The sequence below is a fragment of the Felis catus genome, chromosome D4 (assembly GCF_018350175.1).
Source record: "Felis catus isolate Fca126 chromosome D4, F.catus_Fca126_mat1.0, whole genome shotgun sequence".
Taxonomy (NCBI): Eukaryota; Metazoa; Chordata; class Mammalia; order Carnivora; family Felidae; genus Felis; species Felis catus.
In genome coordinates this window covers 65546932-66525232 of record NC_058380.1, presented here as the reverse complement: position 1 = coordinate 66525232, position 978301 = coordinate 65546932, and the positions used below count along the sequence as shown (strand labels likewise).

Sequence of the window (978301 nt, the reverse complement as noted above, 5' to 3'; positions counted from 1 at the left end):
CTATCAGAATGTACCCTTTAAATAGAAAATACAACTGACTGATCCTTCTTAAATCAGACATATCAGGAGAAATTTCTAACTTGGCAGGGAGGCAGCCTAGAGTAAGGCAGAGAGAGAGCATAGGCTTTGCCTAGAGGCCGACCTCAGCTCAAATCCCATCTTTCCCTTACTCTGGGATGTTGTCCAACTTGCCAAGTTCCTCTTGACACTTTGCTTGCTCAAGTTTGCTCATAGCAAAATGCCTATACTAGGATCTCCTTCTTTGGGTCCTCACCCAAATTCTAAGTATAGAATTGGATACAAATGGCTCACACCTTGGACATCCCATCTTCTCCCATATCCTGTGACCTCATGCTCTCTTGGTTCCCTCCTTTGCATGGCTTCTTTGCTTCACTTTTTTCTGTCTTCTTTGAAGGCACCCCTTCCTGGGACATTCTACAGATATCAGTGTTCCTCGGGGTTCTGTCCTTGACATGGCTCCCCCACTTCCTACTCCCACTCCTTCCCCTTCCCTCTGTCAGACATACCATTTGATAAGCAGTTTATAGCACAATAGGATTTTGTTTTGCTTTTTAAAAAGTTTTCATTACGTAAACTTTTGCTCTTTGCTGTGGCACATTCTTCAAAAGAAACATTTAATGGATGCACAATATTCCATTACCTGAGTAGATTGTAATTCACTCATTCCCCTAACATTGGACATTTAGGTTTGTTCTAATTTTGTTTTGTTTCCAAAACTTTTTTTAACGTTGATTCATTTTTGGGAGACAGAGACAGAGAGCAAGCAGGGGTGGGGCAGAGAGAGAGGGAGACACAGAATCCGAAGCAGGCTCCAGGCTCTGAGCTGTCAGCACAGAGCCCTACGCAGGGCACCAAGTCACCAACCGTGAGATCATGACCTGGAGCCAAAGTCAGACGCTTAACTAACTGAGCCACCCAGACGCCCCAGGTTTGTTCTAATTTTGAAAGCTGAGATTGCCAAGAATGTTTTCTTTTTTTTAAATTTTTTTTTAACGTTTATTTATTTTTGAGACACAGAGAGACAAAGCATGAACAGGGGAGGAGCAGAGAGAGAGGGAGACACAGAATCTGAAAGAGGCTCCAGGCTCTGAGCTGTCAGCACAGAGCCCAGAGTGGGGCTCGAACTCACGGACCGTGAGATCATGACCCGAGCCGAAGTCGGACGCTTAACCCACCAAGCCACCCAGGCGCCCCAAGAATGTTTTCTTATATGTGGCATTTTGCTTTGGGATTATTTCTAGACCTTATTTTTTTTTCACCCAGTACCTCCCTATTGGTCTTTTGTTCTTTTCTCCTCTTTCTCTCGGGGCCCTCACATTTCCAGAGGTTTAAAGTGTTTTCTTTGGTGTCAACCTGAAGGAGAGAGCTGTGAGGTCAATAAAGAAAATAACCATATGTGTTGACAATTTACTTGTCAGAAGAAGCCTAAATAAACCGAATGTCCATTTGGAACTGAGAAGCAACAGCTTAATGTGTAGCTGTTCTCAAGGTGGGTTTGAAAAAATGAATGCCTAGGGTCTTTACAAGCATGCGACATCCGCATGGGGCAATGTGTGTGAAAGGGGGATAGTTTTTCTTTACTCATATGGCAAGTTCCAGTACAGTTACAGAAAACAGCATCTAAACTAAGGAAGGAGTAAGTCCCATCCAGCTGAGAGAAAATGTTAATTTAGAGGTAAAGGTGGAAGTGTTGGATTCAGTTAATGAATTTTAAGTGTCCGCTATGTGCCAGGCAGATTGACCAGACAGTGCCATTAGTCTAAGACTGTTTGGTTGCTGAATGGAAATGCATTGACAAAAGTGAGAAATACAAAGTCAGATTTGATAGGGAAGGAGGATGTAGCTTCAACCATAGGAAGGACTGTCGAAAAGGAAGCGGCGGGTAATTGGCTATTTGTGACAATTTAGCCATTGATAATCCAGCGACTAAGCTAGACGGCTCTCCCGAGACTCTACTTTTCCTTATGAAGCAATGTCCCACCCAGGATCATTAGGGTAAATTAAGGAAGACATACAACAATCTTACATGAAGTATTTTTGGAGACTTTATTGTCCATTGCGAAGCCAGCTGGCCGCACAGAGGTAGGCAATGAAATGTCTCAAGGTCAACTCAAAGTAATAAGCCTTTTACTTACAAAGCTTTTATAGGTTAATTCCTTTTCCTCATTGTAATATCTTCTCCACTCTCCACCAAATTTAGCATCCTCTTCCTGGTGTAGATTAATGACCGTATCCTGTAAGTGGGACTATCACCAAAAGAGGCAGATAGAGGAGCATTTGCAATTTTTCTTTGAAAAGCCCATTCACAGTCCCTTTCTCTTGTAATTGCTTGAATACAGAGAAGTCGGTAGCGATATCTGACCAATGATACTACTTAAATGCATATGATTCTTTACCAAATTTGAACAGCAGAACCTCATACAATTTAAATACCAAGTAAGAGAGAAGGAAAGCTTCCTAACTGGTTAACAAAATTGGCTGTAAAAAAAGGTCTTCATCCAAGAGAGAACACAGACCTGCCTGCAGCTGCTTCTATTTTTTTTTTAATTAATTAATTTATTTTGAGAGAGAGACAGAAGGAAGGAGGGACAGGGAGAGAGGAAGACAGAGAATCCCAAGCAGGCTCCACACCGTCAGTGCTGAGCCCAGTGCAGGGCTTGAAACCACAAACCCTGAGATCATGACCTGAGCTGAAACCGAGTCTGAGGCTTAACCGACTGAACCACCCAGGTGCCCCATATTCTTTATTATTAAAAATGCAGTATGTTAGGGAAAGTTAGAGGAAGGCAGACTTCATGTTTTCTGTCTTGTAGCTTGGGACAGTACAACTAAACTCGATTCCGCTTGGGAGTGTTATGCCCAGAATTCGTGATCCCCAAAGACCACCAGAGACCTGAGTCCGATGCAAAAGCAAAGAGCCTTTATTCGAGCTAGCTCGAGCTCAATCTCCTACCTGCACCGATGCAGCAGTGAGATACCGGAGAGAGAGCAAGTTTCAAAAGCACAAAGGTTTTATTGGGGTCTAGGGGCAGTTGGTGAGGTAATGGGACTGGCTGGGGAAGGGTCATGACTGGGGAAGGGTCGGAATCCTGTTACGAAGGTCGCCGGGTGTGTTTTGATCGGGAAGTTTGAAGGGTGAGCGGGAGGTTACTCAAGGGGAGGAGGCGTGGTCAAGGTGGAGGACACAGAACAAGATGGAGTCGGCCGGTGTAGGTCCGCCCTTTTCGGGTGTACTCCTTTTAAGCCTACATAAAACCCATTTTTACATTAAAATTTTAAAAAATGGTTTTAGTTTTGAAAGAGAAAGAGGGAGAGAGCGTGTGTGCGTGCACACAGCAGGCTCCAGGCTCTCAGCACAGAGCCCAATGTGGGGCTTAAACCCACAGACCACGATATCATGACCTGAGCCAAAGTTGGACGCTTAAGCAACTGAGCCACCCGGGAATCCCTAGTTTTGCATTTTAAAGTCCTGTTTTTGCATTTTGAAAAGGTTCATTTTTTTTCAGGATAGCTTGGGAAAGAGAATGGTTAAAGAACAGTCTTCAAGGGGGTCTAGACCACAGAAGGAAAGTTCTAGAGTCAGAAGGTGGGTTTTTTGTTGTTGTTGTTTGTTTTCTTTTTAAGACTTAGAAAAAAATTTCAGTGTACTGATGAACTGAACACAATCCCAACTATCCCATCACAGAAAATGAAACTCTGATCTGAAGTCAGATTTCCAGAACACCCAGAGAAGTTTGTAAACCAAGCAAAATCCCCACTGAGTTGCTGCTACCTTGTGCTCTCCACAAGGACTCTGAATCTTCCATTTCTTTTCCTTAGCTGAAGTGGCTGTAGCATGATGGAGGTCATTAGCCAAAGTTTATGGCTCCAGTGTAATAGTGCCACATTTCCTGGATCCCTCCCTCCGGCCAGCCACACCCACTGTTGCCTCCTATCTGTGGTTGTGAAAGCAGTCAACCACTGACCTGCACAGCTGTGAGTTAACAAATGAATGTTGTTTTAAGCTACTGAGTTTGTGGTAATTTATCCCACAGCAATAGAAAATGAATCTACCTACATTTTTCTTTTGTTTCTCAGGAAAGTGCTATGAGAAGACCCATTACTCAGCTCTCCCCTCTAGGAAAAAAGGGCATCTCTAGAACAGAGCACCCATACTGCCCTCTGGTGTGGATCTCCAACAAAGCAGGCATGTGTAAGCACAACTCTGTTTCTAAGAATCCTACTGTCTCAATCCTAGTGAAGAAGACTGTGGAGATATTGATGCCAACCTAGCACAGGAGTCAGATCTGACCGAACAGTTCCACCACCTCCAAAGTTCCCTGAAATGTGCGGTGAGAAACCTATTGCACACAGTAGCATAGCATGAAAGATAATAGGATAAGAAAAGGGACAGCTTATGAAGGACAGCTTATCAGACTCTCATCTTCCCACTGTCCATGGTCCACAGAGGCAATGCCAGGGGGCATCCCAGCTCTGCCTGGCAGCCTGCTCCCAGGGACTCTCAGGGACTCCCAGGGACTCCAGTCCCTTGTGCACCCGTTTGACAACCCCGTCCAAACAGAAGCCCCTGAGGGGAGAAGTGTGGCTGTCTCCTTAGCTAATCATCTGCCAAATCAGTTCAGGCTTATTCTAAGTGAGGACCGTTCTCCTTCCCCAGACACCCACTCGGGCTTTGTTCTTCTCTGTAAGCCCAGCAAACTCAACTGAATTTTGGACACCAGCTTTCCCTCTTTGTAGACCAAGAACCTCAGAGACTGGGAGGGCACTAGAACATATTTTTGAGAGCTGCTGGGGTTACAAGTTACATTTACTCAGGCTTGTGCTAGGTGGGCCTTGTACCTGGCACTGCTAGAGTGTTTCAAGAGGTGCAAAAATATATAGTTTCCAGGCAAATTAGAGTGCATTTCCTCCCGGGTTCATTCACGTGCATTTTGATAGCCCTCAAGTCAAGGTGGAGGGAATCAGGTGTTTTTGCATTTCACCCTCATAACAATCTTGCAAGATTGATAATAGTATTATTATTTTATGGATGACACTTAGAAAGGTTAAATGACCTATCCAAGGTGACAGTCAATAAACTATGGAATTGGGATTTAATTTAATCTTTTTAAAGTCTGTATGTGGTATTATGATTTATTTTTTAATGCTTTTTATTTATTTTTGAGACAGAGAGACAGAACATGAGCAGGGGAGGGGCAGAGAAAGAGGGAGACACAGAATTCGAAGCAGGCTACAGGCTCTGAGTTATCAGCACAGAGCCTGACGTGGGGCTTGAACTCACAGACCGTGAGATCATGACCTGAGCCAAAGTCAGACGCTTAACCATCTGAGTCACCCAGGCGCTCCAATTATGATTAAAAAAAAAAATTTTTTTAATGTTTTATTTATTTTTGAGACAGAGAGAGAAAGAGCATGAGCAGGGGAGGGCAGAGAAAGAGGAAGACACAGCATTTGAAGCAGGCTCCAGGCTCTGAGCTGTCAGCACAGCTGACACAGGGCTCAAACTCATGAATCATGAGATCATGACCTGAGCCAAAGTCAGATGCTCAACCGACTGAGCCACCCAGGCACCCCATGATTTATTTTTAAATAAACTTTTTATTTCAAAACACCTTTAGATTTACAGAAACGTTATGAAGATAATATAGAGTTCCCGTACGCCCCACATCCAGTGTCTCTTGTTATAATATCATCCATTAATACGCTACATTTGTCACAATTAATAAACCAATATTGATACATTTAATTGTTTACTAAAATCCATACTTTGTTTAGATTTCCTCAGTTTTCCCCTAGTGTCCTTTTTTCTGTTCCAGGATCCCATGTAGGACACCATGTTACATTCAGTAGTTAGGTTTCCTTTCATTCCTCTTGGCTGGGGCAGTTTCTCTGACTTTCCTTGTTTTTGATGATCTTTAATGTTCTGAAGAGTACTGGTCAGATATTTTACAGAATGTACCTCTGTTGGGAATTGTTTTATGTTTTCTCATGATTAGACAGGGGGTATGTGTTTTTGGAAGACCAAAGAATTTAAGTGGCGCTTTCATCACATAGTATCAAGGGTGAATATTATCACTGTTGATGTTCACCCAGATCACCTTGCTGAGTTAACGTTTTGCCATGTTTCTTTATCGTAAAGTTACTCTTTTTTTTGTTCTTTTCATACTGTACTCTTTGGAAGCACTCATGTGCAGTCCGCTTTTTCAGAGGTGGGGAGATAGGTTCTTCCTCCTTAAGGGTGGAGTATTGATATAAAAGATTTGGAATTCTTCTGGAATTCATTTACTCAGTCATTTATTTATATCAGAATGAACACATGGATATTTATATTTTGGGTTATTATCCAATACTACTTAATTTTGTTGCACATAATTGAATTTTAATCTTCCGGTTTTTTGTTTTTGTTTTTTGTTTTGTTTTGTTTTTGTTTTTGTTTTTAACAATATATTGCTTGTGGTCTTGATTCGATACCATGGAGGTGGTATTTGGACAGGACCCAGGGTCCCATACACTGGAATCCTTTCCTACCTGGTAGACTCCCTTTGAGGCTCCCAAGGTCCATAAATGCCAGAGGACAAGGCCAGGCAGAGGGATTCTCATTATCCCTGGATTGATCGCAGGTCTCTGTCAAAGTATAAATTGCAAAAGTCGAAAACATGACTCTCTCAAAAATATAGAATAAACACAAGTCAAAGATTTTATTTAACTCGTTAATTGAGGGAACTGGTAAGATGAGAAACAGATACTTATAGACAATTTTGCGTATCATCCTTGCACAGGGGCCATGCTAATCTTCTCTGTATTGTTCCCATTTTAGTATATGTGCTGCTGAAGCAAGCCCTACTTATAGGCAATTTTATTCTATTTATTTTTTAATTTTTAATTTTTTAAAAAGAAGTTTATTTATTTATTTTGAGAGAAAGAGAGAGCAGCAGCGGGGAGGGGCAGAGAGAGAGAGGGAGAGAGGGAGTACCCAACGCAGGCTCCTCACTGTCAGTGCAGAACCCACAGCGAGGCTCGAGCTAACAAACAGTGAGATCATGACCTGAGCTGAAATCACTTATAGGAAATTTTAAAAAGAACTTCAGAATGAGGTCATTATGAAATATACAATATTGGTTTACTGTCCTATGGGGCAATAAAATCACAACCTTTGGGGTTATCTTATCTACTAGTCAGAAATCATTTGCATCTCTGTTACTCACAGATGTACAAGTTAGCATGCAACCTCACCGAGTCCCAGCCCGAATTACTAGTAAGTAGTAAAGTCCTGGAATGGTAACTTCTCATGAGAAATTATGTAATTCCTTTTTTTTAATTAAAAAAAAATTTTTTAGCGTTTATTTATTTTTGAGAGACAGAGCACAAGTGGGGGAGAGGCAGAAAGAGAAACACACACACAGAATCTGAAGCAGGTTCTAGGCTCTGAGCTGTCAGCACAGAGCCTGATACGGGGCTCAAACCCACGAACTGTGAGATCGTGACCTGAGCTGAAGTCAGATGCTCAACCAACTGAACCACCCAGGTGCCCAGAAATTATGTAATTCTTGAATGAGCCTGTTGATCTACAGTTTAACACGAATATTGAAAGGACATGTTGTGTGGTCTCCTGAACTAACCATGTTTTTGATATTTTTTCTTAACTCATAACCCAATGTCATTTCTTGTGGAACTTTAAGAAAGCATTTTGCCAGCCTACATAGCCCCGTGGCCTCCCCCTAGGCTCTACCCTAGTTCTACTCCAGGAAACAGAAGGTCCTTTCTAGGGAACGTAGCCCAGGCCTCTCTAGGGAGACTGAAGATTGCAAAGGGGCTTAGCACTTCAGTTTCCTTCCCTCTCACACCAAAAACACCACTTCCTGGCACTGTGGTCCAAGAAATGTTAAGCCCGATCAATGCATATTGAAGGGATTCAGAACAATTGTCCACAAAATGTGCCACTTTGGCATATGGACTCTATTGAGCTGAAAGCAATCAATTCTGGCAGATTAAAAAAACTTTTACCTCTCCCTTAAGTGCCTGAAAGAATTTAGATAGAGGGTCTGATCCAGGAAGAGAACTAGCACCAGAGATAACTATGAAGCATATGGACTAGGAATGGTTAACTGCTGGGTGAAGGGGGGTGCAAAGCTCTGCAGAGCCTGGAGGGCTCTGCAGGGTAAGGCAAACATTTGTTTACCAAACATTTGCTCTTCCCCTCTTTCTGTGAGTTGTGTTCCTCCCCGTTGACATTCTAGAGCTTTCCTTTAGCTCAGAATGGCATATAAACCTCAGTGGCCTGATTGCCTATGGGTGTCATATTCTTAAGGGTCGCATTTGTATGTTTGCTTTTCTCCTGTTAATATGTCCTATGTTAATTGATTCTTAGACCAGCCAAAGAACCTAGAAGGGTAGAGGAAAAAGGTTTCCTTCCAAGAATGTCAACACCCCTTTCTTTGATTTTAGGGGGATAGTGAGGCTTGACAGAGTGGACATAACCTTGATTTCTCTCTAGAAAGGGAAATACCCTACATGGCTTCCAAATTTTAACCTTACATAATACTACTAATTTTTATTTAATGTCCTTTAACTGAGTGGTGAGTGCAGGACTATATATTTGTATAGCTTCACATTCTTCACAGCATCTGGCATTAGGCCTGGCATATTGCAGGCACTTTGTAAATGGCAGCTGTGTGAATAAGCTGTGTGAATAAGTATGATTTGGGGGTTTCGGTGAAAATGGGATTATGCAGGAGAAAGTGTTTTTAGAAGCCTATGCCAATGACTTGCTATTTGTGAGGCCATGCTGTGAGGGGATGTCTTGAGAACACAGTATTCCGGAAGAAGTAGCTTCCAAAAGCACAAGAAAGCCTTTTATTTTTTATAATGTGTCCCAGATGGCAATATCAAATAATAATAATTATGATACATTTTTTTTTAAAGGAGCCCAGGCCTGTCAACATCTGGCTTTAGATTATAAATTGGCTCATTATCAGGAAAAAATATTTATTGAAACATAGCAATGATCAATGACTCAACCTAAGCCTGTTGTAACAATCAGGCCATTATTTGTACATGTGGTATTTGGTGCATAGCTTCACAATAGGGAGAATTTTGTTCCAAGATGAGCACCAGGGACAGGAAATTGGACTTTGGAGTCCTGGTCTGATCATCTAGAATATAGGGCTAATTGGGATGCCTCCCTTGGAGGCTTGCCTCATTAAAGTTTGGTTGAGAGCTCAGAAAGCTTTGAATCAAAGACTCCTCAGCACTGTGCTTAGCCTTATTATTTAAGTAAAAACCTCAAAGTGGTTTTACTTGTTTTTCAAGACTCTCTGTTTTTCTACATCCTTAAGGCTTTCTTAGGAATTTGCCTAGATTCAGCTCACTGCCCCTTTACTTCTGTCTTCAAAAATATCTTAAATATTATTTGGCATAGACTATCCTGAAAGATTCTGAGACCTCCACAGTCACAAATGGTGAAAGAGAATGTACCAGAAGACCAGCTGGAGCAGTGCTTGCTGCAACGAGCAGCCTGGTGGAAAGAACACAGACTTTAGTGTCAGACAGCTCTCAAGTGGAATCAGGAGCCTAAAACGTATTTGATGTGCGAGCTTAGACATCTTTCAGTATTATCGGGTCTCTGTTTCCTCATCAAGAAGACTGGGAATATACTACCTGCTTTGTAGTATGGCTTGAAGAATTAGAAATTACATCTGTATAGTTGTTGGAACAGAGCAGATACTTGATAAATGGTGACAGTTATTATCATCCCTCCTCAAACACCAACAGTAAGAAGCCTGGTGGGGAGAAGTCGGAAGTTTGGAAATTCTTTACATCAGGGTGTCCTGAGCTGGGAAAATGGATAGTAGAGATCGCTGATTATAAACAGGATGGGAACATCAGTAGGCAGCTTTGAACTCTTCAGTTCCCTTGAGCTTAACCAGCATCAGCTATATAATAAATATGCCTAACATGCTCAAAGCTGAAAAGCAGGCAATGGAAAGAGTGTGAACCAGATAAATGGGACAGAAATAAACACAGCATTCAAGGGGCACCTGGGTGGCTCAGTCGGTTAAGCATATGACTATTGATTTCTGCTCAGGTCATGATCTCACAGTTTTGTGAGTTCAAGCCCTGCATCAGGCTCTGTGCTGACCCTGCAGAGCCTGCTTGGGATTCTCTCTGTCTGTCTCTCTCTGCCCCTCCCCTGCTCATGCTCTCTTTGTCTCTCTCAAAATAAATAAACTTAAAAAAATTATTAAATAAATAAATACATACATACGTAAATAAATAAACATCATTCGTTGCCTTCAGCTAGGGCACAGATTATCCCAGCTCATAAGCCAGGAATTGAGGTTCAAAGAAGTAATATAGAATAGTGGTTAAGACCTCAGACTCTGGAGCAAGATTGCCAGACACACTCGAAATGTGCTTCAGTTTCCTTTCCCGAGAAATGAGAAATTGTCAGGGTAGGAGGTTAAGTTATGCTGCAGTAACAGATGACTCCCCCAAATCTTGACGACAGACAACAGCAAATGTTTCCTTCTTACACATACTCCATGTCCTTCATGAATTGACTATGGCTCTGCTCTATGACACCTTTAGACCCAGGCTGACAGAGCAGCCACTATTTGGGCGTTGCCAGTCATCATGACATGGTGGAAAGAGAATACGGCAAAGCATGCACTGGCTTTTAAAGTTTCTCCATAGAAATGACACATAGCACTTCTGCCCTTATTTCATTGGCCGAAGAAAATCCTATGTATGGTCATTCTTTAGTCCAATAGGATGGATGGGGAGGGGGATGCTTAAGTCTGCTACAGGCACTGCAGGAAGGGAAACTAAAATATTTGGTGAATAGAAATCTAATTTACCACAGATGAAGTCCCTACCTCATGGGTTGCCCTGACAACTAAATCAGTAAATTTTATACATAAAGCACTTAGAAAAGTGAGTGACACCCATTAAGCATAATATGCACTTGCTGTTATTATTGCTGCACATCATGCAGTGGGTTAGTGACAGAGCTGAAATATATCCTGGGTGTTACCATTGAAAGGAAGAAAAAAACTATGTGTACTGAGAACCACGGATCCACAACTAAGGACCAAACACATGTAAAAACCAATGTAGAGCAGGTTTTTCTTTTCTATGTTTTTGTGTTTTGGCTTAAACATCAGAAATTTATTTTCTCACTGTTCTGGAGACTGGAAGCCTAATAACAAGTTGCAAAGCAGGGTTGGTTTCTGGTGAGACCTTTTTTCCTGACTGCCCTTTCCTCTGTGCACAGATACCCCTGGTGTCTCTTTTTCTCCTTCTCCTTCTCCTTCTGCTGCTTCTCTCCTCCTCCTTCTCCTCCTCCTTGTATTAATGTTTATTTATTTGTGTGAGAGAGAGAGAGTGCAAGGCAGGGAGGGGCATAGAGAGAGAGAGGGACAGAGGATCCAAAGCAGGCTCTGTGCTGTCAGCAGATAGCTCAATTCGGGGCTCAAACTCACGAACCACAGGATCATGACCTGAGCAGAAGTCGGATACTTAACCAATTGAGCCACCCAGGTGCCCCATGTCTCTTCCTCTTCTTATGAGAATCTAGTGCAGTTGGATTAGGGAAGCTGGTTTCTATTTTGTTTTTAAGATTTTATCTTTAAGTAATCTTTACATCTCATGTGGGGCTTGAACTCACGACCCTGAGGTCAAGACTCCCTAAGTCTCTTAGGGAGACGGAGAAACACACCAACTCATGAAGCATTGTGTCACGTGGCAATGACTGCCTTGGTCAAACTGTTCTTTTCCCTGGCCTAATGTCATTCTTGTAGGTTTGTTATACCTTCCACTAAAATGGTGATTTCTTTCAGCAGCTAGGACCCCTTTTATATTTTAATTGTTCTCATCAACCTTGAGTCTGCAGCTGGATGGGATGCTCCCAGCTCTCATGGAGGAAGGAAATTCCCTCTGGGTTCCAGCCTTAGAAGATGAGAGCACTCCTGACTCAGAGATGCTCAGTGCTGGGATGAAATCGAGCTGAAAGGTAGGCTCAGATAGAGGCTAGAAAACTCTATTCCCCAGGCTCCCACCTGTGACATAGGGTGAAGTGGTAGAAGGTAGTGGTGTCTGGATCTGGGGCAGGAGACTGTCCCTGAGTCTGCCAATAATAACGAGAGCTAGGGGTGCCTGGGTGCCTCAGTCAGTTAAGTGTCCAACTTTGGCTCAGGCCATGATCTCATACTTCATGGGTTCGAGCCTGCTTTGGGTTCTGTGCTGACAGCTGGGAGCCTGGATCCTGTTTGGGATTCTGTGTCTCCCTCTTTCTCTGTCCTTCCCTCACTCATTCTCTCTCTCTCTCTCAAAAATAAACATTAAAAAATTTTTAAAAATAATGAGAGCTAGTCTTCAGTTTAGGTGCTCATATCTATTAACTCATCACATTCACAAAAACTCTAGGCTGTTTTATTGTCACTTTCATTTTACAGGTGGAGAAACTGAGACACAGAGTAAAGTAACTTGTTCTTGCCCAGGCTCACAGTTAGAGTAAATGGCTCAGCTGGCTTTGAATTCAGGCAGTTTGCTCCAGAGTCCATGTTCTTGAAGACTATAATCTAACATCTGCCTTCTTGGGGCCCTCCTCCTCCTCCTCCTCCTCCTCCTCCTTCTCCTTCTCCTTCTCCTTCTCCTTCTCCTTCTCCTTCTCCTTCTCCTTCTCCTTCTCCTTCTCCTTCTCCTTCTCCTCCTCCTTCTCCTTCTCCTTCTCCTTCTCCTCCTTCTCCTCCTCCTCCTCCTCCTCCTCCTCCTCCTCCTCCTCCTCCTCCTCCTCCTCCTCCTCCTTCTATGGTGTAATAAAGCAAGTGAGCCCTGATTTGGGACTCTGAACATACAAAATCTAGAATTTAGTTTGAGGGGCTCATTTTATTTCCCCTCCCAATAATAAGGATTCTTTGCTTATAAAATAACACATTTATTGTATTTAGAAAATTGCTGTCAATTGTTATTATTACATGGATTCTATTCTGCATTAATTTGTCTCCAGAAAGGTAACCAGCACAAACATCAAGAGCTTCCTTCTAGCCTAACAGGGGAGTGCTGGTTGACCTCAGTAAAAGGAGCCCTTTGGAGAGGTGTCTCCCTAGAGCCCTTGGACACAAAGCATCTTCTTCTGTCCTCCAAAGGCGTCAGTCTCTGCACTGATTGCCTGCTCTGGGCTCCCACCAGCCTCCCCTTGACTATCATTAGCTGTCGCAGGCTGATTTTCTTGCTGAGGCAGACAATCAGTCTTAATTGCCTGTTTCCACCTCCAGCTGTGTCTCTTCCTTGTGGGAGGAAAACCTCTCTCTGAGGGCTTGGTGTCTGCCCAGGATCCCCTTGGATCAGATGCCCTGGGTAGGAGTGCAGGCCACTTAGAAGATCTCCTACAACTTCTGAGCCCTCAGGTTCCCTGTTTCCCCAGGCTGTACTGGAGAAAGATGAGGGTTTTGTTCAAGTGCTAAGCCTCTCCTACCAGCTTGCCTTCCCACCCTCACTTTGTCTTCTTGTGGTAGCTGGCCAGTACCTATGTCCTCTGTTCATCCCTCTGGATTCTTCCTGCACTGCCAACCTGCCCTGGGAGGCTGACCTGTCTGGAGCTCACCAGAGGGCTCTGTTGCTTTCTGGTTTCCCGGTGGGTCTTGTGAGTGAGCAGCCTGGGCAGACCTGGGCTAGGTTAGGATGGTTATTCCCCTGGACCCTCCCTATGGAGTCTATTTGGGTTCTCTCAGATGGAAGGTCAGAGCCCCTCTCAAGGGGATCCTTTACTCATGATGTTTTCAGAGTTCTGCTAAGCACTCCCTCCCTTGTGTATGATGCAATAGACTCAATTATTGGTCCAAATTCCTTGTCCCTCCTGGTATCCATGCTCTTTGCTTACATGTGACTTTGTAGTCGCACCCATGAAAGGAGGGGTCTATTGCCCCCTGCCCTTGGGCTTGGCTATATGACTTGCTTTGGTTGGTGAGTGAAACCAATTATTTTTGCCATTTCCAAGCCCAGGCCTTTAGAAGCCTGGTGTGTTTCTGTGTGCCTTTTTTGTGCCTCTGCCTTCTCCATAAGAAGAACTTCCCTTCCTCCGGCCTCCCCCCACTTCTCCCTCTTTAGTCTGGGCCCCAGAAGGAACCCGTGTGGAAGAGACCAGATCTTGATCTGCAGAGAGAAGCCAAGTCCAGCTGGACATCAGTTTAAAGCAGAGACCCTGCTGAGCCAGCTGATCTGCAGTACCTCCCTGCCCTGCCACCCCCTCACCGCCCCCAAGGAGAAATACATGCTGATAGCTGCATTGTGCTAAAGGGTGGTAAAACCCCACTGTTACTGCAGTATCCTTTGTGCTTCCCTCATACCCTGCTCTTAACACTATAAATACTCCCTTTAGTAAGCCCTTGGGGAGCCATCCTAATTTGAGTGTCATCTGTTTCCTGTAGTGACACTGAATGAATGACACAGGCACAGGGCCCAGTTCTTCCCCGTCACTATATCACATTGCCAGCAAAGCTCAAAATATGACATTAGATACCAGCTGCCCCCTTTTCTTTGTTTCCCATTTGCTACTCAATATTCAACTGAAACCCTGATCTTAAAAGCCAATAATGGCATTTTATGTTATTCTTTTTATTTATTAGTTTGTTTTCAATTTTTCAACTTTTTATTTGGAAAACTCTTTCAAACACATACACAGGCAGAGATATCATAATTAACACCCTTGTACCTGTGGCTCAGCTTTGACAATGATCAACATTTTGCCAACCTTATTTCCAGTCCTGTTTTTGTTTTTGTTTTTTCCTCTAAATCTAATGACTTTTCAGTTTTCAGGGAGAACCCAGAGGTCCCATGTTAGCACTGATCTTCTGCGGTCTCTCCATACCATTTACTACTGCTGCTCACCCCTCTTTCTCTGCCCTTGATGTCTCTGAATCTCCTTTTCCTCCTGTGACTGCTCTCTGGTTCCTGTGTTTGAATGTCAGTGTTTCTGAGGGCCTGGTCCTTCACACATTTTCCCTCTCTTTATGTTCTCTTCCTGAGATGTTTCATGTACTCCCGTGGGTTAATCTGTGAGCCTGCTCCATCCGTGGGCTGTCCTTTCTGTCTGCCCATGAAGTATCTTCACTTGGGTGTCTGTATGTATTTCACACTGAACATGTCCAGCCTAAACCAAACTCAGTGACTTCTCCTCGAACCCTCTCATTTCTCACCTCTTCTTCTTGGTTTCCTATCTCAGTTCAGAAGTTACCTGGTGTCCAGTCACATGACTAGGTATCTTATACCTCTTTGACCCTGACCTGACTATTCCACTTCTGAATGGTCATGCCAATTCTTCTCTTGCTTCCTTCTCCACCTCCTTGGTTCAGGCCCTTATCATCTCTCAGTTGGGACATGCTAGTGTTCCCTGTGACTAGTCTCTCAGTGTTGTTTCTCCTCTCTGCGCTGGCATCGACTCCCTAAATTATACACCTAATCATGCTAATCTGAGCCCAGCTTATAAATCTTTTATGGTTCCATTCTAAATGTATTCTGAACATTTTGGTGTGATATTGAAACCTCTTTACCATTTTGCTTTCTAATCTCACCCCCTATACCCTGTCCTCCAAAAATATGGCCCTGCTTGTTTCCCCTATAATACACCACGCCGTTTCATGTAGCCTTGCTCATGCTGATCACCATTTTATTTTTTTTTAAGTTTATTTATTTATTTTGAGAGAGAGAGAGAGAGAGAGAGAGAGAGAGAGAGAGATGGCAGGGGAGGGGCAGAGAGAGAGGAGAACAGAGAGAGAGGGAGAGAGAGAGGGAGAGAAAGGGGGAGAGAAAGGGGGAGAGAGAGAATCCCAAGCAGGCGGGGCTCAGACTCATGAACTGTGAGATTATGATTTGAGCCAAAATCAAGAGTTGGACACTTAACCAAATGAGCCAACGAAGCACCCCACAGTTTTCTTTTTTAAGGTAAAAAAAAAATGAGATTCTGGTTCTCAAACACTAATTTCTTTTTTTGTTTGTTTGTTTTTAAATTTTATTTATTTTTTAAAATTTACATCCAAATTAGTTAGCATACAGTGCAACAATGATTTCAGGAGTAGATTCCTTAGTGCCCCTTACCCATTTAGCCCATCCCCCATCCCACAACCCCTCCTGTAACCCTCAGTTTGTTCTCCATATTTATGAGTCTCTTCTGTTTTGTCCCCCTCCCTGTTTTTATATTATTTTTGTTTCCCTTCCCTTATGTTCATCTGTTTTGTCTCTTGAAGTCTTCATATGAGTGAAGTCATATGATTTTTGCCTTTCTCTGACTAATTTCACTTGGCATAATACCCTCCAGTTCCATCCACGTAGTTGCAAATGGCAAGATTTCATTCTTTTTGATTGCTGAGTAATACTCCATTGTATATATATACCACATCTTCTTTGTCCATTCATCCATCGATGGATATTTGGGCTCTTTCCATACTTTGGCTATTGTTGATAGTGCTGCTATAAACATGGGGGTGCATGTGTCCCTTCGAAACAGCACACCTGTATCTCTTGGATAAATGCCTAGTAGTGCAATTGCTAGTCGTAGGGTAGTTCTATTTTTAGTTTTTTGAGGAAGCTCCATACTGTTTTCCAGAGTGGCTGCACCAGCTTGCGTTCCCATCAAACACTAATTTCAAAGTGCCCCTTCCGCAGCCCTTTTGAGATTCTTGTTGGCATTTGAATTTGTTGCTCCTGCCAAAGGGAATAGTCAACATGGTATTTAATTTTTTGAGCAGTCTTAGAGTTTCTCTTTACAATAGGGGCCCATTTGCCATGGCAATGAGTATTATCTCCATAGTAATGCTGTCAGTGTAAAGTTTCTGATTCTTCTGTAGGACTTTGAGTGCTCCCAAGGCAGGAATGGTGTGTTAATCATCTTTTTATATATCCCCATTGCCTGGCATATAGGAAATACTCTGTAAGTGTTTGTTTGAATTGCATCTGAATTAGCACTGGGACCAGGAAGTAAGATCTGGAGAGGGCACAAATATTGTCAGCCAATTGCAGAGAAAGCTGCCAAACATATAATCTATGAGCTGAGAAGCTGGGGTCACCCCATTCCCTGCAGCGAGGGCCTCCAAGCCTGTCAGATGTCAGTTGCATTTGCAAAGCTAGGAGTTCAGGTGGAAGGTTGGATTTTTCTTCATTAAACTTGTCATTCCCCAAGGTGGGGCTCTGACAGGAACCCAGTGAGATGTCAAGCTGAGACAGCTGTTGCCAAACCTGGTGGAGGCATTTCAGACAGCCGGGGACACAGCTGTTGCCTCAAACTTCACGTGCAACATCCTTCTCTTCTTTAAGGAGGTCAAAATGCTTAACAAATAAATAACAATAGCGAAGCAGTCATGCTACGATGATAGAGACAGATCATGTGGATCTGAATCCCAACTCTGGTTCTTATTAGCTGTGTGACTTTGAACAAGTTATGTAACCCCTCTGAGCCTCAGTTTCTTCATTCATAATACTGGTCGCTAAGAAGATTGAATAAGAGAATTCATACGGAAATGTTTTATAAACTGTAGACCGTTAAGTATCAGGTAAAATTAGAATATATTAAAATTATGTTTTGTCTTTATAACACACAAATATTAAGTATGTAATGGTCAAGTTGATACATATTTGCTCACTATTATATATATCCAGCTCACTGTTCTGAACTGTGATAGATGTAGAAGTTTATATGTCAGTTTCTTGACTTTAAGAAATTTAGTCTAGTTTGGAGATGAGACCGATATATTCCTTACTACCCATGTTTCTATAGAGAAGAAGAAATTTCTACTCCACAAACAGGGTAGAACATTTCCATTTCTTTTCTCATTCTTCCTAAGAAAGGAGGTGTAATTTACATGATTGGTAAGTTGGGCAAAGCGACTGAGCATAGTGGCTCAGGACATTTTTTCTTCTCTCTTCCTCAATTAGTAGGTCATTGGGAATGCATGCTTTCTCTATTCTTTGCCATGAAGTAAGCCTTTGGGTGTCACAGGGTTCTGCGAAAGCTGTGGTTGTTCAGCTCACTCTGTGACCAGGTGGGTAGATTAAGTTCTGGGGGAGAGTATTAGGAAGTGCATTGGATCTTGGCATTTAATACTGGTTCTGAGGTGCCTGGGTGGCTCTTGATTTCAGCTCAGCTCATGAATCACAGTTTGTGAGATCAAGCCCTGCATCAAGCTCTGAGCTGACAGCATGGATCTTGCTTGGGATTCTCTCTCTCTCTCTCTCTCTCTCTCTCTCTCTCTGCCCCTACCCTGCTCATTCTCTCTCTCTCTCTCTCTCTCTCTCTCTCTCTCAATAAATAAATAAACTTAAAAAAATGTCTTAAATACTGGCTCCTGTCCTTGATCCCATCCTAAGGTATGTTTCTTTCTTTAAGTCCTCAGTATCTAAATCTTCTCCCATGTTTTGGGAAGCACCTGCCACTTACCCACAGGGCTTGAAAATGACTTGGCATCTGCCTTTCCAAGTTCAGATTATTTAAGTTAGACCAGTGTCTTAGGAATTCTACAAGTCTCTCCAGGTGGGCTTGCCATTCCAAGTCCTCCAGAATTGTTCAGAATACACTCCACATCTGAGTCTCTTGTTTGTGTCCCATCAATTTATGAGTTGTTAATGTGCTTCTTTATCTTTGGCTTCGAAGTCTATTAGGTGTGGTTTCCTTTTTGTTTTTCCTACTTGGGGTTTGTTAGGATTCTTGGATCTATGACTTAATGTTCTTCACCAAGTTGGGGAATGTTTTGACCATTATTTTCCAATATTTTTTCTGCTTGGTATCAGTCAAGTTTCCACCAGAGAAACAGACCAGTAGGGTATAGAGTAGGATATGTGTCCAGTAGAATATGTATGTGTATGTGTAAAAAGATTTATTGCAAGGGGTTGGCTTATATGATTGTGAGGGCTGGCTAGGCAAGTCTGAAATCCGCAGGGTAGGCTGTCTGGAAGGGCAGGCTGGAACGTCTTGGGCAGGAACTGATACTGTAGTACACAGATGAAATGTCTTTTTTCCTTGGGGAAATCTAAGCTCTCTTCTTCAGTAACTTTTTTTTTTAATTAAAAAAAAATTTAAGTGATAATCTACATCCCAGTTGGGGCTCAAACTCACAACCCTGAGATCAAGAGTCCTGTGCTTTACTGATTGAGCCAGACAGTCACCCCTCAGCTCTGTTCTTAAGGCCTTTCAACTGATTGGATAAAACTCATCCAATTATGCAGGATAATCTCCAATATGTGAAGTCAACTGATTATACATATTAGTCACATCTAAAAAATACCTTCACAGCAACCCTAGATTAGTGTGTGATTGAATAATGGTACAATTTTTAAAATTATTTATATTAATATTAATCTTATTTAAAACTTACAAAATCATCATACATATAAAATGCCAAATGCATGTGCAGTTTAAAGAATGACAATGAAGAGGAGCCTGGCTGGCTTAGCCGGTAGAGCGTGTGACTCTTTCTTTCTTTCTTTTTTTTTTTTAATGTTTATTCATTTTTGAGAGACAGAGAGAGAGACAGACAGACAGAAAGAGCACAAGCAGGGGAGGGGCAGAGAGAGAGGGAGACACAGAATCCAAAGTGGGCTCCAGGCTCTGAGCTGTCAGCACAGAGCCTGATGCGGAGCTCCTACTCATGAACAGTGAGATCATGACCTGATCATGACCTGAGCTGAAGTTGGATGCTTAACTGACTGAGCCACCCAGGCTCCCCTAGAGTGTGTGACTCTTGATTTTGAGGTTGTAAGTTTGAGCCCCACATTGGGTGTGGAGATTGCTTAAAATAAATAAAATCTTCAAGAGTGGCAATGAAATGAATACTCATATACTCACTATCCAGTTTAAGAAACGGAATACTACTAATGTGAAGGCCTGTGAGCCTTTTTTTCAGTTGTATTCCCTTCTCTGCTCTTCGTAAAGTTTAAAATATGGGATATAATACTTTATTGTTATGTAAAAGTATAACAAACATGCATAAAGTGATAAGCACAAAATTGAAGACAGTGATTACTTCTGGGAAGGAAAAAAAAATGGGATACCCAAGGGTTTCAATTATATTTGTAAAGTTTTATTTCATTATTATTATTTTATTATCATTATTATTTTTTTTTTTTTGAGAGAGAGAGAGCAAGTGAGCATTCACACACGTGTGGGGCAAGGGCAGAAGGAGAGGGAGAGAGAGAGAATTCCAAACAGTCTCTGCACTGAGGAGTCTGACCTGGGGCTCCATCTCACGTCTGTGAGTGACCTGAGCCTTAATCAAGGGTTGGGCGCTTAACCAACGGAGCCATGAGGTGCCCCATGAGGTTTTATTTTTTAAAGGATGTCAAACAAATGGGCCAAATGTTAAGATCTGATTGTTTGCTGTATTTTTCTCCAAGAACATGAAGGCAAAACAGCACCATGGCTTCAGTGCACAGGTTCTGGGGCCAGATCGGTTTACATTAAACTTTGGCTGCCTGACTTACTAACTGTAGAAATTGCCCAAATTACTTCGCCTCTTCAACTCAGCTTTTCTCATCTATAAAATGGAGATCATAATAATACTTTATAGTATTGTTGTGAAGATTGCATTAATTAGCTTATGGAAGGCATTGGAACAATTTTTGGTATATAAGCACACAATATTATATTAGTAAAATCTACATATATCAAAATTTTTTCTTAAGAAACTGCAAGCACTCCCCCCCACCCCCCGCATTATAGGGTCAGAATAATATGTTTGAAACTTGTGGGGCACATGTGTTTTGTAATTCAGAATTTTTGGTTCTTTATTATTCAACATCACTAGTGGGGTCTGCGGCAACACCCCCTAATCAAACACATTATTATTTATGCAGTGACAATTATGAATATTCACTAAGTAAGATAAATAAAGACAAAAGATTCATGTCATTTCAGGTAAAGTTTTACTACCAAATGTGTTTGCTGCAAACTTTCCAAAACCTTTCAGTTTTCAGAATGCTTTGGAATCTGGAAATGTGTATAAAGGGCTGTGGACCTGTACTCTAATGCATCCACCTTGTTTGTACTAGTTTGTCCTTAAAAAGAATGAGGCAGATCTATATATATTGACATGGAAAGTTAAGGCGCATTGTTAGGTAATAATACCATATGTGTTATAGCATTTGGCCAAACAATACATACCATGATTCCTGTTACATTTATGAAAAGAGACTCTCGTATTTTCATATATATATGATAAATGCACTGAAAGAGACTGGAAGGATACCTACCTAACTGGTTGAGAGTGGTCACCTCTGGAGATGGGATGGGAGGAAGGCTAAAGGGGGGCTATCTCAGGGTTCTTTTTTTTCCCTTAAGTTTATTTATTTTGAGGGGGGAGGGGCAGAGAGAGAAGAATCCCAAGCAGACTCTTCACTGTCAGTGTGGAGCCTGATGTGGGGCTCGAACCCACAAACTGTGAGATCATGACCTGAGCCAAATCGAAGAGTTGGATACTTAACCGACTGAGCCACCCAGATGTCCCCTATCTCAGGTTTCTTTATATACTTCTGAAGTTTTAAAGTCTTTTATGAAAAGGTGTTTACCTATGTTTGGGTAATAAAAATGGAAACACTGCTTGGAAAAATAAATTGAGGCAGTATTGTGGAGACCTGAGAAGTTTATGTTTAAATCAGTAAATGCAAGGAGCTGTGAACATTTTTTTTTCCATCACATATTTTTTTAACTTGTTTTATTATTTATTTATTTATTTATTTATTTATTTATTTATTTTTCCTTTTTTTTCAATATATGAAATTTATTGTCAAATTGGTTTCCATACAACACCCAGTGCTCATCCCAAAAGGTGCCCTCCTCAATACCCATCACCCACCCTCCCCTCCCTCCCACCCCCCATCAACCCTCAGTTTGTTCTCAGTTTTTAACAGTCTCTTATGCTTTGGCTCTCTCCCACTCTAACCTCTTTTTTTTTGAACTTTTTTTTTAAGTTTACTCATTTCTCTTTAGTAATTGCTACACACAACCTATGGCTTGAACTCACGACCTCGAGATCAAGAGTCACACGCTCCTGCGACCGAGCCAGCCAGGCGCCCCCATTTGTGAACAGAGTAGTATCAACAGGCTCAGAAGAGAAGTAAGTGGGAACGATAGGGTTTAGGTCTGGGTATGGAAAGGAGATATATTCTAGGATTAGGCTGCAAAAATCCTCCCTTGAGTTCCGGCCTCAGGATTAGAAGAGTAACACCCTGGATTAGTGTCCCCTGTGTTTGTGGTTCATGAAGAACCCAAGAAATGACCTGTGGTAACAACAGAAATGAACCCAAAGGGCTTCTTAGCCTCCACCAGAGACCCCTAATGTTTCTGTGTCACAGAAAGCAAGGAGAGAGAGAATTTCATTAAGGAACTGACCAACAGGGTTAAGTGGTGCTTTCATTTTTGCCTCCATCCAATTTATTCTCCAAACAACAGCCAGAGCAATCTTTTAAAAGCACCAACCTGGTTGTGTTGCAACTTTGGTGGTTTCCCTAGGATCTTTCTAAGTAGAGTTGGTGAGGAAGAACCCTCAGTTTCTTTCTGGTTGCAAGCCTCGAGCTCCCTGGAGTTGTATTTCTCCTTCTTCCTCCTGCTTCGAGAAGCCAGCTCAAGAGAGAGATGCCAACAAAGCAGAGAGCAACAGAGATGAAAAACAGAGCAAGAGGGCTAACAGTATTTAAGTCCCTAAATTCAGTCTCCCTTGGAGTCTCAATATGCCATGGTTCTTTTTGAATTTAGTCACAATGTTTTTGCCCATGCTAGTTTGAGTTAGATTTCTACCTCTTGGGGTCCAAAGAATCAATCCTGATTTATATGCTGAGTTATATGCTCCTGAGTTATATGCTCCTCTTCAGTGGTGGATTCCCTAGAACATTTAACTGGGGCTCGAATTATATCTGTGTTAGCAGCACATTTGAATTATTCTGGTGAAGTTTATGAGGATTTATGGGATCTAAAGTCTAGGCTTGGCTTTATACAAAGAATGCTACAGAGCTAAAGGGTGAAGTAATGGGAAATGACACATTCATATCTTAAGATGCATTGTGTCACTGTGGTAGTCATTAGGTCGGCTTATCGTTATTCCAGTTCCCCTTTCAGTCACCACCCTCCTTGTGATGCCATGTGGTTTGTTTCAGTGAACAGAATGCAAGAGGAAGTGACATGTGCCACTTACAGACAGAATCTTTAAGAAGTTGTGTGTGATTTCCATGTTCTCTTCTTGTTACTCTGGAGGTGGTGGAAACACACAGCAAGATGAAGCCTCTATTATCTGAGTGATTATGATGGGCTGAGCCCGACCCCCTGCCAGCCCCCTTTGGTCATGTGGATGAGAAATAAATGTTTGTTAAGTCACTGAAATTTTGGGGTTATTTGTTACCACTGTAAAACCTGTCCTATCCTGACTGATACAACCACTTAAAAAAATTGAATATTATAAATTCTGGAAGACTTTGAATTTGTGCTTGAAAATCTATAATGAACATAATTATGGGAAAAGTGGAACTAAAGATTTCAACTGATGTTTAGGAGAATAATTTTCTCCAGCTACCTTGGAATTTGTAGATCCTATGTTACTTTTTTGGTTGGGCCTGTTAATTACTCCTCTCAAATTCACCTTAAAGCCCAAGATCAATATTTTATTTTGCTGTATTTTTTCTAAAGTCTGCTATTGTTGGTGACCTCTGATCTGTATCATTTTTCATTATTAACTCCTCAAGTACAATTCAATTTGGGTATACTCAAGACAGAAGCACTTGCTTTTTATAAAGGGAATCTTCTAGCCCTCAAGTTTCCATTTTTATTTATGGTATTTTGCTGTATTTTCTTTCAGTTTTTGTGCCAGCCTTATTCTTAAGGAACTGCTTGTTTGGATTTCTAAGAGAATTTTATGTGTAGAACAAATGAGCTTTAGGCATATTTACTATATTATTTACTGGAGGTAAGCTGTATAAGGTGATTTCCAATGAATTAGGGGTGAGTTGTACTCACCCAGCTTAAAGGGCAGAGGTTTGCAATCATATTCTAATCTACAGTGCATTTATAGCTCTTATACCTACTTGTGTATGTAAAATCACTGTATGAGATCACCTTATGATAATTAAAACTTCTATATTTTTTGCAATTATCCAAATCAAGTTGGGATTCTTCAATTTTTCCAAATTTGGTAATCGATTTTGCTGTTCATCATATTTATTCTTGCTTGTTATAGGAGAAAAAATGTATACTTAAATAGTATCTTGATGCCAAGATGTTGGAAGCAACTAGATCCCCCTGAATACTTTTTGATGCTTGTGAGCAGGTGTTAACAATATGGCACAATATGCCAAGATCCCACAAGAAAGTGAAAAAACTCAGAGGAGACCCTCAAAAAACAGTAGCTCCAGCTTGAAAGCGAAGTTCAAATTTGTAGATGGTTCAAGTGTGTGTGGGTACATGTGCATATGTGTATATGTGTGCACGTGCATGCACGCATCTTAAATTTAGAGATGGGTTACATTATCAGTGAGCCAAACTGTGTTTGTAAGCCAATCTGCCTTTGGTTTCTTTAATTATCTGGGGGACTCAGGGAGGCCACAGCTAAGAAGGGGAAAGGAAATCCCAGGAGTGGTAACATTGATTTTGGTGTAGAATTATCTTGTGTAGGGGTGCCTGGGTGTCTCAGTTGATTAAGTATCCGACTTTTGATTTTGGCTCAAGTCATGATCTCAGGTTTGTCGGACTGAGACCTGCATTGTACTCCATGCTTCAGTGTGGAGCCTGCTTGGGATTCTCTCTCCTTCTCTCTCTGCTTTCCCCTGCTCAAGCCCTCTCTCTCTCTCTCTCTCTCTCTCTCTCTCTCTCTCTCTCACACACACACACACACACACACACACACAAACTTAAAAAAAAAAGAATTATCTTGTGCAGAAATCTGGCAAGAATAATATAATTGTAGCTTTTATTGACCTTCCATTGGTCTTCCATATCATAAGCTCAATATAGACACAGCGTTATTGATAATTCTACAAGATCTGCATTTTAATAGCCCTCAAGAATTCAGGATTGTTAGAAATTGTCCTATATCCTAATGATCTGAAACGCAAGACAAAAATGGATGCCTAGCCTTCCAGAACAGGAGGTTAGTGTCCTGGGTGCTGATGATATGGTTTTAATGTCCTGGTCTTAGAGTGGCCTCAGTAATTGGTTCTGAGTAATTAACCATTGTCAGTGCTGTTGATGCAAAGGATTGTAAAGCTAATGTCATTATCATTAGCAGATATTTCCCAAAATTCAATTGATTTAAATAAATAACAAAACCAAACAAAAACAAAAATCAAAATAAAACAGAACCCAAATCCATATAACATGTGCAGCTCTTTCATTTGCTTGGGGCTAATTCCTCCTGCCAAATCCACTGGGAAGCCATGTGATTTACTGATATATTACTGAGAGTTTGTAATAACCACTGGAGTGACTGTTAACATCTGCTTTGGATATTTTCTAGTTCAAAATAATCTTAACCATGCTTTGTGGAACATAGCTTTGTGTGGAGAAATCCAGGCTGCTTCCTGAAGAAAAAAACAATTTTGCCAGTATGGTCATCTCTGTGGAGAAGGGGTAACTTCTGATTCAGGTGGAGATCCTGGTTAGTTTCCTCAATTTTTAAAATAGGACAGAGCATTACTACCTGTATAAGTATGTTCTCACACAGTGGTATTCTAGAAATGGCTCTCTCTGGTTTGAGAGACTGTGGATGTCCCACATCCATGGTCAGTGATGTCAGCTTGGAAGCTTGAAATTGGTCATAGCAGGAGTATTTACCCCAGTAGTTCTCAGTGATGGTCTTTTTGCCCCTTAGGGGACATTTGGCAATCTCTAGAGACAAGCTCTGTTGTCACAACTGGGGGTTTGCTACTGACATCTAGTGGGTAGAAGCCAGGGATGCTGCTCAACATCCTACAATGCAGAAGACAGCACCCCCACCCACCCCCAACCAACAAATTATCCAGTCCAAAATGTCAACAGTGGTGAGGGTGAGAAACCCTGATTTATACCATGGAAATTGGCAAACATAAGAGATATGTTTATTTTTATTTATTTATCTAAATTTTTAAGTGTTAATTTTTGAGAAAGAGGGAGAGAAAGAGAGAGAGGGAGGGCAGGGGAGTGGTAGAGTGAGAGGGAGCAGAGGATCCAAAGCAGGCTGTGCTGACAGTACAGAGCCCCATGTGCGGCTTGAACTTACGAACCGTGAGATCATGACCTGAGCTGAAGTTGGACACTTAACTGACTGAGCCACCCAGGCGCCCCATATTTTTATTTATTTATATTATTATTAAAAAAAATTTTTTAATGTTTATTTATTTTTGAGAGACAGAGCGTGAGTGGGGGAGGGGCAGAGAGAGAGGGTGACACAGAATCTGAAGCAGGCTCCAAGCTGTCAGCACAGAGCCCGACGCAAGGCTTGAACCCACGAACCGTGAGATCATGACCTGAGCTGAAGTCGGACACTTAACTGAGTCACCCAGGCGCCCCTATATTATTATTATTTTTAGCATAAGTTTATCAACCACTAGCCCCCAAAATGAATTCTTACACCATCTTGTACAATCTCTAATTCCCATCAGAAGCCCATAGGGAAAAGTGATGTTCATGAAATCTGAAAGCTGTCTTATCCCCTGGGTAATTTATAGAGACTATGGGTTGGCATTTTTTTTTATTTTTAACAAAGGGCAGATAGTAAATATTTTAGGCTTTTCAGACCATGTAGTCTCTATTGCAACTATTTATGCCTGCCTGTCATTGTAGCATGAAAATGTTCACAGACAAAACATAACGAATGGACATGGCTCTGTCCCACTAACACTTTATTTACAAAGCAGGCCACACAGTTTGCTGACCCTTGACTTAGACACTAGCTCAACCCCAATTTAGAACTGCCTTCACTGAAACTTTCTCTTGATGCCAAATGTTCAGCTTTTATTAAAGATATAAAAAATAACCAAATTACATTTGCTGCAACATTTGGCACAAAAAAAGTCAGTGAGAACATTTTCCACTGGGTCACTATATGCTTCATTCTTAAGGTTCCACAGTAAAGAATTTCTTAAAATGCTTGGCTTCCCACTGAGGAACTAATTATGTTACTTTTTTTTTTTTTTCCAGATTTTACTTTGTACACTGGGAAGCCAAAACTCTATTTCATATTCACTTACAGCATATCCTAATTTTCATGATAAGAATCAGCTGTGGGTGTTTAAAAACTATAGGCTCCTGACGTCCACTCCAGATCTCCTGAATCTGTCTTCGTGGTGAAGGGGGTCTGTGCCCTGGATCAGTGCTTCTCAAACTTTATGTACATACAAGTCACTTGAGAATCTGGTTAAAAGGCAGATTATGATCCAATAGGTCTGAGAGTCTGCATTTCTGAAAAGCACGCAGGTGATGTTGATGCTGTTTGTCTTGGAACCACAATTTGAGTAGAATGTCAGTATTTTGGTAACAAATTCTCCTCAGATTCTTATCACTGAATTGCATCTCAATTATGTTTTTTCTTATAACTATTACGTTTACTTTCTGCTTTTTTTGGTTTCTGCTCTAATTTACAAATTGAAATTTCATTATACATGTTGTCTTTTAAGGCTTTTAAATCTTTTGGAGGGGGTGAGATGGGCAATGGAAATAAATCTAAGATGGGGCACCTGGGTGGTTCAGTTGGTTAGGCATTGACTTTGGCTCAGGTCATGATCTCATGGTTCATGGGTTCAAGACCCATGTCAGGCTCTGTGCTGACAGCTCAGAGCCTGGAGCCTGCTTTGGATTCTGTGTCTCACTCTCTCTCTGCCCGTCTCCCACTCCCACTCTGTCTCTCTCTCTCTCTCTCTCTCAAAAATAAATATATATATAAAAAGAAATAAATCTAAGAGGAATATCTTTGAATGCACTTTTTTTTACAATTATGAAATACAAGTTTAGTCTCATACTATTTAGTTGTACTCTTCTTATTCCATACATAACAAGATTAGTTTTATATTATTTCTTCAAGACTGGATGCTTTCAAATTTGTGATCCTCAAATTTGAAGTTGTTGAACATATTTATGTCTGCTTTACTGTACATCTGTTTAAGCTTTAAGAAGCTCTCTCTTAAGCTTTTGCTGGTGCTCTGGGCCAATATAAAAAGGTCCTCAAAGAGCACCTGGGTGGCTCAGTTGGTTAAGTGTCTGACTCTTGGTTTGGGCTCAGGTCATGATCTCACAGTTTGTGAGTTCGAGCCCCCTGTGGGGGGGGGGGGGGGCTCCACGCTGACAGTGTGGAGCCTGCTTGGGATTCTCTGTCTCCCTCTCTCTGCTGCTCCCCTGCTTGCTCTTTCTCTCTCTCTCAAAATAAATAAATAAACATTAAAAAAATGGTCCTCAAGATGCTGATCACTTAGATTTTTACTCTCTGATCTCGACCATGAAGGAGTTCTGCACTGGATAAAGTTCCTTATTAAATGCCACTGCTGCAACATCAATGTTCTCCCACAAACGCACTGAAATGTCTGACCCAACGACAGAGGAAAACCTGAACACCCCTGGGGCATCAAAGAGATTCTGTTACTTGCGTACAAACTCTATGGCTTCCAGTGCCAGAGCGGCCACAGCCTTACTTCCACCCTCGCCTCCACTGCTCCAGTCGGCCTGCCTCCCAATGCATTATGGGTTGCACTTCATTTCCGTGGACCGGAAGCCTCTGGGAGGCCGTGAGCAATTGGGTCTGAATGCGCTTTAAAAAAATTTTTTTGATGTTTATTTATTTTTGAGAGAGAAAGAGTGCGAGCGGGAGAGGGGCAGGTGCAGAGATAGAGAGAGAGAGACAGAATCTGGGGCAGGCGCCAAGCATAAAGCCTGACGTGAGGCTCGAACCCACAAGCCGTGAGTTCATGACCTGAGCCAAAGAAGTCCGCTTAACCCACCGAGCCACCCAGGCGCCCCCTACTCTTCTTTCTTATAGAGCTAAAGGATTAAAATGCCCAATTTAAACAGGTCTTTTCAGTCTTGCTGTGGTATTTCCCCCGCGAAGCCCTTAGCAACAGGCAGGAGGTAGCAAAGGGGCCCGTGGACTGTGGTAAGTGGCAGAGGGTGGACCTTCTGGCTCCACGTGAAGTTGGTCAGCCACAGATTGAACAGCTTCTTTGGCCGTTGACCATATTTGCAGGGTCTCCTAGAGGTGTGAGTAGAAGCGGAGAGAGGACGCCATGCCCCCAAACGCTTGTGGGATTAGGCTTGTTCCGGAGTGGTCAGGCCACGATCAGGTGACCAGGTGGTGGAGGGCAGCCTTCTCTGTTCTCGGAGCCTGGCTCAGTAAGTATGTTAAATTTTCTTTGTCACTAGGTGGCAGAATATAATTAAGATGTCAGAATTTTTTCCATAACATCGGAAGGTGTTTCTAGTTCCTTCCTAATGACCTCTTTCATTGCTTTGCAGTATTTGCTAATGCCACTTAGGGTTGAAGCAATGAAATAAAAATTCCTTCTGCAAACACTTCCTATATTATCTAGGAGTTCACTTTTTTTTTTTTTTTTCATTTAAGTAGCTTACCTCTTAGGGTGAAGCATCCTTAACATAAATCACATTCTCTTCCTAAGGGCTGCTGTTTGGACAATCCAAGCTTCTTACTTTTACATATAATTTTATTATTCTTTTGAAGCAAATCCCACATACTGTTTCACTTCAGTTATACCTACTCCAGTGTGTATGTGTAAAATAAGGATGACTGAATCTGTGCGGTTTTGATGATTAACGCAATCAAATAATGAATTATATTCCTGTGGATCATAGTATAAGGATATGCACAGTTATCTGCAGAATCCCAGGAAAGAGTCAGGAAGGAGTTGGGTGAGGCCTGATGGAGTGGGCCAGTTCCCCTGCTTATGGAATCTTTGATTTATTCTGCTGGGGAAAATACATCTGTGACCCAATGTGGATCACCTTTCCACCTTCAGATGGGTGTACACAGAGTTTAAATGAACAGAAAGCAACAGATCAAATGTGTGGTCAGCATATACAAATAGAAAATCTCTTCAATACCAATCTTTCATGTGCCTTCTGCCCCATTTTCAGTCATGAGAAGTGAGGGGAGTCTTCAGCTGAATTGCCTGTGGCTGGGAGCCCGTGCTTCTAGGGTTTCAGTCTTGCTTCTGGGATCACAAGACTGGAGTCTCTGTCCTGTGCTGTATTCCTGCCCTTGCACGGCCAGTCTCAGCTCTTGTCTTCTTCAGCCTGGGGCTTCTTTCTCATTTCTCCCTGATTAGCTGGCCCACAGTGCCCTTTTTACCCCTTTGCCTTAGCAGGGTTGAGTATACCTTTTCTGCAAGGGTTGCTATGTTTTCTTCTCTTCCTCACTTCCTCTTCAGATTCTTATTGTTGAAGGCCTCAGTTGATTCTCCTTTCCGCAGTGCTAATACCACAAACTTGGCTGGCCTTCCCACTTCCCTTTTCCCACTTCCACTTCCCCATGGACAGGCTGTTCACCACATGTCAGGGATTACACTAGGTGCTGGGGACACAAGAATGGAAGAACCAGAACCCTGCCTTTGAAGAGCTCACTGCGTGACAGGGGGTGAGGTGAGCAGGGGAGGGGAGCATAAATGAGGGCAGTGCAACATACGTGCCAGAAAAATTGTAGGCACAGGTAGTGTGAGAACAGAGAAGAGGGATGGGCTTCTCTACTTGGGAGGGGGATCAGAAAAGACTTGCCCAGAGTGTGAGCATTTTCTTTCTGTTTTTATATTTAATTTAATTTAATTAATTTTATTTTTATTTATCAGTTTCCAAAATGATATAGTTCAAATATATATGTATTATTATAAAATAAATTTACATATATATCATCCCTAATCCCTCTTCTGCCCATCCCCATGCTGTCCAAAGGTAACTATTGTTATTAGTTTCTTATGTATCCTTTCAGAATTTCTGTATGCATATGCAATCAAATATAAGTAAGGTTTTTTTCCTTTCTCCTTTTTATCCCACAGGTAGCATAGTATACTTACTGATCTGTACTTTGCCTTTTTAACTTACTATTATCATTTAGTGGTTAAAAGATGGACTCTGGAATCAGAATACCTGCATTCAAACTCCCCCAGGTATATAATTTACTAGCTGTGTGAACTTGGCAAGTTATGTAACTTCTCATTGCATTAGTTTCTACACTACATCTGAGGTTTTCAAAATGTTGAGACTTTATCATACACTAAACTTTATCATGAACTTTATGCATGTACATATGCAACTTTATCATTTACTCAAATCTTTTATGTACATTCTATTCTGTTCTATCGCTCTGTCTATTCATGTACCAATACTACACTGTTTTAATTTTTGAGCTTTAACATTATGTTTACTATTACGTAGGGTTAGTCCCCAGATGGAAACTTGAAGGGTGATTGGAATTCTCCAGGAAGAGATGACAGCACCAGTGACGACTAATATTAGTACAAACTGTTTTCACCACGACCACCATTTTATGTCTACTGTGTGTGAGATGCTGTAAGTCACTTGTTTACTTGTTTACTCTGCTTCTATGTTTGTTTTCTCTTTGCTTTGAAGATTTTGCCTCTTTATTTTAAATATACCTACTTCATTGTAGGTAACATTTTAAGCCACTTTAAATCTTTTTGGAAGTAAGGAGAGGCATAAATAGAAAAAGGACCAAGAACTTTATTAGGTACTTTGCATAATAAATCTTTAATCCTCATAAAAAAAATCCTACAAGTTAGATTATTATTCTCCTCTTTTTATATTTGAAGACACAGACGCCTGGAGAAGTCAAGTAATTTTCTTAAGGTTATGTAGCAAATAAATGTAGATTCAGAATTCAAACCACAGTCTTTGGACTTTATGGTCTTTGTGGTTCCTGGTGCTTCTTTAAAGCATACTGGATGAGGTTCTTTGTTAGGGTTCTTATAAGGATAGTAGAAAGAAGAGCTGAGAAAGAAGCTGAATCCATAATAGGCAACAATTATGTACATTTTTTCTTAATGGCTAATATACACATATAGTAACTGTGGACCTTGTAAAATCATCACTACCATGTGATTTTGGTGTCTACTCATTACTCACTAATTCACCAAACATATCCAGAGTCTACCACATCAGATGCTTTACTAGGTGCTGAGGATACGATGACACATGGGATCTGGTCCCTGGCCCTTAACTCCTCCTGTGGGAGTTAACTAGCAGGTCTTCCGGGTCTCAACCCCCTTCATCCATTGCACCCTGAGAAATATTGAGTCTATTTCTTCATCTGATGCTAGTTTATGCCCAACTTTTTGTTTCAAAGCTGATAATGCAGTTATGATTAACTAGTAGCTTCTTGGAGTGTTTTTTGTTTTTGTTGTGTTTTTTTTGGAGTGTTGTTTTAAAGATTGTGAAGCTATATCTGGAATCAGTGGCAAAGAGTGCAGTGATTTAATTAGTCATGCCTGCCATGGGACAGGAGGGAGAAATGAAGGCAAAGAAGCCATGTGCTTGTCACACATGAACTAGTTGTCCAGAGTGATCAGTTGCTTTCTGCAGTTGTTATAAATAACATCAATTGTATTTTATTGCTTGAATTCACCATTTCTTAAATTGCTATGTAAGTTATTCTCCTCTTGGGAAGTCCTGGAGAAAGAAAGCCATTGAACTTGGTTGAGATACAGTTTCTCAAATATATGTATATATGTATATATATATATATATATATATATACATATATATATATGTATATATATATATATAAACGTTTATTTACTTTTGAGAGAGAGAGAGAGAGACAGAGCACAGGCGGGGGAGGGCCAGAGAGAGAGGGAGACATAGAAACTGAAACAGGCTCCAGGCTCTGAGCTGTTAGCACAGAGCCCGACATGGGGTTCGAACTCACGAATGGTGAGATCATGACCTGAGCCTAAGTCAGATGTTTAACCGACTGAGCCACCCGGACACCTCTCAAACATATTTTTTATACAAGGAATCTTGTCCCTTCACTGCTAATTGCACAATCCATATCAATGCTGGATGTATCAATTTGCCCCAGTTCTGGAAATATGTCTATCATCACTGCCAGTGGATGCCTTTGATTTCCTAGTATTGTAGTGACTTTTGTTGGGAAGGAAAACTCCCGGTCTGAATGCTACTCTGTTGTATGGAAGCCCTTTATTCAATAATTTCTTTCTCTGTCTTCCCATCTAAAATGCCTTTTGTGGCCACAGCTGGAGTTAAAAATAGTTAACAGATGGGGCACCTGGGTGGCTCAGTCAGTTGAGTGTTCGACTTTGGCTCAGGTCATGATCTCACAGTTCATGAGTTGAAGCCCTGCATTGGGCTCTGTGCTGACAGCTCAGAGCCTGGAGCCTGCTTCAGATTCTGTGTCTCCCTCTCTCTCTGTCCCTCCCCGCTTGCACTCTTGAAAAAAAATGGTTACAGGTTGCCCATCTGGAGTTTTACTGTTTAACTTTTTCAAGACCACACACAAATGAATTCTTGCATCTCTGGGATGTGTTAGAACATAATTCTGTTCATTCTGTTTGTTTGCTGAAAGCAATGCTAATTAATGAAAACTTCCTCTAAGAAGTTAATCCTCAAATGGCTGTTGCCTTATGGGAAATGCATTTGAATGGCTGAGTAGGTTTTTCTCTGCCCACTCGTGGTTACCTCTCTGGCCGTGGAGGGTAGGGAGGTGGTGGCAGTTGTGCTACAGCATGGGGTAGTCACGGAAAGAATATTGCATTTGGAGTCACTAACTCTGGGTGCAAGTCCTTGTGCCATTGCTTGGTTACTATGTAAACTTGAGCCAATCACTTAAACTCTGAACATCAGTGAACCCAACTCTAAAATGACGATTATAATAATAATTCTGATCTCCCTAATTTAGGGAGAACTAAATGGGGTGATACATGGCAAACATCTATGTAGAAGTAAGTTTTTATTATTAGATGCCTGGGTTTACATTATTTCCCTGTTGGTTTTCTCATTGCTCTTATCTTAACCAGATGTGAAATACGATCTTGTAACTTTTCCTGATGTGCTTTTCGTGAAAAGCTGGCAGGCCCAGTACCTGATACTAAAACCAACTTGGTTTTCGTGATAGACTTTCTCTTGCTTTTTCTTTCACCACTCCTCTTGTTCATCATTGTCGGTAGATTTTAAGCACAATGTGACCCTAATCCATAAATCACACCTCAGTGTTAATGTCTTTTAACAAGTCTGTGAAGAGAAGGAAAAAAGAGATGTGCTGTTCTACAAAACTTTAAGAAAATTTTTGGTTGATTAAATGCTTTAGGTAGTTGAGGCTCTGGGAAAAATGAGAGTTTAAGAGCAAAATGGTAGTGTTGGAAAAGAAGTACTTGTTTGACAAAATGTTAAGGGTCTGTTCTGTGCCTTAACTTAGGTGAAGATGTGAGGAGTTACAAGATGGCATCCCATTGCATACTGCACAGTTTTCTGCTGTCTCTCTGACTTTTTTTCTTCTCCCAACTTCTTTTTCCTTTTAGGAACAATTGTCATATCCCTTCCCTAGAGGCCTGCAGGGTGTTTATACTCAGACCCCTTCAAAGAAGGACTTGTCACCCAGTTCCAGGGAGTGGGTCAACAAAAAGCCTCCCCAGCTTTAGCAGCAGGAAATCACACCCTTCCCAGGTGACCCAAAGCCAGTGACTGAGTGAGGTAGAGGTGTGAAGTGGGGGCCATTTCAGCATCCTGTGCTGGGCACTACTGCTCTGGATCTCCTAGCCTAATTAACAGAGACTTTGCTGGAGCTCCATCACAGGTCAGGTTCTTCCTCTGCCCAAATTCTGCTTCCTTTTCCTTCCTTTCATAGGTATTGATCCCTATAAGTATCTGAAAAACATGATTTTTGTAAAAAACTTCACTGAGATATATTTTTCATACCAAAAAATTCACTTTTAAAACAGTTTTTATTTAAATCCCAGTTAGTTATTAGTTTCAGGTGTTCAGTAAAGTAATTCAGCACTTTCATGAGTCACCCGGTACTCATCACAGGAAGTCTACTCTTTAATCTCCATCACCTATTTAACCTACCCACCCACCTTTTTGTTTTATTTATTTTTTTTAAAGATTATTCTTTTTAAAAAGTTTTTATTGTATTTTTTATTTTCATTTTGAGAAAGAGATAGAAAGCAAGTGGGGGAGGGAAAGAGAGAATGGGAGACAGAATCCCAAGCAGGCTCTGTGCTGTCAGGGCAGAGCCCAACAGGGGGCTCAATCTCATGAACAGTAAGATCATGACCTGAACCAAAATCAAAAGCCAGACATTTAACCAACTGAGCCATCCAAGCACCCCCCACTCACCTTTTTAAAGACTACAAGTCAGTGGTTTTTAGTATTCAGAGAGTTGTGCAGTCATCAACACTATCTAATTCCAGAATATTTTCATGACCCCTCAAAAGAAACTTCTGTCTGTTAGCAGTCACTTCCCATTACCCCCTCCCCCAACCTCTGGCAATCATTAATATACTTTCTGTCTCTATAGATTTGCCTGTCTGGATGCTTCATATAAATACAATCATATGATATGTGGCCTTTTGTGACTGCCTTCTTTTTCACTTAGCATAATTGCTTCAAGGTTTATCCACATGCTGTAACATATGTCAGCACTTCATTCCTTTCTATGAGTGACTAATATTCCAGAATATAGTCTATAGATATACTACACTTTGTTTATCCATTCACCAGTTGGTGTACATTTGGGTTGTCCTAATAAACATCTTATACCCCAAACTCCCATCTCAGCATCTACTTCTGGAAAGCCTAACCTGCAAACTACCCACACTTGGGACCCTAGGACCTCAACTTCTGCACCAATGGGTGTTATCAAAAGAGTCTTTGAGTCGAGAAAGTCTTCTGCCCAAAGAGAAATTTTAGTACCAGATGCCAACGTAATAAAAAGATTTCCATAATAAGGTCTGCAGGCCACTCTGTTGGCTACTTGGTCTTGGAGTAGGCTTCTTTTGGGAGGAGATTTAGTGTAGTTGAAATATGGTGAAAAAGGAGAGCTGGGTGAGAGGTAGGGCCAAAGGGACTGGTAGGGGCCATGCTGTGAATGGCATTTATGCCATGACGAGATATGTGGATACTTCCTGTAGCAGTGGAGACTCATGTAGAGTAGGTGAAGTGTGATCAGGTGTGCCCTCACTTCATATGTAGATGACAAATGGTTGGCGGCTCTTCCGTCTCAGCAAACATTGTGAGTTGGCCAGAGTCTGAGTAGGGGAAGTTGCTGGAGATAAAGAAATGAAATGTAGATTGAAGAAGGAGTCAGAATGAATATCAGGGGTGCAGAACATGCAAATGAGACTCCAGGGAAGGTGGAAAGGAATCATGGAGAGAGAAGCTATGTGGCATATTGGAAAGAATATGGCATTGGAGTCTGATACACCTGGGTTTTGATTTCTTTCATCCTGTAGCAGCTCTGTGACTTGAAACAGATTACCTCACTTTTCTTCATTTTTATTTAAGTTTATTTATTTTGAGAGAGAGATAAAGAAAGGGAGCATGAATGGGGAGGGGCAGAGAGAGAGAGACAGAATCCCTAGCAGACTCCACGCTGTCAGCTCAGAGCCCAATGCAGGGCTCAAACTCATGAACCCTGAGATCATGACCTGAGCCAAAATCAAGAGTCGGACATTTAACTGACTGAGATACCCAGGCACCCCACTTTTCTTCATTTTTAAAAGGAGGCTAATTGTCCCTACTTTTAGCATTTTGTTGTGAATTCAAAATGACAGAGCTTGTATAATACCACCAATTCCTCTTAGTTCACTTCCCCTGTCCCTATAACCAGGGCAGGCTTGAGAAACAGGACCCAGGGTATAGTCCAGAGTGAGGTCATCAGGCAAGCAAGGGAAAAGGGCAGGGATGGTAAGGGCTTCTGGGGACCAAGGAGCAGGATGCGGAAAAGAGGAGGGCCAGAACCCAGGGAATCACAGGGCTGGGCCACGGTGGGAGGGAGCACATATGCATGGATAACATTTATCTGGATCTCTGTCCCTTTTGAAGGTTCAAAACAACCTCTCTCTGACCCACCAACTCAGGCCTCTCTGCAACCTCAGGTGATGGCTGCTGGGGTCCATTTGGATTGTGGAGCCTGGCAAACCTCACAATTTTAGACTTGTTATAGCTGGATGAAGTGAGTTTGTACCAGCTACCTCCTTCCATTCTTCCTTTCCTTATATTATTTTCAACTCCCTTTCACCGATACATGTCTTGATTTTTTAAAAAAGTTATATTGCATGTGCTAATTTTCAGTTCCACGTGATGTATGGTTGAGATCCATGACCTCTGAGGCTCCTTGTCGTTCTGTGATGCTGGGACTGAAAGTCAAGGCGAGTTCAGCACCTGCTTTCTCAGAGGTTAATCCCTTCCATCTTGGAGCCTGCTGCTTTTCAGCTGTGTGGAGATGCTGCCAGCCTCCCAAAACACTAAAACGGTGCAGAAAACCACATTTGACCCCTTGAGAAATCAATCATCTTCTGTCTGGAGACACTGCCAGGCTCCAGAGACATGAAAATGGTGCAGAACCTGTTTGCTTGACCTGTTGGAACCACTCATTGGCATGTCCATATTCGAGAGTGAAGAAATAATTGAGGTATGTAAAAAGGAATCCAAGGCTACACAAAATCCTGAGGGAGTTTCTTTTTTTGATGTTTAATTAGAATTGGTGGGTGTTTGGTTGTCGTTGTCTTGTGTCATTTACTTAGTAAACATTTGCTGAGTGCCTCCTAATACTCTGAAATTTATGAAATTATAACTTTTTGTGCATGAAAGATGATAAAATGGCAGTGATTTAACATGATCTGAGCTAACATATGCCAGGAGCCATGCTAGCAGCTGGAGATGCAAAAGGATGAAACACAGATTCTGGCCTGAAAGGGCTTACAGAGACCAGGGAGGAGGATACAAATATTTGGAACACAAGTGATACGGGTTCTGTTACAGATGCGTACAAAGAGTGGTATGTGGTACACCCCCACAAGGGAGGGACTAGAAGATAAGGCTTCCTAGGGAAGCCTCCTGGACGTTAGTATGTGGAGTAGGAGTTTTTTGGTGCAGTTCTCAAAACTGACCAGCTGTGCTAGGGACACAGTATGGTAGCTTTATACTATGCCAATTTAGCTTCAGGTCTAATTGCTGTAATAAATCCTTTATTCTATATCTCTCATCATGGCTCTGCTTCTCTGCCCTATAATGCACACAATCTCAGTTCACCTTATGATTAACATTCCATATTTGAGGACCATATTAAGTAGCAAAGAATAATATATTTTCAAATGCCAACATCTATGAAGATGGTCCCTTGGGCTGACTTGGAGGCTGGCTGCTACCCGAGCTCTGCACTCAGCAAGTCATGTCTCCAGCTCCCGCATTAGGACAGAGGCACTGTTTAATTCAAGGCAAATCTTTGTAGGGAGCCTCTGGTAGAATCTAGGCACTGTTCTGAGCTTTGCATGCATTAATTTACTGAATCCTTACAACCTGTGAGGTTGGTACAAGGGTTATCTGTATTGTATGGTTTGGGAAACTGGGGCACAAAGTGGTTAAGTGACCGGTACTGTAGGTATAGTATTTCTCAGAATGCAAGATATTGCTCAAGACTTGTCATTTTTCTTTCTTTCTTTTTTTAAGTTTATTTGTTTATTTTGAGAGAGACAAAGAGTGAGTGCAGGTGGGGAAGGGGCAGAGAGGGGGGAGCGGGGACAGAGGATCCAAAGCTGGCTCTGTGCTGACAACAGACAGCCCGATGCAGGGCTCGAACTCACGAAATGCAAGATCATAACCTGAGCCGAAGTCAGACGCTTAACCGATTGGGCCCCCTAGGTGTCCCCTCATTTTTCTTGTTTTGCCAACGTTTCATTTCAGAATAGAGATCCTTGATCTGCATGCCTTTAACTGCTGGCTATCTCTTCTGCCTTCCCCATCAGAGATTGTGTTCCTTAAGTCAGAGATACAGGGCTCTGAGCCTTTCAAGGTCCTTAGAGAGAAGAGCTTGGACCTGAACGCAGCCCTGGTGGAGGACCTTCCTGGGCCTGCTGCTCTGCTCTCAGCTAGCACTGTGGGAATCCAGCTGCTGCCAGCCTAGGCCAGGGCGAGGGAGGAGCTCTAGCTTTGAGAGAATAAAACCGCGTTTAGTAGCTGCCTGAGCCTTGAAAGGAGAGAGAGCAAGGAACATGTGGGGCTAATACTTTCATCTGATGTTCAAGAGCTTCCACAGTCTTTCCCCAACCTGCCTTCACAGGTTACTTCCCATCCCTTATACCCAGAAACAACAAATGACTCCTGCTGAATGAACACATTGCTGTTTTCTGTGTCTTTTTGCCGTTATTTTCTGGTGCTGTCTGCTCCCTTCCTCTGCCAGCTCATTCCTGTTGCGGTCAAGGCCCAGCTAAAAGTCACTCTCTTGAGATATCTTCCTCTAGGTCAGCACACCTCAGACTTACAGGTGCGTGGAGCCCTTGTGCAAAGTCTGGAGGCTTTGCTAAATTGCAGATTTTAATTCAGTAGGTCTAAGGTAGGGCTTAGACTCTGCATTTCTAACAAGGTCCTGGAGGATACAGATGCTGTTGATCTGTGGACCTTGCCTTGAGTAGCAAGACTCTAGATCTCGTTTTTCCTTTAGTCCTTTTTGGAAACTTAAGCCTGCAGAAGCTATTTCAAGGGAAACAAGATGTTTTGTACTGACTCAAGCTAATTTGGCCTTCAGCAATTGGTAAATTCTTTGGTTAGATATGTGTGGTGACCAATGTCCTAGTTTGCCTGGCATGGTGGGTTTTCCTGGACATGGGATTGATTTTTAGTGCTGACACTGAGAAAGTCCTGGGCAAACCAGGATGAGGTGGTCTCCCTACCTCTGGTGGTTATGGCTGGATGGGGTCTGTACCCCTCTTTTTTAATAACCTCCACATCAGATGAGGTCTTAGATAAAATTTTGCCAAAGCTACGAATGTTTATTAGCCAACAGGTACAAGAACTGTCCTATACCTGGTTCTTAAGACTTTGGGGAAGGCCCATTCTCTACCTTATGCCCTGCAAGTGCCTAAGCACTTAGCATGATAGGGTCTCTCTAAAGTCGACAGAAGGATGGTACAGTGACAGAGCCAGTTAGCCTTGCAGTTGGTTCCAGTGAAAGCCTCTATGAGAGAGACACAGGACCAAAGGAACACTAGACCTCAGGCCCTGCACCAAAAATATTAGACTGCTTGTTGAATTTGTATACTTCATTCAAGCAGAGCAATGGGCTTGGTTCTGCAGCCAGTGAGGACCCCTGGAGGGTTTCAGAGCAGAGGGCCCACGCTCAGGGGTGTTTGATTCAGCCAGGGAATCAGCTCTGTGTCTTTCTGAGACTTAATTAGATTCAGGTTTTATTGATCTTTGTGATAGTTTGCCTGGAGGATGGATGGAAGGTCACCTCAAGAAGTGACCACCACTCAAATATGTATTTTTCCACATTCCTTGAGCTTCCCCATGTTTTTTTCAACACACCAAAAAGAAAGAGAAGCATGGAATTGGTTGCTTTGGGCTCTGGGGAGCACACAAAACAACAAGACCCGTGCTTGTGTTCAGAAAAGCCGAATCCTGTGGGGCCCTGGGACTGCATTAGAACAGCTGAAGGTTTTTTTTTTCCCTAAGGAGGAAGGAGGATTCCTTTCTCATTGAGCCTCGGTCTCTTAAAAAGTATATTATTTTTTTTAAACTATTTGTTTTTGTGGAAGAAAAGAAAGAAAGTAAAGAAGTGAAACTTTCCTTGCCTCTAGGCCTTTCGGAAGAACTAGCTTGGAGAGTGGAGGTTGTGCTGCAGAGATGGAAGTTTTTCGTAGCAAGTGTTAGCATTAGTGAAGCGCTCATCCTCCCTGTGGATTTGTATGCCAACCTCTGACACCCATTCAGCAAAACAACTTCACCTTTCGCCTACTTTCTTTGTTTTCCAGCTGTTTGGTTCACGCTTTGTGTACATATGTGAGCAACTCTTGATTATTTTGTTTGCTTATATCATTTTTTCTTCAACAAAGAGGATAGAGGTCCTCGGTGAAGCTGTGGAAGTTAGGAGACCAGGAGACTAGGGCGGTGTGTGTGTGCGTGTGTCACTGTTGGAAAGGACTGCAAAGGGATCTAGAGATTTGTGGCTCAGAGTTGGATGGCGGCCCTCATTTCACAGAAAGAAACTGAAGAACCTGAGACTTGGAGAGGAGAAATGGTTTGCTTGAGGCTGGCAAATGAATGATGAGATCTGAGTTTTTTTTAATGCTCTCAATTGAAATTCATGGAGTCTCAGGATTGAAAAGGACCTTGACAATTTTGTGTCAAACTTCAAGCAGATGCTCGAATTCTGGTCTCTATGTCCTTGTGAAATGGCCCTATGGCTACTGTTCGCCTCATCAGGTAATGGGGCGATCACCACGGTCCCAGAAAGTGGGGCTTCGTTTGATGATTCCCTTGGGTGTAGGATATTTTGACCAGGACTGTGTTTTGAACTCTTTCTGAATACATTCATTTCAGTTAGAATTATACCACTGTTGATGAATTTTCACTGGGGAGGCATTTCCTGGAACAAACTTGATTTAGTTGTAATCAATTCATTGCAGGACACCTAAGAACCTTTAATTTCCACAAAGGATGAAGCCTCTCCTAAACATAAGTCCTTAATTTGGACAGAATATCTTGTAGCTCTGTTTCATGGAACAAATTTAGGAAAATGCTAATCTGAGCTATGGAATAAATTGTAAAAAGATACATGTAAGTTTAATTTTTTTGAATCAAATAATACTTTAAATGTGATACAGGAATTTACCACTGAGAAGCAATCAATGGAAAATATATTGGTAAGTGAGAAGAGCCATATTTATATAAGATAAATTAATTTTTTATTAGTATATATATTATAAATCATTCTGGGAAGATGCATATAAGTATCTCAACAATGCTTACTTTGTGTGTGAAGTTTTGGGAGAACTTTGTTTTGCCTGTGGGTATTTTCTAAATTTCTATATTGAACAGCACTCCAACAATAAAAACTCTCAAAATAACCAATGATGAATCCTTAGGAAAATTAAGAATGCTTTTGGTAGAGAGAATATCTCCTCTTTTATCTTTTTTAAGCTAGAGAGATTCTCTTTCATCCTCTGTGAGAAATACATAGTTAAAATATTTTCCTCCTTTCTCTGATCAAAATTCTACCATGATATCTGCCTATATATCAAGTTTAATCTCCTCTGCCTTATTGGTAAGACCCTGTGTAACCTGGCCCCATTGTATCTCTTAGATTTACCTAATACTGGTCCCATTCTGATAACACTTTAGTCAAGCCCATTTCTTGTCTCCAGACCTCTTGTTGCCAAGCCTTTTCTGTTCCAGTGTCTTTATTTATTTGTTTTCTAGCTTGGAATGTCCTTTCTATCTCTCCAAATTCAAGACCACTTGCTTTATAACACCCACAACTGATTTTCCCCTTTTCTGACTTCCCATGGCAATTCTAGTCTATACCATACCATTTAACACTCACATTGTGCCACCTAGGCTCAGCCTCTGATGCTGAGGGGGAGAGGATAACTTAGCTTGCTGGCTTGAGGGTTTGAATACTTGGAAGACATGCTAAATGGCCTGGAATGATGAAGTGAGTTGGAATCCAGAGAAATACCAAGTAGACATCAGTTGGAATGGCTGTGTAAATGAACAGTTAGAGAGATGTTAGGGCAAACAGGGCACATGAGGCGTGAATAAGACTAGAGAGGGTGGTAGCCTTTTGCTCCTCTCATGTTGGACTTGCTGTGGTCTGTCTGGGCTAGGGACTGACTGTCACTGCACACTGATACCCTCTTTAAGAGAGCACAGCAGGGAGTTCCTTGGGGGCATTCTGGAGAACTCTACTTTTTCCATGCCTCCACATAGTCATTGCCACCAGAAGTCCAGGTTGATTCAGACACTGTTTGTAACCAACTAGAAGAAACTCAAGCTAGAAGTAGCTTAGGTAAAAACAAATTTACTTACTTAGGGAATCCAGTAACCAATCTAGTAACCAAGATGTAGAAAGTATGGCTCTAACTTGGTCTTAGGAACCGGGTGCCTAGACTTGGATGCTACCAAGAATCTTTTTTATCTCCCTAACCTCTGTTTCTCTCTGCATTTTGATCTTCTCTCCTGCAGACAACATTCCTCCACATGGTTGTAAATGAAGCTATTAAGAGCTCCTAAATTTTACATCTTTCAGCTTCCCCTATCAGAGACTAATTCTCTTATTCTAGTTGGGAGAACCCCAAGGATGGGCTCTAATTGACCTGCTTTGGGTTAAGTGCTCACCCTTGACTAGTCACATGTCAAATGTGTAGGGGAAGACAAGGCCATATAGGAAGATGCCATGTAGATAAGGGTTGGGTGAATAGTTCCCAAAAAGAGAGAGTTCTGGCAAACAATCCCACAGATGTCCAACATAATAGCATGGCAGCAACTGTGTGCATGGTAATGCTCAGTACAGGCATGTTGGTCCGTATACTGGAAATCAGGAAGGAAGAACTGTGGTTTAGCACACCACCCTTTCTATTGTTAGAACAAAGTCAACAAGTATTTATTGAGAGTTGCTCTCTGGGGATTTTTTTAAATAAATCTTTTTGGTAATGTTTATTTATTTTAGAGAGAGCATGCACGCGCGTGCGCGCGAGAAAGGGAGAGAGAGAGAGAGAGAGCGCGCATGTGTCGGGGAGAGGGGGAGAGGAAGGGAGATACAGAATCTGAAGCAGACTCCAGGCTCTGAGCTGTCAGCACAGAGCCCGATGGCGGGGCTCAAACTCATGAGCCGCTAGATCATGACCTGAACTGAAGTTGGATGCTTAATTGACTGAGCCACCCAGGCACCCTTATGGGGATTTGATAATTGTTGGACTAGTCTGCAACTCTGTACACTGTCATTTTTTTTCTGCTGTGTCAACCCTAGGACCTGTGGCTGCATTCAGATACCCAACACCCTGACATTTCTTTGCCCTGTAAAGAACTCCTAATGACTAGCACTGTTATCTTGGTGTTGATGACTGCTGAGTCACTTCATTTCCCAGAGGGAGAATGGTGAAGTCACCAACACTGCCAGGTTATCAGCAGCCATAAGCTCTGGATGGAGTGTTTCTGGGGAGAAATGTGAGTGAACAAAGGAGCCCAACACTTCTTTTTAGAGGAGGGCCATTAGCTCATCCTGGGTAGGTCACCTGGATGGCAGGAGGGAATAGGAGGAACATTAGTATAAAATACTTAACTGTAGAAAGTCTCCCCTGGCACTAGGGGTACCAGAACAGTTATGTTCCTGGTTCATAACGCTGGTGGAGAGTCTGCTGTTAGAAAATTAGATGAGGGATAAAGTTGTGAGGTAGGGAAGGGAGTGTGGAATGAAGACCCAGACATGCTTAGGTCCCCTTGTTCCATCCTTCTTGCTCCATTCTGGCTTCTGCTGCTTGACCTGGGCTCCCCAGTTGCCATGCCCCCCACCTCCCATTTCCAATAGCTGCTGGGCTTTTGATCCACCAATTTATTCAGGATTTATGCCTCTGCTTCTCTCTTCCAGCACATGGATGTTTGTTGAGCTCTCCTGTGGTCCCTTGACCTGTTTTTGGAGCCCTTTATTTTTGTGACCTATTCTGGAGGTGGTTCATCCAGGTGACACTAGGCAGCCTAAGCTCCACATCCCTCCTTGGCCCCTGGCTCTGAGCTTACTGGTGCAGCTCCCAAGTTTGCTGGGTAGAGCTTCTCTCTTTGCTGGGCCCCAATAGTGCTGTGTAGGACTTAATCTAGACTGTGTTAGCATTGCCTCTTTACTTGTGACTCCTTTCTGTCTAGCCCAGGTTGGACTCATCTTTGTACCCCCAGCATCTGGCATAGAGCCTGGCACAGGGAAGGCTCACCCATGATTATCAAGGCATTGGGGAAATGTTCAGTGTTGCCTTTTCCCTGCTCCTTCTTTGGGTTCAGATGCAGCTTATCACCACACTCTTTCCTATTCTCCTTTTCCACCTGCTTTCCTTCCTTCTCCAACCAGTCTGTCTGAGAGAGTGTGTATGTAGCGTGTACGTGGATTCTAGGGGTAGCTGAGTGGCTTAGTCAGTTAATCATCTGACTCTTGGTTTTGGGTCAGGTCACAAACTTATGGTTCATGGTTTGAGCCCTGTATCAGGCTCTACACCAGCAGTGTAGATCCTGTTTGGGATTCTCTCTCTTTCCTTCTCTCTCTACCCATCCCCTGCTCATGCTGTCTCTGTCTCTCTCAAAATAAATAAACTTTAAAATCAGATTATCTGGTTTTATTTTTTATTTATTTTTATTTTTTATTGTTATAGTTTTTAAGTTTTATTTATTTAGAGAGAGACAGAGACAGCTTGAGCAGGGGAGGGGCAGAGAGAAAGAGAGAGAGAAGAGAGAGAATCTCAAGCAGGTTCCGCATTGCCAGCACAGAGCCCAAAGTGGGGCTCAAACTCAAGAAACCTGTAAAATCTTGACCTGAGCAGAAACCAAGAGTCCATTAACTGACTAAGCCACCCAGATGCCCCTATCTGATTTTAAATCCTGGTTTTTCTACTTCTTAGCTTTGCAACTGTCTGTAAGTTACTTCACTTTGTGCTTCAGTTTCTTCATCTGTCAAATGGGAGTAATAATAGGAGCAGCCTCATAGGGCTGTTGGGAGGATTAAATGTATTAATGTGAGTGATGTGCTTAGAATAGCAAGCATGTGGCATGCAGTAGGCATTCTAGAAGTGTTAGTTGTAGTTACTGTTCTCTCTGCCTTCACTGTTCACTCCAGTAAGGGTCATTTGACTTTGTTCCCTTTTGTGTTCTTGGGCTAACCCCCAGCTTACCCTCTCCTTGTGCTCAACTTTTATGCCTCACCTTAACCTCTGGCCCACACTGTCAAATATTTGCAAACACACATTTCTAATTGGCTAACTCTGAGCTGTAGCCCAGGAGAGAGCCAGTCTCATTTCTTTTATGTGTCAGCATCACCTCCTCTCCTAGCGGGTCTTTCCTCAGGCCAAGGCCTGGCCCAAACCTCCTTTTAATGGCTGATTGAGGGAGCTAAGGGAGTAAGGCTTACTGCTGCTGCTAGAGTAAACATTGGCAATTTTTTTGTAAAGGGCCAGGTAGTAAATACCTGGCTTTTGCGTGGCTTTGTGGCCACACATGGTCTCTGACCCTTCTCTATAAATCTCTGATTTGTAGCCTTTGCCAGTTTCTGTGTTGTCAGTCCTTTTACCGTGGCCAATTTCATGCTACAAATGTGAGGCCACTAAACTTGAGGCTGGGAAGAGATATGCACTCAGTTCTCTGTAGCTGTATCATACCTTTTTTTTTTTTTCTTTCTTTCTTAGAGCAAGGGAAAGGGGCAGAGAGAGAGAGAGAGAGAGAGAGAGAGAGAGAGAGAGAGAATCTTCAGCAGGCTCCACACTTAGCACAGGGCTTGATACTATGACTGTGAGATCATGACCTGAGCTAAAATCAAGAGTCTAACGCTTAACCGACTGAGCCTCCTGGGAGCCCCTGTGGTATACCATTAAGCCATACCCCCCTTCCCTGCTCACTTCTGCAGCCCTAAAGACCACTTATGTCCTTGGAGGAAACTTGAAAGAAACCTTAGCTCCCACAACCCCTGCCTCAAGGTTAGGCTCTTTTCTGTGTTTTGGTATATGGGTATCATTATCTTGCCCTTCCAGACTTCCTAGATTTCAGCTCTTGCCTGCTTTGATCGCCGACCCCTGTGTGCTCCTGTGACCCCCTGACTCCCTGTGTTCTTGAAAAACACAGATGGCCGTATACTTCCTGATCTACCCTGGCTTCCTGGCTGTCAGATCTCTGATGTGCTTCTGAGCACAGGGAAGCATATCCACTCTACCTCCTGCAGGGGCTTCTGATTTCCAGGTTGTGATCTGCTTTGGCTACTCCCTTCCAGTTCTTGCAGCACACTTCTCACGATGCCAGGAGGTTAACTCTCATCCTACTGATTGGGAACTTAGTTCCCAACTCAGTCCTTCTTTCCCTGTCCTGGCTCCTGTCTGATTAGCACCAACTGTCTGCTAAACCCGTACATGATTTTTACCGCCATTGATTCACACAGAAATGTTTACTTGGTATTTTCTGTGTGCTAGGTCCTGTGTAGGCACAGAGGATACCTTGGTGAACAAACCAGATAAGGAGTCTCTGCCCTTGGGGAGTTTATGTTAAAGAGTGAGGAAACACATACTAAACAATAGGCATAATAAATATATAATATTTTATAAAAGAAGGTGGTAAGTATGATGGAAAAAGTGAACAGGGAAAGACAAGCCAACAGTGCTGATACAAGGCACATGTTTAGAGTGGCCTCTTTGAGAAGGTGACTCTTGAGCAAAGCCTTAAAAAACATTCCATGTGTTCTGTACTTTCATATACATCTACTCATCATCAACACCTGGTCGTATAGGTAGCTAGCTTACTTCAGCCTGAGAACTTCCAGGACTTTCTGTTTCTCCCAGAGGGGCTATTTATATATAGTAAGAGAGGCAGCAAGTATTATAATTGTATGCTTGGACTTTGGTGTAGAAAACGGCCTTGAATCCTTGCTCTATGGCCAATTGGAGCAGCTGTAAGTGTTTACCTAATTTACTAGACAATGTGTTTCTTGAGGGGCTGGATCTTTCTTGTTCACCCTATTGCCTCCATGCCTAGCGTAGTAGTATCTGACCTCTATTAATGCTTGTTAAATGAATGAGTGCACATTTAAGTTTTTGGTTTGCTTATTAGCCATAATGCCCTGGGAACATTCCTTCCTGAGCTTTCAGTTCCTTGTATGTAAAATGAGGCTGTTAATCATGATCAATAGAGTAACCGCCTCATAGTGTGAGAGTCAAACTGTAAGAATTTACAATGCAGGTAGAGCACTTAGCAAGGTGCCTAGTACACAGCTAGTGCTTATGCAGTAAGTGTTAGAAGTGGTTACTGTTTGTTGTAGTCAACATACAGAATTAATGTTCTCCTACTTAAGATACACTATTGTGGGAGGATTTCTTTCCTCCTCAATAACTTGGTCCCATCAACCAAGCCTGTGCAGTGCCTGCAGAGTTGTAACTTTTGAGGGAGTATGAGAGGTGTGCATGGGGGTAGATGGTGGGTAGGGTGGAGGCTAGAGGAGTCTAGGGGCAGAAGAGAGAGCCTAGGTAGCAGGACTGAGGGGATCCCTGGAGCACTGTGGCCGGGGCAGAGGCTGTTGTATAAATAGACAATCTCTCAGCCAGCGCTAGGAAGCAGAGTTAGTGTCCACATAATAACACAGAGCAAGGGGATTAATGGAATGTTAACTGAGATTAAACAGAGTAATTATTAGGGCGTAGGCATCACTAGTGGGGCCTGGAGACAAGGCCTAGACCCTGGCACAGGGTCTTTCTCCAACTTAAAGTGTCTTTTCAGCCCAAATTCCCTGGCTTTCCCAGCATTCCCCAGTGTCTGCTGAACTGACTCTCCTGCCTCTTTGATTTTCTTCAATCTGGTCTCCTGGGTTTGTCTCTCATGAAACAGTCAGTCTGCATGAAGACCCCTGCTGTCTCTATGGGCATGGCCAGGGGCACCATTTGCTAACTCGCTAGGAATATAACCATCACTCTGGTTGTTCTCAGTGAGTATAGACAGTCATTTAGTGCTATTCCGCAGAAGGCAGCATCCTGACCAAACAGGCCCAGAGGTAGAAGGCTTCTCTTCCTACTAGGCTCTTGGCTGGAAGCAGATGTTTTATGGAAGTCAGTTGCCATCCAGATAGTCAGCAACATTTGTTTAGGACCCACTGCACGTCTGTCCCTGTGATGAGGGAGACAGCATTTCAATGCAGAAAAGATAATGATCCTCATCAGAATCTATGATTATTTCCTGAGGATTGAGTCTTAGAAGTGGCTTTACTTTTCTAAGGGTTAAGAATACGTTTATGTTTCTTTATACATAATGCCATATTGTCTTCCAAAAAGGATGTACCAATTTATATGCCCATTCATTGCATTTAATAATGTTCATTTTATTATACCTTTGCTAGTACTGGGTACTATTAACTGGGTTCTTTTAACTATATATAAAGGAGAGGCAAAATGGCATTTCTTTGATTAAAGCTTTGTTTTTTATTAAAAAAGGGGTTCAACATTTTTAAATGTTTGTTTACTGTGGAGATAATTCTTGGTATCCTCTCCAGAGTAGGTCTGGAGGAATTTTGGCTTTTTTTTTTTTTTTTGGCTGAATTTTATTCATGGCATTTTTTAAAAAGTTTTTTTTTAATGTTTATTTTTGAGAGAGAGAGAAAGACCATGCACAAGCGGGGGAGGGGCAAAGAGAGAGGAAGACAGAAGACTGAAGTGGCCTCTGTGCTGACAGCAGAGAGCCTGATGCTGGGCTCGAATTTGCGAACTGCAAGATCATGACCTGAGCTGAAGTTGGAAGCTTAACCAACTGAGCCACTCAGGTGCGCCTATGGCATTTCTTTTTTTAAGTTTATTTATTTATTTTGAGAGAGAGAGAGAGAGAGTGTGTGCACATGTGCACATGCTCAAACCAGGGAGGAGCAGAGAAAGGAAGAGAGAATCCCAAGCAGGCTGTATGTGTCAGTGCTTGATCTCACCATGAGATCATGACCTGAGCCGAAATCAAGAGTCAGATGTGTAACCAACTGAGCCACCCAGGTGCTCCTATGGCATTTGTTTTTTTAATCCACATACAGTAAAATTTACTTTCTTTGTTACTGTGTACATTTTCTGATTTTGACAAGTACACAGCATTTTGTAAGTAGTAACACAATCAGAATATAAAGTTTTTTCCCAAAATTCCCTCCTGTTGCCTCAAACCCTCCACCAACTCTTAGTCAAATCAACTCTTAGTCCCTGGCAACTCCTGATCTATTTTATGGCCCTGTATTTTTGCCTTTTCCAGAATGATGTAACAGTCTCTTTAATAGAGCAGTAACACTTAAATTTTAAGTCCAATTTATAAGTATTTTTCTTTTACATATTGTGTTTTGTTTTTCTACTAAGAACTTTTTGCCCAACCCAAAGTTTCCTATATTTTCTTCTAAAATTTTTCAAATTTTACATTTATGCCTATAGTCCATTTTGTTAAAATTTGTGCAAGGTGTGAGATGTTGGTCAAGATTCATGTTTTTGTATATTGATATCCAGTTGTTATGACATCATTTGTTAAAAAGTCTACCCTTTTTCTATTTAGTTAATTAATTACTTTAAATGTTTACTTATTTTTGAGAAAGAGAGAAAAAGAGACAGAGTGTGAGCAGGGGAGGGGCAGAGAGAAAGGGAGACACAGAATCCGAAGCAGGCTCCAGGCTCTGAGCTGTCAGCACAGAGCCCGACTTGGGGCTCGAACTCACGAACTACAAGATCATGACCTGAGCGGAAGTTGTACACACTCAACCAACTGAGCCACCCAGGCACCCCTGAAACTGCAATTTTTAAAACAATAGCATTGACAAGTCCAAAGCATGAAATACTTAGGTATAAGCTAAAAACTATAAAGTATAGATGAAAGAAAATTTAAGAGTTAAATATATAGTTCTTTTTCTATTTAAATGCACCTCTGTCAGAAATCAGTTGACCATGTTTTTTTTTTTCTTTTCTGACCTCTCTGTTCTGTTCCATTGATCTATGTATCTATCCTATCCCTATACCGCATTGTATTGATTATACTAAGTTCCTATATTTTTGCCTCTTCCAGAGTGATCTATAAGTAGAATCACATAGTATATAAAATTTGCATCTAGCTTGTTTCACTTAGAGTAATGAATGCCTTTGAGATTCACCCAAGTTGTTGTGCACTTCAATCTTTCATTCATTTTTATTGCTCAATAACATTGCATTGTATGGATGTACTAGAGATTGTTTAACCATTGACTTGCTGTTCTTTTTCAAATTGATTGGGCTATATAGTTCCCTTGCCTTTTTTAGAATCAGCTTATAAATATCTTTAAGAACTTGCCCTCTTAATTGGAACAATGTTGGGATTTCCATAAGTCTAGATATCAATTTGGGGAGAATTGACATATTAACAATATTGAGTCTTCCAATCTATGAATATGGTATACCTTTCCATGTATTTAACTCTTAAATTTTCTTTCTTTTTTAGTTTTTAGCTTATACCTAAGTATTTCATGCTTTGGACTTGTCAATGCTGTTGTTTTAAAAATTTCAGTTTCAGGGCACCTGGGTGGCTCAGTCGGCTGAGCGTCTGACTTCGGCTCAGGTCATGATCTTGCACTCCTTGAGTTCAAGCCCTGCGTCGGACTCTGTGCTGACAGCTCAGAGCCTGGAGCCTGCTTCGAATTCTGTGTCTCCCTCTCTCTCTGCCCCTCCCCAACTCATGCTCCGTCTCTCTCTGTCAAAAATAAATAAACATTAAAAAAAATTTATTTAAAAAAAATTTCAGTTTCAGGGGTGCCTGGGTGACTCAGTCAGTTAAGCGTCTGACTTCGGCTCAGGTTATGATCTCATGGTCTGTGGGTTCATGCCCCACGTCAAGCTCTGTGCTGACAGCTCAGAGCCTGGAGCCTGCTTCGAATTCTGTGTCTCCCTCTCTCTCTGCCCCTCCCCAACTCATGCTCCGTCTCTCTCTGTCAAAAATAAGTAAACATTAAAAAAAATTTATTTAAAAAAAATTTTAGTTTCAGGGGTGCCTGGGTGACTCAGTCAGTTAAGCGTCTGACTTCGGCTCAGGTTATGATCTCATGGTCTGTGGGTTCATGCCTCACGTCAAGCTCTGTGCTGACAGCTCAGAGCCTGGAGCCTGCTTTGAATTCTGTGTCTCCCTCTCTCTCTGCCCCTCCCCAACTCATGCTCCGTCTCTCTCTGTCAAAAATAAATAAATATTAAAAAAAATTATTTAAAAAAAAATTCAGTTTCAGGGGCGCCTGGGTGGCTCAGTCAGTTAAGTGTCTGACTTCGGCTCAGGTCATGATCTTGCGGTCCATGGGTTTGTGCCCCATGTTGGGCTCTGTGCTGACAGCTCACAGCCTGGAGCCTGCTTTGGATTCTGTGACTCCCTCTCTCTCTTCCCCTCCCCTGCTTGCACTGTGTCTCTCTCTCTCTCTCTCAAAATAAATAAACATTAAAAAATTTTTTTAAGTTAATTTCAGTTTCAGATTGTTCTTTATTAGTATAAAGAAATACCATTAATTTTTTGTATATTGACCTGTTTCTGATTTTCCCCTCTTGGAAAACACCTGCCATTGTAAAGAAGTCCAGTTTATTCTGGTGGAGAGGCCATGTGGAAAGATGCCTGGAGGATGCGAGGCTATGTGACAAGGAACTGAGCTGTCCCAGCCAATAGTTAGCACCCACTGCCAGACTTGTGAGTGAAGCCATCTTCGATGTTCTAGCCCCAGCTGAGCTCCCGGCTCAGTGCAGCCACATTAGTCAACCATGTTTGCACTACAGAGAGCTGAAGAACTGCCCATCTGAGCCCAGCCACCCCACAAAATTGTGAGAAATAGTGTATCTTCATTGTTTTAAACCATTAAATATGGGGGTGGGGATTGTCATTAAGCAATAGACAAATGATACCAGGCTTACAACAGTTCACTTAACTAGTCCTGGACTCCATGGCCTGACCATGAGTGCTAGGCTCTGATACTTCTTATTGAGTCTCCTTGTTGCCAGAGTCAGGCTTTATATCCCCCGGGATAGCAGCTGGCTGCCAAGTCACCACTCTCCCTCTTGCCCACTTACTTCATAGTGGTGCAGTCCAGATGGCCTGCATCTCTGCTTAAACTTGCATTTGGCCACTGAGAGGCCTCTACTAGCCTTGCTGTGATGACCCTGGCTGCCGACTGCTTGCTCACTTGGCTGACAGCTGCCTGTCTGCCTGGTTACTTGGGTTCTCACCATAATGTCGTCTCTCTGGCCTAATCAAAAGCCCTAGGACATTCATTTGCAGTGCCTCTTTCCCACCTCCTGATATAAGATTCTTTCTCTGTGGAGACTGTTTCACACTGCTACAAGTAGATCAATATTCCTTAGACCTGAAACCCCAGCTATAGTTCTAAGAATTGGCAGCTGCTTAAACCTGACCTAGAGCCTGCAGAGTGGCTGGATTTTATTACCTGTTCAGTAAAAAGATTTGGAACCCTGGGGATACATTAATTAGTTAAAAAGAAGTAAGCCACAGCAAACACTGCCTGGCCTGCCCTTACTAGCTGTGCAATTTGGGACAAGTTCTTAAGCTTCTATATACCACATTTTCTTTACTTGTAAAATAGGGATAATAATTCTTGATAAGATAATGCATATGCATTGCCGAGCAACCTGCCTGGCACATAGCAATTGCTTAATAGTAGTAGTTATTGTAATTAATATTGAAAGTCAAAGATAGAAGGAGCCCTTACAGATTATTCAGTCTAAGGCCCACAGTGTTCAGCAGGAGAAAGTGAGGTCCAGAGAGACTGAGTGACTTCCCCAAGGTCACCGTGGCTCATTAGTTGTAGAACAAGGACTAGAACACTAGGTTCTCAACCTCAAATCTCATACCTTCCCCACTGTACCACAATTCTTTGGCTTAGGATGCCCTGGAGAAAAAAGGGGAAAGGAAGACTACTAAGTATCTACTTTATTGTTGCTTTTGTATATATCATGTTATTTTATCCTCATAATAATTCTATAAATTATGATCTTCACTTTGTAGATAAGGCACTAGGGCTCAGAGAAATTAAAATTTTGTCTACAGGCCCCATGGGCAGTAGAATGGGGGCTCCAACATAGGCTTGTCTGACTCCCAAACCGGCCCATGCTTGTCCACCATCTCATGCTCTTCCTGGGTCAGGGTGGGGATCCTGAGAACCCCAGGGAAGAAGTGTTCCTGCAGGGCTTGGCACCAACCTGGCTGCATTTCTTCTCAGTTCTCAGATGCGGTAGCTGGTCTGCACGCAAGAGCCTTTTATCCTTCCTTCCACACAATCCTTTTAACTGAAACCAAGTGGCCAAAGCTTAACTGTAATTCTGCAGAACTGGTGGCGAGAGGCCCGGCTAGGGCTTGGGCCGCTCACCCCAAACGTGATGTGCACAGAGAGTGGGGCTGACATTGTTTAGTTCTCTGCTCAGCAGTGCCCGGCCAAGCCTCCCAGTCTAAATTGAGCCCTTAATCGTTTTCCTGGCATTTGCTCAGACAGGATTTTATTTTCTAGTAATAAAAGCTCCTACATTGTAGGAAAAAAACAATCTGCCTTTTTTTTCCTAGCTTTTGTGAATGCTTCACCACCTGTCCTTTCTCCCCTCTTGTTTTTGTGCTTGGGGCAGAGCCAGGTTGTTTTGTGCTTGCTGTCAAGTTTTGGGGAGCTCTGCATGGGCAGAGAAATGTGCTCACATTGACTGTGCCCCTGCTTATTACTGGCAGTCTTCCATCTCAGGGCTGAGAGGTTTAATCCTACAGGCTTGACTTCTGGGTCTGCGGGTGGCACAAGGAAGATGGTCCCAGGGAAAGAGAAATGAAGTGAGTCACCAAGGGCTTCCCACCTACAACGCTCTTGATGGCTTACCTCTGGTTACCCCCAGTCTTTCTCTTAAGAGTTTTCCAGTGGCTCTTCAGTGTCTGCAGAATCTAGTGCATACTTTCTAAGATAGTATTCAGGCCCACCTGCTTCTCAGCCTCTTTTCTTTTGGTTGGTGAAAAAGAGAAGAAAATATAGATACCTAAAAATGTAAAAATGAAACTCACTAGAAACTTCACCACCGTAACCAGTGTTAACATGTCAGTGTGTATCTTTCCAGACCTCCTATGGGTAAGTGCGTGTGTGCATGTGTGTGTGTATAAATATGTATATTTATATACGTATAATATACATACAATACATATATATTTATGTACACATACATATACGTATACATATATGTATATGCCTGTGTATGTATATGTATTTGTATAATACACATATAAAATATGCATGTGTGTATATATAGATATATATGATACACACATAATATACATATAAAATATGTATAGTAAAAATAGATAATTTTTTGAATCATTATTCATTTTTAAAATTTATTTTTTTTTACAAACCAGTCTTTTGTGTAAGTTCAGCTATGAAATGAAAAAGACAAGACTCATTATCATCTGAATTCTGACCTATATGTACAGTGACAAGTGTTTTCTTTTTTAATTTTTAACACTTTTTATTTATTTGTTTTTAAGTTTACACCCAAGTTAGTTAGCATATGGTGCAACAACGATTTCAGGAGTAGATTCCTTAATGCCTCTTACTCATTTAGCACATTCCCCCTTCCACAACCCCTCCAGCAACACTCTGTTTGTTCTCTATATTTAAGAGTCTTTTATGTTTCGTCCCCATCTTTTATGTTATGTTTTATGTTATGTTCATCTGTTTTGGCATCTTAAGTTCCTCATATGAGTGAAGTCATATGCTATTTGTCTTTCTGTGATTGACTAATTTTGCTTAGCGTAATACCCTCCAGTTCCATCCATGTAGTTGCAAATAGCAAGATTTCATTCTTTTTGATTGCCGAGTAGTACTCCGTTGTATGTATACACCACATCTTCTTTACCCATTCATCTGTCGATGGACATTTGGGCTCTTTCCATATTTTGGCTATTGTCAATAGTGCTGCTATAAACATTGGGGTGCATGTGCCCTTTGAAACAGCATACCTGTATCCCTTGTATAAATACCTAGTAGTGCAATTGCTGGGTTGGAGGGTAGTTCTATTTTTAGTTTTTTGAGGAAGCTCCATGCTGTTTTCCAGGGTGGCTGCACCAGTTTGCATTCCCACCAGCAGTACAAAAGAGATCCTCTTTCTCCGCATCCTCGCCAACATCTGTTGTTGCCTGAGTTGTTAATGTTAGCCATTCTGACATGTGTAGGGTGGTATCTCACTGTGGTTTTGATTTGTGTTTCCCTGATGATGACTGATGTTGAGCATTTTTTCATGTGTTGGTTGGTCGTCTGGATGTCTTCTTTGGAGAAGTGTCTATTCATGTCGTTTTCCCATTTCTTCACTGGGTTATTTGTTTTTTTGGGTGTTGAATTTGATAAGTTCTTTGTAGATTTTGGATGCTAACCCTTTATCTGATATGTCATTTGCAAATATCTTCTCCCATTCCATTGGTTGCCTTTTAGTTTTGTTGATTGTTTCCTTCTCTGTGCAGAAGCTTTTTATTTTGATGAGGTCCAAATAATTCATTTTTGCTTTTGTTTCCCTTGCCTCCGGAGACGTGCTGAGTAAGAAGTTGCTGTGGCCAAGGTCAAAGAGGTTTTTGCTTGCTTTCTCCTCTAGGATTTTGATGGCTTCCTGTCCTACATTTAGGTCTTTCATCCATTTTGAGTTTATGTTTGTGTATGGTGTAACAAAGTGGTCCAGGTGCATTCTTCTGCATGTCGCTGCTTTCCCAGCACTACTTGCTGAAGAGACTGTCTTTATTCCATTGGATATTCTTTCCTGCTTTGTCAAAGATTAGTTGGCCATACATTTGTGGGTCCATTTCTGGGTTCTCTATTCTGTTCCATTGATCTGAGTATCTGTTTTTGTGATGGTACCATACTGTTTTGATTATAATTCTGTAATACAGCTTTGAAGTCTGGGATTGTGATGCCTCCTGCTTTGGTTTTCTTTTTCAAGATTGCTTTGGCTATTCGGGGTCTTTTCTGGTTCCATACAAATTTTAGGGTTGTCTGTTCTAGCTCTGTGAAGAATGCTGGTGTTATTTTGATAGTGATTGCACTGAATATGTAGATTGCTTTGGGTAGTATCGACATTTTAACAATATTTGTTCTTCTTATCCAGGAGCATGGAATATTTTTCCATTTTTTTTTGTGTCTTCTTCAATTTCTTTCATAAGCTTTCTATAGTTTTCAGTGTATAGATTTTTTGCATCCTTGGTTAGATTTATTCCTAGGTATTTTATGGTTTTTGGTGCAATTGTAAATGGGATCGATTCCTTGATTTCTCTTTTTGTTGCTTCATTATTGGTGTATAGGAATGCAACTGATCTCTGTGCACTGATTTTATATCCTGCGACCTTGCTGAATTGATGAATCAGTTCTAGCATTTTTTTGGTGGAATCTTTTAGGTTTTCCATATAGAGTATCATGTCATCTGTTAAGAGTGAAAGTTTGGCTTCCTCCTGGCCGATTTGGATGCCTTTTATATCTTTGTGTTGTCTGATTGCAGAGGCTGAGACTTCTAATACTGTGTTGAATAACAGTGGCGAGAGTGGACATCCCTGTCTTGTTCTTGACCTTAGGGGAAAAGCTGTCAGTTTTTCCCCATTGAGGATGATATTAGTGATAGGTCTTTCATATATGGCTTTTATGATCTTGAGGTATAATCCTATCCCTACTTTATTGAGGGTTTTTATCAGGAAAGGATGCTGTATTTTGTCAAATGCTTTCTCTGCATCTATTGAGAGGATCATGTGGTTCTTGTACTTTCTTTTTATTGATGTGGTATATCACATTGATTGTTTTGTGGATATTGAACCAGGTATAAATCCCACTTGGTCATGGCGAATAATTCTTTTAATGTATTGTTGGATCTGGTTGGCTAGTATCTTGTTAAGGATTTTTGCATCCATGTTCATCAGGGAAATTGGTCTGTAGTTCTCCTTTTTTGTGGGGTCTTTGTCTGGTAATTACCTTATCAAGGTAACGCTGGGTTCATAGAAAGAGTTTGGAAGTTTTCCTTCCATTTCTATTTTTTGGAACAGCTTCAAGAGAATCTTTTTTTTTTTTTTTTAGTTTATTTATCTTGAGAGACACAGACATAGCACAAGTGGGGGAGAGGCAGAGAGAGAGAAAGAAAGAGAGCATCCCAAGCAGGCTTTGCACTGCCAGCAGAGAGCCTGATGTAAGGCTTGAACTCACGAAACTGCAAGATCATAACCTGAGCCGAAAGCAAGATTTGGCTGCTTAACCGACTGAGCTACCCAGGTGCCCTGACAAGTGTTTTATAGAATGAACCCAAGACAAACCCATACCAGTAAAATAATAACAAAAAATATGTATATATATATTTTTAAAAGTTTAAGGCCTTTGCTGTTCCAATGTGCCATTCTAGCCTTGTCTTTTGACACCTCCCACAATGCACACTAACTGTTAACTGCACAGAATTCACCTTCTGTTAATGTATCATGCGCTTTCACATTTCTGCAACTTTGTACCTGCTTTTCTCTCTGCTTTGTGCTCTTGATGCACTTCTTGGCACACAGTAAGTTCTGACAAAGTTAGTTATACCTCTTCCCTTCCTTCCCTGCCTGGTGAGCTCCTATTTTCTATTTAAAACTCTGCTGAAATAGCTCCACCTCTGTGAAACCCCACTCTCTCCCCAAACCCACACTTGTCCACTCACCAACTAGCCACTCACTATCCATTTTGGGATCCATGGGTTTGCCACCTCCCACCCCAACCTGTCCTAGGACTGAGCTCCTCCAAGGATTGGCACCCAGTATGGGCTAGGGAAATGGGTATTAACTGTGTTGGAAACAGCGATTTTCTGGATGAAGCTGAGCCGGGGGACACTGCAGAGGTCTGGGCACTGCTGGACTGGTCAGGGCAGCCTGTGAGCTGACATTTGGATAGAGATCCCAAATTGCTAAGGAGACCCCTGTTGTTTGCTGGTCTCCTCCCTCTCTGGCAAGAGCCAACCTACAACCTCAGAGAACATTACAGTGCCAGAGAGCTCTCTTGGCAGACCTTGGATGAATTATTTACTCTTTCCTTGCTGAGTGAATGCAGGCTTCTGTGTGCTGTGTCCAATGCTGGGCACGTCCGAGGCGCCTTGAAAGATGCTTGGGCCAGAATTCTAGACTTAATGGCGGTGGGCTGCAGAGCGTCCGCACCCTTGGCCAGACCTTCTGTCATATCTTTGGTGGGGGGCAGGGGGGAATACATTTTGTTCTCTATGATTCACCTTTGCTCCCAGCTCCCTGCACTGTGCTTCCACCCCTATCTCCACTTAAAAGAGAAAAATTGTGTTTTCTTACTGGTGTGCAGTTGTTCCCCATCTCCTCTTCTTTGCCACCTCACCGTGCAGCTCCCATGTACCTTCCACATACTTCCCCCTGCCCCTTCCTCCTCTTTCAGACTTGGAAACACTGAGATGAGAGTCAGGAGAGATGGTTCACTGGATGCTGCAGCTGACTGGAGCAGCATTTGTTGAGAGCATCAGTTAGGTGCTTCCCGATGCCTTGGCTCACTTTTGTGTGGTCTTCCTCAAGAGAAGGGTCTACTAGCCTTGCTGGGTAACACACCTCCATTCCCAGGCTTCCCGAGGATAAAAATATGAAACAGTAGAAGTGATGGAAACAGCATCTAATGATAACTGAACTCACATGGCATTGAACTCACAGCCTGAGTTAATAATAATGTGCCTTGAGTTTCTCCAGGCCTTACTAACCTGCGAGGATCCCTGCTCGGGTCATTTCAGGGGTTATGGTCTATATTTTGCTGCCCCTTGTCCCTGAGACTTGGCCCCCGAGAAGCATTTCACAGCTGCTCACAGTGTTCTTCTCATACCCATACTGGCATTGTCTCTGGATCATCTGGAAGCTTGGGGGTGAGGTACAGTGGGTGTCTCATGTGCTCATGTCTGCACCAAGAACACTTTCCCCTCCTGTGGAAACTCTTCAGGTGACTAAGCAGCATCGAATGCTCTAGAGTTTTCCCTGTGCTAGGAAGAGCACCTATCCTCCATTCCTCCCCTCTTATACCCCCACCCACACTCCTGCCCCAGTTTGCATCTTAGTTTGTCATTAGGCTCTAAAGCGGTAATGTCCTCTTGTGAAACCAGCTCCCCCAGCTTCTGCGTGGAGCCCCTCTTTCTGCAGAGTCCTGACTCCCAGTTGCGGCACCTGGCCCACATAGATGCTGCAGCTTCCTACCTGCCTTTGACTCTTTTTCTGGCATGTGAGCAAAACCACTTCCTCATCCTCATGTGGAGTGACTCCCAGATGCCCCAGATGCCAGTTCTTCAAACACAGCAGGCATGGCTGAAACCAGTTAGGCTCAAGTTGGGACCCCATTAAAATGATAAATATTTTTCCGGTTCTTTGCAGTTTACAAAAACCCTTTTACATAACATTATTTCACTTAATCTTCGAAGAAGCACTTTGAAGTATGTGTTGTCTTTATTCTCACTTCATGGGGGGTATAACTGAAGTTCAGGCTACTTATTTAGTAGGTGTCAGAGCTAGGAATTTTCAGTACTATTTTATGGAATCCCACACTCCCTCTGTTATAGGGACACAATGCCCAAGACGTAGACAGTCGAAGGGGATGTGGATAAGGCTCAGATGGCTATCTTCAGACCTGGGGTTGGATGCAATTGGCAACACCCAGTGATGATTGAAATCTCTGATAGAGCAATGGCTAGAATTATGCATTCCAGGCAGAAATGGCTAGACTGTCTTCTCAAGAAGCTTATGAGACTTTTTTGTTCTTTTATTGCTGGTCTTCATTTTTCATCTGTGCTCCACAGCACTTGGCTAGGACTTATCATATAGTCGTTCCTGTGGGTCTTTTATCATGCTTGTTCTACTATGGGATACTTGAGGACAGACACCATGTCTGTGGCTGCTTGCATGCTCCATAGCAAGAACTATAAATATAGTAGGTCCTCACTAAATGTTGGAATGAATGATTATTTCTTAATGTTGCCCTCTCAGATTTCCAAGTGGGTAATTCAGTTGTAGCCATTTCTTTCCCATTAGCACCTTTGTCAGAGGGTAGTCATGGTGCATGATCAGGCAGAATAACTCAAGCCTATTGGTCTCCTGCCTCATTTCTGTGACTTTATGTTACAGAATCCCGGCTACTCCCTTTTGGGCCCACTGATGCATTTCACTTTCAGTTGCCCTCCCTTCTTGACCACCACCCACCATTTCTGAGTCCAAACAAATTCAGGAAGTAAATCAACAACCTCAGTGCCATTGGTGGACTTGTGACTGGTGACAAGTCATCTGCTTGAACTTGGGGTTTGATAGCCTAGTAACATGTTTTCCCAAATGACGTCTGTCCTCTTCCTGTCCATTGGCCCAAGCCATGGATCTGGCTTATACTCAATTTCTATCCAGTTCTCCTGCCGAAAAGCACTGTCCATTTTTCGGACTGGACATTGGGCCTGAACTCAGCCTCAGACTGGGCCCTGACAACCTATGTGGCACTTGCCAACCATTCTGGGGACAGCAACCTGGATCTACATACCAGTCTGTTGCTGTCCATGGGTGATTTGTCTACAAATAACTCTCCACCTGTCTGTCTGCCTGACTGTGGAGGGTGGACAGGATGCTTGAATTCTTCTCCATTGTGCTCCACTCATCTAATTGGACCAGTTGCTTCAGTCATGCTTGGGCTTGTTGTGTCCTCTGACCATTGTGCCTCACCCATCTGGCTGCCAATCTGGTATTTGCCTTTGCAGCTGGGCCTATTCCTTCTGCTAAAGATCTGTCTGTGTATATCCAGAGCCAGGATTTTGCCTTGTCCTCTCTGCCTGTTTGGCATGGCTGTGAGATGCCCATAGTGCTTTGTGCACACCCAAGCTAAAAATCCATTTGGTTTCATCTTACTGTGCATTTTTCTGTGGAAAAAAAGCTTAAAACTAATTGGATAAACTAAGGATTAATGGTTGGGGTGATTATTATTGATCTGTCCTGTTTCTATTATTGCTAGTTTTTTGCCCACATCACTCAGATTCCAAATATTGCCTCCTAGGAAACTTAATATACTTGATCTAACTCAAGTCAGATATATCCTAGTCATAATGGTCCATGTTCATTTTGGGAGCTGTCACTTCACTGGACTAGATCTCCTACACAGTCTGGGAAAATACACCTTGGCAATCACTATTTGTGGGCTCTTTTGACATAATTGTTTTAAATGATTTAGTCATAGCTTTCTTAAAATAGCAGTAAGCTGTGGTAACATCTTTTTGAAAAGAGTGATTTGGTTCAAATAAATTAATGTTTCCATCTAGGAAAACAGGTGATGGGGTGCAGAATGAAGAGAAGTATGGAAGAAGCATGCTATAATGTGACAATAGATCAGAGTCAGGACCTCACTCTTGAGGGAGAAAGAAAGCATTGAGTTTAACAGATACATTATAATTAAATATTACTACTTTGTAAGGAGGCTGAGGACTGGATAATTCAGGACTTCCAAAATCTACCTCAGTTCTATGAGATATTTCCATTTGGTTTTCTGCTGGACATTTCAAATGTAACTTGTCCCAAATGGAACTTCTGATTGTCACTCCTGTGTGTCCCCTTCCCACTTCCCATCTCTCTTTCAAACCTGCTTCACTCTAAGCCATCTTATTTCAGTGCATGGCAGCTTTCTCCTTTTAGTTGTTCAAATCTCAAAACTTGAACTCACCCTTGACTCTTTCTTTCACATCTTATATGTAACCTATCAGAAATTCTGTGAGCTTCATTTTATTTTTTTCAAATTTATTTATTTATTTTAAAGTTTATTTATTTATTTTTTAGAGAGAGAGTGAGCAAGAGTACATACATGAACCAGGGATGGGCGGAGAGAGAGGGAGAGAGAATCCCAAGCAGGCTCCGGGCTGTCAACACAGAGCCTGATGTGGGGCTCGATCCCACAAACCGTGAGATCATGGCCTGAGATGAAGTCAAGAGTTGGCTGCTTAACTGATTGTGCCACCCAGCCACCTGCTGTGAGCTTCACTTTAAAAATAATTTGAGAGTCTGACCATTTTCCACCATCTCCATTGTTACTTCCCCTGTTATAACTATCATTGTCTTTCACTTGGTATACAGAAACAGCCTCCTAATAGATCTCTCTGATTCTACCATTGTCCCCTCTTCTTGCCTCCTGCCAGTTTATTCTCAACACAGTCTTTGGTTTCAGCCATGACTCCTGAAGTCTGTTATGGTTCCCCAATTTACCGAGAGTAAAAGCCAAAGTCTTCATCATAGTCTCCAAGGGCTTCAGGCCCTCATTTAGCTCTCTGATCTCATCTCTTATCACTTTCTCCTTTGTTTACTTTATTCTAGCCATGCTGCCCTGGCTGTTTTTTGTATATGTCAGACACGTTTCTACCTCAAGGCCTTTGCACTGGCTGTTCTCTTTTTCTGGAATGTTCTTTCCCCTAGAAATCTGATATTAGCTTGATCAGCTCCCTCTCATTCTTTGAATCTTTACTTAAATGTCACCTTCTCAAACAGGGCCATCTTCTTTAATACTACCCCTGCCCCACCCCGCTGTCTATTCTTTATATTTTTTTTCCTTTCTAATTTATTTTTGAGAGAGAGAGAGACAGAGTATGAGTAGGGGAGGGGCAGAGAGAAAAGGAGACACAATCTGAATCAGGCTTCAGGCACTGAGCTCTCAGCACAGAGACCGATGTGGGGTTCCAACTCATGAACCACGAGGTCATGACCTGAGCCAAGTCAGATACTCAACCAACTAAGCCACCCAGGTGCATGCCCCCCCCTACCCCCCCCCCCCACTATCTATTCTAACCATTCTTACCCAATTCTACTTCTTTCCTTGCAGCACCTATTACCTTTTCACATACTGTAATAAATTATTATGTCTACTGTTTATTGGAAAGCTTTTAGGACAGAGTCTTCCCCACAGTAGATTGTCAACAAAGGCTAGTTCTTGTTTTTGTCAGAGATGATGACTTTAAGCATTTTTTTAGTTTAGGTTTGCTTTACAAAATGTAGAACCTTCTTAAGCACCATCTTTTTTGTTGTTGAAGTGAGATTCACATAATAAAAAATAAAACATTTTAAAGTGAACAAATCAATGGCGTTTAGTACCTTCACAATGTTATGCAGCATCTATTTTTGGTCATACCTTTATGTATTGTGTAGCTACTTCCAAAATGTGTTTGAATCAGCAGTACCTTTAAACTTGGACTTCCAGCTGGAGGTTTCTTTTGTACCAGAAATTTGAAGATAAAAAAAATGAAAACACACAGCATAGATTGTCTGACCTCTCAACTGTTTTACAGGAGGGAAATCTCAAACCAGGCAGCTTAGATACAGAGTTAAAAAAATAAATTCCTCTATGTTTATAGGTCTTAAAAAAACAAACCAACTTTCTGTGAAGTTCAGTGGTTTTGTTAATTGTTTCAAGACGTTGGGTGTTTTAAAGTGTGTTGTAAAAGCCCTCCATGATGACAAAACAAAACTCATGAACTAATACTTCCCTATTGGGATTTTACTTAAAAATATAAAATGTGAAGTTTCGTGGTAGGACAACCTTACAACTGTAGATTTAAACCCATTATAGTTAGAAAAGGAGAAAAAAATAGAGATGATATTGATACATCTCTGCATTGTTGAGCTAGATCTGGGAACCTTACGTCTTGCTCCCTTCATTCTCTCCTTGTCCCTTTAGGGTACTATAAGGTTAATTCAAGTACATTTCTAGAAAGATGCACAAGAAATTAAATAATTAAATTTGCCACTGCAGAAGGGCTCTGGGGTGGTAGGAGGAAGACTTATTTTATAATTATATAATACACCTTTGTGTAATGTTTGAATTTTTACCCTAGGCATGTATTAGTTTCAGTAAACAAACAAACAAACACAACAACAACAAACTAAACTTTTAATTTCTCTGAGTACCTCAGGAAGAACTGCAAGAATTTGGGTCTCAGGGCTAGAATGAAGGCCTCCATACTACCAGGAATTCTTACTCTGGCTCATTATCATCTCTACTTGCATTTGCTCCTCTTTGCATATTGGTGTCATTCTCTCCTACTTTTCCATATGGACATGGCTACCAGTAGTCCTAGCTTAGGAACCCCAGAGGGGAAAAAAAAATACCTTTGTCCCAGAGTTTCTATTTCAGTCTTGATGAAGGATTCTAATTGGCTTTGCTTGTGTCACATGCTTCACCCTGAACCACTGCAATTGCCAGGGGAGTTGCCCAGACCTGGGTAATTTGCCCAGTGCATGGCCAGGCAAGAGGAATCTTATAACACAAGGAACATGTGAAAGCTTTTGGGGAAGAAAAATAAATTACTACAGTCTACTACCATCTACTTCTTGGCTGCCCAGGCTAATACAAACTCTTCTCCTATAATTAGTATTCTAAGAATGTTCCAGGCCAAAGTAACATAGCCATCATACAGATCCTTAAAATATATTCATCCTTTCCTGATTTAGCTCTAAGTCCAAATCTCTGGGAGATCTTCCTTCTACTCAGGAGGCTTTGAATGAGACTTTTCTTGGTTCAGCAACCCATGTCTAAATGAGGAATATAATACCCTCAATGAAAAACCCCAATTTAGAAAGGATTAAAAGGGGAACACAATATGAGGTGGGAATTTTTCTATGATAAAGATTAGCTCCTGCTGAACAGGAATAGCAAAGATTCACCTCTCTGGCAAAAGAATGAATTTCTTAGACACACATTATGGCAGCTTCAGGTCCTCCCAACTAGAAGTGATCTCACCAAAGTAAATACATAGGGTCTAGAGTCAAGCTTTCTCAGTCCCTCTGATGCCTCTCAGATATCCCCATTCTAATACCTAGAACTCCAGTCTTTTTAAATAAAAGCATTTATGTTAGTCAGTCTTCAGGCACTGTTTGTAAGCAGAAATGGGGCTTTGCAATAAAGTTACATATATTTATTCATTTGATATTTGTATTAAAATGGAAATCCAGACTTTCTTGCCTTTACTATTTTGAATTAGAGGGAATCATAAATAGGTAGATAGATAGATAGATAGATAGATAGGGAGATAAGAAGATAGAGATAGATAGATATCCGTTTCCAGGAAATAAAAATTTAGGCAATTGTATTTTGAAGACTATTGTTTCAAAAGTGCTTTCATGCTCTTGAGGAAGGAGTAGGGTGCTGTTGGTTTCTTACCTTTTTTACCCTGCTTTGATCTTTCATTGGCCATAAGGTTTTTTTCTGATGATTTTGAGTCCAGTCATTAAGGACTTTAGTGAGGGGGTGGGGGGGGAAAGGAAATAAGGCTTCAGGTGTGAAAGGATGAAAGGGATGTGGTGAGAAAGTAAGAAGGGCCATTGATGCAGAGTTAGAAAAATGGTTCCAGAAAAATCCGGACAAGTGGGTTTAGAAAACTTATGTGATGGGCCTTTGTGCCCTGGAGTCATATTGGATCAGAAACCTTGCCAGATGACTGCACAGTTTTTATAGGATTGAAAGCCTTACATTACCTATTCCCAGGACTTCTGAAGATCAAGCTTTCACCCTCATGAAACCTTGATCATTTCATGTCAGATGTCCTCAAAAGCTTCCCTTCCAGCAGAAGCAGTGCCTAGCTTACCAGCTTATACTATAATTCTGTGTCTGCCACTCGCTACCCCTTTTAGTGTTCCTCCTAAAATTATTAAACTAAGAGGGACCCTTAGGCCCTTAGGGAAATGATGGGGAGGAGTTTCTACACGAGAGCCCCCAAGCTGGGATAGCAATAAATGGATCTTTTTCCCAGTCTATTTCAAGTCAGGCAACATGGAAGTGAGGTTTTTCTTTCCTCTTTCTAATGATACATAAGGTTGCATGCGGACTCAAGGTAAAAGTTTAACCAGCTGATTCTCCACTGTGTATCTCAGTCCGTTAACTCCTCATCTAGAGTGGAGAATGGTGATGGGAAGATTGGAGAGTGTCTGAATCTTCTACAATAATCATTCTTCTTTAAAACTTTTTTTTTTAAAGTTTAGTATTTGTTTGTTTGTTTGTTTGTTTGTTTGTTTGTTTGTTTAGAGAGTGTGTGTGAGCTGTCAGTGCACAGCCTGACATGGGGCTCAATCTCAACAACCACAAGATTATGACCTGAGCCAAAATCAAGTCAGACACTTAACTGAGTGAGCCACCCAGATACCCCTACAGTAATCATTCTTAATTTCCTCTTGAGTGTTTGTTGTTTGCAACTCTCTTTCCTGGGACCAGATAATTCTGAGAGAAGAGGAACACTCAAATTAGCTCATGTAAAATGGTATGTTTATCATATGGTTCTAATACCTCATGTCCTAGACAGTGAAGCAATGTTATAGGTTTTTATGGGGAAGAAATGACATATAGTTGGGCCTTAGAGGATCACAAAAAGGGAAATAGAGACTAAGGAAATAAGGCAGTTCTTTTCCTGGGATCATTTGGTCTCTCTTCTCTGCTTCTGTCTGCTGTTGTCTTCCCTACAGAGCATGCACTTTTTATTCATGGTGTCTTTGATTCTATAGTTTCAACTTGGTTCAGTGTCACAATGAGGAAGAGAGAGTTATCCAAAAGGAAACTGGACGGCTACTAGGAAGGGAGAGTGAATTCTAGGCAGATAAAAAATGAAAAATTTACATGGTAATGACCAGTTGTTCAAGTGCATTCAAGTTGGCTGAATGGTTTTCCGTGTCTGAAGTGAAAGTCACCATGCTGCCAAAACCCTAGTGCCCAGCCTCATCCCCAGAACTGAAGGATGTCCAGTAAATGTTTGCTGAGTGGATACATAAATGAATGAATTACTGGAGTGGAAGGCAGGATCCATGTCTGATTAATTTGATTCATCTTTGTAACACTCATAAAGCACCTGATATACATTTTTTGTACATGGTATATGTTCCAAAAGTATTATATGTTATAAAAGTATAGAATGATTCTCACTTTGAGTCTCATACTTTTTAAAGTGGCAGAAACACATTGTATAGTACAGTGGCCTCCAAAGTAGAGTATACAAGACAGTCTACTGGGTATGAAAAAAAAAATTATGACCTCTATGTGTTTATCTAAATAATAAGAAAAATGTTATTAACATATAATATATAGATCAATACTGGTGCCTTCACATAGGTCAAATGTGAAGTGTAGTTCATAGAATACTGTAAGGGAAGAGTGAGGTTTCTATAACATGGAAGACTTGACCAAGTGTTGGCTTTCAGCATACTGTGATTATATTGCAGTTTAAATGGGTTGAGGTGGATTCAGAGAGTAGAATATATCTAGTTTTAACTAAAATAACTCTCGCTCAGGTCACGATCTCGCGGTCCGTGAGTTCGAGCCCCGCGTCAGGCTCTGGGCTGATGGCACAGAGCCTGGAGCCTGTTTCCAATTCTGTGTCTCCCTCTCTCTCTGCCCCTCCCCCGATCATGCTCTGTCTCTCTCTGTCCCAAAAATAAATAAACGTTGGAAAAAAAAATTAAAAAAAATAAAATAAAATAACTCTCAAAAAATGAATAAAAATCTTTAAAGGATATCTGTAAAAAAATTGTGAATTGAAGATAATACCTAAAATGGAAACAAAAGGAAACAATGAGAAAATGGCTAAGCAAACAGTTCTGCTTCCTGTTATGAGTTCTTTGTGACCCATGTTAAGAGATTAAAAAACAATGATGATATAGTGTGATCTGATAAGTGGTAGTCCAAAAAATTAGACATTTTCATGGAGCCCCTTAGAACTAAATAATGCCGTTAACAGTAGACATTGATCCAAAGTGTACATTGGGCTTGAGTTTTTTCTGTGCAGCTGTCATGATTATTGTGACTTTTGTAAATGAAGCATCAGGGTTTTTTTTATGGTGATGTTTTAGCCAGGCAATGTTCAGATTCACTTAACATAATTTCACTAACTTTATGGTTTTTGCTTGAGGACAGAAGTTAAAAAGCTACATACTATTGAGGAAACAGTCTTCTGCCCTGGGAAAAACTGAAGTTATAAGCAAAAATGTATTCCTTTGTCAGCAGATATCTTTGGAAGATGCCTAGAAAACACTGGTGAAGATCTCAAGAAAGCATTAGGATAGATTTGACAATGTGGGATGATTCTGATATGGTTGGATGAAAGTACAGATGTTTCTAACTTGTCTCAGTTTATGATATTTGCTGCATTTCTGTTTCAATAATGAAATACATGAAAAACTATTTTCTCTCTCTTGCTCTCTTTTTACTGATGTAAAGATATCCTGGGAGGAATATATTAATTGTAAATATATTAATGATTTCTTTAATAAAAGAAGTGGTAAAGCTAGAGGGACAGAACCACAAGAGACATTTAATCACTGCATCATTCATAGCTACTGCAGGAAGGAATTCAGAACTATAGTGTTTAAAACTCTGGGAATATGTGTGGTGAATCTTGTGAAACAGAACCTTTACTAGTAAAAAATTTTATAACCATCTAGGGTCGGCAAGTTTTTTCTGTAAAGAAGAAAATAGTCCATGTTTTAGGCTTTGCAGGCCATATGGTCTCTGTCACAACTATTCAACTCTACTAGTGTAAGGTGAAAGCAGTCATAGGCAATATGTAAATGAATGAATGTGACTAGTGTTGCAGTAAAAATTTATTAAAACAGCAGTGGGCTGGATCTGATCCCAGGGCTGTAGTTTGCTGACCCCTGCTCTATAAATGAGCAAGGAATAGCCATGAACATAGAGGTTCACTGTTGTCTTGGGTCATAGCCCTTAAAAAGGTTGCTGAAGTTAAAGACAAACCTACAATTTATTGACCTTTTGTGCGATGACAAGTGGTTGTTGGTTGTGTGCAACATACCAGATAAATTAAAAGAAAAATAAGGACAGATTAAATAGCTTATTTCTTCAAGGTGAAAGTGATATTTAATAGTGAGAAACAAACTGCTTTTTAAAAGAAACCCAGAGGGCATCTTTGAAAATGGTTTTTAGGGAATGTTCTTTATTGTTACATTGTTTAGTTATAGGAATTGTATATGTTTGTCCCCTGAATACTTAATAAACTTGGAAACAGAATTTCCCAATATGTTTAATACTCTCCCAAAGAGTTTTCGTGGGTTTTTAATCTGTTTGTTAAAAAAAGTAAATATGCAAACCCTTTCAGTTTGTTTGCAGGAATAGATTTTTGGCATCAAGAATGATAAAAATTTATTAGCCAAATTTCAACAAAAACTTCTGTATAAATGGTTGTTAGGATTGAAAAATGAGTATTATGGGGCACCTGGGTGGCTCAGTTGATTAAGCATTCGACTTCAGCTTAGGTTATGATCTCATAGTTTGTGAGTTTAAGCCCTGCGTTGGGCTGTCTGCTGTCAGCACAGAGCCTGCTTTGGATCCTCTGTCCCCTCACCTCCGCCCCTCCCCCGCTCACACACACACATATGTGTGTGTGTGTGTGTGTGTGTGTGTGTACTCTCTCTTTCTCAAAAAGAAATGAAAATATTAAAAAAAAGAAAAATGAATATTATGATTTGGTAAGTGCAGTCAGTGAGAGGCTAATACTCGGTTCCATTAGGAAATTCCATGTGAACTTCTTTTTCTAGCTATGACAACCATAACAATTAAATGTATTGATATAAACTGAACGTAGAAGCCTTCCAACTGCTATGACACAGAACATTAAGCCAAGATTCTAAAAATAATAAGGAGGCATATCCAAATACACTGCTTACAGTTTTTCTTTGTTCTAGAAATTAATGAAATAAAGATTATTTAAAGGTACTTTTTTTTTCCCATATGTTTCTGGATTTAAAAAAAATTTTGAGTACAGTGGATGCACAAAGTTATATAAGTTTCAGGAGTGTAGCTACCATCTGTCACCACACAACACTGTTACCATATCACTGACTGTGTTCCTTATGCTGTGCCTTCTATTCCCATGATTTATTCATTCCATATCTGAACACCTATGTTTCCCACCCCATTGCTCAACCTCCTCCCTTTTGGTAACCATCAGTTTGTTCTCTGTATTTATAGATCTACTTCTGTTTTTGTTTGTTTGTATCTTCATTTTTTTTTTAGATTGCATATATAAGTAAAATCATATAGTATTTGTTTTTCTTAGTCTTAGATCCTCTAGGTCCATCCATGTTGTCTCAAATGCCATGATCTCACCCTTTTTATGGCTGAACAATATTCTGTTTATAAACACACACACTGCATCTCCCTTATCCATTTGTCTACTGATGGACACTTGCATATCTTGGCTATTATGAATAATACTGCAATAAACACGGGTACAAATATCTTTTCGAATTAGTGCTTTTGTTTTCTTTGAATAAGTACTCAGTAAAATTACTGGATTGTATGGTATTTCTATTTTAATTTTTTGAGGAACCTCTATATTGTTTTCCACAGTGCCTATACCAATTTACATTCCCATCAAGAGTGTATGAGGGTTCTTTTTTCTCCCACATCCTCATCAACACTTGTTATTTTTTGTCTTTTTGATTTTAGCCATTCTGACAGGGGTAAAGTGATGTCTCATTGTGGTTTTGATTTACATTTCCCTGATGATTAATGATGAGCATCTTTTCAAGTGTCTGTTGGCTATCTGTATGTCCTTGGAAAAAATGTCTATTCAGGTCCCCAGCTCATTTTTATTTTTTTAAATTTTTAAATTTTCAAATTAAAAAAAAATTTTTTTAATGTTTATTTATTTTTGAGAGAGAGAGAGAGAGCCAGAGCATGAGCAGGGGAGGGGCAGAGAGAGGGAGACACAGAACAAGAAGTAGGCTCCAGGCTCCTAGCTGTCAGCACAGAGCCCGATGCAGAGCTCAAACTCACAGGCCGTGAGATCATGACCTGAGCCGAAGTTGGATGCTCAACCAACTGAGCCACCCAGGCGCCCCAAATTTTTAAATTTTTTTAATTTAATTTTTTATTTTTAAAAATTTATATCCAAATTAGTTAGCATATAGTGCAACAATGATTTCAGGAGTAGATTCCTTAGTGCCCCTTACCCATTTAGCCCATCCCCCCTCCCGCAACCCTTCCCAAAACCCTCAGTTTGTTCTCCATGTTTATGAGTCTCTTCTGTTTTGTCCCCCTCCCTGTTTTTATATCATTTTTGTTTCCCTTCCCTTATGTTCATCTGTTTCGTCTCTTAAAGTCCTCATGAGTGAAGTCATATGATTTTTGTCTTTCTCTGACTAATTTCACTGAGCATAATACCCTCCAGTTCCATCCACGTAGTTGCACATGGCAAGATTTCATTCTTTTTGATTGCCGAGTAATACTCCATTGTATATATATACCACGTCTTCTTTATCCATTTATCCATCAATGGACATTTGGGCTCTTTCCATACTTCGGCTATTGCTGCTATAAACATGGAGGTGCATGTGTCCCTTCAAAACAGCATACCTGTATCCCTTGTATAAATACCTAGCAGTGCAATTGCTGGGTTGTAGGGTAGTTCTATTTTTAGTTTTTTGAGGAAGCTCCATACTGTTTTCCACAGTGGCTGCACCAGCTTGCGTTCCCACCAACAATGCAAAAGAGATCCTCTTTCTCTGCATCCTCGCCAACATCTGTTGTTGACTGAGTTGTTAATGTTAGCCATTCTGACAGGTGTAAGGTGGTATCTCACTGTGGTTTTGATTTGTATTTTCCTGATGATGAGTGGTGTGGAGCATTTTTTCATGTGTCAGTTGGTCATCTGGATGTCTTCTTTGGAGAAGTGTCTATTCATGTCGTTTTCCCATTTCTTCACTGGGTTATTTGTTTTTTTGGGTGTTGAATTTGATAAGTTCTTTGTAGATTTTGGATGCTAACCCTTTATCTGATATGTCACCTGCAAATATCTTCTCCCATTCCATTGGTTGCCTTTTAGTTTTGTTGATTGTTTCCTTCTCTGTGCAGAAGCTCTTTATTTTGATGAGGTCCCAATAGTTCATTTTTGCTTTTGTTTCCCTTGCCTCCGGAGACGTGTTGAGTAAGAAGTTGCCGCTGCCAAGATCAAAGAGGTTTTTGCCTGCTTTCTCCTCGAGGATTTTGATGGCTTCCTGTCTTACATTGAGGTCTTTGATCCATTTTGAGTTTATTTTTGTGTATGATGTAAGAAAGTGGTGCAGGTTCATTCTTCTGCAGGTTGCTGTCCAGTTTTCCCAGCACCACTTGCTGAAGAGACTGTTTTTATTCCATTAGATAGTCTTTCCTGCTTTGTCAAAGATTAGTTGGCCATACGTTTGTGGGTCCATTTCTGGGTTCTCTATTCTGTTCCATTGATCTGAGTGTCACCTCTTTGGTTAGATTTATTCCTAGGTATTTTATGGCTTTTGGTGCAATTGTAAATGGGATCGATTCCTTGATTTCTCTTTCTGTCACTTCATTGTTGGTGTGTAGGAATGCAACCGATTTCTGTGCATTGATTTTATATCCTGCGACTTTGCTGAATTCATGAATCAATTCTAGCAGTTTTTTGGTGGAATCTTTTTGGTTTCCATATAGAGTATCATGTCATCTGCGATGAGGAAAGTGTGACCTCCTCCTGGGCAATTTGGATGCCTTTTATATCTTTGTGTTGTCTGATTGCAGAGGCTAAGACTTCCAATACTATGTTGAATAACAGTGGCAAGAGTGGACATCCCTTTCTTGTTCCTGACCTTAGGGGGAAAGCTCTCAGTTTTTCCCCATTGAGGATGATACTAGCATTGGGTCTTTCATATATGGGTTTTATGATCTTGAGGTATGCTCCTTCTATCCCTACTTTCTTGAGGGTTTTTATCAGGAAAGGATGCTGTATTTTGTCAAATGCTTTCTCTATCTATTGAGAGGATCATATGGTTCTCGTCTTTTCTTTTATTGATGTGATGAATCACATTAATTGTTTTGTGGTTATTGAACCAGCCCTGCATCCCAGGTGTAAATCCCACTTGCTCGTGGTGAATAATTTTTTTAATGTATTGTTGGAGCCGTTTGGCTAATATTTTGTTGAGGATTTTTGCATCCATGTTCATCAGGGAAATTGGTCTATAGTTCTTCTTTTTAGTGGGGTCTCTGTCTGGCTTTGGAATCAAGATAATGCTGGCTTCATAGAAAGAGTTTGGAAGTTTCCTTCCATTTCTATTTTTTGGAACACCTTAAAGAGAATAGGTGTTAACTCTTCCTTAAATGTGTGGTAGAATTCCCCTGGAAAGTCATCTGGCCCTGGACTCTTGTTTTTTGGCAGCTTTTTGATTACTAATTCGATTTCCTTACTGGTTATGGCTCTGTTCAAATTTTCTATTTCTTCCTGTTTCAGTTTTGGTAGTGTATATGTTCCTAGGAATTTGTTCATTTCTTCCAGATTGCCCATTTTATTGGCATATAATTGCTCATAATATTCTCTTATTACTGTTTTTATTTCTGCTGTGTTGGTTGTGATCTCTCCTGTTTCATTCTTGATTTTATTTATTTGGGTCCTTTCCTTTTTCTTTTTGATCAGACTGGCTAGTGGTTTGTCAATTTTGTTAATGATTTCAAAGAACCAGCTTCTGGTTTCATTGATCTGTTCTACTGTTTTTTTTTGGTTTCAATAGCATTAATTTCTGCTCTAATCTTTGTTACTTCCTGTCTTCTGCTGGTTTAGGTTTTATTTGCTGTTCTTTTTCTAGCTCCTTAAGGCATAAGGTTAGTTTGTGTATCTGAGATCTTTCTTCCTTCTTTAGGAAGGCCTGGATTGCTATATACTCTTAATATACTCTTATAGCCTGGATTGCTATATAGTCTTCTTAAGACTGCCTTTGCTGCATCCCAGAGGTTTTGGGCTGTGGTGTTACCATTTTCATTGACTTCCATATACTTTTTAATTTCCTCTTCAACTTCTTGGTTAGCCCATTCATTCTTTAGTAGGATGTTCTTCAGTCCTCAAGTATTTGTTACCTTTCCAAATTTTTTCTTGTGGTTGATTTTGAGATTCATAGTGTTGTGGTCTGAAAATATGCACGGTATGATCTCAATCTTTTTGTACTTACTTAGGGCTGATTTGTGTCCCCGTATATGGTCTTTTCTTGAGAACATTCATGTGCACTGGAGAAGCATGTATATTCTGCTGCTTTAGGATGAAATATGCTGAATATATCTGTTAAGTCCATCTAGTCCAGTGTGTCATTCAAAGCCATTGTTTCCTTGTTGATTTTTTTATTAGATTATCTGTCCATTGCTGTGAGTGGGATATTGAAGTCTCCTACTATTATGGTATTACTTTCGATGAGTTTCTTTATGTTTGTGATTAATTGATCAATTAATTGATTTATATATTTGGGTGCATAAATGCTTACAATTGTTAGGTCTTCTTGGTGGATAGACCTCTTGATTATGATATAATGCTCTTCTGCACCTCTTGATACAGTCTTTATTTTAAACTTTAGATTGTCTGATATAAGTACGGCTACTCCAGCTTTCTTTTGTTGACCGTTAGCATGATAGGTGGTTCTCCATCCCCTTATTTTTAATCTGAAGGTGTCCTTAGGTCTAAAGTGGGTCTCTTGTACACAGCATATAGATGGATCTTGTTTTCTTATCCATTCTGTTAGCCTATGTGTTTTTTAAATTTATTTATTTAGTATTTATTTATTTATTTTAATATGAAATTTATTGTCAAATTGGCTTCCATACAACATCCAGTGCTCCTTCCAACAGGTGCCCTCCTCAATACCCATCACCCACCCTCCCCTCCCTCCCACTCCCCATCAACCCTCAGTTTATTCTCAGTTTTTAAGAGTCTCTTATGCTTTGGCTCTCTCCCTCTCTAACGTTTTTTTTTTTCCCCTTCCCCTCGCCCATGGTCTTCTGTTAAGTTTCTCAGGATCCACATAAGAGTGAAAACATATTGTATCTGTCTTTCTCTGTATGACTTATTTCACTTAGCATAACACTCTCCAGTTCCATCCACATTGCTACAAAAGGCCATATTTCATTCTTTTTAATTGCCAAGTAGTATTCCATTGTGAATATAAACCACAATTTCTTTATCCATTCATCAGTTGATGGACATTTAGGCTCTTTCCATAATGTGGCTATTGTTGAAAGTGCTGCTATAAACATTGGTGTACAAGTGCCCCTATGCATCAGCATTCCTGTATCCCTTGGGTAAACTCCTAGCAGTGCTATGGCTGGGTCATAGGGTAGATCTATTTTTAGTTTTTTGAGGAACCTCCACACTGTTTTCCAGAGTGGCTGCACCAGTTTGCATTTCCACCAACAGTGCAAGAGGGTTCCCATTTCTGCACATCCTCTCCAGCATCTGTAGTCTCCTGATTTGTTCATCTTAGCCACTCTGACTGGCATAAGGTGGTATCTCAGTGTGGTTTTGATTTGTATTTCCCTGACGAGGAGTGACGTTGAGCATCTTTTCATGTGCCTGTTGGCCATCTGGATGTCTTCTTTAGAGAAGTGTCTATTCATGTCTTCTGCCCATTTCTTCACTGCATTAGTTGTTTTTCGGGTGTGGAGTTTGGTGAATTCTTTATAGATTTTGGATACCAGCTCTTTGTCTGATATGTCACTGAAAATATCTTTTCCCATTCCATCAGTTACCTTTTGATTTTGTTGATTGTTTCCTTTGCAGTGCAGAAGCTTTTTATCTTCATAAGGTCCCAATAGTTCATTTTTGCTTTGAATTCCCTTGCCTTTGGAGATGTGTCAAGTAAGAAGTTGCTGCAGCTGAGGTCACAGAGGTTTTTTTCCTGCTTTCTCCTCTAGGGTTTTGATGGTTTCCTGTCTCACATTCAGGTCCTTTATCCATTTTGAGTTTATTTCTGTGAATGGTGTGAGAAAGTGGTCTAGTTTCATTCTTCAGCATGTTGCTGTGCAGTTCTCCCAGCACTATTTGTTAAAGAGACTGTCTTTGTTCCATTGGATATTCTTTCCTGCTTTGTCAAAGATTAGGTTGGCCATACTTTTGTGGGTCCAATTCTCGAGTCTCTATTCTATCCCATTGATCTATGTGTCTGTTCTTGTGCCAATACCATGCTGTCTTGATATTTACAGCTTTGTAGTAAAGGCTAAAGTCTGGGATTGTGATGCCTCCTGCTTTGGTCCTCTTCAGTATTACTTGGCTATTTGGGGCCTTTTGTGGTTCCATACAAATTTTAGGATTGCTTGTTCTAGCTTCGAGAGGAATGCTGGTGCAATTTTGATTGGGATTTCATTGAATGTGTAGATTGCTTCAGGTAGTATTGCCATTTTAACAATATTTATTCTTTCAACCCATGAGCACGGAATGTTTTTCCATTTCTTTCTATCTTCTTCAATTTCCTCATAAGCTTTCTATAGGTTTCAGCATACAGATCTTTTACATCTTTGGTTAGGTTTATTCCTAGGTATTTTATGATTCTTGGTGCAATTGTAAATGGGATTAGTTTCCTTATTTGTCTTTCTGTTGCTTCATTATTAGTGTATGAGAATAAAACTGATTTCTGTACATTTATTTTGTATCCTGCGACTTTGCTGAATTCATGTATCAGTTTAGCAGACTTTTGGTGGAGTCTATCAGGTTTTCCACGTATAAGATCATGTCATCTGCAAAAAGTGAAAGCTTGACTTCATCTTTGCCAATTTTGATGCCTTTGATTTCCTTTTGTTATCTGATTGCTGATGCTAGAACTTCCAACACCATGTTAAACAATAGCTGTGAGAGTGGAGATCCGTGTCGTGTTTCTGATCTCAGGGGGAAAGCTCTCCGTTTTTCCCCATTGAGGATGATATTAGCTGTGGGCTTTTCATAAATGGCTTTTATGATGTTTAAGTGTGTTCCTTCTATCCCTACTTTCTCGAGGGTTTTTATTAAGAAAGAATGTTGAATTTTGTCAAATGCTTTTTCTGCATCGATTGACAGTATCATACGGTTCTTTTCTTTTCTTTTATTAATGTGATGTGTCACATTGATTGATTTGTGAATGTTGAACCAGCCCAGCAGCCCAGGAATGGATCCCACTTGATCATGGTGAATAATTCTGTTTACGTGCTATTGAATTCGATTTGCTAGTATCTTATTGAGAATTTTTGCATCCATATTCATCAGGGATATTGGCCTGTAGTTCTCTTTTTTTGCTGGGTCTCTGTCTGGTTTAGGAATCAAAGTAATGCTGGCTTCATAGAATGAGTCTGGAAGTTTTCCTTCCCTTTCTATTTTTTGGAACATCTTGAGAAGGATAGGTATTATCTCTGCTTTAAATGTCTGGCAGAATTTCCCAGGGAAGCCATCTGGTCCTGGACTCTTATTTGTTGGGAGATTTTTGATAACTGATTCAATTTCTTCGCTGGTTATGGGTCTGTTCAAGTTTTCTATTTCTTCCTTTTTGAGTTTTGGAAGTGTGTGGGTGCATAGGAATTTGTCCATTTCTACCAGGTTGTCCAGTTTGTTGGCATATAATTTTTCATAGTATTTCCTGATAATTGCTTGTATTTCTGAGGGATTGGTTGTAATAATTCCATTTTCATTCATGATTTTATCTATTTGGGTCCTCTCCCTTTTCTTTTTGAGAAGCCTGGCCAGAGGTTTATCATTTTGTTTATTTTTCAAAAAAACAACTCTTCATTTCATTGATGTGCTCTACAGTTTTTTTAGATTCTATATTGTTTATTTCTGCTCTGATCTTTATTATTTCTCTTCTTCTGCTGGGTTTGGGGTGTCTTTGCTGTTCTGCTTCTATTTCCTTTAGGTGTGCTGTTAGATTTTGTATTTGGGATTTTTCTTGTTTCTTGAGGTTGGCCTCATGGTAATGTATTTTCCTTTCAGGACTGCCTTTGCTGCATCCCAAAGCATTTGGATTGGTGTATTTTCATTTTTATTTGTTTCCATATAATTTTAAATTTCTTCTCTAATTGCCTGGTTGACCCATTCATTCTTTAGTAGGGTGTTCTAACCTCCATGCTTCTGGAGGTTTTCCAGACTTTTTCCTGTGGTTGATTTCAAGTTTCATAGCATTGTGGTCTGAAAGTGTGCATGGTATGCTCTCAATTCTTTTATACTTATGAAGGGCTGTTTTGTGACCCAGTATATGATCTATCTTGGAGAATGTTCCATGTGCACTCAAGAAGAAAGTACATTCTGTTGCTTTGGGATGCAGAGTTCTAAATATATCTGTCAAGTCCATCTGATCCAATGTATCATTCAGGGCTCTTGTTTCTTTATTGATCCTGTGTCTACATGATCTATCTATTGTTGTATGTGGGGTATTAAATTACCACATTCTTGTCAATAAGTTTGCTTATGTTTGTGATTAATTGTTTTATATATTTGGGGGCTCCCGTATTCAGTGCAAAAACATTTATAATTGTTAGCTCTTCCTGATGAATAGACCTTGTAATTATTATATAATGCCCTTCTTCATCTCTTGTTACAGCCTTTAACTTAAAGTCTAGTTTGTCTGATATAAGTATGGCTACTCCAGCTTTCTTTTGACTTTAAGTATCTTGATAGATAGTTCTCCATTCCCTCACTCTCAATCTGAAGGTGTCCTCAAGTCTAAAATGAGTCTCTTGTAGACAGCAAATAGATGGGTCTTGTTTTTTTTATCCATTCTGATACCGTATGTCTTTTGGTTGGAGCATTTAGTCCATTTACATTCAGTGTTATTATTGAAAGATATGGGTTTAGAGTCATTGTGATGTCTGTAGGTTTCTTGAGTGTAGTGATGTCTCTGGTACTTTATGGTCCTTGCAACATTTTACTCACAGAATCCCCCGTAGGATGTCTTGTAGGGCTGGTTTAGTGGTGATGAATTCCTTCAGTTTTTGTTTCGGAAAACATATATCTCTCCTTCTTCTGAATGACAAGACTTTCTGGATAAAGGATTCTCGGCTGCATATTTTTCTGTTCATCACATTGAAGATTTCCTGCCCTTCCTTTCTGGCCGGCCGAATTTCAGTAGATAGGTCTGCCACCACTCTTATGGGTCTACCTTTGTAAGTTAGAGCATGTTTATCCCTAGCTGCTTTCAGAATTTTCTCTTTATCCTTTATTTTGCCAGTTTCACTATGATATGTCGTTGGGAAGATCGATTCAAGTTATGTCTGAAGGGAGTTCTCTGTGCCTTTTGGATTTCAATACCTTTTTCCTTCCCCAGATCAGGGAAGTTCTCAGCTATGATTTCTTCAAGTACACCTTCAGCACCTTTCTCTCTCTCTTTTTCTTCTGGAATTCCTATGATACAGATATTGTTCCATTTGATTGCATCACTTAGTTCTCTCATTCTCCCCTCACAGTCCTGGATTATTTTTCTCTCTCTTCTCAGCTTCCTCTTTTTCCATAATTTTGTCTTCTAATTCACCTATTCTCTCCTCTGTCTCTTCAATCCATGCTATGGCCACCTCCATTTTATTTTGCACCTCATTTATAGCATTCTTTAGCTCCTCATGATGATTTCTTAGTCCCTTGATCTCTGTAGCAATAGATTTTCTGCTGTCCTCTATGCTTTTTTCAAGCCCAGTGATTAACTTTATGACTATTATTCTAAATTCTTGTTCTGTTATATTGCTTAGATTGTTTTTGATCAATTCGTTAGCTGTTGCTACTTCCTGGAGTTTCTTTTGAGGAGAATTCTTTTGTTTCATCATTTTGGATAGTCTCTGGGGTGGCGCAGAACTGCAGGGCACCTCCCCTTTGCTGTCTGAAGTAACTTGTGTTGGTGGGCGGGGCCGCAGTCAGACCTGATGTCTGTCCCCAGCCCACTGCTGGGGCCACAGTCAGACTGGTGTGTACCTTATCTTCCCCTCTCCCAGGGGCAGGACTCCCTGTGGGTGGCCCCTGTCTCAGCCACTTGCATACTGACAGGCTTGTGGTGCTGCTTCGATGGGATCTGGCATATTAGCTGGGGTGGATCCGCAAGGTGCACAAGGGCAGGAGGGCCAGGGTTAGCTCACTTTGCCGTTGGTGGTCCCCTGTGGGAGGGGCCCTGCAGCACCGGGAAGGAGGCAGACCCGTTGGAGGGATGGATCCACAGAAGCACAGTGTTAGGTGTTTGTGTGGTGCAAGCAAATTCGGTGATGGGAACTGGTTCCCTGTGGAATTTCGGCTGGGGAATCGGAGAGGCAGATGGCGCTTGTCAGCGCCTTTGTTACCCCACCAAGCTGAGCTCTGTCTTCCGGGCCTCAACAACTCTCCTTCCTGGAGTCCTCTCACCCTCCCAGCTCTCCGAGAGCAGAACTTTTGATTTTTAACCTTCCAAATGTTAAGTCCTGCTGGCTGTCAGGACTCACAGAGTCTGGCTTTCTGCTTTTGCAAGCCAGACTTTGGGGGCTCTGCCTTGCTGGGCGGGCTGCCCCTCCACTGCCCTGGCTCCCTCCTGCCAGTCCGTGTAGCATGCACTGCCTCTCTGCCCTTCCTACCCTCTTCCGTGGGCCTCTTGTCTATGCTTGGCTCCGGAGAGTCAGTTCTGCTAGTCTTCTGGTGGTTTTCTGGGTTATTTAGGCAGATGTGGGTGGAATCTAAGCAATCGGCAGGACGAGAGATGAGACCAGCATCCCCCTACGCTGCCATCTTACCTACCCTATGTCTTTTGATTGGAGCATTGAGTCCATTGACGTTTAGAGTGAATACTGAAATATATGAATTTATTGCCATTATGATGCTTATAGAGTTGGAGTTTCTGGTGGTGTTCTCTGGTCCTTTCTAATGTTTGTTTATATATATATACATATAATATATATTTGTTTATATATATAATATATATTTGTTTATATATATAATATATATATGTTTATATATATGTATATGTAATCTCTTCTCCCCTCAGAGAGTCCCCTTTAAAATTTATTGACCCCTGCCCATTTTTATTTATTTATTTATTTATTTATTTATTTATTAACGTTTATTTATTTTTGAGACAGAGAGAGACAGAGCATGAATGGGGGGAGGGTCAGAGAGAGAGGGAGACACAGAATCGGAAGCAGGCTCCAGGCTTTGAGCTGTCAGCACAGAGCCTGACGCGGGGCTCGAACTCGTGAACCACGAGATCATGACCTGAGCCAAAGTCAGACGCTTAACTGGCTGAGCCACCCAGGTGCCCCAACCCCTGCCCATTTTTAAATCAGATTGGGTTTTCTTTGTGGTGTTGAGTTGTGTAAGTTCTTTATGTATTTTGGATATTAACCCCTTATGGGATTTGTCATTTGCAAATACCTTCTCCCATTCAGTAGGTTGCCTTTTGGTTTTGCTGATGGTTTCCTTCTCTGTGCAAAAGCTTTTTATTTTGGTGTAATCCCAATAGTTTATTTTTGCTTGTTTCCCTTGTCTTAGGAGACATGACTAGAAAAATGTTGCTACAGCTGATGTCAGAGAAATTGCTGCTTGTGTTCTTTTCTAGGAGTTTTATGGTTTCAGCTCTTACATTTAGGTCCTGAATCCATTCTGAGTTAATTTTTGTGTATGGTGTTAGAACATGGTCCAGTTTTTCTGGCACCATTTATTGAAGAGACTGTCTTTTCCCCATTGTATGTTCTTGCCTCCTTTGTCCTAGATTGGCTATATAAGTGTGAGTTTATTTCTGGGCTCTGCATTCTGTCCCATTGACCTATGTGTCTATTTTTGTGCCAGTACCATACCGTTTTGATTACTATAGCTTTGTATTATATCTTGAAATCTGGCACTGTGATACCACAAGCTTTGTTTTTCTTTCTCAAAAGTGCTATGGCTATTCAAAGTCTCTTATGGCTCCATACAAATTTTTGTATTATTGTTCTAGTTTTGTGACTTTTCTGGATTTTTTTATGTACGTTTTATTTTAAGCATATTTTATGTAAGTTTTTTATGTAAGTTTTTATTTTTAAGCTTATTTTATGTAAGTTTTAACATATAAATTAGCACATGTATATTTGATAAATAAAAAAATACAGATGTATTGAAGTATATATACTAGATCTTTTTAAAAAGAAATTAATAGTGATATATGATCCATGAAGTCCAAAGACCATCGTGTTGTTAGGGAGGCAGTGTGGCATAGCCAAACACTCATAAACTTTGGAACCACACAGATCAGCAGTGATTACTAACAGTAACTACCACTTAATAAGTTGAGCCTAGGGCTTGGCATCATGTCAGATGAGTTGCAGAAGTTATCTCATTTTATCCTGTCTAATACCATATGTGGGACGGATGGCATGCCTGCATCTCCTTTTATGTCCACCTAGCACATTTCCCAAGATGCTTTGGGGATAGGCTGGGTCTTCTGATTACACAAGTGCCTTGGCTCTCATATTCTTTCAACTCTAAAATTGCTGGTTGAGCTCTTGTCTCCTAGGCTCTAAAAATCATTAAAAGAGATTTTGGGGTTACCTGGATAGCTCAGTCAGTTAAGCATCTGACTGTTGTTCTTGGCTCAGGTCATTATCTCATGGTTTGTGGGATCAAGCTCTGAGTCAGGCTCTATACTGACAGAATGAAGTCTGCTTGGGATTTTCTCTCACCTTCTCTCTCTGCCTGTCCTCTGCTCATGTGTGCACATGCTTTCTCTCTCTTTCTCTCAAAATAAATAGCTTAATTTAAAAAAAGATTTCTTTGGCATCCATTGAAGAAGAGGAAAGTAATCCATAAAATCACCTCTTAATGTACTGTTGTAGTCAACTCTTAATTCAATAGGGTATTGACAGGAAGGAGTGGAATGGTAGGTTCAGAAAAATCCACAACTACAGTTAAAACAAAATTATAGTCAACTCTCCATTATCTGGAGATGATTAACTGTAATTATAATGTTGGGTAGGCCTGAAAGGGATTTAGTGGAGGGGAGCTTTTGGAGGGGCCACACTAAGTCCATTTTTCTAGAAGAGTTCAGAAGGCAAGTGATCCCTTCTCATCCTACTTCTTGTTGGAGTAGAGGCTGGTAATCTGAGGAATCTGAACTTATTATTTGGTGCCTAATTACCAACACTCTAGGCTGGGGAGGGCTTCCACTCTCAGAGCACTGTGTGCTTTTACCACCATTAATCTACTCTGAATAATAGAGCAGGGACTAAATATTACCATCTCACAGATGAGAAAATGGAGGCTCAGAGAGATTAGATAACTTGCTCACTAACTGAAAACTGGTGTCAAAGTTGGCATTGAAGCCCAGGTCTGGCTGATTCCAAAGCCTCTGTGTCATTCACTGCTTCCCTGCCACTTAACTTGTGGGGTTTGGTCCTACTGGGACAGAGATATTTTTGGATGGAGGCTTTTCTCTCTTGATTTTCAAAATATATCATATTGGCAAATGCCATTTCTGTCTGTTCCAAATGATACCCTGTGCTTCTCCTTTTTTTGTGACTTTGCTGAGAGTCATAAAGGACTTTGAAAATCATCCATTCCAATGCTCTCATTTTATAATGAACAAAATTAATACCCAGAAAGATAAAGTTAATTTACCCAAGATCCCTATGGTGATTAGTGATGGATATAAATCTGCTGTGTTTGAACTTTTGAACTCCTTGCATTTTAGGGAAAAAGATCCCAGAGTATAAATGTATGTGATTCAGCTTAAGTTTTCAAACATCTATAATTGAGCAACAGAGTTATAATTTTCTTAAGAAATAGGCCAAATCATGGTTTTCCATTCAAACTCATTTGAAACTTTAAGCTTGCTTGGGGTGGCACTTATAGTCTACTAACCCTGGGTTTGTTCTTATTCTCGTTTGCCTTGACTTAAAAAGATGAACCATGTGATTCCCAAGAGTTTGGAAGCTTTTCTGATGTTTTCAATAAAACAGCATGTAGAACTAGAACTCTTCTATTTTAGGATTTTTTTTTCTGGTCACGAGGCAGTGAGTAACCATCACTAAACTCTATTTCTATCTGAGATTGAATTTGTGAAAAACTCTGATTAGTTTTTTTTAGCTTGCACCTGAGCCTGTAGAATTACACATAGCTTCTAGCTTGCCCTTTCTTCTTGTTATGAATAATGAGTGAACTTACTAAATAGCAGCTAAAAGCAGAATTAGTTTTTGTTTTCACTCATTTAGTCAAACAATAAAAAAATATATTGAGCACCTACCATGTGCCAGACCCTGTGATCAATCTTGTCCTTGAAAAGGAATTCATGGTCTAGTAGAGGAGACATACCCATAAAGATATGTGGTATTTGAAATAATACATGATGAATGTTGTCATAGAGATGTGTAGCACTGGGAAGATTCTTTTTGCCCAGTGCAGGTGGCGAAGACACTGGCAAAAGTGATATTTGATCTTGGCATTAAAGGATGAGTGGGAGTTCATTAGGTGGAGAATAAAGACTGGCACAAACAAAGATAAAGAGGAGTGGATTCCAATTAGGTGGTAAATTCTCAGTGGCTGATAATATAAATGTGAATGACCGGTATTTCAACATATTGGGTCCATGGATTTCAAGCTGATTTCAAGCTTTTAAAATCTATTTTTATTTTTTTAATGTTTACTTATTTTTGAGATAGAGAAAGAGAGAGAGGTGGAGAGAGAGAGGGAGACACAGAATCCAAAGCAGGCTCCAGGCTCCCGGCTCCCAGCTGTCAGCACAGAGCCTGACATGGGGTTTGACCCCACGAACTGTGAGATCATGACCTGAGCTGAAGTTGGATGCTCAACCGAGTCACCCAGGTGCCCCTAAAATCTATTTTTAAAAATTAAGTTTTTGGGGTGCCCGGGGGGCTCAGTCGGTCAAGTGTTTGACTCTCAGTTTCAGCTTAGGTCATGATCTTGCGGTTTCGTGAGTTCAAGCCTCCTGTCAGGTACTGCACTGGCAGTGTGGAGCCTGCTTGGGATTCTGTCTCTCTCCCTCTGCCCCACCCCCCACACTCATATTGTATCTCTCAAAATAAATAAATAAATAAACTTAAAAGAATTAATTTTTAAAGCTAAATTGTAATTATTTTTTTTTCATTTTTTTTTTTCTCAACGTTTATTTTTATTTTTGGGACAGAGAGAAACAGAGCACGAATGGGGGAGGGGCAGAGAGAGAGGGAGACACAGAATCGGAAACAGGCTCCAGGCTCTGAGCCATCAGCCCAGAGCCCGACGCGGGGCTCGAACTCACGGACTGCGAGATCGTGACCTGGCTGAAGTCGGATGCTTAGCCGACTGCACCACCCAGGCGCCCCGCTAAATTGTAATTATTATTTGGCATTGCTGGCTACCATTGTGCTTCACCGTGTTAGGCGTTTTAAATATTTAATCCTCACAATTCTATGATGTAGCTATTGAGGAGAAAATTGAGTCTCAGGGAGCTTAAACGCTTTGCCAAGGTCGCAAAGCTAGTAAGGGGCCTAGCAAGAGTTTTGCTCTTCAAATATGCTTTCACTCACTGAAGTTTTTATTTTTAACCAAAATAGTAGCCTCTACTGTAGAGTATAAAACAGACCATTAAGAATGATTTATTAGATGAACTTTAAAGTATTATATAGAAGAATTTAAAAAGAGCTCATCTAGTCTAAGGCCTTGAGGTATCGATCAAGAACTTGTCACTCAGAGAGATGACATGTTTATGACAGGGCTAGTTAGGATAGCAACTGATTCTTGATCTTCCGCTTCCTTAAACACTGCTCTGGTCCTTTAACACTGAATGCCAATTATGCATCGTGGAGATATAGAAGTGAATAAGAAATAGTTTCTGCAGAAAGGTTTGATAAGTTGCCCAAAGCTCATAAGGAATAGGGCTGGCATAGAACCTGGGCAGTTTGGCTCCAGAGCCCATATTCTTAACTTTGCTCTTAGAGAAGATAGAGGTAGAAGTGAAATAGGCAGCTTCACTTAAATTATGTCATTGTTTGCTCAAAGACCTACTAAAGAAGTTATATTTAGTGCCTCAAGGTCCCCATCTATAGTCACATTTGCCTAACATGTCACCATTGATAAAGTACAGTAATAAGCTTGACTTTGATGGCACTTCACAACAACCCCAGGAAGTACAGGCAGGGCTTCGTTGTACTTATTTTACAAATGAGGAACCAGGTTCAGAGAGGCTAAAGAAAGTGTTCAGCTTTATGTACCTCTGTGCAGAGATGGGATTTGAATCCACTGAAAAGTGAAAAAAGTAATCACTGACCCTAAATGCTTATAATATAGACGAGGCAAAATCACATCTGTAAGTGAAAAGCAAAATGTTTTCTAAGAGGTTCAGAGTAGGATGATTAAAGGTTCAGAGGACAAGTAAATCATGTTACTCCTGGCTTTCTGTTAGAGAGGGATGTGAGCTGGGTTATAAATGTGGGAAAGATATGGACAGGTATTCAGTGACATTCCTGAGGCCATGGCCCTGCCACTTTTTGTTTCTGCTGTCTTGGTTATCTGACCACACCCAGGAGGCTGCCTGCATCCCAGTCTAATACCCGTGGCTTTGTTTTTCCACGAACATACTCATGGATGTTGTTTCCTGCCTTCACTATTGAACACCATCTATTTTTCACACAGTTGGCTCTATGTAGTTAATTACTCAGGCAGCTCTGAGTTCCAGGCCACCTTCCAGTCCTGTCCTCTTCTCAAAATGCTTCAAGCACTGGGGTTCCTGGGTGGCTCGGTCAGTTAAGCATCCGACTTTGGCTCAGCCTGTGATCTCACAGCTCGTGGGTTTGAGCCCTCGGTTCTGTGCTGACAGCTCACAGCCTAGAACCTGCTTCAGAGTCTGTATCTCCCTCTCTCTCTGCCCCTCCGCTGCTCACACTTTGTCTCTCTCTCCTTCAAAAATAAATAAACATTAAAAGAATGTTTCAAGCACCTTATTTCCTCTGTCTGAGAGCTTTACAGGGAGAAGGGGCTTCCGAATGACCAGAGTACTGGACATGCTTTCTGAACTGTAAGCTTTCTAAGAGTAGAACTCTGTCTTACTGCTTTCTGAATCTTCTGTCAATCCAGTGTGAGAAACATAAATACTCACTGTGCATGAATAAATGAAAGGAATGACAGAACATAATGCCAGAAGAAGTATGCTAAGGGTGCAGAAGAAATATTTAAGATGCGTCCTCAAAAACCAGAGGCCCTCTTCACATTTGGGATCAACAGCTTTACTATTGGGAAAGAAAGAAAGTAATAAAAAGGAAAAATAAGTGGATTTTACTAATAGCCCTTGATAAGAGGTTTCATCTGTGATTTATTTTCATCCCTGATATTATAGACTCAGAAACTGAGACCCAACTATATTAAGTAATTTAAAATTATATAGTTAACCAGTGGTAGAGCCGAGATTTTGGTATAGACTGTCTGATTCTACTGGCTTTTGTTGCCATTAGCCAGAGTAGAAAACACCATAATTTGTGGGCTTCAAATGGAGTCCTCAGAATGGTTTTGCCTCAGTAATGGAGAAAGATTAGTCTCAGGATAAATGTTACACTGGTTCAGTTCAACAAAGATTGGAAGAAAATCCCAAAATGATCAAGCTGTTTCCAAGTGATTTAATGATGTCCCAGAACCAAACTCAAAAATATTTGTAGGAGTACAAAAATACCCATTGTTCAACAAAGTAAAATTCATAATGACTGCATCCAATCAAAATATAGCAAACATGCAATGAGGCAGGAAAATAGTACCCATAATGAAGAGAAAAACCAACTAATAAAAACTGACCCAGAAACTATATGGGTGATAGAATTACTAGACAAGGATGTTGAAGCAGTTAGTATCACTGCATTCCATATGTCAAAGAAGCCAGAGTAAAAATTCATCATATTAGAGATACTGAATATTTTTTTTTAATAAATGAAACTTCTACAGATGAAGATTATAACAGTTGAGGCCAACAGTCCTCATGAAAAGATGCTCATCATCACTTATCAGGGAAATGCAAATCAAAAGCTACAATGTGATACCATTTCACAGCTGTCAAAATAGCTAAAATCAACAACACAAGAAACAACAGATGTTGGTGAGGATGTGGAGGAAAAGGAACCCTCTTGCACTGTTGGTGGGAATGCAAACTGGGCAGCCACTCTTGAAAACCTTTATGGAGGTTCCTCAAAAAGTTAAAAATAGAACTACCCTATGATCCAGCAATTGTACTACTGGGTATTTACCCAAAGAATATAAAAACACTAATTCAAAGGGATACATGCACCCCTATATTTATAGCAGCATTGTTTATAATAGCCAAAATATGGACACAACCTAAGTGCCCATCAATTGATGAATGGATGAAGATGTGGGGTGTGTGTGTGTGTGTGTGTGTGTGTGTGTGTGTGTGTGTGTGTATTGCTATTTGCAATGACAGGGATGGAGCTAGAGTATAATGTTAAGCAAAATAAATCAGTCAGAGAAAGACAAATACATATAATTTCATTAATGTGTGGAATTTAAGAAACAAAACAAATGAGCAAAGGGAAACAAAGAGAGAGTTTGGGAGGGAGACACAAACCAAGAAACAGACTTTTAACTATAGAGACAAAATTGATGGTTACCAGAGGGGAGGTGGATGGAGGGATGGGTGAAATAGGTGATGAGGATTAAGGCATGCACTTGTCATAATGAGCACTGGGTAATGTATAGAATTGTTGAATCACTATATTGTACACATGAAACTAATATAACAACTGTATGTTAACTGGAATTGAAATAAAAACTTAAAAGAAAATTATAATAGTTGACATGAAAAATACACTGGACAAAATTATTCGTTATTGAAGTGAAAGACATAGCAAAAGAAAATATAAGAAAAGAAATATACATGCCTTTTATTTCTTTGTGTTGTCTGATTGCAGAGGCTAAGACTTCCAATGCTATGTTGAATAACAGTGGCAAGAGTGGACATCCCTGTTTTGTTCCTGACCTTAGGGGGAAAGCTCTCAGTTTTTCCCCATTGAGGATGGTATTAGCATTGGGTCTTTCATATATGGCTTTTATGATCTTGAGGATGATCCTTCTATCCCTACTTTCTTGATGGTTTTTATCAAGAAAGGATGCTGTATTTTGTCAAACGCTTTCTCTGCATCTATTGAGAGGATCATATGGCATCCAAATCGGCCAGGAGGAGGTCAAACTTTCACTCTTCACAGATGACATGATTCTCTATATGAAAAACCCAAAAGATTCCACCAAAAAAACAGCTAGAACTGATTCATCAATTCAGCAAGGTCGCAGGATATAAAATCAATGCACATAAATCGGTTGCATTCCTATACACCAATAATGAAGCAACAGAAAGAGAAATCAAGAAATCAATCCTAATTGTCCATCAACTGATGAATGGATAAAGAAATTGTGGTTTATATACACAATGGAATATTACGTGGCAATGAGAAAAAATGAAATATGGCCTTTTGTAGCAACGTGGATGGAACTGGAGAGTGTGATGCTAAGTGAAATAAGCCATACAGAGAAAGACAGATACCATATGGTTTCACTCTTATGTGGACCCTGAGAAATTAACAGGAACCCATGCGGGAGGGGAAGGAAAAAAAAAAAAACAGGTTAGAGTGGGAGAGAGCCAAAGCATAAGAGACTCTTAAAAACTGAGAACAAACTGAGGGTTGATGAGGGGTGGGAGGGAGGAGAGGGTGGGTGATGGGTATTGAGGAGGGCACCTTTTGGGATGAGCACTGGGTGTTGTATGGAAACTAATTTGTCAATAAATTTCATAAAAAAAAAAAAAAGAAATCAATCCTATTTACAATTGCATCAAGAACCATAAAATACCTAGGAATAAATCTAATCAAAGAGGTGAAAAATCTATACACTGAAAACTATAGAAAGTGTATGAAAGAAATTGAAGAAAATACAAAAAAAAAAAAAAAAAAAAAAGGAAAAAGATTCCATGCTCCTGGATAGGAAGAACAAGTACTGTTAAAATGTCAATACTACGCAAAGCAATCTACATATTCAGTACAATCACTATCAAAATAACACCAGCATTCTTCACAGAGCTAGAACAAACAATCCTAAAATTTGTATGGAACCAGAAAAGACCCCGAATAGCCAAAGCAATCTTGAAAAAGAAAACCAAAGCAGGAGGCGTCACAATCCCAGACTTCAAGCTATACTACAAAGCTGTAATCATCAAGACAGTGTAGTACTGGCACAAGAACAGACACTCAGATCAATGGAATAGAATAGAACCCAGAAATAGACCCACAAACGTATGGCCAACTAATCTTTGACAAAGCAGGAAAGACTATCCAATGGAATAAAGACAGTCTCTTCAGCAAGTGGTGCTGGGAAAACTGGACAGCAACGTGCAGAAGAATGAACCTGGATCACTTTCTTACACCATACACAAAAATAAACTCAAAATGGATCAAAGACCTCAATGTAAGACAGGAAGCCATCAAAATCCTCAAGGAGAAAGCAGGCAAAAACCTCTTTGAACTTGGCTGCAGCAACTTCTTACTCAACACATCTCTGGAGGCAAGGGAAACAAAAGCAAAAATGAACTATTGGGACCTCATCAAAATAAAAATCTTCTGCATAGCAAAGGAAACAATCAGCAAAACTAAAAGGCAGCTGACAGAATGGGAGAAGATATTTGCAGGCGACATATCAGATAAAGGGTTAGTATCCAAAGTCTGTAAAGAACTTATCAAATTCAACACCCAAAAAACAAATAATCCAGTGAAGAAATGGGAAAACGACATGAATAGACAATTCTCCAAAGAAGACATCCAGATGACCAACTGACACATGAAAAAATGCTCCACATCACTCATCATCAGGGAAATACAAATCAAAACCACAGTGAGGTACCACCTTACACCTGTCAGAATGGCTAACATTAACAACTCAGGCAACAACAGATGTTGGCGAGGATGCGGAGAAAGAAGATCTCTTTTGCATTGTTGGTGGGAATGCAAACTGGTGCAGCCACTCTGGAAAACACTATGGAGGTTCCTCAAAAAATTAAAAATGCAACTACCCTACGACCCAGCAATTGCGCTAGTAGGTATTTATACAAGGGATACAGGTATGCTGTTTTCAAGGGACAAATGCACCCCATGTTTATAGCAGCACTGTCAACAATAGCCAAAGTATTGAAAGAGCCCAAATGTCCATCGATGGATGAATGGATAAAGAAGACGTGGTATATATATACAATGAAGTATTACTCAGCAATCAAAAGGAATGGAATCTTGCCATTTGCAGCTACATGGATGGAACTGGAGGGTATTATGCTAAGCAAAATTAGTCAGAGAAAGACAAATACTATATGACTCCACTCATATGGGGACTTTAAGACACAGAACAGATGAACATAAGGGAAGGGAAGCAAAAATAATATAAAAAACAGGGAGGGGACAAAACATAAGAGACTCTTAAACTGGAGAACAAATAGATGGTTACTGGAGGGGTTGTGAGAGGGGGGATGGGCTAAATGGGTAAAGGGCATTAAGGAATTTACATCTGAAATCATTGTTGCACTATATGCTAATTTGGATGTAAATTTAAAAAAATAAAATTAAAAAAATTCCCCCCCAAAATATCCAAACAAACAAACAAATATACAGATGAAAGAAGATTGCAAAACAAACAAAACAAGACATTAATGAACTATGTGACTATTATTGTTTTGGGGGGAGGACTATTTTTTTACATTAAGGCTTTACTTTTTTACAGTTTTAGGGTCACAGTAATATTGAGGGGTAGGTACAGAGATTTCCTATATGCTACTGGACTCTGCACATTCACAACCTCTCCCATTATCAACATTTCCCACCAGAGTGGTACATTTGTTACCTACATTAACATCATAATCACCCGAAGTGCATAGTTTACATTATGTTTCACTCTTGGTGTAGATTCTGTGGACTTGGATAAATGTGTAACACATGTATTCATTATTATGGTATACACAAGGTATTTTCACTGTCCTATATGCTCTACCTATTCATCTCTTTCACCCCACCCCCTGACAACCCCTAATGTTTTTAATGTTTCCATATTTTTTCCTTTTCCCAAACGCCGTATTATCAGAATCATCCTTCTTTCACTTAGTAGTAGTACCCTTTTTTTTCACATAGTAATATGTTAAATTTACTCTGTCTTTTCATAGCCTGACAGTTCATTTTTTTATACTGAATAATATTCCATTGTGTAAATATATTACAGTTTATCCATTCACCTAATGGAGAACATCTTGGATGCTTCCAAGTTTTGGCAGTCAAGAATGTAGCTGCTATAGTAGGGGAAGGGAAGGAAAAATAAAATAAGGTTAAAAACAGAGAGGGCAGAAAACTGTAAGAGATTTTAAATACAAAGAACAAACAGGGTTGCTGGAGGGTAGGTGGGTGCAGGGATGGGCTACATGAGTGATGGGCATTAAGGAGGGCACTTGCTGTGATGAGCACTGGGTTTTACATGTAAGTGATGAACCACTAAATTCTACTCCTGAAACCAATACCACACTATATGTTAACTAACTTGAATTTAAATAAAAACTTGGAAGAAAAAAAAGAATATAGCTGCTATAAACATCCATTTGCAGGTTTTTATGTGACATATGTTTTTAACTCCTTTGGGTATATTAACCAAAGCACGTGTGAAGCGTGTGACACATAAAATGTATGTCTCGTGCACATATTTTCTCTTCTGTAGTTTGTCTTCTCATTGTCTTGACATTGTCTTTCTCAGAGCAGAAGTTTTTAATTTTGCTGAAGTCCAGCTTATCAATTATTTCTTTTGTGGATTGTGCTTTTGGTATTTTATTTAAAACGTTATAGCCACACTCAGGATCATCTAGGTTTTCTCCTGTGTTATCTTCTGGGAATTTTATAGTTTTGTGGTTTTACCTTTAGGTCTGTGACCCATTTTAAGTTAATTTTGTAAAGGGTGTAAGGTCTGTGTCTAGACTTATTTTTTGCATGTGGATATCCAGTTCCAACACTATTTGTTGAAGACTGTCTTTGCTCCATTATATTGCCTTTGCTTCTTTGTCAAAGATCAGTTGACTCTGTTTCTGGGGTTGTATTTCTGGGATCTCTGTTTTGTTCTTTTGATCTATTTGTCCATTCTTTTGCCAATACCACACTGTCCTGATTATGTAGCTTTAAAGGAAGTCTTGAAGTTGGGTCTTACCGCTATGCTTTTCAATATTATGTTGGCTTTTCCGGCCTTTCCATACAAATGTTAGAATCAGTTTGGCAGTACCCACAAAATTACTTGCTGGGATTTTGCATTGAATCGGTAGATCAAGTTGTGAAGAACTGATATATTGACAGTATTGAGTCTTTCTGTTCATTAGTTCTTTGATTTTGTTCACCAGAGTTTTACAGTTTTCCTCATGTAGATATTGTAAATATTTTGTTAGATTTATATCAAAGTGTATTAATTTTTGGTTGCTAACATAATTGGTATTGTGTTTTTAATTTCAAATTCCAACTTGTTCATTGACAGTATATAGAAACATGATTGACCTATGTGTATTAACTTTGTATCCTATAACTTTGCTCTAATCACTTATTTGTTCCAGGATTTTTTTGTTGTTGTTTCTTTCAGATTTTCAACATAGACAATTATGCCATCTGCAAACAAAGACAGTTTTATTTCTTCCTTCTCAGTTTGTATATGTTGTTTCCTTTTCTTGTATTATTACGCTAATTCAAACTTCCAGTATGTGTTGAAAAGGAATGGTGAGAGGGGATATCCTTACCTTGTACCTGATCTTAGTGAGAATCCTTTGAGTTTTTACTATTAAATGTGATGTTAGCTATAGGTTTTTTGTAGATATCTTCATCAAGTTGAATGAGTTTCTTCTATTTCTTTCTTATCATGAACAGGTATTGCATTTTGTCAAATACTTTTTCTACATCTTATGATAAAATCATGTGATTTTTCTTTTTTAACCTATTGATGTGATGAATTACACTAACTGATGTTTAAATGTTGAATCAGCCTTGCATATTTAGGAGAAATCCCACTTGATCTGGTGTATAATTCTTTTTATACCTTGTTGGACTCAATTTGCTAATACTTTGTTGACAATTTTTACATCTTCAAGAGATGTAATAGAGATACCATTCTGTTTTCTGTAATATCTTTGTCTGATTTTGGTATTAGGGTAATGGTGGTCTGCTTGGATGAGTTAGGAAGTATTCTCTCTGTTTCTATCCTCTGAAAGAGATTCTAGTGTATTGAAATAATTTATTCTTTCTTTCTTTCTTTTTTATTTCATTTTATTTATTTATTTTTTAAGTAGGCTTCACACCCAGCATGAAGCCCAAGGCAGGGCTTAAACTCACAACTCTGTGCTCAAGATGTGAATTGAGATCAAGAGTTGAATGTTTAACTGACTGAGCCATCCAGATACCTCTAATTTATTCTTTACGTGTTTGGTAGAGTTTGGACCTGGTGGCATTTGTTTTGGAATTTGTTTTGGTATTAATTGCTGGTTCATTTTCTTTAATAGATATAGGTCTATTGAAATTGTCTATTCTTGTGAGCTTTGGCAAATTGTATTTTTGAAGGAATTGGTCCATTTTATCTAGGTTGTCTGAGTGGTGGGCATACAGTTGCTCATAGTATTCCTTTATTATCCTTTTAATACCAATAGGTTTGGTAGTGATGTTACCTCTTCATTTATGATGTTAGTAATTTGTGTACTCTCCCCCCACAGCCCCCATTAGTCTGGCTAGAGGCTTGTTGATTTTTTTGGTTCCTTTCATGGAACCAGCTTTGGTTGCACTGATTTTCTTTATTGATTTCCTGTTTTCAGTTTCATTGATTACTGATCTAATTCTTATTTTTTTTCTTATGCTTACTTTAGATTTAACTTGCTCTTCTTTTTCTAGTTTCCTAAGGTAAAAACGTAGATTATTGATTTTAGATAATTCCTCTTTTCTAATATATGCACTCAATATTATAAATTTCCCTGTAAGCACTACTTTCCCTGTATCCCGTAGTTTTTGAGAAGTTGTGTTTTCATTTTAATTTAACTGAAAATATTTTAAGATTTGTCTTGAGATTTCTTGTTTGATCCATGTGTTATTTCAAAACGTGTTGTTTAATGTCCCCATATTTTGGGATTTTCCAGTTATCTTTCTGTTATTAATTTCAAGTCCAATTCCACTGTGATCTTAGAGCAGACATTGTATGATTTCTGTTCTTTTAAATTTGTGGAGATGTGTTTTATGGCCTAGAATGTGTTTTATCTTGGTGAATGTTTCATGTGAACTTAAGGAATAATACGTATTCTGCTGTTGTTGGATGAAGTGGTCTATAGATGTCAATTGTATTCAGTTCATTGGTGGTGGTGTTGAATTCAACATGGCCTTACTGATTTTCTGCTTGCTGATCTATTTCTGATAGAGGGATATGAAAGTCTCCAACTATGATAATTGATTCATCTATTTCTCTTTGTAATTCTATTAATTTTTGCCTCTCATAATTTGATGCCAACAGTGAATTACCTAGAAATAAAATATGATAACAATAACAAAAAGTCTAAGAAGAGAGAAATGGAAATATATTGTCTTAAGATACTTATATGTAAAATAGCATAATATCACTTGAAGGTAGATTGTGATGAATTTTTTGTTTCTTTTTTTAAATTGAAGTATAGTTGACACACAAAGTTACATTAGTTTCATGTCCACAACATAGTGATTCAACAACTCTGAATGTTATTGTGGCCACAAGTATAGCTACCATCTGTCACCATACAATGCTATTACAGTACCAATGACTATATTCTCTAAGCTGTACTTTTCATCCCCATGACTTTTTCATTCTATAACTGGATGCTTGTACCTCCTACTCTTCACCCATTTTGCCGTCTTCCAATCTCCCTTTCCTTTGGCAATCATGAGTTTGTTCTGTATTTGTGGGTCTGTTTCTGCTTTTTTGTTTGTTCATTTGTTTTGTTTTTTGGATTCCACATATAAATGAAAGCCTGTGGTACTTGTCTTTCTCTGTCTGACTTATTTCATTTAACATAATATACCCTAGGTCCATCCATGTTGTTGGAAATGGAAAGATTCATTCTTTTTTATGGTTGAGTGTGTGTGGTGTGTGTGTGTGCATACACATCACATCTTTTTTATTCATTCATCTATTGTTGGACACTTAGGTTGCTTCCATATCTCGGCTATTGTAAACAATGCTGCAGTTAAGATAGGGGAGAATGTATCTTTTCAAATTAGTGTTTTGTTTCCTTTGGATAAATACCCAGTAGTGAAATTACACTTATAACTTTTCTATACCCAGAGAACCATTCTGTTTTTTACTTTCAGTACATTATTCAATAAATTACATGATACATTCAACCTTTTATTGTAAAATAGGCTTTGTGTTAGATAATATTTCCCAACTGTGGGCTAAAGTAAGTGTTCTATTTTTTTTTAATTTTTTTTAACGTTTATTTATTTTTGACACAGAGGGAGACAGAGCATGAACGGGGGAGGGTCAGAGAGAGAGGGAGACACAGAATCTGAAACAGGCTTCAGGCTCTGAGCCATCAGCACAGAGCCTGATGCGGGGCTTGAACTCACGGACCGCGAGATCATGACCTGAGCCGAAGTCGGATGCTTAACCGACTGAGCCACCCAGGCGACCCTAAAGTAAGTGTTCTAAGCATGTTTAAGGTAGGTTAGGCTAAGCTGTGATGTTTGGTAGGTTAGGTGTATTACATACATTTTCAATTACAGTATTTTCAACTTATGGTGGGTTTATCATAAGTCAAGGGAGATTTGTAGTAAAAGTCCCAGGGGGATCATGTTCTCTGCACTCCCTTCAGGCTCCTGTACCCTGAGTGATAACCTTCTGGGGCTTTCCTCTGAAAAAAACTGAAAGGGTGTTGGTGATTGATACCAGCTTTCCAAAGGCATTAGTTTAGTCTCAATTAAAATACCTCAGTGTTACCCCATTGCTTTTAGGATAAAGACAAAATTTCTTAACCTGGTTTACAAGGCCTTTCATGATTTTCCGTTAATAGACAAATATGAGGAACTTAATAAATATTTATGGAATAAATAAATATATGAAAGCATCACATAGGGAGCATAAATAGAGAATAGTCTTTGCTTACCTGTTCAGTTCATCTGTCACCTTGTCCATCCTTGCTTTACCTGCTGTATTCCAGACATACTCAACCCTTTTGGTTTCTTAAAATCTTTGTACTTTCTTGAGTTTGTTCTCACACATGCCACTTTGTCTTCTTGGAACACTCTTCTTTTTTCCCCACCCTCAACTCTCTCTCTCTCTCTCTCTCTCTCCTCAATAATTTCTACTTATGGGGTACCTGGGGTGGCTCAGTAGGTTAAGCCTCCGACTCTTGATTTCACCTCAGGTCACGATCTCATGGTTTCTGAGTTTGAGCCCCATATGAGGCTGTCAGTGCAGAGCCTGCTTGGGATTCTGTCTCCCTCTCTCTGCCCCCCCACCCCACTGACACTGTCTCTCTCTCTCTCTCTCTCTCTCTCTTAAAAAAAATTTTTTTGGGGCGCCTGGGTGGCGCAGTCGGTTAAGCGTCCGACTTCAGCCAGGTCACGATCTCGCGGTCCCTGAGTTCGAGCCCCGCGTCAGGCTCTGGGCTGATGGCTCGGAGCCTGGAGCCTGTTTCCGATTCTGTGTCTCCCTCTCTCTCTGCCCCTCCCCCGTTCATGCTCTGTGTCTCTCTGTCCCAAAAATAAATAAAAAACGTTGAAAAAAAATTAAAAAAAATTTTTTTTTTTCTACTTATTCCTCAGGAGCCAGCTTAAAAGACACTTCCTCTAGGAATCTTCTTCTACCCCTTTGGAGTTGCTGGTCCTCCTATGAACTTCTTTCATTCCTTATTATTTCTCTGTTCATAACAATTATCATTTTGTATTGTGGTTACTTAATTGTTTGTCTTCACTATTAGATTGAAGCACGGAATATATATATATATATATATATATATATATATATATATATATATATATAAATGTGTGTGTGTGTGTGTGTATTATTGAAAGCTTATAGAGAGTGGAAACAAAAGCTGGCCTCTACTATGGACAGAATTCCCATTTGGGCAGAGTGAAAGAAGGAGATGCTGAGTCCTGACCTAGAGCCTGGCCTGGGGTCACTGAAATGAGGTATTTATGTGAGTAGCATCAGGTGGTTCCTCTCCAATGACCTAGGTCCCTTCTGAGAATGCAAAGAGAAGGGCTGTCACACTACATAGCACTACCTCCCTTGGAGGGAAGTAATGTAATATCCCTTCAATGTCTGGCCATTCAAGGTTTGGCTGAAAGAGCTGGGCTCCCTGTCTCCCTAGTCTGCAACAACTCTTGAGGGTCTCAAGGTGGAACAGCATCTGTGAGGGTACTGGGACAATAAAACTCTAGTAGTTTTGCAGTAGTATTGATCAGGAAAGCATCATGGCCACTGAAGTGAACCTCTGAAGAATAAATGGTTCCCAGTGAAGAAATAGGCAAAGGGAATTTCTAGAAATGAAATTATTTTTGTTCAGTGTCTTTACTTTTTGATTGAAAGAAAATTCCATTGGAAAGAGTTTCCAGAAAACTGAGAGGGAGGTTTTTGAGAAAGGGGATTAAGAAGGTCATTGTGACTTGGAATATCAGGTTTGCTGAACCAGGTGTCACTCTTACATCACATTTAGAGGAAGTGTTATTTCCCTAACCCTGGCATTTCTTTTTGGCCATCCTGGTTTCCCTTCTTTGATCTTCCCTTTTTCAGAGCCACAGGAATTCCAGTAGTGGTCTGCTTTCCTTCAATCCTACTCTTTTTTTTCAAATTTTTATGAGTTTTAGTTAGTTAACATGTAATGTAATACTGGTTTCAGGAGTAGAATTTAGTGATTCATCACTTGCATATAATACCCAGTGCCCCCGATCCTATTCTTAAAGTTTCCAGAGCTCAGCCTATCTTTCTGGCTTCTGTTTTAGAACTATAACCTTAATTTAAGCAAAATATGTACTCCTGTAAACTTACGGGTAAGTTAAAATAGTTTTGAAAAGCGATCAGAAGAACCAGTCTTTCTGCAAAGTAACCATTATTTGTATAGAAATATGTCTTGATTTATCTGTCTTATAATTTCAGCTTCTCTTATGTCTGGCTCGTTTAAAGCTTAAAATATAATTTCCAACTTTACCTTCTTAACACAGGCTAGAGTCCCACTCAAAAATATTTTAACTAAGAGGTTTCAGGTTCTCTAATAATAGTAATAACTCAACATACTTTCCTGAACATCCTGTCTCTGGACCTCACCATAGCCCTGTGAGGTAAGAAGTTAACTGAGACTCAGAAAGATAAAGTGACAAGCCTACGGTTTTAAAGTTCTACAAGAGAGCTTTCTGTGATTTTTTTCAATTGTAGAAGCAATATTATTTAAATAAATTTATTTCTTGTCTGGCTTGTGGGACCAGTCAGCAGGTACACAAAGGTCAGTAGCAATTTTGGCTGTCATATTTCTTTCTGTATTTGTTGGAAGAAATGATTTTTTTTTACCTGATTGAAGAGAGTGTGAGGTAGTGGAAAGTGCATTGAACTTGAATCCAGAACCCTGAAATCAAATCTGAGCCCTTACTGTGATTTTAGGCAAGTCACTTAAGATAAAAAGGAGTTGAAGAAAAGTGTCATTACCTGTGCATTTGCTATGTGCTCCACAGTGAATTATCTATCATCTCATTTAATTCTCTTCTATGAGACAGTAAAGTTCTCATTTTACTTTAATTACAAGCAGTACTTCATGGTTATGGCAAAAAAGTATTTTTTTAGGAAACAGAATTAAAGTGACGATTAGGAGTCTCTTTCTACCCCAAACCTCTTATAATCACAATAATTAGTTTCTTCGATAGCCTTCCAGAAATTTTCTGTGCTTAAAATATTTTGGAGAGGGCATCAGAGACAGAGTAATGATGGAAACTAAAGTTACTGGAGAGAGGGGTGAACAGACTTGTATAAGGAGCCCAGGGACCTTTTTGGAGAGAAAGGATTCAGAACCCTTCTTATCTAAAAGCCAAAATTATTGGAAGCTGTTGCGTTGTATCTGATTGGCAGGGAGTGACAATAAGACTCCATCCAAAGTCTCCACCAGGAGAGAAAGAGATGAACTGTTGGACTAAGGGTGGTAGGTGATGACGGTTCCGGGTCTATATGCCAGATATCTTCCATTTGTTCTTTTCCACCCTGGTATTAGCCCAGGAAGCTGACAGGTATAGACTAATAATATACGTCAATGGACTTCCTTGCCTTCTAGCTTCTGCTTGATTTTGGCCAATGAAAAGCTCCAGCAAGAAAGCTCTCCCAGGAGAGAATGGGAAGAAGGTTTGTTTGTTTGTTTGTTTGTTTGTTTGTTTGTTTTTCCCCTCATGTTAGTTAACATACAGTGGTCTTGGCTTCAGGAGTAGAATCCAGTGATTCGTCACATACACATAACATCCAGTGCTCATCCCAACAAGTGCCTTCCTTAATGCCCAATACCCATTTTCCCCACCCCCACCAACCCTCAGTTTGTTCTCTGTATTTAAGAGCCTCTTATGGTTTCCCTCCCTCTCTGTTTTTATCTTATTTTTCAGGAAGAGGGTCTTGATATTTATTCCTCTGGCTCATTCTCTGAAGTGTTATGTAGGATTGGCTACATTTCTAGACTGAATGACATAGGACATAGTTCCTCTCAAGGACTCTATTCAGTTTCATCAACTGCTCTGTCCTCTCATCCTTATGGGCATAGAGGTAGTGACGTTCCACTGGGGTTACTCCACTATTTCTTGTGGATCCTCTCCAACCACTCCTTGTCAATAGTCCTTTATTAAGACCCCAAATTTTTATAACTTGAAAAATTATGTATTTTCTGGTGTGACTTTGCTTGATACAATCAGTTTGGAAGTGAATCCCAGAACCTGTTCCAACCCAGCCATCCTGGTGGCAAACTTATGTCCTAGGGAAATGGCTGAAGGACTGGTTTGAAGGATTTATAACATAGGAAGTCCAAGGCAATTTTGTCATTGGGCAGTGTTGGCCAACTATAATGCAGAGAGAAGAGTCATCCTCCTTTGTTTTTTGAACAGTGTCTTCTGGGCAGGAGTTTCTAACAGCGATGCTAGAAGCAACTGGAAACAGAAGCTTGGCTCCAGCCATGTAGCTTCAGATATGCTAGGCAGCAACAGCATGTACAGTCCTGAACTCATTATTTATTGCTACATATCAAATCTTCTCAAAATGGGTAGCTTAAAACAACAGCGATTTTGTTACCTCTCATTGTTCTGGTCTCATTAGGAAAATTCTCACTTGTGGTCTGTCATTCAGTAGCAGTCAGATGGCGGTTGGAGCTAGAGTCATCTGACTCTAGTGTGAGTGAGTTGGAAGTCCAATGGCTTCTTCATTCTCTGTCTGGTAAGTTGGTGCTGACCGTTGAGTGGGAGAAAATCTGCAGCTGTCTACCGTGTGTGATTCTGGCACTGGTGGTGGCAGCAGCAAAGATTAGAGGCATCTCTTTGGAATGCTGAGATTTCTGTTGTAGATAAAGACTACAGCCTGGAGGGTTACCTGGGGGCTCAGTCGGTTAAGTATCTGACTTCTGCTCAGGTCATGATCTCACAGTTGGTGGGTTTGGGCCCCGTGGTGGGCTCTGTGCTGTCATCTCAGAGCCTGGAGCCTGCTTTGGGTTCTTTGTCTCCTTCTCTCTGCCCCTCCCTCCTTCACTCTGTCTCTGTCTCTGTCTCTCTCTCTCTGTCTCTCTGTCTCTCTCTGTCTCAAAAATAAATAAACATTAAAAAAAAAAAGACTACAGCTTTGAGAACCAACCTAACTGGCTTTTCGTTTCATTCTCATATCTGCAGGCTGAGGTCCCTATGGAAAATCAGGAAAGGGATTGGACTGGCAGTCTTGCAAACCGGGGGGCTTAGGTATTCTACTTTCGGGCACATGGCATTCGGGAGGCAAAAATACTCCAGTTTCATATAAAGGAAGAAACTGAAGCCAGAGAGATTAAATAATAGAGGTGTCAAGATTCCAACCTTGGTCTGGCTGCTGCGAAAACCTCTTAATACTAAGCCAGGGGGATAGAGCTCAAAATGTCTATGGGGGCGAGAGAAGTTCAATAAATGCATCAAGCTAGAGTAAAGCAACCACCAAGAAGCAGCTTATATTGCAGCCAAGCCGGAAACTTGCCTGAAGAAATATATTTTAACATACTTGTACACAAAACCAAACTAACCAGTCAAACCAAACTCATCCGAGAGCAGCAGTGTAGGCGGTGTGAATGGTGCCTGTTGACAGCTGAGAGGTAGGTGTGCCTTTACTTTCTATGGATGGCACTAGAATTTGCAGATTGGTGTTTTTCATCACTTCTGTATGGAATGGCACATAAAACCATTCCTCATACTCATGCCCAGGAGCTGTCAGTTTAGGACTTCTGTACTAAATTACACTACTGTTTCCCCAGATACATGATTTCATTTAATCTGCACACAGCTTTCTAAGGCAAGTAGTATCACCTCCATTTCACTGGTAAGGAGCTGGTTGCATAGCTAAAGCAGCATCATACAGTGTTAGAGCCAGAATGCAAAGCCAGGTCTATGTGATTCAAAGTCCCTGATTTTTCTTCTATTCCAATGCTGTCTTTTTGCTTAACCTCTCTTTATTTTCAAAATGAGGATAATAGTACTTCCTTTGCTTACCTTAAAGGGTGTGAAAAGTAAACAAAATGGATATTAAAATGTGTGTCAAAGACCCTTGTCATTTTTTAAGTGACAAACATGCTACTGTATTATTTTAATCTGCTTAACAAAATGTGTTGAGATTTGACTGTGAATCAGGCACTCGTGCCAGAATCCTGCCTTCACGGAGCTTATGTTTTATTGAAGCACCCACACAATAAACTAAATAAATGTAAATTACGTATAAAATTTTGTAAAGTGAGAAATGCTAAAGAGAAGAATCAAGCAAGAAGGGAGATCAGGAGGGAAGAGGGGAAGAGGGGTTCTCATAAATAAGGTAGTCACGGAAGGCCTCTCCACCAGGAGAGCCTCTAGGCCAGGGGGTGGCAAATTGCAGCCCATGGGTCAAATCCACCTATGGCCTACCTTCATAAGGCATGCAAACTACAGATTTTTTTTTTCATTTTTGTAAGTATTTGTAAAATGACTAAGAAGAATATGTGACAGAGACCGTACATAGCCTAAAAAGCTTAAAATATTTACTATCGGGGGGTGCCTGGGTGGTTCAGTCGTTTAAACATCCAACTTTGGCTTAGGTCATGATCTCACAGTTTGTGACTTCGAGCCCTGCATCGGGCTGTCTGCTGTCAGCACAGAGCCCGCTTTGATCCTCTGTCCCCCTCTCTATCTGTCCTCCCCCACCCTCCTGCCTGAGTGCACACATACACAGTCTTCCCCTCTCTCTCTCTCTCTCTCTCTCTCAAAAAAATAAACATTAAAAAAATATTTACTATCTGACCCTTTACGGAAAAAGTTAGTAGACTTAGCCCACTCTTTCTCAAATTGCTGTGGCAAACAGCTTCACACAGGTGTAACCTGACAGCATTTGACTTTAGCTGCACTGAGTATCTCTTGCTTTCCCCCTTCCCTCCCTGCTCCCCATGGTAATCTGCCTGGCACTCACATATGTGCAGCCTGAAGTCCCTAACACCCTGTGTGGCAACCCTTGACAGTGGATAATGGAAGCGGATGGATAAATGCCACACCCCCACTCACCTTCGGGCAATTCTTCTCTTCTGTGTCACATTCTATATGTCTCCTGGTAGGAGTAAAGTCCTGGTAGGTTTAAGCTCTTGTTGCTCCGGTGTGACCAACTCGATAATACTTGGCTTTTCCTTTCTCTGTTTCTTTCCCTCTAGCTCCTTACTCTTGCTCCCTGACAGCTCGTCTCAGGCTCTGCTTCTTTTTTTTTTTTTTTTTTAATTTTTTAGAGTTTATTTATTTATTTATTTATTTATTTTTTAATTTTTTTTTCAACGTTGATTTATTTTTTGGGACAGAGAGAGACAGAGCATGAACGGGGGAGGGGCAGAGAGAGAGGGAGACACAGAATCGGAAACAGGCTCCAGGCTCTGAGCCATCAGCCCAGAGCCTGACGCGGGGCTCGAACTCCCGGACCGAGAGATAGTGACCTGAGCTGAAGTCGGACGCTTAACCGACTGCGCCACCCAGGCGCCCCTAGAGTTTATTTATTTTTAAGAGAGAGACAGAGCATGGGCAGGGGAGGGACACAGAGAGAAGGAGACACAGAATCTGAAGCAGGCTCTAGGCTCTGAGCTGTCAGCACAGAGCCTGACATGGGGCTTGAACTTGGGAATGGTGAGATCATGGCCAAGGCCAAAGCCGGATGCTTAACCGACTGAGCCACCCAGGTGCCACTCAGGCTCTGCTTTTGATGGGCAAACCAGACTAAGACATTTAGTAACTAGAGTGGTGGTAAGGGGTGCCTGGTTGGCTCATTCAGTAGAGTGTGCAATTCTTGATCTTGGGGTTGTGAGTTTGTTGGGTGTAGAGATTACTTAAAGATAAAATTTTTAAAAAAGATTGAGTGGTCTTAGAAAGCTGACTCTCAGGCTGGGACTCTTGAACTCAACTTTGGCTTATCTTCTGCATGAATTGAGGAACCACTGAAATGTTTTGAGCAGAGGAGTAACCTGACCTGACCAATATTTTTAAAGGATCACTCTAGCTGTTGTATTAGAAATAGGCGTTAGGGGAGATGTTGGCCCTGTCAGTGCTGGGCCCGGGGAAGGTAGTGAGGAACGACTGCATTTTGGGTATATCTTGAGTTGACTGGATTTACTGAGGGATTGGATATAAATTATTAGAGAAAGAGAGGCATCAGGAAAACTGTGTTTGGCCAGAGCAACTGGAAAGATTGAGTTACTTTTATTCGGGATAGGAAATAGAATGGGAGGAACAGGTTAGAGAATCAGGATGTTGAGTCATTCATATTCTTTCCATTTATTCATTCTTTCAAATTGTCAAATATTAGATGAGTAGCTACTATGTACTGGGCATTGTGCTTGGCTCTAGAAATTAAATGATGAATAAGAAATATACTTTTGTCCTCATAGGCACTCAGAGGCTAGTAAATTTGGTATTTATAATAGTGTGATAAGTGCTGTGGTAATTAGAGGAAGGGCCCTATGATCAGAATGAAGGAAGAGGAGGATGGATGATGGAATGAGGAAGAGGAGGAGGAAGGGGACAAAGATGAACTTCCTTGATACTAAGCTTTTGCTACACACCTGGCTTTTAATGAGCTGCTTTGTCCCATTTAGTTTCATTTAGTCCTTTGTGAGGTAGATATCGGGAGGAGTAGTGGTAGAGTTTAATGGATTAAAGTGACATTCTCTCAGATTTTATAAGAAGCATGCCTTGATTCTATAATATGAACAAAACAACTAGAGTTGTGTCAAAAACCTAATGCAAACCTCTGTGCTATAAGCGAGGTCTTTGAAGTCTTTTTTCCTCTCCCTAGGTTTAAACCCAAATTGTAGGATGTGACCACTCTGTGAACAGCTAGTTCACAGGAAACCAAAGGAATAGGTAGGTGCAAGATGGCTGTGCCTCCTTCCCTATGGGAGAAGGCCATGCTCCTCTGATCACTTTTACAACAGGGAAGGAGGAGCAGGAAAAGAGAGCTACCAGTCTACATGAGCTTTGAACCCATTCAGTCACTGTCTTTTTTTTTTAATTTTTTTTTCAACGTTTATTTATTTTGGGGACAGAGAGAGACAGCATGAACGGGGGAGGGGCAGAGAGAGAGGGAGACACAGAATCGGAAACAGGCTCCAGGCTCCGAGCCATCAGCCCAGAGCCTGACGCGGGGCTCGAACTCACGGACCGCGAGATCGTGACCTGGTTGAAGTCGGACGCTTAACCGACTGCGCCACCCAGGCGCCCCCAGTCACTGTCTTTTTAATTCAGGTTAGTGTTTGGTCCTCCTGGGAGAAGAGGGAGTAAAATAGGCAGAAGAGTGGACAATTTTTTATTTCTTCTTTTCCCAAAGGTAGGATTACTTCCCTTTTATAGATGATAGGTTTAGTAATTGGTCTAAGCTCAGCTAAGCAGCAGAGCCAATGTCCAGCCCAGGTCTATCTAGACTTTTTCAACTCTGCAGAACCAATGTCTATGGTCTTGGAAAGAGAATCAATAGCCAAACAGAAAAAAAAGGTATGTGGCTGCTTAGAGGCTGCTTATAACGGCCTGTAAGACATAGGAATTCTCAGGGGACCAGAGAGTGCCAGGACAAATGAAATTTCTGAGCCATGTGGCTAACATGCCATGAAAATATTGGGCTTGCCAGATTTCAGCTCTTTCTGAAAACAAACTGAGGTCAGGAAAACAAACTGAGATTGGCTAATTTGTTACCCAGATTTTGACCCTGCTAAAATGTCTCCCATGTGATTCTCCCTGAGATTCAACCTGCTGTGCTCCTGTTTATTTCTTTTAATAATTTTTAAAATATGAAAATCACTTATTTTTTTTCAGTTTAGAAAGCAATGCATACTCATTGAAACAAATCCTAAAGTATAAAAATTTATGGAGAAGAATTTTAAAATCATCCATAATCCCACAACTTGGAGATATCACAGTGAATTTGTTGGTATACACCCTTCCAGATTTCTAAACTACATCCATGTTTGCAAGCGTGACATGATGTTCTTTCCCTCTCTTCTTCATATATTTCAAGTTCTGGGTAACCGAGGAAAGTGTTAGGCAGTGCAACTCCAGGAATACAACAAATCACATCCACCACAAGAACCTCTTTTCCCTTCCCTTTGTCTCCTTCATCTGTAGAGTCCATGGTAGCCTAATGGAGCGTCCTGAGAGTCTGAATAAAGAGCCTGTTGGGAAACTGGAGAACAACTGAATAGAGAGGAGATGCCCACTCTGGAATCTCCAGCCCTGTGGACTCTGTTGGGTTTGAAATGTAAGACTTGGAACCCACACTAAAGTCATTCTTCTGACCTCCATATGTGCTCTATGCACTACAACAGGAGTTGGTAGGCTTTTTCTATAAAGGGCCAGATACTAGATACTTTAGGCTTTCTAGACAATACTGTCCCTCTACTCAACCCTGCCACTGGAGCACAAAAGCAAACATACATAATATGTAAATGATGGGCATGAGTCTGTTCTAGTAAAAACTTTATTTAGAAAAATGGATTAGAGGCTAGCTCTGGCTGGAGGGCTTTAGTTTGCCAATCCTATGCTAGCTAAAGGAAGAACATTTGGGGGGAAACTAGCATCTTTTCCCCATTACCAAAGGTGGATCACTGGGCCAACACACACACACACACACACACACACACACACACACACACACACACACACGTACAAGAGATGATATTGTATTTTCAGTTTTTAAAATTGTGGTAAAATAAATTTAACAAATTTACCATTTTTACTACATAGTTTAGTGGTATTAAGTATATTGACATTACTGTGCAACCATCACAACCATTCATCTCCAGAACTTCTTTTATTTTGCAAAACTGAAACTCTAGACCCATTAAATAATAACTCCTCATTACCCTTCCCCACCCCCAGCCCCTCACAAATACCATTCTACTTTCTGTCTTTATGATTTTGACTACTCTAGCTATCTCATATGAGTGGAATAATACATTATTTGTCTTTTTGTGACTGGCTTATTTCACTTAGCATTAAGGTGTTCAAGATTCATCCATGTATTAGACTATAGATTAAATTTTATAATATTTAAAAAAAATTTTTTTTTTTTTTTCGAGAGAGCAAGGTAGGGGCAGAAACAGAGGGGAGACAGAAGATCCGAAGCAGGCTCCATGCTGACAGCAGACAGCCTGGTGAGGGCTCAAACTCAAGAACTAAGAAGTTATGATGTGAGCTGAAGTCAGATGCTTAACTAACTGAGCCACCCAGGTACCCCATAAATTTTATATTTTTTTATCGAAAAAAATTTTTAATGTTTCATTTATTTTTGAGAGAGAGTGTGAGCAGGGGAGGGGCAGAGTGAGAGGGAGACACAGAATCTGAAGCAGGCTCCAGGCTCTGAGCTGTCAGCACAGAGCCTGATGTAGGGCTAGAACTCACAGACATGAAGATCATGACCTGAGCCAAAGCCGGACGCTTAACCAACTGAGCCACCCAGGTGTGCAAAATGTTATAATATTTTTAAACTTTATATTTCCTGCATATTTCTCCATGTATTTAAAAAACTTTTGGTACATACCATTTTTACAGACTGCATAATATTCCATTGAGTTAGACAGACTGAAGGGATATTCATTTGAGATCAGAACAGCCTTCTTGGGAGGAGTGCTAGCTGCTCCCCTAAACACAGCTAATTGGATTGGGGACCAGTGCACTGGCAAAGGTTGTCTACCCAAATATAGACTGCCCAGTAGAGATACTCCCTGTAGAATGGATCCAAGATGAACCAATAATATATATATATAGATACAGATATAGGTATAGATACAGGTATAGATATAGATATAGTTATAGATATATATGTATGTATAATTGCAAGGCAAACAGAATGAGGGCATGTCACACTAAGGCCCACAGTGACAGACAAGCTCCCAATTAAATCCATCACAATGAATAATCTGAATTTGTCTTCTTTCTTTTTTTCCTGATGAACTTGGCAGGCAGAACCAGTACATCCATCAGTAGGTGATTCATATTTATAATCATTCTCCTTTGCTGGACTTTTAGGTTATTTCCAATGTTTTGCTATTATAAACAATGCTTCAATAAGCGTTTTTGTACATAACCCTTCTCTGCATATCTGGTCACTTTTTTAGGACAGTTTATATGTTAAGCAGTAAATTTATAGTGACTGTGTATTGTTTGGCCCCTTGGTCCCTCAGAATTTGAGGGTCCAAGATGACCATTGCTAAAAACATTGATTGGTCTTTTTTTTTTTTTTAATTTTTTTTTTTAACATTTATTTATTTTGGGGACAGAGAGAGACAGAGCATGAATTGGGGAGGGGCAGAGAGAGAGGGAGACACAGAATCAGAAGCAGGCTCCAGGCTCTGAGCCATCAGCCCAGAGCCTGATGCGGGGCTCGAACTCACGGACCACGAGATCGTGACCTGAGCTGAAGTCGGACGCTCAACCGACTGAGCCACCCAGGCGCCCCTGATTGACTGGTCTTAAGGAGAACTAACAATGGCTGGACAAGACATGATGCCTCCAGTCCTACAGGTTTCTTCTCAGGGCAGGGTTCAAGCTTGGAGGTGGAGCCCAGAAAACCAGGCAGGACAGTAGGGCAATACTGACTAGGAAGAAGGGTCCTGGACATAAGCCCAAGCTGGTGAACTGAGCCAGTTCATTGTGGATGGCACTGAGAGTAAGGGAGCAGTGGAAACGGAGTCCTCTGATGAGTAGTTACACAAGTTACAGGGCTTTCCCCTAGCTTAATGTAAACTTAGTCTGTTGGATTTACAAGAATTTTGAAGTAAGAAAGTAATCACATGGTAATGCCACATACTGTGATACTGGCTGTGGAATTATTCAGCATTATGTGGTTCTTTCCACTTCCTGGGCTTATGGAAGGGCATGCTTTCTTGTCTCTTGCAGATAGTCAAGGTCACGTGACTAGATCATTGAATTTTTTTCTCAAACTTCCTTCCTGGCTTATATTGGTGATATGTGGGCACACAAAGCATAGGGAAGAGTCACAGGTATTTTAATGTCAAAGAGTTATTCATCTGATGTAGAATAGAGTGACAGCTCCCTGAGAATTACATTGGTTGGATTGAGTTACCTTGTTTGTATGGCTTGCAGTCACAGTATCAGATCATCCTTCCCAGGCCTAGACTTCAGGTGGGCCCTGGGTGATATGTCCTGGTACTCTCCAAAGTGTCTGGGGAACTTCTCAGCTGTGCTTGGGTTCATCAGGCTAGATTTATTGCCAGCTTTTAGTCTCTCCCAGGCTCCTAGAGACTAGATAAGAAGGAGGAATATTACTGAGGAGTTCCCCATATTTTCTATTTCATATTGGAGCTTGGGATCAAACCTGGAACTCCAAGGGGAGAAGTACAGTGGAATTTCAGGGTTCTCAATGGGAAAGAAGAAACACAAAAAAATTGCTTAAAAATGTTTACTTATTTATTTTGGGGGGGGTGGTGGTGAGCATGGGGGAGGGACAGAGAAAGAGGGAGAGAGAATCCCAAGCAGGCTCTGCACTGTCAGCACTGAACCCAATGTGGAGCTCCACCTCACAAACTGTGAGATCATGACCTGAGGTGAAATCAAGAGTTGGACGCTTAACCAACTGAGCCACTCAGATACCCCCAAAAATCACTTTCTTGAAAGCTCCATTTCGTTAACTCAAAATGGGCATGATACCTACTCTATAGGGGTGTCGCAAAGATAAAGTGACATACACTTAGTATAGTGCCTGGCAGGCAGTGGGAGCTAAATAAACATTCTTTCTCTTTAAACTGCTCCCCAAGAAATGCCACAGATATTATCCTTTAGGTCTGCTTCTCGTTGCCCACTTGTCTTCTTTCTACAAACTGAATTCTTCTCTGTATTCTCTGTCTTTTCTTTACCTCATATTTTTTTGCTGACTTCTAACTTGGCTCATTGATGGCTTATCATGGCCTCACAGTTTCTTTCAAACTTGTGATTTTTAAGCTTCTGTATACTGTCTGATTCTATATATATTTACCAATTTAAATTCTTAGAAGTAGAATTGGGTTGGTCCAGTCTTCCTTATCTGAGCAGATCTCTTTCCTGGGACATATGATGAGCTTCTGTCTCCCTTGGGGTTAGGTGCTTATGCTGGTATGACTGGAGGGAGGAGTTGAGGGTTTGAAGGAAGCCAGTTGGCTTCATAGTGGAGTTTAGAGCATGGCTGCCTGGGGCTGGGGGCTGCAGAAAGACAGTTTCCTGTAGAAGTGGCTATGGATGTGGCAGACATGCCTTAATTGGCATATCTAGTAGAGACTCACTGAATTTTGAGTTTTTCATTGCCCAAATTAGAGGTAAATTGTGTCCAAATCTTATTTATGTATGAGAAGCTGAAGCTCAGAGAGGTATAGTGACTTGCCTTAGAGTTAGATTGCAAGTGGTAGAGCAGAAATTAGAATTTGACTCGGTTGTGTTTTTTAGTAATTAGGTATAAATTTATAAAAATATTTCTTTTTTATTTTTATTTTTTTTTCAACGTTTATTTATTTTTGGGACAGAGAGAGACAGAGCATGAACAGGGGAGGATCAGAGAGAGAGGGAGACACAGAATCGGAAACAGGCTCCAGGCTCTGAGCCATCAGCCCAGAGCCTGACGTGGGGCTCGAACTCACGGACCGCAAGATCGTGACCTGGCTGAAGTCGAACGCTTAACCGACTGCGCCACCCAGGCGCCCCTAAAAATATTTCTTGATGGCCTATTATGTGTGAGACACCAGAACAAATCAAACCAAAAGCCTTGCTCTTGTGGGCCTACATTCTAGAGGGGGAAGAAAGACAGTAATTCAATCATAAAAGATAAGTAAATTATATAGCATGTTAGACAGTGACGTGTTATAGGAGTGGGGGAGATTAGACATGCTGGTGGTGGGGGAAAATGATTTAAAATAGGGACATCAGCATAGGCCTCAATCTGTTGGTGAGAGAGTGCGCTCCCCTCACGATGCTGCAAATTTCCTGAGAAAGGACTATGTGTATTCCTTCTTCTTCCGCTGGCCTAACGCCTTGACTGTGGCCATCATGGAATAACTGTTTACTGAACTGAACACTTGCAGGAATATTAAGGAGGACAAGAAAAGGCTCTACATTTATCTTCTTTTTTGGTGTCTCCCTATGTAACTACACTTTAATAGCACGCTTCATGAAGCACCCCTGTATCATATAAGTCATTGCAGAAATGTGCCTTTTCAGTACTCGTGGGACTATTAGCCCACGAAATGCCTTGTAAGCACTCTTAATACAAAGTTGTGGGAAGAGATTTAATTAACAGAGAAAATACAACCTAAGCATTAAACACAGCACGACTCAGAGTCTGAGGACAAAATCCCATTTCCTTGGAAGCATTAGAACAGTGGGGAGGCTGTTTGTCAGTGTTGTGCTAGTAAATGTCTAACAGTTGACTCTCTAAGGCAAGGAGAGGATCAGGATTTGGAGGTTTGCACCATTTCTGTGGTGTAAATACTCTGTGGCTGATTTCAGATTAAAATCTGATATTGTTGAATGTTGACTTGGGAAGAGATGTGCAGTGGCACATTATGATATAATGTTTTCTTCACACAAATGGCATAGATATAAATAACCTAGAGCATAGACCTAAATAACCTAGAGCATAGATGGTAGTAAAATGTAGTAAAATAATTAGAAAGTGATGATTTTGGAGGATTCATTATCATTGCTTTTAATATATGTAACTAAGTTTATACAATTTTTTTTTTTTTTTTTAGTAATCTCTACACCCAGTGTGGGGCTCAAAACTCACTCTCCCAAGATCAAGAGTTGCCTGGGGACGCCTGAGTACTCAGCTGGTTAAGTGTCCAACTTCAGCTTAGGTCACATCTTACAGTTTGTGGGTTCGAGCACCATGTCGGACTCTGTGCTGACAGCTCAGAGCCTGGAGCCTGCTTCGGATGCTGTGTCTCCCTCTCTCTCTGCTCCTCCCCCATTCATGAACTGTCTCTCTCTGTCTCTCAAAAATAAATAAAAATTAAAAAAATAAAAGAGTTTCTTGGTCTTCCAACTGAGCCAGCCAGGCACTCCAGTTTATAGTTTTTAGTAATTTAAAAAAAAATTTTTTTTAATGTTTATTTATTTTTGAGATAGAGAGAGAGAGGGAGAGAATGAGCAAAGGAGGGGCAGAGAGAGGGAGACACAGAATCCGAAGCAGGCTCCAGGTTCTGAGCTGTCAGCACAGAGCCCAAAGCGGGGCTTGAACCCACAAACCATGAGATCATGACCTGAGCCGAAGTCGGACACTTAACTGACTGAGCCACCCAAGCGTCCCTGTTTCTAATAATGTTTAACAACCAGTGTGCAAAAATTCTGAAAACTTAACAATGGCCTCTTGTGAGCAGATATGTGGCAGTCCTGGGCCACCATTGGTCCCAGGTTCTTTTCAGTGCATGCTTCTTCCTGGACAAAGACCAGTTCATGTCATGAATACTTAGGTATCAAATGTAAAGTCCGCTCCATTCTTCTTTGTCATGTCACTGCTCACATGTCCTTATGGTTGCCATCTTGTGCCTTCTGCCACATAACTTCTCTACCTTTCGTGGTAAGGAGGGTTTTATAAAGTCTCAAGAAAATGTTATTCTCTAGGTCAGAGACACCTGGATTGGGCACAAGCTTTTGTTCTTCACTGGAGGTTGAGGTCACACATCCCCAGGTTCTCCACCCCATGGTGTTCAGGCTCCCTTTACTGTGTACCTGCTTGGTGTGCTGGGCTGTCAGATTTCAGCTACTCAGTGAACATTTGTGCAGTACACTGTGTGCTGACTTCCTTCCTGCCTGTGTTACTGGGTGCCAGGCCCTGTGCTCTGATCTTATTCTCTCAAGGACCCTACTGGAGGAGTCTTAGTCCTTCAATATTACGGATGAGGAAACTATGGCATAGAGAGACAGCCCAAAAGTCATGTCCTCAGAGAAACATTGCCTTTGAGATGTAACACGAGGGGACTAACACTTGTCACCCCTCAGCTAGCTGCTGGTGTGGACTGGTTTTGCTCAATTTAGGGAGTATTCAGAGCTCTCTTTTTTTGGTGGGATCTACCATAGCATCTCAGCAGAGGGACATTTGGGTAAAGCAAAAGAGCTGGAGTTGGGGTTAGGTCTGCTTCCTGGGAGTGTCCATGACCCCATCTCATTCCCTCGCATGTATCTGTGCCTGTCAGAGCCTGGTCCTTGGCTCTTGAAGGGGAAAAGCCATCAGGAGGTGAGCTCAGCTCTTCCCAGTGCAGGGGCTGATAGCAACTGTGTGCAGAGCAGCCCAGGTGCCTTCCAACTGAGCAGCAGATGTGTCCTCTGGCAGCTTTCCTGGAGGGAAGCCAGGATTAGCCACAAAGCAAACATTGAGGGCCGAGTGGAAGGAGGAGGTGAGGGTTGTAGGATCATGGAGATCTATTTCTCAGAACACCCGAATTCAAGTCGAAGTGCTCCTACTTATTTGCTTTGTAGCCCTGGGCAAGTCATCAAACCTCTGAGCAATTTCCTTCTCTGTGGAATCAGGAGAGGGCAAATTATGATAGTGACTGCCTTTACTGAGGGCGCTCTATGTGCTAGTGCACTCAGCATTATCCACAAGTTAATTCCTATAAAAGACCGAGGCCAGTGCCAGAAATGTGGTTGGAATACACAAATGCTGCTGTTATTTATTAATCCTCATAGCAACCCTATGATTAATAATAAAGACAGAGATAATAACAGTTGCTAGCATTTACTGAGCACTTTCTATGCAGTCAGCCATTGTTTCAGTTTACTTAATTTATTAACTGGGTTAACTTATTTAATTTCCCCAACTATCCCATGAGGTTGGTTCTATTTTTAACCCCATTTGACAAGTGAGAACAATTGAAGCACGATTAAGTTGAATACATGGCCAAGGACACGGAGCTGGAAAGTGACATGGTTGCTTTTATTCTCTTCATGCTGCAAAGATGGTAACTGAGGCACAGAGAGGCTGAGTGGCACGCCCAGCATCAGAGCTGGCAACCCCTCCTCTGGGTTGTTAGGCAGGTGAAATGACATAATGGAATAGAACTGCTCTGTGAACTGTTGTTCTGTCTGCCCCAGCCAGGGGTGAGGAAGCTTTGTGTATGTGTGTGTGTGTTTTTCTAGTCTAGACACACCAGCTGGTCTGAGACCCTGAGGCCTTCAGGAAGTCCTGCTTGGACTTAGTTTGTTATCTAGGTGGGATGTTAAAAGCCAGTTTGGTGTATAGGCCCTAGACTTACCATCCTCTTGGGACAGCCTAGGAGCCACTGCTTGTCTGACTTCAGAGCTGCTACCGGCTGGAAGCCTCTGCGAGGAAGCTGACTGGCAGCTGGCCACTATCATGTGCAGCTGGGTTACCAGCGGTCACCCTGTGGGTTTCCTCCAGCCACACTGACCACCTTCGGTGCCTGAGCCCGCATTGGCACCCAGGACGTCAGGCAGCTAGGTAGGGGGAGGGGAGCTTGAGGCCCCTAGGGGAGTGGAGATAATCAGGTGTTATAGAGATTCTCTTTTCTCCCTCTCCCCCTGCTGCTTCCCAGGTACTCCCTTTGCTACCTGGGAACATTCCCGCTTCCCAGGTGTCCACTTGCCAGGATGGAGGGGAGAGGACTATTGGGTCTTTGTGGATGAGTTCCAGAACTCCAGAACTGAGACGCTTTCTGAACAGGTCACTGTCACATGCCCCTAAGACTGTCTCCTCACCACATTGAGAGCACCTCTGGGCAGGAGCAGGTCAGGGTCTCCCCTTCCCTGAGGCAGCACAGGGCCAGGCCAGGGCCAGGGCCAGGGATGGTGTTGGGGAGAATCACGTTTCCTCGGGGAAGGCCACTTTGAGTTATTGAGTTGGAACTTGGTGTTGGGGGTGGAGGTGGTCATGGGAGCTACAGCATGTGTGTGTGTGTGTGTGGGGGGCATGTGTGTTGTCTGTGTACGTGTATGTGTGGTGTGGGAGAGGGTAGGGAAGGAGTTTTAGGGGAAAGGGAACCAGAGTCCATCCAGTCTGCAAAGGGGCAAGTATGCCAGGCTGGCTCTCCTGCTTGGCAAATGCACACACTGCTCTTGTGGCAGAAAGGCAGCAAAAGCTGGTTGCGGCCTTGACTTCTTGATCCCTCTTGGACTGTCTGGATGAGATGGTGCTCATTCAGTCCCTTTCTCTGAGCCTTTTTAACCTTAAAGGGGAAGCAGTGTTCACCAGTGTGTTGGGTAGAAAGGGTGAGAGCCTTCCTGTCTGTCCTTCACCAAACAGGGGGCAAGGAGGTAGAAGAACAAGGAGACTGGCTCGGTGTCTCCTGGCTGTGACTGGCATTTGCTGCTCCTAATTTTTTTTTTTTTTTTTTTTTTTTTTTTTTTGCGTTGAAATCCCTAGGGGCAGAGGGAAGCTTCTGCCAGGAGATTAGCTTCCTAAAACAGACTCTTCATTGAGTTCTGCTGGAGGTTTGAGCTATGCTCTTACTAAAGGGCATATAAATCCATCAGGATGGAGGACAGATTTGGGACTCTGGCTAAGTCATCCCTTGAATTGCATCAGGGTTGGGGACAAGTTTAACCCTTCAGGCATTTGGAGGAGGTCCCATCTGGTGCTTCCTTGTTCCCCCAACATTTCCCCAACCTTCACTTGTCCTCCTCCCTCAACACCCTTTTTGAGACCTACCCCATGCCTCCTTCCTCCAGACATGCAGTTCCTCCCTATATGACAGAGTCCCCAAACCTTGTTCGTCATGTCATGCTGACTGTCCACTGATACTAGGGGATACAAACAGAAGTTTCCTCTGCCCAGACTTCTGCTAATGCCAAAGGGAGGTGGGTGACAGGGTAGGCTTCCTGGGAGTGGATAGGGGATGGTGAGAACTGGACTTCAGTTTGGTCTCTCTCTGTCAGTGATGACTAAGCCCACTTTCCTTCTGATTAGTCTTAAGGCAAATAGCTATATAAGGATTGTTTTCTTGTGAAGATCATACAGTCCATTATAACATGAAATTCCTCCAATTACAGTGACTTTGACCTTACATGTTGTGAAATGTTAACCTTGACATTATCATGCTCATGGTCCATTTTCTTCCTCTCGGGGCCCATTTTCACTACAGAGGGATCTGAGTCAATGAAGATGATTGAAACTTCCACAGAAACCATCCCTATGACCCCCAGATCTTCCTTGAGAGGAGTTGGCAGTGGGTGGAGAATCTCAGTTCATACAGCCATAGATAATAGTTTCTTTCACTCCCCGTACAGGATTTTATATTTTACAGACATTTTACAGATCACTTCCACACGCATCATGTGACATCCTTAAAACGCAAGTCTGAAGTAAGTGTTCTCTCTCATCACCAAGTTGTAGATAAAGAATCTAAGATTCAGAGAGGGCAACTGAATTACTTGGGGTCATACAGCCATTAAGCAGCTGAAAGTCTCTCATGGTGCCTTCTGTGCCCTCTTCCCTCAACTCAGCTGCTCTAGCCTTCTTTCTCTGAGGGGAGGCCACCAGCTACCAGCCCGGAGAAGAAGTGCTCGGAAGAGGCTGTGCAACTGGTGCAAACCTGGAGGGTTGGGGGAGGGAGTAGCAGTTCCTCCTGTAGCTGGCAGGGAATGGAGGAGGAGCCAGTGTCCTGCAGGCTGGGAACAAATTAAGTCACCATTGGAAGTGCGGGACGGTGGGGGGGGGGGGGGGGGGAGGAGGGGGCAGCACGGGAGGACTAGAGGAACTCAGTCCATCAGCTGCCCCAAACCTGTTTGTGGTTCTCTGTGACCCCCCTCCCTGTGGATGGCTGCACCATCTGTCAGCTGCCCAGCTGGAAACCTGCTGTGATCCTGATCCTTGAGTCTTCACTGGGATCCTTGCAGCCCCTTGACTCACTGCCTGGTCAGTCCCCAGGTTGTATCCAGTCTACCTCTTACACGACTTTCCAATAGTCCTTTCTTCTCTGGCTCCACGGCCGGCATGCTGGTACTGTGTCTCCCTTCCCCAGTCTATGGGCACTCTGCCTCCAGACTCTCTCCCCTCCTCCAATGTATCCACTTTAATGGGGTCCTTGCAGTAATTTTTATTTTGTGTTATTCATTTCATTTCATTCAATTTATTTGTTTGTTTGTTTTTGCAGTGATTTTTAGAAAGGAAAAAAGTATAAATCTATTTGTGTTATCCTTAAAAATCCTTCACTGGCTCCACATTGCTTTCTGAATGCAATTAAGACTCTTTAGCTGAGGCATTAAACTTCTTGGGTTGGCCCTTGTCACCCTCTCTAGCTTCACCTCCCCACATGTATGCTCTGCTGTATCAAACACTAAATTTTCCAAACTCTGTGGGTTGTGCAATTTCTCTTCTTGCCCTGCACACTCTTCCCCCTTCAGGTGTCACCTCCTTTGCAAAGCCTTCCTCTTAACACCTCCTCCAAGACTGACTTGGGTGCTCCTCTTCTGTGCTCCTCCCTGTTTATCCTCATAGTAGAACTGATACTCTAATCCCGTGGGGTAATAAAGTAAAAAAAAAATGTATCAAATAGCTGGCACTATGAGTTTGCTCCTGGGTGACACTTTTCTAGAAATGCCTTGAGAATATGCCTGGGTAGAATGTGAGGTTCTGAGAGCAGGAACCAAGGCTGTAAAAGATGCTGGCCAAGCTGTTTTGCATGAAACAAGGAAAAGAATTCCTTCTTTCACTCCTAAGAGCAAAAAGTCAGGAGGGATGAAGAAGTGAGGAACAGAGAAGAAGTGGGTTGGGGGAAGGAAGGGACTGAGAGAAGCTGTGAAGTGTGTGAAGTGGTGTAGAGGATCCTATGGGGTGACAGCCATAGAAAATTCCCTACAGTGGGGTGCCCAAAAGGCATCTTAAATAGAGAGGCCACGTGTTTGATGTCAGGTTTGTTTGGTTGTTCATTTTTAAGTGAGGCAACGCTCTTCAGCCTTCTTTCCCCCCAGCCCCTCAATCTTTAGTAAAGTCTGTCAGTATTCTCAAATTACTGTAAATGTGTGTGTGTGTGTGTGTGCGCGCGCGTGTGCCTCTGGGAAGGTGGCATTATAGGAAGGACTTTGTTGAACACTTGGGTCAACTTGGAGACCACAGGTATGAAAACAAGATCTAGGAAAGACCCTTGGAGTATTGGGAGCACCTGGGGAACCATAGCATCTCAGGGAGGCCTTTGAAATACTGCAAGGCATTGAGTGGGACCTTGAGACCAACTTAACTGGAGGAGCATCAACCTCTCCCTGATATCTGAATTGTATTAGAAATTAAAGCAAATCTCCAAGGGGAGCTGTGGAAGTAGGGATAAGGTGCACTTTTCTGTCTTAATAATTTAGCTGCTGGGGCAGGGCTGTGGAGGATAAGCAGGACACTCTTTTTCTGGACACTTGTGGCTCCCTCCTTGATATCATTCAAGTCTCTGCTCATATGTAACCTGCTCAGAGAGGCCTTCTCTGACTAGCAGAACTACTAAACCAATCCCCATCACACTTCTTTAGCTCCTCCTAATCATGGAAATTCTATCCCTGAGTTTCAGTGGATTATAAAGTTGTGTTAAGTCTACTGAATTTAGAGAAAATCTCGATCTTGAATGCTAGCCCTTTATTCATTCACTCATTCAATAAATACTTATTGAGGGCCTACTATGTACCTGGCATCACTCTAAGCACTTGGGGGCACATCTGTGAACAAAACAAGCAAAAGTCACTCGTGTGGGTCCTGAGCATTAAGGCAAAAACCATCTTAATTTCAACCGTCCTAACCCTGCACACTGGGAGAAGTTTTTCCTCTCAAACTCAAAGCACTTTGTAGACCTTCTTGTAGGTTAATTCTTGGTAATGGGCACATGTCCAACTGCTGACACAATGAAGTATTAAAAATGTCACTCAACACAATAGTTTTTCTAAAATGTTAAGTCTACTGATTTTGTGTTTGCATAAAAAGAATAGGTTGAAAAGTCATATTTCAAAAGCCTCTGTCCTAAAACTAGAGTATTCTGAGAGGGATCTTTTTATTTCTCTATTGACCTACCAATCTTCTATCTCTAATGGGCCATTTAATTCAAATTACATCAAACCTGACTAAATTAAATTGATTTATTACAATGAAACTCATCCCTTCTTCCCTGCTCAAAAACCTAGAATACTCTGTGAAGGGAGGTCAGATCGAATCCAAGTTGCCACCTGTTTGGTTATCCACTACAACCATCACCCATTCATCCAGGCAGTAAGAGTTCAGTGAATGCTGAAAGAAGACCAGGATGTAGAGAAGGAACATCCGCAGAATCAAGCCAGAAGCCCTCTTCAGGATATGTCACAGGGGACTTACATGCAAAACGCAAACATATTGAGAAAGGAGTCCCAACTTCTCACTGGGAACAGAGGAAATGACACTTACCCCAGTTATGAGTGAAAAGGAGAAAACCATGGGTAGGGATGAACTCCAGACAAAGGCAACAGAAAGAAAGCCATCTGAACAAAAAAGCATAATGGATTCTTGTAAGTTGCCTGTGGCTGGGGTCTGTGCCCTCTACACTAGGATGTATATGGCAGGAGAAGAAGCTGGACAAAATGGGCACGGTCTGATAATGAAGGGGTTTGCATACTATGCTGTGAGAAATGAGTAGCAGTGTGACATGATCAGACTTCAGACTTGTGTTTCACAGACATCATTCTTGGAGTAATGTGAGGAATCAGAGTAGAGGTGAGGAGACCAGTGAGGTGGCTGTTTCAGCAGTCCGGGACCCACACCATGGCAGAGTGGCTGGGAGAGGGGTCAAAACTAGAGGGAATTCAAGAGTAAAAGTGGGAGGATTTGACATGAGCAGTAAGAGGACACCAGGTGAGAATGAGTTTTCCTGCTTGGGTAACTGAGTAAATGGTGGAGATCCCAAACTACATCTCCCTTTCCCTTACTCCTGCCCAATAACATCGGGATGATGATTAAGCTAATTTTCTTCTTTAAAAAGTCTAGCTGTCCTTAAATTAAATACTTACCTGGTTTGGAGAATTCTCTCCCATGCCAACCCAAGGGAAAGGCCAGAAACTTGCCAGCCTCCCCTACAGTCAGGAGCTAGACACAGGAACCCAACTCCACTAATCAGATGCTAGAATTTTTTTAGCGCCTGGTGACACAAAGAAGGGGTGCCACAAAACCCACTTGGATAATGGTGGTCCCAGGTGGATGCGGCTCCTGGATGAGTCAGAGACAGAAGTGGTACAGATGGCCTCCAGACTCTGCCTGTGTAGAGGGGTGTGCTAGGTGTCTCTGCCCAGTGGTGCGGCAGTTATGTCTCCCTGGGGCAGCTCTGTGGTGTGGTTTGGGGGCTATTCCTGTAAACATAACACTTAGCCCTCACAGGAATTGTGTGAGTTTCCTAATAGCCTTTAATAAACCTCTTTCTGGCTAAAACTAGGTCAGATGGTTTTGTTTGCAGCTAGAATCCCTGAATGATATGCCACTTCTCCCTGATGGTTTGGCTGCAAGCAACAGAAACCTCCTTCTATTTAAAATAGGTAACTAGTTACCTCAAAGTAAAGGTTACATAATGGCAGCAGAATTATTATTGCAAATATATAGTAAGCCTTTACTTTGTGCCAATTACCCTTCTAAGTGTTTTAGACAGATACTTCGTTTGCAAATTATCAATTTTACCAATGAGGAAATGGAAGCTGAAATATCCCAAGGTCACACAGATAGTAAGGTTGTAAGGGTTAGAGCAGCTCTTTGAACCCTGACAGTCTGACTCCAAGTATGACACTCTTTTTTTTCTTTTCTTTTTTTCCCAAATATGACACTCTTAATAACTACCCTAAACTATCTTGGTGTTAGAGAAGCTCATTGTTTGTACAGCCTTAAGTCCATCCAGTCCAAATTGTATCCCATGCCTGAGTTTCTCTATTGTGCCCTCAGTGAGTAAATGAGTGGAGGATGATTAACTTGCACCAGGGGAAGTAGGGGGGATGTTGGAACTGAAAATGTAACTATTAAATGGAGCAAGAAGACATCCTTAAAATCACTACATTACCAGGTGACAGGTACCAGGAACCAGGTACCAGGCTGTACTGGTTGGGATGTGTTTGGCTGCAAACAAGAGAAACCCTAATTAGCAGTGCCTTAAATCTTACAGAGATTTGTTATGTCATTTATCAAGAAGACAGGAAGTGAGCAGTTCCAAGTCTGGTTGAGTATCTTCATGTTATCATAGACCCAGGATTTTGTATCTTTTTATTGTGCATCTACAGAGTATTGGATGTTTGGCCTCAGGCTGACAAAATGGCTGCCCTGGATAGTTGCAGGCATCTTGTCCCTTCCAGACTGCCTTCAGAGTGGGAAGTTGGGTGTGACAGCAAAAAGGAGTCTCCTTTCCATAAGGAAAGATTTAAGAACTCACTTAAAATTAAAAAAAATATATGTTTTATTTATTTATTTTGAGAGAGGGAACAAGCGAGTGTGCAAGTGGAGGAGGGGCAGGGAGAGAGGGAGAGAGACAGAGAGAGAGTCCCAAGCAGACCTCATACCATTAGTGCAGAGCCTGACACGGGCTTGAGCCCACAAACCATGAGATCATGACCTTAGCTGAAACCAAGAGTTGGACACTCAACCGACTGAGCTACTCAGGCACCCCAGGAACTCACTTTTAAAAGTCTCACTGGCCCGGGCGCCTGGGTAGGTCAGTCAGTTGTGTGTCTGACTTTGGCCCAGGTTATGATCTTACGATTCATGAGTTCAAGCAACACATGCTCACTGCTGTCTGTACAGAGCCCACTTCAGATTCTCTGCCTCTCCCCTGTTTGAGCTCTCTCTCTCTCTCTCTCTCAAAAGTAAAATAAACATTAAAAAAAAAATCTTGCTGGCCATAGCTATGTAATGGCTTCTCCCCTAAACCAATCACCAACATTTAGAAATGAGATTACCATGACTGACTTAGAGGATTCATCACCTGGAGAAGGGTGAATCCTACCTTCTTGGGGCACTTTGCTTTCTGCTAAATACCTGAGCAAAAATCTGTGTTCTGTATCAAAGAAGAGTGTGTGGAAGTGGCTGTTGGATAGGAATCGACAGGTTCTGCCATAATGGTGCATCAGAACAGCAGGCTTCTGGTCTGGGCTGATTTGTCGATTTGCTTAGTAAATAATTTTTTCGTTAGTGTTGAGTGTTGAGTGATCTTGGAGTCTGACCATTACATGCTGTGTGTTTTTGGCAAGTCATTTGCTCTCTCTCAATTTTGGCTTCCATATCTTTAACATGAAATGGCCAAAGTAGATAATTTTGAGGTCTTTCCTCATATCCCATTCATTTATCTCTTCTTTCTTTCATAACACTTTTACATTCAGAGCTATAATTTTTGCTGTCAGAGACCTTCAGGAGATGGATCGTTTTGTCAATAGACAATTTATTCCCTCTTACCTCCTAAAGCCATGCTTTTCAAAGTGGGACTCCCATACTCATGGCATATGAGGAGTAAGTCAGTGGATATGTGAAGCCATAGGATAAGCATAGGGTATCTTCCAGGATTTTATGCAAAGATTTGGGAGGAAAGCCTTTAAAACTTGTGTTTTCTGTTACATAATTGTGGACATGCTGTGGAATATGGTGCAAAATTTTCTAATTTGGACAATGGCCACATGTCTTTTGGAGTTATGTGTTTGTTCTTCTCTGTGGCTGGGGGTCTTTAGTTAGAAAACTTCTGTGTAGCAATGACTAATTAAAATTTTCTGAATTCAAAAAGTGCATTAGATTATTTATATATCACTTGGGTCTGATATCTAGATTAGAGTTTTTCAATCTCAGCACAATGACAGTTTGGCCAGATGATTCCTTGTTTCAGGGACTATCTATGCAGGACATGTAGGATGTAGGATGTAGGGTGTTTAGCAGCATCTCTGTCCTCTACCCACTAGATGCTGGTTACAATCTCCTAGGTGTGTCCACCAAAAAAAAATGTCCCCAGACATTGCAAAATATCCCTGGTGGGGCAAAATCAACCCAGTTGAGAATGATGTGGATGGATTAATACTTGAATTCTTACTTGCCCCTTCTTGGATTAGTAGTTCTGTGGCCTTGGACAAGGTACCTAACATTTGTAAACTTCAACTTCTTTATCTGCCAAATAGGGCAAGCTCATAAGATTATTATCTGCATTAAATGAGATCACAGATATGACCTCACAGAGTCTAGCTCAATGCCTAGTCTATAATAGGCCTTCCGTGAATTTTAATTCTCTTCCCCTTCCCTTCAGCTTTCTGGGGCTATAGAACTTTCCAATTGGAAGGGATGTTAGAAGTCATCTTACTAGAATTCTTCATTTTATAAATTAAGAGACTGAGGTTCATAGAGATCATCTGTCTTTTCAACCCTAAATTTATCTTTATACTCAATTAATACAAGAGAGACATATCAAAGTGGGAATGTACAGAAGCAGATGAGTTCAAAGGCTCTCTCCTGTCAAGGCTGATTTGCAAGGTTCTTGCCCCTGTAGATTTCCTCCTGATGTATTACCTCTGAGAAAATTCTTGAAGCACTAAATCCTTTGTGTGACTCAGACTGAGTTCAAATGTTTGGTTTCAGGGGCCATCACTTGTCTCTTTGGAAGCTCTTGTCCTGGGCACTTTGAATGTTAGAGAATGTTAAGCATTGAAACAAAATGTATGGAATATGAGAGTTAATGCTCTGAGCCAGCCAAAGTTTAAAAAAGTTTATAGTCATCAAGAATACATAACAACTGTTCAAGAAACAGAACAAAAGAAAGAACCAGAAAGATTAATGGGTGGCTCCAATTTTTCTGCTTCTTCTCTGCTAAGGACAAGACTATTCTGACTAAAAAAAAAAAAAAAAAAAAAAAAAAAAAAAAAAAAAAAGACTGGAGCAACCTGATGAAAGGGACTAAAGCCCCTGAAAGGGGAGAAGTGCGGTAAGAGCTGTCCTAAAAGAGTCCATATCTCCTGGACCAAACAAATCACTGTGTAAGCTATTGGGAAATTTTCTGGTGAGACCATAGAACCACTGTTGATAATCTGAGGGACTCATAGAAAATAGGAATCATATTGGAGGATTGAGGATGGGCAAATGTCCTGATTTTTAGGAAATATAATTAATTTTTCCCTTCTAACTTCTACCAACTATGAATTCATGAGTTTGGCACCAGTCCTAGGCAAAATTCCATAAAAGATTATTTTACTAATGGCTTATGAATGCTTACAAATTAAGCAGCAATCTCTCTAAGCCAGTAGTGTTTCAGTAAAACAGGTCATGCCAGAGTAATCTAATTTCCTTTTTTGATTAAGGCCATTAGAATGGCTGAGCAGGGATGTGGAGTGAGCACAGAATATCCAGATGACAGGAAGGCATGTCTCTTGTGTCATTGTTGGAGACAAGATGTGGAAAGATGGGCTGGATACAGATATCATGCAGTGAATGTGTAACTGTATCCGGTGGATACCAATTAATGGATGGATAGTGATAAGGAAGCAGATCCCCAGTGCCTACTGTAGGACATTGGCCCTGGGCCTGTGACAGTCCATACTTTATTAGCGTATTAACCAGATCAAACAATGAATGTGCCTTACCCTTGGCTCTTTGGGGGGATCTGTTTGGCCCATACACCTAAACAAAGGGATACATATTGGTAGCTGTGGTTTGTGCCAAGTGACCCCAAGTTCCAGGGTACAGCTAATTGAACACATTGCTTTAGGGACATATGTTCCATGGCAGTGAAAATCCTTGTAGATCTTGACCCTGACTCCCTCTCTAGTCTCAGTTTTGTTGCCCTCTTCCCCATGATCCCCATGTTTAGCCAGGCTTATAACAGCCTGCATACACTCTGTTGTTTTATGCCCTCTTCATTTTGTACATTTTCCTGTATCTAACTTGAATGCCCTTGTTTCTCTACTGCCTAATTCTTCACCTGCCTGACAAGATTTTACTCATATTCAAGACTCATTTTCGAGCTAAACCTTCCCGTCCTGTGTAAAGCCTTTCTTTTCCTTCTCACCCTTTTTTGGGCACCTATCCTAATAAATTTTTCCCCATCTGAATTTTGGTACTTGTACCCACCATTGTTCTAGGAATTATCACACTGTATTAATAACATATTTACTTGTCTATCTCCTCTGACCTCTCTTTTCTACCCTCACGAACCACTCCCCATACAAACACTTTCAGCTCACTGAGGACAGGGGTTGGATCCTACCCAGAGCCTGGTACAAAAAAGAGGCACTCAGTGAATGAATTAATGAATAAAAAATGAATGAATGAATGGCTTATGTAAAACATATCATTCTGGCTCTGTTACTCAGTGTCAGCCTGCTAAGAATCACAATGACATTAAATGTTTCTGTGTAGCCTGACTCCTTAGATCCAGCTTTCCAAAGGATTAAAAAAATATACTAAACAGAATTCCTTTTCCCGCTAGTCCCCTGCTGTCTCAATAAGGGCTTATGGATGCACTGAATCAGCAACAAAACTCTTTACCATGGTGCGTACAAACCATACTGCCACAACTTTACAGGGTCTCCAAACCAAAAGCCAAAATTTTCAACATTCCCCTCCTGTGGCAACCAAGAAGGCGCATCTATGCTACCAGCCATAGACATTTTTAGAACTGCCGTCTGCATTTTTGAAAAGGGAGTCTAGCCTTACTCATCTTATCTCTTTTCTTCTAATTGACTCAGAAAGTAAGTACAACCTTATTTAAATGCAACCAGAGCAGGGAGGCACATAGAATAATTCAGCTTTTCTGGTACTTCAGAAAGAGTCTAATTATTACGGGAAGATCTGGGCCTTTAAAAAGGGTGCTCTGCGGTATAATTAAAGAATTAAAATTCAGATAAGGGCACCAAATGCAAGTCAGCAGGCATTTATGTCTGTGCCAATTATTCAGTTCTAAATAGCTGGACCAGGCAGTGTTTGTTGCAGGTTGGCTGAGTTGCCTGACTGGAAGACTGGCATCCTGGCATGCTGCCAATGTCCCCGAGTCCATTCTGTCCCTGTGTAATGGGTGTTGGCATTTAACACCCTCCAAAATGCAAGAGATGATGTTCCACTGGGGATCCTTCATGCTCAGAGTTAGGACAGGCCTCACATACAAATTCCTGCCAAGCCAAGGGGTATAAAACCCTGGGGTTTTGAAGCAGACAGACCAGGGTGTGAATCTTCAGTGTGATCACAGAGTCTGAAGTAAACTAAGAGTTGATTAATGACCTTTAAAGGGGTATCTGGATGTATTAATAGTACATTATTTAAAGATTGTTTTGGGTTTTTTGTTTTTTGGTGTTTTTTACATCTTTTTTAATTTATTTTTAAGAGACAGAGAGAGACAGAGCACAATTGGAGGAGGGGCAGAGAGAGAGGGAGACACAGAAGCCGAAACAGGCTCCAGGCTCCGAGGTGTCAGCACTGATCCCGACGCAGGGTTCGGACTCACGAACCGCGAGATCATGACCTGAGCTGAAGTCAGACGCTTAACCCACTGAGCCACTCAGGCACCCCAAAGACTGTTCTGTTTTGATCACAAAGTACGTGTGAAGCACTTAGAAGCTTATAATCCTTATCATATGACACTCTAGCTTGTTTGTGACACTTTCATCTGAATCTCTCATAGTACTTAATGGCTAGTGCTTATTAATAATAATGATGTTCCATGTTTAGGCAGAACTTCTTAAAAAAATGTTTACTTATTTATTTTTAAGACAGAGAGAGAGAGAGAGTGCGAGCAGGGTATGGGCAGAGAAAGAGAGAGAGAGGGAATCCAAGCAGGCTCTGCACTGCCAGCATAGAGCCCAATACGGGGCTCAAATTCAAGAACTGTGAGATCATGACCTGAGCCGATATCAAGAGTCAGATGCCCAACCAACTGGGTCACTGAGGTGTCCCTTAGGCATAACTTTAAAAAGTTCTGTGCTCTCCATGTCCTTATATTGTCCTGGCTAGGAAGCTTTAGAGCTCTTGGACCCCACTTTGTAGTTGAGAGACAAGAGTTAGAGGGCTTGCTAGAGTGTGAAGTAAAGCAGAAACTTAATGTGTTTGTGGCTATTTCTGCAGAGGAAGTGTCATGGGCAAAGTTCCCCGTGGATATCAGGATAAGGCATGCCTTTTATCTGCTATGGTCCAAGCTCCCCTCTTTCAGAGCCAAGAGGACCCTGCATCACACCCGCTGCTCTTCTTTATTTGTCATTTGAGACCTAGGGGCCTGAAAAGACATCTGCAAGCTCTAGAGAAGGGAAGGCTGAGAGAGAGAGAGTGAGAGAAGGAAATTTGTTGAACATCTGCTTTTAGCCCCCTCAGAATAATAGAAGAGAGAATGAAGGAATCAGAGCTTTGTGGGGTCCGCTTTCAGAAAGAGAAGGGGAAGATAAAGTTAAATTTTCAGCTCTCACTGTGGTGTTAATTTTATTTGTCAGCGTGGCTGGGCCACAGTACCCTGATATTTGGTCAACTACCAGTCCAGATGTCTCTGTGAAGATAGTTTTTAGATGAGATAAACGTTTAAATCAGTGTACTCAGAATAAAGCAAATTACTCTCTGTTATGTGGGTGGACCTCTCTTAAGGATGGCCTTAAGAGAAAAAAAGACTGAGGCTCCTTGGGGAAGAGTGAGTTCAGCCAGCAGGGAGCCTTGGAACTCAAGCTGCAGCATCAACTCTTCTCTGCCGGCCTGCTCTGCACATCTCTGACTTGCCAGCCCCACAGTCACATGAGCCAATTCCTTAAAATAAATCTTTCTCTCTCTGTCTCTCTCTCTCTCTCTGTGCACACATACACACACACACACACACACACACACACACACACACACCCTGTTAGTTCCATTTCTCTCGAGAACCCTAATACACACACCATATATTAGAATAAATTCAAATTGATTAAACATTTAAATGTAAACAAACAGGGGCACCTGGGTGGCTCAGTCAGTTAAGCGTTCCACTCGATTTCGGCTCAGGTCATCATCTCACAATTTGTGAGATTGAGACCCGCATCAGGCTCTGCACTGACAGTGAGGAGAGGGCTTGGAATTTTCTCTCTCCCTCTCTCTCTGCCCCTCCCCTGTTCGCGTGCACAGGTGCGTGCTCTCTCAAATAAATAAACTTAGAAATGGGGTGCCTGGGTGGCTCAGTCAGTTAAAGCATCTGACTTCGGCTCAGGTCATGATCTCACGGTTTGTGAGTTCAAGCCCCGCGTCGGGCTCTGTGCTGACAGCTCAGAGCCTGGAGCCTGCTTCGGATTCTGTGTCTCCCTCTCTATCTGTCCCTCCCTGACTAGTGCTCTGTCTCTCTCTGTCTCCCAAAAATAAATAAATGTAAAAAAAAATTAAAATAAATAAATAAACTTAGCTAGAAAAAATATTGGTAAATATTTTGGCAGGGGTGGGCGGGAGTGAAGAATGCACACCACAAGCAGAAACTATGAAGGGAGAAAGACTGACAACTTTGATTAGGAAAAGTATCTTTTGTCTGAAAGTACCATAAACATATAAAAGGGAAAGTCTTAAATAGGGGAAAATTCACGATATATGTTCAGACTAAAAGTTAATATATTTAGTACACAAAGAACTGTTACAAAGGAATAAAATAAGCTGACCATCTTAAAAGAAAAATGGACAAGGACAAGCAAGCAAGTCACAAAGAAAAACAAATGACCATAAACGTGGAAACATTCAATATAAAACAAATGCAAATACAAAAAATATAATTTTTGCTTGGTAGATGATCAGAAACATAAAAGGATGCTCATATGCAGTGTTAGCAGTGAGGCAGCAAAAGGGGCCACTGTTATTAAGGTATAAATTAGCACACCTGTCTCAGACTTTTAGACTCCCATGGCTGAGGTGAACATCAGATGTGCAGACATTTCTGGAAGTATGCTAAGCCCTGTAATATATATAATAGCATACAATTGAAAACACCTAAATGTCCATCAGTATGGTATTAGTTAAGGGGTGCCTGGGCGGCTCAGTCGGTTACCTGTCTGACTCTTGGTTTTGGCTCAGGTCATGATCTTACGGTTTGTGAGTTTGAGCCCTGCATTGGGCTCTGTGCTGACAGAGCGGAGCCTGCTTGGGATTCTTTCTCTCTGCCCCTCTCCTGCTCCTGTACTCTCTCTCTCTCTCTTTCAAAATAAATAAACTTTAAAAATATGGTATTAGTTAAATAAGTTATGGTAAATCCATACAATGAAAATGAACTTGTGAATTATATTTATCTCAGCAGAAGGCTATTATTTATTAAGTAAAAAGGGCTTAACAAAATTGTACACAGTATAAATCCCATTTTTGCATGGGTAAGTCAACATTCTTGAATAGAAGAAAGACTGGAAGGAAATACACCAAAATGTTAATAATAGTGGGCAGAGGGATTATGGGTGACTTAAATTTCCATTTGAGTATGCATGTGGTGGGAGATGGGGAATGTTTTTTCTACTATAACTCTATATTACTTGTGTAATAAGAAAAGAGGTTATTATTATTTTTTAATTTTTATTTTCTTTTTACAGTTCAGTATGTATTAGGTAGAGGAGGTGGCAAGGTGAGGGTGGGGCCAGTAAAATTAGTAGCCAAAAATCAGGGGCCGTGATTTCCAGAACTTAGAAGAGTTCAGAAACCTCTGTCCTGGTCTCACATTTATTATGTTTGCCATTCTTTTGATTCCCTGACTTGATTTGCAGTATACTTGTGAAAAATGGGTTTTATTTTGGGGAAGCATTGAATGGGAGCAGAGAAGACTGCATCAGGTTCCATGACCCATCTGACAGGGATGAGAGTGGGAGGCAGCCCCGGAGAGGGGGCACATGGCCTGTAAAGAGACTAGAAAGCAGATAATCCCTGTGACCACAAAAAGGATATAGGGGTATCAGCGAAATTGGAGTGGAATGAGCACCCTGGAGGAAGAAACAGGAGAAGTCTACCTATCAGGAGCTGGCGAGTTTGGGGGCAGACACCTATGGGCTAAGCCCGCTGCAAATTCTTGTTGGCCTCAGAGCAAGAGGCCCATATACATACCTCCAGATGTACACTAAAGTTTGAAAACCATTATCTACTCTACTCCTAAAAATTCACTAGCCCCTGCATGCACTTCATAAGGAGAAAATTCAAAGATTCTTTTCTGGAGAAAGGCTTGAGCACATCAACACCCCCTGTGAAGAAAGCTAGCTTGCCCAACAGTCAAGCCCAGCATTTAACAAGCTCTAGCCATGCAAACACAGTTTGCATCAGCTTTTTAGCTCCCCATCATTAGCCATGAGTGGACAACCAAGTATCACAAAATATTTAAGGAAAGCCTCCAAAATTGAACAGAGAGACCAAACCAAGGAGAAGGGGAAAAAGACACTAGGTGGGGCAATACCTATAAAGTTTGGAATCAAAATTCTCAAAGAGAAAAGAGAAGATAGGGCACCTGGGTGTCTCAGTTGTTAAGCATGTGCCTTTGGCTCAGGTCATGATTTCATGGTTAGTGAGTTTGAGTCCCACATCAGTGACTGGTGTCCCGCTTCAGGAAAACACGAGCCCCGCTTCTGGTGAGCCCTTCTTCTGTCTCTCTGCCCCTCGCTCACTTGTGCCCTCTCTCCCTCTCTCAAAAAAAAAAAAAAAAAAAAAAAAAAAAGAGAAGATCTTGCATCCCTTAAACAAGAGCACAGTGCTATGTTTAAAAAAAAAATACAATCAGAGAACAAAACAGAACACACATAAATTTTTAAAAAATATATGGTAACTGAAAGTTTGAAGGGTTGTCGTAACTACCCATTCATTCAGTGATTCCCTGAAAGGACTCAAGATTCAGAGGCAGTTGTAATCAAGGCTATTATTTATTATAGCAAAGGGATACACAGCAGGATCAGCAACGGAGACACATCAGGCAGAGTATGCAGGAGTCTAGTGTAGGCTTCCAACGTTTTCCTCTGGGTAGTGTGGGGTTTTCACACACTTTGTGAAGGCTTTGGCCTTCAGCAGTGAAATATAGGATTTTCTGCAGTGTTTTTGCCCATATAACCCTCTTCAGACTCTGAGTCCAGGATTTTTACTTTTATTGCTAGTTAGTTAAGTGCTCTTTGCCTGTGCAACCAGCCATAATTAGTGAAGTTCCAAAGTCTCAGAAGGAAAGCAAGTGTTCACCCTAAATCACATTGTTTGTACAAAGAATCTAGGCAGTCTGGTAGAACCGAATTCAGTGCCCCAGGCACACAAAACAACCTTATCATTTAGTAGCATGGAATACATACCAGAGGCCTTTCCAGGAGCCTCCTTGAAACCTCCTAGAGATAGCAACATAAAGGCCTGCTACGGTTAACATAGCAGTCTTTTCTGCAGGTTGAAATTAAAATTCAATAGAAAATGTTAAAGATAACATTGAAAAGAATATCTTTTGAGAAGAGGATGGAAAAGAAGTTAAAGAAATGGAAAAATGAATAATGATAAAATTAGGAAATCAGTCCTAGACGTCTGACGTCTAGAATGAACAAAGAGAGAAAATTAATGGGAGGAAAACATAGAAGATATAAAAGAAGAAAATTTTCTGAAACTGAAGAATAAGAGTTTCCAGATTGAAAGAATCCATTAACAACGCAACCTGGTAGAGACCCAGGAAGAAGAGATTGTGAGTGAGTACTAACTCCCTTTGTGTCTGTGACCTCCAGCTGTTCAAAGCTGACATGTTGCCCTTTAACAATTCATTAATATTTTAGTTGATTTTTTTTCACCTGCTTATATGGCGACCACCTTTTCATTCTCTGCAAAAGCAAATTATGCGTCTGATTTCTCTTTGGGGGATTTTATTTGGAATTTATGTTGCTCAATTACCTTCTGACCTGAACTCTTTGATACGCTAAAAAAAATGTCATTTTTTAAAGATCATATGGCTTTTTAAAAAGGGTAAGAAAGTCTTTTTTTTTTTTTTAATAGCTTTCTACATTCTAAGAGGAAATGGATGTTGCATACAGATTTAGTACCAATCCCTACTGCTATGCTTAGCATTTTCAAGTCCTCAGGCTTTTCTGGGGAAAATGGTATTAGAAAAATCAGTTCATATGTTATCAATACCTCCCTCTCTAGTAACTTTGCAACTTCCCGTTGTTTGCTATGTTACCGAGGAAAAAGCATCTCTGTTTGCTTTTTATTTCCCCCAAATTCAGTTGTTTCTTTCATTCTTGTTTTTTTCCCCAATGTCTTTATTCTTGTGGGGGTTTTTAAAAAGCATTTTTATTCTTTAAATGCTTTTAAAAAGCATTTTTATTCAATTTATGTGGGTTTAGGGAGGGAGCAAAGGTAAATATACATTTTAATTGTTATGTTTATATTGGATTGTTGAATGTAACATTTTGCAAAGGCTGGGCCATGAGGTGACCTTATTTTTATGTTAATTACATGGGAATTATTTATTTTTTTAAGAAATGATTTTCAAACACTGGTATCTTAATTTTGAGTAACCAACCTCTATAACTAAGTATACTGGGACACCATTGTTGAGGATTGTTGGGCTCAGAAGTTTTTGCTAAACTTTCCATTTTACTTTCCTATGTGACTCTTTCTTTTCTTTCTTTCTTTCTTTCTTTCTTTCTTTCATTCTTTTGTTCTTTTTTTAGCTTGAATTATTGAGGAAGTTCTCTTAGCTCTTTACTTGGCTTTATAAGTTCTTTATTTTCTGCTTAACCATCAATATATAAGTTGTTTATGGGATGTAATTGAGCTTCTTTCTGTTCAGCACCATTTGGAGACTAGTGACACTCCTCTGACAAAGGTTTGAAGACCAGAACCTCAGGGTTCTTTTGTGAAGACTTCATAAAGGAGGGTGTCAGTTGGGGTGTGGGTGGGCATGTTTTCCTCTCCTCTTAGGGACCTGAGATTTCTTGCCTTGTCTTGGAATTCAAGTGGTCTTACAGTTCATTATTAAAGAGGAGTAACTCAAATGTTTCCTATTTAAGGGGTGCCTGGGTGGCTCAGTTGGTTAAGCATCTTGATTTTGGCTCAGGTCATGATCTCACAGTTCAGTTCGTGAGTTTGAGCCCCGTATCAGGCTCTGGGCTGACAGTTTGGAGCCTGCTTGGGATTCTGTCTCCCTCTGTCTCTGCCCCTCTCCCGGTCACTCTCTCTCTCTCTCTCAAAAAATAAGATATTTCCTGTTTAAGACATATTCCAGCAGTCTGGGGATCAAGCAAATCTTCATAAGTCAGTCATATTTTACATTATTAAGATTTATTAAGATACAGTGGATTTCAGTGAATCTCTCTGTTACAAAATACAAATTATTTTTTATTGTGGAAAATACACATAATGTAAAATTAAAATCAAGTATTTTTTAACATGAAAAATATATACAACCTTTGTAGACTTCCTTCCCTTCTCTGGGCTTTTATTTCTTCAATTATAAAAAGAGGTCTGGGACTAAATCATTAGGTTCCATTTGGGGTATTTTTAGCAACTTTAATGAGATATAATTCATATAGTATATAAGTTACCATCTTACATTGTAAAATTCACTGGTTTTTAGGATATTACATTTTTAATTTCTTTAAATTGTGATAAAATGTATGTAACAATTTATCATTTTAGCCATTTGTAATCATCTAAGTATATAATCCAGTGGCATTAATTGCATTCAGAATGTTGTGTGACCATCACAGATATTTCCAACACTTTTCATTATCTTCAGCCATAACTCTATAATCATTAAGGGATCCATTTAGCTTTAACATACTAGCAATTATTATAATTTTTAAATTTTTTTGCAACCTCTATGCCCAATGTGGGTCTTGAACTTATGACCCTGAGATCAAGAGTCACATTCTCTACCAACTGAGCCAGCCAGGCACACTGCTATTATTCTATTTTAGATAAAACTCTTCAAAGACCCTCAAACCCAAACTGGAAAAAGACTAATTTTAATTCCCAATCCCAGTGTTATTAGGTCTGTTATGTGCTATTACACATTTATATACACTCTGAGTGTTGTTCTCAGTCCCATGATGGGCATGTTAACAGCTCTAAAGAAAGTCAGAGCAAAAAGGGGGAATGAATTGGGGTTTTAGTTGGATCTTGTAATGATGAGCCACTAGAGAGCCTTCATACTCCCATCAGCAGCTTTCAGTTAACTTTCACGTTAAGCCAGATGTCTTTCAAAAATTATCCTACCAGTTGGTGAATTTTAGAGCTTTTAGAGGCTGTATTCATGCATTCTCTTCAGAAAGTGACTGAAAAGCTGTTACTGACACCCACTGCTGAGATGTCCCTGGATGTTCCTTCGAGATTTATGAATTGTTCACGGCACAGGAACCAACTGATATCTACTTCCTGGTCCTGAGGATTTCAGCTATTCTTCCACATTGGAATATATTCTTTGAGTTGTTGCTGGATTAGTATTTCCATGAGATCAGAGAGAAATAAAACCAGGAAGGTTGCATCTGTTTGTACATAATCACAGAAATTTAACTTGCTGTCCTTGGAGTTGCCATCTCTTTCCTTCCTTGTTCTTTCTGTGGTCCTCTGGGGACACTGCTCCATTATTATCCAGAGTTTACACTAGTGAGTAGAAGACTCAGGTGCCCTACTATAACATTAGGCCCCTTCTTAGGCAGTACATTTTCTACTACTGGGTATTTAAGCAGGGGTTGGATCATTCTGTATCAGAGATGTGCAGGATTGTTCAGGAATGCACTAGGGGATTGAGAAGGATGACATAGTAAGGTTCTTCAAGTTCTGAATATCTGTGACATTGTGGGCAACATTGCATAGTGGTAAGGAATTTTTACTTAATCATACATTTTTTTAAATGTTTATTTATTTTTGAGAGAGAGAGAGAGAGAGAGAGAGACAGACAGACAGACAGAGTACATGCAGAGGAGGAGCAGAGAGAGAGGGAAACACAGAATCTGAAGTAGGCTCCAGGCTCTGAGCTGTCGACACAGAGCCCGACATGGGGCCCAAACCCACAAAGGTGACATCATGACCTGAGCTGAAGTCGGACGCTCAACTGACTGAGCCACCCAGGTGCCACTATTTAATCTATATTAATACTCAGTATCTTCACCAGTAAAATAAGTATAATTATAGGATTAAAAAACTAATGCTTGGAAATGCTTAGAACAAATGTTTAGGAGTTTCACGCATACTTGGTAAATGTTAAGAATTGTCATGATTTTTATAAAAATAGTAACAGCCACAATTTTTGCAAAATGAATGAAAAGTTCTGTGCTAAACAGAACCAACTCTGCTTCCCAATATCTGTTTGACTTTAGGCAAATCACTCAACATGTCCGGGCCTTATTTCCTAATCACAGATATTTAGATGCCCTTTCTTTCTTTAAGATTCTTAAAGGGTCTTTTTTCTTTCTCTCTTGTAATCAAAAGACTCTTTAAGATGACTTCTATGGGATGGTAGTTGCTTAGAAATAAATTTTGAGATATTAATCTTATGCTGTCTTGATCTGCAAACTTGGACTGCTTTTTGATAATTCTGTGGCTAGGTGTGTGTAACAAAATTGGAAATAACCACCTATGCCTTCTCCTTACCAGCAAGGGATGGTTTGAGGTGCAATGAAATAAATTTATTAAAGCAATTTGATTTTTGCTGAAATAAAATGGCCTCTGCTAAATGTAAGGTCATATTATTTTTATGAGCTAGAGAATCATGTGGGAACTTAAAATTGACAAGGTTAAATTGTCTCCCTTTTTCTGCGAAAGTTGAGATCTTTGAACATGCTTAAGTTGGGAGGCTAATTTTTGATTTATCAGGAAGAGAGTAGTGGGCCACTGACGATCTATTACCTTTTGATTGTTATTGCCATTAAACATCAGTTTTCCTGCCTCTGCATAGGAATTTTTAGAGTGCATATATTGCTTTCCTGGACACGTTATGATTTCTACTCTTATAAAATCGAGCTTCCCAGTCCTCTTTCTTAGGTTATCCCTTTTGAGTTTCTTAATCAGCTGGAAAACTGGGAGTGCTAAAGATGGAGGTGGTGGAGGGTATGGATCTCACTCCTCTATCATATAGTGACTTGATGGAGAGCAAGCAGAGGGAGTTATAGAAGCCTTGTAGGAGTAACTGGAGGGTTTCCCCTGGGATCTGCATAGGGAATTTGAGTCTGCTGGTATTCAAGGAGGGTTGGGCTTGTACCAGATGAGAGGAGGGAGAGGAGCATAGGCAGGTAGTGAAAAAAAGAGAAGAGCTTGGAAAGTCTGTTAAGAGAGGCTCACATTTCCAACTGTGCCTGGGGGCTCTGGTTTTTCTACCCCGTTCCCTGAGCATCTCCCTCTCCCATAATTCCCAAACCATTTTTCTAGTCTCCTAGAGTCCCAGTCCTTGATGTCCACCTGCGCTTGGTTGTCCCATAGTTACCTCATACTTATGATGTCCTGAATTAGACTCAAGTCCTTTCTCTATCCCAAGCTGTTCTTCCTTTTATATTTTACTCGTAGCTCAATCAGCCACCCAAATATGCAACCTAGAGAATCTGTAGCCATCTTCAACATTTCCTTCTCAGTGACTCAGTAGACATTTACTTAGCATTTATTATGTACCACTGCTAGATACTGGGCCATAGTAGGAGAGACAAAGATGATTAAGATATGGCTTTGAATATAAGCAGCTCAATTCAGCAAAAGAAGCAGACAGGCAACCACAATAGAGTCAGATGCAAATCTCTTTTGTTCTGTCTCTTAAATGATTCTGAAATCTATTTCCCCTCTTCATTCCTACTGCCAGTGCTTAAATTCAGACCTTTTATTTGGCCAAATTACTGCAATTATCTGGTGTAGTTCCTTTTTTCCACTCCTATTCTGGAAATACCCTACTTTTAGAGTAATTATTTCAAAGACACAATCTGCCTCAACAGAGATACTGTACCAGTTTCCCAGCATTCCACATGTCACCATACTACCCCACACCCAGTTTTAGTCATTAGAGATTTTGTGGCCTTGAGAATATAATTTCTCTGCTTAGAATTTCTTTCTCTATATAGTGAATTCCTATGTAGTCTCAAAGAGGCAGTTTAATTTTTTTTTTTTCAACGTTTATTTATTTTTGGGACAGAGAGAGACAGAGCATGAACGGGGGAGGGGCAGAGAGAGGGAGACACAGAATCGGAAACAGGCTCCAGGCTCTGAGCCATCAGCCCAGAGCCCGACGCGGGGCTCGAACTCCCGGACCGCGAGATCGTGACCTGGCTGAAGTCGGACGCTTAACCGACTGCGCCACCCAGGCGCCCCTCAAAGAGGCACTTTAATGTCCCTTCCTCGATGAGGCCTTTCTCAAATACTTAGGCAGGATTTAGTGCTCTCAGAGAACTCTTGAAACCTCCATTTATACCATCCACCATGCTGCAGTTTTCTTTTCTTTTCTTTTTTTTTAAAGTGTTCCCTCATTGGCCTGTAACTTCATTAAAGAATTTATCTTCCTCCTATTTAAATTTCTAGCAGCCAATTAGTGATTGGAATAGAGTAAGTGCTCAGATATGTTAGAAAAATGATTGGCTATCCATTAAGCATGGGTGTGAGCCAACAATTGTTCTATGCTAAGGTTTAGGACCAGAAAATGCTGACTTCCTGGGCATTGGGTTCTGGAGTTGGCTTGTAGTGGGGATAGAGCCACCATTACTCTGAGTTCCCATTTGCCCTCTCACAAATGGAGAGAGCCTAGTTTTCAACAGGAAAGGAAATGGCCATACTCCTCAAAAAGGCTGGTGTCTCTTATGTGGATCCTGAGAAACTTAACAGAAGACCATCGGGGAGGGGAAGGAGAAAAAAAAAAAAGGTTAGAGAGGGAGGGAGCCAAAACATAAGAGACTCTTAAAAACTGAGAACAAACTGAGAGTTGATGGGAAGTGGGAGGGAGGGGGGTGTGATGGGTATTGAGGAGGGTACCTGTTGGGATGAGCACTGGGTATTGTATGGAAACCAATTTGACAATAAATTCCATATAAAAAAAAAAGGCTGGTGTCATATATGTGTCATTTAATGTAATCCCAACAGACCTTTGAGGGAGACATTCTTATTCTCGTTCTACAGGAAACAGTAGCTCATGGAGTGAAGGAACTTCCCTAAGACCTTATAGCAACTAAGGGCTGAGCTCGATTTTGAACCCAGGCCTAGTTGTCACTGAAGCTGCATTGTTCACACTGTTCTACACTGCTACAAGTTATAAGTCACGATTTGAGTACTTGGTAAATGTTAGTACATTTTAGGAGTAATAAGTTTATCATGTAATGTCACTGGTAAGCATTGGCAGTTATTTGGTGAGTTATTATTCTACAGAGTATTGACCTAGAAAATTTAAGATTTCTGAATTTGGTTGTCTAAATTACACACAAAGTCATTTGAGCTCATGCTGTAGGTTGCAAGCACCAATTTAGGATTATAAAGAATTAAGGTGGTGGAGTCATGCCTCATTTGCCTCATTTATGGACCCTGGTTGCATTCTTCCACCATCAGATAGAGCATCAGTGATCATTTCATGAGGTTAAACAATGTAGACAAATCATTATTATTAATTAGGAAATTATGGTTGACAATGAGGGCTGTGAATGGCGAATGTAGCGTCAAACTCTCAGGATGCTAGAATCAGCAAAACCTTAGGGATCATCTAGTCCAAGCCTTTCATTTTACAAAATGAGGCTGAGAGAGAGGCAGGTACCCATCCCAGGTCAAGTAGCTACTTAATGCCAGAGCCAGAATGAAAGAAACCAGGCCTTAATCCTTAGGATAATGCTCATTTTACCCAGCCTCCATGTATAAATCTGAAGGTAGTTCATGGCCAATCTGGACATATCAGTACAAAAGTGCACTTGTTTTCTCTAAGCAAATTCATTTGTTTATTGTCATGGTTCTTCTTTTCCTTATGCCTTGATAATTTCATCTACAGATGTGAATGACTAATGGTTTTTATCCTCCAATCTATGTAGAGACACAATTCCGTTGTATTAATGTACCAGACTTATTTACCTACTCACCTATTGATTGACCTACAAGTTGTATTTAATTTTTCAAATCATTAGTAGTGCATATGGTGAAATTTTTAAAGGTTCAAATTTTAAAACTTTTACCTGATAATTGATTCATTAGATGTTTATCCAGCATCCGTTCTGTGCCTAGTACTGTGCTTTTTTCTTTTCTTTTTTTTTATATCACCAGTGAGAAGAATAGACCCTGCTTATCAGCTCACAAGATAAAAATGGGAATTTTCTATTAAATGCCCAGCCTGTCATAACCTTCATCATGAGAACTATAATTATAGGAGAGCCTGCTCTGTGCAGCTACTGTGCCTGACATTTCACAAGCATTTACCTATAGATAGGTAACTAATATTCTCATTGCACAGATGAAGAGAACCAAATCCTCGAGAAGTTAACAATGCAAGGACACATAACGAATAAGCAGCAGAATTGAGTTAATTCATGTAGTCAACAAATTGTGTGATTGTTTTTTCCATGAAGACCTACTAAGTGCCAGGTATTATTCTAGAGTTACACTGGGAAGTAATACAATACAATACAATACAATACAATACAATACAATACAATACAGTATGGGTCTCACTCTCTGGATGACAGACAATAAAAAGTAAACAAAGGTAGAAATCCATAATTACAAATTGTGACAAGTGCTATGAAGGAAATGATTGGCTGCCATGGAAGAGAATTGGGGGCAGGGGCAGGAGGAGAGCTGCTTCGATCAGGTGATCAGAAACACCTTTCAAAGGAGCTGACATTTAGCTGAAACCCATGAAAAGAGAAGGCAGAGTTCTTCCAGCAGAGGCCACAGCTGGTTTAAAGGCTCTCCTAGTGGGAAAACCTTGGCAGACTTGCGGAAGCAGAAAAACGCCAGTGTGGCTGCCGGGAAGCTGGTGAGGTCAGGGTGGCCCAGGATGGTGTAGAGCGACCGCAGCTCTGACCCTGCAGGATTTCCTAGACCACGGACAGGAATCTGCATTTTATTTGCCATGGAATGGGACAGTCATCAAACATTTAAGCAGGGGGTGAAATAGTCTTATTTATGTTTTTAAATAATTGCTTTGGCTTTTCTGTGATGAAAAGATTAGAGAAAGGAATGGGAGCGTTGAGACAAGTAAAGAGGACATAGCAATGATTCAAGTGAGAGGTGATTTTTCACTCTTGGGCAGGAGGGAAGGAAGGAAGAAGATCTACCTATTTCTTGGTGGTATAAATGACAGGGTTGTGTGATTCTAGGATCTGCTCTTTCCTGTGCCACAGAAACTGCACCTGTCTGTCTGGGAATGGGGAGATTTTTTTTTTCCAAATTTTTATTTAAATTCTCGTTAGTTGACATGTAGTGTAACATTGGTTTCAGGAGTAGAACTTAGTGATGAATCACATATAACACCCAGTGCTCATCACAAGTGCCCTCCTTAATGCCCATTACCCATTTAGCCCATTTCCCCCTCCCCCACCACCTCCCTCCATCAACCCTTAGTTTGTTTTCTATTGTTAAGAGTCTCTTCTGGTTTGCCTCCCTCTCTCTCTCTTTTTCCCCCTTCCTATATGTTCATCTGTTTTGTTTCCTAAATCCCACATATGAGTGAAATCATACAGTATTGATCTTTCTCTGACTTATTTCACTTAGCATAATACACTCTAGCTCCATCCACGTTGTTGCAAATGGCAAGATTTCATTTTTTTTTTGATGGTTGAGCAATATTCCATTGTATCTATATCTCTACATTTATATATACCACATCTTCTTTATTCATTCATCAGTTGATGGGCACTTGGGCTCTGTCCATAGTTTGGCTATGCTATAAACATTGAGGTGTATGCCCCCCTTCGAATCTGTATTTTTGTATCCTTTGAGTAAATACTTAGTAGTGCAATTGTTGGATTGTAGGGTAGTTCAATTTTTAATTTTTGAGGAATCTCCATACTGTTTTTTAGAGTGGCTGCACCAGTTTGCATTCCCACCAACAGTGCAGGAGGGTTCCCCTTTCTCCACATCCTCGCCAATACTTGCTGTTTCCTGTGTTGTTAATTTTTGCCAGGGAATGGGAAGATTTTATGCAAGATTCTTATTTCTGGAATCTTTTATTTTAATTTATTCATTCATTCATGGAGTCTTTTAAATCCTTTATATTGGCTTCTGCAAGTTGAAAATTCTTCTCTTTCAAAAGACTTGAAAGTTTCTTTGTCTTCAGTTACACCACCCACATTTATGATGTACTGGTGAAACATTCTGCAGAGGGCTATTGCTCACGCTGACTCCTTACTTCATGCATTTTGCAAATGCACAGCTTGGTGAATGTGACTTCCTGCTGTTTGTGGCTTACAATGCTACAAGGGATGACTTTCCATGAGGCAAAACCCGATAATGGTCTATTATTCTAAGTTACAAAGAATTGGGTGGCAAAAGGGGTTGAGAAGGAAACGCTAAATGCTTTGAATGAATTATTGGATTTATAGAGCCTAAAGTGACATTTCCCCCCATCTTTTCATATTTTAAATAGGTTTCTTTTATTATTTTTTTCTTTTCTCAAAAACAATGAATATTGCAAGTGAAAAATTGCAAAGAACAAAATCCACAATTCCACTTACCCAGGGAAATCCACTGAAATGCTTTGGTGTACATGCAGTTACCTTTTAAACAATAAATTTGTTTTATTTTTACTAATATTAAATATCAGTCATGCTCATTATAGACAGTTTGGAGAATATAGAGAATTACAAAGAAGTAGGTAATTTACCATCCAAGGACAGATGTTGGTCACATTTTAATATGTTTTCAAGTCCTTTTTAGTGCACATTGTATATAATTGCTATATCATCTGTTAATTTTTCTACTTAATATCATTACCTAATAATTTTTCTGTTACTACAATCTCTTTACATTTAATCACTACATAAAACTGCAATCTGGAGGTGCCTGGGTGACTCAGTAGGACTGAGTGATTCTTGATCTTGGCTAAGGTCATGATCTCACGGTTCGTGGGATCAAACCCCACATTGGGCTCTGTGCTGACAGTGGAGAGCCTGCTTGGGATTCTCTCTCTGCCCCTCTCCTGCTTGCGTGCTCTCTCTCAAAATAAAGAAATAAACTTAAGAAAACAAAAAAACAAAAAAGACTGCAATCTGTATTTGCTACCATGTGCGTTGAATTCCTCATTGTAAAACAATAAATGCATCAGATAAAAACAATACCAACCTCACTATTATTATCATATGCCTCTAATGCTCTTTCTGTATAGATTATTTCCATTCCTTTTAGAGCTAATTTCCAGACGTGGACTTACTAGGTCAGGTGGGCATAATGTTAAGCAATTTGACATTGTGTTTGCAAGTGTCACCACTGGATATGTTGGATGTATTGAAATTTGGATTGTGTTAGGAGGGGCTGCTTTGTTTGCAATTGCCACGAGTAGGAGGGTAGTGTCACAGTAGATGACCCACAGGGTCAATAATCTGTATTTAGAACATACTGATTCTCAATTGCAACATAAAGGAGAGGGAGGATTGTAGCAGAATCACCTAGGGAGCTTTTAAAATGTAATCTTCTCTTCCCTCTCCTCTCCTTAGGTCCCTGCCACGGTAGCCTGGGGCATGCCTTTCCTTCTGAAAAATCTCACTATCTTCTCCCTTGTAAATCACTGATGTAATAACCACTTCACAGATAGAAGTGTATCATTTCCCTCAGATGTGTTGGACAGGGGGAGATTTTGAGAAGCAATCAGTGGTTTAGGTGATGGCAAATAGTGGTTAGGACTCAGAGTCTGAAGCAAAAGAGATTTGCATCTGTCAACTTCAAGAAAGTCTGCTTGGTGCATCCGGCAGCTGCCTGTAGTGGTCCACAGCTGTGTTCTGGGCCACACTTCAGATGCCCCGGGAGACTATCTGCTGAATTTAAAGTTTGTGATACTTAAGGTTTCTGTGGAGCCAGTGATTCTTTCCATCAGCTCTGAGATCGATTTGCAGGGCGTGGGCTGCACCCTTTTAATTTCTCTACCCCTAGCCTGGTGGACGCAGCCTGGCTGCTGTTTTCATACCAAAACTACCATTCCTCATCTGTCTCCTCTTCCTCACCCAGCCTGACTATTGATGGTACACAGCTTTCCTGTTGTTCCTTTCCACATTGTTGAAGTGGAGCTAAGCTCACCCTGGCCCCAGGTTCTGGCCACTCAGACTATTCCGTCTCCTTGGCCAGAACGATTGGTTCAGAGGCAGGCACGTGGCCCAACCTGGAGCTTTTTTTTTTTTGGAGCGATGGGGAGAGACAAAAGACTCTTCCTGTGAGGTGCGAGCTGCATGGCTGATATTAGCACCAGCTGCTGGAAGCCATCAAGAAACTTTCTGCTGTAGGAGAGAATGTGTACAAAGAGAAACAGAGCTGAGAGGTGGAAGAGATGGGGAGCTCAAGCACATTCTTTAAACCCCTGGATTCAGTTATAGAAGCTGCAGCCTTCTTTTTCATCCTCCCTATATAGCTGTTGTTGTTGTTTATTTGTTTGTTTGCTTGCGGTCAAAAGCAATGGTTCCTCCAAGGAGGACCCATGGCCAAAGAAATCTCAGCATTATTTTACTTCTTCCCCCCCAAAATTTTTTTAGTTGAGATACAACTGACATATAACATTATATTAGTTTCTGGTATATAACATAATGATTCAATATTTGTATACATTGCAAAATGATCACCACAATAAGCCCAGTTAACGTCTGTCATCATATGTAGTTACACAGTTTTTCCTTGTGATGAGAACTTTTAAGATCTACTCTCAATTTTCAAATGTGCAGTACAATATTATTAACTAGAGTCACCATGACTTATTTATTTTATAAATGGAAGTTTGTACTTTTGACCCCCTTCACCCATTTTTGCCTACTTCCCAGCTCTTGCCTCTGGCAACCACCAATCTATTTTATGTATCTATGAGCTTGTTTTTTGTAGGGGAGTGGTGGTGTGGATTTTACCTTTAAATGAGATTATACAGTATTTGTCTTTCTCTGACTTATTTCAGTTAGCATAATCCCTCAAGGTCCATCCGTGTTGTAGCAAATGGCAAGGTTTTGTTCTTTTTTTTTGTGGCTGAATAGTATCCAATTGTATATATCCTTCCACATTTTCCTTATTCATTCATTCATCAATGGACAGTTTGGTTGTTTCCATATTGTGGTATTGTAAGTAATGCTGCAGTAAATATGAGGGTGCATATATCTTTTTGAGTTAGTCTTTTTGTTTTCTTCAGATAAATAGCCAGAAGTGGAATTTCTGGATCATATGATAGTTCTATTTTTAATTTTTTGAGGAACCTCCATACTGTTTTCCATAGTGGTTGCATCAATTTACATTTCCACCAACAGTGCATAGGGGTTCCCTTTTCTCTACATCCTTTTTAATTTTTTTATTTCAAAAAATTATAAAATCATTTTTAATGTTTACTTATTTTTGAGAAAGAGAGAGAGAGAGAGAGAGAGAGAGAGAATGTTAGCAGGGGAGGGGCAGAGAGAGAGGGAGACTCAGAATCTGAAGCAGGCTCCATCCAGGCTCTGAGCTGTCAGCACAGAGCCCACGCAGTGCTCCAACCACAAACTGTGAGATCGTGACCTGGGCCAAAGGCAGACATTTAACTGACTGAGCCAGCTAGGTGGCCTTCTACATCCTTTTATAAAAAAATGTTTGTTTATTTTGAGAGAGAGAGAAAGAGAGAGAGAAACCCAAGCAGGCTCTGTGCTGTGATCACAGAGCCTGATGCAGATTTCTATCCTACAAACTGTGACATCGTGACGTGAGCCACAATCAAGAGTGGAATGCTTAACTGGCTCAACCACCCAGGTGCCTCTCTCTACATCCTTGATAGCACTTTGTTATTTCTTGTCATTTAGATAATTGCTATTCTAACAGGTATGAAGTATATTTCATGGCGGTTTTGATGTACATTTCCTTGATGATTAGTGATGTGTTCAGCAACTTTTCATGTACCACATGTCAATATTATTTTATTTCTTGAAGTAAATTACTTTTGCATATAATCCCTTGAAAATATGGACACAGGTAGTTGGAAAATTGTGTTTGCCAAATATTTGGATATTAAGTATTAAATAAATGAATTAATGAGTCAATGGCATAGTATCCTTAAGTAATTTAGTTTTAGAGCCTGACTTTTATTTATTTATTTTTTTAACGTTTTTATTTTATTTTTGGGACAGAGAGAGACAGAGCATGAACGGGGGAGGGGCAGAGAGAGAGGGAGACACAGAATCGGAAACAGGCTCCAGGCTCTGAGCCATCAGCCCAGAGCCTGACGCGGGGCTCGAACTCACGGACCGCGAGATCGTGACCTGGCTGAAGTCGGACGCTTAACCGACTGCACCACCCAGGCGCCCCAGAGCGTGACTTTTAAATATCTGATTATTAACCAAAAATCTACAGTGGAGGTTGATCCATGATATTTAATAAAATTGCCTGGCTGTTAAGGGTTCTAGACAGAATCAGGTTTAGGTGAATTGAAATATGAGTGGTTCTGAGACCTTGGTGCATGTTCATATCATCTAAAGGAGTAGCTGTACTATAGACCCATGAATCTGGGGGTGGGAGACAGAACTTCTCACAAAGCTCATTTGGTTTCAGTATGTAGCAAGGTTTGGAACCCTACAATACCCTGTGTTTTGTTCTTAAACTTCTAAGAACCTTTGTGACATCAACCCAAAGTGTGAGACTCAGTTGCAGTCTGAGTAATACCCTGATCTGGAGACAGCTGGGTTTTCCCATGCCTTACACGTAGACAGATGTGAAAACATTTTGTTACTTATAAGCATTATCATCTCCAGTGTCTCAGGTGTCCTCCCAACAGTGTTATATTATCCCTATATTTCCCCAAAGAAACAAACACTTGGAGAGGGGAAATCACTTGTTTGAGATCATCCTGGCACTAAATATCAGCTTTAACCCAGTTCTTTCACTCCAAATTATGTGTTATTCCACACTGTGTTTTCTTTTTAAAAAAAAAAATGTTATCCCTTTTGTTTTGGAATAGGTAAATCGTGCACAGGGTGAAAATTCAAAAGCTACAGTGAATGAAAAGTCTCCTACCCCCTGCTCCGGTTTGCCATCTGCTGAGTGTTTCTCTCCAGAGATACCGGTGAGTTAACATATTTCCGGTGAGTGCCTTCAGAGATTGTGCAGTTTGAAACACATACATGTGTATTTCCCTACCCCCACCTCCATAAATGGTAACTTAGTATTCATCCATGCACTTTGATGATTTTTTTTAACAATATCTTGGAGACCTTTCTACCTTGATACACACAAAACTTCCTCATTCTTGTTAAAACATGGCATAGAATCCATTGTCTGGATGTGTCATACATTATTTGCCCAGTTTCAGTTTGACTGACAAGCTTGTTGTTTATAAGCTTTTGGTATTACAAACAATGCTGTAATAAATCTTTATGCATATATCATTTAAACATGTGGGGGTATATCTATATGTTAAGATCCTAGAAATAAACTTGTCAATAAAAAAGATATGTACCTTGAAAATTTCAGTAGACCTTAGCAAATTACCCTACCCAAAGGTTGTGCTGTTTTGTTTTGCCTACAGCAATGTGCGAAGGTGTATGTTTCTCCACACTCTTGGCTACAATGTGTTATTAGTCTTTCAATCTTTGCCAATCCAATGGGTGAAAAGCTAGTAAGTCATTGTAATTTTAATTTGCACAAAGGTGAAAACTTAAAAAGCTTTAGGGGATTGAAGGTAAAATTGCAGAATTTAGGGCACTTGAGCTGTTGCTTGCTCCTATTTTTGGGAAACAGTTAATATAGTCCTTTTCCTTAAGCTTTAAAATGATCTCTGAAATTTGGATTCTTGCAACCCTAACAGGTTCCCTGGTGTGAGTTTATTCTAAAGGGAATTATAATTATTGAATAGTTAGATGGGTGCTTTCATGTATATAATCTCATTCATATTAAGTACTCCTAACAGCCTTTTGTAGTAGATATTTTGATTCTTCCAGCTTTCAGTTGAAGAAACAGAGGCCAAATACTCACTCAAGGTCACAGAGCTAGTAAGAGGCAGAGGCTTTTACAGCCTATATAACTTGACTTAGAGCCTGTATTCCCCACCCCCCGCCCCCTCATTATACCATGGTAATTCTAGAATAGGGCATAACAGATGTAACCCTAATAAATCCCTGAAGTCCACGCAGCTCATTCTGTCACAATTGAAGAAGAAACAAGAGTTCCTCTAAAAGCTATTAAAAATGAATTCCAGGGGCGCCTGGGTGGCTCAGTCGGTTAAGCGGCCGACTTCGGCTCAGGGCATGATCTCGAGGTCCGTGAGTTCGAGCCCCGCGTCGGGCTCTGTGCTGACAGCTCAGAGCCTGGAGCCTGTTTCGGATTCTGTGTCTCCCTCTCTCTGACCCTCCCCTGTTCATGATCTGTCTCTCCCTGTCTCAAAAATAAATTAAAAAAAAAAAAACGTTAAAAATGAATTCCATTTTTTAAATGTTTATTTATTTATTGAGAGAGAGAGAGAGAGAGAGAGAGAGAGAGAGAGAGAGAGAGAAAGCACACACAAGTGGCAGAGGGGGAGAGAGAGAGGCAGACAGAAAATCCCAAGCAGGCTCCATGCTGTCAGTACAGACCCTGACACGGGGCTTGATTTTATGAACCATGAGATCATGACATGAGCCCTAAATCAAGAGTCGGACGCTTAACTGACTGAGCCACCCAGGTGCACCATGAATTCTATTTTTTACCCAAGTCTGTTATAGAATATTGAAGAGGATCCAGTTCCTAGCTGTGAACTGCACTTCTCAGAAACTTCCTTGAGCCCCAGTTAGGCTATACCCGGAATCTGCTCTGGAGTTTTTTCATAGGCCAACCTCCCATATTGCTTCTTTATCCCTGGCTCCATTTTCTTCTCCTCCTCCTAGTTGTGATAAAAACAAACAACCATTCACACACATGAGATCTACTCTCTTAAAAATTTTTAAGCATGCAGTACATTATTGTTAACTATAAACATAATGTCATACAGAATATCTCTAGAACTTTTTCATCTTGTATAACTCAAGCTGTCTATACATTGAACAGCAACTACCCCATTTGCCCCTGGAAGTCACCATTCTACTCTCTTCATCTATGAATCTATTTTAGATATTTCACATTAGTGGAATCATGCAGTATTTGGCCTTCTGTGACTGAGTTATTTCACTTAGTCTAATGTCCTCAATGTCTATTTTCTTCTAGATCCCTTCTTCACATTATATCCCAGCTCTTAAATAGTTCACCTTGATATCTTATTAAGTTCTTTCTCTGCTTCTTAGTCATATATCCCTACCCATTCTACAGGTTCTGTTTCTTGAAACAAAGGATCTGGCTTAGCCAAGAAAGGTGGAGAAACTAAGTGGAAAAGAACACAGTTCCTTTATCCAAAAAGAAGATTATAAATACACACTTACTGCATTAACTTTTGTTAGAGTCACTAATAGATGTCTTAGACAAAAGGCAACTCGAGTTAAAAAAATTTTATTTTTTAAAAAATTTCGTTTTATTTGAGTATATTTGACACAGTGTTAACATTAGTTTCAGGTGTACAAAATAGTGATTCAACTTCTCTATACCTTATGCTATGCTCATCCCAAGTGTAGCTACCATCTGTCACCATATAACACTATTACAACATCATTGACTATATACTCTATGTTGTGTCTTTTATCCCCACAACTTATTCATTCCATAACTGGATAAAAGGCAACTAGAGTTTTAACTGGAAATATGAGAGTAAAAGTCAGATTGAAACAGAGAAAAGAGGTACAACTGGAGTACTTTGGGTCCTAGAACTACAATATCTAATATGGTAGCCATTAGCCACATGTGGCTGTTGAGCATTTGAAATGCAGCTAGCTCAAATTATGTGCTGTAAATATAAAATATACATTGGATTTTTAATGAGAACCTAGAATGAAAAGAGAATGGAAATATTTCATCAATTTTTAATATTGATCATATGTTGAATTGATAATACTTTGAACATGTTGGGTTAAAATACATTACTAAAATTAATTTTACTTGTCTATTTTCACTTTTTAAATTGTGGGACAAGAAAAATTAAAATTGTATATGTGGCTTGTATAATACTGCTATTGGACAGTGCTTTTCTAGGAGGATTCTTAGTAATCAAGGTCAAGATGAGGTCCTGGGCACCTGGGTGGCTCAGTCAGGTAAACATCTAGCTCTTGGTTTCAGCTCAGTTCATGATCTCACAGTTCATGAGTTTGAGCCCCGCAACAGGCTCTGCACTAACGGTGCAAGATTCTCTCTCTCTCTTTCTCTGCCCTTCCCCTGTTCATGTGCACGCTCTCTCTCTCTCTCTCTCTCTCTCTCTCAAAATAAATAAACAAACTTAAAAAAAAAAGATGAAGGAAAAGTACTAGAGCTAGAAAAAGGTTGAGGGTCTAGAAGAGGAAGAACAAATTAGGGGAAGCAAGAGGCCCCTGAGAGGTCACACTTACCCAATTTTTCCATTGTCTTAAAGCTATCCTGACTGCGTTACATTGTACCATAAAATATAAGCACACTTATGTGAGTATTATATTTTATATTTCCATAATTTGACCTTTAGGGTGTGGTTTTCTTTTTTCCTTTGGCTTCATTATGATTTGGTGGAGAGGATAGCTTCTTGATCTATATTTATCCTGCAATGTAACCTTTATCAAAGAACTTAATATTTCAGAGCCTCAGTTTCCTTAACTATAAAAATGGGAAGAAAAATCTTGCTCTATATATTTAACTAGATTTTTGTGAGGGTCACTTGTAAATTAGGAAGTGTTTGACAAAATAAAAGTGTTTTTTTTGTGTATGCTGTTGTTTCAGAGAGCCAAGGGTCCTCATCCACTCCATCAAATCTCAAAATATCATCTGAATCAAAGGAAACTTGAAAAAGATCTGAACAAAATTTGGGAAGATTTGGCTGGGAAATTATGTTGTTTTCCTTCCTATGTTTAGCTATGTATTTCTGATAAATTGGAGATGGTAAGGAGTAGAGAGGTAGACTAACTGAAGGGATGGTTTCAGGGTGCGTGGTAGACTGTGAGGGAGGGTCTACGGAGGCAAAGTAGGCTAGTGTGGGGCATGAAAGATGGTTCTAAGTACAGCATGTGGTAGTCAGAACAATGTCCCTCCAAAGATGTTCACATATCAATCCTCAGCACCTGCAAATATAATTACCCTGAATGGCAAAAGAGACTTTGCTGATGCAACTAAGTTAAGGATACCAACATGGGAAGGTTAATGGGCTGGGGGAGGGGGACATGAAATCACAAGAGTTCTTACAAGAGGGAGGCACGAAGGTCAATGTTAGAGAGAGGAGATGGGACAATGGAAGCAGAGCTTGGAGTGATGTGCTTTGAAAATGGAAGAAGGAGCCATGAGCCAAGGAATGAAGGGAGCATCTAGAAGGTGGAAAAGGCAAAGAAATACTCTCCTCTAGAGCATCTAGAAAGGAACACAGCCCTGTGGACACCTTGGTTTTAGCTCATAAGATCCATCTTAAACTCTGACCTCTAGAACCAGAGGATAATATGTTTGTGTTGTTTTAAGCCACTAAGTTTTTGGTTCGTTGTTGTTGTGACAACAACAGGAAAAGAATACACTAAACAATTTATCCTGAACCATGAGTACAACTTGTAGAGAAAAGGGATTGTGAGGACAAACTGGAAGAGTTCTTTTAGCAAACTCTGTAATACTTTAGAAGTCATGTGTGGGCTAACCTCTAACTGAGCTGATTACAGGAAGGGGTCACATTTTCCTTCTCATTTCACAGAAGTGTTGTTGGTTGCAATCTGTTGCCAAGCCTGGCAGTGAGGAAACAGGGGGGATGATGGTGTTGGGAATGGGCTCTTGCTCCAGGAACAAAGAGTAGTTGCAGATTAGGACAGCAGGAAGTCACCTAGAGGAGAGCTTCTGCATGCTCATTCCCAGCTGAAAATTCCTGTCTCAGTTGCCATACTAACAAGTGCCTAGGATGGTACTGTGGGCACTCTATGTCTGCCCTGGGAGTTTCCAGAAGTATCTGAGGAGTGAAGAGCTTTCTAATGTATTGGAAATCCTACTTGAGTAGAAATGGCTTTGGAGCTGGTAAATATTAAGTATGAATGATATAATGTGATCACAGTTGTACTCATAGGTTGATGTACTTGGACCTTTTGCTTTATACCATTACAATAGATAGCTTTTTGATTTGGACTTTTAATATTGCCACCTGAAAATGGTCTCAAATTTAGGCCCTCAGAATCTGCAATTCTGGAATCCCCAAAACTCTGAAAATTAAAAACAAAATCATTTTTATTTGGAAGCAAGGTTAGACATGAAATGATGTGAAACTAACTATTGTCTTTATTTCTCTTGTTTGGTATGAATATGCATATACTTCACTGCAGAAATAGTAATATGTTTGATTCTAGGGTGCTGCTTCAGGACTCACTGGGTGGGGTGGTTTTGTAATATATAGTATATACCCTAAATTACCTTTCTAAAATCTAAATCTAAAATCATTTAATCCCAGGGCACCTGGGTGGCTCAGTCAGTTAAGTGACCGACTTTGGCTCAGGTCATGATCTCACGGGTCGTGAGTTCGAAGCCCATGTCGGGCTCTGTGCTGACAGCTCAGAGCCTGGAGCCTGCTTTAGATTCTGTGTTTCCCTCTCTCTGCCCCTCCCCCACTCACATTCTGTCTCTGTTTGTCTCTCAAAAAAAAAAAACAAATAAATGTAAAATCATTTAATCCCAATAGTTCAGACAAGGGATTATGAAGTTGCAAAGGGGACTCGCCATATTGGGCATGGGTTGAATAATGTTCCCCTAGAATTCATGTCCACCTGGAACCTTTGAATGTGACTTTGTTTGGAAATAGGATCTTTACAGATGTGATTAATTAAATTAAGATAAGGTCCTACAGGATTTTGATTGGCCCCAAATCCAAATACTTGGTGAACACCCACAGAGAAAAAAGCTATGTGACAATGGAGTCAGAGATTGGAGTGATGCACCTGTAAGACAAGGTTGCCAAGGTTTGCCAACAGCTCTCAGGTACTAAGGAGCCAAGCATGGGGGTGGTTTCTCTCTCAGAACCTCCAGAAGGAACCAGCTTTGCCAACATCTTGATTTTGGACTTCTGACTTCCTGAACTATGAGAAAATAAATTACTAGTGTTGCAGGTCACCTCATTTGTAGTTATTTGACATAATGGTACAAAAAAATGAATACACTGGGCCAGAACAAATTTAGTTGTAGGAATAACAATTGGAGTATCTTTTAATCTTGAAATTTTGATTAATTCATTCAACAGAATGTCTTTTTCAGTATAGGAAAGGCAGCAGAACTATAACTTACCCAGTGATATCACATTCTCCTTTTAACAGTGTTAATAGGGTATTCATCGCAGCACTGCTTTTAATAGAAAACACTGAAGAATGTTTCTATTCTTCAATGAAGTGAAGAACTAATGATCTAATTATGAGGAATAGCAAAATCAATTATCATACATCCATACTATAAAATAATCACCAGCTTAAAAACATTCATGCTTTTGAAAAACCCTCTAATGACATGAGAAATTGTTCATTTTGTGTTGAAAATAGGTACAGGAGTTGTTAGGACTCATCACATTGTACATGTAGGATTTACACATTTCACTGTCTGTGTCATGCACTGAGATCTCGAGAAAAACAACAACAACAACAAAAACAAACCCAGAACTATAAACATATATTGAACTGTAGTCGATAAATTTACTTTTTGTAGTGGTCTGAGTTGGCAATTCTGAAACTACTTCCTGAATATTTTAGCTTAAGCAAGTGAGTATATATATAGACAATAATGGAAGCCAGTTTTTTCACTGTTGAAGAAAAGTTACAGATGTGAATAGGTGGAAGGTGAGAGTATTCTCTGAAGTGTTGGATTGGTACTGGAGGTATTAATTTGAATTCATGGTTTTTAAATATATATGCTTAACATATATTATGTATAAGTAGAAGGATATATAAAATTTTAATGATATGGATATGTAAATAATTATAAATAGATATAGATATTTCTTAGCTTTGTCTGCTGAGAGGGCCTAGAAGGAATGACTAAGTAGTAACAATGAGTGCACCTATCACCCAGAAACTGGTTTCTAAATACCACTTTTCACGGGGCACCTGGGTGGCTCAGTTGGTTAAACATCTGACTTAGGTTCAGGTCATGACCTTGCGGTTCCCAAGTTCAAGGCCAGCATTGGCCTCTGTGGACAGCTTGGAGCCTGGAGCCTGTTTCAGATTCTGTGTCTCCCTCTGTCTCTGACCCTCACCCCCAATCACACTGTCTTTCTCTCAAAACTAAATAAGCATTAAAAAACATTAAAAGAAGTAAATACCACTTTCCAATAAAAGGAACTAAGGATCCTTAGAGAAATAGCTAATTCCAGGACTGTGTCAGAGAAGCACAAAATGAATCCAGATCATCTTTGTTTTTTTGTTTTTTTAAATTTTTTTTTAATGTTTATTTATTTTTGAGGCAGAGAGAGACAGAGCATGAACAGGGGAGGGTCAGAGAGAGAGGGAGACACAGAATCTGAAGCAGGCTCCAGGCTCTGAGCTGTCAGCACAGAGCCTGACGTGGGGCTCGAACTCACAGACCATGAGATCATGACCTGAGCCGAAGTCGGACGCTTAACCGACTGAGCCACCCAGGCGCCCCCCAGATCATCTTTGTAAAACAAAGTAAGGAACAAAGAGAACTTTCCTACTATTCTTTTCTAATCTTATATTCTAATAAACTTTTGCCTGCTGCTCAAAAAAAAAAAAAAAAAGTAAGGTATTTCTTAAAGAACAACAAGAATGTATCAAAAGGACACAGAAGCCAACTTGAAGAGCTCCCACTGGCCAAATATGGGATAATTTATGCATCAAAATAAATGGTGATAGTAATGGATTATAACCCATTAATTATAAAATTAAAATCTATGAGCCCATACTTATATCAATCAATAAATAAGTAAATACATAAAAAATAAGAAAGGGGAAGAGTTCTTCTTTCAGTAGAATGCCAACTAACATACAGAAGGAATGATGGAGGTAGAAAATCATTAATGGATACTGAAACCAGTGGGTGAAGGTTTAATGAAGAATGGAATACTTACATATTCAAAGTACCTCCTCATAAATTACTTATTAATTATAAAGAGAAAAATAGTAACATTAGAGTGGAAAAAACTAGTAGGCTCCACTTTATCAAAGTGATCACAGTTAACAAAGTAGTTAACAAACTAGTATCATTTGTCACCTGGTGAGATGCACTGAGAAGGATACAGCATTAGTTTGGTGGTATTCCTGCCAAAACTGCAAAAAATCTGATCAGACAAATCGAAGTCAAAGGACATTGTACAAAATAACTGTTTTGTACCCTTCAAAAATATCAAGGTCAAGAAACTCACAAAAAAGGTGAGGAACTATTCTAAATTAAAAGATATTAAAAGTTGTGAGAATTAAATGCACCTAAGATTTGATCTTAGACCAAGAAAAAACAATTTATAAAGGATGTTTGTGGGATAACTAGTGAGATTTGAAAATAGATTGTGTACCATGAATTGTACCAATGTTAAATTTCCTGATTTTGATAGTTGTACTCTGATTATGTAAAAGAATCAATGGGGCCGCCTAGCTGTCTCAGTCAGTAGAGCATGCAACTCTTAATCTCAGGGTTGTGAGTTCAAGCCCCATGCTGGGCATGGAGCCTACTTAAAAAAAAAAAAAAAAAAAATCCATGTCCTTATTCTTAGGAAATACATATTGATGTCTTTGACTTCCTCTCTCAAATGGTTTATACCAAATAATATGTATAAATATGAATACACGTATAAAGATAGAATGGTAAAAAGATGAGGTAAAAATGTATTTGTGAATCTGGGTAAAGGGTATATGAAAGTTTTTTACTATTCTTGCAACTTTTCTGTAGGAAACATTTGAAATTATATTAAAATAAAAAGTTATAAAAATATGGTATAACCCTTGTATAGTATGATCATAAGTTTGAAAGAGTTAGAACATTAAAATATATTTATTTACATTATTTATATACATCGGAAAAAACTGGAAGGAGATAAAATATTATCAGTGGTTATTCCCCCACTTAAGTTTTAAGGGTTATTATAAATTTAAAAATAATATTTTTAGTAATACCCATCCATGGTTTACATAGCACTTTGTAACTACTACATGGTTAGTAACTGGTTTCTGACCAACAGAATACAGCCAAAGCAATAGGATGTCATGTCTAAATTTTGTTTATTTCAAGTTTTTATTTAACTCCCAGTTAGTTAATATACAGTGTAATATTAGTTTCAGGTGTACAATATAGTGATTCAACACTTCCATATAACACCCAGTGCAAAATCCATTTTGCATTTATTTTTGTTTATGGTGTAAGAAAGTGGTCCAGTTTCATTCTTTTGCATGTTGCAAATCAATCAATGTGATACACCACATTAATAAAAAAAAAGGTTAAGAACCATACAATCCTTTCAATAGATGCAGAAAAAGCATTTGACAAAGTACAACATCCCGTCATGATAAAAACCATCAACAAAGTAGGGTTAGAGGGCACATACCTCAACATAACAAAGGCCTTATATGAAAACCCACAGGTAATATCATTGTCAATAGGGAAAAACTGAGAGCTTTTCCTCGAAGGTCAGGAACAAGACAGGGATGTCCACTCTTACCACTTTTATTTATTATTTATTTATTTATTTTTTAATGTTTATTTATTCTTGAGAGAGAGACAGAGTGTGAGCAGGGGAGGGGCAGAGAGAGAGGGAGACACAGAATCTGAAGCAGACTTCAGGCTTCGAGCTATCAGCACAGAGCCCAACACGAGGCTTGAACTCACGAACTGTGAAATCATGACCTAAGCCGAAGTCAGATGCTTAACTGACTGAGCCACCCAGGCACCCCCACTCTCACCACTTTTATTCAACATAGTGCTAGAAGTCCTAGCCATAGGAATCAGATGACAAAAAGAAATAAAAGGCATCCACATTGGCCAGGAGGAAGCCAAACTTTCACTATTTGCAGATGACACGATACTCTATACAGAAAACCCAAAGACTCCACCAAAAAGTTGCTAGAACTGTTACATGAGTTCAGTAAAGTTGCAGGATACAAAATCAATGTACATAAATTGTTGCATTTCTATACACCAATAATGAAGCAGCAGAAAGAGAAATCAAGGAATCAGTCCCATTTACAATTGCACCAAAGACCATAAGATACTTGGGAATAAGCCTAACCAAAGAGGTGAAAGACCTGTACTTCGAAAACTGTAAAATACTGATGAAAGAAACTGAAGACGACACAAAGAAATGGAAAGACATTCCATGCTCATGGATCAGAAGAACAAATATTGTTAAAATGTTTACACTACCCAAAGCAATCTACACATGCAATTCAATCCTTATCACAATACCAACAGCATTTTTCACAGAGCTAGACAAAACAATTCTAAAATTTATATGGAACCGCAAAAGACTCCAAATAGCCAAAGCAACCTTGAAAAAGAAAAGCAAAGCTGGAGGCATCACAATTCCAGACTCCAAATTATATTACAAAGCTGTAGTGATCAAAACAGTATGGTACTGGCACAAGAATAGACAGATAGATCAATGGAACACAATTGAAAACCCAAAAATGAACCCATAACTATATGGTCAATTTATCTTCGACAAAGCAGGAATGAATATCCAGTGGGAAAAAGACAGTCTCTTCAACAAATAGTATTGGGAAGACTGGACAGCAACATGCAAAATAATAAAATTTCTTATTTACGTCTTCAAAATGTTCTGGCTTCCTACTGCACTAGGAATAATAAAACTTAATGACTTTAAATGCCCATTTATGTCCTCAAAGGGAGGTCATATTTATCACTACATCTAAATAGCTACCTCTGTCTTCCCCATCACTTCCTGCCCCCTTTTCTGTTGGTGCTGTTAGCTCTTTTTAATGGCTCAATGTTGGAAACAATCAAACATTCAGTCTCAAGGAAGGGTTTATATATTCTGATACACCTATGTTCTGAATTACTAGGCAGCCTACACTCTGGAAAAGCTGTCCTGTGTTATTTTCCCAAGAAGAGCTTGGCTGTCCTGCTTCCTGGCTTGTGATTAAGCCATTAAAACAAATTCCTTTGTATTTCTAGCTTTCTTACCTTTTCTTTCAGGCAGCTGGAGACAGCTAACAGAGCCCAGAGTTCGATTCTCATTACTTCTTTACTAACTAGTTTTATCACTTTAGGCAACTTTCAACTTATTGAAACTCTAGCTGTAGTTTGTCCATCCATAAAGTGGGGAAATAGTAAGCGCCTCAGGGGTTATTATGAGAATCAAAGACAGGGATGTGTACAAGGCCTCGGGCAAAGCACCTGCTTCACTGTGTGGGTCATGCATCGGTTCTCTCTTATTTACCCTTTTTTCCGTGACGCAGTGACCAGGCAGAACTAGTTGCTTAGTCCTCTGTGTTCTAATGGCTTTTCTTTTTCCTGAAAGAGCTTTTGCAAGGGTGGGTTGAGACTTTTCTTTTTGTAAGTTTCTCTTCCATGGCTAGATTGAGAGCTTTTCCATGAGCACAAATGTGCTGGTTTTGTCTCTGAGTCTCCAGTACCTGGCACAGAGTCTGGGGGGAACAGCAGAGCTCAAAAGATACTTATAAAATGCGGAGAATTCCAGTTCTAATGACATTTCTCTTATGAAACCTTTTGATCCTCTAACTAGAAATAATTTTTCTCTCTGGTGGGAATTGAGAGCTCTGATCATATTTTGCCTTGAATCATAGTTATTTGTGAGCATTTTTTTTTTCTGTTTGATTTACCCTCCAGCCCTCTCGTGCAGCACCCCAGTCATATGATTGCTGGAACTGCATCTTATTCACCTCTGAAACCGCAATAGTGTCTGGCCCATGCATTCCATCATTTGTTTAAGATACAATTCTTCTTGAGCAAGGATCAAGGGATATGACTCACACACTTAATGTACAATTCAGTTTTTGCCTTTTTTGTATAGGCCTGCTCAGCAAACCACTTCCCCATTGCACAATGAATTGGAGGGTGGGGCTGCTCCCAATGTTAAAATCGGTCAGGGGTTACCAGAAGTCATTCCCCTACCTCTGAATAAAAAACATTAATTCACAACTTAACTTCAAGTCCAGGCCTCTCTATTTTACCAAGAATGTCAGGATAAGAAGCCGAATCATTATACATGTGCAAAATGTAAGGCAAACTCTGAGCAAGGCAAGGATTAGAACTGAGGAGAAGATAAAGTAAACTTGGAATGTAATGATTGGATTATAGCTTCTATGGTCACAGAGTTTTTTTTTTTTTTTTTTTTTTCAACATTTATTTATTTTTGGGACAGAGAGAGACAGAGCATGAACGGGGGAGGGGCAGAGAGAGAGGGAGACACAGAATCGGAAACAGGCTCCAGGCTCTGAGCCATCAGCCCAGAGCCCGACGCGGGCCTCGAACTCCCGGACCGCGAGATCGTGACCTGGCTGAAGTCGGACGCTTAACCGACTGCGCCACCCAGGCGCCCCTCTATGGTCACAGAGTTTTTAAAAAGTTGTTGACCTTAGCAATTACACTGCACTACATATGGCTATTTAAGATTAATTGCATTGGCTGGCGTTATATTGTATTAAACTTTCCTTATGCATATAGGTGGCAGCTGAATGGAGATTTACTCAGGATCCAGTAGCCCCTTACTGAATTTTTCAGCCATTGAACAAATGTTTACTGAGCTTCTGTCATGTGCCAGCTCTAGTCTAGAAATGGCTGATAGGCAGGTAGGAGACAGACCCTGCCTTGGCTCTTTTTTTCCCTTTCTTGCTATTAAGTAATCTAAGTTGACTATTTATCCTGGTCACGAAACTTGTAGAATTGCTATGGGGAATGAAAAAAGTGTTTATAAAGCAGTTCAGATGTTTTGATAAGCACAATGTAAGAACCGTATGTGATTATTCTCCAGCATAATACTAAAGTGTTAAAAAATCAACCATGAAATTGCATTTCTAAGACCCTTTTGCTTTTGACTTTAAGGTTTCTTAATAGTCAAGTCCACTGACTCTCATTTGATAACCGGTTTTTAAAATTAAACTTGTTTGCACCATTTAACAAAGAAATAGTGTTTTGATTCTTCTTAGGATATAAATGCTCCAGTCTGAGTGATGTTTTATGGAGTTGTTTTTCTTTAATGTCCATATTTCCTCCTCAGTCTCACAGACATTAGAACCAGAAAGGAACTTAGGTATCATCTAATTCAATGTCGGGCAAACATTTTCATTCTTTTCAAACATTTGAATGTGCTTTTTGTCTGAATACTTGAGGTTCTGGAAAATTTTTGCATACCTAAATGTATTTAATTATTAGTTAATAATATTTAATTTTCTCTTTTTCATTAAAGACATACTGCTGTCAATCAGAGCTTCCAATTAGTATGAGGTAATTAGAATTAGCAATAAGCAGTGTGGTTATTGATACTGGAATCAGATTACCTGGTCTTGATCTTCGTTTCACCACTAAATAGCTGTGCAAATTGCTTAGCTCTCTGTGCCTCAGTTTCCTTATCTGTGAAATCATGATAACAGTAGTACCTACCTCATAGAGTTGTGAGGATTCCTGCATCATCACAGCCCAAACAAAGAAAAGGGTCCCGTTTGTTATCCTGTCAAACCTCAATCTATATAATATTAGGATTCTAATAAAATATTAGAAATATTTTAGCTTGTGAATTGCTATTTGAGAATAAACTTATCCTTTAAAGATGAGGAACTTGAAACCCAGAGAAGTGAGTTCCCTGAGGACTCCCAGCTACTCAGGGCCAGAACCTGCACTGGAACCTAGAACTTCCAGACTGTGGGATTGTTTGTTTATCAGCCTAATTAGAAGCCTGTTCATAAAGGTCACAAATGCACCCAGATCACATGGTGTGAAACAGATGTAGGGTCAGGACATTAGAAGCACTTACTGTTCTGGGTTCTGTGCACACTGAATGCAATCAAATATTTATTTATTTATTTATTTATTTATGTTTATTTGTTTGTTTGTTTATTTTTGAGACAGAAAGAGAAACAGAGCACGAGCAGGGAAAGGGCAGCAAGGAAGACACAGAATCCAAAGCAGGCTCCAGGCTCCCAGCTGTCAGCACAGAGCCCGATGCGGGGCTCTACCTCACAAACCACGAGATCATGACCTGAGCCAAAGTCAGACACTTAACAGACTGAGCCACCCAGGCACCCCTGAGCGCAATAAAATATTTAAATTCCCTGTCATTTGAAATAATAGAAGCCCCTTGACATCTGTGGGGAATAGCTCCAGAATTTGGAGATACCTAATTGTCAATATCAGTGTAGCATCTAGCCTCCTCTAGGGAATGTATTAAAGAATAACTGAGAAATTGAAGTAACCCTGTAAGACCCTTAATAAAGTCTATGCATATTAGAGTAGAGTGACTGATGGTGGGTTTAAAATAAATTCTGCCACAGATAATAACCTTGAAATTATATTATGACATCACTATTGAAACAAAGTAAACCAAGAGCTTACCCAAATTTGCAAAAATTCAGGGACGATGATGATGGGTACCAGTGACCTTTGCTGACCAGTAACGTTCTGATTGATGGAACAATGACTGGAAGTGGCCACACTGCAGGATGGAGTCAGGACGGACTGCTGCAGAGCTCCTACACTGACTGCAGACTCTGCGCCCTTAGCTAGACTTCCTGAGTGCTAAGTGACCTTCTCAGCCAGTCCTGGCAGTTTCCCAGTCCTGTCGCAAACCAATTACCATTTCCTACTTGTCAGGAACCTTTTGGGAAGCTTCTGAGGAGTGGAAATTTGAGAATGACAAACCAAGAATGCCAAGGGTTCTTGTATTCAGTGCTGGTGAGGGCTCATTAGTACTCCTATACACTGGTGGGAGGACTGTAAACGGATTCAAACCTTGAAGAGGACAATTTAATATTTCATTATTTTAAGTTCAGAAATTTCCATTTTCTTTAACCAATAAGTCCACATCTGAAAATCGATTTTAAGGGAACAATAGATTCACAGCTGTCTAGCAGCATTATACAACAGCAAAATATAGGAAACGATCTCAATGGCCATCAATAAGAAACAGATTTAAAAATTATTGTATGTTTATGCAGTAGGAAACTAAACAGCCATTACAAAATATATTTTAGGATAAAATTTATTGATGGGGGAAAATAGGCTATAAAATTGATTCAAAAAATCAGAATACAACTCTCTATATGCACATTATGGTCCTCCCCCCTTTTTTTTTTTTTAATGTCTTCTGGGGCTCCTGGGTGGCTCAGTTGGTTGAGCATCCGACTCTGGTTTAGGTCATGATCTCACAGTTCGTGAGTTCGAGCCCCTTGTCAGGCCCTGTGCTGACAGCTCAGAGCCTGCAGCCTGCTTCGGATTCTGTTTCTCTCTCTCTCTGCCCCTCCCCCCCTCACCCTCTCTCAATCTCTCTCAAAAATAAATAAACATTAAAAATTTTAAAAACCAAAACCAAAATGTCTTCAAATAGAAGGAAGACAGGAAATACACCAAATACAAAAAATGGTATGTTTTAGAGTTGGGATTACAAGTGATTTTTATTTTTCTGTATATTATATCGTTTCTATACTAAGTGGTACTTTTAAAAATCAACTGGTTTTATTAAATAATACATTCATGTATTTGTGATAATAAATATGGACTGAAAAGAAATCCAGACATGTAGTTCCACTTCATAGAAACAATAGTGTTAACAGTTTCTTGTATATCCGTCCAGAGATTCTACGGTGTGGGCATTGTGTGGGTGGAAGCAGGATGGGAAGGGCAAGTAGTCAGACAGGACTCACGTCAGGAGAAGTAGAGCTCTGAAGCATAAATCCCAATACAGAGTTGGTCTCCTCCTGAGGTGAGGTACCAGATACTTTAACCCCTTATCAACCGGTTTTTGGCCAAAAATGAGGGGAACAGAACTTCCCAGGAGAGTCAGCTCCATTAGGTGGAGGGCAATTCCTGTGAGCCATCAGCAGTGAACATTCACAGCGGCTTGGCACAGACGGGTACCAATAAGGCACCAACAGTGTTCACTACACTGACTCAACCCTTTCCTAGTTTTATTTGCTTAAAAAAGGTTAATTCATAAATCAATTCATTGTTCTTCCTAGCTATTCACTCTAAAAGTCCTCATTCCTTATCTAATATACATATCTGTGCAGAAAAGTAAGCAAATTTACTGTTTCCTCTAATAAAAATTGGCACAGTATAATCTTTTAATAAAAGGTGCTTGCTTCCTTTAAAAAATATACTCAACACACAACAAAATAAATAAAATAAATTTAGCAAAAAAAAAAAGGTTAAATTTAGTTTTAACTTTTGACAAAGAACTAAATATACTTTCATTGTTCTCAAGTACATAGTTTCCTTGGTTGGACTATGTTACTGGATTGTGATTGGTGTTTGTGCTTGGATTTCCACAAATGTCAGTGTTTTCACAGGTCTTCTTTTCCTGAGCTTTCTGAAATACTGGCTTCTAGTTTCGAAATTCTTCCTGCTTTGGGGGCAAGTAGCAAAGCTCCAAATGCATACCAGAGGCGATTGATAATTGGAAAAGAATCTTAAAGGCTGACTAATCCAAACCTCTAAGTTTATAGGTGTGGACACTGAGGCTCAGAGAAGGGACATGACTTAGCTAAAGCTGCAAATCAAGTTAGAGGTAGAAAACAGAGTTAGGACCCCAGTCACCTGGCTCTCCTTCTGAGCTCTTGAAATGAATGGCTGCTGGCTCCCCCAAAGGAACATTAAGGCACTGAGATGAGTTTAGGTGGAATTCAAATTTCTTGTTTCTTTTTTATAGCCTTGACAGTTACCCCCAGTGACTTCACTCTGGGAAAAAAACAAAACAAAACAAAACAAAAAAGACACCTGGGAATTACAATTTTCTGGGTGCCCACGACAGTGTGTTCAAGTGTGAAGTGGGGCAAAATGCGGAATGCGTTGGACTTGGATGCTGTGTGGGGAAATTCCTTGACACTTGAGCATTTTGGATTATTCAGGAAATTCCTCAGAGACTTGGCTTCCTCTGTATTGTTGTCCTTGGAACCGCCATGAGGCTAGGGAAAGAAACAGGATTTACACTAATTATTTACAACAACTTCCCAGGGGACCAGAGTTTGTACTCTGTGGACAGATTCTGAGATCCCAGCCCTTCTGCGTCTCCACCTTAAAGAGGCCAGGCTCTGACAGGTTACTCCTAGGAGTAGAGCAGAGGAATTCTCAAGGCAGGGCATCTACATAGAAGGGTAATTACAGTCTTCAGACAGAATAAGGTTATGCTTAATTAACAGAGTTGCTCTGTTCCCAAGGGATGGACATTTGTTCAAGTGTTTTCTATGGATAAAGAGAAAGCAGACATTTCCGAGTTTTAGAGGATGTTTGGAAGTCTTTCTTGGGCCTATAGTTTTAAAACAGGTTGTGTGGCTAAATGCAAATCAGTGAATTCAGCCATGTTGAGCCCTGATCTCCCGTCTGGTGGGGAAGGAGAAAGATGTTGCCATTTCTCTACAGTTTATCAAGTTCTTGGTATGGTAGTGGATACTTTACCTTCATCATCTCATCCAGTCCCCACAATAATTCTGGGAATTAGGTATGAAAAGTCTTATTTTACAGACAAGGAAACAAGCACAGAGGGAAGGTGGCTAGCCAAGGCCACAGAACTAGTAAACAAGTCAAAGCTGGGCCGTAAAGCCTGAACTACCCACTTTCCTTCCAAGATGGTGAAGATGCTTTTCCTAATGCTTTCTTCTTTTCCCTTTCAAGTCTGTGGGTAAATCAAAGAAAGCATGTAGTATGGACAAAATGAAATTCCACTTGTTTTTGTTGATTTGTTTGTCAAAAGGTGTAAACCCTTTTTTTTTTTTTTTTTTTTTTTTTTCCCTATCCTAGGCAAAATCTGCTGCATCCTTCACATGTCAGCCAAAGGGTATCTCCTTGGGAATTTCTCATTCCCCCATAGGATAGGTTTCTGCCCTCTTAAACCTTCAGATCATTCTGTGTTTGCAAATTTTATATTTGTATTGGGCCTGCTCTGAATTCTTAGGGTCTAGCATCCAACAGAGACTCAACAAATGCTGGCTGCCATGAATTCAGGCTGACCTGAGCAGGGAAATGGCACAGCAAGCACAGTGAGACGGCAAAGTTCTCATAGGATTCAGCTGCTCTGGGAAGCTCCTTCATCCTGCAGCCACAACATTCAAGTGACATATCCATATCTCAATAGAGATATCGCCCAAGGTTAAGGCCCAAGAGGCACTTACCTACTTCCTACACTATTCCTGGTCAGTAAAACTCTGCTCCTCCATGCTCCATGCTGCCTGGGAAGCCTCCAGTCCATAATCCTTCCTCGGTCTCAAGGTTTTGGTTCCCCTTCTCTATAGAGGGCTAGGTTTGGTGCCTGGCACTACACTCCCCATATGCTCTCTGAATAAAATTAAATTAATAGCATTTGCCACTTATTAACCCCTCCTTCTTAAATATATATTATTAAATTTTCTTGCTGGGGTGCCTGGGTGGCTCAGTTGTTAAGCGTCTGACTTCAGCTCAAGTCATGACCTCAAAGCTAGTGAGTTCGAGCCCCACGTTGGGCTCTGTGCTGACGGCTTGGGAGCCTGGAGCCTGCTTCAGATTCTGTTTCTGGCTCTCTCTGCCCCCACTGCCCCTATCAAATATAAATAAACATTTTTTTTAACGTTTATTTATTTTTGAGACAGAGAGAGACAGAGCATGAACAGGGGTGGGTCAGAGAGAGGGAGACACAGAATCTGAAACAGGCTCCAGGCTCTGAGCTGTCAGCACAGAGCCCGACGTGGGGCTCGAACTCACAGACTGCGAGATCATGACCTGAGCCGAAGTCGGCCGCTTAACCAACTGAGCCACCCAGGCGCCCCTAAATAAACATTTTTTTTAAAATCTTCTTGCTATCTTTAAAATTACCTTGTGAGAGTAATTTGACTCCAAACCTCATGTTTTCCTCACTTGGGAGCAAGGGCCATATCTTACGCACTTTGTAACGTGTGTAGTGCTTCATAAAGAGTCTGTACTAGCACTTAGTGAATGGAATGAAAGGCCTTTCCTGTTGATAAAAACCAGCAGCACAAATCACACCCAAGAAGCACCATAAGAGACAATTCAACAGGAAGGGGATCACGAACCATGGCTTAACTGCATCCACTTTTTGTGTATCAACTGATAACCTTCTGGGACCAGTAAACTTTTCACTGATGATTCAAAAAGGAGCATTTCAAATCCCAACAGGACTATAAACTTTATCTGTGAGCTTCAGGTTGGGAAATTGTTTTCCTAAAATATCTTCACCTCACACCAAAATTTTTCCATTCCTTATATTTTGATTTCTTCCTCTTTTACTGATTCATTAAGTCAGTATTTATTGGGGGTCTACTATGTGCCAAGTACAATTCTATAGACTTCAATCACATTTCCTTCTCAACCTTCGCTCATTCATTCATTTGTTCCTCTATTAAGTCACTTATTATTTAACTGTGTATAAGGCATGGAATTTCACTTCTACATTTTTACTGAAATATCTCTGGGATAACTGGGGAAGAACGTGAGTATCTAGGGACAATGTTCCCAACCAGCTCCAAGTACCTGCTCCATTGGGGTGCTGGGTTCTAAAGGCATAGAGCAGAGAGAGGTGAGTTTCAGCCATGCCTTTTACTTGGTGTGAGATGTGGGGAAGTCACTTACCCCTTCACAAGCCTCCGCTTTATCCTTTACAAAATGGGGATCGCACCACTTACTGCACAGGGCTGGGGAGGATCAAATGGGAATTCAAGTAAGAGTGTGTAGCAAAGTGCACAGTGCACAGGGGACTCTCACCAGCATGATAGTGCAAGTCCCCAAGCAGCCTTCTTCCTGCCAACACCACAAGGCAGGCAGCTTGCGGAAGCATCTTGACAGTATGGGGCAGCACGTGATCTCCCCTGGTCACCTCAGGGAGGCTGTGAGGCAGGGTTACATTCGGGCAAAGAGAGTCCAATTGCGGCCTTTGTCTTTATCAGCCTGAGCAGCATCGCAGTGTTGGGGCACAGGCAGTGACATTCCAATTCTCTGACTGGACACTCAAGGGGAGAAGGGATTCTTGGAAAGAGATGAGGGTGGGCGGGGGGCTGACTGGCTGCTCTGCAGCTTTTTCTGCTTCCCTTGCATTTCCCTTTTGGTAGTTGCCTGTTTCCAAGGCCTCCACAGGAGAGGAGCAGAGCTGTCTTTGTTTTGTGATTCTGAGGCACAGCTGGGGCACCAAGCGAGAGGGTGGGAGGAGTGTGATTCAGTCCCGTGCCCCACCCTGAGTGGTACACTTCTTGCCTCACAGGAAACCCTATGGCTTCCATGCACATGGAGGTGGACAGACTCCCAGATGTGTAGGACTCGGAATGGAGTTTTCAGGAGAAGCAAGACATTCTTGCCCTTGGAAGCCCCCAACTTGTTTTCTAGTTCTGTGCACAGCAGGATGGGTGCTTGCTGTGTTCACTGAATGAATGCAAGAGCCCTCACTTGGGAAAAGTCACAAGAAAGTAATCACTTCACCCATTGCCAGACACAATTGCAGCTTCCCTCTGGGGTGGTCTGGGGTCGAATATGTGTTCGTTTAGTTATAAACTCACCAACAAACAACAAATTCAACAAACCATTGTCAGTGCATTCTGGCCTTGCCCTCAATGAGCTAACAACCCAAATATCTTCTAGAAGGAGTGGTCACTTTGTGTAATGGAAACTAGCAATCAAAGGAAAACTCCAATGATGAGAACATCTTGTCTTCCTCATGGCCTGGGCCACTCATCCCGTAGAGCTTGAAGCTCTCATATTCTCCATAGGTCATCAGGATAGGAGGTGGGGGAACCTGATCTTTCTTGATTCCTCTAAAATGAGACATAAAATCTCAACTCTGCTAGTCTCCGTATGATCCCAGAACAACTTGAGTCTCAGTTTGTCCACCTACAAAAGAGAAATAGGTAAAGATAGAATGAATAATTCTAGAATGAATAATTTCTATGAGGGTGCCTTGTAAAATGCACCATACGTGTCAGTTAATAGCACTAGGGCAAAAAAAACAAAAAACAAAAAAACACCCCTTTCCCCCCCCCCCCCAATAAACAAGCAAAAAACCTCAAATCAGGGACCATTTGTGGAAACTGTCCTTTATAGACTGAATGACCTTGGGCAAGTTACTTGAACTCATAGCCCCTCAGTTTCCTCTTTCATAAATGTGAGGCTATGTGGCCTCTTTCAAAGGGTTGCCACCCTTTGAAATTAAAACAACGCAGTGACAAGCCCAGCACCTTGTCGGGCCTACAAATAGCGCTAAGTGGTTTTCTCAGGGCATCAGCCCGGGACCTCCCCACGGAGGACTGAGTGACAAGAATTTCCCAAGTCTGCTCATATCCCCCACCCCAGCGACTCCTGCACTGCCCCCTCCCTGCCACTCCCACAGCTCCGTGAAGTGCAGGCTCGGAGAAACTTGGGGGGTAGGGTGGTGTCAGAGCAGACTGTCCAAGCCCGCACGCCCCCCCCCGGCCGCGCACGCGCGCCTCTTCTGTCGCCCGGAGCAGCGCCTGCTAGTTACCTTTCACCTAGTTCGCCCGGCCAGCCACGCGGGGTAACTCGAGGGCAGACGCCGAGTCGTGTGCGCCTGCGCGCAACTAGCTCACAACTAGCTCACGGCTCCGGCGGGGCGTCCAGAGCGCTTATTTTTTAGTGGTTTCCGTTCCCCTCTGAAATAAAGGGTGTGTGCTTTGCGGATGTGCCCTAATTTCTGGGTCTGGCGGGACTGGGCACAATCTCAGGCCCGTCGGGGCTACCATGGACCCCTCAGCCGTCACGCCCACACATCCCCTGGTCACGCACTCCCCATTACTTCTGATTCTCCCGTCCCCATCGGTTGTCTTCACCTCCCACCCCCCCCAGCCCCCCACACACAGCTGGCTCCCGTTCAGCTCTGGTCTCCCCACATCCTCTTCCCCCAAAGGCGGTTAGGAAAGGAGCCCCGGGCTTCCGAAAGGCGCACAAGCTCACGGAAAGCCATGTGGGCGCACAGTTCAAGTTCTTACTTCTGCCCGGGAGGGGCCCCGTCTTAACGACCAGGTTTGCAGAGGAAAGGAGTACATTCTCTATTTTTTTCTCTTCCCAAATGGCTACATTGAAGATCGCCAAGGCTGCAGGGCGTCTCGGGGTTACTGCCGGGCACCGGGCGGGGCGTGCGCCGAGGCGCTGGGGGAGGGAAGAACTTCCGCGCGCTCACAAACCGCGCTGGCCCAGACGCTCTCAGCTGTCTGGCGAGGTTTTAAGTGCCAACCGCACAACCCCCAGTGGGGCTTTTCAGGGGTCCTTGTTATCTCTGCTCCAGGGGTCCTACCTCTCTTCACATTCCACCCATTGATGGGGAGGGAACACGGTCTAGGAGACGAAATAAGAACCAGATGTGTGCAAAATGTACCTCTTCTTCCTTTGGCCTGTCCCGCTTTCTTCCTACTTTGATTCCTACAGTCCTGTAACAACCCAAACCAGTCAAGGCCTGCCTGAATTCATCCAGGTTCTGCCACCGACTGGAGTGATTTGGCTGAAGTCCTTTGCTCTCTTCAGGATCACTGCACCTTCTCCTGTTAGATGTAGGGGTTAGTCTGGATGACCCCCCCCCCCCCCAGTTGTCTCCTCCATTTCATACAGAGCCAAGAGGGAATACTGTTAAAGAGAATTACCATCAAAGTTACAAGGTTGTTCCATGATTGGATATTTTGAGGTTTCCTAGGTTTCTTTGAAAGGTTTTGTAACTGTTTCAAGATACTAGCATTTAAGGTTAAGTATGAAGGTCTTTCCCCAATATACTAATAGGCTTGAGGGCACCCACCCCAAATTGTATTTCTTTGACTCTGCCATTGCCCCCAGCACAGTATATAATGCAGCCAGTTGGTGCAGATTTTTTCTTAATGATAAAAGAAAATTTGTGGCCAATGGGGATAGGGTTCCAATGCTTTCATTTTAATATGAGTAGATTTCGAAAACTCACAAGCCAATAAGTGTATCACATGAGAAAAAAATGTGAACATAGAGAAATCACTTAGAAGGATGTTAATCTGATAAATCCTAAATGAGTCTATACGTTTTAACAAATTAGTATAAAATCCTGCACTTAGTTAAAAAATCTACTGACATACTTCATGAGGGGAATGGAAATAAGGTATCAATAAATGCAGAGCTTCTTTCCATTTCTGTCTTAAAATGGGGAGCTTCTGTCTTATGTAATCTTTATGATGAATCTGTGAGTTAAGTGAGTACAAAATTATGGTTTCCATTTTGCAGAGGAAGAGACTGTAGCTGAGAGAGATTGAACATCTGGAGACACAGCTAACATGTGATTAAACTGAATTCAGGGCTTCTAAGACCAGCCCTTCTGCTTTAGAGGGTGCCTTCCAATAATGTGTGCACGTGCATGTGAACAGGCTTGCGTGGAGATGGAGGGAGATGGAGAAATGCAGAGATCAGATTTGTCTGGTGGTGGGAGAGATGATGGGCATTTATAATCATTAATATTACAGCTAATATTTATGGAATGTCACAGTGTTCCAGGTACTGGGTTAGCACCTTGCATGCGTTAATTCATTTAATCCTCCCAACAACTTTTTAAGATAAATAATATTATTGTCTCTTTTAGAACAGTTGAGGAAACTGGGGCCTAAGAAAGAGTTGAATTGTCCAAGTTCTCACAGGAAGTGGTAAAGCAAGGATTCACCCTAGGACTAACTCCAGAGCTAAAGGAAAATTTTTGTTTTAGGCATTTCTGTTGCCTGAAAACTTGGGATGAATCAGCAATGAAATGTAGGTTGAAGGAGCCAAAGGGACCTCGGGTTGCATTACTAAAAATCCAGGGTAAAGAATGAAGTGGAGAGTCCTGCTTTCCTGTGTGTTTGTCAGATCCCATCTGGAAGTCTGGGCTCAGGTCTGGGCACCATATATGAAGTCCTGGACGTTTAGCATAAGATGGCAGCCAGGAGCACAGCTGGGGGTTGTCCAAGATGAAGGGTCCAGGGAGGAGCTGCATTTGGCTCCTCTGATCTCTGCCATCACCTTGGAACCCTTTAGATTCCCACGGCCTAGCACAACTTATAAGGCAGTGTGGTGCAGTGAAAACAGCAAGGGATTCCAAGCCAGACCTACACGGTCTTGACTCTGCTCATGCCTTCCCAGCTACATGACCATGGGTATATTCCTTAAGTGCTCTGAGCCTTGGTTTTCCCGGTTACAAAAGAGGGAGAGAGACCTACTGTGCAGCATTGCTGTGAGAACTGATTGAGATAATGTACATTTACTAACTATCCTGTCCCTGTTTCCCATCCTCATACGAATGCAGGGCAAGGATGAGTTCAATCTTTGGCCAGTAATTTAATGAAGTCCTTAAAAAGAATAACTTCAAATCTTCAGCAAGGTCTTTGTGTAGCAGAAGTTTGTCCAGGATCTAAGAAAAAGCAGTGGGCTGGAGAGAGCTCATCAGGTTTGTCTGCATAATGGAACAAGAGGAATTTGGAGTCTGAAGCATTCTGGCAGTGAAAGGTTGAGGAGGAAAGGTAGTAGGGAAAAGGATAAGAGAGGAGGATTAAGGAACCTGGCAGGAAACCCAATCTGAACATGTAGGCATGGTCAAAGACTATAAAGAACAAGGATGACTGAGACTGAATGTAAAATTGATTGGGCTGTTGTAATGTAAACGTTGTCTTTCCCACAAAGCTTCATTAAAGGTTGCTACACATAAGAATACCTTGGTAAGTTTTGTGTGGATATAATTTCAGTTAAGCATTTGTGGGACAGTCACATAATTTATTGTAGAACAGCAAAACAATCCCAAACAGAATAATTCTGAAGAAGAATTCGTTTTTAGAGCCTGAGCTAATCAAGAAATGTAAGTTACCCTTGGGAATTGAAAGAACTTTCCGGGGGATTATTAGGTTTTTCTGTAATCCATGGAAAAGAAGATCGAAGCCACTGTTATCTGCATATGAAGGATCAGTGTAACTGCAAATGACATCTGAATTTCAGATGTAAAAAACCTAGTGTAGAGCAGATACTTTTACAAGTAGGTAATTTTTAAAATTCATTTTATCTATCCCATGTATAGCTTTTGTGTGCACAAGGAACTATTCAAAGCACTTTAAATATATAGCAGTGTTAATTCTCATTACCATTCCATGTGTACTATTTACCCTATTTAAAGATGCATACACTGAGTCACAGAGAAGATAAGTAAGTTGCCCAAGGTACCACAGCTAGCAAATGGTGCAGGTTGGATTCAAGTACAGGCAAATCTGTATACTAGCTGGCAAATATACATGTGATTGACATGACTTTGCACTGCCAGGCTGAGGCACGGCCCTCCCTCTCTTCCATGTATGGGCACGATTGTAAGCTTGTTGACCACTGATGATAGAAAAGCTTCCACCAGACCTGTAAGTTATCAGAGGAAGAGGAAGTGACTTCAAGTCTGGAGGCTTTCTGCTCATGGATGAAGGAACAGGTTTGGTGTGATTAATAAAGCCTCCCTCTCCCCTGGTTGTTTCCCTTGTGGGAAATTCTCTCAAGGAGATAGCAATTTGCAGTAGGTAATTGCTTTCCTAACTGCTGGCTGAGATGTCTTGAGGGACATAGAAGTAAGAGAGACTTTGAGGAATGGGATACGCAGGATGGCTGGAGGGCAACTTATGGGTCTAAGGCGACATATGAGAGGGTGCTGCAGGTGTGAGCTGCAGAGAAACAGCAAGACACCAAGATTACAGGGTCCCCTGAAGCCCAGGGAAGCTGTAGCTTAGTTGCTGGTGGGGCCACCCTGCTCTGCCTACTCCTAACACCTGCCCTCATTCCAGTCCCCCATGTGACCTCAAGTGGGCCCTTCAGGCCTTTAAGAGATGTTAAGGGCCATAGACTTGGCCTGGAGGGAAAAACATTATTTAAAAAAAATTTTTTTTAATCTTTATTTATTTTTGAGCGAGAGACAGCATGTGAGCAGGGGAAGAGCAGAGAGAGAGAGAGAGAGAGAGAGAGAGAGAGAGAGAGAGAGAGAGACAGAATCCGAAGCAGGCTTCAGGCTCTGAGCTGTCAGCACAGAGCGTGACATGGGGCTCGAACTCACAAACTGTGAGATCATGCCCTGAGCCGAAGTCGGATGCTCAACTGACTGAGCCACCCAGGTGCTCCTAGGGAAAAACATTATTGAAACCTAGAGTGTGCTTGGCAGAGATGTGCCCCCCCAAAAGACCTTTGTGGGAACTGTGGCCATAGATTGACATTTATTGGAGGGGCCAAAGTAAGGTAGTATGGTCATGTAGACCCTGGTGGGGATTCTGCAGTTAATTACTCCTTTAAACCTCAGTGTTCTCAAGTATAAAATGAAAAAAAATGAAACTTACTTCACAGAGTTATTTATAAGATAAAATGAGATGGCGTAGGTGAGTGTGCTTTGAAGCTATAAATATACTACAGAAATGTTACTTGTATTGCTAAGAAAAGTGGCGCTCATAATCAGTCCACTCCATTTCCAACTATGTTTTGGTGGTGAAGATCCAGCCTCACCCCCAAAAGAGAAATCTGTAGTCCCTCGTCAAAACAGAAAAGAAGAACACTTCTATTTGTTATTAGTGTGCATCAGCTGGATCACTGTCCTATACTCCATAATTTGTTACACTGAATCTTTCCACAGTGCTGCGAGCCAGAAGAGAGATGAGGTGAGCCAGCTGGCCACTGGGGAAAGTGCTTTCTCCTCTATTAAAGTATCTTCCTCATCCATCAAAGGGTTTACCTGTGATTGGATGCTTTTTTTCATTTGCTCCCCCTTTTCTTCCTCTGGAAAGTCTCTCTGTCCTTTAGTCAGATTGTGAATAATTTCCCAGATACAGACTACCTCCTCTTGAGTCCACCACTCATCCCTTCAGCTCTCCTTTCAGTAGTGATGCATTTCCCCTCTCACATTTTGATACCCCTCAGCTCCCAAATAAAGATATTTAATAGCCATTCCCACTCTACAACAAGAAATCAATATACTAAAGGAAAATATAGATTTTGGGGGCGGAACAGAAAGGTTCTAGGAAGCAGAACATCTGTCACCTTAATAAGTTGTGCCAAAGTTTCTCATAAATGAGACAATAAGTTCATTTAGCATTTTCCCTTGATTCCTTTCGCTTCATGAACATTTAAGGCAAAGACCTAAGACTGTTTGTTTTATACACATTTGCTATATTCAGAGTTAACACATACATTTGTGAGATACACAGGAATTTAAAGATACACAACTCAGAAGCATCAGTCATGAATGCGGCATCATCAGAAGGCAAATTAATTGTAATCAGTGTGTAAAGTCTGTGGGCCTGAGGAGAGAGATTATCTTTTTTTTTTAACTTAAAGTTGATATGAATGAAGTATATAAACTGATAAACACTCAAAAAAGTTAATGTAGGTTATTTTATTCTTTTTAAAAATTTTTTAATGTTTATTTTTGAGAGAGAGAGAGATATGGAGTGCAAACAGGAGGAGCACAGAGAGAGGGAGACACAGAATCAGAAGCAGGCTTCAGGCTCTGAGCTGTCGGCACAGAGCCTGACGCAGGGCTCGAACTCATGAGCCTTCGAGCTATGAGATCATGACCTGAGCTGAAGTCAGCCGCTCAACCAACTGAGCCACCCAGGCACCCCGTAGGTTATTTCATTGTTTATTTGGTGAGCACTGGCACCTATCACTGCCTCAATTTCCACCTCACTCTTGCCTACCATCCATAACCAGATTTAATGATAGCCATAATTATTGAATGTTTGTTGTCCTCTAAGCATCGGGCTTATCATCGTACATAGTTTATCTCATTTAATCCTCATGATATTACCCAATAACAGCAATCAATAAATACTTATTTATCTCAATCTTATTTTCATGAGGAAGTGTAAGCAAGGGGATATTAAGTAATTTGCCCAATATCACCATTTTAATAAGTTAGCAGGGCTGGCAATTGGGCTCAACTTGTCTGGCTCCAAAGCCCGTCTCTGCAACATTTCTTGGAATTTCTTCCCGTATTGCTGACACAAAATCTTCAATTTTCCCCTCCCCTTTCTGGCTTCTGTGGTCCTTGCTCCGAGAAGCTATTTTGTGATATTACTTTCCAGTTGGACAAAACCATTTTTGTAGTCATAATAATGTCATTTACATTATAGGGTCTACTATAAGCCTATCACAGGGCTAGACTCTTGTCACACAATTAAAGTCAGATCCAGTGAACTCCACACCCTCATCCCTTTTTCATTATCATAATGTGTCAGGAAATCAGGAGCAAAAACAGAAAAAAAAATTGGACAAAGAATCAAAAGTCCTGGAATTCCTTAGTTGCAAAATTAAAATAACAGCCACTTTCTATTTACTTCACAGAATAATTGTGGGGATTAAATTAGATAACGCATATAATAGCGCTTTGTAAACTGGCCAAATCTCTACAAAGTATTCTTGTAAGCTATGCTAACAACCAGCTGTGTGCCCTTGGCAAGTCAACATTTCTGAACCTCGGCTCATCATCTTCGGTGGGAATCAGAGTTCCTACCACTCAGGGGTGTTGTCAAGATTAAGTGCTGCCTGGTCTACAATGCAAGGTCGTTGAGTCCACATCTCACTGAGAGAGAGAGAGAGAGAGAGAGAGAGAGAGAGAGAGAGAGAGAGGCAGAGAGAGACAGAGCATGAACAGGGGAAGGTCAGAGAGAGAGGGAGACACAGAATCTGAAGCAGGGTCCAGGGTCTGAACTGTCAGCACAGAGCCTGACACGGGGCTCAAATTCACGAGCTGTGAGATCATGACCTGAGCGAAGTTGAACACTTAACCGACTGAGCCGCCCAGGAGTCCCTAATGTGTGTTTCCGAGGCCACGTTCTTTCCATGTTTCTCAATCATCTCTCCTCTTTGTTCTCCTTTGTTGGCAGTGACTTCCCCTCATACACCTGAGTCAAGTCTGACCTGTCTGTGCATGCACTTCCATAGCAGCCCAGCCACCACTTTACCTTGGGCACCCCAGTTTCTGCCCTATGCTGCCAGCCTCCCCACTTTCCAACCTTTTTCTTCTCTGAGATCTTATAACCTGGTGCTGGGGATCACATTGTAATGCAGATTCTGATTCAGTAGGACTGGGTGAGGCCTGAGTTTGTATTCCTAACAGGTTATCAGATGAAGTTGATGCTGCTGGCCCAAAGATGACACTTTGAAAAGCAGAAATCTAGCCTACAGGCCACCCTAGAAATTACCTGACCAGGATGGTTCTGATCCTGTTGGCTTCACAGAAGCTTCCTGGGTCTTTGCAGGTGGGCTTTAGGCTTGTAACCCCTTGCCCTCTATGGCAAGAGTCTCCTCCCTCTATCTGACCCTTTTCTCCATGGTGGTGATAGAGCCTCTCCTCCCCATCTTTAGCTGGGTACCTGGCCTGCTGGAATAAAGGCAACATGCCCTAGTCCCTTCCAGCTATGTATGGCCACGGGACTACATTCAGGATGTGAGCACAAGTGGTTTGTAATACTTTGGTGAAGTATCTTTAAAAGGAGGAGAGAAGCCTCCCCCACCACCCCCCCCCCCGCCCCCACGTTGGTTCTTTCCTGTTGGTTGCAGTATAGCTATGGTGGCCAAAGTTCAATAGTCACCTTAGGCCATGAGGTTGGCTTGGCATGCCAGGCATGGCAGATTCACAGCATAGGACAAACCTAACTTGTGGAGAGCCATACCTGCCCTGTCCTGACTAACTCCAGACTCTTCCACATGAGCAGGAAATGCAAGTCTTGCTTGTTTACGCCACTGATATTTGGGCTCTCTGTTTCTTACAGTTTAATCCAAATACTTACAACCAAGCTTTGTCAAATTTTACTTGTTTTAGCTGTTATAAATTATTCCACACTGTATGAATAACTCCAAATTAATCTCTGTTCTTTTGCTGATGGATATTTAGGTTTGTTCCAAATTTTGGCTGTTACAAATAATTCTGGAATGAACACTTGTAAATATAGCTCCTTGTGCAAGCTTGGGGGATTTAAAATACACTCTCCATAAAGCTTACCACCTTCATCACAATTACACAAAGCGTTTTGCAGATGTGGTTCCACCTTGAAATCTTACAACTCAGAGGCTGCGTGAAAGGGCGGTGACCTCCACAAAACCTTTCTAGCACCAGCTCTTCCAATTGTTCTTGTCATGAATCGACATGTTCTTTCTCTGTACCATCCATTCATGTGTCTCCATAATTCACATTGAAAATAACTAGTATGGTGGATATTGCTAGTTTCTAACTCATAACCATTCAGTCTTTTTTTTTTTTTTTAATTACCAGAATGTCAGTGTTATTTGGGATATGCCCAGTTTTACAAAAAAAATAAACACATTACTATACTCTCTATCTCCCATGCAGCTGATGGGGGACAGGATGGGGTCACAGTAGGGCACTCTGGCCAGTGAGGCTACATGGAAATCTACAGGGGCAAGTGCTGGGCACTCCTGAAGTCTTGTTTTCTTGATACCTGTGCTGTCCCTTTTCTCCTCCTCTTGCCTTCTTCTCCTCCTTTATTTTATTTTACTTTTATTTAGTTTACTTTTATTTTATTTATTTATTTATTTATTTATTTATTTATTTATTTATTGGTATGAAACTCCGGTGAGAGGCTGGATGTAGAGCCTCCACCATGAACCATGATACTGAGGCCACATGTGGAGTCTGGTGAAGCAAAAAGATGGGGAAACTGAGTACTTGATGGCATCAGGGAACCTCCATACAACCCCAGGTACCAACTTCTAAGGCTTCCAGTTATATAAGAGAAAGAACCTGTATTTGATTAAGACTTTGTAGTCAGGTTTCAGTGCAGTCAAATACAATCCCTAAATGATACTAAAAATTTCACTTCACTTACTTGTGTTTGCCCTTTCTTTTAATCCTTTATGGACTAGAGCTCTTTCCTCCATTACAGCAGGTTCTTAGAGTCTGCTGGTCTGAATATAGGTGATGATAGGTGAAAGGTTTTGTCTAATAAAGTAAAATTTGATCTTTAGGGTGGTAAATTCCAGGCAATTTGAGGCCAGTCCAAATCCATTTAATTGAATAATTCAGATTCTCTGCCAGAAGAGAATCTAATTTTTATCTTAATCTGACTGATAGACAATTACTCTGGCTAAGAATGCAAATGAGTTATCACATGTGAAATACAGTAAACATCACCTTTATAAACTTAGTCTTCTGTGTACTTAAGTTTTAAATGGTAACATAATCCCTAACATTTAAATTTAAAGTATGATCGAATATAATAATCAGTTAATTCCTTCAAAATTAAGGTTCATTTCTGGCGTTGGAAATTCAAATGATATAGAAAGAGGTTTTGATAGATCTGCTGAGATGAGAAACTGTATCATTTTGGATACTGTGCATTAGTTTTCACTGACATTTCATTTGGATTCTATCAGCATCTTCCTGATAAGTGCACATTTATTTTTATGCTTGGCTTCAGTAATGCTGAGCTACCTTGCGGGAGGGCTTCGCAAAAACACTAATGAATATGATTGTTATGCACTTTACAAATGCAAAGTGCTACCAAAATGCACAAAACAATAATATGGCATCATCTAGGCTGAAAATTGCATCTGCTGTTTGATGGAAGTCTAGAAGAGGCATTGAAGAATTACAGAAGAGTCATCTATCTCTGTTCAATGGATATCCAAAGCTAAAAATCTGGTTTGTTGTGGTAGCACCATGAGAAAGCAGACAATTCTAATTTTTCATTTTTAATTGTTACTTTAAAAATATTTATTTATTTTGAGAGAGAGAGAGCACACACACATGAGTGAGTGGGGGAGGGACAGAGAGAGAGGGAGAGAGAGAATCCCAAGCAGGCTCCATGCTGTCAGCCTAGAGCCCGACATGGGGCTCAATCTCATGAACCAGGAGATCACGACCTGAGCCAAAATCAAGAGTTGGACACTTTGCCAACTGAGCCACCCGGGCTTAATTGTTACTTTTCAGAGGTGTTTTGGGATAACTTTACCTCTGATTTAAGCAGTAATTCATTTGGAAGTATCAGGTTCATATTTATACAATGAATTATACTGTTATAAATGAATTAATAGGTTAAAATTAGTAATGTTATAGATTATTATTTATGAAAAATTAAAAAATATTAAAAGTTATCTTAGAACACAGAAATTAGGGCCTGAGCTCCCTCCACATAAGGCATTCTTTGTTTTCCCAGCAACATAGCTCATTCATTAATTCAACAAATATTTAGATGACTCTGTAGGCCAGGCATGGTGACAGGAACTAGGGAGTGGTGTTGTGGACATTAAGTGGTACAACATTTATGAAAACATCCTGTTCACTCTTGGTTGCTATCAAAGAGAACTAAAAACAGAAGGGCCTTGAAGAAATAGAGAAGGCAGTCTAGAATAAGGAGAAGATGGAAATAACGCCTGTCTGTTCTGATAAAGGCTTTGAAATAGAAGGTGAGAATTTGGGGGTTGCTCCCGGTAACAGAGGGCAAGTCACCGCAGTGCCTTTGGAAGAGAAATGAGGCTGTGGGAAAATACAACTGTAACGCTCAATGGGATGGAGGATTTGGGATAATGAATCAAGGATGAATTTCCAAAGATATGGTTTGAGGACATGTTTTCCCTGGTGATCACTTGCTCTGATCAAGAGGACTTTAAGCTAACCAAGGAGGGGGAGGGTAAAGATGCCTAGATAACCTGTTAAACAAGTTACCATGGAGTAGGAATAGTACTGAGGGAAGAAAAAAGGTGTGGGAGTTGCCCAGTGAATCACATGAGAAAATAATTGGGAAGGGTGTTGGAAACAACACGCAGAGCTTCATATATCTATATGTCAGTGGGCTATGTATAGGTGATAAATAGCATGCATTTGACATGATAACAGAGGACAGTAAAGCTCATTGAGCTGTGGTAGTCTGGGAATCAACCCGCTCGATGCCAGTCCCTATTTCATCAGATGAAAGGACTTCTATGATACCGAATGTGAATCACCGAGTAGCTAGTATGGTGCCTCCCACAGGGTAATTATTTGAAATAGAAAACATAGCTATAGAGTCCTTGTAAATTCCTGATCTTCTCTTTACCTCTACTCCCATTTCAGTAAATGCACTATAATCTATCCAGTTTTGCAAGCCTAGAGATCCAGCACCCTCCTACCTTTTCAAAGCAAACACCAAATCTTGTTGACATCCGTGCCATCCACCCATTTCTGTGTCTCTCCACTTTACCACACTGCCATCATCTCTGGGTCTATTCCAGTTGTTTCCTAGTGAGTCTCCCCAATTCCATTCTTACTTCCCTCTCACCCATTCCTCATCGTGCAGTCAGGGTCTTCGTTATAAAACAAAATCCGTTCATGTATCTGCCTATGTAAAACCCACCCACTTTCTCATCACTCAGGGTAAAGACCAAGACAACACTTGAACACAGCCTGCCGTGCCCATGTGCCCTCCACCATCCTCTCCAGACTCATGTCTGTCCTTGCCCATCAACTTTCAGCTCCCTAACTGTGCCAGGCTCCTTCTTGCCTTAAGATCTTTGAAGACATTACTTTGTTTGTCTGAAAAGCTTTCCTCTGTCATTTTTGCCCTGTTCATTCCTACTTTTTCTTCAGATCGCATTTCCCATATTGATTTTTTTTCTGGGAAAGCCCTCCCTGACCACCTGTGCTCCTAGTACTCATGGCATCCTCTGCTTTTCCTCACAACAGTTTGTAACTAGTTTTCTTAAAAAAAAAATATTTCTTTACTGGCTCTCTCTCCTGCTAGACTATAAACAGTACAAGGACAGGGACTACATCTATTTTGCTCACTGGTGTAGCCCTAAAACCTAGCAAAATGCCAAGCAAATGTTGAAATACTCACTATATATTTGATAAATAAATAAAGCATCTATAATCTATATCTGATTTAAAGACTAGATTTAAAAAACCCATTATGGTACAGAATGTTGATATGAAAGAGGCTGTCAGGGGTCGAGGGGGACAAACAGTATATAAGAACTCTGTACTTTCAATTCAGTTTTGCTATAAATCTAAAACTGCTCTAAAAATAGTCTATTAAAAATTTAAAAAACTATTACGGACAATTTCAAATGTATACAAAATTAAAGAGAATATTATAATGGATTACCGGGGACCCACTACCTTAGGTCTTAGTATCATTTGAGTGTTTGGGGTGACTAGTGAAATCACTTCATTTTATTTTTTTTATTTTTTTTTTTTAATTTTTTTTTTTCAACGTTTATTTATTTTTGGGACAGAGAGAGACAGAGCATGAACAGGGGAGGGGCAGAGAGAGAGGGAGACACAGAATCGGAAACAGGCTCCAGGCTCTGAGCCATCAGCCCAGAGCCTGACGCGGGGCTCTGGGCTCCTGGACCGCGAGATCGTGACCTGGCTGAAGTCGGACGCTTAACCAACTGCGCCACCCAGGCGCCCCAAAAATCACTTCATTTTAAATTGACTTCAGATTTCATGACTGATGTAAGAGTAAAGTGATTTACATTTATATGTCCTGTGGAAATGATAAATGATGATTCCTTTTTAGAAAGCATAATATAAGCTTTCCCATTTTGGACTTTTCAGTCCTTAAAAGATCTTTATGCACTCTGACAGCTATCTGATTTCACTGGAACAGTGGGGCATGCGGTGTTGGCCACTTCGCCATGTCATCTGGACATCAGAATGCACTGGTCCCCTCAAGAGCATTTGAAATCAACATGAAAACCCTAATTCATTTCAATGACCACTCACCCTTATGCTTCAGCACTTTTAGACAAAAGCAAAGACAATTAGCCACTGTGAGCTATCAAAAGAAAAAAAAAAAGCTTTGAAAATAGAATGACTAAGATGTTTAACCAAAGGAATACAGTTTCTTGTATGTGTTGGGCTACTGCCCAACCCCCAGGCCTTTGTACTTGCTATCCCTCTCTCCAGATGATACCCCTGGCTTGATCTAGTGAACTCCCCAATATCCTTCAGAACTCAATTTAAGCGACATGTCCCCTGAGAAGCTATTGCTGGTCCTATTCTTATCCCAACATACATGGCCTTCTCTGTATACCAGTGTTGTCCTTTGCTAACCTCTGACCCTCTACTTTACTTTTTCTACTTTACTTTTACTGTCTGTATTTCTAATTGTCTGTAAGCTAGGTGAGAGCAGAACCATTGAAATGTATGGAGAGGCATTATAATATAGAAATTAAACAATGACCTATAAACTTCAGAATTTATGAGACTTGAGTTCAAATTGTGATCCCAGCACTTATCGGCTGTGATGCCTTAGGCAACTTCTTGAACCTGACCCCTGGTTTTGTCACATTTTAAGTGAATATACTAATATCTACATTATAGAGTCATCATAGGAGTTATGAGAAATTATGAGTATAAGGCACTTAGAAGAATGAGTACCTAGGACATAGTTAATGCTCAATAAGATATGTTGAAAAAAAGAAAGAAGAAAAAAAAGAAAGAAAGAAAGAAAGAAAGAAAGAGAAAGAAGGAAGGGAGGAAGGAAGGAAGGGAAAGAGAGAAAGAAAGAGAAGTGAATGCCCACACAAAGTGATGGCTGAAAAATCCCCACAACTGTTAATGGATTCTAATCCTGAGGATTGGTCTTCTCTATTTAGCTATGGCCAAATTACAGAGATTTTATCATTTTGAAGTTGAAACGCATACATTGCACTCTGTCTTTTATGGAGAAACACATGCTTTTCGATTCCTTCACGCCATTACCCTGAGGGGGAATGCACTGATCTGCCTTTCCATTTCTCTTTATAAACTGATGGGATTCTCGTCTTTCAACTAACTGCTCTTTTGTATCTTTGGGCTCATTCATTCTTGATGGGCTTCCTATCTTTCATGAACAAGAAAATTATATTTACTGGGCATCTACTAGTACAGAGTATTACAGCTAGCACAGATATGAAACAACATGGTCTTTTCAACTTTGCCTTCCTATCACCCAGGAGTTGGCAACATGAAGCCAGCATGAGGCAAAGGGGTGGATGAGGAGATTCAATACATGTGTCTCATGTACTTGGGCATCTTATTGCTGGAACAGGGTTCAGAATGACAGGTGCTTTTATTTTTCTCAGAAAAGCTCAACTTTAAGCACCTGCTATAAGCCCAGCACTGTGGAAAACACTACAAGGGATACTAAAAGAAGTAAGGCCCAACTCCTGCCCTCAAGGAGCTGACCATTGAGTAGGGCCATTGAGCTAAGTACAAACTAAAGAAAATGCTATAGGAAAAACACAAGGATAGTGCTTGAAGTTTCAAAGGAGGAAAAGCACATACCAGGTTGGAGATGTTGCAAAAGACTTTATTCATTCATCCCTGCATCCATTCAATGAAAAATACTTACTGGATGCCTATTATATGTCAGGCACTAAATTAGCTATTAAGAACAAGAGATAAATGGCCCAATATTCCTAACCTCAAAGGCTTAATGATAAAGTGGGAGGGACAAATATGCAAACAAACTATATCATTCATCAATTCATTGATTTATTCAACAGTTACTGAGTGTCTGTTAAGTCCCAAGTTCAAGGATGAAATAAACATGGTCACTGTGGTAAGAGAATGTATAGTACAGCTCAGGAGAAAATTTCAATACAGTGTGTTAGGTGCCATGATAGGCATGTTAAAAATTGTGAAGTCCCAAGGTGGTTGGCAAAGGGGCAGTTCATTCTTTCTGGGGGCAGGGAAGGCTTCTGACGGGAACAATGGAAGGGATACTAGAGGGTGAAGGACTTTGCCAGGTGGTTGTAGAGAGGAGGAAGGTGGAGTATTTGAGGGAGTCTGTACATGTAACTGGAATAAAGAAGCAAGAACAGAGACATGTTGGGATAGAGGCCGGATTGTGGAGTACAGCTGAAAGAATGGAACGTCAAGGTGCAATGATGCTCAGAGGACCAGGTGAAAAATTGAGCCCAGGAGGGCATGGAGGGAACATTGGGCAAAGACTTGCAATGGGGGAGGTGTCTGAGAGTCTTAAATGATGTGGAGGAACTTGTTAAGAGACCAGGAAGATAAAAGCATTCAACTGGGAGAAAACAGCATTCCTCAGGGAGATGTTCCCTCTTCTGGGATTCTGATACCTATCAGAATAGTGGAGAGCAGAAATTCCAGAAAGAAAAAGAGTTTAAGCCAAGAGTAGAAAGCTCACATACGTATATATTGAAGTGTAGTGAAAGCCTGTGGAAATAGCTTTTCCTGCGTTTCTAATCTCAGTTCACTCTATGTGTCTGGCCCTGACTCTGACCATTGCACAAATTAGCAGATCAGGGATGTCCTCCATCTACTCCCTTCTCTCCAAGGGTGGGTCTTGGCTAGGTAGAGTTTTTTTCAAGTTAGGAGACCAAACTTGTGTTTTAAGGCCTCCAGATCAATAGCCACTGCTACATGGCTTGAGGGCCCTGTGACAAAAAGGGCCCTGAGGCTACAATGCAGAAGTGACCACTGGACCCAGCTCTTCCTTCCAGAAGTTCTTCCTTGGCCATACCAAGGCCTTCTGCCCTGTGTTGGGGACTGGGGAGGCCAAAAAGGAACATGCCCATTTTCTTCTTCTGAGTTTGGCACTAACTGAAAACAAAACAAAACAAAACAAAACAAAACAAAACAAAAACCCAGGAGTCAGACTATTAGAGAAAGAATAGACATATGGCTGGTGATGACTCTCAATGGCTGGCCCCTCAGCTTTTCCCTGGTTCCAGTTGGTCCCAAAGGTCACAGCTGAAATCAGAGTCCTTAGCTGCAGGCTTTGGAACTAAATCTGAGAGCCATGGCTCCTGGCCTAGTCTCGGGTCACCATGTTCCTAGAATGGGGCTCCATGCCACATAACTGTCTTGCTTGAATTCTGTTTACTCCATTTGGTCTTTCTGGAGATTGAGTTTTCTGCCAGAATCTTCACTCTTAAGGCAGAATCCTTGTTTTAGCCTCCTGTGCTGCCTATTGGGGCTGCTTCCTGCCCCTGACAGTGTGATGCTCCAATATGCTCTTCCCTCTTTCCAGACTCCTTTTTTCTTGATGACTCCTTCCCTGACCATTTGCACTGTCTTCAGCAAATGTCACTGATTTTGGAGCCTCTGCCTTCCCTTTTTGATTTGGCCTGTTTGGTGTCACTAGATACCTGGTTCTGACATCAGGAGGCTGATTTCTTACAACAAGCACACTAGCACTGGCACATATCCATATTAGGGTTGTCGTTTGAAGGAGTCACCTGGGAAGGTTGTATTACCTGCCTAGTCCAGGGATGGTGTTATTGTTCAAGAACATTTCTGGAATTCCTCTGTTGGAATTTCACGGAGTCACAGGGCAAGACAAGACCCTAGTCCCTCACCAGCTCTCAGTTCTGCTTTCCAGTTTGTTTGTGGGAATACTGAGACTCTGGGAGCTTTTGAACCCACTGAGACCGCACATCAAATTATAGGATGAGCTGAAACCTGTTACCATGTGACTCTCCTTCAGTGCCAGGTTGCAAGCCACAGAAGAAGTAATCTCATAACTCTATAGCAGTGATTGTCAATCTTTTTTGAGTCATGGAGTCCTTGAGGAATTTGATAAAAGCTAAAGACATGATCCCTTAGGAAAAGACCCATACACTTAAAACTTTCACACACTCCAGGATAAAATCCCTGCCCTATGTTAAAAAAACCACCCTCCCCCAAATTTCAAAATGTTTTTATTTTATTTTTTTGAGAAAGAGAGAGAGAGACAGAGAGACAGACAGAGAGAGAGTGCCAGGGAGGTGCAGAGAGAGGAGACAGAGGATCTGAAGCATGATCCGCACTGATCAGCGCAGAGCCTGATGCAGGGCTCGAACTCATGAACCCTGAGATCACGACTTGATGAGATAATGACCTGAGCTAAAGTAGGATTCTTAACCGACTGAGCCACTCATGCGCCCCTCCCCCCAAATTCAACAGCAATTATTATGCAGCATGATTGTCTTCCTCATCCTCTAGACCTGCATCCAAATGACTTCAGGCTGTTCCCAAATATCAAATCTCTAAAGGAACGAGATGTTCCAGTGCTGAGGAGGTCCAAAAGAATGTGCTGTAAGCGCAAAAGGCATTTCCACAGAGAGCATTCCAAAGATGTTTGAAGAAAGCCAGGGTCCCTGGAAAGTGCAACTTCTCCAGATGACCACCTAGAAAAGGATAGCATCTGTGTTCCGGTCTTGGTAGGTTCTTAATCAAGCCCTTTCCCTCTCTCTCAGGCAAAGTTCATATGGAGGTTTGGGTATGAGAATTTCCCATCTGCTGATTCAATGAGGGACAATTACAATTACAAGACTTAGCACATACTACCTCCTCCATGCAGGCTTCAGGAACCTCTCCAGGCAGTACCCGCTTCTTCCTTCCTTCAAACCTTTGTATAAACCTGCACCCCTATTTCCATCTCTACTTCTCCCAGCAGCCTTTGGGTACAGACCTGAAGGGCAGACACTGGATTCATGCATTTCATCATTTGACATTTACTAAGAGGCCATCCGTGTCAAACACTGCAGACACAATGGTGAACAAAACAGTACTGCAGACTCTCAAGAAAGGAAGACAAACAAGAAATCACATAAAGAAGTGTGTCTAATGCTATCCTGTAGGAAATACAGGGTGCTTTACAGTCCAACCTGTCTCTTGGGGAAGGACGTCTTTTTTTTTTTTTTATTTTTTTTAATTAAAAAAAATTTTTTTTTTTTTAACATTTATTCATTTTTGAGACAGAGAGAGATAGAGCATGAACAGGGGAGGGGCAGCGAGAGAGGGAGACACAGAATCGGAAACAGGCTCCAGGCTCTGAGCCGTCAGCACAGAGCCCGATGCGGGGCTTGAACTCACGGACCGCGAGATCATGACCTGAGCCGAAGTCGGATGCTTAACCGACTGAGCCACCCAGGCGCCCCGGGAAGGACGTCTTTTAAACTAAGATGTGATGTATCTGTTTCCAGGGCCCAGCACCAAGTATGTGCTCAATCTTGAACATTTCCCTAGGCAAAGTCCTGCGTGCTTGCTGGAAGTCTCCCTCACTCACTGAGGGCAACTGCTCACTAAGAGTGGCTGTGGTGAGCCCCGGGAAGCCAGCTAGTACCAGGCCCAGCTGGTTACCTCTTTTAGCTTTTTCTGAGACATCTGTGAAGCAGTGGAAAAAGCAGCGGATTTAGAATTCCTATAGGATGCCGTCCTGAGGCTCTGTACCGACTACATTCGTGAGTTCTCTCACTGTCCTTTTGTATCCTGATGCCACCTTGAAGGGCAAAAGAAGCTATGAAAGATGTTCGCAAACTTAAGGACGCAGTCTATCTATCCATCTAATCTATCTCCTAGTTGGTCCGGCTTTGCTCCGGAAGAGGAGGGCGGGGTAACTGTAGATTTAAGAAAAGTGACGGCATTGCTTTGTAGGGCTTGCGCCTCGGTCTTTTGCTGCCTCACATGACCTGAATTTGGCAGGGAGGGGGCAGTTTGAATTCCAGGCGGGCTAAAAGGCCTTGGCCGAGAATCTCTAACGGATTTCACAACACAGCAGGGAAAAGCTTCCCATGGAGGACCGGGGGAGGCGGGGGGATGGGAGGGAGAAAGCTGCAATTCTGCAAATTAGAAAAGAGCAGGAGGTGGGAGAGTCCTGAAAGGCGGCATGGGGATAACGAGAACCCCTCCCCTCCCCCAGTGGTTATCAGAGAGCTCCACCCATCTCCTAGCTAACCACCAGGACACCCAAGCAGTATTATCTCAAACTTGCCTCATGCCCTACCTACCTCCCCCCACGGAGCGCCCTGAGAGGCGCGGGTGGAGCTGGGGCCACTTGGCCACCTGCGCATGCGCGGATCTGGTCCTGCCACCAAACAGTTTCTAGACAGTCATCAGTGGCGTCCCAATCATGTCCTATTATCTCCCGTTGTACCTCGTGCTCAATCCAAAGCAGCTTCAGAGTGTGTAGGAGGGCAATGGGGTTGGGAAGAAACGAGTCAAGGAGCTTTCGGCCGGGGAACTACAGCTCCCAGGAGAAGCCGCGATGGCCCCGCCCCCTCGCGGGCCGGCCGAGAACCCTCAGCGTCTTAAAGCGGCGAGATCTTTTCGTCGCGGGTTTGTCAGGGCGCTGAGCTCGCGACGTCTGTTCCGAGCTGGCCAGTGGGAAAGCGGCAGTGTCTTTCTGTTTTTGCTTGTTTGCACCTGAGCTAGCAAAGAACAAAAAACGAATAAACGATAGTTAAACGAGTTTAGAGGCTTCTCCCAAGCTCAGCAGTTTGCTGCTTCTGCTTCACAAATTCTGAATTGTCCATTTAGCAAATGAGAACCTAAAAAGCAGTTTGTGTGTTAAATTTCTGTACGATGAAGTATTTTCCCTGCGATGTCAAATAAAGCAGCTTTATTTTCTTTCCTAGTTTTCAGGTGCCAGTGGCTGATGTTTAGTCTCACTTATTTTCACTAAAGACTTAACACAATAAATAAGAGGGTGGTCTGTTCAAAGAAATCTTGCAGTAAATCATCCTGAAAAAGCAAAAGCTTGTTGACTTGGTAAATTTTCTACTTTAATTTTCTAAGCTTTAACTTTTGTCATAAAGCGTCTTTAAAATGTAGCACCCTTGATATCCTGTTTTAAGATGTAGATTTTAAAATCTACTTTTAATTGTAATTTAATCTTTGAACAGGATGTTGAGGGGTGCTCTTAGCTTCTTGTTAGAGGGAAGCAAAAAGGGACGGTTCTTCCGTGGCAGGAGGAATAGCTATCACAATAGTGCCATTGGGGTCCTAGGTCCTCGTGACTATTGTGCGTTTCTGGAAGAGTAGTAACTGTGTTAAGAACTGACTTAAGATTTTATTGGCTTAACACACTAACTGTCAGAACTTCCCTACTCTCTTCCTACCTCAAGTCCTAACCCTTATTTCTTAACAGCTGCTAATATACTACCTCCACTTGCAAACAATGAACTCCTTTTGTTTTTTTCTTTTGCATACAAATACATTTTAAAGGCCTCAGAATCAATTTAGAATTGAAAGTGGAATCGTTTTTGAGTTGGGTTTTTTGTTTTTGGATGTCTCAGCTTCAGGCTGCTGAGTTTTATGACTATGTATGCATTCAGTCTGTTTAGTGTGGTATTTGTGGATAATATGAAATTAGCCTTCTATGCCAAAAATTAACAAGACATAATTTCTAATTTGTTCTTTTTGTAGGGAAGTCCAGCAATAAGCATACCGAAAAAAGGTAATAATAGTTGATGTATAGTGATTTAGGGGATGACTACAGCAGCTATTGTGCTCTAAACAAATCCTCCATACATCATAAAACAGTAAATCCGGGAGAAAGTAAGACTGGTGATATTTAGTAATATTTAAATTTTCCCCAAATTCTCACGTGTTCTCTTTATAGTTAAAAACAGAACAAGTTTTCTAGCTATCAACTCTTTTATTAAACATTCAGTTTGGGGGCCCCTGGGTGGCTCAGTTGGTTAAGTGTCTGACTCTTGATGTCAGCTCAGGCTTGATTGCAGGGTCTTGATCTCAGGATTGGGAGTTCAAGCCTTGCATTGGGCTCCATGCTGGGTGTAAAGCCTACCTAAAACAAAAACAAAACAAAAAAAACCCATTCAGTTTGTCAAATCTTAGCCAGAATAAGAAAGCATAATATACAACACAACATTATTGTGTACAAGACAATTTTGACAGAACCAACAGACAAATTAACACTTTTAAGAGAAGGGAGCTGGAAATAAGTACAATATACAGTAATTAAATTTATTCCTGTCACCACCAACAAAGGACAAGCATCAGTTTGATACCACTTACATTGGCAACAAAAACATCGAGAACCTAGAATAAATCTAAAAAATAAAAAAAAAATTTTAAAAGATGTGCAGAATTTTAATAGAGGGAAGTATAAAACTTTACTGAAAAACATGAAGAAAACATTTAAATAAATGGACGGATACATCATGTTCATCGGTTGAAGGATTCTATTTAATAAAGCTATCAATTGTCCTCAAATCTATACATGTAATATAACCTGAATAACATTCTCATTGGTGTTTTTAGTGTATGTATATTTACATACTAAATAAATAATTTAGTGTATTTAGAGATTAGGTGTGACCCGACAAGCTTATTCTAAAATTTATGTGAAAGATCAATGGTTCATGAATAACATTAAACAAAATTTTTTATTATTATTTTTTTTTTTTTGAGAGAGACAGAGCATGAGGAGGGGAGGGGCAGAGACACACAGAATCTGAAGAAGGCTCCAGGCTCTGAGCTGTCAGCACAGGGTCCGATGCAGGGCTCAAAAGGACAAACCATGAGATCATGACAATCATGACCTGAGCTGAAGTCAAGACGCTCAACCGACTGAGCTGCCCCATGAATAACATTTTTAAAAGAATAAGTTGGGGAATCTAGTAATAAGATAGCCTGGCGTTACTATAATGGAAACACAACACAGACTGTGCACTTATGTAGGAGATGATTGGGAGAAGATGGACTGTTTAATAAATGGTGTTTGAAATAATTGGTTAACCACATGGTAAATTAAAAAGGATCTCTAAATCTCAACATCCAAAAAAAAAAAAAAGAATAAAGAAATTCTAGGTTAACTAGAAATTTAATGTGAAAAGCAAGACTTTAAAACTTTTAGATGTTTGGGGCGTCTGGGTGTCTCAGTCCATTTAGTGTCTGATTTTGGCTCAGGTCATGATCTTGCGGTACGAGGGTTCAAGCCCAACATTGGGCTCTCTGTTGTCAGCATGGAGCCTGCTTCGGATCCTCTATTCCCTCTCTCTATGCCCCTACCCCGCTTGTGTTTGGTTTCTCAAAAATAAATAAAACATTAAAAAGAAACTTTGAGATGTTCTCCTATATATTTTTATGAACTTGGTCTACATAAGGATTTCTTAAACAAACCACATAAAGCCCAAACCATGAAGGAAAAGATAGGTAAATCTGACTACATTTAAAACAAGCAAGAAAGGAGGGGCACCTGGGTGGCTCAGTCACTTAAGTGTTGGACTTCGGCTCAGGTCATGATCTTGCAATTCCTGAGTTTGAGCCCGGTGTTGGGTTCTGTGCTGACAGCTCAGAGCTCGGAGCCTACTTCAGATTCTGTGCCTCCCTCTCTCTCTGCTCCTCCCCCACTCGTGCTCTGTCTCAAAAATAAATGAACATTAAAAAAATTCTTTTAAATAAAAAAACAAGGAAGAAAACAAATAAAACTTCGGTACCTTAGAAAACACAAATGAAAAGGCAAGGCAAACACAGGGAAACGTTTATAAGTCAGAGATAAAAGATTAGTATGCAGAACATTTAACTACTACAAATCAATAAAACAAAGACAAATGATACAATCTAATGATACAATAATAATGAGCAAGGATGACTTAGCAATTCCCAGAAGAGAAAAACTGAATGGCTACCGGTGAGGAGATGCTCAACCTCCCTGGAAATCAGGGAAATACTAATTAAAACAGCAGGAAGACATTGTTTCACATTTATCTGATTGGAAAAACTACCAAGAAAAATAATATCCAGTGTTGTCAAAGATTTTGAGCAACAGAACCTCTCATGTACCGCTAATGTTAGCGTAAGTTGGTTCAGTTTGGAGTATCATGAAAGTCAAGACTATAAAGCAAGACCACTTTGAACATATATTCTAGAAAAAGTCTACATAAGCATATGCATACGCATAAAGTGACACATTGCAAAATATGTATAGATGATGACAGCCCCAAATAGGAAACAGTGAAAATGTCTCTCAAGAGAAGAATGGAAAACTAAATAAATGCATTCAATTGAATGCTATAAAACAGTGAAATGAATGAATTAGAACTGCATTATCAACATACATAAATCTCAAAAACATAATTTGTGCAAGAAGAGCTAGTTCTGATGTGTGCGATGCCAATATAATACCACTTATATAAAGTTTAGAACACACAAAACCATACTAGTTATTAATACTAGTTATTAACTATAGATACATTTATATGTAGAGAAAATTAAAAAAGATACAAAAGATTAATAAACCCCAAATTCAAGAGGAAGAAAAGAAATAAAATTCAAATAGGTCTGTAAACTTTTCTTTATTTCTCGAAATTGTGCATTAAAAGAAAAAGAAAAGGGCTGACCTCTGGTGAACTGAAATTACACTTACATTTTCAAATACCCTTCCAAGTTTCCCTTGTAACTCAATCCTGTGAGCCATTGCTTTCTGTAGGATCCCTTGGCATTGAAGGCTAAGGCATGTAGGGATATCTCGCTGAGGGCCATCTGTCCAGCTCTCTGGACATAACACAGTTAGATTAGAGAAGATAACACGGTTAGCCACACTGAGGAGTTTGAAGCTCACTGAGAATCCTTACTCTAGGAACGGAACAGAACAGGTGCAGGCTAAAAGCATAGCTCTTTGCTACCGATCTGTGATAGACACAGATAAAAGCTACAGTTTTAAGCACTGAAAACACCTCATCTCTCTGTAGGCGTCTTCCAATCAAAATAGTCTAATTAATCTGTTGGAATCCCAGATACTAGTGGGATGGCAGCTGAACCAAATTCTTGAATGAGGATCTCTTCACTCCCTCTGCAACTGGCTTTTAGTTTTAGAAAAGGTGCTTTTGAGGGTGGGTGATATGGGTGAAGGTGGTCAAAAGGTACAAACTTCCATCTACAAAATAAACAAGCCCTGGGAGTGTGATGTACAGCATGGTGACTGTAGTTGACAACGCTGTTTCGTATATTTGAAAGTTGCCGCGAGTAGATCTTAAAAGTTCTTATCACAAGAAAAGAAACTTTTTTTATAGCTTTGTCCGGTGATGGATGTTAGCTAAAGTTGTGGTGGTTGTTCTGTAATATACACATTTGTCAAATCATTATGTTGTTCACCTGAGCTAATGCCATGCTATATGCAAGTCATGTCTCAATTTAAGAAATAAAAGGTGGTTTTATGTTAAAGGATTGAACATCATAAAAAAAAACCCACCTTCAGATTACATATTATATTTTGCTTTACTAAAGATACTTAATTACGAAAATTCAGTTTGGCTGAAAAATTTCAATGGTTGTTCTTATTATTTTGGTAGCACATAGTCACTATCTTAATCAGCTATTGAAAAATGTATCCAATTTTTTTTTTTTTTTTTTTTTTACCCCTCAGAACAAGAGCAGTTGGAATGAATGCTTCCTAGGACTTCCTGGCTCTTTACCACCTTTACCTTAATCCCTTGAATCACTAGTCCTCCTGGATTCTCAAGTGATGTATGACTTTGGAATTCTTTTCCATTTATCAGCAAACAAAGTTTATTAAATAGTTACCCACGTTTGCATAGTACTCTACTGAGCACCTAATAAATAAGTTTTATACTGTCTCTGTACCATAGAGCTTATAAACCAAAGTAGTACCAGTAGTACAGGCTATTCAGCCTTGCTCTTTGGCCTCAATGGTCAACCTTTTATAACCTCCAGATTATTAGAACTGTTTGAGCCCAGGATTATAGGGTCCCTCACTTACTCCCCAGTCATACAGTGGGCATTCACTACATGCTTTGCTTAAAGGTGGTAGGAAAGAGTTTCTCTGTCTTTAGAGAAAGTTTGCTAAGCTTTTGCCATGGCTTTTTACCTTCTGAGCCTGTTTTAAAAACATGGTTTTCTATGGACAAAAAGCCAGGTATAGCTTATTTCAATAGAGCTGCACCCAGGGAAGGGAAGGTAGTTTGTATTTAGACCACAGTATAGAGCTCCACCAAGCAAGGTTGCTAAGGAAGTACCCAAAGCTATTAACACCCACCCACATATAAACTAGAATTCATTTTATGGGGCCTTTCCCTGTGCATAATAAAACCGAAAGGCATTCACTCGTATAAGCATGATAAAGTTCTAGTATCACACATACCACTAAGATAGATGGCAATTTACTCAACAGGGATACGATTGATAATCTAATGTGAAGAGTCAGTTTCTACCAAAAAAAAAAAAAAAAAAAAAAAAGGAGAATGATGGTCTTAAAAGTGGGTTTCTGTCTCCCAGCTTGTTACTTTCGTTATTTATCATTTCATAGCCCAGGCTGCCTCGCTTGGCCACCATGACTTTCCAAGACAGTCATTTTAGACTCCCAGGCAAATGAGGAAAGGACTTAGCCTCTTGGACAAGTGATGTGGTGGAGCTTTCTGGTTTGAAAGAATAGGCAGTCAGGCAACTGTCACTGAGAGTCTTGGTGACCTGTGCAGCTAAGTGTAAGGAAGGTAGAGGGGGGCTGTCAGCAAAAGGCTCTGGATGCCTCATCACCTGTCTAGGGGGCCATATGAGAATAGGATTGGTTTCTCTACTTTTGGTTGGTGGACCATAAAGTATTTTTAATCATCAAATGCTGACTCTCCACGTGGATAGAGAAATTATGTTTTGGGGTTCATTCTGCTACTGAGAGGGCTGAGAAATTATTATTATTTTTTATATGAAACTTATTGTCAAATTGGTTTCCATACAACACCCAGTGCTCATCCCAACAGGTGCCCTCCTCAATGCCTAGCACCCGCTTTCCCCTCCCCCCACCCCCCATCAACCCTCAGTTTGTTCTCAGCATTTAAGAGTCTCTTATGGTTTGCCTCCTTCTCTCTCTGTAACTTTTTTTTTTTTTTTTTTTTTTAGAGAGCTGAGAAATTAAATGTGCTTCATAGCATGGTCATTTATGATTTGTAACCACTCTACTCACATGATATCAAGAAGAACTATTTCTTTCTTTCTTTTCCTTCTTTCCGTTTTCCCACTCCTCTCCCTCTTTCTTCCCATTCCTACACCCATCCATCCATCCATCCATCCAAACATCCATCCATCCAAATATCCATCCATCCACCAATGCTTATTGACTACTTTCTGTGTGTCAGGCTGTTTAGACCTACAGCTGTGGTCCAGGAATAGAGAAGGTGGAGGCTTATTCAAGGGCAGGGTGGTGGGGATAGAGTAAGGCAGAGAAGTGAGGGAGATGACAAGACATGACAACCAGTAGGAGGTGAGGGATGATGAAAGAGGAGCCAAGGATAACTCCTGTCTGGAAGCCTCTGCCTTGCTCCCCTACCCCCCATTTTGTGAAGGTCTACAGGTTCTTCCAGGAATCCTGGAACTTGGGTGCCACCTGAAACAAAAAAAAATGTGATATGCACTGTGATCTTTCTATATATATTTATAATGCTTGTATATACCTCCCAAGGTTCTGCTGGGCAAGTTTCCACTTGAAAACTATCGTCAACCAATATGCCACCATCCGGTGATTGTATATCCAGTTTACATAATTAAAAGTTATAGGAAGCTTAAATGATTGAACTGTATAAATTTTCAAATAAGTTTTTGATCCCAAAAAATCATAGAAGAAAAACTAATGAGATATAGAACATCAGATAGTCCAGGAGACCAACTCTAAGGACAGAGAATACTGATGAAAGAAAGAAGGTATTGGAAATGATACATATAAAAATGCCCTGGGGGTGCCTGGGTGGCCCAGTCTGACCCTTGATTTCAGCTCAGGTCATGATCTCGTGGTTCGTGGGTTTGAGCCCCACATCTGGCTCTGTGCTAACAGTGCGGAGCCTGCTTGGGATTCTCTGTCTCCCTCTCTCTGCCCTCCCCTGCTCGCTCACTCTCTCTCAAAATAAATAAATACACTTAAAAAAAATGCCCCCGGACAAATCACATAGAAATGCTGAGGGCAAATCATGAACAAACCTGGAAAAGCATACAAGAAATATTTATTACAAAGAGCACTTCAGTGCAGGAGTTAAAAATATGCACTACAGATTGTCATAATAGGAAGGTTTCTCTGAACCCTCTGTTTGAGGGTGCAATATCACAAGAGCTTTCACAGGGACACAGGCAGAGCCACAAGCTGCAGAGAATATATACAGGAGGACAACTCAGTACAAACATCTCTATGTTGCTGAGTCTAATCACAAACGGCCATATGTTGCTCTCTCAGGAGTCTGATTTTTGAACTCACAAAGTGCATCTAAGAACATAATTGTTAATTTTGCTTGTAGTGAAATGTATGAATGAATAAATGCATTACTACTGATAGTATTAATAGTGGTAGTATTTAATAGTAAAATCTATTAAAATGTGATGACTTGTGTTGGGGCATTGGGGTAGGGGCTCAGTTGGTTGAGCGTCTTGATTTCAGATTCTTGATTTCAGCTCAGGTCCTGTTCTCACCATTTGTGAGTTTGAGCCCCATGTCGGGCTCCCATACTGACAGTATGGGAGTATGGGAGTATGGGAGCCTGTTTGGGATTCTTTCTCTCTCCTTCTCTCTCTACTCCTCCCCCACTTGTGCTCTCTCTCTATCTCAAAAATGAATTTAAGAAACCTGTGGTAGCTTGTGGAATTGCAAAGCACCAGAGGAGGACAAGAAAGGGTCCTGGACTGTGGCACACATGTACTAAAGACATTGAAACATGCCAAAGAAAACTGACCTTTCCTCCTGCATGTTCTACTTCCTAATGCAGGCATAGCTCCTAGAGGAATTTTAGAAAGAATTTTGGTAATAAGCATAAAAGCCAAAATAACTGTTGTCTGTAGTGCTAGGAAGGGGGATGGAACTGGAGGGAGTGAAATGTAGATCCCTTATCCCAGGGCAGCGGTCTCCCTCCTACATCACACAGCAAGTTAACATTTAACTTTACTAATTTTTATATATGGCCAAATTCACTTTTTTTTTAGTGTACAGTTCTATGGGTTTTGAAGAATTCATGGAGTAGTACAACCATCACCAAAATTAAGATGCAGTACATTTCCATTACCTCCAAAAGTACCTTGTGCTGCTCTTTGGAGGTCAACCTTCCTCCCCCCTTTAGCCCCTGGGAACCAGTGATCTAGTCTCTGTCCCTTTAGTCCTGCCTTTTCCAGAATGACGTGCAAATGGAATTACAGTAAAACCTTGGATTGCGAGGAACTTGTTCTGTGAATGTTCTGCAAAGACAAGCAAACATTTCTAATAAATTTTTACTTGATAAAGAAGTGATGTCTTGCAATACAAGTAGAATGTGATGCCAAATGTCACATGATCACTATTGAGTACCAATGTTTCTTGAAATTCGCTTTGATACAGAAGTGCTTTGGATTATAAGCGTGTTTCCAGAATGAATTATGCTCGCAAACCAAGGTTTTACTGTATTCGGTAACACAGAAACTTCTAGAAATTTTTATTTATTTTTATTTTTTAAATATTTATTTTATTTATTTCGAGAGGGAGAGAGCACAAGCAGGGAAGAGGCAGAGAGAAAGGGAGAGAGAGAATCCCAAGCAGGCTCCATGCTGTCAGTGTGGAGCCTGGATCTCACCAACTGTGAGATCATGACCTGAGTCAAAATCAAGAGTTGGATGTGAAAATGACAGAGCCACCCAGGTGCCCCAACACGGCAACTTTCGAATCAGGGGATTTTAAACAAAAGCAACCAAACAAAAACAAAAACAAAAAAACAGAGCCATTCCCTGAATATTATAGTTGAGTAAAATTTACTGTGCCTGATTCCTCACGTATTCCTAATGCTTCTCAAAATATTTTTCCTGATTGAAGCAACTTTTGTTTCTCTTTCTCTTGTCCTCATCCTGTATTGCTTAAGAATATGGGGGGGGGGGGGGATTTGCTTTGCAGTTTGTTTCCTGTGTGGTGATAATAATTGAGTTTGACCTTACAGAGGAGACTTGCTTTGGGGTATGTTAATATTTTGCTCTTCTGTCTGGAAGAGCGATAATGTTGTAGTTTCTAAAAATTTTATAAATAAAGTCTGATGTAAAGAGGAGAACTAATTCCATGGAGTTCAATTAGGATTTTCCTGAAAAAGAGCAGACAGGAAGGGTGTGAGAAGCACAGCTAGCCACATAAAAATGAGAAAAACTCTAAGGGCCTTAATTTACGAAGATCAACTTCCTACAAAAAGGAACACAAAATTCCCAAAACATAAAATTGTGAGGCATGCAGAGGAAAAGCAACGCTTGTGGGTTTGTTTGGATGCACTCACAAGCTTCATGAAGCAGAAGGAGCAGCCCTTACGTGCAGCACAATGCTGTTGCCTTGTTCTCCATCACCCTCTCTACCCTTGTTCTTCATGATCCAGAACACATTTCATATAAAAATGAATGGTACAGAGCAAGATTTTACCTTCAATTTCCCTTGGCTATTATTGGTTATTTATTTATTTATTAAAAAAAATCTTTTTAAGTTTATTTATTTTGAGAGAGAGAGAAAGAGAGAGAGAGAGAGAGAGAGAGAGACCATGAGGGGGGAGGGGTAGAGATAGAAGGAGAGAGAGAGAGAGAGAATCCCAAGCAAGCAGGCTCTGCACTGCCAGAACAGAGCCCGACTTGGGGCTTGAACCCACGAACCGGGCACAAGATCATGACCCGAGCCGAAAGCAAGATTCGGACACTTACCTGACTGAGCCCCCCGGGTTCCCCTATTATTGTTTTTTTTTTAAATGGACTTGAGGATGTGGGCTTGTTTTTATTCCATCCCATGAAGTGTGGCATCAATAACACTTCTACAGGGGATAAAGGTGGAGTATAGGCTGCTTCCCACCTTCTCCATCTTCACTGGTGGTGTTTACTGTGCATCTATACTGGACTAGGATAGTTGCTGTTTGGCTAGAGCTATCTTAGTGCAGTTACCTTCTATTATGTCACCTTGCTCTCCCTACCAATTATCAAATCATTTGTATCAAACCACTGTGTGTGTCTGCTGGCTTGGGCTCTGCCATTGTGCTTATCACCAGATTAGACCTAGGAGCAGTGAAAGGCACCGAGGGAAACACTATACAAACACAATGATGGAGATAGTGGCATGGAGACCCACAGGGGCAACATATGCTTAAGATCCTTGTATTTTCTCAACTCTCATGTTGTGATAAAATCCGCGCTCTGGCAAGGCATTAACATATATTTTTATTTGTGAATGCATTATATACAAACTCTTATCTAAAGGTTATGCTTTATTAATAAAAATAAAGCAAAATTCAGTTCAGTATGCAAGAAGCCTAACTTTTTAGATAGGAAAAAGTAAATTCATTAAACTGGTGGGTTTGCTGTATGATCCCTGGCATCAGATGGTGAAACAGATGGTTTGTAAGCACATAAGCAAAGAAAACAGCATGGGTTTACTAAGAGCAAGCCATGCTAAACTAACCTTGTTCCCTTTTATGAGAGGTTCGACACTGATAGAAAAGAGAAATTCCTTAAAGTCAGTGTATCTTGACTCCGGTAAGGTTAAAGTGTTTTCTTGAGGACAAGATGGAGAAAACTCACCTGAATGGCAATGTGGTAGATTTGCTGCTAGTTAAACAAGTGGCTAATGAGCCAATGGCAACCTTGAGGAGGTATATAGTGGCGTGTCACAGGACTTTCCATTGTTCCCCAATTTTATCACTAATTTGAATGAAGTTTGTATATGGCTTTACACAAAATGGACTAAGGGATGCGGGCTTGTTTTTTGAGTTACTCAATACAATGAATATCAAAAAAATTTTTATTTATTTTTGAGACAGAGAGAGACAAAGCACAAGCAGGGGAGGGCACAGACAAAGGGAGACACAGAATCTGAAACAGGCTCCAGGCTCTGAGCTGTCGGCACAGAGCCTGATGCGGGGCCTGAACTCATGAGCCGCGAGATCATGACCTGAGCTGAAGTCAGACGCTTAACCAACTGAGTCACCCAAGCACCCCTATAAAGGTTTTTTTTTTAAGAAGGGGAGGCTCCTAGGTGGCTCAGTCAATTGACTCTTGATTTTGTTTCAGGTCATGGTCCTGGGATCATGGGACTGAGCCACGCGTCTGGCTCTGTGCTAGGTGTGGAGCCTGCTTGGTATTCTCTTTTTCTCTCTCTCTGCCGGTCTCTCCCACTCACACACTCTCTCTAAAAAACAAAAGAAAGATTTTTTTTTTAAGAAGAAAAATAAAGCAAACTGAAGCAACACCCCAAACTAATACATGATTTTTAATGAAATCAATGTAAAGTCTTAAGCCTATGTCTAAAAAAATGTACAAGTATATGATGGAGGAGAATTGCCTTCTTGTTAGTTCATGAAAAGAAGACACAAGATATTTTCGTCAATTTCAAATGTAATATGAGCTACCTGTATAACATGGTTGCTGAATAATAGAATAGCATACATATCAGTTGGAAATGCCCATCCTACTCTACTTTCTAATAGACACGCTCATCAGTAGTAGTGTTTCTAAAACCATGTGTCTGGTTTTAGGAAAGACATTAACAAACTGGAGCAGATCCAGAGGATCTGACTAGGCCATTGAGAGTCTGCAGATGCCATCACGGGAAGAATAGGGGAAAGCAGCAACATGTACTGAATGTGTGTACTGTGAGCATCAGAGAGAAAGAGAAAAGGCGGAAGACAAAAAGGAGGATGGAATAAGAACTGGTCAGTTTCCTAGGGGTTTAAAGAGTAAGTAAATGTGTAGGCAGTAGCCCCAGAACACAAGTTATCGAGAGTAAGGAAAGAGTCAAGCAGGGCGTTGTGTAGCTGCTGCCTTCTTGCCACATATAAGGGTAAAAGGTGTGTGCCTGTGTGCATGTCCATCCGCACATGTATGTGTACGTGTGTTTGTATGTATGTCCAGGTAAATAGGTACATAGGAGGTGATCAGAGTGCATCGTCTTAGTCAGTTTGGCTACTATCACAGAATGCCACACACTGTAGCTTAGAAACAGCAGCAGCGTATGTCTCACAGTTCCAGAGGCTAGAAGATTGTCATCAGAGTGTGCCAGCGTGCTTGGATTCTAGTGAAAACCCACTTCTGAGTTGCAGACTGCCATTTTCTTGTTGTGTTCTCACATGGCAGAAGGAAAGCGAGAGAGCTGCTGTTGTCTCTTTGATAAGGGCGCTAATCCTGTTCAAGAGGGTTCCACCTTTATGACCTAATTCCCTCCCAAAGGCCCCCCCCCCCCGCCTCCTGCTATCACATTAAGGATTAGGATTTCAACATGAATTCTGAGGGGACACAGACGTTTAGTCCATAACGGTGTACATTTCTGCTCTCCTTCTTTCACAGTGGCTTGCTCCAGGAGAACCCCATTTGTCCTCAGCCACATTTGCTCATCATTCTGCGTTCACTCTTGTCACTTAGTGCCAGGCCTTGTGGTAGAAATTGGAGAGCCAAGGTTGAATAAGTCCAGTTTGTACACACACAAAAATGAGCATAGTCTAGAGGGGGCAGATGGGCGTTGTGGCTGCAAGCTGGCCCGCTGAGAGCCTCAGAAGTGAAGTTGGGAGTGTAGAGTCACTCTGTTATTAGTGAAGTGTCTAAGTGTCAGCTGTACAGACTTTCAGAGCTAGAGGGAATTTTGGACATCTGCTCAGTGCATGGTTTTCAAACAGTGCCTTGTGGAATCGTAGGGCTTTTGCAAATATTTCTTAGGGATTGCTGTGTGAGTGAGAGGAGAGATCAAATCACAAGATGTCTGGGGTCCTCCCTACTCACACTTCAAGCAGAGTGGCATCACGTCCATCTATTTTATTTGTTCATCATCCATATCTGAATTAAGTTGAAGAAAGGGTACTGCTACTGCTAAATGTTTAACCATGTCTGAAGCCCGGGTGGGAATGTAGTGACCAGTGGCCAAAAGATATTGTGGTTTTCTTGATGTGATGAAAGAACTGTTTTTGTTCATGTGTAAAGACTATGAAATCTCTTCATTCAGTGATTTCCTGAAATACCAAATAAGCAAAGACCCTATGTGCTTCTAAAATCATCCTAAGATTTTCCCTCAGAAGGTTGGCTTTTTTCATGAGACTTCAAACTCCCTGAGGGAAAGAACTTTGCCCTAGTCGTTTTTTTGTTTCTCAGGGGAGTAACAGTGCCTGACACATATGGGCATTTCAAATATTTAGTGAATATATGAAGAAGAAATTAAAATAATGTATTAATTGGACCCCAAACAGATCTTCTGACTGATTATGGAAAACAAAATAAAATTCTGAAAAACGTATCCAATTCTCAGTAACCTAATATGCTGAATATATTCATTATACTGCATTAGCAGTAACTATAGCAATCAAATTACATATTGATTGGTATCAGACAAGAGCTGAACATTTGGCTCTGAAGCAGTGTCATTTCTTCCATCTGTGAACACCCAGTCTCTTGTCCCTTCTTAGTGAATTCTGGAATCTAAGTCATAAATAATGATAGAATTCTGCCAAGTATATTTCTCAGAGGAGGCTATGTAACTTCTTTTCTTGTGATGCACTGACTCACTAAAGAGCTACCCTTCTGAATTCCAATTAGCAGTAGTTCTTACTCTTTCTGGTCAGACTTATAGGCAAATCTAAAATCTTCAGAGTTCCTGTAGTCATTGCTGAGGATGGGCTGGTGGCTTTCAGACACGCCTGGAGGCCCTCAGTAGCCAACTGATCCGTGACTGTCTGGCTTGGGTGTGGCCAGACTGACACCTGCACATCGTGACTGTCCTCAGAGAAGGTGCCTTTTGGGTGTGAGATATAAACATGGAGAGGGTGCTTGTTCCAGTTTTAACACAGGTGTTAACCTATAAAGCTGCTACTGGTACACACACACACACACACACACACACACACAACTACTGACCTATTCATAGAAAGAGTCTCTAGTGAAGAATGGGAGCCAAGATTTTATGTATAGACCGAGAAGGGGAGGAGTGGTGTTCTTAGAAGGGAGGTGACAGGCCATAGCTGTAAGTCATCCCAAGAAAACAAAGAAAGGCCCTGAAAAGATATAGGAGCAGTTAAGGATCCTGCTTTTGATTAGCAATTCATAACTTAAATTTTTTTACTTTTTGCGGCTGCCCCCTTTATCTAGAGTAAATGGAAAGTTTTACAGATTGTTCCTCAGACTCTCATTTGTACATTCTGCGACCATGACTTTATAGGAGGAGATACTTTTCCCCATTCTGAGCAACTGAATTTTATAGCTAAGGACACTGAGACAAACCTTCAGCCAAGTGTAGATTGGGCGTATTGTTTCTTCTCTCATGAATGTGAAATGGTGCAAGAAGGAGAAACTCACTTTTAGCTACGGGATTTATGTCAATAGTACCTGTTTTCCCAAACAAATCCCAAATCTCAAAGATGGTTCCATCTTAGGGGTGAGGGCTGGGCAAAATGGGTAAAGGGGAGAGGGAGGTAACGGCCTCCAGTTATGGAAGGACTAAGTTATGGGAATAAAAAGAAAAGCATGAGGAATAGTGATATCGTAATAGGAATGTAATGGGACAGATGGTAGCTGTACTTGTGGTGAACACAGCACAGTGTATAAAGTTGTCACATAACTAAGTTGTACACCTGAAACTAATGTAGCAGAGTGTGTCAACTTTACTAAAAAAAAAAATAATAAAATAAAAAAAAAGATGGCTCCATTTCCAGTGCAGCATATTCTTCCTCTGAACTTGCTTTTCGAAAGCTGGAACCGTATTTTATTCTTTTACCCACATTCAATACGCATAGAGGACCTATTATATGCCAGGTTCTGCACATACATTAGTTAATTAGGCACTGTCCTCTTCAAGAATGTACTGGGAAAATGGACAACTGTTTCAAGTATGTATTGCTGCCTAAAAAGCCAACCAAACCTAACACTGAAAACAAAACCAATAATTAATATTGCTTACAAATCTCTGACTTGGGCATGGTTCAGAGCACGAGCTCATCTCTGTTCCATGTCTTCCAGGGAAGTTTAGAGGATGAGGGCTGGAGTCACCTGAAGACTTGCTCTCTAAGCTATCTAGTGGTTGATGCTGGCTGTAGGCTCACATCTTAGCTAGCTAGGGCTGTGGCCACAGCACCTCGTTGTGGCCTATATATATGTACAGTCTTTCTAGATCTTCACTACCTGATGAAGTTAACTTTAGCATTTAAACTCTATACCTCTAAGTGCAGGATGTTTTTGCCTTCAACTTGCTTTGAGTCTTGTGATGTTGGCTGAGTTATAGGAGGCCCACATATTTACCAAGACTGGGGGCTACATATGAGTTTCATAATTTTGATGTGTGTTCAAGATACTGTCGGTAGGTAGAGCATGGAATAGAAGCATTTGATGCCCTGCTTCTATCTACTTTACCTCCCCATGCTCACTGGCAGCTGCTGTAGACAGTTTCCAGAACATGGTCAGCTTCACATCCCAGCACCTGCTTCTCTTTTTCTCTGCCCAAGGGCTTTCTTGGCATCCTGAGGAATCTGTAGAGCCTTCAGCCCAGAAGTGCAAGGACATCAGCATCCCTGGGGCAGGGGGCCATTCTCAGCCAATAAGAGATGGAAGTCAGTGGGCAAATGCTTGAGTCTTCCCAGTAGAATGATTCAGAGCAGGGCTGACTCTGTTTTGCATGACTTGACTTGGCTGACCTTGACAGTGAGTGCCTCCTTAAATTTTGCACCCTGGGTGCCTCATTCTCTCCACAATTATCCTGACTGTGATTCTGAGGCAAGTTCCTCACCGTTTCTGAGAGGGTTCCCAGCAGGACTGGGCCCCAGTAGCTGATGGTTAATAGCTTACTTATTCACCTACCCTTTCCTGATATTTCTTCTCCTGTTCTTGTCTCCCTTTCCCTACTTTCTCACTGGTGCATTCTGGGATTGTCTTTCAAATACAGAACCAATACCCATTTCCTGCTCAGCTTTGACTCTTGAGGGAAATTAAACTTGAGGCAGGTATTGTTGAGAAACGATGTTTTCGCCCCCCCAACCCCACCCATCAGTGATTTCTTTAAGCATATGATCAATTTATGATATGATTCCAATAACTATAAAGATTTATCTTCTCTGAGACAGAGCAGGAACTCAGATGCTTCTGGTGCTCAAGGTTAGGCAATTACTTTCTTCCAAAGACCTCTTTGTACAAGTTCAAACACATATGCGTGGGTACTTCTTTTTTGGGTGATTGAGGAAGGCGGTGCTAGATGTTGCTTTGGTATGGTATGGTATGGTATGTGTGTGTGTGTGTGTGTGTGTGTGTGTGTGTGTGTGTGTGTGTTTTGGTGAAGAGGCATTTGGGGACGTGTGAGGGGAGATAAGACTATACAAGGCTAGGAAGGCAAAAATTGTCTGGATATTTGCTTCAAACTTTTCCCTTACTTCAGCCTCATGGCTGAGGACTGGTTGTGAGCCTCTATGGGAATGGTGCCAGAGCAAGTAACAGAATCAGTGTTTTGTGAGAGGCTAGGAAGGCTTGGGGTACACCTGGTCCTGCTTTGGGACTAAAGTGGCCAAAGGCAGCACACAGTGAGAGACATGTGCTTCACACTCTCCTATCCTGTCCCTGCCCCAGCCCTGCACCCAGAGTGCAGATTCTGCCTCAGAGACTGGTCTGCGGAAATGTGCAGCACTTGGTGGAGAATCAGCAAAGACCCAAGGTGGGGCACTGCAGGTGTACCAACAGAATCTGCATCTTCCATAAGGCGGGCTGTAGGCTGTCCCTGAGCAGAACAAAGCAGAAGACCCGGAGCAGGAACAACTTTTGGGGGGACTTTTGAATGAGCTGGTAGAGGCCCAGAACTGACCAAGTTTGGGAGACTGTTCATGTGACCTGCTTTGTACTCACACGCAGGTGAAACCTGGCCTCTTCAGCTATGCAACGTTTGCTAGAAGCTTGCTGGCATCCACGTGATTTAGTCAACCTGTGGAACAAAAAGCTTGGGAGTCAATTATCCTGCGCTCTAGCTCTGTCACTAACAATAACTTTGGCCAGGTCACCTCTGTGCCTCAGTTTCCTTCATAATATAATGACCTCATTGGCAAGATGGAAGCTGGAGGTTCTTTTTAATATTGAGACAACCAGAGTTGTTTCTTAGTCTTTGTTGGTCACACAGAGACCTAGAGAATGTCCCATCATGGGGCTCCTGCCTTGGAGTTCAGAAGTGGCCCTTGGGCCTGGGATCCTTTCTTCTACAGAGCTCTTGGATAAAATGCCAGGTTATGGACAGACCCTGTGGAATTGAAGAGGACTGTCAGTCACAGCTTTTGCATACTTTTCCACCTTGGGGCTTTATCTTAAATGTTTGAGAGATAACTCCTAAACTGATGTTGTACTGTCCTTTAGCCACCATTCCCTTGAGCTCATTGTAGATCATAAATGTGAGCCTGAAACAGTTTGCCAGACCGGCAGCTAACTGCACCCATTTGTGGTTAGTTTGGAACGAACCTGAAAGTGCCTCTTTGCAGCTGTCTGCTTATCCCCTGCCTGGCCTCCGATTTCTCTCCCGTGCTTTATAACTAACACCTTTTTGTTACTTTTACTCCCCACAGGGCTGGCAGATTGCTGTTTCAGGGAGTTCAATGGAATGCCTCCAGAGGAGGTGTGGTATCACGGTTTCCCCGATTTCACGAGTGGAAAGCCCATCTTTACAGTGTCATAGTCTGGGAGCCGCAGGCCTAAGTCTTCTCCAAGTTAGTGGCTTCTCCTGGATGGCACAGCTGAACTGGCTGTGAACTGTCCATTCACCTCTGATTAGCAGCCAGGCTGGCCAGTGATCACACAAGACCAGTGTGACGATAGCAAAATGCTGCTCTGCTCCAGAAGTAATTTTTAAGGAAAAGTATTGTCCCAAGGGTGCCTGGCAGGACTGTCGAAAGAAAACACAAATGACATGTGGTCTAATCAGAGGGTCAGTGAGAAAACACATGATGAAAAAGAAAGCTTTAAATGCTTATTATTAATATCTGGATATGCTGATACAATCTAATAACAATAATATCTAATTTTTTTTGAATGTTGACTACTTATCAGCTATGTCCCAAGTGCTTCTACATATATTAATTCACTAATCCTTACCACAACCCTGCAGGGCAGGTACTATTATTATCCTTACTTAAAAATTTTTTTTAACATTTATTTATTTTTGAGAGACAGAGCATGAGCGGGAGAGAGGCAGAGAGAGAGGAAGACACAGAATCTGAAGCAGGCTCCAGGCTCTGTCAGCACGGAGCCTGATGCTGGGCTCAAACCCACAAACCATGAGATCATGACCTGAGTTGAAGTTGGACGCGTAACCAAGTGAGCCACCCAGGTGCCCCTTATTATCCTTACGTTAAAATGAGAAAACCGAGGCACATAGAGTGTAAATAACTTTGTCAAGGTCACTCAGCTACTGAAGGGTCAAGTCTGGGATTTGAAACCAGACTATTTGGTTTCAAAGTGTTCACCCTTAATCACTCTACTGCTTCAAGAGCAAGGATGTTTCTGTCCACTTGGCAAATGAAGAAAGGAATGCCATTAACTAGAAGTATATTTCAGGCCAAATTAGAAGTGGAGGGGACACCTGAAACTTAAATGGTGCTGTATGTCAATTATATCTCAAAAAAAAAAAAAAAAACTGAAAGGAAAAAAAGTGGAGGGGCCACAGTGAATCCAAGCCCTCTGGAATGGCTTCTCAGGCCTTCCTAAGCCTTCCTCACTAGCCTTCCTCCCATGAATGCTGCCCCCCACACTGAGCAACTTTCCTGGGCTCCAGCCATGACGGGCAACTTTGTCGACACTCGGCTTGATTTGCTCAACTCTCTGTGCTTTTATATACCTATATATGCCCTTTCTGGAAAGTTCTTCTTCCATCTAAGTTTGGAGAAATCCTCAGCTCTTTGGACTCATCTCAAATGTCAACTCCTCTTTGGCACTTTCTCAGGCATTTCAGGCTGGGATGTTGCTCACTTCCTCCATCCCTGGCTTATCCCTTCACTGTAGCTTGTTTCGGGTAATACTGTAATTGCTTTCTCTCTCTCTCTCTTCACTAAGCTGTGAGCTTCTGCAAAGCATGGTAGCATCTAGCACACTGGGTGGCACATAGCTGGTAGTCCGTAAAGGTTTACTGCAAAAAAAAAAAAAAAAAAGGCTAAAGCAAGTGTTACCATCATTAGATTAATTATGGGTGTTCAGAGAATCTGTCTTCAAACTAACGTAAAGGACTTTATTTTGGGCTCTAATTATCCTGGCAATTTTCTCAATCCTTTCACTTATTTTGTCTTGTTTGCATAAATTGTTGCCTCTTTATAAATATTTGACACTTTGACGCTGAGATGTTACTAACATATGAATTAAGCAACCACTCTAATGATGTTGACGATAAAACATAAAGAAGGAACACCCTTATTTTCAGGGTGAGTCATGAGACCTTTCCTTTTCATTCTACAAGGTAAACAGGTGTGCAGGTCGAACCGTAGGAGGATATGTTGTTTCTATCCTGGACATGACACAAGTTTAGAATTTTTGACATAACTGATGAGCATCAGAGCTTCTTTCTTTTTAAATTTAAATCCAAGTTAATTAACATATAGTGCAATAATGGTTTCAGGAGTAGAATTCATCACTTACATATAATACTCCGTGCTCAACCCAATGAATGCCATCCTTAATGCCCATCACTCACCTCTCCTATCAACCCTCAGTTTGTTCTCTGTATTTAAAAGCCTCTTATGGATTGCCTCCCTCTCTTTTTTTATCTTATTTTTGCTTCCCTTCCCCTGTGTTCATCTGTTTTGTTTCTTAAATTCCACAGATGAGTGAAATTTTAGGATGTTTGTCTTTCTCTGACTGACTTATTTTGCTTAGCATAATACACTCTAGTTCCATCCATGTTGTTACAAATGGCAAGATTTCATTCTTTTTGATTGCTGAGTAATATTCCCATTGTGTGTGTGTGTGTATATACATATGTGTGTGTGTGTGTGTGTGTGTATATATATATATATATATATATATATATATATATATATATATACACACTGTATCTTCTTTATCCACTCATCAGTTGATGGACATTTGGACTCTTTCCATAATTTGGCTATTGTCAATAGTGCTGCTATAAACATTAGGGTGTATGTTCCCTTTCAAATCAGCATTTTTGTATCCTTTGGATAAATACCTAGTAATGCAATTGCTGGGTTGTAGGGTAGCTCTATTTTTAATTTTTTGAGGAACCTTCATACTGTTTTCCAGAGTGGCTGCACTAGTTTGCATTCCCACCAACAGTGCAAAAATGTTCCCCTTTCTCTGCATCCTTGCCCAACATCTGTTGCTTCCTGAGTTGTTAATTTTAGCCATTCTGACAGGAAACATCAGAGGTTTTTTACAGAGTCTTTAAACAGGGGATTCATTTGAGAATGATATATAACATATAGACAAACAGTTGATTTTACTAAAGAGTGAAAATTACAAGTGATTACAAGTTCTTCCTTTGCTTGGAATGTATCTCTGCTCTTTCACTGAACAGTTGCTGACCTGTCAGGGATACCTGGCTCAGTGTGGCTGAGGCCCCTCAACTTTTGACTTTTCTCCTCCTTTGTCATGGGGCTTACCTTCTGCTACAATGCATTAATACCCAATCATTTGCTTTGTGCAGAGTCTTAAAGGCTCCTTTCTCCTAGTTTTCCTTTGCTATGTTCTTTTCCCTTGTATAGTTTACTCTCTTGCATGTTAATTTTTTTCTCTTCTGTGGTTTGTTTCCTTGGTTCTCCCCAACACTTGACCCCCATCTTGGAACCTTCTGCCTCTCCCTTTATCTTTCATTATCACCTTTAGGGACGCTTCTGCCCTGTTTACTCACTCCCACTTCTGTTTGCTCACTAAAATTGTTCTTTGGGGTGTATGGAGTCTAAATCAGGACTTTTAGTAATTAACTCTTGATTTTTAGAAAGGTCATCTTCTTGCTTTCCATGAGGAAAGCAATGGAATTATTAGCAATGTGTTGCCAGGGAGATTGTCTCTCCACCTTCCCCAAAGAATGAGAACAATCTCCCTGCCCATGAAACAGATTGGCTTTTTTACCTTAAAGCTCAGCAGAACACTTTACATAATGTTTTGATGTGGTTGTATGAAACTGATCCCTGCTGATAGAGAAACACTTTTTGAAAAAAGTTCCAATTTTCAAGCAATGACTATAAGCTGACTGCCTTGACCCTTACCCCATTTCTGAGCCTCTCTTCATTGGGCTGGGTTGCAGGTGGCTGGTAATAATAAAACTGAATGTTTATCAACTTATACAAGTGCTTGAGGAAATTTGATAGACTGTTTCTATAATCTTGAAGTGGAGAAGGAATCTGTAAACATCAAAGCTAGAAACCCTAAAGGGAAAGATATATAGATTAACACAGTGGGGAAAAAAAGAGTTGGCAATCTGGGAAAAATATTTGTGACACATGTAACAGTCAAGTTAAAACATTTGGTTTAGCAAGAGTTTAACAAATACATAAGAAAAAGATAAACACTTGGAATAAAAAGTTCAATGAATGTAAGAAAAGAAGTTCTATTTTGTTAGTAATTAAGGAAAATGTAAATTAAAGCAATAATAAGTTAGGTTGGACATAGCTTAAAGTCTGATAGGACTGTTGATAAAAGGATGGCAAGTTAGGCATATTCATTCCAACATATACCTATTGGAAAGGCTAAAGTAAATATTGACAATACCAAGTGCCGACAAGGGTGTGGGGCAGTTGGAACCCTCATACATTCCATCTGTGAGAATGTGAAATGGAACAGACACTCTGGGAAACAGTATGGCAGTTTTTCCTAAACTTAAACATACACTTCCACATGACCTAGCAGTCTGATTCCTGGATATTTATGCTAGAGAAATGAAAACTTATATTCTCCCCCCCCACCCCTGCCCAACTCCACACACACACTATATGTGAATTTTATAGCAGCTTTATTCATAACTGAAAAAACTGGGAAAAACTGTCCTTCAATGGATGAATAAACTGTGGCATATCTATGTAATGAAATACTACTTAGCAATTAAAAAAACCCCACCAGAACTATTGATACATGCAATAGCTTGGATGAATCTCAAAGCATTATGCTGAGTGACAGAAGTCAATCTCAAAAGTTTCCATACTATGGGACTCCAGTTTTATGATATTTTTGAAAAGACAAAAAATTATACAGACAGAATACATTAGTGGTTGCCAAGGGTTTAGCTGCTGGGAAAGTGTGCTTATAAAGAAATAGAACAGGGGAGATTTGGGGGAGATGAAACTATTTGGATTATAGTGGTGGTAACACAAATCTATATATGTGTTAAGATTCATAAAACTGTATACCAAAAGAAGAAAAGCACATTTTACTCTATGATAATACAAAAAAATCCTAGGCATCCTCATGCCCCATTCATGAGAATATACATTGGTGCCAACTTTATGGAGGATAATTTAGCCATACATATCAAAATGCAAAGTATGTCTGATCTGGGGCACCTGGGTGGCTCAGTTGGTTAAACATCCCACTCTTGATTTCAGCTAGGTCATGATCTCGCTCCCCTGCATCCAGCGTCCAGCTGAGCTCGGAGCACAGAGCCTGCTTGGGAGTCTCTCTCTCCCTTTCTCTCTGCCCCCTCCCCCCGCCCCACTCATTCTCTCTCTCTCTCTCTCTCTCTCTCTCTCTTTCTCTCTGTGTGTGTCAAAATAAATAAACTTAAAAAAAATGAAAAGTATGTCTATTCTATTAGCAATCCTACTTTTGCAAAAATATTCTAAGGGACTTTTGGTATGTGTGCAAAGTTAGTACAAGGCTGTTCATGGCTGCATTTTTTATGATTATATGAAAGAGATATTTGGGACAACTGGGTGGCTCAATCAGTTAATCATCTGACTTCAGCTTAGGTCATATGATCTCACAGTTTGTGAGTTTGAGCCCCATATTGGGCTCTGTTCTGACAGCTCAGAGCCTGGAGCCTGCTTCAGATTCTGTTTCCCTCTCTTTCTCTACCCCTCCCCCACTTGCTCTCTCTTTCTCTCTCTCTCTCTCAAAAATAAACATCAAAAAAAAATTTTTTTAAGAGATACACACGATATGTCTTTAGGGATTTGTTTTCAAGTTATGATACATACATACAGTGGGATATCATACATCCATCTAAAACGATGTAAATCTACACTTGTTTACATGGGGAAATGTCCATAATTGATTATATAGTGAAAATAATAGTTTACAAATAGCATATATGGCACAAATCTGTTTTTCAAATGAAAAGTATATGTCCAAATATGTATTTATTCATAGAAAAAATTCTGGAAGAATGTACATAAAGCACACTGACAGAAGTCACTTCTGGGTAGTGGGCTTGTAGTGATTCTCACTTTCCTTTTCGTACCTTCTTCATAGTCTTTTAATCTTTATAGCTTTGTTATAGTCTGAACATTTGACTATGAGCATGTATTAGTTCATCTATTTTAAAAATTTGTTTTGGGGGGCGCCTGGGTGGCGCAGTCGGCTAAGCGTCCGACTTCAGCCAGGTCACGATCTCGCGGTCCGTGGGTTCGAGCCCCGCGTCAGGCTCTGAGCTGATGGCTCAGAGCCTGGAGCCTGTTTCCGATTCTGTGTCTCTCTCTCTCTCTCTGCCCCTCCCCCGTTCATGCTCTGTCTCTCTCTGTCCCAAAAATAAATAAACGTTGAAAAAAAAATTAAAAAAAAAAATTTGTTTTGGTTTCTACAAAATCTCATGCAAAGTTTGAAGATTTGAGTTTTAGACCATGATAAAATTCTCCCGAGTCAAACAGATGTATTCAAACCTCACATACTACACAGAAATCTATATTGTTTGCACTGTATGCCACATACAATAGATAAAAGAGCACCTAGCTGCATCTTTCTAGGACTGCTGAGACCAGCAATGTCATTTCCACTGTTTAATTTTTCATCCTTCATTATGTGTGGATTACCAACACTGTTCCTCATTTTTTAGGGGTTCTCTTCGATGTTCAAGGTATAATCCTAGGGCTGAAGGAACATAACCTCAAGGTGTATGGTTAAAAGTCAAATAATTCACCTTGTTTAGGGTAGGTATGATTCTATGCATATGGTGATTGAGAGGATAAAATGGAAAGGTTATCTATTCCTAAATTTAGAAATTAGGTCCTGATAGATTGATGGTTGATTTAAATATAACTTCTTGTCAAGCATCTGTTTTTAGAATCAGATTACTATGAGTCTACAGTTTCTTTGAAGCCTCATGGTCTCATATTTCTGTTTGCCTTTGCATCGTTTTCAGAAAATGAAGAGTTTGAAGCTGCAGATTTAATTTTCATTGTTTCATATTTTATATGACACACAGGCCATTTCTTAGAAATATAAGGCGACAAACAAATTGCAGAAGAAATAATTGCCATTATCTCATTGAATCTTAGGTCATTCAAAACTCTCTCCCCCACGCTGAAGATTCATTTGGGAATGCTTTTGTCTCCCCGGCTGCCCACATGCTTTTCTGATTCATCTCTTCTCCAACTTTGCCTTCTTGACCACCCCCAGTGGAGTGCTGTTTTTCATCTTGCTTCATTTGTTTATCTCCGGGGTTTAATTCAACAAACAAAGTGGTTTGGACCAAACTCTGGGCTCTTGTGGGTGTGGATGTGTTCTTTGGTCTCATTTTTAGTTCCAAAAGAAGAATGTTGTTTTTGACCTCTCTGACATTTCCTTGCTGATTTTACTAGGACTTTGATACTAGTAAAGGGTGAGGTTTTTTTCTGAGGAAGTCGTGTTGCTTTTGTTAGCGGTGGTAATGCCTTTTACTGCCTTGTAACTCAAGTTGTGTTCCAGTACAATTGTAAAAGTGTGCCTTAAAAAACAAATTTAAACTGGCAAAAGTAGAAATTCAAGGTTACCATTCTGGAGGAAAGATGCAATTTTTATTATTGATGCAGAAAAGAGGGCTGTACGGTAAAAGGAATTTCAGTCAGATTTAATTGCACCAAGATTTAGGTAATTCACTGCCTACCCCACTCACGTGCTCAGCCACTTCTCCCAACACCCTCTCAAGGTGTACAAGCTACTAGTGTTCCCTCCTCCACCGCCACCACACTCCCCCAAGAACTTTTAGGCCAACTGGCCACAAACTCAGAAATCTACAGGGGCTGGGCAAGTGGTGCAGAAGAATAAGTCTGGCTGTTTAAGAAGACTGGGGGCGCCTGGGTGGCTCAGTTGGTTAAGCATCCAACTTCAGCTTGGGTCATGATCTCATAGTTTGTGGGTTTGAGCTCTGCATGGGACTCTGTGCTGACAGCTCAGAGCCTGGAGCCTGCTTCGGATTCTATGTCTCCTTCTGTTTCTGTCCCTATCCCACTCACGCTTTTTCTCTCAAAAATAAATCAACATTAAAAAAGAAGAAGAAGAAGGAGAAGGAGGAGAAGAAGAAGGAGAAGGAGAAGAAGAAGGAGAAGGAGGAGAAGAAGAAGGATTAGGGGCGCTTGGGTGGCTTGGTTGGTTGAGCATCCAACTCTCGATTTTGGCTCAGGTCATGATCTCATAGTTTGTGCGGTTCGTGAGTTCCAGCTCCCTCTTGGACTCTGCTGACAGCATGGATCCTGCTTGGGGTTCTCTGTTTCCCTCTCTCTTTCTCTGCCCCTCCCCTGCTCGAGTGCATGTTGTCTCTCAAAATAAAGAAACATTAAAAAAAAAGAAGACAGGGTTTAGTGGGGACTTGAGCAAAATGGAAACAGCATGTTTCATCTAGAGAGCATCTCTTTTCAGCATCAGCCAATTGTTGCGATGTGGGAATACACTGCATGTGGTCAGATCTTCCACCTTTTCAATAGAAGCAAGAAATAAAGATTTTTGTGTGACATTTTCAATCTTGTCAACTACTTCAAATAAAACATCAACACAACTTTAGTCCACACCGTGTGTCAGAGGGCTGGCTGTGGCTGTGGGCCACCAGTGTGCACCTTCTGATAACAATGAATGTGTATGAACTTTGGGAGTCCAACAGCAGGGTGCTGATGAAGGCTGTTTCGAAGTCAGGACTGGCACAGACATAATTCCAGCAGTGAATAGGGTACATGGGACTTTGAGGTACCAATCTTCAGTGGTACTGCTGTGTGCTTGTGACAGAGCAATTGGTTGCTAAAAATTACAGCCTGATCTCTTTGAAGCCCCCAGGGCTCTTAGGCAATTCTAGGGAAGGAAATCTCAAGAAGGCGATATTGGAGTCCTGCTAGTAGGCAAGTGGAGATTTGAATAATTAAAGATTAAAAGGAGATATGACCATATTTGAACCCCATGCTGCTGAAGTGGTTTATACTGGTTACATTTTTTTTTAATGTTTATTTATTTTTGAGAGAGAGAGAGGGAGAGAGAGAGTGAGCACAAGCAGAGGAGGGCAGAGAGAGAGGGAGACACAGAATCTGAAGCAGGCTCCAGACTCTGAAATGTCAGCACAGAGCCCTACACAGAACTTGAACTCATGCACCGTGAGATCATGACTTGAGCTGAAGTCAGGTGCTGAACTGACTGAGCTACCCAGGCGCCCCTGGTTTATACTGGTCAATCTAACTGAAAACATCAATTGAAAAATCCAAAAGTTAGAATTTTGGAAAGGAGTCACATTTCTGAAGTTATTATTAGGCATTGAGAACAATTATATGGCTGTTTGGGATGATAATAATATTCATAATAATAAATGGTAATAATATCGGTTGTCATTTATTGAGTACTTACCATATGCCAGGCACAGTGCAAGTATATTCACATGTACTAACTTATCTAATACAGCAACCTTATAAAGTAGGTTCTACTATTACCTCCATTTGCTAGATGAGGAAACTGAGGCACAGAGAGGTGAAGTAACATGCCCAAGGACACCAGATATGTTATACCAATAAGGAATGTTCACTTTGCATTGGATCCCTAGGATTGGTTTAAAATGCTGTCACTTTTTTTTTTTAACAGTTTGTAAACCTACTCACCAAAAAGTTCTAGCTGTCTTAACCATTTTCATCTCTCCATATTCCTTTCTGTTCTTCATTACTGTGTATGCATTATTCTAAAATATGTTAGGGTTTACTGTTTCCCTAAGTTATGGTTTGTCTTTCTGCGGTTGTATACTACCTCCCCCCAGTACTTATCTACAAACTTTGCTCTTAATGCCATTTTTATTAATTAAAAAATAGCATATGTTTATCCTAGAAATTTTGTAAAATACAAACATATGTGAAAAAATAGCTCCTAAAACCATCATCCGCAGAAAAGAATGGTTCACTTTATGTGGGATTCTTTCCATTCTTTTGTATGTTCATATAGTCAATTGTAAGACTATAAATATGTTGCTAATTATTTTTACCAAATATAAATCATATATACACATAACTATAGCTTTACTTTTTTTAGTTAATGTTTATCATGAGTGGTTTCCCATGGCTCTACTTTCAAAAACATTTTTATTTTTTTAAATGACTACATAGAATTGTATCATATGAGTTTACCAGATTTTATTTTTAGAATTTTCATGCTGTTAGATGATTAAATATTTTTAAAATGTTCACTCTTGCAGATAACATAGAACGAATGTTTTGAACATAAGTCTTTGACCATATTTGTCGATATTTCCTTAGAATAAATTCCTCCCAGTAAAATCAGTTGGTCAAAGCCTCTAAATACATGTTGCTAAGTTGCCTGTCAGAATGTTGGGCCACTTCACATGCCACTAACTCCGTCAGTTTTTAAGATCTTCATTTTTCCATCATTTTCCTCTTAACCTCCAATTTTAATTCTTTAGATGTCTTAGGACTAGACCCTCAATTTAGCCTTTTCCCCCTCATCGTAGTATGTGTCCAGGACTTCCCATGCCCGGCGGTAAGTAGGCAGATGTGGGAGCTTCCTCTGAGCTCTGCTGGCTGATGGAGTCCATCAAGAGGAAACCAGCTTTAGGGTCAGCTCTGTGGGAAGCCCCAGGCCTCTGGGAAAGGAGCCCATTTCCCACTAATTTACAACTTGTGGGTGGCTCTGCACGTGTAGGTTTCTGGGACAAGTAACTAGCTAAGAAATGGCTTGGGTTTCACTGGACAGCATCAGTCACCAGAAGTGCTCCCACGGCGTGGTCACTGCACAACATCTGGACAGTCTTTGAGGAGACAAAAACATTTGTTCTGCCTGGATAATTTCAGAGAGGCTATGAAGGCTACTGGGGCAAGGACAGGTCAAACCAATACAAGGCCACCAAGGGGTCAACAGAGGGAAGACCATGTGCTCCTTAAGGAGTCATCCCCAAAATGCTGAAGGGGAAAAAGAGAGGCTTGCCTCTCTAGGGGATTAAGAGAAAAGGGAAATGTGGAACATTTTCTAGGATTTCTTTGCTTTTAATGACTTATTCTCTTACTAATATATCAGAGAGAAGGAAAGTTCCTGGCTAAGAAATAAAACAGTCCTTCATCCCAGAAATCACACCAGGAATATGAATTCTTAACAGGTGTCAGAAAAGCACACTGAATAAGGAGAGAAGAATGCAGATACATCACTTCGGTTATAATAAATGCTTGATTTCTTTTAATCCCCAGAGTCCAATTATTTTCTTTCCAAACTTAAGAGCAGTGTCTGCCCTCTGAATCAATTGTTACACTTACTAATGGATCTGAGCTGACTGTATTATTTGCCTATTAATTTGAGTACTTAAAAAATATCTATCTTTAACAATTTTCTCTCCCTCTCTTTCATCTACCGTGTGTCCCACACCTTTCCATCTAATGAAGGGTTTTCTATACCCTTTCTCTTCTCTGTCCTTTTGGCCTCCTGCTTGTAGAATCAGCACAAAAGAGTTAATAATTTAACCCCATCCATCTTCTCCAATACTACTCTTACACAGGAGGACAGGGGTGCTTCCACACAATGTGAGAAGGGCTTCCACACAATGGGAAGCTGCAGAAGCAGAGACAGGGAAAGTTTGTGGAAGGGGGGATGGGTAGAAGTGAGATAGGGATGGGGGATGGAGGAGGAAGCAGGGTCTACAATTAGGCTGCAAAGGCTTTCAGAAGTCATGTTTGCAAAGGTCTTAGTAGGTTTTCTTAAGGAATTTTGAGGGTGTTTTGTTCTTTGTAAGCAATGTAGAACCATAGGAAACTTTGAGGGGAGGGGAAGATATGGTTAGACAGTTTTTATGTTGGTTTGATTGGCTTTCTTTCTCCCCAGGCAAAAATGACTCCATTGTGGTAGGAAAGATAAATAGGAAGGGGAAGAATCTAAAGGCAGGAAAAACAGGTTGGAGGTTACTGCAAAATTGAAGCCTAGTCCTTTGGCTTGGACTTAGGGGGATGGAGAGGAAGAGACAGATTTAAGAGTTCAGTTGACCTGACTTTGGTGCTTTTTAGAATGACAAGAGAAAGACAGAGAGATGGAAAGTTAAGCAAGTGTGACTATGATTTCCCATAGTCCACGAATGGATGATGACATCATTTAATGACATAAAAAAATGCAGATGGAGAAGGGCGATTTAAAAGCAAGATAGGAAGATTGGTTTGGGATTTACTTGCAGAATGTCCTGTACAGTGTTGTGCAGGTGTTAACATCTTGCTTTCCAAAAGCAGAAAGGAAAGGAAAGGAAAGGAAAGGAAAGGAAAGGAAAGGAAAGGAAAGGAAAGGAAAGGAAAGGAAAAAGAAAGCCCTGATTATATCAGATTTCCCATGGTGTAAATGTTCCCACCATTGGCCGATTTTCAGCCAGTCCCATGGAAGTCACTTATTGCAGAGTTGGGAAGAATATACACAGTCAGCTCTTCTGAGCTGGACTGGGCAGACTTTAGCATGCTGTTGGTCCTGCTGGATACTCTACCAATGCATTAGGGAGCATAGTCCAGGAGCTCAGCAAGGAGATGAGCGCTGGAGAGATGCGGTTTAAGTGAAGCCAAGGGAGTAAAGCATGTTGAAATAAAAAGAGAAAACCAGTATTAGGAGACATCTGTATAAGGAAAGAGGAGTCAGAAGAAGAGCGGTTAAAGAGGCAGGAGAGTCAAAAGAGAACCAGATTCATGAAATACAAGAGAAGAACTAGTTTCAGGAAGGAAGGTGTGGTTAATAGTGTCAAGTACCAGAGATCAGGTAGCCTAAGAACTTAAAGGAGGTCATTAGCATTACCAGTTAAGCAGTCTTTCTGTGTTTGAGACATGTTTTTGTTTTTCTAAATATATGTTAAAAATATGTTGTAATGATAAAAAAGAAAACAGATATGCTTCTTCCTTTTTTTTTTTTTTTTTTAAGGAGATAATTAATGAATTTGGACAGAACACACCCAGTGGTAGAAGTGAGGGGTTACCTGAAGTGGGCTGGAGAGTTTGAATAAAAGGGAGGGAGTAGAAATGAAATCTTCCTAGCAGTTTGGCTATTAAAGGAAGGAGAGCTCGAAGGATGGCATATTGGAAGGATGGCTTTTAAAAAGAATTATGTGTCATTGATCAACTAGTAATTCAGAGGAATATATCTGTCTATAATCCAGGCTAACTTGCTGATCCCAGTGACAGGCGGAACAAACATCTTACTCAAGTCCAGAGGCAGTAATGGTTTTGAATTTTGCTTAAGTGTCAATAGGAGTCACATTAATACAGAGGGCATTGCATTGGTCCGATTAAATTGAATTTGTAGATATCCAGAGCCTATGTGATTCATGGTTTACTCCATAGGTAATGGTGGTATTCCTTGTATTTTTTTTAATTTGAATATTGATTGCTTGATAATTTGTTTGTGTCTGTGTATTGGAATGAAACTGACTCAGTTATGAACTGTAGGTCCTTTTATTCCTCCTTAAGTGAAAATAATTACCTATATTTTCCCCTTTGAGGCACCTCTTATTCTCCAGGAATTCTAAAAAAATTCAGCTATTAGGTCTTAATTGTAGTACATTCAGCCTGAAAAGTTGTTTTTAGAATACTTTATTTTTTATTCTTCACTGGCTTCCTCTGATACTCTATTTTTCAGAGCTTCCCAAGGAAACCAAAGAGTGTGCATACCAACCCAAACACATGTGTAGTGAAAATCATTTATATTTTAAACACTGTGTACATGTACATTTATGTAGACCAGTTAATAGATATTAGACATCAAAGCAACATCGAAGCGAAGCCTTTTAGGTAATCCCTAACTCAAAAGTCTCAATAGAGTGATAAAAGTGAGCTTCTCTGTAGCTCCCTGACCTCTAGCAGGGTCTCCAAGGCCACAGCTGCCTGAAGGGCAATTCTGTAATTAGAAGATGCCAGGGTGATCTCAGAATAGAACTTCAAGCCACCTGGGCGGCATTTACAGAATCAGCTTCTCTGGAGCAACAGCAACAAAGAAGGGCCTTCCTACAATATTTGGAAAGAGTCACCTCAGGTGGGGACTTGAGTTTTGATGTTGGTGTTAGCAGGAATCAGAAGAGTTGGAGAAAAGCTCCCTGAAGCATTCTGAGGAACAAATCAACCCACAATATTCAAGGGAGAGGATTCACATTTGCAGACTTTGTCAAGGGACACATTCTTTTATACTCTCACTTTTGGAATTCAATATTTTTTGTCATATGAACCTATGACACTTGTAAAGTATGGGCTTGATGTCAGCAGACCTACATTCTTGTGTCATCTGGCTAAATCATTTAGCCTCTTTGGGGCTCGGGATCTTTTATTGGTAGAAATCAACAAGACTAATAAACATGCTTCAACCGTTACAGTGCATTCATGTATTCATTGCAGGGGTGAGCAGAGTCTTGACTCCACAAGTTGTTCTTAGTTAAAAATGATCACGTTTGGTGTTGGAGCCATAGACTGATGTATTTAATTTAAAATCGATGACTGTCTTCTCTCTGAGGCTTTTCTTCTTCTTGGTCTCATCTCCTTTCTCCAGCATCCTATCTTTGTCTTGTGTGGGATTTATTGTCATTCATACCCCAGTAGAACAATCTAAAGTATTACTTTAATAGGGATTCTTTTGGGAACCCTAGCCTTCAAAATTCCAAAAAACAATGATTTTGGTGGTGGGATTTTAAGCACAGTGGTAAGTGGGTGGAGGGTGGGGGGTGAGGCAGGAAATGGGCAGTCAGGGAGACCTAACCACTCCCCTGATCATAGTTGGAATGGCATCACCTCCTCCAGGAGCTTTCCTTTATATCTAGAGGGTCAGAGAGATTACTTTTAACTCTTTGTGCGACCTGGAGTTTTACAAGTTTGGCATGGGAAAAACCTAACAGGCCATGGCTGGTATCTGAAAATGACATTAATAGTCAGCTAATAATACCCTCTTTGTTTAGAGTGCCATTCTTTCAAGGGAGTCAAATGAACAAAATTCACTTTCAGAAAACCCCTGTGAGGCAGAGAGAGCATACATATTGTCTTTATTTTACAGATGAAGAAATGGAGTCAGAAAGTTGCACATCATGTGCTCAAGCCAAATTTGACCCAGAACCTAGTCTCTTAGCCAGGGTTATCCCTTGAACTAAGGCAAGATGCTCCTGGGCCCTGGGCTTCAGAAGGTGTGGTTCTGGCCCTTCTCAAACTTCAACCCTTCCTAAAGGGTGAGCAGTCCACAGGGTCAAGGTGTCCATGCCACTGGAATTATAAATACCTGGGACCCAAGAATTCCTTGCCATAGGGCCCCTAAGTGCATGTCCAGGGCCTGCGTGGGCCTCCTCACTGGATCTGTTCCTAGTGTTGACAGAACCACTGATGCGTGTACCTGCCCAAGTTGTGGCCTGACTGTAGCATAGTGTGGTATAGTGTGGAGAGGGCATGTGCAGCTGAGGTCCACATGCACACACTGAAGGTTCCTCTGGAATATGATAGAGTTGGGGGTGGGGAAGAGAGAAAAAGGGTTTGGGGGTCCCCTGTCCCACTCTACCACATTCTTGACAAAACTCAGATCAAACTGAGGAGTTTGAATGTGAACCTACCCTTCCAGGTTGCTTCCAGGTAGGAGACCTTTATTTTGTAGTTTGTTGGGTTCAATTATGACTCAAATATGTACACAAAGTATGTGGACCTCCATTTGTACTTTTGCCTCTGTCCCCCAAATGTTATGGGTGGTCTTGCTTCTGATTGTCAAAGCAGAAGCCAGAGGAGGAAGTTGAACTGGAATGGTTATATAATTTCACACAACTGCGATTCTCTGGCTGCACTTTGCAAATCTGTAGAAACCAAAATACAAGTCCCATGTATTTATCACTGGGACTCTGACTATTATAATGAAAATAAAAAGGGGACTGGTTCTTTTTTTTTTTTTTTTTTTTTTTGTGGCTTCCCACCTCCCCCAGTTTGCGAAAAGAAGGAGCAATAGGCTTTCATTGGCCCTCCCAGGACCTGGGAGGCACAGGCGGGGGAATCCCAAAGGCAATAAATAAGTCGCCTATTGAATACCAAAGTCAGGGTTTGTGGTGGAAAACAAAAACTGCTAATTAGCCAGAGGACTGTCCATCTTCTCCCACACCCCTGGCATTTGAAAGGAAAGGCTAGGGGATGCTGTTCTGAGGGGTTGCAGCCCCCAATCCCTCTGACTGGGTAAAGTAACAAAGGGAAAAAAGTGCTGAAAGCAGGAGTTTAGAGGAAGCGATTTTCACTAGTGCTATTTGCCGCTGGGAACGTGGAAGAGACCATCTCTGGCTCAGCCGCAGGCCCCAGGGTTCCTTCTCGTCCTAGGCTGGCAGGCCCGGACGGGGCAGGGGGCGCTCACCCAGGACCTGCTAGGCCCGCAGCAACTCCCACCTCCCGCCCTCGGCCCCCAGGCATGCAGAGAGCCGCAGGACGTCGCCCGTTTAAGGGGCGGGGCGCGGCTCCACGTGCTTTCTGCTGAGTGACTGAACTACATAAACAGAGGCCGGGGAAGGGGGCGGGGAAGGAGGGAGAGAACAGGCTTTGACCGATAGTAACCCTGGCGCTCAGCGCAGCCGAATCTATAAAAGGAACTAGTCGCGGCAAAACCCCGGTAATTCCGAGGGAGAGTGAGTGGCGCCGGGATCCGCCGAGCCCAGCGGACACCTCTCTCCTCGGGCGCAGGTGGGCAGGGCAGGGGGGGCGCCGCTGGACCGGCGCTGCCAGAACCAATTTTTCGGGGCGCTTTGCTCCTCTTTTTTCCCCCTTTTCCCTTCTCCGGAAGGGTTTTTCAAGGGGTGGGGGAAAAGACGCACACACAAAAGTGGAAAACAGGTAAGAGGTTCTCTAGTGACCTGGGCGTTATTGTTTTGTTTCGGGGCGGAAGAGGCTCTGGGAGGCGCTGAGTTTCGGGGACCAGTCTGAACCCCCACTTCTTGCAACCCAAATGGAGCGGGGGCGGCGTAAATGGAGAGGACGTCCTAGGACAAGCTCTGGCGACCCGAAGACGCGGCGCTACTGCGCACGGGGTTCGCCCGGCGGTGGAGCCGGGGGAATCATCTCCGGGCGTGGAGACCCGGGCGCAGTACCGCGGGCGCAGTGGGATGGAGGGTTCTGGTTGGGCCGGGGGCGCCGCTGCCGGGGCGGAGGGAGCGGGGGTTGGAGAGTAGTCTCAGCACCCAGCGCTTCTCTTTGTTCTGAAGAGCCTGAGCCGGCTGGAAACCTCCGTTTGTGGGTCGGCCGGCGCCCACCGGGACAAATGGCAGCACTGAGTCCCCGCTCCGTTCTTGAAGGAGCTGGTCTGAGTTGGGCTCTGATCTGGGGATCCGCCCCGTGCGCCCCCGGACTGGAGCGGCGCGTTCTTGTTCCCCAAGAACTCGGCTGGGTGGTGTCCCAAACGGGGTCTGTAGCGCTACTGATCAACTCGAGGCCTCGGAGGCTTTGTTTGACCCCGGGGGTCCTGCTTCTGGCCTTCGTTTGCGCACCCCAGCTGGTGTGCCTGGCGCAGCGGGGGGGGACGCGGTTTTGTTTTGTTTTTTTAAACTCGAAAGACTTAGAAGAAGAGCCGGAGGAAACCTGGAGGTGATGTGCCCATTCTCCCCACCCCCATCCTTCTCCCTGCAGTTTAGTCTCTCGGGGCTGCCTCAGGCAGGGCACGGATGGGGAAGCTGGGGCGAGATGGTGCCGCGGAATGACCGGGAGTAACCCCGGAGGGCGGTGCAGAACTCCATGCTCCGCCGCGGGGCTGGGCTCCGCGGTGGGGGAGGGTGGGCTGCGCTTGGGCCGCCCGTGGCCTGGGGGCAATGGTGCAGCGCCTCCTGGCCGACTGGCCTGGGAATCAACCCTTTGGCGGGAGGGGGCTCGGGCTTCACAAAGCGTTATGGTTTGCCGGTTCCGACTAAGATCCGGTGAAGACGGGTGGTTGCAGACTGGGAGGAATCCCGGGAGAGCAGGCGAAAAGGCCGTCTGGTTGTTTTTTTATCAGAATGTTTCCCGATTCCCAGACCTTTGTTACCGGAGAAGGTTCTTGGCGTGGGTCGGTTTCATGGTTGTGTGTAGGTGTCTCTTTTTCAGCATTTATCTTATAGAAGGAAATAAACAAGGTGTGTGTGTGTGTGTGTGTGTGTGTGTGTGTGTGTGTGTGTGTATGTGTGAGGGAGAGAGAGAGAGAGAGAGAGAGAGAGAGAGGAGAGAGAGAGAAGCGTCTGGCACTGGAAGTAATTGGCTCTTGTCTTTTGCAGCATTGATACCGTCAGCTTTTAAAATCCGAGTATTATTTAGTGACACCTCACAAAGTGAATGGGTGGTATATACATTTACATAAAAGAGGACAAATAAAAGAGGACAAATTTGATATTTTAAAAGTTACTTGGTGATGAAAATCAGCAAGTCACTTTTTAAGGCCCAGTCTCCCTCCCCGTCTCCCCCAAAGGACACCTTACCAAAATTTCCAAGTTCAAAAGCAGTTTTACTGGTTGTTTTAACAATGATTTGGGACCCAAACCTAAGTTTTGATCTTCTTTTTAGACAGAGCTTTTCAGACAGTCCCTCATTTCTCATCTCCCCTTTTATTTCAGCCCATTTTTCTCATACTTACCACAAAAATAATGAAGGCTTTCTGTTGTTTGAATCATGCCCTGAAGACACTTCTCCCAAATCAAAGAAAGTGTGAAAGCAATGGAGAATGTTCTGGGGTAGAACCTCTTCAGATAGTATAATAATTTATTAGTACAAAGTTTCCATTGTCAGCCTCTTCCCTAACTGCTCCTATAAAGCAAATAATTCATGATAGAGAGTTTAAAAAAAAACTGTTGGTCACGCAGAGCAAATTGGTATCTACTTGAAAGAAAGCAGTAGGATCAGAGTGACCACGCTTAATGAGTACCACAGTCCATTTAAGAGACAAAGAATTGCTATTCTAGTAAGAGTAATTCCCTTGCAAGGACAAGCCTCATGTTCTAGAACGACATATCTTGATTTTGGAGGTGACACCTGTGTAATGTGTGTCTGCCCTCCTCCTGAGCATTTGAGATCTCAAGTCATAAATATTTCAGTTTACATTGAAATAGAGGCCTCTGATGGACACATCTTTGACTTAGGGCATATTTACAGTTCATATGAGATAATGGTCAGTCTAGGATTGAAAAAGGATAATTAGGACTTGGCTGTTTTCAACTTCCGCTGTAGGAAGTCTCAGTGCTTACATTATTAAAAATGAATGAAACTCAGCAACACAGTTTTTTGTTTTCTGTTTTTGTTTTTAATTACCTTCTGTAGATATTTACCTTATATGGGGAGAAGTTGGAATATTTTTCCATCCAAAAAAAAGTTTTTAGGGATCTATCCTCCCATGAACCAAGTTACTTATGCTATGTTCATAGTGATTGCAAATTGTTAATATCTTTGCTACTTCAATTTTTAGCTCCTAAAGTAATTAAGCGGACATTACTGTAGACTCTTTAATTGTGAACGTTTTGGATATCTAGAAATTACCAGAGACGTGGTTTTTTGTTTCTAAAATACTCTCAAATCCAAATGCATTTTTATTTACTGTCTGGATGTCAAAGAAATAATGCAAGTAAAATGCTCTATATGGCCATTATTCCAGCATCAAAGTTTAAATGATCTTTCTGAAAATTTGTTTTATTTAACTATTCTGGGAGAGGGTCTACATGAAAAACTGAGACCCTCTTCATATCTGCATGTGGGAATCATCGTAAATGCCAGAGTTATTGTAATGTTTATTTCATAGGTGCTTATTAAATAGCACCATGTGCCAAGCACTCTTCCAAATGCTTTTCAAATACTAATTGAATCTCTGCAACAAACCTATTTATCATCCCTGTTTTGCAGATTAAGAAACTGAAGGGTGAACTACCTTGTCTGTCCCTGGCCACACATCTTGCAAGTGGCAAGACTAAGATTTGAACCCAGCCAGTGAACCCCAGAGTACTTTAGATCCCACACTAAGCTTTGAGGTGGTACAATTTCAGCTGCTGTAAGCAGAGGACTCTCTGAGAATGCTCACTGTATTTATGGTACATTCATCTGCTATAGCCCTTATCAGAATCTGCAGCCTGTATCATATTTCCCTTGTTGCTGTGAGTGGGCCAGCCAAATTCTCAGCTTAGGATCTTGGTTGCATAGGGATTGCAACACCGTGGAAAGAACAGACAATAACATTAATTCTTTTCTTGGTTTTAAAATGAAAATTTTACTATTGCTTCAGTCAGATATTTGTGAGTAGGTCTACGATGTCAAAATGTTTTCCTGTGTAATACATCTAAAATGGAATGGCAGAGTGTTTGGCTGTAAAAGTATAAGGAACAAAAAGACAAAGGCAAGAGAAGTGTTAATTTAGCCGTCAGTCTTAACTTTGGTGAATTTTTTTTTTCTGTTGGTTATAAAACAATACAATTTCTGCTTGTACTATCCTTAATTATGTTGTGGACCTATTTGAAATAAGCTATTTCTCTGTTCCTGCCATTACTGTCTAGGAATCAGATTTAGCCGTTTCGTATGGCATCCTTCTCAGAAAGTAAATACAGTTTCAAAGTCGGCTTTATGAAAGTGAAATAGGATGGGAAACTGGTTTTCCTATTATTACAGCAAATTAGAAATCAGTTCTTAGAAAACATTTCTACTTAGTTAGAAGAAGTTTCACTTATTGTTCATTTACTGCATCCTGGATGTTGTCCTGGATGTTGTTTTAAGCATTTTGCATGATGTTTCAGTTTGTTCTCATGAGAAGCACAGGTTGTGGATACTATTATTATCTTTATTTTACAGATGGGGAGACTGAGATATAGACAGGTTAAGGAGCCTGATCACAGAGTTTGTAAGTAGTGAAGCTGAGGTTGTAACCCCGGGCAGTTTAGTTTCCATGAATTTGCCAATATCAGAATCAGGACTTTGTCAGGATATCCAAGTTTTGACAAAAGAAATACTAGCAAACGACAAAGAGTGATTCCTTTTCATTTGGATATTTTTACCTAAAAATAGTTCCCTGGTAGATAACCAGCATAGATGTTGTTAGAGAGGTACATTTAGAAATGTTTTAAACCACAGAATGAAAAGCTCATGTGTAAAATTGTCTTCGGATAGAGCTTTCCGTTACTTTGCATTCCGTTAAGATAATAAACTATATTAAGGCAAAGAGCATTTATGGGAACAGTGAATGGCAGGTGCATCACATGTAGTTCCTGGAACAAAATAAAGTTTGAAATCCTGTCTTTTTACATTTTGAAAGCTCAATTTCAGACCTGATTGGAATGCCATCCCTCTCATGAACTCTTGGATTCACTCCTCCCTGCTAACACTGAGTGACAATTATCCCCTTCTTTTTTACTTCCGTAAGATTAGATTACTGCACTATTCATGTCATGTATTTAATTGTTTTTTTGGTTTTAGTTAACATGTATTTGTATTCCTCTTGAGTGTACGGTTCTCCTCAAGGAGGTCTTTGATTCATTCTCCCAGTCCTTAATTCAACCCCTTTGATATGAAAGGGGTTCAATAAAAGCTGACTTGAACGAATCAAAGAGAATGGGAAACTAATTTTTGTTTGCTATAGTCTAAAAAACAAATTATAATGATGGGATAATCACAGAAAAGCCTTAGAAATAGAAATATATGTGAAGTTTTTGTAGTTAGGTTTGTGATAAAGATTGAGACATTTTTACTCAATTTAGGTCAGCTCACTTTTTGTAGAACAAACAATTGTGATTCCATTCATTTCATTTTTTTAAAGTTTGTTTTGAGAAAAGTGAGAGAGAGTGGGGGAGGGGCAGAGAGAGGGAGAGACAGAATCCCAAGCAATCCCAAGAACCATGAGATCATGACCTGAGCAGAGATCAAGAATAGGACACTTAACTGACTGAGCCAGTCAGGGGCCCAATCAATTTCATTTCTTTTTGAGGCAGCTGTGATTTGAGAAAATGTTATCATCTATGACCTTTCACTTTAAAGCACTTTGATTTGCACATTAATTAATTTTTTAAAATAAGAATGAGATAATTCACTAAGTAATATAGAATTTAAATACTTTTTAAAAAACCAAAACAACCTTGTATGCATAGGATCTGTTCTTTTATTCATTCTGTGTGTGTGTGTGTGTGTGTATTTGTTTAAAACTCTCCAGCATTTTCTATGCCAAATTCAACTTCCAAGAAGCATTTGGAAGCCAAAACATTTTATCTGGCTAGTCTTGAAGTCCAGATGTTTTATGATAACTGGTATTTAGTATGGGACAGTTCCCAGAAAGAATTTTATATGCATAACCAATATCAGAGGTCATCATTTATTGGGAGAGGATTTTTTAAATGTTTGTTTATTTAAAATTGAAAAAATGTTTTTATTTATTTTTGAGAGACAGAGGCAGAGCACGAGTGGGGGAGGGGTAGAGAAAGAAGGAGACACAGAATCTGAAGCAGGCTGCAGGCTCTGAGCTGTCAGCACAGAGCCTGACATGGGGCTCAAACTCATGAACCTGCAAGATCTTGACTGGAGCCCAAGCCAGAGGCTTAACTGACTTGAGCCACCCACATGCCCCTATGGGGAGAGGATTTTTAATAATCTCGAGTATATGATGAAATCAATGGATTCTCTCTTCAGAAAAAATATACATAGACATGTACACTCCAAGTTTTATGTGTAATTACATGTAATTTTGCATAGAATTATATTGTTTACATATAATTTCAGAAATCATGGCTCTTTAGTGAATTTCTGAAATTATATGTAAAAAATATAATGACTTTGGGCAAGTCATTTTACTTTTCCAAGATTTAGGTCCCTGCTTTACAAAATGAAAGAGGAGGAAGTGCATGACTTTTAAAGAGCCCTTCATGTGTTTACATCCTCCAGCTCTAGGTGTGTATTTAGGAACAGGGTGATTCTTTGATTGGAGCTGCTTAGAGATAATATCCTCTGGGAAATCTTCAGCATTAGTTTCACAGATTATGTGGTTTCAAGACTAGAGAGGAGACACCCAGGGGGTGCCTAAGAGTATTCCCGATGAGAGTGAAGGTGGCACGGTGAAGGTGATAGGAGAGGAAGGCAGAGGCAAGAAAGCTGTGGAAATTGTCTACTTATCTGCCTTAATGGAGGAAGACGTGAATCATAGAACCAAAAAGGCATTCTCATCTGAAATGCAAAGGAAGGGGGAGTTGGTTCATCTCAATAAACTTCAGTAGAGCAAACATGATTTAGTGAGACGTTGTTCCCATCTCCAACTCACCATTTGGAGAATCTCTCTGAAATAAAATACTCATTTGGACGGTCTATCCTGGACATCTCTCCATTGTGGGTATAGGTTTTGCTTCTGACACTTATCCTGCAGTCCTGTTAAGCCATTATGTGAAAGGAGCACCACTGCCCATCCTAGGATAAGAACTGGACTAACCTTATAAGGATATTCCTAAATATCTTGGAAGACTCTCACTGGGGGTAGGTGGGCAAGACAGGGCTTTCTGAGGCATTGTCCTGAATTTGTTATCTCAGAGATCACAACAGATTGGGACCAGAAGGAAGAAGGAGGGCAGAAAAGGAGCAAGGGGTTTCAGGATGGGAAGGGGGGGTGCATGAGAGGAGGAAAGACACTGTGAAGTTGTGTGGGTTTCATATCCCTATTTACACTTGCTTTGCAAAATTCCTGTAAGATGCCAGGTTGGGAATAATTCCTTTTGTCAAGGGTCATACCAAGCTTGTTTTCTTGAAGAAGCAAATCCCCAAGGGGGTGGCAGTTTGAAATCAATTGCATCTGGTGTTTAGATGACCCGAGTTTGACATAAAGGCAACACTGATGGAAGCAACAGCCTTCCTTGGAAAGGCAGAGAGACAGTAAAGACCCAGAGTAATGAGTTTAGATTGACCTGAGGATCCTTCTCTGCTCCCAGGGGCAGGGCTTGGAGGTGGAGGTGTCCGTTGATCTTAACTGGGGTGAGGTGTGATCTCTGGTACCAGGAGAGAGAGGGAAGAGGAAGATAAACTATTAGAAAAATGTGTTAATATAAAAAAATTAAATGTGTTAATGTACAAAAAAATACCATTAAACTGAGATTCATTTCTTTGGCAAATATTTTTTCAAATACCACGTAAAGTACTAGCGGCTAAATACATGTCAGAAGACTTGGAGGGTCTGCTGCCATGATGATCATTAGCTTGGCATTCAAGGCTCTTTGAAATAAGGCTGACCTATCTTGACAGCTTTTATCCTAGATTATAAGAGGCATACTTGAAGGAACTAGATTTGTTTTTTCGCCAGTGATTATTAGCACATAGTATGGCTTAATAACTATTTATTAACTGAATTTCCTTCGATTTTAGGAGCCCCTTCCTGCTCCTCATTGTTGTGGTATCTCACATTCATCCTCTCTGGTTACTTTTGTTTGCAATGCATCCTCTACTCATATTCCTCACTGACTGAAATTTTACCCAATGACCACGGGTAGATGAGAGCACGATGAGGGTTAGGCCTTCCTCCGTGTCACCTCTTGTAATTGTCACCATCACCCTATCTTCGATAGGCAGCACATAAGTCATTCAGGTTATTTACATTGACTCACATTTTTGTGAGTGTATGTACAAAATAGAGTGAAAACAAGTCATTTTTTGGGGTGCCTGAGTGGCTCAGTCAGTTGAGCGTCTGACTTCGGCTCAGGTCATGATCTTGCGGTTCACGAGTTCCAGCCCCTCATCGGGCTCTGTGCTGACAGCTTGGAGCCTGGAGCCTGCTTCGGATTCTGTGTCGCCCTGTCTTTGCTCCTTCCCAGCTCATGCTCTCTCTCTCAAAAATAAATAAATGTTAAAAAAAAAAATCGTTTTTCTAAATAGTCTGTCTGTGAAATAAACTTGCTTTCCAAAGGTGCTGGTGGACTCAGAGACTTGTTGTCACTTGGTTAAAAGGGGGTATTAGCCAATATTAAAGAAGTGTTGAAGAGCAGGCCAAACAAACTTTCTCTTTAATGTAGTAAAATTTTTATAAAGGCCAAAAAAGTGTTGAATGAATTTTTCTCATTGTGTGATTCAGTTTTTCATACTGCATCTGTCCATCTAGAATTGTCTAAGTGGAATTTAAGTGGTACTTAAATTCACCTTGTGATGAATTCCCACGTTTGGGGAAATATTGATGTATGTCCCATCATGCAGAGATGTCTCTGTATACCTGATGCAGAGAGTGGTTAAATAAGTCGTTCATGGTTCACACGTTTTGCTAATGGCACGATGGCAACCAGCACGGGGGGGTTCAAGCTCAAGTCTGATACCCAAGTTCCAAGCAGTTTTCCTAGATTCAGATCTTCTACTCCAGCCTCTTTATCATCAAGACTTGTTTTCTGTTCTGTGGCTTAAAGTGATATAGTGGATTTACCCCACAGGGGTCATTACCTGGAAATTAAAATCTTGGCCCCTCGTGTTTTAATCCAGACTTTTTGCTACTATACCAGAATTTTGGGTAATATTTACAATGTCCTTTTAGGAGAGAAAAAAATTGTGTCTATACAAGTCTGTCCTTTTCAGCTTAAAATGGACACTGAATCTTTGAAAATCAGACTGGCCTCATTTATTTATTGTCTGTTGGTCCAATTTGAATCTTAAGGAGTTTTTTAACTGTATTTTCTCTCTCTCCAATTAGAATTGCTCCTTGGTTGTAGGTTTGAATAGGAAGGAAATCCCCACAGCAGTCCTGAAGGTCGAGTCTTAACTGGAGTCTGTTTCCTTTATGCAAAAGTACAAAACCCTGTGCTAATTTTGGCCCGTTAAGATTAATTGTGATTCAGGGCAGAGTGGTGTTTTGTTTTGTTTTGTTTTTTAACTTTAGTGATTGTGTTCATTGTAGTAAGGACCTTGGGTTCAAGAAAAAAGAAAGCCTTTGGTCAAGTTATGTTAATTCAGTTGTCTGTTCTGTTGCAGGATTTGCAAATTTAGTGGCATCAGTGCCATTTTCCAGTTTCCAAACCTGGTCACATTTCACATGATCACAGCGTGCCTTTCTCTTCCCCAGAGCAAAGGGAGGGTTGTCTGACAGTTGGTTCCAATGGCCTCCATTAAGAGGAGTGCATGTGCCCCTGGTGGCTGCAGAGACCAGCAAGGCACTCTGTCCTTAGGCAGAGCACCAAGTTGGGGACTCTGGTGCTTACCTGATGTAGATATTTAGCACATGGCTGGCTGGGAGATTGGATTGTGCAGATACTTAAATGGCACTGTAAAACCACTGTTAAAAAAAGAAGGCTAGTAGGAGTTGCACCCAATAGTTTAGTTTCTTTTCCTTGAACACTTTTTAATCTGGCATATAAAATGTTGGATTTGTGAAAATCTTAATGACAGCGCTTTCTAGCAGGAATACTTAGAATCATAATAATAATCGGAATAGTAGAGATCTGTTTCCTCTGAGAAGATCCTCCCAAACCTCAAAAAATGGAGTTCATGTTGCCAGTGTTTAAAAAAAAGGCCAACATCCTTCAGTTTTTGCTTTTCAGAATCACAAGTGTATGGATTTAAACTTGTGATCTTATTCCTCTTTCTTCTTTTAATTAAGCAACCCAGGCAGCAACATGGTTTCTTTTGGTTGTTATAGAGGAGTTCCAGGTGTAAAGTTGGGGGCGGAGCTCAGACCCTGGATCTCTGTGCCGGTCCTGGAAGCCCGACTAAATTTTCACTTACTTAGTTACCTGGTCCTGGCTGGGCCGTACAAACAGAAGCATCTCAGACATGTGACAGAAGTCTGCACTGCCTCAAGAGCTGGCTGGTGAAAGAAGGTGTTCTGGATAAATATTGCTGGGGTTTGGTCACATACTCAGTGAGCTAGAATGGGACAAGAGCCTGGGGTTAGATAACTCGTTTTGGCAAATGTAGAGGGAATAGAGTATTGTGGTGGAAAAATTTTATTCAGGTATTGCTTTGCTTCATTGAGTGAGTTTTTGACTTGAGCCTATGTGTTTAGAGTTCAAGAGTCTTGACCAATGCTGGCAGTCTTATATTTAGGGTTGAGCCCCTAGGGGAGGTATTCTTGTAGCTGGCATGCTTACAGGGGTTCTAGAGCCTATGTCTGGCAAATTACCCATTCTCCTTTGCCCACATGAAGCCAATGAAAATGAATGTCCTTCCCAGCGAATTAGGGCAGCTTTGAGGACAACCAAATTAAATGCGCTTGAACTTGAGTTTCTTTGAGCACAGCTGGACATTTTGTCATGCTTCTGGGCTATCTGAACTTCTACTTTCAACGAAACTTCTGATTTGTTACTGTAGTGAGCCTGCTTTAACTATTTTCTCTCATTCCTGAAGTCTGACTTCAGAAGCCTTCATTCCACGAACGTTACAGAGCATAGAGTCTTCCTGGGCACTGGGCTCAATATGGCAGAGAATAAGATGTTGAGACACAGTAGCTTGCTGCACGTAGCTTACAGTTTAGCGGGGACCACCTGATCAGTCAGTAGCCTGGAGAGGATTGTAGGGAGAGCCTGAAAAGATGAAGTGTAAGGCCCAGGTAGCAAACAGGTAGTTGATATAGAGGCTGGAGGAGACGTCACGGTGGAGAGGGAAACTGAGCCAGGTGCTGAAGACTTGGAGGAAGGGAGCAGTGTGCTTGCATAGGGAATAGGAGTTGCCTGCCCAGAGCATGGAGAGAATAGTGTGAGTGAGTGTTGGGGGCTCCCAAAAGAGGATTTCGTGGTAAAACAATTCCAGAAGTGGCACCAGGGTATCAGGGTCACCCCTTTAACATCTTCCACTGAGCTGGGCACTGGGGAGAGCTCCAGTTCATTCTGGAAAGGCCTTTGGGGAAGTAGTACCTTCTGTGGACAAAGAAGAGAGAAGAGAGATTCCATTAATAAATTACCCACTTTATGCCCCACCCATGATGAATGCTTCACCCTGTGAAGTCAGCAGCACTAATCATTATAATAGCTACCATTTACTGGACACTTACTTTGTTCCAGGAACTGACTTAATGTTTGTATACATTATTAGTTCTATTTTCTGGAGAGGATACATGGGCTCAGAGTCCCTAGGGTCCCAGTGCTGGTGAGGAGCAGAGTCAGGCTTCCAAACCAGTTTTCTCTGACTCCAAAACCTCCCTGCTTTCTACTGGGCCAGTTAATTAAAAAAATAAGAGTTAAGGATGTTTAGGAAGAGTTTGCCATACAGTAGCATAAGCCCAAGGGAAGGGGAAGGCGGTGAAAGGATTTGGGTTTGTCCCCAAGTCCTTTGAGCACTTTTATAAAAATAAACCCTTTATGCTAGGAGAAGGTTGGACATCTGAAGATGTTGACCCTTCAGAGATGGGAGCCAAACAAAATGGTTTTTGCTGATACAGTCACTAGACTTTTATCCTAACATTCTCTTGGGAAACCCTCCTGCAACAACAGGGAACACGGTAGTCAAATTTTTCTGCAAATAAATGATTGATTGCTCATGGAGACTTGCTTGTGTTTCTGTATAGCTCAGGGTGTTTCTGACTTCAATAGCTCCTTCCTTCCAGGCCCTTCTTATTTTGGTATTATAATGGTAGTTGAAAAAAATTTTTTTTTCTATGATAAATAATGTTGACAGATTGATTTCTTTTCAACAGGAAACTTCTTTTTCCTATATGCTAGGTACTCCTACCAGAGAAAAAGCAAATAGTTGTATTGTTTGCCGAAATCCTCCTTTGAAGGTTGCCCTGTGTTTGTTTAATGGAAATCAGCAGGGGGAGATGGGCTATCTCTAATATTTTGTTAGAACTTCTCCATAATTCAATAACAATGAAACAAGAACTTGGGTACGGGACAGATTTGCTTTTGAAAACCATCGCTCTTAGCAGTTTTAGAAGTCCTGAGACTGTATTAGCTGGTAGCAACTGCAATGTTGAGAGTGATGAAACGTATCTTTGGCTGTTCAAATATGATAGAAATAGATTTAAACCTTGTGAGTCTCCTTTAAAATAGAATTGTTGACAGCAGGAAGGATAATGCTTCTCCAGGGCCAGTTACAGATTTGATGGTATTCATGTGTCTCTTCTTTCAGTTTGTATGTGTTCATTTCATAGCCTTCATTTTGAAAATTAGCTATTAGCAAATACTTTTGTCCAGGAAATTGAATCTGTATTCCTCTATAAACTAATTGTTAATAATAAGTAAGTATGATACATTTGGCACTTAAAAAAAAAAGTGTCCAAGAGTCAACAGATTGCTGGAATTGATGAAATTCATTGGATATATATTTTAAAAATGGGTATGTGATAGAGCCTCTTCTAGGATGATAGAAATCTTCTATAATGATAGAATTGCTTCCTTATACCCTTGACTTTTTACCTTGGAGGATTTCTTACATCTTTTTGTCCTCAAATTTGAGTATTAAAATATTACCATTTAAGTAGGAACACAATCTCAGGGGTTGCTGAATAGCAGACCATGGCCTTTCTGCAGGCCTCTAGGGGCCTAATGGCAGCTAACGGCAGTTTAACTAAATTTGGGAGTCTATAGGATGGTTGGGAAATGTGAGGGGGTGGAATTTAGGGTTAGCAAGGATGGCCTTAAGGATAGAGAGCTCGGGGGCACCTGGAGGCCAGAGAAGTGAAACTCAGACAGTCAAATGAACCCCGGGCTAATACAGCTCCCCAGGGTCAGCAGGGGAGAAGTCACAGTCCAAATCCCTTCCTCCCACCTCAGCAGCTACGTCCTGTTTTCAGTCCTGGTTTCGGTGAGCCTGTTGCACGCAGCCTGGTTTTCTGACTATCAGTAATCTCATTAGCCTTTTCCCTGAATGGGGCTTCTGATCCAGAGACATATGCTCAGAGATGCAATGAAAGAACAGACCTTTTCCAAAGCAAGCGTGCTCTGTTGGGCTCATGGGTTTCATACCCTAATTTTACAGGACCCTCCACATCTCTTTGGAGACCAGATGCGTAGGTGGGTCTTGCTTTTGTATCAACATCTCATGAATATGCAATCAATTGAGCTCTAGTGCCAACTCATTTTCAATTCATATGTGGTAGGGTTCAATCCTGCTTTAGATCTACCTGCTGCTTTGTATGTTACTGGCTAGCTGTTTATCGATGTGAGATGTCTAGATAACGTTTTATCAGGAGAGATGCTGACAAGCTGTTGTCACAAATTTCAACTTCTGTCTCGCTTCTGGTAACCATGTAGACATTTGTCAACAAAGTAGAACGTACACTTTATCTATCTATCTATCTATCTATCTATCTATCTATCTATCTATCTATCTATGTAAAATTTGGAGAACTAGCTGTCCTTAAGACTGCTCTCTGGGAGAAATGAACACTAGTTGCTGACTGCACGTTCTGGGTATATTTGGATAGAACTCATAAGAGAAGTGTGTTCAGAAGAACAAACAGAATTGCAGCGGAAAGATGATAGTGGGGAGGGACGTATAACAGTTGTTGGAAAAGTTACTTCTTTAGACATGTGGGGGCCAGCTCTAACTCTAGGGGGTGAGTCTGGTCAAGCCACTTGCTTTTTGAGGGCCTCAGCTTCTCTATAAGGTCGGGACAGGGGTGTAGAGGGAACGGTTCTCCAAAACTGCATCAAACTTTCTGTCTGTCAGTAAGACAGTTGACTGGAGTATGGCCTTATGAGGGGCCAGCTACTTTGCTGCAGTGAGAAATGGTGGTGGTGTGGTTCCTGCTTGGGGACGGCCCTCGTCTGGCACATGCCCTGGCTGAGGGGTCGACCTGCACCTTAGATGGAAGTTCAGCTCTCCAGGCCTGGCCTCACGTGCCCCCAGTGTTCTTGCCAGAAGGAAAAACACCAACCGACCCTTTGGTGACTGCAGAGACTGAGAGTTCCTGGCAGCAGTGCAAACATGTGCATTTTTTCCCCCCTTATTACGCTTCCGTAGGCAGATTTAATGCTTTAGAAGGGTACAAGGCAGTCACGGGAAGTAGTTCCTGTTTTTCTTACGGCTTTGCCAAGTGGGAAATAAACCTTCCTACCTTGTCTTTTTTGCAGGACTTCCTCTGTCTCCTCCTTTCTTCTTTGTATTTCGCATCTCTCTTTGAAACTTGATGTGAAGTGCACAAGGGCCAAGTGTTTTGGTGAAGAAGGGGCTGGAGGAGCAGCGTGGTGGGTGCTGACTGGGGCTGTATGTGTATTTTCCTCTTTGCACCAAGCTTCCTGTAAACCTGTAGTTTTATTCTTGTGCCAGCATCACTGAGTCTGACATTCTTGGTGTCACTTGGTGACCCTTTTGCAAGTGGCACAGCCCAGTGTCATTTCACTGTCCTAAAGGTGCTTACTCAGAAAGGAGTTACCCCGTCCCCCAATACTTTCTGTTCCCTTACTCTGCTGTATTTTTCTTCATTACTCCTACCTCCCACTGCCTTAACCTACTGCTCTCTATTTTCCACCTCCTTCCTAGAAGTTCCACAAGAGCAGGAATTTTGCCTCTTTTGTTCACTTCAGGCTCTCCAGGATCTAGAACAGCATGTAATAGGCACTCAATAAATATTTGTTGTGCTAATGGGGACCCTTGCAGAGTTAAGGCTTCCTTGTTTGTTGAATGAATATGCAGCGAATATTTTATCCACTATTCACCCTAGTGAATCACACAACAATCAGACTTTACGCTGTATGGCTCTCAGGTCCTCCAAGGCATGAATGGACTTGTGGAGTATGTCAACTATTATAATAGAAGGAAAATGATTTGTTGGGGGGGGGGCTGGGTCAGGTTATTGATGTATAATTTACATACAATTAATTTACCCTTAAAATTTTTAAATTTCTTTAGTATGATTTATTGTCAAATTGGCTTTAATTTACCCCTTTAAAGTGTACAGTTTGATGAGTTTTGATAGATGTATATAGCCACGACCACAATCAGGATACAGAAGATCTCCCATCACTCAGTGCTCCTTCTGCAATCTGTTTTCAACCTCCACCCATCACCAGCCTCCACAGATCAAACACGGATCTGATTTTTGCCCTCATTGCTTCACCTTTTCGGCATGTCATATAAATGGAGTCATAAAGAGGCAGTTTCTTGTGTCTTGCTTATTCCCTTAGCGTAAGGAGTTTGAGATTCATCCATGCTGTTGTACATATCAGTTGTTTGCTCTTTATTGCTTAGTAGTATTCCATTTTAATTTATCTGTTAGTTGATGGATATTTGGGTTGTTTTCAGTTTTGGCTATTCCCTATAAGACTTCTGTAAGCGTTCACCCACAGGTCTTTGTGCGAAATTATGCCCTCCTATCTTTGGGGTAAATACCTAGCATGAGATGGCTGGGCTATATCATAAGTCTGTGTGTAACGTTACAAGAAATTGCCAAACTGTTTTACAAAGCGTCTGTTCCATTTTACATTCCCACCGACAGTGTATGAGAGTTCCAGTTGTTCCACAGACTTGCTCGCACTTTAAAATTTTTAAAAATTGTACTACTTCTAGCAGATGTGTATTTCATTGTGGTCTTAATTTGCATTTCTGTACAACTAATGATGTTGAGCATCTTTGCTTATTTGAGAAGGCTATGCTTTAGCCGTCTGCTATATTCTCTGGATACGAATAATGTTCTAATATTAGTGGCATTTGAGGTGAAAATTTCTTTTTTTTTTAAGTTTATTTATTTTGAAAGAGTGAGTGAGCAGGGGAGAGGTAGAGAGACAGGGAGAGAGAATCCCAAGCAGGCTTTGTACTGTCAGCGTGAAGCTGACATGGGGCTCCATCTCATGAACTGTGAGATCATGACCTGAGCCAAAACCAAGAGTCGGTCGCTTAATCAACTGAACCACCCAGGCACTCCAGAAGTGAAAATTTCTTTAAGAAAGTGGTTAAAAGTTTGAAAGGCCTCTTCCACTAGGTCCATACTGTACAAAAGAAGGTTAGGGTGTGGAAACTATGTTAAATGTTGGCAAAGGGTGGTGGTCCACCTGAGTGACTGATGATGCGACCCGGAGAGAGAGAGAGCACGTAGGACTTGAACATGGAGATTGGCAGAAAGCAGATTCCATGGCTCTACTGACCTTGGTATGGCTCGCTCGGACCTTAGCTAAACCTAGTGTTTGTGGGAAGTAGACCTAGATTTAATTACATTTTCCCGGATGCCCCAGGAGTCGCCTGGGAAAACTCAACAGTCCTTTATGGCCTTGGAGCATGTGGTAGAAGCCTGCTGAACATAGAGCTATCCTCTCTGGGGACAATTTACCGGAATCAGTTAATCAAGCTTGAGAAATCAGTTTACCACAGGCCCAGAAATGCCACCACCCTTACCTTCTGAAACCCTATTTCTCTTGTCCATCTCTTAGTCAATTAATTAAGCAAACATTCCCTGACTGTTTATTGCATGCCAGGTACTAGGGAAAACATCGATGAAGAAAACAGAAGTGGTCCCTGCGGACTCAGAATGAAGGAGAAATACTTCAAGGGAAAAGGGAGGCAGCCCTCGGAGCACCCAGGAGGGGCTCCTAACCCAGGTGTCAGTGCAGGGGAGGTAATCAGGACAGGATCCTGGGCAAGCGGAAGCTACATGGAGACCTAAGGTTGAAGAAGAGTTAGCCAGGCAGACAGTGCTGGGAGAAAGGCTTTTCTGGACAGGGAACATACCAAGAAGTCCTGGCAGTAGGACATTCAGAGCCTGTCAGTAGTTTCTTCTGGGCATGGTTTAGGAGGTGGGGAGCAGTGTGAGAGGGGTGGGAGTCATCAGGGAGACCAGTTAAACTACCACATAGACTGGACTTCCTCCTTAGGGCAGTGGGGAGCTGGCAGAGGGTTCTAAGAGCAGAATGGCACATTTGGATATATGGTTTAATCGAATAATTGCAGCTGCTCCCTGATCAATGGATGGGAGGGGGACAAGACTAGAGGCAGGGAGACCAGTGAAGTGGCTACCGTGGTCACCCAGGAGTGGGATTGACAGAGTGGCCTATTGACTGGCACTGATTGTGAAGTAGGACCCTTTCCAGCCAGTAACTGGAAATGTGCATAAGGGCAGAAGCGAGTGTGTGACTGGCTTTGAAACATTGAGAAATCTAGTACATAGTACTGCATTCTTTTTGGTTTTGGTTTGTTTGTTCACTTCCTTGGAAAACCGATGTAGAAATGTCCCTTTGGCTTCAGTTACCTGAGCGGAGGGGTTTGGGCATTGCCAAACCCTTCTTTGTGGACAGAATTGCCCCAGCAACGATCACTGTGTTCTAAAGTGGGAAGAGGGAATTATTCAGGAGGCCAGGGCCATGCCAAGGTGGGTGGGGGATTTGGGGGAAGAAGCCTGCCTGCTTGTACCCGGCAAAGCCAGAGCAGAACCTTCATTGCTGCTCTGGGCTACTTCTTGCTAACAACCTTCTCTGCATGTCTCCTGGAGGGTCACTGGAGGGTCATGACTCCATGTCTGGAGACCCAGAAACTCTCCTTTCAGGAAAGTACTCTCCAGAAAATCTCTTCCTGCCCTTTCTCATCTCACGAACACTCTATTGAGGTGTGTCTTCTCTTCCTCTGAGATTTTTCACTGAAGTTTAGGGGACTCTGTGCTGTGGTGTGGCTGTGGGGGTCTCTAACATGAGGCTATTCAGGTTTCATCCTTCCTACTTCGCCCTTTCCAGAAACCCACAATGGATTTGCTAGAAATAATGGAATAGAAATGAATGTTTGGACAGGGTAAAACCATTGCTCTGTTAGGAGGTACCGATAGAACAGAGAAAGATAAGTGGGAAGAAGAGCGCTCATTTCTTTGGCACTTACAATGTGCCATGTACTGTGTTGGGAATTCATTTATATTTTCTCATTTAATCCTTTGAATATCATGCAAGGTAGGTATTGTCATCTGCATTTTTTGATGAGGAAATTGAAGCTCAGAGAGTATAAAGCCTTGGCCAAGGGCACATAGTTGGGGAGCTGGGGTTGATTCCTCTTGGGGCTCTCTCTGCTATGTTAATTGTTTTTATTTATTTATTTATTTTTTATTTTTTAAATTTTTTTTCAACGTTTATTTATTTTTGGGACAGAGAGAGACAGAGCATGAACGGGGGAGGGTCAGAGAGAGAGGGAGACACAGAATCGGAAACAGGCTCCAGGCTCTGAGCCATCAGCCCAGAGCCTGACGCGGGGCTCGAACTCACAGACCGTGAGATCGTGACCTGGCTGAAGTCGGACGCTTAACTGACTGCGCCACCCAGGCGCCCCTGTTAATTGTTTTTAAATTACAATCTTGTATGCTTGCTTTGGCAGCATATATACTAAGGTTGGAGTGAAACAGAGATTAGCACGGGCCCTGCACAAAGCTGACATGCAGATTCATGAAGCTTCCATATTAAAAACTAAATAAAATTTAAAAATTAAAATAAATAAATAAATAACTTGAGTTCCAAGCTTCTCATTGTTACCCTGGGGATCTGAAAAGATTCATGTAGCTTCTAAGTCAACTAAGTGATTCCTAGAGAGCAGCTTTTGCATGAGAAAAATCTAGCTAATTATTTATTTCACTATTTCTGGAATGCAAGCCCTATCCTAGGCCACTTACAAAACAATTGGGATGACAGACACGTCTCACGGTGGCATTCTGGCTCTCAGTGCTTGGGAGGTCCCTTGACAGCTTTAAACAACGAATTGCAAACCGATGCAGTGCCAGTATAACTCTTCTTCTTTTTGGGGTGAGAAATTTTGGGGGTCTATGTCCTAGAGGTTTGCTGAGCAAATGATAAAGAAATAGGACCTACAGCTTGAATATTTCAGAGTAACTCCTGATTTGTTGGATTGTCAATGAATGAATTAAAATACATAGTAGTAGGGTCTTTCCTTCTCAGAAACTGAAAACTCCCTCCACTCTCTTCTTTCTCTAGAGGTTTTAAATGCAAGTCCTCATGAAGTGGGCAGCAAAAGGGTAAAAGGTTGACCTTTGCATTGCAATCTCGTTTGGACTCACAGATTTTTCAGTCCAATATTTGGTTTTATATCCACAAGTGGTCACTGCATTAGTTCTTTCTGCCATTTGTTCCTCCCTTGCCTAGTTTCCCACTCCCACCTCTACCTTACTAGGGGCCACAATGATAAACTGAGCTATTTAGAAGTAAAGCTGGTTTCTGGGTTGTGGCAAGAGTTCATGACTATGAAGTGCCAGCAGGACCTAACTTTGACCTGTGTATCCCTCCCTTCTTCCACTTTTCATTTTCTACCCTTTCCCCAACTTTAATTTTAGTCTGACTGCTTGGGATTATTCCAGCATTTAATAAATACAGTTGTTGAACGGGCAGCTGGGACACACAGCATGTTGTATCTGCTGCTTATGAGAACCATCCTTTTGCCCAGCAGGGTGAAACAGTCCTCCCGGGAGGTACCTGTGACACCTGATAAGGAGGGGCCAGGCCCTGTGTGCAGGTGCACACAGGTGGAGTAGAGCCAGAGTGTACATATGTCTGGGCAGTGGGAGATTGTTGGTTTCGCAGGTGATGCTCTCCGCCTGCCTCAGCTGACTTGTTTCTCCGTGGGATATTGTTTTCTTTCTACAGACACACAGCACTGGAATTGTCCTCGTCACCTGGGAACCAGGTGTCAATGTTATTTCCTCGGTATTTACTCATAGTCATCTAAAACAACTCCGTGGCTTTCCAGATTGGGAAACTGCTTTATCGATGGTGCCGTTTATCATTTGAAGGGCACAGCTATGTGGCCAGATGAAAATGTGGCCGGTAGCGAATTTCAAGAATTAGCATAAATTACTCCAGATTCGAAGCAAAATTCATAAACGCTGCTACGTTTTATGGGAAGGGAAGCATTTTTCTTAGACAAGTGAGACAGGTGTCTGGGATTCCAGTGTGCCGTTTCCAACCTCAGGGTTTTGACCAACCAAGATTGCTCACTTAAGTCTGTTTTCTTTCATAAGTGCGTTTTTCATTCCCAAATGGTCGCACCAACGGAGCTAAAATGATTAGGTTTATAATGACCAGCTTCCAGGCTGCAGCCAGAAAAACCTCCAGAATCCCTGTTTACAGGAGAAACTCTGAAGCCGCAAGTTGGGGACTCAGGGCTTCCTGAGAGTAATTAGGACACTGATCTGGGTTTTGAGGTCCCAGGTGAGGGGGCTGGTGCAACAGCCCTCACTGGCGTATGGCTTTGCAACAATAACTGATAGCGTTCTCTCCTGCTTTATCTTTCAGTTAATGACCAGCCACAGCGTCCCTGCTGTGAGCTGCTGCTGCCTCCAGAAGCTCCTGAGCCACACACAGGTTGCTGCGGCTGCCGGCTGAGGAAACATGGCTTACTGGCCACAGTTGAGGTTGCTGCTGTGGAAGAACCTCACTTTCAGAAGAAGACAAACAGTAAGCTTGGGTTTCTCTGGGGAGGTTCTCCTCTGCTTTTCTTCATGGTTGTGAGTTGGGGATTGGAGAAGGGAGGAGAGGGAATCCTCTTGGTTTCTTAAAGGGAAAGAATGAATCTGGCCCTGATGAGCACAGGTCCGTGTGGTCCTGATAGAGCCCTACTGCTTATGAGAGAGGGAAGATGTGCGGCCAGGCAGAAATGTCAGCTTTAGTTTGTGCTAGTGGCCAGGCATGAGTTCTGACCCCTGGAATCTGGCACAGAATTGCCTCTGACCATCCCATTCTTTCCTTTTGCTACAGCCTTGGGGCCACCTGGCTGTGAGCACCTGAAGGGCCCTTGTATTTCTGGGAGGTGGGAATGAAGTGAGTTAACAGCCCAGCTCTTAGAGAGACGCTGATCTCTTTGTGTCAGTGTGGACTCTCTCAGCTCTGACTGAAAGCCTCAAGGAATATAAAACTGAGATTTGTGTTTGATTGCTGTGGAGGGTTCTAAGCCATTCACTTCCCAGTTGGGACACAAATTCTTTGCATATCTTGAGAAGATCATCTTTAATGCTCAGGTGAATGGTGTTTTTACACAGAGGAGGGTAAAGGCTGTGAGGCACGGTGAGCTCCCTGGAGCTCAGACATCAGCTCTTTGCTTGTCTATCTCTGATGAACACTCCTGGACACCCTATCTAGTCTCCTGGGCTTAGCTGCACCCCTCTGTAGTTGGCTTCTAAATCTGTTTCCTGCCCTGCCCTTTCTTCTGAGTTCAGAGCCTGAGTCCCCACTGGGCTATCTTAACTAAGCTTAACATGTCTATAACCAAAATGATCATCTTAGACTCAAAAAGCTGTAAGAGACCTTTGAGAGAATTGAATTAGTGTTTCTCAAACCAGAATAATGCTTGGACATTCTTTAAAAGAACAAAAATGTCAAGATTCCCCTTGTGTTCCTGAAACTTATTCTTTTTCTTTTTTTAATTAAAAAAATTTTTTTTAATTTAACTTATTTTTTTAATTTACATCCAAGTTAGCGTATAGTGCAACAATGATTTCAGGAGTGGATTCCTTAATGCCCCTTACCCATTTAGCCCATCCCCCCTCCCACATCCCCTCCAGCAATCCTCTGTTTGTTCTCCATATTTAAGAGTCTCTTATGTTTTGTCCCCTTCCCTGTTTTTATATTATTTTTTGCTTCCCTTCCCTTATGTTCATCTGTTTTGTCTCTTAAAGTCCTCATATAAGTGAAGTCATATGATATTTTTCTTTGACTCACTGATTTCGCTTAGCATAATACCCTCTAGTTCCATCCACGTAGTTGCAAATGGCAAGATTTCATTCTTTTGGATTGCCGTGTAATACTTCATTGTGTATATATACCACATCTTCTTTATCCATTCATCCATCGATGGACAGTTGGGCTCTTTCCATATTTTGGCTATTGTTGGTAGTGCTGCTATAAACATTGGGGTGCATGTGCTCCTTCGAAACAGCATGCCTGTATCCCTTGGATTAATACCTAGTAGTACAATTGCTGGGTCGTAGGATAGTTCTATTTTTAATTTTTTTGAGGAACCTCCATACTGTTTTCCAGAGTGGCTGCACCAGTTTGCATTCCCACCAGTAGTGCAAAAGAGATCCTCTTTCTCCATGTCCTCGTCAACATCTGTTGTTGCTGAAATGTCTTCTTTTTTGTGATGTTACTTGTGTACATATGTGAAACAAGGTATAAACCTCTGTACTTATAGGCTATTATACAACCATATGACCCATACATACTTGCAAATTAAATGCAAACAAAATTGTAAAACCAGTACAATTCAAATTAACATCGTTAATGTAGTAAGACAGCTATCATTGTTCAGCTGAAACCAGATTATAAGTAGTAAGGTGAATTTGGTAGTGAATGCTGTAGTGCTGATTCTTTGGAGTTTGGACAGTCTGCATTGCTGTGCTAATGATTCAGTTCTTCAACTGCTTTTCCAGTGACCTGCATTTGATATCATTTGGCGTTCATTTGGTCCAATCTCCTCTTTTATAAATTGCGTCTGCATCTGTTCCTTTTTCATTAGTCTGCTACAATTACATCGGTGCCAACACAATCACAAATACAAATGTAAACCTAGGCTTTGAAACCTTGTGCCAGAAGTAGTTATAAAGCGGGCATTCAGAAGATTCAGATTTTTTTTAAAAATTTTTTTCAATGTTTATTTTTGAGAGAGAGAGAGAGAGAGACAGACAGAACGTGAGCAAGGGAGAGGCAGAGAGAGAGGGAGACACAGCATCTGAAGCAGTCCAGGCCCCGAGCTGTCAGCACAGAGCTGGACGCGGGGCTCAAACTCACGAACCGTGAGATCATGACCTGAGCCAAAGTTGGACGCTTAACCGACTGAGCCACCCAGATGCCCCAGGTTCAGATACGTTTATTTGAATTTGTTTAGATGACCATTGAAATGAAAACACAACATATTTAAAATCCTCACAGAGAACTCCTATTTAATCCCTCATGAATATATGTACTAGTCTGAGAATCACTGATTTATTTTTATGTTATGTTATGTTATGTTATGTTATTTTATTATTATTTTTTCTGCCTCATGTTACAAGTGGGGACCTAAATCCTAAGGTCACTAATCAGAGAGTAGAAACTAGAATCTATGTATCCTGTCTGTCTTGATTGATGATAATAGTAATAGTAAAATATAATGTGTTATTTTATAATATAATAAAAGCAAACGCCTAGGATGAGCTTCCATTATTAATTGGATTAATTCTTTAGGACCCCATGAAGTACTGTTATCTCCTTGTGTCGTAGTTGGGGTACTTGAAGTTCAGAGAGAGTCTAAGTAATCTGCCTGAGGTCCATCCACGCTGCTACTCAGGAGTGCATGTAGGTTTCGAGTCTAGATAATCTGACTCCAGAGCTGGTACTCTAAATCACTGTCAGATTGCTTCTCAGTAGCATCATTATTTTTTGTTTTCAGTCTCAAAAACTTGAAGTTTCTGACCTTTTCCTCACCTTTGCTTCTGTTTCTCATGGCTTTTCCCAGGTATTTCCTGGGAAATTTCAAGTCCTGGTATTTCCAAGTCCTATCTGTTCATCACTTATCCTCACTTCTTAACCATTGTGTGCTCCAGGTCCCCTCCTCTTCTCATCCTGATGGCAGCAGCGCACATGATGGGAAACTGTCTTTGCCATAGCATATCCATTAACCACTGAGTGGTGGAAAGAATTGTTTCATCTTAGCAATGAAAGCAGGGCTCAAGGTAGTCCAGTCCAGACCTCTCATTTCACAGATGAGAACACTGAGACGCAAAGCAGAGGAGGGATTTCCCCAAGCTCAACCAAGGAATCAGGAGCTTGGGGTCTTGGAACAAGATGTGGGATTGGGCCATTCAGACTGGGCCAGCCTCTTCTGGTCTTGAGCTTGTCTGTCACTTCTGGTTTAGTACTGCTTCTGGATTTAAAAAGAGTTAAGATTAGGGAGATAGGCAGGCTTAGTCAAAGGCAATTTGTAGCCTTCTGGCAGAGTTTTTGCTGGCGGAAGTAAAGATACAGCATCTGACACAAAAGGGCTTTTCTGGATGGTACACCACAAGCCTGCTAGCTTGCCCTTGCTTCCCTTCCTGAGAGCTCAAGGAAATGTATTTTTCTGAAGCTGAAAAAAAAAAAAGCCGGTTTATTGCAGGTTATAGATGCTTAGGTTGTCAGAGCTGGAGAGATCTGGGCTGCCCCTAGTACAGTTGATGGATCTGGGATTCCAGGCTGGGGGGCAGGGGTCCAGAGTGGGTCAGTCACGGAAGTAGCACCGGAACCAGTTTCCTGGTGTCCCTGCAGGCTTTTTTTTTTTTTCCGGCTGGTTTTGCTTTATCTGCACTAAGGGTTTAATGCCCATGGATCTTAAGTGCTGACTGGTAGCTACTTCCCAATCCACCTGGCTTGGATTTCTGGATGATATTGTTGAGACATGGGGACCTGTCCAGGGTTTTGGTTCCTCTTCGTTAGCTCACATAGTCAGAACCCACTGCCTACTGGGCAGGGAAAGAAGCTCCATGATTGTTCTTGCCCACAATGTGTGGGATATCATTGCTTGTTTCCCATTTTCTCAGATTCTAGAAATACACACTTAGCTTCAGAGCCTGGTACCTGGGATATGCTTAATAAGTGGTTACTGAAGGAGTAGTAAATGTATTAAATGGGCCATTAGTTTGCAGGTCTCTAGGAGGCTCCCCTGCTATAGGGGCCTTGTGTTCTGCTGCTGGGAAGAATATGTAAAAACTGGGGGCTGAACAGTACACCCAGAATAACCCTGTGGAAAGGCAACATTTGCCCTTTCCCTCTCTGTCCTTGTTTGCTAATGAATCCTGGGGACCTCTTTGTGCCCCCATTGTCCCCTCACAACAGCCATCAACCAGGGTTAGCTTTCCGTTGTTTCTATTGGGCAAAGAATACACCGAGAGTTGCGAAAGTCGAGTGCAAAGCTCAGTTTGGGTCCAAAGTAACGGTTAACTTGTGTGGGTGGCAGTCATTCAGTACAAACAGGGCTTGGGACCGGAAGGGCGAGGGGCTTCAGGGCTCTCAGGATCCTCATCTGGTTTTAGGCTGAGCCAGAGGCCAAGGTCCCATGGAACAGATGGGACACTGTGGCCATCTGGCCTTTCTTTTTTGCTTTTGCTATTAATTTTCTCTATTAGATCTGATTAGTCATGTGCCTGGGAAGATAGGTAATTCTAATTGTCGCAGAGAGTGTAGGTATTTGGACTTTGGTTAACAATAAGGAATAAACTATCAAATAAATAGAAATTAAAACTCCTCATTTAAGAGCCATTAGAGAATTTTCCAGGGTAGATGAAAACTTTCTACGTTCCCTCTCCACTTCCAGTTTCAGCTGATACATTTCTTCCTCATCCTTGTTCCTGGCCTGGCAGTGATGGTTCAAATCTGGATAATAATTCTAATTTTTATTTAATTCTAATTCTGTTCTAATTCCAGCTTGGCCACCATATGCCTCAATGGCTAAGGGAAAGTCGTTTCTCTTGAGTTTTAGTTTCGTCTTGTATGGGATGAAGAAAGTTAGAACACGTAGCCATTTATTGTTTCATGGGGATAAATATTGACTGAACATCCACTACATATGGGACAGTGGACCGGGTGTAGTGGTGGAGCAAACAGATATGATCCTGGCCCTCGCGGAGCTGACAGTTCAGTGAGCGAAGCAGGTATAAAACACATCACAGAAGTAAAAATATAATAACAAACTGTGATAGGTGTTAGGAAGAAAATAAATCAGACAGACTTTGGCACTATGTTAGATTCTACCAGGCCTTGGAAAGGGACTTAATGTACAATGGAAAGTTATGACATTTAAGCTGAGAGCCCTGAAGTTCAAGTTGGAGAAGATCAGGAGCTCAGAGATTAGGGGCAGCATCATATTCCAGGTAGAGAGACACGTGGTGTGAAGGCTATGGGCCTAACGCATGTTCCCAAGTCAAGGAACAGAAAAGCCAGTGGCACTGGTGGACCGGCTGGGGAGATGAGTTGGGGATTGGCAGGGCCAGATCATGCCTGGCCTTGGAGTTGGGGAGGGGCAGTTGAATATTATTTTATGTCCAGAAGAAGTCGCTGAAGTGGATGGGTCATGATGATGGGAATCAGATCGTGTAGTCCTTGGCCCTGAAGGGACTTGAGTGACCGTAGCCCAAGGAGACCATTGTAATCATTACATGTGTATGTACCATTTTATGTTCTGTTTTCTTCTTTCATTTGATGTAATTTCGTGTATATCTTCTCTTATTTCCAAATAATCTTCATATTTGTAATAATGATTCTCGATACGTAGCCTGCATTTTCTAGTTTTGAAATACTTTTATATCCATTATCTTCTTAAATTTCAAAGCAATTCTGAGAGGAATGCTTTAAAATATGTGTATCATAGGTAAAGAAATATTATAAATTAGCAAGTTAGTAAGAGGGGGATCTTTTGGCCCCAATCTACCATGGCAGATTGCTGTTAATTTTAAGGTAATTCATCAATACAGCTTTTATTTGATAAGTTCATATCCTATTGCCAACTTTTGGATGTTTATTTATTAACTATAAGCCTCCGTGTCCTCAACTGTAAAGTGGGGACAGTAGCAAATGGGGGTCAGTAGAACTGGGTTCAAGTGCTGGTGCACTCTCTTACCAGGCTACAGGTGATAACTTCTTCAAACCTTAGTTTCATGGTAATGATTCAACCTGTCTCACAGAGTCATTATGAGAATTAAATATTAGAGATGAGATGTATAAAAATCCCTGGTATATAGTAGGTGCTCACCATTGGCTGTAACTGTTAAAAATCTATAGACCATGAGTTCATTTTACCTCCGTGGAACTAGTTGATGTTTTGTGACCATGCCACTGAATGGGGTCACTTCCCACCTGGGCCACTGCTGTGTCAATGTCATGTGGCCTCTATAGTTGGGCAGAACTAGCAGTTAATCTCAATTCTGCCTTTGTCTCTATGACTTACTCTTCCTTTTCCCCTACTTATATATATTTTTGCCACATATAAAATGGGGACATTAATGGTTCCTACATCACAAGGTTGTTTGGAGACATAAATGAGATCATCCATATGTAATGTGCTTACTATGTACTGGACTCTAAATAAATAAATGGTAGCTACTGTTTATCCTAAATATACAGATGGTAGCTTCAGAGCACCAAGGATGATAACCACTGTTTGTCTTACTCATACTCTTCACTTATTTTTGTTTTTGTTTTTTTCTGAGTTCATTATTTTTTGAGTTCATTCACAGTTATGCCATTTTTAAAAAGTTTTATTCCTGTTGATATTTGTGAATGATTTTATTTAGCTATAAGCTTGTAAAACATACAATTTTGTGCTCTGCTTTTTTTCACTTAATATTGTATGTTTAATAGTGTCTGTGTTTCATAGATGTGATGACTGCACAATATATTGTCCAGTAGATGTACCATAATTTAATCATTTCCCATTGCTGTGCAGCTAAGTTGTTTCTAGTATTTTGTAATTGCAATGCTTCAGTGGCTGAATAACTTCATGCGTACAGCTTTTTGATATTTTAAATTTAGTTCTGTAGGGTGAATTTGTAGGAATATTACTTGGTGAAAGGGGATACTCATATTGCTTTTCCAGAGGGCTCAAACTGATTTGTATTTTCATCTCTATTATTTTATAAACGTCAGTTCATTCTCTTACTCAATGAACATTTTTTAGGTCTTTCTAGGTGGCAGGCTTAGTGAGAAGAAAGTGATAGTGGGAGAGAAACTCTTTTTTAAATAGGGTCCCTCCTGTGCCATGTTCTGATGAAGGCACTGAGTACCTGGGGAACTCCAAGGAGGGGCTTTCAACTTTGATGGTAGAAGAGAGTGAATGTCATTTGAAATCTTGGAGATTTCAATGTGTGTTGCTTCTTTGGGATTATTTAGAGAAATACTAGGAAGATCAACCACATCTTCGGTCTTGGAGACCCCACACTGACATGTGCTTTCTTCCAAAAGACTCATTTGTCTTTTCTTTCCCCCTTAGTGTGCTATCAAATAGTGTAAACTGTTCTTTATGGATATATGGTAACAGTGGATTTTTGTTCCATTTGAGAAGTAATACATATACATTATGGAAAATTTAGGAAACACAGGATAGTTTTTTATTTTTAAAATTAAAAAAAAATTATGTTTTTAAACTTTATTTGGAGAGAGAGAGTGAGAGGGTATGCTAATGTGCACGTGCAGGGGAGGGGCAGAGAGAGAGGGAGAGAAAGAATCCCAAGCAGGCTCCATGCTGTCAGGGCACAGCCTGATGTAGGGCTTGACCCCATAAACCTTGAGATCATGACCCCGTACCATGAGATCATGACCCCAGCTGACATCAAGAGTCGGACATTCAACCAACTGAGCCCCAGCCCCAGCACTGAAAAGTATTTTGAAAAGTCACCCATGTTCTTATCACCCCAAGATAGCCACTGTTATCATCTTTGTATTTCCTTCCAAAAAGAAGATTTAAAAAGAGTTTGGTAGGTAACCATAACAAAGGTCTCTGGAAATTAAAAATGGGTTATTTAAAATACCAAAATCCAACAACAAATGACAGCAGGAACAGAGAGGTTTTATTAATTATGATGTGTTCACAGTATGGAATATCAAAGTGGCTATTAAGATCCATATTTTAAGAGAATATTTTGTGTCATAGAAGACTTCCATTATGATGTTAAATAAAAAAGCAAAATATAAAATTATATATGCCGTATAATGTCAGTTTTGTAGAGAAAAATATTCATGTATACGTAGAAATGGCAAAAAATATTAACAGAAAGCCTTTGTTAGCTCAGTTTACTAGGGATTATCTTTGGGAAGTAGGATTAAGGGTGATTTGTATTTACATTTTTCTACTTTTCTGGATTTTTTTTTTTTTTTTTTTGAGGAGAGAGAGAGTGAGCGAGTATGAATCGAGTAGGGGTGAAGGGTGAGGAAGAGAGAAAGCATCCCAAGCAGGTTCCATGCCCAGCGTGGAGCCCTGTGCTAGGCTTCATCTTATGACCCTGGGATCATGACCTGAGCCAAAATCATGAGTCAGATGCTCAACTGACTGAGCCACCCAGGCACCCCCTCGATTTTTTTAATTTCAAATTTTTCACAATGAAAATATATGTACTTAAAGATCAAGAAAAAAAAATCTGTTTAAAAAAAGAAGGGAGGATTTTAGGACATTGTTCTCTTGGCTTTATGGCTCTGCAGCCACAGTTGTAATTACTCTTAACCACAAGGCCCTGTGACTCTTCTGGGCTCTTTGGTGTTCATCCTAATTAGAACGTTAGAGTCTAGAAATGAAGGGAATAAAAGAGGTGAGAGTCTGCGTGAGCACCCCCGGTTCAGTTGAATCATGTCTAATGATTTCCATACCGTCCCTAGACTTATTTATCCCTTGGTAACTCACTGAGGCAGGGTTTTCCTTTAGAGACACCATATTGTTTTCACCAGTGGATCATGCTTACTTCTAAGTTTACTGATCTAACCCACTGGAGAAGATGGTACCCAGACCTTGATGGATGGGGAAGAAGAACTTTGCACTTTTCCCAGCTTTCCAGTCTTGGAGGCACCCAGTTCAATATGGAACTCTGTGTGATTTTCCATTGTGCTTTGGAGACCTTTCTCAGCCCAATGGGGGGCAACTTTGTGTGCATACAAAGGAGCAGAGATGGTGTGTTTAAGCACAGCAGGCTGCCTGGCTTTCTCCTTTCAACAAATGGTCCTTACCTACCTGACACTCTCCCAGGGCTGGGAATGCAAAGCTGATGGGAGTGTTTGCCTTCAGGGGGTCCTCATATTGTGGTGAGGAGGCCAGTGATAGATGATTTCAGGGGCTGGAGGAAAAGGCTCTAGGAGGAATATGCACCGGTTACTATTACAGGAGAAGGGCTTCTAAGCTTAGTCTGAGATTTTAGTAAAGGAAATGATGCCTGAGTAAGTCTGTCTTGAAGAATGAATAGTAAGTAGTGAACCAGATGAAGCAGGATAGGAAGCATTTTCCTTCCTCGAGGAGAACACAGAGGTATGGAGTAATAGGTACAACATGAGAACTGTAGACAATTCAGTGTTGTTAAAGCCTGGAGAGTGGTAGGAGAGGCTGGAGATTTGATCAGTTGTTTAATTAACTTTGCTCTGGATTTCCCAAAGCCCAAGAACATTAGGCACCCATGTTATTTTTTAAATTCACAGCACTCTGTCTTATTTCCCCCCTCAGTGTCAGCTGTTGCTGGAAGTGGCCTGGCCCCTATTTATCTTCCTGATTCTGATCTCTGTTCGGCTGAGCTACCCACCCTATGAACAACATGAATGTAAGTATCTGAGCATCCTGCCTGAGACTCCCCTGGCAAGCGAAATCCAGGTAGTGGACACAGGCTACATTTGACCTGTTCCCAAGATGCTATCTTTAGGAAATACCACACATGATTTGGAACAGAAAAGCTTCTAATTCTTTGATAAGGCGTGAACTCAGGAAACCATTTTCAGTCTTAGCGAATGGTGATAACAGTAATTATAATAATAGCCAACATCTGTTTCATCCATTTTAGATCATGAAAGTAAAATAACCTTACCCATAAGTCAGAAAGTGGTGATTAAAAAAGCCTCCTGGGGCAATGCCTTAACTCAACTGTCATCTGGACCCTGCCAGTTTTTTTCATATGCGTTACGTCTTTACTGCACAATTTGCAAATCATGGAAACATATAATTTTAAGCAGCATTTATATAGAACTGCTCAGATTGACTAATATTCTTTTGTGTGATTGTCATAACAACCTTGTATGATAGACTCCTCATTGTTATCTATTGCTTTAATTTCTTGGTAAGTAAATTGAGGCTCCAAGAAGTTCAGGGACTTGCCCAAGGTCACATATCCCATAAGTAACAGGTGAAATTAAGATCAGATCATCAGACTCCCAATCATGTGTTTGGATGGTGGCCTTTAAAACAGTGAGCGTAGAAAATACAGTAATGGCTAAGAACACAAGCTCTAGATGTCAAGTTACTTGGGTTTGAATCCTGGTTTCAACACTTACTAGGCATATCACCTTGGGCAAGTGACTTAGCCTCTCTGTACCTAAGAGAATGACAGCACCTACCCCATGTGGTTGTGTTGTTCTGCAGTCACCGTCTTTGTCTCCTGGCTAGGCGTGCTGGATGGACTGACTGCAGAAATGCCCCCGTCTAAAGGGTCAATATTTATGTGGGAGGTTTAACTGGGATCTCTGTTCCATTGCTTCCATGACTTTTCCTACCATTAACCAGCTCCACTCACATCCTGTCAGCTCTACAGGCTTGCAGGATACTGTTCCTCTGGGAAGAGATGGGGTTAGGGTCACCTTTTAATTGTGTTCTTGGTCTGGTCCCATCTGTCTCACAGCACATAATGACAGTTATTTACCTGCTAATTTGCTAGTGCATATTATACCTATTGAAGTTAAAAAAACAAAAACATGAAACCACAAAACCTCAAGAACATTCTACCAAATGTCATTTTTCTGATCTCACCAAAAAAGAAAAGAGCATAAAATGAAATCTACGCTCAATTTGTGGGCCAGGGAGGTAATTCTGCTTTTCTTTTGGTGCCCTGAAGATTAGTGAATGAATGCATGTTTGATTTTATTGAATCATTACCCTAAGCTTCACTGAAGTACACATTTTAGGGAAAACTCCGCTTTTTCATCTGCTAGGCTATAATCTCTCAGGAATGATCACAAACAGGCAAGATGGTGTAGTAGAACATCTTGCAGACCATCATGCAGACCTTGGCATCAGACAAATTGGGGTTTGTTTGGATCCTTGCTACACTACTTGCTGAGATTGTGCTCTTGGACAAGTTGTGAAATCTTAACCCAGAGCCCTCTGGATGTAGACTATAGATTCTCAGAAATGTGAAGTTCCTATTCTTACAGAAGGCAGGTGAGACTTTAATCCCCCTTTGTGTACTTCTTGCAACCTTACCTCCTGCTCTCACCACCTTCTAGGGACATAGCCAGAAGAACAGAGAGCTCAGATAAAGCTTGCAGAAGTGTCTTTCTCTGGGAATAAAGGATTGGTGTATAACTGTTCCCCATAAATCTTCCCCGATTTGGTCAAGAGCCATTAAGGTCGTAATCACTTCTGTGGGCCCTGGGAGTCCATTATGCTATTTGATTGTCCTCCTGTATACCTAGTGCCAAGTCCCCTAGTGCCTAGTGCCTAGTACCTGCTTTTTTTCCCCCCCACATTGGGGGATACAACCTATAGGAAAGGGTCTTTGCTTTACTCCACAAGGATCAGTCTAAAATAACTTCGCCTTCCATTGCCCTGTGTTGCCTGGACCAACATCACCCTGTCTTTGGTGCCAAGTATCTCCAGGAGGTTAAAGAGGAGAATCCCTTGATTCTTCGAGCGTTTGGTTGGGTTACATAAATTTCACCTGCATGAAGAGCAGCTGACTTAGGCAAGGGACCTTGTTTGGTTTTCCTTGAACTATTAACAGGGAGATAAGGAGGTTAACTGAGTAAATGTTCAACAGGCCAGAGTCCCTGTAAAGGTTGGCCACAGTGATCAGATCTTGTCACATCCTTGCTTTGGATGTTGCCTCTCTGGTTGGACTATGGATGGAAGAAAAAGGAAGAAGGACCCCAATATTGAAATTGCAAAGGGTAGCAAACTCCTGGCTATAGTTTACCTTCTGGGTAGACTTTGTTAGCACATTTGTATGAAAAGAGTAAGATGAGTAAAACAGGATTCCTGCTTTGGAGGATGGTGGTAGCTGTGAGGTGGAGAGGCTGTTCCTGGCTGGACAGTAGCAGAGTGAGTACTATTGTAGGTGCACAACCACAGTGCCTCAGTAATCCTGACAGGCTCACTCATTGAGCCTTTACCCTGTGCCAGGCACTCTGATACATGCTTTGCCTGTAAGAATGCATGCAATACTCACCACAGCTCTGTGAAGTAGATTGTATTTTTATCACCATTTTACAGATCAGGAAACCGAGGTAGGAGTTCAGTAACTTGGCTGAAGTTGCTACTTAGCATGTTTTGGGGACTAGATGTGAAACCCAGTTAGTCTAACCTCAAAATCTGTAAAGCCACATAGTTCTTCATCACCTAGAGCCACTGTTTTTTTTTTTTTTTTTTTAATGTTTATTTATTTATTTTTGGAGAGAGAGAGATGTGTGTGCATTCAGGGCAGGGACAGAGAGGGGGAGAGAGAATCCCAAGCACAATCTGAGCTGTCAGTGCAGAGCCTGATGCAGGGCTTGATCCCACGACCCTGAAATCATAACCTGAGCCAAAATCAAGAGTTGGACACTTAGCTGACTGAGCTACTCAGGTGCTTTGAGCCATTGTTTTTAATGGCCATTAACTCTTTTAGGATCACGGATAACCCAGAGAATATGATGAAAGCTGGAGCCATGCATGGCCTTTCTGTCCAAACCACACATGCTTGGTTCTCACGTTAAAAGCTCCTGGTTCCAGGGTTCATTTATCTTGATCCTCGTAAGGGGCACCTGTAGCTGACAACCTCACACGATCTGTGCCTTTGACACATGGGACCAGCCCCAGTCTCCCCAGTCATGCTGTTTTTTTTTTTTTTTTTAATTTTTTTTTTTTTCAACGTTTATTTATTTTTGGGACAGAGAGAGACAGAGCATGAACGGGGGAGGGGCAGAGAGAGAGGGAGACACAGAATCGGAAACAGGCTCCAGGCTCTGAGCCATCAGCCCAGAGCCTGACGCGGGGCTCGAACTCACAGACCGTGAGATCGTGACCTGGCTGAAGTCGGACGCTTAACCAACTGCGCCACCCAGGCGCCCCCCAGTCATGCTGTTTTTAAGAAGCGCCTCCATAATGAAGGGAAAGAAGAGTGAAGGGGTGACCTATGGGATGGGGCTCAGTGTTTTGATAAGCGACAGAACAGCAATGACAACAAATATAGCTTCACAGATGACATCTGATCCCAAGTCAGCATGGTTATTAGGTGCCTTTGAGGAGCTTGTGAGCTGGCAGAGGAGGAGAAACTGAGATGTTTGGCCAACAGAGGACAGTACCTCAGGAATAAGGGAAGGAACATGGATCGGGATCACGGACATGTGGGTTCTACTCCTAGTCCTGCCCGCTGTCTCCTTGAGCATTCTTCACCTGACACTTCATCTGGCTGTGGTTTCCTTAGAGCATGAAGGAACTAGATAATAAGGTCATTCCCAGGGCCCGTCCACATCTCCGAAAGGTAAGGCAGGAGGTGGAAGGTCGAATAATGATGGCCAAGTGCTTGCTACACATCAGGCACTTTTTGTATATGGTCTTCCTCTACTACTGTCGTCACTTCCCCAGGACTGGGGCCTTGAATCCCATTCCCCAGGTGATGTCAAGTAGATTAAGAACTACTATCTGATGCCAAGTTTCTGACTCAGGGTAGGATGTGTCCAGAGGTGGCTGGTCTCTGTGATGTAGGTAATGGGACAGACAGAATTGGGATGAAGCAATGTATGGGTGGAACCAAAAGAGATAAAGGTTCCTATCAAGTCCCGGAATCACTTCAAGAATTAATGTTTCTCTTTGTGTTTTTCCTCTTGATTTCATAGGCCACTTTCCAAACAAAGCCATGCCCTCTGCAGGAACGCTTCCTTGGGTTCAGGGGATTATCTGTAATGCCAATAACCCTTGTTTCCGTTATCCGACTCCTGGTGAGGCCCCTGGAGTTGTTGGAAACTTTAACAAATCCATGTAAGTACTATATCAGGTTTTCTTTCCAAACTTGTCAGTTAATACTTTTTCTTCCTTTCTCAACCTCCAGAGAATTTTGAATGGTTGAATTTGAGTGAAGTTGCTTTTGTAAAGGTTTGAAGAATGAGGGCTGGGAGGATTGCCACCAGGATTTAAGACTATGGGGACCTTACTTTGGTGCATTTTAGGAGTAACAGTATGTAGCTAAGAGTCATGTGGTTGGGGGCCATATTTCTAGAAACTGGTCAATAAGTAGGGAAGGGGAGACATAGCAGAGTTCTGTCCATTAATTATCCTACTCATTTAGCAAAACTTCCTGTGCATCTGAAATGGCTGCTCTCGGAGCTGGGGGAGGTGGTGCAGAGGTGAGCATGGGAGGGGGCCTGCCATCAAGGAGCGCATGGCTAAGGATCAGAGAATTTAGTCCTCTGCTTCCAGATCCACTCTTACTCTGTCACTGCCCTGTCATACTGCAGTGTCCCTATGTCTGCAGGTCTTTTCTCTTCCCCGGGTATGAGCTCCCTGACAGCCAGGATGTTGCTTCCTTTGCTCTTGTATCCCTGGCTCCCGGCTTCAATATTGGACATAGTATGGACTTGATAAGTGTTTGTGAAGTGAGGAAGATTGAAGATTGAAGATTCTTGGAATGCACAGAACCGTGGCATGAGTTGGAGTGGACAAAGGACTCTACGAGATGTATTAGGACAGTTCTGAGGAAGCAGCAGTTGGGGCAGGCAGGGCCACATTACAGTGTTCATGGACCTCAGGCTTTGTAGCTTTCATGGACCCCCTTTTATAACTGTGTTGGTAAAAAAAATGGATATAATCTAGGTTGAATTCATCATCATATATATTCATTTGAATTTCTGAATTTCATTTTTTATTCTGATTTTAAAAGAAATGAAAAAATTTTGTGGACCCCTAAGAATATTCTGGGCCATAGGCACTGTGTCTACTTGTCTCGTGGATAAGTTGGCCCTGGATGTGTGTGTGTGTGTGTGTGTGTGTAAGAGAGGGCTTCCTGGAGAGGAGGCACATGGGCTGGGCCTTGCAGGGTGATAAGATTTGGTTGTGTGCACACACGGAAGAGCGTGTAGGGCAAAGGATTGTGCCAGGTGGGCGGGAGCATGGGGTATTCATGGAGCTGGGGTGGGAAGTGGTAGGAGGGGACCGGAGCTGGCCCACAGGAGACCTGGCAGCCAGGCTGGGGCATGCTTTCCTGGCAGGTACTTTCCTCAAGCCAGAGTGGCAGCTGGTCTAACTGGGGCTTTTCTTCTTTTCTTGCACCTCCTACAGTGTGTCTCGCCTGTTCTCAGATGCTCAGCGGCTTCTTTTATACAGTCAGAAAGACACCAGCATGAAGGACATGCACCAAGTTCTAAGGACATTACAGCAGATTGAGAATTACAACTCAAGTAAGCACAAAGCCTTCTGTGTGTTGGTTCATAATTGGAAATTGACCTGCACGGGGGTGAGATGGCAGCCCGGATGGCCTGGCACTTGTTCCTTTTAGCTCTTTCCTGGGGAGCTTTCTTCCTCAGTGGCTGGGCCATAAGACCTCTCTGCAGGAGGTGTTTGAGAAGAAACGAGGCCGACTGTGAATTTGCTGGCCTCCTCCTGGGGACAGAGGAAAAATCCCCAGAGAGGAATGTCACAGGCCCAGCATTAGGACAATTGGGGGGTGCAGGTTGCTGCCAAGTTCATTTTTTTGGGGTTGCGCGTATGGTTGCTGCAAATGGGCACATTTATAGACGGGATAATTACATGCGTATAAGAATGGTTAGAGTTGCAGCTTGGTATGGATAGGTGAAAGTTAAGCCTTTGTTTCTTTCTTTTTTTTTTTTTTTTTCAACGTTTATTTATTTTTGGGACAGAGAGAGACAGAGCATGAACGGGGGAGGGGCAGAGAGAGAGGGACACACAGAATCGGAAACAGGCTCCAGGCTCTGAGCCATCATCAGCCCAGAGCCCGACGCGGGGCTCGAACTCCCAGACCGTGAGATCGTGACCTGGCTGAAGTCGGACGCTTAACCGACTGCGCCACCCAGGCGCCCCAAGCCTTTATTCCTAAAAGGGAAATGCAGCTCATCTTCCCCCTGGTCATTCGGTTTAGTCTGATGGGCATTTGAAGTCTGATTTTAAAGAGTGGTCTTTATCTGCGATCTGGTGAGTGCCTGGGTAGTTTTTCGCCTGCCACTGAGGAAGTGTCTGAGGAGCAGGTGGCTTGCTGCCTCAGGGATCGGCTGCACGAGTCAGAGTCACGGAGCAGCCTTCCAGGCAGGTAGTGGCCGGCCAAGGGGCCGGGGTGCGGGGTGCGGGGGTAGCGGTCTCCTGAGTGCAGGCAGTCCCGGTATACACAGTCTGTAGACAGTAGCAAAGCAATAATGAAGCCGACAGAGAGTCGGTCTGCTTTCTATCATCACCCTGTGGTTCTAAACAATGTTGGTCATACGTTATTACTCCCCATCATGGGCCACTTGTTGCCACTGCTCCATCCGAGACAGTACTTTGTACTGAGTTTGGTGTTTTGGGAGGGCTGGGGAGGGTCAGCTTCTGCTGAAAAGCCTCCCAGTTTGTGACCCACTTGGCAAAAGAAGAAATGGTGTAAAGTGCTAGAATTTCAACCAGCCTTGGAGCGTTTTCTTGGGAAGACAGAACCGTGCTTTCGCTGGGCAAGAGAAGAGGCAGTGAGCAGTGTGGGAACTGATGACACACGGAGTCGTGTGTGGGTGGCATGGAGCAGGTGTTGCTTCCCCTCAAGAGAGGCGTGGCTGTGCTGAGCTGCCTGGGTCGGCTGCGAGGGGCTCCTGGCTGACCACTCCGTGCTGTGTGGCCTGGCCATCCTCTTGCCCTGTAGGCCCCTAACCCTGCACACATGTGTCTGTCCCAGCACCAATCATAGTCACAGCCACCAAAGTTTCAGTCCTTTCTGATCTGGAGGGTCCCTGTCTGGTGGACCAGAGGATAGCTAGGGTTATTTCTCCTACTACAGAGAGACCGTGTAGGATATATTATTTTGCAGCTTTGTGACTTGGTAAATAAGTCATTGAGGCCCTTTTAGGCCACTCTCCTCCTCTGTAAAATGGGGACAATAGGAGAACTTATCTCGTAGGATTGTTGTGGGGAATAACATGTGATTGCTTGAAAACAGCACCTGGCACATAGAAAACACTTTGTGAATACGAGCTAGCATTATTTTGAAGTGGTGACATCTTGGGCAAACCACTTAAAACCCCTCTGAGCCTTAATTTCTCCAGCTATAAAATAACGGGTAGCTTGCAACGTAAAATGTCAAACCTAACACAGTGTCTGGCACAGTAGTAGATGTGTAATAACTGGGAGCCAGTATTACTCGTAGGTGTCAGTGAAGCATTTCTGAGCACCTGGCCTTCCTCTTCTGCCTTTCAATTTCATGGCTGGAGAAACAGACTTACTGATGGGGCTGAGTTGTTAAGCAGAGTTTCAGATCTTAGTGGAAGCTTCGTTAGATACAGAACCATTTTTCTTTTTGAGCAGCTGGAGACATGAATTAGGGTGGAGAAGAGAAGACAAACCTATGTCCAAAAAACGTTCTGTGCAAAGCTCTGAAGAGAGAGGGTTTCCTGTGATTTTGATTATATCATGCCAGTGCTTAGTACCCGTCTCTCCATTCACTGGTCCATTCCTTTTTCTGTGCTGCAGCTACTTAAATTGTTTCCACCTTTCTTTGCCTGTCTTGCATTCCTGACCTGGGCCTCAGAATGGAGGGAAATGCACAGGGATGGCGTTTCTTCCTAGGCGAAATCAGTAACTTTTTGCCAAATTCGAATAGCACTGTAGATTTCAGAGAGAATCCGAGCCTGGGGTATGTCCACGTACATCCTGACCGAGAGCCCTGTGTTTATCTGCACTGAGAGCCCTACTCACAGTATAATGGGCTTAGTTAGCCCTCTTATCCTGCCATTGGTGGGATTGGACAAATCCTTGGTCTGGAGTCTTGCCCTCATCAACCTTCTCTGCTCCACACCTACTTCCTGAATGGGACCTACCTCTCACATGGCAGCTCACTTTGGGTATTGATAGCTCTAATTAGCAGAAAATATTCACTACTCCCACTATACCTTCCAGACAGTGGGGCTAATTCCATTTCCCTTGAAATATTTAAAGACAGCTCTTGTGTTTTTTTTCCCCCTTTCTTCCTGAAGTCTTTGATTTTTTTTCTAGGCTAAATGTCCTTCATTCCTCTTCTGGATTGTTTTTTCCTCTCCTATTTCTGCCTCTCCTTTGGTTGTGTTTCAGTGTGTGTATGTCCTCCTTGAAGTTTATCAGAAATCACGGCAGTATTCCAGCGCAGAGTAGAAGGGGATTTTTGCCTCCCCTGTTCTGAGCAACTATATTTCTGTTAATGCAATATGAGATTGCATTAGACTTTTTGGCATCCACGTCACACTGTTGAGTTCTATTCCATGTGCAATCAACCAAAATTACAGTCTTTTAAATACACAGTATTGCAAATTACTTGTTCTCCATTTCTTAATCATGCTGTTGGTCTTTTGAACCGAGAGGGAAAATAATCTGTCTCTTTTTTATTTTACATTTTTTAATTCCCTATGTCATTTTGTCCTACCCAAACCATTTTAGATTCTGATTTTGCCATGTGTACATTTGCTGCTTCTTACTGTTGTCTGTCATGTAGGAATTTGATAAATAGCTCTCTTTGTTCTCATCCAAGACATTAATAACTATAAACCAAGGCTTGAGGTTTGGATCAGTCCACTGGAGACTAATAGCCCCTTTGGACACTATCGCTCAGGCTCTTACGGATTCACCAGCCTATGGTGTCGTCTGTGCTGGACTCCTGCTTCTGTGATCTAATTGAAGGACTTGTTATTTACTTCAGCTTGTATCTGCTAGATTCATTGAACTATCCACAGATAATTTGTGTTTATGGGGGTCTCTACTCAGATACTACCTCCTATTCCCATGGTTTCCTGGGCTAGAGAGTGTGATTTTACTTCTACTTATTGGATTAGACCTTAGAGGTCTTTTAGTTCATTTATAGATAAATGGGTTGACTGATTCAATCATTCAGCCAATATTTATTGAACGTAGTATGTACCAACCACTGTTCTAAGTGCTGGGACACAGAGATGTACAAAACAAATATGGCCCCTATTCATATGGAACTTCCAGAAAATAATCTGACTTAGAAGGGGGAGGAACTTTTCCAAGTTTGCATAGCCACCAGAAGGTTAATCTAGGAATGGAACACAGCTAAATGTGTGCTGCTCCATGAAATTCTCTTTCTACAGAATTCTCTTTCTTGTGCTGTTCCAATAATCTTTCAACTGAAAAGGCCTCTAATTTTCAGAATTAAATCATAGACAAGTCTAATTATTCTTGAAACCATCCTAATGAGAAACCCATGTAGGAAGCCTTACAGAGGGTCCCCACCCTGTTTCCTCATCACTGGAACTTGTTGGACATTTTATTATTTTCTTCCTAAACCTATAACCACACAGGGTAAGCAGTGGTTAAATTAATGTTTGGGAGTCCATATGAGGAACATTCATCCTTCCTAAGTCCCTGTCATGACTGCAACCCAATGGAAATATAAAAATTGAACAAATTCTCAGGAACTCTAGAAGAAATGACATTTATATTCTGTCTCTGTGAGATGCAGACTGGCAAAGATTAGTGTTTCTCTGGATGACTTTTGTGTAGTATCTGAGATTATTTCAATGGCAGACAGATGACAACTTTTAATTTTAACCCATATCAAATTGCAACTTCATGGGGATTATTGCATAGAAGGATGTAAACTAGAGAAAATTAATTTAAAGAATACATAGTTTTATGTGCATATGGTAAAACTTGTGAGAGCAGTTTGTAAATGATGGAAAATTGGAAAATGCTGGTGTAAGAGAAAGATTTTGGGGCTTTGGATTAAGATTTGTTTGGGGAACAAATTCAGATTCTACCCTTCGTTATCTGTGAATGTTGGGCATATTTAGATTATCTCTGACCCTCCGTTTACCTAGAACATAGAGATTAGCTACCCCAAGGGTCATTGAGCATCAAATCAGATGACATCTGTGGATGGCCAATGGTGGAGGCACAGCACATAGTTGACACACAATAAATCTGATTTGGTTCATTTCCCCTTTTGCTCCTGGCTGACTGTTTGGCTTCACCAATTTGTTCGACCTCTCTGGGCCTCACCTTTCCTTGCCTTGAAATTGGGACTTTGGCAAAACAGCCTGAAAATGTTTCATCTTAGAAACTTGGTCAGTACTTGGATAGGGGGATCACCTGGGAGTACCCAGTGATGTGGACTATTCCCTAGACTGTAGTTCTTGAGGGCAGGACTGGGCCTTGTTCATGACTCTCCGCCACGTATTAGCACAGTAGCAGACACATGGCAAGCCATCAGTGGACCTTTGGAGAATAAAAGTGAGAGAAAATACCTGCCTTTTCTTCTTCACAGAGTATTTTGAGGGTCAAGTGAGAGTACTTTGAAAAGTGTAAAATCCCAGCACATGTGATTTTCAAGTTGATTCCCTTATGTGAACCCAAGTCAACTGGGCTGTAAATAATAATGACAGAAGTTCTTAAGACAGTTTCGGGTCTCTTTTTTCCACAAGGTTTACCTTCCAGAACTTTACAGGAAGTGCTCCCATGAACCTGGGAGACTGGAAGTAGATTTACTGAGAAGCTAAAGAAGTTTTACTTTCTAGCCCCCTGTCAAGGACTTGGTAGGAGTCTTAGCAATCAAAAATTGTCAAAGTAGGATTTTTAAAAAAATATTATTTTTCATAAAGAGAGTCCCCCCCCAAAGTGTGTCAGCTTCAGGCCTCACAAACCTGCATCTGCTCTTGTCAGAGGCTCTTGGGGGGGCAGGAAGAACTGCCACCTTCCTCAACCTCCTCCTTGGTCCCTGCCCTCAGGCTCTGTCACCACTCCAGTCCACCTGCCCCTCTTTGGTGAATCTGGCATGTTCAGATGGGGTGACTAGCATATTGGCCAGAGCCAAGGCCTCCCCAGTGGGGCTGGTGCTGCTCAGATCAGGATTGGTCTGGAGAAGATGTTTGCTCTGTTCTGTCTTTACTGCTTATTTCCCTTTGAGCTGTTTAAATGCATTGCCTAGTCCTACCCACCAGGCTTACTAGCCAGTTTCCTGCTGAACATTTCTGCTCAGGCATCATCTTTGCCCCAATGCCGGAATGTTCACTATTGACTCTCCTTCATCTTTAGATGGCACCATGAGGCCAGGCTCCTCTTGACTTTGTTCCATATACAGGATCAGGACTTCCTGCTTGGCTGGAAGTTGGGAAATGCACATCCTGGGGCTGAGGTTTCTTGCCCTCCTGAGTGGACCATCCTCACATCCCATATAAGAAGTTCCCAACTCCTCTATTTTCACAGTTAGCTAGGCTCTTGTCACTGCCATATACCATGGCTTCTCCCTCAGCCTCACCATTGCTCATGCTGCCCCAGGACAATTCCTGTACCTGTGGAGGTACTGTGGAGGTTCTCTCTCTTTATCTGCTATGGCCTGGCCAGATGGACAAGGCTGTGGGTAGGTTCTGTGGTGGCTGGATGCCCCAGTCTCCCCTGCCTAAGGGATTCAGCAACTTCCATCCTTTGCCAAGATCTTAGCTCTCCAGGTGTCAAGCCCAGTCTCACATTACAGCCACCATAATGCTCTTTAACAGAAAAGCTCAGTAGGTACCCTGTGGGACTTCAGAAGATTATTTTCTGGACCTGCTTCATGAATTAGGCCAGGCCAGTAGGTGGGACAGTTGAGAGATGGCTTTCAAGCTATATGTAGGGCTGGCAAGTTACACATTTCTGTGGATGCCATGTACACCAGAGTCCATGTGAGTGGTACTCCTCTGAGAAGTATGCTCCCTGAAGTTGGGTAGAGCGTATATGGCTCTTTCTATGGCCTGGGGTACCATCTCAGCATCTCCCAGTGCAGGCTTCCTGTGGCCCCCGATTCAGAGACTTCTGCAATGCCTTCTGTCTAGAATGTAGAGCCCTCTGAAGCTTATGAAAACTTTTCCAGGAAAGGACAAGGAAGAACTTTGGGCATTTTGTCACTGGGCTGGAGATGTCCCTTTGGAGGACATGCCGCATCATTGAGATCAAGGGTTGGAAAGAGGAGGGGGGCGGTCAGGGCAGCAATGCATGCATCCCAACATCTTGACTTGTGTCTTTAGCTTCTCCATCCCTTCAGCTAGATTTTTGTATGTCAGTGGCATGGCTATTATTTTCTGTATATTCATGGTACAGATCTGGTTTGTTGGACTTTGTCGTGTGGCTCTGTAAGACTTTTGTAAGTCCTGAGGGTTATGCTGGATTTTACTTAAGGAAAAGGGCCATAACTTTCTGACTGTTGGATTTACTGGTAACGCTGAGAACTCACTATGTGGACCTTTGATTCTGCTTTGATCTTTGAAAGTCAAGAAGACATGATCCTCCAGAGGGCAGGGCGGACTTTGGTCACATGGCAAGGTAGTTGGCTGTTGCAGGGAGTTGAGGAAGAAGATATAAAATCATCATTTTATAAAAACCCACTGGGCAGTATAATTTAGCACTAAGAGAACACTGGGCAGCCAGGCTGACTTGGTCTCCAAATCCTGGCTCTTCTGATTATCTGCTCTGTGACCTTGGAGAATCCCATAACAGCTCTGGCTCAGTTTCCTCAAAATGGAGATACGAATCAGCTAATACGGGTAAAGCATTCAGTGCAGTGCTTGGCACCTACGAGTCACCAGGCTTAGACTTTAGTTCACTGCATTTTCACAACCATCATGTGAGATTAGGAATTTTGTTCCTCGTTATATGCAAGAAGGAGCTGAAGTTCAGAGAGGCTAAGTAACTTACGCAAGGAAGCATATCTGGCAAGGGGAGGAAAGGGGCTGGAACTTCAGTCGTTCATACTCTGCTACTACTGCATCCTAAAGAGAGCAGCCCAGGGGAGCCAGAAACTTTCCCAAGGTCACAGGATATTGGGCGTGGATGGGCCTGGATCAACAAGGAGACAAGAGGGCTTCCGAGAGAAGTGTCAGACTTCCTCCACTTCCCAGCTTTGTGGGGAACAGGCATGGGTGGAATGTTCCCCAAGGCCCATCTACAAAGAACATCCCGTGACTCACCGTCATTTCTCCTTCCCTGCCTGAACCATTTGGACAGCCACTGAAGTTGAGGCTGCAGCCCCAAACTTTGCTTTCTGTCCCTTTGTGCGCCCCACCCCCCCACCCCCATGAGTCATGTTGTTGGGACATCTGATGACATATGTGTCAACATATGTCATCAGACTGGAAATTCCTTGAAATCTTTGCGTGATTGCAATTCACGTTCTGCATGCACTTGTCAAACGTCCTGATCTGGGGCCTTGGGTTTCATATTTTGAAATCTTTCCAATCTAACACAAGAACGTTTTCCCAGAGCTGTCATGGCCAGGCTGTGTCCCAGAGCCCAGGGCGCTAGTTTCCATCCAGGGTAGCGGCCTGGCCCCAGCAAGGCTGTAATCAGGTGGATACAGTGCTGTACTGCTATGTTGAAATATTACTTGAACTAAATCGAATCAAAGGTCAGCTTTACCAGACAAGAATAGAAAACACAATTACGCTCAATTACAGGACATCGTGTACTCCGTAACGTCAGCCTGCCTTTAAAAAGTTGGATTGTTAGCATCAAGAACAGTGTTTCATGTGTCTTGCTTTTCCAGTATATGATTTATTTACCCCGTGGGAGGCAGGTAGCAATTGGGGAGTCCAACGTGCTTCTAGTTAAAAGCTTTCTATTTCTTGCCTTCTCATCACTGTTGTGTTGAGGCACAAAAGGCAATCTTGGAGTGGCACCTTGTCCACCAGATGAAGTTGCACCAAGTCATGATGCCATTTTACATTTTAATAAATTGTTACATTCAAGGCTTACAGTGGCATTAGCGGATTGGTTTTATCATCTCCATTTTATTAACGAGGCAACTGGGGCTCAAAAGGGATAGGTCTGTTGCCTAAGATCACAGAAGAAAGCTGTAAATTGAATCTGGGTCTGTTTGACCCCAAGGCTTAGCATCTTTCCACCGTACCATGCTGCCATGTTGCCTTATTCCAATACCAGGAAGCATGGGTGGCATCATCATCTTTTGATGCCAAAAATGTAATGAAGTGATTTTAAAGAGTAAAGTGATTCATTGTAATTCCCCATAAAGTAGAAAGAGCCAAAGCTTTTAAGCCAGAGTTGATTGAATTCAGATTTACCACTTGTTTGCTTTGTGATCCTGAGCAGGATCTCAAGGGTCACAAGGGGGCTATTTCCACATTTGATAAACAGGAATACTACATTTCTTGTAAGCTTTATTTAGGGATTCTAGAAAATAACACATACATTGTATCTGATGCTTGGTAAACGCTAATTGCCTTCCTCTGCCTAGAAATCACTACTTTGTCCCTTAATATATTTTATTCATTTTAAAAATAAGGGAAAACTAAGGTATTTATACTATCATATAACAGTTATTCCTTAGTTTATGCATTATATTAACAATTATTCCTTAGTTCAGCTCTGGGAAGGAATCCCTTCTCCGACTCTGTCTCCTCATCTTCCTTTCCTTTCCTGTGTCCCTAGGCCTCTCGGGGTCCTGTGGCCAATTCTGATCCCATGCCACGTGGTGTTAGGAGTGTCTGGTCGCATTTTCAGTTGGAGACTGGCCATCAGTGAGGACTTAATGCCTCAAGCTCTTTTCTTTCTTCCCAGCTCTTTTTCTCTCCACCCTTCCTATTTGGTTCAGTCTTTCCTGTTTCTGGACTCTGGGCTTCTTCATACTTTTGGCTTCTTTCCTTCTCATTGTTCTTTGCCTTTTCTGGGCACCTTCTTCCACCTTCCCACCTCCCTGGCCTTCACAAAGCATTCTACACGCAGAGTGCTTTCGCTAATTTCTTGCTTTGTCTAATACTGGCTGCTGGTCTCTTCCTCGCTTTCTCTTCACGTGAAGAGTTCATGTGGGCCAATGTTACCTCCTCGGTTACCTTTCATTTCACATTACCTTCATTTCCTGCTGGGCTTCCAAAGCCAGCCTACTGTGCCCACTGCCTCACTGCATCAGGAGTGCTCCTGGCCAGTGTTAACACATCACCCTTTCCCCCGGGGGCCACAGTCTCTACTAGTTACTTTTCTTTTTTAATGTTTATGTATTTTTGAGAGAGAGAGAGAGAGAGAGGCAGGCAAAGGATCCAAAGTGGGCTCTTTGCGGATGGTAGAGAGCCCGATGTGCGATTCGAACTCCCAAACTGTGAGATCATGGCTTGAGCCAAGTCAGATGCTCAACTGACCGAGCCACCCAGGTGTCCCTCTACTGGTTCCTTGGGGACCTGGTTACCATTCAGGTTCTTATCAGCTGACATCAGTCCTCATTTCAGGGACTGCCAACAGCCCACCCTGCCTGCTTCTCAGGAAGACATGGGTGTGCCGCTGCCTTAGTAGAGGTGTCTCTCCACCCCCTGGTTTCAGTGATGACTGACTGTGGAGTTGCAGAGAGGGCTGGAGGCTCACAAGTCTGCTCATCTGATCCTTTCTCCCTCCCCTCTTGGAAGGCAAGGACAGGGACCATGTCTTTATATAGCATCTCTTTTGTTACAGGCTCCTGCCTTCAAGAGGCACTGAGAAATACTGCTCCTTTGAACCACAGCACTAGTGTTTTGGGTTCAGTAGCCATTTAGTAGTTTGTTGAACTAATGCAAGTTAACCCTACGTGTAAAATACTTTAAGGAATATGTGGTTCCTAAACTTAGAGCACTCCCACTGGTCTCAGGAGAAGACTCTGGCTTCCCCAGTACTTGCCTCAAAGGGTTCAGGGAGCATAACCCTAAATATTCTGGTTTCTCTTGGGACCCCTTCACATAATTGTTGTCCATGACTTTATTGGCATTTATTTTGAACTTGTTTAAAATAACCCAGACTCCTTGTAAAGGTAAACTTCTGTTTATAGAATAGTGGAGGCTCAGAGAGCTTAAGTAACCTCTCCAAGGCCACATGACTGGAAAATTCTGAAACTGAGGTTTGAACCAGGTTGGCCAGACTCTAGAACCTGAAACTCTTTGGGTACATCTTGGTATCCCCTCAGCAAGCCCTCACTGTAAGGAGGAAAACTTTTCCTGGGTTGGGAACCCCAGGCCCAGATGCATGGCAGAGAGGTTCTGAAGCTATATATATAAAAACACACACATACACCCCAAGCTCCCGATGTCCTCTCACCTGCCCTAAGGGATCACCTAGGCAGCGGCCAGTCACCGTGCCTTGCTTCGCTGTCCAGAGCCCCAAAATTTCCAGAGAAGCTCTGGTCTTCCCAGAGAAGGAGGGTCCAGCCATCTCTAGGATGCAGGCAGTAACAATCCTTGGAGAAGCAGAGACCTAACATCAGGAAAACAAAACAAAACCTTAACAACAAAAAGCACCTGAGTGTGCTTGTTACCAGCCCTTTTGTAGCAAAGAAATTTTCTCAAGGTTTTGTTTATATGGCTGGACAAGCTTCCCACTAGTTAGAATTTGACCTGGTCCCCTCCAGCCCATTGCCCATTTGACAGGGTGAGGGCTGGAGACCCTCCTGGGGTCCTTTTAAGAAGAGTATCTGAGCTTTGGATGCTGACGGATCTCTTTCTGGACTTCTTTTTTTCATTTGCCTCCTCCACCCACTTCTCAAGCAGCTGATTGCTGTGGTTCCTTTTCATGTTGAACAAAAGAGACTACAGGGATCTTGAAACTTGAGCTGGGGACGGGAGGGTACCGACCGAGAGTAACCCCAGCCGGCTCTGCTGAAGGCTTCCCTCCTCCGCCTTCCTGCCCGCCCCGCCTTCCTTGCCCTTCCCGGTCCTCAGCTGCTCTCAGTCAGCCCGGAGAGAAGCAGAAGAAACACATAGTGTCATGAAAGCATCTTGCCGTGTGCGGGGCCTCTCCCCTGGCTGCCATGGAAGTGTTTCCTAAGCTTGGTCAGCGAGGTCTGGCCCAGAGGATTGGCAAGAAACTGAGGATTCTGTTCTGTTCTTCCTCAGCCTACAAACACACACTTCACTTGTTTTGTTCTTTAGACTCCAAACTCCTGAATTGGGTTTTTTGTCTTTGTTTTTGTTTTTGTTTCTTCTTTCTTTTGCCCTGCCTTTTTGCATCTAAAGCAAAGCTCTTGGGAAATGGACAGGCCACTGTTTGCTCCTTCAGGCACAACCAAGGGGGCTGAGTTCAGTGGATGGAGTATTTCAGTTCATACTGGAGGCATTCATTGCAGTAGGAAAGTTCTCCTGGTCTCCGGCTGGGTAGTGACTCTTGGTCTTCTCTGTGGGCAGCAGAGGCTCATGCTGAATTTAGTGACCAGTCCAGCTCTGTGATGACTGTGTTCTGTGACAGCATGTACACCCTCATAGTTATCTAACTCTTTTCCTCTGAAAGAGTACTTTCACATTCTTGATCTCTGTTTTCGTGACAACCTGTGAATGTTATTAGCTCCATTTTATATCTAAGGAAACTGAGGCCCGCCCAGAGAGATTAAGAAAAGGGGAAAAGTGAAGTTCATGGCTGCACACTGAGGAGAGAGCAAAGCTGGGACTTGAATTCAGATCTTCTGGTGCCTCCCCTGTACTGGGCACTGCTGTGCTTTGAAACAGCAAAGTCCTGGCTCTCAAGGCTCTGGCTCTATTCTTCTGGCAAGAAAGATGGGTGCCCAGACAACTGTAGCTCGGTCTGAGTGCTGCTTGAGGGAAACATGGGAGGCCAACAGAGCACAGAGGACAGCTACCTAATCCAGCTTGAGGTGGGAAAGTCAGGGCAGGCTTCCTGGAGGAGGTGACTCATGGGCCAAGTCATAAAAAAAAGGGTAGGAGTTAGCTAGGACAAGGGGAAGAAGGACTGTTTCATACATCTGACTTTCTCCATATTCTTGGCTTCTCCACTCATTTTCTTGCCAACTACAGAATGGAAAAAACTGAGACCAGAGGTACAAAGCCACCTCACTCCTGTCTCCCACTACATGCCTTCCTCCCCTCTCTCCCATTCTACTCCCCAAATCTTAGGTTTTGAGAAATCTCCTCTATGTTTATCTGCTTGTCGATGTATTTATTCATTGAAAAACATTTATTTAGAACCTATAAGTACATAGCACTATGGCTACAGGGTGTCCTGGCCCCTGCCATGATGAGAGATCTCACTTGCCACAACCTCAAAAGAGATTTTTGGCCCTCTGTTGTTTTCCAGAATTTGGCTTCAGCCAGACTCTTCCCCGCTGCCTCAAGCACTTGCAGACAAGTCTCATCTTGGTCAAACACTTGCATGAACTGCCTTCCTCTGGCTTTCTCATTCCTCCTTCTGCTTCATTGACCTGTCTCTTCATCTCCCTTATCAGCCTTGAAAATTCCTTGAGGGCAAGGACTGTGTCCTTACCTTTTCCCTATACTTCTCTAGAGTACACTGGTAAAGTCAGGTGAAAAAAAACAACACCTTTTCAATAATCACAAAATTATTACCATTTATTATTCACTGTTCATGCTTTACCTGTGAATACCTCCAATCCTCATATCTTGGAAAGGTGGTGATAATGTTATCCTTACCTCTTAGGGAAGAAAAGTTGGTCTCAGGAAGGCAAAATGCATTTCTCAAAGGCACAGTCAATCAACAGCAGAGTCCAGCATCAAAATTAGGTTTTTCTGGCCTCACATCCCTGATCTTTCTACCACTCCATTGTTTCTCAGACTCAGCTCGAATTGCCTGGAGAGCTGTATAAAATTCTGATACTTGGGTGTCGGCTTCAAAAGTTCTGAGTAGACGTTGGGGGGTTGTAGCCTAGGCATTGGGATTTTTGTAACACTACCTATTTGTTTCTAGTCAGAGCCAAAGTTGAGAACCAGTGCACCGTACCACATTGCTTTTCTTTGTCCACACTGGCTGTAGCTGTTGGTGGTGGTAGGGTGTGAATCTGAGTCTCCATGTGTGGTACGCATGTGACTGGAATGCAAGTTCTCTGTAGCCAGGGATCTTTGGCCTTCCCTGCTGCTCCCTGACCCAGCGACCTCACCACCCTGTGCACGTGCACTGCCAAGGGTTGTTGACTATTTAATTGGCCTCTTGGTTCTTCTGTCTCATCCAGGGGATTCACTGGTAGATCACATCCAGCTGTTGCCATTCGCAGAGCCTGTTGACATAACAGAAGAGTCTTATAAACATACTTGCTGGTCTCAAGAGTGTTGCTCATGACCTAGACCCATTGCAAGTGCAGCCTAGGTCAGCCTCCCACACTTTAGCAACCCTCTTCTGGAGGGAGGAGGCTGTTGTGAAGTTCCCTAGCATAGTGTCCACGTCCTGTTCTGGCTTTTCACGCTCAGGAGGAATTTGTGGTTCATGAAGTCAGTGAGGGTCAGCTCATGTGTATACTCTGCTTTATACAGGGCTCAGAGATGTCTTTTTTTTTTTTTTTTTTTTTTTTTTTTTTTTTACCCCTGTTTTATAAGTAAGGCAGTGGAGATGCAGCTTAGGTGAGATACCCTAGCAAATAAATGGATACAGAGCCCAGGTTTTCTGACCCCCATTGTGGTGTTTTCCCCATTGTTCCACAATGGTCAGTGTCTGGCTTTTCATGCCAGGCTTCAATTGAAGCTACTAGCTTTCTTACCTTCTTTCTCGTTTATCCCTACCACAGGGGTAAACACCTGGGTGTTACTTTGTGTCACTGGGAATATTAAGATAGGGGTCCTGATTACTCCTGGGGTGTAGCCTGAGAATTGTCCTGATATTTCTGGGCCCTTCTTGGATCTGCTCAACTGAAAGGAAATCTGTGATGCTGCTCAAATACTTTTGGAATATTCCCAGCCCTAATCCCACCTCCTATTATTTCTTATCCAGCCATCCTATTTTTGTAATGACCAGTAGTTCTTTGCCAGGCTCTGATCTGGGCACAGGGATACAGAAATAAAACACATATTCTGAGGGCACATGGCTGGCTCAGTCAGTAGAGCACATGACTCTTGTGAGTTCGAGCCCTACATTGAGTGTAGAGCTTGCTTAAAAAGCAACAACACATATTCTGTATACCAGTGGAGATAATATGCAAATAAAGCAACATTCCTTAAGGTATGGTCCCCAGACTCCCTACATTAGAAGTACAAGGAATGCTTATTAAAATGGAGATTCTCAGGTCCCACTGTAGATCCATTATTTCAGGATCTCTAGGAATTGGGCCCAAGAAACTGCATTTTAGTATGCTTCCTAAGTGAATCTGAGGTGCTCTGAGGTTTGGCAACTATAGGAATGAGCCCTGTGGTAACAGTATAGTGTCATATGTGATGGGGAGCACCAGGCAGGTGCACCTATGGAAGCAGCAGGCTGGTTGCTGTTTGCAGGAGCACCTGGTCTGAGGAGTGACACTAGTTGGGCAAAGAACAGCCTCTTGAATGTGTCACAAGGAATAAATAGGCGTTAGCTGGTCAGGTGTAACCGGACAGTCATTTCTCTAGAGATGGGAAGATGTGAATCGTGCTTAATTTATCCTTTCTAGAACTCTAAATTATTAAAGTTTGCTTAAGAACAGACCTGGATCTGGCAGCAATGATGAGAGTCTGGTTGAGCTTTTGTGCCCTCCTCCTGCTTTGTCTCATGACCTCCTTCAGCAACCAGTATTAAGCTTCACATTGTAGTCCCATTTGCAGATCACACCTCTATTTTGCTTCAGTTAAATGATTGGGTTTGCAAGGTTTGCCCTCTAGAGGTCTGTTAGTGCCTGGGCCTGTGGGCTGCAGTCTGCGAATGAGCATTGCTTAGTCACGTGGTTGTGATGAGCTGGTTTTCTCTTTATTGAAAGAAGTTGGGTTATTAAGAAGGTGGGGCAGAAGGAGAAGTGGACACATGAAACAGGGGAGGGAAAACTGTACCATTTCAGAGTCAGGAGGGTCCCACCAAACATCTGGTTAGAAAACTCTCGTTCTGGAGATAAAAAAGCCTGAGTGTCAGAAAGATGATTTCAAGTACCCAAATGATACCACCAGGCACAGCTTCCAACTCCAGGGACTAAACTTGAGGATTTCTCCGGCCAGTGCCTTTTCTGCTTTAATTACCAGACTGTACCTGGAAGGTTTATTATTTAAAAGGATTTTCTATGAAACCCCGTACCAATCCAGTCATGTAGCAGGGTGAATTTTTAAATATATGCTGTGTTTTCCTAAAGCCTGGCAGACCTGGGTTTTGGAGCTCTGTATCATTTGTTCCACAGTTGGAATTAAAATGAGACCACATCGGTCAAAGTGCTTTGATATGCGTAATGCTTCACACCAGCGGCTCTCAAAGTGTGGGGCCCAGACCTGCAGTATCCACATCACCTGGGAGCTCAAGGGAAATGTGAATTCTCTGGCCTCATCCCGGGCTGGCTGAATCAGAAACTCTGGGGGTGGTGTGGGGACCGATAATCTGTTTTAACAAGACCTCAGGTGATTCTGATGCCCACTCAAGTTTAGGAACAACTCTCCTGCAAAAGAGAAAATCAGCCCCTGGGGCTTGTGGGACTAAGGCTTTAAATACCTCCGCTTTGTAACTGAGATGGCATTGGGGAGACAGGAGCAGGGGTGTTAGTTTCACAAATTTCAGATGGGTCGGGCAAGATCACCTAAAGGGTTTGGTTTTTTTCCTCGAAAAGCAAGGAAAAGCTATGTGAGTGTGTGGAGCATGGTGGTGCTTTTGAGGCTAGGAGCACACGCTGACTGTGGTTCTACACATCTTCAGAAGACATTCTTTTCATCTCTCCTGTAAAGCAAAGCTCCCTGAACGTCATTTCTCTGTATGTTTAAGCCAGGAAACTGTGGCTATCAATTTGTTTAAAACGAGGCCATTAGGGGGTACCTGGGTGGCTCCGTCGGTTAAGCTTCCAACTCTTGATTTCAGCTCAAGGTCTGAAGGTTTGTGAGCTTGAGCCCCGTATCAGGCTCTGTGCTATGTGGAGCCCACTTGGGATTCTCTCTCTCTCTCTCTCTCTCTCTCTCTCTCTCTCTCTCTGTGCTATGTGGAGCCCACTTGGGATTCTCTCTCTCTCTCTCTCTCTCTCTCTCTCTCTCTTTCTCTCTCTCTCTGTACATGTGCATGCTCCCTCTCTCCCTCTATCTCTCAATAAACACACAAAAAAAAGAAAGAAAGAAAGAAAAGAAAAAAATAGTTAAATGAGGCCATCAATATTATTTGTCTCCACCTGCCCCATTGTGCTGACTACTTTTTTTTTTTAACTTATTAAATGAAAATAAAATACTATTTCTCGGCAGGCTTGAAGCTTCAGGATTTCCTAGTGGACAATGAAACCTTCTCTGGATTCCTGACTTACAACCTCTCTCTGCCAAGGCCTACTGTGGACAAAATGCTGGGGGCTGATGTCAGTCTCCACAAGGTAAGCTGTAAGATTCGGCTTCCTTGGGGGGCTGATGGCAGTTACATTGTTTGAGAGTCCCTGTCTTTGTAATGGTGCTCAAGTTCACCTTCACCAGCTTTCACTTCTCTGCCCAGGCTGGCATTGCCCCGCCATCCACAGAGTGGAATGTGCAGCCTGGTGTCATGGGCCAGCTGGTTGAGATAAAACTGGTTTCCTGCCTGTCAACTAGCATTTGTTGATAACATCCCCCTAAAGGGGAAGGGAGATGAATTCAAGTTAAGATAAACATTTAAAAAAAATTTTCTTTTACAGTTCTGAGATGGTAATCAGAGTTGAGGAGTATTGATCAGAGCAACTATCTATAAAATCTAAGACAGGAGATTTTAAAAGTTGATGCTTCCTTTAATGATGGACAAAAAAAATCTATAAGGAGAAAATGTTTTTTTTTTCCCCTTAATTTGTAAAACCAGGAAGTAATGGTAGTTTATGTAGAATTTTAACCTTAGATTCTCAGACCCCTTCCTTTGGCATAATTGGATATCATACAGCTCCTGGGCTGTGAGTAGCAGACCCTGATTGCATGTCTCTCGATTTTCATAGAAGGTTCTCCAGTGTATTCTCTGGCAGAAAGGGGCACTGCTTCTTTAGCCTGTCTCTTGTCTACACACTAGCTTATATCTTTACATTAAGCAGAAGCATTGGAAATGTTTATGCCTGATTAAAAAAAAAGTCTTCATTTTATGTGATGTAGAATTTTTAAAATTAGAAAAATGTGCTTACTGCTTGCCCTTATAAAACAAGGAAAATATGCCTTGTGTTTACCAGTTGTATGGTCGGGAGATGGGCCAAAGGCAGCAGTCTTGTTAAAACAGTTGCATTTAGCATAATTTCCATTTTCCCCTGCCAGTTTCATCTCTGTCCCATCAGGTCAGTTTAAAATAAGGGGCATCCTACGCATGGAGGTGGTCCTTGCATAGTATTAGAATCTCTCTGTGGTCGGTGCTCTCAAACACCGATACTGAAGGTAGGCTGACCGCAAGGACTACTTAGAGAAAGGAGGAAAACTGAAGTACACTTGCGTGTCTGGCAGTAGGTGAAAACTTACCGGAAACCATGGCAGGCCAAGTGCTCTGTAACGTTAGAAGGCTGCATAGGTCTGGAGAGGCTCTTGATCCATCACTCATTCTAGATTGCACTACGAGCAGGTCAAGCTGCATTAATTTAAACAGGAGAGGTAATAATGGAGTAATACAGAGTCTGCATCATCCATCCATTCCACAAATATTTACTGTCTGTAATGTTTCAGCACTGTGGACAAGAAAAGTGAGCAAGAAAACCAAGCCCCTCCTCTAGCTGAATTTGCTGTCTAAATTGGACAGTAAGGACCATGTATGAAGAAGGGCAGTTTATTGAGGCCCAGAAAAGCTAATTAAGTAAACAAAATACGGCCAAGGAAAGGCTCTCCAGGGGTCTGCTGTAATGAATACTTAAGAGTGACTTAGAATTGGCCTTCAATGAGATGAAAAAGAGGCTCAGCTTTCTGTTACTCTGCTCTGGGGCAAATCAAATGAAGAGTTCCAAATTCTGAAATTGCTTCAACATAGTTTTTTGGATCAGTGAAATAGCTATACCTACAAATAAATAGTATGAATGCTTTTTTTTTTTTTTTCATAATTTGGTCCAACCCCAGTTTAAGATCGCATAAGTTCCAAAATAATGGGAGTTTTTTTCTCTAATAAAAGTGGTTTCAGGAGTTTGAACTCTCAATTCCTATTTGCTGAATCATGTGTCCCATTTTTGAGACAAAGAGTTGGACTCAGGATTTCCCTTCACAAGGACAAGAGCGTGGGAGATGATGAGTCAAACACAACATTCAGACTTTAAGTTTTCTGTTGGATTGTGCCCTGATACATTCCAAAGTTGGGTAAAGAGATCTGATGCAGTGGACTATTGCAATGGTGTCCATTCTTCAAAGCTATATTGGCCCACCACCTACCCCATCTTCTTAATCCAGTTTCCCTTGACTCTTTTTGCATGAAATGCTTCCAGGTATTTTTGCAAGGCTACCAGTTACATTTGACCAATCTGTGCAGTGGATCAAAATTAGAAGAGGTGATTCAACTTGGTGACCAAGAAGTTTCCACGCTGTGCGGCTTGCCAAGGGAGAAACTGGATGAAGCAGAGCAAGTACTTCGTTCCAACGTGGACATCCTGAAGCCGATCCTGGTGAGTACGCTTGCTGTGTGGAGAAGCTTCAAGCACTAATACTTTCGGAATGTGAACATTTTCCCTGGACAACATAACTTTGTTTTTGTGGAAACATAAGCCTGGCTGGGAATTTGAGAGATAATTTAGCTCATTTGTATTCTGTTCTTTCAAACTTATGGGCTTTTTCCCAAAAGGTAAAAGGGGGAAGAATGAGTTGGGTATGGCTCTGAGTCTAAACCTAAGGTCCCCTTGTGCCTGTTTCAATCAGAGAAAACCTATTTTTTATGTTGTGGGTTTTTTTATATTGTAATTTGAGATTATAAGAGTTCATTTGAAGAAAGAGTTCTCCAGATTAAAAACAAAAAAATCTCAGAAATCTTTGGGAAGATGGACATCCATTCTTAAAAAGCATATCAACAAGGAGACACTGAGCTGTCACAGTGGGAAAACCTTAGAATTGGATGGGAGTACCCGTAATCATTAGATTAACCAATGACGGAATTACACTTACAGAAAAAGGAAATTGCAACAAAGTCTGATCAGCCTAGGAAGCAACAGTTCAGAGAAGCAGTCTGAGAGTATACATGTTCATTCTTAATCAAAGAATACAGACGGACCTGAGCATTTTGGCCATCAGAGGGTTGTGTATAGTTCTAGAACTGGTGGATTTCTTTGGTTTTTTGAGAGCTCTTGTGACCTGCCTCTCCAACAACAACATTTAGCATCCAGGGTTCTGATTTCCTACTCACCAGATAGCCCTCTGAGTTGTCAGTAGAATCTCTTAATACGAGGGAAAGAGCCTTGGAAGAAGTATGTGCCTGAAAAGAGATGTTCCTCATTATAAAAGCAAGAAATCAGAATCCTCTGGGACTTTGTGCAAGCATGATTTCTTTATAGGGAGATCCATTCTCCTGAGGGTTCTAAGAATGGTTTCTAGACTTTGTGCCTGGATTGTACCCTAGAAAGTGACCTTTAGAAACCTCTCCTGAGGTTTACATGCTAGACCGACTATCAAGAAGTTCTTGCAGCCTTGTTGGGACACCTGGGTGGCTTAGTCAGTTAAGCACCTGACTCTTGGTTTTGGCTCAGGTCATGATCTCACAGTTTGTGAGTTCGAGCCCCACGTGGGGCTCTGTGCTGATGGTGCTAGGCCTGCTCGGGATTCTCTCTTTCCTCTTCTCTCTTTGCCCCTCACCTGCTTGTTCTCTTTGTCTCAATAAATAAACTTAAAAATTTTTATTATAAATTAAAAAAAATAAAGTTCTTGTATCCTCCTTGACTCTATGATGCTGTAGCTTCTGCCTGAGTAGGTAGTAAGAAAAATGGGTGAGTTTTAGGTTTTTTTTTTTTTTTTTTTTTGTGGCAAGGTTGATGGTGAACCAGTTGGTATGAAGGGCGTAGGCCTAATGCTTAAGATCTGTTTTAGTTTGTAAAACAATTTTTTTAATGTTTTTATTTATTTTTGAAGGAGAGACAGAGCGTGAGCAGGGGAGGAGCAGAGAGAGAGGAAGACATAGAATTTGAAGCAGTCAAGCAGCTCTAAGCTGTCAGCATAGAGCCCGATGTGGGGCTTGAACTCACGAACTGTGAGATCATGACCTGAGCTAAAGTGGGACGCTTAACTGACTGAGCCACCCAGGTGCCCTAAGATATGTTTTTGTTTTATTCCAGTAGTAGTATTTTCTGTTTCAGTTAGAAAAAAATACTGAGTTGCTTTGTTCAATAGTCTGGCATTCTATTGGTTAATGTTTCTATAGTATAATTTCAAATAAGATCTATATTTCTGAATGTGGATGTTTGCAGTCCCAGATGACTGGTCTCCGTGGCTACATTAGCTCATTTGTGCAGACACGTAGCCTGTTGGCACTTGTTGCATTGTGCCAGAAAGATGGTTATAAATGGTAGACCATTTCCTTGTATAGTTTTGGCTGTTTTGCCTTATTTCAGTACAAGGCAAAAATGTTCACTCAGCCAGAATGATGCACATTTTGGAAATACGGGTGCTTTTAGAAGTCCTAGTAACTTACATTGGTGCCCATTCATCATTCGTTTCTGTTTAATCATTAAACACTTACTGTGTGCACAACCCAGAAAATCCTTCCACTCACACAATGTCTGAATTGGACTCCAAGTAGAATGACAGCACAGCCTTCGTGCTCTGACAATCGCCAACTTAGGTTTCAACCGAAAATCCCTCCCTGGTTGGGAGGGTTGGCATGATAGGGTACATGGACATGTGCCATCAACACTGTCAGCTATGTTGCAGCCCATTCTGGTGTAGTTGTGTCTTCTTGATTTATGACTGGGTATTAAGGTCACTGCCATATGCTTTTTGCACATTTCTTATGCCCAGGGAGTATTTCCGGTTCTGCTTCTGCCTGTCTGCTGTTGCTGAAAATTCTGTCTCCATAAAGTCAGAAAAGACAGGAAGACCTGTTTTGAAGCATTTCTCCTCTTATTTTTGTTTTTTGTTGTTTTTTTGTTTTTTGTTGTTGTCGGTGGTGGTATGGATGTATCCCTGTTCTTCAGCCAAGATATTCTTTCTCCTGGGCCTCCTCTGTCTCCTGATGACCTTTGGACAATAGTGTTTAGACAACATGGGGGAGGTATGGCAGAGTGGTGGGGGCATGGGCTTGAGGTCAGCTGCATCTAGGTTCAAACGTGGCCTTAGCAGTTTTACCAGTTGGGTGACCTTCGATAAATTTAGTGTCAGTAAGCCTCAGTTTCCTCTTCTTTTACATACAGATAATCTAGTTTACCCTTTGTTATGATCATTGGTCGTGCATATGAAGAACATGACAAGGGGTCTGGCATGCATTAGGTGTTCAGTAAATAAAAGTTAATCATCACTAGAACTGTTTTCATGCTGAAGGCAATTGCTGGCGAGATAGAAATTTTCTTCGGTGTTAGGTATCCATCCTAACCAAGCAAAGTAGCTCTGAAGAACATTTCAGTGAAAATTTTTATTCTTTGCCTAGATATTGTCGAGGCTTCTTACCTTCTAGATTCTTATTCAGGAGCATACCTCAATTATTTATACCTTGAATGAAAATGAATACTGGATGTCAGAATTCTATTGCATCCTTAAAGTTCTCTGGGATTAATAGTGGTTTCCATTAGGCATTCTTTTAATTTAAAAACCTATTCATTTATTGAACTATGTTGAGTTCATTTTATATGTCAGGTATGTTTTGGGAGCTAGACTGTGCTGAGATCCTCACAAAGATGGCTTCTGATGAGTACAAGGTTAGGTCAATACATGAAATATATGTCCAGGATACATGCATTTATGGAGGGAGACTTGTGTTCATAGTACTTGTACCATTGAGATAACCGCTAGCAGGGGATTGTAGCCATCTAGCAGTGACTTCTTTCTTTTTTTTTTTTTTTAATTTTTTAATGTTTATTTATTTTTGAGAGAGAGAGAGAGAGAGTAGGGGAGGAGCAGAGAGGGAGACACGGAACTCGAAGTAGGCTCCAGGCTCCACGCTGTCAGCAGAGAGCCCGACATGGGGCTCAAACTCATGAACTGAGAAATCATGACCTGAGTGAAGTCAGATGCTTTACCAACTGAGCCACCCAGGCACCCAGCAGTGACTTCTTTTGTCTCACTGCTCAGCAAGGTGGATTTGGCTGTTCTAGTTGGCTGGGCAGGCGAACTTCCCCTTGCCTTCCTTGTGGGTCCTTCCTGAAGCAGCACCTACCTTTCTCAGACAGGAGAAATCTATATGGGGGCTTCTCTCTGCTGTCTTCCAGTAACTTCCAATCTGTTTTGGACTGCAAGAAGGAGCCATATTAGTGGATCAGCAAATTTTGGCCAGAGGGATCTGCTTCTCTTGTCAAGTCCTTGCTGATTGCATTTGTTCTTTTATTGCTGTAACAAATAGCCACACACCTAGCAGCTTAAAACAAAATGAATTTATTAGTTCATAATCCTGTAGGCCAGAAGTCTGGGTACAGTGTGGTTCACCTGGGCCTACTCCTTATTGTTGCACAAGATTGAAATCAAAGGGTTTACAGAGCTGTATTCCTTTTTCGAGGCTCTGAGGATGCCTCTGCTTCTGAGCTCATTCAGGTTGTTAGCTGAATTCAGTTCCTTGCAGTTGTAGGACTGAGGTCTCTGTTTCCTGGCTGGATGTCAGCTAGAGGTGGGTCTTTGGTCCTAGAGGCTGCCATCATTCCTTCCCATGATTTTCATGTGGCCCCTGTTCCAGCCACAGTGGGTTAAGACCCCCTCATGCTTTAAATTTCTGTATTTTTCTCTGCCACATCTCTCTGCTTCTAGCCAGAGAAAGTTCTCTCACTTTATGGGTTCATGTGATTAGATTGGACTCATCTAGATGATATAGGATAATCTCCCTGTTTTAACCTCTATAACTTTAATTATATCTGTAAAGTATAATTTACCATGTGATCTAACATATTCAGGTGCCTGGGACTAGGATGTGGACTGCTTTGGGGAGGGCACTCATCCTGCCACAGATGTCTTTTAACCGAAAGGTATATTTCATTATGTCTTTGAAGTGCTTCCTCAGTGCTCTCGGCTTTTTATTAACCCCTCGTCAGCTCTGTACATTTTCTTGCCCATATTCTGAGAGAGACTCTAAAGCATAATAAACACTACCCATTAGGGTTTTTAATGCACAAACCAAAGACAGCAGTGACTTTGTGAAGTAGAATGTCTCTGAACAAGATGTGACTTAAAAGACTGTTGTAAGGCACCAAAGCTTCAGCCATGAGCATGGCAGACAAACGCACGTGGAGCTTTTATTCTAGTGGGCACTGGGAACCAACTTTTAGGCTGACATTGGGAATTTGAGGAATACTTCACAGGTCCTAGGTCTGTAGAGTGAGGGCTATCCTCTCATTCCAGCTTCACTAACGAACCCCCAGAAGCTCCCTAACAACAATCTTTGCCAGCGTGGGACACTGTAAGCCATGGTGGAAAGAATGTGGGGTTAAATAGGCTTGCCCTCTGGTCTTGGCTCGCCATTGTCTTGGTGATGTGAAAATGGTGTCTGATTCTTGAGTTAGGAAGGAAAAGCATACGGACTTCTCTCCATCTTCGTAGCAACTTGGGTATTGCACAACCATGTAGTTAGATCGTCTTGACCTCTGATGATACCTTTACCCTGGAAGGGAAAGTTCTGTTTCTGTAGAACAAAGAGTTCTGTTCACATGTCTTCTGATACATGCAGCATATTCTTGCAAAGGCAGAACTCAGTTCATGGGACAAAGGAGGTAAAGTGAGTGGTGCCCTGAGGTCCCTAGAAGACCAGTGATCTCACAGCTGGGCTGTGTATAGATTGAAGGAACAGATGGAGAAGGGGTGAACGAAGTCATTCTTGTCTTGAAAGCTCTTTGTTTAGCGTCTTCTTGATCCTTAGACAAAGGCTTAGAATATAGATGGGGCTTGGCTCATTCCTTTTTGGGGCTGCATACTTGAACTTATCACATCCAGCCCTTAAAGCATTTGTGTGAGTTTTTTTTTTTTTTTTTTTTTGCAGTAGAAAACAGCTGCTTTTCTTCTCCTGCATAAAACTCAGACGCTTGTGGGAGGTATCAGATTTTGTTTGGCCTTGTTTGATGGTACTGCCCATCAAACAGATGGTACACCTGTTTTCAGTACATGCTTTCATCTGGCAATCAGCTGCAATCCTTACATTTGGTAAATGACATACCTCAAGGATTGACTCTCAAGACTGTGTTTACTTAATTCCTATAGGTAAAGGGAAGCACACAACTAGAGCTAAATTGGTGAATATAGCAGAGTGTTAATAGGACTATTCAACTCTATCTGTACAGACATTTTTGCCTCAGTTATACTATTTTTTCCTTGAAGAGTGCCACTCTTCCTCCCACTCCCCCCACCCCCGCCCCCCGCTTTGGACCTTAGATTCCTTCTTTTTTTTTTATTATTAATTTCTTTAAAATTTAAATCCAAGTTAACATATAATAATGATTCAGGACTAGAATTTAGTTATTCATCACTTCCTGTAACACCCAGTACTCATCGCAACAAGTGCCTCCTTAATGCCCATCACCCATTTAACCCATCCCCCACTCAAAACCCCACCAGCAACGCTTGGTTTGTTCTCTGTATTTAAAAGTCTCTTATTGTCTGGGCGCCTGGGTGGCTCACTTGGTTAAGCGTCCAACTTTGGCTCAGGTCATGATCTCACAGCTTGTGGGTTCGAGCCCCGTGTCGGGCTCTGTTTTTTTTAATTTTTTTAATTTTTTTATTTTTTTAAATAAAAGTCTCTTACTGTTTGTCTCCCTCTCTGTTTTCATCTTATTTTTCCTTCCTTTCCCCTATGTTCATCTGTTCTGTTTCTTAAATTCCACATATGAGTAAAATCATCTGCTATTTGTCTTTTTCTGACTGACCTATTTCACTTAGCATAATATACTCTATTTCTTAAATAAAGGTTTAGATTTTATTTGGTCCTAAATTCTGTGGTAGTAGATGTATTTAACTGTTAAGAAACCGCAAAAAAGTATTTAATGCATTAAACACATCACATTTAAAACTTAATATTTAAATTGTTGAATTGTTTTTAAAAGATTAGTTCCTCCCTCAGACAGGAGTTTTATAGTTCCCTACTTTGACAAGAAATATTAAAATATTCCTCAAAGGAAAACTTCATTGTTATGTAAATCATTGGAAAGAGATAGGATATCTTCTGGGCAGTGTGGTCTTTGTGCCTGGTATCTGGCTTACTTATGTTCAATTTGAACTAAAACATATTGTCCTAGCCCTGAGTCGGATTTTCTGAATATGGGCAAAGTGAAGTAGAGATTTTTAGCCTACTTTGAGGGAATTTAAGAGAGGTTTGAAATGTCCTAAGGAACCCAAAGTAACATGCATTTGCAGGGGGAAAATAAAATTGTGCATTGTATTGAAAATCTTATTCAAATACATATACACCCACGTTATTTGGTAGTAGAGTCCCTGAAAAATTGGGGGATGAGGATAAGATTTTTATAAACTGAAAAGAGTTTTCAATTAGACTTAATTTCACAGATGTTCTCTCTTCTGTTTCTATTTGGTTGTGACTTCTAATGCATTGATAATATTCTCTCCCAGTCTTTATTTTGTATAGTGATCATCCATAAGCAAACACTTAAATTAATTCATTCAGCAAATATTGAGCCCCAATCTGTGCCATGCACTGGGCCAGGGACACGGTGGTGAGCAAGGTACAGCTTTCTTTGTTTCCCTGCTGCTGGGCAGTGAATGGGACAGGCCAGGAATCCAGCACATGCATCCTCAAAAAGGAAGGCCGCAGAAGCCCAGGAATTGTCACCCTTCGCTGCCAATGTCTGCAGAGCCAGGTTTGGGCTCATCCTGGGGGAGGAAGAGAGTTGATAGACAGTTGTATGGTAGTTTTGTGGGGGGATTACTGTTCTCAGATTCCAGGTGAGGAGGTCGATGTACCACTGGGCATCCTTGAGGGTCCCTTGCCAGCAGGTTTTGGCTGGCCACAGACTGGTTCAGTGTGGAATCTGTGCATGAGAAGAAACTCTCATGCCTTTCCAAATCGGTCAGCCCAATACCAGGGGCTCCTCCTCAAGAATTCACTGGTCACTCTTAAAACACTGCAGATGCCGAACCCTGCAACTTTCCTCCCTTCTGAGGAAAGGAAACCAGATCATGACTGTTCTGAGGTGACTGATAAAGTATTGGCAAGCTGCCCACATCTGCATGACCAGGCTGGACAGAACCCAGACCTCACCTTGTTCAGTGATGGTAGCAGTTTCATCTACGTTCAAAAGGCAGGGTATGCAATGACATGCCTTAATCTGAGCCCTCACCATTTGCAAGGACAAGTGAGTCAACTGACTCCCAGTACGCAGGCCTCAATGGGGCCCTCCTAACCCAGTCTTTGAGGATTAGGAAAGAAGCCTCTGTTAAGTTGGGACCTAAAGAATAAAAGTTAGCCAGGTAAAGAACAGGGAGAAGAAGTTCCAGACAGAAGACATGGTTTGTGTATGAAGAAGGTGGTATTTAGGGGAACTGCACATCACTGAGTAGTTTCTGGTGGAGCAGATGGAGCTATGGGAAGCTTGATGGGAGAAGGAATAGTAAGATGAGATTGTGGAGGTGACCACAGATGAACTGAGGTAAACTTTGAGGAGCTATATTAGGCCGACGGGCCTCATCCTTAGAGCAAGGGAACCCACCCAAATGTTCCGGAGGGTGGGTGACTTGATGAGGTGAATTTAAATGCCCTTTGAGGCAGGACTCCTACCAGACCATCTCTTGGGCTTTTCTCTTGCTTTTGGCTTTTCTTCCATAGACATTTCCTGGGTGCCAGCTTATTCTGTGCCAGGAACGATGTTGGATGCTGAGTTGAAATAAAACACCAGCTCAGAAATCAAAGTCAAATTGACTTTGCTAGGTTACTGCCTTTTTAATTTCCAGTCTTTTACAATTTAGTTAAGCTAGTAGGATGAAAGACTGTAATGAAATTGTCTGTTAGGCCCAGAAAAGACGGGGGCACAATGGCCTTTGTCATTCTTGGGCCAGCATTCCATAATGTCATGCTTTTAGGCAATGTTGCACTGTTGCGATTAACACATTTTGCAGAAATGGGTGGGAGCCTTCAAGTAATACAATACACACTTGTCTGTTCTTCCTGTAATGATATTACAGTATTTAGTTATGATCTAAAAATATCTCATAATACATGAATTCTGGTTAGCTTCACACAGGTCATATAGTCCCTGGCTCAAGGTTTTAGCTTTGCACTTACTGTCTTTTTCACTTGCTTCCTGTGGTCAGTGGGAGACTTACAGGAGTTCATAGCCAAGGGAATATTTTTGTTTAGGAAAATAATAGTAGGAATTCAAAACTGTAAATTGTTTACTGGAAGTGTTTGGAAATACCAGTTGGCAAGCTTTGCCTGCCTTTGTCAAGTATTAGCAGGAGACGACAGTTAAGAGTAGGTACAGGCACATGGTTCTCAGGCTTCATTTTGTGGCTTGGTTTTAGGGCATGTTTCCTGGGGTTAATTTTATTTAGGGAATTTAGACATCTTTCACAGCTTGATAGGTAGTCAAGCCAGTTTACACTCTTTATGCTTCTTTAACTCCTGCCCACGCCCCATCCTTTCCTCCTTCTGCCTTTTTTATGTCTCATTTAATTAAAAAGAAAAGTATGAAACAGTTAAAACTCACAAAAAGGCACAGAGAATAGTATAAAGAACACCCCTGTTTCATCATCCATCGTTTGCCTTGCTTGCTTCAGATTCTTTTCAAGAAAGAAAACGTGACAGGTATCCTCGATGCCACATGGGTGTCCCCATCTCTTTCCTCAGAGGTAATCACGATCCTGGAGTTCCATGTTTTTATGCTTGGTACCATGTATATGTTTTTGCATTCTGCTAATAACATTATATGGTATTGGTTTGTAGTGTTCACGTTGTATAAATGTGCATATTGATCTGCGGCTTGTCTTTTTCACTCAGCATTGTTCTTGGGATTTATCACTATTGATACATGTGGCATCTGATTCATCTTAGATGTTGCATGGTATTCCCTTTTTATATGTAAATTTTATTTTAAAAAATTTTTTAAATGTTTATTTTTGAGAGAGAGACAGAGTGAGAGTGGGGGAGGGGCAGAGAGAGAGGGAGACACAGAATCCGAAGCAGGCTCCAGGTTCTGAGCCATCAGCACAGAACCCACGGACCACGAGAGCATGATCTGAGCTGGAGTCGGACGCTTAACTGAGCCACCCAGATGCCCCTATACCTAAACTTCAAAAAATCCATTTGTCTATGGCTTAGATTTTTCACATTGTTTATGGTGTGTGTTGGTGCCTACTTTCTGCTTTTAAAAGTTGGAGTCATTTTTGCCACCTTGGTTTGGACTTTTTATATTTTGAGAAGGCCTTCCCACCCCAAGTTCATAAGTACATTTTCTGCTATGTATTTGTAACTTTTCTTTTTTTACTTTTAGCTCTGTAATTTACCAAGAACTTAATTTTATATAGAGGTGTGAGATACAAAATATTAACTTTTCTTACATGAATGACTAGTTCCAGCGACACTAATTGATTAGCCCATCCTTTCTCCATGAATTTGTATTATTAAGTTCGCAGATTCTCATCAGTCTGTTCCCTGTATTTACTTTTCCAAACACAGAAAAGTAAAAATGAGTCCTGAGCAAAATACCTGGATAATCTGAGCTTTAAACGATGCTGAATTTGAATGGTATATGTGTGTTCTTTTTTTTTAAACCCTGTAATGTTAACCCACACTTGTGTACAACTCTACCAATACATCTTCGAAAGTGGGAATTTATTTGTATGGGCAATAGGTTGCCAGTACTTACGTTCATGAACACTGAGCATTTAATCTCAACAATTAGTGTAAAAAGAGATCCTAATAATGATGTTGATTGTCCTATTACTTGCGGAAGGATTCAGCCAATGCTTCTCTTAGAGACCAAAACCTGGGAACAGTTTAAACCAACCAGAGCTCAGACCACTGACAGCAGCCACATAGTAAGATGCAGTATTCCATTTGTGTCTGAATATGTAAAGGTCTGATATCCACGGTAATTGTGATGAAGTCCTTAGATTTAGGTCTGTGGTCCACTGTGTTGCTCGTGGGTGAAATACGCATGGAGTTTTGCTGAATTGTGTAGCTTTTAAAACAAGAAGAATAAGCCTGCCCCAAAGGTAAGACCTTTAAGTTGAAAAACCTGATGGAAAAATTGTTACCTATGCAAGTTTATGTTCATTCAGGTGAGGAAGACCTAGTCTGAAAACAACATGAACTGCCAATTGATCTGTACCCTTCAGGGGAAAGATGACTGCTACCGGTGACAACAAGCCAGTGTTTTAGCTAAGGTTTTAGATACCTGGTCTTTTGCACTTAGTGGCTGCCCAGCCACTCACTTGGTGTGGTGTTCTGGCCTCCTCTGCATTTGGCACCATTTCTGATCCCATTCAAGTCCAGGTGAACTGACTGGCTTCACCATCCAAAGCAGATAGCATCGTGTTGACCAGACGTGGAATGCACAAACAACCACCTTTGTGCAAAGCATGCTGTGAAAAAAAGGCGTGAACATTGTCCAGGGGCCATTGGCGTAGTGGTTCTCAAACTTCTATGTATAAAAAAAGTCCTGAGGCTTCCTGGCTCACATGTCTAGCATCTGAATCAGTAGGTCGCAGAGGGCTGGGAGACTGCATGTTTAACAAGCCGCCTAGGACCACACTGTATCAGCGAAACCTGGTCATTCACAATTCTGTCAAGTTCCATTGGTACCATGTAATGCCATATTTCCTTTTTGTAGATTCACTTCTTTTGCTTAAATAGATCTAGTTAGGAAAAAATACTATACCTTTGCTGTAAAGGTAAAATCAGTATCACTATATATAGAAGGTACACATACATGTGCATTAAGATAAATGTGTGTGTGCCTATATGTGTGTATATATATATGTAGGTATAGATATACACATATACCTAAACATAGGTTATGACTTTTCCTTCAGGTTTTTCAATTTAAATGTCAGCTTTGGGGCAATTTTATGTGTGTGTGTGTGTGTGTGTGTGTGTGTGTGTGTGTGTATATGTGTGATGTAAATAGAATATTTATATTTCATCCATTGAACATTACTTAATATAGTATACATTTCATCTACTTAACATCTTTTGTTTCAGTTTTGCAAACACTAAGAAAAAGGGATTGTAGGGAAGAAAGAAGCATTTCATCTCAAGCCTTCAGGAATTAGGTCTTAGCCTTGCACTAAAGAGTATTAACGTTAGTAATCCTACATTGGGTGTGGCTGATGTGCTTTGAGAGGACAATGGTAGCTCTCTGCTTAGCAGAGGGCGGGCCTCTCAACAGGAGAAACAGTTCTTGGAGAGCTAGCCAGGAAGCGGAAGGGAGGATGTATGCCTTTTCTGGAACTGGAAAACCCTTCAGTTTTGGTAGTAAACTTTTAAGGAAGGGAAGAGAAAGGCAGGGGTGAAATTTCTGAGAATTGTGAGGACGTGCTATGTGCCAGGCACTGCGTAAGGCGCTCTGCACATGGCCTGTAATTCAGTGTCCTTGACAGTGCTGAGATACCTGCACATCATGAACTGCACTGCACAGTTGCGGAAACGGGGCATGGGGAATTGGAGTCATTTGCCCGGGGTTCAGTAGCCACCCCAGGTCCCCATAACCAGAGAAGAAGGGGCAGAGTGACAAGAGTCCTCAGAATCTTATTTCCATTCAGACTTTATAAAAGAAATGGGTTAACTACCAAATTTTAAGTTTTGAAAATGTACATTAAATTAACTTGGCATTTTTCTGCTACACAGTCCTGATCATGCCTTATCTTGTGGCCCTCATGGTAAGCACAAAAACACTTCACCTCTTCTGCCTTCCAGTTAAGATCTCTTAGTTTGTAAAAGTTTTCCTTACTGTAGGTTCTGTAGGGTCGACTTTTAAGGTGATAACCTTTAGTTATGATGTGAACCTGAAGTAAGGAAGTTAAAAAAAAAAACCAAAAATGTCCTACTTGTTTTTGCTCATAATTACTTAATGGAAGGACCAATTGTTAACGTAATCTGTGAGTTGCGTCAAGGAGACCTACTTGAGTATAGTGGTGAAGGGCCCATCCGAGGACTGGGAGTCGGGGAAAGCGGACCCTGGTGACCAAGCCATTCTAGGGGAGCTTATGAGTCAGGCTGGACAAATTCTTTCCTAGAACCCTTAGACAGATTTTATCAGAAACACACATTCAGGATTATGCTTGGACATGATGATCGTCATGATTATACGAACTTAATCTTCTGTATTTGGAGTTCTTTTTTTTTTTTAATCTTTTTTAAACGTTTTAATTTACTTTTGAGGCAGAGAGAGACAGAGCATGAGCAGGGGAGGGGCAGAGAGAGAGGGAGACACAGAATCCGAAGCAGTCTCCAGGATCTGAAATGTCAGCACAAAGCCTGATGTGGGACTCAAACTCAAGGACCGTGAGATCATGACCTGAGCCAAAGTCGGATGCTTAACCGACTGAGCCACCCACGCACCCCTGTATTTAGAGTTCTTTTTAGAGGAAATCCTTCCCCAGGCTGCTGTTTCTGAGATCATGATGAACTCCATCTACTTCTGGCTATTTTCCTTGCAGTGTGTGTTATGATTTCACAACATGCCCCTATAGAAGACAAATAGCAAAAAAGCCCAGACTCCTCTAGATTAAAGAGATGTCTGATATTAAAGAAAATGGTGCCTATAGAAGCACCAAGGAAAGATGGATTTTCCCTGAAGACTTTTGTTTTTCTATTTAACAAATAAAAATGATGAAACTGGCCCTATATCCTTTTCTTTTTGGAAGCCTAAAAACCCAGAACCTAAATTTTAGGCTCCTCAGCTATTGGAATTCTGGCCTCGGAGTCTGTGCATCACTGTTCTTTCTTCTTTAGCTTAGGCTTGCTGCCCTAACTTACCTTTTCCTTGGGCCCAATTAATTATTTTCTTACATTTGTTGTGAAGCTAGGTGGGCTATAACAGCAATGAAATAGACACAGGAGTAAATACAGAGATCTGGCTAAAAGTAGGCATAAAAATAAGCCTTCTGTATTAAATTTCCAGTGTTACAAATAGTGCTGACTTGAGCAGAATGGGAGAATTTCTCCTCTCCATGCTTTTGCCAGCTTTCAACTTCAGTTTCTTCCTTTCTTGTGAGCCATTACAAACTTATTTCTTGAAGTCATTCTTCCGTTCATCTTGCAGATTTGGGAATTTATGGTCAAAGTTGAATTGGACAGACAGACACACACACACACACATACACACACACATCCCCAGCATGAGATATTTTTATCGATTGCATATCAACTAGTTTTCAATATATATTTCTACACTACTTAAAAGCATTCATCAAAGCATTAGTAATTCTTATCTGAAATAACTTGCAAACCTGCAGTTAGAATAATTTTAGTGTCTTTACTTTGATTAGAAGCAGGTTTCTTGTGTTTTAAACTCAAGATGGTGAATGGTTTTAATTAACTTTATTTTCAATAGACATTTCCGGTTTACATTTGAACCTAGAAACAAAGTATTTTTTCTCATTGCAGACAGAACTAAACTATACATCTCCTGTCCTGAGCAAGGAACTGACTAAGGCCACAAAAACTTTGCTGGATAGTCTTGGGACTCTGGCCCAAGAGGTAAGTTGTGTCTTTCTAACACCAGGAGGCAGACCATCCACTGTGGCTCTTTTCCACCCCAAGTTTGGCGTAGAGTCCTTTTGATTTGAGTATCATGTGAAACATAAAAACAATTTTAGAAGCATCGGTGATCTTAAAAATTAACTGGTTTGAGCTCCTTACTTTAGAGATGAAGAAACCAAGATGCAGAGATGTTTCAGAGCAATTAGTTTGTGGCTAAAGGCCCAATACCTGGTCTAGAACTTTCTCTCATTGTTATTCTCTGCCCCTAGTTAATGACTCCTTGGGAAAGAGGATTATTCCCGTCATATCCATGCGCTGCATTTGTCTTACCAAACGTTTCTCTGTATTTCTTTTCCAATAGTGAGGCCAGTCATTTTATGAACTGTGTACCCCTCATTCAGACCTTTCCCTGTAAACACCTGGCCTCTAGATTCACCTTTGGGAATGTCCTTCCTTGACAAACATTAAGTTGAGTTTGCCTTTTGGGTCCACATATTGCCTGACCAATGTGTTAGACCAATCTTCTATTCACAAGATCAGGAGGCCTGTAGGTACTTGTAAAATCACTTACCCTTCCCTCTGCCTGCCAGCCGGTGTGTGCTTCACCTTAGTGACACCCAACCTTCTTTCAGATTAGACTTGGAGAGGAGGAGCGGGAGCCCAGTGTGTAAGGAGCTGAGCCGAGGGGTGGCAGTCAGAAGCAATCAGGCCTGAGTGTCCAGGACATCAGACAGGAATAACCTTCTCAAACTTGGTCCAGCCTTATTTTGAGTTGCTTCTCTAAATCGTTTTGGTATTTGTTAAATTTTTTTTGAGTACCAAAATTTAGTGTCCTGAGAATAAAAGTATTGTATGTTCATTGTGGAGAATGCAGGATGTTTGGAAAAACAGAGATCAAACACGTGTTGACAGTTTGGCATATTGCTTTTAGTTCAGTTTTCTTTTTTCTTTGAATTCTGCTCATGGGTGTCTGACTGAAGAGCCTTGCATTTTGGGTCCCTTTCAGGAGAAGTCCTTTCCAGCCTGCCATTTGTTCTTTTGGTTGTGAATGCTGGTGACCTTTCTGTGGGTGGAGAATCTGGGTCACCTGGTGTTCTTCCAGGAGGCAGAAAGAAAAACAGGAACTGACCTGTAAATCCATAGCCATTTCTCTACGGTCCTGTTGCAGACACTGACCTACACTGTACTATTTCCCTCCTGGCCTTCGAGCAAGCAGAGCAGAGACCATGATGTGGGAGGCTGTCTCTAAATTTTGCCTTGGGTACAGTGTTTTCTCTTATATCCCAGGTCTGCCTTTTGTCTTGGGTAAGAAAACTAGTGGAAACGTGATGTTCCCATTGCTGATGAGGCAGAAACTCTCCACCTGAGCAATATATTATTTTTCTTGTCAGCTGCCTCCTTGTGCCCTGCTTGCTCCCTGGTCCAGGTCAAGCAAGGGCCACCCACCCCTCTCAGTGGCAACACCCTCAAGTCCCTGTGATCACGAATTACTTACTGTCTAACTTGATATTTCCCTGGGACAAATGGGAGAGAATAAGTAAATAAATGCACGTGTGTATCTATTCAGTGTTTGGACGGAAAGTTGGATGTTTCGACCAAAGCACAACCCTTGAAAGGAAAAGGAAAAGGGAGGTAACAATTTTTGAGGACCTCCCCTGATTCCTGTAGTTTCACCCAATTTCCCTGTATCATCTGCATGACAAATGGATCTTACTGTGCCCATTTTACAGATGGCACTGAGGCTCAGGAAAGTTGGACAACTTGCCCAGTCACTTGGTTAGTTAACTGGCAAAAACTGGGATTTGAACTCAGCACTGTTAGACTACAAATTGCACGTTCTTGCTGCTATAGCCTGTTTTTTGTGTGATGAGCTCTTATGGAAACTGGACTAGACTAGAAAGGATATCCTTCAAAGAAGGAAATCTGCAACAATAGGGCTGGCAATTGGGTAGAAATGGGGACTTTAGGAACTGGATGAGTGAGACAGGGCATGAGCTCCACATCTGAGTGACAGGGAAGGTGTGTCTGACAAGATTGGAAAGGCAGGGCAGGGAACCGCATCCCAGTTACCTACCAGGTGCCTGACACTGCTCGATGTCAGGGTCTCATCAGTGAGCACACTGGCTTTCCTGTTCTCATGGAGCTTGCATGGTGGAAGATAGAAATAAACAGGAAGCATATGATGTGACAGCAGGCATACTGCAATGAAGAAAAATAAAGCAGGGTCAGAAAGATAGAGGGTGATGAGGTGTTGTTTTAAAGGTGGGGGTCATTAGAGAAGTCCTCTCTGATGAGGTGACACTTGAATGTGAAGAAGTGGCCATATGTTGTCCACCCCAAGCAGGAGGGGCCACAGATAACAAAGATGTTGATGAAAGGACCTGATTAAGGAATGTATTTAAAGACCCAGGAGGGAGTATGGTGTGGCCAGGACAGAATGAGCAGGTGAGAAGGTGCTCAGAGCTGCGGTCAGAGAAGGAGTGGTGAGCACCTTGCAGGACTGGTAAGGCTGCATTTATGCCAAGCGAGATGAGAAGCTAGTGGAGGGTTTGGAGCAGAGGGTACATGACAGGTCTTGGAGTATGAGACTGTTGACATTCTGGCTGTTCTATTGAGAAGAGACTAGGCAGGGGTCAAGGAAAAAGGGGCCATTGCAGTGTCTTGAGAAAGCGATCAGACAGCCACTGATTGACTCCACAGGTGATTATCTAACACCATCTTTTGTGGGCTGGAGGATGAATGACCACCCTTCTCTGTGAGGAGGAGTGCTTCACAGAGGAGTGTGGAGCCTGAGCTGAGGTGTAGAAGAATGAGTAGGAGTTTCCCCAAGACAGGTGCCCGGAAGAGCCACCAGTTCGGAATAACAGTCATTCTGGTGCCTCTGTCCAAAGATGTGCTGGTTTTATATGGGAAGAAATTTGTTCTTTCTGTTGGGGTATGGTGGACTGGTGGTAGTGAGGCAGCCTGTGAAAAGAGATATGAGTGGTTTTTACTTTCATTAAAAAATCTCCGGTGCTGTTCACCTCCCAACAAAAAGAGGTCTGGCTACCTCTGTCTTCCGGTTGATAGACCTCATCCGGGTTATGAAAAGATAAAGTAAGGAAAAGCTGGTCACCTAATTGTGTTCTTGTGGTATATGTCACACGCTCCCTCTTTGGAGGGAGAAATGTTTGTGACCTCTGACCTACTCCTAGAAGTGCCTGATTTCCCTCTGGAGGCAGAAGGCAAAGTCAGGATCTACAGCATCGAGGACCATGTTCCACAGAAGAACCAGGAGGCTCTGTGTGGTACAAAACTGGGCCCATGGTATTGGAAGCTAGGCCTTCCACAGGCTGTGGGTGGGGCCCCTCAGCCTCTCCCCTCTGCGCTTTATGGCTCGGTCTTCTGGGTGCTGAGAACTTGTGACATTTCAAGGAAGATTTATTATGGATTTATTGTGAAATGTGTATAAATGCAAAGTGCTTGATAAATATTTAATGATAAGAACAATTGGGCCGAGAACTTTACAAGGTGCTGGAGAACATTTGTATAAGAGACAAAGTGCTTGGGGTGTAAGTAACAGATGTCGTCCCTGGCTGCTGGGGCATCTGACTCCTCCCTTGCAGGGGCAGTTCTTTGCAGGGCCTTTTCTTCTATTTCATGCAATTTACTCCTTTCCACACTCTGTTTAGCTTCATCTTGGTGAGAGGTTGGGCCCTCAGAGAAATGACTTTTCTAAGGCTGTAAGCTAATGAGACGGAGCTGGGATTCAGCCTTGGGTCTCCCACCTTATACTTGTGTTCCCGACACTTAACTGAGACCAGGATGGGGGATTTGACACATAGTACCTTTTCTGTCAAGGGGCAGAGGCCTCCTCTCTTTCCACAGGGAAGTTTAAGGTGTTTTAGAAATGAGTCCGTGCTGGAGGGCGTGAGCAGTTCCTGATGGATGTATTTAAACACAGAGCTATTCAGGATAAGTATTCTCTTCTACAAACCAGAAGATAATCCAGAGGAAATAAAGCCCATCACCAGGGGTTTCACTGACTTCTAGCTTGTGCTTCTCTATCTTTTAATTTGCATACCAATCACCTGGGCATCTTGTGAAAATGCAGATTTGAATTGTAGTCTGATGGATCTAGATGTGCATTTCAGACAACCTCTCAGATAACTTTGCTGCTGGTCCCCGGACCACCAATGGAGTTGCAAGATTCTGGCAATCCTATCACAAGACTAAGAGGTCAGGACCGAGATGTTCTGAGATGTGGCTTTGGAGAGGTCAAGAAAATAAGATGTTTCTTTCTCTCTGTTCCCCCAACCCTTGCTACACCCTTTTCCCTCCCACTTGCCTCCCCCATCCCACCTTCTTCCCTCCCACTTCCCTCCCCCGTCCCTGGCACCAGCTGTTTAGCATGAGCAGCTGGAGTGACATGCGGCAGGAGGTGATGTTCCTGACCAGTGTGAACAGCTCCAGCTCCTCCACCCAGATCTACCAGGCTGTGTCCCGCATTGTGTGTGGCCATCCAGAGGGTGGGGGCCTGAAGATCAAGTCCCTCAACTGGTACGAGGACAACAACTACAAAGCCCTCTTTGGAGGCAACGGCACTGAGGAAGATGCTGGCACCTTTTATGACAATTCTACAAGTGAGTGTCTGTGCAGATGGCAGTCCTGGCCCCAGCCCCCACTTAGTTTAGATTCAATCCTGTGTCCCTCCTTCCTCGTGCTTACCCTTATCCTCTGACCCAGTGCTGGATGTTTAGGAGTCTGTTTGCCCACCAGACTGAGCTCCTAGAGGAGTCTTTTCCTTATCAGTTGACTGTCCTCACTTCTTTGAATGGAGCCTGGCACATCTCAGGTGCATAGTGTGTTTATCAAATGCATGAGAGATTGAAAGCCAACCTCCCCAGTTTCCTGGGGGATGGTGGACGGGAGTTCCCAGAGAAATCAAGGGTCTTCTTTTTCTTTCCCGTCCCTTTCACAGGCATGCTTTATAATAAAAACTTTAAAATAACAGAATAACAGCCATAAGAGCTAACATTTAGGAAATATTTCCTATGTACTGGGCATTCTATTCAAATTATCTCATTTAACCTTTACAGTAACCCTGCAAGGAACATTGTGTAACCCCACGTTTTATAGGCTCAGAGAGGTTAAGTGATTCAGTCAAAGCCACACCATAGCTAATCCACAAGAGCCCATGTTAAGCCCAGATCTGCCTGGCCCCGTGCTTTTTTTCTGGTAGACCACATGGCCTCTGAAAAAGCTGTTAATGGTGGTGTGTGTGTACCATCAATCTCAGGCATTTGGTCTGCTCTTTGTTTTTGCTTCTTAGCTGCACGGTGGTGTTAAAGAACCTTGTAACTCCATATCTCTTTCTCGCACTTGGGCGGTTTTGTGATGATGTGTGTTCTGTGCCTGGTGGCAGCATGGAACCAGTGTTACAGTTTTAGACAGTGACATCCTTTTCCTTGAAAACATGATGCAAGTGAGCTTTTCTCCACTTCCAGCCACAGGTGTTTCTTTCAGACACTGAGCGAGGCAGCTTTTTGTGCATTACTGTAACACAGGAACTTTTTATTCTTCTCTGGAGCAAAGCACTCTAGACATCGCCAGTTGCTTTGCAAGCCTAATGGGATGGCATTATAGGCAATTTTTCTGAAATGCCATTCCCTCCACTCCCTCACTTGCAAGTCAACCCAAGGGAACTTCCATTTGCAAAGCAGATAGAACTGTGAGAAAATCCTTTTTTTTTTTTTTTCTTTTTAAATTACATCCTCTTTGCGGCATGTAGAGGATACTTGGTACCTAAAAGAACTCAGAATGAAATAAAAAAAAAAAAATCAAGAATCCTTCTGGATAATCAAGCCCTGCTGTCTATTATAACTTTGGATTTTCCAGTTAGAGGTTTTTATTACGTTTATTACATATACTTGTGATGGGACCTATTAAAGGGAAATGTCTTATTTTTGCTTGAAAACTAAAATCTAAATCCAGCTCTCTGTTTTCAATGAAAACAAATTGACAAGGGCTAGCGTAAGAGTATGCATCTAGAGTTATGCAGGTGTATGCATGGTGAAAACCTGTTTCTAGATCATCTCGGTTGTGAGTTATCCACCATCAGTGTTATAATAGACTCTGATTATTTGTAAGTATTGTCATAGGAGCTCTACAGATAACAACGGTTAATGCTCCCCACATCTCTGCCAAGTACATCATAACTTTATTTTTACAGAGGAGCAAACTGAGGCTCAGGCAAGTGAAGTTATTTGTTACATAGCTATTAAGTGGTGGAGCAGAGATTTGAACCCAGGACTGTCTGGCTAGCTCCAAAGCCCTTGTTCCTATAAGTATATGACCATACATATGCATATCTGCCTTTGTCTTCTTCATAGCCCCTTATTGCAATGATTTGATGAAGAATCTGGAGTCCAGTCCTCTTTCCCGCATCATATGGAAAGCTCTAAAGCCTCTGCTTATTGGGAAGATCCTATATACACCTGACACTCCAGCCACAAGGCAGGTGATGGCTGAGGTAAGCTGCCCAGGCCCAGAAGTCCCTCTCCAGAATCCTCCTAGAATTTATGGGCAAAAAGGTGACGGTGGTTTCAAATGGATTATATCGAGAAAACTCGGGGCTATTCTGGGGTTTCCAAAGAGTGAGAACCCCAAGTGTGACCCAGGCCAGAGCTGACTATGGAGGTCCAGCTCTCCAACCTTGGGTATTTGAATCATAGCTGCAGGCAGATTCTTCTTGGGCATGGGAAAGACTGGAAATAGTGATGGAGCATCTTGTCAGAGGGCAGCTGCTATCTCATGGTTCTGCCTCTCCTTTTCTGTTGCCCCTACTCCCTACGTGGCTCCAGGTGAATAAGACCTTTCAGGAACTGGCTGTGTTTCATGATTTGGAAGGCATGTGGGAAGAGCTCAGCCCTAAGATCTGGACCTTCATGGAGAGTAACCCAGAAATGGACCTTGTTCGGGTGAGTATCCCTCTGGTTCCTGTGTGCGTGCTTGATGCTAGAGAGGTGAGTTTCTGGTCACTTTCCTAGAGGTGACTGAGATGGGAATTCTTATTTTTAACCAGTATAGAGGTATTAAGCATAGCCCAAGCTGCAGGTGATGATGCACAGATAACACTGTTGTATGCATATCAGCATCAATGTGCCCCGTGGTCAAAAATCAGTTTTCCAAGAAGCTGAGCGAGGGTTGGTATTGGTGATTGTAGGACCTTGAGTTTTTCATTTCTTCTAAAGCTAACCATGGCATCTTACTTAGCTTTCCTATATCTTGGTGTAGGTCTTGACAGAGGTGTGGGGGCAAAGCCTGGTCTGACCTCTAGACTGGGCTGAGATGCTCGCTCCCAAGGTGTTGTGTGAGTGCAGAACAGGGTTAAGGTGTGGAGGGGAATTGCACTTAGTGCTTCCGAGCCACTTGAAAGGGATAAGTACTCTAGAGACAATTGGATTCAAAAGCAGAGGAGTCTGAGCAAGAGCAGAATGTTTCCTTTGTTTGAGCCTGAGTGCCGCTTAATCACATCATCCCTGTCTTGGGCTGAGTCAGAGAATCATTAGACTATTTCCTATCTCCACCGTGAGGGAGGCCTCTTTTTTTTGTTTCTACTGCCATTAAGAAGCAGGAATGGATTTTACCAGGTTTCTTATCTTGACACCTCATTGATCAGAGGGGCAGCTGAGTTTTAGTACCTACCTGAAAGGTACTCTCCCTTGATGCCCTGGGTGGGGGGACAATACCCAGGCTGCCTTCCAGCGATGGGAAAGCTGGAGTCATCTTTGTTGCTCTAGTGTTGTTACATATTCAGAATTCTTAAATTGGGGCCTTTAAAAACTAAGGGACCGGGACGCCTGGGTGGCTCAGTCGGTTAAGTATCCGACTTCAGCTCAAGTCATGATCTCACAATCCATGAGTTCGAGCCCCGCGTTGGGCTCTGTGCTGACAGCTCGGAGCCTGGAGCCTGCTTCAGATTCTGTGTCTCCCTTTCTCTGACCCTCCCCCATTCATGCTCTCTCTCTGTCTCAAAAATAAATAAACATTTAAAAAAAAAAACACAAACTAAGGGACTTGGTTGAGAAAAAAAAGAATAATTTGTATGGATCTGTGGATTATTGCTGACTCACAGTAACAACTCCTGCTCTTCAAGGATGGATCTCTGTTGGGCTCCAGTCTCTCCTGTAAAAGGGATTACATGATCCAGCCACTCACAGCACCATAGACATAGATGTGGTCTCTCACCTCTTCTTCCTGGTCCTGTCCTTTGAATCCAGATTTTTATTTGTTGGATGTCTTTCCTTCTGCATCTCAGAAGACTGTGAGGGGCCCTGTTGAAGGGACTCCATGAGTTTTAGTCTGTAGGCAGATGGATGCTTCCCCACTCGATTGATGGATTGATTTAAACGTTTTTTTTTTAAGATTGTATTTTATTTTTTTAAGTAATCTCTATGCACAGTGTGGAGCTTGAACTCACACCCCAATGATGAAGAATCATGTGTTCTACTGACTGAGCCAGGCTGGCATCTCTGATTTTAAAAGTTTTTCATATAAGTATAATATATATTATTAGATGGACAGTTTGGCATGGATGTTTCAGCAACTCACAGACTCCCAGTTCTGAGAAGACAAAACACTTGTAAACATGGCCATGGCATTCGTTAGGGATTCTGCTGGGAGAACACAGGATGTACAATAGGAAATGTAGGAACTGTGGATGGGGAGAAAGTCGTGGCGTGTGAATTGGAAGACCTTGTGTGTAAATCCAAGAACTTTTACTTTAAGCTCTGAGGGACTGTGGACAGGTTTTAAGCAGGAGAGACGTAGATACATTAATCTGATGTGATAGGTGGATTGAAGTGTGGAAAGGTGGAAGGCAGAGACCAGAGTGGAGACCATCTAAGTGGGTGGCCAAGGCATGAGCAGGAGGTGAAGCCTGATAGCTGCTTGATTGTGGAGGGGGAAAGATTTCTAGCTGGTGGGTGGTGGGTATGTCCAATATATCACTGGGTACTGAAGCCCGGAGTGCAGAGAGGTGGTTAAGCCGCCAACTGAGGGACTCCTCAGCCTGTGGGTGGAAGTTGAAGGAGCCTCCTCATCTCCTTTCTTCTCTCTCTTAAGGAGTGTGTGTCTGACTCCACAAACCTGGGCTGCTCAGTCCTCTGTACCCTCCTCATGTCTGGTATGTGAGGTGGTGCCTGAGGCTTCTGCTTCTTTTGGAGTAGCTCTTGTCTGTCTTTTTTCAGCTTTATTGAAGGATAATTGACAAATAGAAATCATATATATTTAGGCTCTACAGTGTGTTTTGATATAGTAGATGTTGCGAAATGATCCTCACAATCAAGCTAATTAATGTATCCTCACCTCACAAAGTAACCACATAGCACATTTCATATACAGTACAGTGTTGTTAACTGCCGTCATCCTGCTGTGCACCAGACCTCCAGAACTTACTCGTATTGCATAACTGAAACTTTGTACCCTTTGACCTACCCATTTCCTTCTAAGTGTCTTGTCTTCTCAGAACTGGGAGTCTGTGAGTTGCTGAAACATCCATGCCAAACTCTCCATCTAATAATATATATTATACTTACATTAAAAACTTTTTAAATCAGCCCCTGGCAACCACCATTCTACTTTGTGGTAGCTCTTGTCTTTCTACTGTTTCCAGCTCTGTCTACATGCACTGTATCACCTCCCATGCCTCCCCCTCCCCGACCCCAGATCTGGAGGCAGGCACTTCTGTTTTGAGTCATAGATGCACTGACACTAAATTGTTCTCCTTTCTGAGCTGCTCTTTGCCTCCTTCATCTCAAGGCCCTGCGTCCTCCCTGGCTACCGCTCCTAAGGGTGATCTTAGGTCTCTGGGTCCTCTCAAATACCCTAGAATGGCCATGTGATCAGTGCTCTCACTGGGCATATCTTTCTGGTCTTGCCTCCTGAACCATGTGCTCAGAAGCCACACAGGGCAGGGCAGGCCTCACCCCAAATGCCATGTGTCTTTATTCTACTCTTACTTGTTCAAGTCTCCGAATCAAGTCATGCAGAATTTGTAACGCATACCCTTGAGAACTGTGAGGTAAAAACCTGTATCTATTATGTTAACAAAAATACTTACATATCTTACTGATGACAGTATAAATTTTAATTCCCTATAGGAAAGCAATTTGGAATGAAAACTGGAAGAACCATAAAAAAAGTGCAGGATAGCACTCCATTCCATACACCCTCAGGGATGTATCCTGTGGAAATAATTTTAAAGAAAGAAGTCACTGTATGAGAGGAAGTGTTATTGCTATAATAATTGTTGTTGTGAGAAATTAGAAATAGGCTAAATTCTTAGCAGTATGGGAATAGTTAATGAAATTATAGTATATATACTCCATAAAACCGTTATGTTCCCATTAAAATAATAAATATGAAGCCACATGGGGGGAAAACTTAAACTGTTAGTGAAAGTAAGAGTGACTTAAAAAGTAGCAGTGTTTGGCTCCTTAGAGATTCCATTTCAGTGGATCCAGAGTTTCATCTTCCCTCACAAAGCTGTGACAGTAGTTGTACCCACTTCTCCTTTTCCGTGAGCTGAGTTTGGAGCTGACTCATTTTTCTGGATGCACTGTGCAGGCTTCTGCCCCAGCCCTCTGGATCTACTGGTTGAACACCAGATTGGTTTGTCTTTCTCTTCCATGTTGACCCACATGGGAAACCAACCAGCTAGGGAACGAGAAATGGAAGACAGGTCTCTTTTGCATCACCACCCACGCATCCAGCAATTTTACTTCGTTCTACAGTGGCAGCCTCCCCCCAGACTAAACAGCACAAGTGCATTTGTCTTATTCAGTCTAGAGATAAGGTCATTATGAAGAGTCATCAGCTTGAGTCTCAAAAGAAGACGACGATATAGTGCAGGGGGAAGATTTGGTAGAATCAGAGTCCATGTTTCATACCATGGCTTTGCTACCAAAGTAGTTGTGTGAACTTAGGTTAGGGACTTGAACTTCTGAACTTGTTTTCCCATCTATAAAAATGGGAACTTTTAGACAGATCTTCCTCATGGAGTTGTGTGAGGTAAAGCTTATAAATCTAATATAAAAAATGTACAGAGTAAGTATGATCATTGTTGTTACTGTAGTTGATCTGTTAGGCTAGGCTGGAAACATGGACACTAGATCCAGACTAGTCTGACTCTGAGTCTCACTTCCATGCCTGTTAGCATTGTGACTCAGCCTTGGTTAAAATCATACTTTCCCCCTGCCCCCCAACCTCCATATTCTCACCTGTAACATGGGAACACTATTTCTACCTTACAGTTTTCTATGAAGATAAAAAAAAAAGACAACATATGTGAAAAGGTTAGGTTTTGTAAATCCTATAAGACTTAGTATCTAGATTTAGTTGGTGTTTATTGCTTGTACTTTCTCATTGGAACGACAGACACTGTTGGACAGCAGAAGCAATGACCACTTTTGGGAACAGCAATTAGATGGCTTAGATTGGACCGCTAAAGACATCCTGGCATTTTTGGCCAAGCACCCAGAGGATGTCCAGTCTGCCAATGGCTCTGTATACACCTGGAGAGAAGCCTTCAATGAGACCAACCAGGCAATTCAGACCATCTCTCGTTTCATGGAGGTGAGGATATGATCCATGGATCATTTGGAAAAGTCTTTGGCTTCTTTCTCTGAGATGGTCCAATGAGGTTTGGATTGGAAGAAAGTTGAGAAATAATGTCTAGTCTTACTTCCAGTAGTATCACTCAAACCTAATACAGGGCTCGGTGTACAAAAGGCACTCCATAAAAGTTGAATGACTGAACGTGTAACAAAACAGACCTAGCTCTAGCTTTATTCTATCTCCCTCAAGAGTGTTTTTGTCCATCGTCTTGTAGGTTTTCCGGAGCTTTTGTAGCTCAAAACCTAATGACAAGAAAACATGCCCTTAAAATGGCATTATTTATTAAATTTCTCTAAAATCTAATAGGATAGATTACATTTTAAAAATCTAGTTTTAAAAATTATGTGACTTAGTAGGGACAAATAAGGTGTTTTTTGTGAGCGTGTGGCTTTTTGTTTTGTTTTTGTTTTGTGTTTTGTGTTTTTGTTTTTGTTTTGTTTTGGTCTGTTTACTTGGTTAGTTACGATTCAGAATTGCCAAGAAGACCGAGGAAAATGAGGTATGATCATTGTTTCAACCTCTTTCCCTCCACAAAATATAAGTAACTTATCTCTAAGTACTTCCAGCATTACTCTTAAATTGCAGCTAAAAAACAAAAGACTCCATTCTCAATTGAATATTAGAAAATGACTTTGGAGAGGATGAGCGCATGGGGATAAAAATGGCTCGCAGTCAGCGTGTCCCTCTTAGGACAGAGTCTGCCTTGGCCACAGTGTATCATCCTGGGCACCAGTGCTCTTATGAAGGCTGTTCCTCTTCCATCAGTGTGTCAACCTGAACAAGCTCGAACCGATAGCAACAGAAGTCCGGCTCATCAACAAGTCCATGGAGCTGCTGGATGAGAGGAAGTTCTGGGCTGGGATCGTGTTCACCGGAATCACCCCTGGCAGTGTTGAGCTGCCCCATCATGTCAAGTACAAGATCCGAATGGACATCGACAATGTGGAGAGGACAAATAAAATCAAAGATGGGTGAGTTCAGTCCTGCCACACCAGCCAGTTTTGGGGACGACAAGAGCAGTTATTATGACTAGAGGCACTTCAGTTTAACTAATAACTTGGTAGAAATTCCCCCAAAAAAACCCTCAAATTGGTGGCATGATTTTGGTGAAAGTGGCACATTCATTGCTAGAGACTGTTATTTCAAAGGTCATAAAATACCATCTTTTGATTCAGCATTCCCACTCAAGAGAATTAATCCCACGGCATTACCTCAAGAGGAAAAAAAGAAAAAAGGCTTTAGGTTCCCTGCACTAGCATGATCCATTTTTACAAAAAAGGGCAAATAACTGAGGGTTGATGGGGGTGGGAGGGAGGGGAGGGTAGGTGATGGGCATTGAAGAGGGCATCTTTTGGGATGAGCACTGGGTGTTGTATGGAAACTAATTTGACAATAAATTTCATATAATAAAAAAAAAAGGGTCAAATAACCAGTATAAAAGGGAATGACTAAGCAAAATTTGGTATGTCCACTTAATGCAGTGTTAGGTAGCAAACGAAGGGGGAGAAAACCAAACCAACAGGTGGTATGCCCACCCTGATTATATGTGTTTCAGCATAAGTGCACATGATCCCTAAGACTAGAAAATAAGATGCAAAAATGAAAATAGTGGCTTTGTAATGGTGGCAGGATTGTGAGTGATTGGTTTTTAAAATTTTTTATAATTAATTAATTTATTTTAAAATGGTTATTTTGAGAGTGTGGGTGGGGGAGGGGCAGAGAGGGGGAGAGAGAGAATCCCAAGTAGGCTCCATGCTGTCAGCACAGAGCTGGACACAGGGATCGAGCTCATGAACCTGAGATCATGACCTGAGCCAAAATCAAGAGTTGTATACTTAATTGACTCAGCCACCCAGGGGCCCCTGGCTTCTTTTGGTGTTATGGTTCTAATGAATATTTGATCACCTGTGGTTTGGTTTTAGGTACTGGGACCCGGGTCCTCGGGCTGACCCCTTTGAGGATATGCGGTACGTCTGGGGGGGCTTTGCCTACTTGCAAGATGTGGTGGAACAGGCAATCATCAGGGTGCTGACTGGCACTGAGAAGAAAACTGGTGTTTATGTGCAGCAGATGCCGTACCCCTGTTATGTCGATGACATGTAAGTTACCATCTTCTTGTAACTGGTTAACTCAATCCCTAGAGAGAGTATGTATGCAACATACATACACATATACACAAGCATGTGCATACATACCAAAGGAGATAGGATGCTTTGATTTTATTTGTTTTACATGCATGCTGATTTGGTCAAGAAAATCTTTTTTGAAATTCAGTGAAGATTTTAGGAAATAAGATGCCAGATGGAGGTATTGACTGTTCCAGCCATATCACTGACATGAATATGCACATACTGGTAATCTCCCCCCCCCCCCCCTTTTTTTTAATGTTTGTTTATTTTGAGAGAGAGGAGGGGCAGAGAGGAAGGGAGAGAGAGAATCTCAAGCAGGCTCCATGCTGTCAGCACAGAGCCGGGCACAGGGCTCCATCTCACGAACCCGTGAGACCATGACCTGAACCGAAATCCAGAGTCAGACGCCTCACTGACTGAGCCACCCAGGTGCCCCTCCTTCCTTTTTTATCCATAGTTACCAGTACTTACATATATATTTTTTTATATTAAAAATTTTTTTTTTATTTTTGAGAGAGAGACAGAGTATAAGTGGGGGAGGGGCAGAGAGAGGGGGAGACACAGAATCTGAAGCAGGCTCCAGGCTCCGAGCTGTCAGGTCAGAGCCTGATGCAGAGCTCGAACCCATGAACCATGAGGTCATGACCTGAGCCGAAGTCAGATGCTTAACCAACTGAGCCACCCGGGTGCCCCCAGCACTTACATTTTTTTTTACAACCTTCCCGTTTTGGTTACAGTTTGCTCAAAGAGCAAATTTAAAAGTGTTGTGACAAACACATGCAGGCACATGCACACAGATACACATTCCCCAAACACAGAAACCGTGATCTAGACCCGTAAAGAGCAACTGCATATAAATTTGTCCACTCCCTCTTTATAAGTGGTGAATCACATTTTGAAACAATCCAAATAAGACTGAACAAGGCCTTTTTTATCTTAGACTTTAGGTAATCTTTTGGTACTTAGTCACTAAGCTGCCAAGACCTCGTGGGAACTGTGCGTTTGGATCTAATGATTTCTTGTAAGAAAGAACAGGCAGAGGTGTAGTTATTGCAGGCATCTGAGATATGTAATGTTTCTTCCAAGTTCTGGAAATTCTCTTATTCTCTGGTGTAACTGTGTAGAGATCAGAGTGCTGAAGGAGCGGGGAGCCTCTTCTTACGTTTGCTGTCTGCTTTGCATTGAGCAACGATTTCCTCATGTGGCTCCCTCTAGCTTTTTCCAAGTCATCCTGAATTATCTTGTATTTTACCTTCAGAAAGATTAGCCAGAGTTTTCCAAAGACCCCCCCCCCCCCCCCACACACACACACACTGCCCAACCCCTCATCTAAGATTTACTCTAGGAAGGATGTCTTAAGATGAGGACAGGATGGGAGCTTAATGCATTAAGAGCATTTGCCTGTTGTCACATAGCAGATAAGTGCATAAATAGTAAAGCTGGGACTTGAGCCTGGAGTTCCAGGGCCCAAAGTCTGTGTCCCTTTTACGTCACAGTACCGCATTTCCTATTCTAGTTTGGAATTTGAAATATTACTGACAAGAGCTGCCTGGAGTCTGTTTCTACATTATCTGTGATCAAAGTTGTACAAGTCAAAAGTGAGATGACCTTGGAGATACGGAACTTTTGTGAGAGAAGGAGTTGGTTTTTTGTTTCTTTAGTACTTTAAAATAACTTGCATCTCATAGTTACTTCGTGGCTAAAGCAGACCCCAAAGAAACTCCACTTGGCGGCACTCCGTTGGTTTGTCAGTATGTTGAGCTCCTCATGAAACTTTGATAACCCGTACGTTTCACAGTCTGGAGGGTCTGCCTCTCGTGGGCTCCCTCTCGGGGCTTCCTCCCGCACGCAGGCTTGGGGACGCTGGCCTCTGAGCCTGATTCTCACTCCCCGTAATTCTCCTCCTCCCTTCCGTGGGGCCTCTAGCTTCCTGCGGGTGATGAGCCGGTCGATGCCTCTGTTCATGACGCTGGCCTGGATCTACTCCGTGGCTGTGATCATCAAGGGCATCGTGTATGAGAAGGAGGCGCGGCTGAAGGAGACCATGCGCATCATGGGCCTGGACAATGGCATCCTCTGGTTCAGCTGGTTCATCAGCAGCCTCATTCCTCTGCTCGTGAGCGCCGGCCTGCTGGTGGTCATCCTAAAAGTAAGGCTGCCACACCAGCCCCCTGCTGCCAGGGAGCTCCTGCACAGCCAACATCCGCTGTGTGAGGAGAAAAGCCAAGAGTATTTGGGAGGGAAGGGGTCATACGTGTCCATCTTTTGAAATTTCTTCGTTCTATATTCGGGAAGAGTGAGGCCCAAAAAGGGGCAATGACTTGCCCAGGGGTCAGCCCAGCTGGCTAGCGGCTGAGCAGGGCTAGAACCCAGGGATCTTGCTTCCCAGGTAGGTACACACTTAGTGTGCCATGACATCTCCTTGGCAGCGGTCCTGGCAGCATCTGAGAGCTGTGCATTTCCTTAGGCGTATTGGGTAGTGATTCTGCCAGAATTTTTAAAAACCATAATCTGAGAGATGCGTGTTATTGCAGCTTAGGTTTTTCCGGAAACAGAGGCTGAGAGTTTGGTGAATGCGTATTTATTAGGGATCGACATCTATGGGAGGGATGGGGAGTAGGCAAGATTGAACAGAGAGAGGAGGCATGAAATGCAGTGCAGGACCAGCCCCACGGGCACTCTGGAGCATACACAGCTTGCTGGAATTGTTCCTTATTGAGCTGAAATACCCAGCCCCAAGGTCTCCCTCCTGACACCCCACGCCCCATACCCAGGCCCCTCAATCAATCATTGGAATGATGTGCCCCAGGGCCAGGCAGCTTTCTGTGGCTGTGACAGACCCAGAGGAGTTGACACCTAGTTGACCGCTGTCTGCTGTGACTGCCAGGCAACATGCTCCCCCTCCAAAGGGACTCTGGGCAGCGGTATTCTGTGCCCACCCCATATATTAATAGGTTTGTATACTAATTTTTTTTCCTTACAACCATTTGTTTTAAGGATGCATCATGTAAAAATAAATGTTTTCAAAGTGAGGGGAGTGCAAAGGGATAGGAACTAACATTTAGTTGAATATTAGCTACTGTTAGTTACAAATGAGCACTTAGTGATTGCTAAGCACTGTTGAGAGCACATCACCTGTGCTTTCTTATTATACCTTCACTAACGCATTTAACCTGTAAGCAGATGAGGCCAAGGAAAGTTAAGGGCTTCACCGAGGTCACCCAACAGTAGGACAGAGCGGTGCTTTCTAAAATCAACCTCCTCTCATCATCTGATATCTGACTGCAAGGGTGGAGCTCCATGGTGGAGGCAGTGGTCCTGTGGCTGGTGGGTAAGAACTGCTCTGGGACCACATGCTGGCTGGTCCTGCTCAGATACACCCAGATGAACTGGGCAGAGAGAGACTTGAAAGGTCCGGTCCACAAGATTTGGATGATTGTGGTAATGCAGAACCCATGGCAGGTTACCAAGGGGGAATGTAAGATTTCCTGGCCATTTTCCATGGCTTTTGGAGGGGGAAGTCCTAGAATTCTGTCTCCCACAACTCTTTCTTTGTGCTGAGGGAGAGTCCTAGTCCTTATAAGAGGAGAAACCAGGTAGTGGTATTTCTTGGAGAAACAAAGAACAAAATTGTCCGTTGGGATGGGTCTGACTGAATCTCAGCCCTGGACTCCTCTATTCCTGCCTCTGCTGTGTGGTCTTGGGCTAGTCACCATCCTGCTATTTCAGCCTCAGTTTCCTCATCAGAACAATGGGCAGTGCTGTTCCCCTATGTTATCTCTGAGATGTGTGAGTAAGCCCTGGCTTCTCTGGCGCAAGGATGTGCTTGCTTGTTGGGGCAGCACAGTTAATAGGTCTCTTCTTTCCCAGTTAGGAAACCTGCTGCCCTACAGCGACCCCAGCGTGGTGTTTGTCTTTCTGTCGGTGTTTGCTGTGGTGACCATCCTGCAGTGCTTCCTGATCAGCACACTCTTCTCCAGAGCCAACCTGGCGGCAGCCTGCGGGGGCATCATCTACTTCATGCTCTACCTGCCCTACGTCCTGTGCGTGGCGTGGCAAGACTATGTGGGCTTCACGCTCAAGATCTTCGTGGTGAGCAACCACCCTTGGGCAGGAGCTGCAGGCACAGCCGCAGGGTGTTTGTAGTCCAAGGCTGAGAACAGGAGAGGAGTGTGTGTGTATCTGGGGGTGGGGTCGGTGGGCATGGGGTGCAAGATTGCTGAGCCTTTGGGGCATCTTTGGAAGCATAAAATTCTAAAAGTTTTACGCTCCATCATGCATGCATTTCTGAAATGTGTGTGCATAATGAGCAGTTAAAAATAGAATCCTTTTATATGCTGTTAGTGAGCCCACTACCCTCAAGGGATCTGTAGGTGAATACTTCCATATCTTGTAATTGATCCATTTTGCAAATTCAAATTTCTCTGGGTGGAATTTACATTAGAAATAATAGAAAATGAGACACAAGGAGATGGATAAGTGACTTTTGCCTCCTTCTCACAGAGCCTGCTGTCTCCTGTGGCTTTTGGGTTTGGCTGTGAATACTTCGCCCTTTTTGAGGAGCAGGGCATTGGGGTGCAGTGGGACAACCTGTTTGAGAGCCCCATGGAGGAAGATGGCTTCAACCTCACCACGTCAGTCTCCATGATGCTGTTCGACACCTTTATCTATGGAGTGATGACGTGGTACATCGAGGCTGTCTTTCCAGGTACATGGGGCTTCCACACTGCTTTAGCCATCTGCTAGGGAAATGTAATTTCTAGCTGAAGAGCTCCCCTTGTTTGTGCTGGAATTTCTACAGAGCTCAGTGCTCCCTGGAAAGTGGCTAGGGCTTTAGACCCAAGGGAAGCCATCCAAGGAGAAGCAGCTGATGCTGAAAGTATAACTCTTGCTACTGACATAGCTCTCATTTCTCAAGCACTGTGCGCCAGGTGCTGTGCAAAATGTTAGGTATACTTTGGAATTTACTCTCACAAACCTCTTTTGCAAATGAGGGAACTGTGAATCAAAAAAGTACCTTGCCTGGCGACACACAGCTGGTAAGTGTTGGTCCTTGAGGACAAATCTGGTTGGGTAACACTGGGTCAGCTGATCCAGAAGATTCCTCCTTCTAGTGCTGGCCCAGTTCTCTAATTCTGTGTCCCCAGAATTCCCACCAGGAGACGTTCTTGTTGCCTGAGTACTGCCTGTGAATAGTAAGAGATGTTGGCTCTAAGCCCTTACCTGTGATTCAATCAAATGAGCATTCATAAAAATTCATTTTCATACTTCCCTGAATAAATCTCCTTGACCAAGACCTGCCTTGGATACATTTTTATATAGATCAAATTCTGAGAGAGTGAGGTTTAACATTTTCTGGTTCACCTGATTTTCCTCTACGGGAGTGTATATGAAAAGTTTACGACCTGTACCTGGGCTTCCGGCATGGAAGATGCAATTTTGTATCATACAGATCTGGATTCAGAGTCTGAGTTCTTAACTTACTGGCTGAGTGACCTTGGGTAGGCTACTTATCCCTCAAGTGTCCACATCTGTAAAATGGGGTTGATAACCTATCTCATGGGGTTGTTTGAGGATTCAGAGAGGTGTAGAATGTATGTTACATATAGTAGGTCTCAGCAAATATTAGCTCCCCCTACTGCCACCTCCATCCCAGTCTGTCCCATCTCCAGAAGCTGTGTCAAGGAGGGAGTAGTTCTGGCTGTGATACCTTGGGAATGCCAGCATGTTGCCAAGCATGTCTTACATCTTGTTTTTTATCTTTGCTTTCAGGCCAGTACGGAATACCCAGGCCCTGGTATTTTCCTTGCACCAAATCCTACTGGTTCGGTGAGGAAAGCGATGAGAAGAGCCACCCTGGTTCCAGCCAGAAGGGAATATCAGAAAGTAAGTGCTGCTGACCTGCCTGAGCACCACCCCCACCACCACTCCACCCCCGCGCTGTCAGGGGCAAAGGATGGCTTTTGCCCCTTAGAAAATGTAAAACCACTCTAGGGGTAGAGAAATCACATGCAGTGCATCTTTCCAAATTCTCCCATGCCAGTTGTGTCCAGTGCTGTTGTTGACTTATTGGGGAGTGGCTATCTGGTTCCCTGAGGGACATTGCCTTTGTTTTCTTGGCTTCTAGGAAAGAGGCCCTTGATCTCTATACTTCCACACATATACCTTCCTCCAACACACACTCTTCATGATAAATTAATAGCTAAGAAGCAGAGGTAAAGACAGCTGTCATTGTGGAACCATAACCTCACTGCCTGCCTTGTCATAGTGATAGATATATGAACCTGTGTAGGCTGACACCAAGTGGCTGCCAGAGCTCAGTCTGTGCTTCTTGATATTATCACCCATCATTACCCAGAGCCCCAATCCTCTCCTGGCTCCTGACGGTAGGTGGAGGTGCCCACAGTTTAGCAAAAGCTCTGCCTTCTGGGCTGTTGGCTCAGGTTCTTGGAGAGAAAATATCTTTGTGTTCAGTGTGGCTTCCTAAGTAGTTAGTCAGTCCCTTTTCTGCTGATCTCTTCTTTGCCTTCCCCTAGTTGCCAGTGGAAAAGTCTGACGTTCCTTAGCAAGCACACTAGACAACTTACAACCCGCTTTGCCCACTGTCCCAGCCTCTTCTGCTGTTCCTCCTCTTCTTGCCCAACCTCCTGTCTACACCTAATTCTGAATCAATCACCTAGAACTGCTCACAGTCGCCAGGACATGTCATGCTCTCCCACATCGCCGTGCCTTTGTATGTGCTGTGTCCTCTCATGGATGATCCCTTTCTTTAACTTGCCTGCCCTCTAAATTACTACTCCTTCCTCAAGATCTAGTTTCATACCCCTTCCCCTGTGCAGTTTTTCTAGAGTCCTAGGTGGTCAGTCACTTCCTCTTCTGAGATCGCATGACTCTGAAAAACAAACAAAAAGCCTTTTTATTTAAAATAATTACAGACTCATGGAAGTTGCAAAAAAACAGAATGGGGGTGGGAGACAGTTCCCTTGTGCCTTTCATTCAGTTTCCCCCAGTGGTAACACCTTGCATAACTATAGCACAGTATCAGAACCAGGAAACTGACATTGGTACAACTCCTAGATCTTCTTCAGATTGGACCAGTTTTACATGGACTCATTCGTGTGTGTATTTAGTTCTGTGTACTTTGTCACATGCAGATCCATGTAACCACTAGCTCTGTCAAGATGCAGAACTGTTCTGTGAACACAGACCCCCTCATTCTGCCTTTTGAAAGCTGTAGTCACCTCCACCTCCCTTCCTCCCCGGTCCCTGACACCTGCCGGCCACTAATCTGTTCTTCACTTGTACATTTTATTATTTCTAGAATGTGATCTAAATGGAACCATATAGTATGTAACATTTTGAGATTGACTCTTTGTCACTCAGAATAATTCCCCTGAGATCCATCCAAGTTGTGATGTCTATCAGTAGTTTGTTCCTTTTTATTGCTGTGAAGTGTTGCCGGGTCTGGCTATTGCTCAGTTCCATGGCATTTTTCGATGTGTTTTTTAAACAATTTTTAGCCTTGTATATTTTAGTTTTTTAAGTTTATTTTGTGAGAGGTGCACTGTGTATGAGCAGGGGGAGGGACAGAGAGAGAGAGAGAGAGAGAGAGAGAGAGAGAATGAGAATCCCAAGCAGGCTCCGTACTGATGTGGGAGCTTGATGCAGCGCTTAATCCATGAACCATGAGATCATCGTCTGAGTGGAAATGAAGACTTGGATAGTTAACCAACTGAGCTACCCAGGCACCCCAGCCTCGTATATTTTAAATGCTTGTCAAATCTTTTTCTCCCAATAGACTGTGGATTCTCCTTTATCAGTGAATTCCTATCACCAACACTACTGCCCAAATAGACCCTAAATAAATGTTAGTTCCCTGCTTGCCTGAGAAACCAGAACTATCCAAGGACAGTTCTGAAAGACAGGCACATCCCCTCTGTCTTTGTGCTCCACTTGTCGGTATTTTCTGTGAGTTCATTCCCGTCTTCTGCATTCTGACAGTTTGCATGGAGGAGGAACCCACACACCTGAAGCTGGGCGTGTCCATTCAGAACTTGATGAAGGTTTACCGAGATGGCATGAAGGTGGCTGTTGATGGCCTGGCCTTGAATTTCTATGAGGGCCAGATTACCTCCTTCCTGGGCCACAATGGAGCTGGGAAGACCACCACCATGTAAGAAGAGGGTGCGGCTCTCAGAATCAGCCACAGGAAGGTTCTGTAGTGCAGTTAGAAATCCATACATAAGGACGTTGCACTGGTCACTGGGGCAGAGGTAGAGCACATGAGGAGCTGATGAATGGCTCATATTACTTAATCACAAGAGTGAGTTCCCGGTGCTGATTTTTGCTAGATGTTCTTTCTTAAGAGTAAAACTGCCTGGGAGCCTCTTGATGACCTTTCCCATTGAGTTCTCAGAATTCTGCACTGTTGCTGGAACATGAGGTTGTGACAGCTCTCAGAAAGATTCTCTTGAACCAGTTTGGTTAGAACTCTGTAGCAGGAATGTGGGAAGAAAGATTTGATATGTTGGAGAGAAGTAGTGATTTCCAGGAGCTCTGTCGCTAAGGAGGTATAGCCAGACAGCTGGCTGTATGACTGCCCTCCCTGGGACCCATAGGGACCTATAAAGACCTTACAGCGGGCAGCCTCAGAAGGGAGCACGGGCCATAAACACCAGAGTTAGCCTCAGTGACTTTCAGTGTGGTCCCTCAACCATTGCTAAGGGTATGTCTTTGGGGATAATGACCTTTTCCTATATGTCGTCGTAGTCTTTTTTTTTTTTCTTTCTTTTTTTATTAATGCAAAATCAATATATGAACATGGCAGATTATATTTATTTATTTTCATATTTTTAGTATTTTTAATGTTTATTTTTGAGAGAGAGAGACAGAGCACAAGCAGGGGAGAGACAGAGAAAGGGGGAGACATAGAATCCAAAGCAAACTCTAGGCTCTAAGCTGACAGTTCAGAGCCCAATGCGGGGCTCAAACTCATGAGCTGTGAGATCATGACCTGAGCTTAAGTCAGACACTTAACCGACTGAGCCGCCCAGGCTCAGATAATTTTTAAAAGGCATGCAAAAGTCATACTGCCTAACACAAAAATGATTTTTATCTTTGAATAACTTGTTCTGGTTTGTCCATTTCTCATGGATATGATTTTAGACTTACAAAATATTTGTTTCAAACTGTACTTCCTTTTTCAAAAAATTTTTAAAGGTTATTATATTGAGAGGGGAAGCATGAGTGTGTGCACAAGCAGGGGAGGGGCAGAGGGAAGGAGAGACAGAATCCCAAGCAGGCTCCACACCGTCAGCACAGAGCCCAATGTGGGGCTTGAACTCACGAACTGTGAGATCATGTCCTGAGCTGAGATCTAGAGTTGGATGCTTAACTGGCAGTGCCACCTGGGCACCCCTCAAATTGTACTTTCCATTGCAAATTGGAATCTTCATTGAAAAACACTTCTCTTGATAGTGCTGTTTCCAACACATAGGCTCACTCCTAGTTATTCACTAAAGCAAAGACTGCTTCGTGCAGGGCAGCTAGGGTCTGTTAGGAAGGAATGGGGGTGTGGGACGGTTGCTACCTCTGCCGTAGCTGTCCTGACTCTGCAGCCTGGCCTGGAGCATTTCGGAGGAGAGGGGTTAACACTGACTCTTGCACTTGGAAATTTGTGTCCTCAGGTCAATCCTGACGGGGTTGTTCCCTCCCACCTCGGGCACTGCCTACATCCTGGGAAAAGACATTCGCTTTGAGATGAGCACCATCCGGCAGAACCTGGGGGTCTGTCCCCAGCACAATGTGCTGTTTGACATGTGAGTACCAGCAGCACTGTGAGAAGGAAGCCCTCTCTGGATGTGTGTGTCCTGAGTCATGGGTGGAGTGGGACTTAAGCATTTTACCTTTTGTGAGGGTGGTGGGTCTCACCTCCCTGCACTCTGAGACCTGGTTGTCCATTGTTGTAGGAAAAGCTGGAGGTGATTGTTGGGTGGGGGAGGGGTCCCATCAGTCTAGCTGGTGGATGTGGACTTGGGAAATAGTGCTGTCCATTGCTGACATTTTAGAGGGCCAATTAGCCCATCCTCTCTCTCACCACATGCCTCCTCGATGCCAGCTGTGGCTCTAACGCCCAGAACTTAGCATTGCCTCAAGGCCTTTGTCACGATGGCCCAGCATTTCCTGCTCAAGGCTTGGCTTCCATTCACATTGCCCTGTCTGCAGTTCAGGTCCACAGGGAGCCCTTGTGCTGGAGCAGAGGAAGACCTGAGCTCTGTGACTTTGGGCAAGGACTTCTCCCCTTCTAGGCCCCAATTTCCTTGTACCTAATGCAAGCAGCTCAGGCTCATGTCCTCCACAGGGACCTCCTTTCTTGTGTAGTGTGAGGTCCTTTGAGGTTCAGGAGGGCTGCTCCAGGTGATTGCCAAGCCAGCTTCTTGGTTGATGAGGCTGCAGGGTGGGCCCTTTGAGGACCTGAGATTGAAAGTTGCAGCTGCCTGATGTGTGGTGGGCAGGCCTGCTGAGAATTGGTAGGAAGGGACCTGTCACATGACAGTTTTGGCTTCTTCAGCAGCTTAGGTGTTGCTTACTGTTGTTCTGTCTTGATTCTTCCTATAATTTTTCAGAAGTTTATAAAGTTAGAAAAGGTTTGGGGGCGGTGGAAACATGCCTATTCTGTTCTGGGTCAGGAAGCACTGTATTCTGATGCAGCCTGGGGGGTGCAGATCTGACCTGCCCTCTGTCCCCAGGCTGACTGTGGAAGAACACATCTGGTTCTATGCACGTCTAAAGGGGCTCTCAGAGAAGCATGTGAAAGCAGAGATGGAGCAAATGGCCCTGGATGTTGGTTTGCCTCCCAGTAAACTGAAAAGCAAAACGAGTCAGCTCTCAGGTGATTTCCCCTCCTCCAACAACCTCCCCCACATGCACACACCAGGGAAACAACAGCTGCCCCAGTGTCCCCATAGGGGTGGTGAGTAGGTCATAAATGGGTCCCTGGCTTGTCCCAAGTAGGTGCCTTCATTTGTCCCTCAATACCTCTGCCTTTGCTGTCTGGGGCTAGTTCTGGAACATCTCTCTCTCTCTGTCTCTTAGGTGGAATGAAGAGAAAGCTGTCTGTGGCTTTGGCCTTTGTTGGGGGATCCAAGGTTGTCATTCTGGATGAGCCCACAGCTGGCGTGGACCCTTACTCCCGCAGGGGAATATGGGAGCTACTGCTGAAATATCGACAAGGTAGCCGATGTGTATTTATTTTGAGTTATGGACTGGGAGGGAGGGATGGAGAAACTCTTGAGAAGTATGGCTGGGGCTGTGTCTCATGGCTGTTGTTGCTAGAGCAACAGAATTGCTTCTCAAGGAAAATGTCAGACTTCTTTTCTTTTAAAAATTTTTTTTAGTGTTTATTTTTGAGAGAGAGAGAGAGAGTGAGCAGGGGAGGGTCAGAGAGAGAGGGAGACACAGAATCCAGAGCAGGCTCCAGGCTCTGAGCTGTGAGCCCAGAGCCCAATGTAGGGCTCGAACTCATGAACTGTGAGATCATGACCTGAGCCGAAATTGGATGCTTAACTGACTGAGCTACCAAGCGCCCCTCAGACTTCTTTTCTTAAAGCTCTGTGCTCACCCATGGTATGTATGTGGAAGTCCTGGTTTACAAGACACTTAAAATTTAGGCTTCCTGATCTAGGGGCCAGAAAGAAAAGCAATGGGGATAACGGGCATGGTCACCAGAGCTACCTCTAGCATAGAACTCAGATGTGTCTATTTTAACTATGTTCCCCTATAGGTTGAGACTGCCGAGAACGGAGGCTGTGTCTTTGTTCATCTCTGTTCCCAACATGGTGCCATATATGTATGTGTTGAAAAAGTAGATGAGCAAATGAGGATCATAGACTCTGGGGCCAGCTCTAGCTGGCCCTGAGAACTTGGAAAAGTCGTTTAACTTGTCTTAGTTTCTTTACCTATCATAATAGCAGTGCCTGCTTCATAGAGGATTAAGTTACTTGAGAATGCATGCAGACCCCTCACACGCTGCCTGACATGTAGCACTTTCCCAAATGAATGTTATGTTCTTTGTCCTGTGAGGATGCAGAATCTGTGAGGTTGACTGTTCCATCTTCGGGGTCATGGCCACCCAGGCTTCCAGGTCCTTCTGCCTTGGTTACCGCTGCTAAGATTTCTGCAGTTCCAGCTGCTTCAGTCAGTGAGAACCAACAGGCGTCACTAGTCCCACGTCCTTGTGTTTGTGTTTGGCAGGCCGGACCATTATTCTTTCCACACACCACATGGATGAAGCAGACATCCTGGGGGACAGGATTGCCATCATTTCCCATGGGAAGCTGTGCTGTGTGGGCTCCTCCCTGTTTCTCAAGAACCAGCTGGGAACAGGCTACTACCTGACCCTGGTCAAGAAAGATGTGGAATCCTCCCTCAGTTCCTGCAGAAATAGCAGTAGCACTGTGTCATACCTGAAGAAGGTGAGTTGCATTTTCATTGCTGGGCTTGTACTGGGTCCAGGGAGTGTATTCAGGGCTGGTTGGCTGTGAGTGGCTTGTTCAGTTCCACCCCACTCTGCCGCGTGGGGGTCACCATCGCCCTATGCTATGGTCCCTTTGAAGTCACATCATACTTTGTATGTGGAAAGCTCAGGGGGCTTGTGTTCCTGCGGTCCAAACTTGGTTGAATCCCACTTCCTGTTTCCTATGGAGGCACAGTGAGTGATAGGGAAGGTCCTTAGAGGGCTTTATTATATCGAAGGAAAAAGACTGCTAAGAGTGAGGAACCCTATTTCCAGAAAGTCCTGCTGTTGCTGCTTATTACCTCTAGATCTCATTGACCTTCACTTTTAACTTACAAAACAGCAAATATTTATTGAGCACTGATTTCATGCCTGACACTCACCCTAGCAGATTTTGGGCATAAAAGAATATAATGATAATAGTTAATTCTTTGTAGCCTTGTTATCTTACAAACTTTTTTTTTTTAAACTTCTATCATCTCAAAGTACAGAGCAACTTTGGGAGGGAAGGTATTGTGATTATCACCCCAGGTTAGGTTAAGTGAGGCTTGTAGGGATTGTGGAGTTTATTCAAGGTCATCCAGCAGGTAAATAACAGAGGTGGCACCAGAACCCAATAACCAGGTATGTTTTTTCCTCTGTTCTTCAGTCTATGCCTGAGATTGATTTGATTTATGTGTTGGAACCAGTGGCACCTAAAACATTTACATCCTAATCTTCAACTCCTGTCCGCTTATTTACCTTTTAACTAGTGCCTGGTTACTCAAAGTGTGGTCTGAGGACTAGCAGCATTGGGATTACTTGGGAGCTTGTTAGAAATGCAGAAATGTGGGCCCAACTCTGACCCACTAAATCAGAATCTGCATTTTAACAAGATCCCCAGGTGACTAAACACAGATTAAAGCCGGAGAAGCACTGGACCAATTAGCCAGGTGAATCCCATGTCTACAAAGGTCAGTAAATGCCTGGCTACAGCATTCATTGGCAGGCCACGGTCCCATGGACAGCTCTGCTTCCTGACCTCCCATCCACACAGCACATGCATGTCAGACAGTGGCTTCAGAAGCCATGGCTGCCCTGTTCGTTGCTTCCTAAGAGAAGCCTTTCCAGTTCACACACAACAGAGCCTCATGAAAGCCCTCCCTGGCGAAGGTGCTGGTGGCTGTACCTTGCTCGGTCCCTGACCCATTCTCACCTCCTTCTTTGCCATCAGGAGGACAGTGTTTCTCAGAGCAGTTCTGATGCTGGCCTGGGCAGCGACCATGAAAGTGACACGCTGACCATCGGTAAGGATTCTGGGGTTTCTTATTCAGGTGGTGCCTGAGCTTCCCCCAGCTGGGCAGAGTGGAGGCAGAGGAGGAGAGGTGCAGAGGCTGGTGGCGCTGACTCAAGGTTTGCTGCTGGGCTGGGGCTGGGTGGCTGTGGGAGAAGGGTGCAGCTTGGTGGCAGATTGGCTTAATGCTTGCTGGGGAGCCTGGGGCTCGGCCTGGGAGCTGGCAGGGCAGTGTCCCCAAGAAGCTGACATGATTGGGGGTTGGGGGGTTGCCCCCTGGGGAATGGATCTGGCTGGACCCTGGAGACCAGGGATGAGTTGCTGAGGATCACACTATGGGGAGGGATTGGAGCTCCATAGTGAAGGAGAGCAAAAACTCAGAAGATGGAGAGTAGCCTGCTGTGTTTTCCTTAGGAGGTACATATAGGAGGCCAGCGTCACCAGTAACACATATGGAGCAGAAGGCTTTACTGTGTCTGTCTATGCCCAGTCCTAACAACTGGCTTTTTCCAGGAAGGTGTCTCCTTCCATGAACTGTTTGATTAGCCCCTTTATTGAGGTAAATGAAGGAGCCTCCTTTAGAAGGTTAGGGAAGGGTGAAGGATCCTTTACCTCTACTCAAGTTTTCCATTGAAGAATCCTAGAGTTTAGGCAACAGACACAAAGCTTTTAACCTCAGAAAGTCTTCTGCATGCCCACCCACCCACCCTTCCATCCTTCCACCCACCCACCCTCCCACCCACAATGTACTGAGAACCTACAGTGTGCCTGGCTTTGGTGATAAAAGGGTGAATAAGACCCAGTCCTCACTCACAGAAACTCTCAGGCCAGAGATGAACATGTGGACTGACTTCAGTATCTGGGCAGCTAGCTTCTGAGGAGTAGGCATGGGGAGGCCTCTGAGCCAGCTGAGCTGTCACTGTGCTTTGGTCCCTATAGATGTATCCGCTATCTCCAACCTCATCAGGAAGCATGTGGCTGAGGCCCGGCTAGTGGAAGACATTGGGCATGAGCTGACTTATGTGCTGCCCTATGAAGCTGCAAAAGAGGGGGCCTTTGTGGAACTCTTCCATGAGATTGATGACCGGCTCTCAGACCTAGGCATCTCTAGTTATGGCATCTCAGAGACTACGCTGGAAGAAGTAAGTTAATTGACTGTCAGAGTAGAGTGGAGCCCATGGTCCCAAGGCCGGACAGGCAGCCTGCCTTTCCCCAGGGGAATAGGATTACCATGAAGCAGGTTATTGCTCCTTTGGGCCATTGATATTGAGCTATTGTTGGCCACAGTTAACTTTTAAATTTGTGGTGTGAGATAACAGGAGAGCTTTATTAGGATTGCTCCCTGATGTGGCTGTGTCATAGCCATGCATATAAATAGCCAACATTTATGGAGAATCTGTGTGCCTGGTGCTGAACTGGGTGCATTCTTTTTTTAAATAATTGTAACTTAATTTAATCCTCGTAAGTGAAAAAATGGGCACTTGGGGACGCTGACCTGAGCATCGGGGTTGATTGAGTGTGGGCTGCAAAGCCCATACTTTTTACCATGTAGCAGCGCCTCCCTTGAGAGACAGAACATCATAGACACGGAGGGATACAACATTTTTCTGGCCCAGTGGTCCTCAAGCTTGGCCATGCACCAAAAATCATCTGAGGATATTATTGACAATAAAATTCCATGCCTCAGAGCCAGAGTCTTTGAGTCAGAATTATTACATGCTTCCCAGGCTGTGGTCTATAGTTCAGCATTTAGAAATCGTTGGCTAGTTCACATTCTCTTCTGATACTTGAATCCCTGACTTAATATTTCTAGTGATAGGGAACCCATCATCTTTTGGTCGTTCTGTCTTGGATGACTTATCATGGTGCTAGCTTACTCAGAGATTTGGAGCCATAGACCTGGAAGAGGCCACCTGATGGGCTCCCTGTAGATGCAGAACGAATTTCTTTTACTATCGTGTTGTAATGTCATGCCTTTAATTTGAAAAGGATTGTTTGGATTGATAGTTCTGACTACTGAGGAAATGTTCTCCAGTTAAAAATGCCTTCACTCCCAATTGACTGAGAAAGTATTATTATTAAAGGAAGCTTTTACTTTTTGTCTTTAGGGGCTAATAAGCCACTCAATAATGTAATAATTGTGGGGGTGATGGTTGCTCTCATAAAATGGTGTTGAGAATATTCTCACCTCTGTTTTTCAGATATTTCTCAAAGTGGCTGAAGAGAGTGGGGTGGATGCTGAGACTTCAGGTAACCCTCTGGAGGAGCTGTGTGCACTCTGGGCAGCACCCTCTGCAGGCTGTCTTGGCTCACCAGTACTGTGCCTTTCCCTTTGACTTGCTTTATCGCATTCTTATTTTCAGTGTATACATCGTGACAGATGAGGAGGGTTAGTTTTGTTAAAAATAAAATGTGGAATCTCTTCATTTTGCCTTCAGATGGCACCTTGCCAGCAAGACGAAACAGACGGGCCTTTGGGGACAAGCAAAGCTGTCTTCGCCCATTCACTGAAGATGATGTCATTGATCCTAATGATTCTGATGTAGACCCAGGTCTGTTTGGGCAAGATTTGTATCCTGTTGTTGGAAAGTGAATTTCTGTCTTGTGTACTCCAATGTTTCCTTTCGATGGCTTTAAGCTCAGGATGATAGATGCCTACAGGGTCCAAAGGGAAGGGGGAAGATGAGAAAAGCCACGTTCCCTTTTCTAGCATTGGGCAACCCATCAGTCCTGAAAGAACCTATCCTCATTGCTTTCTTCATTTAGTTGGGCTCTTTTTCTCAAGACAAATATAAAAGGATGCTGCCTCAGTCCTCTGAATTCATTTATTTTCTGTGGAGACCTGGCTTCTTGCATACATTAGGTGTTTAATTGTTAAATAAGTATTGTTTGAATGGTTGAAGGATCTCTAATAAGTCATCTTTTAGAGTTAATTGCACCTTCGACTTAGATATTCTGGATGAGTATGTCCCTGTGTGTTTGACTGGGATGGTGAAGGGGAGGCAAGAAGTCAAACAAATACTGTTAAGATGTTAAAGCACCTCAGTTAGGAATCATTAATGTAAGACCTGGATTTTGATACAGTTGTTCAGAGCAGAAACCTTTCTGGCTGTCTCAGTCCTGCTCACATGTGTGTGGCCCTCATGTTCTCCTTGACTTTATGCATTGTCAGTACTTAGATCATTTGAATGTGTCTACCTTTTACCAAAAATATAATGGATGGGAGACAGATCAGCATCGTGTGTTCTCAATTATGTCAGCCTAAATGCATGGCTGCATAGAATATTCTATGAGAAAGTGAGGATGACTTGGTTCATCTGAATGACTGTATGTAAAACAGTTTACATGTGAACATGTATTTTGCATTGTCTCAAGGCACCTTCATTTTCTGTACTCCTCAGACAAGAACTAGAAGGCACAAGCTGTTACTGTTGGACATTTGGAGTCCTAACTTTTCCTCAGACACAGATTTGTCCTGAAAGCCCTTTACTTTTGAGACACTTGTGCTTTCAAACACAAGCCTCCCAGATGATTGCTGAGGATGTTGGAGGGAGGAGCATGGTGATGTCAAAACTGCCTAAGATAACAGGTGACCTTCGGTGTTGGCTTCTTATAGAATCCAGAGAGACAGACCTGCTCAGCGGGATGGACGGCAAAGGCTCCTACCAGGTGAAGGGCTGGAAACTCACACAGCAGCAGTTTGTGGCCCTTCTGTGGAAGAGGCTGCTGATTGCCAGACGGAGTCGGAAGGGATTCTTTGCTCAGGTAACAAGAGCCGTTCCAGGCCTGGGACTCTGGCTTCATGGGTGGGCTGCTGGCTCCCTGACCAGTGGAGGCAGGAGAGGGTCATGGTTAGAAGATGGATGCTGGGGCCAGACACTATTTCAGTCCCAGTACTGCTTCTTGGCATTCATGCGTCTGCGGGCAAGTTTCTTCTCTGCCTCCATCTAGTCCTCTTTAGAATGAAGATAACATACCTGCAACACAGGGCTGTTATGAGGATTAAAATGAGTAACTGCTTAGAATGGGGCCTGACATGGAGTGGTGCTATGTATATGTGTCTGTGAGTTTTACTGTAAAGGATTGTGGGAGAGAGGCAGAGTTCAGAAAAATTGCTGGGCACATTCAGTTTTCATAACCTGAGAAATAATACGTCCAGATGCACTTGATATATACATTTCTTGGAAACGTGATTTTTCTCTAAAAACTGCAAATTGACAACAAGGTAGCCACAGAGGAAAGAAAAAAAATGGGCAAACAGACTGAGAAGACTCACTACACTATTGTCTGCATGTGAGTGTTGGCATGCTAAGTCACTTGCTCGGAAAGGATGAAATTACCCCACTCTATAAAATCAAGAAGTATAAAATCAATAGATTCTTCCCTATAGACTATGTGGATAATGCAGGAGAGTATGAGTTTGGAGATACAGACCTGGATTTGAATTATGGTTCTGTGACTTACTGGCTGTGTGACCTTGGGCACGTTACTTAGTCTCTCTGGGTTCAACTACCTTGTTCGTTGATCGGTGATGATGATACTACTACTTAGGGCTGTAACAATAACTAGATCATTGTCATGTATTTTCCCATAAAGAAGGATTTAGGTCTTGACGCATTTTGAGGCCATTATATGGTGACAGTGGCTGCTGTTTCCCTTTCAGAGTGGGATCTTACTGGGTCATTTAGTCTTGGTCTGCAGATTACAAGTGAGCACATGAGGCCACAGTGGGAAGTGACTTCACATGGATACGCTAAGAGTAGAGACAGAACCAGGTTTCAGGTCTTTGGACTCCTGGTCCAGGGCTTTGCTCTCAGCCTTTCTCAGAGCTGAGCTGGGCTCCTGGTCCAGTGTGGTCTTTGGTCTTCAGAGGGCAGAGGACAGGACCCTATGTTCTGAGTCACCCTGACATATGACTACTGTTTCCTCCGAAGTTTTTAGCTTGGGGCTTCTGCCAGGTGGCCATAGCCTCTGGCCTTGTGCTGCCAGCTTCCAGAAATGCCTGGAGGGAAGAGGTTTAGTTCTCAGGATCTGCTGCTTCTAACCTGCCATGAGTGCCTTGGTAGAGCTCTGCTATGGGCCCTGTACTGCTCATTTGCATGTTGTCTGGTTTGGGAGGCTAGCTGGACTCTTAGGGGCTTGCCCTGTGCCCTTCTTTCTAACACTTGCCCTTGTTTTGCAATTTCCTTTCCCCTCTACCCCCTGGTTATAGATTGTCCTGCCAGCTGTGTTTGTCTGCATTGCCCTGGTGTTCAGCTTGATCGTGCCACCCTTTGGCAAGTACCCCAGCCTGGAGCTTCAGCCCTGGATGTACAACGAACAGTACACATTTGTCAGGTATGTGCTTGCCTTCTGCGCCCAGGGACAGAAGAGAGCCCAGACAGACCCAGGTGTTTACTGTGTTGAGGGCCAAGGGGAGGTGGACTCAAGAATGTGGATTTTATCAGGTGTCCCAAAGCCCCTGCACAAACTAATATTGGATGCAAAGAACAGCAGCAAATCGAACCTCAAATAATAGACCAGTTCTCTGTTGCCACTTTGGAGCTTGTTTCCTTTTATACTGCTGTCATCAGGAACAGTCCTATATGCTTTATGTAAATGATCTTCCCTTGGAATACATCTGTGATGAAGCTGTCGGGTACTTGGCGTTTCAAAGCTATGTTTGAACTTTGTTGTTTGATCACAGGGCTTCCATACACTGTCACAGCATTACACCCCCACGTTCTTGTTTGTGCACAGTACAGTTAATGTGATCATTAAGTTACAGGTAGTAACTAGTGTGTGCCTTTAATGTTTATTTATTTGTGAGAGACACAGAGACAGAGTATGAGTGGCAGAGGAGCAGAGAGAGAGACAGACACAGAATCTGAAGCAGGTGCCAGGCTCTGAGCTTTTCAGCACAGAGCCCAACGTGGGGCTCTAACTCATGAACTGCAAGATCATGACCTGAGCCAAAGTCAGATGATTAACTAGCTGAGCCACCCAGGTGCCCCTAGTGTGTGTTCTTTAGACACAAATGCCAGCTACTCTGGAACAATCCAGTGCTTCAAAGAAAAGTACAAAGAAATTTCTCTATTTCCCTAAGCAGAAGTTTTCTTCGGTCTTACACTATTTGTAGACCAAACAAAGGAAACAAAAAAATCCATGAATAGGTGAAACCGTTCTTCCTCCTCTTACCCTGTGTTTCTTGCCTGTTGGGTTCAGGTTTCATGGCTAACTGTGAAGATATTTTTTGAAAAACTGATCCTTAATGAATTTCTTTGCATTAAAGAAATCCATATGTAAATGTGCATGTATGTATACATGTGTTCATACACACACACACACACACACACACACACAAACACACACACGAAAAACTCCATACATAGAACTAACACAAGCTCTGCTTCAGAGGGCTGTATGTTACCTTGATCTTAAATATTCAGTCCATGTCTTGGGGGCACCTGGGTGGCTCAGTCAGTTAAGCGGCTGACTTCGGCTCAGGTCGTGATCTCACAGCTTGTGAGTTCAAGCCCTGCATCAGGCTCTGTGCTGACAGCTCAGAGCCTGGAACCTGCTTTGGCTTCTGTGTCTCCCTCTCTCTGCCCCTCCTCCACTCACATTCTGTCTCTCTCTCTCTCTCTCTCTCTCTCTCTCTCTCTCAAAAAATAAATAAACATTTAAAAAAAAATTAAAAAAAATATTCAGTCCATGTCAGAGCTCCTTTGGGGTAGGTTCTGCATTGATTCATTTCTGTTTTAAGAGCTTGGCACACAGGAAGTGGCTAGTGAAGTGTCTAATTTAGAAAACCAATTCTACCTTCCAATTCCTGGTTTTAATGTATTGCTAAGCTGGCTGCCTGTCATGTACCCACAGTAATGATGCTCCTGAGGACATGGGCACCCAGGAACTCTTGAATGCCCTCACCAGAAACCCTGGCTTCGGGACCCGATGTATGGAAGGAAACCCAATCCCGTGAGTGCCACTTGAACTATGAGACTCTCCACAGCTGGGTCTTCTTAGGCTTGTCACCTGGTTTGATGTCTAATATATTGCCCTTATCAGCTGTGATAGATGCCACATTGTGTCTAGTGTCATCTGTCTTTCGAACTATTTTTTATTTTTAAAAGGCTCAGAGATATCTAACCAGACCATCTGTAAATAAACATAGCAGGCTAGGAGAGTTTTCTAACATCCCACAAAGTAAATCACTGCAGACGTTTATTTACTGCTTTATGGATTAATATTTAATTTAAATAGCACTTCATACTGATAAAATGCTTTTCCCTTCTTCCTTTCTACCAGCTCCCGTACCTAAAAGCAGAGATAGGCTGCCATTATATATAATTTTCAGTTTTGCTTATCAGTTTCTTCACTTTGCCAACCTGAAAAGATGTTATATTATTGTGTACAAAAATGGACACGTTCTTCTTTTAGAGTTGCATATTTTTGTGCTTTCCTTCGAAATCCATTTTAAGGAAATAGTGTATGAATAAATGCAGTGAAACACCCATGTGTGTCTAAGTGGGCATGAGGGAAGATGTGTGTGGAAGTCTTTGTGCATAAAGACCTTGAAGAGAGTTGAGTTTCCAAGGGAGCCAAACTATGGCCCAGGCAGGTTTGAAGTTCCAGGCTGAGGTCGAATGAGATTCAGGCAGTTACATCACAGACTCTGAGGAATTATGGAGAGTGTGGGAATACGAAGATTGGAGAAAAGCTAATTTGAGTTCTCGGTTTTAAAGGCAAGGTACTGACCTCGCAAGTGACCAGTGAGCACGGTGCTCAGGCATACAAGGTTTCAGAGCAGATTTCTAGATGGAGAGTTACCATGTACTTGCTAGTTCTTACTATTAGATATTTACTAAACATGTGCTGGAATTTAATGCTTAGTGGGTGGTAAGCCCTAGCAGCCAATGTCGTCCTAAAGAACAAGATGATTGTGATGAAGGACATGGAAAAAGACATGGAGACATCCTATATGAAGTCACAAGACTTTTGCCTTTGGACAATCCTGCAAGTTGTATAGGTGAGGTAGGAGAATGAGATGAGATGCTAATAGAGTTGGGTGGATTCCACACATGCCTGTGAGCATTGTGGACTCACAGACAGGTGGCAGCCATGGAAGGAGCCGGGTCTGGGCTTAGGGAGCCTGCAGGGACAAAAGAGGTTGGGCCCCTGCCATCAGAGGACGCACAGCCTTGGGGCAGAGCACCACTGAATGTGTGTTAGGGATGGGGTGCAATGGAAGGGGCCCCACTCTGGCAACCTTTACTGAATTCGCATTCTAGGTCTTACCAAAAGGAGGAGAACTGAGGGAAATTTGGGACATTGACTGTGGCATTGAGCTTTGTCTCAGCCAATCATTTTGTGAAGATTTTAGAGTGTGAGCTTCAGGAGGTACTGTGTCTTACTCTGACTTTTGCATCAAGTCACAGTGCTTTAGAGAGAACTAGAGAGCAATACACAAATCTGTTCCTTTGATATTTTTAGTACATTCAAGCATAACATAAAGAATGTGACTATGCATTAAATTGTAGAATTTGAAGCTAGAAAGGATATTAGAAATGACTTGATACAACATGTCATTTTGTACTTTTATTTTACTAGTGGAGAAGATAAGACCCAAGAGGGCAAGTGTCTTGTTGGTGGTCCACAGGGATTCAGAGCTCAAGTCAGGCACAAAGGCCTTGTCTTTTGTCACCCAGGGTGCTTGCAAACAACCTAGCTCTTCATGCACTGAGCACCCTCTCCCCATCCCTCCCCAACCCCAATTCTCTACTCATTTTAAGACATAAAGTGAGTCTTTCCATTCTGCACCAGATTTTCAGCACATTGAGCATAACATGCAGACTCCTTCCCTGACCTGATCATCTGGCACCTGCCTCCCTCCACCCCTCCTCTTCCACTTTCTCCCTCCTAGCTCATCTCGCCCCAGCCACACTGCCTTCCTGCTGTTCCTCAAACATGGAAAGCTCATTTTCTCACTTTCTATTGCCCTTGCTTATAGTGCTCTTTCTCCCCAAATCTTTTCCTGGCTTCTCTTTCTAATCGTGTATGCCTTGGAAGAAGTATCACCCTCTTTGGGAGAAGCAGCCCTGTTTCCCCCCGTTTCCCTCTTATTTTGCTTTATTTTTGGCTAGGTGACATTTGTTTATTGCCAAATTCCTGCACAGGGATGCAAGCTCCATGCAGGCAGAGAGTTTGTCTTGTTCACCCCGGACTCTCAAATGTGCCGAACAGTGTCTGGCACGTAGATGCTCAGTGAATATTCGTTGAGTGAACACAGGGGCAGGAGACCAAATGCTGGTGGATTGCACTGACTGGAGTTTGGTAGGTGAGCATTTTGGGCCTCTTTGTGTTCCATCATCCTTAACTGCAAAGGAAGTTTGCGGCTCACAGGTCTGTGGGGAGATCACACAAATGGTGAGGGGATAGATGCATGTTTGTGGTTGTTATTGATTGATCTGTGCTCCTGAGGCACCAGGAATGGCCAGGCCCTCTCGGGTGATGCTACCTTTGATGTCTTCCCTCTGCAGAGACATGCCTTGCTCAGTGGGGGAAGAAGAGTGGACCACCGCCCCGGTTCCCCAGACCATCACGAAACTCTTCCAAAGTGGCAACTGGACGATGGAGAACCCCTCACCCGCCTGCCAGTGTAGCAGCGACAAAATCAAGAAGATGCTGCCTGTGTGTCCCCTGGGGGCAGGAGGGCTGCCTCCTCCACAAGTGAGTCAGTCTCAGTGTGACTGAGCAGATGGCGGTGCAGAGTGGGCTGGGGCGCTTCCGTTAGGAAGAAGGAATGGATGACCAGTCATGCAGGGGGTTGTCTTTCAGTCTTGATCTTAATTCTGTGGGGACAACAAGCATGTGAGTTTTGAAGGGAAGAAGCTGGTCCATAAGTTTCTAACTTAGCTTAGCTTGTTTCTCTAGTTTGAAAAAAGTCAGCCTAGCTTACTTACCTGTTCGAATTAAAGCCAGAACCCAATGCTCGGGATCAGTGGGCTGTGGAAGACACACTCTGGCTTCTCCTGCTGAGGTAGTGTTGACAGAACATATAGTATGACAGGCTGGGCTTCATCCCTGGTTCTGCCACAGATGAGCTGGTGACCTGGGACAGGCCCCTCAGTGCCTGGACCTGTTTCCCCACCTCTGAATTAGAGAGGCTGGCCCATGAAGCTTCTGTGGGTCTTAAAATTCTGACATTCTCTGAGACTGTGAGTGTGGGGAGCAGTCCTGAGCCTTTTTTCTGAGAACGATTTCAGGAAGAGGCTTGTTTGTGATCTCCCTCTGCTGCTGTATCAGTATCTAGGTTGCAGGGTGAGGACAAGTGATTTCAAATGGGTGTGAGAACTTAAAGGTATCCTGGTTACTTCTCCCTAAAATAACAGCTCATCTATTCATCAGTATAACTCCAGTGAACAGGAGAATTCACTGGGCATAGAGTCAATGATACTGCTCCCCTAAATACCTTTGTGACTATACAGAATCATATTCTACTGTCTATTGTTTAGCAGTTCAGAATAATTTCCTGGGAACATGTTAGCTTGGCAGAAGGGAATGGCCAATGCTGAGGGCAGAATGGACTAGGCCTTGGTGTTTGGATGATGGCAGCGCCTGGGGTCTGGTCATACTGTGGTCCATGTTTGAGGGACATGTGTCACTGTAGTCTTTGATTTTTTGTTTCTGTTCCAATTGTGGTCCATAAAGACACTTGTGCTTGGTTTTTCTGTGATGACAGAGGAAACAGAACACTGCAGACATCCTTCAGAACCTGACGGGAAGAAACATTTCGGATTATCTTGTGAAGACCTATGTGCAGATCATAGCCAAAAGGTCATTATTTACTAAACCTGGCCCTTCCTGGGTAGGGGAATTATAGGTCTAAAAATAGCAGGCTGAGTGTGTGGGGGGAGGGGAATTGAAGACATCAAATTTTGGCTGATGTTGGCTTTTCGGAGTTTAGGATATTTTCCTAAGCTAGAAAAGGTAAGTATTATGAACTTTTAGTGTTAGCATCAATGTTAGGGCTTTCCAGCATAATCACAGTGCTGTGCATTAGAAAAGTTCTTGAGATCAAATGTACACTGTTGATTGTAGTTAAAAATACTGTATTCTATACTTCCAAGTTATGAAGCAACTAGATCTTAAAAATGTGCTTACCACAAAAACGAGAAAATAGTTAGAGGACATGATGGAGGTATTAGCTAACAGCACCATGGTAATCATATTGTAATACATAGTACGTCAGATCAAATTGTTATACACCTTAAATTTGCACCAGGTTATTTGTCAACAACAAAAAATCTGGATTCAAATTTGAATTCTACTTATTATCTGTTTTACCAGGAGCAATCAGTTGTCCTTAACTGTCCTCTTACTATTCTGTGGTGCAGATGAAATGACATGATACATATAAAGGGCCTCTCCTGAATGGAATGCATGATAATTTTGGTAATATGTAGTGCTATGAAGTGAGCCCTGGGCCAACTCAATGGTCTGACCTGGCTGTGGAACCTTGAGAGAGCCATGAACGTTCCTGGGGCATCACTGCACAGCATTGAGTACTTGATGCCCAGGAAATGTTCATTCTGGTTTCCTTTTGGTTTGTTGAGCCTCTCTATTAGGTATTCTCAGTGACTTTAAATGACAGGGCTGGGGTGTGCTTGAATGATAATCACTGCGAGTTTCCAAGAACGAGGCATAACCTTTCCATGTCCTCCATAGTTAACATATTACCTGAATTCAGTAAGTTTCAGGGTGCCTATCTGGCTCAGGTGGTATAGAACATTCGACTCTTGATATCAAGGTCATGAGTTTGAACCCCACTTTGGGTGTAGAGCCTACTTAAAAAGAATTTAAAAACATCTTTTGGTTCAGTCACATCTTTGTAAGGTGGCTTTTGAATTGGTTTAACCCAAAGCATGATTTTCATATAAATAACATGGTTTTAAGATGGGGAGAAAAAGACACAGTGACTGGGGCATCCTTCCGTGGGTACCACCCCCCAACACCAGCCTGATCACCGGATTCTTTGTCTCTGTTTATTTCCTCAGGTAGATAGTAACTTCTTTTGTATCATCAGGAATAGGATCAATGTTTCTTCACACTGATTTTGGTTTCTTTTTCTTTGGCTTCTGCAGTTTAAAGAACAAGATCTGGGTGAATGAGTTTAGGTAAGTTGATCTCTTCCTGTGCTTGCTTTTATATTTTCTGGACTCCAGTAGTTCAGAAGGATGACTTTGATCCAGGTATCCCAGATCCCAGGAGGCTGGGGTGTGGGGATTACTTGGTGCTCAGCTGCTACTTCAGACGCCTTTGAAAGATTTGGCACTCTGATCCCCTGGAGGATATTCAGCAGTTCCTTAGAGGTCTCTAGGGATTTAACAGGGAAGCACAGTGTTGTGAGGAAATACCTTATGCTGTTGACACATTCCCAAGGGGTACTAGGGACTCCAGGACAATTTTTCAGGCCTCTAGAATGAGACCAAGAAGATCTTGGATGAAATAAGAGGCATCAAAGTTACTTATCTTCACAGTGTTTGAACTCCTTTATCTATGTAGGTTTTGAAGGAACAGGTAGCACTAGGGAAGAAAGGAACAATGCTTGAAGCCAATTTGTACTTACTAGAAAATGAGATAGCTTATATGGCTGCCTCAAAACTTAGCTCCATCACCGCTTCCCACTTTTCCTCTTTGCTTTTTCCCCAAGGGCCAGCACCCACAGACCTCTGCACAGAGCAGATGCAAACTGGGACCCCTAAAGTAGTCTTCGTGCTAGAAAAGAGCCAAGGCCTGTCTATAAGCCCTCCTCCCCAGGCTACTCTGGTCAGTGTCCCTCCTGCAACTCGCCATCTGATTGTCTCGAAACCCAGAACCCTGCCCAGACACCCACGTGCAGGCCTGGGACATCAGGCTGTGAGGCGAACGACCATTCTTAATGTCTCAGACATCTCACTCTGTGTATAATCACATGCAGGTCCTTCCCACTTGTGCGGTAACCATAAGAGTTAAGAGATTGCCAGAATTCATTAGAGGAGGCCAAGATGCAGCTTTCTCCAAGGCCAGCTTTAGTCCTTCTTTGAATAAGCAGTTCACCTATGTGAAGCATGCACAAATTCACGGGGTGTCTGCTGCTCAACAATACTGTGTACCGTGCTGTATTTTAATGCCAGGATGTTCTTGTAGGTACGGAGGGTTTTCCCTGGGTGCCAGTAATTCTCATTCACTTCCTTCAAGTCAAGAAGTTAATAATGCCATCAAGCAAGTGAAGAAACACTTGAAGCTGGCCAAGGTATGGTATCCATTCTAGGACACGTCAGAAAAATGGGCCTAGAGTTGCTGCTATGTGGGAGTAGTTGACAGGTACATCTAATCACCGAGCCACTTACTGTTTTTAAGATTTTTGAATACAAAGCTGTTGTTGGGATTTACTGATCTTGTGCCAGCCAAGAGTAGGGTACACAGTGTATGTTTAATATCTGAAAACATAGATCAAAAAAAATTCAGAGATTTAAAAGCTCTCAGAATAACTTCAGTTTGTGAATTTAGCCAGTAGGCAAATAAACTGGGCTTCAAACATACTTTTCTAAAACAATCACTGGTTAAACAGGAAATGAATTATTTCCTTAAAGTTGGCAGCAGGACCTCTATAAAGCACCCACTTCATTTCTCAGTACTTCTGGTTTCCCATTTTTTTTTATTAAAAAATTTTTTTTTAATATTTGTTTATTTTTGAGAGAAAGAGAGAACGTGAGTGGGGGAGGGGCCAAGAGAGAGGGAGACACAGAATCCAAAGCAGGCTCCAGGCTCTGAGCTGTCAGCACAGAGCCCAACATAGGGCTCAAACTCATGACTGTGAGATTATGACCTGAGCTGAAGTCGACCGCTTAACTGACTTAACCACCCAGGTTCCCTCCCCGCCACTCCAATTTTTTTTTAATGTTTAGTTTTGAGAGAGAGAGAGAGAGAGAGAGAGAGAGACAGACAGACAGACAAGGCAGGGGAGGGACAGAGAGAGAGAAGGAGACACAAAGTCTAAAGCAGGCTCCAGGCTGTCGAGCCCAGAGCGGGGCTCAAACCCACAGACCACGAGATTACGAGCTGAGGTTGGATACCTAACTGACTGAGCCACTCAGGCGCCCCTCTGGTTTCCCATTTTTAAATGAGAACTGAGGGGTCAGATGACCTGCATTCCAGAATCATAGGCAGCCACAATAGTCCTAAAGTCGTATCGCCACTTTTGACGCACAGACCCTACATATCCAATACCTCAGCACACTGAGTGTAGTTCTGGGTATTAGGAGGACTCCAGGGCAAAACTTGGGAGAATCCTCACCACTCAGTTAAGTGAGACATCTGCATCTTGGGACTTTGAGTCACCAGGCATCCCTGCAACTCCTTCAAGACTTGTGGTTTGGGGCAGCACGAATGCTTAAGATTTCTGGTCACTTGTTTCTTGGGCGCCAGTTATCCAGTGGCTTCAGATCTCACCTCAGTGAACAAAGCAGTAAAATATTGCTCCTCACATCGTTGTCCCGTTGCCCTTCCCTGTGAACCATCCCAGCTGACGCAAGTTTCTTTTGTTCACAGGACAGTTCTGCAGATCGATTTCTCAGCAGCTTGGGAAGATTCATGACAGGACTAGACACGAAAAATAACGTCAAGGTAAAGCCCTTTGTTCTAGTAGCTTCTTGATGAACGACTCATAATGTTGACAGGTGTGTTCATGACAGAAAAGAGCTACTAATTTTACCACAGAGGCCATACAGTATAGAAATGAAGAGAATTTGCTTTGCCACCAGACATACCAACCAAGTGAACTATTGTGACCGTGACCAAGTTACCTAACTTATCTAAGCCTCAGTTTACTAATCTAAGAAAGGGAGATCAGGGGCGCCTGGGTGGCTCAGTCGGTTAAGCGTCCGACTTCAGCCAGGTCACGATCTCGCGGTCCGTGAGTTTGAGCCCCGCGTCGGGCTCTGGGCTGATGGCTCAGAGCCTGGAGCCTGCTTCCGATTCTGTGTCTCTCTCTCTCTCTCTGCCCCTCTCCCATTCATGCTCTGTCTGTCTCTGTCTCAAAAATAAATAAATGTTAAAAAAATTAAAAAAAAAAAAAAAAAGAAAGGGAGATCATAATCATGGCTCTCTTAAAACTATGGTGAGGACTGAGTGAGTTAAAGGTATAGGGTCGTTGGCACGGCACCTGGCCATATGATTTGTGCTCCACATACCCTGGCTACTGTGATTACTTTGCCATGTTCTCAGACTATAATGTTTTATCTTGGTATATGACTGGAATTCCTAAAATTTACGCCCATGTTTTTTTGTATGTGCATCTACCTCTGGAAGAAGGATTTGGAAGCATTACTTTGTACCTGGTGTATTTTATTTTAGGTGTGGTTCAACAACAAGGGCTGGCATGCCATCAGCTCTTTCTTGAATGTCATGAACAATGCCATCCTCCGGGCCAACCTGCAGAAGGGAGAGAACCCCAGCCAGTATGGGATTACTGCTTTCAATCACCCTCTGAATCTCACTAAGCAGCAGCTCTCAGAAGTGGCTCTGTAAGTGTGACTGTGTCTGAATGGGTGGGGTAGGAGGATGAGAGGGTGTTGGTGGACTCCTGGAGTAGGGGAAGGAAGTGTGAAACTGGTTTTGGATTATCAGCAGAGGTCACAGTTATATTATTGTATATCTGGATTATTAATTCAGGTTCTGGGTAGAAAATGATCATATGAATTGGCTGATAGGGATTAAACTGCAGAAGATAAAGGACCCTGATGTCTAAAGACCATTACATTTAGTGAATTTATGTAAACTAAAATTGTCAATAAAATCCTAAAATACTTTATCTCACCATTTACACATTGGTTAACAAAAAATCAGGGTGCCTGGGTGACTCGGTTAAGTGGCCGACTTCAGCTCAGGTCATGATTTCATGGTTTTTGGGTTCAAGCCCTGTGTGGGGCTCTGTGCTGACAGCTCAGAGCCTGGAGCCTGCTTCAGGCTCTGTGTCTCCCTCTCTCTCTCTGCCCCTCTCCTGGTCACGCTCTGTCTCTCAAAACGTGAATAAACATTAAAAAAATAAATTTAAAAAATGGTTTTATTAGTTTTGAAACCACTGTTTTCTAAACTTGGTAAAGCATACTTTTATCAGCTTGTCTTTTTAATTCCTCAGTCAAGAGTGTGTGTGTGTGTGTGTGTGTGTGTGTGTGTGTGTGTGTGTGAAGTTTAAAGCCAGTATAATATAGTTTAAAGGGCATAGCCTTTGGAATCATACAGATCTATGTTTGAATCTGGTTTCTAAATTTCTAGATGTATGGTGTTAAATGAGGCAATTCATGTAAGTTGCCCAAGTCTAGCACTCAGCATTAGATTCTTCCCTGTATATGGAGCATGGCACAGCTATTTCTGCTGAACTCATATAGAAAATGTATGTCACTAGGATCTTTATACCAACTTTATATATAATTAATATATATAAGAATAGTTTATATTATATCCTCTTTAATGAGCTTATAATTCTTAAAAAAAGAATCTGAGAATTTTTGTTACATATGCTGCATACTATTGTTTTCAAATTTATTTAAAGCCGGAAATTAACTTATTTGAATAGTTTTACACTAATATTTCTGCTTTATTTAGTTTTCAAGATATAGTAGTCCTATATGTGTGAAAATTTATAACTTAATGCTCTTAAGTGTCAAGAAAGGAAGACCAAAGTGAATGCCATTTGACCATTCTTAGACTTTTTAAAATAATTTCACTATGGTAATGGGTTCTTTTTTGCCTCACTGAAATCACTTTTGCATTTTAATCATCAGAATTTTTTTTTACTTGAAAATAATCATCTTTAACCCTGAATGAAATTCGTTTGGTGAACAGATATTGTTCCCTCAGATCTCAGACACTTGTGTGTTTGTGTGTGCGCACGTGTGTGTGCACGTGTATCTCACTTGATTGGGTCCTCAGCTGCATCATTGGCTTCTCATAGCCTCACTGCCTTTTGTTTTCAGGATGACTACATCAGTGGATGTCCTTGTGTCCATCTGTGTCATCTTTGCAATGTCCTTCGTCCCGGCCAGCTTTGTGGTGTTCCTGATCCAAGAGCGGGTCAGCAAAGCAAAACACCTGCAGTTCATCAGTGGAGTGAAGCCTGTCATCTATTGGCTCTCCAATTTTGTGTGGGATATGGTAAGAACTCCAGTCTACTGCTGTTTTATAAATCATTAGGGCTGTGGGTTGGACGAAAGAGCCCCCCGCCCTGGCTTTTCTAAAAGTGTACTAGCTAGTCAAAGATGAATGAAAAAGGAAAAGGCAGAGGCAGTTGTATACTCTCATGACACTAAATATGGCATCAAATACAGAGCTGATCTCCCGCTGGAAAGAAAAATCTGTCCACGCTGCAATTAATACCACTGCCGCTAATTTCCTAATTGACCATTTTTCAAAGTAACATCAAGCTGGAAGACCCTTAGTCAAAACTTCAGTGCCTTTACCTTGTCTGGTAGGTTTTCACCACCAGAATCAGGGTGTTCTTTACCTTGGTAGGAAATCCATCTTTCAGTTGAAAACTCTATACATTTTACCCAGAAGCTTATCCATCCATTTCAAATATATTTTTATGCCAGCTCTAATACATTGCTTCTGTTCAGACCAATATAGAGGACTTAAAAGAATTCTGAACTTCTAATTTTCGTAAAGTGGAGTTGAAGTTTATCTCCCTTGACTTCCATTAATTGTAAGCCACACAGAACAAATTTAATTCTTCTCCCACCGCACAGTCCTTCAGGTATTTAAAGACAGCTTTCATTTAACCCAGGTCTTCCCCATATAAGATGATCTATATGAGAACATACTTTGTAATCTCTAAAGCACTGTACAAACATGAGTAATGATGATGATGTTTGTTTTGATTATACCAAGCCTCTCAGACTTCTCACTGTTCCGATATGTTGCCTTTCTATGGCCATGCCCCACGTTGTTAATGTTCCTTTTGAAAAGCCAAGCCAAAAACTAACCTTGTGTTCAGGCTGAGGTCTGAAGGGTTACATATCTAGAGAGAGTTGATCTTTATGCCATACTTTCATTACTTAGCCCATGGGTATTACATGGGGAGGTAGCACTGTCTAGATGGCAACTTGGTAGTGAACTGTAATTTCCATTTCATGTAATGATTGGTGAATGGGGTCTCTTTCACTCTATACTAACGCAATTGATTTTCTGAACCTAAACTTCATGTTTATCCCTATTACACTGCATCTTGTTTAGTATCCATTTGGTTTTGTTTTTGTCTTGATCCAGTGATTACTTCATTTGGTAAACACATACTTAAGTGCTCACTATGCGTCTGACGGTGGCAGGCACAGGAGGTTCAGAGATGGAATATCAAGTCTGTGACCTCAGAGCTATCCCTTATCTTCCTGTGTATTATCTGTCCCTTCCTGCTTTAGAGACTCTGAAATCCACTAAAAGCATGTCTTCATCTAAGTTGTTGATAAACATACTGGGAAGAATGGGGCTGAGACAGAGCCCTGCAGTCTGAAGCTCAAATTCTTTTAACAGCCAACAAGCCCACTTCCCCTCCCTGCCTGTACTTTGGTCCGCCAGCTATGAATTCTCATAATTGTCCTGTAGTCAGGTCTTTATATCTGCATTTTAATGCTTGACACACTGTCAGGACAGCCTTGAAAATTATTCTCAGTGTGATGAAACAATTGTGACATTCATGTTATGAGGTAAGCGCTTATAAATAGATTACATGTGAGATTGAACTTGGGCAGACTATAATATAGCATTAACGATGAAGCACACAATCATCTTTGGGAAGAATAATGGAAGCTTATTTGCTGCTGTGAAATTGTAATTACTCTGACTGGGAATCCATTGTTCAGTATAAGTTTACTGAGCGTGACACCTTGGCTTAGCTGTTGGAAAGACAGAAAGGGCATGCAGTTTATAAAATCAGCCAAGGGTAAAATGCTTGTCAAAATGTATTGTCCGATATTTTGATTAATGCTTTATGTGGCTTCATTAATTCAAAGTTATTCTCCCAATATGTTTATCTGCCCTTTCTTGTCCTATGATGGCAAAGACTTGAGATGTGTTGTGTCTCTGACTCAGGGGTGAACCTTATTTCCTTGCTTTTCACTTTTAGTGCAACTATGTGGTCCCTGCCACGCTGGTCATTATCATCTTCATCTGCTTCCAGCAGAAGTCTTACGTGTCCTCTACCAACCTGCCTGTGCTAGCCCTTCTACTTTTGCTGTATGGGTAAGGCACCTGTGGATGGGGGTAAGGCATATAGTGCCCAGTTTCTGAGGGAAGGCAGGGGACACCCAGTGGACATGTGTCTTTGTGCCTCACCAGGTGGTCGATCACACCTCTCATGTACCCAGCCTCCTTCGTGTTCAAGATCCCCAGCACAGCCTACGTGGTCCTCACCAGCGTGAACCTCTTCATTGGGATCAACGGCAGCGTGGCCACTTTTGTGCTGGAGCTATTCACCAACAATGTGAGTCTGCTGAAAGAGCAGCTCTTGTGGGGACGAGCATCTCTGCGAGCCAGAGGACAGCATGGAATAATGATCTAATGCTACTTGTCTGTGGTGTTGACTCCGCTGACCACTCCATCCTTTTTCAGATTCTCTCCCCGCCGGGTTTGAATAGCATGTCTTTCTCCTCCTTTTTTTTTTTTTATATATTTCTTAGTTTGATCAAACCCTTGAGTTTCCTTTGACAGGTTCTTTTGTACTCCTTTCTGTTTAAGTGTTGCTCTTCCCACTATTTGGTTCTGTGCCATCTTTGCTTTCCACTTGAGATGTTATCTCTGTGTGATGCCATTCATTCCCGAGGCTTTGACCAACCCTCTCTCCGTGTCTTACATAGTTATCTCCCGGATCTATGCCTTTAGCCCTCATTGTTCCCTGGAACTCTAGTCTCACGTTTTCACTTGCCTAGCAGATGGCTCCAGTTAGATTATTTCTAGATGCCCCATACTTGACCTGTCCTAATCATCTTTTCTTTCAAAACCTAGTACTTCTCTTGCCATTGCCGTCCCACCGGATGGCATTCCTATCTACCCAATCACCCCAGCTGGTAGTATTATAGTCATCGTATATGCTTTTGCTTATGTCCCACATTGAACTGTTTACCTTGTCTGGTTTTCTGGTTCCAGATCTCTTTAAGGGCCCTGTCCATTCCTGTTGTTACTGTCTTTGTCCAAACACCTTAACTTAGCATGCAAGGCCTTTAGAGGTGCACAGCTCTTCCTGGCCAAATCTCACCACACCCTTTCCCAAGGCTCTCTAGTTTTAGCTGAGTTCGTTGTTGGCTTTAACCGTCCATACTCCTGTAGGCCTGACTTCTTTTATTACAGAGCCTGGTAGTATCTCACTAAGTCTTCAATACTCTGCTCAAATATGAAGCTTTCCTTACCTGCCAAGCGGGAGGCGCTCTCTCTTTCTCCTGTGCTCCCCAAACCCTCAGTTCATGCCTCCAGTACTACCAGTTATGTAGTAATTTCCTCAGAGTAGAGACTGTTTATTAACCTTGGCCTCCCCTGTGCCCTAACACAGGGCATCCAGCACATGGCAACTTAATTGTTGGCTATTTGGCCACTGGCTTGACGTGTACAAGAAGGATTTTTAAAATGCCTACAAAATCCTGAAACTGAAATATTACCCAGACACGAGCAATTTGCTTTTGAAATGCTAAGCCAGTATTTTATTACGGATTTGCCTCTGATTAAAAATAACTGTTTCCAAACTTTGCTCCTATTTCTATATATTCATAGCATTACTTCAATTTTTTTTTTTTACTTCAGATTTTCTTTTTTTTTTTTTTTCAACGTGTATTTATTTTTGGGACAGAGACAGACAGAGCATGAATGGGCGAGGGGCAGAGAGAGAGGGAGACACAGAATCGGAAACAGGCTCCAGGCTCTGAGCCATCAGCCCAGAGCCTGACGCGGGGCTCGAACTCACGGACCGCGAGATCGTGACCTGGCTGAAGTTGGACGCTTAACTGACTGCGCCACCCAGGCGCCCCTACTTCAGATTTTCTAAAGAAATTTTATTGGGTTATGTATCATCAACTATGGCTGTTACTATTGATTGGTGTCTGAATTCAAAGGTTTAGTTTGACCCCAGCGAGTCCAAATTTTTCTAATCTCTCGTATTTTAGGCCTTGATATATTTTTAGCCTAAACCACAAATGACATTCATTTGAAGAAATGACATTTCTTTCTTATTTTTTTTATTTTTTATTTTTTTAGAAACTGAATAACATCAATGATATCCTGAAGTCTGTATTCTTGATTTTCCCACATTTTTGCCTGGGACGGGGGCTCATCGACATGGTGAAAAATCAGGCAATGGCTGATGCCCTGGAAAGGTTTGGTGAGCGACAGCAGTGGCTAGAGGGTGCTTTCATGGAGATGACAGTTTTCATAGGCCTTGGGACTCTGGGCTTTGATTTGGAAAGAGACTGGTGACTGGGCATAGGACTTCCCACCACTCAGAGGGTTCATGACAATGAAGCTGGATGTGGCATGGATCTTTTGATGCAACATTTGTCTGTGCCTCTGATAGCCTTGAGAAAAGTGAGAGGGCAATTTTGGAGGTAAGGAGGTAAGGAAAATACTGGCTTCATCCTGGACCCAGTGCATAAAGCCACTGGTTGGGTCTGTTAGTCACTGGAAAAGGCAAACCACAGTTATAATTGGATACAGTCCAGAGAACCAGAAGGAAGGGTACAAACTTTGGCTCTGACTACTAGGAAAGTCGTGGGTCTGCAGAGTGGCCATCTATTACCTTTTACAAAGTCTATAAAAAGGTAATTTATTGCAGCTTTTTCAATCTCTAGAGTCTTGAAAAATATTTCTCCTGTGGCCATATTACTGTTCTTCATCCACTGGCTCATATAGCTAGATGGGCCATGTTATTTAATGGACATAGAAGAGGGACTATTTTTTCTTTCTTTTCAATTAACAAGTGCACAGGAGATGTATAAAGAATGTAAGGAGTATTCCCATAAAGCCAGATGATTTAATTAGTTCAATAGGTTACATTATATGCTACTGAAAGGGGCATCTTTTTAAAGCACTCTCTAATCTTCAGTGAAACAGTTTGCTAAAATACCCTTAAAATTATCCTGGATTGTTTGCCTTTTTAAAAGGGATTTGTGGCATGTCTCATTAAAAAGGAAATATAAGATATGAAATTAGAGATCTAATACATGTTAGTTCTGAAATTCTGACTGATTACTGGGTCATAGTATATTTTCCCAAAATGCTACTCTAAATCAGACTTGAAAAGTAATCACTCCCTTACTTGTCATAGACAAGAACCATTGGTGTTTTTGGGAACATAGACAAATTTGAGCCTGAATTTGAGGAAGGGCCATGGTGTTTGGTGCCTCCATTCTGACTGGATCTCTACATTGTGTCTTCAGGGGAGAATCGTTTTGTTTCACCACTGTCTTGGGACTTAGTGGGACGAAACCTCTTCGCCATGGCTGTGGAAGGGGTGGTATTCTTCCTCATCACTGTTCTGATCCAGTACAGATTCTTCATCAGGCCCAGGTGAGCTTTTTCTCAGAACTCATGGAGCACCTGGTTGAGGGTCACAGAGGAACATGGGAAGCACTAGTCAGTGGTGGTTTCTTGGCATTGATCTCAAGACAGTCCAACTGATTTTCCTAATGTGGGTATCCTCTAGCCCACAGCACTGCGGATCCTAAAAATTAAAGAGGGTGTATTTTATAGGACTTGCTTAGAAATTGGGTCTTTGTCTTGAAAGATACCTTGAAAGGTTGATTTTTTTTTTTTCTTAAAAATTTTCCCCCAAGACCTGTAAATGCAAGGCTTCCTCCGTTGAATGATGAGGATGAAGATGTGAAGCGGGAAAGACAGAGAATTCTTGATGGTGGAGGACAGAATGACATCTTGGAAATCAAGGAGCTGACAAAGGTGAGACAGTACAGGCTGTAACAACTTGTATTCAGTTGTTTTCAGCTTTATATGTTGGAAATGGTCATTTTTGCTGATTTGCTTAATAAAAAGAGCATGTTTCCCCAAATATGTACATCTATACCAAGTTTCTATCTAGTATTTAATTTTATTTAAAATACACTGAGGGGACTTCTTAATGAAAGAAATCCTACTGAGAATATTTTATAATATGAAGTCTTGTTCTCAAGTATATTTGTTTTTCACACTTACACTTTTGTGTTTGTTATTAAAACATACTAAAATTGTACATCCAGTCAAAGCTGAGGTAGGAAGAATAAATGGCTGATTTTGAGAGTCATAGTCTAAAAAGCTGGCATGTCTCCATATGTCTCAGGAGGAAGGTTTGTTTCAGCCCACGCTAGGTGCCAGAATCCCAACAATTTACTTTTTTATAATATGTACAAACAATATTTGCAGTGCTTCAATGATACATTTTTACCCTGCACAGTTTAATTTTTTAAAAATCTCTCAAGTAAATGAAAACTTATATTTCAATGACTAATATGTCTTTGGAGAAGGTTGATAGTAGGCACACCTGGGTGGCTCAGTCAGTTAAGTAGCCAACTGTTGATTTCCGCTTAGGTCATGATCTCAGAGGTTCTTGAGATCAAGCCCCATGTTAGGCTCTGCACTGAGAGCAAGCATGGAGCCTGCTTGAGATTCTCTCTGTCCCTCCCTCTCTCTGCCCCTCCCCCACTTGTGTGAGTGTGTGTGCGCACACGCATGTTCTTTCTCAAAATAAACATAAGGGGTGCCTGGGTGGCTCAGTTGGTTAAGTTTCCGACTTTGGCTCAGGTCATGATCTCATGGTTCATGCATTTGAGCCCCGCATAGGGCTTTCTGCTGACAGTGCAGAGCCTGCTTGGGATTCTCTCTCTCCCTCTCTCCCTCTGCCCCCCTCCCCCCAGAATAAATAAACATTAAAAAATAATAAAAACAAATAAACATAAAAAGGTTGATATGAAATTAAAAATAAAAAGAAGTTCACTTTTATTTTGAGCTTCAGAGTCCTTCAGAAGCCAGTTGCTACAGAGACAGACCAAGGCTCTTAGCATATCAAATGTGTGACTTAGTTTTACTGATGAGTCTTACTTCATGTGTATTTGGGTTATAATTCCCTCTTCCACAGTTGCTTGGGATAGCTATGATTCACTATGGCTCATGAATGTGTGCACTTTGTCGGTTGCAGATCTACAGAAGAAAGAGGAAGCCCGCTGTTGACAGGATTTGCGTTGGCATTCCTCCTGGCGAGGTAAAGGCACTTTGTCTACACTTTTCTTGTCCTTATTAATTCAAACTGTCTACCCAATCAAACAACATCTGGAAGGGTTAAAAGTGAGTTTTAAAGGCTTCTCTATTCATGTGTATGTGGAGCAATTAGTCATTGAGAAGATGGGGATCCCATTTGTCAAAAGGCTTGGGATAATGTTAGGCAATTTTAGAAAAGAATGCCCGTGGGGTGGCTGGGTGGCTCAGTTGGTTAAGCATCCAACTTCAGCTCAGGTCATGATCTCACGGTTAATGAGTTTAAGCCCTGCATGGGGCTCTGTGCTGACAGCTCAGAGCCTGGAGCTTGCTTTGGATTCTGTGTCTCCTTCTCTCTCTGACCCTCCCCTGCTCATGCTTTCGCTCTCTCCCTCTCTCTTACTCAAGAATAAACATTAATTTTTTTTTTAATTTAAAAAGAAAGCATGCATGTCTCAAATGTGACTTTGTGATCGATTCAAGATGATATTGAAATTGAAATAGATTTTTTTTTAAGTAGGTTTTTTCCTTTATTGTTCATACTGTTCATCTGCCCTTGAGCCAGATTAGATAGTGAAATGTGACTGGTTGGTTTTCATTACTTTTCTTTTACACATGAGCTTTGGCCTCAACCTCATGATTCAAATAATATTTACAAATATGCTCAATGTGTCTCATTACAAATTATATTTAAATATCTATATACGTTCTTAAAACCAGAAAAAATTTGACTCTTCATCAATATTTAAGAATGATGTTTTAGAATCATGTTATCTAAAAACCCAGTTGAGGTGACTATTTTATAAGGGTCATTTATATTCAGATTTTTAGTATTTTGCTTATATGGCTTACCCAATATGTTTCAGTGCTTTGGACTTCTGGGAGTTAATGGGGCTGGGAAATCATCAACTTTCAAGATGTTAACTGGAGATACCACGGTTACCAGAGGAGATGCTTTCCTTAACAAAAATAGGTAAGAAAAGACATGGAGTGTATTTTGCCACAAAAACTTTTTTTACTTTATTTAAATAAATATATTTTGATTTTTATGTAGTACTATGTAGTTTATAAAAATGTTGAAATACAGTGAAGTATAAAGAAAAAGATAAAAATCATCAATAATCCCACTACCTAGAGATAACCACTATTTACAATTTTTTTCTAGTCCCCATCTGTTTTTTTTTTAAACAGCTTTATTCAGGTATAATTTATATACCATGTAGTTTGCTTTTCCTAAGAGTACAATTAAATGATTTCTAGTCAGTTTGCAAGGTTGTGCACAGATCACCACAATCTAGTTTTAGAACATTCCCATCAGCCCAAATCTATGTTATATACACATATAAGTGTATTATAAAATTGACATGATACTGTCTCTAGGTTTTTTAAAATTAGTTCACTGTTGGGGCGCCTGGGTGGCTCAGTCGGTTAAGCGTCCGACTTCAGCTCAGGTCACGATCTCGTGGTCTGTGAGTTCGAGCCCCGCGTCGGGCTCTGGGCTGATTGCTCAGAGCCTGGAGCCTGCTTCCGATTCTGTGTCTCCCTCTGTCTCTGCCCCTCCCCCATTCATGCTCTGTCTCTCTCTGTCTCAGAAATAAAACATTAAAAAAATTTTTTTTTAATTAGTTTACTGTTAATGAGGGTAGTATGAGTATTTCCCAATGGGTTACATATTCTACGATGTAGACTTTACATTATTACATAAAATGCTCCTCTGTACATTTACCTGTAGTTTATTTAATCAATTCTTTATTGCTGGACACTTGGTTTCTGTTTTTCACTATGTAAATATGTCCTTGTAGTCCTCTTGCAATTCCTCAGGCAAAATTCCTACTAGGTGAAAGGGTGTGTACTTGCTAAATTGTCCTCCCTAAAGAGTGTATCAATTATTGAGGCCACGTTAAGCCATTCTCTCAGAATGCACAAGTGACTAAGTGATCTTTAAGGGGTACATCTCCACTTCAGAGACCAATTAGGCAATGTTACCCTGAATATTCTAAATATGTGGGGCTCCTCTGGGCTTTTTATACGGAGAGATGCGTTTGAACTTTTCTGACTATGATCCAAAGTAGCAAATACAGTTACCTCTCAACCTAATAAATACACAAAAACACATAAATAGGCATATCTTTAAAAAAAACTGATCATGACCCACTAAATTTATTTTGTAGCCCACTAATGGATGATGACTCACAATTTGGAAATAATGGATAGGGGGCTACTAGCCCATAAAATTGAAAGGAGCAAGGGACTTAATGTACTCATGGGTCCCCTCTTCTGTCTCATTAACATTTTTAGTAGCAGAGTAAAGGAGGTTTAAGAGAACAGAAATTCTGAAATAGCAGGCCTAAGGCTGCACACCTGCTTCCCCAGGCTTGTTCCTAGTACCAGACTCCTTGGACATAAAGCAATGGCAGCAATAACTGGCCCAAATTAAGGTTTGTCACAGTGGCTGGTTGTAAGAACTGGCTTAGGCAGTGCTGCTGTGAGGGCCAGGCCTCATGTCTGTGGACACCTCAGTCATAATTCTGGAAAAAGCTGGCCCTGGGAGTATTAAACAGATCTGCAAAGAGAAATGAATACTGCTGAAAGGCCAAAGGCAGACACTATCCAGACGTGGCTGATGTGCGGCCATCAGACTGGATGGGGCCTGAGCTTCTCCCACATCAGGGATTCTTAACCTGAGCTTGGCTTCATGGGGCCCCAAAGCTGCTTCCACCAATAAATGTACAGTTATGTCTATAGGTACATATTTTTTTTGTCACCAGATTTTCAGAGAGCCTGTGATAAAACAACAACAATAACAACAACAAAAGACCCCAAAAACAAAACCCTTAAAAACTAGAAGGGTGCCTTTCTGGGTAAATAGTGGAACCAGGGGGCCTGGACCATATTGTGGCCGAGTCAACGTATGAACAGCAGAAAGCAGAAGGAGGGAGGTCACACCCAGAGTTGCTGGGCCTCCTCTGGGTCTGAATGGCCATGAAGGAGACTTTGGAGTAACAAAGTGCTTCATACATATGACTGGGACACAGAAGTCAGTCTGGGGTCGAGACTTAGTGCTGAGGTCCTGGGATCGTGTGAGTGAGGTTGTTGGTAAAGATAGCACTGCATTTGGAATGGACGTGGGGATCTTGAAATGGGACTGAACTTGCAGATTGAGGTGTTGGGAGAGCCAGGTGCAAGTGGGCAGGACAGAGGCAGGAACCCTGATTGCCAGTAGGGGTGGCATCCTTGGGGCGGAAAGATTGTTCCTCGAAGCTAGTGTGCTCTCTGGTTATTTTTGTCATGTACGAGCATACTTTATAGGAACATTAGGCAAGATTATCTAATCAGAATATCTCTAGATGCTTAAAACCTGACCAGTTTTTTCTTTGCAGTATCTTATCAAACATCCACGAAGTGCATCAGAACATGGGCTATTGCCCTCAGTTTGATGCCATCACGGAGTTACTGACTGGAAGAGAGCACGTGGAGTTCTTTGCCCTCTTGAGAGGAGTCCCAGAGAAAGAAGTTGGGAAGGTACCGTGAGCGCCAGAAAGCCAGCCTGTCCTCTTTGGCATGCTGACAGTAGACCTTACGGCTTTGACTTTCACAAATGACCATTGGCTTTAGGCTCTTCTTACTCATGGATGCAGCAATGTGAAATGCTGGCTCTTGACCCCTACTTGCAGGGTGGGAATCCATGGTGATGGTGGGGCAAGAGTGAGTGGCAGACACATGCTGGAGGACAGAGAGGAAGTGCTGTTCCCACCCACACAGATCCCTTCCCCCTGCTTTTGGGTTCCTTGGCACTTGCTAGGTCATGATTACAGAATCTACTCAGTGAAAAGAATTTTCCTAGTCTTTACTCAGTAAAGAACCATGACATATATAAGTATAAGAAAGCATGATAAAATTAACAAAGCAGACAAAAGTCAAAGTGCTTTTCATTACTCTAGGTTGGTGAATGGGCAATTCGAAAACTGGGCCTGGTGAAGTATGGAGAAAAATATGCTGGTAACTATAGTGGAGGCAACAAACGGAAGCTCTCAACAGCCATGGCTTTGATTGGCGGGCCTCCTGTAGTGTTTCTGGTGAGTAGCGCTGTGAATGGAAAACTATTTTGGCCTGAATGGAGAACATCACTTTTTCTAAAGTCCTGTATATCCAGGGATATTGCCTGACTGGCGTGGCTAATGGCAAGCCATTCTTCTTCCAACCAGGAACAGCAGAGAAGCCTTAGAAAACCAGAGGGAACTTGCACTGTTGGTGGGAATGCAAATTGTTGCAGCCGCTCTGGAAAGCAGTGTGGAGGTTCCTCAGAAAATTAAAAATAGACCTACCCTATGACCCAGCAATAGCACTGCTAGGAATTTATCCAAGGGATACAGGAGTACTGATGCATAGGGCCACTTGTACCCCAATGTTCATAGCAGCACTCTCAACAATAGCCAAATTATGGAAAGAGCCTAAATGTCCATCAACTGATGAATGGATAAAGAAATTGTGGTTTATATACACAATGGAATATTACGTGGCAATGAGAAAAAACGAAATATGGCCTTTTGTAGCAACGTGGATGGAACTGGAGAGTGTGATGCTAAGTGAAATAAGCCATACAGAGAAAGACAGATACCATATGGTTTCACTCTTATGTGGATCCTGAGAAACTTAAAGGGAACCCATGGGGGAGGGGAAGGGAAAAAAAAAAAAAAGAGGTTGGAGTGGGAGAGAGCCAAAGCATAAGAGACTGTTAAAAACTGAGAACAAACTGAGGGTTGATGGGGGTTGGGAGGGAGGAGAGCGTGGGTGATGGGTATTGAGGAGGGCACCTTTTGGGATGAGCACTGGGTGTTGTATGGAAACCAATTTGTCAATAAATTTCATAAAAAAAAAATAAAAAATAAAAGGCATTCTAGAAAAGGAAAAAAAAAAAAAAAAAAAGAAAACCAGAGGGAAGTTTTTTTGATACACACTGGGGTGGTTTTGCTATGCCCTCACATGCTCCAAAAGAGAGCTGCTCCAGAGACCTTATTTCTCTGCTGTGGAGAACCCCGACAGGTGTGACTGAGTCTTGGATATGTGATCTGACCTTTCTCCGGAACATTCTTATCATCTATGTGTTCATCCCCTATAGATGGAAATTATGGTTTCAAGATCCCCAAGGTGGCATCTGGGTCATAGTCCTTACATACAGATAGGTGAAAACAGAAGATTAGACTGGACAGTGGCCTATGGCCCTTTTTCTTCTGCATTGAAGTTATTACAGAAAGAAGCCTTGGATTAAGGCTTTAATGTTATCCAGACTATTTGGATCTGTGTCTGTTTCTCTAAGACTAGCAAATATAACAGGCTAAGCTGGAGTGAGTTAGAATAAAAAAAGAAGTAAAGTAATTTTACCCAAACCTAATACAGACTTGAATAGAAATTTCAGACAAAAAAGAAGTTTAGTGTATACTTGTCAGTCATAAAAAGATGATTGAAACTAAATAGGTTTTTCCTTTCCTTTTCTACTCATTTGGAGAAATTTAATTTTATTAAAAAATTCAATGACACATTTATAAGAATGAACTGGTTGCAAAAAGTATGCAGTTTATTCTGGTATATAAGGTCTGGTTCTTTGGTCCATCAAGAAATAGCCTAAATTTTAACTTCCCATTCATTTTATTTCAAAGATGCTTCTGCACTTAAATCTACCTTTGATGTGTTTTCCACAAATAATAGGACTTATTTTATTCTGATCACAGGATGAACCTACCACAGGCATGGATCCCAAAGCCCGGAGATTCCTATGGAATTGTGCCTTAAGTATTGTCAAGGAAGGGAGATCAGTAGTGCTTACATCTCATAGGTCAGTAGTGAAGACTTGGCTTGGCATCTGTGTTGTGTAATTTAAAAATTTTCTAAATAGTGGATTTGATCATTGTATAAAAATTAGAAAATACAGAAAGGCAAAGAGAAAAACAGTGAAAATTACCTGAAATTGCCTCACTAGGAGATAACTATCATTAGGCTACATATCTTTGCAGTTTTCTTTTGCAAATTTCTACACACGTGTGTGTGTGTGTGTGTGTGTGTGTGTGTGTGTGTGTGTGTGTGTGTGTGTGTGTGTATTTTTACAAGCAAAAATGCAAGCTTGGGGTTCTTAGATACCAGATAGATACTGTTCTTTTTCACTTAATATTTTGTAAACATTATTTCAAGTCAGTACATTTAGATGTGTCATCCTTTCTCATAGCTATGAGTTGACAGTATTCCAATAAGATATGCCCTAAAAAAAATTTATTTAACTATTCCTCTTTTTGTAGACATTTGGACTGTTTGCATTTTTTTTTTTTTTTTTACAAGGGTAAACAGTGCGGCAGTAAACTGTGTTATTGCTACATCTTCATGTGTTTGGAACAGGATGCAATTATGCCCTAGGACTCTGGGAATCTATTTCTTTCAAATTCCTGAGGTCCTATGATGTCCTGATGGTTAGAGGAGCATCTTTCTAAAACAAAAATCTCTGTGTTCCCACAGTATGGAAGAATGTGAAGCGCTGTGCACTAGGATGGCAATTATGGTGAATGGGAGGTTCCGGTGTCTTGGCAGTGTCCAGCATCTGAAAAATAGGTAACAAAGACCATTTCCTTGGGATGATACCTACTGAGAAAGCTTGCATTCTTTTTGTGAGCATATACGTGGTGGCTCTAAAATAAAGGGAAATAAATGGAACAAAATGGTTTAGTGGAAAAAATGAGGGCTTTGAGGTCCAGCAGCGCTGCATTCAAATTCTGTCTTTACCTTTCACTGGTGTGTGCTCTTGCACAAATTCCTTCACCTTCCTGAGAGCCTGTATCCTAGGAATATCTACCTTCTGGCCTTGCAAAGCAAATGAAATGGGAAATTTTACACATGTCGGGATGGTTAGAGCATAGGCTTTGGAGTCCAACACAAATGAGTCCACATTCTGGGCCCTAGCACTTAGGAGCTCTGTACCAGGGGAAAGTGACTAACCCCCTGGGCTTCAGTTTCTCTGTAGCATCTGCCAGATTTCATATGTCCAGGTGAGGATTCAATGAAATCATGTGTCTAAGGCACTCAGCATGGCACCAGAATAGGTAGTCAATAAATGGTAACTAGTTCCTTCTCTCAGGTACTTATTTCTGGGTCTGTTGTGGATCTTCCTTTCTCATGGCACCAGGTGGGCAGGGTTAAATGTTCTTATGAGAGGTTTCCTGAGGATCTTCCATTTGGTTTTTTTTTTTTTTTTTTTTCTGCTTTCAGGTTTGGAGATGGTTATACAATAGTTGTACGAATAGCAGGGTCCAACCCTGATCTGAAGCCTGTCCAGGAGTTCTTTGGACTTGCCTTTCCAGGAAGTGTTCTCAAAGAGAAGCACCGGAACATGCTCCAGTACCAGCTTCCATCCTCATTATCCTCCCTGGCTAGGATATTCAGCATCCTTTCCCAGAGCAAAAAGCGACTCCACATAGAAGACTACTCTGTTTCTCAGACAACACTTGACCAAGTAAGCTTTGAATGTCAAAAATAGACTGACTTTTGAGGGTAAGGGTTCCCAATCCCTGTCCCCTACTCCCATTATGGGTCCTAGAGCAGCTTTGACCATTTGAGCTTGAATTTCTGATCTACTAGCTATGCTATTTACTAACTGCTCTGAATGTGAAAAGGGAGATGATTCTACTTTAGAGGGTTATTGTGAGCATAGTAAGAATAATCACAATAACTACCATTTTTTGAGTCCCTACCATAGGCCAGGCCTTTTGCCAGGTGCCTTATCCCATTTAAATTAGATAACATCAGGGGCTCCTTGGTGGCTCATCTTGGGTCAGGTCATGATCTCTTGGTTGTGAGATCGAGCCCCATGTTGGGCTCTGCACTGGGCCTGGAGCCTGCTTAAGATTCTCTCTCTCTACCTCTGCTCCTTCTCTTCTCTCTCGTAAATAATGAATAAATGAATAAACGGGTGAATAAATATTGAATGAATACATATTTAGGTTAGGTAACTTCAGGTACCAGATTCTGGCACTTAGTACCTATTTAGTAAATGTTAGTTTTTGTCTGTCTTTCCTTTTTAACCTGGCTTATAAGAGTCAAAATAGATGATTGAACAGTTGGTAATTTGAGGGGCAATAGAAAAGTCTAATTTTTAAGTGTTTGATCCTTTTTTTCAAGTTTCCCCCCTCCCTCACATAGTTTTCTTGTTAATCTATCTATGCAATCTTGTATTCTCCTACCCTACTTTCCACATGGTGAAAATACAACTTGAAAAAAAAAAAAGAACAAGTAGAGAGGTATTTATAAAGGTCCATCTTTCTTTTGACAGGTATTTGTAAACTTTGCCAAGGACCAAAGTGATGATGACCACTTAAAGGACTTGTCATTACACAAAAACCAGACAGTAGTGGATGTTGCAGTTCTCACATCTTTTCTCCAGGATGAGAAAGTGAAAGAAAGTTATGTATGAAGAATACTGTTCATGCAGAGTGACTGAAAGAAAGGAGGAACTAGCTCTCCCTTTGCACCATGTGAAGTGTTCCAAAAGAAAGAGCTGGACGTTTTTGTGGGAAGAAGTAAACTGGATACTGTACTGATACTATCTTCAATGCAATGCAATTCAATGCAATGAAAACAAAATTCCATTACAGGGGCAGTGCCTTTGTAGCCTATGTCTTGTATGGCTCTCAAGTGAAAAAGACTTGAATTTAGTTTATTACCTTATTACCTATGTGAAACTCTAGTATGGAACCCAGTGGACATATGGGTTTGAAATCACACTTTTTTTTGTTCCTTTGTATTCTCACTGGGGTTGCAACAATAATTCATCAAGTAATCATGGCCAGTGATTATTTATCAAAATCAAAAGGCATGTACATCTTCATTCATTAAGCCGTGCCATGCCAGGAGACTGGTTTCCCGGTGACACATCCATTGCTGGCAATGAGTGTGCCAGAGTTACTAGTGCCAAGTTGCGCAGAAAGCCTGAAGGACCATGGTGTGTCATGCACCCTTTTGCGAGAGCTGCTCTGCTTCAGAGTCTATCAGCATCGTAATCAGGTGACAAAATGGTGCCATGTGTGGGAAAGGCCTGCATTGATTCCCTCTTTGATGAGCTGCTGTGGTGGCGGTAACATGCAAGTTGTGGGTGGCTCAAGACAGGTGAGACTTAGTTCCATTCTTATGTTGTCCCTTGCTTGGAGCCATGGGTCTCCGGGGGTCATTTTTCTGGGACTTTTTAAAGAAACTAAGATCCTGGAAAGAAGCCAAGAGCAGCCAAATTGTTGAGGCTGCAAGCTGCTGAGGCCAGGTCATGGGAGTAAAGAGATGGCGTGTTCAAACCTAGGGAGGCCTGTGTCCATTTGTCCTGGTTGTCTGTTAACACGGTACATTGCATCTCAAGATCTTCCTGTTTGACAGAAGTGTAGTATTATTTCTGGCTTTTTAAATTAATCTAGAATATGAAAAGATGGAATTGTATTTTGACAAAAATCTTTGTACTTTTAACGTTATTTGGAATTTTTAATTCTGTCAGTGACTTTTGAATCCTTGGAATGGCCTCTTTGTAGAACCCGTGGCATAGAGGAATATGGCCTCACTTCACTAGCTATGGAAGCTTCCTCTTATGGAAGCCTGCAGGTGTATCCTCTGACTAGTGCCTAGTGACTAGAAAATAAGGTGATGGTCAAGATCTCATGACAATACTATATTTGAGTTTAAGGTCATCATTTAAAATACTCTTAATCTCAGTTTATTAAGTATTTTTTGAGTGTATATTATAGCTGAATTGAGTATGTATGTATGTATGGATTGGGTGGGGAGAAATTAAGTCTCAGTAGATAATCCCTGTGCCATGTTATTCAGCTAACAGGTTTACAAATAATAGGTTGTTTTGTTGTTGTGGGAGCCCAGTGAAGGAATACTGGGCAGCTTTTTTTTTTTTTTTTTTTTTTTTTTTTTTTTTTTTTTTAATAGCAACAGTGCAAAGGCCAAAAAAGTTTAACTGTCATAAGGGTCTCAAGACTAAATAATGAGTACTTTCACAAAGAAGATCACTAGCTTCAAAACTTGAGTAACACAACTTGTGCTTAAGGCATTTAGTACCTTCAAATAATTGGCTTTGAAGATCTTAGACACCCCATTCTGACAATCTCAAAATTTTCACCTCCTCAATCCTGAATCTGTTATGAAAAAAATAAAGACAGCAAATGCCCACACATGGAATATATTTCAGACGTTTCCGACCCAGTTTTTTTTTAGTCAGTAAACATTTTAAAAAATATTATTTCACTAATGCCTAATGTGACCTGCCTTAAGACAACAAAAATATGAGGGAAGTACTGTTGGGTGAAGTTCAAGCCGTCTTTCAATGTTATTACTGATTTCTTCTTTTTCTAAAATTTAAATATTAACTCTAAAGGTGTTAAGATTTCAGATCTATTTCAAATCTATATTTTTAAAATTTATAGAAAGTTATCACATAACTTGTTTGGAAAAAGAAAATGACTTAGAAATTAATGTAATTATTTTCTAAAATGATAAACAGGTAATGAAGGCCTAGTTCCAGTAACCATTGGCATGATGAGGTGATTATATTTTGTGCTATCTCTAATAAGATTCATAATTTATTTTCTCACTGTTTAATATTTTTAAAAATCAAACTTTAGTTTTCCCAGTTCACTATTATCATGTTCTAATTCTCTATTAAATCAATGAATAGCTAGCTCTTGGCTTTAATTACTCTGACTTCAAGGTCACATTGAAAAAAAATCAAAAGACACTGTGAACTGTTGTGAAAAAACAAAAAAAAAACATTTCAATATAGATTTTAAAAAGATCTCTTCTGAAGCTAGGAACAATCTACAGTTACACACTGACTTTGTGGTTACATTTTAGACTATCCAGATAGTATTTTACATTTTCCTTTGTAAACCTAATCGTAGTAGAAATTTTTTACCAATTCTCTACTCAAGTAAAAATTCTATATATTCCCTGTGGAAATGTAAGTATGTGAGGTTCAAAAATTCTCAAAAGTGTTCAAAGATTGCTGCTTTTGCTTCTTTTGGACAACTTAGAAACTTTATTAACAACTGTGAATGTGAAAAATACAAAAGAAAACAGTAACAAAGCCCTGTATACATTAAACATCCAGCACAGTTCATTGTTAAAAAACAGCCAAACCTCAAACTACTGTATTTCAATCTGTACTGAAAGCGTGTTCATTGTGACTATTATATGTTGCACATCCTTCATTCACTGTAATCATTGATGAAAGGGATTTGTCTGTTTTCTTCTCGTGGTTGTATATATCAGGTAAATTTTCTTCCAAAGAGCCATGTGTCCTATGTAATAATGAACCACTTTGATACGAAGATATTAATTTGTACCCTTATAACAATTTACTAGTCATGATATAGTACTATAGTAAGATGGCTCTAATTCTCTTCAAAATTGTTGCATCCCTTTTATAGAATGTTTATATTTCCATAAGGATTAAGTTTTCTCTCTTCTTGTACCCTAGGATGAAGCTATGTTTTTTTGTGCTTTTTCTTTATCATTGGCCCCTTCATTCCGAGCACTTTATGCTGTCTCTAATGGGATCTATTTTTGCACTGGAATATCTGAGAATTGCAAAACTAGACAAAAGTTTCACAACAGATTTCTAAGTTAAATCATTTTCATTAAAAGGAAAAAAAAGAAAAAAATTTTGTATGTCAATAACTTTATATGAAGTATTAAAAAAACATATTTCTATGTTGTAATGAGTCACGAAATAAAGCTGTGGCAGTTCTGGTCTATGCAAATTTATTTCCATGCATCTGTAGCACCACCTACTGTTAATGCTTATAAAGCCATCAGGAGAGTAAGAAATGTCCGCCTGTAGTAGAAAAGCTATGTAGTAGCCTGTAGTAGAACAGGCTAAATGTCCTGTTGGAAAGAGGGCTGAGGGGACTACTTGGAAATAAAGGGTGTTTGCACTTTCATAATTTGGTTAAGATAGTAAATATTAAGTTTAGGAGGTTTTTAGATAAAAGCTTAATGATTTCGAAGCTATAGAGATCTCTGAAAACACTGTGTAGCTAAACCTGTTTAATAAAAGTCTCACTGCTTTATTTGGTATAGAAGCTACAATGGCTGCCTTCAGTTGTCCTTTGCGGATTCAACTGAAAATACAAGGACGGAGCGTGGCAATTGTCCTAGGCATGTGGCTCAGTGGATAAATAACTTGTTTAGACCACTATCAAAATGGCAGAGAGTTCTTTCTGGTGAGGTGGTGTATCAGTTAAGATTGCCCTCATAAAATTAGTCTGGAATCGTAATTTAACAAATAATTATTAAACTCTGTTGTGCACCATATACCTTTCTAGGTTCTGGGGATGCAGTGTTGAAGACAGAGTTCCTGCTCTAATGAACTAAAATTCAGTGGAGAAATTATATTCGCATTCACGATGGATATGTAGACAAATACAATAAATTCAGACCATAGTAAGTGCTAAGAAGAAAATAAGCCATGGCAATAACGATGGAGAGGCAGCCATCTGAAGAGTGACATTTAAGCTCATATCTCATAAAATAAGCAGGAGCCAACATTTGAAGGTGGGCAGAGAGAACCTTCCTGGAAGAAGGAACACCTGGTGACAAAGGCCCCAGGTGGAAAAAAACTTGGCAAGTTGGGGAAGGAGGGAGAGAATTCCAATGTCTCCGGACTGGTAGAAGGGGCAGAAACCAGAACCTATAGGGCCTAGCAGGCCATGGCAAGGTATCTGGATTTTATTGTTAGTGCAATGAAAAGCCACTGGAGAGTTTTAAACAAGGTAATGGTTTGATCTAATTGCTGTTCAGAAAGAAAGCTGGTTGTATGGGGAGAAAGGACAGTAGGGAGGCAAAGTGATAATGGGAGGAATAGGAATGTTCAGGATCTCTTTTACTGACAGAGCCAAAGGCACTGTTGACAAGATCCATGGGGGGGTTGAAGGAGAGAGAGCTATTAAGGTTTGTGACCCAAACTAAGCAAGTGGTTGTGTTAAAATATGGCTGCTATTTCAGTCTGATGCTCAGGAACAATGATGGGAAAGAAGGTAAAAATGTGTGAAACATCAGCACAGCACATGTATGGTATTTAAGCCTTGGGACTGACCTATAAAGAAAATGAAGACAGAAAATATTCCTGTGCTCTGAGATCCTTCCCATAGAGAGAAGCCAGCAAAGGAACAGGGACTGGCCAGTGAGGAGGAAAACCTGAGTATGATGCCATATATCGAAGCTCAGAATCCAGTGTTTCAGGAAGACGAAGGTGGTCAGTTGCGTCCAACACTGCAGAGAAGAGGAGCAAGGTAAAGGCAGAGAAAAAGGTAGATTTTGGTAAGACAAGGTCTTTGGTGACCTTCTGAAGAGTCATTTCAGTAGACTGACAAGGGTCAAGTTGAGGGAAGAACAAGAAGTGAAGAGGGTGACTATACATAACTACGGAGAGCTCTGCTTTAATGGGAAGCAGAAAACATGACAACAGCCAGATCACAAAGCTTTTATTTGCATTCCTGTCTGTTAATAGTATAGGCTGCACCTAAACACCATGTCACCTTTCCTTTCAATTTTTTGGTTTTAATCCTTTAGACATTTCTTCTATCAAGAGGCTTATAACACTTGTTTTGTAAATTTCCCTTAAGACAGCTAATTCATGATTTACTATTTTATATTCACAATATGTTTTAGAAACAACATTGCTCTAAATACTAGACTATCAAGAGAGTTTGAAAGTACCAAACCTAGTTTTAGAATGCAGATGCACTCAACTAAAATGGAAATTAAAGGTGCTTTAAGGAAAACTCTAGCCTATCTGTGGTGGTACTGAAAACTTTCTTTCTGGGACTATTACCATGCTATTTTCTTGATGTAAATTAACATTTACAATAAAGTTGTTAAATTATTACTCTGTCACTACCCTATAGCGACATTATAAAAGCTCTAGAGAAGATAATACAAATACAAAACACAAATAAAACCCTGCAGAATGGATATGTAGGCTTTTATTCAGGCAACCATTCCCATAACCATAAAGATCTCTTTAAAACAGAACTGTCCCAACTATCTTAGTAATCCAAAATGAACAAAAATTAACTATAAATGAACACATTTCGGCACATAAAACAAGTCTTCTGAAGTTTTTTAACACTGAGACCTAATTACATTATATTCCAAGTTAGAGTGACTCATAATTAATGTGAAAACTGTAATTAATAAAAATAACATAGTGACATTACTTGGTCAAAGTAAAGAAACATGTTTGACCTTAGATTCTTAGGAATCCCATGTGATCACAAAATAAACACTACTGGGCAAAAAAGATTTTAAAGTTCAAAAAAACAGACATGATGAAAAGATATTATATACAAATAATTTAAAAATATCAGCCACAGAAATGTAAAATCATCACTTGAATTTTTTTTAGATGGGATTATGTGGGTGACTTTTATTTTTTTTCAAAGTAACTTTTATTTTATTTTTAATATGAAATTTATTGTCAAATTGGTTTCCATACAATACCCAGTGCTCATCCCAACAGGTGCCCCCCTCAATACCCATCACCTACCCTCCCCCTGCCTCCCACCCTCCATCACTTGAATTTAAGAAAGTGCTATAAGAGCAGAGTCTGGTTGTCAAAATAGATTACAAGGGATATTCCGAAACAAATGAAAAATCAAAATCCTCAAGTAGTGGCAAGTATTTCTAATGTGTAACAGACACAGAAATGCCAAGGGGAAAATGAACAGAACTATTTCCTGAAGTGGAAAGGAAAAGATGAAGGAGGTAGAGGTGGCTTTAAAAGTGCAGAGACCTAGCGAATTCACTTACCATCTTCCAAATAAAAGAATCTCTTGGGAGAATTTAAGCACCATTAGCAGACACATCTTATAGCAGTTAATGCAATGCTTTGTCTTTCAGTGGAAAACTATTTCAAAGGTGAAAATGACGTAGGAAGCAGAAGCATATTCTGTTGAGACACGAGGTAATTGACACTCTCCCGAACTGCAAAAAAGCATTTCATAAGAAGGCATATAAAGTTATTGACTAAATGAGATTTGTTGTACGAATAATTCATGCCTAGTGAAATAGCTTACCAGCTGCCACAACTCTGGGATCCTCATGAGACTGATGTCTCCCAGCTGCACGACTGTCTGCACTCTCATTCCACCAAAGAACATGAACTGCAGAAATAACCAAAAATAGATTCTAAAGACCATGGCGTTACTACAAATAAGAAATACAAAAAATTAATCAGAAACATTAAGTCTTATTCATGGTGAATATCAAAAAGGTAAAATTAAGTATGTTAGTAAGATTTCGGAGGGGTCAGGGATTTGGGAGAGAAATTGATAAATCAATCAAACTTTTAAAGTTTTATAGTTGAAAAACAGATAGCTGGAGAGAAAAAGTAAGTAACAGCACTAAAAGACACAATCAAGGCTGGACCCAAGTTTTATGATGTCCTACTATGTTCTATTTTTATTTTAAAAAAAAAGCAAGATTATAACAAAAATGTTCATTACTAAAAATGTGGATGATATAAAAAAAATTAAAAGCATAATTTGGGAGTGCTTGGGTAGCTCAGTTGCTTGAGTGTCTGACTCTTGATTTCAGCTTAGGTCATGATCTTACAGTTGTGAGATACAGCCCCACGTTGGGCTCTGTGCTGAGGGTGGAGCCTGCTTAAGATTCTCCCTCCCTCTCTCTCTCTCACCCTCTATCCCTCTCCCCCACTCCCTTGTGCTCTCTCTCTCTCTTTCCCTAAACTAAAATTTAAAAAATGAATAAATAAAAGTAGCATAATTTTAACTACTTAGAGAAAACCTCTATTAATATTTAGTGTATTTCTTTAAAAAGTTAGTAAAATGAAATTAGTAAAATGTATACTATGCTTAGGAATATTTTTAAAAATCAACAGTGTGTATTTTCCATGGCAGTAACCTTAATTTTTAATGGCTCTGTGAATGCCTCCTTGTGACAACTTTTTTTATCCCAATACCTTATTGCTAATTATTTACATTATTCAAAATATTTCAGGATTCTACAGAATACTGAAATTTTTTTATGACTAAATGTAATACACATTAGCTGTACAGATTTTAGAAAATGGAGATAAAAAGGAAGCAGGAATAATTTCTAATCCTACCACCCTAAAATAACCACTTTTCTATTTTGGTGTATCTCTTTCCATATACACATAGGGTCATACCACACTGTTTCCAGTGTTTCCTTATTGTAAGTAATGCGGACATAGACTGAGAGCAGCAGCTACATGTAGGTCTATAATAACAATGTCGAAGACAACTACTACTAACATTTATTGGGTGCTTACTATATGCCAGGCCTCATTCTAAGAGTACTGCATGTATTAACTCATTTAATTTTCACAATACTCTTAGGTTATGATTATTATTTTATTGATGAGCAATGTAAGGCACCATAAGGTTAAGTAACTCATGCTAAGTCACAAAGACAGTAAGTGGTGAAGCTGGGATTCAAACCCAGGCAGTCTGGATCTGATTATTTCCTCAATATAAACTCCTAAAATTTAAACTGAGAGAACCAGAGTATTTTATATATAATTCTACATGTATAGTGTACATACTGTAACTGTCCTCCAGAAATTATGTCCTGAGTACTCCGCATATTACTCTTTCTCTGCTGTTCTGAGAATGAATTTAAGATTAAAAACTGGGCACACGTTTTCAGTTTTTTCTTATAAAAGTTATATATGCCCACTATAAAAAAAATAGACTTAATAAACATTAACATCATCATTAATATCATTTACATCCTTTCAAACTTCCTTCCTATATAACCTAACACACTACACATCTATGCATGTTTCCTAGAATATTTGCAAAAATAATTTAAAAATTAAACCTTTTATCTTTATTGCCAACTTTCGGGAAATGATTAAGACAGTATGAACCCTACACAGCATATGAGTACTTACTTTTCCCAATTTATCAAATACTATATATAAGTATGTCTTTATTAGGTAAAAATGGCATCGGATTATTGTCTTAATCTGTATCTTCTTTAGTAGTCATTTGTAGGTCTACCTTTGCATAAGTCTTCATTTTTCTTTTTGCTTTTGAATTTTACTTAAGGTGCTTTGGGGCATGCAGAAAAACTGAGCCTTTTTGTTTTTATTTTTAATTCTTTTAGAGAGAATGAGCAGGGGAGAGGGGCAGAGAGAGAGAAAATTTTAAGCAAGTTTCATACTCAGTACTGAGCCCAATGCAGGGCTTGATCCCAAGACCCTGGGATCATGACTTGAGCCAAAACCGAGAGTCAGAAACTCAACCAACTGAGCTACCCAGGTGCCCCTTTTTATTTTTTTAAGTAGGCTTCATTCCCAGCGTGGAGCCCAATGTGGGACTTAAACTTACGGCCCTGAGATCAAGACCTGAGTTGAGATCAAGAGTCAGACACTCAACCAACTGAGACACCCAGGTGCCCCTGAGCCTTTTAAAAATAAAATCATCCACCCCAAAAAAACAAATAATCCAGTGAAGAAGTGGGCAAAAGACATGAGTAGACACTTTTCCAAAGAAGACATCAAGATAGCTAAAAGACACATGAAAAAATGCCCAATGTCACTCATCATCAAGGAAATATAAATCAAAACAACAATGGGATACCACCTCACACATGTCAGAATGGCTAAAACTAACAACTCTGGCAACAACGGATGTTGGCAACAATATGGAGAATGGGGAACCACTCTACACTGCTGGTGGGAATGCAAACTTGTGCAGCCACTCTGGAATACAGTATTAGGAGGTTCCTCAAAAAATTAAAAATAGAACTACCCTACAACCCAACAATTGCACTAATAGGTATTTATCTAAAGGATGCAAAAATGATGATTCAAAGGAGCACATGTACCCCAATGTTTATAGCGTTACTATTGACAGTAGCTGAAGTATGGAAAGAGCCCAAATGTCCATTGACTGATGAATGGATAAGAATACATGGTGTGTGTGTATATATATGTATGTATATATATATATTTATATTTTCAATGGAATATTACTTGGTGATCAAAAAGAATGAAATCTTGCCACTTGCAATAACGTGGATGGAACTAGAATGTATTATGCTAAGCAAAATAAGTCAGGGAAAGACAAATATTAGATGATTTCACTCATGTGGAATTTAAGATAAAAACAGATGAACATAAGGTAAGGGAAGCAAAAATAATATAAAAACAGAAGGACACAAACCAAAAGAGACTCCTAAATACAGAGAACAAAGTTGTTGGGTGGGGGGGGAAGGGCTAAAGGGGTGAGGGGAATTAAGGAAGACACTGGTTGGGATGAGCACTGGGTGTTATATGTAAGTGATGAATCACTAAATTCTATTCTTGAAAAAATATACATTTTTTTGATTAAAAAATAAAATCATCAATTGATTTTTTTCTTTTACTGTTTCTTTGTTTTTTGGCTTAGAAATACAGTTCTCATCCATATCATTAAATACATTTATATTTTACTTTAGTAATTCTATGACTTCTTTCTGTCTACACTGAAATCTATAATCCATTTTAAGTCTAGTTTAGTATATGGTGTGAGCTAGACATCTAGTAATTTTCATAATTTTCTCTTCATATATTTTCCAACCAAAATATCTTTTTCTGTGTATTCTGATTATTTTCATAGGATATATTACTAGAAGTTAAATTTCTGGGTAAAGATCAGAAGGTCAGCTTTGAATGTGTTAGGTTTGAGATGTCCATTGGACATTCAAGTGAGGAAGATGAGGAGGCAAATGGATATAATGAGTCTTTCAAATATTTTACTAGCTATTCTTAGTTTTTTATCCTTCCAGATGAACTTTACATACATTTTTAAGAGTTTGCCACAAAACACTCTCTGAAATTCTGACTGTAATAACTTTCAACTTTAAAAGTTAAATGCTCCAAACAGATGTTTCAAAATCAGTTTAGGGGATGCCTGCCTGGCTCAGTGGGAAGAACATGCAATTATTGATCTTGGTGTTGTGAGTTCAAGCCCCAAACTAGGTGTAGAGATTACTTAAGTAAACTTTAAAAATGAATGAATGAATGAATAATTAATACAGGTATGTATATTTATCTGTATGCTATGTATATCTGCACTGAAGTGTTTAAGAGGTCATTTATTTTAAGTTTGTTTATTTTGAGAGAGAAGGAGTACATGTGTGCATGAGTGAGTCAGGGAGGGGCAGAGAGAGAGAGAGAGGGGGAGACAGAATCCCAAGCAGGCTACACTTAGTGCAGAGCCTGACACAGGGCTCGATTCCACGACCATGAGATCATGACCTGAGCCAATATCAAGAGTTGTACACTTAACCAACTGAGCCATCCAGGCACCCCAATGCATATGCATTATTTGTAGCATGCATATATATATCAAATAACATTTTGATCTTACTCCTATGTCATTCACATATATATATGAATGTGTGTAGATACTTACTTGTGTGTGTATGTGTATATATATATGTGTGTATGTATATATATATGTGTGTGTGTGTGTGTGTGTGTGTATATATATATATATATATATATATATATATATATATATATATACACACACGAATGACCTATATAGACCAAAATACTAACAGCATTATCTCTAAGTAGTGGGAAATGCTTTCCCCGCTTTAGGGTATGTCCATGTATTTAGTATGTGTGAAAATATGTATTACTTTTTCATTCAAGGACAATCTTCCTACCCCAAGAAATGTTTTTAAAAAGCCAACAAAAGTAAACTTAGAGGAAAAAAAAGATGAAAGAACAGATATATTCCTGAGGCTCTTTGCAGTTTTTCAGCATTCTGATGTGTCATGGAAAATAGTAATTCAACATTTGAAAAACACTTCATGAAGTGTTAACATTCTAAACAGGATAAAAAACAGGTTTTTTTCAACGTTTAAAATTACAGAAATCCTGGGGCGCCTGGGTGGCGCAGTCGGTTAAGCGTCCGACTTCAGCCAGGTCACGATCTCGCGGTCCGGGAGTTCGAGCCCCGCGTCAGGCTCTGGGCTGATGGCTCAGAGCTTGGAGCCTGTTTCCGATTCTGTGTCTCCCTCTCTCTCTGCCCCTCCCCCGTTCATGCTCTGTCTCTCTCTGTCCCCAAAAAATAAATAAACGTTGAAAAAAAAAATTAAAAAAAAAATAAATAAAATTACAGAAATCCTAAAACTCTGGCAATAAAAATTTAAATATATGCTATAATGAAGAAAAGAGACAAACTGACCCAAGAAATTTAGTAGATCACCAATATACTTTGCAATTTCACAGAAGAAATAGACAACTGTACCTCTGTTGAGTGCTCCATATTCTGTGTGGAAAACTCCAACTAGTTTTGAGTAGCCTAGATCCACATGGGCGTTAAGTGCCCTTCTAAATGCGTCACCCCACAGAGCTGGCCCACCTGGTTTCATCTGAAAAATAACCAGCTCATAGACTCCTAGAATAGGGAGAAAAACAATTATTTTACAAAAGATATTCAGGAAATTTCTAATCAGGTTAGTCTGGTTCAAATGGAAGGCTAATCTGCGTACACAGATTTGGAAGATCACACAACTGTACACATGAATTGTGGCATTATTTTTCCTTGCTTTTATGTTTAGCAGGTCCTTGTCCAAGTTTAAGGATCAGTTGTTAAGCTTATACAGCAAGACAAAAATGGGGGCACGCCTGGATGGCTCAGTCGGTTAAGCACAGGACTTCAGTTCAGGTCATGATCTCACAGTCGTGAGTTCGAGCCCCGTGTCAGGCTCTGTGCTGACAGCTCAGAGCTTGGAGCCTGCTTTGGATTTTGTGTCTCCCTCTCTTTCTGACCCCCCACCACTTGAGTTCTGTCTCTCTCTCACCCTCTCTCAAAAGTAAATAAACATTAAAAAAAAAAAAGACAAAATTGGGAAGATATATTAAGCTATTATCTGAAATACTGTTATAAATTTTGTCAATAAAATATTGAAAATTTACATTAGGATCAGGTTTCTGAGCTGCCTGAATCTGCACTTTTAGGTAAGAAATGAATTAGAAAAGACTTCTCTGATCTCCTGTATTTCCTCTTCTTTCTAATTTTAAGAGGTAATTTTAAGAGGTAATATTTTTTTGTTTATATAACTTCCCCCTATATGATTCCATTTCTAATAGGAACAAACGATGGATCAGTCTTGTCTGAGTTTTTGAGTGTTAGGAAAAAAATCCAAAACTGAACAAGATGATTTTATTGTTCCTAAATAGCCAGATAAACATCTGAAAAGCATTCTACCTTCTGGTCAGAGGTGAGGTGCAGGTAAAGAAAAAGGAACTAGGAACAAGTAGCTTTGAGAAGAAAAAGGAAAAAAAGTACAAAGTTACTAAAGAGTTATGAACAGCAGAGGAAGAGAACCAAGATTTGACACTGTCCAAGAAGCCACTTAAGTTCATTTAGATAGTGCTGAAAGCCTGTGAGGAGGTCTAGGTGGATTAGGATCCAAACAAGACTTTTCAAATCTCGGATAATCTAAAATATACTACAGGGGCGCCTGGGTGGCGCAGTCGGTTAAGCGTCCGACTTCAGCCAGGTCACGATCTCGCGGTCCGGGAGTTCGAGCCCCGTGTCAGGCTCTGGGCTGATGGCTCAGAGCCTGGAGCCTGTTTCCGATTCTGTGTCTCCCTCTCTCTCTGCCCCTCCCCCGTTCATGCTCTGTCTCTCTCTGTCCCAAAAATAAATAAACGTTGAAAAAAAATTTTTTTTAAATATACTAAAAGTTGGGAATAATGGAGGAAATAAAATAAAATTCAATTAGTTAATGCTTTTTAAAAAGCTGACCTTTGTTTAAAACTATGTTAAATATTTCCTTAAGTGAGCAAGAAAGTGAAATCAGCAAGAAATCTTTAGTAATTATTTTCAAAATGAGAAAAGGAAAACAAAAATGTTAAACTACAGTAATACAGTTTAATAGTTTAAGTCCCCTAAAAGTCTTATAAGCAAAAATATCCTTAATATTTTAAGATTAACCGTAATTTGTGTGTATATATAAAAAAAAAAAAAAACTATGACAAAATTTCATACCTTATCTTTCACTTGCCGGAACATGTTTTCTCTGCTTCCAGCTCCCAACTTTTCAAACTTTACTCTCTATTCAACTTTTTATACTCATACCTCAACTTTAAGGGCATTTCCAAATTGGGGGGGAAAAAAACTTCATTATTCAATGTTCATTGTTTTAATAAGCAACGAGTTAAAATTCATTTTTATCTCTATAATATATTCCTATATAAAACACAGGGGATTATTTTTCCCTATGGAAGTGTAGTTTTTATAGCTTGAAATCTGTAGTATTTTCTCCATCAAAATTCAAAGTAACTAAGAGGGAAGGACTTACCTTCTTTTGCAGGCTTTTCTAATTTGCACCATGGCACCAGGTAAGTAATCTCAAACTCTTGTTCATCTATGAGAGCCAGATTTGGAATGAGAAATTGTTGCCAATCTTTATTTTTGGCCAGGGCTTTCCGAACTTCAGTTCGGTGAGCAAAATTATCTATGGGAAGAAAAGGAGTAATAAAAGTAAAAATTTATTTAAAATCACCTGTACCTTTTTTTTTTTTTTTTTTTTTTTGGATTTCATTCAATTCAGCAAATGTTCACTGAGGCCACGTAAGGACACTGTTAAATCACTGGAGATACCAACATAAATAGATATGACATCTGTCCTTAAATTTCTCATGCTCTAAAAGGGGAGTAGGAATTTAAACAACTAATGATAACGTCATATGGTGGGGTTTATAAACTATTCTCTAGTAGGTAGTTGTGTGACTTAGGTTAAGTTATTGAATCTTTCTGTGCCTGTTTCTTACTCTGTGAAATGGGAATAATGATATAGTATCTCCCTCCAGGGTTTCTGTGCAGGTTAAATGAATTACTATACGAAAGGTGCTTTGAGCAGTGTTTGACACCTGGATAGCACTCAATAGATATTAATTATTCTTATTGTTTGAGACATTTAAACTATAGTGCCAGTTTAGAGAAAGACTATTATTCTTTGGTGGTAGTGGTGATGGTGGTGGTGGTGGTGGTGTGTGCTCAGGTCAAGGTACACTCTGTATTAAATTTAACATAAATAAAAGGAATATGTGCTTTTTTAGCATCTTCTTTGAATAGCTTCCAAAGAAATCGTGCTGATTCTCTTTCTTATGATCACCATTCTTTTTACCCAGTATTTATTTCTCTTACGTTTGTTACTCAAATATTTACTAACATTTAGGCCTAGTATTATATTTACTTTTAGGGCCTCAGTAAGACTAATGGTAAGAAGTTTTTCTATGGTTTATGCAGGGCATCTTTAGAGCTTAAGTGAGTTATTATCAGGACCTGACTGGTGATTTTTTAAAGGGACATGAGTCCACTGGTGGCATATTAAAACACAAATTGTGTTTTCATGGGATTTGTTCTATTACTATGTGGAGAACCCCTAAACTATGGCCATGTTAAATACAGAACGAACATTTTTCATATTAAAGTACTTCATGACTATTAACTTTGGACACTGATGATTAAACATTAAGTGAAGCATTGAAATTCTTTGGGTTTCATCAAGTCCTGATGTGGACTTCACAAAGATTCACAAAGATGTGTGGAGTAACACACATTCCGGGGATTCCTGTAACCTGTTCTTCTTTGACTATTAAATTTCAACAATAAGAAGGAATTACTCTCCCATCCTTTATATTAACCTACTTGGTTCTTACAACCCCTGCTATATTTTTTTCATAACTCATCCTTACCATAAGCCATTTATAATTTTTCTGAGAACTAAAGTCTAGTTCACAATTTTATGATTTGAAATATGAGATGCCACACTTTCCCATTTATGGTAACATAAAGATTTGGGCAAAGGGTTGTTAAAGGTGTACCCCTGGGAAGAGGAATTACTGAATTCATTTTTTACTGTTCCCCATTTCAAAAGTTTAATTTAACCTGTGGGTATTTATACTAATCTAGATCCAAGAGCTAAGCATCATGTAACACTTAACAGAACAAAAATCTATACTGAACCCTTAAGCTGGAAAAACCATACCATACTTCCAAATATGAAACACTTTATTCATTTTGCCTCCAAATTCTACACTCCAGGATCCAACCAATTCAGAGTGAGCTGTCCGAAGATGTATGTTTTTCTTAATGTTTTCCAGAAACTCATTCATCTTTGAGGGCTTAAAGTAATAAGTACGAAATTCATAGAATGTTCCATCATATTGTCTTGGGCCCGTAGCAAAAGATGAGTGCACCTGAAGAAAGATAAGGCAAATTTAAATATTTTGGGAAGGCAGGGTTTATAATACTGTTACAACCAAATCTGAATCTAGAAACAAGGGATACTCATTAGACTCATAATCCATATTTGTACCACTGTTGTCATCTGTCCTTAGACATTTGTTTAGAGAGATGTCAATACAGACAACTACTCTTAAGTATGCTGAATATATAGCTACTGTTTCTTAGCAGGGATCTACTGTTAGCCACTTTTTCATGAATTTTATCGTAAGAAGACACTGAAGTCTTAATAAAAGTCATTTACTCAAGAACTACAATTAGGATTCTAATAAACTTGCAAATGTCTTACCCTATTTAGCCAATATTCTGTTTTCAGTCAATACTATATGTTATACTACTATATACTACTATAACTATACAGTTATGCAATTAAATAACTTTATAAAATATGCAGGTGTTATGGAAGGTGAAATGGAAATGTCTTAGCAAAAAACCCTTTTTTAGGTTTTTCTTAAAAATAAAAAATGCTATTCAGGTCAAAGTATTTATCACATCTAATGAAGTAGATCCCTGGTAAGGACAGGAATGGACTCTGATGCTAAAGGAAGCTATAATCTATCCATGGATTATATATACATTATACCATACTATAACCACATTATACTATGGTGGTAGACTGTATGAATGCTATAAAGGAAAAATCAAGGAGTTAGAATTGTGTGAATCATTATTAGGTTTAATTATAGGTGCAATGTGAAGAAAGGCATTTAATCCATCCAATTATACCAGATTGACGAAAATATCTTTTAAGAACCACCAAGTTCTTTTTGCATTAGTCATATGCTATCTATATAAATTTTTCTTCTAAATTAGTCCTCCAAGTCTAAATGACCTTAGCTAGGACATGCAGAGATTATCTTCCGTATATGTATTTATGTGTATGCACACACATGCACACACATTATGGTGGCATTTGCATTTACAAATCTTTCTTACTATAGGTTTGGCTATCGTGCCAATTTTATAAAACTTATTAATAAGAACTATTTATTAAAAGTAGTGGTACACGAGTGCCTGGCTGGCTCAGTCAGTAGAGCATGTGACTTTCAATCTTAGGGTCATGAGTTCAAGTCCCACTTTGGGCATGGAGCCTACTTTATAAATAAATTAAGTAAATAAAGTAAGTTTTGGTACAGAGTTATGGACTAATTTTGGGCTTTTTTGACTCCCTGATATGCCAAATGAAACTAGTAGGCTTCTTTATCTGACATAATTTAGGTTAAAACACACAATTTTTAAATATATTTTGTGTATAAAGTCATAATTATATACTTGAATTCATTCCATTCATGTCCCCTATGATTTCTGTTCCTATTGCCCGAGTATCTAAGCTTACTTGGAAAGCAAGTATTCCCACCAAAAACAATTGCAGATACTTCTACTTTTGCTGGACATGCTTGTGTCATTTTAATCAAATTTTAATTAAAGAATGTTATGCAAATAAACAACTGACTAGTGTTATAGTTTAAAAAGTAGTATAAATAAAATATATTAGAAAACGGAACCGTTGGGTATTTATAACAATTGCTTTTATGTTATTTTTCAGAGAATTTGTATTTGGAAACAAATATGTGGTCAAAGGCACATAGTTTTATTATTTTTCAAATAAGAAACAATTAGAGGAAAAGCCCAGGGAAAGGTAACAGCAGTGAGGTAAGCGTGTGTGCTTGTGGGGAGGTGATTTTTGTCAAAGGGCAGAAACTACAATTATTTATGGGGTAGGATTCGTAAGTGTTCCAGGCTCCCTTATCTTCAGGTTAGGGCTCATTTTCAGCAGCACTTATATTCAATTAAAAGAGAACACTTGGCTCACATTTAATAAAGTCACAGTCCAGAATAAAGGTGTAAGGAATAACTTTTGGCCCTGTCCCAGAAAAGTGTGGATCAGAAGGATAAAGACTATTGCTAATCATGGGTGAATGGGCCATTACTGGTTCTTCTTCAGTCTTCACCAGAAAGTCAGTCTCTAGAGTAGGTTAATTCCCTTCCTACGTACCTTTCGAGAAAGAAATACAAGCCTAAATATCCAAAGGAAAAAAACACTGTAGACTGACAAATAGGCGGGTTCCCAACAGTTAAGGATGAATCACAAAAATCTGTTGTGCACGTTTCTCATTCAAGGGTAAATGAGGCTGTTACCGTATCTGCTCTGAGGTTCCTAACCCTGCCAGTCTCGGACACGACCCACAGGAAACAGTGGGAGGCTGGGCTGGATGCTCCACGACCCGCACCCTGGGCCTTCTCTTCCAGGTTCTCTGGAAAAAAGCTCGCTGTGTACACTTCGTTTAAACAAGGGAGGTCACTTCGGTCGCCAACTACTAGTTGACCTATTTCTCCTCTACCTTTCGTCGGGGGGGGGGGCGGGGAGGGCGGTGGCTTGTCAAACGATAAATAGAAAAGGCTCGATCAGCAAGCACTGGGCACCGGCCTCAACGTGGCGACCGCAGGGGGCTGGGCGGCAAGAACGAAGCAGCGGGAGCTTCAAGGGTGTCCTCAGGGACGTCGGGCACGTAGGCCAGAAAAATCCCATTCGCGGCTGCTCGCGAATTGGCCTGGAGGCGATACTGCCAGCGGACCCTCCCTGAACTGCGCTTCCATGCTCCCGTGAGTCCTGGGAGTCCTGTGATCCCACTTCCGGTTCTCAGACGTGCAATAGAATAATTTGGGCCCGGGAACCGACTGGGCGCATGCGCGACGCTCGTAAGTCTGGGAGCGCAGCCGGGAAGCGCTAGCGCGGGACCTCGAGCTCCTCGCTGACGTCCCTCCCCTCCCCCAAGGCACGGCTTGGGCACGTCTCCGCGGCCGGTACCTGAGGCGCGAGCGTCCGCGCAGCCAGAGCTCTAGTCAGGCCGCTTCGGAGGACGAGCATGGTGCGGCTGCGAGCGCTGGGAGGGCCAGCCAGCCAGTATTCTGTCTTCGGTTCCTCCTGGTAGGGCTAACCCGCCTGGAAAAGAGCAGCGACCGAGCTACTGGCAGACGCAGGCTGGGGCGGGACTCCGCGGCTGCAGCTCCGCCTCTGGTGCCGGGAGGCGCGGCGGCACCGCCCGGTTGGCTGGCGTCGTCCGTGGGCGTCACGTTCGGGCCCCTGCCCCCTCCGGCCCACCGTTTGTTTCCTCAGACGTTCTCACCCAAACGTCAGAGGGGCATTAGGATTAGCTGAACGCGGAGAGCGTGCCTGTGCCACCTTTCTGAGCCCATCAGCTAGTCTCCACGCGCGGTTGCGCACAGTTCTTAAAGTTCGTGCCCAGAATGTGAGTGTGTTTGTCCTTTGAGAAGGAAGTATGATGCGTGCATATTATAATGCTGTGCGTTGAAAATCGTGGAGGTTTTTGTCCTTGTTCATTTTTAGTCGGGGTGACTTAAACGTCAAGAGCAGGGAGGCTTCACTTCTCCTCATTAAATGCATGGTGGTTCTCTAATTGCCACCGCAGCATGACCTTGTAAGGCTCTTAATGATTTGAAATTGCATTTCCCAGGAGCTCATTGGAATGGGGGTCCCGAACTAGGTATTCAAAAGCCAGTGGGGGGTGTCTGGGTAGCTCAGTTGGCTAAACGTTGGACTCTGGCTCAGGTCATGATCTTGCAGTTGGTGACTTCGATTCCCACGTTGGGCTCTGTGCTGACAGCTCATAGCCTGGAGCCTGCTTGGGATTGTGCGTCTCCTTCGCTCTTTGCCCCTCACCCGCTCAAGCTCTTTCTCTCTCAATCTCAAAAATAAACATTAAAAAAAATTTTTTTTAAGTCAAAGTTAAACATACATAGTTTCAAGTCAAATAGTTTTATAAGTCTTAAAAAGCGAACCAGACCTTGGGTCTTTTCCTCCCTATCCCTGATTATTGGTCCCCAGAATAACTATTCTCAGCATTTTCCAGTTGTTTCTTCTAATGCTTTATTCTCTTTTTCTAAATTACAGGCTTTTTCTAGTGTGTCTTGATATTTTCAGTAGTGTCTGTTGCTTGGAAAAAGAGGATTTAGGTTTCTTATATACCATTCCTTCAAAATAACCTTCCCTTCCCCATCTGACAATGGTTGCATTAAAAGTTGTCACATTATTAATTTACAGATTGTTTACATTTTTATTACTAATTGCATTGCATTAATACACATAATTACACAATGCATAATCAAACACAGTTACCCAATAGTTACCTTGTTGCACACATTGAAATAATACTGCTTATACTATCAAGAATAGAGAATTATTGGGGCGCCTGTGTGGCTCAGTCGGTTGGGCGTCCCACTTCGGCTCAGGTCATGATCTCACAGTTTGTGAGTTTGAGCCCCGCATCAGGCTCTGTGCCACCAGCTCCGAGCCTGGAGCCTGCTTCGGATTCTGTGTCTCCCCCTCTCTCTGCCCCTCCCCTGTACATGCTCAGTCTCTATCTCTTAATAATGAATAAACATTAAAAAAAAAAAAGAATAGAGAATTATTACAGGGATATCACCTGTGGTTGTATTGGTTGTGCCTTCTTCAAGGACTTGAATTATCTGTTCAGAGGAGAGAGGCTTTTTAAAATACAATTCCAGAGGGGATAAGTGTTTCTGTATGATGGGCATTAGTTTTTAACCAAGTAAGACAAGACGAAGCATCATCTGTGCCTGGACTGGATCTTTACATTTAAATATATTTCCTTAGACTCTGCTCCCCATGGATTAACAATTCATTCACTCATACAGCCCATATTTATTAAATTCTTTTTTTTCAATATATGAAGTTTATTGTCAAATTGGTTTCCATACAACACCCAGTGCTCATCCCAAAAGGTGCCCTCCTCAATACCCATCACCCACCCTGTGTTTTTTTAGTTATTGTAATGGGTCTTCCTGAATTATTTCAAGTTTTCTTTTGTTTTCTTTCATTTGATTTGTTTTCTGTCTTGGCAGTGTTTTTCCTAAAGTATTTTTGTATTTGTAATTCTTGGCTATCAGCTCATATTTTGCAGTGAGACTACTTTTTTTAATGTTTGTTTAGAGGGAGAGAGAGGGAGGGAGGGAGAGAGAGAGGGAGAGAGAGAAAGAAAGTGCAAGCAGGGGAGGGGTAGAGAGACAAGGAGACAGAATCCCAAGCAAGCTCCATGCTTGATCTCACCAACCGTGGGATCATGACCTGAACCGAAATTGAGAGTCAGACGCTTAACCCACTGAGCCACCCAGGTGCCCCAAAAACATTTTTTTTGAAAGCTCTTTGAGCGTGAGTGGAGTTTGTCAAATAGCGGGCTTCACTGTAGGGTTTTCTATTATTTCATTGAGGGGAAAAACCCCCATTTGTTACCATCTGTAAATCATTTCTCTTAAATCTAGTCAGTTACCCCTGTGAGGAAACTTGCAGATTCCCATCTGTGAGTTATAAGCCTTACTGCCAGTTTTCTGTGACTGAGAAGGGAGGGAGGCTGGATATCTTAGTATTTGATAGGTAGTCATTCACTTAATTTGTTTATGACTGGTTCTAACCTTGCCAACTGTATCTGGTACTTCTGAATGTGGTTTACGTTTTCAAGAATATATTAAATAGGACAGGCTGAGCTGCTGTAACAAATAGATACCAAATGTATAATGCCTCAGAGACAACAATATTTTACTTCTTGTTCCTTAAGAATCTAAAGTGGGTTTTCCTGGTTGGCAGGCAGCTCTTCTGTATATGGTGAATCAAGGAGCCAGACTTCTACACAGTGGTTTTGCCATACATAGAAACTCTATCATCAGCTGCATCTAGCCAGCAGAAAAGTAGAGTGAACTTCCAAAATGAAAATACTTAACAGATAGTAAAGAGTGATTCATGGTTATAACTTAGGGAAAACATTGGTAAGTGCTGCAAGGTGCCTAAGACAATTTCCTATTCACTCACAGGTTTTAATCATCCTCAAAACCCAGTGAGTTAAACTATATCTCCAAGTGAAGAAGGTAAAGTTCTAAGAGAGAAATAATTTTCTGAGGTTCACTGCTGCTAAGTGGCACATCCAAGATTTAAAGCCAGATTGTAAAACCAGTTCATTTTAACATTTATTTTTAAAATATGTGTGGTAGAAAAGAGTGTCCAAGCAGCATTTAAGATGAACTGTTTTTCTGTGACATTTTGTTTAGAAACAAATCTCTGAACTGCCTAGAAGATACATAAAGTATGTTGAAAATTATTGTTGTATATCCTAAACTTCTGACAAGTAGTCCAAAGCTAGATAAATCTGGAATTTTAAGATAGGCTAATGTGATAGAGAGCAGCTGAATAGTTATTTTAGACTGGGTGGAGTAAGGTTGCCTGTCTAAGGAGGTAATATGAAACACATATCATACATACAAAAGTAGATGTAAAGTGTCAATACACTTTAGAGAATAATAAATTGAATGCCTGTTACCTGCCACCAAGCTTAAGAAATCAAATATGGTCAGCAATTTAGAAGCCCAATACGGGTTCCTTTCTGGTCACATTCTCCTCCCTGTAACACCTTCCCCAACCTCCTTGCCTCAAGCAGCCAAAACCCAGAATTTTGTGTTAAATATTGCATTCACTTTCTGTGATTTTCAGCTACATTTGTGTATAACTCTAAACAATATATTGCATTGGTTTGCCTGTTTTACAACTTTATAATGGAATTAGGCTGTTTTTGTTATTCTGTCAGTTGACATAAGATTTTTTGAAAATCATGTATTTTGATGCAGTCACAGTAATTAATACATTTCTGTACTATATGCTCTTCCATTGTATGGACATATATTTGTCCATTTGATATTATGAACAAAGATGTTTTGAATTTTTTTGTATACCTAGATAGTTCTAACTAGATAGTTCCTGTTCCCATATGAAAATTTTCTCTAGGCCAGGGATTCTTACCCCTCTTTATGCCATAGAACCTTTTGGAAATCTTGTAGGCCTATGGAACTGTAGTGTCTGAGGGCAGGTCACTCTAAGATGGGCCACGTTATCGTGAAGATTATTTTGAGCTGAAGCCAATCAAGACCCTGCAGGCTCAAGAGAAACTTTGACCCCTCTCTTAAGTACAGTGAAAAATCTAAACTGGGGATCTTTGCCAGAATAAGGGTTATTACTGAGATAAATTTTATCTGAGTGACCCATTTGTATGGCAGAACAAGTATCTAATTACCAAATATCTGCGGTTCTTCTAATTACCCTGTGAATTACATTCTTTCCTCTGCACTTCTCCTTAGTTCAGGATGATATACATACCTCATTTTGCCTGACTATCTTGGCAATTTATATCTATTTGGATTCCTCATGATGAAATTTTGGGGTGATGGAGGGCGGTTTGTGGGGTCCAGAGCCCACAGCCAAGAAAGAATTCTTGAAGACATCTTTGGTGCAAAAAGGTGATTTTATTATTAAAGCATGGGGACAGGACCCATGGGCAGGAAGAGCTGCACTGCTAGTGTGGACAGTGACTGCTTTATGGAGTCGGGGGAGGTAAAGTCAAGAGGGAGTTTGTTGCCAAAGAGACTATCAGACGCTAAAGACTTACTGGAGGCCTAGCTATTGTCAAACTAAGGTTGTTTTTCCCAAAGCAAAGGGAGTTTCTACTGACCATTGATGGGATTGCCTTTTTCTGGTAAACTTGTGGAGAGTCTTATCAATGAAACCATTTTTTTTTGTCTTATCCAGTTTTGGGGTATCCTGGAGTGTCCAAGGAATATCACACATTGTCCCACCTTGGGTGTGGGGCGGGTGGGGGGGGAGGCGGTGGCGAGTGCTATTAGCCTGCACTTTGCCCTCAGCTTGCCCCACGCTCCCTCATCACTCATACATATGCTTAAATTTGATTTTCTCCTGTTAATCTGTCTCATATTAATTTAATTCTTAGTCCAGCTTAGAAGAGCTCTTGAAGGGTTCTTGCTCCCTGATACAATTATAATGTTTTACATACTTAGCAAATACATAGGTTTACAGAGAAAACAGATTGAGGCGGAATGATCAAAATATGAAACCAAATTCTTTTTTTTTTTTAAGCTTATTTATTTAAGTAATCTCTACACCCAGCATGGGGCCCAAACTCACAACCCTGAAATCAAGAGTTGCATGATCTTCCAACTGAACCAGTCAGGTGCCCCTGAAAGTAAATTCTTGATAAAGAATTTCTTTAAAGAATTTCTTTATCTCTAAAGAATTTCTTTAAAGATTTTCTTAAAAAAAAATTATTTTGAGAGGGAGAAAGAGAGAGAGTGCACCTGCACAAAAAGTGCAGAGAGAGAGAGAGAGAGAGAGAGAGAGGGAGAATGAGAGAATCTTAAGCAGGCTTCATACTCAGTGCAGAGCCTGATGTGGGGGCTTGATCTCATGAACTGTGAGATCATGACCTGAGGTGAAATCAAGAGTCAGACACTTAACTGACTAAGCTACCCAGGTGCCCTGATATACTTCTTTATTAAGGTAACAGGATCTATTGTCAGATTTAAAGACTATCATAATTTAAGTAGTGATAAGCATAAAAATTTTTTTATATTTTTACAACACCTCTAAATGGAATTTGACAATATCTATGATATTTATTGGTCACAAAATCACAGGTCCCATTAATAATACTGTGATTTGTTGCCTACATTCATACATAAAGGGAATGCTTATTTTCAGTTAGAAGTTGGTGACAATTGTTAAAAAACAAAATTTAGGGGCACCTGGGTGGCTTAGTTGAGCATCTGACTCTTGATTTGGGCTCAGGTCATGATCTCATAGTTCCTGAGATCGAGTCCCGCTGTTGGGCTCTGCTCTGACAGTGCAGAGCCTACCTGGGATTCTCTCTCTCTCTGCCCCTTCCTGCCTGTGCGCTCTCTCTCTCTCAAAATAAATACATAAACATTTTTAAAAAAAACACAAAATTCAAGAGAGTAAATTTTGAAGATCCAATTGCCTTTATTAAACAATTAATGAATTGGGCAACATCTCACTCCAGCAAGTAGATATTCTGAGGAGTTGTACAAAATGGAAATTGCTGATAGGAAGGAGGGCGGGGCAAGAAAGTTATAACCAAAGGAAAAGAAAGGATTGTTTAAAGCATGACCCTTTTCCCTGGTTGGGGTGGGGGAAGAACGGGTTTTTATCATGCAGATTATCTCATCTTCCTTTAGGGGATGGCGGGGCCATGTGACAGACTCAGTGGCACTTATTAGAAAATTCCTGACTGGGGTGCCTGGGTAGCTCAGTCAGTTGTTAAGCGTCAGACTCTTGGTTTCAGCTCAGGTCTTAATCTCATGGTTCCTGAGTTCCACTCTGAGCTGGCAGCGTGGAGCCTGTATAGGATTCTTAACCTCTCCCTCTCCCTCTGCCTCTCTCCCACTCATACTGTCTCTGTATCTCCCAAAATAAATAAATAAGCTTAAAAAAACAAAAGAAAAAAAAATTCCTGACTTACAAGTTAAGATTACATTTCGGGGGAAGGTTGATTCTGCAGTTAGATTAGGTATTAACCCCTGGTTTAGTGACTTGGTGCCTTAACCTAAGTGATACCATTTTGAGATGTTTTTTTTTTTTTTTAACACAATAAAAATGTAATTTTTTCCCACCCAAGTTACCAAAACCTCTGCATTCTTCCATAGACACTGTGTACCAGAGGTTAGGAACCACTGCATTAGAGTATATATGAAGGAATGGAATTGTTAGGTTATAAGATATGTACATATTCATCTTTACTAAAGAGTGCCAAATTGTCTTATAAATTTGTACCTTTAATTGTAGTGTATGGGTTTTTTCTGACCAATTTTTTATACTGTCCATTTGGTCTGATGAGTATGAAGATGCATTTTACACCTTACATAACAAATGGTGTTCCTGTGTGGTTTTGTCCAAAGGTCCAGATCTGCAGAAGGAAGCAGAAGATCCAGCAGGAGAGCTGGATCCAGTGTAAACTTTAGATGCTTGTATTTTGGTGACATATGTGGCTAAGTACCTGAGTGCTATATTCCACGGCCACTAGATGGTGGTATAGACTACTTTTCCTTCATTACAGTTTGAAATAGTATGTGCTATTTTTGTTGTCACCTTTGAGTTCCTGTAATTTAAACTATAGTTATTTAGTGTGGAGATACCTTACAGCCCTTTTTGTGTGTGCATGATACAGGATTATGTATTGGAGGGAAAAAATATAGTAAAGGATATTAAGGAACAAAAATTCAAGTTTATAGTTTGAAGATGTGAAGATGTAATTGGCTTTATTCAACAATTCATGAATTGGGCAGCATCTCTTCAAGTAAATAGGTGGTTGGAAGTGGTGTACAAAATAGTATCATTTTATAGGCAGAAAGTGGGTGGGGCAAGGAGGTTATTAGCAAAAAAAAAGAAAGGATTGTTTCAGGCCAGGTCATCTTTTGGAGGGAGAGGAATGGCAGGGATCTTATGCAGATTACCTTACTATTGCTGATCAGGAAATTTCAGATTGACTGTTTAAGATCCCATTTCTGGGAAAGGTTAAAACTACAACGAAGTCTTGGTTTGGTGTTATGGGTGCAGATAACTCCATTTTGAGTCTGTTGTTTCTTTTCCAACAAGGCAAATTACTACCAATGTTTATGTGTTTCTTTTCTTTATTATTATTTATAAAAGTAAATTAGAAGTAAAAAATAACTTCGATTTTCATTCAGTGTTTCTTAAAATTTTTATACTCATATCAGCGAATATTTGTTAAGCACCTGTTGTGTGTTGAGCATTAATTTAATGCTATGGAGAAGGAAAATGTCAGACTGGATGCTTTTTCAGCTTGTCAGCATGTCTCGATATTTCTGTGTCAGCCTCTTTGCTACTAGCCTAGTAACTGGAAAGATTTGTGAGCAACTCAGTATTAAATATGGTATGAATTTCTTCAAAGTTGTTTCTATTTAAATTTTTTATTACTAAAACATATGAATGTATGAGTTTAATATATATTATTATATCTGTGTTTAGATATGTTAATTGGCTTTCTTTAAGTTTTAAGTTTAACTTCTCATTAATAAATGTAATTATTTCTTAAAATAGGTTTTACAAGTCCATTGCTTTGAGTAATCCTTGTGCCTCCCACCTGGAGTGGGGAGAGTGTTATGGGAGAAATAGTTCTGGAACTTTTGCTACTTAAATATGCTGGCTTTTTGCTTTGCATAAATTGAGACACTTTCTAGCTTAAAACATTTGTGCACTTAGTTTGTGACATATATTTTTGGGTGTGAAGTTCCTCTTTCATTGAAGACCCATTATCCAGCGCTCTCTAGTGTATTTCTTTTCACCTACACAAGTTGTCATAGATACCTACTAGCTGAGTAATTAATTTACTTTTTAATTTGTTTTAGTTTTACTTAACTGTAATTGTTTCTGCAGCATCTTTATAATTTGTTTAATTTATATGTGAGAAATAATTTACATTTCTCTGATTTCTTCTGAATTCAGCATCTTTTCATAATTTCGTAGGCCATATCATTTTCATTTTTGAGGTCTCACTTTATTACTGTCATCCAGTTTTCTGTTGTATTGGCCATCTTTATCTTACTGATATGGAGTCTTGCTGAAAAAGCCTGAAAAAGAAGAGCAAGTTGATGTCAAAATTGCCTAAGATAACAGATGACCTTCGGTGCTGGCTTCTTGCAGAATCCAGAGAGACAGACCTGCTCAGTGGGATGGACAGCAAAGGGTCTTACCAGGTGAAGGGCTGGAAACTCACACAGCAGCAGTTTGTGGCCCTTCTGTGGAAGAGGCTGCTGACTACCAGAGGAAGTCGGAGTCGGAAGGGATTCTTTGCTCAGGGGACTCTGGCTTCATGGATGGGCGCTGGCTCCCTGACCAGAGGAAGCAGGAGAAGGTCATGGTTAAGAGAGGATGCTGGGGCCAGACTCTATGTATTTCAATACCAGTTCTGTTTCTTGCCGCTCATGCGTCTGCGGGCAAGTTACTTTGCTGTGCCTCCATCTTGTCATCTTTAGAATGAAGACAATGTACCTATGACACAGGGTTGTTCTAAGCATTAAAATGAATAACTGCTTGGATGACATGATACTGTATGTGGAAAACCCAAAAGACTCCACTAAAAAACTGCTAGAACTGATCCATGAATTCAGCAAAGACGCAGGATATAAAATCAATGTACAGAAATTGGTTGCCTTTTTATACACTAATAATGCAGCAGAAAGAGAAATCAAGGAATTGATCCCATTTACAATTGCACCAAAACCCATAAAATACCTAGGAATAAACCGAACCAAAGAGGTGAAAAATCTATACGCTGAAAACTATAGAAAGCTTATAAAAGAAAGAAGACACACACACAAAAAATGGAAAAAACATTCCATGCTCATGGATTGGAAGAACAAATATTGTTAAAATGTCAATACTACCCAAAGCAATCTACATATTCAATGCTAACCCTATCAAAATAACACCAGCATTCTTCACAGAGATAGAACAAACAATCCTAAAATTTGTATGGAACCAGAAAAGACCGTGAATAGCCAAAGCAATCCTGAAAAAGAAAACCAAAGCTGGAGGCATCACAATTCTGGACTTCATGCTGTATTACAAAGCTGTAATCCTCAAGACAATATGGTACTTTCAGAAAAACAGACACACAGATCAATGGAACACAATAGAGAACCCAGAAATGGATGCACAAATGTATGGACAACTAATCTTTGACAAAGCTGGAAATAATATCCAATGGAAAAAAGTCTCTTCAGCAAATGGTGTTGGGAAAACTGGACAGCAGAAGAAAGAACCTGGACCACTTTCTTCCACCATACAAAAACAAAACAAAACAAAACAAAAAACAAAACAAAACAAAACCTCAAAATGGATGAAAGACCTAAACATAAGACAGGAAGCCATCAAAATTCTAGAGGAGAAAATAGGCAACAACCCCTTTGACTTTGGCCACAGCAACTTCTTACTTGACATGTCTCCAGAGGCAAGGAAACAAAAGCAAAAATTAACTAGTTTCTTCACAAAAAAAAGGAAATAAAACTAGATAAAAAGCTTCTTCACAGAAAAAGGAAACAATCAGCAAAACTAAAAGGCAATTGATGGAATGAGAAGATATTTACAAATGACATATCAAATAAAAGGTTAGTATCAAAATCTATAAAGAACTTATCAAACCCAATGACCCAAACACAAATAATCCAGTGAAGAAATGGGCAAAAGACATAGACACTTTTCCAAAGAAGACATCCAGATGGCTAAGAGACACATGAAAAGATGCTCAACGTCACTCATCATCAGGGAAATACAAATCAAAACCACAATGAGATACCACCTCACACCTGTCAGAATTGCTAACATTAGCAACTCAGGCAACAACAAATGTTAGCGAGGATGCAGAAAAAGACGATCTCTTTTGCGCTGCTGGTGGGAATGCAAACTGGTGCAGCCACTCTGGAAAACAGTATGGAGGTTCCTTGAAAAATTACAACCCAGCAATTGTACTACAAGGTATTTATCCAAAGGATACAGGGGTGCTGTTTCAAAGGGGCACATGCATCCCAATATTTATAGCAGCACTGTCAGCAATAACCAAAGTATGAAAACAGCCCAAATGTCCATCGACTGATGACATCAGTCATATCGACTCGATAACATCAGTCCATATTGACTGGATGAAGAAGATGTGGTATATGTATCTATACACATGATATATTACTTGGCGATCAAAAAGAATGAAATCTTGCCATTTGCAACAATGTGGATGGAACTAGAGTATATTATGCTAAGCAAAGTAAGTCAGTCAGAGAAAGACAAATATATGACTTCACTCATGTGGAATTTAAGATACAAAGCAGATGAACATAAGGGAAGGGAAGCAAAAATAATATTAAAAACAGGGAGATAAACCATAAGAGACTCCTAAATACAGAGAACAAACTGAGGGTTGCTGGTGGGGTGTTGGGTGGGGGGATGGGCTAAATGGGCAAGGGACAGTAAGGAAGACACTGGTTGGGATGAGCACTGGGTGTTATATATAAATTCTATTCCTGAAATCATTATTACACTATATGTTAACTAACTTGGATTTAAATTAAAAAAGAAAAAAAGGAGTAACTGCTTAGAATGGGGCCTGACATTGAGTAGTGCTGTGTGTGTGTGTCTGGGCAAATTCAGTTTTCATAACTTGAGAAATGATACGTCCAGATGTACTTGATATATGCACTTCTTGGAAACATGATTTTTCTCTAAATTGATTTTTAACTGCAAATTGACAAAAAGGTAGCCACAGAGGAAAGAAAAAAAATGGGCAAACAGACTGAGAAGACTCACTACACTATTGCCTGCATGTGAGTGTTGGCATGCTAAGTTGCTTCCTCAGAAGGGATGAAATTATCCCACTCTATAAAACCAAGAAGTATAAAATCAAGAAGTATAAAACTAAGAGATTCTTCCCTATAGACTATGTGGATAATGCAGAAGAGTATGAGTTTGGAGATACAGACCTGAATTTGAATTCTGGTTCTGCTACTTATTGGCTGTGTGACCTTGAGCACGTTAATTAGTCTCTCTGAGTTCAACTACCTTGTTCGTTGATTGGTGATGATGATACTACTACTTAGGGCTGTAACAATAACTAGATCATTGTCATGTATTTTCCCATAAAGAAGGATTTAGGTCTTGACGCATTTTGAGGCCATTATATGGTGACAGTGGCTGCTGTTTCCCTTTCAGAGTGGGATCTTACTGGGTCATTTAGTCTTGGTCTGCAGATTACAAGTGAGCACATGAGGCCACAGTGGGAAGTGACTTCACATGGATACGCTAAGAGTAGAGACAGAACCAGGTTTCAGGTCTTTGGACTCCTGGTCCAGGGCTTTGCTCTCAGCCTTTCTCAGAGCTGAGCTGGGCTCCTGGTCCAGTGTGGTCTTTGGTCTTCAGAGGGCAGAGGACAGGACCCTATGTTCTGAGTCACCCTGACATATGACTACTGTTTCCTCCGAAGTTTTTAGCTTGGGGCTTCTGCCAGGTGGCCATAGCCTCTGGCCTTGTGCTGCCAGCTTCCAGAAATGCCTGGAGGGAAGAGGTTTAGTTCTCAGGATCTGCTGCTTCTAACCTGCCATGAGTGCCTTGGTAGAGCTCTGCTATGGGCCCTGTACTGCTCATTTGCATGTTGGCTGGTTTGGGAGGCTAGCTGGACTCTTAGGGGCTTGCCCTGTGCCCTTCTTTCTAACACTTGCCCTTGTTTTGCAATTTCCTTTCCCCTCTACCCCCTGGTTATAGATTGTCCTGCCAGCTGTGTTTGTCTGCATTGCCCTGGTGTTCAGCTTGATCGTGCCACCCTTTGGCAAGTACCCCAGCCTGGAGCTTCAGCCCTGGACATACAACGAACAGTACACATTTGTCAGGTATGTGCTTGCCTTCTGCGCCCAGGGACAGAAGAGAGCCCAGACAGACCCAGGTGTTTACTGTGCTGAGGGCCAAGGGGAGGTGGACTCAAGAATGTGGATTTTATCAGGTGTCCCAAAGCCCCTACACAAACTAATATTGGATGCAAAGAACAGCAGCGAATTCAACCTGAAATAATAGCCCTCTGTTGTCATATTTGAACTTTTCTCCTCTTTATATTACTGTTGTTGCTAGCAACAGTTATATGTATTTTAAGAAAATAATCTGCCCTTCTAAAATCTATGATTAAGTTATAAATGTATTAGGAAGTTTATAGGTAGGTTAAGTTTGTAGTTGATTCAAAGTATTTATATACACTGTCAAAGCTTTGTACCTCTAGAAAGTTAATTCTTTGTTTTCTTCACAATAGAATTCTTGTATTTTTAAATTAAGTTGTAGATACTAGCTAGTATTTGTTCTTTAGACAAAAATACCCCTTACTTATAACAAATAATCCAGTACTTCAAACAGAAGGATAAAGGAATTTCTTAATCTAGTTAGGTAGAAATTTTCTTTATTCCTATAGGATTTATAGATCTTTAGATGGGTGAGAATATGTCAATGATATAAAAACAAGATAAGCTTAAAAAAAAGGTATATATATTTAAAAAAAAAAGGTATACTAGGTGCTCCTGGGTGGCTCAGTTGGTTAAGCTTCTGACTCTTGATTTTAGCTCAGGTCATGATCTCACAGTGGTGAGATTGAGCCCCACATCTGGCTCTGTGCTGGGAGTGGAGCCTGCTTAAAATTCTCTGTCTTCCTCTCCCACTGCCCCTCCCCCTTGTTGAAAAAATAAGTTATACTATATATATATATATATATACACATATGGTATAGTATATATATATGCTTAAAAGCACATAGTGTATATACAATAGTGTATACACATATAGTGTAGTATATGTACATTGTGCTAGTTTATATATGTGTGTGTGTGTGTATAGCATTGTGTGTGTGTATATGTATATATAGTATATATGGTATAGTATGTGTATGTGTGTATATGTGTATGTATGTGTGATAGCTCAGGTTTACTTTATTTTTTCTTTTCTAGGCTCACCTTGTATTGCTCATGGCTGTAGAGCATGAGTTTATTTTGTGTTTATAATCTGTGCCCATTATTGTTTATACTTTTTACTTGTCTATGCAAATATTCAGCCAGTAAAATCTCCCTGACCTTTGTAGAAAATCCTGGTTGTCAATGCCTAATGAATAATTGTGAAAGTACTTTTGAAATACTAATCTCTAATAACTTTGTGAGAGTACTTTTGAAACACTGATCCTTAATAGTTTCTTTACTTCACATTAAAATACATATGTAGGGGGTGCCTGGGTGGCTCAGTCGGTTGAGTGTCCGACTTCAGCTCAGGTCATGATCTCAGGGTTCGTGAGTTCGAGCCCCACATCGGTCTCTGTGCTAACCAACAGCTCAGAGCCTGGAGCCTGCTTTGGATTCTGTGTCTCCCTTTCTTTCTCTCCCCCTCCCCTGCTCATGCTCTGTCTCTCTCTGTCTCTCAAAAATAAATAAATGTTAAAAAAAAATGCCTGGGTGGCTCAGTCGGTTGAGCATCTGACTCTTGATCTCAGCTCAGGTCATGATCTCATGGTTCATGAGCTTAAGCCCCACATTAGGCTCCTCACTGACAGCACAGATCCTGCTTGTGATGCTCTCTCCCTCTTTCTTTGCCCCTCCCCCACTCGTTCTCTCCCTCCCTCTCTCTCTCTCTCTCTCTCTCTCTCTCAAATAAATATACCTAAAAAAATAGAAATAAGTAAAATGCATGTAAAGGTAGCAGTACCTGCGTGGTGACTGACTCGGTTTCAGCACAGGTCATGATCTTGTGGGCTAGTGAGTTTGAGCCCTGCATCAGGTTCTGTACTGACAGTGGGGAGCCTGTCAGTGCAGAGCCTGCTTGGGATTCTCTCTCTCTCTCCCCCTCTCTCTCTGCCTCTCCCCTGCTCGTGCTCTCTTTCTAAATAAATAAATAAGTAAAATAAATAAGCTTAAAAAATACATATGCAGGGGCGCCTGGTTGGCTCAGTCGGTTAAGAGTCTGACTTTGGCTCAGGTCATGATCTCACCGTTCATGAGTTAAGCCCGGCGTCCGCCTCTGTACTGACAGCTCAGAGGCTGTAGCCTGCTTTGGATTCTGTGTCTCCCTCCCTCTCTGCCCCTCCCCGGCTTTGTGCTCTCTCTTTCTCTCAAAAATAAATAAACACTAAAAAATACATATGCAAATGTGTATTGTATATATGTGTGTTATATATGTGTACATATATATGTACATACATACACACAACTTTGTACGTAGTTATACAGTCTCCACTCTGGAGTGTTTGTTTATCATCCTGACATCAAATATATGGCTAGTGTCTAGCCATATATATAGTGTTTTATTATTCATTTTTGTGTTAAGAACTAGCACTCAGAAGTGTGTAATAAAGTATTTACTTTGGGAACCTTTTTTACCTTCCAATTCCTAGTTCTAATGAACTACTGAACTGGCTGCTTCTCATATAGCCACAGTGATGATGACACTCCTGAGAATGTGGGTATCCAGGAACTCTTGAATGCCCTCACCAAAGATGCTGGATACAGCGTATGGAAGGAAAGCCAATCCTCTGAATGCCGTTTTAGATCCTCCTTGGCTGGCTTCTTGTGATTGTCCCCTAGTTTATTCTCTAATATTGCATTTATCAGTTGCATATTACACTGTAACTATCATCATTTGCCCTTCGAATCATTTTTTTTTTCTTAAAAAAGCTAATATACCAACCCAATGAGAAAATCTAGGAACAAATATTTGAAGAGTGTTCTAACATCTTACAAACTGAATCATTATAGCTTTTTCTTATTGCTATAGCACATTAATATTTAATTTAATAGAATAATATACTTACTGGTCAAATGCTTTCCCCTTCTTCCCTTTCCACCAACTCCTGTACCTCAGTTTTGCAAAGGGTTTTTCCATTATATATAATTCGTGGTTTTGCTTACCAGCTTTTTCACTTTTTTTTATTAACATTTATTTATTTTTTGAGAGTCAGAGAGAGACAGAGCATGAGCAGGGGAGGTACAGAGAGAGGGAGACACAGAATTGGAAGCAGGTTCCAGGCTCTGAGCTGTCAGCACAGAGCCAGATGCGGGGCTCGAACCCACAAACCGTGAGATCATGACCTGAGCCGAAGTCAGTTGCTCAACTGACTGAGCCACCCAGGGGCCCCTCCAGCTTTTTCACTTTAGCAACCTGAAAAGATGACATATTCACTTTGTGTAATAATACATATTTGCTTCGTTAAAAAAATTTTTTTTTAATGTTTATTGATTTTTTGAGAGAGACAGAGCATGAGCAGGGGAGAGTCAGAGAGGGAGGGAGACACAGAATCCCAAAACAGGTTCCATGCTCTGAGCGGTCAGCACAGAGCACGATGTGGGGCTCAAACTCACAAACCTGAGATCATGACCTGAGCCGAAGTCGGACGTTTAACCAGTTGAGCCACCCAGGTGACTCCCGTATTTTCTTCTTTTAACATACATTTTTCATGACGTGCCTTCAAAACCCTTTTAGAAGGCACTGTATAAATAAATTCAGTGAATGACCATAAGCCTCTAAGTGTCTAGTGGGGAGGGCAAAGGTACTTCAAGGGATCACTGAGTAAAGACAGTGAGGAGAGGTGAGGAGCTAATGAGAGTGCAATGCTGGTAGAAGTGGGTTCAGTTTTCCAGGCTAGAAAGGCAAAAGAGGCATGACCCTGATTCAAATGCTACTGCTTTGATAAAGAACACCATTGATGTGTATTGGAGGCAGTCTGAAGGCAATATCTCTGTACTGACAACTCTTACTGAAATTCAAATTTAAGTTTTTCAAAAAGTGGTAGAACTGAGGAAAATTTGAATGGGACACCTACCAGTGGCATTGAGCTTTGTCTTAGCCAGCCATCTTTTGAGGCTTTAGAGTGTGAACTGTGTCTTTAGAGGTACTGTGTCTTACTCTGACTTTTGTATCAAGTCACAGTGCTTTAGAGAGAACTAGAGAGCAATACACAAATCTGTTCCTTTGATATTTTTAGTACATTCAAGCATAACATAAAGAATGTGACTATGCATTAAATTGTAGAATTTGAAGCTAGAAAGGATATTAGAAATGACTTGATACAACATGTCATTTTGTACTTTTATTTTACTAGTGGAGAAGATAAGACCCAAGAGGGCAAGTATCTTGTTGGTGGTCCACAGGGATTCAGAGCTCAAGTCAGGCACAAAGGATTTGTCTCTTGTCACCCAGGGTGCTTGCAAACAACCTAGCTCTTCATGCACTGAGCACCCTCTCCCCATCCCTCCCCAACCCCAATTCTCTACTCATTTTAAGACATAAAGTGAGTCTTTCCATTCTGCACCAGATTTTCAGCACATTGAGCATAACATGCAGACTCCTTCCCTGACCTGATCATCTGGCACCTGCCTCCCTCCACCCCTCCTCTTCCACTTTCTCCCTCCTAGCTCATCTCGCCCCAGCCACACTGCCTTCCTGCTGTTCCTCAAACATGGAAAGCTCATTTTCTCACTTTCTATTGCCCTTGCTTATAGTGTTCTTTCTTCCCAAATCTTTTCCTGGCTTCTCTTTCTAATCGTGTATGCCTTGGAAGAAGTATCACCCTCTTTGGGAGAAGCAGCCCTGTTTCCCCCCGTTTCCCTCTTATTTTGCTTTATTTTTGGCTAGGTGACATTTGTTTATTGCCAAATTCCTGCACAGGGATGCAAGCTCCATGCAGGCAGAGAGTTTGTCTTGTTCACCCCAGACTCTCAAATGTGCCGAACAGTGTCTGGCACGTAGATGCTCAGTGAATATTCGTTGAGTGAACACAGGGGCAGGAGACCAAATGCTGGTGGATTGCATTGACTGGAGTTTGGTAGGTGAGCATTTCAGGCTCTTTGTGTTCCATCATCCTTAACTGCAAAGGAAGTTTGAGGCTCACAGGTCTGTGGGGAGATCACACAAATGGTGAGGGGATAGATGCATGTTTGTGGTTGTTATTGATTGATCTGTGCTCCTGAGGCACCAGGAATGGCCAGGCCCTCTCGGGTGATGCTACCTTTGATGTCTTCCCTCTGCAGAGACATGCTTTGCTCAGTGGGGGAAGAGGAGTTGACCACCGCCCCGGTTCCCTAGACCATCACGAAACTCTTCCAAAGTGGCAACTGAACGATGGAGAACCCCTCACCCGCCTGCCAGTGTAGCAGCGACAAAATCAAGAAGATGCTGCCTGTGTGTCCCCTGGGGGCAGGAGGGCTGCCTCCTCCACAAGTGAGTCAGTCTCAGTGTGACTGAGCAGATGGCAGTGTGGGGTGGGCTGGGGCGCTTCCGTTAGGAAGAAGGAATGGATGACCAGTCATGCAGGGGGTTGTCTTTCAGTCTTGATCTTAATTCTGTGGGGACAACAAGCATGTGAGTTTTGAAGGGAAGAAGCTGGTCCATAAGTTTCTAACTTAGCTTAGCTTGTTTCTCTAGTTTGAAAAAAGTCAGCCTAGCTTACTTACCTGTTCAAGTTAAAACCAGAACCCAACGCTCGGGATCAGTGGGCTGTGGAAGACACACTCTGGCTTCTCCTGCTGAGGTAGTGTTGACAGAACATATAGTATGACAGGCTGGGCTTCATCCCTGGTTCTGCCACAGATGAGCTGGTGACCTGGGACAGGCCCCTCAGTGCCTGGACCTGTTTCCCCACCTCTGAATTAGGGAGGCTGGCCCATGAAGCTTCTGTGGGTCTTAAAATTCTGACATTCTCTGAGACTGTGAGTGTGGGGAGCAGTCCTGAGCCTTTTTTCTGAGAACAATTTCAGGAAGAGGCTTGTTTGTGATCTCCCTCTGCTGCTGTATCAGTATCTAGGTTGCAGGGTGAGGACAAGTGATTTCAAATGGGTGTGAGAACTTAAAGGTATCCTAGTTACTTCTCCATAAAATAACAGCTGATCTATCATCAGTATAACTCCAGTGAACAAGAGAATACACTGGGCATAGAGTCAATGATACTGCTCCCCTAAATACCTGTGTGACTATAAAGAATCATATTCTACTGTCTATTGTTTAGCAGTTCAGAATAATTTCCTGGGAACATGTTAGCTTGGCAGAAGGGAATGGCCAATGCTGAGGGCAGAATGGACTAGGCCTTGGTGTTTGGATGATGGCAGTGCCTGGGCCCTATGGGGAGAGTCTGGCCACACTGTGATCTATTTGAGGGACACGTGTCATTGTTATTCATTTTATTTTTTGTCCCAGTTGTGGTCCATAAAGACACACGTGCTTTGTTTACTTTAAATTTCTAGTTCACTCATGTTATTAAGTAAGGCAGTCTTTAAATTTGTTTAATTCAAATATGATTCTTATACCCTAGTTACACTTTTCTCCCAAATCAGATTCCCAGAATGTCATATGGACCCCAGAATAGTTTTTCAGTTTTCACCTTTACATGGACCCAAGAAGGATTGAAGAAATGGTTAAAATCACCTATTTCCTTGTTTTTCAACCCATTTGTTCTGAGTTTTGAAGGAATAAGTGGAACTTGAGAAGAAAAGGAAGAATCCTTGAAGTTCATTCTCATTCATCTCCAGGAAAACGAGATACCTTATATAACTGCCTCAAACCTATCTCACTGCTTCTCACTTTCCCTCTTTTGCCTGTTTTCCAAGATCCAGTACCCATAGAACTCAAAGCAGTGCAGAATGGGACCCCTAAAGTAGCCTCCATGCTAGGAAGGAGCCATGGCTGGTCTGTCAGGCCTCCCTAACCTGCTCTGGTCACTGTCCCTCACTCTTCTGTGAGAAATGAGTTTAAGAATTCTCTATGCTTGCACCAATGGGTTAACAGGGCTTAGGGTGGAAAGCAGCCACAGGGCAAAAGTGCCCAAGATTAGTTGTTAAGTAAAACAAAGCTTGGGGTGGAAAGGGTCTGAGAACAGTTAGAGGTGGAAAGCCACTACAGGGCGGAAGCACCCAAGGTTAGCTGGTGAAAAGGGTGCCTTGTCAGCTTTGAGGCAGCATGTTCCAGCAATCTTAAACTTTGGAGATAAGAGCTACTTGGCTGTATCTTCCACAGAGAAACACTGTCCATCTGCTGTCTGGCACCATTATCTCATCATGCTTTAATCTCAACTTCTAACGTCACTTGCCCCCCAAACCCTTTGCGTCTTACACACACAAGTTAATGGCACACAAGTTAATTTTTTGCATGTTTACTTTTTACATGTACACCATGTACGTAAAACCTTGAGAGCTCAATAAATACAGAGATGAAACCCCTGTTTGGGGCTCTTGTTCTCCCGGAAATTGGCCTCTCTCGTATTCAGTTCTGTGTCCACTCTCTTGCTGGACAAGAGAGAACTCCAGACTCAAAGTCTGCTAGACTGTTCCTTTTCAATCCCCATCTGCTTGCCTTGAGACCCAAATTCAGGCCTGAGTCACCAAGGTTAGAGGAGCATCTGTGAGATAAATAGCCATTTTTTGCTCAATATCTTAGATATCAGCCTATAATCAGGTCAAGGTCCCTTCCCTTTCCCACTGTAGTTTCTGTTAGCCTCCGTGGGCAGGGACCATAGAGTCAAAAGATTGCCAGAATCCATTAGGGTTGGCTGGGATGTAACTTTCACAAAGTCTAAATTTGAATTTCTTTTGAAGAGGAAATATCTAAATATTTAAATAAATATCTAATACCACATGTACATACTCATGTGGTATCTGCTGCTGAGTACTGTGTTTCACACTGTCTGTGTTTTAAATGTCAGGCTGTTGTTTAGGTATGGTGGGTTTTCCCTGGGTGCCAGTAATTCTCAATCACCTCCTCTAAGTCAAAGGATTCCATTAAACAACTGAAGAAACACTTGAAGCTGGCCAAGGTACTTTATTCATCCCAAGATTCTTCAGAAAAGTGGGCCCAGAGTTGCAGGTACATGGGCATCATTGGTAGGTCAGTCAGGTCACCTAGCAGCTTCTTGTTTAAGACTTTTGCATACAAAACCATCACTGGTATTTAGTGATCTTGCACCAGCCAAGAATGAGCTACTCAGTGTGTATTTAATACATGGCAATTATTCTTTCTCTTATCTCCCACAGAGTATCAATATAGGTCATTAGGAATTTCATACAAGACCCTGAATCATGGACTTATAGGACCATTCTTATAATCAGAATCTTAGAATTTCTTTTCTTTTTTGTTTTTAGAATTTCTATGTCTATTAGATTGATATGCTATACACTGTTGCTTTTACACTTACTTACAGCTGGATTAATTTAACTTATTTGAGTAGTTTCACACTAATATTTTCTCTACTTACTAAGTTTTCAAGCCACATACCTTTGCTCTTATAAGGTCAAGAACAGTGGACAAAAGCTAATGCCATTAGGCCAGTCTCAGACCTCTTTGAGTAGTTTCATTATGGTACTAGACTCTTTTTGTTAAAATTTTTTTTTAATGTTTTGTTTAAATTTGAGAGAGAGAGAAACAGAGTATGAATGGGGAAAGGGCAGAGAGAGAGGGAGACACAGAATTCGAAGCAGGCTCCAGGCTCTGAGCTGTCAGCACAGAGCCTTATGTGGGGCTTCAACCCACTAACTGTGAGATCATGACCTGAGCCAAAGTTGGACACTTAACCAACTGAGCCACTCAGGCGCCCCAGTACTAGACTGTTTTTAACTTAGTGACATGTTTTGTGTTTGTTTTTCAGATTTTTGACTTGAAAACAATCATGCTTAAACTCTGAATAAAATAAATACATTTTATTTATTGAAGAGATGTTTTTCCCTGGGCTATTCATCAGATGTTTGTGTGTGTGTGTCCTCCTTAATTGTGTCTTCAACTGCATCATTGACTCCTCAGATCTTCACTGACTTTCTCTTTCCAGGAAGAGCATGTCAGCGGACATTCTTGTGTCCATCTGTGTTGTCTTTGAAATGTTCTTCATCTCAGCCAGTTTTGTTGTGTTCCTGATCCATGAGCAGATCAGTAAAGGGAAACTCCTGCAGTTCATTAGCAGATTGTAACCTGTCATGTACTGGCTCTCCAATTCTGCATGGGATATGGTAAGAATACCTGTCTGCTGCTGCTTTCTAAATCTCCATCAGGGCTATGGATTGGATGAAAGAGCCTTTGACTTTTCTAAAAGTGTTCTGGCTAATCTAAAGATGAATGAAAAAGGGAAAGGCAGAAGCAGTTGTATATTTTCATGACACAGAGCTGATCTCATGCCACAGAGAAAATCTGTCTACACTGACTGCAACTAACATTACTATCACCTAATTTCCTAGACTTTTCAAAGAAACATTGAGGTAGAAGACTCTTAGTTAAAACTCAAAACCAATGCCTCTGACTTCTGATAGGTTTTAACCTCCAGAGTTAGGGTGTTCTTTGCCTTACTAGGAAACTTATTTGTCCTTTGAATCCTTGAGGACCAGATAAATGAGAGGTGAGTATGCTTCCTGCTTTTCCATTTTCCCTCAGACAGCTAATAATTTACTGTGTTGTATTTGCAATATGTGTTAGAAACAATAAATTCATATAGCTGTAAATACAGACTACCAGGAGAGCTTGGAAGTACCAAATCTAGTTTGAGAAGGCTGAAATACTCAAGTAAAATAAAAATGAACATTGTAAGAAAACCCTAGTATATCTGAGACAGTACTGAAGAAATTCTCTTGTAGAGCTATTAGCATGCTATTTATTTGAGGTAAGTTAACATTTAAGTATATTTATTACTGTCTCATTACCTTATAGCAACACAGTAGCTCCAGATCAGAGGATAAAAATATAAAACACAATAAAAAACGATCAGAATGTATCTGTAGGCATTTATTAGGGCAAACATTTCCATAACCATAAATATCTCATTATCACAAATAGATGTCCCAAGTATCTTTGTTAAATTGTGATTCAAAATGAAGTAAAAGTTAGTAAAATAAATTGTAAATGAAGACATTTTCAGCATATAAACCAATGAGTCCTTAAAAATTTTTCATATGAGGACCTATTAACATTATTTTCCACATATGTAATTAATTATTAATGTAAAACAAAATGAATAGAGATGATAATATACTTTTCCATAATAAACAGGTTTAATATTTTTATGAATCCCATTTGGTATTACAAAATAAGTTTTACTGGACAAAAACTTTTAAAATCTCAGAAAAATAGACATGAAAAGGTTGATAATATATATAAATAACTTAAAAATATCATAGGCATGGAAATGTAACATAATCATTTCAATATAAGGAAATGCTATAAAAGTAGAGGGCTGTAAACATAGAGAACAAGAGATATTCTGAAATAAATGAAAAATCAAGATCTTGAAGGAATGACAACTATTTTTAATATACGACAGATACTGAAATGCCAAACGGAAAATGAACAGAACTATTTCCTCAAGAGGTCATGACAATGGACAGAAGCAGCTTTTAAAAATGCAGAGGGCACAGCAAATTAACTTACCACCTCCTTCAAATAAAAATGAAAATCTCTTGGGAGAATTTAAGCACCATTAGCAGACACAACTTATAGCAGTTAATGCAATGCTTTGTATTTCAGAGGAAAATTATTTCAATGGGGAAAATGACGTAGGAATCAGAAGCATATTTTGCTGAGACTCAAGGAAGTTAACACTTTCCCGAACTGGAAAAAAAAAAATTTTATAATGTTGGAAAGTTATAAAGTTAAAAAGTGAATCAAATTTGTTGTACAAATAATTCACTAGTGCAGCTAGTGAAATAGCTTACCAGCTGCCACAACTCTGGGATCCTCATGAGACTGATGTCTCCCAGCTGCACGACTGTCTGCACTCTCATTCCACCAAAGAACATGAACTGCAGAAATAACCAAAAATAGATTCTAAAGACCATGGCGTTACTACAAATAAGAAATACAAAAAATTAATCAGAAACATTAAGTCTTATTCTTTAAATCAAAATAGTAAATATCAAAAAGGTAAAACTGAGTATGTTAGTGATAAGATTTCAGAGGGGTCAGTGATTTGGGAGGTAAATTTATAAATTACTTAATCAAACTTTTTATAGATGAAGAAACAGATGGTTGGAGAGAAAAAGTTAGTAAAACCACTAAAGACACAATTAAGTCTAGAACCAAGCCTGTGACTTCCTAATATATTTTAGTTTATTAAAAAAAGCAAGATTATATAAGAATTATATTTACTACTGGAAATTTGGATGATACAAAGAAGAAAATTAAAAGCATAATTTGAACCACCTAGAGAGAAACTCTATTGCTATTTAGTGCATTTCCTTTAAACAAATGAATAAAATAAAAAATGCATATTTTCCATGGCAGTAATCTTAATTTTTAATGGCTATGTGAATTCCTCCTTATAGATATAACAACTTTTTATCCAAACTTCTTATTATTGACCAATCAGATTAATTCCAATATTTAAATTTTTTGAATTATGGAACGTTTTTGTGCATAATGTTTTACAAATTTTTAATAACTATAATATAGGACATGTTAGCTCTATAGGAAAATGTGGATAAAAAGAGAAAAGAGTAATCATTTCTATACCACCTAGGGAAAAAACCCACTTTTTTGCTGCATCTCTTTCCATATTTATGTATATATGTATCTATTTTTATGGATATATTTTATACACACATAAACATACAACTTTATGGTTATATAAATACATGATGAAATGTACTTTTTTCTGGATTATATGTGTTATTACATAAAAAATGTTTTTTTTGTAAATACTGATACAAACATCATTAGAGTAGCATCTACATGTATATCTGTAATGATAATGCTGATGACAACTCACACCAATATTTATTCATTGTTTACTATGTGCTAGACCTGGTTTTAAGCATTTTGCATGTATTAACTCATTTAGTCTTCATAATAATTTTATATAGTAGATTACTATTATCATCACTTTATGGATGAGGAAACTAAGGCACAATGAGGTTAAGTAACTTACCTAGGGTCACAAAGTTATAAGTGGTGAAGCTGGGATTCAAACCCAGGCAGTCTGGATCTGATTATTTTCTTAATATAAACTCCTAAAATTTAAATTGAGAGAACCAAAGAGTATATCTTATACATACACACTCATAAATATACAGTGTATATATTATACACTGTCCTCCAGAAATGAAGTATTGATTTATACTCAGCATATTACTATTCTCCTAGTACACTAAGAATAAATTTAAGATTAAAAAGTGTGTGTGCACACATATTTTCATTATTTTTTTTCTTATAAAAGTGATACATGTCCATTATAGTAAATTAGAGACTTAAAAGACCTTTAATATCATCATTTAAATGACTATATATTTTATGTCCTTTCAAATTCCCTTCTTGTATAACTAAACACACCTACATATCCATGCCTATTTCCTTAACATTGGCAAAAACAATTTAAAAAATTAAGGCTTTTGCCCAAGGCAGCCCCAACTTGCCTCTTAACACCGGGACCAAACCCTGCCCACAATAGGCAAAGAGAGCCATTTCAGACAACTGGACTAAAGGCAGATGTGGGTCAGCCACAACAGTAAGGTGCATGCAACACATACAGAAGATACCCTTGAAGGGAAATTGCAATGCAGGGCACTACAGAACCTCTTCTTCATAAGGCCACTACTTGCAAAAGCAGGAGATGTAGCTTACTTTCCTAACACACAGAAACAGACACAGAGTTAGACAAAATGAAGGCATAGAAGAATATGTCTCAAATGAAAGAAGAGGACAAACTCACAGCAAGAGAGCTAAATGAAACAGATAAGCAATATGCCTGATAGAGAATTTAAAGTAATGATCATAAGTATACTCACTGGACTTGAGAAAAGAGTAGAGGATCTCCGTGAAACCCTCAAAAAAGAGAGAGAAAATATAAAAAAGAACCAGTGAAAGATGAAGAACTCAATAAGTGAAATTAAAAATACACTAGAGGGAATAAATAGTAGATTAGAGGAAGCAGAAGAATGGATCAGTGATCTAAAAGACAGTAATGGAAAGCAATCAAGCTAAACAGGAGAAAGAAAAAAGATTAACAAAAATGCGAGAACAGGTTAAGGGAACTCAGCAATACCATCAAGTGTAATAACATTAACATTATAGGGATCCCAGAAGAAGAGAGATAAAAGGGGTAACACATTTATTTGAAGAACTAATAGCTGAAAACTTCCTAAATCTGGAGAGGGAAACAAATCTAGAGTCCTAACGCACAGAGAGCCCCCAACAATATCAACCCAAGGAGGTCCACACCAAGACACACAGTAATTAAAATGGCAAAAAAGTACTGATAAAGAGAAAAATGTAAAAGCATCAAAAGAAAAGAAAATAGTTACATATGAGAGAAACTCCATAAAGCTACCAGCTGATTTTTCAGCAGAAACTTTGCAGGCTAGAAAGGAGTGGCATGATATATTCAAAGTGCTGAAAGGAAAAAAACTGAAACCGAGAATACTCTATGCAGCAAGGCCATCATTCAGAATAGGAGAGATAAAGAGTTTCTCAGATAAACAAAAATTAAAGGAGTTCATCAACCACTAAACCAGGCTTACAAGAAATATTAAAGGGGATTCTTTAAGTGGAAAAGAAAAACCAAAAGCAGGAGTAAGAAAATGAGGAAAGGAAAAAATTTCAGAGGTGCATATAAACATAATAAAAGTAGATTAATCACTTATAAAACAGTACGGAGGTTAAAACACAAAGCAGTAAAATCAAGTATATCTATAAAAATCAGTCAAGAGATTAATAAAGGGATGTAAAGTATGACATCATATACCTAAAACATAGAGGGGAGGGGAGTAAAAATTTAGTGTTTTTAGAGTGGGTTCAAACTTAAGGGACCATCACCTTAATATAGACTGTTATATGCATAAATGTATATATAAACCTAATGGTGACCACAAATAAAAAAACTGGTAATAGATATGCAAAAAATATACAGAAAGGAATCCAGGTATATTACTAAAGAAAGTCATCAAACCACAAAAGAAGAGAGCAAGAGAAGAAAGGGACAGAGAATAACACCACAGAACAAGTAACAAAATGGCAATAAGTACAGACCTGTCAATAATTACTTTGAATGTAAATGGATGAAATGCTCCAATCAGGGTAACTGAATGGATAAAAGGGGAAGATATTTATATGCTGTTTACGGAGATTCATTTCAGACCAAAAGACACATGCAGATTGAAAGTGAAGAGATGGGAAAACATTTATCATGCAGATGAAAAGAAAACTGGGATAGCAATACTTGTATCAGGCAACACTGGAAGACATAAAGAAGAACATAATCATAAAGGGAACAATCCAACAAGAAGATATAAAACTTGTAAATACTTATGCAAATTACATGGGATTACTCAAATACATAAAGCAGCTATTAACAAACATAAAGGAAATAATCAGTAGTAATTCAATAATAGTAAAGGACTTTAACACCCCACTTACATCAATAGATAGATCACCCAAAGAGAAAATCAACATGTTAACAGTGGCTTTGAATGACACATTGGACCAGATTAACAGATACATTCAGAACCCCCCATCCTAAAAACAGTGGGATACACATTCTTTCAAGTGCACACGAAACATTCTCTGGAAGAGATCATACGTTAGGCCACAAAGCAAGTCTCAACAAATTAAAAAAAAAAATACTAAAGTCATACCACGCATCTTTCCCAACCACAACACTAAGAAACTAGAAATCACAAGAAAAAATATGTAAAGACCACAAACACATGGAGGTTAAATAACATGCTACCAAACAATGAATGGGTCAACCAAGAAATCAAAGTGGAAGTAAAAAAAATACATGGAGGCAAATGAAGATGAAAACACAACAGTCCAAAATCTTTGGGATGTAGCAAAAGCTGTTCTAGGAGGGAAGTTTATAGTAATACAGGTCTACTCAAGAAGCAAGGAAAATGTCAAACTCCTGAACCTTACACCTAAAAGAGCTAGAAGAAAAAGAACAAACAAAAACCCCAAACAGTAGAAGTAAATACTAAAAATTAGAGCAGAAATAAATGAAATAGAACCACAAAAACAATAGAACTGATCAATGAAACCCAGAGCTAGTTCTTTGAAGAGAACAACAAATTTGATAAACTTTTACCCAGACTGTCCAAAAACAGAGAGAGAGAGAAAGAGAGAGAGAGAGAGAGAGAGAATCAAATAAACAAAATCAGAAATGAAAGGGGAGAAATAACCACCAAAAACACAGAAATAGAAAGGGTTAGTCAGAAAATATTATGAAAAATTATATGCTAACAAACTGGGCAACCTAGAAGAAATGGATAATATCCTAGAAACATTAAGACTTCCCAAAAATGATTCAGGAAGAAACAAAATTTAAAGACTGTACAAGCAATGTAATTGAATCACTAATCAAAAAACTCCCAACAAACAGAAGTCCAGGACCAGATGGCTACACAAGTGAATTCTACTAAACATTTAAAGAAGAGTTAATGCCTATTATTCTCAAACTATTCCAAAAAGTAGAAGAGGAAAGAAAGCTTCCAAATTCATTCTATGAAGCCAGCATTACCCTGACACCAAAACTAGATAGACACTACAAAAAAGAGAACTATAGGCCAATATCTCTGATGAACATAGATGCAAAGATCTGTAACAAAATATGAGCAAACTGAATCCAACAATATATAAAGAAATCATTTACATTCATCAAGTAGGATTTATTCCTGAGATGCAAGCGTAGTTCAATATTTGCAAAGCAATCGACATGATACATCACATCAATAATGGAAAGGATAAAAACCATATGATCATTTCAGCAGATCTAGAAAATGCATTTGACAAGGACAACATCCATTCATGATAAAAACCCTCCTTAAAAAGTAGGTAGAGAGAACATACCTCAACATAATAGAGGCCATATATGAAAAACCCACAGCTAACATCATACTCGATGAAAAACAGAGCTTTTCCCCTATGGTCAGGAACAAGACAAGAATGTCCACCAATTTTATTCAACATAGTACTGGAAGTCCTAGCTATAGCTATCAGACAAGGAAAAGAAATAGAAAGCATCTAAATTGGTAAAGAAGAAGCAAAACTTTCACTATTTGCAGATGATATGGTACTATATATAGAAAACCCTAAAGACTCCACCAAAAACTACTGGAACTGAAAAATGAATTAAGTAAAGTTGCAGGATACAAAATCAATATACAGAAATCCATTTCATTTCTACACATAAAAAAGTAGCAAAAAGAGAAATTAAGAAAAATATCCCATTTACAATTGCATCAAAAATAATAAAATACATAGAATAAACTTAACCAAGGAGGTGAAAGACCTGTACTGTGAAAACTATAAAACACCAATGAAAGAAGTTGAAGATTATACAAACAAATGGAAGGATATTCCATGCTTATGGATTGGGAGAACCAATATTGTTAAAACATCCATACTACCCAAAGCAATCTGCAGATTTAATGCAATCCTATAAAAATACCAATAGCATTTTTCACAGAACTAGAATAATCCTAAAGTTTGTATGGAACCACAAAAAATCCTGAATAGCAAAAGTAATCTTGAAAAAAAAGAACAAAACTGGAGGCATCATCCCAGATTTACTAGAAATCTGTAGTAATCAAAACAGTGTGGTACTGGCACAAAAACAGAAAATAGATCTATAGATCAGTGGAACAGAATACAGAGCCTAGAAATAAACCCACGATTATACTGTCAATCTTTGACAAAAGAGGCAAAAAAAAAAAAAAGACTTTTTAACAAATGGTATTGGGAAAACTGGATAGCTACATACAAAGAATGAAACTGGACGACTTTGTTTCACTATACACAAAAATAAACTCAAAATGGATTAAAGACCTAAATATGAGACCTGATACCATAAAAGTCCCAGGGGAAAACACAGGCAGTAGTTTCTTTGACATTAGCCATAGCAACATCTTTCTTGATATGTCTCCTGAAGCAAGAGAAACAGCAAAAATAAACTATTGGGACTACATCAAAATAAAAGCTTTTAAATAGCAAAGGAAACCATCATCAATACTAAATACAACCTACTGAATGGAAGAATATATTTGCAAATGAAAAATCTGATAAAAGGTTAATATCCAAAATCTATAAAGAACCTATACAACTCAATACCCCAAAAACAAATAATCCAATTTAAAAATGGGTAGAAGATATGAATAGACATTTCTCCAAAGAAGACACCCAGATGGCCAATGGACACATGAAAAGATGCTCAACATCATTCATCATCAGGGAAAAGCAAATCAAAACTACAATGAGATATCACCTCACATCTGTTAGAATGGCTAAAATCAAAAACAAAAGAAACAACAAGTGTTGGCAAGGATGTGGAGAAAAAGGAACCATCATGGACCATTTGTAGGAATGCATATTGGTGCAGCCACTGTGGAAACAGTATGAAGGTTCCTCAAAAAATTAAAAATAGAATTACCATAGGATACAGTAATTCCACTACTGGGTATTTACCCAAAGAATATGAAAGCATGAATTTGAAAAGGTTTATGCACCCCATGTTTATTGCAGCATAAATTACATAGTCAAGATATGGAAGTAGCAGACCAAGTGTCCATTGATAGATGAATGGATAAAGAAGATGTGGTATGTATATACAATGGACTATTACTCAGCCATAAAAGGAATGAGATCTTGTCATTTGCAAACATATGGATAGATCTAGAGGGTATAATGCTATGTGAAATAAGTTAATCAGAGAAAAACAAATACCACATGATTTCACTCATAGTGGAACTTAAGAAAACAAATGAACAAAGAAAAAAAGTGATGAAAAACAAATTCTTAAATATAGAGAACAAACTGGTGGTTGCCAGAGAGAAGGTGGGTAGAGGGATGGGTGAAATAGGTGAAGTGGATTAAGAGTACACTTATCATGATGAGTTCTGAGTAACGCACAGGATTGTTGAATCACTATATTATACACCTGAAACTAATATAACACTGTATGTTACTTATACTGAAACAAAAAAAAAAGAACCAAGCCTTTTTATTTATGTTGCCAGGTTTTTTTGAGGGAAGATGAAGTAGTTACAAATCCTACAAGTAGAACTCATTTTTTTCTGACCTAGGTTATACTCTACCTGTATAATGTATCTTTATTAGGTAAAAACTGGCATCTTTTGAGGTGCCTAGGGAGCTCAGTTGGTTAAGTATCCGACTTCTGCTCAGGTTATGGTCTCACGGTTCATGGGTTTGAGCCCCACATTGGGCTCTGTGCTGACAGCTCGGAGCCTGGAGTCTACTTCAGATTCTGTGTCTCCCTTTCTCTCTGCCCCTCCCCTGCTCATGCTCTGTCTCTCTCTCTCTCTCTCTCTCTCTCTCTCTCTCTCTTTCTCTCAAAAATAAACATTAAAAAAGAATTAAAGCATCTTATTTTGTTTTAATCTGCATCTTCTTTAATATATTTTTAGGAGTCATCTGTGTCTACCTTTGCAGAATATTTATTTTTTGCTCTTGGATTTCATTTAAGGTGTTTTGGGAGGAACTAAGTTTGAGCTTTGTATAATAAAATCATCAATTTATTCTTTTTTTCCTTCATAGTTTCTTCATTTGCTTTTTGGCTTAGAAATACTGTTTCTATACATGTCATTAAATAAATTTATCTATATTTTGTTTTATTAGTTGTATGAATTCATCAGTTTGCCACAAGAAAACTGTCTGAAATTCTGACTGGAATATCTTTTGACTTTAAACATTAAATATTCCAAATAGACATTTTATTAAATAAATTAATAAATCATTTACTTATATCTTATATATACTATAAATATATCTAAGTAGTGGAAATGGGTAATTTTTTTCTTTGGGCTTGTCTATGTTTTTAATATTTATAATAACTACATAGTACTTTTTCACCCAGAAATAATCTCTACCCCAAGTAATGTTATTTAAAAAAAAATCACAAAAAGCAGACCTCCAGTTATAAGATATTAAATAAGTTTTGGGGATGTAATACACAACATGATGACTATAGGTAACACTTCTGTATTGTATATTTGAAAGCTGATAATAGAGTATATCTTAAAAGTTGTCATCAGAAGGAAAAACAATTTGTAACTGAGGTGATGGATGTTAACATACTGTGGTGACCATTTCACAATATATACAGATAACAGATCATTAAACTTGTAACATGTTATATCAATTATATCTCAATAAAACTGGGAAAAAAGGAAAAATCATTAAAAGTACATTCAGAGGAAAATAACAGAAATAGGTAACTTTTTCAGGTTCCTTTCAAATTTTAAAATTTTATCATTTTGATGTATCAGGGAAAAGAGCAGTTCTGTGTTTGAAAAAAAAAAAACTTTATAAGGTGAATAACATTCCAAATAAATGTAAAACAGGTTTGCTCAACCCTTAAATTTACAAAAAGCTAAAAACTGGGCAATAAAAAATGAAATATAGTCCACAATGAGAACAGAGACAAATTGACCAAAGGAACTTAATGTGGATCACCAATATATTTTGCAATTTCATGGAAGAAATGGACAACTGTACCTCTGTTGAGTACTCCATATTCTGCATGGAACACTCCAACTAGTTTTGTGTAGCCTCGATTGACATGCGTATGAACTGCCCTTTTAAATGGGTCACCCCACAGAGCTGGCCCACCAGGTTTCATCTGAAATGTAGCTAGTTCATAGACTCCTAGAATAGGGAGAAAAATAATTATTTTATAGAACATATTCAAGAAATTTCTAATCATGTTTAGTTTGGTTCCAGTGCAAGGATAACTACACCAATAGATTTTGAGGATCATACCCATATACATGTTCATGTAGACATAATTTATTAATAATTTGCATTGTTTTTCTTTGCTTTTATGTTTAGTCAGTCTTGGTCCCACTTAAAGGGTCAGTCGTTAAACTTAGTATACAGAACAAACCAAAATGGATGGACTCTACAGGTAAGGTATTATCTAAGCTATTTTTACAGATATCTACAGATATTGTCAAAGTGAAAATTTATAATGGAATAGGATATTTCTAGTTGTCTAAGTCTGTACTTTATAAAGTAAATGAAAAAGGAAGTATTTCTAGTCTCTTATAGTTCCATTTTTCTTTCCAATTTTCACTACTTTTCTCTTTATATAAGTTCCCCTTATAGGATTCCTTTTCTAACAGGAGCTGCAAGCAAGTAATGAGCCTGAAGTGATTGTCTTAGAATTCTGAGGAAAAAATAATTCTAAAGGAGATGGTTTTACTATTCCCAAATATCCAGGTAAATACTTGAAAAGCATTTTACCTTCTTGATGGAAATATGGACTGTGTGAAGGGAAGGAAACCAGGGGACAAGTAGATTTGAGAAGTAAAAGAAAAACATGCAAAAGTTCCTGAAGAATCATGAATAACATAGAGGAAAAGAACCAAACAAGATCTGATACTTTCTGAGAAGCCAACCAGTTCATTCAGTTAGTGCTGGGCTGAGGGGGAGCTAAAAGGCTAAGTTTCTAAATAAGATTTTTCAAATCTTTTGTAATCTAAAATGCATTGCGAAGTTAGGAATAATGGGGGAAATAAAATAACATTTAAATTAGTTTATGCTTTTGCTAATCTGACCTTTGTTTAAAACTGGATTGAGGTAATAATTTCTTTAAGTCAGCAAGAAGTGAAATCAGCAAGAAGACAAATCTTTAGGAATTATTTTCAAACTGAGAAATAAGAAAGAGGAAGACATAAAAGTTAGACTACAGTAATGCAGCTTGGCAATTTCAGTTAATTCATTCCCCTAGTCCATTTTATAAACAAACATGTATTTAGATTAGTTGTAATCTATTGAAAAATACTTTTATATTTAAAAAGTTACATTATTTTAAAATTATGACAAAGTATCACATACTATCCCTTACCTACCCACAGATGTGTTCCCTGCTCCCTAGGCCCAACTTCTCAACCTTTAGTGACCATGTCAACTTTTTCTATAATACAGCTAAGCTTTAAGAATCAATAAAATACCAATATGGAAAAATACTTCATTATTTTAATGCTTATTTTTAAAAGGATAAGCTAAGAGCACCAATTTATTTTTATCTGAACAATCACATATATTCCTATATTAAACAAAGTATTAACTTCATTTCTTTTCCAGTAGAACTTGAGTTTTTATAGTTTAAAATCTAATATTTTCTCCATCAGAATTCAAAGTGACAAAAAGGGGAGGACTTACCTTCTTTTGGAGGTTTTTCTAATTTGCACCATGGCACCAGATACGTAATCTCACTCTCTTGTTTATCAATAAGAGCCAAATTTGGAATGAGGTATTCTTCTTGCCATTCCTTATCTTTGGCCAATGCTTTCCGAACTTCAGTTCGATGAGCGAAATTATCTACAGGGGAAAAAAAAGGAGAAAGAAAAACAAAAATTACTGATTTAAATCACCTGTGCTGTTTCTGGGTTTCATTCAGTTCACCAAGTGTTCATTAAAGCTACATAAGGATACTGTATTATCACTTGAGATGCATATAGATGTGGCATTTGTCCCCAAGGTGCTTATGGTCTGGGAGTAGAAATGTAAACAACTAATGATAATATCATGCATTGGGCTTAGCCTCTTACTGCTTAGTAGGTATTTGTGTGACTTAGGTTATTAAATCTTTCTGTGCCTGTGTTTTACTCTGTAAAATAGGGATAATGATTTGGATCTCCCTCTAGGGGTAAGATTAAATGAATTAGTACGTGAAAGGACCTTACAACAGCGTTTGGCACCGAGTCAGAACTCAATATACATTAACTGTTCTTATTAATTTAATGAAGCATTTAAATTATAGTGGTAGATTCGAAAAAGAGCATATTTCTGTGATGGTGGTGGTGGTGGTAATGGGTATTAGGTCAAGATACACCTTGAATTAAATTTAACATAAATGAAATTAAGATGTACTTTGATAGCTGCTGCTTTGAATCAACAGCTTCCAAAGAAATAGTGCTGATTTTCTGTCATCCATCCTTTTTACTCAGTGCCATTATATGGGCCTAGTACTATATTTACCTAACAAAGCCTCATAAGACTAATGGTAAAAGTAATTTTCTATGGTTTATGCTGTGGATAAGGAATAACATCTATCTTAGAGCTTAAGTAAGTATTATCAGGACTTTACTAGTTGTTGTTGCTTTTTTTTTTAATGGGACACAATTCAACTGGTGGTACATTAAAGCATAAATTTTTAATGGGGTTTGTTTTACAATTGGGAAAACCCCTAAACTATGGCCATATTTAGGAAGAACACTTTTCATATGAAAGTATTTTATGACCATTAACTTTGGACACTAATAACCAAAATACTAAATGAAATTACTAAAAGTTTTTGGATATCATGATGTACTAGTGGAGTTCAGAAAGATTAGGCAAAGGAGTAACAAACATTCCGGGGTTTCCAGTAACCATACTCCTTCCTCTATTAGACCAGGGGTAGATCAGCTTCAGTATGGGAAGAACTCTCTCTAATTCCTTTTCCTTTACCTCCATAGAGGAGTATAAGGACAGTAAATTTCTTGAAACTCTGGGGTGCAGAAATAAAACAAAAGGGACTGAAACATAGCGATTTATTATATCTTACAGATGAGTGAGGGCTTCAAAGTTTCCTATTAACTTCTATTTCCCTAAAGCCCCTAGACATTTGAATGATTTCTGTTAAAACACTACCCAGCTATAGCTTCAATAATAATAATAAAAGCAATCCTACTTTCCTTTTATGATCTCAACTGCTTGGGTTCTTGCAGTCATTGCTGTAAATTTTTCATAAACCATCTTTACAATAAGCTATTCTTAACTTTTCCCAAGAATTAAAGTCTGGTTCATAATTTAATGACTTGAAATCTGAGATGCCATTTTCTCAATATCACATTCCCATATGCTATTAAAAGGTTCTAGCAGTGGGCTATTGGAGGTATACCAGTGGGAGGTGAAATCACTGAATTTATTTTTTGGTACTGCTATTTATAAGTTTTACTTCACCTGTATGTATTTACGGTACTACAGATCCAAGAACTAAGTCTCATGTAACATCTAACAGAATGAAAATCTGTACTGAATACTTAAGCTGATGACTCATACCATACTTCCAAATATGAAACACTTTATTCATTGTTCCTCCAAATTCTACACTCCAGTATCCAACCAGTTCAGAGTGAGCTGTCCGAAGATGAATGTTTTTTTTAGTATTTTCCAGGAACTGATTCATCTTTGAGGGCTTAAGATAATAGGTACGAAATTCATAGAACGTTCCATCGTATTGTCTGGGGCCTGTAGCAAGAGATGAGCAAACCTGAAGAAAAATAAGGCAAACTTAAATAAATTGGGAAGGTAGGGTTTATAATATTGTATTACAACCAAACCTAAGTCTGGAAACAAGGGACACTCAGTAGACACAATCTACACTCCTGTTGTCCTCTCTCCATAGACTTGTTTAGAGAAGTTATCAGTAAAGAAAACAACTTTTAAGAAAAAATATAATTTATTGTCAAATTGGTTTCTATACAAGAAAACTACTATTAAGTATTCCAAATATATAGCTACTATTTCCTTTACCTCTAGGTACTTTTTCATGAGAAGTTTCTCCTAAGAAGCCCCTGGGGCAATTTCTTTACCCCCAAACTACAACTAGGACCCTGGTAAGTTTTGCAAATAGTTTATTATCCCTTATTTAGCAAATACTCCATCTTTAGTCAATAGTATATGTATGTGTTAGAGTTACACATTTAAAACAATTTTATAAAATATACAGGTATTTTGACTGGCACAATGGGAATGTATTTACTAGCAGAAAATTCATTTTTTTTAGGTTCTTAAAACAATGGAAATTTCTGGTCAGGTCAAAGTATTTCCTAAATCCAATGAAGTAAACCACTGGTCCAAAAACAGGGCAGGAATTTAATTGTATTAGGAAACTATGAGCTATTCAATTACATTGTAATATAGTGATAGAATGTGTAAATGCTAGAAAAAGGAAAAAAATTGATGAGTCACAATTATGTGCGTCCTTATGTTTTTAGTTTCAGATGCAATCTGAAGAAGGTTATTTAACCCACCCAGTTATACTATGTTATTGGAAATACTTTTTAAGAGCCATTGATTCCTTTTGTAATATTCATATACTATGTAAATTTCTGATTTGGTTCTCTGAGTGAACCAAACTTTCAGTGGGAAATGCTTTGCCAGAAATTATCCCTGTGTATAGGTATGTGTATGTATACACACACACACACACACACACACAAATTTATGCATATTAACACAGATACACTCATACAGAATTCCAGTTTACAAATCCATCTTACCTAAGTTTGGTTAGCATGTGCATATTTCCTGAAGCTGATTATACCAGAATAATCTATCACAACAGTTTTGATACGTACAAAGCTGTGGCTGAATTTTGGGCTTATGCTGACCAGCTGGTACAACAATCAAAAGCAGTAGGCTTCTTGCTCTGACATGTGTGTGTGTGTGTGTGTGTGTATATATATATATATACACACACACACATATATATATATATACACACACATATATATATACACACACACACACATATATGTAAATGTATATGTACACACACATATATATGTGTATATATAAGTTTTACTTCACCTGTATTTATGGTAATACAGATATGTATATATGTATACATATTTGTATAATTGTATACAAATATATTTGTATACAAATATGGGTACAAAGCATATATATATGTATACAAAGCACATATATGTATATATATTTACAAAACACAATAGTGTTATGTATTTTGCTGCTGTATTGTGTATAAGGCTGAATTGAGCTCATCCCATTCATGTCTATGATGAGTTATAATCTTGTCTGACTGGGATGCCATCAAAAACAATTGCAGTTGCCCCTATGTTTAGCTGACATTCTTTTTGTCCCATTTTACCACTCTAATAACAAAATACTATGCAAATGAAAACTGCCTAATATTTATCACTTAAAAATATAAATAAAATATAAATATATCAAAATGGGTCAATGGAGTACTTGTGACAATTGCTTTTAAGTTGTTTTTCAGGGAATTTGTATGCGTAGAACAAAATAAGTGATCACAGGCACATATTTTTATTGTCTTTTCCAAAAGAGTACAATAGGAAAGCTCAGGGAGAAGTTAACAGCAATGAAGCAATGAGAGGGGTGTGTATGCGAAGGGGTGAGGTGATTTTTGTTGACACTAGAACAGTATAACCAGAACACAAGGCCACTATGCTAAGGAAGGAAACATGAGTGCTCTAGGCTCCCTTGTCTCCAAATAAGGGCTCATTTTCAGCAACACTGATTTCCAAATCACTTAGAACAATTGGTCGACATCTAAAAAAAAAATCACAGTCCAGAATAAAGTTGTAAGGAATAACTAACTGTTGGCCCTGCCCCAGAAGAGTGAGAATCAGGTTAAAGACTATTGCTAATCTTAGGTGGATGGGCCATTATTGGTTCCTCTTCAGCCTTCACCAGGAAGTCAGTCTCTAGAGTAGGTTAATCCCCATCCCATCCTACTCCTTTGAGAAAGGAGTACAAACTTAAATATCAAAAGGAAAAAAATCTGCAGATTGACAGAATAGGCCAGTTCCCGACAGTTAAGGCTGAATCACCAAAATCTATTGTGCATGTTTCTCATCCAATGTTACGACGTTTGTTCTGAGGTTCCTCGCCCTGCCTGCCTTGGACACCACCCACACGACACAGTGGGAGGCTGGGCTGGATGCTCCACCACCCGCACCCTGGGCCTCCTTTTCAAGTTCTCCGCAAAACGCTCGTTAAGTTGTGTACATTTCGAAGAGGCCAATTCTAACACCAGCCACAGGTTGACCTATTTCTCCTCTACCTTCTGTCTGGAGGGGGCGGTGGCTTGTCAAACGACAAATAAATAGGAAAGGCTCGATCAGCAAGCACCAGGCACGGGCGCCAACGTGGGGAACGCAGGGGGCTGGGCAGCAAAAATGCAGCAGCCAGAGCTTCAGGAGTGTCCTCAGCACTTAGGCCAGAAAAACCCTGTTCGCGGCTGCTCACGAGTTGGCCTGTAGACCACACTGGCCAGCGGACCTTCCCAGAGCCGCGCCCCCTTCCTCTCGCGCGTCCTGGGATACCCCGCCTCCGGGGTCTGGAACTGGTAACAGAACTTCCGCGGCAGCACCACGCTTTCAATCTGCATAGAGAACCAGCTGGGCGCATGCGCAGCACTCGCAAGTCTGGTCACGGGAGCGCTTGCGCGGGACCTCGAGCTCCTTGCTGACGTCCCTCCCCTCCCCCAAGGCACGGCTTGAGCACGTCTCCGCGGCCGGTACCTGAGGCGCGAGCGTTCGCGCAGCCAGAGCTCTAGTCAGGCCGCTTCGGAGGACGAGCATGGCGCGGCTGCGAGCGCTGGGAGGGCCAGCCAGCCAGTATTCTGTCTTCGGTTCCTCCTGGTAGGGCTAACCCGCCTGGAAAAGAGCAGCGACCGAGCTACTGGCGGACGCAGGCTGGGGCGGGACTCCGCGGCTGCAGCTCCGCCTCTGGTGCCGGGAGGCGCGGCGGCACCGCCCGGTTGGCTGGCGTCGTCCGTGGGCGTCACGTTCGGGCCCCTGCCCCCTCCGGCCCAACGTTTGTTTCCTCGGATGTTCTCACCCAAATGTCAGAGGGGCATTAGGATTAGCTGAACGCGGAGAGCGTTCCTGTGCCACCTTTCTGAGCCCATCAGCTAGTCTCCACGCGCGGTTGCGCACAGTTCTTAAAGTTCGTGCGCAGAATGTGAGTGTCCTTTGAGAAGGAAGTATGATGCGTGCATATTATAATGCTGTGCGTTGAAAATCGTGGAGGTTTTTGTCCTTGTTCATTTTTAGTCGGGGTGACTTAAACGTCAAGAGCAGGGAGGCTTCACTTCTCCTCATTAAATGCATGGTGGTTCTCTAATTGCCACCGCAGCATGACCTTGTAAGGCTCTTAATGATTTGAAATTGCATTTCCCAGGAGCTCAGAAGAATGAGGGCACCGAAGCAGACGTGAAAAAGTAAACTGTTCAAAACTAGATAATTCTGTAAGCCTTAAAACTAAAACAGCTGACCTCTGATCTAGTTTAGTCAGTAGACCCTTTCTCTGGTTTTGGTTACCAAAATAACACCAGCATTTCAAGTTGTTTTTTCTAATGCCCGTTTCTATATTTTTAAATAATAGGCATATTCTGCTGTTTCTTGAGTTTTTCAGTTACAGAAAGTATCTGTTGACTTACTTTTATGCAAGAAGAGGATTTAGGTCTCTTATGTACCACTCCGTCTAAATAATACTCTTCCCAGCATCTAATGATGCTTACATTAAAAACAGTTAATTGTTGCATTAATTTACATTATGTTTAATGTTAAAATTCTTGTTAATTACATTATTGCAAACACTGTCATTGCTTATTAGGTCTAGGGAATTAATGGTGCCTTGTGAAGTGACTTTTCAATGATCTGTTCAGAGGTAGAGGAAAGTAGACTTTTAAAAATTATAATTCTAGGGGGGATGAGTCTGTTTTTCTGGATGATGGACATCCATTTCTAACTAATGTAGACCAAAAAACCCCATCATCTGTACCCAGACTGGATCTGTAATGTTTAAATTGATTTTCTTAGACTTAATGCCCCCTGGAATTAACAGTTCATTCACTCATTCAACACATATTTATTACATTTCTTTTATGTTTAAGGAACATTTCCAGAAACTGGTGTCCAGAGCTCAACCTTTTAGACCTGAAAGGTTACGGGAAGCAAACAAATGAAGAGACAATATATCAGAGGTTAATAAATACTGTGAGGAAGAACAATATAACATGGAGAACAGAAAGTGCTGGAGGGAGGTAGCAGAGACTGTTAGCCATTTATCATCCACCCTCTTTTTAAAAAATTAGCAGTGGAACCCACACAGCTTGGTGCAGTCATGTGACTAAGTCCTGGCTAGTGTGATGTGTTAGCAGATTTATGACCTGTTGTAAGAGATCTTAAAGCAGCGTAGGAAGGGTGGTTCCCAACTTTGTCTCATATTTCGGCATGCTGGAATGTGGATGTAGGGGGATAAGCTGTGAGGTAGAAGCCACTGCTGGAGAGGGAACAAGAGGGAAGAAGCCTAGGTTCTGACACCATGGAACACCATGCTAGGAGCCCTGGACCACCTGTCTCTGTTGGGACTTCCTTTATAAGATAAATCATCTTCTAGTTTAAGCTACTGTTATGTGACTTAAACCTGTAACTGTCATCAGTAGGAGGGTGACTATTTTATTTTTCTTTCTCTTTCGTTTGTCTTGTTTTCCTTATGCTTATCACCAATCACCAAATTCTTTGCCAGAAGTATTTTTTTTTCTCAATGTGATGAAACCTCTTAATCAGCTTATCAGTTTCATCTAATAGAGTTTATTTTGGGAGTTCTTTGTTCTCCTGCTCCATTGTGGGCTAATTGTTTGCTAAAATGACCTGATTGTACTTCTGGGATCTCCTTTCAATGATAATCTGGGGAGTATCATTTGCCTTGTGTTGCACCTCCTGTTTCCAAGATCTTTTTTCTTTTTTTTACTCCTAATTTTAGGAGAAGGTACATGGGAATTAAACTTTTGAGAACTTCACCTCTAAAAATGTCCTTATTTTATCAATCCTCTTAACTGATAGTTTGGATATAAAATTCTACATTGGAAATAATTTTTCCTCATATATTTTTTTAATGTATTTATTTTTGAGACAGAGAGAGACAGAGCATGAACAGGGGAGGGGCAGAGAGAGAGGGAGACAGAATCTGAAGCAGGCTTCAGGCTCTGAGCTGTCAGCACAGAGCCCGATGCGGGGCTTGAACTCACAGAGTGTGAGATCATGACCTGAGCCCAAGTCGGACGCTTAACCGACTGAACCACCCAGGCACCCCTGATCTTTCCTCATATTTTTAAAGGTAATCCTTCCTTGCGTTATACTTTCTAGTAAGAAATTGTCATTCTGATTCCTGATTTTTTGGTATGTGACTTGTTTCTCCATGGAAGGTTTTATATTTTTCTCATTTTCCCTGATATTCTGAAATTTCACCATAGGGTGCCTTGGAATAAGTTTTTTCATCCATTATTTCAGTAGAGTCTCTCAATTGGAAAATGCTTAAATTACAAAAAATTCATTGTTTCACGACCCATGTCCATCAGCATATATTTGGATTGAGACAAAAATTTAGAGCTATATGAGTATGGGTAGGTTTTGTCAAGTAATGGGCTTTACTGGGGGTGCCTGGGTGGTGGCTCAGTCAATTAAGCAAGCAGCTCTTGGTTTTGGTTCAGGTCATTATCTCACTGGTCGTGGGTTCAAGCCCCGCATTGGGCTCTGTGCCAGCAGTGTGGACCCTGCTGGGGGTTCTGTTTCCCTCTCCCTCTCTTCCTCTCCCCCACTTGCTCTCTATCTCTCAAAATAAATAAAAATAAACTTTAGAAACAATTTTTTTTTAAGTAATGGGTTTTACTGTAATGTGATCTGACTGGACCTTGAGTCAACCTCCCTCACCTCAACTGTTATTATCTGTAAGTTATTTCTCTTGTCTAGTGAGTTTCCCTTGCAAGGAAACTCAGTGTCTCATCTGTGAGGTATCATCCTTGTTGTCAGGTTCCTGAAGCTGAGGAGAGAAGGAGGCCAGAGATGCAATATTTGGTAGTATTTTTCAAGAGTATATTAAATAGTGTAGGCTAATTTGCTTTTACAGATCGACACCAAAAGTGTATTATGACTCAGACATTACAGGATTTTATTTTTTATAAGAGTCTGAAGTGAGTTTTCCTAGTAGCCAGGCAGCTCTTCTATACATGATAAATTAAGAACACAGAGTTCTTCCACTTTTTGGCTTTGCCATCCCCCAGAGCCTTATTGTTAATTGCTCATAGCCAACAGAAAGATAGAACTTCCAAGTAGAATTTCTGAAAGGAAAATGCTTACAAGATGGGAGTAAAATTCACAGCTACAACTTAGAGATAGATAAATATTGTTAAATGATATTAGGCACCTAAAACAGTCTCCTATTCGGTTTCTCGTAGGTTTTAATTATTCTCAAAATGCTGTAAGTTAAGCTTTATCTCAGTTTATAAATGAGAAAGGTCAGACTCTGAGAGATTAAATAATTTCCCCAGGTTCGCTGCTGCTAAGTGGCCCAGCCAAGGTTTAAAGGCAGATTGTAAAACAAGTTCAGTCTACCATTTATTTATTTAAAAATTTTTAATGTTTATTTTTGAGAGAGAGAGAGAGGGAGAGGGAACAGGGTGGGACAGAGAGAGAGGGAGACACAGAATCGGAAGCTGGCTCCAGGCTCTGAGCTGTCAGCACAGAGCCCAACATGGGGCTTGAATCCACAAACCATGACATCATGACCTGAGCTGAAGTCGGATGCTCAACCAACTGAGCCACCCAGGTGTCCTGATTTAGTTTTCTTTTTTCTTTTTTCTTTATATAGACGTGTGTGTGTGTGTGTGTGTGTGTGTGTGTGTGTGTGTGTATAAAATTTTATTTCATCATGCTAAGTGTACTATTTAATCTCCATCACCTGTTTTACCCATCTCCTTACCCACCTGCCCTCTGGCCACCATCAGTTTGTTCTCTACAGTTAAGAGTCTGTTTCTTGGTTTCTCTCTCTCTTTTTGCTTTGCTCATTTGTTTCTTAAATTCCACAGTGAGATTATATGGTATTTGTCTTTGATGGGAAGATTTCATTCTTTTTTATGGCTCAGTAATATTCCATTGTGTGTGTGCGTGTGTGTGTGTGTGTGTGTGTGTATGTGTGTGTACACACATACACATACACACGGGTATATATATATACACATACATACACACATGTACACACACACACAGCAGACCACATGTTTATCGATTCATTTGTTGATGGACACTTGGGCTGCTTCCATAATTTGACTATTGTAAATAATGCTTCAGTAAATATAGGGTGCATGTATCCCTTTGAATTAGTGTTTTTGTATATTTGGGGGTAAATACCCAGTAGTGTGATTGCTGGATTGTAGGGTAGTTCAATTTTTATCTTTCTGTGGAAACTCCATACTGTTTTGCACAGTGGCTGCGCCAGTTTGCATTCCCACCAATAGTGCACAATGGTTCCTTTTTCTCCATGTCCTTGCCAAAACTTATTTCTTTTGTTTTTGATTTTAGCCGTTATGACTGGTATGAGGTGACACCTCATTGTGGTTTTGATTTGCATTTCCCTGATGATGAGTGATGTTAAGCATCTTTTCATGTGTCTGTTGGCCATCTGGTTGTCTTCTTTGGAGAATCGTCTGTTCGTGTCTTCTACCCCTTTTTTTAAAAATTGGATTATTTGTTTTGGGGTGCTGAGTTGTATAGGTTCTTTATATATTTTGGATACTAACCTTTTATTGGATATGTCATTTGCAGATATCTTCTCACATTCATTAGGTTGTCTTTTAGTTTTGTTGATTGTTTCTTTCACTGCGCAGAAGCTTTTTATTTTGATATAGTCCCAGTAGTTATTTTTGCTTTTGTTTCTCTTACCTTAGGGAATCTATCTAGAAAAATGTTGGTATGGCCAATGTCAGAGAAATTATTGCTTGTGCTCTCTTCAAGGTTTTTTATGGTTTCCTGTTTCACATTTAGGTCTTTAATGAGTTTATTTTTTTCTATGGTGAAAGAAAGTGGTCTAGTTTCATTCTTTTGCATGTAGCTGTCCAGTGTTCCCAACACCATTTGTTGAAGAGACTGTCTTTTTCCCATTGTATGTTTTTTCCTCCTTTGTGCAGGATTAATTGGCCATATACTTGTGGGTTTATTTCTGTGTTTATATTCTATTCCATTTATCTATGTGTCTGTTTTTATGCCCATACCATACCTTTTAAATTACTACTGCTTGAAATCTGGAATTGTGCTAACTTCAGTTTTGTTTTTGGTTTTCAAGATTGCTTTGGATATTCAGGTCTTTTGTGGTTCCATAGAAATCTTAGAATTATTTATTCTAGTTCTATAAAAATTTTTATTAGTATTTTGATGGGGATTGCATTAAATATGTAGATTGCTTTGGGTAGCATACACATTTTAACAATATTTCTTCAAGCATAAGAGACTCTTAAAAACTGAGAACAAACTGAGGGTTGATGGGGGGTGGGAGGGAGGGGAGGGTGGGTGATGGGTATTGAGGAGGGCACCTTTTGGGATGAGCGCTGGGTGTTGTTGAAACCAAATTGTTGCAACCAATTTGACAATAAATCTCATATACTGAAAAAAAATAATATTTGTTCTTCCAACCCATGAGCATGGAATGTCATTACATTTCCTTGTGTCATCCTGAATTTCTTTCATCAATGTTTTATAGTTTTCAGAGTACAAGTCTTTCACCTCATTGGTTATGTTTATTCCCAGATATTTTACTGTTTTTGGTGCAATTCTAAATGGGACTGTTTTCTTAATTTCACTTTCTGCTGCTTCATTTTTAGTGTATAGGGATGCAATAGATTTCTGTACATTGATTTTGTATCCTGTGACTTTACTGTATTCATTTATCAGTTCTAATGGTTTTTGATGGAGTTTTTAGGGTTTTCTATTTTTTATATCATGTTATCTGCAAAGAGTGAGAGTTTTACTTCTTCATTACTAATTTGGATAACTTTTATTTGTTTTAGTTGTCCAGTTGCTGTGTCTGGGATTTCCAATTCTGTGTTGAATAAAAGTGATGAGAGTGGACATCCTTGTCTTGTTCCTGGTCTTAGAAAAGCTCTCTGCTGTTCCCTATTAAGGATTATGTCAGCTGTGAGTTTTTAATATATGGCCATTATTAGGTTGAGATTTTTTCCCTCTAAACCTACTTTGTTGAGGGTTTTTATCATGAATAGATGTTGTACTTTGTCAAATGTTTTTTATACATCTATTAAAATGATCATATGGTTTTTATCCTTTCTCTTATTTATGTGACATACTACTTTCATTGTTTTCCAAGTATTGAACCATCCACCCTTGCATCCTGGAATACATCTCACTTGATCATGGTGTATGATTATTTTAATGTAGTGTTGGATTCAGTTTGCTAATATTTTGTTGAGGATTTTTGCATCTATAGTCAGGATAATTTTTTTTTAATGTTTATTTCTTTTTGAGAGAGAGACAGAGAACGAGCAGGGGAGGGGGGGAGAGAGAGAGAGAGAGAGAGAGAGAGAGAGAGAGAGAGAGAGACACAGAATCTAAGCAGTATCTGAAGCAGGATCCGAAGCAGGATCCAGGCTCTGAGCTGTCAGCACAGAACCCAATGCAGGGCTCAAACTCACAAATGGTGAGATCATGACCTGAGCTGAAGCTGGATGCTTAACCGACTGAGCCACACAGGCGCCCCCATAGTCATGATAAATATTGACAGTAGTATTCTTTGTTTGGTGTCTTTATCCAGTTTTGTTACCAGGGTGATACTGGTCTCATAGAATGAATTCAGAGATTTTCCTTCCTCTTCTCTCCTCCTCCTTCTTTTTTTTTAAAGTTTACTTATATATTTTGGGAGAGAGAGAGAATGAGCTGGGGAGGGACAGAGAGAGAGAGAGGGAGACAGAGTATCCGAAGCGGGCTCTGTGCTGACAGCAGAGAGCCTGTTCTGGGGTTCAAACTCATGAGCCGTGAGATAATGACGGATGCTCAACTGACTGAGCCACCCAGGTGCCCCTTTTTCCTCTTCTATTTTTTGGATTAGTTTGAGAAGAATCAGCATTAACTCCTTGAAATATTTGGTAGAATTTTCCTGTGAAGCAGTCTGGTCCTGGACTTTTGTTTTTTGGGAGTTTTTCTGGTTGCTGATTCAATTTCTTTGCTAGTAATTGGTCTGCTCACATTTTCTATTTCTTCTTTAGTTTTGTTAGGTTGTATGTTTGTAGGAATATCCATTTCTTCTAAGTTGTCCAATTTGTTACCATATAGATTTTCATAATATTCTCTTTCAATTGTATTTCTGTGGTGTTGGTTGTTATTTCTCTTCTTTCATTGGTGATTTTATTTATTGAGGTTTTCTCTCTCTCTTTTTCATGTGTCTGGCTAGAGGTTTATCAATTTTATTGGCCTTTTCAAAGAACTAGCTCTTGATTTCATCAATCTGTTCTATTGTGTTTTTTTTTGTTGTTGTTGTTGTTTCTATATCATTTATTTCTACTCTAATCTTTATTATTTCCTTCCTTTTGCTGGGTTTGAGTTTTTTTTTTCTGCTCCTTTAGGTGTAAGGTTATGTTGTTCATTTGTGATTTTTATTGCTTTTTGAGTTAAGCCTCTTTTGCTATAAACTTCCATTAGAAACACTTTTACTACATCCCAAAGATTTTGGATTGTTGTGTTTTCATTTTTGTTTCCTTGCAATTTTGATTTCTTCTTTGATTTCTTGGTTGACCCATTCATTCATTGTTTAGTAGCATGTTATTTAACCTCCATGTATTTGTGCTCTTTCCAGATTTTTTTCTTGTGATTGATTTCTTGATTCATAGCATTGTTGTCAGATAAGATTCATGGTATGACTTTGATTTTTTTTGAGTTTGTTGAGACTACCATTTATTTTTAAAAGATCTGTGATCTGTAAGGTAGTTTTAGAATGGAAAATAGCCTCTAAACAGCATTTAAAATATAATATTTTTCTGTGACTATTTTTTTACATATCCCTAAAATGCCTGAAAAATATATAGGTTAAGCATTTTGAACATTATTAGATATCCTAAACGTCTGATAAAAAGTTCAAAGGACAGGTAGTTCAAAGATAGAGGAGTCCAACCAGAATAACTGGATTTTTAAAATAGGCTAATGTGATATAGGGCAACTACTTAGTTGTTTAGATTGGATGGACAGACATGACATAAGGAGGTAACATGAAGCCTTTAACATAGGTACACAAGTATATTTCATGTATGTGTACACTTTAAAAAAATAATAAAATGAACATCTGTGCCCCTGCCACCAAGCTCAGGGGATAAAATATTTATAGTAACCTAGAAGCTCATTACATGTTCTTTCATGGTACCATTTTCCCTATAACATCCTCCCTGATCTCCCTGAAGTAACTATGATCTTGAATTTTGTGTTAATCATTACACTGATTTTCTTTAAAGTTTACGTTTGTAAATAAGACTATACAACGTATTGTTTTGGTTGGTCTATTTTAGAAGTTTCTTTAAATGGAATCAGATTATTTTTATTTTGTTACGTAATTCTTAGATTTAACTTTAGGCTTTTGAAAATCACCCATGTTAATATAGTTGTAGTAATTTATTTCTCCTGTATACTATTCTATACCTTAATTTATTTGTCCATTTGACTATATGGGCAAAGCTGTTTGACTCTGTGGATGTCTCCTGGTTCCAATGAAAGTATTTCTTCAAGGCAGACATTCTAAGCCTTTTTTGTGTTTTAAAACCCTTTGGAAATCTTGTGAGTCTATGGTCTCCAGATGTTTTTAAAGATATAACAAATGAATAGGGTTACAAAGAAATTGCAAAGAAGCGTGCAAAGAAAACAAATTGAACTAGAGTCATTAAGATATTAGACACTTGAAAATTGTTGAGAGAGTAGATTTGAAAAGTTCTCAGGGCACCTGGGTGATTCAGTCAGTTGAGCGTCTGACTCGTGATTTTGGTTCAGGTCATGATTTCATGGTTCTTGAGTTTGACTCCTGCATTGGGCTCCACACTGACAGTGCAGCCTGCTTGGGATTCTGTCTCCCTCTTGTTCTGCCCTTTCCCTGATCACAATGTGTCTCTCTCCCAAAATAAATAAACTTAAAAAAAAAAGTTCTCAACACACACATACCTACAAAAGTAATCATGTGAGGTGATGAATATGTTAACCTTACTGTGGTAATCATTTTGCAGTATATATGTATATTAAACCATCTCATTGTAACCTTAAACTTATACAATATTATATGTCAATTATATGTCAAAAATCTGGAAAACATAAAAGCAAATCTTCAAAAAGAAATAGACATACTTGTTTATTAGGATACTAAATTGCAAGGTCTTTCAGTATATATGAGATATAACTTTGAATTAATGATAAGCATATAAGAAATTTTGATCCGTTAATGTAATTGGTAATATCTGATTTTTATTGGTTACAAAGTCTCCAGTCTTGCTAATAATATTGTGATTTGTTGCCTACATTTCATATTCAAAGAAAATGCTTATTTTCAGTTAGAAGTAGGTGGTATTAAATGTGTAATTTTTTTTCATTCAAGTTACCAGACGCTGTGAATTCTATACCTAGAACCCTTGGGGATCTGTGTACTGGAAATTATGAACCACTGTTCTAGTTTATATACCTAGGAGTGGAATTGTCATAAGATATGAACATGTTTATTTTTACTAAACAGTACAAGACAAACCCTTTTACAAGTTTATACCATAATCGCAGCATATGAGTTTTTTCTGACCAATTTTTTAATTATTGCCCATTTGTTTTAATGAATGTAACCAATAGGAATCAGTTAAAGGGTGGAGGAAATTATATGAGGTGGGCAAAGGCAACAATCCACATGATGGTGTTCCTGCGTGATTTTGTCCAAAGGTCAGCTTCATGCAGATCTGCAGTGGGAAGCAGGAGAAGTGGATCCAGTGCTGTCTCAACTGAGTAGGAGGGCAGTAGCTCTGCATATAGACTCCATGCTTTTATTGTGGGGACATTCCTGGGTAAGTACTTTTCTTAGTACCGTTATATTCTGAGGCCACTAGATGGTGGTATAGACTACTTTTTCTTCATTAAATTCTCAAATTGTGCTATTTTTCTTGTAATTTTTGAGTTTTGTAACTTAAACTATAGATATTTAGAGTGGAGTTAGTTTACAATTCTTTTTTTTTTTCCAACGTTTATTTATTTTTGGGACAGAGAGAGACAGAGCATGAACGGGGGAGGGGCAGAGAGAGAGGGAGACACAGAATCAGAAACAGGCTCCAGGCTCTGAGCCATCAGCCCAGAGCCCGACGCGGGGCTCGAACTCCCGGACCGCAAGATCGTGACCTGGCTGAAGTTGGACGCTTAACCGACTGCGCCACCCAGGCGCCCCTACAATTCTTTTTTTTAAATACAGGATTATGTACTGGAGAGGAAAACTTTAGTAAAGATGAATTACTATCATAACTTTTATTAATTGCTTTATTATTAATATAAGTAAATGGTAATAAAATATTAACTCAGTTTTCAAAATGTTTCTTAACAAGTATCCTGCTCACATCAGTGAATATTATTAAATACCTCTTGTGTGTTGAACGTTAGATTGGATGCTCTGGGGAAGGAAAAAGACTGGATGCCTCTTCTTCAGCTTGTCGACATGTCTTGATATTTCTGTATTAGCCTTGTTGCTGCTAGTCTTCTTAGTATAAGTTGCAGGAAAGATTTGTGAACAGCTTAATATTAAATATAGTATGAATTTATTTAATGTTTCTGTTGATAAATTATTTTTATTACTAAAACACATAAAATGAGTTAAGTATATATTCTATTATATCTTTTGTAGATATATTAATTGGCTTTCTTTATGTTTTGCATTTGAAAGTGAATTATAGTACTGAAGACATTTTAAAACCTCTTATTAATAAATGCAATTATTTCCTAAAATAGGCTTTGCAACTCTACTGCTTTGAATAATCTTTGTGCCTCACAACTGTAGTTGGGGAGAAATGTTATGAGGGAAGTATTTATGGACTTTTACTGAATGTTTTTTATGTTTATTACTAAATATGGCTGGTTTATTTCCTCAGTATAACTTGAAGCACCTTTTAGCATTATGGAATCGGGGTAATTAGTTTATGGCAGATCTTTTTTCAAGAAGTTCCTCTTCCAAGTGAACACCCATTATCCAGTGCTCACCAATGTATTTATCTTCACCTCTACAAGTTGTCATAGATATTTACTAGCTGAGTAATTAATTTACTTTTTGATCTGTTTTGGCTTTACTTGAGTATCATTGATTGTTTTTGCAGAATCTTTACAATTTTTTGTTTGTTTATTGTCAATATTGTATTAAGGGCTGCAGGATTAATTGCAAGGGTCTTGTAGACTGTGTCCAAACACTGGGGGCTTGTTTTCTCTTCTGTCACTTTTTAGGTCTTTCAGGATGTTGTTGGGGATTTTCCCAAACTCACTTTGTGATCTAACTTCAAATCTCCCTCTATCTCTTGTGAAGGTTGACAATCGTATAGTTTATGGGAAATCAGGTCTATTCAGATTAAAATCCCCTCTACAAAATATCCCAAGTTGACTTCTCAAGATACCTTAATAGTGCACCTGGAAACAAGCTTACTGTTCAAGATGGTTTTCTTCTTATATAAGGACACCGGGGCACTTGGGTGGTTCAGTCTGTTGAGCGTCTGACTCTTGATTTTGGCTCAGGTCATGATCTCATGGTTTGGGCTCAGGTCATGATCTCGTGGTTTGTGAGTTTGAGCCCAGCAACGGTCTCTGTGCTGACATCCTGGAGCCTGCTTGGGATTCTCTCTCTCTTTCTCTCTCTCTCTCTCTGACCCTCCCCTACTTGTGCTGTCTTTCTCTCTCTCAGAAGATGTAAACTTAAAAAAAAGGTGTTTTTTTTTTTAAGGACACTATTGAAAAATACAGTTCCCAGTTTTCCTATTTGCTTGGAGTCACCTGAAGCCCCCACTCAGCACAAAATAAAAACTGAAAATAGTGAAAAGTCATAATAACTTTATAGGCTGCCTCAGTATAATTTCTGTATCATTGTATTTTTCTAATTAACAATTGGTCCTGAGCATGTAAGTATTTTGGAATGAGATATGTTGGTAGATTCATGTTACTAGAGCCTCCTTTATGAGACTCTAATGGGAGCTAGGGCCTCATTTGATTATTTAATCCTCATTCCTATTTAGCTGATCTTTTCATTTTTAAACAGGTTTTAGTAAATATTTACTTAAAAAATCAAGTCAAATACCCCATTCCTATCTCTCTTTCAGAGAATGTCAGTGATAACTTTTTCCCAAATAAGAGAGTATCAGATTCTAATGAGTCAGATGTCATATAGGAGCTGTCATGTGTGTTTTGTCTTCTATTGAACTCGTTATTACTCTCTTTCATTTCATTTTGTGACATTGGTATTTTCATTTTACAGATTAAGACAAAAGCAGCAAAAAGAAGCTTAAAGAAGCTGCTAAAGGCTAACAAAATGATCAGTTTAGAGGTGGTTCATTTTACTTGCTCTCCTGTAATCCTCTGTTATAGTATGCTATAACTTAGTTGTTCTTTCATACATTAATATTTGGATGTTTCAGTATGTCCATTTTTAAATTATGCTTCAGTGAGTAGCTCTGTAAATATCTCCTTGGGCATATACCCATAAGTGGAATTAATGAATCAACTTCACACTTTTTGTAGTATCAATATATACTCCCAGTGGCAGTGAATGTGATTTCTTCTTTTTTTCATATTCTTTTTTAAAAAATTAATAATTATTTTAATTTTTATCATTCTTTTTTCTTTTTTATTTTGTTCATGTTTATTTATTTTTGAGAGAGACAGAGACAGAATGTGAGTGGGCTAGGGGCAGAGAGAGAGGGAAACACAGAATCCGAAGCAGGTTGCAGACTCTGAGCTGTCAGCACAGAGCCCGATGTGGGGCTCGAACTCACGAGCTGTGAGATCATGACCTGAGCCGAAGTCGGATGCTCAACTGACTGAGCCACCCAGGCACCCCTCGTTATTATTTTTTAGGTAGACTCCATGCCTAACGTGGAGCATGAACTCATGATCCTGAGATCAAGGCACATGCTCTACCAACCAAGCCAGCCAGGAGCCCCTTCTTTCTTCATGTTCTTAATTTTTATAGAAGTTTAATATTTGCTTATCTTTTGGCTGAGAAGTGTCTTATTGATTTAATTTATATTTCTCTGATTTCATGTGTGTTGAAGATTTTTTCATAACTTTATAGGTTGTTTCACTTACTTTTTCTTGGAGGTCGCTGTTTATACCCTTTGCCCAATTTTCTGTTTTTTTTTTTTTTTTCTTATTAATGTGATAGCTTTTAAAAAAATATTCTGGTTACTAACCTTTTTTTGGTTGGATTTGTTACTGATACAGTCTTCCATTTGTGCTATTATTTAGACCTTTTAATGATGCACTTTTGCCATATAGAATTAAAAATTCTAATTTTGAATTATTAATCCTTTGTTTTATACCTTTGTGTATTTTTTTAAGTTTATTTATTTTGAGAATGAGAGAGAGAAAGAGAGAGAGAGAGAGAGTGAGCATGAGCCTGAGTGGGGAGGGGCAGAGAGAGAGAGAGAGAGAGAGAGAGAGAGAGAGAATCCTAAGCAGGCTCCATGCTGTCAGCACAGATCCCCATGTGGGGCTTGAACTCATGAACTGTGAGATCATGACCTGAGCTGAAACTAAGAGTCGATGCTTATTTTGGTAACAGATATTTATTTTGGTAACAGAATGAGGTGGAGGTTTAATTATTTTTTCAATATTAATAGTCCATTACCAAAGCATAATTTAAAATACTTCATCCATTCCTTACTTACTTGTAATACCAACTGATATCAAGTATCATTTATTGGATATAAATTTTTGTATATGCCCAGGCTATTTCTGAATTCTGTACTCTATTTCATTAATATATTTATCTTTGTCTGAACCAGAATTATGTTATCTGAATTGCGCTAGCTTTATCATCCATCTTGACATTTGGTACAGTAAATATGAGATTTCTTATTTTAACATTGTCTTGGCTACTCTTGGTCTTTACTATTCAATTTGAATTTTGGGTTAACCTTCAGAAATTTTTAAACAATTCCAATTTCATTTTGATTGACATTTACACTAAGTTTTTAGAGAAATTTGGGATGAATTAACATATTATTCTTGAATTTCCTAACATGAACAAAATATAGCTCCCCAATTTGTGGGAAATGTTCTATGTGCTTTAGTCAAGATTTATATTTTTCTTCCAAAATTACTTATCCAGCTTTTATAGATTTATCTGTGGGCACTTTATACTTTTGTTGGTGTTGTGAGATGCTTTTAAAGTGCATTTTCTAAACAGGAGCACCTGTGTGGCTCAGTACAGTAAGCATCTGACTCTTGATTTCATCTCAGGTCTTGATCTCACGGTTCATGAATTCAAGCCTTACATCTGACTCTGTGCTGGTAGTGTGGAGCCTGCTTGGGATTTTGTCTCCCTCTCTTTTTGCCCCTCCCCCGGTCTCTCTCTCTCTCCAAATATATACAAATAAAACTTAAAAAAAAATAAAGTGCGTTTTCTAAACAGCTGTAACTGCTATAAAAAACTTGAATTTTGTAAATTAATTGTGTGTTTAGTAGCCTTGTATAGCCTCAGTTTAAGTTTAAGGCTTTTTTATAGTTTTTTCTCATTTCCTATGTAAACCTTATTTTCGGACAGTTTTGCATTAAAGCTAATCAAGATCCTGAGGACTCAGGAGAAACTTTTGTCCCTCTCTTAAATACCTAGAAGAATCTAAATTGGGAGTCTTTCTCAAAATAAGAATTATTGCTGGAGATTAATTTTATATGAGTGACTCGTGTATGGTAGGGCAAACATCTAATTACCAAACATCTGCCTTTTTTTTTTTTTGTAAAAAGTAACTACTTTATTGTCATTATTATGGAGAAACATTCAATGATGCATGGCTGTTATTATCACTATATTATTATTTTTTTATTTATTTTTTAAATTTAGTTTTTTAATTTACATCCAAGTTAGCATATAGTGAAACAATGATTTCAGGAGTAGATTCCTTAATGCCCCTTACCCATTTAGCCCATCCCCCCTCCCACAACCCCTTCAGTAACCCTCTGTTTGTTCTCCATATTTAAGAGTCTCTTATGTTTTGTCCCTCTCCCTGTTTTTATATTATTTTTGCTTCCCTTCCCTTATGTTCATCTGTTTTGCATCTTAAAGTCCTCATATAAGTGAAGTTATATGATATTTGTCTTTCTCTGACTAATTTTTCTTAGCATAGTACCCTCTAGTTCCATCCATGTAGTTACAAGTGCCAAGATTTCATTTTTTTTGATTGCCGAGTAATACTCCATTGTATATGTACATATACCATATCTTCTTTATCCATTCATCCATCGATGGACATTTGGGCTCTTTCCATACTTTGGAAAGTTGTTGATCGTGATGCTATAAACAATGGGGTGCATGGGCCCCTTTGAAACAGCATACTTGTATCCCTTGGATAAATACTTAGTAGTGCAATTGCTGGGTCGTAGGGTAGTTCTATTTTTAATTTTTTGAGGAACCTCCATAGTGTTTTCCAGAGTGGCTGCACCAGCTTGCATTCCCACCAGCAGTGCAAAAGAGATCCTCTTTCTCCACATCCTCGCCAAGATCTGTTGTTGCCTGAGTTGTTAATGTTAGCCATTCTGACAGGTGTAAGGTGGTATCTCAGTGTGGTTTTGATTTGTGTTTCCCTGATGATGAGTGATGTTGAGCATTTTTTCATGTGTCGGTTGGCCATCTGGATGTCTTCTTTGGAGAAGTGGCTATTCATGTCTTTTGCCCATTTCTTCACTGGATTGTTTTTTGGGTGTTGAGTTTGATAAGTTCTTCATAGATTTTGGATACTAACCTTTTATCTGATATGTTGTTTGCAAATATCTTCTCCCATTCCATTGGTTGCCTTTTAGTTTTGCTTATTGTTTCCTTCTCTGTGCAGAAGATTTTTATTTTGATGAGGTCCCAATAGTTCATTTTTGCTTTTGTTTCCCTTGCCTCCTGAGACGTGTTGAGTAAGAAATTGTTGTGGCCAAGGTCAAAGAGGTTTTTGCCTGCCTTCTTCTTGAGGATTTTGATGGCTTCCTGTCTTACATTTAGGTCTTTCATCCATTTTGAGTTCATTTTTGTGTATGGTGTAAGAAAGTGGTCCAGGTTCATTCTTCTGCATGTTGTTGTCCAATTTTCCCAGCACCATTTGCTGAAGAGACTGTCTATTCCATTGGATATTCTGTCCTGCTTTTTCAAAGGTTAGTTGGCCATACATTTGTGGGTCCATTTCTGGGTTCTCTATTCTGTTGCATTGATCTGAGTGTCTGTTTTTGTGCCAGTACCATACTGTCTTGATGATTACAGCTTTGTAGTATAGCTTGAAGTCCGAGATTGTGATGCCTCCTGCTTTGGTTTTCTTTTTCAAGATTGCTTTGGCTATTCACGGTCTTTTCTGGTTCCATACAAATTTTAGGATTATTTGTTCTAGCTCTGTGAAGAATGCTGGTGTTTTTTTGATAGGGGTTGCATTGAATATGTAGATGGCTTTGGGTAGTATCGACATTTTAACAATATTTGTTCTTCCTATCCAGGAGCATGGAATCTTTTTCCATTTTCTTGTGTCTTCTTCAATTTCTTTCATAAGCTTTCTACAGTTTTCAATGTATAGATTTTTCACCTCTTTGGTTCGGTTTATTCCTAGGTATTTTATGGGTTTTGGCACAATTGTAAATGGGATCGATTCCTTGATTTCTCTTTCTGTTGCTTCATTATTAGTGTATAGGAATGCAACTGATTTCTGTGCATTGATTTTATATCCTGCAACTTTGCTGAATTCATAGATCAGTTCTAGCAGTTTTTTGGTGGAATCTTTTAGGTTTTCCGTATAGAGTATCATGTCATCTGTGAAGAGTGAAAGTTTGACCTCCTCTGGGCCGATTTGGATGCCTTCTACTTCTTTGTGTTGTCTGATTGCTGAGGCTAAGACTTCCAATACTATGTTGAATAATAGTGGCGAGAGTGGACATCCCTGTCTTGTTCCTGACCTTAGGGGGAACAAGAGAGTTTTGTTCAAGAGAGTTTTTATCAAGAAAGGATGCTGTATTTTGTCAAATGCTTTCTCTGCATCTATTGAGAGGATCATGTGGTTCTTGTTCTTTCTTTTATTGATGTGATGAATCACATTGATTGTTTTGAGGATATTGAACCAGTCCTGCATCCCAGGTTTAAATCCCACTTGGTTGTGGTGAATAATTTTTTTAATGTATTGTTGGGTCTGGTTGGCTAATATCTTATTGAGGATTTTTGCATCCAAACATCTGCCCTTCTTACTGCTCTGTAAATTTCCCTCTTCCCTTTGAAGCTCCAGGCCCCTATCCCATTCCCTAGGATGGTGTATATACCTAATTTTATTTTTCTGTCTTTGAACCTTTCATATGTGGAGCTCCTATAGGTATGAAATTAAATTTGATTTTCTTATGTTAATCTGTCTAATGTCAGTTTAATTCTCAGACCAGCTGGAAGAATATTAGGGTTGAGGAAAAATTTTCCTCCCACACTTCTCTCCTTTTCCCCCCTAATTTCCTCTCTTCCTATTTTCTCTTTCCTTTCTTCTTTTTATTTTTCTCTTTCCTTTCCTTCTTTTTTTTCTCTCTCTTCTTTTTCCTCTTTCTACTTCTCCTTACCCCCTTCTTCTCCCTTCTCTTCTTCCTCTTCTCTTTCTCTCTCTCTGTATTTGCTGTGTAGGATTTTTGTGCAGTGTTGAGTTTGTTTGGAACTTTAAAGGAAAAAGGGAACTGTTAGTTACAAGTCTTTGATAAATACTGTTTATCAAGTGAAAGAAGTTTTCTTCTGTTTCTAGTTTGATAAAGTTAAATATGAATGGGGGTGCCTGGGTGGCTTAGTTGGTTAAGCAACTCAGGTCATGATCTCACAGATTGTGGGTTTGAGCACTGCATTAGACTCTGTTGACAGCTTAGAGCCTGGAGCCTGCTTCAGATAATGTGTCTCCCTCTCTCTACTCCCCCACTGGGTCTCTGTCTCTCAAAAATGAATAAATGTTAAGAAAAATTATAAATGCCTGTTGAATTTGATCACAAGCTTTTCTCGCATTTAATAAAATAATTATTTTATCCTTTAATTGATATTGTGGTGAATTACATTAAAATATCTTTGAGTGTTAAAACATCCTTGCATCTCTGAGATAATCCCTACCTGGGTGTTTAGTATTATTATTTTGTAGTTTATCATATTCTGTTTGCTAGTATTTTATTGATAATTTTTCTATTTACATGTATTAAGTGAGATTGGTTCATAATTTTTTTCTGTCTTATACTGTCCTTGTTCATCTTTGGTTTCAGTGTTTTATCAAGCTTATAAAAAGAACTGGAGGACCTTGCAACCCCTTTTTTATATTTTACAAAACAATTTGTGTATGGTAGGGGTTACCTGTTCTTAGAAAATGTATTAGAAGTATCCAGCAAAATTGGGCTTGGTAAAATCTGTTACTACTGATTCAGTCTTCACCTATCTTTAGATTTTTCCATTTCCTCTTTTTATAACTCTTTGAATTGGATTCCTAGTGTATTAATTTTTCAATCTTTCTTATTTTCCAATTTATTTAAGACTGTAAATCCCTTCATCTCACCAATTTTGGTAATCATATTATCATAAAGTTAGAAATATATTGAAATTTCAATCATGACTTTTTTTGATCTATCAATTATTTAAAAGTATGTTTCAAATTTTCCACTTTTAAAAGACATTTTTGGGGTTTCTCTTTTTGATAATTGATTTATTTAATTTTATTTATTTAATATCATCTTTTCTCCTTTCATCTCATTTCCAGTTAGTTAACATACAGTGTTATATTACTTTCATGTGTACAATACAATGAGTCAACAATTCCATACAATACCATACATACATCACGACCAATGCAGTCCTTAATCCCCATCACCTATTTCATCCATCTCTCACCCACCTCCCCTCTGACAACCATCAGTTTGTCTTTATAGTTAAGAGTCTGTTTCTTGGTTTGTCTCTCTCTCTCTCTCTCTCTCTCACTTTTTAAAAATTTTGCTTATTTGTTTTAAGTTCCACATATGAGTGAGATCATATGGTGTTTGTATTTCTCTGACAGACTTATTTTGCTTAGCATTATACTGTCTAGCTTTATCCATGTCAATCATTGTAAATGGCAAGATTTCATTCTTTTTTATGGCTCAATAATATTCTGTTATATATGTGTATATATGTAAGTATGTGTATATGTATATATGTAGTATGTGTATATATATCATATATGTATATAATATGTACCTATAATTCTATGATAAACATAGTGTATATGTATCCCTTTGAATTAGTGTTTTTATATTTGGAGGGTTATATACCCAGTAGTGTGATTACTGGATTATAGGGTAGTTTAATTTTTAATTCTTTGAGGAACCTCTGTACTGTTTTCCAGAGTGACTACACCAGTTTGCATTCCCACCAACAGTGCACAATGGTTCCTTTCTCTCTACATCCTTGTCAACACTTGTTGTTTCTTGTGTTTTTGATTTTAGCCATTCTGACCAGTATGAGGTGATACCTCATTGTGATTTTTATTTGCATTTCTCTGATGATGAGTGATGTTGAGTATCTTTTCATTTGTCTGTTGGCCATCTGGATGTCTTCTTTGGAGAAATATCTATTTATGTCTTCTACCCATTTTTAAATTGGATAACTTGTTTTTTGGATGTTGAGTTATATAGGTTCTTTATATATTTTGGATACTAACCCTTTATTGGATATGTCATTTGCAAGTATCTTCTCCCATTCAGTAGGTTGTCTTTTCATTTTGTTGATGGTTTTCTTCACTGTGCAGAAGCTTTTCATTTTGATGTAGTCCCAATATTTATTGTTGCTTTTGTTTCCCTTATCTCAGGATATCTATCTAGAAAGATATTGTTACAGCCAGTGTCAAAGAAATTACTGCCTAAGCTCTCTTCTAGAATTTTTTTGGTTTCCCATCTCACATACAGATCTTTAATGTATTTTGAGTTTATTTTTGTGTATGGTGTAAAAAAAGTGGTCCAGTTTAAGTGTTTTGCATGTAGCTGTTTCCAGTTTCCCAATGCCATTTTTTGAAGAAACTGTCTTTTTCCCACTGCATATTAATTGTCTGGTTTTTGTTGAGACTTGGATCTTTTTCATTCTTTTTTTTTTTTAACGTTTATTTATTTTTGAGACAGAGCATGAACAGGGGACGGTCAGAGAGAGAGTGAGACACAGAATTGGAAATAGGCTCCAGGCTCTGAGCTGTCAGCACAGAGCCTGACGCAGGGCTCGATCATGGACCGTGAGATCATGACCTGAGCCGAAGTCTGCGGCTTAACCCACTGAGCCACCCAGGCGCCCCGACTTGCATCTTTTTCTAATCATCAAGAGCTCTATAAGCATTTTATTATATTTTATTATATATTCTCTACTGTTTGAATGCAGAGTGATAGACATACATGTTTGATTGCCATAATTTTTTAAAGTGTTTGTTTAACTTAACATAATCTCTACTTAGTAGCTTTACAATCCTCCTGAATAATACTGAGGACCTTAAACTATTGATCTCTTATTTCTTTTTTTTTTTTAATTTTAATGTTTATTTTTGAGAGAGAGAGAGAGAGAGAGAGAGAGAGAGAGAGAGAGCGCGCATGAGCAGGGGAGGGACAGGCAGAGAGAGGACACAGAGTCCGCAGCAGGCTCCAGGCTCTGAGCAGTCAGCACAGAGCCCAATGCTGGGCCCAAACTCACAAACCGCGAGATCATGACCTGAGCTGAAGTTGGATGCTCAGCCGACGGAGCCACCCAGTTGCCCTCTTGTTTCTAATTCTTCTGTTATCTTCCATATTTTTTATGTTTAAGATTTCACTTTTGCCTTGTTTTTAAGACCCCCAGTTGCAAGTGCTGTCTCTTGCTCTCTTTCCTTCTCTCTTACTATCTTTTATAGTGACAGTTTATTCGCTCACATATTTATCAATGTATTTATTTGCTGTTTTTTCATTCCATTCTTTTCATCTAGGAAAATTTCTTTCTTATCTGAAAGGGAAAGGGGAAAAATCTCTTAGTTTTTTCTAAAACTGTATTTTTGCCTCTTGAAAGTTAGTTTAATTTAGTACACAATTCTATATTTTCAGTTACTTTGTTTGAACAATTTGAAGATTTATTTCATTGACTTTGGGCCTCTATTCTCACTGATGTCATTTTTAGTCTAGTCTTTGAAGCATTTGAGAAAAGTAAATGTTTTGTGATGTTAAGATATAACAAGATCATTATTAAGAACAGACTGTTTCATTTTAGAATAACTTTAATACGTATTCTTTGTGGAAAGCATCATGACATTCTTATACCAATTTTATAGTTCCTTTCAGGCACTCATTTTACCATTATATTATGCTTAATTGTAAACCTGCTTATACCTTTATTATATATTAATTTTAAAAGTGATTTCCTTTCTAGTAAATGTCACACATTTTTAAAATACTAAATTCAAGGGGCGCCTGGGTGGCGCAGTCGGTTAAGCGTCCGACTTCAGCCAGGTCACGATCTCGCGGTCCGTGAGTTCGAGCCCCGCGTCGGGCTCTGGGCTGATGGCTCAGAGCCTGGAGCCTGTTTCCGAGTCTGTGTCTCCCTCTCTCTCTGCTCCTCCCCCATTCATGCTCTGTCTCTCTCTGTCCCAAAAATAAATAAACGTTGAAAAAAAAAATTAAAAAAAAAATACTAAATTCAAAACCACTTTTTATAAGTATTAGATTTTGAATTTTAAGTGCATCTGCTGAGTAATATTGTAAAAATCTAAACTATTACACAAAGGAACAAAAGAACAGAGAGGAAGATATCTTGTGCAGCATCTATACAGAGAACCTTATTCTGGGAATATAATTTTCCTTTTTATACTGGAAAAAGAAGCACATTTTGGTTTTCCTAATTTGACATCTTAGAGAAGAAACTTATGGCAAATGATAATGTCATACCTACTGAAACATAATGTGTTTTATACACTCTATACATCACAGTTATTCTTAGGACTTCTAATGATTTCACCATTATAGTAAGACAAGTAGTTTTAAAATGTAAAATTTCCTAAGCTAGTTTAAACCTAAGAAATAAGTACTCCCTTAAAATCTATTTTGCCTTGTGCCTTTATATAATTATTTTGGTATTTGTCTCTTTTTCACTGGACGTTTTCAATTTTTTTGGCTTATGTCTCTGAATTTTAATCTGCTGTATGAAAACTTAAGGGCATTAAACCCAAAGATAACTAATTCACAAGCACTTGTTTCTTTATGAAGACATACTTTCATACTGAACCAAGATCAGTATGATACATAGTGCTTATAATTGTTCTGACTGATTTGCTTCAATAGTTTCTTTCATTTGTTTGGTCATTGACTTGTGCACTTACACTATCTTTCAAAATGCTATGAAATTTAAACATTTGTTGAGAAGCATAACATTTATTTTCAGTAGTCCTTGTACCACTAATACCAATAGCATTTATTACATCGAGTAATGTCTCATTTTCCATTATTAAATAATGTTATGCATTACAACATACACATTAACATTTATATTCAGTAGTTACCAGAATCATTATTATAATACAACCACTATTAATGTATGTTATCTTTAACATATAGTGCCTCACATTTATAATCATTGTTTGTCTCACATGTGGTATGAATATGAACAGTGTAGAAAAGAAATAGTCATTGTTTGAATGAACTTCAACTTCTTAATTAAAAAAAAATGCCCTGGGAAATGTGAGTGATTATGTAACTTGATCACTTTAAGAATAGCAATGTTATAAGATATATAGGTGATTATCATGTGAATATATAGGAATGGCATTTAAAACTTTATGGTCTTAATCATATTGAAAAGGTGGAATTGCAGAATAAATGGTGTAGAAAGAACTAAATTTCTTTTGCTAAGGTCTATGTAATCTGACATTCCTGGGGAATTAGTAGTCCCCTAAGAAATAGCCAAAAACACATGAAGGAATATGGCAATACCACATCATGCCCAAAATGTTTGCTGTTTGCTGTTTGCTGTTTGCTTTTTCCTAATTACCTTAGAGGTTGATTCTGGTAAATCTTCTGATATATATTTTTTCTTTCCTTTCTTTTTCTTTCTCCTTACATCCATCCCCCAGGAATAGCAACTGAAATCCTGACAAGACTTCAGTATAGGAAATTAAATTTCACAGAGACCATTAAAATTTATTTTTAATTTCTCTCTTGGAATAGTTGTAAGTAACCTGTTAAAAAGTTTTGCCTTTTTAAAGTAGTGGAAATTTTCCCTAAATTAATTTTAAGGGAATTTATAATGACAGTATTTTTTTTATCCAGTTTCTACCCTTCCCTCATTCATTGATACATTTACTCAACAGCTATATTCTGACAGACTTTGTATAATTTTTTCGAACATTGAATTATGAAAAATTTCAAACAAAGCAAAACTGAAATAATTTTACTTTGAACATCATACATTTACTAACTAGATTTTACCACCAACATTTCATTAGATTTGCTTATATCTATGTGTCTATTTATCTGTCTATTCCTCCATTAAATCCATTTCATTTTTGGGTGTATTTCAAAATAAACTGAAGACACCTACCCTTTTCTCTAAATACTTCAGCACGTGTATCATTAGCTAGAGTTTACAACTATATTTGTTCACAGTTCTCTCTTAATTTAAAATTTACATACATTAAAATCACAAATCTTAACATAATATTCATAGTTTTAACAAATGCACGCCTATGTCACTCAAATTCCTATCAAGGCATAGGAAAAGTTCCCTCATGCCCTGACCCAGTAGATACTTGCTTTAATCCCCTGACCACACAGACGGCCACTGTTCTGATTTTAAAAATACCACTGATTAATTTTTATCTGTTTTAGAACTTCAGTATGTACTTTTCTAAAAATAACACTCAGGCTGCTGTGCAGAGAATAGATTGTAGGAGAACAAAAGTAGAACAGGGATGTGATTTGGAAAGCCATAGTATCTTAGGTGAGATGATGGTAGTTTGAACTAGAGTGCTAACAATAGATTTGGTCAGATTCAGAGTAAATTTTATAGAGTTGGTAGGATTTGGTGGTGAATTGTATGTGGGTGTATGGCATTGCTTGTGCCTGAGATGGAGAAGATGAAGAGAAATAGTTTGGGGATCGGGAAAGTCAAGGTTTCTGTTTTGGAAAGAAATTCCTATTGTATTATATCTCAGGACATATACAGGAGTCACTGTTCTATAAATCAGTATCCTTTAATTTTTGTCATTGTCAAGCTATAAGCTCAATAAACTAAGTAAGAGATTATATGTATGTATAACAGTTACATAGACTTTGCTTGATGTGTTACAGTCAAACTTCTGATGCCTAAAATGAACAAAACCATACATGACAGAGGGAATATTATTTTAACCAGGATTATTGCTAGCTGTCTGTATGTATCACATGTAACAGTCATACTGCCTGTATTGTATGAAAAGAAAATTGTTTTAAAAACTAATAGACTTTATGCAAAAAGCAAATTCCAAAGTACTTAATCTATTGATTAAAGACCACTCTGTTAATATTTGTAGGATTATTAAGACAAATAATTCACAGGTTCTGCTTTTAATCACCTTTCAATTTTTTTTTTCAACGTTTATTTATTTTTGGGACAGAGAGAGACAGAGCATGAACGGGGGAGGGGCAGAGAGAGAGGGAGACACAGAATCGGAAACAGGCTCCAGGCTCTGAGCCATCAGCCCAGAGCCTGACGCGGGGCTCGAACTCACGGACCGCGAGATCGTGACCTGGCTGAAGTCGGACGCTTAACCGACTGCGCCACCCAGGCGCCCCACTCACCTTTCAATAAAACAACCAGTATATTGTGTACATAATCAGAGGGAATACATCTCCGCATGATAAATACCCCAAAGTTTAAGTAGATTGCTATAGGAATTTAACTTGGTGGAAGAAGAAGTGGAGTCTTGTTAGCATGATAATAAAAGGCTTTCAGTCAGAGGAGACTTTTTTGTCTTTGAATTTTTATAGATAGGTTAAAATGAGGGCAATTTTAGATGGAGAGAATGGCATCAGCAAAGATGCAGAGGCAGCAGTCATGAGGATTAGCTAGGCAATGGCAAATCAGCTTGTTCACTTTCATCATAAGATGGTGATCACACATTCATTCGTTCATGAATCTATAAATGTCAAATAAATGCCTCTTCCTCTAGTCACCAAGGCCCTAAAATAAATATTACTTGTATCTTGCCCTCAGGGAACCCAAAGTCTATTAGAAGAGACAGACATGTATGGGAAAGGCTAAGGGGAGTGTGTCTCTTACTCACTGCATGGTATTAGCCAAGCACTGAATAAGGCTTTTTTTTTTTTCTTATTCAATACTCATAAAACCTTCCACTATTTAGGGACTGAAGTCTACATTTTATGTCAGGACAAGTGGAGACTCTGATACAATTTGTAATCTTAGTAAATTGGAGAATTGGGAGTTTGTAGTAGCCCTGGATTTGTTTTGTTTTGTTTTGTTTTATTTTTTAACTGTGTCACATCAAATAAATAAAATACACTGTAACAAGAAGTTTAATAGATGTGCATTTAAAAATGGAAGAGGAAGGGGAAGAAACAGTTTCTTCCTGGAGAAGCTGATGAAGTGGAGAAAAAGTGATGTTTGTGAAATGTGATGAAAATAAGAGGTGACATAAGTAGTACAAAAATTCTTGAGAATTTTAACAATGGTTTCCACAAAACTTAGACCCCGGTTTCTTCTTACAAAACCCATCATTTCTCCAAACCCCTTGCCCTTGGAAGAGAGACTCCATCTTACTTGAAAGAGGCTATTGTGATCAAGGAAGGGTGAGATGGGGGGAAAGACAGAAAACAGCAGGAAGACTGGATATTGGGAAATGAGAGAAGGAGATACTCCAGAGCAGTTGTGGGCTGTAATGCAAATGGAGATTTTGCTGTGGTATTGCAGGTTTTTAAGAAACTCAAATGGGGGTGGGGTGCATCTGGGTGGCTCAGTCAGTCAAGCATCAGACTTCAGCTCAGTTCATGATCTCACAGTCAGTGAGTTTGAGCCCAGTGTTGGGCTCTGTGCTGACAGCTCAGAGCCTGGATCCGGCTTCAAATTCTGTGTCTCCCTCTCTCTCTCTGTCCTTCCCCCACTTGCATTCTGTTTTTTTCTCTCTCTCTCTCAAAAATAAATGAGCATGTTAAAAAAATTTAAAAAATCATAAAAACAAACTCGAAGAGGGGATGTTAAGAGTACTTTTGATTGTTGGATTCTGTTTCTTTGTAAAGAATGTACTATATGGATTCCAGTTCCGTAAGGGCTATAATAAGCTTCTAATACTAATAATAAGGCAGGTAATGGGTTGAATTCTTTCCTTCTTTGGCTTTTTATTGAAAGTGTCTGGGGTGCCTGGGTGATATCCAACTTCAGCACAAGGCATGATCTCATGGTTCATGAGTTCAAGCCCCGTGTCAGGCTCTGTGCTGACAGCTCAAAGCCTGGAGCCTGCTTCAGATTCTGTGTCTTCCTCTCTCTGCCCCTCCCGTACTCATACTCTGTCTCTCAAAAATAAATAAACATTAAATAAAATAAAAAAAAGAGATAGTATATTGGTATATTTTCACAGACAGAACATATCACTCAAGGTGCTTGTTTATTGGACTTTAGTGTTTCTAAATTATTGCTGGTGAGGAAGCACTGGTTTTTAAAAACTTCCTGAAATTATTTACTATAGCTCTAAGAGTGGAAGCTGCAGTCTGCTTTTGGAAGCTCACACTCCATTTTGAGCAAGACCATGCTGAGGAGTGCTTTGAGTTAGGTATCCATTCATTTTTATTGAGAGAGGTGCTGATTCTTATGGAAGAAGGAAATGAATAGACACTGTCAATGTTGTATCAGGACAGAAGCTAAAGAGGAAAATGGACATTAGAGGGCCCATGTAAACAGGGATGGCTAGTAGATACCAAGAACAGTAGTATTTAATACTGATTTATTTTCCTTAGTGATATTAGTCCCTTTTTTGTTATATTCAAGCCTAAATAAAGGTGTTAAACATTGTGGTCTTTTGAATGTGGATATTTAGGAGACTTATGTTTATTCTTTGTGGGCAAAATATACTGTTGAGAGCTTGACACAGAGACATATAAGATTACCAGGGAAGAATGATAGAAAAATTTATTTTATTTATTTTTTTAATGTTTATTTGTTTTTGAGAGAGTGCAAGTAGAGGAGGGGCAGAGAGAGAGATAGAGAGAGAGAGAGAGGGCACAGAGGATCAAAAGCGGGCTCTTTGTTGACAGCAGCAAGCCCGATACAGGGCTTGAAATCATGAACTGTGAGATCATGACTTGAGCCAAGGTTGGACACCCAACAAACTGAGCCACCAAGGTACCCCTAGAAAAGTTTAGAATAGTCTGGCATAAAATCAAAACCAGAAACTAAGAAAATGGAAATAGTCCTCAGAAATAATTGGGGAGGTGACTGGAATGTCTGTAGGCACACAAAATAGAAATTAGATTACTTAGTTGTTAAAGGAAGGAGAGCCCCTGAAGGCTGGAGAACTTGGGGCCACTTAGGTAATATATTCTCATGTATTTAACCTCAAAAATATAAGTGGAGAAGTGGGTACAAAGAAATATTTTAGTTGGGACTATATAATTGTTAAGTGATGGAAATCCAACTCATAAGTTTTTTATAAAAAGGTAATTTATTGATTCATGTAACTAAAAAGAATTTTTGTGAACTGACTTTAGATACAGCTGGATCAAGGAGTTAAAATAGCAGGATCACACACACTCTTCCTCCTTCTGTCAACACCTCTTTGCCTCTCAGATAGGCTCCCTGAACTTATTGATAAAGATTGGCTCCAGGCTTACACTTTATCAGTTTAAAAACCTTAGCAGTAAGAGTGCCTCTTTTCTTAGTCTGAGACAGCATTCTTGGGTTGAGTTTGATTAGCCTGGCAGAACTCATCTCCTATACTGAATGAATGAATCACTGTAACCAGAGGGATTTGCTTTAATTGCCTAGCCCTTTGTTTCCAATGGTACCACTGTTTTCAGAGATCAGCCCCCTCCAGCACACATGGACTCAGAGGGAGGCACTGTTGAATTTCAAAAGAAAAGGTACATTCTTTTACCAGAAGAGGGGATACTAGACAACAAAACAATAGATGTTCAGTTTAAACTGAGAAAGGAGACCAGGAAAACAGAAGGAAAGTAGAGTAACAAAACAGATGGAGAAGGGGAAAGGAAAAGAAGGAGGAAATGGGGAAGAGAAGAGAGATAAAAACATGGAAGAGAGAGAAGAAAGCAGAGAAGAGGGAGATTTATCTTGAGGAAAAGCCATGTGCCCTGTATGGAACCAAATGGCAGAGCTACATACAACTAGAAACTGCAGACTAGACATTATTCAGAAGGGTTACATGAGACTTCTGTGTTGAAAAGAATATAAGTCCTATATTTGGACTTACTAGGAGATAAGTTCTCTTGATACTGGGTTCTCTGACTTCCTCTGTGAACACAAAAGATCTGATCCGGTCTCAACATGGAGGGTATCACATGCCTCAAGACCTCTTATATTTTCCATAGATGCAGGTGTCTGCTCAAGACTTTCTTCACAGCCTCTTTCACCTCTTTATTCCTCAAGCTGTAGATGATGGGATTCAACATTGGAGTTACCACTCCATAAGACAGTCCAATGATCTCATCAGAAGTGTTTGTGTCCTTTGACTTGGGCTTCATGTACATAAAGAGGGCTGAACCATAGAACAGGATAACCACAGTCAGGTGGGCAGAACAGGTAGAAAAAGCTTTCTTTCTCCCTTCAGCAGAATTAATTCTCAGGATGGAAGAGAGGATAAAAACATAGGAAATGAGAATTAACAGCAGAGGAATCACCAGTAAAACAATATTTGCCACTGTCATGATAAGCACATTGATGGAGATATCTGAACATATGAGTTTAAGAAGAGCCAGGATCTCACAGGTAATATGATCAATGACATTATTCCCACAGAAAGGCAATACCATTGTCAGGACTGTTTGCACTAAGGAGTTTAGGCAGCCTATGATCCAGGACCAAGCAGCCATGTGCACATAAAGCACCCTGTTCATGATGATGGGGTACCTCAGTGGGTTGCAGATGGCCACATACCTATCATAGGCCATCACAGCCAGGAGGATACACTCAGTGGAGCCCAACCCAAGGGAGACAACCATCTGCAGAGCACAGCCAATGAAGGAGATAGATTTTCTCTCAGACTTAAATATGACAAGCATCGGGGGAATGGATGATGATGTGTAGCAGATGTCCAAGAATGAGAGGTTCCCAAGGAAGAAGTACATGGGGGTGTGGAGGCGAGAATCAAATGTGCTGATGACAATGAGGAGGCTATTTCCCAGCAGAATTATCACATACATGATGAGGCAGAGCACAAACAGAAAAAGCTGGAGCTCTGGGTATTTGGAAAGTCCCACCAGAAAGAATTTGGTCACGGTTGAATCATTCCCCATCTTCATGTATCCGTGTCACATTCAAGGCTTAGAAAAGGACAAGACTCAGGGAAATTTAAATTTATGGTATAGATTTATCAAATCACTTTAACTTCCATTGTTTTGTTTTATCCTTGGGTGGGGGTGTTGAGGAAAAAGTTATGAAAGAGGAATAGCTGTCTTTCTGTTCAGAAAAGGTCCCACATGAGGGAAGATATTTTCTAATCCAGGGTGAATAAGAGAAAGCAAAGCCAGTAACTTTACCAAAAACAATCCGTCACACAAAGCCTATCTTAATCCACTTCTGCTATTTCTCCCCACTGATGGTGTCAAGGAAGGATTATTGGGTAGATTTGCTTCACAGTAATCTTCATTAGCCTTGCCACAAACGACATCCAACAGAGAAATACAGTCTAAGGAAAAGCAATGTGTTTGGTATGCAACACAACTTCATGGAAAGTTCTCTAGTACCTTCGTCAACCAAACTGTCACCCCTAAGTCCCTCTAATGTAGAAATTCTGAAGCCACTACTGATACCCTCAATGCTATGAAATGGCCATATTAAATTTCTTTTACTTTCATGAAAGACTACATATCCTCTTTCTTCTTCATGCATTTGTATATGCTGTTTTATTAAGCTGAAAGGGCTTCTCCCAACTTAGATATTATCTTTCTAGCAAAAGTTTCTAACCTCCTAGTCTAAGTAGGGTCCTGATTATTTGTTGTCACTGAACCCGGTGCTTTCCATTCTGCTAGTATTCTTCACTCACTCATTTATTCAACACATTCTATGCCACATTTACTGTGATGCGTAATAGGGATCTCATTGTGAGTACTAGACTTTCAAAATTGACACTGGATACAGAATACTTATGATAGTTATTTTATGCTTTTAAGAAACAAATAATGTGCTGTATAATATGTTCCAATGTGAAAAAGTTATGGAACACTTTGCAAATTATTTTATCAAACTAAAATTGCCTTTTTATCCAAAACTGTCAGAGTAAAACTATGGTCAATCTCAATTATGATTGCATATGTAAAGAATAAAAAGTGTATCCAAACTCACAAAACAGCCCTCAATAAATATAAACGAATTGAGATCATACCATGCATACTTTCAGATCACAGTGCTATGAAGCTTGAAATCAACCACAGGAAAAAGTTTGGAAAACCTCCAAATACATGGAGGTTAAAGAACATTCTACTAAAGAATGAATGGGTCAACCAGGCAATTAAAGAAGAAATTAAAAAAATATATGGAAACAAATGAAAATGAAAACACAACAGTCCAAACCTTTTGGGATGCAGCAAAGGCAGTCCTAAGAGGAAAATACATTGCATTCCAGGCCTGTCTAAAGAAACAAGAAAAATCCCAAGTACAAAATCTAACAGCACACCTAAAGGAACTAGAAGCAGAACAGCAAAGAAACCCCAAACCCAGCAGAGGGAGAGAAATAGTAAAGATCTGAGCAGAAATAAACAATATAGAATCCTCCCCACCCCCCCAAGTAACAGAACAGATTAATGAAACTAACAGTTGGTTTTTTGAAAAAATAAACAAAATTGGTAAATCCAGGCTTCTCAAAAAGAAAAGAGAAAGGGCCCAAATGTATAAAATCACAAATGAAAATGGATTTATTACCACCAATCCCTCAGAAATATTGGCAATTATCAGGGAATGCTATGAAAAATTATATGCCAACAAACTGGACAACCTGGAAGAAATGGGCAAATTCCTGAACACCCACACACTACCAAAACTCAAACGGGAAGAAATAGAAAATTTGAACAGACCCATAACTAGTGAAGAATTTGAATCAGTTATCAAAAATCTCCCAACAAATAAGAGTCCTGGACTAGATGGCTTCCCTGGAGAATTCTACCAGACATTTAAATCAGAGTTAATACCTATCCTTCTCAAGCTGTTCCAAAAAATAGAAATGGAAGGAAAACATCCAGACTCATTCTGCGAAGCCAGTATTACTTTGATTCCCAAACCAGAGACCCAGCAAAAAAGGAGAATTACAGGCCATTGTTCCTGATAAACATGGATGCAAAAATTCTCAAGATATTAGCAAATTGAATTCAGTAGCATATAAAAAGAATTATTTACCATGATCAAGTGGGATTCATTCCTGGACTGCAGGGCTGGTTCAACATTTGCAAATCAATCAATGTGATACATCACATTAATAAAAGAAAGGGTAAGAACCTGTCAATAGATGCAGAAAAAGCATTTGACAAAATTCAGCATCCTTTCTTAATAAAAACCCTCAAGAAAGTGGGGATAGAAGGAACATACTTAAACATCATAAAAAGTGTATCCAAGCTACATACTAAAATGATGACATTTATTTTTATTAAAGCATGAAATTGTAAATTAATGCTTGGAAATTGAAAAATAGAATATTGTCATCTAAGTAGATGCCTAAAGCAATGATAGAACATAACATTGATTCTTGATAAAACCTCTTAGTAGTCTAGACCTAGGGGGATAAATCACTAAGATGATAAAGATTATCTTTCTTAAACCATCGGTCAACATAATTTCAAATGGTGAGACTCTGGAGATATTTTCCTAAAAGTCATTCAAAGATGCATTATTATTATTATTACTTGACATCCCCCCCATCCAACAATAGAATAGAAAAAAATAAATGGCATTGCATGTAATATCATATATCAATTCAATCATGCTTTAGTAGATGTTACAATTTTTTTCATCTAGGATGCTGCCATTCTAGTATGTTGTGGTTATTGTATACACATGAGAGTACATAATGGCACATGTAATATCACCAGTGCAAATTATAGTCTTGAAGAAGAGTTAAGGGTAAGGGACAGTGCTCATGATATAATATTACATGAAGAAAAATAATTTCCTTAATAATACAAATGGCTATATGTATGTATATATATATATATATACATATATATATATATATATATATGTATATATATATATATATATATACATACATACACACACACACAATTTTAACTGGTTTCTTCTGGAATATGGGAATTGGGGCATTAATAATTTTCTCTATCTTTTCCAAAGAATTCTTAACCTATGTTTTATGGGTATATATATCAGAAATAATACTTCAAATTTTTCTTAGAAGGGAATAGTTCCTCATACATCCAGAGATTTTGCCCCAGTTTTCTTTGAAACTCAAGTAGGAAATAAAATAGTCAATGGACAGGAAATTGGACAGGGGCTTTATGTTACAGAGACTAATTTAATGCCCTTTAGTGTTCCAAGTTCAATCTCATACACCCACCATCAACAGACATATTGACTTAAGTTTGCAAAAGGATTCTATAACTAACCATTTAAATGTGACCAAGCTTAGTAGTGCAGAAAGGATGCAGTATAAAGAATCCAACAGAATCACAAGAAAAGGAGGAGATACCTGGTGGGTAGGAAGGAGCATAAGAAAACATCAGGAACTTCTGTTACCTATGCTTTTTTCTTTCTGCCCTGAAGTGGTAGAATTTCAGTTTCTTGTTCTCCAGGTTTTGTTCATCCTATTCCAAAGGTCTGCTCATTAGATATGTCCCCATTGGGCATCACCTATGGAAAGAAAGGAAACTCTGCTTGAGGATTATGGATTGTGAAGCATTCACCTTTTTTCTCCCCATGTTTACCAATAGAAGAGAAGAGTAGTTTGTAAAGCTCAAGTACTTACCTATGCTCCCTGATTTTAACTCAAGGAACTTTTTGAAGCATAGTATGGCACATAGTATGGAAGATTTCCTTCAGAAGAAAATTTCAGCACTAAATATTACATCTGTATCCTGTATCCAGTTTTTCCTACTGTTTATGAAGCACCTTTGTTCTGTATAGTACAACATCTCTGATAGGAGATCCCAAATGCTTGCTCAAATAAATGACCTTCAAGAGCTCTGAAAGGTGTTGATAATAAGCAATACTGGGTGAGTTAGAAATAGGTCCTCTTCTCCACTTTCAGTATGGTCTTGAGAATTATCCTGAGTTTTTTTTTTTTTCTACTAACATTACTGTGTGGGTACCAAATACAATTCTCTGTCACTGGTAGCACAGCTTGAAGCTTTAAGCTCTTATTTTGTAGGAGCCCTTGTCTGACCCGTAGACTCACTTCTGGGATTGATTAGAACATGCTATCTAATAATTTCTAGGCTTGTGCCATGGGAGCCTACCATGCACCAAGTCCTTTTATACTCTTTTGTTCTTATTGCTAGTAAGTTATCTTTATGGAAAGTACTATATTTTATTTTATTTACTATTTTTTTAATGTTTATTTTTGACAGAGAGAGAGAGAAGAGCATGAGCGGGGGAGGGGCAGAGAGAGAGGGAGACACAGAATCTGAAGCAGGCTCCAGTCTCTGAGCTGTCAGCACAGCTGACAGCGGGGCTCAAAGTCACAGACCACAAAATCATGACCTGAGCTGAAGTCGATCACTCAACCTACTGAGCCACCCAGGCGCCCCCCCCAAAATAGTACTTTAATTGTAAGAACAGTTGTCTTAGAGTCAGGAGGCCTAGAGTTCAGTCTTGACTCTGTGGCTTAATAGTTGCACAGACCTTGAGCAAGAAACTTAACATACACATGATATAAAATGAGGTAACATTACTTTGTAGAGTTTTTGTGAGAATTAACATAAAATACTTAGAAGGTCTCAGTACAGAGGGAGTGCACAATACATGTTAGTTTAATCTGAACTCTTAGGCTGCCGTTTAAAAAAATTTTTCCATGGTGAGTAAAAACAGCTAAAGTGATGTTATAAGTATCCAAGATATTTTCTTCCCCCAACAGTATCTCATTTCCCAAGATTTTCACTGTTTTATTAAAAAACTTTTCAAATAAAATAAATGGTTCAGAATTCCCAACTCCCATGTTTTCTCTCTTTTCTGAAAAAAACTCTTTCCAACTCTGCTTACGTCTACCTCATTTAATCATCAGTGTAGGATCCTCAGATTCTCCATTCACAGTAGATAGTGTGGTTTATAGGTCTACAGTCTTCAAAACGAGGAAGCCATTTTTAGATACAAGCATGGATCTCTCTAGTCAGCATTCCCTTTCTCCAGTGTTTCACTATTTTCTGTCTACACACAGAAGTTGCTGCTGCTATTCCTATTTAGATTAGATAGAATCTTAGCTGTCTTCTCTTAGGGCTATAGTCCTGCCCTTAGAACCCACAGAGAAGTATCCCACAGTTCCAGATGATTGCTAATAGTGGTAAGGGGTCAGATCAAAAATAAAGCTTTTGTCTGCAATGGAAATTCATGTTATTAATTTGTGTCGGTAGTAAGTCAGTCTGCCACAGAGGTACTCTAACCTCTAGGCCCTAAACATTTCCAGAGGGCACACCGGTGGCTGTGGTAGCCAATTTAAATTCTCCTCTGTTTTCTTCTAAGAGACTCTGTAATCCCAGAAGTGATTTAAAGTTGAACTTTTAAATCTTGCTGAAGATAATAACTTTTAGATACATTAGAAATAATGTGCCAAAGACCTAAATTGTACCTTACAAAGAAATTTTCTTCTCTTAGTTAATTTTTTCCCCCTGATTATAGAAATGATACCTATTCATTGTGGGAAGTTTGGGAAATTAAGAAAAGCCTAATGGATAAGATAAGTGCACAATTTTGGAGAAAACTATTGGTATTTTGATTACTTTTATGCATATATGACATACAGTGAAAATGTGAGAACACATTTCATTTCCTGTTTTATAACTTGCTGTTTAAAATTAATGTATGTATTTTCTCATTTTATTGGACATTTTTAATGGACATCATAATATTTTTTTACCTGGTAAATGGATGGGGGGGCACATGAAACAAGTGAAAATGAAATTGTTTTTTGTTAGATTCTTGGCAATTTTCCTTTTTTTTTTTTTTTTGCACAGCTCTGAAGGTAATGACAATCTTGGAGGATTGTTTATTCTTTGTGAAAGCCAGGTTAGGGTTTTAATTCTGTCTACATTTATTTTCTTCCAAGCATCACCACAATTGTATAGGCTTTAGTTAGGAGAACACTCAACTTAGCAAGGAGACTAGCTCATCTATAATAATTACACCATGATATAAGAGAATGGAACACATAATTTTAAAAGAGGAACAATCAATTGTACTTCAATTTTATAGCACATGTTTCATTTTTTTCTGGATGTTTTATAGTTGTAGATTTTTTTTTTTTGCATTTAGATATTTAATATGTCTCAAATTTATTTTGGACACAGTGTGGAGGTAGAGTTTTAATCTTTTTTTCAGTACAATTAATTCAGTACCCAGGTACCATTTATTTGATAGTTCATCCATTTTCTCCCTGATAAATAATGCTACTTTATATCAAATGTCAGTTCATTTTGGATATAATAAACTTCTATATATACCTATGGTATTTCTTGATTTTCACCTCTGTTCCTTTGATATACTTGTCTTTACCTGAATCAATACCACACTATCTGATGTACTATAGCTTTATGATCAGCCTTGGTATCTGATATAGTGAATGTGCATTTCTTATTCTACAGCACAGTTTTGGCTATTCTTGGCTCTTTACTCTTCCATGAATTTTAGGATCAATGTGACAAATGTAAAAAAAATCCTATTTTATTTTGTTTGGAATGATACTGAATTTTTAAAAATTGGGGAAAATGAATATATTTATTTTTAAATTTCCTAACATGAGCAAAATAGAGCTTCACAATTTACTTGGGTTTCCTTTTATGTCCTTCAATAATTTGATATTTTACTATAATTTTATTATCATTTAGTTTTAAATATTTAGGAATTAAAAATATTTTGGGGTTTTTATCAATCTATTTTTAGCCTGTTAATCATTTAATAGTACGTTTTCTAATTTTCAGATTAAAAAAACATTTTGGGAGTGGTTATGTTTTTAATATTTATCTCTAATGTTTTTTGTATTGTGGCCAGAGTTGAGATTAGAATATTATTCTTTGGTATTTACTGAGACTTGCTTCCTTTCCTAATGTTGTATTAGTTTTTATATATTTCATTTGGATTTGAAAATATCCTCTCATGTGTTAATGCAAACTTTCATATAAGTGTGTGTGTGTATATCTTATTGGTTCACTTAAAAGCTTAAGACAGATATTGAATTCTCCCCTTTTTATTGTAGATTTGTCTTTTTCTTGTAATTCTGGTATTATTCATAGTGTTTATATTGAAGCTGTGTGGTAAGATGGATAAAGTTCAGGACTATTTTTTCTTTCTGATAAATTCCCTAGTAATGTTTTTTGCTTCAAGTCCTTCTAGCCTAGTTTAATCCAAACAGCGGCTTTCTTTGGGTTAGTGTTTATGTGGTACCTATTTTTCCATCACAATACTTTCCAACTTTCTGTGTTACATTTTAGGAATTTATCTTGTAAATAGAATATAACTGGGTTGGCTGAATTTACTGCTGGGACAAAAGGTGAATTTTAGCATTAGAAAATAGGTTAATGAGGGGCGCCTGGGTGGCGCAGTCGGTTAAGCGTCCGACTTCAGCCAGGTCACGATCTTGCGGTCCGTGAGTTCGAGCCCCGCGTCGGGCTCTGGGCTGATGGCTCAGAGCCTGGAGCCTGTTTCCGATTCTGTGTCTCCCTCTCTCTCTGCCCCTCTCCCGTTCATGCTCTGTCTCTCTCTGTCCCAAAAATAAATAAACGTTGAAAAAAAATTTTTTTAAAAAGGAAAATAGGTTAATGTAATTCTGCACAATATCAATTGATATGTTCCAACTGGTGCCTTTATAACATTTAATGTGAATATTTATGCTTTTGATTCTTTTATCCTCATTTGGTATTTTTTAAATCTCTGCTTTAAATATGTTTTTTTGAACAACTTTCATGACTTCTGTTGAATTGATGAAACTTTCTTTGCTCTTTTATTCTCTTAACAGATTCGAAAATTCTGTATCTTATTTCTATCGTTTTTATGAGTTCCCTTATTTTTTTAATGATGCTTGTTTAACATAGTCTCTACTTGATATCTCTGCATTCCCTCTGAATAGTACAAGGACTTTAAAATGTTTATCTTTGATTTTTAACTCTTGACTTTATCTTCCATGTTGTTGATATTTAAAATGTCATTTTTACTTTGTATTTAAGTTCCCCGAATTGTTGCTTTTTTAAAAAAAATCTAGTGACAATTTGGATTTACCTGCATGTTTACCAATTTCTTTGTTTACTTTGTTTTTGTTTTGTTTTTTCATTTCATACCTTTCAATTGAATACAGTTTTTTCTTTATGGGGTGCTATGTGTGATAAAATGTTAGCCTTTTTCTAAAAGTGTCTTTATTTTGCCTTCTCTCCTGAAAGATAGTTTAGTTTGGTGTAGAATAATAGGTTTTTAGTTATTTTCCATGAACAGTTTGAAGATATCATTCCATTTCTTTGGGTCTTTATTCTCATTGATGAAATACACATTCCATTAAGAGAAATCTGTTTTTCATTATTTTTAAATAACAATAAATATTCTCATAGAAATGGCATCATGCCATTCTTGACTAATATCCATGGTTCCTCATTGGGCACTAATTTACCCTTAGGATTTCCTTAAATAGAACTGTATATACATTCCTCAAGTATTGATTTTAGAAAGTTATTTGCCTTATTTAAAAAATTATGATACATTTGTTAAATATAGATTAAATATACTTGTTATATGTTTTAGAATTTGAGATATACTGTATACTGTATGGAATACTCCAAAGAAAAAATAATGCTTTGAAATTTAAACCTTTGGATCAGAGGCATAAAATTCATATTTAATAATCCTTTCATCACTAATACCAATAGCCTTCATTATATTAACCAAAGTTTCATTCCGTTTTAAAAGCAGTCTTTTGATTTTAGCATATATACTCAATTGTATCTTTATTAAAATGCAACTAGTATTATGATGTCTGTAACTTTTAACTTCTGACTTTTATAGTCACTATTCCTCCCACATCTGGTATGAAAATATCAGTAGCATAGGAAAAGAAAACTTCATTTTTCAGCCAGCTTATAGCTTAGATTGAGTTGAAGTTGAACATCTTAATATTTATTAAAATTTCAGATAAGAGATGGCTCTGGGAAATATGAATGTTTATACAACTTGTTTTTTTTTTTTTTAAGAATTTACTTGTTTAGTAGTGTTACAAATTTGAGGCAATTTTTCATGTGGATGTATAGCAGAGATGTATAGAAAAAGCAACTGTGGTGATTTTGCTCCTTTGGGACTTGTGGTAGAATCTGGAGACATTGGTTGTCACATTTGAGAAGGTAGGGAGCAGAGAGGGCAGTACTACTAGCATCTAGTGTAGAGACAAGGGATACTACTAAACATCCTATATTGTACAGGACAGCTTCCCACAATGAGGAATTATACAGCTCAAAATATTAATAACGTCAAGACTGAGAAACTTTGAAATAGAGGAATGCCATTTCAAAAACCTTTTCATGAACTTAAGGGTATGGAGGAAGGTGAATTAAAGAATAATTAATTGAATTATTGAATAAAAGAATAAATAACTAATAATTGGGTAGAACCCAGTTCCTTTTTTAAAGGTCTTTATAATCTGACATGCCCTGGTGAGCCAGTAGTCCCTCAGAAATAGCTAAAAACAGGAGAAAGAATCATGCAGACAAAACATCCTGCCAAAGATGTTTGCTGTTTTCTTTTTTTCTCATTATCTTTGATTCTGATTTTTATAAATTTCTGATATATTTCTTCCCTGTCCTTTCCTTGTACCCATTTCCCAGGAATAACAATTAAAACTCTGACTACAGATCATATAGAAAATTAAATTTAATGGGACCATTAAAATTTATTTTAAATTTCTTTCTTGTAGGAGTTGTAAATAACCTGCTGACAAGTTTTGCCTTTTGAAATAGTATTACTTTTTCTTAAATGAAATTTAAGGTAATTTATAAGGACATCACATTTCATTTATTCTCTACCCTTGGCTTAATAAGAGTCTGCATTATTTCATTTGTTCAAGAGTTATACCCCTGATAAGTTTCATGTAAAAATTTTCCAACTTTTTATTATGAAAATTTTTAAGCATAAAGGAGGATTGAAAGAATTTTAAAATGAATGCTTATTTATCCACTAAATACTACCATTAAGATTTTATTATACTTGCTTATCGTATCTATGATCTATCCTTCTCTATAGTCTCTAATCTGTCTTATTTTTTAATGCATTTCAAAGAACTTTGTAGACTTCAATATACTTCTCCCTTAGTATGCATATCATTAATGAGAGTTTATGTTAACTAGAATTAAATATTTAAGTGAAGTTTTTAAATTTAAAATTTATATAAATGCACAAGTAAAATGTACTCAGTTTTGACAAATGTATACACCTGTGTAATCTAAACTCCTATCAAGATGTGTATGAAATCTTGCCGTTTGTAACAATGTGGATGGAACTGGAGTGTATTATGCTAAGTGAAATAAGTCATTCAGAGAAAGACAAATATCATATGATTTTACTCATATGTGGAATTTAAGAAACAAAACAGATGAACTTAGGGGAAAGGAAGGAAAAATAAGATAAAATAAGAGAGGGAAGCAAGCCATAAGAGACTCTTAAATACAGAGAACAAATAGAGGGTTGCTGGAGAGGAGGTGGGTGGGGGATAAGCTAAATACGTGATGGGCATTAAGGAGGGTACTTGTTGGGATGAGCACTGGGTGTTATATGTAAGTGATGAATCACTGGGTTCTACTCCTCAAACTGATACTACACTGTATGTAAACTAACTTTAAATAAATTAAAAAAAAATATATAGAACATTAGAATAACCTTAGAAGACTTCTCTAATGCCTCTTCCAGTCTTTCACTGTCTCAATTTTCCCCAAATAGCTACTTTTATAATATTTTAATACCACTGATTAGTTTTATCTTTATTAAAACTTTAATATGTACTCTTTATTATTTAAAGTAAAATCCTTTTCCCCTCTGGGTTTCAATTAGTTTGCACATTGAAACAGCTGTACATAATTAACATATACAACTTGATGAGTTTGAAGAGAGTATATACTCATAAAACTATCACAGTCTGTGCCACAAACCTATCCACCACCTCCAAGAGTTTCTTCCCACCCTCTTATTTATGATTATTATTATTTTGCAATAAGAACACGTAATGTAAGTATGCTCTTAGAAAAATTTGAAGTATACAGTAACTTAAAGTATTGTTAACTGTTGGTACTATGTTGTACAGTGGGTCTCTAGGACTTATTCAACTTGTATGACTGAAACTTTGCACCCTTTGACTAATAACTCCCTATTTTCCTCTCCTTCCAGCCACTGGTAACCACCATTCCATTCTCTGCTTCTGAGTTTTGACTGTGTCCTCCATAACTAGATGGAGGGAGATATGAGGCAAGAAGATATAACAATTAGGATATATGTGGTTGTATGTGGTAAAATCTAACTAAAATTAGTTTTGGATAAAATACTAATCTGATTTGTATAAACAAACTGTACAGAGATGAGTCTAATTTTCGCCATCATTGACTTCAGGAGTTAGAATGGCATCGTCAGGCACATTCTCTTTGTCAGCTCTACTTTCTCAGTCTCTCCCACATATTGACAAGGATGACCAGCAGGAGCTCTGGGTTTACATTCTACCCACTGAGAGATCATTACAGAAAGAATAATTTTTTTTTCTGACACTGGGGCAGCACTCTTGGATGGTATCTGATGTAGTCTGATTCAGGTCACTTGCTAAACTACAGCAAGCACTATGACTAAAGGAGTAAACTTTTTAAAAAGTTAATTAATTAATTTTTGGCAAGTCCTGTTTCCATGCTTGCCCTAATTTTCAGAGGGTTGGGACAGGCCCACCCTGTAAAACATGAACTGAGAGTGGGGGACTGTTGGTTTCTCAAGAGAAAGATATTCATAATTTTTCTACATATTGTGCAGATTTGCAAATTGTGTAGAGGTATTATGCAGGGATGTTGCATAACAGAAGCAACAGATGTCTACTTCAAAGACACTGAGAAAGAAGAAAAAGAAGGAGGAGAAGGGAAATATATGGAGGAGAGAGGTGAGGGGAAGTGAGAAAAGAGAAAGGAGGAGGGGGAGAGAGGGAAAGAGAAATTGAGAGAGATTGAGGTTGAGATATTGATTCATCTTGATGAACAGCATCATGAACTTCATGGGAGCAATTAGCAGACCTGCTTATAGCTGGAAACCCAGCAGATAAGGCACTATTTAGAAGACTTACATAAGCATTTTATGTTGAAAAGAATGAGTCCCAAATTTGGCTTTGCAAACATACAAGCTGTCATGATAATAGGTTTTGCAGTTTCATCTTTGAATGTAAAACACAAGATCCAGTTCTCCACTTAGGATATCACATGCCTTAAGGCCTTTCATGATTTCAGTAAATTCAGGTGTCTGCTTAGGACTTTCTTCATGGCTTCTTTCACTTCTTTATCCTTCATGCTGTAGATGATGGGATTCAACATCGGGGTTACCACTCCATAAGACAGTCCAATGATCTCATCAGATTTGTTTGTGTCCTTTGACTTGGGCTTCATGTACATAAAAAGGGCTGAACCATGGAAGAAGATAACCACAGTCAGGTGGGCAGAACAGGTAGAATTAATTCTCCCTTAGCAGAATTAATTCTCCCTTAGCAGAATTAATTCTCAGGATGGAAGAGAGGATAAAAACATAGGAAATGAAAATTAATAGTAGGGGAATCACCAGTAAAACATTTGCCACTGTCATGATAAGCACATTGATGGAGATATCTGAACATATGAGTTTAAGAAGAGCCAGGATCTCACAGGTAATATGATCAATGACATTATTCCCACAGAAAGGCAATACCATTGTCAGGACTGTTTGCACTAAGGAGTTTAGGCAGCCTATGATCCAGGACCAAGCAGCCATGTGCACATAAAGCATCCTGTTCATGATGATGGGGTACCTCAGTGGGTTGCAGATGGCCACATACCTATCATAGGCCATCACAGCCAGGAGGATACACTCAGTAGAGCCCAACCCAAGGGAGACAACCATCTGCAGAGCACAGCCAATGAAGGAGATAGATTTTCTCTCAGACTTAAATATGACAAGCATCGGGGGAATGGATGATGATGTGTAGCAGATGTCCAAGAATGAGAGGTTCCCAAGGAAGAAGTACATGGGGGTGTGGAGGCGAGAATCAAATGTGCTGATGACAATGAGGAGGCTATTTCCCAGCAGAATTATCACATGCATGATGAGGCAGAGCACGAACAGAAAAAGCTGGAGCTCTAGGTATTTGGAAAGTCCCACCATAAAGAATTTGGTCATGGTTGAATAATTCCCCATCCTCATGTGTCCATGTCACATTTAGAAAAGGACAAGACTCAGGGAAATTTAAATTTTTAATGTTGTACGCCTTCACTTCCAGTATTGTATTTGTTTCTTGAAACACTCCTAGGAAGCAAAAGATGAGGGACATGGTATAAATTTTATTGATGATGGATTGTAGTAAGGCTTTGAGAAATCCAGAACATCTGAGGACTACACAGCAGCATTGTCAAGGCTGTTAATACTCCAAGAGTTTTACTGGGAAGTGCCAAATAAAATTTATGACAAACTACTTTTAAATTTAGATATATAGGGATGTCTTTATTAATAGAAAATTTTAAATTAAAGCTGTTTTCTGATGAAGCAGGTCTCTATTTAAAAGATTATGTAGATCTAGCACCATATCATTTAACCTGAATATAAGTTCAGTAAACTATTCATTTTAGTAAACTATTCATTTTTACTATGAGATAGCTCATAGTAAACTGGAAAAAAAAGCAGTAATTATTTGTTAAGTTTTTCTTCAATTTGACTTGAATAAAATCTGTTAGGTACCTAGAACAGCGGGTAGTTCCAACATTGCGTATATATGATATAATCATATTTACTCTATGTAATATAATAATATTAGATGTATATTTACATATATATACAAAGATGAAAGAAGCTTTCTCTCTGTTCAAAAATAGTCCCAGAATCCGGTGGGGGGAGCATTTCTTAGAATTTAGGTCAAAACAAGAGAGAACAGAAAAAATAACGTTACCAGGAACATCAAATCAACCCATCAGGTAGGCCTATCTGAACTTCTTCATTTACCTTTGCTTTCACTTTTCCATTTCCTCTTTAAATATGGTATCAAGGGAGGGTTTGTTTCTTCATGATCTTCATCAGCAACCCCACAAAAAAACATTTTACTAGGAAAATATAATCTTTGTAAAACAATGTGTGTGCTATGCAACACAACTTTAAGAAAGGTCCTTCAGCTCTTCCTCCAATCATATTGTTACCCCTTGATTCTTCTAATATAGAAATTATGGAGGTACTACTGACACCCCACATGCTCTGCAATGGCCATGCTATTTTTTTCAGTCTCCCCATAATACTACACTCTCTCTTCCTTATGCATTTGTACATGTTTTCTTAAGCTAGAAGGGAACCTCCTAACTTAGACATCACCTTTTCTAGGAAAACAATCTCTTTTTGTGAGGAGGATACTCCTTTTATGTATTGTCACAGCATCCTGTACTTAACATCTCTCATAGAATGCTTCATTTATTTATCTATACAACTCAAACTCTGCCTTATGTACTGTGGTAGGTAATAGAGATCCCATTGTGAGAACTTGTTTTTCAAAATGGAAGCTGGATGCAGAATGCTTATGACAGTTATTTTAAGCTTTTAAGAAACAATTTTTGTGCTATATGACATGTTTCAATATGAAAAAATATATGGAACATTTTACAAAAACATTTTATCAAACTAAAATAGCCTGTTATTCTATCAAGGATAGAACAAAACTCTGGATCAATATTACTTATGCATATATAATAATAATAGTAAATAAAGCACATCCAAACTGTATACTAAAGTGATATAATTTATTTCATGAATTAATGAAATTCCAAATTAATAATTGAAAATCTATCAATAAAACACACTAAAGAAGCAGGCAAAAAACCAAAACACACTGTCATCTAAAAAGATGCCAAAAAAGCATTTGATAACATACAATACTCATTCTCAGTAAATCCCTTAGATATAGATATGAGAAGATACATAATTAAGATAATAAAGATAATCTCTATCAAATCATTGGGCCACATAATTCAAAATGGTAAAACTCTGGAGTATATTTGTAAAAGTAGTCAAAGATTTGTACTGGCACTATTACTATTATTTAACTTTTTTTTTTCTTCTGAATGATCCACCCAGTAGAATAGAGTAAGAGAAATAAATGACATTTCATGTCCTTTCATGATTCCAGTTTGGTTAGAATTTGAACAGTTGCAGCAAGTTTTTCTTTTTCTTTTAGTTCACCGGAAGTCTGGTTTTTGTTGATTGCGGATCAGTCTATTCGTAAGATGACATACCTTCATGTGTTGTACAACCAACTCTTGGAGAACAGTAAAGGGAAAGAAAAATGCTCATGGTGTAATGTTACATTATAATAGGAAATTTCATAACAATATAAGTGATCACATTTTGTATACGTGTGGCTGAAAAAGCAGCCACAGCAAAATATTAGTTTTCTCTGAAATGCAGTATTTGGAAGCATTATTAATATTCTTAATTTTTCTAAGTTTTTCCTCATTCTCCAAATTTTCAAAACATGAAGAATATATATTTTATGACTGTAAAAATTAGAAGTATTTAAAAATCCTCAACAGGGGTGCCTGGGTGGCGCAGTCGGTTGAGCGTCCGACTTCAGCCAGGTCATGATCTCGCGGTCCGTGAGTTCGAGCCCCACGTCGGGCTCTGGGCTGATGGCTCAGAGCCTGGAGCCTGTTTCTGATTCTGTGTCTCCCTCTCTCTCTGCCCCTTCCCCGTTCATGCTCTGTCTCTCTCTGTCCCAAAAATAAATAAACGTTGAAAAAAAATTTTTTAAATAAAAATCCTCAACAATATACTAGCAAAAGAAATCCAGCAATACATTAAAAAAATCATTCACCACCATCAAGTGGAATTTATTCCCAGGATGCAAGGGTGTTTCAATATTCACAAAACAATCAATGCTTTATATCCCATAAATATTAGAAAGGATAAAAACCATATGATAATTTCAATAGACACAGAAAAAGCATTTGACACAGTACTGCCATTCATGGTAAATACCCTCAACAAAGTAGGTTTAGAGGGAAAATCCCTTAACTTAATAAAGGCCTTATATGAAAAACCTACAGCTAGCATCATTCTCAATGGGGAAAAGAGCTTTTCCCCTAAGGTCAGGAACAAGAAGGTTGTCCACTCTCACCACATTTATTCGACATAGTACTGGAAGTCCTCACCACAGCAATTAGACAACCAAAAATAAAAGACATCCAAATTGGTAAAGAAGAAGTAAAACTTTCACTCTTTGCAGATGACATAATACTATATACAGAAAACCCTAAAAGACTACATGAACAACTACTAGAACTGATAAGTGAATTCAGTAAAGTCAGAGGATACAAAATCAATGTACAAAAATCTGTTGCATTAAAAAAAATTGTTTATTTTGATAGAGAGAGAGTGAGCATGAGCAGGGTAGGGGCAGAGAGAGAGGAGGAGGGAGAGAATCCCAAGAAGGCTCCATGCTGCCAGTGCAGATCCTGACACGAGGCTCAATCTCATGGACTCTGAGATCATAACCTAAGCCAAAATCAAGAGTTGGACACTTAACTGAGCCACCCAGTCTCCCCTGTTGCATTTCTATACACTAATAATGAAGCACCAAAAAGAGAAATTAATAAAACAATCCCATTTACAGTAGCACCGAAAATAATAAAGTACTTAGGAAGAACTTAACCAAAGAGGTGAGAGACCTCTACTCTGAAAACTATAAAACACTGATGAAAGAAATTAAGGATGGCACAAAGAAATGGAAAGACATTCAATGCTCATGGGTTGGAAGAACAAATATTGTTAAAATGTGCATGCTTCCCAAAGCAATTGACAGATTTAAGGCAATCCCTATAAAAATACCGACAGCATTATTCACAGAACTGGAATAAACAACCTTAAAATTTGTATGGAATCACAAAAGACCCTGAATAATCAAAGCAATGTTGAAAAACAAAACTGGAAGCATCACAGTTCCAGACTTAAGGTTATACTACAAAGTTCTGGTCATCAAAACAGTATGGTATTGGCACAAAAATAGATCAGTGGAACAGAATAGAAAACCCAGAAATCCACATTTATATCGCGAATTGATCTTTGACAAAGGGGGAAAGAATATGCAGTGGGAAAAAGACAGTCTCTTCAACAAATGGTGTTGGGAAAACTGGTCGGCTACATGCAGAAGAATGAAATTGGACCACTTTTTTACGCTATACGTGAAAATAACCTCAAAATTGATTAAAGATTTAAATGTGATACAGGAAACCATAAAAATTCTGGAAGAGAGCACAGGCAGTAATTTCTCTGTCATCGACTGTAATAACGTTTTTCTAGATATGTCTCTTGAGGCAAGGGAAATAAAAGCAAAAATAAACTACAGCAAAATAAGCTTCTGCCCAGCGAAGGAAACAATCAAGATTAAAGGCAGCCTACAGTGTGGGAGAAAATATTTGCCAATTTCATATCTGATGAAGGATTAGTATCCAAAATATATAAATAACTGATACAACTCAATACCGAAAACAAATGATCCAATTAAAAAATGAGCAGAAGCCATGAACAGACATTTCTCCAAAGAAGACATCTAGATGGCCAACAGACACATGAGAAGATTCTCAACATTACTCATCATGAGGGAAATGCAAATCAAAACTACAATGAGATACTACCTCACACTGCTCAGAATGGCTCAAGTCAAAAACACAAGAAATGATAAGTGACGGCAAGGATGTGGAGAAAAATGAACCCTCATGCACTGTAGGTGGGCAGTTCTAGCCACTCTGGAAAAACAGTATGAGGTTCCTCAAAAAATTAAAAATGGAACTACCCTACAATCCAGAAATCACACTACTGGGTATTTACCCTCCAAAATACAAAACACGAATTCAAAGGGATATATGCACTCCTATATTTATTGCAGCGTGATTTACAATAGCTAAATTATGGAAGCAGCCCAAGTGTCCACTGATAGATGAATGTATAAAGAAGATGTATAGATACACAATGGAATATTACTCAGCTATAAAAAAGAATGAAATCTTGCCATTTGCAGTAGCAAGGATAGAGCTGGAGAGCATAATGCTAAGTGAAAAAGTCAGAGAAAGACAAACACTATATGGTCTCATATGTGGAATATAAGAAATAAATGAGCAAAGGAAAATAGAAAAACCAAGAAACAGACCTTAACTATAGAGAACAAACTGATGGTTATCAGAAGGGAGGTAGGTAGAGGATGCGTGAAATAGGTGATGTGGATTAAAGAGTACCTTTATCATGATAACACTGAATAGTGTATAGACCTGTCGACTGACTATATTGTACACCTGAAGCTAATAGAACACTGTATGTTAACTACAGTGGAATTAAAAACGTAATAAAAAAAATCAAAAGCATTTTTAACTTTTCCTTTTAAGGAAACAGTGGCAAGGGTTTACAGAATTCTGTCCTCAGTTTTCATTAAAACCCAAGAAAGGGTAAGAACAGTTAATGGATATTGGAGAGAGATTTTCTGTTATTTGATTACACAGACTGACTTAAGCCATTTAATGTTTTATTTCAAGCAATCACTTCACAAATATATGCACTCTGAGAAGACACACTGAACAGTTCCAATTTTTGGAATAGGATTCTAGACTTCACCAGTTAGAGTGGTCCAGGTGGGCAGTATGGATAGGATGTACCTTATGAAGCACCCAAGTATATCAGACAGTAAAAGGTAAGGCAGAAGATAGAGTCAGTGTGAGGAGTATGGGGGATATTAGTGATTACTGTTACCTTGGCTTCTTTATTTCTACCAAAAAAGAAGTGAAGTTTGTTTCTTGCCTGGCTGTTTCTGTCCATCTTGCTCTAAAGGTCTGTCTTTAGATTGATGCTCATCTTTGGAGATCACCTATAGAAGGAAAGCAAACTCTGCTTGGGGACTTGGATCATGAAGCATTCACCTTTCAATCCAAGTTCACCAAGAGAAAAGAGTAGAAGTTTGTAAAGCACTTGTACTCACTGTAACTTCCTGATTTTAACCTAAGGAGCTTCTTGAAACAGGCTGTGCCTCCTTCCCCTCAGAAAGAAATCAAATGCACTATGTGTTGCATTCTATGGTCTGTTTCAGCTAATTTCCCTTCCTGTTTATGAAACAACATATTCTTCATGATACCAGAAATCCCTGGTGCTAGATCTCTGGTGCATATCTGAATAAATAGCAACCCCACAGTTGCTAATAATGAGCAGTAGTCCTCTACTTACAGCAAAGCTTCTTTTCATTTTCTTATATGGTGTTGAGAATTATCCTGGGTTTTGTTTCACATATCTGTGTAGAAACAAAGAACACTTCTTTGTTGCTGGGATCTTCAGTGAACCAGGCTCACTGCTGGGATCATTGACCCAGCTCATCCTTTTCATGCTCTGACCATTTCTAGGGCCATATTACAGTGCATAGCTCTCTGTCTCTGGAATCCTACCGTGTCCCAGTTCTTACTTCTTTGTTGCCTTAACCACTGGTAAAGAGATGTACTATGTCTATTGGAAAGCACGTGGATTGGAAGACCTAAACTTCAATCTTGGCTCTTTGGCATAGTGGCTGTATAAACCTTGTGCAAAACATTATCTCACAGCATTATGTGTCATTTAAAATGGGGTTATGTAACCTGTTCTTAGAGTTGTTTTGAGGATTAGTGTAACATACCTGAATATCACTGGCATAGATTGAATGCATAACACATGTTAATTTAATCTGGTAATTTAGGCTGGTATTCATTTTCCATGATAAGGGAAAGTGATTTATTTGCAATGTTGTTCATGTATATCCATGGTATTTTCTTCACCCAATAATTCCTTAATTTTTGCATTGTCTTATTCAGCACTTTTAAAATAAAATAACTTCTTGATTGAGGGGATCCTGGGAAGATGGCGGCATAGGAGGACTCTGGGCTCACCGCGCATCCTGCTGATCACTTAGACTCCACCTACACCTGCCTAAATAACCCAGAAAACCGCCAGAAGACTAGCAGAATGGAGTCTCTGGAGCCAAGTGCAGACGAGAGGCCCACGGAAGAGGGTAGGAAGGGTGGCGAGGCGGTGTGCGCTCCACGGACTGGCAGGAGGGAGCCAGGGCGGAGGGGCGGCCCACCTGCCAAGCAGAGCCACTGAGTTTGGCTTACAAAAGCGATGGGGCCAGACGGAATGTGTTCCGACTGCAAGTGGGACTTGACATCTGGAAGGTTATAAGCTAACAGCTCTGTTCGGAGAACGGGAGGGCTGGAGGACAAGGGGAGCGAGAATTGTTGAGCCCCGGATGACAGAGCTCAGCTTGGCGGGGAACAAAGGTGCTCACCAGCGCCATCTCCCTGGCCCATCCCCCAGCCAAAATCCCAAAGGGAACCAGTTCCTGCCAGGGAACTTGCTTGCACCACGCAAACACCCAAAGCTGTGCTTCTGCAGATCCATCCCTCTGGCGGGTCTGACCCCCTCCCGGTGCCGCAGGGCCCCTCCCGAAGCGGATCACCGAAGGAAAAGCGAGCTGAGCCTGCCCCTCCCGCCCCTGTGCACCTTGCCCATCCACCCCAGCTAATACGCCAGATCCCCAGCACCACAAGCCTGGCAGTGTGCAAGTAGCCCAGATGGGCCACGCCACCCCACAGTGAATCCCGCCCCTAGGAGAGGGGAAGAGAAGGCACACACCAGTCTGACTGTGGCCACAGCGGTGGGCTGGGGGCAGACATCAGGTCTGACTGCAGCACCGCCCACCAACGCAAGTTATTCAAGACAGCACAGGGGAAGTGCCGTGCAGGTCTGCAACACTCCAGGGATTATCTAAAATGACGAAACGGAAGAATTCCCCTCAAAAGAATCTCCAGGAAATAACAGCTAACGAATTGGTCAAAAAGGATTGAAACAATATAACAGAAAGTGAATTTAGAATAATAGTCATAAAATTAATCGCTGGGCTTGAAAACCGTATAAAGGACAGCAGAGAATCTATTGCTACAGAGATCAAGGGACTAAGGAACAGCCAGGAGGAGCTAAAAAATGCTATCAACGAGCTGCAAAATAAAATGGAGACAACCACGGCTCGGATTGAAGAGGCAGAGGAGAGAATAGGTGAACTAGAAGATAAAATTATGGAAAAAGAAGAAGCTGAGAAAAAGATAAAAAAATCCAGGAGTATGAGGGGAAAATTAGAGAACTAAGTGATGCACTAAAGAGAAATAATCTACGCATAATTGCACTAAAGAGAAATAATCTACGCATATTCCAGTTATGAGGAGGAAGAGAGAGGGAAAGGTGCTGCAGGTGTACTTGAACAAACCATAGCTGAGAACTTCCCTGATCTGGGGAAGGAAAAAGGCATTGAAATCCAAGAGGCACAGAAAACTCCCTTCAGACATCACTTGAATCGATCTTCTGCATGACATATCATAGTGAAACTGGCAAAATACAAGGATAAAGAGAGAATTCTGAAAGCAGCAAGGGGTAAACGTGCCCTCACATATAAAGGGAGACCTATAAGACTCGTGACTGATCTCTCTTTTGAAACTTGGCAGGCCAGAAAGAATTGGCACGAGATTTTCAGGGTGCTAGACAGAAAAAATATGCAGCCGAGAATCCTTTATCCAGCAAGTCTGTCATTTAGAATAGAAGGAGAGATAAAGGTCTTCCCAAACAAACAAAAACTGAAGGAATTTGTCACCACTAAACCAGCCCTACAAGAGATCCTAAGGGGGACCCTGTGAGACAAAGTCCCAGAGACATCACTACAAGCATAAAACATACAGACATCACAATGACTCTATACCCGTATCTTTCTATAATAACACTGAATGTAAATGGACTAAATGCGCCAACCAAAAGACATAGGGTATCATAATGGATAAAATAAAATAACTTCTTAATTCCGAGTTCCCATTCACCTTTTCCTTTCTGGAAATACTTCTCTCCTCTCATTTTTGTCCTAATGTTCCCTATTAAATCTTCAATGTAGGATTCTCATCTTCTCTATCTACAGTAGATAGCATAGCTAATTGGAATTTCAGTTTTCAAAGCAAGGAAAACATTCTCCTTTGTTTTTTCATCAGTGTTTCATTAACTTCTTGTGACAGTTTGCTGCTTCTCCTCAGTGAATTGACTGCTTAGTTTTCTTTTTAGAGCTAAAAGTCAACTAAAACCTACAGTTGAGTATTCCACAATCACACACAACTATTAGTAGTGGTGAGGGAGAGGGAAGAACAAAGCTTTCTGCTCAACAGAACATCATATTATAAATTTTTATGCAATAGTAAAGTAATATGTCACATAAATACTTTTCTACCTCTGAGCCTTAAATGTTTATTTCCAGACCCTCACCAGTGGTTCTGGTAACCAATTTAAATCCTCCTTTGTTTTTTTCTAAGAGACTTTGTAATGCCAGAAGTGATTTAAAGTTGAATATTTAAATAGTATAGAAGGTAGTAATTTTTAATTACATTAGGGATGATGTTTCAAGAAATAATTATACTTAACTTTTTAAATAGTAATTTTTCTTCTCTGAATTATTACTTCCCTGACTATACAGATAATACATAGTATAGAAATTTGAGAGGTTCTGGATTATCCAAAGGGAAAAATGAAAGTCAATCATAATTATAGAATAAATACTAAAATTTTGACATCTATTCATATACTGTATTTACATGCATAAGAACATACTACATTTCTTGACTTACTGGGTTTTTTTTATAATTAACAATATATAGTGTATGCATTTCCCCGTATTAGGCAATTTTAATGAATTTCATTATATCTTTAACTGATAAATAGGAAAAACATACAAGAAGTGGAAATGAAACAGTTTTTTTTTGTTGTTGTTGGAATCTCAGCAACTTTTCACTTTTTTGGCTTTTTGAAGGAATGACAAAGCTGGAGGACTGGGATTTTATTTCTTTCATTTAATTCCCTATGAGGAAAAAGGATGCACAGCCTCAAGGAGTATCCAGCATACTCCTGCCTTTGCTTCCCTCACTTACACTCTAACAACTTTCTGGCCCTTGACCCCACTGTGTACTTCCAAGTTTTAGTGTTTTAATTCCATCTACACTTCTCTTCTTCCAGCACTCCAGGATTGTGTAGGTCTTAATTAGAAGAGCACAATTCTATTCATATTTTAAGATTCAAATATGTGCCAGGATCTTTGCTAAAGTTTGATGCCAAATATGTTCACTCAGTGTTGTGGGGATACAGAAAAATGAAAAAGGCTCTACCTCTTTTTTTTTTTTTTAATGTTTATTTATTTTTGAGAGAGAGAGCATGGGCAGGGCAGGGGCAGAGAGAAGGGCACAGAGGATCCAAAGCAGGCTCTGGGCTGATAGCATCTAGCCTGATGTGGGGGTTGAACTCAACAACCATGAGTTTATGACCTGAGTCAAAGTTGGATGCTCAACTGACTGAGCCACCCAGGCACCCCAAGACTCTCCCTCTTGATGGGAAGACTAGAAAAGTTCCAGAAGAGCCTGTTGTAGTAAAACTATCTGTGCCTGTTCTTGGACATTGAATTTGCCACAAGAATTGGTGCTTTGTTTTAGCAGAAAGTATTTTGGCAGGACTCAAATTTCAAACTCATCTGAGGTGGATAGCCACTAAAATCTCTGCTCACATATTTTAGGCTTAGATCTGCTTATGTGTAGTTAGGGATCATCCAGTATTTAGGCAGAGCTTATACAGAAACCTGGACTCCTATTCTCTAGCTGTCTCTTTTCTGTGTTGTTGTTGTTGTTGTTGTTGTTGTTGTTGTTTGTGGTTTTTTTTTTTTTTTTAACATTTTTAACTGCTATGGTCTTCCTGAAATCTGTCCTTTGTTTCTTCAAGTCAATGAGATTGAATTTTCCATCTGAATTTTAGTTAACCACTAGTGATTATGACTTTGTCCTTCCCTTATCTTGAAATCACTAAAAGGGAAACTTACCTAGTGCTATTCGTTTTTACAAATGTTGACTACCCCTGTTCATTTTCTGAATGCTGTTGACTACTTCAAGAAGGCATTTTTTTGTTTGTTTTTATTCTTTTAATCTTTAACTTTTTTTTTTAAATTGAATTCCACTTAGTTAACATGCAGTGTAATATTAGTTTCAGGTTACAATTTGGTGATTCACTACTTACATACAACACCCAGTGCTCATCACAGCAAGTGATCCTCAATCCCCATCACCGGTTTAACCCATCCCCCACCACCTCACCTTTGGTAACCATCAGTCCTCTAGAGTTAAGAATCTATTTCTTGGTTTTCCTCTCTCTTTTCCCCCCTATGATCATTTGTTCTGTTTCTTAAATTCCACACATGAATGAAATCACATGGTATTTGTCTTTCTCTGACTGACTTATTTCACTTAGCATAATACTCTAGCTCCATCCATGTCATTGCAAATAGCAAGATTTCATTCTTTTTGATGGTTAATATTCCATTACATATATAAACCACATCTTCCTTATTATAGAAAAGTCATTTAACATGAGATCTAACCCTTCTTAACAAATTTCTAAGTGTACAACACTATATTGTTAGCTATGGGAACAATGTTGTACCACAGATCTCTAGAACTTACTGATTTTGAATATCTGAAACTTCATACCTGTGGAATAACAAACCCTCCATTTACTCCTGTTCTCAACTTCCTGGCAACCACCATTCTACTCTCTGCTTCTGAGTTTGACTATTTTATTTAAAAAAATTTTTTTTAACATTTATTTATTATTGAGAGACAGAGAGAGACAGAGCATGAGCATGGGAGGGGCAGAAAGAGGGGAGGACACAATCTGAAGCAGGATCCAGGCTCCAAGCTGTCAGCACAGAGCCCAACGTGGGGCTCAAACTCACAAACTGTGAGATCATGACCTAAGCCGAAGTCCAATGCTTAACCGACTGAGCCACCCAGGTACCCCTGAGTTTGACTATTTTAGATTCATCATGGAGTCTGGGAGTATTTGTCCTTTATGACTGGTTTATTTCACTTAATGTAAGGTCCTCAAAGTTTATCCATGTTGTCACATGTGGTAAGATTTCTTTCATTTTTAAGACTGATTAATATTCTATATATGTATATACCACATTTTCTTTAGCCATTCATCTGTCCATCAACATTTAGGTTGTTCCCTCATCTTGGCTATTGTGAATAATGCTGCAATGAACATGGGAGTTCAAATATCTCTTTGAGATCCTAGTTTCAGGAAGTTGTAAAAGCCTTTTTTTTTGTCTCGAGTTTATGTTTGTTATTTACAGGAGAGTTGATTCAAGTATTGTCATTATTAGAACATTTTATTTCATAGAATATGTACATATTATAAATATGTACATATTTTTTTTATTTCCCACATTTATGTTATAAGTAAAATAAAAGGTTATATTTTCTTGTACTATCTTTATCTGATTATGAGATAAAAATAAAAGGATGGGGCAGGTTTCACTCTGGTTTTTTGCTAAATAACTTGAATAACATGAAGACTATCTCTGACTTGAAAGTTTGATAAATTCATATGTAAAACTTTACCCAAGAACTACTAAATTTCAATTAGAAGTTGGTAAAAATAAAGATGAATTTTTATTCCATCTAAGTTACCAGTCCCCATGTATTCATAGATGTCCTATGGAGTTAAGAACCATTGCTAGAGAATATATATAGGAGAGGAATTTTTGTGTCATAGTGTATATGCATATTCATCTTTTTTTGTAATGCTTATTTTTGTTTTAAGAGTTTTTAAAAGTTTAATGGTTTCTTTTATTTTGGGATATATATTAATCTTTGCTAATTTTCCAAATTTGTACCCAGGTAGAAGTGTTTAAGAGCTCCTTTTGCACGATATTCCTGTTGATACTTAATACTGGCTTATTTTTAAATTATTAATTGAGTCTGGTTAGTTCAAAGAAGCATTTTCTAAGCCTCTCATAACAGTAGGTATTATTTGAAAGGTGTTGGAAATTATATGGGGTATACATGTGACACACTCTTCCTGAAGATGTTTCTATTTGGTTTTGTCACAAGGTTAAGTTCATGCAAATCTGTAGAAGGAAGCAAGATAGATGCAGCCAAATGTTAACCCAGTAAAGTAGTGAGGGTAGTTACTGCATGTATAAAGTCTACATGTGTATAAGGTGTTGGTGCATCCCTGTGCAGGTTCTTTCAAGAGACCTTTGTAAACATTGCTGAAGGAATCATATTTTCTATTCTATTGTGAGACCACTAGATGATGGCACAGACTAGCTTTTTCTTCATTCTTTCTTTTTTAGTACAAACCTGTGAGTGGAATTATGGGATCAACTCCATTGGTCTTGCTTATTTGCTCTTCAAAACGTTAATACTCCAGTTGCAATGAATTAGATTTTGTGTCTGTCCATATTATTGTCATAATTTAGTATTTAACTACTTTTTGGGTGGGCAGTATCACATTTAAAAATATTTCGGGGGCTCCTGGGTGACTCAGTGGGTTACAGGTTCAACTCTTGACTTTAGCTCAGGTCGTGATCTCATAGTTCATGAATTTGGGCCCTTCATGGGGCTGTCTGCTGTCAGCACAGAGCCTGCTTCAGATCCTCTGTCTCCCTCTTTTTCTCTCTGCCCTCTCCCACTTGTTCTGTCTCTCAAAAATAAACATTAGAAAAATATTTCATTTCTCTTATTACTTATGATTTGATTATCCTTTCATATTTTTGATATTGGTTGTAGGACTTTATGTTGTAGAACTTGCTATTTTTTATTGGATGTTTATATTTTTTATGTATTTAAATTTTTTTTAATGTTTATTTATTTTTGAGACAGAGAGAGACAGAGCATGAATGTAGGAGGGACAGAGAGAGAGAGAGGGAGACACAGAATCTGAAGCAGGGTCCAGGCTCTGAGCTGTTAGCACTGGGCCCGATGCAGGGCTTGAACTCATAAACCGTGAGATCATGACCTGAGCCAAAGTTGGATGCTTAACCGCCTGGGCCACGCAGACGCTCTGTTTATGTTTTTTAGAAACATATTCTCAACTAATCCTTTTTTTGTTTCTGTGTACTACAGATAAATTTTCTCATTTATGTCTAATGTTTACTTTCTCAATGGTGTCTTTTGTTATATAGGACACTTAATTTTAAGGAGGTTGAATTTCTTGTTCTTTTCCCTTTTTGCTTTTTAGCTTGTTTAACAAATACTTTTACTGCCTGTATGTCATAAAAATATTCTTCCATAATTTTCTATAGAAGTTCTACAATTCTGCTTTTTATAATTTTGACTAATCAAATTTATATATACCATAAGGTAGACGTTTATTGTTATCTTTCTAGTCAGTATGAATAGTCAATAACCAAGCATGATTTATCAAATAGTCCATTTGCTATGTACTGATTTATAATGCTTTAACTTTTATCAAACCCTCTGATAATATCTGTTATCAAACTCTATTTTTTGAATTGAAGATTAATTTTATTATATATACCCGTATAAGTAGGAAATAAAAAGAAAGATTATTTTAAAAAATGTTTAAATATGAAATTTATTGTCAAATTCGTTTCCATACAACACCCAGGGTTCATCCCAACACCCAGTGTTCTCCATACAACACCCAGTGTTTTCCTCAATGCCCTTCACACACTTCCCCCTTCCTTCCACACCCCATCAACCCTCAGTATATTCTTAGTTTTTAAGAGTCTCTTATGCTTTGGCTCCCTCCCTAACTTTTTTTTTCTTCCCCTCCCCCATGGTCTTCTGTTAAGTTTCTGAGGATCCACATAAGAGTGAAAACATTTGGTATCAGTCTTTCTCTGTGTGACTTATTTCACTTAGCATCACACTCTCCAGTTCCATCCACATTGCTACAAAAGGCCATATTTCATTCTTTCTCTTTGCCACGTAGTATTCCATTGTGTATATATAAACTACAATTCCTTTATCCATTCATCAGTTGATGGACATTTAGGCACTTTCTATAGTTTGGCTATTGTTGAAAGTGCTGCTATAAACATTGGGGTACAAGTGCCCCTATGCATCAGCACTCCTGTATCCCTTGGGTAAATTCCTAGCAGTGCTATTGCTGGGTCATAAGGTAGGTCTATTTTTAATTTTTTGAGGAACCTGCACACTGTTATCCAGAGTGCCTGCACCAATTTGCATTCCCATCAACAGTTCAGGAGGGTTCCCATTTCTCCACATCCTCGCCAGCATCTGTAGTCTCCTGATTTGCTCATTTTGGCCACTCTGACTGGCGTGAGGTAATATCTGAGTGTGGTTTTGATTTGTATTTCCCTGATGAGGAGCGACGTTGAGCATCTTTTCATGTGCCTGCTGGCCATCTGGATGTCTTTAGAGAAGTGTCTATTCATGTTTTCTGCCCATTTCTTCACTGGATTATTTGTTTTTCGGATGTGGAGTTTGGTAAGTTCTTTAAGATTTTGGATACTAGCCCTTTGTCCGATACGTCATTTGCAAATATCTTTTCCCATTCCATCGGTTGCCTTTTCATTTTGTTGATTGTTTCCTTTTCAGAAGCTTTTTATCTTGATGAGGTCCCAATAGTTCATTTTTGCTTTCAATTCCCTGGCCTTTGGAGATGTGTCAAATAAGAAGTTGCTGCAGCTGAGGTCAGAGAGGTTTTTTCCTACTTTGTCCTCTAGGGTTTTGATGGTTTCCTGTCTCACATTCAGATTATTTATCCACTTTGAGTTTATTTTTGTGAATGGTGTGAGAAAGTGGTCTAGTTTCATTCTTCTGCATGTTGCTGTCCAGTTCTCCCAGCACCATTTGTTAAAGAGACTGTTCCATTGGATATTCTTTCCTGCTTTGTCAAAGATTAGTTAGCCATACTTTCGTGGGTCCAATTCTGTAGTCTCTATTCTATTCCATTGTTGTATGTGTCTGTTTTTGTGCCAATACCATGCTGTTTGATGATTACAGCTTTGTAGTACAGGCTGAAGTCTGGGATTGTGGTGCCTCCTGCTTTGGTCTTCTTCTTCAATATTACTTTGGCTCTTTGGGGTCTTTTGTGGTTTCATACAGATTTTAGGGTTGCTTGTTCTAGTTTCGAGAAGAATGCTGGTGCAATTTTGATTGGGATTGCATTGAATGTGTAGATAGCTTTGGGGAGTATTGACATTGTAACAATATTTATTCTTCCAATCCATGAGCACGGAATGTTTTTCCATTTCTTTATATCTTCTTCAATTTCCTTCATAAGCTTTCTGTAGTTTTCAGGATACAGATTTTTTACATCTTTGGTTAGGTTTATTCCTAGGTATTTTATGCTTCTTGGTGCAATTGTGAATGGGATCAGTTTCTTTATTTGTCTTTCTGTTGCTTCATTATTAGTGTATAAGAATGCAACTTATTTCTGTACATTAATTTTGTATCCTGTGACTTTGCTGAATTCATGTATCAGTTCTGGCAGACTTCTGGTGGAGTCTATCGGATTTTCCATGTATAATATCATGTCATCTGCAAAAAGTGAAAGCTTGACAACATCTTTGCCAATTTTGATGCCTTTGATTTCCTTTTGTTGTCTGATTGCGGATGCTAGCACTTCCAACATTGTGTTAAACAACAGCAGTGAGAGTGGACATCCCTGTCATGTTCCTGATCTCAGGGGGAAAGCTCTCAGTTTTTCCCCATTGAGGATGATGTTAGCTGTGGGCTTTTCATAAATGGCTTTTACGATGTTTAGGTATGTTCCTTCTATCCTGACTTTCTCGAGGGTTTTTATTAAGAAAGGATGCTGAATTTTGTCAAATGCTTTTTCTGCATCGATTGACAGGATAGTATGGGTCTTTTCTTTTCTTAATGTGATGTATCAACATTGATTGATTTGTGAATGTTGAACCAGCCCTGCATCCCAGGAATGAATTCCACTTGATCATGGTGAATAATTATTTATATGCTGTTGAATTTGATTTGCTAGTATCTTGTTGAGAATTTTTGCATTCATATTCATCACTGGCCTGTAGTTCTCTTTTTTTGCTGGGTCTCTGTCTGGTTTGGGAATCAAAGTAATGCTGGCTTCATAGAATGAGTCTGGAAGTTTTCCTTCCCTTTCTATTTTTTGGAACAACTTGAGAAGGATAGGTATTAAATCTGCTTTAAATGTCTAGTAGAATTCCCCTGGGAAGCCATCTGGTCCTGGACTCTTATTTATTGGGAAATTTTTGATAACTGATTCAATTTTTTTCGCTGGTTATGGGTCTCTTCAAGTTTTCTATTTCTTCCTGTTTGAGTTTTGGAAGTGGGTGTGTGCTTAGGAATTTGTCCATTTCTTCCAGGTTGTCCAGTTTGTTGGTGTATAATTTTTCATAGTATTCCCTGATAATTGCTTGTATCTCTGAGGGATTGGTGGTAATAATTCCATTTTCATTCATGATTTTATCTATTTGGGTCATTTCCCTTTTCTTTTTGAGAAGCCTGGCTAGAGGTTTATGAATTTTGTTTATTTTTTCAAAAAACCACCTCTTGGTTTCGTTGATCTACAGTTTTTTTTTACATTCTATATTGTTTATTTCTGCTCTGATCTTTATTATTTCTCTTCTTCTGCTGGGTTTGGGGTGTCTTTGCTGTTCTGCTTCTATTTCCTTTAGGTATGCTGTTAGATTTTGTATATGGGATTTTTCTTGTTTCTTGAGATAGGCAATGTATTTTCCTCTCAGGACTGCCTTTGCTGCATTCCAAAGCATTTGGACTGTTGTATTTTCATTTTAATTTGTTTCCATATATTTTTTAATTTCTTCTTTAATTGCCTCGTTGACCCATTCATTCTTTAGTAGGATGTTGTTTAACCTCCATGCTTTTGGAGGTTTCCCAGACTTTTTCCTGTGGTTGATTTCAAGCTTCATAGCATTGTGGTCTGAAAGTGTGCATGGTATGATCTCATTTCTTTTATACTTCTTAAGGGCTGTTTTGTGACCCAGTATGTGATCTATCTTAGAGAATGTTCCATGTGCACTCGAGAAGAAAGTATATTCTGTTGCTTTGGGATGCAGAGTTCTAAATATATCTGTCAAGTCCCTCTGATCCAATGTATCATTCAGGGCTCTTGTTTCTTTATTGATCCTGTGTCTAGATGATCTATCCATTGTTGTAAGTAGGGTATTAAAGTCTCCTGCAATACCACATTCTTATCAATAAGGTGCTTATGTTTGTGATTAATTGTTTTATGTATTTGGGAGCTTCCATATTCGGTGCATAGACATTTAAAATTGTTAGCTCTTCCTGATGGATAGACCCTGTAATTATTATATAATGCCCTTCTTCATCTCTTGTTACAGCCTTTAAGTTAAAGTCTAGTTTGTCTGATATAAGTATGGCTACTCCAGCTTTCTTTTGACTTCCAGTAGCATGATAGATAGTTCTCCATCCCCTTACTTTCAATCTGAAGGTGTCCTCAGGTCTAAAATGAGGCTCCTGTAGACAGCAAATAGATGGGTCTTGTTTTTTTTTATCCATTATGACACCCCATTTCTTTTGGTTGGTGCATTTAGTCCATTTACATTCAGTGTTATTATTGAAAGATATGGGTTTAGAGTCATTGTGATGTCTGTAGGTTTCTGGACTGTAGTGATGTCTCTGGTACTTTGTGGTCCTTGCAACATTTTATTCACAGAATCCCCTGTAGGATGTCTTGTAGGGCTGGTTTAGTGGTGATGAATTCCTTCATTTTTTGTTTGTTTGGGAATACCTTTATATCTCCCTCTATTCTAAATGACAGACTTGCTGGATAAAGGATTCTCGGCCGCATATCTTTTCTGTTCATCACAATGAATATTTCCTGCCATTCCTTTCTGGCCTGCCAAGTTTCAGTACATAGGTCTGCTACTGTTCTTATGTGTCTACCTTTTAAGTTATAGCCTCTTTATCCCTACCTGCTTTCAGAATTTTCTCTTTATACTTGTATTTTGCCAGTTTCAGTATGATATGTTGTGCAGAAGATAGATTCAAGTTACGTCTAAAGGGAGTTCTCTGTGCCTCTTGGATTTCAATGCCTTTTTCCTTCCCCAGATCAGGGAAGTTCTCAGCTATGGTTTGTTCAAGTACACCTTCAGCCAGCCCCTTTCTCTCTTTCTTCTTCTTCCGGAATTTCTATGATACGGTTATTGTTCTGTTTGATTGCATCCCTTAGTTCTCTAATTCTCCCTTCATTTTTTTATCTCTCCTGGATTTTTTATCTCTCTTTTTCTCAGCTTCCTCTTTTTCCATAATTTAATCTTCTAATTCACCGATTCTCTCCTTTGCTTCTTCAATCCGTGCTATGGCCACCTGCATTTTATTTTGCACCTCATTTATAGCATTTTATAGTTCCTCATGACTGTTTTTTATTCCCTTGATCTCGGTAGCAATAGATTCTCTGCTGTCCTCTATGCTTTTTTCAACCCCAGAAATTAATTTTATGACTATTATTCTGAATTTTTGTTCCATTATATTGCTTAGATTGTTTTTGATCAGTTCATTAGCTGTCGCTACTTCCTGGAGTTTCTTTTGAGGAGAATTCTTCCATTTAGTCATTTTGGGTAGTCCCTGCGGTGACTCCAAACTGAAGGGCACTTCCCCTGTGCTGTCTGGAGTAACTTGTGTTGGTGGGCCGGGCCGCAGTCAGACCCTATGTCTGCCCCCAGTCCACCACTGGGGCCACAGTCAGACTGGTGTGTACCTTATCTTCCCCTCTCCAGGGGCAGGTCTCACTGTGGAGTGGTGTGGCCCCTGTCTGGGCTACTTGCAGACTGCCAGGCTTGCGGTGCTGCTTCAATGGGATCTAGCCAAGGGTGTATTCACCGGGGTGGATCCGCAAGGTGCACAGGGGCAGGAGGGGCAGGTTTAGCTCCCTTTGAGGTCAGTGGTCTCCTGCGGGAGGGGCCCTGAAGCACTGGGAGGGAGGCAGGCCTGTCAGAGGGATGGATCTACAGAAGCAGAGTGTTGGGCGTTTGTGCAGTGCAAGCAAGTTCAGTGATGGGAACTGGTTCCCTTTGAAATTTCAGCTGAGGGATGGGAGAGGGAAATGGCGCCTGCCAGCATCTTTGTTCCCCCCCGCCCCCCGAGCTGATCTCTGTCTTCTGGGGCTCAACAACCCTCCCTCCCGGCATCCTCCCACCCTCCCAGCTCTCCAAGAGCAGAGCTGTTGACTTTTAACATTCCAGATATTAAGTTCTGCTGGCTGTCAGAACTCACGGAGTCTGGCTCCTCTGCTTTTCCAAGTCAGACTTTGGGGGCTCTGCCTTGCTGTGAGGGCTGCCCCTCCACTGCCCTGGCTCACTCCTGTCAGTCCGTGTAGCATGCACCGCCGCTCTTCCCTTCCTACCTTCTTCTGTGGGCCTCTCATCTACACTTGGCTCTGGAGAGTCCATTCTGCTAGTCTTCTGGTGGTTTTCTGGGTTATTTAGACAGATGTGGGTGGAATCTACACGATCAGCAGGACGAGGTGAGCCCAGCGTCTTCCTATGCCGCCATCTTCCTAGGTCCTCCCAAACTCTTGTAGATCCTTGGGATGTTTCTGAATTTTCTTTTCTATTTTGTTGATTTTCTTGTCTTTTTATCTTCACCAATACTACGTTATCTAAATATTGACAACTTTATAATCATTCTTGATATCTGATAAAGTGGTTACCATCTCCTTATTCTTATTCTGCAATATTTTCTTAGTGAATCTTGATCTTTTGTTCTTTTATGTAAATTTTAGGATCAACTTAATGAAGTCCAAAGAGGAGAAAGAAAACCTCACTCCATTAGACTTTTGATAGAATTACATTATATTTAGAGCGAATGTTGGGGATAAATATTTTTGAACTTCATAACTATATGTAAAGTAAAGCTCCCTGATTATTTAGATTTCTTTTTTTTAAATTTATTTTTGAGAGAAAGAGAGACAGAGCATGAGCAGGGGAGGGGCAGAGAGAGACACACACAGAATCTGAAACAGGCTCCAGGCTCTGAGTTGTCAGCACAGAGTGTGATGTGGGACTTGAACCCATGAACTGCATGATCGTGACCTGAATCAAAGTCAGCTGCTTACCTGACTGAGCCACCCAGGTGCCCCTCCTATTCTGTTTTTTAATAAAGATTTAGAAGTTTCCTTATAAAGTATTTGATATTAAAAAATTGTTTTAATGTTTATTTATTTTTGAGAGAGAGACAGAATATGAATGGGGGATGGGCAGAAAGAGATGGAGACACTGAATCTGAAGCAGGCTTCAGGCTCTGAGCTGTCAGCACAGAGCCTGATGAGGGGCTCGAACTCACAAAGTGTGAGAGCATGAGGTGAGCCAAAGTCCGACGCTTACCTGACTGAGCCACCCAGGCACCCCATGATCTTTCTTTTAGATTTATTCATAGGTACTGGATATATATGTTGCTATAGGGAGATTCTTTTAAAAATATGTATATATTTAAACATTTAAAATTATAACTTAAAAGATTTAAATATAATTGACATACATTTTTTTCAGGTGTACACCATAGTGATTTAACTTCTCTCTATAAAATATGTATATTTTTAACCAGCGTGGTTGGTATAGAGACCACAATTATTTTTTTTTTAATATTGATCTTTAGATTCAGCAAATATTATTAGTTCAAATAATTTGTTTATAACTTTTCTTCATTTCCAGGGCACCTGGGTGGCTCAGTCGGTTGAGCATCCTGACTTCAGCTCAGGTCATGATCTCACAGTTCATGAGTTCAAGCCCTGCATCGGGCTCTGTGCTGACAGCTCAGAGCTTGGAGTATGCTTTGAATTATGTGTCTCCTTCTCTCTCTGCCCCTCCCCTGCTCACACTCTGTCTCTCAAAAATAAATAAACATTAAAAAAATTTTAACTTTTCTTCATTTCCATTAGACAGTTATATTGTCTGGGAAAGTGATAATATATTTTTTTAAATGTTTATGTATTTTGAGAGAGCGTGTGCATGAGAGAGCAAGGAGAGGAGGGTCAGAGATAGAGGAAAAGAGAGAATCCTAAGGAAGTGCCACTCAGCCTGGAGCCCCACACGGGACTCGATCCCATCACCATGAGACCATGCCCTGAGCCGAAGTCAGGAGTCTGACGTTCAATCGACTGAGTCACCCAGGCGCCCTCATTTCTTCCTTTGTATTCTTATTTATATATTATATTTCTTATTCTTTTCAAAATTGAACTCTAGTCCAATGTTGATAGAAGAGGCAAAAACAGACATTTTTTTAAACTTTAGTTTTATTAAAAAAATTTTTTAAATGTTTATTTTTGAGACAGAGAGTAAAGGTAGGGCAGGAGCAGAGAGAGAGGGAAACAGAGGATCTGAAGAGGGCTCTGCACTGACAGTGGAGCCTGATGAGGGGCTTCGGCTCACTCTGAGATCATGCCCTGAACCTGAGTTGGATGCTTAACTGACTGAGCCACCCAGGAGCCCCTAAAACAGGCATTTTAAAGTCTTATTTTGAACATTAAAAGTAATATGTTTAATATTTCATCATTGCCTATGATATTTGCTGTGAAATTTTCATAGGTATCATTTATCAGGTTGAAGAACTTCCTTTCTGTTCTAATTTGCTAAGATTTTTTAAAAAATTAATGAGGGGCGCCTGGGTGGCGCAGTCGGTTAAGCGTCCGACTTCAGCCAGGTCACGATCTCGCGGTCCGTGAGTTCGAGCCCCGTGTCAGGCTCTGGGCTGATGGCTCAGAGCCTGGAGCCTGTTTCCGATTCTGTGTCTCCCTCTCTCTCTGCCCCTCCCCCGTTCATACTCTGTCTCTCTCTGTCCCAAAAATAAATAAATGTTGAAAAAAAATTAAAAAAAATTAATAATGCTGTTGAATTTATCAAATGCCTTTCCTCTATTTACTAAAATGGGCATACTTTTTTCCTCCTTTAATTGTTATTGGAAATTACATTACCATGTTTTCTAATGTTAAAACTTCTTTGGATCCCTGGGGTGAATCTTACTTGGATATTAAGTACTACTATTTTATACATTGCTAGATTATATCATGAATATCTTACTTAGGATTTTTAGATCTATGTTTGTAGTAGTGACATATGTTTTCCTTTTTTTATTCTTGTGCAGTTTTGTTTCACTTTATACTAGGTTCAAAATATTAGTTTGAGAAGCTCTTCTTTTTTTATTTTGCAAAACAAATGGATAGGATAGTTCCTCTGTTTTCAAAAATTTATTAGAGTTTTCTAGGGAAACTATTTTGTCCTGGCAACTTTTTAAGCAACTATTTCAGTACTTCCTTGTCTTTAGTATTTTTTTATGTTCTTTTTCTTACTGTTTGAATTAAATGCTTAGTGCATTAATTTCCAATCTTTATTTTCACATTCATGTTGAAAATTGAAATATCTATTTATTTATGCCTATATATTTCCTTTTAGAGTTGAATATAGTAACTGGTTTTGGTGGTAATCTTATTGTCAAGTTCTAAATATTTTGTAATTTCCATCATGATTTCTTTTCTAGCCAATGAATCATTTAAAAGCATGTTTCAAGATTTCCAAATCTAAAATATTTGTAGCATTATATTTTTGTTACTTATAACTAATTCTATTGTATCATAACTAGAAATTGTGGCTGATTTTAATTTTTAATTATTCATTAAGACTTGCTTTGTATTAGAAATACATTTCTCTAGTGTTTCAATATAAAATTGTACGTATCTTACATATTATCTGATTTCCATATTAGAATATATATCTTCTTATATATTTGTTTTAACTAATCTTAATAACTATAGAATTCAAATCTTCTATTTTCACATTTCTATACTACCAGTTTGAGAGAAGTGTGTATTAAAATCACCTACTTTTATTTAGTATCTTCACAAAATTTGTGTGTTATAATTCTGGAGATTTTTGTCTTATTTTGAAGCTGTTTGTATGACTAGGTGGAAGATCATTTTTTCTTTCTGGCCTTTCTGCTTATATGATTTTTGCTTCAAGGCCAATTTTGTATACTCTCAGCAGTAACTTTCCTTTGGTTGGTGTTTGTCTGGCATGACTTTTTCTATTCCATTGCTTTAAACTTCCTTTTGTCAAGTTTTAAATGTTTTTCTTGTAAATAAAATACAGCTAGATTAATGAGAATCCAATCTGAGAATCTTTGTCTTCCACCTGGTTATGTTTAACATAATTATATGTATTGTGAAGAATATTGATGTGTTTGAATATATATCTTTAATCTTATTTTTCTTATTTGGTGTTTTCTATCTAGTATACTCATTTATTTACTGCTTTTTTTCTCCCAACTTTCTTGACTTATATTAGATTGTGAAGTTTTATTTTCTTGAAAATTTGATACCTTATTTCTTTTGTTTTGGTATTAACACTTATTTTTAAGAGATGTTTGCTTAATATAGCAGAGTTTAAACCTAACTGACATACTTTAGTCTTCCTGAACAAATGCAAGGATCTTAGAATGTTTACTTCCAATTGCCAGCTTCTGTTATCATCTTCTATATTTTGAGTTCTAGAATTTTATTCCATGACCTTGTTTTTAAATTTGCAAAATGTTTTCCTTTTTAAAATAAGGCAATAATTTTATAGATTTATTGATATATTTATTCATTCTTTTTTGACTCATGCTTTTCTTCATTCCCCTCTTTCCATCTAGATTGAATTTTCTTCTTCTTCTGTAGGCACATTTTTTAATAGTTTATTCAGTGGGTTATTTAAGTGATAAATATCTCTTAGCCTTTGTCTGGAAAGTTATTTATCTTCAGTCCTGAAAGATAATTTATCTACTTTAGAGTTTACAGTCATTTCTCTTCAGAAATTTGAAAATATGATTCCATTATCATCTGAATTCTATTTTCTTGATGCCATTTATATTTTATTCTTTGATGCATATAACAAACTACTCTCAAAATGTAATAGGATTGCTGGGGCACCTGGATGGCTCAGTTGGTTAAGTGTCCCACTCTTGGTTTTGGCTCAAGTCATGATCTCACGGATTTGTGGGTTTGAGTCACACATTAGGCTCTGCACCAGCAGTCAGGAGCCCTCTTAAGATTCTCTCTCTCTCTGTGCCTCCCTTTCTCTTTCTCTCAAAATAAGTAAATAAACTTAAAAATGCATATAATAGGATTGCTTATTATTAAAAGCAGACTGTGTTTCCTTTTTTAGAAACCATATTAAATGCTTTTTGTATAAAACATTATTACTTCTTTTTAGACCCACTTCCATGTTTTATTACAGGCACTAGCTTTGCTAGCATATTTGATATTATTATAAATATTAGTGCTCATTTCTTTAATATTGATGAAAAACTCTCAATACATGTTTTGAAATGTGGAATGTTAGTGTTCCTGCCAAATCCTAAAATAAGGTATAGATATAATATGTATGTATGATATACACAAAAGAAAAAGCAGGAAGAGGTCTTCTGTACCAACTATACAAAGAACCATAGTCTGGAGTTTGTCATTATGCTCTTTAGCTTGTAAAAGGCAAGTCAAAGAAAATTCTGTATTTTATGTTTAGAAAACTAAGAGATGACATTAGGGAAGATACTAACAAGTTATAATATACTTATTGAAATATAATGTAACTTTGCATACACTATACTCTTGTATCATAATATTTGGAATTTATTATGATTTCATTATGATACTTAACATAGCTCTTTAGACAAGGTGGTCAAATTCCCTATCTTAACCTGATGCTAGTAAACACATAAGAACTTTCTTAAATTTTTGTCTTCTGTCATACATGATTATTTTGTCATTTGTCTCTCTTCTGTAATTTACTTTTGCTTCATGTTCCTGAATTTTAATCTCAACTGGTATGCTGGCCTTTGTTTTGATAACTATTTGCTGTGAAGACAGAATTTCATTTTTAACAAATATTAATATGGTGAATATTCTGTTAGTTATAGTCTACTTCAATAATTTCTTTCATCACCGCCCCAACATTGAGCCATTGATTATATTGTACTCTTTAAAATCATTTGAAAATTAAATCTTTTAGATTTGATGCATAAAATTTATGTTTAATAGCTCTTTCTCACTAATTGCAATAGTGTTAATTATATTGGCCAAAATCTTAATATTTTCTTTAAAAAATCAATAATATACATCTTGCATACATATTAACACTGATATCTTGTAATCAACTCAGTCATTGTGACAATGTAATTACTGTTAATTTAGATAGTCTCTAATCAATAGTGTCTCATAAAATGTAATCATTTTAAAATCCCATATCTGTGTAAGAATATGAGTAACATAAGAAAGAGTTCTTTCCATTAAGGTTATAGTTCAGTTTCTTGAACTTCAAATACCTGGTTTTTATTAAGTTCCATATCATAATAGGTCCTGAGAAATGTTAGTGATTATATAATTTAGTTGTTTTAAGAACAACAATGTTACAAGGTATATAGGTGATTATCATGTGAATGTAGAGGAATGGCTTTATCAAAAGTATCTTCATGGCCTTATGGGTTTTGAAAATGAGACTGCAGAAAAAATTGTAGGAATAATGGAGGTCCTTTTACTATGGTCTATACAATGTGGCATGTCACGGGAACCAGTAGTTCCTGCAGAAAAAACTAGAAACAGATGGAAGACTTTAGCAGAAAGCATATTATGTGACAAAAGTTTACTTATGACTCTCTCCTCATTACTTAGAGTTTAAGTTTGTTTAATCTTCTGATACTTTGACTTTCTTCCCTCTCCCTTTCTTCTTGTCCCCCAGGAATGACAATGAAACACTGTTAACTGTTCAGTAGAGGAAACTATGTTTCAAAGGGACCATTAAAATTTATTTTTCATTACTCCCTTGTTGGAGTTGTAAACAATCTATTAAAAAGTTTTTCTTTTTAAATAGGATAACTTTTTTTTTTTCTAAAGGAAGCTTAAGGGCATTTATAATGACACTTTAAAAAAATTCGTTTGCCACTCTTGCCTCCATTAGAGTCTGTCTTGCATCACACATTTAACTTGACAAGATTTCTGTGAATTTAAAAGATATGTATTTTTAATATTTGAAAAAAAACCTCTCAGGAAATCTTGTTGAGACTAGTTTCATACAGAAAAATCTCTTGGTGATGTGAAAAAACCATCTATTTTATTTTGTGTGTTTTATACATTTAGATATTTGAACCTTCTAATTGGTGACATAAATTGTTTGCTCCAAAAAGGAAACATTAAACTAGCTTCTTCCTGAATGATACACTTACTAGTTTTCATTTAAATGTCTTGAAGAGTTGCCCAATTAGCTCATCATGTTGATACAGTATTTCAAAACTTGAGTATTTACCACAATTTACTTATTTATTTTTATAATCATAGGACATTTTTGGTTTCTTTAAATGGAACATAACCTTTAAAACATTTTTGTAAGAAATATTTGTAATCACAAGTCAAAAATTCCTGCCAGATGTCACAGTTTAAATTTTTTGAATCCTCTGGGACTATCTTGTCACTGGACAGAGTGGTAAAATGATTTTAACTTCAAGTTTTGCAAGCATAGTGTATCTTATATTTATCAGTTATTACATTAGTAAATAGATGTGATCCAAAATTTTTTTTCTGTTAGTGAGGGTGTCAAACAGGGTGACACAGAAAGTAATATATCAATATGAAATTGGAAACTGATTTCCAGCTTGGACTCCAATCAGGATGTGACTCTTTCCAGCAGTGGAATTATATTAATCATTAATTTCTTTATCAGCAAAAACAAAACAAACAAACATGGATCATGACAGAGTACATTGACCGGAGTCCAAGCACTTAGATTTTGGGATAAAAAGTGATTCATCGGGGAGCCTGGGTGGCTCAGTTGGTTGGGCAGCCGACTTCGGCTCAGGTCATGATCTCGTGGTCCGTGAGTTCGAGCCCCACGTCGGGCTCTGTGCTGACAGCTCAGAGCCTGGAGCCTGTTTCGATTCTGTGTCTCCCTCTCTCTGACCCTCCCCCATTCATGCTCTGTCTGTCTCTGTCTCAAAAATAAATAAATGTTAAAAAAAATTAAAAAAAAAAGATTCATCAATAGAGGGGAAGAGAGAAAGAGAGAGGGAGAGAGGTGATAGGTCTGAGAATTAAAAGAAATTCAGCTGGGGATGCTCCTAGGTGGCTCAGTCAGTAAAGTGTCTGACTTTAGCTCAGGTCATGATCTCACAGTTCGTGATTTTGAGCCCCACATCCAGCTTGCTGCTGTCAGCACAGAGCCATCTTCAGAGCCTCTGCCCCCCTTTCTCTCTGCCCCTCCCTCACTCATGCTCTCTCTCTCTCAAAAATAAATATTAAAAAAAGAGTTCAGCTGGGGGGGCGCCTGGGTGGTTCAGTTGATTAAGTGTCCGACTTCAGCTCAGGTCATGATCTCACGGTTTGTGGGTTCATACCCCGTGTCAGGCTCTGTGCTGATGGCTCAGAGCCTGGACCCTGCTTTGGATTCTGTGTCTCCCTCTAGCTCTGCTCTTCCCCCACTCATGCTTTGTCTCTCTCTCTCAAAAATAAATAAACATTGAAAAAAAAATTTTTTAAAAGTTCAGCTGGAACAAAGGGTGCAGAACAGTGGGAAGAGGTAAACATTGGTGAAAGGTGGGGCTAAAGAGTTATATAGGATCTAGATCTTAGAAAACTTTTCAGGTCATTTTAAGATTTTTTTTTTTTTTTTTTTTTACTGCTTTTATCGAAGTATGATTGATAAACCAAAAACTCTAGATGTTTAATTTGCACAACTTGGTATGTTTGGATATAACTACATACCTGTAAAACCATCATCTCTATCAATACCCTAGACTTATCTGTCAGCTCCAGAAGTTTTCTCCTTCCCTCTTTGCTTTTTCTTTTTTGGATGTATCGTTTTTGTGAGTTTTTCCATTATTCTTGTAGCTTTGTATTGATGTCCTTGCATTTGAAAGTGCATTAACCTCTTCCAGTCTTCATAGACTGATTTTGGCAAGTAATGACTTTCTCCTGCTGGATCTTCAGACAGGACTACTTCCAAGATCTCTGTCAGATGGGGCCGGATCTGGGTCACAGGGCTGCTTCTATGTCTGCAGTTGGGTTTTTGGTTGGTGGCCTTGTTACCAGGAGTTTGTACATGTGTAGCTCATGCTGGGTCCCTGGGCGGATGGGACTTGTGCTCAAACAAGGGGATGCTTCCAGGCCCTCAGTCAGAACTGTGGTTGGGATGGAGGCTATTAGTAGGAGCCATTTGGGTGTAGTTCCTTCCAGGTCTGCTGAAGAGCCGTTGCTGGACTAAGAACACGCAGTTGCTGGAGCTGAGTCTCCACATGGATAAGGCAGCTTCTGAGTCTGCCAGGTCCACAGTTGATGGTCTTTCTACCAGCGTGTTGGCCTGCTTTCTCAAACAACTTTTCCCAATCTTAGGCTCTACTGATATGTTTCATCTTTGTAACTGGATCCTGAAACTTGTACAAAGACACTTTGCTCTGTGGATGGTTACCAAATCAGTGTTTCTGTATAGGGACTAGAACTGGAGACCTTCTATTTTGCCATCTTGCTGGTGTCATGCTTTTATTTTAAGAATTTTGGAAATTATCAAAAGAACAGGAGGGAACCTGTGAAGAAGAAACATTTTATACTGGGAAAATGGCAGGAAGACAATATGGTAGAAGATAACATGATGAGTGAAAGAAACATGTTTTACTTATTACATTTAGATGATAACACTGTAAAACAATTCAGAGAGAAATTTAGGATCCAGATCTTATAGATTTTGATTCATCATTTTATGGTGATTCATTGAAACAATGAGAATGGATGAGTTTGCTGTAAGAGATAATACTAGAATTTTAGGTAGTGAACATTCTGTGGAGGCACATTAGCATCATGTCACTGTGTTTGAGGCAAACTTCTGAAGCAATTTTTTTTCCACCATGAAATCCTTCATTTCATTAGATGGGTAAAGATGATTTAAGTATCTTTTTATTATTACATGTTTGCTATTCTTGAAGTGAATGACATACACTTGACAAAGTGCTGGGCTCCAGTATTTCTAAATCATTGGTGTGATAGTGAGGACACATAATTTTTAAAATGGCCTGAACTTCTTTTATATAGTTATAAGAGTAGAATTTGTCATCTATTTTAGGGATAGACACTCTTTTGAGAAGGACAGCAATGAGGACTGCTTTTAGTTGTCTACTCATGTATTTTTATAGGGTTAAGTATAATGCTCGTAGAGGAAGGAAATAAATAGGATTCAGCAGAAGATGACTAGCTAGGAGCTAAACAGGGAAATGGCTTTAAGAGGCCTTGTGAGGAAGTATATTTAAGAGATACTAGGAGCAGTAATAATTCAAAATTAATATTCCCCGCCCCCTCCCCCCCGCATCACTTTATCTTATTCTTAAGCTAAGCAGTCTGTTTAACATGACAACCTCTTAAATGTGTGTGTGTTTTGTATATACTCTTTGGGGTGTGAAATGGGCTGTGGAGAGCTTAAATACAATGAGAAATAATTATAAGATAATCAGAAAAGTGATAGAGAAGCACAATAGAGCAACCTGGAGAAAAATTACTAAGAACTAGGAAAATATAAGAAGTCCTTAGCAATATTTGCAAGGGGGATACATTGTGTGCATTCATGCAAAATAAAGGTTATATTATTGTGATTTGGCACTAAAGGAAGAGGTGAATCCTGAATGCTGGAGACTTTGGGACCATCAGTGATTCTTAAAAATGACAAGTTTTTGAGATGGAGGATGAAAGAACAAGAGTGAGAAAGAGATGGAAATACAGAATCACAAAATGACAGGAGGAGGGAAAGATATAAACAGTATTAGAAAGAATTAGATAAAAGGGATATACAGAGGAAAAGTTAGAAGTAGGAGCTAGTGAGGGAGAAAGAGAAGATGAGGTACATAAGAGAATGCATTAATAAGGATTTATATGGTTATAAGCAGTGGAAATTAATTCAGTTTATTTTAAAGGAAGTTTATTGTCTTACATAACTGAAAAGCCCAAGCATGAATGTTTTTAGACCCACCTTGAACCAGGAGTTAATAATGACATCAAACCACCCTAATTCCTTCCCTCAGCTCTACTTTCCTCTTTGGTGATTTCATTTTCAGTTGGGCTTTCCCCATATATTGACAGAAATGGCCGGGAGAAGATCCAGATACATGTTCTACCTGTTAGAAATCCTTGAAAAAAAGAGTGACTTTTCTCTGACACTCAGGGACCATTTTGGCAATTAAATATGATTAGCATGGCTTAGGTCATATAGCTACTCTGAATGAATCACTGTGAGTAGCAGATGTTCATTTTTCATTGGCCCAATCTGTGTTTCATGCTTATCATTTGATTCAGAGAATGTTGCCAGCCTCAGCCAACTATGTACTGAGAGTGGGAGAGAGTGGATTTCTTAAAATAAAAAGATGTGTTCTTTTATTAGATGAAAGGATGCTGGACAGACCAAAATAATATATACATATGTACCTTGAGGAGACAAAGAAGATAAAGAAGAGAGCAAAGAAGAGAAAGATAAAAGAAGGAAGAAGGAGAAAAGAGGGGTGGAAAGGGAAGACAAGAGAGAGAGAGAGAGACAGACAGACAGACAGACAGACACATAGAGACAGAGAGATATTCATCATGAACAGCATCCATCATGACCTCTGTGGGACCAAGAGGCATAGTTCCATATAACTAGGAGGGCTGCTACAAAGATATATGAAAAGGTTTTCATGGACATTTTCTATTGTATAAATGAGAGTTCCACATTTGGCTTTGCAAACACAATGCTGTCATCATACTGAGTTCTGCAACTTCATCTGTGACTACCAAAAATACATCTTTTCCCCAAATGTAGATACTACATGTCCTAAGCACTTTCATATTTTCCATGAGTGTAAGTGTCTACTGAAGACTTTCTTCATAGCCTCTTTCACCTTCTTATTCCTCAGGCTGTAGATGATGGAGTTCAACACCCAGTGATTTCATCAAACTTCACGTCCTTTGACTTGGGCTTCATGTACATAAAGAGGACTGAATCATAGAGTAAAACTACTACAGCAAGGTGGGCTGAACAGGTTGAAAAGGCTTTCTTTCTCCCTTCAGTAGAGTTAAGTCTCAGGATGAAAGAGAGTATAAAAACATAAGAAATAAAAATTAACATTAGGGAAGTCACTAAGAAAACAATACTTGCCACTGTTATGATAAGCACATTGATGGAGACATCTGAACATATGAGTTTAAGAAGGGCCAATAACTCACAGGTAAGATGGTTGATGACATTATTCCCACAGAAAGGCAGCACCATTGTCAGGACTGTTTGCACTGTGATCCAAGACCAAGCAGCCATGTGCACATAAAGCCCTCTATTCATGATGGTGGGGTACCTTAGTGGGTTGCCGATGGCCACATACCAATCATAGGCCATCACAGCCAGGAGGATACACTCAGTGCAGCCCACCCAAGGAAGACAACCATCTGCAGAGCACAGTCAATAAAGGAGATGGATTTTTCTCTCAGACCTTAATGTCAGCATCAGAGGAATGGATGATGATGTATGACAAATGTCCAAGAATGAGAGGTTCCCAAGGAAGAAGTACATGGGGGTGTGGAGGCAAGAATCTAGGGTGTTGATGATAATCAGGAGACTGTTTTCCAGGGGGATTATCAGGTATCATGAGGCAGAACATGTACAAAGAAAGCTGGACCTCTTGGTATTGGGAAAGTCCCGCCAGAAAGAATTCAGTCACAGCTGAGTAATTTCCCATCTCTAAGTGTCCATGTCACTTGCAGAATTCAGATAAGTATATGACTTCAGGAAATTTAAATTTATAATTTAGTTTAAACATCACTTTAACCTATAAAATTTTGATTTTTCATGTAGCTCTGGACATCAGGAAAGGTATGGATACAATTTTGCCTTTATTGATGCTGAAACTGAAGCACTGAGAGAGTCAGTACTTTGTAGGGCCATGCAGTAGCAGGGGCAAAGTTATCAATGACCCTAAGAAGTGTGCTGTGAAGTGTCAGGTCTCTAATAAAATACTAGGGACAACATAATTCTAAATTTAATTTTTAATTTTTTAAATTTATATTTTTAAATTTTTTAAATGTTTATTTTTTTATTTTTGAGAGAGAGAGAGAGAGAGAGAGAGAGCGAGTAGGGGTGGGGGGCAGAGAGAGAGGGAGACACAGAATCTGAAGAAGGCTCCAGGCTCTGAGCTGTCAGCACAGAGCCTGATGCAGGGCTCGAACCCACGAACTGCAAGATCATGACCTGAGCCAAAGTCGGATGCTTAACCAACTGAGCCACCCAGTAGTCCCCATAATTTTAAATTTAGATATAAATCTCATTATTAATGAATATTCTGAAATAAAATCAATTAAAAATGAAGCTGGTCTTATTTTAAAATAACGCACCATATACAGTCAGCACCATGCCATATAGCTTTGCATGTGATTTTCAGAGACAAGGGTGGTTCATGGTAAAATGTGGGAAAGAAATAACTCTGACAATTTGTTGTGAGTATTAAATTACATAAGATATCTGAGGTGCCTATTATAATATACATGGTTAAAACTTTGTAATACTTTTATAATCATATTGTTGATCATAACTATTAAGTCTCTTGACTAGCTCGGAAAGAAAGAATTATGTAGTGTGTTTAAGGTGATAACACTGCCCCCACAGTTCTGCACCACTCCAGGGATTATCCAAAATGATGAAACGGAAGAATTCCCCTCAAAAGAATCTCCAAGAAATAACAACAGCTAACGAACTGGTCAAAAAGGATAGAAACAATATAACAAAGTGAATTGAGAATAAAAGTCATAAAATTAATCGCTGGGCTTCAAAACAATATAAAGGACAGCAGAGAATCTATTACTACAGAGATCAAGGGACTAAGGAACAGCCAGGAGGAGCTAAAAAATGCTATCAATGAGCTGCAAAATAAAATGAAGACAACCACGGCTCGGATTGAAGAGGCAGAGGAGAGAATAGGTGAACTAGAAGATAAAATTATGGAAAAAGAAGAAGCTGAGAAAAAGAGAGAGAAAAAAATCCAGGAGGATGAGGGGAAAATTAGAGAACTAAGTGATGCACTAAAGAGAAATAATCTACGCACAATTGGTATTCCAGAGGAGGAAGAGAGAGGGAAAGGTGCTGAAGGTGTACTTGAAGAAATCATAGCTGAGAACTTCCCTGATCTGGGGAAGGAAAAAGGCATTGAAATCCAAGAGGCACAGAGAACTCCCTTCAGACGTCACTTGAATCGATCTTCTGCATGACATATCATAGTGAAACTGGCAAAATACAAGGATAAAGAGAAAATTCTGAAAGCAGCTAGAGATGAAGGTGCTCTAACATATAAAGGGAGACCTGTAAGGCTTGTGACCGATCTCTCTACTGAAACTTGGCAGGCCAGAAAGGAATGGCAGGAGATCTTCAATGTGATGAACAGAAAAATATATGCAGCCGAGAATCCTTTATCCAGCAAATCTGTCATTTAGAATAGAAGGAGAGATAAAGGTCTTCCCAAACAAACAAAAACTGAAGGAATTTGTCACCACTAAACCATCCCTACAAGAGATCCTAAGGGGGATCCTGTGAGACAAAGTACCAGAGACATCGCTACAAGCATGAAACCTACAGACATCACAATGACTCTATACCCATATCTTTCTATAATAACACTGAATGTAAATGGACTAAATGCGCCAACCAAAAGACATAGGGTATCAGAATGGATAAAAAAACAAGACCCATCTATTTGCTGTCTACAAGAGACTCATTTTAGACCTGAGGACACCTTCAGATTGAGAGTGAGGGGAAGGAGAACTATTTTTCATGGCACTGGAAGTCAAAAGAAAGCTGGAGTAGCCATACTTATATCAGACAAACTAGACTTTAACTTAAAGGCTGTAACAAGAGATGAAGAAGGGCATTATATAATAGTTACAGGGTCTATCCATCAGGAAGAGCTAACAATTATAAATGTCTATGCGCCAAATACGGGAGCCCCCAAATATATAAAACAGTTACTCATAAACATAAGCAACCTTATTGATAAGAATGTGGTAATTGCAGGGGACTTTAACACCCCACTTACAGAAATGGATAGATCATGTAGACACACGGTCAATAAAGAAACAAGGGCCCTGAATGAGACATTGGATCAGATGGACTTGACAGATATATTTAGAACTCTGCATCCCAAAGCAACAGAATATACTTTGTTCTCGAGTGCACATGGAACGTTCTCTAAGATAGAACACATACTGGGTCAGAAAACAGCCCTTCATAAGTATACAAGAATTGAAATCATACCATGCACACTTTCAGACCACAATGCTATGAAGCTTGAAATCAACCACAGGAAAAAGTGTGGAACCTCCAAAAGCATGGAGGTTAAAGAACACCCTACTAAAGAATGAGTGGTTCAACCAGGCAATTAGAGAAGAAATTAAAAAATATATGGAAACAAACAAAAATGAAAATACAACAATCCAAACGCTTTGGGATGCAGCAAAGACAATCCTGAGAGGAAAATACATTGCAATCCAGGCCTATCTCAAGAAACAAGAAAAATTCCAAATACAAAATCTAACAGCACACCTAAAGGAAATAGAAGCAGAACAGCAAAGACAGCCTAAATCCAGCGAAGAAGAGAAATAATAAAGATCAGAGCAGAAATAAACAATATAGAATCTAAAAAAACTGTAGAGCAGATCAACGAAACCAAGAGGTGGTTTTTTGAAAAAATAAACAAAATTGATAAACCTCTAGCCAGGCTTCTCAAAAAGAAAAGGGAGATGACCCAAATAGATAAAATCATGAATGAAAATGGAATTATTATGACCAATCCCTCAGAGATACAAGCAATTATCAGGGAATACTATGAAAAATTATACGCCAACAAACTGGACAACCTGGAAGAAATGGACAAATTCTTAAGCACCCACACGCTTCCAGAACTCAATCAGGAGGGCATAGAAAGCTTGAACAGACTCAAAACCAGTGAAGAAATTGAATCAGTCATCAAAAAGCTCCCAACAAAAAAGAGTCCAGGACCAGATGGCTTCCCAGGGGAGTTCTACCAGACGTTTACAGCAGAGATAATACCTATCCTTCTCAAGCTATTCCAAAAAATAGAAAGGGAAGGAAAACTTCCAGACTCATTCTGTGAAGCCAGTATTACTTTGATTCCTAAACCAGACAGAGACCCATTAAAAAAGAGAACTACAGGCCAATATCCCTGATGAATATGGATGCAAAAATTCTCAGTAAGATACTAGCAAATCGAATTCAACAGCATATAAAAAGAATTATTCACCATGATCAAGTGGGATTCATTCCTGGGATGCAGGGCTGGTTCAACTTTCGCAAATCTATCAACGTGATACATCACATTAATACAAGAAAAGATAAGAACCATATGATCCTCTCAATCGATGCAGAAAAGGCATTTGACAAAATTCAGCAACGTTTCTCAATAAAAACCCTCGAGAAAGTCGGGATAGAAGGAACATACTTAAAGATCATAAAAGCCATTTATGAAAAGCCCACAGCTAACAACATCCTCAATGGGGAAAAACTGAGAGCTTTTTCCCTGAGATCAGGAACACGACAGGGATGCCCACTCTCACCGCTGTTGTTTAACATGGTGTTGGAAGTTCTAGCATCAGCAATCAGACAACAAAAGGAAATCAAAGGCATCAAAATGAGCCAAGATGAAGTTAAGCTTTCACTTTTTGCAGATGACATCATAGTATACATGGAAAACCCGATAGACTCCACCAGAAGCCTGCTAGAACTGATACAGGAATTCAGCAAAGTTGCAGGATACAAAATCAATGTACAGAAATCAGTTGCATTCTTAATACACTAATAATGAAGCAACAGAAAGACAAATAAAGAAACTGATCCCATTCACAATTGCACCAAGAAGCATAAAATACCTAGGAATAAACCTAACCAAAGATGTAAAAGATCTGTATGCTGAAAAGTATAGAAAGCTTATGAAGGAAATTGAAGAAGATATAAAGAAATGGAAGAACATTCCATGCTCATGGATTGGAAGCATAAATATTGTTACAATGTCAATACTCCCCAAAGCTATCTACAAATTCAATGCAATCCCAATCAAAATTGCACCAGCATTCTTCTCGAAACTAGAAGCAATCCTAAAATTCATATGGAACCACAAAAGGCCCCGAATAGCCAAAGTAATTTTGAAGAAGACTAAAGCAGGAGGCATCACAATCCCAGACTTTAGCCTCTACTACAAAGCTGTCATCATCAAGACAGCATGGTATTGGCACAAAAACAGATACATAGAGCAATGGAATAGAATAGAAACCCCAGAACTAAACCCACAAATTTATGGCCAACTAATCTTTGGCAAAGCAGGAAAGAACATCCAATGGAAAAAAGACAGCCTCTTTAACAAATGGTGCTGGGAGAACTGGACAGCAACATGCAGAAGAATGAAACTAGACCACTTTCTTACATTATTCACAAAAATAAACTCCAAATGGATAAAGGACCTGAATGTGAGACAGGAAACCATTAAAACCCTAGTGGAGAAAGCAGGAAAAGACCTCTCTGACCTCAGCCGTAGCAATCTCTTACTTCACACATCCCCAAAGGCAAGGGAATTAAAAGCAAAAATGAACTACTGGGACCTTTTGAAGATAAAAAGCTTCTGCACAGCAAAGGAAACAACCAACAAAACTAAAAGGCAACCAACGGAATGGGAAAAGATATTTGCAAATGACATATCAGATAAAGGGCTGGCATCCAAAATCTATAAAGAACTCACCAAACTCCACACCCGAAAAACAAATAACCCAGTGGAGAAATGGCTAGAAAACATGAATAGACACTTCTCTAAAGAAGACATCCGGATGGCCAACAGGCACATGAAAAGATGTTCAGCGTCGCTCCTTATCAGGGAAATACAAATCAAAACCACACTCAGATATCACCTCACGCCAGTCAGAGTGGCCAAAATGAGCAAATCAGGAGACTATAGATGCTGGAGAGGATGTGGACAAACGGGAACCCTCTTGCACTGTTGGTGGGAATGCAAATTGGTGCAGCCGCTCTGGAAAGCAGTGTGGAGGTTCCTCAGAAAATTAAAAATAGACCTACCCTATGACCCAGCAATAGCACTGCTAGGAATTTACCCAAGGGATACAGGAGTACTGATGCATAGGGGCACTTGTTCCCCAATGTTTATATCAGCATCTCAACAATAGCCAAATTATGGAAAGAACCTAAATGTCCATCAACTGATGAATGGATAAGGAAATTGTGGTTTATATACACAATTGAGTACTATGTGGCAATGAGAAAGAATGAAATGTGGCCCTTTGTAGCAACATGAATGGAACTGGAGAGTGTTATGCTAAGTGAAATAAGCCATACAGAGAAAGACAGATACCATATGTTTTCACTCTTAGGTGGATCTTGAGAAACTTAACAGAAACTCATGGGGGAGGGGAAGGAAAAAAAAAAGAGGTTAGAGTGGGAGAGAGCCAAAGCATAAGAGACTGTTAAAAACTGAGAACAAACTGAGGGTTGATGGGGGGTGGGAGGGAGGGGAGAGTGGGTGATGGGTATTGAGGAGGGCACCTTTTGGGATGAGCACTGGGTGTTGTATGGAGACCAATTTGACAATACTCTTCATATATTGAAAAAAAAGGTGATAGCACTAAAGTCTGAGCCTATAATGGGCATACCTTGAATATTTTCTCTTCTCACGTGGGTTGTGTATCTATTCTTCTTTCAAAGACCAGTCTAGAGTTAACCTGGAAACATTTGAGATTGGTTGCAAGGAGCTTTCAGAGGTTAACCAGTCTGTGTCCACATTTAGTGCAATTTTTTCAGAGCCTGGAATTTCTCCTCTGACAGTACAGGTCACTTGTATTCCTAATACTTCCTAACACTTGTATTCCTCTCAATTCTGTAATTCTTTTCATTTTTTATCATCAAAAAACTGTATGCATTTTTAATATTTTTTTCAGGCAAGTAAATTTAGTATATTATAATACTCTATAATACTAGTATTTAATGATAAGTCATTTTTTCTCTTAATTTTCATATATGGTATGTTGGAATATATCTCTGTGTCTTCTATATTATTTTTATTTTATAGAAAGAAACCTTCCGATAATGAATATATAAAATGTGCTTATAACAGTGCCTTTCATAAAGATTTTATGTATGTTGGTTTGTATTAGTATGACTGAATCAATAGTAGCTAGCTCTTATTTATTGAGAAATAACTGTGCTAGGCACTGTTATACACACTTTACCCTATTGGCTCATTGCAGTCCGTGAGGTAAGTAATTTATATAATGGCAGTATAAGATGCTATTATTATCCTCATTTTACAGAGGAGCAAACAGATAAATTGAAGTTAAATAGCTTCCCCAAGGTCATATAGCTAGAACCAAGATTTAATACCTGGCAGTCTAGATCCAGAATCAGCCTTCTGATCACAACATTTTAGCACCTATCACAGATCCTCTTTTTTTTTTTTTTTTTAACCTCTGAAAATTACTATTCAGTCCTCAGGTGTGTTGAAATTAACATTCATGCCTTACTTGCTTTTTCTGGTTCACCTTGGTCTTTCCATTTTATAAGTCCCTATGATATATAGTATTAATACCATATGAAGTCTTAGCTGTGCTCTAATTTTTTTGTATTTGTCTGATATATTACTTTCAAGAAGACTCTCCTGAAACCAGATTGTCATCTCTAAATGTCACTCATATAGAAGTTCTGGATCTGTTTCTGACCCTTCTTCTTCATGCTCCGCAATAGCCATACTGAACTTCTCACAGTTTACCCCAAACATCATTCTTGTTCTTTGTTATGTTTTCATACTTTGTTAAACGGAAAGGCCCCTCCCTGTTATTATCTTTTTCTAGAAACCCTTCCTGAATTAGTTTGGGTAGGATGCCCATTTTGAGTGCTTTCACAGAACTGGGCTGACCTCTTTCATGGAAACTTCCATTTATTTATTCAACATTAGCACAGTAGATACTCCAGTATTATCAGAAGTTCAATTGGGATAAAGATCCCAATTTGTGTCTAGTACCATTTTGATCCTCAAAATGAACATTGGACACAGATTACTTAGGAAAGCGGTTATACTTTCAAAAAAAAAGTAATTTCTGTGCTACATAAAGACTTTAATGTCTGAAAAATAATGGAACAGTTTGCAAATCATTTTATCAAACTAAAATAACTTTTAAAAATGTTTATTTATATTGGGAGAGAGGGAGAGAGGGCAAGCATGAGTGGGGGATGGACCTGGGGGGGGGGGGAGAGAGAGAGAGAGAGAGAGAATGAATATGAATCCCAAGCAGGCTCCACACTCTCGGTGCGGAGCCCAATGTGGGACTTGATCTCATGAACCATGAGATGATGACCTGAGCTGAAATGAAGAGCTGAACACCCAACTGAGCCACCCAGATGCCTCAAACTAAAATCACTTTCATATCCCAGTTGTCAAAAATAGAATAAAACTATGGTTTGATCTCATTTCAATATATATGTAAAAATCATAAATAAATATATACCAAATCCAAGTGTATAATAATATAATAAATTCAAGGTTAATATCCAGAAATCTCTTAATATAGGGGTGCCTGGGTGACTCAGCCATTTAAACATCTGACTCTTGGTTGGCTCAGATCATGATCTCACAGTTCATAGGTTCGAGGCCTGCATCAGGCTCTGTGCTAACAGCATGGAGAATGCTTGGGATTCTTTCTCTCTCCCTCTCTCTCTGGCCCTGTCCCCCCCCCCCCCCCCCACACACACTCTCAAAGTAAATAAATAAACTTGAAAAATCTATTAATATAGCAAATAAACAGGTAAATACAAAACCCTATTTGATCATCTAGATGGATATAAATGATGATTTGATGGAATTCAATTTTCTTTCTTAATAAAAACAGTATTGTAGACATGGGCCAACTTGATTTTAAGTGAAACTCTACAAGTAATTCCAGAAAAGTCACCTGAAGATTACTTTTATCATCATCATCATCATCACTATTATTTAATAATTATTTTTCTGAAATATCCAACTAATAGTCATAATTTTTTAAGGATGCTGAAAATCTGGTGTGTGATGATGGGATGTGTCATTTGTTATTCCATTGAAAACTGCATTTTGGAGAACAGTTAAGGACAAGGAGAAATGCTAATGATATACTATCAGATAAAAGCAAATCTCATGGCAATATAAATGATCATATAAATAAATTTTGTATACGTGTAGCTGAAACCACATCAAAATGTTAACTGTAGTTTTCTTTGTCAGATTTGTTTTTGAAGTATTTAAAATTTTCTTAATCCTGTACATGTTTTCTATATTTTCTTTAATAAAACTATATTTTTGATTATAGAAATAATTTGATTAAGAAATATAGAATTTTTGATTATAGAAATAATTTGATTAAGAAATATAGAATAAATTCTTAACTGTCCTGGGTGAAGGTTGATATTTTTGTATTCTTTCCAATGATTAGGAGACTACCAAAGCAGCTGAAAGGTCTAGGCATTTGTTTGTCCCAGCTTTCTCTAAAGCCCAAGAAAGGTAAAGAACAGTCAATGGATTGGAAATTTGCTTGAGTTTTTCTGTTGTTTTATTACATACACTAATTGATGCTATTTAACATTCTGATTTCAACCAGTCAATCCACAAATATATCCACTCTGAAAAGACATACTGACACAGCCCAGTTTTTGCAAAGGGATACTAGAGCCCACTATTTAGAATGTAACCAAGGTTAGCAATACAGTCAGGCTGCAACAACAGTAGCACATAGTAAAAAGAAAGACATAGTGCTAGAATTGCAAGACCATGGGAAAAAGAGCAGGGATTTCTGTTACTTTTGCTTACTTCTCTTTGTTCGCAAAAAGATAAAGTTTCAATTTCTTGGCTCCCTGAGTTTTTTTTTTTTTTTTTTTTTTTTTTGTCTCCCCAAAGGACCTGTCCTTAGATTACTTTTCACCACTGGGCACCACTTATGTAAAGAAAGAACATTCTGAGACTCATGGATCATGTGTATCTACCTGTCTTCCCCTGTACTTGTCAACAGAAGTTTGTCTATAAATCATATAAATTCAGACAGCACTTCATATTTTGCCCCATGAGCCTCTTATATCAGGCTACATGACGTCTATCCTGGAAGGCATCCTCAGGAGAAAATTCCTAGCACTAGGTATTGAATTCTAGTTCCAGACTGACTGTCTCCTATTGTTTATATAGCAACTTCATTCTTCACAATATGAAACATCCCTCATAGGAGATCCCCAGTGCTTGTATCAGCAAATAAGTCCTATGTGCCCCAAAAGGAAATAATAAATAGGATGGAATGAACAAAGGCAAAGGCCAAAAAAAAGGCAAAGACCCTTTCTCGTTTTTCTACATGGTATTGAGAATTATCCTGTTGTTGTTGCTGCTGCTGTTGTTGTTGTTGTTTTTTCCACTGTGGAAAACAAGTGCAATTTTCTTTTTTTGTTCCTGGAAACATAGCAAAAGTATGTAGCTCTTATCTAGCGGGAACTTCTATCTGAGCATTAAGTTCAATCCTGGAATTGATTCACTTAGGTCATCCTGCATGCTCTGACCATCTCTAAGGCTGTGCTGTGGAAGCCTACTGTGCTCTAATCCTTTTATCCTTTTGTCTGGACTGCTGATAAGATTTATTTATGAAACAATACCACACCTTAATGGAAAGAACACTTGGCTTGGAGTCAGACAACTTAGAGTCCAGTTCAGTCTTGGCTCTGTGGCTTCATAACTATACAGATCTCGGGCAACACACTTAACTTGCCTGAGCATGATGTGTCATCTGTAATATTAGCATAATAACACCTATTTTATAGAACTGGTTTGAAAAACTCTATGTGATATGTGATAGTCATTGGCATACAACAAGTGGACAACACCGGTTAATTTAATCTAGTCTCTCAGGCTGACACTCCCCCCGCCCCACCCGCCTTTTTCATCCTAAGGAGAAATGAATATTGTAAAATGATATTCATAGATATTCAAGATACTTCTTTGATTTAATAATTCTTTTTGTCCATATTTATTTTTTTCTTTTTTAATATAGAACTTTTCAAATTAATAAAAGAAAAAAGATTGAGGAATAGTTATAGACTGGAATGGAAGGGACAAGGGATAAATAACATGTATATACAATGTGGGATCCTGAAGAGGACCCTGGAACAGAAAAAGATATTAGTAGAAAATTTGTGAAATTTGAATAAAGTCTATAGTTAATATAATATACCAATGTTAATTTCTTATACTTGATAATTATACTGTGGTTCTGATGTTAACATTAGAGGTTAGGGAAGATACATAAGAGAACTCTTTGAAATAATTTTGTAACTTTTCTGAAAGTTTAAAATCAGTTCAAAGTGAAAAGTTTTAAAAATATAAAATTTATGATTTATCATTTCCATTGCTCCTTTTCTTTCTGAAACAAATCTTTACAAGTCTGCAATGCTTCCTATTCAGTTCTTTGTGTAGGATTCTTACCTTCTCCACACACAATAGGTAGTGTGGCCTGTTGAGACTTCAGTTTTTAAAAAGGATGTAGTTTAGACACAAGCACACTAATCACTATGTATCATTCCTTTTTCTAGTATTTTACCAACCTCTTTGTGTCTAGATAATAAATTCATTGTGGCTGCTGTTTCTCTAGCTAGTTGATATCTTTACTCTCTTCTTTTTGAGCTATGGGATCCACTGTTAAGAACCCCACCATTTCAGATTACTCGGTGGGTAGTGTGAAGGGGAACAGACCAAAGGTAAGACTGTCATTCCTACTCAAATGTTCTGTCTTGAATTTGTATCAATAGCAAATAAATGTGTGTCCTCTAATTTCTGGGCCCTGAGAATGTCCAGAGGATCTACACATGGCTCTGATAGCCAATTTAAATCCTTCTTTGTTTCCTTCTAAGGGAATTTGTAATCCCAGAAATGATTTAAAGAGTATTTTTAAATTGTATGGAAGGTGGCAGTAGCTCTCAAGATTTAGAGATATTGTCTCAAAGACCTAATTATAGTTTAACATATTAAACAAGAATTTATTTTTAATAAATTAAAATTTTCCTTTACTTCTTTTTAACTTTTCTGGTTAAACCATTCATTTTTTAGTAGGATGTTCTTTGACCTCCATGTATTTGGGGGCTTTCCAAAATTTTTTTCTTGTGGTTGATTTCAAGTTTCATAGCATTTTGATCTGAAGATATGCATGGTATGATCTTGATCTTTTAGTACTTGTTGAGGGCTGATTTGTGTCCCAATGTGTGATCTATTCTGGAATATGTTCCATGTGCACTGGAGAAGAATGCATAATCTGCTGCTTTAGGATGAAATGTTCTGAATATATCTGTTAAGTCCATCTAGTCCAGTGTGTCATTCAAAGCCATTGTTTCCTTATTGATTTTCTGCTTAGATGATCAGTCCATGTTGTAAGTAGGGTATTAAAGTCTCCTACTATTATGGTATTATTATCAATGGGTTTCTTTATGTTTGTGATTAATTGATTTATATATTTGGGGGCATAAATATTTACAATCGTTAGCTCTTCTTGATAGACTCCTTAATTATGATATAATACCCTTCTTCATCTCTTGTTACAGTCTTTTAAAAAAATTTTTATTTATTTGAGAGGGAGAGAGAGAGAGAGAAAGAGAGAGAACAAGCAGGGGAGGGGCAGAGAGAGAGGGAGATACAGAATCTGAAGCAGGCTCCAGGCTCTGAGCTGTCAGTATAGAGCTGGATGCAGGGCTTGACCCACAAACTGTGAGATCATGAAATGAGCCGAAGTTGGACATTCAACCAACTGAGCCACCTAGGTACCCCATAGTCTTTGTTTTAAAATCTAGTTTGTCTGATATAAGTGTGGCTACTCTAGCTTTCTTTTGACATCCATTAGCATGACAGATGGTTCTCCATTCCCTCACCTTTAATCTGCAAGTGTCTTTAGGTCTAAAATGAGTCTCTTATAAATGCAGCATATAGATGGATTTTTTAAGTCCATTCTGATACCCTATGTCTTTTGATTAGAGGATTTAGTCCATTTATATTCAGAGTGGTTATTGAAAGATTGAATTTGGTGCTATTGTGTTACCTGTAGAGTTGGTATTTCTGGTGATATTCTCTGGTCCTTGGTAGTCTTTGTTGCTTTGGTCTTTTTTTTCTCCACTCAGAGAGTCCTTCTTAAAATTTCTTGTAGGACTGGTTTAATGGCCATGAACTCCTTTAGTTTTTGTTTGTCTGGGAAAGTTTTTATATCTCCTTCTATTCTGAATGACAGGCTTGCTGGATAAAGAGTTCTTGGCTGCATATTTTTCCCTTTCAGGACACTGAATATAAGGGGGCTTGGGGGACAGGCTACGTGGGTGATGGGAATTAAGGAGGGTACTCATTATGATGAGCACTGGGTATTATATGTAAGTGATGAACCACTGGGTTCTACTCCTGAAACCAATACTACACTGTATGTTAACTCACTTGAATTTAAATAATAAAGTAATAAAAAATAAATTAAAAATTTTCTGGTTAAATAAAACAATACATACTTATTGCAGAAAAGTGGGAAACATGGAAAAACCCAAATGAAGAAATTAATCCATAATTTCAGTTGTAATTATTAATATTTTAATATATTCATATGTATGTACTACATATATTACAAACTTGAAAGCATAGTGCAGTTCTGACTTTCTAACCTACTTTCTAAAATAATTGTATATTTTGAATTATCCTGTGTCATTTTTTAAGGCAATTGTAACTGATGTCAAAATATTTGCAAATTGGAAATAGGAAATGAAAAGTAAATAGAGAGTTAAACAGTTATTCTCCACTTACCTTTGACTTTTGAGAGTAATGACAATGGAAAAAGACTGGGATCAGAGATTCTCTTCTTCACTCCCTCTTTTTAATGAGCAAAGCCTAATTCCCATAATAGACCTTCTTTACTTTTTTTTTTTTTTCAATGTGGGACTTGAACTCATGACCCTGAGATCAAGACCTGAACTGAGATCAAAAGTTGGATGCTTAACCAACTGAGCCACCCAGGCACCACCTCATTATAGACCTTTTTAAGATGCCCTTTTTATAGAACAGAAGAGTCATTGCAGTGTAGTATATTTTTCCTTGGTGGGATGGGAAAACACAAGGATGCAATAACCAAAGCTATGGGTGCCCAGCCTTATCTGAGTGGCCAGTACACTATTTCAATTGCTCCCCAGCTGCCTCCTCTAACTCCATTTCTCCTCACAACTGGCTCTCTGGCCCTGCCCGAGATCTTATTATTTTTAACTTCATGCATATTTATATTACCCTACACCTTTAGAGTGTATTTATTAGTAGGAAGGTTGTGATTTTAACAGACATGTTTTTTTATTAAAAAATTTTTGAATCTGTATTTATTTTTGGGAGTGGGGGGTGGGGATGGACAAAATTGGTGAAGGGGAGTGGGAGATACAAGCTTCTAGTTATGAATGAATAAGTCACGGGGAGCAACGGTACAACATAGAGAATATAATCAGTGGCACTGTAATAATGTTATATGAGCTGCCATTTTTTTTTTAAATTTAAGATTTATTTATTTTTGAGAGAGAGAGAGAATCAGAGCGTGAGTTGGGGAGGGGCAGAGAGAGACACACACATGTTATCTGAAACAGGCTTCAGGCTCTGAGCTGCCAGCACAGGGCCTGATGTAATAGTGTTATATGGTGACTGATGGTAGCTACCTTGTGGTGAGCTAACACAACTTACAGACTTATTGAATCATTATGTTGTATACCTGAAGTAACATTGTATATCAAAACCATACTTCAATAAAAAAAAGTAGTAGCCAACAGTACTTTAATAGCATTGTAGACATTTTTTCTGTTTCTTTAATTTTATTCCTATTTGAGATCCAATTATATGAAAGAACTTTTACATAATGTCAACATTGTATGGATATATAGAGATGAAAAAGGCAAGGGAGTGCTTTCGAGTAGTTAATTACATGAACAGGAGCTATGGCAAAATGAAACTTGTTCCATAGGTTTAAAAACACAGAGCAATAATTTTACAGTAATTTTATGCCTCTATAAATGTTACTATGTGATATTTCTTTTTTTTTTTAATTTTTTAACGTTTGTTTATTTTTGAGAGAGAGACAGAGACAGAGCGCAAGTGGGGGAGGGACAGACAGACAGAGGGAGACACAGAATCTGAAGCAGGCTCCAGGCTCTGAGCTGTTAGCACAGAGCCTGACGTGGGGCTCTAACTCACTAACTGCGAGATCATGACCTGAGCCGAAGCCGGAGGCTTGACCAACTGAGCCACCCACGTGCCCCTCTTTTTTTTTTTTTAAGTTTATTTATTTATTTTGAGAGAGACAGAGACAGTGCAAGTGCGAGAGGGGCAGAGAGAGAGGGAGACAGAGAATCCCAAGCAGGCTCTGAACTGTCAGTACAGAGCCCACCATGAGACTTGAACCCATGAAACTGTGAGATCATGACCTGAGCTGAAACCAAGAGTCAGATGCTTAATCGACTGAGCCACCCAGGTGCCCCTCTTTTTAATAATACCATTTTCTTATAAATGGGTTTTTGAATTTTAAACCATTTACATTTCTAGAATTAATGCCACTTAACTGCAATCTCTTGTTCTTTAAAATATAACATTATATTCAATGTTCTAATTTTTTTTTTTAGGATTTTTTCCAACTGTGTTCATAGGAGCTAGGTTCTTAACTTTTTTTAAATGTTTATTTATTTTGAGAGGCAGAGAGAGACAACTGTCTCTCTCTGTCTCTCTGAGAGAGACAGCTCCACACTGTCAGCCCAGAGCCCAATGTGGGGCTCCATCTCACAAATTGTGACATCATGACCTGAGACAAAATCAAGAGTTGGTCTTAATTGACTGAGCCACCCACTTGTCCTTTAATTCTTTTGTTTTGAGTATTCTTTTTAAAAAATTTACTTTTTTTTAAATTTACATCCAAGTTAGTTAGCATATAGTGCTATAATGATTTCAGGAGTAGATTCCAGTGATTCATCCCCTGTGTACCGTACCCAGTGCTCATCCCAACAAGTGTCCTCTCTAATTCCCCTTACCCATTTAGCCTATCCCCCCACCCACAACCTCTCCAGAAACCCTCAGTTTGTTCTCCATATTTAAGAGTCTCTTATGTTTTGTCCCCCTCCTTGTTTTTATATTATTTTTGCTTCCCTTCCCTTATGTTAATCGGGTTTGTATCTTAAATTCCTATGAATGAAGTCATATGATATTTGTCTTTCTCTGACTGGCTAATTTCGCTTAGCATAATATCTTCTTTATTCATCCATTGATGACATTTGGGCTTTTTCCATACTTTGGCTATTGTCAATAGTGCTGCTATAAACATGGGGGTGCGTGTGCCCCTTCAAAACAACACACCTGTATCTCTTGTATAAATACCTAGTGGTGCAATTGCTGGGTCGTATGGTAGTTCTATTTTTAATTTTTTGAGGAATTCTGTTTTCCAGAGTGACTGCACCAGTTTGCATTCCCACAAGCAGTGCAAAAGAGATCCTTTTTCTCCACATCCTCACCAATATCTGTTGTTGCCTGAGTTGTTTATTTTAGCCATTCTGACTGGTGTAAGGTGGTATCTCATTGTGGTTTTAATTTGTATTTCCCTGATGATGAGTGATGTTGAGCATTTTTTTTCATGTGTCGGTTGGCTGTCTTCTTTGGAGAAGTGTCTATTCATGTCTTTTCCCCATTTCTTCACTGGATTATTTGCTTTTTGGGTGTTGAGTTTGATAAGTTCTTTATAGACCTTGGATACTAACCCTTTATCTGATATGTTGTTTGCAAATATCTTCTCCCATTCTGTTGGTTGCCTTTTAGTTTTGCTGATTGTTTCCTTTGCTGTGCAGAAGCTTTTTATTTTGATGAGGTCCCAATAGTTCATTTTTGTAATTTTTCTTTTTAAAGAAAAAGAAAAAAAACCCCATATGTTACATATTGGTATACAGTTTATACTGACCTCATAAAAATGAATTAAGGGAGTTTTCTGTTTTCTATCTGTGAATAGATTATGTAGAATTTAATTTATTTCTTCCTTATAAGAGTTTAAAAATTCATTGAGAAGTCATTCTGGCTGGAGTATTTTCTAGGGAAGATTATACTAATGGATTCACTTTTAAAATAGATATAGGGATTTCTGGTAGCAGACAAGATGGAATAGATACTTCTCTCTATTTTATTAAATACAGTGAAAGCTCTGGACATTATGTGTAAAGAAAACATAAGAAGACTCTGAAAGATGGAGAGAAAGAGACCAGCTAGGGACTTTGGGATCTAAGGAAACAAAAAGCAGTGAGTTTCCTGGGTTTTATTTTTGCTTTCTATATATCTCAGACTGAGTGCTAGATAAGCCTACAACTTGGAAACACCAATGGGAACAAACAGAAAAGCACAAGAAAATCTTACTCTAGTGGAACAGAAAGGGGTGGCTTAGCAAGACAAAAAACATAACAGCGGTAATTGCCTATTCCAGCCAAACACGAGAGAAAAATACTACAGCCCTACTTCCCTACTTCAGCACATATCAAGTGGGGAGCCTAGATTTTAACCTTCTTCCATCTGCTCTTTCCCTCCACATAGACTTTCAGAGGAGGATTAGTGGAAAGTCAAGGCTTTTACCACAGCCCAGTAGTAACAAATCTTTCTACCCCCACTGTGTCATAAAGTCCATGTGAGGAGACTAAACTTTTGCTGAATCTGGCAAGAACGAGGTGATGATTTCCTTTTGTAAAGGGCGTGGTTTTAGAGGAGTCCTGTTAAAACAGAAGGTCTGAATAAGATCCAGACTCTCATAGTACCTAAAATATCCAGGATACAAATGAATATCACTCCTCATACAAAGAATCAGGTATCTCAATTTGATATAGGACAATCTCCAGATACAAAAAAAATGAACAGACATTGAAATTATTTGACAAGGAATTTAAAGCAGCCATTATAAAATATCTCAGTGAGCAATTATACACATACACTAAGAACAAATGAAAATATAGAAGACCTAAGCAGAGAACCAAAGTCTCAGGAAAGATGTAGAAAACAACAACAACAACAAATGGAAATTTTAGAACTGAAAAAAAAGCATAATGGAAATAAAAAATTCAGTGAATGATCTTCACAGCAAAATGGAGGGGGCAACATGTAGATTTGACTTTTGTAATGGGATGTAGAGAGAGGTAATCATCATTAGGGGAGTTAACCCCAGATATTAAGACCCTAGGCATTGCTTGCTATTCTTGTAATGGGATGTAGTACCTGGCAGGGGACTAAAATAATTTATGGGATTTGAGGAAGAAGCAGACATAGTTCCTGGAATGAGGAGGCCTCAGTTAGTAAACGCTGAATTAAATGAAATGAAAAAGTGGGAAGTTGAGATGATAGACCATATCTTGGAAATGTTGAAGAGCAGTACTAGATCATGAAACCCTATAAGTTCATGTTAGTTTCTTCTTACCATATTTGTCCTGGAAAGGGAAGAGGGTTGTAGCTGTAGGTGATATTTATGCAGTGGCTGGGTACATCTGAGACAACAGATGTATAATCCTGTATTGACTAGAATGGTTTAGAGAAATACACTAAATATTCTCTTTTTGAGAATATTGAAAGTTTAAAAAATAGTACAGTCTTGGGGCATCTGGGTGGCTCATTTTGTTGTGTCCGACTCTTGATTTTGGCTCGGGTCATGGGCTCATGGTTTGTGGGTTCAAGCCCCACGGTGGGCTCTGTGCTGACTGTGCAGAGCCTGCTTGGGATTCTCTTTCCTCTCTCTGCCACTACACCCCTGCCTGCATGTGCTCTCTCTCTCTCAAAATAAGTAAATAAAAAGTTAAAAAAAATAAAAATAGTACTGTCTCACAGTATTATTGTGAGTAGTACTTCCCAGGCACCTGGATTCTGTACTCCCTCCAATGCCTGGGAATGGTGCTAGGTGGTGCAACCTGGGCTTAGACTTGATTTCAAGCGAAACCTGGCACAAGAAGTTAGGGTTGCCAGGTTAGCATATGAAAATAGATAATCCCCAGTTAAATTTGAATTATTTCTGAATGCTTTTGCACATGTATACTGGGATAAAATAAAAATATTGCATAGGAAATACTTGTACTAAAAATTATTTGTTGTTTATCTGAAGTAAATTTTAAGTATCTATTCTACGTACCTCTTTAATTGTAAGTATTTTTCTTCATTTAACATTTCTTTGTTTTGTATAATTTCCTTATAAAACTCCTTGCATTTGCAGTCTATCTTGCATTTGTATTGTAATATAGCTTTTATCTTGCTCACATCAAAACTGTTTAATTCTTTTGTCCACTGAGCATTAATGAGAAAACATGCTCAACATTTGCATTATGAGCCAGTATACTGAAAAAGTACTTGTATAAAGTTAAGAACTTTGGGAATTGCTCTTCAAATTTGTATTGTTGCAGTATATAATACCGTCTTTCATGGTGTAAATTGTTTTCCCATTGCTCAGGATTATGTTGCATATTTCACTCAGTGACTTTTAAAAAATATTGTCCACTGACAAAAAAGAGTGTTGTCAAATTTTGTTCCCTTTATAAGACTTCTCACAATGGTTTCCCTTATTTTCATGCTGGAAGAGTATTTCATAGCATTCATATAAAATGATTGAATTCTTCAAATGTTGGTACTGATTTCAAAAGATAGGCATAGCAAATGTCATAATAATCTCAAGTTGGGATTTCTTTTCCTGTAAGTAAAGTGTGGTTTGCTCACCTCATGGGAATTGTTGATCTGTTCTGCTGCATGTTGTCTCATATGTGTGGGCATGACGGAACAATAGATTGGTTAAGTTTGGCGTATTGTGTCTTGGCCATTTTACCTGGGTAGCAGTTCTAAATTTGCTCTTCCCAGAAGGTGTAAAGTCAGAAAAATTATTTGTTTTGTGAGTTACATTTCATTTTAATTGTATTAGGAACTTTGTTTTAATTGCTTCTAGGGGACTTCATCCCAAAAGTACTAGAAAGTTTCTAAATTCTAACCAATCCACATTGTGAACTTTAAATTACTTTTGGGACTAGAAAGATCCTCAAAGCAGCAAAGACCATAAGCTGCTTTGGTGCTCCATTGGCTGTTCCTTTAAAGGCTCCTCTACTAGTTAAGTGACTGTAAAGAGGTCCAACTTTCATTTTTACTGGAAGTCAGTTCTGTTTTTCCACTGGTTAATCATTTTATTTGTTTGCTTTTGTTTTGTTTTTGTTTTTACTGTAGCAATGGCAATTACTTGGTATAAATGAAAACTGAGAAACAGATAGTTCTTTTAGTTATATTATTGAACTTATTGAGATGGAATTTATGAGTGTAGCAATCTCACAAAAAAGTAGGACTTCTGTTTCTGTCATTTTGATATAAAAATATTCTATATTCTAGTGAAGTGGGGATATAAGTAATTATAACATATTACCGTGCTTAAGAATATTTTGAGTGACCTATCTCTCTTTATTATGGGCATTCTGAATACGCAGTGAGAGTAAGATTGGCAGAGAAGCTGTTAGAACAGAAGCTGATTTCTGTGCAGGGAAAAGATAATATGTATTTTCTCATGCCTGCAAGTAAAAGAGTAAATCCCTCATAACTTAAATTTCTTAGGTTATACCTTTATTAGGGTTTGTAGATTGAGACATGTGCACTAGAGTTTTTCTGAGATCAACCTGTAATTCGTTATATGTATTAGGCAGGACAATAGAGTTACCTAGACATCCCAATTTGTGCTGAAAAAGACGAAAAAGAATAATTTAATCCAAAAGTTTGTTTTTTGACCATTAGTAATGCCTATAGTTAATATTCTTAGGGTATTACAGGTATACATTTCTCCCCAGATTAGCATTGACCAAAAGTTCTTTTTCTGAAGAATATCTTTTTCATCTTGTTTTCTAGCCACAAAATTCTGAGGTTAAAGTACCATTGCAGCAGGACTTACATACAGTATTTTGTTTTAATAAGTGAAGAACAGTGATTTTGTTGAGGGTAACATATTTTGTTCTGGATTGTTTGGTAAAAATGTTATGGTGACATTGCATTCAAATTTCAAATTTATAATGTAAGTTAGATACATATTTATAAACCAGTTGTATGTGTTCTGAATCTCTTTTCTAACAAGGTCTTTTTTTGTTGTTTTGAGCCAAAGCCTCCTTCATGATATCTAAAAGTCTATAACTGAGCTTAGAGGATCATAACATATTCTTATGCTATCTTTCTATCCAGTCATAAGTCTGTATTACCCATAAGAGAAGCCGCTTAAGGATGCAAACACCTCTTGCAAACACTGCTGTAACAGATCCACATGTATTCTGGCTGCTACAGAATTCATTTTGTTGAAAGAAAATATTAGCATGGGAAAGACCAATCAGTCTTCTGTGACAGAATTTGTCCTACTGGGGCTTTCTGGCTATCCAGAGCTTGAGGCCATTTACTTTGTGATGGTGCTGTGTATGTACCTGGTTATCCTGCTGGGAAATGGAATCATCATCATTGTAAGTGTCTGTGACTCCCACTTGCACACCCCCATGTACTTTTTCCTCAGTAACTTATCATTCTTGGACATTTGCTATACCAGTTCTTCTATTCCCCTATTTCTCAGCAGCTTCTTAACTTCACAGAAAACCATTTCCTTCTCTGGGTGTGGAGTGCAAATGTTTCTCTCCTTTGCTATGGGAGCCACAGAGTGTGTCCTTCTGAGCATGATGGCATTTGACCGCTATGCGGCCATCTGTAACCCTCTGAGATACTCCGTTATTATGAGCAAGACTTCATACATGTCCATGGCTGCTGGGTCCTGGATTGCAGGGGGTGTCAATTCTGTGTTGCAAACCTCTCTTGCAATGCGGCTTCCTTTCTGTGGGGATAATGTCATTAATCATTTTACTTGTGAAATCTTGGCTGTCTTAAAATTGGCTTGTGCTGATATCTCCATAAATATTATTAGCATGGTTATTGCTAATGTTATCTTTCTTGTGGTCCCAGTACTTTTCATTTTTGTTTCCTATATTTTCATTCTCTCCACTATCCTGAAGATTCCTTCTGCAGAGGGGAAGCGCAAAGCCTTCTCCACCTGCTCCGCCCACCTAACTGTGGTGATTATATTCTATGGAACCATCCTCTTCATGTATGCAAAACCTAAGGCTAAAGACTTCTCTGGTACAGACAAAGTACAAGTCACAGACAAAATCATCTCTCTCTTCTATGGAGTTGTGACACCTATGCTCAATCCCCTCATCTATAGTTTGAGGAACAAAGATGTGAAGGAAGCTGTGAAGAATATGCTGTGTCAGAAATGCTCCTCAGAGGGAATGTCAATGCTTTAATCAAATTCCTTTACTCTGAATGCAGAACTGGATCTCACCTGTAGGTTCCAAACTAAATATAAGGATTGGTGGTACCATTAACTCCTGAAATTCTAATTTTTCTGTTCCTGATATTTAATTTTTTTTCAACGTTTATTTATTTTTGGGACAGAGAGAGACAGAGCATGAACGGGGGAGGGGCAGAGAGAGAGGGAGACACAGAATCGGAAACAGGCTCCAGGCTCTGAGCCATCAGCCCAGAGCCTGACGCGGGGCTCGAACTCACGGACCGCGAGATCGTGACCTGGCTGAAGTCGGACGCTTAACCGACTGCGCCACCCAGGCGCCCCTGTTCCTGATATTTAAATGTGAGAGAAATGTAGGGCGTACCTTTTCCCTTCATGACTAGATTAAAGAAGAAAGGGACAGCAATTTATGGGTAAAAGGATTCTCATCCAAACCATCCACCTTCTCATGGATAACATAATTTAGTTTAACTCTGGAATAATGGGTTCTGTAATCTTATGTGAAAGGAAATGCCATTTTGTTGTCTTAACCTCTTACCTTCTATGTGCATTGGTTTTCTAGTCTCCTATCTTTCTTAGGAAGATAAACTAGAACTCAATGTAAATAGTTACTAATGGGGTGGCCTTCAATCATATAAAGGAAAAGAGTGAGCTTTTTAGGGTATTAGGTACCTAGCCTGTGTATATGCCATAGAGAGACAAGAGTAGAAAAATGAAGCTGTTTTTCCTAGGTCTGACTTCCTTTTGGCTGCAAACTGGCAGACACCCTTCTGTGAAGAAGTGTCTGAGGGAATGTGTGTCACTATGCAGGCACCCCAGCTGATTGAGGGCTTATCATATGTTTCAATAGATGAGTAGTGGCATCTGAGTGAAAACCATTGTTACTGTTAATGACTCAAAAAATTAGCTTCTAAAGAACTTGTTCATATAATTCTCTGAGAACATGGTAATAGTGGGCTTAAAGTATCACAAATTAGGTATCTTTTCAGTTAGATGAATTGCCTGTAGAATAAGAGCTTTCTATTCATTCATTCAGTCAGTCATTTGTTCCTGCATTAAATTATCCAAGTAATCAGTATTTACTGAATATTTTGTCTCAGACATTATGCTAACTATTGGTGATATCAAAAAAACAAACACATGGAGACAAAATCCCAAACATGATCAAGGAGTGCATAGTCCTGTGGTATACAGGCTGGCACTTAAATTAAGAACAGAAATATTAAAGACTATTCACAGCTTTCCCCTTCCCCTACCTTCTAAGCTGGATCCTTTGTTTGCATTCATAGTATGTTGGATTTTTAAGGGGCTGAACAGAGTGATGGTGAATTGGAATAGTTTAAATGGGATAAAGTCCTCTTCATATAAAAGGGTTTGGACCATCTCTAGGAAAGACATAAAAGAGGACAGTGAGAAAGAGGGGATAATGCAATGAGGAAGAAAGAGGTGCATGTTAGATATTTGGAACATAGATATGGGAGATATTTAAATAGAAACCATAAAAATAGAATCAGAGAAAATAAAGAAAATGGCTAAATAGGAAGCTTTGGTGCTGGTGTTCTGTGATCCTTCCTCTGTGTCTCTGTCTTGAAAATCTTAGTAAAGATATGCAGTATCTTTTAAGACATTTAGTGATAGATTCCATTTATAGTCTCACCATGCTGAGACTGGCTGTTAAGATTGGTGACCTTAAGTGGTCACAGACTTAAGTGAGTCACAATTATAATTCAGTGTGTTAAGTGTTATTAAAGGGGGATAGGTAAAATTCCCCTAGAAGAGAGTCCTAGGAAGGGGTTTTCTGCTTGGCTGAGCTAGGAAAAACAATTCTCCTAGCAGTCTTAACAGAAGAATTTTTCAGACAGAGAAAACAGCATATGGCAAGATATGGACCACCATTAGTAAGAGTTTCGATTAGTTGGAACTTGGGTTAGTGACAGAGGTTGGTTAGTGACAGAGGAGAAGATTGGAAAGGCAGCTTGGAGCCAAATTGTGGGGGCTTCAGATACTAAGATAGAAAGTCAATATTCCTGTACGTTTGTTCTGTAGGTTTGCATTTCTGTTCTCTGGAGCCCAGGAGAGTACATCATGGCTCCACACAGATGAGTACATTTCAAGAAGTCAGGTATTTTTCCATAGTGAAAAATCTTCCCAGCCCTTAAGTCTGAGAGAAAAATGCCTCTAATTATGTACCATTGTCTGTTTTGCTGTACGTTGTTTGAGGGTGGTATTGTTTAAACACTTCACGGGGTGCACAGAGCCAATTTTATTCCTCAATGCAAGCTTCTTCCTTTATTCTTTACTTATGTTTCTGTTCCTTTCTTCTAAACTTGGGTTTAAACTTCACCAGCTACTTAATGTGTGTTTTTATGTAATTGACTAATCCCTATGCTCTTCTCCTCTCAACTGTTTTGTACTCAGAACTGTATTGTTCTCTATATATTTATTTGTGCTTGCCAATATTTCATATATGACAATGTAAAGGACATTGCAAAGAGAAACGGAGTTAAATAGTGTATGGCCTTGGACAATCTCTGAATCCATTTATTCTCTGGAACCTTAGTTTCATAACTAGTAAAATCCAATTTGAATGGGTCACTTGGTCAGTATGAGGTAGCTATCCAATGAACTCCTTTGTGTGAAAATCCTTTATGTTGGAAATTTTAAAGTACTAGAAAATGAGAGATATCATTAAATTATGATTTTATCCATTGGTTTCTCAATAGCAGGGACTAGATCCTTTATTTCTTCTATATCTTACTATAGCCTAGTAATATACCATGGTTTCTGTAAGTTCTTTTAGGTCTGTTACAGGATCCCAACAAATAGAATATTTATTGTTTAGCTGATTGACTTATTGAAAATTGGCTGATTGAACTTAATACAGAACATATCAGGGAAGGGATGCACTTGTCATGCTAACATGAATGAAAAGATAAAATAATTGAAAATAAAATCACAGATACAGATGCTTCTGTTGAGAAAGTGAAAAATTTGCTCCTACTGAATAAAAGAAGTGAATCTGTGCATTCTGTCATATATAATTTGATTCTATATGCTATTGGAACAGTTTATGATACTTTTCAGGAGAAAAACACTCAAAAGTGACGTTCAAGACATATTTTTTCATTCAAAGACCCAAACCCCTAGAGTGTGCAAAATCCATTAATTTTACTAAGGAATGGTAAATAAAGACAAATAGGCTTTGCATCTTGCTTTTGAGTAGTGTTCCATTCAGTGGCAGAAATGGGGTAAAATGAAATAAAACAAGTATATATTGTGATAAAATTTATGATAATACTAAAAACAGTAAAGTCACAGCAAAACATCTTCCAGGAATAAATAATAAACATTTTACCTGGTTCTGAAGGATAAGTAATCTTTTTCCAAATGGAAAGTGGGGAATGGACATTCTAGGTGAAGCACACAACAGAACAACATTTTCAAAGGAAGACGTGGACTTACTCCATTAGTTTGTTGAAAGGAAAGAGTCAGAACAAGATTTAGGTGCTGTATTTAATAAGATGTCAGTAGGGATGTATTTTAACTATGATTAAATAACTAGAAGGACTAATAAGATGGACCCAATATAAAGATTACATAAATTCAGAATTGAGGCTTCTTTTTGTTTCCACATAGTTAAATCCCTTAAAGTCCTGCTAGGCTCCAACACTTGTTCTTAGAAGAGGGCCACACTGCTGTGGCTTTCCTGTAATTTTCTTTGGAAAAATCTTCCCAGGAGGGTAAATCCAACGGCTTCTGCCCACTTCTACTCATAGCCATGCAAATCACTGGCCTTATTAGAGAACAAAATGTGGTAGCTTCAAATGAAGACAAATTTCTGGATTGTCAATTTTCTTCTAATTAATCTGCAGTATCCTGCCTCACAAGATGCCATATGTATGGAATGAAAATGCATCATTTATCCACAAACTGGGATTTATAAAAAAAGCTAGATATCAGCTCTTGGGATTTGGACTTCTTAGTGGAACACATGGTAAAGAAAGCCTCCTTAGTCTTCTGTAACATAGGCCTCAGTGGTATCAAGGGTCAAGAGGACCCTAGAGCCAGAAGGAATAATTACGGGCCTTTCAGTGGTAAAATATACCAGTAACACCAAAGGAATGTGCTATTTTAAATTGTACTGATGACATAATCTATAGTGATCATATAATCTGATTTGCATGCAATAGTCCAAGTTACGTCTGTTGTCCCAATATACTTGTTAATAGCACCCTGTTTCAGCTTCAAAAGTTTGCTGGTTTGTATGATAAGTGATATTGTGGCCCTTGTCACAGGGTAGAGTTGCTCAGAAAAAACTGTTGCTTAATTTCTACCAGACTGGGAAATTGGTGGGTTCTAAGGGTTTCTTTCTTAGTGAGGTACCAGTGCAATATATGTACTTTCTTAGACATGCGTTGTTGTGGCTAAGACCTTTTCATTGCTTCATTCTCCGAAAGGTTACCCTTTCATCAAAACAAATGGAACATAAATATAATATAATAAAGAGGTTTGTGGGGAAGTTAAGCCCTTTCAGCCCAAAATTTATTATCATCTATCAATTTCTATAGAAAAATCTGCTGGGGTTATGCCTGGGATTGTGTTAATTCTAAAGATAAATTTAAGGAGAATTACCTTAACAATACTAAGTACATTCATCAACATTGTGTATCTATTCATTTATTTTGGTCTTCTTTAATTTCTCCTAGAAAGTTTTGAACTTTTGGTGTGGAAGTCTTATTTCTAGATAAATTCAGTTTATTCTTTAATATTTTTGATGGTATTTTAAGTGGACTTAAAAAAAAAACAAACTTCCTTCCCAGTATTGCTCTATTTGTGGTTCCATATAAATTTTAGGTTTTTTTCCTATTTCAATGAACAATAACCTTTGGAATTTTGATAGGGATTGCATTGAATCTATAGATTTGGGTAGTATGGACATTTTAACATTATTACTTCTTCAAATCCATGAGCCCAGAATATTTTTCCATTTATTTGTGTCTTTAATTTTTTTTATCAATGTCTTATAGTTTTCAGTGTACTAGTCTTTCACTTCCTTGGTCAAATTTATTCCTAGATATTTCATTCTTTTTGGTGCAACTGTAAATGGGATTGTTTTTTTAATTTCTCTTTCTGCTAGTTCACTATTATAGAAATACAGCTGGTTTCGGGCGCCTGGGTGGCGCAGTCGGTTAAGCGTCCGACTTCCGCCAGGTCACGATCTCGCGGTCCGTAAGTTCGAGCCCCGTGTCAGGCTCTGGGCTGATGGCTCAGAGCCTGGAGCCTGTTTCCGATTCTGTGTCTCCCTCTCTCTCTGCCCCACCCTCATTCATGCTCTGTCTCTCTCTGTCCCAAAAATAAATTAAAAAATTAAAAAAAAAAAAAAAGAAATACAGCTGGTTTTTGCATATGGATTTTGTGTCCTGCAAATGTTACTGAATCATTAATTAGTTCTAAGCTTTAGGGTTTTCTATATATGATATCATGTCATCTCTAAATAGAAACTGTTTATTTCTCCTTTTTTTTAGAAACACTTTATTTCTTTTTCTTGCCTAATTATTCTGACTATGACTTCTAGTACTATGTTAAATAAAAGTGGGGTTATTGGGCATCCTTGTCTTGCTCCTGATCTTAGAGGAAAAGCTCAGCTTTTCATTGTTGTATGATATTGGCTGTGGTCTTGTCATATATGGACTTTATTATTTTGAAGTATGCTCCCTTTATACTCAGTTTGTTGAGAGTTTTTATCAGGAATGGATGTTAAATTCGTCAGTTTTTTAATGGATCTGTTGAAATGATCACGTGAATTTATCCTTCATTCTGTCAATGTGATGTATATATTGATTGATTTGCAGATGTTGAACCATGCTTGCATCACTGGAATAAATCCTACTTGATCATGGTATATTACTCTTTTAATGTATGGTTGAATTCAGTTTGCTAATATTTTGTAAAAGATGTTGCCTGTTTGATATTTCATTGATTTATTGTTTCCTTTCCTTCTTTCTTGTATACCAATCGCATGTGGGTTAGACTTTGATTTTGTCTGCAGGTACTCTATTCTTTATCACTTTTATTCTGTTGTTGAACCAATTCAGTGGATTTTAAAATTTCAGCTATTATACTTTTTCAGTTCTAGAATTTCCATTTGGTTCTTTTTACAATTTTTATTTCTTCGCTGAAATTTGGTATCTTTTCTTTGCTTGTGAGCATATTCTCTTTTATTTCATTTAAGTAGTTATAAGGAGTTGCTTTATCACCCTTTCTGCTAATTCCAACCTTTAGGTTATCTCAGGCTTGGTTTCCATTGACTGCCTTTTTATCTTGAGAGTAGGTCACATTTTCCTGATTCTTTGTATGTTAAGTAATTCTGGATTGTATTATGGACATTGTAAATGTGATATTTCTTTTTTTTTTTTTTAATTTTTTTTCAACGTTTATTTATTTTTGGGACAGAGAGAGACAGAGCATGAACGGGGGAGGGGCAGAGAGAGAGGGAGACACAGAATCGGAAACAGGCTCCAGGCTCTGAGCCATCAGCCCAGAGCCTGACGCGGGGCTCGAACTCACGGACCGCGAGATCGTGACCTGGCTGAAGTCGGACGCTTAACCGACTGCGCCACCCAGGCGCCCCTTAAATGTGATATTTCAAGACTCTGAATTCCATTAAATTCCTCTGAACAGTTTTGATATTTGGTTTTAAGATAAACTTGGTTTGACTCAAACTAACTCAATCTTTTTGTTGGTAGTTTACATCCTAGTTTAAGATTTTTGTTTTTTCATCTTTAGCTAGGTTGTGCATACATGGCACATTGGTCAGAGAACTGACCAAGATTTTTACACAGAATTTGATGTCTTTTCTTCTGTATTTCCCCTTTCTGAAATCCGCCCCCCCCCCCCACCACTTTACACTGGCTGTATTTCCCCTGAACTCTGAGGTTTGTCCAGAAGGACTGCCAGTTTATTATCAGTTTTTACTACTTCATGCAGTGCTTAGTTGAGCCTATAGGCATAAAAATGTGAAACCTACACCAAAACATTACTTTTCCAAAGTAATTTTAAAAACAATTTTCTACAAAATTTATCATCTCTAAGATGCTTGAGTCTGGTACAAGCTTATTCAGCTGTAGTGGAAGTAGCAGAAATCAGAAGTTCCCTCTTCACATTTTATGACTAGAATGCTTGCACCTCATGTTTTCTCTGTGATGGATCCCTTCTTCATTCATTAACTGATCATAATTATGTTGTTTCTTAATATACCTCAAGAAAAAGTAATGCTGACCTTTGGAATGAAGGACATGCTACAATGAATAAGGAATTTGAAATCCTCCTGAGGCCAGAGTTGAGCATACCATAGGGTTAAATAATATGGAATAACTCAGTCAGATTTACATGTATTATTATCCTATTAAGAACCCTTTAATAATGTTGCATTATGTGACGACACGTGGCTCATGGGAGGAACCCATTACATTTTTTTATCTTCCTCTTTTCTATTTGGCTCTTTAGTCTCTTCCTACCCTTAGTATACCCCTGGTGTACTCTTTCCCTGATCAGGTAAAATGAAGACTGACCTCCAAAGTTCCCTTTCTTCAGCTACATCATCTTCTTTCATCACTTTTTGCTAATGCTCCCTCCTTTTTGTAACTTATTCACATATAACCATCTAGGAATCCATGATTAGCCACCTTATTTTCCAGAACTCAGAGAACAAATGAGTAAGGTAAGTGATGGGATGAGAAGTAATATTTAAATAATGCATATGTACATAAAATGTGCTAGCTAATTAGGTAAGTTATATATGCTATTTTTAAGTTCCTTTTCATTAATTCATTCTGGTGGAAAATGCAATGTATGATTGTCCCTTGCTGTGTCATTCACATATAGACACTCAGGAATCCTTGCTTAATAGCTTATTTTCAAGAACCAGAGAGCAAATGTGAAAGACAATAGATGTATAAGGCAGTATTATTTAATAAATGCATAATATATACTATGTGGTGTACTAGGTGTCATAATACATAACGTTTTGAAATTGTTTTCATTAATTAATGAAAATAATGTTGCTTTCACTTTTGTGTTGATTACTTTTCTCATTTATTCAACTCTATATGTGCCTGTTAGGGGCTGGGGACTCAGTGCTGGCTATTACATTGTCCCTACTTTTAAGGATTAGCTTCAGATGGCTTTGTAAGGTAGATAAGAAAATTTAGGCCCATGTAAAGGTCATACAGTTCTTAAATAGCAGCCAAAAGTTAAGTCCATTTTCTGTCTATATTGCTTATGTTAATTTTGGAGTATGTTTGAGGAATAAGTTAAATACCAAGAGATATTTCAGGAGGAAACAAAGAACTGTGAGAAATTCTTTAAAAGTGAAGAGAGGTTGTCTGCTACTGATGTTGCCATTTCTCTGAAGAATTACCATTTTGATTCTGAATTTTTATTTTGAATCAGTCTTTTCATTTGTGCTATAAACTAAATGTGGTGTGTGTGTGTGTGTGTGTATGTGTGTGTGTGTGTGTGTGTGTGTGTGTGTGGTGTTTGTGTGCATGTGTGGCAAAAACAAAGCAAAACAAAAAATCTTTGTCTTCCAAAGTATTTTGACAATTTTCTTCAGCAATCTCACCACCATATGTGTGGAATTAATTTAAAATTTGTTCTTAAAAATAAAATCTGAGTTTATAGTGCAGAATTGGAGTAGAAATAAAATCAGAGAGGCAATTATATCTTAAGAAACACCACTGTATATTACAACTGAATAGTTATTCAAAGGAGACTTTTTTTTGGGAACTTTTTCAGCATATTTTATTCAGTTGTAACTTTATCATCTTTTTCCCCTACATTTAAAGATTAGCTGCTATCTTACAAAAGTATTTGGAATTGTAGTTGGGGCATGTAATAATATATAAAGCCCACTTCTCTTATTTCCCTGTGTGGTATTTCAGATAGTTGGACTTATAACGTTACTATTCTTTTTCCATTTCAACAGTTAATGACTACTCACTATTTTTAATTAACTTGACATTGGACTTCATACAGAGAACAGTGAACCATAGTTCTGCCATTGGAAACATTCCAGAAGCTAATACATGGTTATAACAAGGAAGAAAAATTGCTATAGTAGGTAAGGGTCAGGATAACACAGAGGAGGGAGGAACTAACTCAAGGGCGTTATTGGAAGGTTTACAGAGGATGTAACACTTGACCTATTTCTTCTGTCATTGCTAAGATTTCACTACAGAAGGAGAAATCTGACAATGGGGAGGAATAACATTTGCTATAGTCCTTAAATGAGAAAGAACATGAACTAATCAGGTAACTACACAGTGTGTGGAATACAATACATGTGTAGGGAATGGGGGCAACATGGGCAGGTAACAGGAACACAGAATGTAGAGTTGGAAATGTAGGTTGGGGTCAAATGAGGTCTCTGGGTAAAATTAAAAAAAAATAAAACAAGCATATGGGGCACCTGGGTGGCTCAGTCTGATAGGTGTCTGACTTCGGCTCAGGTCATCATCTAGTGGTTCATGAGTTTGAGCCCCACATCAGGCTCTGTGCTTACAGTTCAGAGCCTGGAGCCTGGTTTAGATTCTGTGTCTCCCTCTCTTTCTGCCCCTCCCTCACTCACGCTCTGTCTCTTTCTCTCTGTCTAAAAAATAAACATTAAAAAAAAACAAGTATAAGCAAACAAATATTTCAAAAGTATTTCCAACAAAGGTTACTAAAAATAATTTTTTTTTTGCTCAGTAGCTATATGTGTTGGATTTTCTTGGAAGGGCTTAATTTCAAATATTTTTGTCTTGTTCACATAAGTTTACTTGCATTTCTCAGACTGCTTAGCCCCACCTTTTCATGAAACCATTGTCATTTTCAGAAAGTGTTATAATTAGACTATTGATCTTGAAATCTCTAACTCTGAAGTTCTGTGATTCAACATATGACCACCTGTTGTTCTCTTTATATTGAAAACCCTTGCCTCAACATATGTGAGCTTCTTTTGTGCATGAACTTAAGGATATTATTTTCTCATCTTTTTCTCTAGACCTAGTGTCTCTCATTAATTTTCTCATAGCCCCAGGTACTTCCTTATTCCTTAGGTTATAAATGGTAGGATTGAGCATGGGGTTGACTACCCCATAGAAAAGGATAATTAGTCTGTTTTAAGTCAGTGTCTTTGGAATTTAGCTTCATATACACACAGGAAGAGGAGTGTCCCATAAGATACAGTCATCACTAATATGTAGAAAAGGCCTTTTTTCTTCCTTTAGCTGAATTAATTTTCAGTACAGCATAGATGATGAAAATATGGAAAAAAGACATTAGTAGGAATGGAGCAGATGAAAATATTACATTGCCCAACATTATTAAACTTTTATTCAAGAAAATACCTGTTCAGGCCAGCTTTATTAAATTCACACAAAATGATTAATGATATTTCTTGCACTGTGAGTATATTTTGTGTCATTCCATTGAGAAAGCCTAATCCCAGGAGATAGTTGCCATCTAAATACAAAGTGCCTTGCTTATGATGATGGGATATTTCAGAGATTTGCTGATGACCATGTAGAAGCCATATGTTATCACTGCTAGGAACACACAGTCTGTGACCCAATTACATAAAGAGACATTTATATAATACAACCTGTCAATGAGAGGGTATTTTTTTTTATAATAGGAAGTTTGTCAGCATAGAGGTGACAAAAGAGGATGCATACCAGATATCCAGGAAGAAGAGGCTACCAAAGAAGTACATGGGCATGTGGAGGCAGGATTCCAGGAGGGTTGATGACCAAGGTGCTCTTCTCCAGGAGGATTACTAGGTACACCACTAAGCACAGGAAAAAAAGGAGGTTTTTTTTTTGCCAATTCCTTGGTACTCAGATCTCTCAGAATACACTGAATTTCAGTTGTCCAATTGGTCCTTTCCATTCCCCTTTTCATACCTGGAATAAGCCAGAAAAAGAAACAGCATATGAGTTAAGTGGGTGGTCCTATATTATATAAAGTAAAAGGTGAGTAGGGTGGAGGTCCAACAATTATGTGAGCCCTAGCTGGAGTGGTGGTAACAGCAGTGTGTTTGCTTGTGGGATTCCTCTTCTAGTTCATAAAGCAACTGAGCCACATCAGTAACCTATTAAAAATTCAGGCTTCTGTGCTCTGTTTTCTGAAATTGTGATGCACAAGGTCTGAGGTATGGAAAAATTATTTGCATTTTAACAAACGTGTTATTTCTGATACAATCAGTCCACAAACTCCACTTTAAAAATCAGTGTTTTAGAAACAGCATGCTTTATTCTTCTCAACAAATATTTATTTATTTGATTTTACAGTATGATAGTCACTAACAACATCATTTATTTAGAGTTTTATAGTTTACAAATGTGTTCACACACATTACTTATTTTTTTATCACTATATTCTCTGAGGAAAATTAAATCCAGAGAGAAGAAATTTATATAAAATCATTAAGTGAAGAAGCTGCTATTCAAATCTGGTCTTCCCGATTTTAAATCTCATGTATTTTAAACTATATTGTCATCCAAAAATTCTATAAGTTGGCTAAAGGGTGGGAATCAGGCACCTTTAAAAAATAATGCTCTTCAGATGATTTTAATATGCAAATAAGGATTAAAGCCACTGATCTAGTGGTGTCTTGCAAACTTCAGTACATATGTGAACCACCTGGGGGAATCTTTGAAGACTGTCGATTCTGATTCAGTTGGGCTGAGGTGGCTTCTGAGACCTGCACTTATTAACATGTTACTGGGTGATGCTGATGCTGCTTTCTACAGAACACATAGGTCACAAGGCCTCTTAGATCAACTCTCTCCAATACCTTGGAGAGTAACTTTTGGCGCTTCAGTTGTGTGTAGAATAGTAATTGGATAGTAGAGAATGTGAAACTGAACATTATGGTGAGACTTGGAAGTGAGACTTCTGTGTAGTTTATTGCAAACAGTTTCATGTTCCTTAGATTTTAGATATATAAGCAACCAAATTACATGTGGCCTGTCCATCTGAGTCATTCATCTTCCACTTGTTGAATTTGCAGTTAGGGCCAATATTTTTTTTTTTAAAGAAGGAGTTTGAGTAAGCTAAAGAACCTGAGTTGTGTGCTAAGTGCATGGAACAAATATCTTCAATTTGAAAAAATATTAAAGAGTAAATATTAGCAAATGAACTTCTTGTTTATAGTAAATGAATCAGAGAATGTCCTTTTAAAAACAGCTCTTCATATTTTTAACCACAGTTGAAAAATATTTCCCTGATAAATAAATTAATTGATCCAAAGGATGAGTTACTACTTAGTATTTTCAAGCAATGGCTGTGGAAATAAATGTTAATATGATTTGCCTTGTGCTACCCATTTGACAGTGAGTTATGCTATTCTCTGAGGAAACAACGGTCATACCACTTAGTCAATATAGAAGGAAGCTTATAATCCTATTGGCTATGGGAAAGAGGGCCCATATTGAGTTTAAGCTGCACAAAACTATGCAGGTTTACAAAGAGAAAATAAGAGGGGGTGGATAGGCCAAGATATACTCCTGTTCAGTACTGTTTATGAATGGAATTTGAATTACTGCAGGAGCATAATCAACCTACTTTTAGTCTGCCAATAAAACTCTGATAGAGGCTTTGAACAAGCATCAGTAATCTGGAATCTATACTGAAGCTGTTTTAGGGAAGATATGGCTCAGGTCAAATGTCATTTCTTCCCTTTTAAGTTTTCCAAAATGTTAATTCCTATTTGGAAATTATTTTCGGAAAATGATCATTTATTACTGAGACTAAAGTGGTGTATTTTGTATACTAACAGCCCCCAAATGGTTATACTGTCAAAAGATTTTACTTACAGTCATTCCTATAGGAAACCACCCATCTCTTTTAATGCTTTAAAAATAAAATTGAGTAGAGGCCATTATTTATATTTCTCTTGCAATGCTAGAATAGCTCCTTTAAGAGGTAGTTGATAGATTCCAAATATTTCATTCTTCAAAAGAGTACTGTGTTGAATACATTTGTGTTGAAATGCTTCCTGCATTTTTGTTTACTTCTTTATAACATGGAGATCCAGAGCCTGTTTGTGTAAAGGAAAGAAAATAATTGAGGTTACTGATAGTACTTAAAAATTTCTCTTTATTTCTCATAAGATTTGAAGTTACAGATAATTTTTCCATCATTGTATGCTACCTTTTTTTAAAGTTTTTACTTAAATTCTAGTTAGTTAACATACAGTGTCAAATTAGTTTCAAGTGTATGATATACTGAATCAATACTTCCACAAAACACCCAGTGCTCATCACAATAAGTGCACTCATTAATTCCCATCACAAATTTAACTCTACCCCCACCCCACCCCATTAACCATAAGTTTATTTTCTATAGTTAAGAGTCTGTTTTTGCTTTGCCTCTCTTTCTTTTTCACCCCTTTACTCATTTATTTCTTAATTTCCACATATGAGAAAAATCATATGGTATTTGTCTTTCTCCAACTTATTTCACTTAGCATAATACTTTCTAGCTCCATCTATATTGTTGCAAATGGCAAGATTTTGTTCTTTTTTTATGATTGAGTAATATTCCATTGTGTGTGTGTGTGTGTGTGTGTGTGTGTGTGTGTGTGTGTGTGCACGTGCATACACACATACCTTCTTTATCCATTTATTCATGGATGCGTACTGGGCTGTTTCCATAATTTGGCTGTTTCAGATAATGCCGCTGTAAACATTGAGATGCATGTGTCCCTTTGAATTAGTATTTTTGTATTCTTTGGGTAAATTCTTAGTAGTGTAATTGCCGGATCACAGGGTAGTTATATTTTTCACTTTTTGAAGAACTTCCGTACTTTGGCTGCAACAGTTTGATTCCCACCAAAAGTGCAAGAGGGTTTCCATTTCTCCATATCCTCACCAACACTTGCTTCTTGTGTTGTTGATTTTAGCTATTCTAACAGGTGTGAGGTGGTATCTCATTGTAGTTTTGGTATGTATTTTCCTGATGATGAGTGATGTTGAGCATCTTTTCATGTGTTTGTTAGCCATCTTGGATGCCTTCTTTGGAAAAATGTCTGTTCATGTCTTCTGCCCACTTTTTAATAGGATTACTCATTTTTTGAGTATTGAGTTTTATAAGTTCTTTATATATTTTGGAAATTGATCCATTAATTAGACATGTCATTTCAAAATATCTTCTCCATTCTGTAGGTTACCTTTTAGTTTTGTTGATTGTTTCCTCTCTGTGCAGAAGCTTTTTATTTTGATGAAGTCCCAATAGTTAACTTTTGCTTAACCTCAGGAGACATATCTAGAAGGAAGTTTCTATAGCTGATGTCAAAGAGGGTACTGCCTGTGTTCTCCTGTAGGATTTTTATGGCTTTAGGTCTAATATTTAGATCTTTAGTCTATTTTGAGTTTATTTGTGTGTACGATGTATGAAAGTGGTTCAGTTTCATCCTTCTGCATGTTGCTGTCCAGTGTTCCCAACATCATTTGTTGAAGAGACTAACTTTTTTCCATTGCATATTCTTTCTTGCTTTGTCAAAAATGATTGACCATATAGTTGGGGGTGCATTTCTGAGTTTTCTGTTCTGTTCTGTTGATCCATGTGTTTGTTTTTGTGTCAGTACCATGCCATCTTGATGACTACAGCTTTGTAATATAACTTGATATCTGGAATTGTGATGCCTTCAGCTTTGCTTTTCTTTTTCAAGATTGCTTTGTTCTTTTGGGGTCTTTTGTAGTTCCATATGAATTTTAGGATTGTTTTTTTCTAGCTTTGTGAAAAATTCTGGTGTTATTTTGATAGGGATTGCATGGAATGTGTAGATTGCTTTGGGTAGTATAGACATTTTAACAATATTTATTCATTCAATCCATAAGCATGGAATGTTTTTCCATTTTTTTTGTATCTTCTTAAATTTCTTTCCTATGTATTCTATTTTAAGAGTACATATCTTTTACCTCTTTTATTAGGTTTATTCCTAGGTATTTTATGTTTTTTGATGCAATTGTAAATGGGATCAAAACTTTGATTTCTCTTTCTGCTGCTTCAGTTTTTATACATTGATTTTATATCCTGTGACTTTCCTGAAATCATGGATCAGTTCTAGTAATTTTTTTAGTAGAGTCTTTCAAGTTTTCCCTGTAAAGTATCATGTAATTTTCAGAGAGTGAAAGTTTGATTTCTTTCTTGCTGATTTGGATGCCTTTTGTTTCTTTCTGTTGTTGATTGCTGAGGCTAAGACTTACACTACTGTGTTGAACAACACTGTGAGAATGGATATCCCTATTGTGTTCCTGATCTTTGGGGGAAAGCTCTCAGTTTTTCCCCACTGAGGATGATATTAGCTAAAGGTCTTTCTTATATGGCTTTTATGATGTTAAGGTATGTTCCTTCTATCCCTACTTTCTTGAGGGTTTTATCAAGAAAGGGTGCTGTATTTTGTCAATGTTTTTTTCTGAATCTATTGAAAGGATCATATGGTTCTTATCCTTTCTTTTATTAATGTAACACATCATGTTAATTGATTTGTGGATATTGAAACACCCATGCATCCCAGGAATAAATACCACTTGATCATGGTGAATACTTCTTTTAATGTACTGTTAGATTCTATTTGCTAATATCTTGTTGAGAATTTTTGCATCCATGTCATTAAGGATTTTGGTCTTTAATTCTCCTTTTTAGTGGGGTCTTTGTCTGGTTTTGGAATCAAGGTAATGCTGGCCTCATAGAATGGATATGGAAATTTTCCTTCTATTTCTATTTTTTGGAAGTTTCAAAAGAATAGATGTTGTTTTTCTTTCAAGATGGCAGAGCAGCATAGAAGTTCTCAGCTTGTCTCATTCCTGAAATGCAGCTAGATCAGCACCAAACCGTTTTGCATACCTAGGAAATTGGTCTGAGGATTAACACAACAATTTGCATAACTTGAGCCATAGAACTCTGCAGGTACGCGGTGCAGAGAGGTGAACTAGGGGAGAGAAAAGCCGCAGAAGGTAGGGAGTTGTTTTTGCAGAGAGAGGACAGAGAAAAGTGGAGAGAAGGTGGTGCGCAGAAGAGTGCAGGAAAAGCGCTCTCCCTGAAAGTAGCTGGAGAGAAAGAGAAAGAATGGAAACTTTCACAAGGGACTGAACAAGAAATCTGTACCTTAAAACCAATGATGGGGAGAAAGAAGAGGGTTTCAATGCCATTAGTATTCTATAAACTGTGGAGTGTAGAGTCAGAAATTCCAGAGCTTAATATCTGGCCATGCTCTGGTGAGGAAGCAGGGTGATTCCCAACGAGTGGGCAATGGGGTCCAAGGGGCCTGTGGGCCACACAGGGAGAAGCGGTTCCCCTGCTTGGAGGGCGTTTGGTAGTGCCATACAGTACCATACAGCCATACAGTTTGGTAGTGCCATACAGGTAAATGTCCTAGTGGACCCCGGAGAATAGCCACATTTGCTGGTATTGGAACAAGGACACCAGAATGCAGTGAAACCTGACTCTCACTGTGTGTTGTGATTTGCCATAATCTCTGAACCTTTGCTGCTGTGTGATCGAACAATTGTTATCTGGGGCAAGCCAGCACCTGGCCATAATCTTTGGACTTCTGCCACAGCACAGGCCCATAAATGTTTTCTAGGGCAAGCTGACATTCAGCCATTGCTCAGTGAGACCCTCCTCTTGAGTGTTAGAGCGAATCCACACCACAGGGTTCTCTGAAGTGAGGGGCTTGGAAGCACAGCCCCACCTGAGATAAAACTGTGGGGGAGGTACCACCTGGCAGGCTGATGGCTTGGACACAGACAAGGTAGAAATGGGGGAATGGATAAAAGCCTGAGACAAAGGAGGGGTGCTTGATTGTGGGTCGGTGAGAGTGCAAAGTTACTGTGTCAGAGCTGGGTGAAGCCATTTCCACCTCTCCGGCACAAGGGCATGCACGCCACAGATTCACCCCAATAAGCTAAGCAGCGCCACCTAGTGGAGAATGGAGCTGTTACACCAAGTCATGACCAACTGCGCCTTCCAAGCACATCCCCTAGAAGAACACAAGTCTCTCCACCTGCTTGGTGTACAGACTATGGAGGACTTCATAGTTTGAGTTCTAGGGGAAACTGGATGTAACTTATTTCGGGTTTCATTATGTTTGCTGATTCATCTGTTTTTCTTCTTCTTTGTTTAAATTGTTTTATTTTTTCTCCTTTTTTGTCTTTTTCTTGGATACAGAAAGAAAATTTTATTTTTATTTTCTGTATGAAAACATTTTAAAAAATTCTTTTTACTATGTTTTTTTACTTTTTCGTAATTTTTAAATTCTATTTAACTTTCTTCATTTCATTATATTTAATTATATACTTTTTTTAATTTTTAAATTTTTTCTTACTTTTTTTCTTTTCTAATCTTTCAGTTTTTTTTTCTCTATTCTATAAAGCTTCTTTCAACAACCAGACCAAAACATACTTAGGATATAGCTTTCTTTATTTGAGTTTTTCTGTTGTTTTTAATTTTTTAAATTTAAATTTAAATTTTATTAATTCACTTTCTTCCTCCAAAATGACAAAATGAAGGAATTCACCCAAAACAAAGAATAGGAATAAATGACAGCCAGGGGCTTAATCAACACAGATATAAGCAAGATGTCTGAACTAGAATTTAGAACCATGATAATAAGAATACTAGCTGGGGTTAAAACAAGCATAGAATCCCTTTCTGTGGAGATAAAAGAAGTAAAATCTAGTCAGGACGAAATTAAAATTGCTATAACCGAGATGCAATCTCAAATGGATGCCATGGCAGCAAGGATGGATGAAGCAGAGCAGCAACTCAGTGATATAGAAGACAAAATTGTGGAGAATAATGAAGCAGGAAAAAAAGGGAAACTAAGGGAAAAGAGCACGATACAAGAATTAGAGATATCAGTGACTTATTAAAAAGGAATAACATAAGAATCATAGGAGTCCCAGAGGATGAAGAGAGAGAAAAAAGGGTAGAAGGTTTATGTGAGCAAATTATAGTAGAAAACTTTCCTAATCTAGGGAAAGACACAGATATCAAAATCCAGGAAGCATAGAGAACTCCCATTAGATTCAACAAAAACTTAACACCAAGGCATATCATAGTCAAATTCACAAAATACACAGACAAGGAAAGAATTATGAAAGCAGCAAGGGGAAAAAGTCCTTAACCTATAAGGGAAGACAGATCAGGTTCGCAGCAGACCTATTCACAGACACTTGGCAGGCCAGAAAAGAGTAGCAGGATATATTCAATGTGCTGAATCAGAAAAACTATGCAGTCAAGAATTCTTTATCCAGCAAGATAGTCATTCAAAATAGGAGTGATAAAGAGTTTCCCAAACAAAAACTCAAGGATTTTGTGACCACTAAACAGCCCTGCAAGAAATTTTAAGGGGATTTCTCTGAGTGGAGAAAAGATGAAACAAAACAAAAAAGACCAAAAGCAACAAAGACTAGAAAGGACCTGAGAACATCACCAGAAACTCCAACTCTACAGGCAACACAATAGCACTAAATTCATATCTTTCAGTACTCACCTAACCTCAATGGATTAAACACTCCAATCAAATGACATAGGGTATCAGAATGGATAAGAAAATGAGACCCATCTATATGCTGCTTACAAGAGACCCATTTAAACCCTAAAGATACATTCAGATTGAAAATAAGGGTATGGAGAACCATCTATCATGCTAATGCTCACCAAAAGAAAGCTGGAGTAGCCATACTTGTATCAGACAAACTGGATTTTAAAATAAAGATGGTAACAAGAGATGAAGAAGGGTGTTAAATCATAATTAATGCATCTATCCACCAAGAAGATCTAACAATTGTAAACATTTATACCCCTAACATGTGGGAACCCAAATTTATAAATCAGTTAATCACAAACAAAGAAACTCATTGATAATAATATGATAATGGTAGGGGACTTCAATGCCCCACTTACAACAATGGACAGATGATCTAAACAGAAAACCAACAAGGAAACAATGGCTTTTAATGACATACTGGACCTGATGGACTTAATAGATATATTCAGGACAATTCACTTAAAGCAGGAGAATACACATTCTTTTTGAGTGCACATGGAACATTCTCCAGAATAGATCACATACCAGGACACAAATCAGCTCTCAACAAGTACAAAATGATCAAGATCATACCTTGCATATTTTCAGACCACAACACTATGAAACTCGAAGTCAACCACAAGAAAAAATTTGGAAAGACCACAAATACATGCTATAGTGATTGGATGCATGTTTATCTTCTATTTATATTCCTTAGTTTATAGATATCCATCTGTTATATTACATAATTAGTAGTTATATGAAATGCAACTAAATCCTTTCGGGATTTAACTTTTACAAATTTTTTTTTCTTTTCCCAGCAAACCTCCTGTGGTCTTTAACTCGATTAAGACTAATGCATTTTTAAAAAAGGTTTATTTATTCATTTTGAGAGAGAGAGTGCAAGCAGATGAGGGGCAGAGAGGGAATGAGAGAGAATCCCAAGCAGTCTCCATGCTACCAGCATGGAGCCGACACTGGGCTCAAACTGAACCCATGTGGGGCTTGAACTCATGAACCATGAGATCATGACCTGAGAAAAAACCAAAATTCTGAAGCTCAACCAACTGAGCCACCCAGGTGCCCCAGGTCTAATGCCTTTTTTTATTAAACTAAGTCTCAAAATGTCTCAGTGAGCAGTGTCCCTTACATAGAGTTGGGATTCTTACTTTCTGTGTTCTCCTAGCACCCTAGGGTGTACTTATATCATGTTATTGTAATTATTTATTTACTTGATTATGTGATATTTTATCGTGAGTTGCCTGAGAGCAGCTTTTTACATAATTCAAAGAGATCTTCAGTGACTTGCAGTATATTCAATAAATGTTGAATGGATGAATGAATAATTAATATGGTATTTCCAGAATAATGATCCTTTTAAGGTACCTCTAACAAAAACCCCTTGAAAGATGGTAGAATTTAGTTTTTAAAATATATATAATTTATATTTTCATTCACTACTATAGATAATCACAGAGGCATAAAATCGCCAAGACAACTTGACAGTCATTTCCAATTTTATTTTCCTGGGGTTTACTCCTTACCCCAAAGTTGAGGTCATCATATTTGTGCTGTGCTTGCTGATGTACCTGATCACCCTGCTGGGTAATATCATTCTGATCTCCATCACCATCCTGGATTCCCACCTACACAAACCCATGTACTTCTTCCTCAGCAACCTCTCCTTTTTAGACATCTGGTACACCTCTTCTGCTCTCACTCCAATGCTGACAAACTTTGTTTCAGGGAAAAACACCATCTCATTCTCAGGATGTGCCACTCAGATGTACTTTTCTCTTGCCATGGGCTCCACTGAGTGTGTGCTCCTGTCCACGATGGCGTATGACCGGTATGTGGCCATCTGCAATCCTCTGAGATACCCCATCATCATGAACAAGAGGGCTTGTGTGCAGATTGCCGCTGGCTCCTGGATGACAGGCTGCCTCACCGCCCTGGTGGAAACAGTATCTGTGCTGCAGCTGTCTGTCTGTGGAAGTGGCATCATCAATCACTTCACTTGTGAAATTCTGGCTGTGTTGAAACTAGTTTGTGTGGATACTTCCAGGGTGCAGTTGATCATGCTGGTGATCAGCGTACTTCTTCTTCCTATGCCGATGCTCCTCATTTGTGTCTCTTACGCATTCATTCTCTCCAACATCCTGAGAATCAGCTCAGTGGATGGTGGAAGCAAAGCCTTTTCAACATGCGCAGCCCACCTGACTGTGGTGGTTTTGTTCTATGGGACAGCTCTCTCCATGTACCTGAAGCCCTCCGCTGTAGATTCACAGGAAATAGACAAATGTATGGCTTTGGTATATGCTGGATTAACCCCCATGTTGAATCCTATCATTTATAGTTTACAGAACAAAGAGGTAAAAGTAGCTGTGAAAAAATTGCTGATTAGGAACCCTCTGTGTGCTTTTTTAATCCCCCAGAGCAAATCATAACATTAGTCTAAGGGATGTATTGATGTGTTCAATATGCACCAGAACATTGGACTAAGAGGGGAAGACACTCATTTTAAATAAGATGTGTGATTTAAATAAAGATGTGTGATTTAAGTTCCCTCCTTGACCGACTGCTGAAGCTCTAATATAGACATATCTTACATAAGCATATCTGAAATCTTACATAAATAGACTTATGATGACAAACTTCAATTTTATTTTGGGTTATAGACTGTAAGTATAGCTTTAAACATTAAGCTAGTGTATTGTTAGTATTCAAAATTATGTACATGTAATATACAAATGTAATAGCTATAGTAGACTTTTTAGATAATTTATTATTAACCTTTGTTTTAGGCTGAATTGTGTCCCTGCAAAACTTTTGTTGAAGCTCTAACCCACCAGTACTTCAGAATGTATTTACATTTGGAGATAAGGCCTTTAAAGTGTGATTAAGTTAAAATGAGGCTATCAGTGTGGGCCCTCATTACAATTGGACTTATGTCATTATAAGAAAAAATTTAAGAAATTTAGACACACATGGGTACTCCAGGGTTGCTCACACACAGGGGAAAAGACCTAGCAAGAAAGCGGCTATCTGAAAGCCAGGGAGAGGCTTCAGAAGAAATCAAATCTGCCAACACTTTAATCTTGGTCTTCTATCCTCCAGAACTATGAGAAAGTCAATTTCTGTTGTTCAGGCAATCCAATCTGTGCTATTTTGTTATGGTAGTATTAGGAAACCACTACAACCTCTTTTAAGCATTGCTAAATTTAATGGGAGTAATTGCATATTCTACAAAGTATAACTGTGTTTTACATGTGTGGAAATATTTGTGGATGCAGATAGATGTGTGTGATGTGAATTTCTATGTACAAATGGAGAAGGTCTGCACAAATATATACTGAATAAAAATGGGGTAGAGGGATGCTAGTCTGCAAAAATATCAGAGAGTTTAGCAGTTTGTTGTTGGTCTTTGAGTGCTGACATTAATTTCGTAAATTCAAAGAAGCTGCAGGATATTTCAGTGAAACTACAAGCACCCTTCCCTTTATTATTGTGCTTTCCCCTGACACCTAGATGCTTAGATCCAAGGGTATAAATGAAGCTATAAGCATTTAGAAACAAAATACATGATATATTTATATTATAAAATATACAGTATCCCAAACCCACTAAAATGGTTAGAAATGCTGAAATATATGACATATCTTATTGTATAAGCCATAATATCCAAAGAACTTAAAAATGTACACTCATCAGTATTTGTAACATTTGTATGTCCTTTCTGGACCAGATGACTAAATGTGAGGTCAGTGTGCAAAACTTATTTGCTCTTTATCATGAAGTTGTCACAAGAGTCAATAAAATTGTGATGGCTTGGATCCGGAAAGCAATGGTATGAAGAAGATAGGATGAATATGGGAATTACCGGGTTGTAGGGCTGGATTCGATTTCTCAGATATGAATAAACAGTCATCAAAGATGATTGGTCCATTGGTGTAAGTAAAGAACTCTGATGCAGTCGTTGATTGGATGACATGAGTAGCGTAAGGATGATGACTTCACAAAGATAGGGATGTAAGTCGGTTGACTGGTTGGCTGTGCATTGATGGTTAGACTGACAGGTGAAGACAGATTTGTGAAATCTGGGCAAGAAATTAGGTCTAAAGCTATATATATGTTGGGAAATCTTTTGCAAAGAGATGTAAATTGAGTACTAGGTGTGGATGTTTTCTAAGGTAATTTAGGGCAATTATCTATAAGATTTTGGTTATGTTTTCCTGTTATTGGTCAGAACTGTGGTAAAGGTGAAAGAATAGTACTCATGGGATCTAGAGTAAATTATCCAAAGTATACAGAAATGCTGATTCAAAGGGGCACATGCACCCCAGTGTTTATAGCAGCACTATCAACAATAGCTAAATTATTGAAAGAGCCCAAATATCCATTGACTGATGAATGGATAAAAAGAAAATGGCATATATATACAATGGAATATTACTTGGTGATCAGAAAGAATGATATCTTGACATTTGTAAAATGCTTGCAACTGATGTGTATTATGCTAAGCAAAGTAAGTCAGGCAGAGAAATACAAATATCATATGATTTCACTCATACGTGTAATTTAAGAAACAAAACAGATAATGGGGCCCAGGGTGGCTCAGTCGGTTGGGTGTCCAACTTCTCCTCGGGTCATGATCTTGTGGTTTGTGAGTTCAAGCCCTGTGTCAGGCTCTGTGTTGACAGCTCAGAGCCTGGAGCCTGCTTCAGATTCTGTGTCTCCTCCTCTCTCTGCCCCTTCCATGCTCTTGCTCTGTCTCACTCTGTCTCTCAATGATGAATAAACGTTAAAAAAAAAAAAAGAAAGAAAGAAACAAAAGAGATGAACATAAAGGAAGGGAAGCAAAAATAAGATAAAAACAGAGAGGTAGGCAAAACATGAGAGACTCTTAAATACAGAGAACAAACCGAGAGTTGCTGGGAGGGAGGTGGGAGGGGGGATGGGCTAAACGGGTGATGGACGTTAAGGCAGACACTTCTTGGGATGAGTGTTACATATGACTGTTATGTGTAAATGATAAATCACTAAATTCTACCCCTGAAGCCAATACTACACTATATGTTAAATAACCTGAATTTAAATTAAATAAAAAGAATTACAGTTTTTTGGGGTGTCTATATAAGCTTAGTGATCTTAGGCGATTTCTTTTTTTGTAATGTTTATTTATTTATTTTGAGAGAGATAGTGTGTGAACACGCACGTAACCAGGGGGACGGTAGAGAGAGAGGGAGAAAAAGAGAATCCCAAGCAGGCTTCATGCTGACTATCCCCTACAATGCAATGCATGGCTCTATCCCATGAACCATGAAATCATGACCTGAGCTGAAATCAAGAGTAGGACTTTTAACCAACTGAGCCACCCAGGCACCCCAATCTTAAGCAATTTCTTAAACATCCTAATCCAATTTCTTTGTCTATAAAATGGGAAGTTTATTTAATCTGTCAATATATTTATAATAATTATTTAAAATTATTTAAAAGTTAGCAAATATGCTAATTCCAAAAGATCACCTGTGAATTAGCTAGGATGATAGGTGTATCACTTTGACAGAGTCAGATTTTGATCTTTTTTTTTTTTTCTTGCTAGACTCTAGTTTCAATTAGTTTGAATTTACCTGTGATTTCACGGTGCCTGGGTGGCTCAGTCAGTTAAGCATCCAACTTCGGCTTAGGTCATGATCTCTGGTTTGTGAGTTCGAGCCCGTGTTAGGTTCTATGCTGACAGCTCAGAGCCTGGAGCCTGCTTTAGATTCTGTGTCTCCCTTTCTCTCTGTCCCTCCCCTACTGACAGTCTCTCTCCCTCTCTCTTTTTCTCTCTCCCTCAGATAAATAAAAATTAAAAAATATTTGAATCTACCTATGATTTCAATGTATTGAGAAACATCTATGAGTGTGTTACAAGTCTAGCCTATCACTCTGGTAGTGTTTAGGGATATAAGCATAAAATACCCCAAGTTATCTCTTTTTCTCTCTGTCTTTCCCTCTTTCTCTGACAGTCTGAGCTGAGTCATTCCATATATGGGTGTCCTTTTGATTCTACTGGGTTCTGACTACCTGAACTGGGCCTCCCTTTCATGTTGACCTTTTACTTATTCCATCAGGCCCCAAACATCCTGCTGGGCAGAACAAGCAGGGATTCCTTTCTGAACTCTGTTGGGTTGTTGAAACCTTTGCTGGGTGGCCCTTGAGCAGAGCCACTCTCCTCATCCATCTCAGGCTGTGGGACTGTACCAGGCAACTCACCTGTATTACATACAAATAGATGTTAGGTAATCACATAAAAAATAAAAGTACAATTATTATTCGCTAGCAATTTCAAGGGGATTTCTTTGAAAGGAAATATTTAAAATAAGATTATTGCTTTTGATAGAGTGAAATTCTCAGTATTCCTTAAGAAGTGTTTATACAATTGTTAGATATTTTTTTCAGCAGTTGCTCATTACAGAATAAGTATACACTGATATGATTTTTGCCTTACCCAGACCAAATGACCTCTTTTTTAATGTTTATTTATTTTTGAGACAGAGAGAGAGACACAGAGTGTGAGCAGGGGAGGGGCAGAGAGAGAGGGAGACACAGAATCCGAAGCAGGCTCCAGGCTCTGAGCTGTCAGCACAGAGCCCAGCGCAGGGCTTGAACCCAGGAGCTGTGAGATCATGACCTGAGCTGAAGTTGGACACCCAACCAACTGAGCCACCAGTCACCCCACAAATGACCTCTTGAGTATATTTATCTTTCTTTTATCTTCCCTTATATTTCTGTACATTTAATATTAGCTGATATTTTATCCATAACTTTTCGATGTGTTATTTAGTCAATGAAATAATACATAAATTCAAGTTCTCTTATATCCCTGTATTAAATCAAGTACTTAGACTATATTTTACTATTATTTCAAAATGTTAAATAAGTAATTACTTACTGCCTACTGTTTAAATTTATTTGACATTAGACTTCGTACAGAGAACAGTGAGTTCTGCCATTGGGTGGATTTCAGAAATGAACAAATGATTATAGTGTAAAAGGAAAATAGCCATAACAGATAAAGTTCAGGACAGCATAAAGGAGGGAATAAGTAAGCGGGCAAACTTTGGAAGGATTTGTAGAAGATCTCACACTTGAATTGTGCTTAATAAGATTGCTAGGCTGTTACCATAGAAAGAGAAATGTGAGGATGGAGATGAAGTGGCATATGCTGTTGTCTTTAGGTGTAAAGAACATGATGTAATTGGAGAAGTAATAGTGAATGTAGCACAGCATGTGCAACATGGGAGAAACATGAGGAGGGAAAGAAGGGGATATATGTACCTGAAAAATTAGGTTGGAGTCAGGTCAAGTCCTTGGGTAAAATAAAAAGCAGTAACAAACAAACAGACAAACAAACACAAAAATTCAAGTAGTTCTCTCAAAAGGGAACTGAAAAATACATGTTTTACTTGTTCAGCAGACATACATACAGATGGTCCATACATTAAAATGGTTTGAGATAGGATATTTCAACTTCATGATGATGTGAAAGTGATATGCATTCAGTAGAAACCACACTTTAAAATTTAAATTGTGGTCTTTTCCTGGGCTAGTAACATGTGGTATGATATTCTTGTTGCGCTAGGCAGTGGCAGTGGCCCCAGCTTCCAGTTTGAGCCACATGATCACAAGAATAAACAACTGATACACTCACAACTGTTTCATACCCATACAACCATTCTGTTTTTCAATTTCAGTACAGTGCTCAATACGTTATATGAAATATTCAACACTCTATTGCAAATGGGCTTTGTATGAGATGGTTTTGACCAACTATAGGCTAATGTAAGCATTTGCACATTTTCAAGGTAAGCTATGATGTTCAGTAGATTAGGTGTATTAAAGACATTTTTGGCTAATGATATTTTCAAATTTTGATGGGTTTATCAGGACATAACTCCATCAGTTGAAGAGAATCTGTACTGGATTTTCCTGGAAACATTTAATTACATCTTTTTTCTTATTCCTTAAATTTTACTCTTAGTACTTATACTAGTTGTGTCTACATTTTTGTAACAGTCATTTTCATAAAAAGGGAAAGCTACATAATTATCTTGAAATTTCTTTCCAACTCCTAAATTCTGTGATCCTACATACAATCTTTATTTCTTTTGCTCTGTTTTAAATAAAAGCCTTTTCCTCAAATATATGAGTTTATTTGGTGCATGAACTCGAAGATGTAAGTTTTTCATCCTTTTCTCCAGAAACAGTGTCTACTCATCAATTTTCTCAAAGCTCCAAGCACCTCTGTGTTCCTCAGGCTATAGATGATAGGATTGAGCATGGGAGTGACTACGCCATAGAACAGAGCAATCAGTTTGTCAATAGCAGAGTCTTTGGACTTTGGCTTCATATATATGAAGAGGATTGTCCCATAAAACATGGTCACTACTGTTAAGTGGGCTGAACAGGTAGAAAAAGCTTTTTTTCTTCCTTCTGCTGAATTCATTTTTAGTACAGTAGATAGGATGAAAATGTAGGAGATGCAAATTAACAATAATGGAATATACAAAAATATTACATTGCCCAACATTATAGCAATCTCATTCAAGGAAATATCTGCACAAGCCAGCTTGACAAAAGCCATTATTTCACAAACAAAGTGGTTAATGACATTTTTTCCACAAAAGGGCAACCGTATTGCAAGTATAGTTTCTGTCAGTGAATTGAGAAAGCCCATTCCCCAGGAGAGGGCTGCCATCTGAATACAAAGTGCCTTGCTCATGATGATGGGGTATCTCAGAGGGTTACAGATAGCCACGTAACGGTCATATGCCATCACTGCTAAGAGCACGCATTCTGTGCATGCCATTGTGTAGGAGACAGACATCTGAACAACACACCTAGTGAAGGAGATGGTTTTTTTCTGTGATAGGAAGTGAATCAACACTGAGGGGGTAAAGGAGGATGTGTAACAAATGTCTAGGAGGGAAAGATTACCGAGGAAGAAGTACATGGGCGTATGGAGCCGGGAATCCAGGAGAATTAGTATGATCAAAGTGCTGTTCCCCAGCAGGATCACCAGGTACATCATCAAGCACATGACGAAAAGGAGTTTTTCCACTTTGGGGTACTCAGAAAGTCCCTGCAGAATGAACTCAATCTCTGTCCAGTTCGTCCTGTCCATTTTATTTTTCTATACCTGGAGTAATCCAGAAGAGAAAACTTCATGTGAGCATAACGCGTCAGTGCATATTACCATGTGCAGTGAGAGATCACTGCGGGAGGGGCACCAAGTGTGTCCACAGTAGCTGGAGTGGTGCTAAGAGCTCTGAGTTTAGCGTTTTGAATTTCTCTTCTGGTACATATAGGAAGGGATTGAAGACGTGTAATAATTACATTGACCAGCTCTTTAAAAATATAGGCTCTTGTATTCCATTTCCTGAGATAGTAATACACAGTTCTGAGGCAGGAAAGAACTATTTGCATTTTAACAAACATCTGTTATTTCCTATTCTTTGGACCCACAGCCTACATTTTGAATATCATTTTGGAGAGAGTATGCTTCATCTGTTATAAATAACTATGTATTTGATTTTATTTCATGGAAGTCATAAACAATATTATTAGTTCAGGGTTTTATAATTTAATATATTCACACATATTACTCATTTTATCATAACTATAATTCTCTGAGGAAAGTGAAATTCATAGAGGTAAAATGTATATAAAAACAGAGTGTGATCCACTATTCCAATTTATTTTCTGACTTTATAGCACCTGCCAATTTAAAAAAATATTTTTTAATGTTTATTTTTGAGAGAGAGAGGGAGAGCGTGCACACATGAGTTGGGGAGGGTCAGGGAAAGAGAGGGAGACACAGAATGTGAATCAGGCTTCAGGCTCTGAGCTGTCAGTACAGTGCCGGATGCGGGGCTTAAACTCTCAAACCGTGAGATCATGACCTGAGCTGAAGTCAGACGCTTAACTGACTGAGCCACCCAGGCACCCCAACACCTGCCAGTTTTACTTATTTTATTTTATCTATATATTAAAAACAATTTTTTAATGTTTATTTTTGAGAGAGAGAGAGAGAGATAGAGGGTGAATGGGGGAGGGGCAGAGAGGGAGGGAGACACAGAATCTGAAACAGTCTTCAGGCTCTGAGCTGTCAGCACAGAACCCGACATGGGGCTGGATCCCACGAACTGCGAGATCATGACTGAGCTGAAGTCGGGTGCTTAACCAGCTGAACCACCCAGGCACCCTGTATTTTTATTTTTTTTAATGTTTATTTTTGAGAGAGAGCACTAGTGGAGGAGGGGCAGAAGGGGAAGGAAACAGGATCCAAAGTGGGCTCTGGGGTGACAGCAGAAAGCCAGATTTGGGGCTCAAACAAGTTGCCAAGATCCTTATCTGAGCCGAAGTCAAAAATTTATCCAACTGAGCTACCCAGGTGCCCCTCACCTGCCTTTTTTATTTTATTTTTAAAAAAAATTTTTTAACGTTTTATTTATTTTTGGGACAGAGAGAGACAGAGCATGAATGGGGCAGGGGCAGAGAGAGAGGGAGACACAGAATCAGAAGCAGGCTCCAGGCTCTGAGCCATCAGGCCAGAGCCCGACGCGGGGCTGGAACTCACGGACCGCGACATTGTGACCTGAGCTGAAGTCGGACGCTTAACCGACTGAGCCACCCAGGCGCCCCTCACCTGCCTATTTTAAACAACATGCTCTTGCCCTCTCAGAATTATGTGAATTATCTAAGGAGTGGGAATCAGACATCTTTCTAAATAATGTTCTCCAGATGATTCTAATGTGCCTTGTGGAAAAAAACCACCTGTCTAGTCAAGTGCCTCCAAATTTTAGTACACACAAAATTCGGATAGGAGAATCTTTGTAAGGGATTCTGAATCAGTGGGTCTGAATTGGATTCTAAGATCTGAATTTATTAACATGTTTCCAGATGCTGTTTATGTCTGCAGAACTCACATGAGTAGCAAGGCCTTTTAGACCATTTCTCTCCAATGCTATTGCAGAATGCCACTACTGCTTCCCTTGTATGTAGGACTGTAATCGAATAGTAGACAATGCAAAACTGAACATTCTGTGACACTTGGAGCTGAGACATCTGTGTGAGTGTATTACACTCAGTTTTGTGTTCTTTAGATTTTAGATATACAAGCAACCAAACTACATACAACAGAGTCTGTTGTTTCTGTCCATATTAAAGTCCTTTCTCTTCCATTTGTTGAATTTGCAATTATGGTAAATATTTTCCAAAAGAGGAATTTGAGGTCAGCTCAAGCATCTGAATTGTGCATCATAGAGCATGGAACAAATAACTTTAATTTGAAAAAAATTAAAGAGTAGATATTAGTAGCTGACCTTTTTACAGTAAATAAATCAAAGAACATAATTTTGAAAACACTTTTCACTCTCAAGGTATTCTACCTAACTTAAAAAAATCCCTAGAGGAAAAAAAATTTGATCCAATCGATAATTTTCTTACTAGTGCTTTTTAAAAAATATTTATTTTGAGTGAGATGGAGAGGGGGTTGTGAGTGAGGTAGGGGCAGAGAGAGAAAGAGAGAATCCGAAGCACCCTCTACACTATTAGCACAGAGCCTGAAGTGGGGCTCCATCTCATGAACCATGAGATAATGACCTGAGCCAAAATTAAGAGTCTGAGTCTCGACTGACTGAACCAACAGGTGCCCCTCTAGTTAGTGTTTTTAAACAAGGCTATGTGGTGCGTCTGAGTGTCCCAGTTAAGCATCCTTCTCTTGGTTTCAGCTCCAGTCATGATCTCACAGTTGGTGGCATTGAGCCCTGTGTCAGCCTTTGTGCTGACATAGAAGAGCCTGCTTGGGATCCTGTCTCTTCCTCTCTGCCCCTTCCCCCACACTCTCTCTCTCTGTCAAATAAACATTAAAAAAATTAAAGAAGGCCCTGTTTCTGATATAGGCTTTGCCATTTCTTTCTGTGATCACCTTTTGCCAACAGGTTATGCTCCTTTCTATGACAACTCCAGTTTACAATGGCAAATCATGTTAATCAGCATAATACAATATTTATACGCCTATTGGCTATGGAAAGAAGGGTTCTCATGCAATTCAAGCTGTACCAGGCTTTGCAGGCATACATTACAAAAAGGGTAGGAAGGGTTGGGTAGGGCAGGATATACTTCTATTTGGTATTAAGTTTGGAATTTGATTGAGTGTAGATATATATATATATATATATATATATATATATATATATATATATATATATATATATCAACCTACTCTGAACCTAAAAATAAAATTTTGATAGAGTCTTTGAAGGAGCATCAGTTGTCTTGGATCTGTTGTTTCAGGGAAGATGTGAATCATGTCAGACGCCCTCTCCCTTCTTTCCTAGGAACATCACCAAGAAGGTGATTCCTATTTGGAAATGACTTGTAGCAAATAATGATGGTGTATATCTGGTATACTGATAGTTCAGAGACAGTTGCTGCAAAAAAAAAAAAAAAATCACTTGCAAACATTTATAAGAGATGAAACCAACAATGTGCTTTAGTGGTTTCAAATGGTGGTGGTGATGGGGGAGGAATAGTGGACAGTAAGAGGAAATTACTTTCATTGCTCGTGTAATATTAGTGCAACTTTTAAGAAGGAATGGACACTCTTCTTTAATAGCATTGCGACAAGTGATTTCTTCATTTTAGCTTACTTCACTAAAATATTTTCCTGGGGACAAGAGAATGGAAAATTTTAAGATTCTTGATAGTTTCTAATAAATCATTTTCCATGAAAAATGTATATTAGATAATTCTTTACTAAATCCTTGCCATTATTGGATATTATCTTTTGAAATAGTTTTTCATTTTTAACTCATGGCAGGGGAATTGTTAGATAATCACGGCACACTAATTTGATGGGCCATTATGCACTTCTTATATGACATTTGTGACAACTTTGTATTAAAACAAAGATTTTTAAATTATATTAGAATGATTAAGTTGGAAACAAACAAAAAAAACATTCATTTTTTTTTTCTTTTCTGCAAAACTGAAACCTAAACCAAGATAGCCTAGACAGTGTAGAAAGACTAGAAATACCTAAGACATTAATGGTTACCTAGAGACCTTTCTTCTACTTTTCTGAATTATCCAAAACTTAAAATTGATATTCATAAAGAAAGAATATTATTTAAAAGGAGGAAGCAGAACAAAGTATGTTAAAATAATTTAAGTTGTACAGTGATTATCTTAATTTTCTAGAAACTACATACACATTGAGGCTAAGCTGTACTGGGGTGTCCTATCCAGTTATTGGGAGGAACCCAGTATTTCCGATTTCCAGAGAGCATTTATAATCCCTACTTTCAAAAATCTTCCAATAAACAGTGTTTTTTGTTTTTTGGAGGTATGCCAAGATGAGGGACTTGAGTTCTTCACTTAATCATATTTTATCAAAAGAGATTGTGGTCTGTTGATGCCTAGCATGGAAATCATTTAGAAGATGACATTCCTATTTGTAAAGGATCTGAACACCTGGATCTTAGCCAACCTCTAATCCCCCTCTCCCAACCCCTGTTTTTTTATAAGAATTAACATCTCTGTGGTTCAATGTGCTGGGGCTTTATCTGGGCACTGTTTTAGTGTTGTAACAGTCCTAAGGAAGTCTGTGACATTTTATTCAAGCCAGAAGTCAAGCTGTCTAACTTTTTAGAAGGAACTTTCTAACTTTCTATAAATTTTTATTTTGTTTTATTGACTTAGCTACTTGAAGATCTAATAGTTAAAGTACTAACATTTTTCACTGAAAAACACATGCTATCTGCACTCTAAATTCTCACTAAAGGAAATAATCCTATCATCCTCTCCAGCTCTTCTAAAGATATCAATTAAGACAATTGATACTGTACAAAAATAAATGGATATCCTGTCTCAATTTATAGATTTTATAGGCTCTACTCTTTAATTAATATACCACAAGGAAAGATGTATTATTTTGGCTTACAAAGAGAAGAAAAATTTTCATGTGATGTCCTAGTATGAGGCACTTCATATCATTTTTATCATGTAATCTTCCAAATAAGCCAAATATTATTATGAATTTTACCAATGAGGAAATTACTTTGAAATATCAAAGGTTAAGTACAATGATCACTATCTTTTTAAAAAGTATTTATTTAAATTCTAGTTAGTTAACTTACAGTGTAATACTAGTTTCAGGTGTACAGTTTAGTGATTCAGTACTTCCATACAACACCTGGTTTTTTATGTCTTATAGTTGGCAAATACTATGATTTAAAACCTTATATTGGGGTGCCTGGGTGGCTCAGTCAGTTAAGCGTCTGACTTCGGCTCAGGTCATGATCTCATGGTTCGTGAGTTTGAGCTCCGCATCAGGCTCTGTGCTGACAACTCAGAGCCTGGGGCCTGTTTTGGATTCTCTGTCTCCCTGTCTCTCTCTGCCCCTCCCCCACTCATGCTCTGTCTCTCTCTCTCTCTCTCTCAAAAAATAAATAAACGTTACAAATTAAAACCTTATGCTTCCAAAACCCGGTTTTAGCACTATACTTTATTTACTTATTGATAACATTTATTCTTATAAAACCACTATTTAATATGATGCACTTAACTTTCAAGCATCCAAATGATAAAAATGTACATAAAAATATATTGAAATCTCTGGAAAGCATTGAAGGCGTTTATTGTCTTCCACTTATGAAGACACTATCCACAATAATGAAATAAATTGTGAAAAAGGCTAAAAATTCCTTTCAGGTCTAGTGTGAACAATTAAAGTATAGAGTGGTAGAATTGATTTGTTACATATGCGGGAGATTAAACAAAATAGTATTTCTTCTTTTGCCTTGGACACCTACAGCTCAAATTAACACTTATAATTACTTCAGCACCCTGTTACATATATTTGGTTTCTAATCCTGTTTTTACAATAAACACCTTTAATTACAAGTTTCCTCAAACCCCTACTGAGCACAGTTTATGTGTGATTAATATATAAATTATTATGGACCCTTTCTCCAGATGATTTTTACATAAGATTTATTGAACTTTATACTTGAATACAGTAGCTTTTCACTTATTATTAAGGGTGTATTATTAGACCTGTTTGCATTACGGGCAAATTCCCTTCCTCAGTAGTCTCTTCCATGTAGTAGTTTGGGGTCTTTAAATAAATTTAAGTAATATCCTGCTCTTGAAGTTGGTGCCTGGAATTTTGTATTTTTTTCCTTTACACATATATACATATTTTCAAAATCCCACCAGCTGTGATCACCTCAACAAAAACAAATCTTTGTATTTATTGATAGGATGTTTTCCTTTGGAAATGATTTGAGTAAAACTTTTCTCTTTATCTTACCTTCTGTCTTTGTTTTAAAGTCATTCTCACCATTCCATTCTATTAAGTAATAGAAAACATTTCCAGGAATTTGAATTCCATTTGCATTTTTCAGATGAGACCAGATTTTCAATTTGAAAGATGGTTGTTCTCCTTCCTAAAAAGAAATGTGAGGAAGAATTGCTACAACCAGGCAATTGGTTTGAATATGAATTTTCCTAAGAAGGTGTCAAGGAAAGAAAACATATTAAAAATAAGAATCCATGATGCAACTCTGGTTTCCCAGGACTTGTTCTAATGTTGATGCTTACTCGAGAGATTCAGCTTCTCTTGGAATTAATTTAGCGCCCAATTTTTTACAAACTTCTTCAATCCCTAAGGTTGTGAATCAGAAACTTAGGATTCTCTAGAGATCAAAATCCCTGACTTCTGCAGATTCTAAAGACCCAATTATCTTCACTTAAAGAGAATCTTCCCCAGCCATAAATTTCTTGGAGTATTAACTGAGTTGGCTGTCTTTGATGGCTTCTACAGAAGCTGGGATTGGAATCAGAATATGTCCAAAAGGTCACAGAAGAGTTAAACTTTTCCCAAGAATTTGTTTTTCATTTTGTTACACAAATAATACTAGATCAATCCTAATAGAATCCTAAATAGTCATCCCATCTCTTTGAACTGTTTTTATTTTTATATTTTTATTCTAGACCACACACTATTTTTTCTTTATACCAGTATAATCATAGTATAAATTTGATTAGTATTTGCTACTTTATTGCAATGTTTTTGTGATTTTTCATAGTCTTTGTAATATTCCTTTTTAACATGTGAGGAATATTAAGTGGAATTAGTATAATCTAGACTACAATTTTAATATAATTGGATCTTTTAATTTGTCTCAGTATGAGATTTTGATATAATGACCATTGGTATCTATGTATTAGGCTAACTAATCTGCTTTTCCTTCTTCTGAAAAGCAGGTATCACCATGAACACAGCCACTCAGGGACGCACTCCTAGAAGAGTGAATCATCTCCTCACTGTGTGCGCCAGATTTTGTTCAGATTGCTGTTTCCATGCCATCTGTCCCTGGATTGTTTTCTTGCCTTCTCTCCAGGAGCAGTGCAGTACCCTCTGGGCTCTATCCTAGCCAAGCCTGCCGACCTTTAAAACTCTAGGCTTTAAGCCACACTGGTTGCAAGAACTTATTAAATTCAGGCCCTCTGGTTTTCTCAGCCAATGGCTTGGGGAAACATTCTCCTTGTGTGTTTCCCTGAGTGTTCCTCTCTCTCTTGCATTCCTCCATGACCAAGGCTCCCTCCCCTCTGCAGCATCTCAGATCCTTTTCACCCCAAACCAGCTCTCTCTTCTTCTTACCTTCTTCTTCTCTCCTTTTAGTTGTGGAATTTGTTCTGGCAGTCTTTAGGTTGATTCTGGGATATTTAGGATGATTTGATAGTTATCTAGCTGTGTTTGTGGGATGAGATAGATCTCCTACTATACTGCCATCTTCCTGCCTGCTACCTTTTGTAGTTTTCTATACTTTTCTATTTTGATGAGGGGGAATTATGAAATCATCATAATATATCATTTGATGGACTATTTTACAACTATTAAATAATATTTTTGAAGAATTTGCATTAATGCAAAAATATTTATGTTAGCATGGTTATATGAAAGAAAAAAAAAAGTAGTTTTCATCATTGTTTGCAAAGCCAAAACCTAACCCAGTGGTGTAAGGTGGTTAGGGTAGAGCCAAGGGCTCACATCTGTTGCCTTAGGGTTAAATTGCCTATCTCATTTAGATCACCCTTATGCCTTTAATAATGGGGGGAGGGCACCCATAAAGGATTTCATGAGGGCAGAACCCCATCCGCTTCTTTAGCCTCCCACTTGCATCTGTAGTCTGCCTCCCTGTAGGTTCCTTATCTCTCCCTGCCTAATGTTAACACTTTCCCTTTTCATTCATCCCCTGGAATAGGGCTCCTTAACAGCAGTTAGGACAGTGACAATGACCATTCTGGCTTCTTCAAGATGATAAGGGACAGTGTGGGAGTACAGCAGTTACAGTTGTTCAGCTGAGTGGCCCACGATGTGGTTCTACAGGAAGGCTGGCAGCCATGAGGCAGCACACACATTGGCAGACACAAAGAGAAAAGCACAATGTAAAGATTATTCTGACCAACAAGATGGCATCTTAAAGATAATGTCCCCAGTTCCCAAACCAGTCAAACAATCCAGGAGAGACCCTAACTTTGTCCAGTAATGCCCACATGTCATCTATCAGTTATAAAACTCTGTGAGAATTATCAGTTATATTGAAATAACATGTCAGGGAATCTCACATAACCCAGGTGGTGGAGGAGCCATAAGTAATCAATAGTGCATCAATGGTATTCTCCAAGAGTCCGGCCCTAACTTTAAGCATCTAATGCTTGTGTGGTGTTATTTAGGGTTTTGCTGTGTTTAAGCAGACAGTTTGCTTTATTTCAAGGTGTAAAACTCTTTTTTTTTTAAGAGCTGGGAGTCCTACCAGAGAAAGAGTCGAGGCAGCTGTTTACCCTTATTAATTGGCAATTTTTAGGTAAGCTGAACCTTTATTTTATAAAGCAGAACTTTTATTACTTCTTGCGCTTTTTCCTTTGTTTTTAGGGGAAGGCCTCTACCCAATTAGTAAAAGTATCAACCCATACCAACAGATGTTGGAATTCCTTTGACCTTGGCATGTGAATGAAACCTAATTATCAGTCTTCCCTGAATAGTCTCCAGTTCCTTGATTGGCTGGGCAAGCAAGTTTGTGGTTGAAAGGATTGTTTCTACACAGGCGGATACTACTTGATGAACTTTCCTTGACAAATTCTTCCCAGTAAACATCTTTTGGGGCATTTGATAAGTTTTATCCCTCCCTAAATTAAAGGCCTGATGCAGTGCTTTTAGCTCTGTGAGCTAGGTAATAGTAATTGCCCCTGTTCTGTTTGTAACCATTCCAAGGGCTGGAGACAGTGTCCATGAGTCAGACCCCAGTTCCTTTCCTTGGGAGAGTAGGTGGGATTGAGCCTCCTTTAATAATTGATATAGTGGGCAAGCTATTTTCCTGAATCCCAGTATCTACAGCCTACAATATCCAGTATTTCTCCAAAACTCACACAATTGTTTATTGTCCTGGAGTTAGTAGCACTATAGTCTGTAATTCAGTTATAATTGTCCCTTCCTAGCAAGGCTCTCTGGTATTATCAAGAAAGAATGAGAAGAAATTAGTTTTCCCCATATTCAGTTCAGGGACTGAGAGAAAAATTTAGTCGTAAGTTTTCCAGAGATGCCTCTAATCGTCAGGCTGCATTTGGGTAGTTGACCTGGAGTGGAAAGGAGGACAGAAGGTGATTCCAGTATCAAGAAGGAGATGAACCGGGTTTTTAGTTACTGAGTTTTCCAGAGTTACCTGAGTTCCGGGCTTCCAATAGACAGTTGGAGCCACCCTGAAGTGCCCCAGGTCCCATCAGTCCATTCTAGGGACATTGGTTATCTGAGCCCTCACACATAGAGGTCACTGAGGGCATTCAGACTTCCAGTGATGGTCTCCACATAAGGGGCATGGCTTGCAGGGCTTTGACTTCTATTGTCCCTTCTGAGGGAAGTCTTGTTTCTGGTGCACTGCCTGACCACATAAGTGGCATTTGGTGCCAGGACCTCTGGAAGTCTGGTCTGACATAGTGTGCAAGGCCACAACTAAGGCCTTAGATTTTTCTTAAGCCTCCTTTCCTGTTTTTTTTTTTTTTTTTTTTTTTTTTTTTTTTTTTTTAATTTTGATCTCAGTTGTAATATACTCGACTGGCAGCTTGTAAGAGCTCCTCCAGGGTCCCTTCTAGGACAACAGCCAATTTTTACAGCTTTCTCTGAATATCTGGGGCCAACTGAGTGACAAATTTGTCCTTTAAAATTGTCTCAGCCTTAGGGGTGTCAGTGAAGATAGCCATATATTTAAGAGCCTCTCTCAACTTCTCCAGGAAGGCCATTGGGCTCTCATTCTATGTTTGTAAAATAGTGGCTAATTTAGCATAATTTAAGGACTTCAATTTAGATCTCCTTTATTTCTCTAAAGCACAAACTCGGAAGTGGTGACAATACCATTTCTTAATGGGATGGTCATAATCCCAATTAGGATCTTGGGATGGAATTACCTGGGCCCCAGTAGAAAACTAGAAGTGCCCTAAAGAACCTCCGGCCCCATAATAATTAATGAGTTGCCTTTCTTTTTTCTTCAGAGTTTATGGATCAAAAATCATCCCAGTTATTCAGAATGCCTCCCAAAGTAGACATTGGCCTTGGTTAGGGAATTGTCCATCTATAGGAAAAAGGAAGAAGAGGCATCACTTAATTTTCCATACCTGGCCAGGAGAAGCCTCATCTCCTGGCCCTACATTTTGGCTGGCTATGAGACTGGCAGCCAAAAGCTTTGTCAGTTTTGTGAGATGCTGGGAGCAGTCACTATTATCCAGGCTTGACCCTGTCTCCGAGAGCTGACCTTGTCTTCCTTGATTTCTTCTATCCCTCAATTTTCTGCTTGTGGGACTTTGGGGGTATTGACTGTGACCAAGCAGGACTTCCCTGATTGTAGGAAGGTGCACTAATTTTATTTTGGCACAAAAGTAATCCTCTTTTACAAATATATGTTAAAAGGCTGGTGAAAACCAATTTTGTGTGTGTGTGTGTGAGGATAGAATTGGTCATCAAGGGGTGCCTGGGTGGCACAGTCGGTTAAGCGTCCGACTTCAGCTAGGTCACGATCTCGCGGTCCGTGAGTTCGAGCCCCACGTCGGGCTCTGGGCTGATGGCTCAGAGCCTGGAGCCTGTTTCCGATTCTGTGTCTCCCTCTCTCTCTGCCCCTCCCCCGTTCATGCTCTGACTCTCTCTGTCCCAAAAATAAATAAACGTTGAAAAAAATTAAAAAAAAAAAAGAATTGATCATCAAGCGGGCTAAAAGGGCCAAAGTCAAGGTCTATTCCCTTGCCTTTTTCAGCAGTGCCCACATAAATATGTTGCAGCCATGTGGATGCCCATTTTAGAGTATCTAGGTTGTTATGAATTGGTATACATTGGGCTAAGCTTAGCAAAATAGCTCCTATGTATTCCAGTAAAAGCCCTTTATATATTATAGTCATATATCCCTTACATGGCACAGGCATCCATTCCTTTGCTAAATAGAAACAACACAAATGTGGAACATTTGGAGACTGGCATCAAGGACATTGTCACCATCTCCCCAGCCTTTGGATCAGAGGAGGAGCAATTTCAACCAAGGTTTGAGTAAAACAATTCAAAAGGGTATGCTGTCCTGCTGTCGTGCCCTTTTGGTTAAAATCATATTTTTTTTTCCATCTTTTTGGGCAGACAAAAGGGGGTAAAAACCTTTGTTTACCTCTTTTTTTTTTTAAATCAAAAGCATACCAATAATCCAAGTAAACTTTGCCTTTTTAATAGAGAGTAAGGAAGAATTTTAATCTGATACCAGTGTACTTTTTTTTTTAATATATGAAATTTATTGTCAAATTGGTTTCCATAGAACACCCAGTGCTCATCCCAAAAGGTGCCCTCCTCAATACCCATCACCCACCCTCCCCACCCTCCCACCCCCATCAACCCTCAGTTTGTTCTCAGTTTTTAAGAGTCTCTTATGCTTTGGCTCTCTCCCACTCTATATACCAGTGTACTTTTAAAATCCATTTATTTTAAACTTAGTCCATTCTGACCACATATAAAATTTCTTTCCAAAGATTTCCCTTCACAAACTTTCTACACCTTTTCTTTGCTTTCAGATTTTGAACCTAACCCCCTTTTTACTCCAAACAACTAGTCTCATTTAGGACAAAATTACTTTCTTTTTCTTTCAACAAAAATGTATTCCCATTCCTTGTATCTTTTTTACGTATCTCCTACTTTTCTACATATAGAGTTACTTTTTTTCTTTTTATCAGTCTAATTACATTTAGCAGAATTTTAACTCTTAGAAACCTTAATCTCCAGTGAAAACTAAGTAGTAACCAATTGTGAACTTATCTGTTACATCAGAATTTTTTTTAGATTGCAAACTTATGAATCTATTATGCATAAATCATGTTTTTTTTTAAACAGATTTAAATATCCTTTTTTTTTTCAGCAACCTGGGTTAGGTTTTGGAATACTTCTACATATCGATCAGGGTTTTCTGAAAATTTGCCCAGGTCCTTTTTATTTGCTTAGAATCTTGCAAGGAAAATGGAACCTTCTTGGGGCCAAACTCACCATGAGGCATTTTAGTCAATAGATACATTGAATGTGCCTTCCTTTTAGGGGGAAGATTTTTCATCCCTCACAGTCCTGGATAAGGAGGGCTTGAGGGTCTAACAGGTGGCTTTTCTTGAGAAGAGGCATCGGAGGGCAAGTCTGCAAGTTCTTGCCTTTCTCGGTCCCTTAAAGGGGCCAGGAGGTTGACACCTTACAACTCTTACATAAGGAGCTTTTCTTTTATAATATAGATCTAACTTTAAGACAGTACTGTACTGAACACCTCCTTCAGGAGGCCAAGACTCTCCATCTTCCAGGAGATACTTCAGGCGCCTCTTAGCATTGGTAGGTTCAGTATTAAGCCCTGACCGAAATCAGACTCCTGAGGAAGTCTGATGCCACCTTAAGCCATATGAGGTCGCCACGGAACCACTGATTGGGACTCAGCACTGGCTTTGACCCCTTGGTCAGGTTGGAGCCTTTCTGCTGTCCATTTCATTCACACATGGTCACATAGTGACTCCAACCTGCCACCCAATGCCCAGCTCCTTAAGGTTTCGTTCCTTACTTCTTTTTTTTTTTTAATTTTTTTTAATGTTTATTTATTTTTGAGACAGAGAGAGACAGAGCATAAACAGGGGAGGGTCAGAGAGAGGGAGACACAGAATCTGAAACAGGCTCCAGGCTCTGAGCTGTCAGCACAAAGCCCGATGTGGGGCTTGAACTCACAGACCGCGAAATCATGACCTGAGCCGAAGTCGGCCGCTTAACCGACTGAGCCACCCAGATGCCCCTTTCGTTCCTTACTTCTTTTTTTTTTTTTTTAATTTTTTTTCAACGTTTTTTATTTATTTTTGGGACAGAGAGAGACAGAGCATGAACGGGGGAGGGGCAGAGAGAGAGGGAGACACAGAATCGGAAACAGGCTCCAGGCTCTGAGCCATCAGCCCAGAGCCCGACGCGGGGCTCGAACTCACGGACCGCGAGATCGTGACCTGGCTGAAGTCGGACGCTTAACCGACTGCGCCACCCAGGCGCCCCATCGTTCCTTACTTCTTATAGAAATACTCAGGGCAACTCTGGGAAGTGATCAGGTTCCTCTTCTGCCTCTTAGGGGCAGGTCTACCAAAATGAACCTGGGTTCTTACCAGTTTGTGGGGCGGTGCTCCATAAGCTCTTCCTGGGCCTTACTAAGTTCCAGTGTGCTTCCAGACCCTTGCCCCATTGCACTGGGAGGGGCTAGTCTCCTATGGATCAAGCAGTGCACTGGTGCCAGGCGAGGTTGCTTCTCCCCATGCTCGGAGGTTCGCACCCTGGTGACAAAGGAGGTGGGAATGCACCATCTCCAAATCCCAGACGGGAGCCCCCAAGAGATACAGCAGGATTCTCGCATAGAGAGACGGGACACTGAGGCTTCCTTTGTCCAGGAAGCAACTTTATTCATTGTGCCAGCTTGGGCTCAGTGGGTTTGAAATGAAAAACTGAGCCCCAAGTGCAATGGAGTATTGCTTTTTATGCAATTTCTACTTCTTTGTCTCCCATATATGGTGACACATATAGTCTGATCAGACACAGTCCAAGTTACAAACTCGTGACAGAGCTGTGCATACACAGTACAGGAGTTGATTGCATCATGCTACTTTCCCTTGTTCTGAGGATGTCTCCACCAAATTCCTTAGGGAGGGACGCTACCTCTGCCACAATTTCAGTGTAAGAAACGAAAGACTGGGTAAAGAGCTCTGCTCTTGGGAAGGAAGCTTAGTCACGTGGTGGCAGACCAGTACCTAAGAAGGTATGTCCAGGAAGCAATTCCTTGTGGTCAGCCCAATGAACTTCAGAAACATTGATGTTGGGTACTCAGTTTTAACTTGTTTACTGTTCATTTCTGTTATTTTTCCCCTGTGTCATTATACTTGTAGTCAAAGTCTTTTTTTACCTGGGATAGTGGTTTTGTGGTGAACAAATTGTATTCATTGTTTGGGTGAAGCATTTCAAGGAAAGGAGAGCACCCCCTTCAAAAGTAGAAGATGGCTGAGAGTACCTGGGATTTTATACATGTTTTCACCATTACCTCCTAATTGTTTAAATTAGATAGGTGGTGGGGCACCTGGGTGGCTCAGTCGGTTGGTGTCCGACTTCGGCTCAGGTCATGATCTCACAGTTCGTGAGTCAAGCCCCATGTTGGGCTCTGTGCTGACAGCTCAGAGCCTGGAGCCTGCTTCAGATTCTGTGTCTCCCTCTCTCTCTCTGCCCCTAACCTACTCACATTCTGTCTCTATCTCTCTCAAAAATAAATAAACATTAAAAAAATTAGATAGGTGGTGATTTTATGCCAATTAGTGTGGGGGATAGGTATATATCTATTTAGGCAAATTCTTTGAAGATGCTTACAGTATGGAGTGGGATTCAGTTACAAATTAGGTGGTAGACTTACAATAAGAAAACTGAATAGCTTGATGGCTTCTAGGTTTTCACTGTATGGTTGCAAATTTTCTGAATTTCTTGTGAATTTCAAAATGCCATGCATAAGCACCAGTAAATTCTGATTTTCAACTTAATAATTTTTAGATTATTTTGTACAATGAAACACGTTTTCTCTTCACTCATTAATTTAACAAATTAACTTAATATATATAAATTCTTATAACAGTGCCTAGAAATTTGTAAGTTTTTACTCTTGCTATTAATAACTAAGAGCTAATGTAGCTAAGTGAGGTCTTTCTACTATATTACCAATAAGACATGGTAGGATGAACAAAGGTATGGACCAGCAACTGGAATATATTTGGATTAAGGATTTCAACAGTATATGATTATAGAGAATGGTATAAGACACATCCTCAAGATTCCTGACTGGTTATTTGTAATACAGTATGGATGTAATATAATTAAGTCATTAAGGGATTATTCTTGAACTTTTCAAAAGTTTTGAAAGTAATTCTCCTGAATCAATTTAAAGCTATGGCTTATAGGGGCGCCTGGGTGGCGCAGTCGGTTAAGCGTCTGACTTCGGCCAGGTCACGATCTCGCGGTCCGTGAGTTCAAGCCCCGCGTTGGGCTCTGGGCTGATGGTTCAGAGCCTGGAGCCTGTTTCCGATTCTGTGTCTCCCTCTCTCTCTGCCCCTCCCCCGTTCATGCTCTATCTCTCTCTGTCCCAAAAATAAATAAACGTTGAAAAAAAATTTTTAAAGCTATGGCTTATAAAAGTGCATAAATCCATAAGAGAAAGAAATATTTAAATTGCCTTCCTGAGCTTGGAGAAAATTCTTTTTCTTTTTTTTTTTTCAGGCATAAGAACATTTTATTTTAAGAAATGTTAGCCTAAAAGAAATTAATTTATTTAAAATTTTAATTATAATAGATTCCCAAAGTAAAATACCATCAATGATGTTTGTTAGGATGGTATTATTCTTAGTAGTACTATTAATATTAATACTATTTTTTTATTTAATTTTTTATTTTTAAAAATTTACATCCAAATTAGTTAGCATATAGTGAAACAATGATTTCAGGAGTAGATTCTTTAATGCCCCTTACCTATTTAGCCAATCCCCCCTCCCACAACTCCTCCAGAGTGTCTGCTTGAATGTCTGACTCCTGGTTTCAGCTCAGGTCATGATCTCATGGTTCATGGATTCGAGACCCACACTTGGGCTTCTCTCTCTCTCTCTCTCTCTCTCTCTCTCTCTCTCTCTCTTTCTCCTTCTCTCTCTGGCCCTCCTCTGGTCTCTCTCTCTCTCTCTCAAAATAAATAAATAAACTTAAAAAAAAGAAAGTGTCAAGTCCAGTTGTCATAGGCAGGTATTTTAAGTTTATTAATTTTTTTCTTTTTTTTTAATTTTATTTTTTAGTTTTTAAAATTTACATCCAAATTAGTTAGCATATAGTGAAACAATGATTTCAGGAATAGATTCCTTAATGCCCCTTACCCATTTAGCCCATCCCTCCTTCCGCAATCCCTCCAGCAACCCTCGGTTTGTTCTCCATATTTATGAGTCTCTTCTGTTTTGTCCCCCTCCCTGTTTTTATATTATTTTTGGTTCCCTTCCCTTATGTTCATCTGTTTTGTTTCTTAAAGTCCTCATATGAGTGATGTCATATGATTTTTGTCTTTCTCTGACTGACTAATTTCACTTAGCAAAATACCCTCCAGGTCCATCCACGTAGTTGCACATGGCAAGATTTCATTCTTTTTGATTGCTGAGTAATACTCCATTGTATATATATACCAATCTTCTTTATCCATTCATCCATCGATGGACATTTGGGCTCTTTCCATACTTTGGCTATTGTTGATAGTGCTGCTATACACATGGGGGTGCATGTGTCCCTTCAAAACAGCATACCTGTATCCCATGGATAAATGCCTAGTAGTGCAATTTCTGGGTCTTAGGGTAATTCTATATTTAGTTTTTTGAGGAACCTCCATACTGTTTTCCAGAGTGGCTGCACCAGCTTGCATTCCCACCAGCAATGCAAAAGAGATCCTCTTTCTCTGCATCCCTGCCAGCATCTGTTGTTGCATGAGTTGTTAATGTTAGCCATTCTGACAGGTATGAGGTGGTATCTCATTGTGGTTTTGATTTGTATTTCCATGATGATGAGTGATGTTGAGCATTTTTTCATGTGTCAGTTGGCCATCTGGATGTCTTCCTTGGAGAAGTGTCTATTCATGTCTTTTACCCGTTTCTTCACTGGATTATTTGTTTTTTTGGGTGTTGAGTTTGATAAGTTCTTTGTAGGTTTTGGATACTAACCCTTTATCTGGTATGTCATTTGCAAATATATTCCCCCATTCTGTCAGTTGCCTTTTAGTTTTGCTGATTGTTTACTTTGCTGTGCAAAAGATTTTTATTTTGATAAGGTCCCATAGTTCATTTTTGCTTTTGTTTCCTTTGCCTCCAGAGACGTGTTGAGTAAGAAGTTGCTGTGGGAAAGATCAAAGAGGTTTTTGCCTGCTGTCTCCTTGAGGATTTTGATGGCTTCCTGTCTTACATTGAGGTATTTTATCCATTTTGAGTTTATTTTTGTGTATGGTGTAAGAAAGTGGTCCAGGTTCATTCTTCTGCATGTCGCTGTCCCGTTTTCCCAGTACCACTTGCTGAAGAGACTGTCTTTATTCCATTGGATATTCTGTCCTGCTTTGTCAAAGATTAGTTGGCCATACGTTTGTGGGTCCATTTCTGGGTTCTCTATTCTGTTCCATTGATCTGAGTGTCTGTTCTTGTGCCAGTACCATACTGTCTTGATGATTACAGCTTTGTAGTATAGCTTGAAGTCCGAGATTGTGATGCCTCCTGCTTTCGTTTTCTTTTTCAAGATTGCTTTGGCTATTTGGGGTCTTTCCCGGTTCCATACAAATTTTAGGATTATTTGTTCTATCTCTGTGAAGAATGCTGGTGTTATTTTTATAGGGATTGCACTGAATATGTAGACTGCTTTGGGTAGTATCGACATTTTAACAATATTTGTTCTTCCTATCCAGGAGCATGGAATCTTTTTCCATTTCTTTGTGTCTTCTTCAATTTCTTTCATAAGCTCTCTATTGTTTTCAGTGTATAGATTTTTCACCACTTTGGTTAGATTTATTCCTAGGTATTTTATAGTTTTTGGCACAATTTTAAATGGGATTGATTCCTTGATTTCTCTTTCTGTTGCTTCATTGTTGGTATATAGGAATGCAACTGATTTCTGTGCATTGATTTTATATCCTGAAACTTTGCTGGATTCATGGATCAGTTCTTTTGGGTTTTACATATAGAGTTATCATGTCATCTGCATGTAATCTTTTGGGTTTTACATTAGAGTATCATGTCATCTGCGAAGAGTGAAAGTTTAACCTCCTCCTGGCCTGTTTGGATCCTTTTATTTCCATGTGTTGTCTGATTGCTGAGCCAATTGGGGAAGGTTCTCAGTTTTTCCCCACTGAGGATGATATTAGTGTTGGGTCATTCATATATGGCTTTTTTGATCTTGGGGTATGATCTTTCTGTCTCTACTTTTCTGAGGGTTTTTATCAAGAAAGAATGCTGTATTTTGTCCAATGCTTTTTGTGCATCTATTGAGAGGATCATATGGTTTTTGCCCTTTCTTTTATTGATGTGATGATTCACATTGATTGTTTTGTGGATATTGAACCAGCCCTGCATCCCAGGTATAAATCCCACTTGGTTGTGGTGAATATTTTTTTAAATTTTTTTTTAATGTTTATTTATTTTTGAGACAGAGAGAGACAGAGCATGAACGGGGGAGGGTCAGAGAGAGAGGGAGACACAGAATCCGAAGCAGGCTCCAGGCACTGAGCTGTCAACACAGAGCCCGACGCAGGCTCAAACTCACGGACCGTGAGATCATGACCTGAGCCGAAGTTGGACGCTTAACCGACTGAGCCACCCAGGTGCCCCGTGAATATTTTTTTTAATGTATTGTTGGATCTGGTTGGCTAGTATCTTCTTTAGGATTTTTGCATCCATGTTCATCAGGGAAATTGGTCTATAGTTCTCCTTTTTAGTGGGGTCTCTGTCTGGTTTTGGAATCAAGGTAATGCTGGCTTCATAGAAAGAGTTTGGAAGTTTTCCTTCCATTTCTATTTTTCGGAACACCTTCAAGAAAGTAGGTGTTAACTCTTCCTTAAATGTTTGGTAGAATTCCCCTGGAAAGCCATCTGACCCAGACTCTTGTTTTTTGGGAGATTTTTGATTACTAATTCGATTTCTTTACTGGTTATGGGTCTGCTCAAATTTTCTATTTCTTCCTGTTTTGATAGTGTATATGTTTCTAGGAATTTGTCCATTTCTTCCAGATTGCCCATTTTATTGGAGTATAATTGCTCATAATAGTCTCTTATTATTGTTTTTATTTCTGCTGTGTTGGTTGTGATCTCTCTTCTTTCATTCTTGATTTTATTTATTTGGGTCCTTTTTCTTTTTGATCAAACTGGCTAGTGGTTTGTCAATTTTATTAATTCTTTCAATGAACCAGCTTCTGGTTTCACTGATCTGTTCTACTGTTTTTTTGGTTTTGATAGCATCAATTTCTGCTCTAATCTTTATTTCCGGTCTTCTGCTGGTTTGGGGTTTTATTTGCTGTTCTTTTTCCAGCTCATTAAGGCATAAGGTTAGGCTGTGTATCTGAGATCTTTCTTCCTTCTTTAGGAAGGCCTGGATTGCTATATACTTTCCTCTTATGACTGCCTTTGCTGCATCCCAGAGGTTTTGGGTTGTGGTGCTATCATTTTCATTGACTTCCATATACTTTTTAAATTTCTTCTTTAACTTCTTGGTTAGCTCATTCATTCTTTACTAGGATGTTCTTCAGTCTCAAGTATTTGTTACCTTTCCAAATTTTTTCTTGTGGTTGATTTCGAGTTTCATAGCATTGTGGTCTGAAAATATGCACGGTACAATCTCAATCTTTTTGTGTTTACTTAGGGCTGATTTGTGTCCCAGGATATGGTCTATTCTGTAGAATGTTCCATGTGCACTGGAGAAGAATGTATATTCTGCTGCTTTAGGATGAAATGTTCTGAATATATCTATTAAGTCCATCTATTAAGTCCAGTGTGTCATTCAAAGCCATTGTTACCTTGTTAGTTTTTTTGATTAGATGATCTGTCCATTGCTGTGAGTGGGGTGTTGAAATACCCTACTATTATGTTATTACTATCAATGAATTTCTTTATGTTTGTGATTAATTGATTTATATAATTGGGGGTGCCACATTTGGTGCATAAATATTTACAATTGTTGGGTCTTCTTGGTGGATAGACCCCTTGATTATGATATAATAATGCCCTTCTGCATGTCTTGATACAGTCTTTATTTTAAAGTCTAGATTGTCTGATATAAGTGTGGCTACTCTGGCTTTCTTTTGTTGACCATTAGCGTGATAGATGGTTCTCCATCCCCTTACTTTCAATCTGAAGGTGCCTTTAGGTCTAAAGTCGGTCTGTTGTAAACAGCATATAGATGGATCTTGTTTTCTTATTCATTCTGTTACCCTATGTCTTTATTTACTTATTAAAAATTTTTTTTCAAGATTTATTTATTTTTGAGAGGCAGAGCATGAGCAGGGGAGGGGCAGGGAGAGGGGGAGACACAGAATCCAAAGCAGGCTCCAGGCTCTGAGCTGTCAGCACAGAGCCTGATGCGGGACTTGAATGCACAGACTATGAGATCATGACCTGAGCCAAAGTTGGACGCCCAACCCACTGAGCCACCCAGATGCCCCTACCCTACGTCTTTTGATTGGAGCATTGAGTCCATTGACATTTAGAGTGAGTACTGAAAGATGAATTTATTGCCATTATGTTGTTTTAGAGTTGGGGTTTCTGGTGGTGTTCTCTGGTTCTTTCTAGTTTTTGTTGCTTTGGGTATCTATCTATCTATCTATCTATCTATCTATCTATCTTTTCATCCTTTCTCCCCTCTGAGAGTCCCCCTTAAAATTTCATGCAGGGCCAGTTTAGTGGTCACAAACTCCTTTAATTTTTGTTTGTCTGCGAAACGTTTTATCTCTCCTTCTATTTTGAATGAGAACCTTGCTGGATAAAGAATTCTTGGCTGCATTTTTTTCTGATTCAGCACATTGAATATATCTTGCCACTCCTTTCTGGCCGCCAAGTTTCTGTGGATAGGTCTGCTGCAAACCTGATCTGTCTTCCCTCGTAGGTTAAGGAATTTTTTTTCCCTTGCTGCTTTCATGATTCTTTCCTCGCATGAGTATTTTGTGAATTTGACTGTGATACGCCTTGTTGATGGTCAGTTTTTGTTGAATCTAATGGGGGTCCTTTGTGCTTCCTGGATTTTGATGTCTGTATCTTTTCCCAGGTTAGGAAAGTTTTCCACTATGATTTGCTCACATAACCCTTCTACCCCTATTTCTCTCTCTTCCTCTTCTGGGACCCCCTATGATTCTGACGTTGTTCCTGTTTTTTTTTTGTTTTGTTTTAATTTTTTTTGCATTTATTTATTTGAGAGAGACATTGTGAGCAGGGGAGGGGCAGAGAGAGGGAGATACAGAATCAGAAGCAGGCTCCAGTCTCTAAGCTGTCAGCACAGAGCTGGATGAAGGGCTCGAACCCATGAACTGTGAGATCATGACCTGAGCTGAAGTCGGATGCTTAACTGACTGAACCACCCAGGCGCCCCTGACGTTGTTCCTTTTTAATGAGTCATGGATTTCTCTAATTGTTAAATCGTCCTCTTTTGCCTTAATTTCCCTCTCTTTTCTTTTCTGGTTCATTATTCTCCATAAGTTTGTTCTCTATGTTGCTGATTCTCTGTTCTGCCTCATCTATCCTTGCCACCACAGCATCCATCCGAGATTGCAGCTCAGTTATAGCATTTTTTATTTCATCCAGACTACCTTTTACTTCTTTTATCTCTGCAGAAAGGGATTCTAGTCTATTTTCAACTCCAGCTAGTATTCTCATTATCACAATCTAAATTCTGATTCAGACATCTTGGTTGTATCTGTATTGGGTAAGTCCCTGGCTGTCGTTTCTTCCTGCTCTTCCTTTCGGGGTGAATACCTCATTTCGTAATTTTGAAGGGAGAAAAGGAATTAATGTGCAAAAAAATTAAAATTAAAAAAAATTAAAATTAAAAAAAATTATAATTTTAAAAATTAAAAAAAACACACAAAATCGAATAAGTGATGTTAGATTCTAGGTGTGTTTTGGTCTGGGTGTTGAAAGGGGCTTAATAGATAAAAAAGGGGAAAGAAAAAAAAGAAAACTGTTTGAAAATTTGAAAAAATGAATACACTGAAGTAGACTTAAATGAAATGATGGAAGTAAAATAGAATTTAAAAAAATTTACACAAAAGTAAAAAATATAGTAGAAAAGAATTTAAAATATTTTTAATAAAAATTGAAAATAAAAATGAATTTTTTGTCTTTCTGTATTCAAGAAAGAGAAAAAAGAAAGAAAAAAAACAACAAAGAAAAAGAAAATTAAATAGATGGACCGGCGAATAGACTGAAATGTGACTGAAATTACTTCATTTTCCCCTAGAAGTCAAACTATGAAGTGCTTTATAGTCCATAAACTAAGCAGGCGGAGAGACTTGTATTCCTTATAAGCGAGGTTGGCCCAGTTAGGTGGGGCTTAATGTAACTGCTCCGTTCTCCACTAGATGGTGCTGCTTAGCTTACTAGGGTGGATTGTTGTGGTGCTTGTAGGTGTGTATGTGCATGCGTGGGAGCGGTGAAAATGGCGTCACCCAGCTACCCAGTCTCTAGTATTGGAACTCTGTTTTCCCCCATCAGCAATAGCGCACCCATCCTTTGTCTTTGGCTTCCATCCACTCCCCACTTTTACACAGTCTGTGACCAAGCCCCAAGCAGCACCGCCATCCTGAGTTTTGTCTCAGATGCGTCTGTTTTTCCTGATTCCTTACTTCTGAGGGACTGTGGCTTTGACCCGTTCTGCCCCTCTGCAGGAGGGTCTCACTGAGCAATGGCCAGGTGCTGGCCTCACCCAGAATCTGAAGCAGACTCCAGGCTCCGAGCTATCAGCACAGAGCCTGACGCAGGGCTTGAACTCACAAACCACGAGATCGTGACCTGAGCCAAAGTCGGACATTTAACTGACTGAGCCACCCATGCGCCCCCAAAATGTATTTTTTTAAAAAAGTTTACTTATTTATTTATTTTGAGAGAGACAGGGAGACTTCAAGCAGGGGAGAGGCAGAGAGAGAGGAAAAATCTCTAGCAGGCTCTGCACTGTCAATGCAGAGCCCGATGTGGGGCTTAAACTCCTGAAGCATGAGAAATGACCTGAGCCAAAATCAAGAGGTGGTCGCTTTACTGACTGTGCCACCCAGGTTCTCCTGATTGATAAAAATTTAAAGTGACTCTTGTAGGAGCGTGAAATTTGGGATGGATATGTAAAAGAATTTGAAAAAATAAGTCAAGAAAGATGAAGGAAGCCAAAATAGTGCTTATTATATGCTGGGTGCCTTATATGCACTATTTTATTTATTCTCCCAAGAACACCACAATGAGACTGTTAATTATAGGTGAGCATTCTGAGACATAAAAGTTAATTGCCCAAGGTCAGATTGCTAGTAACTGGCCTTGTAAGCATAAGGGTCATAGATGTGGGATGCTAGCCCTGAGGTCATTGCTGGCCATAGACAGGCTTAATCCAGACAGAAAACATAAGAAATCTGTGTCTATGTGTTCTGCATAAAGAACCTCTTAATTATCCAGGGCACTGACAAGAGGGTTCCAGTGAGGACTGAGTGAAGTAATGTGGACTGAATCTACAGTTTTACGAAAGCAGGGTAGGGCTGGGAAGAGGAAAATCTGGGGAAACTATAGGTAGAGTCCCCATAGCTCTTTCTGCAGCACAGACTAGTATGTGGCTACCTGCAACCCTATAAGATATCCTCTCATTATGAGTAAGGATTCATATGTGCCCATGGTAGCTGGGTCCTGGTTTGCTGGGGTTATCAACTCTGCAGTACAAACTGCATTTGTGGTACAATTGACCTTCTGTAGGAATAATGTCATCAATCATTTCTCCTGTGAACTTCTTGCTATCATGAAACTGGCCTGTGCTGACGTCTCAGGCAGTGAGTTCATCAGGCTCATGGTCACAACACTGTATATTGACTATTAATAATCATTATCTTTTACACATTAATCATTGTCAGCATCCTCATATTTGCTTTTCTAAGGGGAGAAACAAAGTATTCTACACCTGCTCAGCCCATCTGAGGTAATAATATTCTACAGAACCATTCTCTTCATGTACATGAAGCCCAAGTCTAAAGACACACTTAAATCAGATGATTTCAGTGCTACTGACAAACTGATATCCATGTTCTATGGGGTGATGACTCCAATGATGAATCCTTTAATCTACAGTCTCAGAAACAAGGATGTGAAGGAGGCAGCTTCATAGCAGCTTCTTTAGCAAGTTAAAGGAAAAGGTGATTGGACTGTGAACACATTGGACTTTGTTGAAACTTTAGAATTATGTTGGAAGTTTGGTTACTTTTACTTTTTTTTGCACTTTTATATTATTTAGCAATTTTTCATAATGACATACAGCATTTCAATATTATGGCATGCTCACTATAGAGAATTTGCAAGATACAGACAGTGGGGTGAGGGAATTAAAGAGGTCACCTATTACTCTAACACTAGGAGATGGGTTTCAAGCGTTTTGAACAATATCTTTTGTGTTCTGTATATACTGCAATGTTGGAATTGAGTATTATATGTCTTTTTATGTTCACCTTTATACATAGTCCTATTTCATACACATCATTTCATCAAATCTTTCAAAATAAATAAGTTCTCTGTTGTGAGAAAAGCAAAACAGAAAAATCCTCAAAACTGCACCCACATTCTCCAGTGGAGAGCCTTGTGTTGTACTTTCACATTAATCTCAAAATCCTCCTAAGTCATTGGAGATACTATTTTCTTGGAGAATATCTTTCCTGTGGAACTAAGTGTGCAAGCATTTGGGACTATTGAGGGAAACGGGTAAATGCCTTAAGGATGGAGCCTATGCAATCAGTCAGAAAGTCCTTATTTTATCTCCCTTTTTTTGTTTCAGCTTACATGTTAGCTCTAGCATAAAGAAAATTTTGCAAAATTAAAACTGGGTTGAAAAAATCAGTCTATTGGTCTAGACAGTAATGTGGACAAGTGTTGGGTTAGATGGCGTCATATCCATGCCCATTTAGGAGAAGCCAGGCTTTTTGATATCCTGAGATCATTCCAATACTTTTCCAAAACTTATTAGAGTATCTAAGTTCTTGATTTCTAGTGTGGACCTGCATTGATGTCTTGTCTCTCTTACTAATAGCTTTGTCACCTTAGTGATCTGAGAAGGTAGATTTGGGGGGATGTCACACAGGATGTGATATTATCTTGATTTTGCTTGGCTTCCTCCTCAGATTTTTACTCTATCTGAAGAACATTTCTAATTTACAGGCCAACAGGAATGAGAAAGTGTGTTCAAGAGTTAGCCACATTCTAGGAAATCCATTAGGCTGGATAAATTTTATATTGATGGAACAGTAAAGTTAGAAGATGTTAGAGATTAACATATTTTACATAGGCAAATAAGAGTTAAATGCTTGTGGTAATTGGGTATATTAATGTCACTTTTCCAAGTTCAGTTTTTAATTTTAATGGCAGGAATATCAAACAGTCATGAACTCTATATAAGTCCCTTTAACTTCCATCCTAGATATGCACAGATTAAATCTGATGGCAACGGTTGAGACTATTGATGTATTAGAATCACACCCTAGTGAAATAGGCTGTAAAAACCTATTAGTGGGGTGTTTGGGTGGCTCACTTGGTTAAGCGTCAGACTCTTGATTTCAGCTCAGGTCTTCTCTCCCACTTCCTGAGCTGGAGCCCTGCAATGGGCTGTGTGCTGACAGCACAGAGTGTGCTTGCAATTCTCTCTCTCCCTCTCTCTCTGCCCCTCCCCAGCTTGGGTGCTCTCTCTCTCTCAAAACAAACAAACAAACAAACAAACAAACAAACAAACAAACAAACAAACATAAAACCTATTAGTTTCCATAAACACACTCAAAGGACTTTTATTTCCTGAAGAATTCCTGGTATGTAGAAAACCTCTAGAGTCAAGCATATTGTGTTTGATCCACAGGCCATTTTGGATACTCAGACTCTACTTTTTGTTTTTGTTTTTGTTTGTTTGTTTGTTTGTTTGTTTTAGCTTAAATCAAACTGCTTCCATAAGCTCTCTGGGATGACTGACCTAGGGCCTAGTCTTCTATCAGACTTTAAATTTTTGAATCTACTTAATTAAAGAAAGTAGAAATTATATTTTATCTTTTCTAATGTCTTATTTAATTTTGAGAGAGAGAGAGAAAAAATGAACAAGTGGGGGAGGGGCAGAGAGAGAGAGAGGGACAGAAAATCCAAAACAGGCTCTGCACTGACAGCAGTCAACCTGGTGTGGGGCTTTAACTCACAAACGGTGAGATCATGATCTGAGCAAATCAGATGCTCAACCAAACTGAGCCACCCAGATGCCTTGAAAGTAGAAATTTTAATATGCATATTTCTCCTCAGAAGAGAAGATGAAGATAGTTTTTTCCCTGTCACTGTTGCAGAATAAATTCTGAAGAAAAGAAAAACAAGTCATCTGTTTTGATGTATCCATATGTTCAAATTGCTAGGCATACGTGTTATCACTATAATACCGATATGCTTTATTTAATACCTCAGCCTCTACAGGGTTTTTCCATTCAGGAAATTTATTTTAAAAGACTTTTCTATTTTTCCAATTCTCATTTAATTAGGATTTTGTGACTTGGAAAACAAATTTCCTGACAATTCTGGGAAGGGATTATTGCATAGAAACACTCCCATACTGGGGCGCCTGGGTGGCGCAGTCGGTTAAGCGTCCGACTTCAGCCAGGTCACGATCTCGCGGTCCGTGAGTTCGAGCCCCGGGTCAGGCTCTGGGCTGATGGCTCGGAGCCTGGAGCCTGTTTCCGATTCTGTGTCTCCCTCTCTCTCTGCCCCTCCCCTATTCATGCTCTGTCTCTCTCTGTCCCAAAAATAAATAAAAACGTTGAAAAAAAATTAAAAAAAAAAAGAAAGAAACACTTCCATACTATCATTTAATAATAATAAATGAAATATTTTTTCCCATTCAGAGTGTATTCTATCATTTGTAACTAATCCCTGATTGATATGTATGGCATATGAGGTCATCTTTGCTTTGGTCTGTTTAGTTTCATCTTCCACCAGCCCCCATATGCCTCTCTGTTTATATTCTTGTGATGCTGCGTTATTTTTATTTCCCTGCCTTCATCATGCCATTTCTTGTCTTATACCCTGGTGTTATTGTTTCTTCTTCCTGGATGTCCTTCCTCATATTATTTACTTCTCAAAATCCTACTCAAAAAGTTCAGGTATCACCTCTCCTGGCAAGTGTGTCTTGATTCTGAGTTACTTGTCACTTATACTTCCATAGCACATTAAACCATCATTTTATTTTCTATTTTTGAGAGAAAGAGAGTGGGGGGAAAGCAGAGGGAGAGGGAGATAGAGAATCTCAAGCAGGCTCTACTCCCAACACAGAGTCCTATCTGCAGCTCGATCTTAGGAGTGTAGGATCATTCAGGACATGAGCTGAAATCAATAGTCAGACACTTAAGCACTGAGCCACTCAGGTGCCCATAAACCATCATTTTAATTGCAGCATTACGACCTTTTATTGAAATCATCTGATTACATGGATATTTTTATTACTACCTATAGGACAGGTAGAGACTGCATCTTGGGCATTTTTATATTCATAGAAATTCTTACTATTGGCTTCATTGAGTAATTGAGTATGTATATAATAAATATATAAACAGTGACTTTAGAAAATATAAAACACTTAATAGAAATATGGGTAGAAGACATGAGTATACAACACATATAAAAGACAATACAGCTATTTAAGACACAACAAAAGTTAAATATTATAGTAGTTAAAAATTCCATTAAAAGGTATGATGAGATACTATTTTAAGCCCTGTAGATTACCAAAAAAAAATCCCAAACTATTGAAAGCATCATTGATGACAAGAGCAAGAGAAAAATCAGTAGTACTGTAATACTGGTGGGAGCATAAACTAGTATTATCTTTTAGGTTCATAAAAATCTTCACTGTTTTTGGCCACATCATTTCACTTCTACAATTCGATTTTAACAAAGTGATTTGAACTAATTTTGTTGAAAATGATTTAAAAAGAAAAAGAAAAAAATATCATTCAAAAGTAAGCAGCCTTAAGGTTCATCATTGGATCTTTAGAGGGGCAAATGATTTTAGCTTGATTTATTATGTTGTTTTATAATGAAGATCAGGCTCCTTTCTGAACTGTGGTTGTTTTCAGCTTTGTTTCTTAAACCTTTATATATTATCTGAGGATATCTTTTCTTTCCTTGCCTTTCTTTTCCCTTCTCCTTCCTTCCTTCTAAAAAAACATTTTCCTTTCCTGTACAAAGACTGTGTATTACTTTTAGAATATTTACAATGTAAATATGTGTTCATTCAAAAAGTCAACTTTTATTATAAGATAATTTATAAAGTGAATATAAAATTGTACAGTAAATAATCTATACTTCCAAAAAGGTTGTGTGTGTGTGTGTGTGTGTGTGTGTGTGTGTGTGTGTGTTTGCATGTGTGTAAGACAGGGAGAAAAAGAGATTGAAAAATTGAGAGAGAATTCAGTTGGGGAAATTTAGATGACTATACATGAGCCTCTTTATGATTTTTGTGTGAAACAGAGTAATGGGCCTCTTGTAATTAGGTCTTTAGGGCTTTATTTCTGAAGTCTCATGTTTTATACATATTTCATTTATGAAGCAATTTAAAGTTGTCCATAGAGGTTTAGAGAGGTCCTTAAGAACACTTAAATTGTGTCCTAAAGCATGGAGCAGATTCTTTAGATATTTGTGGATCTCCACAATGGGGCAGTGTTTTAGCCTGGGCTTTATGGGGAAATTGCCCCATTCCTAAAATGTATGGTTAAGTATCAATTTCCTTCCTATTTCGAACTAGAGGAATCTAATGGTGCTTTGTCTGAACTAGCAGAATTTATCTTTGTATTCACACCTGTAACAGTCATGTGTCTATAAATGTCAAACAATCAGTGAGTTTCTATGGCCAAATGATTACTCACTAGTAGCTGCCTCTTTGGAGGCTCAGCTACTAATGTGGAGTCATGAAGATTGGCTGCAAGTAGAAAAGCAGGACAAAATCATCTGTTGCTGCAACCTAGAGAGACAGGCAGTCTCTGGTTTGAAGGTAAGTTACTGCAAAGACAGGAAACAAACTTATCATCGGTAAGTAGGAGTTGGGCTGATGGTTTAAAAGTGTCAATTTTGAACATGAGCTGTTTTTCTCATTGAGAGATTGAGTGTTAGAAAGGGAATTTAAGGGTCTAGTGACTGCAATGTGGTGGGGAGAAAAGAGCTATGAGACCAAAAGAGCAGTTCTGTATGCAAAGACCACTGCACAACCAACTGGAAGGAATTTGCCCAGCAGGATGAGTTACTTTTTATTAATGTTCAGCTTTTTGGTGTGTTACATCGTATTTGGACACTGTTATTTACTTGAGCGAATTGAGGCTTACTATAGGGTGTACAGTAGACTGTGTTCTTTGGTAAACAAGTCATCGCTGGTCCTCTAGCAACAGCTCAGTTCCATTTGGTTCATCACTTAAGAACCAGGTGAACTGTGTTCCAGGTACTGTTCTAGGGCCTCTTTATACAGAGAGAACATACGAGGAGGATCCTATGACCAATTTGGATTTTTTAAAGAAACTGAACAGTATCATTTTGTGAACTGAAAAAGAAAATTTACCAAAGCAATGCATAGCCAGAAAGACACCTGCTTGGGCATTATTCTAGTATGTTTGCATGCAGTATTGGGGACTATTTTGAATATCTGCTTTTTGATCAGTAGGTCATAATTGTAAAAGTGAGTAACTTTTCCTTTTCCTTTTCCTTTTCCTTTTTATGTCAAGAGGCTTGCTAAAAATGTTAAAATAGTCTTAGTCAAAAAAGTTAGTCATGTGTTTTAAGACAAGGAACACACTGGTACCTTACTACAACCCTATCTTTTTATAGAGGGAATTGAATTTGATATAAGGCAGAACTTGAGATGAGTTTTGACATTTTGGCACCTAATTTTCTGGTGTCCAGAAGATTGGGGTGACTGTGATAAAGTGTATTAGGATCTGTATGTAGGATGAAATAATACCATTTGTCAGAACATTGTGTGTGATCTGATTAAGCTTTTAAGCTACATGTACTTGATAAAGAAATGACTGTTTCAGAGATGTAAAAAAAAAAAAAAAGAAGGAAGAAATGAACAGAGAGGCATGAAGGAAACCACTGACAATGGGAACCATTGTTGTGCTATTTGGATTATATGCACCAGCTCCTTAGTCATATAAACAAATATTATGATATAAGTGTTTTTATCTTCATTCTTTACCAAGGATGATGATAATCAGAAACGTGCCCAGGCCATCTAGTTAAGAGGCAGAGATGGTGTTTGACCTAAGTTTGCCTCCAGAGTCTGTGTGCCTGACAGTGGTATGGAATGTGCGTGTTAGAATATCATGTAGCATGGGGATAGCTAATGGAACCATGGCTTTGGCACAGATGATTTTTCACAGGGGTGCATATAATCTTCAGTATTCAAAGAACCCCTGGTGTACCTAATGCCTTTGGGGGTCTCAAGTGGTTTCAGACCTAACCCAGAAAAGTATGACAAATTCTATAAGATGGAAATCTTCTAAAAAATTAAATAATTTTAAAAGCTAGGGCAAAGAGGAGTTTAAAACAGGAAAATCAGATTTGGCTTTGGGTGATCCCAAGAAGACTAGTTATGGCCTGAAAATGAGAAGATGGATCCTTATTTCAGAGCAAAGTGCCTCATAACATTAGGTGGACAAAGGAATTGAGAATGGAACAAGAATAATAGCTAGCATTTATTGAGCTATTATTTATTGAGCTATTATTTTGTTTGGGGAATTTTACTACTCATAAAAGCAATAATGCATTTAATGGAAAGGAAATGACATAGGATATAAGGATAGACCCTTAACCTGGTCAAAGAATAGTTTACAGCTTGATGGTGGGACAGGAGATGGTTATGGGCCTGAAAATCCTAATGATACTATTTAAGTATCTTGAGTATTGAAAATTTGACTATATTTAGAGTACCTATTAGTTAGTCTCCAAGTCTCTTGTAGTGTGTAATACTGAACAAGTTAGAACAATTTTCAAACATACAGCCTTGTGTCCTATGACAATGGATGGTTTGATGTAGTATATGTCATGTAGTGATGTAAGTGAAAGGAGAGAGAGAGGCAGGCAGTGAATCTCAAGAGCTTTAATGTTGCTTTTTAAATAATAGGCAATCTATTCATAAAGTGCCAAAATTTCAAAAAGTAGTAAAAGATATACTGTAAATAGCCAACTTTCCATTCCTGTTGATCAGCTATCCATTTCATTTTCTGGTGATAACTATTCTTGTTTCTTTTTCTAGAGATATTCTATATATGAGCAAAAATGCGTGTATGTATGTGTATCATAATACATATATAATATTTTTTCACAAATGTTAGTGTGTCATATATACTATTCTGAGCATTAATTTTCCAGTTAATATTTCTTAAAGGTATTTCCACATCAATGCACAAAAAGGCCCATATTCTTTTTGACAGGAGAATAGTATTCCATTATTTCTATGTCCCCTTTTCCTGGAAATGTAAACTGTTTCCACATCTGCTAATACAGACAATATGTTAATGAATCAATTTGTATGTAAATCACTTTACACATATGCTAGCATAACTAGTGATAATTACTTACAGATAAATCTTGGTCAATGATTATATGTATGCTTTTATGATTTTGACATATATTTCCAAATTGTCCTCCATAGAGGATGTACCAATTAGAGTGTACATTGAGAATATAGGAGTTCCTGTCTCCTTGCCCTTAGGAGGCAAGCCATTAGAAGTGAAACCATGCCTTGTCCTTATGAGATCAGTGCATAGACATCTAAAGAATGAGTCATGGTGAAAGATGTAGGAAAATTCTCTGTAGCTCCCTGTGATGTTGGTCACTCAGTTTCTTGAAAACTTTTTTAAATATATGTGTGTGTGTGTGTGTGTGTGTGTGTGTGTGTGTGTAGTGTTTGTATATTCATACTTATATGTATAATTATATATAAACTTTAATGTACCAAATAAAATAACGATGTCAATTCATAGCAGGCACAACTTATATATACATATGTATGTATATTACCAATATATATTTTAATATATACTTATATATTACATGTTATACATATATTTGTTGTATATGATATATAACTATATATTGTATATTATGCATAATTATGTATATTATATCCTTAGGGTATATTCTGAAATGTAGAATTTGGTAGAAAAGTCATGCATTTTTATCTGCGATTTTAAAAAAGAAAGATATTTGATAATTTATGGAAATTTAGATAATCTATTACATTATAATCTGAGGAAAATTCTGCAAATATACTCTAACCAAACCAAAATATAAATTAACATGTGGTCCTGAAGAGAATAGAAGAGAAACAGAAGAGAGAGGAACCAACAGTGAACAATGAGTAAATATAGAGTGGTAAATACATTGATGAAGAATATCCAATACGTATAGTGTAAGGGCTGAGAAAGAACTCTCAAAAAGGATCATTGTAAGGAAATTATAAACACTTCTACATTATTTCACTGACTGAAATTTAGCAATTTGAGGATAGAAACGGGGGAATAAAAGTATTCTTGTAGTTCTGTCTTCATTTAATGTTTGAGGGATAGTTTAGGAGATTAGGCAGCACTCTAGTAGAAAAAAATAATCATTATGAGCAAATGGTTGGGTCCTGTAAGTCAAATTTTGAGAGTAGAGAAAGAGAAGATATCCACTTACTTATGGAATGGTAAAATTGAGTAGAGTGTTCAAGTTAATGAAAACAAATAAGAGTGACAACTTAACCAGCAAAAATAAGGAAGTGGGAAAAAAAGAGAATGTACTAATGTAAAGTAAATAAGTTATAAAAATAAAGTATATGGAAAGAAGAAAATTAAATAGATTAATAACTATATTTTAAAGTGAATGGACTAAATACTTTCATATAAGACAGAGACTGTAAAAGGAGATTAAAAATTTAAGCCAGATATATGTTACTTATAAGTAGTATACTTAAACAAAGCGAGAAAGAGAAAGAAAAGTTGAAGATAATGGGATGCACTAAGAGTAGGCAAAAGCTCCCAAACTAAGAGGAAACAGGAGTGTAATAGAAATATCCTAAAAGTGGAAAATAAAGCACAAAACAGGAGAAAGGCCAATTAAGAACAGTCATAGTTTATAAAGATTATTAGCCATTAACAACACAGAAGTAAGCATATAAAAAAATCCTACTTATATAGGCAGAACATGCTTACCAATATTTATATATAATTTATTAATTATAGATGACAGAAGTTAATTATTTCAAAGGTTTGAATAATACATTAAATAAACTTGATTATATGTATACATGTATGCATGTATTGTGTATCTATATAAAATCATATGTCTCTTTAAAAGAGAATTCATATCTTTTGTTAACGTTTACAACATGGATCAAGTAATTGGCTGCCAAAGTCTCCATAACTAGAAAATTATAGGTCATTTCTCATGTCATAAAATTGGAAATAACAAAAATCGAACACAAATATCTAATGACTAGAGTTCAAGAAACACACACTTGGGTAACTCCTGGTTTAAAGAGGAAAAGGAAGAATAATTATCTAGAAGTTAATGAAAAGAACATTTCATATCAAAATCTAAGTTTTTAGGAAACAATGTATTTTAAGAGCATGAATTACAGTTAGCAATAGGGAAGAAGGGAAATATTAAGGAATTTAGTTCTTATTTCATGAAATTAGAAAATCCAAATAAGCTTGAAAAAAATTTACAAACAAACTTCTTAAGTTTATAAGACAGGGAAAAAAAGATTGGAAAGGATAAATCTATCTAAAAGCCTCCTTTCCTTTTATGAGAAGATCTGTAATATAGGGAAATGCCTTGTGAGACTAATACAGAAAAAATATCACTTAAGATAGTAAGGAAAAAGGAGATAGAACGTCTCACAAGGGAGAGCACAGATTATAAGGATTAAATGCAACCCTATGACAACACATTTGTAGCAAAATATAAAGTATTAAAATGAATTTCTCTCAAATCTCCATGTTGAAATCTTACTTCTTTCTGAACAATCATCTATTTTGGTTTGATATTTCTTTTGAAACGTTAGTATTAGAAAATATTAGTAAATTAGATTACAAGGTAATCTAGTCTATGAGCCAAGTTCTCTGCAAATTGAATAATTAAGAATTTACACTCTGCAGCCATATGGCTTGGGGTTAATCTTAGTTATACCATTATTTAGCTATATGACCTTGACCTTAGGCAAATTACTTAACTTTTATGTGCTTTATTTTCTTCCTCTGTTAATAAAGATGATGATGCTAACAACAGTAATTGCCTAATAGGGATGCCATTCAGACTAAATGAGGTAATGCATAAAGTAAGCAATTAGTAGTGGATTGGCACAGAGTGACAAATAGTAGTCATTATTTTGTCTTTCATTTTATTCCTTTATTCAACATATATTTTTGAACATCTCTTTCTGTGTCCACTTCACTATAGGTACTGGACTGTGGAAGTAAACAACAAAAGTACCTACCTTTGTAAAGTTTACATGCTGCTGGTCAAGACAGATAGTAAACATAACATTATAATTTCAAGGAGTGACAAGATCATTGATTTATTGTGTGGTGGTGTGTAGCCAGTAAAAATGGTTTATTGTTCAGTTACACATAAAATACAATGCTAAGTTTTTATTATAACCTCTAGTTTACATATGTAATGATAAATATGATAAAACGGCCAGGCTTCAGCAAGGAAGACTTAGGTTTGAATCTGACTTAGCTCTGATATATATTTACCTTTAGTCAAGTTTACTTAATGTTTATACTTTAGTTTATCTGTAAAATGTGGATTACAATACCTCTATTTTAGCACTATGATGAGATTAACTAAATTACATGACACATTGCATGTAGCATAAAACATGTTAGTTTCCTCTTCCTTGCTTTGGTTCATTTTTGTATACTTCTTTTTTTTCTTTAGTCTTCTCCTTTAGAAATATTTTTCCCTTCTGGAAGAATATGGTACTTGTAAACTAGTACACATTTGAAAGTAATCGTAAGATACACATTTTGTTTTAACAAATTTTAATGTTTTACAGGTAAAAGAGAAACAGTAGAATGGAATGGGAAAATCAAACCATTCTGGTGGAATTCTTTTTAAAGGGACTTTCTGGCTACCCAAGGCTTGAGCTACTCTTTTTTGCACTGATCTTAATAATGTATGTTGTCATCCTTCTGGGCAATGGCACCCTTATTTTAATCAGCATCTGGGACCCCCACCTTCACACCCCTATGTACTTCTTCCTGGGGAACCTCTCCTTCTTGGACATCTGCTACACCACCACCTCCATTCCCTCCACACTGGTGAGCTTCCTCTCAGAAAGAAAGACCATATCCTTCTCTGGCTGTGCAATACAGATGTTCCTCGGCTTGGCCATGGGGACAACAGAGTGTGTGCTCCTGGGCACGATGGCCTTTGACCGGTATGTGGCTATCTGCAACCCTCTAAGATATCCTGTCATCATGAGCAAGGATTCCTATGTGCCCATGGCAGCTGGGTCCTGGATCATAGGAGTCATCAACTCTGCAGTACAGACCGCATTTGTAGTACAATTGCCTTTCTGTGGGAATAACGTCATCAATCATTTCTCTTGTGAAATTCTGGCTATCATGAAACTGGCCTGTGCTGACATCTCAGGCAATGAGTTCATCATGCTCGTGGCCACAACACTGTTTATATTGACACCACTGTTATTAATCATTATCTCTTACACATTAATCATTGTCAGCATCCTCAAAATTCGCTCTTCTGAGGGGAGAAGCAAAGTTTTCTCCACATGCTCAGCCCATCTGACTGTGGTGATAATATTCTATGGAACCATTCTCTTCATGTACATGAAGCCCAAGTCTAAAGACACACTTAATTCAGAGGACTTGGATGCTACTGACAAACTTATATCCTTGTTTTATGGGGTTATTACTCCTATGATTAATCCTTTAATCTACAGTCTTAGGAACAAGGATGTGAAGGAGGCAGTAAAACACCTACTGAGAAGAAATGTTTTTAATAAGTAAATGGGAAAGGGACAGGTTATTTTTATAATCACAATATGAAAATCAGTTAGAGAAACCAAAGAGCCTAATAGATTGGTTCTTTTTGCTGTGTCAAATTCATCTCTCAAATCTCTCAAGCTTTAAAAATTTTTTTTGGTGCAGTGCATAATGAAAATAAGTAAATGCCTCTGTTTTAGGAGTCAGTGATTATGGTTTTTTCTTATTGTTCAAGAGCTTGAACGTGAGGGCAAGTAGAGGGGTAATGTAATAGTGAGAGAGATTTCCAGACAGGACAATGTTGCCCTTTAAATGCTTTTTGATAAGATTATTTTCAAAACCACTTTAATATTTTCTTACTTTATAAGACAGAATAAAAACCTGTTTCAGATTTTTAAAACTGTTAAAATCATGAACTTACAATATTGTATTTACTAAAAAATATAATTTACTTGGAGCCTGTTCATATATGTAATGTTGATTGTCCTCTGTCTAGGTAGCTGTACAATATTAAACTTTTGGTTGTAGTATAATAATTTTTTATAACTTTTTGTTCATATCCACCTATGAGGTATTAAGTTATTATTCTTTTCTACTTTCAACATATCTACTTTGACAGTCTTTTTTCTGAAGGCCTTCTGATACATGGGATCTAACTGCTTTGGATGCGGAATTAAATGACTGATTTTTAAAGCCTTTTGAAAATTAAAAGAAAATAACTACTTAGTGAAATATCCATGGATAAAAGTAGAGCTATATCTTTTCCTTTGTACCACTGACTTTCTATCCATGAAGTATGTTGCTAATCCAGGAGGAATCTGTTATTATGGAATGGTGGATCTACCTTTAGATGGTTTTTACATTTGGTTTTTATCTGGGATTTCCATTTCTTTTCTATGTTATGGTAACGTTCAGCTTTAAAAACATTTACTTTCGGGGCGCCTGGGTGGAGCAGTCGGTTAAGCGTCCGACTTCAGCCAGGTCACGATCTCGCGGTCCGTGAGTTCGAGCCCCGCGTCGGGCTCTGGGCTGATGGCTCAGAGCCTGGAGCCTGTTTCCGATTCTGTGTCTCCCTCTCTCTCTGCCCCTCCCCCATTCAAGCTCTGTCTCTCTCTGTCGCAAAAATAAATAAACATTGAAAAAAAATTAAAAAAAAAACATTTACTTTTATCATTTTATTTCTTCATCTGAATTTCATACTTTAAATATTCATATTAGATTTGAATGATTAATATTATATATTTTTTCTTCCTCTATCATATTATTCTCAGAGTTTTTTTATTTAAAAATTTAAGTAATTTAGGTTATGTTTCTTTTTTAAAACAATATCCTATATTTTTTTAAAAATTAAATTGAAGTCTGGGGCGCCTGGGTGGCGCAGTCGGTTAAGCGTCCGACTTCAGCCAGGTCACGATCTCGCGGTCCGTGAGTTCGAGCCCCGCGTCGGGCTCTGGGCTGATGGCTCAGAGCCTGGACCCTGTTTCCGATTCTGTGTCTCCCTCTCTCTCTGCCCCTCCCCCGTTCATGCTCTGTCTCTCTCTGTCCCAAAAATAAATAAACGTTGAAAAAAAAAATTTTAAAATAAAAAAAAAAAAAAAATTAAATTGAAGTTAATTAACAAACAGTGTAGTCTTGGCTTCAGGAGTAGAACCCAGTGATGCATCACTTATATATGACACCCAGTGCTCATCCTGAAAAGTGCTCTCCTTAATGCCCATCACCCATTTAATCCACCTCTCCACTCACACTCCAACAACCCTCAGTTTATTTTCTGTCTTTAAGAGTCTCTTATGGCTTGCCTCCCACCCTGTTCTTATCTTATTTTTCCTTCTGAGCCCCTATGTTCATTTGTTGAGTTTCTCAAATTCCACATGTGAGTGAAATCATACGATATCTTTCTCTGACTAATTTATAATACCTTGTAGTTCTATCCATGTTGTTGCAAATGGCAGGACTTCATTCTTTTTAATCCCCAAGTAGTATTCCATTGTACACGTATACCACATCTTCTTTATCAGTTTGTCAGTTGGGTGGACATTTGGGCTCTTTCCATAATTTGGCTATAGTTGATAGTGCTATGAACATTGGGGTGCATATGCCCCTTCGAATCAGCATTTTTGTATCCTTTGGTTAAATGTGTAGTAGTGCGATTACTAGTTCTATTATTAATTTTTTGAGGAAACTCCATACTGTTTTCCAGAGTGGCTGTATCAGTTTGCATTCCCACCAACGTGCAAAAGGGCTTCCCTGTCTCACATCCTTGCCATCATCTGTTGTTCCTATCTCGAGAAGCAAGAAATGTCCCCAATACATAACCTAATCTTATAACTAGAAAGAAAGAAGCTAGAAAAGGAACAGGAAATAAAGCCCAAAGCCAGCATAAGGGAAATAATAAACATTAGAGGAACTAAATGATATAGAATCCAAAGAAACCAAAACAGATAAATGAAACTAAAAGCTGATTTTTTGAAATAATAGCTAATGATTCTTTTAGAATTTTAGAAAACTTTAAGATATTAGGCCACTTGGTTTTACTCTTGTTTGATTGCTTCAGCTTTTTAAACACTGCTTAAAATTCTACGTTATTGAATTGCTGATTTTTATTTAGATTTTAAATTTTTATTGTTTTTTTAACCTTTTAATTTTTTAAAAATATTGTGTTTACTTTTAATTGTAAAATAGAGATTCATTTTCCCCTTATAGTTCAGAAAGAGGCAGCAGTGAGCATTTTATAGGATACTACATCACAAAAGAAAGGCCTCCTTTATTCCATTGTCATTCTACTTCTATCTCTGTCTCCTTGAATCTTTTATTTTTCTTAGTAATAATAGTAGTAAATAATTATTTTCTGGGAATGTCCTTCAAGAAATTTGAGAGAACCACAAGTTCATGATCCTTCCAAGATCCTATATCTATCTAACTAACGAACGAACGAACGAATGAACGACAGCAACAACAAAAAGACCTAAGACCTGAGTGACTTCTTGTAATGGTGTACTTTCTGAAACTATAAGGGGGATAAAATGTTTTAAATTTCTCCAATATGCAAAGCTGTTAGGATATACTGAGCCAACATTTGTCTAAAACCACGAGCTGTCAGCATACTCAAGGAGGTAGTGAAAGATTTGACTGACAAACCACAATAGAGGTTTTGTATAACAGGTTCACAGCCTGATTTACATCAAACATATTTATTCCCAAGATGGAGTTCTTGGGAATTTCTTTCCAGAACAGTCATATATGTATATCATATATATACTGTGTATATATATATATATATATATATATATATATATATATATATACTGTTTGTCACTCCTTTGCATTACTTTCTTTCATCATCATGATCAGTGAGAAGCTGGCTAGAACCCAGTTTATACAAAATAAGATTTTAAAACATGGCATCAGAGTCGTTTCACTGATTCATGGTTTCCTGACTTTGTTGGATTTAGACTTGGTCATTGTGCAGCTGCCCAGAAAGTAGAACCACCATATTGCAGATTGGCCCTTCTTTGGAAAATGCTTAGGGGGCAGATAGACTAGCAATTTGTAAAGTTTAGTTGGCTTTCTTAGGAGAGAATGATGTGCTATTCAGAGGGGGACAGAATAACTGAAGGGTGACTAAATGAAAGTGTTTAGAGACTACTGGTTGTGGCTGATCTCTTGTTTCATACCACTATTTAGGCTTCAGGACCAGTCATTTCTGCCTGTTCTTCAATGTCATCAATGCTGATGTCATTTTGATCCAGTTTGTGTCATCCCATGCATGGATTTACATTCCCTTCATTCCCTGAACTATAGCTAGCTCTGGGCTTCTATTTACTAACTGAAGATTTGAGGACGATACAAAGGAATGACAATGAAGAAAAGGAAAAAAGAATAACCCTAATTAGACTTCAGATCTCACTCTATCTAACCTCCACCATGAGCTTACATAAAGATTCCTTATCATCCGTCTCTCCCCTAGGCTCTGGTCACCTGTTATGTTAATAGGGTTCACTGTTTCTCATTTAAGAATTATATCTTACATTTGTTATCATCCTTAGTCCCAGAGAAGCATGACTCCATGTACTTGCTTCTGGACCTTGGAAGACATCAGGTTCAGGCCAAAACTTAAGTAGTTGCTGTCAGCTAGGGCACAAACAAAGCGTAATGCCAGTTTTGTTTGTTTGTTTTGTTTGTTTTGTTTTGGTTTTGGTTTTTGTTTTTCTAGTCAAACATCTTGTGTCTTTGGAACATGATGGCCCTAATAGAATCAACCTTGGAATGGTGACTATATGTCTTATTTGCTCAGAACGAGGCTACTTAGCAGAGTTTCCCTGGTGTAATTAGTAATAGTTCACTTTCATTGTCAGGTGTCCTAGCTTGGATGAGAAGAAAAATTATGTAATGCCTTATAAGTGGAGATGAACAAAAAGTTATAAAAATAATACTATACTAGAATGAAAAAGTTTAATATTATATAGCTACATAGAACAAGGATAATCAGCATTTCATATTTGAATAGACTCCAAATAAATCAGATTCTTTTAGTAATTACAATATTATAAATTCATAATTTTAACTGAGTTTTAAAAATCTGAAACCAGTTTTCATTCTGTCTTGTAAAGAAAGTAACAAAATATCCTGGTAGTCCAAGCCTCCTTACCTTACTTTCTAGAACCTTTATATTTTTACCTTTCATACTGAGATACACAACCCATCTGGAATTGATTAATTAACAATCTCTGGGCAGATCATGCCATGCTGTTTAGGGTGTCCTAAATTGTTTTCCACAATTTACTTGGAAATTTGTTAATTTGCTTTACATTTATTAGACATCAGAGTAACATATTTTTACTTATTTTTATTCTCTTCTGTTTTGTCTCACTAAAATCATTAGAAATACATTTTATAGGATTTCTGGGAGCTCATTTACACCCAGTACTAAGAAAATGGACTTTATATTTATAATTGTATTTTGGAACTAGAAATATTTTGTGTCGTCTACAATTTTCTTGTTTGTATTATAAGAGGAATCTTAATTTTTAAGGAACCTAAAACCTAGTTTTAAATAGTCCTTAGCCATTTTCAGGCACCAATACATTTTTCAAATAAAATTCTCTCATTTTACCTTATATGTCTCAACTCCTGAATATGTTACTCTAAGTACCAGAATTCATAACCAGTACTAAAAGTAATGATAAATGATATAAATAATGAAAACAAATCTGTCACTATTTATGAATAATGCTCTATGATGTAGGATACTCAAATGATCTATATTATTGGACTTAAAAAGTGAATTAATGTCAACTATGCTTCAATTAAACATTTTTAAAAATTGCAAAAAAGTGAATTTACCAAGATTGCTAAATATCAGTTTAGCATAGAAAAATCATTACATACCGATAACAAGAAAGTAGAAAATAGCATTTAAAGCAAAATTTATAATAGCATCAAAAATATAAAAATATATGACAAGACATTTATATAAGAAAAATCAATAACACATTATTGAGAGAAATTTAAAAATACCTAAATTAATGGATTAGAAGATTCAATAGTATAAAGATGTCATTCTCTCTAAATTGAAATATAGGTTCAAGGCTATCTCAATCAAAATTCCAGCAGATTATTGTGAAAATTTATACACAGACACCAAAATATACAAATGCCAACACTAGCTAACCCACCCATAAAGAATAAATAATTTAGAGGGCCAAAATCAAATCTTATTATATAGAACTATAGCTAAAAAGACAATGTAGTATTTGTGCAAGGATAAGAATAATAGACTAATGGAACAGTACAAGAGGCCAAAAAGAGATCCAAACATATATGGTCAATTAGTTTATATCAAAAGTGACACTGTAGTGCAGTGGGGAAGAGAGCTTTCAATAAAATCATATTGAGTCAAATAGTGTACACATAGTAAAAAATAAATCCTGACCTTGCCTGATACCGTACACAAAAATTAATTCCAGATGGATTGCATATCTCAGTATGAAAGGCAAAAATGTAAAAGTTCTAGAAAGTAAGTTAGGAAGCTTGGACTCATCAGGATATTTTCCCTATGGATAAAAATAGGAGAGACAAATGAATAAAATTATGACTCTTTTAAGAGGGATAAAGACCAGGTGAGTCAGTGTTGGATAGGCGATGAAACCATTGATTGCTACATCAGTGTTACATTGTTACAATGAAACAGCATAATAAACAAATCATAAAATCTCAGTGGTACACCAAAGTAAACATTTATTCAAGTCTATGAGACGCCTGGATCCATGTGACCTCAACTAAATTATCTTTATATCTCAAATCAGCTATGAGTTGGCTTGCTGATTGTGGACTCACTCATTTGTTGGGGATTGACTGACTCATGTAAAGTGGCCTTGGCTGTTGGCAACTGAGGCACCTCAGTTCTGCTTAATGTGCATTTATCCTCCAGTTGGATAACTTGGACATATTTTCATGATAATAGCAGAGATGGAAAAGAGAGGACTAACCTAAGTGAAAGTGCTTCACTAGTCTCTTCTTGCATTATATTTCTTAATGCTCCAGTGATCAAATCAAGCCACATGTGTAGGACCAAATCAGAGTAGGCAAGCCTAGGAAAGAGTGAAGAATTGGGGTCATTAATATAATTAATATACCACAATTGTATAAGATCACTTAGCTGACCAGTAGTCGAGCTGAGGTTTACGTCTGGTACTCATTCCAATGCACTATTCCTTCAAAGACTGTTATATAATCTTTATAAAATCACAATCATTGTGCTAAAAACTCTGGGTCTTCAAGGGGCATTTGATAGTAGTCAGTTATCTGATTGATCAATGTTCTCCCTTTACTCTGTGGCCATTTAAAAGCTCAGTAAGGATGTTTTGTCTTCTGTTTTTCATATAACTGAAATATTTGGAGAGATTTCTGAAAATAATTCAGTTACTTTACAAGCTCGGAGGCCCTGTAGGAAGGCATTTCTATAGTTTTTAATTGCAGTGTTTGCTATGTAATTCGAGGGCAATCTGGAGAAGGAATGCAGGAGGCAAATAGTCTCCTACAATTCTACTTGCACAAAGCCTGCTCAGCAATCAAGTGTTTTATGGGCCCAGATAACTTGAATTAATTAAAATTTTTTTCACCTCATTTTTTGGTTCCCAATTAGTACATGGAACTTGGAGAATCAAACCCTGGAGAACTAGAAAGTTTCTTAACTTCTTTATGTTCCAGAATCACAGCATTAAATTGTTAAGGGAGTTGGAAAGTCCCTAATAGCAACAGGAGACTTTAGTAGTCTTAGATCCAAGATAACCCTTTGGAAGTTTTAGAGAGCAGAGCATAGGTGGTGATTTTGGCAGAAAAAAATCTTTGTCATTATTTTTCTTAGGCAGTTATTTTTATATTTTTACCAAAAGCTCTGTATGTTGAGAATTTGTGAATGAGGAAAGATCTGGCTTGATTTTTTGCAAACCAAGAGCATCCATATCCTTTTTCATTGAAATTTCTGAATAAAAATACCTCTGCATAACCCACTCTAATACAGTTTTCATGGAGAATTACCATAATTACCAAATTCAGATTCTTTTACTTTGCTCAGCACTGCACAAAGATTCCCAAGCAAGACCATGCTGGAGATCAACTTTAAATAGTGAAGCATACATTAGTCAAAGAGGAAGATGCTGAGGTAAATGAGAGCAGACCTTATCCATCTCTTTCTGTATCCTCCGATTAAAAAACTGATTCATGGGTCTCAGCTAGGCCAGGAGACCAGAATAGGAGACCAGATATTTACTTTTAAAAGAAGTACTTGTTGATAAGGAAAATATTGAGTTGAAATGAGCCCAAAATGTGGGACGGAAGTTTTCGATTTGCTTTTGATTTTCTCATTTATCTCAGACAAGTCATTAAACTCCTTCAAGCATCCATCAACTTTAAAATTACAATGTTGGGGTAAAACTCTGATTTGTTCTGGCTCTGACATTTGGGAAGGAAAAGGGAAGAGATTGTTGGAAAACATTTGGTTATCTTAGCCCTGGCATCTGAAGTCATTTTAGGGAAAGTATCTCAATAAAATGACTTAGGATAGGTGAGACTCTTACAAGCATTGTAAAGGAAGGATAAGGGAAAGAATAGGGACCCGATCTGCATGAGAAAAAGACATCATTATTTTGTTTATAAGAAAAGACCAGACAGTAGTGAAGAAAGAAGAGAAAGCAAGAAGAGCAAGAGCTAGAGTAGGAAAACTGGGTGCTGAGTGGGGAAAGACCACTAGAGAAGCCCTCAGTAGAAGCCTGGTGTGTGCTGACCCAAATGAACTTTAAAGAGCAGAAACCTTTAACAATCACCTTTCTGGAAATAATCAGTCAGGTGTTTCCTATTCACCTATGGATTGGAGGTTGACATTTTAATAGATTATGAGGAAGTACTAAGTTTTTTATCTGAGCCAGTGTGAACCAGCACTGGGTTAGCATAGGCAGGTATAGCTCTGAAAGAAAAGCAGGGAGATGATGAAATCATAAATGTTTTGTGATGTTCTGAAATATTAGAGAGGCCATGGAATTGGGTGGTGGAAAAAGAATTTTAAAGTAAGTTAATCTAGGAATTGTCATCTTCCTGTATAGATTACAAAAAAAAAAAAAAACAAAACCCAAACAAACTGATTTCAAAGAGGCCAAGTGATTTGCCTGATTATGCGCACCAGTAAGTAGCATGGTTGGATTTAGAGTCCAATTCTTACACTCAGAGGACGGTGGTCTAAAACCCTACAGAAGATGATTGGGGAACACCTCAACCTCTCCTAAGAGTACAAATGGTCATTGCCTTCCCCACCTCACTCTATGTCAAATATTTAAAGCTAAGAGCTCATCGTCTTTGTTTCTTAAATGAACTGGTTTCTTTAATGTTACAGATAAGGGTGCAGATCTAAATGAGCAGTTGAGAAATCTTAGGCTTTTAAGTTGGCACAGGGACCAATAGTGAAAATGTTCTTATTTGAATATGTACCAAACATTGTCCATGTTCAAGGGAGTGGTGTGTTATTAAAAATCTTGAATGTAAGTTATTCTTTGCTAGTATTATGGGGAACAAGATCTGGAGAAGCTCAGTTGTACCAGGGGTGGGAGCCAATGGGATGTGCACATATGGCTATTGTTCAGTGTAATATACTTGAGTAATGTAGGTATATGTAAAGAACGAAGCTGTACTTGAGACAGTGGCATACAGTTTTGATGACTGGATAAATATTCATGAAAAACAAGACTGGAGTTGGTGAGAAAGGTAACAGCATGTAGATGAACTGTTGGGTATAGACGTAAAAATATAAAATGGCATGATAAGTATGAGAAATGACAAGCTGGTTGTTGTTTCAGACCAGAGTCTGGAGCTGGAGTGTTGGAAGATGAGGTTGGAGAAGTAGGCAATGATGAGGATGTGAGGCTTGAGTGTGTGTGATTGATTGCATTTGAACTCTACTTATAGGACAGTGGTTTTTAAACATGTTCCCATATGTGACTAATTGTGAGATACATCACAAGTAATTAGAATTGCATTATAAAATCGTGAACTTTGAAAATCAGTTTGTTTCTGAGAAAGCGTGGGCTCAGGATGATTCCATATTGAAAAATGCCTTCTTGGAAATGGAAATCAGGTAGTGCGATAGTGATTGGACACAGGTTTATCTTCTGTTTATAGTGTACTGCATATCCATGTGTTACAGCACATAATTAGCAGGTTTATGAAATGCAACTAAATCCTTTCTCCACGGAACGTTTTACAATTTTTTTTTCTTTCCCCAGCAAACCTCCTGTGGTCCTTAACTCGATTAGGTATAATGCATTTTTTTTTTAAAGTTTGTTTATTCATTTTGAGAGAGAGAGAGAATGTGAGCAGATGAGAGATGAGAGAGTGAGGGAATGAGAGAGAATCCCAAGCAGTCTCTGCACTGCCAGTGTGGAGCCTGACATGGGGCTTGAACTGAACCTGTGCGGGGCTTGACCATGGGATCATGACCTGAGCCAAATCCAGGTTTGATGCTCAACCACTGAGCCACCCATGCGCCCCAGGTCTAATGCCTTTTTTGATTAAACTAAGTGTCACAATGTCTCACTGACCAGTGTTCCTAACACAGAGCTAAGATTCTTACCCTCTGTGTTCTCATGGTACCCGAGGGTGTATTTATATGATGTTAATTGTATTTCTTTCTTTACTTGACTGTGTGATATTTTATTCTGAGCTGCCCAAGAGTAGCTTTTAAGGTAATTCAAAGAGATCTTCAGTGACTTGTAGTATATTCAACAAATGAATGAATGAGTGAATAATTAGCATGGTATTGCCAGAATAATGATCCTTTTAAAGTACCCCTAACTAATCCCCTTGAAAGATGGTAGAATTTGATTTTCATATATATACAATGTATATTTTTATTCACTACTACAGATAAACAAAGAGGCATAAAATGGTCAAGGCAAACTTGACAGTCATTTCCAATTTTATTTTCCTGGGGTTTACTCGTTACCCCAAAGTTGAGGTCATCATATTTGTGCTGTGCTTGCTGATGTACCTGATCACCCTGCTGGGTAATATCATTCTGATGTCCATCACCATCCTGGATTCCCACCTACACAAACCCATGTACTTCTTCCTCAGCAACCTCTCCTTTTTAGACATCTGGTACACCTCTTCTGCTCTCACTCCAATGCTGACAAACTTTGTTTCAGGGAAAAACACCATCTCATTCTCAGGATGTGCCACTCAGATGTACTTTTCTCTTGCCATGGGCTCCACTGAGTGTGTGCTCCTGTCCACGATGGCGTATGACCGGTATGTGGCCATCTGCAATCCTCTGAGATACCCCATCATCATGAACAAGAGGGCTTGTGTGCAGATTGCCGCTGGCTCCTGGATGACAGGCTGCCTCACCGCCCTGGTGGAAACAGTATCTGTGCTGCAGCTGTCTGTCTGTGGAAGTGGCATCATCAATCACTTCACTTGTGAAATTCTGGCTGTGTTGAAACTAGTTTGTGTGGATACTTCCAGGGTGCAGTTGATCATGCTGGTGATCAGCGTACTTCTTCTTCCTATGCCGATGCTCCTCATTTGTGTCTCTTACGCATTCATTCTCTCCAGCATCCTGAGAATCAGCTCAGTGGATGGTGGAAGCAAAGCCTTTTCAACATGCGCAGCCCACCTGACTGTGGTGGTTTTGTTCTATGGGACAGCTCTCTCCATGTACCTGAAGCCCTCCGCTGTAGATTCACAGGAAATAGACAAATTTATGGCTTTGGTATATGCTGGATTAACCCCCATGTTGAATCCTATCATTTATAGTTTACGGAACAAAGAGGTAAAAGTAGCTGTGAAAAAATTGCTGAATAGGAACCCTCTGTGTGCTTTTTTAATCCCCCAGAGCAAATCATAACATTAGTCTAAGGGATGTATTGACGTGTTCAATACGCACCAGAACATTGGACTAAGAGGGGAAGACAGTCATTTTAAATAAGATGTGTGATTTCCTAGGTTTCCTCCTTGACTGACTGCTGAAGCTCTAAGATAATATAGACATATGTTACATAAGCATATCTGAAATCTCACATAAAAAGGGCTCATGGTGACAAATTTCAATATTTTGTTTTGGGTGATAGAATGTAAGTATAGCTTTAAACATTAAGTTAGTGTATTGTTAGTATTCAAAATTATGTGCATGTAATATACAAATGTAAAAACTATAGTAGACTTTTTAGATAGTTTATTATTAACCTCTGTTTTAGGCTGAGTTGTGTCCCTGCAAAACTTATGTTGAAGCTCTAATCCCCAGTACCTCAGAATGTATCTACTTTTGGAGATAAGGTCTTTAAAGTGGTGATTAAGTTAAAGCAAGGCTATCAGTGTGGGCCCTCATACAATTCGAGTTGTGTCATTATGAGAAAATATTTAAGAAATTTAGACACACATGAGCACACGAGTGTTGCTCCCACACAGAAGCAAGGACATAGCAAGAAAGCGGCTATCTGAAAGCCAGGGAGAGGCCTCAGAAGAAATCAAATCTGCCAACACTTTAATCTTGGTCTTCTATCCTCCAGAACTATGAGCAAGTCAATTTCTGTTGTTCAGCCAATCAAGTCTCTGCTATTTTGTTGTGGTAGCGTTAGGAAACTAGTACAACCTCTTTTTCAGCATTGCTAAATTTAATGGGAGTAATTGCATATTCTATAAAGTGTGACTATGTTTTACATGTGTGGAAATATTTGTGCATGCAGATGGATGTGTGTGATGTGAATGTCTATGTACAAATGGAGAAGGTCTGCACAAATGTATACTGAATAGAAATGGGGTAGAGGAATGCTAGTCTGGAAAAAATATGAGAGAGTTTAGCAGTTTGTTGTTGGTCTTCGAGTGTTGATGTTATTTAGTAAATTCAAAGAAGCCGCAGGATGTTTCAGTGAAACTATGAAGGCCCTTCCCTTTTTTATTGTGATATCCGCTAAGACCTATATCCTTTAATTCAAGGGTGTAAATGAAGCCATAAGCATTTAGAAACAAAATACATAATATATTTGTATTATAAAATATACAGTACCCCAAACCCACTAAAATGGTGTGAAGTAGTGAAATACATGAATATATCTTATAATATAAACCACAATATACAAGGAATTAAAAAATGTACACTCATCCGTATTTGTAACATTTGTATGTCCTTTCTGGACCAGATGACTAAATGTGAGGACAGTGTGCAAAACTGCTTTTTATCATGAAGCTGTCACCAGAGTCTATAAAATTGATATGATGCCTTGGATCCTGAAAGCAGTCGGATGAAGAAGATAGGATGAATATGGGATTACAGGGCTGTAGGGCTGGATTTGATTTCTCAGATATGAATGAACAGTCATCAAAGATGATTGGTCCATTGGTGTAAGTAAAGAACTCTGATGCAGCCATTGATTGGATGAGAGGAGATGCCTAAGGATGATGACTTCACAAAGATAGGGATGTAAGTCGGTTGACTGGTTGGCTGTGCATTGATGGTTAGATTTACAGATGAAGACAGATTTGTGAAATCTGGGCAAGAAATCAGGTCTAAAGCTATACATATGTTGGGAAATCTTTTGCACAGAGATGGAAATTGAGCCCTTGGTGTGGATGATGTTGTCTAGTGAGAAATTTAGGACAATTGCCTATAAAATAGTTGGCTATATTTTCCTGTTATTGATCACAGCTGTGGTAAAAATGAAAGTATAGTACACTTGGGATCTAGAGTAAGTTTTCCAAAGGATACAAAATGCTGATTTGATGAACACATGCATCCCAATGTTTTTACCAACACTATCAACAATAGCCAAATTATGGATAATCCCAAATGTCCACTGACTGATGAATGGATAAAGAAGAGAATGGTGTACACACACACACACACACACACACACACACAATGGAATACTAATACTACTCGGTGATCAGAAAGTATGAAATCTTGCCTTTTGCAACAATGTGTTTGGAACTAAAGTATGTTATGCTAAGCGAAATAAGTCAGACTGAGAAACATAAATATCATATGATTTCACCTATATGTGGAATTTAAGAAACAAAACAGATGAACATAGGGGAAGAGAAGAAAAAAAATGAGATAAAACAGAGAGAGAGGCAAACCATAAGAGACTCTGAAATACATAGAAGAAACTGAGGGTTGCTGGAAGGGAGGTGGATGGGGGATGGACTCAATGGGTGATGGGTATTAAGGAGGGCTCTTGTTGGAATGAGCACTACGTGTTATATATAATTAGTAGAATCACTAAATTCTACTCCTGAAACCAATACTACACTATATGTTAGTTAACTAGAATTTAAATTTTAAAAATTTACATTTTTTTGCTTCTGTATAATCTTAGTGATTTTAGGAGATTTCTTTTTTTTTTAATGTTTATTCATTTATTTTGAGAGAGGGAGAATGTGTGCACATGCCCTCAAACAGGGGAGGGCAGAGAGACAGGGAAGGAGAGAATCCCAAACAGGCATTGCCCTGATCACCTCCCCCTCCCCCAGTACACACACACACACACACACACACACACACACACACACACACACACACACACATAGTGTGGGACTTGATCCCATAAACCATGAGATCATGTCCTGAGCCAAAGTTAAGAGCTGGACCTTTAAATCAATGAATTACCCAGGCTCCCTGATCTTAGGCAATTTCTTGAATATCCGAATCTAATTTCCTTGTTTATGAAATGGGAATAATTTATTTAAAAAATTTTAATATTAATTTTGAGAGAAAGAGAGAAACAGAGTGTGAGTGGGAGAAGGGCAGATAGAGAGGGAGACACGGAATCTGAAGCAGGCTCCAGGCTCTGAGCTGTCAGCACAGAGCCTGACAGGGGACTGGTATCCATGAACCGTGAGATCATGAACTGAACTGAAGCCGGGCGCTCAAGCCACCCAGGTGGTCTGGGAATAATTTAATATATTTATAATAATTATTTAAAAATTCGTATTTGCTAATTCCCAAAGACCACCTGACAATTAGCTATGATGATAGCCTTATCACTTTGAGAGTCATTTTTTTGATATTTTTTTTTGGACTAGACTCTAGATCCAGTTAGTTTCAATTTACCTATGATTTCAAATGTATTGAGCAATATCTATGAATGTGTTATACACCTAGAACTGACATTCTGGTAGTTTTTAGGGATATAAGCATAAAATACCTCAAGCTATCTCTTTCTCTCTCTTTCACCCTTTCTCTGATTGTCTGAGCTGAATCATTCCCTGTGTGGTGTCCTCTTGATTCTACTGGGTTCTGACAACCTGCACTGGGTCTCCCTTTCATGTTGACATTTTACTTATTCCATCAGGTGCAAACATCCTGCTGAACAAAACAAGCAGGGATTGTACCCGGCAGCTCACCTGTATTACGTATAAATACATGTTATGATATCACATAAAAAATAAAACAATTACTACTTACTAGCAATTTCAAGGGGATTTATTTGAAAGGAAATATTTAAAATGAGACTATTGCTTCTGAAAGAGTAAAATTGTCAGCATTCCTAAGGATTTATCCAATTGATATATTTTTCCCAGCAATTGCTTATTACAGAATAATTATACACTGATATGATTTTTGCCTTACCCAGCCCAAATGACCTCTTCAGTATATATATCAATCAAATGTATCAGTCTGCATTTAAAATTAGCTGATATTTTACCCAAAGCTTTTGGATATGTTCTTTAGTCAGTGAAATAATACATAATTTCAAGTTCTCATATTTCCCTGTATTATATTGCACTTGGATTATATTTTACTATTCTTTAAAAATGTTTATTCAATAGTTAATTACTGCCTACTGCCTAAAATAAATTTATTTTACATTAGACTTCATACAGAGAACATTGAGTTCTGCCATTGGGTAGATTTCAGAAATGAACAAATGATTATAGTATAAAAGGAAAATAGCCATAACAGAGATAAAGTTCAGGGCAGCATGGAGGAGGGAATAACTAACCCAGTAGAGTTTCAAAGGATTTGTGGAAGATCTCACACTTGAATTGTGTTTAATGCGATTGCTAGGCTGTTACCATTGAAAGAGAAATGTGATGATGGGGATGAAGTGGCATATGCAATTGTCTTTAGGTGTAAAAAACATGATGTAACTGGAGAAGTAATAGTGAATGTAGCACAGCATGTGCAAACATGGGAGAAACATGAGGAAGGGAAGAAGAAGGGGAAATATGTACCTGAAAAATTAGGTTGGAGTCAGGTCAAATCCTTGGTTAAAACAAAAACCAGTAATAAACAGACAAACAAGCAGAAAAACTCAAGTAGTTCTCTCGAAAGGGAACTGAAAAATATGTGTTTTACTTGTTCAGTAGACCTACATACAGATGGTCATACGTTAAAATGGTTTGACTTAGGATATTTTGTCTTCATGATGATATGAAAATGATATGCATTCAGTAGAAACCATACTTTAAAATTTGAAATGTGGTCTTTTCCTGGGCTAGTAACATGTGGTATGATAATTTCTTGTTGCACGAAGCAGTGGCAGTGGCCCCGACTTCCAGTCTGAGCCACATGATCATGAGAGTAAACAGCTGATTCACTCACCACCGTCCCATACCCATACAACCATTCTGTTTTTAAGTTTCAGTACAGTACTCAAATAAGTTATATGAAATATTCAACACTTTATTGCAGCATTCTTTGTATGAGATGGTTTTGACCAATTATAGGCTAATGTAAGTGTTCTGTGCATGTTCAATGTAGGCTAGGCTAAACTCTGATGTTCAGTGAATTAGGTGTATTGAAGACATTTTTGACCTAATGATATTTTCAACTTTCAATAGGTTTATCAGGATATAACCCTATCAGTTGAAGAAGACATACTGGATTTTCTTGGAAAAGCTTAATTTAATTTTTCTTATTTCTTAAGGTTTGCTCCCTTCTTATACCAGTAGTGTCTACATTTTTATAACAGTCATTTTCATAAAAGGTGAAGTTATTGTCTTCACATTTCTTCCAACTCCTAAATTCTGTATGTAATTCGACATACAATCTTTATTGTTCTCTTTATATGAAAAGCTTTTGTCTCAAATCTATGAGCTTATTTTGTGCATGAAGTCAAAGGTATAAGTTTTTCATCCTTTTCTCCAGAACCAGTGTCTCCTCATCAATTTTCTCATAGCTCCAAGCACCTCTGTATTCCTCAGGCTATAGATGATAGGATTGAGCATGGGAGTGACTACTCCATAGAATAGAGTAATCAGTTTGTCAAAAGCAGAGTCTTTGGACTTTGGCTTCATATATGTGAAGAGGATTGTCCCATAAAACACAGTCTCTACTGTTAAGTGGGCTGAACAGGTAGAAAAGGCCTTTTTTCTTCCTTCTGCTGAATTGATTCTTAGTACATTAGAAAGGATGAAAATGTAGGAGATACAAATTAACAATAATGGAGAAAACAAAAATATTACATTGCCCAACATTATAGCAATCTCATTCAAGGAAATATCTGCGCAAGCCAGCTTGACAAAGGTCAATATTTCACAAACAAATTGGTTAATGACATTTTTTCCACAAAAGGGCAACCGTATTGCAAGTATAGTTTTTGTCAGTGAATTGAGAAAGCCCAGTCCCCAGGAGAGGGCTGCCATCTGAATGCAAAGTGCCTTGCTCATGATGATGGGGTATCTCAGAGGGTTACAGATGGCCACATAACAGTCATATGCCATTACTGCTAGAAGCACGCACTCTGTGGACCCCATAGTGTAGGAGACAGACATCTGAACAACACACCTAGTGAAGGAGATGGTTTTTTTCTTTGATAGGAAGTGAATCAACACTGAGGGGGTAAAGGAGGATGTGTAACAAATGTCTAGGAGGGAAAGATTACCAAGGAAGAAGTACATGGGCGTATGGAGGCGGGAATCCAGGAGAATTAGTATGATCAAAGTGCTGTTCCCCAGCAGGATCACCAGGTACATCATCAAGCATATGACGAAAAGGAGTTTTTCCACTTTGGGGTACTCAGAAAGTCCCTGCAGAATGAACTCAATCTCTGTCCAGTTCGTCCTGTCCATTTTATTTTTCTATACCTGGAGTAATCCAGAAGAGAAAACTTCATGTGAGCATAACGCGTCAGTGCATATTACCATGTGCAGTGAGAGATCACTGGGGGAGGGGCACCAAGTGTGTCCACACTAGCTGGAGTGGTGCTAAGAGCTCTGAGTTTAGCGTTTTGAATTTCTCTTCTGGTACATATAGGAAGGGATTGAAGACGTGTAATAATTACATTGATAGCTTATTAAAAATATAGGCTCTTGTATTCCATTTCCTGAGATAGTGATACACAGTTCTGAGCAGGGAAGAACTATTTGCATCTGAACAAACATCTATTATTTCCTGTTCTTTGGACCTACAGACTCCACTTTGCATATCATCATTTTGGAAAGCTTATGCTTCATCTGTTAAAAATAACTATGTATTTGATTTTATTTCATGGAAGTCATTAACAATATTATTAGTTCAGGGTTTTATAATTTACTAATATATTCACGCATATTACTCATTTTATCATCACTATAATTCTTTGAGAGTGAAATTCACAGAGGTAAAATGTATATAAAAACACATTGAGCGATCCACTATTCCAGTCTGCATTTTCTGACTTTATATCACCTGCCCTTTTATTTATTTTTAGTTTATTCAGTGTTTAGAGAGATTGCTAATGGGGGAATGGCAGAGAGAGAGGGAGTTGGAGGTTGCACAGCGGGCCCTATGCTGACACAGAGAACCAGATGTGGGGCTTGAACCCAGGAATGAGGAAATCATGACCTGAGCCAAAGTCGGATGCTTAAGAGCCTGAGCCACATAAGCACCTGCTCTTTTTGACCAACATGCTATTGCCCTCTCCAAATTATGTGAATTGTCTAAGGAGTGGGAATCAGACATCTTTTAAATACTGTTCTCCAGATGATCCTAAAGTTCAGTGTGGAAAAAATCCACCTGTCTAGTGGAGTGCCTCCAAATTTTAGTATACAGACAAATCACATGGGGAAAATTTGTGAAGGGTTCTAAAATTTCTTTTAATGTTTATTTATTTTTGAGAGAGAGAGACAGAACACAAGAAGGGGAGGGGCATAGAGAGAGGGAGACACAGAATCTGAAGCAGGCTCCAGGCTGAGCTGTCAGCACAGAGCCAGACGTGGGGCTCAAACCCACAAGCCATGAGATCATGACCTGAGCTGAAGTTGGACACTTAACTGACTGAGCCACCCAGGCACCCCTCCAAAGGATTCTAAATTAGTAGGTCTGAATTGATTCTAATTGATTCTAACTGATTCAAATCTAATTGATTTGTTAACATGTTCTCAGATGCTGCTGCTGTTGCTGTCTGCAGAACTCACATAAATAGCAAGGCCTTTTAGACCATTTCTCCCCAATGCTATTGCAGAATGCCACTACTGCTTCCCTTGTATGTAGGACTGTAATCGAATAGTAGACAATGCAAAACTGAACATTCTGTGACACTTGGAGTTGAGACATCTGTGTGAGTGTATTGCACTCAGTTTTGTATTCTTTAGATTTCAGATATACAAGCAGTCAAACTACATACAGAAGAGTCTGTTTTTTGTTTCTGTCCATATTAAAGTCCTTTCTCTTCCATTTGTTGAATTTGCGATTAGGGCCAATAGTTTCCAAAAAAGGAATTTGAGATCAGCTCAAGCATCTGAGTTGTGCATCATAGAGCATGGAGCAAATAACTTTAATTTGAAAAAAATTGAAGAGTAGATGTTAGTAGCTGAGAGTAAATAAATCAAAGAACATAATTTTGAAAACACCTTTTCATTCTCAATGTTTTCTACCTAACTAAAAAACACCCTGAGGGGGAAAAAAAGACTGACCCTATAGATGAGTTTCTAGTTAGTGTGGTTTTTTTTTTAATGTTTATTTATTTATTTCAAGTGAGAGATAGGGAGAGACTGGGAATGAGAGAGGGAGATAGAGAATCCAAGGCACCATCTGCGCTGTTAGTGCAGAGCATGAGCTGGGGCTCCATCTCATGACCTGTGAGATGACCTGAGCCGAAATCAAGAGTCGGAGGCTCAACCCGCTGAGCCACCTAGATTCCCCCCGCCCCCACCCAGTTAATGTTTTTTAATCAAGGCTGTGTGAGGCACCTGAATGTCTCAGTTGGTTAAGCTTCCTACTCTTGGATTCCTCTCTGGTCTTTATTTCACAGTTCATGGGATGGAGCCCTGTGTCAGGCTCTGTGCTGACAGCCAAGAGCCTGCTAGGGATTCTCTCTCTCCTTTCTCTCTCCCCTTCCCCACTCTCTCACTCTCTCAAAATAAATAAACATTAAAAAAAATTAAACAAGGCTGTGTTTATGGTTAAGGCTTTGGCATTTCTCTCTGTGATAGTCATTTGACGATAGGTTATGCTGCTTTCTATGATGACTGCAGTTTACAATGGTGAAACATATTCATCAGCATAATATGATGTTTATACATCTTTTGGCTATGGAAAAGAGGGTTCTATTCCAATCCAAGCTGACTAGGCTTTGCAGGCATACATTACAAAGAGAGTAGGAAGGGTTGGGTAAGACAGGATATATTTCTATTTGGTATTAGGATAGGAATGTGATTGACTGTAAATGCATATATCACCCTACTCTGAATCTGAAAATAAAATTTTGATAGAGACTTTGAAGGAGCATCAGTTGTCTGGGATCTGTTGTTTCAGGGGTGTTGTGAATTCTGTCAAAATACCTTTTATTTTCTAGGAACATCTCCTAAAAGTTGATTCCATTTGGAAATTACTTGTAGCAAATAATGATGGTATACATCTGGTATCCTGACAGTTCAGAGATAATTGCTGTAAAAAAATTTTTCCCTTACAACATAAGAGAAACCACCAATGTGCTTTAACGCTTTCAAATGGTTAGGGTGGGGGGAAGGATAATGGACACTATAGAGGAAATTACTTTCATTACTCTTGTAATGCTAGTGTGACTTTTAGAAAACAATCGACAAACACTCTTGTTTAATAACAATGTGACAAATCTTTTCTTCATTTTAGCTTACTTCACTAAAATAGTTTCCTGGGAACAAGGGAAAGAAAACTTTTAAGACTCTTGATAGTTTCTAAAAAATCACTTTCCATGCAAAATGTATATTAGATTATTCCATTTTTATTAATCTTTGCCATTACTGGATATTATCTTTTGAAACAGTTTTTCATTCTTAGCTCATGGCAGGGGAATTATTAAAGAATCATGGCACACTAATTTGATGGGGCATTATGCACTTATTAATATGACATTTGTGACACCTTTGTATTAAAACAAAAATGATATTTAAATTATGTGAAAATGTTTAAGTTGGAAACAAACAAAACTACAGCATTTTTCTTCTTTTTTGCAAAACTAAAACTTAAACTAAGATAGCCTGGACAGAATAGAAAGACTGGAAAGGAAAACCCAAAACATTAATGGTTACCTTAGAGACCTTTCTCATATTCTTCTGAATTACCCCAGTTTTTAAAATAGATAAAGATAAAGAAGGCATATTATTAAAAAAGAGAAAAACACTAAAGCAAGTGTCCAGTTATCTTAGGAAGACTAACTCAGAATAAAGAATGTTAAAATAATTTAGTACAATTATTGCCTCAAGTGCCTAGAAACTACACATTGAGGCTGAGCTGTACTGGTGTGTCCTATCAGATTATTAGAAGGAACCCACTGTTACTGGTAGACACAGAGCATTTATAATCCCTACTCTCAAAAGCTTCCAAAGAAGAGTGTTTTGTGTTTTTAGGAGCTACACCAAGATAAGGGACTTGAGTTCTTGACTTAATCATGTGTTATCAAAGGAGAATGCAGGCTGTTGATGCCTAGCACAGAATTATTGTTTAGAAGATGACATTCCTATTTGAAAAGGATCTGAACTGGCCTGGATCCTAGCCAACCTCTAATCCCCCTCTCCCAACTCCTGTTGTTTTATAAGAATTGACCACTCTGTGGTTCAATGCCCTTGGATTTCATCTGGGCACTATTTTAGTGTTGTAAGAGACCTAAGGAAAGTCTGTGACTTTTTATCCAAACCAGAAGTCAAGCCCTCTAACTTTCTAGAAGGAAACTTTTTAACTTTCTATAATTTTTTTCATTTTGTTTTATTGACTTAGCTACTTGAAGACCTAATAGTTAAAGTACTAAGATTTTTCAATGTAAAACACACTATCTGTACTCTAAATTCTCATTAGAGGAAACAGTCCTATCATCCACTCCAGGTCTTCTAAAGATATCAACTAAGACAACTGATACTGTACAAAAATGAATGGACCTGCTAACTCTCAATTTATGGATTTTATACTGTAATATTCAACTAATATGCCACATGAAAGATATATTATTTTAGCTTACAAAGAGAAGAGAAAGTTGCCTGTGATGTCCTAGTATGAGGCCCTTCATATAATTTTTATCATTTAATCTTCAAAATAAGCCAAATGTTATTATGGATTTTACCAATTAGGAAATTAGTTTGAAATTTCAAAGGTTAAGTACCATGATCACTGTCTTCTTTTAAAATTCTTATTTAAATTCTAGTGAGTTAACATATAGTGTAATACTAGTTTTGGCTGTGCAATTTAGGGATTCAATGCTTCCATACAACACCCTGTTTTCAATATCTTATAGTTGTTAAATACCAGAAGTATGATTTAAATCCTTATCTTCATGATTCCCAAGTCAATTTTTAGCACTATAGTACATTTACTTATTGATAAAATTTCTTCATATAAAACCACTGTTTAATATGACATACTTAACTTTCAAGCATCCAAATGATAAAAATACACATAAAATATATCGAAATCCTTGGAAAGCATTGAAGGCATTTATTGTCTTCCACTTATGAAGACACTATCCACAAAAATGAATTAAAATTTTAAAAAATAGCCAAAAATCCTTTCTAATGGTCTAGTATGGACAATTAAGATGTAGGGTGGTAGAATTGATTTGTTACATAAGTGGGAAGTAAAAGAATTAATATTTCTTCTTTTGCCTTGGACCCCTATAGCTAAATTAACACCTATAATTACTTTAGCCCCCTGTTACACATGTTTTGTTTGTAATCCTGTTTTTACCATAAACACTTTTAATTACAAGTTTCCTCAAACCCTTACTGAGCATATTTATGTGTGATTAATATATAAATTATTGTGGGCTCTTTCTCGAGATAATTTTTATTTAAGATTTTAGTGAACTATATACTTGAATACAGTAGCTTTTCACCTATTATTTATAAGGGTCTGTTGTATTACAGGCAACTTTCTCTTCCTCACTACCCTCTTTGTGCTATTTGGGGATTTTTAAAGAAATTTAAATAATATCCTGCTCTTGATGTTGTCCCACCAGCAATGATCACCTCAACAAAATAAACTCGTTATATTTATTGATAGGATGTTTTCCTTTGGAAATGATTTGAGTAAAACTTTTCTCTTTATCTTACCTCCTGACTATGTTTTAAAGTCATTCTCACCATTCCATTCTATTAAGTAATAGAAAACATTTCCAGGGATTTGAATTCCTTTTGCATTTTTCAGATGAAACCAGAAGATTCTCACTTTGAAAGATGTTTGTTCTCCTTCCCAAAAAGAAATGTGAGAAAGAATTGCTACAACCAGGCAATTGGTCTTCACATGGATTTTCCTAAGAACGTGTCAAGGAAAGGAAACATTAAAAATAAGGACCCATGATGCAGCTCTGGTTTCCCAGTATTTGTGCTAAAGTTGATGCTTACTCGAGAGATTCAGATTCACTCGGAAGTTAATTTAGCACTTATTTTTACAAACTTCTTCAATCCCTAAGGTTGTGAATCAGAAACAGGATTCTCTAGAGATCAAAATCCCTGACTCCCGCACATTCTAAAGACCCAATTATCTTCACTTAAAGAGAATCTTCCCCAGCCATACATTTCTTGGAGTATTCATTGAATATGACTGTATTTGATGGCTTCTACAGAAGCTGGGGTTGGAATCAGAATATGTCCAAAAGGTCTCAGAAGAGTTAACCTTTTACCAAAAAATTTTTTTTTATTCCACAGATAACACCAGGTCAATCCTAAAATACTCCTAAATAGTCCTTCCACCTCTTTAAAGTCTTTTTATCTTTCATATTTTTGTTAGTTCTAGACCATGCACTACACATTTTTTCTTTATACCAGTATAATCATAGTATATAATTAGTATTTGCCACTTTATAGCAATGTTTTTGTGATTTTTTTAGTCTTTATAATATTCCTTTTTAACATTTGAAGAGTCTTTAATCAAGTGGAATTAGTGTAATCTAGCCTATAATTTTAATAGTATTGGATAGTTTAATTTGTCTCAAATTCATGAGATTTTGATATAATGACCATTGGTATCTATGTGTTAGGCTAACTAATCTGCTTTTCCTTCTTCTGAAAAGCAGGTGTCACCATGAACACAGCCACTCAGGGACGCACTCCTAGAAGAGTGAATCATCTCCTCACTGTGTGTGCCAGATTTTGTTCAGATTGCTGTTTCTGTGCCATCTGTCCCTGGATTGTTTTCCTGCCTTCTCTCCAGGAGCAGTGCAGTACCCTCTGGGCTCTATCCTAGCCAAGCCTGCTGACCTTCAAAACTCTGGGCTTTAAGGCCCATTGGATGTAAGAACTCATGAAATTCGGCCCCTCTGGTTTTCCCAGCCAATGTCTTTGGGGAAACTTTCTCCTTATGTGTTTCCCTGTGTGCTTTTCTCTCTCTAGCCTTTCTCCATGAGGATGGCTCCCTCCCCTCTGCAGCACCCTGGGTCCTTTTCTCCCCCAAACCAGGTCTCTCTACTTGCTACCTTCTTTGAGGTGGCCTCTTCTCTCCTTTTAGTTGTGGAGATTGTTGTGGCAGTGTTTAGGTTGATTCTGGGTTATTTAGGATGATTTGATAGTTATCTAGTTGTGTTTGTGGGAAGAGATGGGTCTAGTGTCCTCCTACTATACTGCCATCTTCCTGCCTGCTACCTTTTGTAGTAGTTTTCCATACTTTTCTATTTTGGTGAGGGGGAATTATGAGGTCATCATAGTACATCATTTGATGGACTATTTTACAATCATTAAATAATATCTTTGAAGAATTTGTATTAGTGCAAAAATAGTTATGTTAACATTGTTACATGAAGGAAAAACAAAAACTAGTTTTTTTCATTGCTTGCAAAGCCAAAACCTAACTAGGAAAACTTATGTGTGATAGACTCTGGAAAGATCTATTTGAAAAAATTAACCAGAGTACTTTTTCCTAATTGTTTTAGTTTCTCCAATAACTATGGATACATATGAAAAACAGAAAATGTAATTTTAAAAGAGAGGAAAAAATTGAGGTATGTGCCTTATTGTGTTAGAAAGTTTAATTGACAGTAAAAAAGTAATATCTCTATTTAAATAATTAAAGCAATTTCTTTAGGTCTGGAGATTACACATTGAGGCTGAGTTGCCCTGCATGCGCATTAGGACATTTTGTACCTTCTAGGTGATGACAGAAGAGCTAAGTATAGTTTTTTTAAACAATATTTTTGATGGGTGCCACTTTATTGAGCCATTAGGTTTTATAAAATTATGACCCATATGCTAGCTTTATTTATTTTTATTTATTGTTATTTTTTAATACAATTTATTGTCAAATTGGCTAACATACAGTGTGTAAAGTGTGCTCTTGGTTTTTGGGCTAGATTCCAATGGTTCATCATTACACACAACACCCAGTGCTCATCACAAGTGCTGTCCTCAATACCCATCACCCATTTTCCCCTCCCCCACCCCCCCATCAACCCTCCGTTTGTACTTTATATTTGATCGTCTCTTATGGTTTGCCTCCCTCCCTCTCTGTAATTATTTTTCCCCCTTCCTTCCCCCATGGTCTTCTGTTAAGTATCTTAAGACCCACATATGAGTGAAAACATATGATATCTGTCTTTCTCTGACTGACTTATTTCACTCAGCATAATACCTTCCAGTTCCATCTACATTGCTGCAAATGGCATGATTTCATTCTTTCTCATTGAAAAGTAGTATTCCAGTGTATATATAAACCACATCTCCTTTATCCATTCATCAGTTGATGGACATTTAGGCTCATTCCATAATTTGGCTATTGTTAAAAGCACTGCTATAAACATTGGGGGGTATATGTGCCCCTATGAATCAGCACTTCTGTATCCTTTGCATAAATTCCTAGTAGGGCTATTGCCGGGTCATGGGGTAGTTCTATTTTTAATTTTTTGAGGAAACTCCACACTTTTCCAGAGCGGCTGCACCATTTTGCATTCCCACCAACAGTGCAAGAGGGTTCCTCTTTCTCCACATCCTCGCCAGCATCTATTGTTTCCTCAGTTGTTATTTTTAGCCACTCTGACCGGTGTGAGGTGGTATCTCAGTGTGGTTTTGATTTGTATTTCCCTGATGATGAGTGATGTCGATCATCTTTTCATTAGTCTGTTGGCCATATGGATGTCTTCTTTGGAAAACTGTGTCTTTTCACATCTTCTGCCCATTTATTTTCTGGAGTATTTGTTTTACTGGTGTTGAGTTTGGTAAGTTCTTTATAGATTTTGGATACTAACCCTTTATCCAATATGTCATCTTTTCCCATTCTGTAGGTTTGCCTTTTAGTTTTGTTGATTATTTCCTTTGCAGTGCAGAAGCTTTTTATCTTGATGAGGTCCCAATAATTCATCTTTGCTTTTAGTTCCCTTGCCTTTGGAGATGTGTTGAGCAAGAAGTTGCTGCAACTGAGGTCACAGAGGTTGTTGCCTGTTTTCTCCTCTAGGGTTTTGATGGTTTCCTGCTCACTTTTAGGTCTTTCATCCATCTTGTGTTTATTTTTGTGTATGGTGTAAGAAAGTGGTCTGGTTTCATTCTTCTGCATGTTCCTGTCCAGTTCTCCTAGCACCATTTACTAAAGAGACTGTCTTTTTTCCATTGGATACTCTTTCCTGCTTTGTCAAAGATTAGTTGGCCATACATTTGTGGGTCCAATTCTGGGTTCTCTACTTTAGTCCACTGGTCTATGTGTCTGTTTTTGTGCCAATACCATACTGTCTTGATGATTTTACAGCCTTGTAGTAGAGGCCAAAGTCTGGGATTTATGATGCCTCCTGCTTTGGTTTTATTTTTCAATAATACTTTGGCTCTTTGGGGTCTTGTGATTCCATACAATTTTTAGGATTGATTGTTCTAGCTTTGAGAATAATGCCAGTGCAATTTTGATTGGGATAGCATTGAATGTGTAGATAGCTTTGGGTAGTATTGACATTGTAACAATATTTATTCTTCCAATCCATGAGCATGGAATGTTTTTCATTTTTTTGTGTCTTCTTCAATTTCTTTCATAAGCTTTCTATAGTTTTCAGTGTATAGATTTTTCACCTCCTTGGTTAGATTTATTCCTAGGTATTTTATGGTTCTTTGTGCAATTGTAAATGGGATCAGTTTCTTGATTTCTCTTTCTGTTGATTCATTATTGGTGTATAGAAATGCAACTGATTTCTGTACATTGATTTTGTTCCCTGTGACTTTGCTGAATTCATGTATTGGTTCTAGCAGCTTTTTGGTGGAGTCTTTCAGGTTTTCCATGTAGAGTATCATCTTATCTGTGAAAAGTTAAAGTTTAAATTCTTCTTTGCCAATTTTGATGCCTCTTATTTCATTTTGTTGTCTGATTGCTGATGCTAGGACTTCCAGCACTATGTTAAACAACAGTGGTGAGAGTGGACATCCCTGCCGTGTTCCTGATCTCAGAGGGAAAGCTCTCAGTTTTTCCCCATTGAGGATTATATTAGCTGTGGGCTTTTCATATATGGCTTTTATGATGTTTAGTTATGTTCCTTCTATCCCAAATTTTGAGGGTTTTTGTTAAGAAAGGGTGCTGTATTTGTCAAATGCTTTTTCTGAATGTATTGACAGGATCATATGGTTCTTATCCTTTCTTTGTTGATGTTATGTATAACATTGATTGATTTGGGAATATTAAACCAGCCCCACAGGCCAGGAATGAATCCCACTTGATCATGGTGAATAATTCTTTTTATATGCTGTTTTGTTTGATTTGCTAGTATCTTATTGAGAGTTTTTGCATCTATGTTCATTAGGGATATTGGCCTGTAATTCTCTTCTTTTGTGGGGGTCTCTGCCTGGTTTGGGAATCAAGGTAATGCTGGCTTCATAGAATGAGTCTGGAAGTTTTCCTTCCATTTATATTTTTTGGGACAGCTTGAGAAGGATAGGTATTAACTCTGCTTTAAAAGTCTGGTAGAATTCCCCCAGGAAGCCATCTGTTCCAGGACTCTTATTTGTTGGGAGATTTTTGATAACTGATTCAATTTCTTCACTAGTTATGGGTCTGTTCAAATTTTCTGTTTCTTCCCATTTGAGTTTTGGTAGTGTGTGTGTGTCTAGGAATTTGTCCATTTCTTCCCGGGTGTCCCATTTGTTGGCAAATAATTTTTCATAGTATTCTCTGATAATTGCTTGTATTTCTGAGTGATTGGTTGTGAGAAATCCATTTTCATTTGTGATTTTATCTATTTGGGTCCTCTCTCTTTTTCTTTTTCTTTTTTTTTTGAGAAGTCCAGCTAGGTGTTTACCAATTTTGTTTATTTTTTCAAAAAATAAGCTCTTAGTTTCGTTGATCTGTTTTAGTGTTTTGTTTTTTGGGTTTTTTTGGGGGGATTCTGTATTGTTTATTTCTGCTCCAATCTTTATTATTTCTCTTCTTCTGCTGGCCTTGGGGTTTCTTTGTTGTTCTGATTCTAGTTCCTTTAGGTATGCTCTTAGATTTTGTATTTGGGATTTTTCTTGTTGCTTGAGGTAGGCCTGGATTTCAATGTATTTTCCTCTTAGGACTGCCTTTGCTGCATCCCAAAGGGTTTAGACTCTTGTGTTTTCCTTTTCATTTGTTTCCAAATATTTTTAAATTCCTTCTTTAATTGCCTGGTTGACCCATTCATTGTTTAGTAGGATGTTCTTTAACTTCCTTGCATTTGGAGGTTTTCCAAACTTTTTCCTGTGGTTGATTTCAAGTTTCATAGCATCGTGGTCTGAAAATGTGCATGGTATGATCTCAATTCTTTTGTATTTATTGAGGGCTGTTTTGTGACCCAGTATGTGGTCTGTCTTGGGTATGTTCCATGTGCACTCGAGAAGAATGTGTATTCTGTTGCTTGAGGATAAAAAATTCCGAATATATCTGTCAGGTCTATCTGGTCCAGTGTATCATTCAGGGCCATTGTTCCTTTATTGGTTTTCTGTCTACATGATCTGTCTATTGTTGTAAGTGGAGTATTAAAGTCCCCTGCAATTATCACATTCTTACCAATAAAATTGCTTATGTTTGCAATTGTCTTATATATTTGAGTGCCCTCAAATCGGTGCATAGACATTTATTTATTTATTTATTTATTTATTTATTTATTTATTTATTATTTGTTTTTTAATTTACATCCAAGTTAGTTAGCATATAGTTCAACAATGATTTACCCATTTAGCCCATGCCCCTCCCACAACCCCCCAGTAACCCTCTATTCTCTAAGAGTGTCTTATTTTTTGTCCCCCTCCTGATTTTATATTATATTTGCTTCCTTTTCCTTGTGTTCATCTGTTCTGTGTCTTAAAGTCGTCATATGAGTGAAGTCATATGATATTTGCCTTTCTGTGACTAACACTGCTTAGCATAATACCCTCTAGTTCCATCCATGTAGTTGGAAATGGCAAGGTTTCATTCTTTTTGATTGCCAAGTAATAAGAAACCACATCTTCTTTTAACATTCATCCAACGATGGACACTTGGGCTCTTTCCATTCTTTGGCTTTATTGATAGTGCTGCTATAAACATTGGGGCACATGTGCCCCTTTGAAACAGCGTACCTGTATCCTTTGGATAAATACCTAGTAGTGCAATTTCTGGGTCATAGGGTAGGTCTATTTTTAATTTTCTGAGGAACCTCCACACTGTTTTCCAGAGTGGCTGCACCAGTTTGCGTTCCCACCAACAGTGCAAGAGGGTTCCCGTTTCTCCACATCCTCTCCAGCATTTGATCAATTCTTTAGCTTTCATTTCTTCCTGGAATTTGTTTTGAGGAGAATTCTTCCATTTCATTATTTTGGCTAGTTCCCATATCCTAGCTTTAATGAGATAGGTTAAAAAAATAGTAACTAACACTTTTCTGTTACAAAATGTAAAAGAACAATTCTCTTTGCTTGAAACATTGTTCTGAGATGACTTACTTGGATACTTCAATTAAGTAATGTTGGATATGGGATTTTGAGGATGCATTATGATTTGAGGAGAAGAAAGGAAAAATAATGGGTCAAGAGCTCTGCTCTTAGGAAAGAAGCTTACTCACATTATGGTAGACCAGGACCTAAGAAGATAAGTCCGGGAAGCAATTTCGTGTAGTCAGCTCAGTGAACTTTGGAAGCAATGATGTTGGGTACTGCTTTAATTCATTTAATGTTCAGTTCTGTGATTCCCCCCCCCCCCATCATTACACCTGTAATCAAAGTCTTTTTTACCTGGGCTAGTGGTTTTGTGGTGAACAAATTGTATTCATTTTTTTGGTGAAGCCATTCAAGGAAAGGAGAGCACTGTCCTCAGAAGTAGAAGATGGCTGAGAGTACCTGGGATTCTATACATATTTTCACCATTACCTCCTAATTGTTTAATTTAGATAGGTGGCGATTTTATGCCAATTAGCGTGGGGGATAGGTATATATATATTTAGGCAAATTTTTGGAGATGCTTGCAGTACAGAGTGGGATTGAGTTACAAATTAGTTGGTAGACTTACAATAAGAAACCTGAATAGCTTGATAGCTTCCAGGTTTCATTGTATGCTTGCAGAATTTCTGAATTTCTTGTGAATTTCAAAATGCCATTCATATTCACATAAGTACCAGTAAATTCTGATTTTCAACTTCAATAAGTTTTAGATTATTTTGTACAATAAACACTTTTTCTCTTCTCTCCCTGATTTAATTAATGTGAATTAACTAAATATATATAAAATTCTTTTAACAGTGCCTAGAAATGTATAAGTTTTTACTCTTAATATTGATAACCAAGAGGTAATGTAGCTATACATTACCTAGTATAGCTATGTAACAGGTCTTTCTACTATATTATCAATAAGACATGGTAGGTTGAACAGCGGTATGGACAAGAACCCTGGGGTATATTTGGATTAAGCATTTCAGCAGTATATGATAAAAAGAATGGGATAAGACACATCCTCAAGACTCTGGATTGGCTATTTGTAATACAGTATAAATGTAATATAATTAAGCCTTTAGGGGATTATTCTTGAAGTTTTCAAAAGTTTTGAATGTCTTTCCCCTGAAGCAATTTAAAGCTATGGCTTAGAAAAGTGTATAAGTCCCTTAGAGCAAGAAATATTTAAATTGCCTTCCTGAGCCTGGAGAAAATTCTTTAGATAATTTCCTGAGTCTTCATCTTAGGGCAGTGTTTTCACCTTGGCTTGAAGGGCAAATGAAATCTTCCATGGTCTCAAATATTTATTTTTATCTTACTTTTGAACTAGCACATCCAAAATACATTCCCTTTGTAATCAATCATATTTGGCTGTAATGTATAGAAGTTTTTAAAACCATTTGAAATAGTACCTTTGCCATCAATGTTTTCCAGACCACAAGGCCTGTGACATTATGGTTCCTCAGCGGTGATACCTTCAGATATTCATCAACCTCATGGAAAATTTTGTACAATTGGCTGCAAATAGAAGATCAAGCAAAACAATCTGCTGTGCATTGCAACCTAGGAGGTGAATCAATCTTCCATTTAGAGGTAATTACTGAAAACATACTAATAACACAAATCTAAGGGGATGTCTGTCCAGTGAACTGAGTTGAAATAAGCCATGTGTTTGGGGGACAGAATATTTCTTACTATAAAGAGTCTTTACAGAATAGGAATGAAAAAGTTCCAAGAGGATTTTCTTTGATATAATGAAAAAATGGAGACAAAATTAAAACACATGTTCAAATAACAATTTGAATATCCAAAAAAAAGATGGATATTTAGATGTAGAATTTATCTTACTGGGAATAAAAATTCATTTAGCCAGAATATAGTTTCTGGGTTCATGGTTTTAGTAGTGTTTACCTGTCTAATGGTATCATTTCTCACTGGTCCAATGAGGTACTATACAATAGGAAGCAGATTTGCATTCTTGATATAGAATGTAGACTAAGCTTGTGTCACCGAAGTTCTGATTATGTAACAGTTTTCCATTTTTTCTCATAGCACCAATTTGGTTCTGTTTAGCAAATGTTTATCCGGTGCTAATCATGAAAAGACTGACAGTTCCTTTCCTGAAGTCTCTCACTGGAGGTGCTATTTGGAAAATCTTATTATTCGTTCTAAATACATATTAAATTTGTGTAAAAAGTAAATGAAGAGGAGCAATGAGTCCTTAGCTAAGGGGAAAGCATTTTGAATTTCATTGTTATGTTTATATGAATATCTTGGGAATCGTTTTAAATAGTTGTAAGTTTTTGTTATTGTTGGTGGTATATTCCTATGGTAACTTTATACATGATACTTGTCACACACACACACACACACACACACACACACACATTTAACTTTCATATGAATGAACTAAAATAGGCTTTCTTTAAAAATGTCAACCTGAGTGTCTGGTTCTAAATGGTGCTGGCCTTTGCTATAGTGGCATAACACTCTGTTACAAAGTGACTAGAGATTGGTATAACATGCATCCATGTCATGAAAATTTTCATGTATGTGATGAAAATTAGTATGTTGTTAGGTTGAGAGACCAGATACCTGAATAGGTCTCATTGATAAACATTTGAAGTGACTCTTGTAGGAGCATGAAACTTGGGATTGGCATGTAAAAGAATTAGAAAAAGGAGTAAGTCAAGAAATATGAAGGAAACCAAAATAGTGTTTACTATATGCGAGGTGCCTTATATGCGCTATTTTATTTATTCTCCCAAGAACACCACAATGAGACTATTAATTAACGGTGAGGATATCGAGACACAGAAGTTAATTGCCCAAGGTCAGATAGCTAGTAACTGGCCTTGTAAGCAGAAGGGACATAGATGTGGGATGCTAGCCCTGAGGTCATTGCTGGCCATAGACAGGCTTAATCCATACAGAAAACATAAAATCTCTGTCTATGTGTTCTGCACAAAGACTCAGGCCTCTTACTGATCCAGGGCACTGACAAGAACTTTTCAGTGAGGACTGAGTGGAGTAATGTGGACTGAATCTACAGCTTTTACCAAAGTAGGGTAGGGTTGGGAAGAGGCAAATCTGGGGAAGCTGTAGACGGATTTCCTGTAGGTATTTCTGCAGCACAGCCTTGTCCCTCACCCTCTTCTTAGGTGGTGTTTTGAGCCCCTTCCTGTCTATGGTGAATGCCATCTCAGAGCATGTTTCCCTTCAAACTTGGTAGCTGCTTACTCTGTTCTGTGGTTGGGGCTTCGAGGGTGTAGTTGTTTTTCTTGTGTTGTAATATTTTTAACATCCTGTGACTTCATATTGGAAGTTTTCTATTGTTCATGGAACTTTTTTGTAGAAACACTAACTCTAATGCACATCTGCATGTCAGTAAAAATCTCAGTTTCATTAAAAAAAGTCATGTTTATTTCAATAGACAAAGTGACCTTTCAGAGTGAAATTGCTTCTTAGTAATCATTTACCAAGGAATTGGGATTTTGCTGGCTAGCAATAAAAAGGTGAATCTGGGACTCAATAAAAGACGCATGCATCTTTCAGGTATAAAAGAATCCATAAAAGATTAAGTTGATTGAGGACAGGGCAAAAATAGGAAGAAAGTCGTACCCCAATGATGACCAAAAGCAAATATATGTAATTAGATGCCAGTTGAAATAGATTCAGAGGATTCAGACCCAAAACTCATGCCAAGATTCCTGAATAAGGAGCAATGTTCTACATGTTAGGTACTTTTTGTTTGAGTGAATTAGAGCCTTTTCAATGGATTCTGTGTCCATGAAAAAGAAAATTTGTGTGTGTGTGTGTGTGTGTGTGTGTGTGTGTGTGTGTGGGTGCTATTTATGAAGAAAAATGAAAGGAAATAGCCTGAGACTTTATGACACCAGTTCTTTGGATACAAAGACTGTGTCTGATCCCTGGCTGAATGGCAGGGAATATTTCCCTGAGAAATCACCTGGTTAAGGTGGCAAGGAAGAGTTTTTGCATTAATAAAATGAGAAGACAAGTCACAGACTTGTTGACAATATATGCAAGTCATCTATCCAATAAATTATTTGTAGCCAAAGTGAACAAAGAACTCTCAAAACTCAATAATGTGAAAATGAACAATCCAATTAAAAATGGGCAAAAGATGTGAATGACACTTTACTAAAGAGAATGTAAGGATGGACAAAAAAACCCCCAAATATTAGTCAGTAGAAAATGCAAATTAAAAGCATGATGAAATATCACTACATACCTATTAGAATGTGTAAAACAACACACACACACACACACACACACACACTACTAAGTGTTGATGAGGATGAGAAGCAACTATAACTCTCATACATTTCTGGTGGGAAAGCAAAAATGATACAGCTACTCTGGAAAGCTGGCAGTTTCTTATAAACTTAAAAATGAATGATTCATTATCCACTATGCCAATCTGATATTTACCCTAGGAAAATGAAAACTTATGTTCACACAAAAATCTGGGTATAAATTTTTTAACCACTCTATTCATAATTGTCAAGAACTGGAAACAACTCAAATGTCTTTCAGCATATAATTAAACAAACTCTAGTGTATCCATACCATGGAATACTCAGAAATAACAAGTTGGATGAAGCTTGAAGCTCAGAGGCTTTATGCTAAGAGAAAGAAGCCAGAGACCAATGGCTCTTATGATTCCTTTTTTGTATGACTTTCTGGAAGAGATAAAACTATAGGATGAAAAGCATATTAATCTTTGCAAGATATGAGTGGTAAAAGGGGTGACTAAAAAGGGACACAAGGGAATTTTTAGGGTGAAAGACAAGTTCTGTGTTCTTATTATAGGGATAGTTACATGAATCCATACATATTTTAAAATTCATAGAACTATACACTAAAAGAGAGAAAATCACTTTTACTATATATTTTACTATTGATAATTACTAAAATTTTGTTCTATCTCCCATAAAAAAAGATATTTGCATTGGAACAAGAAGACTTCAGATAATTGGGTTTTGCATGAGTTGTACTTGTTTTTTGGGCAATCAGGCAGTCAAGAAACACTGATTGGGTTTATTGTTGACTTTTGTTCATTCTATGTTTTGGTATGAAGTGGGTTATTATTAAATATTCCCGACAAGGAGCTAGACTAGACTGCCTTTGCAAGTTAACTAATCAAATCTCTGATATAATGCATTCCATACTGCTTTTAGAGTTCATAAAATATTTCAGATAATTAGGGACCACAAGCAGAGTTGATTTTGGGCCTAGGATTTGCTACATATTAATTATATGACTTTAGGCTTAAACTCTGTTTGGTTAACTTAAATTTCTTATTTCTGAAATGGTCATATTGTGGAGTTTCAGTGAGGTAATGTGTGAATAAATCTCACAAATTCCTGGCCCAGAGTGGTCGATACAACAGATTCTCCTTCATACGTCTCTTCTGGTGTTGTTTATTTCACTTCTTTACCTTTTCTCCCTTCTTCCCCTTCTCTGTTTTCTTTCTTCCTTCTTCTCATTGGGTTCATAGCAAATTTTTATATATGTGCATTGGTGAACTTGGACTTACCATAATAAATAAATCATTATGTTAAAAAAATTCTTTGAATTCTTACAGGTAAGAAAAAGTACAATGGAATGGGAAAATCAAACCATTCTGGTGGAATTCTTTCTCAAGGGGCTTTCTGATTACCCAAGGCTTGAGCTACTCTTTTTTGCACTAATCTTAATAATGTATGTTGTCATCCTTCTGGGCAATGGCACCCTTATTTTAATCAGCATCTGGGACCCCCACCTTCACACCCCTATGTACTTCTTCCTGGGGAACCTCTCCTTCTTGGACATCTGCTACACCACCACCTCCATTCCCTCCACTCTGGTAAACTTCCTCTCAGAAAGAAAGACCATATCCTTCTCTGGCTGTGCAATACAGATGTTCCTTGGCATGGCCATGGGGACAACAGAGTGTGTGCTCCTGGGCATGATGGCCTTTGACCGGTATGTGGCTATCTGCAACCCTCTAAGATATCCTGTCATCATGAGCAAGGATTCCTATGTGTCCATGGCAGCTGGGTCCTGGTTTGCTGGGATTATCAACTCTGCAGTGCAAACTGCATTTGTGATACAATTGAACTTCTGTAGGAATAACATCAATCATTTCTCTTGTGAAATTCTGGCTGTCATGAAACTGGCCTGTGCTGACATCTCAGGCAATGAATTCATCATGGTTGTGGCCACAACATTGTTCACACTGATGCCCCTGCTTTTGATTGTCATATCTTACTCATTAATCATCTCTAGCATCCTGAAGATCCGTACTTCTGAGGGGAGAAGCAAAGCTTTCTCCACCTGCTCAGCCCACCTGATTGTGGTGATAATATTCTATGGAACCATTCTCTTCATGTACATGAAGCCCAAGTCTAAAGAGACACTTAATTCAGAGGACTTGTATGCCACTGACAAATTGATATCCATGTTCTATGGAGTGATGACTCCCATGATGAATCCTTTAATCTACAGTCTCAGAAACAAGGATGTAAAGGAGACAGTGAAACATCTATTTAACAGAAGTTTCTTTAGCAAGTGAATGGAAAAGATGATTGAATTGTGAATACATTGGGCATTGTTAAAGCTTTAGAATTATGTTGGAATTTTGGTTACTTTTTCTTGTTTTGAACTTTCACATATTACTCAACAATTTTTATGATGACATACAGCATTTCAATATTATGTCATGCTCACTATAGAGAATTTGCAAGATACAGGACATAGGATGAAGAAAATAAAGAGATCACTTATTACCCTAACTCTAGGAGATGGCTTTCAAGTATTTAACAATATATTTTGTGTTCTGTATATACCTCAATATTGGAATTGGGTATTATGTCTTTTTATGTTCACCTTTATACATAGTCCTATTTCATACACATCATTTCATCAAATCTTTCAAAATAAGTAAGTTCTCTGTTGTGAGAAAAACAAAACAGAAAATCCCCCAAACTGCACCCACATTCTCCAGTGGAGAGCCTTGTGACATAGTTTCACATTAATCTCAAAATCCTCCGAAGACTTTTGGATACTATTTTCTTGTTCAGTATTTAGAATGTTTCCTGTGGAACTAAGCATGTGAGCATTTGGGACTATTGAGGGAAATGGGTAAATGCCTTAAGGATGGAGCCTATGCAATCAATCAGAAAGTCCTTATTTTATCTCCTTTTTTTTTTTGTTTCAGCTTACATGTTAGCTCTAGCATAAAGAAAATTTTGCAAAATTAAAACTGGGTTGGAAAATCAGTCCACTGGTCTAGAAAGTAATGTGGACAAGTGTTGGGTTAGATGGCATCATATCCATGCCCATTTAGAAGAAAGCAGATTTCTTTGATATCCTGAGATCATTCCAATGCTTTTCCAAAACTTAGAAAAATATCTAAGTTCTTGATTTTTAGTGTGGACCTGCATTGATGTCTTGTCTCTGTTACTAATAGCTTTGTCACCTTAGTGATCTAAGTAGATTTGGGGGGATGTCACACAGGATGTGATATTATCTTGATTTTGCTTGGCTTCCTCCTCAAATTTTTACTCTATCTGAAGAACATTTCTAATTTACAAGCCAACAGGAATGAGAAAGTATGTTCATGAGTAAGCCACATTCTAGGAAATCCACTAGGCTGGATAAATTTTATATTGATGGAACAATAAAGTTAGAGGATGTTGGGGATTAACATATTTTATATAAGCAAATAAGAGTTAAATGCTTGTGGTATTTTGAGGTGTATTAATGTCACTTTTCCAAGTTCAGTTTTTAATTTTAGTGGCAGAAATATCAAACAGTCATGAACTCTATTTAAGTCCCTTTAGCTTCCATCATAGATATGGCAGAGGTTGAGACTATTGATGTATTAGAATCACACCCTAGTGAAATAGGCTGTAAAAACCTATTAGTGGGGTGTTTGGGTGGCTCACTTGGTTAAGCATCAGACTCTTGATTTCAGCTCAGGTCTTCTCTCCCACTTCCTGAGCTGGAGCCCTGCAATGGGCTGTGTGCTGACAGCACAGAGTGTGCTTGCAATTCTCTCTCTCCCTCTCTCTCTGCCCCTCCCCAGCTTGGGTACTCTCTCTCTCAAAATAAATAAACAAACAAACTTAAAAACTTATTAGTTTCCATACACAGACTCACAGGACTTTTATTTCCTGAAGAATTCCAGGTAGGTGGAAAACCTTTAGAGTTAAAAGATTTTGTGTTTGACTCACAGGCCGTGTTCGATATCCAACTCTACTTTCGTTTTTTTCTCAAAGCTTAAATCCAACTGTTTCCACAAGCTCTGGAGGATGACTAACCTAGGGCCTAGTCTTATATTAGACTTACAAATGTTTGATAGAAACTTAATTAAAGAAGCAGACATTTTATTTTATTTTTTCAAATATTTTATTAAATTTTGAGAGAGAGAAAGAATGAGCACAAGTGGGGGAGGAGCAGAGAGAGAGAAGGGGACAGAGGATTTGAAGTGGGCTCTGTGCTGACAGCAGTGTGCCCGGTGTAAGGCTCGAATTCATGAACTGTGGGATCATGACGTGAGTTGAATTGGATGCTTAACCAACTGAGCCACCCAGGTGCCCCGAAAGTAGAAACTTTTTTTAATTAAAAAAAAAATTTTTATGTTTTTATTTTATTTTTGAGAGAGAGAGAGAGAGAGAGAGAGAGAGAGCAAGCAGGGGAGGGGCAGAGAGAGGGAGACACAGAATCTGAAGCAGGCTCCAGGCTCTGAGCTGTCAGCACAGAACCCAATGTGGGACTCGAACTCACGGACCATGAGCCGAAGTCAGAGGCTTAACTGACTGAGCCACCCAGGTGCCTGAAAGTAGAAATTTTAATACGCATTTTGTCCTCATACGAGAAGAGGAAGATGGTTTTTCCTTTCTTAGGGTTGTAGAATAAATTTCTGAAGAAAGGTCAGTCACCTTTCTTGATGTACCCATATGCTCACATTTGCTGGTTACATACCTTATCGCTATAATACTGATAATTCTTTCCTTAATACTTGAGCTTCTGCAGGGTTTTCCATTTAGGAAATTTATTTTGAAAGATATTCCCATTTTTCCAATTCTCAGTTAATCAGAATTTTGTGACTTGGAAAACATAAATTTCCTAACAATTCTGTGAAGAAATTACTGTATGGAAACACTTCCATACTGTTATTTAATAATAGTAAATGAAATAATTTCTTTCCATCCAGTGTGTATTCTACCATTTGTAACTAAATCTCTGATTGCTATATATGGTATATGAGGTTCTCTTTGCTTTGGTCTGTTTGGTTTCATCTTCCACCAGCCCCCATATGCCTCTCTATTTATATTCTTAAGATGCTGTGTTTTATTTTCCTGCCTTCATCATGCATTTCTTGTCTTATACCATGGTGTTATTGTTTCTTCTTCCCGGATGTCCTTCCTCGTATTTTTTACCTCTCAAAATCTCACTCACAAATTAAGAATCAGTTCATGTATCACCTCTCCTGGCAAGTATGACTTGATCCTGAGTTACTTGTCACTAACACGTCCATAGCACACTAAACAATCATTTTAATTAATTAATTAATTAATTAATTAATTAATTAATATTTATTTTGAGGGAAAGAGTAGGGAAGGAGTGAAGGGAGAGGGAGATAGAGAATCTCAAGCAGGCCCCGCTCCCAGTGCAAAGCCCTACCTGGGGCTCAACCTCATGACTGTGAGATCATGCATGACCTGAGTACAAATCAAGAGTTGGACACTTAACTGATTGAGCCACTGAGGCACCCCTAACTATCATTTTAATTGCAGCATTACCCCCTCTTATTGAAATCATCTGATTACATGGATATTTTCTCATTACCTGTAGGACAGGTAGAGACTGCACCTTGAACATTTTTATATTCACAGAGATTCTTACAGCCAACTTCATTGAGTAGGTATGCAACAAATGTCATGTAAACAGAGGTTATTAGAAAATATAAAACACCAATAGAAATAAGGGTAGAAGATATGAGTACTTAACACATATAAAAGAAAATGCACCTATTTAAGACACACACACAAAAGTTAAATATTTCTAGTAGTTAAAAATTCCATTTAAAGCCATGATGAGATACTATTTTAAGCCATTTAGATGATGAAAAAAACCTCTAAACTATTGACAACATCCAGTGATGATAAGAATAAGAGAAAATTGTTGTATTAATAGTGGGAGCATAAATTAATATTATCTTTTAGCTTCATAAAAATACTCATTGATTTTGACCCATCAGTTCACTTCTAGAATTCTACCTTAACATAGGAATTTGAACTTATTTTGTTAAAAATAAATTAAAAAATAAAAAGGAAAAAGATCATTCGAAAGTATCCAGCCTTAAGGTGACTCATTGGCTCCTCAGAGGAGGAAATGATTTTGTCTTGCGTTATTTTATTTTTTTATAATGAAGATCAGACTCCTTTCTGAACTATGGTTATCACTAGGTTGTTTAATTATAATTTATTTTCAGCTTTGTTTTTAAGCCTTTATATATTACCTGAATATATCTTTTCTTTCCTTGTCTAACCTTCTTTTACCTTCTTCCTACTTCCAAAAAAAAAATGTCCTGTATACAAAACCTGTGTATTACTTTTTGAATATTTACAATGTAATATGTTCATTCAGAAAGTCAACTTTTATTATAAACTAAATCATAAAGTAAACATAAAATTGTATGGTTAATAATCTATACTTCCCAAATGGTTTCGTGTGTGTGTGTTTGTGTGTGTGAGAGAGAGAGAAAAAGAGATTGAAAGATTGAGAGAGAATTCAGTTGGGGAAATTTTGATGACTATACATGAGCCTCTTTATGATTTTTGTGTGAAACAGAGTAATGGGCCTCTTGTAATTAGGTCTTTAGGGCTTTATTTCTGAAGTCTCATGTTTTATACATATTTCATTTATGAAGCAATTTAAAGTTGTCCATAGAGGTTTAGAGAGGTCCTTAAGAACACTTAAATTGTGTCCTAAAGCATGGAGCAGATTCTTTAGATATTTGTGGATCTCCACAATGGGGCAGTGTTTTAGCCTGGGCTTTATGGGGAAATTGCCCCATTCCTAAAATGTATGGTTAAGTATCAATTTCCTTCCTATTTCGAACTAGAGGAATCTAATGGTGCTTTGTCTGAACTAGCAGAATTTATCTTTGTATTCACACCTGTAACAGTCATGTGTCTATAAATGTCAAACAATCAGTGAGTTTCTATGGCCAAATGATTACTCACTAGTAGCTGCCTCTTTGGAGGCTCAGCTACTAATGTGGAGTCATGAAGATTGGCTGCAAGTAGAAAAGCAGGACAAAATCATCTGTTGCTGCAACCTAGAGAGACAGGCAGTCTCTGGTTTGAAGGTAAGTTACTGCAAAGACAGGAAACAAACTTATCATCGGTAAGTAGGAGTTGGGCTGATGGTTTAAAAGTGTCAATTTTGAACATGAGCTGTTTTTCTCATTGAGAGATTGAGTGTTAGAAAGGGAATTTAAGGGTCTAGTGACTGCAATGTGGTGGGGAGAAAAGAGCTATGAGACCAAAAGAGCAGTTCTGTATGCAAAGACCACTGCACAACCAACTGGAAGGAATTTGCCCAGCAGGATGAGTTACTTTTTATTAATGTTCAGCTTTTTGGTGTGTTACATCGTATTTGGACACTGTTATTTACTTGAGCGAATTGAGGCTTACTATAGGGTGTACAGTAGACTGTGTTCTTTGGTAAACAAGTCATCGCCGGTCCTCTAGCAACAGCTCAGTTCCATTTGGTTCATCACTTAAGAACCAGGTGAACTGTGTTCCAGGTACTGTTCTAGGGCCTCTTTATACAGAGAGAACCTACGAGGAGGATCCTATGACCAATTTGGATTTTTTTAAAGAAACTGAACAGTATCATTTTGTGAACTGAAAAAGAAAATTTACCAAAGCAATGCATAGCCAGAAAGACACCTGCTTGGGCATTATTCCAGTATGTTTGCCTGCAGTATTGGGGACTATTTTGAATATCTGCTTTTTGATCATTAGGTTATAATTGTAAAAGTGAGTAACTTTTCCTTTTCCTTTTCCTTTTTATGTCAAGAGGCTTGCTAAAAATGTTAAAATAGTCTTAGTCAAAAAAGTTAGTCATGTGTTTTAAGACAAGGAACACACTGGTACCTTACTACAACCCTATCTTTTTTATAGAGGGAATTGAATTTGATATAAGGCAGAACTTGAGATGAGTTTTGACATTTTGGCACCTAATTTTCTGGTGTCCAGAAGATTGGGGTGACTGTGATAAAGTGTATTAGGATCTGTATGTAGGATGAAATAATACCATTTGTCAGAACATTGTGTGTGATCTGATTAAGCTTTTAAGCTACATGTACTTGATAAAGAAATGACTGTTTCAGAGATGTAAAAAAAAAAAAAAAGAAGGAAGAAATGAACAGAGAGGCATGAAGGAAACCACTGACAATGGGAACCATTGTTGTGCTATTTGGATTATATGCACCAGCTCCTTAGTCATATAAACAAATATTATGATATAAGTGTTTTTATCTTCATTCTTTACCAAGGATGATGATAATCAGAAATGTGCCCAGGCCATCTAGTTAAGAGGCAGAGATGGTGTTTGACCTAAGTTTGCCTCCAGAGTCTGTGTGCCTGACAGTGGTATGGAATGTGCGTGTTAGAATATCATGTAGCATGGGGATAGCTAATGGAACCATGGCTTTGGCACAGATGATTTTTCACAGGGGTGCATATAATCTTAAGTATTCAAAGAACCCCTGGTGTACCTAATGCCTTTGGGGGTCTCAAGTGGTTTCAGACCTAACCCAGAAAAGTATGACAAATTCTATAAGATGGAAATCTTCTAAAAAATTAAATAATTTTAAAAGCTAGGGCAAAGAGGAGTTTAGAATAGGAAAATCAAATTGGGTTTTGGGTGATCACAAGGAGACTAGTTATGGCCTGAAAATGAGAAGATGGACCCTAGACTCAGAGCAAAGTAATTCATAACGTTAGATGGACAAAAGACTTGAGAACATATCCACTTATGGATTGGTAAAATTGAGTAGAGTGTTCAAGTTAATGAAAACAAATAGTGAATGACAACTAGCCAGCAAAATAAGGAAGTGGGAAAAAAAGAAAATGCAAAAATGCAAAATAAGTAAGTAACAAAAATAAAGTATATGGAAAGAAAAAAATAAAATACATTAATATTTATATTTTAAAGTGAATGGACTTGATACTCTCATAAAAGACACTATAAAAAGAGATTAAAAATTTAAACCAAGATATACGTTACTTATAAGTAGTGTACTTAACAAAACGAAATGGAAGAATTGAAAATAAAGGAATGCACAAAGAGCAGACAAAAGCAAACTAAAAGAAAGCAGTAGTGTAATAGCAATATGCTAAAAATGGAATTTAAAGCACAAAACATGAAAAAGGTCAATTAATAACATTCACAATTTATAAAGATTATCAGCCATAACCAATACAGAAGCTAAACATATAAAAATCCTACATATATAGGATACATATACTTAAAATACATGTACTTAAAATTTTTGAATAGAATTTATTAAATATAGATGTCAGAAAATAATTATTTGAAATATTTGAATAATATATTAAATAAACTTGATTATATGTATAGATGTATGCATGTATTGTGTATCCATATAAAACCATATATCTTTCTCCAAGAGAATTCATACATTTACAACATGGATCAAGTAATTGGCTGCCAAAGTCTCCATAGGTCATGTTCTCTTTTCATAATAAAATAAAGTTGGAAGTAAATAACAAAGTCAAACACAAATATCTAATGACTAGTTGTGCAAGAAACACACATTTGGGTAACTCTTGGTTTAAAGAAGGAAAGGGAAAAATTACCTAGAAGCCAATGAAGAGAACATCTCATGAAAATTTACCTTTTTAGGAAAGCAAAGTATTTTAAGGACATTAATTTAGAGGTAGCAATAGAGAAGAAAGAGGAAACTTCAATGAATTTAGTTCTTATTTCCTGGAAATAGAAAATTCCAAGTAAGTTTAAAATATTTACAAACAGAACTTAAGTTAATAAAACATGGAAAAAAAAGTGAGAAAGATAAATCTATCCAAAAGCCCCCACCCCCCAGCTTTTTTGAGAATACCTGTATTATAGGAAAATGCCTTGTGAGATGAATAAGAAAAAGTATTACGTAAGAATAGTAAGGAAAAAGGAGAAAGGAGAAAGAATTTCTCACAAGGGAAATCACAGATTGGAAGGGTTAAATGTTGTATGACAACACATTTGTAGTGAAATATAAAGTATCAAATGAACTCTCAAATCTCCATTTTGAAATATTGCTTCTTTCTGAATAATCCCTATTTTGGTCTGATAGTTCTCTTGAAACATTAGTATTGTCAATTAGTATTCTAGTCTATAAGCCAAGATCTCTAGAAATTGAATAATTAAGAATTTATACTCTGCAACCATATGGCTTGGGATTAACTCTTCGTTCTACCATTTTTTTAGCTACATGACTTTGATCTTAAGCAAATTACTTAATTTTTCTGTGCTTTATTTTCCTCCTCTGTTCATAAATAAAGATGATGATGCTAGTAACAGTAACTGACTAATAGGGTTGTTATTCAGACTGAATTAGGTAATGCATAAAGCAAGCAATTAGTAGAGGATTGACACAGAGTGAGAAAAATCTTGTCTTTCATTTTATTCCTTAACTAAACAAATATTTTTGAACATCTATCTCTGTGTCCACTTCACTATAGATACTGGACTGTGGAAGTAAATAAGAAAAGTATCTATCTTTATAAAGTTTACATGCTATGGTTAAAACAGATAGTAAACATAACATTATAATTTCAAGGAGTGACAAGATCATTGATTTATTGTGTGGTGGTGTGTAGCCAATAAAAATGGTTTATTGTTCAGTTGCACATGAAATACAATGCTAAGTTTTTATTATAACCTCAAGTTTACATATGTGATGATAAATAAAACAAAAATCCCAGGCTTCAGGAAAGAAGACCTAGGTTTGAATCTCACTTAGCTCTGATATATATTTACCTTTGGTCAAGTTCACTTAATATTTACACTTTATCTAAATTGTGGATAATAATATCTCTGTCACTTAGCACTGTGATGAAATTAAGTAAATTACATGACATATTTCATGTAACATAAAACATGTTAGTTTCCTCTTCCCTTCCCCCTCCTTCTTCAGAACTTGCCATGCTTTGGTTCACATGGTTTACTTCTTTTTTTCTTTACTCTTTTCCTTAAAAAAAATTTTTCCCCTCTGAGAAGAGGGGTACTTGTAAACCGGTACACATTTGAAAGTAATCATAATAAGATACACATTTTGTTTTAACAAATTTTAATGTCTTACAGGTAAAAGAGAAACAGTAGAATGGAATGGGAAAATCAAACCATTCTGGTGGAATTCTTTCTCAAGGGGCTTTCTGATTACCCAAGGCTTGAGCTACTCTTTTTTGCACTAATCTTAATAATGTATGTTGTCATCCTTCTGGGCAATGGCACCCTTATTTTAATCAGCATCTGGGACCCCCACCTTCACACCCCTATGTACTTCTTCCTGGGGAACCTCTCCTTCTTGGACATCTGCTACACCACCACCTCCATTCCCTCCATTCTGGTGAGCTTCCTCTCAGAAAGAAAGACCATATCCTTCTCTGGCTGTGCAATACAGATGTTCCTCGGCTTGGCCATGGGGACAACAGAGTGTGTGCTCCTGGGCATGATGGCCTTTGACCGGTATGTGGCTATCTGCAACCCTCTAAGATATCCTGTCATCATGAGCAAGGATTCCTATGTGCCCATGGCAGTTGGGTCCTGGATCATAGGAGTCATCAACTCTGCAGTACAGACCGCATTTGTAGTACAGTTGCCTTTCTGTGGGAATAATGTCATCAATCATCTCTCCTGTGAAATTCTGGCTATCATGAAACTGGCCTGTGCTGACATCTCAGGCAACGAGTTCATCATGCTCGTGGGCACAACACTGTTTATATTGACACCACTGTTATTAATCATTATCTCTTACACATTAATCATTGTCAGCATCCTCAAAATTCGCTCTTCTGAGGGGAGAAGCAAAGTTTACTCCACGTGCTCAGCCCATCTGACTGTGGTGATAATATTCTATGGAACCATTCTCTTCATGTACATGAAGCCCAAGTCTAAAGACACACTTAATTCAGAGGACTTGGATGCTACTGACAAACTTATATCCCTGTTCTATGGGATTGTAACTCCTATGATGAATCCTTTAATATACAGTCTTAGGAACAAAGATGTTAAGGAGGCAGTAAAACACTTACTGAGAAGAAGTATGTTTAACAAGTAAATGGGAAAGGGACACATAATTTTTGTAATCACATTGTGGAAATCAATTAGACAAACTAAAGGGCCAAATAGATAGGTTCTTACTGCTGTGTCAAATTCATCTCTCAAATCTCTCAAGGATATTTTTTGGTGCAGTGCATAATGAAAATAAGTAAATAAATGCCTATGTTTTAGGGGTCAGCGATTGTTTTTATTGTTGAAGAGCTTGATTAAGAGGGCAAGTAGAGGGGTAGTGTAATAGTGAGAGAGATTTCCAGACAGGAGAATGTTACACTTGTATTAAAACCTTTAAAATGTTTTTTGAAAACATATGGTATCTATCTTTCTCTGTATGACTTATTTCACTTAGCGTAACACTCTCCAGTTCCATCCATGCTGCTACAAAAGGCCACATTTCATTCTTTCTCATTGCCACATAGTATTCCATTGTGTATATAAACCACAATTTCTTTTTTTTTTTTAAACATTTATTTATTTTTGAGACAGGGAGAGACAGAGCATGAACAGGGGAGGGTCAGAGGAAGAGGGAGACATAGAATCTGAAACAGGCTCCAGGCTCTGAGCTGTCAGCACAGAGCCCGATGCGGGGTTGAACCCACAGACCGTGAGATCATGACCTGAGCCAAAGTCAGACACTTAACCGACTGAGCCACCCAGGTGCCCCTAAACCACAATTTCTTTATCCATTCATCTGTTGGTGGACATTTAGGCTCTTTACATAATTTAGCTATTGTTGAAAGTGCTGCTATAAACATTGGGGTACAAGTGCCCCTATGCATCAGTACTCCAACAATAAATTTCATATTAAAAAATAAAATGTTTTTTGACAAGATTATTTTCAAAACCAATTTCATATTTTCTTACTTTCTTTACAAGGCAAAATTTATTTTATTTTATTTTATTTTTATTTTTAATTTTTTAATGAAATTTATTGTCAGATTGGTTTCCATACAACACCCAGTGCTCATTCCAAAAGATGCCCTCTTCAATACCCATCACCTACCTTTCCCTCCCTCCCACCCCCCCATCAATCCTCAGTTCTCAGTTTTTAAGAGTCTCTTATGCTTTGGCTCTCTCCCACTCTAACCTCTTTTTTTTTTTCCTTCCCCTCCCCCATGGGTTTCTGTTAAGTTTCTCAGGATCCAAATAAGAGTGAAAATATATGGTATCTGTCTTTCTCTGTATGGCTTATTTCACTTAGCATCACACTCTCCATGTTCCATCCATGTTGCTACAAGGGACCATATTTCATTCTTTCTCATTGCCACGTAGTACTCCATTGTGTATATAAACCACAATTTCTTTATCCATTCATCAGTTGATGGACATTTAGGCTCTTTCCATAATTTGGCTATTGTTGAGAGTGCTGCTATAAACATTGGGGTACAAGTGCCCCTATGCATCAGTACTCCTGTATCCCTACAAGGCACAATTAAAACTGGCATCAGATTTTTAAACTCAGCTAAAATTATGAATTTACAGTACTGTAATTACTAAAAGAATCTGATTTACTTGGAATCTATTTAAATATGTAATGCTGATTATTCTCTGTCTGGGTAGCTGTATAATATTAAACCTTTTGGTTCTAGTATAATAATTGTTTTTTTAACTTTTTGTTCATCTCCACCTATGAGGCATTAAATTATTAATATTTTTAATTTCAACATATCTACTTTGACAGTCTTTTTTTCCAAACACCTTATGATATATGGGATCTAACTGCTTTAGACTTGGAGTTAAATAACTGACTTTTGAAGCTGTTTGAAATTAAAAGTAAATAACCACGGATAAAGGTAGAATTGTATCTTTTCCTTTGTACCACTGACTCTCTATCCATGATATGTTGCTGATCCAGGAGGAATCTGGTATTATGGAATGGTGGATATACCTTTAGATGGTTTTTACATTTGATCCTTATCTGGGATTTATATTTCATTCCTCTGTTATGGGAATGTTAAGCCTTAAAAACATTTAATTTTATCATTTTATTTCTTCTTATCTAAATTTCACACTTTAAAAATTAATATTAGATTTTAATGTTTAATATTACATCTCTTTTTTTCTTACCTGATATATTATTCCCAGAATTTTTTATTTAAATTTAAGTAATTTAGCTTATGTTTTCTTTAGAATTAAAAATTTTAGAAAAATTCTTTAGAATTAAAAGAAAATTTAAGACATTAAGTTACTTGGTTTTATTCTTTTGTTTGATTGCTTTAGCTTTTTAAACACTGCTTAAAATCCTACATTACTTGTTACTTTTTATTTAGATTTTAAAATGTTATTGTTTTTCTATTTTAATCTTTTAATTTTTTTAATCTTGTGTTTACCTTTAATTGTAAAATAGAGATTCATTTTCCCCTTACAGTTCAGAAAGAGGCAGCAGTGAGCATTTTATAGCACACCACATCACAAAAAGAAATGGCTCCTTTATTTCATTGTCATTCTACTTCTCTCTGTCTCCTTGAATCTTTTAGCTTTCTTAGTAATGATAGTAGGAAGTAATTATTTTCTGTGAATATCCCTCAAGAAATTTGAGAGAACCACAAGTTCTAGATCCTTCCAAGATCCTATATCTAACTAACTAAGTAACTAAGTAACTAATGACAACAACAACAAAAAGATCTAAGACCTAAGTGATTTCTTGGAATGGTGTATTTTCTGAAACTACATCGGGAATAAAATGTTTTAAATTTCTCCAATATGCAAAGCTGTGAGGATATACTGATCCAACATTTGTCTAAGACCACAAGCTGTCAGCATACTCAAGGAGGTCATGAAAGATTTGATTGACAAACCACAATAGAGGTTTTGTATAACAGGTTCACATCCTGATTTACATAAAATATATTTATTCCCAAGATGGAGTTCTTGGGAATTTCTTTCCAGAACAGTCATATATATATGTCATATATATATATATATATATATATATATATATATATATATATATATATATATATATATCTTGTGTGTCACTCCTTTTCATTACTTTCTTTCATCATGATGATCAGCGTGAAGCTGGCTAGAACCCAGTTTATACAAGATTTTAAAACATGGGATCAGAGTCATTTCACTGATTCATGGTTTCCTGACTTTGTTGGATTTAGACTTGGTCATTGTGCAGCTGCCCAGAAAGTAGAACCACCATATTGCAGATTGGCCCTTTGGAAAATGCTTAGGGAGCAGATAGACTAGCAATTTTTAAACTTTAGTTGGCTTTCTTAGGAGAGAGTGATGTGCCATTCAGAGGGGGACAGAATAACTGAAGGGTGACTGAATGAGAGTGTTTAGAGACTACTGGTTGTGGCTGATCTCTTGTTTCATACCACTATTTAGGCTTCAGGACCAGTCGTTTCTGCCTGTTCTTCAATGTCATCAATGCTGATGTCGTTTTGATCCAGTTTGTTTCATCCCATGCATGGATTTACATTCCCTTCATTCTCTGAAGTATAGCTAGCTCCGGGCTTCTATTTACTAACTGAAGATTTGAGGAAGATACAAAGGAATGACAATGCAGAAAAGGAAAAAAGAATAACCCTAATTAGACTTCAGATCTCACACTTCCTAACCTCCACCATGAGCTTTCATAAAGATTCCTTATCACCATCTCTCCCCTAGGTTCTGGTCACCTGTTATGTTAATAGGGTTCACTGTTTCTTATTTAAGAATTATATTTTAAGGGGTGCCGCCTGGGTGGCTCAGTCAGTTGAGCGTCCAACTTCGGCTCAGGTCATTCGAGCCCAGTATGGGGCTCTGTGCTGACAGCTTGGAGCCTGAAGCCTGTTTTGGATTCTGTGTCTCCCTCTCTCTCTGCCCCTAACCCACTCGCATTCTGTCTCTGTCTCTCTCAAAAATAAATAAACATAAAAAAATTTAAAAAAGCATTATATTTTAAATTTGTTACCACCCTGAGTCCCAGAGTAGCATGGTATCTTCCCAGAGATTATTTCCCCAGCCTGACCCCATGAACTTATATCTGGACCTTGGGAGACTTCAGGTTCAGACCAAAGCTTAAGTACTTGCTGTCAGCCAGGGAACAAAGAAAACAATGCCTGTTTTTGTTTGTTTGGTTGGTTGGTTGGGTTTTTTTTAGTGAAACATCTTATGTCTTTGGAACACGTTGGCCCTAATAGAACCAACCTTGGAATGGTGACCATATGTGTCCTTTGCTCAGAACTAGTCTACTTAACATCAGTTTCCCTGGTGTAATTAGTAACAGTTTACTCTTTCAATGTCAAGTGTCCTAGCTTGGATGACCTACTGTATAGGCACCTTAAATAGCAGCACCTATTAGAAGCAGGAAGAGCATCAGATTTCAGGGAAGTGATGGGAATAGCAAATCATAGCACTGTGATGGCAGTGTCCTGAGGTGGACAGCATGGACACATCCTATCAGTGCAAGTGAAATGCTTTCAAGTAGTCATCAAATTAAATGGGTGGTTCTTCCATCGAGTTTGGAGACACTCCATTAGATTTCAGTTGTCACTGAAAAATTGCTTAATATACACCCATAATGATAACTTTATATGGATCTGTGGACTTCCTATCAGGCAAAAATTCACTAGAGTTTTTCTTATTTCTGATAGTTCCTTGTTAGGATAATAAAACTGTATAATCTGCTTATAAAAATTGTCCTTTTCTTTTTTATTATGGAGGGACTAGCAAGCAATTTATGTAAAATGATATGTGATCATTGAATAACAAAGGAATGAGGGTCCAAAACAAAGCAACTCTGGTTTTCCCATTGGAATATAAGCTTTTTCATCAGAAGATCACTTTTATTGGCTTTGCCTCGTATGAGGTGAGGAAGATGTAAAGGGAATTCTTCCAAACCTTGTAAACTTTAGTCTTGTACTTGCCTTTGACATTAAATATTAAAATATAATGAAGTAATATCTACAGGCAAATAGGAACAATTTCAAATTCTTTCCTATTCACTATCATTGCTTACAGATTCAACAGTTCTCTTAAGATAAATTTGCACATAGATTTTCATTTGTTTTATTTGTACCTTTCATTGCTTAGAGACATTCTTTTATAAAACATCCTTGATATTCTCCTTGCTAATGACCTTTTAAGGCCATGATAGACTTTCCTATTATTTTAAAGGATAAATAATTAGAAATCTTCAAAAACGAGATATCATTTGTGATTCCATGAATTCTGAGGTAGCTTGAAAATGTCAGGATGTGTTTACCATGACTGAAAAGACTGACATTAAAGCCATACTTTCTACTCTCCACTAGATTGGGGAAATTTAATTTCTGGGATTTAATAAGCCAGGGAAAAATGTACTTATTTAATATAATCTTGTGTTATCACATCCATGAAATATCTTGACTTCAGAAGTTTCTAAAGGCCTATGAATGGGTTATTAACTGCCTTTTTTAGGTTACCTTGCGACTCTGGGAAGCTCTGTGGAAACTATGTCCTCCACATGAAATGAATCCTGAGGAAAGATCAGCTAAGGCTACAAGTAAATAATTTTTTTTGGCCAAATTTCCCTATGTGTCAAAAAAAGGATTATTCTAGACAGATTTGTATCTATATCTTGCCTGATACTCATAGAAAATATTGGTCTGAAATATAAAATATGTCAAGTATTTAGCTGCTATTGCAGTTGCCAATTGCAATTGAAAATTGCCATTGAAATTTTGGTAGAATGTTTAATAAATTAATACCCATACTTATTGAGAAGTATAGGTATGCTTAGTTTTAAATGTTTAGATCTAGTTAGAAGGCATGCCATCCTATCATAAACAACACTGTATCAGTATAGTTCAGAGCAGTTTCTCATCTTTTCTGGAAATAGTTTTATCCTCAAGTGCCTTTTTTTCCACTTTTAAGTTTTTTTATTTTTTTTTCAACGTTTATTTATTTTTGGGACAGAGAGAGACAGAGCATGAACGGGGGAGGGGCAGAGAGAGAGGGAGACACAGAATCGGAAACAGGCTCCAGGCTCTGAGCCATCAGCCCAGAGCCCGACGCGGGGCTCGAACTCACGGACCGCGAGATCGTGACCTGGCTGAAGTCAGATGCTTAACCGACTGCGCCACCCAGGCGCCCCTCCACTTTTAAGTTTTTAAATAAGCAATATAACATGTGAAGGCCCATTAATTGGACCTCAGGCAGAAAGTAACTTGGGATATCAGGACAATTGACCTTGGTCTGAGCTAAAATATGTGAAGCTTTCTACTGAGGTCTTGGGCCTCCATCACCTAGTCATAAGTAATTCTGTCTGAGAATTTGCCCATATTGCAGATCTAGTGGCCAGATAAGATCTATCCAGATATTCTATTATAATGATGTTTTCTACAATCTACTCTGAAGTTTCTTAATTTGATTTACATTTATTAGACACCAGAGAGTGACAGATGTTTTTTATTTTTATTAATTAATTCATTTATTTTTAAATATTTTTTAACGTTTATTCACTTTTTGAGAGACAGAGACAAAGCATAAGCGAGGGAGGGGCAGAGAGAGGGACACACAGAAACCAAAGTAGGCTTCAAGCTCTGAGCTGTCAGCATAGAGCCTGACGCAAGGCTCAACTCATGAACCTGTGAGATCATGACCTGAGCTGAAGTTGGACACTTAACCAAGTGAGCCACCCAGGTGCCCCTTTTTAATTTATTTTTATTCTCTTCAGTTCTGTTTACTAAAATCATTAGAAATACATTTTACAGGATTCCTGCAAGCTCATTTGTACCTGTACTAAGAAAATGGACTTTATATTTGCTATAGTATTTTGGAAATAGAAATGTTTTTTCTTCTACAATCTGCTTGTTTGTGATACAAGAGGAATCTTAATTTTTAAGATATCTAAAATCTAGTTTTAAATAGTTCATAGCCATTTTAAGCACCAGTACATTTTCAATCAGAATTGTTTCATTTTACCTTATTTGTTTCAGCTCCCGAATATACTACTATAACAGTACCAGAATTAATGATCAGTACTAAAAGTAATGATAAATGATATATAATGAACACAAATCTGTCACTATTTATGAATGATACTATATGTATGTAGAACACTAAAATGGTTTAAAAATATTGGAATTAAGTGAATTTAATGTCAGCTATATTTTTATTAAAAATTTAAGAAATTATTACCAAAAAAGTGAATTTACCAAGATTGCTAAATATAACTTTAGCATAGAAAAATCATTACATAACAATAACAAGGAAGTAGAAAATAGAATTAAAGCACAATTTATAATAGCATCAAAAACAAAAAATAAATGTATAATATGTACAAGACATTTGTGCAAGAAAAATCAATAAAACATTGAGAGGAATTAAAAAAAATTAATTTTTTTTTACTTTTGACAGAGAGAGAGAGAGAGAGAGAGAGACAGAGCATGAGCGGAGGAGGGGCAGAGAGAAAGGGAGACACAGAATCCCAAGCAGGCTCCAGGCTCTGAGCTGTCAGCACAGAGCCGGATGCGGGGCTCGAACTCACAGACCGAGATAATGACCTAGGCCAAAGTTGGACGCTTAATTGACTGAGCCACCCAGGTGCCCCAACATTGAGAGAAATTTAAAAAGACCTAGTTAATGAATTAGAAGATACAATAGTATAAAGATGTCAGTTCTCTCTAAATTGAAATTTAGAAAGTTCAAGGCTATCTCAATCAAAATTCCAGCAGGTTTATTGTGAAAATTGATAAGTCAAATATATATACAAATACCAACACCAACCAACCACCCATAAAGAAGAAATAATTTAGAGGACCCAGATCAAGATTTATAGAGCTATAGCTAAAAAGACAATGTAGTATTGGTTCAAGGATAAGAAGAATAGACTAGTGGAACAGAACAAGATATCAATTAGTTTATGTCAAAAGTAACAATGCAATGAGTGGGGAAGGGAGCTTTGCAGTAGTCATGTTGAGTCAAATAGTGTGCACATAGTAAAAAATAAATCTTCACCTTGCCACATACTTGGACTTATCAGGATACTTTCCAATAGACAAACAGTCTCCTACAATTCTACTTACACAAAGCCTGCTCAGCAATCAGGTCTCTTATTGGTCCAGATAACTTGAATTAATTAAAAATTTTTTCACCTCATTTTTTTGGTTCCCAATTAGTACATGGAACTTGGAGAATCAAATCCTGGAGAACTAGAAAGTTTCTTAACTTTTTTATGTTCCAGAATCACAGCATTAAATTGTTAAGGGAGTTGGAAGGTCCCTAATAGCAACAGGAGACTTTAGTAGTCTTAGATCCAGGGATAACCCTTTGGAAGTTTTAGAGAGCAGAGCATAGGTGGTGAATTTGGCAGAAAAAAAATCTTTGTCATTATTTTTCTTAGGCAGTTATTTTTATATTTTTACCAAAAGCTCTGTATGTTGAGAATTTGTGAATGAGGAAAGATCTGGCTTGATTTTTTGCAAACCAAGAGCATCCATATCCTTTTTCATTGAAATTTCTGAATAAAAATACCTCTGCATAACCCACTCTAATACAGTTTTCATGGAGAATTACCATAATTACCAAATTCAGATTCTTTTACTTTGCTCAGCACTGCACAAAGATTCACAAGCAAGACCATGCTGGAGATCAACTTTAAATAGTGAAGCATACATTAGTCAAAGAGGAAGATGCTGAGGTAAATGAGAGCAGACCTTATCCATCTCTTTCTGTATCCTCCGATTTATAAAACTGATTCATAGGTCTCAGCTAGGTCAGGAGACCAGAATAGGAGACCAGATATTTACTTTTAAAAGAAGTACTTGTTGATAAGGAAAATATTGAGTTGAAATGAGCCCAAAATGTGGGACGGAAGTTTTCGATTTGCTTTTGATTTTCTCATTTATCTCAGACAAGTCATTAAACTCCTTCAAGCATCCATCAACTTTAAAATTAGAATGTTGGGGTAGAACTCTGATTTGTTCTGGCTCTGACATTTGGGAAGGAAAAGGGAAGAGATTGTTGGAAAACATTTGGTTATCTTAGCCCTGGCATCTGAAGTCATTTTAGGGAAAGTATCTCAATAAAATGACTTAGGATAGGTGAGACTCTTACAAGCATTGTAAAGGAAGGATAAGGGAAAGAATAGGGACCCGATCTGCATGAGAAAAAGACATCATTATTTTGTTTATAAGAAAAGACCAGACAGTAGTGAAGAAAGAAGAGAAAGCAAGAAGAGCAAGAGCTAGAGTAGGAAAACTGGGTGCTGAGTGGGGAAAGACCACTAGAGAAGCCCTCAGTAGAAGCCTGGTGTGTGCCGACCCAAATGAACTTTAAAGAGCAGAAACCTTTAACAATCACCTTTCTGGAAATAATCAGTCAGGTGTTTCCTATTCACCTATGGATTGGAGGTTGACATTTTAATAGATTATGAAGAAGTACTAAGTTTTTTATCTGAGCCAGTGTGAACCAGCACTGGGTTAGCATAGGCAGGTATAGCTCTGAAAGAAAAGCAGGGAGATGATGAAATCATAAATGTTTTGTGATGTTCTGAAATATTAGAGAGGCCATGGAATTGGGTGGTGGAAAAAGAATTTTAAAGTAAGTTAATCTAGGAATTGTCATCTTCCTGTATAGATTACAAAAAAAAAAAAAAAACAAAACCCAAACAAACTGATTTCAAAGAGGCCAAGTGATTTGCCTGATTATGCGCACCAGTAAGTAGCATGGTTGGATTTAGAGTCCAATTCTTACACTCAGAGGACAGTGGTCTAAAACCCTACAGAAGATGATTGGGGAACACCTCAACCTCTCCTAAGAGTACAAACGGTCATTGCCTTCCCCACCTCACTCTATGTCAAATATTTAAAGCTAAGAGCTCATCGTCTTTGTTTCTTAAATGAACTGGTTTCTTTAATGTTACAGATAAGGGTGCAGATCTAAATGAGCAGTTGAGAAATCTTAGGCTTTTAAGTTGGCACAGGGACCAATAGTGAAAATGTTCTTATTTGAATATGTACCAAACATTGTCCATGTTCAAGGGAGTGGTGTGTTATTAAAAATCTTGAATGTAAGTTATTCTTTGCTAGTATTATGGGGAACAAGATCTGGAGAAGCTCAGTTGTACCAGGGGTGGGAGCCAATGGGATGTGCACATATGGCTATTGTTCAGTGTAATATACTTGAGTAATGTAGGTATATGTAAAGAACGAAGCTGTACTTGAGACAGTGGCATACAGTTTTGATGACTGGATAAATATTCATGAAAAACAAGATTGGAGTTGGTGAGAAAGGTAACAGCATGTAGATGAACTGTTGGGTATAGACGTAAAAATATAAAATGGCATGATAAGTATGAGAAATGACAAGCTGGTTGTTGTTTCAGACCAGAGTCTGGAGCTGGAGTGTTGGAAGATGAGGTTGGAGAAGTAGGCAATGATGAGGATGTGAGGCTTGAGTGTGTGTGATTGATTACATTTGAACTCTACTTATAGGACAGTGGTTTTTAAACATGTTCCCATATGTGACTAATTGTGAGATACATCACAAGTAATTAGAATTGCATTATAAAATCGTGAACTTTGAAAATCAGTTTGTTTCTGAGAAAGCGTGGGCTCAGGATGATTCCATATTGAAAAATGCCTTCTTGGAAATGGAAATCAGGCAGTGCGATAGTGATTGGACACAGGTTTATCTTCTATTTATAGTGTACCGCATATCCATGTGTTACAACGCATAATTAGCAGGTTTATTTATTTATTTTTTTTATATATGAAATTTATTGACAAATTGGTTTCCATACCACACCCAGTGCTCATCCCAAAAGGTGCCCTCTCAATACCCATCACCCACCCTCTCCTCCCTCCCACCCCCCATCAACCCTCAGTTTGTTCTCAGTTCTTAACAGTCTCTTATGCTTTGGCTCTCTCCTACTCTAACCTCTTTTTTTTTTTTCCTTCCCCTCCCCCATGGGTTCCTGTTAAGTTTCTCAGGATCCACATAAGAGTGAAACCATATGGTATCTGTCTCTGTATGGCTTATTTCACTTAGCATCACACTCTCCAGTTCCATCCACGTTGCTACAAAAGGCCATATTTCATTTTTTCTCATTGCCACGTAATATTCCATTGTGTATATAAACCACAATTTCTTTATCCATTCATCAGTTGATGGACATTTAGGCTCTTTCCATAATTTGGCTATTGTTGAGAGTGCTGCTATGAACATTGGGGTACAAGTGGCCCTATGCATCAGTACTCCTGTATCCCTTGGATAAATTCCTAGCAGTGCTATTGCTGGGTCATAGGGTAGGTCTATTTTTAATTTTCTGAGGAACCTCCACACTGCTTTCCAGAGCGGCTGCACCAATTCGCATTCCCACCAACAGTGCAAGAGGGTTCCCGTTTCTCCACATCCTCTCCAGCATCTATAGTCTCCTGATTTGTTCATTTTGGCCACTCTGACTGGCGTGAGGTGATACCTGAGTGTGGTTTTGATTTGTATTTCCCTGATAAGGAGTGACGCTGAACATCTTTTCATGTGCCTGTTGGCCATCCGGATGTCTTCTTTAGAGAAGTGTCTATTCATGTTTTCTGCCCATTTCTTCACTGGGTTATTTGTTTTTTGGGTGTGGAGTTTGGTGAGCTCTTTATAGATTTTGGGATCTAGCCCTTTGTCCGATATGTCATTTGCGAATATCTTTTCCCATTCCGTTGGTTGCCTTTTAGTTTTGTTGGTTGTTTCCTTTGCTGTGCAGAAGCTTTTTATCTTCATAAGGTCCCAGTAATTCACTTTTGCTTTTAATTCCCTTGCCTTTGGGGATGTGTCGAGTAAGAGATTGCTACGGCTGAGGTCAGAGAGGTCTTTTCCTGCTTTCTCCTCTAAGGTTTTGATGGTTTCCTGTCTCACATTTAGGTCCTTTATCCATTTGGAGTTTATTTTTGTGAATGGTGTGAGAAAGTGGTCTAGTTTCAACCTTCTGCATGTTGCTGTCCAGTTCTCCCAGCACCATTTGTTAAGAGGCTGTCTGTTTTCCATTGGATGTTCTTTCCTGCTTTGTCAAAGATGAGTTGGCCATACGTTTGTGGGTCTAGTTCTGGGGTTTCTATTCTATTCCATTGGTCTATGTGTCTGTTTCTGTGCCAATACCATGCTGTCTTGATGATGACAGCTTTGTAGTAGAGGCTAAAGTCTGGGATTGTGATGCCTCCTGCTTTGGTTTTCTTCAAAATTCCTTTGGCTATTCGGGGCCTTTTGTGGTTCCATATGAATTTTAGGATTGCTTGTTCTAGTTTCTAGAGGAATGCTGGTGCAATTTTTATTGGGATTGCATTGAATGTGTAGATAGCTTTGGGTAGTATTGACATTTTGACAATATTTATTCTTCCAATCCATGAGCAGGGAATGTCTTTCCATTTCTTTAAATCTTCTTCAATTTCCTTCATAAGCTTTCTATAGTTTTCAGCATACAGATCCTTTACATCTTTGGTTAGATTTATTCCTAGGTATTTTATGCTTCTTGGTGCAATTGTGAATGGGATCAGTTTCTTTATTTGTCTTTCTGTTGCTTCATTGTTAGTGTATAAGAATGCAACTGATTTCTGTACATTGATTTTGTATCCTGCAACTTTGCTGAATTCCTGTATCAGTTCTAGCAGACTTTTGGTGGAGTCTATTGGATTTTCCATGTATAATATCAAATCATCTGCAAAAAGCGAAAGCTTGACTTCATCTTTGCCAATTTTGATGCCTTTGATTTCCTTTTGTTGTCTGATTGCTGATGCTAGAACTTCCAGCACTATGTTAAACAGGCAGCGGTGAGAGTGGGCATCCTTGTCGTGTTCCTGATCTCAGGGAAAAAGCTCTCAGTTTTTCCCCATTGAGGATGATGTTAGCTGTGGGCTTTTCATAAATGGCTTTTATGATCTTTAAGTATGTTCCTTCTATCCCGACTTTCTCAAGGGTTTTTATTAAGAAAGGGTGCTGGATTTTGTCAAAGGCCTTTTCTGCATCGATTGACAGGATCATATGGTTCTTCTCTTTTTTTTTTTGTTAATGTGATGTATCACGTTGATTGATTTGCGAATGTTGAACCAGCCCTGCATCCCAGGAATGAACCCCACTTGATCATGGTGAATAATTCTTTTTATATGCCATTGAATTCGATTTGCTAGTATCTTATTGAGAATTTTTGCATCCATATTCATCAGGGATATTGGCCTGTAGTTCTCTTTTTTGACTGGGTCTCTGTCTGGTTTAGGAATCAAAGTAATACTGGCTTCCTAGAATGAGTCTGGAAGTTTTCCTTCCCTTTCTATTTCTTGGAATAGCTTGAGAAGGATAGGTATTATCTCTGCTTTAAACGTCTGGTAGAACTCCCCTGGGAAGCCATCTGGTCCTGGACTCTTATTTGTTGGGAGATTTTTGATAACCGATTCAATTTCTTCGCTGGTTATGGGTCTGTTCAAGCTTTCTATTTCCTCCTGATTGAGTTTTGGAAGAGTGTGGGTGTTCAGGAATTTGTCCATTTCTTCCAGGTTGTCCAATTTGTTGGCATATAATTTTTCATAGTATTCCCTGATAATTGTTTGTATCTCTGAGGGATTGGTTGTAATAATTCCATTTTCATTCATGATTTTATCTATTTGGGTCATCTCCCTTTTCTTTTTGAGAAGCCTGGCTAGAGGTTTGTCAATTTTGTTTATTTTTTCAAAAAACCAACTCTTGGTTTCGTTGATCTGCTCTACAGTTTTTTTAGATTCTATATTGTTTATTTCTGCTCTGATCTTTATTATTTCTCTTCTTCTGCTGGGTTTAGGCTGCCTTTGCTGTTCTGCTTCTAGTTCCTTTAGGTGTGCTGTTAGATTTTGTATTTGGGATTTTTCTTGTTTCTTGAGATAGGCCTGGATTGCAATGTATTTTCCTCTCAGGACTGCCTTCGCTGCGTCCCAAAGCGTTTGGATTGTTGTATTTTCATTTTCGTTTGTTTCCATATATTTTTTAATTTCTTCTCTGATTGCCTGGTTGACCCACTCATTCGTTAGTAGGGTGTTCTTTAACCTCCATGCTTTTGGAGGTTTCCTAGACTTTTTTCTGTGGTTGATTTCAAGCTTCATAGCATTGTGGTCTGAAAGTATGCATGGTATAATTTCAATTCTTGTAAACTTATGAAGGGCTGTTTTGTGACCCAGTATATGATCTATCTTGGAGAATGTTCCATGTGCACTCGAGAAGAAAGTATATTCTGTTGCTTTGGGATGTAGAGTTCTAAATATATCTGTCAAGTCCATCTGATCCAATGTCTCATTCAGGGCCCTTGTGTCTTTATTGACCGTGTGTCTAGATGATCTATCCATTTCTGTAAGTGGGGTGTTAAAGTCCCCTGCAATTACCACATTCTTATCAATAAAGTTGCTTATGTTTATGAGTAATTGTTTTATATATTTGGGGGCTCCGGTATTCGGCGCATAGACATTTATAATTGTTAGCTCTTCCTGATGGATAGACCCTGTAACTATTATATAATGTCCTTCTTCATCTCTTGTTACAGCCTTTAATTTAAAGTCTAGTTTGTCTGATATAAGTATGGCTACTCCAGCTTTCTTTTGGCTTCCAGTAGCATGATAAATACTTCTCCATCCCCTAACTCTCAATCTAAAGGTATCCTCAGGTCTAAAATGAGTCTCTTGTAGACAGCAAATAGATGGGTCTTGTTTTTTTATCCATTCTGATACCCTATGTCTTTTGGTTGGCGCATTTAATCCATTTACATTCAATGTTATTATAGAAAGATACGGGTTTAGAGTCATTGTGATGTCTGTATGTTTTATGCTTGTAGTGATGTCTCTGGGACTTTGTCTCACAGGGTCCCCCTTAGGATCTCTTGTAGGGCTGGTTTAGTGGTGACAAATTCCTTCAGTTTTTGTTTGTTTTGGAAAACCTTTATCTCTCCTTCTATTCTAAATGACAGACTTGCTGGATAAAGGATTCTCGGCTGCATATTTTTTCTGTCTAGCACCCTGAAAATCTCGTGCCAATTCTTTCTGGCCTGCCAAGTTTCAAAAGAGAGATCAGTCACGAGTCTTATAGGTCTCCCTTTACATGTGAGGGCACGTTTACCCCTTGCTGCTTTCAGAATTTTCTCTTTATCCTTGTATTTTGCCAGTTTCACTATGATATGTTGTGCAGAAGATCGATTCAAGTTACGTCTGAAGGGAGTTCTCTGTGCCTCTTGGATTTCAGTGCCTTTTTCCTTCCCCAGTTCAGGGAAGTTCTCAGCTATTATTTCTTCAAGTACCCCTTCAGCACCTTTCCCTCTCTCTTCCTCCTCTGGGATACCAATTATGCGTAGATTATTTCTTTTTAGTGTATCACTTAGTTCTCTAATTTTCCTCTCATACTCCTGGATTTTTTTATCTCTCTTTTTCTCAGCTTCCTCTTTTTCCATAACTTTATCTTCCAGTTCACCTATTCTCTCCTCTGCTCTTCAAGCCGAGCTGTGGTGGTTTCCATTTTGTTATGCATTTCGTTTAAAGCGTTTTTCAGCTCCTCGTGACTGTTCCTTAGTCCCTTGATCTCTGTAGCAAGAGATTCTCTGCTGTCCTGTATACTGTTTTCAAGCCCAGCGATTAATTTTATGACTATTATTCTAAATTCACTGTTATATTATTCAAATCCTATTTGATCAGCTCATTAGCTGTTGTTATTTCCTGGAGATTCTTCTGAGGGGAATTCTTCCGCTTGGTCATTTTGGATAGTCCCTGGCGTGGTGAGGACCTGCAGGACACTTCCCCTGTGCTGTGGTGTATAACTGGAGTTGGTGGGCGGGGCCGCAGTCAGACCTGATGTCTGCCCCCAGCCCACCGCTGGGGCCACAGTCAGACTGGTGTGTGACTTCTCTTCCCCTCTCCTAGGGGCGGGATTCACTGTGGGGTGGTGTGGCCCGTCTGGGCTACTTGCACACTGCCAGGCTTGTGATGCTGGGGATCTGGCGTATTAGCTGGGGTGGGTAGGCAAGGTGCACAGGGGCAGGAGGGGCAGGATTAGATCGCTTCTCCTTAGGTGATCCACTTCAGCAGGGGCCCTGTGGCAGCGGGAGGGAGTCAGATCTGCTGCCGGAGGCTTGGCTCCGCAGAAGCACAGAGTTGGGTGTTTGTGAGGAGCAAGCAAGTTCCCTGGCAGGAACTGGTTCTCTTTGGGATTTTGGCTGGGGGATGGGCGGGGGAGATGGCGCTGGCAAGCGCCTTTGTTCCCCGCCAAACTGAGCTCTGTCCTCAGGGGGCTCAGCAGCTCTCCCTCCCTTTGTCCTCCAGCCTTCCCGCTTTCCGAGCAGAGCTGTTAACTTATGACCTCCCAGACGCTAAGTTGCGCTTGTTGTGGGAACACAGTCCGTCAGGCCCCTCCGCTTTTGCAAGCCAGACTCGGGGGCTCTGCTTGGCCGGCGAGCCGCCCCTCCGCCCCGGCTCCCTCCCGCCAGTCCGTGGAGCGCGCACCGCCTCGCCGCCCTTCCTACCCTCTTCTGTGGGCCTCTCGTCTGCGTTTGGCTCCGGAGACTCCGTTCTGCTAATCCTCTGGCGGTTTTCTGGGTTATTTAGGCAGGTGTAGGTGGAATCTAAGTGATCAGCAGGACATGCGGTGAGCCCAGCGTCCTCCTAAGCCGCCATCTTTTAGCAGGTTTATGAAATGCAACTAAATCCTTTCTCCATGTAACGTTTTACAAAATTTGTTTTCTTTCCCCAGCAAGCCTCCTGTGGTCCTTAACTCGATTAGGTATAATGCATTTTTTTAAAAGTTTGTTTATTCATTTTGAGAGGGAGAGAATGTGAGCAGATGAGAGATGAGAGAGTGAGGGAATGAGAGAGAATCCCAAGCAGTCTCTGCACTGCCAGTGTGGAGCCTGACATGGGGCTTGAACTGAACCTGTGCGGGGCTTGACCATGGGATCATGACCTGAGCCAAATCCAGGTTTGATGCTCAACCACTGAGCCACCCATGCGCCCCAGGTCTAATGCCTTTTTTGATTAAACTAAGTGTCACAATGTCTCACTGACCAGTGTTCCTAACACAGAGCTAAGATTCTTACCCTCTGTGTTCTCATGGTACCCGAGGGTGTATTTATATGATGTTAATTGTATTTCTTTCTTTACTTGACTGTGTGATATTTTATTCTGAGCTGCCCAAGAGTAGCTTTTCAGGTAATTCAAAGAGATCTTCAGTGACTTGTAGTATATTCAACAAATGAATGAATGAGTGAATAATTAGCATGGTATTGCCAGAATAATGATCCTTTTAAAGTACCCCTAACTAATCCCCTTGAAAGATGGTAGAATTTAATTTTCATATATATACAATGTATATTTTTATTCACTACTACAGATAAACAAAGAGGCATAAAATGGTCAAGGCAAACTTGACAGTCATTTCCAATTTTATTTTCCTGGGGTTTACTCGTTACCCCAAAGTTGAGGTCATCATATTTGTGCTGTGCTTGCTGATGTACCTGATCACCCTGCTGGGTAATATCATTCTGATGTCCATCACCATCCTGGATTCCCACCTACACAAACCCATGTACTTCTTCCTCAGCAACCTCTCCTTTTTAGACATCTGGTACACCTCTTCTGCTCTCACTCCAATGCTGACAAACTTTGTTTCAGGGAAAAACACCATCTCATTCTCAGGATGTGCCACTCAGATGTACTTTTCTCTTGCCATGGGCTCCACTGAGTGTGTGCTCCTGTCCACGATGGCGTATGACCGGTATGTGGCCATCTGCAACCCTCTGAGATACCCCATCATCATGAACAAGAGGGCTTGTGTGCAGATTGCCGCTGGCTCCTGGATGACAGGCTGCCTCACCGCCCTGGTGGAAACAGTATCTGTGCTGCAGCTGTCTGTCTGTGGAAGTGGCATCATCAATCACTTCACTTGTGAAATTCTGGCTGTGTTGAAACTAGTTTGTGTGGATACTTCCAGGGTGCAGTTGATCATGCTGGTGATCAGCGTACTTCTTCTTCCTATGCCGATGCTCCTCATTTGTGTCTCTTACGCATTCATTCTCTCCAACATCCTGAGAATCAGCTCAGTGGATGGTGGAAGCAAAGCCTTTTCAACATGCGCAGCCCACCTGACTGTGGTGGTTTTGTTCTATGGGACAGCTCTCTCCTGTACCTGAAGCCCTCCGCTGTAGATTCACAGGAAATAGACAAATGTATGGCTTTGGTATATGCTGGATTAACCCCCATGTTGAATCCTATCATTCATAGTTTATGGCACGAAGAGGTAAAAGTAGCTGTGAAAAAATTGCTGAATAGGAACCCTCTGTGTGCTTTTTTAATCCCCCATAGCAAATCATAAGATTAATCTAAGGGGTGTATTGATGTGGCCAATACACACCAGAAAACTGGGATAAGAGGGGAAGACACTCATTTTAAAGAATGATTTTTTAAAGACACTCATTTTAAAGATTTCCTAAGTTTCCTCCTTGACTGACTGCTGAAGCTCTAAGATAATATAGACATATGTTACATAAGCATATCTGAAATCTTACATAAAAAGGGCTCATGGTGACAAATTTCAATATTTTGTTTTGGGTGATAGAATGTAAGTATAGCTTTAAACATTAAGTTATTGTGTTGTTAGCATTCAAAATTATGTGCATGTAATATACAAATGTAAAAACTATAGTAGACTTTTTAGATAGTTTATTATTAACCTCTGTTTTAGGCTGAGTTGTGTCTCTGCAAAATTTATGTTGAAGCTCTAATCCCCAGTACCTCAGAATGTATCTACATTTGGAGATATGGCCTTTATAGAGGTGACTAAGTTAAAATGAGGGCTGTCAGTGTGGGCCCTCATACAATTGGAGTTGTGTCATTTTGAGAAAATAAGAAATTTAGACACACATGGGTACAGAGGGTTGCTCACACACAGAAGCAAGGACATAGCAAGAAAGCGGCTATCTGAAAGCCAGGGAGAGGCCTCAGAAGAAATCAAATCTGCCAACACTTTAATCTTGGTCTTCTATCCTCCAGAACTATGAGCAAGTCAATTTCTGTTGTTCAGCCAATCAAGTCTCTGCTATTTTGTTATGGTAGCGTTAGGAAACTAGTACAACCTCTTTTTCAGCATTGCTAAATTTTTTGGAAGTAATTGCATATTCTACAAAGTGTGACTATGTTTTACATGTGTGTGTGGAAATATTTTTTTTTTCAACATTTATTTATTTTTTTAGGACAGAGAGAGACAGAGCATGAACGGGGGAGGGGCAGAGAGAGAGGGAGACACAGAATCGGAAACAGGCTCCAGGCTCTGAGCCATCAGCCCAGAGCCTGACGCGGGGCTTGAACTCCCGGACCGCGAGATCATGACCTGGCTGAAGTCGGACGCTTAACCGACTGCGCCACCCAGGCGCCCCTGGAAATATTTGTGCATGCAGGTAGATGTGTGTGATTTGAATGTCTATATACAAATGGAGAAGATCTGCACAAATACATACTGAATAGAAATGGGGTAGAGGAGTGCCAGTCTGGAAAAAATAACAGACAGTTTAGCAGTTGTTGTTCTTCTAGTGTTGAGATTATTTTGTAAATTCAAAGAAGCTGCAGGATGTTTCAGTGAAACTACAAGGACCTTCCCTTTTTGATTGTGTTTCTGCTGACACCTTGATGCATAAATCCATGGGTATAAATGAAGCCATAAGTATTTAGAAACAAAATACATGATATAATTTATATTTATTTTATACACGATTATTTATATTATATTTATATTATAAATATTTATAGTATATTTATATTATAAATATTTATAGTATATTTATATTATAAATATTTATATTTATAGTATATTTATATTATAAATATTTATATTTATATTATAAAGTATACAGTTCTCCTAACGCACTAAAATCATGTGCAATGTGGAAATACATGAATATATCTTATTATATAAACCACAATATACAAGGAATTAAAAAATGTACACTCATCCGTATTTGTGACATTAGTATGTCCTTTCTGGACCAGATGACTAAATGTGAGGTCAGTGTGCAAAACTCATTTGCTCTTTATCATGAAGCTGTCACCAAAGTCCATGAAATTGTTGTGATGCCTTGAATCCAGAAAGCAATGGAATGAAGAAGATAGGATGAATATGGGAATTACAGGGTTGTAGGCTGGATTTGATCTCAGATATGAATAAACAGTCATCAGGATAATTGGTCCATTGGTCTAAGTGAAGAACTCTGATGCAGCCATTGATTGGATGAGAGGAGAAGCCTAAGAATGATGACCTCACAAAGATAGGGATGTAAGTTGTTTGACTAATTGACTGTGCACTGATGGTTGGACTCTCTAGGGAATAATTTAGGACAACTGTGTATAAAATAGTTGGTTATATTTTCCTGTTATTGGTCAGAGCTGTGGTAAAGGTGAAAGGATAGTACACTTGGGATATAGAGTAAATTATCCAAAGTATACAGAAATGCTGATTCAAAGGGGCACATGCACCCCAATGTTCATAGCAGTACTATCAACAATAAATTATGAAAAGATCCCAAATGTCCACCAACTGATGAATTGAATGGCTAAAGAAGATGTGGCATGTATATACATATATATATATATATATATATATATATATATACACAATACATATAATGAAATATTACTCGATCAGAAAGAATGAAATCTTACCATTTGCAATAACATGGATGGAACTGGTGTGTGTTAAAAGCAAAATAAATCAGGGGAAGAAAGGCAGATATCATATGATTTCACTCGTGTGGAATTTAAGAAACAGATGAACAGAGGGGAAGGAAGGCAAAATAAGATAAAAACAGAGAGAGACACAAACCATAAAAGACTCTTAAACACAGAGAACAAACTGAGGGTTGCTAGCAGGGAGGTAGGTAAGGGGATGGGCTCAATGGGTGATGTGCATTAAGGAGGGCACTTGTTGGGATGAGCACAGGATGTTATATGTAAGTGATGAATCACTAAATTCTACCCATGAAACCAATACTATACTATATGTTAACTAACTTAATTTAAATTAAAAAAAAAAAGAATTACATTTTTTTTTGGTTTGTATATAAACTTAGTGATCTCAGCCAATTTCATTTTTGTTTAATGTTTATTTATTTTGAGAGTGTGTGTGAACACCGCGTGATCAGGTGAGGAGCAAAGAGCCAGGGAGAGAGAAAGAATCACACGCAGGCTTTGTACTGACAGTCTCCACACCCCCACCCCCCCCAGGCCAGGATGTGTGGGGATTGACCCATGAACCTGAGCTGAAATCAAGAGTTGGACGTTTAGCCAATGGAGCCATTCAGGCATCCTGAATTTAGGCAATTTCTTAAACATCGAATCTAATTTCCTTGTCTATGAAATGGGAATACTTTATTTGATATGCTTATAATAATTATTTAAAAGTTCATATTGGCTAATTCCAAAAGACCACTTGTCAATCAGCTAGGATGATGGATTCTATCCTTTGATACAGTCAGTTTTTGATCTTTTTTTTTTTTTTTTTTTTCTGGAGAGATTCTAGCTCCAGGTAGTTTGAATTTACTGTGATTTTGGTGTACCTGGGTGACTCGGACAGTGAAACACCCAACTTTGGCTCAGGTCATGATCTCTGGTTTGTGAGTTCGAGCCCTGTGTCAGGCTTTGTGCTGACAGCTCAGAGCCTTGAGCCTGCTTTGGATTCTGTGTCTCCGCCTTTCTCTCTGCCCCTCCACTACTTGCTCCCTCTCTTCTCTTCCTTCTCTCTCTCTCTCTTTGTATGAGATAAGTAAACATTAAAAATTTTTTGAATTTTTCTGTGATTTCAATGTTTGAGAAACATCTATGAGTTGTTACAAGTCTAGCCTATCACTTTGGTGGTATCTAGGGATATCTAGGGCTATAACCATATATATCATTATATCTCGGGATATAAGCATAAAATACCCCAAGTTATCTCTTTTTCTGTCTTTCACTTTTTCTCTGACAGTCTGAGCTGAATCATTCCCTGTGTGTGTGTGTCCTCTTGATTCTACTGGGTTCTGACTACCTGAACTGGGCCTCCCTTTCATGTTGACCTTTTACTTATTCCATCAGACCCCCAAACATCCTGCTGGGCAGAACAAGCAGGGATTCCTTTCTGAACTCTGTTGGGTTGTTGAAACCTTTGCTGGGTGGCCCTTGAGCAGAGCCACTCTCCTCATCCATCTCAGGCTGTGGGACTGTACCAGGCAACTCACCTGTATTACGTACAAATAGATGTTAGGTAATCACATAAAAAATAAAAGTACAATTATTATTTGCTAGCAATTTCAAGGGGATTTCTTTGAAAGGAAATATTTAAAATGACTATTGCTTCTGAAAGAGTGAAATTGTCAGTATTCCTTAAGAAGGGTTTATCCAATTGATATATTTTTCCCAGCAATTGCTTATTACAGAATAATTATACACTGATATTATTTCTGCCTTACCCAGCGAAAATGACCTCTTCAGTATATTTATCATTCTTTTATCTGCCCTTGTATGTCCATACATTTAATATTAGCTGCTATTTTACCCAAAGCTTTTGGATATGTTGTTTAGTTCAATGAAATAATACATAAATTCAACTTCTCTTATCTCCCTGTATTATATCAACTACTTGGACTACATTTTACTATTCTTTAAAAATGTTAATTCAGTAATTAATTACTGCCTACTATTAGAATTTATTTTACATTAGACTTCATACAGAGAACAGTGAGTTCTGCCATTGGGTAAATTTCAGAAATGAACAAATGATTATAGTATAAAAGGAAAATAGGCATAACAGAGATAAAATTCAGGACAGCATACAGGAGGGAATAACTAGCCCAATAAAGTCTCAAATTATTTGTAGAAGATCTAACACTTGAATTGTGTTTAATGAGATTGCAATCTGTTACCATAGAAAGAGAAATGTGATGCTGGAGATGAAGTGGCATATGCTGTTGTCTTTAGGTGTAAAGAACATGATATATAATTGAAGAAGTAACAGTGAAAGTAGCACAGCTTGTTCAAACATGGGAGAAATATGAGGAGGGAAAGAAGAAGGGGAAATACGTAGGGGCTAGGTTAGGTTGGGGCCAGGTCAAGTCCTTGGGTAAAACAAAAATCAGGAATAAACAAACAGACAAACAGAAAACCCCAAGTAGTTCTCTTGAAAGGGAACTGAAAAATACGTGTTTTACTTGTTCAATAGACATACATACAGATGGTCATACATTAAAATGGTTTGACTTAGGATATGTTGACTTTGCAATGATGTGAAAATGATATGCATTAGTAGAAACCATACTTTAAAATTTGAATTGTGATCTTTTCCTGGGCTAGTAAGATGTGGTATGATATTCTTTTGTGGTAAGCAGTGGCTCAGCACCCAGTCTGAGCAACATGATCGTTAAGAGTTCTGTTTCTCAGTTGCATACAGTACAGTACTCAATAAATTAAATGAAACATTCAACGTTTTATTGTAAACAGGCTTTGTATGAGATAGTTTTGACCAATTATAGGGTAATGTAAGTGTTCTGAGCATGTTCAAGTTAAGCTAGGATAAGCTCTGATGTCCAGTAGATTAGTAAATTAAATGCATTTCTTTTTCTAATTTTTTAAATGTTTTTGAGAGAGAGAGAGAGAAGGAAGAGGAGAGAAAGCCACAGAGAGAGACACAGAGAGAGAGAGAGAGAACATGAGTGGGGAAGGGGCAGAGAGAGAGGGAGACAAAGAATCTGAAGCAGGCTTCAGGGTCTGAACTATCAGCATGGAACCCGATGCAAGGCTCAGACTCACGAGCCATGAGATCATGACCTGAGCCCAATCAGACACTCAATTAATGGAAACACCCAGGCACCCCTACAGGCATTTTGACTTATGATATTTTCAACTTTCAATGGGTTTATCTGGATATAACCCCATCAGTTGAAGAAGACATACTGGATTTTCTTGGAAAAACTTAATTTCATTTTTTTCTTATTTCTTTAAGTTTACTCACTTCTTATACCAGTAGTGTCTACATTTTTATAACAGTCATTTTCATAAAAGGTGAAGTTATTGTCTTCACATTTCTTCCAACTCCTAAATTCTGTATGTAATTCGACATACAGTCTTTACTGTTCTCTTTATATGAAAAGCTTTTGCCTCAAATCTATGAGCTTATTTTGTGCATGAAGTCAAAGGTATAAGTTTTTCATCCTTTTCTCCAGAACCAGTGTCTCCTCATCAATTTTCTCATAGCTCCAAGCACCTCTGTATTCCTCAGGCTATAGATGATAGGATTGAGCATGGGAGTGACTACTCCATAGAACAGAGCAATCAGTTTGTCAGCAGCAGAGTCTTTGGACTTTGGCTTCATATACATGAAGAGGATTGTCCCATAAAACACAGTCACTACTGTTAAGTGGGCTGAACAGGTAGAAAAGGCCTTTTTTCTTCCTTCTGCTGAATTGATTCTTAGTACATTAGAAAGGATGAAAATGTAGGAGATACAAATTAACAATAATGGAGAAAACAAAAATATTACATTGCCCAACATTATAGCAATCTCATTCAAGGAAATATCTGCGCAAGCCAGTTTGACAAAGGCCAATATTTCACAAACAAAGTGGTTAATGACATTTTTTCCACAGAAGGGCAACTGTATTGCAAGTATAGTTTCTGTCAGTGAATTGAGAAAGCCCAGTCCCCAGGAGAGGGCTGCCATCTGAATGCAAAGTGCCTTGCTCATGATGATGGGGTATCTCAGAGGGTTACAGATGGCCATGTAACGGTCATATGCCATCACTGCTAGAAGCACGCACTCGGTGGACCCCATAGTGTAGGAGACAGACATCTGAACAACACATCTAAGGAAGGAGATGGTTTTTTTCTGTGATAGGAAGTGAATCAACATTGAGGGGATAAAGGAGGATGTGTAACAAATATCTAGGAAGGAAAGATTACCAAGGAAGAAGTACATGGGTGTATGGAGGTGGGAGTCCAGGAGAGTTAGTATGATCAAGGGGCTGTTCCCCAGCAGGATCACCAGGTACATCATCAAGCACATGACGAAAAGGAGTTTTTCCACTTTGGGGTACTCAGAAAGTCCCTGCAGAATGAACTCAATCTCTGTCCAGTTCATCCTGTCCATTTTACTTTTTGATACCTGGAGTAATCCAGAAGAGAAAACTTCATGTGAGCATTACGCGTCATTGCATATTACCATGTGCAGATATCACTGGAGGAGGGGCACCAAGTGTGTCCACAGTAGCTGGAGTGGTGCTAAGAGCTCTGAGGTTAGCTGTTAGAATTTCTCTTCTGGCTCTTAAGGGAAGGGATTGAAGATGTGTAATAATTACATTGACAGTTCTTTAAAAATATAGGCTTTTGTATTCCATTTCCTGAATTTGCGATACACAGTTCTGAGGCAGGGAAGAACTATTTGCATCTTAACAAACATCTATTATTTCCTGTTCTTTGGACCCACAGACTCCACTTTGCATATCATCATTTTGGAAAGCTTATGCTTAATCTGTTAAAAATAACTATGTATTTGATTTTATTTCATGGCAGTCATTAACAATCCCATTGGTTTATGGTTTTATAATTTACATATATTTACACATATTACTCATTTTATCATCACTATAATTCTCTGAGGAAAGTAAAATTCATAGAGGTAAAATGTATACAAAAACACAATGGTGAGCCACTATTCAGTCTGCATTTACTGACTGTATTTCACCCGCCCTTTTTGTTTATTTTTAATTTTTTAAAATTTTATTTATTTTTGAGAGACAGCACTCATGGGGAGGGGCAGAGAGAGAGAGAGAGGGATTTGGAGGATCCAAAGCAGCTCTGTGCTGACAGCAGAGAGTCAGATATGGGTCTTGAATCCAGGAACCAGGAGATGATGACCAGAGCCAAAGTAGATGCTTAAAAGACTGAGTCACCATGGCACCACTCACCTGCCCTTTTTAAACAACATGCTCTTGCCCTCTCAGAATTATGAAAATTGTCTAAGGAGTGGTGATCAGACATCTTTTTAAATAATGTTCTCCAGATGATGCTAATGTTCAATGTGGAAGAAAACCACCTGTCTAGTGAAGTACCTCCAAATTTTAGTATACAGACAGATCACATGGGGGAAATTTGTAAAGGATTCTAACTCAGTGGGTCTGAATTGATTCTAAGATCTGAATTTATTAACTTGTTCTCAGATGCTGCTGCTGTTGCTGTCTGTAGAACTCACATGAATAGTAAGGCCTTTTAGACCATTTCTCCAATGCTACTGCAGAATGCCACTACTGTTTCCCTTGTATGTAGGACTGTAATCAAATAGTAGACAATGCAAAACTGAACATTCTGTGACACTTGGAGTTGAGACATCTGTGTGAGTGTATTGCACTCAGTTTTGTGTTCTTTAAATTTTAAATATACAAGCAGTCAAACCACATACAGAAGAGACTGTTTTTTGTTTCTGTCCATATTAAAGTCCTTTCTTTTCCATTTGTGGAATTTACTATTAGGGCCAATACTTTCCAAAAAAGGAATTTGAGATCAGCTCAAGCATCTGAGTTGTGCGTCATAGAGCATGGGGCAAATAACTTTAATTTGAAAAAAATTAAAGAGTAGATATTAGTAGCTCTTTTTATAGTTATTAAATCAAAGAACATAATTTTGAAAACACCTTTTCATTCTCAAGGGTTTTACCTAACTTAAAAACACCCTGAGGAAAAGAAAAAGACTGATCCAATGGATGAGTTTGTAGTTAGTTTTTTTTAATGTTTTTTAATTTATTTTGGGTGAGAGAGAGAGAGCGCAGCACATGATCAGGGGTTCGATCTCATGACCTATGAGATAATGAGCCAAAATCAAGAGTTGGAGGCTCAACCAGCTGAGCCACCTAGGTGCTCTTCTAGTTAATATCTTTAAACAAGCCTGTATGGGGCACCTGAGTGTCTTGGTTGGTCAAGCGCCTTCCTCTTGCTTTTGGCTCTGGTCATGATCTTACAGTTCCTGGGATCGAGCCCTGCGTCCATCTGCACTGTTAGCAGAGAGCCTGTTTGGGATTCTCTCTCTCCTCTCTCTCTGCCCTTCCCTCCCATTCTCTCTCTCTCTTTCAAAATAAATAAACATTAAAAAATTAAGCAAGGCTCTGTTTCTGATATAGGTTTTGGCATTTCTCTCTGTGATAGTCATTTGACAACAGGTTATGTTGCTTTCTATGACAACTCCAGTATGCAATGGTGAAACATATTCATCAGCATAATACGATGCTTATACATATATTAGCTATGGAAAAGAGGGTTCTCATCCATTTCAAGCTGACCAGGCTTTGCAGGCATACATTACAAAGAGGGTAGGAAGGGTTGGGTAAGATAGGATATACTTCTATTTGCTATTAAGACTGGAATATGATTGGCTGTAGATGCATATATCACCCTACTCTTAATCTGAAAATAAAATTTTGATAGAGGCTTTGAAGGAGTATCAGTTGTCTGGGATCTGTTACTTCAGGGGACATGTGAATCACATCAAATACCCTCTCCTTTCTTTTCTAGGAACATCTCCTAAAAGTTGATTTCTATTTGGAAATTACTTGTAGCAAATAATGATGGTATACATCTGGTATCCTGACAGTTCAGAGATAGTTGCTGTAAAAAAAATTTCACTTACAAACATAAGAGAAACCACCACTGTGCTTTAATGCTTTCAAATTGTTGGGGGAGGAGGATAATGGACTGTATAGGGGAAATTACTTTCATTACTCTTGTAATGCTAGTGTAACTTTTAGGAAGCAATCGACAAATACTCTTGTTTAATAGCATTGTGACAAATCTTTTCTTCATTTTAGCTTACTTCACTAAAATAGTTTCCTGGGAATAAGTGAATAAAAACTTTTAAGATTCTGGATAGTTTTTAATAAATCACTTTCCATGCTAAATGTATATTAAATAATTCCTTTTATACTAAATCTTTGCCATTACTGGATATTATTTTTGAAACAGTTTTTCATTCTTAGCTCATGGCAGGGGAATTTTTAAATAATCATGGCACACAAATTTGATGGTCCATTATGAACTTATTAATATGACAATGTGACAACTTTGTATTACAACAAAAAGGATGTTTAAATTATGTGAAAATGATTAAGTTGGAAACAGAAACAAAACTACAGCATTTTTCTTCTTTTTTGCAAAACTAAAACCTAAACCAAGATAGCCTAGGCAGCATAGAAAGATTGGAAAGGAATACCAATCATATTCTTCTGAATTACCCCAGTTTTTAAAATAGATAAAGATAAGAAGGCATATTATTAAAAAAGAGAAAAACACTAAAGCAAGTGTCCAGTTATTTTAGGAAGACTAACTCAGAATAAAGAATGTTAAAATAATTTAAGTAGTACAATTATTGCCTCAAGTGCCTCTAAACTACACACTGAGGCTGAGCTGTACTGGTGTGTCCTATCAGATTATTAGAAGGAACCCACTGTTACTGGTAGACAGAGAGCATTTATAATCTGTACTCTCAAAAGCTTCCAAAGAAAAGTGTTTGTGTTTTTAGGAGCTACACCAAGATAGGGGACTTGAGTTCTTGACTTATCAAAGGAGAGTGCAGGCTGTTGATGCCTAGCACAGAATTATTGTTTAGAAAATGATATTCCTATTTGAAAAGGATCTGAACTGGCCTGGATCCTAGCCAACCTCTAATCCCCCTCTCCCAACTCCTGGTGTTTATAAGAATTAACCACTCTGTGGTTCAATGCCCTTGGACTTCATCTGGGCACTATTTTAGTGTTGTAAGAAACCTAAGGAAAGTCTGTGACTTTTTATCCAAGCCAGAAGTCAAGCCCTCTAACTTTCTAGAAGGAAACTTTTTAACTTTCTATAATTTTTTTTTCATTTTGTTTTATTGACTTAGCTACTTGAAGACCTAATAGTTAAAGTACTAAGATTTTTCAATGGAAAACACATACTATCTTTACTCTAAATTCTTATTAGAGGAAACAATCCCATCATCCTCTCCAGGTCTTCTAAAGATATCAATTAAGACAACTGATGCAAAAATGAATGGACCTGCTAACTCTCAATTTATAGATTTTATACTGTAATATTCAACTAATATGCCACGTGAAAGATATATTATTTTAGCTTACAAAGAGAAGAGAAAGTTGCCTGTGATATCCTAGTATGAGGCCCTTCATATAATTTTTTATCATTTAATCTTCAAAATAAGCCAAATGTTATTATGGATTTTACCAATGAGGAAATTAGTTTGAAATTTCAAAGGTTAAGTACCATGATCATTGTCTTCTTTTAAAGTTCTTATTTAAATTCTAGTGAGTTAACATATAGTGTAATACTAGTTTTGGCTGTGCAATTTAGGGATTCAATGCTTCCATACAACACCCTGTTTTCAATATCTTATAGTTGTTAAATACCAGAAGTATGATTTAAATCCTTATCTTCATGATTCCCAAGTCCATTTTTAGCACTATAGTACATTTACTTATTGATAAAATTTCTTCGTATAAAACCACTGTTTAATATGACATACTTAACTTTCAAGCATCCAAATGATAAAAATACACATAAAATATATCGAAATCCTTGGAAAGCATTGAAGGCATTTATTGTCTTCCACTTATGAAGACACTATCCACAAAAATGAATTAAAATTTAAAAAAATAGCCAAAAATCCTTTCTAATGGTCTAGTGTGGACAATTAAGATGTAGGGTGGTAGAATTGATTTGTTACATAAATGGGAAATAAAAAGAATTAATATTTCTTCTTTTGCCTTGGACCCCTGTAGCCAAATTAACACCTATAATTACTTCAGCCCCCTGTTATACATGTTTTGTTTGTAAACCTGTTTTTACTATAAACACCTTTAATTACCAGTTTCTTCAAACCCTTATTGAGCATAGTTTATGATTAATATATAAATTATTGTGGGCTCTTTCTCCATATAATTTTTACTTAAGATTTTAGTGAACTATATACCTGAATACAGTAGCTTTTCACCCATTATTTATGAGGGTCTATTGTATTACAGGAAACTTTTTCTTCCTCACCCATCTCTTCTGTGTGTTATTTTGGGATTTTTAGAGAAATTTAAATAATATCGTGCTCTTAAAAATGATGCTTAGATTTTTGTTTTTTTTCCTTTACATATATATTTATACATATATATATTCATATTTTCAAAATCCCACCAGCTGTGATCACCTCAACAAAAACAAATCTTTATATTTATTGATAGGATGTTTTCCTTTGGAAATGATTTGAGTAAAACTTTTCTCTTTATCTTACCTTCTGTCTGTGTTTTAAAGTCATTCTCACCATTCCATTCTATTAAGTAATAGAAAACATTTCCAGGGATTTGAATTCCATTTGCATTTTTCAGATGAGAGCAGAGTATTCACACTTTAAAAGATGTTTGTTCTCTTTCCTAAAAAGAAATGTGAGAAAGAATTGCTACAACCAGGCAATTGGTCTTCACATGGATTTTCCTAAGAACGTGTCAAGGAAAGAAAACATATTAAAAATAAGGACCCATGATGCAACTCTGGTTTCCCAGTTTGTGCTAAAGTTGATGCTTACTCGAGAGATTCAGATTCACTTGGAAGTTAATTTAGCACTTATTTTTACAAACTTCTTCAATCCCTAAGGTTGTGAATCAGAAACAGGATTCTCTAGAGATCAAAATCCCTGACTCCCGCACATTCTAAAGACCCAATTATCTTCACTTAAAGAGAATCTTCCCCAGCCATACATTTCTTGGAGTATTCATTGAATATGACTGTATTTGATGGCTTCTACAGAAGCTGGGGTTGGAATCAGAATATGTCCAAAAGGTCTCAGAAGAGTTAACCTTTTACCAAAAAAAATTTTTTTATTCCACAGATAATACCAGGTCAATCCTAAAATACTCCTAAATAGTCCTTCCACCTCTTTAAAGTCTTTTTATCTTTCATATTTTTGTTAGTTCTAGACCATGCACTACACATTTTTTCTTTATACCAGTATAATCATAGTATATAATTAGTATTTGCCACTTTATAGCAATGTTTTTGTGATTTTTTTAGTCTTTATAATATTCCTTTTTAACATTTGAAGAGTCTTTAATCAAGTGGAATTAGTGTAATCTAGCCTATAATTTTAATAGTATTGGATAGTTTAATTTGTCTCAAATTCATGAGATTTTGATATAATGACCATTGGTATCTATGTGTTAGGCTAACTAATCTGCTTTTCCTTCTTCTGAAAAGCAGGTGTCACCATGAACACAGCCACTCAGGGACGCACTCCTAGAAGAGTGAATCATCTCCTCACTGTGTGTGCCAGATTTTGTTCAGATTGCTGTTTCCATGCCATCTGTCCCTGGATTGTTTTCCTGCCTTCTCTCCAGGAGCATTGCAGTACCCTCTGGGCTCTATCCTAGCCAAGCCTGCTGACCTTCAAAATTCTGGGCTTTAAGGCCCATTGGATGTAAGAACTCATGAAATTCGGCCCCTCTGGTTTTCCCAGCCAATGTCTTTGGGGAAACTTTCTCCTTATGTGTTTCCCTGTGTGCTTTTCTCTCTCTAGCCTTTCTCCATGAGGATGGCTCCCTCCCCTCTGCAGCACCCTGGGTCCTTTTCTCCCCCAAACCAGGTCTCTCTACTTGCTACCTTCTTTGAGGTGGTCTCTTCTCTCCTTTTAGTTGTGGAGATTGTTGTGGCAGTGTTTAGGTTGATTCTGGGTTATTTAGGATGATTTGATAGTTATCTAGTTGTGTTTGTGGGATGAGATGGGTCTAGTGTCCTCCTACTATACTGCCATCTTCCTGCCTGCTACCTTTTGTAGTAGTTTTCCATACTTTTCTATTTTGGTGAGGGGGAATTATGAGGTCATCATAGTACATCATTTGATGGACTATTGTACAACCATTAAATAATATCTTTGAAGAATTCGTATTAGTGGAAAAATAGTTATGTTAACATTGTTACATGAAGGAAAAACAAAAACTAGTTTTTTTCATTGCTTGCAAAGCCAAAACCTAACTAGGAAAACTTATGTGTGATAGACTCTGGAAAGATATATTTGAAAAATTAACCAAGGTACTTTATCCTAATTGTTCTAGTTTCTCAAATAACTATGGATACATATGTAAAACTGAAAATATAATTTTAAAAAGAGGAAAAAATTGAGGTACTCTTAAAATTATGTTAGAAAATTTAATGGATAGTAAAAAATAAAATCTCTATTTAAATAATTAAAGCAATTTCTTTAGGAATGGAGATTACACATTGAGGCTGAGTTGCCCTGCAAGCCCACTCATTGGGAAGTTTTGTACCTTCTAGGTGATGACAGAAAAGATAAGTATAGTTTTATTTTTTTTAAATATTTTTTGTGGGTGGCACTTTATTGAGCCATTTGGGTTTATAAAATTATGACCCATGTCCTAGCTTTAATGAGATAGATTAAAAAGATAGTAAATAACCCTTTCTGTTACAAAATGTAAAAGAACAACTCTGTTTGCTTGAAACATTGTTCTGAGATGACTTACTTTGGTGCTTCAATTAAGTAATGTTGGATATGGAATTGTGAGGATCCATTATGATTTGAGGAGAAGAAAGGAAAAAATGGGTCAAGAGCTCAGCTTTTAGGGAAGGAAGCTCAGTCACATGGTGGCAGACAAGGAAATATGAAGATACGTCCAAGAATTCCTTGTGGTCAGGTCAATGAACTTCAGAAACAATGATGTTGGATTCTCAGTTTTAACTTTTTTACTGTTCAGTTCTGTGATTTTCCCCCTTGTGATTACAACTGTAGTCAAAGTCTGTTTTACCTGGGCTAGTGGTTTTGTGGTGAACAAATTATATTCATTGTTTCGGTGAAGCCGTTCAAGGAAAGGGGATCAGTGTCTTCAGAAGTAGAAGTTGGCTGAGAGCACCTGGAATTCTATACATATTTTCACCATTACCTCCTAATTGTTTAAGTTAGATAGGTGGTGGTTTTATGCCAATTAGTTGGGGAATAGGTATATCTGTTCAGGTGAATTCTTTGGAGATGCTTACAGTACAGAGTGGGATTGAGTTACAAATTAGATGGTAGGGTTACAGTAAGAAAACTGAATAGCTTGATGGCTTCCAGGTTTCACTGTATGCTTGCAGAATTTCTGAAGTTCTTGTAAATTTCAAAATGGCATTCATATTAACATATGTATGAGTAAATTCTGATTTTCAACTTCAGTAAGTTTTAGATTATTTTGTATAATAAACACTTTTTCTCTTCTCTCTCACTGATTTAATAAATGCGAATTAATACATACACAATTCTTTTAACAGTGCCTAGAGATTTATAAGTTTTTACTCTTACTGTTAATAACCAAGAGGTAATGTAGCTGTACATCACCAAGAGGCCTTTCTACTATATTATCAGTAAGATATGGTAGGTTGAACAGAGGTATGGACAAGGCCCCTGGGATATATTTGGATTAAGCATTTCAGCAGTATATGATAAAAAGAATGGGATAAGACACATCCTCAAGACTCCGGATTGGCTATTTGTAATACAGTATAAATGTAATATAATTAAGCCTTTAGGGGATTATTCTTGAAGTTTTCACAAGTTTTGAATGTCTTTCCCCTGAAGCAATTTAAAGCTATGGCTTAGAAAAGTGTATAAGTCCCTTAGAGCAAGAAATATTTAAATTGCCTTCCTGAGCCTGGAGAAAATTCTTTAGATAATTTCCTGGGTCTTCATCTTAGGGCAGTGTTTTCACCTTGGCTTGAAGGGCAAATGAAATCTTCCATGGTCTCAAATATTTATTTTTATCTTTCTTTTGAACTAGCACATATAAAATACATTCCCTTGGTAATCAATCATATTTGTCTGTACTGTAATGAATTTTGAAACCATTTGAAATAGTACCTTTGCCATCAATGTTTTCCAGACCACAAGGCCTGTGACATTATGGTTCCTCAGTGGTGATACCTTCAGATACTCATCAACCTCATGGAAAATTTTGTACAATTGGCTGCAAATAGAAGATTAGGCAAAACAATCTGCCATGCAGCGTAACCTAGGATAGTTTAGGGGTGCTTGGTGGCTCTGTGCTGGGCATGGGACCTGCTTGAGCTTCTCTATCTCCCTTTCCCTTTACTCCTCCCCTACTCTCTCCCTCAAAAAATTAATTAATTAATTAGTTAATTAGTTAATTAATTAATTAGTTAATTAAAATGGTGGTTTAGTGTGCAATGGAAGTATAAGTGACAAGTAACTCAGGATCAAGGCGTACTTGCTAAGAGAGGTGATATATGAACTGGTTCTTAATTTGTGAGTGACATTTTGAGAGGTAAGTAATATGAGGAAGGACATCCAGGAAGAAGAAACAACACCATGGTATGAAACAAGAAATGGCATGATGAAGGCATAAAAATAAAAATAACACAGCATCACAAGAATATAAATAGGGAGGCATATGGGGGTTGGTGGAACATGAAACCAAACAGACCTAAGCATAGAGAGCCTCATATGCCTTATGTAGCAATTAGGGATTAGTTACAAATATTAGAATACACTGGATGGAAAGAAAGTATTTCACTCACTTTTGTTAAATGATAGTATAGAAGTGTTTTTGTATAGTAATTCCTTCCCAGAATTTTCAGGAAATTTATGTTTTCCAAATCATAAAATCCTGATTAATTGAGAATTGGAAAAATGGAAAAATCTGATGTACCCATTACCCTTTGGGGGTCTCAAGTGGTTTGAAACCTAGCCCAGAAAATATGAAAAATCTGTAAGATACAAATTTTATGAAAAGTTAAAGAATATTAAAAGCTAGGGCAAATAGGAGTTTAGAACAAGAAAATCAGATTTGGCCTTGGGTGATCCCAAGGAGATTAATTGAGAAGATCCCAAGGAGATGAAAATGAGAAGATGGACCCTTGATTCAGAGCAAAGTACCTCATAACGTTAGGTGGACAAAAGACCTGAGAATGGAACAAGAAAAACAGCCAGCATTTATTGAGCTGTAATTTTGGTCCAGGAATTTTACTGGCTCATAAAAGCAATTATGCAATTAGTGGAAAGGAAACGACATAGGATAGAAGGATAGACCCTTAACCTTGTCAAAGAATAGTTTACACCTTGATAGTGGAACCTGAGATAGTTATGGGCCTGAAAATCCTAATGAAACTATGTAAAGTGTCTTGAGTATTGAAATATGATTATATTTAAAGTACCTATTAGTCTTCAATTATCATTTAGTGTGTAATACTGAACAAGTTAGAACAATTTTCAAACCTACAGGGTTTTGTCCTATGGCATTGGGTGGTTTGATGTAGTATACCTTCAGAAAAGTGAGAGAGGCTGTGAATCTAAAAGCTTAAATGTGTTTATTTTATGAATAAGCAATATATTTATAAAGTGAAAATTTTTTAAAGTACTGCAAGATGGACAGTAAGTAGCCTATGTTAATAAGCTATCCATTTCCTTTTCTGCAGATAACTACTCTTCTTTTTCTAGAGAAAATGTGTATGTGTATATATATCACACATAGATGTATAATATTTTTTACACAAATATCAATGGGTCATATATACCATTATGAACATTACTTTTCCCGTTGATATTTCTTAGATATTTCCACATCAATGCACAAAAAGCCCCATATTCTTTTTGACAGCGGAATAGTATTCCATTATTTCTATGTCCCCTTTGCCTAGAAATGTGAATTGTTTCTGCATCTGCTAATACAGATAGTATATTAATGAATCAATTTGTCTGTAAATCAGTTTACACATGTGCCAGCATAACTGGTGATAATTACCTAAAAGTAAATTTGCAGTCAAAGGTTACATGTATGGTTTTGTGATTTTGGTAAATATTGCCAAATTGTCCTCTACAGAGGATGTACTAATTAGTGTGTACCCTGAGAATATAGGAGTTCCTTTCTCTTTGCCTTTAGGAGTCAAGTCATTAGAGATGAAACCATGCCTTGTCCCTGTGAGATATCAGTGTGTAGACAGCAAAAGAATGGGTCATGGTGAGAGATATTAGGAAAATTCTCTGTAAGCTCTCTGTGATTTTGGTCACTGAGTTTCTTAAAAACTTTTTTCAGTGTATATTTATTTATATTTATTTAATATTTATATAATGTTTGTATATTTATATTTATATATATAATTATTATTATATATAGACTTTATTGTACCAAATAACATAAAGATGTCAATTAACAGCAACCAAAGTTTATCTCTTCATGTGTATGTATATTACTAATATATATTTTTTACAGATATACTTATATATTACATGTTATACATATATTTGTTGTATATAATATATAACTACATATTGTATATTACACATAATTATTTATATTATTTTTAGAGTATATTCTGAAATGTAGAATTTTGTAAAAAATCATGCATTTTTGTTTGCAATTTAAAAAATGAAGATCTTTGATAGTCTATAAAAATTTAGGTAATCTATTATTCACATTCTCATCTGAGGAAAATTCTGCAAATACACCTTAACCAAACCCAAATATAAATTAAAATGTGGTCCTGAAGAGAACAGAAGAGAAATAGAAGAGAGAGGAACCAATGGTGATCAATGAGTGGATATAGAGAGGTAAATACATTGATGAAGACTGTCCAGTACGTATAATGGAAGGGCTGAGGAAAAATTCTCAAAAACGCACATTGTAAGGAAATTATAAACACTTCTACATTATCTCATTGGCATTTGGGAATTTGAGGAGAGGAATGGAGGAATAAAAGTATTCTTGTAGTTCTGTATTCATTTAGTGTTTGAGGGATAGTTTAGGAAACTAGATAGCACTCTAATGGAAAAAATAATCATTATGAGCAAATGATTGGATCCTCTAAGTCAAATTATGACAGCAGAGAGAGAGAAGGTATCCACTTATGGAAGGGAAGAAGTGAGTAGAGTGTTCAAGTTAATGAAAACAAATAGTGAATGATAACCAGCAAAAATAAGGAAGTGGGAAAAAAAGAGGACACAATAATGTAAAATAAGTAGGTTATAAAAACAAAGTATATGGAAAGAAAAAGTGAAGTACATTAAAAATTGTATTTTAAAGTGAATGGACTGGATACTCTCATAAAAGACAGACTGTAAAAGGAGATTAAAAAATAGTTACAAACGAGAGGGAGTCAAGCCATAAGAGACTCTTAAATACAGAGAACAAAGAGGGTCCATGGGGAAGTGAGGGGAGGGGAAAATGGGTGAAGGAATGAGCACTGGGTGTTGTATGTAAACGATGAATCATGGGAGTCTACTCCCGAAGCCGAGAGTACAGTGTATACACTGTATGTTTGCTAACTTGACAATAAATAATATTAAAAAAATAAATAAATTTATTCCTGAGTTCCTATCTGGGTTATCTTTTATTGATCCAGATATTATATATCAAAATAAAAAAATAAAATATAAAAAAATTAAACCCAGATATACATTACTTATAAGTAGTATACTTAACAAAGTGAGAAAGAAAAGTTGAGAAAAAGGGATGCACAAAGACCAGGCAAAAGCATGTAATAGCAATATCATAAAGCTGGAATTTAAAGTACAAAACATGGGAAAGACAGGTTGATTAATAATATTCACAATTTATAAACATCATCTGCCATAAACAACATAGAAGTATATAAAAATCTTACATATATAGGCAGAACATGCTTACAAATATTTATATAGAATTGATTAATTATGGATGACAGGATATAATTATTTCAAAGGTTTGAATAATATATTAAATAAACTTGATTATATGTATACATGTGTGCATGTATTGTGTATCTATATAAAACTATATAATTATATCTTTATAAATCTATATGTCTCTCTCAAAGAGATTTTATGTTTTTTTTGTTAACATTTACAACATGGATCAAGTAATTGGCTGCCAAAGTCTCCATAACTAGAGAATTATAGGTATGTTCTTGTATCATAATAAAATAAAATTGGAAATAACAACATTCTAGTACATATATCTAATGATTAGTTATTCAAGAAGTATACACCTGGGTAACTCATGGTTTAAAGGGGAAAAGGCAAAATAATTACTTAGAAGGCAATGAAAAGAACATTTCATATCAAAATCTAAGTTTTTAGGAAACAAAGTATTTTAAGAGCATTAATTAGAGCTAGCAATAGAGAAAAAGGTGAAATATTAAGGAATTAAGTCTTATTTCATGAAATTAGAAAACCCAAATGAGCTTGAAAAAATTTACCAGCAAAACTAAAGTTCATAAAACAGGGAAAAAAAGTGGAAAGGATAAGTCTATCCAAAAGCCTTCTTTCAGTTTTTGAGAGATCTGTATTATAGGAAAACGCCTTGTGAGATGAATAAGAAAAAATATTACTTAAGAATAGTTTACTTGGAGTCTATTTAAATATGTAACGCCGATTGTCCTCTGTCTAGGTAGCCGCATAATATTAAACTTTTTGGTTCTAGTATAATATTATTTTTATAACTGTTTGCTCATCTCTACCTATGAGGTATTAAAGTATCATTCTTTTCTACTTTCAGCATACCTATTTTGACAGTCTTTTTCCCCCAAAGACCTTCTGATACATGGTATCTTCCTGCTTCAGACTTGGAATTAACTAACTGATTTTTAAAGCCATTTGGAAATTAAAAGTAAATAACTACTGAGTGAAACATCCATGGATAAAAGTAGAGCTATATCTTTTCCTTTGTCCTCCTGGCTTTCTATCCGTGAAGTACGTTGCTCATCCAGAAGGAATCTGTTATTATGGAATGGTCGATCTACCTTTAGATGGTTTTTACATTTGATTTTTTTCTAGGATTTATATTTCTTTCCTCTGTTAAGGTAACCTTCGGCTTTAAAAACATTTAATCATTTTATTTATTCTTGATCTGAATTTCACAGCTTATCATTCATATGAGATTTTAATGATTAATATTATATCTCTTTTTTCTTCTCTCCTATCATATTATTCTCAGATTTTTTATTTAAAAAATTAAATTATTTATCTTATGTTTCTTTTTTTAAAAAAATAATATCCTAGGGGCGCCTGGGTGGCGCAGTCGGTTAAGCGTCCGACTTCAGCCAGGTCACGATCTCGTGGTCCGTGAGTTCGAGCCCCGCGTCGGGCTCTGGGCTGATGGCTCAGAGCCTGGAGCCTGTTTCCGATTCTGTGTCTCCCTCTCTCTCTGCCCCTCCCCCGTTCATGCTCTGTCTCTCTCTGTCCCAAAAATAAATAAACGTTGAAAAAAAAATTAAAAAAAATAAAAATAATATCCTATATATTTTTTAAATTTTTTTATATTAAATATAATTTATTGTCATATTGGTTTCCATACAACACCCAGTGCTCATCCCAACAGGTCCTTTCCTCACTGCCCATCATCCACTTTCCCCTTTCCCCCACCCCCCCCATAAACCCTCAGTTTGTTCTCATTATTTAAGAGTCTCTTATGGTTTGCCTCCCTCCATCTCTGTAACTTTTTTCCCCCTTCCCTCCCCCATGGTCTTCTGTTAAGTTTCTCAGGATCCACATATGAGTGAAAACATAAGGTATCTGTCTTTCTCTGCCTGACTTATTTCACTTAGCATAATACCCTTCAGTTCCATCCATGTTGCTGCAAATGGTCAGATTTCATTCTTTCTCATTGCCAAGTAGTATTCCATTGTATATTTAAACCACATCTTCTTTATCCATTCATCAGTTAAGAAACAGTGTAGTCTTGCCTTCAGGAGTAGAACCTAGTGATTCATTTCTTACATATGACACCCAGTGCTCATTCCAACAAGGACCCTCCTTAATGCCCATCACCCATTTAGCCCATCTCCCTACCCACCTCCCCTCCAGCAACCCTCAGTTTGTTCTCTGTATTTAGAATCTTTTATGGTTTCTGTCCCTCTCTGTTTTTATCTTATTTTATTTTTCTTTCCCTTACCCTATGTTCATCTGTTTTGTTTCTTAAATTCCACATATGAGTGAAATCATATGATATCTGTCTTTCTCTGACTGACTTATTTCACTTAGCATAATACCCTCTAGTTCCATCCATGTTGTTGCAAATGGCAATAGTTGATTTTAATCACTCAGTAGTATTCCATTGCACATATATACCACATTTTCTTTATCCATTCTGCAGTCAATGGACATTTGGGCTCTTTCCAAAATTTGACTATTGTTGTTAGTGCTGCTATAAACGTTGAGGTACATGTGCCCCTTCAAATCGGCATTTTTGTATTCTTGGGTTAAATTCCTAGTAGTGCAATTGCTGGCTCATAGGTTAGTTCTATTTTTAATTTTTGAGGAACCTCCATACTGTTTTCCAGAGTGGCTGCACCAGTATGTATTCCCATCAACAGTGGAAAAGAATTTCCCTTTCCCTGCATCCTTGACAACATTTGTTGTTCCTATCTCAAGAAGCAAGAAAGGTTCCAAATGAACAACCTAACATTTTACCTGAAGGAGAAAGAAAAGGAGCAGCAAATAAAGCCCAACGTCAACAGAAGAAGTGAAATAATAAAGATTAGAGACAAAAAAAAAAAAAAAGATTAGAGACAATGAACAATTTAGAATCCAAACAACAGTAGAACAGATCAATGAAATTGAGCTATTTAAAAAATTTTTTTTAACATTTATTCATTTTTTTTGAGAGAAAGAGAGAAAGCACAAACAGGGGAGGGGCAGAGAGAGGGGGAGACACAGAATCCGAAGGAGGCTCCAGGCTCTGAGCTGTCAGCACAGAGCCCGATGCAGGGCTCGAACTCAAAAAACTCAAGATCATGACCTGAGCCGAAGTCGGACGCCCAACTGACTGAGCCACCCAGGTGCCCCTGAGCTGGTGTTTTGAAAGAATAGCTTATGCTTCTTTTAAAATTTAAAGAAACTTTAAGATAAAAGTTATTTGGTTTTATTATTTTGATTGCTTTAGCTTTTTAAACACTGCTTAAAATCCTACATTATTTAACTGTTAATTTTTATTTAGATTTTAAAATATTCTTGGTTATCTATTGTATCCTTCTAATTTTTTAAAATCTTGTGTTTATTTTTAATTATAGAGATTCATTTCCCCCTTATAGTTCAGAAAGAGGCAGCAGTGAGCATTAAATAGGACACCACAACACAAAAAGAAATGGCTCCTTTATTTCATTGTCATTCTACTTCTATCTCTGTCTCTGTAAATCTTTTAGCTTTCTTAGTAATAATAGTAGAAAATAATTATTTTCTGAGAATTTCCATCAAGAAATTTTAGAGAACCACAAGTTCTAGATCCTTCCAAGATCCTATATCTAACTAACCACCACCACCACCAACAAAAAGACCTAACTAAGACCTAAGTGACTTATTCTTGGAATGGTGTACTTTCTGAAACTAAATGGGGGATAAAATCTTTAAATTTCTCCAATACATAAAGCTGTTAGGATATACTGAGCCAACATTTGTCTCAAACCACAAGCTGTCAGCATACTCAAGGAGGTCATGAAGATTTGATTGACAAACCACAGCAGAGGTTTTGTATAACAGGTTCACAGCCTGATTTACATCAAATATATTTATTCCCAAGATGGCTGGGAATGTCTTTCCAGAAAGATCATATATATTTTTTGTGTCACTCTTTTGCATTACTTTCTTTCATCATGGTGGTCTGTGAGAAGCTGGCTAGAACCCCATTTATCTAAACTAAGACTAAAAAAAATGGGATCAGAGTTGTTTCACTGATTCAAGGTTTCATGATTTGAGTTTAGACTTGTTCATTCTGTGGTTGTCCAGAAAAGTGGAACCATGACGTTACAGATTGGCCCTTCTTTGAAAAATACTTAGGGAACAGCGAGTCTACCAATTTTTTTTAATATTTATTTTTGAGAGAGAGAGAGAGACAGAGTGCAAGCAGGGGTAGGGGCAGAGAGAGAGGGAGACAGAATCCGAGGCAGGCACCAGGCTCTGATTTATAAGCACAGAACCCGACATGGGGCTCGAACTCACAAAGTTCGAGCAAGATGATGACCTGAGCTGAAGTTGGACACTTAACCCACTGAGTCACCAAGGCACCCTGAGTCTAGCAATTTTTGAACTTTAATTGGATTTCTTGGGAGAGAATAATGTGCCTTTCAGAAAAAAATAGAATAACTGGGGGGTGAATGAATGAGAGTGTTTAGAGACTGCTGGTTGTGGCTGATCTCTTGTTCCATACCACTATTTAGGCTTCAGGCCAGTTATTTCTTCCTGTTCTTCAATATCATCAATGCTGATGCAGTTTCTGGTCCAGTTTATTTCATCTTTTGCATGGATTTACATTCCCTTCATTCCCTGAACTATACCTAGTCTCTGGGCCTCTATTTATTAACTGAAGATTTGAGGAAGAAATAAAGGAATGACAATGTAGCAAAGGAAAAAAGAAAAACCCTGATTAGATTTCAGATCTCACTCTTCCTAACCTCCACCATGAGCTTTCATAAAGATTCCTTATCATCCAACTCTCTCCTTAGTCTCTGGTCTCCTGGTGTTTTAATAGGGTTCATTGTGTCTCTTTTTAGAATTGTATCATTTTTTAAAAATATAATTTCTCATCAAGTTACCTAACATACAGTGTATACAGTGTGCTTTTGGTTTTGGGAGTAGATTCCCATGATTCATCGTTTGCATATAACACCCAGTGCTCATCCCAAGTGCCCTCCTCCTCCTCAATGTCCATCACCCATTTTTCTCCCCGCCCCATCAACCCTCAGTTTGTTCTCTGTATTTAAGAGTCTCTTATGATTTGGCTACCTCTCTGTTTGGAACTATTTTTTCCCCTTCCCTTCCCCCACGGTCTTCTGTTAAGTTTCTCAAGTTCCACATATGACTGAAAACATGGGATATCTGTCTTTCTCTAACTTATCTCACTTAGCATCATACCCACCAGTTTCATCCACATTGGTGCACATAGTAAGATTTCATTCTTTCTCATTGCCAAGTAGTATTCCATTGTGTGTATATAAACCACATCTTTTTTTATTTTTTATTTTTTAAAATTTACATCCAAATTAGTATATAGTGAAGCAATGATTTCTGGAGTAGATTCCTTAATGCTCCTTACCCATTTAGCCCATCCCCCCTCCCACAACTCCTCCAGCAACCCTCAGTTTGTTCTCCATATTTATGAGTCTCTTCTGTTTTGTCCTCCTCCCTGTTTTTATATTATTTTTGTTTCCCTTCGTTTATGTTCATGTTTTGTCTCTTAAAGTGCTCATATGAGTGAAGTCATATGAGTTTTGTCTTTCTCTGAATGACTACTTTCACTTAGCATAATACCCTCCAGTTCCATCCATGTAGTTGCGCATGGAAAGATTTCATTCTTTTTGATTGCCGAGTAATACTCCATTGTATATATATACCACATCTTCTTTATCCATTCATCCATTGATGGACATTTGGGCTCTTTCCATACTTTGGCTATTGTTGATAGTGCTGCTATAAACATGGAGGTGCATGTGTCCCTTTGAAACAGCACATCTGTATCCCTTGGATAAATGACTAGTAGTGCAATTGCTGGGTTGTAGGGTAGTTCCATTTTTAGTTTTTTGAAGAACATCCATACTGTTTTCCAGAGTGGCTGCACCAGCTTGCATTCCCACCAACAATGCAAAAGAGATCCTCTTTCTCCGCATCCTTGCCAACATCTGTTGTTGCTTGAGTTGCTAATGTTAGCCATTCTGACAGGTGTAAGGTGGTATCTCACTGTGGTTTTGATTTGTATTTCCCTGATGATGAGTGATGTGGAGCATTTTTTAATGTGTCTTTTCACCATCTGGATGTCTTCTTTGGAGAAGTGTCTATTCATGTCTTTTGCCCATTTCTTCACTGGATTATTTGTTTTTTGGGTGTTGAGTTTGATAAGTTCTTTATAGATCTTGGATACTAACCCTTTATCTGATATGTCATTTACAAATATCTTCTCCCATTCTGTCGGTTGCCTTTTAGTTTTGCCTTATTTCCTTTGCTGTGCAGAAGCTCTTTATTTTGATGAGGTCCCAGTAGTTCATTTTTGCTTTTGTTTCCCTTGCCTCCAGAGACGTGTTGAGTAAGAAGTTGCTGCGGCCAAGATCAAAGAGGTTTTTGCCTGCTTTCTCCTCGAGGATTTTGATGGCTTCCTGTCTTACATTGAGGTCTTTGATCCATTTTGAGTTTATTTTTGTGTATGGTGTAAGAAAGTGGTCCAGGTTCATTCTTCTGCATGTTGCTGTCCAGTTTTCCCAACACTGCTTGCTGAAGCGACTATCTTTATTCCATTGTATATTCTTTCCCGCTTTGTGAAAGATTAGTTCGCCATACATTTGTGGGTCCATTTCTGGGTTCTCTATTCTGTTCCATTGATCTGAGTGTCTGTTTTTGTGCCAGTACCATACTATCTTGATGATTACAGCTTTGTAGTATAGCTTGAAGTCTGGAATTGTTATGCCTCCTGCTTTGGTTTTCTTTTTCAAGATCGCTTTGGCTATTCGGGGTCTTTTCTGGTTCCATACAAATTTTAGGATTATTTGTTCTAGCTCTGTGAAGAATGCTGGTGTTACTTTGATAGGGATTGCAGTGAATACGTAGACTGCTTTGGGTAGTATCGACATTTTAACAATATCTGTTATTCCTATCCAGGAGCATGGAATCTTTTTCCATTTCTTTGTGTCTTCTTCAGTTTCTTTCAAGCTCTCTATAGTTTTCGGTGTATAGATTTTTTCATATCTTTGGTTAGATTTATTCCTAGGTATTTTATGGTTTTTTGTGCAACTGTAAATGGTATTGATTCCTTGATTTCTCTTTCTGTTGCTTCATTGTTGGTGTATAGGAATGCAACCGATTTCTCTGCATTGATTTTATATCCTGCAACTTTGCTGAATTCATGAATCACTTCTAGCAGTTTTTTTGTGGAATCTTTTGGGTTTTCCATATAGACTATCATGTCATCTGCGAAGAGTGAAAGTTTGACCTCCTCCTGGACAATTAGGATGCCTTTTATTTCTTTGTGTTGTCTGATTGCAGAGGCTAAGACTTCCAATACTATGTTGAATAACAGTGGTGAGAGTGGACATCCCTGTCTTGTTCCTGACCTTAGCGGAAAGCTCTCAGTTTTTCCCCATCGTATATGGCTTTTATCATCTTGAGGTATGATCCTTCTATCTCTACCCTCTTGAGAGTTTTTATCAAGAAAGGGTGCTGTATTTTGTCAATTGCTTTCTCTGCATCTATTGAGAGGATCATATGGTTCTTGTCCTTTCTCAAGCTTTCTATTTCCTCCTGATTGAGTTTTGGAAGTGTGTGGGTGTTTAGGAATTTGTCCATTTCTTCCAGGTTGTCTAGTTTGTTGGCATATAATTTTTCAAAGTATTCCCTGATAATTGCTTGTATCTCTGAGGGATTGGTTGTAATAATTCCATTTTCATTCATGTTTTTATCTATTTGGGTCATCTCCCTTTTCTTTTTGAGAAGCTTAACTAGAGGTTTATGAATTTTGTTTATTTTTTCAAAAAACCACCTCTTGGTTTTGTTGATCTGCTCTACAGTTTTTTTAGATTCTATATTGTTTATTTCTGCTCTGATCTTTATTATTTCTCTTCTTCTGCTGGGTTTAGGATGTCTTTGCTGTTCTGCTTCTATTTCCTTCAGGTGTGCCGTTAGATTTTGTATTTGGGATTTTTCTTGTTTCTTGAGATAGGCCTGGATTGCAATGTATTTTCCTCTCAGGACTGCCTTCGCTGCATCCAAAAGCGTTTGGATTGTTGTATTTACATTTTAGTTTGTTTCCATATATTTTTTAATTTCTTCTCTAATTGCCTGGTTGACCCATTCATTCTTTAGTAGGGTGTTCTTTAACCTCCATGCTTTTGGAGGTTTTCCAGACTTTTTCTTGTGGTTGATTTCAAGCTTCATAGCATTGTGGTCTGAAAGTATGCATGGTGTGATTTCAATTCTTGTATACTTATGAAGGGCTGTTTTGTGACCCAGTATATGATCTATCTTGGAGAATGTTCCATGTGCACTCAAGAAGAAAGTATATTCTGTTGCTTTGGGATGCAGAGTTCTAAATATATCTGTCAAGTCCATCTGATCCAATGTATCATTCAGGGCCCTTGTTTCTTTATTGACTGTGTGTCTAGATGATCTATCCATTTCTGTATGTGTGGTGTTAAAGTCCCCTGCAATTACCACATTCTTATCAATAAGGTTGCTTATGTTTGTGATTGTTTTATATATTTGGGGGCTCCGGTATTCAGCACATAGACATTTATAATTGTTAGCTCTTCCTGATGGATAGACCCTGTGATTATTATATAATGCCCTTCTTCATCTCTTGTATAGCCTTTAATTTAAAGTCTAGTTTGTCTGATATAAGTATGGCTACTCCAGCTTTCTTTTGGCTTCCAGTAGCATGATAAATAGTTCTCCATCCCCTCACTCTCAATCTGAAGGTGTCCTCCGGTCTAAAATGAGTCTCTTGTAGACAGCAAATAGATGGGTCTTGTTTTTTTATCCATTCTGATACCCTATGTCTTTTGGTTGGCGCATTTAGTCCATTTACATTCAGTGTTATTATAGAAAGATATGGGTATAGAGTCATTGTGATGTCCGTAGGTTTCATGCTTGTAGCGATGTCTCTGGTACTTTGTCTCACAGGATCCCCCTTAGAATCTCTTGTAGGGCTGGTTTAGTGGTGACGAATTCCTTCAGTTTTTGTTTGTTTGGGAAGACCTTTATCTCTCCTTCTATTCTAAATGAGAGACTTGTTGGATAAAGGATTCTCGGCTGCATATTTTTTCTGTTCATCACATTGAAGATGTCCTGCCATTCCTTTCTGGCCTGCCAAGTTTCAGTAGAGAGTTCGGTCACGAGTCTTATAGGTCTCCCTTTATATGTTAGAGCACGTTTATCTCTAGCTGCTTTCAGAATTTTCTCTTTACCCTTGTATTTTGCCAGTTTCACTATGATATGTTGTGCAGAAGATCGATTCAAGTGACATCTGAAGGGAGTTCTCTGTGCCTCTTGGATTTCAATGCCTTTTTCCTTCCCCAGATCAGGGAAGTTCTCAGCTATTATTTCTTCAAGTACACCTGCAGCACCTTTCCCTCTCTCTTCCTCCTCATAACTGGAATACCAAAATTTATTGTTATAAACTTATCATACAAAAATCACTACATACCAATAATAAGAAAGTAAAAAAATACAATTTAAAGCACAATTTATAATAGAGTTTAAATAGAATTTAAAGCATAATTTATAATTTATCAAAATATAAAAATGTATGAATAAACCTAATATGTGCAAGGCATGTATACAAGAAAAATCAATAAAAAAATATTGAGAGAAATTTTAAAGGCTAAATTAATGTATTAGAAGATTCAGTAATCTAAAGATGTCATTCCTTCATTCTTTTTTTTTTAATATATGAAATTTATTGTCAAATTGGTTTCCATACAACACCTAGTGCTCATCCCAACAGGTGCCCTCCTCAATACCCACCACCCACCCTCCCCTCCCTCCCACCCCCCATCAGCCCTCAATTTGCTCTCAGAAGATGTCATTCTTTCCAAATTGAAATGTAGGTTCAAGGCAGTCTCAGAATTTCAGCAGGTATATTGTGAAAATAGATAAGCAGATACTAAAACATACAAATGCCAACACTAGCTAACACACCCATAAAGAAGAAATAATTTAGAGGACCAAAATCAAGCCTTATTATAGAGCTATAGCTAATAAGATAATGTAGCACAGATAAGAATAGACTAGTGGAACAGAACAAGAGGTCCAAAAGAGATCCAAACATATATGGTCAGTTTATTCAAAAGTGACGCTGCAGTGCAGTGGAGAAGGAAGCTTTTCAATAAAGTCATGTTGAGTTAAATAGTGTGCACAGGATAAAAAATAAATCTTGACCTTGGCTTATATGATACACAAAAATTAATTCCAGATGGATTGTATATCTCAGCATGAAAGGTAAAAATGCTAATATTCTAGGAAGTAAGGTAGGGGTTTGGACTTACCAAGATATTTCCCTATGGATAAAAATAGGATAGACAAATCAATAAAATTATGAATCTTTTAAGAGGGATAAAGACCAGGTGAGTCAGTGTTGGATAGGTGATCAAACCAGTCATTGCTACATCAGTCTTATATTGCTACAATGAAACAAAGTAATAAACAATGATAAAATCTCAATGGCACACCGAAATAAACATTTATTAAAGTCTACTTGAGTTCTGACAACCTGAACTGGGACTCCCTTTCATGTTGACATTTTACTTATTACTTCAGGCCCCCAAACACCCTGCTGGGCAGAACAAGCAGGGATTCCCTCCTGAACTCTGTTGAGTGTTGGAACCTTTGCTGGATGGCCCTTGAGCAGAGCTACTCTCCTCATCCATCTCAGGCTGTGGCACTGTACCAGGCAGCTCACCTGTATTATGTATAAATAGATGTTAGGATATCACATAAAAAATAAAACTAAAATTATTACGAGCAATTTCAAGGGGATTTTTTTAAAGGAAATATTTAAAATGACTATTGCTTCTGAAAGAGTGAAATTGTCAGTATACCTTGGGAAGGGTTTGTACAATTGATATATTTTTCCCCAGCAATTCCTCATTATAGAATAATTATACACTGATATGATTTTTGCCTTACTCAACCCAAATGACCTCTTCAGTATATTTATCATTCTTTTATCTGCCCTTATGTGTCCATACATTTAATATTAGCTGATATTTTACCCAAAGCTGTTGGATATGTTGTTTAGTCAATGAAATAATGCATAAATTCAAGTTCTCTTATCTTTCTGTATTATATCAAGGACTTGGACTATATTTTATTCTTCTTTGAAAATGTTGGGGACCCTGGGTGCCTCCATCAGTTAAGCGTCTGACTTTTGATCTCTGCTTAGGTCATGATATTATGGTTTATGGACTGAGCCACAGGTCAGACTCTGCTGACAGCATAGAGCCTTCTTGGAAATATTTCTCTCCTTTTCTCTGCCCCTCCTCTGCTCCTTCTGTAAGTAAACAAACAAACAAACATTAAAAAAAATTTTTTTTCAACGTTTATTTATTTTTGGGACAGAGAGAGACAGAGCATGAACGGGGGAGGGGCAGAGAGAGAGGGAGACACAGAATCGGAAACAGGCTCCAGGCTCTGAGCCATCAGCCCAGAGCCTGACGCGGGGCTCGAACTCACGGACCGCGAGATCGTGACCTGGCTGAAGTCGGACGCCCAACCGACTGCGCCACCCAGGCGCCCCCAAACAAACATTTTAAAAGAAATGTTAATTTAGTAGTTAAATACTGGCTACTGTTTTATTTTAAAGACATTTTAAAGTAATTTTTATTACATGTTTTATTTATTTATTTTGAGAGAGAGAGAGAGAGAGAGAGAGAGAGAGAGAGAGAGAGAGAATCTCTGTATACACCATCAGCACAGAACCGAATGTGGGGCTTGAGTCAAGAACCACGAGATCTTGGTCTGAGCCGAAACCAACAGTTGCACGCTTAAATGACTGAGCCACTCAGGCACCCCGTGCCTACTGTTTTAAATATATTTGACTTTCAACTTTATACAGAGAACACTGAGTTCTGACATGGGGGGATTTCAGAATTTAACAAATGTTTATAGTATAAAAGGAAAATAGCCATAACAGAGATAAAACTCAGGGCAGCATAGAGAAGGGAATAACTAGCACAGTAAACTTTGTAGAAGATCTAACACTTGAATTGTGTTTAATGAGATTTCTGGGCTGTTACCATAGAAAGAGAAATGTGATGATGGGGATGAAGTAGCTGTTGTCTTTAGGTGTGAAAGAACATGATATAATTGGAGAGGTAATAGTGAATGTAGCACAGCATGTGCAAACATGGGAGAAAAAGGAGGGAAAGAAGAAGGGGAAATATGTACCTGAAAGATTAGGTTAGACTCAGGTCAAATCCTTGGGTAAAACAAAAATCAGTAACAAACAAACAGACAAACAAACAGGAAAACTCAAGTAGTTCTCTTGAAAGGGAACTGAAAAATACATGTTTTACTTGTTCAGTAGACATACATACAGATGGTCCATACATTAAAATGGTTTGACTTAGGATATGTCAACTTTACAATGATGTGAAAATTATATTCATTCAGTAGAAACCTTACTTTAAAATTTGAATTGTGATCTTTTTGTGGGCTAGTAACATGTGGTATGCTACTCTTCTGTTGTGCTAGGAAATGGCAGTGGCCCCAGTTTCCAGTCTGAGACACATGATCATGAGAGTAAAGAGCTGATAACACTCAAACCATCCCGTACCCAAACAACCATTCTGTTTTTCAGTTTCAGTACAGTACTCAATAAGTTATATGAAATATTCAATACTCTATTGTCAACAGGCTTTGTATGAGATGTTTTTGACCAATTATAGGCTAATGTAAGTGCTCTAATGTAAGTGTTCTGAGCATATTCAAGTTAAGCTCTGATGTTCAGTAGATTAGGTGTATTAAAGGCTTTATTGGCTTGTGATATTCTCAACTTTCAATGGGTTTTTTAGGATATAACACCATCAATTAAAGATGATCTGTACTAGATTTTCTTGGAAAAGCTTCATCTCATTTTTTTCTTATTTCTTAAAGTTTACGCTCACTTCTTATACTGGTTGTCTTTACATTTTGTAACATTTTCATGAAAGGTAAAGTTATATTATTGTCTTGAAATTGCTTTCCAACTGCTAAATTCTGTAACTCTACCTACAATCTTTATTTCTTTTGTTTTGTTTATATGAAAAACTTTTGCCTCAAATCTATGAGTTTATTTTGTGCATGAACTCAAAGATGTAAGTTTTTTATCCTTTCCTCCAGAGCCACTGTCTACTCATCATTTTTCTCACAGCTCCAACACCTCTGTGTTCCCCAGGCTATAGATGATAGGCATATCATTGGCATGGGAGTGACTACTCCATAGAGCAATCAATTTGTCAACAGCAGAGTCTTTGGACTTTGGCTTCATGTATATGAAGAGGATTGTCCCATAAAAAAAGGTCACTGCTGTTAAGTGGGCTGAACAGGTACAGAAGGCCTTTTTTCTGCCTTCTGCTGAATTGATTCTTAGTACAGTAGAAAGGATGAAAATGTAGGGGGATACAAATTTACAATAATGGAATACACAAAAATATTATATTGCCCAACATTATAGCAATCTCAATCAAAGTATTATGTGCACAAGCCAGCTTGACAAAGGCCAATATTTCACAAAGTGGTTAATGACATTTTTTCCATAGAAGGGCAACTGTATTGCAAGTATAGTTTTTATCAGTGAGTTGAGAAAGCCCAGTCCCCAGGAGAGGGCTGCCATCTGAATGCAAAGTGCCTTGCTCATGATGATGGGGTATCTCAGAGGGTTACAGATGGCCACGTAACGGTCATATGCCATCACTGCTAGAAGCACGCACTCTGTGGACCCCATAGTGTAGGAGACAGACATCTGAACAACACATCTAAGGAAGGAGATGGTTTTCTTCTGTGATAGGAAGTGAATTAACATTAAGGGTATAAAGGAGGAAGTGTAACAAATATTTAGGAAGGAAAGATTACCAAGGAAGAAGTACATGGGCGTATGGAGGCGGGAATCTAGGAGAGTTAGTATGATCAAGGTGCTGTTCCCTAGCAGGATCACCAGGTACATCATCAAGCACATGATGAAAAGGAGTTTTTCCACTTTGGGGTACTCAGAAAGTCCCTGCAGAATGAACTCAATCTCTGTCCAGTTCATCCTGTCCATTTTACTTTTTTATACCTGGAGTAATCCAGGAGAGAAAACTTCATGTGAGCATTACACGTCATTGCATATTACCATGTGCAGATATCACTGGAGGAGGGGCACCAAGTGTGTGCCCACAATAGCTGGAATGGTGCTAAGAACTCTGAGGTTAGCTGTTTGAATTTCTCTTCTGGCTCTTAAGGGAAGGGATTGAAGATGTGTAAAAATTACATTGATAGCTTATTAAAAATTATAGGGTTTTGTATTCCATTTGCTGGGATTATGATACACAGTTCTGAGGCAGGAAAGAACTATTTGCATCTAACAAACATTTGTTACTTCCTGTCCTTTGGATCCACAGACCCCACTTTGAATATCATCATTTTGGAGACAGTGTGCTTAACCTGTTCAAAATAACTATGTACTTGATTTTATTTCATAGCAGTCATTAACAATAACATTGGTTTAGAGTCTTGTAATTTACAAATACACTCACACATATTGCTCATTTTATCATCACTATAATAATGTGAGGAAAGTGAAATTCATAGAGGTAAAATGTATATAAAACACAGTTTGAGCCACTATTCCAGTCTGCATTTTCTGGCTTTATATCACCCACCCCTTTTATTTTTATTTTTTTAATGTTTATTTATTTTTGAGAGACACAAAGCACTAGCGGAGAAGTACTCTCAGAGAGGAGACAGAGGATCCAAAGTGGGCTTTGTGGTAACAGGAAAGAGCCAGACTGGGGGCTCAAACACACAAGCTGTGAGATCATGACCTGAGCCGAACTCAGAAGTTTAACCAACTCAGCCATCCAGGTGCCCCTCACCTGCCCTTTCTGAACAGCATGCTATTGCCCTCTCCAAATTATGTGAATTTCCTAAGGAGTGAGAATCAGGCATCTTTTTATTTATTTATTTTTTTAAATTTTTGTTAACGTTTATTTATTTTTGAGACAGAGAGAGACAGAGCATGAATGGGGGAGGGTCAGAGAGAGAGGGAGACACAGAATCTGAAGCAGGCTCCAGGCTCTGAGCTGTCAGCACAGAGCCCGACACGGGGCTCAAACGCACGGATAGCGAGATCATGACCTGAGCTGAAGTCAGACGCTCAACCGATTGAGCCACCCAGGCGCCCCTCAGGCATCTTTTTAAATATGTTCTCCAGATTATCCTAATATTCAGTATGGTAGAAAACCACCTGTCTAGTGGAGTGCCTCCAAATTTTAGTATACAGACAAATCACATGGGACAGTCTCTTAAAGGATTCTAAATCAGTGGGTCTGAATTGGATTCTAAGATCTGAATTTATTAACATGTTCCCAGATGCTGCTGCCGCTGCTCTCTGCAGAACTCACATGACTAGCAAGCCTTTTAGACCATTTCTCTCCAATGCTATTGCAGAGTGCCACTAATGCCTCTGTTGTATGTTGGATTGTAATTAAATAGTAGACAATGCAAAACTGACCATTCTGTGAGTCTTGGAGTTGAGGCTTCTGTGTGAGTGTTTTGAAATTAGTTTTATGTTTTTTAGATTTTATATATGCAAGTAACCAAATTGTGAGCAGAAATTCCTACTTTTGTTTTGTTTTGTTTTGTTTTGTTTTGTTTTGTTTTGTTTCTGACCATGTTAAAGTACTTTCTCTTCCATTTGTTGAATTTGCAATTAGGGTCAATATTTTCCAAAATATGAATTTGAGATCAGCTCAAGCATCTTAGTTGTGCATCATAGAACATGGAGCAAATAACTTTAATTTGAAAAAAATTTAAAGAGTAGATATTAGTAGCTGACTTTTTTATAGTAATTAAATCAAAGAACATAATTTTGACAACACCTTTCATTCTCAAGGTATTCTACCTAACTTAAAAACATCCCTAGAGGAAAAGAAAAGACTGATCCAATGGATGAGTTTCTAGTTAGTTTTTTTTTTTTTTTAATTTTTATTTATTTTGAGTGATGGGTGGGGCGGGAGGGGGATAAGTGAGGTAGGGGCAGAGAGACGGAGAGAGAGAGAATCCCAAGCACCCTCTACACTATTATCACAGAGCCTGACATGGGGCTCCATCTATGAATCATGAGATAATGACCTGAGCCAAAATCAAAAGTCTGAGTCTCAACTGACTGAGCCACCCAGGTGCCCCTTTAGTTAGTGTTTTTAAACAAGGCTGTGTGGGGTGCCTTAGTGTCTCTTAAGTTAAGTGCCCTCTCTTGGTTTCAGCTCTGGTCATGATCTCACAGTTCATGACATCGAGCCCTGTGTCAGGCTCTGTGCTGACAGCGAAGAGCCTGTTTGGGATCCTGTCTCTCCTCTCCTCTGCCCCTTCCCCCACACTTTCTCTCTGTCAAAATAAATAAACATTAAAAAATTAAACAAGAAGCTGTTTCTGATATAGGCTCTGCCATTTCTGCGATAATCATTTGCCAACAGGCTATGCTGCTTTCTATAGCAACTTCAGTTTACAATAGTGAAACATATTAGCATAACACAGTGTTTATATGTCTATTGGCTATGGAAAAGAGGTTCTCATCCAATTCAAGCTGTACCATACTTTGCAGGCATACATTACAAAGAGGGTGAGAAGGGTTGGGTCAGGAAGGATATATTTCTATTTAGTATTACGATTGGAATGTGATTGACTGTAGATACATAGTATCAACCTACTCTGAATCTGAAAATAAAATTCTGATAGAGGAACATCATTTGTCTAGGGTCTGTTGTTTCAGGAAAGATGTGAATTAGATCAAATACCCTCTCTTTTCTTTTCTAGGAACATCTCCTAAAAATTGATTCCATTTGGAAATTACTTGTATCAAATAATGATGGTATGCATCTGGTATCCTGACAGTTCAGAGATAGGTGCTGTAAAAAATTTTTCACTTGCAAACATTTATAAGACAAACCACCAATCTGGTTTAATGCTTTCAAATGGGGGTGGTGGGAAGGATAATGGACAGCATAGAGGAAATTACTTTCATTACTCTTGTAATGCTAGTGTAACTTTTAGAAAGCAATCAATAAACACTTGTTTAATAGCATTGTGACAAACCTTTTCTTCATTTTAGCTTACTTCACAAAAATGGATTCCTGGGAATAAGTGAATGAAAAATTTTAAGATTCTTGATAATTTCTAATAAATCACTTTCCATGCAAAATGCATATTAGATAATTCCATTTTTACTAAATCTTTGCTTTTTGGGTACTATCTTTTGAGACAGTTTTTCATTCTTAACTTATGCTAAGGGAATTGTTAAATAATTATCGTATACTAATTTGATGCACTTATTATGCACTTATCAATTTAACATTTGTGACAAATTGGTATTAAAATAAAAGTAATGTTTAAATTATATTAAAATGATTAAGTGAAACAGAAAGAAAACAACGTTTTTTTTATTTTCAAAACTAAAACCTAAACCAAGATAGCGTGGACAGAATAGAAAGACTAGAAAGAACTACCCAAAACATTAATGGTTACCTTAGAGTTCTTTCTTCTACTTTTCTGAATTACTCAAATTTTTAAAATAGATATACATAAAGAAAGCATATTATTAAATAAGAGAAAAACACTAAAGCAGGTGTCCAGTTATTTTAGAAAACTAACTCAGAATAAAGAATGTTAAAATAATTTAGGTAGTACAGGTATTAAATGTCTAGAAACTACACATTGAAGCTGAGCTGTACTGATGTGTCCTATCCGGTTATTGGTAGGAACCCACTGTTTCTCGTGAACAGAAAGCATTTATAATCCCTACTCTCAAAAGCTTCCAAATAACAGTGGTTTTTGTTTGTTTGTTTTTAGGAGGTACACCAAGATAAGGGACTTGAGTTCTTGACTTAATCATGTGTTATCAAAGGAGATTACAGGCTACTGATGCCTAGCACAGAATTATTGTTTAGAAGATGACATTCCTATTTGAAAAGAATCTGAACTGGCCTGGATCCTAGCCAACCTCTAATCCCCCTCTCCCAACTCCTGGTGTTTTATAAAAATTAACCACTCTGTGGTTCAATGCCCTGGGACTACATCTGGACACTGTATTAGTGTTGTAATAGACCTAAGGAAAGTCTGTGACTTTTTATCCAAGCCAGAAGTTAAGCTCTCTAACTTTCTAGAAGGAAAATTTCTAACTTTCTATAATCTTTTATTTTGTTTTATTGACTTAGCTACTTGAAGACCTAATAGTTAAAGTACTAAGATTTTTCAATGAAAAACACATACTATCTGTACTGTAAATTCTCACTAGAGGAACTAATCCTATAATCTTCTCCAGCTCTTCTAAATATATCAATTTAGAGAGTTGATACTGTACAAAAACGAATGGGCCTGCTAACTCTCAATTTATAGATTTTATAAATGCTAATCTTCAACTAATATGCCACAAGGAAAGATGTATTACTTTTGCTTACAAAGAGAAAAGAAATTGGCATGTGATGTCCTAGATTGAGACACTTCATACATTTTTTATCATTTAATCTTGCAAATAACCCACACGTTATTATGAATTTTACCAATGAGGAAATTACTTTGAAATTTCAAAGGTTAAGTTAAATGATTACTATCTTTTTTTAGAAGTTTTTATCTAAAGGGCGTCTTCATTGTTCAGTTGGTTGAGCATCTGACTTCAGCTCAGGTCATGATCTTGCAGTCTGTGAGTTCAAGCCCTCTGTGCTGACAGCTCAGATCCTGGAGCCTACTTGGGATCCTTTGTCTCCTTCTCTCTCTGCCCCTCCCCTGTTTGTGCTCTCTTTCTCTCAAAAATAAATAAGCATTTAAAAAAATTAAGTTTTTATTTAAATTCTGGTTAACAGTGTAATATTAGTGTCGGGTGTATAATTTAGTGATTCAATACTTCCATACAACACCTGGTTTTCAATATCATATAGTTGGTAAATACCAGAACTATGATTTAAAGCTTCATCTTTATGGTAGCCCGTTTTTAGCACTATGTTACATTTACTTATTGATAAAATTTCTTCTTATAAAACCACTATTTAATATGATGCGCTTGACTTTCAAACATCCAACTGATGAAAATACACATAAAAATATATTGGCATCTTTGGAAAACATTGAAGGCTATTTATTGTCTTCCACTTATGAAGACACTAACCACAAAAATGAATTAAAATGAAAAATAAACAGCCAAAAATTCCTTTCTACTTGTCTGGTGTGGACAATTAAGGTCTAGGGTGGTAGAATTTATTTGTTACATAAATGGGGAAAAATTAATATTCCTCTGTCTTGGACCCCTACAAGTTCAAATTAACACTTATAATTACTGCAACACCCTGTTACATATGTTTTGTTTCTAATCCTGTTTTTACCATAAACACCTTTAATTACAAGTTTCCTCAAACCCTTATTGAGAATCGTTTATGTGTGATTAATACATAAATTATTATGTGCTCTTTCTCCAGATAATTTTTACTTAAGATTTTAGTGAACTATATACTTGAATACAGTAGCTTTTCACCCATTATTTATAAGGGTCTGTTACATTACAGGAAACTTTTTCTTCTTCACTAGTCTTATCTATGTGCTATTTTGGGATTTTTAAAGAAATTTAAATAATATCCTGCTCTTGAAGATGATGCCTGAATTAATTTTTTTCCGTTACATATATATACATATTTTCAAAGTCCCACCATCAATGATCACCTCAACAACAAAAAATATCCTTATATTTATTGATACCATGTTTTCATTTGGAAATGATTTTAGCAGAACTTTTTATTTTACCTCCCAACTGTGTTTTAAAGTCATCTCACCATTCCATTCTATTAAGTAATAGAAAACATTTCCAGGAATTTGAATTCCATTTGCATTTTTCAGATGAGACCAGAAGATTCTCACTTTGAAAGTTGGTTGTTCTCCTTCCTAAAAAGAAATGTGAGAAAGAATGCTACAATCAAACAATTCATCTGTACATGAATTTTAATAAGAACATATCAAGGAAAGAAAACATATTAAAAATAAGGATCCATGATGCAACTCTGGTTTCCCAGTATTTGTCCTAAAGTTGATGCTTACTCGAGAGATTCAGCTTCTCTTGGAAGTCAATTTAGCACTTATTTTTATAAACTATTTAATCCCTAAGGTTGTGAATCAGTATCTTAGGATTCTCTAGAGATGAAGGTCCCAGACTTCTGCACATTCTAAAGACCCAATTATCTTCACTTAAAAAAAAACTTTCCCAACCATACATTTCTTGGAATATTCATTGAATATGGCTATATTTGATGGCTTCTACAGAAGCTGAGGTTGGAATCAGAATATGTCCAAAATATCTCAGAAGAGTTCACCTTTACCCAAGAATTTGTTTTTCATTTTATTCCACAAATAATACGAGGTCAATCTTAATAGACTCCTATATAGTCATTTCACCTCTTTAAACTTTTTTTATTTTCATATTTTTGTTAGTTCTAGACCTTGCACTATACATTTTTTCTTTATACCAGTATAGTCATAGTATACATTTTAGTTTTTGCCACTTTATAGCAATATTTTTGTGATTTTTCATAGTCTCTGCAATATTCCTTTATTAGATTTGAAGAATAATTAAGTGGAATTACTATAATATAGGTACAATTTTAATAGTATTGAATATTTTAATTTGTCTCATATTTTATGAGATCTTGATGTAATGACCACTGATGTCTATGTATTAGGCTATCCAGTCTACTTTTCCTTCTACTGAAAACTCAGACCTTATGTTAAATCTCTAGAGATTAAGACTATAGAATGAAAGTGTGAGAATTGAGAGAATTTTTAGTGCATATGCCAAAATTGCCACTGAAGTATTTGCACAGATAATTTTTTGTGTATATTATAGAACCAGAGAAGGTGTTTATTCTTTTCTGCTTGTATAAAACATGACTTTTAGCTTTTCATTTTTGTGATTGCCAGTTAGATTGAGCATTTCTTTTATGTTTATTTATTGCTTATATATTCTCTTTTGTTGTCCATCCACACAATTTTCTTAACTATGTTGGTATTTTGATAGCTTACCTCTTAACTATGAACACTTAATAGATTAACATTTTCTTCTTTACATTTTTTGCAAATTTTTTTGAACTTGTGGTTTTCCTTCTTATTTTTGACTTCTTATTTTAATTTTCATTGAGGTAAGATTTTCATATGATCCCTAAAAAAATGAATGAAATTTTCTTCTATGACTTCATTTTTGTCTTATTTATATAACTATATTATTTATGTTTAATGCATGGAAAATATTTATATTTTTTAAATATTATTTTTCCAGAATACTTTATTAAAAATTTCTCATACCTTTCCCCTCCTTATTCACTCATGAAGTATTTTCTGAGCACCTATTATGGACCTGGCACTATAACAACATTGAGATGAACTTGGACATAGCTGATAGAAAAATATGGGTTCAGAAATATAGGTTCAAACATTTCAAAGATAAACATGAGAAGCATATTATATATCTTAAAGTTTCTGCCTTATCTGTAATTTACATCTTCTTATGCTTAACATTGGGTAACATGTTTTATAATGGCTACATAGTTGTCTGTTATATTTACATTTCAAGATTTACTTAATCTATTCTCAAATAATGGGCATTTTTCTTGGTTTCATTTTTTACTACTATAAAAAATGCCGCAATAATAATTGTAACATTCCAAAAGGAATGCTTATACTTTATTAATTTTTAGATTAATCTCAATAACTTTCATGGTAGATTATGATTAATGAATTATGAAAGGGGAGGTAAAGATAATTAAATGCATACTCTAATACAGTCATTCTAGTGAAACAGTAAAATTCATTTAGAATTGGATCATAGAACTGGAAATCATCTTTACATTAACTTAGTTCTAAGCCATATGAGATGACAAAGACACATGTACAGTATGGTTGATATTCATCTTCTACCCCCAAACCCAGTGATGGTTAGAGCATTTTATGAGGCCACACAGCTTGTTTTGGGGCAGTCCTCATCATCAGAAATTTCTTTACATTTAACTGTATATATAACTCTCTGTAATAAACTCTCATCTTTCCTAGTGGAACTACAAAAAGCATATGCTTCTTTTTCATGACAACTTTTTAATTTTTTTTTAGATTGTTATTTCTGAGTCTTTTTCTCTTTATTGAAGTATAATTGACATAAACATTATTTTCAGGCAAAATAACCCCATAATTATTTGACATTTGTATACAATGCAAAATTATCACCACAATAAATCTAGTTACTAGCTCACATCATACAAAGTTAGTTCTTTTTTCCTTGTGAAGGGAACTTTTAAGATTTACTTTCTTAGCATCTTTCAAAATTTCAATACAATGTTATTGGCTGTAGCCACCATACTGTACATTACATCCCCATGACTTGTTTATTTTGTAACTTGAATTTTGTACCTCTTGATCTCCACTTATTTAACCCCCTTCTCCCCATCCCTCTGGCACCACTCAATATGATTTATGTATCTATGAATATTGTTTTGTTTGTTCATTTGTTTTGTTTTGTTTTTGGATTCCACATAGAAGTGAAATTACGCAGTATTTGCCTTTCTTTGATTTATTTCACTTAGCATAAAACCCTCAAGGTCCATTCATGCTGTCACAAATGGCAAAATTTCATTTTTTTATGGCTGAGTAGTATACTATTGTGTGTATATTTGTGTGTGTGTGTATATGTATCTTTATTCATTCTTCTGTTGATATAGGTTGACTGTTGTAAATAATGCTTCACTGAAACTAGAGGTGCATATATCATTGTGAATTAGAGGTTTTGTTTTCTTTGGATAAATACCCAGAAGTGGAATTGCTAGATCATACATATGGTAGTTCTATTAATTTTTTAGGAACTCCGATACTGTTTGCCATAGTGGCTGGACCAACTGTGCACAAGATTTCCTTCTCTCCATATCCTCACTAACACTTGTCATTTCTTGTCCTTTTGATGATAGCCATTCTCACAGGTGTAAATATCTCATTGTGGTTTTCACTTGCATTTTTCTGATGATTAGTGATGTTGAGCATTTTTCATGTACCTGTTGTTCATCTGTATGTCTTTGGAAAAATGTCTATTCAAGTCCTCTGCCCATTTTTTATTAGATGTTATTTTGATATTGAGTTGTATAATTTTTTAAAAATATTTTGGATGTTAATCCCTTATTGATTATATCATTTGTTGGATATATTGGAGAAGCAAATATCCTCTCCCATTCAGTAGGTTGCTTTTTAATTTTGTTGATGGTTTTCTTCACTGTGCAGAAGCTTTTTAGTTTGATGTAGTCCCATTTGTTTAATTTTGCTTTTGTTGCCATTTCCTTTGGAGTCAGATTAAAAATATATATATCACCAAGATCAATGTTAAGGAGCTTACTCCCTATGTTTGCTTCTAGGAGTTTCATGGTTTCTGGCCTTTCACTCAAGTCCTTAATCTATTTTGAATTGATTTTTGTGTATAGTGTAAGATAGTGGTCTATTTTTATTCTTTTGCATTTAGCTTTCTAATTTTCCCAACACCGTTAATTAAAAAGACTGTCCTTTCCCCATTGTGTATTCTTGCCACCTTTGTTGTGAACTAATTGACCATATATGTGTGGGTTTAATTTTGGGCTTTCTATTCTTTTCCATTGATCTGCATACCAGTTTTTATGCGAATAACATAGTTTTTTGATTACTATAGTTTAGTAGTACAGTTTGAAATTAGGGTGCATGATGCCTCCACCTTTGTTATTTCTTAAGATTGCTTTGGCTATTTGGAATCTTTTGTGGTTCCACACAAATTTTAGTATTATTTTTTCTATTACTGTCAATCTCTCCCATTAGGTCTCTTAATATTTGCTTTATATATTTAGGTGTTCCTGTGTTGGGTACATAGATATTTACAAATGCTATATATTCTTGGATTGACCCCATTATTATTATGTAATGCCTATTTTTGTCTTTTATTAGTCTTTGTATGAAAAGTCTATTTTATCTGGGGTGCCTGGGTGGCTCAATCAGTTAAGTGTCTGACTTTGGCTCAGGTCATGATCTCGCAGTTCATGAATTCAAGCCCTGTGCTGGGTTCTGTGCTGACAGCTCGGAGCCTGGAGCCTGCTTCGGATTCTGTGTCCCCCCCGCCCCCCTCTGTTCCTCTCCTGTTCCCACTCTGTCTCTCTCTTTCTCAAAAATAAATAAAGAATAAAAAAATTTTTTAAGTCTGTTTTATCTGATATAAGCAGAGCTATCCCAGCTTTCCAATGGCTTCCATTTGCATGAAACATCTTTTTCCATCCCTTCACTTCCAGTGTGTGTGTACCATTATATCAGAAATGAGTATTTATAGGCAGCGTATAGACAGGTCTTATTTATTTAACCATTCATCCAATTTACCTTTTTTGATTGGAGAATTTAACTTCACATTTAAATTATTCACATTTAATTTTTGTTAGGTATGTACTTCTTGCCATTTTGTTAACATTCTAGTGTTTTGTCATTCTTCTCTGTGCTTTTCTTTTCTTGTTTTCTTCCCTTTTGGTTTGATGATTTTCTATAGTGTGATGATAAGAGACCTGTCTCCTTCCTTTTGTGTATCTACTATTGTTTTTTACTTTGTGGTTACCATGTGGCATTAGTTTCCTTTCTTTACAGCTTAAAGGAATGCCTGTAACATTTCTTGTTGGCCCAGTTTAGTGGTGATAAACTGCTTTAGCTTTTGTTTGTCTGGAAAGCACTTTCTCTTTCCCTAAATTCTGAATGATAACCTTGATAGGTACAGTATTCTTGGTTGGATTTTTTTCCCCTTCAGCACTTTGAATACATCATGCCACTCCCTTCTGGCCCTCAAAGTTTCTGTTGAGAAATATGGTGATACTGTAATGGGGATTCCCTTGTATGTAACAAGTTGTTTTTCTCTTCCTTCTTTTAAGATTCTCTCTTTATCTTTAAATCTTCACATTTAATTATGTGTTTTGGTGTGGGTCTCTTTGGATTTATGTTTGTTTGGAACTCTCTGGGCTTCTTGGATCTGGATATCTGTTTCCTTCTTGAATTAGGTAAGTTTTAAGAATTATTTCTTCAAATATATTTTCTTCCCCCCTTCTCCTTTTGGTACCTCTGTAATGAGAATGTTATTCTGTTCGATGTTGACCCATGTTTACTTCTTAGAACTCTTTTTCTTTTTCTGCTTTTTTGAGGTAGTTCCACTTCCTTGTCTTCCAGATCACTGATTCCTTCTTCTCCTTTATCTAGTCTGGTGTTGAAAATCTCTAGTGTATTTTTCAGTTCAGTTATTGCATTCTTTAGGCTCTGTGACTTCTGTTTGGTACTTTCTTAGATTCTCTGTCTCTTTGTTGAAGTTCTCATCATGTTCATCCATTCTTCTCCCGAGTTTGGTGATCATCTTTATGATCATTGTTTTGAATTCTTTATCAAGTAATTACTTATCTCTATTTCATTGCAGTTTGTTTCTGGGGTTTTATCTTGCTTTTTCATTTGGAACATATTCCCCTCTCTCCTCATTTTGCTTGACTCTCTGTGTTTCTATGGATCAGGAAAAATAGCTATCTCTCCCAGTTTTAAAGGAGTGGCCATGTGTAGGAAGTGAAACATTGTGTAACTTGCCCTAGCTTTGGTTGTCTCTCTAACTTTCATGAATGTCTAAGCAAAGTGATTTATTCTTGATAGATATTCTTGTTGAGTGCCAAGCCCTCTTATTGTTCCAGAGGGAAAGAAGTCAGTCAGCAACTAGTTTCAGGCTGATTGAAATCTAGACCCACAGGTAGCAATAAATACAGTACTATGAAACAAAATTTATAAACTCTGCTGGCCTTCAGACCAGGTGATCTGGAGACAGTTTCCAGACAGGTATATGAGCTCTTTTCTGGGAGGTACTGGCAAGCTATAGTGAGGCCAAGGGAGAATGCAAAGATGGAATTCCCTGGCCTATGTTCCCTGAGAGTACTTCTGTACCCTCTAGATGTGTTGTCATCCTGAAGCCTTCTCCTTAGGCTGAAGATCCAGGACAAGTAAATGGGCCTTTTTTTTTTTTTCACAGGAAGACTGGGAATGTGTTTTGATATTCTGTCTGTGCAGTGCTCTGGAGGTGATAACCTGCCAAGAACTGTCTCTCCAGTTGTTTCAGACCCATGGGGCCCAGAAATGCAATCCTGTGTCACCAGAGTCAGGCACAGAAAGGGTGTTCCCTCTGTGGGCTATGCACATCCACTGGTTTTATTAGAGCTGTGGAAGGAAGCATGGGAGACAAGTACTTGTTTTTCTTCTCTGGCCCGGCATTGGGCTGGCCTAGGGGCAGAGCCCACCCACCAGCACTAGCTGGGTAGAGGGAGAGCACAAAAATTGCACCTGTAAGCACTAGTGCTAGCATGGTAGAGGGGGAATGCAAAAATAGGCCCACTAGTGCCATTGTTCCTGAGTGAGTTCTAACAGGCTCCTGCCCCTCTGGCAGACACTTTAAGATTAGTAAATGAATCTCCTTCACATATGGTCTAGGTAATTTTCTAGCTGTTGCTTTTGTGCTGGGTCCTGGGGTGAATGACTCTGTGCATAAGCTTTTTAAGAGCAGTATCAGTTCCCTATATGGCCCTATGTTACCCCTGGATGTAAGCCCCACTTGTTTTCAAGGCCAGATGTTGTGGGGGCTCATTTCTCTGTTGCAGGTACCAAGAGTTAAGGTGCCTGATGTGAGACACAAACCCCTTGCTTCTCAGGGAGAAACTTTGTAATATCCCTCCTGATTGTGGGTCATTAACACAGGGACAGGGTGGTGATGAGATTTTTGGTGCCACCACATCTCTGTCTCTCCAATCTTGATTTAACCTTTTATTCTTTGTTGTGGAAAATATATTTAGTTTTCAGTTTTCAGCTTTCAGGTCTTTTTCAGAGGGAGTTATTTCATATGTAGGTATAGGTTTGTAGTGTCCATGGGAGGAGATGAGTTCAGGATCTTCCTATGCCACCATCTTGAGCTGCCTCCCTCTGAGTCTTTCTTGCACCAGGTTACAATTCTTTGTTCCTTCCTTCAGCCATTCCCCATGTGTTTGATTAAAATACTTAAGAACATGTAGTACTAAAGAGATTATTTTAGGATTATGAGGCTCTTTGTGGTAAATAAAGATATCTCTAATGTATTATATTCTGGTTACTGGTTTTGCCTGAGTCTGTAGGAGCAAAGCATTTTATGCCATTTTTTATGTCATTTAGGAGACAGAGTAAAGTGGTTGAGAACATTGGATTCTGGAGTTATGGACAGTCCAGTTTGTTAAGCACTACCTCAATGCCCTTAGTGAGGTTGCTATACCTCTCTAGACCTATGTTCCATGTCTGTACAATGAGGAACTTAAAAACTCCTAATATTGTTAGGAGTTAAAACTCTCAGAATGTTGTTATTCTGAGAATTACTGAGGCAATGCATTTGAAGAATTTAACACAGTTATGGATGCATAGTAGGTACTCAATAAAAGTGCTTGCTATTTTAATTATGTTGAATATTTAAATATGCATTTTTCTATAATAGAAAGAATTTTGCTCTGGAGTTGGATACATATGTGTTAGGACCTCAGTTTCCTGGCTTGTAACTTATTGACCTTGAGTAAGATACTTGAATTGTAAAGTGAGTATTATAACTACCTTGTAAGGCTGTTATGTGATAAAAACTACATATCATGTTTTTTGGTATTTAATAGATACTCCATAGAAGATAGTTAACTTGTTGTGTTTGATTATGAGTTGGTGAATCTGAGTATAGTTTGCCTAATGTTGATGGTACAAGTAGTCACTCTATTGGTTTTCGTAAATAAAACAGGCATGTAATCATTCTGCTTCAATATGAAGCTATAAAAATCAATAGAGCATCAAAGTGAATCACTGCCACCAAAGAATGGAATCTATGTTTTGATGAGTTGGGGAAAATACAGATTGCTTGTGTGAGACAAAATTGTATAACTTATTGAATTTGATTACACAAAATCTTGACAAATGATTTCTGATAACTTCATCTAAATTAGAGGAGGCATATTTTTCTTGATAAGTGTATTCAAGTCAGTTTAACTCAGCAGGCACATTGGCAGACGAAAAAGCTGTGGGAGACACAAATATGAGTAATGTAGAGCTCAGACAAGTCATGAGCTCCTGCTTAAAATGACATTTCTGCCACGGTTCCTAACTGGCCTTGCAGCTTTCACTCTGTCTTTCTTCAACATATTTTCCAGAGAGCATGGTGGATCTTCTTAAAATGTGATGCACATCAGACTTCCACTCTGCTTATAGCTTAATATACATTCCAGCTGGATTTCTGTTCTGATTAATTGTTGCCTGTGCCTTCCTTACTTATTAAATATTTTTAATGAGTATCATCTCTTGTCAGGGCTTAGTTTTACATTCATTCTCAAACTTTGAAATGGCCACAACTGGATATCTTGTGAGGACTACTTTCTAGACAGTGAGAAGACAGAAGATATTACAATCTGACTACACATTCTCTACTTTCACATGCAGCACAGTTTCCTGTAAAATTACATGTAAGACATTTGGAAGAAGTAGGACTCATACGTTCAAGGGTCAGGGCTGTCATTCCCATGTTCATATTTGAGTGCTCCAATTGTAGCCAGGTAGCACATTTTATTCCTTCTGGAGCTTTGTGTGGAGTGGGAGTGGGTGAGAGCAGGGTATGACTGGAGCACAAGAGTTGGCAGGTGAGCATGGCCAATTCTCTTCTCACTGCAGATTCCTGTGTCCAGGGCTACCAGATACCAAAGAGACAGATGCTGATACACTTTTATTTGTTGGGTACTATGTAATATTAATACAGTTGTGTTATATTCAGTACAAATATTCTGTCAGTGGATGATCTCACGGATATCTATCATATAGCTACTCTTAAAAATCTTGGATTCTCCATACTAAATATCTTTAAAAAATGCATTCTGCATATTAAAATTTCTATAATAGATTTCACATATCTAGTTGCAGATGAACAACTAGTTTGTTTTTGTAACTCCCAAAAGAACACTAAGGGAACAGGTTGCTCTTTGGGGATGGTCATGATTGTTTCTCAGTGATTCTGAATTGATGTGATGAGCACAATCCTGTTACAAAGTTGTGCTGATTAGTATGGTTTTTTATTTATCATTCTTTGTTTATTTGCCATTTATCATCTTACTGGTTCTAAGCTGAGCACTTAACTTCTGCCATATTTAAATGTCATTATAGATTATATAAATTCTGAGTTAGAAAAAATTCTTAATACTTACTGAATCCTACTTTAGGTGCTTCAAGATTCTCTATTATAGTGCCCTGTCCTATGGTTTTCCTGGATTTATGTGACTCTTGGAGAAAAAGTACTCTTTGTTTCAAAAGTTAGATCATTCTATTTTAAAATCATAACATTAAGAGTCCCTTATGTTTTGGCTCCCTCCCTCTCTAACCTTTTTTTTTCTTCTTTTTTTCCTTCCCTTCCCCCATGGTATTCTCTTAAAAACTGAGAACAAACTGAGGGTTGATGGGGGGGTGGGAGGGAGAGGTGGGTGGGTGATGGGTATTGGGGAGGGCACCTGTTGGGATGAGCACTGGGTGTTGTATGGAAACCAATTTGACAATAAATTTCATATTAAAAAAATCATAACATTAATAATATGGGCCCTTAATTAACCAGGATGAAAGTGAACTATCTATATGATTTCATGTCTCTCGGGAGTCACAAACTCAAATATCTTCATGGCTTTGCAATGATTGTACTTGAGTAAAGCAAGTGGGGTCTAAAGCTATATGAGGGAGTGAAGACTGTGGCAAATCTCCTTAATTCTATGTGACTAAACAAAAAGCATCTGCTTTAATATCCCCTTCCTATTAGAAGTTTATCACTTCTGACTCTCTATTCAATGTTTTTATCAGAATATGTATTCTTTACCTTGTTTACTTATATTTTATTAATGATTTCTTGATGGCAGTCCAAAGAGAACTGCTTTCTCTTCACAGAATAAGATGAATCCACTTTTAGAATTTTCCACATGATGATCTCATATACTCTTTTCTTTACTGTTTAGTTGTAACTAAAGAGGAGAAATGAATCTCCTAGGAACAGTCCCAGATTCCCTCCAGAAAACCCATGGACAGAAGAGTGTTGTTAAAAAGTTTCAAGCTTACTTTAACAAGCTTGACTTTAGACTGTTGCAAACACATGGGATCCCATCCCTATGTAACCTATTTGTACCTTGATATAAGATAGAAGTAGGTCAGTCAACTTTTAATGATGTCCTCTGAGATGTAGTTTCTTGCTCAGGTGTAAATATCAGACTGTGTTTCATATTCCCATGGGAAGAGATTACCAGGCTATGAGATAACAAGTAAAACAGAAACAAGGTCTTCCTAGGTCAGTTGGCCTCTTTGGATCCCCCATGTTTTGCATAATCAGAGGTCATATAGTGCTGGAAATTGTGTCGTTTGGTATTTTCTAAAGAGATAGATAGGAAGGTCTTCTGGCAGCCAGAAACACTGAGATACATGATGGAGTGATGAAAAATGTATGAAATTTGTAGTCTGTTTAGCTGTGCTCTAATCCCCACTGTGCCACTTCCGAGCTATATGACCTAGGAAATTTGTGTAATTTTTCTTGGACTACACATTCCTGGTTATAGTTGAACTTCTCCCTATTCCTCTGGCTCCTTGGTTTTTCAAACTAAGACCTTTTTTCTAGAGTGAGAGAAGCTCTGTAAAATGTGGGTAAATAAGCTGGTACGTTTAATCTTTAAGACAAATGAAAAATACTGAGGTTCAGAGAAGTTAAACTACTTGCATAGGCTAAAGGATTAGTAAGGTAGATGTGGAGGTGAGATTCCAAGCTAAATAGTTTGCATATTCCATATGCTGTCTATTAGTTTCTTCCTTTTTTGATAAACTAAAAATTCTTACACCCTAAAAATTCATCTTCCCTGAAGTGCATCACACTGAAAACTCATGACCTTAGGTTTCTTCAGTAGTTTTCTGGTTGGTTAATACACTTGGTTCCTGGTGATATCATCTGTTACCTGTAAGTATGGGGATCATTGAGTTCCTAAGGAGGATGATGCAATACTGGGCTCAAGACAAAGTCAAAATATTATCCACTCTTATTCATTGCCTTTGGCACAATCATCGAAAGCTTGATCACCATAACCTGCTGAATTCACCTACATATACAGCTAACAACTTTGGGGAAATTCTAAGCCTAAATCCAATTAGAATATCTTACCCTTCTTGCTCTCTAATATCTTTGAATTAATTTTCCTCATTCAGAAGCAACTGAACTTCAAGATATTTCCCTTATGACTAGTAGGAAATAAGAAAATATATGTCTTTATAATCAAGACTGTGGTTGAAAGCTAGTTTTCCCACTTAGCATCTGTATGATCTTAACTTCTGTGTGTCTTAGTCTTTTCATCTATAAATTAAGAACAAGAAGATATATCTTTCAAGATTATTGTGAATATTTAGTAAGAAATAATAACCTGTGGATATATAGCACAATGCCTTGCACATTGACTTTGCATTAAAAATTGTTTACATTGTTCCATGTCCTTATCTTCCTTTTCTTTTTGTTTCCTTCTTTCTCTAGCCAAGTTTCCTATAAGAATTTAAGTATAAACCTTTCCCTCAAAAAACCTGCTCTTTCTATATCTGATAAATTTTATTTTATTATTTATTGTATTTTTTATTTTTTAAAATTTACATCCAAATTAGTTAGCATATAGTGCAACAATGATTTCAGGAGTAGATTCCTTAGTGCCCCTTACCCATTTAGCCCATCCCCCCTCCACAACCTCCCCCCCAGTAACCCTCATTTTGTTCTCCATATTTATGAGTCTCTTCTGTTTTGTCTCCCTCCCTGCTTTTATATTATTTTTGTTTCCCTTCCCTTATGTTCATCTGTTTTGTCTCTTAAAGTCCTCATATGAGTGAAGTCATATGATTTTTGTCTTTCTCTGACTGACTAATTTCACTTAGCATAATACCCTCCAGTTCCACCCACGTAGTTGCAAATGGCAAGATTTCATTCTTTATGATTGCCGAGAAATACTCCATTGTGTGTGTGTGTGTGTGTGTGTATGTATATATATATATATATATATATATATATATATATATATATATATATATCACATCTTCCTTATCCATTCATCCATCATCGATGGACACTTGGGCTCTTTCCTTACTTTGACTATTGTTGATAGTGCTGCTATAAACATGGGGGTGCATTTGTCCCTTCGAAACAGCACACCTGTATCCGTGGATAAATGCCTAGTAGTGCAATTGCTGGGTAGTAGGGTAGTTCCATTTTTAGTTTTTTGAGGAACCTCCATACTCTTTTCCAGAGTGGTTGCACCAGCTTGCATTCCCACCAACAATGCAAAGAGATCCTCCTTCTCCGCATCCTTGCCAACATCTGTTGTTGCCTGAGTTGTTAATGTTAGCCATTCTGACAGGTGTAAGGTGGTATCTGATTGTGGTTTTGATTTGTATTTCCCTGATGATGAGTGATGTGGAGCATTTTTTCATGTGTTGGTTGGCCATCTGGATGTCTTCTTTGGAGAAGTGTCTATTCATGTCTTTTGCCCATTTCTTCACTGGATTATTTGTTTTTTTGGGTGTTGAGTTTGATAAGTTCTTTACAGATTTTGGATACTAACCCTTTATCTGTTATGTCATTTGCAAATATCTTCTCCCATTCTGTCGGTTGCCTTTTAGTGTTGCTGATTGTTTCCTTCCCTGTGTGGAAGCTTTTTATTTTGATGAGGTCCCAGTAGTTCATTTTTGCTTTCGTTTCCCTTGCCTCCAGAGACGTGTTGAATAAGAAGTTGCTGTGGGCGAGGTGGAAGAGGTTTTGCCTCTCTTACTTTCCCCTTTGCTCATTTATTTTGTTTCTTAAATTCCACATATGAGTGAAATCATATTTTTCTTTCTGACTGACTTATTTCACTTAGCATAATACGCTCTAGTTGCATCCATTTTGTTGCAAATGGCAAAATTTTATTCTTTCTGATGGCTGGGTAGTATTCCATTATATATATATATCTATATATCTATATATATATATCTATATATATCTATATATATATATCTTATTTATCCATTCATTAGTTGATACAGATTTGGGGTCTTTCCAGAATATAGACTTTTCAATATAATTTCTTTGAAATTTGTTGATTTTTACTTTTGGTCTAATAAAATATCAAATTTTGTATATGTTCTATATGTGCTTTAGAAGAATGTGTATGCCATTGTAGTTGGCTTGTGAAGCTTGTTAATTCTGTTGTTCAAATCAAAGACTTCTCTCTCACATTCTGGTTGTGGCTGCAGATATTTCTACATTTCTGGATCTAATATTTTTCTTCTGTACAGTTGGAGAAATATTAGATCATTAAAGAGTTATCCTGAGGACCCAATAGTATGATCTTGATAAAGAATTTGGAAACTATATGTGTCCTCTTGAAATTGTTTTTTTTTTTTTCATTCTGATATTTACTTACTTCTGCATTAATTTAATAAGTTTATAGAAATAGTGTACTATGCCAGACATAAAGCTTAGGTGGGTGCTAGACATGTATTAGTGGGGAAAAAAAAGTTATACTTTTATTTTTCTCAAAGTTCTAAGTTTATCCTTTCTCACAAGTATTTAGGGTTGGTGAACCACTCAATGTTCTCCTTTCATATGAGTATATGACTTTTACTATGTTATTTTAGAATATACTAAAGAGACCTTCATAGTAATCTACATTTTAGAAACAAGAAAGCAACTGCAGAAGAAATACAAATGTCTTGCTCAGTACCTTCTGTTATTTATTTGTGTATGGGAATCATAGTCTGACCAAATACACTATTTATGCTCTAATTCACTACATTTCTCAAGCAGAGAATTGCATATTTTACTGCTCTTAAAGATACCTAGACTGAACACTTGACTCATGAGTATTCGTTTACTGAAAGTAAAAGCTGAGTGACAGATTCAAACCTCTGAGGAGGTGGCACTCGTAAGCTGCTGATTCTTGGTTATAGACAAGAAATGAAAACTGAAACCAATATTGGAAGCAGCTAAGGAGCTGCCATTGTCATGGTGAAGAACCCTATCTGGAATGATGCTGACAGGAAGAAAAGAGTAGGGAAACTCAAGACTCTTGTCATCAGCCAGCCTCCCATTCTCCAGTAACTCTTTAGCAAGAATTTAACAGAAACTAGCTAGCAAGGGCTCTGGGTTGGCTCAGTCAGTTAAGCATCGGACACTTTAGTTCAGCTCAGGTCTTGATCTCAGGGTTGTGAGTTCAATCCTTGCATTGGTCTCCATGCTCAGCGTGGAGCCTACGTAAAAAGAAAAAAAAAAAAAAAAGCTAGCTGGCAGAGGAGAAAGTGGTTTTCAGTGACCCAGTCCTAATTCACAAAACAGAGCATAGAAAAGTGGATTTGAAGTTGAGAGACAATGGTTTAATGGCATTAAAATTCCTCCATAAAAAAATAAGGATGAAAAATTTGCACTTGCTCAAAGCTTTCTGACCTATTAAAGTTCACTCAACACTAGTAATAATAAAACAACTAATGCTTATTGGATGTTTAGGATATTCCAGGCACTATTTAGCACTATGAATGAATTAATCTTCTGAAGTAACATTAATTACCCATTAACAGGAAAGGAAGATATTATGGGCTTACTCTTAGAGTTTAAAAGTAGTTATAGTCTTACTTTAGATTTGTGTTCTATATTTCAAATCCCATAGACTCTTCAAAGGGCTAGATAAAAGGAGTGCTTTCTTCTATTGACATATCTCACTCAATTGCTTCAATGGAAATGGGGCTTCTGTACTCACACTGGCACTGCCCCACACGGCTGCACTCTTCAGTCAATAGAGATCATCTCAGTTTTGGGCCGTCTTTGTCTTTTCAACACCAAAACTCTATAGCTCTGTAGTTTATTGAGCGACTTGATTCCTTTCCTTTTGCTATGTCTTATCTTTTTATTGAAACTTTTGTTAATTACCAGTTCTGTCTAGTTCTCCTACTGCTTGGGAACTATGTGTTCCAGTGCAGAGTAGGAAAGAAGTTCTCATTGCAACCTGGTCTCTTGTCAAAGTCCAAGAGGAACTGTGCTACCACATCACCTCTATTTTATTCTGTTAAAACTTAGGATGCATTCCCAAGGGACTCTGTTAGTTACTTTAGACTCATTATGTACCAAATCCAGAAAAGTTATGGTAGCTAGTTAAAAAAACCTCTTCCTCTACATTATAATACACATATCACATAGAAAATAAAAGGTAATATTTTAACAAAGCCAATACAGTTTATTTAGAAAATATTACATTGAATCAGCTTTATTTTTGAATAACCTTTGTTATGTCAGATATGACAGATACACATTTCTACTCTTAAACAAGATACAGTTCATTTATTTATTAAAATAAGTAACTATATATATTGAGCATCTGTTGTGTGCCAGGCTCTATTCTGGTCTTTGGGATGCTACAGGGTAATAAACAAACAAGTTTTTACTCTCAGTGAGCTTACATAATGGACACAGACAGTAACAAATGAATAAATTAAAAATCAATATATAATATGCCATGTGCCAATTAATATTCCTTTTGCATAATTAATTAAAAGTGTACTTATTTTAGGTTACAGAATATTTTTAGTACACTTTTTTTTACTGAATGTTTACTTCTTTATTACATATTTCTGTTTCAGTATTGTTTTTTCTTTAATTTTTTACTTTAATCCCAGTTAGTTAACACAGTGTTATATTAATGTCAAGTGATTTTAGTCTACCTTTTGCCTGTATTATTTTCTAAATGTTTAAGAGTGACTATATTTTGCTGGGGATTCCTAAGAGATTTTCACATTTTGCATTTACATAATAGTATTTTTTAAAACCACAAGCATGTTTTATTTCTGCAGTTAAAACAAAAAGCTAATAGTAACAACATCCACCAAAATATTTCTGTCAGATGATTTTGAATGCCACATGGTGAATTTGTTTTCACATAGTAATATTCTCTTTTCAAATTTTGTGTCTGCAGCAGCTTTGGATACTGAGTCACATAGTGTAAATCTGTACTCAGATTCCATCAGAGTTTTTTCTACCCACCATGTTCTTCACTGCAGCCTTTACATCCTTGTTCCTCAGACTATAGATGAGAGGATTGAGCATGGGGGCCATTACTCCATAGAAGAGAGAGATGAGGGCCTCAATGATGTCTTGATTATCAGCATCAACAGAACTTTTAGACTTGGGCTTTGCGTACATGAAGAAGATAGTTCCATAGAATATAATCACTACTGTTAAGTGGGCGGAGCAGGTGGAGAAGGCCTTACGTTTTCCTTTGGTGGAGGGGATCCTCAATATAGTGGTGACAATAAAAATGTAAGATATAGAAATTACTAGCAGTGGAATAACCAGAACAATCAGATTTGACCCTGCCATGCTGATCACATTGATTGAAATATCAGCACAAGCCAGTTTTAGGATAGCTAGAATTTCACAGACAAAATGGTTAATGACATTACTAGTACAGAATGGTAACTGCATTGCGAGAGATGTCTGCACCACTGAGTCCACAAGCCCAGTGACCCAGGATCCAGCTGCCATGGGCAGGTAGGCATTTTTGCTCATGATGACAGAGTATCTCAGTGGGTAGCAGATGGCTACATAGCGGTCGAGTGCCATCATACCTAGAAGCACACACTCTGTGGCCCCCATGGCAAAGGAGAGAAACATTTGCACCATGCACCCAGAGAAGGAAACCCTTTTCCTTCCTGTCAGAAAACTGTCAAGAATTAGTGGGACAGAGGAGCTTGTGTAACAAATGTCCAGGAAGGAAAGATTACAGAGGAAGAAATACATGGGGGTGTGCAAGTGAGAATCACAGATGATTACTGAGATAAGGATTCCATTTCCCAGAAGGATCATCAGGTACATCCACAAAACTAGCGCAAAGAAAACTGTCTGGAGCTTTGGGTGGGCAGAAAGCCCAACAAGGACAAATTCTGTCAGCATGGAATCATTGGTCCTTTCCATATTACATATATCCCTTCTCCAATAGCACTCTATGGATGATAGGATAGAAATTTGTTAATACAGTATCTACAAGAGCTACCTCTTTTAAGAATCATATTCTGTGTCACTGCAGTTCTATATTTGGGTATAACAATATAACTCTGGGGCAGCTTTCTCACTCTAAACTCAGGCCACTAGAGCAGAATCCTAACCTGATCATCTCAGGGTTAAGAGAGAGTACATTTGATTATAGGACATTTGGATCCCAAACCAGATTATGGCTGTTCCAACTAGTTCTGCCTCTTAACATACTGACTGCACACCAATTTAGTGTCTATAGTCTGGATGCAGTAGAGAGATGTAGTTTGATTGACAGTCTTTTCTGCAGTGTTTTAAGTTTTGAATTAGAGGTCAATATTTTACATGCAGAAGATACAGTATAAAAAATCTACATTTTCAGCCTGTTTTCAAATAAATTATAATATTTAAAAACATTACACCTATTTCCATGATGGAGCTCAATTACAACTTGCCCGTTCTTATTTGAAGCATGTTCTCCATGACACCAGATTACCCTCCTATCTCCCTTACCTGCTGGTCACTGGAGGTGAATATTAGTTGCCAGTAAATATGTTATTCTCAGTTGATCTCAACCACTTATAATACCTGATAGGATTGTATATGTATTTGAATTCTTGACTCATGGCTGCAGGACCAATGTATCCGGTAGGCATAGTAGGCCTATCATACTGTTAGAAACCTATGAAAATGTTTTTATTTCTTTTAAAATCTGAATAAAACTGAGTTTTTAAGCTTTAGTACATAATATTAGTATATTTATCTTTATATGAAAGCAGATGTAAAATACAACTTTTAATGTTATTTCATGGAAGAAAGGGCCAGTCAAAGTCATAATGTGGTCCTATATAATCATATCCCTTTTTAGACCTCATTTTGGCTGCTGGTGGTAATAAGTAGTATTACCTATCTGCACATAGCCTCCTTGAGCACAGCCGTCTCATTGGATGGGCGTATCTTTATATTGCTACAGTATCTACCTTAATATGATAATGAAGTATGTGTTTAAATAAATGATTTTCTTTAATAGAAAGAAATTGAGGGCGACTGGGCGGCTCAGTCGGTTAAGCATTCAAATTCAGTTCAGGTCATGATCTCGCAGTTCATGAATTCAAGCCCCACATCCGGCTCTCTGCTGTCCGCACAGAACCTGCTCCAGAACCTCTGTCTTACTCTCTCTCTGGCCCTCCCCGGCTCTCTCTCTCTCCTAAAAATAAAATAAATATTTAAAAAAATTCTTAAAGAAAGAGAAATTAAAAGTGCTTACAAAGCCATTTTTATCATGAGTAAATATAATGTAGATTGTAGATTCTTCTTAATTTGTTTATTTTCACCTCATGCAAGGACTATCACTTAGGGATCAACTGTAATAATAGTGTGTTCATTCAAAATGTACACATTTAACTAAACCAGTGATACGTAGCCATTGTTTTTCAGCAAATCAAATTTATACAGAAGCATAATATGTAAAGCAAACAAGAAATTTTCTCTGATTGAAGTTATACTGGTTTGCCAGAGAAGACAGAGTACTATTCATTTAGTTCCTTATTTACATTTCCTCCTTCAGTTTGGTTTCAGAGGATCCCAGGGACACCTGGGTGGCTCAGTTAGTTAAGCATCAGACTTCGGCTCATGTCATGATCTCACGGTTGGTGGGTTCGAGCCCCTCATTAGGTCATGATCTCATGGTTTTGGGTTTGAACTGTTCTGACAGCTCAGAGCCTGGAGCCTGCTTCGGATTCTGTGTCTCCCTCTCTTTCTGCCGTTCCCCCGCTCACACTCTGTCTCTCTCTCTTTCTCTGTCTCTCTCAAAACTAAACATTAAAGAAAAAAAAAATTTAAGAGGATTCCAAAGGGCATAGTTTTAAAATCACCTATGTAATGACTTAGATATAATACTAATCTGCATTTAATAGTTTTATTAGAAATGATAATAATAAAATAGGAATTTATGTATTGATTACTCAATGTCAGATACATATCTAAATGCTTTTATTCATAACAATCCATGGAAGGAGGGATTATTATTGTATGATATATAGATTTTCCTTCCTTAAACATTTGGTAAACATCACAAGTAAATCATGATATAAATAGATGAAAGAAAATTAAAATTAATTATTTCAAGAGATGCAGGAAATAAATTTGGTGGAGGCCAATTCATAATTTCATATTAACTATTTGAAGTTCCACAAACATAGGATAACTTCTTAATCTTGAAAGAAAACTATATGCCAAGAACCTATAAAAATTAGTCACTAATAATTAAGGCAGTTTATTATACATTTTCATTATCTGTAATAAGATAAAAGATTCCCACTCTTACATGGACTTGATAGTCCTGGTCAAAATAATAAGGCAAGAAAATGGCAGAAGTAGCAACAAAAAGGGGCGCCTGAATGGCTCAGTCAGTTAAGCATCCCATCCTTGATTTCTGCTCAGCTCATGATCTCACAGTTTGCGAGTTCGAGTCCCATGTCCAGCTCTGCCCTGACAGTGAGGAGCCTGCTTGGGATTCACTTTCACCCTCTCTCTCTGATCCTCCCCTGCCCTCTCTCTCAAAATAAATAAATTAAATTAAAAAAAGAAGTAGCAACAAAATGATACTAACAAATTTATAAGAAATAATGAGAAAAATTAGACTTCTGAAAGTAAGATCAATGGAAAAATTAGTAGTCCTCTTTATGGTAATAATGAATGATTAGCAAATATAATAAAAATAAATATAATAAGATTAACAAAAAATATAAAACATCTGGGTTTTGACCTAATAAAGCATGCACAGGACCTTTACAGAAATGATCTAAAAATTATAATAAAGAGCATAGCAGATGTAAGGAATTGAAAAAGTATAGCATGTTAATATATGGAATAAAAATGTAAGGCTGCCATTTTCTCCCAAATTAGTCTCTACACTCAATTAAATATATACAAAAATGTAGCTGAAATTTTTTGAGGAATGGGAGTATTCATCCTAAAATTTATGTGGAAGAATAAAAACACAGTTAATTTTACAACAAAAAATAAGGGGAGCGTCCATATTTGAAACATACTGCAAAGCTACAGTAATAAAAATATTATGATAATGGATCAAGGACATTTAAGTAGTCCGTTGGAAAAGAAATCTCAGATACAGACACTAGTATATGGGAATTTGATAAATCATAAAACTGTCAACCCAAAGTAGTCAAGAAGGGATGGCTTAGTAGATCATGTTAGGAAAATATCTTTAGATATGGATAAAAGATAAAAATTAGATCCTGGGATTACCATACGTAAAAGTGGAAAACAGAAGAATTAACAATTTAAATGTGAAAAAGAGAAATTACAAAATTAATAAAAGGCAATATAGAGAACCTTTGTAAACTTATAGTGGAGGAAAAACACTTTTAAAACAAAATCCAAGTAGCATAAACTATGAAGCAAAACTTGGTAGACTTAATCCAATGAAGGACCTCAGAGATAAAGTTAACAGACTGCAGAAGATAGTTACGCTATCTAACTGAATACACTACTAACTTGTCACAAGTAACCCTCTTGATGGAATATACAAAAAGGGGAAAAAAAGAAAAAAACGCAAAAATAAAAACCTCTTTTGTTAACCCAAAAGATAAAGCTTTAAACCAATGGAAAATTGGTGAAATGACATGAATTAGTCATTTATGGAAGAGATTTCCTAAGTGACTGATGAATATATGGAGAAATCTCATGCTTCGCAAATCTGAAAAATGCTCATTAAAACAGCCATGCGATATCGTTCATGTTCATTACCAAAGTAGATGATACTAAAAGTTGGCAAGATGTGGGGAGGTAGAATTCTGTTGGGAGCGTACACTGGTATACTGAAAACTCTCTGGTTCTATTAAAATCGGGTAGGACTCAGTGATTCTAGTCCTGGGAAGATGACCCAGATACGTTTTTGCCCAGGACTATAAGGACACAAGCATGAGGATGCTCAGCATTGCATGGTTTGTGACAAAAGGAGTTTGGAGGCAAACTGGACGCCCATCATCAGAGTAATGGTTCTACTACATGAGAGCATGCCATATGGAGCACTTTGCAGAAATGAGAAGCAAATTAACTAGACGTCCATACAGCAACATAAATAGATCCTGGAAGAAGTGTTTAAAAAGTAAGCAATACTGTGATTTATAACACAATAAGATTTACATAGAAATTTAAAATATGTACCTTACAAGGTACATGTATTTTAAGGGACAAATCAAACACATAAGTGCTTAGTAGAATCAGTGATTATGGGAGATGTAGGAGGCTTTGTAAAGACCGGAAATAATGTACGGAGGAATATAAAATAAATACAAAGGAATATGAGTAACTAAAGTCTAAGTTTAAAAGGAAACAAAAACACATAAAAATCATAGAGAGCAATATAGGACATATGCTAGTGAAGGAGCTCTGATAAAAATATAGTTTTAGGGGCACCTGGGTGGCTCAGTCAGCTAAGTATCTGACTTGATTATGGCTCAGGTTATGATCTCATGGTCATGAGATCAAGCCCCATGTTGGGCTCCATGCTGGGTGTGGAGCCTGCTTAAGATTCTCTCTCTCTCTCTCTCTCTCTCTCTCTCTCTCTCTCTCTCTCTCTGCCTCTCTCCCCTCCTCTTTTCCTCTTTCTGTCTCAAAAAAGAATTAAGACAAAAAAATTTAATGTAGTTTTAGTATAGTGGACTATCATAAATGTAAGAACAAAGGAAAATTGACTTCTGACTCCATAAAAAACAACACACAATAGATTGGGGGAAAAAATAAGGCATTTAAAAGAAAAAAATGGGTTAAAGTTTAGTTAGATCAGACATTTTGCAAAATAACGTTTTAAATCTAGCTAAAGAAAAGTCAGGCATAAAATGGTTTCAAGTCTTGTGGTCCTGTTGGAAAGGTTATCCTTAATGTAGAGATAAATGAATGTGGAGTTTGTATTAGCCTGATTCCACTAAATATGCTATTCATATCAATAACTCCCTTGATTTGGTTTAGTGTTGCTCTTCTTTTTTGTTAAGCTTATTTATTGGTTGGTTGGTTGGTTGGTTGGTTGGTTGGTTGGTTGGTTTACTCAGTGTGGAGCCCAGTGGGGGCTCAAACTCATGAACCATGAGACAGTCACCCAGGCGCCCCTCAGTGTTTCCCTTCTGATGATACTGAGAAACTGGGCATCCAGGTCACTGTGTAGAAGGAGTAAGTGGACTAAGCAGAGGAATTAGGTGGCTGCTCTCCAAAAGAATTGGCTATTCTATTTCTTTATTATTATAATATTATTATTATTTGAGAGAGAGAGAATGAGTGTACATGTTAGCTGGGAAAAGGAGCAGAGGGAGAGAGAAGGAGAATCTTAAGCAGGCTCCACATTGAGCACCCCCAACCCCACGCAAGGCTCCATTCCACAACACTGGGATCACGACCTGAGGCAAAATCAAGAGTGGGACACTCAACTGACTGAGCCATCCAGGCACCCCACCACTCTATTTCTCATTGTAAAGTGTAGTACTCTACTTCATAATAGTACCTGTGAATGAATGTGAATCAACCCCTGTGAATGAGATACAGACTCATCCTGTTCTAACCAACAATTTTGAGTGTACGGGGGAAAAGAACAGAATGTGGACCTTGATAAAACCACACCACACCACACCACACCACACCACACCACACCACACCACACCACACCACACCACACCACCACAGTATGGCAATGTAGTGAAACCAGCACTCGGTAGGAAACCAGCAGCTATCTTTGGGGGAAGCCTGAATCATTAAACATGTTTTATTCAAACGACAAAAGAAAGTACAAACAGATTTCAAAGAAGGGGAGATCATCTGAGAAAGAGCTAGGGATATCTTGTCACTTGAATTTGGCCTTGTTGAGCTGAGGGGAAAGAGGCCTAGGTAACAGGATGAGGCAAAATGTGTCAGTGGGGCTTCTAGGCAAGAAAACAATGTATCATGGTACAGTAGTCAGAAAAATATTTTTAAAAGGAAGGAAGATTTGCCATTTTGTGTGGTATATTAAATGTAGCATTAAGGAATTAAAATCTATTCTCCAGGCAATTAGGAACCTTTGGAATTTTGTCCAGGGGATGTTAAGGATGAAAACACAGAAAAAAAGTTTAATTAGAGGCATTCTTCAGGATCATGTACTTTCTTACTAACATTGAACTGTGACCTGTGTGGTTTGTAGGTTTGTAATCATTGTTTTTCAAGGCAATCATTGATTGTCTCCTCTCCTTCAGCTTATAGAGAACCTGACTCAAAATAAATCTTCTTTTGGAATTAGAAACATAAGAGTTCATTTTAGGTCAAGTTGGTATTATAAAGTTTTATTTCCCTTGGCAAAAACACAATCCTGCCATTTCCTCCAGGTTCTTAGCTTGGTCCTATAATAGTCTGTGAAAATTAAAGTGTATCTAGCCTCCCTTTGAGGTGAAACCAATGCTCTGTTGGGTCTTTCACAACCAGGTATTAACCAATTGTTTTAGTTATTAAACTAACAAAAATAATAACAACCGCCTCATTCTGCCTGGGTTTTCCAGGTTGTTTTTTTCCCATTTCTGAGTATGAAGGGCACTTCAACAGATACCCAGAGGAAAAGTAAAACATCCCAGTTAATAAGTCAAAAGATTGATTTCCTGGGGGTCATAGGAACCCGTCCCTTCTGCTCTTCATGTCTTTTTTTTAAAAAAAGAGATTTCTTCCCCACTTTTAGAAAATTTCTCTTCCAAGAGAAGTGTTTATTAAGGTATTTCACTGGGTGAAAAAGGACATACTTGCTTTGTCTTCAGTTTTCCCTTAGTTGCCCCAGGATATGTTGGACACTGTAAGCAATGGTAGTCAAATGTACATGAGCTGAAAGAAATCTTAGCCGCATCTCTTATGAACTCTGTGACATTATGCTAATTTTCTAACTTCTTTCAGCAACTGTATGCTCACATATATTGGGGCAGCATTGTCTGAGTTTAACTGATCACATGTGCTAAGTTTATGTTATAGAGTAGGAACTTAAAACACATTTGATTCTTCCTTGGGTCATAATTAGTTGCAATTAAAAGAGAATGAGACTCAAAATTACATTCTTAGGACACCCAATTCACATGCTAGGTAGGTGAGTGCTACACTACTTTTCAGATTCTATGTTTTTTCATACATTTAATGAGATAATCCAATGATATGATATAGTGAAAGCACTTTGCAAGCTGAATATAATATCCAAATGCTTATTCACTAATTCATTCAACACAAAAATAGCAGTAGCCTTGTGTGTGCTAGGCAATATAACTAGGGCTGGTGGTGATGGCATGATGGTGAGCAAATGAAATCATTATAACATCTGTTTTTCGCAAAGCTAAAGGATAGTTCTTTATAAAAAATATTTCAGTATTTGTTAAACAACTTAAATTTTTTCTTTTATGATTGTATAATTTTGAAGCTTCAAAGGAATTGTCCTAAGCTATTGCCTTTTCATTTTAGAAACAGGAAAACGATACTGAGAGAAGGTACATGACTTAATTAGTGTTCTGTGTCTAATTAACTATGTGTAGGAAGCAGGCATTGTCTGGCTATAAAGCTCAGACTCTCAGAAACACTGTATTATCTCAGACAGGGAAATGTGTTCTATGTTAATCTTATTAGTTTTAGTGCTAATTAGAGAGAGGCTAATTTAAGTAAACTTGGAATCCAAGCAGAATGACAGACACATTGAGAATATGACAACCACAGATTTGATTCACAGGCTGAATTTCTGCTACAAATTGAAGTACTTAGAACAGTGTAGGAATAGATGGAATAGATGCTCAGATTTTTTTTCCTGTGACATTATTTTTTGCCAAGATTAATCCAAATCAGTAGTAATCAAAACAAGACAGAGATAAAGGGTAGTGGCAGATTTTTGCACCCACACACTTTATTCTCAAGTCAAAGTTCACTGTTGGGACTTAGGGGCATTAGGATAAAGAGGTGCTGATTACAGTGATCCTGACCCAAGGATTTTCCAGAAAAGGTTAATGGAAGAGGTGGTGTACATTTATTTATACAGAGTGAGATATAGGAATCACATGCATTTTTGAATGTTTATTCATTTTTGAGAGAGTGAGGGAGAGTACACGTGAGCTGGGGAGGGACAGATAGAGGAGGACAGAGGATCCGAAGTGGTCTCTGCGCTGACAGCAGAGAGCCCTTTGCAGGGCTCAAACTCAGCTGTGAGATTATGACCTGAGCTAAAGTCAGATGCTTAACTGACTGAGCCACCCAGGCACCCCAGAAATCATATTTTTTGTCTTAATTATTTTGAATTCAACAATTATTTTGAAATACAGGTGATATGATATCTCAACTATTTTAAAATATTTTTTAAAATATGGTAGTCATAGCAACTATGGAAGATGGTCAAATAATTGCATTGAAATTCCACACATTTGGGACAGAGAAATAATTTTTTCAGCAGATTATAGGTCCAATAATAATACTCAAATTTCTTGGTGCAGTGCACCTGTTCTGCAATGCTGTCTTAACACCCAATGGAGGAATCTAACATTCTCATTCTATCTGCTGTGGGGAAGAAAGGGCGGGAAGGAAGAACAAATGCTTTTGAAGAGGCAAAAGAAGACTGAATTTTATTTTAGAATGCCTAGATTTGGAACCTCCTTTTTTCCTTCTTTAAATGAGGCCAATTCCTACCTAAGAGCTTTGTTGTGAAAATTATTCAGCAATGGTCTCAAATTTAATGGAAAGCTATATGACACTAAATGATGAAAGCTTGACAGATGGAAAAATTAGATATATCCAGTTAAAGCATATAAAATTGATATCTTACCAATAATTTGAAAACAATATTTACAAGAGAAGTTGGAATATAATGTCATTTATATATGTACCTCTAAGCTTGAGGAGTGGCTTCCTTTCTTGATCTGAGTTCAGTCTTCTTCCTTAGTAGCTGCTTTGCTTTACAGCCTCAAGTAATGCTCACTAGTTTATGTAACAATTTTCAGGATAAAGTGAGGAGACATTAGTGAGATTTAGATAGCAAACAGGATGCTGTAATTATTTTCTTCAAGTTTTGACATACCAGTAGTTTATTCCTCTGATAAAATTGATAGATGAGTTTATTTAAAATATTCTCGGGGCGCCTGGGTGGCTCAGTCGTTAAGCATCCGACTTCAGCTCAGGTCACGATCTCGCGGTCTGTGAGTTCGAGCCCCGCGTCGGGCTCTGTGCTGATGGCTCAGAGCCTGGAGCCTGCTTCCTATTCTGTGTCTCCCTCTCTCTCTGCCCCTGCCCCGTTCATGCTCTATCTCTCTCTGTCTCAAAAATAAATAAAACGTTTTAAAAAAAATCTATAAAATATTCTCACTCTCAGGCCACTTCTAGTTCAATATCAGAAAAAATAACTAAAATGACCCATAGATTCTCTCACTCTCAGGCCACCTCTAGTTCAATATCAGAAAAAATAACTAAAATGACCCATAGATTCTTAAGGCCAGCCTTTGTACTTATCTAAGTGTGTCTCTGCATTTTGATTTCCAGAAACATCCTCCCAAAGACCAGCCATTAGCTCAGCAAGGCAATTTAAATTCTTTTGGGGGCAAGCTATGGAAGGGTCCGATATTTGCAACAAACTAATGTCAGGAATGTAAACATGTTAGGAGGATTAAAAACTTTCCCATACTCCAGGGAAAATGTAGTTAGATCCAATTATATCATGTAACTGGTATATTCTTGTTGTCATGCAACTCTAATAGGCACTGTATCTCACCATCTACATTACCACAGTATTTGAAGATTTTAAGACTAAAACAGAAAAATAGTCTTTAATAAGTATTGTTTTTTCTTTTCTCATCTGAAAACTTCCTATGATTAATAGCATAAAGCATCTTCATTTGTATTATATTTTCAAATATCTAATGTGCTTCCCAGGATACTACCATGAATTAGAATGTTCTATTCCCACTCTTCAATGAGGAAGGAAATTTAGGTTAAAAGAATGTAAACAATTTAAACTGGTAGTTAAATGTCAATAAAAAATTGAAACTGAGCTTTATTTTTTCTCTAGATTCAAGTTAGAGTTGAAGCATATGGAACAGAAAGTAACCTTTTATCAAAAACAATTCCTCTTTGACTTTAATAACCAAGGTTTGTATTCAGACTCAGCTTTTGTCCCAGAAATTAATCTTTCTTTCTCAATGTTTTTCTGTGAAAACTCTTTTTGAGATAAGCCTATTTTTTCAAATTGGTAATTTCTCCTTGAACTACATATTTCTTCTTTAATTCACTCTAAATCCTGTAAGTTATACTGTTCAGGTATCTGACATGTACTGCCAGATAATAATAGATAATGCCAACTGAGTGCAGGGGAGGGGCATTTTCTCTGCACTTTGCATGCATTTCATTTATCTAATTATTATTATAATATTATGAGACACACACTATTATTTTCATTCTAAAGACTGAGTGAGGAGCAAGAAGATATTACTTATTGCCTATGATATATGTATGCAACAAGTTTCCCTAAAGGGATTGAAAACTACTTAATGGCAGAAAATATCACAGCACCATCTCAAGATGTACCTTGAGCATGATGGATGCTTAGAATATATACTTGTAGGCAGATGGGCAATTTTACCATAATATTTAGTTCCTCAATTCTGCTCTATATTTTGTATACTATGAAATTATGCCACTTTAATATTTATAGTTATTGTTCGGAGTAGTACTTTTCATTGAAGAACCACTTAAGAAAAAGAGGATCCTGAAAGGAGAAGAAATTGAGTCCTCTTTCCCTAACCTCTTTCTCTGTCCCTTCTGCCTGAAAAGCTTGAAATCTATGTTTTATGTCTTATTCACATTTTTATTGATATCTAATTGACATATAATATTGTGTAAGCTGAAGATGTACACTGAGTTGACTTGATACACTTTTATGTTATAATATGAATACTACCATAATGTTAGCTAACCTCCATCATAGCACATAATTATCTGTGTGTGTGTGTGTGTGTGTGTGTGTGTGTGTGTGTGTGTGTGTTGTGAGAACATTTAAGATCTAGTCTCTTGGCAACTTTTAAGTGTATAATGCAGTTTTGTTAACTGATCACAAGGCTGTGCGTTAGATCCCCAGAACTTACTAATCTTCTAACTGCAAGTGTATACCACTTGGCCAACATTTCTCCAATTCCTCTACCCTACAGCTGCTGGTAACCAGCAGCTACTCTCTGTTTTTATGCGTTTGGCCTTTCTAGATTCCACAAATAAGTGATATTGTACAGTATTTGTATTTCTATGTCTAACATATTTCACTTACCATAATACCCCCAAGGTCTATCCATGTTGTCCCAAATGGCAAGATTTCCTACTTTTTCATGGCTGAGTAATATTCCATTTGATATATGTACCACATTTTCTTTATCCATTTATTGGTTTGATAGACACTTAAGTTGTTTCTTGGCTCTTGTGAATAATGCTGTAATGAGCATGGGGATGCAGATATATTTTCTTAAATCTTGGATATATTCCAGAAGTAGAAAAGCTGGATCTTATGGTAGTTCTTTATTTAAGGAACCTCTATATTGTTTTTCTGAAAGCTGAAGCAATTTACATTCCCACCAATGGTGCACAAAGTTTCTCTTTTCTCCATATCCACACCATTACTTGTTATCCTATCTTTTTGAAGGTAGCCATTCTAACAGGTGTAAGGGGATATCACACTATGATTTTAATTTGCATTTTCATGGGGCGCCTGGGTGGCTCAGTCGGTTGAGCAGCCGACTTCGGCTCAGGTCACGATCTCACTGTCCGTGAGTTCGGGCCCCACGTCGGGCTCTGTGCTGACAGCTCAGAGCCTGGAGCCTGTTTCGGATTCTGTGTCTCCCTCTGTCTCTGACCCTCCCCCGTTCATGCTCTGTCTCTCCCTGTCTCAAAAATAAATAAAATGTTAAAAAAATTTAAAAAATTTGCATTTTCGTGATGATTAATGATACTGAGCATCTTTTTAAAATAAATGTTTACTTATTTATTTTGAGAGAGAGCACACACATGCACACATGTATGAGTGGGGAAGGAGCAGAGAGAGAGGGGGAGAATCCCAAGCAGGCTCTGCACTGTCAGCTCAGAGCCTGTTGTGGGGTTCAATCTCAGAAACCCTGAGATTAGTATTAAGAGTCAGACGCTTAATCAACTCAGTAGCTCGAGCATCTTTTAATGTACCTGTTGGCCACCTGTATGTCTTCTTTGGAAAAATGTCTGTTTAGTTCCACTGCCCATTTCAAAATCAGATTTTTTTTTTGTTACTGAGTTGTATGACTTCTTTATATATTTTGGATATTAATATAGTTCAAATATATTTTCTCCATTTCATAGGTTGCCTTTTCATTTTGTTGAGTATTTCTTTTGCTGTGCAGAAGATTTTTAATTTGATGTAATCCCACTTGTTGACTTTTTGCTTTTGTTGCTTGTGCTTTTGGTGTCATGTCTAAAAAATAGTTGCCAAGACCAATGTCAAGGAACTTTCCCCTTATGTTTTCTTCTAAGAGTTTCATGATTTCGTTGGTCTTTTCTATTGTATTTTTCATTTATTCTATTTTTTTCTGGTCTCTAATTTATTTCCTCTATGATTTTTGTTATTTCCTTACTATTGCTAATTCTGGGCTGAGTTTGTTCTTCTTTTTCTAGTTCCTTGAGAAGTAAAGTTATTTGAGATATTTCTTTTTTCTTAATATATGCATTTATCACTATAAACTTCCTTCTAATTACTGTTTTTTTTAGCTTCCCATAGATTTTGGTGTGTGGTGTTTCCATTTTCATTTGTCTGAAGGTATTTTTAAAAATTTTTTTCTTTGACCTTTTGGTCACTCATGTGTATGTTGTTCAGTTTCCAGATGTGTAAATTGCCTAGCTTTCCTCTTGTTGATTTCTAGTTTCATACCATTGTGGTCATAAAAGATATTTGGTGTGACTTGAGTCCTCTTAAATATGCTAAGACTTGTTTTGTGGCCTCTCATATCACCTATCCCGGAGAATATTCTGTATGCACTTGAGAAGAATGTGTATTCTGCTGCTCTTAAATGGAATGTTCCTTATATGTCTGTTAAGTCTTTTTAATTGCAAGTATGTCTCAAATCCAATGTATCCTTGTTGATTTCCTGTCTAGATGATCTATCCATTGTTGAAAGTGGAGTATTGAAGTCCCTTAGTATTGTGTTATTGTTTATTTCTCCATTCAGATCTGCTGGTATTTAAATAACATGTTTAGGTGCTCTGATTTCAGGTGCATATATATTTACAATTTTTATATTTGCTTGATGAGTTGAACTTTTTATCATTGTATAATGACCTTCTTTGTCTCCCATGACAGTTTTTGTCTTAAAGTCTATTGTGTCTGATATAAGTATAGCCACCCCGTTGCATGGAATATCTTTTTCCATCCTTTCACTTTAAGCCTATGTGTGTCCCTAAAGCTGAAAATTAGTCTCTTGTAGATAGAGCATAGTTGGGTCTTGTTTTTCGGTCCATCCAGCCACTCTGTGCCTTTTGATTGGAAAATTCAATCCATTTACATTTAGGGTACTTTTTAATACATAGATATACTAGTGTTATCCTATTAATTTCTTTATGGCTGTTTAGTAGTTTCAGTGTTCCTTTTTTTCTCTCTTGATGTCTACCTTTGTGGATTGGTGAATTTCCCTGGTGGTATGCTCAGATTTTCTTCTCCTTATCTTTGGTGAATCTACCAAAAATTTTTGCTTTGTGGTTACCACTCAGCTTACATAAAAAAATCTTATAGATATAACATTCTATTTTACACTGAAAGCAATTTAACTTCAATTACATGCACAGACTATACTCTTTTACTCCCTCCCTTTTACGTTTTTAATCTGACAATTTATCTCTATTTATATTCTGTATTCATAGCAAATGATAGTAGCTATAGTTATTTTTAATACTCTTTTCCTTTAACCTTTTATACTATAGTTAAGTGGTGAACATACCATCCTGTCACAGAAGAGAGGCTTATGAATCTATATATTTACCTTTGCGTATTTTTATGTTTTCACATTACTAATTAGTGTTCTTTCATTTTGGCTTGAAGAACTCCTTTCAGTATTTCTTATAAGGTGGGTCTCATGATGTACTCCCTTAGCTTTTGTTTGTCTAGGAAAGTTTTTATTTCTCCTTCATATCTGAAGGATAACTTTACTAAACCTCAATGTTAATGTCTACAAAATCAATAGATTTTCCCAAAACATTTTACTTCATTAATGTGTTATCTACCTATCAGAATTCATGCCCCAAACTACCCATTATAGACTTTTTTCTACTCTTGTGGCCTTAAATGGGAATTCACTTTTGTCCTGTGAATTTATTTTATTTTTATTTGCATTTATTTTTTTTAATATATGAAATTTATTGTCAAATTGGTTTCCATACAACACCCAGTGCTCATCCCAAAAGGTGCCCTCCTCAATACCCATCACCCACCCTCCCCTCCCTCCCACCCCCCATCAACCCTCAGTTTGTTCTCAGTTTTTAAGAGTCTCTGGGCGCCTGCGTGGCGCAGTCGGTTAAGCGTCCAACTTCAGCCAGGTCACGATCTCGCGGTCCGCGAGTTCGAGCCCCGCGTCAGGCTCTGGGCTGATGGCTCGGAGCCTGGAGCCTGCTTCCGATTCTGTGTCTCCCTCTCTCTCTGCCCCTCCCCCGTTCATGCCCTGTCTCTCTCTGTCCCAGAAATAAATAAAAACGTTGAAAAAACAATTAAAAAAAAAAAAGAGTCTCTTATGCTTTGGCTCTCTCCCACTCTAACCTCTTTTTTTTTTTTTTCATTCCCCTCCCCCATGGGTTTCTGTTAAGTTTCTCAGGATCCACATAAGAGTGAAAACATATAGTATCTGTCTTTCTCTGTATGGCTTATTTCACTTAGCGTTTCTTTTAATTCCAAAGAAGTATGACAATGGCATCCTGCATGAAGTTAACTTATCTAAAAGAATACATATAAAGTAAGCAAAAAAGTTAAATGACAATGCACTTAATTCAAAGAAAACATCTGTTTGATTTTATTTATAATATCTAGATGATTTTTCAACTGTAGCATTTATTTCATTTTGGTAATTATTTGAATTACTAATTTCTGACATTGAATTTATTTTGGTAAGCATATTTGAACTAAAAACTCTCACATATTATAAAGTTAATTTTGTGAACATGTGCTCCTATTTCCAAAAGTTACATGAGTAGGAGGATGTATCACAGTTTATTCCCAGTACTGCTCTTAATTGGGTCTGTGGGTCACTATTCCTAATGCACTGGAAGTTTCTTCATTCTACATGTCTCTCGTTCCAGCTTTAAATTGCTTTGGGAATTAGGGAACAATTACAACAACCCTTGCATAACAAATATTTACTCTTCCACATCTGTGGAATCTGGCATTGTTTGTTGAACCTGACCTTAATTCAGAATGCTGTAATAATTACTAAGAAGAAAGTTACTGGGTCTTTTAGGAGGTGGAAATAATGTATTGGTATACAGGTGAGTCTTGAATACAATGAAACTGTACATTTTCAATCTATAGTTAAGGCCATTATTGATATTAATTTGTAATGTTAATAATCTGATTCAATAGAATACCAATTTATTATCACCAAAATATATTTGTGAATCATTATTAGTCATATTTCATTATTATTTGTATAATGTTTTATAATCCTTAAAGCAATTTCCTTATGCTATCTCATTATTTCCTGACAATATCCTTGCAAGGAAAGTAAGGCAGTTATATTTATCATTATTTTATAAACAAGAAGACTGAGGCTATAGATTAGAAGCCTAGGACCTCAAACCACAGACTTTGATTTTAGTCCCAGGCACTTTTCCACCATGCTAAACCCATATCATATATATTCCAGTGAGTACTAGATGATTCTCTATACTTACAGTGCATAAACTGGTAATTATAAGATGGCATAGGTGGCATATAAGTTTTCAGCTTAGGGGCACCTGGGTGGCTGGCTCAGTGGGTTGGGCATCCGACTTTGGCTCAGGTCATGATCTCGCAGTTCGTGAGTTTGAGCCCCATGTCAGGCTCTGTGCTCACAGCTCAGAGCCTGGAGCCTGCTTTGTATTCTGTGTCTCCCTCTCTCTCTGTCCTTCCCTTACTTGTGCTCTGTCTCAAAATAATAGATAAATATTAAAAATTTTTTAAAATATTTCCGCTTACTAGTGTTGTCTGAAAGATACTTACAAAAATTAAAGCCTGCTGCAAAATAAATATGACATATTAAATTTTTCTTGTCCAAAAATACTACACACGGAATTGCTTGGGTTTAGAAAGTCAGCCTTTACTTATTTAGTCAAACCACCCATCTATTATGTGCAGCCACTGTGTTAGGCTTAGGCGTTAGAGGCTATGAGCAAGACAGACGCACTCCTTCCTCTGTGTCTCTAGGTATCTCACAGTATAACAAGATCACCTGTTTAAAGTGCAAGAAGTAGCAAGACAAGCCCAGCTCAAGATGGGTTTGAATTAGTGAGGGGATTCCTATTTAGGAGGGAAAGGTGGGAGCAGGTGGCTGGCGAAGCAGTTTAGGTAGCCTTGGATGCATTATCTGGAAGTTGTCTGGAATAGGCAGTCAACAGTCTTTCCAGGCTGGACCTTTGGCTCCTACCTGGAATGTCTCCATATATCTTAGTAAATCAGTGTCTTGCTGAGTTCTTCTTTATGCATTAGTGACTGGGTTGATCAGAGTGCTCAATTTCTCTGCATTCTCTGACCAATTTCCAAGCTGGGGAGGATTTTGATTTATCATAAGAAATAGTGTAGAATCATTGTAGAATAATGGTCCCTTTCCTCTGGGCACTGTTGAATGAATATAGTCAATTTGTTTTTGTGACTCTGATATTTCTACAGTTCCTGCTGAGCATTCCCTTCTGTTGATAATTTCTATACAATTTTAATGATACCAGTTAGACATAGTAGTAATGTAAAGATAATGGACATTGGATCTTTCCTCTGCCCATTATTCCAACTGTACCAATTTCAAGGCACATAGGATTCTGAAATAAGAGTTGGCTACACAAATAAAATGAAGATCTTTCCCTCTCTCCGTATCTCTCCTCTCTCCAACTGTTCTCTCTCTCTCTCTCTCTCTCTCTCTCTCTCTGCCCCCACCCATTTCCCTCCTTCCTTCCTTCCCTCTCCTTTAAAGGAAGTTCTGGACTTAAGCTAAAAATAACAAAAATTAACAATCTCTTAACTATTTTTTTCAACTCTAAAATTGAGGTGTTTATTTTTTTTAATTTCTTAATGTTTATATATTTTTGAAAGAGAGACAGAGCACAAGCTGAGGAGGGTCATAGAGAGAGGGAGACACAGAATCCGAAGCAGGCTACAGGCTCTGAGCTGTCCAGCACAAAGCCTGATGTGGGGCCTGAACCCACAAACCATGAGATCATGACCTGAGCCAAAGTCAGACGCTTGACTGACTAAGCCACCCAGGAGTGCCTAAAATTGAGGTTTTTATATTCTCTTCTTTGCCTTTCTCTTCAAAGTTGAAATATTTCTATTGTGTATTTTTTTATGTTTATTAATTTTTTTAGAGAAACAGAGCATGAGCGGGGGAGGGGCAGAGAGAGGGAGACAGAGAATCCCAAGCAGGCTCTGCACTGGCATCACAGAGCCTGATGCAGGGCTTGAACTCACAAATTGGATTTCTGGCTCTAAGTAAAACCTGTTATACAGTAATTTTCCCAAATACTACCCATGACAAATTAAGTGTGAGTGGGGGAAGAGTGACTCTGCTGAAATTCTCAAAACTATTAGCCCGTGTGAGGCCTAAACTTGTGATTTGACCAATGTCGAATTGGGTGGTGATTTTGGAAAGATCAATTTTCACATCTAGTCAGTAATTAGTGACAACCCCATTAATTTACATAGCTTAATTTCTTGTGTTACATTTCTGATAAAAAAAATTCATAAAATCATACTATGATGTCAATTTTGGAGAGTATTAATATCATAGGGTCTAAGCACTCAGCCCATGCTCTGTGCTTTGTAATAATGATGGACACCTTCGTTACCAAAAGAAATGCCAAATTCTCTGCCTGACCCTCAAGACTCTCTATGTACCTACCTTGCTTTCCTTTTCAGATGTGCTTGCCGCTACCTCTCCACCGAAACTTCCTTGTTCAAAAAGGATGTGCTCTATGTATTCCTAACTTTGGCTCAACTTCTCACTTTTGGGATACCCCATGTCCCCTCTTCTCTTTTCTTCCAAATCTGTCTAATTCTTCCCATACTTCCAGATCAGGCCCAAGTCTGAAACTTCTTCCTTCTGGGAAAGTTGGTAATTTTCAAACTACATAATGTAATTATATTTATGATATGTTTTCATTTGTACTTTTCCTGTATCCCTAACTGAATTATGAGCTTTGTAATGGCAGGCACTTTACATTATTCTTTAGTTTATCCTTACTGTGCTTGGAACATGCCTAGGTTCAAGGTTGGCTATCAGTAATATTCTAAAACTATTGTAGTAGTCTGGCACAAGTTGAAACTCCTTTTTTTAAAAAAAATGTGTCTTTTAATAATATTTTTTCTTAAGAGTATATAACAACATGATATGAATTTGGACCTTTCTGTAAAACACAAACATATATTATTGTTATTTTTCATATTCACATGGCAATCCATAATAAGATGAAAAAAATCAGTATGGGTCAGAGAAATCTGCATACTCTGTCAATTCAGTGTAGATAAAAGCCTTGCTACTCAAATGCTTTCCAAGAGATTTGCATAAGTACCACTTAAGAGAAATGGAAAATCTCAGGAGCTGCCATGAACTCTAAACCAGAATCTAAAGTTTTTCAAGATACCCAGATGATTCATATGCATATGAAAATCAGTGAAGCTATGAACTGGATTTTTTTTAAGTAACCTCCGTGTCCAAGTGGGGCTTGAACTTATGATCAAGGGTCGCATGCTCTACCTACTGAACCAACCACGCACCCCTATGAATTAGATTCAATCTGAGCTTTGAGCTCCACTTCATTATTTACTAACTGGTTAACTTGGACAAGTTACATCTTTTATATTTGGGGAAAAATGGGGCTAATATAAAGAATTATTATATTTTATACATCAAAGGGATGGATATATACCCATATATACATAATTACATAAAATATTTAAACCGCATTACTGTTTTCTTAGGTTGACTTAAACAAGATACACTGTGAAGCTACAGAATAAAATAAGGTAGAGACTATGTAATGTCCTCCAAAGATTTTAACATTCATGCAGAGCTGATCTGTGCAATGGTCTTGTCATGGGAACAGTCACACAAAATACTAAGAGGAGCCTAGAATATGAGAGTAATAACTAATATTTAAACAGACATTAAATTTCAGTTTATGCTATTCAATTTATTATTATTAAATGCTTATAAAATTAATTAAAATACAAATTAAACATACTAATATAAGGTATGTAGAATCAGACATAGAATGAGATATATACCAAAAATATCAAAGTTGCTGTGAAATTTTGACCATGATGTAATTGCTGAAACAAATGTCTGGTCTATGTTGAGTAGTCTTTTACCATCTCTCTCTACTGCTTGCTTTCTGGGGGTAGATGAAGTCAGGCTCATAGTTGGTAATTAGGAGTTTTAGAAACCTCAACCTGGGAGTCTGTCAACAGCAGGAAAAGTTACTTCTGTACAGTTGTCTGATCATAGGTAGAGTTTCACATATTAGCAAAGGGCATCAGCACTTAGTCATTTCCAATTTCATTTTTTTCTAGTCACACAGATTGTTGAAGATGACTGGCCATCAGGGCTCCATGCAAACACTCCTTAGAATACCATCTACAAAATGAATTGTTCAGGTAATTTGTAACATTTCTTAGCAGTGAATATATTTTATATTAAATCTTCCTGTGATATCCTGAAAGCAGATGACATGGATAAAATTAACCAGACATTTACATCAGAATTTCTTCTTCTGGGATTCTCCGGTTACCCAAAACTGGAGATCATGTACTTTGTTCTAATTCTAGTAATGTATCTAGTGATTCTAACTGGCAACGGTGTTCTGATCATAGCAAGCATCTTTGATTCTCGTCTTCACACCCCCATGTACTTCTTCCTGGGCAACCTGTCTTTCCTGGATATCTGCTATACATCCTCCTCTGTTCCCTCAACTTTGGTGAGCTTAATTTCAAAGAAAAGGAACATTCCCTTCTCTGGATGTGCAGTGCAGATGTTCTTTGGGTTTGCAATGGGGTCAACAGAGTGTTTCCTCCTTGGCATGATGGCTTTTGATCGCTATGTAGCCATCTGTAACCCTCTGAGATACCCCATCATCATGAGCAAGGTGGTGTATGTACTGATGGCTTCTGTGTCATGGCTCTCTGGTGGAATCAACTCAATTGTGCAAACATCTCTTGCCATGCAGTTGCCTTTCTGTGGGAATAATGTTATCAACCATTTCACATGTGAAATATTAGCTGTCCTTAAGCTAGCTTGTGCTGATATATCCCTCAATATTATCACCATGGTGATATCAAATATGGCATTCCTGGTTCTTCCACTGATAGTCATTTTTTTCTCCTATATGTTCATCCTTTACACCATCTTGAGAATGAACTCAGCCACAGGGAGACGCAAAGCCTTTTCCACCTGTTCAGCACATCTGACTGTGGTGATCATATTTTATGGTACCATCTTCTTCATGTATGCCAAGCCCAAGTCTCAAGAGTTTCCTGGGGACGACAAGTTGCAAACTTCAGACAAGCTCATTTCTCTGTTTTATGGGGTAGTGACCCCCATGCTAAATCCTATAATCTATAGCTTGAGGAATAAGGATGTAAAAATTGCTGTAAAATATCTGCTAAACCAAAAAGCTATTCAGTAAGTATATCCTACACAGAAAATGTAGGTCTTTTCATAACAGGCACAGAGATGGACTCATAGGTCAATTAGTTAAAACCTTTGGAGAAACTATGGTTAAGGAGAGATATTTTTATTCTTCCCCTTCCCTAGCTTTACTCAGCTAGAATTACTGAGAACTATAGTTTGCTTTAAACTCAGCTTCCAAAATGTCCTGGTCTAGATTCCACAAGCATGGTGAATTCCATTAGAATCTCATCTCTGGTGATATCTGGAATGAGTGTTTCTGGTGTCGTGTGTAGAAACACAGTGGAAAACATCACACGTAAGCTTTAGAAATAGGTAAGAGTAAAAAATCTGCAATTTCACAAACTACCTAAGTGACATTGGATAGACTATTCTTTGTAAGCCATATTTACCTTACCTTGGAATAAGGAAATACGTAAAGCCAGGTTTTAGTGTCATTTAAAGTTTCAATAACTGGAGAAAGCACCTGGCATAGCACTACTTCACAGTGTCTAGAATTTCAGAATTGAAGCTAAGACTCCAAATTGATGACTAAAGGTGACTACTGAGCACCTGTTTTACCATATGCTAATAATTACAAGAGCCAAAATCTCCTCCTGGAAGTCACTCTGTTAATATCTTTGCCTTTCCCCTTAAAGCTATATAAAGCGAAGCTCAGGAGAGAGGAAGAAATGACTGAGGGAATTTTCTACCTTATGGTGAGTCCACAATGGGTTTTGGGCGACATTTCACAACAGTCACTGTGAAAGAATAGCAAAATTGTTTTCCAATCCCAAGTTTGGGGATGCTGCAAAAGAGACCCTTAAGGTTTTGGGTGCCTACAAAGAAATAGAGTCTGGCTTCCTACTTGAAGAGGGGAGACCTGCAGAGTTCTCTAGGCTGCAGACTAGCCGAGGAGCTGGTCTAGAAAGGAGAGGAAGGTTAGTATTCTATGCCAAATAAAACAGAAATGTTTCAAATCTGCCTGAGGTGTTCTTCTGGGCTCAGAAAGAGTGGTAAAAACAATGATTAGGAAAATAAAATCCATTCTTTCATTTTCCAATGAGTTGAAATTCTTTATTAAGTCTATTATGTTCTTTTTTTTCTTTTTTCTTTTTCTGTTGATTCCTTGTCTAGAAGGCCATTGCCGAGCATAGAGTATCTTTGAGCCACACCATCTGTCTTTTCTGTAATCTCTTAGCCCATGTGATAACTGGGCTTTGACTTTATTTTCTACTCAACATTCCTCTTTATTTTGTTTTGGAGCCACACTGTAACCCCATATCTCCTACTTAGAGGCTTCATTCTTTGCCATTCCACTTCCTTCGGTTGACCCAGGTTTCTACCTAAATGATCTGGTCACTAAATTCAGCTATTCTGCCACTGCCCTACCAGGAATGAAGGGTTGTTACTGTGGAAAATCTCCAGCTGTTGCTCTCTCTTCTGTGTTGGAACATCAGTGTTGCTTTTGGTTCTGTTCAGAAAGGCATGCTCCAGACCCTGTGGGTAATGCCTTTTGAATTTCTGGCATTTCTCCTCCTTTCCCCCACTAGTGGCCCTGCATTTGTACCTGATCCTTGTTTAATTCTCTTTCAGTTTCGATATGGGGCAACAAGGTTTAGGCATGCAGAAATGTTATTTGTATGATTTTAACCAACTCCTTAGCAGCTTAATTTTTAGGTTTTTTTTCTCACACAATATCAAGGTTGTTAGCATCTTATATGTAGGCTTATATCAAGTTGAACCTTTCATTTAATAAAATATTCCACAGGTACATAAAAATGGTACAAAAGGGCTTTTATAAAAACAAGAAGGATCATGTTAATCAATGATCAGAAAATTAATAGATTCAATAATACATTGCCCTCCTTGGAAAATCAGAAAATTTCCAAGAAATTGTTAGGTGTATTATTTTCTGATAATAAATATTTTTAAATTTAAAAAAAACTATGTAAAAATACTTTAAAAATATTGTCTATATAGCCATCTCCCAAAGATATCATCTTCAAGATTTCTCCTAGTCATTAGGAGTCATACATTCACCATGTTTTTACTTTGATTTATCACTTTAATTTACTATGAAAGTTTGTTTTTGTTTTGTTTTGTTTTGTGTTGATGTACAATACCTATGGTTTCACAGGTGAAGTTTAAAAGGCAGGTGATAAAAACTTTTTCCAATTTCTAGCTCAATTACTGTCAGAAAGACCATATTACCCACCATTGTAAGAGTTTCCCCCAATATGTTTACAGCTCTGTTTACATGCATACTTACACATACATATTTATATCTTTATTTATCTATATATACACATTTATATGTATTTTTTTCTTTATGGCATACTTTTGGAATTTTTATTTTCAAGTATTTAACAAAAGAGTTAGAGTAATTTAATAAAATTCTATGTACCAATCACACAACTTAAATTATTATCAATACATGGTCAACTTTCTTTCATCATTATCTATCTTCTTCCTCCAGATTATTTTGAAGCAAACCCTGGACATAATTACGTTATTTTATCTAACTATATAAACATAGAAAATTTATGAATATAGAGATCATTATCTCCAAGGGATAATAAACTATCATATGAACAATGCCTTCTCCAGTTAACCAGTGGGACAGTGCCAGTGAGGACTGTGAGCCATGAGAAGGGCACATGAATCATGTAAAAAACATTATTTCTCAGGCCAGTGAATTGTTACCATGAGATAACACAGGCTGTGTATTAACTGATTTTCTAAATTTCAAAGGCGGCCAGATTTTAAAGTTAAACGTTTCAACACTTTCCCAGAGTTGGATATTTTGAAGAACACATGAAGCTTCAGAGTGTAACTCATGTATGGCTAAAGCCTCCCTGTTGAGGTATAGGATATGGTGCTGCAGGAGGAAGAAATTTCCGGCCAAAAAGAAGAGTTCTGAAACTTCAGTTGTACCTCCCTGGCTAATACTGAGCAAGTGTCTCTTAGAACATTTCAGTCAGTGTTGGTTTATACACACAGCACACTGCCATTAACTGCTTATTGAGTTTGAGTATGTATTTTGTACTCCAAAAGTTGATTTCCTCAAGATACTGTAATACAGATAGTAGTAACCTTCAAATATACTTGAGAGTATTCCAAAGAGCTTCCCATAGGCTCCATTTATACCAACAATCATTTTATTTTCTTCCCACTTTTTTTTTCAGTTTCAGGTGAAGTTTGGCATCTTTATTTTTTTTATTTTATTTTTTATTTTTAAAAATTTGTATCCAAATTAGTTAGCATATAGTGCAACAATGATTTCAGGAGTAGATTCCTTAGTGCCCCTTAGCCATCCCCCCTTCCACAACCCCTCTAGTAACCCTCAGTTTGTTCTCCATATTTATGAGTCTCTTCTGTTTTATCACCCTCCCTGTTTTTATATTATTTTTGAATCCCTTCCTTTCTGTTCATCTATTTTTTCTCTTAAAGTCCTCATATGAGTGAAGTAATATGATTTTCGTCTTTTGCTGACTGACTAATTTCACTTAGCATAATACCTTCCAGCTCCATCCATGTAGTTGCAAATAGCAAGATTTCATTCTTTTTGATTGCCGAGTAATACTCTATTGTGTATATGTATGTGTACATATATATGTGTGTGTGTGTTTGTATATATATATATATATATATATATATATATATATATATATATATCTCACATATTCTTTATCCATTCATCCATCGATGGACACTTGGGCTCTTTTCATACTTTGGCTATTGTTGATAGTGCTGCTATAAACATGGGGGTGCATTTGTCCCTTCGAAACAGCACACCTGTATCCCGTGGATAAATGCCTAGTAGTGCAATTGCTGGGTCTTAGGATAGTTCCATTTTTAGTTTTTTGAGGAACCTCCATACTCTTTTCCAGGGTGGCTGCATGAGCTTGCACTCCCACCAACAATGCAAAAGAGATCCTCTTTCTCTGCATCCTCGCCAACATCTGTTTTTGCCTGAGTTGTTAATGTTAGCCATTCTGACAGGTGTAAGGTGGTATCTGATTGTGGTTTTGTTTTGTATTTCCTGATGATGAGTTATGTGGAGCATTTTTTCATGTGTCGGTTGGTCATCTGGATGTCTTCTTTGGAGAAGTGTCTATTCATGTCTTTTGCCCATTTCTTCACTGGATTATTTGTTTTTTGGGTGTTGAGTTTGATAAGTTCTTTATAGATCTTGGATACTAACCCTTTATCTGTTATGTCATTTGCAAATATCTTCTCCCATTCTGTCGGTTGCCTTTTAGTTTTGCTGATTGTTTCCTTCGCTGTGCAGAAGCTTTTTATTTTGATGAGGTTCCAGTAGTTCATTTTTGCTTTTGTTTCCCTTGCCTCCAGAGACGTGTTGAGTAAGAAGTTGCTGCGGCCAAGATCAAAGAGGTTTTTGCCTGCTTTCTCCTCGAGGATTTTGATGGCTTCCTGTCTTACATTGAGGTCTTTCATCCATTTTGAGTTTATGTTTGTGTATGGTGTGAGAAAGTGGTCCAGGTTCATTCTTCTGCAAGTCGCTGTCCAGCTTTCCTAGCACCACTTGCTGAAGAGACTGTCTTTATTCCATTGTATATTCTTTCCTGCTTTATCAAAGATTAGTTGGCCATACGTTTGTGGGTCCATTTCTGGGTTCTCTATTCTGTTTCATTGATCTGAGTGTCTGTTTTTGTGCCAGTACCATACTGTCTTGATGGTTAAAGCTTTGTAGTATAGCTTGAAGTCTGGGGTTGTGATACCTCCTGCTTTGGTTTTCTTTTTCAAGATTGCTTTGGCTATTCGGGGTCTTTTCTGGTTCCATACAAATTTTAAGATTATTTGTTCTAGCTCTGTGAAGAACGCTGGTGTTATTTTGATAGCGATTTCATTGAATATGTAGACTGCTTTGGGTAGTATCGACATTTTAACAATATTTGTTATTCCTATCCAGGAGCATGGAATCTTTTTCCATTTTTTTTGTGTCTTCTTCAACTTCGTTCATAAGCTTTCTATAGTTTTCAGCGTATAGATTTTTCACCTCTTTGGTTAGGTGAAACCATTTATTCCTAGGTATTTTATGTTTTTTTGAGCAACTGTAAATGGGATCGATTCCTTGATTTCTCTTTCTATTGGTTAATTGTTGGTGTATAGGAATGCAACCAATTTCTGTGTGTTGATTTTATATCCTGAAACTTTGCTGAATTCATGAATCAATTATAGAAGTTTTTTGGTGGAATCTTTTGGGTTTTCCATATAGAGTATCATGTCATCTGTGAAGAGCGAAAGTTTGACCTCCTCCTGGCCGATTTGGATACCTTTTTTTTAATTTGTGTTGTCTGATTGCAGAGGCTATGACTTCCCCAAACCAGCAGAAGACAGGAAATAACAAAAATTATAGCAGAAGTTAATGCTATTGAAACAACAACAAAAAAAACACAGTAGAACAGATCAATGAGACCAGAAGCTGGTTCTTTGAAAGAATTAACAAAATTGATAAGCCACTAGCCAGTTGGATCAAAAAGAAAGAGTAAAGGACCCAAATAAATAAAATCAAGAATGAAAGATGAGAGATCACAACCAACACAGCAGAAATAAAAACAATAATAAGAGAATATTATGAGAAATTATATGCCAATAAAATGGGCAATCTGGAAGAAATGACAAATTCCTAGAAACATATACACTACTAAAACTGAAACAGGAAGAAATAGAAAATTTGAACAGACCCATAACCAGTAAGGAAATTGAATTAGTAATGAAAAAACTGCCAAAAAACAAGAGTCCAGGGCCAGATGGCTTTCCAGGGCAATTCTACCAAACATTTAAGAAGGAGTTAACACCTATTCTTTTGAAACTGTTCCAAAAAATAAAAATGGAAGGAAAACTTCCAGACTCTTTCTATGAAGCCAGCATTCCCTTGATTCCAAAACCAGACAGAGACCCCACTAAAAAGGAAAACTATAGACCAATTTCCCTGATGAACATGGATGCAAAAATCCTCAACAAGATATTAGCCAACTGGCTCCAACAATACATTAAAAAAATTATTCACCACGACCAAGTGGGATTTATACCTGGGATGCAGGGCTGGTTCAATATCCAGAATACAATTAATGTGATTCATCACATCAATAAAAGAAAGGACAAGAACCATATGATCCTCTCAATAGATGCAGAGAAAGCATTTGACAAAATACAGCATCTCTCTTGATAAAAACCCTCAAGAAAGTAGGGATAGAGGGAGCATACCTTGAGATCATAAAAGCCATATATGAATGACCCAATGCTAATATCATCCTCAATGGGGAAAAAGTGAGAGCTTTCCTCCTAAGGTCAGGAACAAGACAGGGATGTCCACTCTTGCCACTGTTATTCAACATAGTATTGGAAGTCTTAGCCTCTGCAATTAGTCAACACAAAGAAATAAAAGGCATCTTTCCACTTTTTAATTTTTACCTAGGTTCACCTCCTTGGGGTAGGGCTCTTAGGTTCAATGAGAGGACCAACCTATAAAGCTAGCAGCAATTTAAATATGGCCAATGATTCACCTTTTTTCTAGTCTTTTACCTAGAGTAGGGTTGGATTAGTATAACGTATAAGTTTGCCTCAATGACAAGGTAAGAGAAAGACAGAAACCATTAATAAAGAATATCCAATGGGAGAAAGAGAGACTCTTCAACAAATGGTGCTGGGAAAGCTGGACAGCAACATGCAAAAGAATGAAACTGGACCACTTTCTTACACCATACAGAAAAATAAATTAAAAATGGATTAAAGACCTAAATGTACAATCTGAAACCATAAACATCTTAGAGGAGAACACAGGCAGTAACCTCTTTGAAATCAGCCATAACGAATTCTTTCTAGATATGTATACTGAGGTAGGGAAAACAAAAGAAAAAAATAAACTGAGATATTGAGATTTCATCAAAATCAAAAGCTTCTGCACAGCAAAGGAGGCAATCAACAAAACTAAAAGTCAACATATAGAATGGGAGAAGATACTTGCAAATGACGTATCTGATAAAGGGTTAGTTATATAAAGAACTAATACAACTAACCCCCCCCCCCCCCCAAATAATCCAATTAAAAAATGAGCAGAAGACTGGGGCACCTGGGTGGCTAAGTTTGCTCAATGGCTGACTTCGGCTCAGGTCATGATCTCACAGTCCGTGAGTTCAAGCCTTGTGTCAGGCTCTGTGCTGACAGCTCACAGCCTGGAGCCTGCTTCAGATTATGTTCCCCTTCTCCCTTCTTCTTTTCCAAAGAAGACCTACAGATGGCCTAAAGGCACATGAAAGTATGTTCAATATCACTGAACATCAGGGAAATACAAAGCAAAACTACAATGAGATATCACCTCACACCTCTCAGAATGGCTAAAAACAACAACACAAGACAAGAGGTGTTGGCTAGGATGTGGAGAAAGGGCAACCCTCTTTCATTGTTGGTGAAAATGCAAATTGGTGCAGCCACTGTGGAAAACAGTGTGGAGTTTGCTCAAAAATTTAAAAATAGAGCTACTCTATGATCCAACTATTGCACTACTAGTATTTACCCATTAATCCCTTAAAAAAAAGGTAAAAGAGGGAATGATCTAGATTATCTTTCTTTTAGGAATGTAGGCAGTAATATTTAGATGTATTATCACATGTCATGTTCAGCAATTGATCCTTTCCTCAGAACCGAAAATACTATCCATGTCACAGCAATCAATACAGGATCAATCAAAGAAAAAGAAAATTTTTTAGAAATATAGAAGTTTCTATGAGTGACTGAATCATTCCCACCATTTTTTCCATATCTTCCCCTCAGATGTCTCAGCAATATAGTCAGTGGTGACCTTCTTTTAATACCACATATGTTTAAGTGTTAGCACACATTTATTCAGTCCTGAAAACCATCCTTTTAGTCTCTTATCTCCCTCCAGTATCATAAGCAGGGATTTCAATGGTCTATTCCAATTTTCATTAGTCCACATTTTGTAGATGAGAATGTATATTATGTTTAATGCTTTGTAACTCATTGAATTTCATTTTAGATAACCAACATTCAAATTAAAATAATACTCTTGCTCTAGGCTTTAAATAGTGGCAGGAGTTTTTGCTTCATTTACCAGGTTATGCAAATCCAAAACCAGAATAAGTGTCTCTCTCCATCAAGACTTGTTATTTGCCCAGAAGCAAGGGTAATGGACCAATGTAATCCACTTGCCAACTATGCCTCCCCCTGGATCCTTTTAGTAGGTAGCCCATAACTGATTTTTGTCCCAAACTTCTCTGCTTTCAAGCATAACAATTGTTAGGTACATTTCCAGATCCTAAGGGAAATAGTAAGATACATATTTTTTGCACACATTGTCACATTTTTTTGCTTAATTGCCTTTATGTACTCTCACCTCATGTCCCGAAGGGGCCACTTCCAAAAAGAGAATCAAGATTCCCATCTGTTGTATCTAGTCCTTTTATGATTTCATATGGAAAAGTTTATGTTAGACAGAGGTATTCCCCACTTTGGTTATAGCTCTTCAATTCATAAAGTACCCTGTAACATATCACCCCTTATAGAAGTCCTTTGTCTTCCAGTCATATAAGGTCTATATTTTCAGAACCTACTGCTAGTCCACTAGCTACTGTCTGATAATTGGTAAAAATTCATACCATATCATTATTGTTATTGTCTAATTCCTCTAATGAATGAGTAAGAATGTTTGAAATTATTCCTTATTATATAGTAACAGTGACTTTGTGATTTTGGAATATTATGTCATCACTTTTACTTCAGTTTACTTGTTCATAGAGGGGGAGATCTTACTAAATGATTTTTACAAAGCTGTTCAGCTCTAAACTATGATCTTATAAAGGCAATCTGGACATATTTCCATTTGGATTTTAATGTATACATAGTATGGTTTGTGGTGTGAGTGGGTAGCGTATGTGTTTGTGTCTGTGCATGCATAAATACTGCTCTTTCTTTCATAAGCAAATTTTACTTCTCAGAATGCAAATATTTTATTTAAAACATTTTTCAACTCTATTAAAGTATGACTGACAAGTACAAATTGTATATAATTAGGTTGCATGATATAGTTTATATGTTATATAACATGATGATTTAATATATGTTATACATTGTGAAATGATTACCACAGTCAATTTACACATCCATCACTTCACAAAGCTCTGTATGTGTGTGTGCGTGTGTGTGTGTGTGTGTGTGTGGTGAGAACACTTAAGATCTACTCCTTTAGCAAATTTCAAGTATATGATAGAGTATTATTAACTATAATTGCCATACTGTACTTTAGATCCCCAGAACTTATTCATCTTATAACTGAAAGTATGTACCCTGTAACCAATATCTTTCCTTTTCTCCCACTACCCAAACCCTGGCAACCATCATTCTACTCCTGGTCCTATCAGTTGTTTTTTTTTTTAAGATTTCACATGTAAGTGAAATAATACAGTATTTGTCTTTCTGTGTCTTAGTTCACTTAACATAATATACTCCACGTCCATCTATATTATTACAAATGGCCACATTTCTTTTTTATGGCTACATAATATTCCAGTATATATATATATATATATATATATATATATATATATATATATATATATATATATCTGTGTGTGTGTGTGTGTGTGTGTGTAAATCACATTTTTTTCATCCATTCATCTATCAACAGACACTTAGACTATATTTCCGTATCTCTCCCATTGTGAATAATGCTGCAATAAACACAGGGGTGCAGATATCTCTTTGAGATACTGATTTCATTTCTTTTGGATGTATACCCATAAGTGGGGTTGCCGAATCATAAGGCATTTTCAATTTTTTTGAGGAACATGCATATTGTTTACTATAATGGCTATACCAGTTTACATTCCTACCAACAGTGTTCAAGACTTCCCTTTACTCCATACCCTCACCAACACTTGTTATCACTTGGGGGATTTTTTTGTTTGTTTTTTGTTTGTGTGTGTGTGTGTGTTTTTTTTTTTTTGTAATAGTCATCCTAACATATATGAGGAGCTATCTCATTGTGGTTTTGATTTGTATTTCCTGATGATTAGTTATGTTGAGCACCTTTTCCTGTACCTGTTGGCCATTTTAATATCTTCCTTGGAATAATGTCTATTCAGTTCCTTTGTCTATTGTTTTTGTTTTTTGCTAGAGTTTTATGAGTTTCTTCTTATGTGTTTTGAATATTAACCCCTTATCAGATACATGGTTTGCAAATATTTTTTCTTTCCTAGGTTGCCTTTTCACTTTGTTGATGGATTCCTTTGTTATGCAGAAGTTTTTTAGTTTTATGTAGACCCTTTTATTTTATTTTATTTTACTTTATTTTATTTTACTTTGCTTTTGTTGCTTGTGCTTTTGGTGTTATATACAAAAAAAAATCATTGCAAAGATCAATGTCAAGAAGCTTTTCCCCTAAGTTTTCTTTTAGAAGTTTTATGGTTTCAGGTATTATATATAGGTCTTTAATCCATTTCAAGATAACTTTTGTGTATGGTGTATATGGGTCAATTTCATTTTTTACATGTGGTTATCCAGTTTACCCATCACCATTTATTAAAGAGACTATCCTTTCCCCATTGAGTATTCTTGCTACTGTTGTCAAAGATTAGTTGACTATATATATCTGTGTTTATTTCTGAGCTACTTATTCTTGTTCCATTGTCTGTGTGTCTATTTTTATGCTAGTACAATACTGTTTTGATTACTAAAACTTTATAATCCTGTTTGCAATAAGGGAGTGTGGCGTCTTTAGCTTTGTTTTTCTTTTTCTAAATTACTTTGGCTATTTGGGGTCCTTTGTGGTTCCTAAAAATTTTGGATTGTTTTTTCTATTGTTGTAAAAAAATATGAATTTTTATAGACATTGCATTGATACTGTAGATTGCTTTGGGTAGTGTGGACATTTTAACAATATTATTTCTTCTAATCTATGAACACAGAATATCTTTTCATTTATTTGTGTCTTTTTCAAATTTTTCACCAATATCTTATAGTTTCCAGTGTACAGATCTTTTGTTTTCTTGGTTACATTTATTCCCAAATATTTTATTGTTTTTAATGCTATTGTAAATGAGATCATTTTCTTAATTTCTTAATTTCTCTTTTTGATAGTTCAAGTGTAGAAATGTAACAGAATTTTGTATATTGATTTGGTATCCTAAAACTTTCCCAAATTAGTTTATTAGTTCTAACAGTTTTTTAAATTTTTTTTAATGTTCATTTATTTTTGAGACAGAGAGAGACAGAGCATGAACGGGGGGAGGGTCAGAGAGAGGGAGACACAGAATCTGAAACAGGCTCCAGGCTCTGAGCTGTCAGCACAGAGCCAACGTGGGGCTCGAACTCATGGACTGGGAGATCATAACCTGAGCCGAAGTCGGCCGCTCAACCAGCTGAGCCACCCAGGCGCCCCAGTGCTAACAGTTTTTTTTGGGTGATGTTTAAGGTTTTCTATATATAAGATAATGTCTTGTGCAAACAGGAAAAATTTAACTTGTTCCTTTCCAATGGATACCTTTTATTTCTTTTTCTTGCCTAATTGCTTTGGAAAGGATTTCAAATACTATGTTGAATACAGGGAGCAAGAGTAGGCACTCTTGTCTTATTCCTAATCTTAAAGGAAAAACTTTTAGCTTTCTAATGTTAAGTATAATGTTAACTGTGGGCATGTCATATATAGCCTTTATTATGTTGAGGTACATTCTTTTTATACCAAATTTGTTGAGTTTTTATCATGAAAGGGTATTGAATTTTGTCAATGCTCTTTCTGCATCTATTGAGTTGATCATATGGTTTTTAATATTCATTCTGTTAATGTGGTGTTTCACATTTATTGATCTGCATATATTGAACCATCTGTGTATCCCAGGGATAAATCTCACTTGATCATTGTGTATGATCCTTTTAATGTGATTTTGAATTTGGTTTGCTTATATTGTGTTGAGGTTTTGCATCTATATTCATCAGGGATATTTGTTTAGAGTTTTCTTTCTTGTAGTGTCCTTGTATGGTATTGGTATCAGGGTAATTCTGTCCTCTTGAAATGAGTTTAGAAGTGTTTGTTCTTCTTCAATTTTTGGAAAGAGTTTGAGATGGACTGGAATTAATTCTTTTTGAAATGCTTGATAGAAGTCACCACTGAATCCATCTGGTCCTGGACTCTTTTTTGTTGGGAGGTTTTTGGTTCTTGCTTTACTCTCCTCATTATTGGTCTATTCACATTAATTTACTATAGTTGAATACAGAAATTTTACCCTTTGGGGAACCTGGGTGGCTCAACGGTTTAGGTGTCCAACTTCAGCTCAGGTCATGATCTCACAGTTCATGAATTCAAGCTCCGTGCCAGGCTCTGTGCTAATAGCTTGGATCCTGGAGTCTGGAGCCTGCTTCAGATTTTGTGTCTCCCTCTCTCTCTGCTCCCTCCCCCCTCCTCACACTCTGTCTGTCTGTTTCTGTCTTCCTCTCTCAAAAATAAAGAACATTAAAAATTTTTTGAGAAAAGGAAATTTTACCCTTTACTCTCCTTCCTCTTATGTAGTTGATATTAGGTTTTACTTCTTTCTGTATTATGTTTCTATTAACACATTTCTGTGGTATTAGTTATTCTTTTAAAAAATTTTTTATGTTTATTCAGTTTTGAGAGGCAGAAAGAGATACAGCATGAGGAGGGGATGGGCAGAGAGAGAGGGAGACACAGAATCTGAAGTGGGCTCCAAGCTCTGAGCTGTCAGCAAAGCACAGAGCCTGGTGCGGAGCTCAAATCCACAAACCATGAGGTAGTGACCTGCTAAGCCACCCAGGCACCCCTGTGGTATTATTCTTACTACTTTTGTCTTTTAATTTATGTACTAAAAGTGATTTACATGCCATCATCATAGTATATAACAGTCTGTTTGTATTTATATTTATCTTTAACAGTGAACTTTATATTTCATACATTCTCATGTCCCTGCATAGGTGGGCCTGCCTCCAGGACCTTGGTCAATATTTCTGGTGCTGAGACAAGGGTATGCTTCAGGGTTTTCAGGTGGTGGACCTATTATCAGGTACACAGATGCCTGTAGCTCTCTCCAGGTCTCTGGGGGGTAGAGAGGCTCCTAACAGTTCCCTGGGCTGTGGCCTGGGTGGTCAGGACCACTCTCAAACTATGGTGTGAGGAGCTGGAGCTGGTTTAGGGTACCTTTTCAAGATCTGCAGTAAGACTGAGGTCAAGTGCCTACCTCCAGAGACATAGACACATGTGTCTCTTGGTAGGTCCCTTGGTGAGGAGGACTGCTCTCTGTGGTTCTGAAGTGCTGGAGCCAGTAACTGGGGCTGCTACATGATCTATAGTCAGACTGAGGTTGGCAGGTCTACCTCCAGAGGCTCAGACAGGTGTGTCTCTAGGTGGATCCCTGGGCAGGCAGGGTGTTCCCAGCCTGAAACTTCAGGGGACCGGAACAGAATTACAGAGCCTGTTCAGGATCTGTAGTCAGACATAGGTTTGAGGGCCTGCCTTGGATGTGTCACCTGTCTGGTCTCTAAAAAGATAAGACTCTTGTTTAGGAGTAGCTTGAGCCTGGTCATGGACCAATTCAGGGTCCACAGTTAGGGTTGAGGTCAGTGAGCCTGTTACCTGGGGCATGGGGTGGTATGATTCCTGGCAGGTCCCTTGGTAGATGGTGTTGGTGGCAGGATCAGGGCCAAACAGGGCTGTAGCCAAGTTTACAATGTGACAGGGCTGTTTCCAAGTTAGTAGCTGGGTCCACAGTCCATGGTCAGTGAGTTTTTTACTTGGGCATGGGCCTGCCTTCTCAAATGTACCTTCGGAATCTAAATATTTTACAGTTAAATGTAACATCTACTGGGAAATTAGAATCTAAGTGTTAACTTCTATGGTACAGCTCAATCTACCTTCTGAAACACTGTGATTCAGTAATGTGCTATCTACTTATCTGAAGTCACACTCCACACTCTCCATTCCGAACTTTTTAAAATCTTTTCTTGGTCTTAAACATACGAATTCACTTTCGTCTTATAAACTTATTTATTTTATGGCTTATCTGTATTTTTTTTCATCCCCCAAAAATGGCATTTAACTTACAGCAAATATCTGTTTCATGTCATTCATAATATTTAGATCATTTTCAATTCTAGCATTCATTTTTGGTAATTATCACTTGAATTGAGATCTTACTTTGAATTAACTTTGCTATTATAAACAAAAAAGCTCTCATATTTCATAAAGTTTGTTTTGTGAACATTTGCCCCTGTTTTCAAAAGTTACATTGGTAGGAGAATGTCATTTCATTTTTGAGCTGTAGTCCAGCACCACTGTTAATTAGGTGTGTGGGTCACTGTCCCTAATGCACCAGAAGTTTCTACATTTCATGGATCTCTCATTCTTATTTTAAATTGCTTTGGGAATTGGGGAACAATTATAACAACTGTTGCATAACAAATATTTACTCTTCCACATCTTTGGAATCTGGCATTGTTTGCTGAACCTGATCTTAGTTCAGAATACTGACATAAATACTAAGAAGAAAGTAACTGGGTCTTCTAGAAGGTGGAAATAATTTATTAGTATACAGGTGAGTCTTGAATACCATGCAACTGTACCTTTTCAATCTATAGTTAAAGCTATTATTAAATACAGATTTAAAATGTGAACAGCATGAGGCCATACAGCTACTAATTTATTATTATGAAATAGCTATTATTTATTATTATTGTTATTATTTGTAATACCTGTTAATCCATAAAAAAGTTTCCATATGCCACCTAAATTTTTCTGAAAACACACCTGTGAGAAAAGTAAGGCAGTTATTTTTATCACTATTTCACAAATGAGAAAACTGAGACTATATGTTAGAAGAACCTCAAACCTAGAGCTTTTGCGTCTAAGTCCCAAGCACTTGTGCACTAGGATAACCCTATGCTACATTCATTCCAGTACTTTCATTACATAAATTGGTAAATTTTTGTATAAGATGACATCTCTTTAGTACTGACTAAAGATACTTTTTTTTAAAACTTAGAGCCTGATGCAAATGAATAATTTGGGCATATTAAAATTTCCTTGAGTATGAATCCACAAATGCTATAGAGAGAAATTTCTTAAAAGCCAAAAAAAAAAAAAAGTAAACCTTTACCTATTCAGTCAAAATGCATTCATAATGTGTAACCACTTTGTTAAGCCACAGGTGTACAGTGGTGACTTCCTTCCTTGTGTCTCTTGTTATCTTAAAATGTATAAAGTAACCAATTTAGATTTCTGGGAGAAGAATAAAGGCATCAAGACAGATCTGGCTCAAGGTGGATGTGAATTGGTGAGGGAATTTACGTCTAGGAGGGGAAGGCTTAAAGCAGGTGGCAAAAGTACTTTAAGTGGCCTAAGATATATTGTCACTCCATCTGTGTTTTTGTTTTGTTTTGGTTTTTGGTTATTTTTGTTTTGTTTTGCTTTGCTTTGCTTTGCTTTGTTTTGTTTTGTTTTGTTTTGTTTTGTTTTGTTTTGTTTTGTTTTGTTTTGTTTTGTTTTGAAAAGAGAGGCCAGTAGGCTCTCCCAGCCCCGGACCTCAAAGGGGCTGGATCTGAAACATCATCATATTTCCCGGTAAGTCAATGTATTGCCATCTTCTTTCTGCATTCATGCCTGGGCTGATGAGATTGTTCATGTTCCTTATCTAAAAGCACTCCTTGATCATTTTCCAGGCTCCACTTTGGAAGAACTTTGATTTATCCTAAGAAGTAGTGTACAGTGGGTGTAGATTCATTTCGGAGAAAATAGAGTATTCTGGGCATATGATTCTGTCTCATAGCCCTGAACCTTCCTCCATGATAAGAAGTACTAAGTCCTCAAGACTAAACCATTTTCCTTGTACATTGTTAACCAAGTACAGTCAAGTTTTGCTTCTATGACCTCAGTATATCCACAGATACTGGCCATTTTGTGTTGTTGACACATATTTTCTATACAGATTTTAATGCTACTTGTTGGACACAGAAGTCCTGGAAAGAAAACAGGCTTTGGATTTTGTTTTTTCCCATTATTAGTCATGTGACATCAATCAAGTGAACTAATTTCAAGCACAGAATCTAGCACATAAGATCCTGCAATATAAGTTGTTGGAATAAATGAAGGGTTTTTTTTATTTAAACAAATTTAAGGTGTTTTTTTCCCTTTAGACGCTTCTTGCCTTTAGCTGAATAAATACACTTAGATATTGCTTTGAGTTTCAATTTTCTCATCTCTAATTTGGAGATTTAATATGCTCTCATTTGCACCTCTGATTCAAGTTGAAATTTTCTATTCTGTATTCTTTAGATGATTTTTTTCTGAAGTGAGAATGCATCTCTTGTTTGGCTTCTGACTCTAAGACATTATACTCTGTAGATAAATCACACCTATCATCACACAACAGTGTGAGAGTAGGGTAGTGAGCTTATGCTGACCTTCTCGAAACTCTTAGTCCACACGAGCCCTAAGTTTGCAATTTTGGCTAACCTGAAAACTGGTGACAATTATGAAAAGATAATTGTGTGAGTGTGTGCACCAGTCAGTAATTAACAATAGCCTAATTAATCTAACATTTTAATTGCTTGTATCACATATCTGCTTAAAAAAAACCTGATAAAATCAAACCATATGATGTCAAGTTTGTAGGGTAGCCAATATCATCAGGTCTAAGCACTCACATTGTGCTTGATGCTTCTGATGATCGGTTCCTTCCCTATAAAAAGAAGTGTCAATTTCTCTGCCTCACTTCTGGACCTTTCTATATGCCTGCTTCATTTACCCTTTCAAATATGTTTCCCATTATTCCTCCACAGAAGCTCCATGTTTGAAAAGGAGGTACTGCCAATATGCTTACTACTAAATATTGCTCAACCTGTTCTCCCTTCTGGGGTATCCCTTCCCCCTCTTGTCTTCCACACCTGCCTCAACTTTTCTATGTTTACAGATCCAGCCTGTCTGAAATTCTTCCAGCACTCTTCCTTGGCTTTTTATTTCTTATTAACCTACTCTTTCTGTGACACTTACAACATTCACTCTGGTCACACAATGCGTTTACAGTCTGTATCTAATTGTTCTGTATGTAATAGTGTTACTGTTTCTCTCACTGAATTGTGAATTCTTTGATTACAGACATGTTATATTTTTCCCAGCCTTACTCAGCTTGGAGCAGGAATGAGCTCAAGTTGGGCTATCAGTAATATCCTATACATATTACAGTAGTCTAGCAAAAACTTATATTTATTCTATAAAATTTGTCTTTCAATAGTGTTATTTTCTGAATTGTACTGAACAGTGAGATATGGCCCTGGGGTTTGTTCACTGGAAAACACAAGAGGAGTATGCTTTCGGTCATTTTCTAGGTTGTGAAACTAGTCCCTATAATAAAACAAAAGAAAATCTATTTGGATCAGAAACATCTGGAGAGTCTGCCAACTCACTATAGGTAAACTAAAGCCTTGCTACTCAAAATGTGGCCCCATGCCAGGTGCTTCAATACACTTGCAGCCTATTAAAAATGCAGAATCACAGGCTCTACTCCAGACCTACTAAAAGAAAATCTTCATTTTAACAAGATCCTCAAGTAATTTATATGCCTATGAAAAATTTGAAAGACTGAAGTAGTTGATTCTTCATTATTCCCCCAAGGCCAAAATTTATGGATACTAGTTGGTGGGAAAACAGTGTGTAGTAACTTGAGGTGTTATCACCCCAACAGCTGCAGTGCATTGGCAAAGATCCGAGCTTCAAGTTCTACTGTTTTCTTACTGGTTGGATAACTTTGGCCACATTCTGTTTTTAACATTTGAAAAAAAATAGGAATAATGAGAAGATTAATTATTTTTTTATAAAGTATAAAGTGCTACACATGTATACACAAATATAAGCATTATTACTGTTTTCTCAGGTTCACTTAAATAAATAAATTATGAAGAATAAGTCTGAAGCCAGAGAATAAAACAAATGAAGAGAAATTATTGTTCTTCAAAGATTCTCCATCAGATTCGTGCACAGCTGATCTCTACACTGGTCTTATAGGAAAAAATAAAATAGTAAGAGTGAGCTGTGACTGTGAGTTCAACCAACTGCCTTTGAGCAGATGTTAAATTGCTGTGTAGGTGATTCAATTCACTATGATCAAATGTCTGCTCTATAAAAATGCACAATTTGACTGATAAGAATGTGATGCAAATATGTATAAAAATAAAATTTGTTTACAGTTTTAAACATTTCTGTTAAACACAGAATCAGAATTCCACTCCTTGCTGAGTTGTCTTTTGCCCCTCCCATCACTCTCTCACTGGACCTGAATAAAAAGGAAGTAGTCAAGTTTATTGTCTGAAATATTCTAGGGCTTTCAGAAAACTCAACTTAGAGTGTCTTTGACAGTTGGAAGGTTGCTTCTAGGTAGATATTCATGCATAAGACACTGCATAGAAACTCTATGCCTAGTATTGCATTCTGTATCCTAGTATTGCATTGTAGGCATATCCTAGTATTGCATTCTAAGCATGAATATTTTTGAGGATAACAGCAGATGACAGAACTTAAAAGAAGACAGTCGATTTCACCCTAGAGTAATGTTATGCAAAAGATCTGTTACATTTGTTGCTTGGGAGTGAAAACATTTTATTAGCTCTTCCTTTGATACATTGAATGCTGGGACATGGATAGGATAAACAAGACATTTGTGAAAGAATTCATTCTTCTAGGACTCTCTGGTTACCCAAAACTTGAGATCATTTTTTTTTCTCTAATTCTAGTAATGTATCTAGTGATTCTAATTGGCAATGGTGTTTTGATCATAGCAAGCATCTTTGATTCTCGTCTTCACACCCCCATGTACTTCTTCCTGGGCAACCTGTCTTTCCTGGATATCTGCTATACATCCTCCTCTGTTCCCTCAACTTTGGTGAGCTTAATTTCAAAGAAAAGGAACATTTCCTTCTCTGGATGTGCAGTGCAGATGTTCTTTGGGTTTGCAATGGGGTCAACAGAGTGTTTCCTCCTTGGCATGATGGCTTTTGATCGCTATGTAGCCATCTGTAACCCTCTGAGATACCCCATCATCATGAGCAAGGTGGTGTATGTACTGATGGCTTCTGTGTCATGGCTCTCTGGTGGAATCAACTCAATTGTGCAAACATCTCTTGCCATGCAGTTGCCTTTCTGTGGGAATAATATTATCAATCATTTCTTATGTGAGATATTAGCTGTCCTTAAGCTAGCTTGTGCTGATATAACCCTCAATTATGTTACCCTAGCAGTTTCAAATATGGCATTCCTGGTTCTTCCACTGATAGTCATTTTTTTCTCCTATATGTTCATCCTTTACACCATCTTGAGAATGAACTCAGCCACAGGGAGACGCAAAGCCTTTTCCACCTGTTCAGCACATCTGACTGTGGTGATCATATTTTATGGTACCATCTTCTTCATGTATGCCAAACCCAAGTCTCAAGACCACCTTCGGAATGACAATTTGCAAGCTACAGAGGGGCTTATTTCCATGTTTTATGGGGTAGTAACCCCCATGCTAAATCCTATAATCTATAGCTTGAGAAATAAAGATGTAAAAGCTGCTGTGAAATATTTGCTGAATTGGAAAACTGTTAACCAATAAAACCAAAGGGAAATGTGAGTCTTTAGTGTATAAAGAATAGAAATGGCATCTTTGGGCAACCATTGAGGACCTTCTTTGGGAAAGCAAGTTTATATAAAGAGAGATTTTTATTCTTTGTCTTCACTGGCCAAGTTTAGCTATGATTACTAAGAATAATAGTCTGCCGTAAACTCAGGTTGTAACAGGGTCTGATTCGTGTTTCACAAAGACCATGAATTCCATTAGAATCTCATCCATGGTCATATCCGAAATTAGTATTTCTGGTGTCATGTGTCGCAATACAGTGAAAAACATCACACATAAGCTTTGGAAATAGAGAAGCAGGAGTATAAATTCTACCCTATCACAAAGTGCTTAAATTAATATTGGGAAAGTTATTTATTCTTTCTAAACTTTAGTTTCCTTATTTGCAAAAAGGGAGTAATTAAACACGGTTCCCAGTGTTATTATAAAGATTCAGTAAGTTGCACAAAGCACCTGGCATAGTGCCAAGTTCATAGTAGTTCTCTCTGTAGAGGATGTTGAGCTTGACTTTTCCTGTTGACACAGAATGTAGGAATTGAAGACTCCAAATTGAAGATAAAAGACGCTAGCTAGCACCTCTTAAAAAAACCTTCCAGTTATTAGGATCAGCTATCCCTTTCTTAAGTCTTGTTAACATCAGTCACCACTTTTCCTTGCCCCTTCTCCCTGCGTAGCTATGTAAAGAAAACATCAAGAAAGGGAAAGTTAGATCAAAGGAAATTTTACATCATGAAGAACTCAGTGAATCCTGAGAGGTGTTTCACTGCTGTCCCTGTCAAAGAGTGGGAAGATTGTTCCAGCCCAAGCCAATTAAAGAGGATGCTGCAAAAGAGCCTCTTGAGGTTGGGGGTGCCTGCAAAGGAGAGCTAATGTTTGGCTTGATGAGTGGAGGCTTGCTGACCTTCTCTCTAGGCTGTAGACTAAGCTGATGAATTAGTCTAGAAATGGCCTGGAGGATAATAAGCTCATTTATCTTAGGGGTGAAAATAACCAGAATTTTTCAGTTTGTGTGAAATGTTTCTCAGGCTCTGAAAGAGGGCTGAAATTAGTGTCTGGGAAGAGCAAATCATTTCATTTTATACTCCAGTGAATTGAAACTCCTCAGTAAACCTATTACAGGTTTTCCCCCCCTTTCTGTAGACTTTCCTGCCATGTTGAGCACAGCATACCATTGGGCCACATCACCAGCCATTGTGACCTCTGGTTTCAGCCTGATTTTCCTATCTAAATTTTCTCTTTCCTATTGGTTTTAGAGTCATCATATAGCCCCAGGCCTCCTAGTTTGGAGCTGTACTCTCTGCCAGTCTACATCTTGGAGATAAATCTTGATTTTGACCTAGTAATCTGGTCACTAAAATCTTGCTGCCTGTCTGTTTCCAGTCAGAGTATTGTCACTGCCAATAAACCTCTAAACAGTGGGTGCTGCTTTTGATTCTATTTAGACAGGCGTGTACCAGACCCTGTGGGTGAGGCTTTTTAACCTCTGCCCACTCCCACTGGGATGAGCCCTGTATTTCAGTCTGATCCAGGTTTAATTCTTTTCAGGTTTTGACCTCTGCCATCAAGGTTTTAGGCACACTTCTGCATGTACAACGATGTCCTGCTTCCAGTTGTCCCAGGCAACTCCTTAGCACCTCCTTTTCCACAATAGGAAGGGTACTAGTGTCTCATATGCATGTTTATATTAGATTGTTTGCTTTACTTACAAAAACTGATTCTAATTTACATTGGTATGTATAAAGTTGACACAGTGTTACCTCAGTTTAGAAGTTCTGCTCTGATGAATGCTTAAAGTTAACAGTTTTAATACTATCTGCCTGGGGCACTTGAGTGACTCAGTTGGTTAAGTGACCCTCTCTTGATTTCACCTCAGGTTATGATATCAGGGTTTCATTAGTTTGAGCCCCACATCAGGCTCTGCATGCTGACCATGAATGGAACCTGCTTGGGATTCTCTCTCCCTCTCTCTCCCCACCCCCCCACTGACTCTCTCTCTTTCTCTCAAAATAAATAAATAAACTTAAAAAAAACCCAAGCATTTTGACAATATTTATTTTTCCAATCCATGAGCAGGGAATGTCTTTCCATTTCTTTAAATCTTCTTCAATTTCCTTCATAAGCTTTCTATAGTTTTCAGCATACAGATCCTTTACATCTTTGGTTAGATTTATTCCTAGGTATTTTATGCTTCTTGGTGCAATTGTGAATGGGATCAGTTTCTTTATTTGTCTTTCTGTTGCTTCATTGTTAGTGTATAAGAATGCAACTGATTTCTGTACATTGATTTTGTATCTACTTGTACCCCAATGTTCATAGCAGCACTCTCAACAATAGCCAAATTATGGAAAGAGCCTAAATGTCCATCAACTGATGAATGGATAAAGAAATTGTGGTTTATATACACAATGGAGTACTACATGGCAATGAGAAAGAACGAAATATGGCTTTTTGTAGCAACATGGATGGAACTGGAGAGTGTGATGCTAAGTGAAATAAGCCATACAGAGAAAGACAGATACCATATGGTTTCACTCTTATGTGGATCCTGAGAAACTTAACAGGAACCCATGGGGGAGGGGAAGGAAAAAAAAAGTTAGAGTGGGAGAGAGCCAAAGCATAAGAGACTGTTAAAAACTGAGAACAAACTGAGGGTTGATGGGGGGTGGGAGGGAGGAGAGGGTGGGTGATGGGTATTGAGGAGGGCACCTTTTGGGATGAGCACTGGGTGTTGTATGGAAACCAATTTGTCAATAAATTTCATATATAAAAAAAATAAAGTTGTTGGGAAAGTGGAAAAAAAAACCCAAGCATTAAAAAAAAAAAAAAAAGATGACAGGTTTAAAAACAAACAACCAAACTAATCTCTCTTCCCAGGAAATTAAGAAATCTCAAAAAGACTTAAATGTATTATTTTGTGACAAATAATAGTTTAGAAAATTCCAGAAACTATTAAAAAAAAGCATAAAAACTGTTTTCTCTGTTGCTACCTCCTACAAGTGACCACTGTTAACATTTTAATTATTTGTCTCACTAATTTGGAATCCTAAAATTAATCATTTTCATGTTGATTTCTTTTGATGCACTATGTACCCTTGAAGTTGCTATTTCATGTTTAAAAAATATGTGTACATATGTCTGGGTTTCACAGAATAAGTTCTAGAAAATAAAATTACTGGGCCAGACAATATGGTTTTTTTTAAAACTTCTCTTACTACATTGTACTCCTGTCCCCAAGATCATATTATCTGCTATCAATGGCACCATAAGGGTTTTCACAAACTTTTGCAGCTCTGGTCTGTGTGTGTTTACATATAAAAAATTCTCATATTGGAAATCTTCAAGCACTCATAAACTGAAAGATAATATTTAATGAAACTTCATGTACCAATCACCAGCTTAAATAATTACCAGTTCATTACTTTATTATCTATACCCACTTATCCCCTTCCTCCGGGCTTTTAAGCAAATATTGGATATATATGTGTGTGTAAATAATTTTTATTTTGAAATAATTTCAAACTTTGAAAAGTTGCAAGAATCACACAGGAATTTTCCTTAAGTCTTTACCCCAAATTTTCAGATACTAGCATCCTACCGTATTTGCTTTATCATTTCTCTCTTCATATATATGTGTGTGTGTATTTTATATATGTATATGGAAAGAACTGTTTGAGAGGAGGTGCAGATATTATGTATCTTTACCCCTAAACATTTTATTTTGTCATTCTTAAAATCACTCAAAGTCATTGTTTTACGATAACCAGAATACAATTATTGACATGAAAAAATAATACTATTTAGTTTAGCAGTCAGCAAACAACGACCCTGGACCAAATTTAGCCTGCCAGCTGTTTGTGTGTGGTCCATGAGCTAAGAATAATGTTTATGTTTTTATTTATTTTTTTTATTTTTTTTCAGTATATGAAATTTATTGTCAAATTGGTTTCCATACAACACCCAGTGCTCATCCCAAAAGGTGCCCTCCTCAATACCCATCACCCACCCTCCCCTCCCTCCCACCCCCCATCAACCCTCAGTTTGTTCTCAGTTTTTAACAGTCTCTTATGCTTTGGCTCTCTCCCACTCTAACTTTTTTTTTTCCTTCCCCTCCTCCATGGGTTTCTGTTAAGTTTCTCAGGATCCACATAAGAGTGAAACCATATGGTATCTGTCTTTCTCTGTATGGCTTATTTCACTTAGCATCACACTCTCCAGTTCCATCCACGTTGCTACAAAGGGCCATATTTCGTTCTTTCTCATTGCCATGTAGTACTCCATTGTGTATATAAACCACAATTTCTTTATCCATTCATCAGTTGATGGACATGTAGGCTCTTTCCATAATTTGGCTATTGTTGAGAGTGCTGCTATAAACATTGGGGTACAAGTGCCCCTATGCATCAGTACTCCTGTATCCCTTGGGTAAATTCCTAGCAGTGCTATTGCTGGGTCATAGGGTAGGTCTATTTTTAATTTTCTGAGGAACCTCCACACTGCTTTCCAGAGTGGCTGCACCAATTTGCATTCCCACCAACAGTGCAAGAGGGTTCCCGTTTCTCCACATCCTCTCCAGCATCTATAGTCTCCTGATTTGTTCATTTTGGCCACTCTGACTGGCGTGAGGTGATATCTGAGTGTGGTTTTGATTTGTATTTCCCTGATGAGGAGCGACGTTGAGCATCTTTTCATGTGCCTGTTGGCCATCCGGATGTCTTCTTTGGAGAAGTGTCTATTCATTTTTTCTGCCCATTTTTTCACTGGGTTATTTGTTTTTCGGGTGTGGAGTTTGGTGAGCTCTTTATAGATTTTGGATACGAGCCCTTTGTCCGATATGTCATTTGCAAGTATCTTTTCCCATTCCGTTGGTTGCCTTTTAGTTTTGTTGGTTGTTTCCTTTGCTGTGCAGAAGCTTTTTATCTTCATAAGGTCCCAGTAATTCACTTTTGCTTTTAATTCCCTTGCCTTTGGGGATGTGTCAAGTAAGAGATTGCTACGGCTGAGGTAAGAGAGGTCTTTTCCTGCTTTCTCCTCTAGGGTTTTGATGGTTTCCTGTCTCACATTCAGGTCCTTTATCCATTTTGAGTTTATTTTTGTGAATGGTGTGAGAAAGTGGTGTAGTTTCAACCTTCTGCATGTTGCTGTCCAGTTCTCCCAGCACCATTTGTTAAAGAGACTGCCTTTTTTCCATTGGATGTTCTTTCCTGCTTTGTCAAAGATGAGTTGGCCATACGTTTGTGGGTCTAGTTCTGGGGTTTCTATTCTATTCCATTGGTCTATGTGTCTGTTTTTGTGCCAATGTTTATTTTTTTAAACTGTTGAAAAAAATTAAAATAATATTAATGCTCCATGGTACATGAAAATTATATGAATATCCAACTCAAGTGTCCATAAAGTTTAAAAATTTTTAAAAAATTTTTTAAGTTTATTTGTTTTTGAGAGAGAGACAGAAAGAGCAAGCAGGGGAGGAGCTGAGAGAGTGGGAGAGAGAGAATGTCAAGCAGGCTCTGGGTTTTCAGCACGAAGCCCAATGTAGCTCGAACTCACAAACATGACCTGAACTGAAACCAAGAGTCAGACACTTAACCGACTGAGCCACCCAGGTGCCCGTAGTTTAAAAAATTTTTTATGTGGAGATAAGTATAGACATATATTTATGCAATGCAAGTAAAAAATTGCTAAAATAGTATATAGAGTATCATGTACCATTAACCCTATTTCCCCCAATGGTAACATGTTATGGTAGTATAATAGCAAAACCACAAAAATGACATTGGTTCAATACTATTAACTACACTACAGTGCTTATTCAGTTTTCACAATTTTTCAATGTATTTGTGTGTGTGTGTGTGTGTGTGTGTGTGTGTGTGTGTGTGTGTAGTTCTATTAAATTTTATCCTACATACAGATTCTTGTAAACACTACCACAATGGAACAATGGAAGTAAAGTTTGTTGACTGCTGATCTAATTGATAAACTTATTCAAGTCTCACCAATTTCCCAAACAGTCTCCATATTGAAATTTTTTGTTCAAGTCAAAGATTCAATTTAGAATAAAGTGCTGCATTTAGTATCATATCTCTTCAATCTCCTTTAATCTATAAATCTTTGGTTTTCATGACCTAAACATATTTAAAGGCCAGGTATTTTAGAATTCCCTTTAAATTTAAATTTAAATTACACTTTGTTTCTTCATGATAAAATTCAAGTTATGCAATTTTTGGCAAGAATATCAAAAATTTATTTTTTCTTCTCAGCATATTATATCAGGAGACACTTGAGTTGATTCATTACTGGAAATATTAACATTGGTTACTGGTTAAGGTGGAGTGTGGTGGATTTCTCCTGTGTAAAATCACTGTTTTCCCCTTTTTTCATTGTTAAGTTCTTGTAAGAAGAAACATTGATATTATATGTATATCCTATTCTTCTAAAACTCATACCACCAGGTTTAGCATCAACTGATAATTCTAAATTAATTCTTTTTATAATGGTTGTCATTGGTGATTTTCTAATACCATCATTTCTTCTACATTTATCCATTGGCATTGTACTCAAAGGAATAGCTTTATAAATAAAATTTTTATTTATCCCTTGATTTATTTAAATCCATTTGAACTTACAACTTCTTATTTTATTCAATGCACTACAATCCACTATCACTATTATTAACTTCAATGCTCAATTTGGTCTGAATTTTACCTATCCCTTCCCTTCAAGTTGGTTCCTGTGTTCTTTTAAATTGTGCCCACAATTCTCTGAGCACTTCCTTACTTTCTCTTACTTTCTGGTAAAATAAGATGTTTCAACGTCTTGTACTTTCCAATCCCACTTCTTGGAAACTGTCATTTTTCTCAAAAGTCCTGGTTTCTTTTATGGAGAGTATACTTAGAAACCAAAACTCATTGGTATCAGTTTATCATTGTTTGTAAGGTCCTCTCAGTAATTACAACTGTGAAATATATGTATGTAAATACCTACATGTATACCTATTTTAATAAAACCACTCGTTCATACTGATACATTAAAATTCAATTCAACTATACAAGTTTCACTCTTTCCTTTTTTTAATATTTGTACCTTCTATCCCTAGCAGTGAGATACTTCATTCTTAATAGTTTTATTGCTATGTCTTCAAGTTCACTTATATTTCATCTTCATTCTCTAATATACCATTAACCCCATGTAGTAGAATTTTTATTTTACAAATTGTGTACTCCATTTCCAGAAGTTATTTTTTTAAAATAACACTTAGGTTTATTATGTTCTTGGTTTTCTCTAAATTGTGGGTAATTTATAATAGCTCATCTGTTAGTTTCATTATCTCTATCATTTCCCAAACTTTTTATTGAATAGTTTTTATCTTTTTTCTGATTATGGAACAGATTATACTGCCTTTTAGCATTTTTTAAAATTTTGAGTTGCATGCTAGCCATTTTGACCTTTATATCATTGAACGCTGGATTTCAGGGTCTCCCTTTAAAGTGTGTTAGATATATTCTGGCAGGCAGGTAGCTGTGGTTACCTTCACCCCTTTGGAATAAGTTTTTAACTTTATGAGGGTCGACCTAGAGTTGCATTTACCCTGGATCAGTGGTTGTGATTTACTTTAGAACTGTGAATGATTTTCCCCCAGGAGACATTATGCAATGTCTGGATACAGTTTGGATTGTCATTACTTGCAGGGGGGAGGGGAACAATATTCCTAATGACAGGGGTATTCTGCTACTAAAATATTTTAGGTAGAAAAAAAGATGTTATTAAACATACAATGGCCAGGACATAATCCTATAGCAAAGAATTATTCATCCCAAAGTGTCAATAATGCTGTAGTTGAGAATCCCTGTCTTGGAACTAGTTTCGCCCTACTGCTAGCTGACAATTCATGGGTCTCTAATAAATAGTTTGGATATTCAATGAAGATTTTCCACTCTCTTTGCTTGGAACTCAAACATCTCCCAAACCTTTGGGAGTGGTTTGGCTTATAATTCCCCATTGATCCATCTTTGCTTGGATTCATGGAGTTTCACTATTCTGCACATGTGCCTTAAAATTCATCAATAGACTTAATGGAACGTCTCTGCTGATATCTGGAGATTTTTCTTTGCCTAGATTTTTCACCTCCAGAATTCTTCCCTGTAAACCAGCTGCGCCAACTCCTTGAACTCTTTTTTGACTCTTTTTAATTTAGTGAGACCACTATGATCTATTTGGGATCCTCCTCCATGAATCATAATCTAAAAAGTAATCTTAAGTATCCTTTAATTTTAGTCTTTTCTTCCAGGGATCATAGTCTTGCCTTGCTTGTTCAGTATGTCATCTAGCTTGTCCAGTTTTTTAATAGTTCATGGTGAGATGGTGAGAGTGGCTCGAGTTAGTTTATTATTCCCAGAGGCAGGTGTTGCTTCTTAGCTTTCCTGGTGGAAGTATCATTTTTACTTTTTCAGAACATTTAATACTATGTTATTCTGACATTCTCATTCTGACTTATATTTTATTCTCAGATATATAATTAAATATATGAAATGATTTCCATTTATCCTTTTGCCCATTTCCCCATTCATCTTTTGTTTGAATGAAGATTATTCTCTCATCAACTCTAAAAGGAGATTGTGAGTGTAGCATTCCTTGGATCTTATATGTTTAAAACTATCTTTCAATAACATTAATATTTGAAGGACAGCTTGACTGAATATAAATTTCTTGGTACGTATTTCTTTTCTTCAGTGTTTTGAAAATGCAACTCCATTGTATGATTTTTTCCCCCAGAAGTATCTTTTTGGATGAATTATTTTGCTGTTATAAGGAATTAACCACTTTGTTTTAAAGATTTGAAGATTTTGTATTCATCTTTAAACTCTAATAGCTTTACTGAAATAATGTCAGAGTTGATTATGCTGAACTTATTTTTGCAGGTATCTGTTGGACACTTTCAGTTTCTTTTCACTAAAAGTATTTCTGGACTTATGTTTTAAATATTAATTCTATTTCATTGGTTTGTTTCTTTTTTAGAGACTTAAATTTTGTATACTTGTTGAAGAAACAATATTTCTCCTTTGCCTGTTCACTTCAACCACTTTTGTATACACATTCTTTATCTTATTTTCATTTTGTAGATTGCTTCCCTGTCTTTCTTCAATGCCCTTAATTAAATTGCATTTTAATTTATTTTACCTTAGCTACCTTTAATTTAGTCTTCATTTCCAACATGGTTTTGTATTTTGCTTATTATTTCCTGAATTCGATCACTTATTTTTTCATTTCTTCCTGATACATTATTTGGTCAATTTCTTTTTCAAAAATTTTTTACATTAATCCCAGTACAGTTAACATACAATGTTGTATTAATTCCAGGTGTACAATATAGTGACTTAACAATTCCATACAATACCCAGGGCTCATCAGAAAGTGTCCTCCTTAATCTGCATCACCTATTTCACCATCCCCCCGACCTCCCCATCAGTTTTGTTGTCTATAGTTAAGAGTCTGTTTCTTGGTGTGTCTTTCTCCCCGCTTTTCTCATTTGTTTTGTTTCTTAAATTCCACATACGAGTGAAGTCATACGGTGTTTGTCTTCTTTCTCTGAGTGACTTATTTCGCTTAGTGTGCTTTCTTCCACAGCATATATACTAAAAAAAATAATAAAAGTCAATTTCTTTTTAATTTTTGAATTTCTGATTCAAAATAGTTTTTGATTCTTTCAAATGTTTGTTTGAAGATATTGGCCTCAATTTGTAGTGTTGTGTTACAGTTTTAATTTGCTTTTTTTTCATTTCTTTCTTTCTTTCTTTCTTTCTTTCTTTCTTTCTTTCTTTCTTTCTTTCTTTCTTTCTTTCTTTCTTTCTTTCTTTCTTTCCTTCCTTCCTTCCTTCCTTCCTTCCTTCCTTCCTTCCTTCCTTCCTTCCTTCCTTCTTATTTGTTTATTTTTTTGAGAATGAGAGGCAGAGGTTTCCATAAGCTGAGACATTTTGATTCTCATTTTCTATTTAATTTTATAGTTGCTTTGAATGTAGTTTGCTTTCATCATTCATTTCTTGATTTGGACTAGTTTATAAGATTTGTAGGTCAAGAGTGCCCTCGTCTGTCTGTGTTGTGAAGTAGAATTTCCTTAAATGATTGCTTTGGCTTCTTCCTTCCCTCCCCTTCTGCTGCTGAAGAAATAGAGGAAAATTTTTACCAGAATTAGCTTACTAAAGCCATGTTAATCCTTTGTCCTGACAGCTGTCTGACCCTTCTGTTATCTTTTCCTTTATCTTGTTTGACTAAGTAGGAAGGACTTGTATGCCCTCTGATATTTTAGAACTTTTTTGGTCAGCATGAACCCAACTTTATTTTTTGTTTCTTTGTTCTTTCAATTCTAAAACCCCTAAAAGTGCCTCTCCCTTCCTTTTAACTTACTTTCACCCCCAAATCTGGAGCTTTAAAAGATAGTCACCTCAACTTACACACTTTTTAAAAAATGTTTATTTTATTTATTTTGAGAGAAAGAGAGAGAGCACAAGCAGGGGAGGGACAGAGAAAGAGAGAGAGAGAGAGAGAGAGAGAGAGAGAGAGAGAGAGAGAGAATCCCAAGGAGCCTCTGCACTATCAGTACAGAGCCTGACATGGGGCTTGATGTCATGAACAGCAAGATCATGACCTGAGCTGAAATCAAGAGATGGACACTTAAGTGACTGACCACCCAGTGCTCTTATACACACTTTTGTGTCCCTCTTATATTCAGGGCTCTGTCTTGATTTTAGGTCAATCTTAAATTTGCCACTAGTTTCCTTCTCTTCTCTACACAAGTTTTCACTCTATGAAAACACTCAGTGGGAGCATGAGAGATACCAAAATTGGATATTAAATTCTGTGCTTATAAGTAACTTGATGTTTGAGTATTTTCTCTTTTTTGTAAAAACATGCTTTTATTGGAAAAACATATTCAGATATATAAAATTTGTAAAATCATTAGAAATATCTTTTATTTATATGATTCTATATAGTGTTTATATACAACAGTGTTGTAGACACATCTTTAAAAGAAGTAACACTGCACTTATTCACATATGATATTAGCATCTTTAGAAACATTTTCCATGAAATTTCCACTGAAATAATACTACCCAGATAAAAGGTTATTCTATTACTATTAATCATTCTTTTATCATCTATTACTATTAATCATTCTTTTATCTATGTTATTCACAGTGCAGTGAGTGGATACATTTTACCTTCTACTTATGTATAGACTGTGGGTTTGGGTAGTTTTATTTGTTCTTCTGTTGTACTCTATTGTTTTTGGAGAATATGTAGGGAGATATGGATTTAAGTAGCCACTATTACAATCACTAACCCATAAGTCTGTATATATTTTTTAATCACTTAAAAATAACACTTCATTTCTGAATGTATTAATGTTTATTTGCATAACACTCAAATTGAGCATATTTTCATATATTCATTTTCTATTCTATGTCTTAGCTTGTGATTTTTCTTCATTTATTATTTAATTATCCATTTTCCACTTGGGTTTTAATTGAAAATTGGGCAAAGTAAATGAATTGGAGATTCCTATGTTTTTGTAAGAATTCTTTATATATCAAGATTATTATCACTTCTTCATATATTGCATTTTAAAAATATTTCAATATCTTTTGTTTTAATTTTTAATGTTTATTTATTATTGAGAGACAGAGAGAGACAGAGCATGAGCAGGGGAGGGGCAGGGAGAGGAGGAGACAGATTCTGAGGCAGGCTCCAGGCTCTGAGCTCTCAGCACAGAGCCTGATGCGGGGCTTGAACTCACAAACTGCGAGATCAGGACCTGAGTCGAAGTCGAACGCTTAACCGCCTGAGCCTCCCAGGCGCCACTGAATATTTCAATATCTTTAATGTACTTTAAATACTATGTGTTATGTTTTTTGAATATTTTCCCATGATAACTTCTAAGCAGTTATTATTTATAAAGAAACTATTTTTTATGTTTTTACTTTGATTCCAGTTAGCACACAGTGTTCTCTTGGTTTCAGGTGTACAATAAAGTGATTCAACAATTCCATACATCAGCTGGTGCTCATCACAACAAATGCACTCCTTAATTCCTAGTGCCTATTTCACCCATCCTCTCAGTTTGTCCTCTGTAGTTAAGAGTTTGTTTCTTGGTTTGTCTCTCTTATGTATATCTCTTTTTTTCCCTTTACTCATGTGCTTTGTTTCAATTCCACATATGAGTGAATCATATACCATTTTTCTTTCTCAAACTGACATATTTCACTGAGCATTATACTCTCTAGCTCCATCCATGTTGTTGCAAATAGCAAGATTTCATTCTTTTTAATGGCTAATATTCCATTATTACATCTTCTTTATCTATTCCTCAATCAGTGGGCACTTGGGCAGCTTCCATAGTTTGGCTATTGTGAATAATGCTGCTATAAACAAAGGGGTGCATGTACCCCTTTGAATTAGTGTTTTTGTATTCTTTGGGTAAATACAGAGTAGTGCGATTGCTGGATTGTAGGGGTAGTTCTATTTTTAACTTTTTGAGGAATCTCCATATTATTTTCCACAGTGGTGGCACCCGCTTGCATTCCCACCAACAGTGTACAAGGGTTTCTTTTTTTCCGCATCTTCCTTTTGTTTCTTGTGTTTTTGATTGTAGCCATTCTGACAAGAGTGAGGTGATATCTCATTGTAGTTTTGATTTGCACTTTTCTGATGATAAGTGATGAACATCTTTTCATGTGCCTGTTGGCCATCTGTATGTCTTCTCTGAAGAAATGTCTATTCATGCCTTCTGCCTATTTTTTTAATGTTTTTATTTTACTTTTGAGAGAGAGAGACAGATTGCGAGTGGGGGAGGGGCAGAGAGAGAGGGAGACAGAATCTGAAGCAGGCTCCAGGCTGTGAGCTATCAGCGCAGAGCCCGACACAGGGCTTGAACTCACAGACTGTGAGATCATGACCTGAGCCGAAGTCAGTCATTTTTCCAACTGAGCCACCCAGGTGCCCCAGTCTTCTGCCTATTTTTAAATTGGATTATTTGTTTCCAGGTGTTGAATTATATCAGTTCTTCATTTATTTTGGATACTACTCCTTTATCAGATATGTCATTTGCAAATATCTTCTCCCATTTTCTATGTTGCTTTTTAGTTTTGTTGATTGTTTCCTTTGCTGTGAAGAAGCTTGTTATTTTGATGAATTCCCAACAGTTTATTTTTACTTTTTTTCCCCTGCTTCAGGGAAAGAAAAAAGTTGCTTCAGCCAGGTCAAAGAAGTTATTGCTTGTGTTCTCTTCAAGAATTTTTATAGTTTCAGGTTTCACATTTAGGTCTGTAGTACATTTTGAATTTATTTTTGTATATGGTGTAGAAAAGAGGTTCAGTTTCTTTCTTTTGCATGTTGTTGACCAGTTTTCCCAACATCATTTGTTGAAGAGACTACCTTTTCCCATTGGATATCCTTTTCTCCTTTCTTGAAGATTAACTGATCTTATAGTTGTGGATTTATTTCTGGATTTTCTATTCTGTTCTATTGATCTATATGTCTACTTTTGAGCCAGTACCATACCGTTTTGATTACTACAGCTTTGTAATATAACTTGGAGTCCATAATTGTGATGCCTCTACCTTTGCTTTTCTTTTCCAAGGTTGCTTTGACTATTTAGGGTTTTTTTGTGGTTCCATACAAATTTTAGGAGAGTTTGTTTTAGTTCTGTGAACAATGCTGTTGGTATTTTGATAAGGATTGCATTACATGTGTAGATTGCTTTGGGTAGTTTAGACATTTTAACAATATTTCTACTTACAATTCATGAGCATGGGATTTCCATTTCTTTTTGTCTTCTTTAATTTCTTTCTTGATGTCTTATAGTTTTCAGAATACAGGTCTTTCACTTTCAGGTCTTTGGTTAAGTTTATTCCTAGATATCTTATTATTTTGGTGCAGTTGTAAATGGGATTGCTTTCTTAATTTCTCTTTGTCTTTCTTCATTATTGGTGTATACAAAGGCAACAAATTTCTACATATTGATTTTGTATCCTGCAACTTTATTGAATTTATTGGTGGAAGCTTTTGATTATTCTATACATAGAGTCATCTTCTCTGCAAATAGTGAAAGTTTTACTTCTTCCTGAATGATTTCAATGCTTTTTTTTTTCTTTTTGTTTTCTGATTGCTGTGGCTAAGACTTCCAGTACTGTGTTGAAGAAAAGTGGTGAGAGTGGATGTTCTTGTCTTCTTCCTGAACTTAGGGGAAAAACTTTAATTTTTTCTCCATTGAAGATGATGTTAGCTGTGGGTTTTTCATAGTGGCTTTTATTATGGTGAGGTATGTTCCCTCTAAACCTGCTTTGTTGAGGGTTTTTATCATGAATGGATATAGTACTTTATCAGATGCTTTTTCTGTGTCTATCGACATGATCATATAGTTTGTATCTTTTCTCTTATTGATGTGATATATCATATTAATTAGTTTGTGAATAATTAACCACCCTGCAATCCAGTAATAAATCCCACTTGATTGTGGTGAAGCATTTTTTAAAAGTATTGTTGGATTTGCTTTGCTAATATTTTGTTAAGGATTTTTGCGTCTATATTCATCAAGGATATTGGCCTGTAGTTGACTTCTTTTGTGTGGTCTCTTTATCTAGTTTTGGTATCAGAGTGATACTGGCCTCAGAGAATGCATCTGGAAATTTTATTTCCTTTTCTATTTTTTTGAATAGTTTGAGAAGAATACACACTAACTCTTCTTTAAATGTTTGATAGCATTCACCTGTGAAGCCATCTGGTCCTGGACTTTTGTTTCTTGGGAGTTTTTGATTATTGATTCAATTTTTTTGCTGGTTATCTGTTCAAATTTTCTATTTCTTCCTCTTTCAGTTTTGGTAATTTATACGTTTCTAGGAATTTATCCATTTCTGTTAGGTTGTCTAGTTTTTATTTATATTTTTGTGGTGGTATTGGTTATTATTTCTCTTCTTTCATTTGTGATTTTATTTGAGTCCTTTCTTACATTTTCTTGATAAGTCTGGCTAGAGATGTATCAATTTCATTGATTTTTTCCAAGAAAACCATCTCCTGGTTTTATTGATATATTCTATTATTTTTTAAGTTTCTATATCATTTATTTCTGCTCTTATCTGTATATTTCATTCCTTCTTCTGGTTTTATGTTTTGTCTGTTGTTCTTTTTCTAGTTCCTTTAGGTGTAAGGTTAGGTTGTTTATTTGAAATTTACACTAACTTCTTGGTGTAGGCCTGCATTGCTATAACCATTTAGAACCATTTTGCTGCATCCCAAAGATTTTGGACCATTTTGTTTCATTTTCATTTGTTTCCATAAACTTTTTTACTTCTTTTTTGATTTCCTGGTTGACCTATTCATTGTTTAGTAGCATTTTATGTAACCTCCATGTATTTGTGGTCTTTACACATTTTTACTTGTGGTTGACTTCTAGTTTCATAGAATTTTCGTTAGAAAAAATTATTGGTATCACTTTGACCTTCTTGAATTTGTTGAAGCTTGTTTTGTGGCCTAATATGTGATCTTTTCTTGAGATTGTTTCATGTGCACTTGAGAATAATGTGTATTCTTCTCTTTTAGGATAGAACGTATGAATATATCTGTTAAATCCAGTTGTTCCAGTGCGTCATTCAGAGCCATTGTTTCCATGTTGATTTTCTGTGTAGGTGATCTGTCCATAAATGTAAGCAGGGTATTAAACTTCCCTACTATTACTGTATTATTATGATTAGTTATTTTATGTTTATTAACAGTTTTATGTATTTCAGGGTTCTATGTTGGGTGCATAAATATTTACAATTGTTGTATCCTCTTTTTGGATGATTCCCTTTATTATTATTTAGTGTCCTTCTTTGTCTCTTGTTACAGTCTTTGTTTTAAAGTCTATTTTGTCCAATATAAGTATTGCTACTCTGGGTTTTTTTTGACATCCATTTGCATGATAGATAGATAAAGAGAGACAGAGAGAGATGATCTCCATTTGCATCCAACCCCTCACTTTCAACCCACAGATATCCTTAGGTAAAATGAGTCTGTTGTGGGCAGCATATAGATAGGTCTTGTTCTTTTTATCCATCATGTCACCCTATGTCTTTTGATTAGAGTGTTTAGACCTTTTTCATTCAAAGTAATTACTGATAAATATGTATTTATTGCCACTTTATTACTTGTTTTGTAGTTATTTCTGAAGATTTTCTCTGATCCTTTCTTGTCTTTCTCTCTGTCATGGTTTGTTGATTTTCTTTAGTGATATATTTGGATTTCTTTCTTTTTATTCTTTGCATATTTATTAGTGGTTTTTGATATATGGTTACCATTAGGTTCGTATATAATGCCTTCTGCATACAGTTATCTATATTAAGTTTATGGTTGTTTAAGTTTGAACCCATTATTTACTTCTCCCATGTTTTAGGTATGTGTTATCATATTTTACATGCTTTTATTTTCAGAGTTCCTTGATTTATTTTTTACAGAAATATTCATTTTTACTGGTTTTGTTTTTCCTACCTCACACTGTGGCTTTTGGTCTCTGCTTTCTTCTTAAAGAGTCCCCTTTCATATTTCTTACCCAGCTGGTTTAATGGGCATGAACTCCTTTAGATTTTGTTTGTTTAGAAAACTCTTTATCTCTCCTTCTGTTCTGAATGATAACCTTGATGGATAGAGTATTCTGGACTGTGGACTTTTCCCATTCAGCAGTTTGAATATGTCATGCCTCTTCCTTCTGGCCTGAAAAGTTTCTGCTGAAAAATCTCCTGATAGCCTTATAGTTTTCCCATGTATATTACTATATTCTTTTGTCTTGCACCAGAACTGAGGCTCTGCAAAATTCCCCAGTCAGGAGATGTGGTGTGAGTAGGAATTTTGACTGGTCTTCTGTGGGAGGGAGCCTGCCTAGCTAGGATTAAGGCAAGTGAGAGTGGGAAGAGTAGTTCCACTGGAGTGAGGCAGGGTGGGGTTTGGTGTAAGTAAATTAGATAGTCAGTGTGGGCTTTGCACTGGTTCCTTAAGGTGTTCCAGTGCTCACACTGAGGGGTGGGGGAGAGAAACAGTGCTGGCTAGCTCCCTCACTCCTGGAGGGGTCCTTTGCAAACGCTGCCTCTCTGTGATGCACTCTGAGATGAGCAAATAAGTTTCCCACTGTGTGCCCCAGCTGGTGGTATCCAGATCACTGTTTCAACACCATATGTCCATGGGTATTTGCCTGCCTTCTCTCCAAGAGCACCACAATGCCCTCCAGGTTCCATCCCATCCAAGCCTGCTGACCCTCAAAACTCCAGGCTTTAAGCTGGTTGCCATAAGTCACAAGGTTCATCCCTTCTCTCTCTTGAAGCCAACCACTATGGGGATTTGTTTTCCCCTTTCTCTCCCCTGTATGCTAGTTTGTCTCTCAACCCTCTCCACAACCATGGCTCTCCTTCCACCCCAGTGAAGCAGCCACAATCCATCTCTCTCCCAAACCACTTCTCTGCATGTCCTGACCTCTCTTGATGAGTCTCTTCTCTACCTTTAGCTGTGGGGTTTGTTCTGCCACTCTTCAGGTAAATTTCTGGGTTATTTAGGATTATTTGATAGTTATATAATTGTCTTTGTGGGAAGAGTAGAGCCCTCCTACTCCACTGCCATCTTCTAACCATTGTCCTATAGAGAAGCTATAATATATGTTATATGTTATTATATAGCCAGGTAACTATATAATTGAACATTGTACATTATAGGGAATAGAAATTGAACATTTCTACTAATAATAGACTTTTTTGTTGATTCACTTAGCTTTTCTTAAAAAAAAAGTGACAGTACTGATAACTTTCTTTTCTGTTCCTGTATTTATATTCCTAAGTTTGTAAATTCATGTATTTGGAAAAATTTTATTATCCATAATAATTAATGTTGAATAATAAAGATATTAGAAGATGCTCTTAATTTGGCCCTGACTTTCACAGGAATGATTCATTCATGTGTTTTAACATGGAATATGATAGGACTATTGGTGTTAAAGCATATTTATCATTCAAAAATCTTCAATTGCAACAGGATTTTTAAATTAATTGGTATATTCATGACATTTTCTCCTTTTAAAATAACTCTGTATGTGTGATTTTACTGCTTCTATTGTTCACAATGTAATGAATTTCTATTATTTTCTTTATTTTTAAATGGACTAACTGAAAATTTTCCATGAACTCTATTGGGTTGATTTTTCTGTTTTCTTTATACCTGGTTTTGGTTCATTTGAAAAATATTTAAAGTGCTTATATATTTTCAACATTGTTGAAGGAAATGAGAATATAGTATAGTACAAGATAAAAAGGCTTGTGTTCTCATGAGACTTAGATTTTGCAAATAGAAACACACAATAAACAACTAATAACTAATATCATTTTATAAATATGTTAGTTCCATGAGAATAAAACTGAATCAAATGCTAAGCATGTCTCGAGTAAATGGCATTTTAGACAGAAACCTCTGCCATTATTAATTTTTTTCTGTTTTCTTGGGTTTTTTTCTGTATATTAAAAAATTTTTTAAATGTTCATTTTTGAGAGAGACAGAGATACAGAGTATGAGCGGGGGAGGGGCAGAGAGAAAGAGGGAGACACAGAATCTGAAGCAGTCTCCAGACTCTGAGCTGTCAGCACAGAGCCCAATGTGGGGCTCGAACTCACAAATGGCAAGATTATGAACTGAGCTGATGTCAGATGCTCAACTAACTGAGCCACCCAGGCACCCCTTTTTTCTGTATATTTTAAAATATAATTAGCTTCTGTGTTTTTATACCTTTTAATAATTAACCTTTTTAAAACTACTGGTTCAAAAGGAGATACCCTCAAGTTTAATTTTATTATGTTTGGGAAATTATTCTTAAAGATGCTAAGGAGAGGGAAGTATATAATATGCTACCTGGATTCATTCCTCAGCTTTGCTCCATCTCTACTAAAAGAATATGTAGGAGATAATTTATGATGATCTTTATGGTGACTGATGATCTTCAAGGGCTCAGATGAGCATCGAAGTATACATTATGATTTGTGTTTCAATTTGAATTGACCCTAAATCTTGGTGTTCCTGTACTCTCAAAAGAGGATAAATATGAGGATTCAAGAATTTAACCCAACTTAAAACCTTCTTGAAGAACCTGGGCTTCACAGTTTTTCCAGTAGAACTGCCTGTTAGTAAATATGAGAGGGAAACATGAGTTGAAGAACGTTTAGTTTATTGTGAGAGAAAGAATAGCATGATGGTTAAGTTACTTGTTCTGAAGCCAAATTGTTTGGATCCCAGCCCTCTCCTGTATCTAATTTGTAAACAACATAAGTCACTTAATACTTGTTTTCTAAGGTTGCTTGTTTGGAAAGAGAGGTAGAAATATGGTTGATGAAATAGGATAAGTTACTATGAATACCAACTCATAACAGTATTGTTTGTATTAAATTACTACATGTAAGGAACTTAGGAGAGTGTCTAGAACACAGTTATAACTCAATAAATGTTCTGGATTATTATTATTTATTACTATTTCTTTTAGTATTTCTTTTAGTATTATTATTCCAGCTAGGAACCTTGCTCCATGAGAATTTTTGTTCTTTAAAAAATTTTTTTAATGTTTTATTTATTTTTGAGAGAAAGAGAGAGAGACAGAGTGTGAGCAAGGGAGGGGCAGAGAGAGAGGGAGACACAGAATCTAAAGCAGGCTCCAGGCTCCTAGCTGACAGCACAGAGCCCGACCTGGGGCTCGAACTCATGAACCATGAGATCATGATCTGAGCAGAAGTCAGTGCTTAACTGACTGAGTTACCCAGGCGCCCTGTTCTCTCTTTATGATGATGATACCATAACACCTTGTAAATAAATTATTTTCCTTTGGAAGCTCTTGCTAGCCCTCATTTCTGTGGCAAAGTATTGCCTTTGTTCCCTGTTGAATTAATTTTTCCTACTCTATAGTCCTCTTTCTCATTACAGTGCAGTTACTTATGGTGAGTCCATCTTTCTGTGGTGATGCAGAAGCCACTCTGTTTCTGTGCCACTGATATGTTTCTGTGTTAGTTGAGAACATGTTAGAGCTGGTTAGGTAATCAGGTCTACTTCAATCCTGAAAGCAAAAGCGGAATCATCAGTTCCTCCCATTTTATTTGTTCAGGCTCTGATCTTTGAAAACAATGTAATGGTTTTTGGAAAGAAACAAGTTATAAATCCAGACTGAGGCATACTCCTAATTTATTATAGACTTATGAAACATCTCTTGCCCAGGCCCATACTGCTAAGGGAGCTTAGCAAAGAACAAGATGTGGTTTCCAGTAAAACACTAAATATTAGAATGCGGCCTGCATTCCCATGGGAAGAGATCTACCAGTACCAATATGTACTAACAAATAGAAAATAAATGGTTTCCTAGTGTGAAAGGATTCCAATCTAAAATTGGACCAGAGGATATGAAAGAGAAGGATCTCATGCATTTGCCTCAGGAATACAAAACTTAAAAACTGAGACTGAGTCCCTGTGAATGCCTGACTTACAGAAAACTGGAATTTTCTCCTGACATTGAACATTTGCCAAGAATCTCTCCCTATCCTCAAGCAAGGGAAATTACTGCTTTGACTCTGGCTGGACTCCCCCAACTCTTTGCATTCCTTGCCCCTAAATACAGCTCAACCCAAACCTTCAATGGGCTTGCCTGTGGTTTGCTGCAGTTTAAGTTTCCCAAGTTGCAATTTATCTTCTATTCCTGATTAAACTCAATTTTTGGTAAATTCAAACCTGCCTCAGTTTACCTCTTTATTGGGTTGACACTATGGTACTTGGCTCCCTTTGGAATCTACAGATTTTACAGGGTTAGAGGTCACCTGGTGGCTCATTAGCTTTAGTCTGTTGTGAAAGAGATGGATAGGGGGTTGGCAGGGGTCTTAATTCTCCAAGCAACTGAAACTGTGGAATAATGAGAAGAGTGATCATATTAAAGTCACATAGGGTGCAGTTGCATAGGAGCCATTGTGCCACTACCTAATTGGGGATTCTAGGCTAGGTTATTTCATTTCTTTGGACTTTAATTTCTTTATTGGTGTAAAGTAATCTAGTAAATAATAAATGATGAATAAAAAATATGATATAATTTTGTAATCTCTATAAAACATCATTTAAAATGACTTACCATTACATGGGTTCACATTCACTATAGTTTTGATTATGTTTCCAAAGAAAGTTATGCTATCTAAGACTTTTTCATAACCTGTATGTGGTGACTTATAACTCCTTCCAAGTTAAATGAATTTGGACATTTAATCTATGAGCTTTAGCTTCCTATCCATAAAATGGGAATAATACCTGTTTCTTAGATTTATTGATAGAGCTCAATTAAATAATAGCTATTAATTACCAACTACTGTACCTGGCAAAATAAAATGAAAATACTGCACAGTATTAGTTTTGTCTGCCTTTCACTTTTTCTTTAATTTTATTTCTACCTCTTTTTTCCCCCTAATTAGCCCATAGACTTTACCTTAATTATAGGGTAGGCTCTGGTTGTTTGACTTGGAGGATTTTCTTTTTTAAAAAAATTAATTTATTCAAATTCAAGTTAGTCAACATACAGTGTGGTATTGGTTTCAGGAGTAGAGCCCAGTGATTCATCATTTACATATGACACCCAGTGCTCATCCTAAAAAGTGCTCTCCTTAATGCCCATCTCCCATTTAGCCCATCCACCCACCCACTTCTCCTCTAGCAGCTCTCAGTTCTTATGTCTCTTATGGTTTGCCTCCCTCTCTGTTTTTATCTTATTTTTCTTCTCTTCCCCTATGTTCATTTGTTTTTCTCTTAAATTCCACATATGAGTGAAATTATATGATATTTGTCTTTCTCTGACTGACTTATTTCTCTTGGCATAATACCCTCTAGTTCCATTCATGTTGTTGCAAAGGGCAAGATTTCATTCTTTTTGATCACCAAGTAATATTCCATTGTATGTATATACCACATCTTCTTTATCCATTCATCAGTCGATGGACATTTGGGCTCTTTCCATAATTTAGCTATTGTTGATAGCACTGCTATAAACATTATGGGAGATTTTCTTATCAAGACTAAATTCTGAGTTCTCTTAAAGGGTATGAAGGGACCAGGCCCAGAGGCTGCCTAGGTTTTGTTTTTTTGTTTTTTGTTTTTATAAGATTTACCTATAAGTATTGAGCTTATCATTGCCGAGGTCTTTCTTCTTATCTCATCTTTTCTCTCTCCTTTCTACCTTTTCCCATCCTATCATAACCAAATTAAAATGTTCATCTTCACTATGGTAGTTCTCTTTTTGTTGTACCACCCTGTTGTGATTTTTGGCAGCTGTATGTATCCTTCCTTGGGGATTTATTTCAGCTGGATAGAGCTGTCTTGCCCATGGCTTTTACTCCTTCCTAGGGGCAGACTTTATCCAATGACTGGTCCATGCAGGGGTACAAAAGTCCTAGACCTTAGCCTCAATTTGGGATTTCTCTAAAGGACCATCTCAGTTTTAGAGATCACTGTGGGATTGACTGAGGTTTCTGATGATCCTGGGTTGCAATTAACTTCCTCCTGCATAGTCCTCTTCTCTCACCCTCTAACAGATGTTGTTTCTGAGGGCATGCCCCAGTAAACCTCCAGTGGTAAATCTCCATCTCAGAGTTTGCTTCCTGGGAAACCAGCTTATGATAGTCTTAGATAGCTTGTACCCCAAAAGATTTACTTAGTAGGACTCATTTTTCTCATCAACTACACAGACATTGCAAGAGTAGAACTGTGCACATAAATTCCAATTATTAGGCTCAGGTGTACTAATTTTTGTGCCTATTCTTTTTTGTGTTAGGCTGAGTAGGGAAATTATGGAAAATCCAGAAAGACCATTTTAGAAGATGAAAATATTGTCTACACCAGTAGACATGCATGTGCTCTTCCTTCAGGATTGCCTCTGTTTTCAGCCAACCTGAAAAACTCATCCTTGACTTCTCCCTCCGAATGAAGATCCTAGTTTAGATATTGTCCAGAATAGCTGTTATCTCATGAACAGTTGACCATCTACTCTGGGTCACTTACTCTGGAAACCAACATGATGAAAACACAAATGATATGGGCCACTTGCAACCTCTTCTTAGCAATAAAAACAACACCAACAAAAGAGAGACTAATAGCACTTTTTGTAATGTTTATTTATTTTTGAGAGAGAGAGAGAGAAAGAGAGAGAGCATGATCAGGGGAGGGGCAGAGAGAGAGAGAGAGAGAGAGAGAGAGAGAGAGAGACAGAATCCAAAGCAGGTTCCAGGCTGGACGTGGGGCTCAAACTCATAAACCGTGAGATCATGACCTGAGCTGAAGTCAGACACTTAATCAACTGAGCCACCCAGGTGCCCCGACTAATAGCACTTTTAATTTTATTTTAAAATTTATTCAAATACATCATGCATAAAAAAATTATACCTAACATACATGCAGACTGTATAATAGGGTAAACACATATTTAAACATTGAGGTGAAAGTAAATTAGTAAAGTTTTAAAACAAACATGTAAATTCTTTCAAATTTTCAGAAAGTTTGTCACAATCTCTTCTTGAGCATCCTACATGTAAAGTAAGAGATGGAGACAAGATCAGACATTAGGTTTACAGGGCTCATAACATTATTTTCAGTGAGGTCAAAGGGATTTTTTTCTTTGTAGGATTTTAGAACTTTAAGTTAACAATAAAAAAGATGAACTAAAAAAACAAGGAACAAAAAACTAAACCCACAAGAGATGATTTTCTTCTTCTTAAATAGGGTAGCATTTAATAGGGTACCTTCTCAAATAGGTAGCATCCAGCCCTGGAATGCTAAGAGATACCTTATCTTGGATCTAGATGGAAAATATTCCTTTGTTGTCATCTAGTTTCTAGGACTTAATCTTACCAACTGCAATGTGACCTTTCCTTTGACTCCACTTTTGAAATTGGCTTTCATGGTCAATCCTCATGTTTCATCATTAGCCAGAATTATTTTACTTCCAATGCCTCAGCTTCTCAAAATATTACTGCTGAAATACTCTCTATGCATAGATTACAACATACAGCTCTGTAAAGTAGCCATGGGTTGACTTCTAAGTCCAGATATTTGATTCACTATAGCTCTAGCTACTATTCTATGTCTTATATACACATATTTGAAAGTTCTGAAGGTAGGCCCATTTTTTCTGAAATTCGTCTGCATTTAAATGATCAAATTCACTCCATCTGAATGCCCACTAATACCCTTATATAAGATACCATTTAATAAGAGAAATGAAGACACATATTAAATGGGAGAAGTGAAACAAAAAACAAAATCATTGTAGATAGAATATATTGTGAAAAAATAGTTTTAGACAATTTGATTTTGGTTGAATTAGTGTTGCAGTTTCATTTAGTTATATTACCTATTTTAATAGAGCTGCAGCATGTAAAGTAAATTGGTATAACCCGTTTTGAAAGTAATTTGGAGTTATATATCAAGAACTATAAAACTTTTCTACTGAGAGCCATAAAATTGTTCATTGCCTTTGATGAAGTAAAGCCACCCCTGGGAATTTATTCTACGATATAATCAAAAAGAAGGGAAAATCAAACATAAGAAGGTATTTATTTCAGCATTAGTGACAAGAGGCACTGATCAGAAATAATCTTGAGTATAGGAATGATTAAAATATATTTATTAAGTTCGTATGATTAAATATATAGCTACTAAAATGATAATTAGATACAGAATGGCAACTTTGTGGACAAGGTGGACAGTTGTGGGCCGATATCTATAATTACACATAGAGAATGGAGAGACTACACTATCATCTGTCATCCCTGCATGGATGACAGATTAAGATCTTCAATACTGCCTATTGATGATTTGATGCCCTAAGGCTCAACCTCTTCTCTTATCCACACCCACTACCTTGATAATCTTATCCCATCTCTTGATTTTAAATACCACTCATATGCTGATGACTCCCAAATTGATATCCCTATTCCAGACTTCTGCTCTAAGCACAAGACTTGTATATTCTTCAGCATTGTTGTCATATTTAAGAGATATTTTGAACCTAATGTCTACAATGAATACTTGGTATTCTCCCACAGACCCACTCCAACTATAGCCTTTCTTCTTTCAGTGAGTTACAGCTCTGTCCTTTTCACCCTTCAGTGTGAAAACCTTGAAGTCATCTTTGATGCTTCTCTTCCTCTGTCACACATATCCAATACTTTGCGAAATCCTGTTGGTTCTGCCTTCTCAATGTATCCAGAATTAACTATTAATCATCTTTTCCATAACTATCACTCTGGTCTGGGCTAAAATTACTACAATATGTTTCCAAAGTCTTCCTGACTCTAAAATTATCCCCCACAGACTGATCGGAACACAACATGCAGATGATTTTTGAAGAAAATTCTTAATAATACTGTAGTATGTTAACATGATTGACATTTTAAAGGAGAGAGCTGTGGATGCCAAATTAAGGTCCCAAACTCCACGTTTCTGATTCTAGCTTTTAGGATCATTCTGCTGTGATTGTTCTTTAATGATAAGAGGTCTTGCTAAAGTAATAAGATTAAAAAAAAAAAAAACTAAGCATATTTAAATAGACTTTAAAATATTTCATTTCTCTAGTGTATTTAGAATATATGTTTCAAATAAAATTGATGAATTTGTTTCTTTACTTTTTTCTGTATACAAATGAAAGCTGCGGCAAACAAAACAGAACAAAACCTTGCATTTAAACAGTTCTTCTTTGAACAGAGTCCCAAGGGTATTGTATTCAAACTTATTACATCATTAAATGGATTCTTCCCTGGCACTTTATAATGAAGCTCTAGAAGACAACATATATTTTCCTTAAATTCTGATCAATTATGATATGGGGTATTCTTATGTCCTTGGTGCTTAACACATCTCTCTCCACCTCCAATTCTAAAAGCATTAAGTAATATGATTCATTATTTTCCCTTTAATGCTGTGAGTCAGAATTCTTATAACGCTCACATGATAAGAATAACCAATTCTTATAAAACATGCAGATTAACAGATCTTTCCTCTTGAAATTCTGACTTGATGGATCTAGGTTGAGCATGAACATGATATTTTAGGCAAGCCTTCCAGATGATCTTGATTTCTAGAATTGTTTAGTAAAGCTTCAGGATAACTTAAAACAAGTAAAGTAGCACAGGTATCAGTATATTCTTTGGTTGTGGGAAATTGCTGAAATGAAAACTAAAAGACCACATGAGAAATCATGTAAAATCTTATTAACCTGAAAAAGAAAAGAAAAGAAAGAAAACCTTTTGATCAGACAGACATTTAGGAATCTATTGGCATGGGTAAGTTCCCATTTACTGGGTGATTGCAAAGGCAAATGTTTCCTCTGAGCTGACATGAATATATTTAAAAGTGATACATAGGAGTGGGTCACAGTGATATGTCCTATAGACCTTGGAATCTAGGTTACTCTCTGAAAGTTGAAACAACAAGTTTTCCACAAAGAGTCAAAGTTATGCATCTGTTGAAATTAACCACTGTGTGAGTGAAATCCTGAGTGAAATCCAAGGACACTGAATATGAATATTTCAAAGTATAAACTACATGTTACCTCAGAGAAGTGGGACTGGAATACAATGCAGTTTTGTAAGCTTCATTGATGAAGCTCTTGATGAGAATGTGGTTTCCCTCTTGATGAAGAATGTGGTAACACTGGAGGTTGCTCATCATGCAACATAGAATAATTAAGAAGTAATCAAAATACAATTCAGGATTACATATTTAGTTCCATTTTTGTAATGCAGCATACAAAACATACTTGAACCATGCAGAAGTTTACTCAATCCTGGGTCTAGCTGACTAGACAAGATGACTCTTGCAAAATCCCCTGAAATCTTAGGACCCTCTCTAGGCCTATGGTGATCCAACAAGGTGGTATAAAGCCATTTCATTGGATTTTGCCTAAAGAGAGTGGAGTTGGCTTATTTCTTTTTTTTTTTTTTTTAAGATTTTCACTGCCACTTAGGTCTATTATTTTTCTTTTTTTTTTTTAATATGAAATTTATTGACAAATTGGTTTCCATACAACACCCAGTGCTCATCCCAAAAGGTGCCCTCCTCAATACCCATCACCCACCCTCTCCTCCCTCCCACCCCCCATCAACCCTCAGTTTGTTCTCAGTTTTTAAGAGTCTCTTATGCTTTGGCTCTCTCCCACTCTAACCTGTTTTTTTTCTTTCCTTCCCCTCCCCCATGGGTTCCTGTTACGTTTCTCAGGGTCCACATAAGAGTGAAACCATATGGTATCTGTCTTTCTCTGTATGGCTTATTTCACTTAGCATCACACTCTCCAGTTCCATCCACGTTGCTACAAAAGGCCATATTTCATTTTTTCTCATTGCCACGTAATATTCCATTGTGTATATAAACCACAATTTCTTTATCCATTCATCAGTTGATGGACATTTAGGCTCTTTCCATAATTTGGCTATTGTTGAGAGTGCTGCTATGAACATTGGGGTACAAGTGGCCCTATGCATCAGTACTCCTGTATCCCTTGGATAAATTCCTAGCAGTGCTATTGCTGGGTCATAGGGTAGGTCTATTTTTAATTTTCTGAGGAACCTCCACACTGCTTTCCAGAGCGGCTGCACCAATTTGCATTCCCACCAACAGTGCAAGAGGGTTCCCGTTTCTCCACATCCTCTCCAGCATCTATAGTCTCCTGATTTGTTCATTTTGGCCGGAGTTGGCTTATTTCACGAACAATAATCAGCTCATCCACATCCCTCAAAAACAATGATAGACAAATTTGTTGAAGAAGATATCATATACCCACTGGAACTGATGAGGCATAAGACTTTAATTTTAACACCTTATTTACAGATTTTCTTTTCACGCATGTAAACAAGTAAGATGAATATGTATAGGCTCAGTGTTTGTGATTACCTGAAATCACTGTCATAAATGATTATAGAGATTGAATAATCATATATATACATATGTATATATATAAATATATGTATATATAATAGGTTATAGAGATTGAATAATTCCTTGAAAGCTCTGACTTGTTCAGGCTGAGACCTTATGCAACAATTATCTATAATTGTTCTACCTTCTCTAAATATAAAACTCAGGGAGATTGTATTTATGCTAGCAAGGGTCACTTGATCCATATAATAAAGTCACCACCCATGTATGTCCAAGAATACCTCTCTGATAAAGAGGAAAGAAAGATATGTTTACACATTGAATTCATTATTTCCTAGTTCCAGGGAAGGTGGAAAAGACAAAAACTCACCAATATGCAATATTGATAAAGTTATCCTTTATGTAATTTTGCTCACATATATTAAATATATCCATGAATCTTTTCCCATAATATGTGTGTACATTCATAAATCAATTCTTTTCCAATGTAATCTCTACAGGGTAGGAATCTTTTCTTTCTCAGACTTAATAGGTCAATTAACCATGTCTAAGAATAGTAACATGGTGTGGTTATGTGTTGATGAATTCACTGAGGCATTCAAAGTTTAATATGAGAGTGTTTTGACATTATTACCATAAGCATTTCAAGATGTCCCAAAGTTATTTCCTTACTCCACTTCATATGTAGGATTACAATTGTGCAAACCCTTGTTATGATATCTTTGCACATACAGAGATATTTATTCATCCCCCCAGATACACATCCCAAATAACAAAATCATTCATGCTATAGTACATCAAACCTGAAACCATATTTTTCACATTTTAACATTTAGAGACTAGTAAAACTTCTAAAATTAATAGTATCTTGGTTTTATGAATTATGATATATTTATACCTTAAATTATATCAACACTTATGTAAAATTACATATTTCTTCATAAATTCAGATATAATTGCAAATCATATAAGAAGAAATTATTTAAAAATTTACTAGGCTTAAAATTTTACAATCTTGGGGTATTAGTTGCCATGGTGATGCTACAGTTGACTATTAGATGTATAGCAAGTCAAACAGGAAATAAGAAATTATCTAATTTTAATGTTATATTAATATTCAATAAATTTTAAATACTTTTTGGAAACATAATTCATTCTTTCTAAATGATTCATTAATTTCAGCAGTTTTATTTACAAGATAAATCAAGATATTGAACTTAATGTTGAACTATCAAAAATGAGTATTTTCCAGGGTTTGGTTTATAGGAACTATTTTGCAACTTTCTGGATAATGTTGGAGATTATTCAGATGAGTGTGCTTGCTCTGATATTATTGAGGACAGAAATTAACACAGTACCAAAAGGATTTCTAATCAGCAACCTTTTCATAGCTGCTTTCACCTCTTTGTTCCGTAGACTATAGATGATAGGATTCAACATGGGGGTTAATCCGCCATATACCAAAGCTATAAATTTATCTATTTCCTGTGAATCCACAGCTGAGGGCTTTAGGTACATGGAGAGAGCTGTCCCAAAGAACAAAACCACCACAGTTAGGTGGGCTGCACATGTTGAAAAGGCTTTGCTTCGACCACCCACTGAACGAATTCTTAGGATGTTGGAGAGAATGAATGCATAAGATATACAAATTAGAAGCACTGGCATGGGAAGGATAAGTGTGGTGATCACCAGCATGAGTAATTCCACCATGGAGGTGTCCACACAAACCAGTTTCAAGACAGCCAGAATTTCACAAGCAAAATGATTGATGGTGTTATGACCACACAGAGAGAGCTGCAGCACAAATATTGTTTCCACCAGGGTGGTGAGGTAGCCTGTCAACCAGGAACCAGCTGCAATCTGCAAACAAACCTTCCTGTTCATTATGATGGGGTATCTCAGGGGGTTGCAGATGGCCACATATCGGTCATATGCCATCAAGGACAAGAGCACACACTCAGTGGCACCCATAGCTAGAGAGAAGTACATCTGAGCAACACACCCTACGAATGAGATAGTGTTTTCCCCTGTAACAAAGTTTGTCAGCATTGGAGTAAAAGCAGAAGAAGTGTACCAGATGTCTAAAAAGGAGAGGTTGCTGAGGAAGAAGTACATGGGTTTGTGTAGGTGGGAATCCAGGATGGTGATGGAGATCAGAATGATATTACCCAGCAGGGTGATCAGGTACATCAGCAAGCACAGCACAAATACAATGACCTCAACTTTGGGGTAGTGGGAAAATCCCAGGAGGAAAAAAACTGTTACAGATGTCAAATTTCCCTGAAACATTTTATTATGTCATATTCATTTGTATATATGCACAGAAAGATTAACATCATATATTATATATAAAACATAAGATCCCCTCCCTTCGTATTTTCTGGCATTTTTTTCTTCATATGAACTTGTAGTCTATGCTATAGACTTGTAGTCTGTGTAGTCAAATGCTTCTCCAGTTTGGTGATAGTAATATATATTTGAAGGAATTTGTCATTAATTAGGAAAATTTCAAGTAGGAAGTCAACAGGTAAATCCTCAAGCTGTTATTTTTGATACAAGATTTTTTGGCAGTATTAGGAAGGGAGAGGTTTATTTCATAAACATCATGAGAGATTGATGAAAGAAATAATCTTATGCATTCTTTTTTTTCCTGAAATCACATTCGTAATTGATCTATAGCTAAGTCATTAATTTACCTGAACCATTGGAATTATTTTCTTACCCTAGTTTGGTAACAGTCTTCTTACTTAGGAATTGTTTTGCTCTCCAAGCTTATCATATTTTCTGTCACTCCTGGAATTCTGTCCAAAATAATTTGGGAGATTCAGTGAGTCAAAAAAAGTTATAAATTTCTGCAGTCATAGATTAATTAACCAAAAACCTTGGACATTTCAACACAAGTCCACAGTTTCCATTTCAAACCCAGGAAGATGATGACAGATATTCTCATGGTGGTAGACATATATAGATATTTCTTTCATATAGCTAGAATTTGCCTGGCATCTGTGCTCCAGAATCATCCTTCAAAAGACCAACTATTGGCACTATAAGGCAATTTAAGCTTTTTGTTGCTTATGAGAAGTTTCCAATTCATGTAGCAAATTAAACTTAGAACTCTATTTGTGCAGAATTAAAATTCTGAAACTCCAGGGATAATGTCCCATAGATCCAATTATAGTCAGTAACTGGTCTGTTATAATTGCAGTGTTATTCAAACAAGAAATAAACATATTCCTATCTACACTATCTTTGGGAAGGGAAATTTTCTCTGCTCCTGATTGTGTTATAAAATCAGTCAAGCTGGCTAATTTTAAAAAAGTTAAGGAGAATGAATAATGTTGACAGTTTCTCCTTTAGATTGAAGGAGTGTTTCATAATGTGTACAATATGAAGTTATACTTGATATGGAGCCCACCAAAGATGGAAGAAGGAGAGCTTAAGTAACTCTTCCATTGCTCATCATAGCTCAAAGATAAGATGAGAGTAAATGTTCTTCATGGAACTTGAAGGGACAATTTGTTTTAAAGAACACTTCTTTTAAGGTAGAACCATTTTGAGAAGATAGTTTCACCAGATAAAGGCATCTTGATCCTTCAGAAATCCACTGAATGCTCCATTTGAGTGATTTTTATAATCTCTATTTATAATTTTCTGTTTTCCAAATGAGCAACTAATGGCGAATAGTGTGTATGGTGGTGTGGAGAAAACATGCTGTCAGTTTCATCACTACGCAATTGTGTTTGGATGCCTTGGTTTTAGTAACAGATTGTAATCATGACTATTACTAAATTACTTATATCACATCAAATATGTTTTCATTCTCAGAGAAGTTTATAAATTTGAACTATTGCCAAGATTATTGAAAAAAACAACAACCAGAAATCCTGTCCTCACTGTTTGCTTTATTACAAACGGAATGTAGCCGTGAGGTCTTCTATTTTCTCTGCTCTCGTAGGGATATAGCCTTCAAGGCCCTGGGATGATTCACTTCTTTAACTACAGGACATCTTGGTGCACAGGAAACAATAAGGCTTTAGTGCTGCAAATACTTCCCACTTCACCACTTCAGTTTTGTTATCTAGAGCAAGTTGGTGATCCTCATTGAGATTTAGCTTATTTGTAAAAGAGCAATGATAATATTTCTTTATCAGGGTCGTTATGAGGAGTAGAGAGATATCTTATGTAAAGCAACTTACATAGTATCTGATTTATAGTATACACTCATAGATTTCAGATTTTTCTCTCTTCTGTGGTTTTCTGTTTGCTTCTTGAATCCTCCTCCTTTCCTGTATTTACTGCATTTACTTCCCCTTCTCACTGTTTCCTTCCTTGTTTGACTACAGCAATATTCTTACTTTCCCCCCTCATTTAGACAAGATTAACTGCAACCATAATACAAATGGTTGAAGCAAAAGGAAGAAGCTGACTGACATCTGGCCCCAGAATCCCATTTCCCTCTGAATTTATTTATTGACTACCATTCCCAACTTGTTTGATTTCTTGAATTTGTAAAGCTGTAAAGGCTTATACAGCTGGAAGTAAATAATTTAGGTTGGCTTCACTGTGCCTAGGAGAGAACTGTACTGTAGGGCTACCCCACAAAGATTTAAAGGAAGGCAGTGACTAAGACTGAGGAAGGTTGCTGACCTGACTCCCCCCACTATGCATAAAGCACCAAACCACACTTCTGCTTTGTAGATAAATCAAAGCACACTGAAAAGAAGAGAAATTCTGAAACTCCATGGAAAAATTCAAACTCTGTTTATGATAAAGCACACTCAGCAAACTAGCAGTAAAAGGATACTTCCATGAGGAATGAGCAAGATGGTGGAATGATAGTTTTCAGAGCTTGTACCCTCACGGAAGCATGTTTGAACAACTATCCACAAATGAAAATACCTTTACAAAAGCTAAGGATTTCAGGTGAAAGATTATGGATTGGTGAATACTTCTGGGTCTCCATTGAAATCCAGGACAGAAATAAGAAAAGACACATTAAAGGGGGTAAGAACAACACTTTCACATTACCCATGTCATCCTTTCCTCAAGCCTGAGTAGTGCGATGCATAGAGACACCTCATGGGGGAAGAAGAGTGAAGTGGTATCCAACTTTACCATGAACTTCAGCATAGAGCTCACCCCAGTGAACCCTGGCACCTTGGGCTCCAGGCTCATACCCCCAGAATAAGGCTCCTGGCCACCACAGTGCCAGGCCAGGCCCTGAGGCTCCAGGCTAAATGCCTGCCCTTATAGATCAAGCTTCCATGACCCCACTGTCAGGCAGGAAGCTGCAGCTCCAGCATATAGGCCAACCCTCACTGATTATCACAATAGATGCGGGGAAAAAAAGTGACAAAATTCATGATAAAAACTCTCAACAAATTATAAAGAGTGTGCTTCAACATAATAAAGACCATATGTGACAAGTCCACAGCTAACTTCATATTCAACAGTGGAAAACTCAAAGCTTTTCCTCTAAGACCAGAAACAAGACAAGGTTGCCCACTCCTGCCATTTCTATTCAGTATAATACTGGAAGTCATAGCAAAAGCAATTAGACAAGAAGAAGAAATAAAAGGCATCCAAAGTGGAAAGGAAGAATGGAAACTGTCTGTGTTTGCAGATTACATTTTCTTTAAATATAGAAAACCCTGAAGACTCCACCAAAACTCTGCTAGAACTAATAAACAAATTCAGTAAAGTTGCAAGATACAAAAATCAATGTACAAAAATCTGTTGCATTTATATACACTAAAAATGAACTATCAAAAGAGATGTTAAGAAAATAATCCCATTTATAATAGCATTAAAAATAATGAAATACTTAGGAATAAATGTAACCAAGGAGGTGAAAGTTATGTACACTAAAAAATAAAGACATTGATTAGAGAAATTGAAAAAATGCAAATAAATGGAAGGATATCCACACTCATGGATTGGAAGAATTAATATTGTTAAAATGTCCATACCACCCAAAGCAATCTACAGATTCAGTGAAATCCTTATTAAAATTCTTATGGCATTTTTTGCAGAAATAGAAAAAAACAATCCTAAAATTTCTACGGAACCACAGAAGAGCTCAAATAGTCAAAGCAATCTTGAGAAAGAACAAAGCTGGAAGCATACTTTCTGAATTCAAAATATACTACAAAGCTGTAGTGATTAAAACAGCATGATACTGACATAAAAGCAGATGTATAGATCAATGGGAACAGAATAGAGAAACCAGAAATAAATTAATGCATTTACATGATCTTTAACAAAAGTGCCAAGATTATACAATGGGAAAAGGACAGTCTTTTCAAAAATGGTGTTTGTAAATTGAATATCCACATGCAGAAGAATGAAATTGGACTCTCCAGACCATATACTTACATCACCTCAAAATGGATTAAAGACTTAAATATAAGACTTGAAACTATAAGACTACTAATAGAAAACATAGGGATAAAGCTTTTTAACATTGGTCTTGACAATGATTTTTTATTATGAATCCAAAAGCACAGGCAACAAAAGCAAAAATTGAAAAATGGGATTGCATCAAACTAAAAAGTTTCTGCAAAGAGCAATCAACATCAAAGAACAAAGAACAACCAACAGAATGACGAGTCAACCTATGGAATGGGAGAAAATATTTGTAAACCGTACATATAATAAGAAGTTAATATCCAAAATTTATAAGGAGCTCAACTCTGGAAACAAATACCCAATTTAAAAACTGGCAAAGGACCTAAATAGACATTTTTCCAAAGAAGATGTACAAATAGCCAATAGGTATATGAAAAAATGCTCAACATTCTTAATCATCAGAGAAATGTATATCATAACTGTAGATGACAGACTGATAGTTACCAGAGGGGAAGTGGGTAGGGGGCTGGGTTAAATAGGTGATGGGGATTAAGAAGTGCACTTGTAGTGTTGAGCACTGGGTATTGTATGGAAGTGTTGAATCACTAAATTGCACACCTGAAACTGATACTACACTATATGTTAAATAACTGGAATTCAAATAAAAACTTTTGAGCTATAACCTTCCATCTGTTAGATGGACTTCCTCAAAAACTAAAAGTAGTATTACCATATGATCTAGCAATTCCATTTCTGAGTATATATGCAAAGGAAATGAAATCAGTATCTCAAAGAGATATCACCACTCCCATGTTTTTTATAGCATTAGTCACAATAGTAAGGTTAGGGAATCATCCAAGTGTCTATTAATGGATGAATAGATAAAGAGAATATGGTAAATTCATATAATTGAATATTATTCAGTCTTAAAAGGAAATATTGTCACATGCTAAAATTAAGATGAATATCAAGGACATTATACTAAGTCAAATAAGCCAGGCACAGAAAGTCAAATACTACATTGTTTCACTGATGTGTGGAATCTAAAAAAGTTGAACTCATGGAAACATAGACTGGAATGGTGCCAGGTGGGGTGTCCAGATTAGACGATATTGGGAAATGTTGGTCAAATGGTACAAAGTTTCAGTTATGCAGGATGAATAATTTCTAGAGATCTAATGTACAGCATGGTGACTATAGTTAATAATACTATATTTTATACTTGAAATTTGCTAAGAGAGTTGATCTTAAGTGTTCACTCTGCATACACACACAAAAATGATAACTGTATGAGGCGATGGATATGTTAATAGCATTATTATGGTAATCATTTCATAATGTATATGCATTTCAAGCATTACATTGTATACCATAAATACATACACCTTTAATTTGTCAATTGTACTTATATAAAGCTAGGAAAAAGTTAAAAATAGTACCTAAAACAATAAGAAGACACTTCCAAAACATAATAAAGGCTATCTGTGGAAGACTTCAGATAACATTAAACATAATGAAAGAAGAGCTGAAGTTTTTAACTTTGAAAATTATAGGATTTTGGGGGGCGCCTGGGTGGCTCAGTCAGTTAGGTGTCCAACTTCGGCTCAGGTCATGATTTTGCAGTTTGTGGGTTCAAGCCCCCATCAGGCTCTGTGCTGACAGCTCAGAGACTGGAGCCTGCTTTGGAATCTGTGTCTCTCTCTCTTTTTCTCTCTCTTCCCTCCCCCACTCACTCTCTCTCTCTCCCTCCCTCTCAAAAATAATTAAACATTAAAAAAATTAAAAAAAAAGAAAATTATAAAATTTCAATGTTTCTTTTAGATGTTGGTAGTTTTTGATTCCAAGAAATCGTTGCCTTCTTAATGGTCAAAATGACATTCTGGGTTCTACTTCTGAAACCAATACTGCACTGTCTGTTAACTAACTTGAATACAAATAAATAAATTTTTAAAAATAATATTCGGGGCAGTTTTATAGAGAGAATGTTTATGTTTAGGTGTATGATTTATTTCAAATCCATTGTTGTGTATGGGGTGAGATATGGATACATAGTTATGCCAGCATTATTTATGGAAAAGGTATCCTTTCCCCATTGAATTACCTTAGCATCTTTGTTGAAAAATCATAGATCATATATGTGTAGATTTCTTTCTGTACATCTCTATCCTGTTCCATTGATTTATTTGTCTTACTTTGTGTCAGTACCAAGTGAATTGATTATTACAAATTTATAATAAGTTTAATAAAAAGGTAGTATAATCTTCCAACTTTATTCTTTTTAAAGACTGTTTTGGCTATTCTAAGTCCTTTCATTTCAATATCAGTTTTAGAATCATCTTGGCAGTTTTTCTAAAATCTCTGCCTGTATTTTGAATGGGATGGCATTAATCTGTAAATGAATTTGGGAAGAATTGGTAACTTAATATTGACTCTTTTAATTCATGAGTCAGAGGAATTTCTGTAATAGGTTTTCCTTAATTTGTTTCTACGTGCTTTGTGTCTTTCAGTATAAAAGTTTTACACATCTTCTGTTAGCTTTCCTTTAGTCATTTTTAGTTTTTATTCTATTACAAATGATATTTAAAAATATATTTAACAATTGTTTATTATTGGTAAATAGAAATGCAGCTGGTTTGTGTGATCTGATACATCCTGATAGATTGGGTAAAATCTCATAGTAATTTTATTAGTTACCTTGTGGACTCCTTGGAATTTTTATGGTCGTTTTCATATGCAATCTGTTTTTTTTTTTTTAATAAAAACAGTTTCCTTCTTTCCAATTGTAATGCCTTTTATTTATTTCTTTTGCCTTATTGCACTGCCCAGGACTCAATGCTATCTGTAAGTGGGGTAGTGGACATTCTTGCCTTCTTCTTGATCTCAGAAGAAGAACATTCAGTTTTTTAACTGATTTTATCCTGCTGTTTTTTCTTGGATATATCCCCACATTAGGCCTCTTTTTTTCTTTTCTCTAAATCGAAAGAATGGATATAGATCATCTTTTAATTTTTAATCATGGCAAAATTTGTTAAATTTGTCATCTTCTAAAAATTTTTATTTATTCAAATTCAAGTTAGTTAATGTACAATGTAGTATTGGTTTCAGGAGTAGAACCCAGTGATTCATCACTTATGTATTACATCCAGTGTCATCCCAACAAGTGCCTTCCTTAATGACCATCACTCATTTAGTCCATCCAGCAGCCCTCAGTTTGTTCTCTGTATTTAAGAGTCTCTTATGGTTTGTCTCCCTCTCTGTTTTTATTTTATTTTTCCTTCATTTCCCCTATGATCATGGTTTGTTTCTTAAATTCCACATATGAGTGAAATCATATATTTGTCTTTTTATGACTTAGCATAATACACTCCAATTCCATCCACGTTGTTGCAAATGGCAAGATTTCATTCTCTTTGATTGCTCAGTAATATTCCATTATATAAATATATACTACATCTTCTTTATCCATTCATCAGCCAATGGACATTTGAGCACTTTCCATACTTTGGCTATTGTTGATAGTGCTGCTATAAACATTGGGGTACATGTACCCCTTCAGATCAGCATTTTTGTATCTTTTGTATAAATACCTAGTAGTGCAATTGCTGGGTCATAAGGTAGTTCTATTTTTAATTTTTTGAGGAGCCTCCACACTGTTTTCCAGACTGGCTGCACCAGTTTACCTTCCCACCAATGGTGCAAAAATGTGGTTAAGTTTATCATCTTAACTATTTTAAAGTGTACAATTCAGTTGTGTTATGTATTTTCACATTATTGTGCAGTAGATCTCTAGAACTTTTTCATCTTGCAAAACTGGAATTCTGTACTCACTATACACTAATCTTCCCTCACCACCAGCACCCGTTGGCAACCAACTATTTTCTGTTTCTATGATTTTGAGTTCTTCGTATGAATGAAAATCATATAATACTTGCCCTTTTGTGACTGGCTTATTTCAGTCAGCATAATGTCCTTGAGGCTCATTAATGTTGTAGGATGTGACGGGATTTCCTTCTCTTTTAATTCTCTTTTATTCCCTTATATGTATATACCACATTCCCTTTATATTTTCAGCTGTTGATGAGCATTTGGGTTGTTTCCCCCTATTGGCTATTGTGAATAATGCTGCGTTAAACATGAGTGTACAGATATTGCTTTGAGATTTGCTTTAAATTCTTTTAGATATATACCCAGAAGTGGGATTGCTGGATCATATCATAGTTCTATTTTAATTTTTTTGAGGAATCTTCATAATGTTTTCCTTAATGGTGGCACCATTTTACATTCTTGCCAGTAGTGTACAAGGGTTCCAACTTCTTTCCATCCTTGCTGACACTTGGGCACAGGAGCTATTGGACTGAGGGACTTCTCTTACCTAGATGACCCAGGTATTGCAAAAACAACATTTTTAATACTCCCATCCCAGTGACCCCCCATTCCCCCCAAAAAACAAACAAGCAAACACTTATAGAGCATGTTTCTCTTGATCTGTTGTGATCTAGAATAAATTGTTTAATTAGCACTTGCCAGTTTTCAATTCCTGTGTTGGTGCTGGTATCAGAAGATGGGAAAGGTCTGAACTCTTCCCTTAGCACCTTCTCAGTCTAATTAGGGAAATGGAGTGTAAAGACAGTGTAATTTGTGAGGCATGGGGGTGAGTGAGTGACCTTTGCTGCAGTCTGGGAATGGGTTACAAAGGACTTCCTGGAAGAATTGATACTAGAGCTGAAGTTGGAAGGTTATTAAGGGCAGCCAAATGAGTATGTGAGAGAAAAGGCTTCCAGGCAAGGAGAGTGACATATATTTAAACTGGGAGTTGTAAAATGTCATATTGTATTCGGGAAAGGTAAGTAGATTGGTGTGATCTGATCATTAAATGCAAAAGAGGGAGTTGCTGGTGATAAAATTGGAATTATCACACAAGGTAGTCTATGCTAATTTAGGAGCTTCATAGCCCACATTTTAGGTACTGTGGAAGGATTTTTTTTTACTGGGAGAAAAGTAATATGAGTATGGCTCAATTTTTTTAAAAATTCACTGTGCTGATATTGGGAGAAGGTATTAGAAACAAGAATGAAATTAAAACTCTGACAATGGAGGGGCACCTGGTGGTTTAGTTGGTTTAGTATCTGACTTCAGCTCAGGTCAGGATCTCCCGGTTCATGAGTTTGAGCAGCACATCGGGCTTGCTGCTGTCAACCAGTCAGCACCGGGCCCACTTCTGATCCCCTGTTCCGCTTTCTCTGCCACTCCCCTGCTTGCACTCTCCCCCCAAAAAATAAATACATATAAAAAAAATCTCTGACAGTGGAAATGAGTGGGAGGAGTTTGAGTACTGAGATATAACATCATCTGATGTTCACCTTACAGTATAACTCGATTCAGGGAATTAGAACATCATAGTTGAACATAATTTGAGAAAATTGAGAAATTAAGTGAGATCTCAGTGAGATCATAATGTGGCCTTGCAGGTGCTTACTTGTCTTATTTTGACACATTTTTGAAGTTCCTAGGAGCAACATGAAAGATGTATTGATAATGAGCACTGGGGGGACTGGATAGCCCTTGCAGTGATCTCAGGAAGATCCATGTGCATGGGTAAGTTATGAGGGAAGTGATGTGATGAATATTTGGGGCTAAGGGAATTTCTTTGATACTTTACTGATCTCCCCTAAAGAAGACAACCATTTATTGCTGCCTGCAAAACCTTTATGCCTCTACAAAGGAGAGTTAAGATCAAGGGAAAGACAGACTCACCTTCTAAGCAGAGCTGTTACTTGAGTTGAAGACTCCATGGAGCCACATTTTCTAGAAAGGAAAGAGCACTGAACCAACATTGGGGTTATTGCATAGGAGAATGAGGTTAGGACCTCAGCCTAAGAATTTGGGAAGTCACAATTCAGTCCATAACAGAAGGTATGGTCACTTGGCACCTGACAATTTTACACTTCTTCAGAAACATACTCAGGGCCTATTAAGGCTAGTACTTGGATGTGGGAAAAATGTGGGGGTCCTCTGAAGTAACCTGCCCACCAAAATCTACACTAATCTGCTCTCCAAGTTGCAGTGAATTTTCTTTCTTGGTGGCAGGGAACACACCCACCTGATAAGCTTTCTGGCAGCTTTCTTGAGGTGGGAGGCCAGCAAAACAGATGCTTGAGCCAGGTGTAGGGGTTATTATTGACAGCTAGGTGCACACTGGTTTGTACTGCATTTCCTAAACAGAGAGTAAAGAAGGCATTGTCTCATCCCCAGTGTACAAGGGAACTTAAGGCCCAGGGTTTCAATGAGTGTAATTTTTGCTTCCCAGTATAATTTTTGGTTTGTTAGGATTGTCTAAGGCTGGCATAGAAGCTAGAGTAAAGAAAGAAGTCACATTTAAGAAAAAATTCTCAAGAACAAAGTCAAAGAAGTGTGACCAAGAAGTCTTCAAAACAAAAGGTAGCTTTCAGCCTGAACCAGGAACATACGGGGCAAAGCCAAGGGGTTAGAAAGTCCAGAGAGATGAAAGAAAGCAATAATGGATCCAAATGGACAGTGGGAGGGCTAGTAGTGAACAGAGTACCCCAAAATGGGTATGATTTTGATTATCTTTTGTAGCATAGCAAGGGCAGAATAAATTACTTTAAACAGAAATTTTAAGTCAGACTCCCTTATATCACACGATTGACTCTCTCGTGGGTAAGGTGTCTTATACTGCTTTCTTTTTACCTGTTTACCCATCTATAACATTTGATTCTTTTTTTATATACTGCTTTTAATTACCATTACAGTGCCTTGAATATAGTAGTGGGTAAACAGAGATTCGTTAAATGAGTAAATAGTTAATCACATTGGTCATACACCTGCAAGCTGGGACAAGATAACAAACAGTGAACGTATACACTGGCCTACCCTACATAGAAAAAGGAAGCATCTCTATGTGCAAACTCTATATTCCTGCATTTTTCTAAGTATAGTTTTAACTATTCCTTCGGAAGCCGAAATTTAAATTTAAGCTCTATACTGTTATAATCCTCTGTTTTCCCTAGATGGCGACAGAGACTAGCTTGTCTATCTTTGAGGTCCCCTTACAGAAAAGCTTTCTCAGAAAGAACAGAAATTCGATACCTTTTGTAGCTATTGATATTGATATTTACATGTAGTGAAAACAAGTTGTTTTACTTATATTTTTACTCAAAATATTTCAAAGCAAAAACAAACTGTTGAAGAGAGTTGATAATATCATTTATCAAAGATTAAGTACTAAATAATAGTTCTGTGCTCAGCACGAAGCTAGAGGCTATGGGGAATAGAAATAAGGAGAACGCCCTTGAACTCATTAATATCTCTTACATTAATCTATGTAATGTATCAGTCAACAGCTCCTGCCTCACCATTGCTTAGGGTCAACAATAGGAAGGCTCTATGAGGAGCACCTGTGTGTTAACTGCTATTCCTGCCTCTGCTTTGTGTAATTAATCACAAGAGAGCAAGATAAGGTACAGTGTCGTTTCAGTGGTAAGTGATTTTTAAAGCTTCAGCCAAGCAGAAGTCAAGGTTCTGCTGTCCCATAGTATGGTTTCAATGTGGGTGGGAGTGCGGTAGTAGTGTCTTAATGTTTATTTTATTTTTGAGAGAAAGAGAGTAAGCAGAGGAAGAGGGGCGCAGAAAGAGAAAGAGAGGGAGACACAGAATCCGAAGCAGGATCCAGGCTCTGAGCTGTCAGCACAGAGCCCTACTCAAGGCCTGAACTCACCAACCCTGAGTTCATGACCTGAGCAAAGTCATGAACCCTTAACTTACTGAGGCACCCATGAGCCCCATAGCCTGTCCTGACAAGACAGACACTACTGTTTCCAGTCAATGACTTCAAAGAAGGTGTATTAGTTTGCTAGGGCTGTTGTAACAAAGTATCACAAACAGGGCGGCTTAAATAACAGAAATGAATTATCTCACAGTTCTGGAGGCTACAAATCTAAGATTTTGGTGTTGGAAGGGTGATTCCTTCTGAGGGCTATAAGAGAGAATCTGTCCTCTTACCTAGCTTTTAATGGCTTGCTGGCAATCTTTGGCATTCTTTGGTTTGTAGGAGCATCACCCCAATCTCTGCCTTGTATTTAGCATGATGTATCCAAAATTTCCCTTTTTTTGTTCTAAGGGAAATTACAAAAGATGTAGAGGACAAGATGCTTTAAGGATTATTGGGGTATTATGAATTAATTTATGAGTATAATTATAAAAAATAAATGCACACATTGGATATAATGAGACATATAAATGCTGACTGAAGGGGATAAGGCAGGGGACTTGAAAGATGTTTAATCTCTTAATTAATAAATCCTTGCCTAAAAAATGATTTTGAAAAATTAAAATGATCAGTGAATTGTAATTAATGTAATGGTTTTTCTAAGTACATATGGAAATAATTTTTGATAAGAGTCATGTAGCACATTAAGTTAGGGTGAAGATTTTTAGAAACTCTTCCCAATTAAGATGTGGGTCTATGTTGCCTCCCTTTGAGTTCTGAGCAGGTTATGTACTTGCTCTGACTGATAAAATATTAAAGATGCGATGTTGGGCCATCTTTGGAGCCCAGGCCTTATAAAAGCATGTCAGCTTCCATTTCCCTGCTCTTGGAACACTTGTATTGGAGCCCTAAGCCACCATGGACGAAGTCGGACTGTTTTGCCCAAGCCACCGTGTGGAAAGAACAAGGCATTTGAACAAAACCATTCTGGACACTACAATTCCATTCTTCTATGGCTGAATCCTACCAGATTTTCCCTTTTTATAAGGATACCAGTCATATTGGGTTAGGGGTCCACCCTATGCCAGTATGACCTCATATTAACTAATTACATCTGCAAAGACCCTATTTCCAAATAAGGTCACGTTCTGGGATACAGGGGGTTAGGACTTCAACAGATTAATATTTAGGGGACACAATTCAATTAATAACATGAGAGTTTAAAACTATTTCCCAAGAGGACATTTGAAGTATTTTTTTGGTCTATTTCCTTTGAAGGAGGGTGCTGTTAAATTTCATGAGACGGCCAACATTTCTCTGCATAGAAATGTAGAGAAAATGTATCAAAGAATATAAAAATCATGCTATGAAGCAATGGTAAATGATATCTTTCTTTTTCCCTTTCCTTCTGTCCTCTCTTCCCTCTTCATTATTATTTTTTCACACAATGATGTTGAGCTTTCATATGGTACATGGCTGGCAAATACTGACTCAGTAGAAAATAGGAGGGGCATGAAAGTAGGAAAGGGTAGAAGTTTATAACTTATCAAAGTATTAGCACTCAAATTTCATGTTTCAAACAAAAAATGACCACATACTTCCTCATTAAATTATGAATAGCTAAGGTTCCTATAGCAGATATTCTAAAACATTTTGCTTACCTCATAGACAAGGCAAGGTGCTCCTTGTAATGTCATTCAGTATGCCATGTGCTATCCAAGATGAAGCCTGTTAGGGAATAATGTGACCTATAGCAGCCAAACTGGCCATGAGGAAGAATGCTCAAAAACAGGGTATTAGTGAGTGACTTTGCTTTAGTGAGCCCATGAGTCAACCATGGTTATATTGTAACTGGACTTTTGGTGTTGAAATAGATTTGACTTCACAAGATGCATTATTTACATTATGTATAGTTGGAAAAAAAATCTTTTTTTTTTAAGTTTAGGTATTTATTTTGAGAGAGAGAGAGAGCATGGGAGGGGCAGAGAGAGAGAGAGAGAGAGAGAGAGAGAGAGAGGGAGAGAGAGATAATCCCAAGCAAGCTCTGTGACATCAGCACAGAGTTCCACATGGGACTTGATCTCACAAACCGTGAGATCATGACCTGAGCCAAAATCAAGAGTCTGACACTTAACTGACTGAAACACCCAGGCACCTGAAAAATGTTTCGTTTGTTCATACATACAACAAACTTTTGAAGAATACTTTCCACGTGAAATCTCAGTTTTTAGCACAAAGAACTTTGAGCTAGTTAAGGCATGATCTCTGTCTTCAGGAGAATCACCCCAAATAGTTGAGCTCATTCAACAAACTGAATACACAAACGTGCATTATAGCAGGATGAAAAACAACCTGAGTATCTTCTAAGACCAATGCCAAAATCCAGGACTTGTGTCAGAAACTAAGCATGTGGTAGATGGGGATATCGTGCTAGCTTGGGGAAAATTCTCGTACTTTGTGATTGTCTCTTTTTCTAATCCTCTTTGACCACGCTGGCCAGGTTTATGAGTCAGGCAAGTGAGGGTGGCCAGAACACCTGGAGAAAACCTCATATCTGCTGAGTATGATTGTCATCATGATTAGTGTCCTCTTCCCAAATAAAGGACAACTCTTAAATGTCCTCTATTAACCTTAATGTGCTCATTAATTCTTCAACTCATCAGCATTCCCAGATATTATTTAAATACTTAACTCTTCTTTCCCTGGCTTGAGTTTATTTTTAAAGCTCTCAAATTTGCTTCATCCAACAGCTTTTTAATATCTGAAACAATGTATCCCTGATTGTAATTATGTAATTTGTTCATGAAATGGAGTCATATTTCTGCAGAAAAATTCTTCTGAATTTGTATTCCAGATCAACTATGCTTCTGCAGAGAATACCATATTTTTTAGGCGCTCTGTCAATGTAGCAAGGGTGGCACCCACTGTTGTAAGAAAATACAACTGAAGAGCTGGATGAAGAACTGCTAGGCAAATTATATTCCTAAAAATAGTAATAGGAGGCCTTGTAATGGGACCCAGCCAAAAATGGAGGTCCAGATGCTAGTCGAAGATACAGTCTAAGCTTTCAAGGAGTCATGCAGAGTCAAAACGGCAACTCATTTGTTTTCGCTCACATTATTCCCAGCATTGAGTACAACATGAATACACATTGACTGACTGTATAACCAAACCAATTAAAAACAGTTAACACAGTAGTTTTGGAATTGGAAGCCTTATTAAATACTGTTCAAAAGATCAACAATTTATTTGACAAATGATTGTTAGGCAAGTCACAGAAGACTACAAGTCCAGATATTTTTAATATTGATTTTATTATTTTCAATTTAGAAATTGACACACATAATTGAAGCATGGTCTGCAAAATCAAATCAAATCAAAGTTGCAGATTTGCAAATCAACAAGCCTGGAAGATTGTATATCATGGAATAAGTTTAAATGCTGTGTAGCCCTCACTTCTTCATTCACCATGATGGCTAACATTGTGCTGGTGACTAACCCATAGTATTTACTCTCTTAGACACTGTTTAGTAACTATGTTTTAATTTGACATTGAAGGGTAAATCCAAAAAGTAATCTCAAATCAAAAACCATGAAAATTATTTTATAATCAAAACTTTACACATGATGACAGGGTTAAAGCTGTCAGCATTACTTGAATTCCTACTCGGTACCAAATGTCCAGACTTACGATGCCACTTTCTTTTCTGAACTTTGGTATTCAAAAATGATAATTTATCTTGACATATTGATACAAAATTAAATTCTCTATTTAATTATCTATTAATAGAGACAAATTTTTTATTAAGCTTTTATTAGAAACAAAATTCTTCCCACTGTGAAAAAGATCATAATTTCTAGCCTTTAAAATTCTTTATTTTAAAGAATTAATTAATAAAAATTAATGCCAGGAATGTTTCAATTAGGAAATATGTGCAGTGGCTAACTTGTTTAAGAGCTTGGTAAAAAGTCATTTCAAAGAGACTCAATTCATGGAAGACATTAATTACAGCAAGAGGTCTTTTGATATTGACATCATGTTTGTGGTAAGGTCATAGATTCGCATTATAATTTAAGTGTTTTGACATGCGCTGACATGTTTAACTTGCTGAAACACATTTAAATATTTCTGTAAATCATCTACCAAAGGTGAAGAGGAAGAGGAGACTACCCATAACACCACATATCCTTGAGAAATGACTGCAGTATTCACTATGAAGTCATATTAGAGTCAAAGTTGCTAGTCCTTTTGCAGTGCAAAATGAAAATGTTTTATGTGTCTTAGTGGGACCAGCAAGTATTGGTGTTACCATTTCTGTAGGAGCCATGGCAAGGTGACTTCAATGCCATAGGTAGATAAAATCCTCCACGAGGGTATCTCATAGGACTCAACATACAATATCCAAGAGCTTAATCATATCCAGACATAGCCATAGAGTTTACAAACAAGGGCAAAGATAAATGACTATTTTCTGGACAATGTCCAAGCCTTACTAAAGTGACAAAGATATAACAAAAGAAAGTTGTCACTGAATCATCTGCAGTATGCACATCCCTATGAACAAAAGAGGAGTCTTATCTGCTTGAGTCTAGAAAAGGAGAAATTTTGTTTAAAATAGAAACAGAGGGCACCCTGGTAACTCAGTCGCTTAAGCATCTGAATCTTGGTTTCTGCTCAGCTCATGATCTCATGGTTCATGGGACCGAGGTCTGCATCAGGCTCTGCACTGACAACACAGAGCTTGCTTGGGATTTTCTCTCTCCTTCACTTTCTGCCCTCCTCCCCTCCCCAAATAAATACCAAATAAATAAATAAATAAACTTTAGAATAGAAGCACTTTAACCTAGAAGGCACAGAGTCTGACCACTAGAAAAGTGAAGAAGATTGGGGGGGACAAGGAGAGACCATTAGCTTTTTTATCTCTTTGTTGAAATATTCCTCAAAAGCATCTGATTCTTTGTTACTGAGCAAACTTCTGATGACACATCCATTTCTGAACTACTAAAGTATCTTGTTTCTAATACTGGGTAAAGAGTGCTCTGAGTTTGTTAGAAATATTCAGTCTTCCATAGTAAATTAACAAATCTGCTGGTGTCTGCTTTACCATCTATCTCTTGAGAATTTGGCTGTTTTGAACAGGTCCCTAAGAGACCAGTTAACTCTTGGCACACTTACAAATTCAAATTTCTGGGACTGAGAAGGATGAAACTTTGGAGGTGATGCATATAGTTATTTCTTGGATTACAGTGATAGTTCCATGGGTATATATATATGTGTGTCAAATCTCATCAAGTTGTATACTTTAAATATGTGCAATTTCTTATATATCAATTATATCTCAATAAAGCTGTTTAAAAAAATTTTTATAAAAATTTTTTTTAACATCTTTCATTTTTGAGAGACAGAGAGAGACAGAGCATGAGTGGGAAAGGGGCAGAGAGAGAGGGAGACACAGAATCTGAAGCAGGCTCCAGGCTCTGAGCTGTCAGCACAGAGCCCGACCTGGGGCTCGAACTCACAACGGTGAGATCATGACCTAAGCTGAAGTCAGATGCGTAACCAACTGGACCACCCAGGCACCCCTCAATAAAGCTGTTTTTTAAATGTTTATTTATTTTGAGAGAGTGAGAATGCATGCATGCACAGGTGCACAAGTGGGAGGGGCAAAGAGAGGGGGAGAGAAAGAATCCTAAGCAGGCTCTGCACTAATAGTGAACATGATCTTGTGAACATGTGAGATCATGACCTGAGCCAAAACCAAGACTTGGATGCCTAACTGACTGAGCCACCCAGGCACCCCAATAAAACTGTTTTTGTTTTTAATTTTTAAAAAATGTTTATTTATTTTTGAAAGAGAGAGACAGAGCATGAGCAGGGGAGGGGCAGAGAGAGAGAGGGAGACACAGAATCCAAAGCAAGCTCCAGGCTCTGGGCTGTCAGCACAAAGCCTGATGTGGGGCTCAAACTCCCAAATCGCGAGATCATGACCTAAGCTGAAGTTGGACGCTTAACCGACTGAGCCACCCAGGTGCCCCTAAAATTGTTTTTTTTAAGGGGGGCAGGAAACTCTAGGGCCAGTCTCCGGGTTCTATAAGCTCACCAGGCTCTGAGGCCCTGCTAGGGCCCAGTGCTTGTCCTCGTCTCTGACCAGTGCTTCTTTCAGAGTCCCCATGTTCTAATCATGAACATCCATTGATTAGTATGTGACTTTAATCCAAATTTTCTCAGAAACAGAACAGACTTTTTATCTTTAAATATTTTTTTTAATGTATTTTTATTTTTGACAGACAGAGACAGAGCACGAGCAGGGCAGAGGCAGAGAGAGAGACATACACACAGAATCCAAAGCAGGCTCCAGGCTCTGAGCTGTCAGCACTGAGCCCGATGTGGGGCTCGAACTCAAGAACCGTGAGCTCTGACCTGAGCCAAAGTTGGACGCCTAACCAACTGAGCAACCCAAGCGCCCCAGACTTTTTATCTTTAAAGAAGACCTACCAATTTAAAAAATGTGTGGATGGGGTAAGTTCTCCTTATAATTTTTTCTAGTTTATGAGAATCGTTTTAATAATACACATCCTAGCATGCCAGTTAAGTCTTCTGTTAAGATTCTCTGTGTAAAGCTGGGCTCATTCGGCTAACATCCTTTGTGCCTCTAAGCTCTTCCAGGCTCTGTAATGGGAAGGACCTGTTCCTGATGCAACTGTTATAACAACAGCAGTAACAAATTTGTGAGTGATTATTATGAGTTAGCCAATAAGCTGGGCAATTTCCCGTATGTTTAATTATCTAATTAGCTGTTTGCCCTGTGAAACAATTTCCATTTGACAGGTGAAATATTGGAAGCTCAGGATAATAAAGTAACTTACTCAAAGTCACACAGTGATATATTTATGGCTTGAATCTAGACTTACCTGACTCCAAGATTCATGCTGTTTATGGTATTGTCTACTGTCTTTCTCTGATTTATTAAATGAGTTTTAATAGAGAGTCTGTCCTTTACTAGTACAATAACTTTCTGGTGAAGGAAACTACATTGCAAATAACCTAGATGTTACTGTGGAATAGATTTCACCAATTAAGACAATGGAATACAAAATTTAATATCAAGTAATTGAATTCATTTAGAATTTCTTAATAGATCTCCATTGAACTAAAAGATTTTAAACTCTTAATTAGCTCAACTGTGGTTGGGCTGGGTTGATCATCTGTGGCTTAGTATGCCTAGTGCCTTCTACACTGGCAGCCTTTTCACAAATACATTGAAAGTTGAGTCCATTTACTTGGTGTCTCTGAAGGGCTACTAAATTTACTATTAAGTGGAATATTTCTTAGCCATAAAAAAGAGTGGAGTCTTGACATTTGCAACAACATGGAGCTAGAGGGTATAATGCTAAGCAAAATAAGTCAGTCAGAGAAAGACAAATGCCATATGATCTCATTCATATGTGCACTTTAAGAAACAAAAAAAAATGAGCAAAGAGACAAAAAAAGGGAGAGAGAGGCAAACCAAGAAACAAACTTTTAACTGCAGAGAACAAACTGATAGTTACCAGAGTGGAGAGATGAGTGAAAGGATGGGGATTAAGGGTACACTTGTTGTGATGAGCACCAAATGTTGTATGTAAGCGTTGCATCAGTAAATTCTACACTTGAAACTAACATTATACTGTATATTAACAAACTGGAATTTAAATAAAAACTAAAAAAAAATTATATAGGCTGAATTTTTTCAATAGTTCAAGATCTAATTAGGCTTTTTAGGCAGTGGACTCAAGTTCTACAAAGGCATTAACTTACGAAAAAGTTCTGTAAGACCATAGAATGGTAAGAAATGCAGTGTGTTAGGTTTTTTTATTTGGTTTTGTGACTAGTAACACATTGGCCAGAGGATAAGATTGGTAGCTTGTAAGTCAGAGCTAGATCATGGTGTTTGACATGCCGAAGTGCTTGACTCTCTGTTGCTTATCGGTTTTCTCTCAGTGAGTGACTTCCAATCTAAAGGAATTAGACAGAAATTAATTAGGACAGAATTAGGTCCTCTATCATCAAGTAGGTTCTAATTTTAAAGTCTTATGATCTCAGCTTCCTATTCAGTATACATAGTGGAAAGAGAATGGATCTTTTCAGGGGCCCCTGGGTGGCTCAGCCGATTAAGTGCCCATGTTTGGCCCAAGTCATGATCTCGCAGTCCATGGGTTTGAGCCCCGCGTCAGGCTCTTTGCTGACAGGTTGGAGCCTGGAGCCTTCTTCAGATTCTGTGTCTCCCTCTCTCTCTACCCCTTCCCTGCTCACACTCTATCTCTCTTTCTCAAAAATAAAAAAATAATAAACATTACAAATTTTTTAAAAATAGATCTTTTCATTTGCACTGAGCATTCTTTTTTTAAAAAAAATTTTTTTAACGTTTATTTATTTTTGAGACAGAGAGAGACAGAGCATGAATGGGGGAGGGTCAGAGAGAGGGAGACACAGAATCCGAAACAGACTCCAGGCTCTGAGCTGTCAGCACAGAGCCCGAAGCAGGGCTCGAACTCACAGACCATGAGATCATGACCTGAACCGAAGTCGGCTGCCTAACCGACTGAGCCACCCAGGCGCCCCACAATGAGCATTCTTTAGATAAAGAATGTCCATGTGTTGTTATGAGGCCATATCAGAAGAATCTGGAGAGCTTGCTGAAAGGCAAATTCTTGGGCCCTGGGATTCTTATATTATCGTTTAATGCCAGGAATCTAAATTTTTAACAAATATTCTGCATGATTCTGATTAGTTTGTAATCACGTTACTTTGTGATCACATTGTACTATAATCTGCAAGATATACATAAATGTGGGTAGCCTTTCCTATAGGATACAATTTTTAAAAATATAGCTACATTGACAACTCAAACATTTTATTTACTTTAAGAGAAAGAAACTATAAGACAATATATGGATAACATTAATATAGAATTACAAGTCCAGTTTCTAGATCTAGAAGACTAGATACAACATGGGTTAGGATTAGTGCAATTTATGTGTTATTCTTATATACATTATAGCAGAGGCTATAATATGAAAGTCCACTTAACTGCAAGTGTTTGTTTTGGCCTATACTCTAATTTCTATGCTCTAATTTCTAGTTTCATTTTTACTTTTTCCTCAATTCCTCTCATGCTCAAACATTGCCAAATATTGGGAAGCAGCTGGGCAGGGACCTTCACACCTCTGTGGCTTTGGATGTGCTCTCTCTTAGTCTAAAACGTCCTTCGCAACTTTACATTCTTGGTAATCTTTTAAGACTTATTGCAAGTATACCAGTTTTGCAATCTTCCCTGACTCCTCCAAGCCTAGGTTAGGAATTCCTCCTCTGCTCTCCAGCAACTTACAAAACTCTCTTGTACTTCATATCACATTGTACTATAATCAGCCACTTACTTGAACATCTCCACCACTAGACCATGAATTTATTTAATACTTACATTCAGGGAAATTATTACATAGGCTTGATATACAAAGGATTGTCTAAAACCTGGTTAACCAGAAGATCTAACAATCCCATAGACTCAATTCCTTAATTATTTTAGAAGAATGCATAACCATTTTGACTTTACCCAGAAATGTTCAGGTAGAATTCTTCAAGGAGGTACAGTGAACCCTTTTTTTAAAAGTTTCTTATTTCATAATTGTGATTATACCTCTGAAATGAAATTGAGTATATCATAGGAGACCTAAAAACCTCTTTTATTAAAGATATACTACCTATAAGATAGGTATAAGATATACTACAACTTCCTATAAGATATACTACAACTGCATCTTAGTTGAATGCAATTTGTGGTAATTTCTTAGAAGAAAATCCTCTTTCCTCTTTTATATTTAACTGTAGACTTATATAATATTGTTGTCATATTTAATTTGGAATTCTGTTTATTCCTGTTTTGGTAAAATAGTCTTGTTTCCTTTATAATAATGCCAGTTTCAGCTATTCTCTATCACTTTCAACATTTCATTTCCTCCAAATATCATCTAAAGTTATTTTTTCCTGTACTTGAATATACTTATTAGTTTCTCCTTCTCTTTTTCTGGCCAAATGCCATGCGGGTTTTAATTAATTCCTTCTATAATATTTGCATGCTATGATTTTCTTTAATTTATTCTGTCTACACTCTTGCCTTATTTAATTCAAGGGAACATTTGGGGAATGGATATAGTTTGCATAAAGGATGCTTTGCAAATAAATTATGCTGCTTCCAACTGCCAGAATGGGTAAGCAAAACCTTGCAAAGCCATTTCTATAAAGTCCATTCGCAAACAATGAGAACACTTCTGATTAATGTAGGTTAAAGCTCCACTGAAAGTCATTAGTGCACTTCAATTATACTTGCCCACTTCCTACTTCAAGTTTTAAAAAGTAATGCTGAGTTTAAATGTTTGAAATTACTTTTTCAGCACCAGTTCTAAAAAGAATGTGTAAATCTGGCCCGGTTTGGCTGATAGTTCTCTATCCAGATGGAATTGTGGATGTGAATTTTTAGAACATTACCAGCTTGGAAGTCCAGTGATTGTACCATGATGTTTCACAAATCAAATTCCTGTCTTTTGTTCATTGTTGCCAATATGATACTATTTAATTTCATGTAAATAACTTCCATTTTATTAAAGTTAATTGGGTGAATTAATATAAAGCATATTTTTGGAAGCTTTTAGGAGACAGAGAGAGACAACTTGAGGAGAAGGAGCAGGGCTAAAGGTAGAGATACTAGTATAAAGTGACAGATTGGGGAAAGGGTTAATTAGAGGTCTCCAAAACTAAGAGTGAGAGGAGATACAGAGAGGTTGGAATGATTTTATTTTTTATTTTTATTACTCTCCATTTTTTAATAGAAACTTTTACAATTCAATATTTTATAAACATTCGTTTGTTTAATTGCTTATTATCTCTCTCCTCCAGTGAATGTAAGCTCTAAGAGTTAAAGGATTGTGTGAGTTTTATTTTCAAGTATATACTCAGCATCTATCACAGGGCTGATATATTGTACACTCTCCTTTTTTTTTTCTAATCTCTTTTTCCATTTCATTTTATTATTTTTTTTCACCTTGATAAGTGTACTCTTTAATCCCCATCCCCTGTTGCCCCTATCCCTCTACCAACCTTCCTTCTGGTAACCATCAGTTTGTTCTCTATAGTTAAGAGTCTATTTCTTGGTTTGTCTCTTTCTCTCTCTCTCTTTCTTTTGCTCATTTGTTTTGTTTCTTAAATTCCGCATGTGCGTGAGATCATATGGTATTTGTCTTTGACTGACTTATTTCACTAAGCATTATATACTCTCTAGCTTATCCATGTGGTTGCAAATGGCAAGATTTCATTCTTTTTATGGCTGAGTAATATTCCATTGTTTATATATACTACTTCTTCTTTATCCATTCATCTGTCTATGGACACTTGGACTGCTTCTGTAGTGTAGCTATTGTAAATAATGCTGTGATAAACATAGGGTGCATGTATCCCTTTGAATTCGTATTTTTTGTATTTTTTTTTTTTTTTTGGTGAATACCCAGTAGTCTAATTTTTAATTTTTTGAGGAACCTCCATACTGTTTTCCACAATGGGTTCACCAAGTTGCATTCCCACCAACAGTGCATGGGAGTTCCTTTTTCTCCACATCCTCACCAACACTTAGTTGTCTCTTGTGTTGTTGATTGTAGCCATTTTGACTGGTGTGATATGGATATCTCATGGTGGTTTTGATTTGCATTCTCCTGATGATGAATGATGTTGAACATCTTTTCATGTGTCTTTTGGCCATCTGCATGTCTTCTTTAGAGAAATGTCTATTCATATCTTCTGCCCATGTTTTTATTAGATTCTTTATGGTTTTTTGGGTATTGAGTTGTATAAGTTCTTTGTATTTTTTTTTATACTAACCCTTTATTGAATATGTCATTTGCAAATACCTTCTCCAATTCGGGAAATTGCCTTTTAGTTTTATTGATGGTTTCCTCTGCTGTGCAGAAGTTTTTTTTTATTTTGATGTGTCCCAAACATTTCTCTTTGCTTTTATTTCCCTTGTCTTAGGAGACCTAGCTAGAAAAATGGTGCTACCGGGTATATTATACACTCTGATAAATATTTGTTCAATAAAATAAAAAAGGCTAAGAAGTTATTTCATTTTCAGTTTCTGGAAGTGTATAAGCCATAAAGATTAGAGCAACCCAGGGAGGCAAGGAATCGTGAAGGCAATTTTAAGTACAAGGAAGAATGAAACAACAGTAAGATGAGATATTGAGCAAGAGAAAATTCTGTTGATTTCTTACAGTCAATGTGATAATCTCTAAAATTGCTTAAAATATGTAATTATTTACTTGTAATGGATTAATGTAGACAAATAAGTAATCAATATTAGTATGTATATATAGGAGTTTTATGTGGCAGGGGAGAATAGAGGAGGTAGAGGAAATAAGATTGGAGTATAATTTTTTTAATTTTTAAAAAATGTTTATTTATTTTTGAGAGAGATAGAGAGAGCAAGAGCAGGGCAGGGGCAGAGAGAGAGGGAGACACAGAATCCAAAGCAGGCTCCAGGCTCTGAGCCGTCAGCACAGAGCCTGATGCTGGTCTTGAACTCACAGACCGCAAGATCATGACCCGAGCCAAAGTCAGATGTTTAACAGACTGAGCCACTCAGGTGCCCCAAGATTGGAGTATTTTAATGATTTTACACCAGACATAGTTATTATGGCCATGTTTCTGAACAAATGGAGCATTCTTTTTTTTAATTTTTTATTTCATTTTTTTTTTGAGAGAGAGAATGCATGTGAGTGGGGGAGGGGCAGAGTGAGAGGGAGAGAGAGAATCTTAAGCAGGCTCCATACCTAGTGCAGAGCCTGATCTCACAATTATGAGACCATGAGCCGAAATCAAGAATTGGACACTTAACTGATTGAGCCACCGAGGTGTCCCTTTTTATTTATTTACTAATTTTTATTTTTGAGAGAAGGATAGGGCATTCTTTTTTGCTCATAATCAATTTAGGAATTCTTTCTTCTACTGAAAGAAGTTTAAAACAACTTTTCTTAAAAACCTTACCATTTAAAGTAGCAAGACAATTATGGTACTGAGTAGGTTTGTTTCGAGATGCTCCTTGTCAGGCAAAGGATCAGGATGAATTCCACATCAATTTATGGTAAGAGATAAGGAATAGGTTTTATTAGAGAAAAGAAAATCTCACAAGGCAAGATCAGTGACACATATATACATGGTCTGCCAGTCTATCACCACTGCACAGCATGGCTTCCATTTAGGAGATTGTGGGTCTTTTTTCTTAAATGGCAAACATGAGAAAGTGGTCTTATCACGGGAGTAATAAACTGGCCATTTGAATTTTGGGTACTAGCTATTTATAGTTGTCTGGGATGTTCATGGTCCAGCATCTGAGACCTTGTGACCTGTGCAATATTGTGATTCTCTGGGGAAGGGAGCACCTGGATGCTCAGCCTGCATGAGCTCCTTTTGGGACCCCATTATCAGCTTCTCAGCCTGCTTGTTGTCTGGGAAACCCAGGCCTAAGAAGCACATCATTGGTGGTACTTGCTTTGTACCCTTTGAAAATTAACTTCTCAAGGTCTCAGCTTCCATATCTTAAAATAGGAATTATATGTATCTCATGGAATTCCTTGGAAATTTGGAACTTATTCCAAATGAACTAGATTTCTTTGTTTCTCAAAAAAAGAACTATATAATCATTTAGTAGTGATTATTAAAAAACACAAAATTGTATTTTTGTAAATACTGGGCTTTAAGTGGAGATTTCCAGAGAACTAGATTTCCTTCTGAACTCAAGCATTATTTAACATTTGTTTTAACCTTTTCACGTGGACCTGAAAATTAGATAACAAAATGCCCAAATTATTAAGATTTTGAAACATTTTATCTTTATTGCAAAATAACACTGGCTTCAAAAAGAAAAGAGTAGCATGATCACTTAGGAAATATCAAAAGATAATTCCTAGGGTTTCTGGCATACGCTAATGACATATTTCTCTACTTCTCCATAAAATTGACATGAAGAATCTCAATGTCTTTTGTCTTATTGCTCAGGAATAACTCAAGCAAGACATTCCTTATAGTAGGAAAGCCTAAGGCCTTTCTAGAGCATTCTATGAGGAAGCATTAGTGTAGCATGCAGTGGAACATACAGAATACCTTCTGTGTACCAGGCACTATGATTTATCTTTTACACATATTTTTGTATTGCATTTTCACAACAGTTCCTATTGCTCTCCTTCAGTGGTTAATCTAAATAAAATAATAAATTACTGAAGGTAGATATCTGAGGAGAAAGGATACCCACTTTTCTTATTGAGGGAATGAATTATTCTCAAAACTTTCCATGGATGGAAGGTCTTAAGAATTTCAGAAATATATATATATATATTTTATATATATATAAGAATTATAAGAATTTCAGAAATATATATATATTTAAGAATTTCAAGAATTTCAAGAATTATAAGAATTTCAGAAATATATATATATATATATATATATATATATATATATATATATTTTTTTTTTTTTTTTTTAAATACCAAACTTTGCACTTTGCAGAAGGAAAATAGATGAAGCTTTAAATGGAAGAATAATTTCAACAAGAAAACCTCTAAGGACAATGGCCACACTCCCGTTCTAAGGAGAAGACAAGACAAGTTCACTGTGTGCAGTAAGGGAACTGGGTAGGACTGTTCCAGATCCATAGAATACTGTTGATCTCATCATCATAGTGCACAGAGGCTAGGAGATTAGAAGCTGGAATTAGACAGATGAAGGTGAAATCCAGGCTTTCCTATTTTTCTAACTGTGACTTTAGGCAGGTCATTTCAATTCTCTGAGTAATTGTTTTCTACTTATAAAAATGAATATAAGAAAGGTCTACATAATACATTACAGATTAGTTTACACACAAAACACTAGCACAGTGCTAGTAGGTACATTAACATTGAGTAAGGAGTGTTATTGTTATTCAAATGTTTGTTGCTTGAGCAACTTCTAAAGGGCAGTCTTCCTGGTGTCTAGGATTGGATGGAATCCTTGTTGAGAAGCCAAATGGCTAGGGCATTGTGCCTGACATCAGGAGTTCATACCTTAAGGGAGGTGACACAGATCTTTTCCCATTTATAACACGGAGGATTACCAGAAAGCAGACGCTCTTCTTAATTCTGTTCAGATCAAGTTACAGATTTCCTTTTTCTTTTCTTTTTTTTTTCAAACGTTTATTCATTTTTGAGAGACAAAGAGAGACATAGTGTGGGCAGAGAAGGGACAGAGAGAGAGGGAGACACAGAATCTGAAGCAGGCTCCAGGCTCTGAGCTGTCAGCAAAGAGCCTGATGTGGACCTGGAACCCAGGAACCGTGAGATAATGACCTGAGCCAAAATCAGACACTTAACTGACTGAGCCACCCAGGTGTCCCTAGATTTCCTTTTTCTTATAAAGTGTCATGTGAATTTGAATCCAGAGTTCATGTTAATGCAAATAGGATAAGAACTATTGGCTTTATAGCTGGTACTGATACTTGGCATTTGTATGTTAACAAACACACAGTGCACAAATTCATAGCAAAACAGATTTCATCTGAATGTACTTTGACAATAAGAATAGTTAACTTTCCATTCCTTTTTTTCATCTGTTTTGTTTTTCCTTCTGTGGTAGAGAAAAGGCATCAATGCTTCTGAGTGAAACATGAGAACTATTTTTTTGCATAACAGATTTATAAGTACCCTGAAGTACCATAATAAGAGAGATAGTAAAATTCCAAATCATTCCCTACTACAAAACTTAAAGTACAAAAAACTATTGAAATTTGTAATCATCTTTTTGTTTAAATGTTTATTTTTTTATTTTTGAGGGAGAGAGAGCACAGGCAGGAAAGGGACAGAGAGAGACACACACAGAATGTGAAGCAGGCTCCAGGCTCTGAGCTGTCAGTACAGAGCCCAACATGGGGCTCAAACCCACAAACTGTGAAATCATGACCTGAACCCAAGTCGGATTCTCAATGGACTGAGCCACCCAGGCGCCCCTCTTTTAATCATCTTTTAAATCTACAAAGATACTCAAAGCATAATACCATTGTTTTTACTTCTGAAAGTACTTACCCTTAGGGCATTATGTTGTTGTATCAGACCAAGAATTGCTTTATATTACTGTGTGTGAGTTTTATAACTTAAAGAAGATCTTGCTTGGGGGAAACATGCCATTTAAGATATGGTATGTTAGAGAGAAAGAGCTCCAAAATTCATAGGTTCTCTTCCATTTAGATGCTTTAAACCCTCAAGTTATTCTGAGAGCTTAATGAAGAATGCCATATATACATACTATTGCCTCTGAAAACTAAGCAGCAGAGTCCCAAAGGGTCAACTGAGAGATGTTTTGATCCGTAGCTGATATCAGTGCAAGGAAGGTTCAGTCTAAAATAAGACATGAGCAGTCTTCAAAGACTTGGGATCTGTGGTTTAATTAAAATGGATGGAGGGAAGTATTGAGGGGGAAAATTTTTAGGAGCATCAAGGCAAGAATTGATTGATTTTAAAGACAAAGAAAGTAGACAAGATGATACTCCCAAAGGATAGAATAAATGTTCTAGTAAAAATGGAGCAGCATTACATATCCTTTTAAGACCTCTTAAACATTGTAAAACAAATAGAAATTATTCAAGGCAGATTCCATAGCTCTGGTCATTGGATTTCATGTGAATCAGGATCATATGTTAAAATACAGATGCCCAAACCATATGCTAACTTTAATGGTTGAGATTTTCTGAGGGAGCAGCTAGATGATTTTGATGCAGATCAAAGTCTAAGAATAGATACTCCCTAGTTTTTGTCACCTGATGTACCAGGCCATACGGAAAAGGCTCTGGACTTTAAAAGAGTAAAGCACCACTTCGGTCTTCCCTTCTACTGTAGGAACTATGGAAAATGGAAGTTTTATTAGAACATACAGCAACGAGGTATTTTTGAAGATTTGATGTTTGTTATGTGTGTGTGTTCATTTGATAAGTGCTTTTTTTATATGAAATTTATTGTCAGATTGGTTTCCATATAATACCCAGTGCTCATCCCAACAGGTGCCCTCCTCAATATGCATCACACACCCTCCCCTCCTCCCACCCCCCAGCAACCCTCAGATTGTTCTCAGTTTTCAAGAGTCTCTTATGGTTTGGCTCCCTCCCTCTCTAACTTTTTTTTTCTTCCCCTCCCCCATGGTCTTCTGTTAAGTTTCTCACGATCCACATGAGAGTGAAAGCATATGGTATCTGTCTTTCTCTGTGTGACTTATTTCACTTAGCGTAACAATCTCCAGTTCCATCCATGTTGCTACAAAATGCCATATTTCATTCTTTCGGATTGCTACGTAGTATTCCATTGTGTATATAAACCACAATTTCTTTATCCATCCATCAGTTGATGGACATGTAGGTTCTTTCCATAATTTGGCTATTGTTGAGAGTGCTGCTATAAACATTGGGGTGCAAGTGCCCCTATGCATCAGCACTCCTGTATCCCTTGGGTAAATTCCTAGCAGTGCTATTGCTGGGTCATAGGGTAGATCTATTTTTAATTTTTTGAGGAAACTCCACACTGTTTTCCAGAGTGCCTGCACCAGTTTGCATTCCACCAACAGTGCAAGAGGGTTCCCGTTTCTCCACATCCTCTCCAGCATCTATAGTCTCCTGATTTGTTCATTTTAGCCACTCTGGCGTGAGGTGGTATCTGAGTGTGGTTTTGATTTGTATTTCCCTGATGAGGAGCGACGTTGAGCATCATTTCATGTGCCTGTTTGCCACCTGGATGTCTTCTTTAGAAAAGTGTCTATTCATGTTTTCTGCCCATTTCTTCACTGGATTATTTGTTTTTCAGGTGTGGAGTTTGGAGAGCTCTTTATAGATTTTGGATACTAGCCCTTTGTCTGATATGTCATTTGCAAATATCTTTTCCCATTCCATTGGTTGCCTTTTAGTTTTGTTGATTGTTTCCTTTGCAGTGCAAAAGCTTTTTATCTTCATGAGGTCCCAATAGTTCATTTTTGCTTTTAATTCCCTTACCTTTGGGGATGTGTCAAGTAAGAGATTGCTACGGCTGAGGTCATAAAGGTCTTTTCCTGCTTTCTCCTCTAGGGTTTTGATGGTTTCCTGTCTCACATTCAGGTCCTTTACCATTTTGAGTTTATTTTTGTGAATGGTGTGAGAAAGTGGTCTAGTTTCATTCTTCTGCATGTTGCTGTGCAGTTCTCCCAGCACCATTTGTTAAAGAGACTGTCTTTGTTCCATTGGATATTCTTTCCTGCTTTGTCAAAGATTAGTTGGCCATACTTTTGTGGGTCCAATTCAGGAATATCCATTCTATTTTGGTCTATGTGTCTGTTTTTGTGCCAATACCATGCTGTCTTGGTGATTACAGCTTTGTAGTAGAGGCTAAAGTCTGGGATTTGTGATGCCTCCGCTTTGGTTTTCTTCTTCAATATTACTTTGGCTATTCAGGGTCCTTTGTGGTTCCATACAAACTTTAGGATTGCTTGTTCTAGCTTCGAGAAAAATGTTGGTGTAATGTTGATTGGGATTGCATTGAATGTGTAGATAGCTTTGGGTAGTATTGGCATTTTGACAATATTTATTCTTCCAATCCATGAGCAGGGAATGTTTTTCCATTTCTTTATATCTTCTTCAATTTCCTTCATAAGCTTTCTATAGTTTTCAGCATACAGATCTTTTACATCTTTGGTTAGGTTTATTCCTAGGTATTTTATGCTTCTTGGTGCAATTGTGAATGGGATCAGTTTCTTTATTTGTCTTCCTGTTGCTTCATTATTAGTGTATTAAGAATGCAACTGATTTCTGTACATTGATTTTGTATCCTGCGACTTTGCTGAATTCATGTCTCAGTTCTAGTAGACTTTTGGTGGAGCCTTTCGGGTTTTCCACGTATAATATCATGTCATCTGCAAAAAGTGAAAGCTTGACTTCATCTTTTCCAATTTTGATGCCTTTGATTTCCTTTTGTTGTCTGATTGCTGATGCTAGCACTTCCAACTATGTTAAACAACAGTAGTGAGAGTGGACATCGCTGTCGTGTTCCTGATCTCAGGGGGAAAGCTCTCAGGGGGAGCAGGGGGAATCTCAGGGGGAAAGTTTTTCCCCATTGAGGATGATATTAGCTGTGGGCTTTTCATAAATGGCTTTTATGATGTTTAAGTATGTTCCTTCTATCCCGACTTTCTCGAGGGTTTTTATTAAGAAAGGATGCTGAATTTTGTCAAATGCTTTTTCTGCATTGATTGACAGGATCATATGGTGTTTTTCTTTTCTTTTATTAATGTGATGTATCACATTGATTGATTTATGAATGTTGAACCAGCCTTGCAGCCCAGGAATGAATCCCACTTGATCATGATGAATAATTCTTTTTATATGCTGTTGAATTTGATTTGCTAGTATCTTATTGAGAATTTTTGCATCCATATTCATCACTGGCCTGTAGTTCTCTTTTTTTGCTGGGTCTCTGGTTTAGGAATCAAAGTAATGCTGGCTTCATAGAATGAGTCTGGAAGTTTTCCTTCCCTTTCTATTTTTTGGAACAGCCTGAGAAGGATAGGTATTATCTCTGCTTCAAATATCTGGTAGAATTCCCCAGGGGAGACATCTGGTCCTGGACTCTTATTTGTCGGGAGATTTTTGATGACTGATTCAATTTCTTCACTGGTTATGGGTCTGTTCAAGTTTTCTATTTCTTCCTGTTTCAGTTTTGAAAGTGGGTGGGTGCTTAGGATTTGTCCATTTCTTCCAGGTTGTCCAGTTTGTTGGCATATAGTTTTTCATAGTATTCCCTGATAATTGCTTGTATTTCTGAGGGATTGGTGTAATAATTGCATTTTCATTCATGATTTTATCTATTTGGGTCATCTCCCTTTTCTTTTTGAGAAGCCTGGCTAGAGGTTTTTCAATTGTGTTTATTTTTTCAAAAAACCAACTCTTGGTTTCGTTGATCTGCTCTACAGTTTTTTTTTTTAGATTCTATATTGTTTATTTCTGCTCTGATCTTTATTATTTCTCTTCTTCTGCTGGGTTTGGGGTGTCTTTGCTATTCTGCTTCTGTTTCCTTTGGGTGTGCTATTAGATTTTGTATTTGGGATTTTTCTTGTTTCTTGAGATAGGCCTGGATTGCAATGTATTTTCCTCTCAGGACTGCCTTTGCTGCATCCCAAAGCATTTGGATTGTTGTGTTTTCATTTTCGTTTGTTTCCATATATTTTTTAATTTCTTCTCTAATTGCCTGGTTGACCCACTCATTCTTTAGTAGGGTGTTCTTTAACCTCCATGCTTTTGGAGGTTTTCTAGACTTTTTCCTGTGGTTGATTTCAAGTTTCATAGCATTGTGGCCTGAAAGTGTGCATGGTATGATCTCAATTCTTTTATACTTATGAAGGGGTTTTGTGATCCAAGATGTGATCTATCTTGGAGAATGTTCCATGTGCACTCGAGAAGAAAGTATATTATGTTGCTTTGGGATGCAGAGTTCTAAATATATCTGTCAAGTCCATCTGATCCAATGTATCATTCAGGGCCCATGTTTCTTTATTGATCCTGTGTCTAGATGATCTATCCATTGTTGTAAGTAGGGTATTAAAGTCTCCTGCAATACCACAGTCTTATCAATAAGGTTTCTTATGTTTGTGATTGTTTTATATATTTGGGGGCTCCCGTATTCGGCGCATAGACATTTATAATTGTTAGCTCTTCCTGATGGATAGACCCTGTGATTATTATATAATGCCCTTCTTCATCTCTTGTTACAGCCTTTAATTTAAAGTCTAGTTTGTCTGATATAAGTATGGCTACTCCAGCTTTCTTTTGACTTCCAGTAGCATGATAGTACTCCATCCCCTTACTTTCAATCTGAAGGTGTCCTTGGCTCTAAAATGAGTCTCTTGTAGACAGCAAATAGATGGGTCTTATTTTTTTTATCCATTCTGATACCCTATGCCTTTTGGTTGGAGCATTTAGTCCATTAACATTCAGTGTTATTGTTGAAAGATATGGGTTTAGAGTCATTGTGATGTCTGTAGGTTTCATGCTTCTAGTGATGTCTCTGGTACTTTGTGGTCCTTGCAACATTTCACTCACAAAATCTCCCTTGGGATCTCTTGTAGGACTGGTTTAGTGGTGATGAATTCCTTCAGTTTTTGTTTAGTTGGGAAGACCTTTATCTCTCCTTTATTCAGAATGACAAACTTGCTGGATAAGGATTCTTGGCTACATATGTTTTCTGTTCATCGCATTGAAGATTTCCTGCCATTCCTTTCTGGCCTGCCAAGTTTCAGTAGATAGGTCTGACACTAGTCTTTGGGTCTCCCTTTGTAGGTTATAGCCTATTTATCCCTAGCTTCTTTCAAAATTTTCTCTTTATCCTTATATTTTGCCAGTTTTGCTATGATATGTTGTGCAGACGATGGATTCAAGTTATGTCTGAAAGGAGTTCTCTGTGCCTTTTGGATTTCAGTGCCTTTTTCCTTCCCCAGATCAGGAAAGTTCTCAACTATGATTTGTTCATATACACCTTCAACCCCTTTTTCTCTCTCTTCCTCTTCTGGAATTCCTATTATACGGATATTTTTCCGTTTGATTGCATCACTTAGTTCTCTAATTCTCCCCTCATACTCCCGGATTTTTTAATCTCTCTTTTTCTCACCTTCATCTTTTTCCATAATTTTATCTTCTAATTCACCTATTCTCTCCTCTGCCTCTTCAGTCTGTGCTGTGGTTGCCTCCATTTTATTTTGCACCTCATTTATAGCATTTTTTAGCTCCTCATGACTATTTCTTTGTCCCTTGATCTCTGTAGCAATAGATTCTCTGCTGTCCTCTATACTTTTTTCAAGCCCAGAGATTAATTTTATGACTATTATTCTAAATTCTTGTTCTGTTATATTGCTTAAATTGTTTTTGATCAATTCGTTAGTTGTCTCTACTTCCTGGAGTTTCTTTTGAGGAGAATTCTTCAATTTCATCATTTTGGGTAGTCCCTGGGGTGGCTCTAAACTGTAGGGCACTTCCTCTGTATTGTACAGAGTAACTTGTGTTGGTGGGTGGGGCCACAGTCAGACCTGATGTCTGCCCCCAGCCCACTGCTGGGACCACAATCAGACTGGTGTGTACCTTATCTTCTCCTCTCCCAGGGGCAGAACTCACCGTGGAGTGGTGTGGCTCCTGTCTGGGCTACTTGCAGACTGCCAGGCTTGTGGTTCTGCTTTGATGGGATCTGATGTATTAGCTGGGGTGGATCTGCAAGGTGCACAGGGGCAGGAGGGCTAGGCTTAGCTAGCTTTGCTGTCGTTGGTCCCCTGAGGTAGGGGCCCTGCAGCACTGGGAGGGAGGCATACCCATCAGAGGGATGGATCCACAGAAGCACAGTGTTGGGTGTTTGCACGGTGCAAGCAAATTCAGTGACAGGAACTGGTTCCCTTTGGAATTTCGGCTGGGGGGTGGGAGAGGGAGATGATGCTTGCCAGCACCTTTGTTCCCTACCAAGCTGAGCTCTGTCTTCCAGGGCTCAGCAACTCTCCCTTTTGGTGTCCTCTCATCCTCCCCTCTCTCCGAGAGCAGAGCTGTTCACTTTTAACATTCCAGATGTTAAGTCCCGCTGGCTGTCAGAACTCCTACAGTCTGGCCCCTCCGCTTTTGCAAGCCAGACTGGGAGCTCTGCCTTGCCGGGTGGGCTGCCCCTCCACTGCCCTGGCTCCCTCCCACGAGTCTGTGTAGCACGCACGGCGTATCCCCCTTCCTACCTTCTTCTGTGGGCCTCTTGTCTACACTTGGCTCCAAAGAGTCCATTCTGCTAGTCTTCTGGAGGTTTTCTGGGTTATTTAGGCAGATATGGGTAGAATCTAAGTGATCAGCAGGATGCAGTGAGCCCAGCATCCTCCTACGTTGCCATCTTCCCTGACTAAACGTAAATGCTTTTTGAAGACCCTACTAAGTATAATCCACTAAGTAATTCCTGTTGGCAATAAAAGGGTGATTCAAACAGTTGAAACTCTCTTTAATTTACTCACATTCGAATTGTAGAGACACACAAGCAATGAGAAAATACCATAGAGGGCATTAAGATGGAGACATGTGCAGAGAGAGGATGACAGTTGGTATTGGGAACTTGAACTCAAATTGAATGAGGAACTTCTCACAGCAAATGATGCTTCAGCCAAATCTAGAAATATGATTGTATACCTATGTTAACTTGGGGGTGTCTGTAAGAGCATATTTTAGTCAGAAGTGATCGGGTAAAAAGGTTCAAGGTCATGAAACAGCTGGGGCAGCCAAAAGTATTTAAATATATCATTTTAAATATTTCTGGGTATATTAAATTAATACCACATAGAGTAATTAAGTATACCCAGAGTAATAGTCACGTGAAAGGAGTGCAAAAGATGGAAAGGGGCAGACGATGAAAGTCTTGCTTGATAAAATAAGTCTTGTTTGATAAACTAAGTCTTGTTTGATAAAATAAGAAATTTAAATTTTATTTTGTGAACAAAATACTGAATGATTTTAAAGGATCAAAATGAAGAGACCAGATTTGCATATTTGAAAACCCCTTTTGCCATCCCGATCTCATTATGATGCATGATTAAAGGTGTGGTAATGCGGTTGAGGTCTGAGAAAATATTATGGCAATTTTGGCTGACAATGAGAGAGATGGGAATTGAGATGAAAGATAGTAAGACAATAAGCGAGACTTTCAGATTTAATATGAGTTGACTGTGAGTAAATAAATGCACACAAAATATCAATATTTGATCTGCGAAAATACTTCACTGCAAGATGTTTGAATAAAATACTCATTCCCTGTAAGCATGCAGGATTTGGAAAGAAAACTAAGGTGAATGTGACTGATCTTGGAATCCAGAAATACTCCTCTGTCCTCTGAGGCACAAGAGTGGCAAGAACTATGGAGAAGGAGTCCTTGGAATTTGGTAGGCACAAGTTTTGTTTATTGTCTTCTTAATATTTTCTTAATTAAAGGAGGACCCGATAAATGTTTGAAAAATACTAAACTTGAATCAATGGAAGGAAAAATGTATAATTGTTTCTTAATTAATGTTTAAATAATCTGGTGTTAATATGGTTAGCCTGGGGTTAACAATATCTATTAAGCACCCAACAATATTAATTGCCCCAGTTATATTTATTAGACAGCTATATATTCCATCAACTGAGAACATTGAGTGAAGGACTCTGCCTTCTTAGGGTTTATATTCTAGTGTCAGTGTAGGATACAACACCTCATGTTCTACATAGAAAATCCTTCCAGGGGTGTTGTGTGAGGTGGTGGAAAGAGTAGTCACCTGGGAATCTTTATGGAATGGATAAGACTCAAACTTGCTTTCAAAAATATGGTACTTTTGCTTTCCACAATGCCACAAAAGACACTAGGCAGAAAAGTATCCATGGAGTAAAAATGTAGGCACATTTGAAGAGATTAATAACATGTATTTTCCTGATTAATTGGAAGACAAGAAAAAAGGAGAAAGAGAAAAGAGGAGAAGGAGGAGGAGGAGGAGGAGGAAGGGTAAGTGGAAAAGGAGGAGGAAGAGGAAGAGAAAAAAAAGGAGGAAAGACAATGAAAAAAAATTTTAATGCCTGTAATACTTTCATTTGGAGATAAGCTTAATTAACAGCTTTCTGATCAGCATTCAAGTCTCTTTTTAAAGTATATATTATATAGCTTTGCAGCTGTTTTTTTGCTACAACTTTGTATCATTTTACATAAAGTAATTATGAGACCAATACACAAAAAGGCATGTGAATGAGAATATTAATCACAACACTGTTTACACCTGTCTGTCCAGATTTTTACATTTAGACTTTTAGTGTCATTATATTATTATTTAAAAAATTTTTAATGTTTATTTATTTTTGAGAGAGAGACAGTATGAGCAGGGAAGGGGCACAGAGAGAGGGAGACACAGAATCTGAAGCAGGCTCCAGACCCCGAGCTGTCAGCACAGATTCTGATGTGGGGCTTGAACTCACAAACTGGGAGATCATGACCTGAGCCAAAGTTGGACACTTAACCAACTGAGCCACCCAGGTGCCCCTAATTATATTATTTTAAAATGGTAAACACAATAGCAAACAACATCATTCTACTATGACAAAATATAAGCATTAATATTTTGCTATCTTTTCTATATCTCTACCTATATATTTCTTTAATAACTATTTGGACCATATTCTGTATACAAGTTAATATTCTTTTTTTCCATCTTATGGTATAACTTTATCCCAAACTCTTTAAATATTTATTTTAAAACATTTAAAATGGCTGCATGGTATTTTATCACACGAGCCATATTTTTTAAAATATTGTTCCACATTCTGGTCTATAAATAAATATATCCATGTACATGTATTTCCTTAGCACACTCTGGGAATATGGTAATAAATAATGGGTTTTATTTCATTGATTCATGTTCCACCTTCCAGTGCAGAATCCCACATTCTATTTGCTTCATCATCATTTCTGTAGCCTTCTGGATATATGTCAGGTGTTCTTATTCCAAGTCTGGCCTGCTGTCACATGGCGTCTTCCTCACTCCCTTGCTTACTTAGACTCCAGTGCTCCCACCTCTGCCCACTAAGCCATACTGGCTTGTCTTGCGTCTCCCTCTTATAGAAATGAGCAGCCTCCCCTCAGGTGCCATATTAATGCTGGCTACGACCTTATTTATTTATTTATTTATTTATTTATTTATTTATTTATTTTTGTCTATGTTTTTCTGGACATGAAGTCACTTCCACAATATGTCACCTCTTCTGGAGGGACTCTGTAATTACTGCCTCATGCCTTCTGCATGGTAGGACTTTCTTGGGTGCCTCTATTACTGTGGTGAGGTCAGGGTGATGAAGCAGCTTTGGGTACTCTGAAGCCAAAAAAAAAAAAAAAACAAAAGAAAAAGAAAAAAGTAAGTGAGGAAGTTTTCCTTTCAGAAGTAAATCTCTCTTTCCTTTAATAAAATCACATTTTCAGGTCCATAAAGTAGTGCTACATATGTCATAGCCATTTACAGGGATTTTTATAAACTAGCTCTTTCATCGTTTGTTTATTACTCTCTAATGAGATTTAGATGTATGTGGAGTAGGAACTGGGCTAGAAAATACATTTAGAAAGGGCAACATGTTATATTTGAAAACTCTGCCTCTTCAGTAACTCTGGCTTTGTTATTAAGCCAACCTGTGTGTACCTGGCTTTTTTCTATTTTTCTAATTATTTCTCTGGGCATATATACTTTTAATAAAGTATAGTATTTAGGTTTAAATTGAGACTTCTGCTTACCTTCTTTTTAGTAAGTCCTTAAAATTCTTTGAAAAGTCCTTTTAATATCTGATAATTATTCTGAATGGGGGACGGAATGGAAATATTTTAAAAAGAGTCACCCTGCCTCTTCTCGGACAGACTGTTAGAGATGAAGACAGCCATTTTACAACCACTGATAAAAAAGAACAAAGAAGATTCCCAGTGTAGACCTATGTGAGTGAGTTTTGGCACTAGTTATATGTCTTTGGCTTTGCCTTGGGAATTTCAACCTCTAACTAGGCCTTCTCCATCCCCAAGCTTTTTCTTAGGCATGCTTAACATTTTCTCAGGCAGGATGACCCCTATTTTTATGGAAGGCTATCTGATATCTAGTGTGGTATAGGAATGGATGCTAAGTCTTTGGCTCAAAGACCAATGGCCCAAAGAGGGCCTTCCTTCCCTAGCAGACTTTCTCTAATTTCTGTTTCCGACTCTGCTCATAATTAAGCATTTATCAGAAATCTGAAAGAAGTACCTCTCTGAGCCATAGAATCCTTTATATTCTTCTGTGCAGGTTAGGATGATACCAGCTAATGGCTCCTTTCTCTGTTCTGGTTCTTTTCAGTGTTTTTTTCCCAATACATCAGCGAAAGAAAAGAAACATTGCTCCTAAACATCTGATTTCTGAACTTAATTGGTCTGGGTTGAACATAAAAGTCAGAAAGAGATATAGTTAAAAAAAGAGAAGACAACCAATAAACATCTGAAAAGATGTTTGACCTTTTCATATAAAAAGAAATGCAACATTAAACAACTATAAAATCTCATTTTTATATATCATTTTGACAAAAATTACAAGGTTTGATAATATCTTGAGCTGGTGAGGACAAAATTATGCAGAAGCAAATACTGGTGCTGAGAGACAGTTGACATATACATCATTAGTGTCAATTTGGTAACACATATAAATTAAAGCTGCCTATACTTTTTGTTCCAGGAATTATAGCACTAAAATATACCTCATAGATATCCTTACCAAATTGTGCCAAGATATGTGTATAAGGATATTCATTTAATGTGTGATATAGAAAAATTATCAAACCTCATAGAAACATAAAGGAATCAAAAAAGAACTCGATACAACCAGGACTTCAATCAAAACACAGAACTGAAAAGTATGCTATTGAAAAAAATAAGGTATACACCAAAAGGAAGGATTTCTAAGATATATTAAATGAAAAGGGCACAATATATGGTGTGATTCTGGTCTGTGAGAATAAAAGTGAATCTATCTGCGTGGTATAAAAATGTTTTTCTAGCAGGTAAAAGTAAATACTAATCGTTATTACCTTTGGGAAGATAGATTGGTTGGAGTATAGCAGCTTTTACTTTCCATTTGGAAGCCTCTGTGTCCTATAATGCAACTTTATTTATTTTTTATAAATGTCAGCAGGAGATATGTAGACTGAGCTTAAGCCAATTTTTGTTATATAAGCTCACAAAACAAAATGTGTGTGTCTACGTGTATTTCAAATTTTTTTAATTTACATTTTTAAATTTTAAGATCATCATATATTCACAAGGTGTTGCAAGAAACAACACGGTGTTTTTGAGTATGTCTCATTGCACAGCTTTTTCAGTGTTGCTAAATGGATAGCTAAAGCAATTTAAATATGTAAATACTTACTGATCAAGGAGCTGAAGTTTTAAAAGTATTACTGTATTAAAACCTGACTGGGATGGGAAAAGACTCTCAATCAAGGCAGCACATTAGAATGATCTGGGAGCTTCTTAAAAATAGTAATGCTCAGGCACTACCTCACACCAATTAGATCAGAATCTTTTATGAAGGCAAGGATTGGACACATAAATTTCTTAAAATTCTGTAAGTAGTTCTAATGTACAGGCAGAGTTGAGAACTATTGGCTATACCAGTGCTTCTCAAACTTTAACGTACATAAGAATCAGCTGGCAATATTGTTAAGATGCAGATCTGTGTCTGTACATCTGGGGTGAGGTCTGAGACTGCACATCCAACAACTTTCAGGGTGATGATAATGCTGGTCATTGATGGACTGACCTTGGAGTAGAAAGGGGCTATGGGACTTGCTGTAGTATTTGCTGAGACCTTGGATTTTGAAATACATAGGGTTCTATGTGGGAATCTAGGGGCTGCAGATACAGAAAAAAATGTGAGTGGAGAACAAGGGTAAAAAAGAGAAGAGGGAGAGTGTGATAGGGAAAGAAGTGAAAGAGCTGGTGAATCGAGAACAGATAGATGGATAGCTTTCAAGGGAGCACCTTTCCTTTTGTCTTTACCTTGTAAGAATACAATTGTCCTTTGGAGAAATTTTGTCTAACTTTCACCATTATCCTAAGCAGTTATTATACCCTTGGATGGTTACAGTTTTGAAGAAGAGTTTTGGATTTGTTCCTTGAGAAAATATGAACGCCTCAGTGAATTTATAGCTCAGTTTAGCCTTGTCTGAGTAAGTACTTTAACATCATAATGGCTCTAAACATTTTGGAAGCAACATCAAGGGCAATGAGAGCTCACAACTGAATGGCAACAGATATTTATGGAGCACCCAATGCCTGGAACTTTCACTTATATTATCTAATTTAATTTCATAACAATTCTATGAGCTAAGTACATGTTCATATTCTTATTTTGGAGATGAGGAAACTGAAATGAAGGCATTGAAGCATTCAAGTTATTTCCCAAGGTCACATAAATATATAATAATAGAGGTAATTTCTATACTCAGATGTTTTTACTCCAGGTTCAGTATTCTTTCCATTTCAACTAGAAGAGTCTGAATGGATGGATAGATAGATAGATAGATAGATAGATAGGTAGATAGATAGATAGATATAGATATAGATAGACAAATGAAGAAAAAAACATTTTATTGTATAATTTATAGATTGTCAAAAGATAGAGACTAGTATGTGATTATAGAAATACTTATGAAAGAGCATTGGATTTAAAGAACATAATTAGAAAGTTCAAAATATAGGTTGTGAATGGCTTGCTGGTGGACTACTCCAGTGAAAGATTGAACTAGTAACAAGTAAATGTAAGAATAGTTTAGGAACCTAATACTATATTTAGGAAGTTGCTTTAAGGATGCTCTAGTATTAAAAATAATCCTTAGTTTTTCCCAGGTCATTTGCTTAGAACTGTGTAATAGACTAAAGCTCGTGTGCAAAGTTGCAAGTACTTATATGAGAGAGCTACACAGAATGCTACCCCAGGAATAGAGAAGATGTACAATCTCTCTCTCTCTCTCTCTCTCTCTCTCTGTGTGTGTGTATGTGTTTGTGTGTGTGTGTGTGTGTGTGTGTGTGTGTGTGTGTGTGTGTTTTAGAAGAAGCTAAAGTTAAAAGACTTTTCAGCATCAAGGTTGAAATAGGCTCAAGGCCAGAGCTGTCAGAGATGTAAAACAAATTTTAGAGCATGTTGAGATATATAAACTTTCATGCTAAAGGCTAGTCTATCCTAAAAGCCATCTCTCATGCTGGAAGCCATTTGGGACCCTCATATACCTGCCTATAGTAATGTTAGCAGTGGCTGCCATTAGAGACTTTTCAGCAGTTACCCAGGACTCTCTTTCCCTCTCTGTCTCTCCCTCTCTCTCTCTCTCTGATGCTCAACTGCTCTCTCAAGCTGTTGCTCTGTTTCTGCTTGTCCTCCTGGCTTTTGAACTTGGTGTAGTTCGGTAAAGACTTGATATCCCTTGTGATTAATTTTCAGCAGTGGGAAGATGCTTTTCTCTGATACAATCTCTCAGAACTCAACCTGTGACACCAGGGCTTAGCTAATTCCATGCAATGTTCTCCCCTCCTTCATTAGTAAAAGATGCTCAGGTAATGTATTGCAATTATAATTATGTTGAAGATATTCCCAATACACCTGATGTTGATGAGCAAAGAGATAGTAAGTAGTAAAATATCAAGGCCAATATTCCTATCACTACTACCTTGAAATACACACTGACAGTGCTATCTAAGGAAACTAGAGCAGCAAAAGAAAGCTTCTCCTAGCCCATTTGTAAGCTTTGATTTACAACTGAACCTGATCGATCTTTGTTATTGTCAAGTAATCAGTTATTGCTGAGGATGTGAAAAACCAAACGAGAAGGAATCTGCCAAGAAAGATTCAAACCAAACATGTTTCCCCCTTATTTAGTTCTCTTGTTTCTTTACTAGTTTCAGATTTAGGCATTTCATGACATTCTGGGTGAATGCCAAGGATAAAATTCAGTATGTTTTGCCTGACTTGAAAAACTAAATGCTGGAAATTATAGAAAAAGTACTTTTCAGGTCCATTCCTTCAATCTCAGGGATTGTAAGAGCATACTAAAATACAGTCTGCAAGTATTATTGTCACAATTACTTTTCATCATTCACATGTGAATTTTTATTCTTTATTAATTAAAGAGGAAAATTCTGGTTTTTTACATGTGTGTTTATACATAAATAAATGTGTATTAAATTAATAAAGTAGGAACAATAGTCTCTTCCACATGTTCTTATTGAGTGAATTTTAAGACACTTACAAAGCCATCAAAATTTTATTCTATTGCTAAACATTCTTTTGCTTGAAACTGTAAGGTGGATCCCTGTCACATTCAGCTATGTTGTAACTTTTGATAGTGTCCCACAGTTCTTAAGTGTTTTATTCTGTTTTTCTTTTTTTCTTCATTTTTTTTCTCTTTGTGTTTCTGGTTGGTAAATTTCAGTTAGCCCATTTTCAGATTCACTGACTCTTTCCTCACCTATGTTGCATCTAATGACAAGCCCATAGGAGGCAGTCTGCATTTTATTACTGTTTTTAATTTTTTTTATAGTCTCCATCTCTCTGTTGACATTACCCATTCAGATATGATATCAAAACACTTTTGCATACTAGGCAAACTCACAAAATTTTTTGACACTTTTTGCTTCACAGTGTATACTTTAGTTGTACCAAATTATTTTGTGTTACTTGAAAAAAAAATTTCTAATTTTACATTAGTGAAATATTTATCTTCAATACCAGCCTCAAATAGTATCCTGGAAAGGCTTCCTTGTTTGACTCCATCAATCCTTTGTATAATTAATAGCCCCTTTCTATGTTTTACCAGAATATTTTCTGTATATATTTATATACATATTAAACTCTATTATAATACCTATTGCTATTATAGTACATCATATTATTATACCTATTATATTGTTATTATATCTACTATTGGATATCTATCTCCTTTATAAGACTATAACATCCTCAAGAACAGGGAAGACATTTTTTCCTTATTTAAACTCCTGGGACATAGTTAAGTGTTCAGTATTTTACTATTTATTTTCTGTCTTATTCTTAAGAGCACGTGACAAGATTATAATAAACATAAGTGATAAAAGAATGGTAAATCATAAATAGAAATAAAGAATCAAAACAAGTGGAAATGCAAATAAAATTAAAAACTTGAAAACCTTTCAAATAAATGCCTAAATATGCAAACTATTTAATGACACAACTGAGTTTTAAATTTGGCTCTGAGTTCTCTAGAAGGCAAGTAAGTTAAATGGGAGACAATGGTATATTAGATAGACAATTACCACAACAATGAGGGATAAAAAAGAACCACATCTTAGTGACCCATACCATTTACTTATCATGCATTTCCAGGTCAACTTGAGCAATTCTGTTTGTTTCGATTGGGCTGAGATCTGGATATTGGCTCATCTATGCTGTAATGACTGATGTATTCTGCTTTAAGCTGCAGGCGTGAGGGTCTGCTGCAGTATCTCTCAGTTTCCTTGAAAAAGTGGGCTAGAAAGATCATGTTCTTAGGGACATGTAGGGATCAAAAAGGCAGAACTAATATTATAGGCCCTTCTCAAACCTATGGCTCTGTCATATCTGCTAACATTCTATTGCCCAACATAGGTGAGACCCAGTGTCAAGAGGCAGGGAAGTACTCTATTCCCATGTAAAGTGGCACCAATGAGGCACTGAATATCTCCGAATCATAATCTAATCATACATGATAAATTCCGAATTAAAAAAAAATTTTAGTGTTTTTATTTCTGAGAAAGAGAGACACAGAGTGCAAGTGGAGGAGGGACAGAGAGGAGACACAGAATCCAAAGCAGGCTTCAGGCTCTGAGTTGTCAACACAGAGCCCAAAGCAGGACTCGGACTCATGAGCCAGCCGTGAGATCATGACTCTTAACTGACTGAGCCACGCAGGCACCCCTGAATTTTTTTTAAAGTAAGAATATTATTTTAGGAGGGGAAACAAAACTGTAACTAGTCTCATATGCCAAGAAATATTTCTCAAGTGCTATTTGATACATTGGACATACCACTGACAATATTTCCTAAGCCTATCTGGTTTTAAATTTTAATTGCTGTTTCTTTAGCTTCACCTAGCAAAAATAGATGTTGATGTTATGATTATTGTTTCATTGTTACAATGTTGTTAAATTATTGCATTATTTAATAATATCTCCGTAACCATGTTAGAAAGGGAAGGAGATATCTTTATTTCTATTTTATAGATAAGGAAACATTACTCAGGGATATTGAGTAATTTTTCCATCACCAAAGATTTAATAAATGACAATTGAGATATCACAAATCCCTATTCACTCCAGTATATCATACCATTTTTTTCTAAGGCCTGGAACTACTTTAATTCTGAAATTGATAATGATAATATAAATAGAAGCTATGTTCATACACAAGGCTAGTATTTATGCATAGTATTGAAAAGATTTGTCATTGTCTCTTCTTTTCTAGCTCCACCAGAATTCACTATGGTGTTTAGATGCATTCATTTTTGCTTGTGAATGTCCATTTGTTCCAGCACAACTTGTTGAAAGACTCTCCATTCTCCATTGAATTGCCGTTTCTCCTTTTGTCAGAGATCAGTTGGCTAATGTTTGTGTGGGTCTACTTCTGGCTCTCAAGTCCGTTCTGTTGATCTATTTGTTCCTTCACCAAAACCACACTGTTTTGATTATTGTGGCTTTAATTTTTTTATTTTTATTTATTTTTGAAAGAGAGAGAGAGACAGAGAGAGACAGAGCATGAGCAGGGGAGGGGCAGAGAGAGAGGGAGACACAGAATATGAAGCAAGGCTCCAGGCTCTGGGCTGTCAGCACAGAGCCCAATGCGGGGCTTGAACCCATGAACTGAGATCATGACCTGAGCCAAAGTTAGATGCTCAACTGACTGAGCCACTCAGGCACACCTGTTGTGGCTTTTTTAGTAAATCTTGCTGTTCTGTAGTGCTAGTGCATCTACTTTGTTCTTCTTCAGTACTGTGTTGGCTATTCTAGGTCTTTCACATATAGATCCTGTACATATTAGATGTATTCCCAAGTACTTCATTTTGGTCCTAATATAAATGGTAGTTTTTAATAGACTTTGAGCAGTTTGGTGTTCACAGAAAAATCGAGCAGAAGGTATAGAGATTTCCCATATACCTCTTACTTTCACACATGTACAGCCCTTCCTCATTATCAACGTTCTCCACAAGAAGGGTATATTTGTTACAATTGTTGAACCTACATTTAAACATCATTGTCATCCAGAATGTATAGTTTACATTAAGGTTCACTCTGGGTGTTGTACATTCTATAGGTTTAGACAAAGGTATAATGGCATGTATCCACCATTATACTATCATGTTGAATAGTTTCACTGCCCTAAAAATCCTCTGTGTTCTACCTATTCATCTCTCCCCAACAGCACCTGGCAACCACTGATCTTTTTACTGTCTCCATAGTTTTGCATTTTCCAGAATGTCATATAGTCGGAATCATACTGTATGCAGCCTTTTAGTGTCAGCTTCTTTTACTTAGTCATATGCATTTAAGTTTTCTCAATTTTTTTCATGGCTTATTTCCTTTTAGCACTGAATAGTATTTCACTGGATGTACTAAAGTTCATTTATTCATTCACCTACGGAAGGACATCTTCATTGCTTTCAAGTTTTGGCAGTAGTGAATAAATAAGCTGATATAAACATCTATGTGCAGGATTTTATGTGGACATAAGTTTTCTACTCCTTTGGGTAAAACATCAAGGAGCATGATTGCTGCAACATATGGTAAGAGTATGTTTAGTTGTGTGAGAAATCACCAATCTGCCTCCAAAGTGGCTGTACAACTTTCCATTCCCACTGTTGTTGTATAATTTTTGTTGATTCTTTGGATTTTCTACATAGACATCATGTCATTTACCACAAACAAACAAAGAACCCACCAACCCCCCCCCAAAAAAACCAACTAGTTTTATTCTTACATTCCAATCTGTATATTATTAATTTTCTTATCTTATTGCATTACCTAGGAACTTCCAGTATGATGTTGAAAGGAATAATGGCAGGGACATCACTATCTCTTCACACGGTCTTTTCTCTGTGCATGCACATCCCTGGTGTCTCTTTCCTTTTTTTATGAGAACACTAATAAGATGTGGATTGGATTAGGGCCCACCTGTATGACTTCATTTAACTTTAATGACCTCTTTTTTAAAATATAATTTATTTGTCAAATTGGCTTCTATACAATACCCAGTGACCTCTTTAATGGTTGTATTTCCAATATAGTCTCATTATGAAGTTAGAGGGTTAGGCCTTCAACACATCAATTTTGGGGTATACAATTTGACCCATTATAAGTATTAAGCATAAGCCTACTGAGAGAAATGTCCAATAGACTAGGTTTTAAGAAGGACACAGCTACTCTTACCTCTCCTCTCCTCCCTTTCTTTTCCTAATTAAATAAATATGTGACAGATGGAGCTACAGTAGCCTTCATGTGATCCTAAAAAAAGGCTAAGTGAATCAAGGATATGTGAGAAACTATATTGGGGAGTCCCAAATTAATACCACTAGCCATCTACATTCAGACTTCTTGTTACATAAAAATAATAAACTCTGATTCATTTAAGTCTTTTAAACCAAAGGTTTTATTATTTGCTGCCAGATAGAATCCCGCTTAATAGACTTTCTATGTTAGATATTTCATAAAATCTCAATTATTAAATTTTGATTATTAGCATGAATGAAGATACTTTGTCTGTTTTAGTCAGGGTACCAGCAGGGAAACAGAAGTCACCCCAAATGTTCCAAGTGAAGAGACTTTAATAAAAGAGTTACATATACTGGGTTGCCTGGGTGGCTCAGTCGGTTAAGTGTCCGACTTCAGCTCAGGTCATGATCTCACAGCCCATGAGTTCGAGCCCTGCGTCAGGCTCTGTGCTGACAGCCCAGAGCCTGGAGCCTGCTTCAGATTCTGTGTCTGCCTCTCTCTCTGCCCCTCCCTGCTCATGCTCTGTCTCTCTCTGTCTCAAAAATAAATTAAAAAAAAACATTAAAAAAAAGAGTTACATATACTGGGTGTGGCTAAAAAATAAAAAAAAAAAAAATACAAGGGGTGGTGAGGCACCCAGAGACCAGAAGCAGTTTATATTCCTAATAACCCTTAATTATCACAATTAAACAATTACTGCTCTTAAAATCAAATAGACAATTATCACTCTAAAAATAAAATATTACTGTTAAAATCAAATAGACAAGGGAAGTGAATTTAGTTATCTCATCCCATTGAAAGCTGAAAGTATGGAGGAGGGGCTGCTGTCAGAACCAATAAGCACGGAGCATCACAGCTACAGTCAGAGACATGGCAAGGAAGCATAAAAAGTGAAGGAATACTGCACTTTCTCTTTCTGCCTTCTGATAGCCTGACTCTGTTCCAGTGTCCAAACCCAACTGGAAGACTTTTGGTAGGGGAGCCTAGTAGATGGAATCCATTTAGATCCATGTCCTAGGCAAAGTGTAGGGCAGATAAAGGCAGAGAATAAATCTTGGAGAGGTTTAAGGGTAATGAAAAACAATCAACAGAGTGTCCTAGGAAACTTTCGCCTCATCTTGACCATTTTTCATTTCAGTTACACTTTGACATACTACAAGTCAGTAGCTCTTCTCTAATATCAGATATCTACCCTTTAACTTGAAATGCCCAGACCTATGAATTAAATTCATCTATCTTTGGGAAATAAGATTTGACTATAAAGTGTATGAGTGAAATGTCTGTACTAATGCAAATTGAGAAACCACAGCTTGTAATCAGTTGTCATCCATCAGGATATTTTACAATGTGAATCCATAGCTACATACTACAGGTACACCTTGGTTTTAATTCAATAATGATGAAAAAATGCTGCTTAACGGCAATTAGAAGGTTTCGGAGGAAGTCTCAGTTTCTTTATCTGTAAAATTAATGGAAGCAATCCCATCTATGTTACCTGACTCTAAGAAGACAAAATAGCAGTCATAAAATGTATTTTTTAGACTAGATATTGATAAGCATTTTTATAATGAATATGATCATTAGATTAGAGGAAAATTTTTATGTTGATGACAGCCCAAGTTTATTAAACACCTCTGATATGTGAGACAGAGTATTTTTCCTTCCTAATACTCCTGCTTTCCTCCCCACCTTCTTTCCTTCCTTGCCTCTTTCATTCTCTCCTTTCTTTCTTGCCTACCCGCTCTCTTGCTTTCTTCTTTTGCTGCTTTCAACAAACATTTCCTGGCTTTGTGGTAGTTACTTGGAAAACAGAGAGCTATGGTATTACAAATAGAAGCACATAACCTAAGCCAGGGTCAAGAAAGCATTCTTGAATGATGTGGAAAATATTCTAAAATTTGAAGATCATACAGAAACTGGCTGTGGGAAGAAGTGGGAGAGGCACATAGGCCACATGCAAAGACACTGAGGGCAAAGCACATTATGTTTAAAAATACTGCAAATTTCTAAGCACCTGAGGAAAATATAGGGTAGGGTGTGGAGGAATGTAGGTCTCAGAGGGATTCATATGACCTGCTCAAGAGTGTGGTTTTAAAACTAAAAGTATTAGAGTCACTATGTAAGTTATTATTCAAAGTAGGAGACTTTTGAGAGTGATATTTGGTGTTATTAATAATTACCCTGAGACAGAAGTTATAAACTGAGAATGGGCAAACCAGGATTTGTTGTTACTTTAAGTATTAGGGATACAGAGTGAAGGGCTTTAAGGAGAGATGTGGCATGATGAACCCATCTGTAGTTAAACCATTTGGACCCTATTAGAATAGTCAGTGAGACAGATTCTGAGACTTCAGACCAAGCCAGGAGGAGTTGAATACAATGGAGCAGGGTTGAATACAAGGAGGTAGATTTGAAAAATATAAAGCAAGTAGTATTAATAGGACTAGACATGGAGGATGAGGAAGAAGTGAAAATATCTCCTAGGTCACCTGTGCAAAACAGCCATCTCATATTCTTCATCAGTAATAATAATTGTTTTATAACCATATCCACTACAAATGGGAAGATTTCTAAATTATTTATTTTTTAAAAGTAATCTCTGTGCCCAACATGGGGCTTGAACTCACAACCCTGAGATCAAGAGTCATATATGCTACCAACTGAGCTAGCCAGGTGTCCCAGATTTTTAAAATATTAATCAAATGTTTGCCTTGCTTAAAATTCCAAAGGACTTGCCATTGCTTTTAGAATAGACCCAAACTCTATACAGCCCAAAGGCTCTGCAGGGTCTGATGGCTGCCTCTCAGCTAAACTCAGTACCATCTCTCCCTTGTTCGCTCAACTCCAGTTTTGTGTCCTAAACACTCCAAGTTCCTTTCAGTTTTGGAAGTTTTTCATTTACTCTCGTCCTTGCCTACACTCCCTTCCATGTTCTCTTCATGGGGCTGGTTCATTTATTGCTTCAGGTCTCCATAGTGTGCCCTCTGGAGATGGCATTAATAAACATGCATCAACAGTAAATGTGCCCTGACCTTCCCCTTAACACTAGGATTATTTCAGTGTGAAACTTAAGTGAGTGGAAGTCAAGGTCAGCAAATTTGGAACAGTTGATAAGTAGATGGTATGCTATCTGTTCCCCATACAGATTCAGAGTGATCCTTAAAATTTAAGGAACAAAAATCTCCAGCATCCTTCTCTTGCAATTAAAATAAAATGAAAAGTTTTCACCTTTGCCTATTTGACCCTACATGGTCTACCTCAACTCCAACTCTGGCCTGACATCCTGCTCGCTATTCTTGCCTTCTCTCTGTCTTCTCCAGACCCTGTTTTCCTTGTTGTTCATCAAATACTCCAAATGCACTACTAACTCAGGGACTTTGCACTTGCTATTCCTTCTGCTCAAAGTTCTTCACCCACCTCCTCCCACTACAGGTATTTACTCACATGCCACCTCCTCCAGGAAGCCTCCTAGACCATTCTATCCACAGAGCAACTCCCTTCAGTCACTCTTATTCCTAACCATACTTTATTTTATAGCACTTACCACTACTTGCCATTATACAGATGTTTTTATAGTTATCTTCTACAAGGTTGTAAGCTCCATTAAGGCAAGAATGCTGTTTTGTTGATTGTTTATTACCCAGTGCTTACAACAGTGAACAGCTTATGGTAGGTGATTAACTTGTTGAAAAAATAATTAAAAAATAAACTGACCCATGGATTTTCCATAGAATCTTCTTAGGCTGGGCTTTGATTAGAAGATGAAAATTTATATGATAGGTTTTCCAGCTAGATGAGACCAGGAGAAGTCATTGATGCAGTAGCCTCTTCCATCAGACAGGTAATTTAGTAGTACTAGTCTTGGTTAAAGAAAAGAAAGTGAAGGGGTCCCTGGGTTAATCAGTTGAGAATCTGACTTTGGATCAGGTTATGATCTCACAGTTCGTGGGTTTGAGCCCTAAATCAGGCTTCACACTGATTTTCTGTCTTCCTGTCTTTCTGCCCCTGCCCTGCTCGTGCTCTCTCTCTCTCTCAAAAATAAGTATTAAACAAAAAAGAAAGTGAAGTTCAGATATTAACTTATTTATCTAAAGCCACACATGTTGTTAGTGTTAGAGGTGGTAAGATCCTCAGCTTCCTGTATTTTAGCAGAAAAAAAGTGACATTATAGTGTATTTTCTATGTGCCAAATCTATATTAAGTGCTTTTTATTTTACACAGGTAGACATGCAGCTAAGAAAGGTTAAGTAACTAGGCCAAGGTCATACAGCTAGTAAGTAGTTGAGTTGGAATTTAATAGCAGGTCTGTCTGGCTTCTCAGCCTCACAATATCCATGTAAGCATCCATTACAATGAGGGTAGTCTTACTTCTTAAAATACTTGCTACTATCACCAATCTCACTGGCAACCTCCAAGTCAGATTTCTTAAATCTAGTAGAAAACTAACAAATAATTCCCAAAATATAAGTGACTAAATAATGATTATGTAAGGGAAGACGTGAGTGTTCAGATCTCCAAGACTATCTTTCTGACACAAATATGCTTTCTTATTCAAATACTATAAATACTTTAACAGAATCATACCATTGTGTTAATAAATGACAGGTAATTAAATAATTGGCTCATTTATTTAGTACATGTTTACTGAGCATTTCATGTGCACAGCATATATTCCTAAGGAATGGGAGAGGCACAGAGGAATATGGATACAGTCTCTCAAGGAATTTCTGATCTAATTCGAAAGACAAAAACATGCACAGGCAAAATTTAAATATACATGTGATAACAAAATAGGGAGACTTCCAAGAATGCATGCAGATACCTCATTTAAATCAATTGTTTTCATTTTTCCCTGACATTAATCTTCTGACAGAACGGGAAACAGATACTACCAGGACTGAATTGGGGCTCCTATTTACTCGATTCTTTAGCTTGTCTTTTAGATGGCCAGACTCATGGGACAATTAATGAACAAAAAGAAAGTGAGGAAGAAGAAAGAGTTGATAATTCATGAGCCATTTTTTTTCTCATTTATTCAAGCATCTACTGTGTCAGGGAAGAAACTGGATGTGGAGGATAGAGGGAGTATAGCACAGACATTTAGACTGCCCTGAAGGATTTGGAGTCTAGTAGGGGTAGAGTCATAAACTGTAGTGCTCCAAGGCTGTTATATGTGTTGCGATAAAAATCAAAAAGGACTATGGTGTGACAATAAAGCATGTGGATGTTTTGGATTCAGACTTCCAGAGTTTTCATATCTTAGCACTGCCACTTACTACCTGTGTGACATAGAGCGCAATTCTAATCTCTATGAATTTCAGTTTATTTACCTGAAAAATGAAAATAACAATAGATCCCGCTTCTGAGGATTATTGTGACTGCTAAAGGAATGATACATCCTGGCAATAATAGGAAATATTCTCATTAGCTTTTCTGCCTGCAGTCATCTGAATGATTTTCCTACTTCTGTCTGAGATGACTCAAGGAAGAGTAATGAGTAGTATTTCCAGATTCAGGAGAACATTCTGGACAGATAGAGCATCATGAGAGAAGAATCACCATGAAACAGATAGGGTGATGTAAGCCTTTTGATTGGTCTAGTTCTCTGGTCCTCTGGTTAAAGGTATATGTGTGTCATTTGAGAGGGAGATAGGGTTGGAACACAGAAGACAGATAATGTTCAACCCTGTGCGTCATGTGAAGAGGTTTGAATTTGATCCAGATTACAGTGAAGAAAAGGAGAATTTTGATCAGAGAAGTCACATAGTCCAAGTAGACTTGGACAAACTATAGAAATACACTGGAACAAGGAGAAACTGGCAGCCAGAAAAGCAGTTGAATGATGGTTGTAATAGTTCAGGTAATAGATGGTAATGGCCTGAAGATTATAGCTGTTGGGGTAGAAGGAAAAGCATGCTTCTGAGAGATTCTAGAAGGTAAAATATATAGGATTAGTGATTTATTGAGTTTGTGGAGTGGTTAAGGAGAAAAAGTCTAGGCTGTGTCACACAAATGTCTACAAAATGAAAACACGTTCTTTCAGGTAAGTAAGCGATGACTATTCCAATTAGTGCTGCAATTTGTTTTCATCATACTTACTCTTAGGTGAATAACAGTTTCCCTTGCTGATCCAATACTTACCTGATTGAAGATAGGCAAGTACATTATTGATTGCTAAAGGGCCATAGTTAATTCTGTGCATAACCATTTCAGGAAGACTAGTCCTTTTGCTACAAAATTAAAATAAATTTCAATTATAATACAGAAACAGCTAGTTGAAGTAATCTGTGACTCAACAATGAACTTTGAGTTTATTTCTGATTCCAGCATATCAAAGCTTTAAAGGCTTTTTCACTAATGGATTGTATTCCCAATGCAACTAGTATTCTGAAATCTAATCAGGCAATTTCACTAATTCTATGGTGGAAAGGTTCCTAGTCTGTGGCTTACAGTTGCTATATGCATTTTGATATAGACTACAAAAAATGGTATTTTTAGCTTTTTATGGCTTTGAAAACATTAATTTAATCCTGGGAAGGCCTAAAATAGAGGGAAGGAGTAGTTTATGATTATAGATTGGTGAATTTTAAATTTACCTGGGCTTCTTCCACTCTTATTTATTCTGCTAGTTGGAAGACTTCTCACTAATGCATTCACTCATCCAAGAAGACAATAATCCAGGGTCAGTGGGCATTCTGTTTCAGTTTAGGAATAGAGGATAACTTGTAGCCTCTCTTTATATGAGGCACCGTGAGATAGGATGAGATGTTGTTATTCTCTTTCTAAGTGCACTTTACTTTTGTTCTATTTGCTAAATATGATTTATACAGCTTAAGCTTTTTTATTTGTGCAGGTGACTATTGGATATTCAGTGAAGGGATGCATTACTTAAGCAGTATATTGTATGCCAACATGCACGCTGGATGAAATACATCTAGAATTTACCTGATACTAGTTAACAATTATGAAAAGTTAAAAATTACCACCAGAAAAATAATGTTGCATATCTGATAGGATTATAGAAAGAAAACCCAAACTTTTTTGTTTCATTCTATCTTGGGTTTGAATCAGTTTTTTCAGACTAAATTTCAGTCTTTTTATACAAGAATAACCATAAATAATCATTAAAATATGTGATAAGCTATATCTCCAAGGATAATTAGATTGTTCCATTTTATAAAAGTGACAAAAATGCCATCAAGCCCAATCAATTTTTTTTTGTGTGTGTTATATACTTTCTCCAGTGGATCATTAAATTGTTTGGATTATAAGCAAAGGCTTCTGATCTGTTTTATGTATTCCTGCTTTGGGATTCTACTCCTCTATAAAATGCCAATACAGCCCACTCACAAGGGTATCCAAAGTACAATTTTTGATCTACAAAAGTCTCTTAAATTATAAGAGTATGAGAAAACCGTTATAAATAATAGCTCAGAAGGAAAACAACACACTAAAAAGAAGAGTAAGAGTTTATAGATATATGTGAGATAAAGCCTTGCTACAGAAAAACTGCACTTTAAGTTATATAATAATCTCCAGTGCTATGGGATAGGTGAAAATTAGATGTTAATGATAATTAATGGTAAGACTCTCCATTACATAGCAAGTACATATGAACAACCATTTTGATTCATATTATGGTCATAAGAGGTAGAGAAGGGATGAAATAGAATTGCCTCAGCTCATAATAGTTTGTAGCTGTTGAAAATTGTATTTTGAATTGTAACTTTACACAGCTGACCACCTGCCTTTGCTGAAACTGCACCCAGGGTCTATGATTCTGGCTGTGTCTATTTTTGATGTGTATTCACTAGAAGCTAGACTCTAGCCTAAAGACCTCTCAGAAATGTTTTAATGCTTAACTATGACTTGAGATTTTGGTCTCCTTCTAGCTTAAGCTATGTGAACACCCTGCAACTATATATACACCATCCATTGATACCCACAAGCTCAGGAGGTGATGTAGGCCCTCCCTTCTAGGTAAAGGTGAAGGATATACTTGCTTTGAGGGAAAGGCCAAATGAGCATCCCATTCAATACAAAACATTTGTATTGAATCAAACACATGGTGGGTGCTATGTAAATGGTGCTGATTGTTATCACTATTAATGTTTCATTTAATGTATGTTATTTATAATTCTGGAGAAAATAATTTTAAAAATAACTCCTTAAGATATTGTAGTAGAGAAATACATAAACAGTTGAACTCACACTCAGGAGTCTAATGCTCAAAAACCAGTTGTTGTTGTTGTTGTTTTGTAATGTCACATTGGAATAGGACTTGTTTTTGCTGGCTGTTTAGCGTATAATGGATCTAATATGTAAAAATTTATTTTCCTGGGCTTGGTTAGTATTTGCATTGTAATTCTGGCAAACACATAATATGTCAGTTGGCCAAGACTTACTTCTTTGTATGTGCTTTATTATCTTTTCATGTTTATAAATGTAATAGTTATCTGTCTGCCTAACATATCTGTCACCCCATTTTTACCCCAGGGCTAGTTCAGATGATTTGTCTGGGCAGCAGTTGCCCGCTTTATCCTAAACTGTTCCAATTTTCCTTTCCTAAGCTGCCTTCTTAACTGAAGAGAAATCTTCATTCATTCAACTATAGTATCTACTGTATTCATGGCCTCATAGACCCTGGAGTCTACTGAAAGGTAGAGAAATTAGTTTATTTTTATGTAATTAAATAACTACATAAACTAACGTAAAAATTTAAGAGATGTGATGAACTATGTGAAGGAAAACTCTCAAGACTATAAGAGGATATAATGCAGAGCCTTTCTTAGGGTAACTGTACTGAGATTGAAAGGCTGAATAAGGGGGCACCTGGGTGGCTCAGTGGGTTAAGCATGGGACTTCAGCTCAGGTCATGATCTTGCAGTTCATGAGTTCAAGCCCCACACTGGTCTCTGTGCTGAGGGCTCTGTGCTGACAGCTCTGCACTGACAACATGGTGACTGCTTGGAATTCTGTGTCCCTTGCTCTCTGCCCCTCCCCCACTTGCACATGTGCGTGCGTGATCTCTCTCTCAAAATAAATAATAAACAAACTTAACAGCAACAAAAAAGAAAGGATAAATAAGTTTAGACCAGGGGAGGTGAGGAGAGGGATGGGATAGAAAGACCATTTAAGGACAAATATTTTCCTGGACTCTAGTGTGATTTGCTATCCGTAAAGGGCGAAATTTCTACACTGCTGATTTTTCACTATTTTGTTCACCATTGATTTATTGAGCACTTATTATATGCCAGAAACTTTACAGTATTATGGGAATACAGTGGTGACTGAATAGTTATTTATTTGGCTGTTTGTTCATGCAACCATAGTGGGGCAAAGAATAATTAACAAAATAATCACAAAATACGTATAGAATTTGAAATGCAACAGTGCTTTAACAGCAAAATCCTTTAAAAAAATTTTAACGTTTATTTTTGAGAGAGAGAGAGAGAGAGAGAGAGAGAGAAAGCATGTGAGTGGGGGAAGGGCAGAGAGAGAGGAAGACACAGAATTGGAAGCAGGCTCCGGACTCTGAGCTGTCAGCATGGAGCCCGATGTGGGGCTCGATGTGAGGCTCCAACTCATGAACTGTGAGATCATGACCTGAGCCGAAGTCACACAGTCAACTGACTGAACCACCCAGGCGCCCCAGCAAAATGCTTTTTATAACATGTAATAGGAGGGAAAGCACCCCTGAAAATGATTTTTTTTATGTTTGTTTATTTATTTATTTTTGAGAGAGAGATTGAGGGAGAGAGAGAGAGAGAGAGAGAGAATGTGAGCAGGGGAGGGGCAGAGAAAGAGGGAGACACAGAATTGGAAGCAGGCTCCAGGCTCTCAGCTGTCAGCACAGAGCCCGACCTGGGGCTCGAATTCACATTCATGACTTGAGCTGAAGTCAGATGCTTAACTGACTGAGCCACCCAGGCGTCCCTGAAAATTATATTCTTAAACTGAGAGCGGAAGGACCAGTAGATATTAGGTAGGAAAAGGTAGGAGAAAATTAATTTCAAGATGAAACAACAGAAGGCCAGTGTTGTTGGAGAAGAAAGTATCAGAGGAAGTGTTGTACAGGGTGAGGATGAAGAGGCCAAGCCGTATAAAGCCAAGTAGCATGTATTAGTCTGGGTCCTCCAAGAAGCAGATGCCAGACAGTGTTTTTTTAGAGAGTCTGTGCAAAAGGAAATAGGAAGGAATTGGGGAAAGCTGGGAGAACTTTCAGACCATGATGTAAATCGGGTGGAAGGATCTTAGACTGATAGTCAACCTAAGGAAGTTTCAGTAAAGCTTTTGGGGATACCTAGCACCAAAATCTGCAGACAAAAAAATTCCTCTAGGAAGAAGTCTGTCTTGGTAATTGGTGGAGAACAGCCCATTGCTGTCATGGCCTTACAGTAAAAGCAGAGATGGAATTCAAAAAAACTGCAGCCTTGTATTTTGCTGATTGCATCTCTTGTGTCACTGAACATGTTCTGAGTTTATAATACCTGTAAACTAGGAGTTCTATCTAGAGACTAGATTAGATTCAAGATAATTTCTTTGTAAGTATAGCTTTTCTTTTAATTTTCTTTATGATACTCTTTGATAGATAGGAATGTTATATTTTGCTCTATTCAAGTCCCTCAGTATTTTTTTCTGTTCTCTTTCTTGTTTACAATGTTTATTCTGTGCCTGTGCAGCTCTGTGTAGTAGTTACTAGCAAATAGACTTTAGACTGCCTGGGTTACAATCCTGTTCCTGTCTTATAGAACTCTGGGCATGTTTCTCAAAAGAAACAAGCAAACAAATAAACAAAAAAACCCAACATTTATTGATCTCTTACAACATACCAGACACTAATATAAGCTTTATTTCCTTGGTTTTCATTTCACTGCTGTTGTCTTGTCTTTTTGTTGTTTTTGCATTTCTTTTCCTTTCTTATACTTTCAATCATTTTGTATTTTTGCATTTTAGATGTGTCTTTTGTGTCTAGGTTTTGCATTTTCATTCAGCTTGACAGTCTTTGTTAGCTTAAGTGGAGCATTTATTCCATTTACAGTCAATAAAACCATTGATATATTTGGAATATTACAGAAAGAAATTATTGAGTTTAGAAAATTCCATGCAAATGAAGGACAGTGGATTTTTCTCTAAATTAAAGGTGGTGGGAGAGTCTTCTTAGGGATGATAGTTACTGCCTTATTTTTAAATACAGATAACTCTAGTATCAGTATAGAGAGGAGACTTTATATGCAGGAAATCAATAACAGCATTATTACAATAAAATGCGGACAACAATGAGGACTTTATCCTGGACAATGATAATGGGAATAGAAAGGACAGGGTTGACAACACATTGGAAAAGTTAGACTCAGAAGAATTTAATAAATAATTAGATGTATTGACTGAGGAAGGGGAGAGCTTTCTCATGGGCTTTTCATAGTTTTTTAAAAATTTATTTATTGTTTAATTTACATCCAAGTTAGTTAGCACATGGTGCAACAATGATTTCAGGAGTAGATTCTTTAATGCCCCTTATTTATTTAGCCCATTCTCCCTCCCACAAACCCTCCAGCAACCCTGTTTGTTCTCTATATTTAAGAGTCTCTTATGTTTTGTCTCCTTCCCTGTTTTTATATTATTTTTGCTTCCCTTCTCTTATGTCCATCTGTTTTGTCTCTTAAAGTCCTCATATGAGTGAAGTCATATGATATTTGTCTTTCTCTGACTGACTAATTTCACTTAGCATAATACCCTCCAGTTCCATCCACGTAGTTGCACATGGCAAGATTTCATTCTTTTTGATTGCCGAGTAATACTCCATTGTGTGTGTGTGTGTGTGTGTGTATATATATATATATATATATATATATATATATATATATATATATACCACATCTTCTTTATCCATTCATCTGTCGATGGACATTTGGGCTCTTTCCATACTTTGGCTATTGTTGATAGTGCTGCTATAAACATGGGGGTGCATGTGTCCCTTTGAAACAGCACACCTGTATCGTGTGGATAAATGCCTAGTAGTGCAATTGCTGGGTTGTAGGGTAGTTCCATTTTTAGTTTTTTGAGGAACATCCATACTGTTTTCCAGAGTGGCTGCACCAGCTTGCATTCCCACCAGCAGTGCAAAAGAGATCGTTTTTCTCTGCATCCTTGCCAGCATTTGTTGTTGCCTGAGTTGTTAATGTTAGCCATTCTGACAGGTGTGAGGTGGCATCTCATTGTGGTTTTGATTTGTATTTCCCTGATGATGAGTGATGTTGAGCATTTTTTCATGTGTTTGTTCGCCATCTGGATGTCTTCTTTGGAGAAGTGTCTATTCATGTCTTTTGCCTATTTCTTCATTGGATTATTTGTTTTTTGGGTGTAAGTTTGATAAGTTCTTTACAGATTTTGGATACTAACCCTTTATCTGAAGTGTCATTTGCAAATATCTTCTATTCTGTCAGTTGCCTTTTAGTTTTGCTGATTGTTTCCTTCACCGTGCAGAAGCTTTTTATTTTGATGAGGTCCCAATCGTTCATTTTTGCTTTTGTTTCCCTTGCCTCTGGATACATGTTGAGTAAGAAGTTGCTGTGGCTAAGGTCAAAGAGGTTTTTGTCTGCTTTCTCCTCTAGGATTTTGATGGCTTCCTGTCTTACTTTGAGGGCTTTCATCCATTTTGAGTTTATTTTTGTGTATGATGTAAGAAAGTGGTCCAGGTTCATTTTTTCTGCATTCGCTGTCCAGTTTTCCCAGCACCACTTGCTGAAGAGAATGTCTTTATTCCATTGGACATTCTTTCCTGCTTTGTCAAAGATTAGTTGGCCATACGTTTGTGGGTCCATTTCTGAGTTCTCTATTCTGTTCCATTGATCTGAGTGTCTCTTTGTGTTCCAGTACCATACTGTCTTGATGATTACAACTTTGTACTATGTCTTGAAGTCTAGGAGTGTGATGCCTACAACTTCAGTTTTCTTTTTCAAGATTGCTTTGGCTATTTAGGAAATATTTTTCCATTGTGTGTGTGTGTGTGTGTGTGTGTGTGTGTGTGTGTGTGTGTGTCTTCAATTCCATTCATAAGCTTTCTATAGTTTTCAGTGTATAGAATTTCACCTCTTTGGTTATGTTTATTCCTAGGTATTTTATGGTGTTTGGTGCAATTGTAAATGAGATAGATTCCTTTATTTCTCTTTCTCTTGCTTCATTATTGGTGTATACGAATGCAACCAATTTCTGTGCATTGATTTTATATCCTGCAACTTTGCTGAATTCATGGATCAGTTCCAGCAGGTTTTTGGTGGAATCTTTTGGGTTTTCCATGCAGAGTATCATGTCATCTGCTAAGAGTGAAAGTATGACTTCCTCCTGGCTGATTTGGATGCCTTTTATTCCTTTGTGTTGTCTGATTGCTGAGGCTAAGACTGCCAATACAGTGATGAGAGTGGACATCCCTGTCATGTTCCTGACCTTAGGGGGGAATCTCTCAATTTTTCCCTATTAAGGATGATATTAGGGGTGAGTCTTTCATATATGACTTATGATCTTGAGGTATGATACTTCTATCCCTACTTTCTTAAGGGTTTTTTATCAAGAAAGGATGCTGTATTTTGTCAAATTCTTTCTCTGCATCTATTGAGAGGATCATGTGGTTCTTGTCCTTTCTTTTACTGATGTGATGTATCACATCGATTGTCTTGTGGATATTGAACCAGCCCTGCATCCCAGATATAAATCCCACTTGGCCATGGTGAATAATTCTTTTAATGTATTGTTGAATCCGGTTGGCTAGTATCTTCATGAGGATTTTTGCATCCATGTCCATCAGGGAAATTGGTCTATAGTTCTCCTTTTTAGTGGGGTCTCTGATTTTGGAATCAAGGTAATACTGGCTTCACAGAAAGATTTTGGAAGTTTTCCTTCCATTTCTATTTTTTTGGAGCAGCTTCAAGAGAATAGGTGTTCACTCTTCCTTAAATGTTTGGTAGAATTCCCCTGGAAAGCCAACTGGCCCTGGACTCTTGTTTTTTGGCAGATTTTTGGGTATTAATTTGATTTCTTTACTGGTTATGGGTCTGTTCAAATTTTCTATTTCTTCTTGTTTCAGTTTTGGTAGTTTATATGTTTCTAGGAATTTGTCCATTTCTTCCAGATTGCCCATTTTATTGGAGTTCACAATATTCTTTTATTATTGTTTGTATTTCTGCAATGTTCATTGTGATCTCTCCTGTTTCATTCTTCATTTTATTTATTTAGGTCATTTCCTTTTTCTTTTTGACAAACTGGCTAGTGGTTTATCAATTTTGTTAATCCTTTCAAAGAACCAGCTTCTGTTTTTTTTCGATTTGTTCTATTGTTTCTTTTGGTTTCGATAGCATTGATTTCTGCTCTAATCTTTATTATTTCCTGTCTTCCACTGATTTGGGGTTTTATTTGCTGTGCTTTTTCCAGCTCTTTAATGTGTAAGGTTAGGTTGTATATCTGAGACCTTTCTTCCTTCCTTATGAAGGCCTGGATTGCTATAACTTCCCTCTTATGACCACCTTTGCTGCATCCCAGAGGTGTTGGGCTGTGGTGTTATCATTTTCATTGGCTTCATTGTACTTTTTAATTTCATCTTTAACTTCTTGGTTAGCCTGTTCATTCCTTGGTAGGATGTTCTTTAGTCCAAGTATTTATTATCTTTCCAAATTTTTTCTTATGGTTGATTTTGAGTTTCATAGTGTTGTAGTCTGAAAATATGCATGGTATGATCTCAATCTTTTTGTACTTGTTGAGGGGTGATTTATGTCCCAGTATGTGGTCTATTTGGGACTTTGTTATATGTGCACTTGAGAAGAATGTGTATTCTGCTGCTTTAGGATGAAATGTTCTGAATATATGTATTAAGTCCATCTGGTCCAGTGTGTCATTCAAAGCCATTGTTTCCTTGTTGATTTTCTGTTTAGATGATTAAATTAGTTGATTTCTGTCCATTGTTGTGAGTGGGGTATCAATGTCCCCTACTATTATGGTATTATTAGCAATGAGTATCTTTATGTTTGTGATTAATTGATTTATATATTTGGGTGCTTTCACATTTGAAACATAAGTGTTTACAATTGTTAGGTCTTCTTGGTGGATAGACCCCTTAATTATGATATAATGCCCTTCTTCATCTCTTGTTACAGTATTTATTTTAAAATGTAGATTATTTGATATCAGTATGGCTATTCCAGCTTTCTTTTGGTGACCATTCAGTTGATAGATGGTTCTCCATTCCCTTATTTTCAATCTTACGGTGACTTTAGGTCTAAAACAGGTCTCTTGTAAACAGCATATCAATGGATCTTGTTTTCTTATCCATTCGGTTATCCTATTTTGATTGGAGCATTTAGGCCATTAATGTTTAGAGTGAGTACTGAAAGATATGAATTTATTGCCATTATGTCACCTGTAGAGTTGGAGTTTCTGGTGTTCTCTGGTCCTTTCTAGTCTTTGTTGCTTTTGGTCTTTTTAGATTTTTTTTCTCATCTTTTTACCCCTCAGAGAGTCCACTTTAAAATTTCTTGCAGGGCTGGTTTAGTTGTCACAAGCTACTTAAAGTTTTGTTTGTCTGGGAAAACTTTTATCTCTCCTATTTTGAATGACAGCCTTGCTGGATAAAGAATTCTTGGCTGCATATTTTTCTGATTCAGCACATTGAATATCTCCTGCCACTCCTTTCTGGCCTTCCAAGTGTCTGTGGATAGGTCTGCTGTGAATCTGATCTGTCTTCCCTTGTAGGTTAAGGACTTTTTTTCCCTTGCTGCTTTCATGATTCTTTCCTTGCTTGAGTATTTTGTGAATTTGGCTATGATATGCCTTGTTGATGGTCGGTTTTTGTTGAATCTAATGGGAGTCCTCTGTTCTTCCTGGATTTTAGATATCTGTGTCTTTCCCCAGGTTAGGAACGTTTTCTGCTATGTTTTGCTCACATAAATTTTCCACCCCTTTTTCTCTCTTCAACTTCTAGGATCCCTGATTCTGATGTTATTTCTTTTTAATGAGTCACTGAGTTTTTAATTTTTATTTCGTGCTCTTTTGCCTTAGTCTCACTGTTCCTTTCTCCTTCATTATTCTCTGTAGGTTTGTCCCCTATATTTCTGATTCACTGCTCTGCCTCATCCATCCTTGCCACTGTGGCATCCATTCAAGATTGCAGCTCAGTTATAACATTTTTTATCTCATCAACTAGCTTTTACTTTTATCTCTGCAGAAAGGAATTCTAATCTATTTTCAACCCCAGTTGGTATTCTTATTATTGTGATTCTTAATTCTGGTTCGGACATCTTGCTTGTATCTGTGTTGATTAAGTCCCTGGCTGTAATTTCTTCCTGTTTTTCTTTTGGGGTGAATTCCTTTGTTTTGTCATTTTGGAGGAAGAAAAGGAATTAATAAGATAAAAAAAATTAAAATTAAAAAATTAAAAACAACACAAAGAAATCAAATAAAGGATTCTAGATCCTAGGTGTGTTTTGGTCTGGTTGTTGAATGAAGCTTGATAGATTAGAGAAAAAAGGGAAGATAAGGAAAAAAAGGAAAAGGTTTGTAATTTGAAAAATGAATACAATAAAATTGAATAAAACGAAATGATGAAAATAAAATGGAATTTAAAAAATTTACAAAAAACTATAAAATATAGTAGAAAAAAATTAAAGGAGAATATTTTTAATAAAAATGGGAAATAAAAATAGATTTTTTTTCTCTTTCTGTATTCAAGAATAAGAAAAAAAAGAAAAAAATTGAATAAAAGGAAGAGTGAACAGAATGAAGTATGATTGAAATTATATCTAGTTTCCCATAGAAGTCACGCTGTGAAGTACTTTAATATTTGTTAACTAAGAAGGCAGACAGACTTGTGTTTGTCAAGCGCACTGTTGGCTCAGTTGGGCAGGGTTTATTGTAATGGCTCTGTTTTTCACTAGATGGCGCTGCTTAGCTTACTGGGGTGGATTGTTGTGGCATGTTTAGGTGTGTATGTGCATGCGTGAGAGGGGTAAAAATGGCATCATCTGGCTACCCAGTCTCTAGTATCAGAACTCTGTGCTGTCCACGACTGGCAATCAAGCACCCCTCCTTTGTCTCTGGCTTCTGTCCACTCCCCACTTCTACACTGTCTGTGACCAAGTGGCCAGGCTGCCAGGCGGCACCTCCCTCCTGAGTTTCATCTTACATGCAGCTGTGTTTCCCAACCCCTCACTTCTGAGGGACTGTGGCTTTGACCCGCTCAGACCTTCTAGGGGAGGGTCTCGCTGAGCAATGGCTGGGCCTGACCCCAGGAATGTTTGGGAGACCATGCTGCTGTTGATGCCCAGAGACTGTGGCTGGGTGCCAGCCTGCCCCAGAAAAAGTTCTCGTGATCTTGTAGCAGCAGCATTTCAGGGTTTATGGGAAATCACAACACACATCTAGCACCAGGCTTCACCCTTAATGTCCTTGTTCCAACACCAATGAATGTAGTTGTTCTCCAGAGTCTGGTGGGACCTTTACCTGTGGAGTGACTGCACAGCCTCTACCAAATGTCACCCCAGCAGGGGAACTGCCTCTCTCTGTGTGGCCCTAGGACCCCTTGGACCTTGCTCTCTGTTCCTGGGGATTTGCCCTTCCCACCAGAGCACTGCCAGGTATCAAGCTGAAGAGTTTCAGACTCTGTGCTCCCCTGTTTATAGAGTCATAATGGAATTTACACCCTCTCCTTTCTCGTTTCTCCCTTTTTTGTTCAGTCCCTTGTGGCTATTTCCACTCCTCTTTTTCTCCAGCTGCCTTCTGGGGAGGTTGATTTTCCTGCACTCTCCCCCTGTCTCTGTCCTCTACTCACAAGCAAAACCAGCCCCCTGCCCTCTGTGGCTTCTCTCTCCCCCAGTTCACCTCTCTGCACCATGTGCCTGCCAAGTTCTGTGGTTCACATTGTGCAGTTTGTTGTGTTAATCCTTAAATCAGTTTTCTAAGTGTGTAAGATGGTTTAATGTTGATCTGGCTTCATTTCAGGGATGAGAGAAGCAAAAAAACTTGATGCTGTTCTGCGTCTTCAGGTATTGGCTTTTCATAGGTTTTTAGACTTTAAAACTTACAACGACTTATAATCATTTATTTACATAAGAAGATAAGGAGACTTTCTGCAGCAGGCAGGGGAAGTCATGGTTTTAGATAGCTTAACATTGAGAAGCCTGTAGACAGTCCAGGAAAAGATGTCCAGGGGAGAGTTTAACATTTAATCCTGAAGTTTAAGAATTAGGGTATAAAATGTGATTTAAAGGAATAAGCAACATAGAGGTTATAGAGGTAATAAAGTTGAGTTTATGTAAGTAGATTATTTCAAAATAAGAGTGTGTATGAAAAAGAGAGGAGGATCATTAACAGACTTCTCAGGCAATAACAACAGGTTGAAAATAAGTAGAATACACTGAAAAGAAACACAAGGAGAGAGAAAAAAAATATGATAGCATGGTGTGATAGAAATTCAGGAAAGAAAGTATTCCCAACAGCAGGAAGTGATCATTGCTGTCAGATATCTGTGTATAAAAAGTAAGAAATGGAAAGAGATCACCTATTGGAATTAGAAAATTGAAAATAATTTGGAAATCTTAGCAAGAACATTTCAATAATTTTACTGATCAGTACTGAAGGAAATTTCCTTAAAATTCTTGCCACAGGGATGATTTTTACAAATGGTCTAAGGCAACATCTAGCCATTAGGCTTCTATGTACTGAAGCATAATGAAGAATTCCCATCAGCTATGGTAGTCACTGAGAGTATTACTGTGTTCTGGCAATGAAAGCATCTGCCTTTACCCAGGGTCCTCTCATTCATCTTGGATCCTACCACCACAGTGCCTGAGATATAGGAGATATTCATTTGTTCAACAAACATTTACTGAACATTGACTCTAGACCAAGTATTGGATACACAAAGATGAATAAGATTTGATTCTTCTATATGATCCCTTCTTTGACTAGCTGGGGAGACAGATGGTACCACATTAGGGAACTGATTTTTCTTCCTATAATAACATAGTCTACTAGGTAGGCAGCAAAGATTTATTATTAAAAAGCCATATATATATTATTTCAATGAGCTTAAATCTCTGAGAATTAGGGTATCTTTTTTTGCCTCTCTGTAGTTGAATACAAATAGTTGAAAGTGTGCTTTTCCTTAAAAGGAAAAACCTACATAATCAAAGTGATCTATTGAAAGACAGGGTCCTTGGGGCGCCTGGGTGGCGCAGTCGGTTAAGCGTCCGACTTCAGCCAGGTCACGATCTCGCGGTCCGTGAGTTCGAGCCCCGCATCGGGCTCTGGGCTGATGGCTCAGAGCCTGGAGCCTGTTTCCGATTCTGTGTCTCCCTCTCTCTCTGCCCCTCCCCCGTTCATGCTCTGTCTCTCTCTGTCCCAAAAATAAATAAACGTTGAAAAAAAAATTAAAAAAAAAAAAAAAAAAAGAAAGACAGGGTCCTTCACTGCAAATTGAATTTCTGCCTCAGATCTTTTCTGTAACAATTGACAGATGCTAAATTATTATTAGTTTATGTGTATATATAGACAATCAAATGATTTTCATTCTGTGTCCACACAGAACCAATAAAATTATTTAGATGTAAATATTTTATTATTTATATTTGCGCTGCAGCAAATATATTAATTATCTGACATGTACACTTCCAGTTGTCTTTTCTATACCTTGGCAGACACTGCTAATCAGGATCTACCCTCTTTCTCTCTAGTCACAGGCATGGACACAAACTCCTTTTTAGCACAATGTTCCAGGAAGCTATTACCAATCAATTCACATTGGTACATGAAATGAAACCTATTTTCTCTCCATGGTCTTCTAGTGTAAAACATCTGTTAAAAATAAAACATAAATAGCACAATCATTTTGGACAAAGCTTCTCGTTTCTGCCTTCCTAATAGGTATTAAACTTTAAAAATATAGCCAGCATGTATTGATAGTATACTATATATTAGGCACTATGTAAGTATTTTCCTTATATTAACTTATTTAAATTTTATAATACTATTAAGTAGGTATCATTGTCATACCCACTTTCACAGAATAGAAACTGAAGCACAGAGAGATTAAGTGACCTGTGTTTGGTCACACATCTAGTAAGTGAGAGACCTGGGATTCAGGTCCTGAGCCTGTACAGTTAATCACCATGGGCCAAAGGTGATTCTTTGTAAAGATATGTCTCAAATTTACTTTATCCAGAAAATTAAGAAAAACCAATACTCAAATTCTAATTTGTGCCAAGGCATTGTGTATATGTATGTGTGTATGGAGAATTCTTGGAAGTTAGATCACATAGCAAAATATGTTGGTGTGCCTACTATATTAAATATCCTTTCTTATTATATGCTTTGCTGTGCTGAAAACATTGCAAGACAAAATCAGGAAACATGGGCACCGGTGGGTATGCTGCTGCTTACCTCTCCGTGCCTCAGTGAAACAGAGAATTGACAGCACTCCAGGGAAATAAATACACGTATTCATTGCTGTTAGCACTGCCAATTAAAATAATATATTTGAAAACTAGTTTGGAAATAAATGCCCAGTCTTTAAAATGTTATTATTTTTTGACTCAGCAATCCCAATCTGGGAAAAACTTCCAGAGAAGCAACTTAAAAAAATAAAGAACAACAGATACTTACACATCAAGATTACTTTAGTAACTTAAAGTTATAAACAACTAATATGTCCCAAACTAAGGTGATATGGAAGGAAATATGATAAATTTGTTATCATCATTCTCATTATCGTAGCTTTGAATGTTAGTAATAGTATAGCATAATAGGTGCCAACAATAAAAAATAATTGCTATAGTAAGTTGAATGCCTTTAAATTAAAGGATCAATTTTACTTGAAATGAAAATTATAATAATGAGCCAAAATGACTTTATGTCGATAAATCAGTGAGAAAGGAGAGTCTGCCAAGCAGGGTGAGTTGGTACTTAGATGGCAAATTTCCAGGGAAGAGAGCTGGTTCAAGTAGGATTTAAATAGAATTGCTTAACAAAGGAAGTTCTTCAGAGAGAATTACAAATGTCTGTCTTAATGCCAGATATCCTAATAATGTCAAGATATTGGCTTTTGGCCAAAGGATACACTTAGAATTAAGATGCCAGAACTTTCCGTCATGACCTACTAGGCTGATTATTTAACACATCACAAGGGACAGTGGACCTTGCAGAGGGACAAAGAGGAAAATTGAGTCATTTCAAGTAGAAGGGGTAATGTGTGTGTGTTACAGCCCCAATTTATGTATAAAATATCCAGGAAAAAAGGAATTATTTAAGATATTCTATCAAAACTAGTGGCTAGAGTCTCTTAACTCTTGAAAACAAAAATTAGGGCAATTTGTTACTGTGTCTACTGAACATTCATTTTATACTGAAACCCTCTATTAGGCTCTTCCTAATATTTTATACTAAAACCCTCTATTAATCCCATTTAATCTCTACAACAGCCTTACTCATTTATTTAGCAGATAACTATAAGAAAATTATTGTTATTTTCATATTATAGATAAGGAAACTCATGCTCAGAAGTATTAGGCAACATACCTGATATAATGGAACAACTGTATGCTAGAGGTATTTGAACTCAGATTTGCCTAATGCCAGAACTCTCTCTCTGCTAGTTGACTTTGCCCATAGATGAGTAGAAAGCTTCTTTCCTTTCTGCTGAGTGATTTGGCAGCTATGAAATGCACCACTTAGATCTTCCCCAAAGAAAGAATTTTGTTGTCTGTTTTGAGGAGTGTGAGCCTCTGAGTGTAGAACTTTACAACCACAGCCATATTCACTATTCAAGCCAAGGATACATCCTCCTGGGAAGTTCCAGGTCAATGATTGAGTTCAGTGAGAGGACTAGGGCTGGCAATTTCTGTCCAACAATTGACTCCTATAATGGGCAATTTTTGCCCCATAGCTGCCTGTTGGGTTAGGCTGCTTATTGCCTATTCAGAAATAAGTCATTTACCTCCTCCTCTCTACACCCTCCCTCAAAAATTACCTCAGGAATTAGAAAAGATATTGACCTAAAGGATTTCTTATATTTTTGTATTTACTAAACTAATTATATTACAATCCATAGTGTTAGGACTCTTTTTTCACGATTAGTCCTTTTGCTATCCTTAATTCAAAGTGTTTGGATAATAAAACCACTTCATATGCTTGGGAAAAAATAAAAGCACCACTAAAGAATATAAAAGTAGGCAGGGGTGCCTGGGTGGCTCAGTCGGTTGAGCGTCGACTTTGGCTCAGGTCATGATCTCACAGCTCATGAGTTCGAGCCCCGCGTTGGGCTCTGTGCTGACAGGCTGACAGGTCAGAGCCTGGAGCCTGCTTCTGCTTCTGTGTGTCCCTCTCTCTCTGCCCCTAACCCACTCACATTCTGTCTCTGTCTCTGTCAAAAATAAATAAACATTAAAAAAAAAAGTAGGCAAAACCTTTATCTGAAATATCTCCCATTCCTCATCTTTCTTCCTGGCTGTGCCCACTTTTAAGCATTTGAAACAATGTCTAGGAATTCTCTGCTGTTTAACAAAACTAAAAGGCAACAGATGGAATGGGAGAAGATATTTGCAAATGACGTATTGGATGAAGGGTTAGTATCCAAAATCTATAAATAACTTAGCAAACTCAACATCAAAAAAACAAATAATCCAGTGAAGGAATGGACAGAACACATGAACAGACACTTTTCCAAAGAAGATATCCAGATGGCCAACAGCCACATGAAAAGATGCTCAACATCGCTCATCATCAGGGAAATACAAATCAAAACCACAATGAGATACCACCTCATACTGGTCAGAGTGTCTAAAATTAACAGCTCAGGAAACAACAGATGTTGGCGAGCATGTGGATAAAAGGGGAACCTTTTTGCACTGTTGATGGGAATGTAGACTGATACAGCCACTCTAGAAAACATTAAAAATTAAAAATAGAACTACTCTACAATCCAGAAATTGCACTAATAGATATTTATCCAAAGGATACAAAACTACTGATTTGAAGGGGCACATGCACCCTAATGCTTATAGTAGTGCTATCAACAATAGCCAAATTATGCAAAGATCCCAAATGTCAAGCAATTGATCGACTGATGAATGGATAAAGAAGATGTATACATACATACATATATATATATATATATGTATATATACATATACATATATACATATATATATGTATACGTATACACACACACACACACATATACATGCATACGTACATACTATACCTCTCAACAATGCAAAAGAATAAAATCTTGCCATTTGCAACAACATGGATGGAATTGGAGTGTATTATGCTAAGTGAAATAAGTAAGACAGAGAAAGACAGATACTATGATTTCACTTCTATGTGGAATTTAAGAAACAAAACAGATGAACATAGGGGAAGGGAAGGAAAAATAAGATAAAAACAGAGAGGGAGGCAAACCATAAGAGATTCTTAAATACAGAGAACAAACTGAGGGTTGCTGGAGGGGTGGTGGGTGGAGAGATGGGCTAAATGGGTGATGGGCATTAAGGAGAGCACTTGTTGGTATGAGCACTGAGTGTTATATGTAAATGATGAATTGCTGAGTTCTCCTGAAACCAATACTACACTGTATGTTAATTAAATTAAATTTAAATAAATAAATTGAAAAAGATAAAAGGAAAAAAAGAAAGTAAATAAAATAAAACAATTTAGTGCACTTGCACTACCTCTTATCTCCCTTCCCAATTCCCCCATTTAAAAAATAAATTCTATGTATGTGTGCGTGCTTGTTTGTTCAGTAATCTAACTTGAAACTATACACTTAAATTTAAATTGATTGGAATTGGAATAGTTTATTTCAATTGGAAATTTGCCTTAAGTTATATATGTATTAAAACCTACTTTTACAGTTATTCTAAAGGGATCTTGGGAGGTAGAAATAGAAAAATGTGTGTTCTATCTGTCACTTGGAACAGGAAACACTTTGTTTTTGCTGTCTATAGATCCTCAGTAAAGGACCCCTACATATTTTTTTGAACCAGGTAGAAACAAGTAGTTGTGGCTAGCAGAATGGGTAGACTACATAAGGAAGATAAAATTATCATGGTCAGTCCTTTCTTTTTTCTTTATCTTTTTTTTTTTTTTTGAAAGAGAGAGAGAAAGAGCATGAGAGCTGGGGAGGGAGGGGCAGAAGGAGAGGGAGAGAGAGAATCTTAAGCAAGCTCCACGCCCAGCAGAGAGCCCTATGCATGAAAAGCTCCGTGGGAGCTGATGTGGGATAATGATCTGAGCCAAAATCAAAAGTTAGATGCTTAACTTACTAAGCCACTCAGGCACCCCATGGGTGGTCCTTTCTTAAGCATCGATATAAAATTAAACTAAAATAGGATTTGATATAAAGTATCAAGGTTTTTATTCAGCTGATGAGAAAGCAAACTACCTTCCACAATCATTCCTTTAGTCTAATTTTTTATCCTTGTACTAATTCAAGTATCTTTTGACTGTAAGGAGCAGAATTCAATCCTTATTTGCTTACTCAAAAAAGTAAAATTTTGAAATAATATTTTGGGGTATTAATAATCTAAAAGAACTTTAAACAGTCAACATAAAAATAGCAGAAATCAGGAAATCCCAGCAGTCAGTGTTCACACACCCTGTTTCAGGGCAGGAAACTGGCAGCTTTATTGACTCCCACTCACTATACCCATTCTAAATTCTTGGTAGAGAGCTAGTTGGCGGCTTAACATTTGTTAGGAATCTGCCCATCAGTCACTGAGGTGTAGAGTTACTTAGTACTAAAGGAGCCAAATATCAGCCCTTAAAAAATGCTACTAAAACATCATATTAACAAAAATGACTGTGCTTTGTGTGGTGCCTATGGCTCTCACTTCACTCAAACAAACAAGATTTAAGGGTTCTGTGTCACAACAAAGTTCACTAGCCACTGGACCCAAAGGTCAAAACATCCTTAAAATAACTTTCCTGGCTGCTCTTGCTAAACAGGAAATTCAATAGCTCATGATGGCAACAAAAATCTTCCCTTTCTATGTATTTTTCATAGTTACAGATGCAAAGCATACTAGGGCCTCAAAAAGCAGGAGGGAGTTTTACATTGTACTATTTACATACATTTATATTCCTACCAAACAAATAAATAAGCAAACAAAACCCAATAGAATAGAGTGTGGGGGAAAAAAAGTCAATCAATGAAAGGAAACAGAATAAATTATTAACCCTAAGGAGGCATTTCATGAATAAGTCAGTTGGCTCCAAGAATCATCTTATATAGTAGCTTTCCACTTGAAAGTTAATATACAATTCCTAAAGTAGAGATTATGACAGCCATGTCTGAAATAATGGAAATGTATAACTCAAAAAGATAACTTAATTCCCTCATTATAGAGGCAAGAAAACAGTCTCAGAAAAGAGAAGTGGTTTTCTAAGACCAAATAGCTTGCTATTCCAAGAAGAAAATTCCAAGCCAGATCTCCTGGCTTTAAATTCAGAGCTCCTCATTCTAGTTCCTAAAATGGTATTGCAGTTTTCCAAGACACTTGTATTCTGTTGGCTCTTTTGGTAATAATTGGGGTTATTCTACTGGGAAAACATCCTGCTGCCTTCTGTAAAATAATGATTTTTCACCAAACTGATTCTCTATTTTATTTTTAGGACAAGTACTTGTCTGGAAAGGTTAAAATTGTCAGTGATATAATTTTGGTTATTTTCAGACTTGTTTTTGAGGACATTTTATAAAGCTAAGCATTATGATTAAGCTATCGCTCTGAGATTTTAATTAATAATTAATTTTAATATTTTTTTCTGATGACTTCTGAATTTCTGGTTGCATTAGACCAAAATACCTTTAATAATTTCTTAATTAACTTCATTATCCAAATACTTATTTAAGCAGAAAACAGGAGCTGACTGTTTTTGAATATGGGGATACAAAACAGAATAATATATGGTTTTTACTTTTGAGGAATTCATAGGATAAATAACTAAAGGGGAACATACATTAAAATAATTATAATGTAACATAATAAGACATACAATATAAAGGATTAGAGTATTATGGAAACCTCTAGTACTAGTACTTTTCACAAGGAGTGTGTGTATATAAAAGATTATAGTTTGCTTTCCTCAAATATTTCACAATTTGGGAATTTCAGTATTATTTTCTATCTAATGCGGCAAATGCCCTATTTTGACTATAGTGTGCATGACCATTTTTAGGAAAATAGATATTAAATAACATGGAACTTTGCTAGAATCTTTGGAGTAAACAAAAAATTCAGACATACCTTTCCCACTCTATTTCTAATATAGAAATAAGATGTCAACAACGCAGAACAGAAAGTCGCAAATTTTATAAAAGTGTGCAGACAATGCTGTGGAAATTGAGAGATGGGAAAGGTCTTTTCTAGATAGGAAAAGTAGACCCCACCCACAATTTAGTCATTTAACTGGATGAATATGATCAAGATGGGAGAAATTTATCAAGGGCTAAGTGTTAAAGATATTTCTAAAATGTGAATGGCGTCAACATGCTTAGTATTTATTTTGCAAGTATGGAAAAATCAACTAGATGTGTTTGGATGAAGCACGAAGTATATCAGAAGAGTGGTACAAAATGAGGTTTAAAAAGAAAGCTGGAGCCTAAATGCATAAGTTATTAATAGACAAGATTTGATTTAGCAATGTATCCAATAGCCAGTTTGGAGTCATCAAAAGAATCTGAACTAGAGAGTTATGATACCAAGGTTGAATTTCAGGAAAATTAATCTAGTCTCAAGTAGTCTGCCTTGGAAGTGAGAAACACTGGAGGTGATAGAGATCAATCAGAACACTGTTTCAGTAACCTATGTACTGTATTATGAAGACCTAGATTAAGGCAGCAGAAGAAATTGCTGAGAAATGCAACATATAAACTTGCTTAATGTACCTTGCATATTATTCCCATGTAAGTTAGGATATTTATTATATATAAATATATATAACATATACATTATGTATAATATATATATATATATATATATATATATATATATATGTTACATTCTTTCAAAATATTTTGCATAGGGTTTATTGTGTGTGTCACACAATATTGTGACACATGCACAATAAACCCCATGCCAAATATTTTGGAAGAATAAAACATATTTTTTTAAATGACAGTTACTCAAAATGTCACGCACTTCAGGAAAAAAACAAAACAAAACAAAACAGAAACTAGAGTGGATCTGAGTGGATCAATATGATGGATTTAACTTTGCCTTATGGGTAGGAGTATAAAGGAAATGAGATAGGAGAAGGCAAATTTTAAAAATAATAATAAACAGGTATAAGGTGTCAGGAGAAGTTATGTCTGTCAGAAAGGGATATGGTTAAAATAAGGAGGAATATTAAGGAGCCCAGTGTAGGAGAGGACTGGAATATTTCTGGGGCAGGAAAATACCTCCCTCCTCTTCCTACATAGGATCTCATATTCTTAAGCTTTTGAGTCTCAATTTTCTCATTTTTAAAATGGGGATAATATTACCCCTGCTGTTTGTTTGGCCATTATTAAGTTAGTAAATAAATGTCTTGGAACATTCATATTTATTATGTACTCAATATTGCTTGAATATTAGATGGTTGAGAAGTGGAAGATGGAAGCAGATAACAAGGGGCAAATTAAAAGAAAATAAGTGAAAGGGAAAATAAAGTGTACCGCCAACAGAACATGGCCAGATTCCTGACATATAGGAAGGTTTATATAATATTTTACTAAATGGTATTAAAACTCTGGGTTTCATAGTTGACTGTACTTGTATTCTTTGGGATACAACTTTGGGGACTTAACTGATCCCAGTTAAATTCAACTGCAGAAATAATAACACCATGAATCTTCAAACTGGCAATCGAATCAATCTGTATTTATATCTATAATAGGAAGCCATAATTCAGTCTTACTGGATACCCTGCTAATGAGATGTTTTGTCTTAGTGAGTTTCCCCATAAACTATGTTTTTAAATCTAAATTAAATGAGAAAGCCAGTATCCCATGGCTCCCTGGGATTTGCCCAGAGACAAATTCCTCTAAAATTCCAAAGTCCTTTGCTGCATTGCTTTAATGTTTCTATTAAAATGCCCATGAAAATTAAAAAGAAGACAATGCATACTTGTATGTTTAAAAACAAGTTAAAAAAACATTTTTAACGGCAGTGCACAGTATAGTTGTCTGTCTCTCTTTCCCTTACTGCAATTTGCTGAGCAATTTGAAGAAAATTTGTGATCTGCAGTGCACCCTGCAGAGACTCAGCATCATCCTGCTGTTTCTGCAAGAGGAAACTATAAACTCTGCTTGGGTTTTCCCACACAATTATAAGATAATTAAGCTTAGCTCTTTAAGGATGAGTTCAGGACTAGAACCGGTCTCTTCTTGGCTAAATAGTGCTCTGAGGGCAAAACACTTAATTATAAAAGATCATCTTAAACACACACACACACACACACACACACACACACACACACACGAGAGTAATCTAGGTTCTTTGTAACAGCATCTATAGAAAATGCTGCCATTTTTTTTCATAGATTTAAATGTTTTGCAAACCAAAGGCTTTCTAATTGCAAGTGAAAAGAAATAGAAATACACTACTTGAGAGAAGGTAACATACATGTAACCCTCACTGAGCAAAATAAGAGTATTAGAAGCCAACGGAGAATTTTCAGCATTTACACACCTGAAAAACATACAAGAAACCAATAGTTTAAGAAAAAAAAGGAGGTTTCAAGGAACTCTCAATTATTGAATCTCTACAGTCGTTTCTGCTTTTTGGCTGTGTTTAGTGAACAGGAAGCAGATGGAAGAACTTGCCCTCATAGATTTCTTTTAAAAGAAGCAAAATAAGATGCTCCAGATAGATGCACATACATGACTTCTTTACTTGCCTACCCTGGTGAGTTGGCTGGACTTGGTAGAAAAATAAATCCTGAAGTTTTGCCTCTCAACCTGTTTTACAGCTGTGTAATGAGCCTATAATCTCTTATTTCAAAGGATGTTGTAAGATTTAAATAAGATATGTATGTAAAAGTGTTTATTGAAGTTCTGAAGATAAAGTACTCAAGATGTGTTGAACAAATCAGGTCTATCATTTACATATTTAATATATCTATGGAAATTATGGTTAAAACAAGACAGATTACTTTTGTTTATAACGTTTGGGTGAAAAGGAATAAAATATAATCTCACAGACCATGTGACTTGAAGCTCAATAGCTCCAATTTCAAACCTGAACCTCTGACTATTTATTCTATAGGTCTTGGGATATAAAAAAGCATCACTGATGATCTTATTAAAGTTCTAGGAGGCTTCTCCAAGGTGCAAAACTCTGACTTGGAGAAATGCATGATGAGGAGAGGTAAATCCAGGGATAGTGACCTGTCCTTTTTGATATCAGAGGATTTTTTGAGAGATGCATGGGTCCTCAGGAAGATGCTAAAAATCAAAGGAGAATTTAGAAAAAGATTGGAACCTCAGAGAAAGGGAGCCAGTGTAGAAAGTGGCTTTTGTTCTCATTACATTATCCAATCAGATTTTACTAGAGAGTCATTTACTGGTAGTTCTAAAACAGTTTCTTTGCCCCACTTAGCTCCTCTCTGGTGTGTATAATTTGTCAGCCAGAATTGTATAGAAAAAAGCTGTTAGCAGTTTGATTTGGTCACCAAACTCTAACCTCAACCTTCAACATCATTAAGTCACACTGTGCTAATATAGACACTTGCAATAATTTGGACATAGGAAGGGCTCCTTTGGGTTTCTTAGTTGTTGTTTTTTTTATTGCCTGCTAAAAATATCAAGCACTGAGTTAGATCCTAAGAATAATAATAATACTCCCTTCTTCCCTCAAGATATGCACAACCTGGTGCAGGAGAAAGAAAAGTAAACTGAAAATGTTAACACAATGTTCAAAATGCTATAAGGAAACAAAAGAGAGACATAGTAAATATACCTGGGGATAAGAAAGTCTTTGAAGAGTAAATGAGACCTGTGCTGTGTTTTGAATGACGAGTAGCTCTTGATCAAGTAGGCAGTGTTAGAGGGGACTCCAGTTAGAAGAAATAGTAAATTCAAAGGTATGAAGTGACAATGAAGTAAAGTATGTTCTTGAACTTTCAATTTGGTGTAACTGCCATGTAGAGAGGTGGTGAGGAGAGTGGAGAGAGAAAAGGCTACACAAGGTAATGGAGGTTTACTCAGCCTTTAGATACTGTGGGATAGGAAATACGTATCCTTTGAAAAGTTTTAAGCAGCAAGAAGAAGGGTAATGACCTAATTTGTTTTTGGAAGATTACTATAGCAGTTGGATGCATAAAATTACGACTATATTACTCAAGGAATACAGAGTATAGCAAGAGGAAGAGAGTGAGGGTATCTCCCAATTTTCTACCTCACCCAATTCTAATGGAAAGAAACAATAGTCTAAAATTGTACATATTTTCATGTAAAAATTCAAAAAAGAAATGACTATATATATAAGCTAAACTTTAAAGTTTACTTTAAACAAGATATTTGGTTTGAAATTAGTTACTATAAGAGTATAAATAAATTATTTTACTATAAAATATATACATTTCTGATTGTAAATGATAAGAAAATTGCTACATCACACAAGAAACCTTCATAAATGTAAATTCTACCTCCATCACAACCTCTCATCTCAAAATTTGACTGGAAACCAGATGACATAATCATATCATGTATAAATAAGGATGGTTTTATTTGTTCTTTTTTAATCACAATAATGTTTACTTAGGTTTTGTGCCTCATTGCACTAGCTGGGCTGACCCATAAATGTTGAATAGAAATAATGATACTAGGTCCCTTTACCTCCTCCCGGATACAGGGGAGAGCTTTCAAGTGTGATATTGTTTGCTGTGAGGGTTTTTAAATGCCCGTTATCAAATTAAAGCTGTTTCTTTCTGGTCTGGTAAGATTTTACTTTTATCATACATGAGAGTTGAATTCTATCAAATGCTTTTTATTACTGTGAAATAATCATATAATTTTCCTTGTTTATTTTGTTGACTTGGTGAGTTACAATGATTGATGTTCTAATGTTAAACCAACCTGCATTCCTGAAACAAAGCCAAATGACTGTAATGGATTAACTTTAAAAAAAATATTATTTTGTTGCTGCATTCAATTTGCTAATACTTTGCTTACAGTTTTCACGTATATGTTCATGAAGAGAATGAGCTATAATCTTCTTGTGATGACCTTATCAAATTTTGGCATTTAGTTGATACTGGCCTTATAAAACTAAATGAAAATAGTTCTTCCTCTTTTTAAAATTTATTTAAGGTTCAAGTTATTTTTTCTGTACATGTTTGGCAACTTTTCCAGCTGAAGCCAACTGGGCCTGAGATTTCTTTGTGGGAGAGTATAATTTAATTTAATTTAATTTAAAATTTTAAATTTATATTCAAGTTAGTTGGGGTGCCTGGGTGGCTCAATCAGTTAAGCATCTGACTTCAGCTAAGGTCATCGTCTCAGGGTTTGTGAGTTTGAGCCCCTCATCAAGCTCTGTGCTGACAGCTCAGAGCCTAGAGTCTGCTTCAGATTCTGTGTCTCCCTCTCTCTCTGCCCTCCCCTGCTGATGCTCTATCTCTCTCATTGTCTCTCAAAAATAAATAAACATTTTTAAAAATTTACATTCCAGTTAGTTAACATACAGTGTAGTATTGGTTTCAAGAGTAAAATTTAGTGATTCATCACTTAACATATAACACCAGGCACTTATCCCAACAAGTGCCTTCCTTAATGCCCATCACCCATTTAACCCATCCTCCTGCCCACCTCCCCTCCAGCAACCCTCAGTTTGTTCTCTATAGTTAAGAATCTGTTTTATGGCTACAGTGTTGGTGGGAATGAAAACTGGTGCCACCACTCTGGAAAACAGTAGGGAGCTTCCTCAAAACGTTAAAAATAGAACCACCCTACCATCCAGCAATTGCACTACTAGGTATTTATCCAAAGCATACAAAATACTAATTCAAAGGGACACATACACTCCAATCTTTATAACATCATTATCAACAATAGCCAAATTATATAAAGAGCCCAAATGTCCACTGACTGATGAATGGATAAAGAAGTTGTGGTATATATACACAATGGAATATTACTCAGCCATAAAAAAGAATGAAATTTTGCCATTTGCAATGACATGGATGGAGCTAGAATGTATTATGCTGAGTGAAATAAGTCAGTCAGAGAAAGACAAATATCATATGATTTCACTCATATGTGGATATTAAGAAATGAAATAGCTGAATATAGGGGAAGGAGGGGGAAAGAAAAGAGAGAGGAAAACCATCAATCAGTACTACTAGTTTTTTGGTGGAGTCTTTAGGGTTTTTTATATATGATATTATATCATATGCAAATAGTGAAAGTTTTACTTCTTTCTTACCAATTTGGATGATTTTCTTTTTGTTGTCTAATTGCTGTGGTTAGGACTGCCAGCACTATGTTGAATGAAAGTGGTAAGAGTGAACATCCTTATCTTGTTCCCAATCTTAGGGGAAAATCCCTGAAGTTTCACCAGTAAGTATGATACTAGCTGTGGTTCTTTCATATACAGCCTTTACATAGTAAAGGCTGCATACTTTTGAAATATTTTTTTATTCTTTCTCTTACTGATGTGATATATCATGTTGATTGATTTGTAAATATTGAACCACTCTTACATCCCCGAAATGAATCCCATGTGATCACATGAGTGATTTTTAAATGTATTGTTGGATTCACTTTGCTAATATTTTTTTTGAGGATTTTTGCATCTATGTTCATCAGATATTGGCCTGTAGTTCCCTTTTTTTGTTGTGTCTTTATCTGATTTTAGTATCAGGGTAATGCTGGCCTTGTAAAAAGAATTTGGAAGTTTTCCTTCCTTTTCTATTTTTTGGAGTAGTTTGAAAATAATAGGCATTAGCTCTTCTTTAAATGTTTGGTAGAATTCACCTGTGAAACTCTCTGCTCCTAGACTTTTGTTTGTTGTGAATTTTTTGATTACTGATTCAATTTCATTGCTGGTTATCTCTGTTCAAATTTTCTATTTCTTCATGGTTCAGTTTTCATAAGTTATATGCTTCTAGGGATTTATCCATTTCTTCTAGGTTGTCCAGCTTGTTGGCATATATTTTTTGTGATATTCTCTTATAATCCTTTACGTTTCTGTGGTGTCAGTTGTTATTTCTCCTCTTCCATTTCTGATTTTGCTTTAGTCTTCTTTCTTTCTTTCTTTCTTTCTTTCTTTCTTTCTTTCTTTCTTTCTTTCTTTCTTTCTTTCATTTTGATGCATCTGGATAAAGATTTATCAATTTTGTTAAGTTTTTTTAATTTTTTATTTATTGTCATTATTATAATAATACTTATTATATTATTGCTAGCTAACATACAGTGTAGTCTTGGCATTGAGAGTAGATTCCTGTGATTCATCACTTACATACAACACCCAGTGCTCATCCCAACAAGTGCCTTCCTCAATGCGCATCATCCATTTTCCCCACTCCAAAGCCCCCACCCATCAACCCTCAGTTTGTTCTCTGTATTTAACAGTCTGTTATGGTTTGCTCCTCTCTCTGTATCTTATTTTTCCTTCCCTCCCCATATGGTCATCTGTTAAGTTTCTCAAATTCCACATATGAGTGAAATCATATGATATCAGTCTTTCTCTGACTGACTTATTTTGCTTAGCACAATACCCTCCAATTCAATCCACATTGTTGCAAATGGCAAGATTTCATTGTTTTTTATCATCAAGTAGTATGCCACTGTGTATATATACCACATCTTCTTTATCCATTCATAGGCTGATGGACTTTTGGGATCTTTACATAATTTGGCTATTATTGATAGTTTTGCTATAAACATTGGGGTGCTATAAACATTCAAATCAGCACTCCTATATCCTTTGGATAAATTCAAAGTAGTGCAATTACTGGGTCATAGGTAATTCTATTTTTAATTTTTTGAGGAATTTCCACACTGTTTTTCCAGAATGGCTGCACCAGTTTACATTCCCACCAATGGTGCAAGAGGGTTTCCATTTCTCCACATCCTTGCCAACATCTGTTGTTTCCTGAGTTGTTAATTTTAGCCACTCTGACTGGTGTGAGGTGTTATCTCAATGTGGTTTTGATTTGTACTTTTCTGATGATGAGTGATGTTGAGCACCTTTTCATATTTCTCTTAGCCACCATATAGATGTCTTCTTTGGAAAAGTATCTTTACATGTCTTCTGTCCATTCCTTCACTGGATTATTTGTATTTTGGGTGTGTATTCTCACAGTTGTTTGCATGGTCCTCTTCAACAACAGACACACAGCCACTGCAGAGATGGGCTGGATAGGGCCATACTGCAAAGTACATGTGTGCTGGGCACACAGTTTTGACAAGGGGCACACATCCTCTATGGGAGGTGACCAGCTGCCACACCCATCCCATGGCCCTCCAAAGCATGTGGTTGAGAGATGTGGTGTTGGCAAAATTTGCACCAATCTTCTGGGGAAGGGAGCTGCAGCACCAAGACCTAGCAGGCCTGATTGGAGAGGGTGGGGCATGGTGTAAGGAAGTTATGTAGTGAATGTCAGTGCCAAGGTGGTTCCTGTAAATGCTGTGTGTTTATGCTGGAGGGTGAAGGAGGGAAATGGTGTTTGCCAGCTTCTTTATTCCTGGATAAATCCACCAGAGATTAGTAAATAACTCTCCCTCCAATATGTCCTAGGTGTTTATCAAACTGTTGTTTCTGAGGCACCTGGGTGGCTCAGTCGGTTGAGCATCCGACTTGAGCTCATGATCAGGTCATGATCTCACAATTTGTGAGTTTGAGCCCCTCATCTGGCTCTGTGCTGACAGATCGGAGCCTGGAGCCTGCTTGGGATTCTGTCTCCCTCTCTCTCTGCCCCTCCCCCACTTGTGCTCTGTCTCTCTCTGCCTATCAAAAATAAATAAAATATACAATACAATACAAGAAAATAAAATAAAATAAAATAAAATAAAATAAAATAAAATAAAATAAAATAAAATAAAATAAAAAAACTGTTGCTTCTGAGCTGTTCTTCCATGGGCCGTTTGTTGTACGGTCTCTTTAAGAGCAGGGATTTGGTTTTCTATTCCTCTCCCAGCTCTGGCACAGCCAAGCCTGCTGGTTTTTAAAGTTCCAGGCTTTAAGTCCCTCTGGTTGTAAGAACTCAGAAAATTCACCTCCTCTGGTTTTCAAAGCCAGATGTTATGAGATTCATCTTACTTGTGCAGGCTTCCTGGTACAATAACTTGAATCATCTTAATAACTTGAGTCATGTTCCCATTATTATTCTGATATTGAGAATTTGTACCTACATGTGTGTGCGTTTTTATCTCCATCAGTCTCCATCAGTCTTGTTTGGAATTATCAGTTTACTAACCTTTTCAAAAAATCAACTTTTGACTGCGTTGCTTTTATCTTTATAAGTCTGTTTTGTATTTCATTTATTTTTGCCCTTCTCTTGTTTTTTTCTATTTTCTTAGTGATTGATGTACTGTTCATATTCTAACTTTTTGTACAGATACTTAGATCTTTGATTTTAGCCTCTCTTTTTCTAACATGTTCTAAACATGATTAGTTTCATCCTACAAGTTTCATCTTATCATCATTCAGTTAAAAGTATTTTCTAACTTACATTGTGATTTTTAACTATTTTTTCTTGTGAAATTCCCTTTTTTTGTTTTATTTTATGTTGGGGTGCTGGGTGGCTCAGTTGGTTAAGTGTCTCACTTCAGCTTGGGTCACTATCTCATGGTTCATGAGTTTGAGCCCTGCATCAGGCTCTGCACTGGTGGTATGGAACCTGCTTAGGATTCTCTCTCTCCCCTTCCCCACTTGCACACTTGCTCTCTCTCTCTCTCTCAAAATAAGTAAGTAAGCTTTTTAAAAAAAATTTTTTTAAATTTTATGTTATCACTATAGATGAATTGACTTTGTTTTCGTTGGTGTTTGCATGATATACCTATTTTCTTCCTTTAATTCCTAACCTTTCTGTGTCTATCTCTTATAAACACTGTGTAGTAAATTTTACATTATATTCAGTATGGCAATCTTTGTGCTTTAATAGGAGAACTGATCCATGTACATGTAATGCAAATGCTGATATACTTGAATTTATATTTATCATAATACTAAATGTTTACTATTTTATCACATGTTTATGTATCATTTTGACCCATAGAAATCTACTGTTTAAGTTCCATATATTTGGGATTCTTTTTTATCATATTTTTTAATTCATTTTTTAACTGTATATTTGTCAGAAACTATACTCAGTATGCTTCTAGTCCTTTCAGATATCTTGAAAATTGTTCATAGTGTAGTATTTGGTGAATAATTCATATAATTCTGTTTTTGTAATTTCACTGAGTTACACACATCTGTGTTTTAATATTTTCATCCTGTTTCTTGATACTTGCTATGCATGATTTCTTATTGAATGCCATACATGTATATGAAAATTTGTTGATGATGTTATTTTCCTCCAGAAAAGTATGAACCCTACCTGCTGATAGACAGCTGGAATTACAGGATCACCACAACCCAATAGGGGACTAAATTGACTTGATGTGGAGTTTAAGCCTTTATAGGGCTTATTCTACTTCTGGTTTACCCTTGCTCCCAGAGTGTAGACTTCCGGGGTCTTTACCAGGCACTGTCTGTTTGGAAATTCTTGAAAAAATTTTTATCCTTGGCATTGTATGAGAAAAGAAAAATCTGGTCTGTGTTTCAGACTCTTTCTGCTTAGAGTCTTCACCTATTGCTTTATGTAAGGAATTTGAAAATTATCTCAAATATAAAAGTGCTAACTTTTCTGGTTTTCTGTACTTCACTTCTTTTTAGTTGTTTGGTTCTCAAATATTGGCATTTTGGAAGTCCTATACTCAAACTTTTGATTTCCCAGTGCCATATGATTTTAGAAAAGTCTGTTGGATTCTATACCTCTTAACATATTGTCAGATTGCAGTTGTCAGATGAGGAATGATGATGCCTTGGGCCAACTGGTGTTGGAGAACATAAAGTGATGTAGAAATAAGAGGACTTGGTTACAAATTGGGTGAGGGTTTTTCCAAAAGTGCTGGGTGAAAAGAAAAAAAAATTAGAGTGAAATATGAAATTTTCCATAGAAAATGGGAAGACATAGAAGTGGCATTTTGAAATTGAAGAAGAGATAGGTTATTTAAGAAATGTGCTGTCACATTTCATTAAGATTTTGGAAAATCAGTTTCTCATATCATACAGTCAAAAAAGTTCCAAGAAGATTACAGCATTTAGTGAAAAACCTGAGAACCAAATTTAATAGAATAAAATATAGATATTTATCTTATTTTTACTTGAGGAAGGTCTTTATAATTTTAGAAAAATAAAGGAACAAATCAATGGAGAAGATTGAAAGACTTGACTATGACTATTTAAAAACTTCTCAACAGTAAAAATATAATTAGCTTAAAAACACAAATGACAAGAGGGAAAAGTTAGTATTATAAGTCTTGAAAAAGGATTGCTATTCCATAATTATCAAGGGTAGTTGGATGGATAAATTAGAGATGTTTTAATAAAAATGAAGGATAAATATACAGGAGAAAGGATCTAACACAAAGCCTGTATGTAATAAGCTCTAAATGAATATTGGAGGTTTGAAACTGGCCTGCTCTAAGTAGACACACATTAAAATGTGTGAATTTTATCCAAATGGCAGTGGAATGATGGTAAAAGACCATCACATGACTAAGAAAAGTGATCCTTGCTACTATGTGGGGAGTGGTCCATTGTGGTCCAGTCCAGAAGCAAGAATACTGGTTAGAATCTTACAGGAAGCATATTGTTTTAAATATCATCTCTTGATGGAGTAAGGAATGTCATTACAAATGACATTCTAGGAAGTCATGACATCCCTGAGGTTTCACTTATACTTCATTTACATCTAGAAAGCAGTCCTGTTCTCTCTAAATAAACACCTACAAAAAACTTATCTTTTATTATATAGTTTTCAAGTTATATACGTCACATATTTTCTCCATGTTCCAGACCTCTTGGCTTCTGGCCAAATATCTTTCAATTTAAAGTGTTTTATGTTTTATACTTCATTTTATGATTGTGAAATTAGAACTGCTGCCTTTTATAGAGATTGTGCCTGTATTTGATTCTGATTGTTAAAAATTTGGGCAAAATCTTTGACCTGGTAAGGCTCTTTCCTGGGACTTTATCAAACTTAATCCAAAAGCAGATAAAGAAGAATATCTGGAAAAAAAGAATTATAAATTATTAATTGAATAACATAATATGCTCTATATAACAATAAAATAATATAGAGCCATTAAAATGACTATTATAAAGACTGTAGCAACTGGAATATCCTTATGAATCATTCATCCAGATTATAAATGTGTATCTACACTATAGCTAAAACACTGTAAAAATGATACATATTTGGGGCCAGGTCTGGAAAGGATCAGTGGAGATGAAAATAGTTTGATTCACAGAGGTGATCAAACATTAGTTTTCAAAGTGTGCAAGTGAATCATCTGAAATACTCCTTTAAAATTCACATTCCCAGGCCCACCCTAAGATATTTAGATTTAATTACTCCGAAGAGGGACTTCAGAACTTACATATTTAAGAAAGCATTCTCAAGTGATTCTGAGCCAGTACATAAGTCGTTCACTGTTGGTGACATTGTGACAGGTCAGAGATGATTTAAAGGATTATAACCACAGTGTTATAATCCACTAATGTGGTTATGCTGTTTGCTCCACAAATATGAAAATTGCGGGGGAAATCAGGAATACACTGCATTCGATTGTTCGATTGTTTGACCAACCCTTAGTCAAAATGTGATAGACTGAATTTTATACAGCTAATGTATAAAATTATGACATCTGTATATTTCTGACCAACATCATTACTTTTCTTATTGTTGCTTATATTTGTGTGACTCTATTTTTCCCATCTACTCCCTAGGAAGAGACGGACTCCATTTGGTAACTTACTGCTATTCAGTTCTCAGTATTGAGCAGGGAAAAGAACAAATTTACAGCAGTTCATTAATTGAGGAGGACTTTAATTGATAGTTCTTTAATGAAGAGGGATGGTGTTCAGTTTACCGTCATGGATTCAGTATCTACCTTTCTGTGTGAACCTACATTTGCTGTATCTCAGCTATCTTTCTGCTTCCTCAAACCTGGTTTTCCTTTTTTCCTGTTGAAACAGATCCCGTCTATGACCCAACTCACATCATACCCTACTGTACTCTTGCTAGCACTTTCCCTAGGTTATTGAATTGCCTCTCTTGGGTAAGCTTACTAGTTTGCTTCCTGCTTTGAATGGACTTATCAGTAGGAAGCCTGTTATAGCTGTAACCTGCTGTTATTTACTTAATGATTGCTACCTAAATGACTAATATACCTAGAACTGTGACTGGTACATATTTAGCAAGTGCACAGCAAAGACCAGTGATTATTCATTCCCTCTGCTGGTCTGGACACTTTAGATATCAGCGTTAGCCCTAACCCTAACCACTTGTGCATCTACTGGATACTTGGATTAGACTTTAAATAAATTAACAATCATGATTTCATGAATGTCTCACACTTATTCTCTTTTCTAGTTCCTGTTTCATCTTTCTCCTCATCTATTCATGGGGATGAAGCTCATGCCAGTCTGTACTCAATCCTGTATTTATAACATTAGATTAGAATTTATATGTAATTTCTAATGAAGATAGGGAAGGAACATTAATAGTTACCTTCCCAAAGTATACTATACAACTAACCCTAGACTGAGAAGGAAAAGGAGACAGTACTATCTTAGGTACTTGGCACACATAATTAAATTTATTCTCACAATGATAACATATTACATGAGGAAACTGAAGTTTGGAAATATCAGAGGTATAAGTAATGTGACAGAAGTAAAATTTCAGCTCATATCTACCTGGCTCGAATGATTTTTTTTTTGCCACTATATTAGAATGGCAGTCAACTTACCTGATTTTTTGAATTTAGTTTAGAAGGTAGAAACAAACCATTTAGAAGGAAAGGCTTATTGTTAGCAGCATTCAGTCATTGACTGAAGGCTTTTAGATTGTGTGTTTTTGTTTTTCTAGAACTGCTTGTCTCAACTATTTGACTCTTGTATAACTTTAAATTTTCATCAAGGCCAAAAATAATAAAAGAGAGAAGAAAGATGAGGTTTTAAGTGGAAATGCTATGGACAAATTCTCAACATAAAATTAATATGCAGGGCAAATGGGGAACTGAGCAAAAATGATTAATTGCTCATTAAAATTTACCTTGATATTAAAGTGTGTCAAGGGCATATAGTTCTGAAAGGCTATCGGACGAGACTAAGAGTGTGAGAAAAATAAGAAATGACTATGAGGTCATTCTTTTGTTCTAATTCTGTGAACTTAATAGCATGGGAACCATTTCATAATGACTGACATGATGATACAGATCAAAAATGAACAATACAGCAATGCAAATTAAGAGGCTCGTGTTGGCCTGACTTAGGATAGGAATAATGAATAAGCAAGGTCAGGTCAGGTGAGAATTTGTCTTTTATTTAAGAGCTTTAAACAGAAATTAAATTGCAGTTTGTATTTTAAAGATATCAGTATCTTTTCCATTTAAATACTCATGGAGACAGTTAAAGATAATACAAAAAAATCATTCTGAGAGCTAAATATGTGTGTCAACCATTGGAAGAAGACCCAGAGGAGTTTCCATGAACCACCAGAAGTAGATAAAACTGGATTGAGAAACACAATTATGATCTATGTATCGAATCCTGTTGGGAAGAAGTGGGGATTGAGAATAAGAAATCAGTATAAAATATAGTTTTATTTTTTCCAAGTTAACTTGAAAAGTGAACTAAAACAACCTGAACAACTACAGATTTACCCTGTGGGTATACTTTCTTTACAAATAGAGTCAGGGCCACATGCTGCCCTCCTCTATCCCTCGTCAATATTTCTCTTTTCATCCATTCAAAGAAACAGACTCTCAGAGTACAATATAGCAGGTAGGAGAAGGAGAAGACTAATAGTGTAGTGTATTTCTTGGTGTATTTTTTCATGAAGTGGTGTATGTGCAGAGAGAGACAAGAATAATATTGAGGTGAATAATGCTAAAGATTGTAGGATTTTATGTGCTCTATTTAATGGGAAAAGAGTCAGAGATACTTTTTACCTCACATTTACTTGCTGATGTACTCAAATTAAGACAATCTTAATTTATATCAACATAAATTCAATTTTTGTCAATTTAATGTGCTTTTAACGCTTACATTTAATTCTTCACACTCTAATATTTATAATCTTGATTATTATTTACATTATTTTATTTGTACCTTATTATATTTATTATTTTTCAGTTCACATCTCTTTCATTTTTCTGACTTTTCATTTTTGTTCTGGCAGCCCTTTTTTTTTAGGATTACATATTTACAATGTTTGAAAATATTTGGTGGTGCAAATATCACTGATTTGTCTTTCAAAAATGTTGACTTGCCTATCTAAACCCGCCATTCCTCTCAATTACTTTAGCTATTCTCAAATGCATGCCTGCAATTTTGGATATTGATATTGTAATGAAACCAAAAATTACTTATGGAAGATTCGTGACCTTTATGAAATTCATTCTTCACATAAAGGAATTTCCTGAAATACTGTATAACTTTGATGAGAATTGTGACATTTCTTATGTAGAGTTCCTACACATTTCTTGGTACTTTATTTTTAATTGTATATAAAATATTTTATTCCTTTGTATTATCAAGCTGGTATTACTTTTATGAAGGAAATGTGTTAGCATTTAAATTAGAAGACTATGATGAGAATTTGGAATAGAATAGAGCATTGATTAATAGACTAGATGATTCAATCAAATAATGCTTTTACCTGAGTAGGAGCTTAAATTCTAATGAGTGGGAAATTAGGTAATGACATGACTCAGATTCAGATGCAAAAACTCCATGACTATCTCCTTCTATAAGTTGCAAAATTCCTATTTTTGATTTTAATTTGAGTTAAGTATAACCTATCATTGTCACAGACAAGTATATGGTCATGTCATAGCCAATATTCCCTTTTATTAGGAATCCTCAGCAAAATCTTGAAAGTTTATCCCTAGATTTGAATGACACAAGTATTTCCTAAGTGAGGATACATCTGATCATCCAGGGAGCCTAGAAGTGAGAATATAATAGTTTGAGGAAAGCAGGATATAAATTTTTTAGTTACGAAAGAAACTGGTTTTCCAGGCAGCTAGAGACAACAAAGTCAGTGTATTAAATAACCTCCCAAGATCTCTTCCACAAAATATGTAATATTACTTAAAGATAAAGGAAGCTGAATTTTAAAATAGCTATTATGAAATGAAAGAAATCAACAGATATTAGTACCATGCACCCACTGGTCCAGGGCAGGAGAAATACTCAGAGGAATAATAACTTTGAACTTCCCAGATTTGGCAAAAAGGTATAACCCACAGGTTCAAGAGCTTAATGAAGTCTAAACAGAATAAAATCAAAGTAATTCACATTTAATGCATCATGGTCAATCATCTGAAAGCCAAAGAAAAGAAAAAGATTGAAAGCAGTGAAAAGAAGACACCAAGTGCTGAAAGAAAAGAATTGTCAACTCACTATACTATATCCAAAGAAAGCATCTTTCAGAAATGAAGGAGATATCAAGACATTCTCAGATTAAGGAAAACTAAGAGAATTTGTCACCAACAGATCTACCTTAAGGAATGGCTAAAGAAATTTTTCTGAACAGAGGAAAATGATAAGAGACCTTGGAACATCAGAAAGAGAAAAAAAAAACAAAATAAGCAAAGATGTAGGTCAATACAATAGACTTTTCTTCTCCTCTTAGGTTTTGTGAATTATGTTTGACATTGGAAGCAAACATTAGAGTCCTATGTGGTTTAAATGTATGTAGAGGAAATATTTAAGACATATACTATGAGCAAAGGAGGGTAAAGGGACATAAAGGGAGGTAAGAATAGTAAAAATATAATACAAGTAGACTGTGATAAGTTATGCATATGTAATATAATATCTAGAACAATAACCAAAATAGCTATATAAAGAAATACACTAAAAAACACTATAGATACATCAAAATAGAATTGTTCAAATATTGTTCAGTTATCCCACAGAAAGACAGGAAAAAAGAAATAAAATAAATAAAAAGTAAAATGGCAGACTTAAGCTTCAACATATCAATAGTTACATTAAAGGCAAATGGTCTAAATATACCAATTAAAAGACAGAGATTGTCGGAGTGAATTAAGTAACATGCTCAACTATATGGTCTCTACAAGACATTCACTTCAAATATAACAATGTAGGTGGGTTGAAATTAAAAGGATGGTAAAAAAGATGTATTATGTGAGCATTAATCAAAAGAAAACAGGAATAGCTATATCAATCAACTTCAGAACAATGAAGATTACCAGAGGCAGAGAGGGATATTATATAAGATGATTAATCCTCTAAGAGGACTTACTGATACTAAACGCACCAGACAACAGAACTACAAGGTATGTTGAGAAAAAGTTGATAGAACTGAAAGGAAAAATAGACAAATAATCAGTGAAAGTTAGAGATTTTAACATCCCTCTATCAACAGTTGATAGAATATATAGACAGAAAATCAAGATGGATTTAGAAGAACCGAACAAGGACATTAACCAACAGCATATAATTGATACTTACAGGACACTCCATTCAACAAAGATAAATACACATACAAGTGTCCATGGAACTTATACAAAGTACATCATAACCTGGCCATAAAACAAATTTCACCAAATTTAAAACAATTAAAAATACATAGTGGGTTCACTGACTACATGGAAGTAAACTAGAAATCTATTATAGAAAGATAACAGGATAATCTCCAAACAGTTGGAAACTGAAACATTTCTTAATAACCCAGGGTTAAAGAGGAAACACCAAGGTAAATAAAACAATTGCTGTTATGTATTTACCCAAAGGATACAAAAATACACATTCAAAGGAGTACATGTACTCCAATGTTTATAGCAGCATTATCAACAGTAGCCAAACTATGGAGAGAGTCCAAATGTCCATTAGCTGATGAACTGATAAAGAAGAAGCAGCATATATTGGGGCGCCTGGGTGGCTTGGTCAGTTAAGCCTCCCACTTCAGCTCAGGTCATGATCTCACAGTTTGTGGGTTAGAACCCCGCATTGGGCTCTGTGCTGACAGCTCAGAGCCTGGAACCTGCTTCAGATTCTGTGTCTTCCTCCCTCTCTGCACCTCCCCACTTGCACTTTGTTTGTCTGTCTCTCTCTCACAAATAAACATTAAAAATTTTAAAAAGATGTGGCATATATATATGTGTATATATATATATACACATACATATATGTGTGTATATATATGTGTATATATATATACACATACATATATGTATGTGTATATATATGTGTATATATATGTGTATATACACATACATATATGTGTGTATATATATGTGTATATATATACACATATATATACACACATATATGTATGTGTATATATATATATACACATATATATTATAGAGTATTACTCAGCCATCAAAAAAATGAAATTTTGCCATTTGCAATGACATGGATGGAGCTAGAATGTATTATGCTAAGTGAAATAGTCAATCAAAGAAAAATACCATATGATTTTACTAATATGTGGAATTTAAGAAACAAAACAGATGAACATATGGGGATGGGGGACAGAGAAGAAAGGGAAATAAACCACAAGAGACTCTTAGCAATAGAGAACAAACTGAGGATTGATGGAAGGAGGTGAGAGGGAGATGGGCTAGATGGTTGATGAGTATTAAGGAGGGCACTTGTGATGAGCACTGGGTGTTGTATGTAAAAGTGATGAATCACTGAATTCTACTTCTGAAACCAATATTGCACTGTTTGTTAACTAAATATAAAAAATTAAAAACATTACATTACACACAATTAAAATGTAGCATACAATAGATTAAAATTGTGGAACAAACTTGACAACACCACCACCACACATGCATGCACACACATGCGCGCGCGCACACACACACACACACACACACACACCCCAAACAACCCAATTTAAAAATGGGAAAGTGACTCTTCAAAGGCCAAAAAGCACATGAAAAGATGATCAACTTGGTTAATCATTAGGGAAATGGAAATCAAAGCCAAAATGAGATATAGCTTCACATCGAGTAAGATGACTACTATTATCAAACAGAAAATAACAAGTGCTGGCAAGGATGTGAAGAAATTGGCTTGTGCATTGCTGGGATTGGGGAGTATAAAATGTACAGCTTCTGTGGAAAGTGGTATGGTTGTTCCTCAAGAAATTAAGCAGATTTACCATATGAAACAGCAATACCACTTTGGGTATATACCCAAAAGAAGGGAAAGCAGGGACTCCAACAGATTTTTGTATACCCATGTTCTTAGCAGCATTATTCACAAGAGCCAAAAGGTAGAAGCAATTCAATTGTCCATGGACAGATGAATGCATATACAAAATGCAATATATACATATAATGGAGTATTATTCAGCCTTAAAAAGAAAGGAAATTCTGACATTTGCTGCAACTATGGTTGAATCTTGAATACATTATGCTAAGCTAAATAAGCTAGTCACAATAGGGCAAATATTATATGAATCCACTTATATTAGGTACCTAGAATAGTCAAATTCATGGAGGAAGAAAGAAAGGGCTTTTGAAGGGAAGGGGAGAGAGAGGAATGGGGAGTTATTGCTTAATGGATAATGGAGTTTCAGTTTGGGAAAATGAAAAGTTCTGAAAATGGATAGCAAGGATAGTGCAGAATGATGTGAATTATGCCATGGAAGAGTACTCCTAAAAATGGTAAATTTTACAGTATGTATTTTGTCACAATAAAAAATTGTGAGACATAGTTAAAAGCAGTGCTGAAAGGGGATTTTATAGCACTAAGTGAACACATTAGAAAAGAGGAAATGTCGGGGCACCTGGGTGGCTCAGTCGGTTGGGGGTCCGACTTTGGCTCAGGTCATGATCTCGCGGTTTGTGAGTTCCAGCCCCAAGTCGGGCTCTGAGCTGACAGCTCAGAGCCTGGAGCCTGCTTCGGATTCTGTGTCTCCTTCCCTCTCTGCCCCTCCCCCACTTGTGCTCTGTCTCTCTCTGTCTATCAAAAATAAATAAATGTATAATAAAAAAGAAAAGAGGAAATGTCTGAAATCAATAGTGTAAGATCTCACCTCAAGAATCTAGAAAAACAAAACTAGAGTAAGCTGAAGGGAGGAAGTCATAAAGAGAACAGCAGAAATCAATGAAATTGAAAAAGACAAAAAACAAGATATCTAACAAAGCAAAGAGCTGGTTCTTTGAAAAGTTCAATATTATGGCTGACCCCTACCAAGAGTGACAAAACAAAGAAAAGAGAGAAGATTCAAATCACCAATATGAAGAATGAAACATGGCATATCACTACCAACTCTCTAGAGTGTATATCAAGTGTTCTGTTTGAGACATAGTAAGTTTGATATATGTCATGAAACTTTCAAACCATAAAGTAGGCACTGGGATGAAGTACCCTGATGCAAAAGGACTGTTGTTGAAACCTGTCTTCACAGGTCAAAAGTTTTTTTTGGTCATTTGCCATGTGGCAATGCATCCTTCATCTGAAGACAAACAAACCTGATTAAACTATTATGTGTAGTGCTTTGCACAGCAAGGCTTAATTTGTTTTATCCCATGGAGATAATTTATTTAAATCATAAGAAATGAAATGAGAGCATGTAAGTTTCCTTGTATATTTTTCATTTTGTCATGAACGTTTTTGCATGATTGCTACTTTATAATAGCTCCATTAGAGAAAGAATCAGCCACCTCTACATCCCAAATGATGTCATTGTTGTCATTGGGTACAAATGAAGGAAAGTCATTTTGTAGAAGAAAGGAATGACAAGGTTGTGTCTACGTGTCTTAACTGCCAATGAACATTGTTTATCTACCTCCTCACAAAATAGCTAGGGGCTGGGTGATTGATCAAGAAGCATGTTCTCCAGTTCTACTCAGGCTGTTAAAACTTGAAGCAGAAAATCTTCATCAGAATGCAGAGAAAACATAGTGAATGATAGCTGATTGCTATTTAACATTGATTAGAAAATATGGACTTTGTAGAGAAACCACTCAGACTGATGTCTGTACCCAACTTCTAAACATTTTATCCACTGATTATAAAAAGGATCTATTACGTAATTAGGCCCCTGAGAGGAAGAAAGTAGTCTCTACTGATTTGGGGCCACAACTTCCACTAAAATGCCAGGGAGACACCATCAGGTATCCCATTTAATGTCACAGGAATTTCTGCAATTACATGAAACAGTGTTTCTCGAACTTCTGGCAACTTTTAGGTCACCAACTTAAAGTGCATTAAAAAAAATTTTTTTTAATGTTTATTTTTGAGAGAGACAGAGACAGAATGTGAGTGGGCGAGGGGCAGAGAGAGAGAGGGAGACACAGAAGCCGAAGCAGGCTCCAGGCTCTGAGCTGTCAGCACAGAGTCCAATGCGGGGCTCAAACTCACGAGCTGTGATATCATGACCTGAGCTGAGGTCGGATGCTCAATCTACTCAGCCGCCCAGGTTCTCCAAAGTGCATTTTTAAAAGACTCATCAAGGGGCGCCTGGGTGGCGCAGTCGGTTAAGCGTCCGACTTCAGCCAGGTCACGATCTCGCTATCCGTGAGTTCGAGCCCCGCGTCGGGCTCTGGGCTGATGGCTCAGAGCCTGGAGCCTGTTTCCGATTCTGTGTCTCCCTCTCTCTCTGCCCCTCCCCCGTTCATGCTCTGTCTCTCTCTGTCCCAAAAAAAAAAAAAAAACATTGAAAAAAAATAAAAAAAAAAAAGACTCATCGAAATGTAAAACAATAATACAAATAAAACAGAATATTTTAAAATTAATAATATGATGATTATTTCAGATTAGTGAGAGAGATGAAATTATTTGAAATCTTTCACCAAGGTTCCCAGTTCTGGTTTAATAATGAATGGCTATAATTGACAACTGGGGCCATGTTCAATTGATATATTCTTTTAAGTCCCTTTATTTATTAAATTAGAATATTCTACCTAAATTTTAGCCACCAGGAATGGACAACAGTGTCCAGTGTTATCTGTTTCAGGGCTCTGGAGATTCATATTCAAAATAGATCTAAAATTTATAAACAGATTTTTCAGTTACTATATGACACTCTCTAATACCATCTCAAAAACTGAAAAGTCAAATGTCTCAACATGAAAGATAATGGTGAATGAGTCTTTATCCACTCTTTATTTTATTAATCTCTGTAAAGCCTTCCTTCAGATTTTGATTAAACATTCCCAATAGGGGCGCCTGGGTGGCTTAGTTGGTTGAGCATCCAACTCGATTTCAGCTCAGGTCATAACCTTACAGTCCTGAGATGGAGCCCTGTGTTGGGCTCTGTGCTGGGTATGGAGCATGCTTGGAATTCTCTCTCTCTCTCTCTCTCTCTCTCTCTCTCTCTCTCTCTCTCTTCCTCTCTCCCTCTCTCTCTCTCTCTCTCTCCCTTTCTCTCTCTCTTTCTCTCTCCCTCTCTCTCTTTCTCCCTGTCTCTCTCTTCCTCTCTCTCTCTCTCTTTCTCTTTCCCCCTCTCTCTCTCTCTTTCTCTCTCCCTCTCTCTCTCTCTCTCTCCCCGTTCTTCTTCACCTCCCCTGCTCTCTCTCATTAATTAATAAATTAATTAATTAATTAATTAAAAAATTTAAACATGCCCAGTAATTTCATTCCCCACAGGTGAAAAGCCATCAGGTGTTGTGAAAGAGTGAGACTCAGCAACCAATCTGCAACATGGTTTAGTTTTCTTTTTGAAATTTTAATATTTTATCCTTCATTTGAGAAATTGTGATGTCTTTGTATGGTATCATAGATTCAGACTCTTCAAGACTCTGCCCATTTCAGTGAGAAACACAGTTTAAGTAAATTACTTAAAATCTTAGAAATGATCTGTCAGTATTAGAATTGTTTCATCTAATGGTTCATTTCACTCATTTGCATACCTTTATAACAATCTGCATTCTTATGTGCATAAAAGCATTTCTTTGCGCAGCATATTGAGAAAAATGCACGATTTGATCATATTCTTAATTATGCTCTTTTCTTTTGACTCTGAATTGAAATAAGGAATGGCTCTGAAGCTGGACTGCCTGGATTTCAATCCCAGCTCCATATTTACTAGCTGTGTGACCGTGGAACACTTACTCAACCTCTCAGTTTCTTCACTGAAAAACTGAGGATCATACTAAATGATAACAATTCCATAGGTCATTGTGGTAATTAAATGAGTTAATTCATGTAAAGTTTTTAAAGCAGTGATTGATACATAGTAAGCTCTTAGTACCTGTTATCCATTATTATATATGAATAGCACTAGCTTAAAAACTTGCTCGGATATCATTTTATCTAATTGTAGTATATGTAGCACATGTGGAATTAATTGCTTTTTAAAATAATTACACTTTAGTAGTCTAAACTCTTTCTGACATGAATTGAAAGAAAAAAAAAACCTTGAACCTAGCTTAAATGGAAAAAGGAATGTATTAGCTCATGTAAACTGGGAAATCCTAGAGGAGATTTCATGTTAAGCCTTGATGAATTAAGAATTCAGACAATTCTGTTAATAAATCAATCTCTTTTCCTCTCTCTCTTTAGTCTCTTGGTTCTACTTTCCTGAATTTGGCTTTCTTCTCAGGGAAAAATGGCTTTCATCCACTCTGTGCTTGAAGTTTTTAACTATTAGGACCTTGATAAAGAGAGACTTTCTCTCTCATGGCATCATTATAAATCCCCATGTAAAATAAACACATGAAAATAATTTAAAAGAAAAGCTGTCTCTGTAGTTAATTGGCCCTTTCAACCTTTTTTCTAGAAACATTTCTCCTTATCCATGGATGAAAAATCAGGTCTGTACCAATCTTTTAGCTAATAACAAGTAGTTTAATTTCCCAGTGTTAAAAAACCCAGGCTAATATCAACACTTCTGTTTCATCCACTTTAAAGCTTCTTCCATTCCCCAGCTTGACCCTTCTTCAGGCTGTGAATTCTGCAGTGGGAATATACAGGTGAAGTTAGTTTCCTCACCCTTTTCTGTCCCTGCTTTTCTGCTTCTTCTCTCCCATTCACTATGCTTGTTTTGAATCCTATAGTGCAGAATAAGGGAACAAGGAGAGGTAAGGTAAGGTTTGCCCATGTAATATAGACATAATCTGGCTTTGGTTATCTTCTGAGAATGGCCAGTATACAGGTGCTTATTCTTCTTCTAATTGAGCCCTAATTGAGGTTTCTTGGAGACTTGCTGGGAAGCTCTTATCTGTGATTCCCTGATGCTCACAGAGGTCTCTCCTGGCCGAACATTCATTATTTCTGTCCAGTTCCTGTGTTCTGTGACAGGCTTCCCAACCCTCTCTCCGGAGAATCTACTCTCCACTCCTTGGTTAGGACTCCTCCAAAACATGCAAGTCCAATTAGTCTTCCATGGGGTTGACATCTTGCCTGCAAATTTTGGAAGTCCAGGCTACTTCTGGTACAGCTCTCTTTGCTTAGGAATGAGCCTAACTTAGGAATTGTCCTTTCACTCTTCTTACCTCATCTGCCCAGGCTTCCCTGCTGCCTTAGTCTGGTATTTCCTGGAGTTGGATAGATAAATTTTTGTAGCTCTGGACTCATCTTGATAGGTGTGTTTGGTTCTTCCACAAATTGCATTTTTCAGCTAAACTTCATCAATAACATAGGTAATATTTTGGCCTCCAGTTTTATTATTTGTTTTATTTCTCACATTGTTCAGAATCTAAGTAGGGAAAAGTGTTCTCTTTATTTAGACGGATGGAGAATCTCAGTGGTACAGACCACCATACTGAGAAACACTAACCCATTGGAGAAAACATAGAATGAAAGGGAGAGGACCTAGGACATAGCCACTGCCTTCAAATCTTTAGTCTAATTAAAAAGCTAGACAAGTAAGTCAACATATACAGGTCAATGTATTGAAAACAATAATGGCTACACCTACTGAGTATTAACTATGTGTCAGCCTTTACATATATTTTCTTATTTAATTCTTACAGCAAATTTGATTTAGGGACTATTCTATCCTTCATTTTACAGATTGAGGCTCAGATTTCAACTTCTTAATCAGCACCCTTGACTTTTTGACTTTTAGAAGCTTAGAGTCTAACAGAGTGACACATAGAAAATTTCAATTTCAGGGTAACATAGTAAGAAAACCTTATTTCTATCAAGTGCTTTGATGCAGTAAATTATATGATACAAGGTCTTTCTTAATATGCTAATATCATTACTTGGCAAAGACAAAGTGTCTGTCTTAGTTCAGGCTGCTGTCACAAAGCACCATACACTGAGTGCTTATAAGCAAAAGAAATTTACTTCTCATAGTTTTGGAGGCTGCAAGTCTGAGATCAGGGTATCAGAATAATAAGGTTCTGGTGAGGAATCTCTTCCAAGTTGCAGGTGGCTGATTTCTTATTGTATTCTCACATGGTGGACAGTGAGCTAGCTCTCTGGCCTCTTCTTAAGAGAAGATTGATCTCATTCATGAGGGCTCTACCCTCATGACTAATCACCTCCCTAAGTCCTCACCTCCAAATATAGCACATGAGAGATTAGATTTCCACATATGAATCTGGGGGAACACAAAGAGTCCAAGGTATAAATGCATGATCTGCATGAATCTTAAAGCTCATCTCTAGCACCCAGTTAAGACACTCTCTACTTGTTGTGTACTGACCATCTGTGTATGCTCACCAAAACACAATGCCTTTTTAATACATTCTGAAATATAAGCAAACTCTATTCAGAATCATAAAATCACACAATTTCTGAAGGTTCAAAAGATGTATTTTTACTGTACCTCATTACATAAAGAAATGCAATGTTAAATTTCACAAAAATAGTAACATTAGTATTCTAATTTTATTTTAAAAGTGATTTTCTATATATCTACTCACTTGATACTATGTAGTATATAGCAAGGATGCTATAGAATAGATTATCATTATTATTATTATCAATATAATTATTATTATATTATAAGGAGCCTGAGGCTCAGAGTTATAAAGTAGCTTGCCAAATCACACAGTTAGCAGCTGGCTGGACCCTCTTCTGAATGTAAATCTTTCTACTCTACCTCAGTGCCTCAGATACAGCCAACAATCACTCTAGCTTTTCCTTGGCTAGTTCTTCCAGAATGATGGATATCTTCAAAAAGTTGCCATCGTGACCACAAGAGCTGATTATTGACTGGCTAGAAATAAAACATATATCAGACACTGTGGTAAAGCACAAGTGCATTTATAGAGGCATTGTTTTTAATCATGAAAAGCTGGTATGACAGGTAATTTTTTGAAATATTAAATTGTGTTTTGCTTTTCCAGCTATAAAAAAAATAAAAAAAGAATGAGCAGTATTTATGTTTTATACTTCCTATTTTCCTCCCCTCACTCCAAAAGGCAACCAGGACTTCGCATTCTCTTCCCTTGGGTGTGATTTCTAAGGAAAACAAAATTCCTGATAGAAAATCACCTTTTATGGCCTTTTTGGAAGTTTAAATTCATGATGTATATCATGAGGAGGAGGGAAGAGAACGCAGTCTCTTCTAGGGTGAGAAGAGGTAGACAAAAGCAGTGAAAAAAGTTGGGGTATACCACAAAATTTAAAAGGGGATGATCATTGGCTGATTTGTGGTATATCTGAGATGCAAAGTATGATCTGTTGAAATAGTCATGGAAGCCTGAAGGAACCTCCAGATGGAATGGCTGCTTGATAAAGCTCAGGAGGCTGGATCCTAGACACTAGAGCTGGAACATAGGCGGACATTCAGGTACCTGCCTCTGGTACAAAAGCTCCAGAGCCGCAGGACTTCGAAGTTCAGTATAGGTGGGTGATAGGTTTATCAGCTCTTTCATATCTCAAAGGCAGGAGAGGTGTCCGTGAACATATGGTTTTACTGAAACTCCCATCATCATCTCTGTATGAAAGCAGATAGAGGATTCTCAAAAATACTGCTTTCCTATCACAGAAATAAAGCACATAGCAAGCAAATATAGTCAATGGTATTGTAATAGTGTTGCATGGTGACAAATGTTAGATACACTTATGGTGAACATAGCATAGCATATACCGAAGTTGAATTACTATGTTGTACAACTGAAACTAATGAAACGTTGTGTGTCAACTATACTCAAAAGAAAATTTATGAAGAATTGTATTTGCAGACAGCTAGTAGCTGGAAACTTGAAGTCAGACTTAATTTTACTTAAAAACAATAAAGTATATATGTGTATGTGTGTGAGGTAGAGTTGGAAAGTTGAAATAACCTTGGCAAATGTGAATAATTTTGACATTGAATGATGAGTACATGGAGGCTCATAATATAATTCTTTTCTTGTAGATGTTAAAAATTTTTCATAATAAAACATTTAAAAAGGCAATAAGGTAACAATTCTTGCACCCCTATTTTGTAGAACAAGGTTCATCTGGACATGTTGGAAAGAGCCTAAGAATTCCAACACAAAGGGAGTAATTCAGTAGCAGTGCCTGCTTGGGCTTAGAAAGGAGAAATGGCAATATACATGACATGAATTTTCCATCCTTGATCGAGGTTCTCTAACTTTTATTTTGTGTATAAACAAAGTCATCACAAATCAATATATTCCATTTTAGCCATTTCCATGCAGAAATAGAACAAATATGTCATGCTTTTGTGGGGGTAGATTAATAATTTGAATCAATAGCCATGTCTTTTATTATAAGTACAGTTATTGTTCAGTATTTGATTCTATAATCCTTTTTTTACCAAAACCTGAACAGAATGTTTTTGCTTGCTTTAGTTCCAGGGCAACCTCTACTAGGAACAGAGGTGGGTTAACCAGAGTCCCCTATCCTCAGAGTTTCCAAATTCAGAAAAAAGCCCCAGTATCCAGTCCCTGCCCCTGCTACGAGCTGTGATGTGGCAAACCTTTTCTCCCAGCCCTGCTGGTGCTCTGGGATGGCATAACCAGCCATCCAGGTCTCTGAGGCTCTCAGATTCTTGGTCTAATGCTCCTGAGTTGCCAGCCTCTTTAAATTCTTCCACAGGACATGCAGCTCAGCAGGCCCAGAAGCCTTCTTCTGCACCAGCAAAATTCCTTCTTCTGGACTCTGTCTAACACCAGGATACCCCAGATGAGGAGATTCCAGCTGAGGGAAGTCTAAGCATCACCCTAGAGAGACCAGGAGCAGACTTCTGAGGACCGCCTGTTCTCCGAGGGGAGTTGCTCACAGGAAGGGCTGTTTTCCCCTGATGAACCAATTGTGAATTAAATATCCAGTAGCTCAAGAAGATTTGAAACTAACTCCCACAGAGTACAAACTACCAAATAGCAATTCACAGGTATATCTAGGTCTTCAGGGGATGCCCAACCATACTTAGGACTGACCTGAGTGCAGCTACTTCCCCAGAGAAAAAAGCTTCTACTTTGGAACCGCCACCAGCAATCAGGCCCCGGAATTCCTTGTCCTGCAGGACTGAGGATGGAGTATCAAAACCCAAAAAGGTTCAAAGTCCCCCCCAAGAGTCTCTGAAGTGATGTGCAGGAAGAAAATGGTACAACATCTGTTTACATCCATTCGTATTCAATAGACTAAAAAGGAATACAGTTTAATAATACATGATATGTGATTGGCAGTGGTATCCCCACTTGGTCCATGTGTAACTTAAGGTAAAAGTGTGCCCTGATGGGAGAAGATACATTCCACAACTTAAAGGGGTCAACAGCTGCACCCCTACACACCTCTTTAAGCTCACAGTGTGGTTCATATGCTTGGTTATGTTTGTTTATTAATTTGGTATCATAACAAGTAGACTCTAATGCTTAAATTTGTAATGACATAGGTGTGACCATAGAAACCCATTTTATGTATTTTGTTTTGTTTCGTTTTGTGCAACATAGTTGTCTTATTATCTTTTGGCAAAGAACCTAAAAGAGTAACAGTGTTCTTTCACTAAATGACAAGTACTCCAAATTTGGTGACCTTTTCTGTGATGACAAGTAACTGTCGATAGATGCCACCTAACAGAGATCCTCAAAAAAGATAAAGACACTTATTGTCTCCTTTCAAGGTAAAGGTGACATTCTAACAATGAGTGAAAAAGTAACTGTTTTCTGTTTTCTTTTCTTTTATTTTTAATCCTGTATGGGAAAAGAATGTTGAAAAATGGATGTTTGTAGGTGTTTATATCATTGTTGTCAAAAATGATGTCTCAGACTTAAATTTCTATCTTACACTGAAACAGAATTCTCTAACCTATTTTGAGATCTTCCAAATGAAGCGTTTCAGTGGTTTTTGAAACCATTTGATAAAAAATTTTAAGAAAGAAAATCCCTTCTGACTACATTACAAAAAAATCGATTTTGACATCAGGGAAAGGGAGAATTGATTAATTTTAACAATAAAATTGAATGAGAAATGTTGTGAATGGGATTAAGAAATTAATATGATTTAGAAAGTGTGCTCAATGTTGCACTTCCTCTGTTGGATCACAGATCTTCTGAGAAATATCTTCCATACGTGATAGTCATAAAAACCAAGTAGCACAATAAAATGAACACACTAGACCTTTAATTTCTGCCACATAAAGCAGGAAGCCAAAAATGTATTCAAATGATGAAGAATTTTATCACCTCACAATGCTAAAACTGTTACTAATAATAATTTATTGAGCCCTTTAATACATATTTTTCTTTGATTAATATAGTTTAAATATTTAAATATTCCTCATTAATTGTTATTATATATTTTATACAGTGTCTAGTTTGGTAAATAGTTTTCAGTGTACCTAATACCTAGTTCCATATTACATATGTGTGTATGTTGTTTGTGTGTACATCTGTATATGTAAAGAGAGGGAGATAACTAAAAAATTATGCAGGAATGCCCCTGGGTCACATCCATGAGATCCAGAATAACTGGACATAGCTTTTGAACCACAACTTGAAACAGGGGCCCTGAGGCTGGCTCATGTCTATATCCATAGTGTTAAGCACAAAGCCTGGCTATATTGAATAAATGATAAAAGAATGAACATTTCATGGTGGCCAGAGGTTTGAATTGTTCTCATATGAAAATAATAATTCATGAGTTCTTTCAAAAAATGTTTTAATCCAAGCATGTCTACACAGAGCAGTGAAATAAAATTGCAAAATATTTATGCATTAAAAAAAAAAACAAAACTGTTAGACCTGAAAAACAGAGCCTGATGTTTCTGTTACCAACCACTAGGTGGCAATAGCTCTACATTACTCTTCATCTCCCTTCCTAGCAATCTTTCCCTAGTGGTCTTGGAGTTAGCACAGAATGTTATCTCCGCAGATATTTGCCAAGAAAAGGCATATCTGTTTTAGGAACTCTGATACTGGTATTATTGATGCAAATGTATTTCTGTGCTTGTTTCCTGTTGCATACATCTAGGACTATTACAAGTTATCCACTAATTTGATGATCTTAGAGTTATAAATTATTATAGCAAAATCAATAAAGAATTTGTTTTTAAGCCATAGGAGTCCATAAAGGTCTACATATGGAAAATTTAAGATAATTGCTGTGCTTTTATATATCATTTTCTCTCTCCTTCTCCCTATCCTCGTGGCCTTGGAATTACAGAATGAAGACATGAACACAGCTATAAATACAGATAAAGATGGCAGAAGTGAGAGGTCTACTCTTGCTTCTTTTCCTAGCTATTTCTCTGTATTCACAAACAAGCCACCTAACTGTGACTGAGACCTGTCCAGTTTCTCTTTCACGGAACAGATATACAAAGAGCATCTGCAAAATGCATGGAGATTTTGGACAGAAAATGACAGAATTGGAGACAGGATAACGTCCGGGCAGTATGAAATGCTTTTCAGCTCCAATTCCTTGGGAGAATGATGCAGTGAAATTTTCTTTGAAATAGGAACAAAATTTAAATCAGAGCTTTCATGGAGCTGTTTTGTTTTAATTTATTCATGTAGCCACAACAGGATAGTAGCAAGAAACTATACCCGAAGTTCAGGAATTGAACTAACTAGTATTGTCTAAAGCCTTTATAGATAATACCTAGATCTTTTAAGATGTCTCTTTCTATGACTTCATCAACTATTAGCTCTAAATGGCTCAGAAGTTAGAAAATTAAACAAGATAAATTTTATTTATTTATTTATTTATTTATTTATTTATTTATTTATTGAAATTTATTGTCAAATTGGTTTCCATACAACACCCAGTGCTCATCCCAAAAGGTGCCCTCCTCAATACCCATCACCCACCCTCCCCTCCCTCCCACCCCCCATCAACCCTCAGTTTGTTCTCAGTTTTTAAGAGTCTCTTATGCTTTGGCTCTCTCCCACTCTAACCTCTTTCTTTTTTTTTTTTTCCTTCCCCTCCCCCATGGGTTTCTGTTAAGTATCTCAAGATCCACATAAGAGTGAAAACATATCGTATCTGTCTTTCTCTGTATGGCTTATTTCACTTATCATAACACTCTCCAGTTCCATCCACGTTGCTACAAAGGGCTATATTTCATTCTTTCTCATTGCCACGTACTACTCCGTCGTGTATATAAACCACAATTTCTTTATCCATTCATCAGTTGATGGACATTTAGGCTCTTTCCATAATTTGGCTATTGTTGAGAGTGCTGCTATAAACATTGAGGAACAAGTGCCCCTATGCATCAGTACTCCTGTATCCCTGAAAATTATTTTAAAAAACTGACCAAATCAATTAGAATCAATTTGGTATCTCCAAAAGATCATTCATTCATTCATTCATTCAACAAGCTCACATAGTGTCCAGCACTGTGTTCTCACATAATGGTGTCCAGAGCTGGAAGGAAGAAAAAGGCAAAGGGGTCTTCATATGCACCTGTCTTTTATTTTTTCAGATGTTAATAACTTTTCTGAGTATCTCCTGGCTCACTTTTCTCACATTTCTTTGTCCAGAACTAAGTTTCATCCCTCCTCTAGGCCAGCCCCTGGGAGGTATATGGGGTTCTATGACTCAATTAGGACAATCATGAGCCATCCTTAGACAAGTCTGGGTATAGTATCACCTGAAATGGATTCCTGATAAATTTTAGAGGTAGGATACAGTACATAGGCAGCAACAGGATACGACTTTTTAAAGAGAGAGGCTGGTGAGTTTGAAGAACTAGCAGGTCAAGGACCAATGTTTCTGCAGCCCTGAATGACATAGTATTGGAATGAATGAGAAGGTTCAAATATATGAAAAATGGACTAAGGCAGAGTGCATCTCAAGAATGAGACTGTGGAGAGACTGGAAGTCCGCAGCATGGGATGACCAACCAAGACCACAGTGTGTCCAGAATCATGAAAGGGGATCTATCTCCCTGTGCCTTTGTTAGGGATGAGATTGGTATTTTGTCAGCAGTGATTAGAAGAGAAATTCTTCTCTGATTCATAGGGCATTTAGTCTCAAGCACTGGATGGGGAGTTTGTATTTGAAACCTTCTTCTGAGATGATTCAGGCTATCCTTGAGCAGTGTTGAGCTTGTATGCACCACTGTGAGAGGGTGTGCCAGTGTCCAGTGTGCTTGCAGAATTTATCTGGGGAGTGTCATTTGTGGCTCCATCACTAGGTGAAGATCAATGTATCCGCTACAGTGGACCAAGAAGGGCCAGAATGCCTGGAGTACTTACTGTTGACAGGGAGGTTCCAGTATGTCTGGTTCACTTAGAGCATTGGGAGACTCCTGGACATGTTCCACTGACTGGAGGGGTAGTCAGAAGCCTAGGTCTTGAAAGATTCTTGGTATTTTCCAATACTGGAGACAAGAGTGGGAAATTTGAAGAACTGTTGGGCCATAAATTCTATGTGGCTGCACCAATGACTATGCAAACAGCTGATATATATCAGAAGCCCTGGATGATAAGTTACCTGTGTGTTTACAACAAAACACACACACACAAAACAAAACCCAAAAAAGCAATACACAAAAACTATGGGTTAAATATGGTTGTGTAAGGGACAGATGTTATAAAGTGAAGGATAAATTATATTCTATTTATTGTGTTTGGTCTGTATGACTGAATGAATTATCCTTTATCAAGTGTGCATCACCAGTACCCCCTTTAAATTTGTCCTCTTCATTTTTTTTAAGTTGAGAGATGGAGAGAGAGCAGAAGAGAAGGGCAGAGGGAGAAAGAGAGAGAGAGAGAGAGAGAGAGAGAGAGAGAGAGAGAATCTTAAGCAGGCTCCCTGCTCAGTGCAGAGGCCAATGTAGGGCTTGATCCCACATCCCTGGGATCATGACCTGAGTCAAAATCAAGAGTTGGGCACTCAACTGATTGAATCTTCCAGTTGCCTTAAATATGTCCTCTTCTAATGACAGCAGAAGACAAGAAGAAAATTCATTTTCTAGAATGCTTTTCCCCATGTGGTTCAAATTTAAAGTGTGCCAGTAAAAACCATTTGCATGTGATTTGGAATGTGAACAAAAAGGGGTAGACCTTCCCTAAGACTGTTGGAGACACACACCTGGATAGACGTGAAGGTCATAGCAGCTTCTTAGGGAGTAATGGGAACCATACAGCTCAGCACTTCAAAATGAACTGTGTGTGTGTGTGTGTGTGTGTGTGTGTGTGTGTGTGTGTGTGTAAAACACAATGTGGGACAGGAAACACAAATTAGTCTGGCTGAAGCCATTTACAATAAATACTTAGCCATATTTCATTAATTAAAATGTAAGAAAAGGAAAAAAATAATAACTGAAGTTAATATAATGTTATGTGTCAATTATACCTGAATAATAAAAAAAATGTAAAGTGGCATTACTGAGTTCAGTTTGGAACTCAGTATTTTTAAATCCCTTGGGCTATGTTAGTTTTCTCTGTCAGCCAATTGTCTTTTGAGACTCCCACGCCGGCTTATGATTATGGTGGCTATAAGACAACGATAATACTTTCACATATGTCTTCTGGGCCTTCCATCCTTTGTGAAATGAGTTGAGATCATGACAATTTATAATGGAGTGATAAACTAGAGTTTATCTTTAAGTATATAGTTCAATAGAGTTCAGAATATTCACAATATTTTGCAAGCAATCTTCAGAACTCTTTTCATTTTGCAAAACTGAAACTCTTACACCCATTAAACAACAACTCCCCATCCTTCTCTCTTCCCCTGCTCCCCGCTCACACACCTGCCAACCACCATTCTACTTTCTGTCTCTACAAATGTGAGTACTTTAGGTAACTCACATAAGTGGAATCATATTATCTTTTTGTGTCTGTCTTATTTCACTGAGCATAATGTCCTCAAGGTTCATGGGATGAGGGAGTTTTGAACAAAACCTGTAAGAACTTATAGAATTAGAGGATATGAAAATGAGGGTTTCAAGTAGGGAAATACAGATATTTATTAAAAATACTTTAAAATAGCTGGCTTTATATGGGAAACCTATGAGAAAGAATAAGTGTGTTTTTTAAAATGTTTACTATATGTAGTGTTAAAGGAATCAGTTTATGACAATAATGAAAGAATAAAAACTGTATATAAAATACAAATTTAAAACTGGAAGAAAATTGATAAAATTACTGTTAGATGTAAAGAGTTTAAGAAACCTGTTTCAGTCAGTCATTGTATACCAAAGAGGCGGAAGCAAAATAATGCTATAAATAATTGGAATACTATAAATGATGCTTACATGTAATTTCCAGTTGTGAGCCCTATACGTAATTAACTTATAGGTTATTTTTATTACCTTCATAAATATTGGTAGCCAAGGAAATATGTAATACATTAAAAAAGTAAATTACTTGATTTCCATCCACTTAGGAATAAGATCACTTATCCATTTCTAGCTTCAGGTTATCAAAAGAGAAAGGTAGAGCTATAGAAAGAAACTAAAAGGTTTCTTTCCTCCGATTAGCTATAGGTCTTTGTGCAAGGCACTTTTCTCCTTTGCTTCATTGCTTATCCATGAAATTGGAAGAAAGATGTGTAAGGTTTTTTTTTTCCAGTTCAACATCCTGTGACATTATGCATATAGTTTTCATTCAGATAAAAGGAAACCAAATTTTAATATTTATTTGGCAAGTGTTTATTGATGGTACGCCTGAGGAAGGTCCTGTACTAGTTGGTAAGAACAGACAGGTGAAGAAGTCATAAATTGGGGACAACCCAACTATATTTGGAATGTTTAAGGGAAACCTTATAAGAGAAAACATTTGAATTGGCTCTTGAAAAAAATACATAATATATGCAGAGAATAAACAAACATATCCATGAATTTTTCCCCAATGAGTAATTTATGATCCTCAAAATCACAACTCCCTTTCATGCTATTCATGCTACTAGGTTCCTCTGATGATTTTAGAACTAGAGAAAGAAAGCAAGTTATTTCATCTGAGAAATCACCCCACTGGGCCAAAGCATATAAAATACAGTTTGATGTTATAAAGGAAGATAGGAGTGCAAGAAAACAGGAATCAAGCAGAAACTGAAAATTTTGAAAAATCAGCTGGAGTTAAAAGAAGATCAATCAAAAGAGGAAGCATAGTAGTGATAGCTTTGAAGCTTAGCGATTGATAACTCAATCCTTGCTGTTCTTAATGGGTCCTTATGGACACACCAAGAGAGGGTGGTAGAGATTGGTGGTAAAGAATGCTTAAACTCTACTAAAGGCCAGTTTCATCTTATCACAAAGGAATAAAATTTCCATTTCAAAGAGAACTAGAAAAGTCGTTTATTCCTTAAATAAGCATCTAGGATATTATCTAGTACTAACTAGGGAAATAAACCTAAAGAACATTTTAAGTAAATTTTGGAAAATTCCTGGCTATATGTAGTATGGGCTGTAGTCCAGACAAATACGAATTCAATACCAAGCTCAGTGACAATAATTGACAAGTCAGTAATTTTTCTGGGTCTCAGTGTCCTTAGTTGTAAAATGATACCAGTAGTGGTATGCTGCAAGAAAGAGTGGCTCTGAAGACTGAATGAAATGAGGATAAAACACACAGCACAGGGTCTAGTGTAGAGCAGATGGCCAGTAAGTGCTATTTCCCTCCTCTCTCTAGAGTAGTGTCTAGCTTACACCAACCCGGCTATGTAAGTTAGGGTCCAATCAAGATATAGAAACCACACAGTGATTTTAGTAAGTTTAATAGAAAGAATATTAACTGGGGTATCTGAGTGGCTCAGTCTGTTGAGCGTCCAATTCTTGATTTCGGCTCAGGTCATGATCCCAGGGTTATGACCAGGGTCTACTCTGATTGTGGAGCCTGCTTGGGATTCTCTCTCTCTCTCTCTCTCTCTCTCTCTCTCTCTCTCTCTCCCCCTCCCTCCCTCCCTCCCCCTCTCTCTCTCTCTCCCCTCTACCCATTTGCTTTCTTTCTCTAAAACAAAAAGACATTTTAAAAAGAATATTATTAATAACAGGGGATTGGAATACCAAAGGAATAGCTGGTAAGAAGTAAAGAGAATTTGAAAGAATATAGGAATGGCAGATATAAGGAGCAGTCCCTAACCCTGGGTGTATGATACAGCATCCAAGAAAGAGCACCCACCATCCCTCACCCCTATGGCTGAGATACAGATATTTTTGAGGAGATTGAAGCTGTTGGTCACCAGTGCTGTTAGCCAAATGTGCCCTGCAGGAGGAGTGAGTTGTTGGAGAAGACATCTGGGCTACAGAATCCTGTCCCTGAGAAGCTACAGTGCTGCAGGAGCTGAATGCTGGAGAAGCTATGCATACTTCAGGAGTCTACAGAGTACAGCACCCTGGAACCAGAAGAAAGATCCTCTTCCTCTTCTATTGATTGTCTCTCCAGAACTCTCTATTCATAAAACTTCACATTGTCCTCTATGGCAAAGAAGAAATCATCAAAGAGCCCATCTCCATTTCACAGATCATGCAATGGAAAGTAGATTTGTAGTTGAGAGGCAATAAAATGATAAGTGGCACACTGGTTAATCTATTTTCCTCTTTGGGTGCATCAGTGTGGAATCATTCTCTGTAAATTTATCCAGAGGACCCAGTAGGTGTGAATGGCCAGACACAGGCTGGCTAGCTCCTGGGAATGGCCATCTAGGGATGCAGGGGAGGAGATTTTAGTTTCTTTTATTCCACATGTTTCTTACCTCCCTTTCCTTCCTATGAAAAAATTGCTAATCTTATCAAATTCTGGGCCATAGATTCATCCAGCCCTTGCTAATGGGCAGGAACATTGTGCCGTAAGTATCACAAGTCAACACTATACTTTTTCTCTTTCACTTTTTCTCTTCTGTGGTGCCCTTGGGAGGAATTCTGTCACCTCAACTGTTTCCACAAAACCACTTGAATATTCTTGTCAGTGTGTCAGATACCTCAGACCATGTAGTTGATCAATTGATGGTGATATTCCAAGATTTGAAATTGGACTAGGTACAAACCAAGAGCTATATACTGTCTTCCAACTCCGCTTTCCAACATTTTGCATTAGGAGTAATTAGGTACTTACCCAAGTAATAATAAAATAATATTTGCTTCCCATTGGCTTTGTTCCTCGTGTCTATCTCCCTATAGAAATTTCAGAGATGAATTGTGATTTGTGAAACAGGATTCAGGCATTCCTACATTTCTGCAAACACCTTCAAAATTTCACCTTAGTTTCTAACAACTGTCATCTTGTTCTCATAGCCAAATGCCCAAAGTGATTGGCATTTTAAAAAATACTTCTTTCACAACAATCATAGAACAAATATTTATGGTAATTTATATTTTTCAACAGAAATATGTGTATAGAAACTTTACAAATAACACTCACATGTTAAATTATCCTCACAATTTCTGTATGAGATTATTATTCTCATTCCTATTATATACCTGAGGAAACCGAGGTTGAGAGTTTTTGAATGATAGTGTTTTTTTAAAGGTAGAGTTGGGATCTGGGTGCAGGTGTTCTGATTCTTTATCCTATATTCTTTCAAATAAATACATAAAAATAGTTTTAAAATTCCTGGCACATAGTAGGTATTCCATAAATGTTGATTTTACAGGTTCTTCTTGCACAAGCTTCTTTCTTTGTGCAGGAAGTGGATGTGTTAGCGTAGCTTATTTTCACTTCCCGTTGCTACGATAAAATGCTAATTATTTAACATTTTCTTCTAAAGGCCAAGATCCCAACAGAGATCATACATGGGGTTCCTGCTGTAAAGACCACAGCTTCTGGTGGTGGAAAGGAATGCATTTTGATCCTTTTCTACAGTATTACAAAGTTGATTTGCCATTGGTAATTTTTATTTATTGGTAAACAAGATAAATTCACCACAGTGTACTTGTGCTGCCTTAACCCTCCCCATTTGTCTTTAAAGTCCTTCAGAAATGTTTTAACTCTAAAAATGGCATTTAGAACAGCAGGGCCAATTGTTATAGATAGATTCAGATAGTGAAAAACAGAGAGCATCCAATGTTTTTAAAGGGAGATTTCCCTAATATACTTACTTTGCGGATTAAGAGCTTTTGAACAATTAAGTTCACCCCCTGATGTTGCCAGACCACATTTAAACAGTCCCCTATTCATTCACAAGATATGGCCCACACAGATGCACTCCATTGGCAATATAGGAAACTTGCATTAGTGTTCTACAGAGAAATAGAAAATGAGGGAGCAAGATGCTCTTTTTTTTCCATGTTTCTATCTCTATCTCTATCTCTAGGTTCTAGCACCTGCTGTACAACATCCCCAGAAGTGAGTGTGCTCTCACATTCTGGTGACAACACTTCTTCACTTTTTTTTTTCCAACCAAGGGGGAGGTAACTGCTTTCTGTATGCATTAATCTCTGGGCAACATTCCCTTCTCTATTTTATTCCTCCAGGATACTTCCTCATTTTTCCTCTTCCAGCTCTCCAGTATTAGTGTAACCAATTCTTTGTTAAAAGTCTGAGAACAATTTCTATTTTCCTGACTAAAACTAATTGATAGAGGAAACAAAATGTATCAAGCGCTTTGAAGATGATAGAAGTGTAAAATGGGGTTCTTTAGATATTTTTATCAAAGCCTTCTTAAAAGGGAAGTTATTTGAGCTACAGTCTAAAGTGTGAGAAGGAGATAATAGCAAGGAGATCTGAAAGAAGTGTGTTTCAGCCAGAGGGGAACTTCTTTGGATGCTAATTAGTGGTAGTTTGGATTGAAGGGATGGCAGTGGAGATGAAGTGCATGGATTCAAGATGTGCTTCCTTAGACAAAATTCCAAGACAGAGGAATCCATCCCAAATTAGAGAACAAGATAAGGTCATGGCCAGAGATTTAAATGAAACAAATGTAAGTAATATGCTGAGGGAGAATTTAAAGCAACAACCATAAGGATAGTCAAATAGAATAAAAACAGAATTGTTTATGAAAAATACATGTTGGCATAAAAGAGGAGCAATAAAAAATGATGGGGTATTTTGAGTAATGCCCACCCTCCGCGACCCATGCAGGTTCTAATCCTTGCAACCTGTGAATGTTACCTTATTTGGCAAAAAAAGAATTTGCAGGTGTGATTAAGTTACGGATCTTGAGATGGGGAGAATTATCCTGGGTGGGCCCAAATGGAATCACATGTGTCCCTATCACGGAATATTTGACACAGAAGAGAAGGAAACCATGTGACCAAAGTAGGGAGGAGCAGAATCAGTGGGAGAGGATGCCATATGCTGGTGGGTCATAAGCCAAAGAATAAAGGCAACTACTAGAAGGTGGAAAAGGCAAGGAAATAGATTCTCCTGTAAAGCCTCTGAAGGAACTACAGCCCTGCTGACACCTTGATTGTGGCCCAGTGAATTCCATTTTAGATTTCTGGCTCTAGGACCATAAGAAAATGAATTCATGTTCGTGGTAATTTGTTATAGCAGCTATAGAAAAACAATACAGATGACTTCCAGAATTTCATTCTGAGCAACAGGGTAAGTGTGGTATCATTTACTAAAATAAGAAGTAGTGGGAAAATGAGCAAGCAGGTTTGAAGAGTAGGAAGTATCAAGAAAATATCAAGAGATCGTTTTTGAACTTGGTAGTCTTAAAATGTGTGAATAACCCAAATTGAAATGATTGGTTGGCTGTGGGTAAATCCTGCTTGGAACTGGCTGAATTTATTGGATCTACTGATTGTTGTTTTTTATTGTATTTGGGTAATATTCACCCACTTTCTGTTCAAATATGTATTCTCCATTATCTACGTTATCTTTTTCTGGGACTATCATTACCAACATGCTAGATTTCTTGATTATTCCACAAGCTATTGAGGCTCTGTTCGTGTGTGTGTGTGTTTTCATTTTCTTATCTTTGTATGAGTTTGGAGATTTCTATTTATCTGTCTTTAATTTCACTGATACTTTTCTTCTCAAAGCCCTTCCTATTTTAATTTCAGATATTTTTCAGTTTTGGATATCCATTTGGTTCATTTTTAGTTTCTATAGGTTTTCTGAAATTTCCTATATATCTATTCATTGTATCCATTTTTTCCTATTAACTCTGTATTTTAAGTCATTCTAAACTTCTTGTTTGCTAATTCCAGTAAGTTTGTGTCTGCTTTTATTGAGTGATTTTTCTTTTGAATATAGGTCATAATTTCCTGCCCCTTCATCTGGCTAGTAACTTTATTATACATTGAATAACATTTTGTAGAGACTGAATTCTATAACCTTTCCCTGAAAAATGTTAATTTAGTTCTAGCAAGCTAATAAATTTCTGGTTGACCCACTTGATCCTGGAGAGGCTTTGCTTTTAGTTTTCTTAGAGTTGCTCAAATCCAATTTTTCTTTGTTTTGGGGCATAGACTCAAGTCCTGAGAATGGTCCTTAATACTGTAAGATGTGGCCTTTCTGGTGACAAACCCTAGATTTAAGTCCTTTAATGAGTCAAGACTTGAAAGTCCAAATTGTGTCTCCCCAACACCAGGCAGCTACTAAAATTCCTGTTCAGTATTTTAGCCTTCCAACTGTTTTCTGCTAAGTTCATTAGAGTTCTGTCTCTACACATGTGCAGCCAAACTTTGGGAGAATTCGCCTGCAGATTTGGGGGCTGCCTCTTAACTGGTTTTATCCTTTCATTCACTTACCTAGCCTCACCAATTTCTAGCAGCTCTGAACTTTGACCTCAGACTTCTGTTTTTTGCTTGAACTCTATTTCCTGTGCAGGGAGGAAACTGGGAAGTGCTATCACAGGAAAGGCCAATTAAATGTGGATCTCATCCAGTGTGCTTCCATTCTTGAGAGTATAATATCAGGTCTGGTGTCTGCTTGCTTTTGGTTGATAGAGCGACATAGATATATTTGTTTGTCCAGACTTTTATAATTGTTTTTGGCAAGGGCGTTAGTTCAACATAAACTATTCTGCCATCACCACAATTCTGGCAATTGAATGAATGAATCTTGATTTCAGGAAATCTGTCTGGAGCAAAAATATAAAAATTGATACTTATCAATAAGAGAAACAATCTTTGCCAATGCTTATTATTGGTTTCACATTAGAATCACCTGACAATTCTTAATCCATTTGCCCAGACTATCCCAAATCAACTAAATCAGAATCTCTGGGGGTTGGATCCAGATATCATTAGTTTTTAAAACTCCCCAGGTGACCAAAATGTGCACTCAAAGTTGAGAACCACTGATCTTCAAAGAGGGTGAAGAATATGAGAAGTAGGTTCAGATTTGAATTCCGGGATTACTTGGCAGAAGAAATTGAGAAGGAACAAACCACAAGAAGGTAGTACTATGGCAGCTAAGAGAAGAGAGTGATTCTATAAGCAGGAAAAAGTTATCAAACGTGATACATGCTGTTCAGAGTTTAAGTAATTTGAGGACTGGGAAGCAATATTATTTTTCAGCATGGTATTTGTTAGTGATTAACCCACCAAAATAAATGCAAGAATTTTCAATATTGTGATCAGTAGTTGAATAGAGTTGGTATGTACATACTATGTTTCAAATGTGAATGAAAGATTTTATTTCTGTAACTGCTCTCTTCCAGCTCATCTATTCCTGCATAGTTATGAAAGAAAAAAAAAACTGCCCATTGTAGCTCTATGTGTTCCAGTTGAAGAAGTGAAGTCAGCCTCTTTGAGATACTTAGTCATGACTATAAGTTGAATCAATTGTCTTTTTCTATGCATATGTGGGGGTGGGGAGAAGACCTAAGTTCTTGGATAGTATGTGTCCTATCTGGGGTGTTAGGGTTAAAGAATGATGAATATCTTATGAGTCCCCACTAGTTTCCTTATATGTATCTATCACCCAATAAGTCACTGGCCAACATACTATGCTTGTCAGGTTCCTTATTCTTGCACCTACTGTTGAAATCTGGGGTCATAGCTAGAGTCTCTGAGCTTGAGGTCCACCAACTCTATACTCCCTCAACCAAGCTCCAAGCCTCCATTGCTTTACCATTTCCTCATTATTTGTTCCTCATTTTACATCTAAAACCAAGCCCAAATTTTAAAATAAGCGCTTATTAAAGGTGAAATTGTAGTAATAATAAAAGGAAATATAGGAAGTAACATGTAAGTTGATAGCTTACAGAAAAAAAAATACTAAGGCATGTTTATATTAGAAGTCCAGACTTAAGAGATCAAGTCTTACTTAGGTAAGAGGCATAACTCCAATTGGATATCTATGATATCTACGTTCTGCCTTGATAATTCAGCATTTCCCATTATCTCCCTTGTCCCTTATCTTAGGAACTACCTGTTCCAAAGATAACTGACACTGGTATTATCTTAGCCTTTTAGGGAGATCATTCCTTCATACAATCTATCAGAATATGGTAATTCCACTACCTGCAAAAAAAAAAAAAGGAACACAAAGTACCAAGTGGCTTATTTTAAATTTCAAATAGCAAAATAGAAAAATATACAAAAAATTAAGTGACTAAAAACAAAGTGATAGACATATGAAAAATTTAAATACATAAATTTGCTTAAAAGCAAAACATTTTTGTTGGAAATGCAATTGAAATGAGAGACACATAAATAATTCAAATAGTACAATTACTAGGCTTGAAAACACAACAAACATTTGTCTAAAAGTTCAGAGAATGTTTGTAAAAATTGCATGTCTTGTTTCAAAGGAAGCATACAGAGAAATTGAGACTCAAACTAATTGACTTATCTCAGTATTCACCGTGACTGTCTACTTTGTGAGGACTCTATTTGCTGGTGAGTCTTCAAAAGGCTCATAGATGTGGGAGCTCCAGGTGCTAACTAGGGAGCTGAGGCAAATGGAATACGAGGTGTCATTCACTAGGTGGCCTAAGGTTTACACCTGTGAGGTATTCTTTTTTTATTTCAATGTTTATTTCTTTATTTTGAGAGAGAGGGTGTGCATGCATGCATGTGCCAAGTTGGGGAGGGGTAGAGAGATGGCGGGTTGGGGGGGTGGTTGGGGGAGAATCCCAAACAGTTTCCAAGTTCAGGGCTTGATCTCATGACTGATATCACGAACTGAGACCATATCTAGAGTCAGACTCTTAACCGACTGAGCCACCAGGCACCCTGAGAAATATTCTTAGTATGAGTGTGGAGAAAAGTGAATGGTTGTAATAAGATTTAAAAATAAATCAAGGATTGCAGAAGAGCAAGTTGAATTACATGAATTGAACTGATCTAGAAACTTACTACTAAAAATGTGGTCTCCAGACCAGCATCATCAACATTATCTAGGAGCATGTTAGTAATGCTCAGTCTCAGACACCATCAGAGATTACTGAATTAGAATCTGCATTTTAATAAGACCTCCTGATGATTTTAAAGCATATTGAAATTCAGCAGCTGATCTAGGATATAGCTGAAAACAAAGCAAAGTTTTCCAAGTTACATAGAGTCTAGTGCTATAATTCAATTCATTATTATAGAGCTAACTTGGATAGTATACGATGTCCAGGAGTGGGACATAAAGGAGGAGAGGAATATTCCACTTATTTTGAATATGAAAAGACTAATGCAATAATTTGGCCTCAGTGTGGCATGTAGTGGTAGAAGGTCAGAGACACTGGATGGTAAATGTTTTTGGAGGGACGCAAGTCATATAGGAATGAATTTACATTAGCACTAATTCCAGTTATGAAATATTTGATCTGAAAAGCCTCTCCACTGATGAGAGTCAATGCTTCTGCTTTGGTTAAGCTGGAGGGAAAGGAAACTCCTTTCTAATTGAGTTGCAGGGGCCCAGAGATAGCAGTGATAGCTCAAAATAAACATTAAATGTTAGTTCAAATATTTGTAGGTAACAGATTGAAATTGAAAGCACACTTGGTTAATTAGCAGGATCTTAAAGCCTGAGTTTTATCACACCTAATAAATAAGACTTGATGAATAGAAAGTCTGCTATGACAGCTCCTAAAAATCTTACCTTGGAATCAATAGTCAACATTAACATCAGTGGGGTTAAATTGAGGCTTGGAGTTGCACCTCCCCACATAGCTTTGCATAGTCTGATAACTTTCTTTCACTGAATTGGCCTTGGTAAAAATTTATTTGCTCATAATTATGGCTTCTTGATTTCCATTTGTTCTTTCATTAAACATTTATTGAATACCTTTCATGTACCAGATAATCTAGGTTCTGGACATAAAGAACCTAATAAGGCCTGTTCCTGACCTTTGGACAATCAGGTAGGGAAGCATCTATACCAATAGGGGAAAAATCCTTAATAGTAGCAGGGAGTTATAAAGAAGATAAACATGGAGTTCTAGAGAAGAGGAGGGACTGGTGGAAGGCTAGAGGAGCAGAAAATGTAAAATACACTGAAAAAATGTTTAATATGTATAACCTTCATTAATGAGAAAAATAATTAACCTGAGAGTTTCATCTGATCATTTCAGGAACCATGTGAAATAGATAGTAATCTGCTTTTGCAAATGAAGACTCTGAGCCTGAAGGAAGATTAGAGACTCAGGATTTTGCAGGCGAGCGGTGGGAGCCGAATGAGGAACCAGATTTTCTTTTTTCTTTCCTTCGTTTTTTTTAATGTTGCTTTCTTTTGAGAGAGAGACAGAGAGAGAGAGAGAGAGAGAGAGAGAGAGAGAGAGAGAGAGAGAGCAGGGGAGGGGCAGAAAGAGAGGATTCCAAGCAGCCTCCACACTCAGTGCAGAGCCCAAAGAGAGGCTCGATCTAATGACCATGAAATCACGACCTGAGCTGAAATCAAGAGTCAGACAGATGCTTAACCAACTGAACCACCCAGACGCCCCTGACCAGATTTTCGAACAGTAGAATTCCAGGTCTTCCACCTAACTAACAACCCATGGCTATTCTAGGTAATAACCTATCCAGGAATAACATTTTAGAACACTTGAGGATCCTTATCTATGTGACTATGAATATGGTCCTGCCGAAGGATATATGACCTGATTGATTGATTGATTGATTGATTAACTGGGTGTGTTTGGGTGATCTAATACTTTAGACAGGTCCCTCTCACCCCCTTGCTGTTCTTAGTCTGTCCCTCTGAAAGCTGGCCACTGGTTAAAAAATAACCACCTTCCAATCTTTAGTTAAAGATAGCTGAGCATTTGGGCTCCACTGCTAGAATTTTAAAATATGCTCATTATTTCATTTAATGACTATTTATAGGGCAGAACCTACTATGTGAAAAATATTACACTAAGGCTATGTAGAAGAACAACATTTTTAATAATTTACCCAGGATAACCCCAAATCAACTAAATGAGAATCCCTGGTAGCTGGACCGAGACATCAATAGTTGTTAAACCTACCCAGATGATTTCAATGTGCACCTAAAAGGGATGACTGCCCCCTATATAGCATGAAATGGTTACAGCAATAAAACAGCTAATTGTTCGCAATTACTTATCCTGGGCCAGGCAATATGCTAAGCTCTTTAATTGGGTCATCTCCTTTTATCTTCCCAACAACCCAAGGAGGAAAGTGTTATTGTTACCCATTATCTCCAGTTTTTACATGAGAGAAATGAGGCTTTCTCAGGCTCATTGGTGTGTCCAAGGTCAGTGGTGAAGCCCAATTTTTTTTACTTCAGATTCCATGTTCTAACCACTAGGCTATATAGCCTCCCTACAATAAAGCCAAATAGAAGGGAGATGCTTTTGAGGGCTATTTTCTAAAAGTTAAATTTGGGAGATAATTGGGGTAAATCTGTACAACATTTGAGTAGATGATTCTTTGCCAAGTGAAGAAAAAAGAGAAAGATGAAAAATTAGCTTCAAATGAATTAAGGTCCCCTCTATTATCTCCTTTGAAATTGAGAAAAGTATTTTGATGTAGGTCTATTAATTAAAAAATATATACCTAAGCAGCTCTGAGGACAGCCTGGCCCATAGCTATTGGAAGGAGGTCCCCTGCAGCATTATCCCAAGGAAAATACATAAAAAGCATCTAGTGCCAGCAGAGGGGCCAGCATCATGTATAGGATGGAGTGAGTGATGTTCCTACTGGGTTCAGGAACATCAGGGAAGTGTGAGACCTTAGTTACAGAGTCCTGTATATCTCTAAGTTTCATATGCTGTGGAATCATCAATGTATAAGTGTAATCTGCTTTCTTAATTGTTTCCCTTATGTGAAGCACTGCAGCATATTGGTTACCATATATACATATCATAGAGCCTGAGTTAGGTTCAAATCTTGGCTCTAAAATGGAGTAATAATACTAATATTACAGGGTTATTGTGAGAATTATAAAATATATTCCATGAGACTGTGATTTATAATGAGTGTGTGTGTGTGTGTGTGTGTGTGTGTGTGTGTGTGTATGTATGTATGTATTTGGTCTTCATCCTCACTTCTGACATAGAGCTTCTAAAACTCTTGGAATTTTCTAAGCGATGAAAACGATAAAGGTGACTTTTATTACGTGAGTGAAGTGACTGTTTAGAACTCACCAAAGGATGGAGTTGGTTGCCAGGGGACCAAAGCTCAGATTTAGAGGATTAAAACCTTCAGTCCCACCCCAACTCCTGAGAGGAGAGTGGGCAGAGAGATCGAGTTTAATCATCAATGGCCAATGATTGAATCAGTCATGCCTAAGTAATTAAGCCTCCAAAAAAACAAAAAGGAGGGGGTTTGCAGAGCTTCCAAATTGGTGAACATGTTGGGAGAATTGCTGAATTGCAGGATACTGGATAGGGCATGAATCTCCATACCCTTTACCTATACTATGCCCTATACATCTCTGCCATCTGCTGTTCCCAGATTATATCCTTTTATGATATACCAGTAATCTAGTAAATAAAATGTTTCCCTGAGTTCTGTGAACAACTCTAGCAAATACTTCAAAGTCAAGTAGGGGGTTATGGGAACCATGATACAAAGTCAGTGTGTCAGAAGTACAGGTAACAAGCTGGGCTTGGACCAGGCTTCTGAAGTTGGGGGTGAAGGGCAGTCTTGTAGGGTTGAACCCTTCACCTGTGGGACCTGATGCTGTCTCCAGGTTGGTAGTGTCAGAATTTAGTTGAATTGTAGGACACTCAGCTGGTATCCAAGAATTGCTTGTTAGTATATAAACCACCCCCAAGGTGGAATTGGGTCCAGAACACTTTTCATATCTATATACCTTGTAATATATAAGAATATAACATATTCTTAGATATTCAAATATTAGGCCAAAGATATCTTAAGTCTCAACATACCTTGGTTGTTATTACTTATATTAACCGGAAATCAACACAACTAATAATAGCAGAATAATTTCCTGTATTTTAGTTAAACCTAGAATTTCTGATAAAGGTAGGGAAATGCATCACTTGACCATTTTCTTTGAAAAATTATCAGAAAATTCAGGGAAAATTGGATGAGTGTAGATACTACTAGATATAATAAATGTGAGGGGGCAGAGATTAGTGGTTAGGAGCACACATGCTGGAATCACATGGCCTGCCAATTATTAGTTTTTTTAAAGAATTATTTTTAATGTTCATTTATTTTTGAGAGAGAAACAGAATGCAAGTGGGGGAAGGGCAGAGAGAAGAGGGAGACACAGAATCCAAAGCAGGCTCTAGGCTCTGAGCTGTCAGCACAGAGCCCAACATGGGGCTTGAGCTCACAACTGTGAGATTGTGACCTGAGCCGAAGCTGGACGCTTAACTGGCTAAGGCACCTAGGCAGCCCGATTATCTTTGTGACCTTGAGCAGTTATTTGATGTCTCTGAACTTCAATTCCATTTTCTTCAAATTGGCAGTCATAATATCATTAAATACTTTAGTATTAAATGTGTTAATATTTGTAAAACTCCTAGAACAGTGTCTTGTATATAGTAAGTGCAATGTAAGAGTGTATTAAATAAAATCTGATATAGATACAAGCGTGGCAGTATGCTTCAAGGGAAGACCTGATTAATTCTGAATGAGTGTTTCAGGGAACTGTTCTTGATAAAAGTGGTATTTCAGGTGGCCTTATTCACTATTACTAAAGGTTTTTTCCTCATACTCCAGTATTTGGTGAGTTGGGATGGATGTTTTTGGATGATTCATATTGCCTATATAGGATGTAAGTTTAAAGGACTTCCAACATAAAAGGTAAAGCAAGGGACCTTGTCTCTAAGATAAAGACAAGCCCAGGGTTAAATACATGATAGAGATAAACATAAGCCAACTGGAAGTGATTTGCTATAATAACTGGAGAGGAAAATGTCTACATTCTTCTGTTAACCAATACCTATGTCACTAACCCAGGCTCTCTCAGGATAGGGAAACTAGGCATTCTTACTCCTTCAAGTTCCTGGGAGGAAAGGAGATACCACAGACATTCAGAATCTCATGGCTCTAGCTCTATGGCCCAATGTATATGCTTAAACCTAATTCATTCTTGGGGAACCGATGACCATAGGGTATGGAGAGGAACCTGAGCAGCAACTTCTTACTTTTTATTCTTTGTTTTATTAATCTTGTGACTTCTTTTTTTAATTTTAATTAACTCCTGTGGTCAGCTGGAGATATTGCTGAACCACTTAGGAAAAATATAGTGGATTATCAGAAAATCTCTCCTTACACCTTCATATGGCTTCATTATGGATTTTTAACAAATGTTTAGTCACCTCATTAAAAAGTCTGAGCACCTAGTTCAGGCAGTGACAATGCAGTGATGAGGGTAAAACTAACATGGGTTCTGCTGTCAGGGAGCAACTGAGTTTATTAGACTTTATACCATGCTGGGTCAAATCAGTCAGGGAAGACTTGAGAAAAAAATAATGCCATAGAAGACCAAAACTGTCTCATTCTAAAAAGAGATTTCACCACAGAATAAATAATAATGAATTAATGAAAACAAGATTGTAAAGATCATTTACCAAGTGAGAGAAAATTCAAATTTTAATATAGAGAATTTAAGTGAACAAATACAACTTTCTATCAGACATGCTTGACAAAATTATTTAAATTCTTACATTTGGAAGATGTGTAGTCAGGCATTCATCCTTCTCAGAAAGTCTTAGATTGTACTAATTACTGATAAATATAGAAAAAGGTCTCTTAATCAACATTGACAAGAAACAAAGCATGCACAATTTCATCTTTCAAAAAGCCATTTTCCATCTGGCTAGCATCTTCATTTATATTCTTGTGGTTACAAGATGTATATATTCTTGTTCCTTCAATTTTTTGTCTTGCTGAGAAGGAAATTTTCAACAGCATTTGCATTTTTCAAGTACATATGTCCATAAATGCAATTTAACCCACATTTTTATAACTAAAGTATGTCAACATAATTAAAATTTCCTAATTTTGATTTCCACAGAGTTTATAGTCTAGCAGGGACCGATTATACTGGCAGACCATCCCCTTAGGCCATCATGAAAATCTTCTTTGATATTGTCCCCAAAAGCCTTAAAATGGGTCAGGACAGGAATTAATTGAGTGACCCCAAGGGCATACTATACATTAGGATAAATTATCCAAGTTTCCATTTCCCCTTCTACCTATTCACCAGACAAGCTCATACAAGAATGTGTCAACTAACAGCAGAGCCCAAATAACACAAGGCCAGTAATTTAAAATGCCCCAAATTTTTAACTAAGCCTGTACATTTTAATGATATTAACCATTCACGTTGTTATATAAACCTCTTTTACCACAGGGAAATTTTAATAGCTGAAATGAAATCTTGTCTCCATTTTTACAGATAAATTAAAGTCCTGGATTATGTCTAAAATCACTTTCCTGCATTTTCTTCTTATTTTACTGAGTCTCAGTCAAAAGAGCTCTCACTTAAGTGTCTTGGTAGAGAAATGGGGATTACCTCTTCATTAGTAGTGTCCTAATAAAGGCCTACATCCTTCCATTGGACATAGTAGAGCTTTTTAGCACTTTGATATGGACTTCTTCCAACTAGAAGACTCTCCCATGTTCTTGTAAAGTTCCAGAGGGACCACGAGACACCTAAGATCATAGTACCAGTCCCACCTCTCATCCACAAATATTCAGGATCCATGGGACACTGGCAGCCCCTAAAATCTAAGCATATTCCTATAAACAAAAGCACTTTCCAAGTAAAAATGATGTCCCTAAAATGCATAAGATGTTACAAGATGCATTCTATAAAAAAATAGGTAATTTCATAGACCTTGTAATAACTGGTACAATAACTGAGGAGGAAAAGTGAATTTAAGAGAAAAAAATGTCTTGGTTTATTTAGCTTCTCCAGAATGTCCATCAATTTCCTGAGTCTAGTGCCTTTGAATTTAATCATCACAGATGAGTAATCTCTCACTGAGGTAATTGTGACACACTCCGTTTCTTATATTCTTAGGAGAACAATAAAGCAAAAGAGAAAAAAATTATAACAAAAACACTGCCCTATATACATTCATTAGAAGAGGCTTATTAAAATATCCTTCTTAATATATAGAAGGCAGTAGTCAAAGACTGCCCTTTATTAATGCCACTTTTTCTCCTTTATGTCCTAGTTAATCCATGGATGTTAATTCATATATCCCCTTTGGAACAGAGTTCTGGGAATCCCAATTTTTAATCCAGGGTGGTCTCTGGCTGGGGCTAGAATTTCCACTCTCTGATGAGCTCAGAATCTCAGACGTATAACAAGGACTCGTATGGTTTATGGTCTTGTAGTTCCTACTCTCCCCAAGTCTTCTCTCTTTGAAGTTTTCCATCCCTGGAAGGACCACCATATTCCTTAGCCATTTGTTGACCCTTATGCTCCTAATGTAACAATAACTGCAGCACCAGCCCCCAGCTCCTGAATTCCATACACCTTAGTTTCTCCTTACCAGAAGAGATTTCTTCCTGTGTTCACATTTGTCCCTGCTGGAGAACAGTCTTATGATCTGGAGATGGAATATGTTCTACTTTCCAAACCTGTACCTTCGGGCCCCGTGTAATCATTTGCATATATTCCTCTCCTAACTTTTTTCCTTGAATTCCCTTACTTCAAGAAACCTTCTCTCCTCCGGTTACAGCAAAAATACTCTGTATCTTTAATTTATTATCTATAGAATGAAATCTGACTATACTGACTCTTGAAATCCTTTCTCTTTTTTTTACTTTGGTATCTCTCAATACCCTTTTGAAAAGGCCAGTTGAGATTTTAACGCTTCAACGTGCTTCTTAATTTAAATAGATTTCTCCTTGACTGTGTATAAAACTAATGTTTGCTGAGTTTGAAAGTCTTCCTTCCTTTCTTTTACTGTTTCCCACAGCTCATGTTTTAACTACTAGATCAAAACCTTTCATAAGTGGATTTCTTTACTCTTGAGTTTCTGATAGTTTTCTTCTAAAATGCAAACAACACTTCTCTGTTGCTAGCCGCCTTACCTGCTGATTGTAGTTTTCCCTTTGCTTATTAGTAATTCTGATATTAGAGTCACTGTGTTGTTTCCTTCTCAGCAATTGGATTTTTGATGAATGCATTTTTTTTTTTACCTCCATGCAAGGAGATGGTCCAACTTTTATATTCTAGTGACTCCCGTTTCTCTTTATCTTTATTGATGAATTCCAGAAAAGAACTGTGCTGGAACTCATATTCTGTTATCTAGGTCCCCCCAAATCCACACTATTATCAACATTTAGTAATAAACAGGTTCCTCAGAACTTGGCTGGAGAGACAGGCAAAAAGGGACAAAAAGATCCTGATAAAAATACATCAATTTGAAAGTAAAAAACTGATACAGAGCTCCTGGCAGTTTTGAAGTGATTTTTCCGTGATCTTGGAAATAAATATGAACACCTAAACCACAATAAGCAGAATCATGGTGGAGAGTGCGTGTTCAATAAAAACCCATGTTTCTCTCTCTTGGGCTCCTAATTAGACTACATTTTCTAGCTTCTTCTTCAGCCACTGAAGTGTGACCCTGGGGCTATGAGTGAAAGTGATGTGTGCCATATCCAAGCCTGGCTAATAAGAGCCTTTATTGTGATCCTCTACCTGTGCTTGTCTCTCTTTACTGTATGCCAAAGACAAAGGATTCAGCTGGGGACTCCAAGGTCTTTGGGAACAGTGGGACCACATAACAGGAGGAGCTGGGTCCTTAGGGACTCTGTAGAGGTGAGCACTCATCCTCCATCCTCTTGGATTTTGCATGAGTGAAAAACTTATAGTTTATTACCACTGAGATTTTGAAATTGTTTCAGCAGATAGCTCACTCTGAATAATACAGTAAAATAAAGATTAATATATAAATGTTTTTTTTCTTTGTGTCAGGGAGGATTTATTCAGGATTGGGGGAAATTTTCTGACTCACAAGTCAAGTGGCAGTGTCCTGAAATCAAAGTCATTCTAAGATAAATCAAGTTTCCACAATTCTTTTTATTATAAATGAAAACTGCGTAGTTATATAGCTCACAATTATTTTTTTTCTCGGAATATTTGTCTTTACCCTTTTTCTAGTTTACTGCATATTATTTCTCTCATTTAATTTTTTTCTATATTGATGCTGTATATGTAGGAGTGACTCAAGCAAGACTCAAGATAAAAAATTAAGTATAAAATGTTGAGAGCTTGCAAGTGAAAAATACAAATAAATCTCTCCAAGCAAATATCTCTAAGAAGCTAAGAACCAAACTGAAAGTTCAGACTTACTTTTCTCTTGTCTCTTGATAATGTTCAAAGAAGTCACTGTCCAATTGTTAGAGGGGTTCTAGTGATGCCAAAAAGGCACTGAATTGGAAAAAAATTACTAAATATTGCAAGAGCAAAAGTATCTTTTCCCTATGCAGGTCTTGTCCAAAAGATCCACTTTTGATCCAGGCCAAAGATGACCTAGGTCCCAAGGTGTAAGGTCAAAATAAAACTTTGTTTTTATTTTGGTACTTTGCATCTCAACATTTTATCCCTCATTTAATGGATATTCTTCCCTGTTCCATCAAAATACATCAAATATAAATTATTTCTTTCAGGATGCCACAGAGAAATAGTAGGCATATAAGTTTTTACTACCTGACCATTAGCAAAAGTTTGAAGAATACAATATATGAATGGATAACAAGACTATATGTAGGAATACTTTATTTCCTGGGGCTTTCTCCTCAAGCTCCAATATGGAGCCTAAGTTATAGTGAGCTGTAAAGGGTACAGAACTCTGAAGACCCCTTGGAAGTTTTCTCCTTTTTAGTAGGCTTTACTCTCTTTCCAACATGTATCTCAATGAGGGTAAGGGGTGGATGCAGGAGCAGCCTATTTTCTTATGGGCCATGACTTAATGCTACCAATGCATACGTAAAGAACTGAAGTAGAACTTGCCATAAACTCAGCTCAGAGTCTAAACGCTGTCCCTTCTTAACCCCAAATTGTCACCCTCTGATACTGTAACCTAGTTAAAAGAAACCTAATATCCTCTATAACTATTTCTATTTAGGAGTAGAATGAAAGAGGAAGCAATAGTTTCCAAATTAATTTATTTTTTGAATCAAATAAAAATAGTGCATAGTGATAGGAGTCTTTTATCAAACGTATTAGCCTACCTTTTAAGAAGACAGGCAATTGTTAGGAGAAACAAAAATGACTTAAATATTTTTACTTAATTTCCCCAAAATGAAAAACCACTTTAAGTAATATTTTAATACCATTTGACAAAATCAGGATAGAAATTTGAAAAGGAATATGAATAAAACAGCACTAGCAACCACAAGATCTGAATTGTCAAATTTTCTTGTTTTTGGTCTTTTTGTTTGTTTTTGAATCTTTCCAATTACTAATTTATAATCTTTGGTTTCCTAAGTGATCTTGCATAGGTCTATCTTTTTTATGGGTTTGATGTCAAAATAATAGAAGATCCTCTTTCCAGTTGCTAGATACTCTGGACATTATTTTCCACATTCTGAGAGACATTCTGCATTGCTCTAGTGGTGACTTCTGGCTATACCACATAGGATGTCGCCAATAATCAGAGATCAGGAAGGACTCCAATTTTATTGAAAATATAATATTAGAAAAATATAAGATAAAGGTCTAGCTGTCACAGGAATCCATGAATTACATCTGCATGTTTATGTTTATAATTATTGCTATTTTGGCAAAGTTTATATAATTTCTTGCTAAGATAAAATCAGGTGCACATGGAGTAATAAAATAGAAAATAATCAATTATACTGAATCATTTAAAAATTACAGGAATAGAATAATGATAAAAATAAAAATGTAAAATGAAACTAAAACCATGACAGCTAAAGACTAGATATAATCAACAGAAATTGAATACATCTGATTTAATGACTATATTGAAAAATACTGGGATATCTTAGAGTATGAAGAGAAAGTTGAAAAATTAAGACTCTGAAAGGAAGAGAACCAGAGGTACCTTGAGGACTCTGATAGCACCAGTACCAAAACTACTCTAGAATGTTGCTACCTCTGTGACTCATCTCTACAGGAACCAAGTGTGGTTATCTAATGCTACATAACAACCCCAAATTTAGAGGCTTTCAAGAACATTATTCTAACAATGTCTGTGGGTCAGAAATCCAGGCTTGACTTAACTAGATTCTCTGCTTCGGGAATCTGTAGACATCTCAAGGTTCAACTAGGGGAAATCTACTTCTAAGCTCACTCTTGTGTTAGCAAGCATTTTATGCTTCGTGGATTATTGGACTGAAGGCTTCTGCTTTTGTTGGCTGTTGGCCACCCTCAGTTTCTGGCCACATGGACCTTCTCTCTAACAGGATGGCTTGCTTCATCAAATTGTACAAGCTGTGGGGCGCCTGGGTGGCTCAGTTGGTTAAGTGTCCGACTTTGGCTCAGGTCATGATCTCGTGGTTTGTAGGTTCGAGCCCCACATCGGGCTCTGTGCTGACAGCTCAGAGCCTGGAGCCTGCCTCAGATTCTGTGTCTCCCCCTCTCTCAGCCCCTCCCGTGCTCATGCTCGATCTCTCTCTGTCTCTCAAAAATAAAATAAATGTTTAAAAAAAATTGTACAAGCTGAAAAGGCAACAGTACCAAAAGACAGAAGTCATAATTTCTTGTAAGATTAGCACAGAAGTGGCATTTCCTCACTTCTATCACTTTTGTCCTATTTGTTACATGTACATCTCTAGATCAAGCCCACACTTGAGGGGAGCGGATTACATAATAGCAGGAAGACCAGGAGGGAGGATCTTTGGGAACCATGTCAGATAGTGTTTACCACCACAGTCAGTCAGTCTGTCTGTCTGTCTGTCTGTCTGTCTCTCTCTCTCTCTCTCTCTCTCTTTCTTTTTATTCCAAGTTTCAGATTCTGAGTGAAAACAAAATTGAGGAAGCTCAGGTCAGTTGTTTATTTTTTCACCAATGTGGGTTAGGGAGGAACAGAATAATATATAAAAAAAAAAATACCGTCAGTCACAGCTGAAATATGTATTGGGGGCCATTTCTAGAAAGAAGGCATTATCATAACACAGGCAGAAGATGAACCCACTACATGTATTTAAAATGATGTGATGGTTAAAATAACTTTAGAGTTTATTGTTAAAGGACATACTTCAAAATATTTTCATATGATTTACTTTCTTGAAACACAAACTTGATGCTTGTGCCTTTATGTGTTTGCTAAAAAGGTCATTCTTTTTGTTATTTTTTTTATTGAAGTATAATATAACTTATATTCTGGTGTACAATACAATGGTTCAATATTTCTATACATTACTCAGTGCTTATTGTGACAAATGTACTCTTAATCTCCTTTATATATCTCCTCCCCCCATCTCCCCTCTATCAACCACCAGGTTTTGTTTTGTTTTGTTTTAAGTTTTCCACAGTGGCTGCACCGGTTTGCATCCCCACTGACAGTGCAAGAAGGTTCCTTTTGCTTCACATCCTCAACAACACTTACTGCTTTTTGTGTTTTTGATTTTAACCATTCTGACAGGTGATATCTGAGGTGATTTCCTACTATTTTGATTTTCAATCCCTGATAACGAGTGATGTTGGGCATCTTTTCATGTGCCTGTTAGCCATCTGTGTGTCTTCTTTGAAGAAATGTCTGTTAATGTCCTCTGTCCATTTTTTAATTGGATTACTTTTTTGTGTGTGTGTGTTGAATTATATAAATTCTTTTCCATATTTTGGATACTAACCCTTGATTGAATATGTCATTTGCAAATATCTTCTCCCATTCAGTAGGTTGTCTTTTAGTTTTGTTAATTGTTTCCTTTACTGTGCAGAAGCTTCTTATTTTGCTGTAGCCCCAATAGTTTACTTGCAGTAACCACCAGTTTGTTTTCTGTATATAGGAGTCTGTTTTCGTGTCTTTTTTGTTTATTTTATTTGTTAAATTCCACATATGAATGAAATCATATGGCATTTGTTTCTCTCTGACTGACTTATTTCATGTAGCATTATACTTTCTAAGTCCATCCATGTTGTTGCAAATGGCAAGATCTTATTTTTTTCATGGCCGAGTAATATTCCATTGTGTGATATACCACTTCTTTATCCATTCATCAACAGACATTTGAATTTCTTTCATATCTTGGTTATTATAAAAAATGATGCAATAGCATAGGGGTGCATATATCTTTTAAAATTAGTGTTTTTGAGTATTTTGTGTAAATACCAGTAGTGCAATTATTGGACTATGTGGTAATTTCATTTTTAACATTTTAAGGAAACTCCATACTGTTTTCCACAATGGTTGTGCCAGTTTTCATTCCCACCAACAACACATGAGAGTTCATTTTTCTCCACATCCTTGCCAACACTTGTTATTTCTTGTCTTCTTAATTCAAGCTATTCTGACCGGGGTAAGATGATATCTATTTATGGTTTTGGCTTGCATTTCTCTGAAAATTACTGATGTTGAACATTAGTATTCTGACTATTTGTATATCTTCTTTGGAAAAATGTATATTTAGGTCCTCTACCTGTTTTTAATTAGATTATTTGCTTTTCTGGTGTTGAATTGTATAAGCTCTATATATATTTTGGGATATTAACCCTTTACTGGATATGTCATTGCAAACATCTTCTCCTATTCAGTAGGTTGCCTTTTTACTTTTAGTTTCCTTCACTGAGCAAAAACTTTTTATTTTGGGGTAGTCCCAATTGTTTAATTTTGCTTTTATTTCTATCACCCGAGGAAATATATTTAGAAAAACGTTTCTATGGCTGATGTTGAAGAAATTTATTGCCTATATTTTCTTCCAGGAGTTTTATAGTTTCAGATATTACATTTAGGTCTTTAGTCCACTTTGAATTTATTTTCACATATGGTATAAGAAAGAGGTCCAATTTCTTTCTTTTGCATGTTTCTGTCTGGTTTTCCCAGCACCATTTGTTGAAGAGACTGTCTTTTTCCCGTTGGATATTCCTTTTTTGCTTTGTGAAAGATTAATTGACCATATAATTGTGGCTTTATCTCTGGGCTTTCTAATATGTTCTGTTGATCTGCATATCTGATTTGTAGTGGTACCATACTCTTTTGATTAGTACAACTTTGTAATATAACTTGAAATCTGGAATTATGATACCTCCAGTTTTGTTTTTCAAGATTGCTTTGGCTATTTGGGGTCTTTTGTGGCTTCATGTAAATTTTAGGATTACTTGTTCTAGTTCTGTGAAAAATGTTGTCTTCTGATAGGGATTAATGATGTTGTATTCTCATAAGTATTCTGATAGGGATTGCATTAAATCTATAGATTACTTTGAGTAGTATCAACATCGTAACACTATTTTTCTACTCCATAAGCATGGAATATCTTTCTTTCCATTTGTTTGTGTCATCTTCAATTGCTTTCATCAGTGTTTTATAGTTTTCAGAGTATAGGTCGTTCACCTCCTTGGTTAAGTTTATTCATAGGTACTTTATTATTTTTGTAATTGTAAATGAAATTATTTTCTTAATTTCTCTTTATGCTGCTTTATTATTAGTGTATACAATGCAATGAATTTCTTTATATTGGCTTCATATCCCGGAACTTTACTGAACTCATTTATCAGTTCTAGTGGATTTTTGGTGGAGTCTTTAAGGTTTTCTATTTACAGTATCATGTCATCTGCAAATAGTGTAAATTTTACTTCTTACCAATTTGGATGCCTTTTATTTCTTTTTCTTGTCTGATTGCTATGACTAGAACTTCCAGGACTATGTTGAATGAAAGTGATGAGAGTGGACATCCTTTTCTTGTTCTTGATCCTAGCAGAAAAGCTCTGTTTTTCATCTTTGAGTATGTTAGCTGTGGGTTTTTCATATATGGGCTTTATTATGTTGAGGTGTGTTCCCTCCAAACCTATTTTGTTGAGGGGTTTATCGTGAATAGATATTGTACTTTTCCAAGTGCTTTTTCTGCATCTATGGAGATGATCATATGGTTTTTAGTCTTTGTCTTGATAACATGATGCATCACATTGATTTGTGAATATCAGTGAGCCACTCTCACATCTCTGAAATAAATCCCATTTGATCATGGTAAATATTTTTTAATATATTGTTGGATTCAGTTTGCTAACATTTTTTCAGAATTTTTGCATCAATGTTCATCTGAGACATTGGCCTATAGTTTTCTTTTTTTTTTTGTAGTGTCTTTATCTGGCTTTTGGTATCAGAATAATGCTGGCTTCATAGAATGAATTTGGAAGACTTCCTTCCTCTATTTTTTGGAATAGCTGAGAATAACAGGCTTTAACTCTTCATTAAATGTTTGATAGAATTTACCTGTGAAACCATCTGGTATTGGACTTTTGTTTGGAGTTTTTTGGTTACTGATTCAATTTTCTTGCTTGTAATCAGTCTGTTCAAATTTTCTATTTCTTCCTGGTTCATTTTTGGAAGGGTAGATGTTTCTAGGGATTTTTCCATTTCTTCTAGGTGGTCCAATTTTTTGGCATATGATTTTTCATAAATTGTCATATAATTCTTTGTATTTTGGTAGTGTCAGTTGTTATTTCCCCTCCTTCATTTCTCTTTTTGTTTATATGCGTCCTCTCTCTTTTTTTCCTTGATCAGTCTGGCTAAAGGTTTATCAATTTTGTTGATCTTTTCAAAGAACCAGGGTCAGGCTTCTTTGATCTTTTCTTTTTTTTTTTTAGTCTCCATTTTCTTTATTTCTGCTCTAATCTTTATTACTTCTTTTATTTTACTGCCTTGGATTTTTTTGTTCTGTTTCCCAGCTCTTTTAGGTGTAAGGTTGAGATTTTTCTTATTTCTTGAGGGAGGCCTGTATTATTGTAAACTTCCCTCCTAGAATGGCATTTCCTGCATCCCAAAGATTTTGGTTCATTGTGTGTCAATTTTCATTTGTCTCCACATATTTTTAAATTTCCTCTTTGATTTCTTGGTTTACCCATTTATTGTTGCATGTTATTTAGCCTCCATGTATTTATTTTCTTTTCATATTTTTTCTTGTGATTGATTTCTACTTTCATTCCTTTGTAGTCAGAAAAGATGCATGATATGATTTCAATCTTTTTGAATTCATTGAGACTTGTTTTGTCATTTAATGTGATCTATTCTGAAGAATGTTCCATGTGCACTTAAAAAGAATGTATTGCACTGTTTGGGGGTAGAATGTTCTGTATATATTAGGTCCATCTGATCTAATGTTTCATTCAAAGCTGCTGTTTCCATGGTGATTTTCTGTCTGGCTTATCTATCCATTATGTAAGTAGGGTGTTAAAGTCCCTAACTATTATTGTATTAGTGTAAATTTCTCCATTTATGTCTGTTAATAATTGCTTAATGTCTTTAGGTGTTCCATGTTGGGTGCATAGATATTTACAATTGTTATATCCTCTTGTTGGATTGTTCCCTTTATCATTATGTAGTGTCCTTCTTTGTCTCTTGTTACAGTCTTTGTTTTAAAGTCTGTTTTGTCTGATATAATTACTGCTATCCCAGCTTTCTTTCACTTCCATTTGCATGGTAAATGTTTTCCATCCTTTCACTTTCAGTCTACATGTGTGTTTAGGTCTGAAGTGAGTCTCTTGCAGACAGCATATAAGAGTCTGGCTTTTTTTATGCATTCAGCCACCCCGCTATGTCTTGGAGCATTTAGTTCATTTACATTAATGTAATTATTGATAGGTATGTACTATTTGTCATTTTGTCTCTTATTTTACAGTTGTTTTTATAGTTATTCTCTGTTCCTTTCTTCTTTTACTCTTCCCTTGTGATTTGACAGCTTTCTTCCATGGTATACTTGGATTAATGTTTCTATTTTTTTGTGTGTATATATTATCAGTGGGGTTTTTTTGTGGTTACCATTAGTTTTAATATTTAATGTCTTATGCATATAGCAGTCTATATTAAGTTGATGGTCACTTAAGATGGAACCCATTCTAAAAACACTGTAAGCACTATATTGTTATTCTCCCCCCTTTATGTATATTATGTCAAACTTTACATTTATTTTGTGCATTCTTTGACAGATTTTTTTTAGATATAATTGATTTTAATACTTAGTGTTTTCACCTCCCTCCATACTAGTTTTATAAGTGATTAATGTACTACATTTATTATGTTTGAAATTACCCATGAAATTTTTTCTTTCATAATTTTCTCCTATTTATGGCCTTTTCATTCCACTCAAAGAATTCCCTTTAAAATTTCTTGTAAGGCTAATTTAGTGATAATAAACTCCCTTAACTTTTGTTTGTCTGGGAAACTCTTGATCTCTCCTTCTATTCTAAATAGTACCCTTGCCAGGTAGAGTTTTCTTGATTGCAGATTTTTCCTTTTAGCACTTTGCATATATCATGCCACTCCATCTGTCCTGTAAAGTTTCTGCTGAAAAATCAACTTACAGTTTCATGAGGTTTCCCTTGTATGTAACCATTTCCTTTTTCTCTCGCTGCTCTTAAAATTCTCTATATGTCACTATTTTTTCCATGTAATTATTAGTATCTTTGTGTGGACCTCCTTGGGTTAATTGGGGGGGGGCTTTCTATACTTACTTTATCTGGATGTCTGTTTCCTTCCCAGTTTAGGGAAGTTTTCAGCTACACTGAAAATAACTTTTCTACTGTATTCTCTCTCTTACCCTTCTTGGATCCCTAGAATGTGAATGTTATTACATGATGTTGTTTCTGAATTCCCTTAACCTATTGTTGTTTTTTATTATTCTTTTTTTATTTCTCCTGTTCAAATTGGTTGCTTTCCATTACCCTGTCTTCCATACTAATTCACTCTTCTGCATCCAATAGTCTGCTATTGATTCCCTTTAATGTATTTTTAATTTCAGCTAATGAATCCTTCATCTCTGACTAGTTCCTGTTTATATCTTCTATCTCCATTTTGAAGGTCTCACTGAGATCCTCCACTCTTTTCTCAAGTCCAGGGAGTATCTTTATGACCATTACTTTGAATTTTTATCAGGCATATTGCTTGTGTCTGTTTATCTCTTTTGCTGTGGGTTTGTCAAGTTTTTTTGTTTTTTTGTCTGTTTTTTTGTTTGTTGGGACAGATTGCTCTGTCTCTTTATTTTGTCTGTCTGTTTCTATGAGTTAGGAAGGTCGTCTATGTCTCCTGATCTTGAAAGTAGTGGCCTTGTGGAAGAGGTCTTAAGGTGCTTTGTAGCATAGTGTCCTGTGTTCACCAGGACCAGGTGCTTCAGTGATGTCTCCTATGTGGGCTGTGTGCACCCTATTGTTGTGGCTAGGCTGCATTTGTTCAGTCCACTTTACCTGTTGTGGGCACTTTGGTCAGAGTTGGCCCCTGTGCTGTTAGGGGTCTGTCTGGGGCCACCACAGACTTGTAATAGGGTGGTGTTAGCAGTCAGATCAGATGCCTACCCTCGGATTGTCTTCTGGGGCTACAGTGGCAGCCAATTGCAGAGTGTTCTCTCTGCACTGCAAGCTATAAGGTTTGACTGCTGGAACTGCAGACACACTGATATGTGTGGTTATCTTCCCCTTTCCCCAGTGCAAGAGTCACTTTGGAGTGGTGCAGTTTACTACCAGGCTTGCTTGCAGAGTGTGTCTTCGCAAAGTTGCTTTGGAGGGACACCTGCCAAATGGGACAAGTTGGAAAGAGAGGATCTGGAATGGAGCATACAGGCAGGGGAAGAGGCATGTAGTGCTAGCAAGATAGGTGGAGAGTGAAAGGTTATTCTTAATAGGATTATTTTCTCCATGTTATTCTTTGGGGATCAAAACCTTAACACTAGTGAAGTAGTAGCAAAAGTTACTCTTACTTCACTGAGTCAGATAAAGACACAGAATGTATCAGGGAGAGTCTATCCTATTGTCAAATGAGGCTTCACAATTTTTGTTGGTAAATTTGGTAAAAAATTTCATTGGCAAATCTCTTTATAATGTATAAAATAGGTTTATTTTTAGACATTAGCTCATGTGATTATTGAAATAAGAAAATCCCAAGATCTGCAAAGCTGAAGACCCAGGAAAGCCAAAGGTTTAGTTCCAGTTCAAGTCTAAAGGTTTGAGAACAAGAGAACAAATGGTATAGTTCCTATCCAAAGCCTAAGAGGCACAAGACCCCAAAATAGCCAGTTTTTCAGTTTGAGTTTGAAGGCAAGGAAAAAGTTGATATCCCAGCTTGAAGGCAGTCAGGAAAGAATGCTCTCTTAGAGGAAGGCCAAACTTTTTGTTCTGTTCAGGCCTTCAACTGACTGATTGGATGATATCTATCCACATAAGGGAGAGCAATCGGATTTATTCAGTCTTCCAGTTTAAATGTTAATCACTGAAACACTTAGAATAATGTTTGACTAAACATATAAGTACTCTTTGCTCCAGTCAAGTTGACATATAAATTAACCATCAGAACCATGGTACGTAATTTAATTCTTTTCTGTGTACTTTAGGTATGTACTTGTCTCTGTCTTCTGCAGAGTCAGAACAAATGTTCTGATAAACAAATGTTATAATAAAATATGCATGTAGGTTTTAAATATGGCATAGAAAACATTCTTTTATCATATCATATTAGTTAGATGATAAAGCCCAAAAAGTACTTTGAAATTAATTCTGGCAAAAAATACTTTATCATGCAATGTTATCATATTTTTTGGCTAGTTTGATAACACAAATAGATTTCAAGGCACAGACTGTTTTGAGAGTTGATAGGTCTTAAGTATGATAGAGACATGATACTGGAACAGGATAAACACCTATGATTGTATGCTGTATCCCAGTATCATTTAACTCAAGGAACACAGAAACAAAGAGTTGAGCATCTAACTACCAGACACCGAAATTAAAAACAAGATACTTCATCCTACACCTATGGCTTTTACCTGATTAAATCTTGCATTATATCTTTGCATTTTATTACTACACATTAAAAAGTCTTTCAATTAGTAGAGATGGTGTTTGTTGATTTGTTCCTTTAAATTATTCTGAATGTAGAATCACTGGAGGGAAGATTAGGCCCAAAATAAATTTAAAATCAAGGATTACATATGTTTTTTAAATATCAAGGCACAGATAAGTAGGACTTATCAGAGATATAGGAAAAACAATTTTCCTTTCCCCTATTACCTGTCCAAACTCTTTGTTAGATTAATTCTGCTTTTGTCCCTTGATTAAACTGCAAGTTGGCTCCATAGGTTTTCTTATCTCTCACTTAGTAAAAAGAACATCATCCAGTCTCAGTTCAATAATGGCATTCCAAACTGGGAAAATAATCAAGATGTTGAATTTCCAGATTATTAACTCACATCACACATCACACACACACAAATAAATTTTAAATGAATGAGTTCTAATTGTTAAAACAAATGTGGTGAGACAGCTTTGTGAATACCACACATTCATGATCCTATTTCAGTCTAAAATTGTTGCTAAATTGAGGCAGTTGGTCAAGGATTACATTTCCCAGATTTCCTCGCCTCAAGGTAGTGCCATATGAATGAATTCTGACGAATGAAAGGTGTGCAAAACTTATGTCTCTACTTCCAGTACTAGCTCATAAAACCTACCAAGCTATTCTCCCCTATCTTTTTCTCTGTCTGCTGACCGAGTGTCAACCCTCAGTGCAAACTTGGCAGTCACGTGTTAAATCGATTTGATGGGTATTTGGATGTTCGTTGTAATATTTTAAAAACTTTTAAATTTTGTTTTATTTAATTTCACTTCTACAGCCAGGCCTAACTTGGGAAGGTTATCTTCAGTGGGAAAGCAGTCATGTCCAACTCCTTTTCTATTCCCCTAATTTATTCTTGTATCCCTTCTCTCCCATATTGCTAACCATGGTTTCTGAAATGTCCAAGATTTATGTAGAGGGGAAGAAGATGAACGAGAGAGATATAAGAACAAAATATTTTTTTCTTGACTAGTGTTATTCTAAGCCATTACCACTCTCCAGATGGTAGGAGAGTAAGAACTCCTTTTTTAATTTTTTTTTTAAGTGTTGTGTGTGGTCTTTGGTGAGCACATCAATATCTGGACACCTCCTGTGTACAGTTTGCTTTTAGATGAAGTCTCATCTACCCTCCAATAGCTGTTTGGGGGTGTTTCTAAGACAAATATATGGCAGTGCTCTCTCTAATAATCTATGTATGGTCTGGTGAAAACAGGCCCTTGGATCTACAGTCAGCAGGAGTATACCCAGGTCCTAACTGAGTCCTCCTTTACTGATGCTATGGGTTACTTTAGGCAGCCTCTGTACTTTTCAACTGGGAGCCCTACACCTTTCCTCCAAATTGCTGTGGTCATATATAAATCTGTCACTGCTCACTTGAAGTGGCTATCACTAGGCCTCAGTTGAAATGTGAGCACCCTCCACTTTGTTCAAGTAGCGACTCATAGCACAAGTGGGGAATGAATTCCACTCAAGTTTTTGTACAATACAACTTACCTTTGCTTTTTCATTCCTTTTCCTTTTAATATCTTGGCATTTGTGAGGAGAAAAATAAAATGATACATATTCAACTTTGGTTGTATGTATGGTGCAATACTGCCTGCTGAGAGTGGGAACCAAAGCTATGAATTTAAGGAAAAAATGGTGAAGTAATTCAGTAACTAATGCTGGAAAAAGTGGATATACCTACATTTAAAAAAATCTCTTCAAAAGTAAAAATAATTTCTGGATGGATAAAATATGAAAATTAAATTGTAAAAATTTGGAAGGAAACATACAAAATGTCTACATGACACTAGAGTAGGGAGGGATTTCTTAAATGATTCAAAAGGATAAAACATAAATACATTTAAACATCACTATCAAAACTTCTCTCTGTAGCAACCCACAGCACTGGGAGAAGGCATTTACAATGTTTATAACCAGTAAAGGGTGAAATGGACACATATATGAATATATATCTTACAAATATATAAGAAATATGGAATAAAACACTATTTAAAAACAAGAAAACAGTACTAAATCTTTTAAATCCCACACCCCTTATTGTAAAAAAAAATATATTTATTTAAATTCAGGTACAGTGTAGTATTGGTTTCAGGACTAGAAACCATTGATTCATCACTTACATATAACATCCAGCGCATTTAGCCCATCCCACCACCCATCTTCCCTCTAACAACCCTCAATTTGTTCTCTGTATTTAACAGTCTCTTACGGTTTTCTTCCCTCTCTGTTTTTAATCTTATTTTTCTTTCCCTTCCTATGTGTTCATCTATTGTGTTTCTTAAATTCCATGTATGAGCGAAATCATATGATATTTGTCTTTCTCTGACTTATTTCACTTAGCTTAATGCACTCTAGTTCCATCCATGTTGTTGCAAATGGCAAGATTTTATTCTTTTTTATTGCCAAGTAATACAAGTATTCCATTGTGTGTGTGTGTATGTATATGTATGTGTGTGTATGTGTATGAGATATATGTTTAAATCATTTTTGAATGATTTTTTTAATCACTTAAGAAATCCCTCCCTACTCTAGTGTCATGTAGACATATATATGTGTGTATGTATGTGTATACACACACACATACACACACACACACACACACACACACACACACCACAACCTATTTATCCATTCATCAGTAAGACATTTGGGCTCTTTCCATAATTTGGCTATTGTTGATAGTGCTGCTATAAACATTGGGGTGCATGTGCCTCTTTGATTCAGCATTTTTGTATTCTTCGGATAAATACCTAATAGTGAAATTTCTGGGTCATAGGAAGGTTCTGTTCTAATTTTTGGAGGAACCTCCATACTCTCTTCCAGAGTGGCTGCATCAGTGTGTATTCCCACCAACAGTGCAAAAGGGTTCCCTTTCTCTGCATCCTCGCTAACATCTGTTGTTGCCTGAGTTGTTCATTTTAGCCATTCTGACAGGTGTGAGGTGGTATCTCATTGTGGTTTTGATCTGTATTTCTTTGATTGTTAGTGATGTTGAGAATCTTTTCATGTGTCTATTAGCCATCTAGATGCCTTCTTTGGAAAATTGTCTATTCATGACTCTGCCTATTTCTTCAGTAGATTATTTGGTTTTGGGTGTTGAGATTGATAAGTTCTTTATAGATTTTGGTTATTAAGCTTTATCTGACATGCCATTTGAAAATATCTTCTCCCATTCCATCAGTTGCCTTTTAGTTTTGCTGATTGTATCCTTTACTGTGCAGAGGCTTTTTGTGTTGTTGAGGTCTGAATAGTTAATCTTTTCTCTTGTTTCCCTTGCCTCCAGAGACATGTCTAATAAGAAGTTGCTAAGGCCAAGGTCAAAGAGGTTTCTGCCTGATTTCTCTTGTAGGATTTTGATGGTTTCCTGTCTCACATTTAGGTCTTCCATCCATTTTCAATTTATTTTTGCGTGTGGTATAAGAAAGTGGTCCAGGTTAATTTTTCTGCATGTCACTTTCCAGTTTTCCCAGCACCACTTGCTGAAGAGACTGTCTTTATTCCATTGGATACTCTTTCCTGCTTTGTTGAAGACTAGTCAACCACACACTTGTGGGTCCATTTCTGGGTCCTCTATTCTGTTCCATTGATCTATATGTCTGTTTTTATGCCAGAGCCATACTGTTTTGATTACAGCTTTGTAACACAGCTTAAAGTGTGGAATTGTAATGCTTCCAGCTTTGGTTTTCTTTTTCAACATTACTTTGGCTATTTAGGGTCTTTACTGGTTCTATACACATTTTAGAATGCTTTGTTCTAGCTCGGTGAAAAATGCTGGTGTTACTTTGATAGGGATTGCATTGAATGTGTAGATTGCTTTGGGTAGTATAGATATTTTAACAATATTTGTTTTTCTAATCCATGAGCATGGAATATTTTTTCATTGTGTCTTCTTCAATTTCTTTCATAAGCTTTCTATAGTTGTCAGTGTACAGATTTTTTACCTCTGGTTAGGTTTAGGAATATGATTTTTGGTGTGGTTGTAAATGGGATCAATTCCTTGATTTCTCTTTCTGCTGCTTCATTATTGGTGTGTAGAAATGCAACCAATTTATGTACATTGATTTTATATCCTTCTACTTGGCGGAATTCATGTATCAGCTCTAGAAGTTCTTTGGTGGAGTCTTTTGGTCTCTTTATACAGAGTATCATTACATCTGCAAAGAGTGAAAGTTTGACTTCTTTCTTGCCAATTTGTATGCCTTTTATTTCTTTCTGTTGTCTGATTTCTGAGACTAGGACTTCCAGTATTATGTTTAACAACAGTGGTGAGAGTAGAATTCCCTGTCATGTTCCTGACCTTAGGGGGAAAGCTCTCAGATTTTCCTCATTGAGGATGACATTAGCAGGTGGTCTTTCATATATGGCCTTTATGATGTTGTGGTATGTTCCTTATATCCTACTTTCTTGAGCAGTTACCAAGAAAGGATGCTGTATTTTGTTAAATGCTTTTTCTGCTTCTATTGAGAGGATCAGATGGTTTTTATCCTTTCTTTTATTAATGTGGTATATCATGTTAATTGATTTGTGAATAATGAACAAGCCCTGTAGCCCAGGAATAAATTCCACTTGATCATGGTGAATAGCTCTTTTAATGTACTGTTGAATCCAATTTGCTAGTATCTTGTTGAGAATCTTTGCATCCAGTTTCATCAAGGATATTGGCCTGTAATCCTCCTTTTTAGTGGGGTCTTTGGTTTTGGAATCAAGTTGATGCTGGCTTCATAAATGAGTTTGGAAACTTTACTTTCATTTATATTTTTTGGAATTTTTTTAAACTTTATTTATTTTTTGAGAGAGACAGAGTGAGCAGGGGAGGGGTGGAGAGAGAAAATCACAGACAGTGTAGAGCCTGCTTCAGGGCTTGAACTCACAAACCATGAGATAATGATCTGAGCTGAAACCAAGAGTCATACCTTTAACCAACTGACCCACCCACCCAGTCTCCCCTGGAACAGTTTGAGAAGAATAGGTATTAACTCTTCTTTAAATGTCTGGTAGAATTCCCCTGGGAAGCCATCTGGCCCAGGACTCTTGTTGGGAGATTTTTGATAACTGATTTGATTTCTTTGCTGGTCATGGGTCTGTTCAAATTTTCTATTTCTTCCCTTTTCAGTTTCAGTAGTGTGCTAGTTTCTAGGAATTTGTCCATTTCTTTTAGATTGCCCAGTTTGTTGGCATATAATTTCTTATTCTCTTATAGTATTCTCTTATAATTGTGTCTATTTTTATGATGTTGTGATCTCTCCTCTTTCATTTGTGTTTTTATCTATTTGGGTCTTCTCTCTTTTCTTTTTGATTAGTCTGACGAGGGGTTTATCAATTTTGTTCTTTCAAAGAACAGGATGTTTTCTCCTGGTTTTTTGTTTGTTTCTATATCATTTCTGTTCCAATCTTTATTATTTCTCTTTTTCTGCTGGCTTTGGGCTTCATTTGCTGCTGTTTTTCTAGCTCCGTTAGATGGAAGGTTAGGTTGTGTATTTGGTAACTTTCTTGCTTTTTGTGATAGGCCTGAATTGCAATGTACTTTTCTCTTAGGACTGCATTTGCTGCATCCCAAAGGGTTTGAATTGTTGTGTTTCCCTTTTTGTTTGCTTCCATGTATGTTTTTAAAATTTCTTCTTTAATTTTCTGGTTAACTCATTTGTTCTGTAGTAGGATGTTCTTTAACCCCCATGTGTTTGAGGGCTTTCGAAATTTTTTCTTGTGGTTGATTTCAAGTTTCATAGCGTTGTGGTCTGAAAATATGCATGGTATGATTGCAATATTTTTGTACCCGTTGAGGGCTGATTTGTGACCCAGTATGTGATCTATTCTGGAGAATGTTCCATGTGCACTTGAGAAGAATGTGTATTCTATGTGTATACCTATGTGTATACCTATAGACATACCTATGTCTATACATAAGTGTATCCTATGTGCACCCTGCTGTTGCATTTTCGCTGCTGTTTCCCACTGGTCAGTCCTCTGCAGAGCTCCTCCTTGCTCACAGTGGGGGAGTGTTTGGACTTTTAACTAGGTGTGCTTTGATTTGTTTGTTGAAATAGGCCTGGAAAAAAAAGTCGGCGGGGGGGGGGGGGGCGGGGGGATGCATGATCCAAAGAAAATAGAAAAGGAAAGGAAATAAAACAAACAAAAAAAGAAAATAAAAAAAACTGTAAGGCTGATTCCAAAGAAAAAAAGAAGACCATGAACTACCATGAACTATCATTTGGAAACACTCAATTTTCAGTGCACTTCCTGCATGGGGGTGCTCCTTGTGCTAGTCTTATGGAGAAGAGGCCCATTGCATTAAGTCAGAGTCATCTTGCCCAGTAAATGAGCAGTTGGCAGGCATGGAGTGGGGGAGGCAGGGTTTGGTGTAAGAGGGTCCCACCTCCGGTGAAATCCCACTGTGTTGGTGTTGGGGGGGATGGAACCACCCCAATCTCTCATCTCCACACTGGGGATCTCTCACCCCCTGCCCTTCAGTGAGGGCAGTCAGCTCACTCTGTGCCACAACTCTCCTGCATTTTTTCTTTTGTGTGTGACTGGAATTCAAGACCTGAAGTCATAAAGGACCTGGCGCTGTGCAGATCTGCTCCCTTCCTCCAGAATAGAGGCTCTCCATACTGTGTTTGAAATCCTTCGTCTCTAATAACAGGCCCACACCTACACAGTGTGTGGAATCTATGGTGCACAGTATGCACATCTATGCACAGTGTGCAGAATTTATGCTAAAAGCAGCAAAGGTTATATTCCCTCTGGGTGTGCCTCTGTCCCCTGCTGATGAAAAACCATTGGCTGATGCCTACAAGGTCTTCTGTCCTTGAGGAGCAATGTACCCTTTTCCAAAAGTACTCCAGTAAGGGGACTATTCTCTACCAGTGCACCCCGGAGATCACTACATCATGCTACGTACTCCAGGACCAGCTCCCTTCACCCCAGGAGCACGCACTATAGCTCCACTCCTGGGAAAGTTGCACACTTCCAAAACCTGAGTTTGAGCTCCAAACACTTTGCAAAAAAGAAAGAAAGACAAAAACGTGCAACAGTTAGTACTTCTTGCTCCCCAGTCTGTGGCCCAGAGAGATTTTCCTCTTGTGCTAACTCTATACTGTATTTTCTCAGCCGTTCTCACCTTCTCTTCCTTTTGTCTCCCCATTGAAAGGGATCCCTCCTCTCAGTGGCACTGACATTTTTCTCTTCTCCAATTGACTTCCACACACATGCTACATTGCCTCCCTCCAAATGTGGAAATCCTTCTGCCACTCCACAGATCAATTTTCTGGATGTTCCAAGTGATTTGATCTCAATATAGCTATGTTTGAGGGAGGAGGAAAGCCCAGGGTCCCCCTATTTCTTCACCATCTTAACTCCTCCCTAAATCTAAGTAGAATGTAGAGAAAATGGAGTTCTCATACATTGTTGGTGAGAATATTAATTGAAACTATCTTTTTGGGAAACAAAGTTGGAGATGTGCATATTCTGTGACTCACCAATTCCCCATTTCAGTATATATAGATAGGCTCTTTGCAGTCTTGCTTATTGCAGCTAAAATAGGTCTTATCTTAATGATCCACTGAGGGAGGTGGATTAATACATTATTATAAACTCACATGATGGAGTCCAATACAACAAAGTGAATGAATTGACTATAAATTAATCAAGGAGGTTCATTTCCAAAAACTGAAAAAAATGTTTATGAAGAAATCCAGATACTTCCTTACTTTCAATCAATGTGTGGCATTTGTCCTTGAGCTTCTCTGCCATAGAATCCATAGTCTCCCCTATTATAGGATTTAGATATGTTTCAAAGAGCCTGTTTTCTGGATTTGACTAAACATGGACATTTCCTGTGAATACAGAGATCCTGAAAATATTTGAGTCTCTGAAACTCTCTGTCTTTAAAATAATGACTTTAATTTATTCACCAAAAATACTGTCCAGTGAGCTTTCTGGGCACATCACAGCTTTTCATCTTGCTAACTTGACTTTGCCAAATTAACTATACTCCTTTCTTTAGGGATGGTATCATTTCTCCAGCATTAATTTGAAAGATATCCTCTGCTTCTCTGGCTTTTTGTCCTACTGAACATCTTTGTTTTTATCAGCAAGCCTCTTGTGATGTGTTTATTTCTTAATGAATGTGAGTAGTAACTATCTCCAGAACTCTTTCTTATAATTATCTTAAGCCTCTTCTTTGGGAATTATTTTGAATCCTGTGCCCTGAAGGCTGAAAACAGAATAAACAAGAAACATCAGTTCTGTTGACTGAGTAATTTTAGCTGCTTCTAATAGTTCCCACATTGGATTATCCCTATCCTTAAGAGAAACAAGATTCGGTCATCTTTCACAAACATAAATCACACGTGTTGAATCTCAGCTGGTAAACTAATCTGCATTCAGAGGAGAAGAAATGGGAGTTATTTTATATCTTACAATTATTCAGAGGACATGCTTGGAAAAAATGCATAATAAGCTATTTCTGTAGATCTTAAACATGCCTTTATAGTCACTGGAAAAACTTGTTCAGATTTTACATTTTTGAATCTATTCACCAAAGAGTGGAAGTTTCTTGATTTCTAAAAACCTGTTTTGCAATTTGAGAAATTTTCTTCTAGATTGCTCTGATTTGTGCTAAAAAGTTCCCTGAGCCTTTAAGACCAGTTAAACAAGGTGAGAGGAGGCATTACAAAACCATCTGATGGATTTAATGAAGGTAGACAATCACTCAGACTTTAAAAGACAAAAAAGACTTTAAAAGGCTCTTCTCTTTAGAGTATGCTTTCCTCTTGATTTTTGAATGACTTATTTCCCCCAAATAAAATATCTCAATGTTCAAAAAAGTTGAAAATGTCCACCAGAGATCCAAATACTTGCTCTGCATAACTGTCAAACACCCAGAATTTGGGTAACATCTGCATTACTATATCCCAAAATCAACATCTGTCCATGTATATACATTTTTGTGAAATTTTTTTGTTTCTCTATTGTTTGTTATTTTCAGTGAATCCCTTTGATTGATGACTGACAGTGGCCATATTCAGATATTATTTTTGAGAACATATGACACCACAATGATTGTACCAGTTCCATAAGGAATCTGGACAAATAAACATAATGGAATGGGGCATAAGACAATCATTCTTTTTCTTAGCCATCACAACTATAGGCTGTGCAATATTGATCATAAAAGCAGATATTCTAAGCTGAATCTTTCAGGACACAGAGCCTCCCATAACCTTAAGGTTTTTTAAAAAGCTTTGAGAAGGACAACAATTATTTTTAATCTATCATGATTATTTAATATTAGCAAATATAATAACTAACAAAGAATAAGTTGCTTTTCACTAACAATTGCAGTGTAGTTGCTGAGAACATGGTAAAGCATGAGAATATATTATTACACATATTCTGTCTTGTTTTCTAATTTATTCTGTTTTGAGAATGTTTAGAAACACGCCAATAGGAAGAATGATATCATATATTGAGCAAACACAATCGTTCAGGGCTTGCTGATAGAAGTGCCTTCTCGCAACTGACAAATTCATTATTTTTTCATTTCAACCCTCATAGTTAACACAGTCATCTATCCATTTTGCTCCTTAGTTTAGAAGTCTTCAGTGAGTCCCCACAAACTTCAGTATTAAATCTATCTTCTAGACTGCTATGCAAAGCACTTTGTATCAGTCAGCTTAACTGGTGTTATACAAAGAAGCAAATGCTCCTCAAATCTCACATAACAAAGATTTATTTCTTGCTCATGGTACATGCCATTGCATGTTGACTGCAGTTCTGCTCCAAATTATTTTTATTCTGGAAACCATCTGAAGAAGCAAACTCTATCTGGGCAGGCAATGAAGACAAAATATATGTAGTAAAATGTACACTGATTTTTTTAAACTTTGTTAGAAGTATGATCATAACTTTTGTTCTTATTTTATTGGCCAAAGGAAGTGACATAGACAGTGGAGTATAACTATGGAGTTTATACTCCATAAAATCAATGGATATTGATATCCATAGGGATATCCTCCTGTAGGGAGGAATGCTGAAAGGAGAAGCAAAAATCCAATCCATCACACTGTTTATGAGCTTATTTTAATGTCTGTTAACTAAAAGTACTATTATCTTTCACAACTTACCTCCTTGTTGTGTTTGCACATAGATCTGAAATTTTAAATCTGCCAGAACACCTTGTTTTGATTTTCTTCCTGGCAACGTCCTACATATTTTTTTAGGAGCTATAAGATCTAAAAAGGCCCTTTAGCTTCAAGAATCTATGTGGCATATTTAGAATTACTTTTACTGGGAAATTTCTGTTGTGTGCATAACCCTTTTTCATTATAACCTTCACTATGGCCACAGCTGTGAATGTCTGTGAATGTCTGGTGCTTCCAAAGTTGAAGGCTCCTAATTTGGAAACACTACCATATTTGTTTTATTATAAGGTGTGGCAGGCCAATTAAATAGAAGATTGATAGATACCTGCCTTTGTTTACATTTGAAGGCAAATATATTTATTTGTTCCCTAGTATGGGGAACAAATCCACCACTCACCTCTTCAAGCAGAAGATTTTCTTGCAGGTCATGTGGATTTAGTATCAAATGATCACTATATAATTACTATAGTATATTTTCCTATATTAATATAGTGTTTGGTGTATTAATATAATATGTTGCTTTGTATATTATTAGGCATATTATTCATTTTCTTACATGTAGTAACTCCTGAGTGGTTATTTGCTCTTCCTTAAAGTAATAGCTGCCACTTACGTCCAGTCTTTGGTTTAGCAGTCTTGTTCTTCCATAAGAATATTTTGGTGGTCTTCAAACCATTCTATCCCATGGAAGAGATACCATTTTGATTGTAATCATTAAAGTTCTCCTGTCACAGAGGAATATAGGTGCAAAGAGTTGGAGATATTAGATAGAAGCGTTAACATTACAATATTGGAACACTCTTGCTCTTCTCCCATACTTCTGGGAATTTCTCAGGCTTTCCATCTCTGGGGGCCTTAGTTGGCTCTAGAATTACATAAACCTGAGCATATCTGAGGTTTAAAGGCTCTCACGTCTTCTATATTTTAAGGAAAGATGCGAACTAGCAGAACTTCCAGCTGCTAGTAAAAACTAGTAGGTTTGTTAAATACATGATGAATGTCTTAAACTATGAAATTTGAGAGCTGAAATGAACTCTAGAAATGATCCAATCTAGAGGGTCCTAAACACAGCTGCACATTTGAATCACCTTGGCAGATTTAAAAATGACAGAGGCTGCAGTCAAAACTGCAGAGATGCTGATCTTGCAGATCTGGAGTGTGGGGCACAGAAGACTTAGTCATTGAATCCAAGCCTCTCTTTACACTCACTCTACCAATCTCTTCTGTTATCTTCGAACAGTATCCCATTCAGAAAGTTATAGAGAGCAGAGGCATGATAAATGTGACTGAGTGACATCTAGTATAAATTCAGAATACATTTTTACTGACAGTATATTCCATTATTGCCTTGTAAGAAGATAGACAACTGGGATATGTAACATTTAAATCAGCTTCTTTAGTTTTGATGGATATGTCTGGTTCCTACCTACTGGTTCTCAATTAGGTTCCAGACTCAAAGAGTAGCCTGAACACCACCCCACTACCATTGCCAAAAAAAATAAATAAATAAAAAATCTGGGGGTGTAACTTCTATTTAACCTACTCAGCCAAAAAAGAATGCCCATGAATATCCTGGGGTACCTTTCAACTCCCCATCCCAATAAAAAAAATTTAGTCTTCTAATTCAATGTAATAAACAATTTTGTTCACAACTATATGCCAGATACTCTGCGAGGTGATGGATTATCTGATGAAGAGCATGAAAACTCACAGCAGAAGACGGAGCTAGTTATCCTATCATCACCCTTGACCCTCACTCCCAGCTTAATTATGTGCACCTAACAAGTTTGGGGATGTAATTTCAATGCCTGGATGCTCTTTACTCAGCGCCTTTATCTCTTTCAAGGTTGCATTGAACAAATATCTCTTCTTACTCTGCTCTCTGGTTTATCTTTCTTTTCTTTCCCCAGGACCCGGTGTACTTTTTCCTCCTTCAATTATGCTTATGAAATCTAACATGTTTTATCTGATTTCTGTTTTTTGTTTTTTTGTTTTTTTTGTTTTTTTTTTGCCTTTTGAAAGCACTTACATTTAATTCTTAAATAGTTACCTGGAAGACAATATAACCACCTTTTTTTTTTTTAAAGAATTGGAATTAAATGGAAAGTTTCTGCCACACAGCTTCAAGTAGTCATGTTGCAGACACCAACGACTGACTGACTCAGAAGTAGTCTAGTTAATTCTTAGGTGCCAAATTGACTGATTCCAGGACAAATTTGTTTTTGTTCCATACTCTTGCCGTTGTTTGTGTCTTGCCATAACTTTTGGCCAAGAGGCATCAATACATAATTGTGATCATCTGATCTTAGGTGAATTTGGTTACTACTGTTCACATTGTCATCACATCAACTATGTGTGTAGTTGGTACAGATGTTGAATTTAACTGATTTTCACAATGTCTTCCAAAAGATTGTTATAATTCACCATTGAAATAAAAAGTGTATGTGTGTACAATACCCTGGGAACAGAACAACATGATATATGATAACATTCTAGGTGTAAACAAATATCTAAAAGTATTCTTTCAATGATTATCAAGTAAGTATTCTAAGTGTAAAGAAAATCATGCCATAGTTTCATTGTCAGGAGATTTTTTTCTTTTTTAGGGGTATATAAAATGGTGTGTTTATATGATACTCAATTTTGTTGGAGGAGATACTATACCCAGCAAAGACCCATTCTCCAACTTTGCCTACCAATTAACATCACCCTGTAACTTATCTTTACACATAGAGATATAAACAGAAGTTATTCAGTTGATATTTTGAAAAAAACAAAAAGCTCTTTTAAATGGGCAAACTTAACTGACAGATGCTTTCTTTCTTGTTGTAGACTCTAAGTCTAAAGTTCTGTCTTGTCTAGCAAGAGAGCGGGATGCAGGATGAAAAACAAGAGATGGCTAAGGTCCAGGAAAAGTCAAGAACCCGGAATAAGGGTCCTTGCCCCACTTTTATTAGGATCAGAAGGCTTACAAACATGGCAATGGGCATGCACAAAGACAAAATGGATCTGTGAACATAAACTTGTTGACGTGAGGAAAAGGGGGTCTTGAAGGTATTCTGGGTTAGGGGTTTGGGTTAATACAAAACCGGGACCGTGTTCCCCCAGCACCGGGAAGTCAGAAGGTTGTTTACAGAGGACATGAGTCCTCTGTTTATCTTAGCTAGCCTAGGGGATGAGACAGCTAGGGTAAATAACCTCAGAGTTAACAAGGCACCTTTTCTTTTGTTAATCACCTCTGCTCTGGGCTGCTTCACCTGGAGCACAGTGGTCTCTAGCCTAATTTACCTGTTTACCTATCTTGGTCCTTGCTTTGTATGAAAGCAGCTTTCTGCTATAGTACTAAATTGGGGGTGCTTCCACCCTGAATATCTAATCTTGATTATTTCATATACCTATGTATTGAGTACATTTGTGCCCCTTTCTATTTTGGGGCCTTTTCCCCTCCCTCTCTATTCCAGGGGCTCTGCACGCCGTCTCTGTTCTGGGGTACCTTTGCATCCCCTCTCTATCCTAAGGTGCCAATCTTGTTTACCCAAGCTTGGGTGTGAGCATCCTATGGCTTTGTCCTTCTTTATGCCTTATTAACCCATTGGTGTAAGCCTGGGGAATTCCTAAGCTTATTCCCTACACTTTCTCATTGGAATGGGGACTTGAATGCTGGACCTTGATTACCCTTTTTAAGACCATGTGACCCTGAATACGTGATAAGAATGACAGGAAAGATGGAAGCAGACTGAATATTTTATGATTTTGTGGGGCCAAGATACCAGCCCTAATCTTCTTACCTGCAAACTCCCTGGTGCATGAGAAAAATAAAACTCGTAATTTTTACCATTTTCAGGTAGCTATAAAACACAGCTGATGACAAATATTGACTCTACACATAGAATCAAATGCACAACATGAAATTTATAAAAGTCTTGAAATTTATAACATTATTTCCAGATAACCCAGTAAGAATGGTTTTCTGGGATATTTTACTCTTTTAATTTATGTAAGTAATAGATGACCATTGTATTTGAATATATAGGCAAATAAATTGAAAATAACATCATTTAAATTACCTCTCAAAGATTACTAATTAAAATTTATTCTAAATATTAAATTTAAACATAAAACATTCAAACTTTTATAAAATGGATAAATATATATATATGTTGTAATCAAAGTGAATGATTTAAAGGTGTTCATTGTACTAAGAGTGTTCATTGTTCTTTCCAATTTTCAGTAGGCTTAAAAATTTTCAAATTAGAGATTCAAATCTCTAATGTGTACACATATGTGTGTGTATATAATTTTGTAGATGATCCAAAACATTTAATGGACAAATATCACAGTTGAGAAACTTTGGCACTTCCTTCAGTGCTTCTTTGGGCAAGCTCAGGGTTCCCACCCTGAAAACCAAATATCTTACTCTTGTCCCATAACTATCTCTACAGACACTTAAAAAAACTTTTATTTATTCCTTTTGCCCGTCCTAGAAATAACATCTCTCAAACACAGAGCCACAACACACTTTAAAAACTGAAATGAAAATTCTGACAATGCAGAGGTGAGTTATACTATAGGACTAATTAGAATCCTTTGAATTTCAATGAAAAAAGAGAAATTGCTGTACTGAGACAGAATTATCAGAAAATGCCTGCTCTTAAGTATATTCAAATTTGATAAGTGAAATGGCTTTCAATATGTTGTTTAGGAATCCCATAGTAGAGCATTAATGAGCTAGTCCCCACAGCTGATTACAAGTCAGTTCTAGCAAGGGATGTAATTAAAGTCTCAGATGTTTCGATTTTCACAAATAGAAGTTTGTCCTCCCTTGGTGCCTTTTATCCATGCTCAGAGTTCTTTGCAATTATTAGCTCATTAGTCCTAGTGGATTTTTTAATTTAATTGTAAATTAGTAGACCCTACAGAGTTAAATATAAAACAAACAGAATGTTAATAGTCCATTTCATGACTATATATACCAATGGCTCAACCTTTATTATCTCAACATATACATTAATAATACTACCAGCAACTTCACCTCTCCTCTAAGACAAAATTTCATTCCTCTCACATATCAGTATTACACAGAATTTGTTTCAACTTCAAAATTACTTTCTTGTTGGTATTTTTTTAAACATGCCATTTGAAAGTTTAGCATTTTGTAGAGTTTCTACATATATTCATCCCATTCCTTTGTTGTATTAGTATAGCAAAATCTGTCTCATACATTATGGGCAAAAGTTAGAACATTTTTATCAAATATTACTGAGATATCATTTGGTTTGCCAGGGATCTTACATAAACATCATTTCCATTACTACCTTCAACCTGGGAAGGAAATCATGGGCATATCTAGTGTTTCTAAGGGCCTGAGAAATACCTGGCCTTGTGCAGAAGTCGAAGGACTAAAAGGGAACAAAGATTGATCACATGGATCAATGGAGATGTGAACCTTGATGCCCCTAAAATTGAGAGAAGATAAAGAACTGTATTGTTGACACCTGAAGTTTATTCTAAACAGCTTCTGAGAATTACCTGAACTTAGCTCCTGAGGATTATCCATTCCTTCATTCTGCTCCAGTGCTGTCATTCCATTCCTGGTATGATAAGCCTGGAATGACCCCTTGTATTGCTTTCACCTGATTGTGGTGATTGGTTCATGTATTAGTTTCCTGGTACTTGCAAGGTACCACAAAGGAGATGGCTTAAACAACAGAAAGTACTTGTCTTACAGTTCCAAGGTGTCAACAGGGTTAGTTCCTTCTGGAACCCATGAAGGAGAATCTATTCCATGTCTCTCCTTTAGCTTCTTAGGTTATTTGCTAGTAATCTGTGGCATTTCTTGGGTTTTGCTCTATCACTCCAATCTCTGCCTTCATTTTTACACATTGTTCTCTTTGTGTGTCTGTTTCCAAATTTTCCCATTATTTTATTTTATTTTTTAGGTTTATTTATTTATTTTGAGAGAGAAAGTGAGCACCTGAGAGCAGGGCTGGGCAGAGAGAGAGGGAGAGAGAGAATCCCAAGCAGACTCAATGCTATGAGTGTGGGCTCCATCTCACAAACCAAACCATGAGATCATGACCTGAGCTGAAATCAGGAGTTGGACGCTTAACTGACTGTACCACACAGGTACCCCCAAATTTCCCCTTTTTGTAAGAACACCAGTCTTATTGGATTAGGAACTCACATTACTCCTGTAAGACCTAATCTTAACTAATTACCTCTGCATGACCCTATTTTCAAATAAGGTAACATTCATAGGTACTGGGTGTTAGGACTTCAACATATGAATTTGAAGGGGACACAGTTCAATCCGTAACAATCCAACATAATCCAACATGAATTAAGCCATTAAGATTCAATGGGGATCAATAAAAATTTCTTTGTGAATCCTCAGATTTACTCTCAATTCTTTTTTTTTTCCCCCACCACATAAGAGCCTGCAGGGACTGATGCTGCTGCAGTCATCTTAAAACCGCTGGGTGGGAGTGGGGTTTCTCAGAAAATGTGTCTAACACTGTGGAAGCAGAGCCAAGAAATGGAGATAGAAGTGTCTATTTCCTTCTTACTGAACACTGGGTCAAACCATAACTGAAGTCAAACACTCCGTTAATTGTTCAGTTATATGAGCTAGAATGTATCCTCCCTTTAAGCCTGTCTTACTGTCACTTTCTTCTTACTACCAAGGAAATAGAGTCATAAAGAATATGATTAAACAGTGGGATTAAGGATGGAGTATCCATGGGAACTGCAAGAAAACGGGTGATAGAATGAGTAATTCCCTTCTGCTTTTGTATTATTTTAGATCAGACTCGATGAGTTCCTCCACAGGAATATGTAATACCTCAAAAGCATAAGGAATCTAATTATTCTGCTCTATGAAATATTGAATCCCTTCACGCAACAGGAATACACAAAGGCAGATTCCTGTAACAACAAATCTCCCAGCAAATGATCAAGCTATGTGTTTCCAGATGCTGGGCCTATGTCTTGTTGGAAATAAAGAGACAGTCAAGCTAAGGGCAAGAGGATTAGTACAGAGCTAACAGGATCAGAGGTCAAATGCAGACATTGTCATGGACACAGAAAAGTGGTCTTCAATCAGAGATAGTGTCTAAACAGTAGAATTAGAAATGCAGGTTAATTCAAAGGGAAAACTGTTCTTGGGAAAAGGATGGGCACTTGACTTCCAAAATGCAGAGTAGTGATTATGGTATGTAAGTCAAAGTAGGACTATCTCTGAGAAATATTTGGGAGCAGGAATAAAGAGGAGCAAGATTGATCTTCCAGAAGCATGGCAGATAATAACAAGTCAGGCAAATGTGTTGTGGCAGATTCTTCCACAAGTTATTGATGATGAACCTTCAGAATAGTGTTGGCACTCCATCCCTTGTATACCTTAGGAACCCAAGGAGCCTGGTGTAAGGGCACTAGATAGTCTTATTATCTCTAGTGGTGTTTGGTAGTGAGGTGATATAGTCACAGAGCAGACTTCTACCCCAAATCATCACTGAAGTGTCTGATACCCCCACTATAATTTCCATATCTTGTTCATTTGCTAAATGTATACCATAGATTTGGGGACTAATTAGCTTCTCACTGGTCATTGGTGAAATACAAAACAGTCACTCAGTAGGAACAGAAGGGGGAAAAGCCATGGATAGGGATAAGAAATTGACAGTATGGGAGCAAGGGAGCTGTCATTGTACAGACTCCTGATGTAAGGAGCATAACTTCATGTTATTTGTGGTAATTCAGAGAACTGTGGAAACATTTCAGTACATGAACAAGAGTATGCAGCATTGGGAATCTCACACTTCTAAACTGCAGACTCACTGCAGAACAGCAGTATCTTGGATACATGCATGATTGTATTGGACAACTTTATGCCTTGTCTCTGGTCTTGGACCACCTTTTAATCTGGCCATCGTGTAATAACTAGCTTAATATAAATATGTAATCTGAGAGCACTTCCACTTTGCCTGTCTGCATGCCTTCTGTTTTATGCTCCTGGTCTTTGACATTGTGGTGTGGGATGCTTATGGGAACCAGGTAGCATTCACACATGGACATACTGGAGTGCCAGAGAGTAAACATCTGATGAGGCAATCCTTGACTAATTGGAATCTGGAGTTTATGCACAAATGCTTTCCTCTTCTTTCCTTCCAGTGGGCAATTTTGAGGCCCATTCTACATTGCTTCTCAGAAGATCCAGCATAATCTAACTCTAGTGCCCACAGCAGTGACCAAGTCAAGAACACATCCTCATATTAGCTTTTATTCTTTCCATAAAGGAAGTGTCTTTCACTCCCTGACTTCTATTCCCTGGGATTACTTCCCCACAGAATTGCCTGCACTCAAGCCCTCTCAGACTCTAACTTCTGGAGGGGAATCCAGGCTAACAAAATAACCTTCCAGGTTCTCTTTATGTTTTACAACTAGAATCCCATTGTGGTTCAGGGTACTTACTTATCACTTGTAAATCCCTAAATCTTTTTTTTAATAAGAAATTTATTGTCAGATTGGTTTAGATACAACCTGGTGCTCATCCCAGCAGATGCCCTCCTCAATGCCCATCACCCACTTTCCCCTCCCTCCCACCCCCCATCAACCCTCAGTTTATTCTCAGTTTTTAAGAGTCTCTTATGGTTTGCCTCCCTCTCTTTATAGTAGAGGACACTACAAAGTCACTTATGTGTGAGAAGCAACAGATCACAAATCAAAACTGGCAATTGAGAGAATCAAGCCTTGTGATTTGTGCTTATATTTAAAATTTTTACCTTTTTTTTGGTCTGTCATTGTACAGACTCCTGATGTAAGCTGCATAACTCCTTTTGTATGTCCTGATCAGAAGTCACACGGTTCTGATATCACAGTTCTGAACTGATAATAGCAAGGGATGATGAAAGATACTGTATTTGGATTACCAAAGGGGCCTTCTCGAATTTTGTGAACCAAATATTAAGTTAGACCAATTCAAAGTCTAAGTTTGATAATTGGCTTAGTTTTTATGTGGATTCACTTCTTGGAGTATGTGGAATGGAGTATGTGGAGTATGTGGAGTATGTGGAATGGGGATAGCAGGTGATAGTAGGAAATACTTATCTAAAATCTTCTGTTGTTAAATTTGGTTGTACATCAGAATCACCTGGAGAAAATTTTAACTGTTTATTTTTGAGAGAGAGAGAAAGAGAGCACAAGTTGGGGAGGGGCAGAGAGAGAGGGAAACAGAATCCAAAACAGGCTCCAGGCTCTGAGCTGTCAGCACAGAGCCCAATGTGGGGCTTGAACTCGTGAACCAGGAGATCATGCCCTGAGCTGAAGTCAGACCTTAACCGACTGAGCCACCCAAGCGCCCCCTCAAAATTTTTTTAAATACAGATTTTGTGTTCTACCCCTAAAAGTTCTGACTCCATATATATAAGCAAAGATTCTGAGATATATATTCTTAAAAGCTTCCCAATATATTCTGATGCATAATCAAATTAGGGAAACAGTGATCTAAATAATTCATACATTTTAAGAGAATTTGTTACCTAAAACAATACATTTTTTTTTTACCAAAGATTTGGAAGCTTAGGCATTTTTAAATCATATTTTCTTATCTTTAAGTGGGAAAAAGTCTTCTTGATTTGGAAAGAGAAGTAAATTTTAGAAGTAAAATTTTAAAAGGTCTAATTTCATAAATTTTGATATTCCTGAAAATTAACCTCAGAGATAGTTTTGTACAAATTTTAACTTATAGCCATCTGAAGGCAGGCTTAGTTTAAAATAAACCTCTAGGTGGAGTAGTATATAATAGAAAGTATATATTTATATGAATTATAAATACTTCATCAACTAATTAATTGTATAATTAAGACTTTGATTGACAAAGGTAATTATGTTGATTCTCCTTCTCAAATATACATGCTCCTAAAGTGTTTATTAACTAGTTTCAACCATAATACATTTCCTAATAGACTTCCAGATATGGACATGGTATTTTTTCTTCTTTTCAGAAACTACCTTAATAAATGAGTGTTCCTTTGTGTCCAGGTGAAACCACAGCCCTTTGAGATTGCTGAAAAACCAGAATGAGGGAGTTAAGGTGCTTAGTTAGCAAAAAATTATGGGACAGTACCTTTGAAACTAAAAATCAGTTCTTGGTTGTTGTTTGTTTATTATGATGGTGCTTTTGTGAATGAGGAAAAAAGTGATGGAAATAAATGACAAATGAAAATTTTAATAAGCAGGATTGTAAATATAAATTGATATCTTGATATAATTTTTGTTGGGTAAATTCCTGGGATTTTTCTGACATGACTAATTTATATGAGGTTTTTATGAAAATAAAGTTAATTTGTAGAATTATAAAACATGAATTTGTCCTGTAGAGTTCCTTTACTTCTCTGTGGCAGAAATACATAGTTACCATGGGGAAAAAAAGGAAAATACAACTATTGGTGGATTCAATAAAACTGAATTAAAACTATAAAAAAATAGTAAAGCTACTAATCTGACATTTCCACCCATTTACTGATTCAGTCCACAAGTATTTATTTAGTACATACTCTAAGTGCTGTCATAAACAGTAGGAATATCCAGTATTAGTGAATAAAATAGAACAAAATCCCTGCCTGACTAGGTACTTACATTTTATATTTTTTGCTTCTGCTTTTTATTAGAAAAATCTCTGTGATATTACAAAGGGTAACTGAGAATTACTTATTGTTGCTTGTCTGAATATAATGTCAAAGCAGAAATGCACCTGAAATATGGTGCAACCAGAAAATTACAGTACCTGTGTTTCACCTTCACCTTCTTTTTGTTTTGATTCATGGTGACACCAACAACACTTGGAAGTATACTGGACTTATGGAAATTGTTCTGTGTCTTGAGACTACAGAGCGTATGCTGCACCATTGATATAATTTATAAAACCATCTCATCTGAGCTGCCTGTATGAAAAATTGTGATATCTCATTTGGCTATATATCTGATATTCAGAAAGTTTCAATAGAGTATATTTTAAGTGATGTATTTGGCTAGTATTAAACTGAGATAAACTATAATAAGAGTCTTTGAGAAAGTAGAGTCAAATTAGCAGTTTAATAAGAAATTTAATTTTCTGAAAGCCAACTGCATAACGAGTCTGATCCAAGCCCTTGAATCGCTCCAAAAGCAATGATTCAAGTTCAGTCTCTTCTGTCTAATGTTGTTTTGCCTGTGACTGGTTCTCTTACATTTGAAAATCCCTTATTGGTGTCATTGAATCTCAGAAAAAGAACATTATGACTCATTACTTGAGTTTAGGGCCCTCAGAGGAGTGGACAGTCTTTATTGCAAAGGGCAGAAGCAAAGCACAGTACAGAATAGTCCTGTACCAAAAACAGGGCATGTTGTAGGGTACTCTAACGTTGGTATTAAAAAATAAAAGAAAAAGAAAAGGAAAGGAAAGGGGAAATAAAATCCACAGTAAAAGTGTCTCTGAAACAAAGGATGAATAATGACCATGCAATTTCTCCACTATGGAAAAAGCAGGATTTTTGACAAGCCCTTTTTTCATCCTCATTTTTTCTTCCTTTTCTTTCCTCTCTCTTTTACTTTCTCCCCTACTTCCTCCTCCTCTTCATTCTTCATCTTTGTTGTCTTCTTTCTTCTTTGAATTAAAGAAAGAAGAACGTTTTTTATAATTTATTCATGGGTCACTTTGGAATGCTCCTAAGTGGGAAACTTGGCTCTCATTTTTCTTTGCATGTTTCTTATGCTGTTGTGTCTAGGCTCTACATCATACTGCCAGTGAGAGCCAATTAAGTATATCTACATTAAGATCAGGGCCATGAAGTACATGATTATCAGACTCTTGCCACACTTTAGTTATACATGGAGCTCTAAAAACTGGTGGTCTAGTCAGACAAGCCTGATGGGGCTAGAAGTAAAGGTTCTGACTTAAAGTGTTGGTTGACTTCTGACTTAAAGTACTCTCATTGTGGCTGATTTCAATATATCAACATACTATAACTGAATTAAGAGTTAGGGAGAGAGCCATTTTGCATTCTTCATGTTTTGTGAATGAATTTTTTCTAAAACCCAAAATAAATGATATGGTGATTGATGTAGGACAGTTTGTTTAAAAATAAAGAGCATGTATCACTATAGGAAAGAAAAAGGAAATTGTAACATAAAACTGCTTAGGGAGTTTTTTTGCAAAGGTTTTAACTGAAGTTAGGGCAACTATAATCTCCCTACTGAAAGATTAGGGGAACTGGACTCAAATTTCCTGGGACTATTATTTCTGGTCTCCAAAATCAGGCACGAATAGAGCCTTCTATTATCCAGTGTTTTCTTATGTGTTTTCAGCAGTTACCTGCTCTGTCATTTATGTCAGAATATTTTGCCTTTCTATTTCTTCAAGTTAGGACTTACCTAGCTTTGGACACCATCTGATTTATTGAGAAATAAATAGGGAAGTCTTCAGGTGATACATCAATACCCAGATATTCAGAGAGTCCAGATCCATCTGGAAATATTTCAATGCTTAGGTCAATAAAAGTTTCCTAAGATTCTCCAAGGTCAGTGGCTCTCTATTTTCTCCACATCACATAGGACTTAAAAGGGCTGCAGCTTCCAAAGTAGGACAGAGATGTGGAAAGAATCATCTATTAGCACTTTCACAAAAATCTGGTCTAATTAATCTCTTATCACAAGTTAAGTAGAAATATTTAAGAAGTTGATGATGATTATTTAGTCACAACTTTTTCATATGAATCTCCACCCATGAGACATCTGTCTTCATAAATACTGAAAGTATTTTCACTTAAAATTCTGCTGCCCCTTATCACTTTTCATCTAGGTATGACTATTATGTAATAGGATGATAGAAAATAGAATGAAGATTCTATTAAATATTTAGATATGTCATGATACCAAAGCCTTCTTAAGTAATTTGAGGCAGATTCATACTCTGAACAAACTGACCAGTTCTATGATGATTTAGTGTCAAGGAATCATTTGGCTCATAGATATTTCTAAAATCTACTTAGTAACATGAGAAATATGCAAGTTAAAATATTATAAAAAATAGAAGAATAAAAATTATATGTAGTCTATAATCCCAGTCTCATGCATAAACTGTAGAAAATATGCTGTAATATTAACATCTAGAACTATAGGTAATATTTTTAATTTTTAATTGTATATAATAGGGATATATTATATAAAATTTTAGAAATAAAAAATCCCTTGGTTTATAATAAAAAGTCATTAAAAGCAATAAAAATCTTTTAAAATTTTGGCTTTATCTCTATTGGAGGATATCTGAATTTCTTTTTATCTCCAACTTTTAAATCCTGGATCAAGAATTTAAAGCCTGCCTTTAAATTTCTCATAAAGAAGATTAATAGGGTTTTTAAAGTGAACACATATTTAAAAAATTACTCCCCATGATTTCTATTCATCCCCCAAAATAAAACACTCTGTGTCCCTGAGTCAGAGTTTCTGATGACTTAATTTTTCAGGAAAAGTAGGGCAAAAGTTGATGATCAAAGAACATTTTTAGAAATCTAATGAGGTCAGAGATCACTGAGCATATCCATACCATCTGGGAGGCCAGAGCCAACAAAAACTGTTAGATCTTGAAAACACAATTTATCAGGGGCTTTGAAGGGTGACGTATATCTTTATGCAGTTAAACTTTAATTGTATTCCAGGTTAAATGAAGTTGATGTCTTATTTTTTATTATAAAATATGTGCATATATTTTATAGGATGCAATCTATGAGAAAAGAGAAAGATGAATAAAATCAACAATCTCCCCATGAAGGCAAAAATGACTAACATTTTGTTGGGTTTCCTTTTGGTATTTTTCCATGAATATTTTTGTTCACAGATAAAATCAAAGTATCCCATTATGCACAACCTAAATTCCTACTTTGCTTTTTAACAACTTAACGTAAGAGTTTTTCTATGTTATTTATAGAAATACTAAGTTTAGATTGTTGGACCAGAAACGGAAAATTACACAAAGGAGTGAAAAACCCACCCCAACTGCGAATTGACCATGGGTTTCGGTCCCCACAGTGTCCTTGTTTGGGGTACAAGTGTGGGTACCATTTTCTTTGGATGGCAGGGAAGATGGAATGGGTAGACAAGGATGAGAATCACCTAGTAAGGGTGTTAAAATACAGATCCTAACTCTAGCCCCAGATATTCTGGTTCAGCACCTAGAGGTAAGACCCAAGGGTCTGTATTTTCAATGAGAACCCTGGGCTATCATGTTGCAAGAGATTCTGGGGCACTCACTGAAAAGGAATGTAGTAAATCACTCTTTGTTTTCAGAAATTGTTATGGAGGAGTTGGAAAAGTGTACAGACAGTAGAGGAGGTGCAGGGAGATGCTAAAGTTGTCAGCACTACCTCTCTTCAGTCCAAAAACCCGAGGATGAATGGCACAGCAGGCATAGCATAGCTGGCAAAATGCAACAGCCACACTCTTCAAGGCCCTTAGGCTTCACCCCCACCCCGTTTGTGTCAAGCATTCTTTTTTTTTAATTAATTTTTTTTTAATATTTACTTTTGAAAGAGAGAAAGAGAGAGAGTTGGGGGGGGGGAGGGGAACAGAGAGAGGGAGACAGAATCCAAAGCAGTCTCCAGGTTCCGAGCTGTCAGTGCAGAGTCCCACCAGGGGCTCCAACTGATGGACCACAAGATCATGACCTAAGCTGAAGTCAGATGCTTAACCAACTGAGCCGCCCAGGTGCCCCGCATTCTTTTTTTTTTTTAATGTTTACTTATTTATTTTGAGAGGGTGAGAGGCAGAGAGAGGGAGAGAGAGAATCCCAAGCAGGCTCCATGCTGTCAGTGCAGAGCCCAACGTGGTACTTGATGTCAAGAGCCATGAGATCGTGACCTAAGCCAAAATCGAGAGTGTGCAGCTTAATCAACTGAGCCACCCAGGTGCCCCTCAAGAATTCTTTCAGAGCACCCTCACTTTTCTGGTCTCTTTCCTTCATGCCCACTTCCCCTCACCCTTCAAGTCACAAGTTGAGTTGATAGAGTTCATACTGGAAATTAGGTCTCTTGACTCCTTTCCAGAGATCTTACTACTGCACCGCCCTTCAAATCCAGATTATCTGGGTTCCCGAGCAATATCCCTTTCAAGAAGACTTTTACAGTTCTCCAGTCCATTCTGAGTTTCTACAGTAACTTCCCCCACTCCTGTGTGCTTGCTTCTTTCATCATGTTTATAGTACAGTTAATTCCCTTACCATCCTTCCCTGCTACCCCAAGTTATCCTGTGCCTGGCCCAGTTGCTGGAACAGAACGTGCACATATTAATGTTTTATAAATTCACAATATTGTGAGGGATGCTTTCCTCACAATATTTTGTGAATATTATTCACACACATAATAATTTATGAATTCATTCATAAATAAAGGCATTTATAGTTAAAAGGACATAAAATACCACATGTATGTAGTATGGGTTTTCCCCCATTGGTTAAGCTGTTTTTGTTTTTTTCCAGATGCCAATATTTTGAAGTTTCCTTTTTTTGTTTAGGGAGCATTCATAGTAATTCATCTTTTCTGAAACAGCAGGAATATATCATTTCACGCTATTACACATACAGCTTGAGGTAGGATTTCTTTTTAAATCTATTTCAATTGGTTGGCCTGATTTCCATCAGAGACTTCACTTTGTTATTTTATCCTCTGATCAGAATAACTACTCTGTAAAGGAAAAGAATAAAATGTTCAAAGAGGATAGTTAAGTATATTGAAATTGTGTTAAAACACAAATACAATGCAAACTGGAAGAAGTTGAACTGCCAAATAATCTGGATCATTTCTGAGTTCAGGAGAGAAATTCAAATTACTCATTTTCTCTATAGCAAGCTACAGCAAGCCTCTGTATGCATAGTCTTTGAAAGAAAAGCAGGAGTGAACCGGAGGATATTCATTCTTCATGCTTGGTTACACAGTGAGAACACCCACTGACATTTTCTAACCTATTTTCAAAAACAAACTTTCATTTAAAAGCATATGTATTATGCATAATTATTTCTGAACCATTTTGAGTTTCAAGGAAACCCCAACCCCACTTTCTTAGCCCCAAGCTGCCTCCATATACCTTTCATACCTGTCAATAGACCTCAAATATTTATCCTGTTTCGTTCACCTGTTGGTAGGTTTTGTCCTCGGGGATTCTTTTCCCCTTAGACCAACTGAAAAGTTGAATAGAAGCCCTCCAGCTCCTTGCTTTCTTGCCTAACTCAGATGCAAGTATTCATAATTTAAGAATTTCCTTGCTAACCCTCATCTCACTGTGTTCCCTGACCCCCAATTGCCTCTCTGATTTTATCTCTTACATTCTTCCTTTGTGTTACTTCATTTCAGCTGCTTTAATTTCCTTGCTCCTCCTCAGCCACTAAGCACACTCCTGACTCAGGGTCATTGGCCTGTCATCTCTGCTTACACATTCCTCCTTTCCCCTGGAACTCAGCATACCTTCCCTTGCTTCCTAGGGGTCTTTATTCAAATGTCAGCTAATCAAAGAGGCTATGTCCTCTATTTCTTCACTCTGCTTTCTTTTTTCATAGCATTTATCGCTCACTGACATATTATTTGATTGCTTTATGTCTGTTACTGTGAATGTGAATACATAGTAACATGAAAGCAATGACTTTTTCTGTTTTCTTCACTGCTCCTACCTTAGCACCTAAAATAGTGCCTGGCACATACTAGGTGCTCAAAAATATTTGTTAAACAAAGGAATAATTACTATGGGGAAATAGTGAAGCAGTTTCTGTAAAGGGTAAATGACAAAAGTTCCAAGGTTTTTAAATAGCACTTAAAATATAGTTCTTGACCTTTATTCCCTAACTCCTTTAGAGACAGCTATTAGAACCAGTGGCATTTATAGACTCAGCTTTCATTTCCGAAAGGAATCCCACCATTAGTATCTCCTTTTTACACCCTTGACTTTAAAAGAGAATTATATTCTTTGCAGGAATGTAGATTTGTAAGTTTCAAAAAAAAATCATGTATAAAAATGGAATCATAAGCACATTGTTTCATAGACTCTTGTTTACAAAAGACTAATACAAGAGTACACTTCTCTGTTTAAAAATAACCTAAGTATAGCTTTGAATGATGAATTAATTTCCTTGATAAATCCCCAGTGATTAGACATTTGTATCCAGTTTTTTAGTTTTCTAAACTACACTGAATTGTCTGTTCATGTAGAGAAATCTGTGAATTCATCCATAGATACTACTATTGGATAACTTCCTAGATGTAGAATTATGCTAAAAAGCATGACTGTTTTTAAGGCTTTTGAAGCATACTCCCAAATTCCCTTCTAGAAAGGTGGGAGCAATTTACGAGCAGTGCAAGAAAGTGACTATTTATGGTGTCTGTATTATTTAGGGTTCTCCAGAGAAAAAGAACCAATAGGATATAAAAAGAAATTTATTATAAGGGATTGGCTCATATTATGGAGACTAAGAAGCCCCACAGTCTGCCATCTACCAGCCAGAGTCCCTGGAAAGCCAGTGGTATAATTCAGTCTGAATCTAAGGCTTGAGAACCAATGATGTAAATTCCAGTTGGAGGGTAAGAGAAGGGATGAAATATCCCAGCACAAACAATGGACTTGGTCAGCACCAAGAGGCTGCCTATGGACATTCCCACACAGAAGGGTGTCCTGAGCTGTGTTGCTGTCAACCTGTAGGGAACATATATTGCAATCTGAGAAAGGGACTCATAAAAATATTTGTTACTTCATCAGGGCATTGAATCCAGGAACCATGAAGAGGATTTCAAGCAGCAAACATATATTTCATTAACTTCAATCAGGGTGCTTTCCTTGTCTGTGTATCTAGTGACCATAGCACACTGCACATTTTTGCTACCAAGGATCCAAAGGAAAAAAAAACAGTCTAGTTTGATGTCAGCATTTTTCTTCCAAAATACTTGAGTTCTAAATAGAGTTTTCCCAAATTTCAGGTTTCCTCAGGCTCTCTATGCATTTGTGCTTTTGGAACAGAGTCAGATGTTGTCATTTCAATTTGTGCAGAAGGCAGCTACTGATACCCATTCCTATTCAACTTCAAGGAGGAGGGCATCCAGGAATGTGCAGTTTCTAGGAATGAGCAATGACAAGCTGTGATTCTTCACAAGCGTGTGCCATTGACACCTGCACTGACCACCCCACTGAAGTGCAGAATGTGCCCCTCAGACTCATTTGCAGCTAGTGCTGGCTCCCCATGGACCTTGTGGGTAACAGACTCCGAGGTTGTCATTGTTTTATTTTCTAAGGAAGGCTTCCCATTTCCAGTACTAAAAAAATAATTACTAAGGCATAAGTAGATGCTTCAGTGGCTTTGGACAACTGTGCCTGAGTCTGGGCTTGTTATCTTTTAGTTCAACTGTGAAGTTTAGCTTTAGCCATTCCACTGCTTTCTTTACATCTAAAATTTGGGGGGACTCCATATGAACTTAGAGACTGAGCTGAGAAAAGAATGAAGAAATTGACATGTTTTTGACAACAGATCCCATCATTTTTATGGAGTCTGTCAGGAAGAAATGAACAAATGTGCTAAGATTAGTTCTTACAGTATAACAAGATTTAAATGGAATAATAGACCAGCATCTTGCTTTAGAAAAGGAGAAAATTTCCTTGTCCACACTGAACCTTCTAGAACACACACTGTGGACCTTTCCCCTCATATAAATTCAATGTTCTTACCCTTTCCATGCCTGTAACATTGTTTGGTTATATGCTGCATGCTGTCACTGCCTGTTTCTGTGTTGGAGTTGTTAGAATTGATGCAAATACCAGACTCACCCAATAAGCCCAAGAGTTTTGTGCTATCACCGGTAGGAGTAGCCAGTCTTCCCATGGGGTTGGACTAGGTCTCATAAATGAGGAGAGTCAGTTTTAGTCATGGTTAAAACTGAATTTCTCTGTTATGTGTAGGGAACAAGGTAATGCGTAGACTTTAAAAATTGGTCATTTAATTTAGAGTCTGTGAAAGAAAATATTCAAGTCTTTCAACAAAGTGATATTCAAGAGAGAATGTCCTCTGGTGATTTTTTTTAAAAAAATTTTAATGTTTATTTATTTTTGAGAGAGGAGAGAGAGAAAGAGACAGAGCACGAGCAGGGGAGGGGTAGAGAGAGAGGGAGACACAGAATCTGAAGCAGACTCCAGGCTCTGAGCTCTTAGCACACAGCCTGATGCAGGGTTCGAACCCACAAACCATGAGATCATGACCTGAGCTGAAGTCGGATGCTTAACCAACTGAGCCACCCAGGCACCCCTGTCCTCTGGTGATTTCTGTGGATATTGAGAATAATGTCTTATATAACGCCTCAGTCTGTCATTTCTACTTATATTTTTTGCCATCTTTTTCTCACCTCCAAATTTTTAAGAATAGCTGCAAGCCAATGTCTTGGGAATGAAAAGTGCATTACGTTAAACACTGAGTCACTACCATGAGTTATGGGCTCTGTGATATTAAGTACTATTTGAGGTATCTATTTATTTAATTTTCTTAAATTACTGACAAAGAGATTTATTTTGTATTTTTGATTTCAGCATTTAAAATCAGGATACAACACCCAGTGCTCTCCACATTCAAGAGTCTCTTATGGTTTGCCTCCCTCTCTGTTTGAAACTATTTTTTCCCCTTCCCTTCCCCCATGGTCCTCTGTTAAGTTCTCAAATTCCACATATGAGTGAAAACATATGATATCTGTCTTTCTCTGACTGATTTCACTTAACATAATACCCTACTTGTATGTAAGCGATGAATCATGGCAATCTACCCCAAAAACCAAGAGCACACTGTATACATTGTATGTTAGCTAACTTGACAATAACTTAATGGGCTCCCATAGGCAATATGAGCTAGAGTCTAGACTCAATAGCCCAACCAGCTGGCAAAGAAAAATGAAAGGCCAGGTTCTTCTATTGGAGCATTCCTGAGCATCCCAAAGTATCTGTGAAACAAAGAAAACTCTCTTCCTCCCTTAATTCAAAAGAAGAAGATGAAGACCTGTACTGCAATAGAAAACTGGTAATAAGACATAGAGAAACAAATCACAGAAAATAGTTGTTTAATAAGCATAATGAGGGGTGCCTGGGTGGCTCAGTTGGTTAAGCATCTGACTTCAGTTCAGGTCATGATCTCATGGTTCATGAGTTCAAGCCCTGTGTCAGGCTCTGTGCTGACATCTCAGAGCTGGAGCCTACTTCGGAGTCTGTGTGTGTGTCTCTCTCTGCCCCTTTCTTTCTCTCTCTCTCTCTCTCTCTCTCTCTCTCTCTCTCTCTCTCTTTCTTTCTCTCTCAAAAATAAACATTACCAAAAATAAAAAAATAAACATTATGAAAATATCCCCACTTCACATTTAATAAGAAGTAATTATTAACTATGTACCATGTTTTGCCGGTCAATATGCACTCCTAGTACAACTGCATATTAATAACACCTGTCAAAAAGGCAATTGGACAACTGGAAAAAGCTTTAAATCTATAAATTACATTTTAACCTATATTTTAATTTTATTTTAGAGAGAGAGAGAGCATGAGCAAGGGAGAGGAGCAGGGGGAAAGAAAGAATCTTAAGCAGTCTCCACACTTAGCATGGAACCCCACATGGGACTGGATCTCATGACCCTGGGATCATGACCTGAGCCAAAATGAAGAGTCAAAGGCTCAACTTACTGAGCCACCCAGGCGCCCCTAACCTAACAATTTCAGTTCTAGGATTCTACCCTTAGGAAGTCACTAGAGATGGGGAGATGTGAAAAATGATTCATGGACAGGAATGAACACCGAAGAGTTCTTTAAATATAGAAAATTAGAAGCAACCTAAATGCCCAATTGTAAGTTAATCATTGCATAATTTATAGAATAGGCTTATGGTACCATATTATACAGCTATTAAAATATTCAAAGAACATTGAATATTATAGGAAATTTCTCATTGCATAATTTAAATGAATAGAAATAAGTGATAAATATATAATATATATGTGTGCATTGAAAGGAATGTGAAATATTTATAAAAGTTATTTCTGGGTCCTGCCTTTATGAATAATCTTTATTTTGTCCTTTATACTTTTCTTCAATTGTCAGTGTTTTAATGTAAACATGTAACATTTTTATCAGAAAAGCACTAAATTTTATTTTAATACCTAATAACTTTAGGGAAAAATAAACACAATGCATTTCATTTTCAAAATATTGTATTTTCATAAAGTTTTGGGTTTTTTTTAATTCCAAACTTGTGCTTTAAACTTACCTCTCTGAAATAAAATTTTCAGTTTTAGGAAGTGACATTTTAGCACTTGTTAGTCTATTGGGAAATTTTACCAGACTAACCCTCAGCTCAAACTAGTAGAGATTGATGGACACATATGTTGAGTAATGCACACTGATTTTTCACAGGAATGGAAACATTTGTAGAGATTGATAGAGCAATTCTTTTCAGACAATATACACTTTGCTTTTCCAGACATTCACACTAAAAAAAAGAAGAAGAAAAGAACACAGTTTTCTTAGGTGGATCTTTCCACTTCTCTATTTGTTTTGGGCTAAAAAGCAAGCATGTCTTCTGAACTTCCATGTCTGAAAATAGTGCTCTGGAGGAAGCAAACATAAAATATAAATAAAAAGAAAATCCACTAATAAAAAGTTCCTTGATTACATGCACAATGCTGATGAAAGCGTTTGATTACATTATGCCTTGGCTTTTACATTTTAAAAATTAAGATAATATCTGTGTTATCACTGTGGTTTTAAATTTTGCATCTCAAAAAGGCTTTACCTCCTCTTTATGTCCAGGAGCGTTTGGAATAGTTCTGTCCTCTCTCATCCACAGTAACACCACAAAAATCTTCTAAACCACCAACTTGCTTATGTTTCTCTTCTTAGGAGTCTTCAAAGGCCCTTGCCTTCCGGATAGTTGTAAAGAGGTAAGCACTTATTTGAAGGATTTACAACCCATTTCTTCTGCTTAAACTTCTGTCCTTCCTTACTCTTCTGCCCCTACTACTCCTCACACTATGTTCTGGCTGTCAAGATTTTGCAAACAAGCTGGGTTATTTCTAGATTATGTGTCTTTGTTGGCTGTTCCTTCTGCATTAAATGCATTTCCTCAGCTTCTTTGCCTAGCAAGAAAAACATCCTGTAAGATGCATCACAGATACAATTGTCTTGGTGAAATTTGCCTGCTTGTTCCAGGGTAAATTTGTCCTCCTTCCTCTTCACTCCCATGCCATCCTTAGGTCTGCTTTGTACCATTTATTGTGTTATTATGTATGTATATAAGTTTTAACTTATGGCTTTGCCCTCCAACAGACTGTGGCTTTGTAAGGATGGGAATAGTGTGGGTTTCCCATTGCTCTAGGTATTCAAGTCCAATGTTAGAACCAAAGGATGAAGCAGGCTGTAGTACCAACCCAAACTTGGTTGGATAGTTTACCAAGACAACTATGGGTACCCCTTTCAGCTCATAGCATATGGGATTCCCTTGCCCAGTTTGCCATTCTGACTGGAGAAGGAGGAAGAATTGGTCCTGGAGGCTGGGGCAGACCTTGGTAGCAGTGTATCTTTTCCAACTTTAAGCAGCAACTTGAATAAGTACTGTTTCTTCAGATCCTACCGTTTCTTGAGATCCCAGGGCTCTGATAAATGAAAAGTAGCTCTCCTCACTGTAAAACATTTGAGGAAACTGCTGAGCTAATAATAACTAGCATTTTAAAACATTTACTCTGTGCCCGGCATTCTTCTATGGGCTTTACGTATATTAATGCACTTTATCCTCATGGTAACTCCATGAGGTAGATATCACTAGTGTAGATTAGAAAAATGCAAACATAGTTCATAAAAATTGTTTAAATATATATTGTAAATAAGTGGCAGAACTGAGATTCCAATCCAGGCAATATGATCCAGGTTTCTACAGCCATGATCAAGGGTACATTGTCTTCAGAATTATTGCTGCCTTCTTAAATTGTTAGCCTCTGACCAGTTATGGAGCTCAAGGTCAGAGCTAACTGAGCATAACTGTTTTCTAAAGTTGTTTTCTTTCAAAATCTTTCTCTGCTGTTTACACAGTGCAGCCATTTTACCTTAAAATACACAAATCTGATCATATTACTCCCCAGCAGAAGAGTCCTCCAATAACATCTCCACTGCTTTGGAGATAATACCCAAACACCTGAGCATAAAATGAAAAGCTTTGTATGAGATAGGTCCACTATTCTAGTGTCAGATCTGGGCTTGTTAAAAGCTAGAACCAAAGTAGGAAATTAGGCCTCAAGGAAACCCCAAGCGCAGCTACAAGATCTAAGGCTCACTATAACATCTGTGCCCTACATGCCCCAGAACTTCTCCAAATACATTTTCTCATGCATTACACATGTTTCCTACATGATCTTTTCCCCTCTTCCTGAAAAATTCTTATTTATCCCAAAGTATTGAGCTAGGTCAAGTGCTGAGCTTGGAGACAAAAGACTCCACTTTGAGCCTTCAGCAGGAATGCTGCTGGCAGCTGGAGGACTTTGGTCCTAAATGACTCCTAAAGTGCTTTGGATGGTATATCACTACATCCATTCAACCTACTACCTTTTAGGGCCTGTAACTGTGCCACAGTTATTGACTTCTGGGTTTTATTTCTTATTGTGTCATGAAGGCTTCTCCATTCTGGCCATTGCCTACTACAAGGGTGTAATTTGAAATATCGCTATGTCTATAAACATTCCTGTATCTTGCTTCACTCCACCTTTCTCCTATACAGAATTATTATTTCTCTTTTCTGTGTCCCCGTGTTATTTTATTGATACTTCTTCTAGTACTTACCTCATTGTGTAATGATTCATACTCACATGCCTCTCTTCCCTTACTCAACTATTAGCACCTTAAGGGTAGGGTATCTGATTTGTTCCTATTTGTAACCAGCTCAGTATCTGGCTGATAGTAGATGATCATAAATGTTTAATGAATAAACTAATAAATGTAGCTTAAAGCAGTGACTGTCTACCTCTTCATCAATTGGTGGAGCAGACGGAACAGCCAACTGTATGAACAAAAGCCATCAAGCATGTCCAACAAAAGTGACTGAGTGTGTATAGGGAGGCAGTAAAGTAAACAATATCTCAAGGGTCACAGCTGTTTCACTCTGCCTTTCAGCTAAGAAATGCCATGATTTACTTTCTGCTCTTGCCAAGGATGAAAAAATAAAGTCATAAACAAAAAGTGAAGGAGTGAGGAATTACTCAGTTTGGATGGACAGGTCAATCTGTTTGCCCACCTGTGGCCAAGCAAGTACAATCAAAGAATAATATACTTTCTTTTTCTGTCCCCATTTCAATCTTTATTCTTTTAACAAAAATGAAGGGATCTTCAATGAGAAATGTAGTTTCAAACTCGATATCACTATCAAAATTGGTTTTATAGACAGAATTGGGTATCCCCAACATTGTAGGGACTGTTTCAAAATTTCTGCCCCCAGTACTCCCCTTCTTGCTTCAGGTTGCTAAACTCTAACAGTGCTCCTGTGTAATAACTATTTCACAGGGATTTTAGGAGGATTTAACAGATTAAGAATTGACAAATGTAGAAACCCTTAAGATAGTACGCATGGCATGTGCCTAATAAATATTTTTATTTTATTTATTTTCCTGTAACAGTTTAAGTTCCGTAACAAATTATTTATGTGTGTGGAAGGTTTGGAGGAATAAGGTCAATATGGCAGTTTGTATGTAATTTGTTTTGGAAATTTTTATTTATTAAAGTAACATAGATACATAGTAAAACTTCAAACAGTATAAAGTAATATTAAATGTCCTCCTCTCCCCAAACCTGCTGTTAGCATGGTTATTCTAAACCACATGCTGAAATTTATTTCTTTCCAATGTGTCAGTTTTAAATACCGACTATAAACTTGCCTATGAAAGATTAAGAATTTATTTATTTATTTCATCCCTACTAATTTTATTTATATGAGTACTTAATTCTTCAATTGGTTTCATTTTTATCTTTAGGTTTTATATATACACTCATGTATATACATACACATATATATATACACATATGTACATATATTACTATTTTTGTCATCATATACTTTATTCCTTGATATCTACCATGTAAATAATTATAAATTTGAAGAACCTCATGCCCAGTGATTTTCAGGTAAACTAACTCATTGGTGGGCAGGAGAATGGGGCTGAATTGTAGTGTTGCCTGTTTCTGTGGCTAATTTCAAGCTACTATCCTGACTGTACATTCCCTTTTATAAGTACAATCATATTTAATGTTTTTCCTGTGGTTTGATGTTTTTAAAAAATCAATAAGCTGCATTTATAAAATTATGGTTATGCAAATGTTATTCAATATAGAACCAAATATTATGATTTCTCATAGAGAAAGAAACATAATCCTGATAGGAAATAAAGTAGATCATCAAATAAACTAGAATTTTCAAGTTCTAATTGTATTTTAGAAATAATTAAATCTAGGGGCATCTGGGTGGCTCAGTCGGTTAAGCGGTTGGTCCTTCAGCTCAGGTCCTGATCTCACAGTTCATGGGTTCTGCCCCACATCGGGCTCTGTGGTGATAGCTCAGAACCTGAAGCCTGCTTTGGATTCTGTGTGTCCCCCTCTCTCTGTTCCTCCCCTGCTCAAACTCTGTCTCTGTCTCTGAAAAATAAATGTGAAAGAAAGAAAGAAAGAAAGAAAGAAAATTAAATCTATCATTCTGAAGGAGGAGGTGATTCTTCCAAAATTGAAAAATGAAAATACAAGGTAGCAGGAACAACAGATAATAGAAAATGTGTGCTACCTTTTACACCGTTTTTTTTTTTAATTTTTTTTTCAACGTTTATTTATTTTTGGGACAGAGAGAGACAGAGCATGAATGGGGGAGGGGCAGAGAGAGAGGGAGACACAGAATCGGAAACAGGCTCCAGGCTCTGAGCCATCAGCCCAGAGCCTGACGTGGGCCTCGAACTCTCGGACCGCGAGATCGTGACCTGGCTGAAGTCAGACGCTTAACCGACTGCGCCACCCAGGCGCCCCTACACAGTTTTGATTACAGAAGCATGTTGTCTTGCAAAACACTTTGGAGGACATCCAGAAGTCTTCACATTATTAAGGGTTACCACCAAAAAGAGAACAGACAGAAAATTATTTCCTACTCATATTAAAATGACCCTACAAAGGAAACAACCAGAAAAATGGACCTAGATTCCTAGCAGGAATTTGAGTGATGTGAAACAAAGTGGAGACAGATTTGTGGTTTTGTATAAGCATGTAAAATCAAGCCTTCTTGCCTAAGAAATTATTGGCAACTACAGACTTGTTGCTTCTCCAAGTACATGTAAATACTCAGATGCAAAATTGCCTATCTTCTCTGACTCATATGTTCTGCTGGTTTCCACCATTTGTTGGAACAACGCAAGTTTTTGTGATGATTAAGTTGTTTTATTTCTTCACTGTTCAATTTTCTCCATTCGCTCATTCATTCAACAGTAGTCACTAGCCACGGGTGGCTACGAAGCAACTAGGAAAGAAATATTTAACTTTATGTAATTTTAATTCCATTGTGAAAAGCCACATGTGACTAATTGACTATGTACTGGCAGTGCAGTTCTTACAAAAGCTGTAGACAAAGGAAAGACAGAGATGCCTCCACTGGGGACTCTACAGTTTGGCCTGGGAATGAAACAATCTGCTCATCTCTTACTTAGAAAGTCCTCTTTGGTCTGGAGGTCTGGGTCACATAGGAGAAAATAAGAGAGTCGGCAATTTAGTGACATTAAATCTGTGCTACAGGAGACTGAATATTCTAACCATGAAAATCATATCATTTCATTCTTTTTCTTGCTCAGTGTCATGATACATTTTGTGTTGGTTCATATTTGGGCTTTGATGTTCTTGCATGTATCCCTTTGTTATTTCTGGAGATTCTAAATGCTTTTGCTTTACCTGCTGGGCACAAGAACCATATGCCTTCAAACTGTTAAGAGCTTCCAACTGATTTTTTAATGATATATTTTTTGTTTGTTTGTTTGTTTTAATGTTATATGTTTAATGGATTCCACTTTTCATGAAGATCCTGTGAATTCCTACACTCATTTCAGCCTCTGCTTTCTTTACCTGCTCAATAGCTGATATCTTGGGTTTTCTTGTCATATTCTTGAATCCAGTCATTCATACATTCAATAAATATTTGTTGAATGCCTACTAAATGCCAGATACTTTCATAAATATTGGGAAATCAGCAGTGAACAAAACCAAGTCCCTGAACTCATATTCCATTAAGGGGAGCTACCAGGGTAAACAAATAAATAAAAATAATATACCAGGCAGGGAAAATAAAGCAGAGTAAGGGGGATAGAGAATGCTGTGAATGGGAAAAGGTATGTTGCTATTTTACAGGTTGGTCATGAAAGGCTTTAAGATGGCATTTAGCACAGAGGCCTAAAAGGAGAAAGAAGAAAGCCATGTGAATATTAGGTGAAGAACATAGCCCAGCAGAGGGAACTGCAAATGCAAATGTTCCCAGGTGAGATTTGTGGGGGTGATTAGTTGAGCTCTTTGTCCATGGAAAGGGTTTGTCAACCTGTCCTAATCTGTGTGAATGGGAGAGCACAGGCAGGACACCTTTTAAAGAAGGTTTTAACTCTAGGGCAGGAACACCTTTGTTTGAGAAGGAAGATCATAACTGCATGATGATTCAGTGTGTGTGTGTGTGTGTGTGTGTGTGTGTGTGTGTGTGTGTTAGAGGTGGGTGATGTAAGAAAAGTCACCTGGCTGTCTGGCAACAGTTCTTTAATTACTTGGACTTCTCCATCATTACCCAGTTGAATTCTGGGTTCACAGTTTCCTCTGCAACCACAGGTTTTCTTTGTGTTCTAGACTATGCTTTCTCGGTTCTGGTTTATCAAACAAAAGAATTCATACTGCTTTTCATATTATAAAAAAATGCCTCAGTATATGTATTTGCTGATGTCTTCATTTTCAGATTGGGGCTATGTATAGGTTATTCTCTACTAACTATTTTAATAGGATTTTGGAAGGAAAGTAAATTTACGTAGCACCTCAAACTTGAAATCAGAATTCTTATGGGCTGTTGTGGCTGGAGTCCAAGACAGAGCAGACTGTATGGGATAGTCCTGAGTAGGCCATCACAGGAGGAAACTATTAGAGATCAGTCTTTATTTCTATGTTCTGAGACTCTTACTATGTGAAGATGACAGTAACTGGGCTGTTATGGTTTTGTTATTGGTAGTATGCTAAAATTTGGTATCGTAAGACTATAAATCAGGGGCCTCACAGACTGAGTGACTTGTGGAGGGTCCATACGAAGGTAAGATAATAGATAAGGTTGGGGATACAGACATCAGTAACAATGGCTTATCAACATCAGCATGAAATGGGTATTTCCCTCAAAATACAAAGACATCTCAAGTGAGAAAGTGTGTTCTAAAGAGTCTGGGTGTATAGTTTAACAAGATTATGTTTTAATGTCTTTTACTCATCTTTCCTAAAACGGGAGGGATCTTGAGGAAGGCTAGTCTTGTAGTTAAAAGTGAAGACTCCAGAGCCATATTTAGAGGGGTTGAAATCTATCAGTTAAATGCAATAACATGTTAAATAAGCAGTAGCCTGCAGACCTGAAACACTGGGAGCCAGAAATGGCTCAATTAAATAAATGTGTACTGATTATCATTATGTGGCAGGGCCTGTGCTGGTCCCTGGGGCCAGAGAGACAGGAAATGTATTTTTCTGTGTATAGGGACTTCACAGCTGGATAGGGAAATGGTAGCATAAAGAAATGATTACTACTGTCTAAATTTTCTAGGTCAAATTCAAGAATAAAGATATGATGTCAAAATCATATAAATGTAACTTCACCATTAGAATATGAGCTATCTTACATGTATGTTAAACTATGCTTTCAAATCACATATCAGAAGCTATGTAACTCAGAAAAGTGCTATACATGATAGGAATAAATGGAACTGAATTAAAATGTAAGAGACTATTAACAGTATTACTAACAAATTTGATAACATAGTGAAAATATCCTAAATACTAAAATAAAGGAGGTAATTTAGAGAATTCCCCCTCACTTTACAAATAAAGAAACTGTAACCTGGAGACTTATCTGGGAAAGACCTAGAATGTAAGGCTAGATGCAAACTTTCAGTCAGAAGTTCTTTTCTACTGTAGGTAAATGATAAAAAAATCTCAGATAAGTCTCCCACAGCACACACAAAGGCACAGAAATTAATTTTATCAAGTCACAGCACCCATAATAGGAAGTTCCACTTCTCTTGACTTCTTTCATTTTAACCAATTATCCATTGATTCAAAAATATGAAGAGAGGTATCTATTCCAGACCCTAAACTAAATGCTGGAGATGTAACTGTTGCCCTCATAGAATTCATGGTCTAGTAGGGAACATAGCTGAAAACAGTATAATAATAATATATTACTATATTATAAATATACTATAATTATAATTTTTACAGTTATATGCACCCACACATATATATATACATATATATGTATAGTGTATATATGTATAACAAATAATATAATTGCCATGTAACTATAAAAAGAAATTATTACTCGATATGTATCATGGAAAACAGGACCGAGGGTAATTGTGTAGCCAGTAAAGGTTGTAAAGAGGTTCCCTTGATCATGTTGCTGAAGAATGAGTAGGATCCTTCAAGGGGTCCTGGGAGGCAGCTAACCTAGGTGAATGTGCCTTCCTTCACATGTTTTCATAAGCTTATCTCAACAGGAAGGGATTCAGAAGTCTAATTTTGCCACCTCCTGGGCTCCACTTGCTGTTCTACTCACTGAGACACTTGTTCTTGACTTGTGCACTTGAAACACTGCCTCAGCTCTACCATTTGCTATTTTCCTGGCTGCAAAGTGATGGGGGTGTTGGATTTATATCATTGCTACTTTTATCTATTTACATATTTTTCTGCTCACTAGGAATGGGGTTGTGGTGGATAGGAAGTCAGTTAAACTTTACTAAAAATGTGCTGTGGAGAATTGGCTATATTATTTTGCTGTTAAAAAGGGGAGGAGATGGAGCATCTGGATGGCTCAGTCAATTGAGTGTTGGACTCTTGATTTGGCACAGGTCACAATCTCCCAGTTCATGGGATCAAGCCCCACATCAGGCTCTGCACTGATGGCATGGAGCCTGTTTGGGATTCTTTCCATCTCTCTCTCTCCCTCTCTCCCTCTCTCCCTCTCCCTCTCTCTCTCCCTCTCCCTCTTCCTCTCCCTCTCCCTCTCCCTCTCCCTCTCCCTCTCCCTCTCCCTCTCCCTCTCCCTCTCCCCTGCTCTCTCTCTTGTTCTTAAAATAAATAAACAAACAAATAAGGAGAACTACAAGGTACTCAGCCTTTGGGAATATGGCTTACAAATAAATTTTCCATTGCAAATATCCCCACTCCTTCTTCAGGAGAGAAATCAGAATGGAAGACATGATCCCAGTTGCAAGCTCACTTGAAAGTATAAAATGTGCCTGTTACAATAAACTCAGACTACTCAAGATGGGAGAGTGATTATTTTGAAAGGGGAGAATTTCATTTTAAAATGAGTATTGATTTCTTTTATTATTAGAACAAAACATGCACACTGAGTATAATACAGAAAATTATAAGGAGGAAAGCAAAATTACCCAGCAATCCCATCTTCCTGGGTTAGTTACATAGATAACATTGTGGAATACTTCCTTAACATCTTTCTACTAATTATATGACATTATATTTGGAAGAAAAAATAAGCCACTTGACATATTGAAGTTTTTTAATAGAATCCAGTTCTAATAGTAAAAAGCTTTGTTATATTTTCTATTTCATTTGCTCAAATTATCTGCCCTTCTTTGGATTTTCTGAGCAGTAAGCAGAAGCTACTTCCTTTCTCTTTCCAATGCATTTCTGTCACTATTTTCTCAGCTCGCTTTTCCCCTCTTTCTCTAAGCTTGTGATCATCATGTTACTCTGCATCTTTCAGGTTTCTGTCTTTGTCTTCCATGATACCCCAGTTGAGTCGAAACTCTCTCCTACTAGAAGAATTTTCATAAAACAATATTAACAATAAGATAGAGAATTGATATTTGAACCTGACTAAATTAGCCTCTTCTTAGAATATTACAACAATGAACGAGAACAAGGGCATATAGAGCTTTTGGATTGCTGTATTACACAGAGATATATAGTACCAATTATTTAAATCTTGGGTAACCTTACACTTTTGGATCAAAGGACAGGTGAAAATGTAGCTCTACCTCAGTGGGATACCATCTGGAGATAGAAAAATAGAAAAGGAAAAATGGTAAGAAGTTGGAAATACAGATATACATAAAATAGGAGAATTCCTGAAAAGCTACAAATGCTTCAATTTAAGAGTCCTCATTAAATTACTGAGTAAAACATTATTCATGCTGTTGTGATTAGGGTAATCTTAGGTGTAGCACTCTTCAGAGAACTTATCGTTAATAAAACCATAATGGTGAAGTTGTTAACTAGAAATTATCATATTAGTTATTTCTGAGTTTGGCATATCAGAGTCTGGGCCATGCTTCTAAAACAATGATTAACAAATAGTGTGTTCAACAAATATTTGTTGAACAAATGAATGAATACTGTATTGAATTTGGAAGTGTTTGATCGCTTGTAAGATTGAGTCTATAGGAGGCAGAATTAATACTCAGCATTGAAGTTTGCTACAAGTATCAGCAATAAGACAACCCTCATTGTCATTTAAAAGTGTAGGAACAAAAGTCAGGACAGTACTAAATAATAAACTAAAATTGAGTGGCTAGGATGCTGGAGGCAGGAGTAGAGCCAACTTCTGGGGGAAAATAAGATGGTAGGATCCCCACAGTATTGAGGATATCAAGTGGTCACACTGTGTACTTCAGCCAAGAACAATGCCAGGAACAGATTGCTGCTCAGTAAGTAAGATTTGTTAAGTGGGTGAATAATGAACTCTAACCCAGAAGAGTGGGTGGGCACCCACATAAGAGTGTATGGGTGTGTGGGGGGGGTGTACTCAGATATATCAGTCACAAGGCAGCAAGGGACCTAATGAGTAATTGTTGTTACAGCAATTTTCATAGGTTTAGTTATGCATACAAAAGATTTCACCTTAGACTACTACCTCAAATGGCCTAATATCTCCTCACAGAAACTGACAGAATCGATTCCAATCACTTGGGGTAATATCGATAGACTTCACTCCAAAGCAGAAATAGTGCATGGTCTTCTTATTTAAACAGTTTTACCTTGTAAAAATTCAAGATTTAAGAAAGAAATGATGCAAGTAGTATTTGTGGGTTTTTTTTTCCTTTTTCTTTTCTATAACATTGAGCAGTAGGCTCAAGGGATAGTACAGATTGGTATTATTTTCATTTTATGAATTGGTCTTTACAAAAATCTATGGGGTCAGTTTTATATCCCCTTTATTAGTTGGAAAAATTGGTGTTCATTGAGTGAACTCAATGCTTTCCAAACTTTATGTGTATGAGAATCAGAAAATCTTGTTAAAATGCAGATTCTGATCCAGCAGGCTCTTGTGGCATGGGTGTATGTATTTTTTTTTCTAATTTTTATTTATTTATTTATTTTAAGACAGATAGAAAGAGAGAATGCAAGTGGGAGGGAGGCAGAGAGAGAGAGAGAGAGAGAGAGAGAGAGAGAGAGAGAATCCCAACCAGGCTCCACACTGTTAGTGCAGAGCTCAATGACAGGCTAGATCCCATGAACTGTGAGATCATGACCTGAGCCAAAATCAAGACTCAGACACTTAACCAACTGAGCCACTCAGGCACCCCTGGGTGTATGTATTTCTGTGAAGCTACCAGGTGATGTTTTGTAGCTGGTCCAACTACCTTCCTTGAAGTAACAAATAACTAAGAGACTCATTCAATGTGACAAAGCTAAAAATGTTAGGACCAGGATTTGAACTAAGCTCTTCTTATGGTAAATCTGAGACCAAAAACCATGGAGTTAGAATTCTGTTTCCCAAAAGATAAGAAAACAAAGATTAATGAGGACCTATCACCTTCCTGACACTGTCTCACACCCTTTGAGCAGGAGAGAAAATCCTAATTACTCTGATAGGAATCAGAAGACTGTAATAGGAAACCTCTTCTCTCCTCGAGATATTTTCCAATAAAACTTCCAGATTTCACTTGCTATTATTGATTAACCTCTTGTCAAAGTTGTCAATGATTTCCTTGATTTTAAAAACAATGGACATTTTTTTTAACTTGACAATTCAGGAGGATTTGACACTGAAGATCATTCCCTTCCCTCCTCCCTTGATGTCTGTTTTAGTGCTCCATCTGTGTTTTACCGCTCTGGCTGCTGCTTCCTAGTCTCCTGTGTAGGGTCCTTTTCATCTGCCCCTCTTTCTTGTGTTTCCTGAGTATTGGTTCTTGGACCCAGACTTATTTTACTTTGCCCTCTTTCCCTATGGGATCAATGTTTAACCCTTCCATAGAATTCAACTTTCACCTTCAAGTTTTAACCTCCAGATTATACCTTTAGCTATAATCTTTATACTCCAGATCTTTATACTTATTAAATATCTATAGCCCAATTTATACTTATTAAATATCTATAGCCCAAAACTAAACTGAATTAACTCATCTTTTTCCCTTAAATTATTTTTTTAATGTGTCATATCTTTGGTAAATCCATCCACCTGGTTGCCCTCTTCACTTCCTCTTTTACTTCCTGCATTCACTTCCCTTCCCTCTTACTTCCTACATTTAATCTAATTTTATAGATTGACTCTTCTAAATGGCTTTCAAATAACTTTCATCTCTCCACTTGCACATCTGCCTATTTCAGATTCATATCTCATTCCTTGATCATTGACAAACCCTTCTAACCTCTGGCCTTATTTCTTCCTAATCCATTTTCCACACTACTTCTAGAATAATCATTCTAAAATACTAATGTGATTGTGTCACAATCTTGCTTAAAGTGCTCCCCTTTGTTTTAGTATAGTTGATAAATTCCTTAAGTAACATTGAAAGTACAATATGTCCCTTTCTACTTTTCCTGATCATTGCTCATCATTGATATCCTTCTCCTTATGAACAAGACCATAAACATCCTGGCCTACTTTTAGTTTCTCCATATGGCATGCTTTGTCATATATTTATGCCTTTCTGCTATCAATCTTTTTAGAACCACCAGAACACTCAATGGCCATTTTCCAAGCTAACCTCAATGTTCCCTCTATGATACCACCTCTTCAAGAAAACTTTCCATAATTCTTTCAGCCTAGGTGTTCTCCTCTTACATGTACTAACATAGCACCCTGGTTTATATCTTAGCACTGACTACACTGTATTATTTATTTGAGTCCTTTTAGAGTATGAGCATTCTGAGGACAGCAATTGTGTCTTGACTTCTGAATAACCAGAACAATGGACAGAGCCTGGAAGTTTAATTAACTTTTGTTGATGAGTGATGTTGGGAAAAAGCCACTTTCTTGACTAATTAGTCAAGGGTTTCCTTTCAATGTTTCACCATTTTGCAGGAATCATACATTCTAAAATCACAGATCTTAATGAGTGATTTAAGCTTAATTTCTTTAAGCTTATGAGCTTAATTTCTTTAAGCAGTACATGACCAGACACATCCTGTTAAAAACATTCAATAGTAAAGGACTCTCACTAGAAAATATCATTTTATCATTTACAAGAGGTCTAATTATCACACTGACAAGAAGATTAGACTGGGTTTCCTTCACTCTTAACTTTTACCCAGTAGCACACTCTTGGCAAAGGCAGTGAATGGATCTCAGGCTAGTTGCTTTAACTCCTTTCTCCCTAACTTTATATCAGGATGGGGTGATTCTCTACTCATGATAGAAAGACAAAATAAATGCCTTGAATGGAGACATAAATGGAGGTGGTGTTCCTGTGGATTGGGGTTTGTTCTTATTTTCCAGAATCTTTTTGGTGAATGCATTTTTATTTTCATAACACAAGCAAAACAGTTAAAATTATCAAATTAACACCTGTTCATTTAAAAAGATTCAAAAAATATAAAGCATTCATAGAAGAGATAACACAAATCACATATAATCTTACATTTCTGTGATAGATTGTTAAAATTTTGATGTATATCTTTCCAAAATAAATGGGATCACATTATATATGCTGTTATGTATTTTTTGAAATCAATTATGTCGTTCATTTACTTTATAACATGTGTCTAAGCATGTTGTCAAATCAAAATTATTGCCATGAAAAAATATTTTATTTCTATTCAAGAGATTTCAAAATGCAGAGTGGCAAATAGAGTAGAATACTAATTGCTATATATTATCTTAAGGGTGTTATGAAAATTGGAAATTGCCAACCTTATGCTTTTTTTGTATGTTTGTACAAAACATTTTAATTACGTGAAAGATTTATGGAAATAAAGCTGTGATGTTCAAAATGCTAGCCATTTGCCACATGTGGCTACTTAAATTTAAATTAATTAAAATAAAATAAAATTAATAATTTATTACTGCAGTTGCACTAGCCAGATTTCAAGTGCTTAATAGCCACATATTACAAGTGCTTCTAGCATTAGAGAGCACAGATATAAAATATTTCCATCATCACAGAATTTTCTATTGGGGAGTGTTGGTGTAGAGTTCTAATATATATGTTACAATTTAAGTTTAACAATTTGTTGAGCATCAAGTATGTGTCAGATGTTATGTTAGACACCTTTCGCTTTTCTAGTGGTATTTTACTTAATACTCCCCAAAAGTTGTGGGATAAATAGTTGCCATACCTACTTTTCAAGTTAAAAAAAAATGGAGGCTCATGGAAGCAAATTGACTTGATTGTAAGGGTTGGAAGTCAATTGTAATCCTCATGAAAGTGTACTGATTTGATTAAAAGGGTTGGAAATCAATTATAATCTGTCCAACATCACTGTGTTAGTATCTGGTCAGCTGGGGCACTTGGTCTCATGGTACATAAGCTGCTGATTTCCCATATCAGAATTGCCAGGAAAGTCACCCCTTTGAATTCCATGTTGAGAATCAACTTGGAGACAAGCATCTCGATTCACTCAGTTATTCTTTATGGCCACACTCCCTTTAATTGAGCTGGACAGTTGGGCTATGGCCTTCAGCCATTCTCCTAAGGTCTTAAAGTCCAAGATTCTCAACATTACTCACAAAACCCATCACAATTTTGTCTGAACTCTCTTGCATCATTTCCCATTCTCTACTTCCCAGCCTTGTGCCAGTCATGTGAAGTAATAATTCCCAAAGGAGGTATCATGTTTCCCATGTTTTCAGATAACTCATTCACTTGAACTGAAAGCTTCTTTTACTCTTTTCAACCTATCTAACTATTGGTGGTTTTTAATACTCAGCTCAGGTCCTGACTCCCCCTAGATGCTTTGCCTTAACCACAGAATATGACTTAGGAATCCTTCTAATTTAGGATTTCTTATTGTGTCTTGTTATTTTTAATAAATCACAGTTACCACAGTGTGATCATTGATTAACTTGTGTGTTTCTCCATTGACTATAATCTCCTTGAGAGTAAGGCTTATATCTTATTCTGCCACAATACCACATATAGGTTTAAATGTTCAATTCTGATAATTAACTTTTTTTCCAGATATGAGATATCATCTGAAGATACAGAAGCGGAAGAAGAGAGAGTCCTCTCTTAGACAAAATATACCTCAAAGGATTAGTCTCCATCTTTCCTTCACATACCACATCTTCTCTAAAACAGGTAAGGACAGTCACCTGTCTTTGATGGTCCTTATACTAAGATCATCTCTAGGAATACTGTGGCTCCTTGTTTCAGAATATGGGGAAAAAGAGGACAAGTACCATATAGAAGAGCCTGTAGCTGCCCAAGAAGGTACGGCCAGCACACTTTTCTCGTAACTTTGTCCCCTTCCAAGGCTGGAGGTGGAGCTCTTTTCACGTGCTTCAGAGGGAAGCTGCTTCTTCTTCCCATCCCCCAACTGCCAGCCATGCTGTCTGAATCATTTGAGAAGTCCTCTCCACTCCTTCATTAACTCTCCTATGTGCCATATAGGGCTGGCTTGTGGTGACACCTGCCATAATGTGTCATCAGCTGACAGGCAATCACTTCGTAGAGGGTATTGCTCTGCTACAGAACACACATCAGATTGACATACTGCCTCTCCCTGATAGGGAAGAACAATTCTTCTACATCCTCAGGTAAAGAAAAAAAGTGGTATAAAATGCCAGGCTCCTGTAGCAATATGATGTGCATAGGGACATTATAAACAGGAGAGTTTTTATAACTGTCATTCACCTTCCTGGCCTTGGGATGTGTGACATGGTTGTGACAATCACTTGCCCTCATCTCAAGCATATTCATTTATCCATGCATTTATTTATTCATGTATTCAACAAATTTGGGGGGTACTTTCTAAGATTTAGGTACTTGCTGGAAGCTCCAAGGGGATACAGGGGTAAACAAAACATGGTCCCTGACATTAAGAACATCTCATTCAAGCAGGAGACACAAGCACATAAACATGATTATAATGTAATGAGACAGGGGCTTGTAAAAGAGTCAGACATGAAGCACTGTCAGGCAGAGCACAATGGAAAGAGCCATTTATGAAGCCTGAGGGAATCAGGGAATGTTTCAAGGAGAAATGAAATAGGAGTTGATTTTTGAAGGAAAATGACATTTCATGCGAGCTGGGTAGGGAAGTCCTTCCTGGCAGTGGCAATAACAGGTGCAGAGGAGGTAGGTGTAAAGGGGTGTGAACCACAGTGCTCTGTGGCTGGAGCATGAGATAAGCAAGTGAGAGTCCAAGGAGATGGCATCAGACATGCCTTTGGGGAACATAGGATGTAACTGTCTCATGTTGACAGTGGCTGGTCATCAGCTATTTAGTCAGGGTGGAGCACAGAGATTTTAAGGTGAATGCTTTCCAACTGAGTCAGGAAAATAATAGGCTTTTAAAACTTCTGTAGTTCCCCTTGTTTATTTTTATCTTTTTCTGTATGCGTGTTCATAATGATTAAAAACTCTAAAATACACACATAAAAGTCCTGGTGGTTTACTTTTGTGAGTAGCATGAGAAGAGGGGAGCTTGGGAGACTAGATCTCACTTCATAGGGTAAGGCAGTTCACAGCAGCATAACAGAAAAAAAAAAGAACAAGGAAGGAAGGAAAGCTGAGAACCATGGCGTTAGTGGAGTAAGGGAAGACGGGTCCCAGAGACACCAATCTGAGACAGAGAAGTGGTCAAGTGTACTTGAAGCCTAACTGGCTGATCCCTCTCCCAGGGAAGGCTGATCTGGTGTCAAGGGACTATTGCAGGGTAAGGGTCTAGAGGGCATGCAATGCATATATGAGGAAAAAGCCATGAGGTGAGGTTAGAGAGACATGGAAAACACTAGAAATGGCAGACCCATGTAAGCAGGTAGAGGTTGATTGCTTTGCTGATTGTGTATTTGCTTAGACAAGATATGCCCAGTAAAACTTGTGTATGGGCATAGAGAGGTGGATAAGAAATGTATTATCAATAAGGTAACCACGTGGGTCTTCCTTTTGTCCCCGAAAAGATATGGCCAACCCTGAAAGGTAGGGAGGCTGTCTAAGATTATGCCAGGTGCTAGCAGCAAAGGTATTGAGATCAGACAGGAAGGAATAAGTCTAAATCCCAGCTCTACTGCCAAATTATGAAATAGGCATGAAAATACCTTTCGGCATGATTGAGACGACTATCTGAAATAATGTATGTAAAATATTTAGCCCATTGCCAGGCTTTCAAAGAATGGAGCTGTTATTTTACACAGTTTGTATGTTTTCTATGTAGCACAGTACTGGGCCCTCAAGAAACTTAGAAACATTCCTTGGCATGACTTCTCTTGGTTTGCAAGTGCACTGGAAGTTTAAATTAATCTTTTGCAAGTATAAGGCACACGAAGAGTTATCACCGGTTGGTATTGAAGGAGATAGTCATTTGTCAGTAATATTGACCCAAGGAAAACCAGTCAGGTGTAAAGAGGCATCACTTTGAATTGATGTGACAGATGAAGCTCCATCATTTGAATGAGGAGACAGTAATAGGGTCACTGGATCTTGTGGGCCTAATCTGACACATAGTTAAATAGTCATTGCAATCCCAATACGCAAGATTCCTTAGTCATCTGTACAGTTAGGAGTTGGGGATATGGGTCGCTGCTAAGAGTAGAGGTAAAATTTGTGCCCCTCGGGCATGAAAACCTGAAATAGAATGACTACTTAGAAACAAACTGAAGGATTTGAAAAAGGCAGTAAATAGGTATCAATGTCCCAACAAAAATATTAGTACACTTAAAACTATTTCTTTGAATATATACATCACTTATCTGTTAAAATGATTCGCTGATAAACCTTAAGTGTCCATCTCTGAAAGCCAGCAAATCTTATTTAAATTTAACCAAGAGCAGGCAAAATTTTGACAAGCTTCTATTCTTCCTTCAGCATTCAAGCTTATGTTTAATTCAGTGTTTCATCATTTGCAATGAAATAAACTTCTTCATGCTATGAAAAATTTACAAAATGTGAAGCAAAGGGAGTGTATTTCAGGTACACAATGATATTAGCTGCTCAAAAAAAAATTGTTCATGTAAGGCATGAACTTACACTTGTGTATTGAAGAGGGAGATAGGAGATAATATTAGAAGCTAAAGAAACAGAAAAGTGTATATTCAATTTCCAGAACCCCATATACAAATTGGAGTCTCATTGTCTGCCCAGCATTGTTCTAGAGACTGTGTACATAGTGCACCTCCAATCTGCTGGTTTCCCCTGCCTTCTTTCTCTCACCCGCAATTCTGCCACAGTAATATGAATAAAATGAATATTTATGAAATTAATATGTAGTTCTAACACCGAATTTTAACTTCTTAAGGTCCCCCTCCTTTCTTCTCCTTCTCCTCTTTGTCCTCCCTCTCCCCCTCTATCCCACCCCTTGCAGCAGCAGGAAGCTGTGAACTCTGGGAGAAGTTCAGCTGTAGTCACCTCCACCACCATCAGTAGTGAATGCTCTCCTGGCTTCATTAACACCACCTCGTTTCTGTTCTTACAGTCCTACGAACTTCCCATAGTTTCTAATCTCAGTATTACTTCCTCTTCCCTTTTACTTTCTCAACTCTTCAAGCACTTTGGAAACATGTTCTGTCAAAGTACCTCTATTCGAAATACACAGTGTGGTTTCTATTTTTCTCATTGGACCCAGATTAACTCAAGGTCTTATTAGCCCATGAGTATACATGAAGTCAGAGTAGCAATCATAACACAAAATATGTCTTTCCTATCATCTACTCATGCAGATCTTCGCCACCTGCCACATTTCTCTCACTCAAGTGTAATGAGGGTCAATAGGGAGATCTCCTGTGTGCCAATTTGGTTGAGCAGAACCACTACATTGCTGAGTTTTCTGGGCGTCTGCCACCTCCTATCATGCCTCCCAGTCTCCATCATTGCTCTGTTGGAGCCTTCCTGGGTACTGCCACTCATGCCAAAGCACTGCCATATGCTCCTCTGTATACAACATCATGTCTTTTCACATGGGAACAAAGCAACATTACTTGTGTCGCTGGAAATCAGACTCCCTCACAAAAATAACTCCTTCAACTCTGGTCTAAAACCCCAAGTTGGCATAGAGGAAGTGATAATTGAGGGTGCTGAGCGAGACCTGTGGGGCACCTAGCTAAATCTCAGTCTATCGTTCAGTGAGATATGGTTGCATGGTCATCTCTCCAGAAATGAGTAGCTGAGAGGGAGGCCATGTGATGGAGTCTCAGAGGTGATGATCTCAGGTAGCCTAGGGGTGGACGAGGACAGTGGCACTGAGAAATGACAGGTGCACGTTTTTAAACAAATATATAAACGAATTGAATTTTAAAATGCACCCCCACACCCCCAAAGTTATTCTTCATTAAACACTTTGGAACTCTTCATTGAGCTCCAGCAAGAGTTATTCCTGACCTCATGTGGCACCAAGGTAGCCACCAGGCCTTCCTGCTTGGAGAGATAAGGACGTGTGGTGCAGAGATTCAATTTCAGGGAAAAAAAGAATTAACAAAATTTTTTCTCTAACCAATAAGAATTTGTGAGAAATCAAAATGTCAACAATTATGTTTGAAAACAGTTTTTTCCAGAAAGTTTTTTATTGAGATATATTTTATATACAATAAATGTACTCATTTTCAGTATAGAGTTCAATGAACTTTGGCAAATGCATATAGAACAGTGGGATCACCTCCAAAAGTTCCTTCATTCCCTTCCCAGTAATTCTCCCTCAATATAACAACTAGTCTGATTTCCTTCACTTTATATTAGGTTTTCCTGGCTTAGAATTTCATACACATGAAAAAATACAGTATTTCTCTTTTGTGTCTGGCTTCTTTCACCCAACCTTATGTCTATAAGATTCATAAACAGAGAAAGTAGTTTGTTCTCTTTCATTGTTAGGAGTATTCCATGATCCCATTGTTGTGTGTCTTTGTCAGTACTTAATTAGACACCTGGGATATTCCCAGTTTTTTTGCTATTATGCATAAAACTAATATAAAAAAGTGAAAAGAAATAAGAAAATCCCTATATTAGAGTACAAGCTACGCTGGTAGGACGAAACAATCCCAATACATCGTGGCTTCTACATGATAGATGCTTATTTCTGCTGACGTATATTCTAGAAGTGAAGAGCCCAGGGCTGAGGGTGGCTTTGTTCCCCCCAGGTTGATGGACTAGCTCTGCCATCCTCAAAACATGACTTTGATCTTTATATCTGAGGTGGCCATCCAATCATTGCCATTTCCCAGACAAAGGAAAAAGGAAGAGAGTATCCAAAATAAGAGGCTTTGCTTAAGAAAGTGACTGAAGGTTATATTATGGACATCACAGCTGCATATATCCCATTAGCTGGAACTAATTCATGTGTCTACTCCTATTACAGCAGAGGCTGGGAAATTTGTCTCCAGCTGGACAACCAAATGCCCAGTTAAAAGTTTGGGGCTCAGGGAACACATGCAGATATGTGGGTTGTGGTCTGAAAAAGCGTGCCCTGCTGATAAGCTAGGGGAGCTGATATCCAACCCATGCTCTGCTCATCAAGACAGTGAGTTCCAGTCTATCTTCTTCACACAAAACTTTGACAAGTCCTGTGTCCACAGAGCTGTCTCTGCCCCAAGGGCAACCTTTTTCTGATTTGTACAAGGTACCTATTTAGGCTAAGTGGCAGTCCTGGAAACTCCTAATAGAAGATATTAACAGCCCATACCAGAGACTCTCTCTCTGTGGGGTTCATATCCAGTTCTTGGGACTGGGCAAAATAGGAAGAAGTTAGGAATAAACACCATCCTTTGTTTTGCAGCTTTCTCTCTCTCCTATGTGAGTGCCACACCAAAATCTTCCTGTTTCAACCTAAGATAGGAGCTTGGCTAAAAATTAGCAGGGGCGCCTGGGTGGCTCAGTCAGTTAAACATCCACCTTTGGCTCAGGTCATGATGTCCTGTTCATTTGGGTTCGAGTCCTGCATCAGGCTCTGTGCTGACATCTTGGAGTCTGGAGACTGCTTTGGATTCTGTGTCTCCCTTTCTCTCTGCCCCACCCCTGCTCATGCTCTGTTTCTCTCTCTCTCAAATAAATACACATTAAAATTTTTTTAAATTACTTTTTGCAAATTGAGTACCTCTGATATCTTCCCCGCTATTTCATTCATATCCTTTATCCTCACTATATATTACATATAAGGAAACTGAGACTCAGAGATTTTGGGTAAATTAACTAGGAGCGTATAGCTAGTAGGCAATTAGATATGAATTTGGTCCCAGGTCTGTCTGACTCAAAAGCCATTGCTTATTTTATTATACTGCCTATTAAGTTACAAGCACTGGTACCTTGTGATAAAAAATGAACTACTTGTAATATGAACCTTTTTAATAGAGAGGTTTCAGGAAACAGGACATCACCAGGGCCACACTGTCATTGTGGTTTACACTTCCCATGAACTCTTTCCAATAAACATTTCATTTAAATTTAATAAAGTAGTTAATAAAGCCATAAAGGTTAATTACTAGTTAAGGGAAAAATATGACTTCACTTTGGTGAACATGTGAAAAATGAATCAACTTCGTTTTGCAGTTAACCCAGGATTATACAGGCAATAAAGCATGATTATGGATTTAACATGTTAATTCCCAGTAGATTTAATAGCGGTGCTATGAAGTACATGACCAATCGCTAACCCATCTGACAAGACTTCAGACAGCACTAATCAAGATTAAATCACTTGGCCCACATGTGGATGCAATATATCTTTCAAGATGAAATGACTATAATTTGTCATCATGGAGTTATTATAAATGCCGATAGGATGAAAAGTGGAGAAGGGAAAGTGGGGAACGCAATCTATGATCTCAATCTGACACCTCACTTTGGTAGCCATTTTTCGAAAAAAAATAACCTTTAATTTTTTTCATAGCTTAAAGATTCTCTCTAGGGATGGCTCTAGTGGTTCATGATTTACTTATAATTTGTAGAATAAAGCAAAGCATCCACATCCCTTAAAATATTTTGCCTTTCCAAAAATAGACCATTGGCAGAGTCAGCTCTTTGTAGCACTAATATCCTACATTCAACATCTCTTTCTGTTTCATCAGTGTTGCTTTGATTCTTGAGAAACAGAATCCTAAATAATAGTATATTTTGTTAATCATGGATTGTACTACCTGGTTACCATAAAGGAAAAATGGTACGTTGTTTTCATTACTTGAAGATTAGCAATAGGGATCTGAAAATGATGGGCCCTGGGCCAAATCTAGCCCACCGACTATTTTTGTATATGAAGTTGTTTTTTTTTTTCAACGTTTATTTTTGGGACAGAGAGAGACAGAGCATGAACGGGGGAGGGGCAGAGAGAGAGGGAGACACAGAATAGGAAACAGGCTCCAGGCTCTGAGCCATCAGCCCAGAGCCCGACGCGGGGCTTGAACTCACCGACCGCGAGATCGTGACCTGGCTGAAGTCAGACGCTTAACCGACTGCGCCACCCAGGCGCCCCTGTATATGAAGTTTTATTGGTACTTAGCCACACTCTTTCAATTATGTAACATCTTTGGTTGCTTTCGTGCTACAATGACAGAGATAACTAGTTGTTACAGAGACCATATTCCTACAGAGCCTAAACTATTTGCTGTCTGAAACGTGGTTATTTTTAGGGCCATCTGTCTCTCCCATTCATATCATGCATTTTAGACTTTGGTTCCCAATTTCCTTAAAGTCTCACATCAAAACTTCTCCCTCATAGTAGTGAGAATTAAATATAGGAACATGTGTTCTAATGAACCACGGGTGCTTAAAAATATGAATTCATTTCTCCTTGTCCAACATGTTGCTGTTGTTTTAACAGGAGACAGTACAGTGTGATGGTTAAGAGCATGGACATTGGCTTCATACTGTTTGGAGTGAGAGCCAGCTCTCCCACTATTATCTGTATAACCTTGGGCAAGTACCTTAAGTCCTCTGTGCCTCAGTTTTTTTATCTGTAAAATAAGGATTGTAATAATATAACTTCCTCAAAGAGTTCTTTGTACAATTAAAAAAGGTAACACAAACAATAGGTTTAGCATAGTTCTTGGCACACAGTAAGCACCACACTAGTGTTAGCCACCACCACCACCATCAGTCATCATTATTATTATCATCATCACCGTTAAAAGAGCTTAGATCATGCTGGAAAGAATTAGTCCATTTCCTACTGATTGAACAAGTGGTGTAGGAATTGTTAAATCTAAACAGCCCTGTGTTCAGCCCTGTGTTCAATCAAACTCTATGATCATCTACTTTTTAAAATCACAAATAATTAATTTAGCTTTCCTGCATTAGTTTCCACATTATGTAGTATAGGGTAAAGGAAAGATCTCATCAGTGAATTGAGGATTAAACCAGCTAATATTTATGAAGGCTTCTGAAACTGTCCCCAGCACATTGTATGTACTCAATAATTTATAGTTTTCTCCTCTGCCTTTCTGTTCCCTTTTTGGTAGCCTGACCCTCCTGATTGTCTCCTACTTCCTGATTACTCATGCTCTAAACCCCAGTGATGCTCATCACATCACAATTGCCCATTTGCCTTCCTCTATTCTCTGCCTCTTCAATTCTTGTGTCCACACCAACCTGTGTCATTTCATATGCCAAGTTTTTAACAACAATAATGAAAATAAATATTATCAAACAGCAAATATATATAAGTTTAATATTTATATGGCATTATTGCCAGGTATTGTTTCAAGCACCTTACAAAAATTGACTCCTCATAACAACCCTTTGAACTAGGTATCATTTATATATGATGAAGTTGAGGAACAGATGTTTTAAATAACTTGCCAGAGTTCACACAGCTAGTAAGTAAGTATAGAACAAGGATTTGAATCCAGACAGCCTGACCCTGGAGTCTATGCTTTTTGCCATGATGCTATAGTGCCTCCTAAAATGATTTCAAAATCATTTCATTTTGTTAAATCAATGTGCTCTAGTTAAATTTGTGTTTCCTAAATCTTTCTTTGATCAGAGTTTGAGACTAATGGAGTTCATAAACATATTCTACCAATGCATTTCTGCCTGTGAATTTACATTCATGTATGTTCCTTGCTTGTCCATCTGCTTGTTATACATGTAATGTTAAAGTCACATAGTCTCTCTCTGTGTGTGTCTCCCTCTCTCTTTTAAAAGTTTGGGTAAAATCATAATTTCCAGACGGACTTCAGCCCTACAACTGTTATTTTCAAGAAATGTTTCTCAAATTAATATACGTATTAATCACTGAGGATAATATTAAAATGCAGATTCAGATTCAAGTTGGAGGCTGAGACTGAATTTCTATCAAGTAACAAGTGTCATTTTTTAAAGTTTATTTATTTTGCAAGAGAGAGAGCACAAGTAGGGGAGGGGCAGAGAGAGAGAGAGAGAGGGAGAGAGGGAAAATCTCAAGCAGGCTCCATGCTGTCAGAGCAGAGTCCAATGCAGGGCTCAATCTCACGAATCATGAGCCAAAACCAAGAGTTGTACACTTGACTGATTGAGCCATCCAGGTGCCCCTGAAAGTGTCATTTTAATACAGTACATAGAGAATTTCATATTAATACACCATGATTACATAAGGGCATCCTTGTTGGGCACAGTTGACTAACTTTTAGGTTTAATAGAGAAAAGTGATTAGAATAGATCACACTGGACTTAATGGTAGGGATCCTTTTTGAGTCACTGTTTCCTCAAGATGGCTCTTACAACCAATGACCTACTTAAATAAAACTTTGTTTTGTACCCTTTATCATTAATTCATTCATTTAACACTCATTAAGTACCCGTTACGTGCCACGCTGCTTCTTTTCTTGAAGAAGGTCTCTTTCTTGGGTCGGGGAAGGGGGTGGGGTGGACCCAGACATGCATGATAAAAAGTCAAAATAAGTATTTTTGATGTTCCAATAGAAGTTTGTATGGGGATACAAAGGAAATTGTTCATTTGTAATAGCTTGATATTTGGGAAAATAATCAAGTTAGGCTTCAAAGAAGTATCCCTTGAATGGATTCTAGAAAGTAAGTATTGTCTAAGAAAACAGTGAAACAAAGAATATTCTAAGCTAAGAACTCATGAAGAAGACAGTGGCTTGGCCTAACTGCCGAACCAGCATTCTACTGGTATCATTGCATCTTGGGACTTTGGATCACATTTGAAAAATAAAAAGCAAAGAACATGATGCAGTAGACAGTAGAAATTGAGAAAGCATTAAATAGTGAAGCAGGGGAGAAATTGATGATTGCCTTGCTTCAGCAATTAGGCTGTTGCGTCTGTTCTTTGCTTGTTTTAACATCCAAGCACTATATTTCTGCTGAGGCATAGCACCTTATTCTTCTGAGTTCTCGATAAGTAAGTATATATGCAGAATCTTTATATTTCAAAATGTTTTTGTCTAGTAGTTGGTATATAAAAGTAACATTTATAATATATTTGCTTGTTCTGAAACCTAACATAAAAAATATGCCTGCCAACTCCCTAAACAGCGTTATAGTTGAACATTACTAAAACTGTTGAAGCTACCTGTGTTCAGATGCTTTATACAATAATAAATGATATATCAATGAAATAAATCTGCACATGGCAGCATTTCTAACCAGTGTCTTAAAATTTTACTTTGGGTCACTTAAACAATGTGATAAAATTTGTTGTATTTCTCTGTATAATATTAGTAGCTCACTTTGAAATGACTGTTTAACTTAAATCCAAAAATCAAGATTAATAGGTTAGAAATGGAAAGAAATCTAGGAAATCCTCTAGCTGAATGTTGTAGGTCCAAATTATATTATAATCCAGTAAACAACTTACAATCCACCATGGACCACAATAATGTGACAAAGAAGGCTAGGTGAATGTGAAAGAGGAGTCCAGTCAAAACCACTGACAATAAAGAAGTAAGAAAAAGTTTCAGATGTATTGCAGTGACATCATTGTATGGAACATCAGATCAGTGATTCAAAAAGCGATTGAATCAGTATCATTTAACTAAAGTTGGAACCGAATTGCAGAGAAGTTAACTAACTTATCCAAGATCACACAGCTCAATAGTACCAGACCAATTATAGGAAAAATGTGTATTGAACACCTATTATATGCAAGACACTGGAATAAGTGTTGTGAAGGGAGTGCATTTGTGTAAGACAGGGAGGTTACCATCTATTTTATTGCTAAGAGATGATGTATGTAGATATAAGGATGTGTATATATGTCCTTGTGCATAATATGTATGTATGTGTTTGTGTGTTTTGTCTTTTAGGACAGAAAGATATAGGAATGAGTTGAGGCCAAAGGGTAAAGGGTATGCAAAAGCAAAGAATTTGGACTTTATCCTCTCTGAAATAGGGAACCCCTGAAGAATTTTAGGCAGGAAAATTAAACAAATAAATTTGTATATTAGAATAACTGTAGCAGTGTGGATGATGATCTAGAGAGACAGCGTGCACAGAAGCAGGGAAACCAGTTAGGAAGTTACACTAATGGTTCCAGTGAGCACAGATGAAAAAGTCTTTCCTAAGCAGTTGCTGTGAGGCTTGATCAATATACATTAATTAAAATATGCATAATAGAAAGATATAAGCGTTAACCCATTTTTTTTTAATATTCACACCTGACAGTGACTCTCAAGTATCTTCAGACACCTCATTTCTCCTTACCTGCTTCTCATTAGATAGATGAAATGTACCTAAAGAAGTGTCAGACCAAAGAACATTAGAGTCAAGGACAGAGATGAAAACTGGCCCTGGGCTTCAGAGATTCAACTGACCCACATGCTATAGAAGATACCGTGTGAACTGAAGCATGTGTATTGAAAATCATTCACCTGCCTTCTCCTTGCTGGCTGAGATGAACCCCATTAGCATCAAAAGGACAATTCAGGGTGAACTTGGAAAAGAGGAATTGCCTTTTATCCTTACAAATAAGTAAAGTGAACCCTTAATGCCTCACTCTGCACGATTATATTGGTATTCTGGATTATGAATGAAAAAGTGCACTCAGTAGCAGAGAGGAGTAGGGATTAAGGGTCATAGGTACATTTGAGTTAGATTTGAAAGGCTCAGTCAAGCATGACAGGCTATATAAACACAAAGCATGGACAGTTAAACCTATAGTTTGGCTCTCAGCTCTGTTGCTTGTTATGATAAAACTTTGAAACTTTTTTTCTTCATTGAAAACATAGGCATAATTAAACCAAATTTATTCACTTGTTGTAAAGGTAAAACAACAGTGTTTGTGAATGTGTTCACCAAAGTGTGAAAGACAGGTGATAACTGAAAAAGACCACAACAACAAAAAAGTAAACAAGGTAAAGTTGGTTTTAAGATCAGTAACTCTGAAGGTAAGGCCATCTGGGTTTCAATCCAGACTGAAGCACTTACTGGATTTGAGTCCTCCAGCAAGTAGCATCAATAAACCTCAGTTTCCTTCATCCATAAAATGAAGACACAAATAATACCTGATAGAGTTTATGTATGTGTCATAAATAGTAAACTTTCAATATTAATTACTATTACTGTATTATCATGATTTTTTTTTCTTTTTCCCCATTCAAGAAAAGATGTTGCACATTTTATAAGTATGATGTTTTTGGTTCATTAGCACATTTTTGTGACTCCTTAATTAATCTTGGAATCTTTGAGTCAAATGGGAATTTATAAAACATTCAATCAGATTTCCCACATTTTTGGGATCCAGCCAAGCATGAACACTTCTAAGGACGAGAGCTCCTTCCCTCCATTGGCCTCTTGATCTACCATATGTCCATCCTGAAAGGAACCATATGACCCCTCTAATAGGACAGGCTTTCTTTCATTAAAAAAAATCACTTTCCTATATCTTCCTCCTTAAAGCCAAATTCATTTTCTAAACAATCCAAAGAAATATACTTTCCTAGAGAATATCTATTCATGTATTTGATATCCATTTTGGTTTTCCCTACCTGGAGAAATTCTCTACATCTTTGATCGCAGCCTAGTCATTAGCTCATAAGCACACTTGACCACAATAACAATTTTATTTTCCTTTATAAACTGTTACTAAGTTGTAGTGACTTTAAACCACTGCAATTGATTTCCTGTTACTAATTTCAGGACTTTATGTATATTTCCCATGAGTTTTTACCATGAAAGGTTTAGCTCATTGTTTATAGTGTACTGCTCACTTGATGTAAGTGTGTTTAAAAAAAAAAAGAGGGGCGCTTGGGTGGCTCAGGGGGTTGAGAGTCTGACTCTTGATTTCTGTTCAGGTCATGGTCCCAGGGTCATGGGATCAAACCCCACATTGGGCTCTGTGCTGAGACTAGAGCCTACTTGAGATTCTCTCTCTCTCTCTCTCTCTCTCTCTTTCTCTCTCTTTCTCTCTCCTTCTCTCTCTTTCTCTCTCCCTTCCTCCCTCCTTCCCACCCTTCTCTTCTCACTCACGCTTGCTCTCTCTCTCCCTCTCTAAATACATAGATATAGATATAGGGTGTGTATATATGCATGTGTGTATATATATATATATGTTACACACATGTATGTGTGTGTATATATGCACACATATATATAATTATGTATATATATAAATATAAATATATATAAATATAAAATTATAAATATATATAAATTTTAAAAATATATATATATATAAATTTTGAATGTACTGGAACACATATCCATTAAACAGGTTTTCTAAGATTTCTGCAAGAACATCTCGATTATTTTTAAAGGGGAGTTATTAACACAAAATGTTATTTTTTTAATTTGAAGTTTGAGTCCTGTGCTACATTTAGGTGCTTTATAACTACTGTGGACCCAGAGAAGCCAGAGTTCATTCCTGTTTACAACCTGGGATCAGCCTCACTTCTCACCGTCTCAGAATTTCCCAGTTACACTGGAGGGAGAGTGCTGGAAATTTTTATCTCTCTAATTTGTTTTCAAGTTACTCATTTTTCTTCTTCTTTTTTTTAAATTAAAGTATAGTTGACACACAATGTTACATTAGTTTTTTTTACATTGCTCATTTTTCTTGATAGCATTTACCAACATATTAACCTGTGAAACTGCTACTTATTTTTCAAAACAGTATTTACATATTACTTCTCCAAGAAGCCTACAGAAATCTCCCCAAGGGAATCGTTGCTCCCTGACTATTCTCTCCCAGACTGCCATTTGTCACTTCCCCATGAATTGCTTGATTGCAAGTAACTGGAACTCTCTATTTAATAAGATAGGCAGAGAGGAAATGTATTGATTCACAAAACCTAAAGAGGGTCAAAAAATAAAATCATGTGAAGAACAAGAGGACAACTCAAGTTCTAGAAGATCAGTTCCTGACTCCAAGACTCTCTCCTCATGACTTGTCTTGCTTTCCTTTGTTAGCTTTCTACTCTTAGTTCAAACTGGTTTTCTTCACAAATTGAGAAATATAGCTCTTAATAGCAATCCAAGCTTTAAAGCTTTTACTATCTGCCACTGGGAGGGAAGAAGAATAACTCTCTTCATCAGAACCAGTTGAAAAATCTCAAGGGAGTACTATGACTTGACCACCACTGGACTCATCAATTGTGTGGCCAGAGGGGCAAAAATACTATGATTAGCTTGGCTTTGGTATAGTTACCATTACTGGACCAGTTTACAATGGGTAGGGAATCAGCTACCCATCATATGGCAGCATTTAATGAAGATAATGAAGGCACAGTTTTCAGGGTAGGAAAATAGGAAGGTAGTGCCAAGTATCCCAAAGATGTTTATTTTTTTCTATTTATTTGTAGCTGTTTTTATAACTAGATGGTGAGATTCTTGAAGGCAATGACTATGTCTTAAGATAGTGACCATTTCTCCTTATTTTCTATGAATTGCAAAATGCATTAGGTTTGGAATATGTATACATATATATGTACATATATTTTAAGTGTTATATATATGTATATGTAACACTTAAAATATATGTACATATATATTTCTTTAAAAATGAAAAAAATATATAGGTATCTTTACAAAATAACACTTGTCCGGGCGCCTGGGTGGCGCAGTCGGTTAAGCGTCCGACTTCAGCCAGGTCACGATCTCACGGTCCGTGAGTTCGAGCCCCGCGTCGGGCTCTGGGCTGATGGCTCAGAGCCTGGAGCCTGTTTCTGATTCTGTGTCTCCCTCTCTCTCTGCCCCTCCCCCGTTCATGCTCTGTCTCTCTCTGTCCCAAAAATAAATAAACGTTGAAAAAAAATTAAAAAATAAATAAATAAAAAATAACACTTGTGTTTCGTAATACTTAACATGCATATCTTGTGTTAAGTAATATATACTCCCATCATTAGTATAGTCTTTGTGGTGTTTGCAGCTTTTGGCAGATAATCTTCATAGTTAAATCTGGAAACTAAAATATAAGCTAAATATTTTAAGAATTCAGTTCATGAGAAAAAACAGACTGAAATAATATTTAGATATATGGCCAATTTAATAATATGCATTTGTCTCTATAGAAAGCCTTAAATTTAATTCATCAGGCTTTTAGTTCCAGTTACAAAGTGATGGGAAGAATCTTTTCCAGATTATATTCATATTTTCAAAGATTCTTGGTGGCTAGTTGAATAGACTGATTTGCCTTTCAAAACAATTTGCACCCATCTGTTTCTAATACTTTGTCTCCTTTACGTTCATTCATGGCCAGGTGACATTTCTGAAGGCTTGAATTCTTTTTCTTTTGGATTGGCTTCCTGCAAGAAGGTGCACACTCCGAAAGACTACTCCTTTGCCTTATATCATTCAGGTCCCTCACTTCACTGACTTCCTTTGTGGTTCTTATATCTGGACACTGGCATTTGTTTTTTCTGTGTGTAACTGCTCTAGTTTTGCCAGCTCTAGGAAATGCAGTTTTTTGCTTCATCTCTTGTTTACTTGGAGACCTGTGTTTCTCAATCTGTAGGCATATGAAACTGTTACAGGGGCTTTCAGCTTCAGAAGTACTCTCACATTTAGAAGAACACTTGGGTCTCTTCCCAGCAGTTGAAGGAAATTTCACATGTTGAACTGTGGTTGAAGATGCTCTCCCATAGTTTGATTCATAACTATGCACATTCTTCACTTTTGAGCACACACAGCATATATTTTGAGTGAAGCATTCACTTCTGTTACTTCCTTTCAGAGAGGGATTACTTGATTCTCTGCTTAAAGATCTCTTTGTAAGCCCAGCACACCAAGATTTGGATCTGTGAGTATTGGACTGTGATTGTCTTTGGACTCTTCTACTGAAATGTGAACCAGCTTCTGTAAATTGGGAGGACTGTTTGCCCTTCAACCTCTTCTTTTTGAAAGATCTCAGCTTCCTACTATTTCTCTTAGAAGAAAGGGCAGTTTCTGAAATGCAACTCCAAGAGGGGTCCCTCTTTCTGGATTTGTAACTTAACAAGGATCTTTCTCTCGGCAATCTTCTCTGAAAAATCTTTGGTGGTGAATCTGAGTGTTTATTCTTTTCTGCTTCTTTTTCCTGGAAATTGATCTGCTGGTCCGGGCTCAAAATCCTTCCTTCTTTTGGACTGCACTGACATGACTGCCCCTGATTAAAAATTTCCAGGGAACTGAAGGTATGTGCAGTTGTGTCACTCTTTCCCAGATCCTGGACATTACCAGAAAGCAACTTAATCCCTTCCATTTTCCTCTCTTGAACTTTTTTTTTGCAATTCAGTAAGCCTGGGCCCCTTTCCCTTGGTGTAGGGAAATCCAAGATTATATTGTTAGTAGAAGTTGTACCTTTGTGATCACCTGATTCTGGTTTATCTTCAACCCAAGCATGGATCTTGCTTGCTGTTTTTTGATGGAGTAGTGGGATTTCCCATTTCTTCAAGGAAGAGTTACCATTTGGAAACTGTCTCAAGCCTGACAGAGGCTTCTGCTCATTATTCCATTGGCCCCGGGTGTTTCTACGTTGAGATGCCAGTAGAGCCTGATCCTTAGACAAAGGCAAAACAGAAGCTGATGCTATGGACTTCTTATTTACCCTTGGTGAAACAGAAGGACATTGATAGATGGCTCGTTGGTCATAGGTCTCCATGTTATAAGGTGAATGAACAAAACTGATAAACTCATGCAGGAAATGGTGGGTGTGTTGTTGTAGATAAGGTTCCAGGAGATGAATGAAAGACTCACTGTCCAGATCATATTCTGTCATGTGTTGGAGAATGGTGGCTAGAATATTCTTCACTGTATAGCCATAGTCTCCATAAACAGCTGTTAATTCCCGTTTCAGCCAGGGGACCAGTCGGTGTAGACAACCAGGGTTTCTCTTGAAATAATTAGCTGATAAGTGCTTTTCAAGTCTGTGGCCTTGGACGTGTCACCCAAATTCCAGAATAATACAAAGCTCTTCTGAACTTCATTACCACTTGATCTCTAAAGTGGCCTACGGACATGGAGTTTGGCTGGAACTTCCCGCTATCCCCAAACTCCCTCAGTAATTCTTGGACAGTCAATTCTCTGAATGGTCTGATTTTCCTTGTAATGCCCTCAGGGTTCAGACCGAGATGATTGCTTTGAGAAGACTCCACATAGCTTTCCTCCTCCGAGGGAAGAAACCCTGAGTCTTTGGTGTCATTCTCTGGCCTGGTGGAACAACACTGAGAAGCAAAGCAATGCACACCAGAACCAAACACGGATTTTTTTCTTGATCTTGAGTAAAAAGAGTCATTACTACTCTTGCTGAAACAGGGATTCCAATCAGACTCATTCTGAGTACTCTCCAAGCAGTTAGGACAATCACAGTCAGATGAGAAATCAAATGGCATTGTCCTGAAAAGATTATATTTCAGTTGTATATGAGAAAAATTGGTTCAAATCAATTCCTCATTTGGCATGAAAAATGCCTATTAAAAATATGTCTGTAATATGGTTTGTCTCTCCGTGGAATAAATTCTAGAACAAGGTTAAGAAACAAACTATTCCTTGAAATTAGTAATAATATGCTCAATAAAACCCAACATGGAAAGGCAATGAGGATTAAGGCACACTGACTTTTTCTTTCTCACTCAAATTGTTGCATGCTGAAAAGCAAGTTGGAAATAAATATCAAAATTTAAGTATTATATTTTTTAATGGCAATTATAACTAGAGATTTAATCTAGATATACAATCTGCAAATATATACATGTTGACCAATAACAAAAACTAAAAATAACATAAATATCCATTAATAGGAAAGTTGTTAAATAAATACTGTTTTATCCATAGTATTATGTAGCCATTTAAAAAAGTTAAACTCATAAGTACTAATATGAGAATATGGCTGAATCTATTAAATGAAAATGTTTATGTAGAAGTATTTTAGACTTTTATAAAATCTTAGAGAGTAATCATTTCTGGCAGTATTGTGAGCCTTGAAAAACTGTCTCACTAAGAATAATAAAATAATGTAAGCCATTAATTGTAAATATAGCTGACCATAAATATATCTAAGTTGATATATCTAATATATAACCATAAATACATCTAAGTTGAGGAAATTAGTAAAATTCTGAGAGGCAAAATAAATAAATAAAAATAGGAATCCAGAGAGGGAAGTGAGTTCTGACACCACATACGTACCCATGGTGTCCTTGAGTTTCAATTCTGGTGGTCGAAACTGAGAGCTACAGACGACAGAAGACAAAGAATGGATTCTGTCCAAAGGTGAATGTCTAATAGGAAGCCTCTGCATAAATCTGTCTACATTCTTACTGAGGTGAGTTAGAAAAAAAAAAAAGAGTACCCCCATGAGAGTCAGCAGGACATTTTAGCTGAGATTTTATAACAAGAAATAAGTATGTCTGCAGACTAAATTCAAACAATAAGTCTTCCTACAAACCTCAAAGCGATAATTTATTTTGAAGATGGTAGTGATGCCAAGCTACTGGCAGAGGAAAACACACATTCTCCCTGTAGGAGTACAACTTACATGTCTCATGACAAATTTCCCCTAAATGAGTTCACAACCAAAAATCACTAAAAACCAAGAAATAAGCCATTTAAGCATGAATCGACAGAAATAACAGGGAGCAAATTTGGCTCCTAAGAGAATCAGAAAATGAGTACACAGGGTGTACTCATCCTTTCTCATAAGGCTTCAAGCTATGCTTTCCGAATATAATGCCTTCACTAAGTCTTCATTGATCTTGAAAAGCAAAAATAGCAGAAATTACATTATTTAGCAGATTTACCTCCTGGAGGATCTGGAGGTGTCCACACTCACTGAGCCTTAGCTGCTGTTTTGTTTGCCTTAGAGACAGAATTTAGAACACTAGGCAAATTCTGCTGTGGACCAGGGAGAGACAGCTCCAAATTTTCCATAGAGATTGGCATCTTATATTTCCCAGAAATGTCCCAAGTGAAATTAAGATGAAAGCCCTGAATAAGATAGGTCTCAGATTCATGACTTAGAGATTGCCAAGAAATCTTTAATTTTCTAATATATTTTCTAATCAGAGCCAACACTGTAATGAGTGGTCTGACTCAGAAGAGAGTAGGAGCAGTAAGTGGAATATAGGTTTTCTTAATGAATAAATTCTTCAAAAGAATAGATACCTGTCTTATATTAATATTTAGATTTAAATTATTTAGTCAGAAAGTGGTCCCTTTCCCTTTAAATGCAAGTGTAAATAAACTATTAGCATGTTTGCAATGTGATTAACCAACATTTTGGCTGTTTGTGTACAAAATTTTGGGACCAAAATTATGAAAATGTATTATTATGGGGGAACCTTTAATTCATAAAAACTACCAGTTAATACAGGCAACACAACTGGAAGGTCACTCAAAAAATTTTTTTTCTTCTCTCAGATATAGGATAAAAACAATTTAGCTCATGAGACATCTGAGGGGCTTAATGAGCTACTTTGTGTTAGTGCTTGATACCTAATACCAGTTCAACAGAACCCTCATTTTAGTGTTATTTTGAGTAGATTTCATTACATGTTCCCAAGACAGTATCTCACCTTTTTAAAACATGTTTTGTGTGATTTTTTAATTCAAAATAAATACCATTTCTGATACTCTGATAAGTATAGGACAATAAAGAACCCCATAGCCTCACAATGCTCGTATCTATGTCAGAATTATCTAGATGAAAGAACACTACAGACGAGTTCTTGTTCTACTATTACTGTGGACAAGTTCACATATGTTCCCTGAGTCTTTATTTGTCTATAAAAGTCTTTACTTGTCTATAAAATAAGGTTTATAGAAAGATTCAAATGAAATAATAGATGTGAAAAGTACTTTGTAAAATATAACACTTATTAGTAACAAAATTTCCTCAAAAGATAATCTCATCTATACATCATGCTTTGCACAGTAAAAGAAGAAAATAATAATTATCTGTTGAAAGTAAGAGAGAAGAACTAAATGAAGCATAAGGGGTAAGGGAAGAAGGAAGACCATAATAGAGAGTCATTCAAGTTTCTTTTTTGATGTTTATATTTTAATCTATCTCTCCATTATTCTGCCATCAATGTCTCCCTTTCCTTTTCTTATTTTTACCTCCTCAGTTCCTAAATACATACCGAGGATTCTCAAACAGCTTGGAAAGGAAGATTGTTGGGAAAAGGATACATTGGCATCTATAGTGAGAGTATTTTAGATTTAGAAAGATATTAAATTGACAATGGTAGGATAATGCTGTTGGGGAGGAAAATTTTTATTTTACCCTTTAAGCTTCTTCTGGCTGGTCTAAGAATTAAATTGACATCAAACATTAACAAAAGAAAATCAAATTTAATAATGTACATATAGGGGATCCACATACACAGAGATTCCAAAAACAGGTAAGATGAGGTATGTATATTATTCTGGACTCAGGAATAGGGGTAGGAGTCTGGGGCTTCAAAATGAGGGAATGCAATTCACGGAAAGAATGTAAGGAATAACTGTTGGGTAAACAAATGTTTGCTGGGCCATCCAGAAACAATGGGACATAGTGAGGACCTTGGTCAAAATGGGCCTTGCTAGGTTCCTCCCTGTCTACCATAACTAGTTCACATTATACTATAGTTATCCCTGGTGATAGCTCCCCGCCTGGAATAGGTCCTCTCTCTAAATTCTTTCAAGCAATTAGAAAGGAGGCCAAAAAGAAAAACTTCGTTTTCTGTTTTTTTTTTAAATTAGCCTAAAATAATTCCAATGCCAAAGAGACACATTTTAGGGTGGCAAATTTTTCTCCCCTATGATGCGGCACATTAAATCTGATCATGAGAAAAGCAAGATATAAGATCTTTTATTTTCCCACATGAGTCATGAGCTAGCCACTTGAAAGTGTTGCTTGTCTAGCTCTTTCTAAGTTCCAGTTTCTCCATCTAACTACTATTGGCCAGACAATTCTTTGTTCTATTCTGTAGAATGTTAAGTACTATTCCTGATCTCTCCCCGCTAGATGCCAGAATCACTCCCTACCCAAGTAGGACAATCAAAAATGTCTTTCATGAGAAAGATCAAGTGTAAATTAATTGAAAGAGCATAGTTTTTGAAGCCACAAGAGCTGAGCTTGAATTTTGCATCACTTTAGATTTTTCATAAGCAACTCAGCTTCCCTGAGTTTTATTTACATAATCTACATTCTAGAGCATGGAAGCTTACTTCATAGCACTTACCATAATGAACATATTATACATTTATATGTCTATTTCCTCTCTGCTTTACTAGAATATAAGCTCCATAAATAAAGAAGGCTGAGGTCTTTGGTTTACTACACTACTGTCCCCTCATTACTTAGAAGAAGTCTGGCACATTGAACGAACTCATATGTATTTGTTGAATAACACAAAGTTCAGTGTCTACTATAGAGTAGATATCAAAACTTGTACTTACAGTCAACTCTCATTATTTGAGGTACTTATGGTTTATAAAGTCATCACAAACACTGAATTAGCAAAGTTTGAACCATTTCTCCCATGGGAAATATAAGGTTAGATTCCTTTGGGCCTCTAGTCATATTTTTATCAACAGAATAGTATATAATCTTATGTCTGTTTAAAGATATATATGGGGGCGCCTGGGTGGCTCAGTCGGTTAAGCGTCGGACTTTGGCTCAGGTCATGATCTCGCGGTCCATGAGTTCAAGCCCCGCGTCGGGATCTGTGCTGACAGCTCAGAGCCTGGAGCCTGTTTCAGATTCTGTGTCTCCCTCTCTCTGACCCTCCCCTGTTCATGCTCTGTCTCTCCCTGTCTCAAAAATAAATAAAACGTTAAAAAAAGATATATATAGTTGATTCATTAGCATTGAACTCAGGGCCGACAGCATTGTAACTCATGCCTGAATTATGCTAATCTAACACATGTATTTTCTTCATAAGGCATATTACAGTTTTCTTGCAATTAGGAAAACTAGACATTGTTTCAGTGGTATGCTTGGAGGTAATTTTAAAAAGCAAAATTGCCCCCCAAAAAGCACAAAAAAATGGCACTAAATAAACTGTGAAAAGGAAACTTGTTTGTAGTATGAAAGCTGAAGCAAGAAGGCAGAGCATCATTTTGTTTGCCCTTAGCTGGGAATGTGTGAGTTGAGTAACTCAAATTTCCTACTGCTCTGCCCATATCTATGAATGACCATGAAAACACTGTGAACATTGATTTTGGAGTTACATATTTTAGACAGTAGGCAAACTCACAAATACAGAATCTACAAATAATAAAGATTGACTACATTTGTGGACAAAGTCAACTTCTAAGTGACATACGACAGAATTCTAACTTAATTCTCTTAATTCACTGGGAGAGTAATGAAAACTCATTACTTTTTTCCTCTTTGTATCTAACAGTAGAACAGGTCTTTCTCAAAGGCATTCCCTTCACCAACACACAAAGGGAGCAGTGAGTAAAAATTTTGAGTGATTTTGTTATAGTTTTGTGTCCCTTATGGTCCTCATTTGCCACATATCTGGAAATTGCCCACCTGTCTTTCTGTTACTGATTTCTTGTTTAATTCCATTGTGGTCTGACAGCACAATTTGTATGATTTCTTTTCTTTTAAATTTGTTAAGGTGATTTTACAAGCCAGAGTGTAGTCTCTCTTGGTGAACATTCCATCTGAACTTGAGAAGAATGTGTATTCTGTTATTGTTGGATGAAGTATTCTATAAATGTCAATTAGATCAAGTTGATTGATAGTGTGGTTCAGGTCAACAGTATACTTACTGATTTTCTGCCTGATTTTTCATCATCAATTACCTAAACAATGGTGGTATTAAAGTATCTACCTATAATAGTGTATTTCTTTTTTTCACCTTTCTATAAATTTTTGTTTCATGTATTTTGATACTTTGTTATTAGGTTCATGTGTTGGAGAACTGACCCTTTTTTGTGTGTATATTAAAACATCTTAAGTTTCAATATTTTTAAAATGTTTATTTATTTTTGAGAGAGAGAGAATGAGTAGGGGAGGGGCAGAAAGGGGGGAGGACAGAGGATCTGAAGCAGGCTTTGCACTGACAGCAATGAGTCCAATACAGGACTCAAACTAACAAACCAAGAGATCACAACCTCAACCCACTGAGCCACCCAGGTACCCCTTAAGTTTCAATCTTTTAAGTATGTCTAAATCAGAATTTATTATAAGTTTACTTTCCTGGTTTTAAAGGAAGATAAATTATAATATATACAAAATATACTTCTTAGCTTATCTCTCTTCAAAAGAGAATATTGTCATGTCCAACATTGTCTAATGATACAGAGGCAGTACTAAATATTTTTAAACATTAACTCATTGAACATCTTTTTAAGGACTCCAATGTGAATAGTATTTTTTAATTTTAATTTTTAATTTTTTAATTCCAGTTAGTTAACATATAGTGTTATATTAGTTTTAGGTGCAAATATAGTGATTCAACAATTCCATACATCACTCAGTGGTCATCACAAAAAGGAAACTACTTAATTTCTATCACCAATTTAACCCAACCTCCTACCCTACTCCCCTCTGGAGCAATTGGTTCGTTCTCTATAATTAAAAGTCTATTTCTCTCTCTCTCTCTCTTTCCCTTTGCTCATTTGTTTTGTTTCTTAAATTTCACTGTGAGTGAAATAATATTGCATTTGTCTTTCTCTGACTTACTTGCTTAACATTATATTCTCTAGTTCCATTCATGTTATTGAAAAGGGCAAAATTTCATTTTTTATGGCTGAGTAGCATTCCATTGTGGGTGTATACCACATCTTCTTTATCCATTCATCAATCAGTGGGCACTTGGACTGCTTTCATATCTTGGTTATTATAAATAATGCTGCTATGAATTAGCGTTTTTTATTCTTTTGGTAAATAACAAGTAGTGCGATTGCTGGATCATAAAGAAGTTCTATTTTTAACTTTTTGAAGAAACTCCATACTGTTTTACACAGTGGCTGCCCCAGTTTGCATTCCCACCAACAGTGCAAGAGAGTTCCTATTTCTCCTCATCCTCTGCCACACTTGTTGTTTCTTGTATTTTTGATTTTAGTCATTCTGACAGGTGAGATATCTCATTGTTGTTTTGATTTGCATTTTCCTGATAGTAAGTGACGATGAACATCTTTTAATGTGTCTGTTGGCTATCTATATGTCTCCTTTTGGAAAATATCCGTGACTTCTGCCTATTTTTTAATTCCGTTATTTGGGGGTGTTGAGTTTTATCAGTTCTTTATACACTGTAAATACTAACCTTTTATTAAATATGCTATTTGTAAATATCTTCTTCCATTCAGCAAGCTGCCTTTTAGTTTTGTTGATTGTTTACATAATTGTGTAAAATGCTGATGGTATTTTGATAGTGATTGCATTAAATGTGTAAATTGCTTTGGGTAGTATAGATATTTTAACAATATTTGTTCTTCCAGTTCATGAGTATGAAATGTCTTTCCATTTCTTTGTGTCATCTTCAATTTCTTTCATCAGTGTTTTATGGTTCCTAGAGTACAGATATTTGACTTCTTTGGTTAAGTTTATTCCTAGGTATCTATTTCTGACACATTTGTAAATGGGATGTTTAAAAATTTCTCTTTCTGCTGCTTCATATTGGTATATAGAAAGGCAGCAGATTTCTGTACATTGATTTTGTATTCTGACTTTACTGAATTCATTCATCAGTTTTGGCAGGTTTGTTTGTTTGGTGGATATTTCAAGTTTTCTGGATATAGTATTGTGTCATCTGCAAATAGCAAAATTTTACTTCTTCCTTGTTGATTTGGATGAGGTTTTATTTCTTTTTATTGTCTGATTGCTGTGGCTAGGGCTTCCAGTACTATGTTGAATAAAACTGATGAGAATATGGGGTGCCTGGGTGGCTCAGGTCTGACTGAGCCTCAGGTCATGATCTCATGGCTTGTGAATTCAAGCCGGAATTAGGCTCTGTGCTGTGCTCTGTGTTTCCCTCTCTCTCTCTCTGCCCCTCCCCTGCTTGCCCCATCTTTCAAAAATAAATAAACATTAAAAATTTGACAAAACAAAACTGGTTTGAATGGACATCCTTGTCTTTTTCCTGACCGTAGGGGAAAAGGTCTCTTTTTTTCCCTATTGTAGATGATGTTAGCTCTTCATATGGCCTTCATTATGTTGAGATATGTTCCCTCTAAACCTACTTTGTTGAGGGTTTTTATCATGAATCGTTGTACTCTGTCAAATGCTGTTTCTTTATTGAAATGATCATATGGCTCTTATCCTTTTGCTTATTGATGTGATGTGTCACACTGATTGATTTGTGAATATTGAACCACACTTGCAACACAGGATTAAATCCCACCTGAGCATGGTAAATAATTTTTTTTAATGTATTGTTAGATTCAGTTTGCTTGTATTTTGTTGAGAATTTTTGCAACCATGTTCTCAGGGATATTGGCCTGTAGTTCTCTTTTTAGTGGTGTCTTTATCCTCTTTTGGTATCAGGATAATGCTGGCCTCACAGAATGAATTTGGAAGTTTTCCTTCTTTTTCTATTTTTTAGAATAGTTTGAGAAGAATATGTTTTAACTCTCCTTTATATTTTTCTTTTCAAATTTTTACTTAAATTCTAGTTAGTTAACATACAGTGTAATATTGGTTTCAGAAGTAGAATTCGGTGATTCATCACTTACATACAACACCCAGTGCTCATTATAAGTGCCCTCCTTAATGTCCATCACCCATCTAGTCCATCCCCCACCCACCTATCCTCCATCAACCCTCATTAACTCTTCTGTAAATGTTTAGTAGAATTCACCTGTGAAGCCATCTGGTCCTAGACTTGTTTGTTGGAAATTTTTTGATTACTGATTTAATTTCTTTGCTAGTTATCAGTCTGTTCAAATTTTCACTTGTTGTTTCACTTTTGGTAGTTATAAACTGAAATTTTACGTTTCTAGAAATTTATCCCTTTGTCTAGGTGTCCAGTTCGTTGGCATATAGTGTTCATAATATTCTCTTACAATTGTTTATATTTCTGTGGTGTTGGTTGTTATTTCTCCTATCTAATTTGTGATTTTATTTATTTGAGTCCTTTCTTTTTTTTTTCTTGATAATTCTGGCTAGAAGTTTATCAATGTTATTGACTTTTTTCTCAGAACCAGCTCCTGGTTTTATTGATCAATTATATTGTTTTTCTAGTTTCTATCTCATTTATTTCTGCTCTAAACTTTATCATTTCCTTCCTTCTGCTGGTTTTAGGTTTTATTTGTTGTTCTTTTTAGCTCCTTTAGGTGTAAGGTTAGGTTTTTTATTTGAGAGTTTGTCTTGCTTTTTGATGTAGGCCTGAATTGCTATACACTTTCCTCTTAGAACTGCTTTTGCTGTATCCCAAAGGTTTTGGACCATTGTGTTTTCATATTCATTTATTTCCACGTACTTTTTGGTTTCTTCTTTTATTTACCGGTTGATCCATTCATTGTTTAGTAACATGTCATTTAACCTCCATGTATTTGTGTTCTGTCCAGATTTTTTCTTGTGGTTGACTTCTAGTTTCATAAAATCATAATCAGAAAAGATGCATGGTATGACTTCAATCTTGAATTTGTTGAAGCTGGTTTTGTGGGCTAATATGCTAGATCTATTCTGGAGAATGTTCCACGTGCACTTAAAAATAATGTGTATTCTGCTGCTTTAGGAAAGAATGATTTAAATATATCTGTTACATCCAACTGTTCCAGTATGTTGTTCAAAGCTATTGTTTCCTTATTGCTTTACTGTTTAGATGTAAGCTGGGTGTTAAAGTCCCCCACTATTGTTATATTATAATCAATTCACTCTTTTATGTTTGTTATTAACTATTTTATGTATTTGGGTACTTCCATGTTGGTGCATAAATATTTCAATTGTTATATCTTCTTGTTGGTTTGTCCCTTTTATTATTATATAGTGTCTTTCTTTGCCTCTTGTTAAAAGTCTGTTTTAAAGTCTATTTTGTCCAATAGAATTATTGCTATTCTAGCTTTATTTTGACACCCATTTGCATGATAGATATTTCGTCATCCCCTTATTTTGAATCTGCATGTGTCTTCAGGTCTAAAATGAGTCTCTTGTAGGCAGCATTTGGATGAATCTTGTTTTTTTAATCCATTCTGTCATCCTATGTCTTTTGATCAGAATGTTAAGTCCACTTACATTCAAAATGATTACTGAAAGATATGTATTTATTTCCATTTTAATACTTGTTTTTTAATTGTTTCTGACTATTTCTCTGATCTTGTTTCTCTCTTGCATGTTTTGCTGATTGTCTTTAGTGATATGTTTGTATTTCTCTTTATTCTTTGCAAAATATTCATAGTTTGATATATGGTTACCATCACATTTGTGTATAACCTGTCTGCATATAGGAGTCTATATAATAAGTTGATGGCCACTTAAATTTGAACCTGTTCTTTTCTCTTCTTCTCCCCCATTTTTTAGGTATATGTTATTATATTTTATATCATTTTTTGTGAGTTCACTGATTGTTTTACACAAATATTCGTTTTTATTATCTTTTTTGTTTCCTACTTTTTTACTGTCAATTTTGGTCTCTGCTTTCCACTCAAAGCGACCCCTTTACTATTTCTTCTAGGGCTAGTTTAGTGGTCATGAACCTCTTTAGTTTGTCTGTTGGGGAAACTCTTTATCCTTCCTTCTATTCTGAATGATAGCCTTACTAGATAGCGTATTCTTGGCTGCATATTTTTTTCCATTCAGCACTTTGAATGTATCATGCCACTCCCTTCTGGCTTGGAAAGTTTCTACTGAGAAATCCCCTGAAACTCTTATGGGTTTTCCCTTGTAAGATACTGACTTCTTTTGTCTTGCTCCTTTTAAGATATTTTTTAATCACTATATTTCATTAGTTTAATTACAACATGTCTTGGTGGATCTGCTTTTTTTGTTGTTTTTATTTTTTCTTCTTTCCTTTCCTTTCCTTTTCTTTCCTTTCCTTTCCTTTCCTTTCCTTTCCTTTCCTTTCCTTTCCTTTCCTTTTCTTTTCTTTTCTTTTTGTTGCTGGAACTTCTTTGTGCCTCCTGAATCTGGATTCCTTACTTGATTAGGAAAGTTTTCAGCTGTTATTTCTTGAAATAAATTTTCTGCCCCCTTTTCTCACTCTTCTTCTGGGACTCCTATTATATAAATGTCATTATGTTTTATGGAGTCACTGAGTTCCCTAACTTTATTCTTGTATTGCATAATTCTGTTTTCTCTCTTTAGTTCAGCTTGATTATTTCCCATTATTCTGTATTCTATGTCACTAATTTGTTCCTCTGCCTCTTTCATCCTGCTATTCATTTCATCAAGTGAGTTTTTCATTTCATTTATTGAGCTTTATCTTTGTTGTGTTATTCCTTATCTCTGTGTTAAGGGTCTCATGCATGTATTCCCCTCTTTTCTCAAGCCCAGTGAGTATCCTAATGATCATCCCTTTAAATTCTCTATCTGGCATGTTACTTACATTTCTTTTGCTTAGATCTCTGGTCGTGACCTTGTCCTGTTCTTTCATTTAAGATAAATTTCTCTATCTCCTCATTTTGTCTTCCTGTCTGTGTTTGTTTCTGTGTGTTAAGAAAGTCAGCTATGTCTTCTGCCCTTGAAAGTAGTGACTTTATTAAGAGGAGGTCTGGACTGTTGTGTAGTGTAGTGTCCCCTGTTCACCAGAACCTGGAACTTCACGAAAGTATCCTATGTCTGTTGCTTACACTCTGTTGTTATGTCTAAGCTACTTTTCCTTTCAGTGTAGACATCTGCACTGACTCTGCCTGTTGTGAGCTGTGTTTTGCTCTCTGTGGTGCTAGTAGGACCCAAGCAAGTCAGCTCTGAGGGGCTGTGCCCTCTGGGGAACATGGGAGTGGGGTGGCAGTGTTAGCAAAATTTGCATTGGGCCATTAGTCCCATGCCATATCCCCTGAAGTGCTGCAGCAGGTGGTAGCTGTGTGCCATGGTAGCTGTGGGGCACAAGGTTGGGCACAGTGCATGATGATGGCTGGACACAGCTGAGCCTGGCACCTAATGGCAGCTAGAGATTCGTGGCTGGGTACAGTAGGCAGTGGCAACTGTGCATCTGGCATCTGGGCCCAGCATGTGATGGTGGCTGGGGGTATGAGCTGGGCACAGCATGACTGCAGGTTACTGCCCACCATAGCAGCTATACATCAGCAGCTGGGCAAAGCACACAGCAGTGACTGGGACCCATGGCTAGGCACTGTGCTGCAGCTAGGCAGGGCAGCCAGTGGCAGCTGTGCACCTGGCAGCTGGGTAGGGCATGGACACAGCCTTAACAAAATGTGTCATGAGCCCTGGGCTAATGCTATAAGTATCTGTGCAGCCTCACCTCCCACAGGTGGCTCTGTGTTTATTTTGGGTGGGGGGCAAATGAGGAAAATAGCACCTACCAGCTTTTTCATTTTCAAATAAATCTCTCAATATGCTCAGAAATCCATCTGAATAGATCTCTCTCCCTTCTGCCCCCATCATTGTGCAAACTATAGTTTTTATGCTGACTTTCTACAGAGGCTGCTGTCTCTTTGAGGGCAGTGATCTAGCTATCACTCACCCTCTTGGTACACCCAGTGCTGAATCAGCTGACTTTTAAAGCTCCAGGCTCCAAATGCCACTGGTTTTACAAAGTTATGGAATTCAGTCCCTCTGGTTTTTAAAGCAAACCATTATGGGGATTAGTCTTGTGTAAGGTCCCTGGTGTGAGGGCCCATTTTTCTGCCCTCTTCTCGATGTACTGCTCACTCCCTGCTACTAGCAGCCTTCCTCAGCCTTTCTGACCTTCCTAACATTTGAGATGTAGTTTCTTCTCCATATTTAGTTGTGGAGTTTCTTCTGCCAGTCTTCAGATCACTCTCCAGCTTATTGACTTGGATGTGGATGATACCTAGTTGTAAATGTGGGACAGGGTGAGCTCATGGTCCTCCTACTCTGCCATCTTCCCAAGCTCCTTCGAGAATTGACCCTTTTATCATTATGTGATGTTGTTCTCTATCTTTGAAAATTTTCCTTGTTCTAAAGTCTGCTTTGTTTCAAATTAGGATAGCTTCTTCAGCTTTCTTCTGAGTAGGTTAGTTGAGATTATCATTCTTCATCTCTTCACTTTTGGTCTAAGTCTTTACATTTAGAATGAATTTCTTGGAGACAACACATAGTTGGGTATTGGGTCTTGTTTATTTTCCACCCATTCTGACAGTGTCTGTCTTTTATTGGTATTTTTAGATCCTTAAGGTTTAAAATACTGATATTTTTGTTTTAATGACTACCAATTTTTAACTGTTTTCTATTTTTTGCATTTGTTTTTTGTTTCCTTTTTTTTTATTCTCACAAAGAGCCCATGACAGAAGCATCTTATATTAATCCCCACTTATTGATGAGGAAACTTAGATAACTGAAATTAAGCGACTTAACCACAATTGCACAGTACAAAAAAACCACAACTTTAAACTTGACCATGTTCTTTACTTAACTAAACATTATATCCTATATACTGAGCAATTTCAGCAATAAAACTGTGATAAGGCCTTCAAGTCAAGTAAAACTACATTCTCAGGATTTCTAAAATTTTTATGCCTCCCGAGGCTTTTCCCTCTCCAAAACCAACCTGGGGAGGAGGTATTAAAAACCTAGAATCTTTGCTGCAGTTAAACCAAAACACCATGTATAAACCAGCAGTTTATAATAAATTCTAACAAGTTGAGCATAAGTTAAAGGGGAAAAAAAGAGTTTTTGCCTCAATCATGCAGAAAACAAAATTATCCATGGAAACCAAGCCTATAGTTTCAGGGTGTCAGGTTTCTTAAAGAGTCAGAAAAAAATTTAGCCCTATTCTCAAGCGAGGCTGTTCAGTTTTATTTTCCCATCAACTGAGGTCATTTAAAATGATTGTTACAACCTCACTCCTGAATCACCATCTATTTTCCTATAAAAGTGCTTCTCTGTTTCCGTGGGGAAGAGAGCAAAGACAGAACTGGACTTGGGCCCAAACCATAATTTTAGTAATTACTAAACCAAGTGACTGCAGCCATAATTGAATCATTGAAAGCCAAATGGTAGCTGTAATTAGTTTGTCAAATTTGAATAAAAGTGCTTTTTGGAGGGAACAAGTAGAGTTGAGCTAAAGAGGCCTGAACTGTCAGCCATGAAGTGGGAGACTTTTTCCAAGTGGAGAGGGTCT

The 978301-nt window shown here is 38.4% G+C and overlaps 19 protein-coding genes, 4 long non-coding RNA genes, 2 other non-coding genes and 2 pseudogenes across 51 annotated transcripts; 13 read left to right on the top strand and 14 right to left on the bottom strand.

Moving 5' to 3' along the window:
- Positions 1-6755: 6755 nt before the first annotated feature.
- LOC111557702 lies at positions 6756-6858 on the bottom strand. The gene has a single exon (XR_002737930.1). It is a non-coding gene; the product is annotated as a U6 spliceosomal RNA (small nuclear RNA).
- Positions 6859-30587: 23729 nt separating this feature from the next.
- ABCA1 (ATP binding cassette subfamily A member 1) lies at positions 30588-356052 on the top strand. Of its 4 annotated transcripts, XM_045042502.1 has the most exons (53): positions 30588-30604; positions 31394-31528; positions 37286-37625; positions 147044-147148; positions 243291-243452; positions 253201-253294; positions 257556-257697; positions 258994-259112; positions 275967-276088; positions 278120-278296; positions 292360-292452; positions 296837-297077; positions 298827-298966; positions 299298-299414; positions 303874-304071; positions 304879-305084; positions 306036-306212; positions 308169-308391; positions 310113-310334; positions 310746-310950; positions 312015-312128; positions 314244-314415; positions 315929-316060; positions 316991-317133; positions 317337-317474; positions 318495-318715; positions 320070-320148; positions 320969-321171; positions 322231-322279; positions 322468-322581; positions 323646-323794; positions 325242-325366; positions 326888-326986; positions 329548-329737; positions 330750-330844; positions 332152-332184; positions 333197-333302; positions 334601-334675; positions 335405-335574; positions 337027-337204; positions 339168-339283; positions 339380-339524; positions 341285-341408; positions 342463-342592; positions 342859-342979; positions 344211-344273; positions 345133-345239; positions 347647-347788; positions 348208-348342; positions 349996-350099; positions 350771-350863; positions 351518-351761; positions 352578-356052. In XM_045042502.1, the coding sequence occupies exons 5-53, from the start codon at positions 243387-243389 to the stop codon at positions 352716-352718; spliced, it is 6792 nt and encodes a 2263-aa protein (XP_044898437.1). In that variant the 5' UTR covers positions 30588-30604; positions 31394-31528; positions 37286-37625; positions 147044-147148; positions 243291-243386; the 3' UTR covers positions 352719-356052. The 4 variants fall into 4 exon arrangements, with proteins under 4 accessions (XP_044898437.1, XP_019671816.1, XP_019671815.1 ...); XM_019816257.3 differs by lacking the exons at positions 30588-30604; positions 31394-31528; positions 37286-37625; positions 147044-147148 and adding an exon at positions 222748-222894; XM_019816256.3 differs by lacking the exons at positions 30588-30604; positions 31394-31528; positions 37286-37625; positions 147044-147148 and adding an exon at positions 222758-223044.
- On the bottom strand, positions 162741-169347 carry LOC123381475. Its single transcript, XR_006588495.1, has 3 exons — positions 169221-169347; positions 166993-168108; positions 162741-164207 (listed from the first exon to the last, which is right to left on the bottom strand). It is a non-coding gene; the product is annotated as an uncharacterized LOC123381475 (long non-coding RNA).
- On the top strand, positions 241350-241453 carry LOC111557650. Its single transcript, XR_002737885.1, has one exon. It is a non-coding gene; the product is annotated as a U6 spliceosomal RNA (small nuclear RNA).
- LOC101080332 (protein NipSnap homolog 3A-like) lies at positions 328594-371603 on the bottom strand. 5 transcript variants are annotated; one of them, XR_006588493.1, is made up of 9 exons: positions 371405-371602; positions 368339-368549; positions 366647-366802; positions 364585-364734; positions 359368-359454; positions 359102-359275; positions 345119-345225; positions 329971-332383; positions 328594-329859 (listed from the first exon to the last, which is right to left on the bottom strand). XR_006588493.1 is itself a non-coding variant. In XM_006939340.4 (6 exons), the coding sequence occupies exons 1-6, from the start codon at positions 371462-371464 to the stop codon at positions 359199-359201; spliced, it is 741 nt and encodes a 246-aa protein (XP_006939402.1). In that variant the 5' UTR covers positions 371465-371602; the 3' UTR covers positions 358961-359198. The 5 variants fall into 5 exon arrangements, 1 of the variants encoding a protein (XP_006939402.1); XR_441728.4 differs by lacking the exons at positions 328594-329859; positions 329971-332383 and adding an exon at positions 342484-342622; XR_441727.5 differs by lacking the exons at positions 328594-329859; positions 329971-332383; positions 345119-345225 and adding an exon at positions 355681-357562.
- A 103-nt stretch (positions 371604-371706) lies between these two features.
- On the top strand, positions 371707-609824 carry LOC101080836 (olfactory receptor 13C9). Of its 9 annotated transcripts, none has more exons than XM_045042507.1 (10): positions 371707-371846; positions 383756-383880; positions 389038-389227; positions 392817-392994; positions 404098-404194; positions 407504-407580; positions 416580-416706; positions 420478-420599; positions 602776-602934; positions 606950-609824. In XM_045042507.1, the coding sequence occupies exons 8-10, from the start codon at positions 420573-420575 to the stop codon at positions 607916-607918; spliced, it is 1155 nt and encodes a 384-aa protein (XP_044898442.1). In that variant the 5' UTR covers positions 371707-371846; positions 383756-383880; positions 389038-389227; positions 392817-392994; positions 404098-404194; positions 407504-407580; positions 416580-416706; positions 420478-420572; the 3' UTR covers positions 607919-609824. The 9 variants fall into 9 exon arrangements, 5 of the variants coding, with proteins under 5 accessions (XP_044898442.1, XP_044898440.1, XP_044898441.1 ...); XR_006588489.1 differs by lacking the exons at positions 416580-416706; positions 602776-602934; positions 606950-609824 and adding exons at positions 485128-485240; positions 494726-494793; positions 496948-497358; XM_045042505.1 differs by lacking the exon at positions 416580-416706.
- On the bottom strand, positions 380200-410394 carry NIPSNAP3A (nipsnap homolog 3A). Of its 3 annotated transcripts, XR_006588492.1 has the most exons (7): positions 410257-410394; positions 407024-407234; positions 405140-405298; positions 403472-403621; positions 395898-395979; positions 394687-394773; positions 394469-394582 (listed from the first exon to the last, which is right to left on the bottom strand). XR_006588492.1 is itself a non-coding variant. In XM_045042515.1 (6 exons), exons 1-6 carry the CDS (start codon positions 410314-410316, stop codon positions 380264-380266), a joined length of 741 nt encoding a protein of 246 aa, XP_044898450.1. In that variant the 5' UTR covers positions 410317-410394; the 3' UTR covers positions 380200-380263. The 3 variants fall into 3 exon arrangements, 2 of the variants coding, with proteins under 2 accessions (XP_044898450.1, XP_011286827.1); XM_045042515.1 differs by lacking the exons at positions 394469-394582; positions 395898-395979 and adding an exon at positions 380200-380337; XM_011288525.4 differs by lacking the exon at positions 395898-395979 and having other exon boundaries at positions 393746-394582.
- LOC101101260 (olfactory receptor 13D1) lies at positions 439124-440585 on the bottom strand. Its single transcript, XM_003995715.5, has one exon. The coding sequence runs from the start codon at positions 440233-440235 to the stop codon at positions 439291-439293; it is 945 nt and encodes a 314-aa protein (XP_003995764.3). The 5' UTR covers positions 440236-440585; the 3' UTR covers positions 439124-439290.
- On the bottom strand, positions 483936-485943 carry LOC111557479 (annotated as a pseudogene).
- On the top strand, positions 504029-507818 carry LOC111557478 (olfactory receptor 13C7-like). The gene has a single exon (XM_045042508.1). The coding sequence runs from the start codon at positions 506640-506642 to the stop codon at positions 507609-507611; it is 972 nt and encodes a 323-aa protein (XP_044898443.1). The 5' UTR covers positions 504029-506639; the 3' UTR covers positions 507612-507818.
- LOC111557476 (olfactory receptor 13F1-like) lies at positions 527198-530807 on the top strand. Its single transcript, XM_045042514.1, has one exon. It carries the CDS (start codon positions 527777-527779, stop codon positions 528638-528640), a length of 864 nt encoding a protein of 287 aa, XP_044898449.1. The 5' UTR covers positions 527198-527776; the 3' UTR covers positions 528641-530807.
- Positions 533554-535391, bottom strand: LOC101082351 (olfactory receptor 13C7-like). Its single transcript, XM_003995721.4, has one exon. The coding sequence runs from the start codon at positions 535360-535362 to the stop codon at positions 534424-534426; it is 939 nt and encodes a 312-aa protein (XP_003995770.1). The 5' UTR covers positions 535363-535391; the 3' UTR covers positions 533554-534423.
- LOC101101005 (olfactory receptor 13C2) lies at positions 562342-572577 on the top strand. Its single transcript, XM_045042511.1, has one exon. It carries the CDS (start codon positions 570655-570657, stop codon positions 571609-571611), a length of 957 nt encoding a protein of 318 aa, XP_044898446.1. The 5' UTR covers positions 562342-570654; the 3' UTR covers positions 571612-572577.
- LOC111557474 (olfactory receptor 13F1-like) lies at positions 581506-584930 on the top strand. Its single transcript, XM_045042509.1, has one exon. The coding sequence runs from the start codon at positions 582020-582022 to the stop codon at positions 582980-582982; it is 963 nt and encodes a 320-aa protein (XP_044898444.1). The 5' UTR covers positions 581506-582019; the 3' UTR covers positions 582983-584930.
- On the bottom strand, positions 588172-589146 carry LOC101081581 (olfactory receptor 13C7-like). The gene has a single exon (XM_023242303.2). It carries the CDS (start codon positions 589144-589146, stop codon positions 588208-588210), a length of 939 nt encoding a protein of 312 aa, XP_023098071.2. The 3' UTR covers positions 588172-588207.
- LOC111556266 (olfactory receptor 13C3) lies at positions 602812-716604 on the top strand. Of its 2 annotated transcripts, none has more exons than XM_023242524.2 (2): positions 602812-602934; positions 712256-716604. In XM_023242524.2, exon 2 carries the CDS (start codon positions 712414-712416, stop codon positions 713365-713367), a length of 954 nt encoding a protein of 317 aa, XP_023098292.1. In that variant the 5' UTR covers positions 602812-602934; positions 712256-712413; the 3' UTR covers positions 713368-716604. The 2 variants fall into 2 exon arrangements, with proteins under 2 accessions (XP_023098292.1, XP_044898448.1); XM_045042513.1 differs by lacking the exon at positions 602812-602934 and adding an exon at positions 701745-702600.
- Positions 611005-618125, top strand: LOC111556257 (olfactory receptor 13C2). The gene has a single exon (XM_045042512.1). It carries the CDS (start codon positions 616766-616768, stop codon positions 617720-617722), a length of 957 nt encoding a protein of 318 aa, XP_044898447.1. The 5' UTR covers positions 611005-616765; the 3' UTR covers positions 617723-618125.
- LOC105261133 (olfactory receptor 13F1-like) lies at positions 634226-636895 on the top strand. Its single transcript, XM_045042510.1, is given in 2 exon segments — positions 634226-635801; positions 635804-636895. Coding segments are annotated over 2 exon segments (960 nt in total). The 5' UTR covers positions 634226-635032; the 3' UTR covers positions 635995-636895.
- Positions 641779-642786, bottom strand: LOC101081336 (olfactory receptor 13C7-like). The gene has a single exon (XM_011288671.3). The coding sequence runs from the start codon at positions 642784-642786 to the stop codon at positions 641848-641850; it is 939 nt and encodes a 312-aa protein (XP_011286973.1). The 3' UTR covers positions 641779-641847.
- On the bottom strand, positions 668468-669402 carry LOC101081088 (annotated as a pseudogene).
- LOC101100254 (olfactory receptor 13C8) lies at positions 691447-692412 on the bottom strand. Its single transcript, XM_003995711.4, has one exon. The coding sequence runs from the start codon at positions 692404-692406 to the stop codon at positions 691447-691449; it is 960 nt and encodes a 319-aa protein (XP_003995760.2). The 5' UTR covers positions 692407-692412.
- A 9539-nt stretch (positions 716605-726143) lies between the features above and the next one.
- On the top strand, positions 726144-734946 carry LOC101100006 (olfactory receptor 13C4). The gene has a single exon (XM_045043305.1). It carries the CDS (start codon positions 732026-732028, stop codon positions 732980-732982), a length of 957 nt encoding a protein of 318 aa, XP_044899240.1. The 5' UTR covers positions 726144-732025; the 3' UTR covers positions 732983-734946.
- Positions 734947-762093: 27147 nt separating this feature from the next.
- Positions 762094-764306, bottom strand: LOC101080583 (olfactory receptor 13F1). The gene has a single exon (XM_003995717.2). It carries the CDS (start codon positions 763226-763228, stop codon positions 762245-762247), a length of 984 nt encoding a protein of 327 aa, XP_003995766.1. The 5' UTR covers positions 763229-764306; the 3' UTR covers positions 762094-762244.
- A 51-nt stretch (positions 764307-764357) lies between these two features.
- LOC111557465 lies at positions 764358-776990 on the bottom strand. Of its 2 annotated transcripts, none has more exons than XR_006588933.1 (5): positions 776675-776990; positions 775307-775419; positions 773388-773501; positions 773042-773092; positions 764358-765051 (listed from the first exon to the last, which is right to left on the bottom strand). It is a non-coding gene; the product is annotated as an uncharacterized LOC111557465 (long non-coding RNA). The 2 variants fall into 2 exon arrangements; XR_002737517.2 differs by lacking the exon at positions 764358-765051 and adding an exon at positions 770895-771659.
- A 4484-nt stretch (positions 776991-781474) lies between these two features.
- Positions 781475-866571, top strand: LOC123381523. Of its 2 annotated transcripts, XR_006588592.1 has the most exons (3): positions 781475-781533; positions 798907-799020; positions 864389-866571. It is a non-coding gene; the product is annotated as an uncharacterized LOC123381523 (long non-coding RNA). The 2 variants fall into 2 exon arrangements; XR_006588591.1 differs by lacking the exon at positions 781475-781533 and having other exon boundaries at positions 797039-799020.
- A 6138-nt stretch (positions 866572-872709) lies between these two features.
- Positions 872710-959243, top strand: LOC123381522. 3 transcript variants are annotated; one of them, XR_006588588.1, is made up of 5 exons: positions 872710-876225; positions 932035-932075; positions 937546-937672; positions 946794-946913; positions 958353-959243. It is a non-coding gene; the product is annotated as an uncharacterized LOC123381522 (long non-coding RNA). The 3 variants fall into 3 exon arrangements; XR_006588590.1 differs by lacking the exon at positions 932035-932075; XR_006588589.1 differs by lacking the exon at positions 937546-937672.
- Positions 959244-962145: 2902 nt separating this feature from the next.
- LOC102902407 (E3 ubiquitin-protein ligase Topors-like) lies at positions 962146-965970 on the bottom strand. 5 transcript variants are annotated; one of them, XM_045042734.1, is made up of 3 exons: positions 965900-965970; positions 965289-965419; positions 962146-964747 (listed from the first exon to the last, which is right to left on the bottom strand). In XM_045042734.1, the coding sequence occupies exon 3, from the start codon at positions 963877-963879 to the stop codon at positions 962320-962322; it is 1560 nt and encodes a 519-aa protein (XP_044898669.1). In that variant the 5' UTR covers positions 963880-964747; positions 965289-965419; positions 965900-965970; the 3' UTR covers positions 962146-962319. The 5 variants fall into 5 exon arrangements, with proteins under 5 accessions (XP_044898669.1, XP_044898672.1, XP_044898671.1 ...); XM_045042737.1 differs by having other exon boundaries at positions 965289-965332; positions 965900-965917; XM_045042736.1 differs by having other exon boundaries at positions 965289-965415; positions 965900-965916.
- Positions 965971-978301: the final 12331 nt, after the last annotated feature.

What these genes read in the sequence shown, in the direction of transcription:
- NIPSNAP3A (XM_011288525.4), bottom strand. Translation starts at nt 410,316, where the DNA reads ATGCTCGTCCTCCGAAGCGGCCTGACTAGAGCTCTGGCTGCGCGAACG. An exon ending in CGCGAACGCTCGCGCCTCAG is followed by an intron (nt 407,235 to 410,256) that starts GTACCGGCCGCG and finishes ATTTTTCTTCAG; the next exon opens with GTTTGCTCATCTCTTGCTAC. An exon ending in TCCCAGAGTTGTGGCAGCTG is followed by an intron (nt 394,583 to 394,686) that starts GTAAGCTATTTC and finishes TTTTTTTTCCAG; the next exon opens with TTCGGGAAAGTGTTAACTTC.
- LOC101082351 (XM_003995721.4), bottom strand. Translation starts at nt 535,362, where the DNA reads ATGGACAGGACGAACTGGACAGAGATTGAGTTCATTCTGCAGGGACTT.
- LOC111556257 (XM_045042512.1), top strand. Translation starts at nt 616,766, where the DNA reads ATGGAATGGGAAAATCAAACCATTCTGGTGGAATTCTTTCTCAAGGGG.
- LOC101100254 (XM_003995711.4), bottom strand. Translation starts at nt 692,406, where the DNA reads ATGGAAAGGACCAATGATTCCATGCTGACAGAATTTGTCCTTGTTGGG.
- LOC101080583 (XM_003995717.2), bottom strand. Translation starts at nt 763,228, where the DNA reads ATGTTTCAGGGAAATTTGACATCTGTAACAGTTTTTTTCCTCCTGGGA.
- LOC101101005 (XM_045042511.1), top strand. Translation starts at nt 570,655, where the DNA reads ATGGAATGGGAAAATCAAACCATTCTGGTGGAATTCTTTTTAAAGGGA.
- LOC101080836 (XM_045042503.1), top strand. Translation starts at nt 596,415, where the DNA reads ATGAAAAACAGAAAATGTAATTTTAAAAGAGAGGAAAAAATTGAG. An exon ending in AAAGAGAGGAAAAAATTGAG is followed by an intron (nt 596,460 to 602,775) that starts GTATGTGCCTTA and finishes AATGTTTTCCAG; the next exon opens with ACCACAAGGCCTGTGACATT. An exon ending in AATCAATCTTCCATTTAGAG is followed by an intron (nt 602,935 to 606,949) that starts GTAATTACTGAA and finishes GAATTCTTACAG; the next exon opens with GTAAGAAAAAGTACAATGGA.
- LOC102902407 (XM_045042734.1), bottom strand. Translation starts at nt 963,879, where the DNA reads ATGACAGAATATGATCTGGACAGTGAGTCTTTCATTCATCTCCTGGAA.
- LOC101100006 (XM_045043305.1), top strand. Translation starts at nt 732,026, where the DNA reads ATGGATAGGATAAACAAGACATTTGTGAAAGAATTCATTCTTCTAGGA.
- LOC111556266 (XM_023242524.2), top strand. Translation starts at nt 712,414, where the DNA reads ATGGATAAAATTAACCAGACATTTACATCAGAATTTCTTCTTCTGGGA.
- ABCA1 (XM_045042502.1), top strand. Translation starts at nt 243,387, where the DNA reads ATGGCTTACTGGCCACAGTTGAGGTTGCTGCTGTGGAAGAACCTCACT. An exon ending in CTTTCAGAAGAAGACAAACA is followed by an intron (nt 243,453 to 253,200) that starts GTAAGCTTGGGT and finishes TTCCCCCCTCAG; the next exon opens with TGTCAGCTGTTGCTGGAAGT. An exon ending in CAGCTCTCAGAAGTGGCTCT is followed by an intron (nt 335,575 to 337,026) that starts GTAAGTGTGACT and finishes TTTTGTTTTCAG; the next exon opens with GATGACTACATCAGTGGATG.
- LOC111557474 (XM_045042509.1), top strand. Translation starts at nt 582,020, where the DNA reads ATGGTCAAGGCAAACTTGACAGTCATTTCCAATTTTATTTTCCTGGGG.
- LOC111557478 (XM_045042508.1), top strand. Translation starts at nt 506,640, where the DNA reads ATGGGAAAGACCAATCAGTCTTCTGTGACAGAATTTGTCCTACTGGGG.
- LOC101101260 (XM_003995715.5), bottom strand. Translation starts at nt 440,235, where the DNA reads ATGAAGATGGGGAATGATTCAACCGTGACCAAATTCTTTCTGGTGGGA.
- LOC111557476 (XM_045042514.1), top strand. Translation starts at nt 527,777, where the DNA reads ATGTACCTGATCACCCTGCTGGGTAATATCATTCTGATCTCCATCACC.
- LOC101081581 (XM_023242303.2), bottom strand. Translation starts at nt 589,146, where the DNA reads ATGGACAGGACGAACTGGACAGAGATTGAGTTCATTCTGCAGGGACTT.
- LOC101081336 (XM_011288671.3), bottom strand. Translation starts at nt 642,786, where the DNA reads ATGGACAGGATGAACTGGACAGAGATTGAGTTCATTCTGCAGGGACTT.
- LOC101080332 (XM_006939340.4), bottom strand. Translation starts at nt 371,464, where the DNA reads ATGCTCGTCCTCCGAAGCGGCCTGACTAGAGCTCTGGCTGCGCGGACG. An exon ending in GTTTCATATTTGGAAGTATG is followed by an intron (nt 366,803 to 368,338) that starts GTATGGTTTTTC and finishes TTCTTCCCATAG; the next exon opens with ATAATTTTGCTCACCGAACT. An exon ending in ATATGGAGCACTCAACAGAG is followed by an intron (nt 359,455 to 364,584) that starts GTACAGTTGTCT and finishes TTATTTCTGCAG; the next exon opens with TTCATGTTCTTTGGTGGAAT.